Source organism: Equus przewalskii, chromosome X, assembly GCF_037783145.1.
Source record: "Equus przewalskii isolate Varuska chromosome X, EquPr2, whole genome shotgun sequence".
Lineage (NCBI taxonomy): Eukaryota > Metazoa > Chordata > Mammalia > Perissodactyla > Equidae > Equus > Equus przewalskii.
The window spans coordinates 77,650,250-78,742,737 of NC_091863.1; the positions used below are offsets into that span (position 1 = coordinate 77,650,250).

At 38.1% G+C, this 1,092,488-nt stretch overlaps 2 protein-coding genes, 1 long non-coding RNA gene and 1 pseudogene across 10 annotated transcripts; 3 read left to right on the top strand and 1 right to left on the bottom strand.

Annotated features, from left to right (window-relative positions):
* Window positions 1-79,805: 79,805 nt before the first annotated feature.
* LOC139081102 (uncharacterized) lies at window positions 79,806-84,101 on the bottom strand. Of its 2 annotated transcripts, none has more exons than XR_011536079.1 (3): window positions 84,018-84,101; window positions 81,735-81,806; window positions 79,806-80,599 (listed from the first exon to the last, which is right to left on the bottom strand). It is a non-coding gene; the product is annotated as an uncharacterized lncRNA (long non-coding RNA). The 2 variants fall into 2 exon arrangements; XR_011536078.1 differs by lacking the exon at window positions 84,018-84,101 and adding an exon at window positions 83,496-83,630.
* On the top strand, window positions 82,962-899,289 carry DIAPH2 (diaphanous related formin 2). 7 transcript variants are annotated; one of them, XM_070605389.1, is made up of 28 exons: window positions 82,989-83,503; window positions 137,332-137,364; window positions 140,152-140,328; window positions 159,237-159,341; window positions 164,337-164,357; window positions 267,218-267,357; window positions 294,631-294,705; window positions 294,784-294,853; window positions 298,466-298,602; window positions 300,365-300,473; window positions 312,665-312,775; window positions 318,055-318,173; window positions 320,121-320,237; window positions 322,408-322,526; window positions 325,873-325,937; window positions 329,460-329,564; window positions 333,708-334,001; window positions 335,865-335,979; window positions 434,348-434,449; window positions 436,867-436,961; window positions 475,294-475,395; window positions 487,590-487,829; window positions 514,836-514,965; window positions 602,976-603,100; window positions 683,852-684,016; window positions 718,323-718,458; window positions 752,521-752,616; window positions 893,998-899,289. In XM_070605389.1, the coding sequence occupies exons 1-28, from the start codon at window positions 83,369-83,371 to the stop codon at window positions 894,060-894,062; spliced, it is 3,303 nt and encodes a 1,100-aa protein (XP_070461490.1). In that variant the 5' UTR covers window positions 82,989-83,368; the 3' UTR covers window positions 894,063-899,289. The 7 variants fall into 7 exon arrangements, with proteins under 7 accessions (XP_070461496.1, XP_070461490.1, XP_070461491.1 ...); XM_070605390.1 differs by lacking the exon at window positions 893,998-899,289 and adding an exon at window positions 862,455-867,768; XM_070605391.1 differs by lacking the exon at window positions 82,989-83,503 and adding an exon at window positions 131,471-131,611.
* Window positions 268,514-270,643, top strand: RPA4 (replication protein A4). The gene has a single exon (XM_008535114.2). It carries the CDS (start codon window positions 268,953-268,955, stop codon window positions 269,742-269,744), a length of 792 nt encoding a protein of 263 aa, XP_008533336.1. The 5' UTR covers window positions 268,514-268,952; the 3' UTR covers window positions 269,745-270,643.
* Window positions 899,290-1,081,801: 182,512 nt separating the features above from the next.
* LOC139081148 (large ribosomal subunit protein uL29-like) lies at window positions 1,081,802-1,082,164 on the top strand (annotated as a pseudogene).
* Window positions 1,082,165-1,092,488: the final 10,324 nt, after the last annotated feature.

Genomic DNA, 1,092,488 nt, shown 5'->3' on the forward strand with positions numbered 1-1,092,488 from the left:
CGTACATGAACTCTTATGGGCCCACGATGGCATTAAGTACCAAAACTGAGAGTAAGCAATTAGAAACTCTTAGCGCAATTTGACAGAGTAATTTTATATTGATTGAATCTAATACTAAAAACTTTGGGCTTCTATTTTGTCTTTGTTTCATTTTTCTAGTGATTTATTTTTATTGTATTTTTAAAAAGTATTGATCCGAGATGAGTGGAATTGGGGAAAAAGTTGGTTCTTCCTCTCACAGATTGAGAAGCACTGTTCCAGGGTCAGCCCACTTCCCACTTGCACCTACTAAATCTTGATCACTTAGCCCTTAATCATCTACTGTCTTAAATCAAGGGTCAGCAAACTTTTTTTCACAGCAAGCTCCATGCCTCTAATAAAGAAGTTCTAGGGGCCGGCCCCATGGCCAAGTGGTTGCGTTCGCGTGCTCTGCTTCGGCAGCCCAGGTTTCGCCAATTGAAAATCCTGGGCGCGGACATGGCACTGCTCATCAGTCCATGCTGAGGCGGTGTCCCACATGCCACAACTAGAAGGACCCACAACTAAAATACACAACTATGTACTGGGGGGCTTTGGGGAGAAAAAGGAAAAATAAAATCTTAAAAAAAGAAGTTCTAAAAAGGAAGCATAATATTTTGTTTAAAAATAACTGATGCTAGACTAAAGAGCTTCTTCAAGGCAAATGAAAACAGGATTGAAACAAAAAAACAACCCACTAACTGGGAAAAAATATTTGCAAGTCATATATCTGACAAAGGCTTAATATCCATAATATATAAAGAACTCTCGAAACTCAGCAACAAAACATCAAACAACCCAATCAAAAAATGGGCTGGAGACATGAACAGACATTTCTCCGAAGAAGATATACTGATGGCCAATAGGCACATGAAAAGATGCTCATCATCGCTGATCATCAGGGAAATGCAAATCAAAACTACACTAAGATATCGCCTTACACCCGTTAGAATGACAAAAATATCTAAAACTAATAGTAACAAGTGTTGGTGAGGTTGCGGAGAAAAAGGAACCCTCATACACTGCTGGTGGGAATGCAAACTGGTGCAGCCACTATGGAAAACAGTATGGAGATTCCTCAAAAAATTAAAAATAGAAGTACCATACGATCCAGCCATCCCACTACTGGGTATTTATCCAAAGAGCTTGAAGTCAGCAATCCAAAAAGTCCTATGCACCCCAATGTTCATCGCAGCATTATTTACAATCGCCAAGACATGGAAGCAATCTAAGTGCCCAGCAACAGACAAATGGATAAAGAAGATGTGGTACATATATACAATGGAATACTACTCAGCTGTAAAACAGAACAAAGTCATTCCATTTGCAATAACATGGATGGACCCTGAGGGAATTATGTTAAGTGAAATGAGCCAGCGAGAGAAGGATAATCTGTGTATGATTCCACTCATATGAGGAATTTAAAATTATGGACTAACAACAGTTTAGTGGAGGGGCCGGCCCGGTGGCACAGCGGTTAAGTTTGCACGTTCCGCTTCTCGGCGGCCTGGGGTTCGCTGGTTTGGATCCCGGGTGCGGACATGGCACTGCTTGGCAGCCATGCTGTGGTAGGCATCCCACGTATAAACTAGAGGAAGATGGGCACGGATGTTAGCTCAGAGCCAGGCTTCCTCAGCAAAAAGAGGAGGACTGGCAGTAGTTAGCTGAGGGCTAATCTTCCTCCAAAAAAAAAAAAAAAAAAACAAGAACAGTTTAGTGGATACCAGGGGAAAGGTGGGGTGGGGGGTGGGCACAAAGGGTGAAGTGGTGCACCTACAACACGAATGACAAACATTAATGTACAACTGAAATTTGACAAGATTGTAACCTATCATTAACTCAATAAAAAAAAATGATGCTTCATAAACCAAGTGCCCATCTACTGAATGGATAAAGAAGATGTGGTATACATACACAATGGAATGCTACTCAGCCATAAAAAAACCAAAATTGTGCCATTTGCAACAACACGGATGGACCTTGAGGACATCATATTAAGTGAAATAAGTCAGATAGAGAAAGACAAAGACCACACGATTTCAATCATATGTGGAAGACAAACACATAGACAAAGAGAACAGTTCAGTGGTTACCGGAGGAAGGGGGGTGGGGGTGGGGACAAGGGGTGAAGGGGAGCACTTATATGGGGACTGAGAAATAATAATGTACAACTGAAATTTCGCAAGGTTAGAAAATATTATGACCTCAATGAAAATCAAAAAGCTGATGCTTCAAATTATGCTATATATACTGTTTATATATTTCTGTGCTAGTAAAAGTATACGATCTAAAATAAAGATTTCCCTTTTTTTTTCTTTTGGAGGAAGATTAGCCCTGAGCTAACATCCATGCCCATCTTCCTCCACTTCATATGTGGGACGCCTACCACAGCATGGCATGCCAAGCGGTGCCATGTCCGCACCCGGGATCCGAACCAGCAAACCCCGGGCAGCCGAGAAGCGGATAGTGCACACTTAACTGCTGCGCCACTGGGCCACTCCTCAAATAAAGATTTTAAGAGAATTATTCATTATAATAGAAGAGTAAGATATTTCAGGCTTTGCAGGCCACAGAGTCTTAGTCACCATGCCTCTACTCTGCGGTTGTAGACCAAAAGTAGCCACAGGCAATATGCAAATGAATGAGGTTGACTGTGTTCCAATAAAACTTTATTGCAACAACTGGAGGCAGGCTGGATTTGGTCCACGGGCTGTAGGTTGCCAGTCCTTGTCTTACATTATCTTTTAATTTTGTCACATTAGATTGCAAACACTTCATCAAGAGCAGACCCGGGGCTTATCTTTTAGATTTTTTTTTCCTTCCCAGCAATGACTACAAATTCCAATAACCACTTTTGGAATGAATGAAAAAATAGTGGATAATAAACTGGGAAGAGTGCAAGGAGAGAGGATGCCATATAGTGGAGGCAGGAGAAGCAAAGACATGGAGTTAGGAATGCAAGCGAAGACAAATCAACCAAAGCTGAGAAGACTGGGGATAATTTCAATGCTTCCATCAATGATATAAAGTGTTGTTTTAAAAAAAGGTACCTGGCCAATTCCTTTCCTATCTTACTGACTACAGAAAAGAGAAAACAAGTTGATATTTTCCCAGAAAGGTTTTAGATGACCCATAAGGAAGGACTGGCAAGCTTGAGCCTGGGTTACCAAAGGAACTTACTCAGCAGGGGGATCTCTCAAAATAATATTCATACAAATTGGTCTGAACTATTTGAAGAGATTATGGTGGGAATCCAAGAAATGTCCTGGATAATTCCTCAGGGTAGCTTTCATTTTCAAGCTTATGAATTCACCAGATGACCCGTTTTTTTCCCCGATATAAGCTCCATTCCTCCAATAAAGATGCTCTAAAAAGGAAGCATAATATTTTGTTTAGAAATAGTTGGTACTTCAAATTATATTACATACACTAATTATACATTTTTGTGTCCAGGAAAAACATATTGCCTAAAATAAAGATTTTAAGAAAATTATTCACTGTAAAGGACGACTGAGATTTAATTCAAATTTGATGGCTTTAGCCTTAGGTCATATAAATTTCCATTTGGGCATTAATACTTAAAGAGTTAGAGGAGGGGAAATAGGCTATAAATATTGCAGAGGTGGAATATGAAGAATGTTAAATAAGTGAATTGCCAGTCTTCATTACAGGAGCAAATTGTCATGTGAAGCCACGTTCATTTAGTCCATATTTATTGAGTACCAGCTATGTGCCAAGAATTGTAATGCACAAGATGGATCAAACAGAACCACTGCCTTCAAGGAGTGTATACTCTAGGTAGAGTGTAAAACCTGATGAATAAAATAGCGCAGCTGATGAGTCAAATGTTACTGCAATTCGACAGACTATATTGGTGTTTTCCAAAATGTGTCTTTCAAAAATTACTCAGGTAACTTTATTCACACGTTTTATCGTCACTATATCTCCAGAGTAGAAGAGCTTTGCCAGAGAAAAAACAGCCTTTTGGAAGCAACAGAAAGGTAATTAGGCTAATGTGATTGCCTAAAAAGTGTATCTAGTGGAAAAAATGTAACGGAGAGCAAAATGAAAAAGTTTCAGACCTAAGAAACTCATTCCAAGATGTTCTGATCTATACTTGATATGGAATCAGTTCACAGTTATTTAAGAAATCATTTAAGATTCATAAAAGTCACACTACTCGTTGGAAAATTCTTAGCCGTTGAAATATTTACAAATGTAAAATGAGTCATGTTGTGAAAGAACTATCTGCAGCTCCCTTAGTTAAATCAATTGTATATTGATTTATACATTAAAGCTAAAATGTAAAGTATATTATAAGGTCGCTCCTTTTGGGTACTTAATGGCTTTATTAACCATGGAAATCGCTGTAAAAAAAGCCTTTTAAAGGCCAATTGAATATGACAATTTTGATTTCTTTAACCACATGTTGCATTATGCTCAGCTTTCACAAATAGGAGCACTTTGGTCTGAGCCTCACACGGCAATGCTGAATACAAACGTGGTTAACCCGGTGTGGCGGATATTTGCATCTGCCAGATCTCTAGATCTAATCCAGAATCACAAAGATTTTCCATCTGATCCAATGCTTGTCATACGTGAGGCCCAGAAACCAGGCATAAGCCAGCTTTTGGACATTCTCACTCAAGAGCTAATCTATTACTTAAGACTTTTCACCTAAACTAGAGGACCTTGACCAATTCACCACCAACAGCCTCCCTGCATTGTCTCTGTGCTTTGGGACTTACAATCTTAATCTTGCTCAGATTAGATTTTCACCCTGGTTTATGATCTTAGTCTTTGTTCTCTGTCCCTAGCATATTAACCCCGTCACCTGGGCCTTAATCATGGTTGTGTTAAATTTCTTTCTGCCTTGTCTTGCCTGATATTTTGATTCTAGTGAATTACTTTGCTTCCCTAACCTAAGCCTCAGTCTCTGGGTTACATATGTTCCAATTTCTGCCCCATGGTATACTGGTCAGAATCTTCATGATGAAGTTTATATCCATTTGTTCACTTAACAAACACGTATTTACCTGTGCAAAGTACTCTCTTAGCTTTGATGATTCAAAGATGAATGAGACAAAATCCTTGTTTTCAAGGAGTTTACCGTCTAGTGAAGGACATGGAGAAGCTGATCAATAATTGTAATAGAATGTGTTATAATATTATGTCAAGGGAGCCATGCAAACACAGAGGGCGATATCAAGGAAGGCTTCCTGGAGGAGGGGATACTTAAGCTTAGTCTTGAAGACCAGATAGGAATTGGCAAGGCAGAGAAAATGAATAAGGAAGAAGGCAGGAAGAGTATTCCAACAAGAGGGAACAACATGTATAAGCAGGAGACAGCATGGCAGATTAGAGAAACTACAAGTAGTTTAGTATGGATGAAAGATATTTGTGGCAAAATGGTCAAATGTGAGGCTGGTTGGAGCCAGATCATGAAAAGTCTTGTATATTCTATCTGGTAGGCCCTAGGAACCCACTGAAGGGGTTTAACCAGAGGAGCGCTATGATCAGATGTGTGTTTCAGATTACTCTCCAGGGTTGCGGAAGATGGATTGGAGACAGGTGAGCGAGGGTGAACAGAGAGGAGACTTACTATAATCCAGACCACATGTAAGGAGGGACTGAAAGAAGATGGTTACAAGAGGAATGGAAAGGAGGGGATGGAAATAAGGGTAAGATGTAGTATTTGATCACACAGAACCTGACAAATCACTGGACACAAGACTTTTTTAAAAAGTCTGAACTAACCTTGCAGTTACAAATTTGCGGTACTAAGAGAAGAAATTCTTTGTAATTGAAAGTTTGATGCAGAAGATCACAACTCCTTTTTTTTTTAGTTATGCTTTTTTGGTGAAGAAGATTCGCCCTGAGCTAACATCTGTTGCCAGTCTTCCTCTTTTCTTTTCTCTCCCCAAAGTCCCCGTACGTAGTTGTATATCCTAGTTGTAGGTTATTCCAGTTCTTCTATGTGGGATGCTGCCACAGCATGGCTTGATGAGCAGTGTGTAGGTCTGCGCCCGGGATCTGGACTGGCAAAGCCCAGGCTGCTGAAGCGGGGCACGTAAACGTAACCACTACGCCATGGAGCCAGCCCCCAATGACGACTTCTTTAATGATGCTGAGTGTGTGGTATAATACAAGCATCCAAGTGGAGATAATCCACAGGCAGGTGAGAATGCCGCTCTGCAGCTCAAGATCAAAGTTACGGCTGGAGTGGATTTGAGGGTTGTCTGCATAGAAGTGATAGCTTATAGGAATGAGTATATAAAGAAAAGCTGGAAAAATTTTCAGAGGAAAAAGGAAATTTCACATTCAGGCTAGAGTTTCCAGTAGGTTTAGCATTGTGGATACACAGCATGTATGGTGTCAGAAGGAAAGTCATTGTCTTACCTCTTTCCTTCTAAAAAGTTTCAACCAATGTTTTTCAAAGTGCTTCCTCCTACCCGGTTTCATGGTAATCCTGGCACCTCTGTCCTTTCCCCCAGGCAGACTCCTGATCCTAGCCAAACCTAAAGACTTTTGCTCTGCTGTCACCCATGCCCTAGCATGGCACTCGTCTTATAGGTGGGAGGGCCAGGGCACTAAGTGTTCAAGTGTTTGCCAGAGGCCACACAGCAAACAAGCACAGGAAGAAGCGAAGACCTCAGGACTGCCGACTTCATCTCCAGGGCTCTGTGCGCTACATTTTATGATGAACTTTCCAGGAATCTATCTGTTTCCCAAGGCAAAGCAAAAAGTATTTGCAATATTGAATTTGAATATACATGTATAGTTATAAAAGTATATTATTTATATACACATGCACAAAGGTGGAAAAATTTAAACATCTCATAACTAATATTTACTTTCACTTTTTACTAACCATGTATTACTCTAAATTTGAAATCAGTTCCCATGTGGAAGTCCTTTTCTCTTCCTCTCGCACATAAATAAGAATGCTCATTAGAAAAATGTGGTGAGAGCCGGCCCAGTGGTGCAGCGGTTAAGTGCACACGTTCCACCTCGGTGGCCCGGGGTTTGCCAGTTCGGATCCCGGGTGCGGACATGGCACTGCTTGGCAAAAGCCATGCTGTGGTAGGCGTCCCACATAGAAAGTAGAGGAAGATGGACACGGATGTTAGCTCAGGGCCAGCCTTCCTCAGCAAAAGGAGGAGGATTGGCAGCAGATGTTAGCTCAAGGCTAATCTTCCTCAAAAAAAAAAGAAAGAAAGAAAGAAAAAGGAAAATATGGTGAAACTCCTAGCATTAAGGGACTTTAAAATTTCTATCAAAGTGACATAGCACACTCTAAAATCACAGCCAGGGAGTTTTCACAAAAACACAGAAGGCAAAAACTACAAAAGAGAGAACTGTATCTGAGAAATAAGGAGGTAAGTGTTTTGCATACTGTACAAAGTACATGGAAGAAAGTGGGGGGAGTGCATAGGGAAGAGTAAGATATCTTCTAATAGCTTGAAACTATGAACATCTAAGAGCTAAAACTATAAAATCAAGCCCTATTGGACCTGGTCATAGACAGGTAAAGACAAGCTAAAGAAAGAGACTGCCTCCCAGGCTAGAGCGAGACTAACAAAATTATTAACATATCTAAAGAAAGAATGGGTCCGTGAGAAAGTGGACTGGCAGACAGGAATTTAGGAAGAGAATGGCAAAGGCCTCGACAACACTCATCCTAGCGTTGTGCAGAGGAGAGACTGTCAGGGCCACAGGGCACTTTAGGCCCTTTAGCATGTATATGCCTATTCCAGAAATGGACACATTGGTCCTTCAGAGCTAGCTGTCTTTACACATTAATTTCTACACATTAATTTCATCCCACTAATACTCCTTGCTTGCTCCTCCAGCCATCCTCCTGCTTGGTAGGGCTTTCTGTGGGGAGAGAATCCTTCGGTCATGCCAACATGAGCATTCCATCCACTAGGAGAGTTGTAATTTTTGTTGTCCATCAGTTTTTTGGCATTCTGGATTGTTGCTTGTGAACTTAGTTAGTACGAGTTCATCTCTGGGCCACAGAGCCAATCTCCAGGTGTAGACAAATCAAGTGTCTGAGGCTACCCTGTTGACGATCAGGCTACCCTGACGTTCGCTGACATCAACCTTGAAAAGTGCCTTTTAGCCACACTTGAAGGGGAAGAGATGGACGTAATCAACACCTTAGTAATTGCTACCTGGCCTACAGGAAAAGTTTGGGTGTGAACATAGAATCTGTGTGTGCCGTTGCTAGCAATGTGGTACTAAGGAGTGAGAACGGTTTTAGACGGTAAGTTAAAAAATCAGTGTTCAGCTATGAATTGTGTCTTTGGGCTGAATCTGACTCCCAGGTGTAGAACTTTGCTTCGTCTCTACCTCAGATATACGCGTACTGACAGTCCCGTCCCAAAGAGAGCTGTGTAGCGCTGTGTGGGTTATGTAGGTGCACACATTCTCCTTTGCTTCTTTTCCCTTTGTTTCTGAAAAGTAGATTAGTGGAACGAACAGAGTTTTGCTGTTAGATCTGAGACTGAATCTCAGTTCTACTACTTCTCAGTTTCTTACTTTCCCGATGCCTCAGCTTCTTCATCTCTAAACTGTAGATAGTATTTGGTAGGATTGTTGTAGAAATTAAATGAAATAATATGTGTATAAGTACTTAATTTTGGTTCCATTCCTGTTCCTTTCTCTTTTTTTTTATTTTGAGGAAGATTAGCCCTGAGCTAACTACTGCCAATCCTCCGCTTTTTGCTGAGGAACACTGGCCCTGAGGGAACATCCATGCCCATCTTCCTCTACTTTACACGTGGGACACCTACCACAGCATGGCTTTTGCCAAGCAGTGCCATGTCTGCACCCAGGATCCGAACTGGCAAACCCTGGGCCACTGAGAAGCGGAACGTGCACACTTAACTGCTGCTCCACCAGGCCAGCTCCCCATTCCTGTTCCTTTCTATGCCTTGGCCTCTTCAGTTTAAAAATACACACACACACACACACACACACACACACACACACTTATAGTGCATATAGCTACAAGCTTCATGAGAGCAGAGATTATAGTTTACAACTATGATTTTTGTTTACAATTCTACCCCTAGTGTATGGCTTTTAGGGGGTCCTCAAATATATTTTGAATTATAAAACTAGATTAGTTAAGAAGTTGAGGTTTTGTTTAACCGAATTTCCCAGTCAGTTTAGGGGTCTTTCTTAAACTAAAAAAATCTACCATATATGCTAAAGGCCTCATCAGGCGTCACTTCTGTAGACACTATTATATGATCTTTGATTAATCAATGTAAGTCTACTTAAGTGGCTTTCTAAAGTATCTGTTTTGGTCTGAAACTTAGCTAGACAACTGTACTCATTTGGTAGGGCTGCTGTAACAGAGTGCCACAAACTGAGGGGCTTGAACAACAGAAATGTGTGGTGTCACAGTTCTGGAAGCTAGAAATTCAAGGTCAAGCTGTCAGCAGGGTTGATTTCTTCTGAGAGCTGTGAGTGAAAGATCTGTCCCAGGCCTCTCTCCTTGGCTGGTAGATAACTGTCTTCTCCCTGTGTCTCTTCACCTCATCTTCCCACTATGCGTGTCTGTCTTGGTGTCCAAATTTCCCCTTTTTATAAGGACACCAGTCTTATTGGATTAGGGTCCACCCTAATGACCTCATCTTAACCAATTCCAACCGTAATGACCATATTTCCAAATAAGGTCACATTCTGAGGTACTGGGGGTTAAGACTTTGTCAGGGAGGAGGGAATTCCCCCTTTTCCCCTCTCGAATTTTTATGGCCGGACTAACAATAAAATTGACACAAGGCCAGATTAATAGGAGAAAAAACAATTTAATACATGTGTGTGGGAGATCATCATAAAAAAAAGATGCTTTCCAAGATGAGCAAGGCAGGCAGCTTTTATATCTCTTTACAGAAAGAAACAATAAATTTGTGAGGAATTGGCAGGACAAATAAACTTAGGGTTGAGGTACACAATTAGTGAGGAATTTAAGCAGAGTTTAGGCTTGAGGTAGTAAATTAGTAAAAGTAACAAGGTTTGTTGATGCAGGCTTCTTGGCCCTGAATTCCCGGCTCTGGTGATGAGGATGCAAGGAGAGCGCCTTTCATGTGGGAGATTTATTTCCTGCTTTCAGGGGGAACAGAGAGAGGAGGGTCAGAATGCCTTTTTTTCCCATCATCTGCTTCTCAAGTAACTTTAATGCAAAACAATAAATATGCCATTGTGGGATGTTTTGGGGCAGCCTGCCCTGGGCCCCAGCAACCGCAACACGTGAATTATTGGGGGGACATGATTCAACCTACAACAATAGCTCCTGAGTGATTATCTTTAAGGCTTCTAGGCACAGCCTGTCACTGGACTGCTTTCTTATTATTGCGTGTAGAGGAAAACACTTGACATTTACTGAATTGACATTTTAGGATGTTTTGACTGTTCTTAAATAACCTTAAAATGCACATAATAGAGTGCGTTACTTAACTTGTGAGGGTATCTAACTATCTACAAGCATCTGGATCTTAACTGACTTTGTTGTTTTCTAGTCTTGAGAACGTTTTGTGTGTTGGAGGGGGAGCACATGAGGGATGGCTATCAATCCAGGGTGAAATTTTAGTGAATTTTGAAAAGTCAGTATATGAGGATACGTTAAAGAAATGGAAATGTGATTCGAGAGAAATACAGGGGACTGTAAAAACATGAAAACATGTTCATGAATTTGTGTATAGCTGAATTTCAGAGGAATATCAAGGACCTTCTGGACATAGGACAAGATTAAGCCTCAGTCACGATTATATATTTCCACTAAAATGAGTCAAAATGCAGCTGTTCCAATTGTTTCAGTCATCTTCACAATGGATTTCAATGTAGGGGAATTGATCCAAATATTGATCTTTAAAATGGTTAAAGTAATTGCTTTTTTAAAACTGGCAAAGAACGTCATTGACTGAAATTGAAAGAGTTTCATTGAACACCTGTCCTGTTTCCCGTCAGATCATCCAGATCAAAACAAGGAAGGAGTTTGCTTTGCTTGATTTGGGGGAATAAAGGTGAATTGATGCAATGGTCTTTTGAAGGACAGAGCTTTTTATAACCATGCCTCATTGCCCATCAGTGTAAGGGGAGCACTTATGTGTTTGGTATACTGGAAATTGTCATCTTTATGCTTAACTTGACATCTAAAAATCTGGAGTGCTTTGTAAAATTGCACTTTTGTCTCAAATGTAAAGTAATATGTTACAGAGGAATGAGTTTTGGACCAGGAGAGAGAAAAATCGAGATTCCAGTCCCAGCTCTGCCTTGTGACCTTAGGAAAGTCACATAAAGCTCTTGCTTTGCCTCGGCAAACTGAAGGGTTCAATCAGATGATGTGTAAGGTCCCCTGCAACTCAGATGGTCTATACTTCTGTTGTGTATAATCTTTATATCTCTAGTACAATATTTTCACCTAAATGCAAAGTATATTAATATAAAAGAGGATTTTTCACTTTGCTTGGTGTAGGATGTGGGAATAGAGGCGATTCATTTGAAGAACCTGTTCCATCTTTCGGTCTGAATATTTTCGTATTGTTCTTCATAAGCTGTACCCACGTAAAATGCTAGATGCCTTTAAATGTTTTTGTCTTCTACTCCAAAAGATTAAAGCCTCTTTGTTATGTCAACATTACTACAATACAACTGCATGCCACATAATTTTATTTTGCAGAAATCTTGGCAGGAATTTCCCCGGTGCTTTTGTCTTAGCTAAGAACCAGGTGCGTTTGTATGGATCTATACCAACTGCTCTTTTTATTTTAAAACTTTACTTGGGTCCTATATAATTGAATTTCCCACCTATCTAATTACCCTTGATGATGTTATAATTATTTTAAATAATTAAATGGGCTATGACTAGTTTTAATACTGATAACAAAATTTTAACTCGATCCTGCAATTTTAATATTGGCAATGTGATACTTGGAATGTAAATGCATTTAACCCACATTCCAAGTATTCCATTTTGCGACAATTGTATTGAATAATAAAGTGTTCAACATGATACAACATTTATAAATCTAACTCTTTAATGAAATGGGAGGGCCATATATTGATTAGTTTATGAGCAGAGGTTAATTTTTGAGATACAATATTTAAAACTGAAGATTAAAATTTTATTTTTTAATTCCTGAACAAATCCATTCTATTACTATACATCTTATTTTATCTTAATCTGATAACCAAAAATAATATTTTCATTTTGTTTTCTTTTTTGTCTAATATGATAAGCAATGACCTCTTTGAAATGGAACTTTATTTTCATTTCGTAGTGTGTTTACCTTGTTTTCCCTGTTTGTTTTAGCGGCACTCAAATATTTTGTCATATTTAAAAATAATCTTTTAACTAAATAGGTTTAGTTTATTACATTTTCTCCAATTGAAACTTACTTGAAATTACATAAACTCGATCCATTTTCATTTACATAATTTTAAACTAAATGAAATCTACGCAACTTTCTTCATCATAGCATGCAATAATGATCAAAAAAATCCCTTTCTATATTTTGGCACACGTTCCTTGTGCCCGCCCTCCTTCCCTTTATAGAGTATGAATACATCGTATGTATTTTTTTTTCCTTTTAGAAGCAAGTTGCCACCTGAGAATTTTTTTGACCTAATTTCTAGTGTATCTCAGAATTTAAAGTCATAAGACCAAAGTTTTGTAAATGTTTTGTAAAACTGGAAAAGTCACAATCCATATTCTTATCTGTTTTTCTCATCAGTAAAATGGAGATAATTATCTTCGCCTTGCTTACTTCATAGAGTTTTTGTGAGGTTCAAATGACATAACATACACAAAGGCCTTGAACACATATAGTTAGAATGCTATGCAAATATATGGGCCTATATTGTTGTTGTCGATAGTATTATTCAGTTACTAAGATGTTTGATATGGGAAAAGAAAGTAACTTTACTAGAAAATAGTTCTATCTAGATTTCCCCATGTGTCCTAGTGGAATATTTCAACATATAAAAATATCTAATGATTCTGAGCTTCCTATATAATGTCATATTAGTTATAAGATTTTTGAAGCATGAAGTAAACTAAAGAGGGAAAGTCATACTATGGACAGGCTTAGAGGAGAACCAAGCCAAGACTTCAGCACCAGGAGCCAGTGGAGAAGGAGAGGAAGCTAAATAAGGACAAAATGGGAAAAGAACTCAGCTGGGGGGTTAGCCCCTCCAGAAAAGCCAGGCAATCCAGTGCAGCATCCACAGGCAGACAGCTCTGAGGAAGTCCAACTGAGGAATGGACCACAGCAACAAGAATCTAGGCCACAAGTCATATTTCGAGTTGGGAACATGATCCTACTGTGGTTCTGGGCGATTAGTCTATAGATAATAGGACGCCTCCAAAGTCTTTCTCTTGCCCCTGCTTTAATATAGATTCAAGGATCACCTCCTCCAGGAAGTCTTCCCTATTCACCACGCAGACTGTGTTGGAGCCATTCTTCGGCGCTCCTATACTTTCTGCTGACCCAAAACACACATTGCAATCATTTAGCCATTCATTCCACAGATAGTTATTAAGCCCCCACTGCATATCAGGCCTTGTATTGGGAGTGAGGTATTCAATAATGGACAAAAAAAAGCCCCTGCCCTTAATGGAACTTACATTCTAATAAAGGGAAAGGATTCGCACAATAAAAAATAAACAGGCGAATATAAAGTATGGCATAGTGATAAGTACGATTAGAGAGAATAATGCAGGATAATGGGGATAGAGAGTGGGGGGAAATTGCTATTTTTATGCATTATACTTTGACGTAATCTTCTTTCTAAAGTTAGCTTTACCTTTGTTAATGAATATCCTTCTAAAACATTATTTTAGTGTTTGCATATACATTCCCTTATATGGGTGTATGTAACATCCTTATCTAACTCTTCCTTTCTTGCTGGGCCTTTAGCTTTCTTCTGTTGCACGAATATTGAGAAGAGCATACTGAAAGCTACCCCTGGGGAACGTCCCTGATTATTTCCACAGGATAAGCTCCTAGAAATGGAAAGGGTGTTACTCAGCTGCTGCCATGCCAAGCAAGCCGGAGTCATCTCCGGGCCTTTGGACCCTGGCTTTGGCATGGACAGCCACTTTCTGTATGAGTCAGTGCCAGAGCTTGGTTACTCCCCCTGATCCTGGACCCACCCATTCAGCTTTCTCTTTCTTGTTCCAATGACCCACAAAAAAGGATCAACAAACATAGTGGTGGCGGCCATGAAGGTTATGATACTACCAGATGAAATTCCCCAGAACTTAAGGAGCCTTTGTTTAAATCGAAAAGTATTGGTGCTTTAAATCCTAAAATTTCTACTGCAGGTATGAACTGTGTCAACCTTAAAGTTGACTGTAAACGTCTCCAGTTTTCCTTCAGCTCCATGGTTAGCTCCATGCAGAGCAAACGGAGGCTTTGAAGCCATTCTTTGATCTTCACCTGCCAAATATGTGACTTCTCTTTCGCCACATTTCTGCTGGATTCCAACCTTCCTCAACTCTAGTCTCCTAGCTGACTTCCTAGTTTGGGTCCCTAAGCTATACCTTGACCATGCTTTCTTTTTCATCTACTGTTAAGTGAGTAACTTAGGTACTGTCCCAGTAGGGATGAAAAGGCCCTGGCCCGGGTGTTAGAACCCAGAATAGGATAACACATCATTCCCCTTTTTCTCTTGACTCACTACCACCTCCTCCTTAATGGTTAAAATTGTGCAGAAGAGCTAGAAGGGATGCAGAGCATCTCAACACACTAAATGTGTGTTTGCCTCCAACGCTCAAAGAAATGCCTGGGAAATGGTGTGCAGATTGAAGAATGTAATAATTAGTCAGTTTAGCTATTTATCGGCAGTTTTTTAAAGAACAAACAACTTGATGACTAAGGAGGTCAAGCTAATGATTAAAATAGCTTGAGGGCAGAGTTTGTGTTTTTTATTTGTCCATGACTTCACTTTCTCATAAACACAAATGATTACAAATTGTCTCTAAGTAAACTGTTCTATTTTTCTAACAGAGTTGGAGTAACTCTAATTTAAGACTTTTGGGAAACCAACAGTCATGTTAGCATAAAAGACTACTGACAAGGAAATAAAAAGACCAGTCAAGTGAAAATATTTAATTATTAATTGGATTTTAAATATAGGGACCCCATTGCATTGACTAATTCATTTCGATCAACTCAACCTTAAGAACTAGAGCTTATGAAGTCACACCAAAAACACAAGATCTTTCAGGCACAGGAACTTTAATACAATGGAAGAAGTATGTCTACCTTAGAAAAACATATTCACTTTTCTTGATCTGACTTTTCAGTAAGCGATGCTACCATTTTCTTTTTCTCGTTTGAAGTAACGAATACACAAAGCTAGCCATGTTCAACTGGTTTTCTCAAGGTGATAATGGGGAAATTGGAAGCCACAGAGTCCTGCACAGATGTGGCTTTCCTACAGTTTGTCTATCTCCTCCTTTCATCACTGCTTTCATCAGGTGATGTTCTTCAAACAGCCAGACCGTGCTGCACACCACAAGTTCACATTTTCACTTTCAATCTCCCAGACTGAGAACAAAAGTTACTGGTCCTCAAGTTATCTTGCGAGCACCTTTTATTATTTTCTTGGTTTCATGGATATACAAAGGAAATAAACAACTTTAATAGGAATGTGAGATTTACCTGACCTGGAAAACAATATACTACACAGCATGAGCAAAGCCAATAGGTATCACAGGCCTTCCTAGAGATGATAAGTGGTGTCATCCCACCTATAAATCATAGGTCACACTATCCAATCTCCTCTATTCCTTGAATGATGGATTTCACAGGGTGTTGTCCATCGTATAATCTATATACTATTATTTCTTTCACTTTCACCTGAAATTGGAGCTGGCAAGACCATCTAAATTTGGTACTGAAAAACGTGGACGTAGAAAACGCTGAGAGAATCAAGTAGCTGCATTCACATTAGTTGGAAGGCATTTTAGAGTCTGCCTTGAAGTGATTGTCATATATTCACTTTAACCTTGATCAAATGTGACAGGTTTCCATTGAAAGCAAGACAGACCAAACTGGAGATGACCAAGGATCAGGAGACAAAACTGATTCACGAGGAAATAACAGAGATCCAAACGGCAAGCCACACAGTGTAGTACAGATAGATGAACAGGTAATGTCAGGAAGAGCCAGTGGGTGATAATAGACAAGATCCTTGAAAGCATGGGAAGTATGACACTAGGAATACAGGAATTAGGAATTTTATTCTGCTATTAGTGCTAGAGACCTAAAAAATATTGGCTTACATGCGTTTTTTTTCTTTTTTTTTCTTTCATGTAATTAAAAATCTGGAGATTTTTACACCAGGGCTTCTATGGCAGCTTTCAATGTCATCAGAGAGCTAGTCTCCCTTATTGTCTTCATTTGTCATTCCTGGGGTGTGTGACCCTCATCCTCCTGGTTACATAATGGTTGCTGAAACTCCAGCTATTACATATGCTTTCATATAGGAGGAAAAGACAAAGTGGGAAAGGACACAGCAAATTCTTTAGAAGAGACTTTCAAGAAGTCCTGACTACTTCTGCTTACATGTCTGCTTAAAGCAATCCTATCTGTAAAGGAGAGCAGGATTTATAATTTATCTTGACACACTGACATCCTCAAGTGTATAGAAATTCTGTTCATAAGGATGAAGGAGAGAGTAGATATTGGGTAGGCAACCAGCAGTCTCTCCAACAGTCTCATGCGGTACTTGGTGGGAGACCTTCTCTTCAGCGATTCAAGGACCCAGGCTCCTTCCATCTTACCAGCTATTTTCAACACGTGGTTTCTGTGGTCACCACAAAAGGAAAAAGATACGGTAGAGAAGACATACCTGCTGGGCAACAGAAAGTAGGACGCTATTCCACAAAAGGCTGAAAGAATGCTTTCACACCTTGGCCGCAAATCAGAATTATGAGACACCTTAGAGCTTTTAACAAACATCAATGCCCAGGCCCAAGCCAAATGGAGGGAGAAGAGGCATCAGTACTTTTTCCTGTCTTCCCTAATGTTCAGCCAGAGTTGAGAACCATGTTCCTAGAAAGACACAGCTGAACCTCAGACCCAGAAGAACTGAATGCTGGACAAAGATTGAAGATAGAGATTTAGTTAATTCATCTCATATGCAAATTCATGGAACCATGCAGCAGAGCAAACCGGATGCTTAATTCTGGGAATCTGAGCCTTGGTCTACTTAGACAGCTTTACCTGAATGTCTGAGGTGAGGCTAGTATAAATAGGGGCTATATGGTCCCAGCACTGAAGTTTAGAGGACTCGTGGCCGGAAAGCCAATGACACCATCAAACAAAGTCAGCCTCTAGAATCTCTGGAGTGTATGTTGTATAAGGCGTAGACTTTAATGACTTCATTCCTCAGTAATCTCCAGTGCCTGGAACAGATCCAGACACAGAGCCAATAGGCAGCAAATAGTTTCTGAATTCACAAATTAATAAGTATTTAGACAGACTATTCTATGCACTCAGAATGGTGATTTTTTTAAAAACTGGAAGAGTAGACAAATATTAAAACGATAATTGCCTGCAAATGACAAGAAAGAAAGGAAAGAGAAGATTTAACACACAGAGTGACAGAAATCAGAGAAAGTGACAGAAATCAGACAAGTGGTTGCTCACTGCTGGGGGATGGATCGATGGTAAAGGAGCATGAGGGAATTTGGGGCATGACGCTAATGTTCTATAACTTAGTTATGGTGGTGTATGCATTTGTCACAACTCATCCAACCATAAACTTAAAACGGGTGCATTTTATTGTCTGTAAAGTATATCTTATCTAGTCTTCTAATGCTGGGTAACAAATTACCCCAAATCTACTGGGATAAAGCAGCATTCACTTATTACTCACAGTTCTCTAGGTCATAAATCTGGGTACTACATGGCTGAGTTCTTTGCACAGAGTCTCCTCAGGCTAAAACCAAGGCGTCAGCCAGTCTGTGTCCTCATCTGGATCTCAGGATCTTCTTCCAATGCCACATGATTGTAACATAATTCAGTTCCTTGTGACTGCACGACTGAAGTCCTGGTTTCCTTACCTGCTGTAAACCAGGGGATGCTCTAATCTAGAGCTCATGTCTCTTGCTGCATGGATGTCTCCATCTTTAAATCCATCAGTGGATGAATCTCTCTTGCATCAAATCCCTGCTATGCTTCAGATTTCTTTTCTAAGACTAGGCCAGTTCCTTTGAAGGGTTCCTGTGGTTAGTCAATTACATCTGAAACATCGTTTGGCTGTAAAATATGACATAATCACAGGAGTGACATCTCACACATTCATAGGTGCCACCCGGACCTAAAGGGAGGAGACTGTAAAAGAGTCATTGGGGTCATCTTAGAATTCTGCCTACAACATACTCCAATAATATTTATTATAAAAGTAGATCAACACATAGGAAATTAAGGATACTTTAGTATTGACCTTTAGCCATTCACTCCCACAGCCACATCCTGGAGCTGACCATCATCCAGAATTGCTCCTCTTCTGAGATCTTAATCCACTTCTGAGATACAAAATGCTGATGGATATACTACTTGTCAATAGAAATGGAGCAGCTCCATGATCGGCAGGGCCAGGTGATAGAAAGGCTGAGCTTCTCCTTCAAGCACTAATTTTCCTATCATTATAGTTGACGCATTGGCTTCTTTCGCATTCTCCTGGGATCACATTCCAGTTGTCAGAAGAGTGTGCGTGGGAGGTGGGATTCACCGGCACCCTCTTAACTCCCTCCTTCTTCTCACACCGGTGACTGATCATTGGTGAATTCCTTTCAGTTGTCAAGAAATTCTTTCTTTTTGTGTGCACGTGCACGTGCGCACACGCACCGACTGCAAAAAGATGCATTTCTGGATTTATGACCCAGTGCTAATGCACATCCCATTTATTTTGGCAGGGAAAAATAAACACTCTATAATATTTATTGTGTATATTCATGGATTTTAAAAATCGACATTTGGGAAAACTAACACTGTGATTGTCACTCAGCTACTTTTAATTTATGCTTAGCAAACACCGTACAAAGGAAGGTACTATATTATTTCATGAACATTATCAGACAGCCTGTATTATGGATCTCTGCTCACCTCATGGAAGTTGTCTGTTTTAGGAAAATGATTCATTTTTATATTTGTACCCATGAGAGATTAATTGCTTTTCAGCATTTCTATGAGAAAGAATGATAAAATATAAGCACATTTGAATTTTCACAATTTAAAAACTCCAAATTCATCACTAAACATTTTTAAACCTTCAGAAATGTTTTTCCCTCAAAATACATGATGATGAGCTAATTCCAAATGCTTTAGGTTAAATCACAGTGGTATTTTTATTTAGTAAATTACGTGGCAGCTTGTAGATGCTATCATAGTTCAAGAAATGAATCTTGATAAGTGATTTGTGCTTTTTATATATCCCTACATTTTATTAAATATATTTAGGCTGTGTTCAAATATGAATACGATATAAAGACTTAGGATAAGTGACATGCTTTTCCCACTAGCCTATTACTCAAATGATATAGGGCCTACTGCTTTTCTGGTCAGAATGATAGGTAATGACTTTGTACAAGCTAATTTGAAATTCGATCCTTAATTTTCATTCATTTAATTACAAAGCAGCATTATAAAATCCCGACCAAAATAGTTCACATAGCAGTCTGCCATGAGGAAGCTTTTATGTGAAAGCACATTGTCTAAGCTTGGGCAGTTGCCAGAAGTGGTAGGATTTTGCTGAGCAAGTTGTGGCATTATTAGAGGATGCTGGCATAAACAGAAAAGCAGATCAGTAAACGAAATGGAGGACAGAAAGAAACCAATAAAGATGGCGTATTAAAAAAGTTGAACGTAGCTTATTAGAATACATGTTTAATGTGTGAGTAAAGACCTGAGGAAATGACCTTTCATTTCAGCATGAAAGAAATGTAACCATATTTTATTCCAACTGTGCTCTTTTACAATAATATAGGATCATTTCAACTTGCCCATGAAAATGGTTTTATTGATAGGCTGGCACTAATGATAAATTAACACCTCATGATACCAACGTGTTGACTGGTAGAGAGCTTATAGAAATGAAAAGGAGACGTTTAAGAAGAGCTATGTCCTCCAGGAGAAAAAAATAGTGAAGAACCTATGCCAGTAAAAACAATCTAGCTTTTAATGATATTTGTATCTATTGCAAAACTCAGGCTTTGTAACTGAAATAGCATGGCAGTCAAATTTTCTTTTAAAAGATGAAGTGAGGGGCTGGCCCAGTGGTGCAGCAGTTAAGCTTGTGTGCTCTGCTTTTGGCAGCCCGGGGTTCACTGCTTTGGATCCTGGGCGCAGACCTACACACCGCTCATGAAGCCATGCTGTGACAGGTGTCCCTCATATAAAGGAGAGGAAGATGGACACAGATGTTAGCTCAGGGCCAGTCTTCCTCAGAAAAAAGAGGAGGATTGGCAGCAGATGTTAGCTCAGGGCTAATCTTCCTCAAAAAAAAAAACCAAAAAACAAAACCCTGCCTCCTGTGCTCCAGACACTAACCTGATGCTCTTGGCTTTGCATGAAAAGGAATAAGAGTGGGGTGCCACCAAGGATAAGGCTCATCTTACCACACCTTTCACATGCGAGCACACCTGAAGCTTGAACTTTTACTTCTTTGTTTCTAGCACCAGAAACTCAAATTATGTGTTCTTTACCCTGGTTAGAGGTGTTGCTTCTAGAAGATGGAGTTGTCGGGGGAATAGTTAACCTTTCCCAGCAGTTAGAACATGCCACTAAAAATAATTAGGACCACAAGTGCAGAATAATTAGACACCTCTTGTCGGAGTTACTCTTCTTAATCCGAGGACACAAATCCTATCTAACACTTCATTGACCTGCTGCATAGAAAGAAGCAGGAGCTGAAATTTTTTGGCTCTATCTGCATTTCCATTACCTAGTTGTTTCTATAAAATCAGCAACTTATTTTTTCGACAAAGAAATATACACATTTTGATACATATTCGGAAAAATATCAATTTGTTAATTGGTCCATCCAGCTTTTGAAGAACTGGTTCTGTAGCCAATCTATTCAAAATAAACACATTACATAAACAACTTATAAATAAGATAGATGATGACAAACTGGAAGAGATGTAGAGAGGATATGAAATACATGTTAGAAAGAGGATCTCCTACTCTGAGGGAGAAGGAATTGCTGTATGGAAGAGGTAAGATTTAAAGAGAGATTTGAAATATGTATCATCTCTCAACAGCTGAATTTCACAAATATATTCCAATCCAGTAATTATCAAAATGTGGTTTGAGGACCAGCAATATCAGTGCCACCTTAGAACTGGTCAGAAATGCAAATTATCAAGCCCTACCCCAGATTTCATGAATTATAAACTCTAGGGAGAGGGCCCAGCAATCTGTGACTTGTCAACCCTCCATGTGATCCCGATGCATACTAGAATTTGAGGCCCACTGGACGAATCAATCAATAAGCCTATATTTATTGATTGACTTATGTGCATGGTGCTAAATAGATACTTGGAGAATAGAAAAAATTACAAGATGCAGTTCTTATTATTTAAAACAATCCAATAGAATCAGAATAGTCATCTTAACAGGCACACTATAAGAGAAGCCTAACAACACAGTCACCGATAGGGCCCGAGGGACTCACAGTGAGAGGTGGAGATTACAGAGACCTTCTACCTGAGGGGAGAGTTCCAAGGTACACAGTGGAGGAGTGTAGTAATATATATCTCTCCCTCTTTGTCAAAGTGGGCATTATCATTCCCTTGGTCCAGATGCAATCAGTTTTGAGAAATTGGAAAAGATATGAGATCAGGAAGCCAGAAACAAGTTAAAACAGAGCTAAAGAATCAGGATCCAATCCTGTTCATAAGCCAGGATTCAGGGAACAATAAAACAAATAAACACAAGTGGCCAGTTGATTTTTCCTGCTTTGAGTTTGCTGAACTCCTTGGATGTGTAAATTTATAGTTTTTAGCAGTTTTGGAAAATGTTTGGCCATTATTTCTTCAACCTTTTTTTTCCTACCCCTTCACTTTCTTAGGACTCCAATTACAAGTATACTAGACTGCTTGATATGGTCACTGCTTGATATGGTCACTGATATTGATTCACTTTTTTTAGTCTTTGTCTCTCTCTCTCTGCTTCAGTTTGCATAGTTTCTATTGCTATGTCTTCAGTTTCACTGATCTTTTCTTCTGCAGTATCTGATGCTATTAATCCCATCTAGTGAAATTTTCATTTCAGATATTGTATTTTTCATCTCTAGAAGTTCCATTTAGTCTTCTTTACATCTTCCATTTCCCTTCTCATGTGTATGTTTTCCTTTCTCTTCTTAAGTGTATGGAACATATATATTATAGATGCTTTAATGCCCTAGTTTGCAAATTCTATCATCTCTCATTTCAGGTCTGTTTTCCTTCTGCTTATGGGTCACATTTTCCTGCTTCTTCACATGTCTAGTAATTATTTTACTGAATGATGGAAATTGTGAATTTTATGTTGTTGAATACTAGATTTTATAGTATTCCTTTAAAGAGCATAGGACTTTATTCTGGCAGGCAGTTAAGTAGCATGAAGATCATTTTAATGCTTCTGAGGCTTGTTTTTAAGTTTCTTTTAGCTCCACTCCCAAGGTAGGATCTTCTGAGATCACTGGAATTCAACAATGGATATTCAACAATGCCTCTCCATTCTGGCCACTTGGAGCCAAAATGATTCCCAGCCCTGTGTGAACTCTTGAAACTATTTGGCTTACGGCTTCCTGGTAACTGTTACTTCCCTAACCATTTTTCTTTCCCAACCTGATGGAGTTTCACCCTACATATGCATAGATGGGTTTTAGCAAAAGACCTAGGGAGACTCTCATGTAGATTTCTGGAGCCATTTCTCTGCGTAGCTCCCTCTTCAGTACTCTTCCTCACACATTCTAGTTGCATTGGCCTCCCTGAGTTCTGACCTCAACTCCGTGAGAGTCCCTCTCCTTGTGCTACTGTCTGGAAAGTGTCTCTACCAGAAGGTCAAGGTGGTTGTAGGGCTCACCTCATTTACTTCCCTCCTCTCAGGGATCAAAATACTGCACAGCCTACTGTCCAAGGTCTGAAAACAATAGTTTCATATATTTTATGCATCTTTCTAGCTGTTTATGGCAGAAAGGCAAGTCCCACAGGAGATATCCTTTATGGGTGGAAGCAGAAGTCCCCAAAATACTCGCTATAAAAACATGTGAGAAAAATACAGCCAGAGACAAAAGGGTCTTAAGTATGGGAAGCTGAGAGTGTCATGCTGATATATATTTGGTAAATATCTTTTGGAGTGGATTGCTTCCCACTGAACCCTGGTTGATTTTAAAAGTGTCTTGAACTCAAGTGACAGGGCATTCCATATGCACTGACATTAACAAATAATTGCTGTAGACATTAAGTGCTTCTGAAGGAATGACTAATTTATTCTCCTTATCAACAAGTCAGATAAAATGCAGCATTTGCTTTATCTAGTAGATTTTTCTGTTCCTTTTGAGAGCTGCCTTTTCATTATATGAGTAATGTATGCTTATTATTAAAAAAATTTCAAACAATTCAGAAATATATAAAACAGAGTAAGTATAAAATCTCTCCATTCTATCTCATTCACTGTTAACAGCTCCATATACATATATACACATGTATATATACATATAAACGTATCTATATGTCCATATACATATACATTTATATCTATATCTATATCTCCGATCACAAAAATCGATTTCTCTACCACTGTCCAGTCTCACTGAAAAACCAGAACTTCCTCTACTGTACCGCCATCACCCCACTGTTTTGGGGGATTTACCAGAGTCTTGGGCTATTGCCAAGGAGAAGTACCCACAAGGTGCAGCTTAGATGGGACCCAGAAAAGCTCAGGGCCTGCTTCTGCTGGATGAGCAGCAATGAGGAGCACAGGCAGATCTTAAAGGAACGTTTTGTCTCACAGCTAAGAGGTGACATGATTCCTTGGCATTGTTATACACTCTCTTGACTAGTGAGGAATGTTTGCCGGTATTGACTCAGCTTTCATTTGGCTCCCTAACAGTGGCCACCAATAGAGTAGGTGCCCCTCAATGCCAATTCCCTGCTATCATCCATATTCCCTGAGGTCCGGCCCTTTTGTCTCCAGCTTAGGACCACCTCCAAGGCCTTTGCCTTTACCTGGCCCCCAAACACACTCTCTCCTAGACTCTAATCTAATCTCTTCCTAGGACTGGGGTGGAGTGGGTAGATAATGTCCTTTTTTCTTCTGTTTACTTTGTAAGCTTTGTACTGTCACTAACTCTATGTTCTACTTTCCAGAGGGCCTTCCTTTTTGTTTCTCCACAGACTTGTTTGGAAGTAAAAACAAAATGAAAACAACCAAGGGTGTATATTAATTCTTTCCCTTTTTACTCTTGCTATAACTGTGCTAATGTAATTCATGTAGGTGACTATGACTGATGAGAGAAAGGGTCAGGATATTCAGAAAGTGAAAGAAAGGAAGAACAAACACAAGGATAAAGTTCAAGGTCATATCCTACATCTGTACAGGCCATGACATATAGAAATGCTTTGTAATATTAACATATTATTAGACTGTGTAAATTACCATAATATAGTGAACCAGTCTCTTATTGATACACACAATGAAATACAAAATTTTGTATCTCCTCAAGCTTCCAGCAGCTCTATATATGTACGGATCCTAACACTTTAGAACTTATACATTGTCTATATATTGCGCATATTTTTTCTAGTTTGACATTTGTATTTTAGCACCATTTACAAAGGTGTTTTTTTTTTGCTAGGCAGAGATTAATCCATTCAACAAATATTTATTGAGACCCTATAATGTGCCATCCACCAGTGTGAGTTATGGGGACATAGTGGTGATCAGGACAGACGAAGTCCCTGCACTCAGGGCACCTACATTCTAATGGAGAATTAGGAAAATAAGTAAATGTACAGACTGTAGTTGTGCAGTGATGAAAATAACAGGATGGCAAAGAGTAAATGGGGGAGAATGGTCAGTGAAGGTGTAAGTGAGGAGATGACATTTGAGGTAAGACCTAAAAGATAAAAATGAGGCAGGAAGTAAAGAACATAGGCAGTGGAGGCGGGGGTTGGGGTTAGGGAAAGTTGAGGTAGGGGAGGAAGTACAATCCAAAGGACCAAAGGCAGGAAAGCGTTTAGCGTATTCAACGACAAAAATAAAAGCATGGGCACTAGAACCTAGTGGGGAACAGGGAAATGATACGAATGAGGTGGGAGAAGAGGGCAGGGGCCGGACAAGACAAGACCTTATTTCATTCTAAGAGTAACAGAAAGCCACTGAAGAGTTTTTTGGTATGGAATGGCATGATTGGATTTGTGTTCTTTTTTTTCTCCCCAGCTAATTTTATTGGATCATAATGGTTTATAACATTATGTAATTTTGGGTGTACATTATTGTTTATCAATTCCTGAATACACTTCATCGTGCTCACCCCCAGTAGTCTAATTTTTATCCATCACCACACATATATGCCCCTTTATCCCTTTTGCCCATCCTCCAACCCCCTTCCCCTCTGGTAACCACTAATCTGTTCTCTTTATCCATGTGTTTGTTATCTTCCACATATGAGTGAAATCATGCAGTATTTGTCTTCTCTGTCTGGCCTATTTCACTTAAGATCATATCCTCAAGGTCCATCCATGTTGTAGCAAATGGGATGATTTTGTTTTTTTTTATGTCTGAGTAGCATTCCATTGTGTATATATATATATATATATATATCACATCTTCTTTATCCATTCTTCTGTAGAAGGACACTTGGGTTGTTTCCACATCCTGGCTGTTGTGAATTGTGCTGCAATGAACATAGGGGTGCATAAATCTCTTTGGATCATTGATTTCAAGTTCTTTGGATAAATACCCAGTAGTGGGATAGCTGGGTCATATGGTATTTCTATTTTTAATTTTTTGAGGAATCTTCATACTGTTTTCCATAGTGGCTGCACCAGTTTGCATTCCTACCAGCAGTGTGTGAGGGTTCCCTTTTCTCCATACCCTCTCCAACATTTGTTGTTTTCTGTCTTGGTGATTACAGCCATTCCAACAGGAGTAAAGTGATATCTCATTGTAGTTTTGATTTGCCTTTCCCTAATAATTAGTGATGTTAAACATCATTTCGTGTGTCTGTTGGCCATGCGTATATATTCTTTGGAAAAATGTCTGTTCTTAAAGCTCTCTCTCTTTTTTTTTTTTAGCTATGCAGAGCATAAATTGGAAAGGAGAAAAAATACAGAAAGAGAGTTAGGCAACTATTGCACTAGTCTAGACCAGAGAGTGTGGCAGCTTAGGTGATGGTGGCAACCACACAGAGGAAATAAAGTGAGGGAAAGTTTTAGGCAATCCAATTTCCTGTTCTATTCCCTCTCCCCACATATAATACATCTTCATCTTCATCTATTCTTCTCTCATCCTTTCTAGCATCAAGGAATAAGTTGCCCCATCTCTTTTGTAAGACCAACCTCTCAAGGCATAGCAAAAATCAACTATTCAAAAAGACTTTCTTGAACTTTTTGACTGTGCTAAGAGTCACTAATGTGTGCAAACCTCTACTAAAGCATTTAGCATAATATTTTAATTACGTTCATTTGTCTTTCTTTTAATTAGACCATAGGCTCCATGAAGTAGGTGACTATGTCTTATTCACCTATATAATGCAGCGCCTGGGTTAGTATCTGGCACATAGCAGATACTTAATTATTAATTATCCTTGAATTGAAGGAATGAGTATTAAATTTTACCTAAGTCATCTATGACAATACTAATTTATTTTAATCTATTGATGCTATATATAAATAGCTTATCTTGAAAAAAATCTCTGTGTTCTTGAAGTAAGTCCTATATGGTTATGACAGATTGTTATTTCCATGTAATGCCAAATCTGGCCCACTAATACTTATATAGTTATTTTTCATCTATATTTATAAGTGAATTTGATATATCTTGTTCACATTTTGGGACCAGAGTTATACCGAATATAAATATATATTGAGTAGATGTACAGTCAAAGGTCTTAATTTCAAACAGCAGAAAATGACACTGGTTACTATAAACAAATATGGAGTTTATTGGAAGAATGCTAGAGAATTCATAGAAGATCGAAGACCTAGGATCAGTATAAGTCAGGAACCACAGGAGGATAGGGGTCAGCACAACAGTTTACATCATGCCAGTCTGGTGAACATAACGCCAGGATTGCTGCCACTGGGTACTGGGTATTGCAGCCTACAGCCACTGTCAGAAGAGGTGCTCCCTGTGCCAGCTTCTTTGGTGTGGACTCCTAGTCCCTGGTAGGAGAAGCTGATAGGTTTAGCCTAGGTGACATGTCTATATCTCAGGGTTTTGAGGTAGAGATAGTATCTGGCCTTTTCAGCTTCTGTTGTGGGTTCAGTTCCCAGGCACAGGCCTACACCACTCGTCTGTCAGTGGTCATGCTGTGGCGGTGGCTCACACACACAAAAAAGAGGAAGATTGGCAGTGGATGTTAGCTCAGGGCTAATCTTCCTCAGCAAAAAAAAAAAAGGTTGCTGTCTCTATATTCTAACACATAAAGGTAATATTTCCTGGAACTCTTTCCTTATCTTTCCCATCAGCATGCTTTCTCCATCTTAGCAGCCTTCTGATTGCAGTCACATTGCGTAGCTCCTGCTTTTTTTTTACCTCTCTTCCTTGCTCCTTTGACTAGGCTTTCTGTGTGAATTGTTAGGTTCTCCATATCAGCTTTGGTCCCATGGCTCCATGCTCTGTAGGCCATAGGCCAGGTCTATTCATAGCTCAAAGGAGGCTCCTGGATCTATGACCTTCGGGATAAAGATGATCCGAGTTAGCAAAAATTCTTAAGTTTATAAGTATGTAAGAGATTTTAAAAAGGAAATAACCATTTGTCTCTCTGATCCAGGCAGGGCTAGTACTGACTATGCCACTAGACTAGAATACAAAATCGGCCCCCTGCCAACTTGGGACTTTGACCATAAGAGATTTCAGATTTAGCCATTAATCAGTACTATTCCTGAACTTCTCCACCTTTTGGATGCTATAGGATAATTTGTGAGTATGTCTGGCTCCTTCACTAGGCCGAAAACACCTGTATCTTGTCCACCTTGTGTTCCCCACCCGGCCTGGTAAAGTATGTCACATGTATATGCACTCAATAATCATATAAAATAAAGAAGGAAATAATAAAACAAACTGTGGAAAAAAAGAGAAGAGAATCAATAATAGGGGAAAAGATGACTATTCAAGAATTGTGTTTACATCAAAGTGGGATCTGATCAATTGAATGAGGATTTGTCTAGATTGGTTGGTTACCGTAGTGATAGAAAAATAATTGTAAACATGTATAATATGGCTGTAACTTTAGTTTCTTCAGACACTACTAATGAAGCTGGGGAGAGGTGGGTCCAATAATAGTTAAATCCAATCACTCTCCCAGCTTCCATTAGCTGCATTTCTGGAATCCATTCCCCCTTCCAATTCAAGGGGGTGGAGCGGAATCAAGGAGTGGTTCACATAGTTTATGAATGGCTAGGGATGGTTTTCCTCCTCCTTATGGCGTTTGTCATCTCTGCCTCTGCTGCTCCAGACTTGTGCCCTAGCAGAAACTACTGCTTCTGTCATAACTCTGGATGTCAGCCACAGTGTTGTAGCCTTAGCTGCTTTTCCATTCCATTCCAATAGTCATTTCTGCCCTTACTTGTACATCAGTGTATTACTAAGCCACAAATAGCACTGCCTTGTGCTTTCAAGTTCTTAGGATGACTCTAATGCTAGAGCTCTTTTATTTGACCTACTATCTATCAGAGCCAGCACCACCCCTCTGACCCTGAGCCTCCAGCACGGCACAGATCCACAGGTGCCCTACTCAACCACCTACTCTAACACGGACCTTTGTTTTCCTGATCAAATCAGTCTACCTCAACAATAACTCCCCTCAAAGTTGGTTCTTTCCCATCTATTAAACTGAATTCTTGTTCAAAGGAGGGCTCTTATTCTCCCAAAGCTCAGAAAGGCGTCTTAGTGCTTGGGGCAGATGTCAGTTTCAACTTACCCAGTTGTTATAACTCATCTGAGAGTCCTTAAGCCCTCATATAAATAAACCCCTGATAGGTCTGCCCTGCTGGCCATCTGGATCTGCCTGGACACGTTGGAATCCACAGTGGGTCCTTCCACAGCTTAGCCTCTCACTCTAGAACTCCTGCTACACTTGAGTAGCTTTTATAATTAAAAAACAACAAATAAACTTGTGAGAACAAAATGAGAGCAAGCATGTGAAAGTGCTTTGCAAACTGCAAAGCGCTTTGCAAATGCAATGTATTATAATTGGTTGCTTATTTTTTTTTAATAGCAATCCATGTTCACGGGGGAACTGAATGCATCAAATAAGACAGGTTAAAAAATAAAGTCAGGGGCTGGCCCCGTGGCCGAGTGGTTAAGTTCGCGCTCCCCGCTGCAGGCGGCCCAGTGTTTCATTGGTTCAAATCCTGGGCGTGGACATGGCACTGCTCATCAAACCACGCTGAGGCAGGGTCCCACATGCCACAACTAGAGGGACCCACAACGAAGAATATACAACTACGTACCGGGGGGCTTTGGGGAGAAAAAGGGAAAAAAAAATAAATAAATAAATAAATAAAGTCAGGAATGATTAAGTAAGGGAGAAATCAAGTTGACCAACACATGGAAAGTAATTCAAAATCTACGTACTAAATAGAATTTCTGTGGGCCTATTTGAATGCAACAGACATTTACCAAATGAACAGAGATAGAAGCTGCAAGGTGGTCCTGGAGTACCTAAAAGGTAGTCATCCTCAGCCTACATACGTTAGGCAACAAACTACGACGTGGAGAATCACAAAGCTTGACTCCAGAGGTCAAATACCTGGGTTTAAACCTGAGCCCTACCACTTCAGAGCTCTAGGTGAATTTTGACAAATGACTTAATCTTAGTCGCTCATCTATAATAAATTACAGATATAATAGCACTGTCTCCCCCATGGATTTTTACAAGTTTTATATGAGCCAATACATATAAAGCACTTCCTACCAGGTCAGGCACACAGCGAGTGCTCTGTATGAATAAATTTTACAATTCCTCTACTCATGCCATTGTATTTCATGAAAGTAAATCGGGCTAGAGTTTATCCAAATTCTCACTAAAGCAGAAACCAAGGGGCTTGTATTTTTCAGTTAGATAGAATTTGGTAAATGTTACCTGTAACCGAATTGAAAATGATTTCTTTAGTTTTTAAACAAAAGTTAGGGAGTAGTCTAGAATGTTCAAGTGGCTTAAACAACTCACATTATAGAAAACTAGTTCATTTGCCCTTTTGCTCACAATATGGGCAAAGGGACACACTATCATAGGACGAGATCAAGAAATAACAGTTGATATTAAAATGATTAAAAATCTCATTTACTCAAAATGACTGCTATAAATGGAGATTACTCTCACAATCGCTATAGAAAACAATTAATATTCATGTGCAGATACAGTTTTATTTACAAATATCAGATAGTTTACAGTGTACTTTGTTTTAAACTACTGCCATAAATGGAAATCACTTTCACTACCACTATAGACAGCTACATTAATAATCATAAGTAGATATAGTTGAAGCTCTGAATATTAGTGAGTGTATCAAGTAATTTGTCCTAGAGTATAGCTTTATAAAAGGAAATTACTTTCATAACCATTTGAGAGCTTAATTACTAATCAAACATAGATACAGTTTTAGTTACAAATATTGGAGTTTATTGTGTAATGCTTGAAAATAACTGCACTCTAAAAACATTTATTTTCAACAATTCTTGAAAACCAAATGCTTAACATAAACCACAAAATGTTCACCATAACAATACTTTCAAAATTCTGTTTACTAAAACATGAATTTGGAGCAATGATAAAAAAAAAGGATTTGGATCCCAGCAATGCTTATATTCTCTCCCAGAGAGGCACGGGAGTGAGTCAATAACATTCCCATTGGTCTAAAAACAGGGCTGCCTGCCAGAGGCCTGACTCATAAGCAGACTGTTGGCCATATTTAGCAGAGGAGCCTGCACTTGATTAGCTGTGCTCTGACAATAAATATCCTATCATTGCCGCCAGTGAAAATCACCACAGTATAGAGAATTTCTAAGACTACGCCGTAATTCACGCTAACCAAGATAGAGCTGCCTGTGTGAAAAGCCTTAATATGAAGATCTGGTTTCATGACATATGTCCTCATGGAATTTCGTGAAGCAGATATTTAATAGCGGATCCCCCCTTCAGTCAACTCAACCATCTTGAGGCTGATTATCCAGTTTCTGGGTTATCCATGCCTTGCTTCTTCTCCTACTGCTTCCTCTGGCTGACAGCCTTGTGACCATTTCACTGTTCATTAGCACCTGCAAAGGGGAACTGAAAGCAGATGAACTCAAACCACTCAATTATGCTTCTCATTAGCAGCTCAACTGAAGGGTTCTGTCCAGGAGGTGGTTGCAACTATTAGGGAAAATTAGGTTTCTGGATTCTCAGTGGATTTCAATTATCCACGTAGTTTCTGTCCCCCATGACCCTGAATAATCTAGGGTTGGCCATATAGACGTTATTTGCTTTGCCACATGGAGAAAAAAGTGGATCTTTAATGGGAAAATTAAAGATACTATCTGTTCTGGTTCTATTGAGAATTTTCTCCTGTCTCCTTTTTTGTATCGTTAACTAAAAAGCACGTGAGGTTCTGTGAGAATTTGGACTAATTGTTATTTGTTTAGATTATGACTGTAATTGGTGAAACCCTGAAATTATTTGGACATGTGAGTATTTAGCCACATTTCTCACATCTGAAGGGCTTTTTGTGAATGTTTTAAATACCTAACTTGGCAACTCATTACTTATACTAATCTCAATCAGAAATATTGTAGCCAGGGAGTGCCAGTAATAATACGCTGTTAAAGGTTGATCCTATGATGCATGAACAAGGGTGTGTCTCCAGGGAAAACAAGACTTGTGAGTGTTTCTAAATTACGAAATACTTTAGTGTATTGTAACCCTTGTTGTTTCATGCATTTGAACATTTTTTTATAAAAGTATTACAGGTTTATTTTAGAAAGTAGAGATAACCATAAAAATGGCCCATACTCCCACCAGTGATAACCAGTTACCATTTGTAGTATACACTTGCAGAATTTTTCTGTTTGTAAATAGATTAACCCACCACCCTTCAAGTGAGGTCATATGTAATATTGTTTTCTAACTTGCTTTTGTCACTCAATGTGTCAGGCAGTTTTTTCTGAACTAATAAATATGCTTCAACAACATTCTTTAAATTGGTTGCATAGTATTCCATTGTATGAGTGTGCATAATTTATTTAAATACTCTAGATTTGGATATTGAAATGTTCTCCAATTTTTGTTATTATAACAAAAGCCATGAGAAACACTCAAGGATGTAAATCTCTGTGCACGTTCTTTTTTTTTTTTTTTTTTGGTGAGGAAGATTGGGCCTGAGCCAACATGCTAACATCAGTTGCCAATCTTCCTCTTCTTTTTTCTCCCCAAAGCCCCAGGACTTAGTTGTATATCCTAATCGTAAGTCATTCTAGTTCTTCTATGTGGGATGCCACCACAGCATGGCTTGATGAGCTGTGTGTAGGTCTGTGCCTGGGATCCAAACCCATGAACCCCAGGCCACTGAAGCAGAGTGTGTGAACTTTACCGCTTGGCCATGGGGCCGGCCCCTCTGCACATTCTTAATGTCGCCTCAAGAGAAATTAGTAGAAGTGGAATTCTGCATCAAAGGATGTGGATGTGTCTCCAAATATTTTTTTTGCTTAACAAATGCCCTAATATTAGCCATATTGAGATTGTACAGATTTTTCATGAGAGTGAAATTAGTAACACACTCTTTAGAATTTAACATGCAGAAAGCAGTGTAATGTCTGAGGGCTGTGTGTATGAGACCTTTTTAGTTTAATATGATGTGGCTGATTGTCACTCTGATCTTGTTTTTACTAGTGGTTTCCACCTTGTGCACTGACATATATTTAATCTTTACAGTTTACTAGTATCGATCAATTTAAGAGGACAGATAGGCACCAAAAATACTTAATTTCTTTTGGTGAATTATCACAGTAAAGCACTAAATGAACTTAATGTGCTCATCAATCTACTGCAATAAAATCTATTCCTTCCTTGGTAGATGTTCTGAATATTCTTTGTACTACATCATAGTCAATCTCAGAAGTAAAAATAAAAAACAAACCAAAAAATTCCTACCTACAGTTTTGTTTCCTTAGCTAAACGATCAACAGTGAAATGACTAGTATCCACCACCACCCCCAGAAGCCACCTAAGGAAGAGACTCATTATCTGAAAACATTGAAATCTCCAACATATTTTTTTTTGAGGAAGACTAGCCCTTAGCTAACATCTGCCGCCAATCCTCCTCTTTTTGCTGAGGAAGACTGGCCCTGAGCTAACATCTGTGCCCATCTTCCTCTACTTTATACGTGGGACGCCTACCACAGCATGGCTTGCCAAGCAGTGCCATGTCCACACCCAGGATCTGAACCGGCGAACCCCGGGCCCCCGAAGCAGAACGTGTCCACATAACTGCTGTGCCACCAGGCTGGCCCTCCAACATATTTTTTAACATCCCAAATCTTCCAACCTATTAAGTCTTTTCCATTTTGGTAAACATCTCCATCCTTCCACTTGCTCAGGCCAAAAACAATGGTGTCATCCTTGACTTGTTTTCCTTCTCTCACATGCCATATCCAATCCATCAAGAAATCTCATTGGCTATACCTTCAAAATATATCCTCAATCTAACCAGTTCCCAAAACCTCCCCTGCTACAACCCAGGTCCAAGCTACCATCATCTATCTTTTGACTTATTGTAATGGTCTCTTAACTGGTCTCCCTGCTTTGGCCTTTTTACTCTTACAGTTTATTCTTCACACAATATCCCAAGAGATTCTGTTAAGACATATGTCGGATCAAGTCACTCGTCTCTTTAAAACCTTCCAATGGCATCCTACCTCCCTTTGAGTCAAAGTCAAAATCCTTATAAGGGACAACAGGACCCTACAGACTATATCACTCTGTCATCCTTCAACATTCTCTTTGAACCCGTCTCCTGTTGCTCTTCGCCTTTCTCACTTTGCTTCAGCTACACTGGTCTCCATTCTATCTGTCTAATAAGCAGCAGCCAGAGAGAACCTGTACTTTAAGATAGACTCTACATGGCTATAGAAGCAGTGGTCAATAAACAATCCACTGCAATGAGCTCAGTGTGCTTCATACCCTTCACTCATCCACTCTGGAACATTCCATACTCATTTCTCAAACCTCACTCGCCTCATTCTTTGTCAGCAAATATTTATTAAGAGCCTATTATATTCCAGACACTGCTGTATATGTTAGGCATATGTCAATAAACAAAACAGAACTTTCTACCTTAGGAGAGTTTCCGTTCTAGAGAGGGAGAGAGAAAAGGTACTTAATAAGTAAATTGTGAGGTACGTTAGAAAGTGAGAATGCAATGGAAAAATACAGAACAGGGACACAGGGTTAGAAGCGTGTGCATGCGTGTGTGTGGAAGTGCTGTGTGTGCGTGCAGTTGTACTGTTGTTCGTTGCCACAGTGTCATACTTGGATTTGTCATATTTCTTGGGTTGTGTTTTGTGTAGGTCATAGATTCTATCTACATGCAATATCCTAGTTTCTGACATGCTTCCCCCATAAATCGGCTATTATCTGTGGTGATTTTCCTGCACTTTCCAGCATGACCTGTTCCTTGAATTTACTCTTACTCATTCCATTGCTTTAATAGCGAATGCATTTATCTCCCTGCCCTCTGGGCCACTGGTAGAAATTATGGCTGATGCTTTAAGAATTTGCAGGTGATCTTCTACCAGAACCACTTCTTCCCTTCTGTTTGGTCTTCTCTCTTGTTTATGCCTCAGGCCTGCCAGCGGCAGTCAGTGACACCCACTTGCATTCTTTAACCCCAAAAGTTTGATTGAAATTTCCATAGTCAGAAATGAATTATTGGCCTGCAAAGAATTACATGTGATGAGTCAGCTGGTTCTTTTCTTAGCAACGCGCCCGGTTCTAGTCAGAACCGGTATATTTAGGTTTACCTCAGTTCATCACTGATCCTGGAGATGGTAGAAACATCCAGCATAGTTCTGGGCTCCCTTGATTTCTCAGTTCTGAGATTTTGGCTTACTGTGGGACAATGCCTTGAGTTATCCCTAGGGGTTTCAGGCAGAACTGAATTTCTTAATCTACTGAACAGCCTGACTGCTCAGATAAGAGGAATTTAATTGACATCTATTTAGGAGATTCTGCCTGGAGATGAGCTATGGAAAAATACAGCTCCACGAGCAACTTTCCATTTTTCTTTCCTCAAAACTCTGATTTTCTCCTAGTCCAGCCATGCTCACAGGGATTTTAAGCGGATTAATTAGTGCTTGAAAAGTACCTTTATAAATGAAAAGTGGCTAAGTGCTAATATAATCTTTTAAACTCTGGATGTTTGCCATTTTTATTCGTATTACAGTTCTAATTTCATCCTTTTTCCATAATGTCACCAGATTGTAGGTGAGCTCCCAAAATAGGCCGTTACTAGGACTAAAACTGTTGTATGACCCAATATGCAAAGTAGCTCTGGGAAAGGAATGCTGAAATTGACTTGATTGTAGCAATGGCCTATTCTTTGAAAAGGATTCTTGTTTATTCAAGGTCATCACGAGTAATTTTTCAGGGATTTGGAAATGAGAGCATTTTGTATTTGGTGTAGTGCAAAAAAAGCTATTTATGTAACAGTCATCGCAGATTAGCTGTAATGCCATAGAAAGTTTGTTTCAAAATTCAGACTTGGAATTTGAGTTTAGCAATAGGTCAGATTAATTTTCATGAAAATCTTGGTATTGTAAGTCTTTCCTCCTTCCTTAAACTTTTCTTTACATTCTTTACAATTTTACACATAAAGCTTAACAGGTTGTCCTGAGATGTTTCTCTTCCAAGACTGATTAAAAAATATTCATTTGGATTTATAACCAAGGGTCTACGAGAGAAACAAGCAAAAATATTAAACCTACAGGTAATGCAGAAATACCATGGAATTGTAATGATTTTTCTCTACTATTTCACCTTTCCCAAGTATCTCACACACACACACAAAAAGTAGCAGCTAATAATATGAGCTGAAGCTACCAAGTTTTGAAACAGGCAGGTTACTGAAAGGTGGCTGAAAGAGGATGTGGGTGTATCATTGTTTCTAACTTCGAACAAGCTTAAACTTTGGCAGCTGCTCTATAATCAGTACCTAGCCTCTATTATAAAGGAGGATTTGTTCCTTTGCTGCATCTACCCGAACGAAGTGAGAATCTGCTGTTCTCCAGAATATAGATAATGATCACTTAGTGATCTTCTAGCCTGGCTCCACGCATGACAATATTAAAGATGCCAAAACTTTAACTACCTTGTCATATTAATTTATTAATTTTGCAAACCTTTCTTTAGAAAAGAATGCTTTGGGGGCTGACCTGTGGCCGAGTGGTTAAGTTTGCACTCTCCACTGCCAGCGGCCCAGTGTTTCGTTGGTTCGAAATCCTGGGCGCGGACATGGCACTGCTCATCTAAACCACGCTGAGGCAGCGTCCCACATGCCACAACTAGAAGGACCCACAACGAAGAATATACAACTATGTACTGGGGGGCTTTGGGGAGAAAAAGGAAAAAAATAAAATCTTTAAAAAAAAAAAGAAAATAATGCTTTGTTTTTGTCCTTTTAGGAATTCTATAGTATAGTCTGAAAAATTAAGTGAAGAAAATTGGTATATCACAAAGATGCATACGTTAAAGTCTGATGTAGTTTTCTCAACTATTGCTCCCTGAAAAAACGAGTTGAACGTTTATACCCTAAAGTGTCCTATGAATACATATCTTCAACAATAAATATGTCAGATGCATTTAGTCAGTTAAAGCAACAATAATCAATACCTGAGCAGAGCTGGAATACCGGACAATCTATTTTTAATGGAAAAAAGAGAATTATGATCTGTGATATTCAATACATAAATTACATGGCTCACCTCCACAAAAAAAGCATTTGCTTCTATGAAAACAATGCTATTCTCACATCCTTTGGTACTTATATATTAAACTCGGTAACTAAAGGGTGAGCATGTACTACTTTAGCTGTGGACTATAAAGTGTTTAAGAGTTGAAAGCTAATAGTAGGAATGAATGACCAAATTTCAGTGTGTATGAAAGGTTAATAGGGAGGTGCTACCGTCCTGCGTGTGACTGGTGGGTGGCAGTTTCATCAATTTATCAAGAACCAGAAGAAGGATGAATATTAGTCAAGATGAGGGGGGAATTATGAAACACTCCTGGGGAACTAAGCAAATGTTATCGTTGGGCAACAGATGAACAGTGACAGATACAATTTAATATGTCTGCCTACAAGTCAATGCACATCGGAAAAAATTCAACCTCTTGCATACCCTGAAAGCTTCTGAATTAGTACAACTTGAGAAGGGAAAAAAAAAACCCTTCAATATCCAACACAGGCGGTTCAGGGAGATTGTCTGCTCTGTGATCAGCTGTGGTCAAATGCTGAGCAAAATATTAAAAGTGTTTTGGAATAAGTGAAGAATTATTCAAAAGACATAATGATACACCACATACATATACCTAAGCTTTGTGACCACAACAAACACACACAAAATAATACACACATACATACAATAGTTACTTGGCCTTGTTTAGGGCAAACAAATGTCTTTCAGCTTTATTTTGGTAACATGAAACACAATTAAGGATATACTTAGTATTTCACTGTCCCTTGGTGTCATAAAATAAAATGGGAAAAGAAATACACAGAACCACAGATGTTTAGCATAAGTAGGTAAGGAAGAGAATATCTAATCATTAGGGAAAGTAGCATGGGATAGTGGCTATGAGCATGGGCTTAGAAATCAGACACATCAAAGTGCCAACCCCACTTCATCTATAAAATGACAATCCCTAGCTTGTGGAAATTAATAAACAGAAACCTCATCAAAATGGAGTTGGGAGGCCAAAAGGGGTAGCTCTCACACCTTATATCAATTGCGAGCCCAACAGGAAGAAAAACTTTCTCTTCTTGATCGGCAAGAAACTCAGCCAATGAGAGACTGTCACAATTCAGCCAGTGAAAAGCCACTACACTCAGAACTCTTTGTTTACAATAGCTCTCTCAACTTCCTCTTTCCCTCTATAAGAGTTTCTCCTTTCCTTGTTGGGAGGGAGTCACACGTGGCTTGCCATGGTTGCAGACCCTGAATTGCAATTCTTTGCTGATCCTGAATAAACCCGTTTTTGCTGGAGAAATAACTGGCTGTCTATTTGTTTGTCAACAAGCTCATGAGATTCATCTATTGTGTGGCTTACTGATTCCCAATGAGTGAGAGTTTGAGAAAATGTAGACTTCCTGTTACAGATATTCTGATAGCTTTTATAGATCTCAGTAGGTCCAAGTGAATTGCTCATAAGTTTCTTTAACGAATGTTTGTACTGAAATATAACAATATGCACTCCAAAAAGTACACAAATCACAAGCATACAGCTCGATGAATTTTCCCGGAATGAAAGGACCTGTGCAACCATCACCCAACTCAAGAAATAGAGCATGACTCAAACTCAGAAAGTCTCCCTTATTCTTCTTCCCACTCATTATTCCCCTTCTCTCCAAAGCGAATCACTATTATCATAGATTAGGTTTGTGTTTTTGAACTTTGTATAATTGAAATCAAAGTCTATGTAGTCTTTTGTGTCTGACAACTTTCACTCATTGTGTTTGTGACATTCATCCACGCTGTTGCCCAGGGTAGTTTGTTCATTTTCATAGTTGTGAAGCATTGAATTGTCTGAATATACCTTAGTTCATGTATCCATTCTTCTGCTGATAAATATTTATTTTCCACTCTGATTTAATGCTGCTGTGAAGAAATTTCTTTTTTTTTTTAATCTCCCCAAAGCCCCAGTACATAGTTGTATATCCCAGTTGTAGGTCATTCTAGTTCCTCTATGTGGGATGCTGCCACACCATGGCCTGATGAGTGGTGCATAAGTCTATGCACAGGATCCAAACCAGCAAACCCTGGGCCACCGAAGCTGAGCGTGCAAACCCAACCACTTGACCACAAGGCCAGTCCCCAAGAAATTTCTTGTACCTGCTTCTGGTGAATATATGCATCCATTTATGTTTGAGTGTGGAATTTCTGGGTCATAAGCTAAGCAAATATTCAGCTTTAATCAAGACAGGGAAGCAACTTTCCAAAGTGGTTATACCAATTTACACCTCCACCAGCCGCATATGAGAATTCCAGTTGCTCCACATACTGCCAACACTTAATTTTGAAAGATTTTTTTTTAATTTTAGTAATTCTAGTGGGCATCATAATTTGCTATTAAAGCGTGTTTCTTGTTTCATATAGGAAAGCAATGGTGGGAGTCTTTGATTATCCAGATTAAGCAAAATTAGGCACGTTTAGTAGAATTACTTAGATATGCCTCTACTGCTCATTCTATTTCTCAGGCTCAAGTTTCATAATTGAAAGTTTTAAAAGTAAAGCAAGCCCCAGTAAGTTATTTTGTGGACATCAACAAACTGATTCTGATTCTAAAGTTTATATATATGGAGAGGCATAACACCCAGAAGAGCCAACACAATATTTGTGGAGAAGAAAAAGTCAGAGGACTGACACTGCCTGACTTCAAGATTTACTATAAAGCTACATTAATCAAGACAGTGTGGTATTGTTGAAAGAACAGAAAAATAGATCAGTGGAACAGAATAGAGAGCCCAGAAATAGACCCACACAAATATAGCCAATTGATCTTTGACAAAGGATCAAAGGCAATACAATGGGGAAAAGACAATCTTTTCAACAAATAGTGCCAGAACAACTGCACATCCACATGCAAAAAAAGTGAATCTAGACAAACCTTACACCTTTTGCAAAAGCTGCCTCAAAATGGATCTTAGACAAAATGTAAAACACAAAAAACTATAAAACTTCCGGAACATAACTTAGGAGAAAATCTAGATGACCTTGGGTCTAGTAATGACTTTTTATATACACTACCAAAGGCACAATCCATGAAAGAATTAATTGGTATTAAAATTAACTTCTTTTTTTAATTATAAAAAAAATTAACATTCTGCTCTGCAAAAGACACTATCAAGATCATAAGAAGACAAGCCAGAGACTAGGAGAAAATATTTGCAGAACACATATCTGATAAAGGACTATCACCAAAAATACAAAAATAACTCTTAAAACTCAAAAATAAGAAAATGAACAACCCAATTAATAAGATGGGCAAGATCTAAACAGACTCCTCACCGAAGAAGGTATACAGATGGCAAATAAGCATATGAAAATATCCTCAACGTCATATGTAATTAGGAAACTGCAAATTAAAACAACAATGGAATACCACTACATCCCTATTAGAATGGCCAAAATCAGAACACTGACAACATCAAATGCTGGTGAGGATGTGGAGCAACAGGAACTCTCATGCATTGCTAATGGGAATGCAAAATAGTGCAGCCACTTGAGAAGACAATTTGATAGTTTTTACAAAACAAAACACACTTTTACCATATAATCTAGCACTCATGCTCCTTGGTACTTATCCATATGAATTGAAACACGTCCCACACAAAAACCTGCACAAGGATGTTTATAGCAGCTTTATTCATAATTGCCAAAATTTGGAAGCAACCAAGACGCCCTTCAGTAGGTGAATGGATAAATAAACTGTGGTACATCCAGACAACGGAATATTATTTAGTGCTAAGAAGAAATGAGCTATTAAGCCATGAAAAGACTGGGGGAATCTTAAATGCATATAACTAAGTGAAAGAAGCTCATCTGTAAAGGCTACATACTCCATGATTCCAACTTTATGACATTCTGGGAAAGGCAAAAGCATAGAGATAGTAAAAAGATCAGTGGTTGCCAGGGCCAGCGCGGGAGGGAGAGATGAATCAGAGGAGTACAGAGGATTTTTAGGGCAGTGAAACTATTCTGTATGAAACTACAATGGTGAATACATGTCATTATACATTTGTCAAAACCCAAAGAATGTACAACACCAAGAGTGAACCTGAATGTGAACTTTGAACTGTAGATGATAACGACATGTCAACGTAGGTTCATTAGTTGTAACGAACGTCCTGCTTTAGTGCAGGATGTTGAGAGTAGGTGAGGGAGGATCTGTGTGTGGGGAAGGAGGCGAACTCTCTGTACTTTCCACCCAATGTTCTGTGAACCTAAAACTGCCCTAAGAAATAAAGTCTATTACAAAAAAGAAAAGGAAAGCAAAGCTAACGCTTCCTGGGGAACATAATAAGGAAGTGGCCATTGTGAGCTTTATTATAAGAATACTGAAAAGCAAAGCATTGCAGAAATTCTTAAAAGCATGTAAGCTTTTATTCAGACCCATGAACTTCTCAATTAAAATGATGTTTTTATTGTCTGCATTATCTAAGAATGGGAGGCCAAAACTGGGAATACATTTCTGGGCCTCTATTTCCTACCATGTGGGGTAGGGCTGGTCTTTATGTAGATAATCACCTACATGGTAGGATACGAGAGATGCTTAAAGGCTGCCTTTAACCTAAAATCTCACTTAATATTGTCATGATATTGCCTTCTTCCCCTTCTGAATTGAAATATATCCTGCCTGCTTCTCTTACTTAACACCTCTAGTATGTAGCCCATCACCAAATGACACATCGAAGGTGTTCTATAATTGTTCGTTGAATAAATTATTGATTCTAATGACTTAAAAATAGGATGAACACCCCACACCATGTAAAAGAGAAAAAGTTGAGCACTCTCTTTTTACTTCTTGAATGTGTCAAAGTCAAATTCTTAAAGCCTAAATATCTCACAACTTTCTTTTAAACTACTTAATTTTGCTTTTTACAAGGGCAAATAACATGACTTTGAAACACACGGACTCTTTCAAAGTGGGTTGACAGTCCAGTTGATTTCGAATTCATTGATGTTACAGTTAGGCATGCTCGTTCTCAAATGGGCTGATTTCCATATTTGGGGTACAAAGTGTACATGGAAATCAAAATTATTCATACCTTTTATTTACTGTTTCTCCTAGTAGAAATGTCAGATGGCACTCCAGAGCCTTTAAATATAATGCGAAGTCAATTAGAGGCTATTCTATGAGTTCGGCTTTATTTCTTGTCCTTTTCCTTTCTGTTGTACTTCTCTCAAGGCGTTATTGCTTCTTCCTGTACCTTCTTGCTTCCATGCAAAGCAGCAGTAGTGTAGACTTCTGTCCTTGTGGCGACTCCCTTACCAGCTGGCCTGGCTCCAATTTGCTACAATGCCTTCAGAGACATGCACCTATTTCCTTCCTAGCTTTCTGATTGGCGAGCCTTTGATTCTGTACTGGTATATAACTAACCTGCTTTGGAATTAACACAGTTTGGGATTCTGCAAGGTACCCTAGGAGATGGAAGGTAGAAACAGTAATTGAGGTAAATCAAAAGAAGATCACACACTTGTAAGAAAATGATCTGTGATGAGGTTGTGGGAAGGAAAGAAAAAAGAGGTGAAATGAACCCTTGTCCTACTGGGTATAAGGTGAATGTAAAGCAGAATAAAGAAAACATTCCCCTTGGAGTGTTTTCCCATTCAATCCCAGAGTGTGAGATTTATGCTTCCCCCGATATCAGAAAGGTGTGAATTAAACAGAGAACTAAAAATACATTGGATGCCTAGGTCTCTAGGCCTTGAAATGATAATTTAGCAAATACTATCCTTGTGTCTGCTTCTATCTACTTCAAAGAGTGTTTCACAAACTTATGAGCATCCAAAAAAATAAATTTTGTAAAGTAATCCTTTATTTTTCAGTTTTTCCTTTGAAATGCTGATAAAGCTCGAGTGAACACAGTCAACAACTTCCTAATCCACATTGCCAGTTCATAAGAACCTAATTATTTCACAAATCTCTTGTGTTCCTCCCATCACACTAACATCCTCTCCTGTATGAGTTGTCTTCCCCTGTTTAAGAGCAGCAGCACACCTGTAGCAGCAGCAGCTTTTCAAAGGCTTTTCAGTGCCCTCTTCAGATCCATTGAATCCAGAAGGCAGTCGCAACAAGCCAAATCCTACCAAGATGGAATAAATGGTTACCGTTCTCTAGTTACTTTGTCCAAAGACGGGCTTCTGGTTTACGCAATCAAGTACAGAAGTCCAAGCGCAGCCAACCCTTTCCAGTCATTGTTACTAGACTTTGGCCATCATGGCTTTCACTGTTAAGTACACGGGCTGACAATAAGCGCCAGTCTACTCTGCACTTCCTCCAGATTTGGCCAAACTAAAGGAAGGACATCTAGGTGGAAAAGAATGGGGGTGGTTTTGATTCCCTTTGCTGGCGAGGGCTTCTTATGTGAGTACTCTTTAGGCTGGATTGAAAGGCACAGACTGTGAAAATATTTTAGTGGACATGTCAAGTAAAACTCAAAATTGCGTCATCACTTAGCAGTGCCTGAAGCACGCATCTCCCTGCCACCATTGTCACAATAAACTCATAAAGGTGTAAAACTATGCAGAGCTGCGACAGATACATGAAAACAACATCTGCTAAATGTCTCTTATGGCATGCTTCTTTCCTTTTTATTCTTTTCCATTTATCATTTTCTCCTTACCGAGCTTTGAACTGGGCTGAAATAGGAAACAAAGAAATAAACAAAAAATGTTACTATGGGGCCTGCCGTACAGCTCTTTTGGGGGTGTTATTTTTGTTGTATTTTTTTAACAGTGTTCTAAGAAATATTAAAGGACAGCATAAACATAGACTACTACGTTTCTACGTAGTATGTGTGAAGATAAAATACTATTATCTCTATCTCGATCTACTTAGGACTTTTCTGAAAATAATAAATTCATATAAATGTCATCTTTTAAGAGCTGTGGCCGTATTATCACTACTTCTGAGAGATATTTTTACAATTGGCAAAATATACTTAAATTTGCTTTGGTTCTCAGAGATATCAGAGTTTGAATAGTTTCTTAACCATCATCTCCTCCTGTATTGCCTATCTTGGTGACCCATCTCATCATCCAAGACAGAAACTTCAGAATCATCCCCGAGATGTTCTCTTTAAATTCACACATCCAATCTATGTTACACTTTTTTTGTGTGTGTGAGGAAGATGGGCCTTGAGCTAACATCTATTGCCCATCTCCATCCCCCTTCTCTTTTTCCCCCTCTCCAAAGCCCCAGCACATAGTTGCATATCCTACTTGTAAGTCATTCTAGCTCTTCTATATGGGATGCCACTATAGTGTGGCTTGATGAATGGTGTGTAGGTCTGCATCCAGGAGCCAAACCTGTGAACCCCGGCCGCCAAAGCAGAGTGCATGAACTTAACCACTCAGCCACAGGGCCGGCCCCATCAATCTATGTTGATTCTACATCCTTGATGTATTTTGAATCTCTTCTTGACACGTAATTAGTAACTCCAATTTCGTCTATCAATTCCCATTTTCTACTACCTTACTTTTGGTTTTTAATCACCTGGATGATTAAAAATTTCCCATCTTGTCTGCCTGCCATCAGTCTCTCCTCTCCCAAAGACTCAAATATTCAAACAAAATGTTTCTAAAACGCAACTATTAGGTCATCAGGAAATCCATAAGAGACGCTCCACTGCCTTTGCAACAAAGCCCCCACTCCTTAATACGGGTTACAAGGAACTGGTCTTTACTTACCTCTCCAACTTTCTCTCTGGCCATTTGCCCTTCAGAACTCCAGCCAGTTTGGTCTCCTTACAGTTTCTTCATCTTGAAGGCTTCCCACTCCACGCCTGTGGACGTGCCATGGTTTCCTATGCCTGGGAAGTTTCTTTTGAACTCTCTACTACCAAACCCCAGTACTCTTTTTATTATTTAGAATTGTGTTTAACGGCACATAATAGAAAAGTGACTACAACGCCTTAAACAAAAGTCCAAAGGAAATAGAAGTTGCATGATATCCTCAGGGACCAAGACTCCCGCTATCTTTTTATTTTACCATTATTATAATGAGGCTTCTGTTCATGGCTATGAGATGATGACCATCTCTAGTTTTCAGATCTGCATTCCAAGCACGAAGAAAGAGAAGAGTGAAGAGCCTGTTAAATTCGTTGGCATTGAGAAAAGATGATTTTCAACAAAGCCCCATCCAGTAGACTTTTACTTACATGGCCACTCATACCTAGAATGGTGTATGAAGGGGCGAGTAGGTTTTAACCAGACACAAGGCTGCCTCAGAAAACTCAAGGCCCTGTTTGTGTGCAGGAAGGGAAGAATGGATGCTGTCTGCCACATCCTTTTATCTGGTTATGTCTTACAAGATTTAGATCAAGCTTCACTTTCTCTTGGAAGCTTTTCATGACACCATAAGTCTAGGCTCAGGGCCATCCTCTGCATTCCCAGATTAGTGCCTGAAAAATAGAAGGCACTCAATACATTGAGTTGATTGAATGAATGAATGACAGTTACCTCTATTTCTTGAGCTTTTAGCATACTATGTTGTAATCATCAGTTTAGATGCTTGCTCCTTCAGGAACCTATAAGTTTCCTAAGGCCGGTGGCTGTGTTTTATTTACCTCGGTATTCCACAGTATCTGAAATATAGTAATCATTTAATAAATGTTTGTTGAATGAGTATGTAACAGAACACATTTTAAGATGAGATTGTATAAGCAAGTTGCAATATTCAGAAGGACGCAAAGATTAAATTCTCCTGTGTGTTGGAGAATTGCGGCAGGCATCTATCTAAATAAAGTTAGCACAGAAATATATTAATCTTAGTGTCTAGTTTAGAACCCCAACAGCTGACTAATTCCAATAGCTGAAGCCTTTGTATTTCTGCTCATGGGTTCGACTTCATTCCCAGTTCTGGAACCATAATTTCAATGATCAGTACTGCCATCTTTATTTTGGCTCTCATTCTGATGTCTTGCCTTATTATAACCAATCTTAGCTTCCTATCTAACCTAGAATCCGTGTCTAGAATTGGTCTTTCTTTGTGATTAGGTTTTGTCCACTTTGAACCTTATCCTCATAACTTGTCCCTTGTCATCTGTTGAAAGACCCCTTTTATACCAATTATTGGCCTGTCTGGACCTCAACATATCATGTGGGCTCTGTTTAACCGTGTGGGTCTCTTCCTAATGCCTGCTACTGGGAACTTTCCAGATTGCCTGCCTCCCTGCCTGCCTGACACCTGTAAGTCTGTCTAGGTCCTCAGCCCCACTCCCTCCCTCTCTGGCCCATCCTGTCCATGCAGCTCAGGCCTGGTTCTAACATTTGTGAGTGGGGCAGGACTCACCTAAGGAGCATCTTATCAGAGAATAACTGGAATCAAAGAGGGAAGCAGATATTTGATAAGAATGCTGAGAAATAGTCACAGGTGAATTAAACCAGAATCTTTATTAAATACTTAATCGTCTCAACTAATTTGCATAATGCTTTCTGTTTCTTAAAAGTTTTAGGAAGCCTATCAATGCATTTTTCTTTTTCACACAAGTGGCAGCTACCATCACCCTTTCTATTTCCTATTTATGGTTGTAGCTGCAGGAAAATGTAAGTTTAGTGTTTTCACAACAGTTAGAGTTAACTTGTTTTCTCTAGTGACAGTTGTTAGTAAAGTGGAAGTGTCAGTAAGAAGACAAAAATCTAACATACCTGCTTATTATGAAACAGCACCATACGTAAAGTCAAATCCTCTCCTTTGCATATGAATGGCTCTACCTCTATGCCCAGTTGTCTACACAGCGGACAATTCCTCCTTACTCCTCGTATGCTTATACACAGATTCACCTAAAATAATATGTATAGGGGTAGGCAGCAGATAATTCAGGTCTACACAAATACTGTGGAAGTGACAGATTCACTCCAGTATCTTTGACTCGTACACTGGGGCCTGTAGACACTTGTTTCATTATTACAAAGCATAAGGATGATTCCTTCTCTTCAACTCTGGTGACGGAGACCTGCTAATTTTTTTAGTCCTCCACCCAGTTTGCTAATAATGATTCAGCTATAATCAACTCTGACTGTCACAGCTTAAGGGTGCATAATATAAATAGCAGTGCTGGGGCGGATTTACCAATGTCATCCCATCCCTTGTCCCATGCTGCTCTGTGACTTGGAACTACAACTAAGAACAGGAGGAGTGGACAGGTGCAACCCTTTCATTCCTGTCTCATTACACTCTTGTAAGTTAAATCTGTATTGAAAGGCTGCTATGTGCCGGGTCCTGTGCTAGATAGAGGACTATAAAGAAGTCTGAGACAAGGTGCTTGCCCTCGGGAAGCTTACCATCTAGTTGACTGGAAGAGGAGACAACCCTCTCAGTAATAACTAACAGTCAGAGGCTTACATAACAACAGAAAACTACAGTATGTGTGGAGTCTCAAACTCAGTTTAACTGCCTGTAGGAGCTGTGCCCTCCAGCTCCCCCATGGATAGAAAGGCAACCAGCCCCACCTTACATGGCTTTTCACAGTTGAAGGGCATTTAATACAAAATAATGAGATGGTTTCACAAAATACACTGCAAGAAAATATAAACACTTCCTTCATTTTTCAAACATCACTGAACAAATATTCCTCCTCACTTAAAAAAAGTCTAAGTGCCTTTTCAAATAGTCCACATTGTACACCTTGTGCTTTCATTTCAAATGCATTCCTAACATAATTTAACAATGAATAATAATTCAGGAGTCAATTCTGATACTGTGACAGAGGAAACCACTTAAGCCCTGAGAGAAATAAACAAGAAGAGGGGTTCGAGAAGTCAAAGGAAAACTTCTTCTATTTCAGATCTTTCCTATTCCTCTCGTCCATCGTCTCCAACTGAAAAAAGAACTCGCGTCTGCCAGTTGGCCTGACCTTAGACCAAGTTTAATTAATTAGCAGACTTCTCCAGCTGTCATCTGGCCTCATTTGCCTAGGCTGTAACCACAGCTCAGTACATAACTGACGCGAAGACTCCAGCCGTGACCTTTTTGGACCACTGGGCTGCAGTGACTCGACAGCTGATCTGATCTGCCTCTTCTTTCCACTGGGCCCCGAAACCACGTGGCTCCTGCCTACAGAGGCCAACTTTAACTTCTCAAACCTGGAGCAGTGTTTCTCAAAGTGTGGTTTACAGACTGGTGCACTGCAAGTGACTGGGATTTGTAAAAACACAGATTCCAGGGTCCTGTTGTCAGAGACTCTGATACAGTAGCTATGGGATGGGGCCTGAGAATATGCATTTTCACATGTTCCCCTTTGTGACTCTCATGCTAACGAAATTGATTGACGATGCTGATACAGTTAGGGAATAAGACCAGTGGCCTTTGGACCCAACTAGTATAGTAAAAGGCCAAGACGGAAATAATTCAATTTGCTGGTAACACGTTTAATGTGAATACGAATCACTCAGCAAGCTTGTTAAACATACATATTTGGGGGTCCCACCTCCAAAACCAAAGGAATTATAATCATAAAGTGGGCCTGAGCACTGTATGTTTAAAAGGCTCCCCTAGGTCATTCTGAGTTATTTTAACAGTTGAGATCTGCTCCACTCAATCAACTGCTTCAAGGAATCCAGTGACTGGCAGAGAGAAAGGTTCCTTGCAGAAGACCCAGGCACCCATCCCCCGTTACCGGAGTCTACATGTTTTAAAGAACAAAGCTACACACGTTTTTTTCAGTGCTTAAGGGGTACTTTAAATCGAATGTGGTTGGAGTAAACACTCTCTAGTCTCTGGGCATGGGGGGAAGCAAACATTTGCAATATTATAGAAGAAAGGAGGAGGGAATTAAAAGTTCCCACAGTGAGAGGTAGGTGATGACAGGTCTGAGATAGCCAAGTGTTTCTGGCTCTGGCCTTACTCCCTCTATATTCCCAGCGAATCAGCCACCCATCCCTCATCCGGAAGGGCTGAGGAGTAAGGGGGCCTTAAGGAAGAAGCAAGTCCCTACATGGAGACAGTAGGGTTCTGTCCTCAGTCGGTTTAACTGGTCCTATCAGTTCCATAAAAAATCAGCAGAATACCCTGTCCCTAGCTCCAGGAGCAAAGTAGGACAGCACGAATAGACACAGAGCCAGCTCACATTGCCACATATGTTCTCGCACCATCTGCTATTAGTCTGTGCTCATCAGTTGGAGTGACCCACCTAGGCAAGCAGGTGCCATGCTCTCGTGGAAGAAGAGAACACTTCCATCTCATCCCACTGCCTATAGCTCATGACTGTCTATTAATTCCTGCTCTCTTTTCCCTCTGTGTCTGGAAGGGTGTCTTAGGGGTAGAGGTGACAATCAAGTAGAAGGGCGAAACTAACTTAAATCTACTACTGAGAGTCATGGTATTGTCACACGTGGCTCCAAAGTCTAACTAAAAAGGAACTCAGGGCTAAAAGAAGCACATAAGAACTCTTCCCACAGAGCCTGTTTCACTCGATCTCCTGGAACACATCATATTCCACCTCCAGGCTTTAGAGCACCAAACTCTCTCCAAATGTCCAGGTCCAAATCCATAATGATGCAGGCTCGGTGAACCGAGGAGGCAAAAGAAAGCTTCCTTGGACTTTCAAGTTCTGGCAGTAGTGCTCTTTTGTTCAGAGAATAGCATGGGGACAGGACCCATGGGCAGCGAGGAGCTGCAGGCGTGGGGACAGGACCCATGGGCAGTGAAGAGCTACAGGCATCATCCATCAGGTCATATATGATGTGGATTAAGGCTGCCCCAGGGAGAGAAGCCCAAGGTGACCTGGCCTACATGCCGAACTATATGACCAGATTCATATCTAAAGTTATACGACCGCACAATAACTAGACCCCATCTGCACTGAAATCATTTAATGACTTTCTACATCATCTTTTCTTTTTCCAGTAAAAATAAGTCACGTACCCATGCCTTATAAATTTAGCCCTAACCCTCAACTCAGGGCAGCAGCAGGAGCTCTGACTGCCCATGGGTCCTGTCCCCACGCTATTCCGTACTATTCTCTAAATAAAAGAGCACTACTGTCAGACCTTGAGAGACCAAGAAATCTTTCTTTCGACTCTTCGGCTCGCCGTCCCCGCATCAATATAGATAGGCATGTAGGCCAGGACACCTTGGGCTTCTCTACCTGGGGCAGCCTTGATCCCCATCAATAATCCTGGACATCATCTAAATGTTGCACTAGCACCTCTAACACTACATATCAAAAACGAAACCTATCTCCTCCAAACCAATTTGTGTTAATGACATTACCATCCTCCCAATTAGAAACCTACAGGCTGTCTTCTCTTTCTCCCTTGACTTTATCCTCCACCTTCCATCAAGACTTTAGACCCTTATTGATCCAAGCAGTAATGACTAGAACACTGGGGAACAGAGAGGAAGGGACGTTAGGAGACAGCTGATAGGATTCACCTCCTACATCTTCATTTCCCGGCTTCCGGTCCCCTTCTTCGCAATTCTTCCCACCCACAGAGTTGTTTCTCCCCTGTCCAAAAACCCTCACTTGCTCCTCAGCCTTAACTTCAACCCCTCCTTCGGCACACAAAATGGTTTTTAGCTCTCTCCCGTTATTATGCTACTTACAACCTAAAATTGAGCCAAATTGCCCCATTCCTTCTTTCCTGAACACATCCCTTATTTCCCTTGCTCAAAGTTTTTACTAATGCCCTTCCCATTGTTTGCAAATTTCTTCCCCTTCCATCTGTAAAATCCTTATTCATCCCTCAGGGTCCAGCTCCAATGCTACCTCGGCCTTCCTCCAGATGAATGCATTCTTGCCTTCTCTAAACTAAAGCACTTTGCATTTTAATGTTGCTTATCACCTTCTGCCTTGTCACACTCTTCCCCCACCTAGAGGATGGAAGGCACGTATTTCCCGCGCCACGCCTAGCTGTGCCTTTCCCACGGTAATTACTTCAAAATTGTACTGAATGAATGAATTTCCCCTTCCTCACTTTCTGGAGAAATTCCCTAAATGAAACCTACTTTTATTAATAACAGAGAAGTTCTCATGCCAGCACGTCTTCGTATCCATCTCTGTCTTGCTTGTCTGTCTCCATCCCTATTGTCTAGGTCTTTCTACCTCTGTTGCTTTCTCTATCTTTGTCTCTCTGTATCTCCTCATCTTTCCCCTTCTCTGTCCAGCACTCTGTCTTTCTGTCTCCTTTTTCATGGTCTTTTCCCTTTTATTGTTGGTCTGTCTTTGACGTTTTCCCTGCCTTTTCTCCCTCTGTCTGTCCGTTTCTGTTCCTCTGACACCCTGCCCCCTTCTTACCTGGCAGTCCATCTCTGAAGCTCTTTCAAAGCCTCGCTTAAACTACAACTCAAAGTAGAGTGTTATTGGGCCTTTCTTTTCAAGATGAAACTCAGAGAGGAGGCTAAAGTCTGAAAACTTTGTAACTTGGAAGAAAATCAACTTTCCAGGGACAGGTGGCATCAGTGCCTCTGGTAAAGAGTTTGAATAGAAATCCTCAGACACTCAGAATGCTTAATTTACATGATAAGGCATAAAGATATAAAAGGTGACCCACCACAGCTAACCACAATAGCAATGCTAATTTCTCTAACTCTGGCTTCAAAGATAAGGACAAGTTAGAAAGCAAACAAAAAGTTCTAGAAAATCATTGGCCACTTTGGCACCTTGCCCGGGAGACTCTAAGGATTCATAAGTAAGTATAAATGAATTGAAACTAAAGATACTTAATAATAAGAATGCCAGCTATTTTTTTCAGTGTCCACTGTGAGACATATGTCTTGTATGCATTAATTTATTTAATCCCCATACATTTTATAGAAGTGGAGACCACGGTTGACGTGGCTAATTGACTTCCCCATCAGTTATCCTCAAGGAGGGGAGCTGGGGTTTGAACACAGGTGTCGCCTGATTCCAAAGCCTGGGGTCCCAAGCTCTCCAAGCTTTTTGCCAACGTGTTGGATCTATAAGAATTCCCTGGGTGTTCATTAACCCTTCAGATTCCCTAACCCCATCCTACATTTACCAAATCCCAGGGCAAGGGCCTGGGAGTCCATTTGTTTAACAAGTGACCCAGGCGAGTCTTATCAGCAGGTCTCTGTGGGAACAGTGCGCTCTGCTAAATAGCTTCCCTAGCTGCGAGGTGAAGGAGAGGACAGCTCCGCTTCCCAGGTCCTTACAGGCACCCCTTAACCAACTCTCTTTCTTTCAGTGCCTTTCCTCGCCTCTCCTCCCCAGAGAATCAAAATCAGGGTACCCTTAGATTCTTCATTCAATCTTAATTGTACAGAAGTATCCACCCTGGTGACATCTGAATTTTGACTTGAATTTTGACCAAAGTCAGTAAAGAAATGGAGCTTTATTGATGGATTGAAAGTGATTAGAAGAGCGTGCCGCATTCACGTGGGGGGAGGGGAACCAGGGGATTGGAATCTTCCCGATACTCTTCAAATCTTACCTTATAGGTGATTGACTCTCTCACCTTTTTAAAGCTCGGCCCTTATTATAACAGAGGATTTTTCTTTCCATTAATAAACTGGACCTGATACTAATAATAGGAAACACCAAGAAAACGTACAGGCTGAAAACACAAAATAACAATGACTTACTATGGCTTGATTGTCCAGCTCCACGCTAAATGATTTACATGCATCTTCTCCTTGAATACTCGCGATAAACTGGTGAAGCAGCTGCTTCAGTCATCTGCATTTTACAGAGGACCAGAAGGAGGTGCAGGCAAATGACTTGGCCAAGATCTAAGATTCCAACCCAGGTTTGTGCGACTGCAGTTTGTGCTCTTGACGCTGCTGCACAGCCTCCACTACAAACAGGTCAAAGAAAGATTTAGAAAATTCACTGATTGTAGATCCCTAGTGAGATGTGAAAGGACGTTTTAGGATATTCAGGGTGTTTTGAAAAATATTTTGAGGTTATTACTTTGGAGGGAAAGCACAGGGCTCTTCCATCAAAATATTCCTTGGTGTCTTGGACAGAGAGTCACTGATTTGATCCCGTATGGCATTTCCTGAGTTCTTATCTTCTTAGGTTTATTAGCAACTAATTCCTTTAGTCGGTGAGGGTACCATTTGGAGCCATTGTTTCGAATTCACTATGAATTCAGAACTCTCTTTCTGAATCCTCAGAACCTCAAATTTTCCAAATTTACAGACTTTAAGACATGTATTTGTTAAGAATGTCCTTTCTCCTGATCAAAGATTACCCCAAAGTAGAGTGGTAAGGGGAGGAAGCATGAAGATATTCTTTATCCTTTCTTGAATTCTCCCCTCTTCCTGAAATTTTTCTCCCCATTATGCAAGGAAGGATAATAATGATGTGGAATAAAATTACCTCTCAACTGGAAGTACAAGATATTTGATATATAAGAATAAGTAGCTTGTCAACAATTCTTTTCATCTCATAAAGCCCTACCAAAATTATATACTCTTAAATAAAAGCTTAACAGCTTTCAAATATCTGAGTACTTATAATCTCCAAATTTAGAATCCTTTTCTTCTACCAAAACTGTATAAATAAGAATAAATCAGAATTTTTTAGAAACTTCAGCTTTCAAAAATCGTGATTATCAAAATGGCTAAATTTACTGCATGAATCATTAACTAATTTATACAACTTAGTGACTTCACATAACAGAAAAAGAACACTTTTTTATGTATGTCTGATATTGACCTTTTGCAAAATTGCTTTTATTTTTAACAAAGCAATACAAAAACTAGGTACAACTGTGGTTTGTTTGTTTGTTTGTTTGTTTTGGGGAGGAAGATTGGCCCTGAACTAACATCTGTTGCCAATCTTCCTCTTTTTGCTTGTGGAAGATTGTTGTTGAGCTAACATCTGTGCCAGTCTTCCTCTATTTTATGTGGGATGCCACCACAGCTTGGCCCGACGAGCAGTGCTAGGTCCGTGCTCGGGATCTGAACCCATGAACCCTGGACTGCTGAAGTGGGGCGTGTGAACTTAATGACTACACCACTGGGCCTGCTCCAAATTAGGTACAAATTTAATCAGTAAAGAATGGCTGACCCCTTTTCCATAGTTCCATTCCTAGTAGGCAACCACTTTTGAATATTTTGGTTTTTGTTCTTCTGTTAACTCATATGCTAGGCTCATAAGATGTTTTCTATAATAAATCCCATATACCCATCATTCAGTTACACAGGTTATGAACATTTTGCCAATATTGCTTCTTCTAGAATTCTTCCTCCTCTTTTTTCCTTGGGCTTCTTTTTGTTTCACATTTTCTCCCCCTCACTAACCAGTCCGTGGGGCAGGAGTGAAGTACAATTTAGCTACAGTGTCCAGTTCCTCTATGCCTTCCTCAATGCCTGGAAACTGTGCTTTTGCCCTATTTGCAAAGGAAACAATCTAGGTTGCTGGGAACATGGGAGATAAGGGGGAATCTGTAAGGCTGGGCCACTTTTTCTCATAAATGGCATTAATTAGTTTTATACTTTTTATATAATTGACATACAATGAATTACAATATTTAAAGTGTATAATTTGGCAAGTTTCAAAATATGTACACACTGGTGAAACCATCATCACAGTCAAAATAACGAACACATCCCTTTCCCCAAAATGTTTCCCGATATCCTCCTGCCTCTCCCTGCACTCCTTCCCCAAGCCGGAAACCACTAACCTGCCTTTGACTTATAGATAGGTTGACATTTTCTAGAATTCTTTGTTTTTTTTAAAGGTTGGCACCTAATGTACATTGTTAATCTTTTTTTTTCTTCTTCTTCTTCTCCCCAAATCCCCTCAGTACATGGTTGTATATTCTAGTTGTAGGTCCTTCTGGTTGTGCTATGTGGGACGCCACCTCAGCATGGCCTGATGAGTGGTGCCATGTCCGCACCCAGGATCTGAACCTGCGAAGCCCTGGGCTGCCAAAGCAGAGCACACCAACTTAACCACTTGGCCACGGGGCCAGCCCCTAGAATTCTGAATAAATAGAATCATACAATATGTACTCTTTTCGCCTGGCTTCTCTCAGTGTAATTGAGATTTGTCCGTATTGTGTGGATCCGTAGTTCTTTCCTTTTGGATGCTGAGTAGTTGTCACTGAATGGATGGATAGCCAACAATTAATTTATCCATTCACCTCTTGATGGACCTTTGGATGGTTTCCAGTTTTGAGCTATTACAAAGAAGGCTGTTATGAACGTTCATGTATAAGTCTTTGTATGAACACCAGCTTTCTTTTCCCTTGCGTAAACACATAGGAGTGGAATGGCTGAATTGTATGTAGGCATGTGTATAACTCTTTAAGAAACTGCCGAACTCTTTTTCCAAAGTGATTGTACCATTTTACACTGACACATGTGGCGTATGAGAGTTTTAATTCCACATCCTTGCACTTGGTGTGATAAACCTTTTTAAGTTCAGTCATTCTAATAGGTACAAAATAGTAGTTCATTGTGGTTTACTTTGCATTTCCCGGATGACTCATGTTATCAAGCAGCATTTAATGTACTTTATTAGCCACTCATATTTTTCTTGGTGAAGTTTCTGTTCAAATTCTCTTCCTGTTGTCTCAGGGGTCTCAAGACCGCCCTGAAGTTCACTAATTTACTAGAAGGACTCATAAGACTCATAAAACAATAGGTTTTGCTCATGGCTAACATTTGTTACAGAAAAAGTATAGCAACAGGAACACGATATGGACTAGGTGGAGTCCAGAGTGGTTAGGCACAGGCCTCCAAGTCCTTTCCCACCTGGAGTCACACAGGACAGACTTTTTCTCTGGCTGTGAACTATAGGGTCGTATGTAAAGACTCTGTGGGGGGAGCCCATTCAGGTCTCAGAGTCCAGGGGTTTTATGGAGGGCTGGGCATCTGGGCACATCCTACTATGCAACCAGCTATGGCAACCAAAACTCAGGGCCCCAACAATGAAATCAGGTGCACATGGTCAATGTTGACATTTGTGCAAAGCAATCATGATAAGATAGTATAACACGGTCCTCTGCTCCAGGCGTACACAATAAAATCCTCAGTCGTTAACATAAAGAACTATCCAGGTACCACAGTGCCAGAGGTCGTCCAACGAAGGGTAACGGCTCTAAGCTCTCTTGGAGATGTGTGAAGAATGAGCCACAAGATCTACTGTGCGAACTCTTTTCTCACACCCATTTTATTATCAAATTGTTTACTTATCATCGAAATTTAGGAGTTCTTTAGTCTGTATACAATCCTTTATCAAATATATGCTTAGGAAAGATTTTCTCCCAGTCCTTGGTTTGTCCTTTTATTCTCCTAACACTATCTCTTGAATAGCAGAAATTTTTAATGTTGATGAAGCCCTATTTATCAATTTTTTCTTTTATGTATTGTGTTTTGGGTATCATATCTAAAAAGTCTTTGACGAACCCAAGACTTTAAATATTTTTTCCTATGTTTTATTTGGGCATTTTTATAGTTTTTGGTTTTTACATTTAGATCTACGATCCATTTTGAGTTAATTTTTGTATATAGTTTGACCTGGAGTATTTTAAAGCAAATCTTTGGCATCATATCTTTTTACCCATAAATACTTTGGTATGTATCTCTAACAGATGAGGAGAATTTTAAAGACATAATTCCAATAACTTTATTGTAATTATTTAATAGCATCCAGTACTCAATCTGTGTTCAAATTTCCCCAACTGTGCCCAAAATATCTTTTTATTTATGTGAATTAGGATCCAAACACAATCAGTGTATTGCATTATGTTGACATGTTTCTTAAATCTTTAGTAATCTATAAGAGTTCCCTTATCCCATTTCCCCATGCCATTTATTTTTTCTTAATAATTCAGGTCCCTTGTGCCAATGAATTTCCCACATTCTGGATTTGGCTGATTGTACCCTTGTGGTATTTTTAACACATTGCTCTGCCAAATCCTGATTTACTGATCTTAGACATATATTTACTTTGTGCTGTGAAAGATGAGGATTTGGCTAACATGCTACCCTCTACTTCCCTCTCTCTAGTTATCTCTTCAGCATCTTTAGGAATGGAATAAACATGGAAGATTTTTGAAGAACCAATATGTATAATTATTTGCCTTTTACCAAGTAATGTCTCTATTTAGTCTTGGCTCTACTATAAACTACCATATATTATAATAAACTAATTTTTATCGGATGCAGTAGCAGTGGAGGAGTGGAGAATAGAGATTTGAGAAATATCTCAGCAGATCTGACAGTCGTGAATGAGGGAAGGAATGTAGAATGACTGCTCAGTTTCTGGCTTCAACAACAGAGTAGAAGGTAGGGCCATTTAGAAAAGAAGAGGAGGAGCAAGTTTGGGGAAGGGGTTGGGGCCGCATGAAGAAAATAAGTTCAATTTTTGACATTGAGACATGGGGTACTTATAATCAATTAAGTAGAGATGTTGCGTAGACCACTGGAAGTATGGGTCTGGAGATTAGGAGACAGATGTGGGCTAGAGCTACAGATTTGAAAGTTATCAGTTTTACGGATGACAGTGGAAGACACGGGCATGGATGATATTGCCCAGGGAATGTGTAAAGAGTAAGGAAAAAGGAAGACAAACAACAAAACGTTAAGGAACACCAAGATTTAAGGAGACAGAACAGCATGTGATAAGTACCATAATAAAGACATGCATGAGATACCGTGGTGACTCGAAATAAGATTGATCAACGGGGTGGGGAGAAGTTATCATAAAAGGTTTTACTTTGGTTTGGATACTGAAGGATGTATAGAAGTGTGCCAATGGGATGAGGGGCAGGAAGGTGGACAAACTCACCTATTTTACAAGGAAGACAGAGAACTTCAAATGAGAGCTCTCTCAACCATCCCCTACACTGATACATGTGTTTCTAGAGCAGTGTTCCTCAAATTGTGGTCAACAATTCACTTGCATGACAATCACATAGGGGCTTAATTAAAATGAATATTATTGGGTTCCACCTTAGACCTACTGAAGCAGAATCACTGGGTTGGCGGGCACTGAGAAATCCACATTTTCAACAACTTCTCTGTAAGTGATTCCGATGCAGATGGTTTGTGTGCTAAATTTTGTACAAACTAAGGTGTGTCCATGGGAACATTTAGCTGAAGTGGAATGGAAATAAAAGGCTTTGGGGTTGATGAAGTCAAAGAGTTGTGATCTTCAAGTTGTCACTCTCTTCTTGCCAGTTTTAGCAGGAAGGCCTAATGGGAAAACAGGGAACAGAGAGGTTGAACAAGGGTATAATTGACTCCATCTGTTTCCCCTCATTAGAAAGGAAAAATGAACCACATAAGACTAGGAGCAGAGCAGTTTTCCTCTGAGCGAATCCCAAGTCAACCAGGAAGCACACGCAGGCGCCTTGATGAAAAAGAAATCAACAAGTGATTTGGTTGATTGAATGTGGTCATTAACACAATAACAACAACACGCCCATGAGTTCCCCTGATTTTGTTTTCACTTTTCAGTTGGTTATCTGGCACTTTACACTCAGCTCTTCCTAGTGAATTCATGTTACCTGAAGTCACTAAATGTTTAGTGTTTCATTTGAGCAATAATTCAGAGATAAAAATTTCCATGTTTCCCATAATTTTTATCCTAAAAAGAGGAAATCTCAAGTCGAGTCATTGTCTACTGTTCAGTCAGAAAATATTTCTATGTCTTCATAGAATAGATAAGTATATATTTGGAAATACGTTATTTGAAGTTCATCATGAAATAGATTACTCTTGAGAATTAATTCATTTGTGTACTTATGGAATCCCAGGAATGTACTCTCAAACTAAATTTGGTGCCCTATGAATATTCTGCTAAGGCTAGAAATATTATTCTTCTGAGAAATCAGCTAACGGGTTTTGTTATTTTGTCAAAGCAGCTGTCTACACAGCTCTCCAGAGTTGGGTATAGCTTACTAGAAATATGCCATCCAACTTCAAAAGATGGTAGCATGTTACTTTGTTTTGAGAAAAGCCATGAATATTTCTATTCATTCCTTGTAATTTTTCTAGAAGAAAAATCATGTCATGAAAACAATTGCTTCCTTTGAGAAGATTACTATACCAGGCCCTTTCCTGTGATAAAATGAAGTCAATTCTGATTCCAAAATTAAACATGAAGAATGGTAAGACTTCATAAGAGAACTAACTCTTCTCTTTGTGTATCTACTTATTCCATTTAGCATTCGTAGTTTTCTAAGACACATTTCGTGGCTCACATTTTCTGCTGGTTAGTAGCACAGGAGAAGCAGATGCTAGCCCCTGGCTACACAGAGGTTAGAAGATGCTTTAGAAAGAGGTGCGATTGGGAAATAAACTGCCACTTCTACTGTGATTCCAACCAGAAGTTGAGGGATTATGTTGGAAAAAAAAAGAACCATGAAACCTAGAGAGAGGAGAGCCAGAGAATGAGGAATTGTCAGTGTGTATACAAATTTGTGTAAAGGAAAGATACTAGAGAAAAGAAATAAATACTGGTCGCTATAAAGTTACATTTTCTATAGAGGAGAAGAGGCTCTATTGTAGTGTATATATAGTCCCACAGGACCACGAGATTTTTTTTTAAATTTCCTACTTATTAAAACAATGTTTTGGTTATTGCATTAGTTTGCTAGCTATTGTGTTAGCTGCTAGGGCTGCCATAATAAAGTACCACAGACTGAGTGGCTTAAACGGAAATTCAGTCTGAGATCAAAATATCGGCAGAGTTGGTTTCTCCAGAAGCCTCTCTCCTCACCTTGCAGATGGCGATCTTCTCTCTGGGTCTTCACAGGGTCTTCCCTCTGTGTGTCTCTGCCCTAATCTCTTCTTAGAAGAGCATGGGGCATGTTGGATTAAGGCCAACCCTAATGACCTCATTTTAACTTAATTACCTCTTTAAAGACCCCATCTTCTTGTACAGTCATATCCGAGATACCAGGGGTTAGGACTTGAACAGATGAATTTTGTGGGGATACAATTCAGTGCACAACAGGTATTATTTTAAGTTTCCACATACATTAATACAAAGAAAGGTCCCTGTAGGGGCCGGCTCCGTGGCCGAGTGGTTAAGTTCACGAGCTCTGCTGCGGCGGCCCAGGGTTCAGATCCTGGGCGTGGACATGGCACCACTCGTCAGGCCACGTTGAGGTGGCATCCCACATCCCACAACTAGAAGGACCTGCAACTAAGATATACAACTATGTGGGGGCGGGGGGGGGGGCGGTGGGTTGGGGAGATAAAGCAGAAAAAAAAAAAAAGATTGGCAACAGTTGTTAGCCCAGGTGCCAATCTTTAAAAAAAAAAAAACGAAAAGAAAGGTCCTGTAAATACATATCATCCAATAACAATTGGATTTTTAGCAAAATCTAGTTGACTGTGAGTTACCTTTCTCAAGGTCTGATCTGTCTGGGGAATCGACATCCAATTCTAAATAGCTACTCTGTTCCAGGCACTGGCATAGGTGCCGGGGCCAGAAAGACGAAGGAAATACATTTCTCCTTGCAGAATCTGCAGTCTGGAGGAAGGGAAACAATATAAACAAGCAAGTACAATAAAATGTGCTAAATATTATTACAGAGGAAATACAATGTTGAAGGAGCAAATTCAGCTAGACCCATGGCGACTCAACCAAGATTAAGGAATATATTAAGCCCTAGAATACTGCTTAATTAATACGACTGCATAAAACATCAGAGCTTATTATTTTTAAGACTTAATTTATTCATCTGTTTAATTTTTTTGATTAAAGTCTTAAAACCCATTTCATTTACAGGCAGACCTCAGAGACATTGCAGATTTGGTTTCAGCCATGGCAATAAAGTCAATATCACAATCAAGTGAGTCACACGAATTTTTTGGTTTCCCAGTGTGTGTAAAAGTTACGTTACACTATACTGTTGTCTATTGAGTGTGCAATAGCATTGTGTCTAAAAAGGCAATGTTCATACCTTAATTAAAAAATGCTTTTTTGCTAAAAAACAAATGCTGACCATCATCTGAGCCTTCAGTGGGCTGTGGTCTTTTTGCTGGTGGAGAGTCTTGTAAAAAGCACGCTATCTGTGAAGTGCAATGAAGTGAAGCACAATAAAAGGAGGTATGCCTGTAGATGTTTGTTTGAAAAAATTTTACAAAATGCTGTTTATATTTATAGAAAAAATCAGGGGAAGTATGTTAATTTTTTTCATAATATGATGGTCATGACCTTGCAGAGTGTGTTATACAAATTAAAAATCAGTCTTGACAGGATACTATAAGCTAAGACATCATTGAACACAAGGCTGTATATAAGAACTATGAAGTACAAAGACAGTTAAAAAAAATCAAACTATACATGAACTGTTTGTCAAGAACTAGGACAGGGATGGCCCGATGGCATAGTGGTTAGATTTGCATGCTCCACTTCGACGGCCTGGGGTCCACAGGTTTGGATCCTGGTGCAGACCTACATACCACTCATTACGCCATGCTGTGGTGGTGTCCCACATGTAAAAGATAGAAGAAGATTGGCGAAGGTGTTAGCTCAGGGTGAATCTTCCTCAAGCAAAAAGAGGAAGATTGGCAACAGATGTTAGCTCAGGGCCAATCTTCCTCACCGAAAAATAAATAAAGTAAATAGTTAAAAAAAAAAAAAAGAACCAGAACAATCTCTAATGATATATAAGAACCAGGGTACAAAAACCAAGAGTGACAAATGTTGGAGAGGCTATGGAGAAAAAGGAACCCTCATACACTGTTGGTGGGAATGCAAACTGGTGCAGTCACTATGGAAAACAGTATGGAGATTTCTCAAAAAGATAAAAATAGAAATACCTTATGACCCAGCCATCCCACTTCTGGGTATCTATCCTAAAAACCTGAAATCAGCAATTCCAAAAGTCCCATGCACCCCTATGTTCATTGCAGCATTATTTACAATAGCCAAGACGTGGAACCAACCTAAGTGCCCAGCAACTGATGATTGGGTAAAGAAGATATGGTATATATATACAATGGAATACTACTCAGCCATAAAAAAGGACAAAATCGTCCCATTCACAACAACATGGATGGACCTTGAGGGTATTATGTTGAGTGAAATAAGCCAGACAGAGAAAGATGAACTCTGTATGACTCCACTCATAGGTGGAAGTTAACATACAGACAAAGAGAACTGATCGGTGGTTACCAGGGGAAAGGAGGGGTGGGGAGAGGACACAAAGGGTGAAGTGGTGTACTGCCAACATGACTAACAATAATGTACAACTGAAATTTCACAAGGTTGTAAACTATCATAATCTTAATCAAAAAAATTTTAAAAAAAAAGAACCAGGGTACAAAAGTAGTGAGATAACTCATTACAGGCGTACTTCATTTTATTGTTCTTTGCTTTATTGCAAATATCACAGACATTGCATTTTTTATCCTCCACCAGCAAAAGGATAATGACTTGCTAAAGTCTCAGATGATGGCTTGCATTTTTTATTTTATTTAACTTTTTTAAAGATTTTTTATTTTTTCCTTTTTCTCTCCAAAGCCCCCTGGTACATAGTGGTGTATTTTTAGTTGTGGGTCCTTGTAGTTGTGGCATGTGGGATGCCACCTCAGCGTGGCCTGATGAGCTGTGCCAGGTCCATGCCCAGGATCCGAACGGGCAAAACCTTGGGCCGCTGAAGTGAAGCACACGAACTTAACCACTCGGCCATGGGGCCAGCCCCTAATTTTTTTTTTAAGGTGTACTTTTTTGGTGAGGAAGATTGTCCCTGAGCTAACATCTGTTGCCAATCTTCCTCTTTTTTTTTTCCCTCCCCAAAGCCCCAGTAAATAGTTGGATATCCTAGTTGTAAGTCCTTCTAGTTCTATGTGGGATGTTACCACAGCATGGCTTAATGAGTGGTGGATCTGAACCTGTGGATCCTGGGCCACCGAAGTGGAGCTTCAGTGCCTTCTAAATTATTTTTTATAATACTATCATTTTCCTAATAACCAAGGATAGATTGATCACAAATCTCCACATACACCAGTGAATCTTCATTACAGACCTCTTTTCTCTTTAGTCCTTCAAAGATGCTATTAGAAGTGGAAGAAGAAGGATTTAGGTCAGAAAACGCCACCAAGGAAAGGTCAGAGAATCCTCCTTAGTGTTGTGTATGTAAAATGGTACTCTAATATGAGTCTAACAAATACAAAGAAATATGGCATGGCTGTCAGCATCATGCCAACAACTTAAGGACAAAGTTGTCAGGGTTAATAAACCTATTCCATAAAGAAACCAGTTTTTTTCTTCTTATTGATATATTCCTCAGCTTTCTTAAAATAAAATACATAGCTATGTGATTTAGCTTTGAAATATGTAAAATGAGGAAGTTGAACTAACTTAATTTTATGGTCTTTGTCAAGAACTTTGAAGAGTCTGAGATTTTAGTTTATGGGCAAGTTAACAAGTTAGTCAGCCACAGTTTCAGAGATGCTGGCAGAAGACACAAGACTCCAGGGTCAGAGACAAAGGACAGTTTATTAACATCAGCAATAGCAGCTGCTAGAGTATCAGCGTTTGAAACAGTTGCCTGAGGCCCACTTCCCACAGAGGGATGCAAAGAGGGCTAGAAGATACCTGTCCATACAGTGGGGTGTATTATGAAAGGAATCTCGAATTTATCATTTATAATGGGTAGTAATCTCTGGAGGGAAACACTATCTCTGTTTTCCATGGCTGTTTACTATACAAAAGTTCTTCTTTAAAAGTTGAGGTATAATTCACATGCCATCACCCTTTCAAAGTGTACAATTCAGTGGTTATGAGTTTATTCCCAAAGTTTTACAACCATCACCACACTGTAATTCCATAACATTTTCCATCATCTGAAAAATAAATCTCATAACTGTTAGCAGTCACGCCCCATCTCCCCTCCCCCAAACCCTGGGAACCACTAATCTGCTTTTGTCTCAGAGGATTTGCCTATTCTGGACATTTCATGTAAATGAGATCATATAATATGTGACCTTTTTCTGACAGGCTTCTTTCACTTAGCACAATGTTTTCAAGGTTCATCCATGTTGTAACATGAATCAGTTCTTCATTTGTTATGGCTGAATAATATCCATTGTATGGATATAACACATTCTGTTTATCCATTCATAAGTTGATGGACATTTGGGTTGTTTCCATCTTCTGACTATTATGAATAACGATGGTATGAATATGCACGTACAAGTTTTTGTGATGATATATATTTTCTATTCTCTTGGGTATATAACCAAGAGTGAAATTGCTGAGTCATATGGTAGCTCTATGTTTAACTTTTTGAAAAACTGCCAAGCTGTTTTCCAAAGCAGCTGCACCATTTTATATTCCCAGCAGCTATGTATGAGGGTTCCAACTTCTCCACATCCTTGCCAACACTTATTTCCTGTCTTCTTGATTACAGCCACCACAGTGAGTATGAAGTGGTGAGTATCTCACTGTGGTTTTGATTTGCATTTCCCTACTGGCTAATGATATTGAGCATCTTTTCATTTGCTTATTGGCCATTTTCATATCTTCTTTTGAAAAATGTTTATTCAAATCTTTTGCCTTTTTTTACATTGGATTATTTGTCTTTTTATTGTTGAGTTCTAAGAGTTCTTTATATATTCTAGATACTAGACCTTCATCAGATATATGATTTGCAAATATTTTCTGTGCCTTATCTTTTTACTTTCTTGATGGTGTCCTCTGAAACACAAAAGTTTAATTTTAATGAAGTTCAATCTATCTTTTTTTTTTTCAGTTGCTTGTCCTTTTAGTGTTATATATAACAAACCAAAGGCAGGAATATTCACACCTATGTTTGCTTCTAAGAGTTTTATAGGTCTAGTTTTTCCACTTAGGTCTTTGATCCATTTTGAGTCGATTTTGTATATTATGCGAGGTATGGATCTACCTTCTTTCTTTGTCAAGTGTTTACCTGGTTGACTCAACACCATTTGTTGAAAGGACTACTATTTCCCATTGAATATTTCCCTTGTCAAAAATCAATTGACCATAAGTGATTGGTTTATTTCTGGTTTATTTTTCTGAGAGTACCACACAGTCTTGATTACTATAGCTTTCTACTAAATTTTGAAATCAGGAAGTTGACAAAATCCAACACTTTCTAGCCACTTCTATTCAACATTACTACTAGTGCTTCTAGCTTGTGCTATCCAGCATGAAAGAGAAGTGAAATATATCTGGATTGCAAAGGATTGAGTAAAACTATCTTTATTTGCAGGAGACATAAGTTGACAACTCAATAACAAAAAATCAAACAACCTGATCAAAGAATGGGCTGGAGACATGAACAGACAATTCTCCAAAGAAGATATACAGATGGCCAAAAGGCACATAAAAAGATGTTCATCGTCACTGATCATCAGGAAATGCAAATCAAAACTACACTAAGGTATCACCTTACACCCATTAGAATGGCAAAAATAACCAAAACAAAAAGTAACAAATGTTGGAGAGGTTGTGGAGAAAAAGGAACCTTCATATACTGCTGGTGGGAATGCAAAATGGTGCAGCCACTATGGAAAACAGTATGGAGATTTCTCAAAAAATTAAAAATAGAAATATCATATGACCCAGCCATCCCACTACTGGGTATGTGTCTAAAGAACTTTAAATCAGCAATTCCAAAAGTCCCATGCACCCCCATGTTCATTGCAGCATTATTTACAATAGCCAAGATGTGGAAGCAACCTAAGTGCCCATCAACTGATGATTGAATAAAGAAGACGTGGTATATACATACAATGGAATACTACTCAGCCATAAAAAAGAACAAAATCCTCCCATTCACAACAACATGGATGGACCTTGAGGGCATTATGTTAAGTGTAATAAGCCAGATAGAGAAAGACAGTCTCTGTATGACTCCACTCATAGGTGGAAGTTAAACATGTAGACAAAGAACAGATTAGTGGCTTCCAGGGGAAAGTGCGGGTGGGGGGTAGGCACAAAGGGTGAAGTGGTACACCTACAACATGACTGACAAACAATAATGTACAACTGAAATTTCACAAGGATATAAGCTATCATAATCTCAATAAAAAAATTTTTAAAAATATCATTTATGATAGTATCAGAAACTATGAAATATTTAGGAATAGATATGAGACAAGTGAAGGCTTTAAACTGAAAACAGAAAATATTAATGGAAGAAGTTAGAAAATACCTCAATAAATGGAGAGAGATACCTTTTTCATGGATTGAAGGACTAAATTTGTAAAGATGCCAATTTGCCCCAAATTGATCTGTAGAATTAATGCATTCCTACAAAGCCCAAGCTGGCTTTTTTTTTTTTAAAAGAAATTTGTAAGCTGATTCTAAAATTTTTATAGAAATGCAAACAACTTTGAAAGCAAAGAGCAAAGTTAGAGGGTTAACATTATCTAATTTCAAAACTTATTATAAAACTACAGTACTAGAAAAGCTATGGTACTGACCTAAGATAGACAAATAGATGAATGGAATAGAATATAAACAGTCCAGAAATAAAGCCACACATACATGGGCAACTGATCTTTTACAAAGGTATGAGATGGAGAAAAGTACAAGGTGGAGAGAGAAGTGTTTTTTCAACAATTATCGTAGAAAATTGAATGTTCCTATACAAAAACAAAAAAAGGGCTGGCTCGTGGCCGAGTGGCTAAGTTCACGCGCTCCACTTCACGGCCCAGGGTTTTGCGGTTCGGATCCTGGGCACGGACATGGCACCACTCATCAGGCCATGCTGAGGCAGCGTCCCATATGCCACAACTAGAAGGACCCACAACTAGAATATACAACTATGTACCAGGGAGCTTTGGGGAGAAAGAGAAGAAAAAAAAGGAGATTATTGGCAACAGATGTTAGCTCAGGTGCCAATCTTTAAAAAAAAAAAAAAGAAGGCTAGGCCAGCGTAGCTTTCCTTTAAAAAAAAAAGAACTTTAATCCACACATTGCACCATTACAAAATTTAACTCAAAGGAGATCATACACCTAAAAGTAACACCTAAAACTATCAAACTTCTAGCAGAAAACATAGGAAAAAAATTTGGTGAACTTCGGTTGGCAAAGAGTCTTAGATATCATACCCAGTGTACAGTCCATAAATTAAAAATCAGCAAATTGGACTTCATCAAAATTAAAAACTTCTGCTTTTCAAAAGACAATGTTAAGAGAATGAGAAAACAAGCCACAGATTGGGAGAAAATATCTGCAAAAGCATATATCTGATAAAGGACTTGCATTCAGAATACAAGAAGAATCCCAAAACTCAATATTGAGAAAACTATCAACCCAATTAAAAATAAATATTTGAGCAGACACTTCACAAAAGATATTTGGATAGGAAATAAACATATGAAAATACGCACAACATCGTTAGTCATTAGGGAAATACAAATTAAAAGCATAAGATAACATCACACATCTATCTATCAGAATGGCCAAAATTAAAACAGAATGGCCTTAACCAGTATCGCCAAGGATGTAGGACAAACGGAACGCTTAGATATGGCCACTAGGAATGTCAAATGATACAACTTCTTTGGAAAACAGATTGGCAGTTTCTTTTCTTTTTATATCTACAAAATATTTGGATTCATGACATTTTTAACAGCTCTATTGAGGCATCATTGACATAAAATGTACATATCTAAAAGGACAGTTTGATACGTGTGACATATTCATATACTCATGAAACCATCACCACAATCAAGATAATTAACATACACCTCAGCTCTAGAAGATTCCTCAGTTCCTCTCTAATCCCTCCCTCTTGTCCCTCCGTCTCCCTCCCCTGATGCTCAGGCGATCACTGATTCCCTTCCGTCACTATAGATTATTTTCTATTCCCAAGAATATTAGGAAAATGGAAGCATATAGTATGTATTATTTTCTGTCAGGCTTTTAACTCAGTATAATTATTTTGAGATCGATCTTTTTTTTCTGCATATCAATTGTTCATCCTCATTGCTGAGTGGTTCCATTGTTTGGATGCACCATAATTTTGGCAGTTTCTCAACAAGTTAAATATACTCCTACCACATGACCCAGCCAATTCCACTCCTGGATATTCTCTCAAAAGAAATGAAAGCCTATGTATCCTCAAAGACTTATACTTGAATACACAAACTGTGGTATAGCCATACAGTGGAATACTACACAGCAATAAAAAATGCAACAGCATGGAGGAATCTCAAAATAAACATCTGAGTAAAATAAGCCAGAGGAAAAAAGAGTACATACTATATGATTCCATTTATATAAAACTATAAAATGCAAACTAATCTACAGTGACAGAAAGTGGATCAACGTTTACCTGGGGCCAAGGCTGGAGTGGGAGGGAGGAGCTACACAGGGGCAGGAGGAACCTTTTTTGGGCTGATGAATATGTTAATTTCCTTGATGGAGGTGATGGTTGCACAAGGTTGTATACATACGTTTATTTTTACTTTTTATTGCAGCAGCGTCGGTTTATAGCATTATATAAATTTCAGATGTACTTCATTATATTTCTATTCCTGTGTAGATTACATCATGTTCACCACCCAAAGACTAATTACCATCCACCACCACACATGTGCTTAATCACCCCTTTCACCCTCCTCCCTCCCCGCCTCCCCTCTGGTAACCACCAATCCAATCTCTGTCTCTATGTGTTTGTTTGTCGTTTTTATCTTCTACTTAGGAGTGAGATCATATAGTATTTGATTTCTCCCTCTGATTACATACGTATTTTTAAAATTTTATTTTACTGTGGTAAAAACACCAAACGAGCTCTACCCTCTTAACAGATTTTTTGGGTGTACAATACAGTGTCATTATCTATAGGTACAATGTCGTGCAGGAGATCTCTAGAACCTATTCATCTGCGTAACTGAAATTTTATACCTGTTGATTAGCATCTCTTCCTTTCACCCTTTCTCCAGCCCCTGGAAACCACCATTCTATTCTTTTGTTTGTTTTTTTAGATTAGCACCTGAGCTAACACCTGTTGCCAATCTTTTTTTTCCTTTTTTTTCCTTCTTCTCCCAAAGTCCCCCAGTACATAGTTGTATATTCTAGTTGCATGTCCTTCTGGCTGTGCTATGTGGGATGCCACCTCAACGTGGCCTGATGAGCGGTGCCATGTCCATGCCCAGGATCTGAACCAGCAAAATCCTGGGCCACCAAAATGGAGCGTGGGAACTTAGCCACTTGGCCACAGGGTGGCCCCTACCACTCTATTCTTTACTTCTATGATTTTGACTATTTTGGATATAGATTTTATCAATTTGTACACTTTAATATGTGCAGTTGATTGTATGTCAATTATACCTCAATAGTTTGGGGAATAACCCATAACCTCAAGGAATAATAATTGTAGTTAACATTTATTGAGTGTTTACTATGTGCCAGGCACTGTATGAAGCATTTTACATGCATTAGTTAATCTCATTCTCCAAGCAACCTATGATGGTGGTATTATTATTCATAACCTTATTCTACTTATGAGGAAACTAACGCATTGTTAAGTTACTTGGCCAAGGTCACGAAGTCTCATAAAAGGTGGAATGAACCATAACATGTACTTCCTTCCACAATAATAGCTGAAATGCATTCAGTGGTTTACGTAGCCGACCCTGAGTTAATCATTTGACATACACTACCTCATTTAATCCTAACCAGCACTATGAAGTAGGCACTATTTGACGGATGAGGAAATAGGCACAGTGGAATTAAGCAACGTGCTCAGAATGATATAGCGAGTGGTGGAGGAGCAGAGATTTGAATGAAGGATCTTCACCCATCAGGTGAGTCCCAGTGGAAAATAGGTTGAAGAACTACTTCTCTGTTTAGAAGTTTGGCCTGTGGTGCAGGCAGATGGATCTGATACTTGCCTGATCAGACAGGTCACTAGTTGCCTGATGCTGAACACATTCATTGCGTGGGTCTGTCACTGCCTTGACCCACCTACCTGACTGGAAACACAGGCACCGACCACAGCCTGCGTTACAGTGGAGCCTGCTAGGCTCTACCAGATTGATCACCTCCTTGCCCCTCCCCATCACCCCAAGCCACACTGTGCAGATGAGTCGGTTCCCCCACGTCCTTGACCTTAAATGCCTGGGTCTCTACCAGTCTCAGTTAGTTTCGTCTCCTCACAGACTTTGTGTTACTGATAACCAGAAAGCTTCCAAGCAGAGTGTATCCAAATTATGACAAAGGCTAGTTCGCAAACCATCTTATTCAGATTTGAACGTATCTGCTTTCTTATAGATCCATTGATTTATGTCGGCGTTAGACATTCCATGCATGGTTGAGGGCCGTGAATGTGGACTAAGGCAGTTTCATAAGCCATACTCCCTGCTGAAATATCAAGGGCCCGGATTACACTAAATGTCTTGTTTATTTCAAGCATTTACTCAGATAATTTTGCAACATAAGTATATCCCCTCCCCTTGGCCCCATTCCCACCCTGGGAGCTGCTGTTCTTCTCTCTGGTAGTACGGTGTTGAGTGTCAGGGTCATCAGAGTTTCCCGAAACCGTGAGAAGCAACCAATTCACCTCTTGTGAATTGTGCTCATTTACCACTGCTGTGCTTTGGTCCAATCCCAACAGCCCCCACTGGTTTGGATTTGATCCATCTCTTTTTGTGTTTTGAGGAAGATTAGCCCTGAGGTAACATCTGCCACCAATCTTCCTCTTTTTGCTGAGGAAGACTGGCCCTGAGCTCACATCCGTGCCCATCTTCCTCTACTTTATATGTGGGACGTCTACCACAGCATAGCTTGACAAGCAGGGCGTAGGTCCGCACCCAGGATCCAAACCAGTGAACCCCTGGGCTGCCAAAGTGGAACATGCGAACTTAACCGCTGTGTCACCAGGCCGGCCCCTGATTCATCTCTTATACCATCTACTCTGACTCTGTTCTCACCCTTCACTCAACATTTGGTCTCCCATTCCACTCCATTTATTGCTGTATTATAAACATGTAGTTTAGTCCTTTTAAAACATCTGAATTGAAGGGTTGTTCTCAGTCTGAGTGATACCATTCCATGTACTTCTCTTTCAGTATTCTCCTCCTTCATTCCACTCCATCTTCCTCGCTGGTACTTTGTTTTTCTCTTTCTTCTGTCCTATAACCTGTCCTATAACCCCCTCATGACCTGTTTTCTTCTACCTCAGTGGTTCTCAAACTGTAGCATGCATCCAAATCACCTGGAAGGCTTGTTAAACCACAGATTGCTGGATCACACCACAGAGTTTCTGATCCACTAGGTCTGGCTTGGTGCTCAAGAAGTTTTAGGGTTTTTTTTTTTTTTTTTTTGGCGAGGAAGATTGGCCCTGAGCTAACATCTGTTGCCAATCTTCCTCTTTTTGCTTGAGGAAGATTATCCCTGAGGTAACATCTGCGCCAATCTTCCTCTATTTTGTTTGTGGGATGCCACCACAGCATGGTTTGATGAGTGGTGTGTAGGTCCGCACCCTGGATCTGAACCTGCAAACCCTTGGCTACTGAAGCAGAGTGTGCAAACTTAACCACTACACTACCAGGCCAGCCCCAGAGAATTTTTAGTTTTAACAAGTTTCCAGGTGATGCTGATGCTGTTGGTCTGGGGACTATACTTTGAGAACCACTGTTCTAGCTGAACACGGTTCATATTGACCACCTGTCTATCTCTATGGCTTGTCCTCTAGGCCCTCTCTTGTGAACTGCCTTGATGTGCAAAGCAGGCAGGTATGGCTAAGAATCCTGACCTCTGAGGTCCATATGGTAAACCCTCTGGATATGCCATAATCATCCAGACAGAGGCAAATCTTTAAATTAAGCCAATGAGGGGCTGGCTCCGTGGCTGAGTGGTTAAGTTCGTGTGCTCCGCTGTGGCGCCCAGGGTTTGGATCCTGGGTGCGGACATGGCACTGCTCGTCAGGCCACGTTGAGGTGGCGTCCCACATCCCACAACTAGAAGGACCTGCAACTAAGATATACAACTATGTACAGGGGGGTTTGGGGAGATAAAGCAGAAAAAAAAAAAAAAAGATTGGCAACAGTTGTTAAAAAATAAATTAATTAATTAATTAAGCCAATGATCTTGGGTTACCCTAAAGGTAGAAATTCAATGTGACTCTAGAGGTAAGAACTCACAATGAAGATGTTGGATTTCTGTTCTAAAGCTCTTGAAACATATTTCCAAAGTGTAGTTCACTATCCAAATTAAGCTAGTTCAGCTTTCTAGAAGTAACAGAGAAGAAGAATAAATTTAGAAACTGAAGTGCAATCTCCTGAATAACCAAAATAAATGTGGTCTCATATTCATCTCCATTCTCTCTTTCTCCCTCTCTCTCTGTCATTATTAAAATGCATGTTTGTATGTGTATACATTAACATGATAAATTAAGGATTATCTGTGTGTCTATTTGTGTATACTTTTTAATACATAAGGATACATCTAGGCAATCCTTAACTTACCATAATTTGCATGTTATAAACTTCTAGCACTTAGAACAGGCTTACAGCACACAAATAAAATTATGGTAGTCAGTCTACTTTCTGATACATTCTGAGTACTGCTTCCCTTGGCTCTTAGCTTCGACGTGGCTCCTTGGACCTAGCCTCCACCCTATATAGCCCCTCTACCCTGTGTCTGGTAGGCCAACACCAGCAGAGACCTTCACGGAACATGGAGTGAGGGGTTTGAACTACTGCATCTGGCAGGAAGGGGAGGAGAATGAACTCAGCTGAGCAAAGGAGAGAAGGAGGGAAGAGAGAAGAGAGCGGAGTAAAAGAGAGAGAAAGAAGCTGACGGAGACACCTCTGTATGTCAAGAGTGAGTAATCTCTGACCGCGAAGAAACCAGAATGTTTTTCTTGTTTGGCTAGTGAACTGTCTCTGAAGGCAACGTCAGAAGTACAGTTCTGAGCGACATTAGCTTTATTTTAATGTGCGTATAATCTTCTAAGTGTGGATTCTTTCCAAAAAGACATCTGCTCACCAGTTTCCTGATTTCTGTCTTAAGTCAGCAAAGACCTCATCCTTCCTGACTTTTCTGCTGGCCACCATCCCTTTAAGGTTCATGTATGGTCTCTATGTTATTGTAGTCTCCCGGATGTCATTGTACCTGTAGGAATTTTTTTCTTAGCATCCAGCTATCCAATACCAAAAATGTTTCTCCTCCTAGATTCTTAATCTGCATTCTAGTATCATGGTATCACTACCCTCCCCGACCCGCAGTATAGAAATCTCAGAATCTACCACGAGTAATGAACTCTGCTACATTATATCCTTGGATTATTTCTTTCCCCCTGTCCACACTTCAAATGAGCTTTCAACAAACGTCTTTCTTTGGTTCTCATAACCCCTCCACTCTTTTCCTTGGTGATCTCCCCTATTCCCACATCTTCAACTAATATTGTTATGTAAATGACTCTAAATCTTCATCTCTGTCTCCAAACTCTCAGAAACAGCAGACCTAACGTCTAATGAGGTCTCCATTTGCAGGCACCTGCAATGTGGCTTCTTCCATACATAGCTCAGCATCATATTTTTCCAAATATATTTCTCCTCCTAGATTCCCAATCTGCGGTGCAGTATTATCATCTCCCAGTTACTCGGTATTGAAACCTCAGAATCATCTTCTACTTTTCCCATTCCCCCATCGCCTATATCAGGTCATTAATTCCTGGGAGTATTACCTGTGAAATCTGTTCCCATCTTTCCATCCTCTTTTCTACTACTCCAGTTCATGGTCTTTTTTTTTTTTTTGATTTGATTTTTTCCCTTTTTCTCCCTAAAGCCCCCCAGTACATAGTTGTATATTCTTTGTTGTGGGTCCTTCTAGTCGTGGCATGTGGGACGCTGCCTCAGCGTGGTTTGATGAGCAGTGCCATGTCCGCGCCCAGGATTTGAACTAACGAAACACTGGGCCGCCTGCAGCGGAGCGCGAGAACTTAAGCACTCGGCCACGGGGCCAGCCCCAGTTCATGGTCTTATGATTGCATTGAAATATCTAACTAACTGCCTCTGGTCCCTTGAACCAGCCCAGCACATCCATGCATCTCATATCCACCAACCAACAAAGTTAAGCCATGGATGCCTCCAGGCTGTTTACCATTGATTCTCCTTCCTTAAGACAGCTTCTCAGTATGATCCTGACTCTATCCTACAAACTCTTGGGCCTACAAGCCAAGTCTAACGGAGACTTCGGTCCTTTGCACTATATTTATTTACTTACTTTTGACTCTTGGTTATTCTCAGCAGAGTCTGCCTTGGCTCATCTTTCCAGCTCCTCCTTCTCTGGACAATGTTGCATATCTACACCAGGTCAGGTTCCTATAGCTGGCACCCAGGTTGAGCTAACACACTCATTCCCCAATAAGAGAATGGTGTTTGAAAGTAGTGTCCTAATTTATCCCCCTGCCTCCAGTTTCTCATCTTACAAACCATCCTACATACCAGTGCCAGAGCGTTTTTCCTAAAACACAGGTCTAATCATGTGTTTTTCCCATTCATATATCCCTGGTGATTCTCCACAGCTTACAGAATAAATTCAGAATTCAAGATGGCGTTCAAAGTCTTCCTGATTTGGTCCTACTCTACTTTCCCAGCTCTATCTCCCACTATACAATCACAAAACCTACTCTTCAGCCCCATTAGACGACTATTCAGCTTCTAAACTTAGCCGACATTTTCCTTTCTGCATGCTGTTGGTCATGCTGTTCCATCTCCCTCAAATGCCCTTTCCTCTAATTTCCAACGTTTGGGATCCTACTTCTATTTAAAGGCCCAGCTTCTCCATGAAAGCTTCCCTACTCTCTTCCTCCTATATGTTTCTGGTAACATTCTTTTGCAGTTAGATGTGTCCTTGTCAGTTGCCTTGACTACATCCTAAGCCCGTTGAGATCATGAATAGTGTATCATTCATTTATCCTTAGCACCATGCCCTGGACATAGTTACCACTCAATATTTGTTAAGATAATATGGTTTACTTAAAATCATATGTATAAGTTCTATTATGCTAGCTAAAATATGATCTAGTTACTTTATAGTCCTATATCACAATTAACCATCAAAAATAGTGAAAAAAGAAAAAAGCAATCTTCTAATAAGTTATATATTATCATAGGGCCATATACAGGGCTGTGCCTGTGATAGAAAAGCTTGATTCTGTAGATTTGGGGTCAAGCTCAGCTCTGTGTGTCTTTGAATTTGGCCGCTGTTGAAGCCAAGCTGTGAGGCATTTTGATGGTGAAAGGAAACAACGTGGTGAGGGATTAAAGGATGAAAATTTTGATGCAAATCAGAGTTGGTTCATAGGGTTTAGAGGCCGGTCTGCCCTTGTATAACATCTGAGTGTGAGGTGAAGTTGTCAGTAGTGATGAGGTGGCAGCTTCCATTAGCCTTTCTGTTTTGAAGGCAGCAATGAGCCAATGTTACAGGGTTATTTGAAAAAATGGATAAATAAAATAAAAGCAGCAGCAAAATAAATATCCTTGAATCTACTTGTCAAGAAATCATCCTGTGACCAAAAGCCTTTCCCAAAAATTTTCTTAAAAATTCATGCAGATCTCAAAGAAGGCCTTTTGAATGAATCTGATGCCAACACAGATGGACATTTTAGCTTCTAATATGTTGGAATGGAAGACTTACAAATAAGTAAGATAAGCCCTATGTATTCTCTGCTACTGTATTAGGTAGAATACAATTTAATGTAATCGGTTTCTGGGTTGCCCTGTTTAATTAATTTATATAAACTTCTAAGAGTCGTTCTGGTACATAACGTATACTTGAGTAAATACAGTGTTCGAGGTCATTTCCATAAAATGTCAGATATCAGGCCCTGGGTCAGAAAGAAATTCTTCTGCATCACTGTATAGGAAAATTGAACCGTAAATCTCCTGCTTCTGCCAGGAGAGGAGGGGCAAGATAGGTGTTCACGTGAGATAGCAACTCTTTGGTACTGTAAGTAGGTATAGGTTTGTCACTGTGTGTAGCAGGGAAGGTGGCTTACACAACTGATTTGTATTTGTGTCCAAGAAACAAATAGGTAATGAACAAATAAAAATTGATGTGGAATGGATGAACTTTGAAAATATCATTCTCAGTGAAGCCAGCCACCAAACACCATATATTGCATGATTCTGTTTATGTGAAGTGTCCAGAATAGGCAAACCTACAGAGATATAAAGTGAATTAGTGGTTGCCTTGGGCTGGGGAGGGGGTTGGTTTGGGAGGACTGGGAGGGGTGATGGCTAAGGAAGGGACTCTTTTTTTTTTTTGGTGAGGAAGGTTGGCCCTGAGCTAACATCTATTGCCAATCTTCCTCTTTTTGCTTGAGGAAGATTATCACTGAACTAACCATCTGTGCCAATCTTCCTTTATTTTGTATGTGGGATGCTGCCACAGCATGGCTTGATGAGTGATGTGTAGGTCCGTGCTCAGGATCTGAACCTGCAAGCCCTGGGCTGCTGAAGTGGAATGTGAGAACTTAGCCACTATGCCACCAAGCCGACCCCCAGGAAGGGATTCTTTTGGTGTGATGAAAATACTCTAAAATTGATTGTGGTGATGGCGGTACAACTCCATGAATATACTAAAAACCGCTGAATTGTACATTTTAGAAGGGTGAATTGTATGATACTGTGAATTAAATCTCAATAAAGCTGTTAAGATTTCTGTGGGAGAATATATAAAACAGAAATAAACCTCTTTCTAAGACTTGCCTAACTATTGATGCCCAGATATGAAAACACATTTTTATTATTTACAGATGTCAAACATGTGTTCCTTAATTTTCATGTAATTAATTATACTTTGAAAAGGTCAGAAAATGAACACAAACCAGAAAGTAAAAGAAACAATAGATTTAACTGCACAATTTTAGTCTCACTTTTGAAGTACAGTCATCTTCGAGAGACTGTTTATACTGAGTTTTTTTAAAACCTCAACTTCATAAAATAAATAGCATCCCTATGAACACGAGTGTGTGTTTGTCTGATCCACACAATTTAGCAAGCAGATTAAAAGTTTTCCTTTCGCTGTTTATTGCTATACCGATGTTTTAGTAACTTACATATTGGACAATTACCATTCACGATCTGTTAAGCCACTCTTGAAAATCACTTTGGGGCTTTGGTTAATGTCTAACAGGGAAGTCTGTTCTTTGTTAGAAGCATATTTTCCAGATAAAATTCAAAGGGTTGGTTTTCGGTGTACTGTATAAAACCATAGGTGGCACGAATCTGGGAATTCTCAAAGTCTCTAACAGTCTCAACACTTTCCCCAAAAGGAGAAATTGGCACCATTGTCCCTTCGACTAATTGTTGTGGGGCTATGTTGTAGCTGCCTGGCTTTCTAGCCCAAACCCTGTAATCATCACAACTGAACACGTTAACCTTTACCTCTAGGTAAGTGACCATTATTGGTCATTATTGTTTCCAGGCCTTTTCTTGCTGTCTACTTTTCCTTTACTGGGACCAATCCTGCTCCTGGTCAGAGAGGATTTAAGGAGCACTATTTCAATAGTGTGATGGCTTAGCATCAAGTGGACCTATCGCTTCTCGTCCCACTGTGATCTCACAGACCAGTTGAAATAACTGGGTGTCTTGGGTGCCATTTTCATTCGCCTGTGTCTGCCTCTCTTCATAGACTTCATCTGCCATGCCGATTCCTTTAGGCCTGGTGCCCTGCTTTGTTTGGCACTGTATTGCCAGACCTCTTAAGGGACTGCTAATTTGTTTCTTAGCCCCAATCCCCATGACTGGACTCCTGCTACATACAGTTTGCTTCAACCTCTGCCTACTGCCTGCCACCAGACTGTCTGGAATCTATTCTCTGCCTGCCTGCCAGGACATCCATTGCTAGACTTTCAGAGTCTAGCTGTCTGCCTGCTTATTGCCTACTGATACACAACCCTGCTGCTTTACCAGCCTGTCTGGACTCTTCCTGTTGGTGACTACAGGAACCTTCTTATCTTTCCCATCCTGCCCTAATTTGTCTCTAGTTTCTGGGTACCAGGCTCCTTGGTCTGGCTCTGTCTGCCAACGACAAGTACCTGTTGAGATACTCTCTCTCAGTTTACTACTAGGTTTTTATTTCCTTGGGCCAACAGTTTAGTAATTCTTGTTTACTCTTTCTTTTCCTTCGTTTCCTGTATATAATCTGTGGAGAGAAACAGTTTGTTCCTTTAAATGTCTCTTGGATTCATTCCTGTCTCTAATTTCCTCTGGGGCCGCTCTAGTTCCAATCCTCATGACTTTATCGGCCAGGACTTTATCTAGTTTTAGCCAGAGATCAGCAGCGTGCCTCAAAGGGTCGCCTGAGAGGGTGAGAGAGAAGCCAAGTGGTCATGAGCAGGGCCACCGTCTCCACTCCCACGCTAACTTCAAACAGGTCAGCTAGATTTGTATCTGTTGTCCATAGCGGGGTCCTGTGAAGAGTTTTCTTTAGGAAAAAAGTCCTGTAGTAAAGGAAAAATAAGTTCGGAAATCAGTGTTCCAAGTTATTCTGCATACAACTGCCAGACCAGCTCCTTAAAATACTTCTTCATTTTATATTATCCTGCTAAAGATCCTTATCAGTTACCACTACTATATCTTACATTCAAATCTGTTTACACACTGGGAAAATGCTATGGGGATAACCATGCTTCCTACTATTATTCAACATCTATGTTCTCACCATTCTACTCAAGCCCTCATATTATTGGTGCGTATTGTTTCCAGGCCATTCTCTACATTGTCTTTTCCTTACTTCCTTTCTTTGCTTTGCCTATTTAAATCTCATTTCTGCTTCATACCTCAGCAGCTCAAGCTCCACTTCCTCCTTGAAAACTTCATCTATTCCAGGCCCAACTAACCTCGCTCCTTCACCGTGTTATGTTGAATTCAGAGTCAGCACCTGCCAGTTAGGCAGCTCATTTTCTCTTACTGTTCCACAAATTTATTGTCTTGTTTGTTTTCTCAAGTAGATGTTATACCTATGGATGGCAGAGACTTTATGTTTTACAGTCTGTTCCATTACAAGTGTTTGCGTACGATGAACAGCACATTCACGATTGGCAAACAGGAGACTGATGTCAAAATAAGGTGGAAGTACACTTGGTCCGCGTATGAATTTTCGTAGCGTTCTAAGTTTGGAAGGATCAGGAGCAAGCTTTCTCACAATTAGGGAAAGTCTTAGCAATATATGAAGACTTTAAGAAAAACAGAAGAATCCTGCTCCAGACTCCGCCCCTTTAGTGTGACTGGTTTAGTGGCTTCAACCACCTGTAAGTTTCCCACGACATCAAACTATCTGGTCAAGCTGTGAGTACTGATAACGAAGCTGTGAAGACCTTGTACTGCATGTTTTCAAAAAGCTCGGTATTCCTCTATTCGATTTTTAATTCTAATGAACATGGCCTCTATTAAAAGTGAATGCCCTTGAGGATCCACATAGGGAAAGAGGAAGCGTGAAGGTCACGAAGCACTGATGGCTGTGAGCCTGGGTGCAAAAGCTTGTGGAAATGGAACCTCGTGAGTGTTTTTAGTAGGATGGTTATCGTTTTCATTAGTGCTCTGATTCCAAAGTTCCGTTGGATTTCAGTGATTTTCCCTATCCACGGTCACCCCAGAAGCCCTATTAATTTTGAGTGTGCAATTTTGCAGAACAGGAAATTCTCCAGGAAGACGTATATGACATTATAGCAGAACATCTGGTACTTATTTATCCGCATGACATCTAGTTTGGTGTTGACCACGTAGAATACATTTAATAAATACTTGCTTATTCTTGGGCAACCTTTAATTCACAAATATTTTTCCATGACCCTGAAAGCGGTCATTTCTCATTTTTGTCTAATCCATGTTTCCTTTAATTTCTCTAATAATGACCTAGATTTTTTAGATGAGAACACGCAGCGGAAGGGAGACACAGAAAGCCAGAGGGACACTCTGAAGATCAGCAGAAACCTCTGGGGTCATGGATGGCTCTAAGGTCAGCTGGAAGAAAGATAGGGCCTACCAGCCTTGTACCTTTCTTTTCTCCCAGGGTTGGCTTTTTTTTTTTTTTATTAAGATTATGATAGATTACAACCTTGTGAGATTTCAGTTGTACATTATTGTTAGTAATGTTGTGGGTACACCACTTCACCAGGGTTGGCTTTTTAAGGCTGACCGGGTGCTAAACTTGTGAGAGGCGAGAGGCAGAGACCACAAGGTCAGCGGGTCTAAGCTACGCTTTTGACATCCCCACAGGTGGTAGGAGCCTCCTTCTTTCTTCAGCATCAGAGAAAAGATCTCTCTCCATCCACCCCATTTGTGTGTCCCAGGAAGGTAAAACAAAGGAAGGGGGGTGCAGGGAGAACAGCCTAGGACTGCTCTTGGCGAGCTGCCTGGTTCATAATCAGCGGACCCAGCACCCCTGCAGGAGAGCCGGGGATCCTTTCGCATGTTAGCTTCCAAGCGACGCCAATGACCCTGATGCCTGAAGTAAGGCTGTTTGTTTTTAATTACTGTTTCCATTAACTGGAGCAAAATGCTGAAAAACAAACATGAAGAATTAAGACGGGGCTGCGACAACCACAATAAAGGCACATGTAAGCCATATTAGAGACATACTGTTTCAGTTTTTGCAGGAAAGATTATGCATCTTTTACACATACTTCTAATTTGATTTCAAATGCAGCTTTGCCTGGCCGGAGGATGGTGAAACCCAACCTCACATTGAAAATAATGTCAATCCATTTTCATGTCTATTTACACACTCCAAACAGAAGTCATCTGTATGATAACGTCTTCCCCCCTTTTAAAACCACACCAATGAGACCTGCAAGTAGGGACCTCTGTGTTCTGGAAGCTGCTTATCTGTTCTGCTTCTTCTCTTGCCAACAGCAGCCCCCACCCTTAACCACAGGGTCTCTGCACACGCTATTGTCATTTCCTTTGCCAGGAATCCCTTCACTCTCCTTCGCCTTGCAATTGCTCAATACATTTTTGTTTAATATCCTTCTCAATAGCCAGAAAGCTCTGTAAGAGCAAACAACATCTGTCTTGTTCACCATTGTACCCACGATGCCTGGCACGGTACCTAACAGGAGGCTGTCAACAAATACTGACTGACTTTAACTAGACCCTTAAGACTCAGCTCAAACAGCATCCTCTTTGGGAAGGTGTCCTGGAGCCTCCGACACTCCGGTGGTTACCTCCTGTCAAGTGCTCCGTGGGCTCCCTGTTCACATCTGTTGTACCCAGGAGCAGTTCGTTAACAGTCTGTTCCTTCTAGAAGACTAGGAGGTTCTAAAGGGCAGAAACGGTGTCCGCTTCATCCTTCTAACCCACAGCATTGTGCGTATCACGTGGTGTACTCTAAGGAGCTCAGTAAATGTCTACTGAGCAGGTGATTGAGCAACATTTGAGTCTAGAGGACCCTCAGGTATGGCCCACACCCACATCTCTCAAACAGGAATCACATGAAAGCACTGGAAAAACAGGTCATGTCTTTCCGCAGCATCCATTTTTATGCAGTTTTTCAGGAGGGGAGACGTAGTAAGTCATTTAAATCACATGCGTGTGTGCATGTGTGTGCATGCGTGCACATGGCGTGTGTAGTAAGTCGAATTCAAAATATGCACCCAATTTTAAGTCAAACAGGAACTTCAACAAAGCAAATTTACCTTAGGGCTCCTTGTCCGCCCTGTCTGGGAGCATGGACTCCCTCTTCTCTGCTTCCTCAGGTAGTTTACTACCTGCACGATTAAAAAGAAAGTGAATGACAATCACAAAGCCAGGATTAAAACTGCTTTCGGATATCTGACGTTCTTTTCACTCTACTGTCCAAGTTAATGGCCTCATCACGCCTATCGCATGGTCCAATTTATGCTAACGCACTCTCCATAAATATGCTTGTAAAAGAATTAGATTCAGCAAAGCTGAATTTAAGGTGAGAGGAGAAGGGCAAAAGGAGTCGGAGCCTGAAGATCTCTGAGCAGCAGGCATCTGGACATGTTTACAGACTTGGGATCTGAATTTACCCTTCAGGCAGCTTCTCTAGCCTGTGCGCTCTTATTCGATCCAGGGGGTTCATTCAAATCGTGCCCTGCCCTTCTAACGTTCTTGGTGTGAGCATTATTTTTAAAGGGCCCTGTTTTCAAAGGATGGATGAAACATAACGTGGGCCTCTTCCTGACAACTCAAGGACTGAAGACGAACAATACCCACCCTCAACGTCCCGCTGCTGCTGCTGCACAAAAACACCTAGCGCTGGTCTCGAGATTTACATTTTTAACAAAGCTTTGATACACGTGATCTTCCCTCCCACAACAACCCTAAACTAGTTCAGCCACCTGGAAATAGCACTCAATCCAATTGCCAGCTCTCTTAGAGGGGCTTGGGTTAAAGAGCCTTACATCCCCTGGGGATTAAGCGGTGGGCGTCTGCTGCTTCTCCTCCCCAGCAGCATGGGAATAAAGGGACGACTGTATTTCTCGGGTCGCAAGGCAATCCTGGCAACAGAAAGCACACCCACTCTTTCCACTTTGACCCATACAGTCTGTCTAGGCAATTCATCAGCGCTCTCGTTGGTGGTTGCTCCTCCAGGACTCGGTTGCCTTGCCAATCAACCCCTCCCACAGAGCGTAGTGGGACCACACCCCCGGCCAGGCGTCTGCCAGGGAAAGTGCTCTGGCCTACGCCAGGGGCAGCGGCTACCCGGTGGGCCCGCCAGTGAAACTCACACGGGATCCTCCCGGGCCTCACTTGCCCCATCTCTAAAATGGGCTGTACCGCCTCGATCTGGCCGAGTTCCCTCCCCTTTCCCGCCGGGCCCCCGGGAAGTGAAATCTGCGCTCCGCCGCAGCCCCCGGCGCTCTCGCCTGGCTCGGGTGGCCGCGCCGGGCATGCTCAGTAGCCGGCCGCCTCGGCCCGGGAGTAGGAAGCGGCTTTCCGCGCCCGGGCGGCTGACGGCGGGCACTTTGATGAATCACGTGTGGCGAGGCCCTCTTAAAGAGATAGGCACCTACTTTTTCTCCACCCTCAACACCGCCTTGAGGGCGGCGGCGACCGTGGTAATTGCAGCTGCTTAGGGGCAGGGCTTGCCCCAGCGCCGGGTAGTGGCAACGGCGCGTCGCGTCGGGGGCGCCTGGGAGCCGGGAGCCCCGGGGGCCTGAGATCGGCAGCTCCCCGGGCAGACACCCTCTCACCCAGGAAGAGGTGCTGCCGAACCCGCGCGGGGCAGCGGGACCGCCCCAAGGGGCTTCCTCCCGGGAGGAGAGGTGGGGTGACAGGGCACAGGTGACAGGGCCGGAGAAAGATGGAGCAGCCCGGGGCGGCGGCGGCGGCGGGCGCGGGAGGCGCCGGCGAGGAACCCGGTGGGGGCCGGAGCAACAAGCGGAGCGCGGGGAACCGGGCCGCCAACGAAGAGGAAACGAAAAACAAACCTAAATTGGTGAGTGCTCCCGCAGCCCCGCCGGCCTTGGGGACAGCGAGAGCCCCGGGATCCTCCTGCCGTTGAACACGGGGGGACCCGGGGCCCCCTCCCAAGGGTGACCGCGACCTCGCTGGGCAACTCGGGGAGCCGCTCAGGAGCGGCCACGCCGAGGCGCGGAGACGGCGTGGGGGCGGAAGAGCACCCCTTCTCCAGGAGCCCCTTTCTCCCTCTTGTCACCCCCGGAGGCAGTGCGGGAGGGAGAAAGGCCCCACCCCAACTTGCGGAGACCCCGAGTCCTGGGTAGGGGCTGTTGTTTGTCCAACTTGTGGGCACGAAGCTGCTTTGCGCAATTCCATTCCCCTCCCACCCCTCTCATTTGCTAGCTTTTGCCTCTTAACGCTTAGAGACCGGGCAGGGGACCCTCTCTTCTTTTCAGTCCCAATATTTGGGAGCCCACCGCAGACTTGCAAACCAACCCCCTCCCCTCAAACCAAAAAACACACACCGTAGGCCCCCAGTCTTTCTACTTTACCAGAAATCTAAGGAAGAGGCGCCTACGTGCGTTTTTTCCCTGCCTCTCCATGTGCTCTTCCAAGAAACATTTCTTTGGAAGAGTGGGGGGAGCGTGGGAGTTGGAGGCTGGGTGAGGTACCACCAACTGTCGTGTGTGTGTGTGTAATAGGCAGACTCATAACAGTACTCCGACTTCGTTGATGAAGAACCCTCAAAAGCAGTAGGCAGACCGCCCAAATCGCACCGTCCTGAGAGTGTGAACCGGTGGAAGCAGACCATTTCCTGCCCCAGACTTCATGTGCAGAGGAATGAAATCTGTGGGGCCTGCTATTAGATTGGGAAATACTGAAGTTTCCTCAACTCATCAGTTCAAAGGGTTCCTCTTTTTGGTAAACTTTCTAATTCGGGTGGCATGAGGGGAAACGGTTTTCCTGCACAAATTCAGCAACTGTTCCTTCTGTCCGAAGGTTCTTAGTTTAGATCTGAAGCACAAGCCACATGTTGCATATCTAGTTTTCATTTTACCCAGCAGCTTGACTATCATGAGGAAGGAGACAGTGACATGGAACCGAAGCCATTTCTTATGGCATCTGGCCATTTGCTGTGTACCTGTTGTGCTTTTCTCTCCCCTGCAATTTGCCTTTCAATTATGGACTGTCCATATTGGAAAACGGTCAAAGCATGACGATTTCAGGAAATAGGCAGTCTTCCAGTATGTGGGAAGGGACCTGGTGGGGTCAAGGAAAATGACCAGTTTAGAGTCTCATCAATTTCACCCTAACTTGAAGCAAATTGAGAACTTACTTGATGTGTCCTGTTAACCCAGTATTTAGAAGTGAAGAAACTGAGTCACAGCTCTTAGTGAATTGTCTCTGCTGGCAGAGGGTTAACCGGTTTAATGGGTGCCCCCACTATCTTGAAATTTAGAAAAGTCTTCTGAGTGTATCACCAAAGTTTAATGTATTTCAAAATTCTGATGTGATTTTTGAGATTTATCAGTTTGCGGTAAAAGAGTGATCATTTTTCCTTTCTTTTTTGACCTAGTACAAAACTGTGGTTTGAACAGTGATTAAAAGTTTAAGCAAAAATAAAAGTGAACTGATAGTTTCCACAAAGAGTTTGGTACATCCAGCAAGAACCTTCCACTTTTAGGAAGTGTGCTGTCAAGAGAAAGCACTTAACTCTGCCTTCCAGTAATAACACCTTGATTATATTATTCCCTTCCCTTCGGTCATTTGTCCTGTTTCATCTTTTATGTTTTACTTGCTTTGACAAGGTAACTAGATAGTTATGAGATAGTATCGCTTTCAGTTCCTGGCTAACACTGGTGTTGAACATAGCTTGATATAGTAGAACAAGTTTCTGAATTCGAGGGTTGGTTAATATCAATGGGAACTTTCTTTTTTGCTCAAACATAACTGTTGAGCCTTACATGATTTTACGAGCAGATGTGTCAGAGTTAATAAAAACAAATTTCGGAAGACATTTCAGCACATTTTAAGGCAAGCAAGTTCACCAAGCAACAAGACTTGGTAAACTTTTTTTATAAATGCCTTATTCTTTATTTTGAGTTGTTTTATTGACGCGCTTAGCATGTTTTTCTAAGGCCTTTTAGAAAGGAGTTCGACTGGGATTCTTAATTGAAGATATTGCTAGTAAGATAAAGCTTTACCTAGACTAAATTTTATTGTTTTGAGTATTATGTTGTTAATCAGTGTAATAGTCCTTTATTGTGTACGTGTGTGTAAAGGAGTTGTGATGTGGGATTATAAAAGGGAGCCATATGGTAATAGAAACTATTTGCATAGGTGATTGTGAGGGTTAGGGGTTCTTAAACTCCTGAAATTGTATGAAAAAATTTGCATGTGTATGTAGGTACCTTCATTGTTCTGGGCCCCAGAGCTTTCGTCAGTTCCTCGAAGGCATCTGGTGCCTAAAGAAGAATAAGACCTGTTGGGTTACCAGAGAGAGTGAGTCAAGGAGACAGCAGTTGATTCCACTTGAAGTTACTGAGGAGAGAAGGTCAGGGATGAAGGGAGAAGGGAAATATCAATCACTGCCCACGTGAGTGATTGATATTGAAGATTATTCATCTGGGCTTAAGAAGAAGTTAATTACACAATGTCAATATAGTGTGAGCTAAGATGAAAGTTTCCACTACATAGAAAAATTAACTCATTGGCTATAATATAGTGGACTCATAAAGTTTAAGGCTTGTGATTCAGTTGTTTTCACTTAGTTCCTCATTGTTTTGGATAACTGGAGAAGGAAGGCACGTTTTCTATAGAGAGGAACTACTTTCATTTATATCTTCAACTTTTTTTTTTCCTTCCCCAAAGCCCCAGTACATAGCTGTATATCCTAGTTGTAGGTCATGCTAGTTCTTCTATGTGGGATGCCGCCACGGCATGGCTTGATGAGCCGTGTATAGGTCGACACCCAGGATCCAAACCGGCGAACCCCAGGCTGCCGAAGCAGAGTGCATGAACCCAACCACTTGGCCACAGGGCCAGCCGCCTATCCTCAACCTTTTGATGGGTATTGGTGAGAACTTTTTCAGGACTTTAGCAACTTTGGCTTAAGATTAATTAAATCAAAATTTACTTCATCTATGCATTCTCATAATGACCCTTTTATTTTGATTCTTTCTAGTGAAGGCAACCTTGTCTTGGACTCCTCACATTTTGAGTAACACATTAGTAGTAGAACTTTGTATTTTATGTAACTATCTGGTTAGGCCCAGATTGAGCATGTCATCAAACAGCATGAATCTTAGATTAATAATTTGATGTCAAGCGTACAGTGTATTTTGTCAAATTGAATCGTAGAGAGAGCTCTAGAAGTGTTCTGAAGGAGCTACATCTCGGATCCCACATATTTAAGGCAGTGACTTAACCGTTAAGAGAGGCTTGTGTTAAGGTAGGACTGACACCCCTCACACACACACACACACACAATGGTGCAGTGTGGCTTCACATTCATTGATGTTTTTGCATTTTGACTTTGTGTTTCTGTAGAATTCCTGAAGCCTTTGGCTCTATTTAGATAGTGGAGTCAAATTAGTAACTCAGAGTAACAGAATCTGGTAATTATATAATTTGCTGAGTATTTTGGCTTTTTTTTTTTTTTGTGAGGAAGATTGGCCCTGAGCGAACATCTATTGCCAATCTTCCTCTTTTTGCTTGAGGAATATTATCATTGAGCTAATATCTGTGCCAGTCTTCCTCTGTTACGTGGGATGCCGCTACAGTGTGGCTTGACAAGTGGTATTAGGTCTGCACCCAGGATCTGAACCTGCAAACCCCAGGCCACCGAAGCAGAGTGCGCGAACTTAACCACTACACCACCGGGCCGGCAGCTTGGTTATTTGTTTTTAATTGGATAAATCATGTTTTGATTTTAATTGATAAAACCTGAGTATAATAAGTTCATTTATGCAACAAACATTTTCTGAGCATTTGCTACATGCTAGGTGTGATTCTGAGGGTTGATGATATAAAGATGCTCATAGTGTCTAGTGAGGGAGACAGGAAAGTTAATTAATGATTAAAGAGCTATGTGATAAGGAAAGCTAGGAATATGCATAGGAGGGGTGATATAGAAACATTATGGAGAGGCATCTAAATCTAATTGGATGCTTGAGCACGGTAAGGAAAGGCTTACCATAGTTGGTCACATTTGCACCAAGGCTTGAAGAATAAGGCATTGATTGAAGAGGGGGAGGGAAAGGCATTTTAGGTTGAAAGAACATATACAAAGGTAGAGTGATATGGTAGCATGCCCAATAAAGGAACTGTGGGTAGATGTTAATGGCAGAAACAAAGAGTACTTGTGGTGGACCTGCTAGAAAAGAGACAGAGTCCAGACTGGGATGGATATTGGTATGTCATCTGTTAGAGTTTCACCTTCTTTCTGAAAGCCATAGTAAGCCGTTGAAGAGATTTAAGGAGGAGACTGACCTGATCAGAATTGTGTGTCGGAAAGAAACTTAATACAGTGGAGACTTTCTTGGAGAGGGGTGCCAGGATGGAGGCAAGACGACCAGTCAGGAGCAGCACAGTGGCATAAAAGAGGTTGATGTTTAGAGTTAGAGACCTGGATTCCAATTGCAGCTCGTCCACTCAGCCATTTACTAGCTCATCCATAAACTGGGCATATTTCTCTGCATCTCGGTTTCCTCCTGCCACTCCATTGCCTCTCCTTCCTGCCACCCACCCTGAACATCTTCACAAATCTGAGATGTTCACCCTGTTTCTCCTTTATAAATCTCACCCGCCTTTCACGGCCCAGCTTATGCCTCAAAATTCTATCATTCTGCCGTTACATCTTCGCTGATTACTTCAGCTTCCTGAAGGTTCTTCCTTATTCTGAATTCCTGACTGTCACGAGTCTGAATGTTATATGTTGATTTGTATCTACAGAGATTTTCAAGTGCTTCTGGGCAAGGATCCTGCAAACCCTTGAAAACCTTGCAGGTCAATGCTTAGGTGCAAAACTACTCGGTAAATGACTATTAGCTGGGAATTCTTTCCCTAATAGCCCAGACATTTTGAGAGTGTAAATTGTTGAAAAGAGGCTTTTAAAAATACAAATGTTTACTTATATATGCCATTTTTTTCTGAGTATATATACTCATCAAATTAACCTATCTGTACATTCTTCTGTGTCCTTTAAGTTTGAAATTTAAGAAACTTCTTGGCTATTAGAGCCTGAACTTTCATGTGGAGAAACAGTATCAAAACTGATGATCACCCAAGTCACATTTTATTGTTATTAGTAGGAGACTTCAGATTATTGGCAAAAGAATACTGAATGGAGGACCAAAGGACCTGGGTTCCAGTGTCCGTCTTATCTTTTATTGGCGTGTGATCTCAGATAAGCTTGAGCCCTTTGGTTAACTTCTGCCAGTTGGAGATAATATCTACCTGATTTGCTTCACAAAGTGGTTTAGATACAACACAGTAATGAATGAGAAAGTGTTTAGGAAATTCTATATTGCTGTACAAATAGAGAGCATTATTGTTAACCCTTTATATTACCCCAGTCAAATGTGATTGTAGTTGGGTGATTTAATGGCTTTCTTGCAATTTTTTTTTTAATGATTTTATTTTTCCTTTTTCTCCCCAAAGCCCCCCAGTACAGAGTTGTGTATTTTTAGTTGTGGGTCCCTCTAGTTGTGGCATGTAGGATGACTCCTCAGCATGGCTTGATGAGCGGTGTCATGTCCACGCCCAGGATTTCAACCGGCGAAACCCTGGGCCGCCAAAGCAGAGCGCACGAACTTAACCACTCAGCCACGGGCTGGCCCCTCTTTCTTGTAATTTGATAGCTCTAACATTATTATTATATAAAGTACCATAATATGGTTATATGTTGATTAATTCCTGTCCCCTCCCCACTTCCATTTATCCATTTGGAAGATTATACATTCTGTCCTTTTATTAATAATTCTTTCTTTTTTTATTTTATTTATTTTTAATTTTTTGTAATTGCAGTAACATTGGATTATAACATTATATAGCTTTCAGATGTACATCATAATATATTTCGAATTCTGTGTACATTACATCATGTTCACCACCCAAAAGCTAATTATAGTCCATCCCCTCACACGTGAGCCTGATCACCCCTTTCGCTCTCCCCCCCTTCCCCTATGGTAACCACCAATCCAATCTCCGTTGCTATGTGTGTGTTTGTCGTTGTTTTTATCTTCTACTTATGAGTGAGATCATATGGTATTTGACTTTCTCCCTCTGACTTGTTTCACTCAACATAATACCCTCAAGATCCATCCATGTTGTCACAAATGGCCAGATTTCATCATTTCTTATGGCTGAGTAGTATTCCACAGTGTATGTATACCACATCTTCATTATCCATTCGTCCCTTGATGGGCACCTAGGTTGCTTGTAAGTCTTGGCTATTGTGAATTATGCTGCAGTGAACATAGGGGTGCATGTATCTTTATGCCTTTGTGCTTTCAAGTTCTTTGGATAAATACCCAGCGGTGGGATAGCTGGCTCATATGGTGGATCTATTCTTAATTTTCTGAGGATGCTCCATACTGCTCTCCATAGTGGCTGCACCAGTTTGCACTCCCACCAGCAGTGAACAAGGGTTCCCTTCTCTCCACATCCTCTCCAACAATTGTTGTTTCCTGTCTTGTTAATTATAGCCATTCTGACCGCAGTGAGGTGATACCTCATTGTAGTTTTGATTTGCATTTCCCTGATAGCTAATGATGTTGAGCATCTTTTCATGTGCCTGTTGGCCATCCATATATCTTCTTTGGAGAAACCTCTGTTCAGATCTTTTGCCCATTTTTTAATTGGGTTGTTGGTTTTTTTGTTGTTGAGATGTATGAGTTCTTTGTATATTTTGGATATTAACCCTTTATCTGATATATGGTTTGCAAATATCTTCTCCCAATTGTTGGGTTGTCTTTTCGTTTCGTTGATGGTTTCCTTTGCTGTGCAGAAGCTTTTTAGTTTGATGTAGTCCTAATAATTCTTTCTGTTGAATGAATGTAAGATGTGAGTTTAGCTTTTTTCACTGTAATTTTTTGAAGAAAAAATTACCCTTGTCTTTCAATTTATCAGTTTGATGCATTTAAAACTTTTGTTAAAAAGCTTGCATTAGATATCTGTGACATTCTGCCTTGTCAGGCAGCTTGCTGCTGTTGTACTAATAAGGAGACTGAGTCACTGATTTGTTAAGGGGTCTGACCTAGAGATAAGTTTAAAGGCTGTCACCTCTGTTGTCGAAGTTAGCTGTGGCACTGAGTCATCATGCTTCAGGGACACTGAAAGTGAAAAATTATTCAATCTTGCTCTTTTTTGGTTCCTTTTTGGAACAATTATAATTGTAATCCACCTAGACTTCACTCCAGGTATCAAGAGCTCTGGCAGGAGCAACGCGTCATTGAAGTGAAATCGTATTCTTTTCCAGCGTGGTCTCAAAGAACCCTGTAAATAAAAGGATGCTCTGAAAATAGTACACACAAAATATATGCAAAAAATTTACATGAATCAGCGCATTTGGCTGAATATTACTGGATATCTGAGCACCGTAGAGATTGTTATTGAAGACCCAACTTTCTCTTATTCCTGTGTTCAGTCTGCCATGCAGAAGAGAACAGTTCCTTCTGGCAGATTTTGGCTGTTTGAGACTTTTTTTCGTCTCAAGAGTGAAGAAACTAAGATGGTGGCCAGGTGACTTGAAATGTAGTTGTATACTTGATATGCAGGTGGGCATCTTGTAGAAGACACCCATGTGGAAGACAGGTCAAAAATGGTGCATGTAAAAGAAGATTAAGATACATTTTCACATAGCTATTTATTAGGAATAGAAAGAAATGAACGTATACTAATTTAAAATTTATTTACCTCATCAGAATGAACCTGAATTTCAGTCTAATTCAGTCTAAATGATTCACTCTGGCTGTGGTTTGAACAGAAACTCAACTGAATCCTGATGCTTGCTTTACGTGAGCTGGCCTGGGGAAAAGGGTATTGATGCCTTTCTCGTGAAAGAATGCAGAAAACAAAATTCTTACTAATCACCATTTACACGGCTTTGGTTTAATGAAAGTTTTTCTATATTACTTTAGGAAGAACAAGCCGCATTGCTCCCAAATACAGACCAGCAAGCGGCCACCAGTCTTTCCTTCTGTTAGGGCTTTGTGGAGCGGCGTCTACTTCAAGTGAGAAACTTCGAGGTGGCTATTCAGGCTGGCCTAGGTGGAAATCCAAGACTTGACTGGGAATGAATTATTCCCCAAAGGCTATTGATTCAATCACCTGGCAATTCTGGTGCTCACCCATGGGAGAAAAGATGTTGGGTGCAATCCTTTACAAAAAAATCTATTTGTTCTGTGGTAGATGTCCACGTACTTTGGTATTATGAGGGATTTTCATCTGCCCTTAATTTGTTGGTTCTCTCACTCAGCTAAAAGTAAAAAAGATAAAATGTTCACCTTATTTGTAATATGGGCTAGTTAATAAGACTTTTTAATAAAACGTATGAAAAATTTCAAACATATTAAGAAGTTGAGAGGCCAGTATAATGAACCACCGTATAGCCATTACTCACATTCGGCAGTTATCTTGATTTTCAGCATTTGCTTCATCCATCCTCTATTTTTTCTTCCTCAAGTATTTTAATGTAAGTCTCAGATATCATGTCATTTTACTCCTCTGTACTTCAGTGTGCGTCTCTAAAAATTACCGACATTTTTTTACTGTAACTGCTCTGCCACTGTTGCATCTTTAAAAGTTCACATATTCCTGGGGCTGGCCCCGTGGCCGAGTGGTTAAGTTCGCGTGCTCCGCTGCAGGCAGCCCAGTGTTTCGTTAGTTCGAATCCTGGGTGCGGACATGGCACTGCTCATCAGACCACGCTGAGGCAGCGTCCCACATGCCACAACTAGAAGAACCCACAACGAAGAATACACAACTATGTACCGGGGGGCTTTGGGGAGAAAAAGGAAAAAATAAAATCTTTAAAAAAAAAAAAAAAAAGTTCACATATTCCTTGGTACCATCTAACACTCAATTTATAATCAAATATCCCCCATTGCCTCAAAAAATAGATTTTTAATTGAATGTGTGCCTAATAATGTACATGTCACCGGGCTCCTTAAACAAATACAGCTTTAAATTAATGGTAAAATCTCATTGAAAAAGTCACTCCACATAAAGTGCTGTCATAAACTATCTGCTCCAGTTAAGTTCACTTCTGTCTTTAATTCTGTAGAAGTATCTAGCAAGGTTTACTATACAAGTATGGAGAGACTCCTTAGAACAGCTACTGTGTGCCATAGAAGACACCAAGTTAAAACTTTTGGCTCCACTCCCTGGTTGGGTAATCACTCATTCCTCATTTTGCAATTTGTGAAGTGGGGTGGGGTTTATGTGTATGAATTTTCCTCCCAGGGAAATGGTCTAGATAGTTGGGCAAGGAAAGGTGTTCTTGAGTTGTCTAGATAAAGAGTTCATATAACTCTGTGATACACACACACACACACAGCTATGTTTATGTTACTAGCTCTAGTTTTTATTTCAGTACAAATGCCTACCTGCTACTTGAGGTGTCTGTCTTTGGTTTTTAGCTGCTTTAATATGCTCTAGGTTGCTGAATAGTTGGGTGAGCAAACCTTTACAAAGAACTCTGAACTGTTAAGTTTCCTTATTTAGATATTTGTGGGGTTAAAATTGAAAACCAGCCTGCACTAATGAGGCGATGGAGCTGGGGATGGGTGGGGTGGGTAAGTATGAGAAGTCGACTTGGGCAAACGGCCTAGACTCCACGCAGATTTACTAAAGAAATTGTGTAACCACTACTTTCCAGACAGTAATTCAGTGCTGTTACTGTGCTGGGAGGCAATAGGCATATAATTTCTCAAACTTTGTGGACTCGAGTAGATTTAGACTAATAATCCATCTCCACTGTGCAGCTTCTAGGCTGACCATTTACTGACTCCATCAGGTGGGTCATTTTCGTCAAAACGGGAGATGACTGATAATTGTTGGGCCTGGACAGGTGGCATTTTTACCTCTTGTTTTGCTCAGGGGAGAGCAAGCTATGGAAGTGTCGTTTTGTGTGCTTTGAAATCAATCACTGAGGAAATCTCAAGTGCTTAGTAGCTTATTATGCTGGCTGAAGCTGTTTAGGAAGATTCTGTATGTAGAAAGCAAAACTTTGTATAAACTGTACACTTACATTTTGAACTTATGTGTAATAGAGACCAGGGCCGCTATGCATGGTTGGGCCCTGCTTGAGGGTGTGAGACCCCAGAGGTCGCATCACTTCCCAAATCGTGTGCCCAGTCACAACACTGTGTCTTCTGAAGGCCACTTTTTCTAATTCACACAAAGGTGCCAGGTGGGCCAGCTACTGCATTTAAAACCAGATAGATTTTATTCTCATACCTGATAGGAATTTCAAGGCACAGGACATAGTTTAATGTCTCATTTAGAATAGGTATTTACCATTCGTCATGGATTCTGAAAAAAGAATATAAGATGTATATCTATGTCATATGTTGTCCTAAACCTGACTACGTTTGCTTTTCAGTTATTGCAGTCCTCAAGTGTAGAGAGGGCTGTGTCCTTGGGGACCTGGGTTACAGGTTCCATATGTTGATTGCTTCCTCTTACTTAAGGCCCCTTCCTTTCTGCACTCCTCCCAGTAATTTTCCTGACATTATTGTTCCACAGTGCTTTGCATGGTTACTGATTGTATGAGTAAGACTGCGTTTTTTTTTTTTTTTTTTGGAAGTCTGTGCCTTAACTTCAACTTATTTTCATTTACATTGCCCACGATATAAGACAAGAACCTATAGAAAGTTAAGACGGGTTAAAATAAATTTGGCAGAAGCATTTCCTCTAATAATATGCTCTGCAGTCTAGTACCTCTCATTTCAAAATCAGTGTTTTCCAGAAGAGTCAGTGTGTGCATGAAACATTTGTGAGTAGAAATCATCTTTTCTTAGGCTGACCTCACAGCTTGTTTTTCACTGGCAGTGCATTCGCCTACATTTTTCCTCCCCTTTCGTGGAGTAGCTAATGGTCTTTAAACAAGCTATTAAAGGGAAGAATAATTTTACAATGCAGAAAAATAAAAATGGCCTGGGTTTAATCCATGCTGGTGGTTTGGCTTCTTGTGTATTTGTTTTACTAAAGCAGAGCTAAGCCATGTTCTCTAATCGCTAAATTCTTGGGCTTCCTCAGAATAGCCTATACTTGCTTCATCAGACCGTTTGCAGACAGCCTTGTCAACTTCTGAGATCCAGATCCTCCATTTTTAGATAAGCTGAGCAGGTCTGAGACCAAATACTAACTTTTAAGTGGCCATATCTCTGTATAAAATGGAATTGAGGCATTAGTTGTACTTTAAAGTAGCAGGAATTGTGCAGTGCTGTGGTCCAATTTTCCACGCTTCCTACCAGCTCTGTTGTAGCTAATTGCGGATCAAGATATGTGATGTTACAAACCCCTGCTTTCGGCCCCCTCCCTTTAAATAATCTCTGATCACTTTCATGTTTCTCACTCTGAAGATCATCTTCTTCCTTGTTGGTTTTATTGGTTTCTGCGAATATTATTCGTGGTGTGTCCTATTGCCTGGCCACAGAAATAACATGCAGAAGGATGGCCATTAGATATGAAATCAACTACCGAATGTGACAGAGATTCATTGAAAAGTGTTTCCTGTCCACACGCATCACCAACCATGTTGCCATCAACTAGCAGTAATGGCACTTGGATCTTAGCCCCACCACTTTGTGTTTTCAAGACGTCCATTTTATTTTACAGTATCTAAGAGTATTTCATATGCTATGCGGAGTTAAAATAAGCAAAATAGGATGTCTAACTGATCCTATTAAGTCTTTTTTATTAAAGAGTTAGTTTCTGGCAATTTAAAGAGGTTGTATAGAGAGTAGGCTGACTAATTTTGACAGTGTAACTCTGGGCAAGTCATTTCTCTGTCTTCTCTCTGGGTGTCAGTTTATTCTGTAAAATAAGGGAGTTGAAATAAACAGTCTTCAAGGTTCTAGTCAGCTATGACATCCTGGGAGTCAAAGGTTGTTGAGAGCTGTAATGAATCTGCTCTAAAGTAAATATATGACCTCTGGGTTCTAGTTAGATGAAAAGTTGGCAGTCACGAAAGATGACTATTTAAGGCTGAATGCTAACGAGTGAAAGTATCAGTTAACTTTACTGTCCTGTTTCTGGAGTCCGAGTTCGCCTAGTTTGGTGAAGGTCACATCAACATTGTTTTAACCATGCGTTGTGTGCAGGGCCCTAGAGAATGCTGGCTCTTCTCTAGGTCATCCTAATCCTTGGGTTGTTGCCTTGGTTCACTGACCAAGGACAGTACTCAAGCCTGCCCAGAAGTAATTCTCAATAACGAACAATATCATATGTGCCAGTTGCTGTTCTAAGTGCCTTGCATATATCTGTCAAGACCTGTGTAAGGTTTGGGATTTTATCCTGCTTACTCACCTGTTGCTGTTTCATGGATGACTGCAGAAGACTCAAGACTCCTGGGTCAGAGACAAAAGATGGTTTATTATTCATTGCAAAAGCATTAGCCAGGATGTCATCATGACATGCAGGTTCCCTATGGTCCTAAGTCCCACAAGGTAGACCAGTATGGATGCCTACACAAGCGGGCAGTTGCATTGCAGGGGAGGAACACTGAGCGTGGAGGATTTACCACTTTTCTGGTAAGCAGAAGCAAGCCTGCTCTTTGTCTGGGGAGGGAGGACGTTATCACCTTATCGTCAAGGTCACTTGCTACAAACATAGTCCTGGACCTTTCAGTCTTGGCACATCCAGCAAAGCAGGAATGGCCGGGGATTGATGGCAGGTATCCTCCCTCATCAACAGTAACTCATTTGATCCTCACAACAGTTACTCTGTAGTTGAGGAGAAAGGCCCAGAGCTGATAAGTAACTTGCCCAAGGATATGCAGTGGTGAGTTTGGAATTGAAGACCAATGTGACTGTAAAATCCATGTTTTTTTTTTTTTTTTTCCTGAGGAAGATTAGCTGTGAGCTAACATCTGTGCAGTCTTCCTCCACTTTATATGTGTATTGCCACCACAGCGTGGCTGACAAGTGGCATAGGTCCACACCTGGGATCTGGGCCTGTGAACCTAGGCTGCCAAAGCAGAGTGCGCTGAACTTAACCACTATGCTGTGGGGCCAGCTCCTAAAATCCATGTTTTTAACCGTGATTTTCTATACTGCCTAAGACCCTAAACTTCAGAGTAGCTTGAAATTGACCTAAAGACCTAGTGGTTCTCTGGACTGGTGATGGGTGGACCTGGCCTAGATTTGCGCTATGCTTATGTATAATTTAGACAGAGTTCAGGGGCCATTCATTTGAGTGCCACTGATAATCAAATTAAATATTAATTATTTAATTAAATAATTAAAATTCTTTGAATCACTGCCATGAGGCAGTGGGTCAGATATGTGACCACTTGCTAGAAAAGAGCCATGAGAATGAAAGTGATGTGGCTGTGAATTTTAAGGATACATGAACATAATTCTTAAGAATATCACTCTGACATCTGTGAAATGATCTCCTGGTTAACACAAGGGCTACGGTTCCTCAGTGCGGTTGCATATTGCATATGATTCTCTTTTTTGTCTTTTGTATGTTAAGAGAGTAGCTTCTGAACAAGAATCATGGCAAGCCATACTGCCTGCTTCATTTTTTAATTTCTATCTTTCCTCCTCTCCCTACTCCCCTTCTGTTTGTTTGTGAAATTTTGTGTGAAGGAACACTGCTTTGGAAAAACGAATGCTGTCTGCTATTACACAAGTACGCGATATGCATTGTTTCTTGTTTAGGGAGTGCCAGGAACCACCTACCTTCTCCTGCTGCTTCCTGTGTCCGCTTCGCCTAAAGATTGGCTGCTATACAAGTGTGGCATATTCAGCCAAGTGCTATCTTTTTTAATTAGGCTGTTGAAAGTGTCGTGACAAACAATTTTTGCGTTGACGTGTGGCGAGGAATAGAGCCCTAAACGATGGGCGTAAGTGCCAAATGATACAGACGTGCATAATGTGATATGAGTTCTAGTCCCTCAGCCTTAGCCATCATCCCTCCCCAAAGGAAAAGGGAGCCTTTAATTTAAAAAAATTCGATGAGTAAAATAGATCATGAATATACCAGTATATGCCTGGAATTGGGCTATTGCACACTTACGATCACTAATCTTAATGAATTAACATTTCTATGTTCTTTTCATAGAACTGTGTACAGTAAGTATGAAATGAGGATGTAAAGGGTCACATCATGATATAAACGTAACAGAGAATGCTGATAATTAAGCAGATTAAGTAGTTTTTTTTTAATTTCTATTTTTAAATATCCCTCTTATCTGTTCTTACAAATTCATATTTCCTCCAAATATGGTCCTGGTTGTTGACGTCCCTCTTTTATTTTTGACCTCATCTAACCCGAAGAGCTTTGTGTTTGGGACAAATATAGCTAGGAGGGTGTAGCATTCCTTTGTCTCAAAAAGTATGTTCTTCTCTTTCTTGACACCAATGCTTCTTAGTGGGGCACAGTTTTCCCTCTCAGGGACATTTTAATGTCTGGAGAGTTTTTGGTTGTCACAAATGGGGGAGGGTGCTATTGGTGTCTAGGGAGTAGTGGCCAGGGACGCTGTTGAACATGCTACAGTGTGCAAGAAGCCCCTCAGGACAAAGAATTATCCCACCCAAAATGTCAGTAGTGCCAAAGTTGAGAAACCCTGCCTTGGACTCTGTGACTTTTTGTTTATTTAGCTTGAAAAATTCCTGTGGCTCCTTAGCCGTTCTTCACTCTCCATTCTGTCCTTTCCTCCATGTTGAGACAGGGTCGGATCACATCCCTGTCTTTAAGGAAGCGTCATTTGTTTCATTGACTCCCACCAATTTTATTTTCATTTCCTTCCTTTCCACTGCTGGAAATCTGCTGGACTGGACTGTTTACAACTTTGTAGTTGTAAGCTAAACCTCTTATCGCTTATCTCATTTCGGACTCTAACAAAAATATTCATTCTCAACGTAAGGAGTTTGAAAGGCTCTTTTTCCATCTGCTGATTTCTTGATCCCTCAACAGCTTTTGAGGCTGGTCGCTTTTAACTCATCGTCTATATGGTGTTTAGCTTCCATGGGACAGTCTTCTCGGGCAGCTTCTGCCTCTGGATTTGTTGACTGCCAGAAGTTAACAGCTTTCCTTGCCTCTCATCTCAAAAGCTGCTCACTCTTTATCTTCTCTTCTCATACAATTGCAGGCAGTCATATGCCTCTTCAGATACTACCTGAATGCAGTTGACACCAGACCTTTCTAGCTACTTTGACATATAAGTTCAACGCTGTGTCATTGTTGGCTGAAAGACATTTCCTAACTATGATGCAGTTCTATTAACAACGGCATAGGGGCCAGCCCGGTGGCGCAGCGGTTAAGTGCGCACATTCCGCTTTGGTGGCCCAGGGTTCACTGGCCCGGATGCCGGGTGCGGACATGGCACTGCTTGGCACGCCATGCTGTGGTAGGCGTCCCACATATAAAGTAGAGGAAGATGGGCACGGATGTTAGCTCAGGGCCAGGCTTCCTCAGCAAAAAGAGCAGGATTGGCAGCAGATGTTAGCTCAGGGCTCATCTTCCTCAAAAAAAAAAAAAACCAAAAAAACCCCAAAAAAACAACAGCATAAAGTTGTTGATTCATTTCTCTGAGACTCATCTAGAACCTGGAATACTTTACGGCAGTGGGTGTTTTACTATTCTTCCTCTTTGTAGGGAAAATGAAAAATAGCTTGATACCCCCGACCCTAACATACACAGACACAGAGAGAGACACACACATGCACACACGGTGTTTATCAAGTTTACTTATTCAAACTAAAGTTTACTCTTGCCTCGCTTATCTACTGCAGACTGTATTACAATAATGTTAGTTACCGACTGACGTTTATGATTTCTGGTCCAGTTGAATCAAGGTTAACTTCTCTGTTTGACCAGTGAAAGTCAGTGACTCCTTCTCACCCAAATTGTCAGGATCAAGTTGATTTTTATATTTAGGGTTACTGGTAAGCTACCTAGTTTTATTTTTTTATCTTCCTCTTTCTATCTGCACCTTTATTTAAATGAAGCCCTTAGCTGCAGTGTCTCATCTACCTTAAATAACTTCTTAGCCTTTTTTCTCTCCTCAGTGAATTCTAAGTACTTTCCTTCTGTTTCTTCAGAGAACTTCTTAAAATCTTTGTTGCCTGATTGAAGGTGACGTGATCAACTCATTCCCCTTCAACCTTCAATTTCCCATAGAGAGCCAGTTGATGCTGCAGCATGCGTGGCCCTGTTCACAGTTGTGCTTATTATAAATGTGTATTACAGTGTCTCATCGTTCCACACACATCACGTCCCTGTCATGTGTGAGGCATCATGCTGAGGGGATGAACACGACTCTACATAGGTCTGCCTCTTGAGGGGCTCATGGCCTAGTGAGAAAAGAGGGACAAAGGAGTCTGAAGGAGTAAGTTCTATAGTGAATAGCTGTGAGCAGAGTGCTTGTGGGAACGCCTCCTACTGTGCCTGGAGGGGAGAGGAGAGACTTCGCAGAGGCCACGTCTGATCTAGGTCTTGGAGAAGGAAGAATAGTTTAGTAAAGTTAAAAGGGAGGATATTCTCAATAGAGCGATCATCGTGTATGCAAGTTGAGAGTTATGTAAAGGCAGGTGTTTTGTTAAGTGTCATTATTTAAAAAGGTTCCAGTCAGGGGGGAAGGCTGTTACTGAACTTGTTTCGTAACCAAATATGAGTGATCGTGGGAAGCATTTTTTAACAACTCAGAAGTGAGGTGGGAAGAAGGAACTAATGTTTACCGAGCACTTACAATGTTTCAAGCACTGTTCTGGGAGCTTTACGTCGCTGTCATGCTTAATTTTTATCGTAAACGTGTGTAGTAAGTATACTTGTTTCCCACATTTTACAAATAAGGGAAATGAGTCTCAGAGAGGTTAAATGATTCTGATTCCAACATACATGCTTTTTTCTTTTTTGAGGGCGATTAGCCCTGAGCTAACATCTGCTGCCAATCCTCCTCTTTTTGCTGAGGAAGACTGGCCCTGAGGACACATCTGTGCCCATCTTCCTCTGCTTTATATGTGGGATGCCTCCCACAGCATGGCGTGCCAAGCAGTGCCATGTCCGCACCCGGGATTCGAACTGGTAAGCCCCGGGCTGCCTAAGCAGAGCATGCCAACTTAACCGCTACGCCGCCAGGCCGGCCCCCAAAATACTTGCTATTTTATCAGAGCGTGCTACCTTCTTCTTAGAAGTAACAGACTGTATTTAAAATTTCGAAATAAACTGTAATGTTTTTCAACTTTATTAAAATATACTTCATATTTTCTATAAAAATATTTTATATTTATTTTTCCACCTATCACAAACGTCATTAAGAGACTAATGCATCTTAACACATTTCCTCATTATTGGATTAAGTTAGTTGAGAAATAATAGAGCTTGTGAAGTTTGCTGGGACTTGTCCACAAACATCTAATTTAGAGTTATATACGGTTAGTTTTATTACTGAGGATTTGGGTAAGCTACTCCGTCGGAAAAGTTCTAGCTCTGAAATTCAATACTTCACCTAATTTCGTAAATGTTTTGGAGAAACCCACCCCAGTGCTGTGCTAAGCATTATTAGGGTAGTAAAATAAACAGTCCCTGCCCACTAGGAACACAGCGTTGGAGAATCTGATGTGTACCAATTGATGGTGCAAGGTGGAATGTGGTGAGTGCCACTGCAGAGGTAAAAAGTGCTCAGAGTATTAGGGCTGAGTTCATGGAAAGAGTGGCAAGAGAGGAGTCTTAAAGCGGAGGCAGTCTTTCTGAAATAAATACTGAGAGAGAGTGGAGACGGGGCGCTCCGTGTAGTGAGAACAGTACTCACAGCTGTAAGGGGCTAGGAAGTTAGGGCAAGTTTGAGGAATTGAGTTAGCCCAGTGAGGCCCAGAGGTCCTTGTGAGCGTGGTGGAGGTCAGTCTGGAGAGGGAGCTCGCAGCTCCATCATGGTGAGCATGGATGCTTCTCTAAACAGTTTGGGCTTCTTTCTGTAGCCCAGGGGGGTATGTGACCCGGGGAGTGATGTGATCAGACCTTCCAATCAGACCTTCCTTCAAACTTTTTATAATTGGAAACCTCACAAAGTCTAAAGTCTTTTGTCAAAACTCCGTGGTAATTGGCCTGTTTGTAGTGTAGATATAAAGGTATCTATTAATTCTGATACCTTTTGACATACTTTAATTTGACAGCTTTGAACTTGTGAAATTGAACATGTACTATAAATAGTGTGCACTTGGATAATTTACAGTTTTATAGTGACTTAATTGGCCCTTGCTCCCCACCTACCTACTCTTCTGTAGATCTGTGCCTCTAAGCCTAAAGTTTTTTGTTTCTTAGGCCTTTTTACAAGTAGATACTGCTCTAAAGGTCAGGTAGTTTAGCATACAAGGCTGTTGTTGTCAAATTGAATGTGCTGTGTCTAGGGTGAATTACAGTCCCCGGAATATTCCAAGAGAAGCTGCAAGATTTATGATATACAACACTAGGGAGAATGAACTTCATTGAAGCGTTGTCATGATTTGGTTGTTTATTTCCATTTTCACGTATGAATCTCCTATGATGAAGTAAGGAGGAGACATTGCTCACAACGATGGCAAAATAGTCTGAGGGCTATGATTTGAACCCAAGTCCCCTGCTTAGGATAATTCACTTAAATGAGTGGCTTTGTATTAAGAAACACCGTCAACTTAGCTTTATTACTACAGCTTTTAAAGCTTTTATTACTACAGGAGTCCAAATGCATGGAAGGTAAGAACCAGAGGAATGGAAATTTGTCCATATGCAGAGGACTTTGCATACCCGGGATATCCAAGTATGTGTAAATCTGTGTTCAAATCTAATTCCTACACAAAATCCTGATTCGTAACATGTGAATGAAATAATATCTATTATCCTTATGATTAATGATTATGTTGATTTGAATGTAAACTTTGATGTTGATTCGAATATAGGGTTTTAAGGTTTGTTGCTCCCTTGAAAGTAAAACAATCTCCCTTTCTGTTATGATACATAACTGATGTTCAGTGTTTTGGTTTAGTTGAGGGCAAAGATACTTAGGCCAAAATGGAATGGTCTGTGGTTATTTTGTATTTCTTGAGTTTAGAGAGATTACCTATCATGTGTGTTACTGAAAGCGAATGATAATTTTTTGTGCAGTGGTTTGTAGCTGTAGAAATGGGACATTATTTTGGAAGGTATAGGCTGGGAGAATTTTCAAGCTCCTCGTCGGATCACAGGATTATTCGAAGAAGACATAGGTCTTTGGGACATGAATCATCCTTTGCTAGACAACTTTCTCATGAGAGATTTGTGATTCTTGCAAAATCCCTTTTGAGCCCTTGAAACATGAGGAGTATTACTACCAAAGCAGTGGACAGGAACTCCCTGAGTTATAAATATATGGCCATACGAGAGGCCCTTGGGCAGGGGCTCCCCTGGCATGTTAGAGCCAAAAATATTGTGTTGGTTTTTCCCGTCCTTTCCCACTGATATTGCCTTGGGACTTGGCAGGCCAATCGCCAGTAGGAGTTGTCTCTGTTTTGTTTCTTTCTCAGTGACCTCCATAAATGCAGTGGTGCCGGAAACAGTTGACTTCTCAAGTCTCTCTCCCACTTGCCCTCTCATCTGACTTTATTGCCAAAAAGTTGGGGCTGATGATAGGCGTGAACTTTTCCCTCTGCTACTGGCCCCTCTCCGCTTTTTGCTTAATAGTGTGGGACTTATTTTCCCACAGACATTATTCCTTTATTTGATACTTAGTATAGTGTCGTTCAGTTCCCTCGTATTCTATTTAGTGCTGAAAGATAAAGAGTCATGAGAAATAGGTGCTTGTTATCAAGGAATTTTACAATATAAGGAGAATAAACTTGTATACACATCAGTATTTGATTAGTGCCATATGAATGGCTGGGATTTAGAGAAAGGAGAGATTAATAATTTGGGTTAAAATAGGCTAGGAGCAGACTCACTAGGTACTTCTCCCTATCCTACCTCCACCCCCTACATTCCCCATGGGAAAAATGCATTCAGAATTCAAAACACAAGACTTAACTGTGAATTCATGGATTATGGTATACCCAGTTTTGGAATTTTCATATAGACCGAATCAATGTAAATATTATAAGAAAACAAATAGTACTTTTTAAATAGACTTTTTAGTAAACAAAATAAAAGTTTCCTGATCTTTTTTATATTTTTTAAAGCTTGGCACCTGAGCTAACAACTGTTGCCAATCTTTTTTTTTTTTTTTTCCTGTTTTTTCTCCCCAAATCCCCCTGATACATAGTTAAAAAGGTTCCTGATCTTTTTGGAAGACCATCTTATATTTTAATACTAATTATAGCCCTGCCATACTATTGATATGAGATGTCCAGTGCATTGAAAAAGGCAATTTCTTAAGAAGTCTCACTGGTTTCATATATTGCTTGAAAATGTTTATCAGTGAGCACTATTGTTCAACGCTGGAACAAGTATGATACTAAGTTGCATTTTCCTGGGGCCGCAAATGAGAGTATTTAAGGTGTTTTAAGGCTTTAGAAGTATGGATTCCATTTTTCCATTCATCTCATTCCCTTTAAACCTCTAGATTCCCTTTCATACAGATATGTTAAAAAGTGGTTTTAGGACTTCTTGCCTGAAAGCCACCAGGAAAGCTTGCAAAAAAACTTAGTCTCTGTAGCCTCAGTGGACCTACTGAATGAGAATGGTTTTGGTGTGGGCCCCGGGAATCTGCATTAAGAAGCTGCCTAGCTGCTTCCCTGCTCTAAATAAAGTCGGGGAAGCACTAACCTCATGCGCAGCTCACAAAATGGCAGCCCTGCACGTCGTATCTGGCCCACAGATTTGTTTTGTTTGGCTTGCAGCATTGGCAGTATGGTTTTTAAAATTCGATTTGTTTGTCGACTTTTATAAATTGGGAGTTTACAGATATAAATCCAAATTCCTGGCTTCCCTTGAAACATGAAAAGAATTTTGCAATACTGAGCCCATGTTCCCACGTGGCTGTCTGCAATCCACTGTACCTGAATAAGGTCTGTCTCATCTGAATGGGCCATGTGCTCTGGGGTTTGCCCCAGTCCTCCTGTACTGCATTTCAGCCTGGGGACAAGTGTTGGTTGACATTTTCTTTTCTGCAGTTGGCCTGCATCGCTCAATTGTATCACCTGCTTAGAATCCGTATGCATTTGAGTTTTTGACTCTGGATCTAAAAGTTTAAAAAATGTAAGGAGAAAGAGGTGAAACTGGAGGCTGGAAGACCAGAGAATTTATTACAGTAGTAGAGCCAAGAAATGAACTGCTGAACTAGGACAGTGGTCGTTGGGATGGAGAAAAAGAGAAAGGTTAGGATTTAGAACCTACCAACCTTGGCGATTGGCTGAATTGGCGGCGGGGGGCGGTGGGGGTGGGGGTCGGGGGGATGGGGGGTGGGGGGGGGGCCAGGGGGCTCGGATCTGGGTGGGTGGGAGAAGGAGTAGGGACGGAGATGGAACTAGGTGGAGAGATGAGTTGTTTTTGGACTCAGTAACTAGGGGATTGTGGGACATCATTGCTAGGTGCTGAGGTATAGCTTGTTAGGGAGCAGAGACGCCCCCCCCCCCCCCATCCCATGTTGGGGGAGAGGATGACTCCTAGAGAGCATATAAAAATCTCCTGGGTATATGTGTTTAGATTGAAGAAGCATATTCAAAAGCCTACTTGCTCTTCCTAATGCAAGTTGAAAAAAATCTACAAAACTGCAGCTAGCAGGGACAGATAGAAAATAGCACATCCTCACCTTAATCTATCTGTGGGCCGAGGCGTTGCACACACACTCCCAGTGTGGAGGTGTGTCAGAATCCTGGGAGTATGTGAGGTTTTTATCTAAAGGGGTCAAAGGTTAGCAAAGGTTGACACGTTGCTGTAGCATGTCACAGAGATTTAGTGACAACCACTTCCTTCTTGCAAATAGTAACTTTGGTTTCTTTCTCCCTTTGTCTCTTCTACATTTTAAATTTTGCTCTGTGCATATTCTTTAGTCCTGTGGATACTTAGCAACATGCTGTATTCCAAAAAGTGTTTGTAAGACATTTTTCTTTCTCTTTTATGTTTCTGACAACATTATTTCTTTGGGAATATGTAGGGAGGTTAGTTTCCCAGGGTGGCTCCCCCTTTTCAAATCCTGTTTAATGTACATTGCAGATGAGCTGTTTTATTAATAGTCTCAATCTGAGCTCTGGGATCAGCCATGCGCCGAGGAGTACAGGAAAGTGATGAGACAGTTCCTTCCTCTTTTGCAGGTACAAGGGTGACCCGGGGCAGTATTTTTAAATTGGTAAATTTTATCTTTGGGCTTCCTCAAACCCCTTTCTGCTCCCCTTTTCCGTATAATGGTGCCTTCCTTTCAGGTGACACCTCACCTTCTGTGACACCGCTCCCAAATCCTCAGTGTTCCCACATCACCTGCCTCTTCTTCCTAAACTCTTCATTGCTGTCGTACATCTGATCTCTCCTAAGTATCCGAATGAACTCACTTATGCTAAAATCACTTCTGGAGGTGCTATATTATTGTTCTTTTTCAAAGATGATTATCAAAAAAAAAATTAATTGCTTGGCAAAATACCCAGCAGGTAGCACAGGAGAGTGAATAAAGTCAGACAGTGAAAGGAGAATGTTTTGGGGGAGCGGTAATCATATAAGTAGCCCTGATTTAAGGTTCTTCTTTGGGTATAATCAGCTCTAAGCTGTTTTTACTTCTTTTTTTTTAAAGACTGGCACCTGAGCTAACATCTGGTGCTTATCTTATTTTATTTTATTTTTTTCTTCTTCTCCCCAAAGCCTCCCAGGACATAGTTGTATATTCTAGTTGTAGGTCCTTCTAGTTGTGCTATGTGCGATGCCTCCTCAGCATGGCTTGACGAGCAGTGCTAGGTGTGTGTCCAGGATCCAAACTTGGCGAACTTAACCACTCAGCCACGGGGCCAGCCCCTACTTTTTTTTTTGGTGAGGGAGGGTGGCCCTGAGTGCCAATCTTCCTCTATTTTATATGTGGGATGCCGCCACATCTGGGCTTGATGAGTGGTGTGTTGGTCTGCACCTGGGATCTGAGCCTGCAAACCCCCGGCTGCAGACGTAGAATGCGCAATCTTAACCACTATGCCACCTGGCTGGTTTCTGGTTTTACTTTTCAAGTCTTGCCTTTATTCACTTAGAAGCCCATCTCTCTCACAGCTTCTCTTCATTCACTACTTCCATGAGAGTGGCAGAGAGTCTTCTGGAGTTGAGGGTGGGCAAATAGGACAAGAAAAATGGCTCTTCTGAGTTTGGGACTGCTTGTATGGCCTTTTGAGTGACGAGTATGTTCCAAGACAACTTAATATAAGCAGTATTTAACTAATAAAATATTGCTTCGTATTTCTTACCTGCAAATGGTCCTACAATTTCTAAGCATAGACAGTTTGATCATTGAGGCAAATGATGAATATCGTTAAAAGCATTGGTTTCTACTAATTTGTAAACTACTTCTGTTCCTGTCTGTTGAGTTGTATGCTTTTGAAGGAGCCAGTTGTATTAGTTCCCAAACCTATAATGCCAGCTGTAATTGCAGTTGTAATTCTATGATTTAATGAAACATCAGGAAATTGGTGAAATGTGAGTGTGAGAAGAAAGAGATTCTTCTATGAAAATTAGGTAGGAGTCTCTTGCATGAGCTGATAAAGCAGCTAAAAAAATTGCCGTTGAATTGAGCGTAGGTGAGACAACTGAAAGCCTAGGAAAAAAAGAACAAAAATCCAGAAGGATTCCTATGGTTTTGCAGGTATCTTTAAGTTCTCTCTTCTAAAGAAAATGCAAATAGTAGAGAATGCATTAAGGGTGTGGTTTATGAAAGGAAGACTGCTCCGCACTCCAGCTAAGGAGCCTACGTTAAAAGAAAAGTTCTTAGCTCTACATCAAAAGATTGATGAATGAATGTATTTTACTGTGTTGTAAATAAAATATTGAAAATAATTTTTGCTGTTAATGATACCTCACTTTAACCAACTTTTGAAAAGTAACCACCTAATAGACCTTGTCGTTACTGTTCAGTAAAACTCATTTTCTGGGCTATTAAATGAAATTCTAGTTAGCACATCCCTTTGCCATTTGTAGGCATGGTGAGGGACCAACTTGCCTTCAGATCTTTTACGGAATGACTAGGATTGTCAAGCAGGTTGTATTCTTATTCTTTAAAATTTCCTAATCACAAATTAATTTATTGTCACATCCTTTCCATGACAGATGAAGGCATTTATAATGATAGAGAGTGATTTCAATATATAATCCTTGTAATTACAGATTTTTTCCAAGACCTTTCCTGGGATACACTTTCTGGAACTTTTGTGGTCCTCATAGGTAATCTTGAGGGACTCTATATATTTGTACTTTGATTTTTATTTTAGTATTCCTCATTCTTCGTAGTATTTTTAGTAGGGAGATTGCTAAGTATCATTTACAAGTGAAGTCTGATAGGGAGACTCTGGAACCATTCCCATATCGCAACAGCTCTTTTCAGATGCAGATGAAGTGGCATTCAACTACCTAGGCTTACTCTGTTCTGGCTCAGCCTTCAGGGTAGGATGAATAAAGCAATTTGTCCCCATGGAATTGGCTGGATTCACTTTTTGTCCCTGCTGTATGGAAAAAATAACATACTTAGCCACTGATCCTTTATGTCTTTTTAATGGTTATATGTATAATAGTCAGATGGTTAGAAGTCGTATGCAGGGGGTATACCATATTACAATTTTTCTTGCAAATTGCTGCTTCACTATCCTGTCTGCCAAGTTCTTCCTGGTGATTTTAAATTTGAGTTGATTGCTTTTGATGAACAAAAAAGAAATTTCCATTTTTCTCTTGTTCTTTTGTGTGGATTAGTGCCCTAGATTTGAGGGGCTGGTGCTAGTCAGTCTTTGGATCACATGTATAACATCTCCCATGATCCCTGTCCTCAACCCACCACTGTAGGATAAGAGGGAAAATTAGCAGCTGGTTAGGATAATAGTTTTAGAATTTGCGTATCTGGGAAATATTTTGCTGATATAAAATGATTGAATGCCTATGTGTTACTGTGGTAGCTGGGTATTTAAATGGGTGAAATACCAGAGAAAGTATATGAGGTAGAGGAGAACGTGTCTCTCCTTTTAAAAATTCTCTTTTTTTTCCCTTTTGGGAATAACTTGATTTTTCTTTTAGTTCCACTACTGCTGTGTTATCTAGATTAGTTTTAGATGTGACAGCCTATTCAAATACTAACATTTGCTAGCATTTTCTGTTCTTGCACATAATCAAGGTGGACTTTCTATAGAAAACAGGCCTGCAGTAAAAACAAAACGAAATTAAAAACCCAAAACTTCTAAAAAGGCAACATCCTTAACAAACTGAAGTGGTTATCTGGCTAGATATTGAATTCTTAGAATTTTGAACTCTACTAAATCCGCAGATTTATTACAAAGAGGTTGTAAAAGGCTAGAGCTGGGTACTGCTCTTGACTCTTCTGTGACTTTGGCCACACAACTTCCCTACTCTGGCTCTCCTTTCTTTTCCATATCTGTCAGCTCATAATCATGGTATATTATTTGTTGCAATTTTGTCTCTGATTTCCTCAGGGCTGCCAACCGTCAACCTTGTCCCTAACTTTGTTTTTTAGCCGTTTTTTTTTTTTGGAGGAAGATTAGTCCTGAGCTAACATCTGCTGCCAGTCCTCCTGTTTTTGCTGAGGAAGACTGGCCCTGAGCTAACATCCGTGCCCATCTTCCTCTAGTTTATATGTGGGACGCCTACCACAACATGGCGTACCAAGCGGTGCCATGTCTGCACCCAGGATCTGAACCAGCGAACCCTGGGCTGCCAGAGCGGAAGGTGCACACTTAACCGCTGCGCCACTGGGCTGGCTCCTTTCAGCTGTTTTATTCTCTTTATTGTTGTTACTTTTTTTGTGGATTTATTTATAATTTTTTTTCATTCTTTCTTTCCAGAACTCTGCCAGCTTGGTTTTTACTTCCTCCTTTTCTTTCATCATTTTTTCTCTTAAAAGGATCTTTATTTTTATCAAAATACTATATGTATATAATTAAAGTCAGTGGTACAGAAGGGCTTATAATAAATAGTAACCATCTCTTTCTATCCCTAGTGGTGTTCATCAGTGGCAACCCCTTTTAACTCTTTTCACTGGTTTCTCTGGTAGTTTTCTCCTTATCTCTAAATAATGTGCTTATACTGCTTATGTATTTTAGATGTTATCTCTTGACTTCCTGCTGTGATAGAAGAGGATTAAGTTCATGCCACCCCTGACCACCCCATCCTTATCATCACAGTATGGTTGTCACTATTTTTAGTTTCACTGGTCTAAGAGTATACCTTCTTTGATCTCTTTTTATGTGATCACATGTAATTTATTTGAGACTATGAGGAACAAAATCTGAAGCCCATTTAGATTTTTTGCAAATTTTATGTATAGATTCTCTGTTGCCCCCTTTCTGATCATTTATCTTTGAATTGGTCTGCTTACCTACTACTGTGAAGAATGGTATAGTGTGTGTATGTGTGCACAAGCCTGCGCATGTGCACACCCTAGTACGTATTTCCAAGTGCATGCATCTGAGAGGAGATGGTAAGGGTGAGCCAGAGTAATTCACAGCCTGAGCTTGTTTCCTTGCACACATTCTCTCCTGATTTTGTTTTTATTTCCTTTAGCCTGAGAGCATGTCTTCCTCAGTTTTTGCAATCAGTGGTCTTTGCAGCGATGTCAAGTTTGCTCCTGCCTCAAGGATTGTGTGTGTGTGTGTGTTTGTTTTATTTTATTTTAAAATAGACTTTATTTTTCAGAGCAGTTTTAGGTTCACAACAAAATTGAGCAGAGAGTACAGTTTCCGTATACCCTTCCCCCCCCCCCCCCCATATGCACAGCTTCCCCTACCATCAACATCCTGCTCCAGGGTGGCATATTTGTTACAAATAAGGGACCTACAGCAGCACATCGGCCTCGCCTAAAGTCCATAGTTACCTTAGCTTCACTCTTGGTGTTGTCCATTCTGTGGGTTTTGACAAATGTACAATGACGTGTAGCCACCATTACAGTATCATACAGAGTAGTTTCACTGCTCTAAAAATTCTCTGTTCTCTGCCTATTCATCCCTCCCTCCACCCTAACACCTGGCAACCATTGATCTTTTTACTGTCTCCATAATTTTATCTTTTCTAGAATGTCATAGAGTTGAAATCGAACAATATATAGTCTTTTTAGATTGGCTTCTTTCACTTAGTAATATGCATTTAAGATTCCTCCATGTCTTTTGGGGTTGATACCTCATTTCTTTTTAGAGCTGAATAATATTCCGTTGTCTAGATGTACCACAGTTTATTTATCCATTCATCTGCTGAAGGACATCTTGGTCACTTCCAAATTTTGGCAATTAATGAATAAAGCTGCTATAAACATTGGTGTGCAGGTTTTTCTGTGGACGTAAGTTTCAACTCCTTTGGGTAAATACCAAAGAGTGGTAAGAGTATGCTTAGTTATGTTTAGTTTTGATTTCTCCTTTAATTTCTTCAGTGATCCATTGGTTGTTCAGTAGCATATTGTATAGTCTCCACATCTTTGTCCCTTTCCAAGCTTTTTTCTTATAGTTGATTTCTAGTTTCACAGCATTATGGTTGGAAAAGATGCTTGATATGATTTCAGTCTTCTTAAATTTATTGAGGCTTGCCTTGTTTCCCAACATATGGTCTATCTATCATTGAGAATGTTCCATGCACACTTAAGAAGAATTTGTATTCTGCTATATATATATATTAAGTCCATCTGGTCTAGTTTTTCATTTAATTCCACTATCTCCTCGTTGACTTTGTATCTGGATGATTTATCCATTGATGTAAGTGGGGTGTTGAGATCCCTCACTATTATTATATTGTTGTCAATATCTCCTTTTAGGTTTGTTAATAGTTGCTTTATGTACTTTGGTGCTCCTGTGTTGGGTGCATAAATATTTATAGGTGTTATGTCTTCTTAGTGGAGTGTCCCTTTTATCATTATATACTGCCCCCCTTTGTTTCTCTTTACCTGTTTTATCTTGAAGTCTACTTTGTCTGATATAGGTATGGTAACACCTGCTTTCCTTTATTTGCCATTAGCTTGGAGTATCGTCTTCCATCCCTTCACTCTGAGCCTGTGTTTGTCTTTGGAGCTGAGATGTGTTGCCTGGAGGCTGCATGTTGTTGGGTCTTGTTTTTTAATGCATCTCGCCACTTTGTGTCTTTTGATTAGAGAATTCAATCCATCTACATTTAGAGTGATTATTGATATATGAGGGCTTAATGCTGCCATTTTGTCACTTGTTTTCTGGTTCTTCTGTATTTCCTTTGTTTCTCGTCCCCTGTATTTTGGACTACCAATTCAGTTAGGTAGTTTTCTATGATGGTTTTCTTAGTTTTCTCTTTATTTATCATTTGTGTCTCTGTTCTAATTATTTGTTTAGTGGTTATGTTTAGGGTTGTATAAAAAAATCTTGAGGCTGAGATAGTCCATTTTCTGATAGCCTCTTGTTTCCTTAGACTAAGCTGATTCCATCCCTCTCCTCTTCCCTTTCTAAGTTATTGTTGTCTTATCTTATTCCATCTTGTGTTGTGAGTTTGTGGTAGAAATGATGAGATTATATTTATTTTTGGTGTTTTCCTTCCCTTTATCTTTAATGTTATAATTAAGTGTTTGCTAACCTGTTCTGATAGAGAGCTGCAATTTTCTGATTTTGCCTACCTATTTTTCTTCTTGCTCAGGGCTTTGTAGCCCCTTTCCTATTCTTTTTTTTTTTCAGGTTATGAGGGCCTTCTTGAGGATTTCTTGTAGGGGGTCTTGTGGCAATGAACTCCCTTAGGTTTTGTTTATCTGGGTAAGTTTTTATTTCTCCATCATATCTGAAGGATATTTTTTTCTGGATATAATATTCTTGGCTGAATGTTTTTGTCTTTCAGAATTTTGACGATATCATTCCACTCTCTCCTAGCCTGTGTCTGCTGAGAAATCCGTTGAAAGCCTGATAGGGATTCCTTTGTAGGTTAATTTCTTCTGCCTTGCTGCCCTTAATATTTTTTCTTTGTCATTGACTTTTGCCAGCTTTGCTACTATATGCCTTGGAGAAGGTCTTTTTACATTGATAAACTTAGGAGATTATTGCCTTCTTTCACTTGTATTTCCAGCTCTTTCCTGAGGTTTGGGAAGTTCTCAGTTATTATTTCTTTGAACAAGCTTTCTTCTCCATTTTCCTTTTCTTCTCCCTCTGGAATACCTTAAATCCTTATGTTGTATTTTCTAATTGAGTCAGATATTTCTTGGAGAATTTCTTCATTTCTTTTTAGTCTTAGTTCTGTCTCCTCTTCCATTGGAAGCATTTCTATATTTCTGTCCTCTAAATTGCTAATTCTGTCCTCCATAAATCACCTCTATTTTTTAGGGAGTCCAGATTTTTCTTTATCTCATCCATTGTGGGTTTTTTTTTTTAAATTTTTTTTAAAGATTTTATGTTTTCCTTTTTCTCCCCAAAGCCCCCAGGTACATAGTTGTATATTCTTAGTTGTGGGTCCTTCTGTGTGGTATGTGGGACGCCGCCTCAGCGTGGCTCAATGAGAGGTGCCATGTCCGCACCCAGGATTCAAACCCACAAAACCCTGGGCTGCCTGCAGCGGAGCGCGCGAACTTAACCACTTGGCCACGGGGCCGGCCCCATCCATTGTGGTTTTTATCTCCAACATTTCTGACTGGTTTTCCTTTGTAGTGTCAATCTCTTTTGTGAAGAAGTTCCAGATTTCGTTAACTATCTGTATTTTCTTGTAACTCATTAAGTTTTTTTATGATAGCTATTTTGAATCCTCTGTCATTTAGATTATAAATTTCTGTGCCTTCAGGATTGATTTCTGGGTACTTGTCATTTTCCTTCTGGTCTGGAGAGTTCATATTTTTTTTCATACCTCTTGATGGCATGGATTTGTGCCTCTGCATAGTGATAGTATCTGTTCATAACTTCCACCTGCCGCCTCTGTTTGGGGGTCAGAAGCTGTGTATTCTGAGCCTACTGTGATGTGTAGCTCCCTCACTCCAGCTGCCTGCTTTTCTGTCTGTGCAGTGCTCTCGTGGACCAGCTGAACTGGAGCACTGGGCGGGGGACGAGGCGCTTTATTTTGCCTGTGCAATCCCTCCAGCTGGTGGCTGCTTTTCTGTCTATGCGGTGCTCTGGCTGATCTGCTGAACTGGCGTGACAGATGGGGAGTGGGGTGCTTTCTTGCGCCTGTGTGATCCCCTGTGTGCTCTCACTGGTTCCTCAGTATCTGCTCTCCTGGGATGCCAGCTTGATGAAGACACCCCTGCAATAGCTTAGTTACCTCTGTGTGGGGCTTTCCCACGGGCCGTGAGGGAACTCAAAGAAAGATGGTGTTCCCATGGAGGGCCGCCCCTCCCCCTCTTCCTCTCAGCCACGTGCAGTCCCAGGGTGGCCACCATTCAGGAGGAAGAGAAGATTCCTCTTACCTCTTTCCACTTCCTCTGGGGGTCCAGCTCCTCCACCCTCAGATGTATGGCTGTGTGGGTCTCTCAGACATCTTTTGTGTTGTGTGACTGTCCTCTGTTGGTGTATGAATGTCCTTTTTGTTGTTGTTTTTTTTTTTTGAGGAAGATTAGCCCTGAGCTAACTGCTGCCAATCCTCCTCTTTCTGCTGAGGAAGACTGGCCCTGAGCTAACATCCATGCCCATCTTCCTCTACTTTATATGTGGGACACCTACCACAGCATGGCTTTGCCAAGCGGTGCCATGTCTGCACCTGGGATCCGAACTGGTGAACCCCGGGCCACCGAAGCAGAACGTGTGAACTTAACTGCTGTGCCACCGGGCCAGCCCTTTTTGTTGTTTCTTCTAGGGGACAATCTAAGGGGAGAGCTCAGTCTGCAATGATGCTGATGTCACTCTCCTAAGGAGCTCGTTATGTTTAGTTTTGTAAGAAACTGCTAAACTGTCTTCCAAAGTGGCTGCATCGAGAATTTTGCGTAGGCTGTTCCTACGGCTCCCACTGTTTTCTAATTAACCTCTAGTCTTCCTTAAGATCTCAGCTCTGTTATCTCTCATCACCTCATTGACTCAATAATTTCCTCCCATTGCATGTTTTCACAGCATATGTATTTCTCCTTCATAGCTCTTATCGTAAGTTTGTGCATGTGATTTTTTAATGTCTGTCTTTCCCACTAGCTTGTGAGCTATATGAAAGCATGGATCATGTTTCTTTTTTTTGCTCACCATTTTGTCTCTAGCACCTTACCATAGTGTCTGGCATTTTGGCAAGTATTCATTAAATATAAAATGAATGAATTAGTAAAGAAATAAATTGCATCAGTGTTCTTTTTCAATGATGATTGATAATTATGTTTTGATTTGGCAAGTTTATTTTGCTTGAAGAATTTTGCCTAGAATATTGCATAAAATCTAGGCAAAATCATTTGGAACTTCATGTCAGAAGAGATGAGCCACAAAAGTTCTCTAAACCCCAAACTCTGTATGTGTCTCTGTGTGTGTGTACCCATATGCACACGTGCTTGTGTATTTTTATGTTTAAGCATTAAAAATAGTGTGATTTCAAGTAGATTAATCAATTTGTGATATTAGGTAACTCTTTTTGAGAAGCATGTTGTTATTAAACAAGAGATCATTTCTGACTTTTCTTAAGTGCCATGAATGGTTAAATAGTGAAGTGGAAAGTTCTGTATGTTTTTAAAAAAAAATCACTACACTAAAACTTGGATTGCATTCTTACAGGATAAATGTATACTGCACTTTAAAAAAAATACATAATGTAAATCTTAAGACTTGCATGTAGTTTATTTCTGATAGTCATTTGATTGCTTTTTAAGACAAAAAAAAATCTAGAAAGCAAAGCATTTCTTCAGATCCTTCATTTTTGTGCAGCACTTTAGTCTTACAGTTGAAGGTGAATTTCAGAACAAAGATTTTGACTCGGCAACAATTATTGACTTATGATGCAAGCTATTAATGGAGCCAAGACTCACTGAAAGTCACACTCTAGGGACACTTCTTGCAATATTTCACTTATTATGGCTTGATTATATATGCTTTCACATGACAATATTGATTAAACAGTGAAGATTTATTCTCTGTCATCATTGGAGTTAAGCAGTCATAGTTAAGAGGAAGTGGGGCATGCACAAGATGTAATGTGATGCTTTGCCTCATGTTTATTTCTATTTTAAGCTTCAATGACCTAAACTAGAGTGTTTTGCAAGAAATTTTACATGTAATTTAGAATGAGTGTCTTCATGTTTGAGTATTGAGAAAAGATTAGGGTATGAGTGAGTAATTGCTCCTCAATGTATATTTAAACGTAGCCAAAAGTAGGAGTCTTATCATAGAAATTATTTCATAGATGTAATAGCATAAGCATAAGATGCCTGCATTGTATTCTTTACTTTTGGATTAATCTTTTTTTTTTTTTTGGGCTCATGAGATGGCTTCAAAACAAAAGGCACAACCTAAACCCTTTTATGTATTTTGAGTACCTTTCTTCTGAACTGGGTCTTTTAGTCCTCTGGTTAGAGGATAAAACTTATTTTGCCACAGTGTTAAAAAATCTCGGATTACAGATGTGAAACTAAGGTTATAAAATAATAAACCCACAAACTCTTGTAAATATGGTCAATTGTCCCTTCAATATAGTTGCCCTGGGTGACAGAGGTTTTGTTTGTATTTTGTAATGATGCTGCTACCATTTCTCAAAATGCTTTTGAAATGTTTGGGAACTGTATTCAGAACTAGTTTTTAAGAGACATGAGAAAGCCACTTTCAAGGTCACATTTTGCTTTGAGTCTAGCATATATTTGAGGGCCTACAATGGTAATCAGAGTTTACAGTTTTTGAAAGGGAACGAGTGATTTGAATATATATATTCTACTATATTAACGAATCAATTCAGTCGTGTTATTTTACTTTTATACTTTGTAAATGGAGATAAGTTGGTTACTGGTATATAGTCATTTATCTGTCTGTCTATTCTATCTATCAATCTATTTAAACAGCTTTATTGAAGCATAATTGAGATATGTGAAGCCACATGTATTTAAAACGTACAGCTTGCTAAGTTTTGCATATGTGTGCGCCCATGAAACCATCACCACAATTAAGATAGTGAACATAGCCATCCCCACCAAAAGAGTTATGCCCCTTGGGAATCCCTCCTTTCTCCCCTCATCCCCATCCTCAAACTAAGAAACGTTTACATTTTCTTCAGTTTTCTGAAAGCGTTTCTACACAATTGATTTTGGTAGAGGACGCCAGTGAAGCCATAGTGTTGGGTCTTGTCTCTCTCTTTTTTTAATCAGTTTTGTGGATCTTCTTAAAGAAACAACTTTTGGTTTTATTGATTTTTCTATATTGTTTTTCTATTTTATTGATTTCCCTTTTGACTTTTGTGATTTCCTTTCTTCTACTTGCTTTGGGTTTCATTGCTTTTCTTTTTCTATTTGCTTAAGGTGGCAGCTAAGGTCATTGATTTGAGAACTCTTATTTTCGACTGTAGACATTTTTGTTATAAATTTCCCCCTAATTACTGCTTTCGTGGCATTCCGCAAATTCTGATATGTTGTGATTTTATTTTCCTTTAGTTCAAAATACTTTCTAATTTCTTTTGCTTTCTTCTTTGACTCATCTGTTATTTAGAAGTATCTTTCTTTCCAAATATTTGGAGAATTTCCAGAAATCTTTTGGTTTCGATTTCTAATGTAATTTCACCGTGGTCAGAGAATTTACTTTGTATGATGTGAATACTTTGAAATTTATTGAGACTTTGTTTTGTGGTAAATATACCACGTGCACTTGAGAAGAATGTGTATTCTGCTGTTGTTGGGTGAAATGTTCTGAAAATGCCGATCTAATCAGGTTAATTGATAATGGTGTTCAAGTCCTCTCTATTCCTGCTGACTTTCTGTCTACTCATTCTATCAGTTATTGAGAGGGGGAATTGAAGTCTCTGACTGCAATTGTGGATTTTTCTGTTTCTCCTTGTGGTTCTATCAGTTTCTGTTTCATGTATTTTGCAGCTCTGTTATTACCGGCATACACATTTAGAATTGTTATATTCTCCTGATTAATTGACCCCTTTATCATTACGATATGACCTTTTTTATCCCTGGTAATATTTTTTACTGTGAGAGCCACTTTGTCTGAAATTAATCTAGCCACTCTAGCCATTGTTTGACTTGTGTTAACCTGGTTTATCTTCTTCTGTCCTTTTGCATAGCATGTCTTGTTTTTCCTCTGGCTGCTTTTAATATTTTCTTTTTATCACTAGTTTTCAGTAATTTGATTAAGATGTGCCTTGGTGTAGTTTTCTTCCTGTTTTTTTGTGCTGGGGTTCTTTGGGCTTTTTGGATCAGTGGGTTTATAGTTTTTTTTTTTTAAACACATTTGTAACATTTTCGGCCATTGTACCTTTAAATATTTGTTATTCTCCCATTCTCTTTTCTTTGGGTCAGTTGGTCGGTTGAAATTATCCCCCATATTAGTGATGCTCTTTTCATTTTGATTTGTTTCCCTTTCCCTCTGTTTCATTTTGGGTAGTTTCAACAGCATATGTCTACAAGTGCACTAATCTTTCCTACTGCAATGTCTAATTTGCCGTGAATCCTATCCAGTGAATTTTTCTGCTCCAACATTGTGTAATTTTCATCTCTAGAGGTTCAATTTGGGTCTTTTCTATATCTACCATGTCTCTACTTAGCTTTTTAAATATATGGAATACAAGTTGAAAATAACTTTTAATATCCTCGTCTGTTAATTTTAATGTCTCTGTCAGTTCTGATTGATTGGTTTCTTTTTCTGTTTATTATGGGTCATATATTTGTGCTTTTTTGCATGCCTGGCAATCTTTGATTAGATGCTGGATTTTGTGAATTCTGCCCTATTAGGTCATGGATATTTTTGGATTCCTATAATTATTCTAGAGCGTTGTTCTGGGATGCAGTTAAGTTACTTGGAAACAAGTTGATCTTTTTGGGTCTTGCTTTTAAGATTTGTTTGGCAAGACAAGGGCAAGGTTTAGTTTAGGGCTAATTATTCCCTTACTACTAAGGCAAGAGCCTTCTGAGAGCTCTACCCAATGCCTCATTAATTATGAGATTTTTCCAGTCTGGCTAGTAGAAACAGGTTTTATTCCCAGCTTTGTGTCAGTGCCAGGCAGTGTCCTCTCTCTAAGCCATTTGAGTGGTTCTTTCTTTCCCCAGCCTAGGGTAGTCTCCTTGCACACACGCACCAATCAACACTCTGCTGAATATGCAGGGTGGATCTCTGCAGGTCTCCAGAGTTCTCTCTCTGTGTAGCTTTTGCTTTTCTGGCACTCTGCTTTGTGAACTCCAGCAGCCTGGTCTCCCTGGATTCTCAGCTTCTCAACTCAGGTAGACTGCAGAGCTCTGCCTGGGTCCCCTTGCTGAGCCACGACTGGACACTCTGTCAGGGCAGTGTGCTGGGGCAACTTTAGGGCTTGCCTCTTTTGTTTACTGTCTTTCAGGCATCACTGGACTTTGTTGCCTAATGTCCAGCATCTTGAAAACTATTGTTTGAAATATTTATGTTTGGTTTTTTTTTGGTTGTTTCAGGCGGGGTGGTAAATCTGGGCAGAAGTGGAAGTCCTAAACACATTTTTTAAAAAAAACAATTTGACATAACTAATTAAGGTGATTGAGATTTTTATGGTTCTCTTTTGCTATCTCTTGCACCCCCCCTTCCTGCCCCAGCACCTGGTCAGTCTTGGCTGAACGTTAACCAACCCCCTGCAACGTTTTTACATAGTCTCTAGGTATAATCTCTTGGATTTAGGTTGAAAGTGCCTACTTAACGATTATCTTAACGTCAATCTAACAGTCTCCCTTTATTTTGGTCAATAGTTATTTGGCAATTCCTTCCTCTACTGAACTTGGTTGGTTCATAAAAATTGCGTACATATAACTTCTTCCAGTTTCCAAACATTTTCCCTCCTAACGTTCTCCTCCTGGTCATGTGATATCTCTGTTCCTTTCTAGTTGTTTATTACAACACACTTTCCAGCGTGGGTCAGAATTTCATCCTTCCGGGTTCACGTATCAAAGTCTCCAGCTCAAGCATATATCATATTTTTACTAGAAATATAGCAGAGAAACAGAGTTTTAGTGCTAATGAGAACCTTTCAGTTTGTCACTTATGCTTGAAGAGATAGTGAGAGCATACTTCTCATCCTCTCTCCAGTAAGCAGCCATCTAGGTTTTGCCTTGTCGTGCCATATTTAAGATACTTATTTTCATTCTTGATTATTGTAAAAATTTAGATAAAAGCTTTTTAGAATATCTTAAATGCATAATATACTTTAGGGATTCTTTTATTGGTATAACCTTGTATATTCTTTAAGGTGGAACATTTTCATTGGTCCTGCTGGCAGGGAGAGGGAAGGCAGAAGAAAATCCAAGTCACTGTTCGTGAAGAACTTATGTTACATTTGTGCTGTACGGTCATATCAACATGGGTTTTGGCAGAAAACTTCCCGTCAATTTGACAGATTTTACTGGTGATAAATGTACTTCTAGAAGGCTTACAGCAAACCACTGAGTTATAAATGGATATTTCTGAAGTAGTCCTTTCTGATTTGTTTCGGTTCCAGGTTTTCCCCTCCTTGAAACCATACCCTATAATGATTTAGTTAAAATATATTGGATGTAGAGATTAGTAGTATGTTAAACATATGACCTCATTTTATACTGGTTTTCCCCTCTTGATTTCATTTAGTAAGACTGTTAAGTTTGTGGTTCTACCTTCTTTCTGGAATTTAAGGGAAGCTTCTGTTTGACAAAGCTAGGTCAAAGAGAATGAATTCGTCATCGTTGGCTGTCTCCAAAGCTTATGCTGAAATCGTCAAGTCCTTGAGTGATTAAGTTAATATACTCATTTTGTATGTTGCTGTAACTAAATTTGGGTAGCTGAAACCAGAAACTGGGAAGGTTTTTAATTTTTGTTTTGTGATTTATTATGTAGGATGGGAGTACCTAATTTTTTCGCATGTATTTAAATAAAGAGAATAAACATTTTTAATGCAAATCCAAGCTAAGACGTCATCTTACAGAAATCATCAACATTTCTTTCATGACATTTTCCTTCTCTATTTTTTAAATGCAAATACCATGGGGAAAATCTTCTAGTATATGCTCTTGAGAGTGCGTTTTGTGACTTACTATTTTGTATTTTACAGTTGGTCAGTCAAGTGCTGACTGTTGAATGCCTGAAAAGGTCTGTGTGTTATTGGTGTCAGAAAATAAATTCAACAGCTTTTATACACAAGCTAAGTCAGACAAGCTGAGTTCATGTGAGTGATCTGGAAGGCACGTGACCTTTGTGCTCTCTAGCTCTTGCTTGAATTCTGAAAGTAAACTATGTAAATGGTCTATGAATCTATGATGTCAGGTTAAAAACTTTTGTTGGTTTTCAGCCAAGGGAACTATGGAATATGTTGAGATGCCTCCATCTGTACTATGATGGATCACACCATGCCATAGTCCTGTGTTTGCTCATTGCTTTGTGAAGGTGTGTTATTAGCTGGCGTGGTGATACTACATGCTAGTCAGAGAATACTATGAAATGCTTTTGTTTAACCTCTGTGTGCCTTGGTTTTCTAATCAGTAAAGTGGGGATAATAATAATATCTGCATTACAGGTTCGTTGTGGGGATTGATTAACTAAACCAAAGCACTAAGAACAGTGCTCGGCACAATGTAGGTGCTCCGTGTATCTTAATTAGTAGTACCAATAGTAGTGATCTCTCTTCAGGTCTAATTTTTCTTTGTTTTGTTTTTTTCTTTTTAGTATACAAATGATTAATTAGCACCATTCCTTGTTAGGTATTTACCTCTACAATTTGGCAATTAAAGAGATTCTTGTTCATTTATTCCCTTCGTCCCTCTCCCTGTACCTCTCCCTCCCTCCCCCTCTCTCTTTCTTTTTCCTCCTCTCCTTCCCCTCTCTCCCCTTTTCCCACCCTCCCTCCCTCCCTCCCTTGGATTTCTTGGACTTGTTGCTGTCTAGCTGGAGCAGTAATAGGCTCAGGATTTAAATATTGCTCTGTGAGCTGTGGCCGTTTGATTCAGAGAGAGAATTTGAAGCCATATATCCTAGAAGAGGAAAAGAGACCCAGACATCCCTTTCTTTGGTTTCTAATTTGTGTTTTTATGAAAGTTCAGATGAAATTTTATACTTCCAATGTATTTAAACATTGAGTTTTAAAGCAAACTTCCTATTCCACCACCTAACCAGTAACTAGTCAACTTGGGTGAGGGCAGTGGTGGCAGGTTACTTTCCAAACAAACCCCCATGGCCTCTGAATGTTTGTGTTCCAGAGTTGTGAAAGTGTACTAATGCCTTCTGGAAAGATTCTCCCCCCCCCACCAACATACACACTTTTTGCTGGCCTCATGGGTAGGGATATGGGAAAACCTAATCAGCTAGTCGGGATGGTCAGTGGGAACCATAGAGATTACAGGTATATTTTATAATATCTTTAGGTAAATGTTATGACTGTATTTTGAAGGTTAACTGTTAATTTCACTTTTTTAGGGTGATGTTAATTCTTTGCTAATCTGGATTTTTCTCTGTAGATTTATTTTCTTGGTTTGAAAATTCTTCTATGTTGTTCTCTTTTATTACTAACGTCCTTACCCCTCACCCCCTTGCCCTCTAGCTGAATTGCCTGTGGTATCCCTAAATGCCTATTATATGCTCTTTGTTAAGATCAGTCCCAGTTTTTCTTTGGCTACTGATATTTCTTGAGCTGTCATTGATTTCTTAGTTACTCTTTCTTTGATGTGGGATATTGTTTAAGAGCATTGCCTTTGTAGAATAATAAACCTGGATTATCTCGCTTCCATCTTTTACCAGCTATGAGCCAAGATTAAGTTACATTATATCTATGAGCCTCAGGTTCCCCATCTGTAAAATGGGTATAAAAAATGCAATATACTTTAAGGGTTGTTGCATAAATGAAATCTTAAAATAAATGTAAAAGCACTCAGTATGGTACCTAGAACATAGTTAACCTTAAATAAATGATAATTACAATTATACTTTTGTTGTTGGCATCCATATTATTGCTACCTAGCCCTTCTCCTCTCTTACCATTTCAGTTTTGTGTCCACCAGTGTTCTGTCACAGAGGTTCTGTATGTGATGGACTGCCCAGTGGTGGGAAGGGCTATTATCAAATCAGAGAGAGATCCTATTTAAATTGAGAAATTACCAGCTTCCAGTAATTCATTCAGTAAATGAGTGGCTGCTCCAAGGGCCATTAGCTAGGTATTGCATAGTGAGTCTGAGGAATTTTGGTACTGATCAAGGAAAAAGAGAAGACCATGAGATGGTAATAGTACCCAATGAGCTTTACTCGGGTGATGCTTTGACAGATATGCGTGTTGGGGAAGTCCCTCATAGCCTGCGACTTTCCAGAGACAACAGCAGGGCCCGCTACCCAGAAGAGGAGGAGGGCAAGGGAAGTCCTAGGGGTGAGGAGGATCAGAGAGGGAGCATATGTGTCTAGATGATGTCCCTCAGTGGCACAATGGGGAGTCTTTGGGTTGGAGAGCTCCAAAGGCAGCAGCACTTGGGGTCTTTTATAGCTATAGGGTTTATTTTATCTTTGGCTGGCAGATATTGGGTGCAGTTTCACAGTGTATACAAACCAGACAGGTTCTAAATGCCTGAAAATCTGCTTATTTGGGCTATATTTAAAACAATTGGATGTGTAGAAATTTCAGTTTGCCACCTGTGGGTTTTTAATGGGTCTTAGCTGCTGTGAAGAAGTAAACAGCATAGGGCCAATATACAGAGGCCATCTTTTTTTTTTTTTTGAGGAAGATTAGCCCTGAGCTAACATGTGCCACCAATCCTCCTCCTTTTGCTAAGGAGGATTGGCCCTGAGCTAACATCTGTGCCCATCTTCCTTCACTTTATATGTGGGACGCCTCCTCAGTATGGCTTGATAAGCAGTGTGTAGGTCCATGCCTGGGATCTGAACCGGTGAACCCTGGGCTGCTGAAGCAGAACACATGAACTTAACCACTACGCCACTGGGCCGGTCCCTACAGAGGCCATCTTTTACTCATTTATATAACATACTCCAAACTATTTAAGAGCCAGTTCCTACCTCAGGAAATTCATACTTCATAGTGGAAAATTATATACCATGATAAATGCTATAATCAAGGTTTAAACTAAGACTTTGGGAGTGACATCAAGAGAGATACCCTCCAGGAGTAGAAAAAGACCACTTTTGTGGGGTTTCCAGGTTCTTTGAAGCACACTCTAGCTGCAGAAAGCACTCAACGTTGTTGGCTGGTGGTGACTGACATCATGCTTCATTAGTTTTTAAGTTTTAAAACTTTGCCACCCCTTCAATATCTATGGCTTACATGCTCATGATGAGTCACTGCGTGGAGCTTTGGGCCTATGTAAAGTCTCTTTTCTGCACTTCATGTGAAAGAAATTGCCTCTCAGCACATTACACTATGGTATTAGTAGGGAGGGAAGAGGTCATTCTAGTGTCTTCCTAAAATAAATGGTCACTATCTCAAAAACTCAGGAAGGTAGTTGTGTACAGTGTGAAATTTGAGATACTCACAACCCATTGGATATCTGAAAATGGAGAGACGTTTCAACTTGGTAGATCAAGTTTGTACTTAAACTCTTGAGCCAATTCTCTGGAAGTACTCTAGAGGCAATCCTTGTGAAAAGATTTAGACCCAGGCCAATTTTTTTAATGGAAGGAATATATTGCCCTCTGTTTCCCAGTTCAGACACCCCAAGAGCTTGATCTCCTCTTGTGTTACTCTCTGAATGCTTAAACTGAATAAGTAGCCAGTTGTCTCTCTTCTGTTCCCTTATGTACCATTGCGAGTGTAGCTGCCCCTGTCTGCAGAAAGGAAAAACCAAGTTTTTGATATCCTGAGTTAAAATGTGTATTTTCTACAGAAAGTGTTTCAAAGGAGGATGCAGTTGGAAGGCTACCTACTAGTGCTAATGCGAAGGTGTAGTATAGATTAAATAAGTTCGTAAACTGACTTGGGAATTCAACCATCATAGAGAACTTTGTCTCTATAGCAAAATATCATGGCAGAACTGAGTCTGGGTGGTCCATCAGGGCTATAAAGGGCCCATATATGTCAAAAACTTCAGTAGTACTGATTATGGCCATTAAATAAGTAATTTTGTTTAAAATCAGTATAACATTATTAGCAAATAGACTGGTACTTGAAGAGAACTCAGTTTAGGAATTTTGTAAAAATCCTGGCTGTGATTCCGGTGCTGGCTCATTAATTTGGTGCTAGAACTCATGACAACACAGTAAGAGAAACTCTATAAATGTTTAAGCACATCTATATTTATATTTCCCTGATCTACTGATTGTAAATCTTTCTGTCAGTTGCATAGTAAAGTTTTTCAACCTTCCTAAACCCTAATTGGCTAAACTGTTATAAAACCAAATTACTCAGCAGTGAGGAAAATAGAAACCTGAACGAATGCTATTAAAATAAGTTCAGAACTTCTCAAATTAGCCTGCATAGCTTAGACTTGCTCTGTTTTATCGAAGAGCACTTCTCATACATACTGTGAGTGTTATTGGCAAGTTTAAGACGGCTGGCACATTATGTGCAGACATGTATATGTATCTGTCATTGGTTTTTAGGAGCCCCCAAGAAAGGATTTGATTTTGCTGATCAGAAGCCTTTGTGGGTGTCAGCAAAGTTAAAGAATTGCAGAAGAGGTTAATAGCCCCTTCGTATTTTCCAGCTTTACGCAAAGTGTGGTCTATATATTGATGGATAGGAGACACCACTGTTGTGTTAAAGTCTAGGTGAAAAGGAAAACAAAAAGCATGTTTTCCACATCAGAATCTTTTGACTGAAAAATTTCTGTGATTTCACAAAACTGAAAAAAGAAGAAGAAAGTTCGAATCATCCGCTTTGATGTGTACGTGTGTGCGGGCCATTGCGTTAGTTCTTGAGTTACCTGTAACTTTGCAGGCGAGGGGACATACAGTGAGTCATCTTTTATGTTTCACTGATATGGTGATTACACACTACCTGCAAGGCTTCGAAGGCTAAGTACAGGCGCTTGTTGACTTGCTGTCCTTACTCCACCTCAGTTAATTCAAATACATGCAGAGTCCATTGTGGGAAACTGTGTGTTAGAGTAGAAGAAATTTGAGTTCTATCGGAATAAACACTAATACAATTGCTGCTTTGCCTAAAATCATAAAAAAGTCAAAAATTTACAACTACCTGTTACTTTGTTATGATAGTATTTGTAAAACACAGTGACAGAAATGAAATTTTTCTATGTGTTATTTGCACAGAATTTCTATCACTATTTTCAGATGGAATTTCTTATCCAAATTACAGCTAAGTAAAAAACTAGCAAACAGTATGGAACAAGAGCTTTAAAAGGAGTTATCACTACTCAGCGTAGAATCTGAAGCTAATGGGGAAAAAAATGAAGCTTACAAAATTTAATAACTTTTTGTTAATCCTGAATTCTTTCAAAGATCCTTCTTAAGTTTCCTGAAATTTTAAAATCATTTTTGCCTAACATATAATCATGTTTTGCTTAAGATTTTATGTAAGTATGTATTATAATATTTAGTTATTTTATTTTTATTATTTTATTTTATTTATTTATTTTTTTGGTGAGAAAGATTGGCCCTGAGTTAACATCTGTGCCAGTCCTCCTCTATCTGGTATATAGGATGCCACCAGAGCATGGCTGATGAGCGATGTGTAGGTCCACGTCCAGGATCCAAATCCATGAACCCCAGGCCGCCGAAGCAGAGTGCACAAACTCGACCACTATGCCGCCAGGCTGGCCCAGTTTTTAGGTATTTTAAATGTCGTTCCTGTACGAGTCCAAATAAGCTATTTTTGTTTTCTGTGAGGAGAGAGTTGTCCACTTTCACTTTGGAAACCTCTGTTCCAGGAGCCAAACAACTGCCAAACAAATGAACTTTTTAGACCACAACCCGTTCCTCAATTGGGCATTGTTTGTAAACTGAAGAATACCACAGTTAAAAGTACTAATAGTGAAATTAACTTAAATCATTGGTTGCCTTTTATGTATCTTTTTCTACAAAAAGTATGTTATAATAATCCTTATTTACAACTCAGGTATAATTTTCAGTTCTAGGCGATTTATACTCTTGAATCTTTAAAGGAGTGAATCATTTTGTTTTGTCAGATTAATTTTGCAGCTACATCAGAAAACTAAATGATGCGGTTATTTATAAAAGCTACTTCAAGTAGATACATGGCAAGTTATTGTGAGGTGCAGTATCTCCAGAGTGATAATCATAGCTATTTAGAGGTTATTTGTGTGGTATGAAGATAGTAATCACAACAACAGATATTAAATCACTCTATTTAATACAAACAACAATCATATGTCTGGGTACATTGCTTCAATAACAAGCATAATTTTAAACAGAATTATATGTAGGAGCTGCCTTCTCTATTCCTAGTGCTATCATCCTAGTCTAAGCTCCTATCACCTCACACCTGGATCTCTCTCTGTCTCTCTCCTCCCTTTGCCATCCCAATTCAGTCAATCATGGCAGGTTGGAGTGCTAACTATGTGCTAGAAACAGTGCAAAAACTGAGGACACAGTGGCGACCAAGAGAGACCTAGTTCTTACTACGTTGAGTTGACAGTATAGCAAGGAAGCCCCACCTTGATAGGGAATTTGATAGTTGGAATGTGTTACAAAAGAGGAAGTTCAGGAACCATGAGAGACTATAACAGGAGCAACTTTAATCTCAGCTGAGACCAGAAAGGATGAGTAGGAGATGGCCAGATGAAGGAGGAGGAGGTATGGAGTGACTGCTCGAAGCAAAGCAAAGCGCATGGAAAGGCCAAGATTGAAAAAGAGCTTGAGCTCTGCTAACCAGGGTTATACTGATGAAGACTCTTTTTTTGGTGAGGAGGATTGGCCCTGAGCTAACATTTGTTGCCAATCTTCCTCTTTTGGCTTGAGGAAGATGGTCCCTGAGCTAACATCTGTGCCAGTCTTCCTCTTCTGTGTACATGGGATGCTGCCATAGCATGGCTTGATGAGCAGTGTGTAGGTCCGTGCCCAGGATCTGAACTGGCAAAACCTGGGGCACCAAAGCGGAGCGCGGGAACTTAACCACTACGCCACTGGGCCGGCCCTACTGCTGAAGACTCTTGCAGACAGATTTCAGAATGTGCATAGAGGTTTTAGAGCTTGGATTCTACTTGGACCTAAATGCTAACCCCAACTCTGTAATTGATTCTCTTTGTGACTTTAGGCAAATGACTTAATGACTGCAAACCTTGATTTTCTGAACTATAAAATAGAACAGTAAATTCCTATATGATAGGAGTACTGTGAGGATTTAAATGAGGCAATGCATGGAAAGCTGTTAGCATAGTGCCTGGTATGTAATATTTGGTCAGTAAATGATAACTAGTATTTAAGTAGAGTAGACCAAATTTGCCAATCTCTGCAAGCCATCTGTTTGAGCCTTTGATTCCTTCTCCAATCTAGCCTGAATATTACAGCCTACAACCCTTCTGTGAAATTCTAAAACCTGAAAGCAGAATTTTATCATTTAGACACAAAACCCGACCTGGCTTGAGGTTGTATGTAGTCTTTATCCTGTTTTATGGAATATTCATGTCTCACTGCTAACCTTGAATGCATTTGATTTTGGGTGCTACCCCAGATCCTGCTGGGTGGATTTTGTAATCTGTGATACACATACCATATTCCTTTCTAAAATATGAAATGCTCTGAATTCCAAAGCACATCTGGCTTTAAGGATTTCAGATAAGAGATTGTGGACCCGTACCACCCAAAGTCATCTTTCTCAAATACTACCTTTTCCATGTCTGTCTCTGAATCAGGAAATCATAAGGACTCTTTCTTTTTAAAAATTCCTATTTATTTATTTGATTTATTTTATTGAGGTAGCATTGGTTTATAAGGGTATGTAAATTTCAGGTGTACATTGTATTTCAATATCTGTGTAGACTACATCGTGTTCACCACCCAAAGGCTAATTACCATCCATCACCACACACATGTGCCTAATCACCCCTTTCACCTTCCTCCCTCCCCACCTCCCCTCTGGTAACCACCAGTCTAATCTCTGTCTATGCGTTTGTTGTTGTTTTTATCTTCCACTTATGAGTGAAATCACATAGTATTTGACATTCTCTGGCTGCCTTATTTCGCTTAGCATGATGCCCTCAAGGTTCACCCATATTGTCGCAAATGGCAAGACTTCGTATTTTTTTTTTTTATAGCTGAGTAGTATTCCATTGTGTATATCTACCACATCTTCTCTATCCATTCATCCATTGATGGGCACCTAGGTTGTTTCCATGTCTTGGCTGTTGTGTATAATGCTGCAACGAACATAGGGCTGCAGATATCTTTCCGACTTAGTGTTTTCAAGGACTCTTAACGGTTGTCAGACTTAGTCTACACTACTCCTTGTGGTTTTCAAGACTGTCTCTAAACTGTCCCCACCCTACATATTCAAAATTTAATACCCTTCAACCTGAACCCTTTGTTTCGTAAGGCTGCTTCCCTAAAGTAAATGTTAATCCTGCTCCTTCTGTCTGACATCCTTCTCTTCCCCTCTTTCTGACTATTCAAATCCTACTCAGTAATTTGGGTACAATTCTTTATGGTTTCTTAATGAAGCTATATGTATCTGTTTCTTCTCTGAATTCCTCTTGTATTTAAATTAATTTATTCACCAAATACTTGAGTAGAGATTATGTGCTAGCTACTGTTCTAAGTGTTAGAGGTCCAAAAATGAATAAGACAGGTAAATTAAGGTCTCTGCTGTTAGGGAACTTGTTTTCTAGAAACTAGAACACAAATAAGTAAATCAATAAGTGAACAGGGTAATTTCGGATAGTGGTTAATGCTGTGAAGATAATAAGACGGACATGTGAGAATGCCTAGGGAGGAGGAGGAATCTCAGAATCTCAGAATTTAGCATTGGATTATCTATTTGTTTTTATGTGGTTAGTTTTCACTCCCTGGTTAGATTATAGATGGCCTAAGGGCAGAATCATATCTTAAACTCTTCTGTGCCATAAATTGCTGGGCATATAATGGGTACTCAAACATATTAACGTTTAGTTGAGACATTTGTCTTTTTTTTTTAGAGAAGATAAAAACTAATTTATTAAATATTGAGCCCCACTTGGCTAACTCATTGATCTAAGAGTATCTATTGTGTACAAAATACCGTGCTCGGTTTTGAAGGCTTTGTGTTTGTGTAAAGCTAGCTTTCTTTTCATTTGTTGTTTTTTAATCATAGACTAAGAAAGGAGAACTTTCTTCTCCAAACAATTTTCCCGTTTGAAATGGTTTAGTACAAAGCAAATAAACATGATTTCCATAACTGCTGAAGAAGTTGTGGCTCTTAAAAACCTGGATTATTCCTGCAGTTGTTTCTGATTAATTCAGGTAGTAAGTGACTTCTTCCAGTTCATTAGTGTGAACTTTTTTAAGACTGAAGCGGCAAACATAGATTTCCTGGACACTTCACCCGTCGTCCTGAAGCTGAGCGTGCTTGTTACACAGAAGAGACTGCTGGGTTCCCGTATCGTAGTCACCCCTCTTGGCAGTTAAAGATGGAAGTTCATGGCAAGACAATTAATTTAAGATTGAGCATATCTTGTTATGACAGATTTGTGAAACTTTGCCAGTGAAGTAACATAGTCTTTTGCTTCCTGAAGAAAACTGAAGCCCTGTACTGTGATGTCATATTTGATTTCTGGTCAATATACATTTTGTTTATTCTAAATTTGAAAGAGCATCTGGAGAAGAAAAACCCCCAAAGAATTTTTTCTTGTCATAAAAATGCTGGAAGGAATTTTGATTTGTAAGAGCCAGGAACTCTGGTGGGTTCAAATTGGCTTTTGATTTGATGGTCCTTCTGAGATGGTGTCCTTATGGTTAAATAGATAAAAATATTGGTCTATTAAAATGATGAAATGGGGGCCAGCCTGGTGGCATAGCAGTTAAGTTCGCATGTTCCGCGTTGGCAGCCCAGGGTTTGCTGGTTCAGATCCCGGGTGTGGACCTACACATGGCTTATCAAGCCATGCTGTGGCAGGCGTCCCACATATAAAGTAGAGGAAGATGGGCATGGATGTTAGCTTAGGGCCAGTATTGCTCAGCAGAAAGAAGAGGATTGGCAGCAGATGTTAGCTCAGGGCTGATCTTCCTCAAAATAAATAAATAAAAAAGATAAAATGATGAAATGGACCGTTTAAGATGCTAACAGCAGCAAAGTGAGGTAGAGAACCAGAGCTTAATGCCTGTAACTTCATCTCCTCAACTACTAGGCTTTTGCCCTTTGAGGGCAGGGTCCTGTCTCTTTAAATCCCAGTGCCCAGCACACTGCCAATGGATCTGTCATCCATTCATAAGTACTAATGGTGATGGAAGACTCCAGTGCCTAAGATAACATGGGGGTGTCTGAAACTGACCTTTACCGTTAGAAAGGAGGTGAAAGAGTATTTCAGAGCCATTTAAAATACTAGTAGTAATAGTTCAATGACTTTGAAAGCCAAAATTTGTTTTCCTCCTGTCATCTTAGAATCAAACCTCTACCTTGATCTAAGTTCTAAAAATCAGATTATATATAGCTTTTTTGGTGAAATAAACACAACTGAGAGGTACTCAACAACAACAAAATCCATGTAATAAAGTATTGGAATGCCTGAACGGAATGTTCAGCTTGGTTACCAGGTGACAGAATGGCCTTCAGTTGTCTTGCTTGGTCTTACTGGTCTGTAAAGTTCAGGGTGAGTACAGGATCTGAGGAGCCGGAAGACGGGCCTTTGAAGTGTGACTGTTTTCTTCTGTGCCGGCTGCTGATCGAGGTATTGGGCCGGGAGGTCGTCCAGAGATTTCAAACCTGGGTCAGCGGTTGATACGGATGGCTTTACTTAAGGGCCTTTCTAACGTGGAAAGTATATGGAGGTTCTGTGAGGGTACTATCCCATCAGAGCTCGCAGAATTTCTCTATTGTGATCGTTCTTTCATTCCTCTCATCTTCAACTAGACTGCGACCTCCATAAAGGAAGAGCGTGTACTTATCTTGTTTACGATTGTACTCCTAGGGCTCAGCACTGAACAGCTGCATAGTAGCTGCTCAAATATTTGTTCAGTTGAATTGAACATGGTTTTTGTGTGTGTGTAATATTGCCCCTGCCCTTCTTAGAAACCAAGAAACTGAAAGCTGGGTAAATAATTGAACTTTCATCTTTATTGTGATGGCCAACTTTGTTTTCTCTAAAAGAGAAGAAAATAGTCAAATAGTGTGACTAAGTTTTTGAGTTGGTGGTGAAACTTTTAAATTATATGCAATTTAGTTGTCCAATTTCTGTGGTACTTGGGTAATTGCACGATGTTTTTAAGACATTGTATAACTATGTAACATTAGCCATAAGAGAGTTGAATCTTTACATCTTGCTGTTTTTGTTAATTTCTGCCTGATTGAGAAAATTAAAACTTAATTTTCTTGCAATAAGGACTTCTGCATTTCAATCAGAAATTCAGCATTAACGTTTATAAGTAAATCAGCCATCTCTCTTTTTCTTAAGGGGTTGAGATTCCAGAGTGATACTTTTATAATTATGCAATACTCATATAATATTACACTAAGTTATATTTAATATAACTGATCATAAATGGAGTTTAATAAACTCTGATTGCTTGACTAATACACAAGCTTATTGCTTTTCCAGAGTTGATTTTAATGAAAATATATGGTCAGTGTACTTATTTGTGCAATATGCCCTCATCCTAATGACCATTATCGTTAGAATTACACAATAAAAACGTACTAAAATGACTTTAACCAGTGCTTTTAATTCAGGGGTGTGACTCTAATAAAGATTCTTTTTGGTCATGTTTAAATTGTTTATTTTTTTAACTCCGTGGTAGCTCTATAGTCTGTACACAGGAGTGAAATCCGGAATTTCTGCTTGCATGTGGTGTGAGAGAGAGACCTATGCATCTCTATAAATTACATTCAGAGAAAATTTGAGAGCTTGGCCCTGTAGAACATCATTATAAATGAGAATATATTTTAATACAACCATTTTAAAATCTGTTTTAAAGGTCAGGTCATATAAAAATGACTGTGGTATAATCTTGTCAAAGAAACAGCTCTTTATAGCTCTCTGAACTATTTTCTTGTAGGTGTTGTCTTTGTTACTGTTCTTAACTCCTTTATATCTTTCTTTTTTGACTAATATTTAAAGACAGTTATGTGGCAGAAATAATTTATTTTTGATTGCAGGTAGTTTAATTGTACCTTATGCAATAATTTCAATGTATGTTTAATGTACAGTGACCAAAAGTCACCCCTTCTGAAACTCAAACTCTTCAAATCTCCTTAAGTATTTTCATTTTCAGTAGATCACATTTGTGTCTTTTTTTCTGAACAGTTATAAAGAAGAATTCTAAGTAATGGTATCAAGAAGATAGTTATGAAAGCAGATGAGGGAAAGCTATGAGAAAAATATCCATATTTGTTTAATGTTCATGGTTTTACGGGATACACACTGTGTAGCTGAATGCAACTTGTAAATCAAGAAATCAGAAGCAGAGTGTTTTTCGTTATGATACTCTATCACAAGTAATTGGGATAATTTTTTACGTGAATATAATTTTCTATGTGCCTTAGGGTACTCTATCATTCTTGAAGATGCCTGTTTGGATAAAAAAGAAAAAAACTTTAAGAAAACACTAAACACAGCATAATCCTCCTCTAGTGTTATTTTTGACCAAGACTTCACATTTGGTTTATCAATAACCAAACTGTAAACTCGAGGGAAGCTCTAGAAATAGGAATGTGTCTAGCTAGATGGGCATTCCAGATAGAGAGAACAGTGGGTGCACAAACAGGACATATGGGGCGTGCAAGGGAAAAGGATTTCCATTGTTGTCTTCTCTAGCATTTGGATCACAAGGGAAGGAGTAGGTAGCCTAGGGCTGAATCCTACAGGGCTTTGAATACCATATGAAGGATATTAGTCTTTATTCAGTAGGTCGTCAGGCGCCATGAATATGAACGGGCATGTGATAGTCATTTCTAATGTTTATTATGCGTCCATGTGCCAGGCACTGCTCTAGGCATTCGGGCTACATCCCTAAACCGCATAGACACAAACTCTGTTGCCATGGAGCTCATATTTTGGTGGGAGAAACAGACAATAATAATAATAATAAAGTAAATTATAGACTATGTTAGATGTGATAAATTCTATTGAAAAAAGGAAAAGTAGAGCATGGTAAAGCAGATCAGGAGTGCATGGAGGAGGTGAGTGTTTCCATTTAAATAGGATGCACAGAGTAGACCTCACTGAGCAAAAACTCAAAGGAAGAGGATGATGGAGTAAGGGATATGGATAATGGAAACGAGCATTCCAGGCAGAGGGAAGGGCCAGTGCCTGTGTCTGATTGGCTTATTGAGGAACAGTGGGGTGGTCAGTATGACTGGAGCTGTGTGAATGAAAGGGACACTAGTAGGAGATGAGGTCAAAGGGTTATGGAGAGTGTGCAGATCAATAAGGCCTTGTAGGCCATTGTAAGGATTTTGACTTTCACTCAGAGTGAAAATAGCCATTGGAAAGTTTTGAGCAGAGGAGTAACATGATCTAACTTCAGTTTTAACAGTATCACTTTATCTGATGTGTTTAACTGTAGGAGGGTAAAGGTGGAAGCAGACAGGCAGGTTAGGAGGTTAGTATGGAAATCTAGGTAAGAGGTGATGGTGGTTTGAACCAGATGTTTGCTTTAAAATGACGACTTTAGCAATAGAATGGAAGCAGAGGTAATTATTAGGAGGCTTTTTGCTGGCAATCAGAATCTAAACTGGGATATTGTGTGTGAGAATGAAGACAGAACTGCAGAAAGATTGCCATGGAACTGGACAACTGCTTGGCTGTTGGGAATGAAAGAGAGGGAGGGGACCAAGGTGAAACGGAAGTCTTAAAACTGGATAAATGGAACGCAGATGGTACCATTAACATAAATGGTACCCTCCTTTCTGAAAGTCTGTCCTGACCCTCTGAGACATTTTGCCCCCTTTGTGTCATGAAGTGTTTCCATTTGGTTATTAATTGTATACCCATTTTTTCCCTCCTGCTACCCACCTAAGAAAGTTGAGAAAAGAAGTCTGACTCTTAGAACTGTCGCAATATTAAGGTATAATTAGGAAGGTAAAATTTAAGAATTATGAAAGACTGGAGAATGCAAATTTGTATATAGTTTGTATATGGAGAATAACTAATGAATTAGCCAGTCAAAGAACACAGAGTATATTGCTCAAAGTGAGTTCGGTAGATGACGTGTACGATGCATTGGGGAAGGAATGAATGCCAGGGGAATGCTCTTTGGGATCTCGGCCTCCTGGGTAATGATGGCAAAAGGCAGTTGCCCGAGGAAAATGAAACTGATGGGGCTTGGGGGTATCCGTGAATTTGAGATTACCACGAACTCTTTCAATTTGGTAATTCGACCCTAATATCCTACAGCTTGATTATACCAACTGAAAAGGCTGTATGTTGACTTAAGAGTTAGCATCTAGTGATAAGCAGATCTGTGGTTCTTGGGCAGGTCAGTTAGCCTCCTCAAGCTTCGGTTGCATCATTTGTAAAATGAGAAGTTTTGACCAGATTATCTCAAATTCCATCTAACTTTAGTGGTCTCTAACTCCATACTGTGTGATTTGATATGGACAAAAAATATGTTAACTTAAAAAAAAAAAGAGTTGGGGTGGAGGAAGAGAACTCAAGTCTCTTGCCATAAGACAAGGTAGAAATATTGCTAGCAATCCTTTTCTTCTTGTTTCTGTCCCCCACGATTAAACTGTCAACATGTATTCAATTGAGATACAGATTTAAGGCATTCCAGACATATGTGTACCTTAACTTAGAGACTTTGACTAAATCAAATTGTATTTCCCCCTAATTGACATTCTCGCTTTGAAGATATAGATGTGTTTCCAATCTTGAGGTTATAACCCTGAAGGATAGGAAGAAAACATAACCAGGAGTTGCTTGAAGAACTGTGTAACCTGTCTAGTAACCACACAGGTGGACAGGTACCTATCCAGATGGTAGCAGGGTAGTTGAGGCACATTGAGACCGACATTTCTCACTCTGATTTCACTTTACAGGAAATCATGAAGCTTGTCATTGTGCATGAAACAGTTTTCTGTCATCCAGTGGGAAAATTAAAGAGCAAATCCCGGGTAGAGATACTCCTAGGGTGAATTGATCTCTCTTGCAGTGGCTTCAGTTCTGATATAAATAATCCCCCTTCTTTTCTTTTTCCTAGGCAGTAAAGATTGATTGGGGTTTGTGTAAGCAGGATGTGATGAAGACGTAGTACAAAGATGTAGAAGTCTAGATCCCTGAGGGAGTTGATGGATTAAAAGTAGAAAAAGAACTAGACATATAATAGTGTGTCTGTCCCAGCTCATCCAGGGGAGGGGCTCTTTAACAGCACTTCGTTGGTGGTATTTGAACATCATTTCCTGAGATCTGAGACCAAATAATTCTCACTTTTTTAAAGCTCATGGAATTCTCCTCGCCAGTGAGAAGACCATATTTTTCTTAGTAAAAAAGGATGTAACCATGCATGACCAAGTTGATGCATGTTATTCAGCTTCTGTTGTAAGAAATAAATTTACAGGATGTGGCTGGAGGGTTAATTTCAATTCCTAACGGGCGATTTTTAAAAATCTGGTTCTTTCCTAATCACGTGTCTTAATTCGTACTTCGACATATTTATAATATAATAATAACTGCCCTTTGTGCTGATGGTATGTTCTTGTAAGATCCTAAAGTATCATCTGAATCATGGAGGATTACTAAATTATTAGATATGACTTTGCTTCCTTTACTTTAGTACTGCTTTATTGCTTTAGTATTGCTGTACTCTTAATTCTTCAAATAGCGGTGCCCATATTTGTTACGTGGTAGTTTTTATTAACCACTGCATTTTAACTAGAATACACCCTTGCCAATGAGTCTCAGCATTAGACGTAGAAAACCACATGTGAAAAAAAAGTGTTGATGTTTTTGAGAAAGGGGCATATGTTAACAGAATCATGAGTTCAATTTTATCTAGAATATTTATAAAGGTGTCCTTTAAATATCAATCAGATGTAACTGACGTGACATTTTTCCTCTTGTTCGTGTTTTTCTAAATCTGTGTATCTTAAAAACATGATTTATTCATTCTAAAATTTTGAAAAAACTTGAACGGGCGTTGGACTTCACTGTGTCTTTGCTCGTGTTGGAGCACTGTGTAGTGATGTCTGATCCAAATCTGACTTTGGGACCTTGGGAATCATCTTCTAAAGCAAATAGACACCCCCCACCAAACCTTCATTTTTAATCCTTAAAAAGTTGTTTTTTTCATTTTGTAAAGAAGTGCTTATTTCTATATTTAAACTTTCTAATTCTTTTTAACTGGTTGATAAAATAAAAAATGAGAATCCTTCAATTATTATTTTCTTGTTTGATCTATGAATTTCTCTTATCTGACAGGTATTTCTTTTCTTTTTTCCTTTTGGTTTTAATAGAACATTCAAATAAAAACTTTGGCAGATGATGTGGTAAGGTGGTCTTAGTAGCATGGGATTGCATTATTATGCATGTTGCTTTTTCATTAAAGTGATGGACATTAAGGCATTGATATATGCAAGACATAAAATGTCTGCGTGTTTACAAAGTACAGGAGAATGGAAGAACTGTCAATAGAATGACTTTTCTTTTTTGGAATATTCACATAAACAATTGTATAAGAACTCATCAAAATTTTGATATATCATCCTGATATATACCTTAACCAGACTTTTTTTGTCTCTATGTAAATCTCACTGGAAAACAGATGTTTCCTTTTCTGATAGCCAAGTAAATTGACTATGAATATTTTAAAGGTTAGCATTAATACTACAGGAAATTATTTTAAAATAGAAAGGAAGTTAAGTTCATTATGTTAGTCAGATATGTACTATTAAATTCAAAATCCTTCAATATTTTTGAGCTGAGTCTAGCATAGTAAAACTTGTTAAAAGTTATGGGCTTAAAATTTAAATATGCCCTTTTATAGCTAAACCTTTAAGAAATGGTATTTTAAGCAGTGTCACTTTTTTCTTTGTGAAATTACCTATCTACAAATAATGTAAAATATTGTTAGTGATTTAAAGAAGTGACAGTATGTGGCTTAACTTCATTTTCTTATCAAGATATAGCTGAAAGCGAAAGCCAATTTTCTAGATAGAAATGAAGGGCATAGTGGAAGATCAAATCTTTATGTAAATAATGCTGCTCAGTAAAAAAGCCGGCACTGCGGAAGTAAATATTAAGTGATATGAAGGGAAGAGAACAGAGATAGGTTGATTTGATAGTTGATTGCATATTTAAATGCTTTTATGTCCATCAAATCTTTTAGTGAAATTTGACTGTTGGGTATGTATTCAGCTTATTTGGGATTGCTTAATTTTTTTTTTCGAGTTGTTTGAAGATATACTACATATCTAAAGCAAGTTAATTTTCCTCAAAGAGTTAAAAAGAAAATTTAAAAATATAGTTCAAGATGATTCAAAGAAATGAATCTTAATGTGAACACGGGTATGAACCAGGGACTCATGAATTTAGCTAGTCATTTTTTCTGTAAAATAAGAGAGTTGGTCTAGATGATTTTTCAAGTTTCTTCCCAGCTCTAAAATATATGATTTATATAATCTCTTTGTAAGCAACCACGTACTAAAATCATTTTTGTAATCCTAAATAAGCTGCTTAAAACTGATCATGTTTCTTTCAAAGTACACCTTTTGATAAAAAAAAAGTGTTCTTTGAAGCAAAACAAAAAGTATGTTTTCTCAGTGGGGGTCAAGGGAATGTTACATAAGCTGTGGTAATAACTTCTGTGATGCTTTTTGTATTGTTGAAGTGATTATGAGGCCTGAGTAACGTGGCAGTGAGGATGCACTGTCCTCATTTCTAACACATCTGCTTGTTTAACATGACCGGACGGTATGCATGTGCTTCCTAACAGAATGCAGAATAAAACTGAGTTGCATTCAGTTTTATGATCATTACTAATTTTGGATGTCTGATGTTTTGTGGTTTAAAACAGGATGCCTGTTTCCATGAAACTGGAGTGGTTAACTCACTTTATGCAAAATAGCAAGCTAATTATTAGAGATTGTACATGGAATCCATGATTCAGAGTCAATATCCATAAACCAGCAAGTTCTGCATCATAGTAGATGTAGGAATAAGATATTTCTGTTTGTTATATTTTCAGTAAATGGAAAAGGTGATGTTTTTAATTTTATTTTGCTTCCTTAATGGTCCCACTTTTTAGGGAAGAGAAAGGTGGGGGAAATAATAATGATAGTTGTAGTAACAACAATAGTAATAATAAAGAGTAGCTGAGTGCACTAAACGTATCAACTTATTTAAATCTCACCATAATCCTGTGGGGTTGGTAATAACATTCTTTACTTATTTAACATACATTAACTCATTATCTCTATTTTAAGATGAGGAAACAGTCATAGAGAGACCAAGGATTTGTACACAGTTACTCAGCTAGTGAATGGCAGATGCAAACCCAGGTAGCCTGGCTCCAGAGTCTCTGCTCTTAACCATTATACTCTAATGCTACACTGACAAAGTATTCATAGACACTTGTCACAATTTTTGACACTTTGAAGAAGAGAAACATTACTATAATTTCCCCTTAGAATGGGATATCGGAAGCTCTTTTTTTTTGAGGAAGATTAGCCGTGAGCTAACATCTGCTTATCCTCTTTTTTTTTTTTTTTTTTTTTTTTGCTGAGGAAGACTGGCCCTCAGCGAACATCTGTACCCATCTTCCTCTACTTTATATGTGGGACGCCTACCACAGCATGGCTTGCCAAGCGGTGCCATATCCGCACCTGGGATCTGAACCAGTGAACCCCAGGCTGCCAAGGCAGAACGTGTGCACTTAACTGCTGTGCCACCGGGCCGCCCCTGGAAGCTCTTTTTATTTTCTTTCTCTTTTTCTCATAGTTCGACAGTTGCCACCAAACATACCTTCTCCCTCCAACAACCACATGACTTCGATGCAGGAATTTTTCACCTATTTACTGTGCAAAACAGAAATGACAAGGGACTACGTTTTACTTTTGAGGAATGCTTTTCACCCCCTAGACTTCTGAGGCTGAAGGGCTGCCTCAAGGTTTCAAAATAGTACAATCTTTAACTGGAGCTTGCTGCTTAAAATAACATTTTGTCAAAAGACAATAATGATATATATATTATGCTAAGTGCCACTTTGATGTCGCAGTTCTTCATATCTGTGATTCTTGATCTATTTCTTAGGGCTTCTTATTTTGTTCTCTTTGCAGCGTGACCGAATTACAAGTTTTAGAAAATCTACTGTCAAAAAAGAAAAACTTCTTATTCAACATCCCATCGATTCTCAAGTTGCAATGAGTGAGTTTCCAGCAGCTCAGCCATTATACGATGAACGATCTTTGAATTTGTCAGAAAAGGAAGTACTGGATCTTTTTGAAAAAATGATGGTAAGTTAGACTCCCAATTTTGTTGTATTCTGTTTTTTTTTTTTTTGAGGAAGATTAGCCCTGAGCTAACATCTGCTGCCAAGCCTCCTTTTTTTTTTTTTTTTTTTTCCTGAGGAAGACTGGTGCTGAGCTAGCATCTATGCCCATCTTCCTCTACTTTATATGTGGGACACCTGCCACAGCATGGCTTGCCAAGTGGTGCCATGTCTGCATCCGGGATCTGAACTGGTGAACCCCGGGCCGCCGAAGTGGAACATGTGCACTTAACTGCTGCACCACCGGGCCAGCCCCTGTTGTAATTTTAAAATGCAAGTGCCCAGAATAGCACTGGATTTTAAGTAAGTGTGTTTGTATGAACTGTGTTTATATCACGTAAAGAAGAGACCAGAAACTTGTTGATAGAACAGAACTATTCTCAAAAGTATCTGTGTTTTGAGCTAAAACATCCTTACCTGTCTGTCTTTTCCACTATGAGCTCCTAAAAGCAGGGGCTATCTTATTTCTTTTTGTTCTCTAATATTAGTGGTCTCTGGCCCATTGAGTCAATTTTTCAATCAACTAATTTGTGTTCCTGTTTCTATAAAGCAAAACAGACCTAAGTCCGCTTTGCTGAAAACAGCACAAGGTGTCCTGTTGGGCATTTGAAATAGAGTTGGGAGGGTAGAGGGTCAGAAAACAGCAGAGGGGACAGAGAAATTCATTCCTCCAAGTTTGTTCTATGAGCAACAGTCATACAACCTACGTTTTCTAGCATGTTTCTTATATTTTACAGCTTGTGGTCTCGATGATGTCTTAGATAATAAATACAGTATTTTCAGTATCCAGTAGTTTATGGTAGGAGAGGGGAGAGATGAGACATTGGGCCATATTCCTTTGGCTTGCTTGACCAGAGAAGAACTAGAGATGCTGATTCATGATTCATTCATTTATAATTCTATCCCACTTATCAGTGTACAGTTTTTTTGTGGATATCTATTTATCTAGAGTTAGGGTCCACAGGTGTTTCAAAGGTCCCCTCACCCACACCAAAATAAAAGGTTAAGAATCACCGAAAATCTAGACCCTTCTGCTCTGCCCATGATGGAACCCACCCCACTTATAATCTGCCCATATCACCCCCCCATTCCCCACCCCCACTATTTTCCTCCTGTGCCTGGAAGAGTTAGTAGGCCTTCAATAAATATGCATTGAAAGTTGCTGAATGAATGAAAATTCCCTTTATCTTTAAACTTTTCCTTGACTATTCTGTCTAGGCACAGCTGGCATCTGCCTTTTCCCCTGACACAAATCCTGACATTCCCACCCGCTTCAAGCCCTTCCTCCTAGTTCTGTGGGACACCCTTTTTTCTGCTGTTTCTTCCATGCCATCTTCTTTGAACCATCTTTCAGCACTACTTTCTCTTGTGAAGTCTCTTACTGGCCGACCTTCCTTCACGATGATAGCATCTGGCTCTCCTTTTAGCTTTTCCCCTACTATGCATTTTGGTGATTTCAGCTATGATGTGGATCACCCCTCCAATGCATTTTTGCTCTGAGTTCCTTGATTTCCTAAACTGTGACCTCTGCATTTATATATTTAGCTAGTTATAGGCTTGACTACACCTTGGACGGTGTCATTCTTTAGAATAATTCCATCTGTAAGATCTTTAGCTCTGAAATTCTCCTGGGAAGCTAAACAAACTATATTACCTCTCCCAGGCCCTTAATTTTACAGAGCGCGGCTTGTGTAGTGGTCGAGAACTTGGACTTTGGGGCATTCAGACTTGGGTTTGAGTTCTGGCCATGCCATTAATCACCTTACCTTGTGAAGGTTACATAACCTCTCTAAACTTTGTCTTCCTTCACTGTAACAAAGATAAAAGAGCATCTACTCATGGTTATTTTTAGGATTAAAGGAGATGATGTTCCTAGAACAGTGCCTAGCGTATAAGCTTTCTGTATAAACAATTTTATAAAGGTTTCTTGCATCCCTTTCCTTTATCAAATAAAGCTCTGTTCTTTCTTACCAATTTTTCCCATCCTCCTCAGTTTACCACTTGGTTGTCTTAATCACCCAGAACAATGATGATAACAACACAGAAACAGAAACATGCTTTGACACTGTTAACACTTTTAATCTTTTAAAACCTTCTTTCTTCTCTTCACTCAAATTTAACTTACTGCTTTAATCTGCTGCCCAACTGCTTACTAATTTTTGCAATCTTGAACTGGTTCTTTTTTTTATAGACACATCTCACTTTTTTTTTTAAAGATTAGCACCTGAGCTAACATCTGTTGCCAATCTCCTTCTTTTTCTTCTTCTCCTCCCTGAAGCCCCCCAGTACATAGTTGTATATTCTAGTTGTAGGTCTTTCTGGTTGTGCTATGTGGGATGCCGCCTCAGCGTGGCCTGATGAGTGGTGCTAGGTCCACACCCAGGATCCGAACCGGCGAAACCCCGGGGGCGCCAAAGTGGAGAGTGCGAAGTTAACCACTCGGCCACGGGGCGGCCCCGTGAACTGGGTTCTTTGAGTTCATCAGGGGCATTGCCATTCAGGGGCATTCGCTTAAGCTCAACACTTACACGCCGTCTTTCACTTCATTCGTTTCCTCAGTCACTTCTAGTTGCCTGGCAAATGGTTCTGCTTTCACAATGACTCTTAAATCTGTTTCCCAGTTGTCCTCCAGCTGCTCTTGAGGACTGCTAAAATAGCCTCCTAACTGGTCTTCCTTCTGTTCCAGGTTTTGCCTATTCTAATCCAGTACTGTACTGTTAATGATTCTGAGACAGTTCCTCTTCCAAAGCTCCAAGTGGGCCCTTCCGTTTTCAGACAACCATTTTATATGTCCCTACTCCATTGCCTCAACTGTGCTCCGAGATGACTATTTCACACCTTTGCTTTGCTGCTCAGGCCTCGGAACTCTTCCCCAACTTTATTCTCTGCTGCTGACCTTGCCGCTTAATTCACTGGGTAAATGGAAGCAGTCAAAAGAGAGCTTCTGCAGACTCCCTCTCCCTATCACCCTAACTTGTAGTATCGGCACTCACAGAGCTTGTCTTGCTCCCTGTCACCGTAGGTGAGCTTTCCATGTTACCATCTTTCCATGTGTGTACAAGATTCCATTCCTTTTCACCTACTCAAGGAGATTGCTCTCATAATTTTCTCCTCTCATCTTCCATTCCCAGCAGCCTACAAACATCCTGTCTCGTTTTATAAAACCTTTTCTTGACCTTATCTTCCTTGCCAGCTACTGCTCTATTTTTACTCTCCTTTGAAGCAAAACACCTCCCAATAATTTGTTTATATTCACTGCTTCCAATTTCTGTCCTTTCATTTTCTCTCCTGAACTCCCTCCAGCCAGGCTTCCATCCCACCATTCCATCAAAACTGTTCTCATCAGTGTCACCAAAGATCTTCATGCAGCTGAATCCCAGGGTCAATTCTCAGTTCTCTTTTTTTCTTTTAAAGATTGGCACCTGAGCTAACGTCTATTGCCAATCTTCTTCTTCTTTTTTTTCTCCTTCTTCTTCTTCTCCCCAAAGCCCCCCAGTACATAGTTGTACATTCTAGCTGTAAGTCCTTCTGGTTGTGCTATGTGGGACGCAGCCTCAGCATGACCTGATGAGCGGTGCCGTGTCCGCACCCGGGATCCTAACTGGCTCAACCCTGGGCCGCCAAAGTAGAGCGCGCAAACTTAACCACTCAACCGCTCGGCCCGGGGCGGCCCCTCAGTTCTCATCTTAATTGACCTATCAGCATTTGATGCTGTTGATCATTCTCTCCAACTTGAAATGCTTCCCTCCCGCCAACATTCATCCCCCTCTACATCTTTGGCTGCTTCTTTTCAGTCTTATTTGCTGATTCCTTTTTATATCCTCCACCTCTAAATGTTGGAGAGACCCAGGGATCAGTCCTCGAACATCTTCCCTTCTCTATCTGCGCTATGTTCTTTGGTGATTGCAACCAGGAATATGGCTTTAAATTCCATTTGCACACAATTCTCAGATTCACCTCCAGCTTGGTCCTCCAGTCTGAATTCCACACTCATATATCAAACTTCATAATTAGCATCTCTCCATGGATGTTCAACAGACTTCTCGAAAGTAACATATCCAAAATGGAACTGCTGATGTCCCTCCAGACCTGCTCCTCCCAGTGTCTTCCTTGTCCATTGAGTCACTCAGGCCAGAAACCTTAGATTTTTCTTTGGCCGCTCTCTCTTTCTCAGATTCCAGATTTAATTCATTAGGAAATCCCATTAGTTCTCCCTTCAGTGTAGACTTGCAACATCTAATCATTTCTTATCGCCTTCACTGGTCTCACGCTGGTTGAAGCCTAACCTGGAGTGCCACAAGAGTGGTAGGACTAGTAGGACTACCACAGCTCTTAATTGGTCTCCTTGCTTCCACCCGTGACCCTCTATGGTATATTCTCAACACAGAGACATGATCCATTTAAACCCTGAATAATGTCACGTCACTTGGCTTCTCAAATCTCTACCACGACTCCTCATTTCATTCAGTGTAAAAAAAGCCAGTATACTAATATAATAACCTCAAGGCCCTATATGATCTGACCCCTACCTTACCTCTCTGATATCTTCTTCTACTGCTCTCCCACCTTGCTCACTCTGCTTCGGTCACACACGTGCCTTTATGTGATTGTAGCCGTGAGCAAAAATAACTCCTGGAAGTTTTCAATTTTTTCAGTTTGGGTACAGCATTTACAAGTTTTTCAAACTTTGTACATTTCTATTTTATGGTTTGTATATTAATTTTAATGTCTCACGAGAAAATTACTACGTTCCTCTTTAAATGTGTTAGGTTTTTAAAAAGATTTGCTTATTGGATTCATAAATGTGATTTAAAGAAAGGTACAACCTGGTGCCACATTTTCCCTAATGGGAATTTTTCCTTCCATGAGAATTTTGGAATTAGAAATCAAAGAAATGTGATTTGATTAAAAGTAACAACCAAAAGATCAATAAAAAACTTTTTAAGGATTGTGTCTTTTCTTTGAGAGAAATCCATTTGTACTTTGAGCATTATGTATTTTCTATATTAGTTTTAGTTTGACTGTAACCAATTTACAGTGAAGAAGTTATTTTATGAATGATCAGAGCTTTCATTTACTGTGCGCTTATGGGCCAGGCATGTAACTAAACAGTTGGCATGTAGTGTTTGAGTTGATCCTTTTGACAGCTCTGCAAAGTAGGCAACAGGGTTATACTCCATTTTCAGGCAGTTGAGGCTTAGAGAGGCTAAATAAATTAGTTCTGTAACTTGCCTAAGTGAGTAAGTGACTGAGCTGGAACTTAAATTTAGGTACATAAAAGTCTAAAAAATTGGTCTTTTAGTAACGTCTATCTTGAATAATGTTTCATTCAAGCTAAATATAAAATTAATACATTTTCCTTGCACACATACTTGGTAGAGAGGACAACTCAGAGGTACATTGGCTTGTAGGTGAAGCCCTCCTGGGATGGATTATTTCCTGCTGATGAAAGTTTTCTGTAATCACTTTTTACAGAGCATCAGTTGAAAAGAAAGAGGCCGACAATATAATAATGGAAAACTGTTAAAATGCCATTATCAAAGTTGATTGGGAGAAGACACTTAAATTGTTCTGTTTCTGACACACAGAAGTAGATTTCCAGATACAAAATTTTGCTTTTTTATTTCACTCTTTGTGAGTGTCCTTCCTTGTACAAATAAATGTAATAGAGGTCCTTGTCCTACTTGATGGCTATTATGACAATCTTGTTTCTCTTGATTCTCACCTTTGATCGTGCTATTCCTGTTGATCGGCTTTTGTAGACTTTAGAGGACTACAAATGTTTAGACCATTTGGCCTAAACACTATATATGTGTTTTGGGATAACATACCCTGGGGTGTAAAACGTTTTAAATAATTGTGTAAAATAGAACATTATACACAGTAATAGTGTATGAGATGCTTGACAAGAAATAAATTACCTTAAAATTGCTAATACCATTTATTATTTGGAATTTCTGGGTAATATATTTTGGTGAAACTTTTGGCGAAAAGCTTAAATAATGAAAGGCGATATTCAAATATAACCCTTTCTTACTCTGATAATTGAAATTCTCGTTGTGCCTGAGGATCATATCTATCACCAGCAGTTCTCATTTTACAGCTTTCTAGATGTAGATTACAGGGGATATTGGGTTAAATCTGAAAATACTGCAGGACATGTTTTTTTAAAGTATTAACTCTTTGATTTGATTGCTATAACTCTTATTTAATTGCTAATAGCTCATTTTAAAAATCACTTGAGGGGGCCTGCCCAGTGGCGCAGTGGTTATGTTTGTGTGCTCCACTTCAGCAGCCCGGGGTTTGCAGGTTCGGATCCTGGGCACGGACCTACATGCCAATCATCAAGCCGTGCTGTGGCGGTGTCCCATGTACAGATTGGCACAGATATTAGCCCAGCAACAATCTTCCTCAAGCAAAAAGAGGAAGATTGCCAACAGATGTTAGCTCAGGGCCAATCTTCCTCACCAAAAAAAAAAAAAAAAAGAAAATAAAAAAGGAAAAAAATAAAAATCACTTGACTCTTTTATAGCTAAGTAAAATCCTGGAACAAGTCCAGTTAGCTGAAAGATCTGAGTGGTTAAGTTTTCCTTTACCTACTGTGTTAGTAGATTACTGACATTCCATTAGCTCTGACATCTATTCTCTGCATTGGTATGTCAGTTTTCATACTGTGGCTACTCAGTGAAACAATTATAGCCAGATCTTGTGAGTAATGGTATCAATGCCTATTACTGACAAATTTAGAGGCCCAAATTACCTGCGTGGGGTAAATGATACTTGCTCTTGCAGATCCCTGTTCCCCTTCTCTGCCCAGAGTCATGTTTTCAAACCTTCCACAAGCAGGTAAGGGTAGTAGGACCAAAACAACAATACTCTTTCCATGTTTTTGTTTTTGGTAATTTTAAAGATTGGCACCTGAGCTAACAACTGTTGCCAGTCTTTTTTTTTTTTTCTGCTTTTACTCCCCAAATCCCCCCAGTACGTAGTTGTACATTCTAGTTGTAGGTCCTTCTGGTTGTGGCATGTGGGACACTGCCTCAACATGGCCTGACGAGTGGTGCCATGTCCGCGCCCAGGATCCGAACCGGTGAAACCCTGGGCCACTGAAGCGGAGCGTGCAAACTTAACCACTTGGCCACAGGGCCGGCCCCTGTTTTTGGTAATTTTAAAAGATGACTGAATTATAGAGTATTACACATCATCTTTAACCCCAAATTCACATTTGAATGAGGTTCATATTTATAACCTTTCTCATGCTAATCAGCGGCATTTCGTATGCTTCTAATTAGGATTGGTGAAATATCTCCTCCTTTCCACTTTAAACATAAGGAAATTATTAATGCTGTAATTGAATATCTATTCAACATTTTAAGTTTCATAGCCTTTGAACTTACTGAGAATAGCTGGGTTTTGTACATTGAGGCGACTGTGTAAGGACTATTGGATGGTTAATAGTGACAACTTGTTTGTACCCAAGCTGATTTAATGCGATTAGAGCTAGGAGAGAAGTGTGTCTGGACATTTACATTTCCTTTTGAATTTTCTTGCTCTTTTGTGTGCGGTTGTTTTCTTTTAGGGAATGGGGGAAGTGGGGATTTCCATTTTAAGCTTAAAAAAAAAGTGAACATAGTGACTTTTTGGAAATTCAAGTTGGAATTTGATTTCTACTAGCTAGCACAAGGACCTATTGATGGAGGTCCAGCTGACATTGGTGACGTTGGATTTTTATGGCTATGTCAGTAAGGACTGTGCTCTAATACAGGTAATTAAATAGTTTTGTCGTATGCAAAAGATGAGGCTAGTGATGCTTTATGGTTAATTTATTTCAACGTCATTTATTAAAGGCAGTGTTTAATATGTGATTCTACATGCAAATGTGATGTTTTACACTTTGTTTCTATTCTGCAATTTATATTAATATACTTTGCATTTTTGTCATGGTTTAATGGTAGTATAGTTATATGCAATAAATACTAAATTATCTGTCCCATATGCCATCTGCTAGAACTCTCATAAATGATCCCAAAGCTTTTAATTTTTGTTCTCTCACTTTTGCTGTGTATCAGCCTAGAGAGAATAGTTGACTTTGAACCCTAGGGGTTGTACTTTAACCCAAGTGTGCTTGTTGTCCCCTGACTGCTGCCATGGGTTTCTTTCCCATCCGACACCAGTCTTTTAGAAAGGAGTTGCTTAGCTTGGCTGAGAACCTTTCAGTACTGTCAGCATAAGTAATTTTAATTAATGGTTAAATTACCATAAAATAAATTATAGGTAAACTAGGTCCTATAATCGACAATAACCCATGGAAGTAGTTTTCAGCAATGACTAGATCCTTAGAAATTGTCTAGATAACGTAATTTCCATTCGTTACATTTACATTTCCAGTATCCTTACTCCATATCATTACACTGAGAGAACACTAGCATCATTTCTAGTCAATGTAATTTATTTTCTTACACAGACTCCTAAGAAAAACTTATAAAGGGGGAGCAAAACTTCCCCATTAAACAGGTCTAAAAGGTGACTAATGGGTCACTTTCTAATTTCCGTACCAAATATAATTCTCACCAAAGGTTCACAAGTGAGGTGGTTGTAGCATAGGAGGCTCAGGAAGAGGAATTAAAGGAACTAGGTTTGCAAATTTTCTCTGATTGTAGCTGGAAAACTTCGCAATTCACTGTCTCTTTTCTTGGTTTGTACATAAAAATGTTTTCTAAGATATTTTTTCTGTTTGAAAGCTTCCACTAGTGTTTATTGCCATGAATGCATTTCCACAACCATTTATCCATATATGCAAAGGTGCATTGATAGGTACGGAGATGAATGCGTTACCTCCCTTGACCCCATAGAACTCAGGGTTTAGTCAGGGGGACAAACAAGTAACCAGGTGATTTCCATGGTGGTAGGACAGCTATGAATGGGCCACTGTGGGTACTCAACCCAGTGCAGAGGCTCAGGCAGCAAACAGAAGAGCTGAATAGACAACGAAACCCAGGGTCACTTCTGAATTTTCAGTCTTTGCTTTTTGGTATTAAAGTATTCTCAAGGTTTGAATGATTTATTTCATCAGGGTCCAGTGCCTTCTATCTGCCAGGTACTGTTCTAAGCTCTGAGGAGAGAGAGCAGAGAACAGCTCAAGGAAAATCCCTGCCGTCAAGGAACTTATGTTGTGATAGGGGCGATAGAGCAGACCACAAGGTGTAATTGTGAGAAAGAAAAAGCAAAGGCAAATTTCTGCGTCATGGAGAAGTTTCTTTGACGGCTCTCTGCTGAACGCCAGCTAGTTTGTTAGGTGCAGGGAACGTAGCCATGACAAAGACACTATCCCTGCCTCTAGGATTTCAGTTTGTACGGCTCGCAGGTAAGAATAGTTTTTATAGTTTTAAATCATTGAAAAAAAAATCGGAAGAAGGTTTCAGGGCACATGAACATTATATGAAGTTCAGTGTGCATAAATAAAGTTTTCGTTGAACGCAGCCATTCAACAAACGGATGGCAGCCGTGGCCATTTGTTTATGTATTGTAGATGGCTCCCTTTGTGCTACAAATGCAGAATAGTTGGATAGTTGTGACAAAGATCCTGTGACCCACTGAACCTAAAACATATACTCTCTGGCCCTTTACAGAAAAAGTTTGCCTACCTCTGAACCAGTGTAGTAGTCCCCAAACTTTTTGATTCCCTACCCTGTTGGAAAAGAAATATATGGATTTGAGCAAGTAACACCAATGTGTTTTATTTAAAAATTATATACATATATGTATGTACTAATACTATGCATATTATAAAATGCAGACATAGAAAGTAAAGAATGAGAAAAACATGGAATGAACAAGATTTTCAAATGATTTAAAATGAGTTTATTTTATTTATTAATGGTACAAAAGCCTTTGCTGTCATGATTAATAACTTTTTAGTGAGAGCAGTGTCAATGTGACATTACTTTTTATGTCTTGCTTAAAAAAAGACAGTAATTAGAAGGTTTAGTTCCAAGTTCATTTTATTTTGATATTTGGTTTAATGTCTGTTATAGTTGAAACATAAATCTGACAAAGATACGTAGGTCCAAGTGGAACAAGAACATCATTAGCAACACTCACTAAATCATAGTATTAACTTTCCTCAGTTCAATCCATGAATCAAGCCAAGGTTCCCTGCTGAACCATGGCTAGGAAATTTCCGTCTTCCTTGATGACAGTCAGTTGTTCTTGCAATTAATCTTAGAGTGTTGCCTTTTTATATTTTTAAATAAATGGATTCAAAATGGGCTTTAAAAAATGGGCCTCAACGGATACCCTCGGGGACATGGGCTCTTGCGTTTTTCCTTCCACATTCTTAATGTGTAGACCCTCATTCCCCTCTTTGTCTGCTCATGTCCGCTCCAGACGTTGCATCCAATGCCAGGAAGGAGGAGGAAGAGGTGAGTCACGCAAAGGATGAAAGGGACTGACCCGGAAGTTGGGTCTGCCAAAGTGTGTGCGTCTTTTCCAGTGAAGTTCATTTGAATAGTTACTTTCTTACTAATTGTTCGACCTTCAAGGGATTACTTGTCTTTTTGTGAATGAAAAATGCCTAAGTCATGCTAAATTTCAGCAGTTTTTAAATACTTGAGATATTTAAAATCTTGAGATAACCAGAGATATGTCTCTAAGGCACGATGTTTCTCGCTCACTTCCTACCTCGTTTCAAAGTATTGTAAATATTTTACTCTATTTGAAACAGCTTGCTTTTATTTAAAAAAAGAGCTACAGTCTTGACTCCGTGTCCTTTAGTTTCAACTTTCTTGCAGTGGCTTGAATTTGACATATGTAATAACCTTACTCAGAAATCCTTCTCACTTATGGTTTTTTCATAAAACATCTTTTTATTAAGTAAATCATTTATTTTGGTAATATGTTGTCTCTTTTAGGTTGTTCCATTAGTAACACAAAGAAAAGTAGTTTCTCTATTTCATTATTGAAGCAATCTAGCAAATAATATACCCTGAATTATTTTTAAAAACCAGCTATATTTTCAATCGGCTGTATGATAAACGTCCCACACTGAGTAATTTTTCTAATACTTGTGTTAGAAAATTTTCCGCACTGATTTCTATGTGTCTTCTGACAGTATTTGCTGACAGAGGACTGTGTTTTAGTTTGCTGCCGTGTTGTTTTGCATGTACTGTTTTAGCTTCTTCTACCAAGCGTTTCCCCAGTGTCCCAGAACCTTTTGTGTTTCACTATCAAAGAAGGAAAAAATTCAAAAGAGGCTTCCAAACATGTGTCATTAGGTTTACAAAATTTCACTATGGTGCTGTATTGAGTATCACATGATTTTAGTTATTGCTGAGAAAACTGGAAAAGCTCACTTCACGCTCTGGATGCTTGGATTTTAAATGGCCTGTTAATCTGAGGTGGCTTTATGCCATCATTAGCTAATATTTTAAGGTACAATGTGCACATAAAGTGAGAGTCATCACTGATAATTGATGCATATCCCTGTTTCAAATAGTTACTTTAATAATTTTTAATCTTGTGGGATCAGCTTCTTATTAGCTTTAGATTTTTGTTATTTTTACCATACAGTATAGTGATTGATACAAGGCTCAGACTTATGAGTAGGGAGGTATAAGAGTGTAACATTTTCTTCTTCCCTTGAGCTTGCATTATTGATACTATGCTATTATTCTCAATCTGTGGTCTTTGCAGGGATCTTAGTATTTTTTTTTTTTGGTGAGGAACATTGGCCCTGAGCTAACATCTGTTGCCAATCTTCTTCTTTTTGTTTGAGGAAGATTGTCCCTGAGCTAACATCTGTGCCAATCTTCCTCTACTTTGTATGTGGGATGCTGCCCCAGCATGGCTTGATGGGCAGTGTGTAGGTCCATGCCCAGGATCTGAACTGGTGAACCCTGGGCCACCAAAGCAGAGTGCGCCAACTCAACCACTACACCACTGGGCTGGCCTCAGCAGGAATCTTTTAAAGCCACTTTTCCATTTTTCTTGGTCTTTTTGAGGGTTGACTTAGTTAAAAGTAGATAAAAGAACCAGTCAATCCCCTTAACCAGGTCCATGTAAACTGCAGTAGGTTGCAGTACACTGACAGTGAACACACGTGCATTGTGAATACCCTACTCTTCTCCCAAGATACTTCCTGTACCGATTGGATCTGCAGATCAGTGAGGGCCCCAGTGTTATTCTCCTATTAAATATTAAAGCGTCTTTCCTTGTATCTTTGGAATAAAAATAAATATTTCGCAGACCGCAGTGGACCCTTTATGTAATCTCTGGACTCTGGAAACCACTGGTTGAATGTTGAGCTCAGGAGTTAGGATTCTGGGAAAGTGAAAATAATATTTGTGTTTTCTAATATAGAAATATATTTTCTGAAATTTCCCTCCTGATGGGAAAGAGATATATGTAGATATTCAAAGTTGGATCCCTCCAACAGGACCTGAAAGCAGAAATAGCTGAAGAGTTTTTGAGCCATACTCAGTAACATTCAATTAATACCACATTGCTGTTGTTTTTTTTTTTCTTCCTGCTTTGGGCTCTACACTATTTGTAGAAATATGTATTTGGACAATTTTTTCCTTTAACCTTGTTTCCCGTCTGAGCTTCTATATGTTAAGTGGCTATAGTCTATATAGGTAAAGTTAGCTGGATCTTTTGAAAACATGAGGTAGTTAATTAATGCCAGGTAGAATTGGCCAATTATTTAATGATGTAGGAGAATCCCTGACACTTTTCTTGGAATTTTCAAAAGAAATATTCTCTCTTTTCTAGTCCACAGAAGCTAGAGGAATTAGGAAACATCTTTAGAAAAGAATACATTAAACAAATGTTGTAAAAATCCATTACTTTATTACCTTAAAAGAATCAAAGATAACTATACTCACTGTTGATGCTAGGGTATATTTTTAGGTACTAGGGCATCACTAGTTCATTCTCTTCAGGGGTGCAGGTCTCCTCAAGAGAGATGGTGAAGAACGCTTGAGTAAGTATTCTTGAGAAGCAGAAGGAAGAGGGCAAGCATTTGATGTTGAAGTCAAGTTCAGATTTAAAAACAGCAAATGGAAAATCCAGTCTTAAGCTGGGATCAAGACATGTTGTGGAAACAGAAACAGTTCATTTATAGAAAATATATAGAAATTTATCGGAAATTTATAGAAAGAAGGAACCAGTATTACTTCCGTCTTATAGGGAAGGAAGAGATGTAAAAACGTAAAAGATTCACATTTACCTCTCATAAAGCAAAACAGAAAAACAGTGGAAAAGTTAGGAAAATAGAAAATGATGTTAGAAGGCAAGGAGAAAGTTTTAAAAATTATATTGTCACCTATTTAAAGATTTGTGGGGGGAGAATGAGGGGAAGAGGAAGGAGAGAGAATAAGAATGAATGAATAAATGAATGAGAATATAAATGAATGAATGGGCAGCTCGTTCAACTTTTAACTTCCTCATTTGACGCCATTCTCATATGGCTCCTCAGTAATAACTCTAGGAATACAATTTTTATTTGCTGAAGAAGTGAACGAATTTGTCTTTAATGGGAAAATTGTATCATGGCACATGTAGAAGGAGAAAAAATGGTTTACTGTTTACGGAAATGGCTTTAAAAATATAAGTGGTTAATTCTTTAGACTTTAAACAACAGTGTTTAAAACTACAAAATACTACATTTTTCTCCTGCGTTACAGAAGTACTAACTAAATGTTGAACATACTCAGAGCTTGCTTTTGTGTTTTGAGTACCATAAGAAATCAGTGGGTTTAGAAGTAGTTTTATATTCAATTACATTGTTTAGAATTAATGTTGAATTATGAGTATTGCTCTATTTAGTTTTATGATTATATTATAAAGCTGGAGTTAATGATTTGGAAGTATTAGCTGCCTAATTACTAGTATGTTTCTTATTTCTAAAAGAATAAAATGAGTCATTATGGTCTCTTCTGTTCCTGTGAATGGTACCTATTCCCAGTCAACCTCTGCAGCAAGTTCATAGGTATAAAAAATGTTGGTGGCTGTAAAGCAAATTAAAATTTTTAGAGAAAAGCTCCTAAATATCACGTTGGTTCAACAAATATTTATTAAATGCTTAGTGCATCCCAGGCACTGTGCTCTTTGCTGGCAGTCCAAAGATAAAAAAAGACCCAGTTTCTGTCCTCAGCTTATAGTTTAGCGGAGATGGATTTATCAGATGGTTTCAATTTAAGTACTCCAATATAGGAATTAATATGGAAGAACAGAGTGAAGATAGTCATTTCTAAGGGAGATGTTTTAGGGGAAATGTGAAGAATCAGCAGAAGTAAGAGTTAGCCAGATGTGGATTTGGGTGGGGTGGGGTGGGCTGAGATGGGATGGGGGTTAACAGAGGGAGAGGGTGGGGAAATGACAGCATTCTGGGCAGAGGGAACAGCATGATGGGCAAAGTAACGGAAGTGTGTAACAGCATAGCGTATGTAGGAAAACTACAAACAACCTTGCATTATTAACCCGTAAGGGGTAAGATGAAAAGTGGGAAAAAAAAATGAGACTGGGGAGGTGATCACACTAATAGCTAGCATTCTTTGAGAGCTAGTTAATATACACCAGGCTTGAGGTACGTGATCACACTTAATCTTGACAACATTCCACTGCTGTCTGTGATCTCATATTCCGCTTATTATTCTGCCCACCCGCATACAAAATGTCTCGACTCTGATGGCATGGTCCTAGCAGTGTAAGCCGTTACAAATTGAGTGGAGGTGTATTGTGATGTGGAAATGTCGCTGGAAGGAGAGCAGACTCTCCATCTACAGACTGCCAGAGGTGGCACTCCCACACTCTTAGGCCTGGCTGTGAAGTGTACAGATACAGATACTCGGTCTTGTCAGCATTTCAGAGCTGATTCTACTTGGGAGATGCAGATTCATGCTAACCACATTTGCGGGAGACTGTAATTTAACCAGAACGTTTTGAGGCAGTAGAGACATAGCCTAGCATATGTGAGCAGTATTTAGGAGTTTAATGGAGACAAACACAATATGACTCAGCAGAATGATGTGCTTGCCAATAAGGTCATAAAATCAGAGGCTGAATTAATAGAAGTATAGTATTTCAAGATGAATGAGGTAGAAGTCCTTTCCTTCCTTGCATTATCAAACCACAGAATATTTGAGAGAGAGAGAGATGGATGCTAAGTCATGTCACATGAAGGTAAGTTAAAGCTGGTATAGGTTATCCTTTAGCCTGAAGGAGAGAATGCTGCCTTCAAATAACATTTACATGGTTCTTGAGTTTATTCCCTCTGTCCAGTCTGACTACCATCTCTCTTAGTTCAGGCTCTTATCACTAGTCACTTGAGTTACTTCAATAGTTCAAATTATTGAAAATAAGAGAACCATATTTTCTCTGGTTTAAATAGAAATAAATATATTATTAAGACATATTAGGTAGCTCTTGAATCAGAAGGGTTGCAGAAATAGGCTCCAGTTAAAATGAGAGGAATAACTTCTAGAACCACACAACTGAAAGGTAGTCCCATTAAGGAGCTGTTGCTGTCCTAGAACCACTTGGTCAAACTGTTGTGATGAAAAAGATGCAGCCGCTGCCGTTAATTCCATAACCACGTCACCTCTGTTGCCACCCCGGCCAGCAATTTGGATGGCTTCCTCCTGGCCTGCTTCTGTACGTGGTTCACTTCTGAATCTTCAGCTATAAATGCATTTCACTGGTGGAGACTAAGCCACGTGCCTGTACTCCAGTTGTAAGGGAGACTGGCAAATGTCCTTGTTATGGATTCTTTCTTGGTTAGGTGGAACCGACACTGTGAGGATGTATTAAAATGTAGAGGGCGTGTTGGGCAACCCAAGCTGACAGAAGACCCCTGTGGTCTCCTAGGTGGTCTCCTTGGCCTCACTCAGATTCTTCTTATCCTTCAAGACCCAAATCCTGGTGAAGACTTCTCTGACCTTTTCCCCTGTCCTCTGCGTTCCCAAAGCATCGTTTGCCTACCTCTAGTGTAATTATTGGTTTGCATATCTGTTTTCTCTACCAGACCATGAATTATTTATTTTTATTTATTTAACAAAGATAGCATTGTCCTAAGTGCTTCATAAAGAAGAATTCATTGACTTTGTGGGTGCTTTCAAATTTTCACTCCCCTAGCCAGCCTAGCACAGTCCCTGGGGCATGATACATGTCCAGCAAATGAGTTGATTCCAAATTCAGAAAGTAGAGAAGAAACAATAAGCACACGGTCCTGCCACCTTAACCTGCTGTGGATATTTTGTTGTACATCTTTCACACCCAGTCATCCAAAGAAAAACTTGGCAAAAATGAAGCTGCCCTAAGATGGGAGGGGGCTGCCTGCAGAGGTGGTGAGTTCCCTGTTAGTTGAAATTGACTCAGAACATAGATGAGCATCTGTGGACTACAGGAAAAGTGCCTTTCAGCCTCATCTCTGTGACTCTACTTTGATTCAACAATGCTGGATCTAGCCTATGAGAGAGAAAAAGAGGAAAAAGATGTTTTTTGCCTTCAAGTAAATCATTAACAAGTACAATATATACAAATGAGAAATAAGGAGATAAGATAAGAACAGTAGGGGTAGAGACCGTGATAGTGGTGATTTGGAAGGGGGGTCATGCATATATACACAGAATTTATAAGGTATCGACTGTGAATGTATCGTCATAGGAGTCATTGCAGTGGGTACAAGGGTAGATCATGAGATTGTTGCTGTCAGTGAAGTTACTATTCAATAGATGGATACAGTTTGATTAGTTTTTAGGAGTCCTTTGTTTTTTTCTCCACATTCTCATATGTACATCTTTAAAATAATTTTAATGTCTTTTCCTTGTTTGTCCATTAGTTTACTTGATTAAAAAAAAAAGAGGGGTCTGCCCGGTGGCACAACGGTGGAGTTCACCTGTTCCACTTTGGTGGCCTGGGGTTCGCCGGTTCGGATTCCAGGTACAGACATGGCACCAATTGCCAAGCCATGCTGTGGCAGGTGTCCCACATATAAAGTAGCGGAAGATGGGCATGGATGTTAGCTCAGGGCCAGTCTTCCTAAGCAAAAGGAAAAGGATTGGCAGCAGATGTTAACTCAGGGCTAGTCTTCCTCAAAAAAAAAAGTAAAAAAAATTAACAATGGCCAGAATTATTGAGAGTAAAGGGATAAAAATATTTTTTTTCTTTTTTAAAAAATTGAGATAATCACATATTATAAAATTCACTGTCTGAAAGTGTACAGTTCACTGTTTCTTATTATATTCAAAGAGTTGTACAACCATCACAATGGTCAATTTTAGAACATTTTTATCACCTTCCTCCACAAAACACCATACCAATCAGTAGTCACACTCCAGTTCTCTTCTCTCCCTGCCTCCTGCTCCTGGCAACCACTAATCCACATTTTGTCTTTATAGATTTGCCTATTGTGGACATTCAGTATAAATGGAGTCACGTAATATGTGGTCTTTTGTTACTGTCTTCTTTGACTTAGCATACTGTGATTTCAAGGTTCATCCATGGCATAGCATGGATCAGTACTTCATGCCTCTTTATGACTGAATAATAGTCCATTGTATGGATATACCACATTTGTTTATCCATTTGTGACTTGATGGACATTTGGATTGTTTCCACTCTGATGGTGCTGCTAGGAACATTCATGTACAAGTTTTTGTGTGGACATATGTTTTCATTTCTCTTGGGTATGAGCTGGGTCATATGGTAACTATGTATAACTTTGTGAGGACCTGCTAGACTCTTTTCCACAGTGACTGCATCATTTCATATTCTCACCAGCAGTGTGTGAGGGTTCCGATTTTTCCATATCCTCATCAGCGTTTGTTATTATCATCCTTTTTATCCTAGCCATCCTAGTGAGAGTGAAGTGGTATCTCATTGTGGTTTTGATTTGCATCTTCCTAATGAATAATGATGTTGAACATCCTGTGTTTATTGGCCGTTTGGGTATCTTCTTTAGAGAAATGTCTATTCAAATCCTTTGCCCATTTGAATTGGATTATTTATCTTTTTGTTGTTGATTTGTCAGAGTTCTCTATATATTCTGGATAGAAGTGCCTTATCAGACATATGATTTGTAAACATTTTCACCCCCTCTGTGTGTTGTCTTTTCATTTGATGTTACTTTCTGAAGTGGAGTCATTTCCAACTTGATTTTGTGACCCCCCTCAAGAGTGTCTTAATATGTTGCAAGGACTAACATGAGTTTCAAGATTAAGAAAAATAGTGAAAGTGTTATATGCATGTGTATCACAAAATGAAGGAAGATTCCCAATCAGATTAAAGCTTACTGAACATCAAAACAGTGTGTTCTTTAATTGGATATTTTTCCCTCCAATGAGTGATTTTTGTTATTCCAATATAGCTAACTATGTTTCTGATTGGTTTTTTTGCTTTTCCAAATCCAGCAACTTCTCAGGAATTTTTCTTCAGTGACATAGATATATATTTCCTGTTAATTTACAAATCATATTTGCTTTTTGAGATAATAGTGATCCTAAGGGACCATATGCCAAATAGTAAGGTGTTTGTTTATTTGTGCTATCAGGGTGAATAAATAGCTTTGCTAAGGCTGTATGATGTATTAACTATGCCAGAAACTGCCAATTTATTCTGTGGAATAATTTATAAATATTTTTTCTTTCTGCTCATAAGTTGACTAGATAGAGATAGGAACCATGACTATATGGTAAAATTTATGCAAGATTATGTTATCTGGAGTGGAAAATAATAGCGAAAGATCCATAAAAATGATCATTGTTGTTAGTCACAGCATGAATTACTATTTTAAGCCAGAATATTAATATTTATTAGTCACTTTTGAACCTATTAAGTAGGAATTTGCTAATGCTCACGAAATGTTCTGTCTAATAGGAGGACATGAACCTTAATGAAGAACGAAAAGCTCCTTTACGGAACAAAGATTTTACCACCAAGCGGGAGATGGTCGTCCAGTATATTTCTGCTACTGCCAAATCTGTAAGTAGTGAGACTTGCCTGGCCCCGCCATACTGAGCGTAGCTTTGTCTGCTTATAAAGAAACAAACCGAGATCTTCAAGTTCTTGCCTCAATGTACGCGTATAGGCTATTCAGAAGGAAACATTATGCATGTATTTTTACACATTTAATATATATTTCAAAACTGTTCATAATTAGTATTCCGTTATTGGAAACCAGAGAGACTAAGGATAAAAGGCTGAGTTAATCCAGTGAGTTTTGGGGCAGAGGTTTTGTGCACTTACTAAAAGTTGACAGCAATTTGCAGGCATTCCACTGAACAGACAGTTTGTTATATGAAAATTTCGAATCTTGAGGGAGAAGACACAAACGTAGCCTAGTCACAAGCTTTCGCTAAGCTTACACGAAAGCTCCATGGCTGGTATCTGCTTTGGTGAAATTTTTAGCAATCTTTTTAATACGCAGTTTTGTTAGTGTTTTTCATTATTTTACGCGATGTGAGCTCTGTAAACTGCCTCACAATTGCTATTGTACAGCTTAATTTAATATGAAGGAGGGCGCTGCCTAGAAGCTTTAATCAAATCTCTTTATGTGAGTCTCAGAAGACTTGAAAGTAGGGTTCATTGAAAAGACTTGTTACTGGCAGGGAAAACCTCGTGTTTTAATGGAATATGTTGCTTTCTTCACTTCCTAAGGTGCTTCCAGGTTTGACTTCTCTCTGTAAAAAAAAAAAACGTATTTTTGAAATGGTCAAATGCATCTTTTACATTTTCCTAAAGAAAAAGTTTTTCACATCTGGAGTTTATATATGTGTGTATATGTTATATATGTGTGTGTGTATATATACACACAGACTGATTTTATGTGTGTGGTATATTTTATGTGTGTGTGTATATATGTATAAAACATATGCAAACATTTACATTTAAAACATGCATATTTTAAATCTAAAAAGTTGACCAGTGAAGAAAATAGTTCTTTATTGGAAAAATATCTTGTAAAATTATTTGGCTATGCTGTTAGCGCTATGTCACTAGGACACTAATTGTAGTGGCGAGTACTGATGAGTCTTGCCCTGAATTCTATGATTGCGTTGATTCCATACTGTACTTTAAGCAAGCTAAATCTGAATGCTGAACTATTTAAACATAACGCATTGCAGCTCTGCCAGAGCAGAGCAACAGCATGGTTTTTAATTTGCTTCTGGTATCCAAGGGCAGAAATATGTTTGAAGTGATAAGTGAAATTTGCCGTGAGCGTCGTTTTCAATAGAATGAGGTGATGCATAGGGTTTTACTTTGAAATTCTGATGAATCTCTTCTCATTTTTGCACTCCAGTTATTGTTCACAGTAAAATGCTTTAGGAAATGCAGGGTGTACATTCCGTGTTATTTTTCAAATACCTAAAGGCAAATACACTGCTAAATCTATATAACCAAATCTGACTGCAAAGTACAGATAATATATGAATGATCATGTGGTGTTTTACTGATAAGATTTTGTTAGTGTTCCTGGCTCATTTGTTGTTTTTCGTTGTGTAAGTGAGACTGAGTATAATGAAGATTGTATGAAGCTCTTATTCCTTAACCTTTTGATTTTTGCTTTGTGTCTCTATAGAACTTGTTTTCATTTCTTCTCATATCGTTTCCTCTTCAACTGACCAAAGAAATGCACCTTTAAGTTACATACTCATTTTTCAGATTAAAATGCTAAAGTTTGGGTAGATGTTGGATGAGCTCTCTTGAATTGCTTTCTTTGAAAGATGGAAACTGAATGTTTCTCAAAAGACTTGAAAATTCTTTGTTTGAGGCGTTAGCCTCAAAATCAGTGCTGTAACTGTCTAATCTATGACTCCTACTTGTTTCATTCAGCATACATATGAGCACCTGCCCTGTGGACAGCACTTTCATTAGAGTTCAAGATTATACACTTTATTGGCTAATATTTTTCCTGGACAAAATTTATGATGAAAGAAAGCCTATTGCTATTTAAAGCTTTCTCACCTTGGGGAGACATTCATTAGTACGGTGTTTTCTGTTGCTAAAACAAAGAAAATTGCTTATATAATTTCCTTTTGAAGGTGAGAGGGATGCCATTCAGTGACAAGCGATCTTCTCGTCTTTTGACCTCTTCATGATCGTGACAATAAAATTTGCATCAATTATAACCTAACATATGGCCATTTACCTTCCAGTAACCAAGGTTTCCATGCTCTGTCTTCCCTTGGGCTTTAGATATGCTTTGCGTGTCTTATACTTTTTACACTTACTTTTTCATTATATTAATGCATTGATTAAAAATGTTTCCTCATTTAAAGTAGATGTGATTGTAACCACTTCTTTATGAAAGTGCGTTATAAGTAGTCAAACTCTTTTCCACTAGAGTCCTTGGTGGAAAAATGTTTTATAGTCACATGTAAAACATGTGAGAATTATATTTACGTTTAAACATAAATTGTACATTTCCCTCTTTAACACTTGCATTAGTCATTTTGTATGGAATTGAAAACCAAACAAACAAAATATGAACTCAATAAGAAATGTCCAACATTCTCCTAGGTTCCTGGGCGAGGACAATAAAACAAGATGAAACTATACACAGGTGTGTGCTCAAAACCTGTTCCTAAAGCAAAGGAGAGTCTTTTGTTGTGTAATTAACTGTTAAAATTAGCATGGAATAAGAGAATATAGAGGAAATTAAAAGATAATGATGGAAACTATTGCTTAATTCTTTCCTCTGAAAGTCCCATGGATATACAGAATAAGTTGTGTGAATATTAAAGGAAAAAGTGGCTGGAGTAACTCTGTCGGTGATGACTGGACTTTAAATAAGGGATTGGAGAACCGCCTCTTGTCTGCATGAGCTGGACTCGTCTGCTCGTTGTAGCAAGTGTGGTTATGGACCTGACTTAGGGTAGTTGCTACGTGTAGATAATTTGGCCACAAATAATCTGGAAGAGTCTATATTTTCAAAACACCAGCATTTCTTTTCAGAAATGGAAAACCAAGCTTTGTTAATATGCCAACGTGGTCACACCAATTCATAATCCTGAAAGAGGAGCAAAACATCAGGGATTTAGAGGGAATCTTGCATGTTATATCTTAACAGCATACACAGACATTTATGAGGAAAAATTAGTCACTGAAATCCTAGCGTTAGTTTGCCAGATGCCAGTGTCCTTCTTAGAATATTTCTACCTTAAATCACAATCCTTGAAGTTGAGATTTTAAAATATGTAAAATTCTATTTTTGAAGGCACATGATCCATTGAGAGGTGTCATTGATTTAAGAAAAATCTCAAAAGGAAAGAATGTAAAATAGTGATAGCAGAAACATCTATAGATTGTTTTGGATTCGTCAGTATAATAAGGAGTTGAAAGTTGCAGCATTTCTGTGTGTGTGTGTGTTTGTGTGTGTATGTGTGTGTTGTACTTTTGCTTTTGCCATTTTCAGATATTTTCTTTCTCAGGTCTTCTTTTCCAGACATCATTTGAATATGGTGAAACAACTGAACCCAAACATGACCAAACCAATTTCTCTTAGCTTCCCTTGGCCATGTAATCGATTTGCTGTATGTGCTTTAGTTAAATGCAATCATTTTGCAATCTGAATGAATCATTAAATGGGCCATATTCTGGTCGTTTCACTGAGTATAAACCTGCCTTAATTGTTAAGACAGGCTCACGTTCTTTTTTTAGTTTCATGCCTGTGCTAAATAAACAAGGGACAAATAAGACCTTTGTCTTTTTAGTGCGAGGAAATAATTTAGGTCAATAGCATATCTTTCAATTCAGAAGACTGATAATGGCATCAGAGAGGCTTTTATTCAACTCAGTAATCACTGCCTGCAAATAGTCTGTTGAGTGAATATTTAAGAAAGCTCCTTCTCTCTGTGGAAATTCATGGATTCCTCTGAAATAATTTACTTAGAAACTGTCGTTATCTTTTTGTGTCTTGTGGTATCCTGTTCAATTTAGGATTCTTACTGGGATTTCAATTACATTGGATTTTTATTTTTAAGTACTAGCTGAAAAATAGAACATGTATTGATATTAATTGCTATTGGATTAATGGTTTTAGATTATCGATTAGCTCTTTTTTGGTCATTGCTTGATATTCAAGTGTAGGAATCTGATAATAATGATTTGACTTATATTTGGATTTTGGCATAAAAGTATGTTTAGGACTATGATTTTGCTTCTTGCTTTCTTAGACACAATTCTGCCTTTTAGAAATTCTCTTATGTCTTATCTATTAGGAAAGCTCAAAGTTGCAATTTTTGAACTGTTCCCTCCTTAGGAATATCTGCATGTTTAGATGTCGAATTCTTCTTTGTCTTCACATTAAATAGAAAACTCTGATCTTATAATAGAAATGCTAGGATGACCTAGAAAACTAGAATCATAAGCAATCTATCTTCTTTGTAATTTTCAAGTATAATACAAAACAATATTATAAACCTTAAGTTCATAGCAATATAAAATATTCCAGTTTTCAACCTAAAGTTCATTTCTTAATGCATGATTTTAAATGCAATATTTATATTCTAAAATACCTTATTTCAACCTTAATAGTATACCTGTTGTAACAAGGAAAGAAAAAAAAGCAGTCTTTGGAGAAAAAAATCAATTATCTATTGATAATTTTTTTGAGGGGCTGTGGCCTGGTGAAATATCTGATGCCTGATTTCACTTAATGTTGCATTATTTGATATTTAGATTGTACGCTATGAGAAGCCCGTTACAGTACATTTTTTTAAGACATCCTCAAATAGTAATAATCTTTTATTTGGGAATCCTTATTCCTCAGACTTAACACATTTTTGAAATATGCTGGAAATTATACTGATATGTTTGTTTTAGCCTCTAGATCTGAAGTATTAAGAGTATACATAGGGTTAGCTACTTACTAATTTACTAAACACTTAACTTCAGTGAAAAGCTTCTGATTACTAATACTGTTGCTATTTGTTTTTTTTTACACCATAACCACTCTCCGTTGACCACTGCATGCAGATAGTTGGAAGTAAAGTTACGGTGAGTACAAAAGATGTGTCTTACCCTTAGATGTGAATTCATGCTTTTGAGAATTGAATGGTTTTTGCTTGTAGTAGTTTATACGTTTGGTTCTTCTGTTGGTGTATGTTTTACCAAAGCAGTGAAATGAATATTAAGATCGGGTGATTAAAATTTAGCTATGGTAAGTATTTTTCTGGTGGTTTGTGGAAATGTTTTAGAACTAGAATGTGCTTGTATATTTTCTCTTAGAAAGTTTAATTTTTTTTTTTGGAATTGTGCCTGTGTTGGTCTTTATGATTCTGATGTGATTTTGTGTTTTGAGCAGTTTCTCAGGATGCCAGGGAGAGATTCCTAAAATGTTAGTTTATGCTAACAGGAATTCTTATTGAAATATCTCAGGGCCAGCCTGGTGGCGGAGTGGTTAAGTTCGCGCGCTCCACTTTGGTGGGCTGTGGTTTGCAGGTTCGGATCCTGGGCACAGACCTGGCACCACTCAGCAAGCCATGCTGTGGTGGCATCCCACATGAAATAGAGGAAGATTGGCACAGATGTTAGCTCAGCGACAATCTTTCTCAAGCAAAAAGAGGAAGATTGGCAACAGATGTTAGCTCAAGGCCAATCTTCCTCACCAAAAAAATTAAATAAATAATAAAATAAAATAAAATATCTCACTTTGACACTGAGCACATAGCATAAAGAAAACAACCCTTATGTCCAGTCAGGAGGCCTGGGTGCCTGTCTTTGTTGAGTGCTACTAGTTGTCTCTGTGACTTTGGGCAAGTCCTGTAATCTCTCTGAGGTTCAGTTATTAAATGGAGAAATTGAAGTGATTGGCTTACTTTATCTTTTAAGCTTCTTTCTGTCACTGTCTTTTAAAGGTTTTATAAGCAAGGCACTGTACTTCCGTGCCATAATTACATGATACACTGTCACATAATACACCAAAAGTGGCCTATATTGTAATTGAGAGCTATTTGTAATTCCCTGGCTTCAGGACTAAGCAGTCTGTATTTAGAGACAGGGCGGAAACCTTATCTTTAATATTACCAAGTACCGTAATATCTAGAATACTGAATGTATTTAATATTTATTTTGCTTTAAAAAATTGATTTCTTTTTTCTTTTTTAATTCGTCTGACATCTAGGGGAAAAAGACATCAATCTTTCAGGATAATTCCAAAAATCAGCAGATATTCCTTTAGTGCTTATTATGTGCCAAGAACTGTGCTAGGTGCTCTGAGCGCTGGAAAATAAGAATGAGATAAGGCCTTATAGTTGCAATAATATATGTGGAAATAATCCAACCAGAAATATTGTGTGCTGATTGTAAGTGTAATAGGAACTCATCAGCAGGAGAGAGAAGTAGGGTTAGGGTAATTAGAGAAAATTCCATGCAAATTTCTGGACTTAAGCTGGGCTTTCAGCAAGAATGAGTTATGATGACTGGGATTTAAAAATATAATTTTTTTTATTGCTTTTTCTCCCTCAATCCCCCCAGTACATAGTTGTATATTTTAGTTGTGGGTCCTTTTAGTTGTGGCATCTGGGATGCCACCTCAACATGGCCTGATGAGCGGTGCCATGTCTGCACCCAGGATCCGAATGGGCTAAACCCTCGGCTGCCGAAGCGGAGCGTGTGTACTTAACCACTCGGCCACGGGGCTGGCCCTGATGACTCGGATTTGACTATGGAGACGAGACTATGGAGAAGCTCTCAGATTATAGAAGTAATATTCACTGCAAAGGCTCGGAGAAAGAACCAAAGTGTATTTCAGGGCGGGAAGAGGGAAGTGAGAGGTGAGGTTGACTTTACTGGAACAAAGAATGTATATTGGAAAGATTCAAAAATCAACTTGAAAGTGGATCTTGATGTCCGGGCAGAAGATTCGAAATTAGTTTGAGCAAGGGAGTAACATGAGGACTGCAGGGATTAAGAAAAATAAATTTGATAGCAGTAGGTAGGCTGGATTAGGCTAATGGTGGTTCTCAAACTTAAAAGTGTATCAACATGCCAAGAACTCTGCGTCTTTATCAAGCACCACAGATTCTGTTAAGGTAGTCTGAGGAGCACACTTGGAGAAATACTGGGTTAGGACAGAGTCTACCTAGGAGACTTGTGTGTGAGGCAGTGAGGGTGATAAAGGAACCTTGAGCTTAGTTTAACGTGGGCCAGAGCCAGCCTATGTTTCTGGTCTTGGTGCCATAAGCAATCCAACGGCCTATGCCCGAAGCCAGTGAAGTATTACCAATTCCTTCACGTGCAGTTACCGAGTTCTGTTGATTATTTCTCCCAAATGACTCTCAACTCCCTCCCCTAGTTACCCACACTGTTGCTTCCTTAGTGCCAACTCATCATTTCACACACCTGTCATTGCTGGGGACTCTTAAGTAGTCTCGTAGTCTTCACGCTGTTTCCCCGCATGTGCGTGTTCTGCCTTCTTACCAGAGATCATGCTGTTTTCCCCTTTAAAACTTTCAGATGGCTCCCTGTTGCCCTTTGTGATCTTCTCCCTGCCTCCTTTTCTAACTTTACCTCCAGCTGCATTCTTACGTGTGCCTGTCCTCTATCTGCACAGGAACACTTGGCAATTCCTTAACATCCTATTCTTTAGTACCTCTAAATCAAGCATATTCTATTTCTTTGAGCTAGAATGCACTTTTCTTTAGTGTGCCCAGCAAACTCTTAAATATCCATCAAGATTAAGCTTCATGTCAATCTTAGAAGGAGAATCTCCCCTTGATAACTCCTTCCTTCCCAAAGCACCATGTGTATACCTGTATATAATAGTTAACCTATTTTATTATAAGCAATTATTTCTATGTCTTTCTTCCCCAATGAACATAGCTCCTGCCCTCAAAATACTAGGTCTAATGGGGAAGACAGACAGGTAGACAGAATAAAGATAGGGCCTGAAGATGCAATGTAGTAAAGGTTGCCAAGTGGCAGGCCAGCAGGCTGTATATGGTTTGTGGAAAAGTTTTGCCTTGTCCGAGGGTGTTTCGAAAGACAGCATGATAAGATAGGGGTTATGCATGATCTGCAATGTAAACTATTTCATACCGATTGTCTTATCTGTGCCCTGCTTCTCAGGTTGGAGTTTGCAAATCCTGCTCTAAAGGGAGGAACGATAGGAATGAACTTCTAGAGGAAATGATGAGGGATTTGTTCTAGAGTTTAGGTGGGAGGGGTGCCTTAAAGGGAAAGATTTTTTTGTTGTTTTCTTGAGACTAGAGAGAGGAGTGAAAAAACAATATTTCAAATCACTCTGGTGAAAGTCAGGTACAAAGGGCTCATTTTTCATGGTCTCATTAATCTTCAAAAGATGGGAAGTAGGGCCGGCCCAGTGGCATAGTGGTTAAGTTCACGTGCTCCGCTTCAGCGATCCAGGGTTTGCGGGTTTGGATCCTGGGTGCGGACCTACACACCACTCATCAAGCCATGCTGTGGCGGCATCCCGCATACAAAATAGAGGAAGATTGGCACAGATGTCAGCTCAGGGACAATCTTCCTCAAGCAAAAAGAGCAGATAAGAATTTCATAGAAGTGTTCCAGAGAGAAGAAATTCTAGAATAACCACTTTAAGTACTATGGTTGCCTAGAGATTATATATATTGGCCGAAAAATGAGTGATGCAGAAGCCAGATTGAAACTAGAAAGATGGAATATGTAATGAAGCAGGTCTGCAAGGCCCTGACTTTCTTTTGTCTGTCCAATGTTGATTAGAAGCAGAAATGGAGGCAATTGAGTTCCTCTCCATCTCAAACTGCAGTCAGCCTTACTTTTCACTATTCTCCTTTATAAATTTTACTTTAAAAATCAGGCTGGAAAACTGCCTGTTACCTGAACATAACCAGCCCCTCTGCCTTGTGCAGTCTTGCTGCTGACTTTGCTCATTATATCTTTTTCTGCATAGAATGTTTTCTTCCTTTGTCAACATTCTGCCATCCTCCACAGCTCTTCCATGAAGCTATCCTGATTCCCACCCCATTCCCCCCCAACCCCAGTTGCCACTTAGTAATTGATTTGAACTTCTGTAGCACTTTATTTTTAACTCTTTTATGGAATCCCTTTCTACTTTATCTTATACTTTCTATTACGTTATATGTTCCTTCTGGCTTCTGTTACAATACTCCTATTTTACTTTAGTTTATAGTAATGTATATCTTTGAATAATACTCTCACCCTAGGGGTCTGTCTTTTTATGTCCACAGTATAGATCCTCTGAAGGGATGCAGATTTTAGTAGAGGCAGGTGGCCCTTGGTTCAGATTCCCACTCTGCTGCATCCTAGCTGTGTGACCTTGGACAATTTACTTAACCTCTCTGTACCTCAGTCTCCTCATCCATAAAACGAGGATAGCAGTACTAAATTCAGGCTGAATTTGAAGTTTATTGTTTATATTTACTATATTTAACATACAAAGAGGCTTGCAAATAGTAGGTCTAAATTACATTTTTCATTAAATGTACTGAATTCTACAAAGTACTTGGTATGAAAAACATAAAAACACGAAGATTACATGGTAAAATGAGATAAGTCTATGAGCTGCCTCTTTTTTTGGCTAAATATTCAAGATGTGTGCTGTTTGATGGGATTTATTCTGGGTCGAGAATGGTGGGAAAGGTTCAGCTGGATGGAAAAAGGAGACGGCTTCGCCTGTTTATTAGAAGCTGTGTGTTATGTGGTATAGATTATTGCTGGACTTTGAGAAAAAAATGAAAAATCGGTCTGTGGTCTCAAGATCATATTGACAAGGTTATTTTAAAGATTTAATAAAATAGTTGGAGATTTGTTATAGATATCATCTATGAAGGGAAATGATAAAATATCCTCCTGTAGATATCTTAAAATAGCAAAGGAGAATTTGCAGTAGGATAAAGATGGAAGGACCTGAATGCGTTTTTCACTGGCTTCTAGTTCTAAGTGTTGTACAACTTTGGAAGGAAAATAAATTGTTTTTATTGTTTAGTAACACATTGCAGAAAACAGATTTAGAAAACAGCTAAAATGATTGATTTGATTTCGCTGCAAGCCAGGAATAATTTATCCACAGGTGGAGAAAGAACCATTCTTCTGTGGGAAACAAAGAGTAAGAACTGACGTGATTACATGTGATAATTGGAAAATAGAATTATAACGACCAGACCTTACACTGTTAAATTTATATTGATCATATATGTGATATGATATGATACATATATCAGATATTATATTAGCTTATGGTAATTTAATGACATAAATACTTGAATGCCTGGGGTAGCAGTAGGGGATTTGGGGGCTGGTGTTTTAGCATCCGAAAGACCTGAATTTGAATTTGTTTTAATCAGCACTCCTTCATTCCCTGTGACGTGGTTAACCTCTCTCACCACAGTTTGATTCCTTTCTTGAACCAAAAGTTACTGCTCCTGTTATGTGCCAGGCACTATTCTAGGTGCTCAAATGATGAACCATACAGGTAAGTTCCTCACGGAGCTTACATTCTACTTGGGAAGACAGACAATCAGACACATATTAAGTATAATGGCAGGGAGTGGGAAGAGCTATGGAGGAAAACAAAGCAAGATGAGAAAGCAGACGGTGATGAGGGATGCGCTAGTCTAGGTAGGCGAGCTGTACGACGTTTGAAGGGAGACGTGAATAAAATTGGGGAGAGCCATGCCAATATCTAGGCAAGAGCTACAGAGGCAGAGAGAGAACATCAAGTGTCTTGGATTTGAGGCAGGAGTGTGCTCTGAGTTGTTGAAGAATAGCAAAGAGGCCACTATAGTTGGAGTGGGGTGAACAAGGGGAAATATGGGGGTATTTAATACCCAACCCCAAGAGCTCGCTCGTTAAGGTGACGACAAACATGGTTAAGCATAGTGGTGGGTTGTAGTTTGGAAAGGTAGGTTGAAGTCATTTTAGAAGGAACATGTTGAGGAGTTGGTACTTTACTAGTGAGAAGTCCTGGAAGGTTTTGAGCCATGGAATGACAAAATCCGAGCTGTATTTGGGGAAGGTAAATGGAGCAATGGAAATTGGAGGAGTTAGACGGTACGGCAGGGAGAGCAAGCTGGGGGTTGTTGCAGTAGCTGAAGTTTTAAGACCCTGAACTGGAGAGTGGTTAGACAGGCCCAAATGGAGGGTATAGAAGAGGGAGAGAGATTGTGGAAGTAAAATATGTCAGCCTTGGGCCGGCCTGGCGGCGTAGTGCTTAAGTTCGCACGTTCTGCTTCGGCGGCCTGGGGTTCACCGGTTCGGATCCCGGGTGCGGACATGGCACCGCGTGGCACGCCATGCTGTGGTAGGCGTCCCACATATAAAGCAGAGGAAGATGGGCATGGATGTTAGCTCAGGGCCAGTCTTCCTCAGAAACAAGAGGAGGATTGGCAGATGTTAGCTCAGGGCTAATCTTCCTCAAAAAAAAAAAAAAAAAAATAGCCTCAGCAAATGGTTAAAAAGGGTAGAGGCGGCATGTGAAGGAATACTGACTGAAATTTCAAGCATGGATAACTGAAACGATGGTGGCTTCAGTGTTCACCAAGAAGTCAGGAGCAAGATTAAGTTTGGAGTGCAAGGTGATGAGTTCAGTTAGACATGTTAATCAAGGGGACATTAGTAAAATCCCAAACACAAGAATAAAGTGATTGCCACACAATATTTCTTTAGTGCTTATAGCATTAAGAGTAGGAGTTTATAATTTGGTTCTCTGTTTCAAACTCCTACTTTTACTATTTTAATTATACTCTCTGCACAGTGCTGCTGAATCTGTTGTTTATCTTTCTAATAACATTTCCTTGTTTATAACTGAAGCCTCCATATCTGTATAAGGCAGTGAAGGCCCTGTGTCCTTCTAGGGGACTCAGTGGACCCGGATAGAAAGGAGCTAATCATTTTCATGGCCTATAGTATTGCTCATCAGATAAGCCATTTTACGTGATGAAGATGTCACATTTGTAAAATTTCTTAATAATCTGAGTCAAAAGGACAACCCTGTCATGGGTGAAGTTTAGGTACAGATGTATGTTTCTTTCTCCCAAACGGGGCATGGGGATCACCGGCTCTGATTGAGTGAATATTGCAGGCCTTTTTTCTCAAAATAGAGCCAAAGGAATTTGTTCCCCCAGGCTGGTGAAGAAGGTCATACCGAAAGAAAGTTCTTGTTAAAAGTATAAACTTATGGCCAGGCTCAAAGTAAGAAATCCAAAATGCCACTGATGTGTTCCTTCCTATAAGCCACGTAGTAATTAATCATACTACCCATAAAATATCACTAAGTGTGGCAGTATGTATTCGTGGGCTGTTAAGCTGCTATTGCGTTATTAAATTGAAGTTTTATTAGTCTACTGATTGAATAGTCTCTTAATGATTACTTCATGTAATGTTACGCTTGTGTCAGGCCGACTAAAATTTGAATATACCCTGTGAAAAGAGATCAAATCTTTGCCGTTTTTTTTTTTTTTAAATAATTTTGTAGTCCAGAAGGGGGAGACAAAACATTGATTATTGGAGTTGGAAGTAGCTGCTTCATAAGAAAACATGACTTTCTTGCGCTCCAATTTGATTGTTTTTTCTTATGGGTTTAGAAATTGTGGGATAGTTGCTACTGTAAAATACTTAGTTTTATGGTGGTGACAATTTTGTTAAAAATCTAAATTGAATCAGAATAAAAATAACCAATGCAATTATTTTTAACTAGTGTATATAAAGTAGGAAAACTCATTTGGTAATCAGATGAAAATAAGACCTGAGACTGTTTAATGATGGTATATTATAAGTGATCTTTTAAAAATAGCAGGAGCACTATTAAAGTTCCAATTTTGGTCTTTTCTAATTTTACATTCATTATGAGCAGTAAGTAGCTACCTTCCCATTTCCTTATGTTTTAATACTACAAGCCGGCTTGTGGATTATGCTTGTTTTGGATAGGAGTATCTGCATATGTTTTGAAAGGTTTTATTATTTAAATTTCCATTCAGTTTTAGAACAATTTCTTATCAATCCCTTGCCTTCCAGTGCATTGTCATAATTACATTGTTTCATCATGCCAGATTAAATTCATTGTTTAAAGAATGCTAAAATAATGTAGATTATAAAATATTAGGAAGTTGTCTTACCTTGGGTATTTGGAAATGTCTGAAAGACAGTATGAATATTGACTTTATGCTTAGACATATATTTTGTAAATTGATCACATTAATATTTATGAGTATGGGGTAGTTATGTTTTATATCCTGATAGTGGAAACAAAAAGATGTACTCTTCATGTAGGATTCTGCACTGCGACTTTATTTCCTGTGTATTTTGATTGTTATCATGTTAGAAATTTTTATTGAGGATATGTCTCTGTGTATATAATCAGGTAAAAGGATGCATTTAAAATCTAATGCTTGGTATAAGACATTTAAAACTAGTATAGCCATTATTTTATATTACATTGATGGAAAACTATGACAGAAATTCAACTATGGCAAAAATTTTGACCGGCCATACAGCATGAGATAAATATATAGGTGTTTTTCTGTGTTTGTTTTTGTTGTTAAGTAATATAGTCTCTATACTATGTCTCCTTTAGAAACTCTGTGTAAAATTGCCTGTTGCCATTATGAAACTTAAAGTGGAATGACACGGATATTTTTTATGAGGCAATGTTTTCTTGCTCCAGTTAGCCTTGTCAGCAGGGGAAAAAGTGGAAACAAAAAGATTCTGATCAATATTAAAGAGTTAGCTTGCTCTATATCAAATTTTGGCTTTTTTCTCACATATTTGATTCCATTTCCTATTTCAGTTAATCACGTTTTTTCTATCTGCTTATCTGTTAGGAAAGGACGGTTTGATTGAACCAAAAGTAGCTCCTTTGAATGGGCTAAGGGCAGAATAGAATCATCTTCAGAATGCCACCTTAGATTTATAAAGTGCTTTAGCATTTTTAAAGCCCTTTTTTTGTATTTTCTCATTTGAGCTACATATTATATGTATTTCTGTAGGTTTGCACATCAATTTTTTCAGGAAGACATTGGCTCCATCTCCAAATCCTGGGGTCTGGCCTTGTCTCGTGGAGTTTTGTTGAGTAGTATATACTGGCCAAAGTATTTCCTGTCAGTGGTCAACAGGTATTCATGACTTGAATTAGTATCCTGTTTATATGCCCGCATGAAACGCTTTGTGGCCCTGCATCGCTAAATTATGGTCATGTGACTAGGAACATTTAAGGTCATTTTTTACTGTGGTCACCATAATTCACATCCCAGGATCAGTACATTAACTTCATGTGCTATTAGAGTTGCAGCCACAATTAACTATCGAAACAATATAGAAAACAAAAATGAATTTTAAGAACATCAATCAAAGACGCAAAAAGCTTTCTGGGTTCAGTTTATATGCTGATCTGTTTGTAAATTTTTACTCACCTGTCATGGTTCCTTTCTTCAATGAACTTGTGATCTAAGGAGAAAATAATTGCCTGTGCAATATGTAATTCTTGTGCTTTGAGTACTGTAACTACTTTGTTCACTTTAGGTAAATCATTTCTGCTCATTGATGCTGATGCTTTTTTGGCAGAGTAGTTTTACATTCAGAGGGCTGTTTTACAAAGTGTGATTGGCAACCGTACACTAGATATAGTGTGTCTGTCTGTATCTTTTGATCCATCTGTCTATCCTCTCAAAGTTAAGTGAGCTTACATAGCTTCCCTCTATGTTCGAAAGCTGAGAAGTTACAAGAGAACTGAGACTTTTCCTCAAAATTATTTCAGATTTTCTTATGGGGTGGAATGCTTTTGCTTAGAATGAGAGAAGGTATATGTTATGGGCTGAATTGTCTCCCCCCAAATTCGTATGTTCAAGCCCTAACCCCCCAGTACCTCAGAATGTGTTGGAGATAGGGCCTTTAAAGAGGGCCATTAGGGTGTGCCCTCATCCAATCTAGCTGGCTGGTGTCCTTATGAGAGAAAATTTGGACAAAGGAACACCAGGAGGATGCACAGAGGAAAGACTGTGTGAGGACACAGGGAGAAGGCGGACATTGGCAAGCCAAGCAGAGAGGCCTCGGAGGAAACCAACCCCGTTGACGCCTTGAGCTCGGACTCCACCTCCAGAACTGTGAGGAAGTAAATTTTGGTTGTTTAAGCCACCTCCTCTGTGTTTTGTTGTTGTTATGGCAGCCCTAGCAAACCAATGCAGTGTATGATCTTTATTCTCTTATATTTAACACTTAATAGTAGCTGACCTTTAGAGGACACCGAGTGCCAGGAGCGGTGCTAAGCGAGTTCCGTGTAAAAACTAACTTAATCCTCGTAACCATGATCACCCCCATGTTATAGATGAGGAAAGTGAGGCTTAGAATAGCAAGGACATTGTCTGTGGTTGCACAGTGAGTAGGTGGGAGAGGCAGGACTGGAACCCGGTCAGACTGACTTCCGAGCTGGGCCTCTTAAGCAAAACTTAAGTAAGAATTTGGTGGATTCCAGGCGGTTGTGGATGATGATCATCACCACGCGTGCTTCCCTTCTCTAACATTGTTATTATTTAGTCCTTCACCCATTGCTTATAGGTGACTGTTATCTTCCACCAGCTGGAGGATGCTTGTAGGCCCCACCAACAGCCTGCCTGTGGGAAAGCTACTCCATCACAGAGACTTAAATGCCCCTATGCAAGTGTTGCTCTCTGGGCCCCAAATGACTGAGCAGACGTGGTCTTTGTGCTTTCCTAGCAGATACTCGCAAACAGGTAACAGCAACTCAGATAAACAGAACATACTGGGCAACTAAAATGTGAGAAAAGAGATATTGCTGCTCTATGAGCCAAACATAAATATTAGAAATAAGCCCATTTTTAGCAATGGCCTTTAATTCTTTTGAAGCCATTTTTCCTGTGTCTAAAGTAGATGAAACATTGTGCCTCTTTGAGTCTTATATCATCAGTGTTCACCTTTCTTATGCACTCTTGCCTTTTATAATTAATTTCAATTAAACATTAGTTTTGTTTAATTAATATTGTGTAATTAAAATGCTTATAAGCTCTCAAAGGGCAAGAACTATGTCTTAATACACCTTAGACATTTTCAAATACACTAGGCTATAGCAGTGATAAAATAATTAAACATCCTTTTGTTCAATGTCTACATATTCACCACCCCTGTGACACTGAACTGTATGTAAACTGAAATCAGAAAGCTGCGTTCATAATGCTTTGCAAGAGCAGAAGTCCTCTTCCATTGGAAATGCAGTTCAGCATCTTAGAATCTTATTTTTTTCAGGAATAAACTAAATTTTTTTCTACTGCAGTTTAGGCCTCTTTGCTCTTGCCACATTTCCTACTTCCACTGAGGACAATTGTTCGTCATCACCCATGTAATCTCTCTTAGGTCCTTGTAGATTTAAGTGGCCCCTCCGCTCCCTCTTCTCCCACTTGCTCTAACTTTTCCATATAGTGCTGCCTTCTTTTTAATTGCTTTTGCACTGTACAGCTGGGACCCTCAGAACTGTAAGTGCTACTTGATAATACACCCAATCTAAATGCTCTCATTCTCATTTTCCTCAGTGTGTGTGTGTGTGTGTGTGTGTGTAGTTCCTTAGTTTTAGCAGTGACACTGCTATTGATAGTGACTATGATTTTTGCATACAGATATGACTAAGAAATACTGAGAGCTCTCCCTCCAGCCTTTTCCCATTATCTAGGAAACTCCAAAAAGAGCTCTTCATCACACCAACTACAAATATCCTGGATCTTTCACCTGTGGAGTTTTTCCTCCAATTGTTTTTGCCCACAGCTTGGTGGACAAAGTGAATCATATAGGAAAGCCACCACACAAAGTGGATGCTTACAGCATAAATTATACCATAGTGAAAATTACAGCGTTTGGACTCAGAAGACCTGGGGTTTGGCTCATGGCTCTCTCTCTTCATGGCTGAGTGATTTGAGTTGAAACACTTAACCTTTCTTGAGTCCACGTCTCTTTGTCTGTTCCTACCCTGCCATCCTAATAGAATTATGAAGCACTTTGTAAACTGTAAGACACACTACATATTGAAATCGTTGTCATGGTAATAATGGAAGAAATGATCCTCATGGTATTTCCTAATATATATTTTTGGAAGAAAGTGCTGAACCACAACTGTTGCTAGCTTACAGTGACGCATGCATTCATACGTCATTCCTTCTTTCCTCATCATCAGTTGAGAAGCCAGTTCGATTATAACCATTGTAAGAGCTCAGGTCTTCTAAGAAGGCTCCCAGACCACAGACTACATTTAAAGTCACCTTCTTTATGAAAAGGTACAACCAACCATGAGGATTATCCCTCTTCCTTCATGTCAATATTAAAATATCTGCGTTTTAAGCTGCACAGCCATGTGCCCTTTCTCATTTCATTTGAACTCTTTTCTCCAGCTGAATATTGTACCTACTCTACAAATTTGGGCTTCAATATCTACTTCTAGATGAAGGATACACGAACTCAGAAGTAGGAAAGTTTTCAGGAGTATTATTTTGAGATTTGTGGTAGTAGTTGAGAATTTGGCTTTTTTTTTTTGAGTAGTGCTAGATGTTTAAATACTACAAAAGGCTATAATTCCTTTAAATATACATTTTAAACCAAATATATGATTTAGAACAAATGCTTTTCAAGTTTGTTATTCCCATTCTAAGAGTAATACAATATGGTTCAGAAAATTGGATAACGCAGTTAGGGAGATGGAGTTGAAAAAAAACAGGAAGAAACCCATGCCCCCAGCCCCTAACATAAATTGCTATTAATAATTTGGTACTCATATCCAATTGTGTCTCTGCTGCGTAGCTATATTTTTTACATGGTTTCTACCACTCTTGCTATCTATACTTCCCCTTCAGAAATGTGTCCCTATTTTATGATGAAGGAAACTGATGCAGATAATGTTTGGTAGATTAGAGCTTCTGATAGCAAAGTAGTGTTTTAATCAATCCTGGCGCCCTCACTTCACTTAATTACAGTCTGCTGATGTAAACTCAGTATCAAGAAGCATTGGATGCCTTGAAAGTTATGGCATGATTTTATCTTTAGTAACGTTTGAGCATGTGAACAGTTAAGGCCATTTTTATGTGTTTTCCTGGATAGCTTAAAAAAATCTAGTGGAAAATGTCCATGATCTATTCCACTGTTGGATGGACATAATACACAAATTGCTATCAAGATAGGAAACAATACTAAATTTCAGTTGTCTCAGGTAACTATTTATAATGATACATTTTTCTTATTTATGAGATAATGACTAATTCGGAGAAAAATCTGGAAGTATTGAATGGGTACAAAATAGCAGAAAAATGTATCAGTAAGTCTCATGAAATTTTGTAAGCATCTATTTTCATTACTTTTGGGGGGCGCTGTTGAATTACTGTTGCAAATGAAACAAGCTCTTCATTTGGAAGAATTACTTGTATTAAACAGACGACTAGGCTGAAATAGCTGCTCAAACAATTTCATGCTTTTGTTTTTAATGTAGTCCAATTATAAAATGTCACATCAGATTGTGAGTATACAAGTGCATAATTTTATTTCTGAGTTATCACATTTTAAGAAGTTGATTAAAATAACCCCAAATATTTTATACGCTTTTTGTATATCACAGATTAACCATTTAAACTGAGTTGAAGCAAGATTGGAACTTTGGCCGTCGATACCTTTACTAAAGGAATTGATCAATTATTTTATAGTTACTTATTTTGTCCTTTTTATTGTTGAATGTGTAAGGAACTCACTACTACATTTTATTATTTGCTCTAATTTCTTATTTTGAGAAATTTCAAATCTGTAGAATCATTGCAAGAATATTACAGTGAATACCCACACCCCTCACCCAGATTCTCTAATTGTTAACATTATGTTATATCTGCTATAATCTGTCTTTTCTTTTTTGTTTCTCCTTTTTTCTCTTTTCTGAGTCTTAGTTGCTGATTTGTAACACTTTACCCCTAAATACTTCAGTGTGTATCTCTTAAGAATAAGACCTTCACCTGTATAAGCACAGTATCATTTTAAAACTCTGAGAATTTATTTATTTATTTATACAATACTATTATCTAATATATGGCCCGTATTCAAATTTCCCCAACTATCCCAATAATGTCCTTTGTAACTTCTTTTCTCTAGGATTCAGTCAAGTATCATGTGTTACATTTATTTGTCATATCTTCCTAGTCTTCTTTAATCTAGAACAGTCTCTAAACTTTTAAAAAAATTTCATGATTTCATTAACATTTGATGAAGCCAAACCAGTTTGTTTTGCAGAAAGTTTCTCAATTTGCATTTGTTTGATTATTTCACCATAATCAGATTCAAGGTAGACATTTTTGTCAAGGATGCTGCGTAGGTGATGTTTGTCCTCAGTGCGTCGCATCCTGAGACACGTGGATATCAGAGTGCCCCATTATTGATGATGTTAAGTGTGATCATTTGGTCAAGAATGTAACTTCCGTATTTGTCTTCGTAATTTTAGTAAGTGATATATGGGGTTATTCTTTGAGGTCACGTAAATAACCTGTTCCCCAGCAACATTTCACGTGGTTTTAACATCGGTTGATGATTCTTGCCTGAAGCAGATTATAGCTAGGGCTTTACAAAATGGCGATTTCTAATTTCATCATCCCATCTACATTTCTCATCTGGCATTCTTCTTTAAGGTAGATCTTTCCCTTATTTCCCCTTCCCCTTTTAATTTTTTTTAATGCTAGTATGGACTAATGGATTCTTTATTTAAATTCAGTTCTTTGCCATAGCTTGTTGATAGAAACTCTGTTAAAGCCTTTCGATTGCTTACTGAAATTAACAAATAAAATGAAGAAATTAAATAATTAACATCTGTTTGATTTGAACTTTATGAGTTAATTATACCCATAATACTTTATTAACTTTCATCCAGGAACAGTTCCGTGTGCCCCTGTCCCGCCCCCGAAGAAGAAAACATTAGACAGGTATAGTGGAATTTACAGTAATGAATGGCCAGGTGGCATAGTGGTTAAGTTTGCCTGCTCCGCTTTGGTGGCCCAGGGTTCATGGATTCAGATCCCATGCCTGGACCTACACATGGCTCATCAGGCCATGCTGTGGCAGCATCACACATACAAAATAGAGGAAGATTGGCACAGATGTTAACTCAGGGAAAATCTTCCTCACCAAAAAAAAAAAAAAAAAAAGAGAGAGAGAGAAATGTCTAATATGACATATTTATTCCCTGCAGTTGTTATATTTGGGCCTTACTTAGATTCATTGCTGCATAGTCCTTTTGATTCTAAACATTAAAATCTACTTTTGTATCTTATCAGATATAAGAAATTTTATATCAGATTGCTATTTGAGTGAGAATACCTTTAGACATCTTTATTTTCAGAGTTCCACTATTCTTTACAAAGTCATGACAGTTTATCTTTAACTCTTATCAAGCAGGAATCTATAAATACCCACAAATGTGTTTTCTGGGGGAAAAAAAAGCAACATTTGCATATAGGAATGTGGGTTGTCATAGTGTTTGATCATCTAGAGCAATGCTTTTCAAACTCTCTTCCTTACACGCTGCTTACCCGAGGCTCTCGTAGGTGTGCTTCAAGGCTTCTGCAGATTTTTTCCCCAATTCTGTTTAAAATGAGAGCTTTACTTGTTTTAAAAGGTTACAGACATAACACCAGTGTTCAGAGACACCCAGATCAGTAATTTCTAAGACCAGAATAATTCATTTTTGTGTACACCTCAGAATGCAGCTTCTCCTGGCATCTTTAAGGGTGAAGTATCCTAAGATTGCAAGAGATGCTATTTTCAATCTCTTAACATTTATACATACTTATTTGTGGAAATCTGAGTTTTCCTCATACAACTAAAAAAAAAATGTGTAGATCATCTCTACACTTTGTCTAATAGGACTGTAGCTCTTTTATAAAATGCCTGATGTTAGATATTTCTGTGTATCCAAATAGACTCATTGTTCTTCTTGAATGACTTATAAAATCAATTCCCACTAATAGAATACCACTTTAATATACTAGAAAAAGTGGTTAGTCTTTGGAAAAAAAGTTTTTAAACCACTAATCTTAGAGAAAATATCCATTTCAATGTGAAAATTTAGTATACCCATTATTTAAAACATACGTTTATGTGTGTGAATTTTAGATGTATTTTCTTTTGTGGGACATTGAATCAGGACTTTAAAATTAGCTAAAAATTTAGTAAAATTAATAAAACAAGATAAAGGGTGGGAATTAGGAATTCTTGCTGCTCTTAAGTAAAAACAAGAGTAATTTTTTTTTTCTTTTTGAGGAAGATTAGTCCTGAGCTAACTGCTGCCAGTCCTCCTCTGTTTGCTGAGGAAGACTGGCCCTGACCTAACATCCGTGCCCATCTTCCTCCACTTTATATGTGGGACGCCTGCTATAGCATGGCTCGCCAAGTGGTGCCATGTCCGTACCCGGGATCCGAACCAGCAAACCCCGGGCCGCCGATGCGGACGTGTGAACCCAACTGCTGCACCACTGGGCCGGCCCCAAAACAGGAGTAATTTTAATGGTCTGGATTGAGGGGTTGTGAAAAGCAGCAATTATGCTTACCTGTAAATCTGTGTGGCTAAACTATAAATGTGGCAAAATGGCCAAGGAGCTATGAGGGGGCAGCAATATCATGGCATTACCACATGATATTGAGTGGGCAGCAATATCATGGCATTACCACATTTCAGAGCTGACGGTAGAGTTTATATTGTCTGTAAGATCCAGGTAAAGGTTAGGCAAAAGTTTTGTGGCCCTTCGTGATCTATTTCCTCCATACTGATGGAACATTAGCCTTCCAACGGGAAGATTTCCCTTCTCATAGAAGGTTCTGCTTATTACCTCTATCACCTTCTGCTGTCCATTTTATATTTGTATCTTGATTTCTGCCCTTTCTCATTAGTCTACTTTGAGTAATTAGGATAAAGCATTTCTGAAGTTTTATTATATAAGCATGAGTTGCTGCCTTTTAGGGAAAAAAGAATTTTCCAGTCACATCTTCCTAATTGTCAAAATTATCCTTTGGTTCTACACTCAAACTATTTTCCTATAAATATTATATCAATAAAAAGAAAAAGACTACATAAATATAAACATTTTATGGATGAAAGTAGAACATAAGATAATTTCTTTATGTAAGGATCTTCTGTTAATAAACTAATTCTTTAAAATCCTGTTTATATAGCTCTCTTATGCAAGGAGAATAGCTTAAGTACAACAGTATACCTAGGTAACTGCCATGTGGAAATAGTGAGAGAGACTGAACTGACACTAAAATGTGTTAAAACACATATATTTATAAATTTAAGTATCTTTTCTTCCTTATAGATGTCAATTTTAAGAAATAAAATTAATAGTATTAAAAGTACAGGTGCAAAAATGTTCCTATAGTGCTTTTAAATGTACACAAATTCTCCCAGATTCAAAGGTATGAAATCTATATTATGACTTTTATACTGCTGTTTAATGCTATATAAACCCCAATCTTTTTTTTTTCTTTTTTGAGGAAGACTAGCCCTGAGCTAACTACTGCCACTCCTTCTCTTTTTGCTGAGGAAGCCTGGCCCTGAGCTAACATCGTGCCAATCTTCCTCTACTTTTTATATGTGGGACGCCTACCACAGCATGGCGTGCCAAGCGGTGCCATGTCCGTACCCGGGATCCGAACTGGCGAACCCCGGGCCGCTGAGAAGGGGAACGTGCGAACTTAACCGCTGCGCCACTGGGCCGGCCCTGAACACCACTCTTTATCCTCAATATTTCTCATGTTATTTATTTAAAAATATTTATTGAGCACTTGTTGAATGTGCCAGGTATTTTTCTAGGTGCTGAGGGGAAAAAAAGAAATAGAGCAAAAAAGTGCCCTGGAGCTTACAGTCTAGTTGGGCTAGGCTTGAGAAGACCATTGATAAGAGCATTTGTTTTCTAAGTCTCAATTCCTTCAGTGAAGGGGAGTGGGGCCACATTTTCTAGTGTGTAAACTGATCATTTTATTTGATAAAATTGCAGTTGTATTAAGCTCTTATAAAGTATTTTGTTTCCCTGCAGGGGCTTATTTAGTATTAAGCATCCAATGCATAAAATCAGACCACAGTGAAATCTTAGTAGTGAGCCAAGGATAAATCTTTTGATATTCGTAAAACAGCCGGAACAGATATCATTGTACAAGTAGGGGGTGGAGTGGGGTGGGGATCTACTGTGGTGGTGAGAAAAACCCTGAATATCTGAGTTATGACTAAAATGGGAGGGAGGGAGACGAGAGAGCGCGAGCGGGAGTACACAAGAGCATGCCAATCAGAGCCGGAGCCAGAGCCCAAGAAGACTTGGGCATTACATTTTACACGTTAAGTCACTGATTTGATGACAAGACAAAAAGGCATGTTCTGGCTGGTAACTGTCTTGAAATGCCTAGCCTTCTTGTACAGAAGCTAAGAAGAAAAACTGAGAAGGGAGAGAAGAGTGGCGATGATCAGACTTAGCATGAGTGTCAATGGCTTGCAGATAGTAAAACCATCAGTGACAGATGCAAACTAGAGCTGGTGGTAACAATTTTCCAGTGGACTTTGGAAGTAGCGATTGAAGTAGCTGGATGGCGAAAGATGTAATGAAGACACAGACAGCAGAGCTCTGTGTATCTGCAAGTCAAGGAGCAAAGAGGCTGTTAGGCAAAGCCACAAGGCATGGCCTCTGGTGGTTCTCAACTACATAGGAGGAATGTCAACAGTTGGAGAAGTCTCCTCCCAATCCTCCCACCCTTAATTCTGAGGACAGACACTTGCAGCTGGAAAGAGTTCCCCCCTTCCAGCTGTGGGAATCAGTCCTCTATTCCGTGTTTTATCTCTATACAAAAAAATCTGCTGGTAGCTTAATCACTCCTAAGGATATTGCGTGAATGTGGAACCTGTGGCTCACACTGGTCAGTCGTTTGGCCTTAGGGACCACCCGCCTGCGTCTTAATATCCCCATTTTATCTATACCATACTGTAACTGTGCATGTGCATATAGCATATTTATCTGTAGCATGTTCAGATCACTGGGAAGTATAATAGTCATTGTAGACAGAGACATTTCAGTGAAAAAACTTAAAATAGACGCATTGGAATGGAAACTTTCATCTCCCTGAAATATTTGTTCCTAGAATGTCTCATTCCCTACTGATTCTAGGTCAGGAGGCATTTTGCTTTATTGATCTGCTTTCCTGCTATTTGGGATTTTAATATTCCACATAGGTGCGCCAGTTTTCTTTGTGAATAATGACACGGCCAGATTACATAATTACAGATACAGAATTCTCTCATGTTGCTGAAAATAATACTGGAACAGGATAAGTGTGTGTATCATCTGAATGAATACGCCATTTATTTTTATTAAAATATTAAGATCCATATTAAGACCCCACGTTGTTCATTGTCCATTGATTTGAATCAAGAAGCATACTCTGGCCTTTGATTTTTTGTGGTTATAGATGTATGGAATTGGCAATATTGATTGAAATGTAATCTAGTCTTTTTAACTCTGCTACTTTAGGAGGAGGTTCTTCCATATAATAAAACATTTCTCAAATATATGGAAAACCGGTAGTGTAAATATAAGCATCCACAATTAAATGAGTGAAATTGAATGCATTCGTTTGACTATCGGGGTTTAAAAAAGGTATGCAGTTTGGAAAAAATGATATGGAGGTGGTCACATAGCCAAAACTTAAATGTATCTCTCCCTCATAATATCCCTGCACTATGCATAGAACTTGCTTAATTAGAGAGAGGAAAATGTGAAGGTGTGTGGTCCATGAGTTTAGAGAGCAGTGAATGGCATCAGGGCCTGGATGATAAAGCTGGGCTACAGTGGAGTCTGTTTGAAGTGTCTAGATATTGGATGATTGGAGGACATCATCAGTGTAGAATACAGACCTTGGAAATGTTGGCTGGACCTTGACTGCAATTTGGAGAATAGCCATTTCTGTAAGGTTGGCTAGATCATGGGCAGATAATGTCAGATATGGTGAGCCGCGGTGGTTAAGAAAGCAAGCTCTTGAGTCAGTCTGTCTGGGTTTGAATCCTGGCAGGCCGTGTCATCATGGTTTTCTCATCTGTAAAATGGTAATGGCAAAAAATAGCATCTACCTCCAAGGTATGTTATGAGAATTAGGTGTTAGCCACTGCGATTGTTGTCATTACTGGGGGAGCGAAATGGATTTGGTTTGGACACAAAAACATGAATTTTGTTTATAGAAGTAGTCAGATAAAAGTGGAAATATCTGATAAGCTGTTGGAGAAGCTGAATAGAAATTAAGTAAAAGGGGGAGAACAAGCATTGTTATTTTGTGAGTCCTCATATAGGAGTCATAGTCCAAACATTAGAAAATTCTGGGCTCCCTGAGGGGGAGAGAGTGGACAGAAAAGAGTAGAGAGAGAAAGACGGTTTCCAGGGCGGTGCTCGTGTTTAGAGAGCAGAAGGACGAACTGGAGCTTCTGGCACAAATAGAAGAGCAGAGGGGAATGCCCTTGAGGAGCAGAGGGGGCGGGGAGGTGAGCAAAAAGTCAAGTGAGACTTTCACAATGTTGAGGAAACCTGTTTGTGTTTGAAGAAACCAAGGGAGTTAATCCAAAATATGATTGTGCCCGCAGGCCCTTTTCCACAGAAAGGTACTGAAAGTCCCTGGTTGCCCTCAGTGAAACTTTACGCCATTGTGTAGTAGAAAAGTTATTTAGAGCAGTGGTAATCAAGAATTTGGCAGCGGAAGGGAACGAAATGGCCCCTTGATAACCTCTGAAGAGGTTAGTACCCTACGGTAAGTGCTCACCTGGTTACCGGGGAGTAATTAAGGTACTGTGGAGAATGGGGTTCAGGTAATTAGAGCTCAGGATTAGTCCTTTCTGTTGTGAGTGGCTGTCACTGTAAGCAGATTTTGCGAGAGGATCAAGACTGGTAACAGATATAATTTAGTTATTCTAAACGTAATTTCTACTACAGAAAAGATAACAGATGCATTTAGATCAGTTTCTGTTTGTGTTACAAAAGAACCATGTAAACTATTGATTCCAATTTGATGAGCGCTGACAGTGTTATTTGCATAGCTATTTAACAGAGGGAGGAAATAGAGAAAATCCTTGAGAGCCCCAAACCAAAACTCCTCATTGTGTTTTAAGTCTAGTGACGATGACACTAACCCTTTTACTTCACTCCAGTAATAGTTTAATGTTTTACTCTGTGGACTAGACTCCTCCCAGTATTAGGAAGAATTCACAAGGTAAAGGGTAACCCTGGTCAATACTGTGTAAATTATTGCTAGTAAATTTTCTTTTAACGTGGCCTGTGCCAAATTTTAGAAAATGTAATAATTGAAGCTAGTATGCAAGCAGTAGCTTCTGTAATAAAATAATTTTATGTTATGTACCATGATGTAAACCTTATTGCTTGCTTTGATTTATATGCAAATATGTCTTTTTCTTACAGTTTACGCTGCTTTCAGCTGCTGTCTTAGTTTTTGTGCTCTAGAATATCTCCATTTTTTCCATGATTACCATAATAAAATAGGCAAGCAGGGAAAGTTATGGCTACTTCCTGGCTCATTTTGTATATTTGTTTCAGTAGCAGTACCAATCTTTTAGGCAACCAGTGTTGTCAATGTCATGAATTTACAGCAAACCTGTGGAATTTACATATATAAAACATAGATGTCATGCTGGTGAATTCAACTTACAAGCCATGGAATAGAACTCTTGCAGTGAGGCTGTTAGTTTCAGGTAATTTAAATCTCAGTGGGAACGAAGAAATGGATTTTGAACTAATATATTTTTGAAGTCTTCAAAGATAGGAGATTGTAATATTCTGTGTAAAGAAAAAAAAGATGAGGATTTTTTTAAGGTAAATAGGTTTAAATTTAATGAAGTGATTAAAAGTAATTTCAAGATTTATTTCCCCTTTATAAAAATTATTTTTCATTGGTTTAAAGGAAAATTGGTTAAAAAAATTAAGTTTCTTTTCAGCATAATGCCAAATAGAACCAAACACACCTTTCAACATTTGGAACTTTGTTTTTTTGAGGAAGATTAGCTCTGAGATAACATCCACTGCCAAGCATCCTCTTTTTTTTTTTTTTTGCTGAGGAAGATTGGCCCTGAGTTAACATGCATGCCCATCTTACTCTATTTTATATGTGGGACGCCTGCCACAGCATGACTTGATAAGCAGTATGTAAGTCTGTGCCCAGGATCCGAACTGGCGGGCCCCAGGCCACTGAAGCAGAGTGCACGAACTTAACCGCTGTGCTACTAGGCTGGCCCTGGAACTCTCTTTAATTGGAGGAATGCAAAATTGTGTTTGTGAGGACCTACACAGGGCCTAACGTAGTTCATTCACCTATGCCATTGTTGATTAGGATGATAGACATCACTCTTAAGGTGTATTTTATACTAGCTTTTTTATCAGGTCAAATTATATCTTGATAAAATGTTCTAATTTTAGAACTGGAAGGAAAATATATAACTATTTTACAGTATACGGAGTTGTAATAATATTATACTTAATTTTAAGACTCTGCTACTCAAGTGTTATGATTGTTAGCTCTTTTTCACACATTTGCTTTCTCACGATAATGGTGTCTAATGGTAGAGGTCAGCAGTGACTGGCTCCTCATCTGCGTTGTCATACCACATCTGTAACCTGGAAGTCTAGTGATTTGTGTAATTCTCCGTCTCCTTTAGGAGGCTGTGGGACCCTTGATGGTCGGGACTGTGTTTATATTTCTCTTCCAAGCATAACGCTCGATACTTCGTTGATAGCTGATAAACTCTAGGAAGGCTCCTACAGCAAATATTTAAAGAGTCTGGCAAGACTTAGGGCCTACCACTCTGCCCTTTCAAAGTATTTTGAGGAAAATGAACTAACGCCCTAAGTATTACCCAAGGAAGCATGCAAATTATGCAAGTCGAATGACGGGTCAGAGAAAATTGGAATGTCCATGATGGAATAGTTAACATCTTTTTGTTTCTAATGTATCAGGCAATGTCATTTCCAAGAGGACAGTTGGTTACTGTGTACTAGTTTGATTTGTACTGTAAGCCCCTTTATACAAAGGCTGTGTTTAATTTTTATATTCCTGTTAGGCCTCTTACCTAATGTTGCCAGGAATGCAATAGATGCTCATTAAAATTTTGAATGAATGATCAGCGTTTACTGGTTTATTGCCAGCATACCCTCCCAACTCTCCAGTAGATGATAAGCATTTTGATGGTGAGACCCAAGTATTAGTCATTTTTAAATTCTTTTCTCTCCCTCATTCAAAATGGTTCCACATGTATAGTCGGGGGTTCCACTCCCACATTTGGAGATTTGCTAGAAGACTCTCAGGACTCAGAATATAGTTCTATTGACAGCTAAGATTTAATGACATGGTAAGGATGTGTAACCAGATCATAAGGAGAAAAATCCAGGTGGATTCTGGAGGAATCCGTGGGCAGGCTTCCTTATACTGGCTGTCTCCCATGAGGGGTCACATACAGTGCCCTCTTCCCTCAGCAGTGAGAATGCAGCAATGTATCTGCACTGTTCCTGCCCAGGGAAGCCTATTAGGGAGTCAGTCAGTGCCCAAGACTTTTTTTTTTGCTAAGGGAGATTAGCCCTGAACTAACATCTGTTGCCAATCTTCCTCTTTTTTGGCTTGAGGAAGATTGTCTGTGAGCTAACATCTGTGCCAGTCTTCCTCTATTTTATATGTGGCCCGCCCCAGCATGGCTGATGAGTGGTGTAGGTTTGTGCCTGGGATCCGAATCCGCGAACCCAGGCCGCTGAAGTGGAGTGCATGGAACTTAACCACTAGGCCATAAGCTCGGCCCCCTGGAGATTTTTTGGGGGGCTGGTCATGTAGTCACTCTATTTAGCATGTACCAAAATTCCGGATGCCTAAAAGTAAAGCAAGTATTCAGTATAATCCACATGGTTTGTCCAAGCAGACACAGTAAGCCATCCTTATCAGTTAGAGCACAGTGGCAACACTCCCCAAAACCCAGTTCCCAGATACCAGCCAAGGGTCAACCTTGCTAGCAAGCCATAGTCTTAGACCTGCTATGTGAATGCTTTTCTACACAGCATGCATTTGTGTGAATACCACTTTAGGTAGGAAAAGGAAACTGGAGGCATTTCTTTTAGTGCTTCAAACCAGTCTTGTGCTTAATTCATTAGTCAGGGAGACGAAGGTCTCCGTTCTTTATTAGGAGTGCCTCTGATGCCTTGGTGGTTTAAATGCCTACTCACCAACTTGCGTTGTTGCTCAATTCCCTCCTTGAGCTGTATGAAAGTACCAAACATACTTGTCTTCCCCATCTCCCTCAACAGAGCTTGAAAGCTTGCTCCAAGTACAGTGGCTAACACTCCATGTCCCCTTTTAAATCCGGTCAACTAGGCCATCCTCTGTTGATTCCTGGTAACAGATAGTTTTTATAGACCCACATAATATTATATCAGCTTTTATTCAGAGTGTTTAATTGTCTTTATTTTAGTTGGTGGGTTGGGGTATTCATAGGACAGGAGCTGAGAAAGCAATCCACCAAAGAAAAGAGTGAAGATTCCAGAAAATCTAGGCATATCGTTGTAGGATCTCATGTCCCCAGATGTTCAGAGCTTAATTTCTGAGCTATTTAGATGAATCCCTGAGAGATCGCGTCTCCACAGTGATTGGTAGAAAATCACCTTTGATTCCTGCTTTATCTAGTTTTCTGAGATAACGTGTTCTCTGATTTGAAAGGTTTCCATCAATTGGACTTTACCCGCTTGCTTGTTGGACTACAGTTAGGGCACTTTTATAGTCAGCAGAAGCCCCCTGATCAGGAACTGAGTCTTCTGACTGATCTCAACTATTTGCAGTATTGCCTGCATTTCTGCAAATTAAGGGGGAAAAAAAGACTCTTGTGTGTCTTAGAGAATCGTGGGTGTCAACGCAGGCTCTCACCCAGTTAATCTTGTGTTTTGAGAAGAAAAAAAAAATGAAAGGTGCTGTTGACAGTGAGATGTGACAGCTAACAGCAGAAGGAGGAACTGCAAAAATATAGTAGTCTTTGGTTTTTTCACAGAAAGAAAAACAGCCTGATGCTCCTCAGTGGTTTTGGCGGGCATCGCTGTGTTATTGGACAGAACAGAGATTGATCTTGATGAGGAGTCATCACGGGGAGATTCAACATGTTCTTCATCAGTGCAGTCTAGGCGTAATATATTTTCAAAAAGTTTCCATCAGGAATGGTTAGCTTTTTTTTTTTTTCCATTTTAGTGCTTAAAAGCGTATCTTTCAAGTGTACCACCCACATTCATAGATCACTGATTGTGCTGGATGAAGGACTCATATGTAGCTGTTCTTATGAAAAGCTCATGGGAAAAATACATGTCTGTGACTTATTCAACACTAAATACAATTAAAAATGTTTTGGGTGTAACTACAGAAGAACTGCACCAAGTGAAAGAGGGAAGTTTCCAGAAGTATCTGGTAAAATTTGGAATGCATTTTGTATGTTTCCCCCATTGCCTCACATTAATATTTTGGAGATTAATTTCCAAAGAAAATAATTGGTCACCAATAAAATAGATTGTTTTAAAAATATGTTCCTGTTCTCCATGAGGCAAAGAAGTCTTAACTCTTTGTGGGGAGAGGGAAGGCATTTAAGCAAAGAAATAGGAGAAAAGATACTTGAACCCTAGTGCCATCTCATGAGGAGGAAAAAAATTCCTAGTTTTCAGACATTAGGAGTGCAATTCTTATCAAGCTGGCAGTGTTACTGGTCAACTGGGAGAGGAATTATGTGAGTTCTGTTATATTAAGGTCCACCCCTGTCCCAGCATCTCTTCTAGGTAACTATCCAATAACAATTACTGTGCACTTACAATGTGTGCCAGGCACCATGATAAATATTCTTCCTGGACAACCTCATTTAATCCTCACTATAACCCTGTGAGGTGGTCATTATTTGTTTGGGGGTGGGGAGGGGGGGGGCGAGATTAGCACTGAGCTAACATCTGCCATCAATCCTCTTTTTGCTGAGGAAGATTGACCCTGAGCTTACATCCGTGCCCATCGTCCTCTACTTTGTATGTGGGACACCTGCCACAGCATGGCTTGATAAGCAGTGTAGGTCCATGCCGAGGATCTGAACCAGTGAACCCTGGGCCGCTGAAGCGGAGCATGGGAACTTAACTACTATGCCACCGGGCCCGCACCAAGGTCATCATTATTTTTATCTCCATTTTTGGAGGAGGCTGAAATTCAGAGATGTTAACTAATTTGTCCAAGATTAGTTGTGCCTGATGCTAAACTCTGATCTCTTAATTGTCATGCGGTGTTGCTTCCTACTCAAATACACTCTCTAGTGCCATGATGCGATATCCAATAGGTTTTCTCCAGTCACCATTGGGCAACAGGGATATTTATAGATGTAAGAATATGTAACAAATGGAAAATGGCTTCTTATTCTTCTGGGAGTTTCTAGTAGGGGAATCCACAGATGGTAAATGAAATACAAACCTATCATCCCTTATTTTTTAGTTCAAAACTGAAGGAGTGCTTTATTTCATGATATTTATTAGTCTTTGTGTGGTTTGGTATAGTTACTTTTCCTGTGTTGTTTTGATACTTTCCAACAAGCAGTCCTTGATTGATCATTTTACAGACAATTCATTTATCTTCCTGAACATGAGTGCTCAGCCCTCAGAATGCTGGAACTCTCCTTCTGCACCTTCGGGCTCCTTCTATCAAAGCTGGGGCAGTGCTCTTCTCCTCAACAAGCAACTCGGTTTTCAGCTCTTCCTCTTGACCCCACCCCTCCCTGCCATCAGATGCGAGCAGTTCAGGGCTTAGGACTCCTCTTATTGCAATAGTACATTATTTTATGGGTTAACTGGATTTTTCAGGATAGCTTTGGCACTTAAGCATTTTATTTCAACTTGTTGTACTTTTTTTAAAAGATGCAAGCAGTTCAGGGCTTAGGACTCCTTATTACAATAGTACATTATTTTATGGGTTAACTGGATTTTTCAGGATAGCTTTGGCACTTAAGCATTTTATTTCAACTTGTTTTACTTTTTTTTAAAGATTGACTCTTGAGCTAACAACTGTTGCCAATCTTTTTTTTTTTCTGTCTGCTTTTTCTCCCCAAATCCCCCCAGTACATAGTTGTATATTTTAGTTGTGAGTCCTTCTAGTTGTGGCATGTGGGATACCGCCTCAGCATGGCTTGATGAGCCGTGCCATGTCTGCACCCAGGATCCAAACCTGTGAAACCCTGGGCCGCCAAAACGGAGCATGCAAACTTAACCCCTCGGCCACGGGGCCAGCCCCCTAAACTTGTTTTTCTTATTAAATATGTCCCAGCATTTTTTGCCAGCTGATTTACAAACAGACTCTAGAACACAACCCACGTGTAAATTGGAACTGCTCATATAACACATATGGGGTTGGGGATACTTTTTCTATCAGATTAGATTGAATATTCTTGTTAATTTGAATCCGGTGATATATATGAAATTGTGGATGCTGCAGTTAGTTTAACACTTCAGTTGCTATAAAAGCATAATTTCAATAGTATGTAAATTTAATGTAACTTTGGAGACTTAGAGTTGGTTTGTTCATTTCAATGTTAATTTATTTAAATTTTAGATATTTTAAAATAGGTTTGTTTGTGTAGGCTTGGTAATGTTTTTTATTTCAGTAGCATTACATTTTGAAATGAAAGTTACTTTAAAATAGGCTCCAAGGAGGTGTTAGTTAAATTATTAGTAATGAGTTTGGATGCTCTGAAAAAAGTATAGTTGTCAATGAATAAACATAACGAAATTGCAGTAGAATCTCTTTATAATGCTGCTGTTACAGGGCACACTACCTGTTTTGAGGACTCATTTTGTTATATCATGATTTTACTACATAGAGCGATAGTTTCAGGAGCAATAGGACTTTAGGCTATGAAAAGCTGTTATTTTGGGTTATTGGAGTTTAGTTTCTACTATATTAGAACTTCTGAGGACAGTATACTTGGGAACCTAGTTCTAGAATCTTATATAACCATTGGAGTGTTGAAACTGGTCGTTCTAGCTTATTATCTGTTTGGATTTCACTCCCTATTGTGTACTTTATTACTGATCTTTCTTATGTTACTCTTTTCTTTGTATTTTATTTTTATGCTGAAAAAAATATTAACTTTATACAAATAGTACAACCATCTTGTAGAAAAGTTTAAAAACAGGACCTCCCCCCCCAAAAAAATGCATCTTAATCTCACTATCCTGAGAAAGTCAATGTTAGTGTTTGTATTTGCGTGTATTTTTCAGTTTTACTCAACAAGATAATATCATTGTCTTTCCATGTAAAAATATATAAAGCTCCATAATTTTTCATGGCTCCATAGTGTTCCTTTATGTTGGCGATTTGGTGGATGCCCCATCCTCCAAAAAACAGCAGACCATATGGGGTGGAAGGAGATCCTATTGGCCTTACCCTGGGAGAAAGAAAGCAGAGATGGCGAGCATGGAGTTCCAGAGGGCATGGATCCGCGTGAGGAGGAGCAAGAAATGAAGTATGGATCAGTGCAGGAACAGTGACCTTTAACAGAATGACCCTGCCCCGTGGAGAATGGAGGTTTAATGAGTGACGGAATCCCAGCAATTGCCTTAATTAGATCAAGCTGTCCTTTCAGGGGAAGGAGAAAATGAGGGCTTGGAGAGGAGGATTAAAAGTCTTACTAATACTGTGCCCTTCCAGAGAGCAGAGTGAAAGTCCCCTCCCCTCTTTGGAAATGTGTCTCCTGCATTATATGTTACCCAATAACTTATTTAACCATTTCACTATTGAAAGACATTTGCGTTATTTTCAGTTTTTAACCATTTATGGCTCTAAAATGAACATCCTTATTTATGAAAACTTGAGGACTTGTTTTTTTCCTTTAGATACAAGAAGTAGAATTTCTGGGTCAGGGAGTATGCCCATTTGAAGACTTTTGGTAATTATTACTAAATTGCCAACCCTCACTCATATCTTTTATATTCCATTTTTATTAGGGAAGTTACAAAAGCAGTTTAATATTTGAGTACTTACTGTGCACCAGGTAATTTACCTTTATCTCATCTAATCCTCACAATTCTGTGAGGTAGATGGAATTCTTGATCTCTTAGAATGAAGAAACTGAAGCTTATAGTGATGAAGGAACTTGCCTAAAGTCACAGAATTTCTAAGAATCCTTTTTCCAGATAAGATCACATTCAGAGATTCGAGGGGTTAGAATGTGGATATATGTTTTTGGGGGCCACTATTCAACGTCCCATTTCAACAAACATTTAGAGCAGTAGTCCTTGTACTGAAACTAACCCTAACCTCTATGCTGTTTGTTCTGGTGTCCTAGTAGTCTATTTTATTGAATATTCCAGCTGCACTTGAAAAAGAAGATGTATTCTGCAGCTGTTTAAGCATTCTATAACCATCATTTAGATCAAGTTAGTTAATAGTGTTGTTCGAGTCTTCTCTGTTCTTAATGACTTTCTATCTACTTATTTTATCACTTATTGAAAGAGGCATGTTGAAATCACCAACTCTAATCGTGGATTTGTCTGTTTCTTTTTCAGTTCTGTCAGTTTTTGCTTTATGTATTTTCAAACTGTATTATGAATTATATATACTTTTAGGAATGTCTCCTTTATTCCTTTTAATGTCTTCTTTATTGACTATTTAATAATGAAATGTCCTTCTTTATCTTTTGGTAGTATTTCTTATCCTAAAGTCTACTTTGTGTGATATTTATGTAGCTACTCCAGCTTTCTTATGATTACTATTTGCATGATATATCATTTTCTGTCCTTTTACATCTAACCCATCTGTATCTTTATATTTAAAGTGAGTTTCTGGTAGATAAAATATATTTGGGTATATATATTTTTAGTGTTGTCTGAAAATCTCTGCCTTTTAAATCGTATGGTTAATTCATTTACATTTAATATAATTATTAATACGGCTGTGTTTGTGTCTATAATCTTATTTGTTTTCTATCTGTTCCATCTGTCCTCTGTTCCTTCTATTTCATTTCCTGCCTTCTTTTGGATTAAGTGTTTTTTTTTTGTTTTTTTTTTTACTACTCCATTTTATCTCATCTATTGGCTTATTAGATATGCCTCTTTATTTTAGTTTTCAGTGGTTGCTATAGGTTTACAGTATGTGTCTTTAACTTAACTTTAACGTGACAGTCTAGCTTTAAATAATTTATATACTTCCCTGTATAATATAAAAACCTAACAATTGCATGCTTGCATTCTCCCCTCTCATCTTTTGTGTTATTATTGTCATATATTTTATTTCTACATATGTTATAGGTCTGGCCAAATATTGTATTACCTTTTTCTTTAAATAATCAATTATAAGGGAAAATAAACTAGAAACAATGTCCTATGTATTCTCATACTCTGTTTCACACACGATTCTGGCACTCTTCATTCCTTTCTGTGGATCTGAGTTTCTATCTGATATCAATTTACTTCAGCCTGAAGAACTTCCTTTAAACATTTCTTATAGTGCAAGTTTTCTTCAACTGGTTTGTCTATTAATGCCTGTATTTTACCTTCATTTTTTGAAGGATACTTTCATGGGACACAGAATCCTAAGATGACAGGGGTTTTTTTCTTTTCTTGGTTTGAGAAGCCAGCAATCATTTTAAACTCTGTTCCCCTCTATGTAACATGTCTTTCTCTCTGGCTACTATTAAGATTTTTTCTTTATCATTGGTTTTCAACAATATGATAATGATGTAACTTGGGGTTATTTTGTTTTTATCTTGTTCAGGGTTCGTTGAAATTCTTACATTTGTAGATTGATATTTTTCATCAAATTTGGAAAATTGTGGGCCATCATTTATTCAAATATTTCATTAGATTTATCCCTTCATCATTTTAGAAATGTCTTCTATATTAGATTGTTTTATATTGTCTCATGTTATTGAGCGCTCTGAAAATTTTTTTCCCTATTTTTTCTTTTCTGTGCTTCAGATTGGTGGTTCTTATTGCCATTATTTCTATTTTGCTCATCTTTTTTATTGCAGTGTCTAATCTGCTATTAAGCTCATACAGTTAAATTTTCATTTCAGATATGGTATTTTTCAGCTCTAGAATCCTGTTTGGTTCTTTCTTTGTAGTTCCATTTCTCTTCTCATTGTGTTCATGTTTTCTTTAAATCTTGAATATATTAATAATATCGGGTTTTAAAATTCTTGCCTGCTATTTCCACCATCCCTGTCACTTCTGGATTTGTTTCTATTGAGTGATTTTCCTCCTGTTTATGAGTCATAATTTTCTGCTTCCTTGATTATCTTGTAATTTTTGACTGGATGCTAGATATTAGAATGTAACATTGTTGAATATTGTAATTTGGTTGCCTTAAAGAGAGTTAGACTTTGTTCTGGCAGTTAGTTAATTTATCTGTAGATCAGCTTGATCCTTTCAAGACTCGTTTTTAAACTTTGTATGAATCTAAAGTAACATTTCCTCTAGAGCCAGTGTAATCCTGTTCCTAAAGTGTGGCTTTTTTCTGATCTCTGTATGTTCAGTGAAGTCTCTCCACTCTGGCTGATCAGAATGTCTCTGACATTCTCTGTGATCTCCAGTAGGTGTTAAGTTTATTCTTTTCTGGTAGTTAGTCTTTCTTTGGTAGTGTTCTGTGCCCATCCTCCTTGAGACTCCCCTATGCATGTGCAGATTGGTATTCAGCCAAAAACTCAAGGAGACTCCACTATGGGTGTCCGGAACTATTTTGCTGTGGGGATTCCGCTTCTCTGGTACTGTGCCCCATAAATCCAAGCTGCCTCAGCCTCTCTGATCTCCCGTCTCTCTCTCTTCAGCTCTGTGAGACTGCAGTACTCCGCATGATTTCCCCCTTCCTGAACTATAATGTGGAAAGTGCCTCCACACACAAAGCTGGGATGACTATAGGGTTCATTTTGGTTCCTTTCTCAGGGATTATAGCCCTGTGCTGCCTGTTGTCCAGTGTCTGAAAACAGTTGTTTCATATATTTTCTCTAGTTTTCTAGTTGTTTACAAGATGGAGGGCTAGCCTAGTACCAGTACTCCTTTATGACCAGAAGCAGAAGTCCCTAAGATAGCTTTTATAGATGGATGAGGTGTATTTGGTTGCTTTACTTTAATTAATAGACTTTTACATTTGTGTTCATTTTTCTCTTGGGTGTTGCATTTTAGAAGTAAGCTTTCTTAATTCAAGGACAAAAATAATATATATGTATAATCATGAGGTAATTGTATACATTTAATCAGTCATACAGACTTCCTTGTGGATTGTTTTTTAAATTTCTATGTGTATGGGAGACATTTACATACTGAATTTGTATGTAGTCTTTTTCGGCTAAAGAAAATCATTACAATTGTGACCTACTTTTTTTCCATTGGATTTTATTCACTAATAGCCAAGTGTTTTGATAGAGTGTAAAGCAACATTTTATTAGTTCCTCAAATCCCTTGCTATGCTCTTTTGCAGAATGAAATTTTTCACTGTTTATGTCATAGTGCAGAATATAGAATATGAAAATATAATTGTCCACTTCTCTTAACTGCAATTATAATTTGAATAGTCTCGCAAGATACATTTCTTTTCCCCCAGACATAAGTGAGCCTCTTTTGAGTTCAGAGCTAAAATTAAGGACTATATTCAGTTGAGTCCCCAGGACACTCGGATTCTCCTTCTAGGTAGCACTATCTCATTTTTACATTTCCTGTGTTGTCTCTGTAGATGGTTAGAAAAGCAATACTTCATCAGAACGATGGGTTCCTGCCAGTCCCCCTTTGTGAGATGGTTATTAAAAGCCTGTCCTTTCCTCTCCGATTCAGAGTGCTTGGGTTTCACTGATGTTATATGCTTGAGCTCTTCTGACACAAGGGAGAGGAGAGCTAAAACAGCTCTCAAACCTGGGTTTATAGCCTTCGGTATCATTTGATATTTCAGTGAACTAGGTGAGGTGGTTCTTAATCTTTCTCTACCTCTCTATCATTAACATGGTTGGTCGTCAGCGAGAGCTGCAGTCAAACAAAAATGGAAACTTTGTAATTTATGTATAGCTTTAAAAAGGCAAGGAAATGAAGGATTATTGCAGTTGGTGCAGTCTCCGATACAATTAATATCAAATGCATATAAATCCTATTAGAGATCTGTCATGGGTGAAAAAGGAATATGAAAAATGCGTGACCTATCTTTATTAGATTCAGTTAGAGAGAGACCATACAGAGCTAAGGAGCTTTACGAACTGCATATTAATCATAACCAGTCTTCTGAGATAAACCTATTTCTTGTAACTTATCAAAGCCATACAGAAGATTAGTCATTCCCTTTGGTAAAGGAATGTTTTACATATTGTTCTGAGTTTTGAACATTGCAGCTGATTAACAGATATTTTAATACTAAAATATATCTCATTGAATTATATAGCTTAGGCAGCTATTATCCTGTAATGCCACCTCAATGGGGAGATGGGCTCTTTGTCAAAACCTCTACAGCATTGTTTTGTTGCATATGGAACAAGATGCTCTAGGGAATTGTATTAGAGACCAGACAAAAGAACTTTGCTACAGCAAGCAATCATTAAATCATGCAGAAATATTTCTTTCTTAAATCTTTACTTTCAGCAACAATTGGTAGATGCCAGCACCATTTTTTTAATGTCACTTTCAATTCCTGAAGTCTTTTATCTCTTTGAAAAGGAGGAGAATTAGCTTAAGGGGATGGTTAAGACCATCATGTTAATGCACAGTATTACTAAAGATAGGGGATGTATAACAGCTATAATCTGACAAAGATAATTAAGATCGTGTTTGAAAAACATGTGAGAAGGTTTCCTAAGATTATGAAACTTTTAGATAAAACATAAAGAGTAACAGGTATAAAATGTATTTTTTTTTAAAGATTGGCACCTAAGCTAACATCTGTTGCCAATCTTTTTTCCTTCTTCTCCCTGAAGCCCCCCCAGTACATAGTTGTATATTCTAGTTGTGAGTGCCTCTGGTTGTGCTATGTGGGACGCCGCCTCAGTGTGGCCTGATGAGCGGTGCCATGTCTGTGTCCAGGATCCGAACTGGCAAAACCCTGGGCCGCTGAAGCGGAGCGCGCAATCTTAACCACTCGGCCGTGGGGCTGGCCCTGTAAAATGTATTTTGTATTGTTGGTTCAGAAAACTTAGAGATGTGGAGTGACTTAAGCATTTAGTTTCTGACCTCCGGTTGCCTCTTGAGAGCCCACAATGTATTAAGTCCTGTCCGTAAAGACATAGAACCGTGTCATGATGAAGATATTTAATCTTATTCATTTGTTTTCATATTTCTAAAATAGGCTTGTTTAAAAAGTTTTAAAAATATGGAAGTATAAATAAAAATCTCTCATTCTTCCATTCCATACCCGAGGATTAACTACTACTAATTATTTGGTGTATTATCCTTCTAAAATATCTTTTAAAAACTCATTTTTTGAAGGAATACACAGAAAAGTGCACAAATCATAAGCATACATACAACTCAGTGAAGTATCTCAAAGTGAATTCACCTATGTAACCAACACCCAATTCAAGAAATAGAACATTACCCGTTCTTGCCGATTCCTAATGCCTTCCTCCTCCCCACAGGGCAGGCATAACTACTAATTTGGGTTGGAACACTATGGTTTAGTACTGCCTATTTCTGAACTTTATATGAATTGAATCATAGAGTCTCTATTTTTCTGTATCTGGCTTCTTTCACTCAAGTCCACGTTTGTGAGAGTCATTCACAGTCTTGAGTGTAAGTACAGTTTGTCATTTTATTCTTCCGTAGCCCAGCTCAGCAAACATTTTCCATGAAGCGCTAGGCAATAAATATTTTAGGCTTTGCGCATCATACCGTGTCTGTCACAACTGCTCAGTTTGACTGTTGTAACTCAAAAGCAGCCATAGACAATATGTAAATGAATGAGCGTGGTTGTATTCCAATAAAACTTTACTTACAAAAATAGGTTGCAGGCTAGATTTGGCCCATGGGCCATAGTTTGCCAACCTCCTCTCTATAGTATTCCATTATATGAATATTTCACAATTAACTTACCCATTCAAATATTGACTGACATTTCTGTTTTTGCTATGAATGCTCTCGTACGTCTGTTTTTGTATAGATATGCATGCATTTCTGTTTGGTCTATGGAATTGCCACATCATAGGTTACATACATAGTTCAGCTGCGGTAGTAATGCCCAATGGTTTTCCAAAGTGATGGACTAATCTACACCCTACCACTTGTTACATTCATCATCAGTTGTTATTGTCAATCTTTTTAAAAGATGTTTCTTTGTGCACTTAAGTTATACGTAATAAATGATGGTATTTTCATTTTAAAAAGTAAAACATGAGAGACTCTATAAACTCCATATGGAAAATTTGATATGTTAGCCTCTAACTGAACCACCTAGTTATTTTCCTTAATCCTAGTATGCTAAAGGAACTCCGCAGCATATATTATGTAATGTATGTATTGAATTGACTTTTATTCTCATCAAATGTCTAATCCTAGTATTAGTGTAGCCATGCAGAACAAAGGAGAATGCTAAAATCCTAGATAACATAATTTCTGCACAGGTACTCTATTAATAGCCTTTTCCAAGGGTATCGATGACCTTTATTTTACAGTCCAAATCCGAAGTCCTTTTCTTAAATGTCATCTTCTTCAAACTCCTTTTGGCATTTGATACTTCATACTACCCATTCTTTCTTGAAAATCCTGTGCTTTCTACCTATGTGTCCCTTGCTTCTATTTCCTAGCTTCCCATTTTCCTGCCCCAGTAATTTTGCCTGATTCCTAAATTTTTGTTCAAGGCCCTTTGTTCTCCTGATAAAATTTGCGTGCCGTGATGAGTTCATATTATCAACCTTATGTGGATGCTCCTAAATTTACATCTTTGATTCGGACTTCTTACCTATTCTGGTCTTATATGTCCAGACACATGGAAGGCATCGCTATTCTCATCTGTTCAAATTTAAATGTTTAAAGTGAAACTCATAATGTTCATATTTATTCTCTCTTCTCTCTATCCCCTTAAAGTTACAACCTTCCCCTTACCCAATTTAGCAAATACAAATAGTAGAAAGAAGTGTTTTATTAACCTTTGATAAGTAGCAAGCAGTAGAATAATTTCTCTTGTTGGGTTAAATGAAATATAATGGAAGGAATGGCACATTTTATAAAACTCTTATTAGGAAAGAAGTCTGTAGCTGTATTTGAAATAATGTGAAACATTGTTAATTTTTGTTCACCAAATATAAATCATTTACAGCCGTAATTTGGGGTAGTTAGGTAGGTTAATTTTGGAAAATAGTACAAAAGTAGTGCTCGATCATTCTAATTGAACAATGATCATAGTCCAATTCTTTCTAGTGTTCCAAAAATAAAGTTATAAATATATGCTAAAATTTAAAAATAATTTATTCAGCATAAATAAGTGATAACTATCATCTTGAAAAAAGAATTGCTTCTGGGTAGTAAGAAAAAGCATGACTTTCCAGTGAGGCACTAATATCCTTGAATCTAAATGGAGTTAGTTTAAAACTTTTGAGAAAAGCATATAATTTATCAGAGTGTCATTTCCAAATGTGGAAGCCCTTAATCTCATAGGGACCGAGGAGAGTCACTGAAATTCTTTAATATCCCTGACATACTGCTGAGATGTAGGGTGACACTGAGGCAGATTCCCTGATGATAACCCTGGCCACCTAACAGAGTTTAATATAGGTGAAATAACATATATTTGAGTGCCTACTGTTTCAGGCATTGTCATAGCAGCTTGCAAGTACATTATAGTGAGGACAAAGAGAAAAAAAACCCGCATGTACATATATATGTCCATATCCACACACGTACATATATGTACACACATATAGGTAGATAAAATCCCAGGGGTAAATGCTATACTGGAAAGAACTGAGATGGAGCGGAGAGGAGAGTACCAGGGGTGAGGGTTACAGTTTGAAATAGGATGATCAGGATGGGCCTTGTCGCGATATTTGAGCCAAGATGGGAGCAAGGCAAGGGAGTGAGCCAAATAAACACCAGGTATGGTGTTTATTTAGTAGGTTTTTATTTATTTCTCACTTCGTTCCTGGAAGGATTGGGTGCCTAAATTATTTAGTAGATCAAAACTAAAGGAAAATGTGATGCATGGACATTTTCTGCCGTCGCTAACCTGAGGGAACCATGCCAGGGAAAACAGCCCACTCTGAGCACGTGTGCTACCCGGACATCTGTTTTACCCTGGAGCCCCTGGGGTTCCAGGCTGCCCACCGGCACTCAGGTGAAGTATTTCACTGTAAAGTTTCCACACCCGATGAAATAGACTAAGACTGAGGATATTCCATCACTTCAGCCCCTGAACCTGGTTCTCTTTGAGTGCAGATTTTCTAATCTAAAAATCAAATGAGAAGGAACGTGAAAAGGTTTACTGGAAACGCCTAGGTAATGTGATGCCGTTGTAGTGATGGCTCTTTGGAAAGAGTAATTCTTCTGATGTTATTATCTGTTGAGTGGAATAATGCTGGGTATTTCTGGCTAGGCAAGGGCGAAGGCAGATAGGACCTTAGAGGAGTCCTCAGATCACACAGTACAGGAAATTACCTATTCCGGTGATGTAGCATCTGCCCTGGCGGCTGGCGTGCCCCGTTATTCCCCATTACTGTGATTGGGAAACCTGGAAACCTGGAAAGTGAAATTTGAAAGAGAGCTCTTACTTTGTTATGTTGCTGCTGAAGCATCATTGGGATAAATAGAGGTGTAGTTTTACAGACTGTTTGGTGATATTCTACACAGAAACCTAATAGCTGTATCATGAATTCCCACCTCCGTGTTCAGAATTCTATAATCTATTAGGGGAATTTTCCTTTTACTTTTATGTAATTTTACAGATAAATCTTCAGTTTTTGATATGGCAGTGTATCATTGATATTCAAGTGAGAACATGCAGGGCTTGTAATTTGAAAAATTAAAGATGAGAAATTACACTTTATAGGTTCTAACTGTATATGTTCCAATGTACTTTTTCTTAGTTTCCTGGCTTCTGGTTTCTGTTAAATTGGACATGCCACTTTATCATTAAATGCATTCGTATTTTTGGTTAGCCGATTGTATATATTTTACTCTTGCAAGAAAGAAGCAGAGGTATAGACATCCTGGACTCATTGGTGAAGTAACCATGTCAATAATAATCCAGCTGGGCAAGTGGACGACTTTAGGTAAGGCAGGGGATATAGGTAAATGGCACAGATTCAGACACATAGGTTTTAGTGTTGAAGAGGAATCCTTAATAGTCTGGGAAATTGAGAAACAGAGTCTGAGACCCAGGAACAGGGTGTGGGCTAAGAAAGACATCCTAAGTAGAGGCAGAGATGCTAAGCAGAGGAAAAAGGATGCGAGGAATTCATAAAATTTGATATGGAGCTTTCCACGGTTTTATAAACCATGGGCTTTTTGCCGAGGAGCATATTAGCACAAAAAGGACACTTAGAGGGAATCTGGTCCATGAAGCTCAGATTGGGGAAGAGGGTGCTCCTACACCCACCGTCCACCGCAAACGAGGTTTGGTATTGTAGAAAAACAACAACAAAGCGCTCCTTGTGGACCTTAAAAAATATATGAGCCCTTTTTGAGGTCCATTTTTCATATAAATTAAAAGTAACTAATTATATCTGAAAGAACAATTGATATAAAAGTTGTTCGTGTATTTTTTGGCCCACTCTTCATTGGGAAGATTTAGTTTCATGACCCTTTGTGTTACATATCACTCTAGTTCCTAGACACTTTTATAAAGGTGCCATCCTTCCCACTCCCTCATGTCTTCATATTAGGGCTGATTTAACAAATACTCAATAGATAGACAAAATCCCCCCCAGCATTGATTGTTAACTCAAGTGAGACATAAATAAAGAATATAATAGTAAAATTTACAAAAGGCTATCAATGGCACTAGTGCCGGTATCACTCCAAAGACTAATCATTTATCCTAAAGTTACAGTGACAAAAGATTTTCTACTAGGCAAAACAAAAGAATTTGTGCATTCTTTCCCCTCCTACCTCCTATTTTGAATATATCCGCAAGGCTGGTTTAAATCTTGCTTAAAAGTTTACGTTAAAAAATGTATGCACTTCACATAGACGTGGTAATGCTTAATTGTCCATTAAAGAAGACATTTCACATTTTCAACATGAATGGTTTCCCACTCTAAACATTTTTATTAAGCCATTTATTCAACAAAGGAAGGCCAGCACAGCAAGCAATAGTGTAGAGGTTTTTCAGCTACTACTCTTTCAGGAAAGTATGGAGAAATACATTTGAAACACCACACTGAGGCAAAAACCCTTTAATGGAAATCCAGATAACATCAAAAAAGTGATCATTGCCATTGGACTATAAGATTAGTCTAGAGTTTGATTTTATGATTTTTTAAGGATATCACCATTTAAGGATATCTTACCATTTTCTCTTAAATTTTCTTCTCTTGATTGTTTTTTTTTTTTTTTTAAAGATTTTATTTTTTTCCTTTTTCTCCCCAATGCCCCCCGGTACATAGTTGTATATTCTTTGTTGTGGGTCCTTCTAGTTGTGGCATGTGGGACGCTGCCTCAGCGTGGTCTGACGAGCAGTGCCATGTCCGCGCCCAGGATTCGAACCAACGAAACACTGGGCCGCCTGCAGCGGAGCGCGCGAACTTAACCACTCGGCCCACGGGGCCAGCCCCTTCTCTTGATTGTTTTAAGTTACATAATGCCAGGGATCTGATCTTAGATCTTTCTGCTCTCAATCATGGTTTCTTAGACTACTTCGAAGAGTACCATGTATTTATGTATTTTAAAAGTGGTTTAAGGCATGCTTGGTGAAGATGTTATTAATTGCACATGCACATTTCATTGATTGGCATATAAAATAAAAAAGTAAATTATTAAATTTTTGGACACCCAGACACGAATGCTGTTTCCTGATATTCCATGGTGATTTTGCGTGCTGCTCCGTTAGGTGTTTGATGGAAACAAGATCTCAATCTCTCTCTTTCTCTGTCTTTCTCTAGTCCACCTTTTCTGGAAACTTAAATATGATCTCTTTGTCTCTCCAGTCCAATAGTAACTGGAAGAGAACGCCTTTTATTTGAAAAAAATAACCTCCCTCTTTCAAAATAGGGAGGAATCAATATGTTTGCAGAGACCATCTCTGTTTTATATGGTTGCCTAAAATAAAATTATTAGTGTGGTGAAAAACACAATTAAGAGGGTAGATCTACTCTCTTAGTGAATTTTTAAGTGTGTAGTACAGTATTGTTAACTATAAGCACAATGTCATAGAGCAGATCTCTAGAACATTTTATCTTCCATGAATGAAATTTTATCTCCATTGAATAGCAACTCCCCATTTCCCTCTCCCCTTAGCCTCTGGCAACCACCATTCTACTTTATGCTTTCATGGGTTTGACTACTTTAAATACCTTATATAAGTGGAATCATGCAGTATTTATCCTTCTGGTACTGACTTATTTCACTTAGCATAATGTCCTCAAGATTCATGCATGTTGTAGCATCTCACAGGATTTCCTTCTTTTTTATGGCCAAATAATATTCCATTGTATGTACATACCACATTTTCTTTATCCAATCATTAGTTGATGGGCGCTTGGGTTGCTTCCATGTCTTGGCTATCGTGAATAGTGCTGCAATGAACACAAAAGTGCAGATATCTCTTTGAGATTCTGATTTCAATTCTTTTGTATATATATCCAGAAGTGGGATTGCTAAATCATATGGTATATCTATTTTTAATTCTTTGAGGAATCTACATACTGTTTTCCATAGTGGCTGCACTATTTTACATTTCCATGATAAGTGTTCAAGGGTTCCAATTCCTCCATATCCTTGCCAACACCTGTTATTTTCTGTGTTTTTTGTTTTTATAATGGCCATCCTAACTTAGGTGATCTGTTATCTCATTGTGATTTTGATATGAATTTGCCTAAGTGATATCGAGCATCTTTTCATGTACCTCTTGGCCATTTGTCTTCTTTAGAGAAATGTCTATTCAAGTCTTTTACCCATTTTTTAAACAGGGCTTTGTTTTTTTTGCTATCAAGTTCCAGGAATTCTTTTTATATTTTAGATATTAACCCCTTATCGGACATATGGTTTACAAATATTTTCCCCCATACTGTAGGTTGACTTTTCACTCTGTTGATTGTTTTCTGTGCTGTGCAGAAGGTTTTTAGTTTGATCTAGTCTCCCTTGTCTATTTTTCATTTTGTTGCCTATGGTGTCATATCCAAGAAATCATCACCAAGACCAATGTCACAAAGCTTTTCCTCTATATTTTCTACTGGCAGTTTTACAGTTTCAGGTCTTACATTTAAGTCTTTAATCCATTTTGAGTTGATTTCTATGTATAGTGTATAAGTAGGTCCAATTTCATTCTTTTTCATATGGATAGCCAGTTTTCCCAGCAGCCTTTGTTGAAGAAACTATCTATTCCCCATTGTGCCTTGGCATCATTGTCAAAAATTAGTTGACTGTATAAGCGTGGGTTTATTTATGGGCTCTCTATTCTGTTCCATTGGTCTGTCTGTCTTTATGCCAGTACCATACTGTTTTGATTACTGTAGCTTTGTAATATGTTTTGAAGTCAGGAAGTGATATGTCTCCAGCTTTGTTCCCCTGTAGTGACAAGTTGCTGTTTTTTTGGTTGTTTTTAAAATTCTCTCTTTGTCTTTGACTTTTTTTGTTGTTGTTAAAGAAGATAAAGAAATTTATTAAAAATCAGCACCAAGCCTTGTAACAAATGGTATAAAACATTTCCATTCAAGTTTTGAATATAGCAGGGATACTCATTAACACTGCTACCATTCAACAAAATCTTGAAAGTTCTAATTGACAGTACACAAAAATAAAGATAGGCGATTTAAATATTGAAAGAGAAGGATAAAATTATCACTCCATACTTCGTTTTTGTCTTTGACTTTTGACAATTTGATTATAATGTGTCTTGATGTGGATTTCTTTAGTTTAATCTTATTTTAGATCCATTGGGTTTCTTGAATCTGAATGTCCACTTCCTTATCCATATTTGGGAAGTTTTTGGCCTTTATTTCTTTAAATAAGTTTCTGCCCCTTTCTCTTCTCCCTCTGGGACTTCCATAATATGTCTATCAGTCTTCCTGATTGTATCTCTTAAGTCCCTTAGGCTTTCTTCATTCTTTTATTCTTTTTTCTTTTTGCTCCTTTGGGGAATTTCAAATGACTTGTCTTTTGGTATACTGATTCTTTCTTCTGCTTGATCGACTCTGTTGTTGAACACTTCTAATGAATTTTTTCCAGTTAAATTACTGCATTCTTTAGGTCCCAAATTTCTATTTGGCTCTTCTTTATATTTCACATCTCTTTGTTGAAATTCTCAATTTGGTCATAGATCATTTTCCTGAGCTCATTGAGGATATTTATGATAGCTATTTTGAATTCTTTGTCAGGTAATTCATATACCTCTGTTTCTTTAGAGTCAGTTTCTGTAGACTTTTGTTCCTTTGATTGGGCCATTTTTCCTTGATTTGTGTGTGTGTGTGTCCATTGTAACTTTGTGTTGTTATCTGTGTATTTGGAAAAACAGCCGCCTCTCCAAGTCCTTAGAAACTGGCTTCATATAGGGGAAGACCTTCACCAGTAAGCTTGGCTAGAGATTTTGGGGGCCTCTCAAACCTTTTATCTGGATGTATCTTTTCTGGACTTGCGTGTGTAGATTCCTAATTAGAGGGATTTGCTTGTTTATTTTTTTCAAGCACTTGTAATCTCTTGCTCTCTCTGATGTCTGACTGCTGTTCCGTGGGTCCTCTGAAGCAGCAGCATGTCACCCAGCTCTGTTTTGTTCTCAGTAGCCCCCAGGCACCTAGAGTTTGCCAGGTCCAGTCCCTTAGGCAGTCTTACCCCAAAAAACAGAATGTTGGATGTATGGTCTAGTCTTCTCTTTCCCTCCCCATGGAGAAGCCAGGAGCTGTACTTTTCCTCCAAATTGCATGGTGCTGTGCTGGCGGAAGGGACTATGGCAAGAGGGTGCCCCAAATTTTCCTTTTGGCTTTGATGCAGCTGGTTTTGTACTCATCTGGAGTGTAGGAGCCTCTTAACTGGTTTCTGGATTTCTAACAGAGAAAATTAGTCTATGTGTTGTTATTGAATCAGTGTCTCCATGAGAGGAAGGGGAATCTGGAGCTTCCTGTTCTACCATTTTGCTGACGTTACTCGCTTATGTGGCTGCCTTTTTCATTAGTGGATGCAGTGATAGAAAATTAATTGAAGAAGGGGAACGATGGTGCTTTGAAGATTTATTATTGTGAATTTTCAAATCATCAGATAAATATATCATATTGACTTGTAATATATTGGGGGCTATTTTTGTAACAAAGGAAAGTCGAATACTGTATTCTCCTCTTGAAAAGTAGTGAAGTTTACTAGTATTTTAAAAGTTGTAAGAAGTCCTTTGTTTAACTTTCTTTAAACCTAGTATTTCTCAAACCTGTGTTACTAAGGAACCCCTTTTGGGATCAAAGAAGTGATACCCAGTAACATTTTGAGGAAAGGCACTCCTTTTCTGTTGTTTACAGCTAGGTAAATGCTGAATGGTGTGTTTAACTATAAAATAGCCCTGGGTCACATATGACTATTAAAATTTCAATTAATTTAAAGTAAGCAAAATTAGGTATTCAGTTCCTCAGTCACATTAGCCATATTTCAAGTATTCAGTAGCCACAAGTAGCTAGAGACTACTGTTATCAGACAGGAAATGGTTTAGAATAGAACTTTTTTATTATCACAGGAGTTTCTATTGGACAGTGCTGGTATAAATTAAGTTTATTCAATTTTGATACTCATTAGCAATTTAAAATGATGTCAGTCTTGCTATATGCTTATTTATCCTTTACAATATGAATTTAGTCTTAACAACCTAGAAAATATGAACTGTAGGTTCTGCAAAGAGAATGTAATCTCAATCTGCTTAGTATCCAAATTGTATCAAAAGCCTTATCAAGAACAATTATATTTATGAGGGCTTATTGGAAGGAATGGCAGTCCATCCATCGTTCTTAATCAAGGGTCAGCAAACTGTGGCCTATGGGCCAAATATGGCTTGCCACCTGTTTTTCTAAATAAAATTTTATTGGACCATAACTATGTCCATTTCTTTACATATTGTCTATGGGTATTTTCAGGCTCCAATGACAGAGTTGAGCCAAGTTTACTGATTTGTTGTTTTTGTGTTTTTAGATTATACTGAGGGATTTTACAAGAACTATTCTTCTAAAAAGCTGTTACTACTTTTAATCTAACAATGTTGTAGCGGGCAGTTTCCACTATATCATTGGGTCCATTGTGTGAAAACCCACATGAACCATTTTTTTTCCAAGTCTAAATGCTAGAAAACCTTTTGCTCCGTTGAAAAGAAACTGATTATATTTTCCTTTCCTTTTTGATTTGGCCACCAGAAAACACAGTTAAATCTTTGTTGTATATTCTTCTTAATCTTGACCTATTCTGATTTACATTATTTTCTATTCCTGTTTTCTATTTTTAGTTGTTTTCATAGTCTTGCAAAACACTTCAAATTCCATAAGAACAAGGCAAAGTATAAATAAACATTAGTAATTTACAGTCTTCCAAATTTTTTACACAATTCACTTGAGTGATCACATCTGTGGCTGTCCACTTTTATAGAGCATTTGATATTTGAGTCATTTTGCTATTAGGAGCATTTCTAGTATTAGTGATAAGTTTTCTAAACTGTCTATAAGCACTTTGTTGCTCAGGTACCTTATCAATCCACATGATACAGAATGCCTTAGAAGTAGGAATATAAAATCTAATTGTGGTCTGTGTTTCTCCATATGGCTTCAGAAGCAGACCAAACCTATGAGATTAAGCATCTTTGTTTCTAAGTCAGTATTTGGAACTTAGTATGTATTCATTCATTTACCCTTTCATTCATTGATTCTTTTAAGAAATATTTGTTGCATGCCTGCTATGCACTGAGCACATTCTTCTAGGTGCTGGAGATACAGCAGTGAACCAAATAGACAAAAATTCCTTCCCTCAAAGAACGTACATTTTAGTGAGATTATACTTAAATGCCAGTTCAGTAGACTCTTAATTATTCAGGTGATTAATGGGAGAGATTGTCTCCTATATGTCTCCCACATATACCAAAGTCCATGGTTGAGAACCATGGCCTTGTTTGCTGTGGCAATAAGAGAGACAAATAGGCCAGATCCATCTGGAGGCAGAGGCCTGGAATCTTGTCCAACCTTCATTGTGTTGAAGAATATGGGTGAGAGAAAGCTGATTAGAAATATAGCTAGTTGATCCTAAAATAGTCTGGGAGCAGGTTTATGTTCCAAATAACACATAGGTGAAGACATACTCTTTGAGACCTAATCTATTCTTCGAAGTCATCAGGATCATTCTTGGATGATTGGTTTTAAAAACAAACAAAAATGCATACCAGTTAAATGTATTTACTGCAAACATATTTATTGAACACACAGTATATGACAGTGTTCTAGGTGCTGGGGATAGGGCATTGAACGAAACAAAAATCCTAGCCTTCATGGAGCTTACAGTGAAGAGTAGTGACCAAATGAACAAATAATTGACTAAGGAAACAAGACAATTGTAAATGATATGGAGACAATTAAAATGGAGAGATGCGATAGTGACAGAGTGACTCCTTTAACTTGATCATCAGAGAAGGCTTTTCTGAAAGAGGGACTTATAGTCTGAATCCTGAATAATATGAAGAAACCAGCCATGGAAAGATCAAGAGGTATACTCTTCCAGGCTAAGGGAACAGCTAATAGAAAAGCCTTAATGTTGAAAAGAACCTGGCATGGGGGAAAAAGAGGAAGAACGTCAGTTTGGATATGAAGCAGTGTGAGGGTCAAGTGAGAGGGGAAGAGATCGCAGAGTGAGGCAGAGGCCAAATCGAGTAGAGCTGTTCATGTATGTCAACTGAGCAAAAACTGCTGTCTGTCTTTAAAATAAAACCACTTCCTGAGTAGCCCTGAGAACTTTCCAGCTCCTCATAAACCAGAAGGAAGTTATAATAATTTAGGCTTCACTTAGTAGTGAATACAGGCAAACTCATGTTCCAGTCTTTTATTTTCACTTATTTGTTTTATATTCTTCTTTGTTCTTTTTCCTTTTGGCTAGACAGCAGAACCCATTGACATTTTGCTTTTCTCTAGATGTCAATCTCTAACTTCCTTGCATGTGTGCACACAGAGGAAGCTGTGACAGTCCCTGAGCCAGGGTGGTGGGGGGCAGGAGCAAAGAGCTTTTGAATTTGCTGGATGGGTATGAGACCAATGATGGTCACATCCATATCTCCCAGGTAATTGAATCAAACATTTAACATTTGTGAAGCAAATTCTCTAAAGAATATACTAATAACTTTCAAATCATGATTTTTTTTTTGTTCTTTTAAGTTACCTTTTGGCCAAAGTGCAAGTTTTCAATCTTAAATCTAGCATCAATCACCCTCCCATAACTTTAAGACTTGAGTATTTACTTGGTTCTATTATATAGCTTTTGTTGCCTTTGAAAGTGAGAGACTGAATGTAACTCTGATGGCTTGCTGTCACTAATACTGGTATCAGGTCTGACTTTTAGCTCTTAAGATAGTATTTTTCACTTTGGAAACAGTTTAAAGATGCATTGAACTTTTTTTCTAAAGCTCTACAATCCATTTATATATATAAAACGTAGTAACATTAGTCTCCCACACACGAGGCTCACAATGGGCAAAATTCTATGTCTGCTTTAGATTTTCCTGTAGAATACATTGTTTTGGCTGCTTTCAAAACATCAAAAATATACCTGCTAGGTTTCGTTTTTTGTCTTGACTTTTTGGAAGTTTCTATACTACTCTTTCTTAGGTTACATATAGATTATAAAGTGCAGTCAGATCTTATGAACAGTGATCTTTTAGACCTTCTGAGCATCAGAAACCATCAGATTCACATTAAGCTCTACTTCCTTATATTGTCAATTTATTTCACTAATATAAAAATAATCATTATGTAATGAGACAACATTGAAACAAAGGAATATTGGATTTAGTTTCCTGACTACTGTGTTCCTCTCTTCCCTACCTTCCCAGTACCCACTGGCTTGATGTTGGATTGTGCGTGAAATTAAAGGGAGCTTGAGTGCATAAATGGTGCCCTAGTATTGTTTGAATGAGACGATACTGTAAATTCAAAGGTGGTTTTGATGCCCCTGAGCACATATTGTAAAATTTTTAATCTGATAGATAGGTGGTTAGTATTCACAACTGCTACTATTGGTATATTTCTGAGAATGAAATTTGCCAGAGAAAGGAAGAGTTATAGCAGGAGAGTTTTTCTAATTTTAGAAATTATGTTAGAGACATTTCAAATCAGTAGGAAACAGTGTTGCTGGAGCAAGTGACATATTATTGAGGGGAACATATAAACTGATTCCCTACCTCACACCATGTATCGCAATAAATTTCAGAACAATTAAAGAGTTTTAGGTGTAATGATATATAAAGCATAAAAAATATATTTTAAACTGTACACAAATTAGGAAGTTTTGTAAATCAAGGAGATACTATGCATTATTAAAAGGCAAATGATGAAATTTGGAATAACTTTATAAAATTTTGATAAGAGATTAATACAGTCATGTGCTGCATAATGATGTTTCAGTCAATGATGGATCACATATACGATGGTGGTCCCATAAGATTAGTACCACACAGCCTAGGTGTGTAGTAGGCTACACCATTTAAGTTTGTGTAAATGCACTCTATGATGTCTGCACAATGACAAAATCGCCTAACGATGCATTTCTTGGAATATGTCCCCGTTGTTAAGTGACGCATGAGTGTACTTTTTATACATGTGTTCTTATTCAGCAACAAGAAAAATAAATATCCTAATAGAAATATGAGCAAAGGTAATGACCATAATATTCACATAGTGTAAATTATATGTATGATGCATGTGGTGTGTATGGTATGTGTGGATGGGCTTATGTGGTTGTGTATGGGCATGTATGGGTATGCATATGTTCAGCCTTACTAGTAATAAAAGAAATGACTATTAAAAGAATGGTGCAATTTAATAGACAAAAAAAGATCTAAAATAATTATCTGATTGCTGAGGGTACTGAGAAGCATACACTCTCATTTCTTGATAGTTGATTTATAAAACGGTACAACCTTTCTGGAAGGGAATTTAGCAGAAGGAAACAAAAGCAGTGAAAATGGTTACGTTGACATCCAGCAATTCTATTTCTAGAAAAATTTCCTAATGAAGCAGATTATAAAAAAGATATCTGTACCTGGATGTTCACTTCAGCATTATTTCTAATACTGAAAAATTAGAAAGAGCACAGATGCTCAATAATAAGGGTTTGTTAAGTAATTATTACATGATAATTAAAACCAATCTTCTATATATTTAATTATATGAAAGATTTTCATGATATAGTAAGTGATAAAAGCAGGATATGAAATGTATATACAACATATAGTATGACTTCAATTTTCTTTAAACATATATTGTACATAGGAAAAAAGACAAGACTCTGTGCTAAAATATTAATAGCGGTTCTCGCTAAATCTTGAAATTATGCTAATTTTAATTTTCTTCTTTTATGTTAACTGTATTTTTCAACTTTCCAACTGTGAGTTTGTCTTAGTTTTGGAATGAGACAAACGGAAAAAATGATCAAGAAGAAGGGGTTGGATTACATTATCTTTTTTCTCTCTTAGTGTTGACAGGGTAGCATTCATTGATAGAATTAATAATTTATCAACTCGTGAGTTTAGCAAGAGAAAATATTAAATTCTGTTTTGTTTATAAAACATGAAAAAATATTTTCTTGTTTTCCCATGGTGCGAGGGTGAAGGAACTCACAGCAGTTCTTTTACCTACCATTTCTTTTAGATATTAAAGAAGATAAATATGTTGTATATCCTTTTGACTTGACTAAGGGAAAAAAAGGAAGTAGATATATAAATATCTCCACCTTTCCCTCACACCCAGATCTTTAATCACATCTGGATTTCAACTGTAGGCAGGGCACCATATTAGTTATTTATTTTGACCACATTTGAGGGATTTTCTATTTGGGGAGACTATAGTGATCACGGATTAAATGGGAGTTAACATTTAGAAATAGATTCCTGGCCAGGTTTTGTGTTTTGTTAATAGGCTGGGAAGCTAAAAATAATGCCGTGTAAGGGAAAAAATCGCAAACAGATGAAATTTAACTGAGCACCAGACATTCAAAGTTGAAGAGCACACATGGGGGAAATTGTATGTCCTTAAATTATCAACTTATTGGAACTGAAATGCTTTGGTACAGATGTGAAGAGTAAAACAAAAACAAGTCTGACAGTCGGTAACATCTTCCCATCTGCTCTCTGTATTACAAGTGGAAGTCCCCCTGTCCACGTTCATGGCAACAAGCGCTTAAAAAACAAACAAATAAATGCTTCACAATTTCAGTTTTAGATAATGTATTCAGAAAGAGATGATAATATCATGCATAGTTGTAAGGGACAAATATACTAGTTTAATTTACTTACAGATGTTCATCAGGATGCTTTTCCCTCAAAGTGATTTTGATTTTCTCTAAAGACCAATCTCATGAGCTATTTAAGAAAATGTGAATTGATTTGCATATGTAAACAATTGAGTCCATGCACCACATGATTTTATCCCCTAATTATTCATGTAAAGGTTTAAATTGAACATACTCCACATATCACAAACCTATGCTGCATATTAGCAAATGCATATTAGCAAAGACAGTTGCCTTGCTTCAGTCTGTCTCTTAAGGTGAGACACAATCCTTTGGCAAGTGGTTGTTTACATGTAACTAAAATATGCTTTTCCCTTCCTCACAAGTATTAAGTACTTATCTAAGAAAAATTTTCATTTTGAAAAACTTCAAAATTTTAGTGCAAATTATTTGATTACTGCATTTATTTTCTTACTATTTTGCTAAAAAATATTGTCAGTTGTGCTTTGGTACCATGTATATCTTCGTGGATATTTTGAAGGTGTTTTTTTTTATTGGCCCTGTTTATATGGGTAGAAAATTATGCTAAATCACAAAACTAAAAACAGAAGCTATTTCTTGCTATGTAAGCATGTCTAGTAGAAATCTAGATAGGTATAATATTCTCTTAGACTAAATTTCTTTTACCATTTTTGTTTTCTTTTCTCATTATATAAGAACATGTTGTATTAGCTATCCCATAATAGTGATTACTTTAAGCTATACTTGAATGTTCCACTTGCACCTTATACGTCATATATGGGATAGAGACCCTATCGGTTTTCCTTATTACCCGCTCTAGCCTCCCCTCATCGGCCTTTTCTCTGTGCTCCTCGTCACTGTTAGCAGCATCACCGTCCACCCTGACGGCCGCACCTGAGCTGCCCCTCACTCATTCTGCTTCCTGTGTTCTCCAGAGTCCACCGCTCCCCACAGTCTTTTAGTTCCCAGCTGCTTCTTGTATTTTTCACATTCATCTTCTCCACATCCCATCTCTGAATTCATCCTTCAAAAAGCCTTCAGAATCATGTCTATAAAGCCTCGTCTCCTTTCTATCACTTATTTTACATATGTAATTCTTTAAATTTTGTCCAGTGTCTAAATAAAATACTCCTGAAGAGTATTGCTTCCTGAAGTCCTTTTTTCCACATCACTATTTAACTTATATTTTCATTGCCGTTTTGTATTCAAGGCCGCTTAAAACTTAAAGTGAATTTAGAATATGGCAGTTTTAATGGTTACAGGTTATTAAAAAAGACCCTTAATGATGAAAAGCGAATATTTATAATTAGAAAAGCATAGAAAAATGAACTTTACTATCAGTTACCTATATGTGGATTACTGCCATTTTACATTATCGGTGAGAGTCAAAGACTGTCATTAAGTTGAATACGTGCACACTTTGCCTTGGGGATGAATTCTGGTGCTGACCTAGCTGAATGATGAGGAGCATGCCTGATTTGCAAAGTCAGAAACACTTTGGCTGGAAGAGATCATTCAGTCCAGTGCCCTCTTTTGAAAGAGGGAAAGGGAAGTGACTTACCCAAGGTTATATAGCTAGTTACAGAGCTATAGAGCTAGTAGGAGAGTAGTTGAACTTATGTGAAAACGTTAATGTTTGGATTATTTGGGAAAAATTATTCCTTAAACATTTGAAATATAATTATTTTTAATGAAGTGAAAAAATATATATTATAAGTTTAAAATATTTCGTAAAACACATTCCTTTAGTTGGACATGTTTTCTTGGTTAAGTATTGGTATAAAGCTTAGAATGAGCCATTAACATGAAATACTCTTAGGAAATAAAACTAGCTAGGTAATAGTTAATCTATATCAATAATTGAAGACTAGATTAAATCATAATTTTAATTCATTCCTCTAATATTCCAATCTCTATTATCTATGTAACACTTTTTAAAGGATCTGAATTTCTTACTTACGTAAAGGAAGGAGAAAGTATTAGCTAAAGATTTAAAGAGAAAAAGCAAACCAAGGGCTTGAAAAGGATTCCCTGAATGGCAAATTGGCAGGGTTAAGGCAGCTATTGCAAAGAAAAAATTATTATGTATCTATGAAACCATAGTCCAAGTGAAGAAAGCACGTTAGGTTAAAAACAGAATTAACCCCCCCAGAGATCTGGAGGGCTACTTTTCAAAAGATCGCAGGTCCAATTGTGTTAGAGGGACAAAGCCCACCTAGCCCAATAACTTTTCAGACATTTTGGTCTTAGGGCCCTTTTACACTCTTAAAATGATTGAGGACCCCAAAGAACTTTTTACATTCGGGTTATATCTGTAGCTATTTTGTGATTAGCTTCAAAACTGAGAAAATTTTGGGGTCGGCCCTGTGGCCGAGTGGTTAAGTTCGCGCACTCTGCTTCGGCGACCCAGGGTTTCGCGGGTTTGGATCCTGGGCGCGGACATGGCACCGCTCATCAAGCCACGCTGAGGCGGCATCCCACATGCCACAACTAGAGGGACACACAACTAAAAATACACAACTATGTACCGGGGGGCTTTGGGAGGAAAAAAAAGGAAAATAAAATCTTTAGAAAACTGAGAAAATTTTAAAACACAAGAATGCACAGGTGCACACTCCATTTGCCATTAGAGTGATGATTCATCCCAGATCATGTCGCCTCTGGAAAACTCCACCATAGGTTTGTGAGAGAATGCAAGTGAAAAAGTCAAATAATGTCTTAGTTTTATTTTGAGAATGGTTTTGACCTTGCATGCACCCCTGACAGGGTGCCCATGATCCCAGGTGTCCTTTGAGCACACTTTGAGAACTGCTGTCTTCTCATAGTAGTCTATGTACACGGGACGCGTACGGACAGGAGCGAAGCTTGAGGCAATTAGAAATGCGAATAGTGCTGGAAGTTTGTCTTTTGCTCATGTCTTCCTCTCTCAGTGGGTCAGCCTAATTCTCACCTGCTGGAGAGAGGCTTCTTGATTTGGCAGGCATCTTGGTTATCAGCAGCAATAAGAGCAGTCAGATTGGCTGGACAGCTCTCCCTGTATGTATGTTTGAAGGCCAGTGCCCACTGAGATGGTATTTGTTGTGCATGGATGTGGGAGGTGTCTTGGCCAAAGAACTTTGGGAAATCTTGCATGCTATGCACTTACCCCCTTCCTTTAAAAAGCTACAGTGCATATTAACATAGTAAATAATCTGAAATGTCTAATAGTAGAAAAACGAACTAACTTTGGTTATCTCATCGTTTCTAAATCTTAGGTGATTCCAGGGCATTTGTTATCATCTCATGGGATACTAGTGTCCCCCAAAAGGGTTTGGGAAATCTTGATTTGTATGATAGAAAATTTTGATTCCATTTTTACATTGTAGAGATGTTTACTACTCCCTTTTACCTACCAGAGAAGTTGGTGTGGTTTATGGCAATAAGGAAGCAACCACAGAAGTTTATACAGATGTGCATCATTTGGTGGAAAGGCAGCACATTGTTGCCAGGGAAAATTATGCCTAAATAATACGTTCAGATTTCTTTTTGGAGTATAAATGGGTAGATAAATGAAATCTGGTGAATGGATTTTACTTAGACTTTTAAATTGCCAGAGAAAGAAGAAAAAACATATTATTATCTCAATATGTATTATCAAAAGTTCTTTGATACAATTCAGCATGCTTTCTTATTTTAAATAAAGTTTAATACAATAGGAAAAGTTACTTCTTTCCTTAATAGGATAAAGGTATGTATCTTAAACCAAATCTCACTGTTATATTTAATGGTGAAATACTTGAAGAATTCCCATTAAAGTCAGGAACAAGATAAGGATATTCACAATCACCAGTATTTTTTAGCCCTTTACTCTTTCTATTATTTTGTGGAAGCAGGGGCAGTGTGTGTTAGTTAATGCGATGAGACAAGAGAAAGAAATATAAAGAGAAGAAAGGAATATGTGAAATTATTTTTACAGTATATGAATATCTGATAAAATAAATGTATCAAAGTTAATAGCATTTCTATATACAAATTATGACTTAAGTGGTTATAAATGGGAAAAAGTCCTATTTCTTATAAAAATAAGAAACATTCAATGACATACCAATAAAAATTACAAGAGGATTTTTTTGAAGAAATTGGCAATGTAATGTTAAATTTTACTTTGAAGAATAAGTATCTGGGAATAGTCAGAGAAAACTGGGACAGACGTGCAGTGAAGGGCATCTAATCCTACCAAGTATGAAAAAAATGTTAAAGCTACGGTAATTAAAATAGTTTGGTTTTGTTTTAGGAATAGACGGATGGATTACTTGAACAAAAGACAGTCCAGCAATGGACCTTAATACATATGGGAATTTAATTAGGGTGGAAGAGGCATTTGAACTCACTAAACATCACTTATTCAATTTCTAAACTTTGATTTGATACAAAGATCATAAATAAACTTAAATACTACATTACAGAGTGAACAAAATATGTTTGCAACACGTGACAAAGGGCTCGTGCTCTTACTATACAAAAACTTTTTAGAAAATAAATACAAGCAAATTAAAATCTCAATTTAAAAATGGCAAAACCCTTGAACAGGCAGTTTGCAGCTAAAGAAATACAAATAACCGATAAATATATAAAAGGTACTGCAACAGGGATTAAATATATGTAGATTAAACCAGCTGTGGCATAACTTTAAAAAAAATCTAACAAATTAAAATTAGCAAATGTTAAAAAGTCTGCTAACGTGATAATAGCATAAGAGAGGGTGTGGGAAACGAGCACTTTCTTCTACTTTTGGCACCAGTGTTTTCCCCTGTCATCCTTTTGGATGGAAATTTCATGATATCTATCAGAATGTGGCCCAGCAATTCCAGTTGTTGGGATTTTTCCTACACTTAATCCTATACAAATATGCAAAAATGTGCACGTACAAGAATATTGGATGCAATATGTCTGTCGGGGGGACTGGTAAAATCAATCCGCTGTCACTCTTGCCCTGGCTGTCTGCTCCAACCACACCAGCTTTCTGCTCCTTGAATATACCCAGTCACTTCTACTTGGAGGCCTCTGCACTAGCAATTCCCTCTGCTTGGAAAGCTTTTTGCCCAGATTTTTTACATGACCTACTCTTTCTTGTCATTCAGGCCTCAGCTTAAGTATCACTCCTCAAAGGAGCCTTTCCTGGGGCTGGCCCCGTGGCCTAGTGGTTAAGTTCGCGTGCTCTGCTGCAGGTGGCCCAGTGTTTCATTGGTTGAATCCTGGGTGCGGACATGACACTGCTCATTAAGCCATGCTGAGGCAGCATCCCACATGCCACAACTAGAAGGACCCACAACGAGGAATATGCAACTATGTACCAGGGGGCTTTGGGGAGAAAAAGTAAAAAATAAAAAAAAAATCTTAAAAAAAAAAAGAAGCCTTTCCTAACTTCCTACCATAAAGTCCTCTGACTCCCCATGATATTACTCTGTTTTATTTTCATCTTAGCAGCTACTGCTTTTTGATATTTTCTTACATGTTTATGTATCATCTGTTTCTCCAGAATATGGAAAGGCAGTATAACTTGGTGATTAGAAGCATTGACTCTGGAGCCATAGTTGGATTCACATTCTGGCTCTGCCATTTACTATCTGTGGGCACTATTAGATACTATCGATTGGGGACAATCTTAACTTAATCTCTGTGTGTTTCACTTTCCCCATCTGTAAAACTGTGGGTGAGAATAGAACCTACCTCGTAGCCTTGCTGTGAGAATTAAATGAACTTTAACATCTGAAGCACTTAAAGCAGGATTTAAGACGTGGTAGACACTCACAAAATACTTGTTGATCAAGTGAATTAAATGATCATTCATTCATGCAAAAGACTATTATGAAGCCATTTCAGTACATGAGGTAGATCTGTGTGTGCTGGTATGATCTACTTCAAGATGTAATATTAGTGAGGATAGGCTGGTATACACTGAGATGGTAACCTCAAATCTCAGTGTCTTTAAGTAACAAAGGCTTATTTCTTGCTCATGCTACGTGTCTGTCACGTGTCAGCGAGGGTCTCTGCCTCATGTTATTCTCACTCAGGATTCTGGGCTCCACCATATGACAAAAGGAAGCAGAAGATGCATAATGGCATCTCAGATGCTTTCGTCTAGAAATAACATCCTTCACTCTACTCACAGTGCATCAGCCAAAATAAGTCACGTAGCCACACCTAACTTCAAAGGGTAGGGAAGTGCAATCCTATCATTTTTCTCTAAGGAGAAGAACCCGAAATATTAGTGAGCAGTCATTATTAATGGGAATATAATAATTGAGAAGAAAAGTACAAAAGAGTAAGTATGGTAAGAGCTTGTCTTTTCAAAGATGTGTGTGTGTGAGTATATATATAGAGAGTACTTGGATTTATATTATAAAAATGTATGGAACAATCCACAAAAAAGTCTTAATAGTGGTCTGCTCTGGGAAGTGGGATGTTTACTTTTCACATCATACCTTTATGTACTGTTTGATATATTTTTCAATGTGCACATGTATTACTTTCGTAACTAAAAAAAGATTGTCTCTCAACTTGCCCTCACATCTACTTTGACAATGTGCCACGGCAAATACTATTAAAATTGAGTCAATACGGGATGGCTTATATTGTATATCGCATGGAGAAGGAAACCGATTTAGCACTAAGAACAAAAGGATGGGAATAAATGGATTCTTTTCTGGTTGGAGAAGTATAGAAGGGTGTTCCTCAAGGGCCAGTGGCAATACTAAAGTTCTGTAAGCTATCTGGTGGAGGGTGTTGCATGGTAAAATTTCTGAGGTTACTAGTAACAAGGTCTTCTGTGTAGTTAAGTGCCAAGCGAGTAGGGTAGAACACAAAAAAGATTTTTGTATCACTTTGCACTTGGATAGAAACATGACATAGGTAGGTAACATATTTCAAATCTCTTAATGTTGCTGTTGGCAATCATTCTAGGGCTTTTCCCAGCTTGAAAATTCCTAATTTTCATTCTTCTTAAAAAGTAAGACATGAGAGGATATGCTTGTATATGATTTGCAAACAAAGGAAGAAGCATTGACTTTAGGTAGAAATCACTTCTATTTAGATTTTTGTCGTTACTTGCAACAACTCAGATAGATACATATGTCTAGTTATTGCCCTTTTTCTTTGTTTGCCTTCCTTGGAAATGCATACTTTTTGAGAGGGAGACACCAATATGGGAAGTTCTGTATGGAGGCAAAGATGTAGCTGTAACGTATGTGGGATGGTAAGTTGAAGGAATTTTGAAATTAAAGTTACTGAATAATTTGCAAAGTGGTCTAAGATTTGTGTACAGAAAACACTGTGAGAGAACTTGAAGGAAATTTTTCTATTATCTTTAAGTGTTCTTTGTAGTATATTGTTAAAATTTGTATTATATATTTATTTTAAATAGTCTCTATTTAAAACTATAGTTCAGGTAGGAAATTATGATATAGTGTATTTTATTTTATTTATTGATTTATTTTGGTGAGGAAGATTGGCCCTGACTTAACATCTCTTGCCAGTCTTCCTCTTTTTGCTTGAGGAAAATTGTCCATGAGCTAACATCTGTGCCAGTCGTCCTCCATTTTGTATGTGGCATGCCACCACTGCATGGCTTGATGAGTGGTGTGTAGGTCTGCACCCAGGATTCGAACCTGTGAACCCCAGGCTGCCTAAGCGGAGCATGCGAACTCAACCACTCCACCACCAGGCTGGGCCCTAGTGTATTTCAAATACGTATTTTTGTTCCCTTTTCATAACCTCCTATTAAAATGAGTAGTATAATGGTTACATTTTACATAGGAAGGCAAACACAGTCCAATTTAAGACTGGTCAAAATTCTTAAAGGATTAGGATCAGTATTTAAAACATCAATTTATCACTCTGTAAGTCAGTCCAGAAAAATCAGATGGGTCCACAGGTCTTTCACTTACTCAACCTGATGACTTTTCAAAGGGGTTTATTACCATGCAGAGAGATACATGAAAGCACTACTTTATGTGCTTTGTATTCTTGCATCATCATATTGAAGACAATAGTGTTTTCTCAACATTACCGAGCTCCTTGTATGTCAAGGAATGTTTCAATTTAAGTATTGTTTCTAAAAATCAGCTGCATTTAGATTGTGCTCTTCACCATATACTCCTCAGTTGGTGATCTGTATCAACCAGTAAGATAATATTCCTGCTCAACAATTTGGGGTACATCTTGAAGAAGTGTTTTGAAATAGGTGTCATGTTCTCCCTTTCCTTAAATTTCTAGTAATTCTAAGCTTTTCCCTTTAATTATTACTCATGAATAATTAATGAGTTTATGAAAATTAGCGGATATGGTACTCAAAATGGATATCAAAAGCAATATGGTAAAACACAGGAACGTACAGAGGCTTGTAGATTCTTTATATATCTAATACAGATGGAAGGCCTTATTTAAATTTTAGTCGTATGCTACATTAGGAAAAAAAGGACATATTTCATAAACATTACTTTTACCTTTTGATCGTATTTGCAAAAAAAATAATTCTTAATGGAAGCTGAAAAATTAGGTCACAAGTAGTCAACTTTTCTTGCATACTCTATTGTAGAGTGTGCTGGAAAGAAACAAAGAAGTCAGGCGTACTTATCAATCAACTGTTATTTATTGTGCTCCTCTTATTTACTCAACACTACAATTGGGTGTGGAATACAGGAAAAAAAAATCCTGATTTCAAGGAAGTTAAGATTTCCCTCTTTGATGTGCTGAGAGAGGTTAAATAATTTGTCCAAGGGATCAGCGGTGGAGCTGAGAGAGATCCTTTTGACTCCAGAAGCATTTTATGAGTGTGCTAAATTGCCTCTTCCACAGCAGGAATGACTTCATGGAGCAGGCGACAGTTGAATTGGAGTTTTAAGGGTGTTACTGGGAGAGGAACAACAAAACTGGAATTTAAAAAACGGTAATGAAGGAAACTGTCCCAGTCCCCAAAGAAGACATGTGCTAGGAAGTAAGGAAATAGTATAACAAAGCCACAGCAGCAACAACAGCAATAAGAATAATACTGGCAGCTAATAGTAATTGCACACTTATTATGTGTTGAACGTTGTTCTAAGTGCTTTTAGTACGTGAACAAATTTCACCCTTCCAACAACAACATGAGGGAGGTACAATTATCATTCCCATTTTACAGATGGGGAAACTGAAGTCCAGAGAGGTTAAGTAGCTTGCTCAGAGTTGCACATGTAGTAAGCGGAGGAGCCAGTGGTTGAGGCCTAGGGTGGTATAGCTTTTGGTGATCATCTTCTAATCTTTATGCTAGCCTGCCTCTGGATAGGTTAGTCAGGAGTGGTACCCCAAGCCAAAGTAGCCAATCAGTGCAGTGACCCATTGGGTGTTAAGAGCCTATGAGAATTGGGAGCAAGGGCTAGGGCAAGCTCTAGCGAGGTCCCTCAGTTTCTCCTGTTACTGTGTAACCAGAGCATGGCCCCACCTTCTATCCTCTACCTGTCGTCTTCCAAATAGAGGAGAAAGAGATCCCTCCTTTCCCCATGGCCACGTCGGCTGACCCCAGGAAGGTATTAAAAGCACCTAAAGATTCTTGGGTTGGATGACAAATCCATGTTTGGTGATTTTAAAGACCTTTCCAAAAGAGAAGGGGCCAGGAGCATTTTCTAATCACCTTTCCTCCTCCCCTACCCCATCAGGCCTAGTGCCAAAGCAGAAGGAATATATTTCTATGTTTTATAAACTTTAAATATCCGTTGCCTTGGAAGTACGTTGTCTTATTGTTTTGTTTTAGGTTTTATGTTTAAAAGATTTTTTATAATTTAGTAGATATTTGCTTTTATTCAAAAGAATGTTATGTAATTATAAATACAGTTATCTACTTAACTATAATAAAATAAGTTCTCTCTGACGTACTGGGAGGGTGGTGTCTGTGTATTATAGTTGACATCAGCCTAGGTTTTGCAATTGCGCCACTGTGGTCAAGAATGGAGTTTTGACTACAGTGGTGTTAAGGGCCTTTAGAAATAGTCAGGAATTTATGCCCAAAGTCCTTGCCTTATAGGATTATATAATCTAATGATTTAGAGAACTTTTGTTATCTAGAGTTTAAGGTACTCATAAAATGTTGTTTGGTTATGGAATGAATTTTCTCCTGATAAATGACTGTTCTCAAAGGCATATTGATTTCCATATAATTATATAGCTAGTTATACTCTAGTTTATTAGCAAAACACACTTGGATTTTGCATAATTTAATGAATATAATTAATGACTAACTATTCTTCTTTCCTCTGATAGGCTGAGTAATCAGACTGACCTAGACCAATTATTTATACTTATTACAGAATAGAAAAAAAAATAGCTACAAAATATTATTTTGCATGATGGCGCTATTTTTCTCAACTTCCAATCTTAAGTACTTGATTAATTTCATTTTAAAGCAGTACAGGTATACTTAATATAAGGAATAGAGACATTATAGCCAAAGAGTGGCAAAGAAAAATTCACATGTAACATATTCCTTTTCTTGCATACTTCAAAATAAAATGATGTCACTGGGAAGACAGGCACTGATATTTTAGATATTAGTTATTTTATCTTTTAATTATTAGGAAAGGGTGTTTTGTGAAGTATGGATATAAAAATCTGAACTGTAAGTCATATTAGGTAATGACCAGTTCCCAAAGGAACCTTATACATAGCTTCATGGATAAACATGTTTACATCTTCTTAACAGCTTCCTGTGTAAGTGTGTGTGTGTGTGTGTGTGTGTGTAGCTGAGGGAGCAGCCAATGAACTTTAAGGTAAGGTAGTGAAGGCTCCTGATTGATCAAGTCAAAGTAAAGCAACTATTTAGTCAATTCTTTGTGTGTGTGTGTGTGTGTGTGTGTGTGAGTGTGAGGAAGATTGGCCCTGAGCTAACATCTGTGCCAATCTCCCTCTATTTTATGTGGAATGCCACCACAGCATGGCTTGATGAGTGGTGTTAGGTCCGCTCCCAAGATCTGAACCTGTAAACCTCAGGCTCCCGAAGCAGAGCACGCAAACTTAACCACTATGCCACGGGGCCAGCCCAAATTCTACTTCTTAAGGGCAGAAACTATTTTTTTTCTCCTTCAGTGCCTAGAATAGTGCCTGGAAATAGTAGGTGCTCAAAAATTTTGATTGTATTATTGTAAGTAAAAAGGAGACTTGGATTTGGGTTATAAAAATACTTATGCTACTTTCAGGAATGCATATATCATATCAAATTGGGCAATTCTCTAAATCGGAACAAGACTTTTTGTATACTGTCAACTCATCAGGACTGTTTTACTAAGATTTTTCATGTGTGGCTTTGAGAATTTATTTCCTACAGTGTAAATACAGTGTGTTCATCTATTGATCTCTTACTTCTTATTAGGCACCATATTGGTACTTTTACAGATGTCATCTTATTTACCAGATATCCTCATTATATGCCTGAGAACAGATGTTATAATCTCCATTTTTCTCCATTTTTCTGAGATTCTGACTCAGAATCTAAGTAAGCTGACCAGTAAGTAGCTTGGTAGTAAGCACTGGGGCTTTTATTTGCACTCAAGTGCTGCTTTTCTCGCATATCCTTGCTGCTAGTCAATCTTATCTTCTCAGAGTGGAAATAATCTTTGGAAATAGCCAAACTTTTCTGCCTTAAATTTGATGAATAAGATGGGTGACTGAATTAATCAGATCCTAGCCTTAAAATATAAAGCAATGAGACATGTTTTACTGTGTGGGTGGCAAACTGTCCCTGAAGGTAATTCTTTTATCCCAAAAGATTGTTCAGAAATGTTTTCAGCAGTGGCATAATTCATAATTACAGTGTGTATACAGCCCCTGAGATAACTGTGATAGACAATGCACGTTTGGAAGATTAAGTTCTACTTGTTAAAAAAAAAAAACAGGATAGTTATTTTATAGTCACACTTTGTAGTGCCAAAGTAAATCACTTTCATGCCATTATGTAGTTGTATACATTGTTTTAAGAGATGTAAAGAAATATTCTATTAGAGTACAAAATTACACCATTTACGTTAGTGTGGAACGTTTGATCATTTCTAAGGGAAAATTGCAAAACTGTTGAGCTCACCTCAGTTTCTATGGTGCAGCCCCTAAAGTCTCATTTCTTTAACAGGGCCTTGTGGGTGTTCTAAAGGAAAGGTTGAAATGAAAAGAAATGAGAGAGTCAAACAGTGTACTGTAATAGATGAAATGGAAAGTAATTATGTTAATGTTGACTCATTATGAAGCTCCAACCATTTTTACCTGCTCATTTCTGTGTGGAAACCTGTGCAGCTGAGATGCTGAATAAAAAATTCTTGTACAAATGAGCCTAGAGGCATGTTTCTAATATTGGAGCTAAGCCTATGCAGAATTGTAATGAATTTCCCTAAGTCAGTATTTAAATATGCTATCAAGAGGAGGGAGTTCTCCTGCCAGAACATTTGGATTCTAATGTTTATCATCCAAGTTTTAGCTGTATTTTTGAATCTTCATAGCTGCATATAATTGTCATTTGTTAATTACAGGGCAACAACCCAAATCCCGTGCTACATCTGTATCACATCTAGTGTCAGACTTTCCAACATACACCTGTCTAGGAGAAGGATTTTAGAGAAATTGTAAGGAAAGGCCTTATAAGGAAAGAATGTTAGCAGGGCAAAATGATGTAGATAGCTACATCTTGGCAAATATGTGCTCAGGAGCATTTTGTAAGGAAGCAGTTGTAAATTATTCATTCAAGAAGTTTGGCCAACGGGTGAAGAGTGTGATTATGGGTTTATGTACAAATCCATAATTATAATCATAATCATAATCATATACATATATGAAGATATATGAAATGTTTAAGAACATGGGATTTGGGGGCAGGCAGAGTGGATTTCAACCAAGTCTGTCTGATTCCCAAACTGAAGCTTTTATTCATAGTCAGAGAAATGTAAAAATGTCGTTCCCCTAAATGCTTATGCTGCTCCTCCCATTGCATAGATCCTTTCTCGACCATATCCTTTTTTCTATAGTGCTCATCCTTCAGTCATCATGTATAGTAAAATTTAATGCTCTTACCTGCTGTAACTCAGGTGTCCTACGTGTATTCAGGACATAAAATATTTTAGAGAACATCTCTGACTATGTTAAATTGCCAACTATGGTTTAATTACTTCTTAGAAAAATGATACATTGTCATTTTTAATTTAAAGACAATTTTTTTCCTATGCTAATGAGTGGCTTCTAAAACAATTAAATTCCTAAAACAATTAAATATCTAATTTTTGTCAAATTATGTTAAATAGTAATTGAAGAGTTTAATTGAAACAAAAGAATATTTAACCTTGGGCAGGAACTTTTCTTTTCTACTGTCAGTGTGTGAATGCTTTAAAGTAGTAAACTTAAATTTAATTTTCTTAAAATTAATGTTGGTGCTTACCATGTTCTTTTGTATTTGCTGGTATTTAGTGTTGGTTTGGTATTTAGTGTCAGTCTTTTATGTTTGGGACTTTTTAAACATTTTTTTATTATTCCACGCAAAGGTGCAAGAACTAGTTATACTTTATTTTACCCTTTTAACAGTGGAGTCATGCTAGCATAGAATTATCGCACCAGAAGGAATATAAAAATTTCATCTTAGAGCAGAGCTGTCGAGAAGAAATATAATGTGAGACATGTATGTAATTTTAAATATTCTAGTAGCCACATTTAAAAAGTAAAAAGAAACAGGTGAAATTTATTTTAATGATACATTTTATTTAATCCAACATATTCAGAACATTATCATTTTAATATGTAATCAATAAAAATCATTAATGACATATATCACATATCTTTTTGAACTATTCAAAATCTGGTGCATATCTTACATGTACAGCACGTCTCAATTCTAACTGGCCACATTTCAAGTGATTGGTTTCTACACATGACGAGTGGCTGCCATATTGGGCCGTGAAGATCGAGAATCTCAATTTCTTTTCCATCCAAATATCCCTGATGACATGGCACATGAGACTAGTGCTAGTGGTTCGGCGATAGAACATACCACCCTGGTATAAGGCCTTATAAGAAAATCCAGGTGAGAGCAACTGTCTTCTGTAGTTTTGAGGGGGCAATAGATTCCCCATGATCCTGATGGGTCCCCCAGCCGAGGTCAGGGAGCGCACCTCCTCCACTGAGAATCACTGATCTTATTTGACCTCTTTGTTTTATCCCTGAGGGCACGAGACCCAGATTCATTCCAGGGCCTATGTTCTGCAGTAAGGTTGGCAGTGTCAGAGTTCTTTCTGTCCTGCAGTTGCCTTTCCTCATGTTTGTTTGTTCATTTTTTGGTATAAATGAGTTTTCCTTCTGCTCCAGTCTGGATAGATAATGGAATGGAGACATCACATATCATTAATGATGGTTCTGTTGATGGTATTTTGCCCATTAAATGTCCATTGCCTCTATTCTCTTTGAATCTCTACCTGTCATTTAAGCCACTATTGTAGGCTCAATGAATCAGAACTAATTGCTTTGCATTTTGGAAATAAATTGCCAATCTATTCTCTGCGTTGAAAGACATCTCTCCTCCCCCTTATTAATTGGGATTTTTTTTGTTCCTTTTGAAAGTGTATTCTATTACACTACTGCCACCAGAGAACGGTTACTGATTACGTGCCCAGTGCTCTTCTCAGCCTTTGCCTGAATCATCTCACATAATCTTTATGACAGCCAAGGAAGGTGGCTCTGTTGTTCTCTCTCTTTTGAAAATGAAGAAATTGAAGCTCAGAGAGTTGAAATGACTTGCTCAAATTCCTGCGGCCACCGAGTGGTGAGGCCAGGGGTCACATCCAGGGAGTCAGACTCCAAAGACGTACTTAGCCATCATTCTTTGCACAACCCCTTGTTCTTTCTTCTTTCCCCTGCTTTGCGTGCTGTCCAGTGGGGATGGACCAGTGTGTGTGGACGGCCTTGTACTCTCCATGCTTTTTTCTTTGTCAGTGGGAAACGAGTTACCTCTTTGTGTGGTTCTTTGGTCTCTTCATAGCATTTGTAGGGTCCACTTCCCTTCACCTTCATGCTCGTAGTACCCTCTTACCAAATAAAGTAATGTAAAGCCCTTCATGTGAGTGTTTACTGGGAATCGAGAAATTTGGAATTGAGAAAAGAAGGGCAAATAGAGAAAGACTCAGGAAGTGAATGAAGCTGGCTCACTGTGTTCCATTCATCCATATTTCAGACTCTCACCAATGAACCGTCTCTTGAAATAACTGTCTTCTTCTTTCCACTCCCTTCCCACTTGCATATTTTTAGGCCAGGACTTTTAGAAGAGCCTCGCAGACTGTACCCCTCACCCCTTGAAAATGCCTCCAGAGTTATCATTCTAAAAATAAATCTAATCGTGTTGTTCCTTGTTGCCTAGCAATGGCCCAGCACAGCATGACGCACAGGCTCCTCAGAAGCCTGGCTTTCCACCTGCACTACCTCGCATTCCCTTCCTCCTCGTTCCCCAGTCCCCCGCCAATCTGAACATCCAGCACTCCAGCCGAACTCTGTTATTCCTAATTTCCCAATGCACTATGAACTTTCCTGCCTCTGTTCATGATGTCCTCATTCACAGAATGCCTCCCTCAAGCCAGCCTAAAGGTCCAGTGTCATTCACTGTTTCCCATAATGTCTTCCTCTCCATTGAAATTACTTTTTTCTTTGTATTCTCATAACACATTTTCATTCACAGGTTTCTTGCTTTTCATATTGTACGGTGGTTTTATGTCTCTTGTTTGTTTGAGAGTAAATTCCTTGGGCTGGAAACAAACAAAACTGGCATTTTTTGAGCATCCAGGTGCTAGACATGTTTAATTTATATCTGCAATCCCAGCACCAGAGTAGAATATAGTAATTATGTACTTAATATTCGTGGAGTTATATGTTGTTTATGTTGTTTACAGCTTTTAAAATCCATCAGAACTCCTTTGGGAATCCCAACTTAGTTCCATATGGGGAGGAAACTGACATGTATTAAATGTCTACTAGGTGCTTTCGATACAAAATTTTGTTTAATATTGGCAAGAACCCTATTTAGTTAGTAGAGTTTCCCCATTTTAAAGATAAAGAAATTGAAGCTAAGTGAAGTCAACTTAATTACCCAAATCACTCACCTAGTAAATGGCAGAGCTGGGATCTGAATCCATGTGTGACTGAAGAATGCCTCCTTAGATTTGAAAGTGCAGACTCCGGGTAAAGAAAGAATCTTCGGTGAAGGTAGGAGGTCACAGTCTTGGCTAACTAGATCAACCGAATCAAGCATGATGAGTATTATGGTGCAGGCATTGCGACCCGATGGCCCTTGCTTCCCCCAGGTACACTAGTTTAATCGTGTTGCTTATGTTCCCGTTTCCCTGTGTTGGCGTATACTAAACTTTGGAAAGGTTAGTATTGGTAGTGTGCTTGTGTGAAATGGGAGTTAGGAGAAGAGGACTGTAGAAAGACAGACTCTTCTGAATTAGTCAAATGTCTGAATTACAGAATTTTTCTTTGAAAGAAAAAGAATGATTGCCTAGTAGAGGACCTTAGGAAACCTGTTTTACTGAACGTATAAAAGCTTTTAGTAATCAGCGTGTCAGTTGTTTGTCAATAAAAGAGGGCCCTTCAGAAGTATTTTGGAAAGGGGTAGAAAGCTAGCATTAGTTGAGTGTCACAATTTATGAACTCCTCACATTGCCTTATGAGGTAGGTAACCAGAGATTTGTGAATTGAGGCTTGAAGAGGCTACAGCACTTGCTTAAATCACAAAGTAAATAAGTGGGGGAACAGCATTCAAAAATATGTTTCTCCCACTCCCCCAAAGTGCACACCCTTTCAGATATGCCAGAAACTAATTTCAATATTCCTTCTGTACTCATTGTTACTCCATTAATTTTATTAGCAAACATATTTCATAAGCAGTACAAAGATGAATTTCAAAACTGCTCTATCAATAGGCACCCAAATTCCACATTCATAATTCTTGACTACACATGCTAAATGAAAACATACTGGAACCATTTAAACTGCCATCAATCAATTCCTTCTTTGCAGTTATGCAATAAGCTGTACAAAGGTGGTGGCTTATTTTTCACTAAACAAACTTGCTTAAACGCACCGTTTAAAGATAATAGTCACTCTGTCATGCCTTTTAAATGATGTTAATATTCTTCACTAAGTCATTTACTTCACCTTTCCTTTACTTTTAGGAAGTCAAGTTTTTGATTCGGCTTGAGCCCAAAGAAGATCATAAAATAAAGCCCATCTTTTTAATGTCAATAGTAAAATTGTCATTGATTTATAAACTCTGAACATCTAAATGCTAACTTGTTTTTGGCAATCAAATTTCCTAACCCACCATAGTGCATGGTGATAGCTTGGTTTCATATGGTTTTGTGGATAACAGTAAACCCGAATGAGCCTAGGAAATTTATGTTGACACACAGATTTTTCAGGGATATTTAGCATATTGCAGAGGAAGTGCTCTTTCACATCAATATGCTAACCCTCTCTGAACCCCTCATTCATTGAAAACACTGAACACACCATTCATTACACAAGCCAGAACTCTTAAAAGCTTGCAAGCTTTAACATTCTCCTTATAATTCAGTCGTGGTTATGAAATATGAAAAATAATATTTTAAGATTTATTTAAAAACACTTTGGTAAGGAAAACACATTTCTTCTTAGCCCATCATTAATCTGGTTTTACATATGGGCTGGTCCCACTTATCCTGGAGGCAGTTAATCATTAAACATTTTTAGTGGCACAAACCTCTCCTTATAAAAAGATTTTTGTCTTCCTGTCATAAATTTCTCATTTTTCTTCCTGGAATTTTAAGTTAGAAAGTGCTGTAAATATCTTAAGGTAGCATTGCAATTTTTCTGCCAAATTAAAATGAGAGCTGCCTACCATTGCTTGTCCTTGTTTATCGGTGGGGTGTGGTGTGTTGGTTGCTATCTTCTCTCTTCACATCCCCTTAGGTACTCAACCCTTTGCAAGTATACACTGATTACCTTTCACATAGACACTAGATTGACTACCTGATGAAAATAACCTTAATTCTACTAGCCAAAACCAAGGCTAAGTGCCAGTGCAAAGAACAAGCTATCAATAAATTAAACATCATTACCATCTTGGTGGGCTTTCCCTTTAAATAGGTAGAAAGTGGATTTATTGATGAGGCACAGTTTCCAAAGACAGGGATGTGTTGCCCTTTTCTTCAATGAGATGATTAATAACTTTCCCTCTTTCTGTCTCTGTTAAGCCTGATGAACAAATAATTATTTCATGCAGAAAAGCAGAGAAACTGCATTTACAATTATTATTTGGGGTGAATTTTATTCGATTAAGTTCTTGACACAGATCTGAGTATGGTAAGACTATTTTTGTATTTCACCGTTAGTCTTTCTCATTTCACTTGATATAAAGTATAAATTAAAGCAAAAGCACCATTTTTAGTTGAGTGTGAAAAGTCCTGGCAGTGGTAGAAAGAAGAAGGATTTTTTTAAGGAATGTATTTCTTTGGATCCCCACAATAGTACTCAACTTGATATTTTTGAGTAACCAATTATGAAACCTGCAGTAGCAACCAGAGTTAAACTTTGAACTAAAGCAAAAGTATAAATTTCTCCAATGATGTTCATATTCACTCAGTCCAGTTTCTCATTTCACACATTTACCAAAGCAAGCAATGATAAAATATGCATATCTTGAGTATTGTAATTTGCATTTGAAACTCTGCAGAATCTTCTGGCTGAATGAATCAATAATGCAAATATTTTTCTAATTATATGTTTAGTGCCCTTTAATCGGATTTTGTGAAGTCTAAAGTGCCATGTAGAAGATAGTTTTTTTTTTTTTAAGAGAATCTGACAGAGATTTTGGTCCCATGTTTCAAAGTACAATATGAATTCTGTCTGAAATCTCAATTGCTTTTGGTATGTCTAACTTAAGTTCTGCATAGTCCCTGTGTCAATGATATAATCAGTGTGACTGCTGGAATCAGGTCTAGTGGAATCCATAACTAGGTTAATAAGTATTTCTGGAGAGAGGATTTCCTGGCTTAGATACATCCCTTACATATGCATTGCCCCTTATTGTCATTCCAATTGCTACCATTCCTTTTGTCCCCTTCCCCACCCCTATGGCCCTCATCCTTTGTTGTTGCCTCTGTGGAAGGAAAGACAAAATATAGGGAAAACCTTGGAGGAGGCCCTTACAGCTATTTCCAATATCTAAGGAAGTGTAGTGTAGATGAAGAATTAGAGTTGTTCTCTGTAGGCCCCAAAGGAATGGGTAAAACAAAGGAATAAGTTACTGTGAGGCATATTTTACATCAATAAGAGAACTAAGTGATTGATAACTCAAGATGCCCGGATTTGGAGTGACTGCCTTAAGAGATACTGAATGGAATGTTGACATGGCAGTGAAGTGTAATGGAAAGAAAGTGTGAGTTTTGGAACCAGGAATATCTGTATTCCACTTTTGACTCTACCTGTTAATAGCTATGTGGCCATAAGCAAGTCATTGCAGGTTGGTATGAGGATTAAGAGATGATGTGTGTAAAGCTCCTTAGCACTGTGCCTGGCATGTAATAGGTACTCAATGAATGGCAGGCACTGTTGTTATTATTTTATTCATTTTATGAGTGCTCAGAAGCCACTCCTTAGAAACGATGTTGAAGATTGCACAAGGCAGTGAACTAAATTAGAGAATTTGTATTGTCCCATCTACCTTGCTGATATGATCCTATATCGCTTTTAAAGATATTTGGTTACCTGGTAATAAGCTTTATCCGCTTCTCTCTTTATGGTATAGGAACTAGGTAAGTAGTTAATGGGGAGAAAACAGGATTATGCCTTGCTCTCCAGACCACCTGACATGCATTTTAACTGAAAATGTAAGTTGTCATACAGGAATATTTTATTATTGTGTTTTTATGGCTCTGTTAACCACTACTCATTTGTTCTTCCCCCACTAATCTAATCTATTGACTTGGAGCTATACCTCATGTAGATTTTGAGAGCATATTCCACATCTTTCTTTCTACAATGCCTAGCCTCGTGCATGTTCCACAGCAAGCAACGGTAAAGGTTTTTGTTGGGTAAATGGATCCAAAGGTTGAGCTGTTCGGCAGTTTAGGAATTTTATGGTTTCAGGTTTTACATTCAAGTCTTTAATCCATTTTGAGTTGATTTTTGTGCATGGTGTAAGATAATGGTCTACTTTCATTTTTTTGCAAGTGGCTGTCTAGTTTACGCAATACCATTTATTGAAGAGACTTTCTCTTCTCCATTGTATACTCTTGACTCTTTTGTTGAAGATTAGCTGTCCTCTTTTTTTTTTAATGTAGCCCTAAAGAGACTCATATATGACGTTTTCCTACTTTTTTCACTTTTTTCAGTAAAATATCTAGTAAAATGATTCCTAGACACCTTGTGATATTCCTGTCCTTGGGGTTCATGGTGCAGTTACTCAACAAGGTCCTCCTCGCATAGTCAATAGCAAACCCCATTGGACCTAGATCCTTATAGTGTTAACTGTCATAATACAACATGGTGTATTTACATCAAGTTGATCTCATATCTAAAAAACCATTTCTCTTCATATTAAGCATAGATGCAATCCAGAGATAATAAAATTGGTAATCTTTACTGAACACTCACTATGTGGCAAACATTGTTCTGTGTCTCATATGTCTTAATTCACTTGTCACAACATCACTATGAAGTAAGTAGTATTTTTATTCTATTCTATAGAGGCCTAAACTGAGGCACAGAGAGATTAAGAAACTTTCCCAAGATTACATAACTACTTAAATGGATCCAACCCAGGTAATTTGACTCAAGGATCTGGTCTCTTAACCATTATGTTATAAAGCTGGTAGATACTTTAAGATTCTACCATGCTTCCTGCTTTTTCTCTATTTCGTTTTCAATTGGGTCCTCATTCACAGGGAAAGCATAGAAAGGGAAAAAGTAGAAGCTCTTTGGTTTCACTTGTTTATTCCAGATTTTCATGCCACAGTGTCTGCCTCTGTACGAAGTGTCTGGGGTCGGTAAGAACTATGATTGTGCCTTATGTTTCTGATCATAGTAATTGCTTCATTTTCTGAGAGACGCAACACTTAAAGTTATTTGCAAACATATTGATTTTTCTACATTTACAAATGATAGTTTAAATAGCAATTGGAATAGAAACTTTAATAAAGCAAATAAGGTTTGGTTTGCATAGTATCTCAATTCTGAGATTAGGTAATGAGATGAGCAAAGATTTTGCCTAGATCTTATCTTTGTTTTTGTTTTTTCCCCATTCTACAGTAAGGTACAGTGATAATTATAATTCAAAATGATAACCCTGAGAAGGCATCAAGATCTTTGTTCCCTAGAATGTACTTTTTGAAGCAGGAATGTGGATGCTTCTTTTTTAGAAGTATTTTTATCAACATGGGTTTAAATAATAACGATAACCAAAAAAGGTAATGTGGTCATGAAAAGATTAAAGTAAAAGTTAAATTTATTACAGCATACCATAATTCATGCTAACAGTCATTCCAGTTAACTAATATTTGGATTTTGAAGAAGAAATAATTGTACATAATGTGCATAAGAATTCCACTCTAGATGAGTCACAGAGCAGATTGCTGATGTTTTGTTTGCTCTGGTAGTGAAAACGGTTTTTATTCAGATTCTTATTTAGTACTAAATGAGTTCAAAATTTATATTACCTATCTGTAAAAACCCTTCTTAACTTAGAATGTCGGCTATCTAGTCCATTTCATATGTTAAGCCTGAAATGTTAATTGATTTTGATTAAAATTTAACAGGTTGAAATAAAATAGACATCAGATTTCTCTTTTATTTCATTCCAATTCAGCCAAACGTCGTCTTTTGAATTCTTATAATGTGCTAGGCACCGAACATTTCAAAGACCATTAGGAAGTAGTTCCTGTGCTTTCAAGTGTCTGGTTGGTCAAATTGATCAAATTACCAGTTTACCAAAACTTTGTTTTAAGAAACATTCTCCTTGAAATTATTAAATGACTGTATTCTTCTTTTGAATATGTTCATGTCAAGTTTACAGCACTTAAAGTGAATGCAATGCTTTTGGTAGGTGTTCACTGTTTCTCTGAGGTTTTACTTGACTCGTCTTCATGACAGTATTTTGAGGAATATTTGTTTCCTCCCAGCTCCTTGCTACTACAGCTGTAGGGAGCTGGGGTGCAAAGTGGGACACTCTATGAAGGGAAAGATGGAAAGCGAGTTGGTATATTGGCCTGGGTTGCTGGTCCCAAAGAACCTGGAGCCTAAGGGCCGGAGTGAGGGAGGAGATTGGCTGGACGAGTTAGAGTCTGAGGTATCCAGAAGCCTAGAGGGCTGAGTCACCAGTTTTCTTTTGTTCTGCCCATCCATCCAATGTGATTCATTTGAAATTTTAAAAATAATTGAGAAAAACATTTCTGATACACTTAGTAAGTTCTGCTCATTGATCCTTTAGTGAATTGACCTTTGGCAAATAGGCTTTTCTGTGACTCAAGCTAGAGCCCCTGCTATCAAAGGTATCCCAATGTAAACAGAAGATACAATATTATCTGTAGCAAGTTTCAGGTCACAAGTTGCCTTAACAAGATCTGAATCTCAAAACAGCCCATTGAGGACTGCATGGATTATTATCCCTTTTTAATATCCCTACTTAACACTTGAAGGTTCAGAGAGGCTAAGTGAGTTGTCCTCAAAAGGCGATGAAAATGGAAGAATCGAGACTTGACTCTGGCGTTCTGGCTCTAAAGCCAGTCAGTGTTTTTCCATTACACCCTTCTGAAGACACACAGTTTGTATAAATGATTTGATTTTTAGGTTTTTGAAGGCCGGGGGGATGGAGGATGGAGGATGAAAGAGTGCTGAAGGTGGCTTACTTGATAACACATTTATGTAGTATACTTTTCTTTTCCTTAGTAAATCAATTTTATAAGGAATTATTCCAAGAAGTTTTAAGCATTTATTATTATAGACACAAATTAAATTGTATACTATTAGTTTAAAAATATTATTGGAACATTTGTTACTTTTGTATATGATAGCATTATATAATATTAGGTTTTAATCCTTTGATTTTTCTGGCTCACAGCCCTCGTCTAGATATCCTTTTGAGGTTTTCAGACTTAGCAGGATCACAAAGAGTTTTCCTGTTTTAGACTCCTGGTTATCTTAAGACAAAAAGATCACCCTAGGTTCTGTTGATTCTCACATTGAAGAGAAATTCCCATTTCTCATTAATATATTCAAATACATTCACTTCAGACATAACTGTTCTGCTAAACAGATTCACTCCTGTGTCTTACTGTTCCCTATTTTAGGACTGTACTTTTCAGAAAAAGCTATAAAACTTTCTTAAGCATTATGAATATAATATTTCTGAACCCATCTTAAAACATTGACTGTTTACTGTATCTGTTATTAGTTACAGCTTCTAAAATGGGTTAATTGCACTTCAAGACTATAGAATCTTATTGATTTTATTTTTTGAAAGCTGCTTTATGTTTCCTAGTGTAATGGAGGATCAGTCCCCAGTCACATGTGATGTTGTGCGTATACTAGATTTAAATGTTTAGTGCTTGCTTTTGACAACTAAGTAAAGAAGATCTATATGCTAGCTCTAGATTTATTTTGGAAATTGAAAAATCGTGCTTTTAAAATTATTGTGGGTAGCTTCAGTTTGTATCCTAGTATACCAGCACTAATACATTACTGGTGTCACCTTATATGATGTATGAAAATATTAGGTACTACAGTGTTGGTGAAATTCTATTTCCCTGTGTTCTTATTCATTTTAATTCAAAGCTAAGTCTTTCTACTGGTACTAGATATTTCCTTTACATTGCAGTGGGAGAGTCTAATAATATTCTACAAAAATTTATATCGAAACTAACAAAAATACAAATGGCCTAATTTATCTTTTCAGCAGTTAAAGGAAACAAATGAAAATGTGCAAAGTAGTGACATGCAGGATAAAAAACACCCGAACCTTATTTTCCTGGCCTAGCCTAGCTTGTTCTATTATGGGTTTTATATGATCACACTTTGAAATGAAACGCCATTAGTTGAAAAACAAAACAATCAAAAGTCTTAAACTAAGTGACAGGCTTAAAACATAATCTTTGGTTTTTGGTGCGTCTCAGAGGCATCTGAATTGAAAATTGAGGAACTGAGTGAATATTTTATAGCAACTATCTTTTCTTTAAATCTAGGCTTCTTTCTTAATTCTAAAATTATTAATCTAATTTGTGCTATGTTCTACACTTTAAATTTCTTACTTTTTAATTTTATGATGAGTCCATCTTTCTGTTGTTTAGAATATCTTTCTGAGATAATTAGAAATTTATATCTTCTCCTTAGATTTTCTTTGAAATATTGGTACAGTATGATGGTTTTTCTTCGTTTAATCAATTAGAGAATCTATAGTATAATTAAATTCACGATTGAGCATATTTTATCCAAATTAGAACTGAGAGCTGGTGGTTCTAGCTTTGGCATTAAAACCCCAAACATTCCTAACCCTTAATACCCTTCAAATTAGGATTGAGTTTATCATGTAGTTTATGAGAGCAAAGGTTATGTAGCTTTCTGGTTTCTAAAGAAATATGATACGTACTAAAAAAAGAATATGTTTTGTTGTGTATTCACTTATTGAATATGCATTTTGCTGTTGAATATTGTGCAAGCAGACGCAGCAATAAATAAGTGTAGCATCATCCCTATCCTCATGAAGACATGGGAGACAGATATAAAACCAATATTCATTTTATTTATCCTAAGTGCTTAAAGGAGAAATCCAGGAGATTAGAGGAACCCAGTTTGGGAGGCCAGGGAAGGTCTCCCTGAGGAATTGATATTTCAGCTGCATCTTTAATGATGGATAAGGATGAGATAAGCAAAGAAAGTAGGAAGAACATTTTTCAATGTGAGCAAGTTAGAGTCTATAATTTAAAAATAGATGAACACAATCTGAGATGGAGGACAATCAAAGGTAAGAAGTCAAGTTGTTGAAACATTGCGAGCTCTAGAGCAGCATGGAAATAACAAAATATGGCAGTTTTAGAACCCTGCCGAAGACTGATCTTAGTGAATCTAGATTTTATTTTGAATGAAGCTCTGGGACGCACTTTAGTTCACTTGCTTGTAACTGGAGTATTGGGATGGAAATATGGCAGCCAGCCAAGTGTCGATGGCTACTTCGATTAAGGACAGAACGTGCAAAAACAAATACTTAACAAAAACTAATCCATTAACGTGTGTTTTTCCAGGTAACTATATGCTTGGGCCCTCTGGGTGATAAAAGGTGTCTTATTAGTTGCCTTCAGACACCCCAGGTCTCACAAACTTGAAGTTGTATGGTTGCTAAATGAGTTAGCAGAAGATTTAAAAATAGAATTCAAGGGTTTTTTCTTTCTGTGGTGCTCTCTGTGCTGACACCGTCTTTACTTGAAAGTTTGTGTTGTTTTTCGGTAGTATGGGTCCTAATTAGTTAGATTTGTATACGTTAGAAGAATCGAATATTTATCTGTTCTAATATTTTACAAAAAGAACCTTGTTCAGTGTCAGAGAGAGGAAAACCCAACAAGCTTTCTAGAAAAATCAAAGCTGCCTGTACCCACTCATTCAGCCTTCCAGCAAGCATTTATTGAGGAGCTCTGGTGTGTGGTGTCGAAGGGATAGCCTTAAGAAACAAAAAACATGGTCTCTGCACTTGAGAAGTTTTCAATATAACCAGTGAAATGAAAGATATGCACATTCTCACCAGAGCATGAGATGGAAACAGCAAGTATCCTTCTGAAGTCAGGGTTGGTTTTGTTTTGTTTTGTTTTTAGATTAGGGAGAGATTGAAAATACTTGCCTTGGTGTTTCATTTCTGATGTATTATACATGAATATAATGCGAATGCTCTTGGAGGATACATGGTATAGCACTTGTTGAAACTGCTGCGCATTTGTTTACATCATCTGTGGGTCTGGATTATTTCCATTTTTATAGGAAAGAGTGAAAAAAATACACTCAAGAATAATAGTCACCTTTTTAAAAGAATGTTCAGAAATTTCAAATTATTACTTAAACAATAAAGTTAGAATAGGTTTGTCAGAGTAGTGAAAGTTCCAAAATACTCTTTCTAGAGATACTGTCTATTTTTCAAAGAAACACAAAATCCTTTCAAACAAAATACAGATTTCTAAAATTTTTCCTGCAATGGATGTTAAATGTCTGTAAAAAAAAAAATCCACCTTTTAAGGGTACCACACCAAGTAATCTTAATTGTGTTTCACAGATTTATTGAAAATTATGGTGATTTTATTAGGTAGTTGGAAGTTTCTTCCCAAATACCCAGATTTTTCTTTAAAAGGTTGTTATATGATATAGAAAAGAACACTGAAGCAAGAACAGCGAAAATGCCTGGGTTCTGTTGCTTCCAGTGGCGAAGGTGCGTGAGTTTCAGCAGCACACTCAACGTGCTTGGACCTTTTCTTTGTTCTGTTCTTATCTGCCCTGATTATCGCGCATGGCTCTTATGAGGATTAAATGACATAACATGTGAAAATGTTTATAAGTTATAACGTGCTATATAATGTAAGGTACACCTATCACATGGAAGCTAAGTATTTTTATCCAGTAGCGGGAGTCAACCATGTGCATGTTATAAAAACCAGATCTAAATTTCTCCTTCTGTTAAAATGATTTAGTATTGTTATCAAAATAAATGTTTAAAATACATGTAGGGAAGAATTCTTTTTTGTTGATATACCAACAACAAAATCTTTGATGAATACAAAAGTATTTAATAGTATATGAAGTAAAGTGACAATGGTCATTTGATTCCCTTGAAGTACATGTATAGATAGCTTTAGTTTTGTATTCCAGGGTACTGGGAAGAGTGATTCACAGTGGATACTGATTATTTGTGCTATGTATTGGGCTGTTTCAGCCTCGAGGCAACTGTGGCCACCAATATAATGGCTAGTGGCCAAGAGGGAGTCAATTGACAACCATGAGTCAGAGTTTGGAACTTGATTCAATCCCATGTGGGGTGGCCATAGCTGAAGTCAAGGTTCACAGGGATGTGGGGAAGTGGCATTTTATCTGGCCCATTGACAATCTCCAAGGAGTCTTCTGATCTAGTAATTAGGGTGCAACTACTTGATCTTCTAGGCAGACCTCTGGCAGCATTGTGGTTCCAGGTGGTCAGTCTGGTTTGGAGCAAAAACCTTTGCCAAACTTTGGGAGTAATGTCAGGTGCTATGTTCAGTGCCTAGGGGAAAAGGTTAGCATGATGGCAAGTTAGATGGGGTTCAGGGCAAGTTCCTGTCCCAGCAGGGGATGTTTAACCTAAGTATACCGGGCTCTAGACTTAGGAGAGCAAAGCTAAATCTAGACACCTCTTACAGGCAGTGATGAGGCTCCTAAATATTTCAAGTTCCCTGGTCATAACTGAGCCTGCAGATTGGAGGTGTCAGTGTCTGGAAGTAGCCATTTATAAACCTAGTGAAACACACTAACGCCATGAAACATGCATCTGGAACGTGACAGATATGTCCTCTTCTCTCTGCTTCTGTTGACTGATATGGGGATTGCTTGATAAAACCGAGAACAACTTGCAAAATACCTCTAAAGACAATAAAACCCTGGACTAGAAATCAAAGAGGCTGGAGTCACATGTGTTGTTTTTGTCTCACCTTCCAGTTGACGGTTGGAATTTTGAGAGTCAGGAGGATAAAGAGGGTCATTGACTGACTATGTACCCCAAAATTAAATATTAAATTTTTAATATTTAGTAGAGTGATCTACTTTCAGTAGCATTTCCTTATAACAATAATAACCAGTTACAGAACACAATGAAATGGTTAAGATGGTAAATTTTTTATGTTATGTGTAGATTTTTTATTTTTATTTATTTTATTTTATTTTACTTTTTTAAAGATTGGCACCTGAGCTAACAACATTTGCCAATCTTTTTTTTTTTTTTCTGTTTTATCTCCCCCAAACCCCCTGTACATAGTTGTATATCTTAGTTGCAGGTCCTTCTAGTTGTGGGATGTGGGACACTGCCTCAACGTGGCCTGACGAGCGGTGCCATGTCTGCGCCCAGGATCCGAACCCTGGGCCGCCGCAGCGCAGCGTGTGAACTTAACCACTCGGCCACGGAGCCAGCCCCCTGTGTAGATTTTTTTAAAAAAGAACACAATGAAAAAGACCACATTCATAATAATAATAAAGTATAAGATAATTTGAATGAATAAATCTACATCACTTTGAGAGCTATAGAAATAGACTAGAATAAATGTAAAGAAAATAAAATTCTAGAAGGGATGAATAAAGACCATGAAGATAGAAAATTTCTCCTTTTTAATTTATACATTTAACATAATTATAATAAAATAAAAACAGACATTTTAATTGAATTTATTGAATTTCACAAAATCATTATATATATATATATATATATATGGAAAAGGAAACTAGCAAGAACATAAAATACCATTTTGAGAAGCAGGGGAAATATTTTGGTGGTAGGGAACTATCCCATAAGAAGTTAAAGCATTAACATTTTAAAAAGAGAGATACTGTATTAGCACACATACTCATGTAGATAAGTGTGAGTAAAAAGAAAGTCCGACAGGGGCCAGCCCAGTGGTGCAGCGGTTAAGTGCGCACGTTCCACTTCGGCGGCCCTGGGTTCGCCGGTTTGTATCTCGGGTATGGACATGGCACCACTTGGCATGCCATGCTGTGGTAGGCGTCCCACATATAAAGTAGAGGAAGATGGGCATGGATGTTAGCTCAGGGCCAGTCTTCCTCAGCAAAAAGAGGAGGACTGGCAGCAGTTAGCCCAGGGCTAATCTTCCTCAAAAAAACAAAGTCCAACAATATATTATTGCTTGATTGATAGACAAATAGAAAGAAGGGATGAGTGTTTTATAAGGATGTAAAATAAGGGGAGGAGATAGGCATTCCAACACCATTTATTAATCTCCCTATAAATCTGGAGGGAAAAATAGGTCCATAACTCAAATTGTATATGAAGTTCATAGAGAGTAAAAGTAAATCTCAAAGTGAAAACTTTTAAGCTTTGAAGTAACCAGAGTTACAAAGGAAAAGATTTACTCCTTTGAACACACAAAAGCTAACTGTGTGGAGAATAGCAAAAAGAAAACACTGAGAAAAATATTTACAAGTTTATCACACAAGGGATTAATACTGTTAGTATCGAAGCACTGCGTAGAGCATGATGGGAACATTTAAGTTTGGCCGGATAAATGTGCAAAAGAAATAGACAATGCACAAAGTGGAAATAAGATCAGTAAAATGGGGCAAAATTTAACATTCCAATTGAGAAATGCAAATTTTAAAAAATGAGGTATCATTTTTCCATCTATTCACTTGGAAATAATAAAAGTGACATCACCTAATACGATGAAATTTGTACATTACTGTATTGTGCCGGTAGTGTTAAGTCTGTTTGAAAAACAATTTGACAGAATATTTAAAATGCTTATACCCTTTGACCCCTGAAGTGTAACACAGTACTTGAGAGAAAATGTGCTAAGGAAATTATCCAAAAGAAGATAAAAGTGATTCCTTTCAGGGTTGTGCATACTAATGGAAAATTGGGGTGGGTGGTAACCTTAATTCCAGGAAGAAGGAAATACCTAAATTATGGGCCAAACACTTAGGAGAATATCAGGTAGGAGCTAAAATGACTTCTATAGACTGTGTAGAAAAATGAAAACGTTCTTCTGATACAGTGGTCGAAATAAATTACATGTGTGGTATGATGTATGCTTTCAACTTTGTAAAATGTAAGCATGTAATCAAAGATTAGATGACAATGTAAAAAGTAGTTTCTGGTATGCTGGGCTTAATTTTTAATGACTTTTTTTACATTCTCCCCAAACTTTCTTTTTAAGGACGTATAGAGAAAATGAGAATGGCACAGACTTCTAAGAATAATGCTAGGCATGCTAAAGTATGCTGCTAATTAATAATGATAACTTCTATTGATCATGTTCTAAGGACCAGGGGCCACTTGAAGTCTTTTACATGTATTCTCTCATTCTAAAATGTTTGAAAGCTCAAAAGAGAGAAAGCTTAGGCAGGATATACTTGTCTCCAAATCATTCAAAGGCTGTGATAGGAAAACACAATTAGAATAGTCCTTTATTGAGGCTGGCCCAGTGGTGTAGTGGTTAGGTTCATGTGCTCCACTTTGGTGGCCCAGGGTTCACAAGTTTGGATCCCGGGTGCAGACCTACACACCACTCATCAAGCCACCCTGTGGTGGTGTTGCACATACAAAATAGAAGATTGGCACAGATGTTAGCTCAGGGCCAATCCTCCTCACCAAAAGAGAAAAAAAAAAGGAATAGTCCTCTTTTATTCCATTGGGGGGTAAAACAACACAAACAAAACACTCAACAATATAAAAAGTATAAGAAAACATATCTTGACTTAATGCTAACAAAAACAACAATGCTAACAGCAACAACATACACGTTCCTCCTTGTGTCTTCTCCACCTCAGGAAATGGACATACATCCTGATGTCTAAGCCAGAAACTTGGCTTTCATTCTTGATTCCTCACACTTCCTCATTCTCTTCCTCCAATCCGCTACCACATTCTGTTGATTCCAACTACTGAAATATTTCCCAAACTCATCCTTTCCTCCCCATTCCCACCATCACTTTCCCAGTTCAGGCCACCATCCTCTTCACCTAGATGACACCAGCAGCCTCCTAACTGGTCACTTTTCTTCCAGCCTTGCCTCCCTTTCTTCTCCTTTTGCCACATATCTAAACACGCCACTCCCCTGCCTAAAAATCCTCAATGACTTCCCTTTGCTGAATAAAGTCGAAACCCCTTAATGAGGCTTTCAAAGGACGTTTCAGGCCTTAGCCTATATTTACTTCACCAGCATCTGCTCCTCAGCAAAGAAATTCATTCTATCTCTCTCACACACACGGACGCACCCACGCACGCACCCACCTACAGCCATGCTGAACTTCTTCCATTTCCATGAGTATTTTATTTTCTCCCATCGCTGGGTCTTCACAGGTGCGATGCCTCTACCTGGAACACTCTCCTTCACCTGTCGAACCTCACCTGAAGTTTTTTCCTACATTCTCTCTTCCTATTTATCCTTCAGGTTTCCTCTTAGATATTCCTTCTTCCAGAAAGCCTTTCTGGACATCTGGGTCGAGTCTTCCTGTGTTCCCATACAACCCTATGCCATTCCCTTTCTATTTAGGTTACTAGAAAATAAGGACCACTCGAGGAGAGCACACGATCTACTTGGTTTACCCCTGCACCCCTAGAGTCAATAGAATGTCTGGCACATAGGAGATGCTCAATATGTATTCATTGAAGGAATCTGTATGGTTTTGGCCTACAATGAGTATTGTAAACTCCTTAAAATTTTTATTTTCAACTTCCAGTTTGAGCACTGTTTTCTTAACTGTCCTAACTTCTTAACTGAGTACTGTCTCATTAACACCAAGCACAAATGCCACACACAGTACATCTTCAGTAATGGTTTGAAATGAATGAATAACTCAGTATTTGAATGAATGAATCATTATAATGGTGACACCTCACTGAGGTTAATAAGCATTCTTCCTCTCTTTTAGTTCCTTGAAGGCAAAAACTGTCTCATTTGTCTGTTTTACCTACAGTATCTAACATAGTGACTTATTTATACTAGACACTCAGTGAATAATTATCTTGAAGTCCCAAGACTGAGCAGTAGCTAGAGAGTTCCAACTAATGCTAGTGTTAATTAGGTGATCTTGACCATATCTGGAGTTTGAACAGCTAGATTTCCCTGCATATTTATGTATGTGTGCATGTATGCATGGTCATGTCAACATACATTTAAAAGTAGAAGACTGGGGGCCAGCCAGGTGGTGTGCTGGTTACGTTTGCATGCTCTGCTTTGGTGGCCCAGGATTCATGGGTTCAGATTCTGGGCGTGGATCTACACATCACTTGTCAAGCCATGCTGTGGTGGCATCACACATACAAAATAGAGGAAGATTGGCACAGATGTCAGCTCAGGGACAATCTTCCTCAAGCAAAAAGAGGAAAATTGGCAACAGATGGTAGCTCAGGGCCAATCTTCCTCACCAAAAAAAGAAAAAAAATTAGAAGGCTGGTTTCCTATTCTAAATATAGTAAGCAGTGACCATTAAAGTGATGCCATCATCCTACAAGTAGTCCAAGTTCTCTTCTCATTGTTAGGTTGTTGATTTGTTTTACTGTGGTTGTTTTTGTATTGATCTTGCAAAGAATCCTAGCTTGCTCTGCACCTTTTAAGGCACAGTCTAGGGCTTGTCCTAATCATTCACTGTGTAATCAGTGAGAGGGTGTCAGGACTTCAGAAAGAATTTTAACTGAGGGAAATAGATGTGGGAAACCCCTTATGGGAAAGGTCTTTTTTTCTTTCTTTTCTGCGTGAGTATAGAACTTCAGGTGATAGTGTAATCCATATTCTTTCACCTCCTCCTCTCATCAATATGTTTTACTTATACATGTCTGTCTATCAAGATGTGTCTTGAGGCCTACTAATACATGTTCGAATAAATATCTTCTTAGTGGTTTCGGTTGAAAGGGTGCAAATCTTTTTGGTTCAAGCAGGAGAGATGTACCTGCTTTGTTATGAGGAAAGGGTTTTCTTTTATGTCCTCATTATTCTTTATTTCTTTCTAAATTTTTTCCTATACTGTATTGTGTCTCTCCTTTATTATTATTTTTAAAATTGTTTCATCCCTTATCTTTTACTCTCACCTTTTCTTTTCTTTATTCAAGCCTTATACCTATGGCTCTGAGTAAATCTGACCAAACAGATGATAGAGCTTTCATTTTAAAACAATATTTAATGTATCTTAATTATAAAAGTACTCATCTTCATTTTAGAAAATCAGGAAACACAGCAAGATTTAAAGAGGAAAATATAGATCTAAAATTCTATTACTCAGCAATAATTACCATTACATTGGCATAGATTACCATTTAGATAATATGAACATTTTTACCTAATTCAAATTATACTGTACATAGGATTTTGTATCTCATTGCACATATCATTGACTCAAAGATATATTTCTACATCATACAAACATTTTATTGGCTGTATAATATTCCATTTAAGTAGATGCCATAGTTTACCTCTCCATGTCCCTACATTTCGTCTCTTAAAGTGTTTACGAGTTTCCTTATTAAAAAATGACATCATGAACATCTTAGAACATAGAGCTGGGTCTGCAATTTCCTGTGAGAGATTCCTAGAAGCAGCATTATTAGTCAAAGAGAATGCATACTTTTTTAAGGCTCTTGCTTATTCTTACCCACTTTCCAGAAAGATTATGTCAAGCATGTTTGTTACCACCAGCATTTAAAAGAATTTCCATTTCACCACACAGCCAGGGCTTTTTAGTTTCTTTAACTGTATTCCACGTCAATAAGTGCATAATTTCTGTATAGCTGTGTGTACTGCATTACCAAATTGATTCATGAAACAAACTATATTATTTTGCATACATATTTGAATCTTACACAACTTATTCTGAAGGCAGTAGGTACGTGGTGTATTTTTTCTACACTTGGAGTCATATTTTTTTGTGCTGGATTATTACTCTGTGATATTGCATTACTCTGTTAAAACTCCAAACTAGATCAATTAATTTGTTTTAAGTTCTGTATCTTTGTGGCTTTGACAGCTGTGCTAGTACTAAGGAGAATAAGTGATCCTGGACCGCGTTTTAGGACAATGAGAAGTGCCAAAGGCATGAGAGAGGAAGACTAATGGATAGGACACTGAACTAGAAATCAGATGCCCCAGGTTCTATTCCCAGCTCCATTTGTCATGGTGTATCACGGCCAAATTTGATTAAAGAACGTGCCCAATCTGTAAAACGGGGATAATATGTCTCACCTTACAGGGATGCTAGAAGGTTTAATGCAATATTTTTTTTCTAATACATTCTATGTTCTTCCAAAAGAGTTCTAACGTTAGAGACCAAAAAATAAAGTCAATCTAAATTCTGAAAACAGAAATTAACTTTTATACTTTCAAACATTGATATCCCCAGTTTAATTTATTAACTTAAAACCCTTTATTGGTTACTTATACAAAATATAAATACAAAGATTGTATAAATACAAAGTATAAACCAATACAAAGACTGACTATAGGATGTCTTCAAATGTAGCAAAAAGCAATATTGGGCTTATGAATAGTTTCTGCTTTATAGCTTACATCATTTTACATATATTCTGTATTTATCATATATTACATTAAAATGTAAGGGGAATAAACATGTAGGAGAATGAATTAACATGGTGAGTCTAAAAATAGTATAAAAGTCTTTTGCTTTACCAATTTGTGATATTTTCATTTAATAAATGGGCTATGAAACAGTGAGATGAAAAAGAATTTCTTTATCCTCATTGCTTGACTATTTTTTCTGAATTTGGCAAAATTCTGGCTATAAATCGATGCCATTTTTTCTAATCTAGGATGAGCGTTTTTAAAAATAGTGGAAAACTTGGGATCAGTAGAAGAGTTAGGTGACAAATGTAAATAATCCCTAAGCCACCTTTAGAAATTTTCATTAAAAATTCTCTTGGTAAAGAACATGCTATTCAATCTGACTTTGAGCTCCCAGAGGACAGGGCAGTGTCTTAGACACCTTCGTATACCTAGTGTCTAGCACACAGTAGGTGCTTAGTAAATGTTTCCTGGAGAAATTAATCTGCTGGTTGATGTAAAAAATAAAAGCAACTCATAAAGGTTATCTGCTTCCAAGAAAACTAATATACCATAGGAGCTAAAAGGTTCTTTGCAATAATTAACATCTTAGGTAAACGTAGTATTTCATACATGCACTCTACTTTCCTAAGAACTCAAAGCATTCAGCGCTCTTTAAAATTCACATTTCTGGTGTAGAAACTCTACTGCATCCTGATATTTCAGATTAGTTCTATTTTGACCACCAAGAGCTCATGCTTTGCATAAAGCCATACAAGTAATTATTTTCTGGGACAAGAGTAGAACTTTTGCCCTTTAATTTTTGTTTTATTTTTGCTTTCAGAGACTTAGCCAGTTCGATGGTGGTCTATAGCAATTTTTAGTTTTCCAAGAGAAGCTCCCTTTTTGAATGCTTTGGAATGTCAGTAATGTTTCAAAATAGTTTTTTTTTTTTTTGCCATGTTTGGTGATACTGGCATGTATCATTTTGTTGGAATTGTCACAAATACGTTGTGAGATCTACATCAATAAATTTGCTAATGTGTATGATATTTCTCATAAAAATGCTTCCCCCCATGCAGATTTGTGTGTTGCAGTAAATGAAAAATACATTGGAGGAAAGAAGCCCCCTCCCCAACACTAGGATTTTGTAAAGTTCTAGTGATAGAAAATGTATCACACATTGAACAATACATACATTCCTAAGAATTATATAGACCATTACAAAAAAGTCACTTCCCTTGAGGAAGCCTGCTAAATGAGTAACACTTACAGTGTCTGGTGGATGAAGTAAAGAATTATTGAGAATACTGATGGAGCAGTAAGTAATCTCGGGAGTAAGTAACATGTTCACCTCTGGTATCAATGCAGGGACAGAGAATAATTGGAAATTTTGGCAAGTCATATGGGACTCAGGATCCCAATGGAATATCACTTAGGCTCTCAGGGATGTGTGTGCTTCTGCCCCATTTTTTGTCTTGATAGTGGCCACTCTTTCTCACAGACCTCAGACAATATCTTTATTCCTTACTTTGTCCCAGAACTGTGGAATGTTCAATCTGCAAGTGACCTTAGAGATAGTCTTTTAGCCCAGCACCCTCATTTTCTCTTTTTTCTTTTTTCTTGAAGTATAATTGACATATAATATCCTGTTAATTTAAGGTGTACATCATAGCAGTTGGATATTTATATACATTATGAAATGATCACAATAAGTCTAGTTCCCATCTGTCACCATACAAAGTTATTGCAATATTATTGACTAGATTCCCTATGATCTACATTCCATCCCCATGACTGACTTATTACTGGAAGTTTGTACCTCTTAATCCCCTTCACCTATTTCGCCCACTCTCCACCCCTTACCTCCTCTGGTAACCACCATCTTGTTTCCTGTGCTGTGAGTCTGTTTCTGTTTAATTTTTTTGTTTGTTTTGCTTTTTCAATTCCACATATAAGTGAAATCTTACAGTATTTGTCTTTCTCATTTCACTTAGCATAATACCCTCTAGGTCCGTCCATGTTGTTGCAAATGGCAGGATTTCATTCTTTTTTTATGGATGAGTAATACTCCATTGTATATATATATATACCACATCTTCTTTATCCAATCATCTATTGATGGGCACTTAGGTTGCTTCCATATCTTGGCTATTGTAAATAATGCTGCAGTGAACATAGATAGGGGTACATATATCTCTTTGAATTAGTCTTTTCGTTTTCTTAGGATAAATTCCCAGAAGTAGAATTGCTGGATCACATGGTAGTTCTATTTTTAATTTTTTGAGGAACATCTATACTGTTTTCCATAGTGGCTATACCAATTTACATTCCCACCAACAGTGCGTGAGGGTTCCATTTTCTCCACATCCTCACCAAAACTTGTTATTTTTTGTCTTTTTGATAATAGCCATTCTGACAGTTGTGGGGTGGTATCTCATTGTGGTTTTGATTTGCATTTCGCTGATGATTAGTGATGTCAAGCATCTTTCAATTGTCTGTTGGCCATCTGTATGTCCTCTTTGGAAAATGTCTTTTCAAGCCCTCTGCTCATTTTTTAATTAGATTGTTTTTATTTGATATTAAGTTGTGTAAGTTCTTTATATATTTTGAATATTAAGCCCTTATTGGGATGTATGATTTGTAAATATCTTCTCCCATTCAGTAGGTTGCCTTTTGTTTTGTTGATGGTTTCCTTCACTGTGCAAGGGCTTTTTAGTTTGATATAGTCTCATTTGTTTATTTTTGCTTTTGTTGCCCTTGCCTGAGGAGACTGGTCCAATATAATATTGCTAAGACTGATGTCAAAGAACTGACCGCCTATGTTTCTTCTAGGAGTTTTATGGTTTCAGGTCTTACATTCAAGTCTTTAATCCATTTTGAGTTTCTTTTTGTATATGATTTAAGACAGTGGTCCAGTTTCATTCTTTTGCACGTAGCTGTCCAGTTTTCCCAACACCATTTATTGAAGAGACTGTCTTTTCCCCATTGTATGTTCTTGCCTCCTTTGTCGTAGATTAATTGACCTATATGCATGGGTTTATTTCTGGGCTGTCTATTGTATTCCATTGAGCTATGTGCCTCTTTTTGGGCCAGTATCATACTGTTTTGATTACTAAAGCTTTGTTGTATAGTTTGAAATCAGGGAGCCTGATAGCTTCAGCTTTGTTCTTTCTCAAGATTGCTTTGGCTATTCGGGGTCTTTTGTGGTTCCATGCAAATTTTAGGGTTCTTTGTTCTAGTTCTGTGAAAAGTGCCGTTGGTATTTTGATGGGGATTGCATTGAAACTGTAGATTGCTTTGGGTAGTACGGACGTTTTACCAATATTAATTCTTCCAATCCATGAGCATGGTATATCTTTCCATTTATTTGTGTTGTATTCAGTTTCTTTCATCAATTTCTTATAGTTTTCAGAGTACAGGTCTTTGACTTATGACCATCTTATGACCATTACTTTGAACTCTTTATCAGGTAAATTACTTATCTCTGTTTCATTAGGATTTTTTTCTGGGGTTTTATCCTGTTGTTTTGTTTAGAATGTATTCCTCTGTCTCCTCATTTTGTTTGACTTTCTTTGTATATTTCTTTGGATTAGGTGAAACAGCTACTTCTCCCAGTTTTTAAGGAGTGGCCTTGTGTATGAGCATCCCCTGTGTATACTGCATGTCCTGGGTGGCTTTAGCAGGCTGGCTATCGCTGGAGCAGGTGCAGGTTGGGGGAGCCCAGAGTGCATTGGAGCTCCTTTGGAGGACTGGCTGGACCTGTTGTGGGCCGGGGCTCCGGGGTGCACTAGGGAAGCCTACGTAGGCTAGCTAGAGTTTCTGGAGTGTGTTCCTGCCCACGCAATCAAGGTTGAGGGGGAACACAAAAAATGGCACTCACCAGTGCCTCCGACCCTGGAGAGGATTCTGGCAGTTCTCTGCCTGTTTGGCAGACATGCTAGGGTTAGTAAATGGATTTCCTTCCCATATAGTCTAGGTGCCCTGTAAACCAATGTTTTTTCACTGTGCCCCAGGGCAAGCAAATCTGCGTGTGGGCCCCTCAGTGATATCCCTCCCTGCTGCAGGTTGCCGCATTGGGAGTGAGGTTCGTGTTGATATCATGTCTCCATCTTTCCTACCCAACACTATGTGATCATTCCACTGTTTGTTGTGTAGAAGCTGTTTAATCAGCCCTTAGTTCTTCTTTGAGAGGAACTGCTCTATATGTAGGTGTGGATTCAGTGTGCCCATGGGAGGAGGTGAGTTCAGGCTCTTCCTGTGCTGCCATCTTGAACCTGCAACACCCTCATTGTTGTACGAGGAGGAAACAGATTCACCCAGAAAGCCTGTGTATGTCTCATGGCACAAAGCAAACTGTGACTGAGCAAGGCTTAAAATCTAATTGCCATAATTTCCACTCGAGTAAATTTCCCTCTTTAGCACACTCCCTCCTTAGTATTACTGGTATTGTGTTTTAATTGACAACCTAGTTTGGCAAAATATCTCACACCACATTCTGCTTATCTAAAATGACATGTGGGATATTGACTGGTAAGGAGACCAGGCATATCAAATGGACTGATTCATGGATCCCAATGTGATGAAGAAGGAGGGTTGATCTATAGGTTTGTGTGAGATCAGGAATCTAGAGATTTGTTCCCAGGACTCAGAGAGGGTATAGATTTCTAAAAGATAAGGAATCTGACTGATGGTGAGAAGTTGATTCTCATTGCAGGTTATTGTGTGTATCTGATATGCTACGCAGTATTTCAGGGAATTGTGCCAAAAATTCTTTCTACCAAATTTGTGTCTCATGAGCAATCACCTATAACTTATCTAATTTCCAAATCTTGTGTGCATCTGTGTTTATGTGTAGGTGTATTTTAAAAACTGAGTTAAAAACTCAGGTTATGTATCCATCCATTCATTCATTCATCCAACAAACATTAAGAGTATCTCCTGTGTTCTAGGCACTATGCGATGGGCTGGGAATACAGCTTGTAAGAAGAGAAAAAGCTTGCTGCCTAAAGCCCTTGCTGCCATGGGACTTATATTCTAGTGAAAGGGGTCGTCAGATAATCAACAGATGAGTAAACAAAGAAAACACCAAACAGTAGTGAGTCCCCAAAACACTAAAACAGAGTGATGGGGGTTGTTCTTAGGATGCTATTTTAATGGTGGGCTACATCATATAGGATGGTCAGAGAGGGCTTATGTGAGTAGGTAGCATTTGAATAATGGGAAGGAGACAACCACACACAAATTCAGGATAAGAGCCTTCCAAGCAGAGGGAAGACCACATGCAAAGGCCCTATCATGGGAATGGGCTTGGGGTGTTTGAGTGCCAGATAATAGACCAGTGTGGTTGGCAAGTATGAATAAGGATGGGGGATAGAGTCAGATGAAGTTGTAGAGGAAGGTAGGGGCAAAATTCCACTGGGCTTTGTAGGCCCTGGCAAGGAGTTCAAATGGACCAGGGTTTGGATCTCTACTACTTACTAGCTGTGTGACCTCAGATAAGTTTTTTTCCTTTTTTTTAAAGATTGGCCCTGAGCTAACATCTGTTGCCAATCTTTATTTTTTCTTCTCCCCAAAGCCCCCCAATACGTAGTTGTATATTCTAGTTGTAGGTCCTTCTAGTTATGCTATGTAGGATGCCGCCTCAGCATGGTTTGGTGAGTGGTGCTAGGTCCGTGACCAGGATGTGAACCAGTGAAACCCTGGGCCACCGAAGCAGAGCGCACGAACTCAACCACTTGGCCATGGGGCTGGCCCCCTCAGATAAGTTTTTAACTTTTGTGAGCTTCAGTCTTCTCATTTGTAAATTGGGGATAATTATTGCTTTTGGGATTATGTATAAGGATTTGGATCATAAATGTAAAGTGAGTTAGTACAGTGACTGGCTGTAGTTCACTAGAGAAGTTGGGTGTTGATGATGATGCTGATGCTGATAAGACAGGCAATAAATATCCATTGTAAACCTAACTATGTGTCAGGCAGAGTGTTGGACACTTTACATTTATTTATATGTAAATCTTCAAAACAATTCTGTAAGACAGAATGAAACTCAGAAAAATGGTTACTTGTACAGTTAAACAGTCCTAAGTAGGAGATACTGGATTCAAAATCAAATCTCCATGACTCCAAAGTCAATTTTCTCCCACTACATTAAGGGAGTAAACCAATTATACTGTGTTGGTTGGTTCTGTATATAAATGCAATTTGTGAGTATACATGCTCTTACAGAGAGATCAATCTTTTATATTACATGAGTATCTCTTGCCAGGCAAGAACTTTAATGCATGTTCACATTCCTCTCAATGCTTAGGATAATGTCTTGTTCCTCCTAGAAACTCTTATTATATTCTTTCATTAAGCGAATCCTCATAGCAATATTAATTGTAAAAGTATTAATATTAATACTTGCCAGCAACATGCCACAACTTTTGAAGAAACCCAAGGAATCTTCAGTTTTTTTTATTTTTCCAAGAGGCCTTATTTTTTCCCCAAAGACACACATCATATAGCAGCCTCTTTTGAAAGTGTTTTGCCCTTAATTGTACTCGGTGGAAATGTCAGAAGAGTGAATTAACCTACTGAGCTCCAGATGGCTGACTTTTTTTATTGTTTCGCTTTGTCTTGTTTTGTTTAAAGGAATATAGCATTGGCAGCAGAGCCTCTGACTGATGGCAGATTTGAGTAGTGTAAACTGTTGTGTTTGTCAAGCAAACATGCACTTAAAAAAATCTCAAGTTGTACTTTTTATTCTTTGCTGTACAAAACCCTCACTGAATATATTTGGTAAGTTGAAAGGCTCATTCATTTTGTGAGAAACTTTATAAGGACATTACTGATTATCTTAACTACCGAAGATATTTAATATCAATGTTTCACTTTGGGTAGTAGTAGAAGGAAAGGAAGCCTTTTAGAGATGTGTGTGTGTACGTGTTGAAGGATTAGATTATATTAATTTTCTCTCTGAGAAGTAAATGACATGCTAAAATAATAAACCAGTGAATGTGGACCATGAAGTAATGTTATTTTTGGAATAATTATTTTGATGAAACAGGATTGTATGTTTTCTTATGTTAAAATTCACAATTTAGGACTTTAGAGGTGAGAATGACATGAGCAGAAATGGTAATCTATGAAAGTCATACCATTATATTGGGTAATATTATACTGCTGCTTCTATTGGCATAACCTCTAACTGAGTCAGAACATCATTTGTACATTTATAAAAACCCTATGAAGACTACAAGCTCATTGTTCTTATCAGGTTGCTCTTTCAAGTTAGGCTAGGGCTTTGAGCAAGCAGTATTTCATGATATCTGTTGTATACTATTTGAGAAGTAGAATTGGTTCTCATGCAGCATAGATGAATTATTTATCTCAAAAAAGCTTGAATAACCTATAAATCCACCACTACTGTAGAAAATTCAAACAAATGTTTGACTTTGTCAGGTAAAATCAGTTTATTGAATTGAAACCAAAAAAGATCAACTTCCAGGTCTTCTTAGAGTTCACATATACTAACAGAAACGAATCATTCCTCTTTTAGACACTAACCAGAAGACTATCTTACTAAAATGCTGTATGAGGGCCGGCCTGGTGGTGTAGCAGTCAAGTTCGTGCAATCTGCTTCAGTGGCCCGGGCTTCGCTGGTTCGGGTCCTGGGGGTGTAGCTAGCACCAATTATCAAGCCATGCTGTGGCAGGCGTCCCACATATAAAATAGAGGAAGATGGACACAGATGTTAGCTCAGGGCCAGTCTTCCTCAGCAAAAAGAGGAGGACTGGCAGCCAATCTTCCTCAAAATAAAATAAAATAAAATAAAATAAAATGAAATAAAATGCTATTTGATCCCAAAGATGTCAGTTTCTTTAATCAAACTGAACATTTATGGACTAGCTGATTTTATTGTAAATAGTCACTTTTAATGTCACAATAATTTTTTTACTGGTCAGATCACATAAAAGGAAAATTGGGTATTCAATTGCATATATACAAATTAAAATATCCTCTCCCTCATTCTTGTCTATCTATAAAATATTGTATTCTATACTTCTTGCTGTCTGCTTCTAAATGTAAGCACTGCTCAGATTTTCTTACTTGGCCTTGTCTTCTCACTTTCTATATTCTCGGTGGGAATCTTGAACAACGTTATCAATGCTAATATGGAGGCAATGTGGCTTAGTGGTTAAGCATGTAGGCCTCAGAGTCAGACAGACCTGGGATCAAATGCAGACTCTACCAATTACTAGTAATGTAACCTTGCCCAAATTTTCTATGCCTCAGTGTCCTGATCTGTAAAAATGCAGATAACATTATCCCTTGGCTCAGAAGGGTTGCCTAAACCTGGGAAGCATCTTCGTTTCTCCATCTTGCCCAGCCCGGCATCCCCATTCACTTACCTAAGTGAAATCAGTCTGTGTCCTAAACAACTCTCTAATCCAGTCTTGTCTTTCTAACTGGAATGTTAATGGTTAGCACATCATCATATTCTTCCCTGATGATTTTAGAAGACTCTAAACAAATCTACTGTTTCCGTTCTCTCCCCCAGCTCCTTTTCTACACACCTGCCTACCCAAGCCATCATTTACAATACAGATATATTTGTCACTCCACAGCCTAGATCCTTCCAGTGCCTTTCTCTAACCTATGGCAGTTTCTCAAATTTGAGTAAAATATAGACCCCTTTTAAAGAAAGAGCCTTCTCAAAGACCCCAGTGTAGACTTAAAATATTTCAATTATGCTGTCTAAATATGTGCCAACACAAAATAAGATAAACTATGCTAGTAACTGTTATGCAACTTTTAAAATAAATATCCACATTAAAGAAAAAATACAAAACCAATAAAACTTAAATTCACATTATTTTAGGCGATAAATGTTTGCTGAACCTAAATCGCTGTTCACAATGTGAAGATGCTACAGTGCAGGCATTTTTGAGTTCTCTGTGCCTGGAGTGTTGTAGGATGACCCAGTTGTACTACCAGTTTTCTCTATTCCATCTGTGGTTAAATTTTGATTAGTACTTCATGTTGCAATGTCATTTGGTAAAAATACATTGTTTTCATACTGAGGCCATCTCTGTTCTCATTAGCCTGAGGTAATAAGAGTCATACTTCCCAGTAACAATGTGATCCTCAATGCAAATGTGGATGCTGAGATTAGATGGCAGGACTTGGTTATCCCAATGATCCAGTTTATGCATAGCTTTATCAAATTATCTCAAGAAATGAAACTGCAGAATTTTAAAATTACCTTACACAACTCAGAGGCCATTAAGAATATGTTTGAGCATCTCAGTTTGAGAAACATTAGCCCTGAGCTCCAGGTTTATTGATCTACTACCAAATCCCCAAACATTATGCCTCAATGTTTATTTTAACTTGTGACTAAAATAACCTCATCAGCCTTGGGGGAACATGTACTCACTCTTTACAGCTTACCTGAGCTTCTTCCCCCAAATGAGATCAGACCAGCTATCCTTCAAATTGCCATACCACGTCATATCTACTTCTACCATGGTCCTTATCACATAGGTTAATAACCGTCTGCTTATTGTCCCTCACCCCCTTCCCAAAGAGTAAGCTCTTTGATGGCAAGGATAAGTCTTGGCTTATCTCTGTACTCCCAGTGCCTGGAACTTCACAGGAAGTCAATAAATGTTGAGTGGGAATATTTTAATACGAAAAAGACACCAATTACATAATAAGAGAGAGATGCCTTGTCTCTCTGCAGTGCTATTTGGTGAAGAAAGTGGAAACCTAACTAATCAATGTGTGTGCAGAGAATATGGGGGTCAATTAAAATTTTATCCTTTAAAAAAGAAAAGCTTCTGCTTCAGTATGCAAATAGCGGCATATTCTGAATGAAAGATTCAAAAGGGCGGGACCTTTGAGATCATCTAGCTCAGCGGGTTTAAAACTTTATTTTATTTAACATCAAAGCAGCTTATCCATAAGAAATCATACATGGAATAGGAACATATAAAGCAGATAAGCATGCAAATGTCTTCATTATTAGGGGAGGAGAGGATCTGGAGACTCCCCTGCTGAGTCATCCTTTCTGTACATCCCCTCCTCAGTCCCCAAAGGAGCCCCGAAAACACCTCAAGGAACTCTATGCACCCTTAGAAAATAATAACCTCATCTACCCAAGGTAGAAATCCTTTTTTGAGCATCTCAGAAAGATAAGCAGTCCACCTGAGCACCACCTGAATAAGGTGACCAGAAACTAATAATTTCATAATACCAGTATTTCATTTGACAATTTTTAAAGAAAATACTCATTAAGTTAACGATAATATATATAGTCGTCCCTTGGTTTCCGTGGGGGATTGGTTCCAGGACCCCCATGGATACCAAACTTCAAGGATGCTCAAGTCCCTTACATAAATGGCGTAGCATTTGCATATAACCTACGCGCACCCTCTTGTATACTTTAAATCATCTGTAGATTACTTATAATACCTAATACAATAAAAATAGTTGTTATACTGTATTGTATGGGGAATAATGACAAGGAAAAAATCTGTGCATGTTCAGTGTAGATGCAACCATCATAGGCTCTTTGAGCCGCGGTTGGTTGAATCTGCAGGTGTGGAACCCATGGATACGAAGAGCTGACAGTAATGGCAGCAAACATTAATTGAGTGCTTACTATATACCAGGCATTCTATTTTACCTGGATTCTTATTTCATCCTCACAACATCCCTGAGGGTAGATAGTATATTATTCCCATTTTGCAGATAAGGAACCCGAGGCCCAGGAGGTCAAGTAATAACTTGACTAAGTTCACACAGCTATTGAGGTTAACCAATATTTCTGAAACTTTTGCTCGCTTTTTTTCTTTTTGTTATAACCCTCCATTGGGAGCAAATTGTGCCCCCTTGAAGATAGTTTTGCACTGTCTTCAGAAAGGAACTATTTTATGTTCTAGCCTGTTTCTGACAATTATTTGCTAGTTATATAGTCTCAGACAAGTCATGACCTCTCCATGGCTCAATTTTTACAACTGCAGAAAAGAAAAATGGTTTCAGTATCTTTCCCTGTTGTTAGATTGAGATGAAAGAGTATATAGGAAAAGTTATGAAAGCTATTTGTGCTATAAAAATATAAGGCATTTTTGATATCTAAATCTATGAATCTCATTCAGTGCTGAAGACACACATCCATTTATTTACATGTCAATTAGGCACAGATCTTGTACTTTTCCTTGTTTTCCTGTCCTTTGGCTACTTTCCCATTGATGCACTATCGATGCAGGTGGGCACGGAATTGAATAAAATTCAGTGTGCTCATTTTGCCTGACAACACTTACTAAAATGTTTGGAAGGCTAGGGGTTTGAAAATACTGGGGTGATTTTTTGTTTTGTGGAAAAAATTTTTCTTTATTTCCTTTACAATTTATAGCTTCATTACCTGCTTAAGATGTAGTTTCTGTCTAGGCTGTAGGAAACATTTATAATCTGCAAAAGTATTCTGAAACTGGCTTCGTTACGATGTCTAAAGTTACTCTAGAATTGGATCTAAAAAATGGTAAAGTGGCGAGGGAAAACATTATATTTAAATATCTTCATAGTCTTTGCCTAATATAACAGATGCTAATAAAGTTTTCACTATTGTTCCTATCTTTAAGTAGTACAGCAAAGAAACTGGCTATGCCAAATATATTGGTTATCCTACTGGACGTTATCATGGATCAAGTTCTGCCTGTTTTCTTAAGTCATTATTTGCATAGATGAGCTTTCTCTATTTAAAATGGCAGCATGCTTTTTCTCCCTCTCTAGGGCAGTGGATGGAGTAAATGTAGTGCTATTACAAAATGGAGGAAACAGGCTACTCCAAGGGTTCTTAACTCTTTGGTACCATGGGCCCCTGTCTCAGTCTAGGAAACCTACGTGAACCTTCTCAGAATCGTGTTTTTAAATGTAAAACATAAAACACATAGGATTAAAAAGGAAACAAATTATATTAACCTATACTTATGAAATTATTTTTTAAACATGATTTTCTCTTTTTTTTTTTGCTGGGAAAGATTGGCCCTGAGCTAACATCTGTTGCCAATCTTCTTCTCTTTTTTCCCCTCCCCCAAGCCCCAGTACATAGCTGTATATTCTAGATGTAAGTCATTCTAGTTCTTCTATGTGAACCACTGCCACAGCATGGCTATTGACAGACGAGTGGTGTGGTTGCACACCTGGGAACTGAACCCAGGCCACCAAAGTGGAGTGCACTGACTTTAACCACTAGGCTATCAGGGCTGGCTGTCAAATTACTTTTTAAAATTATGACACATTCCAGAGAAATGGAAACTTATGTTCACACAAAAACCTATGCATGGATGTTCAGAGCAGTTTTATTCATAGCAGACAAAAACTGGAAACAACCCAAATGTCCTCAACAGGTGAATGGTGAAATAACTGTAGCATATCTATACCACGGAGTAGTACTCAGCAATAAACAGGAACAAACTTTTACTGTATGCAATAACTGGTATGAATCTCCAGGGCATTATGCTGAGTAAAAAAAGCCCATGCCAAAGGTTACTATTGTATGATTTCCTATATATGACATTCTTGACAAGACAAAATTATAGAAATGGAGAAGAGATAAGTGGTTGCCAGGGGCGGAGGGTTGTGGGAGGGATTTGAGTGTGGTTATGAAAGGACAACATTAAGGATTCTTGTGGCGATGGAACTGCCCTGTATCTTGATTTTGGTGGTTGGATACATGAATGTACGTGTACTAACTACGCACCAACTAAATACACACACACAACACAAATAAGTGCAGGTAAAACTAGGGGACTCTGAATAAGATCAGTGGGATTTCTCAATGTAAGTATCCCAGTTGTGATATTGTAATATAGTTTTGCAAGATGTTACCATTGGGGAAACAAAGGAATTCTCTGCGTTTTTCTTCCAACCACATGTGTATTTACAGTTATCTCAAAATAGAAAGTTTAATTAAAAAATTGTGACATAGTGATATACTTCTTTCCAAGATTTGTTAAATAAGACGACAAAGTGGCAGCTTGTATAACTAGGGTAACTTTGGAGAAATGGTGAGAATTAAGTGGTATTTTGAAATATTGCCACAAATGTGGTGTGTGTGATGCTATAGGAGAATATCTGTGACTTCTATTAGTCACAGTGACCAAGTTGTAGGTGCTACTTATACTGCTGTAGTCTGTTGCTTACATTCATGATTGAAAGAGATGCTAAATTCAAGTCAGCGGTTACTGAAAATAAAGATGTTATTGTTCCCCTTTCAAATTTACATGCTCCCTGTATTGGGACCCAGAGTTAAGAACTCCTGGGTTACTTTCTATCTGTTTGCATTTCATTATCTGATATATCTCAGGGGCCTCTGTCAAATAAAAGATAAACATAATGCGTAAGCTTTCTCTTATCAAGTACTGTGCCTGGTGATAAGGGCTCATAAAAAATGCTGGTATCCACACTTTTTAGTTTTAAAGATTTACTTGGTGGTGTTCAGCCACATGCACATTGTTTATCATAATTGCTAAATATTAGTTTTAAAAGGCAAGTATGGAATAGACCACACATTTATTGTTTGATATGAAAGAGAAACATGTCAGATTGATTGCTTATTATACTTGGCTAATTTTGAATATCATTAAATATTTTAATTAGCTTTCACTAGCAAATCATTTAATAGTGGTTTAGTTTTTTGTTGTTGATGTCTCTGAGAGTGTGTAGATCAAATGAGGCTGTTGTTTTACAAGAAATGAAGTTCAGGGGTTGGCCCCGTGGCCGAGTGGTTAAGTTCGCACGCTCTGCTGCAGGCGGCCCAGTGTTTCGTTGGTTCGAATCCTGGGTGCGGACATGGCACTGCTCATCAAACCACGCTGAGGCAGCGTCCCACATGCCACAACTAGAAGGACCCACAACAAAGAATATACAACTATGTACCAGGGCGCTTTGGGGAGAAAAAGGAAAAAAATAAAATCTTAAAAAAAAAAAAAAAAAGAAATGAAGTTCAGTGTTTTGGGATCAATAGTCTACTTATTAAATATCACCCTTTTGTCTCAGTTAACACTAAACATAAAACTTTATTGTGTATTTAATTAATTACTTGATGTTATTATGAATTATTTTCCTCCATACTCTATAATTTAAGTATGTGTTTCACAACAGAAGAATTGACAATAGGACCACAAAATTTAAATATATGTCCAGAGTTTCTTTGTGTACTTCATTTCTAATAGTGTATGTAATGAAAGAATGATTTAAGTATTTGTTCTGTGTTGGTCTTAGATTCTATAATTTGGGGATGAAATGATTAATCTGGTATTTAATACATAGAAGCCTCAATAAGTAAGCAATAAATGATTCCTCTTAGAAAATCTTATACTTTTCTTTAAACATTTTAGCTAATTACATTTAAATATGGTTAGTTAGTCAAATCCTTTTGGGACAAATGGTATGTATAATCTGAAGAATTATGATGCTTCTACATGGCTATAAAAAAGTTGTTTTTTCTGTCCTAGAATTTAGGATATGGTTTCCTATTTTGCATATTACTTTTAGCCTCTGAAAGGTCTTAATTAAAAACATTGCATCCTGCAATGGGAAATGACACTATATGAAGTTATCTCATGATAGTAATTTTCTGTATAGGTTTTTATCTTACAGATCCTCAACTGATAATATATAGTATCTTTTACACTGTATTTTTCATGCAGTTTAAAGAATTTTCACTGCAAATTGCATATAAAATTATTTAAAATGTTGTAATATATTTATCTTAAAACACCTTTTGTATTTTTTGGAAACATTGGATAAATTACTTAACTCTGATAATCTCCCTTTACAAGATGTTTTTCTTATATAACTGGAGAGAAGCCATTTAAAGGTTTAACAATGTATTCAGAGTCCTATAGCCCACCAAATACATCCTTATTAGAATAAATATGTAGATTGAGTTAGATCAAGCATTTGTTTTGTGTTTCCTTCTCCTCCTGGAACTCAAGGAACTGATGATGAGGAAAATGGCTTTTCGGTTTCTTACGCTTTTCATGTTATGGGAGCCTCTTAAAGAAGAACACTGTGAACCTTTGTAGATATAATTCCAAATTTTTTAATCTGTAACCTTCCTTTTTCAGAGAACTGCAATGATAGATAAGAAAAAACCTCACGATTAAAGTAGCCACAGACACCTGACTGCATTCGGCTTTATAGACCCTGGTCAATGACAGTAATGGAATTACTATTTTCATGACAATCATACTGTCCTTCTATTTGAAGATGACACCACTGATAGTACTTGCTATGTGTGTGCACGCTGTAGTTGAAGAGACCTGTGTACAATCACTAGTTCTTCCCAGTGTCTGCAGCAAGATACTTTTACAACTTAGAACTATGAAGCCGTTCCTCAAATTATAAGTAAATCAGAATTTACCTTAAAGAATGACACATCATGCTCAGACTAAGTCAATCTAAAATCAGAAGTGGTATCTCCACTGCAAATGTAAAATGTTCTTTTTAGAATATTGCTCATCTGGTTTTGATACTAACATTTTATATCAGAGTAAGGGGAACGTGATTATTAAGCTGACCCAAAGAACCTTTGGGTTCTTTGTGTAGCGTCTTTGAATAATACAAGCACAGTCACACTGACAAGGATCTCCATCCTAATGATTTCCAAATTAAGGAATGGCTTCAAATTAGGAAAGCTTTTTGTTCACCTAGTTTTGGAATAGCATGATGTACGCTAATTGCTAACTTTGTCTGCATTATTTTTTAAAGATCAAATGGGCACAGTGGTAATTTTCATTAATCTCATACAGAGCAGCTAATTAAAATTTCCATTATTATCCATCCATTATCTAGTTGTTTCCTTTGTTCAGTATCAGAACAGGATGTTAATAATAAGTCATTTTTGTATTACAGCCCTATTAAATATAGTGAGAATTAGTTTAATCTATTGCACTATTTTGTTTTTAGGTGATTTCTTTAATATTATGTTGCACCATATTGATTATGCTGAAGATACTTTGACATTTCGTAACAGAGATTTCAGAATTAAATACTTGTTGCTTTAATTTTTCATTCAATATTAGGAAAAAGTGACATATAGTGGAAAAAGAAGTAACCCGAGGACCAGAATATTAGTGTTTTATTCTCACAACCTCACTAATTATGTGAACTTGACAATCACCTGGATTCTCTATTTCTGTAATGAGGGTATTAGAAGAGCTGATCTTTAAGGGCTGGTCCAGCCTTTACATGCTATCATGTTTTCAAATGTGAGCTTATGTTAAAACCCCAAAGTCCTTCTAAGCTTGAGAAAAGGCATTTGTTCTATAAAGTTATATATTCTCTGTCTTGCTCCATTAGATTGTTTGCTTCCACTCCTTATAACTACAGAGTATACTAAATTACAAAACTTAAACTTGTTTCTAAGACTTGGGGGAGAGGTGACTCCCAATGTGATGGGCTGGCCCAATTGTTCCATAGAGAGTATCTCAGCCACAACCATATGAAAGAAGGGAACTAACATTTTCTTAACAGCTTACTATGACTACGAGACAACACATATGAAATGCCCATTTTAGGCAGTTTATATGCATTGTCTTAATCCTCATAACAAACATGAGGGGTAGGTGTTTACTACCCCTCTTACCATAGATGAACAAACAGGCTTACAGAGATTAGTTCAATAGCCTGCTCAAAGATTACCTAGAAGGTTAAATGAGGGGCCCATGATTCAAACCCAGTGGCAGTTGGAGCTGTTTGACCTGTTACTAGCATCTCTAAATATCTTGTAATGGAACATCTCAGAATTGTCATATTCTGAAGCAAAACTAAACTGAGTTTAGAAGCTTCAGCATGTTGAAACTTATCAGTCATTCACCCATTTGTTTATTCACCATCTGTTCATCCATCCATCCATCCATCCATCCATTCATTCATTCAAGAAATATGAATTGAGTATTCACTGTGTGCCAAGCACTGTGTTAAGATCTGGAGATACAGTGGTGAACAAGGTAGGCAAGATTCTTGCCTCATAGAGCTTATGTTTTAATCAGGAAGACACAGTAAACAAACAAAGTGCTAAACAAGATAAACTTATATAGAGCTAATACTATAAATGAGATTTGAAATGGTGTTGTGATGATAACTGCAATGTGGAGGAGCGAAGACTACTGGGCTGAGACTTAAATGATGAGAGCCAGCAATGGAGAGATCAGGGGTAAGAGTCTTGTAGGCAGAGAAAACAGCAAATACAAAGGTTATTCTACACGAATAAGCTCTATATACAAGCCTCCAGGGGCTCAGTAGGGCCTTATTATCCACTAATTAAGAAAAGAAGTTTTAGGATCATATGAAAGTGGTATGTGACTTTAGGCTTGCAAAATTTTACACTATAAATGTTTACGTGCTATTATTCTTTGTGGATCTGTAGCCTTAAGAGATGGGTAAATAAGCTATAGATATGTGAAAATGATTTCATGGTGATGTTTGTACTCACTGTGCCATCTATGTGGTGATTCATCCAGTGGACTTCTTGAACATCTACTGTATAGCCTAACAAAGCAAGAAAAATCAAGTCAGTGGCCATTCCACAGCATCTGGAGCTAACAGTGTGAAATGGTATTCCTTGTTCTGTAATTGTTGTGGACAGATTCAATCACAGCAGACTTTTGTTGAGGCTCACTAAAGTCAGTCACTGTGTTAGCTTCTTGGCATACATGGAGTTCCCAGTCTAGAAGAGAGATAGACACAATTATGACCTCTGTCCCAGTGTCTTAAGTGCTGTAAGAGTGACAGTGCCACAGTGCTATAAGGAAATACAGTTCCCCTACCTAGGACTTTAGCAGACTTTAAACATTTACTATTTCATGGAATTTTTAAAAATTCAGACATTAAGAATGATTGACAATTTCTATATTGAAGAGGCATTCTCAATAAAAAGCCAAATAGCATGGAACCCTAGGGAATCCATTTCTCATTATTAACACATTGTTTTTTAAAAAAACTTCTATATCCTCTAATGATATGACACCTACCAAATGGAAAAAAAATGCTTTCCTTATTCTAGCTTAGATACTTAGCAGAAACTGAGTGTAATGCGTATGAACTTAGAAAATGGGACTCGGCTATAGTTTTAATTCAGGGGGATATGTTTGTAATATAGAAAAGGGGAAGTTATGATTATGTGTGTCCAGAATGTGAAACTGTGAGTTATTAGTACAATGAATGTGTTGATGATGTTTTTCTCCCAGCCTTTCCTCCAAACTACTTACATAGTTATGGCAAGGTGATGAAGCTAAGGAGCTGTGATGAGATAATGAGTTCTAGAAATAACTCCACGTATATTGGAAATTAAGCTAAAATCTAGTTGCTATCAGATAAATGCATTTAATGACTTTTTAAGATTAATCTACAACATAGGAGTAAGATAGGAAGGAATAGTTGAGGATTGGTGAATGCTTTAGACTAATTTGATTAACTAACATGCTAATTGGAGGCTATATTGTTTTACATTTTAATAACCATTTTCACTTGTTTTTTGAGATAGGCTGATACTCTGATATATTTCAATAGATTTAGGTTATATTTAAAGTTTTATATAAAATTTGGTTCACTGCATTTTGTGGAATAGAATATAAATATCTTACCTGGGAAAATTCAGATGATGATTTCTAAATGTTCATCCTGTAGTTAAGGAGGACCAGCTAATGTTAATCCTAATGCTTGGACTGTAAATTTAAGCATCCTTGTCAGTGGTACTTTATGCAACTCAAGTCCATATTCTATTCAGGCCATGAGCACCAACAGTGTAATTTTCTTTTAAATGAGGCTGAGGAGAGTATTGAGATTTATGCAAGATGATTTTACCACATCGATTCTATGACCAAGAATTTTTACAGGCCTAGCACTCTGCACACATTGCACTGTAAAATATTTACATACTCTATGCATTATTTTATTTTAAAAGTTTTTTTGAAAACCTGTCATTTGTCTAAATTTTTTTTTATAGGGAGGACTGAAAAACAGCAAACATGAATGCACCCTGTCTTCACAAGAATACGTTCATGAATTACGATCTGGTATTTCAGATGAGAAACTTCTTAACTGCCTGGAATCTCTGAGAGTTTCTTTAACCAGCAATCCTGTCAGGTAGGTGGTTTTTATTATTTTGGTATGATTCATACAATTTGTCCTGTATATAATCGTTGGGAATATAATCAGTTATGTCACTGTAACCTCAAGATTTTCTGACCAGAAGTCTGAAGTTAGCCAATAAATCAGCAGTGTCTGATTATGAGGTTGTAAACATTTAAAAAATATAGTTAATCTGGTCTCTAATAACATAACAATTTTAAGAATACAAATATTACTTGGATGTTTAATTTCTCTTTGATTATATAAAACCTGGATCCAGAAGTTAAATATCCACATTTACATGGAAACCTGTGTACTCATATATAACCATTATTATGTATTTATTTGTAAAACAAATTAAGTATATTGGCTCTATGATATTATTCCTTTTTAACCTGAGAAGTAAATATAATTTTATATTCTGAAAGTTTTAGATATACTATTCATACATTTCTGTAATTTGGGATGGCAAAAATTAAATTATTTTAACCAATTAAAGAAATAAGAGAGCAAGTATTAATAAACTCCTCAAAACTCTACACATTTAGGCTATTACCTAACTACAAAGAAGTTTTAAGGAAGTTCCTTGCCAATGGTGGATTCCAATAACTGATGTTCATTTATTAACCATAAAAAAGCTTTCAAATTAATTACACCCAAAATAAAATCTTTTTATAAGAAAATATACATTTTCAATGTAATATGAAAATATTCTGAGATCTGCCTACACAATTGCTAGAATCTTAAATTCAGAAGTTCCTGGATAAGGGTATATAGAAACTATATCTTGATTTTGTTCATGTTTTTTCTAATATATAATGAGGCCCACATATTGTACTTCTCTGACCTATCCACAGAACCTTGAAAATAATTTATTTTCAGTTATTCTGTTTGGATTTATGTATAAATTGAAATATATCATACTATTTATTTTTTACCTTTAGTGCATTTGGCAGAAGAACTGGAAATTTATAATTCTGTAATAAAAAGTTTAAAAAGGCAAGGGTGAGATATGACTTACTTTTGAATGTGATAATCATTCAAAGGGCTGTCTTGCCGTTTCTTCCAGAATGCTTCAAGTTTTAATGATTTGAACAAGGATGTGAGCTCTTTAAGAACAGTAACCATTGTGGTGGCCCCTCCCTCACTCCCCCACGTATCCTCCGGCACTCTACCATAGTGCACTTATGATATGCTCTGAAAAATTTTGTTCAATGGTTAATTGATTGAATAAGTGAATAAATGGATCTTTAAGAAGTGACTATAGAAGAAGTTGTGGCATTCAGGAATGAAGGGGGAGAAAAACCTAGTAAAAATGTATTTTTATAAAGATGGCAGGAGAGGCTTGAAATTACACGCGGGGCTTTGTATATGTGACCCAGCAACTACCAGACGACTGCAAAGAATCATCAGATCAGGCGAGAAGGTGGCAGGTCCTGATTGGCCGGAGACAGCTGCATTCTGGTAGCTGATTGGCTCTGCGGGTCGCGTATTTGTGTCGTCACAAGCCTGGGCGTTCACAAGGAGCCGTCTGTAGAGGTCAGAGCCGCGTGTGGAACAAACTGACCAGAGGCAAACGTCGCCGTGCAGCTGCCTGTGCTGGCCTTAACATGAGTAAGAATGGATTTGGTAGCTATGGCAGCATCTCTGCCGCGGGAGGAGCCAGTGGCGGCAATGACCAACCGTCTCAGGGCGGCGGCACGGCTCCTGCTACTAAGCTCTTCAGATCCAGGGCCCTAATCCAGGAAATTATACCTTGTTCTGTAAACCAGCTGCTCACCTCCACTCTGGTTGATGATGTCTTTCAGATTAGGGGCGTTGAGGTTTCCCAGGTCTCTATCGTGGGGATAATCAGACAGGCAGAGATGGCTCCAAACTACGTTCTTTACAAAATCGATGATATGACCACCAAGCCTATTGAGGTGCGCCAGTGGGTCAGCAATGAGAAAGCAAAGCAGGGGGTGACTCTGCTTCCCGTGGGGGTGTATGTCAAAGTGTTCGGGACCCTCAAATGTTCTGCGGGGGTGAAGTGCCTCGAGGTGTTGAACATCCGCGTCCTGGAGAGCATGAACGAGTTCACCGCGCATGTTCTGGAAACGGGCCATGCGCACATGATGCTGCCTAAAGCCTACCAACTGGCCCCTGTGCAGAATGCACCTGTTACCCCATTGGAGATGGATGGGGTTCAGGAGTCCGGCGAGGACTGCCCTGACTACATTCTGAAGGAGGTGCTGCGTTTGATTCGTGAGTGTCCTCGAAAGGAAGGCAAGAGCCTTCAACAGCTCCAGACCGAGCTTTGCAGCCTGAGCATCAAGACCATCAAGCAAGCCATTGATTATCTGACTATCGAGGGCCACGTCTACTGCACTGTGGATGGGGAGCATTTTAAATCTGCTGATTGAAGCAGCGAGAAGAGTGTTCATGTTCTGAAGACCCTTGCCTCTAGTTGTGAGTTTGACCTGTTGACTTTTCGGAAGTAGATTTTTTCAGCAAAAGATCTCAACTGGCATTCTGTGGAACATCACTGCTTTTCCAACTGCTTTGAACTTTTTTAAAACTATATTTGAAGCTCAGAGGGAGATGGCGCTGCAAAAATTGGACGTTTTATAGGATTTACCAGCAAGCAAATGAAAATACTTCTGGATAGGTGAATTTGGGGGAGAAAAGGTACAAAGAAAGTTGAAAATTATTATTTAGTTGAGTGGGTGCTTCTTTTTCTGAAATAGCCATATATTAGAAGAACATAGATGCAGTCAGGGAGCCAGCTAAGAGGCAAAAAAAAAAAATTGTTGTTTTTACGTTAGACTTATTTTCTGTGTTTGGGTTTAGCTTATTATAGTCATATTATCTCTTGCCAAATACAGTAATTAATTCAAATATGCTAAAGATAGCAATTCATGAATTCAAAGGCTCAGTTCAAGTGTTTATTGAGTGATTTGCTCTTACTACCGTAGGTTTATGTTTTTGTTAAAACATAAGATTATACTATGTTTAAATAGCAGGGTCATCTTTGAATACTTTTTTTCCTGAAAATGTGATTGTTTAATGATTATTTCAAATATGATGTGGTGATATTTGGATTAAATTACAATCTGTTGTAGTTGCACGGTGCATGGATGCCACACTTTCTGTAAGTTTTTTGTTCGATGTATTATCTATAGTACTAAATGCTATTTTTTAGGTATAACAGGTTTTGTTCTTATAGATTAGGCAAACAAATAAAAAGTTATTATGAGAATATTAAGCCTAGCAAGTTTAACTGAAATTTATTGTAATGTTTTACTAAAGTACTTTTGCAAAATCTTGACTTTCCTGTGTAATTTTTTTCTAAGTACATTTGAAAAAACCTTTTGTGTTTGAAAATTAATAATTTTAGTTATCCAGAATGATTTTTCTCTTCTCTATATAATACCAATAATATATCCTAGTTGCAACAATACATTTTAGTGTATATTATATTAATTACGTGAGAATTTCAAATAATTGAATGAAGTAAGCCCTGAGTTATACATACACTAAAGATGGTATCTTTTAAGTTACTAGTTTTGTTACATCAGAGAAAAGAAAAAATATGTATATATATTCAGACAGGTAGAAGAGAAAAGCATCGCTTGTCTTAATTGGGTCACAAAAAGAAGGTGCAGAAACAGAGAAAATCCCTTAAATGCACCATTGCCATTAATCCAGTTAGGATAACTATTAGCGTATGACCTTTCTTTGCCAGCCCTTATAAAAATTTATCTCCAATTCTTGCTTAAGCTTTCTGAGGCATGAACTTCACCTTTCTTCCCCTCAAAACCAAAGAAATCATAAATGACACTCTTTTGAAAACCACAAATGGTTAACATACTGTAAACCTGTTTGTTATTTGAATTATCAGACACCTTCGCAAATTCTAGTTTTCATAAACATAAGAAATTCGGAACCGCTCTCTTTCGAAAAAGGTTGTCTGTCCTAGGGAAAGTCACACTGTGGGAAAGGCAACCAGGAACATGTTTCTCCTTCAGAATCTCAGTGTGGAAAGAAATAGTCTAGGAGACTTAGTATTCTTTTGTGATATCATTTATACAAATCCTAGAAACCTGAGATTAAAATCTGATATTTATGACTTCATAGGTCACTCTGTTAATTGTCAGAGTTGATTCAACTGGTCATTGGAGGGGTAGCCACATTTTTCCCCACTCTAGGAATATTCCTCCAGAACTAGGAAAACAGCAACCAAAAAAAGCCTTCAGTTGCCTTTGTGCCTGGGAACTGGTATGTTGCAACATGTACATCTGAATTTAAGGCTGAGGACCAGCTCCTCCTCCTCCCCCCAACCTCCTCCCATCCTCTCAGGGGAACTGGCCTCTGTCTGTGTCCCCTGGGGTTCTTTTTAACTTTTTTAATTCCCCAGACACTGGTCTTACCCTTAATCTTCTGAATGGAGTCATGTGCTTTAGTGGGATTCTGCTGCAGATAAGGGACTATGATGGAAAAATAGTAAGTAGATCTGGCTATAATATGAGTGGAAATCAAGAAATATTTTTAGGTAGAACACAATTGCTGGATTGTCTTATACGTGTGTATTTGATGCATGTTAAGGGTAGCAGATTTTAAAAATTCATTTTAAACCATTCACCTGGCATGCATATTTCTTTTTCAATCATGTTTGGATGGTGAATGACTTGGCCAGTGTTCCGCTTCCTCTCCAGTCCTGCCCTGTATGTGAACCAAACCTTTGAGGATAGAATACAGATCCTGGGGAAATATCATTGACCATTTTGGGCAGGGACATTTAAGCCTGAGGACCCTGAAGAACATAAGTGACAATTATAATCCACTTGGGGTTGTTTTTCTATGGCTCATAGACATATGAAACATATGCATTTATGTTGAAGTTGATTCTAAATTAACTAAGTAAATTTGAAAATGTTTTCAAGTCAAAGCTAATATTACTGTTTTCATAATTGTTAGTAATCATTTTATTACTTTTAACTACTAAATTTAGATTTATATTTTGAGTATAATCTGAGACATATAAATCTTTTATGTTTCAATTTCTATTTACTTTTTATAATGATAAATCAAGAAAAGTAATGACCAAGAATTATTTGCATTCGTGAAACCTTTAATGGGCACCTACTATATGCATTTAAGTCTTAGCTTTCGTTTTAATAAGCTTAAATTCAATTGACTTCTGAAATCCTTATTAAAAATAAGTTAACATTTTAATATTTATATAGTGCTTGTTATCTGCTAAGCACTATTCTAAGAGTGTGTGTATATGTGTGTGTGTGTGTGTCCCTGTGATGCCTAGATTTATAATCTCAGCTCAGATCTCTCTCTTAAAATTCAGACTCTGTCTCTAAGTGTGTTCCTGGATGGCCTAAAGGCATCTTTAAAAATACTAAAAAAATAATAAGAAACACATATGTGTAGCATTTAGTATCCCCCAGGAAGTGTTCTAAGAACTTGAATTATACACATTCAACCAGGGTTTCATTATTATTAGTATTAATGTTCCCATTTTATAGATGAGGAAGCTGAGACTCAGAAAGTTTAAGTAATTTGCTCTGTTTTAATGTTACATGGCTAGTAAGTGTCAGAGCTAAGATTCCAACCCAGGCAGGGTGTCTCCAGAGCCCGGACCTTAACCACTTCTTTATGCCACCTCACAATAAGGCAAGTCTTTTAAACTATCCTCGTTTCACTCTCGTCACATACTAAGTATTTTGACTTTCTTTCATTAAAATTTCCTGACTTGAATAATAATAATAATAAAACCTTCGTGAAATCTTTCAGCAAAAAGTACAAAGGAAAATGTAAAAACACCTGTGTACTCATCTACTAGTTTAAGAAAAAAATTTTTATTATAGTTGAAGAGAACTTAGCCATATAAGTCAGATTAATTTTTAATGACACTCTAACATCCTTTGAGCCTGTATTTTCACTGATTAAAAAATCATCTGAAAGTCTTCATTTTCTCTAATCCAATGCATTTATTTTTTGAAGTGTAATATCTTAAGAATATGTATCATCTCATTGAAAGTCTGTCTTTTTCTGATGACCACGTGGCTCTGTGTAGTGAAAGTTGGGACTTCTTTACCCTATCCATTGGGGATGATACCACTAGTAATTCAAATGCCATCCATATAATATTTATTCCAATTTACTATTACATGATACATTAAGAAAACATTATTTTACTTTTGAGTAAAATTGTAAATATTTATGTTTCTAGCCTTTGGTAATACCTTAAATTGGAGCAGTTCAATGAATAGCACTTAATATTATATGGTTTGTTTTTACATGTCAGCTGGCTATGCAATAAAGCAATAATAAAAATAAATTTCCAGGGCCAGTCCCTTGGCCGAGTGGTTAAGTTTGTGCACTCTGCTTCTGCGGCCTGGGGTTCACCAGTTCAGATCCTGGACGTGGACCTACACACTGCTCATCAGGCCATGCTGTGGTGGCATCCCACATAGAAGAACTGGAAGAACTTACAACTAGGATATGCAACTTTATACTGGGGCTTTGGGGAGAAAAAAAATGGAGGAAGATTGGCAACAGATGTTAGCTCAGGGCCAATCTTCCTCACCAAAAAGAATAAAAAAAATAAAAATAAATTCCCCTTTTCCATATGGGGCTTGTCCCTGTGGAGCTTACATTCTAGTAAGAGGAGTCAGACAGTTTTTGAAAAAATATACGTAAAATGTCAGGCTGTGATCTGTGCTGGGGAATGGTGTTGCTATTTTATATCACATGGTCGGTGAAAACCTCCTTGACTTCAGGGATATTTGAACAGAGGTCTAAAGGAGGTGTGGGAGTGAGCTTTGTGGTCCACTGGAGGAGGAATATTGTTAGAAACAGGAGACAGCAAAAGCAAATGCTTCGCCTGTTCCAGGAATGTCAAAAAGGCCAGTGTGGCTGGAGGCGGAGAATGTAGTCTTGAGAGCCATTGTAAGGACTTTGGTTTTTACTCGGAGAGAGCTCGGAAGCTGTTAGAGGGTTTTGAGGAGAGTAATGGCGTGACCTGACCCAGCTTTTTAAAGGATAAGTGGGGGAAAGCAGGGAGACCATATTACATGTTGCAGTAAGGGAGCTAGAAATCTCACAGGAATCCCAGGGACAGCTGTACAGCAGTGCCTCATGGAGGCCGATATGGAAGGTCATTTGACATCCCAAGGTAGTCCTAGAACCTGGTAATTTTTGTCATGAGCCTCCGTCAACTCAGCAGCAGAAATTCATGGCACATCATCTTGATTTGTCCCATGGTTAACATGGACTCGACATGAGTCTGCTTCTTTTTCTGATAACTGCCTGGCCTTCTCTCTGTTACCCAGTTCAAATTCCTAATGGGGAGACTCTGGTCCCCATTTGTTTCTGCTTGGGTAAAGCTTTTCACGCCAGGCCACTCCAGTTTGCAGTCCCTCTTACGTGTTTGCCTCATCACGGGTCAGGCAACCATCCCTAATGGAGTCAGTTTTGCTCTTGGTAAGGGAGAGAGGGAGGCAGGGTGATGTGGTCCAGAATTTGTCCACCTAGGACTGTTGCCTCAGACGGTGGCTGTGGGGAGTGCCTGCCTAGAAAAGGGATAAGAGCTTGTTAGGCACTGGCCAGGACAGTGACTTTCATAAGGTGAGAGGGAAAGTTACTGCGTGGAGATCTCCTCAAGGTCAAGGAATATGTTTTATTCATCCTGGATATTCAGCATTAAGCATTGTTCCTTGAGGCATCACAAGTTGAGTGAATGAGAAAAAGTGACACACTGCTGCCGTGAAGTGCCTCTAGTGTTCCCATGTGTGTATGTGTGGGCTTGGAGAGAGGAGGAAAAACAAGGAGTACCAGTGTCCTTACTTTTCCTTCGAGTGTCCTGGGAATTCTTACCAAAGTCTAGTAAGCCACCTCCAATCAGTGGTCTCTCCTTGGACTTTTGTCTACCATTTGACTCTGGTCCAGTCTTCTTTTTTTTAAAGATTGGCACCTGAGCTAACATCTGTTGCCAATAAATATTTTTTTCTTCTTCTTCTTCTCCCCAAAGCCCCCTCAGTACATAGTTGTATATTCTAGTTGCAGGTCCTTCTAGTTGCGATGTTTGGGATGCCGCCTTGGCATGGCCTGATGAGTGGTGCCATGTCCACGCCCAGGATCTGAGCCTGCAAAACCCTGGGCTACTGAAGCAGAGCACACAAACTTAACCACTTGGACACAGGGCCAGCCCCTTTCTTATTCTTGATAGGGGAGATACTCTCCTCCACCTACCCCTCAAAAAACCCTGAAAAGTGGTAGTGGTGGGACTTGTGTCTATATCACATGGTTAATAAGTTCTAGAAGTGCAGTGTAGTATTTTCCCCTCTTGGGAACTCAGAGAACATTAACATTGTTTAAAAAAAAAAAAGGCTTTTAGAGCCAGCCCTGATGGCCTAGTGGTTAAAGTTTGACGCATTCTGCCTTGGCAGCCCAGGTTTGGTTCCTGGTGTGGAAGCACACTGCTCCTCTGTCAGTAGCCATGCTGTGGTGGAGGCTCACATAGAAGAACCAGAAGAACTTACAACTATACACAATGATGTACTGGGGCTTTGAGGGAGGAAAATGGAAGAAAAAAGGAGGAAGACTGGCAACAGATGTTAGCTTAGGGTGAATCTTCCCCTGCAAAAAAAAAAAAAGCCTTTAGAATTCCTGCAGGAAAGAAACTTGTTTAACTTTATTAACCCAGAGTTTCCAAGTTAAAAAAAAACCAAACTTTTTTCTTCAGAAATGCTTATGTCTATCCCATGGTATAAATCGTATATCTTCTATTTTTATCAGATTTAAACTCACCAACAGCCATGAGATTTTATCTAACTACCCCCTGCTTTAACATCTCCCTCACAGAAACCAACTAATAAGTCACCAAACTGATACAGCAAACAACGAATTAGTCTTCCTTTTGGACAGAAACAAATAAGCAAATGAGAGCAGTGAAACAACCAAAAAATCAGAAAAGGAGGAAACTGATGTAAGAATAAACCCAAGAATGAGTATAATTTGTATAGCAAGAAGGAAATGACACAGGAAACAAAGAAAAGAAAAATAGTCTATAGAAAGATGAATCACCTTGAATGCATAGTATCTTATATAGCAGTAAAAGAATCCTTGAAATTCAACGGGAATCACTTAATATTATTGTTTTCATTTCCTAGGGCTTCCATTATAGTTACTCCAAACTGGGTGACTGTAAACAACAGAAATTTCTTCTCTCGTAGTTCAGGTGGCCGGAGGTCTGATATCAAGGTGTTGGCAGGGAGGTCCCTCCTAAGGTTCTAAGGGAGGATCTTTATTTGCTTTATCCAACTTCTGGCATTCCTTGGCTTGTGGCCGTGTGCCTCCTGTCTCTGCCTCACTTGTCACATGGCCTACTCTATGTCTCCGTGTGTCCTTTCTGTGTCTCTTATAGGAACACTCTAACTGGATTTGGGGCCCACCCTAATCCAGTATGATGTTGTCTCCATCCTTACCTTGATTACATCTACAAAGACCCTATTTCCAAATAAAGTTATATTCTGAGGTTCTAGGTGGATGTTATTCAACGCACTACAATCGTGCTAAGGAAAGTTATCCTTAAAACCACTGAAATGACAAAATTAAGTTATGTTCTGTTAGGTGAAAACGTTAATTCAGAATGTCCAAAAAAGTAGAACTATGTACTACTTGTAGAACTATCCTTATGTAGAACTATCCTTAATGAAATTAAATCTTGTTGCCCTTGTTCCCTTTATAAAGAAAAATTTTCTGCAGTACCAAATTCTGAGAGAGCATCTCTATGATAGAGTCACACTAGAATGCCAGTAATGACTTCTGATTTCTATCTAGTCCTTCGTCTCTCACTCTCTGTGACCTTAGTCTAGTCAGTGACCTCTTTGGGCCTCAGTTTGTCTATATGTAAATGAGATTGGAACCTTCCAGCTCTAAACTTCTGTGTTCCGTGCTTTCTTTTGCTTAGTTCCAATCCTACTGCCTTTGCTATTGGAACCAGATTAGTGTTTAGAAATGATTTTGAAGAGTGCGAAAAACATTCTTCCATGAGACTAAAATATTTCCTAGCATTCCATTATTTTCTTGCATTTGTAAATATTATATTTAACCAATTCAAGACAGGTATTTATAATTTCCCTTAAATACTGAAGAAAGCAACTTCTAAATCTCTGTTCCATAACTATTTCTCAAACCTGATGTTTGTTAGAATCCAGGCATTTGTCCTTCCGTGGCTAATTCGCTTCCCTACGACAGTTTTAGCTGGTTCCTTTTCATTCAGACACTAGTAAGATAGTAAATAAATATATAAACATGCACACTAATAGCTTTACTAAATATTCTCAAAGCATAGTCATTTCAGAATATTAAATGGAGTCATGAATTTCAAATTCGTATGGTATTTAATCACCTAGATGATAAAGGCTCTAAGAAAGTCAATTCATTGTATTATTTTCTGCTAAAGGCAAGTATTCAAAAATCCCGTTTATAAACCATCATTAGCTGACCATATCCCAAATCACTCCCTTCCTATACATTCCTTCAATATTTATTTTGTACTGTATACGTTACCCTGCACCTGCTTATGCTCTATAGTAGTTTCATGCATGTATGTCTGCTTTTCTCATTTAGATTTTAGACTCCTCTGGGGAAGGGACCCTCTTGCCCTCTTATTTGTTTCATGATGGCAGGTATGGTGTAATTTATATACAGTAATGTGTGATTTGATGTGGCTGTTGACCTACCATCAATAACAACCTATGCTTCTCCAGCAGTGAGAATGAATTTGCATTAATCTGGCACTGTTTTGTGGCCGTGCATTTTTAGATGTAATCAGAGAAAAAGAATGAAGCTAACTTCCTCCACACAGGAATGAAGCCTATCGGTTTAATTTGAACCATATTCATAAGCTACAGATGCCGTAGCGTGCTTTACACAATGGTCTTTTTGCAGTTGCATGGTGAATTAATGAAATTGAATGTTTACAGCTCTATTTAACACCCTAAAAATCCACGAGTTTTGACTGTAAAATAAATCCCAATCTTTCGTCACAAATTGCATTAGACTTTGCATATATCATGGTCTGTTTTCGAATGAGAACTATTTAATTTACAGATTTTTGTTCACATTCCTTTACTAAAGTTTATGAAAGGAAGCAATGCCTGCTGAGAAATGACCAATGGGTTTGGACAATTGGATTCCCAACCAACCCATTACAGGATGTATAGGTATTTGGCAATGCATTTTATGAAGATCCAAAGCAATGTATAGCAATAAATCATTGTCACTAAGTTTTCTCAGCACACGACAAAAACAGCAAATATTCGTTTGAAGAATAGTATCAGAGAGTTGTGATTGCATAGAATTCTTTTCAGAGTTGTTGCTGAAATTGCCTTACAGCTTGAGGGGTATTTTACCCCACTAGGAGGCTGTTCTTTCTGTTTTGTTGGGAGTCTTAGTTATCTGCCAAACGAATGGCATAGTGTGTATTTTCACTTCCTGTAATGATTGCTTCCTCAGCCAATGTTTTCAAGCAGGTGAAAACAGATGAAATATTCTTTAGAGTTCATATATGTGTAGTTATTTGCTTTTCCTCTGGAATATTTACTTTTACTTGATATTTTCTAATTTCCCTTTAGATTTAAACAGACTTTTGTAGTGTATTAACAAACATGCATTTTAACATAATCATCGTAGTGAAAATAGCTGACTAATGACAGTAATACAAATTAGGAATAGAAAATGCTTTCTGAATTATGGGTGTTAATACCTATTTAAATAGCCTGTATTAAACTTACTAAAAGCTTGGCAAAGCAGCCACCGTTACTTAGAAATGTAATATAAAGGTAGGTGCAGATCAATACTCTTAGAACATTTTGCATTGGACTACCTATGAGAAATGGAATAATGAGACAAGTTTTTATGATGCAGAAATGTGATCAGGACTTAAAATTGTGAGCACATCTCATAAGGCAGCATTATGAGCAGTATTACTAAAGCAGGGTTGTTTAATATTAGTATTTTAAATTTGTTTGCTTTAACTTTCAAATGCATAAATCATTTTACAAGACCCCTAGTACAATTTTTCATAGAGTAGGAAATAGTAAACCCAGTGCAGTTATGTCAAATTTTATGCCTTCCTTTAAAATCTTGGACAACAATTTGAATTCATGGCAACCATATCCATGCTTATTTAGGTAAGTTACTACCATAAATATTAAGTGACATTAAATTTTTAATTATATAATCTTAGCTTCAAAACACAATTTTAACTCAAGGCAGACCCAATATTATATCTCATAATAGAAGCAAACTGATCTGTGTGACCTATATTATTTTTACAAAGAAAAACATAGGAACCGCAAATACTGACTCAAGTTTCCAAAGGATTATTTTAGTAGGAAAAAATGTTATAGGCATTAAAGTAGAATAAAGGTTGGCTCTTGTGTTGGCATTTATTTTATTATTGCATGACATATGAAGCTCCACCAAGGCAGTGCATTTTCTCGTTTAAATGATGTGTTTTAAATGAGAAAACCAATATGTATATATAATAATTATCTAAAACAAGTAGAGACTTGTGACTGGACATGTCATTATAAAAGTATATAAAGTCTAGCAGAAGAGTCTAGGCACACTAATTAAATGCATTTCTTAATGGAAGGCTAACTTCCATTTTAAAACATTTTATATGCATGTTCTATATATTCAAAATTAGTCTTGGGAAGAAAATGCTTATAAATATGTGTGCTATTTGGAATCTTCTGTTTTGGTTTATATGAATTAAGTTAACTAAAGGTCATGGACACATACTAGAGTTTTATATTCTCATATTATTGTGGGACTATACCTAAAACAGTTGCAGCTTACGATAAGAGATGCTAAGATGATCCCACTACCATTAAGATGAGGGTAAAAAGACAAACTCCACGTTAACAAGGAGAGAAGGTCATACTTTTCAAGAAGCCTAGGACAAGGGTAGATAATGACTTGAGTAAAAAATAGTTTCAATTTTCCTTGTAGGCAAGGGGAGAAAAGGAAGAGTCTTGAGAGACATAGCTGTTATCTGATGAATGACAGTGCATCTGTTTTTCAGGAGGGGCATTCGTTCTAATTGTGAACTCAAAGAATTTTATTTTGTGGCTCTTTAAGTGAGGGATATTGAACAACACAGTAGAGTGAGTCTTTGATAGTTTTCCATAAAGTACAGAGGATTTCTATGAATGCCCATTTCCTACGTGGGGCCTTGAGTTAAAAAAAAAAAATCAAAGTCATGATGTTTCTACAAAGATCCAGAGTAATAGTACGGGCATGCGGCTGCCCGGTAATCTAACCCACTGCTAAGGTGTACTTGAGAAATGTCTCTGAGGCTCTCCTCCTGGAATATCTATCATCTCAGCTGGACTTTTGATAGGAGCTGGATAGCTGACAATTCACAATTAAGATGCCAGCTGGCACCTGGAGTGCAAGTGTTCTGTGTGGTCGATTGAAAGGAGATCCGTGTGCACTAGATAACAGTGTTTGCTCTATGACCCCAGCTGTTCAACTGGTGCTAGATAATGGACAGCTAATTTGGGGAGATTTCCCACCTGGTCAGCAAAGCTATAGGTGTATAGCCTCTCACATCGGGTAGTTTAAACCTGAAAATCTTCTGTTGAGATGGAATCCATGAAGGCAGACTATAGAAGGCAGTATAACATTGTAGTGCGCTTTGAAAAACTAAATCAGCTTCAAGTGAGATAGCTTAGTGGTCTGCCCTATGAATATGAACTCAAGCCCTCATACACCCAGAATCAATCCACTCCTATTTGTTAGATCTGTTCTGCTGCATCCAGTGTTACTGAAAATATGCAGATTGAGTCCAATTCTGTCTATTTTGGAGGATACTGCTTGAGTACTGAGCACTGCTTTAGGTTTTTTATGAGACGAGGCAGTGGTACCATACCACCCTTGATACCAACTTCCAAGAGAGTTTCCTGGAGATCATTTCTTAAATTGGTACCCTCACCATTCATTCGTCAAAAAGTCTTGAACACCAAGTGCTAAACTGGAGTGTTAAGTGGATTTTTAAAAAATGGGGTTATCATAAATTTCCGTATGTGAATTAGCATTTGTCAAAGAATAAGGATATTCTGAAATGGATCCAGCAGTAAAACGATATTAAGCATTAATTAATTTTTGTTGATATAGAAAATGCTTAAAAGTTTTGCAGTGTCATTGGGGTCAGCATTATAAGCATCAATTAAAATGGCAAAATATTTTAAGTGTAAGCGGTATGGGACATTGAGCTGGGGGCATTCTCTGACTTTATGACATATTTTGTACATCAGAAAGACTTATCTGTCAGTTTATTTACTTATCATTACTTTTTCCCAGGAATAGAATGCAGGATGCGCTGTGTTGAGTTGTTATTATGTGAGCTTTTCATTAATTTTGGTTGCTGCTATTATTTTTGTTTTTGTGAAGTATAATAATGATTTTACATGTTGAAATCATATATCTTAATTTGCTGATGACAATAGTTTGATGCAAGCATTCACCTTAATGTATTTCTCAACCGTTTAAATTATCTTGGAAAATTGGAGTAATAAAACTTAAGAACAGACAGCTATAGAGGAGTTAATTTCGAAGGGTAAGAACAAATTATATATGCATATTGATTTTTCAAATATGTGGCTGGAAATTTCTCAAACATATTGATATGATGAATGCTAGATAAATATGAATTATCAAATAGGACCGTGGAGATATAAGCACCATGCTGGACACATACCGTGGAGCTATATATAAGCATCATGCTGGACTTTTTAGTTGGTGAGCTCACAGCAGATTTGAGATTATGTAATAGCAGTCAACTATTTTTGAATATGTAGAGGAATATAATCCTCTGTATCTTCTTTGTCTTAGAGAGCTCATCCATCCATTCAAGGTTTGGGCTCTGATCCCTGTGTGTATGATTTTGAATCATCTTTGACACTCCTTGTTCATCACATTTGCCCATTTTCTTATTTGCAATCTCTCTGGCGTAGTGTTTACATTTCTGTTGTCAGTACTCTAGTTTAGACCTCACTCCACTTGGAGATATGAGTTGACAGAGGAACTGACTGATCCAGCAAAAAGAGTTCAGTGGGTTTAGTAAAAATTCAACATAGTGCAAGTGAGTAAGGCAGAGCGCGAAGGGATAGAGAAGTGAAGGAAGTTAGCAAGAAGCGTAGGAGAGGAAAAACTTCAATTCGACCCTCTTAGCGTTGCTGGCTGGGTCTGAAAATTAAACTCACAAAGACAGATTAACAGGAGTAAAGCACACCAATTTTATTTAATTATTACATATATTTGGGGGCTTTCACAAGAGAATGAAAACCCAAAGAAGGAAACGAAGCAGGGAGCTTTTATGCCTTTTAGACGAAAAACACATTTGTGAAGAATTGACAATACAAAGGAGTCTGGGCTGGGGGTAGTAAATGGTGAAGAAGTAAGTAGGAGAATAAGGGTTAATTGAACAAGATTTGTGTATACAGCCTTCTTGGCCCTAAATTCCCTGTCTCAGGTGGTAAGACTGTCTTCCCTCCTCCTGGCACAGTGAGGGGACCTTTCACATGGGAGGTTTAGCTCCTGGGTTCAGGGAAGAAGGCGGGGGATGAGTTCAGAGTGACCTCATTGCTCTGCCCGTTTCTCAGCTTCCTTCAGATGAAGATATTCAGTATGCCAGGGTGCCATATTTGGGGGTAGTGTGTCCTGAACCCCATCAGATGCAACCTTAAAGTGACAGACCACCTCCTTCATGCTGAGTAAGGGGGCAAGAAAGGCTAACCCAGGAATACTATTCCCAAATTAAAGTTGAACGGCCCCACTTTTTCCAAATGCTTCCTAATACTTATATTTTGTGCTGAACAAGTAATTATTTTATTTATTGATATATGGGAAGCAGAACAAAAGTTTATTTTTGGACATCTCCACTGTTTTTATTATCTAAAGTTTCCCTTGCTTTGAAGATGGAATCCATAACAAATAATTTTCAAAAAAACCCACAAAATGCCACACTGGTATTGCTTTCACTTCTGATATACACATTGATGATATTTTTATAAATTTTAACTTTCATTCAATATTCCTTCATGAAAGGAAAATACCAAAAATCTTGTAACCACTAATTGATGATTTTTAGGTTAGTTGTTGATAATATAGTTGAATGGGAAGTGTGTAAGGATTGAAGAGTTCTAGATTCCAATTGTGGTTTTGCCATTAACAAACTCTAATGACCTAAGACAAGTCACTAAAATTCTTTAGTTTCTTCATCTGTAAAATGAAGTGGCCATTATGAGGTAACACTTTGATTTTACAACCAGTGAAGCTACTCTGATCAGTGCATGTTCTTTCGTGGAGGTTGTTTGCACATGAAGACAAAACCATGTTGTTAATTATAATTATTAGTTTTTAACTGCTCCAATTGAAAAGAGAGTCCTTGCCATTTTGAAGAAGACCAAAGTTACTTCAGCAATTAAAATATTATGCTTTCTTTAAAAAGCATTTCAATGTTCTGAAAGACTCATCAAGTATAAATGTGTGTCTTTTAGGAGTAGCTGTGTTTCTAGATTTTCCTGAAAATGAGCGCAAGCCAGGTTGAATATAGTAGAAGGCTAATATCTCTTTCTTAGATACTGTATTCTACACTGTAGTCCTATAAAGGTTTTTGTCTATGTGTCATGTGCATGTTTATTTTTATTATTTTGTTGTTATTGCTTTAGATGGTTTATGTCACTGTGGAAGAGAAAAATAATGAGCATGTTTGGCTTAATTTGTCTTTGATAGGCCTCAACAATTCCCAGGTTGTTTAATGTGGGGTTATTAATGATTCTGATTATTCATTGTTCCATGATTGTGTATTCATTGAGTATTCATTGTTCAATGATTATGTTTTGAAAAAATTTATTAAAGTCGGCTATATTAAGATATTTAACTATGGTTAAGAGTGCACAGATAGACACATAATTTCCGTAGTATCTGTCAGTTTTAGAGGGAAAGGGTTTTAAAATATTGTATAAAATTAAACCTGAGAAGACCAGAACAATTCCCGTGAACAGATCACATTTGAGACATTAAAACATTCGGAGTTGCTGAGATTTTTTGACATGCACAATGAGGACCCGAAGAAATGTTTCTTTTTGGTTTGGTTGCAGTTATCCTGTGCTAAAGATATTCGTGAACATTACATTCCTTTGATCTTTGTCTACGTAGCTATCACACACTATAATGAGTCTTTAATTACATGTTTCTGGCACTGCACCTGGTAGGCGAGAAGGACTATTGCATTTCTGTTGTTCAGTCATCAAAGAGTAATTACCCTTCAACTCTCCTTACCCCTGTTACCTCGAAAGAAAATTCATTTAACTTCTCTGCTGCCCACCAGAATCAGAGAGTAGAACATGTAAATTGGTGTGGGAAAAGAGGAAATGGACTGTGGTAGGTGCTAATGCCTTTGGTTTCCTCCTTGCACTCAAAAAACACTTCTTACTTTATTCACAACAGATGAACTTGATGTCAGCTCTGTTTCATTCCCAGGGTTTGCCGGTTAGAAATGGGATCTCTTGGAGTAAGTTAATTTTACCAAAATTGCACTAAACTAAAAGAAATTGGATGTCCTATGGAGTGCATGATAAAATTTTAGCTGTATTACTTACCTTAGGAAAATAAACCAATACACTTTTGGGGTGGAAGTTAACATTTTATTATAAGTTTGACTGGTTCTATCACTAAGAAGGGAACTTTAGCAAGTGTCCTAACATAATTATATTCACAATTTCAAACACATGAAGAAACTTTAAAATATAACTAGCTTTCGCTTGAATATTTGGCATGCTCTGTCTCCCTCCTTCTCCTCTTCTATAGATTGAAGATTCCATTTTCATTTTCATTCACATTTTTGGTAAATTTTATTATCATCATTACTGTGGGATAAGACCATCTCTTATACTTGTCTAACAATAATTTTTATTTATTTATTTATTTTGAGGAAGATTAGCCCTGAGCTAACTACTGCCAGTCCTCCTCTTTTTGCTGAGGAAGCCTGGCCCTGAGCTAACATCCATGCCCATCTTCCTCTGCTTTATATGTGGGATGCCTACCACAGCATGGTGTGCCAAGCGGTGCCATGTCTGCGCCTGGGATCCGAACCGGCAAACCCCGCGCTGCCGAGAAGCGGAACGTGTGAACTTAACTGCTGCACCACCTGGCCGGCCCTCTAACAATAATTTTTAAAGGAGGGTGGAGAAGAAAATATTCTTTGTTCTGTAGCCTGTTGGACATTTTAACAGATTTGGACTTAAGCCATTTCTACTATCTCCAAAGTAATTTTGAGAGCTTAAGAAATTGATTTTAATGAATAAGGAACTTTTATCCTTTGAGAACGATTTTTTATTTAAAGTATTGCCCTCAGGGGTGGCCCCCTGACGTGGTGGTGAAGTTTGTGCTCTCTGCTGTGGTGGCCCAGGGTTCACAGGTTCGGATCCCTGGAGCAGACCTAGCACCACTCATCAAGCCACGCTGTGGTGGCATCCCACATAAAATAGAGGAAGATTAGCACAGATTTTAGCTCAGCGACAATCGTCCTCAAGCAAAAAGAGGAAGATTGGCAAAAGATGTTAGCTCAGGGCCAATCTTCCTCACACACACACAAAATAATAATAAAGTATTACCTTCAGTAGATTTTTATATGTAACTCAGGCATTTACAATTTGTTGTAAATATGTAAGAAGAATTTGTTTTTTATAATGTGAGCAACCAGAAAGAGTGTACATTTGCTCTTTTGTGAGGAACTTTAAAAATGTGTGAGTAGTATGAAACAGAGCAGGATCTTTCCAATGAGACCTGATAGGGAGAATAAATGCAGCCAGAAAGAACTCTCATAAACAAATAGAGTATAGAGAGAAAGATGGAATGTTTTCTTTGGTGTTTTCTAAGGAAATTGTAATCTATCTCCGTATTGAAGTCAAAACCACTGAGAGGCAGAGCTGGAAAATTGACATATTTGACTTTTCTATGAATCAGGTGAAATAAGTGGTCAGTGAATGTTATGCTTCAAAAGAATATGCACAAATTTCTGGAAATGGCGGTATTACATTTAATAGCTACTTTAATTGGTAAGAAATACTTCATGCATTAATCCACCATGATGATAGTTTCCGTCGACATTCAAATGCCCTAGGCTGTTTTGTTTACTTTCATGTAGACAAACCTGAGTGGATGCATGTTTTTTTGGGACTAAGACCAAGGCAATCATAGCATATACAAATCCATGTTATTTTTGTTTTTAACATTTTTATTTATTTATTTATTATTTTGTGGAGAAGATTGTCGCTGAGCTAACGTCTGTGCCAATCTTCCTCTATTTTACGTGGGACGCTGCCACAGCATGGCTTGACAGGCGGTCATAGGTCCGTGCCAAGGACCTGAACCCATGAACCCTGGGCTGCTGAAGTGGAGCCTGTGAACTTAACCACTATGCCACTGGGCCTGCCCCTAACGTTTTATTTTTTAATGGATATATATATATTGATAGTGGAATTATCTATGAGGTTGATTTAGCTAAACAAATTATCCTTTAGAAAGGCTGAAAATACTAAGTTTTTCTTGGCTACTGATTGGAGATATTGATCCACAGACTGAATGTATGATACTGTTTGTGTTGGGTTGTACATTGTCTTTAATCACCTGGGGCCCTTTTTCTTTCCATAAGTACATATAAGTAATGTTCAATTTTAATTGCATTCCCAAACATTGCATTGGCAACATTGGTGTTAAAATGAGATGTTTTCCTGGTATTAAAATATGTAACACCATTTACAATCATCTGTAAAGTCTCCTCAACCCCTTGAATTAATTGTTTCATGTCTTATAATTTTACCAACTTTCTGAATTCCCCCAAGAAACTCTGAACTATCGTTCATTTTATTTGATGTTCTAGTGATTTGGGTTGTAGTATAAGATTACACATGGGAATAGAACACCATTAGAGAGAAATAAAATCCTTTGTACAGAGCACATAACCCTCTATGCTAGCCTTTAGCACTGCACAAACAGTGATAAAGGGATGACATGACTAATATTGGACTTCTGCACATGAGACCAATTGCCTTTACAGCTTATGGGACTCAGGATAGAACTTTCTAATTTTAGCTTTAACCCTTTTGAAAGATAGAGGTGAATCCAGACAATCTAATCATAAGTGTACATGCAGTCACTATTTCCTGTTATGTCTGTATTGTGAATGGTGTACTGGATCATCCATCCACTGAATCTTTGATTTTAAGTTATATTTACATGAATTGTAACTAAATAATTCGGAGTCTGAATCTCCAATTTATGGATAAAAGGTTGAGGTTTGGGGAAATTGTGAAAGGTTTCCCTTTACATGTATGGTGAGGGAGCAGAATCTCGTTTTCTCGTATGATAGATACATTTATAGTTTTTCTCACTTTGTTTTGCCCTGGAGAGCTAGAGAGAGAAAAATCTTGCTTTCTCTTGGATTTGGGGTTCAATGAATCCTTTGCTACTTTCATTAAATATAAGATTTTCTTTCCTTTGATCATGCTGATCAGTATAAGTGGGCCCTTTAAAAATAATGACTTCAGAAGTTCTGAAGGCTTGGGATAGATTTCTGTTTTAAAACCTTAATATATTTTGATATAATTCTTTCTGTCAGGATTATGCATAAACTGTAAATAGACTGTCTCTTTCCACATCCCCTTTTCCCCCCACCGGTGTAATTTCTATGTGTATTCTAGTGTGAATTGGCCAGCACTATAGTGAGCAATAAATATTCACAAAATTGAATAGTGACAAGTTAAAGAAAGCGCATAAGGTAATATGAGTACCAACTATTTAAATTATGAAGTCTTTTTAAAAAATAAATCAATAGAAGAAGTCTAGTGTCGTTTAGATTCTTCTGCATATTTCATATTAATTAAAATACTTTTCAATAAATAAATGATGAAATGTTATTAAATATGAATATTATTGAAAGGGAGTCTTTATGCCTAAAATTCATACTGTACTTTGGACTAGAAGATTCAAAGAGCATTCGAGTTTTTGGTTTTTAACATTTTCAAAAACGTCTTAAAAGAAGCTTTAGTGTGCTGTTTCACATGCGTTGTTTCATTTAGTAGTCACAAAGCCCTTATGGGGTATAGGTACTAGTCTCATCTCTATTTTGAAAATGAGAAAACAAGCTTAGAGAGTTTAGGAAACTCATCAAAGATAACACAGCTAGAATATGGTAGAGGTGGAATTGGAACCTAGATCTGTCTTTTTCTAAAGCTTGTGCACTTAAAGCCATGCCACTATGTGTTTTCACAGCATATTCCATTGATGGATGGTGGGATAGTTTCCTGACCTTTGAGTAAACTTGGGAAAAGGTCTTTCATTTATAACTTCTTGAGCATCGTACCAGATATTGGACTGCCTGATAGATATTCAAGCCTTTTATACCTAAGGTCAGAAGATACTGTCTCATCGTGGGTCAGTCCTCTTGTTCCCTAGATGATCTTCTTAGCTTCTTTTTCGGTCTTCGGATCTAATGCTGGCCTTGCTCACTCGTACCTTATTCGTCCTAACTGATCTTTCTATGTTTTTTGTTTGGGTGGTTCATTTGTTTCACCTGGTCCCCTGACAAATGATGGCTACAAACATCACCATGGATGTGTAGCATGTCAAGACGACTCTTTAACTTAGGTAACTTGACAACATAAAACCACCAGTATGTTTTTAATACCTAAAAACAATATTGTGGACTATATAGCCCATAAAAAAATGTATAAGCTACATTCTGGTTCTATTCTTTCGATAAGCTGCCTTACCTAAATCTTGATTGGATGTTTCAGTTGGAGTCTACAGATAGCTTTCCTTAACAGTATTTGGTAGATTTCTTATGAAACTTAGGACTTTAAAAGACAATAAAAACATGGATTGAAAAGTCCTTATCACACCTAAATGAATGAAGTAAGCTGTTAAATAACGTAAAGCATATACGGTCGTGCATCACTTAACAACAGGGGCGTGTTTTGAGAAATGTGTCTTTAGGCGATTTTGTTGTGCGAACGTCATAGAGTGTTCTTACACAAACCTAGATGGTATAATATGCTATATACCTAGGCTACATGGTACTAATTTTATGGGACCACCGTCATATGTGTGGTCCGTCGTTGACCAAAACATCATTATGTGGCACATGACTGTATTTGTGTGTGTAGACATATATAGATAGAAGTTCAGTGCAGTTTGGGAACAACCACCGATTCTTCTTCAGTGAGTTATTGGTGGAACCATTGGCCAGATGTTGTTATTGAAAACGTGTACTAGTCCTGTTAGTAATTTCTAATGATATGCTTGAAATAAACCTGGATTTTGGAGTCAGACCTGGGTGTGAATCCTAGATCTGATACTTAGTTGTTGAGTCATGTTTGCCAAGTCATTTCACTACTTTGCTTCTCAGGTTTTTTTTTTTTTTTTAATGTGAAAACAGTTTTCCGAATGGCCAAAGTTAAAAAGACTGACCATATGAAGTGCTGAGAAGGATTTGGAACAATTAGAACTGTGACACTTTGCTGAAGGAATGGCAAATGGTATAGCCACTTTGGAAAGCAGTATTTTAAAAAAGTTAAACATACACTTACTATAAGACTCAGCAGTTCCACCCCTAGTTACTTTTCCAAGAGAAATGAAAACATATGCTTACATGAATACTTACATGTGAATGTTTATAGCAGCTTTATTCATAATCATCAAAACCTGGAAACAACCCAGACATTCATCAGCTGATGAATGGATAAATAAATGGTGATATATCCATACAATAAAAAGGAATGGACTACTGATACATGAAACAAAATGGTTGAATATCATAATATTTATGCTAAGCAAAAGAAGCCAGACACTAAAACCTCCATACTGTCTGATTCCATTCCTGATGACGTTCTGGAAACAGCAAAACTCTAGGGACACGGATCAGATAAGTGGTTGGCCAGGGGGCTGGGAGTAGGGACAGGGGATTGACTGCAAAGGAAAATGAGGGAATGTTTTGGAGTGAGGGAAATGTTCTATATCTTACTTGTGTTGGAGGTTGCATGACTATACATTTGTCAAAATAATGAATTTCACTGTATGTAGATCGTATCTGAGTAAAAGAGAAAGGAAAAAAGCTTGTGTTTCAGAGTGGTTATGGGAGTTAGAAGAGGTCATTCTCCTCCCCCATTTTTCCTTCTGTTTGGTTCTTCATTATCCTCTGCTTCTTCTATGTCTCTTATAAATTTAGGGCCCATGATAGAATGCAATTTCTTATTTCAGGGTGAGATACTGCAGAAAATTTATATCTTCGTCTTTATCTGTGATCTCTGAGTCAGATTTTAAATCGAGTCATCAACTATATTTTTACCCCTCTGGATATTCCAATTAGTACTTAAGAACTCAGAGCTGGAATTTGCATACTCTGTAAAATACACCAAATATACTTGCTTCAATTGCGTTCCTGATCTCCGTCCTTTGGCGGTGGGAGTGCACAGTATGTTTGGGAGGGTGCGTAAAGCAATCTGGAGTTTTGCGCCTGAGTCCTGCCTGAGAAAGGCTTCCTCCACTTGTCAGCAAACCTTCCTCCCCTACCAGTGGTTCTCAAACTTGAGGGGGGGCATTAGAATCACTTGGAGGAGTCGTTAGAATGCAAATTGCTGGACCTTACCCCCAGAGTGGCTGATTCGGTAAGTCTGGGGTGGAGCTCAAGAATTTGCATTTGTAACAAGCTCCCAGATGATGTTGATACTGCAGGTTTTGGGCACACACTTTGAGAACTGCTGCTTTATGCTTACTTCTGGTGTTGCGGCATCAAAATTCCTACCTCAGTACAGCAGCCAACACTTTGTTTTTAAACTGCTTTGTCATTTCACGGCCACTTCTGTACTTGCTAAAATCAAGATATATGTATAGAGGGAAAATAGTAAGCATTTGGCTAGAGGCCACAAAGTGTTTCATATATGAAAGACAGAAAAATGGTTCTGGCAAAAGAAAAAGGAAGAAGCGTAGGTCTAGCTGCACCTCTTCCTTTTCACGTCTTGAGTGTCATCATGCTACATCATAATCATTTTATCCCCATAGCAGCAGGCTCCCTTTGGACTCCCATTCTCTCTACTTTGAAAGTTCTGAGGGGGCCGTCCTGGTGGCACAGTGGTTAAGTTCACACACTGTGCTTTGGTGGCCCATGGTTCGTGGGTTTGGATCCTGGGCATGGACCTACAGACCACTCATCAAGACATGCTGTGGTGGCATCCCACATGCAAAATAGAGGGAGATTGGCACAGATGTTAGCTCAGGGCCAATCTTCCTCACTAAAAAAAAGTTCTGAGGACTCTTACTAGGCATCCTCTATCCATCCATTGGCCTAAAATATTCTCAGTTAAGACTTTTCACAGCCTAGTTTGTAATAAATAGCCCCTGCCTCCTCACATTTAAGTTTCAAGATTGTATTCTATTTTTTTTTCCAGACCAATAGTAATTTTCCCTGAATGAAACCACAGTACCATAACAATTTGAAGCAGTCTAGGATGTGTGGGTGACTGATTTTTCAAGTGAACAAATATAAATCATGCTCTTGTATCAAACAGTCCCCTAGACCAAGAAAGAAAGAACCCTAATAATTTTAATAGCATTGGGTGTTAAAACAATACGAGTAACATTTAGAATCTTAAAAATAATTTGTAGATGTTAAATTTAAGGAAATCGTGGATTATTTTATCTTCCCAAATGCCAAAGCAGATACTGAAGGCTGTATATATGAATTTGTTCAGAATTCCTATTATTTTATGGTGGCTGTAGGGTATATTGTACTGTAATGATATCTGCTGATTTCTCTCTGATAGATTAAATACAGTAGATTATGCTTAAAGCTGACGTCCTTTTCTCCTTCCACCAACACCCCACTGATTATCGAGGCTTTAGAGAAAATTGCTTATTGTGCTGGTTGATTACATGCCTCAACTGAATAGTAGCTTGCTGCCAATTATCATTACAATGCTGTATTGATCTTTTCTCATTTCCTCTATGGAAATTAAAGCAGAATATGTTTAAAATGAGCTGCTGTATATAGTGTGGATGTGATTGGTTCTGAATATTTGAGCTATTTGTTTTAAAATATATTTTCTTCACTATCTGATGTTTCTTACTGACATTCTCTTAGAAATTTAGGTCTCTGCTTTGTTGATAAGCTCTACCTTCGGTAGATGTGAAATGAAGTTTAAAGACTGTGGAATAGAAATATAGTCATGGTTTGTGTAGAGTATAGATTGTAAGCATTGCTTCGCAGGAGTCTGCTATATACAATCATTTATGTTTGCAAAGTTCTTGGGCAGTATGAGACTGATTCTCTCAACCAAACAAGTCAGTAAATTTAATTAAATTTGAATTAGCAAATAATTATTTAGTGTTGACTATATGTAAACCACTCTGCTAGGCATTATGGGAGACAGAAAGATGAATGTGATAATATAACCATCTTCAGAGAATTTATAGTCCAGAACGGTGGGTGAGACACGTGTGACAAGAATCATAATGTCACGCAGTACGAGATAAAAATACACGAGTGTTCAAAGGAAAAATAACTCATATTTGGAGGGAGGACTTATGGGGAAAAAACATTAATGAAAGAATTGACAGTCAATTTGAGACTTGAAAAGTTTGTGGAGATGGAGTTGGGGTTACCTTCTGGAAAGAAAGAATAAATGAGGTAAAGCTGGGAAGTGTAGGGACGACTCCAGGAAAGAGAATCTGTCTGATTTTTATTGGAACATGTGAAGCTAAATCTGCATCACAATTTTAAATGTGTTAGGTAGTCCAGAGGAAATTTTTAGCCAGAAGACTGTGGTTATGTGCAGTCTAATCTGGCAGTTTGTAAAGTGAATAAAAGAAAAGATTGAATGTGTGGAAACCCCAGTTGGGAGGCCCCTGGCATGTTAGAGGAAAGGTAACTAGGGCTATATGAGAATGTCAGCACCAACAATGAAAAGGAGGGAGGGGGCGTATGTGGGAATCATTCTAGAAGTAGAATATTCATAACTGGGTGACAGAAAGTCAGACCAAGCTCTGCATGATCAGTCTTCCAGCCTTCTACCACACACGGGACTTCATCTCCTGCCACTCTCCCAAGCCTGCTTATTCAGCTGCAGCCGCACAAGTCTCCTCCCAGTTCCTGGAATATTCTCAGCGCACTAGCTACTACCTCAGTGCCCGATTTGCCCTTATTCTGTCCACTGGGAAAGTCCTCACTTCCTTGAAGGCTCTGCTCAAATACCGCCTTATCCAAGAATCTCTCCCTGACTACACATTGAAAAACAACATCCTGGGGGCCGGCCCTGTGGCCGAGTGGTTAAGTTCACACGCTCTGCTTCAGCAGCCCAGGGTTTCACCGGTTCAGATCCTGGGTGCGGACCTAGCACTGCTCATCAAGCCATGCTATGGTGGCATCCCACATAGCACAACTAGAAGGACCTGCAACTAGAATGTACAACTATGTGCTAGGGGGGCTTTAGAGAGAAGAAGAAGAAGAGAAGAAAAAGGAAAAAAAGATTGGCAACAGATGTTAGCTCAGATGCCAACCTTAAGAAAAATAACATCCTGGCTCTCTTTATACCATTAAGCAAGGTTTATTTTTCTTCATCATACCAAAGCACTGACATTTTGTCATATAGTTATTTATCTGTCTCCCTCTTTCTGGATAATAAGCTATATGAGGGTAAGGGGTAAGTTTTGTTGCCTGTTATGTTTCTATCATCTAGAACATGCCTGGTACTTAGTAGGCACTCAATAAATACTTGATGAATGAATGAACAAAATAAATGCAAAGGTGAAAGAGATGGGGGATCAAAAAATTATACCAATATTTCAAGTCTGAAGGATTCAAAGGATAGTGGTGTTATTAACAGAATATGGAAGAGTGGAAGAGGAGTTGATTTAGGGGAGCAGAAACATAAGGGAAGATAAATTTGGCTTATAAATTCAGGCTTAAGTATATGATGTGGGTGAAACCACCAAGGCAGTGCTGTGGAGTAGGCGATCTAAAATGTGAAGACAAGTCTGGGATTGAGGCAAAGATCTCTGAGTATCCTCGTAGAGTCAATACTTGAATCAATGGGAGTAGAAAAAGAAGGGCAAGCGATATAAAGACGGGATTATTGGATTTGAAAATCAAAATTTCATTTTGGACGTTTAATGTTTTATATATACAAACTTATTTATACTTTTTTTTTGTTTATTTCATAGCTGGGTTAACAACTTTGGCCATGAAGGTCTTGGACTCTTATTGGATGTGCTGGAAAAGCTTCTGGACAAGAAACAGTAAGAATAAATATGAAAAAAGATCACCAAAGGGGGAATTTTTAAGCACAATATAATGTTTTTCTTTCTTTCATTCAGACAAGAAAATATCGACAAGAAGAATCAGTATAAACTTATTCAGTGCCTCAAAGCATTTATGAATAATAAGGTAAGTAGTATTTATTTCTGCCTCTCTCGCAAAAGGTAAAAACTTGCCTAGCAGTATGAAAGTATGAAACAGGCAAAATAGTGGTGCTTATTCAGTTTACAAAAGGGTCTTTATGATGCAAATCATCGTGTTCATTTAAATATTATTTAAAATATACTTTGCTTCACAAAATATTTATTGGTAGGTTTTTGCAATCGTGCAAAGATATGTCTTGTTCCCAAATCAGATCATACTTTTTTTCTTTTATGGTAGTAGGAAAATTTAAATGTCATATGTTGAAGACGATTTCCTTACAGACAGTTTTTATTCCATTGAAAAGGAAAATTCCAAGCTATGGTTTGACTTGTTTTCTGAGAACATTATAAAGTTAAGATTTCCCTTTCTTTTATGTTCAGGTCGTGTCAGTGAGTTAACATACATAAAAGACATTTCTGAAAGGTAGTGGGTTTTTTTTTTGTATATGGATGATACCAGTTGCATTATGAGGGAGTCTATGAATTCTAGACAAAGGTTTTTCTTCTAAAAATAGTCTTTGCTCAGGTTCTGAAGTTACAGTCATTTTTTTCTATAAACTGTTTTCTTACTGTCTTAGAAATGATTTGCTTTATATTCCTATAGGGAAAATACCACTGATTAATTCACTAATTGCATAATTCCCCTTAGATGATGTTTTAATAATCTCAAATATTTAATAAAAATAAATTATAACAATAACCAAAAGCTTGCCAAATGTGAAATACAGCTATGAATAGCCAATGCAATGAGATTGTCTATTTAAGTAATCTGCAAACAGTCTTTCTTAGGCATATGGGATTACATGTAAGTATGTATGTATTATACACACATGTATCAGCAAAGAAGTTTTTGGCATGTGGAATGAATGCTCGCTAGCTGACGTGAGACTTTCATATAGAATATACTAGTTGTGCTGTTCTTAGAAGTTTGATCCAGGAAGATTTCCATCAGTACTAGTACAGAATTTCTCAACTTCTGTGCTCTTAGTCTTTGGCAACAAAGTTATGCAGAATCTGATGCGTAACAGGAAAGCGCTTAATGAACATTGCTTCTCCACAGCTCAAGATGAATCTCTTTCTTCAATGGAGGGAAACAAAGAAATAAGAAATAAGTTCTGCTAGAAATACATTTCTAGTACAACTCTGTACTAGAAATCAGGAGATATAGTCCCTGCTTTGTCACTAAGTTGAGTGGCCTTTGGAAGATCACTTGGCCTTTCTGGCTATCAGTCCCCTCATTCAGCTGTAAAATTAACTGTAGGACCCTTTGTTTTAAATTCGTATTGACTCGCCTGGTCAACTCTCACAGTTTTCCGGGATACTAAGTAACTATAATCAGTCCCTGGAGAAAGTCATGTTAGTGAGATTTCCTGCAAGTGAGATTTTCCCACAAGACATGTTCATGAGTCAATACATGATTACTTAAAATTTGGCGGTTTTGAAGAACATGATGATTTGACTTAGATTCTTCTAAACTACGGTTAAGCTTTAGTCAGGGCATGTTACATGTCTTGCACATAGGTGCTCAGGACATGAATAAATGGTTGATCTTTTAAGTTATAGTCATGTGAAACGATAGGTAAAAAGTACACGCTGAAAATGAAAAATGTACAGTGATTTATTCATTTCATGTTGGAATAAATTGTCATAATCAAAGAATGAGATGTCATTTCATCTGAAATGACTTAAACATCAAATTTCTTGGCCCCAAGGAGTTTAGATTACCTACTTCAAACACTCTTTTGCCTTATACAATGCTTGTAATAAGAGGATCATAAGAAGCAACCCATTGCCCCTTAACTTCCATTGCTGTAAGATTGCTCTCATGTTTAGATCAATGGTTTTCCATCATTTCTCATATCTTCATTTTTATTTTCAGTATGTCCCAACATATTAGAAACTATCTGTAAAATGAATGGAAATTTAAAAATTTAAATGATTTCACTCTCCGTCTAACTGGTTTTTAAAGCCATTATTTTAGGTTTGGTAATTGCATGGTTATCTATCTCTGTTTTACACGTGCATTTTTCACTGATTTTCCTTACTATTTGTTATCTACTAGCCACCTTTATGTCAGCCCTGGTGGTCTTGTGGTTAAGATTCAGTGCTCTTACCTCCTCAGCCTGGGTTCCTTTCCTGGTCAGGGAACTACACCACCCATCTGTCGGTTGTCGTACTGTGTCAGCTGCATGTTGCTGTGACGCTGAAAGCTATGCCACCAGTATTTCACATACCAGCAGGCTTACCCATAGTGGACAGGTCTCAGCGGAGCTTCAGTGGAGCTTCCAGACTAAGATAGACTAGGAAGAAGGACCTGGCCACCCACTTCCTAAAAACACTGGCCATGAAAACCCTAATAGCAGTGGAGCATTGTCTGATACAGCACTAGAAGGTGAGAGGATGGCAGAAGAGGACCGGGCAGGGTTCTGCTCTGCTGTACACACAGTCACTAGGGGTGGAATCCATTCAATGGCACTAACAAGAAAGCCACCTTTATACATATATATCCCTTCTATTTTCTTTGCTTCTTTTAAATCTTGTCTCTTCCGTTCCCTTTTTTTTTCGTCTTATCTCTGTATATAATTCCTTATTTATTATGACCTCTGGTAAAATCACATTTAAGAGCTTTAGCTATGTTTTTTTTTTTTTTCCTCCTGCATTCTTTTAGAAATTAAATCAGGAACCATGAAAATATTAATATGTATGATACTTAACTAAAGGTTAGCTTGAAATGGCAATTTTGCTCCAATAAAATGTTGTCAGATTTCAGCATTAGGCTGTGAAAAGAAGCAAACGTATCTCATAAGAAATCTGAGAAATACTTTGTGTGACAAAGATTGAAGAAAATATTACCTTCTTAATGTAGTGAAAGCCCAAGTTTTGGGCTTTCTTTAACATTTCTTTACCTGTTCATTCTTATAATGAGCATTCGCATGCATGTGTTGAAGCCTAGAAAATAAATGAATATGGTGTCCTCTCTGCCTAGTTGACTGTGACACTAAAACCCAGGCACCATTCCTTTGGGTTCATAGCTTTTGTAATGCAGCACAGCTGCCTGAAACGGGGAGGATAAGAGAGAGAAGGTATGGAAAAATCCATACAGAGGTTTATTGCTTCTTTAACTGGCATATAGTATACACAAGAGCTTTTCAACATTTTACCCTGTTTATTCAACTTAATTTTCCACACAAACATGTTGGAGAATTTAACCATGAATTCCAGACATCTCCAGGGAGACCCAGTGACATAAGTAGAATTACTTTATAAAATCATATCAATATGTGCTTTACATGTTCTTCTTTGTTGAAGAAATACTGATTGTTCCCATATTTCTCCCAATTCTTTATGGAATTTTTAGGCAGGCTAATGGAGATCATCTGATCAAGGGACAAAAACTCCAAGATGCAGTCATTTCAAATAAAAAAAAAGTACAGGATCAATAACTGCATTTGGAGAACATTCGTATTGTTAGGTAGAACCTCATTGTGGAGGTATGAGTTTTTAGGAAATCATTCTAAGTTGCCTTTTGTAATTAAAGGTATGTTCCAAAGACATTTTGAATGAAGATCCTTTTTTGTTTTTGTTTTTGTTTTTTTAGTTTGGATTGCAAAGGATCCTAGGAGATGAAAGAAGTCTTTTACTATTGGCAAGAGCAATTGATCCCAAACAACCCAGCATGATGACTGAAATAGTAAAAATACTTTCTGCTATTTGCATTGTTGGAGAAGAGAACATGTAAGTATTGCTATATTATTATATTAACTGCATGGAAAATGACACGAGAAATTAACAAGTCTTACTTTTGTGCTGTCTCTTTAGTTAACGTGCATGAAAATAGTATTAAATTTTGGAAAAAATTGGCATTTTTATATTATCTATTTGCATTTTAGCCTTTTGTTTTTTGATTCTCTGAAAAATAGGTTTAAACAGATAGAATCCTAATGGGAAATTCTTCAAAATTTGATTCAGAGTGAATGAATAGAATTTTGTTTAGCCGAAGGTAAAGTAAACATTAGAAAAGTAGGAAAAAGTCAGTTAGAGAGTAATTTTGGCTAAATACACACACATATACATAACCCCCCCCCCCACACACACACATATGCACATCACAAAATTTAACTTAACTAACTGAATTAACTAGATACTTTTATTCTGTACTGTTATTTTATAGTATTTTATATTTATTACTTTATCTGCCTAAGGTTAAGTGAAAAGATGAAGCAATTATTCATAGAATGAAATAAACTAACTTGTTAAAAAGAAAGAACAAAAAGGCTGTTGGTAATTATTCAGAGGGCATGCATGTGCCAGTTTCTGCCAGTTGTTGCTGACTATGCATTAGATCGTTTCTTCTTATGAAAATGATATTGAATCTGAAGCAACGTTTCAGATGTGATGTCATTAATAAGTCCAGTTTGTGAGAAACCATTGTGATAAAGAATGAAATACCTGCTAAGGACATGAGCTAAAATATTTCTTCTGGGCACTTTGTGTGACAGTATTAATTTCAATTTGAATCAGACAGCGCCATGCAAAGATTTAAGAATATTCTAATATGTTGATTTTCTCATACCTGTTAGAATAAAATGAGATGTTGCTTAATGCTGGCTACTGTACTTAGCAACCAAAAGGCAAACACTAAACAAAAATATTATCATATAGCATTAATTGTCTTATCTCCATGAGAACAAACCGAGAATGAGATAGCATATGCAAATGTAAGGTTTTCTTAGGTTTTATAAAAAAATCAGTTTATACATGAGTAAGAAACATTTTCCTAGTCAATTAGATTTTCAATACTTAATTCATATTATAACCTCCCCTGGTATATTTGTTAAGATTAATTATAATTTCAGGTATAGTTTGATAAGAGTAATATACTACATAGAGGTTAATTTCATTCACACACTGTACAGAGAGAGTTTCAATGTTTTTGTTTAGATAAATAAGTTTCTTGTGCTAGGTAATTATAGACACTTCTCTAGTTACCTAAGCTTTCTCTTTTAGATTTTTTTTTCTTGTTCCATTTAAAATAATGTTGGTTTTTGAAATTTCTTTTAAAAATATTAGTCTTTCTAGCGCTTTATTATAAAATTACAGTTTGTTTATACTTGAATAAGCTTTTAATAATTGTTGATGCCGTATTATGTTTAAGTGATATTACTATCTATGTTAACACATGAAATATCAAAACCTGAAAGTTTAAATGTCAAAGTTTATCAATTAAGTGTCTTTTAAAAATTGTCACCCAGAAAATTATTTTCCTCGAGATTTTTTAATTGAATTTTTATTTTGATACCCTAAAATTATTTAATGCTGTCAATATTTGGCTTGTAGAAATATGTGGATGGGAACACAATTCTTAGATTGTAATGGTCTATATAAACATCAAGCTCCAGAAAGAAAACAAGGGAGACTGCAAGAAATAACCCATATTCATAATGTGTGTGTAAGATATATTTCTCATTTCTGTTTCTTTTTCTATATTTCTCTATAGTCTAGAGAAACTTTTAGGGGCTATAACCACAGCAGCAGAAAGAAATAACAGAGAACGGTTTTCACCAATTGTGGAAGGATTAGAAAATCATGAAGCTTTGCAATTACAGGTGAGTTAGTTTTGTCTTAAATTGCTTCTAAGGCTATATTTAGAGTATTCATTTTGGCTGACACCACCTCCATTTTAGCTAGAATTTAAGGAGAACAGAACGTAAAAATGAAATTCTTCCTGTTGCTTGGTCATTCATAAAAGCTAGAAGTTTTGTCTGTGAGAATAACAAATTGTTTAAAATTAGGAAAAGCACTTTGGCTTGTTGTAAATATGATGATTATGATTATCATTAATATTTGGGTAGAAATTTAGTGATTAGTGTAATAAACCACGGAAATTAAAGCCTTAGCAATAATCAGGGCAATAGGGCAAGGAGTTCAGCCAATGCCATTTTCCTAACAAGTGGTAATGAAGTCTGTGGGCTTGTTGCAGAAATTTAAGAAAGCTAAGCACGTCTCTCTTTGTGCCATTCACACACCATTCAGAAGTCTGACTCACCGGAAAAGGGAAGATTGAATCGCAATTCTTAGGTCAGGGTCGATTTAATAGCCCCGTGTAGACCCAGCCTACACGTCTTCTTCAGAAAATGACAAAACTCACTATCTTTTCGTAGATGGTTTCAGGATATGACTCATTTTATGAAAGAGAACTTTGTTCTTGAGTGATGAGAACTCGTATTTATTGACCATACTTAAGATGTGAGATCCTGGACTAAATATTTTAATTTACATATGTTATCTGACTTGATTCTCACAACAACCCAGCTGTGTAGGTACTGTTATCATCTCCATTTTGCTTATGAGACAAATAGGCTAAGTGAGATGAAATAACTTGTCTAAGGTGACACAACTTGTAAGTGGCAGAGTCAGAATTTGACAACCAGGCTTGTTGGTCTCCGACGCTCATCTCTTTCTTTTAGACGGTGTTTACCATTTAAAGTTCCATGGGAAACTCTTTCTGAAATATTGTTTTAAACTCCTGTACTGTCATTCAGCCAGGCCTGCTGGTCTAGTGGTTAAGATTCAGTGCTCTCACCACCGTGGCCCAGGTTCATTTCCCGGTCAGGGACCCACACCACCTGTCTGTCGGTTGTCATACTGTGGGGGCTGCATGTTGCTGTGATAGTGAAAGCTATGCCAGTGATATTTCAAATACCAGCAGGGTCACCCGTGGTGGACAGGTTTTTCAGTGGAGCTTCCGGTGTAAGATAGACTAGGAAGAGGGAACTGGCCGTCCACTTCTGAAAAAATTGGCCATAAAAACCCTATGAACAGCAGTGGATCATTGTCTGATGTAGCGCCAGAAGGTAAGGGGATGGTGCAAAAAGACCAGGTAGTGTTCCCCTCTGCTGTATACAGGGTCGCTAGGAGTCAGAATCGACTCGAGGGCATTAATAACAACGAAGTGTCATTCAAGAAAGAGAAGATGGTTCCACATTTAATTTTGTCAAGTTATTTTAGTAGTGAGTGTTTAAATATTCACATTTCTTATGTAAAACAAAGAGTTTCTTTTCCCCTTTTGTATTGTTTTATGAAGTATTAGTATCTTTTTTTGCCAGAGTTTGAAACTACAGAAGATAGATGAGTTGGCTTGTCCAAAGAGAATACTTTAGTGTTACAAAACTCTAATTCCTCTCCAAATATTTAAGGAAATTTGTTAGTCGTTACTTCTACTCCAACCATGATGAGCATTTTGGATAAACTTGTAGGGTGTGCCTTTTATGTCCATTGTATTACATTTTTTAATAATCGGGCTATTTCCTTCCAATGTTTTTCTTTTTATGATACACTCATTATAAAATTTATCTCAATATCATTTTATATTTCTACTGAAAGGTTTGAAAACTGTCTTTTGCAGATGACTTCTTGAAATCTTTCTTCTTGTTCCTGTGGTTGGGCTGACCTAACGAAATTTCATTGGCTTGAGTCATATGTAGGAGTTGGTACTTGGCTTGCAAAGTTTGTTTAGGAGGAGTTAAGTGTTTTAGATATAGTCAAAGTTTTCATTACTCAGATCACCCACACTCTCAAAATCACACAGCTGTTGAAGGGTAGAGCTGTGATTTGAAGCCAGGTGTTTGTGATGACAACATGTGTATATTGCACTGTCTGACCTTTAAGATGACGCCTCTGGGGTAGCGTAGGTCACCCCAAACCATGAGGCGGGAGTGACCTTTGCCAGCGTTCGGGAAACTGGACTGAATGGAATTGATAAAGAGGCAAGTTGTTAACAAGTAACATCTGGGAGAATCATAGACATCTTGCTAGGTGCTCAAGAAACTGTTGAATACTGATTATAGATGCAAACATATGCAAATCACAATTTGAAATTTCCTATTTTTAATGAACTACAGAAATTAGTAATTTGTTATGTACAGAGCCTATTACTCTCACAAGAATTGTGAAGTGGGATTTTTGTTTGGACTACTTCACGTGAATGAAAAAATATCATGTAAAAGTTCCAAAATATATTCAAAATGCAGAATGAAAAACAAAAGTTTAAATCTGTTGTTTAAAAAATATAATTAGTGCTGTATTTTAACAGAATTACTTTTCTATTTCTGTGGTATCCTGAGACTTCTCCAAATGTTATTACAGTCTCAGGAAGTAATTCTGTTAAAATACAGGACTAATTATATTTTTAAATAACAACTATATACCTTCTTTTTCTTTTTTTGGATTTCAAAAGAGGTTCTTAACTTCTCACAGAGGTTTTCTAGCTCATCTTTAAAGTGAAATTTTGTACTATGACAGAATTTTCATTATCCTCAGTGGTTCAAGAAGTAGACAATAAATCATGTATCTTCATATGCTCTCTCTTCATTGACTTCCCTCAGCTTAGTAGCACTCTCTCAAGTCTCCGCCATACTTCAACACCTCCTTTTGATCCTCTTATCCCTCGAACTAGCCTCTCATCTTCCTTTTTCATTTTATCGTCCAAACCTCTACAAGAATCATCTCTACTTGTTTTCTCTGTTTCCTAAGTTAACTTCTACAACTCAGCCTTTTTGCAGTTCTCACAATGGTTAACAGTCATCCTCTAATTTCAAAATCCAGTGGACTCTTTCTAATTCTGATCACTTGGCACTGGTGATCACCTCCCTCCTTGAAAATTGTACTGCCTTTCGCTTTCCAGGTACCATTCTCTCCTGCTCTCTGACTACCTCTAACTGTTCTTTCTCTGTCTTCTTTATGTCTTTCTCCTCCTCTTGCTTCTTCGGTATTTTGTTCTCTATGTTCTATTCTTGGTCCTCTTCTATTATTATTTTTGTATATACATACATATATGCGTATTCATATATACACACACATATATACACTCATACGCATATGTATATGTACACACACATATGTTTTATTTTCCTTAGGAATGTTCTCAATTGCTTCTCCAGCTTTAACATCCAACTATGTTCTAGTGATTCCTCAGGTTTATAAGTCCAGCTCATCTCCCTCTCTATTTAAACCTACATGTCCAAATGCCTAACTAGATGTCTTGTAGGCATCATAAAAATAAGAAATAAATAACATTTGTAAGCCATGTGTCATTATTCTAAATGCATATGTTACCTTATTTTAAACCTCACAGCATTCTATGAGAGAGATAGTAGTACTATGCCCATTTTATAGATGAATAAACTGAGGCTCATAGAGGTTAAAATAAGTTTCCTAGGGTCACAAAGTGAACAGGAGGCAAAGCCCAGATTAGAGACTAGGGTTTCTGGCTCCAGAGCACAAGCTGTTAACCACTACGTGGTACCTCCTCTTATTAAAACCAAGCACGTTCTCTCTTTCCCTTAACCTGATTCTCCCAAAAAGCAGTCTACTCTTCTTCCTGTCTGTCTCATTTTAGCTTATAGAGGTATCATCTTCTTCGTAATCTTTAATTTTCCTGAAGACTTCATTCTTCTTTGGTCCCTGCATCTAATCAATCATCGTCTTATAGCACACACTGTGAATTTATCCCAGTCTCTCTATCTGCACTGCCTTTATCTTCTCCCACCAATATTATTCCAGTAATTTCCTATTTGGTACCCCATACTGATACATTCTTCCCCTCCAGACAAATCTTCTGTACTGTTGTCAGTTATCCTTTGAAAAATAATTCTGATTCTAACATAGTAGCCTTCCTAGAAACCTATGCTCATGACCCGTTGTTACTTTGATAAAGGGGAAAACCTAATCGTGACATATGACCTTTAATGTCGCCCCAGCCTAACATTCTGGCCTTTGAGCCTCTCACTCTCCCATATGTACTGTATATTTTAACCGTACTAAACCTGGTGTTTCCCAAATATGCTGTAGAGTTTTAAATGCCCTCCAACATTTTATCATGCAGAACTTTACTTGACAAACCAACCCTTCCACACCCATATCCCTTTCCTCCTCCTAAGGTTGCATGAGGGCACAAAGGAAGGCAAATTTAGGTATGTCTGGGAAGGCTTCAGTGATGATGTCATGCTTTGACTAGGTCTTAAAGGATAAACAGGAATTTTCCAGGAAATTATCATTGCTAATAGACAACCAGTATTATGGTAGTGTGGGAGGCAGGAGAAAGACTTCCAGTAGGTAAAAATAGAGGCCAGGGTAGTTTGCCAGTCACTTTTCAAAAGAAGACAGAGTGAGGTAATACCAACATATAGTTGAAACTAATTTCTATACAGCCTTGCAGGAAAAGCTGGAGTACACTGAGCATTAATAATAGTTGTTTATGGAGAGAGAAAGTTGTATAGTTGACCTCCAATGATGTATTATAGAAAGAGCCTTAGTCTTCACACTGCTGTTAGTCTGAAAGGTGCCATGTCTTAAAGGATTTCAGGAGCGGTGGGCAGAAGTGTGTTTTACATGATTTAATACATTTTAAAAATGTTTTCTAATGTGCTGGAAATAATTTTAAAAATTAGTGCATGCTGTAATTAGATATGGTACACAAAAACATAGCAGTAAATATCCACTTTACTGATGTGTGATAGGTTCACTTATCCTGACCTCACCTATTTGATCGATTTGTCATTTTGGAATGTAACTGAGAACCAAAAAAGAAATGAAACAAAAATAAAATAAATATAATCTGGGCAGCCCGAAAAATGTCACTAAATCCATCCAGTAAGCCTCATGACAACAAAGACCTTTTGACCTTTAATCAGAGCCTATTCACTCTTTCTTCCTATGGTGTCTTATTTTTTTTTTTTAAAGATTGGCACCTGAGCTAACATCTGATGCCAATCTCCCCTTTTTCTTTTTGCTTCTTCTTCTCCCCAAAGCCCCCCAGTACATAGTTGTATATTCTAGTTGTAGGTTCTTCTGGTTGTGCTATGTGGGACGCCGCCTCAGCATGGCCTGATGAGTGGTGCTAGGTCCGCACCCAGGATACGGGCCGGCGAAACCCTGCGCCACTGAAGCGGAGCCTGTGAACTTAACCGCTGAGCCATGGGGCTGGCCTCTTTCTACGGTGTCTTAACCAGTCCCCTTGTCTGTTTTCCATCCACAGCAGACTAGATGCACAGGTTGGGAGGGCTTCAGAAGAGGGCTTATTCCAGAGCGCTGCATTGAGATGATCAGGAAGTGCCAACTGACGGGCTGAAAGCAAGGGACAAGGAGAGAGAAACATAATAAAAGACTGGAACTAGAATGCAAACATTTTAACATTTGGTTTCATTTCGTTTCAGGGCAAGTAGCCCTACACACCTCAGTAGCTCTTGAGGGCGTCTCTGTGTTACATCATAGCTCATGAACTCCTGTATTTGATTATCCCTCTGAATCAGCAAGAAAATAATCAGTTATATCTAGGATAGTTTGTTTAAGAATGCAGGAATTATGTAATTCATTTCAGAAGGACTTCCGTGCAACAACAGATGTTGATGCTTATAGACAAACCCTCAGATATATGGACTGAATCTTTGTAGCGGGATTTTTTCTACAGAGGTTCTTAAGTGAGATTTTGCTCTAAGCATACTTATAAATTAGCTATTAGTGCAGCCATACCATCACATATGAGGAAGTAGCTTTGGATAAATCATTTGTCATTTGTCGGAGAGGTACATGTATAATAAAACAAGGCACTGCAACTTATGAGTAAGAGGAAAATTTGGGGAAAAGTAAATGAGTGTGTTAAATATTGAGTGTTGAAGGAGTGCCTGATGTTACTTAGGAAACTTGTTTTAGTTATTGAGGTTTTAGATTGCTACCATTTTCAAAGTAAGTAATACAATGGGGGAGCTTGTATAGAGATGTTTTTACAATTTTGTCATTTTTAAGGTACTTACAAAAGTAACTTCGGACTTGAAGGATGCCTTTTATTGTGAATCTGTTCAAAAGTTGAATCCTTGTCAAAGCTATTGTTTTCGGTAACAGAGGGTCATTAATGACCTGCATAATATAGAATGCAGCAGACACTTTCAAGTCATTGTATTGGCTTCTCCAGCACCATTGGCACTATTGATCACTCCTTTTTCAAAGCCCTCTCCTCCCTTGACTTCTGTGATTCTAAGCTCTCCTCGTTTTTCTTTTACTTCTATGTTTCATTGAAAATCTCCTATCTCTGTGCTTGGCCCTTAAATATACTGATTCCTGGAGCTTGATCCTCAGTCCTTTGGTCCTTTGCTTTGCTCGCTCTGTACCTTGTCCTTGGGGAGCCTCATCCATCCTTAGGACTTCAATTGCACTTCTAGGTGATAAATCTCTCTGAGCTCTTCTATTCCAAATTCCTCCTGACTCAGACCCTGTATGTTGAGCTGCCGACTGACTGGATTTCAAATCCAATATTGTCCATAACTGTTCTTATCTTCCTCCTTCCTAATCCAATCCCCTGTCCAACCTTGACCTGCCTTTCTTTTGTATTCCCAGTCCTGGTTAACCTTAGCATTATTCACCAAGTAGCATAAACCAGAAGCATAATAGTCAGCTTCGAATCCAGTCTTACTCCATCCACCATTCCGTCAGCCACCAAATCCTACCAATTCTCCTTCCTTAGTGTTGTACTTCCCTTCCTTAGTGTAGTCTGCCTCCCCCTGCAACCCTGCTGCCATTTCTTTGTTTCAAAGCCTTGACATCTCACTATTTTATAATTTCCCTGGACTCTTAAATGTCTTCTACCCTTCCTTCTAGCCCCCTTTAAATCATCTTCCACAAAGTTATACTTCTGAAATGCAATTCTTGTTTTATCATTGCTTAAAATCCTATAAAGTCTACCCATAGCCTCTAGGATTAAAGTCTAGCCCTAGTCCGCATTAAATGCTTCATCATCTCACGCTTGCTTTGTCTCTAGCCTCGTATTCCACCACTTTTCTATATACTTTTTGGTCCAATCATACTCTGCTCAGTATCCTGAACATTTTATGGTGTTTCATCCCTCTACCTCCATAACTTTGTACATGGCTCTGTCGTGCCTGGAATCTCTGAATTTCTTGACTTAATTAACTTGCTCTGTACATTTGTATCTTTCTTGGTTGGTACTTATTTTGACTTAAACCATCTTTTTTCCTAACTCCTGCCGGGCTAGGATAAAGAAAGACCTTGTTAATGTCAACAAAGTACTTAATAAGGTCAAGTGTGTGACAGTGTCAATAAAATTTTAAAAGCACAATTTGTCACAGCTAATGGCAATATGGATAATCTGTCTGAGAATGCCCTCAAGTTGGCAATTATTGCACTCCATAGCTCTGTGAATTGTGATCAAACAGATACATAGATGTAGTTTTCAAGGCTGGTAAGTTAAAATAAATAAAAGGTTCTAGCATTTTCCCAGTAATTTTATGAAGATATTTCATGTTTAAATATTTCCCCTCTCTATACTTAGGTAAGACACTGAATGCAATTTCTTTTTTTTAGTGATGTATCTCATGCCAATAAAATTTGAACTATTTAATGACTATTCGTCTGTTATATTTGAACCATTTTATTGGTGGCAGTTAGGGGTTACAAAGAAAACCCTAAACAAATACAGAGCCTTATCTTTAGAAAGCTTATAATCTATTTTGTGATATTTCACCCTCTATAGCACACCCCACACCTCAGAATAAAGACAATAGGATCCTGTGACTAAAGAATGTAGATGATTATTGTGGAAAGAGAGTAGACTGTTATGGTAAAGGAGGGATCATAACCTGGGGGGAAAACTGATAGTAATTGAGTTCAGTATAATTATGCGTGGCACAATTTATTGGATGCTTTATCACATGCACAGTGTTGGTGGTTTTTATCTGTATGTTTATGAATTCATTCAATAGCTTGTATAGATATCATGTCGAAATCTCCTTATGATATAAGGAGATCATTTAATAAACATGCAAATACAGAAACTGATTGTTTTTACTGGTTAAAATTCAGACTCATGGGCCTAGCCTAGCATATTTATTGATAATGGAGAAAATTCACTGATTGCCTGTGATTTTTAAATTTAATTCTCATGGAAGCTGTACTTAAAACAAATGAACATGGCTGACCATTTTGAAACTTATAGCCATTATAAAGAAACTAAACAACAGAGGGAGTCTGGATAATAGACTTTGTGATAGTCAATTCAAGGGCACTTGGTTTCTTTCCAGTACAAGGAAAAATGTTATTCAGCAGTGCTGGATTTGTGCATTGTAGTGTAGTACAAAGAATCGAACACTAAAAGTCATGAGGCCTGAGTTCCAGTCCAATCTTTACGGCTTATTATTAGCTGTGTAATCTCGGGCAAATCAGCTAATCTTTCCAGGTTTATGAATAGGTTAGACCAGAGCATTCTGTGTTCTTTCTAGCTTTAAAATCCCATAATTCTTTATTTTCTATCTCTGGAATTGGATTGTTTTTTGAAAGCAGATAGATTTGGCATTGTAAGAGAAAAACATAGTTCAATCATGCTCTTAAAGATTTATGTACGTGGAAGTTGAATATACCAATTTTGAAACTTTTATTATTCAGGAGTGAGTTTTGTACTTCTTTGGAGCTTAGGTTTTAGAGATTAGGCCAGAAGCCTTTGAAAGGCTCCAGTGCAGTGCTATCCAATCAGCTTTTCTGCAGTGTCCTATCTCTTTACTGTCCAATATGGTAGCCACTAGCCACACGTTGTTGTTGACACTTGAGCTGTGGCTAATAGGACTGAGCAACTGGGTTTTTAATTTTCTTTCATTGTGATTAAGTTACATTTAAATTGTGACTGGTGGCTCCATATTGAACAGCACAGGTCTAGTGTGTGTGTGTGTGTGTGTGTGTGTAGTTGCATGCACGTTTGCTGAGTAGGGAGTGAGGTGGAAGGAAGTAAAGGAGAGTGAGACACGATTACTTTGGATGATGAGTTGCTCACCATACTTCACTGTTCAGGATGTGTATAAAGTAGAATGTAATATGTTTCAGGACCTGTTTTCTAGCTTTCCTTTTTTTCTTTATTGAGGTATAATTGACACATAAGATAACCGCTTTATATTCTAGACAACATATTGTTAAAATAATTATATATTTTTCTAATTAATCTATATAGTTTCAAAGCTCGATATCCCCAGTATATTAAACATGATGTACTAGTTCAACTTTATTATCTTACCCATCCTTAAAATCTTTTGTTGTGTGAATCTATGAATGGAGTTTATGAGGTGTCTGGAATGTGCTGGAAATTGTTCTATATTTGGAGGAAAGTGATGTGGTTTGGACTCATGAATTTCCTCCTTGCTGTGTGACCTTGTATAAATTATCTGCGTTGAGCCTCAGCTTCATCATCTGTGAAATAAGGATAATAGTTAACACTTATCTCGAATGGTTTTTATGATGAGATTAGATGGCGAATTATGTAAAGTACCTACTATTGTCTGATAACTAATAATGATAGAAATAATGATGGTGATAATAGTTTGAGGTTTTGTATTTAGCTATGAATTCAGAATCTACACAATGGGTATTTCATGTTTATAATTAAGTAATAACCTATTCTGCCCTTTAAACCAATTACATTTTTAAAATGTAATTTTGCATTTGTAAACAGTGACAATTATTTTGGTTTTGGGTTGATTTTGTTCCTGTCCTCTGAAAAGGGGAGTAATTGTGTTGTAGTATAAAGGAACGGGGATAAATTTTTGTTCTCCATGTTCATACAATATAAATATTTTTATAAAAGAACATTGCTTTAGCAGATTATATTGGAAAATTACATGATAGTATGACTGTTTGTCTTATGTGATTTTTAATTAATTAGATATCTATTGGAATTTGGTAAATAATAAACAGTACATTGATAAACTAGTGCTGTTGTTGCCTGTTTAAAACTACTGACTTCAAAGTGTCTCCTAATTTATCCTATAGTCAATGGATGCAACCTTTTTTTTTAGTATTCAGTTATATATTCATATATTATATGTAAAGTGAGTATTTAATAGCATTGCAACTTTTATCTTATTAAATGTACAGTTATTTTGATATTGATACATTTATTAATTCTATTTTTATCATCTCCTGATCTAAATACTTTTCTTTGTATAAAGGTACAATTCCAAGACTCATTAACTTGTTTCTTATGGAAATGTTCTCTTTACTTGTAGGGTATTAATACAAGCCATTAAGCTAGAATTTCTTCTGGCAAAAACAATCCTAGCAGATGGCAACTTTTCTCTCTATTAATTTTGGATTGGCCATGTACTTTGGCTTGTTCGGTCATGTCATAGTTGTAACATAACAAGGATCGCTCAAGCAAATACAATGATAATATAGCTGCGGACATGTACAGTATGCAAACTTATATCCTAGCCTATTGAAATTATATAAAGACACACCTTTTCTCATTGTAAATAAGAAGGTTGAGTAATCCATTAAGGCATAAGTGTCATAATAACTTATCTGGTATATCTTTTAAGGTAATGCCCAGCCTATGGCAAATATTTAGTTGTCTTAAGTGTTTGAGCTTGACATTTGAGCCTTCGTAGGAATTAGACTACATTGTTCCCTTATCATTGAGATATCTAATAATGTTAGAAACAACCTCAGTTATCCATTTAAAGCATTCAACTTTTTGATTTTTGAAACTGGATGTGAGGTAGATGGGCTAATCTCCCCCAAAACTGCTTAAATGCATAACATACAGATGCAAAAATGAAAACAATATACCTGTTAATCTTTTCTCTCTATCTTGAAAAAAATAACTCTGTTATAATAATAGGCCTGGTAGGTAAGTCAAAAATGTTTGAAATATTTTTCCTTGGCTAATGTATTTTTCCCATACTAACTATTGATTTATTTGCATCCCCTTCTATATATACTTAACATCTTTACTAAATCTGGCGTTTTTCAGGAGTCTCCTTGCAGTCAGCTCTTTGAACACTCTTCTAGTCACTGCATACTTTAAAAACAATCAATTTAAATCTACAGCTCTTACCTTAAACCATTAGCCAGTTGCCTTAGACTTGAGCAGCATTTTTTAAAAATGCTATTCAGTAATAATGTATGGAACACCTGGCAATTAGCATTTTGTAGATTCCCTTCTGGCTTGCAATTACTAGAAAAATAAGTCCCCTTCTATGATAGAGAACCTCAATATCAGAAGGTAAGAGAAGTGAAACCCATTTTCCAGTGTCAGTATAATTAATGAGTCACCTTCGCTTGAAAGCAAGCCCTTATATTTACTTTATCATGCGATTCACATTAGTATTGGTGTCGCAGTGTCTTCTAGTTGATCTTAATTCACTTGCATTCATTTTTTATATGTAGTAAGTTAATTCATCTTAATCATATATTTTAATACTCTATATTTTGTGCAAATCCATCCCAGTAGTAGGAAGGAGAGAGTATAAATCAATGTAATAATTTCTCCAAGTTATCGCTGTTCACTGTTTAATATCAGGGTACTTTTATAACTTTATTTGATTTTTTTTTTAGAAAAGTGTTTATAACCATATAGAGTTGAGGCCAAGTGCACTCTGAGGACAGCTGGATATGAAAGATACATTTCATGGTCTTTTTGAAAGGGGCTCTCTATGCCTACTTTTGGAACTTTGAGTTTCTCAGAGTTTAATATTCCTCCATATTGTTTAGGAAACATAGCAGTAATTGACCATCCATCATATCTTTGTTAGAATCATTCTGGACATTAGAAACTTTACTGTTAATTTTGTTGTTTATATTATAAAGTCATAATCACCCTTATACTTGGATAAATATTTGCATTTATTCTACTTTTAATGTATATATTTATGTCATTAATGAACGGAAAAATAATTATCTGAATGCATTAAGTACTTATTTCCTTAATTAAATTTTTTCAACAACGTTTGCTTTCTAATTGCAGGTGGCCTGCATGCAGTTTATAAATGCCCTTGTCACTTCTCCTTATGAGCTTGATTTTCGAATACATTTAAGGAATGAATTCCTTCGTTCAGGACTGAAAATAATGTTACCAGTAAGTTGAATGTACACATTTATTATACTGATGAACTTTAACATTTTTCTCTCTTTAGAGAAAAGTACCTGCAGCAGAGTAAATAAATGTGCCTTCCTATTTTCGTTTATAAAGCATTAGACATTTTGTAAGCTTTTTTATGTTGTACTAATATCAGTCTCTATATACAACTCATGATTCAGAGTTCAGCTAGTGAAGTGTCCAGAAGTGATGTGTTTTTTTTGTCTTCTTGACGTTGAAAGGGAACTTCTTCTCTTTGAATTTGAACACTGAGAACATAAAAGACTACTGTGTTTTTGCAGATTCAATTTTCATTTAACAATTTTTCTTTCCTCTCTGATAACTCAGATTGATTTTATTTGTATTCAGCATAAGTAGGCATGAAATTTTGATTAGTATATTCTAGACACATTACTTAAGTGTAACAGGAAATGGTATTCTTGTTACAAGGCCGTAGGAACATTTAGCAAAACAATTTCATTTGTTAAATGGAATGTGAATATTTGCTCTAATTATGATACTGTTAAAAAACATTTTTAAAATAACTTTATAGGCTTGATCTGAGATAAATGAGCACATTTATTCTATAAATTCAAATGCAACTGCTGTGACTTTCTATTTTATTTTAGTATGTTAACTGAAGGGCTTGGCATTGTTACAGGAGACAAGTAAAATCTCACCCATGTCTTCATTTAAGCTACTCAGACCATACCTGAGAAACAAGAATTAAAAGTAAAGGAGGGGGGAAAAGAAGGACCGAGGAAAGAAAAAAACAAAACAAAACAAATGTCAATGAGCATATATAGAAGACTTAGGGTTTTAGAAATGCCAAAATCAGGGAAATTTTCTGGTGAGGAACGAGTGTGTAGCCTGCATCTGTCGCTTGTGTTCTGATAGTCTTAACTGAACGTAGTTGAAACTCATCATCATAAAATGTACAATTGGGTCTATTGAAACCCATTTGAATAAGATGTATGATTGGGTCTATCTGATTTTAGAAATTTCCATGTCAATTCCACTTTGAATGGTTCTTTAATTCATGACTTTATAAAACCAGGAAATTGGTTGCCGTGAATCAAGGCAACATTTTAAGTGACACGTATAGAGGTTCAATATGCAGTTAACTTAGGCACATTCCCTAGATATCGTAAAATCAGGGAAATTTTCTGGTGAGGAAAGAGTTTGTAGCCTGCATCTGTAGCAACATTTTAAGTGATACGTATAGAGGTTCAATATGCAGTTAACTTGGGCACATTCCCTAGATATTGTGTGTGTAACACATTTATTCTTGTTTTGTCACAAATCTTTCCTCATGAGAAGTCTGTGGCTTTAGGTAAGCTAGAGATAGTGTTATAGCCTTGATTCTAGTTTGCTTTTGAGGTGCCTACTACTTATTGGTTTCCATGCTTGTCCTCACTGGGTTGGTCCTGTGTTTCTGGGAGAGTGATAATGTCTTTGGACACTTGCTGGCTACAGGAGTTCCTTAGCATCCTCTAATCTTCTACTTATTTATTAATATGCCATGTTGCTGCCTTAATTGTTGCTATTACTCTTCCATCCTTCGTTTCCCTGTGTTTATTTATAGTTGAATGTTCATCTTTTGCCTTACACTATTGAATGGCTGGTCAAGAAAACTGTCGACTCTTATTTTAATTGATTTAAGTCCTCATCTTTTCAGAAAGAGTATGTACAGTAGCTCTTGTCCTTACCTTTTGTACTTTTGTCTGGGTGTATTAATCTCTGTTGGGTTCAGTGGTCTCATGGTGTGTTGTTCATTTGGTTATAGTGACAGCTAAGATTTTGCATCAGTGTTCCTAAGCTACACTTTCACTTGGTCCTATAGCCATATATAAAGCCTCTTGGTGCAACATATACTTCTTAATATATGTATTCTTATTATATACTTTCAGTTAGATTTTTCTTTAACTATCGCATCTCGTCAACATGCCCTGCTTCTCAGATATCAGTGATTCCTCAGCAAGAGAGGAGTGGGATGTGTCATGGTTCTACCTTCTTAAGTTTTGAGGTAGAACCTACAAAGGTTCTTAATTTTTTTTTCTCCCTAAGACAAGGGAGCAAAATATGGCTAAATATGCCTCTGGTTCTCATCCAAGAGGTTGGGCATGCGCCCCTAAAGAGAGACTGTCAAAATCTTATTGGGAGTGGGGCAGAGATGCTCAGTTTGAAAAAGAAAATCTTTCCCAGGTATTTCCGATACATGAGATAAGAATCAGAATCCAGGTAGATAGACTGTGAGGTTAGAGATGCTTTCTTTTATACTGTACATTTCACTACTGTTGTTGTTTTCTCATAGTTTTTTATCATAATTTGGAGTGAAGGCCAGAATAGTCATGTTTTTATGTATACCAGATGTACCTAACATGTCAATATTATCTTATTAATTCACTCTCTTATTTACTAAATATTTAAATTTATACTAGTAGAATTTGTAGTAACATTAAACATCTTGTACACATGTACTCAAGCTTAATAATATATTCATAGGTGAGTCTTTAAAATCCTAACTTTTTTCCTATTTATTCTTATTTTCTGCACTCTACTAAAAAGAGGAGCTCCTTGATTTTCTAGAATATAGCATATTCAAAGCAGCAAATTGGATGTGGCCAGAGCTAGTATTAATAGTTGGTATATAGATAAAAAATTATACCTATCTGGAATCATTAAGTGTTAGGGAAGAATAATTCTTAGGATTTCAATAACCCCTGAGACCATCATAATATAGTAGAGTGAAACTTGTTTTTAGATAATTGCCAGAATCCTTAAGACAGGGACAATTATTTTAATTATATTCTGTAAAAATTTGTTTTCCAAATTCCTGCTGTCTCTATAGATTAATTTGTCCATGGTGTTTAAAGGGAGTTTATATTTCATTTATGTGGAAAATTCATTTTTCATACATTTGCTTTAGTAATTTGGGATAAATGAGTTGTTATGTACTATAGAGTGATTTTTAAAATAGTATTTGCTCTGTGGTTAACTTACATTGATTTCTTGTGAAGTTTTCTCCATGTACTTTTTATTTAGCTAAATAAATTAAGAAAATATTAGGTAAATCAGATACGTGAAGAAACAAGATAGTAAGAAATTGTGTCTGTGGGAAGCAGGCTTTCTTAGTCTCTTTTAAAAGACCGTGAAACCTTTTCTTATTATTTTGAAGACTCGATTTTGATTGCTTGACTGGTAATCAGTCATGTATTTGGTAATGGACTTTTGATTTCTTTTGAAGTACATTACATTCTAGAGACGTAATTATATGTTTCAGAGAATCTGCTGAAAATGCTCATCTATACAGCAAGTTTGTTTAAAAAATAACTGAAACATGTTTACAATATTTCACATAATATAATTCAGTAATTCTTTGATATTCTACATTTTTAAACATAAAACTTTAGTGATCCATTTCTGTTTTCTTTTATAGGATATCTGGCACATTTGTGCTATATAAAAAATTTATTAATTCATTAAATGTTTATTTTGTCAAGAATTTATGGATATATCTTTCAAGGTTTGACATTTGACTGAAAGGAAGTTTTATATTTATATATGTGTGTGTATGTATATATGCATACATATTTTAATGGAGTGTTATTAATAATACTTACAAGATATTGCAATTATACATGTCTATATTTTTATATTGTGCTGTATATGTTACATACTATCTATATTGTATAAATAATGTGTTCTCCTAATTGAAAACTAAATTAAACATTTAACCAGTTATTTTCATTGAAAATAGTTTAATCATGCAGATTGATTCCATGTTTTATAAAGTTCTGATGCTAATTGAATAATAGTATGTAACTTAGATTTTACTGTTTTTCAAACGTATTTGAATACGTTCAAGTTTTATGGTGAACATCTAAGAAATAGTTTATTGTGACATAAAAATAAGGAAAAGTCCATGTTCTAAAATGTGTTAAAGGTTGTTTCTGCAATGATCAGTATATTGGGTATGTCTGGCTTCTGGTCTTTTCTGAATAGAGTTCAGAAATCACCTGAAAACATGACTCACCAATGTTAGATAATTTTGCATTCCAATAAATTTCTTCATTCCCTTTCAAAGTGGAAAACTAGACCTAAAGGAAGTTATTACTAAGAGTAAGCTAAGTGTAAATTCATTTATTTGTTATATATTTTATACGAAATTTCATAGAAACCTATTAATAAGTATTTTCATATGCCCTGTAGGTAAATTTTCAGTAAATTATTATATATGTCAATGCTAGAAGAAGAACGTCTAGAAAATGCGTAAATTTGTGTTTGGCTTCAGTAATAGCCATTACATCTCCATTTGTAATTGTTCTATTGAATAAAAATAGAAACAAGAAATGCATCCTATTTTGTTTTATTGACCTAATTTGAAGTACACCGTGCTTGCATTTCCTTTTAGAGTTCAAGCTCAGCTCTGACATCCTAGTCCCACTTTTGGTATCACCCTTGAGCATCCACACTTGTGATTACCAATTTGGGTTTTGAAAGCTGCAACTTAATGGACACATATTAAAAGAGATTCCAGGTGATATATATTAAGCCCAACAATCTCTAGTGTGGCATGCTTCCAAAGATTTTGTTTCTACTATTATTTTGAAAATGATCGGAGTTTGTAATGCATGTGCTTATAATGTATTACAAAAACAAATCTTTGATGCCCAAGTTGGTATTTTGTGATTAGGTTAAGCAAAAATGAAAGGTGGGGGAGGAGGCTAGACATGCAGCTTGAGAAAAAGTCCTGACACCTTTTTGCTTGAAAATCACAAAATATCATTTCAAATAAATTTGTTTATACAACTTTTTCCGCCATACTTGGGGACTGTTGTGCTTGAATATATCCTTGCATTCGTTCTTCCTTAATACAATTGATCTCTATTTGCATTTTTTGCCAGAGGCATATGTGAATGTTCTAACTGCATGAGTCCTTTTCCATCTTTGATTAGTGTGTTTAGTCAAAACGACAGCATTTAATTTGGGTTGTTAGCAATTAGTTTTTTTCTGTTGTAAAAGTGATCGTTAATTTTTTAATGTGAATAATCAGAATCTGCAGCATGAGAAGAAAAGGCAATGAATGCAATGAGGTTCTTTTATTTGAAAATAGAAAAACATAGTACATTTACTTTCTTTCAGGAAGCCAAGTGCCTGGGTCAACATTTGAGATTGCTTCTGTGTATGTAAATGAATAATAGTGTCTGGCCTTTATTACCAATGTATGGTGTTGTCAAACTGTTATCCGTCTGTTAAGTTCTATGTTTATATATTAGGATCTGAAAGAAAAAGAGAATGATGAGCTTGATATTCAGTTGAAAGTATTTGATGAGAACAAAGAGGACGACCTAACTGAATTATCACACCGTCTCAATGACATTCGAGCAGAAATGGAATATCCTTTTGATAAACCACAAAAATCATTTTGCATGTATTGTGAAAAAAGGGATTTGTGGGTGATTTTGTGGACCGTTATTAGAATTCTTGTCTGCCAGCCCAATTTATATCCATTTATTTATATTAGAACCTCACTATGATGCTGTCCTTGAGATTCACGTTGAGGACTTGTCAGACTGTCCTGATGATTTACACAGACTATATTGAAATCTGCACAATGGCTTGCTGTATTATAGGTATAGTCTGCTCAATGGTCTTGAATAGACAAGAGCCTAAGGCAATATACCTCACAGATAAGGATTTTTAGGGGAAGGTTCACTGAGTTCATATGTGACTATAGGTAATACACTTTTTCAGTTTATTAAATGGTACTTCAATGGTTTAGAGACGTAATTCAATTCAAATAAATGTCTTATTCTCATTCCAAATATTCCAGTTCCTTAGTGAAAAAAAATGTTTAGATGTGATACTATCTGACTATAAAACAAGGCTGTGTGGTAAAAGCATTTGAGTCAAATACAGCTAGCATATAATCTTCCCATGGCAACGATTTTATATGAAATTATTTTAGATCTGAAAGATGGTTGTCATAGCATTGCTGACCATTTGTTTCATCCCCGTTACATTTCTTACTTATGGATCCTGGGGAAATTGGGAAATACTTCAGAACCAAAATGACCTTTGAGCTGGACTTTTTCTCTATGATGTCTTCTTCCCTCGCTCCCATAAAAAAGCTGGAAGTAATATTCCCCTCTTTGAAACTCCTACAGTATTTTGTTTGTATCTGTCTTATTTATGTATACTACTATGCCCCTATGAGATTGAGGGCAGAAATGTTATATTTCATCTTTTTCCTCCAATGCTGCTGTCGAAGTATCTTACATGTAAGTATTGGGTAAGTGCAGTGAATAACAATTTCTTTATTGTGAGGGATAATTTCTAGTAATTTCTTATCCATCACCAGTGACTCAAGTCTACAGTGGTTTCCACAATATTAAATGCTTTTTATATCAATTAATAAATATCTTGCTTTCTTGCTTTATATAGATTTCTCTTATAATCACACTTCACCATGAAGCTATTTTTGGATCCATTCTGTTTCCATTTAAAGGACCTTATGAGACTTTGACACAGCACTCTTACATGGGGTCTAAGAAGTAACCCATCATATACTTAATTCTCCTTCAGAGAAAATGTTGACATTTCACGTTATTTTTAAAATGCTGGATTACATCTCCTCTTCTACCTTTCTTTTACCTTGGTTTTCCAGGTCCTCACTTTCGTTATGAAAGTGAATCTATTTTTGAAGTCTATTTTCTAGTTTACTAAAAGCATTTAAATTTCTTCTTCTCTTTTTATATCCTAAGAAGATGTTTCAAGTTCCATTGTCTTACCTCTCCATCTTTTATCAAATAGTGAAATACAAATGAATACAAACAGTAATTATTTCAGTTTTAGTATTTCATCTGTATAAAATAAATGTGGTTTTGTGATTGTTTTTAGCAGGCCACAGAATGCTCGTTTGCATTCTATGTTATGTGGCAGTGAAAATAAAGGAGTAATAGCTTGCATGAATAATATAGTTTCTTTATCCTGGTCACAAGAAGATCAAGAGAAAACCATTTTCATTAATGGCATTGCTGTTCCAATGGTACTAGCTATAATCTGGAATTAAAAAATATAATGAATAACTGATCGTTTAGGGTTTTGATGGTTAAATGATCTTGGAAATACTCTTTAAGTCTATTTCTCTCATTAAAAGATTAAAGTGATTCCATAGATTAAATTTCTTTATGGAAATGTTTAAATACTGGTTCATGGAGTTGAAGGTTTAGAAACAGTAATGGAAGCAAAATGATATGTCAGGGTTTTAAAAAATGAAGCTACTTTTGTTGTGAAACTTTTATCAAGAATCTTTGATTGTTTTCCTTTACTTACTTTCCACTGATATGAACGAAGTGTACCATCTTCTGTATAATATGTTGAAGGACACTGCTGCTGAAAATTACTTATTATCCATTCTACAACACTTTTTGCTCATCAGAAATGATTATTATATCAGGTAAGAGGCAGTTCTGAGAGCACTATTTGTGTAATTTGATATTAAAGGAAAATTAACAATGGAGTAGAGCATAGGCAGGATATGCATATCTATGCATATAGAGTGTAAGGGTTTGATGATTTTAAGGTACCATTTTTTAAAAGATGTTGATTTATTTTTAAGTGGGCCAGAAGACTCTATTTATAAAATGGGAACTTCAGTGACGGAACTTTTAATAACAATGAACCTAACAGATTTTCCTGCCCCCAGGATGAATTTTCTTTGCTAGGTGATAGTAGCACGGAGTAAGCACTGAAGAATCTATGGTAGAACTTTTAAGTTCTTGTATATTTTAATAAGAAAGATTTTATTGTTATTTGTCTTTTAGAGTATTTATCTAGTAATAGATGCGATCTTATCTAAGAAAATAATAATGATAACATTTCAGCTTTATATTCAGCAGTGTAATTCTTCAAAATGAACGAGTATGATAATCATAAAGCTAGAAGTTTTAGAGTCTAGTAACTGGGAATATGTCTGAAAACTAGAAAATTAGAGGAAGGGTTCTGAGTGACTGAAATTATTCCGGAGCTGGTGAGCATAATCTCATGTTTAACTGTTCAAGAGACTCTTAGCTGTTCTTCATACCCTATTATGCATGAAATTCTGGCAACCTGGGTTCTCTGATTCCTCAAAACTTGCTTGTTTAAAGGAAGAAGGAAGGCAACCATGGGGTCAGGCATAGTCCCAACAAATGTACAGTTCTAAAGCCGCTTAGACAAATATTATAGTTCAGCCCAGTACAACAACTGATGACTGTCACGATGTTACAGAGACATAGAAAAATGTGGAAAATATTCAATTCTATGCTGTTTTTTTTAAGCAGGAAAGATAGTAATGCCTTTAAAATGATTGTTGTTTTCTAAACTAAGTTCTGGCAATTAAAGGGGTACTGTGCCCACTGGTATGCAGTTACCTGGGGAAATAATTTATGTGAAACCATCCATTTCTCAGTAACTTTGAATAAATGAGAAGTTGCTCTAATATGACATGCTTTTCATCCTGAGAACATCCACGTGAGATAGAAGTGTGACAAGCACTTTTATTCTACTTACAGATAATTAACCTGGCCTCAAAGAGGACGATTGTATTTTCCTTATTTACCCGAAGAGGCGTTGACTAGATTATTGATTATAATCCAATATTATGTACCCTAGACCTGATGATGACTTGAAAAAGTCTCAGATGTATAATATATATTACTATTTATTCTTGTTCTTGAGACCAGCCCCATAACAAAAGACATGCAAGAACAATTAGAATCTGTTTGTCTTCATTTGCAAACTTATAGTAGGTTGGCTAGTTATCAGCACACTAATTTTAGGGATGTTTGTGTCATAATTTGTCTGTAGTAGTATTTCTGATTTTTCTCTGTTGAATTTATTAGCCACTGATAAATACTAAATTTTCCCCAAATTTTAATGCAAAAATACCATTTTAAAAGATTTGAAGTGAGCAAGTGGTCATTTTTAAGGCCAGAATTGTCTTGATAGATTGCAGAATGAGGATATGTTTTAAAACCTTTGACATTTTGAACAAATTGAGGCTCTAGCCATGCATATTAAGTGTGTATGCTTCTATAAAATGGATCTTTTAAAATACGTGCATAAATAGACCTTTGGAAAAGTCTGTAACGTAAGTGGCTCAATCCAGTTTTGTAAGCTGTTATAGCTATCTTGAGTAAAAGTGTTGTCGTAAATTCGAGACATTGCTTGCCACCTAATGCCAAGATGCTCATCCCTTATTGAAATTAAGGACCTATAGAGGCCTAGAACCATTTCTGTATCCATGGATGTAGGACTAGCAAGTCATTTGTTTTCATTAACTTTAGGAACAATAGCTGTAGTAAGTAGATAAGGTTGATAAGTATCTGAACACAAGCATGAATCCCTGAAAACTAGAATATAAAGTCACTAAGTGTTCACGGTTGATTACATCACAATGGGTTTTGCACTGTAACGTCCAGACCATCTTTAAGCTTAGACGTATTTCCCCCAAGAAGCATAATGGCTAGAAAGGGTTTTCTAACAGCGCTAGAAAAAGACTTAGTTGTTTTATCGTGCTGAATCACTTCTTAGGAAAATTGATTTGTATAGGTGGAAAAGGTATTCAAGAATACTTTCTCTTTCAGGCCGCAGTATTACAAAATAATTGAGGAGTGTGTTTCACAGATAGTGTTGCACTGCAGTGGTATGGACCCAGATTTCAAGTATAGGCAAAGACTAGACGTTGATTTCACTCATCTGATAGGTACGTAATATAACCCTCAGCGTGCTTTGATTGTGTTTTACTCTTTTCTGTGTAATAGACGCTTTTTAAAGATAGCTCTCTCATTGAACTTCCTCTATTAATATCTGGTAAATCATCATGTCCATTGGTTCTCAATCCCTGTAATTGTTAATTGTGATGATCGTGAGAGTTCTGCCTGTGTGATTGGAAATATTAACCTGTTTGATAAGTTTCAACACTCTTGAATTCAGTTTAAAATCAGTGCCCCACAAAAAATTTATATTATTATGGATGACTGCCTTGCTTTTTACAAACGTGACTCTGAAATCCTTTGATTCAGTTTATACTGGTACCATAGTGGTTTTGTAGAAATCATATGTACCATAGAGTCTAATTATTAATATAGCTATGGTATTAGTGTTCAAGTTTGAGAAAAGAAATGCAGGCTTATTTTAGTAACTTAAGATATTTTAATTCTATCAAAGTAGATCCGTTTATATTTTCAAAGACCTTAGAGCTGGGAAAGAATTTGAGATGATCGTGTTCATCTACTTGGATTGCTGAGGAAATGACCTTATGTCATCCTAGACTGGTAGTTAGCTACACTTTCTGGAATAATCTCTGAAGGATGATGTGAAACCTCTCTTGTGAAATATACTATGTTATATGACTTTATAGTTAAGCAGTTTAATTTATACCTAATTGAAATCACTATTGCTAAGATTCAAGCATGAGCTTCATTTGTCTTGTCTTTAAAAGAAGAAAACAACAGTTGTTGAATGCCAATTATGTATTATTCTTCACTCCATAGCACAGGGAAGACTCACAGTAATATTCAAAGATGAATTCCTTGTTATTTATCTTGCATTACTCTTTTCTGATTTTGAAACTAATGCTCACTTATTCTAGGCAATCTAGAGACTCGTATAAGTGACAATTAAGCTCAGTACGTTTTACCACCATTACTCACTTTTCAGCTCAGTACATTTTCTTCTCTCTCTCTTTCTATCAATCCATCTATCTTTCTGTCTACCTACCTACCTACCTACCTATCTTCTCTATCTGGCTATATGCCTATTTTTCATGGAGCCTTATATTATGAGATTTTTTCCATGTTAACCTTCAAAATATGACTTTGAATGTCTCTATAATATTCCATTTTATAGAATATCATAATCATCTTAACCAATCCTTTCTTATTATACATCTATATTAGTTTCAGCTTTTCACAATTCTAAATAAATTTGCTGTGAACATTCTGTGTATAAATGTTTGTCTTTTTCTCCATATTTCCTTAAGATTGATTCCTATAAATGAGCGTATGAACTTTGAAAGGCCGAATGCTTTTCAGAAAGCTTGAGTCAATTTACCTCGCCCCAGCAATTAATGTGAATGCTGGCCTCATTGCATATTTTTCACTGAGCTTTATAAACTCAGTAGTTTATTTCATATTTTGTTGAGAGAGTTATAAAGGACTATTTCCAAATATTTGTATTGGCTTATAATGTATTATGGACCATAGTTGGCACGCATACTCTACTGTTGATTTTGGCTAGCTCATTCAGTGTTCAACAGACATTTGTTTACTGTGTGCCAAGTACTTATGATTGTGGACCCTTAATCAAGAGCATTGGGGTGGGGAGAGATGAAGGGATCAGGTAAGAGAGGATAGTCAACACCAAAGTCCACGAGGACCTCAGCCATGTGTCATTTCTGTGATTATGAACAAATCATTGAACTTCTCTGGGCTTCAGTTTCCTCAACTCTAAATTCACAGAAGTCAAATATATGTGTGGTTCTTAATATTTTCTGGTCAGAAGGCCTTTTTCAGTAGCTGATGAATGCTGTGGAACTTTCATTAGAACACATACGCACACTCATGTGCATACTCAAAAAAATTAGCAGGTGCTTCAAGAATTTCTAGGAAATCTGTGGATCTCTATTTTAAGATCACCTGGATTTGAGGAGCATAGAGTCTCTTCTGACTTCACAATTCTGTAAGTCTAGTATTTTTCATAATTCCAGTCATATTCCTGCCTAAATCTTTCCAGTGCCTTCCCACTGAAATTTAAATCAAAATCATTTCCAACCATTACCAGCACAGCACAGGTCTCGCCCCTCTGTGATCTCATAATTTTTCGATTTCCTCCTTAGTTTCCTAGCTCCAGCACACAGTTCTTTAAAAAAAGGAAAAAACTTTATTGAGCTATACTTGGCATAAGAAAAACTACCCATATTTAAAGAATATAACGTGATAAATTTGATATTTATGTATACACTTAAAACCAGCATCACAGTCAAGATAATAAACGTCTATATTACCCCCTAAAGTTTCTGTGTTCTTTGTAGTCTCTCCTTCCCATGGCTCTACACCTCTCCCATCCTGAGACAGTCACTGATCTGCTTTCTCTTACTATAGATTAATTTCATTTTCTAAAATTTTATGTAAACAGAGCACACACCATGTACCCTCTTTTTGTCTGTCTTCTTTCATTCAGCATAATTATTTTGGGATTCATTCATGTTGTTGTATTGCGTGCATCAATTGTTCATTCTTTTTTTTATAACTGAGTAGTATTTCAGCATATGAATGTACTGAAATTTGTTTATACATTTACTTGCTGATGGACATTTGGATTCTTTCCAGTTTTTGGCTATTATAAATAAAACTGCTATGAACATTCATATACAAGTCTGGGTATAGACATATGTTTCCATTTCTTTGGGGTGAATAAATAGGTGTGGAACGGCTAGGTACAGAATCGACTGTATATGTAATAATGAGAATATTGTCCAAAAGGGGTTCTTCAGCTACTTATATTCTGGAGTGTCTGATTAGACTCAAGAGTTTTTATGTTTGTTTCCCTATTTACATACTGCATTCTGCCTCAGAACAGAAGTTGTTCACATGGAATCTTTCTTTAGGAAGCCTGAATTAGTGAGTGTTATTATATCTCCCCCTCTAGCCTTATTTTAAGGGTCATTTTGAGTCTTAATAATCTTAAGCATAGATTCTTTGGCACCTCCTCACCAATAATAAACTACAAAAATTTTTTTAAAGAATTCTATAATTGTTAAAGTTGGAAAATAATTGAATCCCTTTAAAGGAATGATGAGTTAGTCAAATATGTTTTTGGATTCTTGGTTTTCTGCCTAAACAATACTATCGTTGACTTCAGATTCAGTTAGTATGCAAAAGAAAGAAAACATCGTAGTTTATGTTTTATGTATAGTATAAGTCAATTTCCCTTTAATAGCAGTTGACATAAAAATGATAGTCTACATAGTAGAATTATAGGCTGGCAGCCATCTTTTTCCTAGAGATCTGATGCAATAATTTCTAATCATTTTTGGTCAATCTTAATAGATTCTTGTGTGAACAAGGCAAAAGTTGAAGAAAGTGAACAAAAAGCAGTGGAGTTTTCGAAGAAGGTAAGGCTTATAAAATATTAACCATAATTTTTAAGTTTATAATTTAATTACAATACATATTGTGCCTTGTTTCTTCATGCGAGGCCTTATAAATGTTGTTTCAGTTATGTAGTAGTTTGTGTTTCTAGATTTAAACATAACCACAGAATATTGATTTCTTTCCTGATAAGATAAGATGGCTACTTGTCCCTTTTTATCACCTTTTATCCATTATGAAAGAAAAGCACTGGCCATATTCTACTAAAGTGATAAAAGAAATAAAATTAGGTTGCTGGAAGGATATAGTTAGAAGCAATCAACTGAAATACGTGCCCGCATCGCTTTCCTGCAGCTCTCGTTTACCGTGGGCGGCTCCTTGGAGAACTGTGAGCTGTTTAGCTAGTATTATCGGTGTTATGTCTTTAAAGTCAGAGCTATTGATAGCAACAGAATGATGCAAGGTGTTTTTTCTCTCTGCTTAAACTTATCTTCTTTGAATTTTATAATTACCATTTTTTAAAGATTTTTATTTTTTTTCCTTTTTGTCCCAAAGCCCCCCAGTACATAGTTGTGTATTTTTAGTTGTTGGTCCTTCTAGTTGTGGCATGTGGGACACCGCCTCAGCATGGCTTGATGAGCGGTGCCATGTCTGCGCCCAGGATTCGAAGCAACGAAACCCTGGGCTGCCGAAGCAGAGTGCACAAACTTAACTACTCAGCCACGGGGCTGGCCCCTAATTACCATTTTTTAAATGATGCTGCTACTTCATGTAGGTTTGGTGGAATGTGAGGTCCCCCTTTCTTTGTGTGTTCATACCAGCTTTATGAATATCTTAATTTTGTTTAAATCTCGGATTGTCTTTTCCTTGTTTCATGAAAGCATAGTATACTTTTATGAGCTTCTACCGAAAGTTGCATTTCTTTGTCGTAGACCGTATGAAGCATTAGTATAGTATTTCCCGTTGGTGGCAGGGAGAAGCATTGAAGCACAAGTCTAAAAGCTCTCCAGTTTGCAGCCTTCTGACAGCAAGATAAAGTGCTTACATATTGCTGTCTCTTCGAAGTTATGACTTACCTTGGAGATTAGATAATCACTTTTGCTATCACTCTAGAAATTATAGAGTATTACTAAAGTTACTTCAGGGCATCTGAAGAAATGTCTTTGCTCTTTCAGTCACTAGACTAGATTTTAAGAGCTTGAGCATAAAACGTTTGTGTGAAGCTGTCATTTTTAGTGGTGAAAGGAAATGCACGCTTTTTGATTAATAGACCTTTATATTTCTCATGTTCTTGTTTTAAGTAGCACATTTGAAATTCCCTTTGAAAATCTTAGGCTCGCCTTAATTTTTCGCTATCACTGTATTAGATACCATAAGACTGGAACAAATTATGATCATCTATCTGGTAAAATTTTCTATAAGCATGTATTATGGGAAAAGGAATCCTGAAATAATAAAAAAGAAATTTCAGTGTTTGATGCTTTATTCTCATCACCAACATTTAGAATGAAAACATGTACGGCCTCCCAGTGGTTATCTGCATGTCTTCTCTTATTCTGGGTGATTTTAAGAGGTCGTATAAAGTAGTAAAAGAAAAGGCGAGGGATGGCTAGAATGAGAAGCAGTAGCTGTAAGATCTGATCTCAGCTTTTCCACTGATTAGCTGTGACTTTAAGTACGCCACTCACTCTTCCTGGATCTTAGTTTCTTTGTCATTAAAAGGACAGGTCAAGTTTAACAGCCTTGTAAGAAGGCTTCCAGCTTGTGTATCTTAGGTTTCTGTGATTCCTGGTTGGCACGTTTACAGATTAAGATCATTTTATTTTTATTTATTTTTTAAAGTTCTTTCATTTTGGCGAGGAAGATTGGCCCTGAGCTAACATCTCTTGCCAATCTTCCTCTTTTTTTTCCTCCCCAAAGCCCCAGTACATAGTTGTAGGTCCTTCTAGTTCTTCTACGTGGGATGCCACCTCAGCGTGGCTTGTTGAGCAGTGTGTAGGTCCACGCCCAGGATCTGAACTGGCGAACCCTGGGCCGCTGAAGTGGAGTGCATGAAGTTAACCACTATGCCACCAAGCTGGCCCCTAAGATCATTTTAAATCACAAGCAGAAACTTGGGGTGCCTCTCTTCAAATATACTAATAAACCATTTGTAGAGGAAGATTGTGTACAGTGTGCTTGTGTAGGCACCATGTTTCAGAAGCACACAGCAGACGCTAACTTTGGGAGGGAGGATGGGACTGTAGAATCGGATAAATCTTAACATGCGTAGTAGTGAAGTTGAAAAAGCCCCATCTTCTCAGTGAACTAGGAAACCAAGTCATTTATTGACTGTGAAGGATCTCGGATGGGTTTGAAATTTAAAGAGATTAGAGATCATATGGACCAACCTCTGCAGGACATTTTCCTGGGACTCAAGTAGAGATGAATAAAAGAATTAGTGAAGGAGTATTTCAGGTTTGACCCAACCACTATTATTATCCAATTTGCTCACCCACTCTTTCTTCACACTTGGATGTGAATGGTATTTTATAATTTCCAAAGGTCAAATCTACTAGGAGGATGAATATTTATTAACAGTGAACATACTTTTTTATTGTTCCACAAACGCTAAGGCAATTCTAGACAGTAAGATGTATCACCTTTAGAAACAGAAATACCATCACTGGAATAACGTATAGACTTCTAAACTGACTTGACATGACATTGACAATAAAGGGCAAATGCTCTGTAGCTGGACATAAGTGGAATTCACTCTAAGTATGCCAGCTTGTTTGGGCCTGCTTAGAGCCCTGACTGAGGTGAGGGTGGGGCAGGAGGCAGTAAATGGATATTCACCATTCAGATGGTCTCTTTGGCTTAGCGCGCTGTAATGGAACCTCTCATTTCCCCTTACAACATTTTATACAAACGTTTTGGTTAACTGTCTGAAGGAGGATGTAATCTGCCATATACCATTCTAATGTCAGATTTTGTGGAGCCTCACTTTTTGGATGCTAGACAATTAAGATTATAATAGAAATATTCTAATTTGTATTAATGTACATCCTTTTGAGCGTTCTAAAAGTGCAATCTCTTTTCAAGATTAAATATAGTTAAGAAATTGAACTGCTCAATGGCTAATTTTTGCTTCATTTTCAAATAATTCGATAAACTTAAAGGTATGGGATAAAACATTAAAAAACATGATTAATTCTTAAACCTATCTTTCAATAACAAAACAATAAAAATTCCATTCTATGTGAAGAGAGACTTCTCAGTCCACCTTTTTAAAAATTTGTTTTGTATTTCTTTTCTCAGAAGTGAAAAAGGGTTTGTTTACCTTGGGTTGGGGGCATATTTCTTCTTTACTACCACTGCAAGCAATACCCCACCCCCCACAGGGAGGCTTAATTGTCAGGAAAATAATCAAGAGCTCTGATTTTCTGAGTGACTTGGGAATTCAGCAAAGCAAGAGTCGCTCCACTTAGTTAATACATAATGTTATTTGAAGCTTTCTCAAAACTGTATTATGAAGTGTACATTTATGGTGGTGATCATTGCAGTTCGATGAAGAATTCACAGCTCGACAGGAAGCTCAAGCTGAGCTTCAAAAAAGAGAAGAAAAAATCAAAGAGCTTGAAACAGAAATCCAGCAACTTCGAACCCAGGTAATGAAACAAGATATAGACTTTGTGTCATGTCACAGTGAGTTCGATGGTAGAAAATTATCTTGTTAGATGGAAGGAAAAATGTGACCAGAAGCAGACTTTGTGGCAGTTTCACATTTTAGTTGAAGTAACTCTATAGATTTGATTTTGTGGGACAACAAATCATTTTAATATTTGGAGAAAAATAAGGCATTCGTTGCTTAAACTTCCCTGAATATTTTTAATGGAATATATTATACAAGCAAGACTGTTTCTGAAATGAAATTTTCATGATGATTTGAAAAATTGGATGCATAGTATTTTCTTTCAAAAAGAATGTGGAAATGCTCATTAATTTTAATTATCCCAAAAGCTTTTTGAGACCTCTTTAAATCATGAATGCCATAATTTCAAAACCTAGCAACTTTACATTTCTACCTACATTCCCCATGATGAAAAGCTCCCATATATACTTAAAATCTTAATTATGGTATCTAAACTTTAGAACTGATTAAGTACTCTTGACATTTTTTATGTTTCAAGTGAATATTAAGAAATGGAAGATTACCTCTTAACATAGTGGATGCTTAGTAGGTGTTTCTTGATTGACTAGGTTTGTTTCCATCAGTCTACTGAAAAATGAGTTCACAAGTCCCCCATGAACTCCGAATTACCCAATGCAGTGACCTTTTCCTGCTCTCAGACTGTTTCACTTATCTATAATATTCAATAATTTCTTTTCACTGAATCTTTCTCTTTTTTTGTATCATCTGACTTCCCTTTTGACATCTCTGAGAACTTAGTTTCTCTTTAGATTTTTGCCCCCCACAAATGGTGACGTTCCCCCATGTTCTGTCCTCTGCTCTTTTCTCCGTTTGTCCTTGCACTAATATCCCCTTGAGTAACATAAATTTAAATATCACCTTGTAGTAGGTTTCAACTCCCCTGAGTTTATCTCGTATTTTAAGCTCTTGATTAGCTCTCTGCATGTTGAAATCAAACCCATTATTTGCAGTCACCTCCCTTTCCTCAAACCAGCTTGGCTTCCACTCTTGTTTAATTTTACCACCAATTTTTTGGAGAGTAAAGCTGGAGTTTCTTTGCCTTTTCCCTGCCCCACCACCTGACAAATTAAGCTGGTTACTGTTTTATGTCAGCTCTTTCTCTGACTCTTTTTGCCCTTGTACCAAAACCCAGGACGCCCAGGGCCACTCTCTCGTTACCTCCCGCCTGGCATATTACAGTTGTTGCCTAACTTTTCGCCCTGCCTATAGTCTCTTCCTCCTCAAATTTATCCTTTATGTCAGTGGCAAATTAATCTTCCTAAAACACTGCCCTGATTATTGTCACTCCAGGCTTTAATATGTTCAATGTTTGCCTGTTGCATTCAGGATTAAATAAAAATCTCCTTAGCAGGCATTGGAAGCCCTTCTATCCTGGGCTCCCTTATCTCCCCTTTGCAGCCTGGTCTCTGACTGCTCCCCGACCTGCAGCCTCTGTTGCAGCTAAGTCACCTTTCCTCCCTGCACATTTAGAATTTACTGTCTCCGCACTTTTCCTTCTGCCAGCGTTTCCCACACATTAGTCACAGAGATGCTAATAGGTTTTTCATGAGGAAAACATTCCATAGTCCAATAAATTTGGTATACTTGAAATTTTCCTCTTGGAGATTCACGTTACTCATTAGCATATTAAAGGGTCTGAGATGTCCTACATTGACGAAACTTGTCCAATTCTTTTTGAGACAGCTTTCTCAAATTCATTTACCGCAGAATCCTTTATCGCAGACCACCTGTGAACATCTCCTGGAAAATAGTGTTTTCATGGAACTTAGTTAAGAAATGCTAAATTATGTTATTCTCTGTCAGAAATGCCCTCCCTTGCTCATCGGTGCCTGCAAAATATATCCTTTAAGGATAAGCTCAGGAAGATATCCTTTGGAAAGCTTCACCAAAAACTTCGTTAGGGGATTTCTCGAAACTTCTCTATCACTTTCGTAGACCGCTCATATCGTATTTGTTTGGGTGCCTGTTTTATTTCTTCTCCTTGTTCATAAGCACCTTGAGGTCAGTGTCTTTACTTATTGTTCTTATTCAAGGCCCTGCTGCACCTACCATTTCGTGAATTGTTGCTTATTTATTATTAAATTAGCTGGTCTGTAAAAGTGCAGAGTCTCTCAGTCCTGTCTGGGGCACCCAAAATTGTGTCAAATATTAAATTATTCATTTGCCATATTCAATTCTCAATACTCTATTGTAGCCTAAGTTAATTTTTCCATTACTAATTGTTCATGGGAGGGAAGAAAAGGGCTGGTATGATTCAATTTTTAAAGACTGGTGACATTTAATATAAATGTTTGAGATTCTTTATTAAATTTGTAAAATATGTATTTAACTTGAGTAAAAGCCTATGTTAAAGTAATAGCATTTTTAGGGTTGCACAAGTTTCGTATCATAAATATGATCTAACAGAGACAAAATTTGATGCTTACAAACACATACTACTTTAACTTTGCTGTTTATTAATAAAAAAATGGGATACGCATTTTACCTTTAAAGTTATTCAACAAATCCATTTATACACAAAACTTGTAAGGTAAATTAGCAATTTCCTGAAATTTTCAGAGGAATTATTTTAATTTCCCCCAGAATTTATTTGATTTCCCTTACCGTTTTCTAGAATTTTGCTATATTAAAAATAAAGTTAAAAGAATTTTGCATGTTTTAATCCCCTCTTTAATTCTTCCTAATCTCGGGAAAGGATTGTCATTTGTTAAGTATATAAACATTTAGTTGCATATATATATATACACACACGTAAACATTTATATATGTGAATAAAGTGGGCAACGTGCATTGAATAGTATGAGAAACATTTCTATGATTATGATTGTTAATATTCTTATAAATATACGAGTTCTTTAAATTGTTGCTCCAAAAATATGCTTCAATTTATTTATTTTGTAAAGGTATTTCCAAGTTTAGTTCACACAATGAAGTAGTCCAAGTAGGAAATTCACATTAGTAAAGATAAGAAGACTTTCTCCCAAATAAAAATAACACTACACCAAGAAATTTCATTAGTTTTAAACCTTTCATTCAGTTAATCTAATGTCATGTCTTGATTACAAAAGATGTCCGTTCATTGGTATGAGTTTCTTAGGAATATTTATAATAAATAACTCCACTTTTATATTTCTTTTGGAAAATGAACCATTGTGATCAGTAATGGTTTAAAGAAACAGGTACGGGTTATTCATCAAAACAGTAGACCATGTGGAATGCTGCGTTCTGCTTCATCTGTCATTCATTATCTACAGAATGAGCTAGCTTGACGTTGCTTTCTTGTGGTAGACATGTTATACTCTCCTCATAATCCAATCTGAGTGAATTAATTCCCCTCGTGGCAAATGACACCCATTCACAGGAGGCAGTCTGCTATAGCGGCAAGAGGACTGCATTAGGTGTGAGAAGAACCACGTTCAAATCTTAGTCACATTTCAGACTGTGACCTTTCGTTAGTCACCTAACGTTTTTGCAGTTACAGGTTCTTAATCTATGAGTGGTGAGATAAAGGTGAGATAAAAATAACCTACCTATTTTATATGGTTATAATAAGGACGAAAATAAATTTTCATCATAAGATGAATGTGATTTTATGTTAATAAACATATATTACTATGCAAATGGATGTTGCTTACTATTATTATTGGTATTAGAAGACAGTAAGTTAGTGGTGCTATGAGACAGACTCTTTGTGTATAGCTAATTGGCCCCAAAGGAGTCAAATCTATGACCTTCTATTAATTATCCCGTATTCAAGCCAACCAGTCTAACAGGCCCAAACTATACAGTACTTCTTTGCATATATTTATAATGAAATATAATTTTTCATTATTTTGGAGGAGTGTTCCAGAAAATCTTTGAGGATGCCACCTTTCCTGGCATTAGTGTGTTAGAAGTGGTCATTGTCTGGAGTTTATAATGCTTATCAGGAATCTATGCAAGTCTTTTCCCTGTATTGTTAAAGCCTTAGACGCTGCTCAATTAACTGAAGTGCATCCATACAGTCTTAAACAAACAAACCACAAATGTCGATGGATGAGTTTTCTTTGTTACTATATTTTACCATGAGCATTCCTACATTGGATTATTTGTATTTCAGGGACCCGGACTCCTAGCTTCATCAGGCATTCCATGCCCTCCTCCTCCACCTGTACTCCCAGGTGGGGGTCCCCCTCCAACCCCGCCTCCACCACCGCCACCTCCACTCCAAGGACCTCCCCCTCCTCCACCTCCTTTACCTGGAATGATTGGCGTCCAACGACCACCACCTTTGTTTGGGGTGCCTCCTCCACCACCTCCTCCCCTAGGAGCACCGCTTGATCTGCCATATGGAATGAAGCAGAAGAAAATATATAAACCTGAGGTGGCCATGAAGAGAATCAACTGGTCAAAGGTAATCCTATGACTAGAGTTTTTGGCTTTGTCTAGCCAGAGTTGATTGTCAATGTGTGAATAACTGTATTGCTACGTGTATTATGTAATGTTTGAGAACGCGACTGCTACTGTTTTGCTTTCCTTTGTGAGTTCACCATCTTATGTTCGTCTTTTAGTCTAGTACTTAGAGAATTGTAAAGTCCACAGGTAATTTGAAATTAATGTAGAAGGCAAAAGGAAAATCAAAGTGAAAGTGGTGTTAGACAGTAATATATGAAATATATCACCGAATGAAAGATCATTTTGATTCTTTTACCGTTGTTAACTTTAAGTACTATAACATTCTTAAATATAATCTTTTTTATTATAGAGACTTTTTATCTTAGTTTTGTTCTTAGTGAATGGTTTTTTTTTTTTAGTTTTAAACTTTCAGATAGTGTTAAATAAGTGACAGTATTCACTATTGATGTAACCTAATTGTTTTTTGATGTGATGTATGAAAGTTTTTTCTTTTGAATGTTATTTTGCTTTATTACTATCAAATAATATATCTTGTGAAAAGCTTATTATCAAGATTGACACAGTCCCCATTCACTAGGAACTAATCCTCTAATGAAAATACAATTACCCAGACCCCCATATGGGGAAATGACTTATCCAAGAACATACAGTGATGTCTGACAGTGTCTACATAGTAAATTGGTTTGACCAGAAGAATGGTTAAATTGGTTTTAAAGTTAAGTGTATAATTATGCTTTGTCCATAAGATTAAATGAGGTATAAATGGTTTTGGAGTGTAGTTATTTTTTATTAGATACACTCCACCAAACTGTAAGATCCAGAAGCTGTTGGCCCAGTTATTCTGTGTGTATAAATGTAATGATACAGTGTAATGGTCCATACATATCACAAAGCATCATGATGTGCTGGAAAAGGAACAGTCCTAATCTTGGGTTTCAGTGAAGTAGTTAAGAGCATAATTCTCTGGAGCTACACTGCCTGGCTTAAATCCCCCCGTTGCCGTTTACTGGCTTGGGCAGCCACGTAAACTTTCTGTCGCTCAGTTTCCTCGTCTTTAACGTGGAGATAATAATAGGTCCTGCTTCAAAGGATTATTGTGAGGATTAAATTAGATGCATTAACAGATGCAAATCACCTAAAACAGTACCTGCACATAGTAGGAGATATGTAAGTGTCAATTATTATTATGATTATTGCCTTCAACCTAGTCAGTGAACATGGGGAATTCACTTTTCTAAATCTCAGTTTCCTCATTTGTAAAAATCCAGGAGCAAGAAGAATGTATATGAGTTGGGGGAGGAATTTACTAAATTATTATTATTATTATTATTATTATTAATTTATTTTTCTTTGAGTAAAATTAGCCCTGAGTTAACATCTGCCACCAATCCTCCTCTTTTTTGCTGACGAAGACTGGCCCTGAGCCAGCATCTGTGCCCGTCTTCCTCTGCTTTATATGTGGGACACCTGCCACAGCATGGCTTGACAAGCAGTACAAAGATCCGCACCCGGGATCCGAACCGGTGAACCCTGGGCTGCCAAAGTAGAATGTGCAAACTTAACTGATACGCTACCAGGCTGGCTCCTACTAAATTATTTTTAAGAGTCCTTCCAGTAGAAGGTTTTTTAAAATGTAATTTGCTGCGTGGCCTATTGCTATCGGGTACCTTTTCTGTTCACCAATAGAATTCTGTGACTTTCCCAATGAATATTTGCTTCAAAAGTGTTATTCTGGTAGATCCTAAAATTGATTTAGTAGGTAGAAGAGTAAAGGAAATGTCATTCAGCCTTGCTGAAAGTGAATTCTTTGAAAAATTAAATAGGAAGTAATCATTTAGAAACTTTCTTATTTTTTTTTCAGATCGAACCCAAAGAATTATCTGAGAACTGTTTCTGGTTAAAAGTTAAGGAGGACAAGTTTGAAAATCCAGATCTCTTTGCACAGTTGGCACTGAATTTTGCTACCCAGATAAAAGGTACGTTTTATTTTTTTAAATATAAATTTCTTACTCTGATATATTGAATTCATCACTTTGATAAAAATTTTCTGGTAATTTGTGCATGTATAATCTTTCCACACTGGACAGAGTCAAACATAAATAGATGAACATATTAACTATATTTTACCCAGCGGCTAAAGGAAGATAGCTCTTTTTCCTTTTAATTTTATTTTGCATAAATGTTATTCTTCATCTGCAAATATGGGTTTTATTGTTATAGTTTAATATCTGAGTTATACCCCTCTATTATAAAGTTATCATTTTTACTGAGAAGCAGAGGAGATGAATTTGTTGATTCACCATGTAAGAGAAAATAATGTAACAGAATAGTAATAGCTCAGAAGTTTTCATGAAATTGGAATAAGATGGTTGCCATAGTGCTTAAATAGTCTTTTACGTTGATACTACTTATTAATTTGGTTTCCTAGAAAATTTTATAGTTTTTTCTATAAGCAGAGTTTCTGGAATAATATCAAAATCTGGTACCTAATAAGTGTATGTTACTGATTTGATAATAGAGTGCTTCGTTTATGATTAGATCCTTAACGTCTTGTAAATTTCACACGTAATTTTCATGCTATGTAGGTAACTTCTCAATCTTGTATTTAATTATTGTGAATTTTTGGTATTTTATTTTAACATTACTATTTTACTAATTATTGCAGAATTGATAGTTGAGTTGAGCATAGGATTTTTTCAGTCTGAATGAGTCTTTACAACTAAGAAATTTATCTATTCCATAGGCCCATGCCTTGGAATTAGCACCTTTACCATTCATTTGTCTGATTTGTCACAACATGCCCTAGGGTGTGGGAATGTGAATTCTGGAAGATTCAGAGAGAGAGAGAGAGGTGAAAATTATTCCTTCTCAGCCCTTCTATTATATGTTGCACACCGGAGGTGCGTGCACTGTATTTGTTGTTCCTCACAGATTGAAGTTCACACACACACAGAAATTTGGGGTGATTAGGGTATTCTGAAGAATTTTGACATTCTAAAAAATACCTGCTGTTAGGGTTTTTTTCTTTTTCCTTTTTATTTGCTATAGTAGACTTCACATTTAAAGGGCTCTTCAATGACTCCAGAGATAATTATAATCACTTTTTTAAATTAAAAAATAAAACATGCCTATGTCCAGGTATTCATATAGTAAAACAAAAGCAGAACAAAAAAGGCGTGGTAAACATGTTGCTTTAATCCCAGACTTGCAGCTTCTTTCCCAGAGCAAACCACTCTTACTACTTTCTCACATTGCCTCCTAGAAACAGTCTATACTTCTAGAGGCATATGCATATTTATCATTTTTTTCTTTTTTACTTCTTGCTGTTTTCACTTTATGTACTTGGATATTATTCCATAATAGCTTGTGTTTATCTACTGTGTTCTTTTTACATGCTGCATAGAATTCTGTGGTATGGGCCTATCTTAATTTATGTAACCAATCCTCCATTATGGATAGTTACATTAGTTCCAGTCTTGCTGTTTCAAGCAATGCTACGGCGAACACGTATCTACATATACCTTTGTGCACCTAGGATCTAACTGTAAGATACATTCTAGAAGCAAAATTCCTGGATAAAATGCTGTGTGTATTTATGATTTTGATAGATATTACCGAATTCCCTGCCAAAGAGTTTGTCCCTTTATAGTGCCACCGAAAATATATGTGAGCGTCTGTTTCCCACAACCTTTGCCCATCTTGGAGGTGAAAATGGTAGATTGTCCATGTTATAATTTTTACTTCTTGCATTAGGAGTGAAGTCGAGCAGCTTTTCTTCTATTCATAGGCAATTTTTTTAAAAGGTTTTTTAAAAAAATTTTTTCCTTTTTCTTCCCAAAGTGCCCCGGTACATAGTTGTATATTCTTCGTTGTGGGTCCTTCTAGTTGTGGCATGTGGGATGCCACCTCAGCGTGGTTTGATGAGCAGTGCCATGTCCGCGCCCAGGATTCAAACCAACGAAACACTGGGCCACCTGCAGCGGAGCGCGCGAACTTAACCACTCGGCCACGGGGCCAGCCCCATATTCATAGGCAATTTTAATTTCTTTTTCTGTGAAATTCTCCCTCCGGTCCTTTGAACATTTTGCATCAAGTCATTGCTCTTTTACTTATTGATGTATTTATTTGGAGTCCCACAAGAATCATAGGTTTCCTAAAATTTTAGAGTTAGTCTGGACTTTAGAAGTGATCAAGCCCAGACTCTCTATTTTACAAACGAAGAAAATGAAGTTTGAGACAAAGAAGTAAGTATAAAACCCATTAGAGAGTTTCTAAAGGTAGTGTGGTATAGTGGGAGAAGCCAGAGGAAAGGAGGCGCACATATTTGCATTCCAGCTGCGATGCTTGTAACCTCTGAGACGGAATTCTTTCATCCATAAAATGAGTAGACTAATGTTTACCTAGTGGTATTGTGAGAATTAAATAAGGTTATATATTTAAAGCACCCAGCCCAGTGCTTGGTATAGCAGGCACTTAATAAATATTAATTCTCCTTTCCCTTTCATTTCACGTGATGCTGTGTGTGTGTGTGTGTTTTATTTTAGTTATTGACACTTAATACAACTGTTAATTCAGCAGGAGAATTTCCTGCTCTTTTGAGCAGCACTTGGTAGAGCCAAACAGTTACCATAGAAGCAATTCTTACTGCGGCTGCTCAAACCTAATCAACCCAAAGCAAAACTAGGAAGGAGTCACATAAAGGCTCTCATGTACTCACTGCTGAGAATACCGCATCTTCATTCCTCTTAAGTCTGATTCTCTGAATTTTTTATACGCTACTCCTCCTGCTTCTACTTTCCTCATTTTTATATTGGAGTGCAAATAAGATAGGAGCACCATTCCGTACCATTACGTTCACTAAGATTTATTTCTGAAAGGGCATTTAAAGGAACAATTAAGCATCATAGCGTATTCCAGACATGCATAACATAGCCCAAACAAATTTTAATGATGCAATACTGCCATTTATTTTAATAACACTTAATAACTATTGATTGGTTTTACTGTAACAGCTGAAGTTCCTTGTCACTTGCAGTGCCTTGATTCATAATTTGGTCAATAGGTGGCAGGATCAGTAAGAAATCCGCAGGCAGCTCGGCTCCAGTGAACCTGATCCATGCTGCTGCCCTGGCTTTCTGAGCTCCAGGGCACCACTTTCTTCCTCATTCTGCTGCTGTTTGCCGCTCACTTAGCTGCATTCCAGAAGGAGCAACTCGCTCATTGTTTCTAAGACCTATTTTCAAAGCCCTTAGACCCAGTGTTCCAAAACCTCTGAGAAATTCCTCCTCCTGTGGGTGGTTTTGAGAGCGCTCAGGTCTCTGTTCTCCCTAAATGCTTTGTAAGGCATTACTGGTCTATGTTTCAAGAAGATCTTTAACATAGGAGTTTCAAGTCACTTCTGCTTGCTAAAGAGAAAGAAGTTTTAAAATGCACTAGGTCTGATACCTCTAATATTTGAATGTGTAAATATTTATTATATGAAAGTACCATCAACTTATGCTTTTTATTTGAGTTACTTATTCTTAGAGTTTTAGAGAAAATTATTTTTAATTTTCTATTGTGAACCAAATTATTTCTATTTTAGGAGAGAATGGGTCTCTCGTTTCATTTAATTTCTACTTGTAGAGTACCCACTCTGTGCAAGATACTATACTAAATAGGAGAGAGAAGTGAATAAAGTCTTTCCCCTGTACCAGGGAACTCGTCATCTAGTGAGGGAGAAAGGAAGAGGTACACTGCGTTTAGCCCAAGTTGTATTCAATGTTGGCATAGATTTTTTTATTTTTTAATTAAAAAAAATTTTCCCACAACTAGAAGGACCTGCAACTAAGATATACAACTATGTACTGGGGGGGGGGGAGGTGTTGGGAAATAAAGCAGAAAAAAAAAAAACATTGGCAACAGTTGTTAGCCCAGGTGCCAATCCTTAAAAAAAAAAATTTTATTTTATTTTACTTTTTGTTGGAGGAAGATTAGCCCTGAGCTAACATCTGTGGCCATCCTCCTCTTTTTGCTGAGGAAGACTGGCCCTGAGCTAACATCCGTGCCCATCTTCCTCTACTTTATATGTGGGATGCGTGCTACAGCATGGCTTGCCAAGTGGTGCATAAGTCTGCACTCGGGATCCGAACTGGCGAATCCCCGGCCACCAAAAGTGGAATGTGTGCACTTAACCACTACACCACTGGGCCAGCCCCGGCATAGATGTTTTTTAAAAGCCATGGGAGCATAAATGGAAATACTTAATTTTGAGTAGGGCAAATGGAGATCCCAGAGGTGGTATAATTTGAGCTGGGCCTTGAAATTTAAGTAGAATTTCATTAGAGGAAAACAGAAAGAAAACATTCTAGGCAGAGAACATCATTAACAAAGTACGGGAGGGGGTGAAGTGCATACTGTGTTGAAAGCACAGCCTGTTGCATTGGGGCTTTGGGGTGAAGGTGATAAGATGAACTTTACACTCAGGAAATGGGGTTTTGTTCTTTAAGCATTAGGGGCACAGTAATTTGATGATTAACCGTTGAGCAGACCTGTGGCAGACAGACAGGCGATGGGAATTCACAGATAGGTGATGGAGCACTGATTCTGAACATACATCAGTAGCCTAGGCAAGATGGGATGGTATCCTGACTGGCACAGATTCTTAAGCTTAGTCTCAAAGGTCTCTTCTGGTTTCCAATTCCGGTGTTTCCGTGCTCAGAATGTTTAGGTTCTTGTTATAAGCCATAATGATGCCATATCACAAAATATATCTCAGAATGCTTTCTAGATTAATGAAAAAATGTATACATATATTAGAGGCAGCTGGAGAAGACCCTATTAGTAATTTTGAATATACATCATATTTGTAACTGTTGGAATTTGTATATGTGTTCTAGTCTTATTTATTATTCGATTTGATGATATTTGGGAACATATAAACATCAAGGCTATAATAACAGTGTTATTTTCCTTAAAAATCTATAGTAATTATAGATTACAGTGATATTATGTAAAAATTAAAGTAGTGATTGTTAATATTAACTAAACTTGAAATAATAGTAAAATATGTAGGTTATAACTGCTAATCCTAATTAGAATTTCTAGGGTTCTCCAGAGGCTTCAGGAAGAACAAAGATAGTGTGTGTGGAAGTTGTAAGCAATTTCTTTGGTTTTAATGTTGCTTAGAGGAAATATAAGAAATAAACATAAGAGGTTAATAAAATTTAGCTTCTTCAATAATATATTTCAGTTGTGCAATTTAGCTTTAATAATAACAGTAAACTGAGGTGTTATAAGTATTTCAAACGCATATAAATGTCATTGTGCAATTCTTGAAATATTGGGCATAGCTTCAAAATTATGGCGAAACTGAGTTTGAAGATATATTTATGTAAAAGTACTTTTTCTCTAGGATCATATTTTACATTGTGTTTTGTAGTCTTAGAATCAGCAGGGTGCTTTTGAAGATACCCACCCTTGTTTGGTTGCTTAATACACTCTTCTGTATTTAGTGAGACAATGAAAAAACAAGAGTGGTGAAATCGAATATGTCTCTGTCTTCATAATATAGAAATTCTTGGAATTGACTTGAAAATAATGAGATGTCAGTCTCATAGTGCACAGTTCCTCTAAGAGGGTGGTAAAGTGTCCTAAGAGACCTGGTGTCCCAACAAATAATTTGTCATCTTAATGACACAATATGCATGCTCCGTCATGTAAGCATTAATATGCAAAGGACCAAACCACGAAGGCTTAATTCTTTTAGGCAGCCAACTAAAAGCCATACATAGCTGTATATAATTTCATCATTTTTACTATATCTAAATTCTTTGGATTTCTGTATGTAAACTAACTGATCGTCTTTGTCTATCACCTTACCAAAGCTTTTTTATTATGAACACTTTAAGTGTTTTAACCTATGGTGACACATGCTTTCATTTCCAGTTGTCATATATCAGCATCGAACAACCACCTCCTTTCTGTAGAAGAGGGAAAAAGGCATTTGTGAGCCAGAGATACATGCCATCATTGAATTATAAGTCACTAATTGTAAAGAGAAGCTGAGACAGTGTGTCTTCCGCCTTCTAAATGAGTAGTCTTCCAAATGGCTCTATCTTTACCTGTTGGTGATAGTGTGGTGATTGTACTACTTCTGCTACTAACGCCATCACTACTAATAACAATAATAATGGCAATCATAATAATAACATTAATAGCAATAATAGCACATTTGCTAAGCATTTACTATATCCCAAGAGCTTCACTACTCATTTTAAATTTGCATCTCATTTATTCCTCACACCAGCCCTCGATACTATTATTATTGTTTCATAGGTGCAGAAACTGAGGCTATGGGAGATAAGCGATGTGTCTTGTTCACAAAGCTAGTAAGTGGCAAAGCTGAGGTTTGAACCCAGGTTCGTTCTTAATCACGTCCCTAAGCTGTAACAATGACTGAATACCTTTTATGCCCTTAGTAATTTGTGTGTTTTGTTGCATGGTTAACTGATCCCTTTTTAATGCTATAGTTTCACATATATTGTCTTGTGAAATGTGTAATCCTAATTATCCTGGCACTGAAGACAGTTCTTCAGAGCTTAAAGCAAAGCTCGGAAGTTGTACCTTCATGGAAGGGAATAAGGTTATTTCTTCTACAACTAAGATTTTTTTAGTTGTTTTCTGCATAGAATCTATCAGTTGTAAAGCATTGCTATGACTTGGGGTCTGTCTCTTCTAATAATGAATGAAGGAGTGTGGTCTTCATGTCATTAGGCATTTGGTGAAGATATAGTAATATAAGTGGTTTTTCACGGGGCTCCTTTGAGGTTAGCTTCATAACATTATAGATACCTTGTGTTATTTTAACATGATGCTTTTTAGCTATGAGTTAGCATGTCTTTCCCATTTCAGTAATTTTTGCTGATAAACATTGTATCGATTAGGCACGACAGCAGGTGTTTAGTTGATAGCATTTCCAATTCACACAGATACTCATTCACATTTAGAATCATTTTCTAGCCAGATTAGTTTTATCTTGGCAAATGGAAATTATTCATATTGAAATTCAGTGGAAATTTTTAACACAGCTATATAAAACTACAAAGGGGTGTGTTTTGTTCCAACTGCATATTGATGGCAGTTAAACCAGTTCTAGAGTTATTTTGCATGATAGAAGTAAGAACAAGAGGTTTATCTGATTTTTTTAAAGAAATATGTTTACTCTAGAGAGGTTCATATCTGGTAGCTTTTCTAAGACGTTATAAGTAATCCCTTTAGTCAATTAGACCTTGTTGGTTACAGTAAATTAAATTGTTTCTTTTCAGTAGGTTATTCAGTAATAGCTGGTTGTTACTTAGTTTTCCCTAATTTTAAACTATGCTTTTTGGTATTATTATTATTTTTATTATAATTTTCATTCATATCATTATTTTTTATTTTGCTTTTTTATTAGTTTTTTCAGTTTTATTGTGATATAATTGACATGTAACGTTGTGTATGTTTAGGGTATAGAGTATAAGGATTTGATATATGTACATATTGCAAAATGATGACCACAGGAGGTTTAGTTAACATCCGTCACTTCACATAGTTACAGATTTTGTGTGTGTGTGTGTGTGTGTGTGTGTGTGATGGGAACTTTTAAGATTTACTCTCTTAGCAACTTTCAGATGTGCAATACAGTTTTATTAACTATAGTCATCATGGTGTATTTTACATCATCAGAACTTATTTATCTTGGAGCTGGAGGTTTGTACCTTTTTGTCATCTCCATTCAATTTCCCCACTCCCTACCCCTTGCCTCTGGCAACCACCAATCTCTTCTCTATTTCTATGAGTATATCATTATTTTAAAACAATGTTTAACATCTCATCAGGTAGGTGTGTCAACTGAGTGAGATATATTTTGTATTAGGTGCCCTCCAGATACTGTATGGGAGATGACCCAAGAAATCCAAAATTATAACTTAAAAATATCAGTTCCATTTAACACATGCTTCTAGGAATACAGTTGCGCTTGAAAACAGGTTCCTGTTTTTGTGCATGACTATTATGTTGCAAGAATTTTAACTTTTAATTTTATTGTCGTGATGGATGTTAGTTACCTATAGCTACATAACAAATGATCCCAAAATTTAGCAGCTTAAAAGAACACACATTTATTTTCTCACAGTTTCTGGAATTTTGGCACAGCTGGGCTGAGTCCTCTGCCTCAAGGTCCCTCACAAGGCAGCATACAACATGTTATCAGGCTTGTGGTCTCATCTGAAGGCTTGAGTGGGGAATGATTTGTTTTTAAGCCCATCCGTATGATTTTTGACAGCACTCAATTTCTCCAGGGCTACTGGACTGAGGGCCTCCATTCTTCTTTGTGCTTCTTGTCTAGCTGCTGCCATCAGTTCCATGTCTCATGGGCCTTTTAATAGGGAAGTTCACAAAAGGCAGTTTTCTTCATGGAAGAGTACGTGCCAAGAAGGAGTGAAGAGAGAATGCGAGCAAAAAGGAAATCAGTCTTGTAGCCCACTCTCATCATTAGAAGCAATTAACTAGGTCCAGCCCTCACACACACATGGAGAGGGTATTTCTCAAGGGCATGAATACCAGGAGGCAGGGAGCATTTGGGAGCCATTTCACAAGCTTCCTCTGACACGGATATATACAATTTGGTTTCTCAATAATTACAAGTTCTAGCTATCTCTCTCCTTGATGATTTCAACAGAATCCTAACTGGTCTCTCTGTCTTCAGTCCTGTTTCCTTGTGAGCAGTTTTCTACAACCTAGTCAACCTTGTCTTTTTAAAGTGTAAATTATCATGGCACCTCCATGCTTGGAACGTTTCACTGACTACACATCTTATTCAAGGGGACGTCTAAACTCCTCCTCATGCACTTCAAGATCATTTGTCTCTTTATTTCCCCTGAATTGTCCTTAGACTAAATTCTTTTGTTCCTAGAACAGAGGCACTTACAAGACTTTGCAACTTCTCTGTGAACACACCTTCACTAATTCTTTGTTTAGGCTCTATTTAGTTGACGCTTCCATCAGAATGCAGTGTTCATAATATATTATACAGGTATACCTCGTTTTCTTGTGCTTTGCTTTATTATGCTTTGCAGATATAGTGTTTTTTTACAAATTGAAGGTTTGTGGCACCCTGTGTCAAGCAAGTCTATTGGCGCCATTTTTCCAACATTTGCTCACTTCATGTCTCATTTTGGTAATTCTTGCAATATTTCAAATGTTTTAATTATTATTATATTTGTTATGGTAATCTGTGATCAGTGATCCTTGATGTTATTATTGTAATTATTTTGGAGTGCCATGAACTTCTCCCGTATAAGACGGTGAACTTAATCAATGTGTTGTGTGCGTTGTGACTGCTCCTCCTACTGGCCACTCCCTGTCTCTCTCCCTCTCCTCAGGCCTCTCTATTCCCTGAGACACAACAATATTGAAATTAGACCAATTAACAGCCCTACAGTGGGCTCTAATTGTTCAAGTGAAAGGAAGAGTTGCATGTCCCTCACTTTAAATCAAAAGCTAGAAATGATTAAGCTTAGTGAGGAAGGCATGTCAAAAGCTGAGACAGGCAGAAAGCTAGGCCTCTTGTGCCAAACAGTTAGCTAAATTGTGAATGCAAAAGAAAACTTCTTAAAGGAAATTGAAAATGCTACATCAGTGAACACACAAATTATAAGAAAGTGAAACTGCCATATTGCTGATATGGACAAAGTTTTAGTGGTCTGGATAGAAGATCAAACCAGCTACAGCATTCCTTTAAGCTAAAGCCTAATCCAGAGCAAGGCCCTAACTCTCTTCAATTCTATGAAGCCTGAGAGAGGGGAGGAAGCTGCAGAAGAAAAGCTTGAAGCTAGCAGAGGTTGGTTCATGAGGTTTAAGCAAAGAAGCCGTCTCCAAAACATAAAAGTGCAGGGTGAAGCAGCAAGTGCTGATGGAGAAGCTGCAGCAAGTTACCCAGAAGATCTAGCTCAGATCATTAATGAAGGTAGCTACACTAAACAACAGATTTTCTGTTGTAGACGAAACAGCCTTCTACTGGAAGAAGATGCCATCTAGGACTTTCATAGCTAGAGAAGAGAAGTCAATGCCTGGCTTTGAGAAGATGCCATCTAGGACTTTCATAGCGAGAGAGGAGAAGTCAATTCCTGGCTCCAAAGCTTCAAAGGACAGGCTGACTCTTGCTAGGGGCTAATGCAGCTGGTGACTTGAAGTTGAAGGCAATGCTCGTTTATCATTCCAAAAATCCTAGGGCCCTTACAAATTATGCTAAATCTACTCTGCCTGTGCTCTGTAAATGGAACAACAAACCTGGATGACAACACATCTGTTTACAACATGATTTACTGACTATTTTCACCCCACTGTTGAGACCTGCTGCTCAGAAACAAAGATTCCTTTCAAAATATGACTGCTCACTGACAATGCACCTGGTCACCCAAGAGCTCTGATGGAGATGGAAATGAGATTAGTGTTGTTTTCATGCCTGCCAACATATCATGCATTCTGCAGCCCATGGATCAAGGAGTAATTTCAACTTTCAAGTCTTATTATTTGAGAAATACATTTCGTAATGCTGTAGCTGCCATAAATAGTGATTCCTCTGATGGGTCTGGGCAAAGTAAGTTGAAAACCTTCTGGAAAGGCTTCACCATTCTAGATGCCATTAAGAACATTTGTGATTCATAGGAAGAGGTCACAATATCAACATTAACAGGAGTTTGGAAGAAGTTGATTCCAAGCCTCATGGATGACTTGGAGGGGCTCAAGACTTCACTGGAGGAAGTAACTACAGATGCGGTGGAACTAGCAGGAGATCTAGAATTAGAAGTGGAGCCTGAAGATGTGACTGAATTGCTGCCATCTCATGATCAGACTTTAATGGATGAGGAGTTGCTTCTTATGGATGAGCAAAGAAAGTGGTATTTTGAGATCGAATCTACTCCTGGTGAAGATGCTGTGAAGAGTGTTGAGGTGACAACAAAAGATTTAGAATATGACATAAACTTAGTTGACAAAGCAATGGCAGGGCTTGAGAGGACTGACTCCAATTTTGAAAGAAGTTCTGCTGTGGGTAAAATGCTATCAAACAGCATTGCATGCTACAGAGAAATCATTCATTAAAAGGAAGATTCAATCGATGTGCCAAACTCCGTTGTTGTCTTATTTTAAGAAATTGCCACAGCCGCCCCAACCTTCAGCAACCACCGCCCTGATCAGTCAGCAGCCATCAACAGTGAGGCAAGACCCTCCACCAGCAAAAAGATTCTGACTTGCTGAAGGCTCAGATGATGGTTAGTATTTTTTAGCAACAAAGTGTTTTTTAATTAAGGTATGTACATTTTTTCTTTAGACATCATGCTATTGCACACTAAATAGACTGCAGTATAGTGTAAACCTTACTTTTACATGCACTGGGAAACCAAAACATTTGTGTGACTCACTTTATTGCAATATTCACTTGATTGCGGTAGTCTGGAAACCAACCTGCAATAGCTCCGAGGTATGCCTGTAATGGTCTTTACTCATTTGTGTCCTCCATTCAACATGGAACTTCTTGCAGGCGGGAAGTACTTCCATTTTGTTTACTGTTGTTTCCCTGGATGTACCACAGCTCCTATTCAATGAACACACAAGTGAATTACAGTTATATATAGTTACTTTCGTAGTACCAAGGCAAATAAAATAAAGTATGAATAAAGTATGAATGCTCGTCCAAAATTTAGGCATATAATAGGAACTGTATGTGTATTTAATAATTCATTTGGTTATATATATATATAAATAAACCTGTCTCTTGAAAATCTTTCTTACAGCTGATTAAATACCAGAAATAGACATAACTGAGTCTGGCTGTGGTAGTTTGTTAATGTTAATTTGCCCATTTAAATTTCTATGATTTAGTAATTCACTTCATTTAAGTATTTATATGTATACACATATAGTTTTATCCTACCACAAATTTTCTTTAAAATTTTCAAATGTGAAAGATTGTTTTCCATGGTGGCCTAGGGTTGATTAAGTTAATAAAGTTTTAAAATTTATGGTTGGTCCACTTAAATAAACACAGCTTTCATTTGCAGAAGTAAATGTCTGTTTCCTAATTCATTGTTTGACCCTATGGAAATCATTTAATTTCTTATTGACTCTATTTAAACAACTATAAAAGAGCATAAAGATCAGTAAAATAGAAACCCCATCAACGGTTTTGTGAGTATGAAGATAAATATATATCACAAACTCATAGCAAAACTGCCGGTTTTAACGATTAAAGTGTTAATGTTCCTGTGCACTTATTATATGCCGGGTGCTTTGTTAAGTGTTTTACATGGATTATTTCATTTAATTTTGTCATCGATCCTGTGCTACAGGTACTATTATTGTAGCCATTTTGCAGATGAGCAAAGTGGAGGTGGAAATCAAGCTCAGGTAGAATGATTCCATAGCCCACGAGTTGTATCACTTTGCTCTGCTTTCTATTATGAGCAAAGACGTGGAGATAGAGTGCATTAGAACAAGTGTGAACCCACAGCCCGTGGTTTTTTTGAGGAAGATTAACCCTAAGTTAACATCTGCTGCCAATCCTCTTTTTGCTGAACAAGATTGGCCCTGAACTAACATCCGTGCTCATCTTCCTCTATTTTATGTGTGGGACGCCTGCCACAGTGTGGCTTGATAAGTGGTGCGTAGGTCCACGCCTGGGATCCAAACCTGTGAACCCAGGGCCACCAAGCGCAGCACACGAATTTAACCACTGTGCCACCTGGCCGGCCCTGCGTTTTTGTACACTATTGCATCTCTCTGTAGTGTGACCATGACTCTTTTTTTTTTTTTTTTTTTTTTAAGATTTTTTTTTTTTTTTTTTTTTCCTTTTTCTCCCCAAAGCCCCCTGGTACATAGTTGTATATTCTTCGTTGTGGGTCCTTCTAGTTGTGGTATGTGGGACGCTGCCTCAGCGTGGCCTGGTGAGCAGTGCCATGTCCGCGCCCAGGATTCGAACCAACGAAACACTGGGCCGCCTGCAGCGGAGCGCGCGAACCTAACCACTCGGCCACGGGGCCAGCCCCTAGTGTGACCATGACTCTTAAAGCTCTATTATCAAAAATCTCAGATCAAGATCCCCTTCTCTGTCCCATAGGACAAGGATAGGCTATTTATGTGTGAATTCTTGCCCTTCGAAGTATCTTAGTCTTGCCTACACAATCCTACCTAGCTTACATAGAGTATTAATGTATTTCTATTAATTGGACCCAATAAAAATATACACATCAAGTGACAGAACTGAATGAATCAATTTTCCAACTAAAAAAAATTGTTTACAGTGTTTTGAAAAACATATCTCCCAATATAAAACCAATCTAGAAAGAATGAAAATATATTGAAGTTTCTAGCCATCTTTGGTTAAGTTCTCCATGTATGTGTGGTCTGCGTTTGGTTTATCTATGGTCAAACATTAATACTAGTCTGATTTTTCCCTGCTTCCCAGCATCATTTCCTCATGCTCTTTGTCATCTGTGGATAGTGACGTAAGGATCATATTTTTAATTTAAATTGATTTTATAGGAGCCTAACAAAATATGTGATGCATTGAAATGGCAAATATAACTATCGTGCATTATCAATATTCCCTCCATTCGAATGGCTTACTGAGAGTTGACTGTGTCTGGCTTCATGTGATAAGAATAGACTGATAACATGCTCCTGGCAATGTGTGAGAAATGTGTTGTTTTCTAGCATGTAATTGCTTTTAATAGAAGGCAGCAAAAGTAACTACTCTGTGACATGTGACGCTATTAGGATATTTGTAGTTTTCTTTGAAAAGAAAAGCTGGTGTGATCAGGTACCCTTTGTTCCATTAACAGCAATGATAAAGATGCTATCACTCCTCTCTTAGGTTTTACTTACTATTTGCTCTTGCAGTACCAACCAGATCACATTCTTGTTAATTATTGGGATTTTTATTCTTTTTCACACGCTTTTGTTTTCTCAATGCTGACAATGTAAGTATTTTAGTAATTTATTGTATTAGCACGTGTTAATATATCTGCATGATGGATCAGAATATGGTTCTAAAATTTTTGTGTCATAGTTTATAGATGTTCCTTTTATTAATAATATTATCACTTGGCATTATACAGTTTCTTACTCCACTTCAGGGCATAAATGGAACACAATTAAAAGTAAAATCATAGGAACTTAATTTCTTAGATTTGAAACAGGATTTTGAGACAGAAGTCAAGCCCTATTTGACTATTTCAGACTAAGAGATAATTTAGCTAATGGATTCCTCTAGAATTTTGTACCCTTTCCTGAGATGACTTCTAATCAGTCATATTCTTTTTTAGATTTCGTTGTATATAACCTGTGAAAGCAATGAGATTTTTCATATTGTTTTCTGCTTGAAAGTGATTTGGTCTATTAATGTTGTCTGTCATCCTTATATAAGATGATAGTTACCACCATAATTTGTAGGGCATGATACTGCTTTGATTTCCAGTGGTAGGAATATTTATTTAAACTGATCATTTCATCTATTTTTGCCTAAATAGATGCTTCTTTTGACCGGTGGTCCTCATTTATGATGACAGTGGGATAGGGGTAGAGTTTGTGCCCGTGGGAACTGACCCAGTAAGCATTGCACTCATGACCTTAGTATGATGTTCTAACCAATTTAAACAATTGGCCACAAGTAGATATATATGATGATAAAGATAACTGTCAACTAGTTTAAGCAGCCTTTTTCATAGTAGATATGAACTTGATAGTATTTGCTTTCTACAATAGCACTGCCCGAGAACAGCTTCATACTATAGAGCTCTGAAATTCTTTAATATTGAAGACTTTTGAAAGTGCTTTTTTAATTCAGTACCTTACCAGATCAGGATATAACAATGTCATTAATCTTATAGAAAAAAAGGCAAGTCAACAAATTCTTAATTTTGCTATTTTCAGGGACATAACTGAAAATATTTTAACTAAGCTTTATGGAGAGAGGTAGTCCTTGTACAAAGTCTTGTCATCATTATCTTAATATTATGGTATCATTTTCACTTTGTTTTAGGGATAACTTACATTTCCTCATATCTTCAGAGACGCCAAGGCTCTCTTAGATTTAATCAACTCTCTTAGGTTTAATAATTTTATCAGCTCTCTTAGATTGAATATTTTTCAAAATACCATTATCAGTTTCCTCAGTGGGCAGATTATATTTGTGCCTCAGCATTTATGTATTGCATAATATTTACTTCAGAGTTATTACCAATAAATAAGTTTAATTAATTGCAATAGACCCCAGTTAGAACCTAATAAAGTAGTCGTCTTAAGAGTTTGCTCTGAGTTTTCTGAACATCACAGGTGGCTATAAATAGCTAACCTTTTTTTATCATTTAGTATTTATGTGTTGTGTGTAGCAGCTCTCAGTTATCTGCTTTAATAGAGCGGAATGAATGTACAGAACTTTGGGGAGTATGTGTGGAAGGTAAAAGCAATTAAATGTTTTTGTAGTAGTTTTTTTCTTATATTTCAGTAGCTTTAGCTCAGGCCTATTTGTGTCCTCTTGGACTGGGAGCAAGAAGCAAAAGAAGAGGTGAGAATAAGCTTTGTATGGCCAGGTCTACTAGGGCTTATTTAAAAATTTTTAAGAGATAACCTTAAACCTTTGTTAGCAGAGAGAAAATGGGCTCTTGGCCTTTGGGAAACATGCTATATAGGTCTTCTCTCCTGCCTTCGGTTTCTCCTAGGCCATACATTACAGGAAATCCTGGATCTACTATTGCATTTCTTCATGGCCATGTGAACTGCAATGGGTTTGCATTGTTTGGGGTGTTGAGTTATACACCTCTTTTGGTAGATTATCTTTGTTTTCCATTTCCATTTTTTGTCTCTTGTAACAAGAGTGATATTATTGGTAAGGGTCCAACAAATACCTCAGGATTGATGTGGTTAGAGTTGCAATAAAATATGTTAAATAAATAAACATGTTAAATAAAATAAAATGAATTCACTCAAGAACTGTGCTAGATGCAGTTTGGTCTGTGAGCCTTCCGTTGGCTACTTACTGAGGGCACTCTACATTCCTTAGCCGCTGAGCAGTCAACAACTGGGAATGTACATATGAAGTGGAAATGCAGTGTTTGTCTAGTAGGAGAATGGATAGAGAGACAGAAAAGAGTTGACTCATAAAGCATTTGTTACATACCACGTATTCTTCTGAACTTTTTACATATATTAAATCATTTAATTAATACTCATGAAAGAAAATCCATGAGATAATACTATTGTCTCCAGTTTTATAGATGAGATAACTGAGTCACAAGAAGATTAAGTGACTTGCCCAAAGATCACAAGAATAATAGATAGCAAAGCTGTGTTTGAATCCAGTTTACTATACAAGTTGCCAGGTTCCGGTTCATTTACATGGTGTCAGTTATATAGCTGGTAATCTAGGTTCTTCTTATATGTTTATGAAGTATATTTATTGGAAACCGAAGTCCCATTCCACCAGCCTGACGCCTGCCTGGGCAGGTCGGGTTTATCTGGAAGCCAGAATGGGTGTGACAGCAGAGAAGAGAGTCTGGTTGAGTGATACATGCTGGCTGTGGCAGAATTTCCAGACTGTCCACATTTAAGTTGCTTCTAAGTCTGAATATTATTCATTCTTGGCATCTAAGTGTACTTATTTTAGAATCAAATCTTGAAGTTGCAATTTGGGAAGGACATGAAAAACTCACAGAAGTTGCTCTTGTTGTTTTAACCCCTCCACTTGTGTGTTATTTCTTACCCCAAAGTCTCTCCTCTTGGACCTGCTGTGTAGGAAGTGTTTCAGAATTCCTTTATAAGGAAAAATGCTACAAGATGTTTTGCAAGTTTATTTCACCATTACATTAAAAGCTAAGGATTCTAAACCTATATCACTATGTCTTGCTTTTGATATATATGTTAATCCTGATCTCTCACCATCCAAATTTCCTAAAAGGAAGGGCCATATGGGGTTAGCTTCTGTCAGTAATGTTCTTCTCCTTTCCTGGAGCCTCCAGTTCATGTTACTCCTAGAAATGCTGTAATATAAGAACCTAAATTGCATTTCACACCTGTAATGTGAATATTAATGCTTTCCTAATAGTCCTTTGAAGTGTGGGGTTTGGAGTTCCAAGGTCATTTTCACATAGCTGCTAGGAAGTGACTGTGTGTAGCAGTTGCAGGCATGACAGCATGCTTCTTTCACTGAAGAGAATCAGTATGTCCCCTAATCAACATACATTTTTTATACAGTTTTTAATGGATTGCTTTAAAAAAGTTATTTAAAATGTATAAACCATTTAAAAGCTTAATTTTATAATAATTTTTGTCAAATTAGTTATTAAATTTGAATCATGCTATGTCATTTTCCTTTTTTAAATGAAAAGCACTGACTCATTTATAAGTATCGTTGTATTTAATGGCCATCAGTACTGGCTCAGTAAAATGTTTGGTGTCCATACATATTCCCTTCAAATTTTCTGCCCTTTCCAATTTTGCATTAAGGTCAGATTAGAGGGTTTACATAAAATATTTTAAATTTGAATCATCAAAAGAAGTTGTGTCACTGGGCTTTGGTACATGGTGGTATGTGCATTTGCAACACATTAATAGTTGCACGTTATGAATAATTAACCCTATCAATGATTCCCTAGAATCAGGTGGCTTTGACTAGTATTCGGAACGAATTTTAGCCTGAACACTGCCGTTAAGGAAATTCACCTAGGAGCCAAGCAACTCGCGATGTAGAAAATAACAGAGTTGCTAGGACACTGGAGTTTGTGGAATGGCTGCTTATAGACCATTACTGTTTTACTAATCATATTAAAATTCATCATTGTGATCTTTGGAGAGAAAATGAAATTATGTTCTGCTTTATTATTTCTGTTATGCATATCTACATAGTAGAAATGCAAAACTTAAGGAATGGGTGGATTATTATTGCCTTCATGCTTAAGGATGCGTCCCCTAAAACTGATAGAATAAAGCAACCTATTTCGCTTACCATGTAGAGGTGGGCAGTTGGGGCACATGTAATATTAGATAGCTCTTTGCCAGTCAAAATTGGCAATATTTTGATGTACTAATAACTTTTAGTGAAGGCATCTGCTATGAGTTAAATAAGCCATCTAATAGGCTTAATATATTAATATGCTAACCTCTGTACAGAATTTGCTGGTTTTGGACAATGGATTTCCCAAGAAACAGTTAATGCTAATCTCCATTACTAAGCAGTGATTCAAGAATTTTTTTGAGACTAAATTTTAATGAAAGATGAAATAATTTTTTATCAATCTTGTACATAATATCATAACTCTGAATTCAACTTAACTGAACGTTATAAAATAGTCCTACCACCTATTTACCTCAGACATGCACATCTCCCTTTTCTCAATGGGCCCAGGCACGTGCATAATCAGCATAGTGACAAATTTACCTTTCGCAAATCTCAGATCAACTGATGCTTGGGTATTGGGAGTTACTTTTCCGTGTATAGGCATTAATAAGTAATGGTGGCCTACAGAGAGACTAATTTACTGTAGAAAGGAGATAACAGCATTATTCTAGCAATTCTTCCAAGCTGCCATTGAGGCTGTCCTCCTTGTCTTATTTGTTCATTGAACAAACACGTATTGAATTTCTATCATATGCTGTACACTACTAGTCTTCACAGAATGCTTATTGCTCCATTAGCTCTATGACCCACAGAATGAGTAACTGTGAATTCACTGTGGTGGAAAGGAATTTTGTTTATCTTGTTTTGCCATGACAGCATCTCTGTATTTCTGCATTTTAGGCCCTGCTTGCTTGCTTAGACTCAAGATAACTATTTCTTCTACAACCTTCAAGAATTTCCTAGGATCCAAATAATTTTTTGTTGTTGTTTAGACATGCTTGAACTGTTACGTGTTGACTGAACCACTGTGTGCAATGATGGACAGTATTTTCCGGAGACGTGCTTCTTAGTTATTCTCTTATTTCTGCCCTGGTTTTTAATCTGAGTCCTCTTGTTGCTTCCTAAAACTCAGTATGATCAAAAAATTCCAGTGGACTTTGGGGTCGACCTATATTTTGAAGTTTGGAAATGGGAGTGGAGAAGATAGCAGTTAAAGTATCCAATAAAAGGAAAACTAAGTTCGTAATGAAGACTGTTAGGGGTGATGTAATATGCTTGCCACTTTGCTAGGCACTTGGTTTACCAAATTAGTAATTGGATTTTTTTTGAGGGAGCTGCTTCTATTTTCTCAGAAATGTGTTTTTTATTTTCAACAAGTATGTAGTAAACAATCTTTCTAGAAACTATGAGTTTCTTAATAGCAATTGGTAAATTTATTTTTCTATGCATTTTTATATTCATAAGTATATATATTAAGCACCTCCTCTGTGCCAGATGCTAGTGTAGGCCTTGAGGGGATGTAGCCATAATGAAGGCGGATGTGATCTTGACTGTCTTAGAACTTACAGTCTAACCGAAGAGATATAATAATAAACATATAATTAAATTAATATGAATTTCAGATAGCGTTAAGTATTCTAAAGAAGATAAGGGGGATTAAGTGTGATGGATAAGGAAAGTAATTTTAACAGAATATGAATTGGGGAATTTAAAACACATATCTTCAGAAGCAGGAGCCAACAGGACCCGATGGGTTGAGTGCGAGGGTAAGAAAAAGGCAAGGAATCGGTGATCACTTGTAGGTTTGGGGTTTGAGCTAAATAAAGTACTCTCCAGTAAATCTCTTAGTTTAGCTACCAAATCAGAAAAGGCTGAGGGCAATAGTGTTGACAGAAAAAGTGGTCAGAGGATTAAAACAATGTCATAATGAAGATAAAGCCGTCTGTGGATGTACTGTTCTCATCTTTCCAAAGGTAGGGAGTACAGTGCAGCTTGAATGAATTCAGTGTTGATGCATGGAAATAAAAGTTATTGCTTTGGCATTAACCTTTGCTTCAACTCTGGGGGTTTGTGCCTCTTTGCATTTGGCTACAGAAACAACCTTTATTTTTCTCTGTATTTAACTACTTGGTCAAATGAGCAGTGCACCTCTGAGTGTTTCCTTTGATCTAATCTAGGTTGAGGTCATACTGTGTACTAGGCGTGAATTAATTATGAAGTGAACAATTTTGCTCTGGTGAAGAGAGGATTTTATTCTCATTCGAACTAAATCTGTGATCTAAGAAAGATTTTTACATTCTTTCTGTGTCTGAGGGGCACTGATAGTGTCCTGATAAAAACCCTGTCGAGTTCAGAAAGAAATGTAGGTCATTTCTTTTGGATCTTCTACTAAATGCCTTGAAGTACCGTGTTCCAACATCATCCTTCCAGACAGAAATCATACCCTCTATCCAGGAAATGTTTAAAGTTTATGCATTATCTGGTTCTAGGAGTTGAGAGTAAGTTTAGCATTTAATAATTATTGGGAAATTGCCAAAATGGATTATACATATGTGACAAAAATGTTCATGTAAATTTTGAAGTATTGTGCCTGTAATATTATTTATGGTAGACACCAAAGGGCTTTCTCACTCATTTCTTGGAGCTCCATGCTTAAGTAGCCATTTCTCTGATATCTGAGTCCTACAGAATGAGTCGAATTAGTAAAGCGTCTGTGATTGTTGGTCATTTCCTCATCTTTTATAGCCCAGAAGACTTAGCACCAAATCTGAATCCTCAGTGGGCTGACCGAGCTTTCCAACTTTATCTATGACCATTGATATATCTTCACTTGTAATATTTTACTTCATTTCAGTTTAGCTGAGAGATATTTTAGCACCAGGATAAAAACTTCTTTGGAGAATTACATTCAAAAGATAACGTAACTTCTCTGTAGGAGATTCTTTTCAAACAGCATTCTAGTGCATGTGGAAGGTATATTGCCTTTGAGATATGCTCACCTGCATCTAAGGTAGCTTAGTTTATTTGATTAGTGAACCCTTAAGAAGGGCCTCTGGAAAGTATATAAGAAAATTTCAAACCAACGCTTTTAGGTAACTGATCTCCCTTCTGTTTCCAATGTTTGTTTATCACTTGATGTTTTTAATTAGTGATGTATAAAAGGAATCACACAATTCTTGTAGTTGTTTTGTCTTCTAGAAATGGTGTCATAATGGGGATAACCAACATGTTTTAGTCTCTTATATAAGTTACACACACAAACACATCCTTAAATTTATGTATTTTGTCTTTATTTCTACATAAAATCTCAGTCGTTCCTGCATGCCCTGGTCTCAAGTGGATTCGGGTCTGCTCGGTAATTCTTCCCTTTAACAAAGGGAAAAGACCAAGTTTAACCTAGAGAAAGGAAGTTAAGCAGTAGAAAAAGTGATTTGTGCTAGGCTTGGAACACCCCAATCTTTCTATTTCTATATTCCAAAGAAGCTCTTTCTGGGGGCATGGTATTGAAGGGCCATGGCTTCTGTTATGGTTGTTCATTGCAAAAGGGCACCCTGCTGCGAATCTGACTAGGGGCTGCTAGCTGGCACAGGCTGCGCTTGCCAAGCTGTGTACCCGCAGGTCTGCATCCATCACTGTGACTGCCCTTCTCTAATTAGCACAGTAGTGCTGGAGCCTCTGGAGACAGCCCAGGCAGACCATATGATAGGCAGACACTGCCCATGACTACTGGCCTTCACTCCTCATGCGCATCCTCGAAGTGTCTTCTGTAGTGCTTCCTGCTCTGTGCTGCTTCATTCTTTCCTCTTCTCTCCCTTGCCTTTGCTAGCAGGAAGCTAATTCCACTAAGGGTACTTAATTATTTCTCTTTGTTGGGAATAAGACAAATGTTACCCTAGAGAGTTATATTTGCGATAATTATTATGTCAATATCATTGGAATCTGGAATGTATCTCACCATTTTCTCTCTTTTCTCAGCATCCCCTTACTTCAAAGTGTAGCATCTTTAACTGCAATTTACATACTCCCTGACCTCTGAGTAAGTGATTATAGTCTTGTACATTAAAGAGGAAATCCAATTTAAGTAAATAAACTCACAAATGGAGGTTGGGAAAGAAATGATAATAATAATGACTCACACTTAGAAAGCATTTACTCTGTGCCGAGCATCGTTATAATTGTCTTACATGCATTAACTCAGTATATCTTCTCAATAACTCTTTGAGATTACTATTATTAGTCCCCTTTTATATATGAGGAAAATAAGGTACAGAGAAGTTACATATCTTGCCCAAGATAGCACAGATAATAAATGCGGGAATGATGATTCAAACCAAGGCATTCTGTTTCATGGCCTTCTTTACTTTGCTATAATTTATGAATTTGCTAATTGCCTCGATATCGTTTTCCCTTTAACATTTCATCAAGCTCTGCAATAAATCGTTACTTACTTTTTCTTGCTATTCATAGGGGATGAAGTAGGATCATATCAGTAGCTATAAGAGGTTTTCTCTTTAATCAATGTAGAGCTTTTAGAAGTTAGTACATTATGAAAGCTCCATTTTCATAATGGATGACTGGAAGAACCACCTTATTGTATCTATGTGAATACATACATAACCAACAGTTTGTTTTCTGTCTCTAAGCTAGTAGGGTGGTATAAACTTCAGCATACCTTAAGTGCAGTTACTGTGCCTCAACTTAGAAGTGTTTCTTTAGAAAGAAGAAATAGTCCACAATACATAGAATAAGGCAAGGAAGTAATGAAAATCTTAGTCTGTCATAGCTTTTCAAAGAGTTGCTCTCTTTGTCTTTTAGCCTGGAATATATATTTGCATCTCTAGATGGTCAAGAAGATTAAGACCCACACCCTAACCAAATTTTCATAATTCCTGAGGTTTGCAATAGTAATTGAAAGTTCATAGATAGCTTTCTCACAAGTATAGGGGAATATCTTTGATGTGCATAGACCATAATTTAGCCTGAAATGTTAATATGATGAATATAAGGAGGCTGATCCATTTGAACCTATTAAACAAGGAAGATTATTGATGATCATATTTCCACTGGTTAGTGGGCATTAAACCCGTATAGAACCGTCAAAAGGTGATTGGATAAAGAGCAGTGATAACAAAGCTAATAAAAGCATAGAGGAGACAAGGATTTCTACTTTCTTTTTTTAACACAAGCCATGTTATCTCCCATATTCCTTTTGACACTTTGGTACTTGCTCCTAATTGAAAGTATTTTGCGAAGGAGATATAGGGAAGAACTTTCCTGACAAAATTCAGTTAATGGATGACATTTTATAACAGTAAGTGTGTTATATCTGAGACCACCATGTTTCTTTTTCTTTTAGGCCACAGGCATGGTACAGAATGACCTGCCCATCCTTCCCCTGTCACTTCTCTGAATAACAGTTTTCTTGTTCCTTTTATTTAAGATTTTATTAGTATTTTTGTATTATCAGGCAATCGGATTTTGCTTTGCATTTTGTATATCCATAGTAATCCATGGATGATGGCCACAACTGGTTACAGCTCAGAGAATGAGGTTGGGTAGTGAGCTGACCCCATGCATATGCATAGAATGAATGAGGGAGACTTATGTGGAAGGTGGTACAAGGGCAGACCACTGGGACTGTCTCTAAGTAGGGAATCAGAAAAGAGGTCAAGAAATTTACTCCTAGTTGGGAAGAAGATCTAGAGCAGAACTCTCCCTGGCGAAATTCAGTTAACAAACAATGTTCCTATCCTGACTGCTTCAATGGTCGGATACAAGGGGTCATGCAGTTATTCCTGTGCTAACAGCGACTCTGCTGTGTTCTTTCTTTCTCAAAGCCATGTTGGAATGCAAGCAAGTTAGAATGACTTTATTATAGAGAAAACATGGAATCCATTTTGCTTTTTTAAAAAAGTGACTGGTTCACAAATTTCAATAAGGTATAAAAATAAAAACTCTTTGCATTTTTACCTTGGAACTGATGATATCACACCAGTGTGACAGGGCACTCTGGTTGTGGTCTACTAGAGGCTGTTCCATGCTAATCCGGAGGGAGAAGCACCTCCTATTACAGGTTTATTGGTGAAGAAGAGCAGTAGGCCAATATCTTGGCTCTTTGGGAGAGAGTATTGTATCTCAGGGCACCATGTTCTTGGCAGCTAGACATACTAAGATGAATAAGATATGTTCTGCGTCCTTAAGGAGCTCATTATTTTTCAAAAGGGAGGTAGATACATAAAGTGTCTGCTATACATAAAGTAATTGCTGTACTACAAAGTGGTAACTGCTCTAAAGAGCCATGAAAGAATAATATTATTATTATTGAAGAATAATTAAAGGTGGGTCCAGAAGTTCTCAGACAAAAAAAATTGAGTTGGGACTTGAAGTTTATGTAGATTTTTTCCAAAAAGAGAAGGCTTTCAGGGCAGATGAAACTCCACGAACAAGGGCAGCTCTGATAAAGCATCACATGTTGGGGAGTAAGGCACAAGATGTTTCCTTGGAGAATGTGATATGAAGGACAGAGGGAGATGACAGGTTGGAGTCAACTAGTAAAGGACCCTTTTACTATGACCTATGGTTAACCTTTAATGGATTTTTAATTAGGGGTTTGTGATGGTATGATCAGATTGCATTTTAGAGTGATCACTTTCAGTAGGAAAGTGAAAGATTGATGGGAGAGCATTTAGGAGGCTTTTTAATAATAGTCTAATTGAGAGATTTTAATGACTTGAACTAAGGCAGTGGGGATGTAAAGGAGGGAGCTAAATATTTAGAAAGTGAAATTAACAGTTATTAATGAGCTTAAACTTGAGCAAGTTAGAGACAGGGAAGAAAGGGGAAAGAGAAGTCTAATATTATTCCCATGTGGAAGATGATGGTGCTACTTACTGAGATGGGGAAAAATGGGAAAAACAAAAGTTAGGTTTCAGACATACATACTAAGTTTGAGATATAAGATAGTTTAGTGGCTATGTCCTATAGGCAGTTGTAAATAGAAAACTGGAACTCAGAAAAATATCTGCATTTGAGGGAGAGATTGGGAGTTCATCTACGTATATACATATGGGAGTTCATACCATGAGAAAGGATAAGATTACCTAAAGAAAAATTGTCAAGACAGAAAAAAAGAGGGCCCAGGATTAATCCCTGAGGAAGACCATTTTAAGGGCCAATGGAAGAGAAGAGCCAGCAAATGAACTGCCAACAAAAGAAGTAGCAAAATGAAGGAAATGTGTCATCACGAAAGCCAGAATATTGCTGAAAAGTTAAGTCAGATGAGGACAGCGAGAAATCTTTAGATTTGGCAGCATGGAGAATGTTAGTGACCTTAACATAAGTGTTTTCTAAGGGTTGGTGTGGATGGAAGCCAGACTGGAATTCTCTTGAGTTTAGACCATTGGAAGTATCTGGGGTGCAAGTCATTGTGATAACACAGAAGGAATGTAAGCTAGTAGGAGAAAGAAAGAATGACCTGTGGATCCTTTTGAGTATGATACTCAGCTGGAGATGTTCAGTGTAGGGGAGGAAGACAATTCCTTTACCCTCTAGGCCCTTCTGGCTGGTCTCAGAGTTTAACTGACATGAGACAGAATAACAGGAGAAAGTCAAACAAAGTTTAATAACATGTACACATGGGAGAAACCCAAGAAAACTGAGTAACCTGCCAGAATGGCCAAAGCCGCCACCTTAAATACCATCTTCAGCTAAAGACAAAGGAGGCTGTTTGGGCTAGTGATTTGGGGCTTCAAAGGGGAGGAGGGCAATTTACATGGAGATGAAAATGTAAATGTTTGTTAAACAAGTGCTTGTTGGGCCCTCTATAAATAATGTTATCTCATGATATTAGTTCCTTCCTGGAACAGACCTTCTATCTTAAATTCCTTTAGGCAGTTATGGAGAATGTCAAAGTTTCCTTCAGAGTCTTTTTGTCCTTAAAAATAATCAAGGCAAAGAGACACATTTTGGGGTGGCCAATTCTGATCCTCCGCATCAGCAGCTAGAAGAGCAGATGGTCTGGAACACACAAGAGCAATCTGGCCTGGAGATAGGATTTGGGAGGTCATCCAGTAGTTGAAACTTCACTGGATATACTCAGCCACATTTTCAAATAAAATTGGGAACAATTCATTATGGAAAATTGGCAATTTTTATTAAGGTATAATTCATTACAGCTATACATTCGTATGTTACAGTTTGCAAAAGAGACAACTGACGAATGAAACGTGTTAGCTTAGCCTTCTCTAAAGACTAATTATTTGAATATGCTTTTGTATTCATTAAAGTAGTTAATACCTGAGGAATGTATTTGCTGAGTCTAGGATCTTAGTTAATGAAAAAAGTTGTAAAAATCAGGCATCTTTATAAAACCCAAACCTAATCAAAGCACACAGTTTTATTAAAGTAACTAGCTTAAAAGAAAGAGAAAGACTTAAAAACACAGATAATTAGTTTCTTTTGTACTTATGCCCTAGATTTATATGAAGTGCCATCTTAAGTTATGTGATTATTTATCTCTACTGTTGACCTAGAGATTAAAAATACCATCAGACAAATAGCGGAGGATCTCTGAAATTCAAAGTAGTTCTTTTGGAAGTTAATTGTCTTGTAAAGGCTCCATCCTCAGACCACTGAATTCACAATGGAGTATGATGGTTGGAAATGTGGAAATGACCATTTTTGATTTAAATTATTTTTGTCACATAGTTTTCGATGCTAGTAAAGAAAACATTGAATATAATTGACCTTATTAATTTTAATTTTACACAATTTAATAAAAGTTATGTTAGTGATTTTACAGAATGAAACCTCAATCCATTTATGCTTCTGAAAAATAACCTTGTAAAATGTCAAAATTGCTATTGTATGCTTTTGAAAAACACTTAATGATTTGTGCTTGATGCATTTAAACTCTTTATTGAAGGTCAAGGATTCTATTAGGGCATTTTCGTCAGTAAAATGTTGACAGAAATTAACTAGGTGGTTGAATTCTCACTGACAATACTGTCACAGTTTTTAAGAAATTGTCTAATGATAAGGCCAGATTTTGCTCATTATTTTTCTTAGTAACAACCACTAGTTCATTAAATATTGCCTTAATTGGAGTGTAAGTGTCAAAACTTAGTGGTCACAGTCACAATTTTTATTTAATAGATATTTAGTTTAAGTTGCTTTAGTTAAGTTGTCTTCAGTGACTATGTATGTATGCTGTGCGTTTGGATGAGATGTAATTGTGTGGATGTTCCAAGAGCATTGGTAATTATGTTGACCTTAATGTGTTTTCAATATTCAATTTTGAATTTAGACATCCACAATTTGATCTACAAAGTCACACTCCAAACTAGTAAAGTCACAAAACAAAGGCAATAAAAAAAAGCTGAAATATTGTCTTATTTTCTTATTCCAGACTTGCGTATCACCTAGTGAGTGCAGTATATTTTTTGAACAATCAAATTTATTACCTACCACTTAAGCAAGAGTTTCTGTTGTTACGTGGTGATTTTTTTCCACCTCAGCCCTGTTTAAGGAGATGGTTATAATGAACACAGTAGTTCGAAAGGCCTAAAATTGAAATGTAATGAGTATATGGTGTAGGCTAGAAAAAATAATTTTCTCTCTCCTCTTCTATGTTTTTGCCTGAGACCCCCTATAATAAAAGATAGATTAACAAGAGAAAAATAAACACAAGTTTATTAACATATATGCTTCACATTTTTCACATTTACTGGGGGGGGATTCCCCCCCACCTCACCACCCCCCTCCCCCCCCCGTAATGGCCTGACCCGCCACCTTAAGTAACATCTTCAGCTAGAGACAAAAGAAGGATATTGGGGTATGAGGGAGGCCTATGGGAGGTCACCAGGAAAAGCACGGTAAACAAAGGTAAGGTTGTTATACAGACTTAAATCCCTGCTTTCTCCATTGACAAGATTCTCTTGTGATTTAGAGTCATCCTTCTCTTCTTGGTACAGAGAGGGATACACCTGTACAAATGGAGATTTGCTTTATAAATGTAAATGTCCCTTACAGAAGAGTAACTTCTGTTTTCAGAGCTGCTTCTTTGTCTGCTGTTTCTCAAAAGTAATCAATTCAAAATCATCTTTATGCTAAAGAGGCACATTCTGAAGTGGCATATTCTGCTACCCTTCAATGGACATGTGAATATAGCATCAACAAATCTCAACATGTCTCAGGATTCCCTCTTTTACTGATGTCAGTAATTACTTGAATAGAAAATTCTTAGGTTAATCTGTACAAATCACTTTCTTTGTGGATGTTTCTTTATCCATACTTAGGTGCATGCCCATATATGTCCTGTTGATGTAAAAGATGGAGAAATATTTTAAACTTAAGCATCCTTGGAGATGCTATGGTTGTGGTACCTAGGAGTTATGTATGTATTATGAAATTATCACTCAGAATTCTTTGGCTTCAGTGTGTGAGAGAGGCTTGGCTGGTATGTAGGGCATCCTATTCCTCCATACCAGCTGTCCCATGATGTAAATGGTCCTTTAACTTAGGTTTTTGAATCATGTTTAGCAAACACATGCATACCCTATGGCTCTCCAGTACCTTGAGTTTCCCTATTAAACTTCGTATGGCATATAGTCATCATGAGACTGCTTTGGTTACTAATGATTATAGATGTAACTCAGAGTCTCAAAGCTCTGAACACAGCCATTCTTAATTTTTTGAGAGTTTGTAAGTTTCATGGGTCTTCAGAAGACCTTGAGCCATCATTGCCCTTTCTCTAGGCAGGGCTGTATTCATACCCCCACCTCGATATCATCTCCATTTTCTTAACAATCTTAAATGTCTTATGTACTTTGTTGGCTTTTCTCAGTTCATCTGATGATTGCGATCATTTTGATTATATTAAATGTCATGCTTTTAATATTCCTCCTTTGAAATGATATTTCAGTAGATAGCATAAACATTAAAGGTAAGATGGTGAATTTAATGCTAAAATGTCTAAGGTAGACAACCAACTATCATTTATGTAATTCATGCTTTTATTACACATGTCATTGTCCACTAAGGCTGGCTTAGTTTTTATCAGATTAAATGGTGGGAGTCTGTATTCATAGCTAAACGACAGCATTTTACAGAGGAAGCAAATACTTTTTCCTAAAGGACATCCTTAGCTTCTAGTTCCTATGATTTAAGTTATGTATTTTGACAGTCAATAAGGATAGTTGTACTCTGAAGAAATTTTTATACTGTACCTCAATAAAGATAGTAATATATATTAGCCTTTAACCTCTGTGACACAGAATATGTGAAAAGACTCTGTGTTATTTATCACAAAAGAGGAAAAAAAACCCTAAAATCTTTTTTACTCACCTGTTTCCTGCCATAGTATACTGAGTCAATTTTAGATTTGGGCAGAAAAAATGACTGCATTGTATTTTGCAAATGTAATTTACAATACAGATGATTGTATTAGAGGGAACTAACTCATTTTAAAGATTCCCCCCATAATGAAAGAAATGAGAACGTGCAGCTTATGGAGGACACATTAATTATTCTTGGTTTGCAAAACTTGAATTCCTTTAATATTAGTGATAGCTTTTATTGTTGTTGAGTGAAGCTAAACTCATATATTAATTTTCTAATTATTTTTATGATAAAAATGCATTTCTCTGCTGAAGGTAGCCTTTTATGATAGAATAAAAACTAGTGAACTTTATTGCTTTATTTGTACTTTATGCTTGTCAGCAGGGAGTCATGGTAAAAAGTGAAACAAAGGCCCACTGACAAATGGGGCTGGGTTTGGTAGAGGATTTGGAAAGCAGGCTCTGGAGCTAGACTCTTTGGGTACCACATCTACTTTTACCACTTGGAAATGGTGTGATCTTGGGTAAGAACTTAGTATCTCAATTCCTTCATCTGTAAAATGGAGATAATAGTATCTATCCCTTAGGTTTATTGTGACAATTGAGTTAATATACGTAAAGTGTTTGAAATAGTACTTGCCACATGCTAGACGTGGTCGTTCTTGTGATCATTTTTATTACTATTGTTACTGCATAACAGACACAATCTGCTCACTGCAAGACAAAAGCCAGTCGTCAAGAGGCAAGATGGTGGCAGAGAAAGGGCATTTATTAAGTGATAAGCTAGCAAATCGGAAAATGAGGGACTGGTGTCCTAAAGGACCATCTTCTGGGGGCACAGAATCTTGAAGCTGTTATATAGGCCAGTGGGTTATAGGGGAGGGGGTTAGGAATGTTGACCCTCTGGTGTTACAGACTGGGAGTCACCAAAGCAGAACTTTCAGTTGTCATTGATGATGGCTATCAGCATAGTCTCTCTGTCTGGGGGTCATCACACTCCTAAGGAGCTCAAAAGAGCAAAGTTATTGTCTTATCGCAGCTGAGAGGTATGTACACAAGCAGGGGTCATAAAAATCTACAGAGCAGATGGATCTCCTGGACGGTGTATATCCAACTGGTTTAGTTAGTCAGAGGTCATTCAAAGTTACAATATGGTTTCTTTTCTACAATATGGCTTCCCTTATGTCAACCTTGTGTTGAGCTGGTATCGCTGTCAATAATGTTTGTTTATTATAGCAGCAGGCATTTTTTAGTCCAGTGGGTGTTGTCAATTCTTTGTCATCTGTTTGCAGAGAATATGGTTGACACCTTCAACACGATTACTGTGTGTTCAACTTTCCTGTAGCGTCCGTGATCTGGCTAGCACATAGTATAGCAATCTTATTTTGCAGAAAAAGAAACTGTGGGTCAGAATGTATCTACTTAGGGCTATAAAGTAAGTAATTTAAGAGTCTGAATTTGAGTATAGCTCTTCTGATGGCTTGTTAGGTCCTACTTGTTCTTCATGGCTTAAGTTTGTCTGTGTTTTTCTTCATTTTTGAATAATGAATTCCTTCAGTCTAAGTACCGTGTAGTAAATGTATGAAATGTTAGTATAGGTATCAGTTGTTTTGGTTTTCCCATGGAAAAAAGTTAACTCTGAAATGTGATTTATGGAATTATCTTTCTGTCAATGTCTGTTATGAAACTGTGTATATGTGCACTTAACATGTGATAAAGCTACACTTGAGAATGGAGGGGGACAAGGTTAATGACAAATAAAAGAAAAAGAAAAGACTCAGGGCTTGGCTTTGGCCATTGTAAGTCGAAGACTTAGGTTAAAAGAGAAATCAATGATAGGAATGTAATATTTCCAAATTGTCCACTTGTAAAGCAAACATCTGACGATTGTGGAATGAAACATTCTTCCATCTTCAGTAAACAGAGATTGCTAAAAGTTTCAGGATTCATTCAGTCTTACAGCTTCTAGCTGAATATTATTGATTCTTATCTCTGAACGTTTAATGTAGAGGTTCAGGTTTCCATAAACATGAGTTTCTATAAAACATTAAAAATATATGCCTATTTTATGAATTTTGTAATATTTTAAATGAAAAATACCTACAGCACTATTGATTAATACACTAAAAATGAATAATTTCTCCTGTGTTCCTATTGTGATCTGCCACTGTTATCTACCAGTTCATTATCTAACCTCCATTGTTTTCAAACTCAGTGTTCAGTGTATTTGAACTATATTCTTGCTTCAGCCGGGCCTGTCTGCTTGTCCTCACTTGTGTATATGAGTTATATGGCTTGTTCATGTCCCTGTCACTTACAACTGCCCCAAATGAAATACCTGGTGCCTCTGACTCAACTAATCACAGCATTTACTTCCTTTACAGTCTTGTTTACTTCTTCTAATTATTCCTGATACCAGCTTTGAGAATACTGAGGAGAGAGCTAACTATGCCTGAGTGGAGCCTTTCATTTTCTTAATATGCATTCTATTAACGTGTGCATTTTGCTTTCTAAATGCTCTTGAGTTACTTTTAAATGTTCTCTTTGGTGTCCTCAACCTGTTTCTAGCTTCCTGAGGGTAAGAAACAGGTCATCCATTTGCTTTGTTCCCTTCTCAGCACCGTTGCGCCTTTAGTTCAAGCTATTTTCTAACTTCCTCAGCGGGAAAAGGCTCAGGGTATACAGATTTATTTTCATTAGCTTACATAATACAAAACTAGGTAAATGTAGGAGTTGGGGTGATTTATGATCACTTTAAAACTCCGCACCAAATGTATTCCTTATTAGTATGGAGTATATCAATGTTGAACTCTCTACCTTTCCTATGCCTTATATTTGACCCTGAAAATGGGAGCAGGTCCTAGAAATTTTAGGCAATGGAGATTGGCCCCAAAGCCTTGGTTTTTAAGTAGCTTGGTGTTGGGGAGAATGTTGATTTTCCAAATTTGGTTCAATATTTTATGCAAGTAAATTTTCTTTGTTGAAATCAGAATGAACATTCCAAGATCAGAGAGAGAAATATTTCACAGATATAATTAGCTTTTCTGTAAAAAGAAAGGCTGATGAACAAATACCGTCTTGAAATTTCAAGTTGTTAATCCATGAATGTGTATTAGTCTCACTGGCCGACAGTGTGTTGTCACTCAGTAGGTCAAATCTAATCCATGTATCTATAGTCTTAACTGCTCATTTGCACATTGGCTTAACTCTGTGTATTTAAGCATTAAATGTTTTTATATATCTAAGCTTGAGTACATTATTAAAAGTTTTATCTATTATCTTTACTTTCCAATGGAAAGAAGTGATAACCTGTAATGAATACATATACATTTGCATCAGTGTCATGTGGCCCACTGCTGTGCAGACTGTAGCAAGTACTGTCAGAATATGAGTGCAGAGCTGTGGTCTCATTTACACTTGTTGCAATTCCCAATGAGAATAAAGCCAACAGATAAAATCGACATTTTCCTAAAACATGACCATATTGATTCTATAGAAGATTTTAACTGTTAATGTTGGTTCAAGATCTAAATATCCTCTCCTTTTCCTTATTGTTTTAACTCTGTATCTGTCAGACTGATCACTTTTCAATATAAATTAATTGTGAGACGGGACAAAAATAGCATTCTATGTTTTCTCGACATTTCTAATTCTCATTTTATTTGCTCCAAAATCACCAAGAAATGGAGGATGGAAATATCAGAGAATGATTTTCTCAAAGAAAAATATTATAAGATGTTATTTTCATTGTTATAAAATAAATTTAGTACTTGTGAAAATACCCGGACTGAATAGTCCTAGATCAAAGCCAGGCAACTTTGCAGTCCAAATTTAAGATGCCCTGTAGATCTTTCTCATTCTAGTTTTCAGATGCAAACCACACCCCTTCCTGTCTTTATCTTTGTTGCTGCATTTTTCTTTCCCCTTTGTTTCCCATTTCCAGCCTTCTCCCTATCTTCTCTCCCTTTCCTTTGCTCTTTCCTACACAATTGTGTACTAAGTGGAAAACTACAACTTGTACTCAAGGAGGAAACATCTATATTTTTATTTCTTTTTAAAGTCCACCTTCATGGGACATTATTGATTATGCTGAAATTGGCAAAGGGTACTGCTTTCTAAACAACTCAAGACAAGAAGCAAAATCTTATTTGCCCTAACTCCAAATGTCTACGTACATATATACTTTCTTGTAATCCTTTCAAACTGAAATAACCCATGAAAATGTGACTTCCCCTCAAATACCTTTTTCTAGAATAATTATAGTAGTACAACAATTCATAAATGATGACCTGAAGCCTAGTTCATAATACTTCAAATTCCATTTAACAAGTACCTTATTTCCTCTTTAGTCCCCGCTTGCTTTGTTTGTTCATCAGTCAATCATCCAAACAAATAGTTCTTGAGTATCTGTCATATGCTATGTTTTCCTTGGGCTGGGTCTCAAACAGTGAATAAAATGGGATTCCTGACATGGAGGAGTTCACAGTCTTGTCAGAGAGACAGGTATGTAGATAAATAAATAAATTATACCATAGTGTGGTAAGTCCTGTAGTCAAGGTGTGAAAAAACTGCTCTGGCAATTGTTAAGGTTCTCTGAGAAGGTTGAGAAGGCCTCATATTGAAAATAATAATTTTGTTTCTGAATAATGACTAGGGATTTTCCAGGTAGAGAAGATAGTAAAGGGCATTCCAGGCAGATGGATTTATGCATGAATGTAAGGCACTGTTAGATGATGATGTTAAAAAATTGAATAGGATGCCTCCTGGCAAGAAGGAATGCTTCTTGCAGCGTGGGAGATAGACATTAAAACAGATAAACACCAGCCATTTTGTGCGGTAATAGGGTGGGTTAAGATGCAACAGGGGCATTGTGGAGCTGTTCCTAACTGTGCGTCACCTGCGAGGTTTAATAGCTGTAGTGTTGAAAGAAGCAGTTCCTGAGGTGAATGACCTCAACAATAAGAACAGTAGCCACTAACGCTTATCGAAAGGTTACTCAGTGCTAACCACTGTGCTAAGCACGTCACATGCATTCTTTCATTTAATCCTCACAACCCTCTGAAGCAGATACTATTATCAAAGCCTAATTACAAAAACACCCCAAAATGCTGAAGCTCCAGGTGGTTAAATAACTCCTTTAAGTTCTCATGGAAATGGCAGAACTGGGGCTTGAGCCCAGTCAATCTGATCTAGGTCCTCTGTTCACATATAAATTTCATGCAATGAGCCATCTCTTGTGTTACAGTGGAAATGAAAAATATAAATATTAAATACAACAGAACCTCTCTCCTTGAGGATTTCATACTCTAGGACTTGTGCAAGAGAACTCTTATAAATAATTATAGAGTAAAATAATATATGCTATGCTGGAGATATTTTTAAGGTTCTGGAGGCAGTTCTATAATTGTGAGGAAATCACTGCATTTAGTGCAAAAGGTATGCATTTAAACCTGTTTCTTTCTTTCTTTTTTCTTTTTTGAGGAAGATTAGCCCTGAACTAATATCCACTGCCAATCCTCCTCTTTTTTCCTGAGGAAGACTGGCTCTGCGCACATCTATGCCCATCTTCCTCTACTTTATATGTGGGACACCACCACAGCATGGCTTAACAAGCCGTGTGTAGGTCTGTGCCTGGGATCTGAAGTGGTGAGCTCCAGGCTGCCAAAGCAGAGTGTGCAAACTTAACTGCTATGCCACCAGGCCGGCCCCTAAACCTCTTTCTTGTTACTTACTACCTGTGTAACTTTCAACAAGTTATCAGGCTTATTTGATGCTCAGGACTTGGTAAAATGATTTTAATAATAACTGCCTTAGAGGATTGTTATGAATAGTAAATAAGATAAGCCAAATGGGCTGTAGAAAGTAGTGAGTGACTGTGGAATCTAATATTTTCAAATAGTAACAAATAGAAGTTCTTTGAGAAAACATCATCTTGTTGGAAGGAGCACGGCCTTTGAAGTTAGACAAAACTTACTATATGCCTGACCTTGGAAACCTGGAGTCCTAGTTGCCTCAACTATGAAACAGGGTTAATACCACCAGCTTCATGGGGTGGCTGTGCATTTACTTATACCCATTCCCTGGATGTTTAGGGAAGGCATCAGAGAACAAGGAGCCTTGGGCCTTGGAGAATGACTAAGAGTTCACTGCACAAAAGCACTTTGAAGGAACAGGATGATGCCTTAAGAGACCTCCTTAGGGAAAAACCACCTAAAATGTGTTAACAGAGTTGCTGAGAGCTGAGCATTGCCTTGGTTTGTTACTTGGGCATCTTTACAAGGAAAAGGAGGCAGTCATGGACTTAACATAGAGAAAACTGAAATACTCCCTTTTTCTTCATGTGTTTGTTAAGCACAAAATAGTCATGGAGAAAAGGGGATAGACAGCTGCCCTGTTCTTGCTTGTCAGTCTTCAGTTGGAAAGGAATGTGTGAAGAGAATGCCAGGAGAGGCTCCTGGTCCCAATCTGCTGTCATTTAATAGTTTAATAGTTTTTGTGCCTCGTAAGTTGGGGCCCAAGTGCTGGGATTAAAGAAATTAAAGGCTGCAATGCCTTGGTTTCTAAGTTACCAAATTAGCCTGGATATCTCAAGCTTCCAGCAGCAGCAGGCAAATTGCAGCAACAGCAAGGAAAAGACTTGGCTGAGTTCACAGGGGCGACAAGATCACCAGTGGCTTCCAGTCGGGTTTAGAGATGGAGTATGCAAAGGGAAATAATACGAAAGGTGGTTGGTAAAAAATTTGGACTTAGATTCTTCTGTGTGAACTTGGACAAGTGGTTTAGCATCACTGTTCTTAGGTATAAAAATGTTTAATAATACCTACTTTGCACTATTGTGATGAAGACTAACCTAGCAGAGTCCTTCACTAGGGTAGACATTCAATAAACATGAAATTTTCCACAGTCCCACACCCCAGTAAAGACATATGTGCAGGGAGGGCAAAAGGGCACATGGATACAGTGATGGATGGCAACTAGACTTTGGGTGGTAAACACGATGCAGTCTACACAGAAATCGAAATATAACGATTTGTACCTGAAATTTATATAATGTTATAAACCAGTTACCTCAGTTAAAAAAAAATCACCACTCAAAAAAACAAAAGAAATATGTGTAGTTAACTATTCAAATTACCCAAGGTCTTGATATTTTAAGTTGTTTCCTTTTAAAGGCACAGAGGTAAGGAGTTTACAAAAATTATATTAGATGGGTGTGGACCATTTAGTCGGTTTGACTGGATTAGGAGATGCACATTGAGGAATAGTGAGAAATGCATTTAAGCAGATGGCAAGAGGAAATGAGGATGGGAGAACTGCTCAGAGGGTTCTTCACAAACAAATTCTAGAGGTTAGATTGTATCCAACGGGCATTAGGTAGCCTTGGCGGGTCTTGCAGGATGATGTTTGAAATGAACTGGTAGCTGAACGTGGACACTGGAGAGAGAGAAGCTTTGAGCTGGAGCATGAGCTATGTGACTGTTTTTGCAACCAAGGGCAAGGTCCTGAAAGCTTAGAAACTGTGTTAATAGCAGTGGGCATAGAAAGAAAGAGGCACATCTTAAAGGACCGGTGAGCGTTGATGAGGGAGCCAAAGGATCAACTGGCTGAGAAGCCCAAGGAAGTAGAGAATGGCCCCGATGGTGGAGGACTCGTGAAGATTCTTTTTGTGATGCAGTGTACTATTTCTGTTTTTACTGTGTTTACTCTCATGACACGTTAGCATGTATAATTAGAGATGAGTTTTAGGCAACTAAAAATACAGATGTGGAAGGGTGAACTTTCTAAGATTGTCACTGAGAAGAACCAGAAACTCAGTGTGGAACAATGGGAAGTAACCATGGTTAACGGCAAAGGAAGAGAAAGAGGTAGAAAAGTGGGGAAGGTGATAGTGGTTAAGGTTAGATGATGGTTCAGGAAGAGGATGGAAAAGAATTCCTAGGGACATTTATGGGCAAAAGTAGCACTTCCAGTCAAGTGGTGGATCTGAGAATTGGTTTGTCGGGGTTCAAAGATGAAGTGCGATTTGTTTCTTGGCTTTGCTTCTTAGAGTAATCTTATTTATTTATTTATTTTTAAAGATTTTATTTTTTTCCTTTTTCTCCCCAAAGCCCCCCCAGTACATAGTTGTATATTCTTCGTTGTGGGTCCTTCTAGTTGTGGCATGTGGGACGCTGCCTCAGCGTGGCTTGATGAGCAGTGCCATGTCCACGTCCAGGATTCGAACCAACGAAACACTGGGCCGCCTGCCGCGGAGCACGCGAACTTAACCACTTGGCCACGGGGCCAGCCTCGAGTAATCTTATTTTTAATCAAATTGACTTTTATTTTTGTTTCAGATGTTCATACTTATTACTTTTGTCGTGTATTTTTCTTTGTCTCTGGTTCTCCCCACAGTTGTTTCCCACTCTTCTTCATGAAACGTCCTATTTTTATCTCCTCTTTATCTCATGCTGTCATAAATCCTGAGCAGCCAACTTTTCAACAACTTGAACCAGAGCAATTCCCCAGCTTCTGCTTCTGCTTCTCTGAGAGCTAGTTATAGACACTGGCCAGTTGAAAACTACTTGTGAGATACCCTCAGCTTTTTCACAGTGGGTAGGAGTGTCTGCAACTCCAGTGTAACGCTTTAAAGGGAATGAACTCTGGACTCAGAGTACTCGGTTGGAGCCTAGCTCTGCCACTTAGTGGCTAAGTGACCTTTGGCAGGTTACCTAACCTCTGACATCTTGGTTTCCTCATCTGTAAAATAGGGGGGACAATAATATTACCTCATGGGGTTTTCATGAGGGTTAAAAGGACGAAAATGTTTAGAATAGTGTCCTGGTTCATAGTAAATGATATGAGTGTTGGGTGCCATTATTTTCTTCTTCTTGTTATTTTGATTTATTATTATATAGACTTGAAGCATGGGTCTAAGTTAGGAACATAGCCCACTTTTACATTTTATTTTTATCTTATTTGTTTGCATATTGGAGAAATTTATCCTCAAAGTAATTGATTTTATTTTATTTTTTTAAAAAGATTTTATTTTTTTCCTTTTTCTCCCCAAAGCCCCCCAGTACATAGTTGTATATTCTTCGTTGTGGGTCCTTCTAGTTGTGGCACGTGGGACGCTGCCTCAGCGTGGCTTGATGAGCAGTGCCATGTCCACGTCCAGGATTCGAACCAACGAAACACTGGGCCTGGGCCGCCTGCAGCGGAGCATGCGAACTTAACCACTCGGCCACGGGGCCAGCCCCTTGATTTTATTTTTAAAGTAAGATGTTTTAATTCAGTCTCTTTGAAGATGGGATAGTGATCACATTAAAAAGTATACTTTAGGAAGAATGGGGATACGTGGCACTTTTATTTATCTAAAAAATATGTGAATAATATGAAAGTTACACAGAAATTAGGCTACGTATAGTGTCTTTGAGTCATCAAAATTTACCACATTTAGCTTAAAATATTCTCTAATACCAACTTTTATATATGAAACAGTAAGCATTTTTGATGAACATTATTTTTAAAACAGCACTTTGATGCCAGGCCATTTTTTATTGTGTAAATGTTCTGCCCTACACAAATCCTCTGGTGTTTCATTTCAGGGAAGGCCTCATTTTGATTTGCCTGAATGCACAATAAAAAGTGACTGAATTAAGTGATTTCCATACTGTCTTTCCTACCTGCATTCACTCTGTTCCTTAAGTGACCCGGCTTCTGGCAATCCTTCCAAGCTTCAGATACTAACCAATATCATCCAATATATTGACCTTATATCAAATTTCCTTCTTTTCTTTCTATTTAAGATTTTTGTAATCTATGCGTCATGACTCACATACAAATATGTGTCTATATGCATGTTAACACAGCACTTCTTTTTATATGGAGTGGCTTTGTAACACATCTTCCTCAGTTAAATCAAATACTGACTCGAAATCTCTTTTAAAAAAAACCTCTTCTGGCCGCCCCGGTGCCTGTAGTGGTTAAGTGCGTGTGCTCCACTTCAGGGGCCCAGGAGTCACAGGTTCGGATCCTGGGTGTGAACCTACACACTGTTTATCAAGCCATGCTGTGGCAGCGTCCCACATACAAAGTAGAGGGAGATTGGCACAGATGTCAGCTCAGGGACAATCTTCCTCACCAAGAAAAAGAAAAAAGCCTTTTCATGTAGCAGCTTGCAGCAGATGATCCGTATAAGAGAAAATGAATAGCTGTTCTGGAGTGGGCTCACTTCAGATTTATACAGTGAAACTATATATTGATCAATTCCTGTATGCTTTCCTTAGATCTGAGCAAATTATATTCAAATAGTTCTGTTGCTAGGAATGGCTTAAAAAGCTACTCAGCCTTTTTGTTAGAAAGAAGTAAAACAATTATGTCAGCTTCTACTATTTTTACATCGTATAGTAGGAATATATTAGCCTCAGACTAGAAGACTGGTAAAAAGGTCTGTCTTGAAACAAATCCCAAGCTGTCAATATGTTGGTGATGAATTTCTTCTGTTTTCGTTTGGATCAGTAGGTGGGGCAGTTCACCAAGTGTGAAATCGACATTTAATCTTTCTTTTTATGAAATGCAAACCCACCAGTGGCTAATTCATGAAAAATTGATGCTCGGCTTTTCTTAAGGTTAAGTTGTTCTCATTTGTCTTGGAGAACATCTCACTTAGCCTGTGAGTTGATACAATTTGGCAGAAAGTGAAAACATATTTTAGAGTATTAAAATTAACTCGTTCTTGACCTTTTCTTTTGGAATGGTAATTTTAGTGTCAACAGAAGCCTCTTTATAAAAAAATCAAATAGAATTAGGAGAAATAGATAATCAGCTTTCTTCATAACCATAGATGTGCTATGTATTATAGGTTACTTTACTGTGTAAAAAATCCGTCACGTTGGCAGAGTTTATGCTCTAAGCAGGTTTATTCTTAAAGATAAAGATATGGAAGTCCCTTTTGTTTTTTTTCTTAATAGTTTGAGCCTACAGCCACTGTTGATAGAATGTGGTGCTATCAATGCCTTTGACAAGTTGCTTCCGTCCCTTTCTAAAGAAAATTATTCAAAAGGAGCCAGCCAATTCTTAGCTGCTGCGTATTAACTGTTGTCACTGCTGCTGTAGTTCCCCAGCTGGCCACCACAGTGTCATTTGTATTAATCTCCTCAAGTGTGGCATTGCTTACATGGTTGTGTCCGTCTTTGTAATTGCCTCAGCTCACGCTACGGCTCTTCAGGCTTGTGTGGTGGGCAGGAAATACTATATCAGTTTCCAGCAGAAACTTCTTGGCGGTCTAGTCTTACCGCTGAATGTTTAATGTGACTGATTTTTGTCCTCTGCAAAACTGGGGGTCTGTCACTGGTGCCCATCGTGAAGCTGGGTATGAAGTTGTACACCACTTCTGCTTTGAATGCTTTTCTTGGAGCTGCCTGAGGTCCATTGCAGGAACGTTTTAGGTAGATCTGTTGAAACATGCTTAATTTAAGATTTGTCAGGGGGTGGCGCAGTGGTTAAGTTCACGTGTTCCGCTTCTTGGTGGCCCGGGGTTCGCCGCTTCGGATCCCGGGTAAGGACATGGCACTGCTTGGCAAGCCATGCTGTGATAGGCGTCCCACATATAAAGTAGAGGAAGATGGGCACGGGTGTTAGCTCAGGGCCAGTCTTCCTCAGCAAAAAGAGGAGGATTGGCAGTAGTTAGCTCAGGGCTAATCTTCCTCAAAAAAAAAAAAAAAAGATTTGTTAAACATAATTACCAGAAGACCTTAACCCTAAGGTGTATATCTCAGTGCAAACTTGATCACTAAGCCTTTTTAATATGGCGCTTTGAGGACAGGATTTAAATAGTTACCATTTTCATTTCCCTGTATGAATTTTACTTACTGGACATCAGCAGTTTAGAATTTTTACCTGTTTTTTTTTGCTTTGGTTGATGGTGAGGGAGGAAAACTCATTTTTCAAAGATTATAAATAGTATATTGCCAAAGGTCATAATCTAGCAGAACACTGATAAATCGCTGGATAATGACATGAATTCAGATATAATTTGAATGGCATAGGAAGCGTTAGGAAGTGTCTCTCTCAGGGTAATTTGGGACCTTCTTAGTTCATTTTACAGTCATATAAGTTCAAGGTAAGTTTCACTGAATTTGTCTAGTGGTTTATTAAAATAGAACAGACAGATTGAAATATATGGTTTTTAGTTAAATTCATGATAACACGACCCTCCATTTTATGTAATTTAATTTTTTTTCTTTTTTGATGAGGAAGATTGGCCCTGAGCGAACATGTGTTGCCAAGTTTCCTCTTTTTGCTTGAGGAAGATTGTCCCTGAACCAACATCTGTGCCAATCCTCCTCTATTTTATGTGGGATGCTGTCAGGCATGGCTTGATGAGCAGTGCTAGGTCTATGCCTGGGATCTGAACCTGCGAACCCTGGGCTGCCAAAGCAGAGCGTGCAAACTTAACCGCTATACCACCAGGCCAGCCCCAGTAATTTAATTTTTTAACCCCGTCTGTGAGCTTATGTTGCAGCTTGATGGTAGTTGGAAGTGCAAGTAGTTCCTAGTAATGAGTCCTTTAGCACTTTCAAATGTTTTGATGATGATGAGATAAAACAAATAGAAAGTTTGATGGTATGAGTTAAAAAAATTTATCTGACTGCCTCTTCTCTGGATTATTGATGCAACCTTCATGAAACCAAATAAACTTAGTAGAAGGGGGCAAAGCCATGTGAGTGGAGCTGATGTGCTACAAATTCATTGTACTTAGTACTTTGTGCCAAGTTGACACGGTGGAGAGCTAAGACGTGAGAGAAGCATACAAATGTAGCAGAATGTTAGCTGCCTAGGCGAGCGAGGAAATTGCTGTGTTCCAAACCCGTTAGAAGTTATTAGCATAAGATGTCTTAGCAGCTGCGTTTATTAATGACTTATGCATTTATCATATGTTGATGTATTTTAAACACAAGACCAGATCTAGAGGAGGCTAAATGTCTTCAGTTTTTCTGAACACCAACATCATGTGCTCACGCATTTTTAGTTGATTGATTAATCATTTGAAATAAAGTATAGCTATCTTGTCATGTTAACAAGACTTTCATTTTATTTGCCTGTTCATCTGTGAAACAGGAGAGACTAGCATCTTAGAACTTTAGTATAAAAGTTTCTCTGTATATATGTTTATTTTATGAAGCTTCGGGGTGAGTTTTTAAAAGCTATCCTTTAATCCTTGCAATGTAAGGTGGTGAAACAAGATTCAACTATTATCGCTTCTTAATTTTTATTTTTCTGAGAAGTACTGTATTTACTTTGCTGCTATTTTGACCGCATTACCAATATACTGACATATTCCATATATTATACTTTTGCATCATGCTTAACTATACATTGGCTTAAATAGAGAGAAATTAGTCATATATTATAAACCCATGTGGTTAATTAGGCATTCATAAATGGCTGTGTTATTTTTAGTTTTTCTTATTTTAATGAACAGACTAGTTTTTAGAGGTTTACAAAAAATTGAGTGCAAAGTACAGAGTTCCCATATGTGCCCTCACCCCGCCCCCAGGTTCCCTATCATTAACTTCTTGCATTAGTGTGGGACATTTGTTAACAACCGATGAACCAATATTGATGCATGATTAACTACAATCCATAGTTTCCATTAGAGTTCACTCTGTGTGTTGTACAGTCTGTGGGTTTTGAGGAATGTATAATGGCTTCTATCCACTGTTATAGTGTCGTACAGAATGGTATCACCGCCCAAAGCAGCCCCAGTGCTCCGCCTGTTCATCCTTCCCTCCATGACCCCCGCCAACCCCTGGTCACCACCCGTCATTTTACTGTCTCCATAGTTTGTCTGACGTTTTCACATTGACTTCTTTCACTGAGTAACATGCATTTAAGGTGGCTCCATGTCTTTTCGTGGCCTGATAGCTTATTTCTTTTTATCACTAAATAATATCCCCTTGGATGGATGTACCAGAGTTTGTTTATCCATTCACCTATTGAAGGGCATCTTGGTTGCGTCCAAGTTTTGGCAATTATGACGAAAGCCGCTATAAACATTTGGGTGCAGCGTTCTTTTTTGTAGACATAAGTTTTCAACTCATTTGGGTAAATACCAAGGAGCATGATTGCTAGATCATATGGTAAGAGTGTGTTTAGTTTTGTATGGCTAGTGCTATTCTATCTTTTCAATTTTTATTTTTTGGACATTACACTCACAGAATTGGACTAATCACAACCCCTTAGTTTATAATCCACTCATCATTGATTTGTAGGTGACACTTTTAACTTATTTATTAATTTATTAAGTTAATTAATTAGTTATTTTTGATACTATAGTAAGTTCTTCTGACATTACCATCCAAAACAAAATCTAGGGCCCTGACAATAACCTGTTGTTTAACTATGCCCGTTTCTTGCCTCTCCCAAACTGAGGCCAGTGGTATTTTAGTTTTAGATTTAAGAATGGTTCAGGGGCCAGCCAGGTGGCACAGTGGTTAAGTACTCACATTCCGCTTTGGGGGCCCAGGGTTCGCCAGTTTGGATCCTGGGTGTGGATATGGCACCACTTGGCACACCATGCTGTGGTAGGCATCCCACATATAAAGTAGAGGAAGATGGGTACAGATATTAGCTCAGGGCCAGTCTTCCTCAGCAGAAAGAGAAGGATTGGCAGCAGTTGTTAGTTCAGGGCTAATCTTCTTCAAAAAAAAAAAAAAGAAAAAGAAAAAGAAAAGAATGGTTCACTATGTATTTTTATTGTTTAAAAGTTAATTGGTTATTTAGGACATACTTCTCAGGAGTAATTATCCAAGTAACCAGTTTTTTCCCCTACAAATATGGACTAGGCCTTAATAGATTTTTACTTGAACTAATACTAATTTTATCCATTTTGCCATTGTTCTAAGTATTAATGGTATATTTTCCATTGGCAACACAAGAAGAGTCTTCTGCTAAAAAACTAAGGCTCTTAGTGAAGTTATAAAAATCAGGAAAGACGAGGATTGTCACATCGTTATGGGAAACAGATCCTTGGGGGAATACGTCAAATTGTTAATACCAAGACTCCTGTATTTTAAATCTACCTGCACTCGCAAGCTAATGGGAATAATGCCAGTTCAACTGAAGCATCAACTGGATTGAAAGAAATCCTAAAGAAGAACGAAAATTTAAGCTCTTGGCTATGTGGTGCTGTGGTTAACCCACCCACTTCTCTGTTCAGGTAATCTAGTTAACACTGGCTGCAGTGTCAGTACATTTTAACACGTGATGGTTAATGTTATTGTGTGAAACATTTTCTAGTAAGACTCAACCTGGAGCATACTTTAAATAAACCCTTGCTTGACCTGACTCGGGAACACACCTCCTATTTTACTTAGTGATCTGTGAACATAGGTGTTTACGTAGCTATATCTTACGGGGCTTCCTTCTAATTAACCATCATTACCTTTTGGATGTGTATTTGTAGTAGCAAAGTGATTTTGCAGTTGTACCCATTATTATTCCCTGAGAAATGTTATTACACATAAGGAATAGTCTTTGAGCCGTGAAAAGGGAAGTTACAGGTAAGATGAGTATAACTCTTGTTTTCTTGTGATGTCCTTAATTCTTTGAGAAGAGAATAGTCTTTCTTTCTCCCAGAAGGTGAGATCTTCGTGCGTAGAGACCATCTTCTATTCCTCATAGTGTCCTTAGGGACTTGTGCAAAGAAAGTCTTAAAAATTATCGTTATATGAATAGATATTGAGAGCCTTGAGTGATTTATTTAGAGTAAATGTTACACAGGAATCTCCCAAAGACCAAAGAATATAATTCAAACAGCAAGGTCTAGAAATGAAGTTTAAAATGGTCAGTGATATTGAAATATAAGGCATAAGTAGAATCTGATTTGATTTGAGAAATAGTTAATATGTAATTAGTTGTTACCATGTCAGTACATTTGATAAAGCAACGTACTCTGAGGCTGGTCAGGTCAAATATATTGTATGCATTTAAACTACAGAATAGTCGTTCAGAAAATATTGACTAAGCACTTCTTTTGTGCAGAGTACTTTCCTTTCTTCTGGGGGCACAAGGATGAAATTATATGATGACTCTCGTCAAGGAGCTTATAGTGTAGTGAGGAGAGAGGCTTGTACAGAAGCATTTATGTACAGAAAGTTGTTCAATGCAAGCAGGCACCGAGTGTAAGAGTAATGGGAAAAATTGGGAAAGAAAACTTGAGTCGACCATACTCGAGGTAAGAGTGTGCAATTAGATTGTTAAAGGCTGTGGATTACGGGGAATATGAAAGAGTAGAATCTGTTACTGCACTGGGAATGAGAAGACCCAGGTTATAATCCCAACTCTGCAACTTTCTAGCTCTGACGTCAAGCCAGTCAATTTGCTTGTCTGAACTTGTTTCCTCCAGTGTAAAGTAAGGGTAGTAATAGTAGATTTGCCTACTTTATTTTAAAGGTAATGAGAAACTGTGAAAATTGTTCTCCTGTAAATGCTATATACCTTTTCGCATACCTTGTTTCCTCGGTTGGCTATGTGTGGTGGTGTGCATCCTGTACACCTTCGTTTGGAGTGTGGTGTGGTACTGTTTGCCCTCTGTTAGGGGGAATGGCACAAGTTCAGCAAAGTGGCTCTTAAGATTGCCTTTGGCAGAAGCAAACCTCTCTTGTGTAGGTAGATGTCTTTACATGTATGTGATTTTTTTAAAAATGCAAAGTGGGGGCCGGCCCCATGGTGGAGTGGTTAAGTTTGAGCACTCTGCTTCAGTGGCCCAGGGTTTCACTGGTTCGGATCCTGAGCACGGATATGGCACTGCTCATAAGCCATGCTTAGGCAGCGTCCCACGTAGCACAACTAGAAGGATCCACAACTAAAAATATACAACTCTGTACTGGGGGGATTTGGGGAGAAAAAGCAAAAAAAAAATACAAAGTGGTTTGCATTAAAGCTAGCTTTTTCTCTGAAAATAATGTTTTTGAAACTATCGAGGAGCAATTCATTTTTAGTAAAGTAATTTTATGATAAAATTAATGCCTGTTATGGAAACTCTGGAAAAATCATTGGCAAATTTGGAAAAAAAATTATTTAAATAAAAAAATTAATGTCATCTGGAATTCTGGCATCCCAAGATAATGTTCTTTAAGTCTTAAATAATATTCTCGAAATCCATTTTCAGACATGTATGTTCCTTAAAGTGTTACATATGTATATGTGTGATAAAAAATAGGGAGGGATGTTTTAGGTATTTGGCAATCACAAATTTCATTCACATCCAGTATATACTATTTGGTAAATTTTTTGTTATTTTATAATTTGGGTTTCTGATTCACACTTATAAGATCCTGAAATTATTCATAATATTATGTTGCCACTGGGAGTGGTACAGATTTTATTTTCAGACTTTAATTACTTTATGTTAGATATTAGACTTGCTATTTTTCTTACTCTTTCATTATTTCTAATATTTCATTTCTGTTTAATTTTATTGAAAATTTCATGATTTTGATACCTTTCTATATACCTGCTAATTGATTTCGATGCTTCTAGAGGCTCTAAGAATAATAACAGCCAACACATACTTGGCACTTGCTGTGTGCCTGACAGGGCTCTAGGTGACTCATTTAGTTCTTACAGTAACTCAAGGAAAGCTGATAATATGCTCATTCTACAAATGAGAAATCTTCGGAAGCACAGACAGATGAAGTAAATTAACCAGCATCCCACAAATAGTAAGTGAAAGAGGTAGTTTGAACCCAGGCAGTCTGGCTCCATGGATCATGTCTTCACTCATTCATCATTACTGCTCCTCTTGGCTGCTAAAACATTTTATCAAGTGAAAATATTTACCAAAGCAGGCGTTTCATTTTCTGCTTTCTGTTCTTATTACATGACCAACATATCTATACATTTAACCTCTACAGTATTAAATGGTTTTGAGGATGACATATTGGAAGAAGATTTGGATTCATGCCTATAGAATTGAGAATGTAATCATTAAAAGTTTAGACCTTAGATTCAATATTTTATTTGCAAATTATTTTTTACCTGTATAAATTAACAGTTTGAACTAATTACGTTGACAATGATATTATGCGTAACATTTTCCACTAAAATATAGCTAACGATGACAAATCTACTTCAATATTACCAAAAGGAATTCAAATTTCGTTTGGGATGAATACTAGTCAATAAGCAGGCATTTGAATATGAGTATGAAGATATATATATATATGTGCACATATATACACACACATGTAATCTTGCAAGTGTTAGTCTATCTAAAAATGTATAAGTAAGTACTAGTCTGGGAGGAAATATTAGCCATTTTCAGTATGATGAGATCCTAGGGGTTTTACGTATTAATGCACATGGGAAGATACACATTGTTTCTTTAGATCTTAGGGGCTAATCAAAGTGGATTAGAAATCTTTACACTCTAACTTATGTTGAGGCTACTTTACCTGGAAAAATATTTCTACTTTGTGCATAGATTTTGCTAAAAATATATTACCTTTAATGTTATCAGTTAATGTTGTCAAACTCTTTGAAATGGAAAGATTTGTAAGATCGCTGGGTGTCTGTGAAACCTTCAGTAATACCTTCAAATGAACACCCAGGGATAGTATTCATGTCTGTGCATATTCCAGAGCCAGTATCTCTGAAAGAGACGCAGGTTCGGGTCGTTCCCTCATCAGAGAAAGACATGCTTTGGTCTTTGTAGGCTAGAGAGGCAAGAGGGGCTCTCTGTGTTTTTCATTTTGATGCTTCCACCCAGATGCAGGTCTGCTCTCTCTGCCTGAATCCTGTTAGTGCTTGGGGGGTTGTGTTGAAACGTACATTTACCAGAGCTATGCTGTAGAAGCAACTTTGAATAATTTCACTCATATTTCCATTTATTTCTCCAGAGTATGATCTGATGAGGAGAGGTAAAGAAACAAAGCAACTAGCCAATATGTGCTGGATTATCACTTTCTGGATAAAATCGGATTATTGTTGATTTCCATCTCAAAATGGCTGCTTTATTTCTCAGGTTGGGAATGACCTGATCTGGTAAAGATGGATCAGCTCATCAACTCTGACTCCTCCTTTAAAAAGCCGATAGGCTCCTGCTGATTAGGCTCCATTCCCTGTGTTTTATTTTTCTCACATGCTGGATTCAGGGGAGGGTGTGTGGGTGTTGCTACCTCTGAGTAAGCTGACATATGGCCCTATGGGGAACGTTTGCTTGTGATGGCAACAGTCTTGATGCTCTGTCAGGTTAGGTTTTATGAATTATTGATAGATTCAGCTCCAGACTTTGGAGTTACCTACTCAGAGGTCAGTTGAGAATGTAATAATCTCTAAAACACATGTTCCATTTTCAACAGTCTGGAAATTACGTGGTACGTTTTGTCAGTGGTAAACAGACTTACAAACCATTTCAGCTAACTTTCTCCTAAATCTCAGGTGAAAGAGAGTCTCCCCCACTATGAAAGCTGAGAATGGGAAATAACCTGTTCTTCCTGCCTGAGTGTTGATATCCTCAGACTCTAGGACCCAGCGAGACTTAGGTGCCAATGCCAAGTATGGCATTACCTCTTAAAACTCCAGACAGACTCATGGTTCATAAGAGGATGCTATCTTGCCTGACCACTTTATATGTCAACTGGGGTACATTTATTTGAGGGTGTATTTGATACAAGCCATGAGGACATTATGGTACCTAACTAGAGAGACAGGGAATAAAAGCATTTGAGAATCATTGTAGTCCAAACTTGAAAATGGAAACTTCACTTTAAAAAACATAATCGTTATACTTTGATAGTGTCCCTGAAAGTTGAAGCTATGAGGACTAATATGGTTGCATAGATGATAAGAAAATATCGTTTATAATACAAATCCAGCTGCCATTTTGTTAGGAAATAAAAAATAACCAATGTAGTAGGTGCTCAATAAATATGTTTCAAGTGCTTGTTGAATGCTTAACATAGAATTGTAAAAAAAAAGAAAATTCAGATTAAAAGCATCCTAAAGCTTAAAACATGAGTTTACTTTTACCGTCTATCTGAGTTATATACTCTGATGAGCTTTCCTTACCAAGTCGCACTGCCCTAGAAACAATGGTTTTAGATAGAAGGTCAGGGGGATTTTCCTATTTCTGGACTTCAAACTGCAGGTGGCTCTCTTGGTCTTTCAGTTCCAAGTTTAGGTTAAGAACTGTTGCTCTACCTTCTTCCTGTTCTCTAACTGCCAGGAAAAATATTTTCACCCAGATTATCAGACTTCCTCTCGAAACCTCTGATAATTGTCTTAGTATTGGATTGTAAGCACCATAACTTTATTTTCTCACATGTGAAAGAAGTTTTTTTTAAAAAACATATTGCTTAGCCTTCCTTTAGAATGCCTCTGATTTTCCTTTGCATGTCTTGTATGAGGATTTGTTAAATATAAGTTAATTATAATGTTGATAACGCTTCTAAAAAACTATACCAGTATTCTAAGCATTATTTAGGAAAAAAAAGATGATTCTATTCATTTTTCTTCTCATTTTTGGGATAGGATTGCTATTTTATCCTGTAATTTATCTCAGACACACATGGTACTATAGAAATTTTAGAAGTACCAACATACATGGATATGAAAACCTGTGTTGATACAACTTCAAGTGAAACCTAAGCCTCAGCTGTACTTTGATTCATTCTAATGTTTAACAGAATTGCCTGAGACCATGAAGGTGTGGAGATACAAACACTTAGGCAAATACTGTGCAGAAGTAAATTAGAAATAACATAGCCCTTAGTGTGGATTTTTGAGTTATCGTTAATAATAATATCACTTTACATTTTTATAAACTGCAAATCTAATTCTTTTCTCTGCAAAGTAAGTAAAGTATATGCAACTTCCACTTTTTAAGATAATAGATTACTCTAAAATATGATGGGTGATAGAGAAAATGCTATCAAGATATTTCTTGCCAGTACTTAATTGTGTTTAAAGCCGTAAGCACCAAAAGCCGAAAGATTGTGTGCAATAAAGGTCTTCCTCTAAGACATTCATCAAATAATGAAATATAACCCCAAATGTCGAATTCTATGTGATGTGTGCCTTATAAATATGCTTGTAGTAGTGCTATTAAAAAAGGCACTGATACCAAACTGACCTGAAGAATGACACATGTGGCATTTCTGCAGCTGTGCTATTGTCTAGGAAATTCACAGAGGGGGCCTCCCAGGAATTATTTGTATGTTCCTTTTGTGTAAAGTTTTTGTCTGGAAAGTCACTGTGCAAACAGTAGCTGTTCGATCGCACCTGCTTCTGTTGAGGGAGAGTGGGTCTTTTATTTAGAGAGCATCAGTAGCCATTTCATTCATCCCTGTACAATGGACCCACATAAAGACGAGCATTCCAGTGACGCCAAAAGAAACCGGGGCTTCCAACAAGCAGGGACGCTTGTAAACACTGCGTCTGCCTCTGTGTCTTTTTTTACTTTTCATGCAATTACATCCAGGTCTTTATTTTGAGGAAAAAAATAATTGATTCAGAACAGTAACGGGCAAAGTTCTAAACTGCAGGTTTGAATTTAAAAATCTGTATTATGTAAAAAGCTGTGGCAATGTCATATATAAGCTTGGTCATTTGCATTAATATGACTTTAATCTTCTTAAGGTATTAGAGAATTAATTGCATTATCGAAGTTACGATACCGAAATATTCCATAGAATACCTTTGAAAAATGTTCACGCAGTTGTTTTCTGTGTGCCTATTGTCCTAGCATCTAAATGATTTTGTTTGTATCCCTTTTATGGCTAATCGTCTTCAATCCTGATGTCTACATCCAGTCCCTCTTCTACTTCCAGCTCTTTCATTGACTCCAGTCAGTAGGATGCCCACGTGTTACTCTATTAGAACTACCCTCTCTCTGGCCTCTTAGTTACTACCTGCCGACTTCTCTGTTAGCTATTTCTTATCATTCTTCATCTTCATGTTATGCTGACAAGACCTTCTTGATACGTACTCTCTCTCTTGTTTTATTTTTAAGCAATTCGGTGATTTTAGTATATCCATAGAGTCATGCAGCCATCATCAAATCTGATTGTAGAACATTGTGGTCAGGCAAAAAGAAACCCCATACCTGTTAGCAGTCACTCCTCATCTCCCACCCTCACTCTTCTGCCCCTCACAATCACTGATCTACTTTCTGTTTCTATGAATTTGCCTCTTCGGGACATTTGATAAAAATAGAATCATATCATTTGTGGCCAGTGTATCTGGCTTCTTTCACTTAGCATATATTTTCAAAGTCCATCTATGTCATAGTCTGTATGATTACTCATTTCTTTTTATGGTTTAATAATATTTCATTGTATGATACACCACATATTTGTTATCCATTCATCAGTTGATGGACATTTGGGTTGTTTCCATCTTTTGGCTATGGTGAAGAGTGCTACTGTTGACACTGGCCCACAAGTATTTGTTTGAATGCCTTTGGGCATTTGAAGTTCTTTGGGGTCTATACCTGGGAGTGGGAATTACTAGGCCGTATGGTAATTTTGTGTTTAATATTTTGGGAAACTGCCAAATTGTTTTCCAAGGTGGCTGTACCACTCCACAGTCCCACCAGCAGTGTAGGAGAATTTCAGTTTCTCCACATCCTCCCCAACATCCGTTGTTGTCTTTTGACTGTAGCCATTCTAAAGAGCATGAGGTAGTATACTATTGGGGTTTTGATTTGCATTTCCCCAATGGCTAACAATGTTGAGCAGCTTTTCATTTATTTATTGGATATTTGTATATTGTCTTTACAGATGTTTATTCGGATCCTTTGCCCATTTGTAATTGGGTTGTACTCTTATTGTTGAGTGGTTGCAAATATTTCTGTGGATTGTTTTTCCATTTTCTTGATAATGTCTTTTGAAACACAAGTTTTTAACTTCGATAAAACCCAGTTTATTTATTTATTTATCTTTGTTGATTCTGCTTTTGGTGTCATATTTAAGAAACCATTGCTTAATCCAAGGTCACAAAGATTTGCACCTATGTTTCCTTCTAAGAATTTTGTTATTTTATCTAACTTGGTTCTTTTGCATGTGGATATCCAGATGTCCCAACACCATTTGTTGAAACTATTCTTTCCCCATCGTTTTCTTGGAACCTTTGTCCAAAATCCATTGACCATAAATAGAAGGGATTGTTTCTGGACTCCCAGTTTTCTTCCATTGATCTATATCTTTATGCCAGTAAATCATTGTCTTAATTACTATAGCTTTGTAGTAAGTAGTACTATAGGTTTTGACACGTGTGAGTCAAAACCTGTTTTTCCTTCTTTTGGCACATACTCTCTTACTTATTCTTCTGTTTTCTTATGATGATCAGCTTTTCTTCCCACCAATTTGTGACGACTCTTTTCTCAGACTCCTCTTTAATATTCTTCACTGGCCCCTGTCACACCAAGTGTCTACCAGTATCACCTCCTCTGATGGCTTTTTATAATATCACTTTCTTCATCTAGACAAACATTCACAAATCCTGTCTAATTCATTTTCTATGGCCTAAGCAATGGGCGATGGAGAAGGAAGAGAAATATGTCAATACTTTGTTTAACCATCTCTCGATGGCCCAATTAACATAATTCAGGCTTGAAAGGAATCAGAGAGGAGGAGGCTAAGGTAGTAGAGATGGAGAGAAGCTTTTGAGAAGTCCTTAAAAAGTCGAATGAACAAGACTATTACCAACAGAGAAATAATTGAATACTTGAGAGGGAATGGAAAAACAAGTCAAGTTTTGCTCTATATTAGCAAAATCGTAGTTGCCGCCATCTTTCCTTTTTCTTCCACCAATCAGATAGTTATGTTTAAATGCAATATGACAGTATCATTTCAGTTGAAAGTGCAATAATGCAAACATTAAAATTTGCAAATATTAAATTAAAGCATAATGCAAATATTTTTGGTGGTTTTGTTATACTTACTAGTAATTTAATCTTACGATGTTATGCTATATGTACCATGCAGACCCATAAGATATAAACTGTATTTGGCAGCCTGGGGAAATATACAAATCACAGAAACAAAGAGCTTATATTTCTACATTCAGTTTTACTTTCACAATGACTTTAGTGTTTCCCCTCATGTTTTCTATGTGTGTTTGAAATCGCCTTACTGAATTTTGCTACACTTGATTCAGATATAATGTAATATATATATAATGTCACCAATTTATTTCCTCTTGCTTTTTGTTTTTTGGTGAGCAAGATTGGCCTTGAGCTAACATCTCTTGCCAAAGTTCCTCTTTTTGCTTGAGGAAGATTGTTGCTGAGCTAACATCTTTGCCAATCTTCCTCTGTTTTTTGTACGTGGGACATTGCTACAGCGTGACTTGATGAGCAGTGTGTATGTCTGCGGCCAGGATCTGAACCTGCAAACCCCAGGCCACCAAAGTGGAGCACGTAATTCAACCACTATGCCACCAGGCCAGCCCCACCAATTTCATTTTTAAGGAGAAAATTACATTAACACCTTTGAAATTTTGGTGTAGTGTTTTTTCATCACACTGTGGAAATACAGCAGTGTCAACTGTCCTATGATGATGGAGCTAATGATTCTAGTGAATAGGGACATATGTTTAAAGTAATTTTAATATAAGAAAGTATACTTTAGATACCTCTTGCCTTTATTTGCCATACTTTTGAGCGTTGATTTTATTTCTTATTTAGTTTAACTAAGTGCTTTATTCAGGGCTTTAAGATCTTTGTCCAGTTCAACAGGTAGTACTTCTTTTACCCTTTTTATACATCCATCTTGACTTGTTCTGGCTTCCCAAGGCCCACTGATTAACCATCTTTTGCAGTATTTCTCAGCTCTAGTCTGTGAGTTCACATTGTACTACTTAGGGGGACGTTAGGACATCAGGGGACACTAGGACATTCTCTGTAGCCAATGTCCACAGGTTACCTCAGAGGAACCATTTATGTATGGAGGCCATTGGCTTCTGGAGCCACACAAGAGGTCTCCATAACTATGGCTCTCCATAACTCCATAACTAGTTTTCACCAGAATGTGAAATGATAAAATTTTGAGAAATGACCTTCAAATGAAAATGTTTTCATTAGAACCTATGGGGGAGAAGAAAACTAAAACACTGTACAGAAAATTGGAGAAATAATGAAAAAACTCATAATTCCATAAACTTTATAGCCTATTCCCCTCTAAAAGATGTTCTTTATAGCATAATGTATTCCTACCTTTTTGTCCCAGCATCATTCATCGGGGAATGCCTACCTCTATCCAATCTTACTAATAGAATTTTAACTGCAAGTTCTAGTTGTGCTTTTCTGCTTTCTTTAGTCAATGCACGTTTATTAAGTGCCTACTTTTTTCTAGACACTAAGCTGAATGGTGGGGATATACAAATAAGACTACATCCTCAGGGAATTCAAGTGTAGTGGGGAAGATAGACAGGTAAGGAGATTATTATCATATCATGTGATAAACACCAGAATAGAGATGAGTAGGGTACTATAGGACCACAGAGGAGGGAGGGCCACTGAACTCAGAGGAAGGGACGTAAGCGAGAATTCCCAGTGGATATTGATGCCAGGTCTAAGTTTCAAAGGCTTAATAAGGATTAGCCACTGGAAAAAGGAGATTGCAGTGTGAAGAAGTTCTGGACAGTGGAAGTCTACATTGAGCCTCGTGTTAAGGTATGGGAAATCGTGGTGTGTTCAGGAAACTTGAAATTGTTTGGTGTAGCTGGTGGGTAGTGTTACTTCTATGGAAAGTGGCAAGAAATGAGTGTATAAAGCCAAAAAGGGACCATATAATGGCCTACTATGCACTACTTAGGAGTTTGGATTTTGATCCGAAAGGCAGCATGGAATATGAATTTTAAGTCGAGAAGTGACCTTTTTAGATTAAAACATTAGGAAGATCATTCTGATTATGGTATGAGAGGTGATTGGGATCTGGTTGGGGGTGTGGAGGGGACATTTGGACTTGAGGAAGAGACACCTGTCTGGAGCTTATTGCAATAGAAAACTAGGCAAGACATTGCACATGCCCAAACTAAAGTAGTGGGAATAAAGGCTGCTACAAATTCTATAGATGTAGAAAGTATAAAATTTAATTCCTAGAACTTGATAAGGGCTATTATATTATATTACTCAATTTACTGAATTATAGTTCTGTTTCCTGAGGTTATCTCTGCCATCTTGATTGGAATTTTGAGTGTTGATTGGGCAATTTAGTGCCCAAATCTTTGAACTAATTTCCAGTTTTATGCCACTAGATAGCTAATAATAGCTATTATGTGTAGGTTTTTTAGTAGTCTTATTTCTTTAATTTTTAAGCTCTTGGAGGCTGGTGTGGTCTCTCACTCTTATCCCCTTTGCATCTCCTGTTACTGGCATATTCCACTTAAAAAGCACTCAAGTCCACAAATTTTAGTTTAAAAAGAGAAGTTGGAAGAGATTATCTCAATTACACAAGGACTTGCCTAAGTTTCCTAGAACATTTTCAAAAGAGTATAGTATAAAAAATTAATTTTACTTGCACCTTTTCAGTTTTGCCTAAAGGATAGAACTCCTTTATTTAAGAGAGTCTGACTTATACGACTAACTACGTTGGTGGTTTTATGTTTTTCTCAAATAATTTAGTACACCTATTTTTAGCCAGAATAATTTAATTTCCCTTGCTAGCATCTCTATTGGGATGATGGTGTACCTCACACACAACCGTTTACTGAAGGCCCTCTCTATTTTAAGGGCTGTAATACTACATAAGACATTATGATACTCTTAAGGAACATGTGTAAATCATTGTTTGGTATCCTTCCCAAAGGTTCTGAATTCTGTATTTTGAGAGTTGCAAACCCACTGCTACTTGTCCGTGTAGACTTTTCTTCTTTTTCTACTATAAAAACAATTCCTGGGATACTATTAAAAATTTGGTGAGACTCTTTCATCTTCAGGTATAGTTATGTTTCCATTCATACATCTACATTAGATACCCATTCTGTGTCAAGAAGTGAAACTTTGAGATTTTTGTGAGCAAGATTAGAAAGCAATTAAAACTGGTTAACAACTTTAAAAGTTTGGAATCCTTTTGAAATATTTTCCAAAGTAAGGTAATAGCATCAGAGACCAGAAAGACGCCCGATCTAATAAACTGAGTCACTTGCATTAGAGTGCCAGTAAATGTCTTTTTGAAAGGTCATCTCCATTAGTTCTTCTGTTGCTGTCCTTGTGGGGTTTTTTTCCTCTCTCTTTTTTTGTCTTTTAAAAATGATCACTGGTGTACCATAACTTACCTGTAACTAAATGGAGGACTTTATGAATTATTGAAAGCCTCTGTGTTTAAGCAAAAAAAGTAATAGAGAATGTCTAAATAGTATCATAACATATGTAAACATATACTTTCTTCAAAGATGTTTTAAAGAAACGAGCTGGAAAACTAAAGTCACTGTCACAACGATTGGCAAATTCCCTCAGGGTTAGGGACTTTGTGATACCTATGAGTAATTTTTTTTTCTTAAGACTTAGTGGATCAAGGTGACTGTTTAAACTCTTAAAAAAACTATAAATGTTGCATAGGTCTATATCTTGATGACTGTGAAGTTATGAGTAGATATTAAACACAAGGGCCCTCAAAAGAAAATATACACAGGTTTAAAGGGCCAAAGTGATTTAACTTGCTTTTTTGGTGACAGCTCTTTATATTTTATATCTAGGTTGTTCTAGTAATTCGCATGAAGGGAACTCTTCTACTAGCTGGAAGTGTCTTCCAACTGAGAGTGACTTAAGTCAACTTCTTACTAGCTCCTATTGAAGGTTATTGATAACTTAAGAGAGATTTCAAATTTAAATTACACAAAATTTGAAGTTATCAATTTTGTTAATTTTTACAGAGTAGGCATTTTTAGTGTATGCATTTCTTAGACTTTTTGTGAATTAAACTTAATGGCAAAAGCTTTTATTACTGCTAGAAATGAACAATTAAAGGGTACAGATGTTTCCAGACAGCATTTGGTCAGAATTGTTTGTATATAGGAATTAGAATTTAAAAGTCAATGAAAAATAGAATATAATTATTCCAATAAGCATTGCAGCCTACTTTTATTTTTGGTATGTACATAATTAAATTTCAAATATATTCTGAGTAGGAACACGCACATGATATAGGTTGGTCTTTAAAACAATCTGTATGGTATATACAGGACAGAATTTTTTTCATGTTGTTAGCCTAAGGTTCCAAAAAATAGGAAAGTGCAAATCAATGTGGAATTGTCAAGTCTGCAAAATATCATACCTTAGGATTGTGCAGAACGGGTTCTGAAAGAAAAGTCAGAAGCTTCATCCCCCAGCAATGTTCTTTCATAACGAAGGACTAGAAAAAAGATAGAAATCAAACTACTGCCATGTAACGATTTAAAAATTAATCCATGCTTGAGACCCCTGCACCACTGTGTTATTGTAACATGGCCTCCTTCTGTCGCTTATGAAGAACTAGATTCGGAACATTCGAGTTCAGGCAGGAATATATTACCATTGTAACTACTGAACACTCTGTGCTACTTAATTTTTTTAAAAGTGTGTAGGTATATGTGTGTGTGGCCTGGATGTGCAGTAGTCTAGGAAAAGTCTCTGTGTAACGGTGAGGATGGTATTTTTCTAGACATTGCTGGTCTCAGAGGTCCCCATTAAAAAGAATAAGGGTTGCTACTCCTCAAACCTTGTCAGATACTGGGCATATTACCTGCATGCACAATGGAGGCATGAGGATAGCCGTCTACCTTTGTGAGAACCTTGTTTATACGCTTACAGAACATATCGACTACTGTATGCATTATTTCTACAACACTACCAGAGCTTGGCTTGTAAGATTTTGTAAGAAATACACACGAGAAAGGAATCATAGGCCTTGGATTTGGAAATGTCTAATTCAGTCACAGTGATGCAGTGCTCAAATGAACTATAGCAGATTTAATGAGCAATCTAGGACAGAGACACATGTACTGGACACACCAGGGAAAGAGATTACGTGTACAGGGACTAATTAGCATGAAATATGAATACATTCATATAAGTAGTCTTGATCTATGGGACTTCTTCATTATTGGGAATGATTTTTGCATGAAGTTAATGAAGAGAAATTCAGGAGTTATGCTTTATAAAGAATTTTAAAATAGTATTTTAACTTTTTGATTCTGCAAAGTCTCAGTTTCTGGAGCTAAAAAAGAAACTGCATATCATGAAATAGTATGATGAAATGAATTGGACCTATTTTCTAGAAAGTCTCAAACATTCAAAGTGGGAAACAGTAGCTATCCTTCATATAACAAATTAACAATTAACGAGTAGTTTGACTTCAAGTTTTTGGGTTAGAGATGCACTAGATATTGAGTATCACATTGATATTTTAAATAAGATGATCTGGGCACATTATATTTTAGGCAATATACCTCTAGCCAGAGGGTTGAAAAGCTTGGATTCAGTTCTCTGGGGGCTCTAAGACATCTTTAGCAAAGAATTCATCAATCTTGGGGAAGCATTTAGACAGAGAATGGAGTTTGTTTGTTTAAGGCTCATGGGAAGGGGAACCAAAGAAGTGGTAGGAGGAACAATATTGAAAAATAGATTTAACTCCAAAATTTAAAAAAAACCCAGGAGTATAATATTCATTTGAATATTAGACATTTCATTCAATTTAAACAATATATACATATTTTTTTCCTGAGGAAGATTAGCCCTGAGCTAACATCTGTGCCAGTCGTCCTCCACTTTACGTGTGGGTCACTGCCACAGCATGGCTGACAAATGGTGTAGGTCTACTCCCAGGATCTGAACCTGTGAACCTGGGCTGCCAAAGTGGAGTGCACCGAACTTAACCACTATGCCACGGGGCTGGCCCCCTAAACAATATTTTTATTCTTAATTTAATGCTTGAAATTTAGCATAGGAACACCTAGAATTTTTTCTTTTTCTTGAGGAAGATTAGCCCTGAGTTAACTTCTGCCAATCCTCCTCGTTTTGCTGAGGAAGCCTGGCCCTGAGCTAACATCTGTGCCCATCTTCCTCTACTTGATATGTGGGACGCCTACCACAGCATGGTTTTTGCCAGTGCTGCCATGTCCGCACCCGGGATCCAAACCGGTGAACCCCAGGCCGCTGAGAAGCGGAACATGCAAACTTAACTGCTGCACCACCAGGCCGGCCCCGGGACACCTAGATTTTGAAACTACTTTTGATAACCATTGAGCACTCTTAAATTTGAGGAATTAAGCTTATTTTCACCACTCCCACCTCCTTCAAAAAAGTTCAACATTAAATTGCTTAGTTAAATGTATTGCCAAATTTTATGTAAAATGCACAATTAATGTTAATATTTTATTTCATACCTGACTTCAATAGCATTTTTCATGTGCTTTCTCTTTGCAAACGTCTTAGAAACTTCTACAGAAGTCAATATTCTTGAAGAAAAGCCAACGTGTTTGAGATGTGAAATTAGAACAGAGACAGATAAAATAGTCTATACGTTTATTTTATGGGATACTTCTAAGAAACAGATCATTTGTATGTAGGGTCATAGGGCTGTGTGCTATTTAGCAGAAAAACCGATTCTGTACGGCACTTACCATGTTCAATGTTCTCGTGTTGTCCCCTGATAGTAACTCATACCTTTATATTTATGCAATGTGTTTAAGTGCGGCAGTGGGTCATTGGAGTTGTTAATAAAAATAGATTAAAAATAAATTTAGAAATAACCATCATTCTCTCTATCCCAGCTTTGAACATGTCAAAAAGCACAAGACTTTTTCAATTTCATTATCAGGGCGCTTTTGAAGAGAGAGTTGACTGACCAAATGTGGGTCAGGAGTCAGACTCATTCTTTGGGTGGTTGCTGTTTACTTTATTGAAACATTTTTAACTTTAGGGAGGTGCAGTAGACACATGACAGTCATCAAGAGAGCAGAGGATGCTTGCTGAGGGTCAAGTGCATTTAGATTGTGCTCCATGAGGTGCTAGATGAGTTTACCTAAGACTTCTTTTAAGGCTAGCAGAGTACTGTTTTTTTAATCTCAAGATTTCAGTTGAAGAAATAAGTTTAAAGAGCTAAGTATTTTCCTTAAAGCCACACAACTTTTAAGTGTAGATCTGGAATTCAAATCCAAGTTGTTCATATGATTGAAGGTATATCTCATTTCTTTGTTTATAATAGAGTATCATTAAACACTGAGATGAACAAAAATTTCTATTGAACCGACTTTTCGATTTAGCTGGGCAATAGATGATCTCATTCCATCCTTTGTGTACTGTACTGAAATACCGCTGGTAGGAAATCATGCTTGGCTTTCTGCTGCTTAGGTCTCAGGCATACGTATGTATTCCCCGCTGCCTCTCCATGCGCCTTTAGCTCCTGCAAATGCTTGTAACCTGGCCTATTTGTCTTAACATTGTTACCACAGTATAGGGTCTCTTTCCCCCCAGGGTTACGTTGGGGGCTGTTTTCATATTCCTCTTCATGTCCATTTCTGGTATATATGTTCATTTTGTACCTTTTAGAAAATATTGAAGAGACTTTTTAAAAAAATCCTTGCAATTAGGTGTCACCTAATTGTGATAGCCATTGTTACCATTTTGTTTTCTTTCAGTGATAGTTTCCTTTTTGTCATCTGTGTTTGTATCTTTATTTTTTTATAAAATAACATCTACTATATATATAGTATATACCGTATCTTGCTTTGTGAACCTAATGTATTCTTGGAACATAAACACTAATATTTTGCAAATACATGATTTCAGTGGCTGTCTAAAACTCTCTTCTAAGGATATACCATGATTTATTTAATTATTCCTCTGTTGTTCAATATTTAGATAATTTCCAATTATTTGAACTTATTATGCCACATGGGATAGTCTTGTATATATTAATCTTTTTGTAAATCTCTTATTGAAATTACTGATGGAAGGGGATGAGTTATTTTAAACTCTTGTTATGTATTGCAAAATTGTTTCTGGAAAGGCCTGTTCAAATTTACATTCCTTCTAGCCATAAATGAGTGGTAATCATTTAGAACTGTCACCAATACTGATAACATAATTAAAAAATAATGTGCAAAATTGACGAGTGTGACACAATATCTCACTTTTTATTTGTGTTTATTTGCTTACTAATTATGTTAAATAGTTTTAATACATATTGACCACTGTGTTCCGTTGTCCATTATTTGTTTATGTCTTTTACTCATTTTTATATTATAGGGAGAGTATTTTTCTTACTGCTTTAAAAATCTTCTTATATGTTTATATTAACCCTTTGTCACTTTTGTTGCAGTTTTCAGGTTTTTCCCCGAAGTTTTCTTTTGTCTTTTAACTTTATTTTGAAATATTTTAGGATGAACTAAAGTTTTGTGGTAAGTTGGTGGAACCATTTAAACTAGAATTTCTCTTTTAGATAGAAAAGTTTTACCTTAGTTACTCCAGAGAAATAGAGGAGTGTATAATAATTGTAATATAGACTCAAGAGAAATCATACAAGTAGTGCTATTCATTATCCCTGGCTTTCATTTAAATGGAGCTGGCTTTGTTATTTTCATATTCCTCTTACTGAGTCTCCACCTGTGACAGTCTCTTGGCAGGATTTCAATCCACTTCTATGTCGTGTATTTGTGATTGGAGCTGAGCCAGCTTCTCCTGCTTTCTGGGAGGAGTTCCCCATCATTGTACCATGCACTGGCTTGGAGCTCTTATAATGGTGGGGCTGTACGTGCATATGTATAGGGCATTCAGGTTTACTAAGACTCAAGTGGATCATATCTATGTCATCAAACCCAAGCATATGAAATCTGAAAGTGAGCTTAAAGATGATGGTGTGAAAATCTCACCGTGCAGATGACTCAAATGCAGACGCTGCTGTTGCCTTCATTCCGAGGCATTCAGACTTTACCCAAGGATGGTGGACTTAGTTGATTCGCTGACAGCCCCATTATGTTATAGAGACTTTCTTGGTATTGATCTCGTTATACATTTACTTTCTACTCTGTCTACGGGAGTATAATATTTTCTTGACCGAATAAACCAGGCTCCTAGAGTGCATGATTCTTTCTTGGCACGAACTTTGTAGGATGAGACTTGGCAAATAACCTAGCCCTTTGAGATATTTTCCGGAATGTGGTGCAGGTATTCCGTCTATGGCGTTATTATGAAAAGCATTTACTAAACACATTGATATGTTTTTTAACATAGTGAGAAGAAAGAAACTCTTTTTCACAGTTTACGTAACTTAACAAACATATCTCAGTCAATTTGAGTGCTACTTAACTTACAGGGGTCACAGCAGCTTGAGCTAGCCATCAGTTCCCAGCTCGGGATGCTGTAGATGTTGTAGGCTAGAAATATGTTGGGCCCTCAGATGAAATCTGTTATTCCCTCCTGACACGACAAGACTGTGCTCACATCATCAGATATCAGGGCTTTGAGCAAGTTGGCCTCTGGATGGTTTATCTTTTCCGGGGATTTGAGTCTCGTGCTTGCATTGAATGTACTTTGAATTTCATGTATATCTCAGCTTTATTAGTCTGTATTTGGGTTGTTTTGAAGGGTTTCATTTGAATACGTAGATTGACACATTTTTGTACATGTTGCTAGAGGCGCTTTTGCACTGCTACAGTTTAGAAATCAAAATAATAAATAATACATATGGTGTTCATTGTTTTTCTCTTCACAGCCTTTCTTTTGATGACTATAACCTTTCACTGGAAGTGCTCGTAACATTTCTTTCTTTTTCTTTTTCTTCTCACTTGTTGTTCTTTTTCCTGTTTTTAAACTAATAGTAAAAGGTTAGCATTTCAGACAGGCCTGGCATTTCCTAATTTGAAAATACACCATTCAATTTTTTTTTAATAGACTTTCCTTTTTGGAACAGTTTTAGGCCTAAAGGAAAATTAAGCAGAAAATTCAGAGTTCTCATATACCTCTTCCCTCCCCCCACAGAATTTCGTCTATTTTTAGCATCTTGCCTTAATATGGTACATTTGTCACAATTGATGAACATTATGGATTGATACATTGCTATTAACTAAAGGCCATAGTTTACATGAGGGTTCACCCTTTGTGTTGTACAGTTCTTTGGGTTTTGACAAATGCATGATGTCCTCTATACTGTATACTGACATTTGATTTGTCCTTTGATGGTGGTATCGTCATCTCTTTGGTGTATTCATTCATTCATTCATTTTGATCATATGTTTCTCCAGTAACTATTTATTGACTGCTCTCTATGTTAAGACAGTCTCACAGATGCTCCAGGAAGTCGCCAACCTATGCACCTCCAGTGTTGAAAAGAGATAATGTGTGAGAAAAGGCTTTAAAAGTGAAAGGCCTTCACTGACAGAATGCTATAATAAATAACTGGTTATTGATTTCAGATTTCTGTTTGTGAAGTGTTTCCCTAAGTTCCAACATGGGTGGCAAGTTCGAATTATGTTTCAGCCATTGATTTGCAAGGGAATGGGGTGTGGGTGCTGTTTTAACTAGTGACTGTTCTGAGCATTTCCCTATTTGTGATGGATCTTTCTTCGTATCTTCCCTATTAGAAGTTAGTGGAGGCATTAGAAAACGTAGTATTTTTCTTTAGAACTAATTATTCGTTGATTTTGGCAAAGTGTAAGTAAATGGGAAATTTTGACTTAATGAATTTCCCTTTATACATTTTCTACAATAAATCTATCAATTAGTGAGAAAAATTTATAATACTTACATTCCCTGGGTGGATCAACAATGAGGGAGTGGATCATTTTTGTTACTGGAACAAAGCATTCCAAATAAATAAATAACAGCAAAAGGAAGACTATAAATATAGACTTCTTTGAGTTGTCGTCTTCTTTTCTAGTTCTGTAATTCTTTTTCTCTTTAGCTGTAAGCTTATACATTGTCTAGCTGGCCATGATGGCTTCAGGCTTGGTATTAGCATAATTTCTTAGTAAGTTTTTATAATAATCTGCTGACTATTGCTTTTGCAGAGGTTAGTTGTTATTGTTCTTGAAACAGTTTAGTTTAGATGATATGATTTGAAGTTAGGAAATCTGAGTTTAAATCTCAGCTGCTGTGCAACCAGGGGCAGGTATCTTCGCCTCTCTGAATCTCAGTTTCTCCTGAGTCATGATAAGAATACCTTTCTCATATGATTATTAGTGTGATTAAATAGAATAATGTACACGGACAATATTCCTATTAATCACTACTTGTGATTTGTGTGACAGTAATGACTATTATATTGTAATAGATCAGGTTGGAGTTCTTCTTGATCCATGAAAATTTCTAATGTTTCTTAGATGAATTTATTGAACATAGGAGAGCTTTCTTTTCATGGCTAATGGCTATCCTTTGGAATACAATCCTCTTTCTATGTGAGTTGGGAAGCTAGTACTTTATTTTCTCTCTCTCAGGCTTCTGATTTATGTGTTTTCTTTGAGTGAATATCAGACCATTGCTAATATCATAAAATAAAATCTAGCAAATAGACAAGTCAGTCATTGAAAATAAAGTCTAGTCAAAATTCCTTCAACTATATTACATTTTAAAATAAGAAGGCTTGGTTTTTGAGTTTTACTACCATAATACCAGCTTTTTTCGTGTGTGTGTGTGTGTGTTTTAACTTAAGTGACTGAAATACGTTTCTGCTCATTTCTGTTTTGTGAGGTCGGTTCAACTTTGATTGTCCCATAAGAATAAAAGAAATGAAACAGTTTTTATCACTAAACTGGAGAAGCTATTGCTTCTTATCTTGTTTGTTTTGTTTGCTATTTAAATTCACATTGAGGCAGAATTTAAGCAAGTTTATGTCGAAAAACACTGCTAAATTTGGAACTCACCATTGTTGGTTAAAATATATCAAAACAAATCAGTTTTTCAACCATCTCGTTTTAAGTAGGTATAAAATCCACTGAAGATGCTTTTATTTTTGAAACAACCTTGAAGTTTGGAGTTTTAAAGCATACTTGTCTGGCAATACCTATAGATTAAAATACATGGACATTAATTCTGATAGTTCAGATTGACTTATTTAGGCGTTTCAATCGAGACTTATTTTGTTTTATTCAGAGTTAAAGCTGACAAAACCAAGTGGACGTTGTTTTCTGAGAATAGAGTTCCCAAATCTCTGACTGCAAACGCTACTGGGGTTAGAACCGTTTTCCCTGTTGGTAGTTTTTCGAATGAGTGAGTGCCTTTCTGTGGATGTGAGCAAGCTCCACCAATTACAGCATTTCAATTTCAGAGAAACTAAGATGAGTCATTTTTCACAAAAGGCTTTATCTCTCCAACTCTTTTGCTATCTGTGCTTGACAGAGAGGATTTGATGACTTTTTGAAAACTCCCTTCTGCTGCTTAGCCTCGTAGTGTTTTAGTTGCCCTGTAATAAAAATGGAGCAGAGAATTGAAAGGCCAAAGCAGAGGGAGTTTTATAGCTTGGGATGTTTTAAGTTTCAAGGATTTATTTTGTATTTAACTACCAGGGGTTGGTGGGGGGGTGGGGATGGATTCTGGTATTGTTCATTTTTTCTCTTGGGGAAGTCCGTTGTCCAGAATATCAGTTTACTTCTTTATATAAAAATAGTAATATTTTGCCTTTTCTGGAGGATAATTTTAATGGTACATTGCAGAGATTTAGTAGGAAGGAATTGTAAGCATGCTTTTAATATTTATAAAGTATTTTGAGGGCCCTGCATGAAGGCTATATGTAAATATGCTACCAATAAAATAACACCACTAATACAATTGAGATATTAAAAGAAGGAAAAAATCTACTTACCATCTAGTGAGCAGGGACTTTCTTTTCCTGATTTGCATTTAGAAAGCTCTAAATTAAAATGCTAAAAGGAAGGCAAACAATTTCAGCCAGTGCTGCTAGTATTGTAAATACAACTTGCTTACTTGATATAATTTTAAATAAATACTCTTGACATTAGGACACCATGCTTTCTGATCATGTAATGGTAAACCACAGAATAATGGAAACATGCTTGAAATGGGCGTAGTTTTTACCACAGTGAAGTATTAATTGCATACTTCTATGTCTTCAAATTAATTTGTGACATCTCTACACAGAAATAGACTTATATAAAGAGAAATGAATAACTTGTTTGTCTACAAGAATGTCATTTCATTTGTGAACCATTTTAACAGAGTTTTCTATTTGGGCATACAACAAAGAAAATATGTAATGTTGTTTTCTCTTCCCCAAATACTTTGCTGTATAATAAGAAATTGTAATTTTGCAGTCAAAGAAAATAAAAATCCAATAAACTGGTATATATATAAATTTTTAAAAATCCAGCACATGACCAAACAGACACTTAGTGCTGTCTTGTACATTTCCTAGTATCTTCTCTTTAACGCAGCTCATTCGTATCTTTTTTCTTCTTCAGCTTTCATGCCCCGCTCCTCAAACTCCAAAGCACAGAGCACACAGACACATAGAAACACACAGACTCTGATGACCTGCCTCGTAATTGATGGACAAATCTAGAAGCACTCAGTCAGGATTCCTCCATCTTCCCCTGTGAAATCCACCAAATTGCTCTGTGTCGATATCCGTACTATTTCCTATTACTATGCATAAAAAGAGCCCCTGCACCTGTGGAACAGTCCACTTGGGCAACGATTCCCACCCCTCAGTGATTTATCTTCTTTCCCTATGCTACATATTTTCTTCGCAAACAGATCATTTTCAGCAGCATGCTAACATGCTCTAATATCTCCTCTCTCTCAAGAGAAGGATCACTCTTGACCTCATAGCCATCTCTAGCTTCTCTCTGCTTCCCAGAGAGCAAAACCCCTTGAAAGATTTCTCTGTTAGTCGCTGTCTTTACATTTTCATCCCACTCTCTTCAGTTCACTCCTACTAAACTCTCATCCCCATCGCTGCACAGTCTGCTCTTCTCAAGATCACCAGTGACCTTCAATATTTGCTTCTCAATTATTGTTTTAACCTGTCAGCAGCATTTGATGCAGTTGACCACTCCTATCTTAGAGGAAATTCGTATATTGGCTTGCATGACTCCACGCTCTCCTGGGTTATCTCCTTCTTCACCAGCTAATCTTACTCAGTTTGCTTTCTTCACTGTTTTGGTTGCTTTCAAGATATGTTTTGGGGATGGAGTCAGCAAGACTTGCTGATGAATTGAATGTGTGGGATAAAAGACAAAAAGGAATCAAGAAAGATTCCTAATTGTTTGACCGGAACAACTGGATGATGGTGCCATTTATTGAGAAGGGGAAGACTTGGGTAGTGGCAGGGTCAGGGGTCAGGAATAAAAACTTTTGCTTTAGTCATGTTATGTTTGAGACACCTTTCAGACAGAAATCATAGTCAAGATGTCCAGTAAGTAGCTGAATTTGAGTCTGGAATAGCAGAGATTAGTTATAGCTCAAGATAGCAATGTGAGATCGTTGTCACAGAGTTGGTATTAAAATAATGTGTCTGGATGAAATGACTTTGAGAAATGTGTACATGGCGAAGAGAAGGACGTATGGGACCAAGCCCTGGTATAGTCTTTCAGTTAGAGTTTGGAGGAAGGAGGAGGATTCAACAAAGCAAATTGGAGAAAGTATGGACAGAAAAAAAGAGAACAGTGTAGTGTCATAGAACCAAGTTAAGAAAATGTTCCAACATATGATCTGAGAGATTAGGTAGAAGGACTATGAAATAGCCATTGAGTTGGCAACATTGAGGTCACTGATGCCCTTAGGAAGTTTCAGAAGAGACTTTGACCTAGATGCCACCTTGGCATGAGTTGAAGAGTGAGACAGGTGAGGGAGTGTTTGCACTGTGGCTAGACAATTCTTGAGAAGCTTGGTTCTGGAAGAACACAGAGAGGATGGTACCTGCAGGGGGTATGGTATTAAGGGATTTTGGTTTTTTGTTAAGATATGAAATGTTAAAGCATCTTTCAATGCTAATGGGAATAATAGAGTTGGGAAGGAAAGGCTGAAGAAGTAGGAGCGAGATAAGAAAAGAAAAAGTGAAAGCAATGAAAAGGGAGGGATAGTAGAGCCATATGTGGAAGAACTTACCTTTGATTGGAGGATCCTTTTCTCCTTTGTAATAGGAAAGAAGACGGTGTAAACGCAGGTCTCTTTGCTGGTGGCATGATTAGGGTGTTTCCATTTGATGGTTTCTATTTTCTCATGAGTTAGGCCGCAAGGTCATCAGCTAACACTTTAGCAACAGTGTGGGTTGCTTTGGTGATTAGATTGTTTGAAAAAAATTGGAAATAATTCTTGGTATAGTGTTGCCATCATTCTTGGGCGATACTGGATGTTCATTGGAGATTGATGGTTATTACTTTAGAGCCATGTGACTCTTCCAAGGTATGTTAGTTTTTTCAGAAATACTCTGCTGTACAAATGCAAGCTAGAAAATGCAGTAGAAGCATTAAGAGGAAAGTGTGTTGAGGATGGGTATTAGACAATGATTACTGATGCCTAGTAATACTTATTTGGCCGTGGAATTTAAACTAGATGGTGGGGGAGTGAGGACAGGAGAGGAATGATGGTCTCAATGCCACTTAAAGATTCATTCAGCAGGATTACTCGATTGATTGATTTGGAACTATAGGAGAAAAGCTCATCAGATATTATGATCGAATTGGGATTTGGGAGGTTGAGTTATTTTTGGTGACCACAGTGTGACCAAGGGGTTGAATGTTATGGCTGAATTCTGGAAAAGATAGAGATGAAGAAGCACAAGAAACTGAGAGACCAGATAGTCTTGGATGTGGATGCTGAAGTCAGTGAAAACAACAACAGAAGTTAACCTGGAGAAAAAGACAAAGTCAGTTGCTCAAGTCCTCAGTAAATGACGGGGTCTGACTAAGGGATCTGAAGATAAAATGGAAAAAGTGGTAAAGCTGGATTATGCCAGCTACTACCTGTTTCTCTCACAAGGATAGTATGAAAATTAAATATTGGCAAACCAATTACCTTATAAACTGATGACTGAATGAAAATCACTTCATGCATTGTTAGAGGTAGCCCAATGAAATTGGATTCCATTGTGTTTACCTAGTTCAGATGGTACGTTTAATGAGGACAGTTTAAGTGGAATGACATTAATGGTGGCTAGCTATGATTATAATGAATTTTTCAAGGTTAGATTAATCAATTAGGTTTACATAGTAGCCTTAATTGAAAAAAAACATGTTGTAAAAAGTGATGTATAATTACAAACTATTTTAAAATAAACACTTCAAATATGTAACAGTTATAGAGGTAAAATATGCTTTCTACTCTGTTTCTTGGGAACAGTATGTAAAGTATTTACTTGAAACATTTCATATTGTTTATGTTAGCCAAGTTCATATTCTGGAAGGTAACAAGGCTCCAGAGGAGTCCTGGTGTTTTAGTCTTGGTTGTCTGTGACTGTGCGACCTCGGTTCCATACACTGGAAAAGGAAGTAGTTGTATTCATTTTGTGTGAAAAAAGTGTGAAAAAAAAAGATATTTTAAAATAGCCTCTGATTCTGTTCTTTGATCCTAAGAAAATAAGTTTGATGCATTTCTATGAAAATTGTATCTTACCTTTTAGTGTAGACAAATAAATATACATGCTATGTATATTTGTACCTTCTTGATACAGGATTCCAAGCTATTAGTGATAGTGTGATTTAATGCTTCCAGTTTTTCTTTTATTCTGTAATATCATTTAGATAGGCAGTCAAATAATTTTCTTTCAATTAAGACCAGGAGAATAGCATAACATAGTAAACTAAGAGACACTAAGAAAAGATGGGTTATATTTTGTTTTTATTTGGAAACCATTTCAAACACAGAAATTTCAAGAATAAGAATACTACAAAGAACACTTGTGTATGTCCTTTCCCCAGATTCACGTACCGCTGACACCATTTTCTCTCTCTCTCCTTCCCCTCTCCACTCTGTGTCTGTCTTTCTGTCTCACTCCTTCTCTCCCCACCTCCCCATCTCTGGCTCAGGCTCCATTTCTTCTTGAGCCTCCTTTAATCTGGAACATTTCTACAACCATCCTTTGTCTTTTGTGACATTGATACTTTTGAACAATATAAATCTCCTTTTTTTTAATAGAATGTTTTTCCTCTTGTGTTTGTCTGTTTCCTCGTGATTCGATTCAGGATATGCATTCTTTACCAGAATTATACTTAGGTGATGCTGTATCAGTTATTACATCTGCAGGCATACAGGATCTGTCTGGCCCTCATTGGTGATGTGAATTTTGATCACTTGGTTAAGGTATTATACAATTTCTCCAGTGTTTAATTACTATTTTTCCCTTGAAATTAATAAGCAATCTGTGGGGAGACACTTTAAGACCATGCATATATCCTGCTCCTCATCAAAGTGTTCCCCTAGGTTATCTAATATTTACCATAATGGTTGTAAAATGATGACTCTCCAACTCCAGTGCTCTCTCCACACAGTTGGCACTCAGCATTTTACTGTAAGCAAGACCCCTCCTTTCTCATCTATTGATTGATCGATCTATTCATCTAGCTACTTATTGATTGATTGGTTATCAGTTGGACTTCTAAATTTCTATTTTTCAATGGCTTATAATTCATTACTGTACTGAATTATTTTGATGTTCAATCTTTCCCAGATTTGACGAGAGAGAGCCCCCTCAAGCTATCCTTGTGACATTCTCCCCCCTCCCTTCTTTTTAGCACTACCTTGCTTTCTGATATAAAGACATCTTAGTTTCGTCTTGTACCCTGCCATAGCCCCAGAATCAGTTATTTCTCTAAGGAACCTGGTTCCTTATAGTGGGGAATTGTATGACAGACCAATACCTGGATGTTCTTTGTTACTGAAATGCAAGAAAAGACAAATTACTTTTAAATTCAGAGAGTACAAAGCATTAAAAGTCTAATTAGAAGATGACATTTTTAGCTAAATCATGGTATTTCACTTTTACATATGTCCTATTGGTGTGATAGAAGTGTGAAATGATTTCACACTGGTATTTGGTAGCCTAATTGTAATTAATAACTTTAATTTTTTAAAAATTATAATTAGTGTGTAAGATGAGGAATTAGCAAATACTTACCTGCCCTAACATGATGAAGAAAATACTGCTAACTTATGTAATGAATATATTAATATATTATGCAATGGCCATATATTAATATATTAATAATTAATAATATATTAATATATTATGCAGTGGCCATATATTAATACTCTATTTGAGTTGATTCTGTGACTCAGTTAATAATATAGAAAATTAAAGTATCAAACAGAATTAGATCAGGGATCTTAGTGAGAAAACAGAATCAACTTCCACTCAAAAAGTTATAGTTAAACAATAGCTTTAATAATCACCTATAAAGTACTATAGATGGACAGAACTCTTCTTGAATGTATTTATATTTTCACCTTTAAAAATCTCTCAGATTATGGGGTTTCATAGAGTATTTTTCTATGTATAAATAGTTTCTTGATTTTTGGGGAACCTATCTTTACTGTAGTTGGGAAATAACATTTGATCAAACAAACTCCTACACATTCAATGAGTTGATAATTCAATTCAAAGCTCCTGCTTTCAGTGTTCTACTTTATTTTCTAAAATCACCCTGTTTATTTTAATTCCTCTCCTTTTCCTAAGCCTCTAAATTTTTTCCCTCCACTCTTGTATTGCTTGATAATTGACATTTTTAGAAATCAGTGTACGCTGAGCTACAGCAACAGAAACCTATCAACACACTTAGATACTCTCTATTATACTCAAGGCATTAATTGAGCACTTACTATATGCCAGATATTGTGCAGGGAGCTCGTTTCTTTAAAAGTTGTTTGAATTACTAGTATTTCCAATGAAACTGATGGTGGAGTCTGCTCCCCGACTACCAAACTGTGTTAGAGCAGCTTGTCAGATGCATTACTCATTAGGTGGCTAAGGCGGAAGGTCAGAACTAAGGTTTATAACATAATGTCATTTGATGTTTTCCTTCTGTTCATTATCACTGCCATATCTGGTAGTGAAAACAGATATACTTTTTCTCTTTCTCTCAAAATATACTTTTCCTAAAATCTCATATTTTTAAACTATGAAGTTTTCTCTAAAACCTTTCTTAGAATTGGTGATGTACCATTTCCCCCTTTACTAAGACAGTGATAATCAAATGCTTGCTTTTTGAAGCATTTTCTTGACATATCTGAACTGGGTATTATTTTTTTAACCAGTGCTTCTTTCTGATTCGTTTTTTTCCTATTATTGCCTCTTACTTTATGAATAATCGTGTATTCTCACTTGCTTCATTGAGTAGTAGTAGCATAATTATGAGAGTATATTAGAAGAATTTCTTTTAGATTGACCCAATCTTATGAGATGTGAACAACTTAGAAATAATTGAACCATGTTTATTCCCCCCCCGCCCCCCCCCCCCCCCCCCGGAAAGGAAAAGCTCTTACTAACACTGAAACTGGAGTCATCTTTGGACTTTATTCAAATGTGTCAGTTTTGTGAAACCATACAAAGATGTTCGCTTAGCTTAAGGGAACAGAAGAACTTTGTTATGCTCTTTGAGTGTTACATTAAACTAGATTATTGCCTCAGGATCCTATTTAATATGTCCATCTGATTTATGATTTTTTTGTCCTTTTTCCTTTGATTTGTCTCATTTTTGGAAAACTTGACATTTATTTCTATTTTATTTTTTACACTGTCTCCATGATTATCTATATATTCATTACTGTCAGTAATGTTACTTGCTGAATTTAAAGCAGATTATGTGGAATGTTGTGTTTTGAATTTGCAATCATATGGCATGAAGGAGGTAACATGGTTTGTAGGTTTACAGAATGATGTTTTCGGTGTCAATTTTCATAAATTCTTAAAACACTATTTAGTCTTTGATCTTATGTAATACATAGAACAATATAAATGTTAAATATACTTTCATTCTCATTTTTATTATTGATTTAAAGAGACTTTAAATTTCTACAGCAAGTCGCATTTCTCCCTTTCTGGCCATCTATCATATAATTAAGGTGATATCAAAGACTGATTAGAGTATTTAAGTCATTAAGATTTTAATTCTTAATTGTACAATCTCCCTTGACAGGGCTGTTAACTTTTATGCTGGGGGGGGGTGGTAGAAATTCAGTAGAGACATTTATTTATTTTCTTTTATGAACAAGGCTGTAAGATTTGCATTTTTCCCGGTGGCATTGGGAATATGTGAATAGATGACACAGCTGCTGGCTTGGTGTGTTTGGGGGTATGATTAGCAGGTGCTTGCAGATCTGGAACTTGAAGGATTCTCGTATATTTAGAGATGCAGATATCTGTTCTCTGGTTTAACATTTCTGATATGTCTATTTCTTTGGCATCTTGGTGGTGTATAACCGTCATGCTTCATTCCTTGTTTTTTTGTTCCCTGCTCCCTGCCCCCAAGACATTTTAATGGCTTAGGGGATATATCTACCATAACCTTTGAATTAGATGGACATTCTTATTTAAATAGCTGAATATATTTTTAAGGATAATGTAGGATTTCTCTAATTGCCTCCATCGTTTATCTATAAGAAGGAAAGTGAAAACCGCAGCCAGCCTCATTTCCATGGCTCATTTCTATAGTAAAATTACCTATCTGGGCTAAAGAAGTACCATTTTCCCCATTTCATCTGAGACGAGACAGCCTATAAAGAACTTGGGCCAACCTGATTTTTTATCATTTACCTCGTTAGCTTCTTTGGTTAAAAATAAAAGCTGACAAACAATAGGAATTTTGGATGTTCATGATTCCGTTTATAGGCCTTCAGTATAGTGATTACTGAATATGTGCTTGGTAAAGCCAATTTATTTCTTAACTCAAGCAATATTTATTGAGCTACACAAAAGCTACTTGGCTATGTATTGTGAGATCTAGAAAGATGACTGAGTTAGACGCGGGCCCTTACGTCTAGGAGCTTAATCTTCAAGAATAAGACAGGCCCACAACTATTAAGAAGATACCAAACATGTAAAAGTCCTAGAGGTGAGATTGAGATGACGTGGTGCTGGTTTTATGGGGATTCGGAAAGGGGAGATAGTGGAAGACATCATGAAAGTGGAGGTAATTTTGCTGGGCTTTTAACGATGGGTAAGATTCAGGCATTTAATATTGTGGCCGAGAGGGGAAAAAAAAAGGTGTTTTCAGCAGAGCAAATTGTATGTTGAAAGAGCTGGAGCTTATAATATCGTTTTCCCCAGGCAACAGCAGGTATGTAACATGTGGCTAGACTGCAGAGTTTATGTTGGAGATGGAGGCGGGTAACTTCAGAGGAGATGGCAGAAAATGGTGTTAGAAAGGTATGTTTGAACTGGATTATGAGTGCCTTTAAATGCCACACTAAGAAATGCAGGCTTTAATTGATAAGAAATTTGGATGCATTGAGGAATCTTAGAAGACTGACATGAACCAAGTTATTTTTAAGGAAGTTTAGCGCAGCCATGTAAGGTGAGAGGGCCTGAGGGCCTGAATAAGAATGGTGCCTTTAAGTTAGAATCTCTAGGACTAGGGAATTTATTATTGTGTAATACAGTATAGGGAGGAGTTAAAGATGACCGGAATTTTAAGACTATGTGACTGGGAAAACTGGCGATACCTTTAACATAACTAGAGAAGGGAAAGAAAGAGGAAGAACAGACTTGGAGTAAGATGATGAACGGATTTTGGAAACCATGGTTTCCAAACCCTTAGGTTGCCATCAGCATCTAGGAGGAACTATACAGTAGGCTTAGAAATGCTATTCTAGCCTTTTGCAAAAATTCTTTTAAAGTCTATTCCTGGGAGTGAAATTGTTGGGTCCTAGCATATGCACGTCATCAATGAAACTGGTGCTGTCGTTGCTGCAGTTGTTTTGTGAAGTAATTATTTGTTTAGATTTGCCCACGTCTTTCCCTCTTCCTTTGCTCAACGTGCCTTCATATATTTTCAACCTTCTTCTTGGGATCATTTTCCTTCATTGAAGTACATCCTTTAAAATTTCCTTTAGTGAGGGTTTATTGGTAGCAAACTTCCAGGTTTTATTTTTTTGAATATGCCTTTATTTTTGAAAAATATTTTCTTTGGATATTCTAGGTTGTTATTTTCTCTCAGCATTAAAGATGTCATTGCCCAATTTTGCCTTCTCTTATTGTTGATAAGTTAGCTCTCACTCTGTATTTGCTCCTTTTAAGGTATTGTCTTTTCTGTGTATTTGATCTTAAGATCATCTATTTATCTTTGGTATTAAAGAGTTTGCTTCACTATTTTAGGTGTTGATTTCTTTTTATTTATTTACTTGGCAGTTTTTGAGCTTCCTGAAGCCATGTATTTGTGTCTTTCTGGAATACTGGAAATTTATCAGCCATTATCTCCTCAAATATTACCTCTGCCACATTCTCCCTTTTCTGACCTTCTGGAAACTGGATTATAGAAATTACACCTTGTCACTCTATGCTACATTTCTCTTAATCTCTCTTTCGTATTTTCCATCTATTTGTCTCTAAATGATACATTCTGGAAAATTCCTTCAACTGTATCTTCTACTTTATGAATCTCTCTTAAGCTTTGTTTCATCTGCTGCTAAACCCACCCTCTGAGTTTTAAAATTTTAATTATTACCTTTTTTTAATTTTAAGAAATTTTGTTTGGTTCATTTTTGGATCTGCTTTGTCATTTTAATAGTATCTTGCTCTTTGTTAATAATTTCCATCTCTTTTATCTCTTTAAACGTATTAAACCTGCTTGTTGTTTCTTGTACATTTTTCTATGAGAATATTTTAAGGCCTCATGTGAGAGTTAATGTTCTTCAAGGAGATCCATGTTTGCTTTTTCTTGGTTGCTACCAACCTATGATCGTGTCAAAATTTGGGCTTAAGGATTCTTTTAGACTTTTAAGGAAGTGTGAATTCAGGCTGTATAAAGACTGACTTTTGACTAGGAATTCTCAGAGAAGACTTTTACCTTTTCCATTTAGCACCAAGGTTTGATATGGGCAATTTTCTTCTTAGGACCCTTGGGAGGTGAGTAAGTTTATTTCTGATTTGCTGTTAAACTGATTTGTAGTCCTCTGGGGTTTATAGGGCCATTTTCTATTACTCTTTCTACTTTGATCAGGCCCTGGGCTTGGTTTCTATTCCCCCAGACTTGAAACTGAATCTCAAGTTCATCTGGGTTTAGCAAATTCAGTCAAGGTCAAAGCTGGCTCTACTGATCTTGACCTCTCTAAGTTCATCTTTCACTTAGTTTTCGGCCTCTGGGTATTCCTCACTTTCTTGCCAGATTATCTGTGCATTTTAAATTATTTTTAAAATATTCATCACGTTTAGTTCTTTTAAGTGGGAGAAAGACTTATTAGTCAGGGTATTTATTCTACCATACTTTCAGAAACAAAAGTTAGGGTGACTCATTTTTATGTGGACACGTGACATCTCAAAATGACTTTATTCTTATGTTGCAGTTTCCTAAACATGAGACATTGCTGCTTGAATACAGAAATCATGCTGTTCAGTCTTTATCTGATCCAACTTAGTTACTTACTAATATTCATCTTTAGAACAGGAAATATTATTACAACCACCTATTGAAGAATCAGAATGATTCAGGAGGTGATTTCATGGGCAAGAACTACGTTCTGTCAATAGTGGTAGTTTCCAGTCTCTCTTTCGCAGAATTCTCCCCCTCCTCATTCACAAAAGAAATTTTAAAAAGTGTGGGGGAAGACCAAGAAAACAATCAACACTGTCTATACAGAGTAGTATCTTATGCATGGGCGCTTGATACCGAATGCATGTGTTCTTCTGTGTCTGTGTGTGTGGTTTCTGATTTTTCAGTTCAGGACTGGAGGGCATGCAGGTGCTGCAGGCTCTAGAAGCACTCACACAGGCTCTGCTTATCGTGTAGAGTGACCGACACTAGGAATTTGCCATAGGAAAATCTTCATTGTTATCTGCCACCAATAATGGGTTTTACCAGGGAAATACATATGCCAGCGGTTAAGTTTCATGCTAGTGATGGAAATAGAAAACATAAATCAATCATAGACTCACCTGTGTTAACTACAATATGTAGCAATGAATGGCGGTGGCATCTTAAATACAAATCAATTATGGATATATGGGTTGATATCCAATAACTTTGGAAAGGCTGGCTTTGAATTTTTTAAATTAGAATACACTTTAAATTCTAACGCGTAGAGTTTTAAGAATTTTTACAGTTTGGCAATAGAGTACTTTCATTCAATCCAGCAAGCATTTTTTTTCAGTGCCTATTATGTACCAAGTTGGTGCTAGTTTCTAGTGATACAAATGTGGTTAAGATATGGCTGATGGCTTTAAGAAGCCCGCACTGAAGCAGGGAGCTTCATATCTAAACTAATGATAATGCGGTATATTAAGTGCCACCTCCATGCCAGGACCAAAAGCTGTAGAGGCCCAGAGGAGGGAGTAATTAATTCTGCCTGGAAGACTTCAGGAAGGCACCCCAGAAGAGATGGTATTTTAACCCAGCCAAATGTTTTCAGGCTGAGAAGGAGCGGGATAAAAAGAGCTTTCCGCAAAGACATACAGGCTTAGAATTTTCTGACTTTTTCCAGGAATGGTGAGTACTCTGGTGTGGCTGGAGCACCTGGCTGCCTGGGGTCTGTTACTTTAATTTCCAGCCAGGTTTTGAAAGGCCTTGAATGCCATGCTTATTACTGAAGCTTTATCCTATATGTAGTGAAAAAAATTAAGTATGAGTGATAACATCATAATATTTTATAAGGGTAACCCCAGTAATGAATGTATAGAAGAAATTGGAGTAGAGTGAAAAGAAATGCAAAACAAAAATCTAGGAGACTACTGTAAATTCATTGCTCTTCCATATATCATAATACGTTGTTGTAGGTATTCATTTGTTTCCGCTCAATACAGAGGTTGTGCCTTAATCAATTTTGCATTCACGTTGCATGCCATAGTGCATAGCTATAGAATAAATGGATTAATGAATAAGTGGTCTAAGCAATGGTTGTTGAAGGGTCTAAACAAGGCAGTAGATATGGAGGCAGAATTTTGTAGGGGTCAGGCAGGCTTCAGGAGAGAAGTGTCAGAGATGGCTTGGTGGTTTCTTACTTGTATGATATATGTTGGGTTACGATGCCTTTTTCCAATGTGGGGAACGGACAAACCACTTTTCAATTACTGGATGTGAGTTCCTGTTGGAGCATCTGTGTTTGAAGATCCTATGGAAGAAGTAAGAAATTGGATTTGTGAGTCTGCAACTCAGGGGAAAGGCCTGGGCTGGAGATAGAGATTCAAGAAACATAAGCACATAGATTAATGATCAAAGTCAGGGAGCGGATCACACAGGGTGAGAATACAAAGTAAAAAGACGAGAGCATGGGGACCTTGAGGTCACTAATATTTAAGGAGTAGGTAGAAGAGGAGGATACGATGTAGAAAACCAAAGGCTAGGCACAAGCGTAGGGTTGGTTATCAGGGAAGTCTCTGGTCTTTGATGTCATTGAAGACAAAGTTTCCAGAACAAATAGTATTGGTAATCAGTAGTTTCCTATATGGATGTATATGCTATTATGGAAATAGATGTAACACACGTATATTAATATACATTTGGAAGATAGCAAGATCACCTATATCTGGTGTTATATAATTTCAGATCTTAAAGCAATAGGACAGTTTCTAGGAAGGAGTGAAGAGAACAAAGAACAAACACTTCTTGAATCATGTGTCATCTAATAGAATGGTGCTCTCATTTTCAATTGATCAGCTTGAAGTAGGTTTTTTTTCATTATGTATGTTTATGCATTTCAGTTTCATTGATTACATGCTTTAAAAGGTTTTAATGTGGCCAAGTATTGAGGATGTAGCTGTAAGAGCCTTTATGTGGTGGTAAACTCCAGCATTTAATAACTGCTGAAAATGCAGTGTCTTCTCTCTTATTGCATTTGACAGGTTTTTTGTTATTATTTTGATACTCTTTATTTTGCCAAGAGGTAACTCATTCCCAAAGGTATTTTATGCCTGGGAAATTTCATCCCGCTTTGTATAGGAGGCTAGGTTTTATATTATCTTTTGAGTGTGCATTTTTACTGTGGATTATAAATTACTGAAATTACTTAAGCAAAATTCATACTGAGATTTTTTATTTTCAAACTGATAATGACTATATGGATTAGAAGCTAGCCCAGAAAATGGCCAGCGAATAATCATCCTTGCCTCTGGGGAACAGTAAGTCATTGCATCATGCTTCAGTTATCATTCAGTATATCAGTGATATACTCCTTGATTCATTTCTGTTATTTTTCTTCCAGCAGATTTTTCCTTTATCATCTTTAGTGATGGAATTTGGGTGTCTGGTATGCTTACCTGTGACTTTACAGAACCCCATTTCTTTGTATGGCTCACTTGGTTGGACTGCATGCAGTACGGTATTTGTAGAATGATTGTTGGGGGCCATTGAATGGGAATTGGCATTTATGGAGGTTCCTGTGAAGTGCCACTCACTCTGCTTCATGTTTTACACCTGTTAGTTCACTTAATGAAATGACAGGCAAACACGCTAAGGGAGGCAGCTTGCTGTAGTGGAAGGAGTATGGGCTGGAAAGCTCTGTTGGTCTGAGTTTGAATCCCAGATTTATTACTCATTAGATGGACAAAGTTACTTCACTGCTCTGACCCTAAGTTTTTGTATAGTAAAAATGGGATATTTATCTTGAAGAGTTCTTATGATAATTAAGGGATGGAGATATATAACTAAGGCACTCATTAAATAGAAGATAATAATATAATGATCAACATCCTTAATAATAATTGATATTAGAAAGGAAATTAAATGTTTGATTTTCTTTGGGTGCTATTACTAAATGATAATTCATGCATGTCATACAGAGACATGGGAGGGTATAGGCAATTGCCTTTTAAATAAAACTTGAAAATTTAGTGAAAATTTGAGTTTGGCAGTCATATTGGATATCATAGGGTTCTTAAGATCGTAGCTATTTCCTGCAGCTCTTTCACTTCATAGGATAACCCCTTGTCCCCTACTAGGAACTTAACTATTTTTTAATTGTATTGCATTGAAATTATTTGAGGTAGCATGGTTTTCTCACTAAATCGACCCAGCAAATTTTCTTGTCTCACTTGAATATTTTTTCTTAATAAGACTACAAATGCAGTCAGTAAGTTGAGAAAACTACCTGCTGTCTTGTTGGTCAGCCACCTAGTTGGTCCATCTGTACTTGGTGTAAAGGCAAGCTTTAATAACTGCCATTAGGTCTGCATATTGTCAGATTTCACACCTTCAGACACCATGGGTAATTGGGTGACAGCCAGTTTATTTTCTTCAGCTAATATTGTAGATGAATACTTCATATTTTATTTTAGCCCTGATATGACAGAATTAAATAGTGTTCTAATCTTTATCAGTAGTTTGTTATCCAGTAACTTGTGTTTTCCGATAAAAATCGCATAGGCTGCTGCTTCTGGAGCATTTACCATTGAACAGACCAATTTTCTTCATTTGTTGACTCAGACAGATGGAGTTGTTGTGTTTCTTTGCCACAGATGTTGATAGGGCTTTATGGGCTGTGCTTGTGGTATAAACATGTGGTTCTCTAAATAATACTTTCCAGCTTAGTTCTGTTGGTACTGCTGCATACTACTTTTCCTATGACACGAGAAAATGCTATTTTGTCATCAGTAAAAAGAGGGTGTGGCCCTTGCTCACTATCTATGTGGAGTTTCTCTTCCTGGCTGATTTCATTAATGAGCAATTCCAGGAAGCTTTGGGCCATTGTGTCACCTTGTCTCATTCCATTATAGATATTGATGCAACATGGATCGCTGAACAGTATAATCTCTTTTGCACAGTTTCTATTGATCTTGTCCAGTAAATCATTGTATGCTGGGTTTGTTCTGAAATCATTTTGGGCATAAAAGCTGCTCTTGAATTTGGCAATCAGGTGCCTTCTTGTAATAGGCAAACTTATGCAAAGCGGAGATTTGGTTGCTTTGTTTCTGTCTCCTTCATACTATAGATAGTTATTTTTCCAACTGAACTTTTCAAGTGAGTGGTCTTTACTCACTGTTTCTATTCACTTCTTCCTCGCATCCTGTAACAGGGCTTCTGTTGTCACTGCTCTCTTGAAATTGCTCTATATGGTATGGAATGGTCTATTTTCTTCTGGTCTTTTTTTTAGGGCTTAGACTATGCTTGACTTTTCTGCTACATTTGACATTGTTGATTACTTTCTCTTACTGAAACATTTTCCTTTCTCACTGTGGGGACAATATGCTCCCCTGTTTCTCACACTTTTTTGATTGTTCTTTTTGTCCTTTTCATTGGCTCTTCTTTCTTCTCTATGTCCACGACTCTGAGTATCCTCTGGGGTCTGATCTTCTATCTTGGATTTTTTTCTCACTGACTATTCAATCACTTCGTAGGCTTTAGTTACATCTTGAAGACAGAAGATCATCAAGTTTGCATTTCTCTTCCTGCACCCTCATCATTTTTCCACTCTGATATTTCACATGTTTTATTCACATAATATTTCTTGAGTATCACTTTCTAGATGCTATGGGAGGTGGGATGGATGTGGGAGACAATGCTGTACCAAACATGTTGTTTTCCCTGAGTATGTAATTTAGAGAAGGTAATAAGATGCATACAGGAAGCTTAATTAAGTAGGACAGCATGTGGAAAATCCCTTATCAGTGATGTAGGTAGACAAACTGGGAAAGGTTTCATCGACAAATAAGGATATAAAAAGGTTTGAGAGTGTAGGGGAGGAAGACAAATCCTCTACCCTCTGAGTCTTTTTGGCTGGGCTACGAATTAAGTTGACGTGAGACAGAATAACAGGAGAAAATCAAACAAAGCTTTATACCGTGTATACATGGGAGAAACCCAGGAAAACTGGGTAACTCGACAGAATGGTCAAAGCTGCCACCGTAAATATCATCTTCAGCTGAAGACAAAGGAGGATTTTGGGGGTGAGGGGAGTCAGTTATGGGAGATTACCAGAAAAGCATAGTAAACCACAGTAAGGTCATTATGCAGATTTAAGTCCAAGCCTTCCTCACTGAGAAGAGTTTCTAGAGATAAGGTCACCCCCCTCTTCCTGGTGCAGAGAGGGAGATGTCTTTGCAGATGGAGATTTCCCTTACAAATTTAAATGTCTCTTGCAAAGGGTAACTTCTCCTTGGGTTTCAGAGCTTTTCTCATGTCTGTGGTTTTTGAAACTAACCAGGCCAAAATAATTCTCATGCCAAAGAGACACATTTGGCCAATTCTGATCCCTGACAAGAGCAAAGATATGAAGAAAGGTGAGCTCAAAGTATTTTGCAGTCATTCAGGAGTGCTGTCATACATTTTGTATCTTTAGGTAGACTTGTCCTAAGTGGACAATAGGCAAAAATCACTTAACATTTAGAACCTATAATCTTTTCATCTATATTAGGCACACAGACTGACAGTATGTACAATAACTCATGTCATACCCATAATATATTAAAATGCATATATTTTGGAGGCAGAACTTCAAGGATGATTTTAAATGAATATAACCATTTCATTTTCTATATTCACTTACTCCTATAGTATGTTGTATACCTTGTTTTTTTAAAATACTGCACTGGATATCAGCTATCTGCCCTTGTAAATGTCTTATCAGATTTATTTCCATGAGCTCTAAGTGGAAAGCTAGATATATTAAGGCTTCTTTTGTTCTTCTTCATGGATTGTCACACCCGACTTTGAAGTTCATGTTTTTTACCTGATATTTTAATATGATTTTCCAGTAAGAAGTAAGAATCTATCATTTCTTATTAGCCAACTTGAAGCTTTTAATTTGATTATATTTCTTTATGACACCTCTGTTCCAGATTTTATGTATTGACTTCCTGCTTCCTCTCTGTAGTTATAACCAGTGCTTAAGTTCAGATTCAAAGCATTCTAGGCTAAAAGCAGAGGCACACTTTGGTGGGAGCCGTGAGGAAAGCAACAATGAGCCCCCACAGTGATGGGACTGAAGTGGCTGGGGTGAAGTAAAGGCCAGCCTAATGGCGAGCACAGCGGGTTTGAAATAGTTTGCTGGGAAAAAGAGTCAGCAGGTTGCTGTCCAGATCCAGTCAAATTTATTTGCTGTCTGCGACTATTAGCAGCTGCCTCTTACCTGGGCTATTACTTTATCTTTTAAGTTTCCAGTAAAACCTTCAATTTGAGGGATTTCCGATTTTTTTTTCTTTTTACATAATGCAGGTTTCATTCTAATCTTTATGAGATGTGCTTTACTTTATATGGTAATAGCTCTATCTGCATTTTGCAGATTTCAGAGAATTCCGGGAGCCATATATTGAGGGTGCAATGGACATTTGAGGTTTACTTTGCCCTGAGATTTAGTGTTTAATCTTAAACATTGCTTTCATCTTATATATGCCTTTATAAACAATACAGGAGCCTCTATTATCTACCTCTCGGGCTCAAAAATTAATAAAAGGTACACAGTAGGCAATTACCAATTATTTTACAAGAAATGACTAGGCTTCTGTTCTTGTTTTGTGCTCTATCTTTTGCAGTTATTTTAAAAATGCTTTACAGCACTGACTGTAGTCTTATTAAAACATAGTTCTCACAGGAGATAGAGTTTCTCATAGCTGGGCCCTCATCCAAGAACTTTTTTTTAAGTTCTTAAAAGCTTACAACCCAAACTGTTTCTGGCATTTAGTAGAATGAAGTACCTCATGGAGGCTCATCATTAAACTGAAGCCACCTAACTATGATATATGTAATGTTACACTCATACACACACACACACACACACACACACACACACAGCCCAGTTGTGCTTATCAATGACTTAGTATCAAACTAAGTGCACCTACTGAATAGAGTTCATAGAAGTTGACTTAATTTACTTTGATAAGTAGCTTGTATGTTGAACTCAGTTCTTCATTATTCTCATTGTTTATAGGTAGTATCAACATACTACTATCTAGGAACATGACTGAAATTGACCTTGACATGAAACAGAGTATTCTATTTAGGAATATGTATTTTCACTAGAATTTGGTTCTTGAGATCTATTGGCCTAAGACACACAAGCTTTAAAATGGCTACATGACATGCAAAAGCCATGAAACCAAGCTAGGGTACGCTTTCTTACCATTTTGTCTAGCTTACCTCTGGGTTTTGGTTAGAATGAATGTTCCCTTTGCTGAAGACTCCCTTTCATGGAATAGAATATTTCGTCTCTTCCTATTTTGCATATTCCAAGCCTTCCTGCCCTGGTTGTTTTTAGCGACTTGGTAAAATAGGAGCATATTTACATCAAGCAAGGATAAATCCATCTTTGATTACCTTTCGCTTTCCTTTTCAATAGCAAATCATTGTTTTTTCTCTTCTCTTCTCTTCTAGCATTGTGGCTACTGCATCTATAAAAGGGAGAGAAGCAATGTTATCTAATATTAATTTTAGTATGTATTATGTGCATACATGTTTTTAATTAATGCATAAAATGCATTCTTATTTATTCCTAAAACTTCTATGTACTTAGCAGAGTGGTAGAGTATAGAAATATATGGCAAGAAGATCCTTGCCTTCAAGGAAGTTATCTAGTTGATAATTGATTTAAAAATAAACAGAGTGTGCCTTGAGGATCCTTTGCTTTCTCTTAAAATCTCATCGCTTGTGTCTACTATGAGCCCAATTGTTGACCAAGTGTTGGCCTCAGTGTTAGATTCTGAACTTAGAAGAAATTACAAAGAAGACTTCCATGGCTTACTGTTGATGATATTTGCACTTTTCAATTTGGGGAGTATTTATTGATCTATTAGAGCGTTGTGTCGTGTGCCAGAGAGCATTTGTTCCAAACCTTGCTAATATCCAGAGATACAGATCCTGGGACCCTGCCTATAGAGATCCTGACATTCTGATTCAGTAGGTATAGGTGTGTTTGAATCCAGATTACTAGTAGATGAGAGAATAGGGAAGGACAGGAAGATGATGTCAGGCATTCTACATTCTTGGTAATAGTATAACAGAGAGGATGATAGATTGGGAAGGAAGAGGGTCATGAGTCTGGTTGTCCTAAAAACAGGATAACCTTTAGCTTATTGGAATTTTGTTCTTAGCATGTCTTTCACATTTCCAAAATAGTCTCAAATATTGCTTTTCTGCTTTCATGTAGAAAATCACCAAAAGACTAAATTTGACTTATAAAAAGGAAAGAAATTAGAGCTGGCCTGGTGACGTAGTGCTTAAGTTTGCATGCTCCACTTTGGCAGCCCGGGGTTCATGGGTTCAGATCCTGGGCGCGGACTTGCACACCGCACATCAAGCCATGCTATGGCGGCATCCTGCATACAAAATAGAAGAAGATTGGCACGGATGTTAGCTCAGGGAACATCTTCCTCAAGCAAAAAGAGGAGGATTGGCAATGAGTATTAGCTCAGGGCCAATCTTCCTCCCCCCAAAAAAGAAAGAGAAAGAAATGAAAAGTTCAGATGCTCCCTTTCCTACCCTTCTCAAAATTTTTCTAATGCTTTGATTGCCTTCAACAGAATACAATGAAGTGGTTTCTGAACTAAAGAAAATTACTGCTGAAAGATAAAATTGAAACCAGTTGGAATCCGAAAGAGGAAAACAGAGGCAATGTAACTATGGTTGTTTCCCATTGAGCTCAGCCAGCAACAAACCAAATTGAGATACTCAGTCATGTTTCCTATGTACATAAAGTCAGAGAACTGTATTATATGCAATTCAAAGGTCTGATTTCTGTGTGTTTTGTGTAGAACTCAGATTTCATCTTTTCATAAACTAGCACATCCCAAGTGAAGCATTACCAAACTCTGTGGTCCTTATGAACTCTTATTCTACTCAGATATTGATGGGACAGTAGAAACTAATTTTATAATTTTATTAAGGCTGATTTGTTTTTACAGTCATTTTCCATGTTGACATATAATAAAATCATATGAGAATATATGGCGACTAAATAAGGGACAGTTACAGTTTGGGACTGAATCATTGATCCCTGTAGGATTGATACATTTAAAAAAGCATGAGGAGTATAAATGTGTTTGATTATGTGAACACTATTTGACAAACAGAATTATCAATCCACAGTTAGAGTAAGGCACTTCTAGATGTTATTTTGCAAGGAAAGGTTGAACATTTACTCACATTTTCAAAGGTTGAAACAAGAATAAATTGACCTCAGTTGCAAAAGGAAGGGGACAAGGGACCAGACGCTTATCGAGCGAGCCCCTGTTACGTCAGGGATTGGCAAACTACAGAAGGCAAACCCAGCCACCACCTATTGTTGTAAATACGGTGTTATTGGAGCTCCACCATGCTCATGTGTTGCTTATTATCTATGGCTGCCTTCACATGACAATGGCAGAGGTGAGTAGAATTGTAACAGAGGCTGTATGACCTGCGAAGCCTAAAGTATTGACTGTCTAGAACTCCCACGTACAGAATTCCTAGAATTTGCCTCAACTGCTTTTCAAAGGCTCTCTTCGTTTATTCCAGGGACCTCTGGGGGTGAAAGTGATCATGACTCATTAGGTCATTCTTTGGCTTGGGCTCCCTCAACAAGCCTATGCTTTTTATGAGCATATTGCTCCACTCTGCACAACCAGTTTTTCAGCTGGTAACGTCTCTGAGCTCTGAGGTCCCTGACATAATCTGTAAGCCTCTCACTCTAGTTCTTCATTCATAAGTTACACAAAAATCAATTTACAAGGCTGGACTAGGTGGGAACACATACGCCAAGCCAGTGCTCCATCTTTAGTCCTCTTCTTCATCTTCCGCTGTCAACCAGGAAAAAATAAATAACACTCAACACCTCTTGGAGGGATTGCTGACTACCAAACTCAGAATTCCAGTCTGGGCAAGCAAGGATGCGAAGCCACGTATAGCAAAAGAAACCACAGCTTTGATTTAGTGTTAAAGAAGGCACAGCAAAACATTTTGGTTAGGCCATAAGAAAGAGCTCTGTGAAGGATATTAAACCATGGGGTATGTTCAACATCAGCTCTGCCATTGAACTTTTCTCTGAGATCTTTTGCAAGTCTCTGGGGACCTCAGTTTCCTTATTGTAAAATAGGAATAATAATAATATTGTTATGGACTGCATGTTTATGCCTCACCAAAATTCATATATTTAAGCCCTACCCCCTGGTTTGGCTATGTTTGGAGATGGAATCTCTAAGGAAGTAATTAAGGTTAAATGAGATCATAAGTGTGGGGCCCTGATCCAATAGGATTAGTGTTCTTATGGGAAGAGACATCAAAGAGCTCACTCTCTCTCCACACACATCAAGGAAAGCCCGATGGGGGGCACACAATAAAATGGTGGCTGCCTATAAGCCTAGAGAACAGGCCTTAGAATGAAACCGTCCTTGCCAGTACGTTGCTCTTGGACATCCCAGCGTCCAGAACTCTGAGAAGTGTCTGTTGTTTGAGCCAGTCAGTCTGTGGTATTTTGTTTCGGCAGGCTGAGCAGCCTAATACAAAGATGTGCTTTGCACAGTTGCTAGCAAAATCCATCCAGTGCAGTGCCTGGTGGTGGTTTTATGGATCTTCTTAATCATTATGTATACCCAATATTTTCCCAGGTCATATGTGTCTGGGGATAGAAATAAAATGACACAAACGATTGTATAAGTAATGGACCTGAATTGGTCTTGCTGGAACTGGTCCTGTCCAGTTTTCTCCAGCTGATTTAGGAATTCTCCAGGGGAAGCTTACTTGTATATATAAGGTCGAGGTAATCCTTGACTTTGTATGTTGAACCTTCAAAGGATCCTTTGCAAATGTTATAAGTTCATGGAAATTCTTAAATTGCTTTTTATGCAATGAATTCAGGCATTTTTACAGACATGATAGTGCTGTATACCAACCAACGGTTCTGTTTTTATAGCATTGCTGTTTTTGTCTGTACATAAAACGTTTGTGCAGGTGTCTTAATATTTTTACGGCAATGTGACTTTCTTTTATAAATCATAAGTGGGGAGTAAGAAAATGAATGTGTTGATACTTGTGATAAGAAATATGGGTATCAAACATAATACAATTGTGAAAGAAGATGGAATTCATTAGGTGTGTTGAAAACAGTGAATCTTGAAACCCTCCTACCACTCATAACATGTTAAGTATGTTGTTAAAATTTTGCTTATTTGAATTTCACTTCTACCTTTCGCTATCCCTCTATAGCTAGGCCACCGTTTGGTGTGTGTCACTTTGTGCCGCCTCTGCTCTGCCTGTTGATTGTACAGCTTGTGCCACAGAGCATTTCTGTCCTGTGCACTCATATGTTAGAGAATTCTTAGTGAGGAAGTCCTTTCATTCCTTTTTTTGTCTTGTTTTTCTCTTTATTTTTGAATTGATAATATATTTACATGGTTAAAAATTCAAGAGACACAAACATAGTACGGAGTGACATTTCTTCCTCTCACCTCTGTCCCCAGCTGCTCAGTTCCCTCCCTAGTAGTAACTAATGCGATAAATTTCTTGTAACTCTTCCTAGAAACATTTTATGCATATACCAGCAAGTACATATAAATATTCTTCCCTCTTCTTCCCCATAAATGGTAGCATGTACTGTCCATTCTTGTGTACGCTGTTTGCTTCATTTAATGATATTTAGTGAAGATCATTCCACATCGTTCCATAAAGAGCTTCCTCGGTCATGGATATAGCAAGAGTAATCCTCTGAGTGGACCTACCATATTTTTATCAAGCAGTCTTCTATTGATGAGCTTTTGGAGCATTTCAAATCTTTTGCTATTATAAACACTGCCCAATGTACCATAATTTATTAAATCTGTCTTCAATTAATGAAGATTTATAATCTTTTGCTATTAACAATACTGGAATACATAACCTTATACATAAATCTTTGTGTGCAAAATGAGAATATATATGTAGGATAAATTCAAAAATAATTGGAGTACCTGTTCTTTTCCAGGCACCATTCTGGGTACTAGGATATAATAAATATGAACTGAACCAGTGTGAACAAGACAGTCACAAATCCCTCTTTTCAACACAACTTGCATCAAAGTCGAAAGTATAGACAATAAACAAATAAGTCATGTATTATGTCAGATAGCAATGATTGGTATGGAGAGAAATGAAGCAGACAAAAGGAAAAAGGAGTGCCGAGAGAGAGGCGTTGCCACTTTGAACCACATCATAAGGAAAGGTCTCTATGAGAGAGTGACATTGAACAAAGATCCCAAAGAAGTGAGGGAAGATCTGGGGATGATATAACATCAAGACCAAAGGCTCTGCTGTGGGAATTGGTCTGGTATATTTGAATTGGTCTGGTATATTCGAAGAACAGCAGGGAAGCTAGTGTGGCTGGAGTAGAGTGAATGAGAGGAAAGTAGATGAGGTCAGAGTAGTTAAGGAGGGACCATGAAATATAAAGTAGGACATTCTAGGCTATTGTCAAGACTTTGGTTTTTACTCTGGATGAGACAGGAAGTCATTGGAGGGTTTTGAAGAGGGGAATAACATTGATTAGTTAATTGACAGGATAGAGTGAAAAAGGTGAAAGGAAGAATTGAAGCTACTTGTTAAGCTACTGTAATAACCCAGGCTAGAAGTAATGGTGGCTTGAACCCTTAGGTAGGAGTGGAGGTGATGGGGAGTGATAAAATACTGGATTTGCCAAAGAGTGGGATGCGGCCTGGAAGGGAAGAGTCAATGATGACTCCACATTTTTTTGTCTTGAACAATTAGGATTGAGTTGCCATTTGTCGAGAAGACTGAAGCAGGTTTAAGAGTAAAATAAGGAGTTTGGTTTGGGATGTGCTAAATTTGAGATGCTTATTAGGCAATCAAGTGGAAATATCCAGGAGATGAGAAGCTTCTTTGAGGATACATAGTTTCCCAGTGGTCTTTCATCTGAATAAATCCCTGGTGGGATCTACAACACTGACCTTCTAGTCATGCTCAGGTATACCTGAAACCAAGACGGAAAATCCCAACATTGTCAAGTTGATGGCTGGCTACAAATACTTCGAGGTGTTATTTTGTTTGGTCTTGCTTGGTGAGGTGAACTGCCTTCCGCATTAAACTAAATTGTTTGCAGGACTTGCACCATTCTGAGATGTGCCACACTAAAAAAAGAAAAGACTGGATACGATGAATGCCCAAACTGTCTTCTCAACAAGAAATGCCCTATTAGCCTAGCGGTGCTGCGTGTTAGCATCGGAATTCCTGCTGTTATGCTTTTCTTAGTACTCCTCTTTGTTTGAGGCACTTAGCTCTTGGGGTTTATTGCTGGACTTAGTGATTTGTGACATGAATTAGAAAATTTCACATTACAGGAGCTTCTCTGAGTGTATGGGATGGCCAGAAAAACATTCGTCCATACTTACCAAAGCCAGAGCGAACCTACGGGTAAAGGGATTAATATTTGCATAAGGTACTTCACGTACATTAAAGGTTAGCAGGAAGAACTTCTACAACCTCATTAGTCCAATGCTAGGTTGAAGTAAGAACCTAGTTTAGGTATTTAAATTATCGCTTCAAACAAGGGAAATGCTGCCGAAAACCTCTACCACAACTTTATTTGTCCTCCCTAAAATATACATCACCTGCTGAGCTGTCGAGGCCCAGTTGAAAATATACAATATTAGCTACGCACGTTGTTAAACATAGTGTTCTGGTGACATTCAGCAGTGTTCAGTAATTGGCTTAATGAACAGGTGTACGAGTATATTAGTTATGCAGATGTTAATTTGCAGTAACATGTGCTGCCTGATTTGGGGGGGTTCTTGTCTAAACTACAACCAGTAAGATTTGTTCCTTAATTAGGAAATCATTACAAAGTATATGTGTGTGATTCCCACCGTTAGGACCATTAGTCTTGTTTAATGTGCCCTAAACTTCGGGAACACTCCTGCTACTGCCATTCCTATGGCTTCTGGTGGTGTGCAGGTGTCAGGATGCAATCTACCTTTGTGTGCGATGCCTTACTTACTGTGCAGCTGTAGGCAACCCGGGGAGGAGCAGCTTAGCAGCTGCGAGATGCTGCGTGTGCGAGGAGGTGGAAATGGAATCTCGTGCTGCATATTGCATCAGCTTTGCCTCTCAAGGTTTGGTAAACAACTGCGTCATTCCTCACAAAATGGGTTCGAGAATAATTGAAAACCAGATCGTGCTTGCTTACCAAACTGACTAATCTTCACCTGTATTTTTTATGATTCTCTTCCCTATTGTTTCGAATTCCTGCCTCCTCTTGGTCCTTGGGATTGCCAAGGCTAACAGTTTATAAACTGTAAAAAGGGATGGGTATATTGATGTAATGTAGTCAGGTGATTTTTATTTTTATGTTGAATAAATGGAAATTTGCAAAGGCTGATCTAGCAAACACCCATGTACCAGCCTCCCAGCATGAACAGAAGTTAACAGTGAGTCATATTTACTACTGATCTTTGCTTTTAATGAAGTAAAACATTGGAGAGAAAGTTGAAGTTTCCGAGGTTCTACTTGCAGGATCGCTTTCCTCCCCTAAGACAAGCACTGTTGTTAATTTGCTGAGTATCTAGGGCATGTTTTTATAATTTTGCTATACATGTATATACGCATCTATCAACAATACATAAGATTAGTCTGTGTTGTATTTGTTTACTTTTTGGTGAGGAAGATTGTCCCTGAGCTAAAATCTGTGCCAATCTTCCTCTTTTGTATGTGGGATGCCACCACAGCATGGCTTGATGAGCGGTATGTAGGTCCGCACCCAGGATCCTAACCTGCGAACCCCTGGCCACAGAAGCAGAGTGTGTGAACTTAACCACTACACCACTGGGCCAGCCCCAGATTAGTCTGTGTTTTATTTTTAATTTAGATGAATGGTATTATAGTGCATGTATCATCTTTTACCACTTTCATTTTTCCATTCGGCATTGTATTTGGGATGTATCCGTGTTGAAATATTTAGCTGTAGTACAGTCACTGTAAATGCTGGGTTGTATTGCAGCATATCTACATACCACAATTTATTGATCCATTCCAAAACCCCTGGCATGTGGGTTGTTTCTAATTTTCGTACTGTTATAAACATTGCTGTAGTGAACATCCTTGTCTCCTTGACTGTTTGGCCTGTAAGGGGAAGGATTGGGTTATACTTATGGTAAGCACACTTGAAATATATTAGACATTAGTAAATGTTTATGTTAAGGTTGTTCTCATTTTTACTGCCACTGTTGGCACAATCAAATTCTTATTTTTCTCCGTCTCCTCATCCATCCTTGGGATTGTGAGATTCTTTTAAATGTCCTATTTGATGACTGTGAACTGCTATTTCATTGATTACTTTTATTTGCATTTCCCTGACTACTGGTGAGGTTGAGCATCTTTTAATTACTTACCATATGATCTCAGGCAAATGACTTGATTTTTCTGTTGCTTAGGCTCCTCCTTTGTAAAATGGCAATGGTAATACCTATCGTGTAAAGTGATATGAAAATTAAATTAGTGCCATGTACAGAGCAGATATTTAATAAAAGTTAATTTTTATGGTAGTTGTGATGATTGTGGTTCTGGTTACTACTTCTAGTACTATTACCACTATTATTATTGTTGTAGTTATTATTATTATTATTATACTTTCCTCTTTTATGTGTTTCAGATGTATATGCACAGAAATGCATATGCATTGTATGTGTGTGTATATATATATATATATATAAAATTCTTTGCCCATTTTCAAATTGTATTTGTATAATATTTCCAGAAATGCAAGGATAAAGATGATTTTTTAAAAGGATGGAAAATAGCGATTAAATGAAAAAATTATTGCAGCTATCACACAGCTATCTGTGTGTGATTACACACAGAAATCATAGATTTTCCCTGCCTGCCATTGTCATATTTGCACTCATTTTAACATCAAATTATTAACTGAAGTGAAAATAGCACTTATTTCAACTACTACCTGAACAATTATCAACTAATACCTGAACAATTATTTCCACACAGTTAGACTCACTTCTGGAATTGTATAAGTATGGATAAAATATGTCTTTATGTAGCGAGATCACAATTCTTCTATTTGTATGATATTTCTAAAACAAGACATGGGCGTTCACTTGTTGAATATACACATATATATGCATGAAGTTACATAAATTTTCACTGTGGGTTTTTAATTTTTAACTTTTTCTTTTAAAGATTTTTTTTTTAAATTTTTTTCCTTTTTCTCCCCAAAGCCCCCCAGTACATAGTTGTATATTCTTCGTTGTGTGTCCTTCTAGTTGTGGTATGTGGGACGCTGCCTCAGCGTGGTTTAGTGAGCAGTGCCATGTCCGCGCCCAGGATTCGAACCAACGAAACACTGGGCCGCCTGCAGCGGAGCGTGCGAACTTAACCACTCCGCCACGGGGCCAGCCCCATTAATTTTTAACTTTTTAAATTTTTTCCTTCTTCTCCCCAAAGGCTGCCAGTACATAGTTGTATATTCTAGTTGTGGGTCCTTCTAGTTGTGGCGTGTGGGATGGCGCCTCAGCATGGCTTGATGAGCAGTGCTAGGTCTGCACCCAGGATCCGAACCAGCGAAACCCTGGGCCACCAAAACAGAGTGCACGAACTCAAACACTCAGCTATGGCGCCGGCCCCTTCAATGTGGTTTTTAACACTGCTATTGTTAGTTTTATTTACCCTCACTTTGTATATAGTGCACTTAATAGGAACTGTCACACTTTTATTTCTCCACGTGTTCCTTATAATATGATGTAACACTTCAGTTGATGTTGATTCAAAAATGCCAGTCTCTAATATGGAACTGTAGCTTCCAACAACAAAAAGAGAGTTTGCTGAGTGATATGCATGGATTTATTTAAGCTGTACTATTATAGATAATGAAAATTACAAATTTTTTATCTCTTTTGGAGATAATTCCATAATTAATAGTTTAAATATGTCATGTTTTTAAGAGATAAGAGTAGACGTTTAAGTCATGTACCATAGTATGTGCATGCTAGGCCAACACATAGTAGGTCTTCAACAAACATTTGCTGGATGAATGACTGAATGAATGAATGAATGAATAGCATTGAGGTTGACTTTAGGAATCAATCTTTCTTACTAATTTTGAAATAAATTAGTTATAAAAATTTTACAGTGATTTATGGTTATTTATCACTATGTAAATCATTCACTGTTACCCATTTATAATATCTTGATGTTTGCTACATTTTACAGACGTCTTCTCACATGTTCTGTGTATCCACTGGGATAGCAGGAATTAATCGGGGATTCCTGAACATTGCCTAAATTAGATTGAGGAAAGAATATGGCCATGTTTACTTTATTTATGCTGATGAGCATCCCTCAGTTGTAAAGGAATAAATTTATAGTACAATTGCATGTAAAAATCCATGTATTAAAGGAAATATAAGAATACTCAGTGGGCATTTTATCTTAGATAATTAGTATCTTGATGTTAACATATCTTTAATGATAATACAAATGCCTATATTATTACATTGTTATCTTCCTACAGACAGTATTTTATAATGTTTTGTTATTATTTGCTTGGTTAGCAGTGCCAGTTTGAGCACTCAAATTAATTTAATCCATCGGACTGAAACCCAGTGGCTATATGGTTTTTCATTTGCACAGGGAGAGATCACATTTGACTGGAGGCCTCATTATGAACCTGAGGACCATAGAGCCACTGGTGACAAAATCAATTCTTGAAGTTTAAAAATCTCTTCAGTCCCATCCAAGTAATTTCAAATAATTATAGAAACACTATAATTTAAATTTTAAATTAATTTAATTTTTTTGTTGTTATAAGCACATTTAACGTGAGATCTACCCTCTTCACAAATTTTAAAGTGCACAATACAGTATTGTTAACTATAGGCACAATGTTGTATAGCAAATCTCTAGAACTTACTCATCTCGTATAACTGAAACTTTATACACGTTGAAAAGCAACTCTCCATTTCCCCTCCCCTTAACCCCTGGCAACTGTGCTTTGTTTCTATGAATTTGACATTTTAAATGCTTCATATGAGTGGAATCATGCAGTATTTGTCCTTCTGTGGCTTGCTTTTTTCACTTAGCCTAATGTCCTTCAGGTTCATCCATATTGTTGCATATGGCAGGATTTCCTTCTTTTTTTAGGGCTGAATAATAGTCCATTGTATGTATATACCACATTTTCTTTATTCCTTCATTCTTTGATGGACATCTAGATTGTTTCCATATCTTGGCTGTTGCAAATAATGCTGCAGGAAATGTAAGGATTCAGACATATCCTTGAGATTCTGATTTCAGTTCTTTTGGATATATACCCAGAAGTGGGATTGCTGGATCATATAATAGTTCTATTTTTAATTTTTTGAGAATCCTCCAAATTGTTTTCCCTAATGGCTGTATCAATTTACCGTCCTCCCAACACTATACAAGGATTCTCTTTTCTCCATATGCTTGCCAACACTTGTCTTTATCTTTTTGGTAATAGCCATTCTATTAAGTATGAGGTGGTATCTCGTTGTTTTGATTTGCATTTCCCTGATGATTAGTGATGTTGAGCATATTTTCATGGACATGTTGGCCATGTATACATTTCACTGGAGAAATCTCTATTCAAGTTTTAATCACGTTATGGAATTTCCCATTTATTAATCAAGTTATAGAATATTTAAATTTTGTAAGCATTAGAAACATATATTGAGTAAAAGCATATTATAACAAGTGGCATTTTGTAGTCATGATTGAAAGCAGGGAATTTTTAATATATGAAACCTTTAATACTATCTGGATAAGTTTCATATTGCCTCTTCAAGTTCTCTATTTAGCTAAGCTTGTGGTTGTGATCATTAAAGACACGAAAGCCAAAGGCAATAATAGCCCCTGGTCAATATCTACTGATCATGGCAAGAACATGATTGTTTCTGAAAACCTATCTAGTTAAGGAGCTATTTTAAACTAGCTTTCCTCTAGTGATTCTCAAAACAACAGTGCCCACTCATGGAATTCTTACCATTTCTTGAACCCAGGATAAAGCCAAGTTACATAATACAAGGAAATATGTTAAGATTCAAAAAACAAAACTGTGAACTCTAGATATTTAAAACATCTAATCTTAATTTTAAACCACTTGTTCATTTGAAAATGGGAAAGTTTGAAATATATTTTAATGAAAAAAATAAAAAATATGAAGCCATACAAAATGAGCATTATGTATGCCTGGGTTAGTCAGGAGTCTGTTAGTTTGCAGAAAAATCTTAGTATATCCTTCATACTGCAGCATTTTCATTCTATTTGTGCTTGATCAACTAGCCTCCATTAGTGGAGTTTTAGGCATATTGAGCAGTTTTCTTGACTATTTCTTTGACTAGGTTAAAATGTCTGAATGATTCTAGAAGTAATTTCAACACGATTCAGCTAATTTTTTTTAAAATTGACAAAGGGAATGACTCGAACTTTCATTTCTTTGTATAGAGTTGTCTTAAGCTGAGAGTGGCTGCAAAATTAGAATAAGTTAAAATGCTGATTATTGCATAGGAAAGACACTTTGAGGAACATTTGTGATGATTTTAAAAGAAATATATTAAAAGTCACTTTCCTACCAGTAGTAGCAATAACTCTATTATGTTGCATAAACATGGCAAAGTACTTGTCATCTCCTGTAAGATCATGGTTTTCAAGTGTAATTATTATCTAGTCTTCTTAGACTCTGCATCACTTTAGATTGGTCATACCAATAAAGCTGAGAACTAACTGTTAAGGCTGTAGTTATTCGGGTAATTTATTTTATCTGTTATTTTTGTACTAAGTCCATTTGATTTCCCTATATTTTGCACCATTAAAACATAGGAGGTCTTAATGGACTTGCAACATTCTGATGCACTCTAGAACATGTCTAGAACGTTTTACAGGTGCTAACATCTGTGAACACATAGCTCACCAAAAGCATACTGAGGTTGCGTGTTGCTTTTCCTCTAAAGAAAATCAGTTACTTATTTGTGATCTCCTCGACAAAGACCAGATAAATTAAAATAATAAAAATAATTATTGCCTCAAAATGAAATTATGTTTTTGAAAGTCATAAAGAATCAGCATGACTATGGCCATATGATTAATTCAGTGATGAATTTTAGCAGTGTGAGTTTGGGGGGTAAGAGCATACGACTCTACTGGATTGAAAAAAAAATGTTGGCTTTACTTTTCTCATATTTTTTCATCGTCCCATTACCTACAATCCGATTTTATATTAGAAGAAGTAAACTGCCACACATGAGTCCAGTGGTAGCTGGAGAATTTCTGTATAGGAGAGGTTTAGGGATTTGCCATAAAGCTTCGTTTTCGCAGCAGACAGCCACATTGTAGTTTACTTTGGTTTTGGGGATGGCATATTTGGGGGAGAGCTGATGAAGGTTATGGGGGGCTAAAGCCACTCCTTGGCACTGCCACGCCTCACAGTTTCAGGTCATTGTAACTGTTCTGAACTGGAGAGTCACCTTCTGAATACAGCAAAAATAAATCTTTTGTTCTAAGAAAGCAAATAGTACTAAAAAAATGCTGAGAGAGACAAAGCTAACTTACTTCGAAGACCATGTCTTTGAGGTTGGTTAATTATATGTATGCAAATGGGTGCTACTGTCGTGCAACTTGCAAATGGTTCCTATCTGTTCTTCAAAGGGTCTCAGCAGGAATTGTTATATGACAACCTGTTTAGCAGTTAAAGTTACTTTAAAGCAATTTCGCTGAAAGATATGCCTAAATGTTAGCATATTTTAGGATAAATGCATGTCTGCCTTTTTCCTCAGTTGGGCCAAATTAGGGAGATTTTCCTATGTATTTAATTCCAGTGCTGCTGTAGGTCCCTGGTAAAGGAGTAATTAATGTGGCACATTAGGGTAAGAAGCAAGCAATTGATTTTCGATTCTATTTGGCTTATCTTTTCTGCTTAAGTGCTGATATTTAATTTGTAGGGAAACCTCTAAACAGGTCTATATTTTTATGTTTATCCTCTTCCTTCAACTAATGAAATAAACACATTTATTGATTTTGGCATGAGCTTTTTTAATGTAGTTAATATGCCTTACGAATGTTATTCTGTGTATTTGGAGTCATCCCTTTATTGTTTATGGATCAACATTTTTCTTGCAGTTCAAAAGAAAACAGAAGCTTCGGAAGAAAAGAAGACCATACCCACAAAAAAGAAAGTGAAAGAATTGAGAGTTTTGGATCCCAAAACGGCCCAGAATCTGTGTACGTGACATCTGACGCGTAAGGGGTGGTGGCCACAGTGTCAGTGAGGGGTTGTGGAATGTATTTGAACAAAGTCGTAACTTCTTTGAACTGGTATATTTAGTGTCTAAAATTCTGTGTAAACATGATGTGGGTGCCTCTTTATCATTCGGCCAGAATGGAAAGCATTAGCCTTGGTCAGGCCAGGTGAAACTTACGAATAATAAATTTTTGAAAATACTAATAATTAAGCATTGTTAGAGGACACAGTGAGACATAAGGCAGAGTTGAAAAGAATGTTTGTTACTTTGTTTTCCTTCTGCCTAGGCCTGAGAGTGATGGTTTTCGACTATTAACTAGTCACATTGGGCAAATCCTTTTACTGCTATTCCTTTATATTTGAAGGAATTGTGATGTGACCTAGTTAAATTAACCACTGCACTTTAAAACTGGTTAGTAAGCCTTAAAGCCTTTAACAAACCAGCCAGCCCTTAAATATGCTTTTGCTAAGGCAGCTGGACAGTTAAACCCATCTTCATTTAAGTCGGCTTTAAGTTTTATTTTGACGTGTTCTCTCCTCTGTATTGAATTCAGCATTTTTTTTTTTTTTTTGGTCTCCGCTCTAGGCTGTGTTTATATTCTGAGGATACTAAAACACTATGCATGAGAAATTTCAACACATCAAGCATTTCTAATTATGCAAAGAAATGCCATGGGAGTTTACTTTGTTAAGGAATGAGCTATAGGGAATCAGATTAAAATAAACAACTCATCATTCTCATGTTGGTAGGAATGTTGCTGTCAGAAAAACAGGTTCTCAGGGCCGGCCTGGTGGCGTAGTGGTTAAGATTGCACACTCCAATTCGCCGGCCCAGGGTTCGCAGGTTCAGATCCCAGGTGCAGACCTATGCATTGCTCATCAAGCCATGCTGTGGTGGCATCCTACATACAAAAAAATACAGGGAGATTGCCATAGATGTCAGCTCAGCAAGAATCTTCTGCAAGCAAAAAAAAAAGGAAGATTGGCAACAGATATTAGCTTAGGGCCAATCTTCCTCACAAAAAAACCAAAAAAAAAAAGAAAAGAAAAAGAAAGAGGAGCCAGTCCAGTGGTGCAGCGGTTGAGTTCACACTTTCTCCCTCAGTGGCCCAGGGTTCATCAGTTCGAATCTCAGGTACAGAACTATGCAACGGTTGGCAAGCCATGCTGGGCAGGCATCCCACATATAAAGTACAGGAAGATGGGCACGGATGTTACATCAGGGCCAATCTTCCTCAGCAAAAAGAGGAGGATTGGCCGCAGATATTAGCTCAGGGCTAATCTTCCTCAAAAAAAAATTTAAATAAAGAGAAAGGCAAAAAGAAAAACAGGCTCCTAATAGCTGTTGTGAATGTGTACATTGCTTACCTGACAGTACATTTTCTTTATAAAGTGGATGTGCAGTACTGTTTTTTAAAAACACAGTATGATCTTAATTGCTTGCTGCTATTTGTCAACATTATTTATTTAGATTATGGACGTCTCATTTGGTGTTTACATCTAAGTAAGTAATCATTTGCCTAGACAGTGAGGATTTATTTTCCTTAGATAGCAGTACAGTTGTATAGACCTTTTCATGAAAAAAAAAATGTTAGACATGCGTTCATGTTCTGGTGATAAGAACACACAAATGTTCTTTGAGAAGTGTGTTTAGTGGGGGTTCAAGTGGCATGTATTGTTGAAAAATACTTTCTGAGTAAGCTTTTCTAGGTATAATTTGTTGAATTATTTCTGTATGATGTATATCCAATTAATACAAAGTTGACAAGGAAAATTGTGATTCAACACAAAAAATACTGTATAATATATAAATATGTGTATATATATAATACATATAAAATAGTACATCACATGAATGTCTGCAGGCATGCAGAGAACCTTTCTGACTGAGACACTTTAATTTTTTCTTATGTGGGAGAACAGCGAAGTAGATAGATAGCACTTTTTTGTATTTGGTTACTTTGTTGTCATTCCTGAGAAGTGCTGTGTTGGATGTGTTGACAATTTCCACAGTAAATTCTACGTTGAATTAAAAGGCCAACTTGAAATAAAATCTCTAACTTTTCATGGGTCATTTTGTACCCACTCAATCTAAAATGCATATGCATGTAGTCATCATTGCTATTAGTAGGAGTTTTATTTTGTATATAAATATGCACGAGCTATAAACATTTGAGCCTGAGATAATAGGCCATTTTTGCCTAGATGAGTAGTGTAGTCAATCAAATGGAAACTACTTTTGTTTGTTCATAACTCTGTAAATTAATATTAGTGATCCAAATTTCGTATTTTGAGTCTATGAAATGGGAAACCAGTATTTATTAGGACCTGGGAAATTTGATGTTGTCCTATCTTTAATAAAATCAATTTTTATTAATAAAATCAATTTTTATTTTAGCTATCTTCCTAGGATCATATCGTATGCCATATGAAGATATAAAAAACATTATTCTGGAGGTTAATGAAGACATGCTGAGTGAGGCCTTAATTCAGGTAACCTTTCATATTTTCCCTCTAGTATTCATTTCACAGGTATTTCTAGATTGCTGTCTTCTCAATGGAGTTGTGAGAAAATGTTCTCCTCTATCTGAATAATAGAATCAGAAGTATCTAGCTGTGTTGATAGTAAGAGGACTCAACATAGAAGACCTAGGTTCCAGGTTTGCTCCTGCCATTTATTAGATATGCGTCCTTTTAAATTTCAGTTTATGCGTATGTAGACATATTTCTTGTCATTCTCTGTACATAAAGTTGCATGTCTTTCATCATCACAATGTCTCTGTTAAGTAGGCGGTGTTATTACCATTTTATGGATGTCAAAGCAGAGAGGCCAAGAGGCTAAATAGCTGGGCATTGTGCCAAGCACTTTATATATTTTATCTCACTGAATCTTCTAACACTCCTATGAGATAAATACTATTATCCCCATTTTATGGATAAAGAAACTGAGGCTTAGAAAGATTGCCCAATGTCACATCACTGGTAAGTAGCAGATTAGCAGAGCTGGGATTCAGAACAAGGTCTATCATAACTGTAAAGCCATTGCTCTTTCTATTCTCTTATTCTGCTTCCTCTAGGCAAACTATTTCAGCCTCCTAAACATCTGTCTCCTCATCTGCGATGATAGGGTCACTGTGAGGATGAAACCAAATAAAGTGCTTTGTACAATAAAGCACTATACAAGGTCTAACATATTATTAGAATTCCTGGTATGTCCAGCCCTGTCCAGTCTAATTTCTTGAAGGAAGAACTAAAGATTTTTTTCATGGAAGGATGTAGTCATTGTAGTTTTTGTGTGTTTGTTTTTGAGCCATGCAGTTTGTTTTGATTTTAAGAAGACTGAGTAGTTTATGCTGAAGTAATTTTGCCATATCTCCCTCTGACTGTCTCTAAAACTCAGAGAACTAGGGTTTGTCACTTAAACAGGCTATGTCTGTATGGAAGTTCCTCCTTTTTTTTTTTTCTCCTGAGTAAGATTCGCCCTGGGCTAAACATCTAGTGCCAACCTTCCTCTTTTTTTGTTTGAGGAATATTAGCCCTGAGCTAACATCTGTGCCAGTCTTTCTCTATCTTGTATGTGAGTCACCACCACAGGATGGCTGATGAGTGGTATGGATCCACGTCTGGGATCCGAACCCTTGAACCTAGGCTGCTGAAATGGAGCATGATGAACTTAACCACTCTGCAACAGGGCCAGCCCCATGGAACTTGCTGCATTTTGTAGTGTAGGCTTGCATTACAGTTTACCTCATGTATATGTTTTAAATATAGATATATTTATTTTCTATAGGAGTAAGGTTTAATGAGTTCATATAGGTTCTTTATTATCATGATACACCTGTATGAATCTCAGTAAGAGTTACACTTGGATAAGGAATCCCCTTGTGGGAAAGTCAAAAAAAATGTTTTTCTCTGTGCAACTATCAAGTCCATAGTTCTCTTGAGCTGAAATGGAGAGCTGATCATATTTGTCCTGCCCATCTTAGTCCCATGATGTTTTTACACAATAGTCAGTGTAGGGGAGGAAGAAATATTCCTCTACCCTTCTATGTTCTTTTGGGTGGTCTTAGAATTAAATTGACATGAGACAGAATAACAGGAGGAAATCAAACAAGTATTAATAACATGTGTACATGGGAGAAACCCAGGAAAACTGAGTGTCACCAAAATGGCCAAAGCCACCGCCATAAATACATCTTCAGCTGAAGACAAAAGAGGATGTTATGGGGAGTGGTTTGGGACTTCAAAGGGGAGGGAGGCAATTCACATGGAGATGGAAAAGCAAATATTTGGTAAACAAATGTTTGTCATGCCTTACAGAGACAATGGGTCATGGGGAGGACTTTGATCAAATGGGACTTGCTGGGTTCCTCCCTGTCTCCCACACCTAGTTCATATTATGCTAGAGTGATCTGTGGTGATAGCTCCTGCCTGGAACAGGCCTTCTATCTTAAAGTCTTTTAGGCAGTTAGGGGGGAGGTCACAATTTCTTCCTGAGTCTTTTGTTCTTAAAAATAATCAAGCCAAGGGCACCCATTTTGGGGTGGCAAATTCTGCTCCCCTGCGTCAGAATGAGCAAGGCATGAAGCCTAACTGTGATTTAGTCCTTCCTCCTTTTTTCAATTACACAGTTTAATTTTAAAGTACAATAAGGCAAACAAACTTCTGACTCCTACTCAATAATTGAAGCTTTTTAGTCTTTTCTGTATAATCAAATTATAGTGAAATAGAACCATATTTTGAAGAGTTAATCGATGTAGCCATTTATTTTACCCATTAAAATTGTGTGGCTTTTCCTTCACATGACTTGATAAATAAAAAGAATACAAATATGCAGAATGCTATCGTGGTATTTATTTGCCAGTAACGTTAAAACCATGTATTATTTTTTAAGTCGTGTTTTCAACTTTTTAGAGAATGTGAGAAATGGGAAAAGACTCTCACTTATGAATGTTCCTCTAATATGCAATAAGCTTTTAAAATGTCTATATAAAAATGTATTACCTGGGATTTTTTTTTCTCTTTCACTTTATTTAGTAGCATAAACAATATATATTTGTTTCTGTCTTTAAATTGGGTGAGCACTGTCTATTTGGGAAGAATGAATTGCTTACAATGTGGAGATGGCAGTAACTTATGTTTAAATTCTTGAATTTGCTGGTTTAATCTTGTCCACTATATAGTCAAAACCACTGCTGGTGAAATCACATTATTATGCTATATCTTGGATTGTATTCTCGGAAGGTGAGTGAAGGAGAATCACAAAGAGTCCATCCTGCCAGGCTCCTTTTGTGCATCTTGTACCCGATGCTTCCATGCGTTTCCTGTTTGCTGTGGATGGCTTGACTGGGGCCTGTCTCATCTCTTCCTCTTTTCTAGACCTCCTCTTCCTTTTCTAAGCCTTTATCTCTTTCTCTTTTTCACATATCTCTGTGGTTTACCCCTTGCATCCTTTCCCCCACCAATTTTGTGCCTTCGTTTTGTTGAAAGCAGACTACTGAGGACTTTTTTTCAAGCCAGCTTGGTTTCCTTCTCAATGCCAGATAGTCTAAAATTTCTTCTCATTCCTTACCCTGCTCAGTCAAAACCCATTTTCTTAGTTCTGCTTGTTGGAGCAAACAGTTTACCTTATAATTTAATAGTATGCATGATTGGACTTGTGTTGCTTAGGTACAAGGGACAAATGGTGAGTAACTCACCTGAGTTATAAAGATAGTATTGCATTCATCCAGACAAATCAAATGTCTGAGCATCTTCTGGTAAGGAAGAAGAATCCCGGCTTGAAACAATTGGTTGATCTTCCAGCACCCAAAGGAGAGTGCCTCTCTCAGCAAGAGAACAGACTAGAATCACCACCAGTGCCTCTTTCTCCCTCCCATCCCAGAAACGTTTGCCAGTGATGCAAAAGTAACATCAGTTTGCCATTCATAGGAGCCGTTTACCATTTATGTCTAATTACCATGTAGCACATGGATAATGCATAACATTAAATATGTATCATCAGATTAACTTTGTTGTAAGTTCCATTTGATTACAGTGCTAGACTCTGTCAGTGCATAATCATAGTTTGTTGCTCATGTGGCATGGTTGTCTTCCTCATAACAACAAAAACAACAAAAAACAATTAAGGGCACATTGCTTCCCAGAGACTTCAATTAACACCAGTATTATCTCTCCAAGTATGGGTCAATAGGCTCTTCCATGCCAGACAATGAATAGATTTTAGTTATTTGTCAGGATAAATATCTTACTAAAAAAACCAAAAAAAAATCCAAACTTTTATTTAATCAGGAAGATCAAGACCAAATTTTAAGGTTATTAATAAAAATATTGTCTCCTTTATTTCAAAATATCTAAAGTTAAGGTAGAAACTGAGTTCTCTTTGCGGAAGAAGTTGAAATGTCCTAAAATACTTACAGGAACACAGAGAAACATTTTAAAAGTACACCAGATCCTGAGATTGTTGAGGAGCTTTTAATATATGCAATTATGAGTTAGTTCCAAATAATGTGCGCTAAATTTAGGTGACTCTTGGAGTCATTATTTCAGCTTTGAAAGCCTGCTTCAGTGTAGTTAAATTTGATCCATTGAGAGAACCATCCAAGACCAATAAGTGTTGTTAGGATATCAGTGGTAAAATTGAAATACTTGCAGACACACTTACATATAGAACATTGATGAAGAAGTGAAACTGTTAGTTTCAAAAAAGGGATTCAGCGCTAAGGGAAAAATAAAAGTGTGTTCTGTTTTAGAACATTAGTGCATGCATATGATTCTTAAATGCTGAGTAAATTGATGTTGGTAGGGGGTTTATGGTCGTATTTACAAGGCATATGCAGAAAAAAGATGATTAACGTAGAAGACAGTATAATATTACTACAGAATAATTTACAAAGATATGTATAAAGCAGAGGTTGATAACCAGGTGTTCAAAGCCCCTTTTGGGGACCCATGGAAAGAATTCAGGGGCTCCTGAAGTTCGATGTGAAAAATACTGCATCTTTATTTTCTTTAACTTCTAACTAATGTTTAGTATTTCATTTGGTTAACAGTGTAGGCAACAGACCAAAGTAGTATTAATAGTACCTCTAAGTTTGTCACTAATAGAAATAATAAATATTTTCATATCACATTAAATTTGTGGCATATATCTTGAAATATTGTTTACAGTCATTGCTACTGCAAAATTACACTAGTTATTAAAGCTGCCACTAGATCTTATTTTTTAATGCTTTAATCAAGAAGCACATCTGTCATTATATCACAATTTATTTTTGTAAATATGTTGATAACTATTTCAATATAATTGGTTTCTTTTGTATTCGTATATATTTTACTTTATTCTGAGAAGAGATCCGTAGCTGGCGATAAAGGGTTTATGGCACATATAAAAAGGCTAGAAACTAGTACAGAAAAGTTTCCCAATCAAGATGGCAGTCATAAGTTGTTCCCAACTTAAGTCCCCCTCACAGCTATCCATAGAATAGACGCCATTATGAAAATCCCAGACCCAAGGGTGAGGCTAAAGCACCCTATTAGACCACAGAGACCAAGAAGGACCAAATTTAGAAGGGTAAGAGGAGGAGGTACATTCTGACCACATTGCCCCTCCTCAGGCTGGCACAGTGCCACACCAAGAGGCCACCCCTGGGCCTATAGTTTCTACAGTGAGAAGAGAGAACCCTAGATGGACATCCAGCTCCCCCAGCATTGTGGGATGCTTCCCGCAAGGCCCACTTGGGTCTTACCTCTTGGAGATCACTTGGGAAATTGGTGGGCCTTGACTACTGAGGATCAGATAGAGATGGAAAAGGGGGATGGGACTTACAGCAACCAGCACTCAGATCTTGGCAGACCACCTTCTTGCTTATAAGCAGTGGCTGAGCAGAGATCCCAGAGCAAAACTGGTGGCCCCATCTAGCCAGGGAGTTCAGCTGGCAGTTCTGCCTGATTTGGGTTCCCCGTCAATGGGCTGTACCAGCCATGGAACCTGTTCTGCCCCCTTGCCTGGGCAGGGAAGCAAATTTGCAGTCCTGGAACTGTTGAGTATAGCCTCCAGTCTCATCTGTCCAGGAAGCCTGGGCAGAGAACCTGGGCAGCTGTGGAGCCCATCCTACAGCCTTGCGTGGGCAGGGAGCCAAGCAAGCAGCCCTGCCCAACTGTTGAGCATGCTCTCTGGCCTCACATAACCAGGGAGCCTGAATAGTGACCCTGGGAAGCCTTGGAGCCCAACCTACACCAACAGTGAGCCACAGAGTCCAGCCTATAGCCCCGCCCAGCAACAGAGTACAGCCTATGACCCTACCTGATTGCTGAACACAGCCTGAGGCTTCACCCAGGCAGGGAGCCCAGCCAGGTACCCCACCCAATCATGGAGCATAGCCTGCATCTGATGAGGCAGCCTGGATAGCAACCATGCCTGACCGCAGAGTACCGTCACTAGCTCCAACCAACTATGCGATACACTTGGAGGCTCCTCTCAACTAGAGAGCCTGGTCGAAGAGTGGAGCTCAGCCAGCGGCCTACCTGATCATAAAGCCCAGCCTGTAGCCTTTCCTAACATCAGGGCAGAGCCTGTAGCCTCGCTTGATTACAGAACACTGCCTGCAGCCCCAGCTGAAGATGGTCCAGCCAGCAGCACCATCCACTCAAGTTGCACAGCCTGAGACCCCAGCTGACCAGGGGCAATTGCAGAGCCCAGCCAATAGCCCTGCCCAATTGCAGAGTCCAACAAGTAGCACCATCCTGCCAGGGCACACAGCCTGCAACCTTCCCTGACCAGAGGTGATTGCAGAAATCAGCTAGTGGCCCTACCTGATTGCGGAGCACAGCCAGCAGCCTAGCCCCATCAGGGAGTCCACCCATGGCCCTGCTTGAATGCAGAGCCCAGCCAGCACAGCCACTCAACAAAGGACCCCAACAGCAGCACTCCCTCTGACCTCAGACAACCAGCAATGGCCTTGCCAAACTAGAGACCCCAATAGCAAGCCCCATCTGCCCACAGACACTACCAGCTTACCTGCCTAGTACCCCAAGGTGAGCTGCCAAGTGAAGGTCTTTCCCTGCTGAAGCTAACATGTAAAGTCTAGAAGAGGAGAATACTTACTCAGTTGCGCAGATGCTAATGCAATCAAGAATCACAAAGAATCAGGTAAAAATGACACCACCAAAGAAAATTAATAAAGCTCCAATAACTGACCCTAAAGAAATGGAGATCTATGAACTTTCTGAAAAAGAATTCATAATAATCCTCTTAAAGAAGTTCAGTGAGGGCTAGCCCTGGTGGCCTTGTGGTTAAGGTTGGTGCACTCCACTGTGGCAGCCCGAGTTCAGTTCCCAGGTGCAGACCTATACCACTCATCTGTCACTGGCCATGCTGTGGCAGCAGCTCACATACAAAAAGAGGAAGATTGGCAACAGACGTTGGCTTAGAATCTTCCTCAGCAAAAAAAAAAAAAAAAAAAAAAGGAGAAGTTCAATGAACTATAGGAACACACAGAAAGAAAATTAAACAAAATTGGGAAAACAATGCATGAACAAAATGAGAAGTTCAACAAAGAAATTGTAACCATCAAAAGAAGCCAAACAGAAATCCTAGAACTAAAGAATACAGTGATCAAAGAATTCAATAGAGAGATTCAACATCACACTCAATTGAGCAGAAGAAAGAATGAGTGAACTGAAAGGTAGGTCATTTGAAATTAGCCAGTCACAGAAGTAAAAAGAAAAAAGAATGAAAAAGTGGAGAAAGTCTATAGAACCATGAGAGGATTTTTCAAGAGAAACATTGCAGACAAGGAGATTGTGAGCTGATATATTCAAAATACTGAAAGAAAAAATACTGTCAACCATGACTTCGTTACCTGGCAAAGCTGTCCTTCAGAAATGAAGAAAAAATAAAAATTTTCTCAAACTAACAAAAGCTGAGAGTTCATCACTGCTAGACCTGCTGCACAGGAAATGCTAAAGGGTGTTTTTTAAGATGAAATGAAAAGATGCTAATTTAAATTATAAAAACATATGAATGTGTAAATCTCACTGCTAATGGTAAATGTATAGTCAAAAACATATTCTCTAATATTGTAACGGTGGTGTGTAATTCACTTAAAACTCTCATTTAGAAAACAAATGTATTGAAAATAATCATAACTACAATAATCTGTTATTAGATACACAGTATAAAAGGAAGATGTAAATTGTGTCATCAATAATCTAAAATGTGAGGGGAAGGAAAAGTAAAATTTTCAAGTTTTTGTATGCTATCAAAGTTAAGTTGTTATCAGCTTAAAATAAGATGCTACAGATATTTTTTATGTAAGCCTCATGGTAACCACAAAGGAAAAACCTATAGTAGATGCATGAAAGATTATGATAAAAGAGTCAAGGCATACTGCTACAAAAGGTATTCAAATCACAAAGGATGAGAGCAATAGAGAAAGGAACAAAGGATATAGAAAACAGTCAGGAAACAGTTAACAAAAGACAATAGCAAGTCCATACCTATCAATAATTACTTTAAAGGTAAATGGATTAAATTCTCCAATCAAAAGACATAGAATGCCTGAATGGATAGAAAAACAACATCCACCTGTATGCTGTCTATAAGAGACTGACTTTAGCTTTAAGGACATACATAGATTGAGAGTGAAGGGTTGGAAAAAGATTTTCAAGCAAGTAGTAACGAAAAGAAAGCAGAAGCTGTTATATGAAACAAAATAGACTACGCAAAAAGATGCTCAAAACGGACAAAGAAGGTCATTATATAATGGTAAAGGGGTCAATTCATCAAGAAGATAGAACAATTGTAAATATTTATGTACCTAACATTGGAACACTTAAATATATAAAGTAAATACAAATAGAACTAAAAGGAGAAATAAAGAGTAATAAAATAATAGTTGGGGACTCTAATTTCATGCTTTCAACAATGGATAGATCATCCAAACAGAAAATCAATAAGAAAACAGTGGATCTGAATGACACTATAGAGCAAATGGACCTAACAGACATATACAGAACATTCCATCCAACAGCAGCAGAATACACATTCTTCTCACGTGCACATGGACCATCCTGCAGGATAAATCATATGATAGGTAACAAAAAAGTCTTAGCATATTTAAGAAGATTGAAATCATATGAAGTTTCTTTTCTGACCACAATGGTATAGAACTAGAAATCAATACAGGAGGAAAGATGGAAAATGCACAAATACATGGAAATTAAACAACACACTTCTGAACAACTAATGGATCAAAGAAGGAAAAAAGGGAAATATAAAAAATATCTTGAGACAAATGAAAAAAACATACCAAAGCTTATAGGATGGAATAAAAGCACTTCTAACAGAAATTTATAGGGATGAACACATATATCAAGAAAAAAAGAAAAATCTCAAATAAACAACCTAACTTTACACCTCAAAGTGTAACGAATAAAAACATAAAGAATAAAACATAAGCCAAACGTTAGTAGAAGCAAGGAAATATAGAGCATAAATAAATGAAACATAAAACAGGAAAACAATAGAAAAGATTAACAAAACTAAGATGTGGTTCTTTGAAAAGATAAACTTCACAAACCTTTAGCTAGATTAACCAAAGGAAAAAAGAGAAGACTCACATACATAAAATTATAAATGAAAGAGGAGATATTACAACTGATGCCACAAAAATACAAAGGATCATGAGAGACTACTGTGAACAGTTATACACCAAGTAACTGGACAACCTAGAAGAAATGGATAAATTCCTAGTAACATACAACCTACCAAGACTGAATCATGAAGAAATAGAAAATATGAGCAGAACAGTAATGACCAAGGAGATTGAAGCAGTAATGAAAAACCTCTCAACACAGAAAAGTCTAGAATCAGATGGCTTCACTGGTGAATTCTACTGAACATTTAAAAAAGAATTTACACCAATTCTTCTGAAATGCTTCCAAAAAATTGAAGAGGAGGGAACACACCCAAACTCAGTTTATGAGGCCAGCATTACTTTGATACCAAAGCCTGATAAAGACACTACAAGAAAAAAAAAAAAACCTACAGGCCAATATATGTGGTGAATATAGATGCAAAATTCATGAACAACTAGCAAATTCAATTCACCTGTTCATTAAAAGGATCATACACCATGACTGAATGGGATTCACCACTGGGATGCAAGGATGTTTCAACATATATAAGTCCATAAATGAGGTACATCATATTAATAGAATGAAGGATAAAAATCATATCATCATCTCAATAGATGCAGGAAAAGCATTTAACAGAATTCAACATCCATTCATGATAAAACCTCTCAATCAATTGGGGATAGAAGAAACAGACCTCAATATATTAAAGGCCATATATGATAAGCCCACAGCTAACATCATACTCAATGGTGAAAAGTGGACAGCTTTTCCTCTGAGATCAGGAACAAGAAAAAGGTGCCCACTCTCACCGCTACTATTCAACCTAGTACTGGAAGTCCTAGCCAGTGCAATCAGGCAAGAAAAAGAAAGAAAAGGCGTCCAATCTGGAAAGGAAGAAGTAAAATTCTCTCTGTTTACAGATGACATGATCTTATATATAGAAAATCATAAAGCATCTTCCAAAAAACTGTTAGAACTAGTAAACAAATTCAGTAAAGTTGCAGAATACATGATCAACATGCAAAAATCAGTTGTGTTTCTGTACACTAACAACAAAATATCAGAAAAAGAAATAAATCAATCTCACAATAGCATCAAGAATATCTTAGGAATAAATTTCACTAAGGAGATGAAAAATCTGTGCACTGAAAACTCTAAGACATTGATGACATAAATTGAAGAAGACAGAAATAAATGGAAGATATTTTGTGTTCATGGATTAGAAGAGTCAATTTTTAAAAAATATCTATACTACCCAAAGCTATCTATATATTCAATGTAATCTCTATCAAGATTCTAGTGGCATTCTTTATAGAAATAGAAAAGAACAATACTGAGATTCATATGGAACCACCAACGACCATGGACAGCCAAAATCATCCCAAGAAAGAACAAAGATGGAGGGATCACACTTCTTGATATCAAACTATATTACAAAACTATAGTAATCAAAATAGCATAGTACATAGACCAATGAAACAGAATTGAGAGTCCAGAAATAAACCCATGCATATACGGTTAGCTAGTATTTGACAAGGGAGCCAAGAATACTGAATGGAGAGAAGGATAGTCCATTCAATAAATGGTATTGGGAAAACTGTGTATTCACATACAAAAGAATGAAACTAGACCCCTGTCTTACACCACTCACAAAAATTAACTCAAAGTGGATTAAAGACTTCATTGTAAGACCTGAAACCATAACACTCCTAGAAGAAAACACAGAAAATCTTCTTGACATTGTTTTTTGCAATGATTTTTTGAATATGATATCAAAATTGCAGCAATAAAAGTAAAAGTAAACAAGTGGGACTACATCAAACTAAAAGCCTTCTGCACAGCATAGGAAATAATCAACAGAGTCAGAGGCAACCTGCAGTATGGGAGAAAATATTGGCAAACCACGTACCTGATAAGGTTTTAATATCCAAAATATATAAGGAACAACTCACTTAGCAGAAAACCAAATAATTTGATTAAATAGTGGGCGAAGGACTTGAATATACATTTTCCAAAGAAGATATTCCAGTGGCCAACAGGTACATGAAAAGGTGTGCAATATCACTAATCATCAGGGAAATGCAAATCGAAACTACCGTGAGATATCATCTCACACCTGTTAGAATGGCCATTATCAAAAAGACAAGAGGTAACAAGTGCTGGTGGGGGTGTGGAGAAAACAGAATCCTTGTGTACTCTTGGTGGGAATGTAAACTGGTGTAGCCACTATGGAAAACAGTATGGAGGTTCCCCCCCAAAATTAAAATACACCTACCATATGATCCAGCAATTCCACTTCTGGGTATATAGCTGAAGGAAATGAAATCACTATAGTGAAGAGAGAGCTGCACATTCATGTTCATTACAGCATTTTCTTTTTTACAATAGCCAAGACATGGAAACAACTTAAGTGTCCATCAGTGCATGAATGGATAAAGTTTTGGGGTGTGTGTGTGTATATATATATATATATATATATACACACACACACACACACAATGGAACATTATTCAGCCATAAAAAAGGAGGAAATCCTGCTATTTGCAACAACATGGATGGACCTTGAGGGCATTATGCCAGGTGAACTATCAGAGAGAGAGAGACATATACTGTGTACTTTCCGTTCAGTTTTTCTGTGAACCTAAAACTGCTCTAAAAAAACAAAATCTATTTTGGGAAAAAAAGGAAACTAGTCCAGGGGCTCACAGAAGGGGAGCTGTAGGCTAGGGGAGGCTGTGGTTAAGGCCATCTTCCTGGAAGAAGTATAAGTTGACCTGGACTTTGAAGCACTATTAGAATTCAGTTAGAGAGGGCTAGAAAAAAGGAATGGTGGACAAAGACTTGAGGCATATAAAGGAAAATATCCATGTTCTGGTATAGCTCACAAGTCATGTAGGTTGGCAGTGAGAAAGAACATATAAAAGGTTGGTTGAGTTCATATTGTAGATCCATAGGAATCACAAATTAGTGACCCGTAAGATGTTTTCTTTGGCCTTTGTAGTTCTTATATGGTAGAATTTGAGTGTCACATAATCTCCAGTTTGCCACAGGCCCCTCCCCCACTGCATTTTGCCCACTCTGATTCTTTCCTACTCCCTATAAGCATAAGACTTTTTGATCCCTGGTAGATGACTTGAATGCCAAGCTGTTGAGTTTGGATGTGGTCAGATGTGTGTTTAGGAAGATTACTGTAGCTGTAGTATGCCAAATGGCTTGGAGAAAAGAGATTAGAGATAGGGAGATAATTGTAATTTCAAGTATAAGGTACAACGAAGTCCCAAAATACATTGGGGGTAGAAGAAAAAGGGAAGATGGGTAAATAAGAAGTAAGAAAAAAGATTGAAAAATCTTGGTGATAGAATGATTTTACAACTAACAAGAAGAGGCAAATCAGGTGAGAGAGAAAATACTTCCGGGGCAGAGGAGAAAAATTTTACAGATACATTATGTTGGAATATGTATTGGAAGTCAGAATAGAGATTAAGAAGTGATTGTTGGAGCATGAAGATCAAAGAGTTTCTTGAGGTTGACTGTGGGGAAAAAAGTGTCAAATGAAAGGTTAAGGACTACACATTTGGAGAGAGCACGCAGGTTGAGGGGATGGATGGTGTTAGGAAAGTCAGAACAAAGGGAGCCAGTGCATAGGGGAGAGTGCTGGGTCCTGTGGTGTGTCAGGAAAGCCAGCACAGGAGAGAGTTTTAAGGAGGAGTGAATAAGAGAATGAGATCAGGGGAAAAGATACCTCTTTTGATTTTCTGAACGCAGTGACTTTACCTAGTTTAAGTAGTTGTTATTTTCTTGCAGTTCTTTTTTAAAACAACCCACACTACTTACCAGAGCCCTATTCCTTAAGCAAGTGTTTTATTTATTGTCTTTTGTTCTTTCTCTCCCTTATCTTTAAGGGACAGATGCATTTCTTCTGGGCATGCTATTGTCTGGTGTCCTATTTTCTACTCCCCTTCCACCTGCTCCATTTTCTCTCATCTTTTCTTCTTTCTCTTCTTCCCTGCTTTTCCTCCCTCCCTCCCTCCCTCCCTCCTTCCTTCCCTCCCTCCCTCCTTCCTTCCCTCCCTCCCTCCTCCCTTCCCTCCCTCCCTCCCTCTCTACCCTCTTCCCTTCTTTTCTCTCTTCCTTCCTTTCTTTCATTTTAAATAAAATTTTTATTTACAAAGGGACCTAATTTTTCTTAATAATACCCCGTCAATGAAATACAGCTGTACAGCACCTCTTTCATACCTGGAAATTACAGAAATACCTCCGTAGGTGTCTTTCTGTGATACATCCTGGGAATATCCCAGCTTGCTTTCTTCCTCCCCTGATAATTTGCACCTCTGTTGGCTGAATAAGCTTTTCTGAAACCCTTTCAAGCATCAGCACTGTACCTGGTGTGTAGGGTGTTACAGGTAGCCACATGGTTATGTTTTTCCAAATGCTATTTTATATCTCAAAACAGATTATGTGATCTCTGTGACTTATTATTGGGTCCTGACAGTGTGATTAGAATGAAGCAAAGGTCATCCCATCCATTCCCCTGATTCCAGGCAATGCTACTCCTAAGTCATCAAAGATAGATGGGTATCTATCGATTCTGCAGGGAAAAAAGATTCTTCAACTTCCCTCAATTAACCAGTTCTAGAGTATAATTATTCTTATAGTCAGGAAGTTCATGCATGTGTAATAGTGGAGCTCGTTTTTGTCTCCTCAATCCATCTTTGTAATCATTGATCTATTTACGTGGCTATCGACCATCTGTATTTTATGCAGGCTGTGAGTCTGCATGTGTTCGTGCACTTTACAAGGGTTGATGACTTTAGAAGACTACAAGTATATCAATTAAGGCTATAATGGCATTAATATTGTAGAATTTTAAAACATTTTTTTCTTAAATAATTTGTATTCACCACATTCCTTTTCATAATCCTTTAGGGAAAATGAAACATTAGCAATGACAGCAACAATCATAAAACATTTCTTTCCCATTTCTCATTGTGGTGGAATAAATAATTACTTTATGGCGTGCTTTTCAATCTAAATAATACTTTTATCCATGAGCTGCTGTTCTTTTTCATCTTTGGCTTCTAACTGGTTAGTTGAGTGATGTTTTTTTCTCTTGCCTTTCTTCACTCAAGTTTTCTTTGTCCCTTGTTTTTCACTTTTAGTCTGTTGTTAGGATCGCATGTATTCTAAGCAAATGTGATGACTGCTTATTTTCATCCCTTCTGTGTCTTTTGTTTATTAATATCAGTATTTCATTTGTACCATCGCTGGTTGTATTGTTGTCCACAAGTGGTACCAGACTGCTTCACGAAGAAAGAAAAGGTAGCTTTAAACAAGTAGTTTTTCTCGTGCTAATTGGATTGTAAAAAATATTAAAAAAATGCAAAAAATTTAGCCTGTTTACTCTGAATGAAACATAGATCTTATTAATAGTTGAGCAAGATGTGGCCTCAAAGATCATACTTTCTGCTGCCTTGTAGACTTTAAGCCGTATTAGAACTTCATTAACGTTATGGCTCTTTCGTTCTATAGATCCATTGGGTCTATTGAAGTGAGCTGATGCTTGGGGTAGACCACGCATTTCCTTGCAATTGTAGAACTTGGGGAGTGCCCTCTTTTTCCTCCCACAGACTTCCAGAACCGTGAACTAGGAAATGGGGAGCAAGGTTATACCAAAACCTGTACCCTAACTTGTAGCTGTAAGGCTACCTCTGGACAAAAGGAAGAAGTCCCTTAGCCTATGAGAAATGGGAGGCAGAGAGTTCAGGCACCCGTGCCCTCCATGAAACTAACAAGAGATGGAGAACAATCACACTGTTTTTTTCTATTAGCTTCCTACTTATTTTTGTATTATGCCAATTTGCTTTGAATACAAAGATTATTGGCTAGTCATATGTTTAATGAATTGTAACACCTTTGTAATTGATTATATCTATAAAACCACGTCCTCTCTGTGACGTGTTCAGGAAGTAATCAAGACATTTCTTTCTATATACAAGGATATATATAAAATATAAATATTTACTTACCATATAGTTTTTGCAATGTTCTATTATAATTCTAGATCTCCTTTGTAAAGTCGAAATGTACCTAGTCATCAAATCTATTAAAGTCATATGATGTTATAGTATAATTTAACATAGTTTAGTAGAGTTAACATGCTATGACATACTGTGACACCGAAATAATATAGGTATAACATGATCGATATTTTAAGTAATCTCTTTAAAAATATTTTAGAGAGGCAGTCAGGAAAGAATACACAAGAGAGATTGAACACTTCATTTCTTAAGCTCAGTGATAAGCACATAGATTCATTGTCTTACATATACATTTCTGTGTCTTAAATATTACACAATAATAAAGTTCAAAAGTATTTGACAGGTGCTGAAAGCATATGCTTAAGATGGGGTCCCTCAACTTGGGCACTGTGGATATTTTGTACCCAATAATTCTTTTTCGTGGAGTGCCGTTTTGTACATTGTAGGATGTTTAACAGCATTCCTGGCCTCCACCCACGAGATGCCAGTAGCATATGTGAAATCATGGATTTATAAAATTATCAACATCTATTATGAGTGAAATTATACATTTTAGTTTGAGTATTAGTAGACAATATTTTGTAGAAATCAAAGTATCTGAAATCGAAAACATGATGTTGTCTAAAAGGTTTGGCGATAGAAGAGTTTGTCATATTAAAGAGTTAATCAGAAATGTTGTGATCCATTCCAGTAGTTATGATATATCTGCGTTGATATTTGTTCTAATAAAGAATCGCAAAAAGACAGTAAGTATTTTGGGGCTAACAAGCTTAGATGTCAATGCTAAAATGTGACTTCAAGAGTGTTTTCGCTTGGCCAGAAATAGGAGGATGGGCTTGCTATATGACAGCAAGGAAAGGGGAGGTTTGTTAGATGGGGTGACCTGCAGAGGTGTAGCTTTACAGGAAAGTTTGCAAGCAGCGTAACCTCCTAGGAATGGTGAGAAAGCAAATGGATGAGAGCAGATATGATAGGAAGAATTCTCCCTGATGGAATGCTTAAAAGGTCTTTTTTCTCCTTCTCTTCCATTTGTGGAACCTGCTTGAGGTATCTGCTAAGGGGTGACCATTCTCTTCCAAACTGTGCACATGGTCAAATTTAATTTTGCCTTTGTATCTCAATCATGGAATGAGAGACCACCAAAAGACTAAAATAAACTTAATAAATTGTCTTATTCCTTTCTCTTATTTCACGGGAGGAGAAACTGAGGTTCAAAGAGGTTTATGTCACACAGCCAATCTGGGATCACAACTGAATTCATATGATGCCCAGTTCATTGGTTTCTTTTTTTACCCATGTCGTTTGACCTGTGTTTTTCCCTGCTGTGGCATGTAGGTGGATGAATAGGTTGAGGAGTTTACTGTTGGGCAGAATAAAAAGTAGCCACAAAAAGTTTACTAATTAAACAGTTTGTGCAATGTCCATCATCAGAAGTCAGAGTAGAAGTTAAATTATCCTTTAAAATATCTTCTTCCAGCATTAGAAGGCATTATAAATGTCTTCATTGACATTCATTATTGTTTGTGTTGCGAAACATATAATTAGGTGCCAAGAAATAAAGACTTAATTTTACTTAATGCAATATAAGGGGCATCGGATTCCATTTCTGCATTAATAAGCAGCATTTTAGTAAAATGAAAGTGTAGTTCAAATACTAATAAAACCATCCTTTATTTTCTCCCATATGAAGGATTTAGAGTGATGGGCTCTTTTAATGAAATGAAGTCTTCCAAATTGGTGAGAAAAATAAGAGTAAATATTTTAGTCTTCATTTTATAATTTTTCTTCAATGTATGTAGCTGAATAGAGTTGAAAACTAGTTGCTTTTCAGGAAAAGCAAGTAAGGTGTCTGTTTTTCTTCCTTGAGTGCGGTGACTAATTGCTACATCTTCTCCTTTGAGTTTCTACTCTTCAGTGGTTTTTTTTGAAATGCAACTCAGTGTAGTGGGGGAAAAAAGCATTGTGTTTGAGTTTCAGTCACTTACACCCTGTGCCACCTTGGACAGCTCACTTATCTTCTTTTAGCCTTCAACTTCTTGTCTATAAAAGGGGGGAAATGTGTATTTACAAAACTGGGTTACTATAAAAATTAATATGAGCATTTGTGAAAACACTTGCAAACTGTAAAATGCTAAACAAATAGAACACAAATATAGATGAGTCCCTCGGATATATACTTAGCCCTAACCTCTCACCTTTTCTAGCCGTTCAGTAAAGATAATGAACTCTCCTCTCGAGCATTCAACCATCACTTGAAAGAGCATCCCCAAAAGAACTCATATTCTTGTCCCCTCCCCCCCCCCCCCCCCCCCCGTCCATATGAAGACCTATCTGCCTTATCTCCTGGAGTTTTTTCCATCCCTTCTCTCTTCTTTGACCCTGACTGAGTCTCATCCTAGCTCATCATGCATTCTTACTGATCCTTTCACTGAAGATTTGTTAAATTCGCTCTTACTTCCCGTTCCCACAGGACTAGACTTACTTTTCATCCCTTCAACAATTTTGCTAGTCTTGTTTCCTAGCTGGTCTTTTTGTCTCTAGGCTACCTCCAATCCAGTGCATCTTACTTGGTTCAACTAGATTTCCTTTTTCCTCCATCAATTCATTTTCTTCCTTAAGAAGCAATAGCAACGATTGCCATCTGTTGTTTATTTTAAACCCTGTAGGTGATCCCTAGTTAATCGCAATTATTTAGTGAATTTCTCCAAGTCTTGATTCTGAATAATCTGTACACGACTTGCCTTTACTTTTCTCCAAGTCTTTGCACAGGTCCTTCCATCCTTTAGGAAGGTCTTCCATATCTTTTAAAACACAACTTAAAGCTCACCTTCTCCTAGAAATACTCCCTGCTTTCTGTACCACCCTGAGCATTCTCCCCATTCTTCATCTGCTCATTTGTTCTATGTTATTCATAGCTTTTTGGAATGGTTTTTGAAAATGATCTTTGCATATGATGCCGACGTTCTGAACTGTATAATAAGTATTCTCTGTTTTAGTCATATTTTTAGATTTTTTTAAAACAGATATGTGATATGGTATTCTGCTTGTATCATAAATATCATATCATGTGATTTGGTGGTATTTTAAATTAGAGATTGTGAAATTGTTAACTGACCCTCTCTGTAGGGCCGTAACAGGAGGGTGACCAGTCCATGCTCAGCTTAGTGTCAGATTTATGGATTTCTCTTTCTTGACTATTTAGGTCTGTGTTATCTCTCAAGGATTTCTGAGAGTTACAAGAGCTGCCTTAGCCTCCTTTATTGCATTAAACCTCTTTATGAAAGTAAAGACAAGAATTCCATACAGTATCAACACAATACTTAGATAAAGTCAGGATTAGTGGTAGGTGTTTCTAGCAGTCCTAAACATTTCTGTTATAGATGACTCGCTCTGCATGTTCTTTTGCACTGAGAGGTGAAAACTATCCTAGTCTACGTGGTTTCCCTGGGCCTCAACTATCTGTTTTGGGGGAGTGTGGTTCAGCAAGGGAATATTGGTGGTCTCCATTAGCCTAAATGCATGCCAGCAGTGTTTTTGGCATACTAGATCCGAAGAGCAGCCACTAGGTCCAGCTGATGTAAGTTCCATGATGTATATCAATTCAAAAACAAAATTGTGCTTACTTCCAGATGAAGACATTTTCTATTGGTGATGAGCAGCATCACACATAGGGAAGAAGCTCTTGTTATTGGTTGCTGTAAATCCACGAAGAACATCTGAACTAGTATAAAGACAACAGATGCTCCATGAGTTGCATATAATGTGAGCGTGTGCTTTCTCTTTGGGGACATGCCACAGGTCTAGAGAAGGGTCGAATTTACCTAAACAGAATTTGGGGAATGTTTACCAGATATCCTCCTTAGATCCTGGGCGTACGGACTCCCCTTATCTGATCTTAGGCCAGGTTTCCTCAAAAGGGCCAACGGGTCAAGTGTTATAAAGAGAGTAGACCGTCAGAGGATGGGTGATTAGTTGATGATGGAGTGACTGCTTCGAGTGGGACTGCATCTTAAGTGAAGCCAAGATTCCCCAGGGTGATAAACTCTGCCTAACCGACCACCAACCAGTCGTAGGATAACATATTTGGTCACCCTATATTGATATATTGTCTTACATGATAATTAATCATTTTATTTTTGTGGAATTTGGCATTGGCATATATTCCAGATCCTCTCTACATATAATCTAACTCACTGCTTTGCATTTCACGGTAGAGAAGTGGTAAAGTTTGCTCAATGAATGTTTATAAATAAACATTAACACATGTCGCTAGTTGGGAAAACAATCAGTTTTCGAAGATGGCAGTAAAGACTGTTATTGGCTTTCTATCTGTTAGAAACTCAGTGCCCCAGGCCAAATGTACTTATGGGTTATTTTCATAGATAGTTTGAATCCTGCTTCGAGGGGGGAATATTTCAAACAAAATTGGTAATTTGTTGGAGGATTTCTTCAATTTTTGTTTGACTAGCTCCTCTTGGTTCATGGTACAAATGAATGCCTAAGCGTAAGAGTTGTTCAGGATCATCTGATTGTCTCTTAGCTCATTCTTTTAAAACTCCCTGCCAATTCTCCATGTGAAAATGGATGGAATATTTGGAAAGGGTCTGCAAAAAGCCAACAATTATTTTTACTTTAAAAATCTTTGAAATAGATGACTTTAAGCCTTGGGGATTCTCCCTTAGCCTGTGGAGGAAAAGTAGACTGCAAAGTATGTCTAGACATTGCAAATGTGAAAAGTCATTATCTAGTTGATGATGACTGGCTGAAAAATGTCCCTGACTGGCTCCAAAGAGGAAATCAATACTGAATGGAATCAGATGAATAGAAGCCTAAATCCCAAACTGTAAAAGTTTTAAGGCAACAATGTGAATTCTTCCAGAGTGATCAAGAATATCTGAGGACAGAAGATTGAATTAAATTTTATAAAAAGGATCATCTGGGATACTTCTCTAATTTTTATCTGTATGTGTACAATTCAAAACACCATTAATGAAATGTAACCATATGTGCCCACATCACCAGTATCTATGAAGCCCATTGTTTACACCTTCTTTCCAGAATAAATCACTCTATTGAATCTTGGGCTCATCATCACGTGCTTTGCTTTATAATTTTGTCACATATGGATGTATCCCTAAAATATATGTTTAGTTTTTGCCTCTTTTTTCAACTCTGTATGAGTGGGATCATACCGCATACATTTTTTTTTTTTACTAAATTTTTGACTTTTTTTTGAGATTCATCCATTTTGATATATGTAGCTATTTTTAATTTTATTTTTGCCATGGTACAGTGTTCCACAGTATGAATATTCCATGATTCATTTGCCCATTGTCCTGTCAGTGAACATTTGGATTGTTTCTAGGCTTTTGTTTTATTATTGTTGTTGTTATTGTTATCATTAATACTGCTAGTACAGATCTTGTTGCCATGGATGTTTTTATACATGCTCTCGGTGCAAATCTCAAAGAGCTCCTCCAGATCAGTAGTTCTCCAAGTGTTGTTTGCTGGACAAGCAGCTTCAGCATCATCTGGGTACATGTTGGAAAAGCAAAGTCTCCACCCCCAACTCAGACCTGCTGGATCAGACTTTGGGGTGGAGTCAAGCAATCTGTGTTGAACTAGCCCTCCATGCAATTCCCTAATACACTATAGTTTGAGACTGGTTCTAGAGTCTTATAATTACTGGGTTATGGGGTGCATGCATCTTCAGCTTTACCAAGTAATGCCAAATTATTTTCTGGAATGCTTGTACCAGTTTATCCTCCTGCCAACACTGTATGAGAATCCCCATTGCTTTAAATGAGTAATTCTCAAATCCAGCTGTGCCTGAGTATCATTTCGGGAAACTTAGAAAAATACCATTGCCTTGACCTCCCTCCAGACCAATTAAATCATAGTTTCTGGGGATGGGACCCAGGTACCATTTTCCTCCTAGCTTTATTAAGGTGTAATTGATATACAAAAACTGCACATATTTAATATATACAATTTGATGAGGTTAGCCATATGCATATACTCATAATACCATCACCGCATCAAGGTAATAAACATATCCATCACCTCCAAAAGTTTCCATGTTCATTTGCTTTTCTTTTGGGTTTTTGTGGTAAGAACACTTAACATGAGATCTACCCTCTTAACAAATTTCTAAGTGCACAATACTGTTGTTAACTATGGGCATGATGTTGTTGTACAGTAGATCTCTAGAACGTATTCACCTTGTATAACTGTAACTTTACAGCCATTGAAGAGCAGGGCCTCATTTCTCCCTCCTCCCATCCTCTTGACAACCACCATTCTATTTTTGGCTTCTACTAGTTTGCCTATTTCACATACTTCATATAAGTGGAGTCATGCGGTATTTGTCTTTCTGAAACTGACTTATTTAACTTAGCATAAGGTCTTCCAGAGCCATCCGTGTTGTCACAAATGGTAGGATTTCCTTCTTTTTTAAGACTGAATAATATTCCATTGTGTATATATATACACACACACACACACACACACACACACACACACACACACAATTTTTTTTATCCATTCATCTGTCACTGGGCATTTGGGTTGTTTCCATATCTTGGCTGTTGTGAATAATGCTGCAATGAACATGGGAGTACAGATATCTCCTCGAGATCCTGATTTCAATTCTTTTGGATATATGCCCAGAAGGGAGATTGCCGGATCATATGGTGCTTCTATTTTTAATTTTTTGAGGAACCTCCATACAGTTTTCCATAATGGTTGCATCATTTTATATTCTCACCAACAGTGTACAACGTTTCTAATTTCCCCACATGGTTGCCACCACTTGTTATCTTTTGTTGTTTATAATAGCCTTCCTAACAGGTATGAAATGATATCTCATTGTAGTTTTACTTCGCATTTCCCTGATTATTAGTGATATTGAGCACCTTTTCATGCACCTGTTGGCTATTTGTATGTCTTCTTTGGGGAAAGGTCTATTCAAGTCCTTTGTCCACTTTTTGACTGGGTTATTTGTTTTTTTGGTATTGTGTTATAGGAGTTCCTTCTGTATTTTGGAAATTAATTCTTCATCAGATCTATGGTTTACAAATATTTTCTCCCATTTTCTAGAGTGTCTTTTCTGTTGTTTCTTTTGCTGTGCAGAAGCTTTTTAGTTTGATGTAGTCCCACTTTTCTATTTTTACTTTTATTGCTTCTGCTTTTGGTGTCATATGCATGAAATCATTGCCAAGACCAATATCATGAAACTTTTCCTCTATGTTTTCTTCTAGGAGTTTTACAGTTTTAGGTCTTATGTTTAAGTCTTTAATCCATTTTGAGTTGATTTTTGTGTATGGTGTAAGACAGAGGTCCAATTTCATTTTTTCTGTATGTGGATATACAAATTTCCCAGCACCAGTTGTTGAAGAGACCGTCCTTTCCCCATTGTGTATTCTTGAACTCGTGTCAAAGATCAGTTGACCATATATGCATGGGTTTATTTCTGGGCTCTCCATTCTGTTCCATTGGTCTATATGTCTGTCTTTATACCAGTAGCATACCGTTTTGATAGCTGTAGCTTTGTAATATATTTTCAAGTCAGGAAGTGTGATGCCTCCATCTTTGTTCATTGTCCACAAGATTGTATTGGCTATTCTGAGTGTACCATTTATTTTTTAAAGCTTCCCAGCTTATTTTTATGTGACAATGATGTTGACAACCAATGTTCTGCACCCTGGACAACACTTGATATTGTAGAAATTTTATATTTTTGCCAGTCTGGCAGATGTGACAAAAGAATCCTATGTGTGTGTTAGTTGGTTTTTTTCTGGGATACTAATGAAGTAGAGCCCCTTTGGGGCCATTTGTGGGCCACTTCAGGGCCACTTATGTTTCCTCTTCTGTAAAACATTTGATTCTTTTGTCCGTTTTTTCTCCTATTGTGTTGCTTATCTTTTTCATGTTGATTTGTATGAGTTCTTGATATATTTAGAAGAGTAACTTTTTTGTTGCTTATGTATTGCAAATATTTTCCCATTCTCTTTTCATTTTCTTCATGGTGTCTTGCTTTCTCATGAACAGTTGTCACTGATCTTAATGTAATTTTATTCATCAGCCTTTTCTTTTAGACTTTGTGTTTTTGTGTGTGATTTAAGAAATTCCTTTCTTATCTAAGGTCATATAGGTATTCTCCTTACATTTTCCTCTAAAAGTTTGAAGAAGGTTGTCATTTACCTTTAAGTCTTTAATCCACTTGGAATTGATTTTTTTTTTTTTTTGATGAGGAAGATTGGCCCTTAGCTAACATCTGTTGCCAAACTTTCTCTTTTTTCTTTTTCCTCCCTCAAGCCCCAGTACCTAGTTGTATATCCTACTTGCAAGTCACTCTAGTTATTCCACATAGGATGCTACCACAGCGTGGCCTGATGAGCAGTGTGTGGGTCCATGCCCAGCATCCAAACTGGCAAACCCCAGGCTGTCAAAACAGAGCATGTGAACTTAACCACTTGGTCACGGGGCCAGCCCCTGAAATTGCTTTTTGTGTATACTGTGAGGAACAGATTCAATTTCACTTTTTTACATAGTAGTAACTGTTGTCCCAACATTATTTATTAAATCATCCATCTTTCCCCTAATTTCTGTAATGTCGGTCCTGTCCTATATCGAGTTTCCAAGTATGCATGGCTCTGTTTCTGGGATTTCAGTTCTGAGACATTGGGCCATTTGTCTCTCGCTGTACCAATGCTACACACTCTTTAATTATATAATTATAAGAAGAATTTTATATGTGATAGAGGAAGTCAACACACGTACTTGTTGTTCTTCAGGGATATGTTGACTGTTATTCTCTCTTCATTTAGCCACATAAATTTGATAATCAGCTTGTCAAGTTCCAACAACAACAAAATTTCTGTCAGGGTATTTGATTGAATTGCGTAAACTATCTGGACAAGTCTGGGTATATTGCGGTCCATATGATATTTGATTCTTCCTATCCTTAAACATGCATCTGTGTCTATTTATTTACATTCTTTTTAATGACTTCCAGAAACCTTTGTTCACATGTTCCTAATTTATCTGTTCTTGTTCCACATTTTGGTTATTTTTTTAACTTAAAAAGTTAAACATTATTTTTACTGTTCTGTGCATGTTTGCTTGGATTTCCTCACCACATATTTAACTTATATGTATGCATCCTTCTTGTATGACAGAGCTTTCCTTTGGGATCATTTAACTTCTTACTGAAACACATTTTTTTTTTTTTTAAATTTACTTTTATTTTTTTGTGAGGAAGGTTGGCCCTGAGCTAACATCTGTTGCCAATATTCCTCTTTTTGCTTGAGGAAGATTGTTGCTGAGCTAACATATGTGCCAATCTTCCTCTACTTTTCGTGGGACCCCACCATCGCTTGGTTTGACAAGCAGTGCTAGGTCCGTGCCCAGGGTGTGAACCCACAAACCCCGGGCCACCAAAGCAGAAGTCACGAACTTAACCACTATGCCATCAGGGCGGCCCCCATGAAACACGTTTTTTTGAAGTACCTTTAGTGAGATTCTGCTCATAGTAAATACTGTTTTTATTTGTTTGATAGTGTTTTATCCTTGTTCTTAAAAGATATTTTCAATGAGTATGTAATTCTAGCTTGTAAATTATTTTCTCTCAGCTGTATGAACAGATTCTTTCACCATATTCTGACTCCAGTTGTTGTTAAGTGAGCTGTAGTCTAAATTAACATTCCCTGGAGGTAACCTGTCTATTCTATTTTTTGAACTTCTTTTTGTCTTTAGTATTCTGTAGTTTCTTTATATGTCTTGTTGTGGATTTCTTTTATTCATCGTTCTGTTTATCCTGATATATTGGGCTTCCTGAATTTAAAGATTGTTCTGTTTCCTCAATTATGGAAAACTATTAGCCATTTTCATTTAGAATATTATCTCTCTCCCATGTTGTCTATTCCTGCCTTCTGTAACTCTGGTTGAGCTTATTTTTAACATTCTCACTCTATTCTAGTTTTTTTGTTTGTTTTTACCTCACTTTCATATCTTTTTTGTTGCCAATCTTCCTTTTTTTTTTTTTTTTTCTTAAAGATTGGCACCTGGGCTACCAACTGTTGCCAATCTTTTTTTTTTTTTTTCTGCTTTTTATCTCCCCAAATCTCCCTGTACACAGTTGTATATCTTAGTTGCAGGTCCTTCCAGTTGTGGGATGTGGGAAGCCGCCTCAACGTGGCCTCATGAGCGGTGCCGTGACCACGCCCAGGATCTGAACCCTGGGCCGCCACAGTGGAGCGCGTGAACTTAACCACTAGGCCATGGAGCCAGCCCTGCATATTTTGTCTTTATGTACTATACTCGAGTGGATTTTTTCAGGCCTGTATTCCAATTTATGAATTCCTTTCTGACTTGTGCCTAATCTTCTGTTTTTACCTATCATATGAGTTTCTAATGTCAATTATTATAGTTATGTGTAGAGATTTGTTTTTGTTTTTTTTTTGAGGAAGATTAGCCCTGAGCTATCATCTGTAGCCAATCCTCCTCTTTTTGCTGAGGAAGCCTTGCCCTGAGCTAACATCCATGCCCATCTTCCTCTACTTTATATGCGGGATGTCTACCACAGCATGGCTTGTCAAGCAGTGCCATGTCTGCATCTGTGATCCCAACCAGTGAACCCTGGGCCGCTGAAGTGGAACATGTGAACTTAACTGCTGCGCCACAGGGCCGGCCCCCATTGTTTCTTGAATAGTATGTCTTGCATCTTTATAGGTCTAATTCTCTTGTTTATTTTTGCTGACTCTTACTAATGTTTATTTACTTCTTCCTGTATTATCTGTATTTCTATTGTGAACTAATGATTGATGAATCTTTATCTGTGGAAATACTTTGAAATAGAAGTTTAGAAGGTACTTTCCTTCTTGGAAATTTGCATGAATTTACTGCCAGGTGCCTGGGAATACTACCAAGAGTAATCACTTTAAATCTGAATTCTCAGCATATTTTTTTGACAACTAGATAGTTTAAATTCTGGCCAAACACCTGCATGGGGGCTGTCTTGTGGTTAGAGGTTTGTGGGGGAGAATCCCCTTACCCCCATCCCAAAGTCAAGGTCAAAGCAGACAAGATTCAGGACCGTCTTTCTGTGTGGGCAGACTTTGGCTTTTCTTCAAGGTAAGCCCTTTACTGGGGATATTATCTTTTGGGGTTTTAGATTTACATAAGGAACTGAATTTGCGCTCTCATCTTGTGAAAGTTCTAGGCTTTGTGTGCCTTGGTACGTCTGAGGCCCATTAAAGCTAACAGCTCTAGCCCACTGGAGGTGGTAGATGTTCCTACGGCAGTCTTGGCCTTTCGTGTTTGGTTATGTCTCTGGATTAGTGCCTTCTTTTAGTTTTCTTTCTTGAGGGGAAGAAGGGAAGGCTATAGGAATTTTTCTTAATTTCTTGTCAGCCTAGCTTTGGATCTAAAGGTATTTTTAAAGAATTTTATGTGTTCTGTAAATTGACAATTTACAATCAATTGGGTAGTCAAATTGGATAGTCAAATTGACTGGTGTGACTAGTCAGCTAGAAACAGAAGTCTTTTCTAAAGTATCTCGATGACCCTTTCATTGGGAAGGTGGGAGAAATGTATGAGCTACTGCTCATTCGCCACCATGTTCACATGGTTCCACAGATGTCACGTGTCGTTTCTGCTTTGTTAAAAAACTGTTGTCAGCTTGGCATGGACACCTGATGTGTGAAAATGTCCAGGGTATTATGGGTGCTCCATATTGACCTACTATTCCTTTACTCTAAGGGATAACTATATAGTTTCATGTCTGTTGTAGATGCCGGCATCTATAACCAGTACTCATATGAAAACAGAGAAGTAAATACTTAATGATAGCCAATCATGTATAACTGTTTCTATTACAAACTTTTGGACTAATTGGAGTGACTTACTGGTACTCTAACGATCTCAGAAGTAGAAGCGAGCTCGCGTTTGTGTGTGGATTGTTTTCCTAGACAGTGAAGGGTTCCTCCCTTGGGATCTGCATGGGAGTGGTGGCGTCTGATATAGAGTGTTTCATTTAACTAGATGGACATTCTGTTAGTGTGTTAGTTTTCATAGTATGCATAGAATTGTGTTGCTTCATACACCCCCCCCCAAAAATCATGGAGGACAGACACTGACTTCTTAGAGTGAATGACTGGGTATAGCATTAGCGTACAACTCTGTATACTTGGATGAAATTTCCAGATAGTTCTTTGGGGTACTCCACATAAAGTACATCGCGCTATTCTTAGTTTAAGACTTTGTAAGCTGTTTGCACCCTTCAAAGTCTACAGTTATCCTAGATAGGCGTCTTGACTGTTGGGGTAGGATTCAGGTTTGGAAACATCTAGATAAAATATTTTATAGTAATGCACATTTGCATTTATTTTTGACAGTTTGTCACAGCCATGACAAAGGGATATCTAATGAAAGCAGAGTGTAACATAAACAGGATATTGTATACCTGCCATCTATTTTAGCTAATATGAATCTATTCTATTATATATCTGAGAATATCACTTTAGCCTCTTATAATGAGAAGATATTTTATATTTTATTTGAAATATATTAATGTAAAATACATGAAAGATATATAATTTGTAAAAGAATATTAATAACATGGATACCACTTGTATCACACTTAAGAATATATTACATTTAACATTTAAACGTGGGCATACACACCTCAGGTGCTATTCATTATTCATAGTGAGTCATACATTGTATATGTTCTATATTTTTTTAATTCTTAGATCACCTTTTAGGTTCAATATGACTTCCGATTTTCATTTTTGAATACAAAGTAGGATATAAACAGAAGAGAGGATAATTAGCATCAGAGGAATAGTTTTAGTAATTATCTTTCAGATTAATTGTAAATCATAAATGATTTTAGAAAGCAATGTATTTCTTTTGCCATAGGATCATGACATTATGGGAGTTGACTTTTTATGCACAAAGTAGTCACAATTTTTCCTTTTATAATTATGGGAGTTGTAGATACATCTGCAGTCTCAATCTACAGAGCTAGGACACTTTGAAGAATTTAATTGAACTTAAATTAAGAAATGTTTAGATACCATGTCATTTCCCTGGCCTGGAATTTTGACCGTGTATGCAAAAAAAGAGTTGAACCCAAAAGAGATATTGCCGGGAAGAATCATCAGACCCTCTGACTGAGTGATCATTGCCAGTTTGAAAGCTTGGAAAATGGAGAGGATGCCAGTGCCATTGGCAGAATGGGGCCGTTAGGAGAAGCTGGTAGAAGTAGGGATGAGGGGTCAGAAGGAGGATGAATTCCCCTCTTGATGTGTTCCAGTTGAGTTAGTGATGGGACGACAGGGTGGGCCTGTCAATGAGAAACATGGAAATGAATATGGGGAAGAGTGGTGTGGGCTGGAGCTGTTCATTTGGTGGCATTAGTGCTGAGATGATGTTGATCCTGGGAGAGTTGATGAGCTTTCTAGGGGACTGAGTTAATCTTAAGTCTCAGGATTTAGAATAATTTCTTTAGGAAAAGTTTTTCTACCTGGGCCAAGTTGAAGATTAAATAGGTGGGAAACCTGTACAAGGCTGCCTCTTTGTAAGACACAACTGTTAGACACCAAGGTCAGGTGTTTTCTCATCACCTTTTCAATGCCTATGTGTCCTTTTATCAACTAATATTCTTTGAAAGGAGTGACTCCATGGAGAAGGCTAGAAAAGCTCTCCCTAAGTGCTTTAGGCCAGTTAATCAGTATTTTAAGACACTTTAGCAGGCTCTCAGAGTCTATTTTATTTTATTTATTTTTTTTATTTTTTAGTTTTTTTTTTTATTTAAAGATTGGCACCTGAGCTAACAACGGTTGCCAATCTTTTTTTTTTTCTGCTTTATCTCCCCAAATCCCCCCGGTACACAGTTGTACATCCTAGCTGCACATCCTTCTAGTTGTGGCACGTGGGACACCGCTTCACCGTGGCCCGACGAGCAGTGCCATGTCTGGGCCCAGGATCCAAACCAGCAAAAACCTGGGCCGCCGCAGCGGAGCACGTGGACTTAACCACTAGGCCACGGGGCCGGCCCCCAGAGTCTATTTTAGTAGTTACAGAAATGTTAGGAATTTCAAACCAAAGGGAGAGAATTATAGCATGACCACCTGACAGGAAATGTATTTTGGATCAAATGCAACACAAATTACTGTCAGTCAGATGTTGATTCTGGTTCCACTGTGTAGGCAGGAACAGAGATGGCCCTTTCGGACCTGTAATCTTTGTGAGGGCAGACTCGCCAGTGGTTAACGTGCTAACAGTCACATAGTGGGCAGCCAGTAGATATCAGCTGAATGGATGGATGAAACACAAAATAAGTATAGAACCAGGCCCAGCATCGAAGTGTGTGCCGTGTAACTCAAAGCAAAGAACAAGAACACGTTAATGTGATTTAAGAACGTTAAACACACACACACAATTTAAGACCTATACCATAAGAAAGTCTCGAAAAATATATAATAAATTATAATAGTTAAGGGATTGAGTTTTTTGATTGGGCAAAATGGGGAAAGGTTGTGCTAAGATCACAGATATTTATCCAAGATTTGGGGGAGGCGTTTCTTATCTGGAGTTTTAAAAAAATAAAATATTTGTCAACATGTTAAAATAGTATTATTTTATATATGTATGTATCTCATATATATGTGTATATATGTGTGTGTATATATATAATGTGATAATATATTTTTAAAGGAATAAATAATATATTTTAAAAAAGAAGTATTGGCCCTGATCCATTTATGTGGGGAATGATAGACTTAATCACAGTGAACCCAACACTTGCTCTGCTACTACTAAAATGACTTAATGAGCTATAAGACGAAAAAGAAAGGTTATGTTTTGGCAAGAAGGAAAGGGCATTATGGTTCAATACCTTCACTTAACTAACCTTTAAGTGTGCAATTAACATTTAAAGGAAATAAAGTTTTGGAAGTATTATAGAGTAATTGGAGAAATGTAAAAAGTAGTTAAAAGCCCATGGTCTGTGAGGAGAAATTGCTCCAGATAACAGTGACAGTCATCAGAAAGGGAATTGTGATGCGTGAAAAAGGAAGAAAAATCTGCTCCTTTGGTGACATAGTTACTGCTTTTCTCTTTGTTGTTTTCTTCATGAACCTCAGCTCATTGACATTTTCTAGGATAAAACTTTCATGCTGACCCAGAATTGACCTTTTAAACACAAATCCTGAAATATTTGAAAGAAGATGTTCGGTAGTAAGCAGGAGGGAGCAGGGTGAGGGAGAAACAGAAGGGTTGAAACAGGAAATGTGCTATCAACTCGCAGTTTGTCAGAATCTAAATTGTATTTAAAAATTTATAATTTCTAGCCTCTGCTATTATGAACAGCTTTTCACTTAACTCCTCTTTGCAGTTTAGAGAACAGAAGTGGTGGTGTCACTAAAACACCTAAAGGGGAAAGCTATTTAAAACTTTTGAAGTACGGAGTCCTTAGGCAATGAGAATTTTAAAACATTGGTCCTATCCACATCAGTTCACCTGTTTTCCTCTTGCTCTGGCTCCTCCCCGCTGTTGCAGGACCCTAATGCTTTCCAAAAGCCCCTACCTTAGATGTTTCTAGGAGTCTCGGGGGAATATGTTACACACTCCATGAACTCATTTTTGTCAGCTTCCATGTAGCAGCTGGGGATGGTTTCCCTCATTTCCTGTTTTGAACCCTCTCCTAGCGACGCCTGTGTGTGGGGAGAGGGGAGGAGTTTCACATGGGGCATAGCTAGTGTGTACTGAAGCCCTCTGGGTGCCAAGGGTGTGGGATGTTCTGTGGCGAAATACAGAAGCATGCGTTTCTTTCCTTCTCTCCTTATTTACTATACTTGATTAGAGGGGTACCAAAACACTTCTCATGACTCAGTTCCCCTTTCCACAGCACTCAGATATTTGACTATGTTGGGGGTGGGCAGGCAGGGCCAGAGACACATCCAAGAAACAAATATGCTACACTCGGAATCACCCCAGTCTTTTCCAAAATGCAGACTTTCTTACTTGGTCCAGCGTGATTGCGTGATACATGCCTCCCTTCTGTTAGGCAGATTTCTCTCCCAGGAGGCCCCTTGGTCCACCTTGCACATAGACTTCCGGTCGATTCCTGGGACTGTCCACATTAGTCTCAAGCTATGCCTTGCACCTCTGCGTTTCTCCATTTTCTCTCTTGATGTGCTCTGATGAGTAGGTGAAAGAGTAGAGGTAAATGAGTACTGCTTGTCTCCATCTTTCCTCCGTCTTCTTGTCCTCCTCCTCCTTGTATTCAGGGATTTGTGGGCATGAAAACGTTAGTGTCCAATCTTACACTACATTTTTGTCTACAAAATTTAGTATATATGTAAAAAAAATCAGGCATCTGTAGGCGTTGGCAATGATGTCCACTTGCAACATGCGATTCTAGAGGTAGTGTACTCATTAAGCAATGAGCACTATAATATGTCTGCATCTACCACACAAGTGGAGAGAGTTTTATTCTAAACCTTATGGGCAGATAGAACCTCCTAACCAATGGCAGTTATATAAGCTTGTAACGCAGTCATAAGACGGTATCCCGAATCAGACTACATCTAAGCCCACTGAATCTGTTAAATATTTCATATAGCTGAACAGAGAAAGAACAGATAAGTCACCTGCTGTGGAGCCTGCATTGTGAAGATGAGTTAACAGGTTACCTATACCTAGGAAAGAAACAAAATAGCAAGTTTCACATTCTGAGCGGAAATTCTGCTTTAGGCTCCATTCATTCTAAAGTACCTATTTTCACAGTTAAAACTTAAAATGGAGATGGAGAGTTTGAAATATGCAGAATTGATATTTTTTGTAATTTTAATAATGTTCTTAATCTTTCTAATTTAGTTTCCCTGTAGTGAAAATTATGCAAGTTACCAAACTGATTCCTTGTTTTTCTTAATAATATACTTCACTAAAAAAACTCATTAACTGAGAAAAATTTTAAAAACAATTGAGTAATTTACATACATCAAAAATATTTTGGAAAAATGGAAATAATACCTTGATATTTATTTACCTTTTCATTCTATAAAAGAAAATGTTATTAATGGAGCAAATAATGGCTGTTCTTATTCACATTTGATTATACATATATGTTGTTATATCAATATCGGTATTTCTTTTAGGTCAAAGGGCATGGTATTTTAAATCTTTCCTCTCATCACTTACACAATGGGTGCCATTGCAGGCCTAGAGCTTAATGGAAATGCAAATTAAGTGGGAGGAGAGAAAAGATAAATGGAGAAAAGAAAAGAACACTTACAGAGGAACCTGTTAGGGTTGTTTTCATGGGACTTATGCTATCTGTTGCCAACTCTATTGTTTTTAATGTGGAAAAATCTATAACATACAATTTACCATTTTACCCATTTTTAAGTGTACAGTTAAGTGACGACGTTAAGTATAGTTACAGTGTTGTTCAACCATCACCACGATTTATAGAACTTTTTCATCCTCTCACACGGAAACCATATGCCTTGTAAGCAATAACTCCCCATTCCTCTGCGACCCTAGCCCCTGGTAACTTCTGTTCTCTCTCTAAAAGCGTGTCTATTCTAGATGCCACATGTTAGTGGATTCATACAATATTTGTCCTTTTGTGTCTATCATATTTCACTAAGCAAACTATTTTAAGGTTCATCCATGTTTTAGCATGTATCAAAACTTCATTCCTTTTTTGGCTGAATATGATTCCTCTGTATATATATACCACATTTTATCCACGCATCTGTTGATAGACAAGTAGGTTATTTCTACCTTTTGGCTATTGGATAATGACGCTATGAACATTTGTGTTCAAGAATCTGTTTGAAACTCTGTTTTCATTTCTTTTTGGTACCTACCTAGGAGAAGAATTGTGGAGTCATATGGTGATTTTACGTTTAATTTCTTGGAAACCACCTAACTGTTTTCCACAGTGCCTGCACCATTTTACTAGCAATGCCTGAGGGTTTCTTTTTTTCCACATCCTCACCAACACTTGTTATTTTCCCTTCTTTTGCTGATAGCCGTTCTAGGAGGTATGAAATGGTATCTCATTGTAGGTGTTTCTAAAAATGTTATTGTAAATGTAATTGTTCTCTTAATTTCCTTTTAGATTGTTCGATGCTAGTGCATAGAAATACATGTGATTTTTGTGTGCTGATTATATATCCTGAAACTTTGCTGAATTCATTTATTAGCTCTAACGGGGTCTTTTGGTGGATTATTTAGTGTTTTCTACATATAAAATCATGTCATCTGCAAGCAGAGACAGTTTTTTCTTCCTTTCCCATTTGGATGCCTTTTATTTCTTTTTCTTGCCTAATAGCTCTGGTTAGAACTTCCAAGACTATGCTGGATAGAGGTGGTGAAAGCAGGCATCCTTACCTTCTTCCTGATCTTAGCAGATAAGCTTTCAATATTTCACCTTTGAGTATGATGTTAACTGTGGGTTTTTCTTATATGACCTTTATGACGTTGAGAAAGTTTCCTTCTATTCCTAGTTTAGTGAGTATTTTTCTCACAAATGTGTGTTGGTTTTGTCAAGTGCTTTTTATGCACGAGTTAAAGTGATCATGTGGTTCTTTTCCCTTCATTCTATTAATATGGTGTATTACACTGATTGGTTTTTATATGTTGAACCAGCCCTGGATTCTAGGAATAAATCCCACTTGGTCATGGTGTATAATCCTTTTAATGTGTTGTGAAACTTTGCTAGTATTTTTCGAGGAATTTTTATCTGTATCCATTAAGGGATATTGGCCTATAGTTTTCTTGTTGTGCTTTAGACTAGCTTTGGTATCAGGGTAATGATGGCACAGAAAGGAAGAGTTCCCACCTCTTAGTTTTTTGGAAAAGCTTGAAAAGGATTGGTGTTAAATATTTGGTGAAATTCACTAGTGAATGAGATCCTGGGGTTTTCTTTCTTTGGAGGTTTTTGATTGCTAATTCAATCCTCTTACTTGTTACAGATCTGCTCAGATTTTCAAATTGTTTTTGACTCAGTTTTGGTAGTTGGTGTGTTTCTAGGAATTTGTCTGTTTCTTCTAGGTTATCCAATTTTTAGCATACAATTATTCATAGTATCCTCCTATAGTCTTTTTTATTTCTATAAAATCAGTAGTTATGTCCCAACTTTTATTTCTGATTTTAGTTATTAGAGTCTTCTGCTTTTTTCTTAGTCGGTCTAGCTAAAGATTTGTCAATTTGGGAATCAACTTTCAGTTTCATTGATTTTTCTCTCTATTGTTTTTCACTTCTTTCTTTATTTTTTTTATATCTCTACCCTAATCTTTATTATTTTCTCCTGCTGCTTGCTTTAGGTTTGGTTTGCCCTTCTTCGTCTAGTTCTTTAAGGTATACAGTTAGGTTATTGACTGGAGACCTTCTGTTTTAATGTAGGCATTTATTGCTATATGGTTTCCTCTTAGCGCTGCTTTTGCTGAATTCCCTAAGTTTTGGCATGTCATGTTTTCCTTTTCATCCATCTCAAAGTATTTTCCAGTTTCCCTTGAGATTTCTTCTATGATGCATTGGTTGTTTAAGAGTATGTTGCTTATTTCTGGATATTTGTGAATTTTCCACTTTTCCTTCTGTTATTTCTTTCTAGTTTCATCCCATTGTGATCACAAAAGATACTTTGTATGATTTCAACCTGTTAAAATATATTAGGACTCCTCTTGTAGCCTGACATGATCTATTTTGGAGAATGTTCCATGTGCACTTAAGAAGAATGTACGTTCTGCTGATGTTAGGTGGAAGATTTTGTATCTATCTGTTAGTTCTAAGTGGTTTGCAGTGTTGTACACATTCTCTATTTCCTTGTTGTTCTTCTGTCTACTGGTTCTGTCCATTATTGAAACTTGTGTATTGAATGCTCCAGCTATCATTATAGAACTGTCTGTTTCTCCTTTCAATTTTATCAAGTTTTACTTTATATATTTTTGAGCTTTGTTCTTAGTTGTGCATGTGTTTATAATTATATCTTTTTGATGGATTGAAATTTTTATAAATATAATATCCTTCTTTGTCCCTTGTTACCTTTTTGATTTAAAATCTATTTTGTCTGACAATACTATAGCCACCTCAGCTTTAGTTTGGGTTGCTATTTCCATGGACTATCTTTTTCTATCCTGTTGCTTTCAACCTCTTTGTGTCTTTTTCTCTACAGTGAGTCTCGTGTAGACTGCATATAGATGGATATGTTTGTTTGTTTGTTAATCCATTATGCTAAACTCTTCCTTTTAATTGGAGAGTATAATTCACTTACATTTGAAACAATTATTCATAAGGAAGGGCTTATTGCTGCCATTTAGCTGTATGCTGTATGTCTTACATGTTTTTTAATTTCTCTATTACTATCTATATTTAGGGCTTGTTTGGTAGCCTACTATTTTGATTCCCATCTTTATTTCTGTATAATTTTTAGTGATTTTCTTAGTAGTTGCCTTAGGTATAACAATTAATATCTTAAACTTATAACAACCTAGTTTTCATAATACAAACTTAATTTCAATAATATGCGCTGTTCCTATACATCTCTGTCCCTCCCTTTTATATTGTTATTGTCACAGATTACATCTTTATACATTGTATACTCATTAGCATAGATTTATAATTATTGTTTATGCATTTGCCTTTTAAATCATATTGAAGTAAAAAGGGATTACAAACCAAAAGTACGATAACATTGGCTTTTATATTTACCTATGTAATTACCTTTATAATTGTTTATTATTTCTTCTTATGTCTTTGAGTTACTGTTTAGTGTCCTTTCATTTCTGCCTATAGGACCTCCTTTAGTATTTCTTTCAGGACAGGCTTTCTAGCCATAAATTATCTCAGTTTGTTGTTGTTCTTAATTTGGGAATGTTTTAGTTTCTCCTTCATTGTTGAAGGAGGAGAGTGATGTTGGATATAGAATTCTTGGTTAACAGTTTTGTATTTTTGTATAACAGTTTTGTAAATATGTTATCCCACTACGTTTTGGCTCCCATGGGAGAAATCAGATGTCTTATTGAGAATCCCTTGAATGTGAAAATTCAGTTCCCTCTTGCTGCTTCAAAAATTCTCTCATTTTCTACATTTTGACAATTTGATCAAAAAGTGTCTCAGTGTAGAGCTCTTTCAGGCCCTGTTTGGAGTTGATGAGCTTCTTGGATGTGTATATTTAAGTCTTTCATCAGATTTGGGAAGTTTTCAGTCATTATTTCTTCAAATATATATTTTTTTGCCCCTTTTTCTCTCTCCTGGGAATCTTGTGATACATGTTTGTATGCTTGATGGTGTGCCATAGGTCCCTCAGGCTCTGTTTATTTTTATTTTTTTTTTTCTGCTCCTCCAACTGGGTCATTTTAATTTTCTTATCTTTGAGTTCACTGATCCTTTCTTCTAGCTGCTCAAATCTGTTGTTGAACCCCTCTAGTGAATTTCTCAAGTTGGTTACTGTACTTTCACTTCTAGAATTTCTGTTTGGTTCCTTTTTATAATTTCTGTATCTTTATTGATATTCTCATTCTGTTCATATATCATTTTCCTAATTTCCTTTAGATATTTGTCTGTACTTTCCTTTAACTCATTGAGCATAATTAAGATAGTTGATTTAATGTTTTTACCTAGTAACTCCAAAGTCTGAGCTTCTTCAAAGATTGTTTCTGTCTTGTTCTTTTTTTTTCCTGTGTGTAGCCCATGGTATTCTGTTTCTTTGCATGCCTTGTAATTTTTTTGTTGAGATTTGGACATTTGAGTATATTATAACTCTGGAAATTTGGTTCTGCCACTCCTCACAGACTGCTTAATTTTGTTTGCTGAGGGCTGTAGCCAATTGTGAGTTTTTCAAACAATTTTTGTAAAGTGTATATTCCTTGTGTGCAGTCATTGAAGTTTGGGTTTCATTATCTCTGCTGTCAGCCAGTGATTTTCTTAAATGTCTGGTTCTAAAAAGCAGGGAAGGTGTTTCTGTCTATTTAAATCTTATCAGGGAAAGCTGCTGCAACTCAAGAGAGTTGAAACCAAGGCAAGCACTACACTGGTCCTTCAGGGGACTGCCACACCAACCAAAATGCATATCCCCAAAGTTTGGAGAACAAGCTCCTTATTGCCCACCCAGGTATCAGCCAGCCCCTCCAGGAACTCAGGCACTATCCTCAAAGTGGTTCTGAGGAATAGGGTATGGTATCTGTTCTGTGCATGTCATTCTCTTATCAGAGAACAGCAGTGTCTCCCTTCATCAAACACTTCCCTTGTTGTAAGTATCCAATCAGCTTCCAGAGTTCTGAAATAGTCTATTTAAATTACTCTTTCCAGCTCAGTAGTTGCTTTGGTGGAGGGACCAATCTCTGGAACTTTCTCCTCTGCCATTTTGTGTCAACTATCTTAAATCTTTTTTTCCTGCTTTGTTCTTTTTCGTATGTCTTTTGAAATCCTATACAAGTCCCCAAAATGTTGGTTGCAGGCTAAAGTAATGATAATTAGAACTGTACCAAAGTCCAAGATAAACTAGTTGAGAAGAATTAATCAATTTTGAGTCTCTTAGGCATCAATCTTGAACATGCATCAGACTTCATCACTTTTTCTTGATTCTCCATTAAAGTAGGAATGCATTGTGTATTTAAATGCAGACTGTAAATAATGAGAGATTTTTTTTACAGGCTTGTGTGGTTTATAAGATTGAAGATGATTCGAAATTTTGCCAACTATAGAGAGTAGAATCGATTTTTAAATTATTATTATTGCACATGAGTTAATTCTACATAATATTTTTCTGTTTTCTGTATGAATTGACTAACTATCATGATAGGAAATAAAGCTTAAAAAGTTACGCTATATGTTTAAGGCCCAGCAGCTTAGGTGATTTTGGAATGTCATTTATTGCTATATGATCTTTTGGTTTAACATTTATGTACTGTAGTGCATGGAAACCAAGGACATTTATATATTTCTTCACATGGAATTGTAGGTCATGCTTTGGTTAATTTTTTGGAGAGGAGGGGAGGATCCCCTGGTACTATAACAGAATCACAATCAGAAATTTATCTACTATCCTAGTTTGTCATTTTTAGAGTTGCATGCATGTATAATAATCCTAATAATAAAATACTAAACTTTTATACTTTTTTGTTTTTTAGAACCTTGTAAAACATCTTCCTGAGCAGAAAGTACTCAGTGAGTTAGCACAGCTGAAGAATGAATACGATGACCTCTGTGAGCCAGAACAGTTTGGAGTTGTGGTATGTATCTGGCATAAGGGCCCACAAATTCAGCTGGGATGTAACACTTGTCAGAAACAGTGAAAAGAAAGACTTCAATTGTTGAGTTTTTCTTTTTTTACTGTATAACTACATAATTTAGTGTAACATTGGCTGTCAGAAAGAAATTCTTGTATATCTGTTATTATTTGTCATTGTATTGAAAATAAAGAAATTAAGATTCACATTCTAGAAATTACCTCAATTTGCCTCCTGGGATCTCCTCCATAGCAGTGCTGATATTTAATTCTGTCAATATATGAAAAATAGTATATATTGTTGTATTGGCTGTTTTTTGTTCCATGTATATCTTGATGTTGGAATTTGGCCCCTCAAAATTTAGGCTAAAAATAAGGGTATTAACTAGATAAATAGTAATATTCTGGAGACTCTTCTTTGTGGTATATTTGTGTCAGAAAAAGCACAAGAATTTTTAGATATCCTATAGAGTTTCATTAATTGATTGAAAGCTTTAAATACACAGTTTCAGCTGGAAAGAAAATCTCATAAATACACATCATGCTTTAGTGCGGTTAAACCATTATTGGAATAAATTATGTTTCCTTGTCCCCTCTTCATTTAAGGGGTACAAAAGAGGCCTAGGTATAAATTATGCATTAAACAATATAGTTACATGTTTTAAGCATTCCCCAAACCTGCTCTTCAAATAATTGGCCAAAAAATAGTAGGAAAGAAGGCATAATGATTTATTTAATTTCTTGGGGAAAAAGCTATTTTGGACTAAGTGTTCAGTACAAGTTTGTTCACTGTATGAATGAACAGTTGTATCGCGGCTGCCAGCTTTACCCTGGCTCCCTAGCCATTTACATCTGAATACTAACACTTTTAAAATTACCATCGGACTGAATAGTCAAACACTGTGTCTGCTTCATCCAAAATATTTTATAACCTTTTTAATAGTAATATATTTGAATTGATCTGATTTGCAATTTAAAAATCTTCTTTAAAGTTAAAGTGCGATGAGACAGAGAATGTTTCTTTTGAACATGTGCAATAACTACTTGCCCGTATTTGCAGTTTATTAATTCTCAGATACAGCATTGCATATACTGATGTAGGAGGATTCTGTCAAGTCCTTGCAAAGAAAATCAGGAATGTATATTTGGGATAAGATAGAGAATGTATAGGTACCTGAAGAAGATATTTCTTTCATTTTTGAATTAGGTAAATTAATCAACTGAACTGGCTAGATAGTATTTATTAAATAGCACTTTAGCACCATGTTAAATAATGAAATTTTCTAGCCCGAAGTCCACAGTTGAAACCTAAGCTGCTCGAATTCATATTATAATTGAAGCAAGGCTATATACCATCTGAGAATTCAGCTGTGTCATGATGGTTATGAGTTTTACAGTAGGTACACTACACAATTTCTCTGAAGCCATTTTTTTTCCGAATGCAGTTTATCTTGGAAGATGTATTAGTTTGCCAAGCAAGTCCTTCAAGAGGAATATCCTTGGTACCACACTGAGGAAATGAAGTTTGGGGACATAAAAAGCAATATACCTTCTGAACTCAAAGCAAAGTAGAAAATGGAAGAGATTGCTTGTTTATGCACATAACCATAAATAATTCTGGGGCCGTGTACATGAAGCTACCTGGGCCTCTTATTTACTCTCCCCATCCTTAACTATGTGTCTGTAGGGAAAAAAGTCAAGGACATTACACAGTAGGTTACGCTATGTAAATTACCTAAGATGGTACCAATCAAGCTTTGCCGAATAAAGTTTAGATAACCTGATATCTAGGAAAAGACTTTTGAAACAATGATATGCCTTGGTCTTTTAAACATGTATATTTTACAGTGCTTAGAACAATATCTTGTATACAATAGACAGTAGATAAATGTTTATTGAATTGAATTAGAGGACAATTATTAAACCCAAGTGTGAGCCTGAGATTAAAAATAGCATATTTTAGATCCATAAAAGTCGAAATGCTGCTAAAACATATTTCTCCAGGTCTATGCTGAAATTAAATTCACTTCTATGTGAATGCACCCAAATACTTTTTAACCCTCAAAATATATCGACAACTTACATTTAGGACAGCTTTGGAAATGTGTCGAATCATCCGGACTAATGAGAGAGGCTCCCAACTGGTTGTTTTGCTTTCGCTCTCTTTCTTCGTCAATACTATTGGTGAAGTCTTCTTAAAATCTATATTCATCATATAATTTCTATATCAGAACCCTTTGGTGTATTGCAGAATTTACAGAATAAAACCCGAGCTCCTTAGCATTCTCCTTCTGCCTCTAACTCTCTGACTTTATATCTCCCCGGTCTCTTTGGTGAACTGAGTGAATTGGTGTCTTTATGACATTTTAGCTTTTACCTCAGCGGGACTCTCATTGCCATTTCAGCAGTTATTTTACTTGTTTCTATTCAGCGGTCTTTCATTTTTCCGTGGTGGCTGTACCATATCTTACCTGCCCTCTTCAAGTTTTCTGTCCCTCCCCTCCCCATTCATTTCATTTCCTACAAACAACCTAATCTCTTCCTTGCCGGAGTAAAAGGAAAACATTTAGGCTTCTGAACGTCCAATATATCTTCTACCTACAAAGTTATCTCTAGCCTTATCTTTTATTAATCTATTCTCTGTCAAACCTCAGAAAAAGGGGATACCTTGTTTTTATGACTAATATTATTGTTGCTGCTATGATTATTGATAGGAACAAAAATGTATTGAGGAATTGCTGTGTCTGATACTATGCTAAGCGTTTTCATGAGATGCTGAGCATCTCATGTATTCCTCCCAACCCTGTGAGGTTGACACTATTATTAGCTCCATATTATGGGTGCGGAAAATAAAGCCGAGGAAGGCTAGGGACCTTGTCCAAGGTTACATAGTAAGGAGTAGATGCAGAATTCAAACTCAGGCATCTGACTTCATAGTGCTTTGTCACTGTACTGGCCTGGGGGTTGTGTGTGTGCATGTGCGCCTGTGTGTGAGATGCTCTACTACATGCTAATTAACTTATCTCTGTTAGGGGCATTATTATCTCTTGCTTACTTTAGTTCTGTTATTCTATTGCATCTTCAATTTGTCAGTCTCTACTCTGCCTTTCTTCAGGAAAAAAAAAATCTCTTAAATCACTCACTGCCTAAGAACGAATGAATGGATAGCTGGATAGTTGGATGAATAAAAATCCTTCATTGGCCCTGTGGTCCCTGATAGCTACTGCGCTCTCTCCGTTTCCTCGCATCAGTTTTTCTGCTTAGGCTCCTTTTGTTCTCTACTTCTTTACCTCTCATTCACCATTCAACAAACAGCAATCAGCATTCCGCCTTCAACAATGCATTGAAACTGATCTGGGAGAGGTTGTTAATTACCGTCTAATTGCATCTAAAATATTCATCAGATCTGTTCACTTCTCTTCATCTGTGCCTTCACTACCTTAGCCCAAGCCAGCACTGGCATTCCCTTTAACCATTATGATATGCTTTTAGCTTGTTTTCCGCACTTACACTTTTGCCCTTCTCCAAATGTGTCTCAGCACCGCACTCCATGTGACATTTCTAGAGTGCGTTTGTGTTGCATCATGTTATTCATCTGCTTAAAGCACTGGTTCATGGTGTGGCACTAAGGCTACAGTATAAACTCCTTCCCACAACTCACCACCTCTCCTACTTTTGTCTCTTGCTGCTTGGCCTCTTGTTCATTATGCCTCAGCCACGTTGTATTTTGTTTTTCTGTTTTTTGAATTTGCCATGCTCTTTCCTGCCTCTGGTGCATTACACATGCCCCTCTTACTTGCTGCCTGCCTGCCTCTCTCCTGCTTATTCTTCGAGTCTCAGCTTCAATTTCATTCTCCCGGTGGTGCCTTCACTTACCTATCAGTCAAAATTAGGTCTTCCTCTTAATCTCTCAGAACACCTTTTTCCTTTTCCTTTCTGGAAATTTATCATGGTTTGTAATTAAATGTTTATTTGCAAAGTTATTTATTGAATGTCTGTAACCCCCACTAGATTGCAACTTCTATGAGGGCATGCATCATGTTGATTTTATTCACGTGATATATACTTAACAAATGTAGCTGAATGTATTAACGTGATTGCAAAATCAGTGGAGTCTTTTCAGTCTTGTCGGATTCTGTATCCATATAGCACTTGATAACATGGAAGAATTTAGCCCTCTTATTGAAACCTTTTCTTTCCTTCTCTAACAATAAATACTTTCCCGATTTTATTCCGATAACGCTTGCCAGTGTCCTGTAGAGTTTGCATTATTATATAACTTCCTGGATGATAAAAACAAAATCTCATCAGTTAGGGATAGACTTATGCTAGAAGTAAGATTACTCCTGCAAGATTCATTACAATCATCATCATCATCAAAACAAAAAACAATGAAATTGGGGGGCCAGCCTGGTGGTATAGTGGTTAATTTCACATGCTCCGCTTCAGCAGCCCAGGGTTCATGGGTTCGGATCCCGGCCACGGACCTACACACCACTTATCAAGCCATGCTGTGGCAGGCGTCCCACATATAAAATGGAGGAACACAGGCACAGATGTTAGCTCGGGGCCAGTCTTCCTCAGCAAAAAGAGGAGGATTGGCAGCAGATGTTAGCTCAGGGCTAATCTTACTTACCAAAAAAAAAAAAAAAAAAAGAAAACGAAAACAAAGCAATAAAATTGGCAAAACTGGGGAAAAATCTGGCTTCGACTATTTGAAAGAAATAAATTTATCTGAGACAGTGACCAGGCTGCTAAGCTTTTTCTTAATCTTTTGGTTTTTTTAGCAGCTGCATCATTGGGTTTGCTTGTAGTCACATGTGGTAAGTTAAAAAGAAACAAAAAAGAAAAAGAGAGAGAGAGAGAGAAAAAAGAAACAAATGACAAAACCCAGGGACATTTCTTTCTGTCTAAAGGCAGACCTCCTAGTAAGAGGGATATGCTAGTTCCCACACCTTCTATGATCAATAATCCTTTTCTTTAGGGGGATAGATTGGCTGCATAGCTTCCCACTGGCTTGTCTTCCAACCTGCCTCCCACAGAATTGAATTTGGTACATTGTTGTAATTATGTGCTGTACCTTTACTGGAAAAAAAGCACAGATCTTTGAAAGCTCTGCCAGTTAGAACCCCCAGCAGGAGCTTTTAGACTCTTCGGAGTGTGTTTGCAGCTCAGCTGCTCTCAACCCTCAGAGCTATGGAAATTCCCACTTGTCTTGCCCCGAGGATGGAGACCCATACTGTGTCTATCTATTAAACTAACACATCTTCTGAGAAAAAGAGGGCAGTAATTAGTTCTCTTAGTAATCAGTACTTTGTTTTTCTGACTTCAAAATTACCCATATTTTTCAATTAAAAACATTCTAAGGCTATAATCTAACAAAAAGATGTTGAGATAGCCTTGTGCATAAAAACATTTATAATGAAAAGCACAGATTATGTGATATTGCTGACAGCACATTTAATTTTTGTTTCTTTTTCTACACAAATATAGGAAGGCGGGAGGAGTGGATTTATGCCTATAGTTGGAAGGACAACTGTAAAGTTTGTGTGCATTTTAATTTTTTAAAAGCCACATAAGAGCTTATGAGCTGTATTCAAGATAACTTAACCAGGGGAAAAGGAAATTCTTAAAAGCTTTTTTTTTTTCTCCCACATATCATCAAAGGCAATTAGTTTGGATGGAAAATTGTAGCTCTTCTGTTCCATTAATATTAAATCATTATTCAAGTTTGCATATTCATTGGGAAAATGGCATTTTTCTTTATTTTATCTGCTTTCATTCAGGTGTTTAGTGTTTTGATATATAGCGCCTTGATTGTTTCTATTTTCATTCTTTCTGTAAATATGAATGCTAGCTCTTACTTGTAGATGTGCTTTCATTTTAGCTGAGAAAAAGCTGGTTGAGTAATTTCGAGATTAGGTGAAAGAAAACTCACCATTCTCAAATCCATGTATTCAACTTCTTGTTCATTTCGTTGACGTCTCATGATAATCCATTTTGTGACAAGATTGCTCATTTCCATCAGCCTTTTCTATAAAATAAGATAAAATAAAACCACCTGAAAAGCGAATATTCAGATTAAGTCTATGTATGTCAATCAATTCTCCTATTGATTGCTTTTCATTAAATTTAAAAAATCAAAAATGGGCCCCTTTTTCCTTCTTCATGTCAGAAATCCCTGATAGAACAGCACAGCGCCACAGTGGATGTGTTGATGGCCGTTCTCGGCCTTGGACAGCTGTTTGCAGAAAGATGTTTTGAATTTCTTGCTCAAATTCTTAGTATGATTCTACTGAGTTTACGTTGTCTTTGGGGTCAGACATCCTTACTGTGTTCTGTTCCGGACTACTGAGTAGATATTTGTTGATGCATAATTTCCACCTATCCCTCTCTTTGGGGAAAATATTCTCTATCAGCACATCACTATTTTTCTGGTATAAAGTCAGTTTTCAACGCTCTATTTTTCCAAAGCTTCATTTCACAGATTAGCTATGGCTTTTGTCTCTCTTGATGTCTAATGTGGAAACGTTTGCCATTGACTCCATATAGCAGGTCCAATTGTGTTGATTATTGTGTCCAGGCCAGGTACTAGGTGTACTGCAGAAAGTACAGCAATGAGCCGGCGAGACCCTACCCTTGAGGACGTTATTCTCTGAAAGAGGATAAGAAAATGATGTAATAGAGAATCACAGATGTCCCTTGTTTCCATATTTCTAGGCAGAGTTTTGCTCAATCATTGAGACTGGATCTCACAATTTTTATAGGCAGTTCTGCCTGCTGTCTAACTTAAATCCACCCTTCTTTAATGTGACTTCATTATCATAACCTTTATTATAGTCACTGATGCAAAATTATTCTGTGTATTCAGTGTACAATTGGGTCCTAACAGTATTTAACTGTTTGGAGAAAACACCTTGTAACAAATGTATACTTGCTACAAATATATCTGTTAATGCTAATGAATTCTTAACATTATATTTTGAAGAGACTAGAGGATCAGTTATGCTCAGATATGATGGTAGTTGAAGATGTGTTTCTTAGGAGCGCAAAAGGAAAGATAATAGAAATAACCTTAAAGGCAGGCGACACGTGATGGCGGGAGTGGCACGTGGCCATCTCCTCCTCTTCCTTCACACATGATTTTTACACTTGTGCTTTTTTCCTTTCTCTCTGGATTCTTATGGTAGTTTGGCAGTAGATCAATATTCACCAGCTGCATAGGTAGTGAAGTGTATAAAATTCAAATTATATAAACAAAACTGTGTCTAACTCTTTGGGGAAATAACCCACTTGTAGCTGCTCTCACTAAAGCTGTCAATGCACTTTTTTTTAATATACTGCAGATCAGCTAAAGAAATGATAGCTGCTTGATGTGATTTGATAGACAAGTACCTCATAACACAAATAAATCCCCTACATAATACAACACCCTGGTCAGCATCCTCCAGCACTTCAAGGAATGAATTATAAAACAAAGGATGCCAGTCAACTAAAATGCTGCGAGGGACCACAACTCAAAACAAACATACATTTCAGCTGAGTTTTTGTTTTATTTACTCATATCACTTAGGCGCACTCAAGTGCCTTTATGAGACATGAGCCTTTTAATAATTGTATCTGTGGCTGGGGATGTTGCTTTGTGCTTCCTGTTATTTCTAGGCTTAGTTATCCAAAACATTCCCTTACATACCAAATTCTCTAATGGAGATTCAACTGTTATCTGTCAATGTAGTCCGGTCTGATCATAAAAATTCACACTTATGATTGCAGCAAATTCTGTTAGTGTGATCAATGCATACTGCTCTGTGGCTCCTGTTACGAGATGCGCCTGAGAGAGCTTCATGTCCTCCATAGTCTCTTGCTTTTATAATACCACGTGGTCAGTGATAACATTTCTAATAGTAAATGTATATTATGCATTAAAACTGGCTAAAGAGAGCAGTGCACAATATTTACAGTGTATTCAATAGATAATGGGTCCCGTTCCTCACTGAGCCCTGGAAACACACATTCCTTACTTGTGGATGAGAGAAGCTTTCCTTCAGGTTTGGGAGAACAATCAGGGATCAGTGTTCCTTCTTGGGAATCTCTGAGGATGAGTGCAGGGAGTAATAACAGCAATAACTGTTGGTTTAGAGTGCTTACATTGTGTCCGCTACTATGACAGGAGTGTTACACATAGGATGTCATTTAAGTCTTACTGCAACTTGCATGGATGACTCAAGGAATCTATTTTACTGGTGAGAAAATGAAGTCTCAGAAACATTAGGTAACTTGCACTAGGTCATACACCTAGAAAATGAAGAACGTGTTCAACTCCAGGTCTGTGTAATTCAAAAGTTCCTATTTCTTCTACTACAATTTGCATTAGGGGTCTGGAGAATGCAGATTGTTTCTTTCCCTCTCCAGGGCTTAGGGAAAAATTCTTCTCGAGCCTACCCTTCCAAATAATTATATGGGGCTCTGAATTTGGGCTAAGATTGGGCCTGGGCGGTATTGTTGGAACGACCTGCATAGTAGCAAACGCCTTTATATAGGGTACCCTCCTCCTTCCCCACTGCAGCCTACTATGGTACCGCTTCACACTATACATCCTCTTCCCAATCTAGCACTTTGATGATATTGGAATTCCTACTTGTATGAATGAATACCTCCATTCATTCGTTCATTTTACAAATATTTATTTTTGAATCACCTATCGTATTTATCACCTGCCATGTGCCAGACCTGGTTCTAGAGGGTAAATAAATGAAGAAATTTTGCCCGATCAAAGGGCAACTCTGACTCCCTTAAAATGTACAACCTCTTCCAGAAATCAGGCTGACTGATGACAGATTAGATCCAGTAATAGCAGTTCAACAAAGTTAATTCCCTAGCATTTCTGGTTTGACATCTCAGTTGAAGATATTATTTTTGCGACAGTAAAACATTACCATACGCTGTTAATTTTGTTCAATAGACAATCTGTCTGTCCTACTTGGGAGAAGAGCTGGAAAATGGTCAGTCAGCTAAGGTCTGCTTTTAAAATCAATCAGCGAATATTTGAATGTCTAATATCTGCCAGACCCTGTGCTAGGGGCTGCACAGGGTGCATTCTTTGACTCTTCTCTCTTTACTCTCTTGTCATCAACAACCTTCCTTGCCTCCCCCAGCATCTATTCAAATAACTCCAAAATCTGCCAACTCCAATACTTATCTCTTCCTAAACTTGAGGACTGCATTTCCAAATGCTACCAGATATCATAATACCTAAAACTCAAAATGTCAAGAAAGTAATATTATTTCCCTATCCTGGAGGTATCATTTTACTACTTATGCAAAAATTTGGAGAGGAAGGCTGAAGGGATCAGGAAGTACATTTAAATAGTCTATTTTAGTAATTCTAGCTTGAAGTAGGTAACATTTAAGCTGATCAGTTGCTAAGTCCCATGGATTCTTCCTTAATTCTGTCTTTTGTGTCCACCGCATCATTTCTATTCCTACTGTCAACATTCTAGCTCATTACCTGTTTCTTAGGTCATTTTGCTGACTTACTAATGGTTTCGCTGCCACTAATCTCTCCTTCAACCAGTCATACATACTGCTCCCAATGAGACTCAAGAGGCAGTGTGGTGAAGTGGTTGGGAATCTGGGTTCTGTGGTCCGAATGCCTGAGTTCAAATCTCTAGCTCTTCTACATATAGTTTGACTTTGTGCAAGTTACCTAGTATTTCTGTTTATCACTTTCCTGATCTTTAGAATGAGACTAATGATAATAACCTTTCCCCAGGATTGTTTTGAGAATAAAATCAGTATATATATATATTTACATATATATATATGTAAAATACATATGTAAAAAATTCCTGGCACAAAGTACTCAATAAGTGATGATGATGATGATTAAAGAACACTTTTGGTCACTTTATTTCAGTTGGAGCTGGTACTAAAAACCAAAAAGAGATCAAATCCATCCTCTCTACGTTTCTAGGCCTAGGACTGAAGTACAAAGCCCCAAAAGGATAAAAATATGAATGAAGACAAGTGGTATTAGAACTGAAGCAAGACTAAAAACCCATGTAAGCCCAAGTTTTAAATCCCTTGTTGATCAGAGGCCAAGGCCACCCTGGTGAGCTGGGTTCCCACATGCCCTTTAAAGCATGGCCACAGCAGGGCAGGGCCATGGCGACTAGCCCCTGGTCAGAGTAGCTCTGTGGCTTTTTTAAGTATCAGGAAGACTCAAGAACTACTCCCTAAACATATAAACTGACAGAGAACATGCTTCTGTGCTAATCATGGCCAGTTACCCGTGAAAGAAAAGGAAAACGAAAGTGGGGAAAGGTTTGGACATAGTGGTAGAGGCGTAAAGGAAAGCAGAAAACCATATAGAAACTTAGAGAGATTCCCATACGTACACAAGGAGATTTGCGCATTGATGGAGATGCAGACTTTGACATGGTCAGCTTCCTATGTCGTGGCCTTTACAGGGACTCTTCAGGACTCTTGTCCGAATTCTGCCCCTAGGTATATGCCTCATATATTCCTAACCTAGAAACCTTTCCTCACACCATTCTTTGTCTCTATGCCTTCTTTCTGGTCCCAGTTTCTCTCTCTGTATTTGTTTATTTATAAATCTACTTGTTTATTTATTCATTTGTATCCCCTCTACTGTGAAGCCTTCATTAAATATTGTAGCATAAGAGTATAAAGTTTTCTTTCAGTGACCATCTCCAGAAGTTAATTTCTGTTTACCCATCTAGAATCATGTGCTGTTTTTTTCACTAGCTATAGTTTTCGAGTGTCTATGTTATGAGTTTTAGGCTATATTAGAAACTTTTGGAGTAGGTAGTGTCTTATACTTACCATGTGAGTACCGAGAAATAGTAGGATGATTTGTATCATATTACGCTGATCATATAAAAAAGCTAGTGGTAAGTGATAAGACCTACATAAATATAATAACAGGTGGATATTCCCAGCGTACTTTTATATATCTGCCTATAAAAAGCATGAAAGCGTGTAGGGGGATTAACAGAAGGCAAAGGTTAGTCTTTGGAGAGGCAGACACCCATGGTTAATAGGCAAGTTCATTTCAAAGAAGAAAAATGATGGACTATGCCTTGCTTTCATATTAGATCCGATATGGTCTATTCAACAGCACATTTGCTGCTTTGAGAGGGTGATTTGTGGTTTAAAGACTTTTGTTTATGTTGTTAAATTCTTTTCATGTTGTCTACAAATATCTCAGTGCCTAGTCTGTACCTGGCATTTGTATTCAAGAAACTAAGCTATATGTGCAAAAAATAAATATAGCTAGGATTGTTAATTTCTTTTCATTGTGTATGCGCTTGCGTATGTTCAAGCGAGTCTACCCTCCCCCCACCTCGCTCCCAGAATTCATTTGGTGAATGAAAACTCGTTAAATGACTTGGAGTTATAGGAAATTAAAGACTAAAAGAAATTATTATTATAGGAGCTATACCAAAGGGAATAGAGAATGTGCACCAATACTATGAAACAGGTAATTAAAACCTGAGTTGAACTGTTTGTAAGAAAACCAATATAGAATTCTTGAATAATGTGCTTAAAAGTAAGTTCATGTGATACTACCATAACCTAATTATTTAACATCAACATTCTGTCAAGCAGGTGAAATTCTTTAGAGCATATATAAATATTTAATATACTTTATGAATAGAAATCATAGGTTTGAAATTATTAAATGCTCAATCAGAGCTAGTCCTCTGATTTCAAACAGCATAGTAATAGGTAATTTCCTAGGAAATGTGGTTCCACTTATATTTTCTGTCATCGTGTACATCTTTTATCTGTGGCCCAACTATTCACTCAACTCAATTTCCTATTTGTAAATTTTCCTAGTTCACCTCAGGGGCACATTTTTGGCAGTTTGAATGCTGTTAATGAATAATGATTATATGATTAACATATAGCACTTGTCTAGTTTCTGTAATATTCTTCATGCTATAAGAATGATCTAATTTATTTGTTTAAAACTGAACAGCTCACTGATTTTTAAACTTTTATAAACATCTTCTTTGGGAATGTCTCAAGCAAATAAAAATAATATATTTTAAAACCTAGAGAGAATTCACTTTATGTAGGAATTTTCCAGTATTGTCTCTAAGTTTATCCCCCCTGGCGTGAGGACTAACAGGCTGTGATATATGTTCTTATAGAGCCTTCCTTATCTTACAGATGAGCTCAGTGAAAATGTTGCGGCCCCGACTGAATAGCATTCTTTTCAAGCTCACTTTTGAAGAACACATAAACAACATCAAACCGAGCATCAGAGCAGTCACTCTCGCCTGTGAAGAACTGAAGAAGAGTGAAAGCTTTAACAGACTTTTAGAGTTAATTCTTTTGGTTGGAAACTACATGAACTCAGGCTCCAGAAATGCCCAGTCTTTGGGTTTTAAGCTCAACTTCCTTTGTAAGGTAAGATAACATTTTAGAATGCTAATTTCCAGTAATCTCGTCTATGAGAGGACTCACTCAAAATAGCAATAGTATATAAGTCAAAAAAAACATGCTTTAAAAGGGTGAATTTTATGGTGTGTGAATTTTATCTCAATTAAAACAAATAATTTTTAAAAATCTTACCGCAGTAAGTAAGATCTCAAAGAGAGTTCAAATTCTTCCGTAGTATAGTACTAAACTCTTGGGTATCAACTCTTACTGGAGTTTGTAAATCCAAAAAAATTGCTTTTATAAAGTAGATGCAATCTTGTATTTCAGTCCCTTTGTACTTATTTTATATCTCTCCAAAAAGTATTTGAGAAGCGAAATTCAATGAGGTAAGTAGCCAGAAATTTCTTTTCGGATATGCTTTGTTTATTCTTCTCTAATAAAATAATACTCTTTATTACTGACTAGTGTTGCGTTACTAAGTTTATACTAGATACCTTGCACATTAACTAAAAGTTTAAAAAATCACACGATAATCATTTTATTGTTTTGACTGGGCCATTTCATACTATTATTTTTGAGATTTAATTCTTGTAAAAAGTAAATAGAGAAGGGTGAAAGTGATCATCTATGTCCATTTTTAGGCTAGACCAAAGCACCTTATTGAAGGAAACGATCTGTCTGTTATGGAGAAGAATCTGAACAGACTCTGAGGTGAAGGCCTGTACAAAAGCTAGAGATGAAAATAAATCTGAAAACAAGCAGTCTATCTTTGACATCTCACCATTCTTTCCCTTTTTTTTCTTTCACATCTGAAAACATTGCAGAACTTCAGTTAGTTCTTGAAGTACATATTATAACGCAAATCCCAGTCTAGGAATGGGTATAAATTTCTTTTCTATTCCTGCAGTAAATAGGTGTGCATTACATATACATGGCCTAGCATTTTAATATGTATCAAAAATGATTTGCTTCCAGTATTCTAACCCAGATAGACATAAAGCATAACATTTGCAGATAATAGGATGTATAATGGCAGTGTAAGTATCTGTTTACTCCTGATTTATGTTTGAGGGATGTAAGAAAAGAGAGCAAGGAAGGTAGGGAAGATCATCTGGAATGCTAGATTCTGTCAAACAAATTTTTTTTTACTCCCTCTTCTTGTGATATTGGGGAACATGGGAAATAATCTGATAATGCCAGAGAGAGTAAGGCAATGCTGGTAATAAACTGGAATAAGTCATAGCCAGATTTGTAGGATAAAAAGAAATATTTGAGACTTTTCCATTGTATTGCATACCATATGCTCAATATACTAATAAAGAAAAACTAATAAAGTCCTCCCTTACCAGGATGCTGCTTGTTTAGAGTATATGCTGTATGCACAGTGAGTGAGTCATAAAGCATTCTTGGTTGATGCTTATAAAGATAGTATGAATTAAAGCAAAATATCATTGGAAATTTGTATTGTATACCTATTTCACAATTCATAACAAAATATCCTAATTTGGGTAAATATGTACCTTTTTGTGTGTCTTAATTTCACTGTATTCAAGTTAATTACATGAACTGATTTTTTTGGATAAGGAATGAATAAGTCATTTACACGCAGGAACAAAAGATTATATTAATCTCACAGAAGGGTTTTGCAGTTACATCTTATATTTGGGAGACAGGCTTCTTCCTGTCATCTACCTGTCAAATAAAAGTTCTTCTCCACAACGCTGATCTGACATCTATCACTAGAGGTATGCACAAAGGATTCAGCACAAAGATTTTTGCCAACTTCAAATAAAATAAAAAATAATCTTGGGGGAAATACTATCATGTAGTAATAGGTGTTCTAAAAGAGAAAGAAGGGAATGTTTTAAAATCTTTTCCCCCCACTTTTGAGTAGGATTTGTATCCTCAGGGAAATACTTGTCATTAAGAAAATGCAATACAATATACATGCACGATATTCCTACAGTATCTAGGATTCAAAGGACATTTCTGGAATACAGAGGATTCTGAGGAGATGTAAATGTCTAAAATGACAGAAATTTGCTGAAGTACACAGAAGTAGTTAGGTTCGTAATCTGTTCAAAACTGAATTAACTAACTGCTGATGTATGATTAGCTAGAATTTCTGTTAAATTTCACTTATATTATAAAAGATTACTTCGTTGGTTTTTCTTAGTGTTCTTTTTTCTTAAAAAAACAGCAGAGGGAACTTGCTTTGTAAAGCCCTGACTATGCTCTAAAAATGATACCATTTACCCACCTAAATTATTCTAATGATAATTTCCTTTCTCAGTGAATTTAAAATTGTAATCCACTGCTTTTTACAGGAAGCTATAGGGTATGTTAAAATATTCACCTAGTTAAAAGAAGCCGTGGTATAAGCAGTTGAACTTATCGGATGTATCTCGTAGTAAAGTAATATTAAAAATTCAGATGGTCACATTAACTCCTATAATATTTGGGAAGAAAAGGAAAACAGATGGGTTAACCTAAATGTCAAATATCACTAAAGGGTATCATTACTATAAGTACTACCCTCATCACAAGATGCTTTGTTAATTTGTAGCAGTGAATTATCACTTTTCTCAGTCACCAAACCAGGGTGCTGAACTGTTAGAAAAATCATTTCCATGCAGATGAGTTGCCAGTGTTAGCTTGTTCCATGCTTGCCTGTTGGTTATTACAATTCTAACCAATAGGAATATTGCACTTCAGGGTCGTTTGTTGTATATGTTTTCAGTATATAATAACATATGTAATCTGTATAAGAACAAATCATCTACAAATACTTTGCACTCCCTAGGCACTAAGCTTTGTGGGTGTATCAGATAAGGTCTTTGTTTGCAAGCAACAGAAACTGACTCTGCCTGATTTAAGTGAAAAACAGAATTTATTGAAAGGATGTGAGGTAGTTCAGCCAGAAACCGAGGAAAGGCTGAAGAACTTGACCTTTAAAAGAGCAGCAACTATGGCAGCTTTGAGAACGTGGGGAGCCAGGACGAAGGGAAAGTCTTTTCAGGAAGTTGCCTTTGGGATGTATTAGCTCCTGCCATTTTCCTTCTCCTTTCCCTATGTTTGGTTCAAATTCTAATTGGAAAGAGAGACTGATTGGCCTAGTGTGAATTACAGGAACAGCTGTGTCCAGGGGAGGGCTAAGAACCTTGATTGACAGCACTACCAAGACTGCTTGCGATGGAAGATTGGTCATGCCCTAAAGGATGCTGTTATCAAAGATAGGGATGCCAAGGTTAGGGGTAGGTGAAGGGATATCAGGCAGGACCAAACAAACAAAGGCAAAGCAAAACAGATGGTTGGTACACCAGGGGGTTACAAACAATACAGAAGACATACAGAAATCTCAAGCAGCTTGTGGTACCGTTGAGTAGCCAGGAAATATACATACAGAGTATTACGTACTGCCACCAGATACACTGTCAATGAATACAAAAATCAATGGCCATTGAGATTAGCGGGACTTCTGAAGAGGGAGGAAGTTTTGGGGATGGGGATGGTGATGGGCAGTACTGGTAAATTGGAACAGAAGGATCTTGAAGGATAGGTAGAATTAGGTTATATGAAGAGAAGAAGCTATAACCTTAGAAGATAGGAGGACGCTGGGCTCAGAACCTACATTGTAGCTTCCGTTGCCAATTACTAGCCAAATTTTCGTGGCTAAGTCACTTCCTCTCTCTGAACTTCGGTTTCCTCATCTATAAATGAAGAAATACAGTGACCCTTGTTTATTTTCATAGAGTTGTTGTCAGGGTCAAATAAAATGATGTTTGTCAGCATACTTTGAAAAATTATAGTGTCAAACAAATGGTAGTAGTTTTTTTTTAATGATGGTACACAACTAGGAATAATCATGATGTGTTTGAGGATGAATTTAGAAAACCACGCTGCCTGGAATATGGGGTGTATGTTGGAAGCAGATGATAACTTTGGTAGGCAGACTGTGAGAAGATTTTGAGTTATTTGTATACTAGTTTGGATATCTTGCCTCCATAACTATTTTTTTCTTTTGGAAAATCACTCCCAGCCATTTCTTAACTTATGAAGGCCAAAACTTTTCTTTTTCTGCCTTGTGTTAATATCTCCTTCACTCATACTATGACTTTCTAGTCCTTCCAATTGGACAGAAAGACATAACAAATTATGATATAGTAGAATTTTGTGTTTTTGTACATATGTGAAATATGTTGTACAAAGAACTTGAAGAAAACATTTAAGTTTACTGTGAAGAAAATTTTAGGTATCTTTAAGTCTTTAGGATTAATATGATAATGTAATTGTGCTACTTTTCCTGAGATTCATCATTTATATAAAGTATATGTAACATATAAAGGCCTCATTTCCTAGAGGCCCTCACATGGTATTAGTGACAGAATATTATAGGCATTGCCTCAAATGTACAAAGGAAAACATCCATCTTCATAGAAGTTGTAAGAAGGAAAGTGAAATGGTTTGGTTTCGTTGTGAAATAGAAGGTAGCTTACTAGAAAATATGATTTGTAAGGAAAATGACAGCTGTCTATGGAAGCAAAATTTGGATATAAAATCCAAGAGAAAATCTACAAAACACCTAAGGAAAAAGTCATATCTGAGTACTCTCAACATTTCACAATGTTTAATCATTTTTAGCTGAAATTATGTGGATTGTGTCCATATAAACTGAGAATCTTAACATGAGAAAGTATCTAGTCTAGCCCCTGCAGTCTGCAGAGAAAACTGACCCTCAGAGAAGAGAAACCCTGGCTAGTGTATCGGTCAGCTCGGGCTGCTGTAACAATATCACACACTGCGTGGCTTCAACAACAGAGACTTAATTTCTCACAGTTTTGGAGATGAGAAGTCCAAGATCAGTGTTCTGGCCTAATTAGTGTCTGGCGAGGGCTCACTTCCTGGCTTGCAGACAGCTGCCTTCGAACGGTGTCGTCACATAGCCTTTCCTCTGTGCATTCACAGGGAGAGACACAGAGACAGAGAGAGTGAGCGAGGAAGAGCTCTGGTGTCCCTTTCTCTTCTCATAAGGACACTAATCCTATCAGATTAGGCTCACCCTATGACCTCCTTTAACCTGAATTGCTTCCTTAAGCCCTTGTCTTCAAATACGTCACATTGAGGGTTAGGGGATCAACATGTGGGTTTGGGGGTGGGGTGGGGGACACAGTTCAGTCCGTAACAGTCAGGTTCCTGGAGCTGGATACAGTGACCAACTGTCCTGGTTTGCCCAGGACTGAGGGCTTTCCTGGCATGTGGGACTTTCAGTGCTAAAATTGGGACAGTCCCAGGCAAACCAGGACAGTTGGTCACTTTAGTTATGAAACTAGAGGTGGGGGTTCTGTCCTCCTAATTATGCTCCATTTCTCTCTCTCACTCTCTTTCTCTTTTAAACATGTAACTGAAGCAGCCTTACCTTTTGCCTTTTTATAATGTCCTTTGCTACTCTTCTTCATCTAATTTTTGCCCTTTAGCTCTTCTCTGGTTTCCACTGCACATTGTGAGGACAATTATTCTAGAACTCTCCACACTTTACTATAATTATCTTATTTCTCTCTCTTTCAAGACTCAGAACTCATGGATTTTGGATGTTTGTTTTGTTCTACATTGTATCGCCAGTATCTATTGTATATGAAACCCTCAATAAATTGCTATTGAGTGAAAGCCAGATGATTTGATTAAATATAGGATGTGTTGCAAGTGTTCTCATAAGTGTTAACTGTTTTTAAAGTGAGAGAGTTTATTTCCTCCCAGATATAAAGGGTATTTTTACCACCAAAACTATTGAATATGTAATTGTAACACTTTGCTATAGTGTATTTGTAAAAACATAGAAATGTATTATTTGCTATAAATATAAACGAACAATTCACCCTCAAATATGGGTCAATAAATAAATATGGAACTATTAATTTAAAAACCAAAGATATTTTAGAAAATAACCTCTATAGGATATACCAAAAGGCCTCTGAGCAAAGGTCCATAAATCCTGGTCAATAATCCACACGTTAGGTTGCCTGTGTCTCTACAGTTTGTAAAGTGCTTTCTTTGAGATTCTGTGAGGTTAATTTTTATTAACCCCATTTTGCAAGTTAGGAAACTAAAGCCTGGTAAGGTTATGCAATTTTTCCAACATTAAAAAGCTAATAAATGTTCAATTTCAGGCTTAAATCTAGGTTTTCTGTGTTGAAAACTTTGCGGCACCCTGCCTCATGGCGCCGTAACAGAATGGTTGGTTGTAAGTGGCTCATTTCAAGGAAGCCGTACATACGCGACTCTGCCACTTAGAGTTCTGAAAATGGGGAAAATCACATGTGGATTTTCTCAACTCTCTGGTAGCTTGTAAAATGAGGAATCTCTTCTTTTTCTTCAAATTGAATTGGAAGTAATTGTAGGCATATTAATAGTCTCTCTTTCCCTAATGGATTTGAATGTATCAGGCCATGAGCCTATATATTTGTAATAAAATAGCACCTAATAATCTGAATAATCCTAGAGCTGTCACTTGACCTTGTATATATAGGCTTTCAGAGCATGTCAGTTTTGGGTAGGCAGGGTTGGCTGCTGTTGTCAATATTTTACAAATGAGGAGCTGCGCTCCAGAGAGATGGCTTACCCAGGATCACTCAGTGTCAGAGGCAGAGTGAGAATCCAACTTTTCCTAGGATTCAAATTATTTCAGTGGCTCAAGATATTTTCAGAATTTGATCGTCTCTTTTGCTTTTTCCTATCAGACAGTGTTTAGCATTCTTTGAAATTGGGGGAAATGTGGTTGATAATTTGCTGAGAAGAAAATTGCTTTGGAGGCTATAATTTGTCTTGGAAAAATTCTGTGTAGGGGAAGATTACACATTCCATCAAGTATGGAGTTCGATGGAATGTTAGGTCCTCTTTCCAAACTCTCCATTTTCTCCCCTTGGGTCCTTGAAACTTTCCTTCGTGTGGGGCTATTTGCAGCAAAGAGTTTTCAGTTGGTGATCTTCCTGAGTTGCTGGCTATACTCAATGATAAAAGATCTAATGCTATGACAGAATGCAGAGGAGCTCATTCATGTTACTTTGCATTTTAAAATGTCATTGTATAATACAGTGACACTCCGTACCATTTGTTCATAATTCATGACCAATAGACACAAACATTTCAAGTTAAGGATTTGTCTGTGCCTCATTACATTACACTGAAGCAAGAACATTCACCATTTTTGACCTCTGAAATAACTAAGCACCATAGAATGACATCAGGACAGGATATCATTCTTAATTTTAAATGGTTTTCTTTGTTCAGCTTATTTGATGGTTGACCTTTATTTAAGTCCATTGTGTTTTATTGTATTGTGCTTAATGGGCTCTCATCATTGAGAACCACTGAATAGTTACTTGAATTTAAAGATGAATGTTGCACCGTAGTGATACTATGCCAGTGGTGACATTTTAGATTCCGTTTCTGTAATTGTGTCATGGGTTTTTGTTTCCTGCAGTTCTTCAGGTAAATCAATGTACCAAAATTTGTGATTTTCAAACAGCAAGCATTAATCTTACGACAAAAAGTCCAGAAGTGTTTAAATTTATAGAACACTAAATTAATTTTTTTTAAAAGATTTTATTTTTTGCTTTTTCTCCCCAAAGACCCCCAGTACATAGTTGTATATTCTTCGTTGTGGGTCCTTCTAGTTGTGGCATGTGGGACGCTGCCTCAGCGTGGTTTGATGAGCAGTGCCATGTCCGCGCCCAGGATTCGAACCAACGAAACACTGGGCTGCCTGCAGTGGAGTGCGCGAACTTAACCACTCCGCCACGGAGCCAGCCCCACTAAATTAATTTTTTTAAAGAAACAATTCTCCATAAGGTCTTTACATTCCCGTATGTTACTTGTTATATGTCCTAAAGCACATACTATTAATCGGTGCAGGTGGACTTGAGCACACAGGCAATTGGTAATCCTAAAAGACTGTTTCAATCATCTCATTTCTCCAGTAATCAAGATGCTTGGACACCAGCTCAGAAATCCAATCCGAAGTCCTCACCTCCAATGCCCTTCATGCTATTGAAAATCTGAGCAAAACACAGACTATTTCTGAGTTTCTCTTCTTTGAAAACACAGCCCTCTAAAAGTTGAAAACTTGTGATCATGGCTCCCTGATTGTGTAATCCCGTGGACACACTACAATGTACTTTGCAAATTGTCCTTCAGTTAGAAAATCAGCTCCTGTTTCATTTCTAAGATGGGGGGTACCCAGTCTCTTTATCCATCTCTGTACTACAGTGGTCCACAGTTGGATCGGCTCCTTAAGTAGAAAGAAAACTTGATGAAGGTAGTGTCACTTTCTGTCTTTAGAGGTGCTTTCGTCTAAGATGGAAATCTCAATTCTTCCGAATGGTCACATTTTCCAGACTTACGCTAATGTGGGGATGCATTATGTCTTCCTTATCCTCTGGAGCCTACATAACAGAATTGAGATGCGAGAAAAGGCTAATTGCTGTGTCAGCAGGGGTGAAGCTGGATGACCATGTTGGGCACGGGAATTGTCCAGTTTTGTAGATGTCCTTCTTCCAATCGATATGGTTATGAAAGACTACGTCTGTTGGAATACCTCTTTTGAAAACTTGAGCTCTGATTAAACGAAACAAATTCACACCTTTATTCTCATACTTGCCTCTAAAAATACAGTGGTCCCAGAAGCTTATTTAAAGGTTTTTCTCTAAGTTGCAATATTCATTAATTTACATTCATTGGTGCAAATTAGTCAGCTACTACTTTAAATGTAACACTTGTTTGTTTTCTCAGAATCTGATTACATTTGTTTAGATATTATCACATTTACAGCACTGCAGTTTGGGGTGAGTGGAAACTTCATTATACCCCCCAATTTTCAGTTTGTTAAACTCTGTGGAGAACAGTAGTTTGTGGATGTAATTTGTTGGATGCTGACTTGATTAGTATCCCTTGTCAATACTCACTGCTTTGGAGACATCATTTTTTTTCTCTCAACATTTTTTCTGTCTGTTTTACTTATATATGTGAAAATGCTCTGTCCTTGAAACTCACATACACAGACACACACACACACACCCACCCACACACCCCCAGGCCCTTAACTGTGATTATTAATATTGTGAAGCTTACGATGCTTTCCCTGGTTTTAACTTTTATGTTACAGTTAAATCTGCCTCCCATATGTCTCTATAACTTGCTGTGAGGGCTAATATGAATATGTATAATACACACTTGGCTTGTGTGCCAGCTCTGCCTAGTTATTGTACTCCCCCATGCAAATACATGACCTTTTTGATATGGAAGAGATTCCAATTTTTGAAGGTTTTATATTAGCGGAAGATCAAGGAAAAGAAATTAAAAGCTAGATCAAGCCAGAAAGTGTGTCCGTGCACGTGTGTGTTTGTGTGTGTGTGTGTGGGGGGGGGGTGTGGCTGGCATGGGAGAGAGATTGAGAGACAGAATAAGAGTGAAAGAGAATGAAAGAGTGAGAAAGAATCAGGAATGTTTTTCAGAATTGGATGATCAGGGAGAAACAGGGTTGAGTTGAGTATTTCTCCTTATACATAAATTGACAAAATTGTGAAGAGCATTTAAAATGCAAAGTAAGACTTGCCAAATTATGCTCCTTATCTTCCTCCAATCATAATTATTAAAGAGCCAAATATATATATTTGTACATAGAACTATAATGAGGGGTGTAATTTGTTTTTGGTAGAGGACTCATGTGTGGCTTGGTTTATAACTCATTAAATACAGACATTTAAAGAGAGCAAAAAGATGTGTATATCTGTATTTTCTTTCATTTTTTGTTTTTTGGTGAGGAAGTTTGGCCCTGAGCAAACATCTATCGCCAATCTTCCTCTTTTTGCTTGAGGAAGCCTGTCCCTGAGCTAACATCTGTGCCAGTCTTCCTCTATGTTGCATGTGGGATTCTGCCACAGCATGACTTGATGAGTGATGTGTAGGTCCGCGCCTGGGATCCGAACCTGTGAACCCCAGGCCACCAAAACGGAGCACGTGAACCTAACCACTATGCCACTGGGCTGGCCCCTCTTTTATTCAAAAAAAATTTATTCTCGTACACTAATATAAAAAACACAATCAACTTAATCCTGTGCCGTAACTGTACTTGTCGAAATCATTATGACTAAGCAGTAATGGATATATGTAGTTAACTGTTCTGTTTGGTAGTATGGCTGGCAGAGATGAATAATTCTCAAGTTCACCAAAAAGCTCTGTTTTGGTTCGTGATGAGTTCCCCATATCAGGGGTGGCAATAAACAATTTCAGCACTGGAGCAGACAAAAAAAAATGATGATTTATAGGACTAGCTGTAGGTCTTACTTGGTTCGCCACAAAGACTGTTTCCGCAGAGGAGTTAAATGAACCCAGCTGGCTTAGTATTCTGTGAATAGCTGTAGTCATTTTCGGAGTTTAATCTTATGACTGATTTTGTAATTCTCACAGTGGGGGAAAGTTGACAACATGAACAGCATTTAGTGAATATAATTAGTAAGTTTGAAAACAAATGCCTTTTTATTCTATAAAAGCTCTGTTCGAAGGGGATTTTCAACCCTGTATGAGACTGTTGTTCAAAAAATGTGGCTACTGTGACTAAATGTGACCGATCATCTTCCAAACTGATATTTCTGTCAAACGAAGCCGTACATGAAGGCATGGCATACTTTAAGAAGGAGGGCTGATGACCATGGAAGGGGGTTTATAAAGCAGCAGTTAATATTCAAAGAAAACTCTGAACATCCAGTTACCCTGTGACAGTTTTAAGGATTCTAAGAACTATTTATATACATTTAAATGCTTTTTAGCTAGTAATGGGGCAGCAAGTTGGCCACATTTATTGAGTCCTTGCTTTCTGTGGAAACCTGTGCTAGATGTTGCACGGTTAAAGAGAAATGAAACATGCATCTCCAGTCCTTGAGGGCCTTATGAGCTAGTTGCCAGAAGCAGAACGTTGTAATACTAAAACAAGAGACAGAGAGGGAGATATGGAGAAATGAGGCAGGGAGTGGGGCGAGAGAGGGCTTCTGTATAATAGTGCACACAAAAAATAATCTATCTTGCTACAAATACTGGGTAACTAACTACAAGCGAATAAAGTACTCAGATGGTAACCCCTACTGTAAAGCTGCTCCACTTTATTTTATTTTATCATTTGACATCTGTATTCCCTGCAAAGTGATCACTGCCCCAAGTCCAGTTACCATCCATCACCATGCAGTTGACCTCCTTCACCCGTTTCACCTACCCCCAACCTCCGGCTCCTCTGGTAGCCACAAATCTGTTCTTTGTATGTGTGATCGTGGTTTGTTTTTTAAGATTCCACATTTGAGTGAAATCATATGGTATTTGACTTTATCTGTCTGAATTATTTCTTTTAGCATAATACCCTTTAGGTCCATCCATGTTGTTGCAAATGACAAGATTTCATTCTTTTTTATGACTGAGTAGTATTCCAGTGTGTGTATATGTGTGTGTGTGTGTATATAACACATCTTCTTTAAGTATTCATCCATGGGTGGCCTCTTAGGTTGTTTCTGTATCTTGACTATTCTAAATAATGCTGCAAAGAACAGAGGGGTGTATGTATCTTTTCAAATTAGCGTTTCATGTTCTTTGGATATACACACAGAAGTGGAATTGCTGGGTTGTATGATAGTTCTATTTTTAATTTTTTGAGGAACATCCATACTGTTTTCCCTAGTGGCTGCACAATTTACCCACCAACAGTGCACAAGAGTTCCCTTTTCTCCACATCCTTGCCAACACTTGTTCTTTCTTGTCTTTTTGATACTAGCCATTCTGACAGATGTGAGGTGATATCTCATTGTGGTTTTGATTTGCATTTTCCTGATGATTAGTGATGTTGAGCATCTTTTTATGTGCCTGTTGGCCATCTAATGTTTTCTTTGAAAAAAATGTCTATTCAAGTCCTCTGCCCCCCCCCCTTTTTTTTTGCTGAGGAAGATTAGCCCTGAGCTAACATCTGTTGCGTCTTTCTCCACTTTATGTGTGGTTGATGCCACAGCATGGCTGACAAGTGGTGTAGGTTGATGTCCGGGATCCGAACCTGCAAACCTGGGCTGCCAAAAGCAGAGTGCGCCACACCTTAACCACTACTCCATGGGGCCAGCCCCCCTCTGCCCATTTTCAAATCAGATTGTTTGGTTTTTTGATATTGAGTTGTATGAGTTCTTTGTCTAATTTGGATATTAACCCCTTATCGGATATATCATTTGCAAATATCTTCTCCCATTCGGTAGGTTGCCCTTTCATTTTGTTGATGCTTTCCTTCACTGTGCAAAAACTTTTTAGTTTGATGTAATCTCATCTGTTTATTTTTGCTTTTTTTCCTCTTGCCTGAGAAGACAGATCTAAAAAAACATAGCTAAGACTGATGTCAAAGAGTGTACTGCCTATGTTTTCTTCTAGGAATTTTAGGGTTTCAGCTCTTATATTCTTGTCTTCAATCCATTTTGAGTTAACTTTTGTATGGTATGAGACAGTGGTCCAGTTTCATTCTTTTGTGTGTCACTGTCTGGTTTTCCCAGCACCGTTTATTGCAGAGACTCTTCCACGTTGTATATTCTTGCCTCTGTTGTAGATTAATTGACCATCTATGCATGAGGTTATTTCTGGGTGACCCACTTCTTTAGAAAACAAAAGCACAATATAGCCCCATTTACAACAGGTACTTATAACATATACAACATTTACTTCTCTCCCTCAAACAGTTGTTTTAGATTTTGCTTTTTCCGACTGCTGCCGTGTGCTTCTGACAAGCACAAAGCCTTGCTGTTCATATTTTCCTTCTTTCTCTTTTTGAATCTGCATTCTCAGAATACTCTCTTCTCTTTTACGTTATAATAAGAAGATATTTAAAACTGCTTCTTATAAGTTCCTACCTACCTTCTACTGTAATTAAATGTTATAGTTTTTCAAATTTTGGACAAAATCAATCGGTACCTCTTCAAAAACAGTAATATAATAGTACTAATGTGTGACTGTTAGATGTCTGTACCCTTCCTTATTCATTAATTGGGAAAAATATCAAGTGATATGTGTTTTAGCAAGAAGATGTCATGAAATTTTCCAGCTAAATTAAATAAAAAGGAAAAATGACACTATTTTATGCTCTGAGTGAGGGACCACTCTGGGATCCAAGCAACTTAGTATGAGGAAAGATACGCTATTTAGAGGCTGACTGTTCAGAGAAAGGAATTCAATCTTAAAATTCAAGCAAATAGCTAGATACTTACATTAAAACAGAATATTTTACTTGGAAACCTGTGCTGACAAAAGTAGAAAAGCATCGTAAGCTCTTCAAAGATTTGGTGGAGACGTGGATGCACGATTCCAAAGATTTTTCATCAATCACAGCCTGGTCCGTTCAGATCCCTCTATGTTTACAAACTTCAGCTTTCGTGAAATATATGAGAAAGGCCAGGGTACTCGTCAGCTTCTAAAAGTGTCTTGTTAGGACTTTTGTTTGTTTGTTGGGTCGTTATTATTTCAGATATAAAATGTGTTCACGACCACGGAAGATTTGAACTTAATGTGTAATTTTTTAAAGTAACTTTACCGAAGTATAATTGACATACAATCACATTTATTCATTTTCAGGTATACAGTTTGATGAATTTTGTTATTTGTGTACAGTTAAGTAACCTCTACCGCCGTCAAGATACAGAACAGTTCCATCAACCTGTATAGTTTCCTCGTGCCCCTTTGCAATCAGCCCCCACTCCCAGTTCCAGCCAACTACTGATTTGCTTTCTGTCACTATAGTTTTGCCTTTGTCTGGAATTTCATATGAATGGAATCATCCAGTAATGAAGTCTCTTGTGTTACTTTGTGTTTGGTGTGACTTTCACTTAGCATAACGTTGTGGCATAGAGTAGTAGTTTATTTTTATTGCTGAGTAATATTCCATTGTATGGATATACCATATCTGTTTCCATTCATCATTCCATTTCCATTCATGGACATTTGGGTCATTTCTACTTTTTTGCTGCCGTTAATATTCACATGCAAGACATAAATTTCATTTATCTTGAATAAATACCTAGGAGTGGGAATGCTGGATCATATTGAAAGTACAGGTTTAATTTTAAAAGATACTATTTTCCAAAGTGTCTGTACCATTTTATATTCATACGTACAGTTAAATTAAATTAAACCACAATGAGAGATCATTTCAAATCCATGAGATTGGTAAAAATTTAAAATTCTGATAATATCAAGTATGAGTAAGAATATGTGTCAAAAGGATCTGTTGGTGAGAATGTAACTTGGTACCTCTATTTTGGATAACAATTTGGTACCATCTAGAAATGTCAAAGATCCAATACCTGGAAATGCTACTCCTAGTATAGTCTCTAGATTAACTTTTACATAGGGACTCTGGAGACATGTACAAAAATGATCACAGCATCAAAGGATACTATCAGCAGAGTAAAAAGGCAACTCACAGAATGGGTGAAAATATTTGTAAATCACATATCTGCTAAGGGGTTAATAACCACAACAGATTAAGAATTCCTACACCTCAACAACAACAAAAACCAGCACTGTAATTCAAAAATGGGCAAAGGACTTTAATATACATTTCTCTAAAGAAGATGGCCAATAAGCACATGAAAAGATGCTTGACATCACTAATCATTAGGGAAATGCAAATCAAAACCACAATGGGATACCACTTTATATTCATTAGGATTGTCACTATCTAAAAAACAGAAAACAAAAAGTGTTAGTGAGGATATGGAGAAATTGGAACCCTTGTGCATTGCTAGTGTGAGTGTAAAATGATGCAGTTACTGTGGAAAAGAGACTAGAGGTTACTCAGATTAAACCTAGAATTACCATATGATGCAGCATTCCACTTCTGGGTGTACACATAAAAGAACTGAAAGCAGGGACTTGAACAGAGATTTGTACACTGACATTCATAGCAGCTTTGTTCCCAATAGCAAAGGTGAGAGCAACCCAAGTGTCCATTGACAGATGAACGGATAAGCAGAATGTTTTATATACATAGAGTGGAATATTATTCAGCCTTTAAAAAGGAAGAAATTCTAGTACATTCTACAATGTGGACGAACCTTGACGATATTATGCTAAGTGAAATAAGCCAGACATGGAAGTACCAATATTGTATGATTCCACTTACATGAGGTACCTAGAAAAGTCAAATTTGTATAGACAGAAAAGAGAATAGTGGTTGCCAGGGGTTGGAGTGGAGAGGGTGATGGGGAGTTATTATTTAATGGATACGGAGGTTCAGTATGGGGTGATGAAAAAGTGCTGGAGTTGGATAGTGGTGATTGTTGCCTGACAAAGTGAGTGTAGTTAATGCCACTTAATGGCACACTTAGAAATGGTTAAAGTAGTCAATTTTATTTTATGTATGTTTTACTATAATAAAAGAATGTTCACAGCAGCATTATTTGAATAATATTAGTAATGATGATTGTCCCCACACACACAATCAAATGGAAACCAGATAATGAAAATGTTCAACAGGAGAATATAACTAAAATGAATTATATTTATATAGTGGAATAGTATACAGTAGAGAAAACAAATGAATGGATTTAGCCACAAACATCAGCATTGTTATGTCATTCACCTCTAAAAAACTGCTCTTCAATGCTGAATTCCAGTTATGCTTTAGCAATATTAAATGTCTTGGACCTTCGAAATTATTCTTAAATAGCTAAAACCACTAATGTTGAACATCCAAATGCCATTTCTTTACAGTGTACATACATAGCAAGATCAGTTTTATACACCCTTTTAGTGGTGGTGGTAATCTTTAAAGCTGTGTGCAGAAAAAAACCCAAAAAACTGTTCCACCCACTCTCAAACCTCATGAAACAGTTTTTTTTAAAGTAAAATAATAATGACAATAAAAGTTAAAAGCTTTACTTAAATGCTTCAACCATTTCTGAGAAGAAACCAGGTAACACCGTTGAGATATTCATGCTGGTAAACTATTTCTATACCAATTTAAAATCATTTGATTTTTGTTGAAAGTATTCTTAGAAGAATTTCTATTCGGTAAGCCTACTATAGACAGGTTGATTAACTAAGAGCACTTGAAAGTACCAGACCAGCTTTTCTTTTTAAAGTATAGACATAATTCATTAATCCTTGCCTTTCCCGAAATAAGTACAAATGGTTGTTGATTTGCGACTGGTTACTTGAGGCTAATGTCTATGCAGGACGTTCTCCTTGAAGAGGTGGGACTGGAAGGGAAAATGCTGAGGGGTGGAGCAGGAAGAGCAGGAAAGCAAAATTTGTCTTCTCTGGGAAACTAACATTGCGAATGCCCTGCTGGGCCTAAAGGTGGCAATTGACATCAATCCTTATGCCATTTAATGTTGTCATGGTTGCAAATTTAAGCTCTCCTTTCACAGATTGCTACCATAAATTAAGCTAACACGTGTAAAACTCTTAAATTGCTTGACTTTTACACAACTGATATCATCTGTTCCCTTTTTGTTGGAAATACCATTATAATACTAAAATCAAGAGTATAAAAATGGGATGATGGGGCCTACATAAAAAATTAAGACATCTTTCCACTGGAAATTACATTTGGCTGAATTAGTATCAGCCCTGGTCATGTAGTGCCCAGAAAAGCATTTTTGGTGACAGATTTAGAAATAAAGCCAGGAAAGCATGTATTAAACCTGTCTGGTCATAGCTACAGAGTTAATGTCTTTATGGTAATTGCAATCCTTAAAAATACATTATCTTTGTCAATGTTATTGCAGTGTATGGTGCTGTTGAAGAAAGCAATAATTTGTAAACAACCCTTGGCAGAGAGCACAGAACTTAATTCTGTTTAAATAAAGGAGACTAACATTAGGATTCATGTGCTGTATCAAGACTGGCAAGCAGTGGTAGTTGTTTTGATCTACGCACTGGAGCATTCATGATTGCTTAAATATTAACTGTTCCATGAATATACAAAATATAATAGGGAAAAAAGAAGCCATGATTAGGGAAAATTTTTAATGAAAGAAATGAAGTTGAATTATCTGATCGTATTGGTAGTTTAGATGGGTTTATTCCACAGACTTAACGAGATTCCTTCACTGCATTTCACTATCTTCTTTCTTTCCAGCGACAGTCCAATATAAATGTGTGTTGTGTAGTGTGGCTATCTGTCAGAACTCTTTGCTTGACACAGAGGGATTAGGCAATTCTGGTTTTTCTGAGTACAGGACCTGTTGATAAGTTTGCAGAGTCTCATGTGGCCATTTGTATAAATACTGGAGGAAAAGGCAGGGGATCTCAAAGGGCCTCCTTCAGATGCAATCTCTATATGGAGTTTTATCTCACATTAGTTTTAATACGCTTTAAAGATAGACCTGCTTATATGTGTCCTGAAACTTTTCCTTAAGTAACATCCACACTGCTTTACCCCTTCATTTCTTCCATCCTTTCTATGAAAATCAGTTTCATCTCTGATAAATATACATTCTCCAGCAATTTGTGCAAGAAAACCTGGTGATCCTCCCGCACATTCTTGCTTCTTTCTGGAAGAGAACATTCTCCTGCAGCTGGCTGGATATTTACTCCTTTACTTTGCTTCTGATCCTTCGCTGTGCCACTTTGCAAGTTGGGTGTAAAATTGCTTTGGGAAGGGGCGTAAGGTCCACGGCTTTGTTCCTATATGATGTATGGTAATGCATTAACCTGGCCACGTTCTCACTCTTGGCCTTCAACTGCAGTGGGGTTGCTGACACAGGAAATGCAAAGTCGGAAGATGCCTGTGTCGTGGACAAGGGTGATGCTCCCTCGCCTTGCCCTCTTTTTCTTTACATTTACCTGCTGTAGTCTGATCTCTGCAGGTTCACATGAGTCAACCCTGTTTGCCATATGGATCAGGTGTTTGTTTCCTCAGAGCCAGTACATATTAGCACTCAACTGAGGACCAGTGAGATACATTAGCAAGGCAAGAGTTTGATGGAAAGCATTGAAACCTTATGTCTGCAACGGAAATTTGGTATTCTGATCAAAATTCTTGAGTAAATATTTAAGCAACAATTCAGATTTGCCAATAAGAAGTGAGTTTGCAGCTTGAGTTCGAGTTGGAAGGCCTGAATGATCTACTCTGTTATCTAGTCCATCACTCTGATAATACACAGCAGACAAGACGTGCTGCAGCATCACGTAAGTGTATTTTCAATACGGTTTTTACAGTTTTAGGTGAAGGATGAGGGACAGTTTAGAAGACAGGGAGAATGTGTCTAGAATCTTCACAGCATGGGGCATACTCTTTGGGTCGTTTACTCTTGGATAAATAGATGGGAAATTATGACACAAATCAGTCTCATTTTTATATAAATTCATCAAGAACATTCAGAGGTATTCTGTCCTTCAGATGCCACAAATTGCTAGACAATTTGTCTCTAATTTTAAATGAACGCTAAGCTTTGAAATCATGTTGACGCTTCAACTTGTTATATGTAAAAGTGATTGTGAGAACACCTGGGCAGCAAGGGACAATTGCCAAACACCTCTTTGCCTGGAAATTTCCTTCAATGACGTCTGGTGGTTCCCAAACTTCAGCATGCATCAGAATCACCTGAATGTGATACCAGGATGTTTTTTTTCTCCCCCATATGTTAAAATACAGATCGATGGACTCCACCCTCAGAGTTTCTGATTCAGTGGATTTGGGGTACGGCACCAAAATTTACATTTCTACCACGTTCCCAGGCGATGCTGATACTGCTGGTTCAGAGGCCATGGTTTGAGAACCACTGCAGTAGGCGATGCCTATCCATTCTCCTTTCTCACGATTTTTTCATTCTTATTTCTTCCGTTGTCCGATCCCTTCAGGCATAATTATGCTGAACTTATTCGGGACAAATAATTATAGTAACTTTTGTCACTATCCTCACTGTTTCCCAGCTGCCAGCTCTGCTGCTCCCCCCCATTCTCTAATTATTATACAGAGTCAGTATTTTGAATAAATTACCTTCCGTGTTACCTCCTCTTTCCAGCTATCCATTCCTTTTTTCTTTTACACCCCTGGCACTGTATTGAAACCGCTTGAAGGTCACCAAGGATTTCTCTAATCATCAAATCAGTCCTAATTATCTTTGGCCTCTCTCTAGCATTTATTCATTCAACATACATTTACTGAGCAAAATTAATATAGTCCTCATTTTTAAGGACTTCACAATCTGGTAGGTGAGGCTGATTGTGTAAACAAAATTATATATTGTGGAAGAAATGCTACAACTACAGTATATATAAATCACAATGGGAAAACAAAAAACAATTTATTAATTCTGTTCAGGGAAGTTGAGAAAGGCTCATTAGCACTACTCCCCCTGAATGACCCTTCCCCCAACTGCCACCCCTCCCTGCACACCTTTTCATCACCCATGACACTTAATTCAGTTCGGTATGTATTAAACACTCAGTGCACATAAGTTACCATGCTATGTTCTGACACCAGCTCTTATTAGCTGTGTGACCTAGGCCGAGCTACTTAAGCACTCTAAATCTAGTCCTTTGTCTATAAAATGGGCATATTAATAACTAACTCACTGAATTGTTTTGAGAATTAGAAAAAAACGAGGCATATAAGGCACTTATCAAAATGCCTGGCTCGTAGGCACATGATGGATGGGGAACAAATCTCCGTTCCCCTCCCTGTTAAAGGAGGAATAGGATGCTCCCACCTGATGAAGGAAGGAGAGCATCTAAGGTCAGGCAGAGCAAGCAAGTGAGTAGAAGTCTTCACCCATTCCCGCATTCAACAAATATGTATTAAGTGCCTATTATGGGCCGGCCATTATTCTAGATGCTGGGTATATAAAAATAAACAAAACAGAACAAAAAGCCTTATACTTGTGTAGCTAACATTCTAGTGGAGAGAGATGTACAATAAATAAGTAAATACAATATATGGTACATTGCGTAGATAGTATAGTACATTCTCATTGAGATCATTGCTATGGAGAAAAATAAAAGAGGGAGGAGGTAAGAGGTGTTGAGAGAGTGGATTGCAATTTGAGATAGAGTGGCTAGGAAAGACCATAGTGAGAAAATGACTTTTGAGTATGGATCTTGAAAGAAGTGAAGAAACTAGCCGTGAGATGAGTGAAAGAAAAACCTTCGGGGGGCTGGCCCGGTGGCCGAGTGGTTAAGTTCGCGCGCTCCGCTGCAGGCGGCCCAGTGTTTCGTCAGTTCGAATCCTGGGCGCGGACATGGCACTGCTCATCAGACCACGCTGAGGCAGCGTCCCACATGCCACAACTAGAAGAACCCACAACGAAGAATACACAACTATGTACCAGGGGGCTTTGGGGAGAAAAAGGAAAAAATAAAATCTTTAAAAAAAAAAAAGAAAAAAAAAAAGAAAAACCTTCGGCAGAGACAAAGTGCTCACAAAGGCTCTGAGTGAGATGCATGCTTGGTGAATTCAAGGAGCAACAGCTAGGAGGCCAGCATGGCTCCAGGGGGTGGTGAAGGATAGTAGCTAGAGATGTGATCACAGTGGCAACAGGGGCCCAGATCACAGAGGGACTTTTAGGTTATGGTAGTAACTTACTCTGTGTGAAGAGGTGAAGTTGAAATTGGCTGTCCTCACTTCTAATCTGGATGATGATCACGGTCATGATAATGTTATCTTATTCAATTCTATAAGTCTACGAGCAGATGTACTTCTCTAATGCCCATTTTATAGACGAGAAGGCTGTGATATAGAGTGTTTAAGTAACTTGCTCAAGGTCACACAACTAGTGAGTGGTAGACTCAAGGTTCAAACCCAGTTCTGTCTGAATCCAAAGTCTATGCTCAGTAACTATTCTGATTAGCAATTTGAACTTTACTAGATGAGTTGTCAAGAGCCATTGAATTTTTTGAAGGAAGGGAGTGACATGGTCATAAGGATGTTTAAGAAGCACAGTTGGGTTAAATCATATAGGATAAAATGAAGCAGAGAGAATGGAATGGCCATGACCATCTTCTCATAGATTATCTCCACGTAGCTACCACTTCTGTTTACAAAATGAGCTGCACCTCCTTCCTAAAGCCAGCTGGCTCTAGTCATCACTTCCTTGATATCAACATGATACAACCATTCTTTTCATCACTAGAACTTAAAACTTTTGGAAGCTTTGATTTTTTTCCCTTTCCCTCATCCCAAATATTTCTTTTCAGTGACTTAATCCTGTTTGTCTTCACAAAGTGTCTTGAATTTGTCCCTTCTTTGCCTTTTTTACATATACCCTAGTTATCATTTAAATTATATCAGTCGTTGACATTTGCCACCAAATTAGTCTCCTGCGTTGTCTCTTTTCTGTATAATTTTGTGTCTTCTCCTAAGTTCTGAGCTCTGTGATGTTTCAAAGGTACCATGCATCATTTACCTCTGAGCCCTGGTGCCCAGCACAGTCCCTAGCCCTCAGTGGATAACGAGTGTGCTTCTACCTTCATATTTACTTTGCTCCTAACCTGCTTGCCCTCACAAACATATGGTCCTCCATTTCCAGAGGGGCACACTGTAACTCGATTCTGGCATTCACTCCCACCTAACTCTCGACAAATATGGTGTCCGGAAAAGTCTGGGCTTTATAGTCAACCTCTGTGTGTATATATATATACATATTATATATATATATATGGGTATGTGCACACGCACACACTCACACACACACACAAGAGTAGAGTTTTAATTTAGAAGTATTGCTGTATAGCCCACACAAGAGGGAGCTTATGTGGGAAAAAAATCTTCATTCAGAAACATTTATTGCCTACCTAGTATGTTCTAGCAATCTCTTAGGTATTGTGGATAAAAAATACTAGTGAAACAGGCTCTCTACCATTGAAAGAGCTTGTATTGACTAGAAGAAACTGTGTTGAAATGTTTACAGTGAAGGAACATGGCAAAATAAGGCATTAATTACTCCTAAGATAGAGAAGTCGTCAGAAAGGAAGTGGTAGTTGAGTAGTCTTGAAATATGAGTAGATATTTACTTGGCAGGTAGAAAAAAAAGGAGGGAGAATGAGGGGAGTCTAGACAGAGAACAGACGTACCAAAGCACAGTAGCACGACACTGCATGGTATGTTCAAGCAATTGTAATCAGACTGAAGAGAAGGGTTTGCAACAGAGAGCAGCAGGGGCCAGGCTAGAAAGGTAGGCCGGGCTGGCCCCATGGCCGAATGGTTAGGTTCGCATGCTTGGCTTCAGCGGCCCAGGGTTTTGCTGGTTTGGATCCTGGGTGCGGACCTAGCTCCACTCATCAAGCCATGCTGAGGTGGCGTCCCACATAGCACAACCAGAAGGACCCACAACTAGAATATACAACTATGTACTGGGGGGCTTTGGGGAGAAGAAGAAGAGAGAGAGAGGGAGAAAAAAGAAAAGGCACCTGACAAAGGGCTTCGTGTGCAAAACCAAGAAGTTTGTATGCTTTTCCAGGAGATGAGGGGGGCCTTTGCAATGGAAACTCCGAATGGATTCTAATTATCCTGACAAAATTAAACATTTGAAAAATAACGTCTGTGTACAGAGGTTAAATTAACTGGAATTGTTTGGTTTAGAGAACAAGACACATGAGAAAGGAACTTTCAGTCTGTGAGAGGTGATTATACACAGGATAGTGACCAGTTATTTTCAGTTCCCACTGAGGACAGAGCGAGAAGAAAGAGGCTTAACTCTCAGCAGAAGGGAAAATTATCTACAGAAGGGGTCCTTCACAGAAAGATTGAGTGTGACTGGCGTAGATGATTAAAATGTTGTTGTCTCAGGCTCTCTGGCTGTGTGCTGGCTTCTGTGTGCTCAGGCAGCCTGATTTCAAAGACAGGGCGAAGACTGCAGGTTTTCAGGCTCGAATGAGAGTATTGGAAATAAAATATCTTTTATATGGCAATTAGGTACTCAGATGCTTTGCTATCTGCCTAGCTAAAGGTTTGGAAATGTCTTTGAACATGTCGAATATAGGTATTATCTTTCATAATATACCACTCATATTTATTAGAAAAAAAGAAGTGATCTGAATTAGCTATAGAAATAGGTGTTGTTCTGTTAAAGGTATTTTGTATTCATGTACCATTTCAGAAAGTTATTAAAGATTAGATAGATACAATTAGTATAAATTCAGTTATTAATCTTTATGTGTAACATTTGTTGGTCAGATGATTACAATTAAAACCGCTGTATGCTTTATTAACTGATGGCACTTTAGTGAATATAGTGTGTTATTCTTATTTTGATGATTATTTGTTGGTAACTCAGCTTAATAAAATAACATAAAAGGTTTTTAGCTTTTTCAAATATTTCCAATTTCTGGAGCTGCTGTTTGTGTTTTTATTGTTTGAAAATATATACAAGACAGAGGATTATAGAGTGACCATTTTGTTCATCCTTTTACTTCTCGTAAAGGGAAGTCATCTCTGTCTCAGAGCCCTACCTGACTGTGCCTGGTGAGAGGGAGCGTGGGAAAGCACAGGCAGGGGTGCGAAAAGGCACTTGGCTCCTGGCTGGAGCAAACCTTGAAATGCTTATAGTATAGCCACCACTGAGACTTAGGTAATCTGGACAAGTATTATTGGAATATTTAATGTTTATGTGAAATTAACATAATTTTGAGTTAATTAGCTATCAATGGAAATCAATTTTATTTCTTAATAAATTAACCCAAACACTTTGGAAGTGATTTGTGCATACTCAGATTGGATTATTCTTATACTACCCCAAGAGATGTATATATCCAACTGGTACACTTGGAAGAGCAAATTATTGGATAAATGCCATTAACCATTAGAACTGATGGAGGTGAATGTGCTTATTTGCCTGCTGTGCTGACACTGAACACAATAGGTCCTGAGAGAGACAATGGCTAATGTGGGAATGGTGTAGATGCAGTAAGAAAGACTGAAGACATGAAAATACAAAGTAAATAGACTTTAATAAGTAAAAATTCTTTCCCCTTATATTTTACTAATATATATTTATTGTAAAATGATTGGTCTAAGGATCATACACATAGAGAAAAATAAAAAAGATCACATATTTTTCATGATTATTTCCTGCCAGTTTGAAACATTAAAATGGACTCTGTGTGAGGTTTTTTAAAAAATAAATATTATCATACAGATTCAGCAATTCGTCTCTCATACCAACTAGGTCATTTCTCAAGTTGACAAGATAGTTGCTTGGCCATGTTTGCCCATGCTTCGAAAGGAATATTACAATTCAAAAAAGTATGGGGCTGGCCCAGTGGCGTAGTGGTTAAGTTGGCATGCTCCACTTCAGTGGCCCGGGGTTTGCCAGTTCGGATCCTGGGCCCAGACCTACACACCGCTCATCAAGCCATGCTGTGGCATCCCACACAGAAGAACTAGAAGGACATACAACTAGCATATACAACTCTGTACTGGGGCTTTGGGGAGAAAAAAAATAAAGGTAAAAATAAATAAAAATTAAAAAACACATAATGTATTCTGTCTACAACCCTTTCTGATTTTGACAAAGATACTAAGATATTTATTTAACTTAAATGTTATGCTTTATTTACCTTTCTAAAATGGAACCATTGACTCTACCAAATTTCTTCATAGAAACTAAATTAATGGACCTGATTCTGAATGAATATTTACCAATTAAAAACAATTTTTGAAAATTAAGCACTGATAAGTATGCATGCCAAAAGCTAAAGTTTTAAATCACCCATAAGATTGACATATGAGCACATTGCTATTTTTCTCTTTTTGTGTTTTCCTTTCCAGTGTTGGCCATGTGCCTTTGTTTAAGAAAAAATTAGAATATACTTATACAATTGGATATCCTGAAAAATTAGATGGGTTTTGGGGCCAGCCCGGTGGCACAGCGGTTAAGTTCACGCATTCCGCTTCGGTGGCCTGGGATTTGCGGGTTCAGATCCCAGGTGCAGACCTATGCACCACTTATCAAGCCGTGCTGTGGCAGGCTTCCCACATATAAAATAGAGAAAGATGAGCACAGATGTTAGCTCAAGGCAAATCTTCCTCAGCAAAAAGATGAGGACTGGCAGTGGATGTTAGCTGAGGGCTAATCTTCCTCAAAAAAAGAAAAAGAAAAAAAGGTGGGTTTTTGTTGTTTCGTATATGCATTCGTGTTCTTTTTTTTCCTTTGGTCTTCACAGAGTTCATAAGATATAGATCAATTTTCTTTCTTTTGGGAAGATGTACCTTTAATTTTCCCTAAGCACCTAATGTTTTTAGGATTTAGGAGTTCAGGTAATTTGTAAGAAAAAAAGGAAATGTTAATTTCTTTATTATTTGGGACATCCAGCATACTCTGAAAAGGATGCTCTTTGTGAACATAACACCATCATCTCAGGTAAAGACCTGTCTTTAAGAAAGTGAACCTCCCATTGATTCCTCTACAGCTGCAAGCCTTACTTAAGATAAATTGCCCTTGAGGTTTTTGTTGCTTTTTGTTCTTATAGTTTGTCCTTGAATTGTGTCATGTTAACCTTGTAGTACTTAAAAGTATTTGATGGATCAGCATGATAATGGGAAGTGTAAAATATTTTACTTTTGTGGGATAAAGTAACCCAGAAATTCTAAAAGAAATCATTGTGACCACTTGAACTATCTACCTCCTGCCTCCTGTGGCTGTTTGTTTTGAGCCTTGAGACTAATATTTCTTTTAAGTTGTTTATATCATTGGGAGGTAAACAGTTGTTAAGAAGCTGTAGCACAAAAGAGATTCAGAATGGACTTGATTGATTAAATGGGATGTTTCTTTTTTCTTAGTCACTAAAACAATAAGGATGAAATTACTCTGAAATTACCTAAATATCCTCCACAGCCTTTTCATAAACCTGTTTGTGAAGAATACTCATTTATTCTAAACAGAGTAATCCTTAAAGCTGAAAACCCCGAATCAGTATGAACATCAGTGGAAAAACCCATCATCTAAGGATTATAGAATTAAAACATCCAATAGAATGAGAAAACTTGATACTTTATGCTGTATTTATCCTTCATTTTTAAGCAAATCCTTGATTTCATTTTCAGCGTAGTCTAGTATGAGAGTTATATTAAAGAAAGCACTTAAATTCTCATCATAGATTTTTTTTGTCCTATACTTTAAAGATTTTTATCATTGTAACTGTAGCATCTCTTTCCTAGTGTTCCTGAAAGGGAAATACAATATGTAAGCAGACAAATAAAATTTGTCATTTTCTCACGATTGTGTGGTCAGATTCTGTTTATAAATTAGCATAAGAAGTCTTCAGTTGTTCTTTTTTGATGGCCCATGCAAGTAAAGCAGGGTAAAATATGCTTACTCTTTTACATTAATTTGCATCCATGATGGCTAGAAATAAACATAACCTCACAAAGGAAACCAGCTTCCAAGACTATATTTCTGTGATAAACTCTAAGAACAGAATGCTGATAACATAAGCACACATTAACTTGGACTATTATTATCGGTGCTTAAATGAATGCTCTTTTCTCATGAAAAGAATAGTTCATTTTACCATAATAATTTAGACAGTTTTAAAAATATAGATTAAAGTTTAATTTTTCACTTTTTGGGGTTGCCTTTCTCACTTTTAAAATATGGAGTTCATGGGGCTGGCCCTGTGGCCGAGTGGTTAAGTTCGTGCGCTCATCTGCAGGCGGCCCAGTGTTTCGTCGGTTCAAATCCTGGGCGCGGACATGGCACTGCTCATCAGACCACGCTGAGGCAGCGTCACACATGCCACAACTAGAAGGACCCACAACTAAGAATATGCAACTATGTACCGGGGGGGCTTTGGGGAGAAAAAGGAAAAAAAATAAAATCTTAAAAAAAATAAATAAATAAAAATAAAATATGGTGTTCATTTTAAAGTCCAGAACATTGTTACTAGACCTCATTAGGAACCTAGCTCAAACTTTTATTTTAAATTAGTTCTCATGAATTGAGTTCATTCATTCATTTCACTTGTTTAAGAAAAAAGTCTATATTTAGATTACTAAAAAATACTAAAAAATTTGTTATTTCATTCCAGATCAGAGATACTAAATCAGCAGATCAAAAAACAACCCTCTTGCATTTTATTGCTGAAATTTGTGAGGAAAAATACCGGGATATCCTGAAATTTCCTGAAGAACTGGAACATGTAGAAAGTGCAAGCAAAGGTAATTGATTTGTAACTGCTTTGAGACTATTTCTTGCCTAAGTATTATATTTTAAATGATAGGATTAAATAATCTATAAATATGAATCGTTTGTTTTTCTGTTTGTTTACTGATATAAGAAAAGCAGGAAGATAGTTTCTGTTGCCTTATGTTTGACAGCACAGTGCATTTTAATGACCTGCTTTTAATTTACTTTATTTTTTTAATACTGCTAGGTTATCGAAGCTTTCATATCTCTGATCAGATAGTATGTTTCTTCATCCATTTCATAAATACTGGAGTGTATATTATTGGCAAAGCAACCATAATACTAGCGGGCTTTTGGTGATATCAAAATGATTGTGAAACAGTTCTTACTGGAATATGTTTAAAATCTAGAAGGTAAGAAAAGACATAGATACAGATACTTTATAAGACAAGGATGAATATGAGAAGTGCCACATGACAGGCTAATGATGAGAGAGTAAGAACTTTTGAATGGGTAGGTAAGAGAAGGCTTCATGGAAGAGGCCAAAAGAGTGAGGATTGAGGATAGGATTTTTGTAGACATGGAAAAAGGGGCATGCTTTCCAGAGAGGACACTATATGAGCAAGGCACAGTGGCAGAATTTGTTAGGATGGGTGGAAGAGTAGTTGACTGTGAGGCTGGAGCAATAAGGTGGCCATCTCGGAAACTTCCATGTCATGCTGAGCAGTCTGGTCTTGTTGTGGTAGGCGGCAGGGCATCATTGAAGGACTAAAATGGGCAAGACTTGGCACCAGTGAGGAACTGGAGAGGGGAAACAAAAATGTCTCCACGATTTTAATTTGAGCTTTTTAGCTTTGTTGGTTAGTGAGTATTGTCAACTCTTGCAATAAGTTGAAAAGTGAAAGAAAGGAGGAAGGATCAAGGAAACATTTTTTGAAGCTGAGATTATAAATGTGGAGAAGTACATTTCCCTCTTAGATAAGTATGTCATAAATCTTATATTTGAAATTGCACTGTAATAATTCCATTTCTCTATAACTCTGAGGACTTTCAGTAAGGACTCAAAAGCATATATGTTTCCCAAGTTTATTACAAACCATATAAACCTGTTAGTGTCTTTTGAAGGGGGGAAAATGTGTCTATAAAACCCAGAATATTGTTTGTGTAATATTGTTCAGTGGTGATCTCTGCCGGTCTGGTATTGTCAATCAAATCTTCAACATATTTTTTTAATTTAATCCAATGTGCCTCATTTTGTGGTCCAAGGACCTGAATAACACTAGGAGACAGAATATGACCCCATAGTACTAGTTATTTTCTTCCTGTTTATTAAAAAACTTTATAATATAATGGAAAATTATACTCACAACAACTATAAGAGCAACTTTCTGGCAATTGCTTTTCTAAAGAACTTCTATATCTTGCCCCTTGGATTTAAAAACGCACCTTTGTGACTAGAGCATATTTACTAACATGTAACTAATGTGGACTAATAGCAACATTTAGAAAATTTGTATTATAATTTGAAACATGAAAATGTCAAAAATAAGACCAATTCTGAAATTAGATCATTTCAGTGCTAATATAACTTTTTGATCGCCCTCTACCGGAATTTTTCCTACATTTTATTTATTCAATATGTAGATTCAATTTCCGGAAGATTTTGAAAGGAAGTATATCAAGAATATGTTTAAATAAAATGATCTATCAATTTGATGATGATGATTTTTCATTCTTGCCTTGAGCATACTTTACCTGAATATATCTGATAAACATAAATATTTTAGTTGAAATAATCTGGAACAACTGTAATGAAATCTGGAATGAAGCTTATATCAGCTTTGATTTTTGAATCTAAATACCTGTTTCTCTATATCTATATCTATGTCTCCTTCTATGTGTGTATCGTATCACATCCACTTTTAGCCACCACTGCTATTGATGAAGTGGCCTATAGAGCACAGCCTTTTGAGTTAGACATTGTGAAGCTCTAATCCTAGCTCTATTACTTATTAGTTCTATAACCTTGAGCTAGTACTTTAAACTTCCAAGTTTTTGTTTCCTCATCTGTAAAATGGCAATGATAGTAACAATAGCATTAAGTGAGTTAACATATTCAAAGCATCCGTTAGAAGGTTTGGCACGTAGTAACTATGCAGCTGTTGCTATACCACTATCTTTATTATTAGTAGTAGTAATAATAATTATCAATATACTACTGTGAATAGTATAGTTGTTGCCATTGTCTTGTTGGAAGGGAATAATCTTAAGGGTACCTATGGTTCTGCCAGGCTCAGCTCGGTATTTATTATATTCAGTTCTATTTATTTGTTTCCCATGCCTGGGCTTTTGGTAAATCCTTTTGTATTTTTCTTTTGCAATATTACCAACTTCTTTGTCCCAATCCGTTTCAAGAGCAAAATCTGTCTATTGTATTTTGATTATTTTTGCTTTTGTGTATTCTTCCTGGCAGTGTAGTCAAAAGACTGTTGCCAAAAATCCTCTTCCGATCTCCCTGTTTCGGCCTCAGCAATCCCCATTCTCAAGTTATTTTGAGTAGTTCTTTCTTTTTTTTCCTTATGAAATTCAGACTCAGAGTTCTCAACTCAAAAAGTTCTTAAGCACATTCCACCTGCTTGCACCTCTCTTTCATTTCCTCCTAGTTCTCATTTCACTGCGCCCGGACATATTTTCTCTTGAGCCATTTTGATTCCTTTCTAATAATCCTGTCTCCGTGTACGATTTCATGCTGCGTCCCGTGCCTGGAAATCTCCCCTGCTCTGTCCTCTAAGACAGCTGACTATCATTTGTCAAATCACTGTTCAGAATCTCTTTCTTTCTTTCTTTTCTTTTTTTAATGTTTTGCTGCTAAAGCCTTAGGAGAAAATACTTTTGAATTTAGTCTGTAGGAAAAAAACAAAACATGGTGAAAGGTCAAGTCATTTACCTCTTATTGATAGTTAAATACTTTTCCTTGGTATTTGAGTCTAACTTGTCTTGTTTGCTTAATATACATTTCAGTCCTGTTTGAGTCACATTCTGTCACCTTCAGTACTGTGTAAGGCATGTATGTATTGACAGTCAACCAGAAAATATAAAAGTAGGTCAACGCTATATAATTCATTTTATTTCATAATGGACTATCTCCTTGTGAATGATCACCTTCAAAAACAAAAACGCAGAAGTACCTTTCTTTTTAACCTGGAGGGATAGAGATAAAATGAAACTAATTCAGTTAATGATTGAATTATATAAGTCATATTTAAAGAACAATTGTATGAATACTAATGCCTTTTTTCTCCGTTTTTGGATTATTAGAACCGAGTACTTATTTTGATAGAGTAAGGATCTTTTCTGCCTGATATAGCAAATAAATTTATTTCAGTTAAGTGCTAAAGTTACAGGCCTCAAATTAACTGACGCAGAGAAGAAAACTACCTTAAAGTGAAAGGAAAACCTAAAGAAGAAAATATGTGGGATCCATGGAAAAATTTATTGTATAATTGCATTTATTCCTTGTAAAGCTAAGCTTCTAAAATTGTGTGCGTCTTGGAAGATGCAAAGCTGTGGTATAAACGTAGCATATTTTCCTAGAGCTCTGTAACTCAAAGATATTGGGGAAAAACACATCATTTTTACATTAAAACAGATATATATTATGGAGTAGAATGCAAAATCCACATGAATTTTTAAAACAAAACAGATGACTTCAAAGAAATTTCACACTCGGAGCAGATCCCTAGGGGTGTGTGTTCAATTTTCTCTTCCATTAGGGGTACTTGGGTGGGAAAAGTTTATAAAGCATTGCCTAAAAAATTATTAAGTGGTTTGGTTTTCTTTTGGCTTCACTTCTTTATTTATCTATTTAGTTTATTGCAGGGAGCGGGGAGGCGAGCAGGCAGGGAGAGGAGGAGAGTGCCTGACATTCTCGTAAACAGAGATTCTCATAGTCCTTAGGAAGTTCGGAATCAAACAGTACAGTGTAATTTTATTACCACTGAAATTAATACAATAATATCACTCTGGGCACTTTATTCGAGGTTAAATTATAAATCTGCAGGTCCTCTCATTCATGTCTGACATACCAATGAGTCTTTAGAGGGAAAAAAAGTGGTTGCTATAGAGACTCTGATGCTTTTAAAATATTGAAAGTACTTTTGATAAAACCCAATTACCTTTTCGCCAATGATTAATTTTAAAGATTGTACATGTATATATATGATTGTGTGGAATAGATATATAGATCTCTATTGTATGAAGCATTGCTGGTTTACTAGACATATTTTATAAATCCTTTATTGTTTTATTCCCCCCGTGGCTATCACTTCAACTTTGAGTTTTGAGGATTTTTACAGTTTGATTTAAAATCTCTGGAGTTTTATAGGTTGGCTCTAGGGATTAAATCAAAAGGGTTGGTAAAGTTTAATTAAAACTATTCCATTCAACAGGGAAATACTATATTAATGTATTTGAAGGCACTATTAATCCTAAGGTTTGACATAAATCTGAAATGGGTTTCACTTCAGTTAAATTAGGGCCGTTTTACAAAATAAAAGCTCGTTAAGTTTCCCTCCCATAAATAGTGTTAATTTCTTATTCATTAAGTCAATTATTATAAATTTTGATGACCAACTCTACCTTTTGATAGCAGCCGTCTTTCCATGTCATGTTAGTAGCTGATTAGCTATTTATCCACTCTGGCTTCTTCATAGAATTAATAATGATTAAAGTTCAGATTAGAGGATATATTATAGGGAAAAATCTATGAAATAAAAAAGAAAAAGAAAAACGTAAAATAGCAGCAGTGTCAAAAAGTTGGGGGAACGAAACAAAACAAAACATTTTCCGAACCTCCAGAGCTGGCTGCTGAAAGGTACCCAAGATGGCATTTAGTCCAAGTGCATCATTTTACAGCTAAAGAAACTGAGGCCCAGAATGAGGAAAGAATTACCCACCATCACACAGCTGGGTGGGAGAGTCAATGAAGGTGGGCAGACCTTGTGTAGAGTTATTTTATAACATATATTTCAGTTCCATTTTTACTTCCTTTGTGGTCTAAAATATACAGCAGAGATTCATGCTCACATATTGGAAAACACATAGAAAGTAAACGCTGACCAAATAAAAGACTTACTGGAGTGTAAATGCTCCTGTTTCTAGGTAGTGGTCCACAGCCTCCCTTGCCCCATTTTGACAGAATTACCCGCTCCTTGCTCTGCGTCACAGCAGCATTTTAGCCTTATTAGTAATATAGCACATACCACATTAGCATTTTGTATTTAATCGTTTGCTTCTCTCTGTACCTCCTAGATTGAGTTCCTCAGTGACAGGGAACATGCCCCGTTTTCCCTACCATCTGTGTTTGCACAGCATCTCAGAGAGAAGTCACTGCTCAATAAATGTTTATTAAATGGAATCGTTGCATGTCATTTCAGTACAGCAAAAATATTTCAAAATAAGACATTGTGGGAAGTTGGCAAATAGAGAATAGCAACCTGAAAATTACTGTTTGCTATAAATACGAGAGGAGAAACAAGATAAGTTAGAATAAAGAGAACATTGGGACTCAACAGTGTTTCCTGATCCATATTTTACTTCTTTCAGGGAGAAAGTTAAAATTGGAAATAATTGAGCTAATAACGGGGAGAATTTAAACTTATGGAGGCCACCAAACCATAAAAGTTCATGGTGAACAGTAAGAATTATAAGTCTTGTAGGAAGTAATGGCAGTTAACCGTCTCAATGTGATATCTAACTAAGCTGAAACGTCTATCTTTTATTCTATGCCTGAAAAAAAATTACTTTTGTATTGTCTACTCTTAGTTTTATTGAAAAATCTTTGAGTTATGGAACAAAATCCTACTATTTTTAGAGCAGTTCACGTACAGTGACTCATAGGACCTCAGGTGTGAGAAAATATAAAACTGGAGGATTTCCTAGCAGATTTAAACTTTGGGTTTTAGTCTTTTTAGAAGCACAGGATGATAATATACCAATGTGACAAAATGTCAGTAGAACTGACCTTACTTAAATGTTAGCAGTCTGAGTGAAACCGAGTACACATCATACCAGTACATCATTTTAATAAAAAAGATTGTGTAGCCTCCCTTGGACTTTTTCATAATACTGTTTTAAATAACTTAATTTTTGCTGAATGAATTGGACTCTATCATGCAGACACTATAAATAGCTTATAGAATTTAGGGGAATATTGAGTTTTAGGGAATCAAATTCATCAATTTTCCAATTTATTATACTTCTTTCTTCCTTACTCTCACCACATCACTCCTAGTTATTTAACAAAGTGAATTTCTTTAAAATAATAGAAACAATGAGCGGTCTAAAACATGCATGAAAATTGGGCTTTCAACCTGAAATGTCAAAAAGGCTTAGGAAAGAAAGATGTTTTCTTACTGGTCAGTAATCTAGTCGTTACCAACCAGTGTTTTCAATTCATAACATGTAAACACTCTAGTTCATTTTCATTTCTAGAGGAAACTCTTTGTTGAAAACGTTAATATCTTCAGGTAGCCGTGAGAGGAAGCAGAGACCTTGGCCATTTGGATTTGAGTTAAATGTTTCAACATAAATCAAAAATTTGTTATAGACTTATATGGGTACCTTAGCTTTTGCATCCCAGAATCCTTGTCTGCTAGAGAATCCTATGCATAGCTTATCTGTCTCACACCCTTGCCCCGCCTGTCTCAGAGCCTAGGCTTCTGGGCTTTTTCCAAACTGAAATGCCATTCCCTTCTCTCAGCCCTTTTGAGCCCTATATATCTTTTTGAAGGCCCAGCTTAATCTCATCCCTCTGTAAAGGCTTCCCCAACCGTTATGGTTTATGATGGTTTCTCACTTCCCTCCTCTACCATAGTACTTAGTGGAACTTCTTAGTTTGGTACTTGATCCTGTACTCTCTTGCATCTCAATATAAGGGTTTCCGTGTTTGTGGTAGCATCCTGGCATGATGCTTTCTGAAATAATGTGTGATGTCATTAGTCTACTTTTTCAGGACAACATCTAACACCGTATTGATATAGTAAATTTAGCTCAGTGAATGTTTATTGCACATCCACGTGATCCGAGTTGCTATCTTTAACCTCACAATGAAACTTTTTGAAAACTTAAATTAACTAAAATGTATTTGCAGATATTTAATTCCAAGTTCTTACATATTTAGCAACAAGTAGAAAACCAAGTCTTCAAGGAGGGTTCTTTAAAACTGATCTATGGTGTTAGAAATCAGTCTAATGGTTACTCATGGGGGGTTAGTGACTGGAAGGAATATGTGACGGCTTCTGGGGTGCTGGTCATGTTCTGTTTCTTGATCTGGATGCTGGTTACATGGGGGTGTTTAGTTTGTGAAAATTCATTCAGCTGGTCACCTATGTGCACAATGTATGTATACTTCAAAAGGCATTTTTAAAAAGCAAATCATTCAAATTTTTAAAATATGCAGTGACTTACGAAAAGTGAGAAAGGTACTACATTTTAATTCAAAAGGTCCTCATGTTTTTACTTGTGCTTAGTTATAATGATCACATGCTTTGTATAAATATCTGCTGTCAGAGTTGATCTGACGTTATTGTAAATAATTATTATTTTTCAGCAAGTTACATGTCACCTAAGGATTTTATCAAAGTGTCTTTTAGTCTAGAGTAGAAGGGTGCACTCTAGTATTAAAGAAAAGGAAGAAAGAAAAAAAACCCACCAACTACGTTATATACCATGTAAATATTCAGAATGATCTTTCCATAGTTGTTATCAGTATTATGCTGTCTTGTATGTCATTGAATTCTAACATGTCCTGAGCACATCCTGAGTGAAAATTTTCACCAAGAACCTGTCACTCCTGTCATTGTTATCATTGTGTCTTTGCTTCAATGTCAGGTAATAGGATATGTGGGAATATTGCTCAGTTTTATCTCATTGTGGATTCAAGCTCGTTAGCTGAAAAGTGAATATTCATACATCAAATGTTATAATTTGATTGACTCCTGAAGTAAAACGCAAGGACTTATTCGATGCTAAGGGGTTAAAGGATTGATGTTGAGTAGTAATGTCAAGGTTCAGAGAGGGGAGAGTAAGGCAAGAAGGAAGAATGACAGAAATGAAGAAAGAACCAGCTGTCTGCTGCCACAGCAGAGTCCTAAGAAGAGGTAGCTTATGCCCTGAGTGGAGATACCCTTGTACCACTAGGGAGAATTGGTGAAATCTGGCAGTCCACTTGGTTACCATTACTGCAGCGTGCACCACGACCAGTCCTTCTGATGGATTCATCAGTAAGGATGAGCTGGTTTACAGATATAGGGGTTGGGGATTTCGGGAAATTGTAAGAACAGTATCAGAACTACCTAAGCAATGGCCTCCATTCTCCACATTTTACACATCTTTAACATGGCTTGAATACTAGGACCAAGTCATAGGGGCCACCTTGCTGGTGTGATTTCTTGAATTTACTTGGGGTCCTTTTCTGGAGTTTGGATTCTATAGGTTGATGAGGTAAATTAGTAAATAGCAAATATAACATTTACTTGTGTCCATTTTATATGACCGAAACTCCTTCGCAGTATTTCCATGTAAAACAGAATGGAGCTGGCATTTTTATTCGAAGATGCATTGAAATCGTAAGGGAAAAACCCCTGACTCTTATTGGAAGCTAATAGCTCTGAGGCAAAGGATTCCAGTATCGTCATATCTGAAAGAAACACGTGCTAGACATATGTCCAAAGATGAGAAGCATCACATATACATTCTAGTTTCCACTTTGTTGCTACTTATTTGTTGGGTCATAGTTTGGCCATTTAACCTGTCAGTGCCTGTTTCCTCATTTGTACGATAACGTTTCTTATTTTGAAAAATAGAGATGGTCATATTTAGCCTGTTTATCCCTCCAGGTGATTATGATAATAAAATTAGATATTCACTGTGGAAATGCCTTAGGAGAAAGTTGTCATATATAAATAATGGTTTATTATTCAAGCTAGTATGAGGATGTTAATTCCGGATGATTTTGATTAGGTTTTTTTATGTTTGTTCAGTCCTGTTTTTAAAATGAAGGTCAAAATTCACTTGTTACTTTCTGAAATAATGTGTGATGTCATTAATTTTATTTTCTTTACATGTTCTTCCACTTTTTTCCATCTTGTAGTCTTTTAAAAGTAGGACTCTAAAAACATGATCACAGAGGCTCATCCTAATTTTGAATGACATCCCTGAGCTTTGACGGAAGAATCATTGCTCCACGTTCAAGAGTTGATCATATAAGTTCCAACATTCTGTTTTGTTAGGATATCTTTGTCTTTAGTATGTATAAACATGGAAGAAAAGAAAAAGCATATAGTGTTTAATTGAATATCCTGAGTAATTAATACTAAATGTTTAGGGGCAAATAAAAAAGGCATGAGTTTAAAATATTGTTATAAGAACTAATAAAAATTATAATAAAGCATTTATTTTATGTGCATTTTAAAGAAATGGATTCTGCTTGCAGTTGGAGCAGAAAACCCAAGGCTAGTGTTTATGCCAGCTGTTGCTTCTTCACGCAATTATGCATTTTTTTCTAATACCTAATAGTGATAATAATAACCACTGCCATTTATAAAGAGCTTACTAAGTGCCAGGCACTGTATTAAGCATGGTTTTACAAAACAGGAGACTGAATCTTTGAAACATGAAGTAATGTGCTCAAGCTCACACAATTAATAAGAGCTGAGGTTTGGCTGCGTGTGTATCCCCTGTTCTTTTCACTGTAGCAACACTCAGAGGAATATCAAAACATAGTTGAAAAAGATAAGAATATGAACATTTTCTTCATAAATTTAAGATAAACTGAGAAAGCAATATAAACCTTGGTAAATTCTATACTTTAATGGCAACATTAATTATTTTAATTAGAACCACCCGATGAAATCATACAAATGCAAACACTTACTGATTTACTCTAAAACTACAGTAAACTGTTAAATATATAAAAATGGTATCGTTAGGATTTAGGGTTTCATTCAGTTGATTTTTCCTTCTTCATGTTTGCAGAGAATAGTACCATGCTGTGAGATAATGAACAAAGAATAAATATCTTCATTGCCCGACTGTCTTAAGGAATATGATTGTTGCCTAAACACACGTTTAGGTAACTCTAGTAGTATAAAGACTTGCAGTCCCTGAATTGTACATTTATATCCCTTATTTTAAAGATGTCAGTTTTCTTCAGTTACCTATTCCATGGAAGCGTGGTAGGCTTTGTATAAATTCATGCGTTTATTCGTGTATCTTTTACTATTAGTAACCACACTGTTCTTCAAAGGGAAATGAGTTATCTCAAACAGATTAATTACCTCGGTTGACATTCTAACTTAGAAATCCATCAGAAATGATTCTTAACCCTTAAATGGGCAAATGGCACAGAGACAGAACGTTCTCAGAAGAAAAACATAGCAAAAATGTTCCCCCTCATCAGTAATGGAAGAAATGCACATAAAACAATAAGATAGAAGTTTTCAGCTGTTGAATTGGTAAAGGTTAAAAACAAACTATACCGTATACTCAGTGCTGGCACAGGTGGCGTAGGTGAGATCCTTGTGCATTAATGGTCCGAGTTCAAGATGACTTCAACTTTTTGGAAAGCAAAATGTATCAAAAGCCTCAAATGAACTGCAAACCTTTAATTTGTCCTAAGATGATGATCAGAAATGGGCACCAAGATTTATGCACAAGAATTTCATTGTAACATTATTTAACAGTGAATAACTGGAAATATCCCAAATAGCTGAGAATTAAGGGAAATAGTAAAATGAATCATAGAAAATACATACAATGTAATATAGGTTGAATAAAATCAAGCCTTCAATAAACTTTAATGACATGGCAAATGAAAATAATATAATAAATTTAAATAAAATTATATATAATAGGATCCAATTTTTTGTTTTTTGAGGAAGATTAGCCCTGAGCTAACTACTGCCAGGCCTCCTCTTTTTGCTGAGGAAGCCTGGCCCTGAGCTAACATCCGTGCCCATCTTCCTCTACTTTATACGTGGGGTGTCTACCACAGCATGGCTCTTGCCAAGTGGTGGTGTGTCTGCACCTGGATCCAAACTGGTGAACCCCGGGCCCTGAGAAGCGGAACGTGTGAACTTAACCACTGTGCAGCAAGGCTGGCCCCTGAGGAAGATTAGCCCTGAGCTAACATCCACCACCAATCCTCCTTCTTTTGCTGAGGAAGCCTGGCCCTGAGCTGACATCTGTGCCCATCTTCCTCTCCTTTATATGTGAGATGCCTGCCGCAGCATGGCTTGGTAAATGGTGCATAGGTCCGTGCCCGGGATCTGAACTGGTGAACCCCGGGACACCAAAGTGGAGTGTGCAAACAACCGCTATGCCACTGGGCCGGCCCCAAGATCTAAATTTTATTAATCATGGTATACTTAATAATATTTGCTGTCAGTAGTATTTTTGTATTTTCTATGTGGTTTATACAATTGAGTTGTGTTATTTGCTCCTATGTTCTATAAAGTCACCATGAACACTAAATTAGTGAATCCTGAACCAGTGTTCCAGGGGAAATACAGGGTTAGGTTCCTATGAGCCTCTGGTCACAACATTTTCGTCAACTGATCAATACAAACCTTGTTTTATGTGTGTTTCTGTTTAAAGACACCTTATTTAATATATATGATTGATTCATTAACATTGAACTCACAGCCAACAGCGCTATAACTCCTGTCTGAATGAAGCCTATGTAACACACGCATTTTCTCCCTAAGTGACATTACAGCATTCCTGTACTAGGTAGGAATACTAGACAGCACCTCAGCGCTATGCTTGGGGATCATTTTAAAAAGCAACCTCACCAAAAAAAGCACAAAAATGAGGGAAACGTGGCACTAGATAGATCACAAAAGGATAGTTGTTTACAGTATGAGAGCTGAAACAAGAAGGCAGAGTGTTTCCTTGTTCAACCTTAGCTGGAAACATGTGCCTCGGACAACTCAAACTTTTCACCACTCTGCACATGTGACTAACCGCAAAATCACTGCCAGTATTGATTGGGGTTACAGATAAATTTCAGCAAGTAGGCAAATTCGCAAATATGGAATCCATGAATAATGAGAATTGATTGTGTATTTATATTTATAATCATAATAGTTTTAAGATGTAACTCATCATACAGTTCATTCATTCATTCATTCGCTCATGCAATATTTGTCTTTCTGTGTCTGGCTTATTTCACTTAGCATAGTGCCCTCCAGGTTCATCCAGGTTCTTGCCAATGGCAGGATTTCCTTCTCTTTTAAGGCTGAATAATATTCTATTATATATTAATATTTACTACATTTTTTTTTATCCATTCATCTGTCAGCAGAGCCTTCGGGTGTTTCCATATCTTGGCTACTGTGAATGAAGCTGCAGTGAACATGGGGGTACAGAGATCCCTTCGAGATAATGAGTTCATCTCTTTGGATAAATACACAGAAGCAGAATTGCTGGATCACATGGCAGTTCTATTTTTAATTTTTTGAGGATCCTTCATACTGTTTTCCATAGTGGCTGTACCAATTTACGTTTCCACCAACAATGCACAAGGGTTCCCTTTTTCTACATCCTCGCCAACACTTGCTATCTTTTGACTTTTTGATAATAGTCATCCTAACAGGTGTGAGGTCTCATTGTTGTTTTGATTTGCATTTCCCTGACGATTAGTGAGTGATATTGAGCACCTTTTCGTATCACTGTTGGCCATCTATATGTCTTCTTTGGGAAAATTTCTCTTCAGTTTCTTTGCCCATCTTTTAATTGGGTTGTTGGTTTTTTGCTATTGAATTGTATGAATCCCTTATATGTTTTGAATGTTAACTCTTGTCAGATATATCGTTTGCAAATACTTTCTCCTATTTCATAAGTTGCCTATTTTCTTGATTGTTTCCTCTCCTGTGCAGAAGCTTTGTAGTTTGATGTGGTCCCGCTTGTTTATTTTTGCTCTTGTTGCCTGTGCTTTTGGTGTCAAATCCAAAAAATCATTGCCAAGTCCAATGTCAAGGAGCTTTTCTCCTGTGTTTTCTTCTAAGAGATTTATGGTTTCAACACCTCACCATATTTTTTATTATTAAAAAAGTCCCTTCAACACCTACTCAAAATACCTACTTATAATCAGCAGCTGTTTTAAGGGAAGACTGATGTGTATGTCTGTGTTTTGATTATATTTGCATGCACTGAAATGTAATCATTCTGAAGAGAATTCAAACAGGCAGGTCATTTCAGGAAATGGATGCAGTTTAAATGGAGGTACAGATCAAGGAGATACTAAGCAAGGGTTTTGTGGTAATGATTGGTGTAACATCTTCCAAGGCCTCATACCATTGCCATGCGGCAGTAAGCAGCACATTTCCCATGCTTTTGCATTGCTAATAGTGAAGTTAGACATCTGTTCTTCCTGAAAACAGTGAGGCAAATGCCAACCCAGCTAATTGCTGTACTTGAGAAACACTTTTTTACCAAGCTAAAGCCTAGGAAAGGGAAGTTCAAGTATGTACCTCATAAAGTCCATTTGGATTTAGATAACCAGCTAATCCAGAGCCAGCATTCTTATCTGATTTATATTGTCCTCTCTTAGCAAGGATTATATGAAAGCGATTACTGACATTTTAATTTTTCTCTCTTTGTGACTGTTTTACAAAAGCAGCAATGTAGGTTAGAGAACTCTCCACGTTGTCATATCTTTAATAAGTATACTAGTACATATGGAATTAACACTCAGAAAGAAACATATTTCTTAGCCTTGAGAGTTTGTTTTTAATGATTTACAAACACAATTTGAACTTTTTTCACTATGCAGTCAAAGCTTATAATAATATCAAGTCCTGGGGCCAGCTGGTGGTGTAGTGGTTAAGTTCATACACTCCGCTTCAGCGGCCTGGGGTTAGCCCGGTTCAGATCCCGGGCACGGACCTACACACTTCTTATCAAGCCATACTGTGGCAGGCGTCCCACATATAAAATAGAGGAAGATGGGCACGGATGTTAGCTAAGGGCCAATGTTCCTCAGCAAGAAGTGGAGGATTGGCAGCAGATGTTAGCTCAGGGCTAATCTTCCTCAAAAAAAAAAAAAAAAAAAACCCAAGTTCTCCATGATCTGGAATCTCCCTTTTTAGTAGATTGGAAACCGTAGCAGTGACACTAGAAAGAGAAGGAGAGATTTTGGGAGAACGCAGGATTTAAGTTTTAATTTAAAATTTAAATTTAAATTTTGGATGTAGGATGTGACATGAGTGGTGGATGAGGAAACCACCAATGGGGAGAAAGGTTGCAAAGCCAATAGGAATAATATTTATATGCAGGTATTGCACCTAAACAATATATGTGATACTTTGATATTACCTGAGTCGATTTTTCAAAACACGATTCCCTGAATGGATTTCACTTCCAGCATCAACAGCGTGATACCACTAACACTCCAAAGTAAAATAAAAGTTCTAGAATGAGCTGTAATTTCAGATTCAATATCATCAATTAAGTTTGGAAGGAAGTTTAAAGAAGTGTTTATTCTGCCTGATCAAATTTCAAAACAAGTGTACAGCAGGGTCAAACAATTAGCATATTTGTATTTTGTGTTCTATCTGTATTTCTAGTCTCAAAACTAATTATTGGTCTAAGATTTCTTGTCATTTAAAGTAGTTAATACATGAAAGTATGTGCTGAGCCTTACTGTGATGTTAAAGGCTTTTGAAGTTCAAATAGTTTGCAAAATATAATTTAATTTTCTATGGATATTAATCATGGCAAAATTGCCTCTCTCTAAACACAGTTTTGTACAAAGTAAATCACATTCACAATTTATTATCTATGAAAAGAAATGTATATCTGTAAACAGGCTTTTTTCTTGCTTCTCTAACAACCATAATCATTTAATCATCTTCATTCTACGCCTTCCTCTGGTCTTCCACAGTCTTAAAACAATGGGGAATGATTGTGATTAATGAAGCCACTTGCAAGATGATGTTCAGGACCATATTCACATTGAAATGTTATAATATTTAAATTATAGCAAATATCTGAGATTGGAGGAAACAAAGAGCTTTATCTCCCATAAGTAATTTCCAGATCCAGCTAGAAACGGTTCACATAAGTTGAATCAATTCTAGGCCGTTCTCCAGATTCTTGAATTCTAAGTTTGTGCCAACTGGACTTCAAGGCGTATCTACAGACAAGAGCAGCAACTCTGTCGCTTGTCAGCGTTGTTCTCTTCAACAGTGCTTACTGCCAGCTGTCCAAATGTGCAGGGTGCGTGTGGCTGTGAGTGCTCAGTGCTGTAACACCTTAATAAAAAAATAAATAGTGACTGTCACTGTTGCTTTTGCTATAGCTTTTTGACTCATATGCTTGATTCCCTCTGCTTTTTTTTTTTTGCATGAAAGATAAAAGAAATCACTCCTTTGACATTCAGGGGGAAATAACGAAGTGCTAATTAAACTGATGTGAAACAGTATTATCATCTTTAGTTTTACACTGGCAGTTTTAATGCAGAGTTGCTTTAACAGGCTTTGCAAATCAAAATTTCCTGGGCCCTTGATTATTTTTCCGAATTCACTGAACAAGTCCATTCCCAGGGAGATTCAAAATGCAAAACAAGGCCAGATAAGAAAGACATTTGTTTCATGAAAGTTTCATGAGCACTCTCACTAGCTGAAGATAAAGGGGAAAAATCTTTCACAGGGAGTCATATGAGATATTGCTGTATACAGATTTTTAGAAACAAAATACAGAAGTCTGAAAAGCCATCAGGTATGCTTTGAAAGGAATACAGAATTATATGGATTTCGAACATGTTGAGAAATGACTTAAACGTACTGAGCTGTTCACAGCCCTTGGCTTTTACTTTTTATGTGAGTTATATCTGAACAAGGATTTTATTATAGTCAGTGTTGTTCATGCTGCTATAGTTAAGGTTGTCAGCATTTCCATTACAACCCCACTATTTCAGTTGGGGTTCATAACTCAGCTTCAGAAGTCACCCTGGGCTAAAGGTTGGCATATGCATTTTCAACTTGTGGTGGTAGTGATGGTAGGAGTGTGATTAAATATGTAGTAAACATTCAAATTAACATATACTACTTTTTATGCTATGAAATATTTTAATAGGATCATATATTGTGGTTCCTTAATTATAGAAACTGTCTGACAAATGTTAGCTCTGTCAGTATAACTGATTAACAGAGTTAAGAAAACTTTTTTCAATCTGATTAGTCCTTGTAGCCAAGAAACTCTGAGCTTATCTTGGAGCCATGAGCCGAAACGCTTCCTGTTACCAATTGAGTAATGGCTTCTAAAAGCACTCCATGATATATCAACACTACAGCCAAAAAACTGGTTAATTCTGTCCAAAGATTAGTGGGTGCCATGGGGACTGTAAGGTCAAAGTGACAGTTTGGGATTTTACATATATCCATAGCCTAACAGATTTTTTTTTCCCCCCAAGATGGGCACCTGAGCTAACTTCTGTTGCCAATCTTCTTCTTTTTTTTCTTCTCCCCAAAGCCCCCCAGTGCATAGTTGTATGTTCTAGTTGTGGGTCCTTCTGGTTGTGCTATGTGGGACGACACCTCAGCATGGCCTGATGAGCGCTGCCATGTCTGCACCTGGGATCCGAACTGGCGATACCTGGACTGCGCAAGCTGGGCGCACGAGTTCAACCACTTAGCTGGGTCTGGCCCCCTATCAGATTTTTTTAAATGGAGATGTATTTCTTTTGAGTTAATCTCATTTTTCTGGCTATAAAATTTCCTGGTTATGAAAACTAAAATATTATAGAAGAATTAGTAAATACAGAATAATTAAAGACATAAAAATAACAACGAATAATGTGAATTACCCTTAATCCCTCAAACCAGAGATAACCACTGGTTACATGTTGATGTATATCCTTCAAATCTTTATAGTATACGTGACGCAGATATGTAAATTGCAAAATTGGTAGTATAAGCTGCATCACAATCTGATATTTTTCCTATTAGGAGACTACAAACTTGTCATTAAATGTTTTTTTTAATGTGTAATTTCCCTGTCTGCACAATATTCTACTGTATGGGTGTATTGACATTTATCACCCATAGTTGTAGATTTTGGAATCTGTTTAATGGTGTAATCTTACTTTAGAATTAAAATCTGGTGAAACTTTTCAGCATCTAGAGTTTTGTCAGCATCTTGATCTTGTCTGCGTTTAGCCATTTTTATGGTACTCTAGTTACTGCATCCCCAAATGTCAACAATTCGTAACTGTTGATTGGCAAAAGGTATTAAAAATAGAGAATTTAGTTTATATTGATTACCAAGAGATACTTACCAAATACTGAAATTCTATTGGTATGGTTGCTATTGATGCTTATAACATAAATGGAACAGAATTTTTAAAATTGATGTATTTGCAACCAATGGAATGATCATTTCCTTTGAATTCTTATTAACGTGAGGAGTAGACAAGGGGGAAACTTTGTGACAAATAACACTTCTCCTTTTAAGTTTGTCCTTTTTTTTGAAGGGGGAGGCATTCACCATAAGAATAGGATATTATTTATTATACAGAGTTCTGTGATCAGAAAGACCTGAGTTTACATCTCAACTCTGAGCTTTCTAGTTATATATGTGATTTTAGGCAAGGGATGTCACCTATGTGAGCTTTACTTTTCCTTAAGCTGTAGGTAATACCTACCTCACAATGTTGTTATAAACATTCAGTGGATTATTATGCAAGAATTGATTCATTTATTCAACTAATATTTATTGAACATTTATAATTCAGGCAATGTGCTTAGCAATGTGATAGTGAACTAGACAAATACAGTCCCTGCCCTCATGGAGCTTATAGTCTAGTGAGAGATACAGAGGACAAATGAACAGATGCCTAAATATACACTTATGAATTGTGATAAGTGCTGTGAAAGGCAATGACAGGTGCTCTTACTTTGGGTTGGATAGGTTGATGGATGTTCTCTGAGGATGTAACATTTAGGATTTCCAGGTAGGGGGAATAACAAGGACAGTGGACTCAAGGCAGAAGGAGTTTAACATGTTCTAGGACCTGAAAAGCAAGTGTGGCTAGGAAATAATGTAACAAGTGTAAAGTGGCATAAGATGAGGCTGGAAAGGTACACCAAGGCTAGGTCATGGTAGAACTGGTACCCAACAAAGTGCCTGGCAGAGAGGGAGCCCTCAATAAATATGCACGTTTCCTTCCTTCTGAGCTTTAGAGATGAAGTAGTCTAGGCCAAGGGTTTTTGGGTCAAGTTATATGACTTTTTTAGGTCATGTAAATATGTCCCCTCCGATTTGGATTATCATCACGTTGATCTTCGGTGAGGTCAGACTCACTTCTGGTATTTGCGTAGGTGCCCCTCGTTCTTTGCTTTAGCTGGCTCCTCTTCCCCTACCCCTCTCCTCCACACTGCCTCATCCACCCGGTCACATACACATAATCTGCCTGTCTGTGCTGCGCAACTTTTCTTGTCTTTATCATTCTGCCATATTTCCCTCTCACTGGCCCAGTCTGGGTATTTTCCTCTACCTGGATTCATCTTCTCTTCTTTTTCTGATTCTTTTGTAGCTCATGATTAGAGCTTGTGATACGAATACTGAAAATCACTGAGAGGTCAATAAAACAGCGAGAATCACATGTAAAAATTTCTCAAGATGGTGAATCTTTAAAACTAAATCTTTCTGCCAGAAAGGTTACCTACTCTCCATGGAACTAATAAATAAAACTTGCACAGACTTATGCCAGTAAAAATAGATCTAATAAAGTTACCGACAGAATTCATGCTTCAGATATCTTTGTATTAAGAAAGAGAAGGGGGAAAAATTTCACAAGATTATAACAAAAATAGCCCTGGTCTTGGGAAAGTTGAGTCGCAGACTAACAACTTACTCTGTTTCTTTAGGTGAAATAACAAAGCACATAATGAAAGAGAACGACATACAGCGCAGACAGGACATTCCTGTGCCTGTAGTACAAGAGTATATAATATGGGCATATGTTCTATGTGTGTAGATATGAATGCTTTTACTACTGGCAGTAATTAATCTGAAAGTACCAATTTCGGTTGACTTCACTTGTCTTAAATAGTTGCCTCATGAGTTTTAAGTATTATTTCTAAGTGTTATTATCAGTAAGTCATGTTTAATATCCAACCATTATGTTTAAAAAAATAAAGCGTATATATTTTATAGTCATTGTTAATGTTTAAATGCTGTTCTAGTGGATTTATTTTTTCTAATATGAGAGATCTTTTAAAAATTAGTTAATAACATTTGGCATTTCAAAGTCTCCCTGCCAAATTCTTTTTATTAAAGGTACCTGTTGTAGGAGAGGAAAAGCTCTTTTTCTCTATCCTCCTAGGCTCTTTGGCTGGGGGCCAGTAAATTAGACTGACAAAAGACAGATTAACAAGAGAAAAACAAACAGAAGTTTATTAACATGTACATACACAGAGGAGTCCTCAGCAATGAGTAACTCAAAGGGGTGGTTAGAACTTGGACTTTCGGAGCATTTTAACAAAAGAACAATAATTTTGTAGAGAAGTGACAAGACAAGGGAAAAGGACTTTGAGTCTCTAGGGGTGAACAAATTGTGGCAAGGTGAATAAATCTACATACGGGAAAATTAATGAAAGATAAGGGCTAGTTAGTAAGGTTTGTTATATAGCTTCCTCTGGTGCTGTCTAGACTTGTCTCCAGTGATTAAGCATCTTCCTGCCCTTCCTGGTAGAGGCGGGAGGGCAGAGAGTTTTCCTTGTGTCACCTTCTTTTTAATTGCCTTCAGCTCAAAATAGTCCTTATGTCAAAGTGTCATATTCTGGGGAGCCATATTCTACCACCCTTCACTGTCATGTATAATCTAGCAAACTATTATGGAAGAGGGCAAGAGGATTCATTCTTACAATGCACACAAATTCCATCATTGTTTTATTTTGATGAAATCCCCCATATCTTTAATATCATTGATCATGTTTCAATACAAGAAGGATATGGAATTTAAAGGCTGCTGCTGAGAATGGTTTGCTTGGGGCCGGCCCCATGGTCAAGTGGTTAAAGTTCCATGCACTCTGCTTCAGCGGCCCAGGTTTCCAGGTTTGGATCCCAGGTGTGGACCTACTCCACTCATCAGCCATGCTGTGGAGGCATCCCACATATAAAATAGAGGAAAATTGGCACAGATGTTAGCTTAGAGCTAATCTTCCTCAAGCAAGAAAAGAGGAAGATTGCCAATGGATATTAGCTGAGGGCAGTCTTCCTCACCAAAAAAAAAAAAAAAAAGAAAGAAAAAAAAGAATGGTTTCCTGATGAGCATTTCCTCTTAAGATTGATAGCATTAAAATATGGGCATAGAATATAATTCAGTTAAATGAACACTGTGTACTGTGCATAATACTTCATGCTAGATACTGTAAGGTGACAAAAAGATGAGTGAGTTTGGTTCCCTGCCCTCTAAGATTCAATGTAGTATGGGAGGTAGCTATATATGCAAAAAAAAAAGAAAACAAGTGAGAAAGGAGACACTAACTTTTATTGATATCCTGCATTGTAATAGGCTGTCGTAGTAAATGATTTTTACAAATGTTGGCTCTTTTGAAATTTGCAACCTTCCTGTGGATTCTCCCTCTTTTCCAAAAGAATCAAACTCAGAAATGTTAAGATTCTCACCTTAAAGTCACATTGGCACAATGTGAAATCCACAGTGATTTTCTAGAACTAAGGGAAATATACAGAGTTCTATAATTATAGATTCTTGAAACTATAACATTCTGGAACCAAGTCCTAAGGCCGTTGGTTACCAGAACCACAGCACTAAACCTCAAGCCATATTGTCCTGAAATTCATATTACTCCATGTGATCCTAATTCCAGGATTTCAGTTCAGGTAGCAATTACTGTGGGCCAGAGTTGTCAGAGGAGATAACACTTAAACTTCGCCATCCATATAGGTATTGGGCAGCAGAAAGGAGAAGTAAAGGCAAGAAAAACAGTGCTGTGAAATACATAGGCAGAGGGAATAGTTTATCTGCAGTTGACTGTGACACAATTGGCTTGATTGGCACACAACTGAGTCCAGTTGGGAGATGATAGAATCTATGTTATATAGAACTTGAAAGGTTAAATTGAATTGAGACTCACACATTAAGACTAGGTGGACATTGTGTAACCCTGAGCAGGAGAGTGGTTTAATAAAAGTAGTATTCTAGGACGATTATTCCAGCCCTCATACCAAAATATCTTTAAAAGATGAACAGTTGATGGGAGTCAATTACATTTCAATCATTCTCTAAAGTTCATCATTATCAATGAAGTAAGCCTGTCTTGTTACTTCTTTCTTAATTAAGAGCAGCCAGACTTTTAGCATTATGTTACATTTTTCAATCTTGAAGAATCGTTATTCTTCAGTTCTGTAACATTGTAGTCTCTTAATCTACAATTCTTATAAGATATATTTTCAATCTTCTCGTTCTGTCCTCCCAACTTTAACCTTTCTTTCATAGTATCTATCTCTTAATATTTCTCCTTAATATCCCTTGTAATGTCCCTTCTTAAACTCTTCTTAGTATTTCTTCTTAATATCACCTTAACATTATCAATTTCCTTAGATTTATCTTTCAGTTCTCCAGTTCTTTCTTCAGCTATATCTAGGAAACTTTTCAATTTATGTGTTTAGAAGCAATATATTGTGGTAGTTAGAAGCAAAGACTTTGGAGCCAGACTTCCTAGATTCAACTTCTTTTTCTGCCACTTACTAGCTGGGTGATGTTGGGCTAGTTTCTTATCCTCTTTGTGCCACAGTTTCCATTTTTGATACGCTTGGTTTTGTTTTTTTTCTAAGCCATCTTTTCTTTTTCACCCCCTTGCTTTATGGTGCTCATTCCTTTTTTCATTTTTTTGAATCATTTGAACTTATATATATTTTTAATTTCCTTCTGATTGTTCTGATCTCTGTAGTTCCTAAGGTATGAATTTCACCCGTTGTTATTTCTGCTGACTATCTCATAGTGGTTTGTTTGTTAATAGGATTTGTAATTTACTTGGAAGCTCACTTTCAGCAGAAATTGGTTTTTTTTTTTTGGAAGTTCCAGATGCTCTGAGTTGTGGAGGTATCATGTGGAATGGTTTCTGTTTTTCTGCCTCTGCTAAGTTTTACCAGTTTTTATATTAATTTTCAGTACAGAGTTCCCACATAGGTTGGTAAAACATGCTGTCCCACATTTCTACCCACAGCTTGACATCGTTAGCCTATTTCCCTGTCACACCCCTCAGCAAGTGGCTGAAGTTTTCTAGACCTATTTTTTCAGATGGGACCACCTTTTCAGGCTCCTAGCCTTACTCAGGGAGCTCAGTTCTGGTTCTTCACGTACAAGAAGCTTGTGGCATAAATTATTTTCCTCACACAGATATTAATACTCTAGCCTTTATGCTTGTTTTAGTTCCATATTCCTCTTGGCCTAGCTCTTAGCTTCCTATCAGAGCTTTGGCTTTGAATTTCTTTCTTGTGTCTGACCTCTGGGAATTTGCCAATCTTAATTTTGAGCCTGATTTTTTTCTTAAATTTTATACAGAGTAACTTGAACAGCAGTAGTAGCTTTTCACGTTATGCTATTATTTTGTGTGGTAGAATATTGTCAAGAATGACAATGTAAATTCACCAAAGTTATATTTCTTTTTTTTCAAAATTTTGTTCCAACCACCTCACTTCTCCCTTTATTTTTTTCCACTTGGCTGAAGGTCTGGCTAGAGCTCGAAGGTTTTTTTCCTTTTGGCAGGGAAACATTCGCCCTGAGTTAACATCTGTTGCCAATCTTCTTTTTTTTTTCCTTCCTCAAAGCCCTGGTACATGGTTGTATATCCTAGTTGTAAGTCCTTGTAGTTCTTTTTTGTGAGTTGCCACCACAGCATGGCAACTGACAGCCGAGTGGTGTGCTTCCATGACCAGGAAACGAACCTGGACCACTGAAGCAGTGAGAGCGCTGAACCTTAACCACTGGGCCATCAGGGCTGGCGCCAAAGTCATATTTCTTTAATGAGTAAGGTGGCTCGATATATGCATTAGTTGATTCATAAGCCTTTTTTCCCAGCATTATTAAGATATTATTGAAATATAACTTATGTAAATTTAAGATGTACAATGTAATGTTTTGATACATGTATGCATTGTGAAATGATTACCTCAATAAGGTTATTTTAGGCCTCCATCTCTTCACATAATTACCATTTGTGTGTGTGTGTGTGGTGGTATCTAAGATCTCTGATTTCAAATAAGCGAGATTCATTAAAAATCAAGAGTTTATTGCGAATCTAATACATTTTTAAGGGCATTACTATGTTAGTTCCCTTTCAAAGATGTTCTCAACCTTTAAGATACTTATAATCTAGTTAGAGGCAAGGAATAAATAAAATATGATGAAAAGTGCTAAGTGACAGTGCAACACAGCTGTTCCATAATCCTGTAGATCAGAGTCATCTGGGCTGGAGTACCTTAACCTGGCAGGTTACACAACTGTACCTGTACACCACACCTAAGTCATGCCTATTTTTTCTGCTTTCCAAAAAGAAGTTACAGTCATATGTTGCTTAATGATGGGGTACGTTCTGAGAAATGTGCTGTTAGACGATTTTGTCATTGTGTGAACATCATAGAGTACACTTACACAAACCTAGATGGTATAGCCTACTACACACCTAGGCTATATGGTACTAATCTTGTGGGACCACGTCATATATGCAGTCTGTCGTTGACCGAAATGTCATTATGTGGCGCATGACCATGTATAAAATGACCCTTCCCCAAGCTTTATTGTCTGGCAGTAAAAGTAAAGCAGACTTACGGTTCTGAGTTTAACTACTAATTTTTTAATCCAAAAAGAGAAACTGACTTGCCTTAGGTAAACTGAAATTGTCAACTCTGAGCCAAAGCAATGTATTGAATTTAGAAATACATGTCTTCTTCGTACACATTGGCTGTACAATTTTAACATGAAGGACTTTTAACTTTTCAGATAATATGTACCTATCATCAGCTTTCTTGTACTAAATAAACTTTTTGCTTTCTTGACCATTAATTCTTAGAAGTCTTTGTTACTTTTTTTGGTATTTAAGAATAAATTAAAATTCTCTTTTATATCCTTTCACCTAGTAGTATTTTATAACTTCTCTGAACATGAGTGATGGGTTAGGATTTTGTGCAGTGATTAATATAAAAGATGTTGTGTATTGTATATATACATTATGGGGTTTGTTGTATGGTCCTCTGTCAAATATCTGTTCTCATAATACCCCAAGGCATTATAAATCAAAATGGAAACTGCAACAGAGGACCAAGAGGGAAATATTGTAGGTAAATAGTAAAGCGGGAGGAGGACCCATCACATGCATTGTATTTAATTCTTTCAACAAATATTTGTTGAATGCTGACTACATGCCAGGGATTATACCAGGCACTGGTGATACATTGATGATCAAGGCAGATCACGGTCAGTGCTTTACTGGTGCTTCCAGTCTCACAGGAGAGACAATTAGTGACAATTATATAATGATAGACTTTGCTATATGCTAGGAAAGAAACACACTGGGTCCAATAATGGACAATAATACGATGGAGTGGGTGCAGCAGGAGGGCACCTTCTGATAGTGTGCTCTGAGATGGCTTCTCTAAAGAGTGCCACTTAGATGGGGACCTAAACACTGAGAAAAAGGTTGTAGTATTTTCTCTTGGCAGGGTTAGTGCTTCATGGGAGACATAAAATAGTTTCCAAAGGAGCATTATAAAAATAAGTTTCTTTAAATCTTAACCTGTGATTTGTGCTTTTTTGTTTGTGAATATTTTATTTGACATCCATTCTTCATACACTGATGCGATTTCAGAACAAACAAGTATAGGCGGCAAGTGTGAGGTGTTCTGCATGATTAATACGGCAGCTCCTTGTAAAATTTCCCTCCCCTTCTCTCCTCCCTCTCGCTCTCTCCTTCCCTATCACCCCTTCTCTCTCGCTGTCCTGCCTTTAGGAATGTTCAATCTGTTGGCATATTGCTCGACTATCCCTTCCTACGTTTTAAGAGAGATGTTAATACTATGAGTTATTTGAGAATAACCAAATAGATGTTAACATTATTCTTCATTGAATCCTAAGTGTTTTATTTGACATTTTTCATATAAAACCATACATTTATCAAAAATTCCTGTTTATACTAATTTTTATTAACTGGCTATTGCCTTGTGTATTGTAAGCTAAATAATTATATAATATGGAAAAAAGGCATGATACATTGCTAAATGCTGTTTTATGGGAAAAAAAAACCCTTTGGCACAATGTAATGTATACTACTGCTTACTAATGCCTTAAATATCATTCTGTGATATACAGTAATGTCAATAAAATGGACAGTTATGATTGACAACATTCTGATACATTAATGATGGTATAATAATTAAATATTTAGGAAAGACTGAGAGATGTGGATATCACTCTTTATAAAACAGGTTAGAATTTAATGCAGAAATGGACCAATGGAAATAAAAGCACAAACTCATAGGACTACAAGGGTTATTGAATAGTGTCTGACCCAACTCCTTTCCTTCTAGAAAGACTAGAAAAAAACTTCTAGGCAAACAGCTGTCTTTAGTATTTTTTAAATGTTAGTAAAAGTATTTTAAAAAACGTAAAGTATTTCATGGTCATAGAAGAACACACACACACATACACATAGCATGTAAAGTACAAAGAATAATAATAATTCAAAAATTCGTTACCACCCAACTGAAGAAATGAAACTTCTCCGCTGTGCATGCCTCTGAGATCCCAGCCTCTTTCTCTCATTCCCAAGGTAACCGCTGTCTTGAGCTATGTGTCTATCATCCCTTTCTCTTTATAATTTTACCATGAGCTGTCCCTAAACAATATATTGTCTACTTTTGCTCGATTTTGAAGCATTATATAAATGGAATCATAAGATATGCATTATTCTACAATTAGTTTTTTCCACTAAACATTATGTTTCTGACATTTGCCAGTGTTGCTGTATACCCCTGAATCTCGGTTCCTCTGTCATGTAACATTCCATTGGATAAATACACCGCATTTTACGTATCCGTTCTGCCGTTGATGTGCACGCAGTGCCCACCCCCACCAAGTCTTTCATTAATATAAACACAGCTCATGTGAACAATGTTTTATTTGCCTCATGCTGCACATGTGCAAAGATTTTCCTCTAGGGGAACTATTCTCAAACTTTTTTATCTCAGGAAACCCTTTCACTCTTAAGCATCCACGACTTCAGAGCTTTTCCTTATGTGAGTTAGATGTATTAATATTCATTATATTAGAAATTAAAACTGAGATCATTTTAAAACATAAGAATACACAAGCACACATTGCATTAGCCATCCAAGCAATGATGCTATTACGCATCATGTAGACTGTGAAAAACTCCATTGCACACTCTTTTGAGAATGAGAGTGAAAAAGGCAAATAATGTGTTAGGATTATTACGAAAGGAGGTTTCACCCCCCGAATCTGCTGAAGGGGCCTCAGAGAGCCTTAGGTTGCTAGCACACACATTGAGAACTACTGTTCCAATATAAATCTGGGATTAGAATTATCAGATCATGGGTATGTGTCTCTTAAATTGACTAGATAATACCAAATATTTTTTCCAAAGCAGTTGTACCAATTTATATTCTCAATAGCAGGATATAAGCATTTCCTTTACTATACATTCTCGTCAGCTTTAAGTATTGTCAAACTTTTTAACTTTTGTCAAGCTAGTGGGTGTAAAATGGTGCCTTGCTGTGGTTTCCAGTTGCATTTCTGTGATCACTAATGAGGCTCAAGATTTTTATTGCCATTCAAAAAAACTGTTGGGGCTTTTTCCCATTTGGGGGGTGGTTATCGTTTTCTTCATTCTATTAATGAGTACTTTAAATACTGGAAATACTAAACCATTGTCAGTTATATGTGATGCAAATATCTTGTCACCATTGAGTCTTCTATTTTTACTTTTGAAAATTGTGCCTTTTTTTTTTACAAGTTTTCTAGTTATTTTTTTTAAGATTGGCACCTGAGCTAACATCTGTTGCCAATCTTCTGTTTTTCTTCTTCTTCTTCTCCCTAAAGCCCCCAGTACATAGTTGTGTATTGTAGTTGTGAGTGCCTGTGGTTGTGCTATGTGGGATGGCGCCTCAGCATGGCTTGATGAGCAGTGCCAAGTCCGCGCCCAGGATCTGAACCCACAAAACCCCTGGCTGTTGAAGTGGAACACGTGAATTTAACCCCTTAGCCATGGAGCTGGCCCCAAATCATGCCTTTTAGTGAACATATTTTTTTCAAATTTTAATATAGTCATTTAAAAAAATTATTTATTTATTTATTCATTTTTTGAGGACACTTAGCCCTGAGCTAACATCTGCTGCCAATCCTCCTGTTTCTTTGCTGAGGAAGACTTGCCCTGAGCTAACATCTGTGCCCATCTTCCTCTACTTTATATGTAGGACGCCTACCACAGCATGGCTTGTCAAGAGGTGCCATGTCCGCACCCGGGATCAGAACTGGCGAATCCCGGGCCACCAAGGCAGAATGTGCGCACTTAACTGCTGCACCACCAGGCCGGCCCAATATAGTCATATTTTTATCGATCATTTCCTTTATGGCTTAGACTCTGTTTTGTTTAAGAAACTCCTTCTACCCTGAGGTCATAAAGACATTCTATATTTTCTTTCATTCATTCAAATAATTTGTATTGGTTACCTAACTACTGTCGGATACTGTTCAAAGTACCGTGGATATGGCAGTGAAAAAGTATGTGACAAAACCTAGATTCCTGGAATTTACATTCGGAATGTAGAGAGAAACACAATAAACCAACGAGTAAGTAATGATTGTGTATGAAGGATAGTGATAAAAGTTAGGGAGAATCATAAAGCAAGATGAGAGTGTGAGTGGTTAGAGGTAAGGCTGTGTATCACAGGACAGCAAAGTGCAGAGTTCCCAACACAGTTGTATGCTTGGGAACTTTGAGGAAAAGTAAGAAGACCAGGTGGTGAGAATGGAGTGAGCAAGAGGAAGAGTATTCAGAGATGAGGTCAGGTTGATAATGGAAGCCCAGAGCGAGTAGGGTCTCCTAGGCCATTGTAAATACTTGAGCTTTGACTTTGAGGTTGGAAGGCACTGGCAAGTTTTGAGCAGAGAAATAATACGGTTTGATAACTTAGATTTTAAACAGATCACTCTAGGTGCTGTTTTGAAAATAATCTGTAGACAAGCAAAGGAGACAGCCAGGAGAACAGTTATGAGTCTTTTTCATAATCCAAGCCGAAATGATGGTGGTTTGCACCTGATGGTGGCATGTTAAAAAGTAATGATCAGATTCTTGATATATTTTAAAGCTAAAGATTTGGAAGTTGATTAGTCAATTAGTTTGTGAGAAAAATAGAGGAGTCAAAAATGAGTTAACTCCTCATTTGGGGGGAGGTTTTTTTTTTTTTTTTTTTTTTAACATGAGTAACTAGAAAGAGAAAATTGCCATTTAAAGAGATGAGGAAGACTGCAGATGGAGCAAGTTTAGGTTCAGATGTAGGAACTTCGTTTGTACATGTTAATGTCCTTGTGCCCATCAATTTTCCAATGGGGATGCCAAGAAAGCAGTTGGATATATGAGTCTGGACTTAGCAGGAGAGGTCTGACCTGGCTGTATAAATCTGGGAGCAGATAAAGTCTTTGAAGTCATGAGACTGGGTGAGCTTACCAAGGGAATAATTATAGAGAGAAAAGGGAAGAGACCTAGAGTCTGATTCATGAGACACTGCAATGTTTAGAGATCTGGAAGATGAAGAGGAAAAAGCAAAGTGGACTGAGCAGTGACCAGTGAGGTAAAATGATATTTAAGTAGTGTCCTGGAAGCCACCTGAAGGAAGTCTTTTGTGAAGAGAGTGATCAAATTTGTGAAATAAAATGAGATCAAGTGAAATGATGCCTGAGAATTAAACATAAGATCTGACAATATACATGCCCCTGACATCTGCTGTTGGATAGAATGTGATGGGCAAGAGAGTCAGATTAGAGTAGGTTGAAGAGAGAAGGAAGGAATTGGTAATAATAAGTATTTTCTTCTAAAACATGTACATTTTCACGGTATTCTTTAAATGCATTGCCCTTTACTTTTTACGAAGTAAAAGTGTTCATTATAGAGAATTTAGGAAAGGCTTAAAAAGAAGAAAATGAATATTTTCTGTGATCTTACTATGACCACTATTAATAATTTGGTTTATAGCATTTGGGTTTATTTTTTTCTGTGTATTTTTATAAATTGGTTTTATGAACCAAAAATGGAAATACAGTGTACATATGTTTACTATGATTATTTTGCATAACAATATACCATGTTTATCTTGCATTTTCACTAAATAATTTTCATGATTCTTAATGACTGTGTAGCATTTTATTATGTATCATGGCTTATATATATCCAATACCCAATTACTAGGCATTCAGATTATTTTCAGTTTTCAACATTATTTTTTAGAAAACACTGCAGTAAACACACGAATATGTAAAAATGGACTTTCATTGACACATTTTTAAAGATTTAGACTATTAGTCCAAGGGGACATGTCCAGGAAGGAAATACTCTGATGGCGGTGGATCTAGAAACCATGTCATACAAAGAGAGGGCATAGGAAGAGTTGTTCCCATAGCAACAGTTGGAAGGGTTCTGGTGGAAGAGGAGAAATGTCCACCAGCAGAAAGTAGTAGAGAGGAGGATAGGAAGAGGTCCCACCCATAGAAAAGATCTGGATAGAAGTATAACTGTTGTTTCTATGTGTAGCAATTTTAAAATTAAAAACTCCATATTTTGCTGAATTAGAGGTCACATAATGTTTGTTAGACCACATATCTTATAGGTGCAAGTATAAACTTTTTATGCATTCTAGAATCAAATACAGCCCCATTTGGATATGTATATGTATGTCTGTGTTATAGTTGAGGCACTTTAATTTCTATGTTATACTGATAGTTTATGGAATGCTACAAGGTTTGAAATAGATTTCTAGAATTAAAAAATATTTTTAAATCAATTTAGAGCTGATTCAATTTTCTGAAAACAAGTATAACTTAAGCATTTTCTCTTTCTTGACCTTAAACTACTTAAACTCTGTCATTTTCCAGCTCATTTACTATCTTGAGGAATATGATGAATCAATCAAGAAATCTTTGGTTTTTTTCCCTGAGGTTTCTCTTGTGATTTCCAGCAAAAGAGACAATGTAGATAACATTTTACTTGATGTTGATGTTGCTTAGGAACTGAGCTGACAATCAGGAGTGGTCTCTCAGTTTAGATTTACAAAAGGCCAGATAACTTGCATGTCATTACTACTCCAGAAGCATCTTCATTTCTCACCTTCCTTTTCAAACATTGTATTTCCTAAAGCATTAGTAAGGAAACAAATGTTCTTTCCACTTTTATATAGCCTCTGAATATTTCCCAGTAAAAATGCATCGCTTGAAAAATCAGGGAACAAAATAAAGCTTTTTAAAAATTCTTAGTTTAGATGATGAGAAGAGGGCTAAATGAAGAGTTGAACAGATATACCTGATGGGAACCCTCATTTATTGCATATGTGTAGAACTAATCATACCGCTACTTAGCAATCGAAATCCAAACACTGTGGGAAGGTCAAGTGCCCTCGTTTCAAATTGCCTTCTGACACTTCCCAGTAAGGACTGTATCCTCTAGGTGAACTGAATTACTTTTGATTCCCCATCCACAGATTACACTTTTCCACTCCTGTCTGTGTGACGTTCTCTCTACCTAGATTTCCTATATCCAAGACTTTGAAAATCTAAATCCCATCCATAATTTTAAGTTCAGTTAAGTTGCCACCCCCTCCAAGTAGACTTCCCCGAATACCACATCTAAAAGTACAGTCTCTTCCATTGAACTTTATTTCTGTGTCCCCAGAGAACACCCTAGTGATGGAACATAGTTATGAGTATATGGGATTTTGATTTGCTCTGTTACACTATTATAATGTGTGACATATACAATAAATAATCCCTGAGTATAAGTTGTCTTTATGAAAATCTCCAGCATATATAGATTTATATTTGTATATCTTTTTGGCAACCATGAGAATTTTTGATTGTGTATGTGCAAATCCTAAGTATTCCTCTTAGGAGTATTTCCAAAAAGTGAGAAAAGGAATTTAACGGAATAGTAGCTAAAATAGCAGTGTTAAGCAGTAGAATGAGAGTAGTATTTATTGTATGGCACATGACAAGTTTTTTATACGCATTCTCTCCTTTATATTTCACACTCACCCTGTAATGTAAGGTACTATTATTTCCCCCTGTTACAAATGAGGAAACTGGAACTTGGGGAGACTTGTCTAAGTTTCCACAGATAGTCGAAGATAGAGTATAAAGTTTTAAAATGAACTCCTGGACCCAAAAAGGAAAATGCGAGAAATTATACCTGGGTTTTAGGATTGTATTCTCATGTGTGTTAGGAAGGAGCACACTGCTGTGAGGAAGAAATGTTGATGCGTGTGCCTTATGGCTTTGTAATGGAAGTGCTCCTAACCATGGTAGGAGGTGACATTAATATATCTTTGGTTGTCTTAGATATTAATGGGAAAAAAGTATTTATAAAAGCTTTCATAAAACAATTTGATTCCTTTATGCCTCTAAAGCTGTTTTCCCATGAAAGAATAAAATTTGAAGTAGTGAATTATCCTAACGTGAGATTCTTCGGAAACCTAATTCCTGGAGTTAGGTTTCTAAGAGTGTGTGCCTGTTTAAAAGAGCTGTTAGTAAAACTTCATGTGCTGTATTCCGCAGTGTGGTTTTCATTATTTTTGACTGATCCTGCTTTCTAAGGTCCAAATTAGAACCATCTCTTTAAAACATTTATTAAGGAGAGTACCTGAACCAGTTTGACTGACATGTGGCAGACACCATCTTAGAGCTCCCCCGCCCTTAGAGAAGAGTGACTTAGTGAGGACTATATCAGTAGGACATGCTACCTGTTATATTAGCATGTATTTCTGGAAGGAAGGGAGAGAGAAGGTGGGAGGGAGGGAGGAGGAAAGGAATTTATTTAGAATACGCTGAAGGAGATGCCTAGCCAAGAGATTATAATAACCTTATCACAGCTTTTGGCCACTTGGATGAAAAAATGTCGTTAATAGCCATAGTCATACTGCTACTCAAGATGGTCATGTGCACACACTGCATTAGGAAACTATTTCCAGTAGATTAAAAACAAGTTATAACAGGTTTGAGGCTTCTCTTTTGCAACCATCTTTTGTATCCTTATGGTCTCAGATGGACCCGTTGAAGAAAATCATCATTTACATGTCCTTGAACACTAAATTTCTTGTTCTCTTCCTCCAACGTCTAATAGGCTGTCACTGGGTGTCAGCATTTAAGTAATGTCACAATAGGTGGTGCCATAGCTCTATACTGATGGGCATTATAGGAAAATATAAAATGTTCTTTGACCAGTGAAATCAAAAGAAGAGAAAAAAATGAAGGTCTTCTCAGCCCTGCTTTTATAAAATTCATGAACAACTAAAATTTTTTCAAAAGACCACATTCTTCCATTCTGTTAGTAAAATACCTTGACTGCCTTCTTGATTCTGCTGGCGGCCAGTATGGCAATATGCTGAGGCCTGAACGGTACATGATAATATTTGTAACACTGATGTCAGCCTGTGTGGGGAGTAATTACTATATTTGTATTAAAGTAGTGGTTGGGTTGAATCGCTGCCTTTTTAAACTCTCCCCCCTACTTTGGTCATTTCTACTGCTGATTTGCAGTAAAATAGCTGACAACTGCGTATGATTAGTTTAGCCAGATGCTACTTGCTCTGGTAAATTCATTTTAAGCATTTGACAAGACTGCAAAGATTAGTGCCAGCTTAACTAAAAATACTTTTACATATGAAAGATATGCAAAAAGTCAGTTACTTTCCAGGTATACGATGACTATGTAAATTAACTGGCAACATATCTTCTTTAGGGTTTATTTGTGAGTCATTTGTCTACTTTACAGAACAATTGGTGGAGTTCTCTTTAATAAGTATGTTCAGAAGATGTCACCAAATGGAGTGTTTACAAGTTTCTGTATGTTATTATGTTGCTCTATGAGTTACCTGCTCCTGAAGATGTAGGGAGTTTCTGGGTAAAATTGGGAACCTCTGGATTAGAACATGACCATATAAATGAAAGGTTCTTGGGGCCAGTTCCCTGAGCTAGTGGTTAAGTTAACAGTATGCTCTGCTTTGGTGGCCTAAGTTCGGTTCCTGAGTGTGGACCTACGCCACTCGTTGGTGGCCATGCTGTGGCAGCAACCCACATACAAGATATACGAAATAGAGGAAGATTGGCACAGATATTAGCTCAAGGTTAATCTTTCTCAAGCAAAAAGAGGAAGATTGGCAACAGATTTTAGCTCAGGGCAATCTTCCTTACCTAAAATAAATAAATAAATAAGAGATTCTTTCTCTAGCTGCTTCTAACATTCAACATCAAGAAGGAAGCTCTTTTCTTACTCTGAACACATTGTTCTTAAGATTGGCCATCAGGTGCCTTAGCTCCAGGTAACACTGACCTATGATAACTAGTTTATTGCATTTTTTTTTACCTTTCCTTTTCTCAGAGTCCTTCCTCATTCTCTCCCCTCATCTTCAGTCTTTCTCTTACACCCTCCCTTTTCGTAGCATACAGTGTACTATAGAAATCTCTTATTAATGATTGTTGTGTTAAATTTGATTAGTTGAATAAAAGTGAATTTAGATTCTACATTCTATCTATTGCTTGACGTCTGATAGCACTGCCAAATACAGCTACCTTTATAGGCTTTGAGCAGCTTCCTGTGCTCCTTTGCAAAGCTGACCCTGTCTATTGAAATCCTCTATCATATACTGTTAGTTCTGGAACAGGCTTGAGATGCTGTGCCGTCCAACCTTATTTTACAAATGAGGAACCTGAGGCCTTAGAGTTTCAATAACTTGTCAAATATCACTTAGGAATTAAGTGGCTTGAGTAGGATTAGAACCTTGATGTCACCACATTGCAGTGTTCTATCCTCTTGGTTACGCTCCTTCCCAATTGGCTTGACTTTGTATATTTGAATGTCTTTATACGTTGCTGGCTTCAATTTCCTGATGAAACTTACTGATTTATCTGACTTTGGAATTCATACTCAGAACGGAACACCAATATGAAAGTCTTCAGTTTTGTCCCATTTCCTTTTCCTCTTTTCCTCCCTTTCTTCTATCCTCCCCCTGAAGAAGATCCTCCTTTCTCCTTCGTTACTTCATTTTCAGAAACCATAGTAGAATCTATAGGGGCTGACTCTGTGGCCGAGCGGTTAAGTTCGCGCACTCCGCTGCGGCGGCCCAGGGTTCGGATCCTGGGCGCAGACATGGCACCGCTCGTCAGGCCGTGTTGAGGCCGTGTCCCACATCCCACAACTAGGAGGACCTGCAACTAAGATACACAACTGTGTACGGGGCGGTTTGGGGAGATAAAGCAGGAAAAAAAAAAGAATCTATAATTTTCCTTTGGAATTTCCTGTGTATTTATTTTCCTGCATCCCTTTTTTGTGATGCCAGTAAGCTGAAAAGCTTACTTAAAGAAGAGAAAAAAGCATCACCCTGCTAATTGGCTTTTCTTCGTGGTCTACTGAATAAAGTACTAGATTGGGAATAAGAAAACCTCGATGCTTTTTCTTACCTTGACCAATGACAAACACTCTAGCCTCCAGTTTTCTACCAACAAAGTGGTATTTCTCTGTGCTGCAGAGTTATCAACCAAACTTAATTTAAGGTCTGGACATGTTTAGGGCTTTCTCAGAGCATAGTGCACAGAAAATATACGATGGTATTACTGTGTTTTAAGATATGGAAAAGAAAGATGATTGTTTTTGGTATAGGTAGTTATTATTATTAATTTTTAAAGACTAGTCTATTCATAGCTTTTCAGGACAATGATTTAGCAACCCTGTGACAAGATTATATTTCTCTTTGCCCTATTTCACTACCCTGTGCTTTAGATTAACTCAGCCTCTACCACACATCTAGAAAAGTGGTCTTAGTGGTGGTGGGGTTACTCTTGTGTGTGTGTTAAATGCTTATTGGTAGAATGGGGGCCTATAATTTTGTGGTGATCCCAGGCTCTGAGTATGTGCTTTTAACAAAGGCCTTCCCTGCTGTATCCTCATCCCAATTCTAGTTTTATTTAATGTGACAATGGTAGTCTTGTACAAGATTAAGTATATAAGTAGTTAACTACTTGAGCATTTTATGTAATATACAGATTGCTACCAATAATGTGCTATAAATTTAGTTTTTATAAAAAGATCACGGTATGTTAATCTGTGATATTCTGTAGGATAGTTGTGAAAAGTTTATAAACACTCTTTTAAGGACATGAGTCATTCATTAACCATTTGCTTTGCCTCTCACTATGTGCTGTCATTTGTCAGTATCTTTAACAATAAAAATGGACCCTGAAATACAGTACATACAATACCTTGGGACTTCAGGGGAGGTACAGGCAACTTCTAGCCAGGGGCTTGGAGAAAGCTTCACAGAGGTGCTGAAATTCCGTGGTGCGATTCCAGTAGGTTGAGATTTTGGCATATAGCCTGTGGGGGCTAGGGATGATAGGGGGAAGAGAAGAGGTTGGAATTCAAGGTAGAAAGAACAAACGATACCAAGATCCATGGTGATGAAAGTACAGAGTAAATTTGAGGAGCAGTGAGCATAGAAGATGTTTCTAGTATTGGGAGAGATTGACTGAAAAGGAAGTTTGCGACCACATCAAGAACAGCCTTGAATGCCATTTTAAGGAATTTAGATTTTCGGAAGTTTGCGACCACATCAAGAACAGCCTTGAATGCCATTTTAAGGAATTTAGATTTTCTTTATGAGGCAGTAGTGGAGCCATTGGAGTATTTTAAGTTGCAGAGGAATATTATCAGAGGTGGACTTGAGAAGATTGATCTGCTAGATAAGAATAAAATGGATGAAGGAAAAACTGAAGGAGGAGGAAATAATTATTAGGTTATTGCAGTAGTCGAAGCAAGGAGAACGTAAAACAGGATAGATGTGACTGACATTCAGAAGGATAACTCAACGTTATTTGATTTTTTTTATGTGGGCAGGAAAAGATAAAAGGCAATTCTAAGCCTGAAGAACTCCTGATTCTGGATTTTTTTTTCCTTCCTTAATGGGAGAGTAGTAAGTTCAGAGGAAGAATCCTGGTTGAGGAGAAATGATTTTCAAACTTCTATGATTTGAAGTGTACAGCTGCAGTTGCCTACTGGGGAGATCGACGAACACATGGTGTTTGAATAGGTATTAAAAATTACCTATTTTTTGCAGGTATCCCCACAAGGGTAATAATTAAAATTAGGAGATCAAAAGAGATCACTCAAAAAGAGAGTGTAAGAAAGGAGGAAGGCCAAAGAAAGAACTTTGGTGAACACGTCATTTGAGCACAGAAATAAGAGTCACTAGCGAAGGAGAAGTTAGAGAAGCTGGGTGGCGAAATCATGCTAAAGCAGTGTAGAGAACTCATGGAGGCGACCATTTCAGGAAGAAGGAGTTAGTCAACAATCTAAAATTATAAAGCGAGAGCAAGTCAGTTGAGGATGAAAAGGTCGATCGTTGGGTTTTTGGCCTTGGGCGTACTGGTGGTGCTGCAAGGACAATTTCAGGGGAGTGGAAAGACGGGGATCAGATTGTAAGGGGTTAAGCAGGTCCCGGGGGATGATGAAGTGAAGTCGAATTTCTGTAGATTGCAGTTTTTTCAAAAGGTGAGCATTGCTTATACTTTCATAATGTTAAACTGAGTCTGTTCAGAATTTTAATCACATGCAAGAAGCATTTTTATCATTTTGTAGCAGATTTTTTAAAGCTATCATTTCAGATTTTGAACTGATCAGCATGAGACAGATTCTCTTTAGCACCATTTTAGTCCTGGACAAAATTCAAGCTGGATATTACTGATTGCTCTGAAATGCAAATAGTGCTATTTTGTTTTACAGCTATCATTTAAAAAGCCATGTACTCATTAAGATAAATATGTGCTGCATGAACAACAAAAAAATGAGAAAGAAAATGGACATTATTTGTATTTTGTGGATTCTCTGATATGGAACTGAACGCACTAATCTTCAAATACTAATGAGCAGCAAAATGTAATTTGCCAATGCACAGTTAATTCTGACTGGCTTCTGTTGATTTGTAGTGCTATAACCCCATACCAGGTGAAACTTCCCATTTTTAGAGATTTTATTTGACTGATCTTTCTAATTGTGGCCAAATAATGAGGTGATTCTCATGAAAAAATGCTATGTTGGAGGAAATCATACTCCCATGGAGCTCTGATTATAGTTTCTCTATTGAGTTGTCTGCCACCAGGGCCATGAGCTCTGATTTTCCTCTTTCCCCTTCTGCTCTTCCTGCCTTTTCCTCATCATTGACAAACAAGGGCTTTCCTCTAATTTTCCACTTGGAAACCCACTAGTAGCTTGTCTTAGTTGCAAACAATGTTTTATATCGTATATGGCTATGTTGTCACTTCTCTCTTCTTTTCCTTCGCCTTTATCCCGTTACTGTGTCATGTTATTTATACGTACATACATATATAATAAGATACTGTATAGACATAGACATACATACATGCATACACCCATGCATACATATATATACAAACATTCATATCACACAGTTGTGGGAGAAAGGTTGCAAAGCAGAAAGTTTAGCTGTTTAGCTCATAGGCTAATGAGGTTTTGTTCCTTAGCTTCACGTGAGAAAAATCTCTATTCCACGATCATAAACTGAAATCCTAAACCCAACTAGCCATTTTACAAATATGCCTCTGGAACATGGGACGTTGGGTTAAAGCATATACAGCTCAATGAGACCAAGCATTACGATTGGCAAATGAACTCAAAACACTCTCTTCGTAATGGTAGGGCAGTCCGGAATTTTGTTTGCACAGCATTCAAACTGTAATACCCTGAATGAGTAGCAGATTGAAAAATGGTGGGAAACTTTGAAGTTGTGATTCTCAGATGATTTGAGATAACACTTGTTTCGGGGAATAATGAAATCTTGTTGTTGGAAGGGACCTTAAGGGATCATCTAATTTAATTTCTTTTTCCAACGCAACAGTACTTTCTATAACACCCCTGAGAGATAAATGTCCAATGACATGGAATTCCTTGCTTTCTGTGGGCTTCTGTTCCATTGACAATATATTCTTTATCCTGAATTCTGATTGTCTTCCTGTAAGCTCTCACTCAGTTCTACCCTGGGGGGAAATACAGAATCCAAGACTTACCTCTTCCTCATAGTAGTTATTCAAATATTTGAAGCTCTTTCCATTTTGTTCACTTTTCCAAGGTACTTTTATATGGTATATATACCTAGTTTTATCAACTATTCCTTAATTATGACCTCTCCAGAATGTTGACTGCTCCCCTTCTCGTTTATTATAATTTTCAATGCCCTGCCTAAAATGTCATACATTATTTAAACTAACACTCCAAATAGAGTCTGATCTTTGCAGAATACAATTGAACTATGCCTGACACACTATAGGTTTAAAAGTCAAATTTTTAGAGTATAGGTTCCCATCTTAGATTATCAACGACAAACTCAGATTTGTAGCTTTTATAGTAATTGCACCTTGTTGTAGGCACATATTGACTCTGTGGTCAACTGAAATCCTCATTCTTTTTCTTTTTTTTGATACAAATTGCAGACAAGTTAGATTATCCAAAATCCTGGACTTGTGCCACTGATTTTTTTGAACTACTTGTAAGATTTGTGTTTATCTCTATTAAATTTAATTTTGTATGGTTTCAGTTTAATGCTGCTACCTTTTACAAAAACTTTGAATTGCAATTCTATCATCTATCATATTAGAATCCCTTTTCGGGGGTTGTTTCATTTGCAAATTTAACAAGTATACCTTCAAACATCTTGTAAGTCATTGATATGTTATAAAAGACAGGAACAAGAAGAAATGCCTGAGAGTAACTACCAGAAACCTCCTACTGGGTTGACACCAATCTAATAATTAGTAGCTTTTGAATTTAATTTTTCAACCAAATTAAAATCTACCCAGCTGTACTGTTATCCCACCCGTATGCCTTTTTTTTTCTCACAATGGTACAGAGAGAATTTGCCCAAAGTCATTATGAAATAAAAATATTCCATGTATTTACCTTCCAATTGCTTTTCTCTAAGAAAGAGTTGCCAGTAATTTGGCTTCAGTTATTTTTTATAATCCATGCTACTTCTTGATTTTTAGCATGGTGTTTTATAAGCTCAGGAAAACCTTTTGTTTGGTCTACCCAAGCACGGAGCAGGGTTGGGGGTGCTTCATTTTCTTTATCACAGTTGAGGAACATTGATACTTTAATCAAGACTTTTGCTAAGGGAGAAACAGGGAAGATATAAGAAATCTAAACAAACTGGCTTGCAAGTATAGAATTCTAATTCCTCTCTAGCTAATGTGGCCTACAGTGCCTGACTTGTTCCAAATGGAGACCTCTGGAAAATGAGAGCCTTTGCCTTGACTCCTCATTACCACTATTTTGGTCTGCTTCCATGTGTTGAGTGTCATTTGATACTTACCATCCAGGACAATCATCCTGGATTTTATGACCCTTGAATATAGACTAAGAGAAGTTATGCCCTCTTACCTGTCTACCTAAGGCCCACTCTCTCAATTCCTGTTTCTAGAATGGAAGGCATGCCTTTTCTCAAGATCATTGTTACCAGGAATGACCTCATCTTATCTGTGAGATGCCACTCTACCTAAATTTTTGTGATTTCCCCCCATACAGATTTGATAGAATGGTAACTTTATGCAACTTGATGATCTTGGCATTCATATAGTAGAGATTACCACTCTGCAATTCCAGGGAGTATGGTTATAAACTGTCACTTAATCTGTCAAAAGTGTGGACAATGTATCAGAGCAAGGGGTAGGACTTGAAGACCAGTTAAGTAGCTATTATTGTCTTCCATGCGAGACATGATGAGTGCCTTAACTAGTTTGAGACATGATGAGTACCTTAACTAGTTTGTAGCAATGCGAATGAAGTAGATACTCCAGTGGTAGAATGGGAAGTTGACAAAATATAAGACAAGGGAGCAAAAGAATCAGATAATAAGTAAGGGCTTTGAGCCAACATCGTTAAAATTTGATACTCTTTTTGGAAACAAGGAAATTAGGAATGATATCTACTGGAATAAGAGGGCAGGATGGAAATAATCATGGGTTTATAATGGTGCTAGCATACTCTGGGTGATTCTAAGCATACAGTTAAGAATTCCTACCCAGAGAGATATTTGGGAATTGTTGCCAAAAAGATAATAGGTGAATTCAAAGAAGAGTCTTTGGAGCAGAAGAGGAAGGGCTTGCAGATAAAATCTTGGAGAATAATGCCTGCATTTCGAAAAGAACTGGGTCAGAGAGTGTTAAGAAAGAGGAAGGATAAACAAAACTGATGCTGTCTTGGGCCAAGGGAAGAAAGCAGTTTTTTGAGAACAGTAGGGAGTAAAACACTATCATCAACTTCCACAGAGAAGCTCAAAGTATAAACTGACGTCAGGCCTTCAAGTTTGGTGATGACATAGTTATTGGAGACCTCCCACAGAACAAGTTCAGGGGGATGTTAAAGACAGATTGGAAGGTAAATATATGATGAAACATGTACAACGTGTACATACATACAAAGGTACATACATAATATGAGCAGGAATGAGGGAAGCGGAAGAAATAGACTACTCTATCCAATATAAACAGCAGAAAACAGCTTTACTGTTGCTTCTTCCTGTTTAACCAATAATTGTGTGGATGAAAGAGAAAGGGGAGTTAGATAAGCTTATTTGTTGAAAAATTACCGGAAGTTTGCTATACTGTTTTAATTGATTTTAACTTCAGACTATTCAATAATGAGTACGTAGTTTTACCACCACAGGATTGAAATTAATTGAGTTCTTTGCTTTGCATAACTTTAATAACAAACAGATGTTAGTTTTCCGGTAAAAGCAACAAAGGTTGTTTTCTAAATTACTTTGGATTTACAATGCTACAGCGCATTTTTAATTACATTCATATGTGCATACCTTAAAAAAATAATTTCAAAATGTTTTATTACAGTAAGGGAAGCACATTTATGCCGCATCATGCAACATGGAAAGTATTGTCTCTGTAGAGTGGTGTAAAATGATTGTAACTTTTGCATTTTCGTGTTTTTTGCTTTGAAACTGCCACCATTATTTACATTCCCTAGTAATCCAATTTTCGGTTCCATGGATATATATGAGCATGTGCCAGACAGGGCGTCAGTGGAAAGCTAAGAAATGAAAAAGGTAAATAACAGCCAGAGGAGTTGGCAAGATTACCTTTTCTTCACTGTGCCAAGACAGCTATTCTTGCTGAAAATAAGGAGAAAGGGGTGCACAGTAATTTAAAATTAGGTAGATATAGAAAGAGAAAAGCTAGGCAAATAATTCAGGTATAGAAGCAATTTCAGGAGATGAATGGAGACGTTGTCCTGACTGTTGAGGAAAGAAAGTCAAGAGAAAGGTTGACTAACAAAAAGCCATATGTGAACCCAGAGTCATTGGTAACTGAGATTGAGGAGAGGTCTTGTGGCTGGAGTATTCAGAAGAATGGAAGAAAGGTTTCACCCCTTGGGTCGTCTTAGCCAGAGGGAAGACTATCAGAAAAAAGACACAAAAGAGATGGGTCTCTGAAAATTTGTTTTACTTTTGTCAGGATTTCTTCACTCCTGCCTCCCTCGGTCCCTCCCTCCCGTCCTCCCTGTTTTCCTTCCTTCCATGCTGAGTAAGGGCGAGACACTGGAAAGAACTGCACATCCCCAGATTCATCTCCGGAATATGGACAGTGAACTATAAGTGATATTTAAAACTCCCTATTGCCATTACTGTATAAATAAAATCATATGGTTCATTAAAAATTGCCACCTCCAAATGGCCGAAAGTACAAAATGAAAGCCTCAACGAAATGAAGAAAAAAATAAGAGAAAGCAACTAAAAAAAGCCAAAAATCCTTCTCTTTGCTTAGCCAGAAAGAAAAAGAAAACAAAAATTGAGTAGGATTTATTGTTAGAGAATGTAACCTTTAAAACTAGCATGTGACGTGTGTTACCTGCCTCTGTAGGGCCAGGCCCTTGAGAGATGCTTCACTAGGCAGGGACGACGATTGTAGAGTTCTTGGGTGAGAGTAGAGGCGGAGATTGCCAACATGTGGGCTGTAAAGGCTGCCTACTCAAACTCTGGGCACTTTTCCTTGGCTTGTTTAGTTCTGTGCTATGTACATGGGTGTTTTGGCTTAGGAGAAAAACTTCAGTGCTGTTAGAAAACGCCTGCTTCACAAAGACAGTATGAAAATGGCTTTACCAATTTTCAATAGCAAAGAAGTAGCAGAAAGCAGACTTGGAGTTTAATCCCTTGGTTTCTCGTCACTTGCTTAGCTACTGATGATGTGCTCGGCCTTTCCACCAAATTCAGTGTGCATTCATAGTCGGTGTAGCCCATTCTTTGTGTCTGTCTAATGCTCTGGTGTCCAGAGGACCCATATCTTAACGGATGCTGGTTTTTAGTTATAGTGGCATAGGTGGTCACCAGGGTAAATGGAGAGATTTGTGATTTTAGGATGCGGTGCTAGAAAGATGACTATGAGTCTACTTTCATCGTCTCAAATGGAAACAATGAAAAACTGAGCATTAGGATGTCCAATAAACCTAATAGGAAAATGGCCACACACCAAAAGAAGGCATCCCTACCAGACTCTTTTCCTTGGCACAATGGAAAATAAGGACACTGAACACCAATACATGTTTTTTGTACGTGCATGCACCGATTTTGTAAACCAAAAACGTGTGCAAAATAGAGAGTCGAGTCATGGGATGTAAGAGCTGGAGGTGATGCCCTTAGGCTCTATCGATTCTAAAACACTGGCCCATGGACCAGTGTCCATCTGTGACGTTTTTGCCAGTCTGTAATTCAATGATAATTTAAACACACACATTCACACTCAGAAAGTTAAGCCAAATGTCTTCAATATAAAGAACTCTATTATTCTGAGATTATTTCCTTTCCACCATTTTTCATAATAAAAATCTCCTACTTTTATGAGAGAGTGATGATGATAAATGGTAAGGGTTTTCCTTTTAAAATAACAGCCTAACTTGGCAGTATAGAAAGTTAGTCCCCATTTTTTTTTTCTTGTGCCTGCTTTCTGGAGTCCTAACACCTGGGAACAGCTGATCTGGTTTAATCTCCTTATTTCACAGTTGAGAAAAGTAAGGCCTAGAGAACTCAAGAGAATTACCCAAGATTCACTACCAGGAAATTATGGAACTTAAACTAGAATCTGTGTCCATATTCCTAGTCCAGAGCTCTGAATAAAGCAATCAATTCCTGCTCTTTTTTCTAAATAATATATTTATATGTTTAAATTAATCTTAACTTCGTTGCTTTCATTTTTCTGCTTTTGCCAGATTCATACTTCCTATCTTTGGTATGCCAGTGCTGCATTTGCTTACCTTCCTTATGCAGTTGTTAGTTCGTCAAGCACTTTTTAATTCTTGACTTGTCTCTTATTTTATTAAAGTGAATTAAAGGTACATTGTCTTATTAAAAATTTAAGGCCTTTTATTGTCCTTATACTAGGACTAAGTAGTCTCCCCATTGGTATCATTTAAGAAAGACATCGATTGCATTCTACTTGGCTGCCTCCTGGTGCTGGAAAAGCTATTTCACTTTCTGGTGAGGGTCGTGCTGATGAGTTGAGTGGAATGGGTACTGGTATAAGGCATTTAATTATATGTTACATTCATTTATCTTATTTTGCTGTTTATCAGGCAGAATTTTAGCATCCTCACAAATTATGATCTGACCCAAGGAAATGCCTAGTCAGTTTGTTTTCTCTGCTGGAATTAGAATATCAAGCCAGGTGGAAAATTTAAATCCTTGTATGATGAGTTCTAATTCCTGGTCTACAAATAAATATGTTATGATCATAACAATTTATATTTGTGTTATACTTTATATAATAAACATGTGTTTGTTTATTTTTGGTGTTCAGTGCTTTTTTTTTTTTTTGGTGAGGAAGATTGACCCTGAGCTAACATCTATTGCCAGTCTTCTTCTTTTTGCTTGAGGGGGATTGTTACTGAGGTAACATATGTGTCACTCTTCCTCTATTTAACATGGGATGCCACCACAGTGTGGCTTGATGAGCAGTGCTAGGTCCGTGCCCAGGATCCAAACCTGTGAACCCCAGGCTGCCAAAGTGCAGTGTACAAACTTAACCACTACACCACTGGGCTGGCCCCATTCAGTGCATCTTTTAAGCACATTGTGAGACTTTGTTTTTCTTAATAACTCTGTAAGGACCTAGGTGCTATTATTCCCTTTTTGTGGATAACATAACTGAAGCTCAGATATCTAAGTAATGTGCCCCAAACTGCATGACTAGCTAGTAAGTGGCAGAGTGAGGATTAGAAGCTCAGGTCATTGACTCTAGATGCATTTATTTCATATCTCAGCTCCATGCTAGTGCTTCTCTTTGCATATTATTCTTAAAATAGGTCTTCTGCCTTCTCTCTTCTCTCCCTGAAAGTAATGCCATTCTTAGTCAAACATCCCATTCCTGTTTTAATGTCCTAGAAATGTTTTCAAATTCTCCAATTTGTGTTATTGGTTCCACCTTCTGGGGTAACTTACCTCAAACACCATGATGAGAAGGGAGGGAAGAGAATAAGTAGTATTGTTCTAAAGTTTGAGCCTGAATTAAGTATAAAATCATAAACTCAATTAAATGTGATTAAATGAGCCATTTTATAGCTTAACTCTATACAGGAGCATATTAATTATGCTAGCAAGAGGAAGATTCCACATTCATGTTTAAAAAGGCCATTTTTATTTTAGATCCATCAAAATCACTTCCCAAACTCTATACAGTTGGCCATCCATATCCTCATCCACAGATTCAGCCAACTGAAAAGCAAAATTTCACGGATATGGAGGAATTGAATTGAATGTATGACTGCAAAATCCGCAGAGACAGAGGGCCTACTGTAGTCCTTGTAGTGCACCATGTTATATAAGGGACTCAAGCCTCTGCAGATTTGGGTATCACGGGGGCTCCTGGATGCTGAGGGAAGACTGTGATTGCCTTCCTCACGGATGGATTGCTTCATCAATAGTTCTGTGGTACTTTGTTAAACTATTTGGCTGGGGGGTAGGTTCCAACCTCACACTGTATCCTAAAATAAATTCCTTTCATGTAGATTTCAAAAGCAAAAGTTAATAAAAGAAATCAATAAAAGAAAGAAAATAAAACACAGGTGACTATTATCTGATCTCAGGGGAAGGTAGGGCTTGCTACGCATGAGAACTTAGGGAAAAGCCGTGGGTAAAGCTTGCCAGATATGTATCAATTAGTAAATTCTGAAATCCCAAACAAAAGGTATAGGCAAAATTAGAAGGCAAATGGTATACTCTGGGAAATAATTAAAACATATGTAACATCCAGATACATTTAAAATAGTTCATAAATTATAGGTGTCATAATAAATTTCTCCTTTACTATTAAAGAGTAAAGTTAAGTGCAACATAGGTCCTTGAGGTGCGTTTTGGAAATTGCCATTGGCTAGTCTCATTGGTAAACTTGGAAATGATTAAAAGCAGATAGATTTCTGGAAAATAGAAACTAGTACAAACCCTAAGATAGCCCACACCAGCCCACCCTTTTGAAAATTCTTGGTGTTGAAATGTTATATTCTATATATTAATGAAATAGAAGAGAAGCTAATACACTATATTGTAAAACAAGGACTAGGTTTCCATGGGGCAGTGATAAACATGCTTGTATGCTTACAAGCAGAAGAGCTTTCATCAGTAGCTGAAGAGTTCACTATTAGCAAAAAAAAAAACAAAAAAAAACCCAAAAATGTATGTGTAAAGAAAACACAAGTATTTGATATGATGTCATTGTTTTAGAAATAAAATAAAGCAATCCTGGCAGGCTTGATTACATTTAACTAAAACCTCTGGGATACAAGGGCTGGCCCAGTGGCATAATGGTGAGGTTCACGCACTCCACTTTGGCAGCCCCAGGTTCATAGGTTTGCATCCTGGGCGCGGAAATGGCACCATGCATCAAGCCATGCTGTGGCAGCATCCCACATACAAAGTAGAGGAAGATTGGCTTGGATGTTAGCTCAGAGCAAATCTTCCTCACCAAAAACAAAAACAAAAACAAAAAAGCTGTGGGATACAACACATGAAAGATTATGCGAGCAATGTCTTAAGAAACTACTGGTCACCTGAAGCATATGGTGACAATTGCACAGGATAGCAAAGCTTGGTAGCTTATCACTGGATCTGGCATTCAGAATTTGACTTATAGTCATACACATAGAAAAATTTGCACATAAACACACGTGTGTATGTGTGCCTGTAGTTTTGTTATATTGCAGTATGAAGAGAAAGACCAATAAAAAGGGGGATTTTCGGTATTATGTTTCACCTTCCTTCATTCAGGCTGTGTTACTGCCTTATCTGTTTTGGAGCTAAGCAGGCTATAACAGAAGATTGTAGGCATTATGATATCATCAGACGCTAACAGAAATTTATTGAAAGAAATTATGGTTTTAGTGGTGTGAAATTCACAAAACTAATAACGAGGGATTTGTCATCAGATGTTAATAAATAGAGAAGTGGCAGAGATACCAAGAAAGAAAGAACACGAAATGCTTCAATTATGAGCTAGCACTGGAAGTTTGTTACCGAAAGACGGAAAATGTTCACTCTTCCCTTTACCAACAACTTCTTTCGAGATTAAAATGTAGAAAAATGGACCAGATATCACTGTATAGTTATTCAAAAGGTGATTTCTATGTTGAGAATATGATTTTGAAGCTGATGCAATCTGATTTTCATTCAGAAAATGCACATGAAAAACGTCTTTAATAAAATATTTGACCTATTCCATTGATTCTAATGAATTAACTCCCTTTTTTCCGTTATTTGATTATGAGGCAGACTGATGGATTATATCAAGATCAGAGAAATGTTTTAAGGTGTGCGTTGTTATGGCAGTTGTACTAATTTATAATTTGTGTCTATATGCGTGTATACATACTTATATGGATATATGGATAACCTTCCATGTAACTCAGAACACACCACATGGGGAATATATTTTGTCCTCACTACACACTTATGAAATAGGTGGTAAGCATTTGCTTCTGGCAGATGAGAGGAAATAGAGGTAGCATGTGGGGATGGTGAATAAAACAGCTAGGCAGCAGCAGCAGCACAAGAAGTAGCCTTCTCTTCTGTTTACCATCCATCTAATTTTCCTTCTCCAGTGACACATTATTGTCTTTGTATGTATTTCCTCAAAACTTCCTAATACCCACCAAAGGTATGGCTTAAATTTGTGTATATGCCTCATTTTAAGAATACTTCAAATTAGAATAATGTAGGTCCATAAAACCGAGAAACATTGGGTGATTATTCATCTCTTACAAGGTTACAGATAAGTTATAATCTTTCTTCAGGTATCTAACAATTGATTCAATATATAAGAAATCTAATGAGCCTACTCTTTTTGAAAAGAACTCTGTAGTAGAAAATGAACTCTATCTACATTTTAAAATACATTTAAGGTGCCTTACTTCCTATTGATGCCATTTGTTTCAGTTCTGTTATTTACCAGGGACAGAGGAGGTAATATTTATATATACAAGTTACAGAATTAGTAGCTTGCACTTAATGATTGCTACCCTTCCTTCCACCTTTTCCCTGGGTTAAGTTTGAGGCGTTCAGATCATTTTATGATCATGACCACAGCCCAGTTGACTGTCAAGGACTAAGATATTTGCCAATGCCACTTGACCAGATTCTTTCAAAACCAGTTATTTTAATTCTTTTTTGTATTTCCCAAGCCTTGCATATTTCCAGTTGAATCAAAATACATAGAAAAGAAACGACCACTCAGTATTCTGAAGCAAACCAGTTATGTTTGCATCACTTAGCGAGCTTTATAGGTCTCAGACAGAGTGACTGTCAGATTCATGAAAGCCAGCTGAACACCATTTGTCTCTTTCAAAAGACAATGGGAGTGAATGATTCTGGTGCATGTGTCATGAATGTTGAGAAGCTCATGTCATAGTAGAAAAAAACCTCGTTGGATGACTCTGGAGAGATATATAAGAAAGCTAAGGATGCTATATTTTACCAAAAACATGCTGGTCAAATCAGTGGGCAGGGGAGGATGAGGGGGGAAGAAAAGAAAAAATATATATACACACACAAATACATATGTGTGTAAGTGTATACATAATGTGTGTGTATATGTATATATATGGAATATAATATTTTAATATATTTTAAGCTAAAATTGTCCAATATTATAAGTGGTCACAAAATTCTTTCCCATAAAAACTTACAAAGCATATGAAACTAGAACATATTTAATTTAAATATGTATATTATGCATACACATAAACAGGCATGAATGTATTTGAATTTGTACTTAGTATATCTGCATTTATAATCAATAAATGTTTCTCCGTATGTAAATTGTCATTACAAGTTTACGGAATCAGCAACCATGTTCTAAGTCTATTGTTTCTTCTGATCTTTTATTCCATGAAAATTCTAAGTGCTTCAGGCAAACAGTCCATGCCAGCTACAGCATTTTTATCCTTTAGTGCAGGGCTGGGTATAGACAGGCAAGCACTTGATGGGTTCAATCCAATATATTGAACTTCACCTACATAGTTTCAGCAATGTGTCCCTCCTTTATCATCAAGTTACAGTGATTTCCCAACACCTTCGTTTGATATTTCCATCCCTGACAGCTCACAAATGCCCCTCACACTTTGACAGCATTATACTCTGTTAAGAAAGGAAAGCGGGAGATATCCTTTACCTTTCAAATATATTGCGTTGGCATGTGAGCTGTGGCCAAACTTTATTAAAGGCGAGGGGAAGTCCACATAGAAAGGAGAATTAACAAACAGAGAATCAGGTGGCTTGGGAGGGTGGAGTCCAGATGGGGAGCAGGTCGGGGGAAGACAGAGCCCAGCCATCAGCAGGTTGCAGGGGGAAGGCAGTGCTCACTGTGTTTTTCCCTCCTCCTGCTTTTGCAATCTCCCTTATAATAGTCAGTCACCCGTGACCCAAACAATCACCCCGTTGGGTTGATGATTAAATTTACTTATATATATCTATATGTAAATTCGGTTAGTGCAAAAAACAGATAATACAGAGATTATAAAAATAACTTTATCATGATAGATAATTTAAATTGCTTTTATTCCATATATACTTGTGGAATGTGTGTATATGTATATATGTGTGTGTCTGTGTGTATATACATATGTGATCTATACATATGTATATGTATATATGTGTATCTATACACATATGTATATATATGTGTGTATATGTATATATATGTGTATCTATACACATACATACGCATATGTGTCAATGTATGTAGATGTGTATTTGTAATATATATGAATATTTGCCAGTGGCATAATTCTCCATTCCAGTCTGCAAAGCCAACGTTGATGGAAAGCTTGCTCTAAGGACATTTCTTCCTTCACATCATGCTCCTTGCCCCTTTCTTGAAGCAATGTCTATTTTTCCTTCTTTTTTTAACCCTCCAGAATGTTCTAGTTCTTATGAAATATTCGTCTTCTCAGCGCTGAACCTGGGACCTTTGCATACCAACCACTGTTTTCAGGCCTAATTTGAACCAGGGCTGGGTGGGGCTGGGGAAAGAAGCCTTCTTTAAACCGTGTTGATATTAATAGCAACTTAATGCTTTGGCTTTTACTCTCATTTCTACGGAACTGAGTTATTTGGAACTTTTTCAGCCATGAAGAAATCTGAATATATGGTCTTTTGTATTTCCTTTCTTGACTTAAGTACTTTTGAAAGGTTATAACCTACTTTTAAAAGAGCTAGCCCCAGTATAATAAAAGTATACACCTTTTTATCAACATTCTTCAGCTCTACCCCTTCTGGACTGCTTCTGGGAATGACACGTTGTAAAAAGACCAACCTCTTTAAATATTGTAATGATTGTGAATATACTTATCATGGAGTCCTAAAATGCTGTTTCATGCTCACTGTGGAGTTTAATAGGGAAAATGGATACTTGCATCATAAAATCTTTTCTAAACAGGCCCATGAAAGACTTGGATTATACATAAAAATATGTTTAGAGGCAGGTATAATGTATATATTCAAATGGTCAATTTATAATATCCATATATCTTGGTCCTATCTACTGTGATGCTGAGCAATAATTAAACATATTCCTTTAGCATTTGACTCATTTTAAGCGCTGCTGAGATTATGTTAAAACAAGTTTTTAAAGATTAGTGACTCTAAGGTAGTATGTTTGACCAAAAAAATCAAGAAAGTCATACCTGTCAGGGGTCGGGCAGTGCTTTGAAGGTGCTATAGGTCAGGCACAGTCAGCATGATGTATGCTTGTGTCACATTAAAAGCATCCTCGGCAGGAATAATATCATTTGTCAGAGTTATTGTAATGGCCTGTGACCCTGTTTCTGTATCTGTCTTACCAGTTACCTGGACTATGTTTTCTAAACATGCTCTGGCTTTTTGGCTTTGGGCATCTCCCTCATTCTGCTCTCAGTATCTCATAGTGACCTCCAATTATCTCCTCATTCCTCCTGGTGTTTGCCACTGCCAATCTCCAGGACCATGAGTCAAACCCGCTGTCATTTTATTGAATTTTGGCACTGCTCCTAACCAACCCTTTATCATGCTGGCAGTATCTTTGTTGGTGTTTTTGACCAAATTAATAGCTGAACTGGATATTTTCATATTTAATTGAATCACTTATAAAGAAAATATCAATATAGTAAAAAAATGTTATAAGTCCTATAGTATACATATCATATAACAATGTCTACAGAGTTTAACTGAAATACTTTAACATTATAAACATAATATAAACCCAGGTTAGGTTGAAAGCCACTTATTCAGCAAGCACTTATGGACATCTTTTAAGATTATCTATGGGAGGTTGGTAACAGCAATAATAATAACAAGAATGGTCATGATGGTGATATCAGCTCACGTTTATTGAGCTTTTGGTGTATTTCAGAGCTGTTCTAAGTACTTTGCAGGAATTTATTTAATCCTTACAACAACCTTATGAGGTAAGAACCATTATGATCCTATTTTATAGGTGAGACAACTGAGAAGTAACATGCCCGAAGTTACAATACTAGGAAGTGTAAGAGTCAGGATTTGACCCCCACTTTTTTCATGCATCAAACTGAGATAGTACAATTTGTCTTACCTTATGCCCAGGATTTGATTAATAAGCTTCAGGGAGCTAGACGAGGATAATACTTTCAGTAAGTGTTGCTTATCAGTCATTACCCATATATTTAGTAGACTAAGTCATGCACAGCAGTGATTTTCCTACTGGAATTCTTGTTTTAATTTGTAAAAGGAAGAACTTTGCCACCAGGGTGAATCATTGTGGAAATGAAAGGAATTCTGGTGTCTTTCCCTAGAAATATTCTTTATATCCGTCCATCCATCCATCCATCCATCTAGAACTTACTGTGTGACCAACACTCTAACAGGTGATAAGATTATAATAGTAAACAAGACATGGCCCCTGTTTTCAAAAAACTTAATCAAACTCAAGAAGAGAATAGAAACCCATTTATCTTTTTTGATTATGTATTCACCTGCCTGAAGGCAGATTAACTCTCAAGGAGTCTACCAGTTCAGTGATTTTGATTGTAAGAATAAATTTCACTTTAAAATAGAATATAATTTGCTTAATTCTTTTCAGTCTGTTTTCGGATTAGTTTGGATCTAATTAATGCATTAGCTACTGTTACATAGGGGTTACTTTTCTCTGTTAGCTACTTTTGCCAAAAGGGAATGTTTGACAAAATTCTATATAAATGCAATGTACAGAATAGTCTTTTTTCTGTGGCTGTATATATTTAGGGAAGAATGTGTAGAATTTCTGAGTGTTTAAAGATAATAAAATATTCTAACAAATGTTCGTACAAAAAATATCTTTTGAGTAGGATGCTCATTCTGTTGGCCCAGACTTAAGTGGACTATTATGTAAGCCTTTGCGTTATTTTAATTTCTGTCATATTTATTTTTTAAGCAACATTAAGGAAATGAAAGGGTATTTTTAATATACCCTCTCTCAAGAATCTAAGATATTGATCAGTTCTTTTTGTCTTCATTTTTGATTTTTTTCCAGTCTTTGTCCATAGGCAATGTTTATAGAATTATATGGCCTTTATTTGTGTTTATTACACTTAATATTTTTAAAGCATGATATTCTTTCTGTTGCTACATTTTCTTCATAATTGTTTTTATTTATTGTGTAATCTTGACCCAAATTAATGTGCCAAACTTCGTCAAATCAGTATCATACTGTAGGACACAAAAGACTTCTAACCTTTCACTATGAAAAATAACTTTTTAATTTATCTATTTAACTATGTATACCTTTCTTTGCTTTGATTATTTCCTTTAGATGTGCCAAGATCTGTAAACATTTTTCTGCTTTTGAATTTTCTAGAAAAATCTTGCCTTCCAGGGAGATTGTATCAATGTACACAATCATCAAGAATAAATAAATATGTGGGTTTCACCACAACCTCAAAAACAGTAGTTTTTATCTATTTTATTTATATCGCTCCCGCTTCCAAAGAGGAATTGAGACAGCCAGTCATGAAAAGAAATGAACACACAAATTCAATAAAAATGTAAAAATAAAAATGAGACTTTTAAAAAACCGTGCCAATAAATATACTGTGGTAATCTCTTTTGTTATAATTTAAATTCCTATGACTATGAATGAAAGAGGATATTTTCCCATCTTTTAAATTAACGTTATCACTTATTTTCTGTGTTGTCTTATCGATTGCGGTCGTGTTTTGTTCTTTATTTTATATGAGTTCTTTATATTTCATGTATTTGCTGTGAATATTTCCCTATTATCTGTTTAATTACAGTTATATGATTATAATTTTTAAAAATCTTATCCAAAATTGTAACTATGACTTAGTATATTTGTATTTACAAGTAATAATGTACTTTAAACTTATTCTCACTTATTTTTAAGTGAAATAACCTGCTGATTTGGAATCATAGATGCCAGTTGTGTTTGTATGTCTATCAAAACTGTTATCACAGGCTAACAGCATCCTATTGTTAGAACCACTTATTATCCTCCTTTCGACATGATTTGAACAGAAATCTCTTCTTAACTAGTATAGCTCTTAGCGTTTCTTTTGGACATGCCAGACTTACTTTCATTTCTGTTATAGGAAAATTTCACTATTTTCTATTTATTTTCTACTTTCCTTTCCAGCATTGGGTTCGTCCTGGTTTTGTTCATTCTGGAGTTCCACAAACACTGTCTGTTTCTATGTGGTTATGACAATGATGAGACACTGACTTATGGAATTAACAAAGACACGTGCAAACTATTTTACGGTACTGACATAACAAGAAAGCAGTTCTGGGCCATGATTGAGACCAGGAGCTACTGAGGTTCAACAGTTTCTATTCCACAGAGTGCCATTTTGTCCCAAATGATTGATGACATTCTCCTGCCCTATTCTCCACAGATTATAAGAACACTATTGCAATCTAGAGCTTCTGTAGATACCCGCTTCATTAAGCATGATCCCAAAATGTCATTTAATTTATTTCTTAGATTGAATGTCTCATTAAACTCTGATGAGGCCAGGAGCTACTTTGGGCTGGACTTATTATGAAGCACTCTTATCTTAAAATTTTATTCTATCTTTTTTGGCAAAGGAAATGGACAAGACAGTGAAATCAATGCACAGTGCACTTTATCTTTGACAAACTGAAATACTGTTTTGCTAAAATAGGCCCATGGGGTAGAGAGATTAAAATCACACGTAAAGTAGATCAGCATAAGGAGTGAATCTACAAACTTATTGGGTATTATTTCATTTTGTTTTAATCCCATTTTGCCGTATTTGGGCAAACAGAGCATATCTATTTAATTAAGCAGATACTGACCTCCCCTAGCTCCATTTAGAAAGTAATGTTTCCCTTTTTTAAGTAACACAAGATGAGTTGAGGATAATTCACTCATGTTCAGTAATATTCGAGCCGTGTTCAGTAAAAGAGATAGCTCAATGGTTGTTTTTCTTACCTTATAGAACATATGTGTGCCAAAAAACAAAACAAAACAAAAGCAACCTTGTAACATTTGTATTTGCCCTTTATTTTTCCATTGTAGAATCAGGGCCATGGTTATAGGTTGGTATGGGTGAGAGGTGGAGAAAGGAGGTAAATTTTTCAGTAGACCAAATTAAAAACACTTTGTGAGCAAGGAATTAAGATGTTGGCCAGCCCTAGGTCATGCTGGCCATTGCAGTACAATCTTTGGCTGCTTCCTTAGGGTTGGGATTGCCATGTAGCAAGTGATTTTTCTTTCCTGACTCCTGCATCCCGCACCTTGCCACTGCCAGACTGTGCATTCAGGACATGTGAATTCCACCACTGTGTACCGTGACCCTGGGTCAGCACCAAAACTGGGAGAACTCTTCTCTTCAGTCTTTCCTCAGCGTCTTTCCGCAGCATGGTAGAGAACTGCTCTGCAGTCTAACTCTCTAGCATACTGTTGCCTATGGTGTCTCGCATTGGAAGCTTTTCGCTTTGTAAACTTTGTTAGTTTGCTACCTAATGAAATTTGAAATTTTGAAAACTTGCCCTTGTGTACCGGGATAGCAGCAGTGTTTTAGTATAAAAAGTAAATTTAACTTTAAAAAAATAACAAACGAGAAACTCATAAATACATGGAATAATTGACCTAAAGGATTATCGTTCAACCTCCATGTTTGATAACAGGGCAAGAAAAGAAAATCTGGCACCATTTCAATATGTATTTTAATAGTATCTTGGAATTCTACCTTTCCCTGGAGTGATAAATTTTAGTTTTAAAATCCTTAAGCATTATTATTGTGACTTGAAATAATATGGTATTCCTTTCTTTATTCTCTCTTCTACTGAATTAAAAATATCCCTATTCAGCACCAAAAATGCCACTTAAATTAATGCTGTGAAGTCTGATTAGAAGTAGATAAAATTGTCAGAATATGAGTGGGCAGTGTGACAAATATTTAATGAAATTTATCAGTCTGTATTTCAGAGCATGTAAAAAAAAATAATGATCTCGATTCTCTATTCTGTGGGGTATTCAAGAAAAGGTATGTTGGAACCTGTGGTTTGAGTTTTTGCTTAAATCATCAGCTGCGTGGCTAGGGCGGCCTGGTTTTGGTTTTATCTTGTTTAAATAGTCTAGGTTATTTTTATTATATTAATTTTAAGGTAGCCGCAATCAAGATGCTGTTTTTCATTTTCTGATTAAAAAGAAGATAAAGTGTGTGTTTAATTCATATTAAATAATAGGAATCCTTTTTTTTTTTTCCCCAAATTGGGGTTAATAAAAATAAAAGCAGTGTTTGGTAGGTGCATGTGTGGCTGGGAGAATCCATAGGATTTAGAGTCATAGGACTTGACTTTGAGTCCTTGCTCTCAGGTAACTAGTTGTGTGATATTAGGCTTGTTTCTAACTTCTCCCAACATTAGTCTCCTCCTGTAAAGTAACTGTAATTGTCACATTTGCTTCATTGAGGGTGTTGCTAAAATTAAAGGAGATAATCTATCTAAAAAGTGCTTTGTTTACTGCATGCACAGGAGCATCTGTGATTTATTACGTTATGTAACTTTTCAAGTTTGTAAAAAGTCATTGGTTAAATAGTTGAAAGGAGGATTCGGGTGTTTTCACTGTTATACAGCCATTGTTAGGGTTCATTTTGTGTGTATGCTGTAAAGAAATGGTTGAAAGGTGTCGCAAATGCAGTGTTGGTTGGTGATGTTTAGAATTTGAAAAGACTTGGAATTCACATGAAATTTTGATATTAGATCAATGTTTGTTCTCTATAGAAATTACCTTCCCTGTCAAGAAAGGAATTGCATGTTTTTCTTGTTGGAGCATATGAACCTAAACAAGGCAACCTGAGACTCATTACTAAGATACCAGATGAAAATGTGTTAAAATAATAAAATAATAGACATATTTCAGACTCTAACTTCAGTGGAAAACATGGATCACATTTTGGTTTCTCCAAAACCAAAGGAGGAAGGATAGTTTCCTTCTTTTTCTGTTTTTTCCCCTCTTTCCATGCTACTCATGGTATTCTCTTAAGAATGCTTCTGTTTTCATTTATTCTCAAGATTAAGAAATGCATTTTCACTGAAGTGTTAAAATATGCACATTGTGTGGCATTATGGTGTTAATATCAGCAAGACTAACAGCTGAGCCAGTTCTTTCATTTCCTATCAAATTGCTGTTAGTAACCAAAGCCATCTCAATTCTATTATATGTCATGTTTTGGAATCTTGCTTTGCATTATCAGATGCTAAGATGCAGCAGATATTGGTTTGCATCTTTAAAAAATGTTTCCAATAACTCTTAACTATGTTAAGTATTAGGAAAGGGCTGAATGTACTTAGGCAATATGCAAATGTACTCTTGATTTACTGTAGAGAACCGTTTTGTTAAAGTGGTTATATTTTCATTTTCACTAATTCATTCAAAAAACAGTTATTAAACATCTATATCAGACACCTTGAGTATACAAAGACAAATAACAGTGTAGTATCTCCATCTAGAATCCCACACGGGAGGAAGAGAAATAGATATCTAAGCAAGTAAATTACAGTACAGCATGTTAACTCTTATTGTAGCAATATCAACCTCAGTGCTATGGAGCACAATGGATGGATCAACTAACTCTGCCTGTTGAAGTTCAGGAAAGCTTTACTAAGTGGCTGGCTTTTGATCTTGATCTTGCAGGACGAATAGGAGATTGCCCGGTAAAAAGGAAGGAATATAAGGGCAGAGAATTGCATGTGCAGAGAAATGGAGTCATGCAAAGATCTAACATCCATAGACTAGGGAGTAGCTAAAAATAAGAGGCCAGTCTTCTATTCTGACATTCCACAGGCCCAACTATATTAATTATAAAATGTGAATATAACATGTTTTCACTGCAAAACAACAAAATATGTTTTATGTGTGCATGTCTGTGGTGTTAAAAATTATAATATCTTCATATTTTTGATCTTCCCAGAATCTTCTTTCTTAAATAAGTTAGTCCTAAATTTTGAAATACCTATTATAAACTTGGGTATTAGGTTTCTGTTTTTCTTGAGTTATTCAAGTTTCTTTCTACAATACTAAGCACAGTTTAGATAAGACGTGCTTACCTTGGTTAAATTTTAGAGATTCCAGTAATAAAAATGATGGAGTTGGTTTAGTCTCCTCCAATCTTGCTTAAAAACAAGTCTCTGATATTCGCTTTCTATATAGCATGCAATCTAGATGAGCTGGTTTAGTTTTTATTTTGTTTTTAGTAACAACTTGCATAAAGGAAATATAATGATTTCATTAAATCTGTCTCCTTCTGAGAGACAGGGGCCTACCAGTCTTCCTCTCAGGATCCTTGTAATATAGTTTTCTTGGCTATTAGATGGTTTTGTTTCATTGAATCTCAGCAGTTGATTGCTTTAAAAGCCCTTTTCTGAGTTGGGTCAACATTCCACATTGAGATTTTTCTTCCCTAGTCATGCAAGAATTCACCTGTTATTAACAGTGATATGAATCATTCATGTGCACTAAGAGGGAAATAGGTTCCAATTGTTTCAAAACCTGTTAATTTCTAGTTCTAACTGTGGGTAGCCCTGTGAAGTGAATCATATCACTGTCTGGAAAAGAGAAATGGGAATCAAGTTCCTAGCTCGCCATCAGCCATGTAATCATTGAAGATGAGGGTTAAGAAGAGAAAGCCTCCGCTCACTCTTCTATCATTCATCCAATAGGCCTGCATGTGCCCTTGTAGCCATGAGATTGTACAGTGAGGGACTGCAAGGAGGTATGGGAACCCTCATTTTTATATTAAAGTCTGTTAAGTACATAATGGGGGATTGGCTGCTTGTTTGTTCTATTAAACAGCTGCTACCCTCTGCTTTCCTACATTAATTACATTCCCACAGGGGGAAAAATATATTTACCTTTATAGACATAAGTGCATATATAACATGTGGTTCATATACTTATATAGAACATATACTGTTGACAATGAGCAAAAAATTGTAATTTATTTTCATGTACAGCTCACACACTTTAAAATGTCTTGTTTCTAAGGATACAAATGTGAAATTGATCCAATGGGTTCAACAATCAAATCTTGAAACCAAAGTTATACTACTTTTTGTTATTTGTGTAGTGGTTAACCTCTTTCTGATAGTGCCAGAGACTTATTCACTGGATTTACCTGTTGAAAGAATTTTTAACTAACAGCTGGATCAGTCCTAGACTGGTGGATTTACTTGAGAGATGTTATGTGTAGTGTTTCTTAGCAAGGAATGCCATTATACCAGTATAGATACTGTGAGGCCTCAGATAAGGAATCTTCTGTGGGAAACCTCTTTTACTTTTTATTTTTTCCGGCTTTATTGAGCTATAACTGACATATAACATAGTGTGAGTTTAAGGTGTACAATGTGTTGATTTGATACACTTATATATTACAATATGATTACTGCTGTAGTGTTAGCTAACCCCTCCATTGTATCACATAATTACTATTTTTTCTGGTGAGAACATTTAAGATCTACTCTTATTAATTTTTAAGTACACAATAAAGTATCGTTAACTATAATCACAGTGCTGTGCACTAGATCCCCCACATTTATTCATCTTCTCTAACTGGAAGTTTGTCATCTTTGGCCAGCATCTCCCTAATTCCCCCACCCCCTTGCCCCTGGTAACCGCCATTCTACCTTCTAGGAAACCTCTTTTAGAATGATGTTGATTATGCTAAAGATATTTTGCAATCATACAGAGGAGTGTCATATGGATTTTATAGATACAATTGTTAACTCATGCTGCACGTTTTCTTAAGAAAGCAGTAAGTGTTTAAGAGAATAAGGGGGGTGGGTAGGAAAGAAAAATCAGGCTATGACATTTGTATGACCTCGACAGAAGAATTCCACATTATAAGTAAAATATACCCATCCTTTGAGCCCCATCTCGAATGCTGTCTCTTCAGCGGCAATACCCCCACTAGAGGCAAAGGTGTCTTCCTTTGAACAGTGAAGCACTTTTCTTGCAATTCTCTTATGGCTCATGATTTTCTGCCCTTGAACCGTGTGTCTGATTGCCTTGTCTCAATTATTAGAACCTAAATCGGGGAAGAGGGGAGTGGGGACGTGTGGGACAGAGAGTTCTGCCATCTCTAACACAGTATTTCTTTCACGTAATAAATGCTTAGTAAGTATGTATGGAATCGAGTCTAATAGTATTAATCAGTTTAACACTAGAAAACTTTTACTATAGCATGGATTAAAGTCCACGAGGCTGAGAAGGACAGAAATTGGATAGAAAGAGAAATGCGTCTGATTCAGGTCTTCCAAGCTGCAATAAAAAGAACCCGAGCTCTGCCCATCACCTCCCCTGTGCCACTCCTACATTGAACAGTACAGAGGATCGAGACCCCCTTAAAGGCTATGGTATTGTGTCCTCTCACTTCAAATTCCTCTTGTTTCCTCAAGCCACACCAAAGAGATAAATGGTTTAAGTCGCTATCATACAGACTCTAACTCCCACTTAATTCCTTTGGCCCCCTGATTTGGAAGCTCACCTACTACAATAAGAAAGAAGAAAATACTCCTCTGTTCCCAGAGTTCTCGTGGGTACTTCCCATTCCACCCTCATGATGGCATCCAGAGCTGTTCTCCTCGCAGTTGCCACATTCCACTCTGTGTCTGCTGACTCTGATCCCCCACTGCCACCACACTCACCCCATTTTCCTGAAAGCCACTGTTCTATCCCCTGACTGAAGGAGATGTTTTTCCATCATTTTCTGCTTTCCCTAATAATCAAATATTTGCTCACAATTTCACGTGGATGTTAATTCATGCTTTTATTGTCATTGTTGATGACAATGCACACTTACTCTTGGAAAAAGAAATTTAGGATTTCTGAAAAGTTAGAGCTGAGGTATGCTCTTGGAATCCAAGGGACAGAACTCTTAGTTTCTGTTTTGAGGAGTTAAGCTTTTCATGTGAGATGATGTTTGAGCTGATTCTTGAAGGTAACAGCATAACGCGTATGTGTAATAAATGCACATGTAATAAGTTAGACTAATGATCTCACTGATTGAGGTGTGTCACAGGTGTATGTATTTTATTCCACTGGCTTTATCAATGTTAGTGTTGTGACCAAGCAGGAAAAATCAAATGCTGCCTGCCAAGACAAGAAAAAAATCAAACCCAATATATATTCTAATAAATTTCCTTATCTGTGGAATACTGCAACTTATACTTAAAACAATGTTATTTATTAAAGTCAGAATAGGGTATTTTAGGCCCCTTCCAAGGATAGACTTCTGATAGAGAGTCTTCAAGAGGAATTATTAAAGCCTCATATAATAAGTTGAGTATACCGTGAATATGTTTTGTGTGTATGGAATTCGCAGACTGGTGTAGGCTAGCTGTGCCGGAAAATGTTCTTTCCTATGTTTAGGAGATTCTTCTGAAAGCAAGTGATGGAGAAAGAAATATAATTATTTCCATAGTAAAATTTAAAACTCTCTGCTATATTTTAATATCTTTGTGTTTTCTATGATAGACAATAAGCATATATACGTATATTACACTATGTAACTATCTTTTAGGATACTATATGGGAACATTAAATGTGAATCCTTTGCTTGTTGATTCTTTGGAGTAAATGGCACGCTTATTTTTGTTGTTGTTTAGGGAAAAACATAAATAAAAGAAGGCAAACGGATTTTCTTTCATGCTACTTTGGAAAGTTTGAAAAGTAAAGATGAAAAAGGAAAAACGTACCCATGATTCAATAAGTCTTATAAATGTTACTGTTGTCGTCATTTTTTTTAATCGCATCTTAGAGCCACATTTTTATTCTTAGGGATTCACAAGTAAGCTTATAATGAAATCCATTGAATAAATAGGAACAAAATTGCATATACTGGCTATATAGGTTTTTTTTTTAAGAAATATCAATACATAAACAGAAGTAGAGCTCTAAAGAGAAACTACCCTGGTGAATGTGGACGTGTACCCATAGTTGTAGCCTTATTATTATCCCAAGATAGACTTTTCATATTTCTGCACCATCATTTTTCATCTTGCTCACCAACGGAATATCTTTTATAGATGTCAGAATGATTAGATTTACTGTCTGCAAAATACTCATCGTTGAGAATTATAGACCACTTAGAAGATTGGCAAGGACAAGTTAAAACTGAAAATAGGTCTCTCAACAGGCATGCGAAATCATAGCAGTGATTCAGTCCATTCTCAGGAATATTTTTCTTTCATGGTAGGAAGGGATATGCTTTACATTTTGAGATTGTTTGCAGAATAAATACTGGGAGTAGAAAATTACACCTGTATTTATTGTCAGACCACATTTGTTATAGAATGCATTTTCCAGATGGATCCTGGCTTCTGTGAGAACGTTATTTTCTTTGCTACCCTTTGTTGGAAATGGCTCAGTTCAGGCCTTGCTCTTAGGATTCTGCCACTTTTGTACTGCCCAGCTAGAGAAGTCAAAGTTCGGCTTTTAAAAATCCTGAATGCACGTAAGTTTCATTCTGACAAGCTCTCTTTTTTCAGGATGACCGTATCAGTGCTTACAAATTTTAGAAGGAAAAAAAGGAACTCTAAGATGACCTTTAATGTCATTATTTAACTTGGGTCTTGAGGAGAGCGACTAGAGCAAGAACCTGAGGATGAAGGTTTACCGATAAACACTTCTGTTCCTCCATCTGCTCCCCTCCCCCCCATAGGAGAGTTATAGTGGAACGACATTGCAGGGCGGGGCAGGCGGGCCGAAGTACAATGGGGATGAGGTGAGAGCAGGGAAGGTGGTGTGGGAGCAGACGGTAGCTGGGAAGAGAGGCGCTCCATGGCACTGTTGGCATGGTGACAGAGAGGTAGACGTGCTAACAAGCTGTGCCAATTTCTGACTGTTTCACAACTCCGCTTTGTGACTTGTGGCCTCAAACCTTACTCATTTGCTATCACCGTATAGCTTCCCCGTTTGCAAACAGCTCCTATGAAAGCATTCTTTTCCTTACATTGTCTAAATGCTCTTTAAAATATATTTTGTGTGTTATTCGACTGATATGTAGAAGAAAAGTGCTCACTGTCCTTGGTCTCCAGGTGAATAATAATTAATACATATAACAACCCTGATAAGAATATATGTGTATATGTTTTTATATATATATAATCATCATAATGTGTGTAACAACCCTGATAATAACACATATATGTTTTAAATATATTATATATTTATATATATTACGTATATACGTATATTATGTATTAATTATGCGTATATTACGCATATATATGTGTGTCATATGTGTTATAAATATATATATATTCATTATAGATAGCTTTGCCATATAATCTATTTATATCATAGGAGCAAATACTGTTAAAAATAGTTCAGTGGATGTTTTTCTTTTTTGACATTTGGTTGTGGGACTCATATGAGCATTTGCTTGTCGCATCTTTAGTTGAAATTCTGATTCCCATTAAAAAAACAAAAGGAAATGGCCCAATGTAAGTTGAAATGGGTCCTTTACCGAAGTCTTATTTTTCCGTAAAAATGCATCGGTTGCAAATGTTACTGCCATTTCCAGTACCTAAAGTCCCCTTAGAGGATATGAATAGTGTACTGATTTGAAGTTTTCAGCCATATGCCATGGTCAACGCAAAAACCTATTGTATTAAGTCAAACCACATATAATTGCTGATACTCAGCCCTTTTTGAACTATAAAGTAGCAACTCGTTATGGTTCAACCTGTTCTATAATTTTTTTTTATTTCCTATATTGAGTTTGGGTAAAATAAACAATAAATTATTAGCCACATACATCTCTGTTTCATCTTGCAGCTAAATAAAGATGAAATACAATTTTTCAAACCTTCAGAGAGTCCAGCTCAATTAAAAATACCGTTTGCACGGGTGTTGAGATTTGTCTCTGTAGAAGTGCTCTCAGAGGCTTGGTTGATATGTAATTTATTAACCTAAGCTTTTTTTTTTAATACATTTCCTCAGAGGTAACTCTGCTATACATAAGAATATTTGATGCATCAGAGAGGCAACTAAATAATGTGCTTTTTGTTTAAAAATAAAGGATTCTTTTGTTAGCCCCTGGAATTTCTTACTCAAAATCTTATTCAGAGTAATAGTATTAAACTTCTGCCACAATTTAATGAAATGATTTTGCTCCCCCCCATTTTTTTTTTCTTTCTGAGGCAGTTTTTAGATTGGAATGAGTAGACTCTATAAAGAACACAAATGATTGGTATTAAATGCCTGTCTCTTTTGTCTAAAAGTCCTTAGTTTTTTGAACTGAGATGAAAATTGAATTGGGCTTTATACCAAAGAATTTATATTTAGATGAAGTCATTCCGACGGTACCGAAATGTTATTTACGTTCCTGTAGCAAAGCTCATAGTCGTACACTGAAGCAAACGTCATTTTTGAGAAGCATCTCAACCGCATCTAGGCTTGTTCTTTCTTCTTTCATTTTATTGTTTATTTTGGTATTTGAAGAATAAAAGGAAAGGCTAGTTTATTGAATAGAAAACGTGTGTTCGTGAATGACAAAATGTTTCTGACCAAAGTAGATTAACCTATAGACAGAAGTTAAAGTTGATTCTTAATGATAAGAACACATATTAAACATGAATCGCCTCTTGGATTTCTCCTAACTTTGCTTTAACATACAGGATATTGTGGAATAGCTTTGAAGGGAAGGTCTAACAGTTATAACATCAGTCTTCCTTCATTTACAAGCTTAAAATAAAGCACAGAGCTAGTGTAATGTGACCCCTGAATTCTGAGAGAATCCTCTGGAGATTATACTTTGTGGTTTTTGTTTTGTTCAAGTGCATAAGAATCTTAGTTTTGCTCTTGTCCTTGAGTTTTCCCTAGTTCTGTGTCCGAAGTGAAGTTTTCTTCTTTTATAATGTTTATTATTTTCAATGAAGAAATTTTCTTATGCATACGGTTCAGTTTTTTACTCGAATTTCTAGATCGTTTTATCTCTGTGTCCTCTTGCTTGTTAATAGATTGGTTTCCAATTCTCCTTTCCTACGTTTCAGCCCACTAATGGGTTTTCTTCTTTTCTCAAACAGGATGTGATTCAAATTGACTTATACGAGCTTATGGTTTTTTTTAATAATGTTTTAGCCCCCACCTCTTTTTTCGCTAGAACATGGTGGCTCATTCCATATCATTATAGTTACCATGGCTTGATTAGTTTAAGTTCACATACTGTTAATTTGTTATTTTTCTCTGATATGTTTTCATTTTATTTGGTTATACATTTCTACAAATGTTTAATGTAGGTCAAGTTAGAAATATCGTTTTTGATACTTTTCGTACTGTCCTTCTTCATTTTTTACTGTATATTGTCTAATTACTAAAACATGTAGGGTAATTGATATTTAATAAACTTTCCCTAAGATGAAGTAATACTCATACTTTTACTCAATAAATGGGTAGTGTCCTAGTGCTTATGAACAACAACTTTAAGCCAACACTGATCTTCTTGTAGTTTAGTAGTTTGACCTGTAGGGTCAAATATGTGTGGATGGAAGAATTTCAGCATTAGCAATTCAGGAAGCAGTGGTTATATTTCTGACATTTTAGGGGTTTTTTGATTCAAAAAACAGATGGTGAATCTAGCTCAAAGTAAAGAAAATTATTGGAAAGTATAACTGTTATGCTTTTAGTTTAAAGTGAAATAAGGGGCCGGCCCGGTGGCATAGTGGTTAAGTTCATGTGTCCCTCTTCAGCAGCCCAGGCTTCACAGGTTCGGATCCCGGGCATGGGCCTACTACACACTGCTCATCAAGCCATGTTCTGGCGGCATCCCACATACAAAATAGAGGAAGACTGGCACAGATATTGGCCCAGTGACAATCTTCCTCAAGCAAAAATAAGAAGATTGGCAATAGATCTTAGCTCAGGGCCAACCTTACTCACCAAAATAAATAAATAAAAAAATTAAAATAAAATAAAATGAAAACCACAAGGATAGTCTGGAATATCAAATGGAATAGCATGTACTCATGAAAAGCAACCATTTCCTGACCAAATTCGACTCTTATTACCTATAAAAACATGATGGTTTTTAATTTATTTGGGTTGTAGTGTTAGCTCAATAGTTAGTTGTCAGTTTCTGAAAATAGCAGTTTTCAACATTTCAAGATTTTCAATTAGACTATAGTGACAAATACCAGTCTTGCTAATCACCACAGAGTTTAGTCAGTTAAATTATGATATGGTCTTTCTTTAACTATCGTCAGGTCAGTTAGTATCTGCTTAATCTTTCTGCGCCTTAATAAACTAAGGGAAAGATTGAGATCATTAGATATCCAACCGTAATTTAGCACTGTCAAGATTAAGGAGGGTATTATGGTCATTAGGAACAAAATGGTTTCATTTATGGACTGAGAACAATGAGGCCCATCAATAAACCACTTTCTGCCTCTAATGAACCTACTTCTCTCTAATTGTGTGCATATGTAACAACAAACTCATTTTCTTCTTTCATTCTCGATGAGAAGATTGTTAAACACAAATGCTTTGCGTATGTGTCACTTATACTTCCTTCAATTTCGGTATGTGTTCATGAATGCAATAAATTATTTCTAGGTGAATTGATATGTCTTTTAAGGGAAATGTGCTGTGTTCTCTCCCAGTTTTGCAGTGTATATTTGTCAGAGGAATAGATTTTCTAAGATTAGATGAACTCCAACATCAGTGGCATCTTAATACTTCCATGAGTCAGTCATTTTAGAAAGATATCTGTCTTATAAAATTCCCGATTCAAAATACTTGAATGTTCTAAGAAGTGAAGATGCCCTCAGTAAAGAGTTCATAAAGGATTCATCTCTTGTTGGGCTCTCTGTCATTCTCCCATCGTTATGGTAGAAATTCTCTTAACCCACCTCCTTGGAACCAAGTTGCCTGAGAATTCAATTCTCAGGCTTCACTGGATGTGAGGTGTTGACTGATGCCCAGGGCAATTTGACTGCTGGTAGCTAGTAGCTATCCTTGAGTGCACCCTGACACTTCTGCTCTTAACATTTGAGATCATGGCTTGCCATGAATGTGTTATGCTTATTTTCTGAACCTCCTGTATATGCCAGTTGTACTTGTTAGGGCAATTATGTCCTTCAGTTAACTATTATGTGAACCAAGAAATAGTGTTTGAAAAAAGAAACATGCCATTTTTATGAAAACTACGGTGAATTCTTTGGAAATGCTTGATAAAGTCATTTTAAATTTGCGTCTAGTCAGGTGTGGCTGAGCAAACTTAAAAGATAGGAACCAGTTCCAAAGCCTTCTGGACTCTGATTGCTTCATGAATGTATTCGAGTTCTAGAAACTCAAATCTAGAAACCAATCTAGAACCTGGTTTAGAGAATGTATTTTGTGTGTGGTTTATTTGCAAAGCAAGTCTCTGAAGAGAGCCAATCCAAGGATCCTAACTCAAATAGAGTACCTTAGCTCTACATCAAAAAGGTTGGCAAGTGAATATTATTTATACTTTTCTGGTTAAAATATTTAAGATGTATATCATGTTTTATGAACACATACTTTAACTGAACTCTTTAGTTAATTGACCTTTCCTGATTTTCTAATTATCTTTCTAGTCCTGTCTAGTGTATTAAAATCTTTATTGCTGCTCACTCATATTCACTAGAAATGTTAACTTCATAGTCTAAGTTCATCATTTTCTCTCCTTTCTACAGCATAAAAATGGGCCATTGAGTGTTTATACCTTGAAGATTCTTCCCCTTACGCCCCCACCCCCCTGCCCCAAGATAAACTCAACTGCCATAGGCTATGGTCATTTTACCCAGTTAAGGTATTAAAAAAATTGAAGGCATCTGTCTTGTTTCTCTCTGTTGTGAATATTATGTTATCAGAAGCATACAGACTATTTGCAGAGGAGAATCTAATGGCAGCCTGAGCATAGTTTTCTTGGCAATCTTAATTCTAAGATCAGAGAGAAATAGGAAGGGCTTCCAGTGGGGCCTAAGCATAGCACATCCTATGAGAAAATGTGATGCCTCTGCTCTAGAGGAGCTTACATTCTTATTGAGAAGATAGGATTTACAGGTGAGACACACTTAGAGAACAATATAAGAGACTAAAATACTTAGATGGGCGTGGCAGATTATAAATTTTCTAGGAACTAAGAGAAAGAAGAGTTAAAAAGTGTAATTATGGTACCAACCCCAGAATGTTTACCCATGTCAAATGATTGAATAAAAGAATGGCTCAGGAAGACGTGGAAGTCTGTAGGTATTATCAATGGAATATCCTTTCCACTGTATATTGGAGAAGAGTTGACAAAATGTAAGACTATAAAAATAAATACTGTCAGGGATTACACAATATAATTAAAAACATGCCAAGACTTATTTGTGAAAAGTGAAGAATGAATATATATTTAAAAGCATATAATGTAAATATTCAGGTGGTCAATGAAGTCAAGAGAATTCTGCTTCTTAGGATGGAATTAGAACTTGTTCCATCATCTATAGCTTGATGTGGATACATTGGCCTACAAAAATGGCAGTTTCATATGGTTCAGCCATTACATTTGTATTCAGAATTCCCTCAAGGACATTAATCAGTAGAAATGTGTGGAATATATATATATATTCCAGTAGTCACATTTAATGCATGTAAGTCTGCCATAACAATGTAGAAAATCTATCAATATTAAAATTTATATCACATTTATTCATTTACCTAATACTATCAGCATTAACAAAATACCTTAGCTATTCATGGCATGGAAGTGTTCTGAGCACAGTATAAGACTTGCAAAATCATTGAAGCAGTGTGGGTCACCATGATACATGAATAAAGTAAGAAGATTTCCCCATTCTGTCCATTTATAATGTAGGACTTGATGTAGTTTATTCTTAGCCGACTAACGAGACCATTGGATAGTAACATGTTTGTTCATTTCACCCAATATGTATTTTGTCTTACTGTGTGCAGTGCACTATGCTAGGCCCAGTGAGAAGTACAAAGACTACCCCTTACCTTCAAAAATGTTACAGGAATATAATTTTCCTGATAGAATGATTGCAGAAGATTTATTGAGGTTGACTTTAGCTCAGAGAAAGTTTTTAAAGACTTATTTCAAACGGGTCTTAGTTTATTTCACCTCTGGCAAAGTCAGTTGCGTGTGATAGTGAATCCTAAAGCAAAACAAGGAGATTCTGTAGATCATATAAGAAGCAGCAGTAATCGGAAAGTCAAACCCATTTGTTGCATTCAGGTTAGTGAATATAAGGCATAATTAAATAAAAGTAACTGCAAAATTGAGATCCAGTTTTTAAAAATCCAGGTTATTCCTAGGCGAATGTTTAAATCCTTAAACTATTTAAATGATTAAATCTTGCCCTCAAGTTTATATTAGAAAATTCAGCAGGTGCATGGAGCAAATTTTAGGAGGGGCGATGGTAGTTTTCTTGCCTAATACTTGAACTTTTGAGTGCAAATAACGTGAGGTCTTGAGTCCTAAAATGATTGGGGTTATACACGGGATTCTGTTTATGGTGGAAGATTTGAAAATACTATTTTTGTGAGGAGAGAGTTCATGTAGAAAATGAAATCTGTTGATGTACAATAAGACAAACCCCAAAAAAGTGTTTTCCAACTTTGCTTGTTCCTCTAGAATTACTCATTAGTGTGTGCTCATTTTTTTTCTTTCTAAGATCATACCCTTTATTAGGCAGCAATATTCTGCAAATGGAGAAAAGAAAATGAGCAGTTTACAATTATGTAAATAAGACATAGTTTTTCTATTTCTGAAAAGTAATAGAGAGAACTTTTTCCCCCTAAATGAATAAAAGTGCAAATAAAATTAGAATCCTTGTACCTCGCTACTCATTAAAGGGTGACACTAGTAACAATTTGCAAAGAGGAAACTGTAGAAATGCAATAAAACAAGATTATCTTGGCAAAATTGAGATTTCTCTCTGTACATCATGCTAAAAATGTCGCTGAGAGCTGGTCTTTGCAAGACAGTGAGGGATCTTGGCATGCAATGTGATTTGCATATTTAAAGAATCGATTTAAGTCTTACAACCCACACCACAGAGAGAAAGAAGTTTCAGAAGAGGGATGCACCATTGTCCATCTGTGTATAGCAGAGTCCATGTGGTTACCAAAAGGGCACTGGTGCATTTTTTAATTCCTAGAGACAATAAGGCTGGGGTATGAAGTTTACAAAAGCAATTTCATTTTATGCCCATCGTGGAGATTGTGACTGTTTTTTATATTTGGAATAGCACTGTAGTCTCCTATTAATTTGCATTACTTTAATGCCTTCTATCCTAAAAATCTTTTGATTTGTGTTCAAGATGTTAGTCATATTCATTAGTTTCTAATTGCATTCTGTAACCTCTGGTAGCTTTGGGGACTTCAAATGTAATTGAAAGTTTTAATTTTAACTCATAGAATCAAGGAGTGATATGGTGACATCAGTGTTCAAAGAAGAAAATTTTTCCCCCAGAGGCATTCATGAGATGGATTGAAAGCGTGGAGACCAGTTGCCATAGTCTAACCTTTAGGTGACGTGAGCTTCCGAAAAGTGGCAGTTGCCAATGGAAAGGCAAAGATGAATGCTAAAAGGCATTTTGGAAAATAACGATGGATGAGAATTGGCAGCCGGCTAGATGTGGTTAATAAAAAGGATAAAGAATAAAAACTAACTCTGGTTTTAAGCACTGACAGCTGAAAGAATGGTGGGACCATTGGGGAAACCAGGACAATCAGAAATAGATTTTGGTTTCTGGGGGAAAGCGGTTGCTCAGGTTTGGCTATGTTGCTTATAAGAATGTGGAATCCCCAATTGGATATGTTTATTTGGCATGTGACAAGAGATGACTGCCCCTCAAATAAGAGGTTGCGACTTGCGTATAGTCCCGGAATCCTCAGCTTACACACAACAACGAAAACCTTCATGGAAAAGCAATGTGTTAAGATAAAGAGTTTATAGGGAAAAAAGCAGAGGGTCTTGGGAATGCTGCCATCGAGATGGTGGGAAGAAGCGTAGAAGGCAGCAAATGAAACAAGAGAAAGAACAGTCCATTGCTCTACAGAACAAAAGAGATCTAGGGGCTGGCCCGGTGGGTGGCATAGCGCTTAACTTCACGTGCTCCACTTCAATGGCCTGGGGTTCTCCACTTTGGATCCCAGGCACTGACCTAGCACGGCTCATCAAGCCGTGCTGTAGCTTGATCAATAAAGTAAAATACAGGAAGATGGGCACAGATGTTAGCTCCAGGCCAATCTTCCTCAGCAAAAAGAAGAGGATTGGCAGTGGATGTTAGCTCAGGGCTAATCTTCCTCAAAAAAAGAGATTTATATTTGGAATTGAAGCAGCATTATAGTATTGGTCTCAAATAATTTTTCTGTATGTCAGGTAGTCATTTCTTTTCAAATAAAAGATAGGAAATCTTCACAGTTATCACAATAAAAGTACCTAGAAATTTCCTGTTGTAAACTATGGGTCTCCAATGAATTGTAATTATTTTTATGAGTTGGTAGAATTCTAATAAATACAAGCATCCCTGCTGTAGAATAGATGCATTCTTGAAAAGTTTTCTTTGAAAAATACATCCCATGTTACCATGCCTTGCTTTCTAAATATTACCTTTATACGTAGAAACTTAAGAGAAAGAGTCAGGGAGCTGCTTTGGCCCCATCTTGTTGCCGACCACAATTTCCCTATAGCAGCATTTCTAATACCATCAACTCAAGATTTTTATGTCACAATCACTATTCACAAAGAATTTTCACCGCACATTTGTATCCTTATAACCACTCTATGCGGTCAGCACGGCAGTGGTATGGCTCCTGTTTTACAACTAAGAAAACAGAGGTTCAAGGAAGTTTAAGCATTTTATCCAAAGTCATATGGAAAGTAAGCGGGACTCAGGTCTTCTGATTCCCAAACCAGCTTTCTTTTTGTTGTTTTCATGCTGTCCCACGTTTATTATATATTCCCTGGAGACTCCTGTAAGTGAAACTTGAGAATTTCATCAGAGCGAATCCTAAAGGTACGTGGTGAATTTGCTCTGTTTTACGGAGCAAAAATCTGTTTAGGTGAGATTTCATACATTAGGTGAGAGGTCTAAAGTGGCTGTTTTACTGGGTTCTTCTGGATACATTTTGACGTATGTTAATTCTTTTAGGCTTTTTGAGTAAATTACTCTTGAAAGGGGTCTTACTGATACCCTCCAGAGGCCCAGAAGAGTTATTGGCTTACAAAACTTATGTAGACTGCACTCAGGAAATAGTTCACTCATCTCTTAACATCTGGATGTACTGTTTCATTTTTTTTTACCATTATGTATTCATATCTGAAAACTATGGCCATTTGAAAATAAATATGGTAAGCAAACAGTGTGTATATGATTAAGAAAAATTCACTGTAGCTCTGACACTTTATAAAAAATGTTTAAGAAAAGAAAAAGAAAAAGCCTTCAAGTTTATAGCATCATGTTAAAAATATCCCAGTGTATCTCTGTAACTTGAGAATTCAATGTAATTTAAATAACTAAAAAACATTTTTACAGTAATACTCCATTCTCTTTCAACAGAATTACCAATTATTTTTATATTATCTACTTTGAAAATATGGGAAACAAAATTGTTCAAGATGTTTGGGTATATGTCGTTCTATGAACCAAAACACAGTTTTTGTCAATCTGCATTCCCCCAGAGAGATAATAAAATATTGCTCTGTGAAAATCTGATTTTCACCTTATGCTAATCATACTCTCTTCCTCAGACTTCTCCTACTCTCTTCTAAACATAACCCTCCATCAAAACAAGAAACGAAACAAAAACATCCTCCAAGAGAGAAAATTGCAAAAATGCGAAAGCAGTACAGAAACCAAGAAATAAATATGTTTATTTAGTAGAAAATAGGAGGTGAATGTTGATGACTCCGCCATTGAAAATGAGTCCTAGTCTACAACTAGGCCTCCAGGTTCCTTGGCCCGGATTCCATCAGCATGAACTTCTCTCCCTTTGAGGTCCCCATAAGCACGTAGACAATAGCCTTTGTCATCACATAGAACATGGCCGCCTCCAGGATCCAAGCTTTGAAATGTGCCTTTCTTTTTTTTTTTTTTTTTTTTTTTAAAGATTTTATTTTTTCCTTTTTCTCCCCAAAGCCCCCCGGTACATAGTTGTGTATTCTTCGTTGTGGGTTCTTCTAGTTGTGGCATGTGGGATGCTGCCTCAGCGTGGTCTGATGAGCAGTGCCATGTCCGCGCCCAGGATTCGAACTAACGAAACACTGGGCCGCCTGCAGCGGAGCGCGAGAACTTAACCACTCGGCCACGGGGCCAGCCCCTGAAATGTGCCTTTCTACCCACAACCATCCTCACCCAGCCCTGGCCTCTCAAGCCTGTCTGTTGGCCTCATTATGACTTTACCGTTACCCTTGCTATCCTCTCCCTTTTCTTCTAACCTATTAGTTCCCCTCTAGCGGCATTCGCCGTGTCACCTGAGCTATACATTTCAAGCCCACACAGTACCATAGAATCCCTACATTTTTCCTCAAGCTGCCCTCTTTTAGCCTTCTTTTGTGCACACCCTGCTGCTCCTGTTGCTCTGTTCCAATTCCAAGTCCTGCATAGATGACAAAAGTCACACACACTGTCCACCTGATGGGCTCCACTATCCCATGATTTCTAACTTTAGGTTCCTAATGCAATTCAGATAGCTTTCCATTTAACTCTAATCCTCTCTTTTTTCCCCACAACAGCAATTCCAAACTGTGTTTGTTCTCTTCAACCCACAAGTCCATCCTCCATACACCCAGAAGATCATCTTTTCGCATTTCTGAGAAGATCTCTTTCATTTACAGTCACATGTCTCAGAAATACATTAACCCTCTACCCTTTACAAATTTTCTTCCTCCCTACTCATTCTTTTTTTCTTTTTGGTGAGGAAGATTGTTTCTGAGCTAACATCTGTGCCAGTCCTCCTCTGTTTTGTATGTGGGATGCCACCACAGCATGGCTTGATGAACAGTGTGTAGGTCTGTGCCCAGGATCCAAAACTGTGAACCCCGGGCCACCAAAGTAGAGTGCGTGAACTTAACCACTCAGCCACTGGGCCGGCCCCCCTTGCTCACTCTTTAGTGCATTATAATCTGGCTGATACTCTCATCAGTTTATATGTCCTTCTATGTACTTGTTTTAACCTCCCAACAAAATTACAGGCTCCATGAGGACAGGGATGTGCTTTCCTCCTCTCTGACGTCCTTGTCCTTTGCTATTGCAATGTTGTGCCATTAGCAGACACTAAATAACTGTGTGTTAAATTAAAGGTTTAGAAGAACTTCAGGTACCACGTTCAGTTTGTACGCGTCCCATGCTTGGAAATGCCACTTAAGCTTGCCCTTCCTTATTCCTGAGAGGGAGTAGAACTTATTGGTTAAGAGTGCACACTAGACTATATACCTTCAGGTACTGGCTCTGCCACCTACTAGGTAGATGACCTTGAGAAAATTATTTAATCTCTCTTTGGCTCAGATTCTTCATTTGTAAAATTGGGATAATAACAGGCTATATCTCATAGGATGGTTATGAGGATGAAATGAGTATGTGTGTGCACACACAGGTAACACTGGGCTGTGTAACTTGGCAGCTTCCTGAAATGTATTGGAGTAGTGATATAAACCCCATGTTAGCTACAAATGGGTCAATTACATAGGCTTCTTCTTGGCCAATTGTTAGATCTTTAGAAAAGTCTGAAAGGAAGGAAAATGTGGAATACTAGAGCATTGGATTTGGATCTGTCTGTTATTTTGAAAAGTGATAATTTGGCCGTTGAGATTGAATTTCATGTTGCTTTGTAGTGGCTGATTTTTCCTCTTCTACTGACTAGCTTAAAGAACCTGGCTTTGACTTTCTGCACTATCTGTTGCTTTTGTAGTTTATTTACATAATTTGAAGAGTTTTAAAATAAATTTTTCCAGGAGTGGCTTGATCCTGTCTGTGGTATTGTGCAAACTGTATAAAATATGCATTTTTTAGTCCTGTTAAATAATTATTCTATAGATGCAATTGGCAGAATAAATTTATATAGTTCACTTCACCTCATGGAATTTACAATATACATTTTACCCCCAGAAGGGTGAAAACAATCTTTGCAAAGAGACTCAATTGCATCGTGATTGTAGAGAAACCAGAAATCCAGAGACCTGGTCAGTCACTTTTGATTCTTCTCTGTCTCCATATCCTCAGGAGAGATCTGGACCGGGAAACTGCTGATGTCTCTCCCGATAGTTCATATTTATTAATCTAGAACATGAAGTGGTCTCCAGAGGCAGGGTGATAGGGGCGGGTGAAATGCGTGAAGGTGGTGTAAAGGTTGAAACTTTCAGCTGTAAGGTAAATACGTTCTGGGGATGTAATGTACAGTGTGGTGAGTATAGTTAACAATATGATGTTGTGTATTTGAAAGTTAAGAAGGTAGATCTTAAAAGTTCTCATCACATACAAAAACTTTGTAACTATGTGAGGTGATGGATGTTGACTACAAGGACTTATTGTGGTAATCCTTTAGCAGTGTATACATATATCAAATCGTTATATTGTACATGTCAAACTAATGCAATGATGTTATATGTCGATCAAGAAAGATAGGACACAGGTTAGCAAACTTTTTCCTCAAAGAGATATTGGTCAAAGGGCACAAACTTCAAGTTATAATATTAACAGTTTCTGGGGATGCATGGTGATTATAGCTAAAAGGAAATGGTAACTATGGGATGGAATAGAGGTGTTAGCTAACACTATGGTGGTAATCATTTTGTAATATATAAATGTATCAAATCAACACTTTATAAACCTTAAACTAACACAATGTTGTGTGTCAATTATACCTCAATAAAACTGGGAAAAACAAACACCACCACCAAAATGAAAAACAAAAGACATAAGAGCTAGTAACATGAGCTTTTCTTTTTCTTTGCAATATGCAAGGTAAATCTTTTTTTTTAATTAGCTAATAGAAAGTAAATGTCTCTGGGAAGCGGGAAATAGGGGGCAGGAGACAACAAGTGCTGTTTTCATAAGCAGACTTCCAGAATGATTTGACTCTTTAACCTATGTACATATATAACTTCCATAAAAATAAAAACTATGATTAAAACTCCTACAAAGAGGGGGCTGGCCCTGTGACCAAGTGGTTAAGTTCATGTACTCTGCTTCAGCGGCCCAGAGTTCACCGGTTCAGATCCTGGGAGTGGACCTACACACCGCTCATCGAGCCATGCTGTGGCGATATCCCACATAGAAGAACTAGAAGGCCTTACAACTAGGATGTACAACTATATACTGGGGCTTTGGGGAGAAAAAAAAGAGGAAGATTGGCAACAGATGTTAGCTCAGGCCCAATCTTCTTCACCAAAAAAACCCAAAAACCTTCCACAAAGAAATAATTAAAAGTTGCTATATTCTTAAAAAAAAGAAAGAATGGGAGGAGGAGCACGAGGAAGTGTGGGAGAAGGGCCTTCAATGAAAATCAAAGATAAGAAAATGGAAATCCTCTATTTACGGGTCTTAGACGTATTGATCCTGTAAATGACAGGAGCACAAAAAGAACTGACATATATCTAGTCCTATACTGTCCTAGTTCATATGAGAAGAGCTTTGCATACATTATTTCATTTCGTTATCATGACCGTCTTACAAGATTAGAATTGTTTTCCGCATTTCCCAGATCAGGAAACTAAGGTTCACAAAGGTTAAGTAACTTGCCCAGAATCACTCAGTAAGTAGTAGAGATGGAATTCGGAATAGGTATGTCTGACTCCAAAGGCCATGTTTTTTCTACCACAACTTAGCACACCACTGGATCACTGAAAGATTGTAAGCCTTACGGTGACAAGATCAGGGTTTGGTTTTGAAGTATAAGTCTGGCATAGGGTGGAACCAGATTTTATGATGCCATTATTGACTCATTTGGATGTGTATTTCTGGGAGAACTAGTTGGTAGGACATATTGTTCGTTTGGGTTCCAATTCAGGTTCAGCTGACGTCTAGTCAGACCTTCTGTGGGCTGGGCACTCTGCTAGGTGTGTTTTACCACATTATCTAAATTATTATTAATTGTGGTTGGATACTTTTTAAAAAAAATATAGAAACATGTTTTATAATGTTTGGTTCATTTGAGCTACTAGAAAAACTGTTTTGGAAGAGCATATGTGATGTCCAGGGCCAAATCTATTTTGTCAGTAAGTATTACCAGCATGACATCTGCTTGCGTGTCGTGGATGGAATTTGCTGTGAACCCATCTTAAAAAAGTTATTCTGCATCTTTTCAGCAGCCACCCATCTTCGGTATTGAAATAGTAAATGTTTTTGAATTTGATGGGAAATTGGTAGATCTGTATAATGAACATTAATTTCTAGTTGTCCCAGGTTGAAAGGCATGGCCATTTGGGTGGGTTTCTTATTTGAGGTTTTTTATCCATTACTGGCCTCATAGGAGAGATCCAGATCCTTTAGAAGTTGGCAGAATAATCCATGTCAAAGGACCATAATTGTTAAACCTTTATTTTAGAATACCAAAGGCTAGAGATTGCAGTGGCAAGTGTAACTTGCTGACTAACTGGAGGGATGAGCAATGACGGACCTTTTGAAACTGATGGAAAGTTAGATTTGTAAGAAGAAAATGTAAAGGGTAGGGCTTCTAGAAAGACTTTGTCACATCCACGGCAGCAACAGAATTACTGACTTGGGAACTGAAGCAGATGTGTGCGGTATCCCCATCCACTCAATATACTCAGGAGCAGTAATTATATTGTTCCACTGTGATTGAACAGGAAAACATTACTGTTGTCCTTAAAAGGAACAGTTCACTGATAAGAAACTCAGCAATTAATTGCCATGACCAGTCATAGAAAAACAACCAACAATGAAATCTAAAAACGTACATACCTTAAAAGAAGCTCGTAGGGGCCGACCGGTGGCGTAGTGGTAACATTCACGTACTCCACTTTGGCAGCCCACAGTTCACGGGTTCGGATCCAGGGCACAGACCTACACACCACTCATCAGCCATGCTGTAGTGGCGTCCCACATACAAAAGAGAGGAAAATTGACATAGATGTTAGTTCAGGGACAATTTTCCTCAAGCAAAAAGAGGAAGATTGGCAATAGATGTTAGCTCAGGGCCAATCTTCCTCACCAAAAAAAAATTAAAAAGCCTGTAGAGCTACATCCAGGAAGAAGATATGCTTATTGTGAATACCTCAAGTGGAACCAGTGGAAGAGAGGGACCAAAGGATGAAACCTACGTTGTCTTGTGTTGGCTAAAACACCCTTAACCCTTCCCCTTGTACCAGTGTTAATGTGCCAATTATGTGCACTATGAAGGAAAAACAGTTGAATCTTTCAAATTTCTCCTTCTTTGAGGGAAATTCAGGCAGATATTTTCAGGGCTGTGTGCTTTAAAGGCCTGCAGCTTTTTGATTTAGTGTCCTCCCTCCTCCTTCAGAGGCAATTAGCTGTGTGGTTGTTATGGGCAACATTGGTTTCAAGAAAAGTGTAACAGCAAGACTTTTGGGGAAAAAAAAATAAGTCTTAATAGGAATACCCGTGGTACCTGTGCAAGTTTAGAGTAACTCAGAGAAAAGCAGTAAAGAGGAAAACTAGGAATAAATTACAAGCATAGCCCAGAGGAAAATGACCTTACCCAACGTCTAGAAATGTTTGTACTTGGCATGAGTCATGGATGCAGGAATTATTACCTAGATTTATGCAGCCAGAAAACTAACTGTGGACTAAATTATATCATGGTAATGTAATGAAACAATGTAACTGTTCTGAAGTAGAATCTGTATGCAAATACCTTCCTATTTCATGTGCCAGTTCAGACCTCTCTTCTGAGCTCTGGATCCAGATATCTAACCGCCTACTTGCCATCTCAACTTGGATGGTTCCTACAATTGATACTTCGTAGGTCCAAAGCTAAACCCTAGATCTTTCCCCACAAATCTACCCTCCAAACATCTCCATTTCTGTTTTTCGTGCCAGAAACCCACAATCGTTCTTAACAATTCCCTCTTCCTTACCTCTCACGTTTCATCCACCCCAAGCCCAGTGAGCTCTACCTCTAAAATACATCTGCAACCATCTTTGGTGATCCTAGTCTAAGCCACTGTCATCTCCTGTCTAGATCATAATAATTGTTTCCTAACTCTTCTCCTTTGTTCCATTCTTGACTCCCTCCCTCCATTTTCCACATAGCTGCCAAAGTTATCTTTTTAAAAGCGTAAATCTCATCAACCTCTCCTACTTAAAAGCCCTTCAGTGCTTTCCCACTACTCTTCCGGTGAAACCGAAACTCCTTATCATGGCCTGGAAGGCCCTGCCTACCTCCTGAACCTTCTCTCCTCCTTGAATCCATTGTTTGCTTATGAGACAAAAATACCGAAAGTATAATAGATTTATGAGATGATGATACCCAGATAAAGCCTTGCTTTCTTTATGGACTGATTTGAGTGGTGAGAAAATTATTACAATTATATCCTCTCATTGCTTTAGTTTACATTGTCATTCTCTTATCTGTGGCCATATAGGAATCCTATTAGTATCCCCAGTCAGTTAATGAATAAAGAAAATGTAACCATAAACTTACTCTCCTTCCAAGTGTCTTTTATTTGACCTGTAACCTACTGCCAAGCAGAACTGCTAATCCGGGCGGCACTAATGTAGAATGGACTCTAATGGCTCCGGCATCGTGACCTCAGCACTGACACTGATCTCAGTGTAGTCAATGGCAACCTGCATTCGATTGGGGTGAAAGGTGATGGCACTGTCTATGTACATACCTGTGGACTTCATGCGTTAGACCTGTTCCAGAAAAACTTGGTACAGTTTAAGAATAACTGCTAAATCATGTACCTCCATTAATTTTCCGGATGAGTTCAGGAATACAGTTCATGGAAAACTTGGCCACAGTCACAAAAATTACACTCAAGAAGGCTAGCATTCTTTTTTTTTTTTTTTTTTGAGGAAGATTGGCCCTGAGCTAACATCTGCCACCAATCCTCCTCTTATTTTGCTGAGGAAGACTGGCCCTGAGCTAACATCCATGCCCATCTTCCTCTACTTTATATGTGGGACGCCTGCCACAGCATGGCTTAATAAGTGGTGTTTACGTAGGTCTGTGCCTGGGATCTGAGCCGGCAAACCCTGGTCCGCCGAAGCAGAGCCTGTGAACTTAACAGCTGTGCCACCAGGCCGGCCCCTAACATTCTTTTAATATAGCTTTATAGCTTTATGATGACAATATCTACATGTATTTAATTCTTATCAAATAGCATGTGGAAGAAAGTATTCAAATGGTTTACCAATCCATATAATCTTTCCACACCTTATTAATAAGGATATAATATACCAGGAGTAAGCATTCATGAATGCTTACACAAGAAGCAGGTAGTTGTCTTGGTGTGAAATAAACAGTGCTCATTTCTCACACCTGGCTCATCAGAACTTTGACGATGCTGAATATAATTGTTTTCCACGTGTTTTTTCTTTGTGATCTTTTTCCATAATATTAATTATTACAGCTCAAAACTAAAGACACATATAAACATATACTCAAAATTCCAAATTTGATGAACTTATAATTTAGGATTTCTTAAATTAAGATTTTGTCTTTTCTGGTCTTAGTCAACAAGCCTCTATTTTCCATAGCCCTTATATTTCCATAATTTTACTAATTTATGTTTAAGGCCTCCTATTTTAATATTAAGTAGCCTCCTTTCACAAGGTTCCTTTTACCATTAGTGTTCTAATTCCAAGGTGAAAGAAGAATGCATTACATAGATTTGACAAGTGAAGACATTAGTAAAGTAATGTCATAAAGGATTTATCAGCATTTGAAGGCTCTGGCAAGCTTTTCTGTTGAGAATACTGGTCCAGCCATTTACATAAAATCTCCAGGGGAGAACAATTCAGCATAGCTCAACCTCAGCTCAGTAAGACTTGACTTGACCCGTTACAATTATTTCAGTTTGAGGTGTGGACGAGTGAGCCATTTTATACTGCAAGGAAAACAAATGAGCTTGAAAAAAGCTGCTTCACGATGAGAACAGCAAGGCTGTATCCGGCTCCGCTTTGTGGAAGCTTCAGCTCGCGTATGTACCTCCCCATCCTGGCCTTGAGCTAAGACTGCCAACAAGAGTAGGAGATTTCAGTTTGTTCTTTAGCCTTTGATTTAAAAATCCACACGTCTTATTTGCTGCAGGCAGAATAACAGTTGCAGGAAAGACAGCAGGTGAAAGAACTGTGGTTCTGCACGGGCACTGTGTCTGTCCACTGCTGGTGGTTTGGTGGTCAGGTCACAGAATTTTTATTGCAAATCGTTATTTTGAGGGTTTCACACTTGCCCTCCCTCCCCCTTTACCCGCGCTGTCCTTTAGCCGTACTTTCCATAGTTATTAGTAGCGGTTTTTTCTTTTCTTTTCTTTAGAAGGCTCCATTTCTTTCTTTAAAAAAAAAACAACCTTCAGACTGAGGTTTTCAGGCTGAGAACTTGTGCAAATGTATGAACCCAGGCACTGAAATATGCTCAGTAACGTTTTGAGAGTTCATATTTAATATCGTTTCTTATGCGGGGTCGGTGAGCCAAGGAGTCAAAAGAAAGATTTCTTAGACTCTCAAGATCTGGCAGTAGTGCTCTTTTATTTAGAGAATAGTATAGAATAGCATGGGGACAGGACCCATGGGCAGGCAGAGCTGGTGCGTGGGGACAGGACCCACGGGCAGTCAGAGCTCCTGCTGCTGCCCTGAGTTGAGGGTTAGGGCTAAATTTAAGGCATGGGTATGTGAGTCATCTCTTTACAAGACAAAGGAAAAAAAGTTAAAATGGTACCAGTGCCAGTAGGGTCCGGCCATTGGGCGGTCCCACAACTTTTAGATAAGAATCAAACCGGATTGAGTAAATGGCAGAAGTCACGGCTCAAATATTATCTTCAACTAAAGACAAAGGAGGATTTTGGGGTGGGGGGTCAGTTACATGAGGTTGCCAGACAGTAAACAACTTAAGTTCTTGCCTTCTCCATTAAGAGTTTTCAGAGATAAGGCCATCCCCGCTTCCTCCTGGCGCAGAGAGGGAGGCATGGAGATTTCCTTCACGAATGCAATTGTCTCTAATCAAAGGGCAAACAAATTCCACTCCTCGGAGCCTGCTTCTTATCTGTAGTTTTAAAAGTAACCAGCCTAAAAATCGTCGTCATAAACTGTTTTAAAATTAAGCAGCCTAAAAATCCTCGTCATAAACCGTTTTAAAATTAAGCAGCCTAAAAGTCCTCATCAGTTTCTAAAGCAGTTTTCATGTTTTCTGAGAGAAGTTCCTCTGCTCTCAACATCAGTTCAGGCCATTTATGAATCCAATTTAGAAAAACTGCACCTCATCCCTAAGGACACATGTTAGGGGGCAAAGGATGGCACTTGTGAACATGTATTGGAGACGAAATGTTTTAAAATTTCATTTAGAGGCCAGCCCGGTGGCATAGTGGTTAAGTTCGTGTGTTCTGCTTCAGTGGTCCCGGGTTTGCTGGTTCGGATCCCAGAGGTAGACATGGCACTGCTCATCAAGCCGTGCTGTGGCAGCATCCCACATAGAAAATAGAGGAAGATGGGCACAGATGTTAGCTCAGGGCCAATCTTCCTCAAGCAAAAAGGAGAAGAATGGCAACAGATGTTAGCTCAGGGCCAATCTTCCTCACCAAAAATAAATAAATAAATTTTAGCAAGGATTCTGGTTAAATTGTGTTTTCCATTATGGTGACCTTTTAACAATTTTTACCCCTGAGAATCAGTCATTTTCCACAGATTGTTGTTGTTGTTGTTATAGGAATTTCTGATTTGTGTGCCATTTACCACTTACTTTCTTTAAAGGCCTAAGAAGTCCACGGTGATGAGCGTTTGCTATTGTTATTATATAAACACATTTGCTTCATTTCCATGTACAGCACTGATATAAAATGAAACTATTCACTTATAAATGCACTCGAGAAAGAACACAACTGTGCCTGTTGTTCAGGCTGCTTGTAATGTCCTCTGCTTTTTTACGTATGCTTTCTGGATGAGTCACTTCAAAGCTATGCTGCTTAGCTGATGGTAATTCTTCAACTAGATATATTCAGTGAAAGGAAATTACAGGGTGCTTATAATCGTGTTTGGGCCTACTCACATACACACTTACAAGAGTACATTTTTGGCCTTTCTTCGAGCAAAGATATAAGAAGTGTTGGGTTACTTTGTCAATGGGTAAAATTAATAGAAATATTTAATTCAGAGAAAAAAACTCTCAAGTTCCTGGAAACGCTTTTATATTTACATAAAATTATACTTTCTGCTCATGGTGTAGAGAATGTCACCAGAGTCCTCTGATTTTTGTTTCCCCTTAAAAGCGTATCAGTTCTCTTATATACTGTGTAATTGAAGAATCTTTCCATTTAAAATTTCACTTAAAATGTTTATCTTACACTTTACTTTTCTTAAAATTATGAATTAGAGCAAGTCTGTCATTTAAAATGTTTTGAGTAAAAAATCAGGCCACTCTCATATATTTGCTTGAGGCCAGGAAAAATGTCTATGTATATTTTTCAACTGAAGTAAGTAGATAAATAAGATTTGTGAGGAAAGTTTCTCCCTACATATAACTCAAGAGAGTATACTGAGCTTAAAAGGTTATTTATGGAGTACAAGGAAGAAAGCTATAATAAAGAACCCGAGAGCTATAATTTAATTTTTTAGTGTTGTAATTCAGATTCAGTAATTCAGTAGCAGATGTAAAAAATGAAATGAGAGAAAAAAATTAAAGTGCCACCAGACTGACTAATCAGTCATTGAAAATGCCTGTAGTGGGAATTTACTCAGATAGAAAATGTTTGCACTGTCATTAAAGACTCCCTAATTTATATTAGTGAACTAATAGAATGACAGACACAAAAAACACCCTGAGGCCGAAGCTATGCGAGAGACCAGCATTTCTAATCCACTGTGGTATTTAAATGTTCTGGACCTCCAGCTATCCTACATCTACCCCTGCCTCCAGGAAGAATATTTTCCTCTCTCTCTCTCTCTCTCACACACACAGACACCCTCAAGAAATATTAGAATTAGCATAGGCTAGGACCTAATTAAATCGTTAAATAAGCAGCACCGACTCTTAGCTCTTCAGATTGAAGCAAATGTATTCAAGGCAAATAATCAGGCAGGTAAACACGTGTTAATTCTTTTCTAACACTTAAAAAAATCTGCTATCTTTTAGGCAAGTCTAGAGAGCCGAAATAACTAAGTTTTAAATGTCTCCAGAGAAATACAGACTACTGCATAGGTTTTAATTTCCAGAAATCTTCTTTAAATTTGGCACTGGCTAATATCTCTGAGATTGGCTGTGCTTTGGTAGAATTGTCACTGGTCCTCAGACCTAGAATTCCATGTGCCCTACAGTGTGATGTGTGGTAAAACCTACAAAGAGAACACAGTCTAAGTTTGGTTCTCTCGATTAGAAAGACGAACTGGATTAAATTAAATCAGGCCGTAGTGGGGTAGCTGGCAGGGAATGACTGCTTTTTTTGTTCAAATTACGTCCAAATTGTTTAATTCTTGGTGGCGCTTATACAGTAGGAATTTGTCTATTGGAAGGTAGAGTATGGGGGAAGGATGGTGGAATATGGAATAAATGTTTAGAGATTACCTATTATGTACCAGGTCGAATGATAGGAACTTTTTATTTATCAAACCATTTAACTTGAATGACTACTCTTTAAGGAAGGTATTATTATCTTCATTTTGCAAGTGGGGAGATAAAAACCCCAACCCCGAGAGAGTAAGTAACTGGCTCAAGGTAATCCAACTGGTGTTTGGTATGGCAGAGATTAGAACCTAGGTCGATCTGACTCCTAAGACCATGCCTGTCCCCAAGTATAAGTGACATGCCCTTGTGCCAGGTGGGTGCAGATTTTGTCTCAAGTTGCTGGCCTTCCAGGTGCTAGAGACACTGCTTTACATTTACAATTTCCTGAGAAGACACCGTTTGGCTCGTATCACACCCCTGCTTGAGAGCAGTACATACACCTCATAGAGTTTTTGTGAGGATCAAATGAGTTAATACATAGAACTACTTAGAATAATGTCTAGCACATAGTAAGTACTCAGTAAATATTAGTTAAAAGCTTAAGTAATGACTAACCCTTATACCTTAGGAAGATTAGTTGAAGGAACTGGTTGGTTGTAGCCTGGACAGGTCAAGAAGATGCGAGTGATACCTTTCCTATAAACTGGGGAGTAGACTCGATCAGTGTTGCTACAAGGCAAAATGAGGACTAATGGGTAAGAAGAGTTCAAGTAGGCTGATTTTGATTATAAGTCAACAAAAATGTTTCTAATCATACCAACTGTCACAAAGGGAATAAGCCACTTAGGATATAACGAATCCTCTGTTCTCGATCTAGTTTATGCACCACCCTAGCTTCACTGGGCACCCCTTCTGTGCCACCCTGCCCACAAAGCCTGGGCCACTTGTCTTGCTCGCCAACCAGAGCGGGAAGTAAACACCCCTTGAAACGGAATTTCACCCATGAGAGAATAGAAAAGGAGAAGCACCAGCGGTGAACTGCTCACCCCCTCTAACCAGCTCTTCCACGTTCCAGTTGTTTGGTTTGTCTTATCTGGAGACCAGGACTGACTGCAGGATTAGGAAGGCCCAGTGCAGAATGAAAATGCAGGGCCCCATTTGAAAAATTATTAGGAATTTCAAAATGGCGACCACAAAGCATTAAACAAAGTACAGGGCTCTTTTAAGCGTGGGAGCCTGTGCAACTACACAGGTCACGTGCCCATGAAGTTGGCCCTGATGGAGACAGCCCGAGACACTAAACTGCCAGCTGTATTTTCTGTAAAGCTGTGGCAGTTCAGTCACTTGCTGTCTCGTATTTGCTTTTGTCCCTTTTCCCTGGGATTATGCCCCACCCTCACTCCCCAATAAGGCCTTAACATGCAGGCTTTATTTTAGGCTCTGCTTTCCAGGAATGTGGACTATGACTCTGTGCAACCTGAGTTTTTACAACTTGAGAGGCTGGTCAAAATCCCCTTTACTGTCACTTCTAACTCGAAGATACCATAATTCCACCAATTTCAGGCTATACATTTTCTTTAATGGTATTGTTTGTTTAATGCAGCCATAAATTTGCATGTGGGCTAGAATCCTTGGATTATTACATCTCTAGTATTTTATTCCCTTTTGTTCATGTATAATATTAATAATTCGTTACAGAGGAAGAGTAGGGGAGCCTAATAAAAAAAAGGTGTCCCTTACTTCTCTTCCTCGTCCCAGTGCCTCACTTTCCCATTTGTCGAAGCATTTCCTGCAACCCTGCCTTCTCTACATATTATTAGACAGACTTCAACTTCCTGTTTCCTTTCCATACTTGCATAATAATTGATGTGGTAACTTTCAGTCATTATGATTGTATCTAACCTCTACCTGCACATTCAGTTGCAGAAGTAGGCATACATTTAAATCAGAACCAAAATTTATTGAGATACACATATTCATTCAACAAACCTTTAATGGGTACATGCGTGATGAGTACTGACGGAAAAGCGAATTAGATAGATAGATACGGATTAGAAGTAGATACGGATCTTACCACTAAGTAGCTTGAGTTTTTATAGTGGAGACTGTTTATGTACATGAAACAAAAATAAGTCTCGTTCAAAGCAAAAAGTGATGTGTGGAAGATCACTTAAACAAAAGTGCCTGTAAATGGTAGAGAATCTGGACTAGAGCTCTGGAGGGATTTATGGAGGACTAAAGATTCAACATGTGGAACTGAGGTGGACAGATTTCTGGAAAATATTGTTCTATTCAGAATTCACCTTTAGAGTAAAACGCAATTTCACTGGATTAAAAACACTGTCTCTTGTTATTTGAGACAACTAGACTTTTGTGTGCAGAGAAACTTGATTAGGGTGTTTCTGTATTGAAACTTCAGAAGATGAATTTTCATCATCATCCCCTTTTTACTACTGGAATTGCTATTGCTTTTGTTGGGGGATTACTATTGCGACCTAAACCTGGCCGAAAGTTATTATGAGTTCATTTCTTCCATGAAACCTAAGTGACGTAAACAACTTGTCAATTTATATCTTCAGCTTTTCAGTCAAGAAAAGGAGGAAGGAAAACCTTTTGAATGATTAGCGAGAATCTACTGGAAAAACCCAAGTGAAAAACTTCAGTTTTAAAGTCAGAATGATTTCCTCCACAGCAAACTCATTCTTTAAATAAGGGAAGCAATGATTCCCAAGCCATTAGCAAATTTTTGGCAAGACAAGACTCTCTTAAACTTCTCCAGTAAAGAATAATTTCCAAGATGTTGTCAGATCTAAACAAATGGAACTAAATTGGACAGAACTTTGGGGACTGACAGAGTAATAGAAAAAAAAATGATTTGTCTTTAGTGTTGGTGTTTGATTTTCAGTGTCTTGAATTTCCATGTATATTTAGGGCAATTTCTCCTCATTGAGTTATAAAGGTGTGTTCGTCAGTGTGATGAATTTGGATCAGTAGGGTTTGGCTGAAATTTGCCAGAGGGTAGATTTTGTCAGTCTCTTCAATTTTTCATTGTCATTCTGATATGCCTCTGAATGAGACCAAAATTTACTTTAAAAAACAATAAAAAACAATTGTAATATTATTCTATTTCTGTTTCACGGTCCTTTAATGAAAAGAGCAGTGTTTCAGAGGCCTGGATTGAAAAACCAATGTTGCAGGCTACATATCAAATTCTAATACTTAGCTTGTCTTTTCACCTAAAACCCTGCCCAGTGCTGTTGATATTGATGGAAGTGTCTTCATACATAATTGGCCTTCATGCAGGAATGGAGTATCTATAAAATGGTATAAGTTAAAAAAAAACCTCTGTGAAAAGAAGGCATCATAAGAGACCTGGAAAGTGTGCATGTATTTAAGAGCAGTTTGAATAGAATACTTAAAATTATTGGTTGTCAATGAGAAGAGAAAAAGAAAAGTGCAGAGAATGTTAGGGGTAATTAAAGCAACTAATGATAGTGTGTGAGTGCACGCTGAAGCTTTGGGGGTGTGTCTGTGCATATGTGTTTGCTGGGGTTTGCTCTAAATTCTCTCTATTTATCAACAGCTATTTTTCACATCTCTGCGAGTATGAAAATCACTGAAGACCGGAACTTTTACCGTAGATGTTGGTTTATAAAAACCAAGATATTTCAACAAAAGAAAAATATTTGATCCTTTTATGTAATTTAACCTTAAATCATTTATATAGCCAAGCACATGCATTAATAAGATACAATCTCTTTGAACCATAGTTTCTCTTTAATCTTCAAATTAGATTTTAAAGAATGAAATATTAGGAATTCCATCAATGAATTTAAATAGAAATGGATTCATTTGAACTAATGGCTGAATAAAATGGTGACATTCCCATATTAAACATGATGATTCGGTGTATTATATTACACATTTTCACTTATTTCATGGAGGATAGAATTTTTATGAGCAGTAATTCAGAAAAATGTGAGTTGACTTCACGGAACTATTTTCCACATTAAAAAAGTACTTTGATACTGTTTTCTTTTGGTTGTTTTGTGGAACACCTGATAAAATATTCTAAACGCTTTGCACGTTGTTCTTTAGTTTCAGCTCAAATTCTCAAGAGCAACCTTGGAGCAATGGAACAGCAAATTCTTCATCTGGAACGTGACATCAAGAAATTCCCCCAATCAGAAAATCAACATGATAAGTTTGTGGAAAAGATGACGATATCCTTTATTTGTTTAAGCATTTCATTTGTTCATTTCTGTGTGTGTCTGTTTGTGTATCTGTCTCTCTATCCATCTATTTACTATGTGGTTAGTTCTAAACTTACCGGTCTGTTTATACTGTCTGGATGAATTTGTGTATAGGCTGTGTTTATATTTGCAGCATAAATTTTAGTTCATGGTTTTTCGAATCAGGTAGAATAGGGAAGAGAACAACTGTATAAGAAAAAATGCCATTTCTCAAAGGAGAATTTCATTTGAAGGCCCACAAGATATGAGAGGTAAGTCTTACGAGGCTTGATCAGACACAAAACAAAACAAAGAATCTCCTTATGTAACCAGTTGCTTAAAGGAAATGATCAACAGGAGAAGAATTTTGTTTGAGACTTTTTTTTTCTCTTGGTGTGCGTGCAAGTATTCTCCGAAGGCACGTGTATTTTCAAGGGCAGAGTATGACTATTATCAGTAGACTGAAAGGATTGTGAGGATAAAATGGACGCGTGGATGGATGGATGGATGGCCTGATGAGTAGATTGTATATTTAAATAAATCGTAGTAGCTATCTATATCACATTAAGCATTTCCTGCTAAATAAATGCTTTTAAACTTTGATTTTTACATAGAGTATATTCATATAAATTACAGAAATATATGAAAGGAGGACTTGACAAATAGCATTTAGCTTGAATTGTTTAATGTTAAAGCTGGTGTCTAAAGATAAACTACATTGGAGCTGGTATTTTTTTCTCTATTTTCGTTTTCAAGAGTTAAAGCTATATCCTCCTCTTCTGGGTTTAAATAAATATCTTGAACTGCAGATTGATTCACCATTTTAGATCTCTAGAGGGAACAAATACTGTAAATTCTTTATCTGATAATAAGTAAATTCCTTCAACAACTCTATGGCAGTCACCTTGTTTCAAGGTTAAATCTATTGCCTTTTTCTTCTATGATATGCTTTCTTTCCTGTCCAACTTGGAAGTGAACGGTACTAAAGTCGAATTACTTGAGAATGGCAATTTAGATTTACGTGACAATTTTTTTTCTTTCTCAGTCTTTTGGTTCATGAATTAATACCCTGTTTCGTGTGGTCCTTTAGTGATGCTGAGTACTTTCATAAATAGGAATATTAGAAACATAAATTTCTGGGTAATTAGAGGCAGGAAATCCTCAAAAATAACCTTGGATTGCATAACTGCTCACATTGGGATACTTAATGTGAAGATTTAACTTTACTGCTGATTAGATTTTTCTTTCAAATATGTTATATTGTCCTGTGGCTGGAAACACTGCCTACATTTTTCAACTTTTGATTTTGGTTCTTGCCTCATATATTTGAATTTAATTCCCAATCCCCTTGTTCTTTCTAACATTTTTCTTCTACAGTTGGCTTATGGCCACACAACAGCTTGCAACATTGAGGAGTCTTTGTTGCTCATTTAGAAAAAGAAAAGTAATTTCAAACCCTCATGAACTTGGCCTAGACTCTTTATTTTATTTCTCTCTTTATGCAGGTAATTAAGCACTTTAAAATGAAAATCCAGAGCCTTCCGTATCTGTATTTTACAGATGAATGGTTATTCTTCATTTAAGTGGCACTAAAGTGTGACTGTTTGTCCACAAGGGGATTGAAAACTATATTAAAATGTATGGGGCTGTTGCTTTGCATATCATGTTTTTTTAAAAAAACAAAATATACGGCAATTTATTTTAGAGGAAAAGTTCGAATATTGAGTTGAGTTGGTTAAAAAATCCAAATTAGTGAATTACGATGATAGAACCTGTTACTCAAATTGTTCTTGCTTTGGAAGGCTCCTTGGGCCCCCATTGAGAGTTTCAACCTTCTAGAAAATGACAAACAAAGTGCATGATCATCATATGGATCTATATTATATGAATTCTGGTGCCTACTTAGCATTTTTTTCTAGTTCTCTGGCAGTTCCAAAAGAGAAGGATATTTTATTGCGGAATACTTGATTCTGTTTTAAAATTAGAATCATGAGTTTCTTTCTAGTATAGGATTCTTTGTACTGGATGATCTTTCCAATCTTTCTGGCCCCTGCCAATAAATTGTTTTACTTCCGGTCATTACCCTTTAAACTGAATAACTACAGGCACAAGTATGGGAATAGCTTCCCTTGAAAGTAACCTTAACTACTTAAACAGTAATCTCTCTGCAAGGACTGTGAGTTCAAAAACTGAATAGCACTGCCACACCTCTGGGCTTTCAGAACAGCATCAGTGCTGGAGTTAGCAGCAATTGCATGAGACTAGACATCAACTAATATGCAGGTTGAATATTCACCAACTCCAGGTTGGACTATGTCCCATAGCACCATATGGGACTTACTCTTTCACAGTATTGATTGAACACTTATAATATGCTAAACATTGCCAGGCCGTGAAAATACAACAGAGCACAAAATAGAAAACTTGACCTCAAGCTGCTGACAGTCTGGCATTTACACGCTTCCCTGTCTTGCTGTCCCCATGGTTGAGGTCATGTCTGGTGTGTTAATTTCTGTATGTCGGTCATGATGCGCAGCACCTGCCAACATGTCGGCACTCACTATGTGTTGAATCACAGAACGTTATAGCTGGAGACAATGGAGATCATCTCGTCCAAGTTTCTGCTTTTACTCAGCACTTCAGAAGGGAACAGTGGTAGGCTGTGCTTATAGTTATAAAACTTTTCTTCATATATATCTTCTTAGGATCTGGAGTAACATTGAGTCACCTTTGTAGAGCCTGCATGTACAGTGTAACCAGTTTTGGAAGGAATACTCCACACCTAAGAATAGCCAGTGACTTTAGAAAGAAGCTCATCACCTCTGTCTGCCTTTTTCTCCTCAAATCGGTTGCTTGTTCTGACTCAAAAAAATAGATGGAAAGAATAAAATAAGGAAAACTAACTTTATACAAAATACCATTTTATACAAAATGGGGAGAATGGAGAAAATGCTCTTATAAATTGTAGTAGGGAGGATCAAAGAGTGTGGTCTATAATGGAGATATATATATATATATATATATATATATATATATATAGTGCTATATATATTGAAACACGTATTGTTTAAAAATCTAGATAACCATGTGGGGAAATTATTAATAATATCCTGAATTTTTTAGAAAGCAAAGTTCTTTGTATTCTTCATGCTGCTATTATGCTCATCATAATAGTATTGCAAGTTTCTAGTTCAATTGTTTGTACAGTGAATTGAAATAGAATCTATAAATGATGACAATCACTCTTATTTATTGAATGTTTACTATTGTAGGGGAGGAAGAGAATTCCTCTGCCCATTCTAGATCCTTCTGGCTGGTCTACAAATTAAATTGACATGAGACAGAATAATAGAGAAAATCAAACAAAGCTTTGTAACATGTATACATGGGAGAAAGCCCAGAAAACTGGGTAACTCGCCAAAATGGCCAAGGCTGCCAGCTTAAATACCATCTTTAGCTAAAGACAAAGGAGGGTGTTGGGGGTAGTGGTTTGGGGCTTCAAAGAGGAGGAAGGCCATTCCCATGGAGATGGAAAAGCAGATATTTGGTAGATACGAGGGGCTTAGCAAGGACCCTCATGGTCTATCCGTACCCAGAGTAATCTATGGTGATGGCCTGTCCTGGGGACAGGCCATTTATCTTAAATTTCTTTTAGGCAATTAGAGGGGGAGGTCAAAGTTTCTTTCAGAGTCTTTTGTTCTTAAAAATAATCAAGGCAAGGCACAGAGACACATTTTGGGGTGGCCAATTCTAATCCCCCACATTATGTATCAGACACTGCCTACTTTTACATACTTAAGCTTTTGAAAAGTGTTCTTTTATTAAATGAGGAGTATTTTCCATATCTGATGATGAAATTGACTACCATTGTTTCTGTGTCATTGTAGTGAGCTCAAGTTGTGTCAGGGTAACTTCAATAACTGGTAAAGTTATTTGCCATGGCCCTGTTGTTTTTAATTCATCAATTTCTAGAGGTCATCATTTTTTATCTTTTAAGGTTACCAGGAATTACATAGTCTGTGCCTGTGTGTAGCACCTATTGCAAATATTGGTTTGGTGATGTTCAGAATCACATGTGGTTTCAAAGTTTTGAAAAATAACCCATGCTTAAGGGAGGTGAGAGGGAACATTGGGAATAGACTTCTTGATCACTAGGCCTGTTCTCTTTGACTTGACGTTATATGTAGATTCTGATTTTTGCAGCTTTTCTTTTCTTGACCAGCGTGACTGCGAAAGTTTCTTTTTTTAAAAAATTTTTAAATTTTATTTGTGTTTATTTATTCTCCCCAAAGCCCCAGTACATAGTTGTATATTCTAGTTGTAAGTCCTTCCAGTTCTTTTGTGCAAGCTGCTGCCACAGCATGGCTACTGACAGATGACTGGTGTGGTTCCATGCCTGGGAACCAAATCCAGGCCATGGAAGCAGAGTGCACCAAATTTTAACTGCTAGGCCATCAGGGCTGGCTCTCTTTCTTTCTTTCTTTTTTTTTTTTTCTGTCTTTTTTCTTTTTTTTTTCCTGTGTTTTTTCTTTTTTTTTTGTTAAGATTGGCACCTGAGCTAACATGTGTTGCCAAACTTCTTTTTTTCTTCGTCTTCTTCTCCCCAAAGCCCCCCAGTACATATTTCTGTATTCTACTTGTAGGTCCTTCTGGTTGTGCTGTGTAGGACACTGCCTCAGCATGGCCTGATGAGCAGTGCCATATCCATGCCCAGGATCCGAACTGGTGAAACCCTGGGCCACTGAAGCAGAACATGCAAAGTTAACTACTCAGCCACGGGGCTGGCCCCCCCCTTTTTTTTTTTTTCTTTAAATCAAAGCATCACTTTTGCTTACTGCTCCTTGCTTTTTCCAACAGGAAAGAAGACCATTCTTAAAAGAGAGCTTCTTAGACTTTTAAATATGTGTTGTGGTCCATTCTTAACATCTTAAATTGTCTAAAAAGTACACTAACCACCATGTTGACTTTACTGCTTATATCCTGTTGACAAATTTCTTACAACATTTACTCACATAGATTTTGTCAATAGCAGGGCTGTTTATTGCCCAAAATCGGCTTAGTTTTTTTATTGACTGCTGGCTAAATCATTTCACCAACTGGAGGACAGGGAAGACTGAGCAGTAGGGGCACCATTAACACATTGACAAGAAGAGCGGACAGAATGTTAATGACATTAACACCCTGTCAACTAACTATCAACACCTGGGATCTCCTCATAGTGGGAGGGAGAGCCATCTGAAGTGGTTAAAAATCAAGTTACTGAGGAAGCACATTGTCCTTCTCAGACAATTCAAAACAGATTTGGGGTCTCCACTGCACTGCAATTATGTGAATTTTTATTCCACTATTCTTTATTATGAGAATAATTTTTAGAAAGATGCAAAAACAGAGTTATTAGTCAACCATGGCAACATTAATCGCTTCTGAGAACATGCCAGTAACGGGTTTTAGTGAGATGATCAGCCACATTTTGTAAAGTAGATGCCATATGAAACTGACAAAACAAAAACAAAAAGAAACCTCAAGAGCAAAGCTGTTTTTCGTTTTTCTGTGAATGTAGTAACCCAGGCTATTTTCTAGCTCCCAAAAGAAAAAATCGAGAACTTCAGACTAGACTGGAGGGAAGTTAACTGGCTCTGACTTTCTCTCCTTACCTTCAGTTGCCTGCTGGTCTCAGAGTCAGAAAATTAGGAAGTTCAAAGCAAAACTTTCTTTATGAAAGTGCACAGGCAGAGAGGAGGCAGGATAAACAAACAAACGAACAAAAAAGCCTGGTCAGTAATGGACATAACGCAGACACTGAAATGTATCCATTGTGTTTTAGAAAACCACATGGGGAGAAGATTGCTTTTTGAAAAAGGAAAACTGTTAGCAGTCCTTGAAATGTACACTCTTTGTAATGGTATTGGGAGTTTTTTTAGTTCAATTATTTGTGCACTGATTTGAAATAGAAAGTGTAATCATTTATAATAATCAAAATAAAAATGATAATAAAATAGTAATAATAGCAACTGTGTAGTGAATGTCATGTGCCGTTGACAGTGCTAGGAACAGATATACATATACACACACGTACATAGATATACATATAATCTCGAGTGATCTCGAAAGCAATCCTGGGAGGTAGGGACTATTGTTAACCCCATTTTAAATATGTGAAGATTGAGGCTACAGCGCTTCAAAGTTTCAACCATGTGTGTACGTAGTAAGTCCGGTTAATGAGGGCCAGGATTCAAGTCTTGGTGTTTCAGACTCCAAGCCTTGTGCTCCTAACCATGGTATTGTTCTGCCTCCAAGATCAGAAAGCTTCGTAAATCTGAGATGAATTCCATTCGCTGTGAAACTATTTACTGCTTCCTTTCCAATCTCCTTCAAATGGGAAATGTTTTCTTTTTGAGAGGTTTGTAAACTAATTTAAAAATTAGCTGCTCACTTACACCATCTCCAGAAAGCCTTCCTTAATCATAGCAATCAAAATTAATTTCCCTATCCCCTGTGTTCTCATAACATTTTAATACTTAGATTATTGTACTCGCTGGCTTGCCTCTACTCGACTTATGTGCGTGTCTGTTTTGCATGCTAGGTTATAAAATCTTTTGAGATACAGACTCTTATTCATCCTTGAGTACTCTACAGTAAGCCTAGCACAATGCTTTATAGAAAGTTATCTTAATAAATTTTTATTTAAATAGGTTAGAGTTCATTGGATGATGATTAATGTTAAACAACATTCTGGCAAGTAAATAGACAATATTAGTGTGTTGTCCTGGCGTAACACAAAAGAAAGGAATCTAACATGTTTCCAATGTTATTCCTTTGTTAAGTTTTGATTTCAAATGCAGGTATGAAGAATTATATCTAAAACTCTTAGAAATCCCATTCTGAGAAACTGTCTGAATGGAGCACGTTTTTTTAGGGTCAGTCAGCACAAAAATTTTCTGTTTGAGGAGTCCTGCTTGTTTGACCTTCAGCCTGAAATTACATAGACTATGAGCTACATTTTTCAAACTTGGTTGAGGGAATTGATAGACGTGTGGTGCACGATGCTGCTGGTGAGAAAAGAACATACTTCTTGGTTAGAGGGTGCTTTATAAACTCTTTCAGGCCTCTAGAGACTCATCTTGGAAGTCATCTTTTTCAGAAAATAAATTGGGACATAATTTGTCTGAAAGAGTTGATATAGCCCCAACCTGACACATTCTCGTCATTCCCACCAGAAGCTAAGTTTTAAGATATTAAAAACCTTTCTATGGGATTTATTCATATTGAGTAGAAATAATTTTTTCAAAAAGCTTGAAAAAAATCAATGACCAAAACACGATAAATTGTGTTTTTGTGTATGCACATGTACTAGAGAACATGTAGCATGTACACATATCTATATCTGTATGTATAGACACAGATGTGATTTAAAGCCATTTCAGCATTTACAAGAGCATAAATTAGATATAATAGCAATGAATCTATGAGCTCATTTCCTTTGCTTTGGTTCAAAATTTACTGAAACTTTTTATTTTCAATTATGAAGGGCATGTGATGTATATTAAATACATAGTTTATAGGCAATGATAGTGATGTTAGTATAACTATTCCAGTAATATACTCTTGCAGAAAAATCTCAGTCGTACTATTATCATAATGTAGAAAAATATGCTAGTATCCTTTTCTTTAATAGAAGTCTGTTGAGTTATTTCTAGTTAGGATCTGTTCGAGATATAGCTTATGGAAATTATAGCAAGTAAACTTAGCTTTTCATTAAACATTGTCTGTTCTTTTCTTCTGGTTTCAAATTTTAAGATATAGGAAGTGAATTAGCTTTAGAAGGTGAAGACTGAAAAAAATGCAAGAAAAGAAGGCAAGTTAGTATGTTTAGTAATGATGTAATGGTACTCTCCTTTGTGTTGCAAAGGTAAAATAGTATCATAAGCTCTTACATTGTCCAAATTCATTAGTGAAGTTAGAAATGGAAAGAAAGGGGCTGGCCCCATGTCCGAGTGGTTAACTTCACATACTCTGCTTCAGCGGCCCAGGTTTTCACCCGTTCAGATCCTGGGTGTGGACCTAGCACCACTCATCAAGCCATGCTGAGGCAGCATCCCACAGAGCACAACCAGAAGGACCTACAACTAGAATATACAACTGTGTACCAGGATGCTTTGGGGAGAAGAAGAAAAGAAAAAAAAAAGAAATGGGGGGGTGTGGCCCAGTGGCTCAGTGGTTAAGTTCGCATGTTCTGCTTCAGCGGCCTGGGGTTCACCGGTTCAGATCCCAGGTGCAGACATGGCACCACTTGGCAAGCCGTGGTGTGGTAGGCATCCCACATATAAAGTGGAGGAAGATGGTCACGGCTGTTAGCTCAGGGCCAGTCTTCCTCAGCAAAAAGAGGAGGATTGGAAGCAGTTAGCTCAGGGCTAATCTTACTCAAAAAACAGAAAAAAGGAATGGAAAGAAATATATAAGTAACATCACTGAAAATTATCCAACTGAATTTTGATGATATATATATCTCATAAGATATATATTTAGAGATATAATCACATTGAGAGGATTACATCTCAGCTACTCATTTAAAGCTAAGTGGTGAGAATGGAAAATCAATGAAATTTTTTTCTTTAAAAACTCTAGAAAAGCCTTCCAAAGATCATCGGCAAGAAAGAGAATAGGACCTAGTCACCAACTGATGTTGTTTGGGTAGAGAAATGTCATGAGTAACTGAGTTGTAAATGGTTCCAACGGGCAAATGTATGAACCCTCTTTACCTGATCAAAAGCAAATATTTACTAAATGACTTTTCTGTAGCTACGAAGGCATTATCCAATCTGTTCAATTACTAGATTCCTTTATCGTGGGCTGACTCCAAACCGGAAGAGACACTACTTCATCTTGCACACTGTTGAGAAATACTCTGTCCACAGATAAGTTCCATATATATAAAAGTACTTTCCAACATTAATGTTCTGTACAAATGCAGAGCATTTTTATTAATCATTTGAATGAAAAGATATTTGGACTGAGTATGAATGGATCTGAGTTCTAGCCTTGGTCTTTCCAAACTTGGGAAAGATGCTGTTTCCCCATTTGTAGAACTGAAACAGTAATAGTTGCCTTGCCGACCTCACGTATGTTGTTACTAGGACTGCATATAATCATCACTTGGAACATGCTTTGTAAGGTAGAAAACATATATGAGGTGTCATTTATCATTCTGCCCTAGACCTCACAAATGGGAAATAGATTATTTACCCCAAGGAAAACGTTCTTTATAAACAACCATGGTCTACTTTTGTCCAACTTCATTTTATTTGTTTTTCTAAAAATCTAAGTTCTATCAAAGTTTATTTCTTTTAGACTGACAGAGAAAAGATACATTCTTTAAAACGTAGTGAATACTTGCGGAGGAAGCAGGCTCTTTACACCTAATTATTCCAGAAGTTTCCATATGTTCGGTATTCAACAAATCCCTACCTTTTGCATTTTGGTAAAAGAGAGGAAGAGAGGACAAATGGGATTTGCAGATACTTGCATGCTCGATGAGAGGTGATATTCTAAATGCTAGGACACCTCTAGTGTAAGATCAAGCTACATTTTCTGCTTTCAAGAAAGAATGTAGTCAGGGAGGTAAAACCAACAGAGACAAGATAGCAACAAAGAAAACAAGATGATTTCATTGCTAATTGAATGTAGCACAGGCTAAAAATGAAATAAGCCTTTTAATATCCTTTCGTCTCTTTTTGGTCAGTGAGACAGCATTCCGGCTTTCACCACAGTTGGGAATTAACATTGCAACTTCATTATTTTGTTGGAAATATATTCTCAAACCAAGCAAAAGCCCCAGATGAAAAGTTAAATATGGAAATGCATTCCAAAGCCAAATGGAAATGACTTGTATATTATCCTTTGTTTTGCATTAACTATCTCCCTTAGCACAGATAATTAAGAACTGGCCATACCAACAGTTTCTCTAGGTTCAAAGATAAGTTTTTTTCCATGTTTTCATCAGTCAATTAGCATATATTTATTATTATTATATATATTATTATATATATTATTATTAGCAAGATCCTAACACTATACTAGGTGCTGTGGGACTGAAGCATAAAAATAAAGTACAAAACATCCTCTCTGCTCTAAAGAAGCTTGATATTTAGTTAAGAGCATGCCTATAAGAAACAAGTCGCTAAAAGGATGATGTTTGATAAAGTTGAATTGTGTGGCCTTGGTTGTAAATACATTAAGAGTTAACCAGGTTGGGGCGGTTGTGTTTTGGAGCAGCTTCATGGAGGAGGTAAGATTCCACTCCTGCAGAACATACGCTCTCCGGGTGCATGACGTTCACTGTGTTGGTTTTGTGGTTATCATCTTTTGTACTCACAGTGCCTGGCATGTAGTAGGGCTCACCATATGTTTGGTGAATGAATGAATGCATGGTTGGCTCTCTGCTGGCATTTTATTTCAAGGATATCGAAGTATCTCATAGAGATGGTAGTTAAAAATATTATGCTATGTCTTGTCATAGGTCATCCAAAACCTGATTCTATATGACTTTGAAATTCATTTAATGTCTTCATTTAAACAAACCCCAAAATAGCCAGTCGCTAATTATGTCTGATTAGATAAGTATTAAATTGATTTTCTGTTGCAAGAACTTGCACAAACCGGACTGTATTCAGATATTCTGGGATTGGGTTGAAGGAGAATCAGAACTTAGGATGTGAAATGATCAACTAGACATGATAGGCCTTTTTGTGTGTACAAACATGATTTTTTATTACTAAACTTTGGTGATTCCTGTATTATAGAATTAAACAGCTTAAATTCACAGTGCGTGTTAAAAATGATTAGTTATAGGCATTGAGATGCCATATGATGGGGCACATGTATTAGGTTATCTAACATATTTGTCTAAAAATTCACATATCAATGCATAATTGACACAGAGAGTTTGCCCTCAGCTCTAGGTTTTATCTCCCTCTTACTCACACATATATTTAGTTATTTTTTTAATTCCTGAATATATCTTGTGAACAAAGCATTAGGACTATGAGGTATTCAAAAATGAATAAGACATGGACCTTTGATTTCAGAAACATGTACATTTGTAAACAGAATCACCGATATACCCAAATGGCTTTAAGACAATATGGGGGGGCTGGCTCCGTGGCCGAGTGGTTAAGCTCACGCGCTCTACTGCGGCGGCCCAGGGTTCGGATCATGGGCGCGGACATGGCACCGCTCGTCAGGCCACGTTGAGGCGGCGTCCCACATCCCATAACTAGAAGGACCTGCAACTAAGATATGCAACTGTGTACGGGGGGGGGGGGGGGGGTTTGGGGAGATAAAGCAGAAAAACAAAAAAAGATTGACAACAGTTGTTAGTCCAGGTGCCAATCCTTAAAAAAAAAAAAAAGGAAGATTGGCAACAGTTGTTAGCCAGGTGCCAATCTGTAAAAGAAAAAGAAAAAGAAAGTTATATGCAAGCATCGAAAAGTTGACTTTGCATGTTATTTAAAAAAAAAGACAATATGGGTATGATAAATGCAATATACATGACGGAAAATTCATTCTATAAAATAATAAAACCTAGTACATCCATAGAGATTTTGTGTGCAAAGACAGTTCACATTCATCATCTTAGTAGTAATTCAGAGCAGTCGAAGATCACTTCTGACCGAAAACTTGGGGGGAGGTTTTATGGAGAATTGCAGAGCAGACACAAGCGAAGACTCAATCAGTAAAGATCAAAAATGTGTTGAAAGAACATCAAGTAGGCCTGTTTCGCTGGGAGTAGTGAGAGTTATTGCTAGGAAAGAGTGAAAAATCAAATTCCGAAAGATCAAGAATATTGCTCTAAAGAGTTTGAACAGTATTTGGTGGCTTGTAAAGAGCTGAAAGGCCGATGACTCTTGTTCTCCTTCCAGCCACCGTGTGGTATTGGCCTGAATGGGGTGATGCTCCCTGTCAGCTACTGATCCAAGCAAGGACTAAAGCTAGACTTGGTTCCACTGTTAGAAAGGTGTGTGTGTGTGTGTGTGCGCATGTACATGTGTGTGTCTGATGGAGCAGATGAATATTATTTTACTTTGAATAATTCATTTAACTCCCCTATAGTTTGGATTTGGAATACAGTAAGAAGGACTTAACATTTGTATAGTATTTTATACTTTAAAAAGCTCTTTTATTTTCTCATGTCTCCTCTGAAATGTTCCATATCAAAAGCTACCATATTAAGTCTTGCACCTAGTTGATGATTTTTGAGGATTCATTGATTGCACAAATATTTATTTAGTGATTCTCACTATGTGCCAGGCATTGTGCTGGGTGCTTGGAATACAGTGGGGAGCAAAGAAGACATGATGTAATGCTTACCCTTAGCGAGGTTTTAGTCTGGTGGGAGAGATAGACATTAAACAACTCCACCAGTGTCCATGGCAGATGACATGGAAGAGATTTATAGTGCCACGCCAATTGACAGCCTAGTTAGGGAGGGCTCTCTTGAGAAGATAATGCTTGAGCTGAGATGTGAAGGATGGATAAGAATTCAGGGAAGAGGTGAAGACGAATCTTTACTTTTGCCTGTTTATGTATAGATGTTAAAAATGTTTGATGGCTTGTTACCTCGACAGTGATTTGATCAGTTACAATTCTAATGCACGTAGTTTCTTCTCCATGCTCTTACTGGATTTGCACTCCTTGTGGAGTTTTAAAATTGGAGAGGTACAAATCTCTCAAATTGAACCAAATACTGCGGACATTTTATGTTTCAAAAACTATGTTAACTTTTTTCCCCCAAAGTTGCTTTTACTATTGGCTAGGGATTGAATGTGGGTATTTTTGAAAAGCTATGTTAAATTCAGTGGAAAACCTAAAGCTCTACTAACCTTGTGGGAGCTGGAATTTTTCAGCTAAAGAGGTTCGAATAGATTTAGATATTTATCCAAACCCAACTTTCAAACCACCAGAGATTTGCCCATTACTCGTTTACATAGAGCTTAACTACAGTGGTTTCCTCTTTCAACATTTACTTTTTTTATTTAAACAGCTTAATCGAGAGCTATAAAAACACTGGATCAGTCTTTTCAAATAAAAATGAAATGCAGCTGCCATGGGTTAGTCTTAAAGAAGAAACCCTGCTGCCTGCAGGAAGTTTAGGTGTTAAAATGATGGGTTTTTTAAATACCGAAAGATCTAGTTGGGATTTCAAGGTCATATCTTTGAATTACAAGTTTATAAAAACCTGGCAATTCTTTTGTTTTGTGGCATGTATGTGTGCACGCACAAGTGTGCTCATGCACGTGTGTGAAATACCAGAAAAGTAATGAGATTAACATTATTGATCTGTTAATTAAAGGAAGATTTCTGTAACTTTATTAACTCAATTCCCCTACACGTGGGACATATTGCTTCACTATTTGTTTTTCTGCACATATTTTATCTGTTGTTATTTATGTTTTTCATAACATAAAATGCCAAGATGTGCTTAGCTTAATACTACTAATATTGATCCGAAATTCTTTAGACTTATGAATGATTGTTACCTGTTTTCCTTTTCTATAAGTCGTTGGTTTGCATTTAAGTCTCAATGTTCTTAAGAATAAAGTATTTTAATACTCATTTCCTTTAGAGGAAATCAAAGTATCAGCTTTCAATAAATTAGCCTAAACACAGAAATTCAGGGAAATGAAATGATAATTCCAAGTTATGCAAATAAATACATTTAAGTACAAAGGGATCGTATTAGGCGATCTTGAATTTGAATGTTCCTTTCAGCTCTAAAAAAGTTCTTACACTCCTAATGCAATGTAGTGTATCCATCTTTGTTCTACTCAAAACATTAAGTGCATAAATGTTGAACTAATTTCCTCCCTGATTCATTTTACCAGTATCAATAATATAATACTGTATTGTTATTCCTACTGGTAACAAACTCATCTATTCATTCAGCAAATATTTACCAAATACCAACTATGTGCCCTGCCCTCTTTTTTCCACTGGGGATTCAGTGATGAGTAACTTAAAAAATATATACATCAGGGGCCGGCCCCGTGGCCGAGTGGTTAAGTTCGCGCGCTCCGCTGCAGGCGGCCCAGTGTTTCGTTGGTTCGAATCCTGGGCGCGGACATGGCACTGCTCGTCGGACCACGCTGAGGCAGCATCCCACATGCCACAGCTAGAAGAATCCACAACGAAGAATACACAACTATGTACCGGGGGGCGTTGGGGAGAAAAAGGAAAAAAATAAAATCTTTAAAAAAAAAAAAAATATATATATATACATCAATCTTTGAGCATATATTCTAGTGCAGCAGACAGTCAGAAAACAAATATGTAGTATAATACCAGAAAATGACAAGTAATAAGAAAAATAAAGATGGTCGCAGTGAGGGACGGAGAAAGTAAGAAGGAGAAAGGGTAGTTCTGAGGTGACATGTAGAAAACCTTATTGTATGTTGGAAAGCCGTTTAAGGATTGAAAAGAGGTGAGTGAGTTACAGAGAAGACGAAGACTAGATGACGAAGAAGGGAGGGTGTGGGGGTGGTGAATCAGGAGTTTGGTTTCAGATCTCTTCCGTTTGAGACACTGTTAGGCATCCACGTGGAGATGTAGAGCCTAGAATATTTGAATAGTTGAGCCTAGACTACAGGGGGAAGATCCAACCTAGAGATAGAAATTTAGGAGACATTAGACTAGATAATATTACCTGGAGAGTACATTAGACAGAGAAGGAGAGCTCCAAGGACTAAGGTCTGGGCCACTCCAACATTTAGAAGTTAGGAAGATGAGAAGAATTTGAACCAAGAGGTGGAGAAACAGAAGGTAGCGCCAGTGTGGGAGGAGGAAACCAGAAAACTGTACTGGCCTGGAAGCCAAGTGAGGGAAATGTTTGAAGAAGGATCCTTTTGACCAGACTCATTTATTCTATGCATTGATTGAAATGGTATCATTGTGACTTTGTTAAATGAACATTCTTTAAGTAGAGCCCCCAGGGTATCAATGGTGGGCCACTTCAACAAAAGACCACAAGGAAAGTTTATTGCTCACAGGTCCTGGAGGAAGTACACAGCAGCCTCAAGGGACCACATGGGAAGGGTACAGGTGAGGGAGCAGGAGAACCTGGGGCCTATGTCTTTATTAGGGTCCATGAGTGGAATGCTTTGGGGTTTCTGGGCTAAGGCCGGATTGGTCAATTCAAACCCAAAAGAGCCAGGTTTTGGTAAGCCCCCTGGGGGGTCTTATCTAAGGCCCTGGGATGGGGGGAGACTGTTGTTCACAAGGCTTGCTGGGGAAGTCACATCAGGAACTTATGTTTACTTGTCACTCTGCGGGCTGTTACCTGGGGCATGCTTTTTGAGAGGAACTAGTGTCGTTTCAAGGCCACAGCAGGCCACTTGGCCACACAAAATAGATGCCGAGGCTGCGATATCATGGAGTAGTTTAGCTAAACTCTTGACAGGTATTATATGTAAGGTGTTGAACACAGACAGCAGAGAGGAACTAGGGACGTTGGAAGCTTCTAAGTGTTTTATTGACAAAATGTAGACTTATGTCATGCATTTCTTCTTTGACTTTGCTATTTGATTGGCTAGCGCACACCGAGAGTTATGTTAGATTTTTTTCCTTCTATCGTAGCTGACTATGTTTCCAGATTAATCAAAATATCCCCATTAAGTTGTCAGTTAAATCACAAATAATTGCCACGAGCCATTCATTTCATGTTTGTAGAATCCTCTGCATTAAAGGCTATGAAATTCTTTGAACAAGTATTCAGTGAAATCTCAATTATCTGGAATTCCAGTAGCATATATCTCTTTTATAGATAACCAGGATTTTCTAAGTTTGAGCATTAACCATTTGAATGCTGGAATCATACTTTATTTTTTTTAAGGAATAGCCTTCTAAAGTCCATTATTATATTGAAAAACAATAACATTATATTGGTGCTGGCATTTTATTAGGCGCAGTAACTGTCTTCTTATCTACCTCCATGAACAGAATGTTCCCACCGTAATTTAACCATATCCTAATGATCTAAGTTTATCATCAATTCCCGTGAAGTGCTTTAGAAGTATTTGTCCTGGTGATGTGGTAGAACATGTTTAGAACATTTCTTTTCTCCATCCTATCTTAGGTCTGAGACTTCATTTCATTTGCTGCATTGAGGACACTATATTGAGGCAAAATGGCACATGTGCATGTGCCTTTGATGCCATCAGGGCACCTAGTCAGGTGGCTAATTACCCCTTGTACACATACATTTTAGAGAAGTTCCATGGCTTTAAGGCCCGTGTTACTGTCGGTTCTCCCTACTTCCTACCCTTTAGGAATTCAGGGGTGGTCAATCTTCTGTCTCTTTAGAATTACTCTACTTTTGTGGCTGGCCTCGTGGTATAGTGGTTAAGTTTGGTGCACTCCACTTAGGCAGCCCGGGTTCATGGGTTTGGATCCTGGGCTTCAACCTGCACCACTCAACAGCCATGCTGTGGCGGTGACCCACATACAAATAGAGGAAGATTGGCACAGATGTTAGCTCAGGCCTAATCTTCCTCAAGAAAAAAAAGGAGAATTGGCAACAGATAATGTAGCTCAGGGTGACTCTTCCTCAGCAAAAAAGAAAAGAAAAGAAATTACGTTACTCTCTGTTCTTGATATATACTATCCCTATTATTGCTCTTAATTTCTGCAAGTGTTATTCCATCATTATTTTTGTTTCAGTCCCTCATCAATCCAGATCAGTACAGAATAAGAACATCAAAGCTGGAGGCAGCTGACAGTAGTTGAGATGAGAAATGCACTCAAAACATGCTCTGCTTTCTTGGTAGGAAGCTAGGGCATTGCACCGTCAGAGAGGAGTAGCACTTTAATAAGATTGGTCTGCCAGTGACATGCAGAATGACTGAGAAAAGAGAGACTGAAAACAGGAATATCAGTTAAGAAAGTCAAACATTTTCTGTGTGCCAGGCACTGTTCTGGGCCCTTCAGGTAGAGAGATTAATGAGACAGACAAGGTCTCTGTTCTCATGGAGCTTAAATTGTAGTTGGGTTGGGGCTGGGAAGAGGAGTGGGGATTCAGTGCTATGAGTGCTAAATGCTGCTGAAGGAAATAAAACAGCTAGGGTGCTGTTTTAGATTGGGAGCGCAGGAAAGGCTTTTTTGTGACATTTGAACTGAGGCCTAAAATATACAAAGGTCCCAGCCATGCAGAGGTCTGGGTAAAAGCATTTGGGGCAGGGAGAAGAGCTTGTTCAAAACTGTGAAAATGGAAATCAGCTTTATAGGTTCAAGAAACAGAAAGAAGGCCAATATGGTTGGTGTGTGGTTAACAAAGGGGAAATTAAGAGAAGTGAAAACTGAGAACCAGATAGGAAACAGATCTTACAGGTCCTTATTGTCCAGGATAAGGAGTTTGGCTATAACTGTACCAACGTGGGTGTTGAGAGGTGTCACTATTGCTTTTGAGTTGAGTTTTAACTAGCCAGTTCTCTAAATGAGTTAGTCAGCATTTAGGATTAACCCTAGCTAAGAGCTAGAGATCTCGCGGAGAATAAGTCATAGTTCTTGCCCCAAAGGAGCTTACAGTATAAATAATATATTCTGTTGATTAACAAAATATGAGAATTTTGCCCACAACTTTGGAAGAACAAATATTGGCTATTTTCTTTTTTGTTTTATGGAAATTATGTTGTCTCGTAAGGATCTGTTGGCAGCATTTATTTCGACGATGGATTTTGGAAGTGTGAGTTTCATTCACGCTCCCTTTGGACAGTATTATCTTCATGTGCAGTGCCTGAGAATTAGTGCAATGACTGTCATCGTCCTTATTGGAACACCGCCAGGACATCTGGCATGATGTCTCATATAAAGCAGCTATGCCATCTTCCTCCAAACAAACGGTTCTTTGGTGATTGGATATCCTGTAACTTCTCCACTTACATAATTCTCTGCCATAATCTAATTTGTAAACTGGAGTGGGAGAAAAGAGAAAATTTAGAAAGAAACAGAGCACACCAACCTTTTATCCTCCTGGTAAAGCATCTCACATCTCAATTTGTATTGTTTCAGTAAAGTAGAAAACAAAAAAATATTATAAATATAGTTTTTATTTTGTCACTCTTGCTTGAGTTTTTTGGGCCAAGACATGCTTTTAATTGTCAAATCTGTGTTGGCTTTACCTTTAAAGAAAAATCACTATACTTTGCTGTATTTGTCAAGAATGACAGGCTAATTCTTTGAGCCAAAACAGTGGACATGAAATGTAATTTTTGTTGATTTTCTGAAGTGTAGCACAACTTATTTTTTGACACATCCTTTGCTGTGGTTAAGATTCCCATGGCATAGAACAAATTGCTTATTTTCAGGTTGCAAAGTGTAGCTAATCTACAAGAATAAGCTTTCTAGTATCTGCTATCAAGCCAAGAAATGATGTTACACCAGAAACGTGCACAAATAAAAGAAACGATTTTCTTATACAGGATGCTGTCACTTGGACCGTACATAGAGTTGATTTGTAATATAAATTAACTCCAATTATCGATTGTTCCATCTGACTTTGTACACATTAAGAATCTGCAGAGTTTCCAAGTTATTAATAATAAGAATGCTGTGTATGAAATGTAATGGGGTGCGTCAGCTGGATTCGAGTGAGATATTACAGTAAATGTTGCTCAGCTTTACCATCTGTCACATATTCCTTTTGCATAATATTTTAATCCATTAAAATGTGTCTTTTTTTCTTTTAAAAAATCAACCTACTTCGGTTATAGCGAAAGAGCTTTAAGGATTAGTCTCTGACCACTGACCTTTCTGGTGTTCTAAGTTCTTTTTTTTTAACGTTTTTTTTGTCTTTGTGCCCTCATTAAGATGAAAAATGACGATCCCTAGAAATAGAACGTGCCAAGCTCCCAGGAACACTGCTAACAAGTAGTCAGTCCCATTAACTTCTTAACTTCTCAGACGAGAACTAAATTTGGCCATGAGATATTGGTTCTGAAATGACTTGTTCTCAGGAGGAGTGATTGAATGAAATTAGGACTTGCTTTTACTAAGTGGAATGGAAAACTCATGTCACAGCGTGTCACTTCCTGCTTAGTGAATAAGATATTCCCTGGGGTTAAATTAGGCACTTTATATACATACCTCTTTTAGGACGCCTGGACCCCATTGATTTCCTTGTGACCTCAGTGTGCAGAATAGTACCCCTGTGACTTAAAAGACTTCCTGTATAACCAAACTGTCCAGCGTTGACCCTCAAAATAGTTCACTCACCTGGGAGGGTCTAGTTCAAAATAGTCACCTCCTTCTAGTGAGAAAGTCAACTCTTGCACCCTGTTAGCTCGCCACTCTCAGGCCACTCAATGAAAGGAACTTACATGTCATTTAGAGCCGTTTACCAAATGAACCATTGTGGCCTGAAAAAGTTGAACACTATTGGCCCTGGCAATTTACCATAATCGAAGAGTTCCGGCAGAAAATATACAAGTTCTGATTTCTTGCTAATCTGTGTTTGTGCATTGTTGCTCTTGGCAGCTCCCTAGGTTATTTTGAGTAGCCTACTCTTCTGTTCCTGCCCTTGTTATTAATTTGTAAAATGAAGCAAATTACTGACCCTTGAATTGTGCTATTACACATGCTTGAGTAATTTCATTTCATTTATGAAGAACTTCATTTCATTTATTTATTATTTACACTCTACCTGCTTCGAGAACAGTGTGTACTGGCTTATTTTTAAATCATTCTAATTCAAACCAACTGAGTATTTTTCCAAGTCCTATCCTGAAGAAGACTTTATGTCATCATACATTATTTCACATTTACTGTGCTATGGTGAAATGTTGATTATTATAGCATTTCTCTGGCCACCTAAAAAGAACTAGATTAACAAAGCGTCATGCCTGGCGTCTAATATCCCTTCTTTTGAGATGGTATAGTCTATTGGGAAAGAATACGATACTTAGATTAGATTTATGTGCCTATTTCTATCAATTATGTGACCTTGGGAAAGTCACTTGCCATCTCTTGCTCGAATTTACTCAGTTTTTTTTTTTTTTTTAAAGATTTTTATTATTTCCTTTTTCTCCCCAAAGCCCCCCGGTACATAGTTGTATATTCTTCGTTGTGGGTTCTTCTAGTTGTGGCATGTGGGACGCTGCCTCAGCGTGGTCTGACGAGCAGTGCCATGTCCGCGCCCAGGATTCGAACCAACGAAACACTGGGCTGCCTGCAGCAGAGCGCACGAACTTAACCACTCGGCCACGGGGCCAGCCCATACTCAGTTTTGAAAGTAGCGGTTAATGCTCATCTCCCCCAAACTTAAAAGGTTATGATGATCAGAGCAGTAAATATCAGTTGCAGGTAAAGTGTTTAAGTCCCATTTTTCCCCCATTATCAACACCAGGTAGAGTAACTGTCAGTTGAGTTGACATTATCAGGCTTCTCTCATGTATCCAGGCACTGTTCAGACCAATGAGGGAGAGAGATGGCAGGACAGAGTCCCTATATTGAGGAGCCCACAGTGTCGTGGGGGAAAAAGCCAAGCACACAACAATTGTGATAAAATTCCTGATGGAATCAGTGGCACAAATCAGATATACAAAAGTGTCATAGCTGGCAGGAAGTGGAATCTTTGAACTCTGACCAGAGGACAGGAAACAGGTGAAAAATTTGGATAAAACAAGATAATGTGTGGGAAATTCCTTCAAAAACTCTTTGTAGATAAGACACAATCTTGTCATCAATGTCATTTATTTATTTTTTTTTTGAGAAAGATTAGCCCTGAGCTCACATCCGCCGCCAATCCTCCTCTTTTTGCTGAGGAAGACTAGCCCTGAGCTAACATCTGAGCCCATCTTCCTCTACTACATATGTGGGATGCCTGCCGCAGCATGGCTTGATAAGCGGTGGGTAGGTCTGTACCCGGGATCCGAACCGGTGAACCCCGGGCCACCAAAGCTGAGTGCGCGAACTTAACTGCTGTGCCACTGGGCCGGCCCCTCATTTATTTATTGTCACAGACATTAGTATAGTATTTGCTATATGCTGGACCCTGTTCTAAATGTTTTATGATAGTAACTCATTTAATCCTGTTAACAACCACAGTGCGGTAGGTGCTATTAACTTCATTTACGTAATAAAAAAATTTGGTACAGAGGGGCTAAGTTGCCCAAGGTTACATAGCTGCTAAGTGGCAGAGCTGATTTTGAACCCGAGCAGTTGGGCTCTGGAAGTGGCACCCTTAACCAGGTTTGCTATGCTGCTCCTCCATCACCCATTGACGGAGAAGTTGCTACCTTTGCTTGAATCCAGTGCTAGAATCTCTCTATGACATTCTTACAAGGGGTCATTTTGATCTCTGTTTGAGTACCTAGAGAAACGACAAGGACCTAACCAGCTCTTGAAACAGCCAGGCACATTTGTGGACAGCTGTAATTACCAGAAAGTTGTGAATTGGAGCCAAAATCTGCTTTTTCTGTGACTTCCACCCATTGATCCTATGTCTCCTTTCTGACACCACACAGTCTAATTCGTCTTCCACATATGACTGTTAAAGTATCAAAACATTTCCCATGCCTCCTGTTTGAATTTTGCATTGTCTTTTCTGTTTGCTGGGCACCAAGACCTCAAAAGAAGGTTTGTGTTTGAGAGTAATTAGCAGATTCCATTATTTCATTGAGCACATACTTATGGAGTTCCTACTATATGCAAAATGTCATACCAGGGGGCCAGCCCCATGGCAGAATGGTTGAGTTCATGCACTCCACTTCAGTGGCCCAGGGTTTCACGGATTCGGATCCCGGGAGCAGACATGGCACGGCTCATCAAGCCATAGTGAGGTGGCGTCCCACATAGCACAAGCAGAGGCACTCACAACTAGAATATACAGCTATGTACTGGGGGAGTTTGGGGAGAAGAAGAAAAAAAAGAAGATTGGCAACAGATGTTAGCTCAGGTGCCAATCGTTAAAAAAAAATTCATACCAGTTACTACCAATTGGAGAGAGAATGACTAGCAAAGTATGTTTTCAGTTCCTACCCAAAATGTTGCAGTTATCATTTAAGATACAAACTGATGAATAGAACTGTTGTCCACACTTACTGAAGTAAGGATTTATTTATTTATCTATTTTTTTAAATAGTTCATATCCACATTTTTTGTTTGGTTGGTTTTGTTGAGGAAGATCGGCCCCGAGCTAACATCTGTTGCCAATCTTCCCCTTTATTTTCTTACCAAAGCCCCAGTACATAGTTGTACATCCTAGTTGTAAGTCCTTCTAGTTCTTCTATGTGGGATGCTGCCACAGCATGGCTTGATGAGCAGTGTGTAGGTCTGCACCCAGGATCTGAACTGGCAAACCCCAGGCCGCTGAAGCAGAGCATGCAAACTCAACAACTTGGCCATGGGGTCCACCCCTGAAGTAAGGATTTAAATAAGCAGCAGCTTGCTAGGTGCACCTGTAGACATGCCTTAATTACTCTGAAGGATTACCTACCTGTGAGCAGAGACTGCTATTGTCTTCCCCACAGCACCTAGCACCAAGCCTTATGGAGAGTAAATGAACAGTAAATATTTTTGACTGAATGAATGAGTGAGAGAAATATAGAATTTATTAATGCTGTCCTTCAGATAATTGCTCTTACAGTAGTCACAGGTGGTAATAACAATAAGGAAGACAGTTTTACTTTGCTGTTTGAATTTCTTTAAAAATTTCGTTTGCCAAGTTAAATGCTAGCACTAGAGAAACAGATTTCCCCAGGAGAAATGTCTGAGTGAAATGTTTGAAAGACAGCAAGGTGATTCAGCAGCCAGAGTATAGGACTTTAATAGTATTGATCAGTTCTCAGCTTTGAACAGATTCACTGTTATCACCTGAGAAGCTCTCTGCCACCATGTGAGCCCTGTAGAGGCATTTTCTAGATTATCATCCTGGGGAGCTGTTTGGCGCCCATTGTTCTGGCTAACATTGTTATCATAGTGGAGAATTCAGCAAAGACATTGACCATGTCCTCTGATCATTCAATTGTTTGAATAGCGTTTGTATAGAGCATCACAGTCAAGCAGTCAAGTTCAGGTCGGATTTTAACCCCAATACACTACCCTTTGTTGTGCTTTTTCAGGAGGATGGTCTGTCTATTAAAATATATATATATATTCCCATTCTGTAGTCTGTGAAAACTTGTATGAGTGGCAGGGTACTATACATAATAAAATGATGCATGCCCATGTTAAAAGCTTCAAGTGCCTATTTGTAAACAAATTATTATTCTTTCTGCTGTCTCACTTGGCATAACCTTAACATCATGCATTTATTTGTGTTACCTTACTGGTAATTAACTATGATAGAGAACTTTACTGTAGCATAACTTTTTTAAAAATCATTTTAAGACTAAGTCGATAGTTTATTGGACAGGACCTCTGTGGAATGACTGGAGGATGATCCCTAAGATATAATGGGATGGGAGAGGTTCGTTCATTATGTTAGAGATTTTGATAGAGCTAGGCCCATAATTAGTTAACATTTTCATTAATGATCTGTAAGGAGTACCAGTAAACAACACTTTAATTAAGTTCATGGGTAATAAATTAATAGGTGCAGAAAATACCAATGAAGACAGGAAAATAATTCAAATAGACCAGAGAACTTTTTAAGATACAGGAATGTAACAGGAATTCCACTGGCCACATGTAATCTCTTAGTCCAGCAAATTAAAGGCCATATTCACTATATTCATGGGGTATAGAAAATAAGTAAACAAACAAATTAAATATCATTGTCAACAGCATAATGGCTACAAGAAGCAACAGCTTTTGTTTGTGATAGGGGTCTAAATATATTTCTACATACTCGTATTTTACCTTTATGTGTCTTAGAAACAAAATAATTCTATCATCTAAATGGCAGGGCTTATGAAGAAGCTAACATTTATTGAGTGCAAACTATTAGCCAGTCACTGTATTTAGGCACTTTAAATACATTATTTGTTTTCTTCAGCTTGTCACATTTTATAGGCTCAGAGACATTATGAAAATTTCCAAGATCTCTTATCCATTTAGTGGTAGAGCTGGGTTTGAACTCCGATCTTTCTATGCTGTTTCCAATAATGATAGAAAAGATGGCATGAGTGTGTGTGTGTGTGTGAAAAATTGGTTTGGAAACATTTACCATCAGCTAAATGGTATGCTACTCAGTGATACGTAGGTATTTCTCAGTAAGCTTATGTTTAAGGGGAAATTTTTACATTTAAAATGGCCCCAGAAGTCTGTTTGACTAATAAGGCCACCTAGGGGCTAGGATAATAGTTATTGTAAGTTCCCACTGAGTCAGTACCCTGGTCCATGTGTAATTTGACTTTGGTCCTTTTAATGAATACTTGGGCCTTAGGAAACTTTATTCACTGTGCCAATAATTCCACATATTTACTCTTGGCCTTGACATCATTGCCAACAAGAAGAAGCGATCATTGTTAGTTTCCTTCTAGTGACTTAAACCAAATGAAACCTTGAAACATTCACAACAAATAAAACTAGTGATGTGTGTGTGTATGTCTATGGAGAGAGAGCCTGGAAACAATTTTGGTTTTCTCTGTGTCTAAACTACGTGAACTAAACAGATATTGAGCACACATCTTTGAGTTTCCTAGCTTATCATGAACACATTTTTAAGAACCAGGAAGACTGTGGATAATTAGAACCCATTTTGGCTACAAGAAACATAACTAAAAGTCGTATATCTTGTTGGTAGTGGATCAGTAGAATCATGTCTTTGTATAAAGGGCGATATTTTTCTTCCATCATCTTTTCAGCCCAAGTCTTTAAAATATTTTACAATTATTTGGTTTTTCTTCTGTTTGTCTTTATTCCTAAAACTATATGTGGTGGCAAAGTTGGAGGCAAAGGCAAGCCTTGCCTTCTAATCCTGCATTGAGTTCCTTCCATTACTAAGCCAGGCACCTGTTGATCAGCCGCAAAGTTCCAACCTCGTCTAGTTTGTTCCTTCTAAGAGATGGAGTGCCCCAAATGAAGTTCCTCTGCCAAGCAGCGCTGGGAAAACAATCCAGATTTTTAGACTTTCTAGATCAGCATTCTTTCTGCTATCAGAAATGGCCTCAGAACCCTTCTCTAGGCGGTCTTGACCAATGAATTGTCATGCAAGCTGAAACATACTTGTTATCCCTTCCAGAGTTTACCATTTAAATGTCTCCTCATAAGTGAGAAATGTCTGTAGTCGTGACTTAGTGTGACATTAAGTAGTTTGGACGTAACACACATTAATTGGGATATGGTAAATAGCATTTCTATGAGAACTGTGCCTGAAATATACACATTGTACTCTGTCCACTCCACAGAAGAAGAACAGTTGAGGTGGCTAGATGTTTACAGTGTTGGAGTTAGAAAAACCGATTGAAATGAAATGGTAAGAAATGTCTAAATGGCACAATCTATGACCATATAGAACCATCTCTGCTGGTCATTGTTAGATGTCTTATTATGTGATTAAAAATGTTCTAGGAAAAAGGTGCCACAACTAAAAAGGCATGTGGGATGTTAGAGGACTAAATTAGGAGATAAGGATTGAAATTCTGATCCTGCAAAAAACCCAGCTGTACATTTCAAATCAGTTCATCTCTCTGGTTGTCAGTTTCCTCATTTGTGAAAATGAAGTTGAACTAGATCATCTGTATAGTTCTGTCTAGCTCTGAATGCTGAGTCTGCTCCCACAGTTGCTCAGGATATCTAAATATTGTTGCCTCTTTCAATTTGGAAATTCGCCTGAATCTTGCATGAAGTAAAGGCCATCAAAGAAAACTCGAAAGGTCAAAGTCATTAGCAGAAATGAATAAATTACGCAGTAAAACTTAGGGTAGTGTCTTCATGGAGAAACTTGTTTATCAACTAACCAAAACTTTTTCGCATGTTAAACATAGTAAAGAAAATCCATTCAGCCAAGAAATTCCTATTGTGCACCTGCTGTATATATTACATTCTATACAACCCTAGCCTGAAGCAGCCTATAGCCCAGAAGAGAAGCTAAGTCCTTTACATAAAAAGATGACCCTGCAAAGTCAAATAGGTACCTCTAAATATTAGGTGAAATGCTGGAGGAATCTATCAGAGGAGAGAAAGATCACCTTTGGAAGGGAATATTAGGAAAGGCTTGATTGGATAGAGTGGCTTCAGCCAAGATAAGGAAGCTCGAGGTGTGTGCTCCAAAGGCCCCAGCTGAATTCAGAGTACCCAGTTAGTCCACTTATGTCCTCTCCCAAAAATCTTCCCGCTGGGTTTTGGCTTTCCCTGCCCCTCCCATTCTTACCCTCCTCCTCGGCTTGAGTGCTACTTGTCAGGGGACTTTGATCTAATCCGTGCTGTTACCCCAGTTGGGAATGATTTGTAGAAATGACTATAGCCAGTTCAACAATTCCATTCCAAAAATATGGATTTAGGGCCATGATTCTCTATTGTCCTCATTCCTCATTTTAACTCCTTGAAAAGAAGAGCTTTTTCAAACTAGCTTTTTTTCTTTTTGATAGACTTTATATTTTAGAGCAGTTTTAGGTGTACAGAAAAACTGAGCACATAGTACACAGAGTTCCCATATGCCCGCTCTGCCCCTCACAGTTTCCCCTATAACTAACATCTTGCATTAGTATGGTACTTTTGTTGCAATTGATGAATAAATATTGATATTTCTCATTATTTAATTAATTTATTTATTTTATTCAGTAACATTGGATTATACCATTATATAAATTTCAGGTGTATATCGTTAGATATTTTGATTTCTGTGTAGATTACATCATATTCACTGCCCAAAGATTAATTACCATCCATCACCAAACACATGTACCTAATTGTCCGTTTCGCCCTCCTCCCTCCCCCCTTCTCCTCTGGTAGCCACCAATCCAATCTCTGTTTCTATTTGTTTATTTGTCATTGTTTTTATCTTCTACTTATGAGTGAGATCATATGGTATTGACTTTCTCCCTCTGACTTATTTTGCTTGGCATAATACCCTCAAGGTCCATCTATGTTGTCACAAAGGGCCGGATCTCATCATTTCTTATGGCTGAATAGTATTCCATTGTGTATATATACCACATCTTCTTTGTCCATTCTTCCCTTGATGGGCACCTAGGTTGCTTCCAAGTCTTGGCCATTGTGAATAAGGCTGTGGTGAACATAGGGGTGCATATATCTTTATGCATTTGTTATTTTAAGTTCTTTGGATAAATAGCCAGCAGTGGGATACTTGGATCATATGGTAGATCTATTCTTAATTTTTTGAGGAATCTCCCTACTGTTTTCCATAGTGGCTGCACCAGTTTGCACTCCTACCAGCAGTGTATGAGAGTTCCCTTCTCTCCACATCCTCTCCAACACTTGTTGTTTCCTGTCTTGTTCATTATAGCTGTTCTGACCGGAGTGAGGTGATATGATATTTATTATTAACCAAAGTCCATAGTTTATATTAGGGTCCATTCTTTGTGTTGTACAATCTGTGGGTTTTGACAAATGTATAATGGCATGTATCCACCATTACAGTATCATACACAATGGTTTCACTGCCCAAAACATCCCCTGTGCTCCGCCTATTCATTCCTCTCTCTCTCCCCTGGAACCTCTGGCAACCACTGACCTTTATACAGTCTCCATAGTTTTGCCTTTTCCAGAATGCCACGTAGTTGGAATCAAACAGTATGTAGCCTTTTCAGATTGGTTTCTGTCACTTAGTAATATACGTTTAAGGTTCCTTCATCTCTTTTCAAGGCTTGATGGCTCATTTCTTTTTATTGCTGAATAATATTCCACTGTCTGGATGCCTAAAAATAGCTGTCATTTTTGAAAATAGTTCCAAGACATGTCCTTATTTGGCTTTGCCCCTGGCACAAGCTGTAGTATATCAGAGTGGCATAATGCATTGTCACAACTTTAGAATCACAGCCGCTGAGATGAGGAAGGGACCTGCAGCCCTGGTTTGCTGGACAAAACCATGTGTGTAAGAGAAGGATGCAGGACAGGCTTTCAGGCCTCTGAAGTTTGTGTCTGTGTCCTGCGATTCACTGACTGCCTTAAATAGAGGAGTTCACCTCTCTGGACTTTTGGGTTCTTTATCTGGAAAACAAGGGAGGTACGAGATGAACTCTGAGGTTCCTCTAAATTCTGAAATTTGCTTGTCTGGTCTCATCTTCTAGTTTTAAAGGTGAGAAAAGAAAGCACAAGGAAATTAACTAATCTGAATGAGAGAATATAGCAAATTATTGGCACTGCTTGGACTAGAAATTTGGTCTCTAGATTTGCTCTGGCATTTTTTTGTCTCATTTCACCCTGTGCTTCCTGATTTTTCATGTAAGACCTATCTTTCTCTTTTAAGAGCCACTGATTAAGTGAAGTAAATTGGTGGAAAAAATAAGAAATAGGGATCGAAAGGAACTGCATCTTTGTCTTTATTTGATCTTTGACTGCATTGAAAATGTTCATCCAGGCTTCTGTTTCTAAAACACATCATTCTATTATGTTCTGGATGTGAATAATTTTTATAAAATTTTTCATCACTGATGGGGTTGTCCCCCTTGTTTAAAAGGATAGTGAACCTTTATTTATAATAGCATTGCAGAATGTAACTGGTGAAAATAAATGGAAGAATATGCTTCCTAGAGTGTCTCTTCATTGTTCCCAGTCAGGCTTTGGCACTTGTAAGACTGTCATCACCCGTGATCAAGTTCACCAGAGAGAAGAGAGATCAACGAGTTAGCCTTTCTGCTGGCTTGGTTGCAGTTAAAGTGGGTACCAAAATCACACCGTTCCTACATCATAAATATATTGAGAGAGAAGTAGATGTAGATATATAGATATGAACTTTTTTCCCTCCCTCCTATACTCTAACGAAGTATAAAATCTGGAGTTTTCTTTTCCTTAATCCTCACAAGCTTTCTTTGTCTCGATCTTTTTTAGTGTTTAGCCTATCAGATCTGAGAGGTAAATAGGTCTACACCAGATTAGAATTACATTACAGTAGCTATAATTAAAGCCTAGAATGGAGACATTTGTAATAAAAGATTTGCGAAATCCGAAGTATAAGTGAACGGTTTTAGTAATCAGTCAGGGTTGAATATTTGTTTAATATGATAGTCAGTGAAAATTTCTTTCTAAATAAAAGCTCAGTACTAGACCTGTGATGTCTTCAGGTTGCCTAGAAAAGGTGGTGATACACCCGATGTTACATTAGTTCCCATCCTTGCAATCATAGAGTTTTGATTTAATTAACAGGGAAAGTCTGCCTATACAATAGGGGATAGAGTGTGGATTTTATTTCTTTAATAGTTTGACAAGCAGATTGCAACAAACAAGGCATTTGGAAGGCTGTTAGGGTCCCAGAGGCCTTATAAATATGCTGTGCACTCCTCTGCATTTCCCCAGGTCCCTGAGCTAGAGATGTGATGAATAAAATTAAAACCACCAGCTCTTTTTGCATGGCTTTCAGCTATCACTAATTTAAACGGAGTAATGACTATTTTACAGGTATACCTTCAGTAGCTTCAGAAGTAAAAGAAGTGAAATGTAAATGTGTTTTGACTTTGTATTAAGTTGCTCTTAAATTGAAAGATTTTCTACTTTCTGTGCCGTGATACATTTTCTTTAAAGCCAATTCCAAGAATAAAACTCTTTATGCCCCCTTAGGATTGTTTTATATTTAATAGTGCTATCGAGACTCACATGGGACAAAACGTGCAGATAAAGTATTTCTTAGAAAAGTGATATATATTTATGTATAAACACATCATTGGAATAGCATAATCCATCTGGAACAAGTTCTTCTTTAGAATTTGATTTTAATAGATTAACACTCTTAGAATTTACTGTATTTGTAGCTATTCATGATTGCACAGATTTTTCCGGTCCCTTTTCAAGGATATCTTAAAACTTACCATAATTCATGGATGGATCATTTAAAGCTCCTGGTACCTTTAATATGTTACCCAGAAGTAGAGGAATATTTTAGAGACCTATGAGGAAGGCTAAGGTAAAACACAATTCATTGTACATGCATTTGCAACAAAGTTCATCAAAGTCTGTGGGAAAAAATGTATAATGTAAAGCTCCTTAGCTTGATATATAAGACCACAAAATGTAAATATTGCATTAATAATAACTATACTAAGGAAAATTGGCACTGAGTGTACGCTTATTGAAAAGGCTAGCCTTTTCCAGTGTTAACTCTGAGAAAAGGGGGAGTCTCTTTATTGAAAACCCACATTAGTGTGTTGCTTTTAAGAAGAAAAAAACATTGATGGGGAAATGAAATTTTTACTTACTGATTAAAAGCTCCGTTGTGTCAGTTGTGAAGTTTGGGGAGCAGGAAAACTAATTTGTCAAATGATGCTCTTGGAGTTCAACAATAATAGATGGTCTCCCACCTATTATTCTAGAAGAAGGCACCTGTGTTTTCTCTTAATGTGCCTGTGCCTTCAAAATTGCCACTGAATCACACCCACAAGTGCTGAATTGCAGTTCCCAGTAGCCATTTTCAGTGCCTTTTTAGAAGATTGTATCCAAATAACAGACCAGTTGAATTAGGGAAAGCACATTCTATAACTGAATTCATTCTTAATCCTTTCCTTTTATTGTCCTCTCGATAGATGTACTTTATATTTTTGCTTTTTGACAGTTTCAACGAGAGGCATGGTGTACCTAAAATGAGGTGAGAAACAATTCTAACCCGATAGTAGTAGCTCTCTGAATTAATTTATTCTCTAGTTTTGTCTGGTTCTTTTCTACCTTACCAAAAAGGCTCTTTTCAGTATTACAGAACAAAAAAAATGATGACTTGTGTCATGATTTACATGGCAAATTTCATATACTATCATGTTTCATGTTCCATCACATTTTTGGAATTTCCTTTCCCACTGAGATACTAGGATGTCATAGCATAACTGGATGTCCAGACATAGGTTTAGAAATGAAGGGTAGTGGTGATGTTGGTTAACAAACACCTTCCAGTTCCGATGTAGGGGTACTGAGTGTGCCTTAGCCACTTATGTAATGTGGTCATAGAGCCAGCTGGTAGCCCAATCAGGGATAGCACATGTGTGTGAATATCTATCTATCTATCTATCTATCTATCTACTTATTGATAGGGAAGGCTACATTTGTCTCGTATAAGTGATTTCCCTTTTATTTTGTGTTTATTTTTTAACTCTTATCATAAGTGAAACTACTCACTGTTGGCCTACTGGTCTGGCGGTCATCATGATCGTGATGATGGTGAAGATGATGGTGACAATGATATCAGCCTCTGAGGTAGCCACTATTCTTTAACTCTCGAAACTGAGATTTAAAGAGGTACAATAATTTTCCCAAGCTCATATAGGTTACAAGTTTGCTGAGCTAGGAATCGTGCTGAGTTCCATCTGACAGTGAAACCCCTTATGCTTCTAACAGTGGTTAATGAATGCTTTAAAGGGGAGACTGTTCCATAGACATGGATGTCTTAGGACCTTGTTCCCATTTTCATACATTTGTACTCACATGAGGACCTTGTCTGCTTGGCCAATCTTAACATTTCTTTGTACTCATGAGATAATATTTAAAATATTGAATAACTGATATGTCATGGACACTAATCAATCAGAATGGATGCAATCATAGGCTGGAGTAGGGTCCAGGAGGCCCATACTTTGCCAGGTTACCTTTTAGTTGCCGGATCACGAGTATGTCTGGGGAATCCTGGAAAGAGGGGCTGGGGCAGCTAGAACAGCCATTACTTACCAACTGGTATGAAAGTATTTTTAATATTTTAATAACCAGCATGGTCATTAGAATGTATAGTGGCTGAATATCAGCACAGTATGTTGTCTAACAGACCAAGATAATTGGCAGTGGTGGATGTCATAAGGACATCTCTTACTGGTATTTCTGGGTTCAGTACATAAAAGTGACAGGATTCCTGATAAGTGAAAGAACATGTTCTTGATCCTTTGTGGGAAGGCAGACTGCATGCATCAAGCTCATTCTTCCTCTTACCAGCCTCAAGAAATTCTCGAACTGTGAATATGTGGAGTTACAGCAAGAGAGAGAGAGAGAATGCTCAGTGTGCCATATCTTACTTGTCTATCTTTCTCTTGTCTAGACTATGAATACATAGAGGGCAAAGGCTATATCTTACTCATCTCTGTCCCTATTCCCCAGCACAGTACTTGGCACAGAGCAGGTGCTCAGTAGTTACAGAACAAATGAAAGCATTGAACCCCACTAATAGAAGACCACTCTATTGGCAATCCAAAGGCATAAGTTAAGGAAATCAGCTCCCTAATCTTGCCAGAGTCATTAACCTAGCTATAATTTATGATCGTCTCTTCACCTGTCAACCAAAGAAAAAAAGTAGCGTCCTCATTGCACAAAGTGTGAAGCAAACTGGCAAACGTTTATAACAATCAGATTCGCAGTGAAAGAAATCTGGAAGCAAACCCAGTTATTTAAATTAATTGTCCCCCTTCCCCGTTTCTTGTATTTCTTGCATCGTGACTTGAACCTTTTAAATTCAGCTTTCTAGAATGCTTGTAAGATTCACTCCTGGCCAGGCTGACATTCTATACAATTGCTTCAAAAGCTATGTTGCAACGTTTTGTAATACTACCTCAAGATGTCAGGATAGATACTACAAACTTGGTTATTGCTATAATATCATAACTTGCACTTGTAACCGGTGTGTTGCCCAAGCAAAACCCAGAGAAAATGATCAAAATGCAATTGTGTATCACTCGCTACCTCTTCAACATTTATTCCAGGAGTTATCTTGCTCTGCACCGAGAGGAAAACATAGGCAGTCCCCATGGCTTTTAGATCTCTAAAAGTCTCTTTAAGTAGCAAACACAACCTCAATTCAGAAATTAGAATGCTAGGCTCTCGCATGCTAGTGATACCAGCAACCTAGACTCAAAGCTTTAAAGTCGAAAGTGAAATCTTTCCTGCTTCCCAGGCTAGGCTGTTGCAACGCTAGAGGGAGCGAGGTGCTTCCCCTGCCTGGGGAGCCTCCCCTGCCACCCCCTTGATGTGGGTTCATGCATTTCTGACAGCTTGACACTTCCCTCTTGTCCCATTTTTCTCAGAGCTCCAAGCCACTGACGTTATGACAAGGATTCTCTGTCTGTGTACTCCCACCCTCTCAGATGTTCCTTTTGGACAGAACTTGAATACAGGCTCCCGATCATCTCTCTCCCACAGGGCTCACTTCTAGTCCATGGAAAACACATCCGGGTCTTTGCCCTGAAAAACTGAGTGCAGGGACCGAAGCCCAGCTGTCTCTATGCTACTAACCCAGGCGACTTCAGCTTCTTCAGGAATGAATCATGTACCCCTCTTCTGTGGCCCCCAGCTTCAGGGAACACATTCATGTTCCGAATAGTCTGACGGAAGCCCCCTCCACTAAGTTTGAATGGAAGGATATAGCATCTCCATACGCGTACACACCCTTGGCAGGTGTCTCACATCATGGCAACAGCTTCTCCAAATAATCTTTTCCTAAATCCTCTCTTCCTCCAGTCTACTGACCCTTTTATATTTGTGAAGTAGTGAGAGGGGGCTCCCAACAGATGGAATATGAAAGTCATGAAAGTGATTTTAAGAATTCTTTCTGAAGATTCTGCATATAGAAGTCTGTCTGTAGATATTTTTCTATCTAATGTTTATCTGACATTGGCACGTCAGTCAGAAGGGAGAAAAGAAGAGTCCAATTTTAACATCTAGTTACAGATTAGGTATATTTTTCTAGTTTTTTTTTTTTGCACCTGGGATGTATCATATGACAATAGGCCATATAAGATTGTGAAAGGCAGTTCTGTCCTTTGTGGTGTCTGGTGCTTTCATTTGCCACCACGAACATGCAGGTAACCACAATCAGAGTGTAGATGACATGGTATTTCGAGTATAGAATTAAGGTCTCCTCTTTTGAAGTTGATATCTGACCTATGTAAAAAGAGGTTTAAAAAGTCAATTATAGGGCCTGCCCGGTGGTATAGTGGTAAAGTTTGTGCACTCTGCTTTGGCAGCCTGGGGTTCATGGGTTTGGATCCCAAGCATGGACCTACACACCACTCATCAAGCCACACTATGGTGGCATCCTACATACAAAATAAAGGAAAATTGGCACAGGTGTTAGCTCAGTGACAATCTTCCTCAAGCAAAAAGAGGAAGATTGGCAACAGATGTTAGCTCAGGCCAATCTTCCTCACCAAAAAAAAAAAAAAAAAAAAAGTCAATTATACCTTCAGAAAGATGGACATCTTCCTGACTATGGAGAGGAAGACTTAAAATCAGAACTAAAGTTTCTTTTTGGCTGGGAGAGTCTAGTTATGGGACTTTACAATGATGGTGGGTTTGGAATATTAGCCATTCAGGATAGGAGGAAATGCTAAACATATACAAGCACAAAGGACTCATAGACGATGCAGAGGGCTTGGCTGAGGTTGAAGATTATGAATTGGTATTGTTTCTACTTTGTAGTTGTGTGATTTTTTTCACTATCTTGCTGTCACCCTAGTATAACAGCGGAGATGATCCTTGTAGTATTGGTCCAGAGTTGGAGCGTTACTTGGCAGATAAGGAAGCAGAAAGGTAGAAGGCAATTGACAGCACTAGTGATTACGGAGTTTAAGTGATAAACCAGGAGACCATACTGGGTAGTGAAGGAAGGGAAGCTGGGAGTCAACTAATAGAAGGCCAAGAGAAAAGGATTTCTCCAGGGGAAGGGCAGGTGTTCTGGGAATGAGAGGATGTAATGGGTATGTGATTATCATCACAAAATGGGATGTTGAACTTGGAGATGCCAAGAGCAGTACACTTCTGGGTGGTCCAATAACATACCTAAAGTTAATACGGAATTAAAAATTCTCTGTGAGATTGAAGAGTGGATATTGTGGAAAGTGAGAAATATGAGAATGAAAGCCTTGAGACTCTGTGATAGAGTGGCATTTTGAGTTTAAGATGTCAGAGATGGAATAAGCATTTCTTTGTCATCCAGGTGATGACAGAGTACCAATGTCTGGCAGTGAGAGAAAGGAGAGCTGCCAAAGTCATGCAGAATAACTTTAGGGGGGATTTGCTGTGGAGAATGAGTTTGTGAGCGAGATGCCAAAGACCTCAATAATGGAGCGTGGTTGAATTTTCTGTAGATTGCATCAATGGAGCGATAGTGGGATGGTGTTATAGTTGAACAGCGTGCCTGTAAGAAACAGGTGAAAGTGCAGAGGTAAGAGAATGAACGCTATTTTAGGAAAAGGAGACTCATTTATTTAGAGTCTGCAGGGGATTGAACTCTTCACATTTATTTCTAATCTTTACCCTAACCCATCAAGATACATATTACTTTTTACTTGTTTATTATGGAAAATAGTAAGCATACACAAAGGTAGAGAAAATGACATCATGAACCCTTGTGTACCTGGCATTCAGCTTCAACAATCATTAATGTTTTACCAACTAATCCCTTTTTCAGACGAGAAAAACTGAGATTCATAGAGTTTAAGCAATTTGCCCAAGATTCCATGGTTAGTCTGTAGGGGACTAAGGCAGAACCCGAACCCAGATCTAGCTCTCACTTCAAAGCCCGTGTTCTTCCCATGACACCACGCTCTTTCCTTATAAACCATCACTTTCTCTTTTTAAGAACATCTTTCACTCTAGGAGCACTTTCCTGTAACACTGGAAAGCCAGCCAGTTGAAACTGGTTAATCTCCTCTTCTATCCTTCTTAATGACTTAGCACCCCCATGTACTTAACAGGTCATTTGCTCCAGGTCAATTGTGAGCAGCATTCCTTCTCTTGTAACAACTTTATTATTTCATCTTCTTGCTTAGCTAATGTTTTTATAGTGAGGATTCTTCCCAGATATTTTCTGAGCACACTGATTTTGTGTTCAGGGTGCTGCTGCTCTCATGGTTATTTTGTAGGTGAATATATTACTTTTTGCTCAAATGATTTGTGGACTATCAGTGAAAGACAGGGTTATTGAGGGAAAAATATGAGCCTTTGGCAAGGATTTGGACATCTTGCTTTCTAAGTTGATGTTAAAACATAACATGTCCAATAATTACGTAATATTTGCCTATAATCTTCTCAGCTGTTGAAATGGTAGTTTCATACTCTTCGCCTTTCAGCGTGTATGGACATTGTTTCATTCATTCAGAAACTCAGAAATATTCAAGGTAAATCACAAATACAATGCATGCTGTGATGTCTCTAATCTTTCCGGTTTGATTTGCTTTACACAGTGGGCTATGTCTTCATTTACGTTGTCCATTTAGTAGCTTCCCCAGCAGTCCTGCTCTGGTAATTAGGTGGCTTATTTATACCTCAACACCTTGAGCGTCTACATCTCATTTCACTTATTGCTCCTTAAAGTTCTTGTAACTCAGTGGTTCTCAGCCCTGGATACACATTAGAATCACCTGGGGAACTTTTAAAAAATACTGATGCCTGGGCACCATCCCAGACCGATTAAACCAGAATCTCTGAGAGGCGGAGCTCTGAGAACCGTGGTGGCAGGTCCTGTCCTTTGACCAGTGCCGCTCAGAACACTCTGCTCAGTGTGAGGTTGGGGCAATAAAAACAACGGACCAGTTCTTTACCTCATCCTCTCCACTTTTATCTTTATTTGGCAGTAGCTTTTTTTAAAAAAAGTATATGATTAGATACCATCCCATTCATGGGTTATCAAAGCTCAGAATTTCACCTGCCTCAAATGCCACTGCAGAATGCAACAGGATTCTGGAAGCAAGACTGTATTTGAAGATTTTAAAGGAGATGCATTTGCTTTGCACTCGTTACTGTAATAGAAAGGGAGAAAGGCAAGGAGACTGAGCAAAGACAAGATTGAAAGAGCGTGGGACGTTTGAGGAGCTAAAGCTTGTTTAGTATGGCTGAGCCATAGAATAGCTGGAGACGCAAGTGTGAGCCGTATCTCGAAGGACTTTGGATCTCATTTCAAGGGGTTCGATCAGGACCAGCTACATCATTTGTGCGAGCAGTGCGAGATGACGATGTGGGGTCCCTGTCCATAAATCATTAAGAATTTCAAGACCGCTGCGGAAGAACATTAAACCACGCACAGAACCCTTCCAAGCATGGGCCCTCTGTGGCTGCGCAGGTCTCATGCCCACAAAGCTGGCCCGAGGTTTAACTGTATCCTGAAGGTAATGGGGGATGGGCAAGATTTAGGCAAGGGAGTGACTTGAGGCTCGTTACAAAGATTGTTCTGACGTAGGTCGAAAAATGGATTGTTGAGCTGAGAGACAAGGTACTACTGATGGCTTTTATGAAATCTGGTCTATTTCCATATTTTTTCTGCGATTTTTAACTCTTACAATGGTAATAGTTGTGATGGTACTAGTTATAGCTTCCATTAGTATAGCACTTAAACACTTGCATATACAGTATTGTCATATGATCCTTTAACCATCTGGTTGTCCGGCAAGGCATATGTCATTATCTTTGGTTTATAGATAAGGAAACAGTCAAGCGACTTTCCAAATTTTATGTGACTAGCGATTGATACATACGGGATTCAAATCAGCCCTCTGACATTTACACTACTGATATTTCTACTATACTAATATTGCTAATTGTATTATTAATAGCTCTTTATAGAAGCAATTTTTAAAGTATCCATTTGTACAGTATTTCAGTGGATTTCACTCAATTGTAGTTGAAGTCATCGTCTACTGTGTTTTCAGAGCCTCTCATACAAAGATCCACATGATGGATTTCTTAGTTTAATGCCAGCAAGATTTTTTTTGAGAAAGATGTCTGTTTTCTTTTAGTTGGACATTAAGAAATGTTTCATGCACCACTCTTAAGCTGTCAGGAAACTTATATTCAAACTCAATACCCGATTTTCAAAATTAGCTCATTTAATCCCTCAGTTCCCTGTAAATGGTGTCTGAACTCCCTCTGAATGGTGTCTGTTTTTATTCTTGACAATGGTATTTTCACATTATATTTCATTTTCTTATGTTAAATTTTATGTTACTTCAAATACATTTGGAGCAGTCAGGATGTAAATTCTTACTTAATAAACAAATAATAGCCATTTGGAAATTTATGCAAAAGAAAGAAGAAGCACAAAGGAATGTTTCAATGGCTGAGCAGTGGTGTAGCAGACTTACCCATTCAAGCTTTAGTGGCGTTAAAGCAAGAAGGAGGTGACAAGTCAGATAAGCATTCCCTAATTAAATTAAAGATTGAGTGATTACAAGAGAGTTAAATATATGTACAATGGAATATTACTCAGCCATAAAAAAGGATGAAATTGTGCTATTTGCAACAACATGGGTGGACCTTGCAGGTATTATGCTAAGCGAAACAAGTCAGCCAGAGAAAGACAAATACCATATGATTTCACTTATATGTAGAAGATAAAAAGGAAAACAACAACAAACAAACACATAGATACAGAGATTAGATTGGTGGTTACCAGAGGGGAAGAGGGAAGGGAGGAGGATGAAAGGAGTAAAAGGGCATATGGGTACAGTGATGGATGGTAATTAGTCTTTGGGTGGTGAAAATGATGTAGTCTACACAGAAATTGAAATATTAATGATGTACACCTGAAATTTATATAATGTTATAAAGCAATGTTACCGCAATAAAAAAAAAAAAGTGTGCACCTGCAAATGACTTAGGCCAACAAATCTTGTACTCTTAGAGATTGTATAATGTTGCTATAAATTCCAGTACTTCTGTATCCTACCCAACATCTCTCAACTTTTTATTTTCACTCATGCTCAGGTCTTATAATTTTTATTTTTGCTCTCTCTTGTTGACATTTCTTTATTGTTATTACTCTGTGTATATCACAACTAGAGATCTAGACATTGAAAGAGCTAGGCTTTCAAAGTAGATAGAACAACTAAATTTTGAAAATGTACGTTTTATAAATATTTGATTATTTTTATAGAATCGCTATGTTTGCATTATTTTAGGTGTTTGTTTCTTTGTTGTAATTTAAGCAGTTGGACTTAATTACACTCTAGGGAAAAACAACATTCTTTTAATAGTCTTGTTTTCACATTTTCTTGATTCTTGTCTTTTTTAGTTTGTTCCTAATTTGTACACAAATAGTGAGTACAGTTCAGAGTGACTACTGTGATGGATAATAATTGAATTTCCAAAGCCACATTGTTCCTTTTATGATAATACCATGTTAAAAGTATCGAAGGTACAATTTTTGCATCTGAGACCAAATGGTATTCCAGCTTCTATATACAAAGGTGATCCTATAAACACAGCTTGAAGGCAGCTATTTAGCAGAATTCATTGGCTGGGTCCAATCTGTAGTCCACCAGTCACTCATACCTGAATGGATACCTTGCCTCCTTATCCTGGGTTGGCTCACAGTTGATCTTGTCATGCACCAGCCCTTGCTGTCTACCCTGGACCTCACCACTCAAGTCACAGACTGCCCCTGACTTTGACCCATAGATTGTCTGATGGTGACCAGACCCGCCTCCTGTCTTCTTTCACTACCCAGTGCCAGACTATCCAAGAAAAATTTTTATAAAGATTCAGTCTGTATTTATTAGGAAGGGAAAGTAATTTAGAAATGTTCTAGTCCATTGATCTTAACTTATGGATGAGGAAACTGCGACTCAGAAAGAAGAGGTGACTTATGTCTGCATTCAATAACATTTTGTAACCTTTTTATTGGAATCTGAAGATAGAGATTATTTCTATAGAGTTCGTAGAGTTTTTTCAAGAAATTATGTTTTCTTTGAGTTATTCAGGTTGCATCTGTGCATATTAGTTACAGAAGACAGACTAGTTATTCTTATTTATTTCACATGGATAATTACAGGAATGTAGAGCAACCACAAGAAAAAAAATCAATAGTACTTAACAATTTATATATATCATATTCTATTGAACCTTGAAACTATTTGCTATACATTATCATCATTATATTATTTTCTAGAAAATATTTAGATCATAAAATTGAATTATAAAATTGAGAGTAGTTTATATAATTTAGGAAAGTTTCCACTAACATTTATGCAGTTCCAAGTACATGACATTATATTTTTATTTTATTTACTCCATTAGTGTGGTGGATGTTGCCTCTGGATATGAAACACTTCGTCTGCTTTTATACTGTCCCTCTCTTCCTTTCTTTTCTCACCTTACCTTAGCAGTCTTCTTCAGTCTCAGAACTTCAATCAATGCTTTAACTAGGTTTATATCTCTCTGTATTTGCTTGCTTTTCCACACACCAGACCTAATCTTCTATATCCCCACACCCCCAAACTCAGTATAATTAATACTAAACTTGTTCACCTCCCTCTGGAACCTTTCTTAAAAGATTACCATCACGCTCCTTAGTTATGTAGGTTCAATCACTAGTGGTGTTCTTGACTCTTTTCTCTCCCTTGCCTCCCACATCCATTTAATAATAATAATAGTTTTTGACATATATTTAGCATTTACCATGTGCTGGGCCCTATGCCAAGTACTTAATATTTCATCCTCAGAACTATTCTATGAATTTAGAGTTGTTATGATTCTCATTTTACAGTTGGAACAACCATATACAGAGAAATTAGGTAGCTTCCTTAGGTCAAAAAATTTGTAAGTGGAAGAGCTAGGATTCAAACCCATGCAGTCTGGCTCTAAATCCAGGTTCTTATTCACTGCATTAAGCTGCTTGCTAAACTGATATGTGTTATAATTTCTACTTCTACAATAGATTTGTATCCATCTAGTCACTCTCTCTTGTTACCTTAGTACAAGTTCTCATTACCTCTTGCCAGGACTACTGCAATAGTATGTAGTCTAAACCAGTATCCCCTGACTCTCCCTCCATCCAGTCCATTTCATATACTGTTGTGAGATAAATCTTCCCAAAGCATGGCTAGCTGCACTTAACTGTCCCTTTGCCAAAGAAAAATAGAGTGGCTCCAAACACGCTAGGCCTTATAGGAATTGTCCTTTTTCTCCTTTATTAGTCCTGTGCTGTAGGCAGACCTGATCACTTGCTGAAACACCATTATCTTTAAGTATTGATTTATGTATGCTTGAAGTTGTCAGCTTTATGTTCTTATTTAGGTATAAGATTTTGTAAGTATCCATATTAAACATCATCCTATGTACATATATCTCCGGACCATATAATAGCTATCATATGTATTACTTGTTTTCCCTCTGAGACCTTTAAAATTCTCGCACATGTAAGCATGTGTTGTTGATTTAATCTGAAAATGTTTCCAGTGTGTAATTGGCATGATTGTGGTTTTACAACATAATTCCCCAATGTTTATGTGAACATTGTAAGATTTAAATATGAAAAGAAACTCTTTACTCGCTGCTATTAGGACATGTGCTTTGGGGCGTCTTTACAACCCCATCTATACCTTCTCTGATTCTTCTTTTTACCGAAGACATGAATCTGTCCCCTGGCTGGCTGTAGTTATAGGTCCTGGCACAGAAACTTTTTGTTTTTTCTTTTTATGAAGCTAACTGGCTCATACAGGAATCGGGCTCATGACCTTGGCCTCATTAGCACCATGAGCTACCCAACTCTGACATATAGAAATTACATAAGCAACAAATCATAAGAGAAAACAGAACTATAAGATGGCCTGTTGGGAAATAATTTTCTTAAAGAGCATGTCCAACTTGAGACCTGCATTTAGCAGCTTCTATCAGATTCGTGATCCTGCACAGTGGCTTGTTTTAAGAGTGAAAAACAATGTAACAATAGCAATAGAGAGTGAAAGCAAGGAGGTTTCCCTGACATACTATTTTCTTTCTTGAATAATGTAGATTTATATCGAAACAGGGGCTCTAACCACCTATCAGTAATATGTTTTTGTCAATTTTCCTGGAGATATTTATTCATGAAAATAGCACTGGTGGCAAACACGAGCTAGTGAGGGAAAGTATCCTAGACAATTCCCCAAACTACTCTGCCCGTTGATTTCCATGATTTGTTGTGCATGGATTCTTTTTTTCTGTGTTGTTGGACTAAAGCAGAGAACAAGTGAAAATTGCTACAGTTCTAGTGATTTTGATAAATGGACAGGTGCCAAAGATTACTTTTGGAGTGACTTTCCCTCCAGATAAGCATTACTATTGCTGTTACTTCTATTTTCTTTCCACCTTACGAACTATGGTATGGAGTGTGTTAGAGGTTTTATTGTGAAGACTAAGACTTGTTTCTGACTCTCTTCTGAATTTCATGACTTTGGGAAAATCTGTTCATTTGTATACTACAGTGGCACCCTTCAAAATATGGAGATACTGAGAGATTGAGTTTGATGTGAGAATTGACATGTTTATCAGTCAGTCTTCTGGACAAACAGAAATAGAACACATTTGCACGGCCATAGTTGGCTCAGGTCAAGAGCAAGTGGTAAATCCTATGCATACTTCTGCTTATGATTTTGTGGGCTTAAGGCATGTTGCTGCGATTATAACTAAAGCTGGATTTCTTGACTCTTTCTGGTTGTGTTGCCTTAACTCAATTAATTTTATCCTCATACCCTGATGCTAGGTATTTGGAATTTAGTAAGTCTTAAATTTTGAATCAATAGTGAACATGATATAAATGAAGATTTTTTGAAATGGCTAAAATAGACACGTAGATTGAACATGATCTCTGACGCTGTTGATACTGTACTGAGTAATAACAAGGGAAAGTCAGCAGCGTCTTGGTTATGCTTTCCTTATTTTTATCAATGTGGAGGTGAATTGATTATGTGAGAAAGACAACATAGCTTCTCTAAGTTACATTTAAAAGAAAATGAAAATTAAGTAATATTTTGAAAATCATGTTTGCAAAACTCATGTGAATAAGTCAGAAGCATGGAAATTCATCATTAGGCAACCCAGGATATAGAATTTATTATTAAACAATCTTTGAAATTACAAATTCGGTGTATGCTATTTTCACATTTCTGTCCAGGAACTCTCAGTTCTTTTCGTCCCTCTTTCTGGGTTTGTGCCTCTCACACAAACTAGGAAGAAGGTTAGTTTGCTGGCCTACCTCCCTTGAGCTGTTCACCACATTGTTGAGGTAGAATAGGAAAGGAGCTATAAGAGAGAAAATAACAAGAGCTAGCTGTGACGACTAAATGAGACAGAGGTGTAAAGGGCCTAGCACAGATGTGGCACATAGTGCCCTAGAAATAGCAATAGTAATAATTGCTATTACTGACAAGAGCTTAAACTCAATTATGCTGAGGGCCTTGAATTATCATTAGCATTGCTAATAGCAATGTTGATATTAGTATAACTAATACCGTTATATTTTGAGGTGACATGGGATACAGATGAAAACATAACAGTTCAGGCTTAAATATGATGAAGTTCCCAGTGAAAGTTACCATCAACCTATCTGGATAAAGTGTTCTATTTTGGAGAGTGCTGGTGGAAAATGCTAGAAGGAAAAGTCAGAGGATCCTGTGTTGCAGACTACATAGCTTGAACTTTATCTTATAAAACGGCATTGATGGAGAAATACTTTAGGAAGATCTAAGTCATAGATTTGAATTTCATGGACTTTAAATAGCACTGAGTACAACCCTACTTATTTTTGACATACTGTGAGGTTTGGGTGATTTGCCCAAGGTCATGCCATTTGTTGATGGCAAAACAAGATCTTGAACCTCAGACACCTGACATGGAGTTAGTCCAGTGCTCTTGTCATTTAAACAGCCTGACAACAGTGTTCAGAATGGATTTTATAAAAGAAGTGCCAAATGTTACTCTAAAGCAAAATATTTTTGTATTTCAATTAGAGAATGAAGAGTTATGCGTATAGATTGGAGATGATATAACTATAGGGACGAAAGTCAACAGACTCTTGAAATTTCAATTAAGATACTTTCCTCAAAGCTGCATAATAAATGCCATTTATAGTTAATTTATCCTATATGTCATACATTTAAAATGCATTCAAAATCAAATATCAAGACTAAATTGTACCTCAATTGAAAAAGCCATGACAATTTTCTTTTTGCTCAAATACTAGTTGAGGTTTGTTTATTGCACCTTTTCATTTTAGAACAATAGAAGCTCGAGAACTAGCTTGGTAATATAACAAGAAAGCATGATTATAGATATAAGTGATGTAACAAGAATTCTATTCCCAATTGTGTGTTGTAAGACTGACAAACGTTGGATTAATGTTGAATAGGTAATTTGCAATTCTATGCTGTTTGCAGAGATAACATATTTTGCTATTGTTAGGAATGTGCATATAAATTTGTTTGGGAGGCTTTCTGATACCCGAAGGACTTAAAAAATGACAGAATTTCCCTATAGTAATTCATGGAATAACTTATACGTTGTTCTTCCCAGAGTACGTAACTCTATATTGTATATGTGGTGCTATAGCTTCTTAGGGTTGTTAATGGCTCATAGGATATAGAATAATAGATGGGTTCAATACTGAAGTACCCGTTCAAATTTGGTAAAAGATTGTGGTTAATAATGACTAACAGTGAAAAGGTTTGAATGGCATCTTGATTCGTTTTCTGGTTGGCAAATGGTCATATTCCAGAAAATGCTACTAAGATTTATGTTAGTTGGATATCTTGTCATTTGGATTTTTGAAGAAAAAGGCTGTCAAGTGAGTAATAGAGATTGATACTTAGGGACATGAATAAGACACCTTGTCCTGCAAGTCTTAGGAAATTAGACTGTCCCCAGGCCTATTCTGAGAATAAATTAAAGATGTCATGCTCACATCTTTTGTTGGCAGTGCCAAGAAGAAATAACAGGTTCTTTTTTTGATATGGAATGTATACTACTGATACTGAAATACATACCTATAGTAACTATATGTAGTTACATATAGAGAGAGAGGACAATCCAGTGAGACTTTCCAACTTTACGACGACATAACTCCTGTACTCCACCAAGTGCAAAGTGACTAACTATACTAGTAACTTGTAATTAGCTTATTTTTAAAAACAAGCCAGAAGAATTACTCTATGTTTATTTCTAACAATTGTGAAAATTGAAGTAATTGGATAAGTAGCTTTTGTATAAATTTAATGCATAAAATATTTGATGACCTCAGGATATTCAGAGGACTAGGATATTTATACAATTAGACATGAGTCATGCTTTCTATGAAGAGCTTAAACATTTAAATAAAATATTTGTTACTTGGGGCCGGCCCCGTGGCGCAGTGGTTAAGTTTGCACGTTCCGCTTGTCAGCGGCCCGGGGTTTGCTGGTTCCGATCCCGGGTGCGGACATGGCACCACTTGGCAAAAGCCATGCTGTGGTAGGCATCCCACATATAAAGTAGAGGAAGATGGGCATGGATGTTAGCTCAGGGCCAGTCTTCCTCAGCAAAAAGAGGAGAATTGGCAGTAGTTAGCTCAGGGTTAATCTTCCTCAAAAAAAAAAAAATATATATATATATATTTGTTACATATGATACCGTAAGTGCATTATATTCTAAGTTTTATCATGAAAAGAAATGTTTTATAATAAGAGCCAAAAAAAGCAAAGTATTCAAAACAACTTGGAGCAGGGTTCTGAGACCCGTGAAGGACTACCAGCTCGTTCTTTATAACTTACTCCCCACCGCTGACTCAGTCTTAAATGGTTAATTAATTTTCAGGGAATAAGCACAGAGTATATTAGCAAAATTAAGGGTACTTTAAAGTTTTTGCTGAAGTGTTTTTAAGTCTTAAACAAAATTTCAAACCCAGAGATTTGTAGGAACAAGATGCTGAAATTTTTCTGAGAAATTCGTTACCGAGGGCTGAGTGACTTGACCATTGTCAGTTGTGAATTACCTGTCCCCCATGTAGAGACAGCTGATTTACATTCTCGCGCAAGTTCCTTATCTCACAGTAAGTTGGCCCTTTGAGTACCATTATATTTGCTCGTCTAATTCATTGAGATCAATAGAGCCCCAGTCAATATTTTAGACGCTTATTCAACTTTTATGAAAGTACTGCAAACTCAGTTTACTTATCTTCTGTGGAGTCAGTAAAACTGAGTGAGAGAAAAACAAATCTCTCTTTCTGAGATTATCCCTTCTGATTTCTGAGTATATCTCTTAGGTCCAGCTCTGATTTCTGATGCATATTCTCCCCATGAGACCCGCTATTAAAATGAGTGTGGGGAGATGCATGCTGACTCATACAGCTAGCCGTCCCCTATACCTTGCATAATCAAACGATGTGAGAAAGACTTGCTTAATTAAGATCTCAATTCAATTATGTTTTGGCGCTCTTGACACTCTTAGTACTTGACAACTTTTGGTTTTCAGATTTGCGTGTCACTTGTATTTTTTTTACTTTGTATAGATAAAAGGTTTATGCCCTTACTGGTTTGAATTTTGGTTACTTAGAGTCTTTGACCAGTAAAGAGAGATAATTTGGTTTAGCATCCGATGGATAATGCTGTGTTTCCCAATTGCTTTTGCTTTTCAACTCCATCCAGACACTGGAAAGCTTGATCATTTTTTGTTGTTGTTGTTACCAATAGGAGATACCCAACTGCAGCTTGCATATATTGTAAGATATACAGAGAGGGTTGTAAATTCCCAACGTTGTCCTCTGTTTCTTAGTCCCCTTCTATTGAGAAAATGTTTCTTACCAGTCTTGATAAACTAGCATTTTCAAGAAAGAAAGTTGTGAGATTTTGTTGTTTTGAGATATTGAAATTATGTTAAATTATGCATGGGAAACATTATTTATTTATTGAGTTTAGTGCTCCCAAACTGTGTTCTACAGAATATTGTTCCACAGAATGTTAAAATAAGTTTTGAAAAGAAAAAGTAAAGAAAAGGTAAGAGAGGGTAGTCAGGGGGATTGTCTGTGGCGAGTTAAGTTGCAGATGTCCTGGATTAAAGAAAGAGCAACAAGTCTATTTCCTGCAGAATTTCTCCTGATTTAATATGCCACTTTTATTGTAAATCTCTAAGAGGAGCTGTGGTAGAAAATACTTTCCAACTTATTCGGCCATGGTATGTCTGTGTGTTTAATACCTTTTAACATCTCAAGCATGGTTTACACCTTGGGAAAAGGTGGCCTAGCTATTTATTCTTGTATGCACAAGGCAAGGTGAAATGAGCACAGCACAAAATTGTTAAAATTTAGTTATGCACCATACCTTAAATGCTTGCAGACTTTATTAGCAAAGCTTCCTCATAATAGGAAATCCTCATTGAAATGTTCAGGAGGAGAAAAAAATCAAATAGAATTACTTTCAAAAATGCCTTCGTGTAGGGGCTGGCCCCAAGGCATAGTAGTTCAGTTGGCGTGCTCTGCTTTGGCGACCTGCAGTTGGTGGGTTAGGATCCTGGGCGCGGACCTATGCACCGCTTATCAAGCCATGCTGGGGGAGGCATCCCACATATAAAATAGAAGAAGTTGGGCACGGATGTTAGCTCAAGGCTAATCTTCCTCAAAAAAAAAAAAAAATGCATTGGTAATACCCTTGGTGTTGAATATAGGAAAGAATAGAATACTTTCAGCTACTACATAAATAAGCAATATGGATGCTATTATACCTAGGACTTCAGAACGTTAGACAGCTACGCATGAATGCAAGCCTGATTATTGCTAGTTAGTAACAAATCTGTTGCTTTCAGAACACGCGATCCACGTACACCAACGTACCGTAACACGTACACCAACGTACCATAAACACTGTCCAAGCATTTTCAATTTGTAAGCATGTTATTTGATGTGTGAGTTACTTAAAACATTCTAAAGGTGTTGAACAATAGAATTAGTTCATCTGAAAATAAATCACAGGGCCTGAACTTGAATATTTATAATGGCAATATTAAAAACGTGGGACAGCAACGAAGCTGTGATCATGCAAGACCCTCATGGTGCAGCATGGAGTCCTCTGTGAACCATTACTGAGAACAGAATAACACTGAGAAAAGCCCAGATAGATATATTGCTAGAAACAGTGCCCTCATTCTGTAGTTTCAGATTGAAGTTGCAGAGACTCCCATATGGGAAAAACACTTGTACGTATCTCCGTGATGGTGTTCATCTCATGATGTTTGATTCCGTTTTGATGGGTTTGTTGATAGCACGATTCCTGCTGTCACTATGATTTGTGTTTATGATAGCAGTTTCCTTTTTAATAAAGGATGCTGTTGCATACAAACACTGACATGAAGCTATCTTTTCAGAAATTACATTCCATGTGCTGCTATCGTCATTGCAACATTGTAAAGTGAGTCTTTTGCTACCAACAGAGCAGGATTGTATTTTTTAATGTATTGATTAGTGTGTTTTGTTGTTTCATTATCAGAAAGGAGCTATCATTATTTTTATTTTGTATTTGCTTTTAAGTAGTGTACACTTCCAAGGAGAAATAGCAGTACAATGTGGCTGAAACGCACCTTGATAGCAGAGCAACTAGAGGACTGGCCAGAGGGGAAAATGAGTATAGAGAAAGTGGGAGGGCATCAGATTCGACAGAGTCCAAGACTCAGGGAGGAGAACATCCAAAGTCAGTCGGCATCGTTTCTGCTAAGCTGAGCTGAGGCAGCGTCTAATGCCATAGCCAAGAGCAGGAGCTAAGAGATCCCAGGCTGAGAAAATAGCCAAAGAATGAGAGGCAAGCAGGCAGGGAGCTGTTGCTAGGGCGAGCCAGCCAGTTGTGCTGGGTAGGGTTTTTCTCACCTGGAGCTGCTTTTGACAACCCCATGCCCAGTGGCATTTTCAAGTTGTTGTCTGGCCCCAGAAAGGTTCATCTGTAAAATAAATTGAACAAGGTTGAATAGAAAGTATATAAAAAAAGAAGCTTCAAGAAACCTTGTGTAATTAGTTTACACTGTTCTAGCCAAATGTCAGTGAAGGCATTTCTGATCAGGTACAGACTAGCAATACACCCGGCCCCACTGCTGCCTCTCCCCCTCCTCTCTCCCTCCCCTTCTCTCTCTTTCTCACGTTAGAAAAAGTTCCCTGTTTAGTTAGGCAAGGATGCACCAATGTCGCAGGAAGTGAGGGTAGAAGTACATAGAGCAGAATTCAGCATAGCTCTCTTTGGCTCCCAGAGTTACATAAAGGGATGGGGTATTGCTGTCCCTTACTGTAAGCTGTCACTAGATCTGAAAGTTCATGTGCCACTGCTGTTTTTCCCACACACCTCTCATTACCATTCAGAAAGTATTTCTTCAATCTGTGCATTCTCATTTAATGGGATGTTTACAAACACTGGGCTTTCCTCATCCCTGAACCAAAGTCAGCATTACCAAGACCATAGGCTCATTCTGGAGGGGAAAAAGAGTCAAGGCCAGGCACCCTGGAACAGTATCCCTTTCTCCACTTCCCTTGCAGTCAGTTTACCACTTTCACCCCGTCCACATGCCCATACGCTCTCTAATCTCCTTCTATCTGGATGGCTATGATACTGCCTTGTTTTTTGGAGGGCCTTAGTCACAAATCCATTACCCCATAGGTATTTTTCTATTTGTCATCATAGCTTCATGGAAGGCCCTGTGTTACATAAACACTTGCTTTGGAACTTTATCCTCTACCTCAAAAAAACTGACTTTCAGCCATGTAGCCAAAGAAGGAATAGAGATAATGACTTTCCATACCAAAGGAACAGTTCACGAAGGCTGAGAAGTGGCAAGATCATACAAGTAAGGAGAAGTGGATTGCTATATTTGGTTGGATTATTGGACAGATAATGAATTGTGAATGAAATAGTATAAGATAGGACTGGAAATGTCCACTGAGGCCAGCCTCCTCAGAATCTTGAGCGCCTAAGGAAGAAGCTTTTACTATATGTATAAAGAAGGTTTTTGAGCAGGGCCTCACTGTGAGGGGGCGGACATGAAGAAAAAGGCAGCACTGGATCGCCAAAATGATCTTGCCAGTTACAGACCCTTTGCCATGGGAAGTTAGAAGTTCATGCCTGTAAGATAGAAGTAGTCAAAGCAGAGAGAAAAAGAAGTGAAAAGAGCATTTGTGTAAAAACTGGGAGTGCTCGCCTGCCTTTCAGGTTTAATTCTTCTGTCTTATGTGGCAAACCAGCTTTGCCCTTAGTCTGAAACAGTCTTGCCCTTTATCATGAAGGGAATTCCTTTTATGAAGGACTGATAATAATCTTTTATGAGAACTGAATGGTCAGTTGATTGGGAGCAGACTATAATTAAACATGATTTATAAGCAATAGATTTTGCCTGAGATTTTGAAGCTATGTAAAGGTTTTCTTTTTCCTTAATATTTACTAAGCTTGTATAGATTTCAGATTTAGGGTGAACAGAAAGCAAAACAAGCATTGGTTGTATAAATTTCTGTAGCATATACTGACTGTGGGTCTAAGGACACATTACCCAGGACTAGACTGGCATGACTCAGCCTTGTTTAGAGATTGGTTGTTTTTACCCAGTATTTTTACTCCTGCCATTCAGAGCCCTGGCACTAGGGTAGTATGTGCCCCAGGGGGCTTGAAAAGCAGATCGTGGAGAGTCTCCAAACATAGCCCAGTGGGTCTCAGCGATAATATTGTCCTCTACTTTTCAATAGGTTTTTGATATGAAGAGGAATCATTTTGAAACGGTGTCACTACCGTCTAAACACTAATTAGACATGCATATTAGCAATGATGAAAAAAAGACTGAGGCGGGGCTGGCCCCGTGGCCGAGTGGTTAAGTTCTCGCACTGCGCTGCAGGCGGCCCAGTGTTTCGTTGGTTCGAATCCTGGGCGCGGACATGGCACTGCTCATCAGACCACGCTGAGGCAGCGTCCCACATACCACAACTAGAAGAACCCACAACTAAGAATATACAACTATGTACCGGGGGCTTTGGGGAGAAAAAGGAAAAAATAAAATCTTAAAAAAAAACAACAACAACAACAACAACAACAAAAAAACTTTATAAAAAAAAAAAAAAGAAAAAAAAAAAAAAAAAGACTGAGGCAAGGTTGGCAAGAATTAGAATGACCTAGGCCTAAATCACATACCTTCCTAATTAAATGAAGCAGTACTTCATTGCTGTTTAACCTGCTCTGGTCTTACAGGCTGACCTTGACTCACTTCCGGGTCAGAAGTCTTTCCACGCTATGCTTATTAAGGTCCCGTGTATTTGAAGCGCAATGCTACTCTAATCCTCAAACCCTGCCACTTTGGTTTGCTGCTACACTCCATTTTCCCTTTGCTTCTGTACCACCTACAGGTCTTATGTGTTAAAAAAGCCTCTTCTAGCAGATTTTTATTCAACGTTTTCTTTTATCAGTGGCTTGCTCCATTTTACTCTTTTTAGACCCAATTTTCATTGATGCATCCTCAAGGCTTAAATAATAATGAAGCCCCTGCCAAATGTAATGCTTCCTGGTGCTGCATGGGCTTAGCAGCACAGTAACGTTGTCATAGAAGAACCTAAAGGAACTACAGGTACACTTTTCAACTGGTTTGTTTTACAAGTGTTGCTATAGAAAATGCTTTATAAGTAACATTTCGAGAACAATATTTCTCTGAAGCTCCTTGTAGCTGCTAGAATGTTTCCCAGCACCTTTTCTTATGTCTACCAGGGAAGTTCTATGTTTAGATTCTGGTCAGTTTTCAACCATTTTCATAGATGACAGCATTAAGTATCAATTATGCAAAATGGTGGATAATCTCTCTAAGATTTCATCTCCTCTTGTGAAGGATCTCTTTGAGTCCTTGAGAGAGAGAGCCAGGTGGGTGAGGAAACCCAGGAAGCAGTTTTAGGACCCGAGGCATGTAAATTCACAAACCTATTTATTTCTTCTCTGCCAGTTCTAATCTTGATGTAACGAGAAAGCTTCTAGATAAGAAATCATGACCTTCTTGGAGTGAAAAAGGCAAAAGAAAGGAAAAGAAAAGAAAAGGTTAGAGCTGGTGTTCTATTCCTAAAGAATGCCAGAGAGACATTCAGAGAACTCCTCAACATACTGCCTTACATGGTCCCCTCCAAGAGTAACCCTTCACAACTCATGAGACAAATGAGATTTCCTCAGTTTGAATTTGCAAAGGGACAAAGTTGCCACCAAAGAATCAGTATGAATGGGATTCAAAGACTAGAATAGAAAGAAGGATGAATTAACTGACTGATCAGCTTTATTTTTAAGACTCATTCATTCATTCCTTCATTCAGCAAAAAGTTATTGAGTGCCTACTGAGGTGCTCGACACTGTTCTAGGCTCTGGGGAAACCACAGTACACAGAACAGATAAAAATTTCTACTTTCCTGGTGTTTACATACTAGTAATGAAAAATAGACAAACAAAATGTTAAAAAATTGCTAAGTGTGTAAGAAAGTGATAAATACCATGAGAAAAAGAAAGGAAGAGGAAGTTGGAGGCACATTGGTATTTAAGATAGAGTAGCCAGGAAAGCTTCGTTGACATGGTGACTTCTAAATGAGGATCTAAAGGAAATAAGTCATGCAAACTTAGGAAGAAAGAGCATTCCAGGCAGAAGGAAGAGCAAGTGCAAAGGCTCTGAGGCAAGAATATGCCTTGTGTGTTCTAGGAAAAGTGGTGAGTCCAGCCTCCCTGAGCAGACTACATGAGGGGGAGAGTAATAGAAGCTAAGGTCAGAAAAGTCATGAGGAAGAGACAGATTTGTACACCCAAACAATGTGGGGCTTTGTAGGTCATGATAGGGACCTGAGCTTTTATTTAAAGAAAGATGAGAAGCCATTGAAAGGTTTTGAGCAGAGGAAAGACATGCTCTGACTTAGATATCGACAACATCACTTTGACTACTGTGTTAAATAAGTGTGGCAGGTTGGAAGCAAGGAGAACAGATGGGGGATGATGGCAATAATCCAGGCAAGAGATAATGGTAGCTTAGACCAGGGTCTTGTTAGTAGAGATTGTGGAACGTAGTTAAATACCTGGATATATTGATTTGAACCATATGAAATTGCCAATATTTGACCATTTTTGCTCAATAAAAACCATAACTTCTAATAGTTCTTTCTAATCTTTTGAAGGGAGAATGGATAGAATTTTACTAAAATGATAGAATGGATGTGTGAGATATGAGAGGTATCAAGGAAAAGTCCCAAGGCTTTTGACTTAAAGCAATTGTTAAAAATAGAGTTGCCATTAACTGAGATAATGATGAGCCCAACGCTGTTAGTCTGATACTTGTTTGACCTAGTTAGTTTTCTGTTCCCAGACACTAAACTTTAATTTCAGCCAGCTGTTTTGGTGCTCTATGCCAGTGGTCACAAGTAGACACTAAGTAATAACGGGCATGATGCATCATAAATCCGTCCTCATTGCTGGCAGAAATAATCAAGCTTTACTGTTATACTGATTGATATTGGATTAGTATAGTCATCTTCATGTAAGGATAGCACGTTAATTGTGTCTTTTATATAACGTGGTTTGAAATCTGTGATTTCAATGTTTTTTTTGTCATCGTGCTGCTTCTTTCAACTTTTATTGTCCCATCTCATTTTCTTCCTGTTTTATTATATTCTTTCATGACTTCCTGTCACTCTAAATCAGTAGAGATTCGGCTAGACTAACTATATGTTGGTGCATACAATTTGGAAAGATTGTCTTTATGTTCTGTGATCAAGTGTGAAACATAGGAGCATGGAGGCGGGATAGGGTGAGGCTTTACCATTTTGTATGGCTGCTTTCAGGAAGCAATGAAGGTAGATAGATACAAGCCTAACTTGAACAAATTTTATATCCTCACTTACTTGAATGGCTTTGCCAGGAGTATTGTATGTATCCATAAAAATGAAAGTAAAATATTTGACAGTGTATTTTCTTTAGGTACATTAAGGTATGAGGCAAGTTCGTCACAGCAAAATATAATATTGTGGAAAATCTGCACTGCTGAGTTACACTGAAATCAGAAATTAGCAAGCATTGATAGCTGTTTGTCAAGAGTGCTGATAATATACTTTTAAAAGGGGTCACAGTATTTGTCTGAGACAGTTAAAGCTGAGGGTCTATCAGTTTACCTGACGTTATCTTTTTGCCTGCCTAGCAGTCTCTGCGATACATATCTTTGTCTACTATGGGGGCTGATTTCTTCTTTTGCATTTGAACTTATAGGGGAAAAAATAGAATTGGACTGAAAAGGTGTTGGAGAATGTAGAGGAATACTTAAACGTGTCATTCAGTTTGTCTAAATTTAGAAACCATAAAAGCTGTTTGTTCAAGGGACTATTTTCAAGATAACATGTTGTGTATGAACATAAGTAGTGCCCCAAGTCGTGGGAAGGCAGGCTTGGTTTTGTTGCTGAGAAATGTTTTACTTGAAGAATCCATAGAAGGAAATTGATCCACATCATTAACATCTCCCTCCCTTAGACATACTTGTGGTGAGACAGGAAGGGATGATGGTAAAGAATATTCTACCCTTAGTGAAACCTACCTTTAATATATGGCTGTTGACTGTATACTTAGTTTTATTTATCATTGTCCTCCTTTTGATTAGACTCCTATCCTTCTTCCCTCTTCCCTTAAAGACCTGGTAATGGAGATAAAACAAGTACACAAATGAAACAAGAAACGTGAGGCATGATGTGATGTCACAGAGATACATATGTTTGTGTTTTAAGTCCTGTTTTTACTGGAAATTAACATGTAAGTAGATGTGAATTTTATGGTTTCATGACTCAATGCAATTGCTTCTCAAAGTGTGCTCTAGGGTGCCCTAGGGATTTCCCTCAAAAGCATCAGAGGTTACTGACAAGGTGGGAACTTATCCCCCTCCAGCCCCATCCCCCTACACACATGCTCACACAGAGCAGCTCCATTTATGTCTGTTTTATCAATTGAGTTTTTGTGTAAGACTGTGAAAAGAAAGCGATGTTTTGATTTAAAACCAAAAGATTGTAAACCACAGCTTTAGTAGAAAGAACATGATGTTTGGAGTAAGAGAAATCTGGGTTGAAATTTCAGTTCTTCCCTTAAATGATGCTTACATCCTCCATCACCATAACCCCTCTACATCAGTCTCTCAGTTGTGAGGATTAAAGGAGACATGTATAGAGTGTCTATTGCAGTGGCTGACCAAACGGTCCTGTTGAGTTAGAAAAATGTGGATTCTATTCAACTATTTTTTATATCATGGGTATTATTTCAAAACCTTGGAAAAAAAGCAGCTTCACATCTTTATTAAGCTCAGGATTTTTGGTTTCATGTCTATTCTAAGTTTTTTCATGTGATTTTGTCTAAATAACCATATCTGGCATCCATTAAACTAAATTTATATTTGTTTTGGATCCCCACAAAACAGATCAGCATTTCAGTTATATTTTGATTCTGTGGTGGTTTTCTTCTGTCTCCTATAGAATTCGGAGATCTAGAGCAGAGAATCCCCCAATTTTTCCCTCACTGCGTTGAGATATATTAGCCCTCGGGGTGGCCAGTGCTCTTGAGCCGGCTGCCTTAGTACATGAGCAACCTCATGTATTTGCCCCGGGGTGCCATACAAATATTATCATTTCTTATGTTTACCACAATATATAGAAGGTATATAGATGCAGAGAGAAGCATAAATGGGCCTCTTCTTTTCTCTTTTAATCCTTCCCCTCTGTTCCTCCCTTTTTCACTTTCTTGTCTTCAAACCCCCTGATTTATAAAGGTCGCAACTAGGGATAGGGAGCATAGGCAATTTGATGAAGGAAGACAGTCCTGTTTTTTTGTTTCTGTGCCTCAAAACCTATTTAGATAAACTTTATTTACACATTGAGGGAAAAATATATATATATTTTGACAAGTTGACTAGTTTCCCTCTGGGTTTCCATTTGCCTTGAGCAAAATCTGCACCAATCTTGTGTAGATGGGGCAAATGTGTTTATGTATTGGGGTCCATGCCAAATGAAAAAGTTAGACATGCACCAGCTTCCATAATAGGAACAGCAAGACCTGAAACAGAAAGGTAATAGAAGCCGGTGCAGGGTGTCTAGGCAAGATGAGAAAGCAAATTGCCTGGAATATGAATTGCATGATGACTATTGTAATGCTCCTATTATTTTTCTGAAAATTCGGAATGACTTTATGTTGAGCTTGAACCAGAAGGACTACCATGTCCATTCTGGGTACAATCAGTAAGAAATGAACTAAAGCAGTGAACACCAAAAATATTAAAATGTCACCCTTTGTTTTACAGCCCAACCACCACTTTTCTGATTGCAAAGTAATTTCTTCAGTCCTGTCCATTGTTTGTCAGTAGTTCTTATGATTAAGTCCTTTAAACTCAAATAACTCTGGAAGAATGCTTTAAAATAAGAGGTTCAAGGGCATTTTTTTAGTGCCTCACCTTCTCTTGCTTAGGGAAAGCAAGGCACAATTCAGACTTGAAATATCATTTTCCTTTATTATGAGTGATTGTTCATGTTTTAGTTGTTTATAAACAGACATTGCTCTTTGTACTTATTATTACCTGATGATAATTCAAGTTAAATCAGCCAGATGTTAAAAGTCGTCCATTGATTTGATGGAAGAAACATCAGTATTAACACCAAACCACGTTGAACTTGATCTTAGAGATATGAGCCCTTTTGTGAGAGTATATTTTTGACTAATAATATCAGAGGGAAATTAATAGAGTTGTGGAATATTACACTTTGCGTTTGCAAAAGACCATGATGATGGTACTACTGTTCATATGCATGAATGTGACTGAAGGGAGCTGTAATGATCTGCACCCCTTTCCACTTTAAGCACCGGTGTCTCCTGACCTTGTCAGTGATTGTAATCATTCCACTGTAGCTTGATTACAGTTTTTAACATGGCAACTCATCACCAATGCCTTCAACATCACCCACAGTTGGAGTAAGGATAGTGGTAAAACTATAGGAACATAAAACTTAGATAAAGCTTCTCAAATGTATTATTAATGGAATCAGAAATATAGAATACTTTCTCAGAAGGACTCAAACACAGAAGAATCTTCAAGAAACAGCAGTAGCTGTATTTTTCCCTTCTGAGGCAAAGATCAGATTAGAAATATTGTATTTTGATACACTCATCAAAACAATCTTTTCTTTCTTAATTCTTTAAACCTAGAATGTTGAGCCTAACTATTTGCCATTCATAATCTTGAGAATTTTCTAAAATTGATGAATAAATAGGTTACATGGTAAGAAGAAAATTGTGCAGAAATCTATAAGGAATTCTCTTCCTTCTCCAGCTATCCTTGATGCTTCCTATCCCATGTCAAGTAATAAGAAGTTTCAGTCTGTGTTCCTTGTTCCCTTCATGGCAGTGTAGAGATTTTAGGGTATGTTCACACCAAAAAGTAGTAATAAGTCAAATTTGGAAAATGATCATTTTTCCTACTCTAATTGGAGGGATTTAATGCTTTTACAGGGTATCAGAACTTTAAAGTATCTCTAACATAAAATTCTCATAATATTGTTTCAAAAGAGAATTAGGGGCTGGCCCCATGGCTGAGTGGTTGGGTTCTCACTCTCCATTTCTACAGCCCAGGGTTTTGCCGGCTCAGATCCTGGGCGTGGACCTAGCACCGCTCATCAGGCCATGCTGAGGCAGTGCCCCACATGCCACCGCCAGAAGGATCTGCAGCTAGAATATACAACTGTGTACTGGGAGGCTTTGGAGAGAAGAAGAAGAAGAAAAAAAGGTTGGCAACAGGAGCCAGCCTGGTGGCACAGCGGTTAAGTTTGCATGTTCCGCTTCAGCAGCCTGGGGATCACTGGTTCGGATCGGGGTGTGGACATGGCACTACTTGACAAGCCATGCTGTGGTAGTCATCCCACATATAAAGCAGAGGAAGATGGGCATGCGTGTTAGCTCAGGGCTAGTCTTCCTCAGCAAAAAGAGGAGGATTGGTGGCAGATGTTAGCTCAGGGCTGGTCTTCCTCAAAAAAAAGGGAAAAACTAATAATAAAATCTAAGGTTCACACAAAGGATCCTTCTTTTCACTTGAAATATATAACATTATAATTAGCATAGAAGGAGTAAAAGGAAAGGATAAAAAATTATTTTCATTGAAGGCTATCTCTAATTTCAAATGGTATTAGTAGAGATTTTATTACTAATTCATTTAATATTTATGAGTCCCCTATGGTTGTCAGTTATCCTTTATGACATCATTTATAAGATGACTGAATAGGAGCACATTTTCTTTTTTTGTGTATGAGGAAGATTCGCCCTGAGCTACCATCCGTTGCCAATCCTCCTGTTTTTTGGCTCAAGGAAGATTAGCCCTGAGCTAACATCTGTACCAATCTTCCTCTACTTTGTATGTGGGATGCTGCCACAGCATGGCTGATGAGTGGAGTAGGTCCACACCCAGGACCAGAACCTGCGAGCCCCAGGAGCTCATTTTCTAAGCTGAGCTATTTAGAATAGCATTATGAAATTCTTTAATAGCTGGACTTGAAAGAGAGAGTACTAGATGGAGAATTAACTTCTGAATCATGTTACATACTAGGAAATTAGGGTTATATTTACCGCGGCATGGGAACAAATTTAAGGATAAAGTGTTTCATAGAACTTCATAACGTGGCTCATTTTGTGTATGTCAGAGATCAAAGTATGTCATGGGAAACAGCATTGCTGTGCAGTAAAAATCTGAAATAATGCATGTGGTGGACTGTGGAGACATTATCATAGCTCCTAGTGCATGACAAAACATGTTTAACTATCGTTAGTATGATGTTTTTTCCTCTAAGTTTTCCTTTTAGATGATTGTTGCAGAATAAGAAGTAAAATGAGTTAAATGAACTTATGTACAATTCCAGTCATATTCACATACTACATATGTGTTTTAAGTGGCCACTTGCCAGATCTTTAAAGTTACCTTCCAATCTGGGTTGAAAATCGTACTGGAAATCATTTTGATTTTAGGCATATTCAAACAAATGACATGCTAATTTACACCTTTGGAAATATATTTGCATGTGGTAGCATTTGGAAAGACACAATTTTATTAAAGTATTTGGATTAACAAATGATAGTGTGAAATGCAAAACCCCACAGCAGTAGACTTGAAAATTTAATTGTAACTAAATTTTAATATATCCATCAAATACATGTCCCACTGTATTTAATGAAAATATATTGTTTCTATTTCTCACTTTGGAGACCCCTTTGAAGATAGTAAAAGCGTACTTTTAGGACAGAAAATAGGCTACATAGTTTGTGAATTGGAGTCAATGTTCTCGAGTTTATTCTTGTTAGTTTTCATGCAATTAAAAATGCATTTAAAAGCCTAATAATGTTATACATAGCACATTTCTGTAAGGTTAAGCATATATTCTTTGAGGGAGAGTACAGAAGAAATAAAATGGATTTTGTGAGTTCGAAGGGAAGCTGCATGTAGGATATAGAAGGGGCGACGCCAAAAGGGAAGGAAATGAATAGAGGGAAAGGCCGTATTTTTAATTACTTCCAAAGGGCACTGGTATATGTTTTATAACTGTGCATCTCTGTTTTTATGAAGTGCTAACTCCTTGAAGCACAAAATTACATGTGTGTGCCTGAAGGCATATGGAAAGAAAACACACCGGAAACCATCGCCGGCTCTTAGCCACTGGTTTAATATGTACAGTTTTGAAGGGGTTTGAGAGTCCAGCAGAATCTACTGATTTTGATTAGTTTTTCAAGAAGAAGAAGAAAAAACAAACCTTTTCAATTGAAAACCTACCACTGAAAATTTAAGTTAGATTAGAGATGGTGCTTTGAGATTTTCTTCCCGGCTAAGATATAGGTTGTTAATAGCAAAAGTTCTTTTGCAACTCTAGGATTTGCTGTAAACTATGATATATCTTTGCAAATAGAAATCTTTTAACATTTATTCTTAAGTTTTCCCCAGCCCTTACAAAGCAAGCACAAAGCAAGAAGAGAGAGGCTCTTTACGTCCCAACCAAATGACTTATAGGACCTAATTCTAAAATGTGGCCCTCATTTGTGTATTCAGTATCTAAATGCTATAATTTGACTCCACTAATAACCAACCTTAAGGAAAATAATTACCCTTTGGTGTCTATAGATGGTTCTGCTTTTAATGAAACGTTTAAAGAGAACAAGTGTTTTACTGGTAATTCACAGGACTCCGGGTTATTCCCATTTGGGAAGCTGCTTTCTCCAATGGTCCTGGCAAATCTTCAGCAGGAGGTGATGTGGAGCTCACGAGATGGGTGCATTGCTTGCTTTTGTATAGAAAGCGACAATAAAAGGAGCAGATAAATACCTCATGTAGCTAAAAGTCAGATGTACCACTTAATAGTTTCAGGTGGCAACTGCACTGTCGTTTCATATAAAATTCCTTTCATAACTATATAAAAAACTGCTTCTGCCTGCCAGCCTTTGAATGTCCTTCTTTTAACTATAAAAGTAAACAGTAGAGAAATCACACACTTCGAGCTTTTTAGGATAGATTTGCAAAAAGAAAAAAATAAGGAGAAAGCCCTTTATAGTTTAGCAGCATTAATAACATCTTAGAAAAGAATGCCATAGTGATTGGAAGGCATCCTAAGTCAGTAAAAATGACAAAACAGTCAACCCCACCATCACAGTAGATAGACTACACTAGTCAAATAATAAATTTTTTAAATCTGTCTTTTACCAAAAAATTTTTGCTTTTCATCTCTTGTATTTTTTAATGATGGCATCTCAATTTTTGTTCTTGTTGTTTTTCTGTCTAAGTCTAACAGACATATTGTGATAGTCTGTACCCAAACACAAAGGTGTGAGAGATCTGGAAGAACCTACATAGAGTGCAGTAGAAAAGATCTGTGCAGGAGCCAGCCCGGTAGCATGGCACTTAAGTTTGTGTGCTCCCGTTTGGTGTCCTGGGGTTTGCGGGTTTGGATCCTGGGTGTGGACCTAGCACCGCTCAGCAAGCCATGCTGTGGCGGCATCCCGCATACAAAATGGAAGAAGACTGGTATAAATGTTAGCTCAGAGACAACCCTCCTCCCCCCCCCCCAAAAAAAGAAGCAGACCTGTGCAACTTAAGACTTGACTGTATTGATGTCCAGAGGAAAACTCCACCCATCAGCTCTGTCTATATTCTTTCTTTGGGCAGTGATAACTTAAACCATCTCTATGAGACTACTAGAAAGCTATAGAAGGAAATTCTCCTTCAACATGTATTGCTCGTCTTAGAGTTTAAAGACAATTAGCCTAGTGGTGATCACTATTTGTACACATGGCTACGGATGAAGACATAATGGTCAAGCTACACTGTCTGCTCATGCATGTGAGCAGTGAGCAGGCTCTTGATTGACCATGTGCCTTCTTAGTGCACAGTCTGCACCTGCGCTTCTGCTTCCTAGAGGCATAGTGTACTTGATAGCACTGCTCAAGCACAGAAAATACTTACACGCATCTTCAGAAATATAGGACCTTCTGATTAGAATTGCTTTTGATGGCCACATTGCGTATTAGCCGTTGATTGTTAATACGGAGAGCAGGAAGGATGTTATATTGTAATGCACAGCAGTGGTCCAGTCGGGACAGTTGCTTAGATATCTTAAGCAGGAGTGAGTTTTGCATTTGCTTAGGTTTCTTCCTAATGTTACTTTCGGTATTTTAGGTGTGGTGTCTGGTTTTCAATTCTTGCTAAATAGTTCTTTTTGGGGGGGCGGGGAGATTAGCCCTGAGCTAACATCTGCCGCCAATCCTCCTCCTTTTGCTGAGGAAGACTGGCCCTGAGCTAACATTGGTGCCCATCTTCCTCTACTTTATATGTGGGACGCCTACCACAGCATGGCTTGCCAAGCCGTGCCATTGTCCACACCCGGGATCTGGACCAGCGAACACCAGGCTGCCAAAGCGGAACGTGCGAACTCAACCGCTGTGCCACCGGGCCAGCCCCACTAAATATTTCTTAATGCAGAGTTCTAGGGGGCCTCATTTTAACATGATCTTCTTTATTTGATCTAAATCATTTGCAGCAACATTTCTGTTCTTTAATTTAGTCAAGGGAAAGTTAATTACTGTACCTTTTGGAGTTGAAAGTCTTTGGGAATTTAAATATACCTTATATAGAATAATAAACAAAATATTTCTTTTTGAATATAGTCAAATACAAATGGAAAGTAACTACCATCTGTAGAAAACTTTCTATAAAAATCATTGACTGAAGGAACGGAAGCATGTCAGTGTATGTACCAACCTTTCTTTATGCATTATCCAATAAAATGACATTTCAAAAGATTCACAGTGGGTAGCATATGGAATCCTCCATAAACACTGATTAGATTTAATAATGTTTGTATCACTGTTTGGGAACATGTACAAGGAATGCGACAGCCATATATTATTAACAATAAAATAACTCAGAAGAAAAGCTCCTAATTAAAGCAGAACTGATTTAGAAACTTAGCAAAATTGCAGCCAGAAATAACCACCTACCCACCTGCCCGGGACTTGGGACTTTCTTTTACGCATACAAAACAGACTTGCTTCCTAGGGCTGCAAGATGGCTGCTATGAAAATTACAATGAGCTGTGACAATACCATTTTCTGCTTGTCTGGAACAGCACAAAACCTAGTCTCAGAAGGACAACATTGCTGCTCAAGTTAAGGTTTCAGCCAAGTGGCATCAAAGGAAAGCAAGATGTGGTCTGCGCTTGTGCTGAACTGTACTCAGTGACTCTCCATGATTGATTAATATCCTCCTGCTTGGCAAATGTGCCGAGCTAGATTAAGCTCAGCATCACAATAGCGGAGATTCACTCACGGGCTGCCCTGGTAATTGATGTACACCTGTCCTGGGGAGCAATGTATGTAATGCTTTTGTGTTTTCATAGGAGGGGCCTCTGTGGTATTTTCACTCGGTCATTTCTAGAAGAGGGAAACAGGAGCAGATGAAAGCAAACAGGAGAAGGAGATCGTTTAATTGGACAGTTTGAAAACCTGGTTGAGAAAGATCCCCCACCACTTATAAATGGAATAGTTACACTCTAATTAGTGTCTCTGCCTGCATTCTAAAATATGAGAATGTTTAGCAGGTTTTATTTTTATGAAGAACTATCTGCGAGCTTAGGAAATTGCTTTGTTGTGTATTTAACCCTTTTCCAAACGACATTTCCCTAACACATTTCCTTTTTAAATAGCATTTTTCATACCCTTCTCTACAATCCGTTTCATTAATTCCTTCTTTTTTTTAAAGATTGGCCCTGAGCTAACATCTGTTGCCAATCTTCCTTTCTTTTCCTCCTCCTTCTCCCCAAAGCCCTTCAGTACATAGTTGTATATTCTAGTGTAGGTCCTTCTGGCTCTGCTATGTGGGACGCCGCCTCAGCATGGCTTGACGAGCGGTACCCAGGATCCCACCCAGCCAGACCCTAGGCCGCCAAAGCAGCACGCGTGAACTTAACCACTATGCCACCAGGCCGGCCCCTCATTAATTCTTTCTTAATTCATCTAAAAGCAAAGATGCCCTTCCAGAAGCACTCACTTTTCTCCCTTGTTGTTAGCTTGGGGTGTGTGTTTTCTTGTTTTGTAATTATATCAAACCATATAGGTATATAGTATTTTGGAGGCTAGTTTAATCATATCATTATTTTGCTCTAAAAATATATCATTAGCTCCTTAAGTTATCTTATTGTTTTCTCTAGATCTAGATCTGTCGTTGGTCTGGTTTAGTTTATGTATCTCAGTTTCAATCTAATTTAAATAAAATGTCACTTGCTTAGCTGAAAGTCCTAAATCAGTAGTAAATGTGCAAATATGTTAATTATTTTCCACATGTTGTTTTTAGATACTTATCCTTATTTTCTACTTTTATTTTTTTGACTTGGAAAAATAATTTATAAACTCAATAATATTAAAATATATAAATATTCTATTAATTTGATTTATAAAATGAGCTCGACACTTCTCATATATATTAGACCAATATATAGCTATATTCATCACTTTTTTGCTAATACATTAGCATTTTTATCTAAATTAATTTTCATCCACTAATGAATATTAGAAAGCACTGTACATCGTTAAAAGTCTGTATTCCTGGATTAAGTATTTCCCAAGATGTTTATTACTATATAAACATATTCTTTCCATTCCCTTTTTCCATCAAAAAATAGCTTTAAGACATCGTGATAAAAATGATAATGTATTTATAGAGACGGGATAAATCAGAAGCAGTAAAGATGAAAGAATCAGATTAGACATTCCATTTGCTTACTCAATATGGTGTCTCTTATGCCCAGGTTTCCATCTTTACAGAGCTTACTGGGGATGTTTCACCCACACTGCAGTCGAAATGATTTTCTTTTCTCTGCCATCTGCTGTTCAGTTAATATGTGTCTGAATGTGTGTTTTATGCAAAATAACTGACAGCCTAACATTTTGGCACATTTTGCTCTTATGTCTTGACAATGTCTGGGCATTTGTGGATAAAAGAAATATATTTTTGTTTGTACATGTAAACGAGTGAAAAACACTCCCCCAACTGCACCCCTCACTGAAATGAGAAGACACCGAGATGCTAAAAGGAAAGCACCCACTTTAAAAACAACAAACGCTAATTCTTATGTCAGAGAGATTCAAGTATTAATATACAATAGAAGCAGACATTAACAATAGAGTGTTTTGGGTTTCTGTTTGAGACTGTTGAACTAAACTGGGCACTGGTATATGCAAACTGTTCTATCACTTGTTTGGAATTTATCGCTACATCTGAATTTTCCTGGACCAGCCAATGACTACTTTCAGTATTCTCAGGCAGCAACATGTCTTCCAGGACACCTGGCTGTTACAAAGGAGAGAGCGCACAGGAGGGAGCCAGCTAGGTTCTCTACTTCTGGTCAGCTTTATCAGAGAATGTTTTTGTTGTCACGCTCCTTCTGACTCCCTGGCTGCTCCCTGGGTAGCCCTACCTAACATGTAGAAGTCTTCTCTTGGCATTGTCACAGAGTAGCTCTAAAATGTAAGTGTCAAAGTCTGTCTAGGCAGATCCACTGGCATTTTTTTTGTTCTCCCCACATTTGCAGACACACACACACACGCACACACGCACACACGCTTCCTCTGGGCTTATAAGCAAGGTCTGTGTATACTAAATTGCCAGGGAAGAAGGAGAAAGTCACTGACCCCTCTCCCTTGAACTTGCAACTCAAACAAGTCAAAATTTGTGTTCATTACGTGTGTGTGTGCATGTAAAGTTGGTGACCAAAATAGAAGTTTGCCTTTTTTAAAAATTCTGGTAAAAAACACATAACGTGAGATCTACCCTCTTAACCACATTTTACATGTACAGTACATTATTCTTATCTATAAGCACAACATTGTGCGACGGACCTCTAGAACTTTTTCTTCTTGCATGACTGAAACTCTATACCTGTTGAATAGTGACTTCTCATTCCCCCCTCCCCCAGCCCCTGGCAACCACCCTTCTCCTTTCTACTTCTATGAGTTTGACTGTTTTAGATACCTCATATAATTGGAATCAAGCAGTGTTTGTCCTTCGGTATCTGCCTTATCTTGCTTAGTATAATGTCCTCCAGGTACATCCGTGTTGTAGCATATGACAGATTTCCTTCTTTTTTATGGCTGAATAATATGCTGTTGTATGTATATACCGCATTTTTGTTATGCATTCATCCACTGATGGACATTTAGATTGTTTCCACTGCTTGGCTATTGTGAATGATATTGCAGTGAACATAGGAGTGCAAACATCTCTTTGAGATGCTGCCTTTTCCTTTTTTTCAGGCCAAGTGCTGGCTTTGAATAACACATTGACATTGAAACATATATGATTCCTAAGATCACGTAATATTTTGAGATGTCAGAAGCACCTGGAGACAGCAAACACATTAAAGATAGATTTGCAGCCCTAGTTTGTATCCATGTCACAAACTAAACACTACTGAAGCTATTTTGTTATTGTTTGTTTTCCTCAAGCAGACAAATTTCACAGAGCGCATTTTTATCTTTCCAACAAAGGAAAGAAAAGAAAAGGAACGTGTTGGTTGGAAGTAATGCCACTGTATTTGAATACCTTCTTCCTCATAAAGCATCTAAAAATGTCTTTCAGAATTAAATAATGCAATTTCATATTGAAGACATACATTAAACTGATTCTAGAAAAAAACAGCATCCACTGGGGAACCAGTAAAATTAATAAATTCTTGCATATATATATATACACATATATACATACATACATAGGGATATACATACACATAAATGCATATACATATTTAGGGAACCTTAAAAAATAGATGAATAGTTGCTGAAAAGCATAAGAAACGTGGTGCAAAGAAAAAGCTTTGAGAAATTTTTTAGTAGGAAAAATAAAATTTTCCTGTTGGAAATTCTGGCCCCAAGTTGGTCCAGAATAGCTATTACCATATTGAATAAGCCCAGGGAACCATTCTGAAATGTGTGGCTGCCACGATTGAGGTATTAGATTTCAATGATGCTCTTTATATCCTGAAATGTACTTGTTTTCAGCCTTACAAAAATTTTTAGTAAGTGAGGAAGACATTAGTGTTAGGGTTAGGGCTACATGATCATCTGAAGAAAATGTATGTAAGGTGATGGCATGAATGGGTTCTGACCAGTGAACATAGATCTTCAAAGCTTAGAGAACGAGGAGTTGGAAGTTTAATTTTGGGATGACAAACAGCCCAGATTGGAAAGAAATGAGCCCTCAATAGGCAGTTGGGTTAGAAATATAAAGTTGTGCTTTAATGTCATTATTTTAGAGTAACATGTCTGCCTTTGAGATGGTTTATTGTAGGTGAAATTCAGGATGAGGATGCTGTGTACTTACTGGATCTTTAAGCCTGTTTTAGAGATCATAGGATGTACAAAAGGTGTGCAAAATAGATTTTTACCATCAACTGCCTTCAATCTAGAATAGGAAGACAATATAAAATTAAACAATTACCTTGAATAACTTATTCAAGTATTTCCATTAAAGAAATCAAAGGATTCACTTTTTCTCAAGATGTTAGTGCTTCCATTTTACCTGAATACTTACAGAATTCTTGCAGCTGGAAGGAACCTTACAGAGTTTCTACTCTAGTTGCTCTATTTTGCAGCTGGGGGAAGGGAAACCTACAGATCACCGTGTCCATACAAAACAGGGCTTAAATCTCTTGCCTCAGTTCATGGGTGTTTCCAAGGCACAGAGTTGGCTCTTATCTTTAGGAGTAAACTTGATTTGGAAGATTTGTCCCTTTTTGTTGCCGCTTCTTTACCTCATTGGTGATTTTAGTTAAGGAAAGATAAGCAAGAAATAGTAAGGCATTATCAGCTAAATTTGAAACTACTACTTGGATTGAAAACCCATCATTGGAAACTATCTACAATTCAGTATAATAATCCCCAAACCTAAAATGGGGCATCTGAAAAAAAGTGTAGGAAAAATAAAATGCCCAAAAACTTCGGAGAATTATTTTACAGTAAACAATCAATCCCAAATGCCTAGACATTCATCCCAAAGCAGCAGACATAGCAGAAGTACACGGTATAGGAAAAATTTAAAAATAGCTATCCTAAAGACTGGACGATAATGGTGAGAAACATAATGATTCTCAGAAACTTGAAGTCTCCATTTCTAACTAATTTCACCACTGTATACAATTGTTTTTGAATCTCTAGTAATATTTCTTAAACTCCTTTATACCCTAACTCTGTCACTATCCAAAATAATAAAACTCAATTCCCCAGGGGCCTACCCTTTGGCAAAATTCACACTGACTACATATTTTTCTTCACTGACATTTGTTGTAAAATGATCTTTTATGATCATCGGAAACTGTTAGCACCGACTGCGGGATCTGAGGTTTTCTCTCTTAATGGAAGTTATTATTCCAGAATATTCTATATTTGGGGGAAATTTATCTAGAAGAGTGCTAAGGATACGCTTGTTAAGGTCCTGGCCTGGTCTAGATCTGATTGGATAAGAGGAAGTCTGTGCCCTTTGCCTTGGCTTTGGAGTTCTCACTGTTGCTACACAAGTTGATCTCCAGTTTATCAAAGGAGCCCACAGATTTCCAACTGCATGTTCGAAACTAGTCATTATTCTTCCTACCCTCCCCCCTACCAAAATAGTATTCCCTTTCTCGTCTCCCAAGTTCCGTCAAAAAACAAGTATATACCAAATATACTCTGAGTCACGAGGGCTAGAAAACTCAAGTGTCTTCCTCAATACCCTCTCTCACACCACTAATATCTAGTCAGTCGCCATGTTCCATGGACTGGAGCTCCTCCATATTTCTTATATCCACCCTTTGCTTTCTATTCACAGTGCTGTCTGTTAGCTTCCTGCGTACTCTCCGTGGGTTCGGTGTCTTATCTTTCCTAACCATCCTTCCACTGTTGCCAGAATTAGATTCCTACAAACAGATGAGACTGTATTACTCCTCTGTATTAAAACTATGGCATACTCAATGCGTACAAAGAAACCTGGGAAACTTTAACATGCATTCAAAACCTTCCCAGCTATAGGGAAGAAAGGGTTTGCCCTTGATAATCCTAGGTTTGAGAGCTGGGTCTGTGAAACAGATGAACCATAGACAGGTTAACAGGAGAAAAGGTATACACATTTATTAAGTTTTAATATCACATCCATGGGGACATGACAGGAAAAAAAAAGTGACTACCGAAACAAGTGGTGAGATCTGAGAGTTTATATACCATCTTAATAGGAGAAAGGGAGAGGGGGTGTAGGCCACTTAGAGGAAAGTAAAGGACTTTTAGGAAAGATGAATAGGCTCTTAACAGAATAGTTGGAAGATGTGATAGTGTGGGGCAAAATTTTTCTGAGTGTGGTGTCCATTTCCAGTCTCCTCTCCTTTGATAAGAGTCCATCTTCCCTGGTTGATGAAACTCTCAGGGAGGAGATGTATGACAATTGAGTCCCTGTAGGAGGATCTGTCTTTAAGCAGATAAGGGGAGTTCAGAGAAAGGCTCTCCCTGCATTTGCTGTTTTTCCAAGTGCCTTCAACTCAAATAATCCTTATTCCAAAGAGGCATATTTTGGGTGGCCTATTCTGCCACCCATCACGAGCTTATCCCCCTCTCTATCTCCCTGTGTACCCAAACTACGCTATGGCAGAATGGTCAAAGTTCCTTGATAACTCTAGATACATTTATACCTTTGCTCAAGCGATTTTCATTGCCTGAGGTGTCTTCTCTTTGGACAGAAAAATCCTTTCCATACCTTAAGATGGAACCCAAAAGTTACTGCCTTCTGACACCTTTCCTAACAATGTCAGAATCACTGCTTTCTGTGTGTTTCCACATCTTGAATTTCTTTGTGGAGCTTAATTTATTTTACCACACCCTTTTTTTTTTTTCTTCCGAACCAGGGAAGCAGCATGGCATGCCGGTTAAATGCATAGTTGTGTATTGTGGGGGAGTGGGGAAGGGTATGCAGGGTCAAATCCTGAATCCTCCAGTTGCTGGCGAGATGGCACTGAGAGAGTCAGTTGACCTCCCTGAGGCTAATTTCATCATGTGTAAAATGGAGTTACTCATAGCACAGATGTGTCATTCGGCCATTGAGAGGGTTAAATAAGACAGCAAGGCTGTAAAGCATTTAGCTCAGTGCCTGGTTCATTGTAAGAGTTCAATAAACATTAGTTCCTGTTCCTGCCGCTCTGCTATTGTTTATCTGTCTCCCAACACTGGTTTACAAATTCACTGAGGATTAGGAGCCAGGTCTTATCACTGTACTTTCTTTTTTTCTACTTAATCTCTCACAGTTTCTTATATGTTGTCACCACATGATAAATGATGCTAAGAACTGAATGTGAGGTAGGGCTGGAGGTAGGACTTGATCTAATTAACGTCTGTGTGCATACTATGAATATTAAATCAGAATGCTGACATTCCGGAATATACACATCAATCTCAAAATTTTATAATTATAACACTTATGTTACTCTAAAACGCAACTATTTGTATGCCAACCTCAATAGTTATGTATTGCCTGACATCTGCTATTTTTAACTGCCTTTGATTCTATGTAACGTTCTTAATAATTTATCAAATACTTTAATTAGATATTTATATAATATATACTCTTCTCCTCAGTAGTTAGGAACTAGCAAGTAGACTTACTATCATTTGGTAGTATGCGAAACTTACTATACTAAGTTTTTTTTGTTATGGTTAGTGCGTGTGTTGTGTGCGTGTGCATGTGAGTGAGTGAGTTTTTTAGGCCTTTGAGCAAAAGAAATCTGATCCTATCACTTCCCTGTTTAAAACTTTTCAGTGACTTACATCTTCCTCAGGAACGTTTTCAAAATGCTTAAGAGACTTTTAGAATCTGGTCCCTCCATCCCCCAGGACCTATCTCCCTCCTATCTCCCGCTTACTCCGTACATTCTAGCATTTCAGGCCTCTTTCCTCTTCTTTGTGTTTCTGGACCATTTACTGTCCTTCGGAGCCTTCGCTCACCCTCCCCCAGTGCTCCTTCTCTTGCCTTTTCCCCTTCAGGTCTCAGTTCTAATGTTTCAGCCTTCAAGAGGCATTACCAGACTCATAGCCACCCCTCCAAGTCTAAATTAGTGCCCCCAAATCTACACTCTTTAACAACCGCTGCTTTGCAATCACCGTTTTCGATTTGTAATTTTTAAATGTTTTTTATTTATTTGATTCGTGTATGTTTTCCCACTAAACTGTAATTTCTATGAAAGCAGTGTGAAGATTCACTGCTAGGTCCTGAGCACCGAGAAGATACGTGGCGCATAGTAGGCACTGAATAAATATGTTTGAATAAATGAATGAAAACATCACTCCATTGGGTGTCTAAGAATGCAAAGATAGAGTTTGTCTTCAAAGGAAGGGTAAAAAGAGATGGACACAGGAGACACAAGGGAGGGAATAATGAAAGGAGGTAGAGAAAAGTGCGTGTGCTGAGGGTACCTCTTAACTATATAATAACCATCACATTTGTGGCTTTGACTGGAAGCTGAATGAAAAGCATTTTCTTTATACTCAGCTGACTCAGGCCATCTGTGGAAAAGTGAGCTCATTACAAAATAGTTTCATCTCTCCACTAACCTAATTGCTTCCTATATGTTAAAAACTGGGGACTTGGGTTCAAAATCCTTATTTTGGACTATGCTGTCTTTGTTATATTATTTAAGTATCCTGTGCTTGAGTTTCGTAATCTGATTTTTAAAAGAATTTTGTAGTCTATATCCTGAATATTTTAAAGTATTATGTTGGACCCAAATGCAAATTATATATGCATTCCATATTGTCCTTGTTAATGTGTCATGTTTTAAAATATTTGTCAATACGTATTCATCACATAATGTAGGGTCTATAAGTAAACTCCAGCTACTTTAATATCCCTTAATATAATTTTTTAAAGGTATATGTCTTTGAAATATTAATATTTTTTTCTAAAAATGATATATTTAAATTAAATGGAAAAATTAATATTTTGTTTTTAGCAGTTAGAGGAATCTTTTCTAACAGGTCATGGGAAGAGGAAATGCTATGTGTGTTCTTCAGGAGACCGTATATTTGTGACTTCCTTTTAGTTAAATGAATAATTATGCCATGTTGCCAACTAAAGCTTGTGTGAAGGTTAAGTGGATCTTGAGTTGATTTTTCCGTGTTCTCAACAATCCAACAGTAATGCTATTTCAGATTTCAAGTTTTTTATTAAAATTGTAACTAATGTACTGCCTATGAAGATGAGAAATTGTAAGAACTGATTTGACTCCATTAGCTGTGAGACACATAAACTCCTTCAGCCCCAGTGCTCTGCTCATGCTTATTCCAGTGCTAATGGAAGAACTTCTCTGTGTTAACAATCACTCCTTACGTCAAAATTAAGTAAAATGATAGACAGTTTTCTCTGCCTGGTATTTGATGAAGCAATGCTATGTAGAGGAGGAAAAACTTTTCCTCAGCCCTCATGGGGTCCCCGGCTGGGTCTGAAAATTAACCTGCCAAAGACAGATTAATGGGAGAAAAGCATTCAAATTTATTTAATATAAGTTTGACATGACACAGAAGCCTTCATCAGGAAATAAAGACCCCAAGAAATGGTTAAACCTGAGTATTTTTATGCCAGGTTTGATAAATAGTGGAAAGTTATGGATACAGCAAAGAGTATGAGGTAATATAGTAAACTGGGGCAGGGGGGCCACCTTAGCAAGGCCTGTTCATTCAGATTCTTCTTGGTGTTCCTGTCTTGGAGACAAGGATGTTCCTTTCTTGTAGGTATAAGGAAACCACTTCTCACATGGGAGTTTTAGGATCTATTTCAGGGGAGGAGGGCGGGGGGAAAGTCAGAGTGACCTTCCTGCTTCTTGCATTTTCTCAGACTCCTTCAGCTTAAAGCATTTAATATTCTGTGGGGCCATTTTTGGGGGTAGTGTGTCCTGAACCCCATGAGCTATTTTAATCAGTAAGAAGGCAACACCTACCTTCAACCAATTTATAGTCAGGTGGGTACAGCTACAGAAAATAGTCAAAACAATATATAATGTACATAAAAGTATAAAGAAAATAATTTGCTTTCTATTTGACTACATGCCTATGGATGAATTGTAGCTATTTCAGGTTGAATTTTAAGTCCATACTATTACTATATTACTAAGGAATATAATCTGTAAATCTGTAAGTAGTCACACAAAAATGTAGATGATAAAAGCTTTAGGCAGTTCTATGTACTGCATGATGTAGGGGAGGAAAAATTTTCCTCTACCCTTCTAGGTTCTTTTGGCTGGTCTAATAATTAAATTGATGTAAGACAGATTAACAGGAGAAAAACAAATTTCATTTTGTAAGTACAGGAGCCTCACAAAGACATGAAAGGCTCTCTAACAGTCAGGCAGTTAAGGCTTATATGCCATCCTGAGCTAAGGAAGAGGGAATAGGGGTCTGGGGCTTCAAAATGAAGGAAAACAATTCATGAGCGATGGGAAGAGCAAAGGTTTGCCATGCCATGCAGAGACAATGGGACGCAGAGAGGAATGTGAACGAAGAGGCCTTGCAGAGTTGGCCCCCAGCTTGCCACACCTAGCCCATACTCTTTGTAGTTGTCTCTGGTGATAGTTCTCTTCCTGGACCAGGCCCTGTATCTAAATTCTTTTAGGCAGTTAAGGGGGAGGTAAAAAGCCCTTCCTGAGTCTTTTAGGCCTTGTTTGACTTCAGGTCAAAGTAATCCACATGCCAAAGTGGCACGTTTTGGGGAGGCTCATTCTGAAGCCTGTCAGTAAATACCCAAGTAATTGTGAAAACTGCTTCCCTAGGTCAGATTTTCAAACGAGTTAGTATAAAAATGCTTTGTGGAACTTATGATATACGTTTTATAAATTGTTTCCAGATTCATAATTGAGATCAAATGGTTTAAAATTAATAATACTTTTAAAATATTAACATTTTACCTGCTAGCATTTTCAAATGCTGAATATATTTTAGTTTATAAACCCTGCAATGAGCAAGTGCTTCTCTTAGGGAGAAGATGGTGTGATTTTAATTTACTGTTATCTTGAATAACTTCAAAGCTGGAAAAGTCAGAAATGTTTGTCTTTGAAGAATGAGGCATTTGAAAGTCAACCAGTAAAAGGAAAATTGCTCTTTATTGTTTTTTCCCCTTGTATTCAATAAGTTTATATGAATTAGATATGCCCACTTTACCACCTTAAGGTTATATTTATTTTAGGGTATAAATTACTGTGAATTATCTTAGAAAGTCTGTTGTTTTCCCAGGGTTCTTCTCTCTAGATGTTTCAAGGACTCCCGGGGTTGTGTAGGCAAATGGTAAGGGGTCACTCTACATTTCGATCCCAGGATAGTCTAATCATCCTCTCCGAAGTGCCCTATTCTTTGATGCTGTGATAGCTGTTGTCACCATCTCCTGTGACACCAAAGGCCAGGAAATCTAGGTATTCAGGAGCAAATGGCCTTTTGCTACAACTCTTGGTGTTCTCTTCAGGAGTTCCTCATGGAACTGTACCAGCATTAGTTACACAGTGTGCCCATAACCAGCCTTCCCATTTCAGCTAGCCATGGCTATAGGCCTCTCCTTTAGTGCTCTCAAGACTTAGCTAAAGGCAGGCTGCCTGGCCCAGAGAAGTCAATCACAAGAGCCTACAAACACTTTTTCTAAAGTCTCTGTTCTAATCAGTCTTAAAAAATCCCAAGTAAGGAGCAAAAATAGCTCAGTTCAAATCTCTACTCTCTTCTTCTCCATAGGCACTGTCCGGTTAGATAGACCCACTTTATGTTATAAATAGAACAGAAATCTATAGGTAGCTATAAGGGTGCCTTGTATTTCTATGACAAGAAAATGGCATTTGGTTTCTAGAATTAAGATTGCCCATGAGCCACCAAATAGCCTTTCATAAAATAAATTTTATAATACATTAGTTCTTTACCAGGGATCCCAGTACATAACTTTAAGACTTATTTCCTTTAAAGTGTGTTTTTAATTTCTGTTCTCTAATATGGAAGATAAATAAAATGCCCAGTTTTAAATTTTATCAACTTAAGTATCTACTAGAGCAACAGTAGGTCTAATATACAAATTTAAGCAGACCATCATTCTACTGATAAATATAATCACTATTACATATATAGCTTTAAAATAAAATTGATATGGTTGAAGCCTACCTTTTTTTTTTAAAGATTCTATTTTTTTCCTTTTTCTCCCCAAAGCCCCCCAGTACATAGTTGTATATTCTTCATTGTGGCTCCTTCTAGTTGTGGCATGTGGGATGCTGCCCCAGCGTGGTCCAACAAGCAGTGCCATGTCCACGCCCAGGATTCGAACCAACAAAACACTGGGCCGCCTGCAGCAGAGCATGCGAACTTAACCACTCGGCCACGGGGCCAGCCCCGGTTGAAGCCTACTTTTTAAAAAAGTGTTTAAAATGTCAAAATTGATGAAGATATATAAGCAGATTAAAATGTGCTGTCAAATTCACGGAAATATTACTATAAAAATACTCTTGATAAATAAAGTTTTCTGTGAAATGGGTTTATCTTAAGATTCATAAGAGGAGTTTTAGTTTTCTAAGTACCTAAGTCAACCCCATGACCCGTTCTCCAATGTGATGTTATAATGAGGCTTTACCCCTTAAACAAATATTTCTTGAGAAGCTGTATAGCATAGTGGTATAGCTGTATAGCATGGAGCATGAGTTCTGCACTAACACTCAGTTTGTTCCCATTACTGTGACTTACCAGTTCTGTGACCTGGGGCAAATTCTTACCTCAGAAAGTTGTTGTGAAGATGAATTGAGTTTAACCCATGGGAGGCATTCCACAGCACCTTTATTTATTTATTTATTTATTTATTTATTTATTTATTTATTTATTCATGAGGAAGATTGGCCCTGAGCTAACATCTGTACCAATCTTCCTCTATTTTATGTGGGATGCGGCCGCAGCATGGCTTGATGAGCCGTACTTGGTCCGCACCCCGGGTTCCAAACCTGCAAACCCTGGGCCACTCAAGCAGAGTGCCTGAACTTAATCACTACCTCACTGGGCCGGCCCCTTCATGGTGCCTTTAGAGTTAACTAAAAGGAAAAGTTAGGTATAATTATCATTATTGTTGATTTTAGGCACTGTTCTAGATGCTGATGAGTCAGTGGTCAACAAGACACATAAGACCTACTCATGGACCATATTTTTAAGTGGAAAGACAGGCAATAAACAGGTAAATCAACAAAAGTGATCATGTCTAATAGTGATAAGTTTTCAGAATGAAATAAAATAGGCCAGAGTAATAGTGATGGGAGTGGATATTTTAGATTGGATGGTTGGGGAAAGCCTCTCTGTGGAGGTAACATGTGAGCTGAGATTGAATGACCTGGTAGAAAAGAAACATTCTAGGCACACAGAACAGCAAGTACAAAGGCCTTGAGTTGGGTCTGAGAGCTGGGTATGTTCGAGGAACAGAAAGAAGGTTAGTGTGGCTAGGTATAGTGCTTAAGAGGGAGATTGGGAGGAGACTAGGTTGCAGAGCTCCGTAGAGACCAAATCTTGTAGGGCCTCATGCACCCTGAGAAGGAGTTTAGATTTTATTCCAAGTGTTGTAGGAAACTATTAGAAAGTTTGCAGGAGAGGATTTACATTTGAGATACCAATAGATACCACTAAAAAAAAGCAACATTCAAGTAGATATGACAAGTAGGCAGTTGATTATAAAAGTTAGTACCTCAGGGGAGAAATTGGGGCTAGATATATAATTTAAGAGTCATCAATATAGATGGTATTTAAAGTCGTGTGAATTGCTGAGATCAGTTACACAGACTGTAGAGAGAGGACTCGGGACCAAGCCCTCAGGGTACTCTAACATTTTATAGAAGTTGCCGGAGAAGGAAAGGAGGTAAGAGAAAAAACATTTTAACCCTGAAGGTGTGTGTCATAGAAACGAAGAGAAGTAGTTAAATGTGTCAGATGCTGCTGAGACATCAAAAGGAAGACAGAGGGGTAAACGTTGGATTTCACAACATGAAGGTCCTTGTCATTATAAATAATACACTTCTACCGTGTGAAAAGAATATTAGACTAGGTATCATGCAAGGGACTATCATAATGTCTACTGTATGGGAGGAAAAATAATTATCCCTCTACCCTTCTGAATTCTTGGCTGAGACCACTGCCCCCCACCCCCTCCCCACCCCGGCCCACAAAGAAAGACAGATTAACAAGAGAAAACCAAACAGAAGTTTATTAACGTGTATACCTTGTGTACATGGAGATATCCAGGGAAACATGAGTAACTTCCTAAGGTAGCCTAAACCACCAGTTTAAATACCATCTTCAGCTAAAGACCAAAGAAAGAAAGGTGTCAGGACACCAGGTATAAGGGGAAGGAGGGTCACCAGGAAAAGCACCAGAAACAAGGGTAATGTTTGTTATGCAGATTGAAATCTGCAGGTTCTCCATAGATACCATTGATTCTCTGGTGATTGAGAGTTGTCCTTCTCTTCCTGGCACGGAGAAGCCTTACAAATAGAGATTTCCTTTATAAATGTAAATATCCGGTACAAAAGGATAACTTTTACTCTTCTCCAGGTTTTTCTTGTATCTTCTTTTTCTCAATCAGCTGTAAATAATCTATGCCAAAGAGGCATATTTTGGGGTGGTACATTCTGCTCCCTTTTACTACATTCTAACCCTAGGTGGATGAGTGCCTTTTGTTTAGTTTCCACGACTCTAAAATTTGAGTAGTGGTATTTCTCTACCCTTTTGATAGGTTGGTTATGAAGAGTATGGGACGTAACAAAAGGAAAAGTGTATTTTAAATAGTGATGTCCTATACACATGCAAATTGATGATGGGAGAATTATTTGTAATATTAGATTATAAACTTCTTCGGGGTCTGATTTGAATGATTATTGTATCAGTCACAATCCTTAGCATAGTACTAACTAGCATCTTGTATTTAGCGTCTACTCAAAAAAATAAAAAATTTCCAAATGAGATAAAGGGATAAAAAGGAATGATGGTGTTACCAAACCAGGTTTGTTTTTGCCCACTGCCCAGAAAGCCAAACACCAAGACAATGAGAATGCAGCAGAGAGAGGATTTACTCACAAGGCAGCCACATGAGGAAGCGAGGGCATGAGCCTCAAATTTGCTTCCCTGAAGATAGGGACTCAGGGATATTTACGGGATAGGGGGCAAGGTGGTCTGAAATGCTGAGAGAGGTGATTGGAGGTGAGGAGAGGTGAGGTAATTGATGATCTGCGCAAGCGTAGTCAGACTTCGTGCCTCTTCATAGGACCCATGCTCACAAAATGGCGGCATTAGCATGAGCTGAGGATGGAGTTTTTAGTCTCTTGACATCAAAAGGTCACCTATCAGACATCTGCACGGGCCCAGTTGATGAGTTGGTGGTCTCAACCTACCTGAAGTGGACAAGGAGTTCTAATTCCTGAAAAACAGCTCACACACCCATTAGCATGGTGACCCAGCCTCCAGGGAGATGTTACCTATTGGAGCCTAGTGGGAGTCAGATAGCATATTGCCTAAGCAGCACAGTTAACAATGGGTGGTTAAACAGCTAAAAGCTATAATCAGTAATTGCAAAAAGGAAAAAACTGTACTACCTAGATACTTAATCATCAATGGCTGTTTGCTGGTTTCAGTGGTGTCCAGTTCTTTTTTACCTGCAGTCCCAAGTAGGGTTTGGTGATGTGGATGCAATTGTGAAAGATTTCAGGGCTGACTCCTGCCATCTATCCCTTTTACAGAGTAATCACTTTGAAGATAAATGAAGGACTTGGAGATTGGGCTGCTTTCCATTTGTTATTTCTAAGACAAACCCATTCCCAGAATTTTTCAGCTTTACTCACTTTGGTACACAGGCAGAATTTCTGAAACCAGTTTTTGTTCTAGGAGAACAAATTTATGAAATGGTGTATCACCACACGGACATATTTTAGCTCGTGAAAAATTGTGTCATGATAAATGGGAGACATACAGTTTTTTACCTTTTTTTATCTTTGGCTTTTTCTCTGTCTTGTACAGGTGTTGAGCCTTCTGAAATATACAAACAGTTTAGTACTTTGCATTGCAAATAGAGTACAAGTAAGTGACCTTTGCAAAGTGTTTCTGCCTAGCAAGTCTCTGGCATGAGTGTGTTTTATTTAGGGAAGAAAGACTAGAAAACAAAAATCTCACTTTCATTCCGTGCTAAGAAATCAAGAGCATTGTCTTATTTCTGCTGCCCTTAAACAGGATGTTTAGCACTTTCTTAAAAAATAAAAAAATATATGGTGATATTCTCAGAGGTAAAATCGGAACGTGTATGTAGACTTATGTACCCTTTGTTGGTAAAAAGATAGTAGAGTCAGTCAGAAATGCATTAATTTTTTTAGGTCTGTTGACATCAAGAAAGATTTAATGTCACTTGTTAGAAGGGAAGAGATTGCTGTGTTGTAATGTGAGTGCTAATACTTGAGAGGCATAAGAAAGGATATAGCTAGGGGGCCTCTCCCTTTTAAAATCCTGCTGTATCCCGTAAGTATCAGCTACAAAGTAATTTTCCAGAATGGTCTGATTTCCCCATTGACTTCCATTGTACAACTAGACCTGTGTTCCCAGGGAAAAGAAGTTTAGCCCCCGGTCACAATAAAACACACTAAAGAATTCAGAAAATCTTATAAAATCAAGTATTTCAAGACACAATGATCAGTACCTAATAAAATAATACTATCACAAAATATTCATACATTATAATGGATCTTAAAATAGCATGCCCCAAACTGTGATTTTCTTCTTCTTTTACAATCCCAAGTCTGTTACCTTTCCATTTAAAGACATTTTACTTCTGTGATCATGGTTGATTTTCAATAGATTTAACTCTAATTTTAAAAAGTAGATTTAGTTTCCTTTATTCTTCATGATTAGGCCACCTTACCTTTCTCTGAAGCATTTTTATCAGTTAGCATTCAAAAATTATTAGCCATAGAAGGAAGACCAGAAGAAAATACTTCAAATGTTCATAATATTTGCTTCTGAATTATTGGAAATTTTAGTTTATTTATGTTTTTGTATTTCTCAGTTACCTAAAGAGATCATTTTCTATATCTTCTATAATCAGGAAGAAAGTATTATAATTTCTTTCTTAATTATATAAATTTATATTTATGTATAATGAGATACCTTTAGTTGGACACATTTATATATTTGGTTCATTTTAAGCTTTGGTAGTAGCTGTTGATATCACTATTCTGATAACCTTTTTAAAACAATGATGTAATACATTTCTGGATAAATAGCTTTTTTAGACCATACTACTCAAAGTGTAGTCCTGGACAGGCAGCCTCAGTATCACCTGGGAACTTGTTAGAAATTAGAATCCCCAGGCCCCTGGCCTCAGGCTCAGCAAACAGCAAACCGTGTTTTAAGGAGCCCTTTAGACGATTAAGGTTCTAGAGCTACAGCAAAATCTCTCCCTCCCACTCTCTCCCCACTCCCTTCCTCCCTCTCCTTCTCCCTTTTTCTTCATCTCAATCCCTCTCCTTCCTTCTTCTCCCTCTCTCTACTTCTCCTTCCTTCTTCTCTCTCTCTCTCCCTCTCCTTCCCCTTGCATTTGGGTTATGTATATATGTATACACACACACGTATGTATATAACCTTTATATAGAATTCAGTGTAACCTCTCTATCTATATAGAATATGCATATTTTAAAAGAGAATATATATATATATATATACTTTTTTCCTCCGTTTTTTGTTGCTGTTTGTTTCTACCCTACATTGTTGATGAACAGATATGATAGTTTTCTGGTATTTATACTTACGTACTTTCATTTAGCAAACATGTTCTACCAAACGTGTTCCACATGATTATACATTAAATAGTTCTGCCTAATTTATACATTATCAAAACTCACCGTCCAATATAATGACTCTAGCAAGTTGTTATGGGCTGAATCGTGTCCCCCCAAAGTTCATGTGTTGAAGCCATAACCCCCAGAACCTCAGAATGTGACTGTATTTGGAGACAGGGCCTTTAAAGGTAATTAAGTTAAAATGAGGTCCTTAGGGTGGAATTTAATCCAATATGACTAGTGTCCTTCTAAGAAAAGATTAGGACACGGACAACACAGAGAGGGACCACCGGGTAAGGACACAGCGAGAAGGCGGCCATCTGCAAGCCAAAGAGAGAGGCCACAGAAGAACCCAAACTTGCCAGCACCTTGATATTGGATTTCTAGCCTCCAGAATTGTGAGAAAATAAATTTCTGTTGTTTAAGCTACCTGTTCTGTGATATTTTGTCATGGCAACCTTGGGAAACTAATACATAAGTATTTACAGAAATGATGGTGTAATTCAATCTTAACATCTATTGATTGCCTTTGAGGTACTATTGGACCATGTTCCTTAACAGAAAGCTACAGCTTTACAAAGAGTGCCAGAGAGCAGTATGATAAACTGTCCAACATGCACAAGCAAATGGTAAAGCTCTATGAGAATCTTGGAGAATACTTTATTTTTGACTCTAAGACGGTGAGCATAGAAGAGTTTTTTGGCGATCTCAACGACTTCCGAACTTTATTTCTGGTGAGTAATACATCTTAAAGCATCACAAGGGCTGTTGCTTTTGTTTTTAAATAATTTCTTCTGTTGACATTTTACATACCTATTGACCATATTGATTTCATGTTATAGTCCTTTAATAGGAATTGACAGATATTTTGTATCTGTGGTATGGATAAAAATTGTTGGCTGCCTTAATGTATAATAGGGACCTAAATGACTTATCTTCAACTTTAAGTATACACGAGAATTTTTCTCCTCAAATTTTATAGAAAATGGATGAATTGGTACTTAAATGACCCTGATTTTTATACAGCATAATATTATAATTTGATGTAGCTTAAAAATTAATATCTAAAATCATCTTTAACCTAACACATTACAGTGCTATGATTTATAAACAAGTTTCTTTCATAGTCTAGATGAGCAACTGATTCTAAATTGGACTATGTAAATGACCTTGAATACCCAAGGTTTCTTTCAGAATGTGGGCTCTTGTTTCAAACTGTAACTCTTGGGGATAACAGTAAATATTAGCATTAATTGGAGGTGAGCGCTCAAGGTGCCAGTTATGATGCTAGAGAGAAGCAAAAGCTTTGCTGTCTAAATGCTGTGGAAATACTGCTCTGCATCCAGTGAAGGAGGAGAAGATCACAGGCTCTGATTATGATAGTCACAGAAAGATAAGCACAATAGTTGATATCCAACAGGTAAAGGTCCGCATATTTCAAAGAAGGAATTCTAGCCATTATCCCCAGCAGGAAGATGAATTAGCCAACTAATTCATTGCCATTTGAGACATGTTTCTATTCCCAAAGCAGTTATTTGCTAAATAAGGCTCCTTCTCTCAATTGATGGTGTTGCCCATGAATTCATTTTATTTTCGTGTGACTTGCACAGTCTGTAAGATACACATATGCTTGTGCATTTCATTCAAAAAACCATTTGGTTTCATCTACTGACTTAGGACACATCCCCCAGAGCACACTCCAGCTTTGGTAATAGAAGCTAAACCAAAAACTTTCACAATATACTGTTTGTTTTCTTTTTTGCTGAAAATATTAGCTTATTTTGGTCTTTGGTCTTTTCCGCTTAACAGAAACACATATTTAACTTTTTAGCTGGCCAATAAGTAGTATAATGTGTTCTATGGGCAGAGAGTGGTCAAACTGTTTTCAAAACTTAAAAGTTATAAATATGACATGAAAATATGAACACCCAGTTTATGTGTACTTGAATTATTTTCAAAACAATATGTTGAAAAGGAATGGGGACTAGAAAATGCACTTCAGTTGACACATTGAAAAGATAAATCCGATAAATTCTTTTTGTAACATCCATGTCTATGGGTGAATGGAGATAAATAAATAGAATTAACATTGTCAATCTCTATTAAAAAGTGCCTTGTTTTAACATGGATTGGATCCTAAAACACTGCCTGTCACATGATGTACCCCCTTCCTGATACACAGACATGGAGTGGAACTTGGTGTACTTCTCTCATGTTACAGCATTTGGTTAAGGACAATTCCTCTGTGACAACCTGGGTTTAGCCCTATTAGCCAGATGTTTAGAAGGCTTGCTGAGAACTATACTTGTATCTCTTCTCGATCAGAACTTGTTTTAAAAAAATGTAAGGATATCATTATTAAGAAGACCTGATTCTGTGTCCTGGTGCTGTCACTAACAAGCTATGTGACTTTAGGTAAGTCATTTATCCTTGCTTGCTAGCTAGCTAGCCAGCTATTTATTTGTTTGTTTAGTAAAATGAAGGGATTATACTACCAACTTCTAAGGACTTATTCCTCTTTAGAGTCTAGGAGTTGTGGCTGGAATTTCAGAGAGAGAGAGAGAGAGTGTCATGTGTATTACATAACTAAATGGAGTATATTTTTGGTCTTCTAGCTTCACTGCACCTGTAGCTTGAGTACAGGGAAATAATTGGCCACAAATTGTCCTCTTGTAACTAAGCTGACATTCTGAAGTCCAGTTTTGTGTGCATGTGAGTTAACTTCTTGAGAACCTGCTAAGATCGAGTTTCTGAGCTTTCAAAACAGGCAGCCAGCTCCTATACTGTGTCTGGCCGCCATTGCCATCTTTCTTACACGACACCACTGCTACCACTTCTATCTACAAATTGCTGCCAATTTGCTGGCATGAGAACTAGATGTGCAATTTATTAGCTGTTTTGAGCTTGGGTTGGTCGTGTAACCTCTCTGGGCTTCCTCATCTATAAAATATGGATGATCATTCCTGCCATGTCTTCCTCACCACCATGTGAAAACACCTCATAATCTATGCCAAGCAGATGGGGAGTATTATTAGCCATTATCTATCCATCCATTCGATTATTTATTGAGAACCAACTTGATTTTGGTAATGCTCTAATCCAGAGATAAAAGGAAGAGAATAGTCTCTCTCTATCCACAAGTGGAGGGAGCCAGACAAGTAAAAGCAATATAATTTGATGAGTGCTGCTATAGGAATATGACAAGGTGTTATAATAATACAAAGGAGGAACTGCCTAACCCTGCCTGAGATGACCAGAGAAGCCTTCATAGAGAAAGTGACATTTGGGCCGAGTCTGGAAAAATCCATAGGAGTTTGACAAGCAGATTTTGACAAGCAGGTTTAAGGGTTTTACACCTGACCTGTAAGCTGAACACTCCTAAATCAACATCACCAACTTGAGTCAATCATTTGTGCTCACCATGTTCCTGTTTCATAGTGAGCTGAAGGTGATTTCAGTCTCCCAGGGGAGGGAAACACCCTGAAAGAGAGACAAAAATTGTAATCGTCAGAAGTTCCCATTTTCTTAGTGCTTTGTGTGTTTGGCTTCAGGGTTCTTAGCGCTAAAAGCATATTGGACTATAGATGGAAGCAATAAAATACCAGTATTGCTGAGAAGAAAATAAGAGTTCTGATTCATGTGCTACCAAAAATTACTTCCAAATGAGCTCAGAGTTTCATCTTAGGAGATCTATTTGGCATGTGTAGCATAAACAAAATGCACATACCAAAAAATCTTCCTCAGAGAGAGATCCTCTACAGGATGGAGAAAATGGAAATAAACAAAAGGGGGTGACATTGTGGATTAAGACCTTTTCGAAAATAATCACACTCAAATTAATGAAAGCAAAATTGGGTAACCTCTATAAGATGCTGCTCTATTAATTATTCATATCATTAACATTATATATTACTCAACTAACAAGGATATTAAAGATATTCAAGATGAATGTGCTATATATTGGGATGAAGATATGTTTAATTGGAAACTTTTCTAGATTCAGAATTAAGACTCTCTTTCTAGGTAGCTTCTCTGAGATCATCAGAGTTTAAAAAACTGCTTATAATATAGGTAAGATTAATTAATAATCCCTAAATTTAAGTTGAATATTTTGTGAAAGAAAATAAAATTCCATATTTATGTAATGTCTAAACATCTTTTTTGCATATTCTCCTTTATGCTTCAGCATTCTACTAGTTCAAATAGTTGACTGCACAGTCTTTTCTTTCGAGATATTTTGAATAGAATATTCAAAATCAGTGAACCTTATATGTTTCACCACCGTGCAGTATCTTGCTTGGGCATAAAAATTAATTTCAGCTGTTGGGAAAGTGTTCGAGGCAAGTATTATACTTCAATAACTTTCATAGCTCCAAATAAGTTATCGAAAATCTCCCTTTTCTCTTTTAAATCTGTCAGTTTCCTGCTGCTTCTGTGTGTTTTGGTTTGGTTTTGTTTTGTTTTTTAAAGAACAATGTGTTACCCAGGCACTCAATAAATATGTGTTGTATATGTGTCCTCATTCTATATCTCATATCCTAGAACTATAGAAACGAAGTTTTCTAGAACTGTTAGATTCATTGGCATAACTTAAGAAAATGTTGCTATTACTCTTACTCATGCTAGCAGATTTCCCCTCAACAAAATAAATATTTGCTACTATTAATTTGATAAACAGACTAGCAGTTTTTTTTAACAAGCAATTTTATTTTATTTTATTTTTTTAAGGTATACTTTTTGGTGAGGAAGATTGTCCCTGAGCTAATATCTGTTGCCAGTCTTCCTCTTTTTTATTTTTCCTCCCCAAAGCCCCAACACATAGGTGTATATCCTAGTTGTAAGTCATTCTAGTTCTTCTATGTGGGCTGCTGCCACAGCATGGCTTGATGAGAGGTCTGTAGGTCCACACCCAAGAACCGAACTGGTGAACTCTGGGCCGCCAAAGTGGAGCATGCAAACTTAACCACTACGCCACTGGACCAGCCCCTAACAATTTTTTTTAATTGGGACTTTTAACAATTTTGGAACAGCTCTTAGATGAGCATTGAAGTGGCCAAGTGTTAGGGGGTTAAGTGATATTTCTAATGTCATGGAGTTTTATGCCATTGTGCAGTCTTGTTGCATCTTCCTACTAAGTATCTTTTGAATCCATCCACTTCTCTGCAAGCCGACTGAGGCTATTTCAGTTCTGGGCCTCCACCATCCCTCAGCTGCACTATTAGAATGATGCCCTGACTGGTGTCTGAGTCCAATTCTCTTACCATTTCTAACGTCTAATCTATTCACCACTTTATAGTCAGAGTAAAATTAAAAACAAAACAAATAAGAGAACATTACTTTTCTGCCTTAAGATTCCTTAGTGACTTGCCTGTGGCCTCAGGATAAAATCTAAACAGTTTAAAATTAAAATGGTTTGCCAAATCAAAAGAACTCTGGTTCCTTAAAGGCCAGACCATCTCTATCTGGCTGAAAGAGTCATGATCACTAAGCGTGAACTCTCCTCCCACACTGGGAAAAGTCAAGTATGGAAAGTAGAAGCAGCAGAATAAGACAACAGCAAGTGCCTAAGAGGACCTGAGCCTCGTAGAACAAGTACAAACTTTGCAAGCACAGTGTCAAAACTGAATGAAGGCTCAGAGGCAAATGTATGGTTGATGTTATGCCTTAATTGCTCCCAAAGCTAGTATGGCATGGGGAGTGATGTCAGCTGAGGTCACTCTTTTTTTTTTTTTAAAGATTTTATTTTTCCTTCTTCTCCCCAAAGCACCCTGGTACATAGTTGTATATTTATAGTTGTGGGTCCTTCTAGTTGTGGCGTGTGGGACGCCGCCTCAGCATGGCTTGATGAGCGGTGCCATGTCCGCGCCCAGGGTCTGAACCAGCAAAACCCTGGGCCGCCGAAGTAGAGGGCGTGAACTTAACCACTTGGCCATGGGGCCTGCCCCGACAGCTGAAGTCACTCTTAATTCTCAGTTAGGGATGTTCTTCCTTTTATCTTGTAATTGTTCATCTAAAATCTAAACTTGTCTGAGAGCTCCTTGTGTAGCCATGTTGGCTTATGGAGATACTTAATCTTGAGAAGCCCTCATTTCTCTCAAGCCATCTTCCTCTTTACAAGGCCTCAATCATGTCTAAATCTAAACTATCATGGGAAAGCCAAAGTAAGAGTCTGCACTGAGTTAGGCTCAAAAGGCTTAATTGCCAATATACAGAACATTTTACTCATTCATTTAAGGCAATTTGCCTTTAAAGAAAGGAGCATGAATTTTTGCATAAAAAGATTTTGTATGTAATTCCTGATCCAATAAGACTAAGTTATTTTGACACATTTTAAAATCTTCAATTCACAAAGCACTTGACATTTAAAGGAAAGTTTAGTGCAGTATTATAAAAATGGTGGACTTAGGTAAGAAATCAATTATGTTCTTTAACAAAGAAAAGTCTTAATCAGTAATATCAACTCTGTTATCTAGTATTCCATCCTCCAAAATCTCTGTTAGATGCCTCATAAATTGATGCTTCCTGGCTTTGCCAATAAAATGGTAGTATTATGAAGATGCCCTTGAGAAGCTGCAAAGACCCTGAGGCGGCTCTTGAATAGTATGGTTTTATATGTAGACTAAATGTCTCCAGGTCTCATCACCTGTGAATTCAGATAGGGGTCACCTTAGTAACAATAATCCAAATATCCCAAAGATCTCTTCTTTACCCCCACTGGCAGGACTCAAGCTCCCTGCAAAGTCTCCACTCCCACAAATACCTCTGGAGTCATCTCATATGGGCTCAAAAACATGTCATCTATCATTACCACTTTACATTTGCCCACAAATATTTGAGTGCTTATTATTCTCGGGTGATGATTATGCGGGCTCAGTGAGCCAAAGAATTGAAATAAAGATTTCTTGGGCTCTCAAGGTCTGGTAGCAGTACTCCTTTATTCAGAGAATAGCATGGGGACAGGACCCATGGGCAGTAAAGAGCTACAGGCATAGGGACAGGACCCATGAGCTGCAGGCATGGGGACAGGACCCATGGGCAGTGAAGAGCTGCAAACATGGGTTGAGGGTAGGGATAAATTTATAAGGCATAGGTATGTGAGTTATTTCTTTACAAGACAAGGAAAATTATGTAAAACAAGTCGTTAAAATGGCATCAGTGCAGGTGGGGTCTGGTTATCGGGTGGTCCTATAACTTTGGATGGAATCAGGTAAGGACATCCTATGCTTCCTGAGGATGATATTGATCGGTATGTAGGGCAGGCCGCCTTGGGCTTCTCTCCCTGAGGCAGCCTTGATCCTCATCAGTGAGAATATAGCACTGAACCAAACAGACCAAGCCCTTCCCTTGCTGTCCTGCTGCAGCTCCAGCTCCCCTCTGCTAAATGCCTTTTGCCGGCAAAGCCGCTTGGGCTTGCCCTCCATGAAGACGCCCATGTCTGGGCCAGCGTTGTGGTCTCCTCCTGCTCCAATTTTGCCGCGGATCCTTGCAGTCACATAGTGGGGTTCTGCTCAGTGCAGCAGTAGCCGTGTTTCACAGGAACCTTCAGAAAAACAGTTCCTTTCACTTCTTTTTTGATCCCTTTCTCCTTGGAGGCTTAAAAAATTTTTTCAAGTCCTACAGACCTGAAGGGGGTCCTAAGACCATAAACCCCTCCACTGCCCTTCTTCCTCCCATTTGTTCAGGCACCTAGGCGTGTATCTTCCTATTCCTAGAAGCCAGGGATAAATCAAGCATCAGCATTAATCCTTTCATGCAGATAGAGCCCTCAGGGCCCACCAACTCCCTCTATTTAATCACACACACCCAGATGATTCCCTTTGAGCTCAGCTGGGACCACCCTGGCTACATAGCCTTAGGTTTGTTTTGATCTATTGCAACTCTTTGAAAATAGGCAATCCATGTAAAATATATGGTAACTCTATTAAGCAGGCTGTTTGACCAGAATACCTCATTCCCCAGCTGTGCGGAGAACAGACTTTACTGTATTATACAGACATCATCGAATTCTTCCTTAGAAAAAGATGTCACCTATCAACTTTTGTATTCTGTTTGACTGTTTATTTTGGGCCAGAAGTAGATCTCCTCTTTTTCTGATAGAACTGTTCCTTGCCTGAAAAAACTAAATATGCTATCATAAGGAACTAAAGGGCTATGTAAGAATGGCATACGTGGTTTAAAGAAAACCCAAATTCCTCAATATGATCAAAATGCCTACTGGTTTTTAAATATGTACCTACTTTAGATTAATATTATAAAATTTTAAAATACCATGTTTCTAAACATATTTCTAAAAGTTGTCAGCCATGTTTATGGCAAGCCGAATATTGCCCTTTAAAAACCTAAGAAAATATAATAGTTGATGCTGAGAATATTAACAAAATCAGTTCAATGCCTACATTTCTTATTAAAGTCTAGTAAGAACTAGAACCAGGAAACAAAATGCAATTATCTTTAGTTCTACCAACATCTTACATAGAATTTTTCAAAGAAATGTTCCTCATAAATGTTATTATTGAATGATGTCTAAATACCAGGGTAGGAAAGTTAGAAGTGGTAGGGGTCCGGGCCAATGGTGTGGGAGTTAAGTTCATGCATCTGCTTTGACAGCAGGGAGTTTGCTGGTTCGGATCCCCAGCACCGACCTACACACCGCTTATCAAGCCATGATGTGGCAGGTGTCCCACATAAAGTAGAGGAAGATGGGCACGGATGTTAGCTCAGGGCCAGTCTTCCTCAGCAAAAAAGAGGAGGATTGGCAGCAGATGTTAGCTCAGGGCTAATCTTCCTAAAAAAAAAAAAGATAAGCAGTAGGCTATACAAACTGACCTTTTCCAGTGGCCTTGAGCTTGGCCAAGGCTGTTGATTGTTATCAAAGTCTGCCTGTTAACAACCTGAGCAGGAAGGTCCCAGAGGCTGAGGCTACGGGTACCACCCTTGCAGCTTGCCGAGTTTTTCTTCATTCTGCTTTATCCTCATTTGTTTGTCCATTTGTGAATCAATCTTTTATCAAAAGAGACGCCCTGGTCCCCGTACAAGGTGGTAGGAGGCAGGACTCTCCCTGGAACCCTTTTGCCTGACGTACCCACCCCTCGCCCCCTCCCCTCCTCCCACTTCCTCTCCAGTTGCTTTACCAACTTGTTCAAGTCACTTCATCTAAGAAGGCCTCCCTAAGGCTCCCATTTTGGCCCTCATAACCCTTCTGGGTGCTGTCATACCTCCACCCCAGCACATTTTACCCGTAATATGTTCATCTCCATATCCCCGGTGATCAGCACTATAAGTAGCCTCCTGTGGGTCAAGCACAGTGCTAATAACTAAGGACGTATATGAATGAGTTATGAATTAATAAAACAATGAATGAACCAAATGACCAAAGATGAAAAAATCAAAACGTTTGCCCTCCCAAGCTTACATTCTAGTGGGAAAGGCAAAGAAACAAATACTAATAATGAAATATAATGCATATATACAAAGAGCTTGTGAGCACAGAGCATAAAGGCATTTATTCTGTCTGATTTAAAGAAGGCTTCAAAGAGGAGGTGACCTGTGAACTGGGTCGGGTCATTGTGTTGCTGCTGTATGACCTTTCACCTTTAAAGGCGTTCTTTTTGTTCTTCCCCACCTGATTTGGTGTTTATGTTTAGTAGTAAACATAGATTGTTTCCTCTTTTTCCATGCGAGTTCAAAGTGGAAAAATGGCTATTTCATTTCTGGCGGATGTAGCTATCAGGTGATTATTATGATCTAAAGATTATCCATCATCTGCTTGGACAAGCAGTCCCAAGCTTCAATTACTCCTTGTGACTGACAGCTGTCCTGACCAAGAGGCCAGTCGATGCAGATTATCTAGGGCAAAATCAATTGCTTTTAAGACTGAATTGTCGGGTGTTATTTTGGGCAGTGGTTCTCGCCCAAGGCTAATTTTCAACCCCCAGGGGACATTTGGCAAGGTCTAGAGACATTTTGGTTGTCAGAACCAAGGAGGAGGTGCTTCTGGCATCTAGTGGCATCTAGATGAAGCCAGGGATGCTGCTTGACATCCTACAATGTCCAGGACAGCCCCCACAACAAAGAATTGTCAACCCAAAATATCAATAGTGCCAGACTGAGAAATCCTGATTTAGGGTTAGCTGCTAAAGAGTTTTTGTTCTTTACTTTTCATTTGGTAAACAATTAGAGGGTTCAAATTAGTAAGCAGAATTTGTACTAGATAAGTTAATAATGCGACTGTCACATCAATTTAATATTTTAACAAAAATTTCATTTATTAACTTGATCATTGTAAGGTATTGGTTTAGTTATGAATATTTTCTATATCATTGAAAGATATCCTGGTTCGTATGGCTTATAACCTTTTAAATCATGCATGTAAATTATGGGAAAATTGGAAACTACAGACAACAAAGTCAATTAAAATTCTACTATCCAGAGATAACATTAATACCTTGGCATATGTTCTTCCAAATATTTCTCTGTACAGATACATACTATGTATTTAGATTATCAATATGTTTTTCTTAAAATAATAATGATACAAGTCTTATGAAAATGTAAGCCCTAAAATTTATATTTACTTTAAAAATCCTAGCGGCTTATGCCTGTATGGATATGACCACCGTCAGCGTTCAGTGCATATGCCATTATGCCATCGATTATGTTTTCAGTTGTGGTTAGTAATGTTAATTGGCTCATTTCATGATGTCTTTTTCAAAACACCTGGGTTTTGGTACCATGCTAACAATAATGACTTGGATTAATGACTGTTGGACCAATGGAATCTTGCCTTTTCTTTCCGTTTTCTACGTAATTCCCTCATCAAACTTCCCATGGCAAGGGGCCTTGAATTGGTAATTGTTGAATTGCCAGTTGGGTCCACTCACACTAGCATTTCCGAAGCATTCTGCTACCTGTCTCTGCTGTATACTTTGATTTAAGAACCATTATTTACATCAACTGGGCTGTCTTCGGTTTAGAAATGCAAGCTGTTTGTTAATTATATAAAGGTTTATAATTTAATCATAAAAAGCTCTAATAAAAGTAATATTTTGATTTAAACTCAGAACAGGTGTCCTTCTAAAGATATATATTTTTTCACTTTCTCTCATCCTCTTCCTTGAACCAGATTTCAAAGTCATAGAGTACAGTCTCTTAAACTTTTTTTTTTAGATCTGAAACGTGTTAAAATCCTGATGATGAAGCAATTCCTGGTTTTGCTCATATATCTGTTTTAACTTCATTTTCTGCAAGTGTTTGCTCTCATGATACTCATTTTCCTGATATTCTTGGCGGGGCTTTTGGGCACATCAGAGACTGCATGGTGTTCCTGAAAAGCCAGGGAATAGGCCAGTCTTCCATCCAGATCTTGGCATTTGGAAATGGAAGGTGTTCAAAGTCCATTATTCTTCAAGATCTTATAAATCCTGTGCTCAAATGAATGGATTGCTCGATATAATGGTTTAATTGAAGTCATTTTATTTTTTTTTTCAAATTTCATTAATAGCGCAAAAAAGAGCCAATTTGCTTATACTGGAGATGGTATGGTTTGGAATAGTATATAATTTGTTTTTGCTCAATTGTCTTTGGTCTAGGAGTAAAAAAACTAAAGTTTCATGTACATTAGAGACATATAAATGTAACAGTGATTAGGAAGAGCAAGACAGATGATTAACTAAAATGTGGATGAAATAATAAATATAACTGTAGTGACCAATATACTCCCTAGATGGGAGATATGAGTTGATGTGCCCAAGAAATTAGAAACTTTGTTTTGCAGGTTATTTTCAGTGCTACAAGCTCCTCCTTCATCAGATGACATCCACAAGAAAGGATTTCTTGTGCTTGCTTCTTAGTTTAAAATACGAGATTTAGAAATAAAAAAGCAATTTAAGATTAAACCTCTTTAACACCTCTTAATCATGTGGTTGCTCTTTCATACTTATATAAAAAAAGTCTGAAGCATATTATATTTTCATAGAAATATACTTTTATTTCATTTGAACATTATTTAGGCAAAATATGTTTTTAGGCAACCTTTAGGGAACAGGCTTTAATGCATGGGCCAAATTACTTTATAACTATTACTATAATTTCTTGAGTATATGGATATTGTTGTTCAAGTATTTTGTAAGCACCTGAAAATAATTTGCTTTAACTGTGCTTTTAAACAGACTAGCTTGTTTTGGTGTTTGCTCTTTTTCATAGTCTATTAGAATGCTTTTGACTGCCAAGTAACAGAAAGCATAACTAAACTTGGCTTAAGAATGTGGTTTTACTCTCACACATCACAAGAAGGGTAGAGGTAAGGCAGTTACAAGATTGGCTAATTCAGTAGCTTGGTGATATCACCTAGAACCTCGGATTTTTCAAATATTTCTGTTCTGTCATCTTGGCATGTTGGCTCATGGTTGCAAAATGGCTGTAGTTGTTCCAGGCATCACATGCAAATATAGTGATATCCAACAATGAAGAGAGTGTGGACTCCCATGGAACTTTTTTTGTTAAGGAGAAAAACTTTTCCCAAAGCCCCTGGGCAGAATTTTCCTTCAAATTCTGTTGTCCAGGATTGGATCACATGCCAGTCTCTAAACTAATCCCCATCAAGGAGAATCTCAGGCTACTCATGACTCACCCCTGGGACGGGGGCAGGGCCCCTTCCCTGAGCATGGGAAGCCAAGCAGGGCTCTGGAGCAAGTAAGAAGGTTGATGTCAGATAGATCAGGGTAGGCACCTAACAGTATCTATAAAATAGACAACACAAAATACATGGCTGCTCAGCATTGTTTGAGTTCTCAAAACTTCCAAATTTGCCAAAATACAAATGAATGAGATGTTTTTACGAAATGCACACTGTGTTCATTTAAATAATTTTAAAAAAATCTTGAGGAATAGAAATGTAAATAGAAGACATTGTTCATTTATTTTCAGGTTGGCCCTCCCTGCTTGTTTTCTGTCTTTAGCTGGAATATACTTATACAAGAAGCTCTGCTTTTCTAGCTTCCTTGCTTACTTTTTCTTTCATTCATTCAAGAAATATTTATTGAGTGCCTTCTAAACAAGAGAGCCTGTTTTCACCACTGGCACTGTTCAGTTTACTAAAATCTCGGCCCTTGTGGAGCTTCATTTGTAATGGGGAAAGTGAGACAATAAACTATAAACATAATTATTAGGAAAATTGTATGTTAGAATATAATAAGTGCTATGGAAAGGAAAAATGTGCAAAATGGAATGGCCAGGTGACAATGGCCGAAAGGTTTCAGCATTAGTTATAAAGTTCTTTGTACAATCAATATTTTTAATTAAGATTTAGATTTTGGCATTATAGCTTTTTTCTTAAGTGTAGTAATCACTGAGTTTGCCTGTTTAGAAGACTTTACTAGTTCTAATTAGATGATTTTCGTACAAACCCTCACCAGTTCATAGGCTGTGTATCCTTACGTGATATAGGAGAAATAAAAATGAATGCTGCCCCACTTGAGACAAAGAGTCTTGCCAAAGGCTTTATCATTTTGGTTAAATAATTGTAACCTTATCTTCTGGAATATGGAGGATATGCAGAGAGCTTTACCTAGAATCATGGTGCATTGCCTACTTTTAGACACAGGTCAAATTCAAAACTTGAAAGAGGAAACTCATGAGAATCTGTCCGTCCTTTTCCTAATATTATTTCCAAAGCTATGGCTCTTGTCCTTGTTAATTATTTAAGTTAACACCTGTCCTTTTTCAAGAGAAAACAAAACAAAACAGTACTTCAGAAAAATGCTAATACAACCTCAGTGACTACTTCAAGATAACTCAGATACCTTGTTTTGGAAGATAGACATTAACATCCCCAAATGAGTTTCTAGACAAGAAGATCTGACAAAAGGTGGCATGTATAGCAAAGCGTGTAGTGCAGTAAAAGCATATTTTTAGTGCCAAAAATATGAAAAATCACAGAGAACTCACAAAGACATTTAGTTCATCTTGGATTCCTTTCACCCTGGTCCTTGTTCCCTTCCAGCTGTCAGCTAGGTGATCTGATTAACTAATGCAGTACTGATGTGTCACTCATTCTGTACCACATACATGCCCTTTAAATTCAGAACAATGCCTTAATCCAGCAGAGCAATTCTACTATCAAGAACTTCTTGCAGCATGGCTAGCTGATAGAGGAAATACTTGGGGGAAAGGCGGTCTTTCTTGTATCTCTGAAAGAACATCGTGTACGTGGCTGCCTAATCTTCCTGGGTCTAGGATTTCTTTTTTCTTTTTTTTTTTTCCATCAAGGACATTCCACAACTTAACCTGTCTCTTGTGGTCTCAGAATCCAGCTTTACGATCTTTGTCTTTCAGTATGGCATCCCCTGGTGTTGGCCTCCCCTGTGCAATAGATCAGGGATCAGCGATCTCTGAGCCAGGGGCCAACTCAGCTGCCCTCTGCTTTTGTAAATAAAGTTGTATCAGCACACAATCATGTTCCTTTGTTTGTGTGTTGTCTGTGGCTGCTTTCGCCCTCCAGTGGTGGTGCTGAGTAGTTGAGACAGAGTCTGTAGGACCCACAAGGCTGAAAATATTTACTGACTGGCCCTTTACAGGAAAAGCTTGCCAACCCTTCATATAGAGCCTGCAAACAAGGGTATTGAGGTGAAATTCTGGAAATCCTAGAAAACAGGTATAGTCTCCTGTGTTTGAACTTCGAAATGCAGTCCCTCCTCAAGAGGGGATAGCTTTTGAGAAGATGAGAATTAGGAGTTTCCTTGGAAGAGATGTGGTATCAACTTGGCTGTTGATTAACCTTTTCCTTTCCAGGTGAAATTCACTTCTTTATGTATTGTGCCTTATGCGGAAATACGGCCCTCATCTGGCATGCTGGGTGAGATGACTGCAAGGGGTGACCCTACACTTAGTTTGTGAGACCCAAATCATGTCTAGCCAATAGTCTTCATCTCACTTATGCATCCCTGGAGACAGACACTTAGTGCCTGTATTATATTAGGTACGCAGTGTATGCTTTATACTCCAGCTTCCCCTCAACTATACCTTATAGTACAATACACATATAGCCTGATTAGTAGAACAACCCTTTGTCATAATGTGGGCAGGATTTCTTGGTCTTGATTTTCAGTAGCAATATCTCCTCAGTCTATTCCTTAGAATCCCTGTCCTTCAATCTTAAATATGAGCATTACCGAGGGTCCACCCTTGGTCCTACATAATTTTTCCTGAGCAGTTCATATCTATCCTCACTCTTTCCTGAGCTGCACTCTTGTTCTTCAGCTCTAGACTCAAGTTTATTGTCTGTTGGATGCCTCTAACTAGATGCCCTACAGCTATCTCAAACTCAGCAGATTCAAAATGGAACTCATGACGTCTTTTCCCAACTTCCTCCAATATTCTCCATTTTGGTTAATGGCACATCTTGATGTCTTCTCTCCCTCACTATTCACATCCGATCTATCCCCAGCTCATGTTGATTCTGCCTGAATCATCCTCACTTTAACTGCCCACTGTGAGTATTTCTTCTCTCTGCCCTGGACTACTGCAACCATCTTTTCAGTTGTCCTTCCTTCAGTCTTAGCACCCTCCAAACTGTCTTTATACTACTACCAGATATTTCTTTCTAAAACGTAGGTCTCATTGGGACATCTACCTTTTCCGAAACCTTTAATGGCCTCCTATGGGTGACAGTAAAGTCTAAACTAGCATTTGGAAACCCTTGGCAGTCTAATTCCTCCCAACCACTATCCTTTGTCTCTGTTTGGAATACTATCACGCTCACAATCTCCCTTCTGCTGGTGAAATCATTTTTATCCTTCAAGACTCCATTCAGTGGCTACTTTCTCCATTATGTCTTTCCTAATACCTCCTCCCTAACTCCAGGGAGAATTAATTGCTCCCTATTTTGTATGCTCATATCACGGCGTTAATGTAGTGTTGTAAGACTCCACTCATTATAATTGGTGATGTACAGACCTGCCTTCTTCTTTATGCTGTGAGTTCCTCTGGAGTAAATGTATCTTACTCATTTTTGAGTTTTTATCACACAGCAGACAGAATATGTGGCACGTAGAAGTAGCCAGCAAATATTTGTTGATCAGTAACCATGTTTCTAGCTGGTAAGAATGTTCCTCCTCTGCTAGATATCTAATAATAAATGGCCTGTTGTATTAAATGCTTCAAAGCCCTCTGGCTCTTCTCTCTTTCCTCCCCCCCACCAGTTTATCAAAAACATTTCATTATTTTAATGACTCCTTTGACGCTTCATCAACATTGATTCAGCAAATATTTGTCTAAAACACTTAAACTTGTCTACATTCACTCCATCACTCTAAGTTGTGAAATCCCAAAGTGAGCTATATTTTCCACATACAACTCTTGGGTGGAGCTATCACTAGGCACAAGAAGCACATCCTCGTTACTCCATTTCATTTGTACATTCCACTATCCAACCTCTTGTTTGTCAACCTCACTTTGTGATTCACTAGTCACTTATGACTGACTCTGACCCCGTAAATCTTCATTATTTATCCATAGCCAGCTACTCCCCTACTTATGTCTCTAGGATTTTTTTATTTTTATGAGAAAAATCATTAGATAAGAACTATTCTTCAAACACATACCTGATCTTTCTACCCTCTCTAAGTCTTGCCATCTTCAAAGACCCTTTGAAGAGAATAAAAAATTTTAATTTCTCTCTTTCGGGTAGTTGCTGCACTTTAAAAGAAGAGAAATAGTCATAAATTTTACAAGATAAAATCTAGTCATATTAAATTTCTTAAGCATATCATAGTGTCACATTTTACCTTTAGAAGTCCTTAAGTATAAACACAATATGAGGAAAGTAACATTGAGATTTCATTGCACTAGAGTATCCATGAGTCAAAAAGTCATTATACAGAAGTTCACATTGAAAGAAGTCAAATCTAAAACATGGCATTTATTTTTGCAAAGTTTTATACAGGAACTAAAATCCACTGTGGCCATAAACTCCCAAAATCCCCTCGTAAGTTGTTTGTCCAACATGTCAAGCCTAATGGCAAAATCCCTCTGTACCAATAAATAAGGCAACTTAAGCAGAAGATTCATGATGAAGCCAGAAAACTCCTGTATAAATAATGGCATAGTACCCAGGGAGGAAAGAGGTAAAGGAGAGGGCAGTAGATCATTAGCATGGTAAGAAAAGGATATTCCCATCAGGAAGTAAGCAGGGATATTTTGCCAAATCTAGGTCACGATCAAGGATAGAATCACGAATGAGATGCATTGTACGTTGTGGAATGTGGCTGCCGTGCTCATGTGCAGAGGGAATGGCTTGCTTCCCAGAATGCAATCACCACTATCTAATAATGTCCCTATTATTTCTACTTTGGAAAAGAGGATCTTAGAGCAGAATATTTCTGGTTCTGACCTCTATCCCATTCAAACCCAGTTTTGAAGTGATCCACACTGTATTTATTGTTTTCAGATTTGTTTACGGATCAACTCTGTCTGGCTATAGCAACCCCAGATTCATGGTGTCAAAAAGAGACACGAAATTGTATATTTATTTTATTTTTCCCCTTTTGTAAACTAGTGACTCAGACACATATACCTACAGAGCCAAAATATCCTAGAACAGAAACTGAGGAATTCCCTGTGGGTTTATGTCATAACTCAGCCTCCTGGCATGTTTCTGCAACCCCTTTAGCAGCTAACTAGCTAATCTTTCAAATAAGTTTCTCGAGAAAGCAGTTTTATACCTTGACTTGGTTCCGCTGCCTTGCCATCCTTACTGTGAAGTTCTTTTTAGTTCTCAGACAGAGTTTCTTTTCTTAGAATTCAAATTCAGGCCCTATCATTCTGATTTCTGGAAATGTGGACAGTATCTGATAAGCTTTGTCCTTTAAATAAATATCCACTTCATGTCCATGGATATAGTTCTGTCCCTTAATACCATCTTCCCTGAGCTTAATTATCCATCTTTTCTTCATGGTTTGGCATTTCCCAAACTTTTAGGGCTTCTCTTATTCTTCGGCAGACTTCTTTTCAGGTTTTTATATATCCCTTAAACAGAGGTGGATCCAGATTTGTCAGGCCTGAGCTGATGCAATTTGGGAGGAACCATTTAAGAAAAAGAATAAAAAATATCTTTCTTTTGCAAATTGAACAAAAACACGTGGCCAGGTGAACACATTGCCAGAGCCGCTCGCCTGCAAGTGGGGGTCCTCATGCTTTTGCTTCATTAGCTTCATGGTGAACCTGTCTCTGCCCTTAGATTTGGTCTGCCCCATACATTAAGCACAGCTCTTTAAAAGAGGCCAAACTGTCAAAAAAGATAAACCCAAGTAAGAATGTTATCACACGTGCTAAGCTAACATTTACACTAATCATCACTGTTGTCATTAATTAAGAAATAATTATTCCATTCCTCCTTTGTATGAGGTGCTATATTTGGCTGATCTGAATGTAATATCACACCTGAAGCAAACGTGCATAAAGGAAATATGTGGATATCTGAGTGCATGTTAAATATTTAACAGATATATTGACATGATATATAAGAATGGATGAATGCGTCTTGTAGTGATGGTTCGTGAAGCAGTCCTTAAGGTCTCCAATTTAATCTGAGAGAGGAGAGGTTGAAAGGTATGTTCTCTCTCTTCTAATTGATGAAAAGGTTGTTTTCCTTACCAAGAATACAGCATGGAAGTGAGCGTCATATAGCGTGGAAGTGAGTGTCAGGTTAACTTTGGGACCGCTGTGAGCTCTAGGGCCTGTATTGGTATTCTCTTCCATGCCTCATCAGTGTCCCCTTTTTTATTTGTGTGCTTGGCTTCCACTCGTCATTTATTTAGTGTTATATATATTTCTCTACATATGAAAATTACCCTGATGGTTCAGACAACATAACTAAAGGGAAAGGTGCTACCCCATCATTACTGGAGGACATCTTGCTGTCAGTTTCCTGGAAGGTAGAACAACAACTCATCAGACAGTCACGTTCTCCTTAGAAGAGCATAGAGTTCTGACTGGCATTCAAGATGGCTTTGTGAAAAGTTGAGCAAAACCATTTTCATTTACCTCTGTGAAAGAATCGATGACTATGTAGTCCAAGAGGTAGAAATCTCTATTTGCTAAGATTTTGATTCCCTCCCACGTGACAATCATTCTCAACGATGACTGAAAAAAAATAGGATCTAGACTCAAGACTCTAGAATATTATTTCAACTGACAGTAGGACAGTGCTCCACGTGAGTGAGTGAGTCTGGGAGATTGACTAAAAGAGGACTTACACTCTAGTGCTTCTTTGGATGACGTCTAAGTACTAGGAGTACAGGAGCCTTCTCTGTAGTACTCATTGTTGATCCCCCAGGGACTAGAACAGTATGTAACTAAATAGTAGATAATGAATGAATGAATGAATGAATGAATGTTTCCTGCTTCTCAGTGAAAGTGCAAGTCACTGAATACAAATAAGACTACATTTATCTTAGCTTTTCTTCTTCCTTGACCTCTTCTTCCTTTCCCTATCTCTCTCATCACCCAAATGACAGAAAAGTCATCAATATATATATATGATTTTTTTATGTGTATGTTCTCTCAGAAAGAGGATCGAGTTCAGTCAAGAATTAGTAAAATATAAAATAATTAAGAGCATCAACCAGGTAACAGAGACAAGATCATGCACAAATTCACTAGAAAAAATTTTTGCTTCTTAGTGGAAGAGTACTAACCATGAATCAGCAGTATATGAGGTATGACTGTTTTTTAAAGACAAATCAGAAATGTGTAGAGTCAAAGGAATTTTACCTCCCTCTCTACCTTAATTGAAAAATAATAATACTGCCCTAGATACTTTGGAAGTGCCCGTTTTGGATTTTCCCTAAGGGTTATGTAGCATGTGCTTTAGGTCTTTTCAGGGGTACTCCATCTTTGCATTTTGTGGGTGGATTTGATTTTTGAAAATAGCCAAAAGTGATATTGAGCCAAGTTTTAAGAATAAGATGTATGCTCGAACTGGGTAACAAACTCTCTGGTCAAAAATATTGGAAATCGGAAGTAATGAGACTGATTTCGTTTGATTCAGAGGTCAATTCTGAAAAAGGAGTTTCAATCATAGGGTAATGGCCCTCACCAGAATAAGTTCATGGCTTCCCACGGTGGCTATTTGAAAGATAGGATTCATGGTTTCAACAGATACAACAGAACCAATCTTAGAAGTTTACAGTTGCACATTAAAATGTTGCAAAACAAATGCTATGATATGTTAGGAGAATTAGAGCATAGAAAACTGGGAATATCCTTACACTAGATATTGGTTAGTCTATCTTTTAGGATATTGTTTCCGGCTGTGTCTGTTTCTTTTTTGGGAGGGCTTATGAGGATGAAGAAGCCTATTACTTAAAAAATTATGTCCAACAAGAAGACCCAGAGGAAATTCTAAACATTATTAAGTTTATAGAAAGAACTCTCTATGAAACAGTTGTTATTCTAGAAGATGTTATTGAGTGGCTGAAATTGGAGTCCAAACAAATTTTCCTAAGCGGCTCTCTGATCCCATCCCTCCCCCCAACCTTTAGCCTACAAACGAAGAAAGTCCCCTGCATTGCATTGCATTTAGCTTTACTTTTGTGGAACTTGGCAATCACAGTGGTTCCTGGGGACAAGTTACACTTCTGTGAAGCATTTTTTAAGGAAGATATTGACCAGGTTTCTATTTCTCAGCAGCCAATAGACAAGATATGGACTTAAGAAAGTCACAACTTTTAGTTAGACATAAGGAAGAATTTCCCTTTAGAAGTGACTAAGTATCAGCACAGGTTCTTGCCGGCAGTCATGGAACCCCTATTCATTGGCAGAAGACTAGAGCAAGCATTTCTTGAGGGCTCTTCCTGTTCGGAGTCTGTATTTCTACTTGTCAAGGTAATTTGATATTCTTATCCAAGTCTCCAGGGTACTTTTCAAACCACCCAAATTGGTCTCATCAAAAACCTATTGATTGTGCTGCCTCTTCCATCTTCTAAGATGGTGACAGTAATAAGGCAGTAAACTCAGCTCTCGGACCTGTAACATACCACTTATTTTGTCCTTTCCCCCCACCCAGACCTCCCCAAGATGCCTTCCCATTAAAATATTGTATCAGTCATTTTTGAATTTCATTTTGTTCCTTTGGTTCAAAATAAAATTAAAAAACAGTTATAGATTAACTTCCTATAGGTGCTCAAAGTGCTTCGTAGATTTTAATCAAGTCGAGGTCCATAGAGGCATGTCGAACTCAATTGTTTTTCTTTCCCAGATGGAAAGAAGGATCCTCAGATATCTACTAAGAAAGTGTGTCTGCAGAAACCTGCAGCGTTTGAAAACCTCTTCCATCTGCAGATTGTGGATTAACTTCCAGCTAATCAGAGTTCAGCATTCTAATGGACTGTGACGGGAGAGACAGTTTTTCCTCCAACTTCAGATCACATGTCTTTGCAGTTATAAGGCAAATTTTCAAAGAAGGCCTTGGGGATCACAGCCAGCCTTCATTATTGGCGCATGACCGCTTTGTAACCAACTGCAAGTTTAATATCCAAGGAGATTTGCACATAACAGTCTTTTTTTCCTCTTTCTCGTTTTTAATAATTTACCTTCGAGATTCTCTTCACGACCATGCTGGTGTGCAAAGATCTGTTTGTCTGTCAAACCTCCAGATATGTACAGCATGTGAAAGATCCATTAATTTTTTATTTGTTTCCTAAGGAGGCTGAACAGTAAGCTGGTTGTGCTGAATACAAGAGGGCTACTTCAGGGGCTGGCCCCGTGGCCGAGTGGTTAAGTTCGCGCGCTCCGCTGCAGGCGGCCCAGTGTTTCGTCGGTTCGAATCCTGGGCGCGGACATGGCACTGCTCGTCAGACCATGCTGAGGCGGCGTCCCACATGCCACAGCTAGAGGAACCCACAACGAAGAATACACAACTATATGTACCGGGGGGCTTTGGGGAGAAAAAGGAAAAAATAAAATCTTAAAAAAAAAAAAAAAAAGGGCTACTTCAGTGAAAATGTGCTGCAATTCACCAAACTGGCTCCCTCACCTGCAGCGGGTCAGTTTCCTCTCTGTGTCTCCCCTCTGCCAAAAGGGAGGCATTTATACAAATAAGCTCAAGTAACTTTTCATATAAACCTTCTACCCAAACCTGAGACAGTTCTCTTTCAAGCCATAAGATCACTGAAAAAGCTGTGTATCACTAATATTTGCGGATCCTGCAAATAGCTCATTCAAAACAGTGATCCCATTTTCAAAACCAGAATGCGTCTTTTCTCTTAACTTTGGAGGTTCTGTGTAAACACTAATCCCTACACAAGTGAATGTTCGCTTCAGAGTGTTGAGCTATGGCAGTGTGACAAGTGTCACATATATTAGGCCTCAGAAACACTAAGCCTTGGCATTTTTCAGAAGATAAATATAGAAGTCAGTCAACCATAACCTGTGGATGATTAGGAAGAAACCCACTATTCAAAGGGGGATAATACTCATTTCAAGGCCACTAAGATTTTCCACAATAAAGAAATATGAGATGTGTAGGGAACTGCGTATAGAAATGTTCTTGGTAATTTAATGTTTTGAGAATTCCCAGGCTGAAAACTATTATTATGTAAATCGACTAGCTCCAGCTGCTGATTCTTAGAAAATGTGAAGAGTATCTAAAGTTTAACTAGGTTTTGACCTTTTATGTTATGACGGCTACAGTAGGGAAGAGGAAGCTGGGAGGTTCATTAGGGGCTTATTTTATGTAAGGTGGTAAGGGAAGGCCTCACTGATCAGCAGACGTTTAAGCAGAGACTTGATGGAGCTGCTGAGAGCCGAGTAAACACAAGTGTTAGGGTGCTGAGGGAAGGAGCCCAGTGGAGCTGTAACAGAATGACTGAGGAGAAGATGAGGTCTCAGAGGTAGTAAGGGGCCAGATCATGTAAGGCTTCGTGGTAGGCTATTGGAAGGGGTTTTTTCCTTCAACTCTGAGTAGGAATAGATGGATTCACTGACAGACAGACAGAGAGAGAGAAAGGAGGAGAAAAGGAAGGGGGAAGAGATGAGGACAGAGCTTTAGGTGAAGGCAAAAATTAAAGGGTGGGAGATGGCACTGCAGTTTAGAAAGGAGAGGGAGAACACTCCAGGCTAGAGGAAGGAAGGATCAGGGTACCTCAGGAATCTAAGAGGGAAGAACATGTCTGTTTTGTTTGATTTGGTTTGGCAGGTTACCTATGGCCCATTGTATGTCTATGATTCATACCGTGTGTTTACATAGGTTAATAAGCACTACTTTAATCCCCGTCTAACTACAGCATCAATACATGTGTTCAGCGTCTATTATGGAGACACCTAACTACTTGAACAAGCCAATCAAGGTTTCAGTTATCTCAGTGAGAAGAAAGCCATACCTCTCGGTTGCAATCGTAGTTGATTGGTTGATGAAGTATTCATGAGATCTTGCCTAAGAGGAAGGTTATAGGTCACTTGTACCATAATAAGTGGAAATCTCTAGGAAAGAAAATTTAGCAGTATTATAGTGCTGATAAAGTCTTCAGAGTTACTGACTCTCAGAGTGTAGTGGCTACAGCTGAAAATTCTTTGCCTTGAGCATTTGTCATGACTCGTTCAATCCAATATGCCCTTTAAACACAGTGAAAATCTAGCAGAAAGAATATCTACTGTTATTTGATGTTAATTAAAGAGTAGGATTCTTTCCTTTCTTTAGTGGGAAGTCTTAATTTGTCCAAGAGTTGTAGTTGAAAAATCTAATGAATCATTGCCAACAACTTATGTAGGCTTTTTTCTCTAATCATTTAGTTCTTCAATTCTTTGTTCAAAATACTGAAAAACTCATCTTGGCTTACATTATATCTTCCCATTTGTAGCCTGACGTGATCATTCTAAAATGGGACTGAGAAAGATCTAGAAGCGTGTATGAATCCTCGTTTACTATTGCCTTCAGTATTCTTTGGGATTTTCACCCACTTGAACTAACAAATAGGGACCTCGGCCCAAGTTACAAATCAGTTAGTGGTAACATACAGTGGGATCTGTGTTTTCCAACAACTCTTATCCGTGGTTGCAGGCAAATGCAGCAAATTGCAAAAGTGTCACTAGCAGCTGAAACAATTCAAGCAAAGAATGTGTTAGGTATCTATCTATATGAAGCAGAGTAGAAGGGAAGGAAGGAGAATTGTTCTAGAGAATAGTTTTTTGGTAAAATGACATAAATAGAATGGCCTTTCCTTTTCATTGTCATGCTCAGGACATCTCCGGGACAGGGAAAGGACATTGCTGCTATTAACCCTAGTTCACTGGTCTGGACAACCTTTCCATCTCTCCGTGTTTTGCCTCCTGTTATGCCTGGAATTAAATGAGAATCCCACCAATGAGCAAAAAGATTACACCATTCATCTTCTATTTGAAATTCTTCAGTAGGTGGTTTTCCAGCAGGACAAGCAGCCTCCTAGGGGTAAAGATGGGAAAAGTGTAAGAAAGCTTAGCAAGCCCTGGGGTAGAGAACCAGCGTAGGCTGGTTTTCTGATCCCTCCATAAATAAACCTTTAGGCCAACCAAGTGAATACCCCGTTCTGAGATAAATACTCACAAAAGAAATAAAAGCAAACTTCTGATTTCCAAATCAAATGGTCTTTTCTTAGAGTATGCGCTTTATTTTCTCAGGGAGACAACAGAACTAACTCCAAATGTTAAAAAACAAACAATAACACTAGAAAAAAAAATCTCTTGCCTTTCCCCAGGAAACTTCATCCCTCAGTTTATGCCACAGTCCCAAAAGGCGTGTTGAACCTTAAGTAAAATGATGCGTGAATTTCATTAGCCTACTTAGTAAAATAGTCTATGATCTTTGGTTCCTAGACTTGTCAAATAAGGTACATTAACAGAAGCATTTTTCCCATAAACTTCCTGTTGTTCATTCTATCTATATCTTTTTTTCTCCTGGTTCAGGAAGGCAAGTCCTGTTGTCTGTTCAAAGTGTGTGGGCATGAACAGGGTGTGTGTGCTTTGTTTCTTCATATTTTTTCCTGATACTGTAAGATTTCCTTATAAAAAAAGGATTCTTCCTTCTCCCCGGTGGGCATGCACATATGTGGACATGCTCCTGGGTTGAGGGAAATGGATGACAGACCCTGAATTGCATGGGACATTGGTGTTGCCCAACTGTGAAATAATATAATAATAATAACCACCACCATTCATGGAACACTTCCATGTGCCAGGCACTGTGCTTAATAGCTTTATGTGCAATTTCTCATTAAACTGCAAGCCAGCACTGTGAAGGACAGGTATTTCACAGATCAGGAAAGGAGGCTTCGCTCAGTTAGGTAAATGGCCCAAAGGGATACAGCGTGATAGTCACGAGACAGCTGAGATTTAAACCAGATCTCTCAGCTCCTGAGTTCACAAGAATATGTTGTTCTACTTAGAATGTTTGGACTATGGGTGCTGATTTCAGAGGAACAAAATAAACGGCCTCTTTCTCATTATTTTTACTCTGGGCATAAAATTACAGGTCAGGAACTTTTAGAAATCTTATCAACAAGATGCGTAAAAAATGAAGCCTTAGAATCATCATACTTGGCTAGGAAAGATAGAAATTTACAGTATCCATGTCAGCAGTTCTTTAGCTTAAAGTTTAAGTGTTCTATGTTATTTTTAAAAGAATGATTAAAAGAAAAAATTTAAAATTCTAAAGTGGTTAGCATAAAACAGAAAGAAGGTTTAAAAAAAAACTCTAAAAGCACAGTTTGAATTAAAGCTAAGAGACAAGCAGGTGCCAGATGAGTTCAAGATCAAAAATGTGGAGAGATTTTTTTACCTGTTTCATTGAGTTTTCATTAAAAATAATGTCTTGGTGACTCATATTTAGTGTATAAAAAGATTTTCAGTATAACACACACCAGGTTTCTTTATATTGTTGCCAAATGATTTGACTCAGTGTCATTTGTGAATCCATCTACCATCCCCGATGAATGACAAACTGCTCAGCGGTGTGATCACAGTATGCCTCTGGCACCAGAGTTGCCAATTTGTTCACCAGAACATTGCTAATTTACTTTCTTTTAAGGTTATGTGACTCTACTCTCACACAGCTTCTGATACTGTAATGAATTGCAAGTCTTGCCAAGTATATTCACACAGGCACCCAGGATGATCCAAAACCCAAAAGAGAGAGGAATGCATTTCTAGATTTTTCTTCCATGAGTGCCAAGTGATAGTGATATACGCTCACGCACCACATAATGACATTTTGGTCAACAACGGACCACATATACACTGGTGGTCCTGTAAGATTATAATGGAGCTGGAAAGTTCCTGTTGCTTAGTGATGTCATATCCATTGTAATATCATAGCACAACGCATTACTCACATGTTTGTGGTGATGCTGGTGTAAGCAAACCTACTGCACTGCCAGTTGTATAAAAGTGTAGCACATACAATTATGTACAGCAGATAATACTTGATAATAAACAACTATGTTACTGGTTTCTGTATTTACTGTGCTATACTTTTATCATTATTTTAGAGTGTAACCTTTTTACTTATCAAAAAACGTTTACTGTGAAACTGTATGCCATGTTACGCCGGCAGCAGCCTCATACATCTCCTGTTTACTGCGTCTCTTGATTGCATCGTTTTCTCTTGTGCTTGATTTAATCTCATGTTATTTTGTTCATCATGGCCCCTAAGCATACAAAATCCACCATTCATGTTGCCAGTAGGAAGCCACGTTGAGTGATTGAACTGGAAAGGAAATTAAAAGTGATTAAGGACTACAAAGGTGGAAAATAGTGATGATTATTGCTCACCAGTCAGGCATGTCCCATTCCACCATAGCTACCATCTTGAAGAACAAGAACGAAGTGATGGAAGCTGTTAAAGGATCTGCTTCATTGAAGGCAATGAGAGTAACCCCAATTTGAGAAGGGCCTATATCAGACACGGAGAAACTTCTAATGACCCGGATTGAAGACCGGACACAGAAGCGTATCCCTCTCAGTCCATGACAATCACAGCCAAAGCAAAAAGTTTGTTTGTGATGTTGAAAGAAAAGACTGGACCCTACTACAGGATTGCTTCAACTGAGAAGACATTGATGCAATTCTGGAAGGATTACAACATCTATAGCTGCATCAAGAGCCATGCTTGGACTTGGGTTGATGTCACTAAGGAGTGTATAAATTGCATCTGGAAGAAGATACTCAAGAGGTTCGTCCATGACTTCAAAGGATTTCCCAAGGATGAGGAGATTGCAAAAATCAACAAGGCTGTGATTAAGATGGCAAACAATTTTTCCTGGGTGTGGATCAAGATGAGAGGAGCTCCTAGAGGTGGTGCCTGAGAAATTGACTAATGAGGACTTGTTGGAACTGAAACAGGAACACATAGCTGAAGAAGAAGCAAGAGAAAAGGAAACTGCAGGAGAAGAAAAAGAAGAACCCCCAAGAAAATTCAGAGAAGGCTTTAGCAGAAGCTTTTGCAGACTTTGACAAGTTCCTTAAAAAATTTGAAAACATGGACAACACCAAAACGTTTTCATTAAGAGAGAGGAATGTTCATGGCGCATTATCTGCTTACAGGCGAATCTATGATGAAAAAAGAAACAAACCAAGCAAACCGTCATGAACACGTGTCTGAAAAGAGTGACATCTCCTCAAGAAGAGCCTCAGGCAGGTCCTTCAGGAGGTATTGGAGAAGATGGCATTGTTATCATGGGAGATGACAGCTCCATGCAGGTTGTTGCCCCAAAGACCTTCCAGTGGGACAAGACATGGAGGTGGAAGACAGCGATATTGCTGATCCTGACCCTCTGTAGGCCTAGGCTAATGCGTGTGTTTGTGTCTTCGTTTTTAACAAAAAAGTTTAAAAAGTAAAAAAAAAAAAAGTTTTAAAAATAGATAAAAGCTTATAGAATAAGGATATGAAGAAAAAATTTTTATACAGCTGTACAATGTATATTTTCAGCTGTGTCATTACAAAAGAGTCAAAAAGTTAAAAAAAATGAAAAGGTTGTAAAATAAAAAAGTTACAGTAAGCTAAGGTTAATTTATTATTGAGGAAAGAAAAATATTTGCTTATAAATTTAGTGTAGCCTAAGTGTACAGTGTTTACAGTAGTGACAGTACTGTCCCAGGCCTTCACGTTCACTCACCACTCACTCGCAGACTCACCCAGAGCAACTTCCAGTCCTGCAAGCTCCATTCATGATAAGTGCCCTCTACAGTGTACTATTTTTTATCTTTTATACTGTATTTTTACTAAAGCTTTTCTGTGTTTAGATATGTTTAGATACACAAATACTTACCCTTGTGTTACAATTGCCTACATTCTTCGGTCGAGTAACAAGCTGTACATGTTTGTAGCCTAGGAGCAATGGGCTATGCCATATAGCCTAGGTGTGTAGTAGGCTATGCCATCTAGGTTTGTGGAAATACACTCTATGGTGTGCACACAACAAAATCGCCTAACGACGCGTTTCTCAGAATGTATCCCCATCATTAAGCGATGAACGACTATGGATTTTTTAAATTACCTTCAATGCCACAAATATGCTACAGTTAAAAATCACGTTCGGTATGCTTATGAGGGTAGACTGCCAAGCGCTACACTTCTAGTCATAGGTCACATCCTAAAAATGAGAGAGGTTGTTGTGCAGAATAAACCTTTAGAAACTCACGTGGTCCTTTGTGTCTTAATTCTTGTGTCTTAATTTGTGACCAAATTCTTACCGTTCAAACTTTCAGATGTTTCTATTACATTAAATAATCAGTGCCACCATGTACAGAGCATTTCTTCTGTACCAGGCATTGTCTTCAGTGTTTATATAAACATTACTTCTCTTAATCTTTTTAACAACGAAGTGATTTGAGCAGCAGTACATCCATTCTGCAGATATGGAAACTAAAGCTCAAAGAGATGAAGTTGCTAACTTGTTCAAGGTCACACAGCTTTTAAGATAAATTATGGTAGCTTAGATTTGAAACCGGGTTTACCTGATTCCCAGGTCCATTCTCTTTCGTAATCACTGCACCTCTTCACCCTCAGCTCTACCTTTCTGTGAGATCACAGTGCTCACAAAGCGCTTCTACAGTCAGCACTGGGGTAGTAAGTCAGTGAAGACAATGCAAGTAAGGAATGGTTTTTGGTGGTGGTGGTGGTTTTTGTTTTCAAATATCACAAGGTTGGAAGATGCTCATGTAGACCTGACATGAATGAGGCTGGCATCTGAGCCCCTTGGAATTTTCTAAACCAATTTCATCCATTTCTTAAAGCTTAATTGGAATAAATGAGAGGTCTTAGCATTTTCATGAGCTCTTTTTGCATATGATATTTTTAGTCCATAGGTCTCATTTGTTAATTATGCACAGTAAGGGGAATAAGATTTTTAATCTATTCATATTTTTCAGCAAGGCAATAGAGATTTAAGTGAGAGATTTGAAATTAGATTGGTGAATATATTTTGCAGTAAATCCTGGAGACATTTTCTGTTACATTTTGTTCCTTTTGTACTTTTTACTGACTCTTGAAAAATAGATATGCCAGTAAAACTGAGACTTTTTTCTGTAAACATTTCTTATCTTGTATGAGGTTACCACCAAAACACTTTCTCAAATAGCATCCTTTTAACAGAACACAGTCCTGTACATTGACAGAATCTAATCAGTTGGCATTCCCAACCCTAAGGAATAATGATGGATGCTTACTTGAGAATGATGCTTAAGTACGCATGAGTTAGTGTTTTAAGATGTTTAGTGAGGCTTGACAAATGTAAAGTGTTGTTCATCACAGTCACTTATTTAATGGATTTTCTTTTAACCTGACCTTAAATTTGCTCCTGTTGTTTTCATTCTCTTATTTGGGTTTGTTTTCTAGGAATTAAGAGGAAAAGAATACATCCCACCCCTCAAAAGAGTTCTTTTCCCATCAGCTTTCACATTTTTATGGGAGTTGAAGTTTTGAAATTTCTTTTTTTTTTTCTTTTTTTTAAAGATTTTATTTTTTTTTCATTTTTCTCCCCAAAGCCCCCCAGTACATAGTTGTATATTCTTCGTTGTGGGTCCTTCTAGTTGTGGCATGTGGGATGCTGCCTCAGCGTGGTTTGATGAGCAGTGCCATGTCCACACCCAGGATTCGAACCAAGGAAACACTGGGCTGCCTGCAGTGGAGGGCGCGAACTTAACCACTCGGCCACGGGGCCAGCCCCTGAAGTTTTGAATTTTCTTATCTTTCACCCTAATAAAACTAAAGATTATTGATATGAAACCATAGTTAGGTTTTCCCTTTCTCTTTTAAAATTTTTTTTCTTTAGTGGAAAGAATTTAAACAGGTACATGTTTCCCATTCCTAATTTCCTAAAACCAGAGCCAAAGAGTAAAATCACCAAGAGGAATAGAGTCTTCTTTTCAGCGTGAGGCCCCTTCATGAAGACATAACTGGTGACATCAGGACCAGAATCTTACTCCGAGTCTGTGTTACCTGAAAATTTGTGCCTTTGTAGATGCTTTCGTTCATTTTCATTAGTGCCAAACCACAGAAATTATTTTCCTCTTCTGTTTTGGGCTCTTTAGGATTGCACGTGCCATTTCAAATTGTCTGATGGTTTTGTAGTTTAATCTATTCTTGAAGCATTTCAGATGTAAACTGATGGACCTATTGCTTGATCTCTTTCATCGTTTACTAGATTTATGTTCACGGTGTTTTAGTAGTGCCCATTGCACGCCTCCCTTTCGTATAGAAGTTTCACCTATTCACGTATGACAAATTTCTCCATTAGTGATTCTTTGATATTAACTATTTGGGTTTTTTTCTTCTACTCTAAATTGTATCAGTTTACATTTTTATATAAACATTTCTCTTTTAGTTATACTGTATTTTCAAGAAATAAAAAGGAAAGAAATATGTGAAGAGTGCTACAGAAATAGCAGGATTCAAGTCCATAAACTACATAATGCCTATCAGTGATCTATATCAACATTTCTGTTCTCAAATTATGGTTTAGATTTGAGCTTTTCTTGTGTTTTTGTAATCGTTCTACTGTTTTCATTAGACGATCTTAGTCTCTGAAAGGATGCTTATAAAAAATCACCAGAATCTTGAGCATAAGATTGCCAGATCTGTCAAATAAAAATACTTCAGTGAGGGACCAGCCCTGTGGCCCAGTGGTTAAAGTTCCACCCACTCTGCTTCTGGGGCCTGGGGTTCACGGGTTCGGATCCTGGGTGCAGACCTGCTCCACTCATCACCCATGCTGTGGAGGCATCCCACATACAAAGTAGAGGAGGATTGGCACAGATATTAGCTCAGGGCTAATCTTCCTGCAGCAAAAAAAAAACAGGAGAATTGGCAATGGATGTTAGCTCACGGTGAATCTTCCACCCTGCACAAAAAAAATACAATGATAACCAGACATATTGGGCTGCTCATTTCATAATGTATAAAAATATTGAATCACTATGTTGTACACCTGAAACTAATATAATATTGTATATCAATTATACTTCAATAAAAAATACTGGATGCTCAGTTAAATTTGAATTGCAAATAATCCATGAATAATTTGTTAGGATCAATGTGTCTCAAACATTACGTGATTTTTTTAGTGTAAGTATATCCCACATATTGTATGGGATATACTTGTACTAAAAAAATTTATTCATGGTTTGTCTGAAATTCAAATTTAACTGAATGCAACTCTATTTGGAAGGCATCACAGTAATATAAATGAACATACATGGTTCTGGTACTTAAGTCTGCCCAAGACTCTGGTAGTCTTGGGCATCTCACTTAACCTACCTGAACCTAAGTTTTGTCATCTGTAAAATAAGAACAAATAATAGCTACTTTACAAGTTTTCTATAAAGATTAGAAATTATTTGCTTAAAACACTTGGTACATAATAGATTTCCATTAAAGAGTAGCTGTTATTATCTGAACAAGGAAGAAATACCAGTTTTTCATCTTAATAATAAATGACAGCACTCAGCAGCTAAACAACCCATTAGACTGATAATAGAAGAGTCCACCCAGATGTTGCTGACTGTTTATCAGATCAGAGAATTGACCAGTAATAAAATATACACAGCATTGACCTCCCATCACTCCTCTATTACTTGCCTCCTCTCATGTTACTTACCAAAGATTGTACAACTTGTTAGTATCAGAACCTAAATGTATATATTACCTTTTTACCTTATCTTTTTTTCTGAATTACAATTTTATTTCAATCCTGCCTTTCTCAAACATCTGTTTTTTAAATTTTTATTGAGATAGAATTTACATGTCATGAAACTTACTATTTTAAAGTTTACAGTTGAGTGACTTCTACTATATTCACAAAGTTGTACAACCATCACCACATTAATTCCTGAACATTTTTATCACCCCCCAAATGAAACCCCATGCTCATTAGTGGTTATTCCCCATTTGCCCTCCCCCATTTTCTGGCAACCATTAATTTGCTATCTGTCTCTATGGATTTGCCTGTTCTGGACTTTACATATTAATGAGATCATACTATATGTGGACTTTTGTATGTGCCTTCTTTCACTTAGTATAGTGTGTTTTAGGTTTCATCCATTTTGTAGCATGTATCAGTACTTCATTCTTTTTATGGTTGAATAACATTCCATTATATGGATATATATTGCATTTTGTTTATCCATTCATCAGTTGATGAACATTTGAGTTATTTCCACTTTTTGACTATTGGGAATAATGCCACGATGAACATTCTTGTACAAGTTTTTATATGAACATGCGTTTTCTTTTCTCTTGGGTATACAACTAAGGAGGAATTGCTGGGTCCTCTGGTAACTATTACTCTAATATAGGGCAAGATATAAATATAGCTCTGATATATTCTATATATATAACTGATACCTATAATATAAATATAACTCTAGCATTTTGAGGCATTGTCAGACTGTTTTTCCAAAATAACTCATCATTTTACATTCACACCATCAATGAATAAGAGTTCCAATTTCTCCACATTCTCACTTATCTTTTCATTACAGCCATCCTAGTAGGTGTGAAGTGGTACCTCATTATAGTCTTGATTTGCAGTTCTCTAGTGATTAATGATTTTGAGCATCTTTTCATGTACTTCTTGGCCATATGTATATCTTCTTTTCGGAAATATCTATTCAAATCCTTTCCCCATTTTTAATTGGGTTATTTATCTTTTTATTGTTGAGTTGGAAGAGCTCTTTATATACTCTTATCAGATATATGATTAGCAAATATTTTCTCTCATTCTTTGAGTTCTCTCTTCCCTTTCTTGACAGTGTCCTTTGATGGACAAAAGTTTTTAATTTTGCTGAAGTCTTATCTGTTTTTTCTTTGATTGCTTGTGTTTTGGGTGTCATATCCACATTGTCTTTTCTTCCTTCAAGAATAAAACAAACACTAAATTGTTTGACATGAGTTCTAGTCCCAACTTTGCAATTACATAAATATGAGGCCTAAGGCAAGTATTTAAACTCATTCAGAACTCAGTTTCCACTTCTGTGAAAAGAAGCTGGGTTCAGCAGAGCAGACACTTTGTAATTTTTTGTGAATAAATTATCTCTAGGAAACTCCCTAGGTTCGTAGTTCCCAACCTGGGGAAATTTTGCCCTTCAGGTGACATTTCACAATCTCTGGAGACATTTTTGGTTGTCACAACTGGGGAGGGGTACTACTGGTATCTAGTGAGTGGAGGTCTGGGGTGCTGCTAAACATTCTATAATGCGCAGGACAGCCCCCCCAACACACAGCAAAGAATTATCCAGCCCCAAATGACCATAGTGCTGAAGGTGAGAAACCCTGCTCTAAAATTGTGATTCTCTTATTCCACCTTATTTTGCGTCTGAGTTCCACCTTATTTTGCGTTTGTCTGCGGGAGCCAGATCATTTTGTTCTCTCAGCCTAATGCTAGAGGAACCAGCCTGACAGAAGCAGTAGAAAGGGGAGGTGCTAATAATTGTTGCAAGTCAGGAGATTTTTTTGAAAGTGTTTTCAGAGCTATTTTGAATTCTTGTGTCTTTTAACACGAAGAAAAAAATTCAACACAGACACCTCCATGCAAAGCCTTGGAGATATATTCTTGTTATTGAGTCCTTTTCTTTAGGGTTTCTGGAACAAAATAGTTTTTGTGAAATAGTTGATACATGCTATAAAGTATATCTAATAGATCATATTAGGAAAAAAACCCAGAACAACTTGATGGAAGGAGCTTGCAGTTGATATCTGTCTGTATTAGTGACTTCTCTGAACTCAAAGGAGGTTAGTAGTAGTATTCCCGCTGATCAGTTTACTCCAGCTTTCTCCTATACCATCTACTAGAATGTGCTGAGTTTCACATGAGTTCTGCAAATAATCTATCCAAAATAAAACATAAAATAGCTTGAAATATGTTTCAGCATTTCTGAAGATCTTGGTGTGTAAAAGGCTATTAAACTTCAAGTATGTCTTTCCTGTGACCATGGAGCTGATTGTTTCATGGCCTGCCTCGTGAGACTTAATCATTACTGCCCTGTCACAGCCACCACCATCACCATCATGGACCAAAGTTTCTTGATTATAATATATCAGGCTCTGTTCTAAGCACTTTATATCTCATTTTTCCTCACAAAAATCCTGTGAGGTGATTTTTTCTTTAAATTCTCATTTTGCAGATAAGAGAAAAATGTACAGGAAAGTGCTAAAATACTTGCTAAGCCATATTGCACATTAAACCTTTTCTTGGGTATCAAAACTGTTTCATATTTCAGCAATGGAGAATATATGCTTCCTGTTAAATCGGTAAACATTGGTGTCCCTAATTTTCTGGCACCACAGGTCATGGCAATTGAACCCTGAGTTATTTCTATTTTTTTTTTTCAAGAAGCGATGTCTTCAGATTAATTGTTTCTCTCAAAAGTATTTGCATGTACTTTTGAAGCTGCTGTAATACCTTCCCATTTTATTTATATATATATATATATATATATATATATGGTTTTAAAATTGCACAACTTCTCCAATATATAAGTAATGGAATGATTTTTGTTTAACTTTGTTTGTGTGTCCAGGAAGCAGTGAAAGAAAACCACAAAAGAAAAGAAATGGAAGAGAAGACTAGGAGGGCAAAGCTTGCGAAAGAAAAAGCTGAACAAGAAAAGTTGGAACGCCAGAAGAAAAAGAAGCAACTCATTGATATCAACAAAGGTAGGAAGTACTTCCAATTTCTTAAAAGATGTATAAAGTGCAAAATAATTGCACTTAATTAATTTCGGATTATAAAATGAATAATTGTGCTTTTGGTAGAAAATTCATACTATCGTTAGTTCCATGTGTCAAATTTCTCTTGTGATATTGTCAATGTATCTTGTCACCCTGCACTGAGCACTCAGGATTTTCAATAACTGATGCAGGGTGATGTGTTGTTGAAACTGTCTTTCTTTCTTCATTTATGTTACCAAATTATATTATGTTCTGGATGAGGCAGTGGTAAGGGAAGAAGAGGGTGAGAAGAAACGAGAAAAACTGGTATGGGGAGATGAGCTTTAGGGCTCTAATTTCATCTTGTTGACACATGTCTGTTGACAGTGAAATAACAATTAACATTCTTCCTTGGGGGCTTGAGCATCTCAAGTCGTAATGAATATTGACAGCACTATTATAAGTTGAAAAAAATACACAGGGGCATCTTATTCAGCTGTGTGCCTAAGCACGGAATGCTGGGATGTCCACATGGTGTATGTTGTTTTCTTGGTTTGCAAGAATGACTGTATATTAAAGGTGGGATTTTTGGTTTTGTTTTCTTTTTAAAGAAGAGAGTGATCGGCATCAAGTAGCTACACTCTGAAAATTTAAGAATGAAAAAGCATAGCCTTTGTCACTGAGGGTTAGAGAATTTAAAAACAAAATAAAATCTGAACAAAACACCAGATAGTATGGTTAATATGGACCACCTATTTCTAAATATCATGATAGGCAAAATTGCAAGTCCTGTATAACGTTGACCATGTAACAGGCAGCATTCTAAGACTTTCACATGTTTTAAGTTAATTAATCCTCATAACATCTCTATGAGGAGGTTCTATTATTATCTCATTGTATGATGAGGAAAGTGAGGCTCAGAGAAATTAAGGATCGTGCCTAAGGTCACACAAATAGGAAGTGTGAGCACCGAGATTAGAATCCACATAGTCTGGCTCTAGAATCTTTGTACTTATAAATGCCATTGTCAAATAATGACAGCAACAACTAACGTACAGCACTTACCGTGTACCAGGAAGCCTTCTAGGAGTGTTACATACATGAACATATTTAAGCCTCATAAAACCCTATTGGGAAACACAGCTATCTTGTTTTACGTTGAGAAAACTGAGGCACAGAGAAGTAATTCACCCAAGTTCACAAGGATAGTAAGAGGTAGAAGCAAGATGTGAACCCAGGCAGTCTGTGGGCCGAGTTAATTATTAATTATTACTATGGATTTTTAATTATAATTATTAATCGTTATCAATTATTCTGCACTATATTGTCTCTTCTTTTAAAAGTTATTTTATTGAAGTCATGTTGGCTTGTAACATTGTGTAAATTTCAGGTGTACATTGTTATGTATCAGTTTCTGTATAGACTGCATCGTGCTCACCACCGATGGTCTAGTTCTTATCCGTCACCATACACATGTGCCCCTTTATCCCTTTCGCCCTCCCCCTATCCCCTTCCCCTCTGGTAACCACCAATCTGTTCTCCTTATCCATGTGTGTGTTATCTTCCACATATGAGTGAAATCATACAGTATTTGTCTTTCTCTGTCTGTCTTATTTTGCTTAGCATAATACCCTCAAGATCCATCCATGTTGTCACAAATGGCACGATTTTGTCTTTCTTATGGCTGAGTGGTCTTGCATTGTGTGTATATATATATATGCATCATATTTTCTTTATCCATTCATCCGTTGATGGGCACTTGGATTGTTTCCACGTCTTGGCTATTGTGAATAACACTGCAATGAACATAGGGGTGCATAAATCTCTTTGAATTGTTGATTTCCAGTTCTTTGGGTAAATACCCAGTAGTGGGATAGCTGGATCATATGGTGTTTCTATTTTTAAATTTTTTTCTCTTAATGGCTAATCTTCGGAAATGATTTCTATATCATTAAGTTTATTCTGCATACCTTTAAAATATGTAAGAATTTTCAGATATTGACTATAGTTTTTCTTTTCTACCCAGGAAATAAATATAGCATAATTTTAAAAGAAGAAAAAAGGTAAATAGCCAAGGCAAAATGAATAGCAGCAACATAGTTTAGCAAACTTCCTAATTAGATTCAAAAGAACTGGTCCTAACTGAAGGTCACTCGAGTAGGAAAAACACTGGAGCACAGCATGGCAATGGGTATTTGTAGGAAGTTTTCACTTAAAAGAGAATGGAGTCAGTGGAATAGCACTGTAAGTTAGCACCCTTATGTGCCTGGAGGATTGGCGAAAGAAGAGGCTGGAAGAGGTAGGGGACAGGTTGTGCAATCTCTTGGCTATGCTAAGGGTCTTACCTGAAAGCTGTGAGAAACCTATGAAGTTTATAAATGGGAAAGTGATGTGCTCAGATAGGTTTCTTAGAAAGACCATTTTGACAAAAGCATAGAGAATGGACTGGAAAGGGAAGGGCCTGAGACAGCAGAGATTATGAGGTTATTATCATAGTCCTGACAAGAGATAATGGTGGCCTGAACTGATGCAGTGGTAGTAAGGTTAGAGAAGTCACCAGAAAGAGGTGTATCAGAGTTCTGTAGGCTGTGGATATATAAAGACAGATTTATTTTACGGAATTGGCTCATGTGATTATGAAAGCTGGCAAGGCCAAAATCTGCAGGATAGGATGGCAGGCTGGAGACCCAGGAAAGAGCCAGTGTTGCAGTTGAAGTCCAAAGGCAGTATGCTGGCAGAATTCCCTCTTGCTCGAGGGAGGTCAGTCTTTTGAGCTATTCAGGCCTTCATCTGATTGGATGAGGCCCGCCCACATTATGGAGGGCAATCTCCTTTACTCAAAATCCACTGATTTAAATGTTAATCTCATCCAAAAACACTCTCACAGAAACATCCAGAGTAATGTTTGAACAAATATCTGGGTACCGTGGCCAGCTAAGATGACACAAAAATTAACTATCACCAGAGGGGTGTTAAGAGGTAGAGTTGACTGACTATGATGATTGATTAGATGTGGAAACCAAGGAAGGAGTCATTAAAGAAGGTGGTACCCTTCATTAAGAAAAAAAAAAAATCAGGAATAGCGCCGATTTCATCAGGAGGGTTACAATGATTAGTTTCATTTTGAACATGTTTCATTTCCACGCACATCATAAAGATGGGAAGTTTCTAAGAAGCCATTGTATGTGTGTGTATGAAACTCAGAAAGGAGGTTTGGACTAGGTAGACAGACGTGGAAATCATTGGGTTTTGATGATTAAAGTTAGGTTGTATTAGTTTGCTAGGGCTGCTGTAACAAAGGACCACAAACTGGCAGGCTTAGAACAACTGAAATTTATTGTCTTGCATTCTAGAGGACAGAAGTCTGAAATCAAGTTGTAGGCAGGGTCATGCTCTTTGTGAAGATGCTAGGAAAGGATCTGTTGCAGGCCTCTCTCCTGGCTTCTGGTAGTTCCTTGGCTTCTGGCAGCAGAACTTCAATCATCATGTGGCCTTCTCCTTGTGTGCATGTCTGTCTCTTCACTTGGTGTTCTTTTTATTAGGACACCAGTCATATCAGATTAGGGGTCCAACCTACTCCAGTATGACCTCATCTTAATTAATTATACAATTCAACCTATAACATATGAGTTTGAATGAGATCACCAGGGTAAAATGTAAATCAGAGGTTCTGATCTCAGAACCCACTTACACTCTTAAAAACTATTGAGGACCTCAAATACCTTTTGCTTATTTGGGTTATATTGACATTTATCATGTTAGAATTAAAACAGAAATATAATAAATACAATTATTCAAGATAAATAATTTTAAAATTATTTATTAATTCTATTAAAATAACAATAGTAAACATATTTCATTTTAAATAACACCTTTTTATGAAAAGTAGCTTTATCTTCCAAAATCTCCCTCCCAAAAAGTTAGTAAGAAGAGAAAAAATGAGTGCTGTAAATCTCTTTGAAGTCCGGCTTAATAAAAGACAGCTTGATTCTCATACCTGCTTCTACATTCAATCTAACACAATATCATTTGTCATGTAGCTTCTGGAAAACACTATACACTCATAGAAGAATGAGAGAGAAAAAGGCAAAAAAGTATCAGTATTCCTATGAAGGTAGTTTTGACCTTGCAGCTCTGAAATGATCTCAGAGGCCCCCATGAGTCCCCAGACCACATTTGGAGAATCTCTGAGATGAATGGTGAACAGAGCAAGCAGTCAAGACAGTCGATTCAGTTTTGTGCCAAGAACATCATCTTGTTCCCACACTGCATCACACCCCTGTTCCCCCAAGTAAATAGCAACCTTTCGCTATTTCCCTAAAAAGATACCTATAACAGAAAGAAAAGAAAAGAAAGAATCTATTTTTATTGTGTCTATAGTATTATCTTCATTTACCAAGATGTGATTAATTACCTCTTCAAATATCACTGAAGCTGTAGCATAAAGATCCAAATAAGGTTTCATGCAAATGCTTAGCCAAGTGATCTGAACATGCAAAACACACTTTAAAATAAGATTTATCTTTTATGTATTGTTATCATATCTCTAGTTATAGATCAATCAAATGGTAAACTTCACCATTAGGTTCTTGATTTACAGCCCATATGTTGCAAATACTTCTTATTATTTATTGTAATATTATTTTACACTTAAGAGTATATATGTGTTAGTACTTATAAATATGTTTCAAAAGACAGCCTTCCATTGGAATCATGTAGTCTTAAGAAGATAGAAAGATGCAGGAAAGAAAGAGTAAGAACAGAGTTGGATAGTTGGGTGTCAAGATGAAATCAGTGTCAGTGAGTTTTTCAGACAGTGTCTTGTAACAGATGCTGTTGTTAACTAGGCGGAAGTAAATCGCAGACCTTCTGAGAGCCTGGGAGGAAGCATGGTGGAATCCCACCATGGAATGCACATGAGAACGAGGTACAGTCAGAACCTTATTCGGAGAACTTTAAATGTGTCCATTTAGAGCAGTATTATCCACTTTCCACTGAAAGAACCTTGTACACTTCCTTTCCAGTGGAAGAGAGGTGATGCAGCACATTTGACTGCCATTGTGAGATCCGTATTATATAGAGTGTAGAGGTACTTCATGCACATGTGACTAGAGATAGGGGCCATTGGAACCAGAGGGTCTTAACTATGGTAAAGATAGTCAAGTAAAGAGTCTCTTGGATGAAGAGAGTCACTTGGAAATTACAAACAACTTTAAAAACACATATACTCTTTCTGTAAAGTTTCTTTTTCATATCAACTTAGCAAAATTGCAAACCTCTCCCTTTTTGTAAATTTCCCATGATCCCATATAGCTAATAGGTAACAAGAGTAAGATATATTTATCTGGCTTGCAATATTATATACACTCATCAAGGAAAACTATTTTAGAATTTAATTATTCAGAAGAATGATAAGATAAAGCAAACACAAAAGATTATTTCTATAATCTAGAAGTGATCAGCTGAGCTCAGAATTAAGTAAAGATATCGTGGAAACAAAGCAACCAGAGAATTATATCTTTCAAGTTAAATCCATAAAAAATATCATGTTTCAAGCCTCCATTTTGAGAGAATTGGCTATCAGAAGGCGAAGGCCATGATAAGAAATAATATTTATTTAAATTGCAAAGGAGAAAAAAGACATGAATTATATGTTAAAGAAATAGTCATTTTGTAAACATTAAGTGGCATGACTAAAAAGTTATTAAAGTCTGTGTGGTAAAAAGTGGAGATCACTCCTGGCTCTGCCACGTAGTAGCTTTATGACCTTGTTTTGTTCCTCTGTCTCTTCATGCCTCAGTTATCTCATCTGTAATGTAGGATAGTGACATTTACCTCCTATCGTTTTAGTGAAGATGAAATGAGATAATTAAGTACAGTACATAACAGTGCCTAGAATATACTTGCTGCTGCTGCTGCTGCTGCTGAAAGAGTCATTTTGTGCTCATTGAAGAATCTGGAAAAAATTCAAGACATAGTCCTCATTCTTAAGAAGTTCACAATTTTGTCAGAGAGATGTGCAGGGGAGGAAAAACTGTTTTGCCACTAGCAGTCGTAGGTTCTTTGGCTGGAGCCCTGTCAGTTAGACTGACAAAAGACAGATCAACAAGAGAAAAACAAACAGATTTATTAATGCATCACACATGCACATGGGAGCACTCCCTGGAGAGTGACTCAAAGGGGTGCTTAGAACTTGAGCTTATGTAGCATCTTAACAAAAGAATGATACGTTTTCGGAAATTTTTAGATAAGACAAAAGAAAAGGACTTTGAGTTTCTAGGGCAGCAAATTGTGGGAAGGTAAATGTATGGGAGAACTAATAGAACATAAAGGTTAGTCAGTAAAGTTTGTGACGTATGCTCCTCTCGTGCCATTTCTGGACTGATAAGGATCTATCTAGAGTTGTCTCTGGTGGTTAACTTCTGTTCTCTTGGTAAAAAGGGGAAGAAGGCCACCATTACAAATTTATGTCCTGCTTTTAGGCAAATAGGGGGAAGGCAGAGAGCTTTTCTTGTATCTGCTTCTTCTCAGTTGCTTTCAGCCCAAAATAATCCTTATGCCAAAGTGGCGTATTTTGGGGTGACATATTCTGCTACCCTTTAGACGAAATAAAGCTGAACCAGAAAACAAGGTACTGATGTATAATAGAGATTATTTAAAACTATTAAAATGGGAAATCGATGAAGTCTGGTAAAATGACCTAAGGTTTCACGGAGAAGGCTAAGTATAGTCTCTCGATTTATCAATCGAATTAGATGCTGAAGGATGGGTAATATTTGACTAAGCAGAGGCGACACTATTCAAGTGGGAATAACATGGGCAATAGTGCACAGCAGCGCTTAAGGCAGCGGGCCTCATGTAGGGTGTGTTAATGGCCCACAGGAAAGTACATCAAAATGAGGAAGAGGACAGGTCCTAAGTTCAAGTCCCAGACTCACAACTGACCAGCTATATAATCTCTGACAAGATATTTCATCTCTCTGTGCCTTAATTTCCTCATATATAAAATGGAAAAAAAGCACCTTCCTTCTTATTGTGGGGGCTAAACGAGGTAACCCACAGAGACTGGTATGACTTATACTCCAGTCTCTCAATTATATGTTGATGTCTTGGGTCTCTGATAAATAGTTTAATGTTCAGTAAATATTTTCTGACATTGTCATTGTCCTCGTTGTCATCGATGGGAGAGGAGAGTTTGAACTGGAAAACTGTTGCAAAGATGGAGGAGACTTGCGAAGACTATGAAGAGCCTTCCAAGTCAGACAGGGGAGTTGTGGTGTGGTGAGGTAGGAGAGCCAAGATGATAATAGGAGGTTGTTCAGGAATTACCGAGGTAGGGAGCCAGAAGCACAAGAGAGGAGAGGTGAACACAAGGTGGATGTAGCTGGAAAAGAACAGTGAAAGGTGAAAAAAAAAAGGAGTTAGCTCATACCTGATTCTCTCTTCAAAAAAGGAGTTTAAACCTGTGGCAGTTTAAGAAGGTGGTAACAGGAAGGAAAAATTTCATAGAAGAGATGGAAAAGAGGCAGTGGCAGTTACTAGCAACAGATTCGCTGATGGCCAAGACTGTTTTTTTTTTTTTTTTTAAAGAACAGCACAGTTTTACCAATCTATAATTATGTATTGATGTTTTTTGACATAGTAGGTTATTTCACTCACCCAACCAACATTTATTGCACCATTTCCCAAATAATTATAATTAGAGCATGCACAGTAACATACTATTTATTTCAATGTAAAATTGAGAAAGCTAATTTAAATGCAGCAAAAATATGTTAAATCAATAAATGTACTCTAAAATGTATAATAGTATATAAACTATGCAAAGTACTTGGTGTAATCTATGTTCTCCAACCTTTGATTATATTAGTATAGATGATAATTAACTTAGGGACCACTAAAAATAAATTAATTAATTCTGTAGGTAGAAAAGAAAGCTTACCGAATATTCATAATATTTGTGAATAAATCTCTTTCTTTTCATGTTTGTGGAAGTCAGCAAATTAATTGCGAGGACTTGGAGGAAGCAATAAAAAGAAATGCATTTAAAAAAGGGTGTTTTGAAATTGGAAACTCCAAGTGTGTTTCTTATGCAAATATTATTTAATCAGGAACAGTTTTGTTCCTTCTTATATAAGATTATATGGAAATTAGAATTGCCTATTTAGTTCTTGTATGATGATAAAGAATCAGCTACCTTAGTCAGATTTGATGATAAATCAGCCTTCTGAGAGAGAATTAGCATATTTTAACCAATAAACCTAAACATTTAAACTCTATCATTTAGTGGTGGATAGCAGTTTTGTTTTTCTCTGTTTTCCAAGTTTTAAAATAATTACATCTTATAAGTAAGTGAATTCATTTCACATTACATTATTTTGATGGGAATAGGTTGAAACTATGTTTCCTAACGTCATACCCCAGACGTTAAATTACAGTAACCAAAATTATAGATTAGAATACCTGTAAATAATGGAATTGAACCCAGTGGTATTAAAGCACCTCCGATAATATAAATTACTGAGACAATGTAGGTACCATCATTCTAGCATACTTCACAAATGCTAATGAACAGCTATGAGCTTAGCTTGTATGAGAAGCTAAAGGAAAGCTTAACAAGTGTGTATACTTGGTGGTCCTAGAAAAGAATCATGGACGTAGTAAAGCCTTATCTATGAAGAACAAAAGACTATCTGGTTGATATTCCATTTACTTAAATTGCCTTGCTCCCTACATTAGCAAGAAATCTACGTTTATTCAAAATCAGAACTTTTTCTCTTTGTTCTCTGTTTGTTTTTTCACTAGGGATTTGTGGGGCTTTTTCCCAAATAAAATTATTCAGTACAGTAAAGATTTGCCCAGATCTTTAGAGCTTTTAGCAAACTAAGGTATTTAGTATAAATATGAGACTTTGTTATTTTAATGAAACATCTTTAGGTCCATTTTAGGCAACACCATGCCATATAGCTGCCATTCATTCAATAAACACTTTTTGAATTGCTAAGTTCAAGCACTGGCTTAAAGCATGGAGGTGCAAGAGGAGCTCCCGCGGTAGTCACCATCCGATGGTCAATCACACCCTACTGGCTGATCCTGCTGACCCCAATGACATGTCATCTCAGATGGATCTTTTATTGGCTTAGCCTTCAATTGAAATGCGTTCAACCTCTTTTTCTTTGGAGCTAGAAAAACCTGAGCTCAAATCCTGACTCTGCCCCCTAAACAGTGTAACTTTGGGCAATTCACCTAACCTCTAGGATCCTCAGCTTCCTTGCCTATAAACCCGGGGAAAGAACACAGAAGCATTAATTCAAAAAGATTGTGCACCCCTATGTTCACTGCAGCATTATTCACAATAGCCAAGACTTGGGAACAACTTAAGTGCCCATTGGTGGATGATATGGTATATATATACACAATGGGATACTGCTTAGCCATAAAAAAGATGAGATCTTGCCATTTGCAACAATACGGATGGACCTTGAGGGTATTATACTAAGTGAGAGAAGTAGGAAGAAGAAAGATAGATAGTGTATGAGTTCTCTTGTATGTAGAAGTTAAACAAACAAGCGTATAGATGACAGAACAGATTGGTGGTTCCCGGAGAGGAAGGGAGATGGGGGGAGAGCAAAAAGAGTAAAGGGGGACATTTGCATAGTGACAGATGGAAACTAGACTTTTGGTAGGGAACATGATGTAGTGTATACAGAAGTCAAATTATAATGATGTACACCTGAAATTTATATAATGTTATAAACCAATGTTACCTCAAAAAAATGGCATCTATCTCCTAGGATTTTCATAAGAATTAAATGAGAGAATACAGGCAAATCTCTTAGCACTTGCGTGGCACATAATTAGCACTTACTAAGTATTAAATGTTGTTATCCCGTTAAGAGTAATAGTTATTTCAGTGAACATATCAAGGAAAACTATTAATGGCAGTAATCACTGCAATAAAATCTTGGTTGACTAGAATGTCTAGAGGAAGAGATGTTATGATTAATCTGATTTTGTAATTCTATAGAAAACCCCTTGTGCATCAGTCTTTATTGTTCATCGTCTTTCTGAACTCTAGTAGTCCCTAACGCTCCCCTCACCCTCCCAATCAACCTCCCCCCTCCCTCAGTATTTTTGGCTTTTCATTTTACACAGGTGAAAGTGTGCAGCATTTAGGGCTTAAATCTAATTTTCTACCTATAGCCAGGACACAATATATAGACCACGAATAGATCATTAGGACTTTGTTACTGTCTCTGGGCCATTATTCAGAGCACCAGTGATCACTGCACACAAGTGTTGCTGGGAGGACTACATTGGTGCTAACTCCAGAGTACACTCTAGATTAGTTGAAGGTTCTAGTTGTTTTTTCCTGTAGTCTATTTGAGCCGCTTATCATTAGTAATTTTTTCCTGACCTCTTACCAAAATAATTACATTTCTGACATCAGTTCACTGGAAATAAGTGCTGAACTCTTATTCTATCTGCCTTAGCAGTAAAACCAATTTCTACATCTACTAAAAATATTCTTTTAAATAGGAGACAAAAATAAATATGCAAAACAAGATAGGTAATATGCTTTAGATCTCATTAAGAGTTCTTACATTCTAAATGCAGAAACTCAGATTTGCAAAAACTGTAAGAGCTGCCTTCAGTGTGTTGAGCATTTAACAAGATTTCATCAGTTCTTATTAGAAGATGAGTAACGCTGGCAGTTACAAATTTGGCTTCTCTCTGCTGTATGTGCTTGTTGCCATGTACGCCTTATGTGACTTTACTAGGCAGAAAACCATGAAAATATTGGAGCGTGTGGGTGAAAACAATCAAATTGACTGCACAAGAAATGACCAAAACACGTTGCAGGTGGCCTAATCATTTATTAGAAAATATGCTTTGGTTCCATATTTTAATATTCTAATTCTTATTACAGAAAAGTGTCAAATGAATAACAGCTGTTATAAACCAACATTGCAATTAATTTGGCTCTGTTCTCAGTCAAACACGTTTAGATTCGTGTCAGTAATTACACCTAACAGATTCCCAGAACCAACAAGCTGCGCTGAACCCAACTGAGTCTCTAATGACTTTTTTTTGAAAATTATATTCGTTCCACCCACATTGAATCCCTGAGCCCCTGGGCTGCTTCCGAATCAGGACGAAATCTATTGTTACACTAAATGTGCAAAAGGATTATTGTGGATGAAAACCTTTCAGTGATTTTTAATTTAATTCTACAAGTATTGATTGAGTGCCCACAGCGTGCAGAGCAAGGGTGACATCCCCTAATCATGGTATTGTTGTCTGATAAGTCAGCACCATTAACCTACTTAAGGGGTTACTAACTGTCAGCGTTTCTCCCTCTCGGTGTGTGTCTCTTCTGGAAGAAATAATGGCTCTTGCTGCGTGTGTGTGTGTGTGTATCTGTATCCACCCACACAGGACCATGTGCAGCGTATGACATATATTTCACTTTTTTTCACCTCTTTTTATGTATGAAAACTTCTATTTTTCTTCTTTGTGTCTAGTCAATCTTCAGTCCTCAGTCGCTCCCTTCACACATGAGCAATCTATAAAGTATATGATATCTTGACTAGTTAGTAGGAAAAATAGGATAAAAACATATCTCAGTTTAAGAAAGCAGTTATGTCTTTGGTATAATAGTATTAGAAAAACATTCTAACCTAAACATAGAATACCTGATTGTCTTCTAAATCAACAATGGGTTTCATATGCTATTTCATAATAGCCCGGAAGATGATGGTATGATTCACTTGGGAAGCGAAAAATAATTATCCATTTAAATATGCAGTTAACTATGGATGACGTAATACTTTTATTTGTTTGAACTAGTATCACAATCTACTTTAAATGTACATTGTTTAAAAAAGATAAAATTCTCTATCAGAGGAGATATTTCAGAGCCCCTGAATTTGATCTAGCCTTTTCTATTTGCCAAGCCCTGGACAGGGCTGCCTAGGAATTACTCGGAGCATCACTAAACAGGATGGATGTGTATAGGTCTAAGGAGCCACAGGCACAGCCCTGCTGAGGGTGGGACAGGGTCCCGGGGGTTCTTTACAGACCTGTATGGTTCTGTGAGAAGAACCACATTCTCAGAGTATGCTGGGTTAGGCTGTGCTGTAAGCTGAAAGCCATAATACATTGTCCCGTTTGGATTTCAGTCTTTCATATTTATAACGTAACCCCCATCCCCATTTTTAAGCTAATAGTTTTATGCAGTTGGGTGTTTGAAGTTGAGGAAGTTTCCCAAATTCCTTGTTTATCTCACCAATATCCACGCATTCCCAGTTTGAGCTGCTACCTCGTCTGCTTTTCTAGCACAGTCTTTCTGTGAAAGACAAGTGTGTTCCCTCTAGTCCTCTTTTGTCAAAAACCCTTTCCACTTGCTTCCTTTTGCCAATTGAACCTTTTTTGAAATGCATCAATAGGGAGAGCCTGCCTTGCCTTTGCTAGACAGGAGTAGCTGTAGGTGCATTTAAACAATCCAACTAGAAAAGGAGATTTCTCTCTTTTTATTTGAAAACAATCGAAAATGAAAGGTGTGTGTCTCAGGACAGAGTGCTTAACTGACCTCGTTCTCCTGAACTTCAGTATGATATATGAAACTGCCTCCCCTGTGTCTTCCCCAATGTTTTAAAAAGATGCTTTACTTGTTTGAGGCAACTGGCTCTGAGTCAGAGCTCTCTCTGGCGTAAGCAGAATCCATTATGTTGTTAGGTCTTGTTAGACTGTTCTTTGCATCTCTTTTTCTTCGCTCCAAGAGTCAATGCTGCTTTGTTTTAAGAGCTATCCGATCATATTTTGAGAGGAAATGGAGATCGAGCTATAGAGATGGACTGTGACTACATTAAGCTTTAAGTGTGACCACGATCCATCCCCCACAGTACACGCAGCCTGGACTTTTGAGGCATCTAGCGTGAGCTCCTGTGGCTCAAGCATGTTGAAAACTATCCCTTTTCACTTGAGTAACCATGACAGTAAATGAAACCCCCAAAAGGTACTTCTGTCCTCATGGGTAGAAAAGGGGGTGGTGATGTGGAGTTGGCAGTGCTGTTCCCAGCTTATCCTCCCTCGTCCGCTCTCTCATTTTAAGACCCCAGAGGAACAAACGAAACATGTTTATGAGGAAATAGACGGGTTCTTCTTTTTAAAATCACAGATAATTATAACCTCAGGAAAAGATACTGCGTGGCCTGGACTTCAGTAGTTAATGCTTCTTCTGAAGGATGTGGCTCTTTCAAGACAAAGTAACTACGGACTGATTGGAGATTGCATACCACAGTGAAACCACAAGTCTGTAGTTTTGAGGCACCATCACAGCATTCACTCAGACAGCAGTATATCTTTTTGGGTTTTTTTTTTTTTTTTTTTTTTTTGGTGAGGAAGATTGGCCCTGAGCTAACATCCATCACCAATCTCCCTCTTTTTGCTTGAGGAAGATTGTCACTGATCTAACATCTGTGCCAGTCTCCCTCTATTTTGTATGTGGGACGCTGCCACAACATGGCTTGACGAGTGGTGTGTAGGTCCACAGTCGGGATCCAAACCTGCAAACCCCGGGCCCCCGAAATGGAGCATGGGAACCTAACCACTCCACCACCGGGCTGGCCTCTACTCTGACAGTAGTATGTCTTAAAGAAAAAAATGGAGTATTTAAATGGAAAACAGACCCAGATGCCAGGTTTTTGTTCTGTTTTGTTTGTTTGTTTGGGGGACGGGGATAAGCTAGTTGCTTGTCTCACAAATATGGTAGAGAAAACAAATCTTCCTGTGGAAGTTGGCCATCTCTAAGTCTCTGGTATTCAAGAGATACCAAGTTTCAGTTTGCAAAATGTTAAGTCCTTTGTTGTAGGCATCTTTCTTTTGCCTGGGCAGTTTTCTGAGCTAGTTTCTGATTCCCATGGAATACTTTTAGATGATATTTATCCATCCATCTGTTTGGATTTTTTGAGTTGTTGACCGCTTTTTGTCATTCCACTGCACCTCTCTCCCCTTCTTCGGGATTGTTGCACTGTCCCACTCTTCCTGATGCATTGCTTCCTGGTGGGTGACGTCATGACTTGTGAGGAATCTAATAGATAAATAAGGCAGCGAGAACTGCCTCAGCAATTCAGTTTCTCTTTGAAAGGAAGTAAGCAGTCTCTTCCTGTTTTCTTACATTTTCCTCTACATTGTGTTTCCACAATTATATTAGATACTATAGGAGGGCCTCTTTTCGCTTTCACTCCATTTCTAAAAGACATTTGGTTGATTCACAATCTTCTCAGAAGTGTAATGCCCCATATGTTACAATAGACATCTCCTACTGTATATGTTTTTGTCACACCAGAACATGCCATTCAGCAATAGCTAATAACTACTAATTTTCTAGGAGCATCTCAGGAGTACAGATGCTTTCATCAGTGTGTTTTTATGTTCACTGATTTTAAAGGAGTGTTAATCTAGGAAGGGTGATAAGAAAGACTATATCAAACTTTGACCTTAGTTCTTGACTATGTAGATATTATATATTCATAGATGTTTTGTGTGCTTTGGTAGGCGTGGAAATATGTGTGAGTTCAATAAAACTGTACTTCAATATGTTCACAAGTGAATATGGATATGGTTTTATTGGATGAGCTCATTAGCAAAGGTGCTTTTTAAGTATTGCAAAGATTGCAGTATATATAATGTTCATGTGTATACATGCATGCATATATACATACATGTATACGTACACATTATCCCATAGACTCCCACAAATAGATGGCTATTTTTCTGTGTCTATGTAATGATAGAATTAACTATCATAATTCATTTTTGAAGCTTCCATTGAAATATTTAAAGGTGGTTAGAAAGGCATACAGTATTGATGTCAGGGTCTTGCATTACCCAACTTTGAACAAAACAGTATGATAATTATCTTCAAATGGTTAGTGTTCCTTTACACTTAACCCCCATATTGCTCATTCCTTTTTGCATTCCAGATCATTCATCTGGAATTACTCTTTTTGCCTAAAATACATATTTTCCAATTTCCTTCAGATGAAGATGGAAAAATATTTGGGCAAAGCCTCTTCAGGACCTTTATGGGCCAACAGAGACCCAAGCCTTGTGCCCCCCCAAAGCCAAGGCTTGGGAGCGTTGGCCTTCTTGTTAACCTCACAGGAGCTTTCATTCCTATAGTCCCATCTCAGCAAAGGTGCTCCTCCTGTGTCCTGGCTCATTGCTTTAAGTAGTTCTCTCCCATCCCGTCGTTTATGACAATGTCACCTTACATTACAACAAAATGTTTCACCCAGCTTTGTGCTCTACCTGGTTTCATTTTCTGATTTCAGACTTTGGATGGTCTTATTAGTCTCCGTTTCAGGTCACAACTTCCTAATTTCCTTCTGGCTCACCCACAACCTCTCCCCCACTCCGCTCCTATTGCTAATTGGCAGGCTAATGCACTGCTGTGGTTCAGCTTGAGTTTCTTCATTTGAAACAACACTACTGTTCCCTGTTGATACCTTGTGACACTTTGGCAGGTGCCTCAGGAACCCTGCTATGGTGGGTGGGTTCAGATTCTTGCACTTCAGGTTGTTGGCATTCTCCTAGGGCAGTGGTTCTCAAAGTGTGGTCCCTGGACCAGCAGCCTCAGCATAACCTGAGATTTGTTAGAAATGCACATTTCCTGGCTTCACCCTAGACCTGCTGAATAAGAAATTGAATGGAGGTAGAGGGACAGCAATCTGTTTTGACAAGCTCTCTAGGTGATTCTGATGCACACTAAAGTTTCAGAACCCTAGAGTCCAACAACTCGACTCACCTTCTTATTTTACAGGTGTGACACCTGAGACACAGACAGCTCTTGCTCAAGGCCACATAGCTGGTTTAGTGCTAAATAGGAGAGTGGGAGTAGAGCCTGTCTCAGCCCACTGCGCTGTCTACTGTACTACTCCACGTTGCTAGTGCTTAGAATTGTTTGTAATTATTTAAATTTAGTCATGACAGATTATTGTGCATGTGAAATTGAGAGGCTTATCCTCCAAGCTTTGCATTTCTGTAATTTTTTAACCTACTGCCAGTGACAGGATCAATCAGAATCAAGTGGGATCAATGACAAGGTGTGAGGATTGAAACGTGGCATTGGAAGTTTACAGGGAACTCAGCAGAGTCTTTGTGTTGTCCCATATGGCTTTGATGGATGGATGGTGCCAGGTTTTTCAAACTGCAACATACCAAAATGAACTCAAACAACTTGTTTACGAAGGAAGGACCCTTTGCATCCTGGGTATACAGTCATGTGTCACTTAACAATGGGGATACCTTCTGAGAAATGCTTTGTTAGAGGATTTTGTCTTTGTGTGAACATCATAGAGTGTACTTACACAAACCTAGATGGTATAGCCTACTTTGCACCTAGGCTATATGGTACTATTCTCATGGGACCACCATTGTATATGTGGTTCATCGTTGGCTGAAACGTTGTTAGGTGGCGCATGACTGTATATGTGTATGTGTATATATATGTGTGTATTTTGTTTGTAAAATGAATCACCAAAGAACTTTTTAAGTAGCTGTGTCCCTGGTGTGTTAAAATAGAATTCCTTGGTCGTGGGGAGGAGGTAGATAATGAATTATGTAACTGTTTAGGAACATGCCTATAGAAGAGCAAATTTACCTTGTATTAGTTATTAGTTAGGTATTAGTATACTTGTTCTATAATTATGCTTATTTATACATACTTTAAGGCCTTTTGTTTGCTCTTGATGGATGTTCTCATATATGCTTCAGATAGCAAATAAACATGTGTGAGTTTCCATTTGTTTTAGTTTGACATCTTTGCCCCAAATCCCCTCATGGATATGAACTTAGAGGAAAGGCAATCCAAAGCTACTATTTTCATCTTTTCTGCTTTCAATTTTATTTTCAACAGCCAAACATTTCTTTTCAATGATAATTGGAGCATTGAGACTCTTTTCTTACTAAATCACGATTGAGTGGATTGAAAAAGTTAGTGTAGCCTCTAAAGGAAGCGACTTAACCACTGGGAAATTCTTCTTTGCTACGATTTTATGAATGTTAAAGAAAATAGCATTAAGAAATTGTCAGGGGTAGTAAGTGCTACATCATTGTGAAGACCTTGTAATCTTTTTCAAATATTAATAAGAGATTTGTGAAAAATGGACAATCAAGATAGTTTATTATGTTACAGATAGGTCTTATTTTACCAGCAATTGGCTACATAATTTGTGGAGCTCACTGCAAAATGAAAATGTGGGCCTATTGTTCAAAGATGATTAAGAATTTCAAGACGGCAGCAGCAGAGCGTTAAACCAAGTGTGGGGCGCTTCTGAGCACGGGGCCCTGTGTGACTGCCTGGGTCACCTGCCCAGGAAGCTCCTGTGTTTTGCCTAAGTGATATAGTTAATGAAAGAAGCAAAATCTGCACTCCTTTGTTCATGGAACAAAATGAACGTTTTAACTTAAATAAAAGTGAGAATCTTTTAACAAGAATCCACTTCTAAAAAAAAAAATCTCCTCTTGCAAGTGACCTCTCTTATTTATTTCAAAATGTCTTTCTTATCCCCAATTCCAGCATGATCTCTGTAACAAATAAAAAAGGGAGCTTTTCCCATGAGAACTTCTGTCAAGAAACAATCTTCTTTGACCCTCTTCTGATATATTAAGAAATAGTTCTCATCTCTCTTAAAGTAGGTTTGAACACTTTTCTCTGATGAATACTTTACATACTCTGAGCAAACAGCTTCAAATTTCTCACATATTTTGCTGAAGAGATTCCCATTTGTCTTTTTTAATCCCGCGTGGCTTAAGGAATCATGTGTACAGATAGTTTGCACCACATTCTCTGTAAGTAATGTAATAGGGCTGATAGTATTTCATTCTGCAGCATTATCTCTGGGTCTGTTTGCGCTTAATGTTGAGTTCGGTTAGAGTAATATCAATCCTTTGAATTTGTTGTCTGTGATTTGGTTTTCATAAAACATTAGGATGCTCTCTGGATTATCTGGGCCAGTTCCCTGCCTCAAGGTATGGCTGTATATAACTCTGTAAGACAAATGGTTAGACAGCATGTTTCTAAATGTCCCAGGAGAAGGAAGTGTAATAGCACCAATAATTCTTATCTAGTGAGGGATGTCCGGGGAAACATCAACCGTACTTGTATTCCTCACAAGTTCCATTGTTCTCAAATGCAATCATCATTCTTTTTTTTTTATTGAAATTATTTGATGTGTCTTATTCCTTTACTTCAGGCAAAATGTTTTATTTCTAAACCTAACCTTAATTATATTCTTGTTGAGACAATAGAAATCAGGCTTTTATAAGCAGGATATTCTACCATGTAAAACTCTTGAAAACTTTCTCATCGCATTTGTCCCTTTGTCAGCCTTTTTTGATGTGTAGACGTATCTTGGTATAATCATTATTGCATATGTTTCTCCTTTTTTAATGAAAAACTATTGAATTATTCAGTTTTCTTAAAAGTTCAATGATTTTTATATTTCAGATGCTGTTTAGTATCCAATATATTCACAGCATGCTCAGACTTTCCCTCACTGGTCCACTGGCTCGAATATTTATTAGAATAATTTTATTTATCGTATGTTTGTGTCATATTGGAAATGTTAGGAGAAAAAATTGAATTTTGAATGTGAAAGGTCCTTTCTTCCTTTATCAAAAGGAAAAAATGCATTCTCTGACATTAATAAAAGTCATGCTGGCGTTCTCTTACAAGAAACTCACTAAAATGACAAAAAGCATGAAAAATGTAATTAGATGTTTGGTTGAACCGAGTTGATTGGTTTATTTTCCTAGCTGATAAATTCTAATACACAAAAATAAAGTCACAATTAATAAGAAAGTGCAAATGTGGCAGATATATTGATATTCTAGGTAATATTGAAGCAGTTGTCATTATTTCATTGGAAAAAATGAATTCAACGTTTTTGCAAATATTGCTGAATTTTCATCTGAAAAATACTATGAGTGTATTTACTTATTCACTTCTCAGTGAAGTACCAGCTTTATCAAAGTTTTGGAAAAACAAACATGCATTCTCTATCTCTAAGTATATTAACTAATCTATAAAGGCTTGACATTCATTAATGCTTGCTGAGGGAAAAAATGAGTTTTAGAGATTGCGTTTTGCTCAGTACTGCATAACTTACTTTCGCAAGCCCTCCTTAAGCTTTGATTTCAAAATCTCTCCCCAGTGAAATCATACCTCAAAGATGTTTCATTAAAATGACAAGATGAGCTGCCTTGCATCCTGATGCTGGAACAGGGGCAAGGGACAGAGTTCTCGGAGATCCTGCAAGACCATTCCTAAGCTTTAGGGAAAGAAATGCAGACTGTTGACCTCAGTGAAAAATTGGCAACATCTCCATCGTGAGAAGAATAGCCGAAAGACATGCTGATGGTGTGCCGAGACTGGCTTGTCTTAATCTTGTATTGGTGACTCATGTAGAGTTAGACCATGGAGACTGGAGTTATGGAATGTGGGGACTATTAGAAAGACTGTGCTTTTCAAGTTATGCATTTTAGAAAAGGTTTTAAAAGGCATATTTTCATTGTCATAGCCTTTTGCATTGTGCAATCTTCTGCTTTTGTCTACCCCTCTTCTGCTTTGAAGTATTTTCTCAAAGAGTTGGTAATAGTTCAAATGGCTTCATTGTATTCCTAAATATTAGTTTGAGCCATATGAAGTCGTTGCTATTCGACGATTTTTTGGCTTATAAAAACAGCAACCTCACGTGGTTCAATCTCATGGAAAATCTATCATTCCCGAAACAAAAAAGTAACAGCATCCTACTATTACTTAGCCACTTTTTGTTGTGTGAAATTCAAACTCTTTCTGAGTTGATCATTTACTGGCTAAGTTTGAAATTTAAGAGAATTTTCTAGCAGATTTTTGACATTAAAAGAGAGATTGCAAATAGGAAAACCTACTCCCTGTTCATGCGGGGCCACCCTGGGAAACAGGCCTTCATGAAGTCACCTAATCAGTAGGCTGGGCTCCTGTGGATCCAGTTCTTCTGTCTGCATAGTGTGTCTTCAGAGAAAATGCAGTGCAGTTGGTTAATTTATCATTTTCTTTATTGTTCCAGATGAATATGCCCTGGTCATTCTAATGAGATTAAGACACACTGTCATGTGTTGGCTATGTTGATGAGGTTTCCTGAGCCACCCGTTTCCAAATCTTCTCTTAAATGAGGATGATTAATCCATCCAGCACATGGTGACTCTGCCAGGTTTGACTCTGAGGTGAAAGTGACCTCTTCCTCATTTACCCCTAATTCAGGGAACACCTTCAAATAGCTTCTTCTAGACTGAATATAAAGATTTCAGCAATGAGTACATTCTCTAAAAATACTTTTCCTTCTTCGTTGAAGACAGTGCTAATGTGAGTGCTTAGTTACTAAAACAAATATAATGACATTTTTAAAGCCTCACAAGATAGGTAATTGCCTGAAAGAAATCATGGTACATTTTTTTTCTTCCTTTTCCTGAAATAGAAAATCATGGTCCTGTTCAAGACCCAGGATCCCATCCGTTTAAGAGCTCCTTCTAAAGGGTAGGGATAAATTTCCCTTCTACTAAAAATCACCAGCTGCCACAGAGGTACTGAGTGAAAAATTGTCCTTATCATTTCTTTGTGGTCTGCAATTTCCCCCTGTTGATATAGGCTATAAATAGGGAATAAACCGTAGAATGAAATCAGATAGTATGCAAAGTTTTCACTGATGAGTTTAGGTGAGCAAATCATAAAAAGAACAAAATATTGCCTGGTCCTAAATCTTTGCCAAGGAGTGTTTAGTAACTGCCTCACTCTCCACGCTTTTGGCAGATACCACTTTTTAACCCCATTTTTGAAGAGTAACAGATGTTTGGTTTTGAATATTTTTTTTTTACTTATCTAGAAGAGGGAAAATAATTAAGAATATTAAAAATTATTACTGTTCAGTGGACAAGCAAAATAGACATAGTCTTTAATATCCTTTAATACAGTCAGCAGTTCCTCCTTTTATAACATATTTATCTGAGATATTTTATCAGTATATGGACTATACAAAAATAACTTGCTTTTCTAAATGGTAGATCCTTGGCTTCTGCAAACACTTGAGCCATGCCCAAAATATAACACAAAAAGTAGGCTGTTCTATTATATTATTGTTCAAAGAGCCAAAAATCTACAATATTTTTCTCTCTGGTCTTCAGATATATTACATATCAAACAGGTAGAGATTTTCGCAGAGTATTTCATTTTTACTCGGTTTGACTGGCAGAGCTCTGAGCCAAAACTTGTGTTCATTTCCAAATTAGACTTCATAGAGGAAGCAGTACACAGTTTACTTGTTTGTGGCAGTACAATCTTAATAGCCTGCCTTACAGTCCGTGGTTTTGCCCAGTACCGTTCTCTGAGTAAGTGCCCAGTGGTTTATGTGTTGATTCCTTGAAGGAGGAAATTAAAAACTAAGTAGGGAAGGTGCTGAGAGTATGGTTGAAGTGGTGCTCATTGACTGTGTCTACGTCCTCCCTGCTTCCCTCTCTGGAGCCTGCTGTCCCAAGAAGAGACATGGTCGAAACAAATTTGAAATTGTAAATCTTTTCGACTTTATCCCGAGCAAGAAATTAAGTGCCTATTTTTAAGTCTTTCTCTGACCACAGCTCTATCCATTTCAATAAAACAGAACGATATTTATGAATGGTAGTTACTCAACGGTAGCTAGAGAGCGACATAGTTACTTCATAAAATAGTATATGATATAAACCATGGAAGTTATTTCATTTAAAAAGAAAAATCAAAGAAATGCAGAGGTCAAGTAGATGCATCAACTTAAAGTAAAGCACTTACGAAGTGAAGCTCCACGGAATGACTGTCTTTAAATGCCAGTGTTTTCTCTGGTTTTACCAGCTTTTAGCAGGTTATTTAAGGGTAATTATCATCCATGACTTATTTTAAAAGAGCCACATAATGTTCAGAAATTGACATAATTATATCTCTGAGGTATTGGTGCCTAATTTTGTAATTCTCTACCATTTTCTACTAACTAATGGACTCCCATGTAATTCAATGGCATCCATATTATTTACTCAGTAATCTGTAATTATAGACTTCCTCTAATGAAGCACCCTATACTTTATTGCCCTGTGTTCTGAGGAGCTCCGTGAGTTTTAATTTGAGAAAATTTCAACTCAGAAGAGCTATTTTTTCCCAGATGAACATTATAAAGTAATGAAGAGGTTAATCACTGTTACCTTGATTGTTTGAAACACCAAAAGGCAATACCACCTAGTATACAATTACCATATTATTTTTAATATGTCTTCTTTTTTAATTTAAAGGTTGAATTCAATTAAATGGTAGTAGCAGTATGTTAAATTTACTATGAGTATCTGCCTTAGGGACTTAGTTATTTATTTATTTTGAAATTAAATTTTTTCTATTGAGACCAACTTCCTTTTGTTTAGTAAACTATATAATTAAGGTCTATCCAAATTTTAATTATTTAACAGAGTAGAATATTGTGAATATCTAGTTGTATAAATTGTCTAAATTACCTGAATTTAAGTCATTTATGTTTTCAAAGCACTCACTCTAGGAATTTGACCCCTTGAATAGATCTGGTGAGCTAATATTCATGTAATAATCTTTCCAAAAGCTATATCCATTTAAGCTTGGAAGTATAAAGTATCTGTCTTTTGTTGTTTTTTTTTTAAAATTTACATTAATTTTTTTATTTTTCTATATTAGGCACATGAGAGAAGACATATAGGGGTGAGCACTCAGGGTGTGTATAAAATGATAACGAGAAATAGCCTGGCTGGCGTGATTGAAGGAGCTAAAGAAAAATCTGGAAACAATTAATGAGACCATGGAGTTTGGATCAGATCTGATGAACATTGAATCTTGGAAAAGGGGATAATGTGATTAAAATTATAGTTTAGTAATGAGAGAGACTAGAAACAGAGAATTCAACAAGTTGATTCATGCAGCTGTGATCCAGGTTAAGGGATGCGTGACATGCTGGGGGAGGAAACTGGTTCTGTGAGATATTGCCTGTGAAGAAGTGGTATAGCTTAGTACTGTTTGAATTTGGAGATGAAAAAGAAATACCAGAGGCCATTCAAGGGTTCCAAGCCTGGGGGATAATCAGAAATGAGAAAATTGGGCTAAGAGGTCATTAGTGGTGTGGTTGGGTGGGGAAATCTCTGGATGATTAAATCAGTCTTAGACACATTGAGTCTGAAATGATGGGAAATTTTGTAAATAACATTATTCAGGGGTACCTGATGATTTGGAACTGAAATGGGAATGAGAGTTAATAGCAGGGATGTGAATTAAGGCATCTCCATCACAGAAGGGAACTGAAAGCCTTGAAACTGAGATCACTTCCCAGAGTCCAAGAAAGAAAGGCCACAGACTGTCCAGTGACACATGGGTCTGCTTTCTAAATAATTGTCTTTGAGCAGCTCGTTTCATTTCCATCAGGAGACAGCAGTGAGATTGCTAGGAGGACAAATCCATCCTAGCCGATGGAGAAAGAATCCAGCCATGCTCAGAGTCGGGCTGGCTCTCTCCTGAAGCAGATTATTGAACTCCTCTTAGGGAATTATTGAGGGATTTAGATCAAGGCTTAAAGGGAAATCCTTCCCTCTTTCATTTGGAAACATCAATGTAAATTACACTATTGAGTTATGATAATATGCATATCAGAAGTGCATACTTTCAGCTCCTTTTCTGAGACAGAGGCAATAGGCAGCCTCTTAAGCATTGCTGACCATGCTTTGTACCATGTGATCCTCTCCTGCTTTCAAATTGGGCCAGAGATTGATTCTTAACCCAAGGACAACCATCTATAGGCTAGTCTATTTTAAGAGATAGCTTATCATAAACACTCCTCCCAAAAGGCTGTTATATACTGGTGAATCTGTTTGATTATTTTTCTTGGAGAGTTTGGACTCAAAGACACAAAGAGAGACAGTTGGTTTGCAAATGACAGAAGAGAAAATTAAAACAAATACCATGACTAGGTGCACCGAGGTAGAGCACGTGGGTAGGTGAGAATGGCTGTCAAGGTACCAAAGTCATAACATCAGTGGATGACTAGGGCTGTTGTTGTAGCTGGAGGGTTAGAGTCATGGTTGTATCTTGAATGGTGTTTCAGTTCTTCATGAGGCCTGGCCGTGCAGCTGCTGAAGCCTATTTCCTGTTCCTCCTTACTTCTGCATGCATTCTTACACTAGACTTGCACCTTTGTTGCTTGCAAGCCATCTAACGTGTTTATCAAGAGGGTTATAATGGTAGCCAGTTAAGCAACAGACATTCCGTCTTTTCCTTTTCCTTCTTGCCCCAACTCACTAGGGGATCCAGTAGCTCCATGAGAGAGGAGGGGGAGCGAAGGTGAGAGGGGGATCAGATTATGCCGCTCATTCTCCCCTTCAGGTACCTGCGTTCAAAAGACTAATGAACAATGGGGGAAGGAAACATCTTGAAGCAAATATAAGATTAATATTTAAACTAAAACCACAAAATTACGAAATCTTCTCAAGATGTCATGAAGGGACATGAAAGGGAGATTTGACATCGCACGCCTGGGAGCGATGGTAAAGAAAGTGAAAAATAATTTTATGTTTATACTTTTACTGAATTGAGACTGCTCAATAAACTAGTTGGTTATACATACCTATTTTCAAACTACTTTTGCTTTTTCACAGAAGCAAAAGCGTATAATATCATCATGTTAAAGAAAAGATATGCTGGTGCTGGCCCCGTTGCCAAGTGGTTAAAGTTCTGCACACTCTGCTTTGGTGGCCCAGGTTCGCAGGTTCAGATCCTGGGCGTGGACCTACACTCATCAGCCATGCTGTGGCAGCGTCCTGCATACAAAGTAGAGGAAGATTGGTGCAGATGTGAGCTCAGGGCTAATCTTCCTCAAGCAAAAAAAAGAGAAGGATTGGCAATGGATATTATTTCAGGGCAAATCTTCCCAACACACATAAAAAAAAGATAAAAAAAGAAAAGATATGCTCCTCAATTTGGAAGAGGTAGCTGTAATAAGGACATATAAGTTTGCAACCATGTCCATTCCCTGGGCATTCAAAAAATAAGGTGGTCAGACACGTGCACACACACACAGATAAGACTCCTTTCACTTTAAAAATAGATAAGCAACAGGGGCTGGCCCCGTGGCCGAGTGGTTAAGTTCGCGTGCTCCGCTGCAGGTGGCCCAGTGTTTCGTCGGTTCGAATCCTGGGCACGGACATGGCACTGCTCATCAGACCACGCTGAGGCAGTGTCTCACATGCCACAACTAGAAGGACCCACAACGAAGGATATACAACTATGTACCGGGGGGCTTTGGGGAGAAAAAGGAAAAAATAAAATCTTTAAAAAAAAAAAATAGATAAGCAACAGTTAAGTTTCTGTGCAAAAAGTGGAATGGAGTTGTTATTGCCTTTCTGCAGTTGTGCAGGAATTTTCCTGGAGAGTTGACCCACTGTAGAATCTAGTAATCAAAAGAAGAACACTACACTTTGAAAGTTGGGCTAGCAACTAATGAATTGTCCACTTGTTTCCTGCACTCTGAGCATCAGCAATTCAGAGTACTGGTTCCCTCATTTACAACATTTTTATACTTGGTGGTGGGCTGTCATTATTGCTGTGGCGTGTGACATTTGTTAAAACTGCCTGACTGTACTCTCGTGAGAACCATTCTTGAAAAGCCACTTCCATCCCACGCTTAGCTTGTGCCTGTGCTAGGCACTGAGGAAGATACAGGTATCCACTGACCTCATGGTGATGCTCTGGGAGCTGAAACTACCCTTTCCCTCTCTTCTCCACCACCAGGCTTGTGTTTATATCTCTTATGGACGTGCTTAGGCTTATTGTACGGCGTTGTATTCTGCTATGATAGTCGAGTTGAAGTCCATGGATAAGGAGCTAGGTCTTCTGTAAAGGAGCTGAATTTATTCCGTGGTAGTCAGAGGCTGGTTTTCAGACAGGAAATCAAAACTTGGAAAGCAGGTCTCCCAATGGCCTTTGAAAAAACTCTCTTCCATTTTTGTAACTGTTTTGGAACTGGCCTTCAAGGACTCTTAAATGTAAATGGAGATCCAGATACAAGTGTATGTATAATCGTTGCTTTATATTCCTGTCTCATTCTCAACTTTGGTCCTCTAAATGGAAGCATCTCCATTTCAAGTAGACTTGCCTTGACTGTTCCTGTTCTTTCCCACCTTCCACCATGCTGAGGCATTGTTTTACGGAGATGGCGCTTGCCAAGGTCCTTCAACACCTCAGAGGTGGATTACGAGCTCCACAAGTGTCTTTACCTGGTGTGGTGTTGATAATGAGAGTGTGTACTTTAGAGCAGGGGTCAGTAAACTTTTTCTGTAAAGAGCCAGAAAGTTAAGGATTTTAGGCTTCACAGGCCAAAAGGTCTCTGTCACAACTACTCAACTCTGCTGTTGTCACGTGAAAGCAGCCATAGATGATACATAATAAATGAGCATGGCTATCTTCCAATAAAACTTATGGACTGAAGTTTGAATTTTGTGAAATGATCACGTAGCACAAAATATTATTTTTCTTTTGGTCTTTTAAAAACCGTTTAAAATTTGAAAACCATTCTTAGCAGGTGGGCCATACAAAAACAGCTGGTAAGCTGGATTTGGCCTCTAGAGCTGTAGTTCGCCAACTCCTACTCTGGAGACGTGGTCCCTGGGTTCTAATGCTGGTTTTGTCACCTCCCAGCCATGTGACCTTGAGCAAGTTGCTTCTCCTAAGTATGCCTCAGTTTCTTTACCTGGAAGATAGGTTGGTGTGGAGATTCAGTGTAAATACCTCAGAGCAGGGCCTGACATATAGTAAGCTCTCAATAAATGGTAGATATTATTAATATTCTTACCTCCCCAAACAACTTGGTTTTATCTTTTCAGAAAGTAATTTAGATTTGCTTTTGTGGATGGTTTTGAACTGAGGTAAATTTCTTCTTTTTCCAAGTTTCTTTTTGCTTCGTTTTCCCTTCACACGTCTTCCCTGCCCTTAGTAAATGATGGATTCTGATAAGACACACAGAGTATTTCAAAGGTCTCTTTGAAATATTAATAATTTAAAATATCGAATGTGTGATATTTTACCAGAGGCGTCAACAGTGGTTTTCTGGTAAGCATTAACATTCAGGTTTATTGGGTGTTTGTTTATTTATAGAATGTGTAATTTTCTTTTCTTAATCTCCTAGCATATACGTAACTGGAAAAAAAAGGAATACACATAAACATTATTTTTTACCTATCATTTACTATCAAGCTGTCTTACCATAGGCAAGCTGCCAAAAAGCTGCCTTTGGCCAAAAACGTTCCTTTGCTGAAACTCTACTGTTAGAAATCCATTCACTGGGGCCAGCCCGGTTGCATAGTGGTTAAGTTTGCATGCTCTGCTTTTGTGGCCTGGGGTTCACTGGTTTGGATCCTGGGTACGGACCTACACACTGCTCATCAAGCCATGCTGAGGCAACATCCCACATAGAAAACTAGAATGACCTACAACTAGGATATACAACTATGTACTGGGGCTTTGGGGAAGTAAACAAAAAGAAGAAGATTGGCAACAGATGTTAGCTCAGGGCCAGTCTTCCTCACCAAAAAAAAAAAAAAAAATCCATTCATTTGTGTTAACAAGCTCCTCTTTAAGGTGCAAATACATCAGGGAAAGTTAATTCACCAACTCAGTTCCCCTGGCAAACTTTTAGGTAGCACCTAGCATGTAGATATTTGGGGAGAAATCACTTCATCCTTCACCCTTCATCACTTTTGAGTGGACTATCCATTTATGTTGTGACCCCCTAATACAGTTTGTATTTCATGACAAAGTGACTGAACACATTAACCTTAAATTAAAATTATTAAGGAAGAGTAGTATTCACTATGAAGTTTATCAGGGATATGGTGATTTACCTCACTATAGGAAACTGTTAATTACCTGCCCTGGCAAGGAAATGAGATAACAGAATGAATGAACTCTCTGACCAACATTCCCCCCTATAGTTTTCACTTTAATCCCTCTGAGATTAATTTTGCTTTCTGGTGCATACCACTGTGCACGGCCTCAACCTGGGAGCATAATATTTCTCTGTTTTGTTTTCCAAATTTTCAACTACTGCACAATGTGATTACTACACTGCCCCTAGCTCATCCTGTGGTTTCTGGCAATTTCTTCTAAGCTCCTGTGTCCTCTTTTCCCTCTTGAAAACTTTCTTCTTTCGAACAGGAACATCTGCCTCCAGTATTTCCCTTAGAACTTTATACATTCTATTTATGCCCTCTTTTAGTCTCTTTGGAATAATATCTTGATTTTCCTAAACACTTTTCATGGCCGTAAATAACTTCTTAGACTATCATCTTAGTTGCCATCTGTCGGTTTTCCAAGTCACCATTATCTCCATTCTTCACTCACTTCCAATTAAACTGCAAACTAACAAAAACCTCCCGTCAGGTAGAGGCTTTCTAGATGCTTGCGGACTGCAGTACAAGTTGCTCAGGTTTTTGTCATGTCTGTTGATTTAGTGCTTTGCCAAGTGGTTTGAACTTTTTAAATTGCTGACTCATTGGTGGTATTACTATTACTCTTACCGATAGATGTATTCTCTATGGGTTTCTCACATTTCTGCACATTTTGTGAGCACAGGCATTGATGGCAATGTTGTTAGTTCAGGTGCCAATCTTTAAAAAAAAAGGAAAAAAATGATTTAATCTACATAGTATTATCTCATGTGGTAGAGTCCTACCCTCAGTAAGACATCTTTTGTTTCTTTTGGGTCACTTTACACTGATTGGTTGATGGCGACTTCTTCAACGTTGAGCAGCTCAACTTTTCCAGAAAGCCTTAATTATACAACTGAGAATTCAAGGAGGCTATAATAGTGAATTAAAGCCATTGTGCCTAGGTTGTTAGAATCTTAGGAAATGATTTTTATACTCTTAGCTTTAGTTTAGTCACTTTTGAGGAATAATGAAGTGGAGTTGGTCCTTAGTTAATGGCGAAGTCCAAGGCACTAGGTTCCTAGAGGTTCCTAGACGAATAAAGGATATTCTAATTAATAATGTTTGATAAAAAAGAAAGGATAGCTCAGAGTATTGTCAAAAACGGTGAAGGCTCAGAGATTTTACCTTGCTTGCATGCTAAAATGTCAGCCTACCACAGTTTCAGGGATGCTGGTAGAAGACACAAGACTCCTGGATCAGAGCCAAAGAACTCTCTTATTCACAGTACAGCAAGCAGTGTAAGCTTCATGTTTGCACTGCTTTCCCTTGCCTTCCAGCCCCCGTAGGGTGACACCGCAGTGGGCTCAGGTGGATGCTGTGCACACAGTGTGTTTGTGTCATTGCTGAGGAACCCCAGCTTAGGAAACCTAAATCTTTTATAGTAGACTGGAAGCAAATCTACCTGACATGTGCCCTGGAGGGAGCCATAATTAGTTTTCAAAGCAAACAAACCTACCCTCTGCTCTGGAGGGAGACAGTATGTCTTTCAAGGCTTTTCACTATAAAGACATCCCTGAACAGATAGTCCAGAACAAAGGCCATCAATGCCTGTGCTCACAAAATGTGCAGAAATGTGAGAAACCCATAGAGAATTGCCTTTAAATAAGTTTGTGCTAGCCATCGGGGAACAGTCTTGCACAAAGGTGTAGCAGAGATAATTAATTTACCTAGTGCTAATTTTAATCGGTGGCATCTCCAAACTCTTCTGGGGAAATTAAGTCAGCACAACACAGGTAACTGTTGATGCTGAAAATTGAGATCAGCAGGCATTCAACATCCACAGAATGACCAACACTGTTGGAAACATGAAATAGAAGGTACAACCCATGCCTTTCATTTTGCCCAAAGATAAGTACCTCACACAGAGCCCACAGGACTGCAACCAGCCCACCTAGCTCCTTAATGCTGTCTGTGATGTAATTTCAGGATGAAAGATTAGAAACTGGCCTCCAAATTGTTATTTCTCAGACATGCCCATATATTACTATTTTAGTGGCTAAAAAGCATTACCAAATTTCTCCTTGGTATTCTTTCACTCAGTAAAATAGGCATTGTAAGTAAACACATTTTTCTATGTAATTCAATAAAGCTATTTTCCTTTAAAAAAAAAAAAACTTAGATTTTTTCCTGAGTTTTACCTCATAGACCCAAAACTAAAAATAAAAGTAGCTACTCACTACTAATCACATTTAAGTAAGAATTAATGATTCTGTGAACTTGGAAATTCTAAGTGAGCCGTCAACTTTACACAATTCAATCATATACCAAATTTCATTGAAATTTCTTTCAAATGAAGAATAATTTCTTTCAAATGATCATGTTGGCCTCCATTTTGTTTTAGGGAGACTAATTGAAATATAAATCAATTCTATGGTATATTCATAAAACCTTCATTCCTTAGGCTTGGAGATTACATGACAACCTCTCAGCTCCTTTGAAGGTTGTCATGAAATGAATGAAAAAGTAATGGTGGACTGAAGCCTACATTTCTTTCCTTTAATACATCAGTGATGTTTACAGAGACCTGGCTTTTTGTTGTTGTTGTCTTAACAGAACCATCTAGCATACGCCTTCTCAGAAGGGGCAGTATCACTCCCAAGGGGATGAATATTGGTTCTTGGGGAGGTGGGCAGAGAAGAATCTTAGATGTTACAATGGTTTGTGGCTCTCCAAAGGGCCTCATTACGTACACAGATACACAGTATATCTGTGGTATTAAATTTTATTGGTGGGGGGATTAGGAAAAAGATGTCTATAAAGGCTCCTTGGGGGACGGGGGGAAGCAATAATGAAAAAAAGTTGAGAAACAGTGATCTAGCATATTTTGATAAGTGTGATCAGATGGCAACCACTAAATTAAGCAAAGGGATTTATTTTTAATTCCTCTCTACTTTATGTCATATTTGGTTTTTTCCATCTTTTTAGTCTATACACAATATAGTAGCATTAAAGAATTTTAATGAAATGGCATCCATAATGTCATTATGTTGTAAAAACTTTTTCGTGTTTGCATATTATTTATGTAAAATCATAAATACATGCTGTTTTGTATTCTGTGCTTTTCACTTGTATACATATATTCATCTTTCTATATAGTCGTTGTAATGACTGTTTTTATAAGGATACGTGAAATTCAGTTGTACTGTGGTTCTCTTCTGGTTGTACTTCCGTATCTCTAAAGATTCCTTCCATGTCTTCTCACAGTTCTGCTTCTCCTAACAGCCTAGTAAAATTGGAGTCCTCAGCGATTGCATCTTATGCCCCTTCCTGTTCTCATCCACTATCTCATGGTGAACTCATCCATCTTCCAGCAACACTCAAATCTTTAGCTCCAGCCTAGACTCCACTCTTGGGTTCCAGACTCATATTTTCAACTTCTTACTGGATATCTCTACTTAGATATTCCTCAAAATAAAAAAATCTCGGGGCCGGCCTGGTGGTGTAGCGGTTGAGTGCGCACGTTCTGCTTTGGTGGCCCGAGGTTCACTGGTTCGGATCCCAGGTGCAGACATGGCACCGCTTGGCACGCCATGCTGTGGTAGGCGTCCCACATATAAAAAAAAAAGTAGAGGAAGATGGGCATGGATTTTAGCTCAGGGCCAGTCTTCCTCAGCAACAAAAGTGGAGAATTGGCAGCAGTTAGTTCAGGGCTAATCTTCCTCAAAAACAAAAATCTCATGTCATAACATTTTCTCAAACCCGTTAATACCTGGTCATCTAGAATCCTTCCTTCTCTCTTGATTTCACCTTTCCAGCCAGGTCCTATTGACTGTATTAATACCTTCAAAATATCTATCTTCCATTCACTCTGCTATCCCTTTAGTTCAGCTCTTTATCTCTTACTTAGACAATTGCATTGCACTCCTCAACATCTCCCTCCCTTCTGTCATGCCATCCTCTGAGCCATCCTCCATAGTGCTGTCTGACAAGTCCTTCTAAATTGTAAATCTGATCAGTCACTTTCTATTGCTTATAGCTGCGCTGCCCAATACAGTAGCCTTGAGCCACATAAAACTACTGAACACTTGAGATGCAGCAAATCTGAAGTGAACTGTGCTGAAATAAAAACATGATAGATGTCTAAGACTTAGTGTGATAAAAAGAATGTAAAACATATACTATTTAGTGTATATTAAGTTAAATATATACTTAATATATTAAAATTAATTTCACCTGTTTCTCTTTTTTTTGAATATGGCTACTAGAAAATTTAAAATTATTTATGTGCCTTACATTTGTGGTCTACATTATATATCTTTTGGACAGTGGTGGCTTATCGGTTAATGCCCAAACCCATATCACAGAATTAGGATCTTTCAGCATCTAGCCACGATATGCCTAGACTGTTTCATCTTCTGCTAGCTGTCACGCAAAGAGGACTGGTCTTGGTGTCACATTGATCTGGGTTCATACCTGGGCCCTGCACATGCCAACTATGTGATTGGGAGCAAGATGCTTAAACTCTTTACGTTTCAGTATCCCAGATGAAAAACAGAAATAATACCGATTTCAGTGTGTCATTGGGAGGATTAAAAGCTGTAACAAATGTAAAGTGCCTACTGCATAAAATTTAATTTTCCAAGATACATTCCAGCCATGCCAAACTACTTTCAGTTCCTCTTTCCTTTCTATTGTAAAGAGCAAGTAATGGTTCAGATGTGTCTGCAACCTTAATATTCCTAAAAGTGCACAGTTCCCTTTCCCTCTTTAGCCGCTGGGTTCTACTTTCCCTTTATTTTTCCTGTTTTCACCAAATATTAGACCTGAGAACCTCTGTGTTTCCCTTTATTTTTTCATTCAATATCCTGTCCTAGAGAATTCATTTTAAAAGTAGAAATGATTGTAACATTGAAGAAATCTCAAGTACAATGAAGAGAGTAATCTAAAGCCATTTTAGCTTGTTCTTGCCCCGTATGTGAATATTTTTTTTCTGTGATGATACCCCATAGTCAATTCTTTAAACAAAGTAGGATTTAAATTTAACTTTGAAATAGCATCAGAAGCAATTTCTTCTCCCTCACCTCTCCCTTTTTCTTCTCTTAACCCACCTGCCTACTAATATCCTCTACCGCAGACCCACACATTTAGCTACCACGCAAATTCACCATCTATTAGGTCCTTTTCATCAGCTAGGCCAGTTAGGAAGAGGGGCCTCAGCTCGCTGTGAATTACCCACAGTGTAACAGAGAGTTTCTTGCAATTAACACCTTGCGACAAATACTCTAACAAATCTTAAAAGTATTTTTGATGGTCAGAGTTGTCAAAGATAAAAGTAGAGTAAAATGTTTTAAATACGTTTCCATTAGGAATTTCCATGAACATCTTTTAAGCGCTCCGCTGATGGATTCTTAACAGTTCTCTCCCATAGGAAGTCTGGAAACACAACAGCATTCTAAAAGGGATGATGAGACTCTGGCTAATGTCTCTCAAATGTAAAATGTGGCCTTTCAGATGATGTGGCCACCTTTTCCTTCTGCGATGTCAGCATTTGGAAATGGGTAAAGAATATGGATTAGATAGGAATTGAATGCAAATGTGTTTTGCAAATAGTGTCTTTTGAGATCATCGCTGATGAAGGTTGAATGCTGAAGGTATTAATACAATCAGTATTTAACCTTGTGTAACTCCGCTTCATCAAATCCCGCCCTGCGCATTGATTGCATTAAGCCGGGTCAGTGGTTTCTTGCTTAGGAATATCTTATAAGAATCTTAACAGGAAGGCAGCAGTAGCTGATCAGCTACTGTTTATTTGCATACTGAGCGTGTCATCAATAATACAAAAGACAAGGTCTTTAAGTTGAAAGAACAGTGGGATTGGCATGAATTTTGCTTAATGGCGCGTAATAAGCAAAGTAGTCTGTGGTGCCAGAAACTGACAGGATCCATTATGTTAAAACAGATATATGTCTTTAATTTAGGGGTATTATGTAAATCTGACAGGAGTTTTTCCCTTTATTTTCCTGTAGTTTAACTTTAATTGCTCCAAGATTAATTCCGATTTCTCCTTTCCTCCAGAGGGTGATGAGACTGGCGTGATGGATAATCTTCTAGAAGCCCTACAATCAGGTGCAGCATTCCGAGACCGCAGAAAGCGGATCCCAAGGAATCCAGGTAAAACCTATTCCAGCTCACATGGTATTGTAAAATGTGAATGTTCCGAGCCAAGGAACGAAAACAAAAAAAACCCTTCCCCATGAAGACCTTTTTTTAACAGCTGAACTCCGTTCATGTGTGAAATCTCAGCAGCCTCCTGTATCTACGTGATCGCACGTTTCAACCTAGTGAAAGTAGCTTCAAATAACTGTAGACTGTGTAAAAAAAATTCAGAAACAAAGACTCCCACTGTGTTTAATATTAAATATTTTTAATTGTTATTTTATGAGCATGTGGTTTGGGTGGAAGGCGGTTTAAAACCATAAATGTAATTAAATCGTTAAAAGTAATTGGCCCTAAGGATGTCACATTAGCTATTTACAGGTAAGGAAATCAAGATAATGCTTCTTTCTAGAGGCTGCTTTCGCTTTGTCATACAGTCTATTCTCCATTCTCCATGTTTAAGAAAGAGAGGAGAGGCACAGATAAGCCAAGATTTCCAAAAATCCCGAAGCGTTGGAACCCATTTTTTGTGTGTGTTTTTGATTAATAACAAAACCACACTGTGAAAATTGATCTCAGGGGAAGAAAAAGACAAAAGAAGCCAAGAAACCTCCCTCACTGAAGTGGAACTAGAAAGTTGGCCGCCATCTCTGTTGATACGCTCTATGGCTGAGGTAAATCATAGCTCCTCTCAGGATCATTCAAGTAGGCGGAGCTGTCCATCTACTCTAAGTGAGTTTTTATTTTTTTAGGTCATATCTTTCTTGAAGTAGAGGAAGAAATTAGGTGTGTTGATTTTGAAAGTTCTCTGCATGGGCTATAAAGCTATATGGAGAAGTAAAGGAAAAAAGGAAAATTAATAATAAATATGTCAACTCTACTTAATTTAGATTAATAAGGTTTGCCTTGAATAGTCTGCAATTCAAAAAGTATTCTGTATTTGGACTGAAAACTATCATATGGCATTAGAATGGAAATTGGTGGCTTGCAAAACCATTTGTACTCCAACAAACCAGTGAAAGAAATGGTGCCCAGCACAGAGTTGTCCAGGAAAGCTTTTGGCAATGGTGAAATTCATGGCAGAAGATGATATAAATTATATTCCTCTTTTTCACGTTTGGGTGAATCCTGATGGGTAGATTAGCCTGAAGGTAAGATTAGGTTGATAGGAGAGAAGTGTTTTGGTTGGAGTGTGAGACTGCTTTAGGTGTTTGAAGACATTGAAGGTGGCCTACAGAAAGAGTGGAAGACTGGAGGGAAGAAAGGAAAAATCTTTATTTATATGTTCATAGTAATCTTTTAAGGTAATGCTACATGGTAGAATGTTAAGAGCACTATTGATCTGTAACTCTGAGGCAGCCGTTCCGTTTATCCTCAGTCTTTGTCTGTAGAATGAGAATGTTCTACCATGCCATCAGAGGCCCCTTCCACCTCTTAAGGAAAACAGAACCCTTCACTGCTTTCTTGAACTATCAGAGCATTAATAGTCAGTGAAAAACAAAATGAAATACTATTTATATCAATTCAGTTCTCTGCTAAGCAACTGATAAATAAAAGCATGTTCTTCTGTGCCATAAAAGAACTTCTACCATCTTTCTAGGCTGTTTCTTTTTAGAACACATTTGCTAAGGCCCCTGTCTGATTAGTCTCACACTTCAAATTGCCTCTAGAAAGACGGTACCAGGAGAGAGAGATCACTCCATCGGGTTTCTGTGAGTTTGGTACTCAAGGGAATACAGTGTTGTCAACTGTGAAACACCAAGAATATATTCACAAACTGCATAATTTTATAGTACTGATTCCAAGTAATCTAAATTGGGATCTCCTCTGGTTTGTAGCTGGGGTGCCTCTGGGATCTCCTTTGGTTTGTAGCTGGGGTGCCTCTGTGAACAATATAGGGTCAAAAATACCAGTCCATTTAGCCTTGGCAGTTATTCCAAATGGCAGCAGCCAATGCGAATGTCCAAAGACACTAGGAGACAGACAATGGCAATGATTAGGGAAGCATCTTGGAGATCAGAGCTTGAAGCGAGGGACAAGGGAAGGCAGGCACAGAGCTGACAAGTCTGCCCAGACTCTTCCGTCTGCTTGCCTGTTTGTAGAAGCAACAGAACTGGGGACTTTTCCAGATTTCCTCCCTGTTTCTGCCTTGCCTAGCTAGATCATCTTTTCCTGCTGGCACCCTTTTGTTTTTGCTTTCTTAGGCACCTTATTTGGTTCCTTTCCAAGATCCCATTGACTTTATATTGTTACACCTTCACTGTTCAACACCGGCATCCTTGCTCCTCTCCAATAACCTCCACTTCAACGTGATGAAATAAAAGCAGAAAAAACAAATTATAATGAAGGCTATTTTCTCTAAGGAAAGTAAAATAAGAGGAAATAGCCAAAAGCTCGGAAATCCAAGTCAACCTCAAACAGCAAAGTATTGCTCGGCTTGTTATCTCTATTCTCGTCGCTTAAGATGGACGTTGTGGTGTGTAAAACACAGACCTCTCCAATTATACTTCTCATTGCAGTGTTCTTAATTCCATATTTGAACAAAATAAAGTGATAGTCTGTATTCTTCATTAGAAAATCAAAATGTTAACAAATGGTATGACTAGTCGCGTAAATCACAAGTCTGCCACGCCGAGCCTGTGTCTCCTCCCCAAGAGCTACCACATTAGATAACTCAGAAGGAGCTCTCAAATATTGCCTCTAGCCCATTCAGCTGAGTGCACTATTTCAGTTAAGGGCACACAAGACATTTCAAAGGAGAATATCATATCAGGAGTGATATTGAAAATATTAGTAACTGGGATAGTGCAGGCCCCAACCAGTCAGAATGTACACAGGCAGTAAGTAGCCACTATGGTTGTACCGGTGTGTACTGGCTGAATATCAACCCAGATTATGGGCTTTATGATATCAAACTCAGAGATTAAGAAATGACCCCCTAAACATTCATTCATTTATTGTACATCTGTCCTGTGAAAAGTAATATGCTAGACATGATGGAAGATGCAGAAATAATTAAAGTATGATTTACTTAGTTATAAGACCCCTATGTCTTGTAGGAGGGATAAAAGGTACAGAAAGGCCACAGAATAAGGCAGATGATCATAGCTATTATACAAGAGGGGTTAATAACATACCATGTGAGTTCATAGGGAAATATCATGCTTTACTGGATGTATCAGAAAAAGAATCATGGAGGAAAAGGCTTTGAAGGATGAGTATGGATTTGAGCAGTGGGAGCTGGAAGTGGGAATAGTGGGCATTTTAGTCAAATGAAATGTCGTTAAGAAAAATACAGGGGCTGGCCCAGTGGCGCAGCGGTTAAGTGCACACGTTCTGCTTCAGAGGCCCGGGGTTCGCCGGTTCGGATCCTGGGTGCGGACATGGCACCACTTGGCAAGCCATGCTGTGGTAGGCATCCCACATATAAAGTAGGGGAAGATGGGCACGGATGTTAGCTCAGGGCCAGTCTTCCTCAGCGAAAAGAGGATTGGCAGCAGTTAGCTCAGGGCTAATCTTCCTCAAAAAAAAAAAACAAAGAAAAATACAGAGGTGAGAAAGTGCAAAGCATTTTGGGAGAATGGCAAATAGTGCAGCTAGTAAGAAAATAGGCTCTATAAAGTTTAAAAGTATGCTGATAATTCTGGAAAAGCAGGTTGGTGCCACATCATAGAGTGCTTGAATAAGAGACTAAAATGTTAGCACATAAATCTTTAGGCAGTGGGTTTGTGTTGAAGGTTTTTAAGCGGTGAAGGAACAAGATCAAAGTTATATAGTAGGACATTTAATCTACAGGAGTGCGAGTGATGAATTAGAATTCTACTGTCATATTATTAGTCAAAGGAGATAATTTAGGGGAAGAGGAGAAGCCAGGAGTCAAAAATAATCCTGGGGTTTTGAGTTTGATTAGCTAGGAGGACAATTGGGTTACGAGAGAAAACTATTAATATGAGGAAAAGGAGTGGTGATAGAAGATAGATCCAGTTTTGGGCGAGTGAAACTGAAAGTGGTAGCAGAGCATTGAGGTCAAGATGTCCAGAAGTTTCTTGGAAATCTAAGTGTAGATGTCATCACAAGATGGTTGAGTTCGTGAGATTTCTGGTTATAGTGTGGAAATGGAAGAGATTGTTGGAATGATTGTTAGGAGAAAAGAGATCTTAAACCAGAATCTTGAAAATGCCTCCACTTAGGGGCTAAAAGTAGAACTAGTCAACGAGCAGTTGGGCAAGTGGGAGGGGAATCAAGACATTATTGTTCTAGAAGCAAAGGAAGAGGGAAGTATTAAGAAGGCAGAAAAGGTAGGCATTTTCAACAATGACATATGCTATAGTGGAATCAAAGAGGATAATGACAAATGATCTGCCACTTGAGAGCTTTCTAATGACTTTTTAAGAGCATCTTTTCAATATTGGGATGGAACTGGGAGCCCGAATGCAGGAACTAAGCAGTGAGTAGATGGTGAGGCTGTAGGGATGGATAATATTCATTCAACAATTGAGCAATTCTATTGAATGCCTCCTGTGTGTCATGTCCTGGGTTAGGGACTGAGGATGCAACGACAAATAGGACACTTGCCTCGAGGAGCTCACATACCGTTTGGGAAAACATGAATGTAAACCATCTGATAAAATTACAACGCGATCTTTGTGCCGTAATGAGATGAGACTCATGTGCTGGTGCAGCACAGGAGTTAGAATAACTTCCCCCGCCCCCTTGCCTGTCGCCTTTGTGTCTCTAGAATTATGCTCTCTAGAAATTTGGTGGGTGAAAGGAGCATCTCAGTTTTCCTTAATAAGCCAGTATGGATCTATCATCTATGAATTTTGGTAAATCTTTCTGGACCTTCTTTGTTAGCACTTAAGATAGTACATTCCATATGTTTACAATCCACTTTGTAAAGAATTGCCCATCAGTATCCCTGACTTTGTCATTATAAGATCAAAGGTAAGCTTTGGAGGAAAAAGAAACACGTAGAGAAAAACCTGGCAGGAGTGAAAACCTCACTTAAAATAAAGACACAATGTCACGTATGTTTTATTACTGAATACTATAGATACTTGGAACTTGCTTCTCCTCCCTCCACCAACTTATCTTCTTCATTCCTTGCCCACTGTAAGTAAAGATGAACAGGCTTCTCGGCGGTAGATAGATGTCTAACCTAACTATTTCAGCTATGACTAGATTTTGATATATAGTTCTAGACATTAAAAAAAACGCACACACGAGAGAAGCATTACGAAACCAGGAAACAGAATAAATGTAATTTGGTTTCAGAACCACACAGGGCTACCAAGAAAACTAAGTTTGAAAAAGCAGAAGAAACTCGGGAGACACACAATCCTAGTTTTATGGATCAGCAAGATAACGGTATAAATGAGAAGATATAATTTACCATTTGAGAACAGATAAGGGGCAAGAAACAATGATATTCAACAGAAGAAAAGAACAAACTCTAAGGATTAGGGAAAATATCTTTACAGCAAAACAGAATCCACATTTTCCTAGTCCTCCCTGCCTTGCATCAGCAGCATAACCCGAATTTTCCTGGCTCTTGTCTTCACATGCACATTCAGGACCTCAGCTGCCTATAAGGGATCTCTGAAGCATTTCTGGAAGTTCTTGGGGCATTTTGCAAACACAGTCACCCACCCTGTTGTCCACCTCCACCTATAATACCGTGCATTTCCATGCCTGCTGTTTGCTGTAGGAGCTGGCACACTGTGCCTTCACTATGCCAAAGCTGGACAGTGGTCAGTGGCGAAGTGGGGGGAAATGCCTCTCTTTCCTTTAGTGTGGCACTCCACCAGTGTACCAAGAAGTACTACTTATGCCTCAAAGTCTTACAGACATTATTAGAGAAAAAGCTTTCGGTTTTCAGTTAACAGCCCTCTTGATCTCCATAGGATTTGGCCCTATCCAGCAAGGCTAATGACAAGCCCATGACAGATCCCATGTGATACTCAGAGTCATCCTCCTCTTTTGATGACCAAGGTCTGTTGGGATTTTGTGTTTGTTTCTGTTTGATTATTATTAGGTCAAGCTGGTCATTCATTCTAAGCTTGTTTACGTCTTTCTCCCTCAGGATGAGCTCTTTCCCATGAGGTTCCTCAGTCTTTATTTTGTAAGTGTTCAAGTCTTAGACTAACCCACTAAAACCCATTTTGTCTATATTACAGTTATTAAATTGTAATGTGCAATTCAAACTAGTAAAAAATGGTGCAACACAAGCAGATAAACAAACAAACAAAAACATGGCATTCATCCAAAATAATATTTATTGATCAAATCCTAGGGGCCAGGCAATGGTGCTAGGGCCCTGGAGTGCAAAGATGGATAAAACCTTGGTCTTGCCCTCAAGAACTGAACTGAGAGTCTCATCAGGAAGACAGATATATACACAATATAAAAGCTATGATATAAGTATACAGAACGTGCTAAAAGAGCAACTAGCTGCCTAGTGAATTCAAGAAAGGTTTTGTGATGAGAGTGGCATTTGAGCTGTGTTTTGGAGGATGAATAGTAGTTTGTTTGGAGGAGAACCAGAGGAACAGGCATTTCAGATAAAGGAAATGGCAACTACATGCAGTGGAGATATGGAAGCGGACAATGACAATGGTGAAAATTTATTGTAACAGAGAGCCAGCAGAGGTTTTTAGATAGAAGCTTACGTGTCCTTCTGCACACACACACACATACACGAAAGCAAGAGGGGTTGAAGCTGGGGATGACAGATAACGGGGTGACATCTGCACATATAGGGTTGTTGAAACTTGAGAATTACTCAGGAAGGGTATGACCAATGAGAGGTAAAGAAGGCCAAGAATAGTGCATTTGGGAATTACAGTGTTCAAGAGGCAAATAGAGGAATCAACAAAAGACACTGAGGAAAAGAATGGTCAGAAAGGGAGGAAGAGAAGCAGCAAAAAGTGATACCTAGAAGACTAAAGGTAGAAAGAATTTCAGAGTGGAGGACGTCAGCTGGGTCACCTCCTGCAGAAAGCTGAGTAGAATGATGACTGAAAATAGACCAAATGGTTTGTCAACTAGCAGGTAACAGTTGACGTTTTCTCAAGCAGTTTCGGTAGAATGGTGAGGGCCAAGAGGGAGGTTCTAATGGATTAAAGAATGAAGAATATCTTTTGTGCCTTAAATGCTGGAGCTTGAAGGAAAGAGAGATAGAGCATGAAAAGATAAATTGTGTCTCTTCTAGAGATTCTGATAGGAGACTCTGGACACTTTCAAGGGTCTTGAATGAGTTGCCAATCGTAAATTATTATGCCTAGTTTTACTTCCAAATATGTGGCTTTTTTCCCTCTTAATTCAGTTGTTTTTATTGAACATATACTATGTGATGTAGTTAAAATACTTTAGCATGCCTAGTGCTTTACAGTTAACAAACCACTTTCTTATCTGTTGTGTGGTATGTGATACAGAGCCATCTAATGCAGAGTTCTATCATCGTAAGTTAAAATGAAGGACATTTGTGGCTCATACAGAGAGAGAATGGATTGGGGGTGGAGGAAAGATATTCTTGAGTTAATTGAGTAGAAGTAGGGGGAGAGGTGGGGAAGGAGACAAAAGGGATGGGACCATCTTCAGAAAAATCTTTGTCAACTTTAGAATTAACTGGTTTGCAAGTGGTGAAAGTCAGGGGTGGGTGGGTCATAGTATGTATGTGATTCTCTTGAGAGGAGGAAAGGAGGTGATGAGGAAGAAGCAAATCAAATAATACTTAGGCCAACCACTTAATGTTCTCAGTGTTAGTTAGCTTGGCTCCTCTTGGTAATAACTGGAGGGTGAATACTAGAAATCTTGGAGAATTGATCAGCATTCAGATAACAATAAAATACTGAGTGTAGGTTAAATAATCTTGGGAAACTGAGTAGAGCAATGGGCAAGAGAGAACTCTGGAAAAAGCAAACATTTGTGGCACTAGTTCTCTGCCCCAGCTACACACTGGAATCACTTTGAGATACTTCTAAGAAATACTCATGACTCATTCCTCTCTGGACCAATCAAATCCAAATCTATAGAGTCGGAGCCCGGCAAGAGTGTATTTTAAAAGTTATTCAGGTGATTTTAATGTGCCACCAAAGTTGAGAACCACCAATTTATGGGACTAGCTTGGAAGCTGGAACGCACGAAAGAGAGCGTGAAGGGTTTGGTTATGGAGGTGTGGGGAGATAAAAGCTAGCGTGGTATCACAGAGGCCAAAGGAATAGAGCTCTTTGAAAAGGAAATGTTGAATAGCATCAGATGTAGCCAAGGGAACCAATAAAATAAGGATTGGAAACAATCCATTGCATTTAACTGTTAGGAACTCACTGGTGACCTTAGCAAAAAGTTTTAGGAGAGTGTGTTTGGAAGGGGGTGAGAGTAGGGTAAAAGCCAGTCGCGTTCAGTTCTAAAATGCTATTAATTTTTAAGACCACGTAATTTAGAGTCTCTTTTTTCATCACTTTATGTGAATCATGATGAAGCGTGTACCTGTGTTAGTTACATAATTTTTCTTTGTTTTTTGTTTTCTTTTCATTTATGGAGATTGAGTTTTACTTTGGGGCCAGATGTATCCATGTATTGATTAATAAGATCTAGGTTTGCACTGGGGAAGCCTGAAACAGAAGATTCTTGTGTACTCTATCCTTGATTATTCTTGGACAACTAGAGAACAAATTGAACACAGACCATTTATGCCTATTTATATGCAAAATTGTTCTAAGCCAGCACTGATGTTCTCTATAGAAATTTCAGTCGCTTTTGCTTGTCTGGTCTCCTACACAATATAATCAGCTCCATTGCACATTTCTAAAGTGGTGATCTCTGCAGGCCAGTAGGAGATAAGGTCAATTTCAGTTGATTTTTATGAGAATAGGAATTTAGCAGGCTTCATTTTGATATTGGAATACGGAATAAGTTAGGACAAGCAATTATTATGCAGCAAGAAATTTCTCTTGGTAGGTTTAATTCCATGGCAAAAATTCATAGCCATGCTAATGTTGGTAGCTGAGCTCACATAACCACCTGCTTATTTACACACCTTCAATTCAGTAGTAAACGGTTGGGACCCTCTAGGTCAAGTGCGTGACACCACTCTAATATGAACAGACACTGTACATTTGTAATGACGTTAGCCGTCAAGGTACGCATCAGGCTGTCCTAAGTACTTTCAAATTTCTTTAAAACTAATTGCTTTCAAAACTAAAGGGAAATAATTTTTTTTTTTCTAATTGGTCGCTGTGATTATGGGCTTATTTGTCTCATATGGACTCAGCAGTATATTATTGAGTATTTTCCTAAATGGGGATAGGAAATTGTACACTCTGCTTCCTCTCCAGCCAAATTCCATCTGATGCCCCAGTGGCCAAAGACAGCTAGATTCACCTGGAAATGAACATACCCCCAACCGTCTCCCGATTTTTGTGAAATCTTTGGACACACCTCTGTGTATTATGATTTGAACCTTCCTCCTGGCAGCTCCTCTCCTGGTGTCCATTAAAATGAGAGGAGTGGAAGGTGAAGGAAGGTAGGAAGAGGGCAGTGGGCATCTTAAGTTCCACAGTACCCTTTTTTGTTGTTGTTGTTTTTTGAGAAAGATTAGCCCTGAGCTAACATCTGCCACCAATCCTCATCTTTTTGCTGAGGAAGACTGGCCCTGAGCTAACATCCCTGCCCATCTTCCTCTACTTTCTATGTGGGACGCCTACCACAGCATGGCTTGCCAAGCGGTGCCATGTCCGCACCTGTGATCTGAACCAGCAAACCGTGGGCCACTGAAGCAGAACGTGCGCACTTAACCCCTACACCACCAGGCCGGCCCACTCCACAGTACCCTTTTGAGATTCAAGTTCTTCTATTATTATTCATTGATATTGTCTACATTTGCAAAAATGTAAGCCCAGATACCTTCAACTTAATAGGGTGCTTCACTTATTCCAGGAAGCCTTTTAAGGGTCTGCCCAATGTCAACTCTGTTAAAGATACAGATGATGCAACGTGTTAAAATACTACAAGGCTTATAACTATATTTCACTATTAAAAGATTGTGATTTATTTTTTAGCACCTAGCACATAACTCAGTATAGTATATGCTCTTGATAACTGCTTGTTGAATACTTTGTAATTATCAAAAAAATTGAATCTACACGAAAGCCTTTTCAATATATTGTACCTAATGCTCTCTCTCAAGTTTGAAATTTGGGGAATGAAGGAAATAGAAATTTCATTCTACATCACTGTAAGTGGAATTCCATTAAAGCTGAGTTTATTTTATGGGCGAACTCGAATGTGCTATGTGTGTTACCTTCACATAACCTTTCGCTCACTAATGTTTAGGCTTGACAAGTGAAGAAAAATGCTGAGTTTATGTAAAAATGAAAATATAACTGCATTCCATTCCTCTTATTCTTGTGTCCATTGTGCTTGCATTTGACTGCCACCTCTTTGTCATTCTCAACTCAAATTGCAGTTTGTTCTAGTTTTACTACTTAGAGAGTAAAATTCCTAAATACTACTGGAGAAAATACAGTGACAATAACAGGCTTGTGTTGAAGTTTTACATATCTTCTCCTCAGTCTTTGCAAATCTGCTCTGTAAGACGGGGGAAGTAGACAGTAGTTAGTGAATCTCTTTAGAATAACGTTAAGTAGTTAATTGCTTTTCCAGCTTTCTCACAGATTTACTCAGGAGAATAGACCTTTCTGAAGTTTAAGGGCTTTTATCTAGTACGTAGAAGTGTTCTAAGCATCTGAGCTGTTTGTTTGAGGGACTTTGAGAATCCAGGATGATATGTTCCCTTTCCACTTGAGAAGGTTTTAGCTTGAGATTCTGGGTTTACTGGTCTGTTCTATTGTCTGTCTTGCATGGATATAGTATACAGCAAGCAGTACAGCACTGTGGGCAATGAACGGGGACTTTTTTTTTTAATTTCATGCATTATTCACAACTCTGCAGTGGTTTTAGAAAGTCAACGTATGTCCTGGACACAAAGAAATGAAAAAACACAAAAACAAGGACATGATTTTCATATTGTTGATTGGAAAGTTAATGCTACTGTGCATGAATTTCATCTTTATTGCATAGTTAGAACACCTGTTAAGTTTTCAGCAGCCTTATAGCTGTTAATCAAAAGTGTACGTGTTTATCTTGTTGCCTAATAAGCTAGTAGATTATCTTCAAATATTTGGAGTTAACCTATGAAGGGAAGATTTTTATCAGGAGGGATAAGCAGTATGACTTGGTGTGGACAATCCTGTGCTTATTTTAGTTACGTCTGTGACATCATCTCAGTTGTCTATGTCAGTACTACTTTAAGTGGCAGAGATAATGAGGAATGACTGTGCTTTGTACATAATATTCACGGATTTTATTTTATTGTCATATCAACAGATAATTAGAATCAAACATAAACATTCTTGAATTGAAAAGAAAAAGGACTTTTTAAAAACCTTTTCTAGTATGTGGATTTCATTTTTATGGTCCAGATTTAAATGAACTTTCGTGCACTTATAGAGAACATTAAAACAAGTTCAGTTAATGGTCCTGAAAACTCACAACATGAAGACACGAAGAGGATGACCATCCTTAGTGACTCGGTTAATAGTCCAAGATAGAAAATAAATTTAGAAATCAAGTTCCAACATAATGAGTTTCTAGGAAATTATTAGAGGATCTTTTAAATGTTGAATTCAAATGGGATCAGATTGGGAAGGACAAATGGGAGGAAAAATATCACATCAAGCAATTTGAATATTTTTTGCAGTTGCCATAAATAGTATCGATCAGTTTGCATGGTTCATTTAGAACTGAAACTTCCTGGCAGAGGAAGATGCAAAGCCCTGAAAAAGGCTGATGGTCAAGTTGAATGCTGTGCATTATAGATTATCCTTATGCTTCCAATTTCTTAACTTTTGTTCCACTTACTGTGTGTGCTCTGTGGTCCTGCGGCCCTTTGTTCACCACTTTCTTCACTTCCCTTCTGCTGCTTCAGAAGAATCCTGCTCTATCTGTTTATCTCCCTCACGTGTGCTATTCCACACGTTAGCTGTAGGAAAGAAAAACTGGTGGAAAAAACAGGGAAATATAATTGTGTTAGCATTGTTTGAAGTCTACTTTACTGCTCTTCGGTGTCAGCATTGTGTCTCTTTTAGGAAAACAAACACACACAAAAGCAAGACTGACAATACTTACTGCTCCAAATGAACCCTCTCTTACTATAAGCAATATTGGTCCTGTCTTGGTGGCAGGGCGGGGGGCAATGAAGGACATTTCAAAGGGACAGAGACAAGTTCCTGGAGGGACTCTTGGCTCCCAGCCTTTTTGAAATTATGATGTCATCATTGCTGGAATTTTTCAGTGTTCCTGGTAATGAGTAAAGCAACAAGCAGATGAAAAACCTTTTTTATAACTATGTAAATTGTTTCATCAACTAGTATAGACATTTGTGAAAAGACTACATGATCTTTTTGCTCTCAAAAAGTATACACTCTACAAAAAAACCTTAAAGGGAAAATACCCGTTCATCAAATTTCTTCAAACCACAAGGCGCAGTTATTTACAGCTTGACAGGTGTGAAAGTGTTCAATGAAAAGGAAACAAGTTGGAGACTTCAATAAGTAGAGTAGTTTGGCAGGTTTAGCCTTTTTTTTTTTTTTTTTTTTTTTTGGTCTCTCCAAATTCATTCAAATAAAATACTAGGTTTTACTGGAACGGGTCGTAATTAAGTTCTACTTGAAGGAGAATTCTTAATTATTAAGGCATGTAAAACAAAATTTTTTAAAAAGCACTTTTCTTATAAGCTAATTGGTATGTTCATTTTTCTCTAATATTTTGAAAACGTAAGCCTCTGTTCATTTACTTTTTTCTTTTAACTTGGAGGTTAACTCAGGTAAAAGTAAGACTCTACAGTGTGTGCTTATCTGTTACCTGAACCAAAGTGTGGCCCTTGGAAAGTAGCATCTTACGGATTGTGATTTTTGTAATCAAATCATGCAAAACCATTTTTATTATGCATTATGCATAACTTTTTAAACTCTTACTTAACTTCCATTCTTGACCATCAAATAGGGTTTGTTCTCCTAGTTAATTTGGCTATAAAAGTTAAATGTGGCAAAAATTTTTAAAAAAGGAAAAGAAGAACCATTTTGAAGTATGGCGTCTTTTTTGAGCTCTCTGACATGTGGTGCATGTCCTGGCATAGTTGAAGGCAAAAAGGGTAGTGGTTGGGTAGAATTCTTCACAGAATTTCACTTCCTAACTGCGTCCAAAGCTGCTTTTGTACCAATTAGCTATGACCTTTTATTCTAGCCTCAGGGTATGAGATTATTAGAGGCAGCCATTTCTGAAATATTTTCTTTCTAATATTAGTTTAAGCAAATTTCCTTGCAGAGAAAGAGAGAGGACTCTTCTTACATGGCTGTGCTTTTTTTTTTTTTTCTGTGTGCTGCTTTTCCCCACTAAGCTGCTAAATCTTTTGCAGAGGAATTAAATGTAATGTTTCTAGAAACATGAATAGCTTGTGCCCTTTTCTGAGTGTCCTACTTCAGAAATATTGCAGGCGCAGTGGTATTACATGCCGTCATCTCTTCCTGTTTCTCTCTGCGGGGAAGTTCCTGCTTTAAGGTAGACCCAAGCTCTTTTCTTCCTGGGATTTTCCTCTTCTAAATGATGTGAATGCTTCAGGCATGTTTTTAAAGCACGTTATTTCTTTGTCAACTTATTTCACGTCAGTCAGCTATGCAGCTTGTAGGAATAATGGGGAGTGGGCAAGAGAGTATAGATGAATAATTACAAATCAATCTTTCCTATTAGAAAAATAACCCAAAGCAACAGCTCTGTGAATACGGTCACTGTGACATGATCTTTTAGAGATGATGCACAGTGTGTTACCTATGTATGTGATACGGGAACATCTCCACAGGCCACAAAACGTCACAAATGCAGCGAAAGTGAAAACAAGCCACTGGTACATTTTTCATGGTGCTTTGGTCAGAGGACTACATCGTTGCCAAATGAAAAGATCTTCTTTGACTTGCATTTGGGGCAGAGAATGAGAGGCCTTTGCTGAGGGTTGCCTTCTTTATGCCCCTCCCTCCAAAGCTTTCCTTTAAGTGATTCTTCCGCTTTCCTTTCTCATCCACTTGTCATTTTATTTGTTTTCAATTTGAATATCACACTATTTATGAAATGATCACTGCTTTCAAAATTCATTTTACAGAGCTCTGAATCTTATTGAGAAGAAAATACTGTTCTAAAATAATAGGTTATCGAACAAATTAGTTAAATGCCATTCAAATAATAGAAGGCGGCAAATTTGACTTATTCAACTTTGACATCTAATTTGAATCTTTTGTGCATGTTATCCTGAAAGCTGCTACCACTTGTTAAATTTGAATAGGAGAGAACAAAACAGAGATAGTAGAATATTGCTTCTTTTTCACTAGCTTTAAATTAATTTTAGATTACACAGAACCACATCTTCATTATTAAAGTGAGAAATTCAATATGTACTCCAAAGTGTTCTACTCTTCTAACTCTTTTAATAATGTCAAGATTCTGCATCAGAAGAACAAGGAAATTAATATTTTCTTATGGTATAAATGTTTTTCTTTCAAACTAACAAAGTTAAAAATTCTTTTTTTCACATTTATGATGGTTCTTAGGCTAATTGAAATAAAATTCATGTGAGTAGTTTATATTACTGACTACCTGCCACTTCAACATTCATGGAAGGAAAAATAATGTTTTAAAATAAAAACAAATAAGCGTGCTTTGAAAAGAATATATATCAACAATTTTTGTAATTTATATTTTCCTAAATAATCCAGTTATGAAATATATAAATGCATTAAGTTGGAAATGAATCTTACTTATGCTGGCACTGGTTATGATTCATGGTTAGCACTGGTGTAAGCTGGTCATTTAAAAACCTCCTAGATTTTTACTGCTATTTGTACCCATCTGTGTCAACCGTACAAATGATAAAATAATAATCAAAGGACTGATGGCTTAATATAATAGGTATTGTGCTCTAAATATCTTTCATGCTTTGACATTAAATGTCTCTCTTGCCTTAATATCTACTTTTCAAAAATCTACTATCTATTCCTGATACTATTTAACTGGGGTTATTAGTCCTTTGACAGTACTGAATGCTATTGACAGTATCCTTTAATTTGCTTAATTTCCTGACATTTTCGATGTTAATTTTTTACTTTGGGATTTTTAAATGCCAGATTTGTGCTTAAAATAGAAAAGTCCTCCACTAATAAGATTTAGTCATATCACCTAAGTACTACAGAGTTGTCCCAGATGTAATAGGCAGAGATAAAGAAGGGATCACAGATAATAAATTTGCCCTGCTTTCTCCACAAAGTTATTACTGCAAGCTTTAAGTCTCAGCTTTTATTGATAAATATAAATATAGGTTATGTAAGGAAAGCCTATACCTATTTATAATAGCATTCAAATCTGGTTTTAGTAATTGCTTTAGGCCAAACCACTCCATAAAGGTCGAAGGCAGTTTGAAAACAGGTATTTGTTGCATAATCTGTTTTTATTGCATGTGCATTTTATTTTATGATTTCGGTAATTAAAGTAATAAAACTAAATAATATTTCCCGACTAACTAGCAGGTAAACAACTTTCCACAGTATAAACGTCTTTTATCTTGTGAAACAATTGATGGTCATTCAAAAGGAAGATTGTTGGGGAGGGGTGGGAGAAGGTAGTATTTTCAATCGGTTACCAGGCTTTTAACAAAACAATTCCTATTATAATCCTAGAGAATTTCATCTGACTAAATCCCCACTCAAATGACAAGCAAGGAGGGAGAGCTGTAGTCAAAGGAACAAAGGATAGGGGGACCAATATCTGAATGAGTCCCCCCATGGGGCCCTTTAGAGGGGCCTATTATGCCATGGGTTAGCACCTCTCACCATCACTTGTGAAAATACTTGGCATTGAATGATGCTGTATGTCTTACACTCTACTTACTAAAATTGCTTATGCAATTTCAATTGGCTATGGTATTTATCATGTTCCATCCTCAGCATTATGTAGCATAGTTAAGCCTACAAAGCAGCTGCCTTTTTTTTTTTTCTTGTGGATCAAGTGATTGTTATGTATTGTGCGAATATCAGTTCAAGTTTCTTGAGTGCCGCGGCATCTAGATGAAGGGGAGTAAATAAACATTAGGCTTTTTGAAAAAAGGCTTTTAGGCTATTCTTCAAATTCTGCGTTGCCTGGAAATAAATAGTGGCTATAGGACCCTTTTATTTCAGTAAAACTTAGATATATGCATCCATTGGTGAGCACATATAAATCTGCACTTTAATGTTAATGGAAGTTGCACGTGGGGATTGAGGTAAAAATCCTTGAAGATATTATAAAATCACGTTATATAGCTCCGTTTTTACAGTGGTTCCAACCTGCAGGATGTCTGCACGTACCATGAATTAGTATGTATACAATTTTCAACCTACAACACCCTTGAAAAAATGGCTTTAGTTAGTTTCTTTTAAAGTATATATGGTGGGGGAGATGGATTTTAATTACAGAAGCGTCTTTGACAATCAGACTTAGTAAAACGAGCAATGTAGTGTGTATACATAAATGTGTGTCGCTCCCTTGGTGTCTGGTAAGAACTAGGTGTTATTCTAGCATTTTTTCCACTCTCTCCTTGGCTTGTTGTATATCTGAGACTTTCTCATTCTGCAGCCCCCGCTTCCCTACAACTTCTGCCCTGATCCCTTTAACTGCATTGTCTCTTTTCTTCACTTTCCATCTGGGAGCTCTTATGTCCCACAATTTACTGAAGTGCTGTAATTACAGCCTGTATCTTTTATTAACGTATCTCCACGCCATGCTTTTCCTTGGTAGTACAGAATATTAATGCGATTAGCACCATTCATTAAGATGTACTGCCCATTTTGAGTGACAGCCTTAAGTCACAGGATAAGCTTCCTACACAATGGTCTACCTTTATTTTGAAAGAAGAAGGGAAAATTTGTAATTAAAAAAAAGTGGATGGGAGTGCAAACTGGTGCAGCCACTGTGGCAAGCAGTATGGAGTATCCTTGGAAAATTAAGAATATATCTATCATATGATCCAGGTATTCCACTGCTGGGTATTTATCCAACGAACTTGAAAATACAAAGTCATAAAGATACATGCACCCGTATCTTCATTGCAGCATTATTCACAATAGCCAAGGTTTGGAAGCAACCCAGGTGCCCATAAAGGGACGAATGGATAAAGAAGATGTGATATATATACACAATGGAATACTACTCAGCCATAAGAAATGATGAAATCTGGCCATTTGTGACAACATGGATAGACCTTGAGGGTATTATGCTGAGTGAAATAAGTCAGAGGGAGAAAGTCAAATACCATATGATCTCACTCATATGTAGAAGATAAAAACAACAAACAAACACATAGCAACGGAGATTGGATTGGTGGTTACCATAGGGAAAGGGGGGAGGGGGGAGGGCAAAAGGGGTGATTAGGCTCACATATGAGGGGATGGACTATAATTAGTTTTTGGGTGGTGAACATGATGTAATCTACACAGAATTCGAAATGTATTATGAGGTACATCTGAAAGCTGTATAATGTTATAATCCAATGTTACTGCAATAAAACAATAAATAGAATTAGAAAAAAAGAATATTACCAATTAAAAAAAAGTAGAAACCTCTTAGAGAATCTAGCATTGCTAATCCACTCACCCCCACCCCCAAAAATAGGAAGTTTTGACATTGAAACTTGGGGAATTTTCATATTGATAGCACGTTTTCCATAGTTTAATGTTAATCCGTAAGTTAATCACAAATGAGGATACCTTGCTTATTTCCTACAGTGACTGTGAAGATAAAATGAGATGGTAGATGTAAAAAAAGTTTGAAACTTTTAAAGTGTGTTTATTTAAAACTTGAGCAAAGCTTTTAAAATGTTTAAAGATTATTGTCATTACTATATTAAATCTCAGCCATTTATGTTGGTGCTTCCCACTACTTCTAAGGAAATCCAAAATTTTTACAGTAGCTGAAAAGGCTCTGTGTGATCCAACTTATGCCTACATTACCTACCTCTTCTTGAACAGTTGAAGGCTATGAGAAAGTGTGGCACTCAGGGGCCGGCCCTGTGGCAGAGTGGTTGAGTTCACGTGCTCTGCTTCAGTGGCCTGGAGTTCTCCAGTTCAGATCCTGGGCACAGACCTAGCACCACTCATCAAACCACGCTGAGGCAGCATCCCACATAGAAGAACTAGAAGGAACTCCAACTAGGATATACAACTATTTACTGGGGGGCTTTAGGGAGAAAAAAAAATGTGGTGCTCAGCTACTAAACTGTCATTATATTAAAAAGACAAGCATTTTTTTGGGTGCAGAGAGCTTCCAGTATTTATCCCAGAAACTGAGGCTTTTTGGGAAAATTTGAATAGTAATTTGATGGTTAGGAAGATGTGATATCAGATAAGTTTTATTATGATTGTTTGGTTGTTCTTATGAAAATAGGTAAAATGTTATTGGGTTCATTTATATCTATAATTGATTAAGATAATGAACAATTAACATGTAAGCCAGAATTTATGTGGTGTTTAATTAATAGCAGTAAATATAGTATATTGAACTTCTAGTTGCATTGCCTATCAGACTCTTTCATTATAGAGTAAGGCTGATATTTTCTAAATGGAACAATTAGAACAAATCTTAAAATATCCATCTCTCCATACTCCAAGTTCTCAATAATTATAACGAAACCCAATCCTTCTACTATTACAAGTTTACAAAGCAATGGTAATATTGCCTGTACCCTGGCCTTCATAGTTCAACCTTAGACTTATTCTTTTGTGGCTGTATTTACAATATGGAAAATGTTTTATTTTCCTGTCTAAGCTATTCTAGTGCAGTAAAATTTTTGAAAGAAAAATTATTTTGGATCAAAGACAAGCAACTCCAGGAGTTAAAATAGTCATTTTTTCCTGATTATTTTTCAATCTAAGAAAAAATTGTACATATATGGAACCAATGTTTTGCCTGATAGACTGAAGATTCAAACGTTTTAGTTATAAGTGGACTGCAAAAGTAATATCTCTTTCTTAAAAAAAGAAACCAATATAGTCAAATATGCATCTGAGAAATATAACTTGTTCACACTTATAATAGTATCTCCATAAAGATTTTCATGTTGTTATTCTGATTTAAGTGTCCATTACTGGAGACAAATGCATATTTAAGTGTCATCATCAGAGGGGCCACAGCCGTCATAACTCTCTCAGAAGCAGAAACATAATATTTTAGCTTTCCACTTGCTTTCATGAAACCCACGAGTAGAAGCTATCAGTGTCCAGGGGTTGTGTTCCAATGACAAATTCAGTATTCTTAAAAAATAGTGGTAGGATTTTCTGCTGAGGTCATCTAGAATTTGGCCGTCCTGAGAAATGACTGTGGCTGGATTCTTATTCTCAAATGCTAGGGGTTCTTGTTCTTTTATTATATTTGATTTTGATGGTAAAGAATATGACTGTAAAAAGGACTATGCCACATGAAGAGGGACGTGACTTACAGAATTACAAATTGGTCAGTACCCTCTTGCTACTATTCCAGAATCGTCTGACTAAAATGATATGATTTGGTTCCATTTTCTAAAAGATAAATCATAAAACCCAATGGGAATGAACTTCTGAAGTATTCTGAATCACCCATATGAAGAGTAATGGTTAACATTGTTTATGTTCCTGGCAGTTTGTCCTCGATAAAGATTTGTCGAATGAATGAATAAATTATCTAAAGAAATGTATGTTTTGATTTAATTTATCTATTCTATTTCTCTTTTGCCCTTCCTCTTTCCTTGACCAAATAATTTAAAATACATCATCATCATATATTTTTTTCTCTATTCAGATGTATTATATTATAAAAGATAATATATACTCTTTGTAGACAATTTGGAAATATATAACATATAAAGACAGAAAAATATCTGCAGTCTCAGTATCCAGAAATAACCACTATTAACATTTTGGTTTATTTCCTTCTATCTTGTATTCCTGTGCATAGCTTATATTATTGATATTATATTTTATACACAGTTGTGTCTCCTACTTTTTCGCTTAAATTGTAAGCATTTTCATATATTAATGAATCTGTTTATAGTCCACCTTTTTAATGGTTACATATTATTATAGTATATAGATGTATAATTCACTCCATCAACCCCTTAAGTTGGACACTGAACTGTTTCTATTTTTTGCCACTATAAATAATGCTGCAGTAAACATTTTTCCACATATAGTGCGTGCACTTATAAATCAGCACAACTCTGTCTTAGAAGGGATTCAGAATGTAAATGTAGGGGAATGATGTCAGCATGATAGTGGAATAAGAGGTCCCCTGCTTGTATCAACCCCAGCAACAATAATTTGGTAGTCATCCACAGACAAAAGTGCCTTTGTGGGAGCTTTGGAATCCAGGTAGGAGATTGTGAAACCTTGGTTGAGTTCAAGACCAAGGAAAGCTGCTTTGAGAAGCTAGGCTTGCACCTAAGTGGCTGACTCTGACTGTGGTCCCAGATACAAACTCAGAAACAGTTCTCTACCCAAGAGGACTCAGTTACAGTCCTATATGGCCTGGGTCCTACCACCAGCACTATATGCCAAGCGACCTGGGAAGAGTAACACCCACCCATGCCTTGGGTAACAGGCCTACAGAACTTGGTTCCAGCTGTGGACGCTGAAGTGGCCCATTAAGCAACTGCAGCCCCTTACAGCTGAGGTCCTGCAGCCCCTGGAGGTAAGGCTGCCAAACTTGATTCAACTGTAGGTTGTGAAACAGCCCTGTAACTGAGCTCTAACCCCTCCTAGCTGCAGTTCATGAGCAGTCCTGCCAGTCCAGGAATCCAGTAAGAGGCACTCCCTTCGGCACCTCTGGAGATCCTGAAATCGCCCTGTACCTGTCTCCAGCCCCTCCCAGCTGAGGTCAGGGAGTAGTCTAGCCTACTTGGGGACCTGGTATGAGACATGCCCATCCACACCTCCAGAGCCAGGTCTGCAGACCTCAGTCCTGGCAGTGGGCCCTGAAGCAGCCCTGGGACTCAGTTCTTGCCCCTCTCAGCCACAGTCCAGGGCCAGTCTTGCCTGCCCAGGGACCCAGCCAGTCACCCGGCAGGAGCCCTTCTAGGGACCTAATGAGATCCACACACATCCTCCTACCTGGTAACAGACCCACTGTCTGAGGACCCAACTGTAGACCCTGAAACAGACCCTTGTCCCAGCACCACCCTACTGAACAGGATCCTAGAGGCCATCCCATCCACCCGGGGACCAGATGGGATCCATACTCGCCATGACACCAGTAAAAAGCCTGCCAACTGTATACCCAGCAACAACCTTGTGACTGGGATCCAACACAGCATGACTACAATTCCCAAGATAATCCAATCAACCTGGGGAACTGACAAGAGAATGTATTTACCTGCTGAAACTAGTCTGTAAAGACTGGAAGAAGTGTTTGATCCTTCAAATGCACAGACACCAATGCAAGGCTACATGGATCAGGAATAATCAGGTAAAATGACACCACTAAAGGAAACTAATTTAAGCTCCACTAATTGACTGCAAAGAAATGGAGATCTATAAATTGCCTGAAAAGGAATTCAAAATTCTTAAAGAAACTCAATGACATGCAAGAGAACACAGATAAACAACTAAAAATCAGTAAGACAATGTATGAAAAAAACAATAAGTTAAGATAAATAAATAAAAATATAAAAAATAACCAAACAATCCTGGAGCTAAAGAATAAAATGACAGAACTGAAAAATTCAATAGAGAGCTTCAACATCAGTCTTGATCACGCAGAATAAAGAATCATCAAACTTGAAGACAGATCATTTGAAATTAGCCAGAGGAACAAAAAGAAAAAAGAAGAAAAAGACTGAAGAAAGCCTGCATGAATAATGAAAAAGATTGAAGAAAGCCTAATTGAATTATGAAAAAGACTGAAGAAAGCCACTTGAACTACACTCTCAAGTGAAGGAACATCTGCATTATGGAAGTCCCAGAAGGAGGAGAGAGAAACAAAGAGACAGAAAGCTTATTTAAAGAAATAACAGCTGAAAACTTCCCAAATCTTGGGAGAGATCTGGGCATCCAGGTCCAGAAGCTCAGAGGACCCCAAACAAGATCAACCCAAAGATGATTGCCCTGAGACACATTATAATGAAAATGTTAAAAGTCAAAGACAAAGAGAGAATTTTGAAAGCGGCAAGAGGAAAATGACTCATCACATTCAAAGGAACCCCCACAAGGCTATCATCAGATTTCTCAACAGAAAATTTGCAGACCAGGGGGAGAGGGATGATATATTCAAAGTATTGAAAGAAAAAACTGCCAACCAAGAATAATATACTCAGAAAAACTGTCCTTCAGAAATGAAGGAGAGATAGAGATTCCCAGAAAAACAAAACTTAAGGCAGTTCATCACCACTAGACCTGCCTAACAAGAAATGATAGAGTGTTCTTCAAGTTGAAATGAAAAGATACAACCTAACAACAGGAAACATATAACAGTCTAAAACTCACTGGTAGAGGTAAATATATAATGAAATTCAGAATACTCTAGTACTGTAATGGTGGTACATAAATCACTTTTGTCTTTAGTATGAAAGTTAAAGACAATAGTATTATAAAAATAGAAATAGCCATAATAATTTGTTAATGGATGCACAGTATAAAAAGATGTAAAGTGTGACATCAATAGCATAAAATGTGGGGGTAGTAGAAGTAAAAATGTAGAGTTTACATACACAATTGAAGGTAAATTGTTGTCACTAAAATAGACTGTTATTATTTTGTGTAAGTCTCATGGTAACCACAAAGAAAAAACCTGTAGTAGATACACAAAAGATAAAGAGAAAGGAATTAAAGCATACCACTACAAAAAATAAATCATAAAGAAGACAGCAAGAAAAGATGAAAGGAGCTAAAAAGCAGCCACAGAATAATTAACAGAATGGCAATAATAAGTCCTAACTTATCAATAATTACTTTAAACATAAATGGATTAAATTCTCCAATCAAAAGACACAGAGTGGCTGAATGGGTAAGAAAAAAAAAAAATCCCACAATTTGCTGCCTATGAGAGACTCACTTTAGCTTTAAGGACACACCTAGGCTGAAAGAGAAGGGATGGAAAAAGATATTCCATGCAAATGGTAACCAAAAGAGAGCAGGAGTGGCTTTACTTATGTCAGATAAAATAGACTATCAGTCAAAATCAGTCACAAAAGACAAAGAAAGTCACTATATAATGATAAAGGGGACAATTCATCAAGAGGGTATAACAATTATATATGCACCCAACATTGGAGCACCTAAATATTTAAAGGTAATATTAACAGAACTAGGGGGAGAAATAAGCAACAATACAATAATAGTACGGGACTTCAATACCCTACTTTTAACATTGGATAGATCATGCAGATGGAAAATCAATAAGGACATAGTGGACTTGAATAACACTACAAACCAAATGGAGAGCATCATGCTAAATGAAATAAATCAGACAGAGAAAGACAAATACTGTATGATATTACTTATATGTGGAATCTAAAAAAGCTGGACTCATAGAACGAAAGTAAGAGTAGATAGGTGGTTGCCAGCACCTAGGGCGTGGGCAAAAGGAAGAGATGTTGGTCAAAGAGTATAAACTTTCAGTTAGAAGAGGAAGAAGTTCTGGTGATCTACTATACATCATGATGACTTTAGTTAACAATCCTGTATAATATATTTGAAAGTTGCTAAGAGAATAAATTCTAAATGTTCTTACCAGGAAAACAAAAAAGGTAACTATGTGAGGCGATGGATCATTTTACAATATATACATATATCAAATCGTCATGTTACACCTCAAACTTACACCATGTTATAGGTCAATTATATCTCCATAAAGAAGGGGGAAACAAAGCTTATGAGAACAGCCCTAGGCAAGAGACATAAAAACAAACGATTAGAAGGAGGGAGAAAGTTGATCTGCCACATTGTCTGGAAAAAAAGAAAGTAAATGAAGTGAAATGAGAATTCTTTATTACTTACCAGGTACAAAGCACCATTTACCTGGGTCAAGTCAGAGCATAAAATCTGTACTTGATGATTTTATATATGTAGGTAGATAGATCTAGATATCTAGATCTATCTATATATTTTTTCATATTCTTTAAACAAATATTTTCAATGTTTATTATAGCCAGACCGTGAGAGCACAATGATAGAACCCCCCCAAAGGTATTTACTATCTAGTGTGGAAGAGAGAGATACATGAAATTAACAATTAGATTGAGCCACATGAAATTGTCAGTTTTTGACCTATAAAAATAGTCATTTCATATGCTTCCACCTAGTGCAATACAGTATAATAAGGGTTAATATTGGAGCAAGTACATGGTGGCATGGGAAAATAGATGTGTAAGCGATTCATTCTTCTGAAGAGTGATAATGCAGATTGTTACTGCTTAGTCAGCAGGTATGAATTTAAGTGGGGTCCTTTCTTGTCTGTGTAGGTGTGTGCTGGAAGGATGCTAGGTCACACTCATGCATCCGATTTATGGCATTCAGTAGCACTGCAGTACGGTAACACCTCACTTCTCTGAAATTCAGCTATTCCGGCAATCGTGCCTACATGGAAATGCCATCTATCTCTTCGAAATATGGCTATAAACCTGGAAGTAAGCAAAAACAAAATATCTCTGAATAGGCAAAAGGAATCTTAAGTCCCTAAACAACAGCACGTGGACTTTCATCTGAACAGAGCCTTCTCAGTCCCTTTCTCAAATCTATTTACTCTTCTGTCAGACACAGTTCTATCAAATTTAGTTTTCTGTTTTTTTCACCACTCCAGCAAATGAGAAACAGCACAGCAGTATTGGGAGGAGGACAGATATGTTAAGACCCACTGGCAGCAATAAGAAGTTAGCTGATATGCTGACTCCAGTGGAGGAGATGAACTAATCTTCAAAGCACATAACATCTTACAAAGTAAAAGCGCAAGATACAAAACTGGTTATAATTGAGCTCAGCTAAGTAAAATATATGCATATAGTTGCTAAAAAAAGTCAGAATGAAATATATCAAAATGTTAACTGTCTTTGTGGCTATATAATGGTATTATGGGTGATTTTGCCTTTCTTCCTACTTTTCATGATATTCTTTCATGACCATGTGCTGCTTGTATTGTTAGAAGAAATAAAATAATAGTTTATACCTAAATTTTTAAGATGAGAAAGAACTTTAAACACGGAGTAGTTCTGTTCTATTTAAAGAAGGAACAAATAGACGTACCTCAAGTACGCCCTGAGGACCTTGTCGGATTTAGAGCGCAGCCGAGTATTTGATGCTCATGATAATTATGTGAATCAGTAAAGATGTATTTTTGGTAGATTCTCTTTATGAAGTCAGCAAAGCGTATAATACATCTTTAAAACATTTCTATAGAAAATGGCTAAGCTAAAAAGTGTTGCTATTTAAAATGTATAAACCCTCAGCTATCCGGATCAACGCATTCTCTGAGGTTTCTGGATAGCTGAGATCTCATTTTAGGTTTTTCTATTTTAAAATGAAATTGCTCTACAGCTATTTGTCCTATTAAATTATGCAATATTATTATATCGAAGCTTCCTCCTCTAAATGTCCATAACTGTTTATTGAGGCATTAGTCTCAGATGGCCGTGGAAACAAATGTTTAAGCGATTGTCTTTATTCTTTTGTAAGTGGCCCAGTTAGATATTAAAATATATCTTTTTTTTTTTTTTTTTTTTTTTTTTTTTTAATTTTTTTTTTTTTTTTATTAATGTTATGATAGATTACAACCTTGTGAGATTTCAGTTGTACATTTTTGTTAGTCATGTTGTGGGTACACCACTTCCCCCTCCGTACCCTCCCCCCACCCCCCCTTTTCCCTGGTAACCACCAATCAGATCTCCTTCTCAATATACTAATTTCCACCTATGAGTGGAGTCATATAGAGTTCGTCTTTCTCTGACTGACTTATTTCGCTTAACATAATACCCTCGAGGTCCATCCACATTGTTGTGAATGGGCCAATTTCGTCTTTTTTTATGGCTGAGTAGTATTCCATTGTGTATATATACCACATCTTCTTTATCCAATCATTAGTTTCTGGGCATGTAGGCTGGTTCCACGTCTTGGCTATTGTAAATAATGCTGCAATGAACATAGGGGTGCAACGGACTCTTGAGATATCTGATATCAGGTTCTTAGGATAGATACCCAGTAATGGGATGGCTGGGTCATAGGGTATTTCTATTTTTAACTTTTTGAGAAATCTCCATACTGTTTTCCATAGTGGCTGTACCAGTTTGCATTCCCACCAACAGTGTATGAGGGTTCCTCTTTCTCCACAACCCCTCCAACATTTGTCGTTCTTGGTTTTGGATGTTTTTGCCAATCTAACGGGGGTAAGGTGATATCTTAGTGTAGTTTTGATTTGCATTTCCCTGATGATTAGCGATGATGAACATCTTTTCATGTGTCTATTGGCCATATTCATATCTTCTTTTGAGAAATGTCTGTTCATGTCCTCTGCCCATTTTTTGATCGGGTTGTTTGTTTTTTTGTTGTTAAGCAGTGTGAGTTCTTTGTATATTATGGAGATTAACCCTTTGTCGGATAAGTGGCTTGTAAATATTTTTTCCCAATTAGTGAGCTGTTTTTTTGTTTCAATCCTGTTTTCCCTTGCCTTGAAGAAGCTCTTTAGTCTGATGAAGTCCCATTTGTTTATTCTTTCTATTGTTTCCCTCAACTGAGGAGTTACAGTGTCTGAAAAGATTCTTTTGAAACTGATGTCAAAGAGTGTACTGCCTATATTCTCTTCCAAAAGACTTATTGTCTCAGGCCTAATCTTTAGGTCTTTGATCCATTTTGAGTTTATTTTGGTGTGTGGAGAAAAAGAATGGTCAATTTTCAATCTTTTGCATGTGGCTGTCCAGTTTTCCCAGCACCATTTGTTGAAGAGACTTTCTTTTCTCCATTGTAGGCCCTCTGCTCCTTTGTCGAAGATTAGCTGTCCTTAAAATATATCTTCTTCTCTCAAATGTGAGGTTTTGCTATTTGATGTTGCCTTTGTTGGTTGACCCTTGCTTTTTCAGACTTTCACAAAGTAAGAGAAGAAATATTTACGCCTTTCCCAACTATTGCAGAGTATTACAATCGAATCATAAATTGTTAAAGCTATTTGGAACGTTTTCTGAGAAAAAGTATATACCACATAAAGAATATAGGATTTAGAATCTCGGCTCCCTGCTAGTCATGTTACAGTTGAAGCACAGGTACTCCTCAATCCTCTCCTCGTAAAGGTAAAAATCAACCAATGACAGCAAAACAGAGTAAATACTAAAAATGGATTCATTGCCCTTGTGGAAGAATCTCAAACATTATCTTCATCTTTTATGTATGAAGTATGCTTGTAGCATTAGTTGAGTCTTCCTGACTGCTTGGCATTCTCCTTATTCATTTTTCACCGAATCATGTGCTTTGGTGGTTGGTCCAGATTTGTCTACTCTCCCAGTTCCTCAAACTAAAACTCATACCCATCAATCTCAGTAAATGACCTTATCTTCCAGGTTCCCTCAGTTTCCCTCAGTACCCCTTCCTGAGGTCCAGCTTGTACCCCTCATCTCACTCCTCTGACCTCCTTCAGAATCATACTTCATCAGTTATCCTCTGCTTCTTTTCTTCATAATGTCTTGTTTTAAATTGATTTCTTTTTTCTACAGAAATGCTCAGGTCCTCCTGGTACTTTAAAAGCAAACTTCAATGATAAATAAACCAAACAATAAATAAACAAAAAATATCCCCAAGCGGGGCCGGCCCAGTGGGGCAGCAGTTAAATTTGCGCTCTCTGCTTCGGCGGCCTGGGGTTCACCAGTTCGGATCCTGGGCGCAGACCTACGCACTGCCTGTCAAGCCATGCTTTGGCAGGCGTCCCACATATAAAGTAGAGGAAGATGGGCATGGATGTTCGCTTGGGGCCAGTCTTCCTCAGCAAAAAGAGGAGGCTTGGCCTCAGATGTTAGCTCAGGGCTAATCTTCCTCAAAAAAAGAATATATCCTCAAGCTACTATCCTATGTCTAGCTGCAGAGCGGCCACATCAAAGGAGGGATAAGTTATGTACATATCTATATGTATGTACAGTGTATGAATTCACACGTCCTGGCAGCCATAGATGAACCTTATATAGCTATTGGGAACTTGCCTCTCCTAATGGGATCGTTTAGTTGGAATGACTTCATCTGATGTCAGGCCTTGATGATGTCAGTCCTTTTGTTTTTTCATTACTCTTTATTTTGAAATTTTCAAATACATACAAAATCAAATAATATAATGAAGCCAGCACCCAGCTTCAACAATGATCAATTCCTGGTCAATCTTGTTCTATCTATACTCCCACCCTTGGATATTTTCAAGCAAATCCTAGACATTACATTTTTTTATCTGTAAATATTTCTACATGTACCCACAAAATATAAGGATTATTTCTAACATAACCAAGTAATACTATACCTTATCAAAAAAAAGTTCCTTAATAACAGATATCCAGTGTTCACATTCCCTTGATTGTCTACTACTTTTTTCCCCCCAGTTTGAATCACAAACTAAATAAGGCCTATTTATTATTATCATTTTCTTAAGACTCTTTTAAATTATGAGATCCTGCTTGTATTAGTTATCAATTGCTACATAACAAACTACCCTGAAAACTTAGTGGCTTAAAATTGCAAATATTTATTATCTCAAAGATTCTGTGTGTCTGGAATTTGGGAGTGGCTTAGTTGCATGATTCTGGCTCCTTGCCTCTCATGAAGTGGCAGTCAGGATGTCGGCCAGGGCTGCTGTCCTCTGTCGGCTTCACTGAGGCTGGAGAATCTGCTGCCAAGCTCACTTCTTCACCACGTGGGTCTTTTTGTAGGGCTTCTTGAGCCTCTTCATAACATGACAGCTGGCTTTCCCAAGAGTGGGTAGTCTGAGAAAGCAAAGAGGAAGCCACAGTACTTTCTATGTCCTAGGCTTGGAAATGACAGAATATTTCTATCATATTTCCATTGGTCACACAGACCAAGTCAGAAACAGTGTGGGCGAGAACTGCACCGGAGCGTGAATACCAAGGGGTGGGGATAATTGAGGGGTTGTCTTGGAGGCTATCTCCTATACCTCTCCAGCTTTCTTTTTTTTAAAATTATAATTTTCTGTTATTATTGAGACAACCAGGTCATTTATCTGATAGAGTTTATATTTTGCTTATTGCAGCCCAGTATTGTCATTTACATATATATCTTTGCCTGACCCCCCACCCCATATATTTTCTATAAACTTAGAGATGGAAGCTATCAGATTCAAGTTCCATATTTTTGGCAAGACATCCTTATGGTGTGTCCTTTTATAATGGAGTATATGATGGCTGGCTGGCTCGTATTATGTCAGCACTTTTGGATAATCATTGCCTAGATCCATTCATTCAAAAGAGTGATATTCTATCACTCCTTTTTCTTAAATTATTTGGAATACTTCTATAAAGATAAATGTCCCCATGTCAGCTATTTGGTTACATTGAGGTATATTTCATACAGAGAAGGCAAGACAAATACTTGATTCTTTCCCTTTAGTTACCAGTTTTCAAAATGATTCGTTGGCTCAATAGCATCCCTTAAAGGTGACAAGTGAGGTCTGGGAACCACCATGGAAATGCTGAAGCAGACCCTCCAGGGTGGGCCCTGGGCATAGGGATTTTGAAAAAGCTACCTAAGTGATTCTGATTTGCTCCTCTATTCATTTCTACTGGTCTCCATTCCTAGAATTGGACTTACTAGGTTTGGAATGGGGCCCAGGATTCTGCTTTTGTTTGTGTTTTTGTTTTAATCTCCAGATAATTATCTTGAGTTGACAAGCTTGGGGAACACTACACTAGACTGCACCTTCTCATATTTACTGTGACTCTATGCATCTATGCTATTCTCCCATGACATGGGTGTCTTAAGTTTGCCCTCCTACAACAAACTATTACACTGAAAGTCTGCCCAGCAAAGACTGTGGAGTTAGACTGCTTAGGTCTAAATCTTGGCTCTGCCACTTATGAGCTTTGTGACCTTGAGGAAGTGAATGACCTCTCTGCCTCAGTTTCCTCATATATAAAATGGAAATGATAGTAGGATTCACCTCATGGTCGTTTTGAGGACTAAATGAATTAACATTGGTAAATTGCTTAGAACAGTGCTTGGCAAATAAATCTTATCTCCCTCTGGGAGAGCTATCCCTGAATATTTTGTTGATAAGAGCTAAGCTGGGTTATTATTAGTAGTAGTATCATCATTATTACATTAACTATCATTTAATGAATGCTTCATATATGCCAGGCGCCGTGGATTACATATATTCTCTAGTTCACTCAATTGTCATATCAATCCTAAAAGATTAGCAATGTTATTCTCATTTTATGTACAAGGAAACTGGGTCTCCAAGAATTTCAGTAAATTGCCCAACATAATAGAGCAGCTAATAAGCAACGGTATAGAAATGGCGCATATTAAAGAGGCAGTGTGATGATTAGGACCTTGGAATCTGGAACTAAGCTGTCTGGGTTCAAATCTTGACACTGCCACTTCCTAGTTGTGTATCTTGGGCAAGTTACTTAACCTGTCTGTATTTCAGTTTCCTTATCTGTAAAATGAGCATAATAGTAATACCTGCCTCAAAGGTTATTATGAGGATTAAATGAATTAATACTTGCAAAGTACCCAAAATGGTGCCTAGAACACAGTAAGCACTTTGTATGTACCAGCTAGATGTTATTACTATTATTAATTATTGTCAGTTATTTTTATTAGTTGAGGTTTAAAGAAAAGGCAGCCGTTAATAGGGAGAAATTGAAGGTGCTAATGAGGGAGGGGATAAACATAGGAGCGCTAACCTTCAGGAAGGGAGAAAAAGGAGAGCTGTTTCTATCACAGAGGTAGACAGGAAAGAAGATAATTGATGTCTAGGTGAAGGCAGATGATGAAGCTCTTGGGAGATAGACTCATTCTTACAACAAGGTAAGAAGGAAGATCATCCTTTTGGAATGAGGAAAGGAAGATAGAATTGGAAGCCTCTGGAGGTGAGGGGAATTTGGACACACTTGAGGAGTAAGCCAGGGAGCACACAACAGACACAGCCAAGTTGAGTTTTGTCAGTACTCGATCATAGCTCAATTCCCGGAGGCTAAGAAAATGAACATCTGGGGAAGTGGGATCCCAGGTTATTGGAGGGGTAGCTCAGCAGCCTAGTGAAGTCGGTGAGATAGGGCATGGTTGAATGCGATGGTTATGATGCTAAGGCGAAGTGAAGGAGCATTGAAGAGGGAATCAGGACACTTGGATTCATTTTCCAACTCTGCTATCACCTAGCTTGTCTGACCCTCGCATAGGTCACTTGACCTTTGGAATTCAGTCAGTTCCCTTGTGAAATGAGAGAGCTACATCAGCTTATCTCTAACATGCCTTCTCACTCCAGAATTTATGACCCTAAAGGGCTGATTCTAGAGTCTAGCTGCAGAAGAAAGGAGTGGATTGAAATGCCAGCAGTAGCAAAGCGATGGGAAGGCTCCAGGAGGTTGGAATGCAGGTTGGATGAAAGTGAAGGCAGACGAGGGAACTCATGCTAGTCGGGCTCAAGCTCTCCATCTGTTCTGCCTTTAAAATTTGTTTCTGTGTTCAAAAAATATTTTTAAGAGTAGCTTGTCATTTTTTTGTAGCAGATATTATGCATATTATGAATTTAATAAGCTATGTTTGACACACATAAAAGTAAATGTTATTTATTTTAGTTTACGTATCTAAAATGTTCATTAACATATCAAAAATAAACAATTTACTTATAGGGAGTTATTTTCCTGCTTTTAAGCAAAAGATAACAAAAGAGTATTTTCTGCTTTCATGTGCCCATAATAACATTACACTTTGGAGTAGCTAACTAGGTTGCTTGAACACACTGTTACAGAACTGGTTAATCCATAATTCAGCAGGTTCTTGGCTTCCAAGTTGCCTTATTGACAAGCCTGAAGAAAGTGGATGGAACTAATTAGCAGTCAGCATTATAAAATAGGAAGAATTAAGGAAAGCAGCTTCAATATTAAACTCAGACCTCTATGAAGATATTCCCTTTAGTTATGGAGATTTTGAAATGATGGACAGGCTAAACCAAAACTCATAATCCTATTACAGTCTCCTACACCCACCTAATAAGCTTCAAGAGCCGTTTCCCTAGAGTCTGGGGTATTGCCGTCTTCCTCTAGGCTTTTCCGTATATAGCTTATAAATTCTTTACTGTTCCCACTAAATACTTTGTTATTTAAAATAGCGCAAAAGAGAGTATATAAGTATATATACATATTGAGGCATTTTTTGACTGTAATAATACCCTTGGCCTGTAGGGATCTTCAAATTATTAATAATTTCAGAGGAAAGCTTTTAAGAAAAAAGCTCCAGGCTTAGCTGTAATGAGGCATTTGAAAAGGAGGAGGGTGTATGTTTGTGTGCGTAATGAAAATATTGAACCCTTTGGGATGTTATGAACCATGGTGTAGTAATAAATGGTCTTTCCATTCCAGTGTTCCAGCAGACATCTTTGTACCCCTGATGTACCCTTGCAAAATGCCTTTAGCTCCCAGTTCGTTTTAAATATTTCTATCTCCTGACGTTTTCTACTGGGGGTAGGGGTGCAACAGGGTGACTCTGATGGAGAAAGGAGTACAGTACTAAGAAGCAGACTAAGTTGGTGGCTTAGAATAATGAGCCCATTTTCAGCTGAGCTGTGCGGTTCATATGAATTAATTAACCCCTTACATGCATTTGTCTGACAATCCTAATTCTCATTCAGTTCAATGAGTTTTGTAATTATCATTTAACTAAATAGCACTAAAAACTGTTTATATCCTGACATTAAGGAAGCTTCGTAGAATTCTCTTCCTATAAATCATCTGAAGTTGTTTACAATTTGCAGTAGTGTTGTTTTTTTTCTAGTTTGTGCTCAGGTTGCTGTTTTGCTGTTTTAAAAAATATTTTCAGGGTGCTAATTATAGAACATGTGCTAGAGTTTGTTTGGTTAGCCTTGGAACGGTCGAGGACCTCAGTAAAGAACATTTTCACATTTTAATTGGAAGAATGTAGGCTTAAACTGTTATCTATCATGTTAAGCAAAATGAAACCAATGATGCTAAGTGGATATAGAATGATTAATTACTCGTTCTTCGGACCTGTGCCATTTAGTTCCTGGTGATAAAGCACTTTTACCCAGAAAGAGAGAAGAAATCAGAGCATCGTGTTGATGATGTTGGAAAACAGTGTGAGAACACTAGAAAACTATGTCTGAGATGGGAAGCCTATGGGCCATGTCCTACCACCTATGCCCTGTGTATGTAATTACTTTTAATTTTCACACTAAAAGTTAAGGCAATATTAATAAGCATTTCACTTAAGTCTGTCTCTTTTGATTGCAAGGAACAAGAGGCTGTTTAAACTGAGTGTTTATTGAAGAGATAGAGAGAGGCTCCTAGGAATCCAGGACAGGAAATATCGTACAGCTAGACCTGGATCCCTGGAAGTGGGATCTTTGTTCTACATTTTAGGCAGCCCTGGGGTCCTCCACGGCACAAGAACATGGGCCTTTCTGGAGGGTACTTTGCTTTTCCTGTGTTTAGAGGGAGACGTTACTTAGCTTCTAATTCCTGACAAGGCTCTTGGGTCCCAATTCCAAATTCCTGTGACGAGACTGCTATTTGGCTCTCCTCCCTCCTCTTTTTTTTTGGCGGGGGGGGTGGCGGGCACCAGAGCCTAAGATGGCTGCCCTTTGGGTCACGTTCCTACCTGGGTTCAATCAGCTATTACTGTTTGTGTCATATGATAATGAAATCAATTCTCACAACAAGCCTACTGCATAGGTTAAGTACTATTATTATAACCCCTTTTATAGAGCGGGGAACTGAGGCAAGGAGAGGTTAAGTGACATTTCTAAGGTCAAGTAGCTCCAGGGTCGGTGTTCTGAACCAGCATACTCTACTGATAGGTGCCATGTGCTGAGTTAAAGGATCTGGTTTCTAGTCCTTGATCTGCTACTGTGTGAGGGACTTGGAGGGAACTACTTAATCTCCCTGGGTATTCAGCCATTCCATGAACAGTTTAAAAATTATTTTTGTAATCTTTTTATTAAAAAGCTGAAAGGAGGTATAGAAACCCAATAACACATTGTGTTTGGGCTTGCTTGGCTACAAGGAATAGAAATGTACCCAAACTAGCTTGAGCAAAAGGGGATTTACTCAAGGATGTGATAGAGGACCTTTTGGATAGCCAAGGAAACAACCGTCAGCCCACAGAGTGCCTTGGACTGGAACCACAACTGGAAAGTTAGAAATACAAGTTGCTTTCTCTGTCCTTCCATGGTCTCACTCATCTCTGTCTCCTCTTTTTCTTCAGTGGCTTCCTTTGACCGTTACTGCCACAGCTGTGGTACAGCATGACCCTTACTTCAAGTAGCTATCTTTATGTGACATTGGTCTCTTAGAGTTCAAGTTCTTGTGACAGAATCTAACTGGCCCAGCCCAGGCTATGGATTTGTTTCCCTTGGGTCAGGTGTCCAAGCTGTGTCCAATCAACCAGGTCAGAGCTAAGATCACGTGGTGCATAGGATTGCTGCCTCTGCCAGGGACTGTGTGGAAGAGCAGATTCTCTGAGAAAGAAGTGTGGGAAGAGCAGGCAATTAGACTGATGTTTGCTTACCCATGATCCTAGCACTAACACTGTTTTTAAACATATTGTATGTTTCTCCATAGATCATTGTTTTGGCTACATAGATAACATTTTACCGTTTAATAAGCACTTTATTACATATCAGGTATATGGAGTATAGTAAGTGCTGAGCCTCCATTTCTTTATCCGTAAAATGGATGATCCTGTCCAGCTTTAGAATTCTGCCACATACATACACATATATGCATTCACTTACATATATATATATATATATATATATTTGGTGAGGAAGATTGTCCCCGAGCTAACATCTGTGCCAGTCTTCCTCTATTTTGTATGTGGGATGCTGCCACAGCATGGCTTGATAAGCACTGTGTAGGTCTGCACCCAGGATCTGAATGCGCGAGCCCTGGGCTGCCAAAGCAGAGCACGTGAACTTAACCACTATGCCACCAGGCCAACCTGGCATTTACTTATATTTTAATGAATATATTGCTTTTATTACCGAACCAACAGGAATTTATTTATCCCAATAAATGTTCTTTAAAGTGCAATTATTTGAGCTAAAAAAGAAATTCAATATCATATCTTTATAACTGCTCCTAGTTTTTAACCAAACATTAGTATTACACAGCTTAATCACCCAGCTTATTTATTCTGTTTCACTCTGAAATACTCCTCTGTTTTGCAAAACTCAAATCTACTATAAAAGATCAAAGACTTGCCGTCATTGAGACTATTCAAAAGAACCTGAGGCTGACTCTAAATATATCCCAGAGAGGCACTTCCCAAATGTTTCAGGCAGTGGTAGAACCATTGCTTGATTCTCTAACTCCCAAAGCAACTACATCAATGAGGATAGATCTCATTTACCTACTCATGTCTGTTATATTCACATTACTTATTTTATCAAAATTGTAAGAAAATATACAAAATACATGCCTAGTTCAATCTATAGTTCGCCAATTATGAGATTTAAAAAAAAACTGATTGGACGCTTTACTGAAGTCTTAAAAATAATTCTATCTCCGATTTACTTCAACTCCTCTGACCTGTGGTTAGTATACTTTTCTATACCCACATGGAAAAGATATAGATTGAAGTTCTTTGGACACGCTGACAACTCAGTAGATGAATTTAGAGCATTTAGAATGAGAAGAACGCCTTGCCACAGATCTCCTCCGGAACCAGCCAATGTAATTAATCCTTGTTTGTTTGTTCTTACTGTTGTCGTTTTACCATTGTTATGTAAAATCAGTGCTGCAAATACAAGCAAAAGCCAGAGAGGGAGTAGTTGAAGTTTAGCAAAATAGTACCCAATCTGTGAGTGCTTGCCTGGTTTCACATTGGGGTTTAGACACAGTCTCATTGTGATAGCTGTGTAGCTTGGATGTGTGTGTGTGTGTGTGCAGGTATGTTTGCATCTCTTTCTGCTGACAAGTTCAAACTGATTAGATTTAATATGCTTTATTTAAGAAGTGATTTGAGAAAAGTGTTGTATGTATTTTTCTATTTTTTTAAATTAGTCTGTCTAGATTAGTCATTCTAATTTCTAAGAGGAGTGAAGATAATTTTAAAGCTAAAATTAGAATTCTGTCCAAGCAGCATAATCTCATGAACACACCCTTTATCTAAGATTTAGAAAAATAAATGTTTTACTTAATTTAAGAATAACTGATATGAAAACTTCATCACAGAAGTGGTTTCAGAAGTTTGAAATGTTAATCACAGCTTCACTAGTCTAAAGTCCCATGATCCTCATTTAATTCCAAGGTAAATCACTTGTTATTTCTAGAAAACTACTACTAGTCAGACTAATTCCTCTTTGTTGTTGTTACACAAAGATTTGAAACCAATGCTCTGCCTTCGTTCTTTCTGATAGACTAGTCTACGGGTTTCCACACTTTTCCTATGGAATTCTACTTTAAGACCTAAGGTATACAGTGTAGTGGAATCCTTCTAAAAGTGACCTAGGGACTTCCTTTGTATAGGACAAATTTGGGGTGTTAATCGCAGTCCTGACTCATTCCTGTTCTGGCCTGTGTCTCGTCTTCCCTGTTGTACATTTAAAACCTGGCTCATGGCTAAGGAAGAATGAGAAAAATAAAATAACTAAGATGATTGGTAGATCTTCTTTAAAATAACGTTAAAATATATTTCACAGTCTATGGGGAATAAGCAGATAATTTACATATGTACTAGAGCCTGTCTGGTGTTTTCATATACCATAATTTACCCCTTTGGAAAATCCTAGCAGAGACCATGTATTTTCTTTGAGGATGCACAATTAGATACTTAGTCTAAACCTGGAACAAGGTGATTTGAACTGATTTACAGAGAGACTTCAAAAGCTGAAAAGTCAGTTTGACAACATTCCTGCTGGGATTGGCCTTCCATAAATGTTTGCCGTGGTATTCGGAGGCCATGCCACTTTAGTCAGATCACTGGAGCTTAGGAGATGATGCCTACAGTCAAACTGGAGTTCACTGCTTATCAGGGAATGTGTGAAGGCTCCCAGGCTGAAGGTTCATTAGGTCAGTCTGTAAGAGCTGTCCATCAGACCAAGCCGGCAGGGGAATACTTTTCTAAAAAGTAGATAGGAGCAAAATTTTCCCACTTAGGATTTTTCCACATTGTATCCGTGCTGCTGTCACCTTGTCCACACCAGGGAATAGAATTCTGGGCCATTATAATGTTCCGAATGTCAGCCTCTGGCTGCCATCACATAGGAGCATGGCTGCTGTTGTCCTCTTTGTAAGCATTGTCCTTCCCTAGGGTGAATAGGATAGAATGGCCCTCAAAGTCTACAAGACTGTGAGGAGATAGGGACTTGTGTCATAGTCATTAGCCCCAGTATCTTAACACAGTGACAGAAATGTAGATGCTCAGATGTTTGTTGATCTTAACTGAAAACCAAGAACAGAAACCACCGTGCGAATCTACCATATACGGCCTTTACCACCCCATTCCCTATCCTTCTTGGTCTAACAGAAGTTGGCAAAACTATTTCTTGTATTTCTTCCATATTGTCAAGTGTGTGTTGTTTTTTAAAAATTATTATTTAGGTAACATTGGTTTATAACATTATATAAATTTCAGGCGTACATCATTATATTTCGATTTCTGTGTAGACTACATCATGTTCCTCACACAAACACTAAATACCATCACCATATACATGTGACCACTTACCCCTTTTGCCCTCCTCCCTCCGTCCTTCCCCTCTGGTGACCACCAATCTAATCTCTGTATATATGTGTGTGTTTGTTGTTGTTTTTATCTTCCACTTAGGAGTGAAATCATATGGTATTTGACTTTCTCCATCTGACTTATTTCGTTCATGTTTTATTTAACAGTAACACATTAGTTAATATGTATTAACCATTTAGATGATTGTGATACTGAAAGTATATCCATGTGACAAATCACTAGATCAAAACAAAGGTGATCCGTTGTGTATACTTGTTGTAACTCGAACAGACTGACGGGCAGCACAGTTTCCCTCATCAAATGTGCAAGAAAACCAGGTAGGATTAGCAAGATAAACAGTTCATCTAAGAAAATGACAAGTTGATGATGGCAGGCAGGCTTGAATTATTAGTATCATCAATATAATGTGACTATATAATAAAATGTAAATTGTATAGTTTTTGTTTAACTCTTGTTTTAATTAGCACCAAGTTAAGCTAGAGTTGTGTTTATGAATCTATATTCGTTTCTAATATTTAGAATCAATTACTTCTTTATGAAACAATACCCTTCTCAAAATGGAGACTTAGAAAATCTATTCCATTAAACATAAGTTGATTTTGTTTCCAGGTGGCATCCATTAGGACAAACATCATGAAAAGGCCACTGACCAAAAATGTTGATTCCCTGGCTGACACCTGGAAGAAAAATAAACTTATGTTTAATGGAGTAGATTGTCTAAATCCCTGTTTTGAGAAGAGTGCACATTCATGAATATGTATTCATTGCTGAATTCAATAGATTCTAATAGTGAAGGACATCCGTATCATAGAAAGTAACATCTATTCATTAACTTACCACTTTGCAAAGAAAGAAGCAAGAATGCGGCTTGGGATGGAATGCTGGCAATAACCAGCTCATTCCTTTATTGTGTGACAGAGTCATCATGACCTGCATAATAACCAAGCAAATAAAAATGTGATTTGTGTATTATCTATAGTCTAAGTTTTATCCTGAGCCAATATTATAGATGTACTGTTGTGATTTTCTCTTATTCAGTGTTCTGGGCACAGTATAATGCCTATTTATTTATTTGCACATTTCAAAGAGTTTTTCTGTTTATTTCTTCTTTTCTGCAGTGGTAAATCACCCTTGTGCAACAAGGGCTAATCCAAGATCAGCTACATAACTGGGCTGAGTCCTGTTCTAAACAAGATTGGGTGATTGTACAACACGACTTTTTAAGAGAATCAAGTGGCAAAAGTTTCCAGTAGAAACAAGATACTCATTTCACCCAGTCCCCTTTTATTTCTGCCTAGGCACTTAGGTGCCGTATAGAACCATCTCACTACATCTTCACAACATTCCTGAACATTAGGTCTTATTTTCCCAAGCTTACAGGAGAAGGAATGGAGGATTAGAGAAGCTAAGTAGCTTGGCCAAGGTCACAGCCAGTGAGCAGTTGAATCAGAATCTGAACACCAGTTTATCTAATTCCAAACTGCACGCTCTGCTATTTCCTTGCCATGTTGCCTTTCACTTGGGGGCTCATGCAAAAGATTTACAAGATTGCTCAGATTTCCTTTGGTCATACTCCCAGGAACACATGTAGTTGAATTTTTAGTTCTTGCCTCAAATAAGACTCGTAACACCACTACATTTTTAAAGAATGAGTGATTAATTTGTGGAAATGTTCATTGTAATACTTTTAAGAGTTTTCAAATCATACAGTTGAAAATTCATGCTGTGCTCTAGGCATTATCGATCCTGAGCCATCTCACGCAGGTAGATATAAATCCTTTTCTTAAAGATCTCTGGTGAAAAACACTCCAGGCTTTTCCACAGTAATTTACCTCACTGCTGAAAAGACTTACAGATAGGTATATGCACGTTGTTAGGGCCAATGACATTATGCCCAGTTCCAGTGAATGAAGCCAAAAAAATATTAATTCCTTTTAAAGTTATAATTTTCAAAGGGTCCCCAGAAATGACTTATAGAAAGTGTATGTGATTTTGCCGTTTCTCTAGGAAAAGCTGTTCAGTCAGAACATGTAAATGATCGGGCCTTGGGTAGATCACAAAGGGATTTTTATTTAGCATTTGGATTCCCTTTATGATCTCTACCTTAAATGTGAATGAATGGAATGTTGAGAATTGACAGAATTTTGAAAATTATCACAGTTGTTTTCAGATAGCTTTTCTCTTCAGTGTCAGTATCCTAGCCCACACCCTATCCTCTATTGTAACTGTTCGCTTATTTCTCCCCATAACAAGACTGTGAGCAGTTGGAGGGCAGGAATTGTGTCTTACTCATCACAGTGTCTCTAGTATTTAGCATCATGCTTGACACAGAAGTGATCAATAATTATCTATTGAATGAATTAATTAATTTCTCCAATTGATACTGCTTAGGCCTTTCTCCTAATTTCCTACAAATGCATCCTGCTAATTTACATTTCTCTAGCTTGATTCATATGATTTCTCTCACCTGGAGTTAGGTTCCTTTCTCTTCTCCACCTCTATAAATCCAACTAGTTCTTCCTGGTACAATTAGTTAGTATGTGATTCCTTTTCTGACTATTCTAGTTATCAGAGTCATATCCCCCATACCCATTCTCTTGGCCCCCATGGGCCGTCCGAGACCCTTTAGCTATTTATTATATTATTTGCCAGTCTTTTAATGTTTTTGTCCTTGTTTCTCCAGCCGTTACAAAGTGACCATGTTTTACACTATTTTCTCTCGCCTTCATGATGAGTTAAACATAGACTAGACCAGGAGATGACAAACTATGGCCTGTAGGCCAAATCTGGCCCAAAATCGAGCAATTATTTTTACATTTTTAAATAGCTGAAAACAAAAGACACGACGTGACGTGAAAATTATATGAAATTCGACTTTCTGGAACATTCATTCATTTACGTATTATCTATGGCTACTTTGGGGTTGCAACAGCAGAGTTGAGCAGTTGTCTATGGCCCTGAAATACTTCATCCCTGACCCTTTACAGAGAAAGTTTGCCAACTGCTGGAATAGACCATCAGTGAGTACTTCTTGGTTACGTAATTCAATATCTTGTGACTATTCCATTCTGAAACAAGATTCTGAAAGGACTGGTAATTATGTTATCTTACTTTAAATAAATAAAAATAATAATAAAAACAACCCTTGGAGCACAGATCATTCTTGTCTTTTAGTTGATGGAGTACAAAAATTTTCATTTTCTCTATCGCTGGGAAACTGACTTAGTGCCCTTAGCAGTTTGAAACTTTCTTAACACGTGCAGAACGACTTCCTGTGGACGTTCTTCAGAACAGGGTAAATGATTATCATTCTGTTCTGGGATGGACTAGATAACCTCTACTACTGTGCAGTCCAGTGATTCCCGGAATCTCCTTTATATGTAAACTTTATTAGAAATGAGAAATTTGATTTGTGAAAATGAAGTCTCCTCATCCCCGACTCCTTGATTCTCCTTTGCCAGAACTGCCACCCCTCTACTTTGGGTTTAATCTAGTTCTTTTAATTAAATATGAGATAATTAAAGTTCACAGGATTTAAACCCAGCAGGTTTGGTTTAGTGATAAAAATCTGTGGTTTGTCAGCTTTTCAAGGCATAATCCTGGCTTCAACTTTATTTGACAGGTAGTCAGCCTAGCAGCTCCAAGGATGAAAACCGGAGCATCTCATCTTTTTAGGCATGACTTGCTGTTTATCTTCTGAGGCATAATTTACAATTGCCCTATAGAACATGGGTAGGGTTAAATAAGTCGAAAAGGCCCCCTTTTGCTTAGGTACAATTAATTTATTTAGTATGCAGTTGTCAGTGACTAGGCCTACAATGTGCATATAGGTATATTTCAAAAGGGGAAGGGAGGAATCCCCCAAACATAGCTTATTTGATTAATGTAAATTATTCCTTTACTCACTGAATATGTAAAGTATGTAAATTTAGTCCTACTGTCAAAAGGTAGGTCTGTGCCATTAGTTTCTGCAGCAGACAAGGCCTACTGCATCCTGTACTGCATTTTCAGAGAGGTAATGCTAATGACAGCTTGAGCAATTGCCTTAATGAGCCAGAAAGGTGTTCTTTTTTATTCGTGTTTAGCTACTTAGAGTCATCTGAAATAGAGATCATCTGTAGATATTACAGAGTGAAAAAAGGCATAGGTTATCTTATTAATGTGTTTTTCCAAGCATGTTAAGAATGAACCATCAATCGGTTATTTGCCAAGAAAATGGCTTGTTGTCAGTGCTATACAGGGGATATGCCATCTTGAAATGCAAGTTTTAGATTCTAATTATCATGCCAGCTTAAGTAAATATAATTGTCAAGCTATATCTCTTAGCTATCTCAGGAAAGTTGTAGGACTTCCCAAATTGATCGCAAAATAGTATTGTAAACCTAAAGGGAACAACATGACTCATTTTTGCAAAAAATAGACCACTATACATGGGTCATCAGAATGACATTCGAAATGCGCCTACGTGCATCGTTGTTACATGTAACATTCAGCTCAGTTGCAGCTTCACTTCATGTTCTTAGAACCCAACATGTTAACTTTAATACTTAAGACAAATTTCCCGTTATTCAAGTCTTTCATTCTAAGTGAAATGTCCATATTTTCTTATTAATTTCACTCTGTTTAGAGATAAGTCACATCACATTAAAGACTGAGAAAGTCATGTTCAAATTTTGGTTGAAGTCATGAAATACATACCTGTAATTTACTATGGTGTTTGATTTGGTTGTAAAATGTAGCTATACTTTTCACATGGAGTCAAGGAGGGTAGTGGTTTAACACAGTAGAATTGTAAAAGTATAAGTTTACAGTTAAGCCACTCCCCTTAGCCAAAGATTTGCATAAATGGGCAGAGTTTGGCTTGGGTTTGTGATAGAAGTGAAATAGCAAAGGTTTAACCACTCTAAGCTAAAGTTCCTTTCTGTCATCATTGTGTATGGTCCATGTCTGCATCTTGCCTAATCTTAATTAAATTGTACGTCTCCTGGGTCTGAGGGCTGGAGTTCTGAAATTTGAAAAATATTTAAGAGCTTAAAAAGTGCTTTTGTACAGAACTTGTACTATGAGATATGCCTTCAAAAAAACCTGGGCTGTAGAATTAATATTTTTTTCAATTGAATGAATAGTATAAAAATGTACATCCTTTTTAGGTTAAATAATCCATTGTATTAGAAAGAAACAGTTCTGCAAGTGAATCATCTCTATAGTGTTCAGAAGGTGAATCAAATAATTACTAATTGAAGTACATTTGGACTTCAACTTTCATGTGAAATTATATTTCCCTATAAATGTCTTATTGAAATTCGCACTGATTTCTGTGTGTATGTTTGACCACTGAAATAAAGTGTGGGAACTATTATAGAATTTAGATTTAATGCCTAGATAATGGATACTTTTCCAATTACAGATCTTTATGAAGTTTCTAATGAAGAAACGTTAAAGAGCTCCTCATCTCAGCTACATCATGAATGACAAAAACTCAGCTCTCTAGGCATAAGTCAGTGATAAGTGGGAGAGTGACTCTTCTAGTTAGCTACTCATTTGTGGAGTTATCCAAAGTTAGCTTGCATTGTAACTTTCTTAGAAGTAGAAACATTTCATGAGAATTAATCTTTTGGTATTGTCAAAATAGTGTAACATTCCCCAAAAACGACTGACATCCATATACTTAAAGCATTCACTTCGTAATGTTTATTGTTAGTAAAGCCAAAAATTCTATTTCACAATTATACACTCATGGAGATGGTAATTAGAATGCGTTATTTTCAAATTTTATTCTTCTTTCAAAATCCCAAAGAAAATGTGACAGTCTACTATGTCTTTGAATCTCTGATTATGTAAATTTGTTTATGATAATCTAGAACACGTTACTGGTTTCTCTGCAGCTCTGTTTTCAAGCTGATGATGCTAAAATTTGTGTTAATTCGCATCTTGGCGTATAGGTGTACTTGAAATCACCTAATTTGAAATTGCAGTTCTTAGAGTTAGTTCTAAGAAATGTAATTATGTAAAGAATATTTTGAATGAAATATTGAATAAATTAGTAGAAACATAGTTAATTTTTCAATGCATCCCAAAATAGGAGGCTTGGAAAGTGGTGCTTTTCTACTTTAATTTTAAATCTTGTACATTTTATGGGCAAGAAGCAAGCTTATCCCTATATGAGACGAGTCTGATTAAATGCTAGTTCCATTAATTCAGAGAAATTAGGTTCATTTGATGATGATTTAATGCTGGTTCAAAAATAACAAGATAAGTAAATTCTTGGTTCTCTCCAGTAATTTTCTATCATTTTTTCCAGTTTTTTCTTGTTTTGTTAAATCTTCAATTAGGTTGTGATGGAATGCCATGGGACCTCATTGTTCTTTGACTCTAGTGATGGGTTGTTTTTCATTCCATTCCTGGTAGTCATTTTTAAAACATCAAACTTTTTCTGTAAAAGGAGAAAGGAAAGAAGAGCTTTGACTTACAAAGTGACTTGCAATCATTCCTACAATTGGTTCTATTTGAAGTAGGCAATGCACCTATTTTTTTCCCTTCCAAATCAGTTCGCAATACTGGGTATTTCCTTTTGGAAATAGGAAGGAGTCAACCATGTCTCCAGTTCTCTTATTGATGGCAAATCTATAATTCCTGAGTTCTTCCTCCTGGCCTCTACCCTCCCTGGGGGCCACTTCTCCCCAGTTAGTTCATAGTCACCAGAGAATTACTCCAGGCAGAACAGCACAGCCACAGAGTATGTCTTACGTTTCTACTGAAAAGCTGTTCCTTCCCCAGATGAGTGAAACTTCAGCTAAACCACTGCCCCAGGAAAAGGAAGGTCAGGGGGTCATTTTACTTTCTGGGAGGCTTCAGAGGGCAAAGAAGAGGAGAGAGAGCCTTGGCATCTACTCCAGAATTGGGCTTGATTGCTAGGCTTCCATCTAATCTCTCTATGGCACATCGTCGACATTCAGTCTACACCTCGTACATGAAAGCAAAATACTAGCCATTGCAGGGTTTCTTTAAAATTGTGCCCTTCATTTGTTTCCTTTGCATGTTCTATTTCCCCAATTAACTTTGTGAGCCCTGGGCAAGTTAGTTAACCTCTCTGGGCCTCAAAGGCCTCATCTATAAAATGAGTGGTTTAGAATAGATGATCTTTATGATCTCTTCCATTGCGAACATTCTATGCTGTGAAACCTCAAGGCTGTAAACTATATGAGAGTTAGAGCCTATTTTTTTTTTTATCATTTTTTATCTCCCCACAGGGCCTAATGTAACGTTGAGTTCACTACCTTGCTCTGGCTATGTGAAGTAGAGAATAGATTTTGGAGATAGCTCTAATATGTACTAAACTAGATTAGAAATTAGACATTCTATTTTAATTGAAAGTTAGATTATTTGTTAGGTGTAGATGTCATGTGAACTTGCATGTTTCAAAAGAAAAACATTGTGGGAAATGAATCATTGGCATGGGATTATGTAATCCCATTTAGAGGGATAATACATTAATAATTAGCTATGGAAGGCTTGTGGGTTGAATTGTGTCCCCTCAAAAAGATATGTTGATGTCCTAACCCCCTGGTACCTGTGTACGTGCCCTTATTTGAAAATAGGGTCTTTGTAAATGTAATGAAGTTAAGATGAGATTGTATTGAATTAGAATGAAGTCTAAATTCAATGACTGGTATCCTTATAAAAAGGCTGTATGGCAACACAGGGACACAGAGACCCAGGGGGAGAATGCATGGGATGACAGAAGCAGAGACTGTAGTGATGCAGCTGCAAGCCAAGGGATGACAACAATTGATGGCAACCAGCAGACACCAGGAGAGAAGCACAGAACAGATCCTCCCTCAGAGCCTCGAGAAAGCATCAACCCTGCCAGCACCTTATTTCATACTTTTAGCCTCCAGAGCTGTGAGAGAATACATTTCTGTTGTCTTAAGCCACCCAGTTTGTGGTAATTCGTTAACAACAGCCCTAGGAAACTAAATGAGAAAGTTTGCACACTAGCTTAGCAGAGTCTCCAAGAGATACAGCTCTGGACTGGACCAGTCATAGATTCCAACCCCAGCAGGACATGCGCCCTCAGCCTAGGACGTCTTTATAAATCTGGATGAAAATTGACCATTAAGATCCCTTTTGGAGCGACTCAGAATTCCTTAAGAGATCAGGAATTATCTTATGAAAGCTCTAATCAGCCTGAACTAAAATCATATTTGTTATAGCTATTACTGGTCACTTGAAAGCCACCTTTGACGCAGCATTTCATACCCACAAGCCTAAGAGTAAGCTGTAGAAAGACTATTTCTTAGAGTTATCATCCATTTATTGATATACCTTTTTCTAGTTTATGCAGATTTCCTTTGTTCGTTTTTAGTTAACCATTTATACAGTTAGATACTAAGGATCTTTGACCTCAAAAAGAATTTTTCGAAGAATGAACAATGAATAAATCAGTTTAAGCTGTTTACTTGCCTGTTGGGAATAACATCTCTCCTCTCTCTACCTGTGAAAACCCTTTACAGGACATTTGATCCTGTCCATCAGACTTTTGGCTCACACCAAAAGGCCCTTGATATTTATTTGGTCCTGTCCGAAATGTCCATGGAGACATTGGGTCCATGCCAAAAGGTCCTTGACATTTGGTCCTGTCCAAAATGTTCATCACACTTTGATCCACACCAAAAGGTCCTTGATATCTGGTCATATTTGGTCCTGTCCAAAATGTCCGTGGAGCCAATGGGTCCATGCCAAAAGGTCCTTGATATTTGGTCTGTCCAAAATCGTTTGACATGGACTGAATATGCTCATATACATTTTGGACAGGACCAAATGTCTTATGAACCAAATGTCTTATGAATGTTTTGGACAGGACCAAACACCAAGGATCTTTTCGCATGGACCCAATGTCTCCATGGACATTTCGGACAGGACCAAATGTCTGTTAACCATGAAAACTTCATCGATGCTTCCACCATGCATAGCTCAGATCACTTCTAGCTCATGAAGGTATCATCAACCACCCTATTTTGAAGTAATCTGCTTCCCACAATTATGTAATTTATGCTTTCTATGTAATTCCCTTGACACTTAGCAAATAGTACCTTTGTTTTGGTTTTGTTTTTATATCTGTGTAACTTATCTACTCAATTAGATTGTTCCTAGAGGATAGGAATTATAATTCATACTCTTTTGTATCCCTACCCTGCACCTGCAATGCACAAAGACCAGTGCATGTGTGTGATAACGTAGATTATAATGAGTATTTTTCAATTATGGTGGACTAATTATGATAGAATCAACAACTTAATTCAACCATTAGCTGGTTGTAGGCATAGCCTTACACAACTCATCATTAGTTGACTAAATCAGAACAATCTATATTGTAAGACCGTGGCACAGAATTTCTGGTTAACACTGGTTGGCATAATTTATTCTCTTACTTGTTATTTTCAAGTTATGTTATTGCTTTGAAGTCATTTTTAAAGGCAATATTTATAAATATAATTGGTAAAAGTATGGCATCGTCGACCAATGAAAAGAGTTGCTGCCAGTTTGAGAAAAGAAACTAAAGCATAATAGTATACTAGAAATTGCAGACCTCCTCACAAAAGTGATGGATTAATGACCACATACAGCATTATGAAAGCTAGTTATAGTTTGCTTAAACCAGTCTCTCTCTTTATGGCATTCTCAATCTTTTTCAACAGCTAGGATATAATAACGTTTTAAAAATTAAAGTATTTCACCTAACCAAGAACTTGATATGAAATGAGCAACATTAAGCGCAAAACAATTGAAGCTTCAAATACTGGAGCAGGCAAGAATTTTAAACAGCCCCAATGAATAAGGATGCAACATTGTTGTGCTTCTTCAGATTCAGTAATAATCAGGCTCAGAGGTTAGCAAGAAGCGATTTTATAGCAATAATGGCTCCCAGTACCATTTTTCTCCTGTGACTCTGACTCTCAAAGGTGAAGCTTTTATTTGAAGATTTGATACAATGCAGCTGCAGACAGCAGGGGGGAGAATTTGGCCCAATGGCTGGGCCCCCTCAAACATCTTTGAGAGAGGCAGAGATTGAGAAGGAGAGACTGGAAGAAATTGGGAGAGATAGAAAAGGAGGAGGGGAGGGGACAGAAAAAAAAAAAAAGACTTAACATGACCAATGACAAATCAAAGCTGAAAGTTTGCCTTGCCTGTTGTCATTCATTGCCATTCATATTTAGAAAGCAGACTGCTGTGATAATTGATTTGATGGTCCAGCTTGAGTGGAAGCACTTCTGGGCATAGCAGGCCTCAGAGATGCCAAAAAAGAAGAAAAGGTGGGAATGAAATAATGCACTACTTTCTCCTCAGAGGCATGTGGCCCAGTTTTTAAGAAGAGAAAAACATGCTCTGGGGTGGGGATTGTAGAATGGGGAGGAAACCTAAAGAACTTAGTAATAAATACAAAAATGACCATATAGCTCCAGTCAGATAAAAATAGGCATTCAAACCGAGACAATGAGAGGACATATTTTACTGACAGGTGAATAATAGGGGAGCGTGGTGGAAATAATCTGATTTTTAACGGACTCTGTCCTTGGGAGTACCTTTTTTGCTGTTCTTTTGTGTAGAGACAAAAGTGATTCCTTTTCTAAAAAGCCTTTTAATTTTTTAAGCTTTTCATACTAGATTAATAGTTCAGAAGGAGAAAAAGAAAACAATAATTGTGACCGAGAAGCTATATATGTGCCTGGATTATCTAAACGTCATTCCATTTATTTCCATGAAGCAAAAGGTAATAATGAAGCTTGTCCTTAGATTTGGGAGTGGAGGGTGGTGTTCAGCCATTGCTTCCTGCTGATATGAATAAGTTAGGAGACTAGAGTGCCCGTTGAAGGGGGGAAAAGAAAGAGACTGGGAGAGATTTTTTTAAAGTACTGAATTCACTGCCTGACCTCTTAATCACAACTGCCAATTGGATTGTGTGCCCTGTCATCAATTTAAGGACCTAAACAAAACCAGATAAAGGACACGGCTGTCAAAACACAAATTTTAATCAGAACCTGTTTGTCTTTTGAGAAATGTAGTTGTTTATGTTCCAAAGTAGCGCAGTCCTTTACTTGCTTCCCTTTCTCTCTTTTCTTCCCTCTCCCTCTTCCACCTTCATTTCTCCTTTCTCTCTTCTTCTCCTACTTACCTATCTACCTGCCTTCACTTAAACCTGCAGAGAAAGCCTGTTGTCTGACCTCCTTGAATCAGACCGAACCTGTTTCATACATATGCAGCTATTATGCAAATATCAATACCCTCACATCCCATCACATCACAATTTCTGTTCTCCTGGTTCCTCAATTAGAGTGAGACAGTGAGCATTATGAATTTTAAACAAAAAGAAAAACAACCTCAAATATATGACTTGTGTTAAAAAGACTCATATGAAATTAAGATGGAGAAAGCAAGGTTAGCTATGTCAATATAACGTATGGCAGTATTTCTCAAAGTCTTGAAAAAGACATCAGCATGAGAATTACTTGGGGAGCTTACAAAAATTTAGATTCTCAGACCCCACCCCAGATCTACAGTATCAAGCGTATGGCGCCCAGGATTCTACATTTATCAAGTGCCCCAGATCCTTCTTCTGCGTACTACTGAAGTTTGAACACCAGGGACATAATGGTTAAAGAGCAGTGTTTAGGGGCTGGCCCCGTGGCCGAGTGGTTAAGTTCGTGCGCTCCGCTGCAGGCAGCCCAGTGTTTCGTTGGTTCAAATCCTGGCGCGGACATGGCGCTGCTCGTCAAACCACGCTGAGGCAGCGTCCCACATGCCACAACTAGAAGGACCCACAACGAAGAATATACAACTATGTACTGGGGGGCTTTGGGGAGAAAAAGGGAGAAAAAAATCTTTAAAAATAAATAAAGAGCAGTGTTTAATCAGATAAACTGGATTCTGATGCATTTTCTACCCTTACAAGTTGTGTGAACTTAGGCAAATTGCCTAGCTTCTCTAAAACTCAATTTCCTCACCCATCAAATGTTTAGAGCAATGTTTACCAGATAGGGTTGTTCTGAGGATTAAATATAATAATTAATATAAGACACTTAGCACAGTAGCTAGTGATTATAACACCAATATCTAGTCAATATTGTTTATCTTTTATGATTTAGGACTAGATTCTTTTCTATGTTTATATCGCCTCCATTTAAAGTAAATATTAGATTCTACTTCAATATTACATTAACTTGTACAGTACTTTTTCATGCCTCAAAGAGTTTATAAGATTAATCATACCCTTCACTTCATCTTACCCAATGGGGAAGCCAAACTGTCTTAGACTAAAATAATGGTACATACTTACTCTCATAGAGTAGAATATCCTTATTAATATTAACTGTATGTAGGCAGCTAGATATCTACATTATTCATATGTGAACGTGTAATTAAAGAGCATTAAGGTACTGAAGTTACTGAGTGAGAGGGGGAGAAAATGCCTAGGTGATCAATGTGATACTGTAAATACCAAAAGCAATTTACAGTGTGACCAGCAGCACCGCCTCCCACACCCAAAGATAATCAAATATTATCATGTCTAAACAGGGAGAGTCTTTGTTCTCATATCCTGCAGTAGAGAAAAGATCACCGGATTTTTTTGTTTTTTAATATCTAATTCCAATGCTTCCTAGCTCTGTGTCTTAGTCAGTTTGGGCTGCTATAACAAAAACACCACAGACTGAGTAGCTTAAATAACAAACATGTATTTCTCATAGTTCTGGAGGCTGGGAAGTCCAAGATCAAGGTGCCAACAGATCCTGTGTCTGGTGCGGGCCCACTTCTAGGCTTGTAGACAGCCAGCCTTCTCACTGAGAGCGAGACAGATCGTCTCTCTCTAGTTTCTTCTTAGAAGGACACTGATCCCATTCATGAGGGCTCCACCCTCGTGACCTAATCACCCCCTAGAGGCCCCACCTCTAAATACCATCACAGTGAGAACATAGGAATTCGGAGGGGACACAGACATGCAGTCCAGAATCCTCTGTCACCTCAGGCAAATCTCTTCCCCTCAGCGCCTCCATGTATAAAATGAGGATAAATCATATTTGCCCTACCTCAGAGCCTTGAAGCGAGAAGGAATGTGGTAGTGTATGTAGGAACCATTTGTAAACTGTTACGTTCTATACAAATGTGTGATATTATTTCACACCTTTGCAAATGGACCGAAAGTCCATTTTGAAAATGTAGTTCTCAACTTTTAACGGTGATTGCATTCTCATTTTCCTGGGAAGTCCAAAGAACAGATGAAATTAGAATTCTTTATTCATCAAATCCTTGTTGTGCCTTACTGATTTTTGCTTGAGGTGACCAAATTTCACTGATGCATTTTATACAGCATTTGTTGAATATTCCTTGGTCCAAAAGCTTTCAGCTTTGTGGCTTTGAAGCTCCAATTCCCTGATCAATGTCTGAACTTGTGAAGCTTGAAATTTGTCATTTGGCATTGACTTATGTGTAAATTTGAGTCAAAACTCAGCGTCCTTTAAATATCTCAGGGCAGATTTTCAGCATGGCCTCATTTTTACCGATACGGTTATGTATTTGTAAGTACAAATTGCCACTTTTGTCCTCAAGAGAGCACAAAGTGGTCATTGCACCTGCCATGAGGTGATTGAAGGTGCAAAAAACACTTCTACAAAAAGGTCTTTATAACATTCCCTTCCCCAGTCCCCCTCCCCTCCCTGCCTCTGTGTGTACAGAAAGAGAAGGAGAAATAATGCTATTAGCGGGCTCTGAATAGAGCTCAGCATTTCTTTTCAAGAAAAATAAACTGCATCTAATTTGTGCTTCTTTGCTAACAAAAAGATATACATGAGATACTGTGAATAATTTAAAGCATAAAGTTGATAGAAATGGTGATGTCTTTCCCAATTATCATTTTGCTGCCGTGTTTTATATATGCTTTAACTTAAGCAAATGAGTAGTTTTGACTATTGAAAACCTGCTTTTGAAAGCCAGTTATGAAACTTACAGTACAGCCATGGTTTTAGTTGCCTAAAACTGGATCCTCTGGGGTCGCTGTAGACCAAGAGAGTAACATTTGGTGTGAGTATGCCCTTCTTTGCACCAGTGTTCTCTGGGTCTTTTGTGGACTCTAGAGCTGGAGAAAATGAGAGAGCTATACGAAATGAAGCCAGACTCAGCCTAAAGCTTACCTGTTACCTAAACAGCATATATGTTGCAATCAGTTTATAAAATTTTCCAGGCTGTGGGAAAAATTCCCAGCCATTTGGTGGCCATTACTTGTAGCCATTCTAAGCATTGCCTGGAAATTCTTTGCAGGGCTTGATTTTACACTTCTAGTGACACGTGTACACATACTATTTAGCCTAGCCTACTCATCAACTGCATATGTGCCTAGCCCAGTGCCAGGAGACAGTCACTTTTTCTCCGCTCAGAAACAGCAGACTGTTATTTAAATGGGCAGTTTCCTTTACTTAGGTGAGCAATACAATTTAATGCAGGTTGGTCTATGCATTTCCCCTTGAATGACTAAATTACAAAAGGCCATCTGGAATTCCCCCTCCACTCCGGCACTCTTACAGCAAAAAAGTGTTGAAGTGGTACCCGGCTAGCTGCCAGGATCCCTGCAGACAGTTTGAGACCTAAGAGAAAACCAAATACTCCTTATAGGCCACTGGTCTGAAGGATAAGAGTCAGGAACTCCCACAGTTAAGTTTTATTAATGAATTTGATGGAAAATAGGATCTTAGAAGGTGTCTAAAAATGTATTTGAGGTGCTGAGAGGGTAAGAAAGAGAGAAATGATAAGTCTTTGAAAGCAGATTTTCGAAGGAACGCTGTCACATATTAAATGTACAGTTGGAGCTCTTTCTTGTCCTAGTGACAAAGGCATCTCTGACCGAAATTACTGTTTTGTTTCATTTTATCCCTTCCCTTACACAGTAATACCTGTAGTGATGACCACTCCTGGAGAGTGTCATTCTATTATGTGAGCAAATCGTTGCCTATTAGGCAGCCAAAATGTAAGAGAATTGCAGCTCACTCCATATTGTCAAACCATAGAAACAGCAACAAAGATAGCCAAATGAAACAAGCTCTGGTCTTTTCAAAACCAAAGAAGTGCAAGAAAAGCATTGAATTTAAGGGGCAGAAACTATCCCCGAAGGTGACTGCTAGAATTCAGATACTAAAGACAGTGATAGAATTACATCTTTACAAAGATTAAGAGTAACAAATTGGATTTGAATTACTACCATTTCGAGTCTTCAATTGTTCAAATGTTAAAAAGAAAGCATAACTCTGTTTCAGTTTGCAGTCTTCACAGGAGGTAATGCAATGAATGGAGACAGTTCTCTTCACCAGAGGGGAAGGAGGTTGGGGGGTGGTGAAAGGCGTAAAGGGGGACATACGTATGGTGACGGATAAAAATTAGAATGCTGGTGGTGAGCATGATTACGTCTATTCAGAAATGGATAAATAATAATGTATACTTGAAATTACACAATGTCATAAACCATTATGATCTCAATAAAATCACTGGGGGAAAAAAAAGGTAGTTCTCTTCTAACACCCTCGTACAAATTGGCACATTCTGTGGCTAAGTAGTTCCTTGTGACCCAGAAATAGGAGAAGCTTTTGATTGACAGTTTTCTCTTAGAATGAGAGAAAAATATTCTCATAATTTTATATTCCAGAAATGCAATTTTAAAACTGATAGTTTTTCGTATTTAAAAACTCCAAAATAAAGAGAAAAATACAACTTTGAGTTGCAGTTTCTTTCAGTCCTTAGTCTGAAGAGCTTGGGCCCATTTAAGGTATGTTGGACAGGAAGACAGTGCCCTCATAAATGTTGGCTTAACTGAATTCATTCAAATAATTCTGGGACTATTGTTAGATCTCTTGGCTGGAAAGAAGCCCAAGTTTGATTGGTCCAAGGTGGTTTGAGGAAGGGAGGTAAGCTGAACGTGCTGTGTGAGTGTTGTTGCTGGGGAGGAGCAGGGGTCAAGTTTTAGGATTCGGCCAGGGCCCAATAAGATACTGTCACTGAGAAGAAACTGTGATATATGGTAAGGTTCCGTCAGAAGGTGAAAAGAAGACATAGAATGGAGTTGCCCCTCCACCTCTGGCCTGCCCACCCCCGCTTTAAGTTTCTGAGCTCCTCCAGGCTTACCTCCTCATCCTTTCTCTGGCTCAGCCACTTTGTAACTCTTACCACTCTCCTTACCATGTTCTCTTTGTCCGTTTTCTTGGGCTTTCTTGCAGTTCTTTGATATTGTGTAAAGGATGTTTTCTATTGCAGGAGACAGAGGTTTGCCGAGGTTTTCTTAGGGGATACAGTGTTAAGGAAACATGGGGAAGAAATAACACAGTGGTTGCCCAGCCATGCCTATCCAAACTCGAATGTCCCAGTTACTACAGTGGCTCTGGCAGTCCGACAGCAACTCTGGTGACACAATGACCGCTCTGCTGGAAGTCCTCCTTTAGGAGCAGGAGTCAGTGGTGCCTGACTCTACTTGTGCCTTACTAATCTGCCCACTCTCATGCATTGCTGTTATGGAGACCCAGCTACTCCGTTTTTGATTTTCTGTCAATCTAATTCTTTGTACACCCTCTGTTCTCCTTTCAACATCAAGGTGTCTGCTTATTCCTGGCTTCTACTGCCATGTCACTTTTGCTTAACATCCTCTCTCTCTTAGCTTCTGCTGCTGCCTACCATTTATATCCCTGTCTGCATATGTCTCCTTAAATTCCCCCAAGAAAGATTTGATTGGTTTCCAGCAGGAACTCTCTGTTCCTACTGGAAAGAGCTCTCCTGGTAGTCTATAGATATTTTTCTTTGGCACTCACCCATTATCTAATCTACTGTGATTGGGGTCATGTGATACCAAGCATCGTGGCCTGAATATAAGGTACCTCTTTAGAAGGGGGCTCTAAGTTGTCTCAGAAGAGGGCAGTGCAACCTGCAGGCGTCATGCACAGAATATTCTGTACATTGAGCCATTGTATCAGAGGACTTGAGGTACTTGATATTTACTTTTACCATGTATCATTTGATGTAAGATGATATCAGTTGTAAGATATATATGCGTTTACGTACCATTAAGAAAGAAATGCTGCCAATTAAAAAATAGCATACCTTTGATTGTTAGATGCATCCCCGTCTCAGAGATGTTATGTGAAAAAATGTGCATTCTAGAAAAGGTGAAGCATGGTGTCTGTCATGTATCCGAGATTGTCATGGGATCAAAGTGGGTCAGGTGAGCCCCCAGAGAAGGTCTCCGAGGATTGACCCATAGAGTGGCATAAATGCTAAACGCTAGGGTTGGGTCACAAATCTGGGAGACCCAAAGGTAGTGTCTAGAAAGCAGACAGGAGAGTATCTGTCTGCAAGTTAGGAGGAGCCAGTCACTGGTCCAGAGTGTGGTTCGGGTCAGGGATATGACACATTTTAGAAGGTCGATCCAAAGGGAGAGAGGAGTATGTTCCCATGTTGGTTTAAATGACATGGAGGGACTGGGGAGGTCTGCTTCTGTTAAATCCCCGTATATCCTCTGAGGTCATTTGGCTGTTGCTTTTGTCTTCCAAAACCCCTCTTTGTTTATTACTTTCCATTAACTGTATCTCTGGAGGTAGGGTCATTTAGTCAAACAAATGCTATATTTTGTCTGTGAGGCACCTAAAATAGCAGGACCGGGGAGACTTAAGGACGGAATGGTGAAGACATTAATGAATAATCTCTAGCTGTTGACTTCTTTTTCGTTACTGGGAGGGTAACATAGCTTTAATCATAATTATGAATCAACATGGCTATCCTTTAGTTTCCACTGTGTTAATAGAGCAAAGTCCCACGTTAATGCAATAGCATGGAAGAAAGTCCTTGTCAAATTCTGCTTGCTGTCCCACCAGCTGGCTGGGCGTGGTGTGGACAGTTAGCAGAGAGTGCCCCCAGGTGACCTCTCTCCGCAGCTTTCAGGGGCGGGTTTACTCCAGGTCTGCAGGTAGGAGATGTGAGACAGCTGTTTGTTAGGACCACATTTCCCAGTGTGTTCCCACCGAACATTTGTTTTATCGGATGTTGCTGCATGTCTTGCGTCAAAGGAGTTGAGTAAAAACGCTGGATAAAATAAAGTTGGGTGAAATAAAGGGCTCTGAGAAGTCTCTCTTGCTGAATCTCTGGGTACTGCTGGTAGGTTCCACAGCTGTTATAGCCCGAGACAGCTAGTATGATTTTCAGGTTGGTCTCTTGGGGCCCTTTTACCTTCTGAGACCCCGACACCTAAGATAACTCATCTTTTCCTATGTGCTTTAAGACTACTGTGGTCCCAGCTCAGCCCTGAGGGGACTCCTTTGAAACTGTGAACAAGAGCAAGCCTGCCTCAGGAGGGTAGCAAAGTGCCTAGTTATATGTGTCACTGCACTAGAGACTTCATAAGGAGAATTTCCTAAGAGGGCCAGTTTGGTTTCTGAGACTAAACTAGACTCTCAGGGGTGCTCTGGGGGAAGGAATTCAAGTTCCAGTATTGTCCTTGCAGCACACCTGAAGGGCCAGACTGATGATGCTGAACTTTCCACATCCTGAGGATGAGCTTAGCTTTAGCAATAAAATCTCTCTCTTTTACACAGTACCTTTCTGTCATTTCAATACCACTTGTTACCCATATTCTAGACTAGGGTAACAATGTTTGTAAGTACACTTGGATTGCACAACAGCCACTCAATGATACTTTTTTGGCAGAAGAGGATGAAGTATTAAGCAGTTTCTCAGTGCCTTCAATGACCTACATTGGTCCTTTGGTGATGTCTGCAAGTCTCAGGCCTTGCAGGTGCCTTCTGGGATCCTAGGACATGTGTTCTTAGATCATCCCCTTCCACTCCTGTACATAGGTGAGGTCTTCGTGAATCCACTCTTCTATTCCTTCCTTTCCTTTGCTTTCTACTCCAACCTTCCATTTTCCACCCCTCAATAAAGAAGACAGCTAATGCACAGGAAACGCTGCAGGCTGCTGTTGTGTGAAACTAATTGAGCAGACACTCCCCCACCGAGACCCCTCCCCAAATCCAGCATCAGGAATAAAAGTCTCATCAGTCCTTCTGGCAGTACTTAAGTGACTGCGCCCCCATGGCGTCATGCCTGTTAATTTGGTTTCTCCTTCTATAGAGTGAGGCACGTTAACAGGCCACTGTAAAAGACAAATACTATTCTTTGGGGTCGTGGATTTTCTAAATAAACTGAGAACAGTGGCTGAAAATCAGATTTTCAAAAAAGAATCAAATAACCTGGAAGTCTAGAAGGAAAAGGCATTGGATGACCTCATCCAGCCTGTTTTCAAAAGCACTATGTATTTTTCAAGTTTTCGAGTTTCTAGAGACAATTAGCAGACAGTATTTGCGAGAAAAGCAGCACTTTCATGAGCTGTGTAAGCTGTGTGACTTGCGTTAACTCACGCCTAAAAGTTGAGCCAAATATACTGATATTAGGTTTAAAAGACAGACATGTGTTAAGGAGTTGTCTTGTACATAGGGTCCTGTTTCAAAATGAACACTATGGCCTTTTGGTTTCTTTCTTAGCATATACTAAAATGTTGCTATAAATTGAAAGATGTTGGTTTATTTCCATGAATCAAATTTCATACTTAAAGCTGACTTCTATTTGTTTATATATTGTTGTGGTAGAAGTTTTTTTGTGTGTGTGTGGGGGGTGATAGAAATATTTTCTAGCTTTTAATAAATGTGGGCTTTTTAAATACTTATTTTAGTTCAACTTTTCACCTCCTAAAGTTTTTGAACTTAGGTCTTTTCTTCTTTTTCTCATTTTAAACATAGCTCCCAAAATATGTCAGTTTTGTATTGAAATAAATGAATTCACAAAGTTGCTTTCTTCGCAGCATGAGGGGCTAACAGCTAGAATAAAAATAATCAACCTAATATTTTTTCTTGCTGGAAAATAATTATGAGAATATTACACAGAGGAAGCCATGCTTAAAATAAAGGCTTCATATTGCATTTAAAACTCAAGTGGGACTTTCAAGTATTCTGTTTAGTAGAATAATATATTGATGAACCCTTGGAGAACTAATTATGTTGTTTCACATGAATTACAAATGCATCATTTAGCTACATTATAGTCTTACATGTGTCCTTTACAATTAATCATCGTTAAATGTTAGAAATGTAAAATTTAAGATGCAAAGAAAGCATACTTTTTAAATAAAGTGGTCCAAACAAATACCAGTATTTTAATTTGAGATCTGTAACTGGTCTACAGATTTTCTTTTCCTCTTTTTGCAAGATCAATGTATGAATCTGAGAACTTCTTTTAGTAGAGTTCCCTCACTGAAATCCTATTATCGATAGTAAGTGTAAGCTGCTACAGTAATTTTTGTTATACCACTTTAGGCTTCTGGAATTTGAGCAACAGAAATATGTTATTAAAACCTTCTATTATTTCTGTAGCTGCCTTTGCAAATGTGTTTCCAAAAGTCTTGGCTTTTTAAAGTATTCTATTCAGAAAGTCACACTTTCGTTAGGACCTGAAATTCTAGAACACAAGTAGTATACCTGTGCAGAGTCATAGCAGTAAGTTTTAGTGAATTATTTAGGAAGTGAATATTGATTTCCTTCTGAGTCAGTCCAGTCTCTTTCTGAAAATAGTGTTATTCCCATTAACCCTGCCATTTTACAAGAAAATATTGTATTTCAAAGAACTGGATATTATTGGTAACTAAGTAGGCAGAAACCATAGACATTGCATAGTTTAAGTTAAATCTGAAAAACTTATATGATACAAACATTATGGACAGAAAATGCTGTGAGATGAGGAAACACAAAGTAGAAGGAACATTTGTTAAGCCAGCACTGTTCTAAGTGTTAGGGATACTGAGAGGAGTAAGAAGTGGTCCCTTTTCCTCAAGAAATTATACATTGAGTAGAAACACTCGAAAGGGCCAACAGCAAAGGACTTCCCAATGAGTTGACAAATGATGGACTAAACAAATCTACTTGCAGACTGAGGTATACAGGCAAAGTCTACCGGTATTTGAACTGCCCTATGTAACTGCCATCCTGTGTGATTTCTAACAAAATTGTAGGTGGGGAATGGGAGAGTTGGAAGGGCTCTTAGAGATCTAGCCCAAATATCTCATTTTCCAGAAGAGGAAAGCTAGGCCCAGAGAGGGTAGTTTACTCCAGGTCACATAGAGAATTAATGACAGTGGGGACTAGAACTCAGGTCTCTTGATTCTCTGTCCAGTCTTTCCAGAGGGGGACAAACACAAACCTTTTTCTTTAAGCTCACTCCCTATTCTCCCCTTTACCTTAATGGTAAAAACAATGGCACAAGAAGTGTCTAGAAAAATGAAATTCCCCAAATGAGGATGTAGAGGAGGGAGAATATTCCTCTATCCTCTAGGCTCTTCTGGCTGGTCTAAGAATTGAACAGGCATGATGCAGAATAACAGGAGAAAAGCAAACAAATTTAATAACATATGTACGTGGGGGAAACCCAGAAAAACTGAATAACTCACCAAAATGGCTGAGACCAACCCCTTGACTACCATTTTCAGCTAAAGACCAAAGAGAATGTTGGGGGTAGTGGTTTGGGACTTCAAAGGGGAGGAAGGCAATTCACATGGAGATGGAAAAGCAAATGTTTGGTAAACAATTGTTTGCCATGCCTTGCAGAGACAATGGAACATGGAGAGGACTTTGATCAAATGGGCCTTGCTGGGTTCCCCCCTGTCTCCCACACCTAGTTCATACTATACTAGAGTTCTCTATGGGGATAGCTCCTTCCTGGTATAGGTCTTCTGTCTTCAATTCTTTTGGGTAGTTAGGGGGAAGGTCCAAGGTTCTTTGTGGGTCTTTTCTTCTTAAAAATAATCAAGCCAAAGAGATACATTTGGGGGCAGCAAATTCTCCCCTACAAGGAAAAGAAGCCCTGGATTGAATATTTACAAGGTCAATAAAGAAAGTGGAAGACCGGGTGAAAAGATGGTTAAAAGGAAGTAGGGAGCAAATACAGACCAGAAAGAAAATTAAGAGAAACTCAACGGCAAGAATGAGAAAATCACAAAGAAAGGAGGACTGAAATAATTTTCCATTAGCACTTATTTTTATGGAAAAAAAGGCTAAAATGCCATAGGTCTAATTTTATGCGTTCAATTTGCCTCGAAATTTTTCTTTTTCAAAATCAATAGAGCCAGCTATGTTAGGTAGCCTGGTATTAAACTGGAGAACTCTCCATTACCCAGAACATTTGTGCAGCTGCGGAGTAGTGATGACTGATGTGCATAATGATGACCCTGAGGCAGTGTAAGGCCCCAAAGTATCTTTTGAACCATTGCAAAAATATTTCCATTATGTTCAGCCTATTTTCACTTTTAGCTATATTTTATATTCAATTCCTTGTAAAATGGGGAATATGTTTATGATAATATCTCTGGTAATTATCTATGAAATCATCTTAAGTTCATCACAGCACTTCATATCTTAGCTAAGCCACATGGTAGAGATTTTGCTGGAATGAGAAAGATCCTGTGTTGTCCTACTTGTCTTCCCAGATGTTTCCTTTCTTAGGCTTTTTAGGCTTTCATACTTTTCTTGTTCCTTTTCTGATGAAATGTGGAATATAGCCTGTCACAATTTTAGGCTGCCCAGCCTAATTGTTGACCATCTTGATCCAATGATGCTTTTCAAAGTACACGCTGTGTAAATAGATTATTTTACCTTCTGCCACCTTACACATCTTTTCATATGGTAGTAAAGGAAGATTACAGTGTTTTCATTGGCTCTCAAATGTCCTTTTCATGTAAGTCAGCTGCCAGGCAAGCATCCCGAATCCGTTTTCTAGCATCCATATGAATGTCTGTGATAAATAAGTCATTGCTCACTGGAGCTGCCTTTGTGAAGCAGATCCTTCACTTACGGTTTCTTTCACATGCACAATGACAGCAGCCAACCTAATTGACTAGTACTTGGTCAGTTTCTGTGTCAGAAGTGATACCAGGTAAAATAGGAGAAATTCAAATTCAATGCATTTCTGTTGAAACCCAGATAGATTCAGTAATAGGAAAAAACTACACTACTTTGAAGTATTTTGGGGATTACTGTTCCCTAAGGATGAGCTTGAGAACACCACATTCTTTTTGGGGTTTTCTTGGTGAGGAAGACTGGCCCTGAGTTAATATCTGTTGCCAATCTTCCTCATTTTGCTTGAGGAAAATTTGCCCTAAGCTAACGTCTGTGCCAATCTTCCTCTATTTTATATATGGGACGCCACCACAGTGTGGCTTCATGAGCAGTGTGTAGATCTGCACCTGGGATCCAAACCTGTGAACCCTGGGCCTCCGAAGTGGAGCACACAAACTTAACCACTATGCCACTGGGCCAGCCCCTAGAATACCACATTCTTTATCACAACATAAACCAGATTGTTATGTGGGTCTCTAAGAGTGAATCACCAATAGGTGCATTGACATAGTATAAAATTACATGACTGTAATAGACATAGGTCAGTAGAAGTTATGTGGCTGTAATAAACATGGATCAGAATTGTAGTTCAATTAGTCAAACGCCAGGAAATTCTTTTCATATATTGTCTTTTCTAATTGGAAATCTAGAGGATTGGGTACAAAATGGGCATCCTTATCAATTCAAACATCTATGAACAATTATGTTTTTAAAAGTCCTAGTTATATTTCGCAATTGAAGAGTTTGTGATGCCCCCATTGCAGAGCAGGCCTCCTCTTCTATGGCAGATGCTGCTTTTTCTTTTCTGTGTCATGTCTGCTTTGGAATTGTCATTACGGGGTATGACACTAGTCATGTTAGGCCATGCTGCTGACAACAGTGACTTTCCACAGGGAAAGGGAACCAGGGAAAGGGCATCCATCGTCATCTAACATAGGGACAAAAACCCGAGACTCAGAAGCAACGTTAGCAAGGATAACTGGATGCAAGGAACCGTCTGAGGAGGATTACAAACATCCTAGATTGTGCAAATTAGCCCTGGATTGAGGGAAAACAAGAATTGAACAACCTCCTTTGTGTAAATGGGCATCCTGGAGTTTGCAGTAATGGAGCCAATAGCCTCGCTGCATTTTGAATCCGTTTGGATGTCATGCAACGAATGAACATACGCAGTACTTAATAAAGAAAGGTCAATTCTGCCATAGTGATCGCTGAAGCATAATGCAGCAAATGAAGTAGGGCTTTTTTTTTAACTCATCAATCCTGGAACATTCAAACTTATCTTTTCAGGAAGTTGTGGGCTTTTTAAAAAAAATCTCCTACATCTGTTATAGGCTAAATGAGCAGTAGTCTAGAGCTAACTCCACACCTGTACTAACGTATTTAAAATGTCAAATAATTTGTGTATCAATACTGATGTGCAGTTTCATTAACAGGGTCTCTGGTTTGTCATTGCCCTTCCTATGTATCAGGCTCTAGATGGATTGTTGAGTTGCTGTGGCTTTGTTTATCTGCCAGTTGTCTCTTATTTTATGGAATGTACTGCTTTGATTATAGTTAGCAACCAGCCTGGCAAGATTTGTCATGGCTACGATGCTCTGTTCATCTCATAGCATTAACAGTGGCATTTGTATGTTATTGAAAGTAGACCATTGAATTCATCATCCTCATCCAAAGAAAAAGAGCTTCTTTGATTTTCAGCGTAATGTTTCTGGAGGTCCAATGGCATTTTTTTGCAGATGGTGAATTAGAAGGAAATCAAATTGTAACCTCAGCATGTGCCATAACTCTTGGTTTATAGTTTCTGAGAAGTGCAGAAATAACTACATATATTCACCCATGTGTTCTAAAATTGCCTCTCAAATTCTAGTCATTCGAACCAATTTCCACCTAACACTCATTTGAACAATTTTTCATTAAAAATCGTGTCCAAGAATCAGCTCAAATGTCACGTTCTTTGGTCTTTCCAACTTTCCTCCTCTGAGTCTTCTAACTCTATCATTAGTTCTGTATATACTTCTGTCCAGTTGTCTCCTTTTCTTATCCATTAGCTCTTGGAGGGCGTCAGCCATGCTAGCTTTCTTATTTCTCCATTGCTTATATAATCATTCACCGAATACGTTCATTCATTTTTTAACAAATAGTCAGTGTGCTGTAGGAAGTGCTGGGTAATGATCTAGACCAGAGATTGGCAAACTATAGTTAGTGGGCTAAATTTAGCCTGTGGGACTGGAGTTAAGAATGTTTTCTACACTTTTACATTTTATGACCCATTTTCAAAGCATCGTAAAAACAAAGAAGAATATGCAATAGAGACCATATGTGATTTGCAAAGCCTAAAATATTTGCTGTCTGGCTCTTTAGAAGGAAAAGGTTGCTGGCCCTTGTTCTAGATGCTGGGGCTACAACAATGAACAAAAGAAACAAAAAAATCCCTACTTCCAGGGAGCCTAAATTCTATTTATACACCTATTTTATTCAGAATGGGAATCCATCTTTGTTACCTCCACAGTACTAACATATGGTAAATATTCAATGAATATTTGTGAAATGAATGAATGAGGCATACATGGAATCTCTCCTCTAATGTGACATGGTATATACAAACATATATACGTTCGTAATTCTATATAATGTAATTAAACATTGTAGTTTTAAAAATCTTTATATTAAGAATCTTTTTCTAGATAGTTTTTAGGGAAAAAAAACCTGAAACATTACTTACTTGTCAAAGACATTTTTTTCTGGTACTTAATAAAATGGTCTCCCATCTTAGTGTAACTTTTATTCTTGATGAGGTCTGATTATCTCAAACCTCCTTATGAGAGGTAATTATAATTATATTTTATTCTGAAAGCTTTCTAACATGGTGGATGTTTCATAAGAAATCATTTTGTATATGTGACAGGTAAAACAATGAGTTAGTCTTCCAGGGAGACTCCATCCTTAAATTCTCCAAGTTTGTAGTGTTGGAGAGCTGGAATTCAGATGAAGCCACTTTACTCTATATTGGAAAGAATCTTTTGGTTTAGACTCAGAGTTGACTGGTATCATGGCAACTTTTCATAAAGTCTGGCTATAGATGCTGCTTACTCTCCAACAGAGCACGCAGCCCTTAGTAACTGATGGTAGGCTCCTGGGGATGAGTCAAGGAGTTCTGAGAGGAGAGTGGAAGAGAAGAAGGGGCCAGTGGAAGAGAAGAAGGGGCCAGTGAAAGGTTTCCCGAAGTGGAAAGGGTGGGATTTGTAAAGCCAGCAGATTATGGTGGTGGTAAAGAGGATTATGTAATTGCCTTTTCCAGCCCCTGAGTAGCAGAGTTTTCCACTCAGCGCCATTTCTGCATCCCAGCACCCCCACCTACTCAGTTATCTGTTGTAAAACCCACCTATCGCCACCCCAAAACATCACTACCACCAAGTAATTTTCCATACTCTCCTTTGTCTTTTAAACATTCAAAATTAGAAGGTAATGAGGTACCAGATCTAACAAGAAAAATCACATAACCTTTTATTTAAATCTTGATTTCCACTGGCCCTTTAATCTGAACTGCCCTTGCTCCTAGTAGCCTGCATGCTTCCTCTTAGATGCCACACTACTGTTAATCTAAATACTTTGCTTTATGAAGGAATTGCTCATTCCCCATTCTTTGCATAGATTTAGAATTGACAAAATGAGAGTTTAAAATACAGTAATGGAGAACTTAATTATAAATGAAAGAAATTGAAGTGTACCACTGTATGTACTGATTTACTTTCAGTTTCTTGACCTTTGTCAAGACTAATGAGATTACATATCTAGTATAGAGAATGGATAAAAATTTTAATAGATCTGCCAAATTTGCTTTGTTAGGAATTCTGCAAAACTGAGAGTTATGCCAGCAAACCTGCATGTGCTATCTCTTTAATTGCACCTACTGCTCCCCACCACCAGCCCAACCCCATCCTCTCATATCTATGTTCAATACATTTGAAATCATTACCTTATGAAGTAACAAACATAGGAAACCATGGGTTTGTCCGCTAGATGCAGATAGCTTATCCCCAGCAAAGTTTATAACTTACAGAGCTTAAACTTCCCTTTGGAGGGGCTAGAATGCTTGGTAATGATGGAAAAGCAACATTTATAAAATCCACTTTTGGCACAGGACTTGGCTCTGCAAAGCAGTTGTTCATAATACCAGTTTGAATCTGTTTCCCTTATGTAGCAAAACAAAGAAGGGACTTCTCACTCTGGAAAGGTTCTAGATCATTAAACTCTACTTCTGGAGGATCAGACTCATACATATAAAATAACCCAAAAGGCCGTGAATGCATTCAATCAATATTATGAGCTTAGTATTGTGAGAAATATAAAAGAGAGAATGCTCCCTTTCCTTGGGGTATCAAGACTTACAAAAAGAAAACAATTGTATACAACAATAAATGTGTGCTAAAATGTTCTATAGGTTCTGGTATATCCTAGATTTTCCAAAATCATCTTAATTCATTATCAAATTGATACTGAACCTCTTAATCTCAAGTTCATGTGCCCAGTGCACAATAAACCAATCACTGAGACACTGGTGCTTGGAGATGGAGAAACGTTTATTCAAACTGGCCAAAATGAGAAGGTGGGAGGAGGAGGACAGGTTCTCTCAAATCAGACTGAAAAAGAAGAAAGCAGGGCGGGTTATAGATCTAATGGGCTTGGGAGGAGGAGTTTCTGAGAAACAAAGGGGAAATCCTTGTTTCTTTCATTCCAGATAAGCCCTTGGGCAACCAGACTTCTGGGAGCTAATGGAGGCTGGGGGCTGGTTGTCTGGTGGTCGTAACTTCCTTAAAGGCCTGTTTTTTTTTCTGCAAAGCAAGCTCATAAATCCTTGTGACCCATGAGTCACCCCTCAGGTTAAACAAGAAAACAGCAAATTAACAAGATTAACTTCTTTTCATCTGTGTCTGTGTTGGGAACAAGGTTGAAGGATAATCATGTTCTTATTGAATATTTACAGTAACCCTCAGATACCCAGCTTCGACATCATGTGTTTACATTTTTAATGCCAAAAAATAGCCTCTGTGGCAATAGGACCTCAGGGAAGGTCAAGATCACTGCAATTTGAGATATTCCAAGAAGACTTCACAGAGGAGCCAGGGCAGTTTGTTTATCTTCCAAATATTGTGTCATCTCTTTTCAGATAATTTTCTAATAAAACTTTTTGCTACTTCCCCTTGAATTTCTTACTACTTGATTTTTTCTTTTGTTTTCCTGTTCACTCATTCGTAATAACCCAGAATTGGAAGCAATTCCAGATCTTTTGGATTAATTTTTATGTTGTTTCAACATTGTTCCTACCAGAGTCCCCACTGAAACACATTTCACTCCGCTACTTCACAGGAACATGGAAGCAATTATTGCAGAGCGTTTGAACTCGGCGAACTCAGCATTCGAACCCATTCATTGTGGTCAGGCAGCAAATCTAATTCTGTTGTCATTTTATAAACATTTGTTCCTTGGTTTGGATAAAAAAAATACTTAAAAGACCTCAACAGTCTATCTTGATTCTTGTTTTTTTCTTATCAATGGAATAATAAAAATGGGCAATTCAAACCGTCTCTCTCACAACTTTGACAAAGCACGCAATGATCTATAATTTATGTATCTTTCATCTGTAAGGCTGAGAATCGCTGACAGGAACAAAAGGGAGGGAAAAAAAAGAACATGTTTCTGGATGAAGTGTTGACGGTTTTCCCCAGCTTTTAAAAGGAATTTATATGCAAAGATTTGGGAGAACAAACAGTAGCATTTTTATAAATTGTTATTAAAATGTATTGCTAATAAAAATTTGAGCAGCTAAGGCTTTAGTCAGACATATTCGTAGTCTCTCAGAAACTGGTATGATTTCTTTGTGATTTTTATAAACTCTACTTGCAAACATTATCTCCACATTCCTCTAGCCCTCTTTTTATTAAAGGAAACCCTACAGGCAAAAATGTAATTTTTCCAAGGTTGGACATATGGCCCATGTCAGAGCTAGCATAATAATGTTATATAGAGCCAAATGCTGAGTGAAGACTCCCAATGCTGATGCCCAGCAGACCCCAGAATAGGTACCTGTTACAGGGTAAGCAAGATGGTAACCACAGAAGTGGAACTCTATGGAGATAGAACTATTCACCTGCAAAATCAGGTAGCTCTGAAAATGGATGACACTGTAGTCTTGGGCCAATTCCTGCTGGTCCTGGCACTAGGAATGCAGTCTTGTATGGCAAATCTTGTCTGAGCAAATCTTGGGGCCAGAATGCTATCAAGCTCTTCCTCGACATGAAATGGATGTGAGGACCTCCACACTGCCGTGGAACCTGGCATGGATTCGAAGTGCCCAATAGACAATTTTATTTTGTTTTATTCTGTTCTATCTTGTTTTTGGTAAGCAGAACTGGCAGGAGGAGATAAACCTACTAGAACAGTGAGTTCTTGATTTTGATATTTATTTCTCTTATAGATCTGAAGTCAATAGCTTATTTACATGCAGCTCTAAAACTAGAGGAGATAAAGGAATTGCGTAGGACTATGTTGCAAAATCAGAAAGGGGAAGAATCCCCAGAAAAACTTGATATTTTATTAATCTCTGTTGGAAAATATGTTGCAAAATTAAAAAAATAAAAGTCCTTCCAATTGTTTTTAAGTCCCTCTCTCTCTCCCTCTCTCTCTCGTTTTCTCTTTTCTCTCAGTAGTGTCCATTTAATGTGGCTGGTTTCAGCCCATGGCTTTCACCAGGCCTTAGATTCTGGGTTTCAGAGCTCCAGTGAAGGCAGCTTCAGTCCTTAAATGAGCTAGGAAACTCCCAAATGAGAAAATATTGGATTTTCCAGGAAACTTTTTTTGCTGTCATCCTCCAGGACCCTTCCTGCCCTTCCTGTTCTTAAGCTTCTCTCTCTAGCTGAGGATAATAGCTGCGTACCTTCTAGCTCCTCCACTTCTAGAAGCAGGAATAATAAAGCCTTGACAATCCATAAAGAAAGTTGCCCAACCCTCAGGGTCCCTGATGCCAGCTCAGTTTTTAATCTTCCTGAATAGTGACTCATACCTCAGAGGTAATTTTGGATTTAAAATGGCTTTCCAAATCTGCATAAATAATTTCTGGATTATTTGCTATTTTAAATTAGCCATGCCACTGTTCCTCTCCATTAGCCTAGATAATTGAGAGTTGGTTATATATTACCTGATACCTATAAAAAGAATTGAACATTCTGAACAGTACATTTTAATGGCTACAATTTTGGATGCACAAAGCCAGGCCAGGCTACTTCAATTTTGCTCACACTGGTATACAGATGTGCCCCTATTTAAGCAACTCTGCAAATGAAAATATTATTTTACGGAATTGATAAGCTAAGAGGGTGATTTTTTTTCCCCTTTAGGGATCTCTTACTTTAAAAAGAGATTCACTGTAGGGTTACTTTAGTTAGTCATTCCTCTGATTGCATTTAAAACATCTCTGTTTTAAAGAAAAAAATCAAATTTATGGATAACTTTCCTGGAACAAATATATCGTAAGTCAATAGAAAAGGGCTGGAAGATAGTTATTGCCACATATCGTTCACCAGCTTAATATTCTGTCTTTTCTTGAAAAATGCTTAGATGCCTTTAAACCGGTTTTTAAACGTTTAAAGGAATAGTAGTCCGTGCATGGCCCCCTGTGAACCTAAGAAGATGAAGTGTACTTGCAACTGTGTTTGATAAGGATGCCTGTAATTTTCAACATAGGTTACTGTTTAGACGGTGGCCCAGATATCCATCTGTCAATCTTTGGCAAATAGCTTATTTGTTACTCACTTTTCTGCAGCCCCTTAGATTGTTTTTGTTCTTTCCACACGTTCCTTCTCCCCCTTTCCCCAATGTTCCATTTTAGTGAATCAAGAAATTCACCTGCCCAATCTGGATAACAAGAATGTTATTTAGTTTTACTTTAATCTTAGCTATCCTTAGACCTTCTTTTCTTCTTAGTCTTTTCCAATTGAAATAAAAAAGATTTTTGATGTATGCAGAGACTATGTTTTTTTAGGAAAATTGTTAAGATTGTACAGCTTCAAAGAGTTTCCAAATGTTGCATTTTCAAAAATGTTTTATCTTGTTTTTCTTTAAACTTCCTGTTGCTCTGTGTAGTCCCAGTGATGGCTGAAGGCGTTGAATTTCACATTCTGTATTGGTCTCTGTGTTCCACATCTAGTTAGCAGTTATAACTTCTCCCACAAATAACAGTGCTTTTATGGAATTTAATTACTCAAAGCTGATTTATTTCTAATGAATTTTTTCAGACCATGATTTTAAAGTATACTCTAATTTCCGCATATATAAATGTTTTCCCCCTCTAGATAGAACATGGGTACGTGTTGATTGCATTCTAATCAGATAGCTACCTTTGGTCCATTTTGCCAAGTTCTTGTCCCAGATTGAAATTCTAGAAGGGCTAGTTACTCAACCTTCCTTCTCCCATCTAAATTGGCCAGCCTGCCTTCCTTCCATCCTCCCTTCCTTCTTTTCTTTTCTGGATGCATTATTGTATTTATTTCTCCTCCACTTCCTAGAAAGACTTCAAGTAATTTACAACAAAAGGCCATTAAAATAAGATTAAAAGTTAGAGGGAAACTTTTAGACAATTGTTCCAGATAACTAAATTAAGGATGGTTACAATTATTGAGAATTAAATTTATATCTGAGCTTCCTAGAATCCAAGACAGGAAGAAAAACATGATATATTTTATAGCTCTCATTTTGAGAGAATGAAGCCAGTTTAAAATGGAAGACAAAGAACAACATTGTCATCAGTAGGAGTTTGAGATACAAACTGATGAGAGAGAGGATACAAAATCATCTCTAAAATAGGGATGATCCTGTAGCAGAGGAAGAGCTACTCCTCTACCCTCTAGGTCCTTCTGGCTGCTCTGAGAATTAAATCCACATGAGACAGAATAACAGGAGAAAATCAAAGTTTAATTAACATGTATACATGTGAGAAACCCAGGAAAACTGAGTGACTCGCCAAAATGGCTGAAGCTACCACTTTAAACACCATCTTTAGTGAAAGACAAAGGAGGCTGTTGTGGGTAGTGGTTTGGGACTTCAAAGAAGAGGAAGGCAATTCACATGAAGATGAAAAAGTAAATGTTTGGTAAACAAATGTTTGTTGGGCCGTCTGTAGACAATGAGTCCCAAGAGAGAACTTTGATAAAAAATAGGCCTTCCTGGGTGCCTTCCTGCCTTCCTGCCTACCACACCCAGAGTTGTCTATGCTGACAGCTCCTCCCTGGCACAGGCCCTCTATCTTAAATTCTTTTAGGCAGTTAGGGAGAAGGTCAAAGTTTCCTCCTGAGTCTTTTATTCTTAAAAATAATCAAGCCAAGGAGACACATTTTGAGGTGGCAAATTCTGCTCATTTTATTTCTAAGAAGCTATAAAATCTTAATTCCACTTGCAAGCATTTATTGAGCACAGGCTTTGTGCATCTCTCTCTTTTCACGTTACAAACAATTTCAAATGTACAGGAAATCTTAACACTAGAACTATTCAACCCAACAGTCTTTACAGAAGTTTGTGATTAATAACTATTTGTATATCTGCCAATAGAAGATATTTGCATACAGGTCCTAGAATCATAGAAATTTAAAGATGGAAATTATCTTAAAGTACATTTACCCACTCCTTTTTAGATAAAGGTTAAGGACTTGTGCAGGTTTACATACCTCGTTAGTAGAAAAGTTGACGCTAGAACTCACGTATTCTGATGACTATTTTAGCACTTTTTCTACTCTACCGTAACATAAATTCACAGGATTAGATACGCATTCAAATTGTTGTTGCGTCCCCACGTGACAAACCCGAGCCTCATATAATCTTTTCCCGCTCTATACAGAACTTATCTCTCTGGTCATTATGTAAACTCTCAGTTTTTATTTCATGATGAAATTGTTTATATAGCAAATTAATGAGTCTTTGATCCATTCAATCAACAAATACTTCTGACCTATACAGTTCATAATTGGAGGTCCATTTGGTTAAAAATCGTGACAGCTTTCATTAGCACTTTAATTAGCCTAATTCTGTATTTCCGAGAGGCAAAACCAGGAACTGGGTTTTACTGATAATTGAGGTACCATATGCCTTTTAGGCAAACAGAAGCCTGAGCTTTTGTGGTTATTAATATTCTGTGTGCTCTCCTTTGTACTGGGAGAAGGCGCACCATCACCCCATTACCACAAACAGTAAATGGGTTTCCTTCCTGCCCATGACCACTCCTTTCCCTGTTTGGGAGATGAGATGAAGATTCTGATTGTTCACTACTTAAGGGGCTCCCTGGTGGCCTGTTCACCAGCAGCCGGCTTGAAGGGAGGGTGCAAGACAGTGAAGCTGGTGATCACAAGCAAAGAATGGAAGGCTTATTAACCCTTTCCTTAACAGATGCAGGCGGGCCTTGCCTGCTGTCTTATCTAAGGCCCTGCTGTTCCCTTTCATGAAGCCTTTGGAGATCCCAGACTAGCTAGCTAAGGAAAGCCTTTCTCTCACAGGGCTTTCACAAAAGAGGGCAATTCATTTCAGCCCAGAGGCACCCAGGATACCTATTCTGAGATGACTTTTGTTCTTATTGCCTATAAACTTTGAAATCAAATTAGTGGAAAGTTTGAATGTTTTCCTCTCTCTGTCCCTCTGCACCTCTGTTCCCCCCACCCCCCACCCCATATTTTTGAGGCAAATAGATGGGTGCGGGAGTCCTTTGTCCCTGACTCCTATCTAGAATGCTCTCCCTTCCTAACATGTGTAGAAATGCATTTGAAAGAATTCTAACTACCCTCAGATACAAGCCTGAGATAATGACCAAGATTAAATGGACTTAACATCTCATTCATATCAATTCCAGTTCATAATCCTATTTTATTTAAGCGGTTGTCTTTGTCCTTTGGAATTCCAATTAGCCAAGGGATGCCAGTACTGATAATAATACAGCCTGCCAAGGGAAATTATTTCCTCTGCTTCCACAGCTCCCAGGGTTCACTTTGTGGAAGCTGTGTCTTGATGTAATTTCTCTCATCCACCCCCTCACCTTTGGGCAATATTTGGAAAAAAAGAAAAAGATCTGGGGAGAGAACTCATTCAAATAAATTCGCAGCAGTTTCAAAACCAGATTTGCTCATTAAAAATATTACTTGAAATAGATAGCAGCTGTTGCTTCCTTTTTGCAATTTTTTATGACTCATTTTATTTCTACTTTCTAAGTTACTTAAAAATATTTTAAACTGTTATTAGTGTTACAATTTCCCCCAGATTCGTTGCTTCTTAAATTCACTTTTTCCATATTGTTTTTTTGTAAAATTTCTAATCATCTTTATGTTGGAAATAAGAAATAACTAGATTTTAGTGTAAACTGTAAACTAGTATCCCCACTCTTTGTCCCTTTACTCTACTTCATTTTTCTTCATAGCGTTTATCACCACCTGCCATCTCGTTATCCGTTCATCGTCTGTCTCTTCCTCCCCCACTGAAATGTAAACTCCATGAGAGAAGAAAGTTTTGACTCTTAGTCATCCAAACACTCCTCAGTGCCTGTAACAGTGTCTGGCAAATATTTATAGTCATTGCTGAGTATTTATTGAATTAGTGATTAGTATTCATGAATTATACAGCTTGTCCATTTCAAGTGCTGTGTCGAATATTCTTCCATACCTGAGAAATCGCCCCCAACCCTGCCCCAACTGGATAGTTACCATTATCTTCATTTGCCATTACCAACAAGATAGTACCCCAGGTGCCGTAATAAAAATGGCTTAAATGCTTTCCATGTCCATGTGCCTTTATATTTCACTGCACAGTGTTCACATTAACACGACATTCCTTCATTCATTCATTCATTCAGTAAATATTCATTGAGAACTTACAATGAGCCAGACACTAGCCCAGAAGGAGACACACACATAATTAAGATATTGCCCCTTTGCTGTAACTCCATTGGAGCGCCACCCCAGAAAAAATTTCAGACTCTCTACCATCTCTATAGTTGTTTGTGGATTTCTCCATAAAACTGTACTTCAGAGTTATTTTTGTGACACCACCCTTTTCCTGATTTTTCTGATATCTTTCTATTCCTCTTCCGTCAGTGATGATTCCTTTTCTCCCTGTACATTAAATGCCCTTGTTGACCAATGTTTCACCCTCAGCCCTTGCTCTTCTCGCTCTATGTGAGTCTCTCTGTGTGGCCTTACCCACTCTCATGTTTTTATCTGTCATGCAGATGGCTCCCAACTCTGTAGCTGTAGCCCACAGTTCTCCCTGGAATTTTAAGCTTTCATAGCCAAATGCCTGCTGGACAGTTCTACCTGGATGTCTCACAGGCACCTTCAATTCACATGCCCAAATCTTAAGTCTGCTTTTTTCTCTAAAACCTCTTTCTTTTTTGATTCTTCGTAGGCAGCACCACCATCCAGCCAGTCACTCTGGCTAGGAACTGGGTGTGAACCTTAACTCTTCCTTTTCTATAAGTTTCCACATCTCCCTCTCACTTTTCTGTAAGTCTCCACGTCCTGCCTATTTTCCTTCCTAAATATATCTTGAATGTGTCACCCCTGTGCCAGCCTGTCATTGCCTTAGTTCCATGTCTCACCACCATTTGCCAAGACCATTGCAGCAATTTTCTCAATGGTATTCCAGCTTCCATCTTGTCCTCTGTCTCACCCACGCATCATTTCATAACTTTGCTCACTGTGCCCTCTGCCAAGACTGCCTTCCCTTATTCTTTTCACCTGATTTACTGCAGCTCATCCTTTAAAACTCAGTTTGGCCTGACCTCCAGGAGGGCTGAATATCCCTCCCCAGTCCTGCCATGATGCTGTCAGCACGTTGCCCTCACTGAACTCCCGTACCACTTTATGTTGGTTTTTTTACCTGCCTGACTGTAGACTGGGAGCTCTTTGGGGGCACAATGTCTTATCCATGTGTATAGATCCAGCATTAAGCACGTCACTTGGAACTTAATAGACCCTTCAGAAATGTTTGAATACATGAATAGATAAATGAATAAAAGAAAAACAGGCACACAAAGGGCGGCTTTGAGGTGCAATCTTAGGGTATCAAAGAATATAAAACTATATTCTTTCTACTTTAAGTATCAATCTTATAAATTGATTAGGAAAAGTAAAAATGTGAAAGGACTGTAAGCTACCAGCCCACATAGAGTCTTATGTTCCACTACTGTTTCATCAGACTTGGCCTTTTGACACTGATGTTATAGAGAGTATCTGGGCCTCGATAAACTGCTAGTGCTCTGGAATGTAGGTTGAATACTTTGATAGAAATTCTTTTGCCCATGGCTTGGTTCCACGTACACTCCTTGACTGTAGATCTAATCTGCATGACTGCTATAAATGAAAAATGCTTTGTAGTTCCCACTTCAAATACATAAATCTGACCTTGATCAATGTCAGCAAACCAGGCCTCTGGCAATCACTTCACAACTTTGACTGTCCAGAGAAGTTCATCATCGTCTTAGACAACTCTACCCTGGTATGGCAGGTTGAGTTAGTATCAGTGGAGCCTTGTCAGACCTGTTTCCTAACAAAAATGACCTCAAGCAGGAGTGTGTAGTTTTCTCAGAGAAAGCTTTTCTTCCCCTGAGCAGATCGTAGGCTCCACAAATGTCTTTGAAGCAGTCATGCAGAGGTTGCTTTAGAAGATGATTGTGACACTGAACATGAGGGATTTGAATGGTTATCCTAAAGTGACCCATCAAACAGAAGGGTAAAATGCCACTGCTCTTGAGTCTGAAAATAGAATCTCTTCTTATTGAATCCATGGGAATGGAAATTTTGGTGATCAGACCACTTGAGAAGAAGGAATGCAAAACAAAAAGCAATTTCATGATATCCATTTGTCCCTTGTTAACAAAAAGCTAAGAATAGGCATTGAATTGTATGCCATTTTTAGTATCCATTCCAGCACAGTGCCGAGTATGTCTTCCCTCCAAAGCATGTTACTCTTTCCACTTTCTTCATCTCTAACAGTAACGAGCCAGTCCCTGAGCTTCAAACCGTGGGGTCAACTTTGACACAAGCCTCTCATGGATCCCCTAGATCCAGTGATCACCAATTTAGATTTTATCACTTGAAACTGTTGGACTTCTGGGTACTCTAAAATTCTCTGATTTGAACACAGCCACTTCTGCCATCTTTCCTAGTCCATCGCATTCACTCCACTTGTGCTTTTCCATGTGGTATTCTGTAAGCCTTTGTCCCATTTCAGTTGTCCCTCTTGGTCTCATTTCTGTATCTATCCATCTATGACTCTGCTGTCAGCCATTTTAGCACTATACTCAAGAGTACTCCTCATTCACTCATTACCCAATTCCTCAGTTGCTCCTGGCTGTACAATCCCTAACCCTAGAAATAGTCATTGACCATTTTCTCTTCTGATGACCCCAGGATAATTTATGCTGGTAGGCGATGACATTCAACAGTAGTCTTTGGATCGGGTCCATTGCTAGTGAAAGAAAAATTTTAAATTCATTAGATAGAATTTTGAAAACAAAGCCTCTATCCCAGTACATCTACTTGGTTCTGAAAAACTGTTTTTTTGTAATTATTGAGAGGTTTCTGTAACCTGAATGCTTAACTGGTGTTTTATGTGTTGAAAATTATTCTAAAAAGATTAAAAATAGAGCATCTGTTGTACTGACAGAATTTTCTTTAGTTACATGAGTCTAATCTGATAGAATAGAGGAATGTAATTGAAAACTAGGAAGAAAAATTCAAGTATGGAATCTCATCATCCTAATAATTTTTTTCCCTGATTAAGGGCAACATACGAGCATGTGTTTTTCAAATAGAGGGAGTCCCATCTTACAAATGGCTCGTTGACAGATGTAGGGCATATTATTGTTTGAATTCTGATTACTCCGTTGGGAAAACTTTGTTTGGATGTCAGTTGTTTGGAATCCCGAAAGCATTTTCCCATAGAAGCAATGTTATAAATGGCGGCTGGGCTCCCCCAGGACAGCAAATAATGTCATTGAAATCCTATACATTTGCAATGGAACAGTAGCAAACACTTTTGCGACACTTGTAATTAAACAAAAGCAATAACATTGAATAAGGGAATTTTATGTTTTTTGGCTTGAATGGTGGTACTTGAGGAAAAACAGGTTTAATTATAAGAGGATGAAGAAGTAGATCAAGACTGTGTGAAGTCTCAGAATAGAACTCATGAGCATTTTTAAAGACTTTGAATGACACATGTTGTTGATCAATCCTAATTGAATTTTAAAGCTTGTGAACTTTTGCTTCCCTTCTTTTTGGTTATAGGGGTTTTATATGGGGACTACTATACTATGACTGACCTCAGTTATTGACTTAGAGATTGAAACAAGACAAGGGAGGAAGATGGAGATACAGTGCCAGAGGAAAAGTTTGAGAAGAGGAGACATATATAAATTTGAAAGATTAAAAAAAAAAACAAAACTGTATAACTTTAGCAACCCACAAACTCCACCATCCAAAGGGAAAGGAGTTCTTGCTTGTTTAGTCAGTTCTGAGGCCATCCTTTATATATATGGAAATAGAAAAGTTAAAATACATACGTTAGAGAAGCTAAGTTGAGCCACACTATAAAGTGATGATACAGGGAGAGCAAAGTCGACTACAGAGCTTGCATGAGCTGGGGTAGGGAGAACTCTTTTCTTTTTTCTTTCTTCAGTTGTATAGGATCCATGTTGGAAAGAGGAAGGAAACATTGAGTGTGAAAGGTTGAGTCAGAGACAGATATAGAAAAAAATACTTTCAGTTTTGTTGCACATTATAAATGGAATCCTCCTTTGGTGTCCTTGGAGAGAATTCAGTAACTATTTACATTGTTTTCCAAACTTATTTTATTCAGATTGATTTTTACTTACATGCAGCTCCATGCTAGTAGGGGACTGTGGCGTAGCTTGGCTTTATTCAGATCATACAGGTGTGATCGTTTCCCAAAATCGCATTGATTGAGCTGTCAGTGAAGAAGAGGAACTCCTCGTAGCATGATTTCTCCAAGGAGAAAGAAGAAAGGTGATAAAGGAAAGACATTGAGCCACATAGTTGTCTGTGTGGCTCCCTGCTCATTGCCAGATATTCATTCAACAGATATGTATTGTTCTATGTACGAGGCAGTGTACCAAGTGCTTGAAGATACAGTGGGAAAAGTGCTGGGAACACGATGGTAAACATGACATTGTTTCTGCCCTCACATGGGGGGTAGGCACAGAGAAGTACTAAATAGGAAATTATAAACAATTGTGTTAAGTGCTACTGTGGAAGTACTAGCGAGTATTAAGAACATATATAGAAATGTCATCTAACTCAGACTTTGGCAATTAGGAAACACTTCCTAGAGCATTCTAATCTGATACCTAAAAGACAGATAGGAGTGACAGAGGGAAAGAGGAAATGAGAGGCAAATGTTCTTAGCAGAAGAAATAATATTTAAGACTCAATCATGGCAAGGAGCCTGGAGAGGGGACTGAAAAATAAATAGCCAAAGGAGGATTTCTACTTCTGGCAATGATGCAGTAACTTGAGCCTGAACAATGCTCTACCAAGAACATCTGTATAAGCCAGATGAAAGACAGAAATTCTATTTGAAGGCATGGGAAAGCTGCCAAGGCAGCCAAGGCTTAAGTTAAAATCTTGAGTAGGGAAAACTGTAGAGAAGTTAGCCATATTTCCCTTTGGGGCATTTGCCAATCCTTGGTATGTGATACAAAGTAGTCACCAGAGATCTCAGCTATATCATAGGGCTGGGGAGAAAAAAAACTGGGGGGCTGTCAGTGCAGTCAGCACTTGAGAGGCCAAAATCTTGAAGAGAAGGGATGAGCAGAGAAGTGAACTTGGCACTTAGTAGTTTTTCCTTCTAGGCATTTGCCAAATTCTTATGCTGTGCATGGCATGAGAAAGCCTAACTAATCGAGCAGGAAGTAGCTGGAAAGCAGAGTAGAGTTTTCCCCAGTCTCATAGTTACTGATGAAACAACAATTAATGTTCATGACCTTCCGTGGAGGAGGGACCCCAGGAAACACCTCAGGATTTCAGTTGGGACCCCTGAAGAACCTACCCTCTAGGAATGGGGGTGAGCTAGAGGTAGTCTGAACCTTTAAAAGACTGCAACTCAACTTAAAGTCATTCCACTCCTTGATTAGATGAAGGTGATCTGCCTGTACTCTAGTTACCTACAAATGATAGGGTGAATCCTCTCTGGAGAAAAATACCGTCCAGAGCTTCTACAGTTTTTTCATACAAAGTGCCTGTATTCAATCAAACATTAATAGGCATGTGAAGAAACTGGACCAAGGGAAAAATCAGACAATAGAAATAGACCTACAAAAGATCTAGATATTGGCATTCTCATAGACTTTAAAATTACTATGATTTAAAAAGTTACTATGATTAATGTTCACGAAAATAGATGACAATGTGGAGAATTTCACCAGGGAACTGGAATCCATTTAAAATAATAAAAGAATAGTCAGAGAGTATGAGGAGAGTGTCATAAAAATTAGTGAAGACTGTTACAATAAGGAGGGGGTAGTTGATACTGACTAATGATGCAGAGAGGTCCTTTGTATGTAGTAACAAGGAAGGTAAGTACTGAGAAGTCCTTTGGATTTTATAAGTAGCTTGTTAATGACCTTGGTTGCAAAGAGTTTCAGTGGAGTGGTGGGTATAGAAGCTAGGATGGTGATAAGGTCATAGATTTGAAATGAATAGGGAAGGGCACTGTGTGAACATAGAGGGCATGATGGGCTTAGTTAAAGTTGTGGTCCGTGAGTTTATAGTGACATCAATCTATATAGCTCTGTAATTTTCTATTGACACTCATCCACTTGGGTAGAAATATAGGGATCAGTTGGACCATTAGGTTGATTCAGAGTTGGAGTTTTGTCAGCAAAGTTTGAGAGAAGTACAATAGGGCAGGGGAATTGAGAAATTAGTAAGAGAGGAGATGAGTGCTTTTGGTTAGAAATAACAGCTAACCCAATTTAGAGTGGCCTAAACAAATAAGCATTTATTATTCTCACATAAGCAGTGTGGAAGTGGGTGCCTCCTCCCCTTGGTTCAGCTGCTCAAGTGTGATAGGACTAGAATATTTCTTTTCCCCTTTCCTTCATGGTCACAGCATAGCTCACAAGGCTTCAGACAGCCTATCTGCATTCCAGGCAGGAAGAATGGGGAAGGGAGAAACACTAGCTCTCTCTGTTGCTTTTATCAGGGAAACTTTCACTAGCATCTCACTGGCAAGAACTGTGGCGTGTGTCTTGCTGCAAAAGATGCTGGTAAAGAGGGTATTTAGTTTACTCACCTCTAAATGTGAGGGAGAACGTAATTGGCAATGAGTGTTGGGTTAGCCAAGTACTAGTATCTGCAACAAAATGAGATATACTATGGGCTCTAGGCTGAAGGGAGAAAGAAGTTAGGACCGGAAGGGGCTGATAACTAAAAACAAAGTAGAGGAGTCCAGAAATAAGAAATGCCTTTTAAACTGAAGAACAGGTATAGTAGGCATCACTGTGTGAAAGATCTGGAAGCATAGGAGGTTATGATCAGAGAAAAGGATACACAAAGTTATTATTTATCATTTCTGAGGTGGAGCTAGTTGAATTGGTTTTAATTACTATCTTGAATGAGATATCTGGAGTCAATGATCAAAACAGGTGTGTGTGGCATGGGGGAGTAAGAAGTACCCATGGAGGCTATGTGGCATACTGACCATAGGAGTAGAAAAATCATCTCCAGAAATATAAAATAAATATTCATTAAGATTTCATTCAAAATCATAACAAATTCATGATCATGTTCTCATCACTCTATTCGTTTTTTTGTGGGGTTTTTTGAGGAAGATTAGCCTTGAGCTAACATCTGCTGCCATTCCTCCTCTTTTTGCTGAGGAAGACTGGCCCTGAGCTAACATCTGTGCCCATCTACCTCTATTTTATGTGGGATGCCTGTCACAGCATGGCTTGACAAGCGATGCGTAGGTCCGCACCAGGGATCCAAACCAGTGAACCCCGGGCTGTGGAAGCAGAACATGTGAACTTAACTGCTGCGTCACTGGGCTGGCCCCTACTATCTATTCTTTTTAACATAGAGCTACCATTTGCTTTTGACCTTGACTGAAAACTTAAAGTAATTCACATTATTTGTAGGGTGGCAAAATTGGGTGTGCCCAAAACTTTAGGTTGTTCATTTTCCTCATGATTCTCATTCTTTCTATGGTCGGTGTACTGGTATGAGTGAATTTTTACAGCCTTCAAGAATATGGGGATTTCCCTTCCCCCCTCTCCCCTCTCCTATCCCATATACATTTCCATTTCTGCTTCCTTTTCCACTCCCATTTTGCATCCTTTTCTTTTTCCTTTTTCTTTTCCTTTCCACTTCTTTCTTTTTGTTTCTTTCCTTCCTTCCTTTGTTTCTAATAGTGGAAATAGTGATAACTCTTGTAAATTGAGAGGAGGGAGCCTGTGTACAAAGAAACCTACTTAGACCCAAATCATGCCACCATAAATCTGAGATGATTTTGAGAAGTGACGCATATTCGAGTAAAGTCTACTCTAGTACTTGAATTTTTACAGACGTAGCATACATTACAGTTAAAATGCCTTTTAGAGTCTCATTCTGTTTTACAAGACCATATTTAATGTGAATATACATATAGATGCATAATATTTTCCTGTTATGGTCATGTATCTATATGGATCCATGTATATGCCAACACAGTACTTTACTGAAGTACATTTCCAGGGTTGGAAAAATAGGCTTCTCTGGTCATATAGACTACTTATTAAAACATTGTGATCCAATTTTTAGAGGTGATTATTACAATTTATTAGCCCATCACCATTTAGAACAATAGCTGTTGTACTGTAATTAACCACTGAAAGAAATACATTTTAAGTACTCTAAATTGCATTTCTAATTGCTTGTAACTAAAACTCTCTACAATTTTAAAATCCGTTTTGTCTTAGGAAAGGCTCCAGTGCCTATTCCTCTTGTTGCGCTATTACTTTAGATGAGAGTAACTTCATTTTGAAATGATATGTCAAATATAATTTGCTAGTAGTAACATGATATGTATGGCTTCACTCTGAGCAAAAAAGCCTGTTCAGCATTTTTGAGTATCATATACCTAAACAGAACTTCCAGAATGATTAGATCACATCTGGCCCGATGTCGATCTATTTGCACTTGCATAATGCATGTACATGTACACACTGTTATATTTTATGACTATTCGGGTGCATTGATTTTTCTATAAAGAGAACTATTATCCGCATCTTTTTGCACAGAAGTACACTTAAACATTGGCATAGGTAAACAACCTAGTAAAATAAAACCCATGCTTGGCACAACTATTACTGGTGTCAGAGATTTTACAACTGTAATATTTCTGAAAAGCTAGCTTGAACGCTTTGGAACAGTTTTTTCTGGGTGAATGCAGAGGCAGTTTAGTGAGCTGTAAAACTTCTACTTTTAATTTTGCATTCTAGTCTAGGCCAAATCTTAAGTGTCGCTCAATCTGACTCCATCTTGAATTGTGGCCCAGTGTCATCCTCTGAAAGAGGCTTTTCCCCCTATACTGGGCAAGTGGGCGATTTGAAACAAAGGAAGTGGCTCTGCCAGCAGGCAAATGTTAAGCATGGGGAAAGAGTTAGAAAGATGAACAAAATCCAAAAAGTAAATCCAAAAGTCCAGGCAGCTTTAACTCTGCGCTGTTTTTCTCTTGTGATCCTGTTTGAAGAAATGTATCAATTTATTATAAGTAAGGTAAAAATCACTAGCGTACGGTAGAAACAAACTGGTAAATATTCCTTCCCCTCACTTAGCATAAAATTAAATCCGTCTTAAGACACTAATTCCTCCTTGTCAGGAGGAAGAGCCTCCAACAGACCGTGCTACTGTTCTGAGGATGTGGCAGTTGGCTTACAGCAGAGTGAGCTAGCCCAGAGACTTGAGAGTGACATGGAAAAGCTTGGTTTTGCCTGCAGTCCATAGTCCATATTCCAATTGCCTCAATGATATCTTTGACAGCTTTTCCCTTCCAATACAGGATCTGATTCAGGATCATATATTGCATTTAGTTATCTTGTCTTTTTAGTCTCCTTTACTGTGGGACAGTTCCTCATGACATCGCATGGCCTTGTTAGATATGAACAATATTGGTCAGTTATTTTATAGAACATTCCTCAGTTTGGATTTTTCTTGTGATTAGATTCAGGTTATGCCTCCCGTTTGGAATACTACATAAACGAAGTATGTACTCCTTGGGATTTCACATCTGGAGGCACGCAATGTCTCTGTCCCTTGTTGGTGATGTTCATTTTGATCACCTGGTCAATGTGTTGCCTGGTGTCTCCACTTAATAGGTATTATTTTCCCTCTCCTAACTAATAAGCAATCTGTGGGGAGACACTTTAAGACCGTGTAAATATATTCCTCTGCATCAAGCTCCCCCGCTAGATTTAACAACTATCGATGGTTCTTGCCTGAAGCAATCTTTACCACAAGGGTTACAAGTCATCTTGTGTTAATTTCTTTTGGAGCAAGAAAAACCCAATAATTTATTCTGGTAATTTTTAGCAGAATCCAGTTGATTTCCTTCGACAATGTTCTAATAAAAAAAATTGTTCTCTATGGAATCAGAGTAGTCTATTCAATCTGACTCAATTAAAATGAGCAGAAATTAAAATCAAATGATTTTTGCTGTAGAATCAATATAAATGTATAAATGCTCCCCAACAAGTTATAGAGTAGATTCTCCTAAAACGATACACAGGTATATATAAACACAATTTCCATGCTTCTTGGAAAAAAGTGAAAGTGTTTTTAGTTGATTTAATGGTAGAATTCCATAGTTTCCGACTGCTTTATTTTTTTCCAGAATTTGTTTATGTACTTTTTAGCTGTTCAGCCTTTGTTTTTTCATGTCTTTAACAAACTGTCACCTCATCCATTTAGTCATGTTCCATCTAATTTACGCATTTCTGTTCTTCCTCCCTTCTGCCCTTCCATGTTACCTAAATCCTTTGTGGTTGGGACTACTTAAATTTTTCAACCTGGTTTTCATTCATAACTATTCTTATAAATTATGTGTATCATTTATTTTAAAAGTATCTTGGCCATTTTCTAGCATGGGAGATGAGACTTTTCAGGCATCACAATGAGAGAGATTAAAGTTGTATTATATCAATATTATATTATACAATGTATAGTAGTTACTAATTGATGTTTTATTTATTTAGTGAAGTGAACAAAAGACAACTTCTATTCAGTGCAGCAACCTTAATTTTAATCTTTTAATTTGAAATTTTAGTCTTTTCTATTTAGCATTCCCCACAAATAGCCAACAATTTTAGTGTTTCAATGAAAAAAAATTTCAACGTCCTCACGAACCCTAACTACTTACTATATATATATATATATATACATATATATATATGAAAAAAATTGTTTACCTGACAACTTTCTAGTTACTTATTTAAGTCTCTGATATATGTTCAATAAACAAAAATTATAGAAATAAGGTTCACTGGCTACCTCAGCCGAGTGATCAAGGTCAACATCATTAGTGATAAGACATATAGATAATACGTTCCCTTCATGTAATAAAAATGGCATTTTACCTCTGTGGTCTTCCTCCCAAAAACACATAACCCCATTCTAATCATGAGGAAAACACCAGACAGACCCAAATTGAGGGACATTCTACAAAATATTTGACCATTACTCATGAAAACTGTCAGGGTCATCAGAAACAAGGAAAGTCCGAGAAACGGTCACAGTCTAGAGGAGCCCAAAGAGATATGATGACTAGATGTGATGCGGTATGCTGGATGAGATCCTGGGACAGAAAAAGGACATTAAGTAAAAAGTAAGGAAATCCAGATTAAGTATGAATTTTACCTAATGATAATGTATTGGTCTTGGTCCATTAGTTGTGACAAATATACCACATTAATGTAAGATACTAACAATAAGGGAAAGTGGACATGGGGTATATGGGAACTCTGTACTATCTTTGCAATTTTTCTGTAAATCTAAAATATTGTAAAATAGCACTTTATTTAAAAATTTAGGTACATTCTGGGGCTGGCCCCGTGGCCGAGTGGTTAAGTTCGCACGCTCCGCTGCAGGCGGCCCAGTGTTTCGTTGGTTCAAATCCTGGGCACCGACATGGCACTGCTCATCAAACCACGCTGAGGCAGCGTCCCACATGCCACAACTAGAGGGACCCACAACGAAGAATATACAACTATGTACCTGGAGGCTTTGGGGAGAAAAAGGAAAAAATAAAATCTTTAAAAAAAAAAATTTAGGTGCATTGAGAATATTTTGCTTTATATGAGATATGAAGTGAGAAATTCTAAAATCAGCAGAAAGTTCCTAAAAATATAAAATACCATAAAAATGTTTTTTTATCCTTGATAAGGAATAGATAATGCCCAAGGTCACTACATCTAGCTTTATATTTTTAAAATGACAACATGTGCAAATGTAATTTGATATTTACTAAGATATTGATTATTAATCAATATTTCAAGTACTATATGTTACAGAATGTATGAAAATAGTAGAAAATGTTTAAAAGACTCTGATCCCTATACATGGTAATATAGGTGAACATAATTTATACAAACCACAGAGAACAGAGTATTCATTCTAAACTCTTATGCATCCTTTGGGAAAGTAGCATCTAAATGAGATAATTGCTTTACACGTCATGGAGATGCCATACAAATAAAAGACTTATAATACCCAGGAATTCTAAGAATTTCAAGGAGTTTACTAAATGAAGAATTAGAGGAAAATGCAGCTAAGTGAATCATAAAGAGTATAAGTTTTAAAACATATCAATGGAAACTCAGGCTCAGCTATTACAACATATGGCATTTTATGGACAAAGAGAATAAATCTCTTTGAAATCTGAATATCATTTTTTACCTTGAATACTCAATGTAAAATTTTCCATGACTAAGAACCCCAGCTATCAAATTACTCAGATGTATTATTGACCATATAAAGCCACATTAGCACTTCCTGCTCTTTAGAATGAAAATATTATATGAGTCAGCTTTTTAATTTTTAAAAACTTTCTATTGGTCTGATCTTAATATATTATAACTACATGAAAATTATCCTCAACATTTTGATCAGCTATTTTTAAAGAGAATATTGTAGGAGTATGACAGATAGCCTAAAAGACAAATAGCCATTTCATATTTGTACGAGATATATTGAATTACCAAGGCCTTCAGATATTTCACACTAGAAATACCTATTTTTAGAATTTCTGCACTGGATCATTTACCTCTTCTTTCAATAGGATTTTGGCCTCACACCCCCTGCCTTTCCCTCTTAAATCCACTAGCGCAGTTACACTCTTTTTAAGTATGTTTAAATATTGGATTGTGAATCTATTTTGCAACCTCTTAAAACACTGTTGCCAGAGAATATGTCATCAGATTGAGTGGGATCCAATAGAAGCCTGCATTATACAAAAATTATATAAAATTATATGCAAGTGATTAAGCCTAAAATGCATTTATTTACTGCTGAGTTATAAGCAAGGCACTATGCTGGGTGCTGTAAAGGTTGAAAAATAAAACTGAATAAGCCGTGATACATATTCATAATTCTATAATAGAGGGAAAACTAATTTATGTGGAAATATAGAGGAAGGAAAGACTCGGTTTTACTAGGGGCCTCTTGGAAGCATTCATGGCAGAAAAAGTATTTGAACTGGGTCCTAAATGAATGGGTTAAACTTTGACAGGTAAAAATGGAGTAGGAGGAGAGGGAAGTCAGTGTGGGGTGGGAGGTATTTTAGGCAGACAGAGCATGAAAGTGGAGAAGTGTACGGTGTTTACAAGTAGCCCACAGTGACTAGAGTAAGAAGTCAGATCATGGAAGACCAAATAGATGAGTAGGCAGTTTGAACAGCATTTTATTTGCAGTGGGGGACCATTAAAGGTTTTTGAGCAGTAGAATTTCCAAACCACACCTGATATTTGAATGATCTATTGGGCAATCATATGAAAGACAGTTGGAAGGGACAGAGACCACTTAAGTGAAGCAATAATAAGGCTCAAGTTTATGTAAGGAGATGTGTTAGCTTAATTTTAACAGGTTAGTATGTATGGTAAATAGCCTCTGAGATGGTCCCTCGTGATCCCCGCCTCCGGATATTCATGCTCTTTGAGTGTGAGCTGGGCCCAGTGACGTGCTTCTCACATGGAAAAACTAGTGGGATGTCCCTTCAGAGATTAGGTTACAAAAAGACCTCCTGAGTGGGTGTTGAATAATACAGTTTATAAATTAGACTGGACCAAAAGAAATCCCCATTTCTTTTTCTTTAATATTGCAAAATATCAACAGTCACTGGAATGGGATTTCTAATGATTCTCAGAGAAGGTCACTGGCTTCCATCTTGTCTGCTTTCTCTCTCTCTCTCTCATGGATCATGAGCTGCCATGTTGTGAGGACACTTAGGGAGTCTAAGGAGAGGCCCACATGCCTGGGAATTGATGGCTGCCAGCAACCGTATGAGTGAGCTTGGAAGAATATCCTGCCTCGTTCTCTTGTCCCGGTTGAGCCTTCAGATAAAATCAAAGCCCCGGCCAGTTGCTTGACTGCAACCACATAGAAGACCTTGTGCCAGAGGCACCACTAAACTAAACCCACATTCTCGACATGTATAAACTGTGAGATAATAAATGCTTATTTTTAAGCCACTAAATTTGGGGGTAATTTGTTAGGCATCAGTAGGTAACTAATTTAGTAGGTCAAATCCAGTATCTAGCCTGTCTTGTCTTTATGCTAAATTATCAAATATTTCGTTTCTGTTATTTCTGTATATAATATGGCTTAAAGATGACTGGATTATTAATAACATCCAGAATATTCTCCATATTGCTTTGTATAACCTTAACTATTATATTTGGTGTAAACGTATTGTTTTCCTAGTAATAATTCTAGTTGTTCGAGCTCTGTGTAAAGTGCTCATTGACAAATACCTTTGTGATCCCGTAAGTAAGGGAGGTCTTAGGAACTTCTTATGAAATTAGCCCTTTCTCGTATTTTCTGCTCATCTTCTTTGGGAAAACAAATTTGTTTTTAAAGTTTTTGGAGTACCATAATTAGAGAACACTAACTTTAAGACTTCATTGCAACTTTGATCATGAAAAAAACTACTGGAAAATAATTAAAGAAGCTGCTAATCAGTTCATTAATCAAGTGTATCTGCTGCACATTATGCTGAAACAAATTGAAAAGGACGCTGTGCCAGCCAGAAACTCCCTCTCAAATAAAGGCAAAAGTGAAGATAAACTAAATTGACTTTTCCGTTGTGGTTGATTTTTATCTAAGGAGATCTATCTTTAAAACACTGAATAAAGAAAGTCGCGCCTATGCACGGATTCAAGCCTCCACAAAGATTCTATACTTACAGTGCCTGGGTACCACAAGGTTCTCTAAAGGGTGAGAGGAGTGACTAAATTCTGACCTCAAACTATATAGTCCTTTCCCGCCTTTCTTGATCCTGACTTTCAAATATTGGGGTTTTTAAAAGCCAAATCCTAGAAGAATTTGCAGATTCAAAATTGGAATTTGCTTGAGTTTCATTAGGTTTGAGCCAGACACGAGCCTGTGTCATTTTCTGAAAGTGGAATAATTTAGATTTAAAGCAATAGGCTAAGAAAAAGGAACATGTGACCTGGCAATTGCATTAAGACTCCCTTGCGATGGACAGACGTATATGATAACTTCTTTTGATAGGTTATTTTATTTATTTATTCCTTTAATTTTGGCACTCAATTTTAAAAGACCCTAGAAATCTTAGACTTTATATATGTATGTATATATAGAATGAGCGTGAATCTGAAATCCACAAACTCAGGTACATAAGAAATGTCATTTTCTTTATTTTTTGTAACTGAACTTCATTCTATCTTGATACTCTATCCTACTGGGTGGTACCGTTGAGGATGAGAAAACAAAATAGAGGAAAATATACACAAATTTATACTTCATATACTATCCCTACTACATTATTCGGATACAATACCCATTCATTAAGAAGTGGATTACATGTTACTCCATCATAGGTTATTTAGGATTATGCTGAATTTACAGATGAATAAAATGAGCGAAGAAATACCACTGGATACAAAGTATTTGCTTTCTAAAAGCATTAATTTAAGCGGTTGGCCCATGATTATCCGTCTGCCCTAGCAATGAAAGATCCCTGAAGACAAAGCTTGTCTTCTATCCTTGTCATACTCAGAATGCTGTTGGTATTAGCAAGTATTTGCCCAAAATGGCTCAATGCAGGATCCAGAAGAGAGAAATATGTGAACTGCAATGAGTCACTGATAGGATCTGAGTGAAAAATCTTTACATTTTTTTAAAGCTTAGATGAATGTACACAGTTTCCTATTGTTTTGTTTATCTTTGTCCTGTTTCCCACTCTCACGCCAAGGGTGTGTATGTGTGTATGATTAAACAAAGGGTTCTAGAAGTTGGGAATGTCAACTGAAGTGGACACCTTTACAGGAGTTGAGAAGAAATGTTATATCCTTTACCCTTGTGCACAAATACAAACCAGATTTGAACAGTTTTTAACTGATTTGCAAAATCTGCAGTAGAATTTTCTGGTAATTAGGATCTTGCTGAGATTAAGTGAAGTAATAGCTAACTCCAGAATGCTTTAATAGACTTATTTTAAATCATATTTGATTGTTTTGTGTGTTTTTAAAAATAAGGTGGTAGGGACCGGCCCGGTAGTGCAGCAGTTAAGTTCGCACGTTCTGCGTCTCGGTGGCCCAGGGTTCGCCAGTTTGGATCACGGGTGCAGACATGGCACCACTTGGCAAGCCACACTGTAGCAGGCGTCCCACATATAAAGTAGAGGAAGATGGACATGAATGTTAGCTTGGGGCCAGTCTTCCTCAGCAAAAAAGAGGAGGATTGGCAGCAAATGTGAGCTCAGGGCTAATCTTCCTCAAAAAAAATAAAATAAAAAATAAGGTGGTAAATTAAAAATACAAAGAAAATTTTAGATACTTTAATATCACCAAGTTAGTCATAGAGAATTGATCATCATTATGCAACTGATTAGAAGATATAAATGTACAAATCCACCATGTATAAAATGATAGGTACTGCAGAATATTCCAGCTGTGAAGGCAAGTGCTTGGCAAATAATAATTAGCTATAAAGATAGCCTAGAAGCAAAATAGTGGTTTAGCAGCCTTGTTGGAAACTCTCTCTAGAAGAGAAGATGCTCTTTACATCATTATATCTTCCTGTTGAATACTTCAGTAGTCTGCCCCACTTTTCCCGTGGCCCGTGATAGGCAGGCAATGTTGACCGGAGAGAGGACTTGAGATGAGAGTTTGCTTTCCTCTGTGGTAGGAATTTGCCTTCCCTTCCCCCAGCTTCAGTTACGATACTACAGTACTTCTTTGCCACCTCATAATGATTCCTCTAGTAGCTATAAAACTCCCTTCACCCAATTTTAAAAGTGCTTTTGCTAATCATCAATTATAGATACTTCAAGTTTTCTATTTATAATAATTCTGTGACTTTTCTAGTAATTGTTCAGACAGCTATATTGAACTTACTAGAGAGGATATATACACGTGTCCCTGTATCTCTCTTGAGCTCTCAGGAGAGCAGGGTGAGAGAGCAAGAGAAAGAAAGTGAAAGAGAGAGCATGAGCAAGAGGGAAGAAAAATAAACTACCTACTACTTATAGGCACAGTTAAAATTGCCCATTCCTCGTGGATAACCCAGCTCCCCAATTGACCATGACATTTCCTCCCAAATATTAAATGCCAAACTAGAATTCTGTTTCGGAAGCAAAGGAAATTAAAGAAAAATCGAGTCAAGAAGATAAAGAGAAGAGAGTTAATTACATTTAGCAAGGGTCTGAATCCACTTAGATACTTACCAGGGTAATCAGCAGTTTTTCACTGTGGCATTTGCATTTAGCGCTTTTAAAATTGGGTGAAGGGAGTTTTATAGATGCTAGAGGAATCATTATGAGGTGGCAAAGAAGTACTGTAGTATCGTAACTGAAGCTGGGGGAAGGGAAGGCAAATTCCTACCACAGAGGAAAGCAAACTCTCATTGTCTCAAGTCCTCTCTCTGGTCAACATTGCCTGCCTATCACGGGCCACGGGAAAAGTGGGGCAGATTACTGAAGTATTCAACAGGAAGATATAATGATGTAAAATAATTCTTCAGCAACTCTGTCCATTCCTGCCATATCCCAAGGGGAATGCAAATATTTCTACATTGCTATGCCGTGATACACTCGAGCTGGGAAGAGGAGGACAAACCCAGAGTGATGGTTCTCTTTTCCAGTGTTCATACGTGCTTGTGTGTGTGTGCATGCATGTACACTCCAAGATAATCTGGCTTCACTGATTGCTATCTAGAATTTTCTTTCCATTATATGCCCTGGACAAGAGGGCAGACAGGGAACATAATCACAAAAAAGACAAATGTGGTCCTATAATTCTAAAGAGGAGATATTTTTCTATTTCCTCTGAGAAGAAATAAAATGTATCATGTTTAAATTACCAATTGGGGTCATGTTGAGTTTACAACCTTGTTTCGTGCTGTAAGGATTGTGAAAGAGTCGCAAAGGGAGAGAGTGAAATCTCCTTCTAGAATGGATTGAAAAGATAGTTGATGATCAGTTTTTCTGGCAGTTTTGGCACTTAGGCCTCCTTGGAAACCTGATGTGGGCCTAAGTGACTTCAACAGAATCAGCAGAGAGCTGATTCAAAGTGTGTTCTTTTATCTGATAGGCATGAGATTAAGCAGATTGCTAGGCATCGTGGAGCTGCTGCCACATCATTATTAATTTTTAACATAGTGATATGGTAACACATTATGCCAGCCTTCCAGTCAGAAGGCCCTCAGGAAGTTTTTCAGGCTTCAAGTAGAGGGATGGGTAAGGGTAGGACAAAACCCTAGCTGAAGTTTATATGAGAATGTAACTAGTAAGGGGTGCTAGAGGCCCAGAATATCGGTCTATGGTGTTTGTTTGGAGAACTCAAATATATTATGGATATATTACTTGTATTATATGTAAGTAAATACAGACATGGGTTTGAGAATTTAATCCCATATTCTGATTTGGTTCTAAGCAAAGGCGATCTTTCTGAGTATCAGCTCAGAGAAAGGGGATTCACTGTCACCTGGTAAGTGTGAAGAAACAGGACTTCTCAGTGGATCTTTCTCAATGGTGTTTTAGATTCAAAGCTGGCAGTTTAACCTGTTGCCCTCTCACAGAGCCTTGGGTATCTGTGACACCATGGCCAAGGGAGACATAATCCCCTTACCTGACAGAGCTTTGGGTGGTGGCTGTATCGTTCTGTATCCTGGAACAGGAGGCTCCATTTATTGGTCTTAAACATATATGCTCAACTCAGTAGCAAAAACATAACCAATATATGGTGGAGAAAATGACAAGGAGGAGACATTTTTAAAAGCCAAGAAATACTGAACAAATAGGCTGAGATTGAGATGAAAGTGAAAAGAGCAAGCAAGAGAGAGTAGAAAGAATAAGGGGCTCAAGAAATGATCAGTATTACTATTAGAATTATATCCATTATCAATTGCTGTATAACAAACTACCCCAGATTTAATGGCTTAGAACAATTATTCATGATTCTGGAATTTGGGCAGGCCTCAGCTGGGCAGTTCCACTGCTAGTCTCACCTAAGGTCAGCCCTGTAGCTGCAGTTATCTCGAGGCTCTACTGGGGCTGGATGGTCCAGGGTGGACTCACTCACATACCTGGTGGGTAGTTGGGGCTGTCATCCCAGCTCTTCCAATCTCATGGCCTCTGCAGAGGGAAGTTCAGGCTTCTTAGAGGACCAGTGCAGTGTTCTAAGAGGTCAACAGTGGAAGCTACACAGTCTCGTCAGGCCTGGGTCAGAAGGCACACAATGTCGCTGGTACTGCATTCTCTTGGGCAAAGCAAGTCACAAAGCCAACCCAGGTTAAAGGGGTGGGGAGATAAGTTCCACCTCTAGATGGGAGAAGCTGCATGTAATATGTGTGCATATTTAATCTATCACAGAGTTTAAAGGACTAGGAAAAAAAAATCATGGCAAGTCTAGCATATTAAGCAGAATCATTTTTAATGTCCACCATTATAGTATTTGTTTTGCAGCCACTGTTTAACATGTTTTAAATCTCTACATATTTTATTCTTGAATCTCTTGAAAGCTAATAATAGTAATGAGAAATATTTATTTATATATATATATATATGTAGTTTTGTTTTGTTTTGTTTTTGTTTTCAGTTTATTGTGGGTTAATAAAATAAATTCCTCTCAAACCAGGAGTACATCCCAAACTTGTCATGACTTGCCTATCATTATAGGTTTCTCTTCTTTCTTGCTAATTTATTTCCTTCTTAGTTATTTTTGTAAACTGATTTTTTGTTTACTTAGTGTTAAAAAGAACATAAAGTCTTTTCAACTTACTTTTATATCGTTTTGGCCTTTTCTAGGTGAGAGTTTGAGAGAGATACCAAGCAAAATTATGAGAAATGTATTCATGCATAAATTAATTAATAAAACCCAGAAATTATCACCTGATGACTATTCTTAAAGCTAACTTTAGTTAGTGTTGCTTATAGATATTTTTAGAGAAATATTTATATTTTATTCATTCAATAAACATTGAGTACCTATTGGTGTCGGGCACTATGACTTATCTGTCACTCCCAGATCAACAACCATAGATGTTTATTGATTCTTTGCTGCTTTATTATAATAATTGTTGAACATTCTTTGTAAGTGCATTACTGACCCTTGATAGAAAAAAATATTAATTCGTATTATATTTATTCATGAAAAACACAAGAAGCAGCCTTCCATAGCAAATTCCTTCAGTTGTCATGCCTCTGCTGTCCCACAGATTCAAATAGTATCACATGAGATTGTAGCTGGAAGGGAGAGGGGAAAACTAGCAAGGCTTACTTAAATTGCCTTCCAAGCGTAGAAAACATATCCTCTTTCCAAGAAATGAAACCTAGTAGAACACTAAATCAATAATATACAGACTTAAATGAATATTATTTTATGTGTTAGTTAACCATTATGTACAGTGTCTAAAACCAAAGTGATTCAATGGTCATTACAGCCAAAGAAATGAAGTTTATAAATGGATTGTTACGAGCTTCTTTTTAGTTTGTTGTGGAGTGCTCCTCTAAGGAGAGGGGAGACCAGAAATAAAATCAATGCTCAAGATGCAGTGTTTCTGCATCTCCATTTTTCTACACCGATTTTAGTTTTGATGTTATTTCCCTATGGAGGCTATCTGAAAGCTAAAATTCTATATAAAAATCACTTAGGCCATGTCATTTTTACTGACTAGAAGTCAGTTTTCCTATAAAACATACCACAAGATATTACTTTAACGGTTTTGGTCCAAGGGGCCCCAGGCTGTGCAGACTGCCTGAGCTTCAGCAGTGGCATTCCTTTTAGGCAAGACCCTAATGGTTGTCTGAATCAATGGGCTAAAATTCTATTCATGTTTTCATCTTAGAAAGGCAATTTTAAGTCTATCTTTTACAGGAGGTTTAAAAGAAGTCTTAAGAAAAAGTAAAACAAAAAAAGACTCCGTTGAAAAATAATTTTACAACCCCTTCAATTCCCTGCGTATTTATTGCAGACCTACTCTGTATCCAAGTGTGCTGTCCCTGGCTGCTATGGGAATTGCAAAGACGTTTTGAAATGGTCTCTGCGCCTGAGGTACTTAGGGGCTAGTTGATGAGACGAACTGAACACTTCATTATGGACTCATCAACTTGGTACTCAAGGCCGTCCATGGTAGAGCCTTCAATAGACCTTTTCTGCCTCTCTTTTCCACTCTTTCCCCCATCATCCACCCTGTACTGCAGCCCAACGGAATAATTCCCTTTTCTCTGACTATACGTTACCTTTCCTCCCTCTCTGGCTTTCCCCGTCATTTTCACCCTATCCATTCCTTCAGGTTCATTTCTAATACAAATTCCTTCATGAAGACTTGCCTCCTGAACACACACGCCACTGCCACCCACTCACCCCCAAATCGACTGCTCATTCTCCTTGTCCCTCTGCCATTGCACTTGATTCTTCTTTGTCACAGTTCTCTCTGTATTCTATCTCCACCACTCACTAGATTTGCAGCCCTGAAAGTGGAAACACTGTTTTGCTCTGTCTTCTCCAATGCCTAGCACTTAGAAAGAGGCAAATTAGCTGTTTAGGTGAATTAAAAACGAATGCAAGAAAATTTTGTGGCCATCTGCCAAAATGTTTAGTCAAGGTAACAAGGTACAAGAAAAGGTAGCTTTTTTTCTTGGAAGTTTGATAAAAGTATGTATGCCCATAAAATTAGTCACGTGTCCAAAATTAACCATTAAACTAACATTTACTGTATGTTCGTTCCTCTACATAATGTGTTTCTCCTATATGTGAAAGCACATTATTTAGTCAAAACTATCGTATTAAATTTCCCCAGTAATTCCTAAGGGCTGTCAGCTGCTCATTAAATCTTGATTTTCTGTCAGGAGGAATTAATAATCTTGCCTTTGAGTGAATTTAGAAGCAATGAGGGATTGAGCAGAAATATTTGAATACCTTCTCGGTGGTAAATTGGATACCCAATTTTCAACTTAGTCTTAATAGGAAAAAAGAATGAATTGAATTCAGAAGCTGTTCTTTCCTTTTTCATATTTCCTCCCCTTTTTAACCAAGTTGAAATGGAAGGGTAGAGTTCTTTCTCAGTGGTGAGGGGAAATCTATCTTCCTTCACTTGGAGAGGTTTCTCAAATTCCAATGAGACTTAATATATAGACAATCCATATGGCTAAGTCTATAAGGTGATCCTCTGGAAATCAAAGGAAAATTCTGTACAATAACACAGAGGTTGATTTGTGTGAGATTTAAATAGTGGTTTTTTTCCCTAAAAACAAAGCATCCTTCTTCTCCCTCCCCACAAATGAATTTTATTGTCAAATACTGATACTAACAACTTTTGAAATTACAGCTCAGTCTCTAAAAGCAAACTGCCCCATTATGACCATAGAGATGTTAACTTACATCAAACTAATAAAATATAGCTCTTAATTTTTAGTTTCAGCTACACGTGTCTGTACATTACCTTAGATTGAAAGTCCATTAAAATTACAAAAGGTTGAGAGACATTGATAAATAGGCTTCAAACCTTGCGGGTTTTCTTTTTTTCCTCCTGTCACTCTTTTTTTCTAACCCACGTTGCATCATGTACCATCCAGCAGTACATTTAGCTGTCATAAGGCTGCTGATGGATGTCTATCCACTAGGCAGCACAGGATTACAGTCAGGATCTCAGGGAGGCAGTAAGGTAGAGAGTGTATTTCTGTCTGTGTTGTATGACTGTATGACCTCGTGTGTGGCACTCCCTTCCACTTTTTTTTCGAACACCAGGTAGCAGTTTGCTTGAAGTTAATTTTTTTTTTCATGCAAGTTAAGAGGAGGTAGTAGCCTACACAACTCCAAATTATTTCTGTTCTCAACTCCATTCTATACTAAGCATTTGAATATAGATGTGGCTCTTGTTCATAACAGTCATTGTGCTTCACATGGAAGAATGAGGTCCAATTGTGAGGACCCTAGTCAGAGGGACTGAATGCCCATGGATGCCTCGTGTCCCTGCTTCCCCTCCTCTTCTTAGGATCAAGGGAATCACCTCTCAGACCAATGGTAAAACTTGACAAGACATTGTCTTCTGTCTAGCTCAGAAACATTACTTTTCTAGCTCAATCTCCACTTAGGGTATGGAAGGTTCTCTCTGGTTACGTTGAATAGACCTACTCTTCTAGCTTTTGCTGTCCTAGAGCAAGAGAAGTATAAATATCAACAAGCAGAACGAGATGAGTATAACAAGAAGCACAAAGAAGCCAGGAGATGAAAGCCAAAATCTAGATAATCACCTGTGGATAATTGAGAGTTATCAGCAAATCCCTCAGCTTTTGCTCCAAAAGCTGTTGAAGTATGACCAGGTGCTGTTGTTTGAATTTCTGCCCAAGCCTGTGCTTAAACTCAGCCTTCGGATTGGATGCTGGTAACCCTTCTCTCAGAAGTAACTCCAGCTCCAGCCTGTCCTTTGAGGGGGCTTCAGTTTTTCCAGGCCTCATGTCAGTTTCCGGCGTTCCAACCTTTGCCCCCACACCACTAACTTTTTTTGTACCAATGCGGGGCAAGAACTATCCCTCATCTAATCCTCGAAGAATCTTTACAGGATAGATATCATTATTCTCATTTTATAGATGAAGTAAGTGAGGCCCAGAGAAGTAAGTTGCCTAAGGGCATCCAGCTGCTAAATGATCCTAAGGAATTGACCCCACATCTGCCTAATTCTGATTCCTTTGGTCTTTGTGTTGCTCCACGTTGTCTCCCTATTTAAGAATCTTATTTATATTTGCCCTTCACAAATTTTTATCCTCTTGGAACTATATTGGCAGTGAGTTTAGTATCAATTCTTGTGAACTGGGCTGGGCTAAACAGTGCTGATGGAAATGCTCAAGAGGCCACTGTAATAGGTCTAAGTTCAAACCCATGCGCTAATGCCTGTCAACAGAAACCACTCTCTTCTAGGAAAAAGAACAGACCTGAGGATGCTAGAGTGCTTTGTGCGAGGCAAGGCCAAACTCCCTAGTCATTCATTCATTCATATTCTCTCTCTAGCCACCCCCCCCCCCGACCCACACACAATTTTTGATAGACACACAATTTTAAGGTCATTTTAATTGGGAGAATTTGTTCGTCTCTTCTTTCCTGATTACATGGCCATACAACCTACCCACAGCAGTATGACTCACTCTCTGGGACTCTGAGGCCCTTTGTTGTGAATTCTCATTTCATGCCTCCTTGCTGAATGTGCTCTAAAGATCGGAGATGGCCTTTGCCTGGAAAGAATGGCATGTCAGGAGGGCTCTTTAAGCCATGTTGCTTTTCTTACTTTATTCAAAGATGGGCACCTCAGCTAACATCTGTTGCCCATCTTTTTTTTTTCTTCTCCCCAAAGCCCCCCAGTACATATTTGTATATTCTAGTTGTAGGTCCTTCTGGTTGTGCTGTGTGGGACGCTGCCTCAGCATGTCCTGATGAGCAGTGCTGTGTCCGTGCCCAGGATCTGAACCAGCGAAACCCTGGGCCACCAAAGCGGAACGTGTGAACTTAACCACTCGGCCACGGGGCTGGCCCCTATGTTGCTTTTCTTGATCATGAAAAGGCACCACTATTCAATAACATGGCCCAGTTTTCTAGGGTAATTTAGTTGAATATACAATAATATGGGCACTGGGGATTAAATGCAAGCCCACTTCTATCCAAAGTTCACAATACCTTTAAAGCAAGGTGTCATATTTTGCTCATTTCTTGTGAATGGTTTTTTGTATATGGCATGTACACTTTTGCTTGTGCTCTCTGTGCAAAATGATACCTTAAAAAAATATATATATCTGTAAAAAGACTAATGTAACTTGGTCTTCTGGAATATGGTTTGATTTAATTAATTGACAAAGATGACTCTAAACCTTTATGTTGCTTTGAAAGGTTAGAAAACACAATAGGTCACAATAAGAACTTGAAATATCTCCAAGCAAAGTACCAACTTCCTGCAATTGAAATAAAGTGAATTTATATATTTGTTGTTTTTAAAGAGAATCTGTTTTGGAATTTTGCTGAGTTATTTGTACATTAAAGCCCATATCAGGAAACCTGCTCATTTATAAAATGATAGTTAGAGATTCTCCCAAGTGCTGAGAAAATATTTTATTTAAATTTTAAAAGAAAAAGAAAAGAAACTAATTTTAAAACACTTATATTTTATTTTTATTTTTTTGCTGAGGAAGACTTGCCCTGAGCTAATGTCTATTGCCAATCCTCTTCTTTTTTTCGTTTGAGGAAGATTGTCCCTGAGCTAACATCTGTGCCAGTCTTCCTCTATTTTATATGTGGGACACGGCCACAGCATGGCTGATGAGTAGAGCAGGTCCACACCCCAGATCCAAACCAAACCTGGGCTGCTGAAGTGGAGTGTGCAAAACTTTCACCACTACGCCACCCGGCCAGGCCCCTTTATTTTGTGATTTTAACTTACTTTTTCTTCATTGTCTGCCTTTATTCATCTTACTATGATCTAATATGTAGAGGGGCTGGCTTGCTAAATGGCTTCAGTATTTGGATTTAATTTGCTGGAAAGTGGGTCTTAGAAATTAAAGTTTTAGCTCAAAACTTGCCTTTCAGATCTTCTTACCTAAGTATATGTGTAAATGTGGAAATAACCTAACATGTACATAAGCACATTCAAAATATTCTATAGCTTTAAATTCTTTTTTATTTTGAAATAATCTTAGATTTACAGAAAAGTTACAAAAATAGTCCAAAGATTTTGCTATACCCTTCACTCAGATTCCCCAAATATTAATATTTTATCACATTTGCCTTATCATTCTTTCTCTTTCTACAGACACACGTGCACACACATGTACACATGCATTACTTTTTTCTGAATGTTTGAAAGTAAATTGCAACATAATGTCCCTTTATCCCCAAATACTTGTGTGTATTTCTTCAAAATTAAAACATTCTTTTATATAATAGCAGTACATTTATCAACATCTCTAAGTTAACATTGATTAATCCTATCTAATTTATGGGTTTTATTCAAATTTCATCAATTCTCCCACTGATATCCTTTATAGCAAAAGAAAAAAATCCAAGATCACATTTTGCATTTAGTTATAAGGTCTTTTTTTTTTTTTTTAAAGATTTTATTTTTTCCTTTTTCTCCCGAAAGCCCTCCGGTACATAGTTGTGTATTCTTCGTTGTGGGTTCTTCTAGTTGTGGCATGTGGGACGCTGCCTCAGCATGGTTTGATGAGCAGTGCCATGTCCGCGCCCAGGATTCGAACTAATGAAACACTGGGCCACCTGCAGCGGAGCGTGTGAACTTAACCACTCAGCCACAGGGCCAGCCCCAAGTTATAAGGTCTTTTTAACCTCCTTAATCTAGAACAGTTCTCATGCCCAAAATGCGTAACCTGAACCTATGCATAAGGAAACATCAAACAAACCCACATTCTACAAAATAATTAACCTGTACTCTTCAGAAATACTGTGCCTTTTTAAGCTATGGTACATCTCCAGGGAAGTACACATGCATATTTTACTTTTCTAATTTCCCCTAAGAAAGAAGAAAAACTCAAAATAATGCCTAAGTATGTTTTCAAATAAGGACTTGTTTTTGAAAGTCAGAATCACTCTTAGACTAAGTTTTTATTTAAACATAGAATGGCCTTTTCAAAAAGCAATATTATATAATAAATTAGGGAAAATCTACCTTCCATATACAGATTTCAGACAATTGCTTGTTCATTCTGAGTTGAGCAATGTTTCTTCCATGGGCTTTTAAACAAAGAACATTTAGCTGTTTCCCGAGTACTCTTGTTGCTAACATTCTGCCTCACAACCGTCTCCCACTACCATGCATATGATGACGACACTTAACTCTGAGCCCAAAAGTCTAGAAGAGAGATCCAAATGGCATGTGAAGTTCTTAAGAACCTTTCTTCTAAGGAGGGATAGATAAGGGGAACTGGGGAGATTCGTCTGCCCAAAAAGACCTCCCACATATTCTCTACCTATTCAGGCTGCATTCATTCATTCATTCACTCATTTACTTATCTATGCATTTATTTATTTTTGGTGAAGAAGATTGGCCCTGAGCTGACATCTGTTGCCAGTCTTCCTCTTTTTGCTTGAGGAAGATTGTTGCTGAGCTAACATCTGTGGCAATCTTCCTCTATTTTTTGTATGTGGGACACCACCACAGCATGGCTTGATGAGCCATGCGTAGGTCTGCACCCAGGATCTGAACCTGCGAACCCCAGGCCGCCAAAGTGGAACTGGTGATCTTAACCACTACACTGCCCTGCTGGCCTCCAGGCTACATTTATTTAGACAAGATCTTCCTGTGAGATACAAGTGAGAGTATCTAATGCTATCAATATTTCACATCTCCACATTAATTACTGCACTCTGACTTGGTTCTGGATTGTGCGTGAATGGAATATTTTATTGAGCAGGGAGAATGGAAGAAGTGATGTGGAGCAGGGGTATCTGATGAGAGGGTCTCTTTGGGTCCTTGTACTAGGGAATTATGAGTAGCAAGAGAGCCCTGTCCATCCACTAAGAGGCAGGGAAGGAGTCCTGAAAAATAGGCAGCAGGCCACCTACTTTGCAATTTTGCCTGTTAACACCAACCTAGGCAGCCCAAGCCTGGTTTCGAGTTTGTCACAGCTGCAAATGATGATAAATGATATCAGTAACACTTTCTGGTTATCGTCTGATTGTAGTACTGATGAGTCAGTAAAACAGGTGTGTCACAGTAGATTATTTTCTTTTTTTAAAAATTTTTTCTCCAGAATTTGTTTAATCCAATGGCTATTTTTAGAAGGCCCTAAGTGGATTTATCCCCCTAGTTATTTCCAAAACATAAAGTCTCCCATACTGGCTATTCTACATATAACTTTCTTCCTAAGACATTTGTAAAAGTTCCTGTTTTCCTTCTTCCCATTCTCCAGAAATGGCATTATGAAAGTAAAAGCCAGCAAATTATAGCAAAGTCTGGAAAATGAGTCAAATGTTCCACAGTTGTGTATGAAACATTTGTGACTTAGTGATTTGTGGAAAATAGCACTGACTCAGCTAGTGATCATGGCAAGAATATAGACTTCGAGTCAGGAAACTAATTTTCGTCCACAATTGTGTGACCTTGATGTGGTCACTAGGGTTCTCTAGGCCTCAGCAGTCTCCTCTTGAATGAAATAAGGTCCTTAGACTAGATGGTCTCTGCGTTTTCTCCCAAGCTATAAACTCAGTGGTTTTGAGTATAGAATTTACAAAGCCATTTAAGGGGAAAAAATTCCATTCATTTATGATGAGGCATTTATTGAGTTCCTACTACATACTGCATTCCATATAAAGGAAAAAGCTAGATATCTTAACCCTACTAAGTTATTTTGTAAAGTTTACATGAAAAATCAGGAAGTCAACACTGGAAACAAATGGATAGTTAATAAATTGAAACAATTAAATAGTGGACTTCCAGATGGATGGAATCATAACATTCAGGGCTAGATTATATTTGAGAATAACTACTCTGAGGACTAGGGTTTTATGCTCTGGAAGCATCACCTCAAAATACGGCACCTAATTCATTTCACTCTTCACTCAGTAGGATTTTCTTTTTGAAAGTACAAATTTCTTTCCTTTAAGATAAAGGAAAAAGAAAATTTCGGGATGGCTAGAGTTTGTTTGTTTTAATGATAAGACAACTCCATATGGAAAAGCAAGATATATGCTCCTATCTGAACAACCCAAAAGAAAAAGAACTTCTAAGTCGTAGAGCGTCGAAGGGCTGGAGATAGTTGTTGACTTCTTAATCATTCCTATGGTATTCGTTTGCTGGGGCTGCCGTACCAAGTACCACAGACCAGGTGGCTTAAAGTACAGCAATTTATTTTCTCACAATTCTGGAGGCTAGAAGTTCAAGATCAAGGTGTTGGCAGGTTTGGTTTCTTCTGTGGCCTCTCTCCTTGGCTTGCAGATGGTGCCTTCTCGCTGTGTCCTCATATGATCATTTCTTTGTGTTGTCTGTGTCCTAATTTTCTCTTATAAGGACACCAGTCATATTGGAGTAGGGCCCACCCTAATGACCTCATTTTAACATAATTACCTCTTTATAGGCCCTATCTTCCAAATATAGTCACATTCTGGGGCACTGGGGGTTGGGGCATCAACATTGGAATTTGGAGGGAGACGATTCAGCTCATAACACTATGTTTCTTTCTATAATAATGAATACGAATTTGTTCTCCCTACTCTTTTGTGCATTGAATATATTTTACTTTTGATTGTGCCGTTGCTTTGTACATGTATCTGCTTATCACAGGGTGCCAAGGATGTGAAATTTATTGCTTCAAATTACATCCTAATTAAGATAATTAAATATTCACAACATTTCCATAGCATTTGATTTTTTTTTGCTTGTTAAACATAACAGAATTGGATGTCATTCACATATCACAGATTGGCCAATAAACCCAGCATTTTCACCATACTCTCTGTTGATAAGGATTTTTTTTTGGCATGGTAATGATAAATTTTATTGCCTTTAACTTCTAAGATTCTCTTTATTACAAACACAATGGACTTTTTACTAGGGATATTATATATGCAACAGTTGTTTCAACCTGAAATAGAAATCCTTAGAGAGAAAGTATTCAAGTCCAGTGTGGCCCAGTATTGAAACATAAAATTGCAACTTTTCACGTTTCACGAAATCCTTGATTCTATTCTCTGGCTGGCTTTAAAAGACTTTATGTAATGAGCAGGTAAAAAAAAATAGTTCGGAAAATGTGAGGGTAAAAGAGTTATAAGAAGGTATGAGAGAGCATAAGGCCTAACTTAAACGATATGCAATAATCATATGGCTATGGTGCCAGACAGCCTGGCTTTATATCTTGACAGTTCCCACTTACTAACTTACTGTACTTCTTTGTACCTCAGTTTCCTCATCTGTAAAAGGGGGTATGTAATGATACCTATATTACAGGCTAGATGTGATGATTAATAAAATAATCTACAGAAAACATTTAACATAGAGCCTGACGTATAATAAATTCTCAACAATTTCTAGTTATATATTAGTGTATGTGTATATATGTGTATGTGCCTGTGTCTGTGTGTACTTGTATGTATATTATGTATACACATATATAATATGTTTACATATTAAAATTCATTTTTATTTTTATTTCTTTTGTGAGGATGATTGGCTCTGAGCTAACATCTCTGCCAATCTTCCTCTATTTTATGGGGGATGCCACCACAGCACGGCTTGACAAGCAGTGCTAGGTCCGTGCCCGGGATCTGAACCTGTGAACCCTGGGCTGCTGAAGTGGAGCATGTGAACTTAACCACTACACCACTGGGCCAGCCCCTAAAATTCATTTTGATATTCTCCAGCCTCCCTTTGGTATACTACTAGAGTGGACATAGTTCAACTAACAGCCGGTCCTCCTCTCATGGTGGGTATACTAGCAGAGACATAGTCAGCTGGAGAAGTCAGTCTCCAATGGTACATCTTGCTGGAAGCAGACACATAGGCTCCATGGCAGAATGTCTGATGGTTGCCTCACAGATGCTACTTCTAACCTGAAGGGGGATTGCTGCACAGATGCCAAATCCTTTCCTTCCACTCCTCTCGGTACTTGAGCAATCTCTTGATACCTATAAAGCTTTGTAAATGTCGTTAAGTTTTTCTCTGGGCTACATATGGCCTTCATGTTTAACTCATTTTTAAGCTCTCAGAAGATAAAGACCACACACCTCCCTCATACACCTTCAACGGTACCTGCTAAAAACTTTCTCACACCTTAGACACTAAATAAATCATAAAGTTTGGTGGCGTCCTGAAACTAACCCATAATCCAAGAAACTGAGAAGGGCTAAAGACGTTCCCTCCTCTGGACCCCCATTAGTCTAGAAGGTTCAAGAAATCCCTGAAAGGCAGGATAGAATAGTGATTAGTGCATGGACTACAGAGAACAGGCTACCTGGATTTGAATCCTCGCTCTGCAACGTAATACTTGCATGACTTGGGCAAGTTGTTTGACTTCTCTGTGCCACATTTTCCTCATTTATAAAATGGAGATAATCTGATTATCTACTTCACAGAGTTAGGAAATTAAGTAAATTTCTGTTTGTAACATGCTTAAAGCAGTTCTTGGCACAAAGGAAGTGACAGCACTTACTCTGTGTGTGCAATGTAAATAACATCAAATATTGTCTGGCATTTCCTAGCTACTTAAAACAGTGGCCCGAAAATGAGTCTGTTCCACACAGGTCTTCCAAACCAAGGCCACTATAGCCCTAGGAGAGATGCCCCAACAAGGCAGCTGTAGATCTCTCAGCGTTTGTGTTGGGCTTCGTCAGCAGACAGAGTATTATAAATTGACTTCAGCCAAGCCTTTCCAGAAGAGGTCTAAAAAAACAGACTGGTGGGACATTTGGTATGTGTTTCTTTGATGCTTTACGATCTGTGTGTCTTGTGTCTGCTTCATGAATTTATGTCTCTTTTTGGGCTTGCACTCTGTCATTACTCATCTGTGTCTGTTTTGACATAGGCCGGTCACTGGAAGAGAGGAAGAACACGGGTCTCGGTATATTCTAATGCTTCTTTATGGTGATAGCTCTAGTGCCAACAAAGAAATAGTCGCATGCCCGCAACCAGGGCTGCATTCTCCAGAAAAGCAGTTATACGGCAACCTTTAAGAAAGGCAATCTTCTTTCATCTTCAATTTTGTGTTTTATTTCACTCTACAGTTTTTAAGTGAGAGGATAAGGGAGAGAGACCTAGCTACAAAGGTGAAATATTTTTACGGAGACATCATTTTAATGAATAGGATGGACTATAGTTGTAAATAGGGTGAGTGGGAGAAAGCCTTATTAAGAAAATGAGAAGTAGTGATGAAGAAAATGACTTCAGAAAAAAAAAAAAAAAAAAACTAGGAAATGAATGCCAGCATAGGAAAAAGGTAGTAAGGTAGAAAAGGAATTTTTTAATGGAAAAAATGAATAAAAGGTGATTTTATTTTGATTTTAAGTAAGACTATGTGTCAAAGCAATTTATAAGCAATAAAGTTTTATATGATGGTAGGGGCTGGTTATGTTTGTATAGCAAAGACCAGGTTAATGAAATGGCTAGAGAAGTAACATCTTACCAGCTTTTATGTATGGACCCACTGTGTGCATTACTGTGATTTTTATTGTAAACTTACCCTAAAATAGGTTTTATAAGCATCAGCAGTAATAGCAACAATCCCCGTTACTCTCCCATTCTACCAAGATTCAGGAACATTCACATGAGCATTATGTGATCCATTTTAGAGCACAAAACACCAGCCAAAACATCAAAGGGAAGATCCTACAATAGAGAAGCAATTTCGTTGGGTCATTCATGATCCTAAATCTTTCAGCTTTGGCTTTGAGATCTCTGCTCTATTCCCAAAGGGAATGATGGTAGAGAGAAGAAGTCAATTTTCCATGGGTTTTATGTCTGTCGCTTTCCCTCTAGCCAGAATCATCTTGGAATTAAACACGCATGGAAGTTGTAAAGGGACTCTCCATATGCTCACTGAGAGTCTTAGTTGGCAGAGAAGGATAGACACTTTGGAGAATTCGTTTGACGTAGATCCTCGACCAAGTAAAAATCATTCATCATCCATTTATTTATTCATTCAATAAAAATGTATTGGGTGCTGTATTCACTTCCTAGGGCTACTGTAATATATTACTGCAAACCGGGTGGCTTAAACTACAGAGATTTATCTTCTCACACTTCTGGAGGCTAGAAGTTCAAAATCAAAGCATAGGCGGGGTTGGTTGCTTTCGGGGGCTCTGAGGGAGAATCTGTCCCATGTCTCACCACTAGCTTCTGGTCGCCAGCAATCCTTGGCGTTCCTTGGCTTGCAGCTGCATCACTCCAATTTCTGCCTCTGTTGTCACATTGCCTTCTTCCCTTTGTGTGTTGTCTGTGTCACCAAACCTCTCTCTCTTAATAAGGACACCAGCCATTGGATTTAAGGCCCACCCTAATTCAGTATGACTTCATCTTAATTGGATTACTTCTGCAAAGACCTTATTTCCAAATATGGTCACATTCACAGGTCCTACAGGTTGGAACTACAGTATATCTTTTTGGAGGACACAATTGAACCCACAACAGGTGCCCTCTTCATATCAGATACAATGCTACATGCTGGGGATAGAAAAATGAATAACATGCAGTCTCTGCACTCAGAGACGTCATTCAAGTGGGAATAGAGAGAAATATATAATTATAATATAGTGTCATAAATAATATGTCATAAATAATATAGTCTCAACAAAATGCTATGGGGTCACGGAGAAAAGGGTGACTAGCCTTGTCTTAGATGACCAAGAAAGCTTTATCATGGAGCTGTCTTTTGAGGCACTGGATAAAGGATATTGGAGCTCTGGGGTGAATTCATGGTCGTGAACGTGTGAAGGGCATTCCAGAAAAAAGCAGCACTATGTATAAAAATATGATGTTGCGAAAAGACCTGGCATCCTTCAAGAAAGGCAAAGAGTTAGTTTAACTGGACTATCGTTGTTGGAGGTGGTAGATAGAATACACGGGTGGAATACACAGGAGAGAATGAACAGGTGGTAGGTGTGGAGGGCCTTCTATTTCATGCCAAAGAACATGGGCTTTATAATACATAGTAGAAAGCCTTTACCAGTACCCTTGTGGATATTTTTTAATCCTTAAAGTAATACTGAATGGATTTAAGCAGTATCCTAAAATGAAGCGAAACAGCACTTAGGAAAACATCTTGCAAAATTGGAAAGGCCATTTTGATTTAAAGAAAATTATTAAAATTATAGAATAATTTTAAGGAAATGCATTTTTATTTATCTCTAGTAGGTTCAGGAACTCCAGCTAAGTTAACAAGATTCAGTCATTCAAACCATTGCCTAGCAGAGGTCCTTAAGGACCCACTTTTAATGAACAAATATGGCTAAATTGTAATTAGCATATCAATTGTTTGTATGTAAATTGATGCTTATAAACTACTTGAGGGGATTTGAAAAGTTTGTTCTCTTAAGCATTTTAAATATTCTCCTTATAATCTTATTTATACTATTAATTTTAGATTATCTGTGGAGAAGGAGTGTACTAAACAAGGGTAAACATCAACCGAAGTCCCTGGGCAACTGATGAATTCTGAGTTAGTCAACTTTTCATTTATTCAACAAGTTTGTGTTACTTAACATCTGTGAACCAGATTCTGTCCTAAGTAGCAGGGATTCAGAGATATGACAGGACACGTCACTATGCTCATTGAACTGATGGTCTAGTTGGGGAAGCCAAGGTGGAAACAAATAATCACATTAAAATAAAACTTGTTGCGTTGGATAGTGGTGGTATATCCAGGATGCTGGGTGAAGGCCATGGAAGAAAGACCCAACTCTGTGGGAGAAGGGAAGCACGCTACGGGCAAGGCTTAATATTTAGCTGAACTTTGAAGGATAAAAAGTGATTTTCCTAGTAGACAAAGAGACTGACTGTGTAGTCAGTATCCTAGGTATTGGGCACAGCTCTTTAAAAGGCTGGAAGAAATAAAGGCTATGCCACAGTCCTAGAACTGCAGGAAATTAAAAGTGGATGGCTTGAGGTACAGATGCGAAGGGGCAAGGTGAGAGATGAGGCTGGGGAACTGGACAGCAGCCAAGAAAGGTTCTGCTACAAAGGAGTTTTATATGGTATAGGATCTGCTGACAGGTTTTAAGCAGAAGAGGGCCATGATCAAATTTGGGTTTTAGAATGAGACCTCTGGAAGCAATCTGGGGGAGGAGACTATAGCAGTGGTTTTCGGACACTTTTTCTTGTATGCAGAGAAAACGTTTCCGAATAAAGTCTTACATCTAACCAAGATAGATAAAAGATGAGAGTGGTATTTTATTGGAATAAATGTGTATGTTTCAACGTAGAACATTTATTTACTATGAAGTCAATAGGAACAGACTGCTTCAAACTAAAAAGTGTGAGATTGGGGGTTACAGATACAGCTCCTGTGTTACGTCAGATTCAGCATCAAAATGACGTCTGATTTATTACTGTACCAAATTGAGACCATTCTGATTTGCAGCAGTAAGTTGTATAGTTTTAAACAATTCTTCTTGCCATGTCAGGGTGCTCGTCAGTTGAACTAGTCTAGAAATATAAAAAAAGACAGAGACTGGGGGAAAAATCCCTAACAACAGTCACTTCAGCTCACATAATTTACCATGAACAGAGGCACTGAAGACTTTTAAAAAATGCTAAAATCATCCATGCTATAGTATTACATCTTTATTTTATGTACTCCCTTTTTGTTTCCACATGCATGGTAGACACGGTAAATATCTGCTGGATTAAAATGATCAAGAACAAAGTAAAAGTTTAACCAACAAAATACGTACTTAAATAGTATGAAACCACAAGGATTTAAAGTCAAAAGTGGCTATCTTCTACAGCAAGACAGATATTCACTGGCATTTGTCCTCTGGTCCAACTTCCAATTCTGATTTATACAATCCTGACCTACCAAAAAATTGGATATATTTCACATCCTGGGAAAAAGAGATCATGCTTTAAGAAGGAAGAGACTCGTAAATTTGTATGGGGTCAGAGGAGGGATGTCCCTCTCTAGTTCTATTTAGCAACTGCTGCTAAGAAGGGTTAGGAACCAGGCCGGCCCCATGGCCGTGGTTAAATTTGCACCCTCCGCTTCAGCGGCCCAGGGTTTCACTGGTTCGGATCCTGGGTGTGGACCTACTAATGCTCATCAGGCCATGCGGAGGCGGCGACCCACATAGCACAACCAGAAGGACCTACAGCTAGAATATACAACTATGTACTGGGGGGCTTTGGGGAGAAGAAGAAGAGAAAAAAAAAGATTGGCAACAGATGTTAGCTCAGGTGCAGATCTTTAAAAATAAATAAATAAATAAATCTCTGGATTCTTAAAAAAGAAAAAAAAAGAAGGGTTGGGAACAAACCTCTTCAAATCCTACCCACTTCTCAGGACCCAGATCAAATCTCACCTTTTCTGTGTAACACAATGATATCTCAACATTTCCTGGGGGTCGCCCACATGCCAGGAACAGCACCAGATGCCAGAAATACCAACATGGAAAAGAGAGACTCTCATCTAAATTCCTAGCATCTCTTTTCACCAACTTGCTATTTAATCTTTTTGTCCATCTGTGTACAAGGCTCTAAGGCCCTTGAGAGCAAAATTTCTGTAAGTTTAATTCAACATACTTTGGCCACAAGCTTTGTGGCAGGCCCCATATTAGGTGTTAAAGATAGAAAGATGTAGAAAGCAAGTCCTCAAGTGGCTTGCAGTCTAACCTGTCTGAACCCCAGAGGGCTATGACAGTGTACACACGAATAGCCAGCTAGCTGAGGGTACCTGCTTCAATGCTCTGACTAGATTAAAAGTGTGATTAAAATGTTTGTTCCCTTTTTCAAATGTGTCATTTTCGATTTCACTTTCTTCTTGAGACCCTGATGATGCCACATGAAAAACCCATAAGTTCAGCCTCAATTATACTTTATATAGACTGGACTGTTACACTAACAAGGATTTTTTTTTTTTTAAAGATTTTATTTTTTTCCTTTTTCTCCCCAAAGCCCCCCAGTACATAGTTGTATATTCTTCGTTGTGGGTTTTTCTAGTTGTGGCATGTGGGACGCCGCCTCAGCATGGTTTGATGAGCAGTGCCATGTCCGCGCCCAGGATTCGAACCAACGAAACACTGGGCCGCCTGCAGCGGAGGGCGCAAACTTAACCACTCGCCACGGGGCCAGCCCCAACACTAACAAGGATTTTATTATGCTAACCATTGCAACAGCTCCTTCATATTATGAAAGTGTAGAGCCAACTTTCACACTTTATCTTATATCTCAGCGTTCCTTAGAGTTATTTGAAACAGACGAGGGGGGAACAAACTTTAATTTTCTGTTTGTGGGAATATTTTGTTGGTGGTGGTGGTGGTATTGGGATATTGTTATTAGGGACTTTTTTGCCACCTTCTTTTAGTGCTTATCGCTATACAACTGCTGTATTTGGTGACATGTGTCATTTGATTTAGTATCACGTACTCCGATCAGTTCCTCTTCCGAGTTTCTGTACTGTCTTGATGCGTGTATTTGTTTTGCTTTCAAAGAAAAATCAACAGTTGAATTGCCGGTGATAGACACACTGGTAGGACCATTCTTAATGGATGTGTAAAGATCATTTCTCTTCCCTTAAAGTCGGTAAGTTCTCCTCCACTATAATGCCTTTTCAATGCAACTCAGTAACTGTAGACTACTGACTACTGAAGAGTCGACTGCCGCCTTGGGTGTGTTTTCAGTTGTTGGCTTTTCTAAGTAATTACTTGTCAGAAAGGACGGGGAATGGAGGAAAATATCCATTCTGACACCTCCTGAAATGGAAGTGTTAGTTGACTATATCTGTTACATCACACTGCACCCATTCGGCATCACTAATCACAATGCTAAGTGACCTTTTACTTGACTCGCATTAAACTTGTGCTGCTTGACCTTTGAGCCTCCAGCAGGCCCTTCCCCAGCCCCCTGCTGTATCTTTAGTACTAATCTCTTGAATCATTTTCCATCTTGAGGATCTGCCTTGCCTTAGAGGTACTCTGACATTTGCTAAGACTTCCCATTGGACTTCGCAGACATTTCCAGATCATGACAGTGTCATTTGATGTCTTGGTTTTAAGCATCATCAGAGTGGCTTGTGCTGAAGAACCTGAACTAAAAAGAAAATGATAAAATAAAAAAAACGAGACTCTTTCTTCTGTGCTTGTTAAGATGGCATGGAAACATACTTAGTTTTGTAAATTATGAATACAGTCATAGAACCATGAATATTTTTCAAGGGATCATAGTATAAAATAGAGAGCCAACTGTAGAAAAGACACAAATGGCCCATTTGAAAGAGGGTTTATCTTTAGACAGGCCTTGTGGTTAATAAATCCAATGATAATAAAACTTTGTGGTTACCGGGTAAGCTATTGTTTATTAACTACTTTAATTTTACAGTATCTTTCTTGATCCTCACAAGGAATGCACGAACACAGTAAGATAGGGTTACTCTTCTCACTTTGCAGGTGAGAAGACTGAGGATTAGAAAAGTTAACCGATTTATCCCTAATTTCCTGGCTTGATTGAGGCAGAGAAAAATTTGAGCCTAGGACTTCTGAGCCCAAATTCTGTGCTCTTTCCACTATATCCTGCTGCGGCGACTTGTACCATGGGATTTGGGCTGATCATTCAGGAACTTTAATTGGCAAAGCAACCTGTGTTCAGGACAGAACTGAGAACTAAGGTAGATATTAAGGCAACTCGGTACTTGTTCAATTCATGTCTGTCTAGCCTGTAGTTCACGCAGACAACCCCCAAAAGTAAGGATAGTTAGCTTGTGCAAGTTAATTTTGTATTGGTGCCAAAAAATCCCCCAACGTTTAGAATTATATTTCCTTCACATACTAAATTAGCAACAACAAAGTTATAAAATCTTGTCTTCATTATTTTCTGTTGAAATGTCTATGGGAAAATTAGAATTCTGCTAATTGATTTTTTTAATTCATAATAAGTCCTCATACAATGGAGGCCTATCTGAGAAGACTAGAAATCTATTTTATTTATCTTACAATCTGAAAAGGGAATATTATAAAAATTAATAAGGCTTCCTAGAGTAGGAAATAAAAGTTTAAAAAAGGAAGTAATGATCAACATTAAGCTCTTTAAATATGTAAGAGGCGTTTAGAATTACAAAGCAACCTGGGGGGGACCAATTGGAAGGATTGATGACAATGAAAGTCATCATGTTAGGATATTTGACAATGCATTTTAGGATATTTGGCAGATCAATCCTTCGGTTTTATGCCTTCAGAGATATGAGGCCAATAGCATGTCTAAATCAGGCGTATATTATGATCTACTTTTCATCGTTGCTGTGAAGAAGGGTGAAATTAAAAGAACTATCACTGTGTGGAGCATATTTTTAATTGGAGGATAATTTTACACTTAATGTTTCTCCTTCAGTTTCAAACATCACTTAAATTACTTTGAGGAAGTAGTTTATTCCATCAGAAAGTTAAGGAAACTGAAGTAGGGGAGTTTGCAGTTGACACTCAGCTGTTCTGAGTTCACTGAAAGTGAAATGCCAGCTGCCAGGGATCAACTGCAGGAAGCTCTCTTGAGGCTCGTGAGTGGGCCGAGAAGTGGCAGATGAGTTTCTGTGTGGGTAAGGTAATGCATTTAGGGAAAAAATGAAGGTAAAATAAGCCAGGCTGTGTGCACAGGCTGGCAGGCTCTGACTTCCTGGTTTTGATCTTGAAAAGGGATCTAGGAGCGACTGGTAACTGTTCCTGAAAAAATTAGCTCAGGAAGGTGCTGTAGCCACAGAGGTCAACATTCTGCTGGTCAGCACCTGGAGAGAGATTAGCATCCAAACAGAAGACGTTCTGTTTTCTTAGTACAAGATTAGGGTCCTCCAGACTTGATGAAATATTGCAAGTAATTCTGCTTGCTGCCCCTTTAACAAAGCTACTGCTGTTGCATCAGGCCAGAGAAGGCATTTGTAATGAACCAGCAAATAGTGAGGATTCCGTTATGAAAGGCTAAAGCAATTAGGGCTCTTCTGTTGGAAAATATAATGGTTGAGTGAGGCTGTGCTCGGAGCTCATCAAATCATGAAATCATGAAAGATTTGGATAGGATGTACACAAACCTGTTCATCACACTCGAGAATATTGGAACTAAGGAGTATCCTTGGAACACTACAGAGGTAAATGATGGCCAAGGGGAAGTACTATCCATGGCTTATGGAATGCGTTACCCTAGAAGTTGTAAAGAACTAGCATGTATAAAAAAGTAAAGCCAATTTCCGGTCAATTCCTGTACTCACTGTGGATACATGGTTAGCAAAGAGAAGCTTCGAGAAGCAAAGGAGGACAAACCATTCCTTTTTACAGAGCATTCCTTGGTGCCTCTCACCAGAAATAGAATTGTGAGGCTAAATAGATCATGAGTATGGTATTCTTCAGGTTTTTAGTTTAAAAATGCATTAAAAATAAAAAATGTATTAAAAGAGTTAGTATTGAAGATGGTAATGCATTTATAGATTACAAAGCTTCTTGTTCTTGTCCTACTTTTGATTGTACCTTTGTTTATATGAAGCACCATCCTGTCAAAGTCACGCACCTAGAAATTCAGGCTCTGCTTGTGGAGGCCATACGGTACGGTGGTTCAAGTTATGGATTTGGAAACTCCAGAGATGTCCACCACTTATTAGCTGTATGATCTTGAGCCAGCTTTTTAATTTCTTGAAGGCACACTCTCCTCATTTGTAAAATGACTTCATAGTACCCATCCTGTAGGATTGTTTGAAGAATCATTGACATATAATATATGCAAGTCACTTAGCAAAGTGCATGGCACCCAGTAAATGCTAAGTAAATGGCAACTCTTACTATTATTGTGGGCTAAATGAGCCATGTATACCACCCTGGATTCAAAAGCTTGTAACAAATATGATGGAGAAGGTGCGTCTTTTCCTAATGTGATTTTTTAAAAGTTTTTTGGCCATTTTGAGTGTAGAAATAGATGAAACAGTACAATGTCTAATAATGATATCAAATTTACTTAATTATACAGATGTATTCAAATTGCATATGGTAGAAAATAATATCTTCATGTAGAAATATTGCATCCCCCCTCCAAGACCCCATTTTGTAAAACAATTTTGTCCAAATTCTTCACATATATCTCTGACATCAGTGTTTCTATAACCACGGGAGTCAATTTTTCAGTCACCTGACAGTTTTCTGGAACACATTACATTTATATCCATCTAAGTTGTTAGAGATACAATAATCAGTGTATGACAGCATCACTGTCATTTTTATCCCAAGCCACAAATATCCATTTGCATAACACTAGATCATTTGATGATTTCATTCATTCTAAATTTGTGTACTTTTTATCTTCTCTGGCTATTTACTGCATTGCAGTAATAAGTAGTCTTTCAAAGGCTTTTTTTATGATGATACCCAACATTTAATACTGTGAGGTCATACTCTGTAAATAATTCTTAGATCTGTGTTACAGTTCATTGTCTCCAACTCCCAAATATGTAAATTTACCTCCATAATCACCTAAAACTCATATTAATTAAGGTTGTCTCAGACTAATGGGTATTCTCCAAAGAGTACTTTAATGTTAAAAATAAAATGATTTAGATAAAGCACTTATAATTAAATAATTTATGAGGACTTGAATATAACACAGCTTCCTTTTTTCTGAGACATAACTGGGAGGAGAGAGGCATGCTTTATATTTAGGAAGATAGGAATATACATTTTCTTGAAATTTTTATCCAATTGTATGATTTTGAAAATATTCACATTTCTTATTTTTATTCATTCCATATATGCGTTAAATGCTGGGATGATCCAAACATGTAGGAGACAAAGTTCTTACTGTTATAAGAATTTCAGACCTTAGAGAATATTCGAATCAAGAAAAATGTTTTGAACACCTGCTATGTGCAAAGCATTTGCGGAGGGAAAGATGAGAGTTGCAACCCTGTCCTCAACAGCTTACAAGCTATTCCAGGGGTTTAAAACAAATATACAAGTAATTCTTGCACCTGGAAAAGTAAGGAAGCTATAAACTGCTCTGGGGGTTCACAGTCAGGAGAAGTCATATTGAGTTGAGCAATATCAGAAAAAGCTTCAGCAAGTCAATCATATTTGAGATGAAACTTAAAGTATGTGTAAGATATTCCCAGGCATTTGGTAGTAGAGTAGTGGGAAAGGGGACCAGAGTCTATAGGAGGGTGAAATGACATGAGCAAAGGCGTGGCAGAAGAAAAGAAAGAAGGATATTCAGGAACAATGTATAGTCCATTTAGATGTCATGTACAATTTATGGGAACAGTGGGGAGATGAGACTGGGCTGTAAATGAGATTAGGCTAGATTGCAAAAACCTTCTAGACTATGCTCAAAAAGTTTATTTTTCTCCTGTAAGCAATGAAGAGAGATTTATTAAGTGGACACTGAGTTATCTGATTGGGTTTGTATTTTAGTTATCTTTCTAAGCTGATTTCTAAAGATAACTGTGAAGAGACTGAAGTAGTCTGAGAGAGAGAATAGATTGAGGAAAAGTTGAGAGATTTCCCAGAGGAATTGGAGACCATTTAGATATTGGGTTTCAAAGCGTAGGAGGATTAATGATGACTAAGTATATAGCTATACCATTTAGTTGTGCAGGTTTGGTGGGGTAATCAACAAGTTTGGTTATGTTGATCTTGGCCATAATGTGTGAGGGGCCTGCAGACATGGTTCACAAGGCAGTACATAGAGGAAAAAAAAAGAGGTGAAGAGAGAAAGTCTATATGTAAAAAAACATACACAATAAATCATCACATGGAAAAACACACTTTTCACCAGCAAGTAAAGAAATTCAAATTAACATAACAGTAAGGTAGCCACAGATATCTATTAGAAAGTCTAAGCACAAATTGGGGTGTTGGCAGAGCTGTAGGGAAACAGGTACCGTTTGATGGTGGTGCAATTGTGTGCCAATTCATGGAGATGAAACAAAGTGAAAGAATTAGATCACAAGAGAGTATAGACACTGATTCTATCCGTCATAATGTGTGTATATTGACACATATTGGAGGAGAATTTGAAGGAATATAAGTAGTTTAGTGTTCATTTGCATTTTCTTTCTGGAACAGTTATTTAAGTGCATTCTAATTTGAAAAGAATGGAATGAAAAAATGATCCCCCATCCCACCCCTAAAACACATACACGTACACACATCTTTGCAAATGGATTATAGTAAAATATGATGTTCATTGTTTGAGATGTGGCAACATTATCTATAAATCAAGGACATAATTGAAGTTGCAGTTCCCTTCATTATCTACCATAAGTCTGATGAGGCATTTTTTGATCACTGCTTATTATAGTAATGAGAAAAGAGGAAATCCTTTCCTCATAAATCCTGACAGTCTGTATTTAAAATCCTTCCTCAATATGAATTCATTGCCCCCACTAAATAAATACAGAAAGCATAAGCTTGTTATTGCTTATTCTCTCTACCTTCCTCTCAATACTCAGTGGCTCATTCTTGACCTTTACCTATCAGTCGATAGTTGCGTTTTTCCCCCCAAGGTCGATAGATTGAGATGTGTTTATTAAGCACACACAGCTAAGGTTCAGATTTACATGCAGCTAACATACTGAATGAAGTGAATGCCTACTATGTACTACACATTGTTGCCTGGCACTCTACAGAGAAGTAGAGTGTAGTAACCTTGATAGTAACCATCTGAAGTCTGATGTATTATCCCTATTCTTGCATGACAAAAACTAGGTATCAGTTCAGTTGGCTATTCTCTTCAGAACCTTGGACAGTGCTCTCTCTTTTCTGCCATGGTGCCTTTTAAGTGGCTAGTTCCCAACAAAAAGGTACACTATGTGTTATGGCTCATAGTATAGTTTTAAACATACAAAATGGCGTATTTTTAAGAAATATTTTTTTTAAAAAAAAAAGAAATGTGCTGCTTTTCCTCGTTTAAAAAAATGTATACTGTTGCTACAAAATTTCTTTATAAGGGCATTTGAAAAATTTGATACAAAGCAATTCAAAGTTATACAAGCAATTTCAGTGGAATCCAAACATGAAGTAAGATTCTCTACTACTTTAAGGATTTCAATTAAGTAGCACTTATAAGCGGATAAAAACATTTGAAGTTTTATTTGAAGAGGTGTTGGCATGCTGACCAATTACAACAGGAAAGTAACATAGCATTACATAATACAACACATAATGCAAACAAGGAGAATTTTGAAGTAAGGCATGGAAAACCATGAATATCAAACTACAAGGACTAAATGGAAGCATCAAAGGGTGGTTGGTACAATCAAGTATGTTAACTATGAGAATGTTTTTGGACTCATCATATAACATTATTAAAACCACATTGGGATGATTGCACTGCTAGCTTCTATGTGACTGCTGGGATATTATTAAGATTAGAAATGTGCCCCAGAAGATAAGCAATATTTTAAGGTGGGACCAGGAGAAGCTGCTGGTATGATTCACATAGAAAGATGAATTGAAAAACTGTCTTGTTTAACAGAAGAAAAGGAAGAGTCTGGGAGGAAAGGTAAATATCGTAGGAATAGGAAACGTGGCTATAAGGTAATGAGATTCATATACGTAAACCATGTATACGCAAACATCCATTGCCTTTTGCCCTAGTCACACTGTGTTTGTGGCTTGCAGGAATAAGAAACCTTGATGAAGAGGTAATTGTTCAGAAAAAGAATTTGAGTTGAAATCAGTGAAAGGAAAGCATTTTTATAGCATTTTAAATCAGATACCCAATAGTAAGTGGCATAAAGAATACAAGCAAAATAGGTATTGCTTTCTAGTCAAGTTCTAAATACCACTATTGACGATGTACAGCTCATTCAGATTCCAGAGAATAATTGGGAACAGGGACTTTATGAAACAGAGCTCTCATTTAACTTGTTCACCTGACAGTTGGCTTTGAATTATATTTTATTACCAATCAACCTAAATTAAAATACCCAGCTCACAGCAAAACCCTGCAGACAGTGTCTCGAATACTAAAACACAGACTGTATGTAAATAACGTTAAGGTTAGGCCAAAGATTGACAAAATCAATGACAGTGAACATTAGCATGATACCAGCAGCTTTGAGCTCCTTCCGTCAAAGATGTGGAACATGATGAAATTACCCGAGAGGGTGGTGCAGTGACTTTTCTAACTTACATTTACAACTAGAAGAGCTTTCAATTGTTCATTCTTAACTATGTAGAAATCTAATGCCTTTTAATAGAGATGTGGTGTTAAACATCAAATATGTACTTGTATAGCTACATTTACATATGTTTGTGTGTCTGTATGTATATGCAAAGCCAGCCATCCATCCCAAAGTGCAACTTACCAAGGCACTAGCCCAGACAGCTGTATTCGTTTCTCCACAGGTCGTTGTATAATAAATGTGTATTTTAAGGACTTTGTGGACAGTGCATGATATAAATATATTTTGGGCCCATCAAAATGCAGATTATGGGAGACACATATTTGATTATAGGTTTTATATATAAGATCCAGTGAACTTTTCCTTACCAAAGAACTGAACTATTGAATGGTGTATTATGAAATTACAGGAGTTTTAAGCTTAACATTACTCCCTAATTACTTCTTTAAAGTGGTTATTATACAGGATCATGATCTGTCATGTTATTTCCATCTTTCTTCTTGAATATATATTATATAAAAGCATAATCATATATTATGCAATAAATGAGTGATAGAACAATTATGGTTATATATTTCATTACTTTGCATCCCATTCCTTGCTTTAAGCATCTCAGTTTCACATCTTTACTGTGCAGAGTATTTGTGACAAGTCAATTCTCTTCTCTGGAAGTCAGTGTCATCATCTACAAAATGAAGGGTTAGACTTTGCTTAAATAATCCATACATTTTCTTCCAGCTCTAGAATTCTGTGTTCCATTGATTATCCCCAAACTATTATACAAGTTCATGAGGCTCCTTTTAAAAATAAATATCTTTTGGGGCCGGTCCAGTGGTGTAGTGGTTAAGTTCACGTGCTCTGTTTCAGTGGCCTCGGGGTCGCAGGTTCAGATCCCAGGCATGGACCTACACACTGCTCATCAAGCCATGCTGTGGTGGCGTCCCGCATACACAATGGAGGAAGATTGGCACAGATGTTAGCTCAGGGCCAATCTTCCTCACCAAAATAAATAAATAAATATATATCTCTCTTTTAAAAAACACTTTATTGACCTGCATGAATTGAGAACTGATGTGGTGTCAAAAACTCCTTTTTATTTGAATCTATGATGAGGGATGGATGTGTTTGGAAATGTTTAGCCCAAGAAAAGAGAAAGTACAAGGATAAGCAGTCTTCAGGTTTATGATGAAATAGTGACTAGTTTTCATTCTCTTGGTAAAGGATAGACTGAGAGGGAGCAAACGGTACCAAATCCCGGAGTGGAGAATGTAATGGTGCATCCCAAAAATGCGATAGAAGCTGTGGATGCTTGGGGAAGGTAACCATCTGATGCAAAATATCAGCTAACCTCCCCTCTAGAGTGCTTTGAAGTCTAAAAATGAGGAGGGTGCGATCTAAAAATGAGGGGGGTGGTGCAAAGCAAGATTGGAGCTTTCTCCTAATTCAATAGGAAGGCACTTTGTGTATTTACTTATATATTTATTAATTAATTATTTTTCTGAGCTGTTTCTCCTAAGAGAAAACCTGAGACCTAGCCCGTAGAAAATTGGCATTTAAAGATAGAGACATCCTCATTGCTCCCAAAGTTAGTTTGTATGTATCAAGACGCGATGACAGACTTCCTCTACACTAACCAATTTATAATCTGAATGTGTCAGAAGCTTGTGAATTATGTTGTATCTATTATCCTTGTAATTGCAGCACATTGTATAAAAATAGACATACTTTCTTTCTAAATAATCATTAAGTACAAGTTCGAAATTGACTAAGTCACAGTTGGTGGGCACAGAGACATAGCTAACAGGTAATAATGGACTCATCCGACTAACGTCAAGTCTGAGTTTTTCTTTAATGTTCTATGGTGAAGGTCATGGGTGGGGAGTAAGGAGGACAACCCACTCAAGAAAGAACCAGTCTTAAAGTTTCCCCTTTTTTTTTTTGTTTTCCCATAACATATTCAATTCCATTTAAATATTGCAAAAAGCTGAATTGCAAATGTTAACCTAAACATGAATAAAAAATGTTGATATTTTATTTAACCTAAAAATAGTAATTATGGATAGGCTGCTTTTATGATTATCGTATTTAAAATATATCATTTTACATTGGGAATATGGGGGATTGTCACTGTGATGTTATAATAAGAAAATTTGTTTTGAGTGCATTAAAAATACAGTAGATGATTATTGCAATATAAGGGGAGAAGTTGTTTGCTTTTGACAGTCTGTCAGGAGATGTAGCTTGGGAAGAAAAGTATGGTAGCTGCTTTATATAAAACAGTAGGAGAAGGACACAAGCTCAGAGAAATTTTTCCCAGCTGCTGTTATTAAAGAAATTCTTTTATAGAAGAGAGGCTTTTTTTCTTTCCGTTTTTGCTTCCATCTCTGAATCCTTTGCTTTCATGTGGCATGCAAAGCGTCTGTGCATGGCAGCCCGTAACTTCTGTTATTTAAACTGCCAACTGTTAAAACGGATTGAGTTGAACCAGGGGAAGAGAATAGCCCCACTGAGGCAAATGCATTTTTACACCCCTCTTTAATAAACTATTGTAAGGAATAGCTAGCAAGTTTCCCCTCAGACTTTCATCTAAAATTGTTAGATTGTAGCTGTGTGAAAGAATCATTATTGACTCCCGTCAGACAGTTTTGGAGAGGTGGCGAAGACACTCGTCTCCTGCCTTTCTGTGTGCTTTGTCAAATCAGGCACTTTGAGCAGAAGTACGAAGTGAAGGCTGATGTCGGGGAATGCCTTGAAGCAGGAACTTGTGCTCGTCTCCTGGGACTTCTTTTTTTTTGAGGAATCAGATTGGATTGTCAAATGATGGGAATATGACTGGACACAAACACGTTTATTGCAGGCTCAGCAGCCGTTACATATCATTAGTGAAAGGAGGCAAGGGGCAAAGGGGACCATTTTGATGTCACTTTCATCCTTTTTAAGGACAGATGCATTCACTGATGAGAAATAAACCGGCATCTGTAAAATTCCGGAGACCGGTCATACTTTTATGCCTTCTTTCCCTGTAGGTAAACACTAACTTTTTAATAGTCAGTAATATAAACTGAAATAATGGGTAATGTCAGAGTTGCTTTTAAGGATGTCAATTATGGAGCAACTGTGACTTATCAGAATCAGTATATTTCAGTATCAACACAGTGTAACTTTTTCTTAGGTACATACTATTGCTAATGTACCACTTTGGCTAAAGTTAATGTCAAAATCCAATATTTCAAAGGTGATATGCTTTTAATTAAGAAATGTAATTTGACCTTAACTTTCTACGTATAAAAGGCCATATTCCTTACACATCAACTCCAAAGTTAGTCCCATTTTCTGACTTTTCTTGTTCTTTATTCTGCTTGCAAAGGATCACTGTAATTGGCTTGCTCTGCAAAGTGTTTTCTTTGCCCTTCTGAACATTAGCTGTTTCAAGGATCTGAACGTATTATGTCAGGGAACACAAAATTTAACTTCAGCCGCCTCCATGTCCACGCCCACATTGCCAAATTAATGCTTTCTGTTTTGAGTACTCCAAGGCAGAGTGAAATCCCAAAGATGTAACTGGTCCCAAGGAGTAACCTAAACATGGGAACCATTCCAGGAAAGACAGAACGTATCTGTGTGCGCAGCATGGATCTTGGCCCTGCCCTACTTCCATGCATCTAACATATCCTCATAGTCATTTCTTCTGTATTGTCATTTTTTTTAAGTGAAGCACTTTTAGATGTCCCATATGGTTTAAAACAAATCAGAAATTCATGTCCTAAATGTTTCGTTAGTCAGAATAATTAAGTTGATCAGTTCTGGGAGCGGTGGAAGCAAAATAATGGGGTCATTGAAGCAGTCAGGCCCTAATGGGAACCTGAGCTCATTCAGATATCAAATCTAATAATTGTTCTACACCTGTATGCACAGTCCCATTGAGCAAATTCACATTAAAGGTTTAGTGGAACACTTTCAATGCTGTGGTCCAAAGGGACTTGCTACTGTTTTTACAAGAAAGCACTGAATATTTTTTAGCAATATGTTTTTTGTGATGTGTTAACGAAGCTCTGTGTGTGTATGTTGGTGCCCTGTCCCTACCTAGGGAGGAAGAAAAGGGAGATCTGTACAACTAGGAATGGTTTCCTTACCGTTTAAAGATAATAAAAGTGCACTCAAGCATTTTCCACCTGGAGGCAATAATATGAGAAAACTGAACTCCCTGGATGGTGGAGGGTGAGGGGAGTTTTGTTAAATAATCTATGCAACCTACTAGAAGTGAGGATCACTTAACCCCTTCCTGTCATAAAATAATAGGGTATCAAGCGTAATTTGGGTTATTGAAGTAGAAAGCAGCAGTTAGGCATTCTGTAGTAATGCAGTGTTTCATTTCTCCTATGTCACTGTATGACTGTAGCAGCAAATTGACTGCTTTTGATTCTCCTACAAGATATCTAAGGAGAGTTGACAGGCCTAAAAAAATTTTAAAGATCTGAGGAGTGGAAAGATGAATTTAATTCTGCCCTATAATGACCGTTGAACTAACAGATCTTCAATAGAACTTTCTCATTGGAGGCTTCAAAGCACACAGGAAAATTAAGAGATTTGCAGTCTATCTTGAACAACTATGAAAGACAGCTAAGGCCAGGCCTCTTTACCAAAAAAGGCAATCAAAGCTGAATTAGCTTACCTAAAGCATAGTTTTAATACACACACAGAATCTTACTCATGAATATTGCGCTCAAATATTATTGCTTTCTTTGTGGATAAACAAAAGAACATGTGCATTTGTGTATTCATTCAAAAATCATTTACTGAATGCCTGTTATATTCCAGGCACCAAGGAAACAGATGCAAATGACAGTTCTTGGCTTTCCAGAGCTCACAGTAAAGTGAGGGAGACAGATGGCACAGGGGCAGTGACAGTATAAAGCTCAAGCTGAATCTTCACAAATGAGTAGGAGTTTCGTGGGTAGGAAAACAACAAGGAAGAGAAGCATGTTTCAAGAAAGGGAACCACAATTATGGAGGCAATAGGAGAGCAGGATCAGCAGTTCAACATCACTAAAGCATAGGTAGGAGAAACTGGTAAAATGAACTGTCAGGAGAGGCCTTGGACACTAAAGAGTTTCATTTTTTTATTGCATGGGTGATGAGGAGCCATTTCCAGCTTTTTCTCCAGAATCTCCTAGCCGTGTGGAAGGTTGACTGGAGAGGGTTGAGGTTTGAGGCAGGAGAGATTCAACAGGGGTCTATTATCAAGAGCCTAGGCAATGGAAGAAGGCCTGCTCTAGAGCAGTGGCAGTGGAGCTGATGAAGAAATAGGTCCAAGAATGATTCAGGAGTTAGAATTGACTGAGTTTGTCGAGCAATTGGATATGAGAGTGAAAAAAGGGAAGGGGTCTAGGGGGATGAGGTTTGGTTTTTGTTTTTGTTGTTATGACTTGGTGTATAATGGCTGTATTAGTTTGCTAGGCCTGCTGCCATAAAGTGCTACAAACTGAACAGTTTAAACAACAGAAATTTATTGTCTCATTGTTCTGGAGGATAGAGGTCTAAGATCAAGGTGTCAGCAGGGCCATGTTCCCTCTGAAGGTGCCAGAGAAGGATGTGTTGCAGGCCTCTCTCTTAGCTCCTGGTGGTGTGCTGGCAATCTTGGGCATTCCTGGGCTTGTAGAAGCATCACCCTGATCTCTGCCTTCATCTTCACATGGCGTTCTCCATTTGTGAGTGTCTGTCTCCAAATTTCTCCTCTTGATAAGGAAACAAATTATACTGGATTGGGGCCCACCCTAATGACTTTGTTTTAACTTGATTACCTCTGAAAAGACCCTGTGTCCAAATCAGGCCACATTCTGAGGTAATTGGGGTTGGGACTTCAGCGTAAGAATACAGGGGGACTCAATTCAACCCATATCATGGCCCCATTCATCCAAATAAGGAAACATGAAAAGGAGACAATAGGATCAAAGGAAAGGAGATCAGTTTGGATCTTGACTATGAGGTAGCCTTGGAACAATCAGGAGAAATATTTAGAAGGTGCTTGAAGCTGTAGCCTAGAGCCTAGGACATGTAGAATTGAGATCTGTTAGCATAAAGGAGGTAGAGTAGAGTAGTTGAAGTTTTGCAAGTGGCTGAATATACCCATGGAGAGTAGCTCATGAAAGGGAAAGGGCAAAGAATAAAACTCTGAAAATTGCTGACATATAAGGGACAAGGGAAAGAATGGTAGCTTATAAAAGAAACAGAAGAATCAGGCAAAGAGGTAATTTGAAGATTAAGAAAAGTAGTAATATACAAGCCAAGAGAGGAGGGAGTTTCATGGAAGGAATAATTGTCAACAGTATCATGTGTTACAGAGAGGTCAAGGAAAATAAAAGTGAAAGAATCCTAATCCTTAAGGCGGGAATGTGATATTGATTCAGAATAGACCTATTCATAAATATGGCCATCAGGGAACATACCTTGTATTTTCAATAGAATTTCCCTCTATTTTTATTACTAGAGAAAAAAAAGAATGGATTTACTTATACAGTATAACATTTTATACTCAGAGAAATTGTACTTTTCTAAATGATCTAGTTTTTCTAATCTATAAGCAAGGATTCATTATTGGAGTATCTTTCAAAGGCAGTTAAATTATCCTGACAGAGACTCTGTTACAAGCAATACATACACATTTTCTGCCGTGGTCTTGAAATTCTGATATTTATGGTTATTGTATTGTGTGACTAGTGCTCAGAATAGGATAAAATAGAGCCTCTCAGAATGAGATTGTAATGTTGGTCAGAAGAGAGTCTTCTAAGAAAGTATCTTTCCCTTGAAGTCATTGTCTGTTTTTATGTAGCCAACATCAGAGCTCTCAGGGCTGCTAAATGTCATTTTATGTACTACTTCACAATCTAACCACACATATTATCTTTTTTCCTCAATTCCCCTAAAAACACAAAACTATCTCCAGAACCAATTTCAAAGATTCACAATTAGACCTGTAGTAAAAGAAAGTATTGAAAAGATAAGCTAGAGTTTGTACACCATATATTGTCCCAGACAAATATGTGTATGGGAACAAATGACATATTTATGTCTGTAAATCCTCATAAGAGTTTTGTTCAGAGAAAGAACCAACAGGTATATATTGAATGGCTGTTTATTATTGAGAAGGCTGAAAAAAGAAGTAGAAGATACACATTCTCTGCTATCATGGAGCTGTCATCTTAGAAAGGCAATACATGAAATGATGCTGAAAAGTGTGAAACTGGCTAAAATTAAAAGCTGAATTGTGTGGTACAAGCCAAATTTGTGCTATTGGAGTCCAGAGAGAAAGATGGATGAAGGCCACAGAGGTCACAGAGGGGGAATTTGAACTGGGCACTGAAGGATGGGTAGACTTTCACAGAGGGAAGGGAGAAGGCAGAGGTGAGCACATAAGCAAAATTCTAGAATCTGTATAGGCGTGTTCATGGAACAGTTATGAAGCCAACCTAACTAGATTCAAGGGTGAGTCATAGAGAATAGGGGAAAATCTGACTGAATAGAGTGGGGTTTGTGTAAAAGAAAAAAAAACACAGCAAAAACAGAAAGTATGTAATCCACGAATTTCTCCTTTACTTTTTTAGCTGCCACAAATTTTAGAGCCGAATTTATTATACACATATTCTAATCTCCCTGAGCTACTTCCTTTAGACTGAATCTGTTCACTTTCATCTTCATCTGCCTTATCTTGCAGTGAATTTTAATCTATGGGTCTTCCAAAGTCGTTTTGGAAGTTAACTTGTTACAATTTTTATTGTCGTTTCATCCTTTTTTCCCCCCATCATTTCAAATTAGAATTGAGCCAAGTTAGTCTTGTTTTAAATCCACGGCAGCCTTTTGAGCTGGGGAGTAAAGTCTCTTTGGGAAGACAGCTCAGAAAGGTGGGCTGGAGGATGGCTTGAATGGAGGAAAGTCTGGGTACAGCACAGAGTCTAGCCAGTGTCCTGTTTCGGAAATTTTAGAAGTAGCAAAAGGGATCTAAAGATTCATTTTAATGGGAATCTAATTCTTTTGGGTCTCTGGTAACTGAATTAAAACTATTTTTAATATATTATTACTTAAATATGGACAAATATAAAAATAGGCATAAACTCCGTATGCTTTAACAATTTTTATAAAACTATAAAACATAATAAAGAAAGTTAACATTAATTTAATGTGTCTACTAATACTAGATTTAATAGTAGAAAGAGGGGCCGGCCGCGTGGCCAAGTGGTTAAGTTCTCGCGCTCCGCTTCGGTGGCCCAGGGTTTCGCCAGTTCGGATCCTGGGCGCAGACTCAGCACCGGTCATCAGGCCACGCTGAGGTGGCATCCCACATACTACAACCAGAAGAACCTCCAACTAGAATATACAACTATGTACAGGGGGGCTTTGGGGAGAAGAAGAAGAAGAAAAAAAAAAGAAGATTGGCAACAGATGTTAGCTCAAGTGCCAATCTTTAAAAAAAAAATAGTAGAAAGATTTAGCTTAGGATCCAGTTGTATATTTTGACCTCATTAATACTAATGCAGAGAATCTCTGTTGTTGTATAAGTAGACTGAACAAAACGGTATTGATAACTTCAAGGGTTTGTCATCTCTCTTAGGATCATCAGACTCCACATTGAGTAAAACACTCTGGTATTGAGCAACTCTCTAATTCCAGTTCTAACAGGGTATCAACTTGATAATTTTGTAAACTTTCCTTGCTCACATGAAGATAAGGCTAGGATTGAAATCTTCATAATATGGATATTTAATCCACTTGTTGCTGGAATCAGGAAGAAAAAAAGTCATTCAGTGCACATTTACCCCTGTATTTACAGCTAATAAACAGTTGCACGTTGGTCCACAAAGACTACATTCCATTGTACATCCGCTCACACCTGAAGATGGTACTGTCTTCTTAGTTCCTTATATGTCCAGCTTCTATGGTGTGAAATAGTATCACACTCTGGGATGACTCAACTCTCTGAAAAATTTTCTTTACTCGTATTATTGTGAACCTTTCATTAGTTCGGTGTACCATGATATAGCTTGGTTTTCATGTAATACAAGAACAAACAAATATATATATATATCCATGAGTGATACGCTAGTTTCTTATACGGTGATGATACAGAATATACATATGTTAACATTTTCTATATAAAAATGAAAACTCAAAACTTTAAATACCTCCTGCTTTAAAGAATTATGGCCTGGTGAGCTTCATTGACTAATTTCAGAATGCAGTCAGCCCCAACATTAGGAATTGCATCGGGTAATTCATGTCTCTGATATATTGAGCTCTCTTAGAACAGAAACTTAGAACACATTAAGAAACAAAATGGGGTTCACTACTTTTTGTGTGTCTGTTCATTCTTGTCTATTTTCCTGTCAACTTTTTATTACCCTGTTGAGTGGTGCCTTTCATCACCAGGCGTGTCATGTGTTACTAGCCAGCCCATGAATTGGCTGCCCTCAAGAGGGCCACATGTCCATTGTGGTCCATTCAGTGGCCTCTGTTAGGAAAAAAAAAGAAAAAGCCTATTCATTGCTGCTTCCCTAAGTAAAAAACTACAAGCAGGACAGTTTCGGCTGGAAGTGGTGCTGGGCATGTCAGGCACAATGACCTGAGATAACTGTTTGCTCTATGAAAATATCACCTCTTTCAGGGTCATGCGAAATGCAAGTATAAGTTATATTCATTGCCTCCACTTACTCCTCAACCTTTTGCGATATGGCTTCTGCTCCCCTTATTTCACTGAAATTGTTCTCATTAAGGTCTCTAATAACCTTCATATTTCTAAAGCTGATAGTTTTCTGTCTTTATTTTACTGCATCTTTCTAGAGCATTTGATATTATTGCTTGCTCCATTTTTCAAAATATCTACTCCCTTGGCTTCCATAACGTGTGCTCTAATGTTTCATTCTGTACCTCTCTGAATATTTGCTGTCTGTTTTCTTCATGGACTCCTCTTCCTCTGCTCATCTCTTAAATATCAGTGTTTCCCAGGATTTGACCATCGGCCCACTCTTCTTCTCACTCTACATAATTTCCTGAGTGATGGCTTCAATTACCATCTATGTAATGAGTCTCCCAATTCTCTCGTACTCTTTCTAAGCCTCTCCCTTGAACCTCAGTGTTATAATATTTAAAGCCTTGCTGGACAGCTCCACTCGGCTATCTTAAAGGTATCTCCAATTTGAAAAATGCCAAACTGAGCTCATCATCTTGTTGAATACGACTGCTCTTCCCATATACCCTATCTTAGTTGATGGAACCACCATTCTCCCAAATGTAGAAGCTAGAAATTTTAGTTATCTTTCACTCCTTCTCTATTCTCCATATACAATTAATCCCTAATTCTTGTCTTGTCCCCTTGAAGCCCATCCACTGCATGATCATCAAACCATCTTACAGTTTCACTCCCTATTGCACATCTAAAGTCCGAGAGCCTTGAAATGGCATGAGACCATCTGTGATCTGGATGTTACTTCTCTAGCCTTGGAGCCCACAGTCCCCTGCTTTTAATCAACATTGATTTGCTTGTAGTCACACACGTATTATTTTTTTCTCATCTCTTCTCTCTCTTTCCTCACAATGTCTCCTTTGCCTGGAATATGCTTTTCCTCTAGGCTAATTCATCCTCATTCTTTAAGAATCAACTAGAACATTACCTTCTCTAAAAAGCCTTCCCAGAGATCCTTCCCCTAAGGCTTGGCTAAGTGCTCCTTTTCTGCGCTCTTGATTATATACCCCTATTCATAGCACTCGCTGTAACTGTATTCTAATTATCTTTATATGCTGCCTCCATTTAAGTGAGAATACCTTGAGGCAAGGGGCTGAGACATTACATTTTTGTATCAGGGGATATAATATAAACTAGATTCTAAAACTGCCTCACTGAGAACTGTGTAGCAGACTACTGAAGAAGCCCTAACACATCTCATCAGACTAATTTTTAGACCAAAAGGCCACAATCACTACGTAGTACATGCCTTGAAAGAAGAGACTGGCTCATTTATCTCTGGTACTATGCCAAGCACATAGTCAGTATTCAAGAAAGGATTGTTGAAATAAATTGCAGGCCAGGTTTTGGACAAAGGGAAATATACCTGACATAGGAAGAGACCCTGGTTATGACAACAAGGCTGTCTGTTTCCAGCGAATAGGTCTACTCAGGAAACCAAATTAAAGGTCAGCTGTCCTAGAAACAAATCTGCTGTCCTGGAAAAAGAAATGAATGACTGGTTTTACTAGATGCATCATCCAAACCAGGCTAGAATTTCTAGAAATAATCTCTTTCTCCCCTAGGGGACAAATCTGTCCAGACAATTGCAATCCTAAAGCAGAGAAGCAACAGAAAGCAGTCTGGCAACATTTCTGTGCCCACTGGATGACAATAAGACAAACAAATAAATTGCTATAAAAGATTTTCATTGCTTCCCAAAGGCATAAAAATACCCCAGCCTGTGATGACTTGTGAAATAAATAAAAAGTCAGAACCTTGATAAATTCTGATTTCCTGCCTTATCTTTGTTAAGTCTTTATTTTTACAGGCAAATCTGAGAAAGACTTTTATAAACACCTGTTTTCATCTTATCGCATTGTCCCTAAAGTGGCTAAAACATGTCATAGTCTCCATAAGAAGGCTGTCTAGACTTTAAAAAGTGTAATAAGGTCTTGATGTGGAAATCTTCGGAATGTAACTCTTATCATATCAAATGTAAAAAATGTTACACTTTATATCTGGTACCATTCTGGTCCTTTTACCTTATTGCCTCATTTAGTCCTTGTAGCTGCCCTATTAGGTAGGTCTTTAAATATTATTTTCATGTTCACAAAGGAGAAAAGAAGTTTAGGAAAGCAGAGCTACTAAGTGACAGAACCAAGATTTGAACCCGTGTGGTCATACACTGAGAACTTTGATCTTTCTGTAATACAAAATCAAGGATAACCATTAGACATAGAAGCTACTTTTTGCTTGAGGATTGTTGACCGATTCATGTGTGTGTGTGTGTATGTGTGTGTGTGTGTGTGTGTGTGTGTGTGTGTTTCACGTGTATCAGAAGATTACTATGGGCCAGGTACTGGATTATCTCATTTAATCCTAACTCCCTGCAATGTAAGTACTATTATTATTCTTATTTTGCAGATGAGAAAACTAATGTTTAGAAAGGTTCATTGTGCAAATATATAAATGTGAGAGTAGCTTGTTTTATAGCAGAAACTGTGTCTAGTAATTTAATAAGTTCAAAGACTACATATTTGTCTACTTTACTCCATCGTCATACGTTGCACCAGTACAAGTGGTGGTAAGAGACTAAGGCTTAGTGCCAAGACTCCCCTCCCTACCTCCACACTGCCTGCATTAACCAGGGAGAATAACCCAGAGTGCATCGCTTGGCGAAACTGGGTCAATATCGTTTACCATCAAAGGACAGACTTTATAATTTGTCGTTTGTAGGTAACATGGTGCTGCAAAGCAAATTTTAAGTCTCGTTTGATTTTGTCCTTGAAGTAAAACTCTCCAGATGATGTACCTCCTTATCTTTCTGAATTTTTACCCATCTCTTTGGAGAGAGACAATGTCTAGGTTCACTTCTTAAGACTAGAACTTTTAGAATTTAGAATCCAAGATTCATGAAATGTATTTATTAATGACAACAGTGTATGAAGACAAATTTCTTTGTGCTCTAAAACCAGCAGATTTGTAAGCCATTTCTTTCTGATGGAGGAACATTCTATGGCCCTTATTTAAGTAGGGCAAAAATGTTACTTGATTTCCATGTTTTTTTTTTTCTTTCCATTATGCTGTACTTACTGATGGTATAATCCACAATGAATTAATTCAGAGATTATTGAGTCCCAGACTGTGCTTTCTTTAAGTTGAGAACAGTATATGCTATTTATTTGAAGACTGAAAATTTAGTATCCCACTTAGGTTGTTTCCCTAATTTGCCAAGTTAATCATGCTCAATGCAAACAATTCAGACATGGAAAAATATAAAAAAGAAGAAAATCATGTTCCCACCATTCAGAGATAACCACTGTTTTTATTGGCTTATATCCTTCCAAACTTCTAAAAATTATATTTCTTCGAAAGAAGAGTATGATATTGCCTTTTTTACTTTATAATGTGGACCTCTTTCTGTCAAGCACATATAGATCTATATATGTTAGAATGGCTACATTTAACGGCAGTGTATGCGGGTCCCATCCTTCATTTATCTAATCCCATGATGGACATATAGGCTGTTTATAGCTTTCACTGCTATAAACGATGCTGCAAAGAACACTGATGTACAGCCATCCAGATTTATCCATTTGTCTTAGAATGTGAGAAGTGGCTTTGTTCCAGTAGACTTAACAAATCAGGAAAGGTTCTTTGAGACTTCTTATAAGAGAGGTAAGTTGCTAGTGAGTAGCCATTTTTGCTCATCTATAGGCTCAGCCTGTGCTTGGGCTGTGCATAGATTGCCTTAGACACTAAAATTACAAAGGAACTTCTGTCAGTTATGAATATGACATTGAGAAGCTGTGTTTTAACTCTGTCCTAATTGCTCATATTGAAAACAACTGCTGACTGGCTTCTACCTTAAGGGACAGTTTATATTTTAAAACAATGGCACTGGCAGCTGCTAGAGTGTCTGTGATATTAACCATGCAGGTTGCCTTTGTCCATCCAACTGGTTAGATAATTAAGCACGGGCTAGCATAGGGAACACTACTAATGGGAAGCACCTGTTTATAGGCTCACACATGGTAAGTTGTAGATTAATATCTTCTCTCCTCAAAATCATAGCCATTGGTATATTTCTGTGACCCACCCCTTTGGGATATGGAGGCATCATGCAGGGGAAGGCCCGCCATTTGTGCTTTACTACAGAAGCCAGCGAACTTACAGAACCCCAGACTACCTGGGGCTACTGAAGCTGTGGAGTTGGGCTAACTACTCTAAAACTTCCATCATCAGCAAGAAGTAGGTAACCCAGACCCAAGAGATAGGTTGCACGTATTAAAAACAAAAAGAATAGATATATAGTCTCTGAGTGATTAAGAAACAAAAGCAGATGACAGGCAAGTATCTTCTAGGTCAGCATATCAGCAGCAAAGCTCAGGCAGATCGCAAACAACTGCCACAGAAAATGACAGAGGATTGTCCATCATCTGATCAAAGTCAGAGAAATGGCTGACGCCTAATATTCTTAGCCATAGGGATCTCTGTCACATATGGAGGAGAAAGGCACAGAGTTGACAGGTGATACGAATGAATCGACTCTGCAGCCACAGTGCCATTTTACAGCTAGTTTATCGGCACCACCCCAAATGGTTGCTCAAGCTCTCATCTTGCTAAGTACTCTTGGCCTGCGTCACTGCAATCTATGTATGCCTTGATCAACTCTTCTGCCTCTCTTGGTAGTGCTATCTAGGCTTCAACAACAGAACCTAAGCAGATGATTCCAGAGGACCCCATTGCTGCTAGGTGTTTCTGTTTTGTTTTTCCTGGGTTCTTTGTTTGCTTTGAAACGGAACTCCTGTCTTCTCTGTAAATCATTCAGGATTGTTTTTAAAAGTATCATTAAAACTAAAATCACATGTTTATGGAAATAGCTATCACTGTGAATCTGGCCAGTCCACTGCATTTCCTTTCATTAATTTCCTCCTCTTCCTAGAAAAAAAGATTAAATATATATAGACATCCTGATTCTCCCTTTATGCATTCATTCCTTTTCATGCTCCCCAGACAGGAAAAATTTGGTATTAAATAGTCAGCAATATGAGGAACTAGAACTCACTTTTTCTAGTCAAAAATTAGCAGCTATATTTCTATTTCTTCTTGGTGAAATCCTACCTATCTTTTAAGGCCTAATTGGAATGAAGTTTTCCCTGACCCCGACTCCTGCACTCAAGGGCTGTGATTTTTCACTGCTCTGAACCTCCATTGTACTTAGACTGTAACAGACGCTGTAACAGACATATAATTAGTTCCATGTTATAGTTGTTTCTACATTTATCTTTTCCTCCATAATAACTTATAAGGGTGCCTAAATTATGGTACTCTGCAGATAGATAGTTTATGTAGAAAAATTTGTGGGTGAATGAAAGGAAGGAAGGGAGGGAGGGAGAGTTTCTTTTCCTTTCCTTATGTTAATGGCAAAGTATATCCCCTCTGTGCAAGCAGTATAGTGGAGGGTGAGTTGAGGGATCAGTTCCTGATTCATTGCTAATGATTGGATAATTACTTAATCAAAAGGACCGTTTCTAAGAAACCACTATGTGTAATCCGCTGTGATAGACACGGGAGCGGCTCTGTTATAGTTTGTGTGGTTTCTGTTGGTTTGCTCTTCAATGTAAGTTTCATATGTATATTTCACCTGGGAGCTTTTCCAACTATTTTCTAACTTTATTCCTATTTTTCTCTGTCACTTTTTCCCATATTTTCCAGATATGCAGGCATCGTTGTCAGACTTTCAACTTCATAGAGAGAAAATTTGTCTTAGGGCCCAGTTGAATTTCCTAGTAAAGCAGCAAACATAATACATGACTAATATACAAAACCAAGGACATTTAAAAAAATCTATTCACTGGCTTTGACATTGAGTCCAAAGATAATCAATAGCAAGGTCTATGGCAGTTGAAATACTGAAAGATATACTGATTTTATTTTTTTCTGAGCCATACTTTTCTAAAATCCTTTGAAATACTCAAGTTATCAATTATGTAAATGCAAGTCATTTAAAATCTCAAGAGGTTGGTAGTACATGTTATGAAAATATGTTTATGATAAATTAAACTACGTATTGCATATTTTCTACATTTGTAGCTTAATATGGATTAAGTTTTTAATGCCTTGAAGTAACATTATTGTACTATGTGGTTTTACTTTTATCACATATTTCAATCTTCCTAAAGTTGCTATAATTGAGTTTGTTTGATAATGTACCTTTATATTACTACAAGACTTGATAGTTTGCAAAATACGAGGTTCATAATAGAGATAGAAAGTAGAATTACTACCTGGCAGGGAGGATAAGAAGAAAGTGAAATAGAGAAAAGTGATTTAATCTCACTACTGCAGTTTTGTAAAATATAATTTGTTTTTCCCCTAGCGCAGCAGAGTTTCATGCTGATAACAAGCTACTGAATTAATAAATCCATTGCAACTATTGAGACTTTTCCTTTAATAACATAACGAATGCTGAGCATTAAGAAGAAAAAAGGAAAGACCGTCTTTGTACAGATGTTACCTCTAGCAGATCTCCATTCCTAAGCATAGGAAAAATACCAACATCATACCCTGAGCAATATCGGTGTGAAAAGAATTTGTGCATCTCAATTAGAAGACTGTATTTTCCACACAAAAGCACACTGTTTCCTCAAACACATTTGCTTATTTTCCAATTGGAAAGACATTTAGGGCTCTATTTTGTTATCATTACATGTGCTTAACTCCAATTACAGTTAATGGGCGTTGTGTGTCTATAGTCACAGTAGCCTCTGAACTACTTTAACATTATTGCTTTCCATTACCATCCTCGTTAAAATAACTTTCATCTCTTCTGTCAACCTGAACTACCATGGTAATCTGGGTTTCTGTTTTCTTTGCGTGGATTTATTTGCATGTAATGAAGGATAGAGATTACACAACATGGCCTGTTTCTAGTGTTAAGAACATCATGATGTCATTGAGATTAGAATAGGACTAGAACTATTTAATTGTTAAATGGAGGTAATTGACTGACTTCTGGACATGCATTTTTGCACCGCACCCTGTGTATACAACTGTGTTGGAGAAAACAAAGCTCACAGTAAATTACAGTGTTTCTTTTACTTTGTTTTCTAGCCACTAATTTGGATTAAAATGGGATATTTTGTAACATAATGTGCAGTATATACCAGACTGTTGGAATAAAATAATGTGATATAGTTTAACACCAGTGGTATCTAGGGGAAGTCAAATTTGTAAAACATATTATAAAACATTAGAGAAAGTAAGGTTTACAAACTAGAAGCACTACACGACTTTGTGAATAGCCAACAAAACTATACATTTAATTGCAATTATTCAAATTTTTCACAAGGCAAAAATAATGAGAATAAGCGTATTATAAAATCTCTAGTTAGAATTAGTGATGCTCTTTTCCTTAGTGCTGGCCTTTGCTGTATTTCCAGAATAAAAGTGGTCAGCCAGCAGAAGAAGTGAACAGAAGACAGGGGATGAGGCTTGTTAAGTCTTTAAGAAAATGAGGAACCTGAGGAGAACTCTTAAAGACATCAGTAGGGACTTTAGAGTTACTTGACTCATCGGCACTCAACGACTAGACATTTGCCTAGCTTTACTAGGGTAATCTAGTTAGTACCATTGGATTTGTTTTTCAAGCTGTGTTGTTTTCAAGATGTTTTGTGATTATAGCATGATGTAGAGTTCTAAAACGTGCCCTAAAAATACGTGCTTGAAATGAAAATATAAATGACCGAGGATTATCTCCACCAGCTATTAATATTAAACACATTATGAGACTGAAATTATGAAATCAGAAGGTATTGGCACAAAAAAAAGTTGGAAAACTAGTTAGGTCAATGGAACAGAAATGTACCCTAGTATAGATAATTTAATATATGATAAAAGAAGTATCATGAATCAGTGTAGAAATTCAGGATTATTCAACAAATGGCGCTGGGACAACCCATTTCCTCTTTGCAAGAAAAAAAAGCAAGCAAACGATGTGGAAACTTAAATGTAAAAAAAGAAAAATCAAACCTTAAAGAGCAAGAAGAGATATAATTGAATGTATCTGGCTAGAAAAAGACTTCCTAAGCTTAAAAATAAAGGAACAGATGACAGTGTAAAAGACTGATAGATTTAGCTACATAAAAATAATAAAAATGAAACCATATGTTCCTACAATCCCACAACACAAGCCATGTAAACAGGCGATCAACAAACTAAGGAAAATATTTTTAATAAGTATTTCAACTGGTTACTATCTTTAATACGGAGAGTTCAAAATAAAAACAAATGCAAAAACCTAAAACCCCAATAGATTAATGAGCAATGGGCATGGCCAGCGTTTAAAGGAAGAAATATAAATTGATAATTATGAAACATTCCATCTCGCTAGGATTTGAAGAAATGCAAAAAGAACAAATCAGATGACGTTAGTCACTTTTGATATTAGCACATTTTTAAAAGACTAATACCCAACAATGAGATAAGAGAGACAAATTCATATACTTACTGCCAATTAGATTTAAATTAATACAGCTATTCTAGAATACAATTTGGACTTAATTTTGCATATTTAACAATGCCACTTCCACACATGGTGTATATAAAGATATAACTATAAGGATGTTGTAGGGGAGGAAGAAATATTCCTCTACCCTGTAGGTTCTTCTGGCTGGTCTGAGAATTAAAATGACATGAGACAGAATGACAGGAGAAAATCAAAGTTTAGTAACATGTTTACATGGGAGAAACCCAGGAAAAACTGAATAACTTAGTCAAAATGGCTGAAACCAACCTGTTAAATGCCATCTTCGGCTAAAGACAAAGGAGGCTGTTGGGGGGGGGGGGTGGTTTGGGACTTCAAAGGGAGGGCAGGCAATTCACATGGAGATGGAAAAGCAAATTTTTGGTCAACAAATGTTTGCCGTGGCTTGCAGAGATAATGGGACGTGGGAGGGACTTTGATCAAATGGGCCTTGCTGAGTTCCTCCCTGTCACCCACACCTAGTTCATATTGTACTAGAGTTCTCTATGGGGATAGCTCCTTCCTGGAACAGGCCTTCTGTCTTAAATTCTTTTAGGCAGTTCGAGGGGGGAGGTCAAACTTTCTTCCTGAGTCTTTTGTTCCTAAAAATAATCAAGCCAAACAGACATATTTTGAGGTGGCAAATTCTGCTCCCCTACAATGTTCATTGTGAGGCTTTTATAAAAAGAAATAGAAAAGATTGTAAGCAACTTAAATGTCCAGCAGTAGAGAAATGGTTAACCCAGTTGCAGTATATTTATATAATATAAAATAAAGAGTATGTGGCCATTAAAAATCATGTTTTTAATATCATATTTCAGAAATGTAATGACATGGAAAATTTCTGCAATAAAATGTTAAATGAAAAAGTAGAACACCAAATTGCATGTAGAGTTTGATCTCAATATATTGTTTTTTTTAAAAAAACACACTATTCTACTATGAGTGAAAAGAACAAATCTGGTCAACTAATAGAGCAATTGGCTGTTCTCCACCAAGAGATTGAGCCCAAGCCTAATTCAGCTGCCACCTTCCAGTCGTTTCTAGTGAGTGAGAAATGGTATCAATTCAGAATTCCGAAAACCACAGAAAAAGATATAAATCAAACAGCTTTGGAATCATGGGACACAAGGGGAAAAAAATAAGTTCATATGAGATGATCTCAGCATGACAGTCTAAAATAAATTATCTTTCTTTCATCACTATTTGGAATGCAAATAGCTACTCAGTAGACATTTCCTGAAGCAACCTAAAGTTTTCTTAGTTTTCTTAGCCTGAACTGCGTAAACCCAATCCTCTGCTCTGTTTCCTGGAAACAGTGCCTACCCGTTGATGGTCGTTCTGCCACACCATCACTTTTGAAGAGCTTTGGAGAAAACAAAGCTCACAGTAAATTACAGTGTTTCTTTTACTTTGTTTTCTAGCCACTAATTTGGATTAAAATCGGATATTTTGTAACATAATGTGCAGTATATACCAGACACACTTATTTCATGTTACCCTGCTGGGAAGGTGTAGTGCATTATGTTAGGTCCACACTGATACGTCTATATGCCTAGGAAGCACCAGGAAGGAAATAGTTCTTCCATACACAACAGATGGACACTAATCTTAGAGGGAAACGAATGATGGATGTGGCCTTTTTATCACAGTTTTTCAATCCCAACTTGACCTACTCATGCAATATACAAGATAACAGCCTTTTACCTTTGGCATACACTCACTTTGCTAGAGGATTAATTGCACATTCCCAGATTACGTATCACAGGTTTGAGGCCTTTGGTCTATCTCACATCACATTTTGTTTAAGCTTTATCTATGATATGCTTATTTCCCAGTTATTTCACTTGACAGAGTTTTCAGTAAGAAGGAAATTAGTGATGTAGATTTAGCAATGGATCTGAAACTTTGTGACATTCAGGTATTTCATGGATGATGTGCTTTGTACGTAGTTGCTGAATAAATGATTGCACGAATGAATTTTACAGCAATACAATAATGAGTTTAATCCATTCACTGCAGGACTCAGTTGGGGAGGTTTTGAGATGAATGCCGAATCAATTTATGCTTGGAAAAAGCATAAAGCTTCTTTCTCTTACGACAGTGGGAAAAGCCTTGACATTTTGACATTGGTTTGAGCTGGTTAACCTGATAGTCAGAATGTGCAGAAGCATGTTAAAGCTGGGCCATGTATTTATATTCTCTTTTGGTGACAGACTGGAATATTATTTTAGTTTTGGCCACCCTTCCTCCATAGAATGCACATTTTCACATAACTCTGTCCCTCTCTCCAACTTCTCACTATGATCAGGTCACTCTCTGTAATATTAGAATCTTTTCACCTTCGCATGGGACATATTTCAAAGACAAGTCTGATGACCAAAGAGAATCTGTTAGGGTATGCACACCCAACTATGGTGGATCTGGAAGGCAAATCTTAGGACTGACATCTCAGTCCTAACATAATCCTTGTGTTGACAAACAATAGAATCCCTTAGTGACTTCTTCGACCGTGACGATATATTAGATTCTCTAGACTTTCTTATTTAATGTTTTACCTCATGCATTAAGAATATAGAAGCAGAGGAAGATTATTACAAACCATGTTCTCCCATCTTCTAATGAAATGTGTTTTCCTGTATCTCACTGCACAATATTCCCAACAAGTATACAAATATAGACAGGTGCACCCCCACCATCTTCCTCTCTTTGATTTACAAAAAGACAACAGGCGAATTGGAATGGGAAGCCACTACTTGTTAACAAAGCTATCTGTGTCATCTCAGGTAAATAAATATGTTTTAAACTATTTAGACTTCTTGGATGAGAGGCCCCTATTTTTTCCCTCTAAACTATCAGTAGTGTTGGGAGAATGACTGATTAAAAAAGTAAATTTGGTTCTGTCTGGGTCTCCTGGAGCTCTCAAATCATATCACATGGGCACCCACTTCTCCCACCTATGTTTCCAAATAGGAGATGCAATCACTCTCACAATCACCTAAAGTACTCCACACCTCTGACAGCAATAATAGCTAACATTTGCTCCTTTACCATAAATTTGATGCCAACTGTGTGTCCTGACCTTATGAGGGTCAGGCCACTGATTTTTACCCATTAGTATTTAATACTATAAATATAGGAATTATATTTCAAAAACTTCAGTGATTCTCAGTCTGCTTCAAAGAAGGCATGAATTCAAGCATCAAAAGTTGTCATCATTAGATTGCAAGCTGTTAGAATGTGAAGAGAGATTTATATATACATATATATATATACATTCGTCTTATATGTACATATAACGTGTTATCTCTAAATTGCACTTTTGGCCTGGTCCATATAAGTCTAGAGCATAAATATATATATTTTGTACCTAAAATAGTTTTAACATAAATACAGAGAGTTGTAAATAAATCACAAAATCCAGATCAATCATTGCTGCCATTGTTTCTAATGGCATTTTTTTCATAAACAAGGCTGTATGTCGAGATTTCAAAAATATAAGTGATGACCTTTACAGAATTGCTTCCTCATCTAATTATCTCATTAACATAGGGGCTGATTAGGTACCAAAAAATTTAAGAAGAGAGAGGGAGAAGGAAGGAAAGGAAGGAGATAGGAAAGGAAGCAGTGTAGAATAATTCTCTTTTGTGTATGCCAAGAGCTGGATTTGGACCCTGAACCTGTGTTTATCCTGCCTTCCAAAAGCTTCAGTGTCCTTTCCTCAATTCATTTTGACCTGAACGTTTATTTTCTCACACAAAATGCCAGCCATAAGTTGCAGGTTGACGTGAATCCTCACAACGTATCATTTAATGCTGTAAGGCTGGGTTTTTGGACATGGTACTTATGAATCCAGTGGGCAGGGAGTGGTGATATGGGGTGCCAGTGGCATTCCTGGAGTAAGTGCACATGCCACTTGATCTTAGTGTATAGGACCACCCAGGCCCAACCCTTTTTTTGAGCTGGGACAGTCCTCTGTAAATGGTAACATCATTCTCATATATGATAGCTTTAACACTGAAGACTTAAATGCTAGCAATGCAATGGTAACCATTGTATTATAATCTCATCTTTAAATGTTTTCTAAGATGTCCCAAACCAATCTGTATGCAAACCAGTGACATCTAAGTAATAAGCCCGTTATCTCGGAATGTTATCTTCACATTTTTAGCTGAATTGTGATCCATATCACAAACTAAATAATGGATTTTTTTAATGGTATCTTTAAAAGGATACCCAAATAATCCATCACTCAGATATATCTCTGAATAGAGAAAATGCCTCTTTCTTTCTCACCTCTCAGTGATATTATTGCATTACAAGGCACTTTAAAGCTTATGGCTGGTTGCCTCAGTGCACTCATACTATGGTGTTAATGAGGCCAGGGTCACGGAGGCCAGTTAGCTTTGCTCTGTGTACTGACCACAGACTACCGGGAATCAGTCAAGAGACACTAATACAGATGAGAAAGGTACCATGGCAAAACCTCGGCACTTCTCACAGTCCATCCTCCCCAGGAGACAGGCAGGATGTGTTCCTTGGGCATCATCATCTTAGGGAGGAAATGAGTAGTAGCTTGGGAGGTCCCAACATCTACCTCTGAACAAAGCAGGCTTGACATTTAGGCATTAACTTTGCATTATAATGCCCCATCATACCATTGATTTGCTGTGTAACCTTCATCACTAAAACAGAGATAATAGGATAGAATGAAATGGGCTTACCTCCCGGGGATGTTGTGTGAATTAGCAAATTAACGAGTGTAAAGTGTTAGCATTTATGTAAGTGCTGGTGGTTGTCATTATTTCTAGGGACCTAGTCTCATTCTAAATAGAGAATCTAAGTATATTATCCTTTTGTCAGAAAGGGATTTTTACCCACATCAATTGCATTTAAGCTGAGCATAAAACAGAGGTGATAATAACATAGTAGTGATCATCGCAATGCAGAGCTGTAAACCTTTCTCCTATTAAAGCTCAAACTATTTTCAGCAATTTTCAATGCTTTTAAACTTTGCTTTCCAAGCTTTGTGCCAACAGATATCTCTACAGTTATTATTCTTCCTGTGATGGGTGAGGGGAATGGGACCTATTCATTATTCATTCCCATAATGACTATATAATGTATTGAATTTGTTTACATTATACAATCAGGCAAAGACTCAGTAGCTAGTTTGATTGCCACCTATTGCAATCCTTGTGAAAAATAAAAACTCTATTCTGCTCTGCCCCCACTGATGTCCTCTAGAGGTAGCCAACATACAGACTGAAAACTCAAAGGGAATTGAAGTGCTTTCCAACAAAAGGCACTGTACATAGATCTTTTCAATTTAGCGTCTTTACCAAGGAATTTTGTTGTCGCCTGCTATTGCCAAGGGGACTGTGTTTGAGAGAATTCTTCCATTTCTTGTATCACTCTGACTTCACTTACCAAGAAAAGTCATTTACTGCTGATTGCAGAACTCTTGAACTCAGCCCGGCAGCTGCAGCGTGAACACCTCAGATCTGGGCTCCTTGTTACTTATTTACATATTCATTTAAAGTGATTTTTCAGGACTATCTGAAAAGCTCTCTCAACCTGACATCGTGTAATAGCCGAGATCTAAAGCTCACACTGTTTTTGGTTCTTTTCCTCTTTGTCTTACAGATAACAGACGAGTACCTTTGGAAAGGTCGCGCTCTCGCCACAATGGAGCTATCTCATCTAAGTGATTCCTGATGCCAAAGAATATGAAAATATTTAAGTAAACAAAATCGTACATTTTGAAAAGAACAAAACATGCACTCAAGGGATGGAGAGGAAATAAGTGCGTTTCTGCAAAGATCAAGCTAAGCTGGATGAAATAGCGTGCATTTGTAAAGCTTTTGCAAGACTCTTTCCACGATTATACTAATATGAACGCAATTATCAGGATTATAAAACGTGTGTTCCATTTTAGTGTCAAGATGTGTATTATTTGTTCTTGTGCATGACCTGACGGTGATGATGAAAAGTGTAAGAAATTGAAGAGTTCTAAGGCTTTCAAAAACATTCAATCTATCAAAAATTTAGCGTTACTCAAATTTGTAGGTCACCCCAAAAAAGGAAGAAAAGTATTAGAAAGAAAGAATCATTCAATGTCTGCTTTTGATCCCTGTGATATAGGAAAGGACAAGGCCAATAAAAATTAAATGTGCGTGTTAATAATTTGGAGAGGCACTAATATTGCACACTCCGTAAGAGAAGCCATTTTGAAAACTCAAAAACAGTACTCCTCCAACCCCATCAAGCTCTTTAGAATCTTATCTCAAGTGAAAGCTGATGGATTCATCTGCTTTGGCTGAAATTAAATTTATCATTAATCTAGAGTTTCAGCATGATATTGCAGGCACTTATTGCTAAAAATAAACCAAAGTTTAACAGAAGCAGTTAGAGAAGGTGATTTAAACTTTATTTAAAGAGGTATTTTCTAATGATGCACATATATCTACTTTATACAAATACTTTATATGGCTATTTTTGAGGAAAACCTCACATTTTAATGTCTATGCCAGGGATGAACCTGAAAATTCTATTACCTTTATTTAGATTTTTAAAGGTAAATATTGATTCCTATTCTCCGTGGTTTATTTCTTCTCTTGATTGCTTCTTTCTCCCATGACCCCCTTGAAGACAGGGAATAGAGCTCTGGAAGACCTGAGAGGAAAAAGATTTCTCTCTGCAGGAGACAGCAGAAAACTGTCTGTAAGGTCACTTGTTTTATCTGCTTTTCTACTCCCCTTTCCAGCTCTGCCTTGGTGGTCTGAAGAAGAAAAAGAAATTATATATATGTATGTGTATATATGTGTATATATTGATATCTCCTGCTACAATAATTCCACATCCCTGTGACTAAGTGAACTTCTCAATCATCATCATACTTCCTCACCTTATATTAACAGATTTAAATAATGCTGCCAAAACAACTCAAGGAGGACAACAGGCTCTACATGTTTCTTAAATAGATGAGAGAGTAAAAGTTATACTTAACTCGTCTGTTATTTTCAAATCAGCATTGAAATAATGTGGTATAACTTCTCCGGTGTGCCATTTTAAGACTAATCCATGCAGATGATTGTGATTATTGTAAAAGATTTCTTATATGTATATTTCTTATATAGAAAATCCTGTTTCTACTCCTCCAAAGCACATTCTAGACCTTCAGAAAGAACAAATGACTGGCTTGGCAAGTCACCACCTGAGATCATGTAAACAAGTGACCAATAGCTCACAGTTTCCTTTCTATAGATGTATAATGATTTGAACTGCTGCCTTTTCCTCCAGTGCATTCTGACTTGGGTATTATACTTTCAAAAGCTCTGAAGCTGCTACAATAGAGAAATCAAAAAGAATAACAGTATCTGAGATCTTAAAATTTTATCCTATCTTAAGATGCACACATATGCACACACAAACAAGTTGAAGGGACATATCAATTTAACACACTCTTTTTTAACAACAACAACAAAGATTTAGGTTTTGCTAATTTATGATGTACATACTTAGTGTGTGTATTTTTGACCTCACAAAGTCTTTTCTGAAATCGTCATGGTATGGCCTCTTGGAGTCTTCTGATAGCTTTTTGGGCTGTAGGAAAATGATATTTTGAAATATTAACGCTGACTAAAACTTCAGGACTTTCGCCATGCCATATTGTCAAGCTGGTCAAGGTAGAAATACTGATGTGTATCACCTTTTCCAGATGTGAACTTGCCTTATTTTTTAGGTTGTGAAAAAAAAATGAGGTACTATTATTGATAAATTATATATTTGTATTTAGAGTAATCCCACATGCTTTTCACAAACATTATGAAACCTTTCAAGGTCTTTCGTGAAGTTCCAATAATTGAGTTAAAGGGATTTTTAATGGTCCTGTTCTAGGCATTTGCAGTTTTGTTTTAGATTGAAAAGTATCAGAAAAATAGTACGTAGTGACATTTTTAGTATAGAACCAAATTATACTGAAGTCTTTTAGCAAGTTTATTACTGCCACATGTGAGAAGCATCAATTTTTGCAGATTTTCTTCAGAATGTTTTTAAAGTGTGCAAAACTCTTAAAATGTTTACTAGTTGAATTAGTTTCCTTTGGCTGCTGTAACAAATTACCACAAACTTGGTGGCTTCACACATCAGAAATTTATTCTCTCACAGTTCTGGTGGCCAGATGTCCAAAGTCAAGGGCCATGCTCCCCTCAGAGGCCCTAGAGGAAGATCTTTTGCCTCTTCCAGCTTCCGGTAGCTATTGGCTTTCCTTGGGTTATGGCCACATCTCTCTCTGCTCCATCTTCACATCACCTTCTCCTCTGTGTATCTAATCTCCCTCTGCCTTTCTCTTATGAGGACACAATTATGTCGGCATTTAGGGCCTACCCAGATAATCCAGGATAATTTCCTCTCCAGATCCTAAATTTAATTACATCTGTCAGACCCTTTTTCCCAATAAGGTAACATTCACAGGTTCTGGGGGTTAGGATGTGGACTTACCTTTTTGGAGGTGACCCTCAGTCCCCTGCAGTCTGCCCTCTGGCCCCCCCCCCCAAAAGTTATGTCTGTCCTATGTGCAAAATATATTCACCCCATCTGAACATTCCCAAAAGTCTAAACCCATTACAGCATCAACTCTAAGTCTAAAATCTCATTCAAACACCATCAGTTTGAAAGTTCCAAATCTCATCCTCTGGATCACCTAAATCAGGTATGGGTGAAACTCCTCAGGTAAAATCCCACTCCATCTATGAGTCAGTGAAACAAGATAACAAGTTACCCACTTCCAAAATACAGTGGTGGGACAGGCATAGGATAATAGCTATAGCCATTTCCATTCCAAAAGGGAGCAAATGTAAAACAAAAAGGAGTCACCTGTCCTGATGATTTTCAAAATTCACCCAGCTGGATTCCCTTAGGTTTCAAGGCCTGACAATAATCCTGTTTGGCTCAGGGCTCCACCGTTTAGGCCTGCAGCTCTGTCCTCTTGGCTTATGGATTGAGTCTCTGCCTCTGTGTCCGTGGCTTGTGCTTCTGCCTCTGTACCTGCAGCTCTGTCCTAGGGGGAGATCCTTTATATTGAAAGGTAGCAGGTGTTTGCAGCTTTATCAACCTGTTTCTTGCCTGTAAAATTTTGAGAGTCTAACAGCTTTCTCTCATTTTGTCCTGTCTCTATCTCTTTGAAGCCAAGCTGGAAGTATTTCTGCTGGTATAACATTCTCAAAAACTTTATGGGCCTCCCATGTATGTCACATTGATTCAATAGTGAGACAAGAGAATCCTCACAGATCTTTGCCAGATAACCCCATCTCTATTTCTGGCTTCTATTGAGATGTTTGATAGATCCATGAGTGAATGCCTAACCTCTTCAGCACTAGCCAAATGTTGTCCAGCCACATCTTTGGCTTTATCTCAGAGCACACTATCCTAACAGTAAACCTAATTTTCGCTCTTTTGCAACCTGAATAGGCTCAAAATTTCCTGAATCATCAAGTGCTGGTTCTTTTCTGCTTAACAGTTCTTTCCTCAATTTCTCTCTTTCCTCTTGTATTTTACTAGAAGCTCAAGAAGAAACTAGGGCATACATCCAACTCATTGCTTGGAAATCTACTCAGCTAAATGTCCAAGTTCATCACTTACAAATTCTCCTTTCCACACAACTGTTGGAGACAATTCAGATAAACTTTTTGCTGCCATTGACGTGGATCACCCTTCCTCTAGTTTCCAATAAAATATTACTCAGTTCCTTGAGCCCTCATGAGAAGCACCTTTAACATTCATATTTCTACCAAGAGTTTTTTTAAGGCAATCTATGCTTTCTCTGTCATATGCATCAGATTTCTTCCATCCTCTACTCATTAGCTAATTCCACAGACACTTCCACATTTTTAGGTATTTGTTATAGCAAGACCTCACTTCTTGGTACCAAAATCCGTATTAGATTCCTGTGGCTGCTGTAACAGATTCCTCCAAATGTGGTAGCTTCTGGGTCATCAGAAATTTATTCTTTTACTATTGTTTTGGAGGCCAGATCCTAAATTGAGGTGTTGGCAGGGCTGCACTCCCTCTGGAAGCTTAGGGGAAAATCTGTTTTTTGCCCCTTTCAATTTCTTATGGCCAGCATCATTCCTTGGCTTGTGGCCAAATCTCTCTCTTCCCTATCTTCACATCACCTTTCCCTCTCTATATCTAATCTACCTCTGCCTCTCTCATATAATGATGGCATTTAGGGCCTACCCAGTTTATCCATGATAAGCTTTTCTTAATTACATCCGTGAAGACCATTTTTCCAAATAAGGTCATGTCACAGGTTCCAGGAATTGGGACATGGACATATCTTCAAGGAGCCACCATTCAGCTTATTACACTAGTCATTACACATAAATGTACTTTTCACTTTTTAAAATGCATCTTTGGTGCTCAAGCCAAATTCAAGGTTGTCTCTAAAAGCTGTTGTCTGCACAGCCTACTGCATGCTTTGATAGTAAATGGCCGAACAGGCTATTCTAAAATTTGGTTGATACTTTTACTACTATGGCCAATTAGCTTGAAAAAATAATTGGTTCCAACTCTGAGCTCTGGTATATCTCTTCTGTCCCTTTTATGGAGTCTTTGACCAAACGACTTCTATGATTCATAACGCAGGCATAAAACTACCTCTGATACAGAAGGGTTCTTTACAAGCTTATTTTAAATATTGTGAATCCCTCAGCTGAAAGGAGAGGTGACAGAAAAGCCTGCTTTGAATGGGTATTGAGGGGGGTTGTGCCCATACCAAGACACCCAGAAGAAGTATTTCAGTGGCAGTAGAACTGTGGATTCATGCTCTCATTTTGCCTCGGAAGAAACACCTGTCTCTTCACAGGACCAAGAATGACTTGCAATCTATATGTAATGCATACTTACTTATTCAATAAAGTTAAGATATACATGAAATGTTGTGCTGCCTGTGATAATTAACATTAAGGATGAGTGAAAAGGCACAAACTAAAATATCAAGACAGGATACAAGAACATTCTAGAAGGAGAAGTTTCAACTGAACAGAAGTACAACTGTATTTCTATAAGGGCCTGATCAGGTAGAAACAATGGGACATATTCAAAGACACACATACCTGTGGGAATCATAAGATGTTCTTTAAGTATTCTTTAGCACTGCTTGCCAGAAGAGTGGAGAGATGTTTGCACAACTGAAGAAGTCTAGAAAAGTCAACAGGATGATTTACATGTTCCAGAGAAACTGTTTCTACAGAAATGGTTTCTTGTCTTGATTATAGAACAAAAGCAAAGGGGCTTCAAATGCTCAGAGGGGTAAAAATCTGGAATGAGTAATAAAGGAGTGTAAATAATTATTCCCTGGAGGGCTTTCAAAAGAATTTTTCATCCTAGGTGGGCTGACCTGAAGAAGGAAGTTTGAACAATGTAATAACCAGGTCTATAATTGATATGATCCAAAGTACCTGGCAAGACCACTGTTTCCCGTGGAATGGTTTGCTCCAGGAATCAAATATATTGGCTTTTTCTCCCCCAGAGACCCAAGTAGGCAAATTCCTTACTAGGGAGCCTGAAAACCTTAGTATCCACAATAGGGGAATTTGAGCTTAATACCAAGAGCTCTAAGGAAAGTGGAAATTGATATATATGCACTGCATGTGACATGCTGTATAGTTTTGATTTATAATAAAAAAAAAAGCTATAGCCAAAGATCACATTTACAGGCTGAATTTATTTAGATGTCTAGAGTCCCAATAGCCAAAAATAAAATATTATTACAGTTAGTATCCATTGCAGAGAAAAACGACTTGCAAATTCATGAATTATGCCCATCCTGACTTTGTTCCTAGTTCTTGGCGATTAGCCAGAGTTCAATCTTTAGCCGTGATGACTAATAGATTGGCTAATAGAGGTTCAGCCAATATTTTCACCTTTTGATGTTTATCATTCAGTGAACATTTTCAGGACACAATTAGGAATTAAACAAAGCACCTGCCTTCAGGGATCTCACAGTCTGGTGGGAGATGGAACAGGTACAAAAAGAATTGTAATCCAAGCTGGAAAGAAAGCGATCACTGTCATAAAAGTGGTATCAATAAGGCCCACAGGAGTCCAGGAAAAACAAACCACTTAGATTTAGAGCAGCGGGGTGAGGTGGGAAGCAGGTATCAATCAGTATAGACTTTTTGGTCGAGGTGACATTTGATCTGAAATTTAAAGGCTAAGTAGATTTGAACATGGGAAGCTTTTATTCATTCAGTCACTATCTAGTGAGCACCTTCTGTGTGCCAACTGCAATGCTAGGCTCTGAGAACATAAGAGTGAACCAGAAAGATGTGATTTCTATTTTCATGGAGCTTACGTCTTTTTGAGGAAGGAAGGAAGCCATGAGCAGAAGTACAAAATTTGATGTGCATATGCAAGTAATATTGAGCAATTCAGTTTGACTAAAGTGTGAGGTCCATGAAATGCAGCAGTGGTTGCGTGGTTTGGGCTTGATTTCATAAATGGTAGGGAACTACGGAGGGATTTTGAGGAAAGAAATGATATGGAGCACTTGAAGAAGATGATGCTGGAAGCTCTGTGTAGGATAGACAGAGCAGTCACAGAAGGCTGACTTTGTTAGAGGCTATTGCAATCATACTTTTGAGAAATAATAAGGGCCTAAACTAGGGTAGCATCAGTGGGACAGATCCAAGTGGCATCTGAAGACCCGGCAATTAGATGTTGAGGGTATGAGGAGAGGGAGGATTCAAATCTAATACCCAGACTTCAGACCTGAGTGACTGATGGGCTCCTTTCAACAGAAAAATTGGACACAAGAAGAGCTCATCTTTGCAGTGATACCGTGGATATGCACAGCTGCAGCTCTGACACTTGATATGATCCTATTATCTAAGCTGTTGAATGGCTCATACAAGCCTTATATACAAGGAGCATCGAGTCATAAAGACACAGAGCAGACAGGAGAACACGATCCTGCCCAAGAACTTATTCAGTGATATGATAGCGATTATGGTAACAAGGGCAAGGGCAAGCTCGCTAAATTGTCTTCTTCTTCCTTCCCTTCCTCCTTTTTCCCTTTCTCTTTCCTTTTCCCATTCCCTTCTCTCTTCTTTTTAATAATACTGAAAGTTAAAACACCTAATGGCTGTTCAAAGAAACAAAAAAACTGACAAAGACTGAGTGGACATTACAACGTACTGATTCAGTTTTAGTCTCATACTGACAGGAAAGAAAGGCATTTAGAGGAAGTATAATTTATGGAAAAAGCTTTAATTAGTTCATAGCAAGGACTTCTTAAGTGTCTTGTTAATATTTTAAGCCATACATTTATGAGGTTCTCGAACAATTATTACTCTTGAAAAGAACAGCAAATTCTCATGTCTTACTATTGTCCCAGGAATCTCTCAGACTTCCACTGCGCCCAAGTCTATTCCCTTTATGCTAAATACCTTTCTACTCAAAGAACTACAAGCCTTCCCTCCTGAATACATTCAACTGCTGGGTACATGTGACACTAAATGGCTTTATTTTAGCTAATATGACTCTGTTTTGGAAGGGGACCTGGTTTATGAATCTTTTCCACCTTCCCCCTCCCTCCTCACAAATGCCTTTTGTTATTCTTCTTCCGTTTTCCTACAAAAACCCAAATATCACAATGGGAGTTAAATTGAAAATACCCAAATACTATGAATTTTCACTTGGAACAGTTTTTGGAAATCTGTGACACATAATAGCACAGTAGCCTAGACTTTCTGACAAAAATCAAGTAATGAAGTATTTTACTCGGCTGGACAACTGGTAGCACTTATGGTGGTGCTTGGGGGAGGGAGGGAGGAAATGAAAGGGGTCATGGATAAGGTCTTTTAGCAGAATTCAGTATAAGGGTGAAAATCAAAGCATCTGTTAGATGTCAATGACCTTTTGACTCCAGAGCATCTGGGATAAAAAGCTAACTTGCTGTGACCTTATGTTGTGTGGTGCTTTGTACTTTTGAAAGGACTTGCACTTTTCACATCCATTATTCCATCATCTCATTTCCCCTCAGTCTACAAGCATCCTCAAGTCTCCTCCATGCCATTAAACAACAGCAGCCCCCTTCCCATAGACTTCCCTCCTTCGAGGCTGTCGCTGACCACCTCATTGCCAAATCCTATAAATTCCTCTTAATCCACATCCTGCTTACTTTCTCCCACTCTTCCACAAAGTATACCTAGCCCTGTCTTCTCCTAGCACTCAGAAAATTCCTCAGTCCCCTTTATTAGTGGTTGTCTTCACATGACCCCCAAATATAGGCTGTATCTCCAGTGTTCATTTGTATTCTCCCTACTGCCAGGGTCAGCTTAGTCATTTCCATGACTTCGACAATTTCCTATGAGCAGATGACCCTGCGCTCTCTCCTGAACCCCAGAACCACCTTCCCTCTGTAAAGGATAGCTCGCACACTCAGCTAAGTATATTCCCAACCAAATATGTTCTTCTCCAGCAAACTGATCCTTTTATCCAGGTTGCCTGTCTCATTACGGGTGCTGCACTTTCTCCAGTCTCTAAGGCTAGAAATGCCAGAAGCATCTTGTATTATTCCCTGTCCCCTAATATCCAGTCAGGCAAAGAAGCTGGTCTCCCTGTTTCAGTCTCTTACCTCTTCAACCCATTCTTCATACTGCTAGAGATTGCTTCCCAAAATGCCCTCCTTGGCCCACTTCCAAACTTTTGATTGTTCCCCTTAATTAACAAAACTAGTATGGGCTTCAAAGTTCCCAGGAGCAGACTCAAACATAACTTTCAAGCCTCCTCATTGTTCCTCCAGCCGTGCTGTGCTGGATTTATCACTGGAGCTTGCCGATGATAAACAATCATATGATTGCATTCCCAAACATGCATGTACCTTCACGCCATTTTATGGACATGCAGTTTACCCTGCCTAGTATGACCTCACTGGCCAACTTCACCCTCTTTCTCCTATTAATCCTTCAAGGACCAATGCCACCTTTCTGAAGCCTTCCTTAACTCTCCTTCCCTCATTAAAATAAATTGTGTTATCTATGCTCCCACAGCAATTTGTTCATACTCCTATTATGGCCCTTATTTCATTCTGCTTTCTACTAGAGTTAGTTGCCTGTGTCCTTGACTAAAGTGTAAGTTTCTTGATGGCAATGACTGTCTCATTCATCTCTGGGCCTTTACGCAAAGCAATTGCTCAATGAATTAATGTGTAGTGTCAACTCGCGGTGAATTAAACAAATGAAAAGAAATGCTTGGTACAGGTAATGGAAAATCATAGCTAATTTCCTCATCCAGGTGAGAACACAGCCTTCATCATTGTCCTGGGAACTGAGGGCCTGCCTAAGGTCAGCGTTGAGGACAAGCTCCCCCAACTGCGGATGACTGGAAGTTGATTTCAGAGGAGTACTTTCAGGCGCTGATGACTGATTGAAGACAAGGAAAAAGGTTTTTTCTCCAAGGTCAAGCTTTTAACAAGTATCTGCAATGTACACTGAGGGATTTGGCTGTACTCCAATTATGCTAATATGTTTTATATATGGGCTTCCAGCATCCAGGAACCACCTCCCTAAACAATTTAATAAGTGTAAATATCAAGGCAGAGTTGTAAATGTGGAACTTATTTGTAATGTACCAACCTTGTTATTATCAAATGTCATGGGGTATAAGTCATGGCAATTATGCTGCCTGCTTTTTATTACATTTATTTTACTTTTTAAAAGTGCAGTATATCCCCATAAGCTTCCCCTCTTCCTGCCCTGCCTAAGTAACCTACCCTGGCTGTGTCTTCTGGAGTCACAGAAGGCAAGGGCTTCAGGGTCACAGGACTGATGGGCATCCCTGTAGGAAAGGGAACTCATGGGTCATTGACTCCACCCACTGACACTATATCCTTGACATTAGGCTGAACACTGTATGTTTCAACAATTCAAGTTGTGGGACCTCGTGGGTTTTCCCAGATAAGAGATTTCATGATCTGAAACACAGAATGGTGCTTCCTCCTCCCTCCCACCACCTGAGCATGCAGATATGTGTATGTCCCTGTCATGAAGAAACTGGAAATTTTGCACAAAGCCTTCAAACTCTTGCTGGCCAACTTGGTGTGATGTGGCTCAGAGCCAGCTCTTATGTAGTCTCTTGGCAGGTGAAAGTGAGGGGAAGTAGGCCTGAGTTTTCTGGTTTGGACCAGAAAGGCATCCACTACACCCAGCCCCTAATTCCTATTTCCCGGTAATCTCTTTCTCTTCCCCTCCTTCGCGCTTCTCACTAAATTGCATCAACCACTCAGAAAGGGAAGGAGAGGTGACTCTCTAACTCCCTATAACTAAGCATTCTATGGCAACAGGCCGCTTTTCTTTGAAAGGAGTCCTTCTAGTCTATCTGCGGGCTTCCACAGGCTCACCTAGTACTAGGCAGGAGACCTGCCAGGCTGCCCAAATCTGTTGGAGAGTAAATCTGTTTTTCAGGGTTTTGAAAAGTGCCACTGCTTTTGAAGTTTCCTTGAAAGAGAAGGACCAAAAAGAAAAAATAGTAGTCAATCCTTGCAACCAGGAGTTTCTCCAGGAGCACTGTTTCCCTGATGGCAGCATCCCCCCACCTTTTTGGTGTTAACCATGTTATCAATAAGCTATTCATTTGTTCATTGCTCATTCCATAAATATCCATTGAGCAGCTACTGTGTCACAGGCACTACAGAATAGTGAGCAAAAACAGACGTGCCAATGCTAAACAAATCTTTACATGATGACAATTGCCTTAAGTGCCTAAGAAGGAAAAAATACAGATACTATAGGAGAAAATAATGGTGTATGCATGTATGGTGGGGAGGGGTTCCGAAAATTGACGGGTGGTCAATAAAGGCCTCTCTGCAGAAGTAAGAGGATGAGTAGACTAGAGACCGAAAGGGTGAGTAGAAGTTAATCAGGTGAAAAGTGAGCATTTGTATAGAGTCAATGTAATGAAAATAAAGCACATATAATGGAATAATGTATTAACCAGTTTTAGCTAGTTCGTACTATGGTTACAACCACCCCCCAAACCTCAGTTACCATGGCAAAGGTTCGTGTGGCAGCTCTAGGTCATCTGAGGCTCTGCTTCATGTGCTTTCTTCATTCCAGGACCCTGGCAGAAGGGGAAGCTCATATTTGAGACATGGCATTCTTATAGCAGAGGGAAACGAGCAAACAAGGCTGACCCGTGTCATGGCTGATTCTATGTGGCGGAGGCCACTTTGGTGTACATTCCATGGGCCACATCCATTCGGCACAGCCCATGGCAGGAGGCAGGGATGTGCTCTAACAGGCAGGAGAAATGAACACCTGGAAACAATAATGCAACCTACCACAAGTCGTATCTGAGTTCCACCTATCCCTCTTAGTTATAGACATTTTTGACATTTTTACTTAACTTCCCAGGGCCTCAGTTTCTTCATGTCTAAAAATGATGTTTAAAACAACTGAAGAGAAGCTAAGATGGTTATTCCAGGGTTGGGTTCAACCCTCAATTGTGGCAGCAGCCTGAGGGAACAGTACAGTCTAAGGTTCCTCTACATTTTCCTTTGGCATTTTATTTCAATTACGGTGATAGAAAACGAGCTTTGGCATGCTACCTTGGCCACTAACTAGCTGTGTGACCTTGGGCAAGTAACTTAAAACCTTTGAGCCTTGGACTGTTTGAAAAGATCATGTGAAGTCATCTATATGAGAACATTTTGTGTATTATAACACCATACAAATACTGGTCATTATTGTAATTACTGACTGCCTTGATCACCTCTACTAAGATGCAAAAATCTGTTTCTCTCAAACCCTCAATGCTACATTTCAGCCAGCCACCTCAAGCTCACCGTGTCAAAAATCAAAATTATCTCCTAAGCACTCCCCCTCCAGTTCCCTCTCTGGCTTCGTTCTGTGTGTTACTGGCGCTAAGGTGCTCCTAATCACCAGGGTTGCAAAATTTCCTGTTGTCTTTGACACCTACACCTCCACTCGGTTCTGTCAATTCTCCTTCATAGCATCGTTTATTTCAATCTCTTTCTGATTTCAAAGCCACCACGCAAGCTCAGAGCCCGGTCCCTCCCTCCTTGGTTACTGTCATAACTGCTCTTCCTGCCATCCTTTACCCCATCCAAAGCAGCCCTTGGATCACCTGCTTCCCGTACTCAAAGCCCTGCAGTGGCTCAGCAGTGATTACAAAATGAAAGGCCAACCTCTTCAGCTGAGTAGCCAACACCCTCTACAATTTGGCCTGGCCCACTTTTTCCAAGCTTCCCTCCCACGCTTATCCCATACACCCTCTGCGGCAGCCATACCGACCTAACCCAACGTTCTCTGAAAATCTCCATTCTTCAGATCAGTACTGTCCAGTAGAAATCCAGTACAAGCCACAGATGTAATTTTAAATTATCTGGTAGCTACAGTTTAAAAAAATAAATAGAAACAAGTGGCGTTAATTTATTTTGTCTTTTGTATCGAGGTAACATGGATTTATAACATTATATAACTTTCAAGTGTGCATCCTTACATTTTGACTTCTGTATAGACTACACCATGTTCACCACCAAAAGCCTACTTGCCATCTGCAAGTGACATTAATTTTAACATATTTTATTTAACCCAGTATATCCAAAATATTATCTTTTCAATATGAAATCAGTGCAAAAATTAATGAAAAACTTTACATGTTTTTCTCACTGTGTCTTCAAAAATCCATGAGTATTTTACACTTACAGCACATCTCAATTCGCACATACTAGCCACATTTCAAGTGCTCAATAGTCACATGTGGCTAGTGGCTATAGTATCGGACAGCACAGATCTAGGCCCCAGCCTGTGGCTCAAGGCAAGCTCTGTCATCTGCTTGAAATGCCTGCCACTCAAACCATCACCCGTGGAAACGCTGCCTTCCAAAGACCCAGCTTCATAGCCCACACGCCCTCAGAAGGCTTCTCGGATGTTCTCAACTGAAATTCATCGTCTCCCTCTCTCATATTACCACATACATTACTTTATTATATGTTTTTAAATGTTGCGAGTAGATAATATATTCAATTGTTTCAAAACTCAGAGGGTACCAAAGGGTATGCATACAATGACACCCCCCCATCCTAATTCCCTCCCCTAGAGGGAACCAATGTTGTTAGACTTGTGTGTATCCTTGCAGATAAGTTTCACACATATACAAATACATATGTAAACACACATTTCTTCCCTCCATCCTTTCTTAACAAATGGCAGCGTACTAAATGTACTGTTCTGTACCCTACATTTTTGTGCATAATAGTCTATTTTGGAGATCATTCCATATTAGTACATAAAGTATATCTATCTCCCTGACAAGCTTTTTAATTCTTAGAGGATATAGTGGGGGGGTTTTCTTTCTGTATCCTTGCATAACTCTGCACCTTGGTCTCTGGTGCTACACACAATATTCAGCAAATGTGCGTTAAATTGAATTATTGGAACTGTTACCAAGTTGATCTCCCTAAAATGCTCTTTTGTATATGGCACTCCCACCCCCATCAAAACATCATTAACTTCTAATTGCCCACAAGATACATTTCACATTGAAGGACCTGCACAGTCAGACCCAACCTTCACTTCTAGACTAATCTTTACTCTCCAAAGACACACCCTTTGCTTTAACCAAAGGTCCTCACTAGAGCTTTGCCACAGGTGGGTATGTATGGTTATCCATCTGTGTGTATGTGCACGTGTGTGTGTGTGCGTGTATTTTATTCCAGCATCTTCCGGACTAGACCATAAGCCCCTGACACATGGGTTATGTCTAACGCCCTTATTTATCCCTGGACAGTGCCTACAACTCAGTGATGCTCGTTGTATACTGATGGGCTTGGAAACGTCTTTCTCCAGGCCTTCTTCCCCGCCTTCCTTCCCTTGGGCCTGGCGTGCCCCAGGCTAAATGATAATTGCCCAGATTCTACATTTCCTTTTGGCACACAGAAGACTGTTTCTCTAATCCATTTTTATTTTTAAATCATTCTTTCTTCGTTCAAGTGTTTCTCAAGCCAGAGAAGTTGTAGGCAGAAGCAGTGACAAGGGTCAAAGCACAAAATAAGCATAGTTCCTGCCAGGGAAGTTTTCTTCCCATTTTCATGCTTTTGTCTAGAATTCCATTTATTTAAATCCAAAATCATCAACTTTTCTTCAGTCTCAAACAATTGTAGCTGTTTGAGAGTCACATCAAAAGCAGATATGACACTACCACTGCTGGCTAACACTTCGATAAAGTCCAATAGTACTTAAACACGATCAGCTCAAAGACGGGAAGTGTGACAGTAGTTGCCACTTATTGAGCGCTCTTGTGGTCTAGCAGTTAAGATTCGGTGCTCTCACCACCACGGCCTGGGTTCATTTCCCTGTCCAGGAATGACACCGCCTGTCTGTCGGTTGTCATATTGTGGTGACTGTGTGTTGCTGTGATGCTGAAAGCTGTGTCACCCATATTGCAAATACCAGCAAATACCATGGTGGACAGGTTTCAGCAGAGCTTCCAGACTAAGGCAGACTAGGAAGAAGGACCTGGCCATCCACTTCCGAAAAATTGCCCATGAAAATCCTATGAATAGCAGTGGAGTATTGTCTCATATAGTGCCAGGAGGTGAGAGGATGGCGCAAAAAGACTAGGCAGGGATCCACTCTGCTGTCCACAGGGTCCCTAGGAGTCAGAATTGACTCCACAGCACTAACAACATGGAAGGTGCTGTTCTAAGGCTTTATGCTCCTTATTTCATTTAATCCTAACTACCATCCTGAGATAGGTTCTATTATTTAAATTTTACAGAGGAGTAAACTGAGGTGCAGTGAGGTAAGGTGGCATGATCAAGATCTCTATTAGGAAGTGACAGAGGTGGAACTTAAACCCAGGGAATATGACTCCAGAACACGTGTTCTTAACCATGAGAGATGTTTTCTCCCTTAGCTTGAAAAAGCAGCTGCCTTCTGGTATATACTGCCTGAAATCCATCTGAAATCCCTGGGGAGCAGGAGTACAATCAGCATCCTATCTGCCTCCCTTTTGTTTCCTTCCCTCTTTACTTGGTCCAGATAGAACTGCGCTACTTTTCCACTGAGCCTCTTCACACTTTCACTGCTACTAACCAAAAAGGGCTTGGTATCTAGATCTGTCTCTAGAATGTTCTTTGTGACTCAAAATATGCTCCATGGACAAGCAGCATCAGCATTACCAGGGAACTTGTTAGAAATGAAGCATCTCGGGCATCTCTCCAGACTACTGAATCAGAATCTGCATTTTCACGGATTCTCAGGTGATTCATGTGCACATTAAAGCTTGAGAAGCATTGCTCTCCATCTTGTGGAGGACTCCCTTAGTGATTCCTTGCCGGAATGTTCCAGAAACAGAAGTCTAAAATCTATGGCTTGAAAGGGAGGGAATCATTTAAGCTGCACCCTATTGTCTGGCCTTGAGGAGCTCGAGAGTTCGTCAGATACCATGGTAAGAATAGATCTTGCTGTCTTTAGAAGAAAAAAATACGTGGGCATAATGAAAAGACAGCCACATGTTAGCCATTATTTCCGTCCTGTATTTCATTCATGCTTTCCTAGTGTCTCACACTGCCACAACACAGACACTTTCCTTCATATAACGAGGAAATTTTTAATTAAAAGCATTGGAAACTTTGAGCATAGATAATCCTTTAAAAATTAAGTTTATCTGTATTTACAAGCCTCCATTTATTTGGTAGTGACAAGAGGATAAAAAAAATACCCTGCCTCTGAAGGCGTATGGAGGAATGATTAAGCTGATTTACAATAATTGCTTTAATCTGGGTGTATTGAATTGTAGTGTCTAACTCTTTCAGTTCTCTTGGTCTGAGGTAAAGGCAAAATATATCACCACGCGCTATATTGTACCTCTGAATCACAGTGGAAATTCTGCCCTATAGTGCCAGCCTATCACCAGCGTCATCCATGTGATAGACGGAGAAAGACATCTGGAAGCAGCTCCTCACTCCACCCCCAACATCTAATTGCCGCTCTACCTGCTCCCTTGCTTTAAGATAGAACGCTCATGTTCAGAAGCAAAGCCATTAATAGCCATTAATTTCTTAGCTCTAATAAATTGACCAGAGCAGAACTTAATTGAGGAAGGCTCTCAGGAACAGGACACAGGACAAGGGGATACGAAGGAGAAGAGGAAATGGATTGAAACCTGGGCAGGCAGGAAGGCTGGAAGGAGGTCCAGGCTGGGGAGAGGGTAGTCGAGATATACAGAGGTCAACTTTGCTCACTTCCTGCCTATGGTTTAGGACAGTCCTGCTGGCTGCCATCTCTAATGATTGCTCTGGATTCAGCCCTACACACTCCAGGAAGCACCTGGAGTAGAAACAGCAGTGATATTTAAGGCAATGTAAATATTCCTTCTTTCTCCTGGCACCCCTGCCCACCCCTGCCTGCCTTGGGGTTGACCACTTCTCTCCTTGATGGGACTGTGGGTCAGGCCTGGTTTTGCTTTTCGACTGACTTGGATCTGAGCCACTGATCAAGAGGAGGGGACTCTAATGACAGGTGCAGCCCTTTCAAGTCAGAAGAGTGCAATTGCGTTATAAGAGCCACAAGCATTCCAAGACATGTGGCTGAGAGTTATTGCCCCATTATTTTACTTTCAGAAAAACTACACTCTTCATCTTTTGCCCTCAGTGAGCTCTGCTCCACCAGTGATTTCAATCTCAAAGTTTCCTGAAGGGCTCTGCCAGATGTGACCAATAGCTCATCATGAGCTGATATCTGGTATATGGCCTCAAACAATATGAGATGATGATCATTGCATGCATGTGACATTTATATAAGTGTCTCCAGATTTTGGCAAGAAGCATTGAAGTTAAAAAAAAAAAACATTGAAAAACATTGCTTCTGAATTGGAAACAGACTACTTGGCAGCTAACAACATGGCAATGCAGCCCACTTTCAACAGTGGAAGGCATTGTGTGTGGGCTCTCTCAGTGTCAAGCCTCCCCATGTCTTGCTGTTTTTAGCAAAAGTACAAACTGGAAGTGTTTAAGATTCTTTAACATCCGACTCTGTGAATCCTGTCAATGAACACGACAAGGGTTCCTTTCTCTATTTCCCCCTTCTGTCTATTATCCTCTTGGATCTTTACTGCTCTGGTTCTATATGCCTCTGCTTGATTAATTATACACTTCCTTCTTTCATCTTGAATGTTTAAACTGACAGTAATTGCCCAGAATCGAATGCATGACCTCTAAGAATCTAAGTCTACTGTAAAAGGGCTGGTTTCACACTGTAATCTGTCATAATAATCCTCCAGAGGGTTGATTATGTAATTTAGAAGAGGCTGCCATGTCAAAATAAAGGTTCAGAGCAGCTCCATTGGTTAGCCTGCCACCCACACCTGAACTTGAAAATACCTTCGTATTGTTAGTTGTTTACATCTCTCTTATATCCGCGAGACCCACGCATCACAAACCATCTGGAGTGAAGAACCACGCTTTTTGTTTTGATGGGTTTTTAATTTTCAATCTATAGATACTTTTATAAAATATAAAAATAAATTCCTAGAAAAATATAATGAAAAAAAGCCACGCAAAAGTCCCCACTTTTTTCTGTTAGCATCAACAGACAGAAAAGTACTCTGTCAAACTGCTTACGGTTCTCAAATGCTTACTCTCAAGGGCTCCCCTTCCATCACCATGGGTCATCATCCATCTACAAAGCAAGAAGGGCAAAGCACTGCCTGAGCCTGTGCGCTTATCCAGGCATTAGCCAAGGCTTCTCATGGCCCCAATTGTCTTTGGACTCCCAGAGCCAAGCCTCCATCATGCATAATGAGTATCATACCCCAAAGAACAAAGGGACCCTTATTGAGAGGACGAGCAACGCTTGTTGGCATAAGTTAAAATTGATGTGAGTGATCCAGTGCTGTAACTAAAGGTACAATCTCGAGAGACAGACTTGGGTGAGAATTCTGGTTTAGACATTTACCAGCTATGCGACCTTAAGAAAGTTATTTTACCTCTCTGTGCCTCGGTTTCTTCATCTATAAAGTGGGGATAATTTATAGTATCGATCTCATAAGGATGCTGTGAAGATGAAAGGATGTGATGCATTTAAAACACTTTGTGAAATGCTTGCTACATGCTACAAACTCAGTAAGTTGGCTGTTATTGCTATGTGACCAATAAGTGGTATTAATGTTCTCTTCATTTCATAGGAGAGGGAAACTCCAAACTTGTAGTCCCACAGGCCTCGCATCTGGTGACTCTAGGATTATAGGAATTGCTTCATTCAGTCTCCCTCAGCCTTGGCAGGACTGCTCTCTTAGGCATGCTGTCCCTTTTCTTCTCCCTTCTATTCAAGGTGATTTCTCATTGCTCCCAGTAAGGCTCCTCCATCCTAGCAAAGTCTGTCTGCTTCCTACTCCTTCTTTGCACTCAACTGGCTGATTCTCCTTCTTGCATTTTCTCAGGACCACCCTCCACAAGAACTGCCCTCTCCTTTCTTCTCTGTCACAGGTATTTGCCTTGTTCAAACTCATCTCCAAATTAGCCTCCATACGCAGTAGTTCTCAAATGTTAATGATCATCAGAAGCACTGGGGAGCCTATTAAGGAAACCCTTTGCTGAGCCCCACACCAAAATTCAGATTTGGGGGTCTGGGATAGTGCCCAGGAATTTGATTTTTCATAAGGCCCCCCTCTCCACTCCTCGAAGCCCCATGGGATGCTGAGGCATTAACATTTTTGGATCACAGTTTGAGAAATAGTGTTCTAGACGAAAACACTAGTTAACAGCACTTGAATCAATTCGCTCTCCCGATTTCCTTAAACACTAATACTTTCAATAAAGTAACACCTTATTAACTCAGCCCCATTAAATTGGAATTCTTGATAATTGGACAGAAGCCAGGCTGCCAAAAAGAGAAGTGGGAGGCTGAAGATGAATCTGCCTTCAACATGATGAGTAGAGCTGGCCATGCATATTTAGATTGGTGCCGAGTAATTCCTTACCAATTTAGTCATTGACTGAAAGTTCCCTGATGAGTCCATTCAGCACCTCATCCACCATTTTCTCTCACTTGGATTACTGCCCGAGGCTCTTACCTGGTCTCCCCCCTTCCACTCTTGCTACCCAATAGTTCATTCTCCACATAGATACCTGCGTGATCTTTAAAAATCAAAATCTGTATCACTTGCCTAAATAAAACCTCAATGGTTTCCCGTGGATCTTAGGATAGAGAGCAAGCTCTTTATCAGGGTCTACAAGGCTCTGCAGAGTCTGGCCCTGCCCACCTCTTGTTTCACTCTCTCCCTTGCTCTGGGTGCTTTGGACGCACAAGCTTTCTTTCAGTTCTGTGACGAGACCCCATTTCCAGAAGCTGTGCAGATACTCTTGCACAGATTTGGAATGTTCTCCCCAGCATCCCCTCTCCACTCACGCCTCCATACAAACACATGCTTAGTTAACCCCTACTCATCCTTGGATCTTGGCACAAATGTCTCTACAACAGAGAAACCTCCTGAGCTCCCTACTCTAAGTCGCTTTTCTTTGCTAGATGCTTTCAGAGAAAGCATGTTTCTTTCCCTTGGAATACTTGTCTCGGTTTGTGATTCTACAGTCATTGCTATTAGTGTGATTATTTCATTAAAGTTTATCTCATCTTCTTGACAGTAAGCTCCCTGAGGGCCCAAAGCATGTCACTATATCCTTGGCATCTAGCATGGTGACTAGCATATAGAGTAAGCACTTAATAAATCTTTAAGTCAATGGACAGGATGAATTCCTTCTGTTCCTTCCCAGAGCAGACTACAACCCAAACTTCTCTACCTTCCTCTCAAAGCTAACACTATCCTGACTGTGTGTGTAGGAGTGTGTGAGTGACACGAGTTCAACCTCCCCTAGAGGGAAGACCCCAATCAAGACAATAGGATTCAAAACCTACCCACTTAAATCCTTAAGCTTTAGGCCACCTCCCTCAGCCAGGGGACCAGACAAGCATGACACTGACGACCACTGCCTATTGGCCTCTGCGCTAAATAGTTACCTTGTTCCTAGAAGCCACCCAGGCACCAGATGGTAATGACGGGATCCCTGTTCAAGTCATGAAGTTGCAGTTCAGCATCGTCAAATCTTGTCAGCTATCACTTTAACCAGCAAATGCCCTCTAAACACTGAACAATTGTACTTCAATTAAGTTATCCATCCCACTCTTGCTGCTATGCATGTAATTATACTTCTTGAAGTGAAATTAAGGAGGAGAGGTTAACAAGAAGCTGTGGTGTCGGTGATGGAGACCGAGTGGCTAGTGTGTGTTATGTGGCATTTCTTTGCACCAGATGCCATTCAGAATTCCACAAAGAGTGGAGCCAGCATCAGACAGAAGAGCCACCTTAACAGCTTGAAAAGCTACAGCTCAAATCACATCTAGGTCCAAGGGTTGAAATATATTAACTCTTTGTCTCTAAGCTTATGAATCAACCAGTAAAATCATAGACACAAAAAGGTTCAGGACATTTGGGCTAGGGGATAATTGAAGACCTAGAATTTCACAAACTTAGATTGACTCAGTAGGTTGCCTTAGCCCCCAGCATTGGTAAACCCCACATAGAATCCTATGACTCTGAATGGAGGCATAACATACTGATGCTTCTGTCAGTGAAAACCTTAACTATAGAGCAACTGGACAATTCAAATGATTTTCTAATTGGTCATATTCTCCAAATAGTCTAATATTACCTGCTGTCTCTGTAGTCCATCTGAGAAAAGGCATGCCACAGGAAGAGCATAAAAGTGATCGGCTTCACAATTTCTCTACCTGCTCAAATATTCTGCTATTTGAATTTTTTTTTTTGGCAATTGTGGCTCTTTTAACTGTCCTTTCAACTGATGCAATAAGGGATATTCTTCAACATCTGAGATGCTGTTGGCAGGACCTGCGGATCCTGAGTAATTTGGGTCGCTTTCTTCAGGGTTTGCAAAGCCATTTTGATGTAATGATTTTTCAAATACGTATGCTTTGTCTGTGTGTGTTATAACCTTTCCTTTTTAGTTCCAACTGGCAAATGGAATAAAAGCCAAATAAGTAGGGTTAATCTGAAAATTTAAAAGGAAATATCCTGTAAAAGTGCTGTACTTTTAGATAATCTTGACCCATCCTCTGTACATATTTCCATTAGTCTCTGTGATTAGGAAGCCTATTGGAAAATGTCCTTTCTTGGTGATACTCAAAGTTTTTGTTCAGCATGTAATTTTAAGTTTCTCAATAAAACCATCTGTTATACAAAATAATCTCTCTGTTTGCTAAAAATTCATTTGGGAAATGTTTGGAAAGTATCCGCTAGATAGAATTATTTCTTGCCACTCTCTTTTCTCAATCTTCACTGAAAGCGTGTATGAAGATCCTCCAAAACTGAAGTAACAAGTGAGATCAGATGATGAGTTACAATATGACCTAGTTACTTTGCTATGTGGATAACTGGACTATGGAATCAACACCAGACCCACAGGCAGTATTTCTGGTCTGACCAGGGGCCTATGAGGTGGACTGGCATAAAATTCTAACCAGATCCTTACCCATGAGGAGTTTCAATTTGAGACTCAGAAACAAACAGTCTATTGGTCAGTAGTGGGAGAAGTAGACGCAGAGACAGAATAACTGAGCTAACCTCACAGCAAAGCAGTGGAAGATGGAGTCCTAGAACACACCTTGTGAGAGGACAGCTTACCATTGTGTGATGAACGATGGTCAAGTTCTTTTGAAGGCTTGTGTGGCTTGTTTATTTACAATAAACTTTCAATAACTGGGGTACACTGAGCATGTCACTATTCTTTGTAACTTGACTGTGCCTAACACACGGATCAACTAAAAATTTTGTAATGTCCAATTGTCAACGTAGATCAAATAGAGGCTGGCTGAACTAAGAGAAGAACTCAGGTATCCTCATTCCCAGTCTAATGAGAATTGCAAGATCAACTTTACTTCCTACCAGAAAAGCTTAACTCTCAATTAATTGAAAAGTTCATTCATAGTTAAGATACCATACTTGTTCAGACTTGCTTCTATCAACTGCATCAACACCATGATGATGTCTTATGTGTAGGAAAGGCCAGTAACAATTCTGTGAGATGTCAGGTAAATTTCCAGGTTGATACGTATAAAACACTTGATTGACAAGATAACACTCCTAGGAATTAGTTGACGGATAGCTCCCTGTGGTTATTGAAAGCCCTGGTGAATGAAACCCACACCCAAGATGACACTTAACTCTTAAACCCTTCAAATGGAAACACTTTTTCCCAAATGTTTCAAAAGAAGCCTTTAAATATTCTTTGTATGTTAAGATCTTATTAAATGAACATCTTCTGGATAAATCTGCCTCTCTGTTAGATCTGTCCAACGTTCTGGACCAGTGCCACCATTTCCCTTATTTCTTGGGATAGCACCCAAGACTCAACATTCTAGCAGTTATTATTCCAAGATAAAGAAGCTTCACCTATATTAACCAAAGAAATCTAATATCTGATGCTGATTTTTCAAACTCTACACCCTCCATCCCAGCAAAATTTCTGTATACTATGACTTGTCTAAACTGGCAAAACCTGTTCTGAGACTTTGCAAAAACTGGTATGTTCAACTAATCTAAAGAATCAAAGAATCTAAAGAATCAAAGACTCTAAAAGAAACTTTGACTCAACTTCTTTGAGCCTCTGTGGCCACACTTGTAAAATGAGAATGATAAAATCCGCCATGCTGACATAACCCCCCTGAATCATAGAATATGAAAGTTGGAAATGTCTCCTCCAAAATCATCTCATTTAGGCTTCTCCTCTACTTCAGGAGTGAGGTATGAGCTTCAAATGGACAATATAGCTGCATTTAGAAAGATGCTACAAGGTATTAGCATCATTACTCTTCATTTTTATTTAAGTCATGCCATTACTAACTGTTCCAAAGGAGCCTCTTAGCTGTGTACCTAGTGATGCGGGGTCGGTGAGCCGAGGAGTCGAAAGAAAGATTTCTTAGACTCTCAAGATCTGGCAGTAGTGCTCTTTTATTTAGAGAATAGTGTGGAATAGCATGGGGACAGGACCCATGGGCATTCAGAGCTTCTGCTGCCTGGGGACAAGACCCATGGGCAGTGAAGAGCTGTAGGCATGGGGACAGGACCCATGGGCAGTCAGAGCTCCTGCTGCTGCTGCTGCATGGGGACAGGACCCATGGGCAGTCAGAGCTCCTGCTGCTGCCCTGAGTTGAGGGTTAGGGCTAATTTTATAAGGCATGGGTACGTGACTTATTTTTACTGGAAAAAGGAAAGATGATGTAAAAAGTCATTAAATGATTTCAGTGCAGATGGGGTCTGGTTATTGTGCTGTCATATAACTTTTAGATACGAATCTGGCCATATAGATCGGCATGTAGGTAAGGAGGCCCTGGGCTTCTCTCCCTGGGGCAGCCCTAATTCATACCATAAAAAAATCCACCGAGTCATATAGTTTGGCATGTAGGCCAGGTCACCTTGGGCTTCTCTAGCTGGGGCAGCCTTAATCCACATCACCTACTGTTTACCTTGATTGGAAAAACTTCTACTTTTCAGCTCCCCCAAAACTTTCTGTCTTGGCCGTTAGCTCTATGCATAATAATAGCCAGTATTTTTTTTTTCATGTGTCTGCCTCTGTTACAGAAACCAAAGCAGGTTCCCTCCTGGTGAGTAAAATCAGACTCTCCACCAGAAGTAGTTGTCTCACAAAGAAAGATATATTTGCAACAAATAGGAGACCATGAGGAATCATTTCCAGAGTCATGATGTCCCTGAACAAAGGGAAGCAGGGGCATTTATTTCAGATAGGGAATGAATATTCAAAAGGGAAAGGTGGGTATTTGTGCAGGCTCAGTTGGAGAACATGCTTCCACATACACTGCAGGCTATGGCAATAAGGCCTAAGCGCCTCCTGGAGAGATATTAGCATTAAAAATAAGGCAAAGGTCATAGACATAGCTCTCTGGTGAGGCTTGGTCTGGCTCAGGGTGATTGCGTCTCCTTAACATAACAAAAGGGAAGAAAACAATTTGGAAAAATAGTTAAATGCTTCCAAACCCACCCTGAGTTCCTCAGGTGACTAGTCAGTGACACCTCCACCTTTGATAGTCATATCTAAATTTATCCCCAGAAAAACTAACACATATCCCTAACCAAGAAGCCACTTCCTGATTTGTCCTATTTCATCCTCTTTGTACAAAAACAGTATGTCTTATCTGGAAAAGCTTTGAGAGAGAATCTTGTCTAAAGACTCCCAATTATCGTCTGCAAAGCAATTGCATCTGAATTACCTGGAAGGCCTTTGACAAATATAGAGTCTTCTGTTTTTAGTTTTATTAAACTTTTTGTTATGAAAAATTCAAACGTAAAAAATGAGACCATCAAAAAGAACTCCCAGATAATCATCACCAAGCTTCCACAGTTAACCACCCATAGTCAATCTTGTTTTATTTATATCTCACCCAACTATCCCCTGGATTATTTCAAAGTATGTTTCATCCATAAATATTTCAAAGTGCAAATATATCATTTTTTTAAAAATACAAATTCCTGGGATTCTGATTCAGTGGGTTTGGAATCAGGCCCAGGAATCTGTATTTATAATAGGTGAACCTGATACACAAGTATGGCAACAGCGGCACTTGATTCTTCCTTTAACATAGACAGAAATAGAATCTAGACAGGGGAAGTCACCAGCTGATGGTTACGCCGTTGCTCTATCACAGAGACAGGCTACTGTTTTGAATACAGAAATATTCTGAAGCCCATTCAGAAAAGATACTATTTGAGTGGTAAATGCTTTGAAAATAAGGAGCCAGATAACAGGAAGCAAGAAAACAACTTTCTGAGATGTCAACTAAGCAATGAAGCCTTCTCAGTCCACAGCGAAGTCTCATGCCTTTGAGCTCAGCCCTCATTGACTGGACGACTCATTTGAAAGTTAATCACAGACAGCCTTGTGACAGCTCATGTATTATGGAATTGATTTCGTTCTTAAATGGCCTAAACTCTTCCACTAAATTGTAAGCTTATGAAGAGTGGGGACCCTTGCCTGATCTGGCTTTGCACCACTATGCTTCCCGCCCCCTGACAGAACCCTACATGGTGTCCTGTCATATGTGATAATTTACTACAGTACGTTACTTCTTACCCTACTCATACCACCAAGGGATTCATTTACCACATTTCTATACTAATGTGCTAAATGTAGTGAAAAAGTGATTGTGCCTCACAATGTCCCTAAATACAAGGGCATCCATGTGTTGTGATTCAAAAGGTCCTGTTGAAATGTCCCGGATCAGAAATAGTTCTCCAGTGGCTTGCCATATTGCCTGGAATTACCACTCCTATTTACCTCTTTAAGCAACTGGATTGAAACCCTTAGGTTCAAACAGGAATGTTAATCCAGGAGCTCTGTAACAGAAATGAGCTGACGGGTGATTGCATTCATGATGCAAATCCTTTTAATGTCATAATGGGAACATGGGCATTGCTTCAGGTGGTTAGTCCAATTGGGATTCTCTACTGGAGGTCACGGGGCTGTTGAGTATCCAATGGGTGGAGATGGGGTTACCGAAAAAGGCCACAGTCTAGCATAGTGGCTAAGAATGCAGGTTTTGGAGTAAAACGAATCTATCGCAGACCTGGCTCTGCCATTTGCTAGTTGTGTGACATTGGGATAGTCACTTCACTTCCCTGAGCCTCATTTTCTTCATTTGTAAAGTAAGGGTTTAGTAACAGAACCTGCTTCATTTATTCCTTCAACAAATTTGAAGACCCTCTATGGGCTAGGCTCTGTGCTGGCACAGGGGATACTGAGAGATAATAAGCCAGACAGGGTCTCTGCACCCCTGAAATTAAATTCCAAATTTCAGGATCGTGCTGAGTCTTAAATGAGATAATACACACAGAGAAATTAGCATGGTAGCTAGATCTGGGAAACATTCTAGACATTAGTTATCCTTATGGCTATTGTTATCCAGGAAGGAGGGGGGATGGCATCAGAGAAAGATATTTCACAATTTGCCCAAGACTCCTGCTGTATATGTAGTAGTAAAGAAAAACTATGGCTCAGGTCTCCCAAGTCTATGGAAAGGCTAGAAGCAACTCACAACAGGACATTTGAGGAATGGAGAAAAATCTTCCCTAGCCAAGAAGATACTCTTATTTGTGCTTAAAGGCACAGCAGACCAAAAGAAGCCCTCTCACTACAGCAGCAAAGGCCACGTCAGGGGCTATGCAAGCCAGAATGTTTATATCCCAGGGATTTGTGTAACAGCTGGAGCAACAGAGGTATGAAGAGTGAGCTTTGTGTAGTTGAGGAAAAAAGCCCATGTCCTTTAAAAACTAACGTTTGCACAATTGTGGGCAGAGAGGTTGAGAACTCTCTGCAATCAGCGTCAACAGGTCTGCTATAGGGGAAATGATCATCTGGTAAGAATTAGAATGGAATCCAATGCACAGAAAATGAAGAATAGCTGCAAGATGATAAAGAAATAAATGATAATAGAAGAGGAGAATTCAGGACTTACCTCTGAAGACAATAATTGAAAATCCAATGTAACCTATTCAAGGAGGCATGGGTGACCTTGAGCTTGGTTCAGCAAGAATTGATAGTGGAGAGGTCCAATCTGAAAGATGGGGCAGGGAAACAGCACCCAGATGTCCAAGGGTCATACCTGGCACAAGAGATAATGGGTCAAAGACAACAACATTAACTTTAGTCTCCACCGATTAATGTGGTTGAAACTTTCTAGTATTTTCTAATGTTCTATATTTTCTGCCCTGGTCAGGGCTAGCTTAATAACTTGGCCAGGCTGAGCCTGAAGATACCTTGCATTAGTGTCTCCAGCTGGGCAGGCCTGACATCAAGTGTCTTTGTTTTATTTGTACCGTAATAGACGAGGAGAGAGCTTGCTCACAAGCTACAAGGTCAAGCATAGCAGGTATGTATAGAAACATCTGAACACACACAACCATATTCTCACTCAAAGAGCCAGACATAGATATACAGACTCATATCCAGATCTACTTTCAAGAGTCAACATGCAATCATTTTTCAAGTGACGGCTTTTTCCTACCTTCCCTTAATTTATTTAGAAAGCTAATACTTATGCATAGCATATATTCTTGGCTTAAAATAAAGGGCCATTGAATAAATCTAAAGATGAGTTTTGAACAGGTCTTTTGCCTATGTTCTCTTTCCCTTCCCGAAACTGACTAATGCTAGATTCCAAAGGTCACTTGTCTTCAGCAATTACTCTGAAACGCTACATCCTACCTGCAGCCTTTTAAGCATTCTAGCCTAAAGAGGATTCATTCTCTCTTCTTGGAAATAAATGTGAACTGTCAATCGAATACCACTAATAAACGTTTCTAATTGATGTTTGAGGAAAGGGAATTTTTTCCCTTAGGCATGCTGCCCTTCATCTTGGTCAGCGGCTTTGTTGTTTATAAAAAAAAAAATTTGTGCATTTATAAAGCATAAGATGAGAGGTAAAGGACAATACTTCACTTTTCTTTTGTCAAACTGGATAAAGACACCATTAGTAATGAAGGGTTTTTCTTTTCTCATGATTTAAGGCTAGTATATCATAAATAGCCAAATCAGACGTAGATTCAGATGTCAGTTTCACTTTAATGGGATGAAAATATTTACCCCAATCAAATGCCTGAGGCCAAATCGTGTGTTGGGAAATTTGAATTTTGCTCTTTCCATTGCCTGCTCCAGTGCTCCATCATTTTTAACTGTAAAATGAGGACATAGCACCTACCTCACAGAGGTACTGTGACGATTGAAGTAAATAAGAAAACCAGTGTGGTTGTCGGGAGAGGAAATAATTAATATCTGATTTCAAAGCCAACTGAGAAATAAGACACAGGCTTAAAGCAAATGAAGATAAAAATATCAGCTTTATTACTGATAATGCTGAACTCAAGGATATAACTTTGATATGCAGCCAAATGGTCTTAGTAGTTTTCTCCTCACTACCTCTCGTCTTTCAGATGACTCACCTGAAGGAGAGTTAGGGTCTGCAGAGCAGACCAACTTACCCAGAATGTCCTTTTAGTTCTACTCAATTGCAAAACATGGACTAAGGAGTCTGTTCAGATAATTCACTTCTCCATCCATGGGTAGGATTGTTGGATTCAGCATATGAAAATACAGAATAGGGAATACCTCTCTAGTTGATAGATGGATGCTGCCCTACTCAGGAATCATTGAATAAAGCCAATTCAAAAAAAGAAAGAAAGAAAATACAGAATACACAGTTAAATTTGAATTTCAGATAAACAATGAATGACTTTTAGTATAAGTATGTCCCATGCAGCATTTATGCATACTTATAGTACCAACATTATCCCTTTTTTATCAGAAATTCAAATTTAATGGGATATCCTCTATTTTATATAGGATGATCTTGTATTTTACCCATGGGATGAAAGTGAGTAAGGGTAGGAAGAGAACTCGGGAGTCCTGATCTAGTAGGACGAACACTACCCATAAGGCCATGGGAATGGAACGTTCTCCTAACAGCCTCGTGTGCTAAACACATGTTATTGCTTTTCTTGGTGCCTGTAAGAACCTTCATGGTAAACTCATTTATACCAACGCGTTAGTTTCTTACTATGTTGCTCTTCTAGAAGTATTTTTACTTTAAATGAGGTCCAGGAGGAGATCAATGCTTAACCTACAGAAATTCTTCTCTAATGATTGGTTTTCAACCTTGACTGAGCATCAGAATGCCCTGGGGGGCTTGTTAAAAATATACATACCCAGCATCCCCCTCCCCAAGTTTGATTCTGGGGTAGGATCTAAGCATTTGTATTTTTAACAAGCATCCCCAGGGAATTTTGATGCCCAGCAAAGTTGAAGGCACATCGCTCTCACATTTAAGGGCAGTGTCAGGGAGCTAGGGATGGGTGTACTCAGGGAGAGGTATGTGCCTCTACTCAACCAGTTACCTGAGAAACTTGTATGTCATTGCATGGACCATTGGTTTAGAACCATTGTTCAAGACCATGGACAGAGAGAACCACACCTTCCTTCTCATTTTAGTAGCAATAGGCCTAGGATTCAACAGTAAAATTATGAGTATTGAAGTATGGAGTACAGGTCATTTTAATCAGGGGTTCCTTCCAGGACTCTTCAACCACATTAGATATTACGTGCGCCTGGCTCTGAGAGGAGACCTGTTCAACCATCCCGTCCCTTCTCCCTGCAGATTACAGTTCAATGTGAAAGGACTACAAGAGAGGCAAGTAAAGGGAAGGAGTAGGGAAAAAGTGTCATGGAGAGCTTTACATAGAAGGGGAGTTATCCTTCAGTCCATGAAGGGTGAGTAGAAATTCACCAAGGAGAAAGGCAGAAAAATGATATGTGCGTAGAGGCTAGCAGACTAATAGAGTTAGAGAAAGACTGAGACAAACAGTTGCAGACTCTAAGGGAAAGTTTCAGAATAAGAAAGAAAGAGATAGCTATAAGACGGAAAAAGAAAAGGAAGCAAAACCCAGAAACATATATACACATGCATGGACATACACACAAGTTATACTGACAAAGAGAGATCCTGAGAAGACAGAGAAAGCAGAAAATGCACAGAGAGGGAGATGCAAATCCAGAATATAAAAATAGTTATAATCACCCATACTGTAGGTTTTCAGTGCTATTTTAACAAAACACTCAATATACATATACTTTCTCAGAAGACTAGCTCATGGCTGTGGGAAATCCAAATGTGAAGGAAATGGACACCACATTTGCTCATTCTTGATGACATTTGCTACTTACAAATGGCTGTTTTCAGGGGAAATATTGATCATAATTCTAAAAGTAGGCAGATATATCATTAATATATTTAATAATTAAGGGTAGAATCATAATACAGTACTCAGAAGTAAGGCAGCCTTTTTTCCTGCACTTGATCTAAAAGTAGAATCTCAAATGCAATTCTCCAGAACTATAGTGTGCTCCCCCCCATTTTTTGTTAACATTTGAATTCATTTTCTTGTTTTTATGAAACTTCTGGAAAGCCCATTGCAGCTGATGAGCTCAACCACTGTTAAGTCTAAATGACTTGGCTCCTGCTCTGGGCAATGTTGTCGCGCACACCAGCTTCCTGGAAGAGACACGGTAAAGGGAGATCAATTTTGCTTCATGGTGCTTAATATCACCTCAAGGTCTTTTCCCTTCTGTTTCTTTTTCCTCTTCCTTTTGAATCATACGTTCAAATAACCACATGTGTGAACATTCAAAGGAACACATCTCAGCATGTCTTTGTAAAGGTACAGAAGACAATATGGCATTACACATGCTCAATATGCTGTTTTGAATTCTCTAGAACTTTGTTACTCCAAAATCAAATATCTTCAGATAAAGGGAGAGTATGTTGCTCAGTCAGAGACGTGTAGGTGCCAAGTTTGATTTCTCTCCTGTATCTTTGCCATTTTCAGCATCTATTTTGCAAACTGAAGAGTTTTTTGTTGGTTTGTTTTCTGTTTTCTTTTCTATTTGGAGTTTAGAAAGTAAGCAGCAGGTGAGGAATCACTGTATCTGGGGAAAGGTACTGGGTGATTTCTCATTGAAAAGCTTGTATTAGGGCCAGTATGGTGGCATAGTGGTTAAATTTGTGTGCTCTGCTTTGGTGGCCCGAGGTTCACAGGTTCAGATCCTGAGTGGGGACCTACACACCCCTCCTCAAGCCATGCTGTGGTGGCATCCCACATACAAACTAGAGGAAGATGGCACAGATGTTAGCTCAGCAACAATCTTCCTCAAGCAAAAAGAGGAAGATTGGCAACAGATGTTAGCTCCGGGCCAATCTTCCTCACCAAAAAAAAAAAAAAAAAAGCTTGTATTAGCTATAGACATAAACCTAGGATGGGTAGGCAGTGAGTGATAGCTGGCATGTACGTGAGAGCTCAATGGAAAAAAGAGACTATGTAAGTGAGGAGGGCTTGCTCATCTTCCTCCCTCTATTGACTTGGAGGAAGTGATCACTCTATTTGTATATGGGGAATGGAATTAAGAATGCCCTAAGCAGAATGCTAACTACAAAAAGTCTCCTACTGTTTCCCCATCACAAAACAAAATTTTCATTCCAGAGGAATCCAAGAAGTTCCAAAAATTAGCAGCCCTTTTCCGAAGGCTCCTAGTGGCTTATAGTTTCTACTGCAATGACATTAGCATCTGCAATTCTTGTTTTTGATAAGTATTGAGCTCAACATTGATTTCTCTGCCACCACTACAGCTAGTGTCCTCACCCTGTTGCAGAGGCAGTCACCAGTGCCCTTATTCCCCCACTCATGACCTGCTTCGACCACCTGCATCTTGTTCTGCTGCCCTTGATTCTGGGGGAGAGTCTTTCCAGCATATGGTCCTATCATTTTCAAATGTCCTTGAATGATCGATTATTACAATTATTTTTGTATCCTCAATCTGAAGGTTTATAATTCTCTAAGTAATAAAACAATTTCCTCTAAAGGACCATGGAGTGTCTAACTCTTGGCATTTCTCATTGACGATTAACCTCTCTTCCAAGATAAAGAACAGGTGATTTCTCTTCTACCTCCTTTCCCATAACTCCCTCACTCAATAAATCAATCATTTGCCAAATGTTTGTTGAGCACTTGTGCTAGATACTGAGGATAAAGTGGTAAGTGAGACATACAAGGTTTCTACCCTCACAGAGGTTACAGTTTAGCAGAAGAACAAGCAAGCAATTACATAAAAGTGTAATAAGTGTTAGGCAGGGGAAAATAGATTTTATGGTAGAATCTAATGCACCTCTGAGGAAGTGGCAGTTCTGATGAATCATGAAGGCATTTGCTAGGAGAAAAAGAAGTAAGGTAGGAGTGGAGATTGCTCCCAGAAGACGGGAGGTATGAAAGTCCAGGGAAAAGCAAGAACCTGGCAATTTTGAAAAGCTTAAAAAAACTGTAAGCATAGCTGGAATGTAGAGCATAAAGGGAAGTGTGGTAAGAGATGGGACGGGGTAGATAAGAAAAGTCTAGATGATGAGGAACCTTGTTATGCATTCCAAAAACTTCAGGCTCTGTCATGCAGTAACAGGAAGCCATGTATGGGATATCAACAAGGGAGTGACAAGATCAAAGTTGCATTTGGGAAAGATCACTCTGACTGTAGTGTAGCAGAACTAATTGGAAAAAGGCAAGGAGGGGAGAGGAAAAAAGAGTTAAGAGACTGTTGCAGTGAGCAGGCTACAGGTGGTGGTGGCCTGAGCTAGTGGTGTGGCATGGAGATAGAGCAGACTGGGCAGACTTGAAAGGTAGAATATATTCAACTTAGATACAGGAAAACAGGGAAAAGAAAGAAAGAATCAAGGATGGCACCTGATTTCTGGTTTGGGTAACTTACTGAGGGGACAGTGGTGATAGTTATTAGGGTAGGAAATACAAGACAAGTGGCTGGTTTGGGGAGGAAGATGGTGTCAATGTTAGAGTTTGGAGTTTGAGGTATCATTAAGACATCCAAATGGAGATGCCAATTAGTCAGATATGGGGGGAAGTGAAGCACAGAAGAGAGGTCAGGCATGAAGCTATATTTGTGATGGTAGGTGAGTACATGAGCTAGCCCAGGAGGAGGATGTAGAGTGAAAAAGCATAAGACCTAAAAGAAAGCTTTTAGGAACACCTGCCTTTAAAGACGGGGCAGAGGAAAAGAAGCTTCAAAACATCTGAGGAGTAGTCAGATAAGGAGAAATAAAATGAGTAGAGGGCAGTGTAACAGAAACCAACAGAAGAGAGAAGTTGAAGGAGGAAGGTCAAGTGTCAAATGCTGATGGGAGGTCAAAGAAGATAGAACAAGACTAAAAAGAGTGTGTAGGGGAGGAAGACAAATCCTCTATCCTCTGGGTCCTTCTGGCTGGGCTACGAATTAAATTGACATGAGACGGAATAACAGGAGAAAATCAAACAAAGCTTTATAACATGTATACATGGGAGAAACCCAGGAAACTGGGTAACTCGCCTAAATGGCAGAAACTGTTCCCTTAAATACCACCTTCAGCTAAAGACAAAGGAGGATGTTGGCAGTGAGGGGAGTCAGTTATGGGAGGTTACCAGAAAAGCACAGTAAACAAGAGTAAGGCCATTATGCAGATTTAAGCACTGATAATGGTTTCTAGAGATAAGGTCATCCCCCTCTTCCTGGTACAGAGAGGGAGACATCTTTACAGATGGAGATTTCCCTTAACAAATGTAAATGTCTCTTACAAAGGGTAACTTCTGCTTTTCAGAGCTCCTCCCATGTCTGCGGTTTTTAAAAGTAACCAGGTCAAAATAATTCTCATGCCAAAGAGACACATTTTGGGGTGGCCAATTCTGATCCCCCACAAGTGCTTGGGTTTTTTACATGTAGGCCACTGGCTACCATGCTTAGGACATCCTCAAGGGAGTTGTGGCAGTTGGGTGGTGGAGGCTGGGCTGGTGGGGGGTTAGGGGTTGGAAGGAAAACCAGAATGCAGTGAGTTGAGAAGTGACTGGGAGGCAGGCACATGGAAACAGTGAATCTACACTCCACCACTCTTTTGAGGAATTTGGCTGAGAAGGGAGGAGAAAAATCGAATGGTATCAAGAGGGGTAAATAGGCTCTGGAGAAAGGTTTTGTTGTCACTGCTCCTGAGTGCCTCTCTAGTTGAAGTGAATATTTTGATTTCTACTCATGGACCTGAAATTGATATTGACTGCAAATTCCTCCTCTGAGGGGAATGAATCCTAGGGCAACACAGGAAGAAAAGAAAGTTCAGCACACTTTAAAATTCAAGAGTTTTCGTTCTGAATTTTCCAGAAGCCACTCAGTCCTGAAACACCTTCCTCATCTCTCCCAGGGGACCAAGGGCCCCGCATGCCAACAGCGATTTGGGCGCTCTTCCTTGCTTTCTCAGAGTTGCCGGTGAGTAAATAGAAGAGACCCCACCAGGACTCTTGCCACGCTATTCTTTTAGAGAGATTCCTAACAATCTCTTTTCTTCTCTGGGACAAGAATCCATTCAAAAGCATTGTTCCCGTTGCTAGTATTCAAGTTTTCCAGGAAGATCAAAACACAGTTTTGCTTGTATTCCTGTATTACCTTAGGTTTACAAGAGCAGGAATTCACACTCCAGGTCATATAGTCCATGGTTAGAAATCAAGGCATCTCCTTCCATTCCCAAGCCTCGCAGTCGTTCACTTTTCTTGTCAAAACCCCAATTAGAAAACTATTTTTGAGTTAGGAAAATGCAAACGTGTTTCTCATCAGCATATTATCTCTCCTCTGATCTCTCTGTCAATTTTAAGACGTTTTTCTTCCTCTGTATCCTAACTAGGCATAGCAATTAGTCCTCAGTAAAGATTTGAAATGTGCCAAATTTCAGGCTTTCAGAGATTTGCAGTTTAATTCTGATAATCAATTGAAAAAATCTACTTGCTTTGCTAAAGTTAACCTTTTCTGTATGTTTAAATGGCTGAGCCACTTTACCTTAGGAACTTTGATATTAAAAAAAGAAACAAAAATTGCTTCCCATTTCCCTCCAAGCACAGACAATTTACCCCCTAAAGAATCTCTCATCCGGTCTGCTCCTCCCTATGTCTTAGGAAGTGGGATAATTCGTTTCTTCTCTGGCTTTTTCACAGATTCTATGCCCCTCGAGGTAGAGAGAGGAGGGGAGAGGAAAGAGGGAGAGATTGACGGCACTCAGAGACAGTAATTGCTTTGTTTGGTAACCTCAAAACAAATTTTCTATCATCTTCCAAGTGTTTCTTAACTACCAAATCGATCATGCACCCTCCAACTCCATTCTCTCCAAATTCCCAGGGCTGGACCGGAGGATAGGGCAGAGACAAGCAGCAGCTATCCAGGTTACCGAATACACCAGCTATTAAACAGAGTCACGACTAGCAAGAAAGGCCTCCTGCCTGTCTGCCTGCCGGCCTCCCTTTCAGACCTGGACATCTCATTGCGGCACTCCACCCAGTTGACAGGCCCTGCATGGGCGCTGGCTCTCTTCCTTGGAATAACCTTGCCTCTCCAAAAAAAAAAAACAAACGCCCTCTGAGCTACCTTTCCCATCGTGTGATCCACATGACGCCACCATACAATCCATCGCAGATGCTGCCACCCTCGCGTACAAGTATGAATCGGGTGTCATGCAGTGCAGAACTCAAGACTCTGGTGAAGAGACCCCATCTGCAGCTCACGAGGCATGGTTGATGTTGGCTCTGGTAGTAAAAACCACTTTGCTGGATGGATAGGAAATTGCCACCACAGGAGATGATAATATTTGTGAGCCTTACTAACAAGCTTGAATTCTAACATAAGGCAGTTCATTGTTATTCTGCAGAATGTGAAATCTTAATGCTTTCGCTATTCAAACTCATCTTATTTCACAATGTGATTTACTGCAGCTCTAAGGAGCCAGCAGAAGGGAAGAAAATAAGGGAGGTGGGAGGAAAAAGATTGTTGGGAGTGGAAACACTGATGAGCCCAGCTTTGTGAGCGAATTTCATTGCCGCTGATAATGTAATATTTTGCTTTGATTAAAGCTCGATCTTGTTGAATGTGTGCAATGCCCTAAATACTGTTTCTTCAGCCTAACCACTGATTTTTTTTTCTGGATTCCACTTTCAAAACCTGCATTGTACTGTGTGCAAAGCTGGGGGGAGAGAAGGAGGAGGCTACCACATAAGAGGTATGCCTCTATCCAAAGACAGGCTGAAGAGGTTTGCCTTGCCAGATTCATTTCCTCCTGTCAAAAATGTCCAAACAGATGGTGGAGGAATTGGTGTCTGACCAGACAGTTGGGCAATCAACAATAGAAACTAATTGGCCTAGAATTCTGCTAATGGCACCTACGCCGATACTTGACAAAACCTCAGTTTTGGTGGACTACTATCCAGTATTCTTTTCAGAATAAGTTAAAAGAGCTAACTAGGCAAATGCTTCTAGGAAATACTGACTCACTTCGGGAGGACCCTGTTTTAAAAATAGTCCAAGTACATGTAGACAGTCTACCCTGCACCAGGGGGCTGGCATGCCTGTTGATAGCATCTACTTGGAATAAAAAGTGGCCTTAAAAAGTTATCCAGTGGTCATTACACTGAAATCATTTCTACCTCTAACGTCCTGGGTTCCTGCATGACTGAATCCAAAAAAAAAAGCCCAAAGAGTCAAAATACAAATTCTTCAAGTTGAATAATGTGCTGAGGATTCTTGTCTCCCTGAATAGAGGTTGTCAGAATTTTAGATTTAGCCTGCAGTCAAGTTTAGTGGGTGGGTTCCTCCATCTTAATCCCAAGTGCCTGTTCTCTTGTGGGTATACAATTGAGCTCAGGGAAGAAACTTCTGGTAGGTTAGGTAGCATTTCCTGAAGCTTTCCTGGTATGGTCGTGAGATGAATTGTGGTTAACTCTGAAGACAGAGAAAAATTTTGAGACCATTGTTTTCCAGATTTGGGACAAAATAAAAGAGAAGATTGTTGGGTGTTGCCCCTGTAGGACTCTTTTTTTAAATGCCTGACTTGCTTTGCAAAGTAATGTATCTAGACACTCAGCTGGCAGGCAGAGGGCAATCAGAGACCTGTGTTTCTGGAGAGGGGCAACTATGTAGAAAATCGCAGCCTTCCCAGGTGCTGCTCTCTGAGTAGCAGCTCGGAATGCGCCAGCCTCTGTATCTGGACTCTCCCGAAAGATTGACTAGAAATTGCCCTTCTCACTTTTACGTCTCTACATGTGACAAAGAAAACTCACTTATGCCTCATTTGTCACTTCAGACAGTTGACAGACACTTTGCCAGTGCCAAATTATTTCAGTATCTCTCTACTTGTACAAACTGGATGGAGGCATTTGAGAAGGTGGGAAAGGAGAGGCCCCTTATCCTTGCACGGGGCCCTTCTCTGGCTGAATGGTCCATCCAACCAACAATCTCCATCATCCTTAGGTGTTGTAGCTTTATCCCTTATGTTAAGATGCCATCGCTCAGGAAGCACTGCACTATAATCTGATTTCCATAGATAATCAGAAAGGGGTAAACCCTTTCTATCCACTGGTAAGTGTTCATTATGAGCGTTACTGGGGTTGTAGTACAGTATAACACAACTTAAAATGAGATGCAGAATATGCACAATGAGAAAGAAAATACCAAACCCAAATTTTACTATAAGGATTTGGTGCAAACATCATATACAAGTTATGCTTAAAATAAGGTTTTGCATTTAAAAATAAGAACATTCGCAAGTATTTCATTTCAATTATGAGGCATCTTAGAACAATTAAGAGTGTCCTGCATTCCAATAGGATTTTTATAATGGGCAGCCTTTGTACTAGTCACCTTAGAGCTTCCTTTTGAATAGCAGGATCAAAGCTGGTGTGTTATTTGTCCCTGGTGAATGTAGCAGAAATAGAACCTGTGATACAAATGTTAATAACTCAACAGGAATCCCATCTGTTACAAAATCCTTTTGTTTCTTGTCCACTTCTTAGAACTCTGCCGCAGATCCATCAACTTCTTGCGACTGGCAGAGCACTTTGCCTTGATTATAGTAGTTGAACAGTGATGAACGAGAGGGTACCTTTTTGTGTTTATTCCACTCCTTCTGGGGCTGAACAAAAGCAGCTGGCTGTGCGAGTGAACAGAGAGTACTGCTTACCGACAGGGAGGAGACCGTGGGAGTGATAGTGGTCAGGATGACAATGGTATCAAGGGACCTCTGCGGCTGCCAGCAGCCTCACCTGCAGTATTGGCAATCTCAGGTCGGCTGAGGCTTTCACAGTGACTAACGGCATCACAGCAAAAGAGAGAAAGTGGCTGAGGCTTTAACTGGAATTGTACAGCTGAAATAACCTGAAAACAGCCAGGATGTACAAAACACTTATGATTTTGCCTCAGGTTTGTTATCACAGCCATTTTCATGAGACTCACTGGTGAGTTCCAAGCCTTCTTTACGGGCGGCTACTACAGGTCTTAACTGTCCCGACTCCCCCAGCAGCCACAGGGGTGATGTCCGGCCCACGCCATGGAGCACCTTATAGTGAGCTCCAGAGAATCCAGAAGAGGAGGGCGACCTTCTCTTGGTTCTTGGTTCTGCCACCTGTTTATTATGAGATGATGGCCGTGTGGCTAAGAGCATGAAGGTTGCTATCAGACAGTCCTGGGTTCAAATCCTAACTTGGCTCCTTCTTGGGCAAACTGCTTAACTCCTCTGAGTATCATTTTTCTCGTCTGATTAATGTAAATCTTCATGGGATTTTTAAGAAAGGATTAAACAAAAAATTGTGAGAAACACTTGGCATGGTGACTAACATATACTAAGAACTTAGTAAATGGTATTGTTATCGCAAAGGGAAAATCATGTATCTCCTATATCAACTGGGATTAATACTATTATTCAATATCCTGCTCAAGGAAACGGTAAATTCTTTCGTGAGAGGAGCATAAAGGGCAACATACTGACCTGTATTTCCTTCCCCGGGAATCGGAAACCTCTAAGTGGGACAGAAGTCTAAGAGTTTGCAGGGACTCCAAAACACTGGTCCACTGCTTCCAAAACAACTGGGAAGCTTTCTAAAAATGCATATTCCTGTGAATCACCCTCCAGAGAATCTAACAATGGAGACCAAGGAGTCTCCATTTGTAAGAAGTTCCACTGAGTAATTCTGACACACAGCCCAGATTGAAAACCACTGGTTGAAAGCATCCTTCCAAGGATTTCCAATGATGTCCCATGAAGGACAATAGGCTATGTTAAGAAACTTGACCTAAACCCAGAAATGGGCGGTGGTAAACCTGGTAGAGAGTGAATGGGATCCTGGCAAGATTCAGGGAAGGATGGAGATGGAAGACAGGTAGCTGGGTGGTGATCTGAGAGGTAAGCAAGAAAGCTGTCAGCTCGCGCCTTTAAGGTGCTAGGCATTCTGGAGAGCTGACAGAACAGGATCAGCCAGACCCATCAGAGAGCTACTGTAAACTGAGGCCCATGGGATAAATTGTGCACATCCCTCCTCCAGAAACTAAAGGCCTTCAGAGGATGGCACTCTTGGATTCTCTTATTCAGCTAGCCTAGTCTTAAAGGGCTACCATTCCTTTATTAATGGCAGTCTTATATAGATCCCAAAAGAAAGAAAAGAAACACCATGGCAGAAGATGAATCATGAGAGAAATCAACAGACTTGCTATTTTTTGATTTAGGAGAAAGAACCACTAAGCTTTCTTTATTTACACCTAAGACAATTGACTTTCCCCATATTCCCATCCCAGTAGTTAGAGATCGCCCCATCAAACAGACTCCTCAGCATATCCACCCTGTGAATTGCCCTTGGTAATTTTGCAGAGCCAAGTGCCAGGTTCAATAGGATCTATTCAATATTTAGAACTTATTCATTGAGTGGATCGTACATATTGAGGTGGTGCTTATTCCTTGTACACTAGAGGCTATTTGCGTGGGGTACTTCTGTTTTCTGCACAGAGCACAATCAATATCTTGTGTTGATTGACTGAGGCTAAGACTACCTAGGGCCACTTGATCAACTGTTTTTACAGAATTAATCAGTGGATATTATTCTGTATACAAACCTAAGCATGTCTTTGTGCTCAAGGCCTCACTTGGCCACTTACTATGTGTCTCTTGGCGTGTCCCAAAGCTTTAACCCTAGTAGAACAGCTTAAAACTAGGAAACGTTATTTCACATAACAGATACGGGTAGAGAGGCTCAAACTTTCCATTGCAATGGGTTGTGTCAACATTGTTTAGTGGGCTAAGGTATTCCGCAGCACCCAATTCACTCTATCTGCATCACTGCCACCCTAACCTAAGTCATCATCTCTCACCTGAACTTCTACGGTAGCCACTGAACTAGTCACTCACCGTGCACTTGGGCCCCCTCCTGAAATCTGATATTTACACACCAGACTCATCTTTTCTAAATGCACATGTGATCGTGTCAGTTTACTCTCCCTCCTTCCAGAACCTGTGCTAAGAACTTTAAAAGCTGCCCATCGTTTTCAAAGACAAAACTCCTTACTCTGGCCTTCAGTGTTCCACAAGGTCTGTCTTCTGCCTACTGGCCCCTCAAATTTCCTCATGCCCTCTGGTTTTCCTCACGATCAGAGCATCGGCTTCATTTAAGATTTTAGCTCCTGGTAATTGTGGCCATGATTTAGGATGCAGATACAGTTTCATGCTTATTCCCAACACTGGGCATTTGCACATGTTAATGCTTGTGTCTTTCATTTTTAGCAGTTACCATATTTTATTGGTATGTGCTTATTTTTCTGATAATTTGGATGACATCTGTGTTTCCAACTAGAATGTAAGTTTCGCAAAAGTAGAGACTGTTTGTTTCTGTACCTCTGGGGCCTAGCATAGTGCCTGGTACATAAGAGACAGTCCATAAATACTTGCTAAATGAATAAACGAAGGCTCTCGGTGTAATAAACACCCATCTCCTTGTTAAGCTTCCTCCTCCAGCCTCCTATAACGTCAATACATGCCTAAGCAACCGGTGCTTGCAGGTATGTCCATAGACCACACCCACCTAGACGTATGCTCTGTGAGCATAATTCCATGTTCCCTGGCCCAAATGAGAATGTACTTATTTGCTGTCCTATCTCCTTAATACTCTAGTCTTGAAGAATCAGAATAACTCATTAAGACTAATGTTTATCCTACCCATGGAGAATTGGGCCGCTAGAGAATTTAATTTTAGGCGATGTTGTTGCTAAATCAGAAACTTGGCTTTTGATATTGATAATTGTTGAAGTTGGGTGGTGGGTACAAGGGAGCTCAATACACTATTATCTCTACTTTTGATATGTTTGAAATTTTCCATTCTAAAGAGTTAAAATGCTAAAGTGTCAATCTAGTTTTTTAAAAAAGGAGAAGAAAATAGAGGCATGGTTTTTGTAAAGAAATATTTGACACTTTAAGATTTCTTTAAGTAGGAAATCAATCCTCCCATTCACTGAGGCTTAAAAGTTTAGCATCAACTTCAAATCCTCCATCTCTCTTGGCCCCTCAGTTAATCAGCTGCCAAATCTTGCTAATTCTATCTCTGCAGCTCTTCTGCTGTGCCTCTCCTCTCCATTCCTCTGGACACCGCCATGGCTCTAGACTTCTTTCTCACCAAATCTATTGCAGAAAATCTCCTAACATTGGATGCCAAACCACCCTCCCAAACCTTTCACTGATCCCGCCCACTGAAAGTGACCTCTTTCCTCTGGACATCAGGGCACTGTTCACAATCTCCCTCCAAGTATACTTACTCATATCTCTGTGCACATATCTTTACAGTGCTTAACCGATTTTGAGTTACAGAACTTTTGAGAATATGATGAGCATTGTAGCCTTTCTTTCCATGTCACCTGTCCTCCCCCAAAAAATGCATGTAATATCCCCATCCAAACACACGAATACTTTTTTTTTTTTTTTGGTGAGGAAGATTGGCCCTGAGCGAACATCTTTGCCAATCTTCTTTTTGCTTGAGGAAGATTGTCGCTGAGCTAATATCTGTGTCAATTGTCCTCTATTTTGTATGTGGGATCCTGCCACAGCATGGCTTTATGAGTGGTGCGTGGGTCCGCACCTGGGTCTGAACCTGCGAACCCCAGGCCACCAAAGCAGAGTGCTCAAACTTAACCATTATGCCACTGGGCAGGCCCCTTAACACACAGATACCGTTGTTTACAATTCCAAGGGCTTTGCACATCCCGCAGACAAAGATCCTCCAGTTTTCACACGGAGAGTAACCTGTACCCTACACTGGGTAGTAAGCGCTCTAACTAGACACATTTCAGCATCACACAATGCCTTACTCACAAGCCCAGACTGTGAGTGGCTCCACACCAATATTCTCTCTATCTACTTCTTTTATTTTTACATCTCTCTCCCTCAAAGCACAAATGAAGTATTTATCTAACCTGGATCGGCAGGCAATGAATTTTCATGATGACCACAAAGGGAAGAAACAAAAGAGTCACAAAAAACCAGCAACTTGCCTCTTTTCTCCTCTTCCTCGCTCCCTAACAACCCCATCTGAAAGTGATCTCCCCTTTCTTCTGGACCACATTGGACTGAACGCTTTTCCCTTCTGATTGCATTAGGTTGATCCACGTGAAATTGTCATTCATCTACTATTTTTGACCTACAAAAATGGTAACATCATATGGTCCAATCTAATATTCATGAGTAAAAAAGTCTCATTACTGGAGTGGGAACTTTTTGAGAACAGGCATGGCAGTTCTCCCCCCAGCCTCAGGCCCTGCATATAGCAGGTGCTTGGTGACTACAGACAGCACGAACGATGTCTACTTACTGAGGCTAAAATTAAATAAGATCTTTCATTTAAAGAGAGATTGGTAAATGGGATTTGAGGAAAGGGTGTTTGACGATACTTGACCTTTTGGGGAGCCCTTTTATTAAAAAGACATTTTTAAAAAGATTTTATGAAAAACAGGGACAAAATATGCACCTACCATTTTTAGGTAATATAATGAAAATTTCTTGGAGAAAGTAAAGTGGTGTTACCTGCTGAGTAAATTGCACGTTTTACCACACAAATAACCCAACTCTGTAAAAACTAAAGCAAGTAAGCAAGTGCACCAGCCAAAACTCCTCCCCGCTCCCTTGGGCAGAATTTCACACTGTGAGAGGCTTCTGGAATGAACTCTTAGCAGTTACTGAAGCAGAGGTTTCATGTCTGGTATTTTTACCTTAAAAGAAACTAACTGGCAGTACTGCCATGAAGAATATGAACACTTTGTAAACCTAGCAGGGACCCAGTTGAACATATCTACCAAAGCATTACGCCCAAATTTTACAAAACACAAAATATATGTTTTCTTTTTTGTTGGGGGTGGGTGATAGTGGACTTTGCAAGGAGATTATATATCTTTACAAATAAATTTATAGACATAGCAAATTTTGTTTTTTGGCACATTGGAGGAAGGGATTTTTGCAAGGAGAGACAGTATTTGTTCCTACAATAAATGATGATCCATTTTTTTAAAATCTAAGATTAAAGTATTTTTTAACTTGTTTCTTCACTGACAAAGTGGTGAAGAATATTTTCCCTAGTACTACTTTACAGATTTTGGTGTTATATTTAGAGGAAGTTGAATAAAAATAATAATTTAATAAACCACAAGATATACACCATACTTTTTGTTTTAACTGAGGCAAAATTTACACTCAGTGAAATGCACAGATCTTAAGTGTACAAGTCAATGATGCTTGATTAATTTATACACTCATGTAACCACTACCCTAATCAAGACACAGAACATTTCCATCACCTCAGAAAGGGCTCTTGTGCCCCTGTCCGGTCATATTTCTACCCCACATAGAAAGCTTGTGGTTTTGATTTCTATCACCATAGGTGAGTTTCGTCAGTCCTAGAACGCCATAAAAAGTGAATCATATAGTATGTATTCTTTTGTGTCTGGCTTCTTTTGGTCAATGCAATGTTTGTGAGGTTTAAGCAGGTTGTTGCATGCATTAATTATTCTATTTTATTGCTGAGCAGGATTCCATTGTATGAATACACCATGATTTGTTCATCCATTCATCAGCTGATGGACATTTGGTTGCTTCTACAATTGGCGATTATGAATATTGTTTTCTTTCACTTTTTCTTTTGAGGAAGATTAGCCCTGAGCTAACATCTGCTGCCAATCCTCCTCTTTTTGCTGAGGAAGATTAGCCCTGAGCTGACATCCATGCCCATCTTCCTCGACTTTGTATATGGGATGCCAGTCACAGCATGACTTGACAAGCAGTGTGTAGGTCCGCACCCAGGATGGGAACCAATGAACCCCGGGCCACTGAAGCAGAATGTGTGAACTTAACTGCTGCGCCACGGGGCTGGCCCCTGAATATTGTTTTCTTATTGGTTTCCCTGAGAATTACAATTAATATCTTAACTTATAACAGTCTAGTTAAGATTATTACCAACTTAATTTCAATAGTATACAAAAACTTTGCTTCTATATAGCTCCGTCCTCCCTTTTATGTTGTTATTGTCACAAATTCCATCTTTTTACCTTCTGTGCCCATCAACATAGATTTATAATTACTGTTTTGCACAGTTTTCTTTTAAATGAGAAAAGAAAAAATAGGAATAGAAACAAAAACATCATTAATACTAACCTTTATATTAATCTATACATTACCTTTACTAGTGTTCTTTATTTCTTCATGCAGATTCAAGTTACTGTCTAGTGTCCATTTATACTGAAGGACTCCCTTCAGCATTTCTTCAAGGGCATGTCTACTACTGACAAACTCTCAGATTTTCTATTTTATCTTTACAAACATAGTTTTGCTAGATGAGAATGCTTAGTTGACAATTGTTTTTTTCTTTCAGCACTTTGAATGCGGCATCCCACTGTTTCTGGCCTCCATATTTTCTGATGAGAATTCACCTATTAATCTTATTCAGGAACCCTTGTACGTGATGAATTGTTTTTCTCTTGCTGCTTTCAAAATTCTCTCTTAGGCTTTGGCTTTTGCGAGTTTCATTATAATGTGCTTTACTTGGATATCTTTGAGTTTATCCTACTTGCAGTTCATTGACATTTTTAGATGTGTAGATTAACGTTTGTCATCAAATTTGGGAAGTTTTCAGCCATTATTTCTTCAAATGTTCTTTCTGCCCTTCTTTTTCTTTTCTTCTGGGCCTCTCATTATGCATATGTTCATATGTTGGTATGCTTGGTGGTGTCCTGCAGGTCTCTTTGGCTCTTTTCATTTTATTTTTCTTCACTTTTTTTCTTTTGGTTCCTCAGACTGAATAATCTCAATTGATCTCGTGTGCCAGGTCACATCTGCTAGTGAGTGCCTCTAGTGAATTTTTCATTACAGTTATTGTGCTTTTTCTTTTATTTATTTATTTTTTTGGTGAGGAAAATTGGCCCTGAGCTAACATCTGTTGCCAATCTTCCTCTTTTCACTTGAGGAAGATTATCCCTGAGCTAACATCTGTGTCAAGCTTCCTCTACTTTGTATGTGGGACATCGCCGTCACAGCATGGCTTGATGAGTGGTGCTAGGTCCATGCTTGGGAACCGCTGGGCCGCTAAAGCAGAGCATGCAAACTTAACCACTACACCACTGGGTCTGCCCTGTTATTGTGCTTTTTAACTCCAGAATTTCTATTTGTTTCTCTTTATAATTTCTATGTTTTGATTGATATTCTCTATTTCATGAGATATTATTCTCATGGTGCCCTTTAGATTTTTGAACATGATTTCCTTTAGCTCTATAAACATATTTAATATAGTTGATTTAAATTCTTTGTCTAGTAAGTCCAATGTCTGGGCTTCCTCAAGGACATTGTCTATTGATTGTTTTTTTCCCTACGGTTGGCTATACTTTCTTATTTCTTTGCATACCTCATAATTTGTTTTGTTGTTGAAAACTGGACATTTTGAAAATTATAATACAGCAACTCTGGAAATTAGATTCCCACCCCCCTCCCCAGGGATTGTTGTTGCTGCTCATTCTAGTAGAAGTTGTTTGTTTGTTACAGACTTTTTTAAACTGATTTTGTAAAGCCTGTATTCTTTGTTGTGCATGGCCACTGAAGTCTCCGTTCCTTCAGCTTGATGGTCAGCCAGTGATTGTACAGAGATTTCTTTAAAGACTGGGACTAAAAAGAAATCTCCTAGTCTTTGCAGATGGGCACATTGTGTCTGTGGGGATATGCCCTCAGCACTCAGCCAGGCAATTTACAACTCTGCCTTATCCTTCACTTCTTGTTTGTGCAGAGCCTGAAAGTCAGCCAGAGGTGACAGCCACAGGTTTTCTCAGGTGTTTTACAAGCATGTGCACAGCCCTTGGCATGTGAAAATCCTTCCAGATTCCCAGGACTACATCAGAGCCTTTTAAAGCCCTTATTCCCCAAAGCATCTCATTTCTCAGTCTTTCCTCTCAAGCTTTTTTAAAAGTCTATTGTTTGCCCCAGCTGTTATCATTGCTCTAGGAAGCAAGGATTAATACATTTGCCTGTAAATGTTTTCCTCTAACACCCCCTGAGGAGCCTCAGCTAAGATTGTCTATTTTTCTTATATCAGTTTTGGCAAGCTGTGTTTTTCAAGAAATTTATTCATTGCATCTAAGTTATTAATAATATGCTTTTATTATCCTTTTAATGCCAGTGGGATCTGTAGTGACATCCCCTCACATTCTTGATATTGGTAATTTGTGTTTTATTTTATCTTGATCAATTTTGATAGCACTCTATCAAAATCAATCAATTGTATTAATCTTTTCAAAGAACAAATTTCATATTATTTATTTTCTAATCCACTGATTTGCCTCTGGGCTTTATTATTTTCCTCCTTCTATTTATTTCAGATTAATTTGGTCCTTCTTTTTCTAGCTTCCTAAATGGGAAGCTTAGATTATTGATTTTAACCTCTCTTCCTTTCTAATATAAGCCTTTAAAGCTATAAAATCTCCTCCAACTACTTCTTTAGCTTCATCTCATAAATGTTTATATGCTGTGTTTTCATTGTAACTCAGTTTGAAATATTTTCTAACTTTCCTTGTGATTTCCTTTTTGAAACATAGGTAAATGCCCTATACTGAAATATGTTTTAAGTTTCCAAGTATTTGGGCATTTTTTTCTATACATCTTATTATGATTGATTTTGAATTTAATTCCATTATGGTTAAAGAATATAGTATGTAAGGTTTATAGTTTTGAAATTTATTGACTTATTTTATGACCCAGTATACAGTCTCTCTTGGTGAACGTATCGTACTTACACTTGAAAATGTGTGTTCCGCATGTGTTGTTCTAAAAATATCAAGTGAAGTTGGCCAATAATGTTTAAACCTTCTATATCCTTACAATGCTTTTCTTTAGTGTTTCTATCAGTTACTGAGAGGAGCTGTTAAAATATCCAACTATGATTGTGGATTTGTCTATTTCTCCCTTTAGTTTTGTCAGTTTTTGCTGAAACAAAATATTATCAAATAAATAATATTATTAGCTACACAGATTTGATTGTCAAGTCTTCCTCATATATTAACCCTTTTATAGTGTGAACTTTTCCTCTTTATCTCAGGTAATACTCCCGGTCTTGAAGTCTCCTTACTCTAATGATAACATAGATATACGAGCTTTCTTATGCTTATTGTTTGCACCATATAAGTTTTTCTATACTTTTATTTTCAACCCATCTGTGTCCTTATATCAAAGCACAAGGCCTATTGTAGCATAGAGTAAAGCCACTTTTTAAAAAATGTATGTAAATCTCTGCCTTTTTGTTGGAGAGATTAGTCTATTTACATGTAAAATAGTTTACTGATATGGTTGGGTTTAAGTCTACTATTTTGCTTTTCAATTTGTTTTCTACTGGTTCCATTTGATTTTTTATTTCTCTGTTCCTCCTTTTCTGTCTACTTTTGGGTTAATTTTTTTAAAGTTTTCCATTTAAATTCCTCTTATGGCTTTTTCACTTTGCCTTTTATATTATTTTTCAGTGTTTGCTCTAGGGATTACGATATGCATCCTTAACTTTTCACAGTCTACTTGGAATAAATATTATAAAAAGATTATTTTCAAGATGATCTATTTATCTTTGTTTTTGGGAAATTTGATGTTGAGGTGCCTCATTATTTTGCTTTATGTATTTATACTTCTTGGGATTCACTGAGCTTCTTAGATCTGTACATTGATGCTTTGCACCGAATTTGGAAACTTTTCAGGATTATATCTTCAAATGCTTTTTTGCTCCATTTTCTCTCTCCTCTCCTTCTGGGAATCCAAATACATGTATGTGAGAGCTTGCAATCTTATTTGCTTGAGGTATTAGATCTGGGATAGGCAAACTATTGCCTCCTGGCCAAATCTGCCCTGTCTTTTTAGGGCCTTCAAGTTAAGAATGGGAACTAAGAATGGTTTTTACATTTGTAAAAGTTTGTAAAAAACAGAAAGGAAAACAAAGAGTATGTAACAGAGATTGCATGAGGTCTACAAAGCCTTAAATATTTACTATCTAGTCATTTACACAAAAACATTTCTGTCTCTTGTGTTAGGGGTTAGAGTTTGTGGTTGCTATAGCAATAGGAATTTGAGGGGGAAAATCCTACAAAGGAGGAAGCCATGGACCAGGGAGCTTGCTCATCTGCTTATAAACTCCCCTCTACCTCTATGATGCTCAGGCTAGGGACTCCTCTCAGGGGAAAAGATGTATGAAGGTGGTCCTCAAACAGTGTTATTTCCTTTTTTCAAAGATCAAAGAATCCTACAATTTCTAAAGGCTTTGCTTTCTCTTCAGTCCTTCAAATAGCAGCTATTTCTATATTTTTTCCAGAGTTTATAATTGTAATCTGTGGGAGTTTTAGTCGATACAAGCCATTCTTCCATCACCAGAACTTGTCAGACTCATTTTTAATGAAATAGAATATAAATTATAATAAAGGGGATGATAAAATGGACAAATTAATGGACATTTACACTCAGTTTGTTCACCCAGGTGTTTTATTGTAGAGTTCTGGGCTACCCTTCATCACCTTACCTAAGGAAATATCTTCTAACTTGCACAAGTGTCTAGGTAAAAAAGCTACTAAAGTGATCAGGATAAGACTATGCCCCAAATATTCATACTTAATAATTCTACCTCCAAGTCATAGAATCAGAAAGTGGAAATGGACCTCAGAGGATGCACTCAATATAGAAATCTCCCTCACAGCATCCCAGATGGGTGGGCATTTAGACTCTGATTAAATTCCAAGAATTAAAAGCTTTGTACTTTTTATGTGTTCTATAATATATCAGTGGCCTTTGATTCCGAATACTTCTTCCACATCGTGAGGTAGCTGTTGTAATTAGACTTAAGATTTAACAACTGCTGAGCTATGGATCAAAGCCAGTCTTTTTTCCCCTCTGCTGGAATTGGGTTAGTTCTAGCCCTTGAACTATGGAGGAGGCATTTTTTTAAAAAAAAATGTGAATGGTACCCAGTAATTCATGGACATATTTGAGGGCTATTCTAAATTCTTAGCTAAATTCCTCCAGGTAAGCTTTAGACTGAGGAAGCAGCTCACACTGGAAGCCCAGGGAAGGCAATAGAAGCACTATTTTTCTGATGTACCATTCACCAGTTTACTAGTTGGCTGAAGCACTTGTGACACGTGCAAAGCCAGAGATATCCACTTATAAAAACATTCTACTGTCAACATACCAGTTTAGGTGTGGCAAATATACTCTTCAAAGATGTTTTCAAGATGGCTCTGATCTTCTTTTTCAGTCAACTAAATTTTTAATACATGAAAGAGATTCAAATTAAAATAAATATTTCCAGCATGAATTGGTCCCTTCAATGGAAACCTTTTAACCACTTGCCAAGATGCAGGCTATGAACTTTAGTTATCCTGCATTTCTATCTACCTACTGCTACCCATAGAATTTAATGAGGGAAAATGGCCATCAAGTAATAACTTGTGGCCATAATTTCATGTACAGGTTCATGCTGTTGCTCTGGTATTATAATTTTACAAATAAATAAACGCTACATCTTAATATTTGTTCTCTAATTTCATTAAAAGATACAGGGAAGTCATTAGTCATAGGAAGATTTACGACTTGAAAATATAGTTTCCAGCTAAGGCAATTTATCACCCACAAGAATTCTAGAGAAGAATACGAACTATTTTCATCTGTGTTAATTACCATGCTATCTTACTTTCATTTTCCATTTATGTACTTGAAAGATTTGCTTGCCCACAATCTCACTCTATTTTCTGTATCTATAAATAAGATATCTCAGGGATATCCAGGCCCTGTATTCCTTAAGTGAGAAAGGCAAAAGATAAAAGAAAGTCTTTGGTGAAAAAGAAAATACCTAACCCATATTTTTTTGGGGGGGAGATAGAATTCAATCACAGATCTTAGGTTTAGAACACCCAAAATCTACCATTTCTAGGTTATACACCAAAGAAAGTTTTATGCTTCTTAAGTTTCCCTTTTTTCCAAAAGGGGTGTGGGGGTGCGTGTGTCAGAGAGAAAGCGAGCTAGCAAACGAGGTTTTCATATCTTGCTAAATACCACGTTTAAGGTATAAATGCTAAAACCATAAACGTCTCTTAAAAATTCTTTTTCTAAAGGGGGGGCGGAAATCGTGTTTATTTGAACCTATTGCCAGTAAGAGGGTGTGTGTGTGCGCACATAGGTGTGTGTGTCAGGGCCAGACCAAATGGGCATTTGAACCATTTCTTTCTTCAGTGCTGCCTGCAAAACTCATGCAATGCTCTACAAATGAAGGAGAAAAAATAAATGCTCCTATTCTTCCAAGGGTCAAACCACTCCTTATAGCACTACACTAACAAATCTTTGTTTGCATTTCAAGGGGGGAGCGAGGAGAAGGTTCTGGATCCCAATGGCCACTACCAAGAGAAATAAAATTATTTTAACAATTACCAAAATGCAATAACAGCATCTTTTAAAAATTTGTTCTCAGTGCTCAATTTCACACTGACTTGGCTCCATTGTTAGAACTTTATAAGATTCATTTTCTTCATTTGCTTTGTGAATAAAGTTCACACAGCAGCAGTGGAGACAGTTTTCTTGGGGTTCAGTGGGACTGTTTCCCTCAATTGTTGTAATATTGGAGATTCTCTCCCAGTCGTCCACACTGACCCTTCTCCAACACACATACACCCTCCAGGAATTAGAAAGAGAAGCTTTGTGTGTAAGGACGGTGTCGTTTACTGCCAAGCTTTCCTAACTTTATAGAAAGCTACTTCCTAAGCAGCCTCTTGTAAGATTTGAGGCCCACGCATCGACCTAGAGGGCTAGTTATTGGTTGCTTACATACTGATTCAAAGTTCTGCTAATTCTCAAAGGAATATGTGCAGAGAATTGCCAAGAACTGTCAAAACTCCATTAAATGCGTTATTGATGGCAGCTAACCTACGCTTATAGGAACGCCTCCCACATATCAGTCACCCAGAAAGTCACCAGTTCTCCAAATATCCTAGTCTATACTCCTGTTGGGCATAAGCCAAGTGCTCTAGTCTGCTAAGGAAATATTTCTCTTATTCGCCATCCACGGGCAAATGTAAGAACCAGCTTATACTTGCGTTGTAGGGAGTAAGAGGGACTAGAGATCTATTTACTCCTTAGTTGAAAAGGTCAAGAGTTTCTTTTGCTTGAGGTCCAAAATATTTACCTGGGATGAAGCCTTACTTAATAAAAAGAATGTTGATTCATGCCATTTTAATGATAGTCTTCGGCTTGAATAGCCTTCTGATATGAACCATTCATAGATTGGCTGGCATTTAAAATAGATGAAAATGGACAATAAATAGACCTTAATATTATTTCTCCAAGGATGTGGATAAAACGACATGTTTTGGGGGCTTTTATGCACAAGCGATTTAGTGGATCTCATAGCATTATTAACATATAAAGCTCTTAGTGCCTGTTTTCTCATTCAAATGTGTTACTCATTTCACCACAGTCACACACATAAAACTCAGCTATATTTTATAGACCAGGCAGACATTGGTAGCAATAAGGTTTTTCCCATTTGGGTTGAATTTGTGTGTCTCTCATCTATAATAAGAATTTACCCACTAAAATTTGTTTTCTTTTCTTTCTTTCTTTTTTTTTTCGGTGAGGAAGATTGGCCCCGAGCTAACATCTGTTGCCACTCCTCCTCTTTTTGCTTGAAGAAGATTGTCCCTGAGCTAACAACTATGCCAATCGTTCTCTATTTTGTATGTGGGACGCTGCCACAGCATGGCCTAACAAGTGCTGTGTAGGTCTGTGCCTGGATCTGAACCCACGAACCTCAGGCTGCTGAGGCAGAGTGGATGAACTTAACCACCACGCCAGTGGGCCAGTCACACTAATATCTGTTTTTGTTGCCTACAGATTTATTTCTTGGTCTACTCAGCCAAGTACTCAATCAAGTGATTTTTACAGTTAAACAATGCTAGATTTTAAAAAAGTGTTGTAACTTAACGATCAGATGTGAAAAGAAAATCCCCCTCCCCCATTTTAAAAAAGATTCAGTTAATGCTTTTAAAACATCTGAGTAATTTAACTAATTAATTACTGGCTTTCACGCAGATATCCAATGTCTAAGAACTCATCTTAAGAAAATAATCATGGTTGCCCACAAAATATATCCACAAGGTGCTTATCTCAGTGCTATTTTCAATATCACAATATTGAAAACAAGCTACATGCCCCAAACAAGGCAATGGTATTAAAGCAATAAAGGTGCAAACACATAACAGAATACCACTATGTTCATAAACACATATACATAACATGTAAATATGCCATTGGTTCCCTCTAAGTGGAAGAATTTTGAGTTACTTGTTTTATTTTATTTTTTCCCCAAATAACAAAAACTCTTTATCGAGCTCCAAAATATGCAGGCCAATAATTTGGGCTGTTTTTTTCTGAGTGGTTCTGCAGATGTGGGTCAGACTCAGCTAATCTTTGCTGTGGCTCATGCACATGTCTGTGATTGCCTGCTGGGTTGGCTAGTGACTGGTTAGCCATCTGGTGGCTGGTTAACTGTCTGCTGAGATGTGGTCTTGTATCCTCCAGTAGACTAGCCCAGGCTCATTCACGTCATGGTAATCTTCCAGGCTCAGCAAGGCCATAAATGCCAACGCACAAGTGCTTTCCAACCTATTTCTTCTTCTTCTATTTTTAAATTTTTTAATTGAGGTGAAAAAAAACCCTGTAAAATTTACCATCTTAAACATTTTTATGTCTACAGTTCAGTAGTCAACTATATTCACATTGTTATGTAACAGATCTCTAGAACTTTTTCATCTTGCAAAACTGAACCTCTATACCCATTGAACAACAACTCCCCATTTTCCCATCCTTCTAGCCCCTGATAGCCACCATTTTATCTCTGTTTCTATGAGTTTGACTACTTTAGATATCTGATATAAGTGAAATCATACAGTATTTGTCTTTTTGTTACTGGGTTACCTCATTTAGCATAACGTCCTCAAAGTTCATCCAGCTTGTAGCATGTGACAGGATTTCCTTTTTAAGGCTGAGTGATATTCCATTGTATGTATATACCACATTTTCTTTATTCATTCATGCACTGATGGACACACGTTGCTTCTGCCTCTTGGCTAGCGTGAATAATGCAGCAATGAACATGGGTGTGCACATATCTATTCAACATCCTGCTTTCAATTCTTTTGGATGTATGCTCAGAAAGGGGATGGCTGGATCATATGGGAATTCCATTTTTAACTTTACAGTCCCACCAACAGCACCCAAGGGTTCCAATTTTTCCACATCTTCACCAACACTTCTTATTTCCTGTTGTTTTTTTTCTTATACTGGCCATCCTAATGGGTATGAGGTGATATCTCATTATAGTTTTTTTTTTTTAAAGAGCGGCACCTGAGCTAACATCTGTTGCCAATCTTCTTTTTTTCTTCTTCTTCTTCTCTCCAAAGCCCCCCAGTACATAGTTGTATAGTTGTAGGTCCTTCTGGCTCTGCTATGTGGGATGACTCCTCAGCGTGGCTTGATGAGCAGTGCCATGTCTGCGCCCAGGATCTGAACCAGCAAAACCCTGGGCCTCCGAAGCGGAGTGCGCGAACTTAACCACTCGGCCATGGGGCCAGCCCCCCCATTATAGTTTGGATTTGCGTTTTCCTGATGATCAGTGATGTTGACTATCTTTTCATATACTTACTGGCCATTTGTATACCTTATTTGGAGAAAGGTCTATTCAAGTCCTTTGCCTCTGTTTTCCTTTTTGTAGTTTTCCCTGTAATTAATTTTCTACAATGAGCATTTAATAACTTTTATATTGAGGAAGTTATTGGGAATAATAATAATAATAATAATAATAACATATCCAGCAAAGTTGTTGCAATAAGTAGATGGGCCAATCTTGAGTCGCTAGTTGGGGTATCTTAAGGGTGGGGCCATTGCCCTTGTTTAAGATTAAACACTTGGAGAACACTTAAAGAGGCAACTTCATTCCAAACCGAGGCGCCTCTATCTTTTGTGGATCAATGAGCTTGGGTGACATACAGCAGGGTCAGCGGAGGATTAAGTAAGTGAACCTGGGCATGTGGGATACTTGGTGATCCTGCACACAAAATCACGGTCTGGATCCTGCAAAGGATTGTTCTCTTAGGGATTTTCACATTTAGAAGGAAACTTTATCATGTAATTAAGGTTTATGGCTTTTATCTAGCCAATTCAGAAGAGGTAACTAGCTAAATCACCAATAATTTTGTAATCTGAGTTTCAAGAAATGCTCTGTGAGCATTTTAGGGTCCAATTTTGTGTAAAATAAAGATAAGCATAGAAAAGCCCATAACAAAGTTTTAACTTTAAAATTCCAGTCAAAAATGTAAAGCTTGAGTTAGATGATTGATGCCAATGAAGTGGATTTCCCAAAGATCTGGGTTGGTGGTAGTATTAGCAAACTTGCGGGATAGAATTACTGCCCTGAAAGGAAATAATGGGGACTGATGGCATTCAAACTTCTTAATGGAGAATGCAAACTATGATGTTATTTTCTTGGAGGACACGCCAGTATGATGGCAGAGTGATATGAGCAGCTGTACCCATTCATTCTGCAGAAACAAATGTCAACTGGACATCTATGATAATTATGGGGAAGAGATACTGGTCAATGAGTCAAACGTATATCTGAATAGCTCTATTCCTGCTTCTGAACTTTCTTTACTGAAATTCTACATACACGCACGTCTAAGACCCACACTCAGTTGTATTATACTAGAAATCTCTTCCTGGAATGTCCTGCCCATCATCTAATTTTCAGTACCCTTTTCTTTCTTTATGTTATTGTACCATTTCTCTCTTCTTTCATATTCTAATACCGACTGAAACTACATTTTGGACCACATTATGTTGTCTCATCATCCACCTCCTCAGCATTTCACTGTGTTCCTTTTTTTTTTTCAACCAGATAAGCAGCACTTTATGACTAGCTTATTGTCTTACAGCTGTAAATTTTTCATCTCATTTTCAATCATTCCCCGCAGTTTTGACTACATCACGTCTCCGCTCCTATGTTTTGGATCAGCAGCCTTGGTGTCCATCTACCTACAACATTAATATTACCCACCTCCTCTTCCTCCTGACTTATTTCCTCCGGGACAAGTCCATCTAATTATCCAGTCTTGTCTCTTGCTTTCTGTACCACAATGCTCTCTGCCTCCTAAGATCAGTGTCTATTTCCTTTCTTGAAAGATTAGCTTTCTTTTTTTCCCCAGCTGCAGAGCCTTGCTCTACGTTATTATGTGGTCCATCCTCACTCAGTCTCCCACCTCTAGTCACTGGTTATGGATCACAGTATTCTATTAGCTTCTGGTGATTTTTCAACCTTCTTCTCCCCCTCCTTCGGCTTATATAAGGCAATAGACTCCTTAAGGATATTTTCTTCTTATTGTTCCAAAGCAAGAATGAACAAACATTCAATAATCTGTCATTCTATAACTGTTCTCCACTCCTCCCCCGGCAATTCACGTCTCTCTTTTCCTCTGCTGAGTTCAATCTGTCATATTTTTCTTTAGCACATTTTCACATTCAAAGCATTTAAGAAGCTAATTAATCCTTGGAGTACCCTTCTGGGATGCGCACCCAGGCTATCGAGGTGGTTGACATTAAGGCTGGGAGCAAAGCCCAAGAATTTCTGTTTTCCAAATTACTGTTCAGACTATGTTTTCTTTCACTCGGTCTCTCCACAATTGAAATAGATACCATCATGGATAAATTCCTTGGACTTAGATTACAAGAAAGCAGCCAGAAATTCTGTGACCTTCTCGATACCCCAGATTTCTCTAACCAAACCCATGTTAGTTCTCGTGAACTGCTGGGGAGCAGCTGAGAGTCAAACTAGAGAACAAGACTAATGCACATCATGTGTTTTTCTTTCTCTTTCATTCAGAAAGACAGAATTATTCACCCAAATCTGTCATTACAAGTCACTTCCAAGAATATGGTCAGGAGATCAGGTCTGGGGGCGAATGTACAAGTCTGGAAATGGGGAGGAAGACTAGAGGAGAAGGCCTAAATCGTCGCATAGATTTGTGTTGCTCTGGTTGACCTCATTGTTGGAAAGACACGATAGGACAGGAGAAAGAGCTCCCTCATCCTCAACTCTTACCAACATCCTTTTTCTTTGTTCTTAAAAAGATATTGAAAATACGCTCTTTTTAGCACTATGGCTTCTATGCTATATGAGGCCATTAGGGATTTATAGTTTGGCTTTTAAGGAGCAAAACGAGTTATTGTGTGCCAAATCACTGCTTTATCGGGCTGTTATTATTATGTTACTGAGGAATAAGGAAGGGCTTTTGTATAATGAGGAAAAATTACTAGCAATTAAATGACTTTCTTTCTTCTTTTTTTCAGTTCAAGTGCAAAAGGAAATTGTTTAACCATTACAACTAGATTATGGAGGCCCTTGGTGATCATTAATAAATAAAACTGTAAGTGCAACTGCACAATGAAGAAGCCAGCTCAGTCAACACTTTCTTGATCAAGTGAAAAATACAACAATCTTACACACATTGGACTCTTCTTAATTCCTATTGCCTTGCCATGCTTGGTGGACATTGCTGTTCAATCTTAGCTGAAATACTGTAATGGTTGAAAAAAAAAAGCTAGGTTAATGGAAACTTTCCTAGTCATAAACACTGTTCATAGGAGACTAGACCACTTTCTTTGGTGAAGTGAAGGACTTATTATGGTACTTATTGAAAGATGCAGGAAATTTGCCACAGCCACTTTGGTGCAATTGTTTTAAACTAACTTGGGTCAAATACTCATCTTGATATGTAAAAAATATTGATTCCTTTCCTATTAACCATCAAGTAATACATATAACAAATATTCCTGATCCCATGCTCTCATTCCTAGGGCTCATTTCATATTAATAATCATTATAAGAGCTACAACAACTACAACTAACATTGATGTGCTTAAGTGCCAGGCAAAGAAGTGTCAAGCCTAGGCTTATACTTGACATGTGTTATCTCATTCAATATTCATTTACATTTATAGATGAGGTAACTAAGGTTGAAGGATTAAGTGACTTGACAAAAACTATCTATCTAGGAAATGGTGGAGCAGGAAAGTAACATCAGAGAGCTTGTTCTTGACTACTTTCTTAGTCCATTCAGGCTTCTATAACAAAATACCAGAGGCTGGATAGCTTATAAACATCAGAAATTTATTTCTCACAGTTCTAGAGGCTGGGAAGTCCGAGATCAAGGTGCTGGTAGATTTGGTGCCTAAGGAGGGCCCGCTTTCTGCTTCGCAGATGGTGCCTTCTCTCTGTGCCTTCACATGGCAGAAAAGGCAAAGAGTTCTCCGGGGCCTCTTTTTAAGGGCACTAATCTCCTCCTAAAGTTTCCACCTCCTAATACTATCAGCTTAGGGGTTAGAAACTCAACTTATGAATTTCGAGGGACATTCAGACCACAGCAAATGCTTTACTATATCATCTCATCCTGGATTCAGGCTTGTAGGGAGGCCCAGTTTCATTTTAAAACCTTGCTTGCTAACAAAACTTTCTCTGAAGCATGCAATTTAATGGTTTTCTTTTGAAGACACACAAAAATGTCCTCAAGTAAAACAAACACACAGAACAACAACAACAACAAATACAATACAAAACAACTACCATTTCAAATTGCCATCAATCCTCAACTATTCGTCTCTTTCTCAAGGTTCAAATCTTCACATTTCCATGCTAATGATGATTGGAAAACAAATGCAGTTTAAGAAATGCTACTCAATTAAAATATTACCTTGTTAGGAGAATACTGTTTGTCAATTCAACAAGATAGCAATGATTCACTTATGATTCAACCATCTTCCTAGATGGGGTGGGTGTGTTCCATCTCCTGTCCACCTGGGGTGAGCTATAGAAATCTCACTTTCTCTAAAAATAACAATGCAAAAGCAAATCAGCATATTGCAATGGTTCTAGCACATTCCAGTGATGACAGCTTGCACTGAATTCCACACTCCTGGAGCGGAGTTTCCAAGGTTCTTCTCTTATCTCCTCTACCCCTTTTCATTTCCATAACACTAGCACTCAGTAATTTCTGATTTTGCTCAACAATGCCATTAGTGTATGTGTGTGTGTGTGTGTGTGTGTATTTAATGCATAAGCGAGTTGTTAAGAAAGTAAGGAATACGCAGAGGAGATAAAAAACAAAATGAAAACAGGAGCCCAGACAGTAAGTGGGCTTTTGCCTGGAGGGCATTCACAAAACAGTGAATTTGAGCTTTCAGTTTTTTATCACCTTCTGGGGTGTGGGAAACCAGAGATAAAGACCAGGGTTGACCAGGTGAGAAATCTACTATAAGACTCTTATTCTCAGATAAAACCAGGATTCCAAAAAGCTATATCCTCAGAACAAAGGTGAATTGGAAATAAAGATACTCCTTCTCACACACTAAGGGATCCTAAAGAAAACTGCCTCTTTCAAAACTTGGTGTTGGATGGCAAGGCAAAAATTTCCCCTCAAAATTAAATTTAAAGTGGTCTATGTTGGTAGTCACCCCATGCAGGTTTTAGTGGGTGAACTGGTTATCTGTATGGGAAAAATAAATTTGGATCTTGTGGCCTATTAAAAATGGTCTCGAGTTCTTTGAAACTCGCCTCATCCAGAGGCGGGATTGATTTCTCCTTTTGTTGAAATTGGTTGGGCCATGTGACTTTTCTGAACAATAGAATATGCGTCAGTTTCTGGGCTTGGGCCTTTAAAAACTGGCAGTCTCCACTTCCTGTCTCTTGGAGCACTCGCCCTGGGGGAAGCTGGCTGACAGGTGAGAATTTTGACTACCCTGAGACTGTCATCCTGTGAAGAAGCCCAAACCAGCCAACTGGAGAGGCCATGTGGAGAGAGGATATGAGACCAACCCTGGCATTAGATATAGGAATAAACCCTTCAATTGACTCCAGGTGATCTGACAGTAACTGTATGAGGGAGTCCAAGTGACAGCAATCCAGATGAACCTGTCAATCTCTAGAACCATGGAAGATAATAACAAATTATTGTTTTAATCCATTAAGTTTTGGGATGGTTTGTTACAGAGCAATGATAACAAAAATAAATTCCCGTCTTACACCATATACACAAAATCCTTTCCAGGTGAACCAAAGGCTTAAATGTAGAGGACAAAAAAAACTATTTTCAAAGGCACTGATATGAGAATATTTTTATTCCTCTAGGGTAGGAAAGAAATGCTTAAAGAAGATGTGGAAAGCGCAAACCATACAGAAAAAGATTGTTGAAATTCAACTCCGTTCAAACCAAGCAAGGACTTCCATTCATCAAAAGTCATCCTAAAGAAAGTAAAATGACAAACTATAATCTGGGAGAAGACATTTGCCAAACATATGATGAACAGAGGATTAATATCTAGATTATACACACACAGACATTTGTACACGTCCCGCAAATCACTAAGACAAACAGAAACAATATGCTAGTGAAATGGGTAAAACACACACAGCTGGAGATGTGGACCAGAGTGTTGATAGCACTGCTGTCTCCAGTAGCCCCAAACTGGAAGAAACCAAAGATCTGTCAACAGAGGAATAAATTGACAAGTTGTGTCATATATTTGAAAATTAGTGAAGTACAGCTTCACACAACCACATGGATGATTCTCAGAATATTGCATGAAAAAAGCAAGTGGCAGAAGAAAACACACTTTCTTCTTTTTTTAAAATTAAGTTCAGAATCTCATAACACTAGATATTATATAGTAATGTAAATAAATGTGACAAAACTATGAAAAAATGCAAGAGATTGTTAAACACATGATTCAGGGTAGTGATTACCTGTCTCTGGGGGGGGATGGAAGGGTATAGGGTCAGAGAAGGGTATTCAGGAGGCTGAAGTTGATGGTAATATGTTACATTTTAAATTGGGTGGGTAGTAGAAATGCAAGTTTTTGTATCATTATTCCTTATAACATTGATATTTTATACCTTAATATTGAATATATGTTTTTTAAAGATGTGGGAATAACATTGTTAATATGGGCAGATCCAACCCAAACTGTGTGGACCAAAATATTTTGAAAAGGAATTTGTGATACTGATGTGTTCCTTCATTTAAGAGTGCTTTCTCATCCTGCAGCGCAACCATCCAGCCATAACATTCAAGCACGAAGTATACAGCATCCCTCTTGATTGGATGTTCTACCCAATGGGACAGGTGGAAAGTTGAGTTGGTGCTTAGTACACGGGTACCAGAGCCTCAGACAGGCATACATAGATGGAAGATTAACTGTATGCTCTGAAAAGAGGAACAAATATTAAATTGGGGTTTATTTAGACCTCAAAGTTCCCATTGAAGGCCTACGAATTGCATTCCCAGACTGAACTCACAGCATATATTCTTTCACCTCTTCTAGCCTAACCTCCATTGTCAACCTCAGGCCCACACTGTTTCATCAGAGTACCCTTTTATTTACTATTAGTTTCCAACAGATTGCAGGGGAACAGACACAAAACCAACAAGCAGGCACCAATCTCAACAGTCAATGATAGATTGAGCAGGAAGGCATAAAGAACTCAAAGAATTATTTCTGAATTGCAAATTTGCCATGAAAGCTTTGACTGACTTCCTCTGATATGTTTGCACTGCCAGAAATGATAAATGAAGCACAGATTCATTGTTTTCAGTGAAATTTGCTTATACTACTTAGCATTTATTTAACCCCCTTTAAGAAGCACTGATTTAATAGCCCTCAGAACCCATCAATAAAAAGGGAGGTCACTGTTATCTAACCTATGTCTTAAGTGGAGAAACTTCGACTCTCACAGGTAGACATTATTACATAGTGATAATGTGACCTTGGGGACAGGTGGCTCCCTCACTCCACGTGTCTGTATGTGGGCTTCACCGTTTACCTAAGGTAAACTTTTATATGTTTTGTCTAAAACTTTCATTACCTCAATATAAGTTGTCGGGCAAATGTGAATTCATCTACACATCTCATTGTGGGTCCACCAGCATTCCAAAAACACATGGCCCCAAATAGAAAAGAGGAATAAACAAAAAAGAATGATACTTTTTACTCTCTGATTGGTAATAAATAAACCCTAAGAATAAGGTCCAGCAGGTGCCTCCGAGCGTACTCTGAGCCAGTGGTTAACTACTTTTCTTTTCCCAGTGACAACACACAAGATAGATGATGTTGATGCCTAGTCCCCTACCTTTGAAAATGCCCAGTTATGTGCCATACTCTGTTTTCTGTGTATAACCCTGACCCTTTAGCTGCCACTCAAGAAAACACTAATGGAATGTCAGTAAATGAAAGTGACATCATTAGAAGGATCACTTTTATATCACTCTCTCTTTTTAGCTATGAAATCATACCCAACTATCAGCACTTTATTTCCATCAAATCACTTGTGACAGATCTAACAACTCAGAGACATACATACCAGTTAGCGAAGCTTCCAGTTCCATTCTCTCATCCGACAAATTCTACCTCTTAATTTGTACGACTAGAGTCTCTGACGACTAGGTACTCTGATGAAACAGTGTGGGCCTGCGGAAGGACTGATCTCATGCTTTGAATTCCTCAGCTACCCCTGGGTCTGGTCCTGTGGGTATTGTAATGAGAAATATTTCTGAAGGGATGGAGATTGGCAAATAGTTTATACAGCGTTCTTAGGTTAAGATGCTGAGGAGGAATAAACACTGCTTTTTGAAAGGTTTGCCATTCAGTAAACATCGCGAAGAATGTGCTTTGCTGACTGACTCTACACAGGCGTTCACTCATTTTGCTATTTTGTCCTATTCAGCTGATGCTGTAGGTAGGTTTTCTGTTGGGCAATTGTGATCTATGTCTTCAAAATCATTGAAATGCTGGGAGCCTGGGAATTTCTTATGTGTATACAATATGTCGTGGCATATGGAGAGTCTAGGTGGCAGGCAATTTGGATAGTGGCCACACTCACTAATCAGAGGACAGACTTCACATGTGCTGACTTTGGAAGTACTATTGATCCCACGGTGACCTTTTCAGTTCCACTCACACACAGTTCATAATGGGTTTTCAAGTAGTGTCAATGCATAAAAAGCTTAACTGAGGTTTACACACTGTGCAACGGCTAAAGACCAACGGCTGGGGGACCTCATTGGCTAAGCTTGTTGCCACTAACAACCAATGGGACTGTCTGCCCCCTTTAAAGTTGTTCAGTTCTGTCACCTTGCTCCATACATTCAGCAAATGTTATCACTCATAGTAATGACAACTATAATAATGCTGTTTCCTAGGCACTGGGCTGTCTTTACTCTTCGAGGTAGAGAATATATTCCCCATTTTATAGGTGAGGAGACTGACTTACAGAACGCTTAAGGCCTAAGTAAGTAGAAAAACTGGAGTCTGTACTATGCTGTCTTCTGCTGTTAACCAAAAGGAAATGTTGCTTCCCTAGTGAGCCTATTTGCTGAGCAGAGGGACTAAGTCTTGAGACTTTGATAATAAAGCAACGAGTTGGATTACATCATCTACCTTACCAAAAAGCCATCGATATTAAATGCATTATAATAATATTTTGTTGTTTTTAGTTGTTTCAAACATATCTAATTGCTCTCATTTATGACTGGTCCAATCCGATCTAGGAAAACGAAGAAAAACTTTCGGTGTCATTCTAATCATTTAAGATCATTGGCTGTGACCTGATGTAAGTGGACTAGAATCAAAGTCCAAATGTCTGACCACTGCCTGCAATGAGCTTGTTGGGAGCTTGTTAATATTTTAGGCAGTTTTAAATGATCCTGATTTTTTTTTTTTAGCATGTGGGCAAGGCTAGTTGGCCCATTTGCAGAAATGGTCATGAATCTATAAATGGGCTCGTTTCAGCCTATGGATAGCTAAATGTATCTTACATACAGGGAAACCTCAATGATACCTGCCAAATACAGGGAAGGTTAATCTCCATTTGTGAAGGGTCTCAGTTATTTAAAAAATTAGATGTAGTTTTATTATTTGCAATAATACATAGTAACAAACGAACTGGTAACAACATGTTACCAAATGAAGCCCTGTTATAAGAGTGTTAATGACTAGAGAAGACAGTTGTAATGAGTAGCACTCATTTGCATGCAAATAATTAATGTGTCAAAGCCCTTAAAAAGAGATCGATCCCTCCTAGATGAAACAGGCCCCTTTGCAATCTTGTTTACACTATTACTTTGCTTAGCTAACCATTCATTCAGAGACAGTGCAATGGTAATTTGAACAGGAACCGAGCGGAAATTTAATCACAAATTCTGAATTACTGGGGCCCCAAATAATGGGGCTTTACTGTATAGTCATTTCTTTATTATGCACATCAATGAATGTGACATTGATCATTTTTAAATCATTTCTATTTTACCTTGTATATTATTTCGGGGAAAGTTACCTTCTCAATTAAATTTTGCTTAGGCTCCTTTTAAACTTAAATTTGCATTCCCCCAGCACACATAAATGGGCAGGCAAAGAGACAGTCAAGAAGCATATAATAGAGAGCTGTACGAAGCCTGTCTGGGATGAATCATTAAGCATGGCTAATCCACAGGTCGAGATGCATCCTTATTAGAAATTTCTTCATGTCCGAAGATGTGTTCAACAAAATTCCCCAAACAAGTAAGAATTCTCAGTTCCTAATAGAGGGTTCCTATGAAACGGAATGTGTTCAATCCCAGGGGAACCCAGTGACCCCAGAACTGGGACTTGGACCCTGGGCACATGGTTTCAGGACAAGTGGGACACCTGGAATGGTGGTATGGTAGGTAGGTAGGTAGGTGCCTTCCAGAGCATCCAAAACCACAGGTAAGTTTCTTTATTTAAAAACATTAATGGCTCAACTGGTACGCTTTAATGGCAATTGCAAGTGCACTGCAAAAAAAAAAAAAAAAAATCACATTCTCAGCTTATCAGAGTAAAAATGAGACAGAGCTGATGAGCAGACTGGGCCATATAAAATGAACAAAATTCTCATAAAACAAAATGCTTTGAAGTCATGTGGCGGAGAAATGCTGATGTTACGTATGCCCCTTCCCCTTCTCTTGGATCTTTCTGAACGCTTTTCCATTTTGTTTAGGTTGCTTGTAAACTGTTTAGATTGGTTGAGATAAAGGGAAATTGAGAGTTTTTAATTCACGATGGCAGAGGAAAAATCAAAAAGCTTGACTCAGTTATTCTCTCCCCACCTCCAACACACACGGCACTCAAGACAGAGACAGCTAGTTGACCTTCAGTATCTATTCTTTCCTTTCGTAAGAGAATTTTGAGTTTTAGCAGAACACACGCTTAACACTGTATTTCCAACCTCCCTTGTGCCTTGGTACGGTCATGTGGCTAAGTTCCGGCCACTGGTGTATAAGTGAAAGTGTCATGTGTGACTTCTAGGAAGTGTCCTTAAGGGAAAAGGGTGCACTGTCCTTTACCTTCTTTTTCTTTCCGACTGTCTGGAAAGGTGACACAATAGCCAGAGTTTAAGCAACCATCTTGGGTCACAAGCATGAGAGACACACCTGAGAGATGACGGAGCTCAAACCTGGAAGGAGCCCATGTCCTGGTAACTTCCTGGAGCTGCCAACCCTGCCCTGGATGGTCAACCTCTAGATTTCTCATGTGAGGGGATTAAACCTTGTGTGTTTAAGCCACCATTAATTTGGGTTTTCTGTCACTCACAGCTGTACCTAACCCTAACTGATTCAGCATTTAATCAAGTTCTTTCCTCATAGAGGGAATCTACTGCATGGGCAAAGGCAGAGAATGCCTTTTGGAAGGGGACTATTTGTTGGTGATTTTGTTGCCACCAGGTCAAAGCAGACCTGTGACCGTGAACCATCTCCTGGGCCGTGGAAGTCATTGTGCCTTTAGCCTCTGTGTCAGTAGCTTCGTGTTGACACATTTTGCCTTTGTGTTTATCTCCTGTTGGTTTGCAACCACAGATGCCACCATTAATCCTTCCCCACCTGTATCCTAACTGCCTGAATGCTAACTCAATACAAATCTGCTCATTCACTCATGATTGCAGTCAAGACGGGATGAGGAAAGAAGAGTGGATTCTCAGAAAAACAATCTATGACTATGCCAAAGACCCCTATTTCAAGAAATAGCTTGTAAGAGAACAGCAGATCTACTTTGCAAACTGCTAAACTCCCCTCCTCATGTCACCATTCTGAAATGTTGAATTCCAAATTCTCACTGTACACCATGGGTTAATGGGGTTCACAATTCCTTGTGCTTAAATGGTATTAAGGTAAGGCATTTAAACATTAAAAGTTTACAACCCAAAATTGATCACCTTGGCCAGTTTACACAAGAAGGATCAATATAATCAGCTCCCCCTCTTTAAATGTTAACAAATGCTTTAACACAACATGCCTGACCATGGGATGCAGATTAAAATTAGATACGGAATTAAGTTCCTTCTACACGGTGGAAGAGTCAATTTGAAAATCCTGATAATCAGCCAGAGCTGCCCACAAGGCTTGGCTTTGTAGCATTCAACAAGAAAGGAAGCTTGCTCCCTACAAACCTAGTGATCTTTTTTTTTTTAACTCAGTAGTAGGAAAGACAGGGATAATAATAGGGATTGGGGTTTTTCAGTAATGGTCACCATTCAGTCCAGGGAGGGAACAGCTTTGAGCTGTGCATGGGGATCCCTGCCCCCATCCCGTGAGCAACGCCTGTTATGGAGAGCGTTAAGCGTCCCCACTGCCCCTTTCAGCTCACATAACCAAGAGCAAGCTAGACCAGCCCTACCTAGAAAGGCCCCTTTTCACACACACACAGCAAAGGTTGCAACCCTCCTCAGTAACCTGCCTGCCTGTCAGATAGGCATGAGGCCAGCTCAAGTGCAGCTTCTCATGGCATGACACCGCATACCCAAGAGCTTCCATATCAGGCGGATCTACTACTTGGAGGCAGAACAGACTTGAGGGAAATTGTAAAGTAGTGCTGTCTTCTCGTTCTTCCTCTCATGACGACTTTCCCAGGAGCCACGGCCTTGCTGATCCCTCATTCTCTCCCCATTCCAGCCATGCTTTCTGTGAGTTGTGATGTTGGATAGCTGGATACAAATGAACTCCCACTCATTACGTTCACACCTTAATATATCATCTTTTCCAGAAGTATTAAAATTTTAAGAAGGGCCAAAGCCTAAAAGCAAAGAATCTTTGATGGTGGCATTTCAGATCAGTGATTCTCAGCCTTAGCCAATTTAACAATCGCTAGGGAAGCTTGCTATAATTGCAGATTCCTAGGCCTCATCAACAGAGAATCTGATTCAATGGATCCAGATGGTGGGGGAGACCGGAAATCTACTTTCTAAATGCGCCATCCTCCTAGGTGATTCCAGTGTAGCTGACCCACAGACCCCTTTGGTCTAGGTGGCTGCCTATGCCATTGGTCTATTCTGCAAAATATTAATACTTTAAAGAAAATTCTTAAAATGAATACTATTTTCAGGTTTTGTTAAAATAAGCTTTCTTTATTAAGGACTAGTTCTGGTCCATCGGTTTGGCATTCCTTTCTGTAAATAGTTATGAGGTTGGCTATAATTAGGCTTGTTCTGTTGGGCAGGTAGAAATTATCAGGGGGATGGAGCCCATAACACAATAACTACCCATGGTCGTAGTCTGAGAGTAATTGAGTAAGGTTATTGAACCTAGCTCCCTCTTCATCTCACTGTGCCTTTCCCCTAGGGATGGGAAGAAAGAGACAAACCTTATAAATGAGTCACAAGGGTGGGAAGGCAGAATGTTGCTGTGGATACTGATAGTGATGAGTGACAACTACTTTCTGGATTACAAAAGACAAAGATACAAAGGATTCGACGGTTCTGCAACCCTTGCACCAATACCGGTCTATATTTGCCCTTCTTCACAAGCCTTCTTCTGGCAAGAGACTTTATTTCTTTCCAGCTTCTCTTTTCAACAACCAGCACCATTTATTGCACATAGACTTAGTGCCGGGGACTCTAATGTGCTTTACATACACACGTACCTATCCCATTTAATCATCACATGAACCTTGATAAAGTTAAGTTGTATATGGGGAACCACAAAATGGAGGCCACCTCAGTGGCCCAGCCCACATCAAATCGTAAACCTAAGTCAGCCTGCACATACAGGAAACTCTTCACTGTCAAGGAAACCTAGCACCAATCACAATCGTCCAACTCAGGTTTAGCTGGCTTCCCTTCTCCTAGAAAATAAGACCTCCCAGTCAGTCATGCCCTGCTTCTGGGATGCCGCTTCCACCACTCTATAAAACTCGCTCTTCCCCAAAATCCCTTGGGAAGAGTGCTCTGCTGCTTCTGAGGCACTGTCCTCCCCTAATCCATGGATTGTTTTCCCTTGAAGAAAGGACATCAAACTCTTCCTAAATTGTTTTAATTTTGCCATTTGACAATCCGAGTAAGATGGGTACTATTTCATCTCCTTTTCCAAATGGGAATGGTGAGGCTAGAAAGGCAAGAAATTTGGCCAAATATACATCCCACTAAAATATGAACTCTATAAGGGCAGGGGGTTTTGTTTGTATCTTTCACAACCATATTTTGAGCATCTAGAACAATGTTTGCAACACAACTGTCACCAAATAAATATTATACCTACTTATAAGAAGTATCTACCTGTATTTTTGTCTAGGGTCAATTATTTATAAAAAACATAAATCCACTCAGACTAGGTTAGGCTAAAGGGATTTAGGTTAAGGAATACAGGAAATCTCCCAGGCCCCAAATGGCAGGAAATACAGCCAGCTCACACGGGTTCTAGAAAGCGTTGAGACAGATCGTCTGTTTCTGGCAGTCTCTTTGGGGCCTTGAGGTCTCTCCTATGTGCTGCATGTCTGCTCCCAATTTCCTTTCTCCAGATAGAGGTTTCACCGCACAGTTTGCAGCTCCTCTTCCCTCTTCACAGGAGCTCGTGCATTAATTTGGTTTGCCATAATAGTAACTCTGGCTTGAACTTCACACGTGCCAGGTAACACAGTTTCTCTTGCAGTTGGGCCAGGCTTCCATCCTGGGCCCTATTAGCTGTGACCAAAAGGTGGAGCCACGTGAGCCACCTCTTCCAACCAGTGACTGGGTCAGAGTCCCTAAAGAAGTTCCGCAGGCAAAGAGGATATGACTGACATCTCTGGGTTAGGCAGGGAGCCGGAGACTCAAGAGTGGCAGTAGTTGAGCTGTGTATATGCCAGAGGCTTCCAGGACAGAGGTCAGCAAACGTTTCCTGTCAAGGGTCAGATGGTAAATATTTGTCTTTGAGGGCCAGAGAGTCTGTGTGGGCAAATACTTAACTCAGTGACTGTAGTGCAAAAGGAGCCATAGACAGTCAGCAAGAGAATGGGCATGGCAGTGTTCCGATACAACTCAAAATACAAAAACAAGCTGCAGGCTGGCTTTGGCCTGAGGGCGATAGTTTGAAGGCCCCTCTTCAAGGACAAACGTCTCACCAGAACATATGACACTTGTCCATATTCCCCTCAACTTGGATTCTGGTTTCCTGGACCAATGACATCTTCTTGTTTTTACTGTTTTCTTCTCTTTTTTTAGCAGTGATTCACAATGGCCTAGTTGTTAAGATGCAGAACATTCTATTAAACAGGGAACGCAAGTGCTTTGTTCTACCACCAGGAGGGTGCTTTAAGGACCAAGTCTTACTTATCTGAGCGGCTTAAATGAGAGTGAGTGATTGTGTTGGGGTGCTGGAGTTCCCCCAGCTCAGAGGGTCATTTCCATGGAAACAATTCACGTGCTTCTCCTTCCCCTCTGCCAACCCTGGACCAGCATCTTAACTGGGGGAGATGTTAGGGGGTGCTGTGTTCTCTCTCTCCTTGCAAGATGTCTTTTCTAAAGCCTCTTAGTATAGTAGGAGAAATAAAATGAGGGTCCACAAAAGGATGGGAACTGGAACCAATGTGTGTCACCATCGACCACATGGATTGTTTGTCAAGTAGAAAGGCAGAGAGTTTTAAATGTAGTTTTATTTGAAAGAGTCAGTGTTTGTAGATGCAGCCTGTGTGGCTGGGGCTAAGCTTGTAATAACTTCGCAAGTGCTGTGAAGAAGCCCCAATTTCTCTCTGAAAGTGGTTTTGTCATTCTGTAATCTAAAAGGATAAGGGAGTAATCTGATCGTGTGTGGCTGGGTGGGTGCTGTTGCCTGCAGTTTATTATATTCAGGTAATGCTTAACTGCACACTTGATAGACATGACTTTTATGTTGTGGCTCCTGGACTGTTTTATGCTCCCTGGTCATTATGCTAAGAAATGAGGCTGTCTTCCCTTTCAGAGTTAAAGTCCCCTGCTCTTACCCCATGTCCTAATGAAAGATTCTGACACTGTTACTATAAAGCTAAACTCCCTCTTTCTCAACTAAAAAGAGGATGAGTCTACTCTGAACAGGCTTGGGGCCCTGAAAATGGACGGATTTGCCAGTAAGATAGAAAGGTACCAGTAGAGTCCACATATTAATTAAGTGCTGCTAAATAGAGCTGTCCTCAAAATAGAGGCAATTGTCCAGCCCCTGGGGGAGGGGAAGGCAATTAGGGCAGCTGTGGTAAGCACTGGCTCCTAATCATCTCCCTCTTCAAAGCTAAGGGTGGAGGGTGTGCCCCTCTCTCCCACGTAGCTCCTTCTTTAGGCAGCACCATGCTTTCTCAACTCCTCCTTTCACCCCCACTCCCTTGGTAATGAGTAACTCATCCCAAGAAAAGAAAGATGAGGATAAATGATAGAACTGGTCTTTCCAAGTACCAGCCAAAACAGTCGCTGCAATCTGATCCTCACAAGTTGGATGGTGCAGAATGACATTTCATGCTCTCGAAGAATAGCACCTTTAGGACATGCAAATCCAAACTACTATGAGATATCACCTTACACCAGTCAGAATGGCTATAATCACCAAGACAGGAAACAACAAATGTTGGAGAGGATGTAGAGAGAAGGGAACCCTCATACACTGCTGGTGGGAGTGCAAACTGGTGCAGCCACTATGGAAAGCAGTATGGAGATTCCTCAAAAAACTAAAAATAGAACTACCATATGACCTGGCTATCCCACTATTTGGTATCTACCCAAACAACTTGAAATCAGCAACCCAAAGTAACCTATGCACCCCTATGTTCATAGCAGCACTATTCACAATAGCCAAGACACAGAAACAATCCAAGTGCCCATTGAGTGATGATTGGATAAAGAAGATGCGGTATATAGACACAATGGAATACTGCTCAGCTATAAAAAAAAAGACAAAATCATCCCGTTTTCAACAACATGGATGGATCTGGAGGGTATTATGCTAAACAAAATAAGCCAGACCAAGAAACACAAACACCAGATGATTTCACTCACATACGGAATATGAACAAACACATGGACAAAGAAAACAGTTCAGTGGCTATCAGGGGGCGGGGGTTGGGAGGTGGGCACAGGGGGTGAAGGGGAGCGCTTGTGTGGTGACAGACAAGAAATATGTGGAACTGAAATTTCACAAACATGTAAACTATTATGAACTCAATTTAAAAAAAATAAAAAGTGGGCATTTAGAAACTGTTATAGCAATTTGGTATAGTAAGTTTATCTTTAGAACTTAATAATAAAAAATGATTTTGTGTTTTCTAAGTTTTTAAAAATTTCATTTGTCTAGTGATTTGATTTTACTGTATTTTGCAAGTTATTGGTCAAAAATGCAATGACTTGGAAATTTTAAAATAAAAGCAATTTGACCACACACACACACAAAAGAATAGCACCCTTAGTAAATTGACTTAAAGTTTCTTGCTCTGTTTTTAATAACCTCAAACTTACAGAAAAGTTGCAATTACAGTACAAATAACTATTTTTCTCTGAATCATCTAAGAGCAAGTTGACGCCCCCACCACCCCTTAATACTAGTTTAGCACATATTTCCTGCAAACATGGACATTCTCCTACATAACCACAAGGTTACCAGCCATAGTGGGACGTTCCTAAGAGCCCATTCAAGCTTTGCCAGTTGTCCCAACGTCTTCTAGAGCAAGAGGATCCAGTTCAAAATAAGGCATTGCATTTAGTTGTCATGACTCTTTGCCCCCCTTGAGCCTGGGACATTTCTTTAGTTTGACTTTGACTTTCTTGACCTTGACACTTTCAAAGATTAAAGGCCAGTTATTTTGTAGTTTCTCTGTCAACCTGGGTTGTCTGATGTTTTGTTCTAATGAGGATCAGGTTGTGGACCTTATGCGGGAATATCACAGACGTGATGCTACATTCTTCTCACTGCATCCTATCACGTGCCATGTGATTTCTATTTATTCCATTACTGGTGAGGTTCGCTTTAATAACTTGATTAAATTAATATCTACTAGGCATCTCTACTGTAAATTTTATCTTTCTCCCTTATCACATTTTGAAATTTTTTATTTTAAAATAACTTTAGATTTATAGCAAATATACAGTACAGTGAGTCTCCCGTATCCATCACCCACTTTCCCCTAATGTAAGCATCTTCAATGGCCATACTAATATTTTATGAGAAAGCACACTGAAGCCATGTAGAAATCCACTTCTCATCAAACTTTTAATTTATTCATTTTTAAAATTTATATCACGATGGGCTTCTTATTTTATTCAATGGATGATAATTCATTGCTATCGATAACTATTTATTGATTTTTATTAAGGTGAAATTCACATAACATAAATTTAACTATTTTAAAGTGAACAATTCAGTGACATTCAGTACATTCACAATGTGGTGCAACCACCACCTCTATCTAGTTCCAAAACATTTCCGTGATCACCAGATAAAGTCCTGTACTGTTTTCCACAGTGGCTGAACCATTTCACGTTTTCACCAGCAATGTATGAGGCTTCCAGTTTCTCCACATCCTCACTAAAGCTGGTTATTTTCTGTTGTTTTGATTCCAGCCATTCTACTGGGGATAAAGTGATATCTTGTTGAGGTTTTGATTCGCATTTTCCTAATGATTAATGATATTAAACATCTTTTCACATGCTTATTGACTATTTGAGTATCTTCTTTACAGAAATGTCTATTAAAGTTCTTTGCCCATTTGTTAATTGAATTGTTTGTCTTTTTTTGAAATTGAGCTCTTTATATACCCTGTAAGAGAACTCAGGGAGAATTCTTTATATATTCTGGCAAATAGACCCTTATCAGATATATAATTTGCATACATTTTCTCCCTTTCTGTAGGTTATCTTGTCATTTTCCTGATAATGTTCTTTGATGCAAAAATATTTTTAATTTTGATGAATTCCAACTTATCTGTTTTTTGTTTTGTTGTTCGTGCTTTTGGTTTTATATCTAAGAATCCATCATCAAATATAAAGTCTTGAAGATTTACCCCTATGTTTACTCTTAAGAGTTTTATAGTTTTATTTCTTTATTCAGGTTGTTGATCCATTTTCAGTTAATTTTTGTATGTGGTGTGAGGTAGGGGTCCAATTTCATTTTTTTGCATGTGGATATCCAATTCTCCCAGCATCATTTATTGAAAACACTCTTCCCCCCACTCCCCATTGAATGGTCTTGGCACCCTTGTTGAAAATCAATTGGCCGTAAAAGTACGGTTTTATTGCCAGATTCTCAATTCTATTCTGTTGGTCTACATATCTATCATAATGTCAGTACCACAATATTTTGATTACTGTAGGTTTATAGTAAGTTTTGAAGTTGGGAAGTGTGAGTGTGAGGAAGTTCTCTTCCTTTACATTTTTTGGCCATTCAGGGCCCTTGCAATTCCATATGAAGTTTAGGATTGATTTTTCCATTTCTGAACAAAAAAGAGGCCTTTGGAAATTTGATAGGAACCACATGAAATCTATAGATTGCTTTGAGGAGTACTGCCATCTTAACAATATTAAGTTTTCCAATCCGTGGGCACAAGATGTATTTCCATTTATTTACGTCTTCCTTAATTTCTTTCAACGACGTTGTATAGTTTTCAGTGTACAAGTCTTATTCCTCCTTGGTTAAATTTATTTCTAGGTAGTTTATTTTTTGGACATTATTGTAAATGGAATTGTTTTCTTAAATTACTTTTTGGATTGTTCATTACTATCGTATAGAAACACAACTGTTTTTGGTCTGTTAATCTTATATGCTGCAACATTGTTAAATTCTTTTATTAGCCCTAACAGGATTTTTTGAGGGTTAATTGGCATTTTCTACATATAGGCTGTCACATATAAATTCAGTTTTTATTTTGATTCTTAATTATCCTAGATTTGGCCAGTGGGAGACTCATGCAAAGTGGCTCCTCTGTCCTTTAGACAAATCCTTATAGTTCTTTGAGCACCTCCTTACTTTCTAGCACAACATATTCTATGGTCACTTTGTATTTTCCCTGCCCTAGCCCCCAAATCAGCCATTTCTTCAAAGAGTCATTGTTCTTTTAGTGGGGAAGAGTATTGATGAGTCTACTGAGTGGTAGATGTGCTCATTGTCACTGTTCCCAGGACCTCTCCATGAACAGAATTAGGCAAAACGTCTGTTTGTGCGTGTGTGTATATACATATATATACACACACATACATATGTATACACACACATATATACATACATAGATATATGTGTATATTATACACACACACATACACACGCACATATATATGTGTATATATATCCATACACATAAATTAACATCTATATTTAATTGTACCTATTTAGGTATACTGATAACCATGAGTTCACAACAATGACTCTAATTCCAATCCAACACCACAGTGTTCAATCTAGATTTTCCCTTTTCCGTATTTTAACTTTTCTCAGACAGTGAGAAACCTTGCTCCCATTATTCTTAATGTATTTGCTTATTTGATAAATCCTCTTGCATGTACTAATTTCCCATTATTGGCGCCACATCCTCCTCTGACCAAATATTCTTGTCCCACTTGGGCTCTGAACTCCATGCTACATTGCTGTCACTGTCCCCAGTGTGGGTTCCTTCTAATCCTGCTTGTGCTCCCACAGACCTTACCAGGCCATCTCCCATGCAGGCTTGGGCTCTGACACACCTCTCTAGGCTACCTCTTGTTGAGCTGTCCCTCCACAGGATACCCTCTTCACTCTATTTTTGCTCTAGCACCCTTTACTTGGTCATCCATATTTGTGGATGCCCCCCTCACCCTGTTTTGCCTCCAACACCCTCCTCTAGGCCCCTTAGCTGTCCCTGTCCCTCACAGTATGGACACCTACCTTGCTTAAATCCTTCTAAAGACTTTAGGACCAAATAGTTCAGGAAGGAAAGGGAAGGGAAGTGGTAGGGGCACTGAGGCAAACAAACCTAACAGTTAAGATGCTGTGGTTTTTAAATCTGCCTCATTGACACACCTAGGTTGAAAGCAGAGAAGGGACTATTTAGTCTCACTTACTACTCAATATTGAGTTCCTTAGACAGAATCTCTAACAAGGAGTTATCTACCTACTACTTGAATGCCTCATAACTATCGTAATAGAAAAGAGCTACACTAAATGCATACTTAACACAGGCAAAGTGAACTATGAGCGCTTGGATCAGAAAGAAGGAGAGGAAAGAAGGGGGTGAAAGAAGGGAGAGAGAAAGAGGAGAGGGAGAAAGAGAGAGAAAACACCACGAAGGCAGTGTTGTTGGTTTTACTCGCATTTGTGCTCAATGGGTATATGCCCTGGACTGAACATCACAGCATTCCTATAAGATAGCCACTATTAGCCCCATTTTATACCTGAGAAAATTGAGGTTTGAAGAGATTAAGTCACGCCCCAGGTCACACAGCTAGTGTGTATGACTGAGCTGGGATTCTAACCTGTCTGTCTGATTCAAGAGCTGTGCATTCCTGCGTTCAGGGATGTGAAGCCCACTTCCTGCCACGGCAGTCCATTCCAGCCCTGGATCGCCTTGACTATTAGAATGTTTTATGCTTTCATAGAATCGAAAATCTGTCTCCCTGAAGTTTTTCCACCCATTGGTCTTGGTTTCACCCTTTGGGGATGTATAAAACAATTCTAATTGCTCTTCCACATGACAACCCTTAAAATCTTTGTAGTCAGCTATCATATCCCCTGAGTCTCCTGCTCTCCAGGCTAGACATTTCTAGTTCCTTCAACCATTTCTCTTATGAATGAGAAAATGCCTTTCCTCTAGCCTGTTAACACTGCACTAATCTTCTAAGTAAAAAGGATTCAATTCATGCCCCAAACGCATTCCGTTGTATTCAGGGCAAAAGGAGAGTTAGACATTTGCTTTCGAACTAAAATGGAAAACATGGAATTCAATCTACCTTCCACTGCAGATGTTTACTGGATTCTGAGACATAAGTGCGACATTCTCTTTTTCACTTAGGTCTTTCTATATATAAGGTCAAACCATTGGTCTAGACTCCATTCTTCTTTTGAGGAAGGTCAGGAATTTCCATGAAAGATTACTACCAACTGTCTATCACTAGGAACATGTAATATGACAACTAGCTCAGTACATTCGAAAATTACATGGAGCTCATATATCTGACAAAGGTCTACTATCCATAATATATAAAGAACTCTTAGAACTCGACAGCAAAAAGACAAACAAATCATTAAAAAAAGGACAAAGACTTGAATATTCATTTCTTCAAAGAAGATATGCAAATGGCCAATAAGAACATGAAAAGATACTCAACATCATTAGCCATTAGGGAAATGCAAACGAAAACCACAATGAGATACCACTTCGCGTTTACTAGGATGGCTAGAACAAAAAATAAAAAGTGTTGGTGAGAATGTAGAGAAACTGGAACCCTCATACATTGCTGGTAAGAATGTAAAAAGTTTAGCCACTGTTGAAAACAGTTTGGCTGCTCAAAACATTAAACATGGAAATACCATACGACCTAGCAATTCCACTTCTAGGTATATACCCAAAGGATTTGACAACAGGTATTCAAACAAATACTTGTACACAAATGCTCATATCAGCATTATTTATTATAGCCAAAAAGTGGAAACAACCCAAATGTCCATCAACAGATGAATGGATAAACAAGGATATACCATACAATGGAGTATTATGCAGCCATAAAAAGGAATGAAGTATTGATACATGCTACAATGCAGATGAACCTTGAAAACATTGTGTTAAGTGAAAGAAGCCAGACACAAAAGACCAGATGTTGTTTGATTCCGTTTATAGGAAATATCCAGAATAAGCAAATCCATGGAGTCAGAAAGCAGATTAGTGCTTGCTATTAGCTGGAGGGAGGGGGGAACGAGGAACTACTGCTGAATGGGTGTAAAGTCCTTTTTGGAGGGATGAAAATGTTTTGGAACTAAATAGAAGTAATAATTGTACAACATTGTGAATGTACTACGCATTCACAACTTAATTTTACCCTTTAAAATGATCAGTTTTATGTTATGTGAATTTCACTTCAATAAACCCAGTTACCTGGAGCTCTCTGGCAGGTAAGAGGATGGCAGGGAGGGCAAACACAGTGTTTTCCCCTATTTCTCTCTTTCAAGTCTAAGTCACTCATTTCAAAAGATGTTCTAAAGAAATAAACTAAGCTGAAGCTGAAAATAAATCATACTAGCTTAGGAATATGGTAACTGTACCTTATCTGAGCCAGGGCATGTGTTTTCTAGTCAGATTGTTCTTAAAACTATGCTAATTAAGTAAATAATGACAATTATAACGAAATTGCCACAAACATCAGGCTTTGCGAATGAGTATATTTATCACTTAAACGTATAGTTGTTAAGTTAGGGCATTTCTCTATTACATACTATTTTGGATGGAACCAATCCTTATTTTCTGGAGGAAATCAATTTTAACTAGAACCGTTGCATTTTAAATTTCCATGTAGTGCAGGACTAACTTAGTATTCATTAACATTTGACATACATACTTTCACTCGTAAGGTGTTTTCTTCTGGATTCAACAGTCTATCAGACAGTTGTGAAAAGGGATCATCAGAGACAAAATCTCAAATTGCCTCCAAAAAAGCTCAATTTTACTTCTGCTCCACCACATTCATTGAGTGAACTTCACGGATCTTTCATTGTTAATGAGCCAAATTCTCCAAGGGCTTCTGCTCCTCCCCGGCGAAAAGTTAGACACCTGGAGAAGCTGCATCAACGTACAGACCACAAGGGTACCATTTGACAAATTACTGCTTCCACGTTCCAGGACCCTAGAGAAAATTCATATGCTATCCTGGACTGTCAAAGTTTTCTTACATGTAGTTGAGAAAAACCATTAAAATATTGAGTAAAACTTACATGTACTATCTGGATATGCTGAGTCAAACAGCTAACACTAGATCGCTGTCCTAGAAATTAGTGGAGGAAATAACCTTCTCTGAGTGCTAAAGTTAGGGTTGGCCACTGCATTTTAATTTTATCAGGAAGAACATTTTTTTTCCTTCCTAAAGTTCAAAGGTTGCATGGGAATCTTTTTAAGGACTGCTCAACATCATCTACAGCAAAGCCACTGTTTCATCGTTAAATCCCATCATGGACGTTTCTCTGGATCTTCACCTTCCTCTGGTTCCATAGAGCACATCGCATGTATCCTACAAAGAGGGATGGCAGTGAACTGCATGGGCAATTTGCTCTCTGAGTCAATCATTTTGTAAGGGCCATATGAGTATCAGAAGAACTTACAGTAACTATTAAGTCAGTTAGTAAATTAGCAGGATAAGCCATTATATCTAAATTGATTTTTCTCTTCTTCCTTTTCCTTCCCTTCAATTGTCTATAAGCATATCCTTTGTGATTATACATCACTGCTGGCTGACAATCACTGAGTAACCAAAACAATTTCACCACCAAATCCATCATCTGGCTCATTACCACCATGTTTCACATATGGGAGCAATGGATACAGAAAGCACTAAATGAAATGCTGTTGCTCTAAAGAAAGGCCAGATTTACTTATTTTTAAGAAAGGTTAGATTTATTTTTATGAAAAAAAAATACAGCTAAGAATAATGCATTTTCTCATTCCCTTTGAGGTTTTGATCCTCAAATGTTTTTGTCTGTTTGCCTGCTTGTCAAGAACCCCTATATGATTATAGAACGGCACCAAGAAACAGGCAATGACAAAAGTCAATTAAAAGAAATGCCTGGGACCAAATGCTGTGAGTACCAATATCAGCTAGGATGTCTCTGCTACTATGCTTCCCATCTAAAATCTATTCACTATGCTTTCCCATCTTACTATCTCCTTCGAGAGTTGGATGAATAGAATTCCTCTAGAGGTCTGCTATTCTTCGAAATTGCTTGTGCAGTTCATATTCGAGCTCCCTCACAGCAGATTTTGAGGTTACTCCTCCTGTTCTAGTTACTATTGCCAAGCAACAATCACTCCAAAATGTAGAGGCTCAGGACAACAGTCATGTCATCACCACTCCTGGTTTCTGTGGGTCAGGAAGTCAGGAAGGGTTCAGCTGGGAGGTTCTGGATTACAGTTGCTCGTGCAGTTGTGGTTGGACAGTGGCTGGACCAGAGGGGGCTGGCTGGGCATCTCTCCCTGTCTGTGCAATTTCAGCACTTCTCCAGGTGGAGAACTAGCTTAGGCTCGTTTGGGCTTCCTCACAGTGTGGCAGCCTCGGGGCTATTGGACTGCTCACAGGGTGTCTGCAAGGTTTAAGAGTGATTATTCCAGCAAACAGGGCAGAAGCTGCATTGCCTTTTAAGACCTAGCTTCAGAAATTCTGCTGTATTATTTCTACCAATTACTGGTTTCAAACAAGTCACAAGCCCAGCCAGATTGAAGGCGTGAGGAACTAGACTGCACATCTTGATGGAGGAGTGGCATCTTTCTAGAGAACATGTGGGATGGGAGCTATTTTTGCTGCCATCTTTGGAAAATACAATCTGCCAAACTTCCTTTGATCACAGCTTTTCCTCTATTCTGTTTGTCTCTAAGTTTATGGTCAATTGAGGTTTTACCTTTTCGTACCCAAATGCAACATCATGATAAAGCATTTATTAGCTTCCGTCATGTGTATGGTGCCATGCCAGACACTTTAGGCTTGATACAAAAAATATCATGGTCCTTCCCTCTAAGAGATTATCTTTAAATGTAATATAAACAAATAAGTAATACACATTTTATTCTTCCCTTATCAAGTAAAAGAAAATGGGAGAGAGCAATAAAATGAATTTAATGCATTCTTAAAATCATACCCTCAAAGACACTTCCCTTTAAGAAACGGACAATAAACGCATTTAACGAAATTTTATGTTGCTAGATATTTTACTTAGGAATTCTTTTTTGAAAGTAATGGAATACCAACTCAATATAGCTTAAGAGAGAAAAAAGAGAGGGATTATAATGAGGATAAATGAGTGTCTCAGAGAACCCATGGCTAGACATGTAATTGGGACTCAAGAAAAAAATAAAATGAGAATGCAGATTTCTTCTGAAATTTATTGTCCTCTGCAGCCCAGGTTTTGCTACTGCTTTTATCTGCATCATAAAAAACATGGCAGCCTCAGTGCTCAGGATTCCATGTTCTTGTCCAGGCACCAAGAAAGAAACTGGTTTCCTTGTCATCTCCATATCCAAATTGGTTCAGCTCATCCTTGGTTCAACAACAAGCCTGGCTAAGGGCTGAGGTTCCAGTGTAACTTGGACAGCTTTAGCTACAATCATGTAGATCAAAGACAGGTCAATCCTTCACAAAGTTGTGCTGGGTAATGGGTCAAGTAGATGTCTACTAAACCAAGATGTAGGAAAGTAAAAAGGATTGATGGTGTGCACAGGTAGCATAAGAAACTGACTACCTGATACTATAAAAGCTAGGAAAAGGCCCTATCTAAACATCTCTCCCAACTGTCTATCGAAGTGTTACTCTCTTCCTTCTCACGTTACCATAGTTATTTTGGAGGATAAAGGGAAGCCAGCTCAACATTTTTAGCACATGTTTGATCCTCAGATAAAATGGTTAACATATTGTGTCAGACCATGACCAGAACAGTGTATTCGAATGTCTTAACATATTGATGTGTCACAGTTAGCTGCGAGGTATCACAAGGAATAGGTGAATTAAAAAGTTCTAAAGTTTAAAAGATTTATTTCAAAACCAAAATCAGAGCAGGTTCAAGGATAGCCCTATGACATCACCACTTGTGCTTTCTTGAGTGGGCAAGAATTACAGATTGTGCACAAAGATTGCAGAAATCCTGGAATGTTATGGAAGTCATGTCATGTACATGAAAATCATCAGACATACGCACTGCAGTTGAGAGAAGGTTGGAAATCCCTGCATTAAGAATCCTGAAGAGCTTGAGAGAAGATACAGGACAGATCAATTTCAATTTGATTGTGGGGCTTAGGGAAATGTGGTGAGAGAAGCCCTGGGCAGGCTCCGGGAGAGGTCTGGGTGAGAAGCTATATTCTGGACAGGGAGGAGAGAACCAGAACAGACCCCTGGAGAGAGAAGGCTGCTGAAAGAGATCTGAAGTATGAAAAAGGGGTAAGAAGCCAGGGCACCGGAGAGAGGTTTCACAGATCTCATCACTTTGCCCAGGAAAAGCCCCGTTTGTGCAAACTCGTTATCATACACTTAAGATTTTTTCATCAGGACAAAGTTTCATATAATGAGATTCCACCTGTCTCATTAACAAGTTCATCAAAGCATTCATGAGCCATACATACAAACCCACAAGCTCATCTCCAACACTTGGCAATCTGTATAGCACTTGAAAAGAAAGCTATGATTCAATACACGTGCCAAGGCCAAATTATCTCAGATTAGGAACCAAGAAAATAAATGTATGAGTAAATGGCAGAAAGGGATCACAATAGTCTATTTCTCCAGGGAGGTGGATTAAGCGCCCACTAATGGGCTCTAAGTATCTAGATAAATATGGGTGATACATTTTGTCCTTCATATTTCTAGTTTTGCAGTGTTGCCCTTCAAGGGAATATTCACATCGTTAAAATGAAAAAAAAAACTCTTACAAATTCTTAAATTAGGTATGCTGCCACCAGGTGGTGGTAGTAAGGCACAGCCATATAGTCCAATAAGGCACAAACTATTAACATGTGTTTTAGGGAAAAGATTAGCATCCTCTATGAAAAAAAGTTTTTTTTACAACAAAAAAGCTTTGCTTAAACCTATAATGAGATAATTTGTTTATAGCTTTTGAGATTTTGTTTTGTTTTTAGTTTTGTCTTTTTAAAGAAATGTATGCTTATGTATAATTTCGTATCAGTTTTACTAATCTTTAATTTTATGACATCATTCTGAATTACAGTTTGTACATAGTCAAAAAACCGTCTTACAGGTTTGGCCTCAACATCCAAGTATTTATACTGGAGGTCAAAATGATCAGAGTACTTATCTCTCTCAGTGAAGGCCTACTCTTTGTCTTTTTTTTTTTCTGACTGGCCCTGTGCTAACATCTGTTGCCAATCTTCTTTTTTTCTTCTCCCCAAAGCCCCCCAGTACACAGTTGTATATTTGTATATTCTAGTTGTAGGTCCTGCTAGTTCTACGATGTGGGACACCAGCTCAGCATGGCCTGATGAACAGTGCTAGGTCTGTGCCCAAGATCCGAACTAGCGAACCCCGGGCCGCCGAAGGGTAGCACGTGAACCTAACCACTCGGCCACGGGGCCAGCCCCTGTCTGTCTTTTTGTAGGCAGCCAATTCACCTTGCCTGGATAGTTTGAAATAATTTCCTTCTGACTCTCCAGCTTATAGAAGCCCTGATTCTTTTCTCTAAACCTAACCAGGAAATAAGAAGAGAAAAGCACCTTGCTAATTTGAGCAATGGCTTATCTTCTTCACAATGTTATTTGCCATATTTCCTCAATAACATTTACTAACACTTTCCCTCTCTTTCTTTTTTTTTGGTGGGAAAAAAGGGGAGAAATGTACCCATTCACTATATGATACATTCCAATTGGAGATGCTTTAAAAAGTGCAAAAAATATATATGTTAGAATTTATAAAATAAGGCAATGCTTCCACCTCTCTAATAGACTATTCAACTACTTTGACTAAAACTGCAGGTCCTGGATTTATACAAAAAGTTCCCTGATTTACTTAGCATATTGCTTTTAGCTATTTAGTTCAGAGAGTGGCCAAAATGACATTTCCCAAACTGAATTTTTATAAGTCCAGTATTTCATACATAAAACAGAGCATTCTTCACTACAAAAATAGATTGGGAGAAAAATTCATATTGATTATATCATAACATGCTCGAGTCTTATGGTTGGATTATGTGAAATTAACATCATCATCGTCGTCATCACTATCCACCATTCTCTATTTCTTGTTTGAGAAATTGGTACCCACCAGGATCTGTGCTAGGTGCTGCCTACTTTTGCTATAGCAGAACTCAACCAAAGATATCCTGTTGGTTATTCACAACCCCCTTTCAAGCACAACCTTCTTCATGCTGCAAACCCCAGGCAGTGTACCTTCATGCATTTTCCATGACAGAGAGCAGACGTTGTAAAGATTTCCCAAAGGTAGATCAGAAGAATCACAGTCTGTACCGTAATGTATAGTTGCACTTTCGGGACTCTGGAGCTGGCCATGGGAAATTCCCTTTGCGGGGAATCAAACATTTCTGGAGCTTTGGCTTATCTGCACTCTTTTCTTGCCATTTTTTGTGTATCTTGTATTGGCGATTTATGGAAGATGACCCCCTTTCCTGATGTGGTGTTCGTCACAAAGATCAGTTCTCATTGTGACGTGGCATGATGATTAGCATGATGGTGTGATGCGCATCTGTTTTGGTATTGATCTGAACACCACGGACCTTTCACAGTTTACCCCAAAGCAGTGGCTTTTGCCAACCAGACATTTATCTGTTCTCCAGGGATAGTTCTGCAAGAGGTGATGCTGTGGAGATAAAGAAAGTCCATCCGCGACTTTCAGAGTGCATCATTTAGCAGGATGACAGGTGTTATCTGGGCCTTATTACTGGAATTCTTTGTCTTTGGGGTTCTGACGATCAGACCAAAGCAAAGTGAACCTTGGGAAAACCAATTGAGCGATGGCTGTGGAACTTTCTGCCTGAACCACAGTTAATAACATTTGGAAATCTTAGTTCTTTGCTTTTGTTATTGAAGAGTATTATCATGTGGTGTGTTATCTCCAACTTTAAAAAGTACTTTTTTAAAGTATCGCAGACAGGACCTATTCCTATCGGTCCCAATCTGATGAACTGCAATCTTTGAAGGCAACTTAGGCTATTGCTGAGAAGAATATAGGCAACTGAATTCAAGAATCCAGCTGAATTAGTTCCAGCAAATACACCTCTCCCTACTCCCACCACCACCCTCCAGTCTCCAACTCTTGCTGACTACCTAGAGGTGGGGATAAAATTGGACATATGATTAAATTTTTGGAAGATGTCCTATATATCAGCTCACTTATGGGAAGCAACACCTTCAGGAGGTCCATGAACATAACACCCAACTCATACGCATTGTTGACTACAGCATAAAAAATGCCAATGAGCGCCAAGTGCACAATGGAGTGTGTTGGAAATATTATTGTTGTGACTTCTCCGAGTCTTATATGGACAAGCAACTCTTTTGAAGTAAGTACAGTAATATACCTCTAGGGCTAGCATAGCATTCATGACTTCTTTCAAAATAGAGCGCTATAACTATAGATGCTTTTTAGATATTCCAGGAAAAATAGTTTACTTCTACCTGAGATGAAAGCTTTCTCCTACTGGTTGTAAGACATGTTGAACATAATATGGTTGCTTTCTGGAGCTCTTGCTCAGCACCAGACTGTCTCCTAGAGAATATTTAACAACTCCAATAATTTTAGACAAATAGTAGTAGTTCCAGGTCATCTTTTTCGCTTTGGATTTTAGGTTTCATGTAAGAAGATGGGGCTCAGGTTGGTGGTTCATTACACTCTTTACTGGAGTAATCAGCCTAATGTCCATAGTATCAAGGTATAGTGACAAATAATACACTGGGCTCATTTTAACGTGTTATAGTCTACCTTGAAGATCTAGCAAGTAGAATTTGTGGGGAAGACATCAAATGACCACTGCAGAATAAGAAAATAAAAATTCTACAGCTTTAAGAACAAAAAGATTTAGAACTAGAGAAGACAAATGGGGGAAGATGCAAAGACATATTGGGCTCTTAACAGATTTACTCCTTCCACAGTCTAAAAGTAGGCAAGTAAAAGAAAAAACATATTATCCAGCATCATAATACCTAAGTGCTGCGGCAGTACTTGAGAGTTTTTAAGGTAAAGCTTGTCAGTGACATTTTGAAGATTATTTAAGATAAAAATAAATTAAAAGAGCTTATTCAGAAGAATGTAATTAGAACAACTTTAGCATCTGTCTTTGCTTTCCCTCTCTCAACCTAAAAAATTTTTTTATGGAGAGAAAAATTCAACGCAATATGAGAATCACTTAATCCTGCCTAGTATCATTTATGTACACAGAAGGTTTGGTCACCTTTTCTTACCCAGGAATTATTTCCTTACTGTGTGTGTACCACCACTATAAGGATGAGATGGTAGATGTTACCATGGCAGCTTGGGATTTGCAGAAAATTTTCACAAAAGAGAAAAATGAGTTAGGGATTCAGGAAAGGAAGAGTTTCATACACTATTTGTACTGGAAAAATCAATGATGTTGCCAAAAGACACAAAGGAATAGCAAGTAGGATTCCAAATTAAAGATGGCAGATTACAGAAAAATATTAGCCTCTGATTTCTCCTAAAAATTAAAGGGATATTTTAAAAGGCATAAACTTACAACAAAAACTAAACACAAAAGGTTACCAGAATAGTAAAATTTTGGAAGCTGTAAAGCTTATGGACAACTTATACCTGATTTAGAAACCCCTAAACCGACAACGGGGAAAGAGAAACAACTCAATTTACATTGTCAAACTTTACGTTAAGAAACAATTTGCGCTACGAAATCTCCTTTTCCTCTCAATGCTCTAAAGAACCAGCCTTCCCCTACCTTGACAGAAGATCAGAAATTCATTCTCTGTAGAGGGCAAATAGAGGATCTGGGCAGGGGATGCCAGTCATAATTGAGAGTTGGGTACTATACTGAAAACAGGGGTATTAGTTGAATACTGAGATCCCCAGCACTCTCTCCCTACTCATCTCTCATAACATCATCATCTGAGCAGCAAATATGAAGTATTTTCTTTGGTGAATCTAACCAATATAACAGGAAAGGCCTAAAAATACTGAAATCAGGGCTTCCCCAAAGAAATGACTCAACCAGAACACCCTACAATCATACATGAAGGCTCAGAGCTTATAATTGGCTTTCCAGTTTCTCATTCTTCAATATTAACAGATAGCCAAGGATGACCAGACTTTTGAAGAGAGTGTCTAATATGAATGACAGAGAACAAAACGACAAACAAACACGTATACAAAAATGGATGAAAAGGAACTGGGGAGAAACAGACTATGAATTGATATATATGATAGAAAAAAACATCCATGTAACAATAATAAGTTTTATACACACACACACCATTCAAGGAATGAGAAAGATATCCAAGAAATGAAAAAATATAAGAGAAATAAAAACACTTGAAAGAATAGAATGTTTTCTGTTCTATGAGAAAGATAACTTTTTCTAATGTTTTCTTTTCTATGAGAAAGATATCTAAGAAATTAAAAAATATAGAAGAGGGGCCTTGCCCCACACTTGAGTGGCTAAAGTTCCACACGCTCCTCTTCAGCAGCCTGGTTTTGTGGGTTCAGATCCCAGGTATGGACCTACTCCACTCATCAGGCATGCTGTGGAGGCATCCCACTTACAAAGTAGAAGAAGTCTATTGCAGATGTTAGCTCATGGTGAATCTTCCTCACCAAAAAAAAAGAAATAAAAACACTTGAAAGAATAGAATGTTTTAAAGACAAAGTCATTGGAAATCTTTCCAAATGTAGAATAAAAAGGCAAAGTGATAGAAAAGGGAGAGAAAGGGTAATGAGATTAGAGGATCATTACAAGAAGTTCAACATTAGAATATTAAGGAGCTTCAGAAAAAGAACAGAGCAAATCTAGTGAAGAAAATCAAAGAAATAATTCAAGAAAAATCCCCACTCCTAGAAGACATCAATCTCCAGCTTGGAAGGCCCCATGGCCAGAGCATAGCACTATAGAATTTAAGGATCCCTGGGACAAAGAGAAGATGCTACAAGCTTTCAGAGAAAATGAACTGGACTCAGAACGGCAAAAAATTACTCAGTTGAAATGGCGGAAGCTAGAAGGCAATGAAACAAACCTTCAAAATGTTGAGAAAATTATTTAAAACTTAGAATGCTGTACCCAATCAAACTATCAATTAAGTGTGAGGCTAGACTAAACACATTTTCAAACTTGAAAAATCTCAAAAATAAGTCTCTCTCCCATGCACACTTTTCCAGAAAATAACTAGGGCATATCTTCCACCAAAATGGAGGACTAAACCAAGAAGACAGAAGGGTGGTGATAAAAGTCACATGGGCTCCAACTTAGAAGAGAGGCAAAGGGAAGTCCCAGAACGATGGTGACAGGCAGTTTGGGTACACTCCACTCTAAAAGCAATAGCAGATGTTTCTGCCAAGAAGCTGAAATTAATAGAATACTTGATATATTTGATATGTCCGAATGTATTAATGGAGATCTTTACATGAGAAAGAATACCTATATAGAAAGCCAAGGGAAAAAAAGAGACAACTATTAACTATAAATGTTGATTTAATCAGATGATAGAATTATTAGGGAAGGATGGGAAGAGAGTATGCTTTTTTTTTGAAGATTGGCACCTGAGCTAACATCTGTTGCCAATCTTTTCTTTTTCCTTCTTCTACTTCTCCCCAAAGCCCCCTAGTGCATAGTTGTATATTAATTGTAGGTCCTTCTAGTTCTGCTATGTGGGACGCCGTCTCAGCATGGCCTGATGAGTGGTGCAAGGCCCGTGCCCAGGATCTGAACCCGTGAAACATTGGGCCACCAAAGCAGAGCATGCAAACTTTACCACCTGGCCATGGGGCCAGCCCCGAGAGTATGTTTTTATGTATGTGTGAAGTTGGGGATGACAGAGTTAAATCTTATTTGCAAGAGTGGGGTGTTAGTAGCTTATATCGAAAACCAAAATCTAACAAAGAAACAATATAACTATATCGTTTAGACCTGCATTGCCCAATGCAGTAGGCACTATCCGCATGGGGCTATGGAATACTCGAAGTGTGGCTAGTCCAGTTGAGGAATTGAATTTTTAAACTGATTGAATTTCAACCAATTAAAATTTAAAGATCTTATACTCAATTCAGTTATTGGAAAGCTTTTAAGTGTGTCTGGAACAACTTGGGTATGTAAATTTCCTTTTTCGAACTATAGGGAATCTCAACACAGATCAAATATTTCCAATGAAAATGTGCTGTAAATATAAACTACATATCAGATTTCAAAAGCTCAGTATGAGGGGAAATAAAAGAATTTAAAATATCTAATTAATTTTTTTATATTGAATACATCTTCAAATGATAATATTTTGGATGTATTGGGTTAAATAAAATATATTTAACCTTTTCTTGACTTTTTAAATATTGCTACTAGAATATTTACAATTCACATAAGTGTTTCTCATATTTCTGCTGGACAATGCTGATTTAGACCAATGGCATCACGGCATAAAATATCAAAAGAACCACTAAAATAGAAGAACATTATTTCTGGGCAGCAAGATATAGGATATGGAGGAGGTCAAGGGACTACTGTTTTTCATATTATTATAGAATCATATTATATTATAGAATTATTTTATTATTACAAAACTGTGCTGTATTATTTGACTAATCTTTGTACATGTCTAATTTTGACAAAGAAAAAAACAAAAGCGGAAAACCAGTTTCTTCATATTTTTGCAGCTTCACAAAACTATGCTTATTTTCATTTTCACTTGATGTTATTCTTCAGAGACAGGGAAACATCAGAAACAATGTTTTCAAAAGAACCAAGATGCCAGGAAGCTACCCAGTACTGGCAGAGCATGTGTCCACTTCTGCCACCTCAGTACGTGCATTCGCTAGCTAGGTGTGCTTCATGCAATATTTTCTTTCCCCATAGGAATGCATGGAGGCTTAAGAACCAAAGGTACGAAAACATAATAAAAACTCAATTTTCTGAAGCATTCAAACTATACAAATAAACAAAACTCCATGACAGTTTATCATTAAAGTATGAAAGCTCCCTCATCATCTTCTCCAACTTCCCCACAATCTACAATCCTGTTCTGGAAAACCACGGCAGATTCTTAAAAATCAGCTATTGTTGCTAATGAAGAAAGCAGCCAGCAACTCTGAGGCTTGCCAAGCCAGTGAGAAATCAGCTCAGATTCGTGATTGCTCCTGGTCAGCTTCAGTGGTGCAGTAATTAGAAATGATTTTCTTGAATTTTCTTCAGTCTTACTAGGCAGGAGTACTCCCGAGAGAGAAAGGTGACAATTTGCAGTTCAGCTAACAGGCACGAGAATGCATTTGAAATAGCAGTCTCCTAGAGAATTGTCAAGCAGAGACTGGAAGGGGGACTAAAAAAAAATGATGTGGGAAAATGGAGGAAAACATTAAAACAAAATCTCTTCACTCTCCCCTACTTGCCAAAGCCAGCTTACCATACAAAAGTATGGTTATAATCAAGAGGAAAGGCTTATCCTTATCATTTTTGTGTGTATTTGCATTTGAAATAGATTTTATCTAAGTCACATTTACATTTTTGTAATTATTTTCATATTTGACCTCTGTGTATTCAGAGTGATTTTAGTACTTAAGAAGGACAAGAAAAACTTCGAGGTCCTACAGGAGAACCAAGGAGCTGACGAGAAAGTCAAAATGGTGAAGATTATTCAGGCTAGAGAAAGAGATGACAGAGGAGCAACTCAACAATGGCCTTCAAAGAAACAGCCAACTTGGGAATAGTGCAAATGAGTGACAGAGAAGCTATTGGAGAGAGGCTTCTGAGAGTGAAGATCATTAGTGTTTAGAATCCTGTACTACAGAGGTTGTGAAATTCCCTTCTTTGATAGCTTTCAGCAACATGATAAATGTGTATTTTGTAGAGGATTTAATATGGCTTTTAAAAACGTAGGGAAATTAACCATAGGGCCTTTCTTAAGGGTCTTTTTCAGCCATAGGAGACCCTAATCATTTTCCCATTTGAAACTACTTACTGAATACCTGTCATAGGCCAAACTTTGTGCCAGGCTCTGGAGAGACAGCAGTGAACAAGAAAAAACATCCCCTCACCCCTGGAGCTTACTAAATGGCTCCTCAATGCTTTATGAAGGAACTGGGCTAAGTAATTGCCAATATTCCTTCAGCTTGAAAATTCAACAATAGATCAGCAGGGCCATTTCTCATCAATGGCAGAGGGAGAAGCATAACCCAGAAAAACCCAATTCTGAGACCAACCAATAGGTAGATTTTCTTAATTGTAATTCCTTAATTTCTTGAGTTCTTTGTCCCAAAAAGTCAGTGTTTGGAAACTTGGCCATTTAAAAATCTTTTCAGGTGTGACATTTAGAAATCTAAAAGGACTTTAACATTTCGAAGCACTTAATGATCACAAATATATCCCACAGACCTGGAAGTATGTGGTCCTTGGAAGCTGCTGACAAATATTCCTCAAAACCATCTCGTCAGTGCTGAAATAGCTGCATTAAGCAGGCTTCTCACAGTTATGGCATATCCAGATTTCATCCTGGGAACTATATTGCTCTTCAACCTCCTGCTTCTATTTTGAAAAAGAAAAGCTTCTGTTTAAAGCAGTCCTTCAGAGAGATCTGCACCCCTATGTCCATTGCAGCATTATTCACAATAGCCAAGACATGGAAGCAACCTAAGTGTCCATCCATGGGGGAATGGATAAGGAAGATGATATCACACACACAATAGAATATTATTCAGCCATATAAAAGAAGGAAGTCTTGCCTTTTGTGACAACATGGATGGACCTTGAGGGCCTTTGCTAAGTGAAGTAAGTCAGACAGAGAAAGACAAATACTGTATGATCTCACTTATATGTGAAACCTAAAAAAACCCTGAACTCATAGATACAGAGAACAGAGTTGTGGTTGCCAGAGGTGGGGGGTCAGGGTGGGGGAAATGGTTGAAGGGTGTCAAATGGTACAAATTTCCAGTTATAAAATAAATAAGTCCTGGAACTGGCACCATGGCGTAGTGGTTAAGTTCAGCACACTCTGCTTCAGTGGCCCAGGGTTTATGGGTTTGAACCCCAGGCACACACCTACACCACTCATCAAGCCATTCTGTGGCAGTGACCCACATACAAAATAGAGGAAGATTGGCACAGATGTTAGCTCAGGGCTAATCTTCCTCAACCAAAAAAAAAAAAAAAAATTGTAACAGATGTTAGCTTAGGGCTAATCTTCCTCACCAAAATATATATATACATATAAATAAGTCCTGGGAATGTAATGTACAGCTTGGTGACTACTATAGTTAACAATACTGTATTGTATATTTGAAAGCTGGTAAAAGAGTAGGTCTTAAAAGTTCTCATCACAAGAAAAAGAATTTGTAACTAAGTATGGTGATAGCCATTATCTAGACTTATTGTGGTGATCATTTCAAAATATATACAAAGATCTAATCACTATTTAATATACCTGAAACTAATGTAATGTTATATGTCAATTATATCTCAATAAACAAAACAAAGCAAAACAAAAAAATGGTTCTTCAGAAAGGATGAAGGCAGCTAGAGTTGCTCACAATCAGCTCAAGTAACAAGCAAGGCAGGTTGGGACCTTTTGAGAAGTCAGACAGATGTCCACGTCATCTCTACAGTGGAGTTTTCACTGAGTTCAGGCCAGCTTTCCTGTCCACTCTGATAAGGCTGCACCTCACTTTTTTCACTCTTCTTCTTCACTGAGAACAGGAGGCGAGACCAATGTAGAATGCACGTGGCCCCTGAGAAGTTCTTGGGAGACCTGACAGAGAAGCTAAGACTCCCTGGTTCTACTCTTCACAGAATTCGTTGCATCCCAGACGGAGGTGTTGTGATTCAAGAGAGATGGGGCTTCCCTCAGACAGATCCCCTTCCAGAGAATGCTCCCTCAGGTTCAACTGTTCTTTAGGTAAATAAATGCTACCCTGCCTTCTCCATTGCCCAAGTCCAAAATAATAATAAAATTCAGTTATTAAAAATTATCATAAGCTTGCCTCCATCCTACAGAGAACGAGAAACTGTGCAGAGAAACCAGTATACTAAGGGGGATTCAAGGAGGGGGGCAGGGAACCCCACCTTCCGGACACACAAAGCACTCTAGGGTAGTGAGTAAAAACGTGTTAACTCGGGAGTCAAATTGCTTGGCTTCAGGTCTCAGCTCTGCCACTTACTAGCGTATTGCCTGGGACAAGATACCTAATCCCCTAGTGCCTCAGTTTCCTCATTTTATTTTGAGGAAGATTAGCCCTGAGCTAACATCCGTGCCCATCTTCCTCTACTTTATATGTGGGATGCCTGCCACAGCACGGCTTGATGAGCATTAACATAGGTCCGCGCCTAGGATCTGAACTGGCAAACCCCTGGCCGCTGAAGCAGAGTGTGCAAACTTAACTGCTGTGCCACCGGGCTGGCCCCTCAGTTTCCTCATTTTTAAAACAAAGATAATAATAGTATGTTGTGGGCTGAATTGTCCCCCACTCTTTGCCCAAATTCATATGTCGAAGTAGTAACCCCCAGTAGCTCCAAATGTAACCTTATTTGGAGATAAGAGGTGATTAAGTTAAAATGAGGCCCTTAAAAGAAAAGAAACACCAGGAGTTAGCATGTGCAGAGGAGAGGCCACGTGAAGAGGTGGCAAGAGGGCGGCCACCTGCAAGCCAAGGAGAGGGACCTCAGAGGAAACCAACCCCGCCAACACTTTGAACTTGCACTTTCAGTCTCTGAACTTTGGGAAAGCTAATTTCTCTTATTTAAGCCACCCACTCTGTAGTATTTATCACTGCCACCCTAACAAACCAATACCTAGTACCTACTCTTGCAAGAGCGCTGTGAAATTAAATCAGTTAATCCATGTAAAACGCCCCAAATGAAAGCTGGCACATAGTTAACACGGTGTGTTAGCCATTAAGTAGAGCCACGAAAAGGGACTGTCTTTGCTGTATCTAGTGTAATTTAAAGCCATCGGCCCATTGGCCCCTGACCTTACTTGGGACAGTGAGTCAGGCCTCTCCCTGTTCATTTTACTAATGACCTGGATGAAAGTAGACCCCAGATTCTGCCCTAAGGGGATTCCCAATTCTTAGGGTCCTGATAGGAGTGTTGTGACTGGCTCTCTGGTGAGCATAGAAAGACATGTTCAGCATTCCCCTTTATTTTAGTTTTTAATTTTTTTCAGCATTCCCCTTTAGAGCAAATATTTCACTGAGAAGTTGGCTTTTTTTGCCATAGGCTGTGAATCGTCCCTGTGAACGTTGTTTTAACTTTATTATGCACCATCACAACCCATCAGTTTGTAATAACACAAGTTTTATAGATTCTATATATCAGACACTGTTGAATATAAAAATGTAATGATTTGAGCACATGCGAATTAATTTTTTTCTAACTCTATTAGATTAAAAATGGACTGGGCTAAGCAAAAAATAGGTTAGAGTTTTACAGGAGAGCATTCGTTTTAATGAACGAGTATTGCCTATTATTCAGGAGGAAGTGGTGGTGCACACTTTTAACTAACCTAATGGAGATGCTTTATACCTAGTGTATTTAGTATTACTGATCCCCTGTAATGATGCTTTCTTTCTAGACCATCAAAATGATTGCTTCATACCCATCTAGAAGTCTGAGAATGAGATAGCAAGCCCTGTTTTGATTCAAACAGCATAAAATGGTTCCTTGTCCCCAAATTTCCCTGGTCTTCCGCCTGCCAAAATATCTCAAAGACAGCATTGCCAGTAGAATTCTCTAACTGCAAATAGACAATCTGGGCGAGTTATCACATTGAATGACCCATTATCATGTCACCTGTGTAAATCTCAATTTCCTTAATAAAAAAATACACATGATAATCCCCACCCTGCACAATTTAATGGATTGTCGACAAAGACAAAGTGAAATCGAGGATAACCACACACTAATCTTTGATGGGTACTGACTTATGTATGAAACTTTGTGAGTAATTCTCTCCATACATTACCTCATTTAAATCCTCAAAGTGACACCATGAGGTAGATACCCTTATTATACTACTATCTATAACTCACATTTCACAGAGGAATAAGCTCGTACTTAAAGAAGTTAACTAACTTGCCTGAGGTTCACACAGCTGCCAAACGACAGAGCTCCAGGGCCAGAATTCAATTCTCAGCTCAAAGGTCACCTCCTCAGAGAGTCTTCCTGACTGATCTAAAGTAGAGCATATCCTGCATGAGTCATTCTCTGCCATATCACCCATCACTTTGTTTTATTTTCTTTATAGCGCTCATCATCCTCTAAAATTTGTATTCATTGTTTCACTTCATTGTGTCTCTTTCTTGAATGGAATATAAGCTCCATGAGAGGAGGGAGCTTGCCTATCTTGTGTACCACTGTGTCCCCAGTGTCTGGACAGAACAGTGCCCAGCACAGAGTAGGAAGGCATATTTGTTGAATGAATTGATACTTGCCTAGACATGAAGCTGTGTGGCAAACTAGAAAATTCTAGTTAACTGCAAGGTATTGTCGTTATTACCTGAGCTCGGTTAGTCAATCACAGTAGCTGGGCCTGGGAAACCCCAGGGAATGTTTTAATTGGTGAAACGTGTTGGCTACACTACCCTAGTAGGAAACTCAAGTAGAATTTTGCAGTCAGGGGAAAGAGCGCTCCTAAGAAAAGTGTTCAAAATAAATATTTGACTATATTTCAAATTTACCTATGATTTGTGCAAAGCATCCTCAGAAGTCCTTTTATTTTGGTGAGAAACATGATTATGGGATAAATCATAACCTCTCTGAACCTCAGAAATCACTTAATTAAGGGAAAATATCTGCCCTACAGAAGTTCACGGAATCAATATGAAGATCAAATGAGATAAAGCATATGAACGTACTTTGTAAAATTTAAAGTCCTGTGATATAAGGGTAAGGTGGTATTATGATGTTAATTTGATCTACTTAAGTTTTTATTTCAAATGGCTAACATACAATTTATTTCCTGGGAAGTCTTTCCAGAATAATGTGATTATGGAAACTCTCCAAATGGCATTGGCTGATTGCATCAAAGGCAGAGCTAGAAACTCTAGTCTTTGCAAAGGTGCCAGTGTGAGAGACTTAGCTGTTCTTGTCTCTGCAGAGAACCAGAGAAGACTGCGTGGTGGACAATCGAGGGTGGAAGGAAGACTTTTTACACTGTTTTGTACCGTTAGAGATTTTTTTAAATTAACCACGTGCAATCTATCTAAAAGGGAACAAATGAAACAAAGAAGAAATAAGATGATATATGAGCTTGATGGTAGTTATCTAAGCCAAGAAGCTTTCAACTGAAAGGAGGCACCAGCTCCTGCTCTGTGTTCTAACTCAATTGCATGTCCCATGTTCATTTTTCCCTGGTGGTTATAGTAGTCACTTTGCAAGGCAGCTGCCTAGCTCAGAATTTTCCCTTTTCCAAAAATAACCCTGGATATAAAGTAGTCATTCCTATTGACACTGGTCCTGATATCAGTTGCCGTACATTAAACCCAGCACGTATGGGGTTAAAACCAAAAGCACCCATTCCCTTCCCCTGCTTTTCTAAGTTACATTCATGTGTAAATATCGGGTTTTTAAACCTTTGTATCCCTGAACTTCAAAAGACAAATAGAAGTTACAAGAGCCCAGGTGGCCTCACGCTAACATTTTGGCTAGTTATAGGTCCTTTGAAGTTTTATTACAGGAAAACTGATATCCAGAGAATGTCAAGAAGCTGAAGCTTCCCAGATCCCAACTCCTCAGCTTCCTGGCGCCAGAATCCACCATCCACTATGGAGGCAGACAACCAAGAATATCTAGCTGAGGATTCCCTTATCTCACCATCCTCCTCTCTGCAAGCAGCCTCACAAGGCCAAACACAGGCTGGTGGGAAAGCACCGACCAGCAAGGCCACAGGCTCCCCCTCCCTACAAGCAGCCGCCTTCCTCGCAACTTTTAAAACCCCTTGCCTCCCATCTTTCGAGATGAGATGAATTTGAGGGCTCACTTGTCTCCTGGCTGACGTCACCTGAAATAAAAACACTTTCTTTGCCATAAGCCTGGTGTTTCAGTTTTTATTTGACCCTGCTTGTGTGGTGGGTAAAGAACCTACGTTTGTATCTGCCAACACTATCTTCTTCTGTCCAAAGCTGATTGGTTTAGGGGTAGATGGTAAAATTGAGAAAGACAGCTCTAGAAGGAAGATTCATGAAATGCACCTGGTACCTCTCTCTTGCTACCTTGGTTCCTGGCTTCCTTAAGTTGGTTCTTCAATCATTCCAAGAAACATTCTAGTGACATTTCAATAAGCACATCCCTTTACTGCCCACTATTTAGGCTAACTTCAGGTCAACAGGAGTAAGACTCACTGTTTTTTTTTTGTTTCCCAGGTGATCCCAATATTAAAATTGAATACAAAATAGAGACTAGATCTCAGAATTCCCTGAGCAAGCAAAACCATCTAAGCCACATAAGCACAATTAAATCTGTCATTTCACGAACATTAGCAAAATTTATCTTAGGCTGTTTCTTGTAAGTGACTCTGACGATCATAAAAGAAACTTAAGTCTTCTTCCTAAAAATGGTATGAGATAATCACTTTTAACCAATCCCCTGCTGTCTGGAAACCTCCATTGTAATAACCAATTGTTGTAAAGGATAAACTTTATAAGCCATTCTGTCACTTCATGCCCCTGAGCTTCAAATCAGTCTGAATTTGAAAGCTCCCAGTTCATGAACTGTTCTTATAGGCACAATAAACTCTTATTAAATATTGTATATTGATTTGGTGGTTTTAATTTTGCTATTTCTGTGTTTTTGACACCAATATGCACCAAGGCTGAGAACAGTTACCCTACTCCAATGTTAGGCAACCTTTAATGTGCATCTGACTTGCCTGAAGGTCTTGTTAAACTGCACATTCTGATTCAGTAGGTCTATGGTGGGGCCCAAGATGCTTTGTTTCCAACAATTTCCCAAATGATGTTGATGCCACTGGTCTAGGGGTGACATCTGAGTAGCAAAGCTCTGCCTGGTTTCTCTTGCTTGAAATAAAAAGAACTTTAATTAATACAGTACCTTTTCTCAGGTGACAACCCCATCCTATATGGCCTTCCCACATTTCTACCTGTTCAGATCCTACCCATCATTCAAGAGCTAATTATAACCCTATTTCCTTGATTAAGTCTTCCTTAAATCATTATGACCCCCTCTCTCCTTGTTGATGGCCCATGTCTCATACAGCCTCCCTTACATAATATGACATTTAATTATCTTGGATGTAGTCCACTTACAAATGTTGGCCCATATACAACGATTTCCTCTGTAAATCTCATCTCTGCCCCAAGGAGTATGTGCTGACTTTCCTTGAGATTTATATAATATATATATATATATATATATATATATCTTCAACCCACCATGACCTCCAGTCCAATAGTGGGAACTTAACAGATAATTTAGTTAATGCTTGTTGAATTGAAGTTGCATGAAGAAGGAAAGTGTGACCACCACCATTATCTGGGGAAAAAAAAAAGCAAAAAAAGAAAATAAATAGAAGAGATCATAAAGCAAAATGGAAGAATGACCTAACATGGCTTCCAGCCCTGGACCCCAGAGGATAGATACATTTACATAGAGTTTTGGTAAGGATAGTGGTTCATTGCCTAGAAAATAAAGATGGACCCGGCCATGTGTATGTTCAGGTGATATGTACTGAGCCCCACTGTCTCTTATAGCCCAGATGTCTTTTGGCAGAGGCACTGAATCAGACACTCCCCTGGACTCAGTGGTTTGCTTCAAACTAAAGGAGGAAGAGGAGAAGAAGAAGGAAAATATCAGAGAAGGCCAGAGCTGAAAGCTACCGCAGAGGTCGTCTTTTATCCACCCTTCTCATTTCAAGGATGAGGAAGCTGAGGCTCAGAAGTCCTCAGTTTAGAGATGAACAAATCTTGACCCAGAACTCAGATCTCTAATCTGCAGGACAATGCTGTTCTCTGGCTCTAATCGATCTGGTAAGAATTCTTAATCTCTATAGGAATCCCCAGTTTCATAGTATGTCCTTTGTTGCCTTTGTCAGGGATGGGAAATTCTGGCATCTTAGTGAGAATGCCATGGAATGGCAGAGGTAGCCAGGCCCGGCAATGTGTGGAGCAGAGAGTACAGCACAAATGAACGTGGTCTACTGCATACTGCCCTCGCTTCTCCTGACTCCAATTCTCTTTGGTCCCATTGGAGCCCTGTGACCTTAAATGGATTCAATTCGACATAACTCCTTTGCTATGCTCGATTTTGGTGTGAGTACATTACAGATTTTCTCAAGGATGAAAGACTGGATGAATGAAAAAGGAAATAAGCAAATTCGTCTTGAATGGTGAGGCCTGCCTTCCAGGAACCTCTAGAGTCTCTTCGCCATGCTTTTTACAGTGTAGGGTTAAATGGGTGCTAACGAAAACGGGTACAAAAGCCTGATGCTATACCATGACTCAAAGCAGTCTCAGAGCGACTGGTTCCACTTCCTCGTGAAGCAGGTAAACAAAGCCCTTCCAGAAAGTCTATCTGTTGTTAACAGAAAAGGAAAACAAAAGCAAAACTTTTCTAGCTGTGGACTCATTCCCACATGTCTGGTAGAAATAATACCTGACAATTAAGAGATGGCCATCTTGTTTTAGAGAGAATTGAGAATCGTCTTGTTGAAACCATACTGCATTCTGCTTTGGTGGGAAAAAATAAAAGGGAAATTGAGCAGAAGGACTCAAAGAGAAGTAAAATTTAGATTTTTCACATAGACATGAGTCAAAGGATAAAAGGCCAACAAAATTTCTTTGCCTACAGTTTGTCTTGCTCTCTCTCTTTTTTCTTTTGGTGAGGAAGATTGGCCCTGAGCTAACACCTGTTGCCAATCCTCCTCTTTTTCCTTGAGGAAGATTGTTGCTGAGCTAACATCTGTGCCAATCTTCCTCTATTTTATGTGGGATGTCGTCACAGTGTGGCTTGACGGGTAGCGCTAGGTTGCACCCAGGATCCAAACCTGCGAACCCTGGGCCACCAAAGTAGAGCACATAAATTTAACCACTGTGCCATTGGGCCGGCCCTGTCTTGCTCTCATTTTAACACATGCATTGCTATGTTCTAGCTTAATCCCACAATAAGTAGCACCAATGTTTATCAACACACCAATGATTTTTGTGGAAAAACAAGAATCATGGGGGTGACAACTGATTCAATTTTCCTAAAAATCGGACTCAGTCTCTTTCTTTAAAAAAGACAGAGAAAAAGATTCTGAGTTAGTGTGAACAGTTCTGCTGTAGTGTGCCATTACTTGAAAAAGATGACACTCTAGGTTTAAGACCCAGACAAATCTTATACTCTGTCTTTATAAAACAAAACAAAATAAAAACAAACAAAAATGCTTGCTGTCCTTTAGAATGGTTATTTATCTAGTAAACACACCTTTGCCACAATGAGGCACATTAGAAAATAATTAAACTCACTGGGTTATCTCCATTTTGAAGCCACCTTGATTTAATGCTGCATAGGGAAGTCATTAGATGAATTTGAAACCATAGTCTTAGGAGAGAAAAATAGGGCAGAACATATTCCAAGAAGGGATTGCAGGCAGCCTCAGCTACCACTATCTCACAGAAAAGAATCTAAAAATAAAGGTGGAGAACAGGCTGCTGAGTACTTTGCACTCTGTAGCTTACAGCCTGGCTTGTCAGTCTAGTGTTTCTGCTGGCAAATTCTGGGAATTCTCTACCCTCAGAATCCAGAAGTGCTTTGTCAAAAACCTAATTCTGAGTTTCCCTAGCTGATAGAGACTGGAAACTTGGCTTTATAGGGGCACGGGGTTTTCATTTCTATTGCCTTCTCCGGCGTCCCCTATGCTCACACTCTTAACTCAAGTTTGGAATGTGTAAATGGAAGGACAAAATAATTTCCAGTGGAAAGTTCGCATTCACAGATAAGCAAAACTCTAAGTGTATAGAGATAGCAATGGGAACAGTATAGTTGTGAAGACTTCAAATAGACCTGAGTTTGTGTCCCCGTCTACTGTGTGCCGCTTGGCGTTAGCTCCCAGTTCAGCTCCCCGTTTAGCTCCTGTCTGAGTCCCATAGAAAGCAGGGGCTGGGCTGTACGTAAAAACTGCAAGCACCTTTTTGCTGAAAACGCTAACAGGATTGGCACAGAGCCTGACGTTCCTACATCAGCAGGCGGGAGCAAGCAGCAGAGAACCAGGTCATTGCAATTAAGTGGCCGCATCTGTACATGGAGTTCCTGAGGCGCGGAAAGATTCAAATTTGGGAAACATTTCTTTACAGCTCTCTCTCCTCTTTGAGGGCAGGGGCTGCGTCTCATTCTCTTTCGTTGCCTTGGTGGTGCCTTATGACGGAGCCTGGCTCCCAGTGGGCACTCAACAAGTGAACGAATGTAGCATAGCGTACAAGGCAGAGAGCCAGGGGAGGGCAGGAGAGAAGAGGGCTCTGTTACCTATGTCGTTCAGACATAACAACTGAGGGCTGTGGGGCAGAGAGATGGTGGGGAAATACTCCAGGAGGCCAAAACAGTAGAAACCTGGAGACAGAAACACAGTCACATGATGCCACTGGCTACTAATGTATGACTAACGTAAACTGGACTTAATGCTCCAGGGAGAAAGTTCGACGTGTTCTGTGGAACATGAAGAAAAGACACGGGTCTTCTTGGGGACCCAGTCTCACCTTGGGTTCTCTGGAGCATTCTTTTTCCATTTGACTCGCTCGTCCCTCCTGGCTCCTGGAGCATTTTCTTCAAGCCTCTGGAAGCCACTTCTGTTTGCACTGCTTCCTTAGCCATGGGGAGAATAGCTCGGTGACCTGTGGACCTCTCCCTGGCCCAGAGTCCCTGGACACCTCTGAGGAGGAGAATTGTGTTTCAAAGGGCAGGCACTGAAGCAATCTTGGCATGCCGGGATAGAATCAGCAAGAACAGCCATTAAAGATGGGACTGTGCAGGAAAAGCAGGATTTTTTTTTTATGGTTTTGTGCACCTGCTAGCAACCACTTATTCACCTGCTCATTGGCGTGTTGGCTGGATTTTTTTTAAATGAGACTTTCACTAGGTGCACTTGGCAAATGAAGTGTAGAAGCTATTTATTCTCTGCTTCCCACAGATCCTCAGGCTCCCTTCAAATCATCCGGGCCTTTGCTGTTCCCTTCCTTATTTCTTGCCACCTGGTGTCCTGTCAGGCCAATTTTTGATGCAACGGTTATTATCTGCTGAATTGTGCCTGGCCGAATTACCTCTGCCAGCACAGGTATGCTCTAGAGATGGTGACGTAGCCATCTGGGTGGCGGTCCTGGGCTTGAGGGCGACGCTCGGTCACTATGCGCATGCAGCTTTCCTGCTGCAGAGCATGCCTGAGGCTGCTTCAGCATTAGCGGTCCTGCCCACGTGGCCTCCTCAGCTACGCCTCCCACATGCTACATACAGACAGTTCCCCATGTGGGGCACATGGACTCTGGTGTCAGACTGTTTGACTCCAAATTCTAGTTCGGCCCTTGTCACCTTTGGGACCTTGGGCAAGTCACTTAACTTCCCTCGGCCCGAGTTTCCTTGTAGCTGTCATGGGAGGAAATAACGGTGTCTTCCTCTTTGACTGTTGTGGGGCTTAAATTAGATAGTCTAGGGAAAGCCCCCCGACACAGTGGCTGGCAGAGAAGAAGTGCCCTATCAATGTTGACTCTTATTTTAAAATTCACGGAAGCCTTTTTAGAACTTTCAGGATTCCGTTTCTGTTGCTTCGAGTTGCTGCTTCCTCATTTGGTTTCTCAGGCAAAATGTCTCGGGGAGGGAGAATTTCAGGCAGAGGTTTGGGAGAAGTGAGGCAAAGCTACTGCAACCTACTCTGAGGCCTGAAATAAAACTCTCCAAGCTGGAGGCATAACGTTGGGGGAATTAGGCTGCTTTCAAGCTAGGAAATGAGGGTCTCTGGGCTCTGCCGGCATCTCCTGTAGTCAGAGTATTCTGTTCTGCCTAAGGCCTCCCCTGGCTGTTCAAGCATCTGCTTTGACTGTATTTGTTTGTCTAACTGCCAGATCCCGGGGCACTCAGATGCTTATGTTCGTCTTGAAGCTGTTTTAGTATTTACTAGCTTAAAAAAAAAATCCTTGGAATTTAAATAAGAAAACCAACAGTAAAATAAGGGTAATGATCCAAAATCAGGCATGCAAAATCAGGAAGCATCAAAGTTGTAGCTGTGTACCCAAACAAACATTTAGAAGTTAAGGTAGCAATAGAAAATTCTACAGAATGAGCCAATTAACGTTGCCATGGGCAGCAAATTGTAATTTTTGACAGGTTTCTAGCACAGCTTCATCAGCACTATCAATATAATGCTTTCAAATGCTTGTTTTGTGGAGGATGGGTTAATGTATCATTATTTCCTTTCTTGGGAGTGAATCAGAAGCGCTCTCTTACTTTAGTCATTGTTTCTGAAAAACTTATTAAGGATAGATGTTACGAGTAAGACAAATAGGTGAATATCTTAGCAATAGAAGGCTTCCCTTTAAATACTCAATGCTCTAAAAGTTTTCCAGATTCAAAGGTATTTTCTAGATTGCTCTTCGATACCTAAGAGGCTTTAAAGAATCTTTTGCAGTTCACTGAAAAATATGAAAAAAGAGTATATCCTTCTGGCGCATGCTTCAGTGGCACACACAGGTGAATCCCCACGCTGCCTAAGCCTCTGAGAGGGAGGCAGCCTCTAAGGCAGAGCAGCCTGAAGAGTGAGGGGAACGTTCGTGCGCCAAGCCTAGTGACTCCTTTGGACGTCCTATATAGCTCCAGATGGATTCCCCGGAGTCATAACTTCTGTCTACACAGTCACTATCACTGGAAAGAGATGTCCAAGAATGTTAGCCACCTAGAGGGGATCCGAATTTATTGAGAAGGGTTTAGAAATTAAATATCACCAGCCTGGATGATACTTAACAGAGAGGGTGAATCTAAGAGGTCCTGGGCCTTCCTGAACTCAGGAAGTCAGCTAAGCTCGGAGAGAATCCACCTCGACCATCAGTCTGATAATGTCTACGCTGATCTCCAATGGCTTCTCCTTAGTCCTTAGCAAGAAACGTTTAGAGTCATGTTCCTACAGTTCCATTTACAAAAGGTGAGCTCAGTTTTCATTATCACTTTAACTCTACATTTTGACCTTCAGGCCACCTGGAAACTTGAGAGAAGGAATCAATATGTTTCCAACATCACCCCATCCAAACCTCTGTATTTTATAGATGGGGAAATGCCGCAAAGAGGGGAAGTGATTTGCTCAAGGTCACAGAGCGAGTCCACAGAGGAGCCTGGGCTAGAATCCAGGGGTCCTAACTCTCCATTCAATGTCCTCTGAAGTAACCCCAGAAGTGAGGTTCTGTAGCCTCCCCAGCCCAGACTCTTGCTTAGATCTATGCAAACAGAGCATGTCATAACGGTTTTGAGGAGCTATGGGGAATACTGAACACATTGCAGTGTGGAAATGAAGTCTACAGTATTTTGATAAAGTTGCCACTTTGTTTTTTCACTAAGGATTTGCCTCTGGAACCCTCTCAAGGAGTTAAAATTCTCTACAGTTTGTCAGTAATTGTGTGTATGCATAAATAGGCAGTACAATTCAATAGAGGAGTTAAATATGTGATTAAGAGATATCTTGAAATCAATGTGAAATTGTTTTAGCTTAGCACAAAGAAGGGTGTTTTTCATTGTTGTCGAGAGAAGCTTGTTTTCCTTATGTCTTTTGATGCTTTATTAATTGCGATAAGGATGGTTAAAAATGACATTTTCCTCCTAGGAATGACATAGTCTTAGAAAATTTCAGTTTACTCGACACTCAATGAGTTTGAGTATTACCTACAATATTGACATCCGTAGTTTCTTCTCTTCATAACCTTGATATGAACTCCAAGTCCAGTAATGTCTATTTCACTGTGATGTTACTAGAATGGGACCCTAGAAAAATCTCAAAAAACAATATGCCTTGTGGGGAAAAAGGAACGCAAGCAGAGAGTAGGCTCGTAGGAAATCAGATAGTTTTAAGCCAGGCACGGGAGGGCAATGGTTCTCAAACTTTAGCCCAGGGCTTGTGAAAACATAGATTGCTGGGTCCCTCTCCCAGAGTTTCTCATCTAACCAGTTCCCAGGTGATGCTGCTGCTGCTGGTGAAGGACCACACGGTGAGAATCACTAGTGTAGATAATTAAAAAAAAAGAAAAGAAAAAAAACCCCTTCCCCTTGACAGAGTCCCTGGAGAAACACACTGTGCTGAGAGAGCTGACGGAGGTACGTGGCCTGGAGTCAAAGGAATGGGGTCCCACTGTACAGTGAACCTAGGCCCATGACCCAGACCACAAACTCAAGCTGTAGGTTACAAGCAGGGACCACACTTTGAGAACAACCGGTATAGAAGCCGCAGAGGCAAACAGCTCCTAGCACAGCAAAGAACATGGGTAAGGAAAGAGATGGTTGTAATGCAGGGTGATAAGGTGATATGTTGGGTGTAGACTTTCGGTGTGGACTATACATTATAAAGGTAGCATGAAAACATTATAGCCAATATTTTAAGTGTCTTTTATATATTGCAGTATATATCTTCTTCATTGTGTTAAGTATTTTATCTGGATAAACTTATTCAATCCTCAGAACAATCCTGAGATAGGCTCTATCACTATTTTAGAGATGAAGAGACTGAGGCCCAGAGAGGTTAAGTAACTTGTTCAAGGTCATACAGCTAGTAAGGAGCAGAGGTAGGTTTAGAACTCAAATCCAGTCCTGTGCTCTTAGCCACTGTACTGCACTCTCAGAAGAAGAGTGCAGTCGACTCTTTTGGGTTGAGAGAGAGGGGGAGAGAGAGAGAGAGAGAGAAGGAGAAAGGGAGCGAAAAAGAGAGAGGGGAGCAGGGGTTTCTAAAGATGACATCTGAGCTAGGTATTGATGAAAAATAGAAAACGAGAAGCACTTGTGTTGGTGAGGGGCCATTCGGATATAGGCTGTGATCACTGGGCAAGTGCTCCCTGGTTGGGGTTAGCAGGTGGAGAAGATAAAGGTGGAGATAATGGGGAAGAATAAACAAAGACATTTTTAAAGGTCTAGTACAGCCTGGCAAGGACAGTGGTTCTTTGGTGCCACAGAGAAGAGCCCAGAAAGACCCAGGGCACAGTCAAGGTGCTACTGAGATGGAAGGCAGTAACAGATTCAAGCAATCACCTGCATAATCTCTGGAGTCAGGGAGACTGAGTGAATTTGCGTCTCTGCCACTTACAAGCTATGGCGCCTTAGCCAATTTCCCCAATCCCCTCGGGTGTTCATTCTTTATCTGCTATCAGGTGCTTGTCACAGTACCTTCTTTAGAGAGTTGCGGTGATGCTTAAGTGAGACGATACACACACAATAATCTCCACAGTGCCTGGCACACAGTCAAGGCTTAATAAATTGTACTCTTAATTTTATAAAGCATTAATTCCTAACTTACCGTATGCCGAGGATCAGTCTAAGGCAGTGCTTTGCAAAGTGTGGTTCCCCAGACCAGCAGCATCAGAATCATCTGGGAACTGTTAGAAAAGCACAGCCTCCAGCCCCGTCCCAAACCTCCTGAATCCGAAACTGGGGGGACTGGGAGCCAGCACTGTTTCAGCAAGCCCCTTCAGGTGATTCTGATGCGCACCGAGGTCTGAGAACCACTGCTCTAAGCATTTCACGTGAGTTGACTTCATTTATTTCCCATGACAACTCGCTGAGGTAGGTACTATTATTATTTCCTTTTTAAAGATGGAGAAACTGAGGCACAGAAAGGTAAAGTAACTATCCAAGGTCATACAGCTAGTAAGGAGTGGAAACAGGAGTTAGCACCTCATTTTAAAATTTTCAAAATGTCAAAACTTTCTTAGGACTAGCCTTTCTCTGTCTCTTTTTACTTTCTTTCCTTTTCTGTTGGCTATCATAGCCTGTTCCCATCTATCCCCATGCCTTTAGTATCCTGCACCAAAAAGGAACCACCGCCTATTGCTTTAGCTACACCCCTTGGAGACCCATTGCTCTCAAACATCCATAATGCTTTGCAAGAAGCTGGTCAGAGATGAAGAGGCAGGTATTGCACAGGCTGTCCCATTTGAATGATACCCTGTATCGCTTGCTAAGGTGGAGAAGTCTGATATAGAAAACACCATTGTCAGCAGTGTCAACTTAGATTACAAAGGACAGTGACTGTTTGGGGAACCATTACACAAATTATTTTGACCTGCTCTAACAATTTAAATATCTTTCATTTTATTTTGCAAATAAAAAAATTTGAATTTCATGACTTGACCACACCGCCAAACCATCTCTGGGCAGAAAGTGTAATCCTGAATGACCTTAAGTGATCAGACTTTTATCAATATGCTCTTAATCAGCAAGCATATTAAGGTCTGAATAGAGCGAACTGTCTGCAGCCTGAAATGGTAATGGGGCCTATTCTCCTGTCCTTTGCAAGCATCCCTAACCTTCTTTATTTCTTAGTGACTTTGATAGATTCTTTTCAGGGCTGGCCAACACGTCATTAAAAAACACAGAACAAGCACTTTGAGCCAGAACTGAGGATTCTGATAATTTTAACCCCTACTAAAAGAATTATAACAGAAACTCTGCTGACTTTGACTCTTAAATATTCAGATGGCAACCATGCCTGATCTCTACACAGAAGGACAAGCGAAAACCTAATGATCTTCAGGGAGTAGATATTTGGTCAAAGTTTCTTGGTGATTATGACCTTTGTGGAGAGAAATTTAAAATATATAAATGTGTAGGAAGATAATCTGATGCTGTCATAGGAGGCAAAAGAACTGCAAAGGAAGATGGGGCTTCCAGTTATAAGAAAACAATTCCCAACGAGTCACATTATATTCTAAGATTTATTTCTACCTTAAACAAATATTTCAAAATATCCTACAAGCTCCTTCACAAGGGATTTTTACAGAGAGGTGTGCTAGTCGTTAGTTCTTGTCATAAATAATTTTTTTATTGAGGTGAAATTCATGTAACATAAAATTAATCATTTTAAAGTGAATAGTTCAGTGGCATTTAGTACATTCCGGTGTTGTTCAATCATGCTGTTCAAAAACATTTTCCTTGCCTCAAAAGGAAACCCCATACCCATTAAGCTATTAGTCCCCATTCCCCCATCCCCCAGCTTCTGGAACAACCAGTCTGCTTTCTATCTCTTATGAATTTACTTGTTCTGGATATTTCATATCAATGGAATAATGCGATATCTGACCTTTTGCATCTGGCTTCTTTCTCTTAGCATGTTTTCAAGGTTCATCCACGTCTCAGCATGTATCAGTACTTCGTTTCTTTTTATGGCTAAATAATGTTCCATTGTATGGATATATCAGAATTTGTTTATCCATCAGTTCATGGATTAGTTCTCTCTGCATTTTGGCTACTGTGAATAGTGTTCCTATGAATATGTGTATACATGTATTTGAGTACCTGTTTTCAATTCTTTGGGGTATAAACCTAAGAGTGGACTTTCTGGGTGACAGGGTAATTCTATGTTTAACTTTTTGAGGAACCACAGTAGCTGAACCATTTTACATTCCCACCAGCAATGTATGAGGGTTCCAATTTCTCCACATACTCACCAACACTAGTTATTTTTCAGTTTTGTTTTTGTTTTTAAATTCTAGCCATCTTAGTGGGCATGGAGTGGTATCTCATTGGGGTTTTGATTTGCATTTCCTAATGACTAATGATGTTGAGCATCTTTTCACGTTTTTGTTGACTATTTGTATATCCTCTTCGGAGAAATACCTATGTAAGTCCTTTGCCCATTTTTTAATTGGGTTGTCTTTTTTGTTGTTGAGTTTTAAGAGATCTTTATACATTTTGGATGCTAGACTCATCAGAGACACGGTTTGCAAATATTTTTTCTCATTTTATAGGTTGTCTTTTGGTCATAAATAATTTTGGTCTCCTCTTTTCAATCATATTACAGGATTACACTTCTTCATCACTCCTTGATGTGAGAAGAAGTGATAGGCATCACTTCTAGCCAGAAGCTCTAGAAGCTACTGTACTATTTGACTTAGGTAATCTCAAGTGAATTCCCCAGCAATGGGTAATACTGTAGACCATTGCTTCTCTGTCAGCTTGAGTCCTGGAATGAGGATGACATGGAGCAGAGTCTACCAGTTGACCCATGACGAACGTGTATCATAAGCAAAAAAGAAACTTGTTCTTTTAAGTCACAGAGGTTTGGCGGTTGTTTGTTACTGAAGCATAACAGCCTTTCCTGACTAATTCAAAGGGCCAAATAAACCACTCACTGATTTATCATAGGTAGTGTTATTACACTGCACAATGCTCCCTGCAAACGAAAGCATGGGGAAGGAAGGAAGTGGATTGTACCCCGACTGGGCAACCTGCCTTCGCTCTGTCTCTACTCTTGGTTTTTTATACAATAATTGGTGATATTTTTTAAGAAAACATAAATCTGATCATGCTCTTATCCTCCTCAAAATCCTTTTGTGTCTTCTCATTGCTCTAAAATGGTTAACATGGTTCAAAATTTTTAGCACAATCAACAAAGCTGTTCACGATATCACCCCTGCCTACCTCTTAAGCCTAATCTCATGTCAGTCATGCTATTTCTTGAAGTATTTTTGGTACATACACATTTTTCTAGAAAAGCATTCATTCCATGTAGAATTTGAATTTTCCCCCCAATTGTTTCCACCTTAGGACCTTTGCATTTGCTGTTCCCTTTCCTTGGGATGTTCTCCACCACTACTTTCACCAACTATCCACCTCCCTCCCTGCTGAGTCAACTTCAACCCATCATGTAGGTATTAGTGTAATTTCTCAAGGAGATCTTGCTTGATCCCTCACTTTGGTTTCAATATTCTTCATCTGTGCTCTCATAGCACTCAGTACTTTACCCGGCCCATCACCTATTATATGATCATTATACTGCAATGCATCTGATTACTTACATGTCTTGCCCCAATAGAATATAAACTCCCTGAGGGCATGGACCTTGCTTGTATTATTCATCATTGTGCTTTTAGTGCCTTGACCAGTGTCTGGCACATGGTAGGAAGAAAGAATGATAGCGTCCATCTTTTAGCCTTTTGTCCTTTGCAAATGAGTCAGGAACCAAGGCAGAGTTAGGGCTCCATGTTCAGTCATATAGTTGACCTTATGCTAGCTTTACTACCTTTCATGAACCAACCTTGTAGGCTGGAATCACAATTTACCTTTAGTTCTAAGCATTTTTGAATTTGTGACAAGGCTGCAACTTTCTGAGTAATTGGACTTTGAGCTTTCTGATATTGACAGGCTCTGACTTTTTTTAATGTGCCATTTCAAGAAAGAGAGTGCAGAGTTGCCTGATTAGTCTGGAGCCACTCAAGCATGCTGAAGTCCCTGAGGCTTTTATGAATATGGCTATGCCTACATCTCAAGGATATAGTCAACCATGATAGTCCTTATGTGTGCTTTTAACAGCAAATACACCAATCTGGTTTCACTTATTTTGGGTTTATTCCTATTTCACTTACATGTTTTATATAAGACAACTCATAAAATTATAGGAAGTAGGAAGTGTTCTGAATTTTTCCCTCCTTAAAACAATGAAGTAACCAAAACATTCAATCTTGCTTGATTGCCCAGCTTGACTGTATTATTTTTATTCCTCATTCACAAGCATATATTTAGCAGCCTAGCCCTTAATCCTCTTTTGGGTGAGACATGCAAAGTAGTATAAGATATAGTCCCTATCTTCAACAAGTTCACCATTTGGAAAAAGAAATCAGGTGCAACTTTCTAAGTAAATACTTTCATCCCTTCCATCCACATAAGATCTTTCATACCTTCCATCCACATAATCCATCAGGGGCGGGCCTGTGGCATAGGGGTTAAGTTTGCACGTTCCACTTCAGTGGCACGAGGTTCACCAGTTTAGATCCTGGCCACGGACCTATGTACTGCTTATGAAGCCATGCTGAGACAGGTGTCCCACATATAAAGTCGAGGAAGATGGGTGCAGCTGTTAGCTCAGGGCCAGTCTTCCTCAGCAAAAAGAGGAGGATTGGCAGCAGATGTTAGCTCAGGGCTAATCTTCCTCAAAAAAAAAGAAAAAGGTATTTAGCCATCAATATAGATTGACAAATCTGCTGTTACACTGTAGTCCAGTAATGTGATTGATGGATTCACATGTATAGTTTAAGGATGTTAAATTTGTTTAAGGGCAACAGATATAGAAACCCATGTATTCGGAGACTACTGCATAAAATAAAAGATAAAGCAGCATGAACCTGAATGGATGTATAGACTTCCCAGTTTTCCACAGTGACTTACAACTGCTGATGACAGCATGGTATGATAAATCTGTTACGTGTGAGCCACTCATCTTTGTCAATCTCATGGATGTTTCTATGCACTCCAGTCCTGCCCCCTCCCTCTCCCATCAATTGTTATAGAGACTATAGTTACCTCTCTGTATGCTCACCAAGTGCAAGTAAATGGGGCAAAAGGACCCCATTACATTCCTATTGTTTGCAGTGAGGGTAAGCAATGTCAAGTCAATTCCCCAGCTGTAGCAACTCTCAATAAGACAAGGCCTAAGGACAGGGCCTCTGTGTTGTCTAAGTCAGAGGATGTCATTCTTTTATATAAAAGGACACTAAACATTTTTAGCTCTGTAGACCATACATAAATAAATGTGGTTGCGCTCGAATAACACTTTACAAAACGAGGTGGTGGGCTGAATTTGGCACATTGGCCATAGTTTGCTGATCCCGTGGCCCTAGTCAAGGGGGTATCATTCAATTGCAGTACACAGCCTGTGAGGCCATAGAATACAGTCTGCCTAAAGCCTGAGATACGTCCTAGAAACAACTATTTCTAAAACTGTTGCATTATCCTCACCCCATCCACAAAATTGCATTTAGTGTACAAAATCTATATAGGTCCCAACGTCTCTAATGCAGTTTGCACAGGTCAGGAAATTATGTCTGAGATGAGAGCTTAAAGATAAGCAAAAGTAAGCTAGGTAGGGAGGGAAGCAAAGAGTATTTCAGGCAGAGGAAACAGCAGGTGCAAAGATCGGGATTTGAGAAAGAAGTTCGCATCCATGGTACACACTGTTCATTGCCTCCTCAACATTCATTTACCCTTTTCTTACTCCAAATGTGATTTCAATTTTGTTCAGACATCCAATCCCATCTCTGGATGTTAAGGAGAATCCTGATTAGTTTAAACTAATCAGTGTGGCATTCTTTTGGTGACTGCTTTGTCTAGCAGTTGGCACCTGACTTAAGTTAGCCCAATAAAACTTAAAGATCTAGTTCATGCTTCAAGGAGAGATTTTCCTCACTCTTTCTTGCTAGATGTGATCAGAAAAAGCTTGTAGTCCTTATTTCCATTGGCAATCATCTTGCTACCCAGAAGATAACCAGGCTTAACATGAAGACAAACTGTGGCAAGCTTAGCACAGAACTGGAATAAATTGAAGTGTTTCATAATAATAATCAGGTAACTACTGATTTCTATCATACCTAGAGCCTGCCGTACTTTTGGACTGGAGAGTTTTGAGTTAATAAATTCCCTCATTACTTGAGCTAGTTTGAGTCAGTGGTTGCTGTTATCTAAAGTTAAAAGTATCCTAACTGATACGATATTTGACAGGGTAAAAGAAATTCAGTATAACAAGATTATGGAGTAGAAAAAGATGAAGTTGGAGAAGTAGGCAGAGGCAAAATCTTGTGTCCTTATTTCTGTTGGCAACACGCACTAAGCTCAGGGCATCCATACAGAAGGAGTTCTTCCACCAAACAGGCAGACAATACAGGATAGAAAGACAAGGCATGCTTATGCCATTTATGACATCTCCTTCTTCTAAACACCATAGCTCAGTCTGTTTAAGAACTATATTTTTAAGTCAGTGCTTATTGTGGTTTAATTAGCTCCATTTTCTCTGCAAACATCCCATATCAGAGATAAGTTATATATTTTGTGACAGTTGAGCATATGCCTTTTGAGTACAGTAGAGGGTATGGAAAAGAATATTGGAGCTGTAGATGCTGTTTAGGGATCAGAGTCAAGTCCTAAAAAACTTGAAAAAAAATGTAATAAGATATGGAGGACAGATCTAGGAGATCCTAACTTTGCAATTACACGAAGAACAGATCAAATAAAATAAAAAAAACAAAGTTTAGAAGAAAACTTTGAGCTAAAAAAATGTCAACATAATACAAAATAAATGAGGCAAGCAAGGCTAGACATTTCCTGGTTGAAATTTTTAAAACTCAAAGTTTTAAAAATAAGTCTTATGAACATCTGGCTATGTAAAACAATACTCTATTTACATTAGAGATAGTGTTGGGAGAAGAGGATAAACCAAGAAATACTATTTCATGGAAAGATATTCTGTGCTCATGGATTGGAAGAATAAATATAGTTAAAATGTGCACATTACCTAAAGCAATCTACAGATTCAATGCAATCCCAATCAGAATCCCCATGACATTCTTCAAGGAAATAGAACAAAGAATCCTAAAACTTAAATGGGACAAGAAAACACCCTGAATAGCCAAAGCAATCCTGAGGAAAAAGAACAAAGCTGGAGTTATCACACTTCCTGATTTCAAAATATACTATAAAGCTATAGTAATCAAAACAGCATAGTACTGGCAGAGAAACAGACACACAGATCAATGGAACAAAATTGAGAGCCCAGAAATAGCCTACACATCTATGGACAGCTAATTTTTGACAAAGGAGCCAAGAACATACAATGGAGAAAGGAAATTCTCTTCAATAAATGATGCTGGGAAAACTGGACAGCCACATGCAAAAGAATGAAATTAGACCATTATCTTATACTGTGCACAAAAATTAACTCAAAGTGGATTAAAACCTTGAATGTAAGATCTGAAATCATTAAACTTCTAGAAGAAAACATAGGCAGTACACTCTTTGACATTAGTCATACCAGTATGTTTTTGAATACCGTGTCTCCTCAGGTAAGGGAAACAAAAGAAAAAATAAACAAATAGGACTACATTAGACTAAAGAGCTTCTGCACAGCAAAAGAAACCATCAACAAAACAAAACCCACCAACGGGGAGAAGATATTTGCAAATCATGTATCTGATAAGGGGTTAATATCCAAAATATTACAACTCATACAACTCAACAACAACAAAAAATGAACAACCCTCTCAAAAAATGGGCAGAGGATCTGAACAGATATTTTTCCAAAGAAGATATACAGATGGCTAACAGGCACATGAAAAGACATCCACCATCACTAATTATCAGGGAAATGCAAATCAAAACTACAATGAGATATCATCTCATGCCCATACGAATGGCTGTTATTAAAAAGACCAGAAATAACAAGTGTCGGAGAGGAGGTGGAGAAAAGGGAATCCTCATACACTGCTGGTAGGAATGTAAATTGATGCAGCCACTATGGAAGACGGTATGGAGATTTCTCAAAACATTACAAATAGAATTACCATATGATCCAGCTATTCCATTTCTGGGTATTTACCCAAAGAACATGAAAACTCTAATTCAAAAAGATACAGTCACCCCTATGTTCATTGCAGCATTATTCACAATAGCCAAGACTTGCAAGCAACTCAAGTGCCCATCAACAGATGAATGAATAAAGAAGATGTGGTATATATACAATGAAATACTACTTCACCATAAAAAGAGATGAAATCTTGCCATTTGCGATAACATGGATGGATCTTGAGAGTATTAGGCTAAGTGAAATAAGTCAGATGGAGAAATACAATTACCATATGATTTCATTCATATATGGAAGATAAACAAACAAACACATAGATCTGGAGAACAGATCGGTAGTTACCAAAGGGGAAGAGGGGAGGGGAGGGCAAAGGGGTAAAGGGGCACACATGTATGGTGACGGATGGAAACTAGACTTTTGGTGGTGAACACGATGCAGTCTATACAGAAGTCAAAATATGATGTGCACTTGAAATTTATATAATGTTATAAACCCATGTGACCTCAATAAAATAAAAACTATAAATAAATAGAAGTGGGATAAAAATAGGAAAATGATTATAAAAAAAGAAATACCATTTCATAATTAACATTAATAAGAGAAATTTAGGTACAACCTTTTAAACCCAAAGACAAATTAAAAAGATGGTTAATTTTTTCCAAATATTTAAACAAAAAAAAGCAAATAAAATATAGTATATAAAAAAGTAACATCATGAAAATAAGAAAATATTAAAGCAAAAGGAGCTTATAGAATATAAAGCAAATGTAAATAACTCCCCTAATAAAAGAGTTTCAGACTGAACTGACAAAGGAAAACACAACTATTTGCAACTTATGAGAGAGATTGAAAATAAAGTACCTTAACAGCTAAAAATATTTATGGGCAAAAATATAACATAAAAATGCAATAAAATGAAAATGCATAGGTGATCATTAACAATAATCAAAGTAGAGCTCAACAAATGAGGCAGTCATTTTGCATTGATAAAATAGTATATGGTGAATGAAAATAATATGCATGGGCCTTTACATGATATAATGAACAATGTGGCCAGGTACTGTCTACCATTTTCACACACATTAGCTAATTTAATGTTCAGAACAACACTATATATTAGACATACTTGTTATTCTCATTTTACAGATGAAACAACTGAGCACAGAGAGGTTCCGTAACTTGTTCTAGGTTCTCACCGCTAAGGGTATAACTGGGATTTGAACCAGCGTCTTTCAGACTTGAGAGCCTCTAAGACACTACACTAGTGTATCTGAAAGTTTAGTCCTTGCATTACCTGCATCAGAATGCTTACTGAAAATGCAAATTCCTGGCATCATCTCAGATATATTCTAGAGCTCTGAAATTTGCATTTTAACACATACTTCAGCTGATTCTCATGCATGCTAAAATTTGAGAACTACTACACTACATGTGCTGCCTTCAAGAAAGTGAGCGGAACACAACTGAAGTGGAAATCTTTAATTTGCCCTTTCTATTTTAGATAGATTAAGTAAAAAAAAAATAAATGAATAATTTAAATATTAATCAAGCTGTTATAACAAACTTGAAACACTACAGAGAGGGGCCAGCCCGGTGGTGCAGCAGTTAAGTTTGCATGTTCCGCCTCAGCAGCCTAGGGTTCACCAGTTCAGATCCTGGGTACAGACCTGCACACCACTTGTCAAGCCATGCTGTGGCAGGCGTTCCACATATAAAGTAGAGGAAGATGGGCATGGACGTTAGCTCAGGGCCAATCTTCCTCACAAAAATAAACAATAAAACACTACGGAGAATATCTATTACTTTCAAACATTCCTTTCACATTTGCAAAACTGATCACACATTAGCTTCTAAAAGAAAACAAATTCCAAAATGCGGAGATAATAAAGACCACATTATTTGATCACAATGTGATGAAACTAAAATTTAACAATAATTTAAAGAAAAGGACACAACCAGTTATAATTTTAAAAAATACTTTTCCAAATAACTAACCAACCAAGAAAACCTATAGCTGCAACTACAGAACTACACTGAGGATAATATATTCAAAAATGTATGAGGCTACCCACCAAAATGTCTAAAATGAGAAAGACAGAAAATAACAAGTGAGGGTACTATGCTAAGCAAAATAAGTCAGACAAAGAAAGCTGTAAGACTTAACTAGCATGTGTAAGATAAAAACAATAGCAACAACCAAACGCATAGATATAGAGCTTAGATTGCTGGTTACCAGAGGGGAAGGGGAGGGGGGAGGGCGGAAGGAGTAAAAGAGCACAGGTGTATGGTGATGGATGGTAATTAGTCTATGGGTGGTAAACATGATGTAGTCTACACAGAAATTGAAATATAATGATGTATGCCTGAAATTTATATAATGTTATAAACCAATGTTACCTCAAATAAAAAAATAAATAACAAATGTTGAAAGGATATAGAGCAAGAGGAACTCTCACTCATTGCTGGTAGGAGTGAAATGGGTGAGAGCACCTCGGAAAATGGTTTGACGGTATCTACTCAAGCTAACTATATTCATACTCTATGACACAGTAATTCCTCCCCTAGGTTTATAACTGTCATGTGTTCATATGCTCACCAGCCTCTAAATGGAAACTTCCTACATACCCAATTTAGAATGCATAAATAAATTGTGGTCTATTCATATAATATATAGTAGGAGAAAGAACAATCTGCAACTATATGAAGCAATATAGATGAGTCCTATAAATATACTGTTGCAGGAAAGGAACCACACACAAATGCATACACTGTGTATAATTTTATTTGTATAAAGTACCTATACCATTAGGTACTTGTAGTACTTATAGTACTATATACTTATAGTCAGGATAGTGGTTACTTTGGTGGTAGTAACTAGAAAGTGTCATGAGGGGGGCTCCTGGAGTGCTGGTAATGTTCTGTTTTCTTGAGCCGGAAGCTGATGACACAAGAGTGTTGAATCTGTGAAAATTCATCAAGTTGTACACTTATAATCTCTGTACTTTTCTTTATGTATATTATACCTCAATGCAAAGTTAATTTTAAAACTTTTGAGCAGAGTGACAATACTTCCAAGTTTACTTGAGACAGATTTGAGAAAAAAAATAAATAGAAATTATGCAATTAAAAAGCAAAATACTTGAACTTAGGGGCTCGATGGACAGATTCGTTATATAGCTGATAAGAGAAAACTATACATAGTGTTCCTGGAGAGCCCAAAATAAAAATGGAGGGGGGAGGCACAAACATAGATGTATAGTAGGAAGCTTTATCATATATTTAAGTGAAGTCTCAGAATATAAGGAGAAGGAAGAGGGCAGAGGGAATAATAGAAGAGACTTTGAGAATTTTCTAGAACTAATAAAAGACATCAATACACAGATTCAAGAATCTAAAGAAATCCCAAATGGAATAAATGAACATAAATCTATGCCTAGACACATAATAATGAAATTGTAGAAAACCAAAGGCAGTCCTTAATCAGTCAGAGAAAAGACAGATTACTTTCAAGGAACAATAGATAGGTAGATCTCTGACTACGCAAAGGCACTAATGGAAATCAGAAGACTGTCAAGTGAAGTCTTTCACGTGATGAAAAACTTAACTGTCCATTGTAGCATTATATACTTGGTTAAAAAAATCCTTTAAGAATAAATAAAATTGATCTGCCAGCACAAGCCTAAAAAGAGAAAAGAAAAGAAAAGAATGAAGGCAAAATAGAAAACATTTTCAGACAAACAAAATCTGAGATGGTTTGTCACGAACAGACCCATAATGTAGGTAGTGCTAGAGTGTACTTCTGTGAAGAAGGAAGATGATCCTAGATGGCGGGTCAGAGTTGAGAAAAGAACTGAAGAGCAAAGATGGTGGTAAATATCTGGATAAACATAGATAAACATTTGCAGTATAAAATAAATAAATAATCATAATAATGTCATGGGTTTAATAATTCATAGAATTAAAATATATGACAAAATAGAATATAAATCAGGAGGCGATATCAGTGGAGTTAAAGTGCTTTAAGGTCATTTTATTGTCTGGGAGAAGGATAATATAATTGATTAACATTAGAATTTAATAGGTTAAGTACGTGTATTTTAAAATCTAGGTAACCCCTAAAAATGTCTTCCAACTTCCAAGCTATTCAAAAGGGAAACAAAGAAATAATAAAAAAATAATAAAAATGTAAGAAAGGATAAAAGGGAACATAGAATAGGTGGGACAAATAAAAATTACAAATGATGTAAACTCATTTATCAGTAAATACAATAGATACAAATGAACTAAAAGACAAAGGTTGTGAGACTAGAGTAAAGAACGACATCCGACTATTGATTTAAGAAACACATTTAAAACATAAGGATCCAGAAAGTGTGAGAGTGCAGTGATGGAAAAACTTATTCTTTTTAACTAATAGACAAAAGAAAGCTAGTGCAATGATAGGGACGTGCAGAGGATACTATGGAGTCTAGAGAGGTTCAGGATACGGAGGATGGCTCATGAGCAATTACTCATCAGCCTTTCTGGAGGAAGTTATATCTGAGCTAAATCTCAAAGGATTATAAAGGAGTTAGTCAGTCAAAGTAGGTCATGCCAAGTAAAGATGATAGTTTGAGCAAAGGCACCAATGCAAGAACCAGCAAGTGTGGTTGGAGCATGAATTGTGAGGCAGGAAGTAAGACAAGAAGATGAAACCAGAGAAATAGTTGGAAACAAATCATAGAGTTTTACGTTAGTCTGAGACCCCTGGAGTCCATTCTGTAAGCAGTGGAAAACCACTTAATAGTTGACATGGGTGGGGATGGGGTGGGACAGAGGGACAGGGCCGTCTCTACATTTCAGAAGGATCAATCTAGTAGCTATCTTGAGAACAGAATGGAGTGTGACAAAACTAGAGACAAAGAAATTTGTTATGAAGATACTGTAATTATTCTGTCCAGAGAGCATGGTGACGTGAACCCAGGCAGGATTAGTGAGGATGAAAAGAAGAGAGCACACACAAGTAAAATTGTCAGGTGCTCACCAAATATTTATGAAAAGAACAAATATGATTTCCTCAAGATATGTTCCCCTAAAACATTTCATTGAATAATTCCACTTCTAGGAATTTATCCTAAGGTTAATTAGAATTCTCCACAAAAATTTTTGTAGAAGATATTCGTAATGAGTGCTGAATTACAGTTTTAGAAATATTAAAAATAACCTACAGGTCTAACAGTAGAGAAATAGTTAAATAAATTATAGTAGAGCCCTAAAGTCAAAGAGTATTTAGCATTAAAAAATCATATTTTTTAAAAAAACATTTAATTGCATGGAGAAATTCTCGAAAGATGTGTAGAAGGATATCAAAATACAAAATTAATTATAAGATGTTCCACATTTTAGAAAAAGTGTATTTTTGAATATACGTGAAAACATTTGTACAGTAGGCAGAATAATCTCCCTGCAAAGATGTCCTTACCCTAATTCTCACAACTTCTATCTGTTACCTTATGTGGCAGAAAGAACTCTGCACAAGTGATTATGTTTAAGGACCTTGAGATGGGGACACTATCCTGGATTGTCTGAGTGTGCTCAATCTAATCATGAGTCATTAAAAGCAGAGAATCTTTCCCAGCTGTGGTCAGAGGGAGCTCTATCTATGGAAGAAAGGCACAGAAAGACGCAACCTTGCTGGCTTTGAAGGTGGAGGACGGAGGAGGAGGCCATTAGCCAAGGAATGTGGGTGGCCTCTAGAGCTTGAAAACGAAAGGAAATGAATTCTCCCCAGAACCTCAGAAGGGAACACAGGCCTGTGGACACCTTTATTTCAGTGGAGACCTACATTGGGCTCCTGACCTCGAGAACTGTAAGATAATAAATTTGTGTTGTTTTAAGCCACTAAGTTTGTGGTAATTTGTTATGGCCTCAAATACAAAACTAACAACACAGTTTGGAAGAAAAGAACACCAAGAAGAGTGTAATTAGAGTGATTGTCCCTGGGTAGTGGAATTACAGGTGATTTTTACTATCATGATAATGTTTTTTTGTCTTTTCTAAATCGGCTATAATGGAAAGGAGGGGAGGAGAGAGAAGATTGTTAGTCTTCTCTAATTTTGTCTATAAAAACTTATGCACATTTGATTATTTCCTTAAGATTTCTTGAGGTGGAATTACTGAGTCAAAGTCTGCAAATATATATCTTTTTTAATGATTGGATTCTTTTTTCTCCCCAAAGTCCCAGTACATAGTTGTATATCCTAGTTGTAGGTCATTCTAGTTCTTCTATGGGGGACGCTGCCCCAGCATGGCCTGATGGCAGTGTGTAGGTCCACGCCTAGGATCCCAGTTGATGAACCCTGGGCCCCCAAAGCAGAGTGCGGGAACTTAACCACTTGGCCACAGAGCCAGCCCCAAATATTTTTAAAGTTCTTGAAATTCAATGTGAATTCTATTCAGAAAGGTTGTCTGAATTTCTACTCCTACCTAGTATTTGTCTTCACTGAAACTTTTGGTGGATTGGTTATGCTAATTCTCTTTCACTCACTTTATGAAGCTCAAGTAAATAAATTAAACAACGCTACAACACAGAGCCAAGAAACAGGAAGCAAAACTGAAATACAGGTCAGAATACTGTATTTTCAAGTTACCTTGTAACATATTTAGTTGGGGCCACTTCACCATACAGAGCACGCTCAGGGGTGCTTCTGAAGCCACTCAAAGTTCTCTTATGACTCCGGTTTAATATTACTTACTTTCTCCCTACTCTGTCGAAATTCAGAAGAGCCAGCAGCTTCTTTAAGCTTTCAGAAGAGTCTCTTCCGGAACATCCTGAAGTGCCCCTCCTTTTTAAAAAAACATTTCTTTGGAACATAACCTCCCTTCTAGGCTTTTCCCTTTCCTCACTCCATCACTCCTGTCTCTCTCGGAGATTCTCTCTGCAACAGGTTTCCAAAGAAAGTCACTAAGTACCTGAGCTTTGAATAAGTCTGTATTTCTCTAGGATTTCGCTCTTCTCTGCCTGTGGGGAGGGCACCATTCTACAGCTGGCTCCAATCAAGACACTCAGGCTGGTAAATAACTTTAAGGTATGGATTTAAGGGGGAGACAAATTTTGAAATAGAAATAAAATACAAATGATCTTTATTTGCTGCATTATCTTCCTAAAAATGATCATAAAATGAATTAAATTTTCCACAGGAACAATTATTGTTGGGGTTCAGCAACTTCACTAACGAATCAGTAGCAAAAAAAGTGAAGCTTTAAGCAATGATAGATGAGAAATATTTATGTCCTTTACACGTTTTCGAAAACATATATCATCATGTAAAGAATGCAGCTATCACTATTCTATTTAAATCAAGATGTGAAAAAATACAATATGTATTCCACATTAAATTAATAATATTTTCTTGGCTTCTGAGAATTTAGGAGACACATGGGGACATGATTTAGATAACCGAATTGTCTTTTAAAAAGCTGCCCATGCAATTTCCAACTTGATGTCTTCTTTTTCTTTTGATAAATCTCCCAACACTAAGCAGTGACATTTAAAATCATTCCTCTGACCTTAGAACTACTCTCAGAGTACTAGGTACTCAACAAATGTCTGTTGCTGTTGATGATGATGGTATTTTTCAGACCAAAAAACATTTTCAAATCTAAGGGCTGACCCACCATCTCTCTCCTTCACCCTCTCCTATCCCCCGCCCCCCCCAGCTTATTCAAAGCTACAAGTAGAGCGAGTCAAACTTGGAGTGAAGTAACGTCACCAGGAACCACTGAGTGCTGTTGTTATTTTTTTTACCAACCTCCACTGCCACAGTGGCAGAGCAGCAATTTTATTCAATGTGACTGTTTCAGTGTGACCACTCTACTGCAGAAGATTTGAGCAGCCCGCCGGGTACCCTCTGCTCTTAATCCTCTCCCAATCTCAATCCAGAAGAAACTCTTTCCCCAACATCAAACAAACAACAACAACAAAACACTAGGTAGACTAGCTTTAGCAAACAGAAAAATAGAAAATGTTTGCCATACAATCATCGTGTTGATTGATACAGTACAATGCCCAATGGTTTACAAAGGAACTTCCCATGTTCTCTCTCTTACAAAGACAGTATCTGATTGTCCTAAAGACAGTGAAAAACACTGAATAAGTAGATACATTTGAGCAGAAATAATGCCTGAACCTTTAAAGCAAAGGAAATTTGGAAGAATGAGGCAGTATGTCGTATAGCTTTGAACCCCACATTGTCGTCCTCTCAGCAGATGTCTTGATTTCTTCATTTCTATTGAATACAGATCAGCTCTCCCTCTTCTAAATTTCTCCACGTCACTCATTCAATTGTCCTTACCTACTTCACTGTCAGAAAGAAGCCCTTCTCGTTCAATCCCACTCTTCAGGACCAGCAATAATTCTCTACTTCCATTCACTCACACATTTCTTCCATCTTCAATCTCTTCCCTCTACTAGCTTATTCCCTTTAGCTTTTAAGCATGGTCAAGTCTTCCCATATCCTAAAAACCACTAAAACTCCCTTTCTCAACCCTGTGACTTTTTTTTAAAGATACTTATTCTGAAGCTAGCACTTATTAAGCTCTTACTATATTCCAGAATGTATCTCAAACTCAACTCTTCACATGAGTTATTTAATCCTCACATCTACCTTATGAGGTAGGTAATATGATTATCCTCAATTGACAGAGAAAACTGAGGCTCCTGAGTTTAAACAACTTGCCCAAAATCATGCAAGTATTTAGTGGTGGAGCTGGGACTTGGATCCATAACTGTGTGACTCCAAAGCGTAGGATCTTAACCTCTGCACCGGGCCTCCTCTCCTCTTTTTCTCTATCTTTACTTTCTCTTTCTCTCTCTTTCTCTTCCTCTGTCTCTCTCTCTCTCCCCTCCTTCCCTTGCCCCCTCCTTCCTTTCTTATCTCCCTCTCCCTCCCTTCCTTTCTTTCATTATCCCCTTTCTCAAAAGGATGTCTGGATGTTCACAGTGTCTATGCTTCCCTACCTCACTCAACTTCTGGCAATGATTTCTGCTTCCACAACTACATTACAACTATTCTATCAAATAATCTTCTAATGACCAAATTTGACCTTTCTTTTTCCCTTCTCATTTTTCCAGTCTCATCTTCTACCTTTCTATAGCATTTAACACAGACAATCATATCATTGTATTTTGGTATCCTTTTCCCTCTTGACCACAGTAACACTGCACAATCCTGGCTCTGATGTGACCTCTCCAAAAATTCAATTGTTTGTTCATTCCTTTATCTATTCATTCATTCAATAAACATGTATTGAGTATCATGTGTTAGGCCTCGTTCTATGTGCTGGGAATACCACCATGAACAAAACAAAGTCCCTGCTCTCCAAGAAATTGCATTTTGGTGAAGGGTGAGAGGCAATAAAAATTCTTTTAAAAGAGTAACATATCTAACATGTTAATTTTTTTTTAAAGGTGCGTCTGGGGAAAAGAGCATTCAGGCAGAGGAACAGCAAAAAGAAATTTTCAAGGTAGGAACAACACGGAAGCCATTGTAGCTGGAGTACAGTGAGTAGGAGGAGAGAGGTAGGTACCCTGTCACAGAGTTAGAAAGGGGCCGGGACAGGAATGGCCTTAAAAAACATGTATGGACGTTGGAGATCTGCCTGCCTGCCTCCAAGATGGTTCCCAGTGTTCTTGACTACATCTGGCAATTTCTTGACTTCATTGTCATGAGACTTTCTGAGCCAGAACCGCCCAGCTAAGCCATTCCAGAATTCCTGACCCACAGAAACTGTGTGAGGTAATAAGTGCTTATTTTAAGACACTAAGTTTTGGGCGAATTTGTTTTGCAGGAGAAGATATGTAATACCGATTTTGGTGCCAGGAGTGGAATACTATCATACTAAAACCCTAAAATATGGACAAGCTTTGAAACCAAGTAGTGAGCAGAAGCTAGAAGAATTTTGAGGTGTTAGAGAAAACCTAAAGAACACTGATGAGACTGTTAGTAGAATCCTGATGGGCTTTAAGGAAGCTGCAGATGAGGGCTGAAAAGAAAGTGGGAAAATGTTATTGGAAACTGGAGAAAAGAGGATCCTTGTTATATAGCGGTTGAAACTTTAGCAACGCTATCACGTGTGTTAATGGGGAAAGTAGACAATATGCCCGAGGAAGCAGGTGATCTAGCTATGGAGCTTTCTAGGCAGTGTTGAGAGTGCCTCCTGGTTTCTTCTTGCTGTTGATAATAAAATGTAACCAGAGAGTAGTAAGCTTAAAGAAGGACTGTTGACAAAAAGGAGCCAATCTTGAAACTTGAAAGTTGCTAAGAGAGTAAATCTTAAAAGCTCTCATCATAAGAAAATAAAAATTGTAACTATGTGAGGTGATTGATGTTAACTAAACTTATCGTTGTAATCACTTCCCAATATATACATGTATCAAATCATTATGTTGTACACCTTGGATTAATACAGTGTTAGATGTCAATTATATCTCCATAACGCTGGGAAGCAGGGGCAAGGAGCCGGTCTTGCAGATTCTGAAAATTCCCAACCTCTCCAGATGGCAGACATTGCTAAAATTAAGGAATGGCTCAGTGGCAAGGATCGAATCCAAGTCACTATCAGAAAAACAGGGTACAAAAATGAAGATCAGAGTGTGGCTGTAAAATTCTTTGTTAAGACCTCAGAAAAATGCGAAATAGTGCTTTACAGATCCATTCAGTTAAACAATAAGGCTTGTGAGAAGCTTAAGAGTGTTGTCCCTCAGCAGTCTCAGCAGAAGCCCAAGTTAGAAAAAAAGCTTATCTCAAGGAGATTTTGTCTAATGGTGTGAATTTCCAGTAAGATTCATAGTATATTCACAAAAATTTTAAAAGAATTATACTCAAAGAAATACTGCTAGCTTGTACTGAAAGGGACAGAAAAGGAGAAAATGGAAAGAGGAGTTTGGACCCCAAGATATCTAGAAGGAAGAAGCAGGTTGAGAAAACCACGCAACTTCGAACATGGACTCAGAGGGTAGAACCAAGAGCACAAGAGACGGAACCAAGGGCCATGCAGAATAATTCCTAGGCAGGAGTAGGACTTAGGCCTAATCAAGGAGCTTCTAACACTTTCTCAGCTAAATTTCAAAATTTTGTTAGACCAGTTTGCTTCATGTTTTCTCCTCTCTTGCATAAAAGGGTCTATAGTGGTTATCACAGTTATGCCTCTCCCACTGTATGTTGGGTGTGCGGAGAGCAGGTAGGTTATCTCCGTTGTTGACGGGTCTTTGGACCAAGAAGAACTGTTCTTGAGAAGCCCTCTTCTGTAGCTGTACTAGGGGAGCCTCATCCACACTAGAACATGATGTAGAGGAGGAGATACTAGATTCTGAGCTAATGCTGGAATGCTATTCAACTTTTGGGGACCTGGAGAAGAGAGAGTGTATTTCTTATACAAGAAAGTCATGAATCTTTGGTGGCCAGAGGGAGGACTTGTGGAAGCAAGCCAAGATGACCTTTAATGATTCTTGCTTCCTGATATTTATGCTCTTGTGTAGTCCCTTTACACGCTAAACAGGGCTGACCTGTGTGACCAGTAAAATAGTGCAGAAATGATGGTGTGTGACTCCTGAGGCTAAATTATAAAAGACATTGTGGCTTTTACCTTGCTCTTTCTTGGTTCACTCACTCTAAAGGAAGTCAGCTGTCATGTTATAAGAAACCCTACTGAGAGGTCCACACGGGCAGAAACTGAGGCTTCCCACCAGTAGCCAGCAGAGTTTGCCAGCCATGTGAGTGTGCCATCTTGAAAGTGGATCCTTCAGTCTCAGTCAAGCCTTCACACGATTGCAGCCCCAGCCAACATCTTAACTGCAGCCTTATAAAAGATCCGGAATGAGAACTAACAAGCTAAGACACTTCTGAATTCTTGAGCCCCAGATATTGTGAAATCATTCATGTTTTATTATTTAAGCCACTAAGTTTTGGGGGTAATTTGTTATGCAGCAATAGACAACTGTTATAGAATGAGAAAAGATATCACAATAAACCATTTATTTCTTAAAAAGCTGACAAATATCACAGACATGACACAAATCCAGGAAAATAACATAATACGCTTCTTTAATAACTGTCTTGTACACTGCCGTACTATCTTTTTTCCTATAGTTTTTGTGTGCAAACTCTTTGAGAAGTTAATCTTCTCTAGCGTGGTTGATCAAATTTTTTATTCCTGATAGCTTTTATATATTTCTTTCAGCTTCCCAAAATGTCATTGGTAATATCATGTACAGTTTTAGGATTTTTGCCAAATTTGAGAAACTTCTATCAAGTTCAATTTATGAGCTGTAAGATTTCAGAGTATTTTAAATTTTCTTGTACAGTGAGTAATATTAAATACTATTTGAATTGATGACACTCATTAGCCAGTTTTGCATCAGTGTGCTCATTGTAGTGGCACTACTATGAGTTTTATGCTATCTTTCTCAATGTCAGTATTTTGTATCAAATCAGCAAGAAATTTGAATCTTTTCCCCATATGTTCATATGATTCACATCTCTTCACTATTTGGACCCTTAAACAATCCAAGAGTCTATTCATTACTTCTGTTCAAAATTGATCTCTTCCTCTTAATGAATTACTGCTTTTGGCATGATCTGGAAAACAATGTTTCAATTCACTTCTCAATGTCAGAATAATTTCTATTGATTTCATCACTCATCTTTATCACTTTTACTTCATATTTCATTAACTTTTTATCTGAATTTTCTCTCCATGCTTTAATAAATAAATTTGAAGATGACAAAACGAAAACCTTTCATATTCAGCCAAATCAGGAGTCTATAAATTTTCACTTGTTTTACAGAAACTTTCCAAAGAATCTTTTCATTTTTGCTTTCAACATCAGAATAATTTGTATCTTACTTAATAAATTTTATAAAGCCATATGACTATGTGAATAATTGCTAAGACCTGCTCTTATGGTCTTGGGAGGATCCATGAAAGGAAAGAGCCATGAAGCCTTTATTAGCTACACAGTATGTCCACCTCTGGTTCAGAGAAACTACGTGAACAGTGGTGTCCTTTACTGAGATGAAGAAGAGTGTGGGAGGTGTGGAGAAGAACACCAGGAGTTTATTTTTGAACATGTTCAATTTGAGATGTCTACTGGTAGGGCGACCATATAATTTCTTGTCCAAACCATTACACTTCTGAGTGTGAGAGACCTATTTATAAACAATAGGTATAAATCAGGACTATCCCAGACAAACTGAGTCACCCTACCTATTGAATATTCAAGTAGAGAGATGGGGGAGACAATTGCTTATTGGTTAGGGTTCAAGAGAGAGTTCTGGCCTGGAGGTATAAATTTATGTGAGGGTCATTAGTACTTAAAAGCTACTTAATATCATGGAACTAAGTGAAATCACTCAGAGAAGAAATATAGATAGAGAGAACAAGACTAAGATCTGAACTCTGGGATTTTAGAGGTGAGGAAGACAAGGATGAACCAGGTAAGGAGAGCCAGAGAGATAGAAGGAGAACCAAGAGCATGGTGTTTATAAAGTCCTGTGAAGAAAGGGTTTCAAGAAGTGTGTCATCAGTTGAGCCAAATGCTGTTGAAAGCAGAAAAATGAGAACTCAGAATGGTCTTGGGACAGAACCAGCTATATAATTTGCTGAGTCCAGTAAAAAAATGAAGACGTGGGTCTTCTTGTTCAAATGTTATCAAGAACTTCCGGAAGGCAATAGCAGAACACGAAGCCAAGCATTTTGCTCCTCTGCGCATACAGGCCCAGTGTGACTATGCAGGTCGCACACCATGGAACTGGCCCTACCTTTGGATCTTACTACCTGGGGGCATTGGTGATGATTACTAGAACAATTTTGGTAAAGTTGTCAGTTGTCAGGACAAAAACCTAACTGGATTGGTTTCTAGAGAGAATGGATGGAGAGGAAGACTAGATGTCAAGGTAGATAACTCCCTGTATTTTTTCTTTCTTTTTAAAAAAATTTCAGGGGAGAAATGGTGTGGTGGCAGGAGAGATGTTGAGCTCAAAGGAATGTTTGTTTAAGATAAGAGAATAGCAGAATATTTGCGTGTTGATTAGAAGGATGCATTAGAAGGGGACATTTTGATGATGCAGAATAGCTAGGCATTTACGAGAGTGGTGTCCTTGAGAAGGTGACAGAGAGTGAGATTCAGGACATGCATGAAGGGTGGACAGGTCTTCCGTTTGAACAAGAAGAAAGACTGAATATGTGGTATAGGGAAGAGAGAGATTCGCAGATTTGGAGGTGGAACTGTGATTAAGTTCTCTTCTGATTGCTTCCGTTTTTTTTTTTTTTTTTTTTTTTTTTTTAAGATTTTATTTTTTCCTTTTTATCCCCAAAGCCCCCCGGTACATAGTTGTATACACTCTTCATTGTGGGTCCTTCATAGTTGTGGCATGTGGGATGTGGCCTCAGCGTGGTTTGATGAGCAGTGCCATGTCCTCGCCCAGGATTCGAACCAACGAAACACTGGGCCGCCTGCAGCGGAGCGCGAGAACTTAACCACTCAGCCACGGGGCCAGCCCTGATTGCTTCCATTTTCCCAGACCATCGGCTGAGAGTGAGGAGGAGTGAATGAGGTTGCATTGGAAGTTTGAGGAATGAGGAGAATGTGTGTTTTGCTTACTGTTGTGCAATCTATATTAGCACACTGTCTGGTACAGATTAGCCATAAACTACACATGAAAAGTCATCAAATTCTATTCTTTATACTCTCAGGACATCTTTTGACTCTGTTCCTTTCTTCACATTCTCAAGCTAACCACCCTGCTTTAGGCATGCATCTTTCCTGGCCTGATTGGCCTTTTACCTTCAGATTTCCCTCCTCCAAACTATCCCCCACACTGAGGTATTATTATGCCTGTGTTTTTCCATAAAAGAATGTTGAAAATGAATGAACAAGTAAATGGTTATACAAAAGTTAACATTTGACAATCACAAACACAATGGATTTCTTTATGGAGGAAAGCCAAACATAATGTGAAGTGGGAGCTCTCATGCTTGGGCCTACAGAACTCTCAAGAGTAAGGGGCATATACCTTGACAGAGGGAGAGAGAGAAAGAGTGTGAAAATAAAATTCTGTCACTCTTGGCTTTATGTCAGAGTAACTTTTGTTTTGTCTCTAGAAAAATAAAAATAAATAATAAAATTAAGTCAACATACATTACTCACTTGAAAATAAGTTTTTGACTTTAAGATTTAAAAAAATGTTTATTTGTTTTCTAATAGCAAAACAAATATATGCTTATTGTAGGATATTTGAGAAATACAGAAAAGTACAAAGGATCAAAACCAGCACCAGAGATATTGATTAACATTATCTTTTTTTCTAGTTACATATTTTAAATTGAGTTCACATGCTTCTTAGAGTTTGGTCTTCTGCTCTTTTTATTCATTTATATATAAACAATCTCTCTGTCATTCAATATTCTTCTAAAACATTTGTTATAATGGCTGCAGTGTATTCTATCATATAGGTGTATCATAATTTAAGCATTTCTTTTGTGTGTGTGTGTGTATGTGAGGAAGATTCACCCTGAGCTACCATCTGTCGCCAATCTTCCTCCTTTTTTGCTTGAGGACGATTAGCCTTGAGTTAACAGCTGCATCAATCTTCCTCTACTTTGTATGTGAGATGCCTCCACAGTGTGGCTGATGAGTGGAGTAGGTCTGCACCTGGGATCCAAACCTGCGAACCCCAGGCCGCCAAAGTGGAGTGTGTGGAACTGTAACCACTCGGCCACACTGACTTTCTTTTTGGATAAGCTAAAAATATCATGGGACAAAAGTACAGTCATGATCATCATCTTTCCATCAAATGATGGTTTTATGAGTTTAGAGGCACGGAATTCAGTAGACAGTTATCAGCTTCTTTACTTTCCTCCTTGATCTTTGTCACATCACCTTATATCTTCTATGTAAAATAAAGTTTATGCCCTTCCTTTGAAAAAATAATTCTAGGGAAGCAGTTCACATTTTTTAAAACATCTGAGCTCTAGAGCAGACACAGTTTTGCTACTCTCCCCCGCTCTGTTTTTTTTTTTTCTTTTAGATAACACAGCAGGGACAAAACACTTGAAAGAAAAATACTGGTATAAAAGCTACACGCCTTTTTTAGATAACGCTGCTAGATCTCTTTTGAAATTGGACTCTACTTATAGTTTACATTTGGTTATAGCTGAATTTATTAAGATCCCATGAAGATGGAAGCAAAGTGGGGAGCTGAGAGTAGGTATTTTCCACTTTCCTTGTCTCTATTCCTATTTGTGGGTGATTCAGAAATCCCCAAATTAGAGAATAAAAAACTTTGTGTTACAGAGGTTCTGAATTCCCAGAACACCTGTTTTAAAGGCACGCTGCTCTGTTGATGGATCACCCAAGCTTTATAAAATGATTCATCATTAATCTTTACAAAAAATGAGCTTAGCAATTCATAAGCTCAAAATAATGCTATTTTATTAGCTTCATATTTATTAAAACTGTATTACTTTGACTAAGTCTGGAAACAAAGAAAATTTAAAAAGTTTACTCCTGGAAATGACAGAGCTTTCCATTTCTTCAGTGTTCTATTTAGCCATATCCATCAAGGTGACATTTATTAGCAGAGGAAAAACTTGAGAAATGGCTTTTTTTTTCCCCTAAAGGGGAGTAGGTCTTTTGTTCATGTTTCTGCATGGGGCATGTACATAACTCCATACAGAACTATGTGTTCTTGTACATCAAGTATGAGAATCTAGGTGCTTGAAACTTCCTGTCACCTGGGTCTGTTTTGAAGTGTTACAAGTCTCCATTCCTAAGTCACAGATGAGAACACTGAGGCCAGCATGATTCATTAGTGAGATCAAGGTCACGTCTGTGCTCAAACAAAGCTTTGAGGAAACTAACAGACTCTAGGTTTCCAATCTGTTGCTGAGCCAGCGAGTGCCTCTGTTTTCCAGGCATAGTGTGTTTCAACTCTGCTCTTCCGCACCTGCCTGGGGCTCTTTCTAATCAGTGTCAGACAGGAGTTTTAATGCTAATGCCCACAGACTGGCATATGTCTTTACTTATGTGCCTTAGAAGCATCCTATGTACAAGGGAAGCTGTATACTTGAATGAGTTCATGGGACTCCATGGGCTTTGGAACCACTTTGGAGCAGCTCTACCACTTAATGGGGTAAATCATTTAACCTCTCTGAGCCTTAGTTGCCTCACATTTACAATGGGGATGTCTAAGTTCCTTTGTCTGAGGATTTTATTGTATTTAATGAATTAACTTATATATGACCCTCAGCACCCTGCCGGGCACATAATAAGTACTCTATGTTTGCTCTAAAAGAATATGCACACTAATGTGCTGGCAGAGTCTTGGATTACAGATCCATCTTTTTTTTCCTGTGAATGAATTTATGAAGGTTGTTTTGGTGTTTTCTATCATATGAATGGATGAAGGACTTAGTTCCAGGATTAACATGATATGAGCAAGACACCTAAATGCAGTTATTTTTCAGGAGCCTAAATAACATTGCCATTTTCAAAAACGACTTCAAAGTTACCCCTGCAAAAAGCAGTAATGGGCAGAGCTTCTTTCTCATGCTTCCGTTTCATTAAGCATGAAACTAGAAATATAAGAAATGCTAAGGGAAGTCACCCACTCATTTTATTGAAGCTTTTTTCCCCCCAGGATGGCATCTAATTGCTTCTTGAATAGTTCCAGTGAGTTGCTTTTAAAAATGTGACTTTATATTTCTAAAAGCATTTTCCATATCTGTGACTGGGAAGGATATGAGCTTACACCAAATTTATGCCTGCTCTCTGGCTTCAAACGTGTGCTCTGCACACGACAGACTAACATATGTTGAAACGAATAACAGGTCCCAAATCAGAGAGAATTCAAGCACTTCATCACTGCACCTTGCTGTTAGCTGCCTTGGACCCTGGGTAATTTCTCTTAAGGGAGACAACGTTGGAGCTGCAAGATATAGGATTAATTACTTTAACCTACTTCTACTTATGAATGTAGAATTCCCGTGGATCAGTCTCAACCCCACTGCTTCTGAATAACAAAATGGCATAATTTAGGCTCACCTACCAAGGTCCTGTCCTCATTACTGCCAATTAGACCAAGAACAATCCCTTTCCCCATGATGGGCTTTTCTCGGCCATTTTGGTATTGTTTCAAGACCATATGAAGACAGTTTTTCACTAATTAGCAGAAGAACCTTTATTATTATTTCAAATTTTACACCAATAAGATCATATCAAACTCTTCAGAGGTAACGAGATTTTCACATATTGAGGTATGTGGGGTAACTATTTGAGTTCAAACTGATTTGAGCTGAACTAAAGAAGCCTGACTTATGGCCTGTCAAATATATGTTGTACATCTGCTTTAACCATTAAAGAATGCACTCAAGATAAGAATGCAGACTTCCCCTCCTATGCCCCATTGGTAACACCTGTACTAGTCCCTTTCCTGACATCAGGGACATATTGACCTGCTAATATGCAACTAAATACCGTTTGAAACTTTGATGAAAATGTATCCTGGGTGTTTTTAATGTATGTTCTTTGTTCTAAGAAGATATAAGACTGTACTGAAAACCATACTTCTCCAGATTGCTTTCTTTCTTTCTGGAAAAGGCCTTCCCAGGTTATAATCCTCACTCTGGCTCAAATAAAACTCACCTCATTTATCTTATCTAGAGAATGGTTATTGGTTATTTGCCTCGACCGAGGAAAGAAATCCTAGAATGTATAGCTGCTGAAGATATAAATTAGTAACTACGTGAAGTTGACAAGGAAAATTCTCTAGCCAAGATCAATTGCCTTTCTATCTTACACAGGGTATGGTTTTACTTCCTTTGCCTAGAAAACAACCAGGATCAGCAGAATCTAGATTTTATTGTGGTTATTGGAAAATGCTTCACTCCCTGAAAAACTTGAGAGAAATGTGTAAGGAAATGAAATTCAAGAAAAGATGCAGAAGAAGAGTGGTGTGTATGGATTTGATGTCCCAAGGGTTTGCCAAAATGAAAGACCCTACTCCGCCCTAAAGTAGGTGATGGTTAAGTGGTAGGATTTGCAGCAAGTCTCCACTCTCCATACAAACTTTTCAGGACCTTTTGCTGAAGTCCCACATTTCCTTAGGTGTAATTAATTTCTCTGGGTTTGAGGATTGTCCTTTATTCAAATGTCAATCCCTCAGAGGATTAAACTGAAAGAAGCCTTTTGTTCCAGAGAAATTAGGTTACTAGGCACTTCCCAGCAGGGAGGTGGGTGGAGTGTAGAAAGAAGATGGAAGGACACAAAGGGGAGGGGAAGTGGTAATCATAAAAGATGAAATAGGGGATTTGGAGGGTTCTAAAAATGAACTGAGAAATTCAAGGGTGAAAGATCTTTCTTCTTGCAGGCAACAGGAGACTGTGAAGAAAAGGTCTCACTTCGTAGCAGAAACCAAATGTTTCAAAAAGAGCAAGTATACTTTTTGCTGGGGGTGGGAGTGGAGGTGGGGACAGATGTTGATGGGGAGGTGCAAACTGATCATGCAGCCTAGGGGAACTGTTTTGAAATTAAACAAGAGTAGATATGCGTGCCTATGAGTTGGGGTGAGCATGGGGGTAGGGTCTGGGTTCTTTATGGAGTGGCTGGAGAGTTTTCCATTTCTGAAGATGTGGTTAGTTAGGAGCCTAAATTCTTTTTGAGGCCAGAGCATTACAATGTTGAGTTGTAGCTCTCTGTACCTTGTGCTTTGTATGCTAGTATGGGAAAGTGTTAGCAACTCTAACCCAGATGTTCATTGACTCGCTAACTTCCAACTGTGTAGAAGCAGGGTCTCAGGCTTACAACCTGCAAACGTTTCCCACTTATTTCTCAGAGTCCCCAGAGAAGTGCTTCACATGAGCCGGCAAACCACCCTGTCAGTTGCTTTTATGAGTGAGGTCTTCTGTATTCTTCCTCTCTGATTCCCACTTGTTTGTATCCACTGCCCTTAAAACCTCCTGGTGGGGGTTTTGCTGGTTCACATCTAGCACCACTCATCAGGCCACGCTGAAGTGGCATCCCACATGGCACAACCAGAGGGACCTACAACTAGAATATACAACTATGTACTGGGGGGCTTTTCGGGGAAGAAGAAACAAAACAAGATTGGCAATAGATGTTAACTTAGGGCCAATCAAAAAAAAAATCTCCTGGTGGGACTTCACTGCTGTTATAGATCATAGGATGAAGGGTAGCAGAATATGCCACCCCAAAACATGACACTTTGGCATAAAGAGCATTTTGAGCTGATTACTTCTGACAAACAGAAGACACAGAAGAATCTCTAAAACTACAGTACAAGTTATCCTTTTGTGAGGGACATTTACATTTATTAGAGAAATCTCCATTTTTAGGTGTGTCTCTCTCTCCGTACCAGGAAGAGAAGGATGACTCTAAATCACAAGAGAATTTTATCAATGGAGAAGGCACCGACTTAAATCTGTGTAACAAACCTGACCCTTGTTTACTGTGCTTTTCCTGGTCATCTCCCATAACTAGCTCCCCCCACTCCAATATCTTTCTTTTGTCTTTAGCTGAAGGTGGTATTTAAAGTGGTGGCTTGGGCCATTTGGGGGAGTTTGGCTCCGTTTTCCTTGGTATCTCCCATGTATACAGGAGGTATACAGGATGTATACATGTTGTGAAACTTCTGTTTGTTTTTCTCCTATTAATCTGTCTTTTATTACAGTGAGGGTCTCAGCTAAGAATCTAGAAGGGTAGAGGGAAAGTTATTTTTCCTCCCCTACAAAGATGAGGTTATTGTCTATGTCAAGGATGTTGTCTCTGGGCAGCAGGATTGTTTTGTTCCTCAGCTTCTCCCTCTAACCTACTGTCTATATAGGAGCACCAAACCCAGTCCGGAGGACCCAGTGTAGATGGACCTCATTCCAGTCCTTTGGGCCTTCACTCTCGTCTCCCTCAGCCTCCCTCTCCCAACCAAAACTTTTTCTTTCCTCACCTACTTGCGAAACAAAAGCTCCAGCACATGTGACTCGAAACCATTCCCCGTATTTTGGTCAAAGGTGGCAGAATATGTCACCTGAAAACAGGCCACTTTGGCATATTGATTGTTTTGAATTAAAGGTACTTGAGAAACAGCTGGTACAAGAAAGACATTCTGGCCCTCATTTGTCCTCCTGAAAGCAGGAAATAAAGCTCCTATGTGAAAGGTACCCTTCCTCTACCAGAAGGATAGAAGGCATCCTTATCACCAGAGACAGGAAACTTAGGGCCTAGAAGGCTGAATAAATGAGCCTAGTTACTTCTTCACCATTTACTACCCCCAGCCCAAATGTCTTTGTCTTGTCAATTCTTCACAACTTTATTGTTTCTTTGTCTAAAAGGTATAAAAGCTTCCTGCTCTGGTCACTTCTTCAGGTCTTCGTTCTCTTTTGAAGACTCCCATGTACATGTAAAAATTCAATACAATTTGTATGCTTTTCTCCTATTAATCTGTTTTGTCAGTTTAATTCTTAGACCCAGTGTGATACCAAAGAGAGTAGGGAACGTTTTTCCTCCCATACAGTGGCAAAAGTGGGTGTATGTGTATGCGTGATAGGTGAGGGTGAAGTTGTGATGGCCTGTGAAGGAGAGGTGAAGACGCCAGTGAATAGGAGCCACCCGTTTCTTTGATTGCATGAGTTATTCCAAATGACCAAATGACTGTGGTGGATAATTCACAGGTCATCCATCACCAGCAGGGGGACACCTTCCGCATATTTATTTACTGTTAAAAGTAAAAAGAAACAACAGGCCCAAAATGGAGTCACTTGTGCTAAGCCCCACAACAGCAAACCAAGACTTAGTACCTAACCTAATTGCAGTTTCAGCATCTTCCAGGAATGTAACCTTTAACCAGTCAATTTGGATTTACCTCGTCAGCACTAGGAAAGTAATCTGCCTGATAGACCCTCACCTTCCCCCAAAGGAAGATGACCTTGCCTAAAACAATCTGCTCTTTGCTAGAATAACTCCCTTACCCCACTTCCTTCTGCCTATAAAAGTCTTCTAGTTTTGGGGCCGGCCCGGTGGCGCAGCGGTTAAGTTCGCACGTTCCGCTTCTCGGCGGCCCAGGGTTCGCTGGTTCGGATCCCGGGTGCGGACATGGCACTGCTTGGCAGCCATGCTGTGGTAGGCGTCCCACGTATAAACTAGAGGAAGATGGGCACGGATGTTAGCTCAGAGCCAGGCTTCCTCAGCAAAAAGAGGAGGACTGGCAGTAGTTAGCTGAGGGCTAATCTTCCTCAAAAAAACAAAAAAACAAAAAAACAAAAAAACAAACAAACAAACAAAAAGTCTTCTAGTTTTTACAGCTCCTTGGAATTCCTTTCTGTGTGCTTCATGGGATGCTGCCTGATTCATGATTCATTGAGTAAAGCCAATTAGATCTTTAAATTTACCCAGTTGAGTTTTGTTTTTTCAACACTACAGTTGGGTGACAGGTTTACAATCGAGAAGGTAGTCAGGTGTAAGGGAGCAGAATTTGCCACCCCGAAATGGTTCTCTTTGGCTTGATTATTTTTTTTATTTCTTTAAATTTTTTTGTGGAAGATTAGTCCTGAGCTAACTGCTGCCAATCCTCCTCTTTTTGCTGAGGAAGACTGGCCCTGAGCTAACATCCGTGCCCATCTTCCTCTACTTTATATGTGGGACGCCTACCACAGCATGGCGTGCCAAGCGGTGCCATGTCCGCACCTGGGATCCAAACCGGCGAACCCCAGGCCACCGAAGCAGAACGTGCACACTTAACTGCTGCGCCACCAGGCCAGCCCCTGGCTTGATTATTTTTAAGACTCAGGCAGAAACTTTGGCCTTTCCCCTAACTGCCTAGAATAATTTAAGATAAACAACCTGCTCCAGGAAGGAGATACCACCATAGATAACTCTAGTGTAGTATGAACTAGGTGTTGTAGACAGGGAGGAACCTAGCAAGGCCCATTTGATAAGAGTCCTCTCCATGTCCCATTGTCTCTGCAAGCCATGGCAAACATTTGTTTACCAAACGTTTTCTTTTCCATCTCCATGTGAAATGCCTTCCTCCCCTTTGAAGTCTTAAATCACTACCCCCAACGTCCTCCTTGGTCCTTAGCTGAAGATGGTAATTAAAGTGGTGGTCTCAGCCATGTTCTTAAGTTACTCAGTTTTCCAGGGTTTCTCCCATGTATATATGTTATTAAACTTTGTTTGATTTTCTTCTGTCTCATGTCAGTTTAATTCTTAGACCAGCCAGAGGAACCTAGAAACGTAGGGGAAATTTCTTCCTCCCATACACAGGAAACAGCAGCATTTTCACTTTCCTTTGCTATGTTGCCTAAAGTAGCTCATAGGTCTTTTGTGGCTTTCTGTGCCCTCCTCCTCAAATATTGGAACTCTTCTTTGTTGAATTGAAAGATATACGCAAGATTAAGATGGACTTTTCAGAGAGTTTTGAAAACTTCCAACAGCTTCTAGTATTTCTAGATGAACAAAACGAGGCCCAGACTTATCCCTAGCTTCCTCATTAATATTAAAATGCCCTCTAGAAATCATGGGGTCCATGTATCAGACTAGCGGCACACGGTAGGCATGAAATAGATATCTGTTGAACCCAACTGGATTGGAGCCTGGCATTTTATCCCTGGTCACTTTTCTTTCAGAATGTGAACCAAAATGGTCATGAATTCAGGGTATGAATACTGTGGATACATTTACCCCATTTTTCTAACAATTGAAATATGAAAGTCGTGGACTTTCCCAAGGCAAGATCACAGAAATGCTTTTGGAATCTGGAAGACTGTATTGTGTTCTCTGAGTGTATTCAGTGGTTTGGGCGATGGTCCTTTGCTAAAGGTTGGAAGCAGGGAGTGCTATTTGTAATGTCCCTTTCAACTCTGTCAGCAGAGGATGTGGATGCTTCAAATCTCTGATGGACGTACTTGAACGATCTCCACTTTCCAAGTGATTTCAAGACTGACTGATGTCTTGTTACTTTTAGTGTATAGATAAAAAACTGCACAGAAGAGGTGATTCCTGTCCACCTTATAAAATAAAGAAATGAAGCTAAAGTCTTTTAAAATAAATAAGAGCTTTCTAAGGGATTACCTACCACCACCACCAAAAAAAAAGTATTAAGTGAACAAGATCACTGTTTTTAATGCAATCAAGTTTACATAGCTGAAGTAATCCAGTAGGAGCAATAAGCAAGGATATTTATAGTGATATTTAGAGGTTAAGTAAAAACTAACAGAGCCAGACCCCAAATGGAATAATTATGGACCAAGAATGACTAGATGTGTGGGAGTGGAAGAAAGGCTTTAAAATGCTGAAACCTCAGTAAAAGTTCAGGGCAAGAAATTGAATCCAAAGTATTAACACCTACTAAAAAAGATAATAAAGTCGTGTGCACTAAACTGGAAACTAGAAAATCGAGATTTCACTGAAACTGTCTCCTGCATGGGAGAGAAGCAGTGTTTACAACTTTTAAAAAACAAAGCAAAAACTTTAAAAAGATAAAAAGGGGATCATATGGATGCAGTGTGATGGTACTTAATTGGGAGAAACTTACAAAGCAAAGCATATGTTAAGGGAACAGCTAAGAAATGATTGCTATTGATTTAATTTTTATAAATAATCCCATTGCTGATAAAGAAACAAACTTTAAAGAAACAAAATCTTGGGGCCAGCCCAGTGGCATAGTGGTTAAGTTTGTGTGCTCCGCTTCAGCGGCCTGAGGTTTGCTGGTTCAGATCCTGGGCGTGGACCTACACACCGCTCATCAAGCCATGCTGTGGTGGCATCCCACATAGAAGAACTAGAAGTACTTACAACTGGGATATACAACTATATACTGGGGCTTTGGGGAGGAAAACAAAAAAAGAGGAAGCTTTGGGGCCCGGCCCGGTGGCACAGTGGTTAAGTTCGCACATTTGCCTCAGCAGCCCGGAGTTCACTGGTTTGGATCCCAGATGTGGACAAATGCACTGCTTGTCAAGCCATGCTGTGGCGGGCATCCTACATACAAAGTAGAGGAAGATGGGCATGGATGCTAGCTCAGGGCCAGTCTTCCTCAGCAAAAAGGGGAGGATTGGTGGCAGATGTTATCTCAGGGCTAATCTTCCTAAAGAAAAAAAAAAAGAGGAAGCTTCGCAACAGATGTTAGTTCAAGGCCACTCTTCCTCACCAAAAACTTAAAAAAAAGAAAGAAACAAAATCTTGTGGGAGAAAATGCTGTAAAGGCTAATGGGGAGAAATAGGCAGAATAGGCTGCCATACCACTTAGGGAAGAAAACAACTTTACAAATGCAACACGAGAGCTATGAAATGCTATGCACAAATGTTTTCTACAAATAAATATACCAAAAGGAAAAAAAATAATTGGACCGCTGTTTGAATGCAAGCCAAAACGTAGTGCTGATGTGAAAAGAAAAAGGGTAAATCTGGGCAGGTGTGGAATTGGATGGCTGGCTAGGGCCCTGGAGGATGGATCCAATTCATATTGGTCGAGCCCTGGGGCAATGTCCTAGGCCCTTTACCTACATTAGCTCATCTTACTTTTGACAACCACCCATGAGGTGGTGATTAAGTGACTTCCCAAGCTCACACAGCTAGTATGTGGCTCAGCTCAGGTTGTTCTGACTATAAAGCCTGTGTTCTTTTCATTAAACTGTGATATATCTAGAAAGCACAAGATCATTATTTTAATAAATTCAGTAGAAAGTGGAGTCTTCAGAAGGTTTACATTTCTCAGCCCCACAATCACAATGCTACTAAGAAAAAGAGGTATATTAGGAGTGCCTCAAATCTGTAAACAAAACATTGAAAAGTAATTAATAAATTCCTATTTACGTAGGAGAAAGGATAGATCTGAGGATGGGCATAAAGAAGGCAAAATACCCTGTCCCCCCACACACAATACTTTAATAGATGATGGAGATGGAATGTTCTTAATTGCTAAAATAGAAGGAAAAACTGAGTTTCAATATAAGACATTACAAGGAAAAGTTCTGAATAACAAAGTGAATTCTATTTTTCACGGAGTAGTTCAAACTAATTTGATGTGGTAGTGAGAAATTGTCTGCAATAAATAATCCTATACAACAAATAGTTTTTCTACCCCTGAAGTTCATATTAATTATCCTTTGTAAAGAAGAGATTTTATTGTGTGTTTTCACATTGGATTTTGTTGAGCTGACATATACAACAAACATTTACCGTTCACCTCCCACATTTCTAATAGCCTCCATAACTGGTTTCCTTGACCTCAGTGTAGACCCCCCTTCATTATACTCTTCATACTGCTGCCAGAATGAACCTGGTAAAACAGAAGGCTGACAATGTCAGTTCTTTGCTTAGAAGTTGTCGATGACACTCCCTTGCTGGAGCCTGCCTTTCCAGACTCATCTCCAGTTGCTCCCCTCAAGCACTCTTCACTTTAACTGTACCAAATTACTTGCTGTTCCCAAAGGGAGGAAGCTGCACTGCCTTTGTGCATGCTCTTCTCCGTGTCCAAAATGTCTTTTCCCAACTTTTTTTAACCTGACAATGCCGTCTTTCCATTCGCTCAAATGACGTATCCTCAGTGAAACTCTCCGGAGCCCATCAGGTGGAATTATCATTAGTTTTTATACATTTTTCAGATTAATATTTCTGAGATCTGGATGTGTCTTATCATCAATATGTATATTTATTATGGTGGTGATTCCCCAGCCCCCTGAAAATCTGTTATTCATTAGATAGTACATCTTAGAATTAAGGAAGGATTACAGTTGTTCCCTCATCTTTGTTCCCATAGCAATGGCATTCATTCATTTAACAACTTTTTAATTAAGTGCGTATGAAGTACCAAACACCATGCCAGGTGCTGGGAATACAATAGTGGAAAACACAGACATGGTCACTGTACTCATTATATTCTTTTTGGGGAGACAGACAAACAAAACAACAATAGGTAGACCTCAAGTTAATCAACAAATAAAGTAGTGGCATTTTGTGATGTGTTTCAAAGTAAAAAACGAGGTGCTGTTGAAGTGCGTCATTCTGGAATGTGTCTATTGTTGTGGTTGTGTCAAGTGCAGCCCATTTCCTTCCCTTTCTTAGGTATATTGCTAAACTACGTGTCCTAGGACCCTTGCATCCTGGTGGGGTCATGTGATTAGTTCTTGCCAGTGGAATGGGAGTGGAGGCCATGTGTGTCACGGTTTGGCTAAGGCTGTGAAAAACACGTGAACTTTTTCCATAGTCTCTCTCTTCTCTTGTCACCCAACCAGAAGCAGAAGATCCAGTGAGGCACTAGGGGATGGCAGACCATACCACGGGAGGAGTCTAAAGTCCTGAATGGCTTTGCAGAAGTCTTCCCACGCATCCCTAATTGGACTATGTGGTGAAGGAGAACTAAGCCTTTATTCTGTGTAGTCATTCAGATATTGGAATTCCTTGTTACAACAGTTACACTGCCTTGACTTATAGGGTGATCATAGCCTTTCATGGGCCAGGGTCAATGTAAGGAATTGAGACAGTGATATGAGTAACCCACAAAAGCATTTCTTCCCTCTTGGGAGCTGTCACAAAGAATCTTGACCTCACAATTCAGGAATTGCTCTGTAGGCAATTCAACTCTCCCTATCTATGAACGAAGTGACATTAGCAACCTGCCAAAGCAAAAGAACCCTGACCTGTCCCAGAGCAAAGTTTAGTAGCTGGGTAAGCAAATTTTCTAAGTATCTTTTGTCCGTCTGATGTATGCTTAGCTAATTATTGCTGTAGACACTTTTTATAGTGCTTTAATCATTCTCATACCCACTAAATGGTATCATATGTCAATTGAAAACTTGAAGCAAAACAAGATGAAGGATTTGACCTCTGTCTTGGTGTGATGACCCATTTGAACACACACTGCTCCAACAGGAACTAGGATGTGTAGACAGACATATTCTAGCTGTCAGTTAATTAAGTTCATGGTTTTTCTGTAGTCTTGGTTCACGACATACAGGCTAATTTGGTCAAGCATTACCAATTATAGAGACGCATTTGCTGAGGCTGGGGCAGAGATAATGTGGTTGCCTCCAAGTTGAGCCACCTGTGTTTTAGAAATGAAGAATCCAGAATATTGCCTCTAACCCACTTTGTCTAGGCTAGGTCATTTCTGCTGGGTGAGAAATAGAGAATAACAATATCATTAGGTACCCAGGTACTTACTTGGACACATTAAAATAAAAATGGGTGACTTTAATGAACATTGTTCAATTCAACATTTGAGAATATGGATGGGAGTGATGTGGGCTTAAAGTGAATAGGGAAGCTGTGTGGACTATTCCCATGAAAGAGGACCAAACAACATCAAAGCATTGAAATGGTTAGTGCAATTGAGGATGTAATATTTAGAAACTTCATTAAAAACTCTCAAAATGAACATCTGTAAGGAGGATGAAAAATTGATGAATAGAGATGTGATTGTGTTTTACGTATTACTTTCCTTGGGAATAATGTGCTGCTTGGAACGCTCTAAGATTATGCTAAAAGAAAGCCAAGCAATGTGGTCTGACTGCAGCTCAGAGGGCAAGGACAGTACCCAGCAGCCAAACTGGACAGCGTGTCGGTGGCTCTAACCTACGAAAAGAGTGTGCAGTGAAAGGTTCTTGCAGACACTTGGCTACAGACACTTACCAAAAGGCCGCATTTCTAATGGACTCCACACCAAGAATTAGAGGTCCTACCCTGGTCATTCCTGACATTTAAATCAAAGGCAGCAAACTGTGCTGAATAACAGCCTGGATATTGAGATATAAGACAGTCGTTTGAATTCTGGCTAAATCAGTTACTACTATCTGACCGTGGACATAGTTCTTAACCTCTCTGAGCTTCAGTTTCCTTATCTAGGAAATGGGGATAAAAACCCCTATTGGGTGAGTATTAAATGACGTGATACGTAAACAGCATTTACTTAGGACAGCGACTAGCACATTTCAAGAGTTCAATAAATGGCAGATATTAGTAATACTGCCTTCTGAAATGAACTTCTTCCACTCTCCCCTCTCAATCTTCCACCCCATTCTCAGTACGCGTGGAACATGCTTGGGTAATTTTAGCAAACAGGCTAAGTAGGAGTATTGTGAAGCATATCCACAAAGTTAAGTTATAGCAATTTCATTATTTCAAAATATTTAAAATCAATGCCAGAAAGGGAAATAGACATGTTAGTAATTATGATACAATAAGATTTTGTTGATAAGTAAATCGTCTTCTTTCACGAAAGGTAAACCTGTCATCTTTGGTCTTGAAGAAAATCACAGATGTGATTAAAAACCTCAGAGAATAAGTGGAATTATTTAAATTAGATTCTATAACTCTATATTTCATAATCATGAGAAGCTGCTTATTCAAAATTATGTGTAACAGCATGATTGTGGAATTTCCTTGCTAATAAGGATAAAATACTAATAAAAAAATCCATTTTTCATCAGTTCCATGGTGCTTATCACAGTAACCAATCTCAGTGGCATTATTTCATTAATACTAACTAAAAGGGGGACAAACTTTTACAGTTCAGGTTTAAATTATGTGGGAGAGTTTAAAAATAACAGCTGTAAAAAACTGCTTTTCTGTTTGTCACTTCTGCATGAAAAACTTTAATAATGTCTCACTGGCAGGCCCTATATGGGGTATATTGAACATTTCTTGTGCACGACGTCAAATCCTCTGGTTTTGTCTCCCACTCAGTCACACCTGGCTCACCAAGTAGGCTTTGACCAGCCTCAATGCAAGGGGCCATCTGGCAATGCCTTGTCTTTGGCCAGCCACAAATGACTCTTACTTCTAGGCCCAGGGCGTCTCTGATTCCTTGCCAAGGGATTCTCCAAGAAGGCATTTGGCATTGAAGCTGGAGCAACCTGGAAGCAGGGTCAGGAAAGTTAATACCCTGTAGGGCACCCTTTAGCCAGTGGGAAACAGAGCTGATGGTTGACGCTTTTCCCTTTCTTTTAGATGGATGGTCTTGGGTTGCATTTCATGAGGCAAATTAGATGGTCCTATATGATGGAGCACTCATAGTGGTGGCCCACCTGATAATGCATCCTTGAATTGGTTCTCTATTCTTTCCTGTTTCATGCCCCCTGACTCTCATTCCTGGTTCATCTGATAAACCAACTTCAAATGCTTGAGCGTGGGCTTCTGGGGCCCTGTGTTAAAGCTTTCTGGTGCCCAGTGAGAAAGAATCCATGATCCAGTACCACACTGAGAGTTTTCCATCCTTGATTTAGGGGTTTCAGATTGTCATCTTGGGGATTTCCTCCTCACTGAAATCTATCCAATTCTTGAAAATCCTAATATAAGTTTGACATCTGACAAACCCTAGCAGGTTCATCATCACAAAAACCCAAGTAGGGTGTGTTTTCTGAAAAAAGTGTCTTGCCAAAACTGGGGGCATCTTTATTGACCATGACTTGCTATAGAAGTCAGATCTTATTCACTGCTCTGAAGTTTCTTCCAAGTTCTAGTCCAGAAAACTCCAAAACAGTGACAGAGTTACTAAATAAGCTTTAGCATAAAGCTATGTGTGTGTGTCAAGTGATTTTTTTAATCAACTTTTGGATGAGTTATACTATTAATTTGATTTACCCATTAGAACAACTGAAAATTTAAATGAACTATTTTACATTTGGTACCTTTTAACACATGAACGCCCCCTGAAGCTCAGAGAAAATCACAAAATTCAACCACATGTGAGTTACATCAAATTACATTCTCTCTGTCCACCTCAACCTACATCCCTTGGATCAAATAGAATATAATGGCATAATTTAAAGCCTATAATACTATGTGTATTTTAGGTATTCTCCATAAAATATATTTATTGGCAAATTTAAAATATTGGGAAAATTTGCAGTGCAGGTGGATTATGTAGCATTCCTTGAATGAATCGTTCTTGCCTCTTAAGAGCTGGGAAAGGCTGATCTAAATGTTTTCTCCTATTTTTAAATTTCACTAACAATTTTAATACAAGTTCTTTGTGGGGAGGCAGTAGTTTCTCTGCACAATTCATGACATGTTTACTGCTTTTTTTTCTTCTGATGGACATGTCTACACTGCAAGAGACACAAGATCCTGGGTATTTGAAAATTAAAGAACAGCAGCAAAGGGCCAGATGCTGTAGTTATAAAAGTTGCAAAAGTATCATAAACACCAGGTGTGCCATATAAATGCACAGGTTTTTTTATCCTGCCACACTATTATCATATGGTTCCAACATCTGTTCATTCCTGTCCGGGCTTCCCACAGACAGTATTTATTAAAATCAAATACACACTAGCTCTCACTTACATGCCTTGAGCCGGAAGTGCCACAGTGGCCTTATTATGAAGTATAAATGAGCCAATAAAAATTGATTTTTATCAGTAAACTTACAATTATCCTTACAAGCCAATATAGTATTGTCTGCCTTTGCTGTGCCTTCCACTGGCTAATTACTCTGTGGTTTCTATGAGAGTGGGGCCCGTACAAAAAATTTTACACTGATTCCAAATAATTAGAAGATGAGAGGAGAGATTGGTTGAGCTTTGTGAAGAGTCTGTATTAGAGAATATTATTTAAAGAAATGCTGTTTTCTTATTTTCAACTAGAGGACATATTAGAAAGTATAAATGAATATAAATGAATAAATATTTTAAGAAAAATATTAAAAAGCCTCAAAGGCTATGTTATAAAATGATATATTAGAAGCAACCAACCTTGTGTAGAGGAAATAACACTGGTCTGGAAATCCAGAGTCTTGTGTTCTGGTTCTTAATCTGTCTCTACCGCTCTTTAGGCCTATAGTTTTTTCATCTTGGAAATGAGGAGACTGGAAAATACATACTATGTTCCCTTCTGGTTTTGGTGATTTATGACCCTAATGAAAAAGACCTTCAATGACAGAATTTTTCTTTTCTGTAGCTCTTGATTTGATACAATCTTGTGTTTTGTCATTATTGTTATGAACTGTATGGTTGTGTCCTCCCCCCAAATTCATGCTGAAACCCTAACCTGCAATAGGATGGTTTAGGAGGTGGGGCCTTTGGGAGGCAAGTAGGTCATGAGGGTGGAGGCCTCGTGATGGGATATTGTCCTTGTAAGAAGAGGAAGAGGGCAAGCTCTCCTTCTGCCCTGTGAGGATATAATGAGATGGGGGACAGTCTGCAACCTTGGAGAGGGCGCTCACCAGAACCCACCCATGCTGGCACCCTGATCTTGGACTTCCATCCTCCGGAACTCTAAGAAGTAAATTTCTGTTGCTATGAACCACCTAGTTTATGGTACTTTATTATACCAGCCTGAACAAAGACAATTATTTTCCTTTAACTTAATAGGAAATACCCACATTTTATCTGAGTTGTCACAAACACCAAACAAGAAGATTTCAAATTAACGAGGGTTCTGAGTTTTTTTTTAAAATGGCTGAAAAGATTAATGAGAAATGATGGACTGTCAAGCAAACATTGCAAGAATTGGCTATCTATTTGGACAGGAAAATGAGAACCTCTGTCCACCTCATATCATCTACAAAACTAAATTCCGGAAGGATTAAAGACTCTAAACCATACATATATGTGGTAGACACTAGGAGGTACTATCCAGATGTCTCTTCAGTGAAGGACTTACTGCCCCGGCTGCTGAGAGTGCTATCAGTAGACGGTCTGAAGATGCTGGCCCCTTCAGTAACTGCCTCAGCTGCAGAGAGCTGCCTTACCCAGGGTCACACACCTTCCCATGGAAGCCCATATCAGGTGACTGATGAAAGGCAGGAGTATATAGGTCTGGTCATCTCAGCCCAACTCAAGAAAATGTGGAAGGGCCATTCTAGCCCCAGAGCTGCCCAGGAGGTGGGCTGAGGTTGTCACTGTGTCAGCATGGCAGCTCAGCTTCTTCCTCTGACCACCTCTGCTTTCTTGCCTGCCACTTTCCACAGGTCTTGGTCCCAAGAGCATTCTCTAATAAACATCCAAAAGGCTAAACTCTGTCTCAGATTCTGCGTGCTGGGGAACTCAACCTGTGACAACACATTACAAGAAAATGTCAAAGAATATCTATCTTTAAAATGGTGTTGAGTGTGGGAAAGTCTTTCTTAAACAGAACATAAAAGCCAGAAGCCACAAAGGAAGAAATGGAAAGATATGTCTACATGAAAATTAAAAACTTCTTTCTGTGTTATGAAAGGCATTGTGAACAAAATTAAAAGACAAGCACTAGATTTGGAGAAAATATTTTTAACGTACATAATAGACAAAGAGTTCATATCCACAATATATACACAACCCCTACAAATCATTAAGAAGAAGGCAATTCTTCTGCAAAAAGGATAATGTATATGTAGAAGAAATTCAAGGAAAAGAGATGCTACCAATAAAATAGGAAAAGATGCCCTCAGCCTTATTTGAAATCAAAGAAGCCTTACTTGAAATCAAAGAAATGCAAATAAAAAGAACAAGGTAACTTGTAAAGTGAAAAAGATTGATAATATTCACAACCAGCAAGAGGGTGGCTAAATGGGCACTTGATATTTGTGAAAACGTAAATTTTTTGCAGGGACCCAGGCAATAGTCTATCAACATTTTAAATATGCATACCCTTTGATGTAGCAATTCTTTTAGGAATACATGCTATAGAAATATTAACATGTGCACACAAAAAGATGTGTCAAAGGAAGTTTATGGAAGACTTATTTTTATAAAAGGAAGAAATTTGAAACAAACATCCAAAAAAGGCGGCATATGTTTAAAAACGTTATTGTGCAGGGGCTGGCCCCATGGCTGAGTGGTGAAGTTCGTGCTCTCTGATTTAGTGGCCCAGGGCTTCGCCAGTTTGGATCCTGGGCATGGACATGGGACCACTCATCAGGCCATGCTGAGGTGGTGTCCCACATACCACAACTGGAAGGACCTACAACTAGAATATACAACTATGTTCTTGGGGGACTTTGGGGAGAAGAAGAAGAAGAAAAAAAAAGATGGGCAACAGATGTTAGCTGAGGTGCCAATCTTAAAAAAAAAATACTATTGTGCATCCATACTATGAAATGCTATACAGATGCTAAAAAGAATGACATTGATCCATATGTATTGGTGTAGAAGGATATTTGTGATATATTCTTCACAGAAAGTGAAGTTGCAAAAAAATACATAATACATTTATACAAGAATATATGTATATGTATACATTTTATAAATGCATAGGAAAAGTTCTGGGAAGACAGGCATACTAGGAGAGGTGTTGGGAGTGGTGCTATTGATACCGGCTCAACACAAGGTTGACATGAGGGAAGCCATATTGCAGCAAAGAAACCATATTGTAACTTTGAATGACCTGTGATTAACTAGCCCAGACATGCTCTGTAGATTTTATGGCCCCTCCCAGCTGCTATAAGTTGATAACTTTGTTCTTTTGAGTTCCTTAGGAATGTGATGACCCCTGGGCAGAGAGTCCATGATGATAGTCATCATCAAGGACAACTGAAAAATCAGGATATAGGGCATTGCTCTGGTCTCTGATGCATATCCAGTAAAACAAAAGACTGTCAGGAACTAAGATCAGATGTCTGCCCCTCCTCCAAGGATCAGATGGAGGCCCCACCCAGAGACCAGCCCCCTATATAACTGGCCTGTAGTCTTTGTTCTGTAAGATGGTTCTTTCGGACATTAGTCGGCCATCTTCCCCCTTGCTAGTAAGCTGTGCTAAAGAAACCTTTTCTCTCCTACCACCTTGCCTCCTGACTATTGGCATGTCTTGCAGCAGGCAGTTGACCCTCCTTGGGCAGTAACACGATGGAAAGAGGACATTTACTTTTACTCTAGATACCTCTGAATTATTCAGTACTTTTACATGGAATATGCATTACTTTTATAATGAAAGCGATTTAAAAGATAAGATATAGTAGACGAACAAGACTTGATGCTCTTCATTTATGCCTCTTTACTTCATTACTACTTCATTACTACTATTTTGCTACTACTACTACATTACTATTACTACTACTGCTGCTGCTTCTACTACTACAACTAGAGGTAGTCACTTGGAACTACCTTTAGTTCAAATACTCCATAACGTATTCCACAGAATTCAATTTTTCTGAAAATGATCTAATTTACATTGTCTAACAACACTCCATCCGGGTCCTCTTTCACACAAACATCTTGAGAACCAGGTAAGTGAAGTGGGCTACTGAATGTTGTAGAAAATAACTCATATTTTAAAATTTCTGGATTCAAGTCCTCAGGATTCACTTTATTCCCCTGAGAGGCTGTGGTCATCTGAAAGTGAATGAAATATCTAAAAAATGGCAATGAGCTCTGAAAAGTGGAAAATACAGCTTCAGAATATGAGAACATCCCCGAAGCTGTTTCTTCATAGAATAAAGTGAAGTACAAATTTGCGAATGCCCATGGTGAACTGGGGAGGAGCAAACAGCTTTGTGTTGTATCAACCAGTTTAAAGGAAGTCAGTGTTGGGAGGTGGGGTTTCCACCTTCATCCTTTGCTCTCTGATGCTGAGTTAAATCCTTCACTCTCCAGTAAAAACCCTGAGTCTTTGAAGTTCTCACCCTCTGGCTATGCCATAACCAGCTCCTCTTCCCCACCCTTACATACTGACTCTCAGCTCACTGTCTCGCATTCAGTGAAGACTTTGCTTTCTAGCCTTACAGAATTTGCTGTCATTTAGAGATTCAAGGTTGATATGGATAATCCATCCAACTTCAGCTCAGGAATTCCCAATTCAGCTTGTCCATTAGAAACATCTATAAAAGGTTTTTTAAAGGGCATATATGCTTGAGTTCCACCTACTATATCAGAATTTCTCCGGATGAGGGCCCAGTCTTCTGTAACTTTTAGAACTACCACAGATGATTCTCATACACAATCAGAACTGTGAAGCTCTTGGAGCCTTGACCTTTGCATTCAATATCCACAGCTACACTCCAGACATTTTCATTATACTACCGTTCTGTACCCAATACCAATGTGTGGGTTTTCCCCCAAAACTAAGCAATTTTCTGACACCAGCTGAGAGTCCTACAATTCCACTCAATTCTGACACTATCTACCCAGAGATAGTATCAGATTCCACAGGTTAAGGGCTCAGTCCCACAAGATTGCCCCCCCACTTCAGATGCCAATCGCAAGTTCAGGTTGTCACCTGTGCTTCTGACCAACTGGCTATAGATCAGAGATTCCCAAGACCCACTCCTTGAGTTTGATTAATTTGCTAGAGCTCACAGACCTCAGGAAACCGGTTTACACACTAGGTTATCCAGTTTATTTCAAAGTGTATTAAAGGATATGAATCAACAGCCAGATGAAGAGATACATAGGGCGAGGTCCTGAAAACAAGAGCTTCTGTCCTCCTGGAGTCTGGGGCTCAGCAGGGCAGCACATGGGTGTGTTCTGGCTCACCAACCTGGAAGCTCTCCAAAACCCGTCCTTTTGGGGTTTTATGGAGGCTTCATTACGGAAGCACGATTAATGAAATCATTAGCCATTGGTGATTGGTTCAACCTGCAGTCCCCTCTCCTCCCCAGAAATCATGGGGTGAGACTGAAAGTTCCAACTGTCTAATCATGGTTGGTTCCCCTGGCAACCAGCCCCACCATCTTTAGGGGATTTCCACAAGTCACCTCATTAACATAAGCTCACTTGTGGTGCAAATGGGCTTGTTATAAATAACAAGCTCTGAACTGAGGACAAAAGACCAAATATAACAAAAAATCCGCCCGCTGCTCTTATTGCTTAGGAAATTCCAAGGGGAGCTGTGTGCCAGGAACCATGGACTGAAGACCAAAATATATATTTATTATAAATCACAATATCACAAATACTTTGAACCACACCACCTAAACAATCGTAAACTCCAAGAATCCATTCTCTGGTTATAACCTCCCAAGTTTGCAACTTACTCCTTCCCCAATCCCATTCCAGCTGCTCTTCCCTACAGGGAGACTTTCACTGCCTTGAAAACTCCAATTTCCTCCCCTTACTGGCCTCTCCAAAGTCATGTAACCTGTCTTTTCTGCTGTGCCAGTCTAGCAAAACTCCAACCCTCAGGTATTCCAAATTATCTTCACTCCCTGCCTTTGTCCAATCCAATTCATTCTCCCACACTGCAGCCCAGGTAACCTTTCCAAATGCAGATTAGATCACATGACCAGCCCCACACTTGCCTTGCTTAAGCCTTTAAATGGCTCCCCACGGTTCTTAGGATAAAGTCCAAACTCCGTAACATGCCATGCCATTGGAGACCAGCTATGATTTGCAACCTGCATACATTTCTGTCTCACATCCTTTCTCTCCTCTTCATCCACACTCAGATACTTGTGCTTTCACCTACACTTATTATGATATTCCTTAATTATGAGTGCATCCTCTCTGCCTGGAATGTCCCCAGCCCCCTTTGCAAGCCTAACTCCTATTTGTCCTTTCAAGACTCATTTCAGGAGATAACTCCTCCGTGAGTGAGTCTCAAATGTGACATAATTTCTAAAACTTGATTCTCTTCTCCTTTTGGCAGTTCTTCGAATTTTAAATTTCCTTTTTTTAATTGCAATGAGAATACTTAACATGGGATCTATGCTGTTAGCAAACTTTTAAGCACACGATACAGTACTGGTATCAAGAAACATGATATTGTACAGTAGATCTCTGGAAGTTATTCATCTTTTATAACTGAAACATTATACTCATTGAACAGCAACTCTCCACCCCTATCCCCTGCCAGCCCCCTGCCAGCCCCTGGCAACCACCATTCTACTCCCCATTTCTATGAATTTGACTACAGTCGTGTGCTACATAATGATGTTCAGTCAACAATGGACTGCATATATAGCAGTGGTCCCATAAGATTACTACCATATAGCCTAGGCATGTAGTTGGCTATCCCAACTAGGTTTGTGTAAGTATGACACCAAACCTCTTAATCTCAAGTTTGCATGCCTGATGCACAGTAAGTCAATCACTGAGACACCATGCTTGGAGACAGAGAAAGGTTTATTTGAATTGGCCCAAATGAGAAGTCAGGAGGATAGGTTCTCTCAAATCCACCTTAACAAAAGAAGAAAGCAGGGGCCTTTATAGAGCTAAGGGGCTTGGGAGGAGGAGTTTCCAAGCTCATAAATCCTTGTGACTCTTGAGTCACCTCTCAGGTTAAACAAGAAAGCAGCAAATTAACAAGATTAACTTCTTTTTATCTGCATCTGTGTTGGGAACAAGGTTGAACAGTAATCACGTTCTTATTGAATATTTACAGTAACACTCAGGTACCCAGCTTCAAGTATATGAGGTTTGCACAATGAAGAAATCACCTAACAACACATTTCTCAGAAAAGATCCCTGTCATTAAGTGACACACTACTGTATTTTAGATACCTCCTATAAGTGGAATTATGTGGTATTTGTCCTTCTGTGTCTGGCTTATTTCACTTAGCATAACGTCCTCCATGTTCATCTATGTTGTCATGTATGGCAGAATTTCCTTCTTTTTAAAGGCTGAAAAATAGTCCACAATGTGTATATACTCTTTTATTTCTCTGTGTACTTTATACAATAAATTTGGCACCTAGACCCAGGGTGATGTTAAAATAGTGAGCAATCAGAATAGATGCCTAACCAGTGCATACTGTTTGTATATCATCCCTTCTTAGACCATAAAATACCCTACCATCTAAAGAGATTTTCTTCTTTTCTTTCTTTTCTTCCCCTCATTGGCTACACTCATCAGCAAAACCATGAGCAACTGATCTGGGGCAGAATCAGCAGCTGAAACCATCACTGTGCGCTAATAAATATATCAATAGACATCTCAGGGCTGAACTTTTTCTATCCTCACACATAGTTGCTAACAGGTTCCATCAGACCACTTCCACACTCCTGCCTGCACCATGCTGGTGGTCAGTGCCCTATATACAGTGGTAGGTCCTGGTGTAGTCACCATTTTTTTCCAAGAAAGATGACTGACAAAAGAAATTTCCCAGGGATACACATAAATAAATCAAAACCCAAGGTCAATATGTTATACAGTGGTGAAAAGGAGGTTTATTGTATTGAAATAAAAATGTCAAAATAAGGATGGGTTTCCCTGTCTCTTTTGTTGGATATAAGTATTTTCTATATATGTCTGTCACACCTATTAGTAATGTAATTTTTAGAGAGTTTATGCCATATTTATCTATTCCCAGTGTTTAAGAGAGTGCTAGACATATAAGAGTTGCTCAATAAATGTTTGTTGAATGACTGACGAAATGAAAAGATCGATGGACCATTCTTTAGTAGAGATGAGCAATTATTTGGGGGAGAAAACCAGCAGCTAAGCAGGGTGTTTTACTCCTGCTAAGAAAACTACAGCAGTTGGAAGGAGCAACTTAAAGTGGGGCTGAAATTCTTTAGTATTGTTATCTCAAGTGTCACAAAAGGAACTCATTCTTTTGTACTGTGAAAACTCACTTGTGCGATACCTAGCATGTAATCCCAAACCGTTTGCATGCTGTTCAAAGAATTGCTCTGCATATAGATTGGTTTATGTGCCCATATGTTTAAAAATTCAATTTAAGGGAACAGCTGAATTAGTGAGTGAGATTGAAGCTCCTCTTTGACATTCAGTTGTGGTGAAAGAGGAAGGCACCCGTATTCATTTGCATGTTTAAGGAGAGAAGCTAGGGGATATTTGATGCATGTCTTGTGAAGAATAAACTGAATATTAACATTTTCCTGTTTGTCATTGTTTTCTCCCTTGCTGGCTCTCTGGAGCGCAGATGTTCTGACTATTTCTTGATGGGTTTCAGGCTCCAGCTCATTAAGGTTACCACAGTTGGTGCCTCTGCCAAGGATTTCACTACTATCTTTCACTAGCAGGCACATAGCAAGGTGAATATGCTTCTAAACCACATTTATGCTAACTTCGAAATTATAACACCTGGATTATCTGACTCCGTACTGTCTCTCTTCTCAAGATTAGCCCCTAAATCTCTCCAAGAGCAAAGCCAAAATCAGTGTTTCTAGCAAATGTTAAAAAGTTAAAATAGGGGCCGTCCGGGTGGCATAGTGGTTAAGTTCGTGCACTCTGCTTCAGTGGCCTGGGGTTCGCTGGTTCAGATCCTGGGTGCAGACCTACACCACTTGTCAAGCCACACAGTGGCAGACATCCCACATATAAAATAGAGGAGTGTGGGCATGGATGTTAGCTTAGGGCCAATCTTCCTCAAAAAAAAATGTTAGAATAAAGTTTCTTTTTTCCCTCTTGTTTTGTTTTAAGCAGGGTAAAAATTCTGAATTGAAAATATTGGAGAAATATTAGAGATATTCAACCATGAAATAAAATGGCTTTATAGTTCCCCATAGCTATCTTTTCACATGCAGCGTAAGTCTCTCTTCATTGATCAGCTTCTTTTTATTGCATGGTGTTCTGGAAGAAACAAAGCAATCTTAAGCACCACAAGGGTCAAAGAAACCGTGAACTTGTGGATTAAACTTGCAAAAATGCTGCGTTGATGAGGATTGTTCCTCTTTCTTGGCTTCTGGTAAAGCTCAATTTGCAAATTCAAACAGAACCTTTAAGGCCTTTCTGATATCAGCTTGAATTCAAAATAGGATACAATCTCCAGATTCTTTTATCTGACATTCTAACTCATTCTGCTCCTGCTCAAAGCTGCCAGAACATGTTTTTCATTCAACCACATGAAACTTATTTGTAAGTGTCAACCGAGCCCTTAATCCTCTTCAAATTGGTTAAAGAAGTCAGTGTGGGAAGTAGTGTCATGGGAAGGAGTATCATGGACTCGGAACTAAACAGATTTAGGGGGAATTAGTTAGGGCCCCTGGAGAGGGCAGGGCTGCTGTCTTTAACTGGTCACTCCTCTGGCATGACTAGTAGAGGATGAAAAGAACAATGTCTCCTTACTTCTTAATCTAGATTTTTTTTAGGCATCTTAGCTCACTCTTGGCTCCTGGGTCTGCTCATCTCCATTGTTAGAACCAAAGAAGAATTTTCAGTGTGTGAATTTTCCTCCCGAATCAGACTGAGAAAGATAAGCAGAATGGAAAAGAGTTTTCTATGTACACAAGGACAGAAGAGGGAAAAAAGGAGAACTGGGGGAAAAAAAGACACATTTGTGCAAATATGTGATAAAAATGGCAAGCAATAGGATATGTTGGAGTATATGAGGAAGCCATTTGGTGTAAAGCTGATTTGGCCTGACCTTACTATTTTTTTCCAAAAGGGCCTGCTGAGGCCATTGAGCACGCATTGTATATCTGCTTTAAGCATTTGCTGTGTCCCAAAGGCAAGAACAAATGCCCTTAAGATAAAGGTGCAACTTCCCCCACATTAGCATTTCCTTAAGGATGAGTATCTCTCCCTAGACTAGGAACTGATTGCTGTACTCACCTGTGACCACCCAGCTCATCTGTGACCATCCAGCTCACCTGTGACCACCCAGCTCAAGACAACAGACTTGCTTCCTGCTGCGCCCACCGAGACAGCAGACCTACTACCTGCTGTGTCCATCAATCACTGTGGCAACAGGGCAATCTCTTGACTATTGTAAAATGGACATTTCAATCATGTGTGATACATGCTCTTTGACGGTATATAACCACTCTGTGTACCCTCACTTCTTGGAGTGCTCCATTCCTTTGTGGAAGGACTCTCCCGGGCTATATGGTCCTCAGATTTAGCTCATAATAAACTCACCCCAAGTTTGATTTATAGATTGGTAATAGATTATTTGCATCTACATATGCCATTCTTACTTTCAGCGTTTTGTTGACATATGTGTCTGGATCATACTCATTGGTTCATATTAAACAGAAAAGATCCATATGGGTGCCTGTGTTGAAAAGGGCAAAGCCATGGGAACTGGAGCAATCTTTACCTGGAGTAAGTGCAAGAGGAGACCTTGGCTTCTCATGATCCAGAATCTTCTACATCAGAGTCAGCAAACCATGGCCTGCCTTTTTGGTACATAAAGTTTCAGTGGAACACAGCCATGCTCCTTCTCTCATTCATTTACCTAGTGTTTAAGGCTCTTTTTAAGTAGTTGTGACAGAAACTATATGACACACACATTTACTGTCTGGCCCTTTAGAGGAAGTTTACCAACTCTGTTCTATGCAACAGAGATCAGGAAGCAATGTGACAGTTCTGAGAAGTGCTCAATGGAATGGATCACTTTGGGGAAACGTTGATAGTTTATAGTATAAAGTTTAAACTGAAAATGTTAGTTGTAGGATATCATTTAGAAATTGTAACAGTAGACCAGTCGTTAATTGATTTGTTGAAATTCATATTGTATGTACTGTTTATCAATTTCAATAAGTTACTTTATGTATTTGTTTTCTTGTTGTCTTATGCAGATTTTGTACTAACTGGAAAGGGATAAAAACAAAGGCATCATCTAAAATGCTATTAATAACTGGCATCAGTCCATAGCATTGACTGGGCACCCACTTGGTAAAAAGCTCTGTTCCAGGCCCAGTGGGAGGAAGGGAGAGCCCAAAAGCAGCAGACGTTGTTATAACTAAGGGTCTTACTAAGCAGTCTAGTTTAGGAAGTCGTCGTATATTCCTGCAGTGTCTTCAGTAAACTCACAATGTAATATAAACCCATGAGAGCAAATGAAAAGAGCTCAGAGTCTAGGGCAGAAGGACAAGGGATAAATTGTGTGTCAGTCACCCAGAGGCTTTTATGGGCCTTAGTCCTGTGGATTTTGACCTGGTTTCCTCTTTTGAGAATTTGTCTAAACGGAGATTTTGTACTTTGGCTTTTGAATTTCATGTTGCTGATTTTTGCCTATCATCAAGTGTGTTGAGATTATTTTGGAACTTGTATCTGGAGTTTAATGTAGAGATGTTTCATTCTGACATTCTATTTCCTGAAAAATATTATATGCATGATGAATGTCTTCATCAAGTATGACAGTAGCATAGAATCCTAGAGTTAGCTGAGGCCTGAGAGGTGATCTAGAGCAAAGCCCTCTCAAACTTTAATTTCCATGTGAAAAACCTGAGGCTCTTATTAAAATGCAGATCCCTAGTCAATAGGTCTGGGGTGGGCCTGGAGAAGTCTGCAGACCAGCCTCTGAGAAGTAAGGTGCTAGAAGATCAGCTAGCAAGAATTTTCATCTGGCTTCTAGGTGAACACTCCTAATTTACACAACGAACTCACAGATTTTCAAGGCAGCCTACTTCATCGTGGAGAACTTTAATGATTAGAAAATCTTTATATTGTCAATGTTCTAACTTGTAAACTTTTCCTGAGGGACAATAATGTTTCATTTTAAATTGCCACTTTTGAGATCTTCAGCCAATTCTTTCTTCTTGGCCAGAATGAAGCACACTAGGAGACGGTGTCGTAAATGTTTGTAAGGGCTATTGTCTGAGGCAGCTGAGCTGTGATGGAGGGTTGAGTTTGGAGCTTTGCTCAGTTGCTGGCAGACGACCTTCCGTTTTCCCACAAGCTCTCCTTTCCTTTTCCTTCCGTCCTCTCTCCGAAATCCAACACACATGACATGCACACTTTATCATAGGTGCACATGAAAATATTTAGAGGGATTCAAGTCCCAGGACAGTATATTATCTGATCTTAGTTGATGTGCTGGTAAATGTTTAACAGCCAGCTTTTGTGGTGCTGCTGGTGCTGGTGGTAGTGATGTGGTCCTGTGTGCAGAATTTTCACATTTGACAATTTCCACGGGGTAAATACTCCCACCAAGAGCTATTTCTAACTCCCGATAATTTAACAGGCTTGCAAAAGTCCTGAACATTTAACAGCCAGTGGGAATCTGCTCCAGTACAGCTCCATCTGACCCCATGATAGCAAATAACAGTTAACATTTATTGAACACTGACTATTTAAGAGGCACCGTATTAAGAGTTTTATATATGGCCTCTAACAAAATTAAAAGGAGACCCTATTCATTTATTCAACAACAATTTACTGAATTCCTTTCATGCTAGGTGCCAGAGAAATAAAGATGAATGGGAAACAAACTCTACCCTCAAGCCGTTCATGGCGTCTAGTGGGGAAGATAGATACAGAAATAGATAAGTTACTGTGCAACATAATAAACAATAGAACAGATGGTGGTGGTAACTGATTTAGTACCTATTCCAAGCCCTGCTGGGGGTAAGGGAAGCTGAAGGGAGCCCTTGTCTTTATCTCCTCGGGAAAGTCCAGGCTGACCATGTCAAAACATCTTCTGTGGATAAAGTTTATGGAGATACGTTTTAGATTTAATGGAATCGAAGAGCACATCAGTTCCTTTAAAAAGAAAATTTCTGACATGCATTTACATTTTCTACTTAGAATTGCATCTAAATTATCTATCATATAGGCTTTAGAAAGAGAATATGGAATACAGAGAAGAAACCTTTTGAGAACTGACAATTTACAGACCTCAGGAGTGCTATCCTTATTCAAATTCAACTTCATTTCAGAAAGCTTGAAGGCATCAGACTGTTACAGAGATAAAAGAGCCAAGTATTAATCTTTGGGGTTAGTGTCTTATTCAAGCTGTTGAACTTGTGAAGAGTTTTCAGGATTCTTAATTTATTTCAAAACTAAAGATCAAGCAAAAGAAGTAATAAAAAAAAAAGGCAATATAGCGGCTCCTCCCCATTTGATTACTGCTAACAATGATTGTAATTCATTACAACAACTGCTTATTTATCTTACTGTCTCAAGTCCTCTATGGAAGAAGGACGGGTAGAAATAATAAAACATGAGTTTACTTTCCTTTCGATCTTCTTTGCCTCAGTACTCCGTTTGACCATCAGTTTTATATTGCTTTACACAGGCCAGAATTATATTTTAGCATTATGGTCCAAGTGTGAAAACAGGGTTTGGGGTGTATCAAAAACCAATCTGGATGTGACAGAACAGTGTACCACAAAACAAAGTTGTTATGCTTCTTTCTCTTCTGTCTGCCCTATGTAGACCTAGCATGATTGAGGTGATGATTTGGTGCAGAATTCTTGATATTTCACAAGGAAGCCCTACTGAGCAAGCTGGCTGTGCCTTCCCACAGATGATAGAAGACAGAATGAAGGACGACTCTTTGAAAGGGGAACAGTCAGGAACCTAGCAACCAGGCACAACTTCCTAATTCCTTTCAAGGCCTTGAGGCACTCTGTTAAAATTTTCAAGTACCAAGGGATATTAAAGTTTTAAATTTTATACAAAATTTAGTACAAAGGGAGAAAAGTAAATGGGAAGAACTCAATAATTATTTGAAGATCAACTCCATTAATCGGGTATGTTTATATGTCATTAAATGATTACCTTTATGTTCATTTTATATAGCGTTCCATTCTGTTTACTTGTCTATAGGCTTTTGTCGATGCACAAATCTCTCGGTTTATATTCAAAAGATGAATTTGTTGACATTTTTTCTGTTCATTTTTTTTCCCCTGAAGAATAGTTAAATAGGGAAGCTACTATACATTAGGGTGAGCATAAAATATACCATCCAAACCAGGGTGTTTTTGAGAATGAGAGGAGGCACTATTATTAATATACATAATAATTATTCTGGGGGATCTGGAGTCAACAGGGACTTTCTCTTAGCAAAACAGGATATATGGTCATTCCAATTATAGGTCATTTAGCCACCGGTGTTTGGTTGCCATCTGGATTTCATTGAAATATCTGAAAAGCATGTGAGGGTATGTAATTAAAAAACAGTTGTCTGGGATTCATATGTGTTCATATCATGGAAATTAGAATAGAAGTCGTGACTCTCTTCCTTATGGCTGAAACAAGGTAGTGAGAAGAAGGTACTCTGAAACCCTCCAAAGTTAAAAGATGCCTGTCTGAGGTCATTACTTCCCTTCTGGCTCCCTTGAACTTAGGCACCTATACTCCACAGGCCTCAGAAACCTTCCCCTACTCTATATTCCTATTATGACTGCTTGAGGTCAGGATTTTTTCACATCTCGCTTGGACTACAGCAAACACTTTCTAACTGATCTCCTTGCTTTCAGTCTTTCTACACGTCAGATCCTTTCTCTAGAGCACAGCCATCCTGGTTTATCTAAAATGTACAGCTGACCATATCCTTCTCTTTCTCAGAACCATTCAATAGCTCCCATTCTCTACAGTACACGGTGAAAACCCCTTTGCAGGACTTACAAGGCCCTCCATAAGTTCAGTCCTGTTTGCTTCTTCAGCATCGCTCCTTAGCAATAATACATTGCTTCCATTTCTCCATACACATGGCAGTATCTTTTGCCTTACTCTTATTCATCCTTGAACTTATCTCTACTTTTAGAAAACTAGGCAAATAATTATTTTCAGGAGGAAGGATGGTGTTTGACTGTGTATGTGAATATCTGAGTCCATCAATTTTTTATCATTTATTTTTTATTTATTTACAGTAAAATTCACTCTTCTGGGCAACTATTCTATGAGTTTTTACAAATATACAGTTATGTAACCAATACCACTATAATCAAGATACAGGATAGTTCCATCACTGCCCCTCTATTCCTCCCCCTAAAATCCCTTGCTTGTAACCTTTGTAGTCAAACCCTTACTCCCTGGCAACCACTGATCGGTTCCACATTCTTATCGGTTTGCCTTTTCTAGAATAACATGTAACTGGAATCACACAGTATATATGTATCACTCAGCATAATGAATTTGAGACTCACCCATGTTGTTGCTGGTATCAGAAATTCCTTCCTTTTTATTGTTGAGTAGCATTCTAGTGAATGGTTGTACCACAGTCTGTTTATCCATTCCTCTGCTGAGGGACATTGGGGTTGTTTCCAATTGTGGGTAATTATGCATAAAGCTGCTATGAACATTCACTTACAGGTTTTTTTGTGAACACAGGTTTTCATTCCACTTGACCGGAAGCTCAGGAGTGGGATTGCTCAGTTGTACGGTAAGTGCATGTTCATAAGAAAACTGCCCATCCGGTTTCCACTGTGGCTGCACTGTTTTGCATTCCAGCCAGCAACGTGGGAGGGTTTCAGTTCCTGTACATCCTTGCTAACATTTGGGATGGTCAGTCTTTTTAATGTTAGCCATTCTAGCAGCTGTGGTTTTAATTTGCATTCCCATAATGACTAATTATGTCAAGCATCTTTTCATATGCTTTTATGCTCTCTGTATATCTTCTTTGGTGAAGTGTCTGTTCAAATCTTTGCCTATTTCTTTATTGGGTTTTTCGTTTTCTCATTGTTAAGTGTTGAGAATTCTTTATAGATTCTTAATATAATTCTTTTATCAGAAGTACAATTCGCAAATATTTTCTCCCATTCTGTGGCTTGCTTTCCATTCTCTTAACAGTGTCTTTTGTAGAGCAAACATGTTTAATTTTTGTTAAGTTTAATTTATGGTTTTTTTCTTTTAGGCATCATGCTTTTACTGTCACACCTAAAAATCATTTGCCTAGCCCAGGGTGTATTAGTTTGCTAGCCCTACCGTAACAAAACATCACAGACTGAGTGACTTAAACAACAGAAATTTCTTTTCTCACAGTCTGAAGGCCAGAAGTCCAAGATCAAGGTGGCAGCAGATTTCGTTTCCTTTGATGCTGCTCTCCTTGGCTTGCAGATGGCACCTTCTCACTGTGTCTTCACATGGTCTTCCCTCTGCACACACACATCTATATCCTCGTCTCTTCTTACTCTTATAAGGACAGTGTCATATTAGATTAGGGCACACCTATATGACCTCACTTTATGTTAATCACTTCTTTAAAGGCCCTATCTCCAAATAGAGTCACATCCTGAGAGGCTGGGGGTTAGGATTTCAACATATGAATTGGGGAGGGAGGGCAGACAATTTACCCCATAACGCAAGGTTGAAAAAATTTTCTCCTATGTTTTTTGCTAAATGTAAATGATTTTAATGGAGGGAATTATAAAGCTACTTGGTGAGAACAGAGACTGATTTGCCCGAAGCTGTACTGTTAATGCCTAATTCACAATACAGTGTTTTACATCTTAAATTGCTTACCAAAATCTTGTTGACTGAGTGACTGAATAGGAATCCCATTCACTATTCCATTCATGTTCCCCGAATCGCAGAGAATGCTTGCAGCTGTCTTGCTGAAGGACTTTTATGTTATTTATCAGATCCAAATCATTCCCTCAAAATCTATCCAGAACAAATCACCCCAAATGACAACATCTACTAAAGACAAACACGAGACTACACTATGACTCAGCAGCTTCATTCCCAGGTATACACCTTGCAGATTAGTACATATGTTCACTGAGACATGTGTAAGAATGTTCATAGCAACACCATTCAGAAAAAACAAAACTGAGTACATCTAAAATGTCCATTAGGGGGCTGGCCCCATTGTGAGTGGTTAAGTTTGCATGCTCTGCTTCAGTGGCCCAGGGTTTCTCCAGTTTGGATCCTGAGTGCGGACTTGGCACTGCTTGCCAGGCCATGCTGAGGTGGCATCACACATAGCACAACCAGAGGGACCTACAACTAGAATATACAACTATGTACTGTGGGACTTTGGGGGGAAGAAGAAAAAAAGAAGATTGGCAACAGATGTTAGCTCAGGTGCCAATCTTTAAAAAAAATTTTTTTCATCAACAGTAAAATGAATAAACTCAGGAATATTCATAAAATGGAATACTATACACCAATGAAAATGAACATATTACTTGTATATGCAACATGAATGAATCACAAGATATTGAGCAAGAGATGTCAGACAAAAATAGCTATTTTATGACTTCGTTCATATAAAAGTCAAAAACAGGCAAAACTTACCTATGATGATAGAACTCATGATAGTAGTTGTCTTTAGGGAAGAGGGATTTGGGAGGAAATATGAGGGGGCTTCTGTGAAGCTGGCAATGTTCTATCTATTTATATGGGTGGGGGTCACATATATAGGTTCACTTTGTAAAATATCATGGAACTGTGACATGATTTGTGCTTACTTAAAAAAAAATACTCCACATGGACATGGCCTTTTTATTTCTGTATAAACTGCAGGAAATCTTGAGAAGGTATTTTACTGAGGCTTATTGAAAAATAAAGCAAAATAGAATATAGATTATTTTTCTATTTTAAAATATTAGCTATTTGTTTTTCCCCTTCTAACTTTTCCTTACGTGGCTTCATTATTGAAATTCTTTAGCTGTGTGGAAGAAAAATCCAGAAAAGGAAACAACCCAAAAGGGAAAGTTCTTTTGCAGAAATCCTGAGGAAACACTAGAATCAGGGGACGCTTTTATGGTCTTATCTTTTGACTGCCCATAGTCTGGTCACAAATGGCAATTCTGGTCCTTACACATAGTTGATTTTGCCATACCAGCTGCCTTTCTTATTTGTAGTCAAGGCATTGAACTATGTGCTTTTTCACTATTGGTCTACTTGCAATTTGCACTTAAATGTCAATAATGGGGAGACATTCCTGGTAAAGAGGTGCTCAGCATTATTTTTCTGAAAAGTTCTAGAATGATGGTTTGAATTGCTACCCACCTGGAGAGGTGGCACTTGCTTATTTATTTCATGGTACTCTTACACACAAGTGGAATCAATGATTTTTGAAAAGCAGGGTTGTTGAACATCAAGAGATGCCTTGTGTGTGTGTGTGTGTGTGTGCGTGCGTGCGTGCGTGCGTGCATGCACGTGTGTGTTTTGGAAATTAATGTTTTTTCCAAGAGTAACCTCACTTTGATACACACATCTGGAACAGTTAAGGGGATTTATTCTCCTAAATTAAAATCTTTTCTCAGCTAGCTTTCTAAATTAATCCAAACTTTTACAAGAAAGGAAAATATGAAATACCACTCTCAGCTTCTAAGAGAATCATCTTTTTAATCCAGTTTTCTAAAGTAGAATATTATATTGATATATAATCTTCTGTATGTATAGACCAAAAATTGGTAGTATTTCTTTATAATCTTAACCAAAGAATTCAGTCAAGCTAATATTTTTCAAATGGGCTAATAAGCTGCTGAATCATATAATTGCTTCTTGTGATACACAGTGTGCTGTACCCAATCAGATTTTAATTGATTGTATAGAATCAACCCTTTTTCGTAAACTAGGGGATTTCTACCTTCTAAATATCCAGGAGATTGTCTCTGGGATGATCTAATCAATGGTTTAGCAATTGGCTATTTCTGTGGCTGTGGGGGAAAAATCCAACATAGACTTGTCATTCTGTCCATGTGATGCCAATAAGTGAAAATGAAAAAAAGTCCAACTGTCAAGTTGCTATGAAAATTCCTAATGACTACATTGAGCCCAAGAATTTCTTTTAGATTCTTTTCAAAATACATTTTATTTAAGTACTTCCGTTAAAGACAGTAAAATGAAGTGGTTATGTGAAACCTTGCACAGTTAGTAATTATAAAACCTAGAATATATATATTCCAACATTTTAAACTACTGGAAGGTATCCAAGGGCAGACAGAAGAAGGAGGGAGGTTTAGTCTTGAAAAACTGTGGTTCAAGGAGGAAGAATTGCAAGTTTGTGGCTTTCTTTTCTGTGGGTTCTCCCTACCACCGTGCCTACAAGCAGCAAAAAAATCACAGCATTATGATAGCAGAGAAGAGTTCAAAGCAGGAAAAGCAGCTGTAAATTTAAAGGGAAAATTTTAGAAGCAAAAGAACTGCAAAATGAGTGAGACACAAAATCTGAGCATAAAGGCTGCTAAACCGTGTGTGTGGAGGAGACACCAGGGCATCTGGTGAGAAAACAGCAAAGGTACAGAGAGGAATCTCCCTGTGAAAAACAGCTGCACTAGGTTTGTGAATTTGCTACTTTTCTTTTTTTTAATGTCTTCCCCAACCTGCTCGGGTGGGCAGAAAACTGAAGTGTTACTGGTTTGAGGTATCAGAGGACAGAGCCTGAGGCTGGCAGAGAAATTTAGAGGGAAAACCTCATAAATAAGAGAACTATAGAGATGGTTAGCCCCAACATCTGAGTATAAACTGTGTCCAAATCCTTGGCTGAGCACCAAGAAATGCAGGTGCAGGTGAAACTCCCAGGAAGCCAGGGTAACAGTAGCATCAAGAAGCTGTAAGAATTGAGCAAATATATCAGGGCTACACACTATGGAGGAGACAGAGGTTACAGCTGAATTGCAAGGGCAAGTTAACTGCCTATTAGAGCACTAAAAAACCATCCTCAGAATACAACATAATCCAGAATCATCATAATGTGTTATCTGCAACGTCCAATTAAAAAAATTATAGATCTGCAAAGAAACAGGAGAGTATAACTCACATTCAAGAAAAAATGCAGTCAATAGAAAATTCTTCAGAATGGGTCTACGTGTTGAATATAACTGACAAGGCTTCAAAGGTGCTATTTTAATGTATTCAAAGAGTTAAAAGAAAAATAAATTGAGTGAACAGAATTAGAATCCCAACAGAAAAATTAAAAAAATACATAAAAAAATGGGAATTCAAGAAGTCAAAAGTATAATAATGGGAATGAAAATTTACTAGATTGGCTCAATAACAAGTGGGATCTGGCAAAAAATAAAAACAGTGAACTTGAAGATAGATCAATTAAAATTATACAATCCAAAAGAGAGAGAAAAAATTGAAGAAAAATAAGCAGAGACTCATTGACTTGTGGGACTAAATCAAGAAGAGGAGAAAGAGACAGAGGAAGAAAAATATCAGGAGAAATAATTTCCAAAACCTCCTCAAATTTGGAGAAAAAAATTAACTTTCATTTCCAAGAAGTTCAATGAAAGTCAGTAAGAAAAAACTACAGCCAGGCACATTGATACTGAAATTGTTTAAAGTCAAAGATATAGTAAAAATCTTGGGGCCAGCCCAGTGGTGCAGCGGCTAAGTTCACATGTTGCGCTTTGGTGCCCCGGGGTTTGCTGGTTCGGATCCCGGGTGCGGACATGGCACCGCTTGGCAAGCAAGGCTGTGGTAGGCGTCCCACATATAAAGTAGAGGAAGATGGGCACGGATGTTAGCTCAGGGCCAGTCTACCTCAGCAAAAAGAGGAGGATTGGCAGCGGATGTTAGCTCAGGGCTAATCTTCCTCAAAAAAAAAAAAAAATCTTGGTAATAGAGAAAATTAATTCATTACACATAGGGGAACAAAAACATGATTAACGGTTAATTTCCCCACAGAAACCACAGAGATCAGAAGACATTGGAACAATATATTCAAAATGCTACAACTGAAAAACAAATAGAATTTAAAAAAATAAAACAGCAAATAAAGTATTGCCCACAGATTCTATATTCAGAAAAAATAACTTTCAAAAATTAAGGCAAAATAAATACATTTTTATGTAAATGAAAAGAGATAGAATTTATTGCCAACAGATCTGCACTATGAGAAATGCTAATAGAAGTTCTTTAGGCTGAAGGAAACTGACAACAGAAAGCAGCTCCAATCTATAGGATTTAAAGGAAATCCAAAACTGTGTATATAATTTTTCTTTTCTTCTCTTAAAGTGTTTCAAAACATGACTGTTTAAAACAGAAATTATTGTTGGGCTTACAATGTTTATATATGTATTATATATATATAAAATATATTAACACTAACAATGTGAGATGATAACTGGAAATATATTGTTGGAAGATTAACATATTATACCCGAGGTAATTCAATACTCACTCCGAGGAGACTGTGATAGTGTAAGAGGCACAATGTGATCCCCAGAGCGACTGTTTAAAAAAATGTAAAAACATATATTATAAGGCAACAAAGGAATTAAAATTGGATAAAAAATTTATTAATTAACACAAAAGAATACAAGAAAGGAGAAACAAAAATCAGGTATAACTAATTGAAAACAAACAGCAAAATGGCAGACTTAAATACAACTATCTCAATAATTACTTTAAATGCAAATGGACTAAATAGTTCTATTAAAAAACAGAAATTGTCAGATGGTATACAAGAAAGAACTATACACTGTCTGTAAGAGATACATGTTAAATAAAGATACAAGTAGGTTGAAAGGTAAAGGATGGAAAATGGTATACAATGCAAACAGTAAGCCTAAGAAAACTGATGTGAGATTGAATTAGTAAAATGGCTCTTGAGATTGAATTAGTAAATTAAAAATCTTCTCATGACAAAAAATCCAGGACCAGATTACTTCACTGATGAATGCTACCCAATCATTTAAGAAGAATTAAAATCAATTCTTCACAAACTCTTGCAAAAATTAGAAGAGGAGCCAAAACTTTCTAACTCTTTTTATAACACCAGCATTACCCTGATACCAAAGTTGGACAAAACCATCAAAAGAAAAGAAACTACAGACCAGTCACCCTTACAAATGTAGACACAGAAATCCTCAATAAAATGCTAGAAAACAGTATTCAGCATTATATAAAAAAGATTTTACACTGTGACCAAGTAGGGTTTATCCCAGTTTGTAAAGGTGTTTAAATATGCAAAAAGCAATCCACACAATACATCATATTAATAGAATAAAGGATACAAACCACATGATCATCTCAATAGATGTAGGAAACCATTTGACAAAATCCAGCACCTGTTCATGATAAAAAAACACTCTACATCTAGCAGTAGAAGGGAACTTCCTCCACCTGATAAAGGGTATCTATGAAAATCCCACAGCTAACACCATACATAATGTGAAAGACTGAATGCTTTCCTCCTAAGATCAGGAAGAAGGCAAGGATGTCCATTGTCACCACTTCTATTCAACATTATACTGGAGGTTCTAGCCAGGGCAATTCAGTGAGAAAAAGAATAAAATATATCCAGATTGGAAAGGAAGAACTAAAATAAGTACCTCTATTTTAAGAAGACACAATTTTGCATGTAGACATGCTAAGGAATCCACAAAAAGTATTGGAGCTAATAAATGAGTTGAGTAAGGTTGCAGGATATATGATCAATATACAAAAATCAATTGTAATTCTGTTCATTAACAATAAACAATCTGAAAGTGGAATTAAGAAAATGATTCCATACATAATAGCATTAAAAATAATAAAATACTTAAAATAAATTTAATCAAAGTGATATAAGACTAGCATATTTAAAACTATAAAACATCATTAAAAGCAACTTAAGAAGACAAATTAATGGAAAGCCATCTTATATTCATGGATAGGGACATTTGATTTTGTTAAGATGGCAATACTGAGCGAATTAAGCCCAAGTCAATGCAATCTCTGTCAAAATTTCAGCTGTCTTTTTTGTAGAAATTTACAAGCAGATACTAAAATTCATATGGAATTATAGGGGATCCAGAATCGCCAAAACAATATTGAAAAAGAGGAACAAAGTTGGAGGAGTCACACTTCCTGATTTGAAAACTTACTACAAAGCTACATAATCAAGACTGTGTGGCACTGGCATAAAGATAGACACATAAATCAACAGAATAAAATTGAGAGTCCAGAAGGAAACCCTCACATATGTGGTCAAATGATTTTCAACTAGTCTGCCAATACAACTCAATGAAGAATTAGTCTTTTCAAGAAATGGTTCTGGATCAATTGGATAGTCACATACAAAAGAGTAAAACTGGACTCCTAACTCACATCATATACATGAACTTCCTCAGGGGCAGGCCTGGTGGCACAGCGGTTAAGTTCACACGTTCTGCTTCTCGGTGGCCCGGGGTTTACTGGTTCAGATCCCAGGTACAGACATGGCACCACTTGGCAAAAACAATGCTGTGGTAGGCGTCCCACATATAAAGTAAAGGAAGATGGGCGTGGATGTTAGCTCAGGGCCAGTCTTCCTCAGCAAAAAGAGGAGGATTGGCAGCAGTTAGCTCAGGGCTAATCTTCCTAAAAAAAAAAAACTTCCCCAAAATGGATCAACAGAGGCCGGCCCAGTGGCATAGAGGTTAAGTTCGCATGCTCTGCCTTGGTGGCCCAGGGTTCATGGGTTTGGATCCCAGGTGCAGACCTACACACCGCTCATCAAGCCATGCTGTGGCAGCATCCTAAACACAAAATGGAGGAAGATTGGCAACAGATGTTAGCTCAGGGCCAATCTTCCTCACCAAAGAAAGAAAAAAGAAAAATGGATCAATAACCTAAATGTAAGAGCTAAAACTATAAAAGTCTCTGAAAAAGATATATATGTAAATCTTTGTGTCCTTGGTTCAGACAAAAGTTTCTTATATATGACACCAAAAGCACAAACAACAGAAGAAAAAATAGATAAATTGGACTGTTAAAAATCTTTTGTGTGCTATGAAAGTAACTAATAAGAGAGTGAGAAGACAAGCCACAGAATGGGAGAAAATATTTGAAAATCACACACTGATAAGAGTCTAGAAACCAGAATATAGAAAGAACTCCTACAACTCAACAACAAAAAAGCCAAAAACCCAGTTAACAAAATGGCAAGGGACTTGAATAGACCTTTCTCCAAAGAAGGTATACAAATGGCTAATTGAGCCCATGAATAGATGCTCAACATCATTAGTCATTAGGGAAATGCAAATCAAAACCACAATGAGGGGGCCGGCCCCATGGCCAAGTAGTTAAGTCCTCACGCTAAGCTTTGGTGGCCCAGGGTTCGGACCCTGTGCGTGGACATGGCACCGCTCATTAGGCCATGTTGAGGTGGCGTCCCACATGCCACAACTGGAAGGACCCACAACTAAAATATACAACCATGTACTGGGGGGATTTGGGGAGAAAAAAGCACGAAACAAAAAAAGGAAGATTGGCAACAGTTGTTAGCTAAGGTGCCAATCTTTAAAAAAAAAAAACCACAATGAGATAATACCACTTCACACACACTAGGGTAACTACGATAAAAAGACATCAAGGAATGTGGCAACAAAGTGGAGAAATTGGAATCCTCAAACATTGCTGGTGGGAATTGAAAATGATTCAGTTGCTTTGGAAAATAGATTGGCCATTTCTCACAAAAGTAAACATAGATTTACCATATGATCCAGCAATTCCACTTCTAGGTATATACTCAAGAGAATTCAAAACATGTTCCCATGAAAACTGGTACATGAATGTTCATAGCAGCATTATTCACAATACTCAAAAACCAGAAACAGCCCTTAATGGCCATGAACTGATAAATGGATAAACAAAATGTGATATATTCATACAATGGAATAATATTCAGCCATAAAAGTGAATGAATAACTCATTCATGCGACAACATGGATAAACTTCGAAAACATTATGCTAAGTGAAAGAAGCCAGACACAAAAGGCCACATGTTGTATGATTCCATTTATATGGAATATCCAGAATAGGCAAATCCATAGGGAGAGAAAGTAGATTAGTGGTTGGCAGGGATATGAGGGATGGGGAATGAGGAGTGCCTATTAACATTAATTGTTAATGGAATTTCTTTTTAGACTGATGAAAATATTCTGGAATTAGATAGTGGTGATGGTTGTACAGCCTTGTGAATATATTAAAAACCATTGAATTGTACACTTTAAAATGGTGAATTTTATGATACATGAATTATATCTCAATTTTAAAAAGGAAGAGAAAATATCAATCATTGTAATTAAACATATCAATAGAATATGGAAGTAAAATCGTACGGTCGTTTCAGTAACAGCAGAAATAGTATTAAAAAGAATTCAGCAACAATCAGAAAACTAAGAACTGAAAGGTACTTCCTCAATATGATACATGTCTTCTACAAAAAACTCATAGCGAACATCATATTTAATAGTGAATTCCCCCTAAATTCAGGAATGAGACAAGGATGTTTACTCTCATTACTTCTATTTAACTTTGTACCGGAAGTCCTAATCAGTGCAATAGAGCAAGTAAATGATATAAAATGCATTGAATTGGAAAGGAAAAAGTAAAACTGTTTTTATTCACAGATGCCATTATGATATACTTATAAAGTTCTAAGAAATCTACAAAAAAGCTACTAGAACTACCACAGTTAATAAATGAATTTAGCAAATTTGCATGATACAAAGTCAACATAAAAATCATCCCATTCTCTCCTGGCCTGAAAAGTTTCTGTTGAGAAATCTGCTAGTAGTCTTATGGGGGTTCCCTTGTATGTAACTTCTCTCTTTCCACTTGCTGCTCTTAAAATTCTTTCTTTGTCTTTGACTTTTGACAATTTAATTATAATGTGTCTTGGTGTAGCCTTATTCGTGTTCAACTTATTTGGGGTCTTTTGGGTCTCATGAATTTGGATGTCCAATTCTGTCCTCGGGTTTGGGAAATTTTCAGCCATTATTGCTTTAAGTACACTTTCTGTCCCTTCTCTTTCTCTTCTTCTTCTGGAATTCCCATAATGTAAATATTGTTTCTTTCCATTATGTCATATTGTTCCCACAGGCTTTCTTCACTCTTTTTCATTCTTTTTCTTTTTGCTCCTCTGGGTAATTTCCAACATTCTACCTTCCAGGTAACCGATTCTTCCTCATGGTTGAGTCAACTTTTGAAACTCTCTATTGAATTCTTCAGCTCAGTTATTGTATTTTTCAATTCTAGGATTTCTGTTTGGTTGTTTTTAATGGTTGCTATTTCTTTGTTGAATTTCTCATTCTTTTGATGCATTGTTTTTCTAATTTTGTTTAGTTGTCTGTGTTTTATTGTAGTTTACTAAATTTCCTTAGCAGGATTATTCTGAATTCTTTGTCTTACAGTTCATAAGTCTCCATTTCTTTAGGGTCAGTTATGGGAGTTTCATTAATTTCCTTTGGTAGTGTCGTACTTACCAGATTTTTCATGATCCTCAATTGCTTATGTTGGTATCTGTGCATTTGAGTAATCAGCCTCCTCTCCCACACTCTACAGGTTTGCTTTGGCAGAGACAGTTCTTCACAGGTCAGTTCAGTTTGGGTCTCTGGGTGTGTCAGCTAGTAATGTCCTTGGGTATGTGGGACTTCCTATTATGGCCTTTTTTTGGGTGAGGGAACTGTTTGAGCTCTAAAGACAGGGATAGGAGTGTCACTGGCTGAGAAGAGTTGGATAGGACTGCTGGCTTAGTTCTCTGCACAGGTGAGCCTATGGAATGGGCTCCACAGTTGTCTGGATTCTCTGGTCAGGCTTCTAGATGGTTGGGACTGGGCACTATATTCAGTAGTCAATGAGGCTATTAATTAGCTTCCCTGCCCTGGCAGGGCAGCAGGATGGAAGCCAGTGCCTGTACAACTTGTTGTTTAAGACCTGAATCAGGCCAGAGTATACACTAAAATCCCTGGTCAGGTGAGGCCACTGGTTTTGCTCCGCAGACAGGGGAAGCCATGGGTGGTGCTCTCTGTTCAAGTGTTACTGGACATAAAACTGTAGGAAAGGTTATGCAGCTTCCCTTGTGCTCTGGTTAGGTTCCCTGGTCGGACAGGCCAAAGGCTCTATTCAGTGATGAGCTGGGCTAGAAATTAGATTCCCTGCCTGGGCACAGTGGGAAAAGCAGCTCTAAAGCTGGTAAAGCTCTTTGTATTCTTAATTCAAGCCAACTCACACCCCAAGTTCCCTGACTGAACAGGGCCACTGGCTTTACTCAGCAAACTATCAACTCTGCCTGTCTGCCTCTTGGCTTGAATGCCACTGGGCCACACAGCTTTTAGGTGTTCTCTCTAGTCCTTCTGGTCAGTTGGGGCTGGAAGACACTCTCCACAATGGATGGGTCTGTGATTCAGCTGCTTGCTGGGGCAGGAGGGGACAGGTCCCTGTAGGCTACTCGCAGTTTTCCAAAAAGCCTCTCAGGTTAGGAAGGGCTGGGAGCTACCCTCAGCTGCAGCTACAAATTAGTCCCCCTGCCTGTGTGTAGCATGGGAACCCACCATGCCCGGTACTGGCTTTGCTCTGGGGGCATCAGCCCTGCCCACCCACCTCTTGGCTCAAATGCTTCTGGGTTGCACAGCTTCTGGAGTTGTCACCAGCCCTCCTGGTTAGATGGGGCCAAAAGACACTTTCCACAGCAGGTGGGGCTGTGATTCAGCTCCTAGCCTGCGCATCAGCAAACCGTACCCCAGGGCCAGCATAGCTCCTTTTTTGAGGATCCAAATCAGGTAGATCTGCACTCTGCTGAGTTTCCTGGTCAGAATGCTCCCCCCCGCCCCCAACTTGGTTCTGTAGATGAGCAAAGCTGCTGGTTGGGATTACTACTTGGGCACTGCAGGTAGGAATTTGGTTGGCCAAGATTCCTGTTCTGGTTGTTGCAAGCCCCTCCTCCCTTCTGAATCACAGTCAGATTCCCAGTGGTTGAGCCTTGAAGATTCCCCTGCAAATCCCCGTGGGGTGAGAGCAGGGTGGGGGCTCCCCCAAAGCGATCCACAATGTTGAGGGTAGCTGGTTGTCCCCCCTGGGTTCTCTTTTCCTACTGGAGGAACCAGAGGGTCAGGGAAGACCTCTCCATGTGGTGCTGCACTGTTCTTGGGGAAGGGCAATGTGTTCAATGTGTAGCCACTTCTCTTACCCTTCTAATGAAGTCTGTCTTTATCTCTGTGGTGAAGGGGGTGCTTCAGCCTCACCCCTGTGTTCTAGATGCTTTCAGTGGTGTCTTGTCCATGAATAGTTGTTAGTTCTTCTTCTTGTGAGGGGGAGCAAAGTCAGGAATGACCCATGTTGCCATCTTCGTGACATCACTATTCAAACACAAAAATCAATTATATTGCTATATAGTTGTAACAAAGGGTAGAAAGTGAAATAAAACCACAATTCTTTTAAAAATAGCTTCAAAAATGTGAAATAGCTCAGAATAAACTTAGCAAAAGATTTTATGGCTTCTACACTGAAAACTATAAAATTATTTTGAAAGAAATTAAAGAATATCTAAATGAAAGGAGAGAAAAATCAATGTTCAAGTATGGGAAAACTCAATATTGCGAAAATGTTAACTTTCTCCAAACTGATCTGTAGATTCAACCCAATCCTAATCTAATTTCCAGGAGGATGTTTTATAGGAATCCACAAGTTAATTCTAAAATTTTTACGGAAATACAAATGACCTAAAAGTGCCAAACAATTTCAAAAAGAACAAAGTTAGATGACTTACACCAACTGATTTCAAGACTTGCAAAGCTACAGTAAACAAGATAATATTGTATTGGTGAAAGAATTGACAAACAGATCAGTAGAACAGAAAAAGCCCAGAAATACAGTCATATATGGCCTATTGATTTGCAACAAAGGTGACAAGGCAATTCAATAGTGGAAAGGAAAATCTTTCAACAAATTGTGCTAAAAAAACTGCTTCTCTGTATGGGAAAATATTTACTCTTACCTAATGCCATACAGAAAAATCAACTTAAACAATCTATAGATCTAAAAGTACACAAATTCTAAAGGAAAACATAGGAGATCTTGGAGTAGGCAAAAATTTTTTAGGACAAAGAACCCATGAACTGCAAAAGAAAAAATTATAAGTTGGACCTTACTAAAACTTAAAAAGATTTACCCTTTGAAAGTCACCATTTAGAAATGCAAAGATAAGCCATAGAGTAGAAAAATATTCATAATACATATATGAGAAAAATGACTTGCATCCCGGATATATAAAGCACTGTCATAACTCAATAATAAGAGGACATCTCAATATAAAATGAGCAAAAAGTCTGACCAGACACTTCACAAAAGAACTACGCCAATGGCCAAAAGCACATGAAAAGATACCCAACATCTTTCGTTATCAGGAACATGCAAATTAAAATGACAATGGCAGATTACTACACACCCAAGGAAAGGTTAAAATTAAAATTATAATACTAAGTATTGGAGAGGATGCAAGAGCAAGTGATTCTCTCATACACTGCTGATGGGAATACAAAATTGTACAAATATTTGGCATTTTGACAGTTTTTTATAAAGATTCACCTACTATACCTCCCAGTGATTCTATTCCTGTATATTTACCCAAGAGGAATAAAAACTTATGTTCACATTAAGACTAATATATGAACGTTCATAGTCACTTTATTCATTTGGCCACAAACAGGAAGCAACCCAAATATGCCTCAACTGGGGAATGGATAAACCAACTTTGGTATGTCTACACAATGGTGTACTAATCAGCAATAGGAATGAGCTATTGATACCTGCAACGACAAGAGTGAATCTCAGAAACATGACGCTGAATGAATGAAGCCACACACAAAAGAGTACATACGTTATATTTCCACTTATATGAAATTCTAGAAAATACAAGCTAATCTCTGTTGACAGAAGGCAGATCCAGTGGTTGCCTGGGTTTGGGACGGAGGTGGTAATACACTGTAAGGGAGCATGAGGGATGGGAACTTTTTGGAGTGGTGGAAATGTTTTGTATCTTGATTATAGTAGTGGTTGTACAGGTCTACATATTTGTGAAAACTCAATGGACTGTACACTTAAAATGAGTGAAGTTTATTATATTTATATTATATATCAACAAAATTGACTTAAAATTCTATTTGATTGAAAGAAATATCTTTCACGGACTGTCTGATAATGGGCTTATTGATAGGGCAGTTGTTTCTATGTGCCAGCATCCCCTCACTCTTCTTTTAATAACAACATCCTCATTTTCCTTTTGTTACTAACCTTCAACACCACTTTCAATTTTTGTCATTTTGTTAAGGCAGACTTCATCCTTCATATTCCAGATTGGCAAAAAGGATCTTGCAGGGCCTGGTAAATCAGAGGCAAGGTGGCTAGGTTAGGGACGTGCATGTGACCAGGGATGTGATAACTACCACAATTTCAGTAGGGCCATGGGGAAAGTGTCGTTCTTTTTTCTCCTGGTAGACTATGAGGCTGTAACCTTTTGGAGCTGCTGATGGTCATTTTTAGTCCCCCATGGGAGGAAAGTACATCGGAATAACTACAAGAAACTGAGTCTTGATTCTGAAGCTCTGATTACAACTCTTCTTAAAGCAAGGTACTCCTTGCAAGGTACTCTAGTTACGTGAGCCAATCATTTCCTTTATTCCCTTAAATTTATTTTTAAATGTGTTGCTGTCATTTGTAATAGTTAATACAAAAATAAAATCAATTCAACCAGTTTTGACATTTGTCACAGTTGTCACATGTTTCAGAGATGACCTAAATCATATCGACAAAATAACCTTCCCTCTCACTAACTTGCAACTCTGATGAAGATGAGGAATTTATGAGCCTACAAGAAAAAAATCACAGAGTTGGGGAACCATGGTGACCTATAAAAACACTTATGAATATTTTAAAATTCATAAAAATAAAATTAGGAGTATACTGAAGAGTACTTCAATGGTATTTTACTCCATACAGTAATTTGTCCTTGCCCAAGGAGAGGTCTGGCCTTTGTCCCTGGCTCCTGGGAGGTAACGTCTAAGCCCTTGGAATTTCCTGAATGACACGAGTGAGTGTCTTTGTTATTCATGGGGGGCTCCTGGACCACACCTGATCGTTTGTGCTAATGAAGCGACTTATGGTGAGCCCCTCAGACCATGTGTTATCAGCCTGATCTCTGGGGATAGTAGGAGGTTGCTAGAAATTGAGTTCAACCACATGGGCAATCAATCAACCACTCAATTAGTGATTGATTGGTGATTGATTGGGGCCTATGCAATGAAGCCCCAATAGAATCTCTGGACACAAAGCTCATGAGTCTCCCTGGCTGGCAACACTGCATGTGTAATGTCACACGTGGATACAGGGAGGGTGATGCATCCTGAGGACAGTGGAAGCTTTGCACTGGAAACCTTTCTATGCCCTGCCCTATGAGTCTCTTCCTTTGGGTCTGTGCTCCTTTCCCATAATAAACCATAACTGTGAGGATAATAGCTTTCAGGGAGTTCTGAGAGTCTTTGTAGTGAATTCCAAAACTTGAGGAAGGTTTTGGGAACTCACTGGAACTTGTGGTTGGTGTCAAAAGGGAGGGCAGTCTTGGGGAATGTGCCCTCCAACTTTGTAGTTAGACCCTAACCCCTTACAGCTGGTGTCAGAAGTCCTGGGCACACTAGGCAGTCTGAAGGACCATGCTCTCAATCCTCAGAGTTTGGCTATCTCTGGGTATACACACTTAACAATAAATGATTCTGTACAGTTAATTTATATTTATCATTACTTACCTTCTAGACACGCAGAGGATTACCTTCCTCAGAGGTGAATTTACCGTGAAGCTAATGAAGCTTATGTTTCGAGGCCCCTCATTTTGCAGGAACACCTTCCAAATCCTGGAATGGGGCCATAGCCATATGTTCAGTCACGTGATTATGTTTTTGTAAAACTTGTAAAAGTAGGTTATTTATTTGCATTTGTTTCAGACTGCTGTGCATTTTGTATCTAATTTTGTATTTATAATTTTCTGTTCTTTTTCTAAAAGAAAGACCTCCAAACTTCAGGCCAATAAAATTTGTTCCACTCTTGGCCTTTCTACAAAGTTATCAGACACTTGTAAATTCATTTTGCTCTGTTGTGGGTAATACGTCTACTAAGTGACAGTTTGATGTTTGTGTGTGTGTATTTCCCTTAACTAAATATTATGTGCTTTTCTGATCTTAAGACTCTTAAGCATAGGTGCAGTTGCCTCTCTGTTCCCAGATGACATCATGATCCTAGAGAAAATGCTCACCTATCTTGGTCCCTACCTTGCTAACTTGTACAGCTCCAAGGTCAGGGTTCAGCTTCTCTCTTATAGTTGCACTGTAAAACCCTTACTCTTACTCAAACAACCATTTGCTGCCGTTTTCTCTTACCAATTCCACATTCCTTCTTGTTAAATTGTCTTCAACAGAAGCAACTAATATAACTCAAACCCAATCTTTGTGGCTGTTGAAGTTATTCCAAAGTAAATTCTTGCATGGTAGAATTTCACTTGAGGAAATTTTGTGGTTAGTAAGAGATTACATTATATACAGAACACATCCCAGATATTTTTTTTTGGACAGTCCTAATTTTATTCTTTTAAATAAAGGAGAATTATTTTGCTTTTATGCTTTTGCAAGGCTTTTCACATAAATATATTCACGAACTGGAGAAAAATCTTTTATCAGACTCTATGGCCTAATTTATACTTGAAAAACATGGTCATCTTAACACTACTTTTTGTAGGTAAGTAATAGTTCACATACATGATTTTTTTCAACAGACACACACACACTCAAATTGTCAATTAGTAGGCATGGTATCCACAAGAAAGCAAAATGATTTTACAAGTATTTGATATATATAGCTCTTACCATATGCCACGAACTGCATTGTCATTACTGAAGTATATTTCTTTGAAAGCTACAGCTTAATTCTTTGGGAAGAAGTACTTCTAAAATATATAACACAATTATATCTCTTCTTAAATAAAAGCTATTAAACACAATTTAACTTTCTTGTTAATCAAGTTTATCAAATTGAATACAAGTAATTGTACTACCCTATGCATGATACTATACTGCTTTCTGAGCCAGTTCCTGTATTTTAGCTTCTCTGGCTCAATGATAATCCTGTGGTTTCTGAGTCTCTCTCTCTCTGTCTCTCCCTCCCTTCCTCCCTCCTTTCCTTTGTTCCAGTGCCTACTTCTAACAATACCATCTCCACGCACACTTCTTACTTACTACTTCTAAACTTTTATGGCCCAAGAAATCAGTTTTGTTTAAATTCTGTACAAAATAAGAGTAAAGAGCTCTAAGGACCTGAGGGGGGTCCTCTCACTGAAGCAATGTGCATTCTTGCAAGAACTTCATTATACGTAATTGAGCTTCATAGAAGGATCTTTTAATTCCTTCCTGATTTATACCTGTATTTCAGATTGTTAGAGTTTCCAAATAATAATTCTTTAGTTAAGAGATATATTCCTGGATTTAAAAATATCCTGTGTAAGTAGATTACATGCCAATGCCGTCATATATGTTCCTTTTATTCACAGTACATGAGTAAGCCTATAAATTATCTCATACAAACCTTGGAGATTGGGTTAACATAACTGATCTCAAATGTTAAACCTTCATAAAAAGATATGTGACTAGCCATGTGTGGGCAAAACAAGAAGTTGCCTGTGAGGGCTAAAGAGTTTGGGGAGATCCAAAAGTTTAATCCAGGTGAACTAGGTCCCCTGTCATGAAGGTGGGACTAAAAGTGGGATTCAGTAAATGAATCCTAATTTTATTATATCTTGTATCTGAGACTAGTAATTCTCAACCTTTTTTTGCCTCAGAGTTTGTAAGGGATTTGCCACACTCTCATGAGAAACAATGCTTTTGCTAGACGTTCCAATGGGGAAGAAATACCTTTCCCATATCAGAATACTTTTTGTGGCAAATCATCTGTAGGGGAGGAAAGATAATTTTCCCTTTACTTTTCTACGTTCTTGGCTGACCTCCTGTATACATGGGAAATACCCAGGAAAACTGAGTAACTCCCCAAAATGGCCCAAGCCACCACCCTAAATACCATCTCCAGCTAAAGACAAAGGAAGATGTTGAGGGTTGAGGGACCCAGTTATGGAAGGCTATAAGGAAAAGCACAGTAGATAAGGATATGGTTGTTATTCAGATTTCACTGGCTGTCTTCTGCATTCACAAGAATTTCTAGAGATTTAGTCACCTAAACAGTTTGGTACAGAGAATGAGACACCATTATAAGCGGGGAATTCCCCTTTAAATGTAAATTTCCTTAACAAAGGGCAAATTCTATTCTGTTTCCAGAGATTCTTCTGTGTTGGCAACCTCTCAAAAATAGTCAGCCCAAAATAATCCCTATGCCAAAAAGGCGTATTTTGGGGTATCATATTTTGCTCTTCTTCACACCCAACTCAAACTGATTTAAATAATAACACCTATGTATCTGAAAATTTCAGTATAGATTTAGGTAAGACTTGATCCTGCAGCTCTAACAAGTCCCAAAGGACTCTGTCTTTCAGTGTCTCTGCTGTCTTCTTTGATCTAGTTTGTCATCATTAGACTTGCTCTACTTATAGCCCCAAAATGGCTGTCAGCAGCACCTAGACATACATGTCTCCTTTTTCACATGCAGCAGAAAAAACTGAGTATCTTTGCTTCAGCATTCCCAGCAAAACTCCTGAGATTCACCCTAATTACATTGGCTTAACTCACATTCCCATTGTTGAACCAATCCATGTGGCCAAGGGGAAGAAACTGATACCAAACCTCTTAATCTCAAGTTCATGTGCCCTATGCACAATAAGTCAATCACTGAGACACTCTGTTTGGAGATAGAGAAAGGTTTATTTGAAATGGCTAAAATGAGAAGGTGGGAGGATAGGTTCTCTCAAATATGCCTAAGGAAAGAAGAAAACAGGGGCCTTTATAGTGCTAAGGGGCTTGGGAGGAGGAGCTTCAGAGAAACAAAAGGGAAATCCATGTTTTTTTTACTCCAGATAAGCCCTTGGGCAACCAGACTTCTGGGTGTAAATGGTAGCTGAGGGCTTGTTATCTGGTGGTCATAACTTCCTTAAAGGCATTCTTTTTCTTCTGCAAAACAAGTGCATAAATCCTTGTGACCCTTGAGTCACCCCTCAGGTTAAACAAGAAAACAGCAAACTAATACGATTAACTTCTTTTCATCTGCATCTGTGTTGGGAACAAGGTTGAAGGGTAATCATGTCCTTACTGAATATTTACAGTAACCCTCAGGTACCTGGCTTCAAAATGAGTTTATTGACTTCACATGTAGCTTTCCTTTCTAAATGTATCAAACTCAAATGCCTGTATAGGCCAGGAAGGGGATATAAATGAAGAAAATGGGCCTGATGGGGACTCTAGTATATTAGAGAGTCCATGTCCCATACAGTGGGCCCTACTCATTTCCAGACAATTGATGCCGTGACAGGAAGAACCAGTGCTGGTATTTCTGAGTATTCAAGAACCAGTCTTGTATATTCTGATTTTTCAAGAGAAGTTGTAAATCTGGATTTTTATGTGAAGTTCCATGACTTGTTAACATTGATATCTAATTCCAAACTTTATATATACCATACCCATAGGCCTATGAAAACTGTATGCAAGCTGAATCAAGATAATCATGATGAAACCCTTGCCCTAAAGAACAGAATGCAAAGATCTGCTGATGCGAGGATTCTGGTTCAATGGATGATTGTCTTTCTCATTTTCCATGAATCAATTGGCATTTGTTTTTCTATTTTAGTCTCTGTGAATTTGCTTAATGGGAATCCTTCCCTGAGGGACGCATCCTATCTTAGAGCACCAACTAAATCAGGTTTCTATAGCTATAAGGGTGAGAATTAAAACCAGGAAATAACGAAATCACTAAAGTCATCTCTATCTTTTTGGGATCATGAAAACCAGCTGAGTAGCTCTCCCAGAATCACTGTGAGCTACTTGCACCTTTCCATTTGGTTTGTAATGCCTTCCCTTAAAAAAAAAATCTGTACTATGAAAGGTTCCCAGCAAGTCTCTTTTTAAGAGTATATTATTTTTGATGTGGTATGTGTAAGGGAGGAGAAATAATTTTCCTTCTGCCATTCTGTTGGTGCCACTCACATAAACAGTAATCTTTTACCATGCATATTAAAGATTTTGTTCTTATTATCTTTAAAGTAAACCAAAGTATAGGGTTGCTTGGGTCTCTGAAGCACATCCAGTACAACAAAGGTTATCAGGAAGTAAGACCAGATGTCTGCCCCACCCAGAGACCGGATGCCTCGCCCACTGGGCCTGTAGTCTTTGTTCCATAAGATGGTTCTTTTGGACATTAGACAGCCATCTCCCCCCTTGCTAGCAAGCTGTAACAAAACCCTTTCTCTCCTATCACCTTGCTTCTTGACTATTGGCCTGTCTTGCGGTGAGCAGACAAACATCCTCCCCCTTGGGTGGTAACACTTCTAGGTTCTTGACTGAGACTGGCCCCCAACCCCCAGTAATAAAAAGACAGATTGACAGGAGAAAAAAAATTAAGTTACTTATCAACATGTGTATGTATGGGAGGCCCACAAAGATACAAGACTGAAAAGGCAGCCAGGTAATTGAAGCTTATATACCATCCTGAGCTAAGGAAAGAGATAGAAGTCTGGGGCTGCAAAATGGGGAAGGCAATTCACAGGAAAGTGAGAAGAGAAAATGTTTGGTAAACAAAGGTTACCCTGCCATGCCGATAAGTCTCTCAGGTGAAAAAATGATTTCTGGTAATGGCTCTTTTCCTGCTATAGGCCCCCTTTCTAATGTAAATGTCCCTTATAAGAGGGTAATTTCCACTCTTTTCAGAAATTCTCCCGTGTCTTCCATTTCTCAAAATAATCAGCTCCAAATAATCCTTATATAAAGCAAGATTTCCTCTATACTTAATTCATTTTTCCTAAGTAGAATGTGGAAATGTGTTGTTTGAAAATAATTTGTTGCAAGTGTCAGAAGCCCAATACAAACTAACCTAAGCCCAAAAAGAGAATGTATTGGCTCATCTATTGAAGTGGGGTTTCAATTAGCATCAGGCACAGCTAGATTCAGGAGTTCTGACTTTCTCTCTGTCACTTCTGCTTGCTTTCATTCTCGTGCAGCCCCCCTCCACAGATGCACAGGCACGGGAGGATGACCATCAGCCACCCAGACTTGCGTGCAGCAATTTCAGCCAAAGCACCTTGGCTAGCCTGACTTGAATGGTGTGCTCATCCCTGGAACAATCACTGGGGCCAGAGAGAGGGGGTAATCTGATTGGCCAGACCTGGGTCATAAGACCACCCCTATGGCCAGGGCTGGATTAAAACCATATGAACTGTGCTTCCCCATAGAAAAGAAGGGTTCTACTCCCAAGCCAAGGAGGCAAAAAGTGCTGGACAGACAAAAGAAACAGAAGTCCACTAGAGCAATTCACAACCTTAGGATGAATCCTTTGTCTACTGCTGATAGAATCACTATTTGGCTGATGAAGAGGACGTTCAATTATGTTCTATATTAAACCAAAATTAAAACACAGTGAAAGAGAATCTTCCATGGTAATGTGGAATTCCTTGGAAAGTACAGTGCTACTTTATTATATAAAACACATAAATGGAAGAGACCCAGCGAAGATTTAGGCCATCCATCAAGTGGTGTATTTTAAGCCCTTACACTGCATTTCTGCTTCTCAGCCCAGTCTAGCTTGAGTCTCAAATTATGCCACTTATGCCACATTTCTTAACTTAATAATTCTCCCAATCAGTAAATTTTTGTCTGATTGAACAGCATTCTAAGCTCATGTGAGCCCACAGTAAAGTGAGCTATCAAGAAACTATAAAAAGACTGGGAGGGAAAACACAGGTGGTGTATGTGGATTCTTATAAATCTGAGTCAAATTTTGAGGATCTAGAGTTACAAATTGCTATGCTGCAATGACAGGCCTTCATATAAGAATGGTGTTTATTCAATCCCTTTCTCTTCTTGCAGGAGGGACACTTACTTATATATCCTGAGATGTCTGGGAATCCGAGGCTGGGAGTGGCACAAACAGAGTACTGAAGACAAATTTTATAACTGGGCAGTTTTACCAGAGTCTGCCCCTGCTGCCAATCAGTTTCTCAGCTCCTCAAAGTGAAGGGCCCCTAAGCTCCAGTGCAGATTCTTCTATAATGCTCCTCTGGTGTTAGGACCACTAGACCTGCAGGCTTTGCCCTAGGGGAGTGGGAGTCTAGGCAGTAATTTTGGAAGGGGTGTGGAAGTCATGACAGCCAACTGGCCTGGGAGTTAGGAGGTGGAAGGGAGGATAAATAATTTTCCCTCTATCCTTCTGGGTTCTTAGCTGAGACCCCCCCCCCCCCACCACCACACTGTAATAAAAGATGGATTTACAGGAGAAAAACAAACAAAACTTTCATAACACGCACACTCGTATATACATGGAGACACACAGGAAAACTGAGTGAAACTCCCCCAAATGGCCCAAGCCACCACCTTAAATACCATCTCCAGCTAAAGACAAAAGAAAGATATGGGGTGGGGGTGGGAAGTTATGCAATGTGACCAGGAAAAGCACAATAAACAAGGGTAAGGTTATTATGGAGATTTAAGTCAGTGCCTTCTCCATTGATAAAATTCTCTTTTGATTTAGAGTCATCCTTCTCTTCTTGGTACAGAGAAGGAGATACCCTTATAAATGGAGATTTCCCTTATAAATGTAAATTTCCCTCAGGAAAGGACATGTTCTACTCTGGTTTCAGAGATTCTCCTGTGTCTGCAGCCTTTCAAAAATAATCAGCCCCAAATAATCCTCTTGCCAAAAAGGCACATTTTGGGGGGGCATATTCTGCTCCACTTCAGAAGAGTGTGCTTGAACAAAGGCATAGACACTAGCGCGATGCTCAGGCCTCTTTTGGGGAGAGCAAGATCAGAGCATCTCCCTTAAGGCTGAAGTCGGACACCATATCCAGAGCAGGAATGCTTAGGTTGAGTTGTATGGAATGAGAATTTGCTCAATTACATTCTCTTAATGCCTAATTATCCCTTCTTGTTCTTACTTAACAAATTCCTCCTCCTCTTTTTAGTATACGATTCAAACATTTGTAAACTGTTATCACACCCCTGCTTAGTGATTACTTCGCAAAGCTGCATTTTAAATTCCTTTCATCTTTTATTGTAAATCAATCCCTTTCTTCTATGAATCTTTTTGTTCTCTCATTGCTGGACGCCTTTCTTTCTATTTTTTTTTTCTTTCCTTTTTCTATTTTTTACCTCATTCTGGTATTAAAATACTCCAATTAAATGCAGCGCTTACCTCCCAGAATATAGCTTTACTCTTTGGGTCTGGGGCGGATTGCCTCCTTTAGCTAAATTCTCCCTTCACTTTTTTTTCCAGCTTCTCTATATCTACAGAGCTGTTCTAAAGGTGGGTTCCACCTTCATCAATAATTGCTATAATGTCCTTGGTTCTCCAATTTTATTGTGCATCAAAATCACCTGTGGGAATTTCTTAATAATGTAATATCCTGGATCTCAGTCTCTCAATTAAGTAGAGATTTGTTAGTTATCTCCCCACTTTTTTAGCAAGAACCCATAGGTGATTCTGATACAGGTGACCCAGGGGCTACACTCTGAGAGACACTGCTGTGCAGGCGTTAGGGGAGCCAGGTACCGTTCTCATCAACCACCTATGCTAGCATTTTATGAAATCACAAAAGGATTCCAGGTGGTCCACAGACTGTATAGACACTAAATAATATGGAATCACTGAGTGGGGAAGTTTTCCCTTTTAAATTATTTTTCAGGTCTCACTTTGGTGCAAGTTTGTCTCAAACATTTCTCTGACACATTCTAATCAAACTTTTTAACAAAGAGAAAGCAGGTCTTAAAGCCACAGACACAGGAGCCTCTACTAGGCAACAATGTTTAGCTAGATTTTAAGAAGATTGTTTTCTTCTGGTAGAGGAGAAGAATTTTCCACCCCCAAATCTGTCTCTTTGGTTTTATTATTTTTAAGAACAAAAGACTCACGAAGAAACCTTGACCTCCCCCTAACTTCCTAAAACAATTTAAGATAGAAGGCCTGTTCCAGGAAGGAGCTATCACCGTAAATAACTCTAGTATAATATGAACTAGGCGTGGGAGACAGGGAGGAACTCAGCAAGGCCCATTTGATCAAAGTCCTCTCCATGTCCCATTGTCTCTGCAAGGCATGGCAAACATTTGCTTTTCCATCTCCATGTGAATTGCCTTCCTCCTCTTTGAAGTCCCAAACCACTATACCCAACATCCTCCTTTGTCTTTAGCTGAAGATGGTATTAAAGGTGGTGGCTTTGGCCATTTTGATGAGTTACTCCATTTTCCTGGGTTTCTGTCACGTAGACAGTTTATTAAATTTGTTTGCTCTTCCACTGTTAATCTGTTTCACGTCAATTTAATTCTTGGACCAGCCAGAAGAACCTAGAAGGGTAGAGGAAAATTTTCTCCTCCCCTCCATTTTTTCAATTTATATTTACTCATGCCTTCTATTTATGACAAATGGCACTGGGGTTGACCTTAAACAAATAGACAACTAGTTATTTCTCTGGCAAAAATGGGTTTATTTGGAACCAGTAAAAAATTGCAATTCGGGGCCTGCAACCATGGCAAGCTGCATGCAAGTCCCCAGCAACAAGAGGAGGAGAAATTCTTTTATAGAGGGGAAGAGGAACTTGGGAGGGCTATTGTAAACAAAGAGTTCAAGGTGTAGTTGTTTTTCATTGGCTAAGTTGTGACAGTCTCTCATTGGCTGAGCTTCCTGCTGACCAACAAGAGGAAGTCTTTCCTCTTCCTGTTGGGCTCTGCTATTGATGTAGGTTGTGAGAGCTCCCCTTTTGGCCTTCTGATTCCACTTTAATGAGGTTTCTGTTTATTAATTTCCACAATGGCTTCCGTTTAATGTGATAATATAAACTCTCCTTTTCAAATCAATAAGTAAAAAGAATTTAAGTTAATTTAAAGAAAAAAGATGTTAAGGAAATAATAGTAAAGGTGGTATGTGTATAAAGCATAATTTGTGAAGGAAGTTTTTGGTGGTATACTGATGTAATGAAATTTATGAAGATAACTCACAGAAATCTCAGGTGTGAAAACTATTCCCTAAGCTATGTCTATGTAATACCATTAATTTGGCCATTTTTTGCCAAATCATCTATTGTAGTCATCAATATTTTCAAAAGGAGGATAGCAGAATATGCCACCCCAAAATGTGCCTCTTTGGCATATGATTATTTTGAGAAATTGCAGACACAGGAGAAGCTCTGAAAACATAGTAGAAGTTACCCTTTCGTAAAGGAAATCTACATTTATAAAGGAAATTTACATTAGAAAGGGGACCCCCACCAAAGCTATTAGGAGAGATCACTTTTTCACCTGAGAGACTTATCTGCTTGGCAGGACAACCTTGCTTTACCAAAAATCTCCTCTTCTTACTTTCCCATGAATTGCCTTCCTCCTTTTCAAGCCCCAGAACCCTCTCCCTTTTCTTAGCTCAGGGTGGTATATAAGCCTCAATTGTCTGGCTGCCTTTTCAGGGTCCTCTCTTTGTGGGGCTATACGTATGTACGTATGTAATTAAAATTGTTTTTTTCTTTTCCTGTTTATTTGTCTTTTATCACAGGGAGGTCTTAGCCAACAACTCAGAAGGGTAGAGGGAAAATTATTTTCTCTCTTACACGAATGGGAAATCAAACACCAAATTGTTGTCTCTTGATACTTACAGTTTGCCAAAAATCAATCAGTTTGTTTGAACTGTACCCTCAACTTTCAATAAACCCAATCTTTTTGTGGCTTGTGAGTCCACAGTTCCGATAGTTGAGTTTCTACTTTTGCATGAGGACTTGTACCTTTATTCCTTCCTTGAGCTACAGTTGAATCACTCCTGTTGGCATATACACATTGCTAGACGTTATAGCATGAAGAAAAAAAATATAAGACCCATCCTTTAGGAGCTTAAAGGCCAGTCGTAGTGTCAAAAGGAAAACATAACAAAAGCTAGCATTTATCCAGCTCTTAGTATACTGAACTTAAAAGCTTTTCCTTCATTATCTCATTTCCTCCTCACAACAAACTTCTGAAGTAAGTACTAATGACTTATATTTATTGAGCTCTTACTAGGTGCTTTATATGTATTCTATAATTCTCACAATGACCCTGTGAGGTCCTGAAAATCAGCCTCAATTTTATTTTTCATTTTTAAGATATACATATGTATTTTTACATTTGTTTTTTTTATTGAGGTCATATTGGTTGATGGCATTATATAAATTTCAGTTGTACCATCATTATATTTTTATCTCTGTATAGACTTCATCATGTTCACCAACAAAAGTCCAGTTGCCATCCATCACTATACAAATATGCCCTTTTACCTCCCCCCCCTTTTTTAGAGGGGAACTGAACCCCAGACAGGTTAGGCAATTTGCTCAAGATCACACTGCCAGTAAGTGGTGGAGCAGAGGATTTGAACCCAGGCATGGCTCTAAAGCCAGGACTCTTGCTGCCTTGCTATTATCTCAGTTTTATAAATGAGGATACTGAGGTTTAGGCAGAAAAAAGTAAACTGCCCAAGACTAAACAGCCAGTAAGTGATAGAACCGGGTTCTACTTTGACTGTAGGGCCTGTGCTTTTAGCCCTTAATCTACACTGTCTCATAAAAGAATGGGCAAATCATGCAAAAGAACAACAAAGGAATGTCACAGGGCAGGGTGTGGTGAAGGCAAATTTAGCAGAAGAATTTCCAGATTTTGTCTTCTTTTCCAGGAAGAAAGCTTTTGTTATTTGCATTGCTCCTGATTTCCTTGTTTGATTTGCTTTTATACTTTGCCATTTTTTTTCAACAATAAGGGCAACTAGTTCAACACCCAGACCCTTCCATACTCGGGGCTAGTTGTCTTGCTGCCCTGATGATACGGACATGTTCAATTTTCTCACGTTCCATTTGCTGTTTTATCGATACAGTTATTGATAAAAGAAAACTCCCTGCCCAGATACATTCTTTGGCCTTAAATTGGCTTGACGGGGGGATGTTACCTTTGGACCATTAACCCGCTTGGTAGCAAAAGCCTTTCTAGATTGGCAGTGCTCACGGTGTATTGATATGAACATCTCCAAAGCCTCCAAATTAATCTTTTCTCTGACTCTTAAGAGTAGCAGCTTTTTGTTTTTATTTTTGCCTGAGAGGTTCCACATTCAGTTGATACTGTGGCTTTCTTTAATTAGTTTTGCTATACCCCTCCAAATAAACAAAGCTGTCCCAAACCCAGCCCAGAAAGAAGTTAGCTCACGAAAACTGAGGAGTATCTTGACCTGCAGGAGTGGTGGGTGTGATGGTCGTGCTGGTGTGTGTAGATGTATACGTGACAGAGGGAAGTACAAATATGAAGCAAAAAATGCTCTTTTCCTTGGAGCAGGCGGCCACAGCGCTCCTGCAGCCATGGCCAAGAGTAAGGCCAGAGACCTTCCTGGCAAGAAGAAGTAGGAGCTGCTGAAACAACTGGATGACTGAAGGTAGAGCTGTCACAGACGAACGTAGCCAAAGTAACAGGCCGTGTGGCGTCTAAGCTCTTCAACATTAAAGTTGTTCATGAATCCATCACCAGCATTCTCACTGTCATTAACCAGACTCGCAAGGAGAACCCTCTAAAGGGCAAGAAGTACAAGGCTCTGGATCTATGGCCCAAGAAAACGCATGCCTTGCCTCGCTGATTCAACAAGCACGAGGAGAAGCTTGAAAACCAAGAAACAGGAGTGAAAGGAAAGGCTGCACCCACTGCGGAAGCACACAGTCAAGGCCTGAGCGTCAGGATGTCATTAAAACCAAACAAAGTGGCAAGAAAAAGAAAAGTAAAAAAATGAAATGGCATAAGAAATAAGGGCAGAAAAATCTCTTGTCGTCGGTTTGTTTGTTACAGTTCTTCTCTTCCTATATGCTATGCAATCTAGAGATTTCCTTGAAGAGAGGGTCTCTTGTTTCTCCATTCATTAGCGCTGTGGGAAGGAGAGGATTCCATGACTGGTATTCTAACTGAATATTAGACCAAGACAGGGCTTGCTTTCCAACTCTAAAGAGAAGGTTTCAGATCCCCCCTCTACTTGGAAAACAAGTGCATATTTCCCGTTTAGATAATAGGTTATGTAAATCTTCTTAACGAAACCAAGAGTATCAGTTGAATACTGGTGACAGCGTTCTTTTAAAAATGTTCTTGTGGAGTCACCAAGGACAGGATAATTAAAACTCCTTGCAGAGCTTAGTTCTTTGACCTCTCGTTAGTTTCAGCATTATAAATTGCCATTTGTTAGCAGCCTAATTTGATTATTAGCCCCTCTGAGCTTACAGCATGCCTTCTGAAGAGTGGACTCTGCGTGACTCAGAATGCACGTGGCTGCTGCACGCCCGAGATGGAAAATGGAGGCGCAAATTGCCTTGCTTCTGTGTGTTCAGGAGTGAGTCATCCTAAAGTGGTTTAAACAAAGAGAAAGCCGTCCTTTCCAACATCCGCAGCTATGAGTTTAATAAAAGAAACTCAACGGGCAGTACGAGTAGTTCATTCTGGAAGCAGTTTTATGAGGTGTCATGGAGGGAGGAGGAGAATGAGGGAATTTTGGTGCCTACAGTTTTATCATTAAAAAAAAAATTGGTGTGTCACATTACCTTTTGTCACCCCGCATAGTGAAATAAAAACTGACTTTCTTCCTTAAGGTATTTCAACAAGAACTGGGGACTACCAGCACACTCATTCTTTGTCTCTCTGGGTAGGTACTCTGGTTTCAGCATTTTAATTAATTCCTTGATATTGCTACTAGGAGCCTTAGCAAGTGTAATCAGGCTTCTTGCTAAAGCCAATGCTCCTAAAACAACCTAACTTCTATTTTTTTGTTGTTGTTGTTTAGGTGAGTAAGCTAAGTTGTGAGAAAGTGGAAAAACACAAAGTAGGAATGTGGAAATTAACCACCCCTACTCTGTGTGCTTGCCAAATATAAGTAGCTGGAAAAATGGGTCCCATTGCTATCATCACACCCCAGAAGATCATTTGAGGCAAGCATAAAGTCTTCGACTGTCTCAAGTTTGAGATCATGAAGAGAATGAATTGAATTCAGAATTAAAGTTTGAAAAATGTAAAAGAACACATAATGATGATAATAATAACAACACCGCGGTGGATTCTCTCTTAGTGAACTTCCACTGAATCCGCTTGCTGGATTAATTGACACTCAGTAAGACCCGGTGCCCAATGGCACTGGTACAGGAACTGCTGCTGGTTAGTAGTGTGGTTAGAAGTAGTGTGCTTAGCAGTGTCTCGTCTGCCCAGCTACTGCTTCAACCATTCGAGTTGCATGCTTACTGCAAATTAGTTGAGTTTGTTCCAAATCTATTTATGCCAGCTGTAGATAATAATGTAATTATGTGATTTAATTAAATATTATGTAAACTGATGAAATATGAATGCAAAGTGAGTAGTTGCTTCAATGAAATCTAGGCTAAATGCCTTTGTAAAACTCCGTAAAGGCAGGGTGCTAAAAAAAATCTGTCAAATTAGGCATGGGTGAGAAAAAAATAAAAGAGGGAAATTGTAATAATTAAGAAGATTCTGCATTCAGATTGCTTCATATGTTTTGTTTTTTTACTTCATTTTATGGACATTTTCAAACATATCTAAAATTAGAGAGTCTAGTATAATTAACATGATATCCTCATCACCTAGCTCCAACAATTATCCACACACGTCAATCTGGATTCAGCTATACCCCACCCACTCCCTCGCCACAATTATTTTGAAGCAAATCTCGGATATCATATCACTTCGCCTCATAGGTTTTTTTCAGTTCTCATTCCACTTTAAAGGAACCCAAACTGGAAATTATTATGGATGTGACATGTGCAAGCAAGATAGTGCGAAACTCCAAAAGTCAACCCATACGTAAGGAAAAGGCTAGGGGTAGAAAAAAAATCATAGAATCCGTGTATTGGGCCCTAGAAGGGTGAAGCTATCCACTAATCAACCTGTTATCAAAAAATATTTGTTAAAATATCTAAGATATGCAACATATTTTAATGATTGTTTCAATCGCTTTGATTAACCAATGAAGTATTGGGTCCTACTTGTTGGATTAGAGTGTTTTTAGCATAAAAATGATATTGATGATGATGTAATAAAATTGGCATGCCGTGGATGATTTACATGTCAAGGTTAGTATAAACCAATGACTTTGTAAGGCCATATTTTCCAGGTTTATTTCATTTGGAAAAAGAAAAACTCGTGGCTTTAAGGTTTATTTCATCTGAAAAGTCATGGCTTTGAAAGCAGCAAAGATATCATGTTTAATCGAGTTGCTTGTCCAAATCCAACGTCTTCTTTTATCACAGCCAGTCCTGTTCACGAGGATGGAATAGTTCAGTGGCTCTGCACCCCACTCCCAGACACACGTGATTGGACACACCTCAAGATGCTAATCCGTTGACTAACCAGTGCTCTTTTTCAAGAATTTGAAATCAGATACATAGACCTAGTTAGAAAATGGGCAGACGATTGACCTGAATGGCTGCTTGAGCCAAATTGGGTCATATGAAAGCAGAGGAAGTGAGTTGAGAGAGAGAGAGGAGGCGGAGAGGCAGAGATGAGAGAGGATTTTTTGAGACAGAGTGAACAACCATGGTTTCTGACTTAATAGGTAAATTTCCAGTTCCTGGGGTCCCCAACTAGGCTTTGTGGGTTGTCCTTGGATTTCCACGAGATTGTTTGTTGCAGACTTATACAAAATTTCTTTCTGTTTAAGCTTGCTTAAATAGATTCCTGTTCCTTGAAACCAACAATTATCGACTGAGAAACAGGATGACCTCTGATATACAGGGTGCAAGTAGAGAATCAAAAGGCACAGACAATAAAACACTGCATAGTTTAAACCAAATGTAGCATTAGGCTATATTTCTCACGGCAAGCTCCTGTGCATGTGTGTATACGTGTATGGCACTTACGTGTATGGGTATGGATGTATGACTTTAATAGCCACTAATACCCATGCTATCTATGAAGCGCCCAGGGCTGTGCCAGCTTTAGATACTTGATTCACACATAATCCTATACAGGAAGAAAGAATAATCTGGTGGTAAATCCAGGCCTATGGAACAGGGCGAGGTTACATTATTTTATTCATGTTTTCACTGCTATGCTCCTTTGTTGTTTTAAAGTTGTTTATGAGCCTGAAAAAGAGAATTTTCTGTTTTTATTCTATTTCCTTCTACAGGAACCTATTCCAGGTTGGTATCAGAAGATAATGCTTTCCCAAACATTCATATTCAACTATCGGACATATTCAACACCTCCTACATGTCAAGCACTTTTGCATACTGATCTGATTTAACTCTTTCTGCAAACTGTGTTTTATACATGAGGAAATTGAAACTCAGAGGAACTGTGTCTTGTGTGAAGTTGCACGGCTAGTCAGTGACAGAATGAGATACTCTTTCTATGGCAAGAAAGGGTGTCTCTTGCCTGAAAGAAAGCGGAATGGAAGACATTCTGAAAGCAGAATGGACTACATAGCTTAAAATAAGGCTATGGTGGCATTCTTCCATGATGAAGAAATAATTAATATTATAGATGAAATTCATTTAATTTAGCACTCTGTTAATTCATCTATCAGGCTATTAAATGGGAGTTTTGCTACTGAGTAAAATATGCTTTATGCAAGATGGAAAGGAGATGGTCACAGCCCTCTGCTCAACTTGTAAGAAGACACCTTGGTCCACATGGGTTTAATTTGGGTTTAGGTCATAAGTAAATTTGAATCATCCTTGATTTGCCTTTAGCTTCTTTTGCATTTATCACTGTTACCTACAATATACACTCTGCTTTCCTCATGAAAAGCCCTGAGTGGAAATGTCGGGGAGGATTTTGAATTTTGAATAAGAATTAGGAGGTATCCAGTGGAAGGAAATCTAGAAGCATCTTCAGGAAAGCTCTTTGGAACATTTTGCAAACAGCTCTCTGCAAGCATGTGTAGATACAGGGCCGCTCAGGTAGGTCTCTGCTTTTCTATGCATCTTCCTAGAGGAAATCACTTCCCTTGCTTGGAGCTCAGTTTATCCATTTGTAAATTGAGCAACTTGGTCTAAATGATCTCTATAAATCTCTCCTAACTCGATAGTTTTGCTTTCCATGAAATACACTCTCCAAAAGTGATAGCTCACTGAAACAGAATTATCTTATTCTTTTTCCTGTTAGAAAGTCACTTAATTGGATAGTAGTGCATTTCCTAGAAGCTGGTGAATCTAGTATTTGACGGATACCAGCCTAGTTTGTAGTGACATCTTATGTGGCTTCCCCTAGACATTACACAATCTGACATGACCCTTCCATACAGCTCATCTGGCCCAGAGGTTAAACGTGTTCATTTGCTTATTATCAGGGCCCTGTGCCCATGTCTGCCAACACTTCTAGCACTTGGGCAAAAACTAGAATTGCAGAGACGCTTGGCATTTCACCTGTTTGTTCTTGGCAGGACTGTTGTTTTCTCTGGCGATTTCATAAGCATTGTATGGTCTTTATTGAATGACTAAAATGTATTTATTTTCGGCGTATGACAGAGAACTATCAGTCTCCTTTAAAAAACGTGTGGGGAATAGTCTGTTCAGTTTCTAAGGGTGCCACTCATTCAAAAATACTAAGTGCGTTTAAAACAGAGAAGAATTCTTTGTCATGAAATGAAGGCAACTTCTAGAAAATTCCACATGGCCAACTTCTACTTTCCTTTAGGAAATACACAGCCAACTCCCTCTCAACTCTACCTTAATCATCTAGCACAGGGCTTCCCCACAAATCCATTCGCTGTAGCTTTGCTCACTCTAATTTCTCTGTCCTCATAAATCTCCATTCAGAGTTAATGACAGAACTGAAGGAGAGTGGAGAGTCTGTCAGACGTGCTCATTTTTTCTTGGAGCTTTTACATAATGATGGTTCATTTTCTGAGTTCCGGAAAAAGTTAAAACAACAGGTTTTATTATCAATGGTATTTTCCTTCCCAGGGATAACACTTTAGGTTTCTGTGACACTCAAATTGATATCCCCTACTCCTGAAGCATTTTCCCTCTTTGTTTTTACATGAGTTGTCTTTTCTCAAACTGGTTTTTCTTGAATAAACCCTTGCTGTAACTCCCATGCTCTCTTTTATCTTGTCTAATAGTACATGTTTGATTATTTTGTTACATGACATCAGAAGGCTATATGACTAAACTCGTTCCTACTCACGTTCTGGAAAAAGCCTTCATCTTTCTAACTGGCTGCTGAAGCAACACTGCCGAGGGAAAAGTGGTTCTGACTTTATTCAGATAGTACTTTCTTGGATTGAACAGTTTTCTTAAATGTTTCTTTGGTGTCTTTTTTTTTTTTTTTTTTACAATAGAAAGAAGCTAATGAATGTTTCACTGTCTACTGCTCTGTCCACAGCCTCTCCTTTTTTTTTTTTTTTTTTTGCTGAGGAAGATTGGTCCTGAGCTAACATCTGTGCCAGTCTTCCTCTGTTTTATCTGTGGGTCACCGCCACAGCATGGCTGCCACTGAGTGGTGCAGTTCCATGCCCGGGGACCAAACCTGGGCCTCCGAAGCAGAGCATGCTGAACTTAACCACTAGGCCATGGGGCCAGCCCCTCTCCTCACTTTTTAAGATGAGAGTTTTGAGTGAGGAACATGCTGGTTTATTGATCACATATAATTTTTCAATTGCTACTAAGAGATTGCACCCTACTAATCCTGTAGCGAATGGTGACATTTAGGACATGTATGGATGTGCTATAGCTTACATTTCTGACATTTTGATTCACATGTTTGTTTCAGTTATTGAGAGCCTTGATGTGTTTTGAAAGGGCCAGAGAGTCACTTGTGATTTCAAAATTATTCCAGTCTTTTCCAGCTTATATCACATTCTAGACAATAGTAGAAATGACAGTGGAGGAAATAGCAGAGTAAAGGACTAGATGACCTCCTCTGTTTCTGTCACCTAGGAGTCTATGGAGAAACAACATATTTTTGTGAAGAGGTTATAAAGCATAGATTATCAAGCACTATCAGGAATTTGCAAAGTATATTAGAAACACTATATGTTAGAAAAAATTTGATAGAAATATATTTTGAGGAGAAAGGTCGCCCTTTAAACACTGCAATAATACAGCTTGTTAGAAAGAGTCAAGTCTTTACCCACAGGAGTTGAATAGTCACTGACCAGTTGTTGGACTGAATTGGCCAGTTATTTCCATCACTACTGTTCAGTTGACGCCGGATTCTTCCATCGACTCAGAATGAACACCTCCGGATGTTATTTCTAACACTGGAAGAGTTACCATGCTATGCCCTGCTGCTAATTTTTTCCATTTTTGCTATAAGCAAAATACAGTGTTCATTAATCACTGCAGTGCAGGCAAAGCCCTCAGTGTGGCTGAATGGAATCAGCGGAAACAGACACTTCTGGGGCACGAAATTGCATGAAACAAAATGTTTGGGATTTTTGTCTTCTTCCCAAGTGAAACCACCTCAGCGTTAAAGTATAAACTCGGGCACAAAACCAAGCTTCCGCCACAGCACATCCCTTGTTGTAACTCAGATATGAAGTCCCCTGGCTCCTGAGTGCCGCATCAGGATGGCAAGCAATTCTCTGCCACTCCCTGGCGTGTATGGAACCATTTGCTTACCTCTAGTGCGGGAGCTCATTTGATGGCTCCTACAGACCCTAGGGCCCTTCAGGAAGAACAGTAGACAACACCGCAATGGGAAGTGTGAGAACTCAATGGCCAGCCCAGCCGTACAGGGTGGTTCAGGGAAAGGAACTCGGAGATGTTTGTTTTTTTCCTTCTCCTCGTGTACTCATTTGGTGATAGTCTGTGATCTGAACCCGTCATTCGAATCTACCAGATCAGAAGGATGTACAAACTGTAGGGACACTCCACATCTCATCGTGGGTGGGTGAGGCAGGAATATATGTGCATGTACCCCAAGTTCTTCCCACAGACCGTGAAATTGCAATTGTGGATGTGGATGTTTCTTTTACAGAGCTTTTTCTCCATGTGTGGCCACAGTATCCTTTCTGAACCATTCTGACCTCAACTTTCAGTCAGACTGATCAGCTATTGTTCTGCCCAATGACAGGAACAGACTTTTCCATGTCTGCTGCTGTGAGACAGGAGCTCAGCTAATTAGTTCTGCTCAAAGTTACAACTGATGTGGTTCTATAGTGGTTTTGTCTTTATGTGTATAGAAATAGCCTATATCTAGTTTCTTTGTGTTGCTTATTACGCAAGCTTGGGTCACAAGCTACTAGGCTTTGAGAAATTTGTCTTTTATTTGAATCATGAGCTGTGCCTGTTATTTGATTATAACTATGCCTGTTATTGGCTGCATATCACAGCAAATATAAGTTCAGCAGTGGTTCCAATTGAGCCTAACTGGCATTCAGGCACACCTGGGTGCCTCTGATTAGCTGTAGAGCAATCCGCGGGGTCCATTTACATGGGTTTAGTCACTTGGGGAGAAGAGGTCTAAGAGAAGGCAAAGAGGAGAGTGAAAAGAGAGAGATGAGGAGGAGGTAAGGAAATGGCAGGGAGAGGCTTGTAAGTGGGCACTTGGTTGGCAAAGATGAGATGGGGAAGAAAGGATGGGAAGGATCAGTGTCTGTCCCCTGATCTATTCCCAAAGACTTCTCTGTGAGGTTTTGTTTTTTTCTTCTTCTCTCCAAAGCCCCCCAGTGCATAGTTGTATATTCTAGTTGCAGGCCCTTTTGGTTGTGCTATGTGAGATGCCACCTCAGCATGGCCTGATGCGTGGTGCTAGGTCTGTGCCCAGGATCCGAACTGGAGAAACCCTGGGCTGCCAATGTGGAGCGCACGGACTTAACCACTAGGCCATGAGGCCGGCCCCTGTCTGAACTTTTTGAATAGAGGCATGGCAAGCAGAAGCAGAAAGACCTGTATTTACAAAGGACTTCTGAGACACACGATGTGGTATGCCATGGTCAGGCTTCAAGGAGCTTTAATGATTCTGGAAGCAATAGAACACAGAAGTACACAACTTTGGTATGGTGAGGATTTCATTACTAGTGTTGAGGGGATCCTTGGGTGCTGATGTGGGCCCTCTCTCAGGCTACAATCATACAACGGGCAACAAGTTCATGGTGTTTGACTCCCCTCACCTTGCAGATCTCTCCTCCCGTATAAGATCCATTCGCCACTGGTTTTCTTGCACTTCCACAAGAAACCTGGGCAGCACCTGGGAGCTGCATCATTTGTAATCATATCTGGTGTATATCCCTTTCCATTTTGTTTGCTGGTTCAGTAATAACACAAAGTGAAAGTTTCCTTGAATGAAGTCTAAGTTATCATTGTCTCCAGTCTGTAATGGCCCAACCGTTGTGGTCAGATGATCAAACGGGACACAAAATATAGGAAAAGTACATCCCGTGTGGACCCAGTGTGGCCTCAGCTCAATGAGAATTGGAGGAATTACAGCATCTCTTTGGCACCCCTATGGTATGCAGCTTCAGAAGCAGCAGGAGAACATGGCATAGCCATGGGGGGAACCATGGCAAGGAGCAGTTAGGTCACGGCAAGATGCCACCCTCAAGTAGCTATAGGGCAGCTCACATTAATGAGAGAAATGGAGGTATCCCGAAAAGAGAATATGGCAGAACTCTGTAAGATCACAGGAGATACCCCTAAGGATGTTCCTAAATGGCTTGGTAAGGCTTGATGTGGAGGACAGGAAGGCTACCCATACCCTCTTCATTATCTATTATTTAACCTACTCTTACTGTTACCCCTCCACCCTTCCTGAAATAATATCCCTTATCTTTATTTAGCCTTTGCAGTTTACAAAGTGCTTTCACGTACATTCACTCATTTAATACTGAGAGCAAGCCTGTGATGTAGAATAGTGTTAGAATTATTACACAGATAAAGAAATCTATGCTCTGGAGAGCTGAAAACATTTTCGCAAAGTAACATCTCTAGAGAGTTGATGAACTAGGTATGGAACTCAAGTCTTCTGTGGTAGACAGAATAATGGCCCCCAAAGATGTCGGTGTCCTAATCCCCGAAACCTATGAATAAGTCAGCCTACATGTCAAAAAAGACTTTGCAGATGTGAAAAGGATTAAGGATCTGGAAATGGGGCGGTTATTCTGGCTTATCCAGGTGGGCCCAAACTAATGACACAAATTCTTAAAATCAGAGAACTTTTTCCGGCTGAGATCAGAAAGAGATGTGACAACGAAGAAGGGTGAGAGAGGGACTTGACTGGTTTTGAAATTGGAGGTGAGGGCAAGAAGCCGAGGACTGCAGGTGACCTTCAGGAGCTGGAAAAGATAAGGAAACGGATTCTCCCTATATTCGTTTCCTATTCTGCTTTGACAAATTACCACAAACTTAATGGCTTAAAGCAACACAAATTCGTTATCTTACAATTCTGGAAGCCAGAAGTCCACAATGGGTCTTACAGGCTAAAATCAAGATGTCGGCAGACCTGCATTCCTGCTGGAGGCTTTAGGAGCAAATCTGATTCCTTGCCTATTCAAGCTTCTAGAAGCCACCTGCATTCCTTGGCTCATGGTCCCCCTTCCTCCATTTTTAAAGGGCATCACTCCAACCTGTTTCTGTCATCGCATCTCTCCCTCTCTCTCCCTGACTTCTGCTTCCATGATAAGGATCTTTGTGATTATATTGGGCCTACCCGGATAATCCAGAATAATCTCCAGAAAGGAATATGGTCCTGCTGACATCTTGATTTTAGCCCAGTGAGATCCATGTCAAGTTTCTGACCTACACAACCGTACGAGAATACATTTGTGTAGATTAAGCCACTAAGTTTGTGGTCATTTGTTACAACAGCAGTAGAAAGCTGATATACCTTCTAATTCTCACACCAGGGAGCTAAAGCATCATGTCACAGCTTTGGTGCATTTTGAGGAGTATCATCTTGGTATCTACTAGTTAGTTCAGGCTGGACCTTGGGCTTTTTGAATGCAGCAGTTTTCTTTCTCATCAAGAATCTTAGAGGGCTTTGTTATCATTTTGAATTTGTATCACATTGCACATGCTCATAGATTTTTACTTACATATCATGTGTATCCTTAGTCCCATT

Coding starts and splice junctions, on each gene's coding strand:
- DIAPH2 (XM_070605389.1), top strand. CDS start 83,369: ATGGAGCAGCCCGGGGCGGCGGCGGCGGCGGGCGCGGGAGGCGCCGGC. Junction 322,527..325,872: donor TGATTTCACTCATCTGATAG/GTACGTAATATA, acceptor CAATCTTAATAG/ATTCTTGTGTGAACAAGGCA. Junction 434,450..436,866: donor CAAAACGGCCCAGAATCTGT/GTACGTGACATC, acceptor TTTTTATTTTAG/CTATCTTCCTAGGATCATAT.
- RPA4 (XM_008535114.2), top strand. CDS start 268,953: ATGAGTAAGAATGGATTTGGTAGCTATGGCAGCATCTCTGCCGCGGGA.